At 45.8% G+C, this 1,153,433-nt stretch overlaps 1 protein-coding gene, 2 long non-coding RNA genes, 1 other non-coding gene and 3 pseudogenes across 5 annotated transcripts; 4 read left to right on the top strand and 3 right to left on the bottom strand.

The window, feature by feature from the left end:
- Positions 1-19,248: 19,248 nt before the first annotated feature.
- Positions 19,249-19,650, bottom strand: LOC105707077 (large ribosomal subunit protein P2-like; annotated as a pseudogene).
- A 200,731-nt stretch (positions 19,651-220,381) lies between these two features.
- LOC110568912 (uncharacterized) lies at positions 220,382-524,047 on the top strand. The gene is made up of 14 exons (XR_002479079.2): positions 220,382-220,436; positions 311,965-312,115; positions 426,789-426,848; positions 507,080-507,221; positions 507,597-507,691; positions 508,801-508,917; positions 511,403-511,518; positions 514,887-515,069; positions 515,959-516,048; positions 516,837-516,992; positions 518,439-518,668; positions 519,501-519,611; positions 523,087-523,173; positions 523,735-524,047. It is a non-coding gene; the product is annotated as an uncharacterized LOC110568912 (long non-coding RNA).
- On the bottom strand, positions 266,645-267,573 carry LOC105731999 (F-actin-capping protein subunit alpha-1-like; annotated as a pseudogene).
- On the top strand, positions 332,782-333,688 carry LOC105732000 (small ribosomal subunit protein uS2-like; annotated as a pseudogene).
- Positions 502,125-958,288, bottom strand: PLXNA4 (plexin A4). Of its 2 annotated transcripts, none has more exons than XM_064373437.1 (32): positions 957,998-958,288; positions 892,032-893,302; positions 873,325-873,507; positions 680,245-680,376; positions 621,473-621,573; positions 607,891-608,014; positions 607,009-607,162; positions 605,732-605,831; positions 603,162-603,276; positions 590,359-590,559; positions 582,603-582,699; positions 581,931-582,121; positions 577,562-577,713; positions 573,128-573,245; positions 566,015-566,151; positions 563,902-564,066; positions 560,729-560,822; positions 560,011-560,250; positions 559,218-559,364; positions 558,310-558,544; positions 553,774-553,916; positions 546,846-547,114; positions 544,051-544,117; positions 543,087-543,233; positions 537,688-537,847; positions 527,135-527,238; positions 526,492-526,591; positions 525,099-525,289; positions 523,720-523,889; positions 519,159-519,371; positions 511,426-511,576; positions 502,125-509,323 (listed from the first exon to the last, which is right to left on the bottom strand). In XM_064373437.1, exons 2-32 carry the CDS (start codon positions 893,217-893,219, stop codon positions 509,228-509,230), a joined length of 5,685 nt encoding a protein of 1,894 aa, XP_064229507.1. In that variant the 5' UTR covers positions 893,220-893,302; positions 957,998-958,288; the 3' UTR covers positions 502,125-509,227. The 2 variants fall into 2 exon arrangements, with proteins under 2 accessions (XP_064229507.1, XP_064229509.1); XM_064373439.1 differs by lacking the exon at positions 957,998-958,288 and adding an exon at positions 947,153-947,164.
- On the top strand, positions 528,791-532,602 carry LOC105732078 (uncharacterized). Its single transcript, XR_001110882.2, has 4 exons — positions 528,791-529,026; positions 529,748-529,881; positions 530,885-531,161; positions 532,223-532,602. It is a non-coding gene; the product is annotated as an uncharacterized LOC105732078 (long non-coding RNA).
- Positions 958,289-1,121,884: 163,596 nt separating the features above from the next.
- On the top strand, positions 1,121,885-1,121,984 carry LOC135274468 (small nucleolar RNA SNORD46). The gene has a single exon (XR_010342296.1). It is a non-coding gene; the product is annotated as a small nucleolar RNA SNORD46 (small nucleolar RNA).
- Positions 1,121,985-1,153,433: the final 31,449 nt, after the last annotated feature.

Below are 1,153,433 nucleotides of genomic sequence, written 5' to 3'. Positions count from 1 at the left end.
TCCTGCAGGCAGTTCAGGGTGAGCACTCCCAGGAGACAGAGCCTCACTCCCCCAGAAGCCCCTTATCACCATCACGGACAGCACCAGAGCCGTGAGAGCAGGTACCACCACCCCAGGACACATTCCTCTCATAAGTGGAATAACACAGTGGCCCTTTTAACTCTTCCTTCTTAATTGACCGCTTTGGAGAGAGCAGTCCATCATCCCCCTACCTCCACCCCCACCTCTTCTGCTCTGGGCCCTGTTTATGGTGCTGATGAGCAGGGTGGGGATGCTTCCTGGCTGGGCTGACATGATGATAAAGGGCAAAGCCCTGCACGCCTTGCCAGCTCCTGGCTGGGGGCGTGGCTGGAGCCACCTCGTACCCGGGACCCTGATGTTTAGAGAAACTTCAGGCAGGCTTGTGGGCTCCCACGGTTCCTGGTACAACTTGGGAATGATGTCAAATGGTATTGGTGGGGAGCCCTGGAATCCCAGCAGCCCCATTCCCCAGCCTCCCTCCCTAGATGTTTGCAAGCCAGGTGATGGGCTCTGTGTTGGAGAGGGAAACATTGGTACCCCTGGAAACACGGTGGTCCCAGGACTTCACAGTCAGGTGTTGGACAGTCTTGGATGGAAGACCCAAACCCAGAGTGTCTAGGTGGGTTAGGGGACAAAGACTGCAAATCCCAGTGCCTCTGTGAGGCCGACCCTGGGTCTTGCATTGGGTGGGCAGGCACCTTGTCGGTTTCAGGGTCTGTGTCAGCAGCGGCATTTGCAGGAAGCAGCTGCACTTCCCATCACCGCTAAGGCCTGAAAGTTATAGGACATTGGACCCAGAGATGCTAGGGGGCAGGAAGAGGAAGGGAAGATGGTGGAAATGGATTCTAAGGAAACCCAGCTCTGCCTAGGGGGGTCTTATCAGAGCTGGGGCCAGGGCCCATTGCTCTGCAGACCATGAGATTTCAGCAAGCAGCAGCGACAAGGAACATGTATTGAGTTTGAGTGTTGTTATCTGATGGACACACCTCTACATGCTTCGTACAGTATCTCTTTACCCTTGTAACAATCCTCTGACAGGTTTTTTTTTTTTTTTGAGACGGAGTCTCGATCTATTGTCCAGGCTGGAGTGTAGTGGCTTGACCTTGGCTCACCACAACCTCTGCCTCCCAGGTTCAAGGGATTCTCCTGCCTCAGCCTCCCGAGTAACTGGGATTACAGGCACGTGCCACCATGCCTGGCTAATTTTTATATTTTTTGTAGAGACAAGGTTTCACTATGTTGGCCAGGCTGGTCTCAAACTCCTCACCTTGTGATCTGCCCACCTTGGCCTCCCAAAGAGCTGGGATTACAGGTGTGAGCCACTGCACCCGGCCTCTGACAGGTTTTTAATTGGTTTTATTTTTAACAGGTGAAGTCATTGACGTGCGGAGACACTGCCTTCCTGGCCTAAAGTCCAGCTCAGGCCGTCTCTCCCCGAGAGTTCCAGGCTTTTGGTCTCTGTCTGCAGATCCCCTTTTGTTTGAATGAGTCTGGCCCTGAGGAGGGCTAGAAGCAAACTTAAGAAGGAACATGACAGTTGCTAATTCATCAGAATGCTCTCAAGGTGCATTCTGAGCAAGGCTGATGCCAGGTGCAGAACAAACACCTCTTGTGCCTGGGAGCTTCCAGAATTTTGGAGAATATGCCAGATATCACCTGTCTGCCCTGGGGGCCCAGCTCCACTCTGTCTGCATTTCATGCAGACTACACCAGGGCCTTCCTTGCCCTCCGTTTGGCCAGTGGGAAGCTCCAGCAGGAGATCAGTGCGATAGAGGAAGATGCTTTGGGGATTTATTCCTCCCGCTCCCTCTCTGGGGATCCCTGAATGGACAGCCGCTCCTCCTGTGCAAGTGTCCTGTTTGCCCTCTTCTCCCAGGACTGGTGGTAAGCCTTTTCCAATTCCCTTCAGTTCAAAGGGGAAATTGGTGCCTTGTTCCAGCCCTGGGGTGGAGCCCTGTCTCCTCTGGTTCCTCTTTAATCTGCCCTGTATAAATAGCCCCTTTCTTTTAAAAAACTCTCCTACAATAGGCTGGGCGTGGTGGCTCACGCCTGTAATCCCAGCATTCTGGGAGGTGAAGGTGGCAGATCACCTGAGGTTGGGAATTTGAGTCCAACCTGGGCAATGTGGTGAAACCCCGTATCCACCAAAAAAAAAAACACAAAAAAAAAAATACAAAAAATAGCCAGGTGTGGTGGTGCATGCCTATAGTCCCAGCTACTTGGTAGGCTGAGGAAGGAGAATCACCTGAACACGGGAGGTGGAGGTTGCAGTGAGCTGAGATCATGCCACTGCAGTCCGGCCTGGGCGACAGAGCGAGACTCCATCTCAAAAACAAAACAAAACAAAACACCTCTCCTACAATCATCCTAGTTAGAGTGTGCTATTTGTTTCCTGCTGGGTGCTGACTGATACAAAGAACAGTACCTATAGATAGAAAATAACCAGTGAGGCCAGGCGCAGTGGCTCACACCTGTAATCCCAGCACTTTGGGAGGCCGAGGCAGGCATGTCACAAGGTCAGGAGTTCGAGACCAGCCTGACCAACATGATGAAACCCTGTCTCTACTAAAAATACAAAAATTAAGGCCGGGCGCAGTGGCTCACGCCTGTAATCCCAGCACTTTGGGAGGCTGAGGCGGGTGGATCACAAGGTCAAGAGATCGAGACCATCCTGGTCAACATGGTGAAACCCCGTCTCTACTAAAAATACAAAAATCAGCTGGGCATAGTGGCACACGCCTGTAGTCCCAGCTACTTGGGAGGCTGAGGCAGGAGAATTGCTTGAACCCAGGAGACAGAGGTTGCGGTGAGCCAAGATTGCGCTATTGCACTCCAGTCTGGGTAACAAGAGCGAAACTCTGTCTCAAAAAAAAAAAAAAAAACAAAAATTATCTGGGCATGGTGACACATGCTTGTAATCCCAGCTACTCAGGAGGCTGAGGCAGGAGAATCACTTGAACCCAGGAGGCGGAGGTTGCAGTGAGCCCAGATCGTGCCACTACAGTCTAGCCTGGGCAACAAAACAAAACTTTGTCTAAAAAAAAAAAAAAAAAAAAAAAAAAAAAATCCAGTGGAGTGCAATTTTACACTTGGCAGGGGAGCGAGTGCTGTCGGAATCTGGAGGAGTGAATGTTCTTGTGTCCTGGGGCAGACAGAGAGGCCTTCCTGAAAGTCATGGGATTCGAGGCTGTGAAGGACAGTGGGAACTCACCTATTTGAGTGGCTCCTAGCACAGTGCCCGAAGCATTTTTGGTCAGAATTGAACTGGAACGTTTGATGCTGCTTGGTGTTTGGCAATGGTTTCCAATCCCTTCCCAGGCCTGGGGCCCAGGAGGCCCCTTGGATTGTTGGGGAAGAGGCAGTAACGGTGTGGCGATATGTCCCTCCATGGACACCCCTGCCCTTTGCCGCGTTCACACAGCCCTTCTTATGTGTCAGATGGTACAGGTCTGAGTGTGCACATCTTGGTTCTCTAGTGGATTCTGGGCCAAGCATCCTTGCACACCACCACCACCTGGCTCCCCTGTCCCCATTATAAGTAAATGTTTATTGACTGAATAAATGAATGAATGTATGAATGAATATAATTCTGTCAATGTTTGAACACCTGATGTGCTTAATACCTTGAGAGGAGCCAGAAATACAGAGGTGGGACCTGCCCTTATTCAGGAGCTCCCAGGCAGGTGAAACTGACCATCACCCTAAGGACCGTAGCCCAGGTGGCTAAAGACAGAGCCAGGGTGATGCAGCCCCGAGGACAGCAGGTCAGAGAAAACCACCTCCCTGGAGAGGGTATTTGAATGGAGTCTAGGTTTTGCCTAGTGGTAGGAGTGGAGAGCATTTTAGGCAGAGGGACTGCATGAAGAACGTGAATAAAAAGTGCATGGTTGGCCGGGCGCAGTAGCTCATGCCTGAGAGGCCAAGCGGGGGAGAATCGCAAGGTCAGGAGTTCAAGACCAGCCTGGCCAACATGGTGAAACCCCATCTCTACTAAAAATACAAAAAATTAGCTGGGCATAGTGGCAGGTGCCTGTAATCCCAGCTACTTGGGAGGCTGAGGCAGGAGAATCGCTTGAACCCGGTAGGTGGAGGTTGCAGTGAGCTGAGACTGCACCATTGTACTCCAGCCTGGCAAGAGTGAAACTGTCACAAACAAACAAACAAACACACAAACAAAGTGCATGGTTGGAAATGGCTAATGTGGCCTTGCTGAGGAGAAGGGTGCTTTGAGAATGTGAGAGCAGCCTCTGCAAGGTGGTCACAGTGGATTAGGAAGGGCTCGGAGGCTCTGGGGGACCATGGAAGACTTTGGAGTTGGGAGTCACACATGTGGATAGATGTATAATTTGGAGAAAAACCTCTGGTGGTCGGTGTTGGGGGCGGCTCAGAAGTTTAGCAGCCATTTGAGATACACTGTGGTTATCCAGGTGACAGAGCCGCAGGCCTGAGTGAGGGCTGGGCTTGGTGGTGGGGATGTGAGGGGACAGTGGGGAGAGGCATGAGGAAAGGAGAGCTCGCCGGGCACGGTGGCTCATACCTGTAGTCCCAGCACTTCGGGAGGCCAAGGCAGGCGGATCACGAGGTCAGGAGTTCGAGACCAGCGTGGTCAAGATGGTGAAACCCCGTCTCTACTAAAAATACACAAATTAGCTGGGCATGGTGGCATGCACCTGTAGTCCCAGCTACTGGGGAGGCTGAGGCGGGAGAATCACCTGAACCTGGGAGGCGGAGGTTGCAGTAAGCTGAGACCGGGCCATTGTACTCCAGCCTGGGTTACAGAGCAAGATTCTGTCTCAAAAAAAAGAAAGGAGAACTCTACTGCTTTGTTTGTCACTTCCCATGGGAAATGAGCATGAGTGAAGTCAGAGGGGAGGGATGTCTGACTGCCAATGCCATGGCATTTAAGGAGATGGAACCCAGGACAGGGAGCCAGTTTGGGGAAGGAAATAATTACTATGACGTCAGTCAAGCAAAGTTTAGTGTCTGTAGGACAGTCACAGGGGGTTGGAGTCCTGTAGGCTGTTGGCCTCTTTAGTCCAGAGCTGGATTAGGGCTGGGGGTAGTGCTGGGTTCCCTCAAGAAGGGGGTGATAGTTTCAGTCCAGGGGAGGGTGAGGTGAGAGGACCCGACGGCTGAAGATGAAGCCCTAGCTATGCCAACTTTGAAGGGATGGCCATTGCAGGTACCAGAGAACAGGGCTGGCAGGAGGCAGAGAAGGAGGGAGTGAGGACATCCCAGAGGCAGGGACACTGAGGCTCAGAGAAGACAGAATGCTCAGCTCAGAGTCTGAGCACATGGGGAGCTCCATCCAGGCCGCCTAACGGAAGCTGGGTTATTTTAATGCAAACCATCGTGGTGGTCAAGCAAAGCTTCACTCCCCACCACGAAGTTCTGACAGTTTGGGCAGATGGAGATGGATTGTATCCGGGCTGGCAGCTGATAGAGAGTTCAGAAGGTCCAGGGCAGGCTTTGGGTGACAGCCGGTGTAATAGCCACAAGGCTGGCAGATCCTGGGAGCACAGGCTCCTGCTTATAGACAGACACAGGGCCCTGGAGCTGCCTCACTCGGGAAGGGAACACCCGGGGTTTTTTTTTTCGTGGTTCTGTTAGTGATTAGGGCCTTCAGAACCCTCATCTCTGCGTCTCAGCTGTCTTGTGTATAAACAGCTCCTGACTCTCTTGAGCTGCTTAGGAAGCTAAAAATACTCCACCTTTTAGAGAAAGGGCACCTTGTAACTTAGGAAATTAATTCCCACGTCCTTCCTTCACTGATCCCTTACATCATAATTCAGCAAAGACGAGCAGGGACTTTCTCCTCTCTCTTCCTGCTGGTTTCCTATTACTGATGGGGAAATGAAGGCTGGGGAAAGGCAGGTTTAGCCCCCAGCCCTTCTGTGCCAGTTCAGACTGTTTCTCAGCTCCTCTGGGATATGGTGCTGTCTCCAAGGCCCTCTTCTTTCTGAGGGAGTCCTTGTGGAAAGGTCAGCGTGCCTCAGCGGGCAGAGGTGCAGATGATCTGGGTAGAGTGCATTTGGATCACGGGCCAGGACGCCTCCATCCAGGAGACTCCAAGAGGTCCTGGTTTGAGCCCTGAGTCCCCCTGATAGACCAGAGGTTTGATGACACCCCAAGGACAAGTTCACTTTACATAGAAAAGGGCCACACCTGAGTTATTTCTAAAGCAAAAATCAAGGCCATGTGCAGTGGCTTATGCTGTAATCTCAGCACGTTGGGAGGACAAGGTGGGCGGATCATGAGATCAGGGGTTCGAGACCAGCCTGGCCAACATAGCCAAATCCCATCTCTGCTAAACATACAAAAATTAGCCAGGCATGGTGGTGTGCGCCTGTAGTCCCAGCTACTCTGGAGGCTGAGGCAGGAGAATCACTTGAACCCAGGAGGCGGAGGTTGCAGTGAGCCGAGATCACACCACTGCACTCTAGCCTGGGCAATAAAGCAAGACTCTATCTTAAAAAAAAAAAAAAAAAAAAAGCTGAGTGTGGTGGCTCATGCCTGTAATCCCAGCACTTTGGGAGGCCAAGGCGGGTGGATCACGAGGTCAGGAGTTCAAGACCAGCCAGCCTGGCCAAGATGGCGAAACCCTGTCTCTACTAAAAATACAAAAATTAGCCAGGTGTGGTGGTGAGTGCCTGTAATCCCAGCTGCTCAAGAGGCTGAGGCAGAGAATTGCTTGAACCCAGGAGGTGGAGGTTGCAGTGAGCCAAGATCGCACCACTGCACTCCAGCCTGGCCAGTAGAGCAAGACTCCGTCTTAAAAAAAAGAAAAAAATCAAACACCAGGACTCCCTGTTTGAAACCTTTCAATTGCTTCCTATTGCCCTTAGAAAATTCATACTGTTCAGCAAGTCCCCTCCAAGGCCTCTTAGAACCTGGCCCTGCTGCTTCTCCACCTCCATCTCCTGCCGCTTCTCACCTCCTTCTCTCTGGGTTAGCCACTCTGCCGCCCTCTCTCTCACCATGGTGAGCTAGTTCCTGGCTTCAAGTCTTTGATGAACTGTATCCTCTGTAGGCAATACCTGTAGGCCCCATTTGAGATATCCCCTCCTCAGAGGGTCATTCCCTGACAATCCCACCTAAAGCCACCTAAAGCCACCTACTGTATCCTCCCACCCTCCCTTATTTCCCTTTTCTTTTTTTTGAGATGGAATCTCGCTCTGTTGCCCAGGCTGGAATGCAATGGCATAATCTCCATTCACTGCAAACTCTGCCTCCCGGGTTCAAGTGAGTCTCCTGCCTCAGCCTCCTGAGTAGCTGGGATTACAGGCGCCAGCCACCAAACCCAGTTAATTTTTGCATTTTTAGTAGAGACGGAGTTTCACCATGTTGGTCAGGCTGTCTCCAACTCCTGACCTTGTGATTCGCCCACCTCAGCCTCCCAAAGTGCTGGGATTACAGGTGTGAGCCACTGTGCCTGGCCTTCCCTTCTTATTAATGGTCTCTTTCCTGAACAATTCTCATTATGATCTGTCACTTTCCAGATATTTGTTTATGTATTTATTGTCTGTCTCTCCTCATAGAATATAAGTACCATGAGGACAGGGACCTGTTCTGTCTTACTCATCATCATACCCTGTGCCTGGCACAGAGCCTGGTGCATAGGTGCCCAAAAAATAGGCTTGGATTAATAGGTGCATATACCCCAAACACCAAGTGCATCTGAGACTGGGGTGTGGTCTGGGAAAAGTGTGCTGTGGTTACCAGGGCACAAGCAAGGCCATGTGGCTGACTCTACAGAAACCTTTGGAAATCGGGTGGTTAAGAGCATAAGTTTTGGCCCCAGGTGGATCTTGAGTTCAAATCTCAGTACTGCCCCTTGGGAGAGTTTCTTAATTCTGACAATTCAATTTTCTCATTCAAAAATCTTTTAAATAGGCTGGGTGAGGTGGCTCACACCTGTAATCTCAGCACTTTGGGAGGTCAAGGTGGACGGATCACTTGAGGTCAGGAGTTTGAGACCAGCCTGGTCAAATGGTGAAACCCTGTCTCTCTTAGAAATATGAAAAATTAGCCGGGTATGGTGGCACATACCTCTAATCCCAGCTACTGAGGAGGCTGAGGCAGAAGAATTACTTGAACCTCAATGACAGAGGTTGCATGGAGCAGTATGCTGAGATCACACCACTGCGCTCCAGCCTGGGTGACAGAGTGTGTGATAAGACTCTGTCTCGAAAAATAAATAAATTAATTAAAAAAATTTTAAATTGCGATAAAATGTACATAAAATAAAATTTATCATCTTAATCTTTTTTTTTTTTTTTTTTTGAGACCGAGTTTCGCTCTTGTTACCCAGGCTGGAGTGCAATGGCGCGATCTTGGCTCACCGCAACCTCCGCCTCCTGGGTTCAGGCAATTCTCCTGCCTCAGCCTCCTGAGTAGCTGGGATTACAGGCACGCGCCACCATGCCCAGCTAATTTTATGTATTTTTAGTAGAGACGGGGTTTCACCATGTTGACCAGGATGGTCTCGATCTCTTGACCTCGTGATCCACCCGCCTTGGCCTCCCAAAGTGCTGGGATTACAGGCGTGAGCCACTGTGCCCGGCCCTTTTTTTTTTTTTTTTACACGGAGTTTTGCTCTTGTTGCCCAGGCTGGAGAGAAACAGCATGATCTTGGCTCACTGCAACCTCTGCCTCCTGGGTTCAAGCGATTCTCCTGCCTCAGCCTCCCGAGTAGCTGGGATTACAGGCGTGCACCACCACACCCAGCTAATTTTTGCATGTTTAGTAGAGATGGGGTTTCACCAAGATTGTCAGTCTGGTCTTGAACTCCCAACCACAGTTGATCTGCCTGCCTCGGCCTCCCAAAGTACTGGGATTACAGGCATGAGCCACCACGCCTGGCCACTTTCTTTTCTTTCTTTTTTTTGAAAGTGGCCTCCTAAGGAGTGTGAAGTGATGCTTCTTTGTGTTTTTTTTTTTATTTTTCTTTTTTCTCTTGTTTGAGACAGGGTCTTGCTCTTGCTCAAGCTGGAATACAGTGGTGTGATCTCAGCTCACTGCAACCTCTGCATCCCGAGCTCAAAACAATCCTCCTGTCTCAGCCTCCGAAGTAGCTGAGACTACAGGCATGTATCACTGTGCCTGGCTAATTTTTGTATTTTTAGCAGCGATAGGGTTTCACCATGTTCCCCAGGCTGGTCTCGAACTCCTGGACTCAAGTGATCTGCCCGCCTAGGCCTCCCAAAGTATTGGGATTACAGGTGTGCACCATGGTGCCCAGCCCTCACTGTGGTTTTGATTTTCAGTTTTCCCTAATGTTTAGTGATGTTGAACCACTGTCTGAATTTTGGAAATGGTTATATCAGCTACCTCGCTGGGTGGTGAGAAGGCTTAAAGGAGACAAATGCCCTTGGTGTATAGCCAAATCCCTAGCGTGAGTGCTCACTAAAGGTTGTCCACCATTACTTTTTTTTTAGATGGAGTCTCCCTGCAACCTCCGCCTCCCAGGTTCAAGTGATTCTCCTGCCTCAGCCTCCTGAGTAGCTGGGACTACAGGTGTGTGCCACCACTCCCAGCTAATTTTTGTATTTTTAGTAGAGATGAGGTTTCACCATGTTGGCCAGGATGGTCTCTATCCTTTGACCTGGTGATCTGCCCGCCTCAGCCTCCCAGAGTGCTGGGATTACAGTCGTGAGTCACCGAGCCAGACCCCACCATTACTTTTTCTAATTGCTTCTTAAGAATCAGCCCAGAGGCCTGGCCCTATGGAGGCACAGGTGTGGTGTATGTGATGCTGGTCTCCCTGTTGGGCACTGGGTCTCTCCGGAAGCCCCTTCTACCACTACTGTCCCCCGCCGGCTGGGGTGTGTGTGAAAGCCACCAAGTGAGGCAGGAAGTCTGGTGGGGGATCGTTGGGGCAGTAGAGAGAGCCCCAGGGTGGCCCAGAATCCTCATTACTCCATAAGAACTGGGTATCACCTGCCCTGTGCTTTAGTTTCTCCCTTTGCCACAAAAGAGGCTGCTTTGGGAGGAGGTGAGATTCATGGCAATGCCTATAAAGAACTCTGCAGTCTGCCCTGACTGCCTGGCTCTATGTGTAGGACCCAGGGTGGTGTGGCGGGTGGGGCCCTGCTTCTGTTCTTTCTCACATTTTTACTGCCTGCTCAATGGACAGGCTCTGATGGCCAGAGCCCACACCAGCCCTAAAAGCTCCTTTGAAGTGAAGCAACCACTTTTAAGTGCAATTATTTCGAGATAACCCTAAACTCCCTGCTCCTAAGCCAGGAATGTCTCCTCCTCTGCCCCAACCCTCCACCGACCCCCCAGCCCCCAGCCAAGTCAAACCTGACTCCATTCTTTAAAGGCGTCATTCCGGAGCTCGGGAGTTATCTGCTTTGATTGTGGTGGTGATGGTGTTTGATTTTGTGTTATTCTTCTGTGAAAACAAGAGATTGAGGAGTGTAAATATGTTCCTAGCAGGAATGCTTTGAGGAGGATTACAAGACAATTGAAGGGTTGGCAAGGAGAGTCCAAGGAAGGGAAGAAAAGGGAAAGAGTTGCCAAAAACTCAGAGCTGGAACAGAAGAAATTGACCAGCAGGCAGCAATGCAAAGTGTGATGTCGCTTTTTCCAAAAGACTGGGGTGATCTGAGGCTAGGCAGGAAGGAAAAGTTCATTTACAATTACAAGTTTAAAAAAGTTCGTGAGGAATTAAGGTCCAGGACTGGTTTGGAAACCAGTGGGGTTTGAGAAATGCAGAGAGTTAGGGAACAGGTGTGAGGAGCTTGGCTGTGACTCTCACATTAACACTTTCTATGCCGCGGGTTGAGTAAGGAGGAGGCTCTCAGGAGCTGAGCCTGAGCTGGTCTGTGAAGCTGAGTTGGTGATGTCCCCACGCAGAGGCCCTGGACCCCGTGGCTGACAGCTGAAGTGCGGGACAGTGGGGTGGGGGATGGGGGACAGTGCTAGCTTCTCAGAGGCAGGCTTCACTTCCCATCCCGTCACCACCCCTCCTTGGTTGCCTGACTCAACAACTCGGAGCCTCCTGGGATGGTTCAGGGTGGTTACCTGGACAAAATCAGGTAAGTTGGGCAAAGTGCCTGCCATGTATCATGAGCGGGGGAGGCATTTCCCTTTAAAGTGGTAGAATCAGGCCATAGGCGATGATGCTTGGCCTCCATCTCTAGCCCTGGCTGCCTCGACACACTTGCCTCCGCGAGCTCTCACAGAGGCCTTTTGCCCACGGGGTCAGAAATGCCGTCATCACTTATCTTCCTGATAGGTCCACTCTGTTCCCACCTTGCCTGGGCTCTTGCTCTCTTAACATCCAGGTGACGAGGCCACATTTAAGTACTGTAGCTTCAAGAGGGTGTGGGCAGAAAACATGCAGTTACCTGGGGATGCTGGCTGTCTCTGCGCTCCCTGAGTAGATGCTACTGAGGACTCTGGAACTGGAATCCAGTTGGGGAGCCCTGGCTGTGTGCTTTAGGCTTACGCGGGGTCGGGGGCTGAGGCGCAGACAAAATCATTTGACAAGGGTGTGCCCAGCACTGAGCAGGTGCCTGCAGTTTGGGGGCTGTGTTGGAGGTGCCTGGGAAGGAGGGATTCACTCAGCTGTTGTTTAAAACGGCCTTCAACGGAGCGCACATGACAAATCTTGAACTCAGAAATCCTTCCAAAGATCATGTAAACAAACTCCTTCCACCTCCTCCATGTGGTTCTTATGATTTCCCTTCCCCTTTGAAACTGGCTTGGTTGTTTGTGGAAACTTGGTCTCAGGTGGGTGAAACTGTGGGGAGGACGAGGCAGGGATGCTCTTGGCTGCACCGTCTCAGATTTCCAACTCTGTGCTTGGGCCACCATTCACTCAGATTCATTCATTCATTCATTCTTAGTTTATATTTACTTATTTTAGAGGCAGTCTCCTTCTGTTTCCCAGGCTAAAGTGCAGGGGCATCATCACGGCTCACTGCAGCCCTGACTCCCTGGGCTTAAGTGATCCTCTGCTTCAGCTTCCTGAGTAGCTGGAACTACAGGCAGGTGCCACCATACCTGGCTAATTTTTAAATGTTTTGAGGAGATTGGGGGTGGGGGGTATCTCCCTATGTAGCCCAGGCTGGTCTTGAACTGGGCTCAAGCCATCCGCCTACCTCAGCCTCTGAAAGTACTGGGATTATAGGCATGAGCCACTGCACCTGGCCATTTATTTTCAATTGTAAAAAACCACGTACCATAAAATTTACCCTCCTAACCACTTTCACGTGTGCAGTTCAGCAGTGTTATGTGTATCTACATTGTTATACAACAAATCTCCAGAACTTTTCATCTTGCAAAGCTGAAATGGTACCTATTAAAGAAAAACTCCCCATTTCCAGGCGGGTCGAGATGGCTCACACCTGTAATCCCAGCATTTTGGGAGGCCAAGGCGGGCAGATCACCTGAGGTAAGGAGATCGAGACCATTCTGGCCAATATGGTGAAACCTCATTTTTACTAAAAATATAAAAATTAGCTGAGTGTGGTGGTATGTACCTGTAGTCCCAGCTACTCAGGAGGCTGAGGCAGGAGAATCGCTTGAACCCGGGAGGCAGAGGTTGCAGTGAGCTGAGATTGTGCCACTCTGCTCCAGCCTGGCAACAGAGCAAGACTCTGTCTCAAAAAAAAAAAAAAAAAAAAAGTTGAACAACTCTTCGTTTTCCTTCCTCCCCCTGGCAACCACCATCCTACTTTCTGTTGCTGTGAGTTTGTGAGTTTGAGTTCTTTAGATTACTCATGTAAGGGGAATCCTTTCTTGGACATATGTGTAATAATTCACTTCACATAATGACCTCAAAGTTCATCCGTGTTGTAGCAGGTAGCGGGGTTTCCTTCCTTTCTATAGCTGCATCAAGTTCTGTTGTGTGGAGAGACAACATTTTCTTTCTTTTTTCTTTATTATTATTAAAAAAAAATTTTTTTTTAAAGATGGGGTTTCACCATGATGGCCAGGCTGGTCTTGAACTCCTGACCTCAGGTGATCCACCCACCTCAGCCTCCCAAAGTGCTAAGATTACAGGTGTGAGCCACCGTGCCCGGCTATTATTTTTTTTTTGAGACAGAGTCTCTCACTGTTTCCCAGGCTGGAGTGCAACGGCGCAATCTTGGCTCACTGCAACCTCCGCTTCCCAGGTTCAAGCAGTTCTCCTGATTCAGCCTTCCAGGTAGCTGGGATTACAGGCTCCCGCCACCACGCCCAGCTAATTTTTTGTATTTTTAGTAGAGACGAGGTTTCGCCATGTTGGCCAGGCTGGTCTCAAACTCCTGACCTGAGGTGATCCACCTGCCTCGGCCTTCCAAAAGTGCTGGGATTACAGACGTGAGCCACTACTGTGCCCGGCCGAGACCACATTTCCTTATGCCACCTCATCTAATGGCAGTCCTCATAATTTCCTCATAGGACGGTTGAGATGGTCAAAGGGAAAGCAGGTGGAAAGCTCCTGGCGAAGCAGAATGAGTTCCGCTGGGGGAGGTTCTATTTTTCCCTCTGAGGAGTGGACGGTGGAGGGAGGGGACAGTGGGAGGGAAAGGCCTGGGCAAGTATGTTTGGGAAAAGATGAAGAGCACTTTGGAATGTGTACATACAGGGAGAAAAAGGGGAGGAGAGCTGTGGGGGGCGGTTTAGGGTTTGAGGCTGAATAAGCAGGGTGTGGAGTGGGGGAGAAGAATCTAGCATCTCCCAGAGTGGAGTCAGGGATGGTGAGCAGTTGCTGCATGTGTGGTGTGTGTGTGGGATGTGTGTTTTGTGTGTGCTGTATGTGGTGTTTGTGGTGATGTGTGTGTGTGCTGTGGTGTGTGTGTGATGCATTGTGTATGTGGGGTGTGTGTGCTATGTGGTGTGGTATGTGTTGTGTGTGTGGTATAATGTGTATGTTGTGTTGTGTATATGTTGTAGTGATGTGTGTTGTGGGGGGTGTGCATTTGTGGTGTGTGTGCTGTGGGGTTTTTGCGTTGTGTGATATGTATGTAGGGTTTATGTATTGCATTATGTGTTGTGTGTATGTTGCATGTGTTGTGTATATGTGTGGGTGTGATGATGTGTGTTATAGGGATGTTGTGTGTTGTGGGGTGTCTGTGTGGTTTGTGAGCTTTGTATATAGGCTTTATGTGCTGCATTGTATTGTATGTTGTGTACTGTGTTGTGGTATACATGTGTGGTGTTTATGGTATGTTGCAGGGTATGTGTATGTATGTGGTAGAGTGTAGTGTTATGTGTGTGTCATAGTATGTGTGTGTTGGGGTGTGTGTATTGTGTAGTGGGTATTGGGGTGCATTGTATGTTGTAGGAGTGTGTGTTGTGGGGATGTGTGTGTATTGTGTGTCGTGTTGTGGGTGTGTTTATTGTGTGTTGTATGGTGTGTGTGGTGTGTGTTTGGGTGTGTATGTGTGGTGTGTGATCTGTTGTGTGTGTTGTGTTGCCTGGCACTTTGCATTATGGGAATGTATGTTGTGGAGTGTGTGTTGTAGGGATGTGTGTGTTGTGTGGTGGATATGTGTGTGTGGTCCGTTGTGTGTTGTGTTGTGGGGTGCGTGATGTGTGATGTGTGTTGTGGGGTGTGTGACGTGTACATTGCGTTGTGGCATGCGTGTTGGAGGGGTGTATATGTGTGTTGTGTGTTATGTGGTGCATTGTGTTGTAGTATGTTGTAGAGGTGTGTGTAGTGTGTGTTGGGGTGTATATGTATGTTGTGTAGTGTGTGCACTGGGATGTGTTGCGTGTTGTGTGTACTGTGTTGTGGGTGTGTCTGATGTGAGGTGTGTGTTGTAGGAATATGTGTGGTGTGTGTTGCATTTTGTATGTGTGACATGTATTATGTGGTATGTGGTGCATTGTGTTGGGGTGTGTGTTGTATAGATGTATGTATTGTGTGTTCTATGTGTGTTGTGTAGTGTGTGTGTTGAGATGTGTTGTGTGTGTTGTGCATGTGTGTAGTGTGTACTGTGTTGTGGTTGTGTCTGTTGTGGGTTGTGTGTTGTAGGGGTGTGTGTGATGTGTTGGGGTGCATATGTGTGATGTGTGTTGTGGGTGTGTGTTGTGGGGTGTGTGTTGTAGGGGTGTGTGTGGTGTGTGTTGCATGTGTGTGTTGTGCGGTGTCCTCCTGTGCATGTTCCCACCTTGGCAGTGCTGCCTCTGCCTGGGCCGCCTTTTGGGCAGCGGCTCCTAAGCCCTGCCTGGCTTAGTTGACCTGTGCCCGCCACCTGGTGGCCAAGAGTGGCGTAGCAGGGCGACCGGGCATCTCGCCACGGCCGTGGCTTGGGCACATCCTTTTTTCTTTTTCTTCTTTTTTTTTTTTTTTTAAGACCAAGTCTTGCTCTGTTGCCCAGGCTGGAGTGGAGTGGCACAATCTCGGCTCACTGCAACCTTCACCTCCTGGGTTCAAGCGATTCTCCTGTCTCAGCCTCCCAAGTAACGGACTACAGGGGCCTGCCACCATGACTGGATAATTTTTATATTTTTAGTAGAGGTGGGGTTTCACCGTGTTGGCCAGGCTGGCCTCGAACTCCTGACCTCAAGTGATCCACCTGCCTCTGCCTCCCAAAGTGCTGGGATTACAGGTGTGAGCCACTGGGGCACATCCTCTTTTAAGAGTAGGTCCTGGGCCAGGCACGGTGGCTCACACTTGTAATCCCAGTACTTCGGGAGGCCGAGGCGGATCACGAGGTCAGGAGTTTGAGACCAGCCCAGCCAACACAGTGAAACCCCGTCTCTACTAAAAATGCAAAAATTAGCCAGGCATGGGGGCACGTGCCTGTAATTCCAGCTACTTGGGAGGCTGAGGCAGGAGAATCGCTTGAACCCGGGAGGTGGAGGTTGCAGTGAGCTGAGATTGGGCCACTGCACTCCAGCCTGAGTGACAGGGTGAGACTCTGTCTCAAAAAAAAAAAAAAGAATAGGTCCTTGTCGCCCTTGTCCCCCTCTCTGTCTGTCTGTCTTCTCCTCAGCGTCTTGTCTCCACCTCCTTCTCTCACATCTGTACCAAGCGGGGCTGATTTCTTTCTAGGTTTCCCTAAATGTCTCAGTGTACTAGGAGTGAAGGCTCCAAAGCTGCCTGCCTCCCAGGGTGCTCGTGAGGATGACATGGATGAGGAGGGGGCTGTGACAGGATGTGGCAACTTGCAGGCCCCGCATGCACAACAGGATAGGTACAGGACCAGCTTGCAACCCCCTCAGAATCAGGTGGCCATGCTGGAGCAGTCCCGCCGGGATCCCAGCACAGGTTCCATCCCTGCCAGTTCATGGGAAAGGTGGCCAGGTGTCAGGGGTCAGGCATTTCCACTCCACATAACACCAACCTGCTGTATATTTTCTATTAAGGATTTTTTTTTTTTTTTTTTTTTTTTTTGAGGCGGAGTTTCGCTCGTTACCCAGGCTGGAGTGCAATGGCGCGATCTCGGCTCACCGCAACCTCCGCTTCCTGGGTTCAGGCAATTCTCTTGCCTCAGCCTCCTGAGTAGCTGGGATTACAGGCACGCGCCACCATGCCCAGCTAATTTTTTGTATTTTTAATAGAGACGGGGTTTCACCATGTTGACCAGGATGGTCTCGATCTCTTGACCTCATGATCCACCTGCCTCGGCCTCCCAAAGTGCTGGGATTACAGGAGTGAGCCACTGCGCCCGGCCCAATGTATCCACCTTAATTTACCAACATATCTTAATTTAAGTTGTAAAAATAGATAAACAGCTTTTTTGAAGTAGCTACCCAGATGTTTTGATAAAATGACTTTTCAAGAGATGGGGGGTTGTGTTCAGCATTTCGCAGGTGCGTGTGGTCATAGAGTCCTTCCTGGGAACCACCTCTCCACGCTAGAATTTGGGGATTGTCAGTTTGGGAAACACTTCTCTGTGGTTTTACCTTCTTCTCCACCAGCATTTGATGCAAAGGGAATAAATCAGTAAGACTTCGAGTGCTGCTGGCATTGTCCACAAGCATGTAAACCACCTGAAGGGGCTGAAATTGGTTCCCGAAGAGTAAAAAAATCTTTTTTTTCATTAGAGATAGGGTCTTGCTCTGTCGTCCAGTCTGGAGTGCAGCGGTCTCATTGCAACCTCAAATTCCTGGGCTCAAGTGATCCTCCCACCTTAACCTCCCAAGTAGCTGAGACTACGGGTGCATGCCAACATGCCTAGCTAATTGTAAAAACATTTTGTAGAGACGGGGTCTTCCTATGTTGCCCAGGCTGGTTTCAACTCCTAGCTTCAAACAGTTCTCCTGCCTCAACCTCCCCAACTGTTGGTATTACAGGTAGGAGCCACTGCTCTCGGCCCAAATTCTTATTTTTTAAATGTCTAAAGTACAGATATACATTCAGTCCACAAACTGATATGTGGTATATCCGTAGTATTAACATTGCATAAAGGATGGAGCATTGGGGAAAAATTGTCTATCAAGGCTCCATAGGAGGGCAATTGCAAAAAGAAAAGAAAAGGCTGAGAAATGCTGATGTAGAGGCATTTCGGTTGGTGAAATGGAGTTGGGTGAGACTCTGCCACTGTGCACCTTGGAGTAATTGTTTACCTCTCTGAGCTTCAGATTCCTAACCTGGGAAATGGAGACTTTTGCCACCTCATAAGCCTGCGGTAAGCTTTTATTTATTTATTTATTTTTAGATGGAGTCTTGTTCTGTTGCCCAGGCTGGAATGCAGTGGCACGATCTCAGTTCACTGCAACCTCAGCCTCCTGGGTTGAAGTGATTCTCCTGCCTCAGCCTCCTGAGTAGCTGGGATTACAGGTATGTGCCACCATGCCCAGATAATTTTTGTATTTTTAGTAGAGACAGGGTTTCACCATGTTGGCCAGGCTGGTCTCGAACTTCTGACCTTGTGATCTGCCTGCTTCAGCCTCCCAAAGTGCTGGGATTACAGGTGTGAGCCACCACGCCTGGCCTTGTGGTGAGCTTTAATGAGACAAGAACAGTGCCTGACAAAGGGGAGATGTTTGGAAAATGGAGGCTGCAGATAGAACTTTAAGCCTGAAACTTTGCTGTCTGCTGGCAGTGAGTTGTAGCACAGTCAGCCAGTATGCCACCATGTTGGGCTTGTCCGCCTTTAAGGCTGTAGACTGATGCACAGGGAGCTTGGCATAGACAGGCTGAAGGAAAAGGAAATGAGAAACTACTATTTTATAGCTTACAAAGTAAACCAGGAAAGCAACTTCGCCTGGGGCGATCACCTGCTGGGCACTAAGCTGCTCCTGGACGCCAGGGTCCCAGATCTGGAATCAGATACTTCATCCTTGAGACCCACCCTGCACGCACCCTGACATCAGAGGCTGGAGTAGACACCGAGGTGGGTGGGACAGGCTAAGGCAGGAAATGTCTGCTGGACCTAAAAATAGTGTGGGAGGGAATAGGAAACAGAAACTTTGTGCCAACATGGAAATGCTTTCTGAATTGTCAGGAAATCAGGACTGGAGCTGTGGGGCAGCCACCACCCTGCAGCAGAACTGCGACTCCCTGTGAGCCCTCTACGGGGAAGGAACTGCAGAGAGCCGGGGTGGGGTGGGCTGGGGAGGGGGTTCCAGCTGGGAGACGTTAGGCTTGCCTTTGCGCTGTTCCTAACACAGCGCTCTTGTGCCCTGTTGATCTTATTTATTTATTTGAGAGGGAGTTTCGCTTTTGTTGTCCAGGCTGGAGTAGGGTGCTACAATCTTGGCTCACCGCAATCTCTGCTTCCAGGGTTCAAGTGATTCTCCTTCCTCAGTCTCCCGAGTAGCTGGGATTTTGGCGTGTGCCACCATGCCTGGATAATTTTTTGCATTTTTAGTAGAGATGGGGTTTTACCATGTTGGCCAGGCTGATCTCGAACTCCTGACCTCAAGTGATCTGCCCATCTTGGCCTCCCAAAGTGTTGGGATTACAGGCGTGAGCCACCACACCTGGCCCCTGTTGATCTTTGATTGCATGGAGATGTCATTCCTTATTGGGGTGACCAACAGTCCTGACTTGTCCAGGACTGAGTAGGTTCCTGGGACATGGAACTTAGAATTTTTTTTTTTTTTTCTTGAGATGGAGTCTCACTCTGTTGCCCAGGCTGAAGTGCAGTGGTTCAATCTTGGCTCAATGCAGCCTCCGCCTCTCAGGTTCAAGTGATTCTCCCACCTCAGCCTCCTGAGTAGCTGGGACTGCAGGCATGCACCACCATGGCTAATTTTTGTATATTTAGTAGAGATAGGTTTTCACCATGTTGGCCAGGCTGGTCTTGAACTCCTGACCTCAGGTGATCCACCCGCCTAAGCCTCCCAAAGTGCTGGGATTACAGGTGTGAGCCACCGCGCCTGGCAAAACATTTGTTTCTTAAATCCCATGTCATCATCTGAGTCTTCAGACTCTTCCTTCTTCTCATTTTTCTTCTCTCTGCTGCAGTCGGGGCAGAACCAGCAGCAGGAGCTGCAGAGCCTGGGATAGCAGAGACAGCCACAGCCCCACCGGCAGGTACGCTGGCAAGCTTGCCGATATCCTGGGCAATCATGTCCTCAGTGTTCTTTCAGTTCAGCTTGCTGATAACCTTGTTGAGCCAGCCAGTTGTTGTCCGCCTCGATGCCAGCGCTGTCCAGGATCTTCTTGATGTCCTTGGCGCTCCGGGAAGGGTTACCCCCGAGGGCAGCCAGCAGGTAGGAGGCGATGTAGCGCATCGCGGTGGCATCTGCATAGCGGCGGAGAGGTCTCACGCGTGCGACCTCGGTGGTGTCAGGGAGGAAAAGTGAATTAAAACATTTGTTAGGCTAGGCATGGTGGCTCATGACGGTAAACCCAGAGTTTTGGAAGACTGAGTGGGAGGATCGCTTGAGAGCAGGAGTTCGAGGCCAGCCCTAGCAACATAGCAAGACTTTATTTCTATAATTTTTTTTTTTTTTTTTGATGAGCCAGGTGTCCTGGTGTACACCTGTTGTCTCAACTACTTGGAAGGCTGAGGTGGGAGGATCACTTGAGCCTGGTAGTTTAAATGAAACCAGCCTGGGCAACATAGCCAGACCCTATATCTCAAAAAAAAAAAAAATTAAACACCCACACAGTGAAGGACTGAAAAGGTTGCAAAGATGACTCAATCAAGGTTGCTACTACTTTTTTTGAGACAGGATCTCGCTCTGTCATCCAGGTTGAAGTACAGGGGTGCAATCATGGCTCACTGCAAGCCTGGACCTTTCAGGTTCAAACCGTTCTCCCACCTCAGCCTCCCAAGTAGCTGGGACCACAGGTATGTGCCACTATGCCCTGCAATTAAAAAAAAAAATGTTTTGTAGAGATGGGGTCTCACTATGTTGCCCAGGCTGATCTTGAATTGCTGACTTCAAGTGATCCTCCCCACCTGGCCTCCCAAAGTGCTGGGATTACAGGCATGAGCCATCACTCCTGGCTATTCTAAAATCAATTCACTCTATTTGTTTTAAAAATTATTTTTTGAAATAGAGGTGGGGGTTGGCCAGGTTGGTCTTGAACTCTTGGTCTCAAACAATCCTCTCACCTCAGCCTTCCAAAGTGCTCAGAATACAGAAATGAGCCACCATGCCTGTCCCCCAGTTCACTTTTTTTTTCTCTCTCCCTTCCCCATTCTGACCAATTCACTTTTAAGGAGCAAGACAGGTATACATCAGGACAGCTGGTGACGAGAGTCACCCCTGGAAACAAACCTAGGATTGAACAGATAAAAAGGGCACTGGGTGGAGAGTCAGAACTCCTGGGTCATCGTCACATTGCTAATATTAATGACCTATGCATGTGATCCTAGGAAAAGATCCCCTTTTCCTTGTCCTCATCTTCTTTCTCTTCAAATTGCAAGGCTTGGAAGACCTGACTTCTAAGGCCTCATCTTGTCTGACACTTTGGGATTCTGAACCTGGCCACCGTGTCTTCTTGAGTGTGAACCCCGAAAAACTGAGACACATCTTAGTTAATTTAGAAAGTTTATTTTTATATTATTTTATTTGAGATGGAGTCATGCTTTGTTACCCAGGCCCGGTGGTGCAATCTTGGCTCACTGCAACCTCAGCCTCCTGGGTTTAAGCAGTTCTCCTGCCTCAGCCTCCCGAGTAGCTGGGGTTACAGGCACATGCTGCCACACCTGGCTAATTTTTTTTTATAAAGACGGGGTTTAACCATGTTGGTCAGGCTGTTCTTGAACTCCTGACTTCAGGTGATCTGCCCGCCTTGGCCTCCAAAGTGCTTGGATTACAGACGTGAGCCACCATGCCTGGCTATTTTTTTTGTATTTTTAGTAGAGACAGGGTTTCACCGTGTTGCCCAGGCTGGTCATGAACTCCTGAGCTTAGGCAGGAACGCCTGCTCGGCCTCCCAAAATGCTGGGATTACAGGCGTGAGCCACTGTGCCCGGCCAGTTTAGAAAGTTTATTTTGCCTGTGACACAGCCTCAAAAGGGCCTAATGATATGTGCCCAAGTTGGTCTGAGCACAGTTTGGTTTTATACATTCTAAGGAGACATGAGACATCAATCAACATATGCAAGATGAACACGGGTTTGGTCTGGAAAAGGCGGGACAACGTGAAGCAGGAAGGGGATTCTAGGTCATGGGTAGATAAGAAACAAATGGTCACATTCTTTTGAGTTTCTGAATAGCCTCTCCAAAGGAGGCATTCAGATATGCATCTATCTCAGTGAGCAGAGCGGGGGACTTTGAATGGGAGGCAGGTTGGCCCTAAGCAGTTCCCAGTTTCACTTTCCCTTTAGCTTAGTGATTTGGGGGCCCCAAGATGTATTCTCCTTTCATATGAGAGAGCAGGTACGTAGGGCTCTGGGCAAATAACCCCCATGCCGTGGACAAACGACTTGTATATTGCAAATAAGTGGCAATGCTTTGGCTAGAAAGAGAACGCATTTGCTTGGGGAGAAGAGAGGTTAAGTCATAGGGTCCCACGTGGAGGGTGATGGGCGGGGAAACCTAGGGATCCCAGGTTGAGAGCAGCATTTGTTGCAGGTAGGAGAGGGAAAGAATGGGGCCTTGCAGCACACGTGTTAGTCTGCTGAGGCTGCCATAATATAGTGCCACAAGCTGAGTGGCGTAACAAAAAGAAACTTATGTGGAGGCTTTCTAGGTCTGAGATCAAGGTGTAGGCAGAGCTGCGGTCTCTCTGAAGGCACCAGGGAGAGATCTGTTCCAGATCTTCCTCCTAAAATCTGCTGGTTCTTGCTTTGTGGAAGCATAACTCCAATTTTTGCATGTACTCCCTTTGTTCAAATTTCTCCTTTTTATAATTCATGCTGAGTTAGGGGCCCACTCTGCTGTGGTGTGACTCATCTCGACTAGTTCCATTTGCAATGACCTGCTTTCCAAATAAGGCCACATTCTGAGGTACTGGGGGTTAGAACTGCAACACATAAATTTTGGGGTAACATAAATAACTCAAGCTGTAACAATGGCGATGCACTATAGCTAGAGCTTAATGGGCTCAATTTCTAAAGAAGGTTTGGGAGTTCACAATGGCGGTGCTTCCAAATCTGCAACTTATTACTAGAGCAGAATATAGTATAGATATAGTATAGCAGCAATATCAAAGTAGGAGTGTCATCACAGCCAAAGGCTGTGCCTCCCAGCACGGGGTCTGGAGAGGCCAAGTCCAAGTTGTTTTTTTTTTTTTTTTTTTTGAGACAGGATCTCGTTCTACTGCCCAGGTTGGGGTGCAGTGGCACAAACACAGCTCATTGCAACCTTGATGCAATTCTCCCACCTCAGTCTCCCATGTAGCTGGGATCACAGATGTGCACCACCATGCCTGGCTAATTTTTCTGTGTTTTTTTTTTTTTAGAGATAGGGTTTTGCCATGTTGCCCAGGCTGGTCTCAAACTCCTGGGCTCAAACATCCTAATGCCTTGGCCTCCCAAAGTGTTGGGATTACAGGTGTGAACCACCACACCGGGCCTTTGTGGTGGTTATTTATATATTAAATGTCTGCTTTATAGTTCAGGGGTCTCTTGAGGAATTGGTATGCTCATTTGCTTGTGTGTGTGTGTGTGTGTGTGTGTGTGTGTGTGAGACTTAAGAGCAAAATTTCAGGCCAGGGGCGGTGCTCACACCTATAATCCCAGAACTTTGGGAGGCCAAGGCGGGTGGATCACGAGGTCAAGAGATTGAGACCATCCTGGTCAACATGGTGAAACCCCGTCTCTACTAAAAATACAAAAATTAGCTGGGCATGGTGGCGCGCGCCTGTAGTCCCAGCTACTCAGGAGGCTGAGGTAGGAGAATTGCTTGAACTCAGGAGGTGGAGGTTGCAGTGAGCCAAGATCACGCCATTGCACTCCAGCCTGGGTAACAAGAGCGAAACTCCATCTCAAAAAAAAAGAGCAAAATTTTAGTTGTGGAGGCCTGGAGTTCTGGAATTTTTGCACCGGCTACACTTTTTGTTATGTGTGAAGCTGAGACCTGGCATGGTTAAGAAGTTGAAACGACCACCAAATGAGGACTGAGTCCCAGCTGGGTCCTTTATGAACCATCTGACCCTAGCAAATTGTTTCTTTGGACCTCAATTTCTTCTGTACAAGAAGAGAACATATTGCCTGCTTTCCAGGAGTAAATGCAACAGTGTACGTGAAAGTCCTTTTTGAACTACAAAGTTCTGTGCAAGGGCAGGGCACTAGTCCTACTGTTATTCTTCAGTGTGACATTGTTTCCATGGGAAAGCTCAATCTGCTTTGTGACAATTGGATTTACAACGTAGTTTGCAGGAATGCATTTGTCTCAAAGCAGTCTTCGGCCAAGAGCAACATAACCTGACCTAAGGATAAAATGCACTGTGGCAAAAGGCAGGAACTGGCCATGTAGGTTTTAACAATAAATAGAAAAACTTTTACAAGCCATGATACTCATCTTGCCTCACCTTGCCCATCTATAGTTAAGTCCTTATATTAGTTAGGGTTCTTCAGAGAAACAGAAAAAAAGAGGGTGTATTAGTCCATTCTCATGCTGCTATGAAGAACTACCTGAGACTGGATACTTTATTAAGAAAAGAGGTTTAATTGATTTATAGTCCCAAAGGCTTAACAGGAAGCATGGCTAGGAGGCCTCAGGAAACTTACAATCATGGCGGAAGGCAAAGGGAAGCAAGCATGTCTCTACCATGGCGGAGCAGGACAGAGAGGGAGGTGGGGGAGAGTGCCACACTTTTAAACCATCAGTTCTCATGAGAACTGGCTCACTACCATGAGAACATCATGGGGAAAGTCTGCCCCCATGGTCCAGTCACCTCCCACCAGGTTCCTCCCCTGACATGGAATTATAATTTGAGATGAGATTTGGGTAGGAACGCAGAGTCAAAGTGTATCAGAGGGTCTCTCTCTCTCTCCGTCTCTCTCTCTCTCTGTCTCTCTCTCTCTTAAGGAATTGACTCAGACAATTGTGGATGCTGGTAAATTCAAAATGCCTGGGATAGGCCAGCAGACTGCTGACCCAGGGAGGAGCTGCAGCTTGAATCCTAAGGCAGCCTGTATGACACCTTTGTCCATGTCACTGATCTTTCTGGCAAGGAACTACCTGCCGTGTGGCTGCTGGGATGAAGGAGAAGACTGACCGAGATGAATCCTCCCCATGTGCTGCCATGTTGACTGCTCAGGATGTGGTCCAGAGGTGCATAAGAAATAGGACCAAGACCCCTGGACCTGGGGCCCGGTTGGTCCTCTGAGCCCTTGCCTGCTCAGGTGTGAAGATCCGGTCGATTGAGGACATCACCCCCAGCCCCTCTGACAGTATCCTCAGGAAGGAGGGTTGCTGTGGTCACTGTCTGTGAACGGGACTTCTCAAATTGTTTGCTGTTAATAAATTGCCTTTGTGTAAACTAAAAACCAAACAAAACCCCCCAAAAAAGACAGTCTTTTGGCAGAATTCCCTCTTGGTCGTGGTAGGTCAGTCTTTGCTCTACTCAGGCCTTCAAACTCATTGGCTAAGGCCTGTCCACCTTGCAGAGGCAAATCCACTATACTCAATACCTACTGACTTAAACGTTTGTGTCATCTGAAAACTATCTTCACAGAAATATCTAAAATAGTTTAATGAAATATCTGGGCTGGGTGTGGTGGCTCACGCCTGTAATCCAAGCACTTTGGAGGCCAAGGCAGGCGGATCACCTGAGGTCGGGAGTTCAAGACCAGCCTGACCAACATGGTGAAACCCCATGTAAAAAAAAAAAAAAAAAGTAAATAAAAAAAAAAAAGAATAAAAAATGAAATATCTGGGTGCCATGGCCCACCCAAGTTGACATATACAATTCACCATCCGAGCCACCCTCTGTGTCCCTCTCTAATGCCTTTCTTGTCATCTTCTACTCCCCAGGGGCATAGCAACCATCCTGATGTTGCAGTATTTCCTTCTCTCTCATGTTTCTGTGTGATTGCTACACAGGTTTGCATATCAATATAGCAGGTAAAGCAGAAGTTCCAGCTGAGGTGCCCAGACAACAGATGAGACGTGAGGTCCCGTTGGAGGATGTATGAAGGAAGACCAGCTGAGGAGCCCCTAACCCTCACCACCATGAGAGTATAAATGAGCCAGAGATTCGAGATTTGAGGAGGATTTATGGCATCAGCTCCTGTTAGTGAGCTCCGAGGTGCATGATCTTCAAAGGGGAGAGGTGAGAAGGGCCTGTGTCCAACCTTGAGCCTGGATGAGCATCCTCTGCACTTTAGGGTGTTTGGGGAACTAGAGCTAGACTCTCACTTGAGAAATCTAAAAGGTGGTGATGTGAGTTGGCTCTGTCCCCACCCACATCTCATCTCGAATTGTAATCCAAATCGTAATCCACATGTGTTGAGGAAGGGACCTGGTGGGAGGTGATTGGATCATGGGAGTGGTTCCCCCCATGCTGTTCTTGTGATAGTGAATTCGAGCTCATGAGATCTGTTGTTTGATAAATGTCTGGTGCTTCCCGCTTCTCTCTCTCTCTCTGACCACCATGTAAGCATGACCACCATGCTTCTACTTCATCTTCTGCCATTTTCGTAAGTTTCCTGAGGCCTCTCCAGCCGTGGAGAACTGTGAGTCAATTACACCTCTTTCGTTTGTAAGTGACCCAGTCTCAGGTAGTATCTTTATAGACTAATACAGGTGGTCACTGGCTGACCAGCTGCTTTGAAGGTGGAACCAAGGTAGGTGGCTTCACTGGGGGCTCCCTGTACTCCCATAGTTTGCTGGAGTGAAGAACATGAGACCAGTTGTGCCTCAGAGCAAGAGAGCTGCATAGGATCTTCTAGAGCCCATGAAGAAGATGGTCTGGGGAAGGGGGATAAAGAGCCTTCTGTAGATAGAAGCTGGGGACATTGCTGATGCTCAGGGCTGTGGAGGGAGTCAGTAACCAGCTGGATAGGACATGCACTGGCCGTTATCAGGAGACTGGGAGCTCTGAAGATCCCCGAAGACCCTGAAAACTCGTGGCAGTGTCCATGAGAGTCACCTCCAACCATTTCCCAGGCTACAGAGGGTGATACCGGTATAAGTAAAAACTTCCTGCCCCTTTCCCTCCCTCTCGCTTCACTGACCTGGAGGGGTCAGAAACTAGAGTTGGCAAGGTGGGGGAGGAGTCAGCCTCTTTCGCCACTGGATGGCTCCTCTGTAGCTGGCCTGAGCTGCGTATTTTGTAAGCATTCCCTCCCCTCCCCACCCACCATGGCAGAGTGTACTTCCACCCCATTGGTATGGGACTTGGCCATGTGACTTGCCAGAGGATTGTGAGCAGGTGTCACATGAATAGAGGCTCGCAATGCCATTGCACTGGAGACTTTCGTCTTGCGCTTCTGCCATCAAGAGAGGAACATTCCCCAGGTAGACCAGGATTCCTAAAGAATGAGACACTTGGAGCTTCTTTTTTTTTAGACAGAGTCTTGCTCTGTCTCCCAGGTTAGTGTGCAGTGGTGCGATCTCTGCTCACCACAACCTCTGCCTTCTGGGTTCAAGTGATTCTCCTACCTCAGCCTCCTGAGTAGTTGGTATTACAGATGCGCACCACTACACCCAGCTAATTGTTTGTATTTTTAGTAGAGACGGGGTTTCACCATGTTGGCCAGGCTGGTCTTGAACTCCTGACCTCAAGTGATCTGCCCGCCTCAGCCTCCCAAAATGCTGGGATTACAGGTGTGAGTCACCATGCCCAGCCCTGGAGCTTCTTCTAATGGAGCTCATGCCTAGCGCTGAGCCAGCCCAGATCAGTGCTGCCACTGCACTGACCCTCAGACTTGCCAGCTAGAAATGGAAGCTTATTTCTGTGGGTCATTGAGCTTTGGGCTGCTTTATGATGTAGCATTATTATGGCAATAATTGACTGATAAAGGGAGTAACGAAATAAAGTAAAAAGTGATAATGATTACACTAAGACATTATTAACTGGAGAACATTGTTTATTGGACAGAACTGCCTAAATTTCTCTGGGCTGAAGGAAGAACATGCCTAACTAAATACGTTTAAAGGAATATGAATAGAGAACAATAAAGTTGCGTTATGATTATTCTCATGATCCCTGCTTGTTCAACTCAACAGTTACATGTACCTCCATGAACACTATGTTTTAATGCTGTATATATTTACAAATTTACACGAATAGCATCATGCTGTATTCTACAAATTGCCCTTTCCACTCAATGTTATGTTTTTGAGATTGATTCCAGGTTGATGCTTGTAGTTCTAGTTTTTCATTTAAATTGTTAAAAATATTTTATTATAGGCCAGGTATGGTGGCTCACACCTGTAATCCCAGCACTTTGCGAGGCCAAGGCACAGGGATCTCTTGAGGTCAGGAGTTTGAGACCAGTCTGGCCAACATAGTGAAACTCGTCTCTACTAAAATACAGAAATTAGCTGGGCGTGGTGGCACATGCCTGTAATCCCAGCTACTCAGGAGGCTGAGGCAGGAGAATCGCTTGAACCTGAGAGGCATTGGAGGTTACAGTGAACTGAGATCACGCCACTGCACTCCAGCCTGGGCAACAGAGTGAGATTCTCTCTCTCAAAAAAAGAAATCATTATGCAAATATGATTTAAAGCACATTAAATTGTGGTTTAAATGGATCTTTTAAACCACAATTGAAAAGATCCATTCTCTCAATGATGGACACTTAAGTTGTTCCCTCCTCTATTTTTTGCTCTTACAAAATACGTATCAAGAACCACGCTTGTAGTCGAATTTTCCTGGCCACATATGTGTGAGGCTCTCAAGGGTATATGTATAAGCTGAATGTCAGTCATTGGTGCTGTTTACCATGCACCAAATTTCCATTTTTCCTCTTGCTGGACAGAATTGCACTCCCTGTCCCCTTGATGTTAGACTCAGCTAAGAGACATCTTTGGCCAAAGAGATATAAGTGGGGGTGGTAAATGTCACTTATAGGTGGAAGCTGTTAGGATCTAGTATGTGATTTTCCCTTTCCTTCCTACTGCCATGATCCCAGACTCAAGCGATCCTCCCACCCCAGCCTCCCAAGTAGCTGGGACCACAGGTGTGTACCACCAAGCCTGACTAATTCTTTTATTATTTCTTGCAGATCCAGGGTCTCCCTATATTGCTGAGGCTGGTCTTGAACTCCTGGGCTCAAGCAATCCTCCTGCCTTGGCCTCCCAAGATGCTGGGATTGACTCATCTGCATGGTGAGGCTACATCCTCCTACATCTGGTGGGTAGAACAGCATGGAGCTCTGCTCCTAGCTGACCCATGATGGATATGTAGCATGAGGAAGAAGTCTGCGTTGATTTTTAGCTCCTGAGATTTAGTTTATCTTGTTCAGTCAGCATAACCTTCCATTCTGTCTGAAACATAAATCAGTACCTGCAGAGCAGCACTCTTTCAGCAAAACACTTGTCCATGGTGCTGGCTTAGGTGCTGTGTAATGTGCGGTAAGGAAACGCCCAGAAAGCTGGAGAAAGGGTTACCCACATTGTGCAGCAGAGAAACATTGTGGACAACAGCATTTGTAGGAATTTGAGAGGTAGATAATTTACCTAATAAACTTGTAGATTTAGGAAAAGGGTCTGGAAAGCAGAATTTTGTTGTTGTTGTTGTTGTTCTGAGACAAGGTGTCATGCTGTCATCCAGGCTGGAGTGCAGTGGTGTGATTACAGCTCACTGCAGCCTCGACCTCCTGGGCTCAAGTGATCCTCCCGCCTTAGCCTCACTAGTAGCTGGGACTGCAGGCGCATGATACCACACCAGGCTAACTTTTGTATTTTTTGTAAAGACAGGGTTTCACCCTGTTGTTTAGGCTGGTCTGAACCTCTTGGGCTTAAGTGATCCTCCTGTCTTGGCTTTCCCAAGTGCTGGGACTACAGGCATGAGCCACCACACCTGGCCAGCAGAATATTAATTGTGTGTTACTTACTTTTGACAATGTTTGGCAAAGTATTACAAGAAAGAGATGAGTTCAGGAAAGAGTTGGCCAATGTACACCCCTTTTAGAGCTGGAAAAAGCAAATGCTTCTTATCTCCAAACAGTCAAAGATAAAATTGAGAAAGGCTTGGACAGACAAAGAATGATTAAAATTCAGTTTTGTAAGCAAGGATTAAATCACAGCCATGGATGTTACACCCATGTAAAACATCTCTGGATGTATTAAGGCATCTTTTAGTAAAGGCCCCTGTTCTAGCAATAAGACAAAATGTACCAGGGAAAAAGATTAAGGGTGTGGACCAAAATACCTTCAATTAAATCTAGAGTGGCATAGTAGCAAGAAAGTCAAGAAATATAGCTAACAGGAGTTTTATTTATACAGGAAGCTTGACCCTTGGCATTGCCTGGAGTCAAATGATAAGGAACTGAGGGTTTTGAGAAAATTATACATACTGCCAAAAGAACCACCGACCTCATTTAGACTTCATTTGAATCTTAAAACAACTTCTGGGTCCCCCAGAAAATGTGCTTAGAAGGATGCTCTGCCTATAAGGAAAGCATATCTTCTGGGTTCCCCTGCAGTTTTGGCCAAAGATGGTGGAAAAGGGATATCTCTTGAAGGGTGAGTTCAGGCCTACAGAGAATATTCCAGGAGATGGAGTCAAGATCTAATCAAGAATACACTTTATCCCTGGGGGAGAATGTTCTGAGATTTCAGAATTGCTCTGACCCATTATTCTCTTTTCTGAATGGGAGTGTTTACTGCCATTTTCTTTTCTTTTTTCTTTTCTTTTTTTTTTTTGAGATGGAGTCTTTTTTTTTTTTGAGAGAGAGTTGGCTCACTGCAACCTCTGCCCCGCTGGGAGTTCAAGCAGTTCTCCTGCCTCAGCCTCCCAGGTAGCTGGGATTACAGGCACCTGCCACCGCACGTGGCTAATTTTTGTATTTTTAGTAGAGATGAAGTTTCACCATCTTGGCCAGGTTGGTCTTGAACTCCTGACCTCATGATTCACCTGCCTCAGCCTCCGAAAGTGCTGGGATTACAGATGTGAGCTACTGCGTGCGGCTACTGCCAATTTCTTGTCCCATGTTATTAACATGGAGAAGGCAGCTTATCTTCTTAGTCTCCTAATAAAGAGACATTGACTCAAGATCTAGAGATAACTACTCATCACTTGGATGTAAAAATTACTGTGAAAAATTGCTATCTTGGAGTTTGAGCTTGATGCTATGCTGGGATGGGGCTTTTGAGGTCTCTCCCTTGACAGGGGAAGAGTATATTTGCATCCAGGAATAAGAGTAAACCGAATATTGGGTTTTGAATAAGGTTAGACTGTGTGAGTCGTTAGTGCCGTTCACCAGTATTTCTGATTCTCTTCTAAGCTGTTGTGCTAGTTGGGTCCCTCAAGTCTGACATTGGTCATGGAAAGTGTTGAATGAATTCTTTTCTTTTTTTTCTTTTTTTTGAAACGGAGTTTCACTCTTGTTACCCAGGCTGGAGTGCAATGGTGCGATCTCGGCTCACTGCAACCTCCGCCTCCTGGGTTCAAGCAATTCTCCTGCCTTAGTCTCCTGAGTAGCTGGGACTACAGGCATGCGCCACCATGCCCAGCTAATTTTTGTATTTTTAGTAGAGACGGGGTTTCACCATGTTGACCAGGATGGTCTCAATCTCTTGACCTCGTGATCCACCCGCCTCGGCCTCCCAGTGCTGGGATTATAGGTGTGAGCCACCGTGCCCGGCTGGGTTGAATGAATTCTACAATGTCACAAGACATGAATAAAGAAATAGGTGCTGTTTTAAAAAATGACAAACTCACAGGAGCAGGGTTAGCAAGGCTTCATGAATGCAGTCTCTCTTGGTGATGCCAAGGGGCAGACCACCTGCCCTCAGGGGAGGGGTTCATTCCAGTGGAAAGCTTCCTCCATAATGTCAGTGTCCTTTTCTGTAGGGAAAGTGTAAGAGTGTGGCTTTATTAGGGAGGAGACACAAGATGTTTGGTGATAGGCAGCCTGACTTCGGAGTGCTGGGCTTATCAGATTTGTCTAAGGACCTTGAGCCATGTGGGATGTTACGGTCATGTCTGATGGGGGAGGAAGATAGCAGTGCAGGAAGCTGAGTTGGGCACTACCCCTCTAGCTAGGAAAGGGAAAATCTCCCCAGTACTAAGCAGCTTGCTGTCTGGGAAACCAAAGTTGAGTGCCTTGGGTTGTATTTCTCTGTGCCTTTGAAGATAGAAGCATCCATGCGACTTGCTTTGGCCAATGAATGTGAGCATTTGAAGCCTGTGAGAGCCTGTATGCAGCTTGCCCTTTTCTTCTCCCTACTGTGGTCACTGTTGAAGTTGCAGAATGAGACTCCATCACCCTGTGTCCCTGAGTGAGGACAGTGTGAAACAGACCCTCCAGCTAAGCTGTGAGAGACAAGCAGCATGAGGCAGAAATAAACCTTCGTTGTCTTACACCGTTGATTATTTGTGAGTTTATTTTTCATTTTTTTGAGACAGAGTCTCCCTCTGTTGCCCAGGCTGGAGTGCAGTGGTGCGATCTTGGATCACTCCAACCTCTGCCTCCTGGGTTCAAGCGATTCTCCTGCTTCAGATTCCTGAGTAGCTGGGACTACAGGTGTGTGCCACCATGCCCGGCTAAGTTTTGTATTTTTAGTAGAGACGTGGTTTCACCATACTGACCAGGCTGGTCTTGAACTCCTGACCTTGTGATCCACCTACCTTAGCCTCCCAAAGTGCTGGGATTACAGGTGTGAGCCACTGTGCCCGGCCGTGAGTTGTTTTTAACTGCAGAATCACTGTTCTAATCTACCCTGACCAGTACAAATGAAACTTCTGAGTGATGGGGTGTGCATGTCCTTGGCTTTCCTAGATACTGCCAGTTGCCTTTCAGAGTAATTGTTTCAGCCAGTGCTATTCCTTACAGGAGAGAGAACTCAGCGCTTTGTCTTGAGTATTCCCTTAAACTCCTACCCTGCAATGGTCATCACTGGATTCCAGTTGGTCTTTGAGTTGCTACTTGTTATCCTGGGACTCAGGCATTTGGGGTGCTGGGCTTATACGATTTGGTCACTGGTGGGAGGCTTCAAATACTCACATTCATTGGCCAAAGCAAGTCACATGGATGCTTCTATCTTTAAGGGCACGGAGAAATGCAACCCAAGGCACTCACCATTGGTTTCCCAGACAGCAAGCTGCTTAGTACTGACGAGATTTTCCCTTTTCCCAGCTAGAGGGGTAGTGCCCAACTCAGCTTCCTGCACTGCTATCTTCCTCCCCCATCAGACGTGACCGTAACATCCCACATGGCTCAAGGTCCTTAGACAAATCTGATAAGCCCAGCATTCCAAGAATGGGATAGACTTGTAAAGGAGGGTAGAAGAGTGAGAAGAGTGAGAATCTAGGCAGATAAAGATGAAGACTGGAAGACTGAAATCCTGGAAGGTTTGAAATCAGGGCGGTCAGCTGAGACAGGGAGAAATGAGTGTCCAAGGTCTGGTCAAAGAGGGGCCAGGCCAGGTCAACTGAAAGCTGCCTGGAATGCATACCTGGAGCCTGGAGAACAAAAGACGGACCAGGGACCCCGATCAAGGCCTTGGGCAACCAAGTATCAGGATTCAGGCAAGGGATTGGTATAAAGTAAGGGGATCCCCAGAGGGGACGGAGCAGAGGCTAAGTCAACCACCTTCTGGGCCAGGAGCTTCTTGCTTGGCTAGCATAGGTCTTGGCACCTGGGTAGATCAGTTTGCAGAAAGATGCAGACACACCTGGGTGGAAAAAAAAATGTTTGAGGGGTGAGGAGCCAAGGGATCCCTGAAACTCCGACTCTATAGTCCTATAATGAAATGACATAAGATTTTGTCCAAACTTGTTGCTGTTCCTTCTATTTGATCTGTCTGGTCCCATCCTCTTGTGGGTCTTCAGGGTTTTCCTCTGTACATATCTTTTCTCTGCAATCATCATTTTTTTATTATGCATATCCTCACTGGTATCTGGTCCAGCGTAAAGAAAGGAAGTAACATTTATCAGGCACCTACCACATGCAGACACAGAACTGGGTACTTTTAATGCACTATCTTGTTTAATCCTCACAGTAACTCCTTGGAGTAGCTGTTACTATCCTGCTTTGTAGATATGTGAAGTCACATGAGCAGAAATTGGCAGAGCCAGGACCCAGGTCTGTTGGACACTAGAGGCCGTGCTCCTAACCGCATCTGCTCTTATTAATGGAATGACCGTCCTTCAGTTCCATGTCATTGCCCTTTAAATTTAATTTCGGGCCAATTGACCCAAGGGTTCAGTGGATTTCCCTCTGCTGTCCCTAGATGATTCATGTAGGATGGGGGCTGCCTCTGTTCCAGTCTACATTCACCTGCTTCCTCAGGTGAGAAGGTCCACCCTCACTGACACCAGGGTCCCCAAGGAACAAGCCTTAGTGTCTTTTTTTTTCAGGGCTGTGTGACATGTTCAAACATATGGTTAGAAAGCCCACACAGAAGTGTCACCAAGGGAAGAGGAGCTGCTCCCTCACTTAGGAGCCAACAGGTCCTGTTGTACAGGCAGGAGGAATTTTTTTTGCAGGGACCCGGGGGAGTGAATGATAGGCAGGGCGGGAGGGGGATAAGCAGGGTGACAGCTGCTTCTGGTGGCTTTGAGTCACGTTCCAGGCCTAAATTAGCCTTGCTCTTTTCCAGATCTTCTGTGGGCTTGCTGCAGGCTGTCTGGCTGGTGCTGCTCCTCCTAGGCATGGATCAGTCCCTTTTCTTCCCTTTGGCTTCTTGTGCTAGAGGTAGCTCATGGAGAGGCTAGATAGGGTGGCCTAAGTGTGGGCTGAGGCATGGAGAGGGGTGCTTATATCTCTTCCTTGTCTCTTCTTGTTCTTAGGATATACCTGCTTAAAGTTTTACCATTAGAGATTATTTTATTACAATGCAACCTGAAGTAAAGTCTTATTAGCAGAATTTCATTCTCCCCTGAAAAGAGTATATTTGTATTAGTCCATTTTCATACCGCTATGAAGAAATACCTGAGACTGGGTAATTTATAAAGAAAAAGAAATTTAATGGACTCACAGTTCCACATGGCTGGGGAGGCCTCACAATCATGGCAGAAGAAGGAAAAGCAACGTCACGTCTTACACGGTGGGAGGCAAGAGTGTGTGCAGGACAACGGCCCTTTATAAAACCATCAGATCTGGTGAGATCCATTCACTACCACAAGAACAGAAACTGCCCCCCATGATTCAATGATTTTCACCTAGCCCACCTTTGACACATGGGGATTATTACATTCAAGGTGAGATTTGGGTGGGGACACAGCCAAACTATATCACCACACAAAAATAAAATTCTCATCTAATTCTACTCCCATGCAGGGTAATTACGCCAACTAATAAAGGAAACACATCCTGCCTCCTGCCCATCTTACCCACACCCCATTGTGCCCCCCTCTTAGAAGGCTGCACTGATGGAGGAGGAGGGGCTCCCTCCAAGGGAGGAAACAGGGCAGGCGGGGCCACTCACACAGGCTGGCTCTCAGCCAGCTCTGCTGCAGGTTCAGGGCTGGAGACACTGGAGACACCAAGTCTGAGCCTCATCTCCTTCACAAACTTGGGGTACAGCCGGGTGAAAGTTAATTCTCCTTTCTGAGCCTCTGGTTCCTTTTATGGAAAACAAAGGTTTAGGAAAAGGATGCCCAAGATCCCTTCCTGTCTGACCATCAGTGAGTGTATAATTGTTCTCTGCAAACCCACACTGCAGAACAGTTTCCTGAGTCTTGGTGTCTTTCTGGCTTAGTGTCATGGCTCTCTCTGCAGACAACTAATCTGTGCCCCCCACCCCACAGTTGGTTCTTTTTTTTTTCTGGAGACAGAGTTTTTCTCTGTTGCCCAGGCTGGAGTGCAGTGGAGTGATCCTCCGCCTCCTGAGTTCAAGCGATTCTCTTGCCTCAGCCTACTGAGTGCCTAGGACTACAGGTGCATGCTACCACACCTGGTTAATTTTTATATTTTTAGTAGAGATGAGGTTTCACCATGTTGGCCAGGCTGGTCTCGAACTCCCGACCTCAGGCAATCCGCCTGCCTCAGCCTCCCAAAGTAGTGGGATTACAGGCGCGAGCCCCCGTGCCCTACATGAGCCACTGCACCCGGCCAAACCCCAAACTCATATAAGTTGTAGACAATGTCTAAAATTCTGAGGGGAGACTTTTCTAATAAACCAGGAAGGAAGAGATAAATTTCCTTGCAGTCCGCCTGTCCTAGTGAATGAATTTTTTGAATCCACCCTTCTGCTGAGGTCACATTTTTTTGAGAGTTCTGGTTCTACTAAGGGATCTCAGTGCTAACTTCCCACCTTGTACTATACAAAATCTCATTTCCTATACTTGAGTATAGGAAGCTGCTGGTTACTGAGATTAACAGCTCAGACTTAACTGGGGCAGATGAACGTCCTCAGATGAACTGGGTCAGCCATAGCGTCAGCTTAAACCTACTGCCCTGGATTTCAGTTCCCACCTGGTTTCTGGGACCTGCAAATCTCCTGACCCACCTCTTCTCATGAGCTCAGCTAGGTATACATTAAACAGTATTTTTGTTATATTTTTCCAAAATTTTTAGAAATTTTGGGTTTATTTTTATCCTCATCTTTCCGGAATGTAAAGTCTCCCAGATCCTCCTTGTTACTGAATAAGAACTATGCTTACTGTGTAAATGGGGAAAAACGGGGAGAGAGTAGCAGAATTGGTTGTGTTAATTTGTAGACAGTCGTCTTTTTGGAAGAGATGAATAGCACCTACCTCAGTAGTCTTTACCTTCTTTTGCTTAAAATAGTTCTGAAAAACAATGACTCTTGTAACACACTAAAAAAGATGTATAAACCTGGGCACGGTGGATCCCAGCACTTTGGGAGGCCGAGGTGGGTGAATTACCTGAGGTTGGGAGTTCGAGGTAAACCTGACCAACATGGAGAAACCCCATCTCTACTAAAAATACAAAATTAGCTGGGGGTGGTGGTGCATGCCTGTAATCCCAGCTACTCGGGAGGCTAAGGCAGGAGAATCTCTTGAACCTGGGAGGTGGAGGTTGAGGTGAGCCAAGATGGCGCCATCGCACTCCAGCCTGGGCAACAAGAGTGAACCTCAGTCTCAAAAAAAAAAAAAGTTTTATAAACATTTTCAAAATAAATAAAAGTAATTGCAAAAGATAACTTCCAACATACATGAAATATTTTCACTTAAAAATAAAACTGTTACATCATTAAAAATATATTCAATGTAATCTAAATATGTTAGTGATTTGATACCTACCATCATTTATTGCAAATGCAAATACAACTTCTTAAAAAGTTGGAAACTACATCATTTGCCTCTTTGAACCCATTTTTTTTCTGTACCACTTCCCGCTGAACATTTTACTCTGATTTTGCCTTTAAATGTGTTTTACTGATCATCATTTCATGCTTCTCAGCAATACACAAATGTTTATAAAATTACATTTTCTTTTTATTTATTTATTTATTTATTTTCCCTTCCCACACATCCCTGGAGTTGTTAAATTTTGTTTTCTGTGATCATAAATACTTAAATGTTGGACATATTTCTTCTGGATCATTTTTGCAGCTATGCTATTGATCAAAATATCAAATACATTTTGATAAATACTTAAATATTTTTAAAATGGAAATATATCCTCTCCTGAGATAAATGGGACTGACACATTAGGTCAAGTATACGTGGGCAAATATTGCTTATTGCTTGAATGAGACAGGATTCAGTATACATTTAGCTCTTTTATTTTAATAGATGTGAGCACCTAACAGCTTCATTCACATAAATAAGAGGGGAGAAGGAAGAAGTTTTGTCTGATCTGTTATTCAGTTATTTAACTTCTAAACTTTTAAGCCTAGAAATTGTGCCGTGGTCTACCATCAAAAATTATTTTTAGCAATCTGCTAGCCATTGGATTAGTTCTCCTTCAGTTTCACAGAAGGTACAGTGCTGAGAAATCATTTGATGTGCAGAAAGTAAATGGAGTCACTCCTTTTCTCACCCTGTAAACCAGTGCTTCAACATCACTCTTTCGTTTGATGCCCCAGATGTTTTCACATCCGAGGATGAAGATGTGAAAAGTACAGTGAGATTCTGAGTGGGTGAGAAAAAGTGTGACTTTCTTTTGTAAAGCGGGAGAAAGGAAATCTTGAGAGTGGAGTCCTCTGCTGTAGGCATTTTCAGGAAGATCAATTTTGGGAGTCATGCTTTTGGAAGTTGAGTAGCTGGAATGGAAATTCATTCCCCTTGAGACTACCAATACTACATACCCCCCGCAAAGCTTTTCAAACCTTCTGTTATTTGTTTGAGGTGGGCTTCCTGGAAGAAGAAGGCTTTGCAGCTGGATTATAAGCTCTGCAGATCTTGCAGTGTCTTTACAGTGCTCAGCATGTGGAAGGTGGGCAATACTTAGCTCACTTGTATTGTGTGTTTACTGTGCATTGGCACCTTAACAGTGGTACATGCGCCTTAGCTCAGCTAGTTCACAAATAAACTCCATGAGAAATTTCTTCCCATGAACACTACCTTATGAGTGAGAAGCTAAAGACTGGAGGAGCTAAGTAACTTGCCCTAGGTTGCATGAGTGATAAATAGTAGAACTGGGGATTGGATCCTAAAGACTTTGTCTAAAACAAAAGCCCATAGGCTGGGCATGGTGGCTCATGCCTGTAATCCCAGCACTTTGGGAGGCCAAGGCAGGAGGATCACTTGAGGTCATGAGTTCGAGACCAGCCTGGCTAACATGGAGAAACCAGGTCTCTACTAAAACTACAAAAATTGGCTGGGTATGGTGGCAGGCACCTGTATTCCCAGCTGCTCAGGAGGCTGAGGCAGGAGAATCACTTAAACCTGGGAGGTGGAGGCTGCAGTGAGCTGAAATCATGCCACTGCACTCCAGTCTGGGTGACAGAGTAAGTCTCTGTCTCGAATGAATGAATGAATAAATAAATAAATAAATAAATGCCCATAATCTTACCAATTGCCACAAGGGAGAAGCAGCAAAGAAAGGACTCAAGGTAGACCCCTGACTCACATTCCCTTCACTCTGGCCAAGAAAAGAGGAGAAAAGAGATAGCTTCTTAGAGAATGAAAAGTAATAAAATGGCAGTGTTGGAAGTGGCTTTCCTGCAAGCAATGTGATATGGGATGAGTCAGTTAACTGGTCTCAGTCTTAATACCACATCTGTAAAATGAGGATGGTGATGATGATGGTGATGGTTGTAATGATGGTGATGATGATGGTGATGGTGATGATGATGGTGATGATGGTGATGGTGATTATGGTGATAACGGTGATGACAGTGGTGATGATGGTAGTGATGGTCATGATGGTGATGATGGTGGTGATGATGGTGATGGTGGTGATGGTGGTGATGGTGATGATTGTGATGATGGTGGTGATGGTGATGATTGTGATGATGGTGGTGATGGTGGTGATGGTGATGATGGTGGTGATGTTGGTGATGGTGGTGAGGATGGTGATGGTGGTGGTGATGATGGTGATGGTGATGATGGTGGTGAGGATGGTGATGGTTGTGATGATGGTGATGATGATTGTGATGATGGTGGTGATGGTGATGATGGTGATGATGGTGGTGATGATGGTGATGGTGATGGTGATGATGGTGGTGATGATGGTGATGATGGTGGTGAGGATGGTGATGATGGTTGTGATGATGATGGTGATGGTGATGATGATGGTGATGATGATGGTGATGGTGGTGATGATGATGGTGATAGTGATGATGGTGGTGGTAATGGTAATGATGGTGGTGATGGTGATGGTGGTGGTGGTGATGGTGATGATGCTGATGATATTGGTGATGATGGTGATGACTGTGCTTCATAAGACAGCAATGATCCCATAGTCAGTACCTTCCAGTGCTTGACACTTCTAGCTATCTGTTCTGCTTAGAGGAAATCTTTTACCTCTTAGTCTACAAAACACTCTCTTCATAACAAGCTTTCAACTTTTTGATGTTTAAATATATCTTTCTTTTGTGTTTTTTTTTTTTTTCAGGATAGACTTCATGTGTTATTTATTTAAGTGAGGTTTATTTTTGAAGACTCCTTATCCTTCTGGTTACTCTCCTTTGGATATATTCTCATTTGTCAAAATGATTTAAAATATGGAACCCAGAATTTATTACCATATTCCTGGTGTGATTTGGCCAAGGCAGAACACTGTGAAATTGCTCTTTCCCTTGAGCTTTAGATGCCATCTGAACACTTAGTAGTGTTTCCTGTTTACTCTGTAAACTTCCACTAAACCTGTAATTCAGAGATTATGATACAAGTCTGCTGCAAACCCAGTCTCTCATCCCATCCTATAATTTTGCAATTGACAGTTTGTACACTTGATTCTGGGACTTGACTTTTACCTCTGTGAAATTTCATCTTGATGACTCAAGTCTGCATTCTAGCTTGCTAAAGTGATTTTGAATCTTGATTCTGCTCATTAAGGAGGGTGATGCATTGTAAGATATGGTGGACTGAATAGTTTAGCAGAAAATGTAGTGAATGTTGTTGCAGACTTGCCCAAGCCAATTAGATCATTTGCTATTTTAGGTTCTTCTTGCTTGGTATCAGTCCTTGATATTATTTAGAGATGGGTGGGGAATATAGATTTGTTTTGGTTTGTTTTTGCCTACTATGGTTTGTATCCCATGGTATGGTCCAGTGAAAGTAGATCTTAGAATGAATTCTGTTACACGCACAAACGTTTATTAGCAAACAGGCGCAAGAAAGGTCATGAAGCCCACTCACGTAAGCTTCATGATGTCCCACGTCCCTGACTCTTAGGTTCTGTTAGGAGCACTTTGCATACCCTGGTAAATGAAGAAATGTTTGAGCAGAAGTTTCAGTTAACTTTCTAGTTGGGATAAGCTGACAACCCTCCACAATCAACAAATGAAGAAGACCTGGGTTGCTATCCCAAAGGGCATAAGCAACTGGGTTCAGAGGATTCTTACACACTCCTTTCGCCTGGGTGAGAAGGCCTATGAAATACACTTATTCCATTCATGCATCTTGAACCGCACTCATTTCAGCAATGAAAATGTTTTCTAACATTCGTGATGCTAATTAACAAAAGCTGTCGTGTCAATCAGAGATCTAGTTGGTTGGAATGCTTGTAAGTAGCTACCTCTTGAGTATCGGGTTTTCATGAAAGTATTTGAGATGCTAACTACCTGCCCCTGGAGTATGTATTCCCCATTAAGGAACTTCAAATGTTAAATAACTTCCCCTAGGCTGTACATGTATAACTGTGATATATGTTTATATGTATTACCATCTATGCGGAAGTGTTTTGACATAAGTTATAACAATGTAGCAGATTGGGAGTCGGGGGCGCCTGGGTTTTCTTCCCAACTATTGTTGCTGACTGGCTCTGTATGGCACAAAGTATTTCCTATGATGATTACCATAGTCACGCAGAGGTCCCTTCTGGTGCCACTGATGCAGCAGGGCTCGGTACACATTCCACAATCTCACATGCTATGTTAAGGAATAAAGTTCTTTTTTTTTTTTGAGACAGAGTTTTCACTCTTGTTGCCCAGGCTGGAGTGCAATGGCGCGACCTTGGCTCACCACAACCTCCACCTCCCAGGTTCAAGCGATTCTCCTGTCTCAGCCTCCCAAGTAGCTGGGATTACAGGCATGTGCCACCACGCCCAGCTGATTTTTTGTATTTTTAGTAGAGACAGGGTTTCTCTGTTTTGGTCAGGTGGGTCTCGAACTCCTGACCTCAGGTGATCTGCCTGCCTCAGTCTTCCAAAGTGCTGGGATTACAGGCATGAGCACCCAGCCCTAGGAATAAAGTTCTTTTAGGGAGGGGGCATGGGTAAAGAGAACTTACAAGGCTGACTCAGCAGAAGGAAAATGTATAGACCCCTCTCTCCCATCCCGTATCCCCAAAGAGGCCTTCCTGGGCCAGGTGCTCTGCTGGGTGCACAGAATGGCCTTGCATCCCAATGGGAGGACTTTACCCGTGAGGTCTCGCTCCTGTGTGGCAAGGGTGGGGCAAACTGATGGCAGGGAGGGAAACCTCACTGCCTGGTGCTGGTCCGTCTGGCTTTCAGTGCCAGCTGTAAGGAGAGTTGTCTGGGAACACCAGCTGCTCAGCGCCTGGAGACCTGGGCCTGGGAGAAGTTTCAGCTCCTCTGCAGAGGGCTAGGGTGGAGGTCAGGGAGGAAACCCGCTGTTTCCATGAGAAGTTGGGCTTGGAAAACTCAGTGCCCAGGAAATCCAGAGTGAGGTCTCAGGGTCCCGTCCAGGTAACTGGCCCCTGTTCCTTGCATCACAGTCCATGGTGTTTCCTGGGCCTCAGTTCTCTCATCTTTGATCTTTAAATATTATTATTATTATTTTTTTTTGAGATGGAGTTTCATTCTTGTTGCCCAGGCTGGAGTGCAATGGCACGATCTCGGTTCGCTGCAACCTCTGTCTCCTGGGTTCAAGCGATTCTCCTGCCTTAGCCTCCCAAGTAGCTGGGATTACAGGCATGTGCCACCACGCACCCAGCTAATTTTGTATTTTTAGCAGAGATGGAGTTTCTACATGTTGGTCAGGCTGGTTTCCATCTCCCGACCTCAGGTGATTCACCTGCCTTGGCCTTCCAAAGTTCTGGGATTACAGGCGTGAGTCACCATGCCTCAGCCTAATATTATTTTTTAGAGACAGGGTCTCACTCTGTCACCCAGACTGGAGTACAGTGATGTGGTCATAGCTGACTGCAGCCTTAAACTCTTGGGCTCAAGAGATCCTCTTGCCTCAGCCTCCTGAGCAGCTGGGGCTACAGGCACGTGCCACCGTGCTTAGCTAATTATTTATTTTATTTTTGTAGAGATGGGGTCTTGCTAAGGATGCTCAGTCTAGTCTCAAACTCCTGGCCTCAAGCTATCCTCTTGTCTCAAACCTCCCAAACAGCTGGGATTATAGGCTTGAGACACCATGCCTGGTCTCTCTCATCTTTTAGAATACATAAATTGGGTTTTAGTCTCTCTCAGGCTCCATATTAAAAAAGAATAGAGAACCTCTTTCTCCAAATTTAACAAAAACAAGTACACAGACATTTGATAGAAATGATGCATGTCAGATATATAAAACCCAATTCAAAATATTGAGAAACTTCCCTTCACGTTTTCTTGCACAGATGAGTACAATCATGTAAATTTTAATCTCTTGCTAATAACGATGCTGAGTGATTGGAATGTGGAAAGAGGCTTGAAGAAATGACTGATACAGGCTTCACACTGCTGTCGTGACTCAGTGAGCATTTGCAGGACAATGACGTTTCTGTCCTCTCCTCAACTCATTAAAAAAGGCATGCAGAGTTTTTGTGTTCAAAGAATCCTGTCTTTTTCCTCCCTCAAGCCATTGCATTTGTTTTAAATCTATGTGTGACTACATTTGGAGATCAGCGGCCCTTTGCAGGCCTCCTTGATTTCAAAACACAGACTCGGTCTGCACATTTTCATGATAAAATGGAGAATGAGATCATGGAAATAGTTTGCCCATCTGTAATTGGCAGGGCTGGGTGAGGATCAGAAAAGCTATAGATCCTCTTTGGAAGGTTTTGTCTCCTGCATTGATTAGGTTACCATGCCATTGAATGATTATGATGGCATCATTGTCCTGTATTTGGCAAACATTGTACACGGAGCAATCTGACAATGTACAATGGTCTAGACCATCTCTGTAAGAGTCTCTGCAATCGCTGGGTGTGGTGGCTCACGCTTGTAATCCCAGCACTTTGGGAGGCCGAGGCAGGCAGATCATGAGGTCAGGAGTTCAAGACCAGCCTGGCCAACATAGTGAAGCCCTATCTCTACTAAAAACACAAAAATTAGCTGGGCGTGGTGGCGTGTGCCAGTAGTCCCAGCTACTCGGGAGGCTGAGGCAGGAGAATCGCTTGAACCCAGGAGGCGGAGGTTGCAGTGAGCCGAGATTGTGCCACTGCACTCCAGCCTGGGCAACAGAGTGAGACTTTGTCTCAAAAAAAAAAAAAAAAGTCTCTACAATCTTCTTTATACTCATGGCTTATTTAAGAGGCAGGTAACTTACTTCTAAAGTATAGCTCTTCTCCTTTTTGAAATCTTTGGGAAATTTCAAGTTTTCTTTCTGCACCTAGCAAAGTGTCCCACGTATAACAGGCAGTCAATCATTATCTGCTGTGGCTGATGAAGGTGGGGAGTGAAATTGAGGAAGCCTTTCATGTGTTTAGAATGCAATAGATTGGTGCCAGGGGTTGCCAGAAACATCGATGATTACTGCTGCAGCCCCATCTCTCTGAGCCGGCTCAGTGAGCCTTTGATTGAACGGCATAAAGGTATCATTTTGTTGCATTAGGAGGAGAAGGTATATGGAGATTTGACGTGCGTGGTGTTTCATAACTTCCTCTCCGTAAAATAGCGACATTTGTCTTCTTTCATCTAAGGCTGAATCATTTCTGAAATGGAGACCTAAATTTTAAGGTAAGGAAGATTTCCAGTTAAACATCCCTGGGAAAGCGTGTTTCATGTTTTTCTGCCCAAATGGGGAGTAAGATTATGGAAACCTGTTACCTTTTGATAATGGCAGTTCTGAATCAGAGTGTGGTGAGGGCGGCTGAAGAAACCTACCTGACATTACTTTTAGAGGTTTCATTTCTCCACACTGACTGGTTTGTTTTTGTTTTGTCTGAGTATTGCCGCTCAGATGGGTGGAGGCTGCCGAGGGGGAATGGTGATGGGGAGCCAGGGGGTGGTTTCCAGGCACAGGGTAAAGGAAAATCCTGGATACTGGCATCTCTTGGGTGCCCATCATGTGCCAAGCAGGATGCCAGGCATGGCGATCCAAAGGTGAATATGGTCAGTTACGCATTGTGGTGCACTTCTGTGGTGTCAGCTGCTCGGGGGAAGTGGGAGGATCGCTGGAGCCCAGGAAATGGAGGCTGCAGAGAGCTGTAATGATGCCACTGCACACCAGCCTGTGTGACAGAGTGAGACCCAGTCTCTTATTTTATTTTTTTGAGATGGAGTCTTGGACTATCACCCAGGCTGGAGTGCAGAGGCGTGATCTCGGCTCACTGCAACCTCCGCCTCCCAGGTTCAAGCGATTCACCTGCCTCAGCCTCCTGAGTAACTGGGACTACAGGTGCATACCACCACGCCTGGCTATATTTTTAGTAGAGATGGGGTTTCACCATGTTAGCCAGGATGGTCTTGAACTACTGACCTCAAGTGATCCACCACCCACCTTGGCCTCCCAAAGTACTGGATCACAGGTGTGAGCCATTGCACTCGGCCTAGACCCAGTCTCTTAAAAGAAAAAAAAAAAAAAGAAAAGAAAAGGTCTCTGCCCTCCAGGAGCTCCTGGTGAGGTCCATGCTGAGTCAGAAGGGAGCACAGAGACTGAGGACCTAACCCAGCTCAGAGCAGTCAGGGAAGATTCCAGGGGGAGGTGCTGTTTGCAGAGTCTATAAAAGACACTGAAGTACCCAGGCTGGGTGGTGCTGGGCTAAGGTGGTGTCCACCGAAGAGAAGCACATGTGAGGGGCAGAGGCAGGGGAGGTCTTGCTCAAGTGATTTTTTTGGGTCCAGGGAAAGGAGAGGTCTTGAAGAAGGGGAGATGAACATAGGAGAAAGTTAAATCCAGAAGTGAAATGACAAAGAAGAAGATGGCCTGTCTCAAATACCTCCATTCTGCTGTCTGCTTCATACCTGGCCAGGCCTCCTTCCCCACCACCCATATTGAACCACATGCCAAATCCTACTGGAGTTGTGCCCCAGAATCTGAGGATCCTCCTGCCCCCGCCTCTTCCCTTCCATAGCTGCCGACTTTGCTGTCTGGCTGAGACCCCTATGATTGCTTTTGTGTTAGCTAGAATCCAGGTTCAGCTGCCGTGGCAGAGACCCAAATAAGGGCTTACACGTGAGCGGAGTAGATTTCTCTTTTGCAAGTAACAGCCCGGGGATAAGCAGTCCCGGGACAGTGTGACGGCTCTGTGACACCTCCCGTGTTGCGGCTCTGCTGTTCCTGCGGTGTGCCCTTGATTGCGTGAACCCACGCCGCTCGCCATCACCCACAACCCAGCCAGCAGGAAGAGGTGCAAGAGGCATTCTCCTTCCTTTCAAAGCGTCACCTGGAAGCTGTTTACATAGGTTCTACTGGAGTATCCCTAGCTGCTGGCCGCATCTACCAGTGAGGAAGGCTAGGAAATTTAGTTTGTATTTAGGGTGACCAAGAACTGTGATAAAAACCAAAGGCTGGCCGGGCGCGCAGCTCACGCCTGTAATCCCAGCACTTTGGGAGGCTGAGGCAGGCGGATCACGAGGTCAGGAGTTCAAGACCAGCCTGGCTAGCTGGTGAAACCCTGCCTCTACTAAAAATACAAAAAATTAGCTGGGCATGGTGGCACGTGACTGTAATCCCAGCTTCTTGGAGGCTGAGGCAGGAGAATTGCTTGAACCCGGAAGGCTGAGGTTGCAGTGAATGGAGATTGCGCCACTGCACTCCATCCTGGGAGACAGAGTGAGACTCCATCTCAAAAACAAACAACCCCCCTAAAAAGCAAACAAAAACCCCCCAAAACCAATGGCTTTTTTAGAATAAGGAGGGAAGGCTGAGTGAGAGCCATCTGGCCACACACCCCTCGTTTTGCCCTCCTCATCCGCCCTCTGTGTGGCTCTGAGAGTGCAGGTGCCATGCTCAGGCGGCGCTGCCTCAGCCGGCCTGGAAACACTCTCCGTTCCTGAGTGGGCTGCCACTTCCAGTCTCCACACGTTTGCTCATGCTCTGCCTTCTGCTAGGGAAGCAACAGAATGGTGCCTTGAACACGGCATCAGGTTCAAATCACTTGCTAGAGATGGGACCCAGGGCCGGCTACCCTAATGCTCTGAGGCTCTATTATCTGTCAAAAGCAGGATTATAACATCAGCTTTAACTTCGGCATCAGGGCGAGGTGAGAATAGCGTAGGTAAAGGCGTGCTCAATAGTGGTGGTCGTCACAGCCAGCATCCCCTCTGCTCCATTCCAGGGAGCCTGCTCCCCATCTGCCTAGGATTCAGGTCAATTTCCCCACAAATCCTCTCCCTGGGGCTCCCAGGCCCTGCTGTCCTCAGATGCTCTTCCTGGTTCAGCACCCAGCACATTCTGCTCGGGTACCTCTTGCCCGTGTCTGCCTTCCCTGGTAGACTGATTTGTAGCTGCTTCTCCTCTGTTATGCTCTTTGCTCCTAGGATGATGTCTGGTAAATAGTAGAGCTGCTTGGTCAATGCCAGTTAAATTGAAGTCAAGGCCAGCAGGCAAATCCAGCAAGCCCGATGAAGCAGGGGCTCAGAAACAGGTTTCCCAGAGCCTTGAAGCTGGTGGCACAGCTGAGCATCTAGGGCCAGGTTAACCCCTTACCTGTGATCAGAGCCTTCAGTGAGGGAGGAGACCAGACTGGCAGGCAGACAGCAGGGATGAGATCCAGGCAAGGAGACCCAGGGAGATGGGGTTATGGTTCAGGGGAGGCCCCATGGCACCAGGAGCAGGGCACCAAGCCATGCAGAAGGAGCTGGACGCTAGGCCAGAAGTTCCTCGAATGCTGGGATCAGAAAGGAGGTGGTCTTGATGTGTAGGAGGAGTTGGGGAGTGGGAGTGAGGGAGCAGAGAGCAACCCCCCACCCTCAGTATTCTTCAGTATGGCCCTGCTGGTGCAAGGTCCAGATACAGGACCCTGTGGGAAGAGGGACAGAGATTGAAGAGGCTGTGGGAGGAAAGGTGATTGCTTTTGGGTTATGCAGGATGCATTGCTGGGGTGTGTCCACCAGAGGGCAGGAGAGAACCACACATGAGGCTGGGATGGCCGCGGCCACAGAGCTGCAGGCGTCATTGGCTTCCCCTGGGGGACAGAGTGGTCAGGAAGGTGCAGAGAGGATTGGAGAGGGCGAGGCTAGGCCAGAATCTTCTTATTCTCCCCAGGAAAGCCTCTCTAGATAGACATTTCCAGCCCGGGGCTATACAGGGAGTGGCAGGAGTAGCAGGTGGGGTTACTCTTGCAGACGGTGGCTTTTGAAGGCCGTTCTGGGCAGCGCCAGGGAGGACTTCAGTTCTGAGCTCTGATGCAGGACGCCTGACATCTCCACTTTGCTTCAGCCTTCAGAAACAGGTTATCTGTCCCCTCCCCCTGGTTGGGCTGCTTTTCAGAGGGGACTTCTGGTCTGTGGGAGAAGCTACTGTGGGTGGAAGTCCACACCCTCAGAGCTGAGGACCCCAGCCAGTGATCATGTCTCTGTCTTGAGGATCAAACCCACTCCTTCAATGGCTGAAGGACCGGCCTTGCCAGTCAGCTGTGGGCAGGAGCGTGGAGCGAAGTCTGCGGGTCAGGCTCAGGCTGGGGCCACCACGCATCTCTCTGGGACTCAGTTTCTTCTTCTGTGCAATGGAGTTCCGAAACCACCTCTCACCCAGGAACCCGAGATGAGGTCACTGCATCAAAGTTCATGACACAGTAACAGGACACAGAAATGTGACTTTTGGTCGCCCATTGTCCCTTTCAAGCATGATGGAGGACAAGGACAGGGTCTTACTCATCTCTCTTTCCCTATGGGATCCTGCACTGTCTTGGCGCATGGAGGGAGGGTGGTCCCCGAATGAATGAGGGAGTGAGCAGGGGAGGAGGCCACAAGGCTCAAAGCTGCCCAGGCCTGACCTGAGGACAGAGGGAAGACCCCAGAGCTCTCTGTGAGGTGATGCCTCCTGCAGGAAGCATGCCCTGGGCCCGATTTGGCCTATTTCCAAGCTGCCTTAGCCCCTCTGGCCCTGGGGCAGCAGGGAGATGTGAAGGATGGCAGGATCAGGTCAGGTGGGTGAGGTGGATTGTCCACGGTGCAGCAGGGCCGGGGGTGGCAGTGGGAGCTGGGCTGCATTTTCCACTCTGGCCGCTGCCCTTTCAAGCTGGTGAAAGTGTTTGACTGGAGCCCCTGCTTGGGTGCACATTTTATTTCTGGAGAGACTGCTTCACAGCTCACAAGGGTCTTAGATTCCTTAACTTGTCTTTCTTCTTCCTTGAGAACAGACATGTGTGGGGGCGTTCACAGGCTCTGACAAGTCCCATTTCCACACTAATAAATATTCCTCCTCTCCTCTCTCCGCATTAAAAAAATTCCAGAGGAAGAACAAGTCTCCCATTTGTCACTGGCTCCTCGGTCCAGAGCAGAGGATGCATTTTGCTATCGCTTGTGGTGACTTGGAGACAGGGATGAGGAATGGGTTTGCTGCCTCCAATCAGTTTAATCCTGCTTCGAAGGACCAGTTGTGCCCTTGATCCTGGTGTGACCATAGCCCTGGGGAAGGGCAGGACAGGCAGAGGGGAGCTCAGAGGCAGTAGGAGATCAGATAAGAACAGGGAAAATAGGGCTGGGCGCGGTACCTCATGCCTTATAGCCTAGCACTTTGGGAGGCCGAGGTGGGCAGATCACAAGGTCAAGAGTTCGAGACCAGTCTGAGTCTGGCTAATATGAAACTTTGTCTCTACTAATAGTATAAAAATTAGCCAGGTGTGGTAGCAGGAGCCTGTAGTCTCAGCTACTTAGGAGACTGAGGTAGAAGAATCTCTTGAACCCTGGAGGCGGAGGTTGCAGTGAGCCGAGAGTGTGCCACTGCACTCCAGCCTGGGCGACAGAGTGGGACTCCATCTAAGAAAAAGAAAAAATAAAATAAAAGAATAGGGAGAATCTGGAAGATGCCAGATAGAAGTTTGGGGGTGCTAACTTGGGATGATCTAGCCCCAGGGAGGAAGAGGGTTCCATCATCAAAGAAGGAGTCCAGGGTGTGTGGCTACTTTTATCAATGCACCTTGGCTCTTCCTGGACACTTGGAAAGCAACAGGAGCAGAGCATTAAACGAGCAACCATCCAAACTCCAGCCTTGTCGCGGGGGCTGGCCAGCATCTCAGCATCCTCGGGGCTGACTAGCTGCTACGCTGGGGTGGGACCTCTGTGCTCTAAGATACTTATATATTCTCAGACCTCTGCTTATCTTTGCTTAATGTACCCTTCAGTCTGTTACGGAGAATACAGACCATTGTCAGACCCAGCCTCTCCCCGCCCACACCTGCCTGTCACCAGGCAACAGGTTGGATCTAGCTCTGGGGGTAGAGGGAGTTTTTGTCAGGACAGGATCTCACGGCTGTATATGCTTTGGGGCCACCACAGGGGCCCAGAAACACTTGTTTAATATCACACATCAGAGCCCTGAGCAAGGAGGCAGATGCTATGCTGGGCGCATCCCACTCCCGGCTGCGTGTCTGTGGTTGAGGGATACCAGCTCCTTGGGCTTCCATGAGCTCATTGGCAACACAGAAGGAACCCTACCTGCCCTGCCCTACCTCTCAGGGCCGTCTGGAAGAGCTGTGATGTTCAGTGAACATGACGCGCTCTGTGACCTGGGGAGGGCGGTGCAGACGGCAGCGGTGGGTATATATACACTTACTCTTCAGGCTGGCTTGCGCGCTCCCTTCTCTCCTCCCCCTGCTCTCCTTTTCTGGGCTGCCCGTTCCCTCTCTGCAAGCTGGAAACTCTCCTGGCTGTGGCCAGTTCCATGTCCCCAGTGAGGGCCGCACCCCTGAGTGTTCCCTGGTGCAAAGCTGAGCGGAGGAAGGGAGGAGGCCCTTCTGTGCGTTGTCTTCTGACATCAGCCCGCGGTGTTCCAGAAGCTGCCGGCAGGGGGCAGTAGCACCACATGCCTGGGGCCCTCCCGGTGCTTCGCGGCCACGGCCCTGGGCTGGGCGGAGGCTACCTTTGCGAGTGGGTGTGTGCCTGCGGGTCGCAGGTCGAGAATGTTTTAATGACCTCTGCCGCGTGTGCGTGCTCGATGAGCAGAGAGCCTGACATGGCAGGGCCACCGTGGGGGACAGGCCTGGCGACACGTGCTGATTTCCTTGCTTGGGGGCAGGGGTTGAGCGGGGTAGGTGTCCTGGTTATGCTAATGGGGAGGCCAAGGTGGCCTTCAGGGGCTGCTGTGTCTCACGCGGGGGGTGAGGGGGCCGTGGATGTGGCTCAGATGAACGCGTGGGATAGGTTTGAAAGTCGCCAGGCAGATCCCACTCGCTGGGCCCTCTAGGGCACCCTGCTGAGCCCAGGTAGTGACAACGGCAAGGGTGCACCCACCCAGCGGGCCTTGAGGCAGTCTCCCCGCCTCCACCCAGGCCCCTCTTGACCTTGCTCGGACCAGAGGGGCTGTCCTCTGCCCCGACCAGTGTCTCTTCAGTCCCCTCCCACCGAACTCAAACTCCTGACATGAACCCGGGCTGCCAGCTGCTCTAGCTTTTGGAAGCCCCTGCGCTGCTTTCAGCCATTTCCCCTTCCTGGATTCCTGATGACCCCAGGACATGGCTGTCAGCACCACTGAATTGACAGTGAAGGGTGGTGCCAGGTTCCATTCACAGTGATGGGTCCCCCCACGCAGCATCGCAGGTGATGTAGCAGGACGGTGCCCGCAACCACAAAGGGCTTGGCCAGGGTGTTTCCAGGGACTTGCAACCCCTGGAGGAAAGACAAACTCACCTGCAGTTAGGGTTTCTGTTACTGTTTTTTGCCTAGAGGGAGTTTTTGAGGGAGGTCTCATGGTGAGGTGGAGCCCCTCAGCACCATTGTTCTCTCTGCCATCTGAAACTATGGCCAGTCCTGTCCTGAGCCTTGGAGGTCACTCTGTTTCCTGGGTGATGCAGGCTGTCTCTCGCAGGATCCCTCTTCCCAGAAAGCAGGGATTGCACACAATGTTTACTCGCACCTGAGAAGGACTCCATGCTGCCAAAAGTCCTGCGGGGAGGATGTCAGCGTTCTGTTCCGTTCTCTCCTGTTATTACAGTATTCATTCTCCAGCATTCATTCATTCACTCACTGGCTCATCACACATTATCCAGCCTCTACTATGTACCAGATGTGTGTTCTCTCTCCCTCACTTAGGGAGGGAGTGTGGCATCCCATTTCAGGGCCCTAGGAATAGTCTCATTCCTCCCTTCCATTTTATTTAAAAAAATTTATTTATGTTTGGAGATGGAGTTTCACTCTGTCACCCATACTGGAGTGCAGTAGTGCCATCTCGGCTCATTGCAACCTCTGCCTTCGAGGTTCAAGTGATTCTTCTTCCTCAGCCTCCTGAGTAGTAGGGATTACAGATGCCTGCTACAATGCCTGACTATTTTTTTTTTTTTTTTTTGAGATGGAGTCTTGCTCTGCCACCCAGGCTGGAGTGCAGTGGTGCCATCTCAGCTCACTGCAACTTCCACCTTCCGAGTTCAAGTGATTCTCCTGCCTCAGCTTCCCGAGTAGTAGGGATTACAGGTGCCCTCCACAATGCCCGGCTAACTTTTTTTGTTTTTAGTAGAGACAGGGGTTCTCCATGTTGGTCAGGCTGGTCTTGAACTCCCAACCTCAGGGGATCTGCCTGCCTTGGACTCCCAAAGTGCTTGGATTACAGGTGTGAGCCACCACACCCAGCCAATTTATTTATTTATTTATTTATTTTATTTTTAGTAGAGATGGGGTTTTGCCATGTTGGCCGTGCTGGTCTCGAACTCCTGACATCAGGGGATCTGCCCGCCTCAGTCTCCCAAAGTGCTGGGATTACAGGCATGAGCCACCATGCCTGGCCACTCCTCCCTCCTAAAGAGAACCAGTGATGGGTCCACATGTGGATACAGACAGAAGGGAGAGTAGGATGGAGCCAGAGGATGGAGGACCAGCACTGGGGGCTGAGCGGGGACACATGGCAAAGCAGAGCTGGCCAGGAGCAGAGCTGTGGCAGAGGGGAAGAAGAGGGCAGGGGCGGACAGAAGGCAGGGGGACAGATTGGGGAAAGAGACAAGGTGGATGGGGCAGGCTAGATTTGGGGGAAGGGATGGGACAGAATGGGAGAGGGAAAGAGATGGGAACAGAGGAGGGGCAGGCACATCTTGGGGAAGAGGCAGTGGGAAAACCAGAAGGACGGTTGGGGAATGGTACTGAGAAGAGAGGTGGAGAGAGGACAAGGCGGTCTTGAGTTCAGGTCTGGAAGTGTTAGCCTTGGATCAGGTCCCCAGGGACCTCGATGTCACAGCTGCAGCTGCACGGCTGGCCCAAGTGCCTGCAGTGGATGTGGGAGCAGGCCCAATGTCTGTGTGTCCCTGACCTGTCTATGTGCCTAGCGGGGGACCATGTGCTCTTCTAGGCCCTGGGAATGAAGTCATCAACATGAAAAAGTCCCTGCCTACAGGTGGCTCCCACTTGAGGGGACAGAGTCAGCTTAAAGCAGGATGAACAGAGGATGGTGAGGAATTACCCTTTGTCTTCCTGCTCCAAGCTGGGGCCCCTCCAATGCCGCCAGCCTGTTCCTTGCAGCCTGAGCACACCCTCCCCTTGTCATCTTCAGTTGGGCAGTGTCCCTGCCTTCCTCTGGTCTGAGCTTTACAACATGCTTGTGGCCGGATGTGGTGGCTCATGTCTGTAATCCCAGCACTTTGGGAGGCCGAGGCAGGTGGATCATGAGGTCAAGAGTTCAAGACCAGCCTGGCCAACATAGTGAAAACCTGTCTCTACTAAAAAGACAAAAAAATTAGCTGGACATGGTGGCGGGCTCCTCAGGAGGCTGAGGCAGGAGAATCGCCTGAACCCAGGAGGCAGAGGTTGCAGTGAGCTGAGATCACGCCACTGCACTCCAGCTCAAGCGACAGTGCGAGGCTCCATCTCAAAACAACAGCAACAACAACAACAACAACAGCACTCGTTCTGTGTCCCTTTCCTGAGTGTTCTCGTGATTGGCAAGAGCTTGTTGAAGGAGTTATGGTGTTAGAGAGTGCTGATGCCTCCTTCCCAGGAGAAAGCCTTCCAGGTAGCATTTATCCTCTGGTAGGAACCATAAATAGTTTTGTGCAAAGTAATAAGTAAAACAGAAATGTGGAGCAGCCAGGCAGGCTCAGAGGAGAAGACAGTGCAGGAAATTGCCACTCATGGTGCAGCAAACCGACTACATAGATGGCCAAACTTCCTTCCTTCCTTCCTTCCTTCCTTCCTTCCTTCCTTCCTTCCTTGCTTCCTTCCTTCTCTCTCCTTCCTTCCTTCCTTCTCCTTCCCCTTCCTTCCCCTCCCTCCCTCCCTCCCTTCCTTCCTTCCTTCTCTCTCTCTTTCTCTCTTTCTTTTCACGGAGTTTTGCTCTGTCACCAGGATGGAGTGCGGTGGAGCAATCTTGGCTCACTGCAACCTCTGCCTCCTGGGTTCAAGTGATTCTGTGGTGTCAGGGACCCGAGTAGCTGGGACTGCAGGCACCCGCCACTGTGCCCAGCTAATTTTTGTATTTTTAGTAGAGACAGGGTTTCACCATGTTGACCAGGATGGTCTTGCTCTCTTGACCTTGTGATTCACCCACCTCGGCCTCCCAAAGTGCTGGGCTTATAGGCGTGAGCCACTGCACCCGGCATGATGACCAAACTTTCTGCTTAAAGATCAGCTTGTCCTCATCCACGTGCCTGGATCAGTTTTTAGAACCTCCAAGGAAATTTGCAGGAAATGGGCCCACTTTTCTCTCGGTAGTTCTAACATTCCCAATAGCCACACCGATTCCTCTGAGGCCTAACCCAAGCCCCCAACCCTCAGCCCCAACCAGGCCAAGGTGGTGTTCCCTTCCATACTGGTGGAGATCGACAATAGCTGGGCCCTTTTCTTTGTTTTGCAGAGGTTGTTTTTAAGTCTCTTTCAGCTCTTTCCTCCTCAAGTTTAAAGAAAATCTGTGTCCTTTAACTTTTCCTCAAGCATTCTACTTTTTAATCCCTGATCATTCCTGCAATTTCTATCTTCCAAATCTTTTCCAGTTCTTGCTTCTCAAGTGAAACCTTAAACTGAACACATTAAGATCTTGGGACTTTAATGAGATAATTTCTTCTTGGGTTCCATATTTTTTTAAGAAAAGATTCCAACATAATAATGATAAGAAAATGAATGTTTTCCTTCTTCTTTTTTTCTGCGTCAGGCTCTGTTTTGGGGGTTTCTCTTATGTATCTTAATTTAATCTTCATAAGAACAAACTTATGAGGAGGGCATTATTACTCCACTTTACAGGTAAAAAAAAATTAGGGATGTTAAGAAGCATTAAGTAATTTGCCCAAAATCACACAGCTGGTTAATGTCAGGGCTACGCAGAGGTGATGGAAGTGTGCTACAGAGCTCTTAGCTGATTTTGCAAGGATGGAAATTTGTCTTGAGCTGAATTTTCTTATCTTAGTAATGTATGCAAATATTGTGCATTGTGCTTTATGCAAAATCTGTGTTTGTTTTAATTTAAGAATAACATTTTTTTTTTTTTTGAGACTAAGTCCTGCTCTGTTACCCAGGCTGGAGTGCAGTGGCGTGATCTCGGCTCACTGCAACCTCTGCCTCCCGGGTTCAAGCGATTCTCCTGCCTCAACCTCCTGTGTAGCTGGGACTACAGGCGCCCACCATCATACCTGGCTAATTATTTTTGTATATCTAGTAGAGAAGGGGTTTCACCATATTGGTCAGGGTGGTCTCGAACTTCTGATCTCATGATCTGCCTACCTCAGCCTCCCAAAGTGTTGGGATTACCAGCGTGAGCTACCGCGCTGGCAAGGATAACATTTTTCATGTCTGTGAACGTTGGGAATAGAATTGGTGAGTTGGGGAGATGCATCACATCTGCACTGTGGCCTTAAGACCCCCGGGTGCACTGCCACACAGCCCTAGGCTTCAAACACCCAGCAGAAAAAATTGTTCTATGACAGCAGAACCTGGGTTCCAGGCTCACCACATGGCCGGATCGCTCTGTTTGCCTCTTCCCTTCTCCCTGGGTATCAGTTCTTTATCTCCAAAGATGGGCATGATTTATTTCTTAGGGTTGTTTTGAAGATAATATGAAATATAGACATGAAAATGACCTACAAAGTACAAAAGCGTGACATTTTTGGTTAACATTTACATTTTGACATCAGGAGGCCATTTGAACCACATTTATGCTTGCTATGATTTACTGTGTTCCCAGATTTATTTTACTGCAGTCAATAGATTTATTTTACCTAGAGTTTCTGTTTAGCTCAATCTCAATTTCCCAGAGTCCAGTGGAAATCCATGATTTCCATTTGCCTGATTAATAGAATTTCTCCTAAAGTGTTGAGGGTGGGAAGGGGTGGCTTTAGGGCAAGAGGTGTCCCTGCCTATGAGAGCAAAAGTGAACTGGGGCCACAGCAGCCTGTGAAGGTGAAAGTTTCTTGGGACACTCTCTCTAGCTGAGCATAATATCTTTCAAGTAACCAGACAAAAGGTGGGGTGCAGGGATACTGCTTACAGAAACAAGGGGTAATTCCAAGTGCTACCACAGCTGATGGAGATGGATGCAGTCCTTCTGTGAGCACAGACTGTTCTAGGGCTTGAGAGATCCTAATCAACAAAGCGACAGAGATCCCTGCCCTCTGCAAGCTTAGATCCTAGTGTATGTTTACACTAGATGTTTGCATAAGTAAATGTATGAATAAGCAAATTAAAGAATACATGGGAAAGAGGAAGTGATTTGGAAAAAAGAGAGAGCAGAGCAGAATTTAAAGGGCATTAGGAGGACTGAGGTGGTGATGGTGAGTGCCAGCATTAAATAGGGCATTCAGAGGAGGTCTTGTGGAGAAAGGGAGATTTGCAGAGAGACTTCTTCAAGTCTCTATTTGGAGTTAGTCACATGTGCGTCTGAGGAAAGTTGGTCCAGGCAGCTAGAGCAAAGGCATTAAGGCAGGGTTGCGCCTGGCATGTCTCAGGAATATCAATATGGGCAGTGTGGCTGAAGTGGAGTAGATGAGGAGAATAATAATAGGGTTAAAGATCAAAGAAGCACTTGAGAGGTGGAGTACAAGATCTATATAGACTTTTTAGCTTCTCTTCTAAGTGACATGGGACCTTTTGCAGTGTTTTTTTTTTTTTGTTTGTTTGTTTTAGATGGAGTCTCACTCTGTCGCCCAGGCTGGAGTGCAGTGGCACTATCTCGGCTCACTGCAACCTCCACCTCTCAGGTTCAAGTGATTCTCCTGCCTCAGCCTCCTGAATAGCTGGGATTACAGGCACCCACCACCATGCCCAGCTACTTTTTGTATTTTTTAGTAGAGACAGGGTTTCCCCATGTTGGCCAGGCTGGTCTCGAACTGTTGACCTTGTGATCCACCCACCTCAGCCTCCCAACATGCTGGGATAACAGGCATGAGCCACTGTACTTGGCCAACTTTGCAGTGTTTTAGGTAGAAAAATATATAGTATGACATCCTTTCAGCTTCAAATCCCCACATTCCTGCATGTTTCATGGCTAAGGCTCCCAGGTTTTGTTGTCCCAGCCCTGAACCAATCCCTGGCCCTGGAGCCAAGGATGGGATTAGTTTTGCTAGAAACATCCAATCTGAGAGTGGGAAGAGGTGGTTCCTAAATGGAAAGTCAGATGAACATATAATCATGCCCCTAGAAGGGAGAAAGGATCTTCAGAAGAAGAGCGGAACGATGGCTGCCTATCACCATAGGTAGCTGCTGGTAGAAATGAGAGTTAGCTGCTGGTAGAAATGAGACCTGAGGACATAAACAACATTCAGATAGAAGGCTTGGGTGCTCAGAGAAGGATGAGATTAATATAAACTCTGAAGATCCAGGACTACAGATCTTTTTTGGGGGATAAACACAAATAAAACTATGTACCTAGGCCCATCTTACTAAAATGGCCTGAGACAAAAGGGAAAGAGATAAATATCAAAACCATCCAAAGATGATAAAATATTCATTACTTTCAAACAAACAGCAATTCATTACTTTCAATAGCTGGCTTATCACTAGAAATGATGGAACCCAGAAAACAATGTAATGATATTTTCAAAATGCTGAAAGAAAATAATTGCCAACCTAGAATTCTATACCCATTAATTGAAGATGTCCTTCAAAAGTGAAGGTGAAATAAAGCATTTTGGGCAAACAAAAATGGGAAATTTTTAAAATAGCAGACCTACCCCAAAGGAAATACTAAAAAAATTTCCAGACAGTAGGAAAAAGATCCCAGGTAGAAGCATAAGGATGCAGGAAGGAATGGGCATCCATATGGATAAATCTACACGAATACTGACTGTATAAAACAATGACAAGAGTTACTTTTTTAATGATGTATGTATTACGTTCCAGGCAGTGTGCATGCATTATTTATTCTTCACAACAATCCTATGAGTTTGGTACCATTATCAGTCTTGTTTACCACATAAAAAGACTAAAGCTTAGAGAGGAAAAGTAGCTTGCTTGAGGTCATCTAAGCAATGAACTTGAGTTAGCCCTACCCCCAACTCTATGCTTCTTTCATTAAATTGTGCTTTTCTGAAGTATCAGCAACTGGCCCCTTAAGTTCTAGAGAGAACTAGTGAGCTGAGGATCTATCTGGATCAGCTGGGGTGGCTGTCATCTCCATATGCTTCCCAGTTGCTGTGGAAGGGACACTCAAAGTAGCTCTGGAAGTGGGCACAGCAGCTAGCTAGACTGCTTCCTGTCTTCGTGGGACTGGCAAATTCCTTCTGCTTCAAACATCTTCTCTTCTCCTTGCCACCCACCCAATCACCAGCTATCTGAAATTCACAGTGAAAATCTTGCCCTGTCCATGAAATCTTCCCTGACATTGCCATTTATTCTGATCACTCTCCTTGTAACTTACCTACAGAATGTAGACATCAGCATATTACTTAAGACATTGTCAATTGTTTCTTATGTGATAGTTCCTTGTTTTCCTATCATTAGATTGTAAGATCTTGGAGAGGAGAGGCCATAACTTGTTTGCCTTTTTGTCTACCAATGTGCTTAGTGCAAAACCTGGCACTCAGAGGGTGCTCGGACAGTAAATACTCATTGATTTGTTAATTACAATTCATCCTATCTACCACTGGCTGTGAAGCCAGAACCAGTGTTTTGGCCAGGAGTACCATATGAACAATTGTAGAGTGTTTCAAGTTGCCTTGAAGGTAGCAGAGCAGTGGAACTCATGGCTTTGTTCACATAGCATCCAGACTTCTGGATTGAAATGTGTGAAATTAAGTCTGTGAGTTATATTTGGATTATCAACCAACAAAATTTCCAATCACTACTAAGAGCAGTTGTTGAATGGAATTTGACTTTCTCATAGAATCTTGTGTCACACTGATTTGTGAGTCACCACAGTCAAACACTCCAGATGTCCCCTTAGCCCCATAGCTCAGAGTCCTACCTCAGAGCTCTGTGCCCTCCTCGTTGACTCAGGACTGATTTTTAGCTTGCTTTTCTCAGTACTGACATTCATAGAAGTCTAGGCACATCTGTGGGTCGAGAAGAAACCCACAAGGGTACTCATGGTGAATATCAATGAGTGTTCCATAATCAGACTAGGATACTTGTGGCCTGCTGGTAATGTGGAACAGAGAACAACTGTTGAAGAAGACAAAAGAATAAATAGCATTCCTGGCTGGGTAAGATGAAGGGAAGAACACTGTGTGGATCTCAAATGACCCAAGTAGATATTGGATCTCTCTTAGTTTGGAAGAGGACAAGAGGAAAGTGAAGGAAAAAGTGACTAGATTTAGGAGTCAGTTCTGGTATTTCTTGAAGACCTCATCTGAGTTCAGTTTTGTTCTGAGAGGCAGCTTCAAGGGAAAGACATAGCTCCTGTGCGGTTCTCAGATATGGGTGAAGGAAGAAAAGGCAAAGTAAAAGCGTTTCTGGACACAAGATGTAATATATAGTGATCCACATACTTCTTCGTTTTACAGGTGATTCTATTTTGTATCTCATATAAAATGAACATAATGAGCAGAAGAGATTTTTGACTTCTTTGCCTCCCGTGAGTCACTAAGCCCAGTGATGGGGTTTTATTTCACTGAATTGAATTAAGGCTTAATCCCACACTTACATACATATACATGCACATACATACATACAGACATACATTCTTTCAGCTGAAATCAGTAAACACTGATTTAAGAAATTTTTTAAGATTGTGAAACATTGCTGGTTATGGTGGCTCACACCTGTAATCCCAGCACTTTGGGAGGCTGAGGCATGTGGATCATTTGAGGTTAGGTGTTCAAGACCAGCCTGGCCAACATGGTGAAACCTTGTCTCTACTAAAAATAAAAAAATTAGCTGGGTGTGGTAGTGGGCACCTGTAACCCAGCTATTCAGGAGGCTGAGGCAGGAGAATCGCTTAAACTGGGAGGTGAAAGTTGCAATGAGCTGAGATCACACCACTGCACTCCAGCCTAGGTGACAGAGTGAGACTCCATCTCAAAAAAAAAAAAAGATTATAAAACATTGACAAATTTTTTTTGCCAGGATTTTGACAGCAATTGCATCAAACCTGTATGTAAATTTGGGGAGAATTGACATCTTTACTATGTTGAATTTTCCAATCCATGAACATAGTATGTCTCTCATTTTAATTAGATATTTGATTTCTTTCATTAGTGTTTTGCAGTTTTCAGCATACTCCTGTATGTGTTGGTTTTTTTTTCAGATTTTTTTTCTGTTCCTGAGGCATTTTGTCAATATGTATTACATCTCTAGAAAAAAAAATTGCAGGATTTTCCCTCCTGTGTGTTCTCAGCTTCCTTCTTCATGGTCCATAATCCCAGCTGAGGTTGTCAGTACAACAAAACCAAACTGGCAGGTTGGGAGCAGATTATTCTGCAACTTTTCTGGGTCTTTGAGGTGGATGTCAAATTTGGGGCTGATCACTCCACACTTATTTAGTCTGCCTGTGAGGTTCACAACAATTTTTCCAGCTCTGTGATCATCAATGATTTCAAATTCGCCAATGTGACCATATTTTACCATCACAGTTAGAAACTGGGCAGTGACTTTGGAGCATGGCCTAATAAGAACCTGGCGTTTGCTTCTTCAGCATTGTTGATGCCTTTGAGAGTATCAGCCAGGGCATTCATGCACACCATTGTGGCAGCACAGAAAGATGGCAGAAAGAGCTAGATTTTTACCTAAATATTTTATTTATTTTTGAGCAGTTATAAGTGGCATTGTAATTTTAATTTTTGTTTCCCTGTGTACATTTGTAGGATATGGAAATGTAATTGATTTTTGTATGTTGATACTGTATTTTGTGACCTTGCTGAACTCATTTACTAGCTCTAGGAGTGTTTGTTGTAAATTCCTTGGAATTTTCTGCATGGGTAATCATGTCGTTTGCAAGTAGGGACAGTTTAATTTCTTTCTTTCTACCCTGCATGCCAACTGATTTCTGAAAAAAATACAAAAGTAATTCAATGGAAAGGTACAGTTTTTTCAATAAATAGTGCTGGAGCAACTAGATGTCTAGGAGTGAAACAAATAAGCCAAAAAAACAAAGATGCAACCTAAAATAGCTTGACTTAACTTTATAACCTTATACTTTATAAAAAAATTGGCTAACATGGATTATAGATTTAAATGTAAACTATAAAATAATAAAACTTTTAAAAGAAAATAAGGGACCTCCAGAAGTCTTAGAAATGATAACAAAAGCACTATCCATAAAAAAATCAAAAATTGAAAAATGGAGCTTCATTAAAATAAAAATATTTTACAGTGGGTAAGACCTTGTTTAAGAGAATGAAAAGACAAGCTATAGTCTGGAAGAAAATATTTGCAAACAACGTATCTGATAAAGAACTCATATCTAGACTATATGGGATCTCAAAACTCAATGCTAAAAAAAAAAAAAAACAATAACTAGGCAAAAGACATAGAGTGGCATTTCACCAAAGATATACACATGAAGTATACACTGGTTGTCAGGAAATCACTAGTTGTCAGGGAAATGCAACTAGGATCATGATGAGATATCCCTACACACTCCTCAGAACAGCTAAAATAAAAAAAATAATAACAATACCAAATGCTGGTGAGGATGTGGAGAAACAGGATCTCTCATGTATTGCTGATAGGAAAGTAAAATGGTATAGCCACTCTGGAAAATAATTGATCGATTTCTTTGGAAAAAAAAAAAAACAAACAAACATGTACTTACTCTATATCCCAGAAATTATACTACTAGGCATTTGTTCAATAGAAATAAAAAAATATGCTCACATAAATTCTCTATATGATTGTCCATAGCAGCTTTGTTTGTAATAGTCCCAAAGTTGGAAACAACCAGAATGTTCTACATAGTCTAATGGTTAAATAAATGGTGGTACATCTATTACACGAAATACTACTCAGAACTGAAAAGGAATTATTCATACATGGAACAACTTGGGTGGTTCTAAAGGGCATTATGCTGAGTGAAAAAGGCCAATCTTAAAATGATGTATATTGTATCATTATGCTTATATAAAATTTCAAAGTGAGAGAAGTATACAGTGGAAACAAATTAGTGGTTGACAGAGGTTAGGGATGGTGGGGGACAGAGGGGAGGGAAGGTGTAATTCTAAAGGGATAGTATTAGGAATATTTTAGTGCTTCTTTTTGTTAAAGACTGGCTCTCGCTCTGTCACCCAGCCTGGAGTGCATTGGCTTGATCATGGCTCACTGCACCCTTGACCTCCTAGGCTCAAGCGATGCTCCCATCTCAGCCTCCTGAGAAGCTAGATGGGACAACAGGCATATGCCACCATACCTGGCTAATTTTGTTTATTTATTTTTTGAGATAGGGTCTCTCTCTGTCACCCAGGCTGGAGTACAGTGGCAGGATCATGGCTCACTGTAGTCTTGACCTCCCAGGCTCAGGTGATCCTCCCACCTCAGCCTCACAAGTGTCCAGGACGACAAGTGCACGCCACCACACTTGGCTAATTTTTGTATTTTTTGCAGACATGGGGTTGTGCCATGTTGCCCAGGGTGATCTGGCACTCCTGGACTTAAGCAATCCACCCACCTTGGCCTCCCAAAGTGCTGGGACTACAGGCGCACACCACCGTGCCTGACCAAATGTTTATTTTTTGTAGAGACAAGGTCTCACTATGTTGCCCAGACTGTGGTGCTGTATCTTGAGTGTGGTGGAGTTACATGAATCCACACATGTGGTACATTGATATGAACTGTACACTGATGTGTAACAATGTCGATATCTTGTTTTGATATTGACATAATTATGTAACACACAATCATCAAGGGAAACTGGGTGAAGGACACAGGGGACCTCTCTGTACTATGCTTGCAACTTCCTGTGAATCAGTTATTATTTCAAAATAAAAAGTTGAAAAGAATTTCAGCCATACCAAAAGATACCAAATACAAAGGAACACCATGTCCACCATCTAACATAAGGAAAAAAATGAGAACGTTCCCTGTGTACCCTTGCTCCACATCCTTCCATCACATTCCCTGTCCTCTGTCCATTGCTATGGAGTCACTACGATTCTAATTTTGGTGTTTATCATTCTCAGATTTATACTTCCACTATAAATATATGTATCCTTAAATAATGAGTAGTATTGTTTTATACACTTCAAAACTATAAAAATAGTATTGTGCTATCAAGTTGTACTTACCCTTCTGTAATTTGCCTTTTTCACTCAAATAATTTTTAGAGACTTGTCAAACTGATACACACAGCTTTTGTTTAATCCTTTTCACGGTGGTGTAGTATTCTATTTAATTCATTTGGCCACAATTATACATTTTTTTTCCTTGTTTGAGATGGAGTCTTGCTCTGTCACACAGGCTGGAGTGCAGTGGTGCAATCTTGACTCACTGAACCTCCGCATCCTGGGCTCAAGCAATTCTCCTGCCTCAGCCTCCCATGTAACTGGGACTACAGGAGCCCGCCACCACACCAGGCTAACTTTTGTATTTTTAGTAGAGATGGAGTTTCACCATATTACCAGGCTGGTTTTGAACTCCTGACCTCAGGTGATTCACCTGCCTTGGCCTCCCAAAGTGCTGGGATTACAGGAGTGAGCCACCATGCCCTTTCCTTCCCTCCCCTTCCCTTTCCCCTTCCCCTTCCCCTTCCCCTCCCCTCCCCTCTCTTCCCCTTCCATCCCTTTCCTTTCTCTCTATTTCTCTCTTTCTCGCTTTCTTTCTTTCTGACGGAATCTAGCTCTGTTGCTCAGGCTAGAGTGCAGTGGCGCGATCTTGGCTTGCTGCAACCTCTGCCTCCTAGTTTCAAACTATTCTCCTGTCTCAGCTTACTGATTCACTGGGATAACTGATGTGCACTGCCCCTCCTGGCTAATTTTTTTGTATTTTTTTAGCAGAGATGGGATTTTACCACATTGGCCAGGCTGGTCTTGAACTCCTGACCTCAAGTGATCTGCCTGCCTCAGCCTCCCAAAGTGCTGGGATTACAGGCATGAGCCATGTCATCTGGCATTTCTTTGATGGACATTTGGGGTATTTCCAGTTTTTTACTATTATACACAATGCTGCAATAGTCACTTTTATAAACTTCTTGACCATGTGTAGAAGAGTTTTTAGGAGACACATTTTGGAGTGGAATTACTCCAGATATGGATTACATGTTAATTGCTCTCCAAAGTGCGTTTTCTGAGCACCATATGGAATTCCTCTTGCATCGTATCATTGCCAGGATCTGGTAGTGTCAATTTTTTTGTCAATCAAATAGGTATGAAATGAGATTACAGGCCAGGCACTGTGGCTCACACCAGTAATCTCAGCAGTTTGGGAGGCTGAGGCAGGAGGATTGCTTAAGCCGAGGAGTTTGATTTCAGCCTGGGCAATATAGTGAGACCCTGTCTCTTAAAAAAAATTTGCTGGGCATGGTGGCTCATGCCTGCAGTCACAGCTAGTAGGAAGGGGATGAGGGGAAGGGATATAGGGGTTTGGAGGGTGCTGATGTGGGAGGATAACTTGAGCCCCAGAAAGTTGAGGCTGTAGTGAGCCATAATTGTTCCATTGCACTCTATTTATTAATTTCTTTTTTTAAAGGACATTAAAAAGTATTTAATAATTTATCAATAAAGATCTTGCACACCTATTGTTATTCTTAGAAACTTTCTAATTTGATTTGCTATTGTAAATTACATTTATAAAAATTAAATGTTCTAATTTTGATAGTGGTATATAGATTATAATTAAATATTGTATAATAATTTTTCATTTCACAAGTTTGTTAAATTCTCTTATAAATTTTAATTAATTTTAAAATCATCTTGGGCCTTCTAGGTAGACATCATATTATTCTGGAATAATTACAGTTTTATACTTCAAGTAAAATGTTGAATAGAACAATGAGATTATTAGTATCCTTACCTTGTTCCTGATTTTAAAAATAAATACTTCTATTTCACTATAAGTATAAGGTTTTGGGTAGCTATTAAGAAGATCCCTCCTATTTCTAGATTAATAAGTTCCTAATGCATTTTTAAGCAAAAGATCGTCTCTACTGAGTTAATGATGTAGTTTTTCTATCTTCTTCTGTTAATGTGATTTCTTGTGTGAGTAGATATTCTGGTATTAAACTTTCCTTGCCCTTGTGAGACAAATCTTACATGGCCTTAATGATAGTATTATTATTTTAAACATGATTTGATTCTGTTTGTCAAAAGTTTTTGTTTAACATTTTTTTACATCTATTTTTCATAAATGAGGTTGGCCTGAAATGTTTCTTTCTTTCTTATACTATCCTTGTCTGATTTTGGAATAAAAAAATTTAAAGCCTCATACATTGATTATTTTCTTCCTTCTTTTCTTCTCTGAAACAATTTGAATAAGATTGCATTTTTTTCTTGAGGTTTGGGTAGAATATGCTTGTAAGATGATATGGCCCAGGGAGCCCTCTCGTCTCCCTTTTCCTGCAAATGAGTTTTAACTACTGACTTAATTACTTTAATGATTAGTGTAGATTCTGTTTTTCTTGGGTCAGTTTTTCTAGGTTTTGCTAGACAAGAGGCCATTTTATTTAGGTTTTCAATTTTGTGGTTATAAAGTTTTCATCCTTTCTTATTATCTAATATATGCATTTAAGACTATAAACATTCCTCTGGCATAGTTTCTGAAGTTTTTTTTTTTTTTTTTTTTTTGAGACGGAGTTTCGCTCTTGTTACCCAGGCTGGAGTGCAATGGCGCGATCTCGGCTCACTGCAACCTCCGCCTCCTGGGTTTAGGCAATTCTCCTGCCTCAGCCTCCTGAGTAGCTGGGATTACAGGCACGTGCCACCATGCCCAGTTAATTTTTTGTATTTTTAGTAGAGACGGGGTTTCACCGTGTTGACCAGGATGGTCTCGATCTCTTGACCTCGTGATCCACCTGCCTCGGCCTCCCAAAGTGCTGGGATTACAGGCGTGAGCCACCGTGCCCGGCCGAGTTTCTGAAGTTTTAACGTGTAGTGTTCTCAGTGTAAAAATATTTTCACTTCAAATTATTTCATTTCAAAATATTTTCTAATTTATATAATAATTTCTTTTTGACCTACAGATTATTTAGAACTTTGTTTCTTAATTTCCAAACATTTAGTATTTTTCTAGTTATACTTGTTTTATATTGACTCCTGCCTTAATCACTTTTTTGAGGGGGCAGGGTCTTATTATGTTGCCCAGGCTAGAGTGTAGTGGTGCAATCTCAGTTCACTGCAACCTCTGCCTCCTGGGCTCAGGTGATCCTCCCGCCTCAGCCTCCTGAGTAGCTGGGACCACAGGTGTGCACCACCATGCCCAGCTAAGTTTCTGTAGAGATGAAGTTTCACCATATTGCCCAGGCTGGGATTAATCACATTTTAATCAATGAATATGTGCTATAGCATATCAATATTTTGAAAATTATACAAATCGACTTTATCATAATTAAATTATCAGTTTTTATAAATATTCCATATATACTTGAAAATGGATTTTTTTTTTTGGAGATGGAGTCTCACTCTGTTGCCCAGGCTGGAGTGCAGTGACGCGATCTTGGTTCACTGCAACCTCTGCCTCCCAGGTTCAAGCTATTCTAGTGTCTCAGTCTCCCATGTGCCACCACACCGGGGTAATTTTTTTGTATTTTTAGTAGATACGGGGTTTTGCCATGTTGGGCAGGCTGGTCTCAAACTCCTGACTTCAAATGATCTGCCCGCCTCGGCCTCCCAAAATGCTGGGATTATAGGCATGAGCCATCACACCTGGCCCACCTCTTATTCTTACTAATTTGTTTGCTCATTCTAAGTTACTGAAGAAATATGTTAATATTCCCAATTATGTTTGGGTATTTGTATATTTTTTTCTGGATCTGTCAAATCTGCTTTTCATATTGTTTGTGTTATTAGATGAATACAATCTAAAATTGTTATAGTACTCTCATGAATTGTACTTTTTGTATTACAAGGGAACTCACTTTTTCACTAGAAATCCTTTATCATCAGTTAGTTTTGTCTGATATTAGTATACCTGCAATAGTTTGTTTGTTTTTTTTTTTTGGTTAACATTTGTATGCTATATATTTTTCATTCTTTTCCTTTTGATATTTGTGTAACCTTATATTTTAGAGATGTATCTTGAAAACAGCCTATAATAGAGTTTAACTGGTAATATTTTACTTTTTAACTGGAATATGTAATTATTTCACATGATTTTAATTAGCGACATATCTGGATTTATATGGACTCTTACATTTTGTGTGTTTTTGCACTACCTCTTCTATGTTTCATTTTTTCTCCTTTCTGGGCTTCTTACAGGATGATTGAGCCCATCTTTATTTTTTCTTTTTTAAAAATATAACAAGCTCCCATGTACCCATACTTGGATTCAACATGGCTAATCTTGTTTCATTTATAACTTTCTCTCATTTCTCTGTCTTTCTAGATTATTTTGAAAAGGAAAAATAAGACATTGTGTCATTTCATTCTTATTTTCTTAGAATGTATCTCTAAGAATTCTTTTTTAAAAAATATGACAACATAACAATTCACTAATATTATCAATATGATTTTTTTCTGGTTCTCTTTTTCTCTTGTACAGTTTCTTCATTTGGATAAGGAGCCAGTAAACATCCACTAATTGCAAGTCATTCCTATGCCCCTTAAGTCTCTTTTACTCTCTGGTTCTCTTCCATCTCTTCTTTTGCTGTGATTGTTGAAGAACTGTGTAGTTTGTTCTGTGGTTTCCCACAGTCTGGACTTTGCCGATTTCATTCTCTCTCTTTTTTTTGTCAATAATATATCTGTGATCATTTATTTATTTTTATTTATATATGTATTTTTATTTTATTTTATTTTTTTATTGCATTTTAAGTTCTGGGGTACATGTGAAGAACATGCAAGATTGTTGCATAGGTACACACATGGCAGTGTGATTTGCTGCCTTCCTCCCCTTCACCTATATCTGGCATTTCTCCCCATGCTATCTCTCTCCAACTCCCCACCCCCTGCTGTCCCTCCCCTATTTCCCGCTGACAGACCCCAGTGTGTGATGCTCCCCTTCCTGTGTCCATGTGTTCTCATTGTTCAACACCCGCTTATGAGTGAGAACATGCGGTGTTTGATTTTCTGTTCTTGTGTCAGTTTGCTGAGAATGATGGTTTCCAGGTTCATCCATGTCCCTACAAAGGACATGAACTCATCATTTTTGATGGCTGCATAATATTCCACAGTGTATATGTGCCACATTTTCCCTGTGCAGTCTATCATCGATGGGCATTTGGGTTGGTTCCAGGTCTTTGCTATTGTAAACTATGCTGCAATGAACATTTGTGTGCATGTGTCCTTATAGTAGAACGATTTATAATCCTTTGGATATATACCCAGTAATGGGATTGCTGGGTCAAATGGAATTTCTATTTCTAGGTCCTTGAGGAATCGCCACACTGTCTTCCACAATGGTTGAACTAATTTACACTCCTACCAACAGTGTAAAAGTGTTCCTATTTCTCCACATCCTCTCCAGCATCTGTTGTCTCCAGATTTTTTAATGATCGCCATTCTAACTGGCGTGAGACGGTATCTCAATGTAGTTTTGATTTGCATTTCTCTAATGACCAGTGATGATGAGCATTTTTTCATATGTTTGTTGGCCTCATGTATGTCTTCTTTTGTAAAGTGTCTGTTCATATCCTTGGCCCACTTTTGAATGGGCTTGTTTGCTTTTTTCATGTAAATCTGTTTTAGTTCTTTGTAGATTCTGGATATCAGATGGGTAGACTGCAAAAATTTTTTCCCATTCTGTTGGTTGCCAATTCACTCTAATGACTGTTTCTTTTGCTGTGCAGAAGCTGTGGAGTTTGATTAGGTCCCATTTGTCTATTTTGGCTTTTGTTGCCAATGCTTTTGGTGTTTTGGTCATGAAGTCCTTGCCTACACCTATGTCCTGGATGGTTTTGTCTAGATTTTCTTCTAGGGTTTTTATGGTGTTAGTCTTATGCTTAAGTCTCTAATCCATCTAGAGTTAATTTTAGTGTAAGGTGTCAGGAAGGGGTCCAGTTTCTGCTTTCTGCACATGGCTAGCCAGTTTTCCCAACACCATTTATTAAACAGGGACTCCTTTCCCCTTTGCTTATTTTTGTCAAGTTTGTGAAAGATCGGATGATTGTAGATGTGTTGTGTTGCCTCTGAGGCCTCTGTTCTGTTCCATTGGTTTATATCTCTGTTTTGGTACCAGTACCATGCTGTTTTGATTACTGTAGCCTTGTAATTTAGTACTGGAAGTTCTAGCCAGAGCAATCAGGCAAGAAAAAGAAATAAAGGGTATTCAAATAGGAAAGGAGGAAGTCAAATTGTCTCTATTTGCAGATGACATGATTGTATATCTAGAAGACCCCATCGTTTCAGCCCAAAATCTTCTCAAACTGATAAGCAACTTCAGCAAAGTCTCAGGATACAAAATCAATGTGCAAAAATCACAAGCATTCCTGTACACCAATAACAGACTTAGAGCCAAATCAAGAACGAACTGCCATTCACAATTGCTACAAAGAGAATAAAATACCCAGGAATACAACTAACAAGGAATGTAAAGGACCTCTTCAAGGAGAACTACAAACCACTGCTCAATGCAATAAGAGAGGACACAAACAGATGGAGAAACATTCCATGTTCGTGGTTAGGAAGAATCGTGAAAATGGCCATACTGCCCAAAGTAATTTACAGATTCAATGCTATCCCCATCAAGCTACCAATGACCTTCTTCACAGAACTGGAAAAAACCACCTTAAACTTCATATGGAACCAAAAGAGAGCCCACATAGCCAAGTCAATTCTAAGCAAAAAGAACAAAGTGGGAGGCATCATACTACCTAACTTCAAACGATTTCATTCTTACTGTATCAATCAATGTGCTCCTCTCATTCCTATATTACCTGTAAATTAGCAGTTATATCTAGAGGCTTGATTTGAGATTAAGACTTCTTTTCAAGAACTCCTGACAGGTTATTTTGCATACTTCAATCAGGCAGCACACAGTACCTGTCTCTTTTTTTGTGATATTAGCTGACATTGATGATTATTACCTAGGTATATTAATTCTATTAATTCGTTAGGGGCTACAAAATATGCTGATATTATAATTCTATTGTTCCTTCTTTGGTCTTCATTTATTAGCAGGAATACCTCTACAAAGAGAAACTTCCCTTCCTTACCTATTTGATTATGCTGAAGTACAGTAAGCTAAGATAAATGCCTAATTCTTTCCCTTTGTCTGTTTTCTTTTCTTTCTTTCTTTCTTTTTCTTTTGAGAGGAAGTCTTGCTCTTGTTGCCTAGGCTGGAGTGCAGTGGCATGGTCTCAGCTAACTGCAACCTCTGCCTCCCGGGTTCAAGTGATTCTCTTGCCTCAGCCTCCTGAGTAGCTGGGATTACAGGCACCCACCACCAGACCCTGCTAATTTTTGTATTTTTAGTAGAGATGGGGTTTCAGCATGTTGGCCAGGCTGGTCTCAAACTCCTGACCTTAGGTGATCCGCCCACCTTGGCCTCCCAAAGTGCTGGGATTACAGGCAAGAACCACCGCACCTGGCCGTCAGTTTTCTTAATAGCAGTTTGGTTCCCTATTGTCCTCTAAAGGTGACCAAGAAATTATGAACCATATATGTGTAAACACATTTGATGTCGGTCAATATGCTGCCAATATTTTCTTTATTTACATATAAATTGTCCCATGTTTGATCAGTGTAATTGTCTATGGGTTGGTTCCTGAGTCCTTCTTGACATGAGCCTAGTTTTGGTAGCTGCCTTTCTTTCTCATATGACAAGATATTTGCCATCTTAGAGCATTTCCTGCCTTCACTTGGAGTCAGCCATTTCTCCAAGGAGTCCTGGTTTCTTTTAGTGAAAATAGTATTGAATCCCACAGTCTGGGGACTAGGGTGCCATTGCCATGGCTTGGTCATTGTTTCTAAGCCTTTTCAATGAACAGAGTTAGAAATCATGTAACTAGAGAAACATATTAATACATCGTGAGTTTATACTGATATTTTCAATTCAAATTGAAATTCAGGATTACAGACTTTCACTTAAGCTCCTCCATTCTTCCACACCAAAAATCCTGGTTTACAACACCCACAAAATTTCTCATTTGATTTCCCCATAAATAGTTTAGGATTTTTTGCCTTTTTTTCCTTGGCCCTCAGCATATATCCACTAGGGTTGTTCAGTTAAATTATTTGGGTAATTTATTTGTGTTTATGTCACTAACTAGATGGCATAAGTTAGTTTTGGTTAGGTTCATTTACATGAATCTGCTTTTGATTTTTAGGGATTACTTTATAATTTTCTTATAATTATATAAAGCATTTATAGAGTTTCACATATTCAGCAAAACCTGACTTCTATTCCTGTCACCTCCACAGTATTTCAATGCTCCCCTTATAGGAAACAGCTGAAATATTTTTATGTCTTATCTTTCTATGATTTGTTCTTAATATAGGCAAAAAATATATATGTTTATAACCCCCTACCTTTTCTTAGATAAAATGATAACATACCACATGTGTTTTTCTCTGCCTAGCCTTTTTCACTTAGCAACAGATCCTGGACATCACTACATAGGAGTATGCCTTTTTTTGCAGCTGTATAATAGTCTACTTGTGAATGTACCATGGAGTATTCAGCTAGTCTTCTGCTGAGGATATTTGGTTTCCAGGCTTTTGCTATTTTAGAGATTGTTACAATTAATAGACTTGCCCATGTCTTTTTGTATTTTTACCAATGTCACTTTGAAATTGATTTCTGAATTAAAGGATAAATATCTACGTAAATTTGCTAATTATTGACAAATTCACTTCCATAGGGGTATACCTTATCTCCAGCAATATATGTGAATGCCTGTATCTCCATAGCCTTTCCCATAGGATATATTATCATAGTTTTGAACTCTTGCCAATCTGAAAGGTGAAAAATAGTATTTCAGGGCAGTTTAGTTTGCATTCTCTTTTGTGAGCAAGGCTGCACATCTTTCTAAATGGTTAATGCTGTTTTCCTAGTTTTCACTTTGTTTTTATTAGACTTTATGTTCTGGGGTACATGTGCAGAATGCGCAGGTTTGTTACATAGGTATACATGGGCCATGGTGGTTGGCTGCATCCATCACCCCATCATCTACATTAGGTATTTCTTGTAATGCTATCCCTCCCCTAGGCCCCGACCCCCGGACAGGCCCTGGTGTGTGATGTTTCCCTCCCTGTGTCCATGTGTTCTCATTGTTCAACTCCTACTTATGAGTGAGAACATGCAGTGTTTAGTTTTCTGTTCTTGTGTTACTTTGCTGAGAATGATGGTTTCTAGCTTCATCCATGTCACTGCAAAGGACAGAACTCATCCTTCTTTTTTATGGCTTAAAATTCAGGTAAGTCACATATAGTAACATTCATCCTTTTTAGTTTGTAATTCTGAGTTTTGATAGGCGCAAATGATTGTATAGCCACCAGCACATTCAAAATATAGAATCAATTAATCATCCTCCACATTTCCCCTGAACCTCTTGGTAGTTCAGTCTTCCCCTTCCTCCTACCACCCACTGATTTTTTTGTTTCTATAGTTTAGCTTTTAAAAAACTACTATATTTGGAATAATACAATATATAGCATTTTGAGTCTGACTCTTTTCACACAGCGCAATGCATGTGAGATTGGTGTGTGTGTCACTGGTTCATTCCTTTTTATTACTGAGTGGTATATCATAGTATAGATTTACCACAGTTTGCTTATCCATTTCCTAGCTGGAAGACATTTAGACAGATCCTAGATTTTGGATATTATGAATAAAGCTGCTATACATATTTACATGCAGGTTTGCTTGTAAGTATAGATTTTCATTTCATCTGGGTAAATACCTAGGAGTGGGATTGCTGGGTTATATAGGGCAAGAGTATGTTTCACTTTATGAGAAAATGCCAAATTGTTGTCTAAAGTGGCTATGTCAGCTTTTTTGGTTGTAGGGTGGGAGGTAGGGGGTTGTTTGTCTTTTTGTTATTTTAATAGGTGTGCAGTGATATGTCACTGTGGTGTTTTTTGTTTGTTTGTTTTGTGTTTTTGGTAGCCCAGGCTGGAGTGCAGTGGCATGATCAGGACTCACTGCAGCCTCTATTTCCCAAGTAGCTGGGACTGTAGGCATGTGCCACCATGCCTGGCTAAGTTTTTTGAATTTTAGTAGAAATGAGATCTTGCCATATTGCCCAGGCTAGCATCAAACTTCCGGGCTCAAGTGATCCTCCTGCCTTGGCCCCTCAAAGTGCTAGGATTATAGGCATAAGCCACTGTGCCTGGCCTCATTGTGGTTTTAATTTGCTTTTCCCTAGTGATTCATGATGTTGGGCATCTTTCTATGTGTTTACCTGATATTTGTATGTCTTCTTTGGTGAAATGTATGTTTAAATCCTTTGCCCGATAAAAACATTGGGTTGTTTGTTTGATTATTGTTGGGTTTTAAGAATTTTTATTATATTCTAAATGCAAGTCCTTATCGGGCACGTGATTTGCAAATATTTCTCCCAGTGTGTGGTTTGTATTTTCCCTCTTTCATAGAGCAAAAAGTTTTAAATTTTGGTAAAGTCTGATTTCTTAATTTTCTTTCAAGGATTGTATATTTAGTGTTGTGGCTAAGAAGTTGTTGCCTAATCTAAGGTCACAATGATTTTCTCTTAAATTTTCTTCTAGCAGTTTTATATTTTTAGTTCTTACATTTATATTTGTTATCAATTTTTAATTTTATTTTTGAGATGGAGTTTTGCTCTTGTTGCCCAGGCTGGAGTGCAATGGCACAATCTCAGCTCACTGCAACCTCTGCCTCCTGGGTTCAAGTGATTCTCCTGCCTCAGCCTTCCGAGTAGCTGGGATAACAGGCATGCATCACCATGACTGGCTAATTTTGTATTTTTAGTAGCGATGGGGTTTCACCATGTTGGCCAGGCTGGTCTTGAACTCCTGGCCTCAGGTGATCTGCCCACCTCAGCCTCCCGAAGTGCTGGGATGACAAGCATGAGCCACCGTGCCCAGCCCGATTTTTAATTTTTGTATATAGTACAAGCTATGAATCATGCTTCACTTTCCTGCATATAGTATCCAGTTGTTCCAGCACCATTTGTTGAAAAGACTGTTCTCTCTTCATTAAATTACCTTTGTACCTTTGTCAAAATCAATTCACCTTGTATGTGTAGGTCTATTTTTGGGCTATTTATTCCATTGATCTACATTTCTATCTTTTCTTCAATAGTGCACTGATTTGATTCCAGGAACTTTATGGTAAGTGTGAAAATCAGGTAATGTTAATCTTCCAACTTTGCTCTTCTTTTCCAGAATTGTTTTGGCTATTTTAGTTCCTTTGCCTTTCCATGTACATTTTAGAATCAATCGTTGATTTACATAAAAATCGTGCTGGGATTTTATTGGAATTATGTTAAATCACTAGATTAGTTTGGGGAGAACTACTAGGTTACCAATATCGAATCTTCCAATTCATGAAACATGATATATCCTCTATTTATTTAGTTGATTTCTTTCATTTGTATTTTGTGTTATTTAGCCTGCAGATTTTGTACATATTTTGTAAGATTTATACCTAAGTATTTCATGTGTTCTGGTGTGCTTGTAAATGGCATTTTATACCCAAAGGATTATAAACCATTCTATTATAAAGACACACATGTATGTTCATTGTGGCACTGTGTACAATGGCAAAGACCTAGAACCAACCCAAATGCCCATCGATGATAGACTGGACAAAGAAAATGTGGCACATATACACCATGGAATACTATGCAGCCATAAAAAACTATGACTTCGTGTTCTTTGTAGGGACATGGATGAATCTAGAAACCGTCATTCTCAGCAAACTGACACAAGAACAGAAAATCAAACACTGCATGTTCTCACTCATAGGCAGGTGTTGAACAATGAGAACATGTGGACTCAGGGAGAGAAGCATCACACACTGGGGTCAGTTGGGGGGGCTTGGGGAGGGACAGTGGGGAGTGGGGAGTGGGGAGGGTGGGGAGGGATAACATGGGGAGAAATGCTGGGTATAGATGAAGGGGGAATGGAGGCAGCAAACCACCTGGTTATGTATGCACCTATGCAACAACCCTGCATGATCTGCACATATACCCCAGAGCCTAAAGTACAGTAAAAAAAATTTAATTTCTAGTTTCCATTGGTAGTATATAGCAATAGATTGATTTTTCATACTAGCCTTGTTTTGTGCAACCTTGACAAACTCACTTATTTCTAGTAGGTTTTTCATAGATTTTTTTTCCAGTGATTTTATCCTAAAATAGTCATATTGTCAGTAAAAAGAGGCAATTTCTTCCTCTCCAATCTATATGCCTTTATTTATTTTTCTTTTACACTTTTTAGGGCCTCCAGTATAATGTTGTATAGAAGTCTAAGAGTGGATATCTTTGCCTTAATCCAAATCTAGGAGAAAAACCATTTGGTGTTTCACCAATAAAATATGATGCTATAAAGTCTTTCGCCATATGTATAATTCTAGCTGTAGAGTTTTAGTGATGTCATTTATCAGATTGAGAAAGTTCATTGTTATTCCTAGTTTGCTGATTTTAAAAAGCATAAATGGATGTTGAATCTTGTCAAAGGCTTTTTCTGCATCTATTGAAACGATGTAGCCTGTTGATATGGTGAGTTACATTGACTGATTTTGGTTGCTGAACTATCCTTGCATTTCTTGGATAAATCCATTTGGTTATGATGAGTTATTCTTTTTGTGAATTTTGAATCTGATATGTCAGTGTTTTGTTAAAGATGTTTGAAGCTGTGAAGGGTATTTTTATGAAGGGTATTATTTTTTAATTTCTTTATCTTGTAATGTTTTCACCTGATTTTGATATGCAGGATGTTAGTCCTGTAAGTTGAGAAGTATTCTGTATATACTTTTGTATATGCTGGAAGTTTTTGTGTAGAATTAATACGATTTCTTCTTTGATGTTTGGAAAATTTCACCTATGAAGACATCTGGGCCTTGAGTTTTCTTTGGGAAGGTTTTTAACCATAGAGTTATTAAAAAAATAGATATAGACTGGGCACGGTGGCTTACACCTGTAATTCCAACACTTTGGGTGGCCAAGGCAGGCAAATCACTCGAGGTCAGGAGTTTGAGACAAGCCTGGCCAACATGGTGAAACCCCATCTCTACTGCACATACAAAAATTAGCCAACTGTGGTGGTGGGTGCCTGTAATCCCAGCTATTTGGAAGACTGAGGCACAGAATTGCTTGAACCCAGGAGGCAGAGGTTGCAGTGAGACAAGATAATGCCACTGTACTCCAGTCTGGTTGACAGAGTGAATATCTGTCTCAAAAAGAAAAAAAAAGATATAAGATTATTCAGGCTATAATGGAGTTGTTTATAGTATATTTTTTAGCTTTTTGAAATTAAAAATAATTTATTTCAGTATCACTACCATACTGAATACTATATATACATATGGGGTTTCACCATGTTGGCCAGGCTGGTCTCCAACTCCTGACCTCATGTGGTCTGCCCACCTCGGCCTCCCAAAGTGCTGGGATTGTAGGGATGAGCCACCATACCACCTGAATTCTCTGTTTAGATTGTCTAATTACTGTTAAATCCACATTGAGATTTTAATCCTAATTCATATTATTGATGTATTTATGGAGACAGGGTCTTGCTGTATTACCCAGGCTGGTCTCAAACCCCTGGCCTCAAGTGATCCTCCTGCCTCAGCCTCCCAAAGTGCTGAAATTACAGGCATGAGCCACCATGTCCTGCCCAAATTCATATTCAGTTCTTAAATTTCAACTTTGTTCCTTTTCAAATCTGCTTGGCTGTTTGGGCAAATTGTTTTGGTTTGCCTGCAGGGTGGTGGTTGTTGTTATTTATTTATTTATGTATTTGTTTATTTATTTTAGCTTGCCTTTTATTTCTTTAAAGACAGACTACATGATTGTCTTATAATCTTTTATTATTGTTATTATTATACTTTAAGTTCTGGGGTACATTTGCAGATTGTGCAGGATTGTTACCTAGGTATATACATGCCGTGGTGGTTTGCTGCCTCCATCCCCCTGTCACCTACATTAGGTATATCTCCTATATCCCCCTGCTATCCCTCCCCTACTCTCCCACCCCCTTACAGGCCCCAGTGTGTGATGTTCCCCTTCATGTGTCCATGTATTCTCATTGTTCAACATCCACTTATGAGTGAGAACATATGGTGTTTGGTTTTCTGTTCTTGCATCAGTTCACTGAGAATGATGGTTTCCAGCTTCATCCATGTCCCTGCAAAGGTCATGAACTCATCCTTTTTTATGGCTGGATAGTATTCCATGGTGTATATGTGCCACATTTTCTTTATCCAGTTTATCATTGATGGGCATTTGGTTGGTTCCAAGTCTTTGCTATTGTAAACAGTGCCACGATAAACATATGTGTGCATGTGTCTTTATAATAGAATGATTTATAGTCCTTTGGGTATATACCCAGTAATGGGATTGCTGGGTCAAATGGAATTTCTATTTCTAGGTCCTTGAGGAATTGCCACACTGTCTTCCACAATGGTTGAACTAATTTACACTCCCACCAACAATGTAAAAGTGTTCCTATTTCTCCACATCCTCTCCAGCATCTGTTATCTCCAGATTTTTTAATGATTGCCATTCTAACTGGCGTGAGATGGTATCTCAATGTGGTTTTGATTTGCGTTTCTCTAATGACCAATGATGATGAACATTTTTTCATATGTTTGTTGGCTGCATAAATGTCTTCTTTTGAAAAGTGTCTGTTCATATCCTTTGCCCACTTTTTGATGGGGTTGTTTTTTTCTTGTAAATCTGTTTTAGTTCTTTATAGGTTCTGGATATTAGCCCTATGTCAGATGGGTAGATTGCAAAAATTTTTTCCCATTCTATTGGTTGCCAGTTCACTCTAATGATTGTTTCTTTTGCTGTGCAGAAGAAGCCCTTAAGTTTTACTAGATTCCATTTGTCTATTTTGGCTTTTGTTGCGATTGCTTTTGGTGTTTTAGTCATGAAGTCCTTGCCTATGCCTATGTCCTGAATGGTATTGCCTAGGTTTTCTTCTAGCGTTTTTATAGTGTTAGGTCTTATGTTGGAATCTTTAATCCATCTGGAGTTAATTTTTGTATAAGGTGTAATGAGGGGGTCTAGTTTCAGCTTTCTGCACATGGCACCTTTTAATTTAAGTGTATAATGCCTTTGCTGATCTGTTTCTGCTGCATATTGTTTCTGCTATTTTTATTCATGGTGCTTTGCTTGCTTTTGTGCTTGATTATTTTTGGCTATAAGCTGTAAATTTTTTATGGATATTTATTTGTTCTATTTCTTTGAGGCCTAGGCTGAAGGTTCATTTTTCGAGGCAGGATTTCATTTGCTTCTTCCATATGCTTAAGAACACTACTGATACCAGTTCTCTTTAAGCTGAATTCATTGTTTGAAGTTATTTGGGCCATTGAAATGGGCTGAAAAATCTGACTTACAGTTTCAGTTTTTCAGTAATGGGGTTTTTTGTTAATGTTTTAGTTCCTGCTCTTCTCTGTACCAAGGCAGCTTTTCATGTGGTCCCCTGGGAGTGTGAGGGTGGGCTGGGCTTATTTCTATTTAAAGTGTATCTTGAGGGTAGCTTTTTGGGCTCCCAACCTTATGGAAGGAGATTCACTGTGAGATTACCCATGTTGGGCAGGCTTTGGGCTTCGTCTTTTGTCTCCCAAGCCTCGTGAAGCTGAGTAAACTTAAGACTGAAGTTCTTTTGGCTTGGCAAATGCCCTCAGAACAAATGTAACTTAAGGATTTGATTTTCTCTGTCATATAGATTTTGGCCTGACAATCCCCTAGTTGTCAGCTCTTTGAGGTTTTTAGAAAGAAAATTGTGGGCCAAGATTGTGCCACTGCACTCCAGCCTGGGCAACAAGAGCAAAACTCTGTCTCAAAAAAAAAAAAGAAAAAAGAAAAAAGAAATTATCTAGCATTTTTTTAAGAAGGAAAATTGATCCAAGTTTCTATAAAATTTAATAAATATTATTTCTCATTTTTTATAATTTTTTTTGAGACAGTCTTTCTCTGTTGCCCAAGCTAGAGTGCAGTGGCACAATCTTGGTTCACTGCAACCTCTGCTTCCCAGGCTCAAGTGATCTTCTCACCTCAGCCTCCCAAGCAGCTGGGACCACAAGTGTGTGCCACCATGCCCAGCTAATTTTAAAAAATTGTTTGTAGAGATGGGGTCTCACTGTGTTGCCTAGGCTAGTCTCAAACTCCTGGACTCAAGCTATCCTTCTACCTTGGCCTGCCTCCCAAAGTGCTGTGATTACAGGTATGAGCCACCATGCCTGGCCAATAACTGTATTATTTCTTTATAGAAATTTTATGTCACTTTAAAAACCTTGCTCCTTTTTTGTTTTTGACCCTTTCTTTTATATTACCAATGAATTTGCATTTTTGATTTTACACTCTGCATTGAACAATTCTATTAACTGAAAATTCTGTGGGTCAAATTCTGTTATTTGCTGTTTCTTATAACTCCTGTTCCCTCTGTCTTCTGTCCTTATGTGTTTTGCAATTTGGGAGTACCAGCTTTCGTTTATGGAGCTTTCTTAGTGGTATTCTGTGCAACGTATATAAGAGAATATTCCTTCTAGAGATGGTTTACATTTGTTTCTATCTTGTGCTCAAGGCATTAATAGAAGGGGCTGCTTTTATGTGGCATTCTTAATTGTGAGGCTCTGAGACAATGCAGATAGTGTAGGGCAGGCCTGTGCTTATAAATTGTTAAGAAGATGTTTCTTGGCTACCCAGATCCCCAGTCCAGATAGACAGGCTTCTGTGCCCCAGTCCAGATAGACGGGCTTCTATATTTTTACTTTACCTTTGCACAAAGACCATAAAACTTCAAGGAGCATGATTTTTCAGGTCTACCTCCCCATTTTATCCAGGCCCAAGGCTTTGTGTCTCATCCGTATATGGCTATTCTTTTTAAAAAATCGAGACCTGCCAATGCTCTAAGCACAGGCATTGCATCAGCACCACTCACCACTCTAGTTCTCAGCTTCCCTTTTTTTTTTTTTTTTTTTGTCTCTAGGAGTTTTCTTTTCTTATGAGATCAGCCACGCAATTTAAGGACTTTTGTTTTACTTTGTCCACTGTTTCTTAGTATTTGGTAATAGATAGGAGGTTATTTTCCTGCCACATTGCTAGAAACTGAAGTCAATTCATTCATTTTTTTAGGAAGCATCTACATAGTGTCCAATATCTGGTTTGAATATGCATAAAAAGAAAGTTTTAACTGCTGTTTCTGAAGACCAAAAATAGTGAAGGCAGGACCTTGTCATATTTGTCTATTTCTCATGCATAGATATAAATTGCTAATCATTGTTAAAGAATAAGAATACATTGATCCAGAGAAGATGAATTGCCGTTCGGTTCTGAGCAACGATAAGTAAAATGTCTCAGCCAATCTGAAAATCGTTCTCAAGCAGACATTTGATTAGAATGCTTTTGTTTTTCCATTTTTTTAAAAAAATTTGAGACAGAGTTTTGCTCTGTCACCTAGGCTGAAGTGCAGTGGCACAATCTCGACTCACTGCAGCTTCTGCCTCCTGAGTTGAAGCCATTCTTCTGCTTCAGCCTCCTGAGTAGCTGGGATTACAAGCATGAGCCACCATGTCTGGCCTGAATGCTTTTGTTTTTCCAGGATGAAAATAGGCGGCCAGGATAAAAATCAAGTGGCCACCAAGGCTGTTTCCTTCTATTTTGGTGACTTTTGTCCTAGGCTGTCTACACACAGATATTTTTATTCCATACTTGTTCATAGGCTGGATACTTCCCAGTGTAGTGTGATTATATTAAATGATGTTGATGACAGTGTCTGATCCCTCCTCTCCCACATGTACAAACACACACATATACACGTATACATGCATTAAAAGTATACTACCCCTCTGGGTAAATGATTACAGCTATCCATAGGAGTTTGCATGCTCAGAAGGAAAGCTTTGCTGGGTGTGAAAGGCCTTGGGAAGTGAGCACTTTTGTAACTCGCTGTCCACCTGAGGCCCCCGTCTGTGGGGTTCCCATTCTCACCAAGGAGAGCATGGCTTCATCCTGGAGCTTCCCATATGGAGGCTCTGCCAAAGCTTACTGATAAATTACCAGCCAATGTGGGAGTTAATCAGAGAGTTCCAAGCCAGCTAGAGTGGGGATTTGAGAGAAAACAGAGTGAGTGGCTGCCAGCTTCAACCCACTACCTACATTTCCATTCTAGGATGCTCAGGATGTGATGTTCTGGCAGCTTCTTTATGGGATGGTGTTGACCACATACTGTTGCCTGGGAAATCCAAGAAGCAGAAAGCAGGGGATGGGAGTCAGGAGAGGCCGTGGGTGGCCTTAGAGCTGAAGATAGGAGCAAAATGACACAGAGTTTGCTCTATGGATGGTGGTGCTGAGAGTGGGTGTGGGGCGGCTACTGCTGACACAGACAGATGGACTCCTGGGACCTGGGGCTTTTCGTGTCTGTATATTTGCATTTGGGGCATTAGAGAGAGTTTAAACCAGTACAAACGGACATGGCATTGACTGTCCGACAATGAGAGGCTGCAGACTCATTCCCTATAGTCTTCTAAATAGATAGGCAGGCCAAGCACACATCGTGCCTTACACTGTAAACATTAGTTGTGACTCTGAAGAGGAGCTAGTCAAAATGCCAAACTATGTTCTGTCCTGCCAGATTCTGTAGGCAGATATATGTTGACTACAGTGTTAGTCTGTTCTCACACTGCTATGAAGAAATACCTGAGACTGGGTAATTTATAAAGAAAAGAGGTTTCATTGACTCACAGTTCTGCATTGCTTGGGAGGCCTCAGGAAACTTACAGTCATGGTAGAAGACACTTCTTCACAGGGCAGCAGGAGAGAGAATGAGAACCAAGCGAAGGGGGAAGCCCTTTATAAAACCATCAGATCTCATGAGAGCTCACTTACTATCACAAGAACAGCATGGGGAACCTGCCCCCATGATTCAGTTATCTCCACCTGGTCCTGCCCTTGACACCTGGGGATGATTATAATTCACGGTAAGATTTGGGTGGCCAAACCATATCAACTATATAACCCACAAATATACACTATGTTACAATTTGGCCCTAAAGCTCTAGGTATAATCCCAGGTTCTACTAAAGCAACTTAGACCACATACAGAGAGGGGCAGGCCCCCTTGCATCCCGGCCTAAGCTTTCCTGCTCAGGCCTCCTTTCCCTTGCATAGATATAAATTGCTAATCATTGTTAAAGAATGAGAACCTCAGTTCTTATTTAGGGAGTGGGGCATGGAAAAGGGATGGGAGAAAGTCCTGGGCCTATTTTACTATGAAAGCTCTCTTGGGAGGTCAAGAAACAAGAAGATGCACATAACACTTAAAGGAAAGGCCAAGAGGCCCAGACCCTTACATTCCAGAGTCATGAGGGTGAGAATTTCTCATGTCAGTCCCTTACCTTTCCTGTCTGTGTCCATCCTTCCTATCACATTGGCCTGATAGTGTCTTTGGTCTCAGTCTAGATTGTTGGTCCTTGAGATGGAGGCAGAGAGGAGAGTCTTGGATTCCCTTCAGGGTTGGAGTAAACTGAGAACAGAGACCTGAGCACTTTCTTAAGGACAGTGGTGGGACCCCCTTTCCTCTCCGTGCTGCTCTCCTGCTTTCTGGGAATCACCAGCCAAGCATCCCCGTGGCTGGACATTCTCTCCCTAGAACATCTCATCTCCCTGTCTTGGATTCTCTTTCACTGACTATTACTTGGACTCTTGCCAGAGGTTGTTGTTCCCCTGGGATACAGAGCTGCCTGCTGGACAGAGCCTTTCTTCCTGGCCCCTATAGCAGAAGCCCTCCTCCATTCTGTATTCTGCCCTTTTGAATGGATTTAGTGTTAGGACCTGGATGCTCCCACTTTGCATGGCCACCTGCAGTGACTGTCCATGCTCAGGCTGTCCATGCCAGACTGTCCAATTCCTGAGATGTGACACCCACCCTGCAGGATCCCTCTGGCTACTGAGTGACAAACTGACTGTATTCTGAATATATTCTGTAGGTAGCACCAGTGGGGTTTCTTAACAACTTGGATATAGGATATGTGGAAAAGACACCCGTCAAGAATGACTTCAAAATTTTAGATCTGGGCAGTTGAAAGGATTGTATTGCCATTAACAGAGATGGCAAGTTTATATGGGGAGTGAATTTATGAAGATTTTTGAGTTCAGTTTTGAATTTGTCAAATTTGACTTTATGTACATTATAGATTATTTTATATATAATATAAAAGTATATTATAGGAGCAAACTTTTATATATAATATAAAAGTATATTATATATAAGATATATAAAAAAATATATTATATATAATATATAAAATATATTTATATATTATATATATTTATATAATATATATAATATATATTTTATACCATATATTAAATATATGATATATGATATATCATATATTTTATATATATTTTATTTATTATATATTTTATATATTTATATATTTTATATATATATTTATCTCCATATGGAAATACTGAGTAGACACTTGGGTAGCGTCTAAGTTCTGAGACAATACTTGGGCTAAGCCATTTGTATGGGAGTCATCAGTGGGTATAAATAAAAAAGAGAAGTGGTACAAGGACTGAGCCCTGGGACTCTCTAACCTTAAGAGGTTGGGGAAATAAGGCTTTGCTAACTTATGTCCTTATTGTATATTTTTTCTGTCTCCCACTAGGATGCAATTCTGTGACAGTAGTGACCTTGTCTTTGCCTTGTGGCCTGCCGTTAGCTATTCAATAAAAAATTGTAGAATGAATGAAGACAAACATGTATCTCACCCACGTGATCTCTGATGCTGGAGGGGACATGGCAAACTTGTCCACTTTGGTGCCATTGGCTGATATCCAGTCAGTCCTGTGGTCAGAGGTTGGTGTGGATGGTCAGAAAGAATGCTGACATTATCCCTGCCCTGTCCCCCTTGTACCTTGAAGCTGCTTCTTGGGGGCTGGAAGATGAAGGAGGGGCTGCTGAGAGGATCCAGGAGAGCCACAGCTTTTGAAGATGGCAGCTTACATGTCCCTGTGAAGTGACCCTGGGGGATGAGGTCTCTCTATGGGCGAACTCATCTTCCTGCTGTGATTCTCTGCATGCCTGTGTTGAAGGCACAGGAAATGCTCTAATCCTGTTATCCCTGAGCTTTCCAGTTCGGGAGTCTAAAATTCAATTCTCCAAAAACATGAACAAACATAATGGATGCAGACATCAGAGGAAATGCCAGAGAGCTTGGGTGTCTTCAGGAGCTCCCTGATGGAGCCCAGCTCAAATGAGCTTATCCCTGACAATGAACTTGGGAAAGGCTAGGCTCTGCGTCAGGCCTTCCCACCCCCATGTCCTGTTGTCCTTTTTCTGGGCTAATTGCTTTGTCTCCCATCAGGCCTAAGTGTGCGCCACTTATCTGCACTATCCCTTTAATCCCATACCCTCCCTAGCCCCCATATATCAGAGGCCCTTCCTAGACAGAGGGTCAGCTTGTCAAGTGGAACTTCTTATGACTGATGTTTCGCATTCTTGGACTTCTTGGCTTGTCCTCATTCTTGGCAAAGGCTTCCTTTCTTGGTGCTATTTCCACCTGCAATCTCCAGGTGCAGAGAGCTGGGCATGGCTCCAAGGATATTGACCGGCTGACTCAATGTCTACTCACCAGCCTTCTGTCTCTGAGGGTCTGTCTGGAGCTGTTCTTGTGGTCACAGCCTGTGTCTGCCTTCTCCTGACTTTCTCGTAGGAAATTATTGATAACATGATTTCAGACTGATCATTTCAAATGCAACAAGTGCTTGCAAGCTTAAGCATCGATGGCACGCGGGCTTTTCAGAATAGTCACATAATTTAAGGGGGTGCCCTGATGGGGAAGATAGATACAATTTTAACTAGAAAATTCAAAGTCGCCCACAATTGCATGAACTCGAGAGAGTCATAGTAAATGCTTGGGTGTGTTTCCTTTCAGGATTTTCCGTGCATATTTATAAAGCATTTCTGTGATCACACTGCTAAGTCTACTTTTCACCCAGTTGGCTTCCAGGTGGGCATTGCAGATGTGCAGGAGAGATGCATCATCCTGCATGTGTCTTCTGCAGAAAAGCTTCAGCTCTACGAGTGTTGGTTCAGCTCCCCAAAGCCAGCCTGATCCCACATCAGACCAGTCCTGTTTCCTCTGCTGCACTAAGAAGTTGGTATTTTCTTTGTGTTTCATAGCTTCAAACCCTAATCCAAGCTGAGCTGTCCCTGCCTTTCCTTGCTCGAAAGAGGGTGATAGTTCCTCAGTTTTTCAAATTTATTTTGAGCTTAGCAGCAGCTGCTCATTGACCTGGCTTTGAGCAGCAAAGATTGCCTAGGTCCCACCTTTTAGGGAGTGGAATAGCTAACCACCCCTTCTTTGTCTCCTGGATGTCCCACCTGACTTTTGATCTGTTTTCCCACTTAGGATTCTGAGCACTTTTCTGCTTTTCTCCTTCATAGAAAGGGCCAGAGGCTGTTGACTTTCCTGTTACCAGTGAAAGCTAGCATCAGTCAGCAGCAACTTCCCATCAGTCAGGAAAGCAGCGGCCAGACCCAGCAAAGTCACATGAGGGCACAGGTAGGCAAGGGCTTCTCTTCACAAAATCAGTATCTCTTCTCCAGCAGTGACTAGAGCACTTGAAGATGTCAGAAAGGAGACTGCTTTGTTCTCTCTGTCCTGCCTTTCGGCCTGGGGTTCTTCCCAGCATAGGATATAACCTTACCCCTGAGTGAGCCGATGACGTCATATCTGTCTACGGTTTTCCCCTTTGCACTGGCTGACCTCTCTGGAACGTCTCTATGCCCGCTGTCTCTCTGGGTGCTGCCCACTTATGCACACTCTGCTTAGTTCTCTTCCACCAAAAGCCTTTTCCCTTCCCCTGAGCCCCTGCTCCAAATTCCTTAAGCATATGCAGTCCCCATCAGCACCACTCTAGAGCCAGACAACCAGGGACCCCTCTCTGGTCTTGTGCTATATTCTTAATATTTTTTTTTAGAGACAGGATCTCACCGTCACCCAGGCTGGAGTGCTATGGTGTGATTACAGCTCACTATAGCCTCAAATTCCTGAGCTCAAGCGATTCTTCTGCCACAGCCTCCCAAGTAGCTAGGACTATAGGCGTACACTACTAAGTGTGGCTTGAGGTTCTGATTTCTGCAGGATTTTTTTTTTTTGAGACAGAGTCTCACTCTCTCTCCAGGCTGGAGTGCAGAGGCGTGATCTCAGCTCACTGCAACCTCCGCCTCCCAGGTTCAAGTGATTCTCCTGCCTCAGCCCCCCGAGTAGCTGGGACTACAAGCATGTGCCACCACACCCAGTTAATTTTTATATTTTTAGTAGAGAAGGGGTTTCACTGTGTTGGCCAGGAAGGTTTCAATCTTTTGACCTTGTGATCCACCCACCTAGGCCTCTCAAAGTGCTGGGATTACAGGCGTGAGCCACTGCGCCCGGCCGTTCAGGAGGAATTATTAAAAGGGCCTTCTATGCTATGTTTGCCGTAAGTATTTGATAGTTTTTGAAGTTTTGAGACCTGTCTCAAAAACAAAAATACTGGAATAAGGGTGCTTTTTGTTTTCAGATAGGTTTTGAGACTCAGGCTGGAGTGCAGTGTTGCAATCAGAGCTCACTATAACCTGAACTCCTGGGCTCAAGCAACCTTCCTGCCTCAGTAGCTATGACTACAGATGCATGCTCCATGCCCTGCTAATTTGTCTATTTTTATTTTTGCAAAGATGGGGTCTCACTATGTTGCCCAGGCTGCTCTCAAACTCCTGGCCTCAAGCCACCCTCCTGCCTCGTGGGTTTGTGCTTTAGAAGGCTTCTCTCTGGTCTCCTTGCACCAGGCCCCTCCTGACAGGGCACAATATTTCTAGACTACGCTGATGTACATGAGACACCAGAATTCCCTGCCCAAGTGATGCCCAGTCCCCTGCTAGGTGTTGTGTGTGACCACAGAGGACAACTATTTGGCAGGTGTAGGGTGGGGAGTTCGATGTATAGACTGTTTTGTCTACACACATGTGTGCAAAGCCCCCAGAGGGGGTGGAAAAGGGAGAGAAGGAAGGAGCTGGGGGCAGGGGCCATTATTCATGTTCTTTTTTTTTTTTTTTGAGATGGAGTGTCACTCTGTCACCCAGGCTAGAGTGCAGTGGTGTGATCTCAGCTCACTGCAACTTCTGCCTCCTGGGCTCAAGCAATTCTTTGCCTCAGTCTCCAGAGTAGCTGGGATTACAGGCGCTTGCCACCGCACCCAGCTAATTTTTGTATTTTTAGCAGAGACGAGGTTTCCCTATGTTGGCCAGGCTGGTCTTGAACTGATCTCATGATCCACCCACCTTAGCCTCCCAAAGTGCTGGGATTACAGGCGTGAACCACTGTGCCCAGCCCTTTTTCACATTCTTATTTGCACTCTTGCAAACAAGGAGAGGCTCTGCAGAGGGCAGGGGATGCCTGGTCCCCACACATTTTAACATTCACTCCTTCCTGTCTTGCTTTATTCTCTAGGTGACAAGAATAGACACCTTCTGAGGGTGAGAATCATGGCTTATCTTTTTTATATCTTCCATCCTGTGGAACCGGGCTCTGAACTGGCATGAGAAACCGCTGTGCCCACCAGCAAGAACTCTGGCTAAGCAGGAGTTAGAACTCTGTTCTAAGCAGGCACTCAGAACATTTGCCAACTGAGTCTTTTCCTTTCCCGCTGGCTCTGGCTCAGGGGAGGAGGCTGGTAATCCACAGTCCTGGAGTAACTGGTCACCTTCTCTACTCCAGAGGCAGCCTGTGCCTGGCTGACTCTGAGAGGGCAGGGCACCTTTTACTCTGAGGTTCCTTGTAGAATTGGAAAGATGGATGCATGTGATAGGGACTCAGTAAATACTGGGTGAGTAAAATGAGAGTGAAACAGCATGTAATACTTTTTTTTTAGTAGAGACGGGGTTTCGCCATGTTGGCCAGGCTGGTCTGGAACTCCTGACCTCAAGTGGTCTGCCGCCTTGGCCACCCAAAGTGCTGGGGTTACAGGCATGCGTCACCATGCACAACCCAGGACACAACACTTTCTAGGAAGAAGAGGAGGTGGTACAGGCCATCCCGGGTGTGTGTGAGGCATGGGAAGGGATACCCTGGAGGGACATTCCTTTAGGGGCTATTAAACAGGAAGGAGGAGGCCCTAAATCAGTGAAAATGCTTTAGGCAAGTTCCATCATAAAATGCTGCCACCCAGAACTACAGAAACTCCAGAGGCACCCCAGTGGGTGTCCAGGGAGTGGCTCTGAGATGAGGTAGCTTGGCCCAGCGCCTGGGGGTCCTCCCCTCAGGCTAGAGGCTGTAAGGCCAGGCCCCCTGGACTGCTCTGTATGCTGGGGTCCCACTCCTCTGGCTGGGCTGCAGGTGGTAGAGTCTGGCCTGCTTGTGGGGAATAGGGATAGCCTTGGAAGGAGGAAATCCTTCCTGTGTCCTGCCTGGCTGCCCGGCTCTGGCCCTAGAGATGCTGTTAGGCTATCTGTCCAGAGGAGTAGACGATGGAGCTGCCAGCATTTAAAAATGGCCAAGCTCTGTAGCCAGATTCCCGGGCTTCTTGGTGTCCACTGTTGTCCTTTATACTGTCTCTCTTTCTCCTGATTTAATGCACAAGACTACATTCAACTTAATTAGGAGGATGATACGTCTTATAAATTTAGTATTTAATATCCAAACAAAGGCTCCCCCCCCCTGCATATTTATTAAAGCTGTCCTAGGAGGAATGTTAATGACTTATGATGTCATAAATACTTGGAATGAAGGAGCTGGAGGCAGGGAAGAGGGAAGAAGGGGAGAGAGAAACCTAGATCATTTTAAGAACCAAAGAGGAATTAAATTTTCCTCTTGGATTGGGGTTTGTTGTGCAGGCTGCTTGGATTTTCTGGCTGGGGCAGAAATATGATCTCAGGATTCAGAGCTGTGAGCTGTGCTCTTATCTGAAGTCAGGCAGGACCGGGGTACCATGCGTGCTAGCTAAGTCAGACTTGTTTTGAATTTGGGTACATGGTGTGCTTTCAGGATGCCAAAGCACACATTTTAATGAATAATGGAGGAAAACATCTTAGCCAGATGTTGCACTCTTTGTATCCTCTTCTCTGGTTATTTGGAAGTAGCACTGGTGTAGATTCAGCATTCGGATGCTTGATTTCTAATGCTGAACCTCCATCCAGAGGCTTCATATTTTATAATCAAAATAACATGGGAAGCCAGGTGCAGGGGTGCACACCTGTAGTCTCCACCACTTGGGAAGCTGAGGTGGGAAGAGTACTTGAGCTCAGGAGTTCAAGGTTAGCTTGGGCAACATAGTGAGACCCCCATCTCAAACCAAAAACCAAAAACCAAAAATAATAATAATAATAACAAAAACCAAAACAACAAGGAAATAACATAGGGAGGAGGAGTGATGGGGCAGAGAGAGGAAGAGGAGGGAGATTCTCCCAGGGCTTTGTGGAGGCCTAAAAGCTCATCTTCAGAGCTTGGGAGGAACTTTTTCCTAATTCGACTCAACCATCTTATTTCTCTAAACATGAATTATTCACAAATCCCTCTTTCCTGATGGAATTCATTTATTGAACAATTGGAACTGAAAGGATACAAGGACATCAGGATGAGTTTCCCTTCCTGTGCCCTAATGACGTCTCAGGCAGAGCCCTGGCTTTCCAGACCCTTTGAGAAACTAAAAAGCAGCCTGGGCTACACCAGTGTAGAATTTACTTCTCAATCTTGCATCTGTTCAGGACTCCACCCCTCCCTCTGCCCAGATTGACATGGCTTCTCAGAGCATTGCTGTGTTGACGCGGGGCAGACCCAGCAGACCTCCTCCTGCTGGGATTGAATGAGATCCAGGTACTTCCTGTCTCTACAAAGGATTCTGTTGGAGCCCCTTCACTTGACTTTGATTCTAGGAAGCTTCTTCCTTCTCTCCCCTAGGGAAGGCAGGTGTGATTGTAGTTGGAGGGAAGGCCTTCTTTTTTTTTATTTCTTAATTATACTTTAAGTTCTGGGATACATGTACAGAACGTGCAGGTTTGTTACATAGGTATACACGTGCCATGGTGGTTTGCTGCACCCATCAACCCATCACATTCCCCTCCCTGTGTCCATGTGTTCTCATTGTTCAACTCCCACTTATGAGTGAGACCCATGCAGTGTTTGGTTTTCTGTTCTTGCGTCAGTTTGCTGAGAATGATGGTTTCCAACTTCATCCATGTCCCTGCAAAGGACATGGACTCAACCTGTTTTATGGCTGCATAGTATTCCATGTTGTATATATGCCACATTTTCTTTATCCAGTCTATCATCGATGGGCATTTGGGTGGGTTCCAAGTTTTTGCTACTGTGAACAGTGTTGCAATACACATATGTGTGCATGTCTTTATAATAGAATGATTTATAATCCTTTGGGTATATACCCAGTAATGGGATTGCTTGGTTAAATGGTATTTCTGGTTCTAGATCCTTGAGGAATTGCCACACTCTCTTCCACAATGGTTGAACTAATTTACACTCCCACCATCAGTGTAAAAGCATTCCTATTTCTCCAGCATCTGTTGTTTCCTGATTTCTTAATGATTGCCATCCTAATTGGCATGAGATGGCATCTCATTGTGGTTTTGATTTGCATTGGGAAGGCCTTCTTATAAGTTTCTGGCAGCTTCCTTAAGAATGTAGGGAGCACTTCATGCCATTAGTTTTGGATTTAAGACCTTAGCTGTGACTGCAAACCAAGGCAATTGGAGAAGTACCATTCAGCAAACTCTTTCATTAACGTTCTGTAGTTGAAATGTTATAGTGACAGCCACATATGCAGAGATTTCTCCCATCTTCCCATTCATTCATTTACACACTAAACTCCTTGGCTCTTGTGTCCTCCCAGGGGCTTAGTGTTAGGGATACAGATGTGAGCAAAACCAGCCTTCCCTGCCTTCAGAGAGCTGACAGTCAGTGGAGAGGCAGAACAGCCCATAGAGAATCACAATACAGATGATATAGCTTCAAAGAGGGGAGGGATAAGCGGCCGTGGGAGGGTACTCAGAGGCACCCAGCTTAGTTGCTGGTGGCTATCAGAGAAGGCTTTCTGGATAACTAAGTGAAAACTAAACTGAGCCCTGAAGTCTGGGCAGGAATTAACTAGACAAATGGGTTGAGCAAGCTAGGCAGAGGGAACAGTGCATTAGTCTATTTTCATGCTGCTAATAAAGACATACCTGAGACTGGGTAATTTATAAAGGAAAGAGGTTTAATTGGCTCACAGTTCCACATAGCTGGGGAGACCTCACAATCATGGCAGAAGGTGAATGAAGAGCAAAGTCACATCTTACCTGCTGGGCAAGAAGAGAGAGCGTGTGCAGAGGAACTCCCCTTTGTAAAACTATCACATCTTGTAAGATTTATTCACTATCACAAGAACAGCATGGGAAAGGCCTGCCCCCATGATTCAGTTACCTTCCACTGGGTCCCTCCCATGACATGTAGGAATTATGAGAGCTATAATTCAAGATAAGATTTGGGTGGGGACATTGCCCAACCATATCAGACTGTATGTGCAAAGGCCAAAGGAGAGAAAGCTCAGGGTATGGAATCACAGAGGGCAGGGTTTGTGAGGGTGAGGATGAAGGGATAGCAGGCACTGAGGAGGTGGCCACAGCCTGAGCATGAAGGGCCTGGAATCTTGATGGGACTTTATCTTGAGGACAACAGGCATTTCTGGGGTATGTCCCACAGGGGCTGGGCTGCATTTCCCAGCTGCAAAACAATGCTTGGCTATCGGTGGAGAATGGAAGGTGGGGGCTGGGCCTTGAGTCGGGGGACCAGCTACGAGGTTGCTTCCTGTTTGCCTCCTGTCCTGTTTGCCACTGGCCTAGTCCAGGGAAGAGAAGCTGATGGCCTGGACTGGGCTAATGGCAGACAAGACCAGGGAAAAGTAAACAGATTTGAGAAATGTCCTGTTTCTTATTTGGGCACTCTAATTTTTTATTGCAGAAATAGCAAAGAAGCCCCCAACAGGGCAAGTGCCTCCTCCGTCTGTGATCTCACCTCCATGTCCATCCTGTCCGCCAGCTTCTTTGACAGCCACCCCAAAGATTTATAAGCACAGGCTCTAGTCCCTTGGCTCCAGGGTCAAGGCAAATGTAATTGTAAAGTGAGTTGCCATGGCAACCCAAAGAGAGCTTGGGTTTGGCCTGGCAGATTGGAGGAGATAGAGGCAAAAATGCAGCAATGACTGAAGGAGTTTGTGACTCTGACAAAGAGCTAAGGAAAACAGAATTGTTTCCTGTGTGCCCAGCCACATCACCCTGGTAGGCTGCGCAGTGAGGCCAGGCAGTCCTCGCAGGAGGCAGGTCTGAGTTCGGACCTGGTGGGAGCCAGGAAGTCTTAAGGCCCCCTGTGGGATGTATATGGTAGCTTTGCCATCTGAGATCCAAAGGGCAGGGAGGTGCTGCACTTTTGGAGGGGTGGGCAGCAGGCAGATCCCAGGCAGAGGGGCTTTGTCACCTAGGAAGGAGTTTTCGGGGAGGGGCTGGGGGCTTATGAAGGATACCTCGGTGCTACCTCTGAGAATGTCATGGTAACAAATGGGGTCTCAGCTCTGTGAGGGCTTCTTTTTTAATTTAAATTTTAAATTCAGGGGGTGCATGTGAAGATTTGTTACAAGGGTATGTTACATGATGCTGAGGTTTGGGCTTCTATTGATTCCATCGCCCAAATGGTGAACATAGTACCCAATAGGAGGCTTCTTTTCAGCCCTCGCCCTCCTCCCCGCCTTCCCACTTTTGGAGCCCTTGATGTTTTTTCTTCCCATCTTTTTTTTTTTTTTTTGACATGGAGTCCCACTCTGTTGCCCAGGCTAGAGTGCAATGGTGCATTCTCGGCTCACTGCAACCTCCAACTCCCAGATTCAAGCAAGTCTCTTGCCTCAGCCGCCCAAGTAGCTGGGATTACAGGTGACCACCACCATGCCCAGCTAATATTTTTTTGTATTTTTAGTAGAGACAGGGTTTCTTCATGTTATCTAGGCTTGTCTCAAATTCCTGACCTCAGGTGATCCTCTGCCTTGAACTCCCAAAGTGCCGGGATTACAGGTGTGAGCCACCATGTCCGGCCTTTTGTTCCCATCTTTGTGTTCACGTGTACCCAATGTTTAGCTCCCATTTATAAGTGGGAGCATGTGAGATATTTTTTTCCACTTCTGTGTTAATTGGCTTAGGATAATGGCCTCCAACTATATCCATGTTGCTGCAAAAAACATGATTTCATTCTTTTTTATGGCTGAGTTGTACTCCATGGCATATGTGTACCACATTTTCTTGATCCAGTCCTCCGTTGATGGGTACCTAGGTTGATTCCAGGCCTTTACTCTTATGAGCAGTGCTGCAGTGAATGTAGAGTGCTGGTCTTTTTGGTAGAACAATTTATTTTCCTTTGGGTAGATACCTGGTAATGGGATTGCTGGCTTGAACGGTAGCTATTTTTAGTTTTTTGAGAAATTTCCAAACTGCTTTCCACAGGGGCTGGCCTAATTTACATTCCCACCAGTGGTGTATAAGTGCTTGTGAGGGCTTCTTATATCATTGGGTGCTTCGGTAGTAAACTTCCAGGATAGAGTCCAGGGGAGCCTCTTCCCAGCCCCCTCCCTCCACATCCACCTTGATTCTTATTCATGACTGCTCTCCTCCAGTGCTGCCTTCTGTGGTGGTGAGATTCCGGGACGCTGCTGGAATTCTCCCTGTTGCATTATACTCTGCTTGTCTCCCTGTTAATCACTGGACCCCTTGTCGGGCTCTGGTGACATCCTGGAGGGAAAGCATTAGAACAATGTTTCAAAGCCTGAGAAAAAGAAGCTAGAAAAGATCTCTGAAGCTCTTTCCCCTGAGAACCTGTCTTCCTCTTCGTTTCTTCCTTTTGATATCTTAAGAATAGAAAAGCAGAACAATGAGCGGAATATCTAATTCTACTCATAGTCACCATTTGTTGGTTGTTTGCCATGTGCTGGGCATGGTGACAGGTACTTTATTTTCTATTTTCAAGATAGCAGCTCATCATAACCATCCAACAAGACAGGTACTATGTTATCACCGTGGAGGAAATGGTGCCTACAGAGTTGCATGAACTCATCTGAGACTACTCAGCGAATAAGTGGCAGGATATTAGCTAAGTCCAATGGCAGGTCTTCTTCCTCATCTTCATCTTGACCTGTCAGCAGCAGCTTTCCCTCTTCAAAACACTTCACTTGACTTCGATACACCTCCTGCTGCTTTGTTTGCTGGTGGCTTCTTTTCAGCCTCTTTTTTTTTAGAGATGGGATCTTCCTTTGTCACCCAGCCTGGTGCAATCATAGCTCACTGCAACCTCAACACCTCAAATGTTTTTGTAAAAATGGGGTCTCACTATGTTACCCAGGCCAATCTCAAACTCCTGGCCTCAAGTGATCCTCCCACCTTGGCCTCCCGAAGTGTGGGATTATAGGTGTGAGCCACCTCGCCTGGCCTTTCCTTTTCAGACTCTTGTTAGTTCCTCCTCATCTTCCCAACTTCCAGCCATTGAAGGCTCAGTTTCTATTCTGGTCTCTCCCTGTGCTCACTCCCTTGGTGACTTCATTTAGTGTTATGGCTTTAAGTAGCATCTCTATGCTGACCATTTCCTTATTTTATCAGTTGTCAATTTTATCCAGTTGACTATTTGAAACCTCCATTTAGGTATCTAAAGGGACCCCAAAGTTAACATGTCTAAATTCAAATTCCTCATCTTTATTCTAAACCTGCTCCTCCTGCAATTTCCTGAGTTCAGTAAATGGCAGCTCTACCTTTTTATTGCATAGGTCCCAAAATCTTCGATTCTACCTTGACTTCTTTTCTTATCTTCCACATCCGGTCATCCGGATTTAGAAGCAAGCAGTTTTCCAACCACTTTCCCATCTTTTTCACTCACCTGGTCTGGGCCATGCCCATTTCATGCCTGGATGCTGCACAAGCCTCGCAGCTTTCCTGTCTTCCTCCCATGTCACTTTCAACACAGTAACCTGAGTGACTTTTAAAAATGTGTAACTCAGATCACGTTATTTCTCTGCCCAGTAGCTTCCAATGGGACCATCTCATTCAGGGAACATCTGAAACCTTCATGATGGTTTTCTTTCTTTCTTTTTTTTTTTTTATTGCATTTTAGGTTTTGGGGTACATGTGAAAAACATGCAAAGTTGTTGCATAGGTGCATTCATGGCAGTGTGATTTGCTGCCTCCCTCCCCCTCACCCATATCTGGCATTTCTCCCCATGCTATCCCTCCCCAACTCCCCCCCCACTGTCCCCCCCACTCCCCCGCAACAGACCCCCGTGTATAGTGCTCCCCTCCCTGTGTCCATGTGTTCTCCTTGTTCAACACCCTCCTATGAGTGAGAACATGTGGTGTTTGGTTTTGTGTTCTTGTGTCAGTTTGCTGAGAATGATGGTTTCCAGGTTCATCCATGTCCCTACAAAGGACGCGAACTCCTCATTTTTAATGGCTGCATAATATTCCATGGTGTATATGTGCCACATTTTCCTGTCCAGTCTATCATCGATGGGCATTTGGGTTGGTTCCAGGTCTTTGCTATTGTAAACTGTGCTGCAATGAACATTCGTGTGCATGTGTCCTTATAGTAGAACGATTTATAATCCTTTGGATATATGCCCAGTAATGGGATTGCTGGGTCAAATGGAATTTCTATTTCTAGGTCCTTGAGGAATCGCCACACTGTTTTCCACAGTGGTTGAACTAATTTACACTCCCACCAACAGTGTAAAAGTGTTCCTATTTCTCCACATCCTCTCCAGCATCTATTTTCTCCAGATTTTTTAATGATCGCCATTCTAACTGGCGTGAGACAGTATCTCAATGTAGTTTTGATTTGCATTTCTCTAATGACCAGTGATGATGAGCATTTTTTCATATGTTTGTTGGCCTCTTGTATGTCTTCTTTTGTAAAGTATCTGTTCATATCCTTCGCCCATTTTTGAATGGGCTTGTTTGTTTTTTTCTTGTAAATCTTTTTTAGCTCGTTGTAAATTCTGGATATCAGCCCTTTGTCAGATGGGTAGGCTGCAAAATTTTTTTCCCATTCTGTTGGTTGCCGATTCACTCTATTGACTGTTTCTTTTGCCGTGCAGAAGCTGTGGAGTTTGATTAGGTCCCATTTGTCTATTTTGGCTTTTGTTGCCAATGCTTTTGGTGTTTTGGTCATAAAGTCCTTGCCTACGGCTATGTCCTGAATGGTTTTGCCTAAGTTTTCTTCTAGTGTTTTTATGGTGTTAGGCCTTATGTTTAAGTCTTTAATCCATCTGGAGTCAATTTTAGTGTAAGGTGTCAGGAAGGGGTCGAGTTTCTGCTTTCTGCATATGGTTAGCCAGTTTTCCCAACACCACTTATTGAACAGGGAATCCTTTCCCCATTGCTTGTTTTTATCAGGTTTGTCAAAGATCAGGTGGTTGTAGATATGTTGTGTCGCCTCCGACGCCTCTGTTCTGTTCCATTGGTCTATATCTCTGTTTTGGTACCAGTACCATGCTGTTTTGATTACTGTAGCCTTGTAGTAGAGTTTGAAGTCCGGTAGTGTGATGCCTCCTGCTTTGTTCTTTTTGCTTAGAATTGACTTGGCTATGCAGGCTCTCTTTTGGTTCCATATGAAGTTTAAGGTGGTTTTTTCCAGTTCTGTGAAGAAGGTCATTGGTAGCTTGATGGGGATAGCGTTGAATCTATAAATTACTTTGGGCAGTATGGCCATTTTCACGATATTAATTCTTCCTAACCATGAACATGGAATGTTTCTCCATCTGTTTGTGTCCTCTTTTATTTCGTTGAGCAGTGGTTTGTAGTTCTCCTTGAAGAGGTCCTTTACGTTCCTTGTTAGTTGTATTCCTAGGTATTTTATTCTCTTTGTAGCAATTGTGAATGGCAGTTCGTTCTTGATTTGGCTCTCTTTAAGTCTATTATTGGTGTATAGGAATGCTTGTGATTTTTGCACATTGATTTTGTATCCTGAGACTTTGCTGAAGTTGCTTATCAGTTTCAGGAGATTTTGGGCTGAGATGATAGGGTCTTCTAGATATACAATCATGTCGTCTGCAAATAGAGACAATTTGACTTCCTCCTTTCCTAATTGAATACCCTTTATTTCTTTTTCTTGTCTGATTGCTCTGGCTAGAACTTCCAGTACTATATTGAACAGGAGTGGTGAGAGAGGGCATCCTTGTCTAGTGCCTGATTTCAAAGGGAATGCTTCCAGTTTTTGCCCATTCAGTATGATATTGGCTGTTGGTTTGTCATAAATAGCTTTTATTATTTTGAGGTACGTTCCGTCGATACCTAGTTTATTGAGAGTTTTTAGCATAAAGGGCTGTTGAATTTTGTCAAAGGCCTTCTCTGCATCAGTTGAGATAATCATGTGGTTTTTGTCTTTGGTTCTGTTTATGTGGTGAATTACGTTTATAGACTTGCGTATATTGAACCAGCCTTGCATCCCCGGGATGAATCCTACTTGATCATGGTGGATAAGCTTTTTGATGTGCTGTTGCAATCGGCTTGCCAGTATTTTATTGAAGATTTTTGCATCTATGTTCATCATGGATATTGGCCTGTAATTTTCTTTTCTTGTTGAGTCTCTGCCGGGTTTTGGTATTAGGATGATGTTGGTCTCATAAAATGATTTGGGAAGGATTCCTTCTTTTTGGATTATTTGAAATAGTTTCAGTAGGAATGGTACCAGTTCCTCTTTGTATGTCTGGTAGAATTCAGCTGTGAACCCATCTGGACCTGGGCTTTTTTTGGGTGGTAGGCTCTTAATTGCTGCCTCGACTTCAGACCTTGTTATTGGTCTATTCAGGGTTTCGACTTCTTCCTGGTTTAGGCTTGGGAGGAGGCAACTGTCCAGGAATTTATCCATTTCTTCCAGGTTTTCTAGTTTATGTGCATAGAGTTGTTTGTAATAATCTCTGATGATGGTTTGAATTTCTCTGGCATCTGTGATGATATCCCCTTTATCATTTTTTACTGCATCTATTTGGTTATTCTCTCTTTTCTTTTTTATTAGTCTGGCTAGTGGTCTGTCTATTTTGTTGATCTTTTCAAAAAACCAGCTCCTGGATTTATTGATTTTTTGAAGGGTTTTTCATGTCTCTATCTCCTTCAATTCTGCTTTGATCTTAGTTATTTCTTGTCTTCTGCTAGGTTTTGAGTTTTTTTGATCTTGCTCCTCTAGCTCTTTCAATTTTGACGATAGCGTGTCAATTTTAGATCTCTCCTTTCTTCTCATGTGGGCACCTATTGCTATGTATTTTCCTCTAGAGACTGCTTTAAATGTGTCCCAGAGATTCTGGTATGTGGTGTCTTCGTTCTCGTTGGTTTCAAAGAACATCTTTATTTCTGCCTTCATTTCAGTGTTTATCCAGTCAACATTCAGGAGAAAGTTGTTCAATTTCCATGAGGCTGTGCGGTTCTGGGTTGGCTTCTGAATTCTGAGTTCTAACTTGATTGCACTGTGGTCTGAGAGACTGTTTGTTATGGTTTCCGTTCTTTTGCATTTGCTGAGGAGTGATTTACTTCCAATTATGTGGTCCATTTTAGAGTAGGTGTGATGTGGTGCTGAGAAGAATGTATATTCTGTGGATTTGGGGTAGAGAGTTCTGCAAATGTCTATTAGGTTTGCTTGGTCCAGGTCTGAGTTCAAGTCCTGGATATCCTTGTTAATTTTCTGTCTCGTTGATCTGTCTAATATTGACAATGGGGTGTTGAAGTCTCCCACTATTATTGTGTGGGAGTCTAGGTCTCTTTTTAAGTCTTTAAGAACTTGCCTTATGTATCTAGGTGCTCCTGTATTAGGTGCATATATATTTAGGATCGTTAGCTCTTCTTGTTGCATTGATCCTTTTACCATTATGTAATGTCCTTCTTTGTCTCTTTTGATCTTTGTTGCTTTAAAGTCTATTTTATCAGAGATGAGAATAGCAACTCCTGCTTTTTTTTGTTCTCCATTTGCTTGGTAAATCTTCCTCCATCCCTTTATTTTGAGCCTTTGTGTATCCTTGCTTGTGAGGTGGGTTTCCTGGATACAGCACACTGATGGGTTTTGGCTTTTTATCCAATTTGCCAATCTGTGTCTTTTGATTGGGGCATTTAGTCCGTTTACATTTAGGGTTAATATTGTTATGTGTGAATTTGATTCTGTCATTTTGATGCTAGCTGGCTGTTTTTCCCATTGGTTGAGGCAGATTCTTCATTGTGTTGATGCTCTTTACCATTTCGTGCATTTTTGGAGTGGCTGGTACTGGTTGCTTTTTTCTATGTGTAGTGCCTCCTTCAGGAGCTCTTGTAAAGCTGGTCTGGTGGTGATGAAATCTCTGAGTGCTTGCTTGTTCTCAAAGGATTTTATTTTTCCTTCACTTATGAAGCTTAATTTGGCTGGATATGAAATTCTGGGTTGAAAGTTCTTTTCTTTAAGGATGTTGAATATCGGCCCCCACTCCCTTCTGGCCTGTAGGGTTTCTGCTGAGAGATCTGCTGTAAGTCTGATGGGCTTCCCTTTGTGGGTAACCCGACCTTTCTCTCTGGCTGCCCTTAGTATTTTCTCCTTCATTTCAACCCTGGCGAATCTGACGATTATGTGCCTTGGGGTTGCTCTTCTAGAGGAATATCTTTGTGGTGTTCTCTGTATTTCCTGGACTTGCATATTGGCCTGCCTTGCTAGGTTGGGGAAGTTTTCCTGGATAATATCCTGAAGAGTATTTTCCAGCTTGGATGCATTCTCTTCGTCACATTCAGGTACACCTATCAAACGTAGATTAGGTCTTTTCACATAGTCCCATATTTCTTGTTGACTCTGTTCATTCCTTTTTACCCTGTTTTCTCTAATCTTGCCTTCTCGTTTTATTTCATTGAGTTGATCTTCGACCTCTGATATCCTTTCTTCTGCTTGGTCAATTCGGCTGTTGAAACTTGTGCATGCTTCGCGAAGTTCTCGTGTTGTGTTTTTCAGCTCCATCAATTCGCTCATATTCCTCTCTAAGTTGTCCATTCTCGTTAACATTTCGTCAAGTCTTTTTTCAAGGTTCTTAGTTTCTTTGCATTGGGTTAGAACATGTTCTTTTAGCTCACGGAAGTTTCTTATTATCCACTTTCTGAAAGCTGATTCTGTCATTTCATCACGCTCATTCTCCATCCAGTCTTGTTCCCTTGCTGGTGAGGAGTTGTGCTCCCTTGTAAGAGGAGAGGTGTTCTGGTTTTGGGTGTTTTCATCCTTTTTGCACTGGTTTCTTCCCATCTTTGTGGATTTATCCACCTATCGACTTTGTAGTTGCTGTCTTTCTGATTTTGGTAATTTTAAGTCTGTAGTAGCTGAACTCTTAAACCCCCTTTTCTTCCCCCTAGGTGGTCTGTCCCAGGGAATTAGGGCGTTATGATTTTCCGCTGTTGCAATGGTTTTCCCTGCCCACAAGGTGGCAGCCTAGTCACACTCAGCCTGCAGAGGCTTCGTTGAGCTGCTGTGGGCAAATTGTCCTGGGAACTGCAGGGTGTTTCCCGGTGGGTGACGCCCCTCCTCCACAGAGCTGGACCGTCCCGTGTTCAGCCGTGTTTCCGGAGGCTTCCTCTTTGCCCAGGAAACTCTTGGGTTGAGTCCCTGCCTCAGCTCCCCTTGCTGGCCCAGAGGGGATCCGGTCTCGCTCACTCTGCACAAGGGGCCGCTGCTCCCTGCCTCGGGTGCAGGCAGAGCAGCCGCGCCAGTCCAACCAGCGGCGCTGGCAACCCGTGGAGCTTCTCCACCTGTGAATCTCCTGGTCTGTGGGCAGTAAAAATCCGCTGCCCTGTGAGCCGCTGCATCAGCCAAAGCAGCGGCTCTGAGATTCGTGGCGTGCCCTTGCCCGGGAGTGTCCTGGCTTGAATCCCTGCTTCAGCTCCCCTTGCTGGCTCAGAGGTGATTCAGTCTCTCTCGCTCTGTACGTGGATCCTCCGCCCCCTACCTCAGGGCGTAGGCCGAGCGGCACACCGCTCCACTCAAACCAGCGGCGCTGGTGACCCGTGCGGCTCCTCCTCCTGTTAATCCCCTGGTCTGTGGTCAGTAAAAATCTGTCTGGAAATGTGGCATCCACTCACCCTCTGCGCCTTCTTTCGGAGCTGCGATCCCGACTTCCTCCTAATCGGCCATCTTGAAAACCTCCTCTTTTTTTTTTTTTTTATTGTATTTTAGGTTTTGGGGTACATGTGAAGAACATGCAAGATCGTTGCATAGGTACACACATGGCAGTGTGATTTGCTGCCTTCCTCCCCTTCACCTATATCTGGCATTTCTCCCCATGCTCTCTCTCCCCACCTTCCCACCCCCTGCTGTCCCTCCCCTATTTCCCCCCAACAGACCCCAGTGTGTAGTGCTCCCCTCCCTGTGTCCGTGTGTTCTCATTGTTCAACACCCGCCTATGAGTAAGAACATGCGGTGTTTGATTTTCTGTTCTTCTGTCAGTTTGCTGAGAATGATGGTTTCCAGGTTCATCCATGTCCCTACAAAGGACACGAACTCATCGCTTTTGATGGCTGCATAATATTCCACAGTGTATATGTGCCACATTTTCCCTGTCCAGTCTATCATCGATGGGCATTTGAGTTGGTTCCAGGTCTTTGCTCTTGTAAACTGTGCTGCAATGAACATTTGTGTGCATGTGTCCTTATAGTAGAATGATTTATAATCCTTTGGATATATACCCAGTAATGGGATTGCTGGGTCAAATGGAATTTCTATTTCTAGGTCCTTGAGGAATCGCCACACTGTTTTCCACAATGGTTGAACTAATTTACACTCCCACCAACAGTGTAAAAGTGTTCCTATTTCTCCACATCCTCTCCAGCATCTGTTGTCTCCAGATTTTTTAATGATCGCCATTCTAACTGGCGTGAGACGGTATCTCAATGTAGTTTTGATTTGCATTTCTCTAATGACCAGTGATGATGAGCATTTTTTCATATGTTTGTTGGCCTCATGTATGTCTTCTTTTGTAAAGTGTCTGTTCATATCCTTGGCCCACTTTTGAATGGGCTTGTTTGTTTTTTTCTTGTAGATCTGTTTTAGTTCTTTGTAGATTCTGGATATCAGCCCTTTGTCAGATAAGTAAACTGCAAAAATTTTTTCTCATTCTGTTGGTTGCCGATTCACTCTATTGACTGTTTCTTTTGCCGTGCAGAAGCTGTGGAGTTTGATTAGCTCCCATTTGTCTATTTTGGCTTTTGTTGCCAATGCTTTTGGTGTTCTGGTCATGAAGTCCTTGCCTACGCCTATGTCCTGAATGGTTTTGCCTAGATTTTCTTCTAGGGTTTTTATGGTGTTAAGTCTTATGTTTAAGTCTTTAATCCATCTGGAGTTGATTTTAGTGTAAGGTGTCAGGAATGGGTCCAGTTTCTGCTTTCTGCATATGGCTAGCCAGTTTTCCCAACACCATTTATTAAACAGGGAATCCTTTACCCATTGCTTGTTTTTGTTAGGTTTGTCAAAGATCAGATGGTTGTAGATATGTTGTGTTGTCTCTGAGGCCTCTGTTCTGTTCCATTGGTCTATATCTCTGTTTTGGTACCAGTACCATGCTGTTTTGATTACTGTAGCCTTGTAGTATAGTTTGAAGTCTGGTAGTGTGATACCTCCTGCTTTGTTCTTTTTGCTTAGAATTGACTTGGCTATGCGGGCTCTCTTTTGGTTTCATATGAAGTTTAAGGTGTTTTTTTCCAGTTCTGTGAAGAAGGTCATTGGTAGCTTGATGGGGATAGCATTGAATCTGTAAATTACTTTGGACAGTATGGCCATTTTCACAATATCGATTCTTCTTAACCATGAACATGGAATGTTTCTCCATCTGTTTGTGTCCTCTCTCATTTCGTTGAGCAGTGGTTTGTAGTTCTCCTTGAAGAGGTCCTTGACGTTCCTTGTTAGTTGTATTCCTAGGTATTTTATTCTCTTGGTAGCAATTGTGAATGGCAGTTCGTTCTTGATTTGGCTCTCTTTAAGTCTGTTATTGGTGTACAGGAATGCTTGTGATTTTTGCACATTGATTTTGTATCCTGAGACTTTGCTGAAGTTGCTTATCAGTTTGAGAAGATTTTGGGCTGAGACGATGGGGTCTTCTAGATATACAATCATGTCATCTGCAAACAGAGACAATTTGACTTCCTCCTTTCCTATTTGAATACCCTTTATTTCTTTTTCTTGCCTGATTGCTCTGGCTAGAACTTCCAGTACTATATTAAATAGGAGTGGTGAGAGAGGGCATCCTTGTCCAGTGCCAGATTTCAAAGAGAATGCTTCCAGTTTTTGCCCATTCAGTATGATGTTGGCTGTTGGTTTGTCGTAGATAGCTTTTATTATTTTGAGATACGTTCTATCAATACCTATTTTATTGAGGGTTTTTAGAATAAAGGGCTGTTGAATTTTGTCAAAGGCCTTCTCTGCATCAATTGAGATAATCATGTAGTTTTTGTCTTTGGTTCTGTTTATGTGGTGTATTATATTTATAGACTTGCATATGTTGAACCAGCCTTGCATCCCTGAGATGAATCCTACTTGATCATGGTGGATAAGCTTTCTGATGTGCTGTTGCAATTGGCTTGCCAGTATTTTATTGAAGATTTTTGCATCTATATCCATCATGGCCTGTAGTTTTCTACATATTGGCCTGTAGTTTTCTTTTCTTGTTGAGTCTGCCGGGTTTTGGTATCACGATGATGTTGGTGTCATAAAATGATTTGGGAAGGATTCCCTCTTTTTGGATTATTTGGAATAGTTTCAGAAGGAATGGTACCAGCTCCTCTTTGTATGTCTGGTAGAATTTGGTTGTGAACCCATCGGGACCTGGGCTTTTTTTGGGTGGTAGGCTCTTAATTGCTGCCTTGACTTCAGACCTTGTTATTGGTCTATTCAGGATTTCAACTTTTTCCTGGTTTAGGCTTGGGAGGAGGCAAATGTCCAGGAATTTATCCATTTCTTCCAGGTTTCCTAGTTTATGTGCATAGAGTTGTTTGTAATAATCTCTGATGATGGTTTGAATTTCTGTGGAATCTGTGGTGATATCCCCTTTATCATTTTTTATTGCATCTATTTGGTTATTCTCTCTTTTCTTTTTTATTAATCTGGCTAGTGGTCTGTCTTTTCGAAAAACCAGCTCCTGGATTTATTGATTTTTTGAAGGGTTTTTTTGTGTCTCTATCTCCTTCAGTTCTGCTCTGATCTTAGTTATTTCTTGTCTTCTGCTAGGTTTTGAGTTTTTTTGATCTTGGTCCTCTAGCTTTTTCAATTTTGATGATAGAGTGTCAATTTTCGATCTCTCCTTGCTTCTCTTGTGGGCACTTATTGCTATATATTTTCCTTTAGAAAGTGCTTTAAATGTGTCCCAGAGATTCTGGTATTTGGTGTCTTCGTTCTCATTGGTTTCAAAGAACATCTTTATTTCTGCCTTCATTTCATTGTTTATCCAGTCAACATTCAAGAGCCAATTGTTCAGTTTCCATGAAGCTGTGTGGTTCTGAGTTAGTTTCTGAATTCTGAGTTCTAACTTGATTGCACTGTGGTCTAAGAGACTGTTTGTTATGATTTCCGTTCTTTTGCATTTGCTGAGGAGTGATTTACTTCCAATTATGCGGTCAGTTTTAGAGTAGGTGTGATGTGGTGCTGAGAAGAATGTATATTCTGTGGATTTGGGGTGGAGAGTTCTGTAAATGTCTGTTAGGTTTCCTTGTTCCAGGTCTGAGTTCAAGTCCTGGATATCCTTGTTAATTTTCTGTCTGGTTGATCTGTCTAATATTGACAATTGTGTGTTAAAGTCTCCCACTATTATTGTGTGGGAGTCTAAGTCTCTTTGTAAGTCATTAAGAACTTGCCTTATGTATCTGGGTGCTCCTGTATTAGGTGCATATATATTTAGGATAGTTAGCTCTTCTTGTTGCATTGATCCTTTTACCATTATGTAATGTCCTTCTTTGTCTCTTTTGATCTTTGTTGCTTTAAAGTCTATTTTGTCAGAGACGAGAATAGCAACTCCTGCTTTTTTTTGCTCTCCATTTGCTTGGTAACTCTTCCTCCATCCCTTTATTTTGAGCCTTTGTGTATCCTTGCATGTGAGATGGGTTTCCTGGACACAGCACACCAATGGGTTTTGGCTTTTTATCCAATTTGCCAGTCTGTGTCTTTTGATTGGGGCATTCACTCCATTTACATTTAGGGTTAATATTGTTATGTGTGAATTTGATACTGTCATTTTGATGCTAGCTGGCTGTTTTTCCCATTAGTTGATGCAGATTCTTCATTGTGTTGATGCTCTTTACCATTTGGTATGTTTTTGGAGTGGCTGGTACTGGTTTTTCCTTTCTATGTGTAGTGCCTCTTTCAGGAGCTCTTGTAAAGCAGGCCTGGTGGTGATGAAATCTCTGAGTACTTGTTTGTTTGCAAAGGATTTTATTTTTCGTTCACTTATGAAGCTTAGTTTGGCTGTATATGAAATTCTGGGTTGAAAGTTCTTTTCTTTAAGGATGTTGAATATTGGTCCCCACTCTCTTCTGGCGTGTAGAGTTTCTGCTGAGAGATCTGCTGTGAGTCTGATGGGCTTCCCTTTGTGGGTAACCTGACCTTTCTCTCTGGCTGCCCTTAGCATTTTCTCCTTCACTTCAACTCTGGTGAATCTGAGGATTATGTGCCTTGGGGTTGCTCTTCTTGAGGAATATCTTTGTGGTGTTCTCTGTATTTCCTGGACTTGAATATTGGCCTGCCTTGCTAGATTGGGGAAGTTTTCCTGGATAATATCCTGAAGAGTATTTTCCAGCTTGGATGTGTTATCTTCATCACATTCAGGTACACCTATCAAATGTAGATTAGGTTTTTTCACATAGTCCCATATTTCTTGTTGACTTTGTTCATTCCTTTTTACCCTTTTTTCTCGAAACTTGCCTTCTTGTTTTATTTCATTGATCTTCGACCTCTGATATCCTTTCTTCTGCTTGGTCAATTCAGCTGTTGAAACTTGTGCATGCTTTGCAAAGTTCTCGTGTTGTGTTTTTCAGCTCCATCAATTCACTTATATTCCTCTCTAAGTTGTCCATTCTCGTTAGCATTTCATCAAATCTTTTTCCAACGTTCTTAGTTTCTTTGCATTGGGTTAGAACATGTTCTTTTAGCTCACGGAAGTTTTTTATTACCCACCTTCTGAAGCCTGATTCTGTCATTTCATCACATTCATTCTCCATCCAGCCTTGTTCCCTTGTTGGTGAGGAGTTGTGATCCCTTGTAGGAGGAGAGGCATTCTGGTTTTGGGTGTTTTCATCCTTTTTGCGCTGGTTTCTTCCCATCTTTGTGGATTTATCCACCTGTCATCTTTGTAGTTGCGGACTTTCAGATTGGGTCTCTGAGTGGACATCCAGTTTGTTGATGATGAAGTTATTTCTGTTTCTTAGTTTTCCTTCTAACAGTCTGGTCCCTCTGCTGTAGGACTGCTGAGGTCCACTCCAGGCCCTGCTTGCCTGGGGATCACCTGCAGCAGCTGCAGAACAGTAAGGGTTGCTACCAGTTTCTTCTTCTGCTATCTTTGTCCCAGAAGGATACCCGCCAGATGTCAGTCTGATCTCTCCTTTATGAAGTGACTCTGGATATACAGGGGTCAGGGAGCTGCTTGAGGATACAGTCTATCTTTTATAGGAGCTCGAGTGCTGAGCTGTGAGCTCTGTTGTTCATTCAGAGCTGCTGGGCAGGTACGTTTAAGTCTGCTACAGCAGAATTCATAAACCCCTTTTCTTCCCCCGTGTTCTGTCCCTGGGAGTTAGGGCTTTATTTATGAGTTTCTGTTGTGCTGCTGCCTTTTTTTCAGGACTGCCCTGCCCAGCAATGAGGCAGCCTAGTCACTGTCTGCCTGCAGAGGCTTTGCTGAGCTGCTATGGGCTCCGCCCAGCTGCCATGTGAACTTCCTGCAGTCCTGTTTATATGGATGTAGTTAGAACTGCCTCAGCAATAGTGGCCCATCTCTGTAATGGTGGACTCTCTCTGTAATGGCAGGTTGCCTTGGCAATGGCAGGCTGCCTCAGCAATGGTGGACTACCTCCGTAGTGGTGGAGTGCCTCGGTAATGGCAGACGCCCCTCCTCCACAGAGCTGGACTGTCCCGGGTTCAGCTGTGCATGCTGTGAAACTCTCAACCCAGAGCATTTCCAATTGCTGTTTTTTTGCGTGTGTGTATGTGGGAGGAACCAGCTGAGCCTGATCACCTGGCTCCCTGCCTCAGAGCCTTTTTTTTCTTTTTTTTTTTGCTAGTTGAATGGTTGAGTCTCTCCCAGGTGTTCCAGTAGCCTGTTGAAAAGGCACCGGGATCTGTGATTTCCTGTGCGGCAACCCACTGCACCAGCTGAAACAGCAATACTGAGATTCGTGGCACTTTTTTGCCCAGGAATCTCCTGGCCTGGCTCCCTGTTTCAGTCCCCTTTTTTAATCAGCTGAATGAGTGGCTGTGCCTTCCTGGAGCTCCTCTCGCCAGCTAAAATGGCACCCAGACCAGAGTATTTTGTACGGAGAACCACCGCGCCGGGGCGCCAGCCAAAACAGCCGTGCTGGCCAAAACAGCCGCGCTGGCAACACGTGGGGCTCCTCTGCCTGGGAATCTCCTGGTCTGTGGGCAATAAAAATCCGTCTGGAAATGCGGCATCCACTTACCCTCTGCGCTTTCACTGGGAGCTGCAATCCTGAGCTGCTCCTAATCAGCCATCTTGGATCTTCCAAGAGCCTTCATGATGGTTTTCAAAGCCCAGCATGACCCACCCCCGGCACCTTTCACTGCTCTCCCTTATGAGTGAGAACATATGAGATATCGTTTTCCATTTCTGTGTTAATTGGCTTAGGATAATGGCTTCCAGCTATATCCATGTTGCTATATATATATATATATATACACACACACACATATATATATATAATGAAATCATGTTTTTTATTTTTTCATGATTTTCAATGAAATCATGAAATCTAAAGTACAATAAAATATATACATATATAAGTAAAAATATATATATAATTGCACTTTAGATTTCATGCTTTTTTGTGGCTGAGTTGTATTCCATGGCGTATGTGCTAGAGCAGAGGGTGGCTCCCTCTACTCCAGCCACCAAGGCCTCTTGTTGTTCCTTGGAGGTGTCAGGCACTTTCCCACCTCTGGGCCTTTGCTCTTGCTGTTCCCTCCACCTGGTATGTTCTTCCCCCAAAGCAGTGCACAGTTGTTATGAAGGTACTACTGGGGTGTTAGTGGGGGCTCAAATGCAGATTTCATTCTGCTTACTGCGTGGTGCTTCCACAGGGCTTTGTCTGCTCTCAAAAGGCTTCTTTTTGTAATTTGCGCAGAGGCTTGCTATGCACCACTGTTTGTCAGGTGGTCCCCTAAACTCTATGTGCCTCAGAGACATCTGAGGGTGCCCTGGAGAATGAGTTAAGGCTGGAGGTGGGTCTGGGAAGGTGGCCTTGATGGTGAGGAAGATGTCAGGGCCCCACCTTGAACTGCCTCTAGAGGTTTTCCTGGTGTCCTTCTGAAGCTCTTACTGACTACGAGAGAGTAGGGCCTCAGCACAGCTTCCTGGAGCAGATGAGCAGCTTTCATAGAGCTTCAGAGCTGTTTCCACATTCCTGAGACTCTGAGGTCTCTTGGCAGGACTTGTGTGGGGCCTGGCAGGAGATAAGTTCTTGTCACTGTTTTCCCTGGATCCTACCTCTGTCCAAACCTCTGGGTCTCAGGATACCCTCATGTTCCAGGCACAGGGGTGACACTATGAGGTTAAGGGCGTGGACTCTTGAGCCAGACTGTGGGGTTCAAATCCAGCTCTCCCAGCTACTAGTTGTGCGGCCTAACCTTTCTGTACCTTATTTTCCTATGTATAAAATGGCAATAATAATAGTATGCATTAAATGAGTTAATATGTATGTGAGATTAAAAGAAACTGGGGCCAGAAGATCTAGTGGCTGAATTTACCTCCTAGGGAATCACAAAAGTATACAGTAGGGGACCCTGCAGCCTGCTGGTATGGTTGGCCACAAGGTGAAGGTAGGAAAGACTCATTGAGCTGGTAGGGACACCTCTATATGGAGCCCCCATTCCTGTAGCCCTGAGGTGCCTAGATGATGGGGGCAGCCCTGTTGGGGAGGAGGCCTGCAGGGTTTGAGGCTGCAGCCTGCACATGAACTAGCTGCAGTGAGCACCCATCTGGGGCAGTGGTTCCAGGAAGGGAGCAGCTTTCACAGTGGTCCTCTCTTTGGCTGATTTTGCATTTGAATCACAAGCAGGATAAAGCTGGAGGCAGAAGGAAGCTGCTGAGGGAAACTTGCAGGCTGTGGGGGCCTTGGGCAGAGGCAAAGAGGAAGCTAGTACTAAGTGTGTGTTGTATCTGCTGGGCTGGCGCCTGCCTCACTTGGAGCTGAGAGCCTTCTTAAGAGAGGACAGGCTTCGTTTTGAGATGGAACACTGTATCTCATATACTTACCAATAGCCTTTTAAAAACAATTTGAAACTTCCCTATGTCAGAGACTGATGCGATTTTCAATAGGCTAACATCAAAGCTGTTGGTTTATGTCTGGAAAGTGATGGTAGAAGATGGTGGGTAGGCAGCTCCCCTGAGCATAATGGGATATCAGGTCCTCACGATTATCTAGGAAGGGTTGGTAGCCAGCTTGGAGCCCTTAGCCTCCAAGTTCTGATTCATCTGCTGCATTGTGAAAAAGGAATTGGAGGAGAGGGAAGAAGAAGGAGGAACCTGCCTGGGGCCTTTGCATGGGTCTTGCAAACGCAAGGGGGACAGGTGGGGGATTATTATAGGTCTTTACATGGCACAGACCAGTAAAAAATCAAACAAACAAACCAGGACTAACAGGAGGGAGCTGGCATCTTTTGTTCAGCAAGAATGTTAAAAAAGAAAAGGAACCACCTGCTCCCCACCTTAAAAGAACAGTAGCAGCAACAGCAGCAAAACCACTATTACCAATTCCTGAAAGAAAGGATATTTTAACATGAAAAAGGACTATTCCCAGGAAGGGAATATTCTTGGAATACAGCACAGTTTCCCCAAGAAAGGAAGGTTAGCAACCACACACACCCACCCCCACACCCACACCCCCACCCCCCACCCCCACCCACACACCCCACACCCACACAACCACACACACCCACACACACACACCCACCCACACCCCCACACACACCCACCCACACACCCACACACACCCACACACCCCACACACACCCCACACACACTCACACACACACCCACATACCCACACACACACCCACACACCCACACACCTGCCCACACACACACCCACACCCCTGAATTATCGTTATTTTTATTTTTCATTTTGTTTAAGTCTGATGAAAACTTTCCCATAAGTAGGCCTACTAGATAGGTTGGCTCTGGGGACAAATGACTCTGGGGCTCGCCAAGCTGTGGGGTGTGTAGAGAGGACAGTGGAGGGCTTAGATGGAGGAAATGGCTAAGAGATGGTCTGCCCTATGCCAGGGACTGGTAGAGCAGGGGAATCTTCTAAAAGCAGGCCAGGCTGATTCTTTTAATGCAACACATTTTAGATTCAGAAAAGAACTGGAGGAAGAGAGAATAATAACAGACCGTCTGAAGGTCAATTACTCTGCTTTCCAGGGGACTTTTCTTGTATTCCCCCCTCTTCCTTCATATACTCTTCACTGTTTGTTGTGCCAATAATCACTGCCCCCTCCATAAAGGTGAGATGAATTTTCCCTTTAGAAAGAAGCTCTGTCCAAGCTAAAGGCCTGGACACAACTTCATCAGGTCCAAGCAGAGTTCAGCTGGGGAGCCCAAGTCCAGAACTCCCAGGAGCCAGTGGAAGTGAAGCGTGTCTGTAAGTTTGCTTTGGCTGGTGGATCATGCCCTGGGGCCCTGTGTGACAGGCTATTAATAGCTTCCCCAGGAGACAGTTTTTAGCAGCATCACCTTCGGAGACTTTTCTCATAGGTTCAGCTTTTTTATTTGTTGTTCGAAGATGCTGACTTACACCATCTTTATCTGCTCTCACTGTGAGTTCTGGCTATCTCTCAAGTGGGAAAATGCCTGACAAACATCAATTTCCTCTGAACGGAGATTCTGAATCATCCATGAAATAAAAGCTTGTTGCCCGAAAGAAGTTTAATAGAGCCACATCACAAAGCACAGCTGAGCCACTTGGACTTTTGATGGTACCAGGGACACAGCACCTCAATACTGGGACACACTGCATCAGACTGTGCCAGGGCACACGTACGGCTATGCCTGTGTGTGTTTACACACACATTCACATGCACACACACTTGCTGAGCTAGGGATGGGGAGGAGGACTTCTGGGAGAAAGGAAGGGGAGTTTTAGAAGGACAGCTACTGTCTTCTTCACTCTTCTGTGGAATGAACTCTGGGTTAGAGTGAGGAGGGTGGAATCTGGTCCCAGGTTTGCTTTCTGAGTTGCTGTGGGAATTTGAGAAAGTCACTTCATCTCTTTGAACTTCATCTGCAAAGTGGATACAAAGACTCTGTATCAGTCAAGGTTTAAAACAGGAAACAGACATTGCTCAAGGTATTTTGAGCAGAAAGGAATTTTATGCAGAGAATGAAATCTTTACAAAATTCACTGAAAGAGCCAGAAGAAGGAAGTTGAGGCCACCATGTGAGAAAATTGCTGCCTTGGTGGTGGCCTTTACTGTCATCATTATACCCTTGAAGCTGGTGACAAGACCATGGACCCTGGAATCCAGCCACCTCCAACGTTGATTGTCCGGCTGCACCTCTGCAGAGAGACGATGGCATCCTCAGGGTTCCAATCCCCAAACCTGGCACAGATGAAGCTAATGAGCAAAACCTGAGTTAAGCTATGAGCAGCTCTGGGAAGTATCATTGTTAGCTTTGCAAGCTCTGGAAACAGAAGGGTGAAATTGAAATTGAGATCAACCTCAGCGTTTGACATAGTTTTTTTTTTTTTTTTTTTTTTTTTTCGCTCTGAAGTTCCGTGATTCTGTTGGGGAGAGTGGACTTGGGAAGTTTCAGCAGAAATTTAAGCTTTTTCAAGTTTTTACTGGTCTTGCCACAGTTCACCCAGCCCCTCGTGTTTGGCTCAGAGTCCAAGGGGTGAGGTTCCCTGCATGCTGGCGCAGTGGGGTTTTGAGGCTCCTTGGGGTCTACTTTAGACGTCCACTCTGCATGGGGATGGGAGAGCCATGCAGGAATCTGCTGGTTGTCTTCTCTTCAGAAAGTTCCTCCCACCTCAACTCTCAACTTTGTGTAAGGTTGAAAAATATAATTGGAAGGACAGAGAAAAGTGAAGTTTAGGAGGAAAACAAGAGTCCTCCTCTGGAATCAAATGCCCAAGGTCTTGGCTTTGTAATCTAAGCACAGGTACCCCCTCCTCACCTGGGAGGAACCCGAGCAGAGGGTGGCAGGCTGTGGGTTGAGCAGAGGATGGCAGGCTGTGGGTTCAGCAGGGTTCCTATCAGGGAGCTGGAAAAGAGGGCACCAGCTCTGTCACCCCTGCCTTGCCCTTCCCTTCCTTCCCAACAAGGGCAATTTGAGCTAATGAGCAGAATGGAAGCTGGGAGACTGGCTGCTGGTGGTGGGGTACGAGAAGTGAGGGACAGAAAGGAGGAACAGAATTTTAACCATTATTCAATGAGACACGTTCCCCATGCCAGCATCACTGCTCCAAACTGGCAATAAATAGTGCCCCCCCATTCCCTCCAATTGAGCAGCAGGGAGGGAAGATGGCATAGGGGGAGGAGCTACCTCCCCTCTGAAGCCTGGATTCTAGATCCAAATTGGGCAAGCAGGGGAGGGCAGCGAGGATGGTGCATGGTGAAAAGGCTCTGGTGGGGACCTGAGGTCACCCAAAGGGATCCAGTCTCTTTCCCCCAAGGAGTCCCTAAAGTGCCTCCTTAGGACTTTGTCTTATGGAAGCTTTCTAAGAAAGGCCGGGAAACAGGCCTGTTTGTCTGAGAGGCAGCATCACTCAGAGGTAAGCAGGCAGTTACACACATGAGCCCTTGGTTCGCATCACCTCTGGCTGGAATCCTGGACCTGGTCTTCTGGGAGCAGGGTTGCTACTTGGAGTAGCACGGCTGGCTACCCATACGGGATGCTGCCATTGAGACGGGGAAGGCATGGAGAGACCAACCCTCTTTCCAGAGGAGGAACTGTAAGGGTTAAAGGAAGAGTCCACAGATCCTTCTGGGTGCAAATGCCAGAAGCATGAAGGGGGCCGCCTCAGTAGAAAGCGCTCCAGTCGGGTAGGCGAAGAAACTGGCTGTGTCTGGGCGCCATCATTTCACCTCTCTGGGCAAGTAGATTCCTCACCGGTGCTGGGAGGATGAGGCCACTCTGCGGAGGGCTCTTTTGGCCTTGATGGTCTACGATTGCAGGTCTGCAGAGCACCTGTCTCCTCCCGTTTCCCACAGGACGTGGGGTCTTGCTCCCTCTGGTCTGCTCCTATTTTTCAGGAAGGTGGAGGAGTGGTCTCTGAATGCCAAAAAGACCCTCTTTGGCTGTTTGAGAGGGCTCGGATGTGCACTGAACACACTGCCCCGTGTTGTTATTCAGCGGGAAGAAAGAAGAGGAAGCAAAGCAAAGGGAGAAGTTGTTGTTTGGGTACAATCTGTGTTTGCAATTTTCCACATCGGTTCTTTTTATGAATGCTCCAAAACAAGACAACAGCAGCGGCTGATTCAATATGCGCCATGCAGGAAAACAATAAGGAAAAAAATAAGGGTTTTTAATAAGCACTTGGAAAGGCTGTAATTAAATCTCGGGCTCTGTTTGGAAAACAAGAATCTCATTTAGTGCTTTTGCCCCGGCGCTCCCTAATATCTGCACCCGTGTTTTCTCCTGGGCAATTACTGCGTCCTCCATGGCTTGATTAACAGATACAGGTGCGGGACGCGCTCAGGAGGGAGATCCCAGGAGGGAAGGAGGGGCACATGCGAAGGAGGAGTGGGAGCTGTAGAAGACTTGGCTCTCACCCCAACAGGTGTAGCTGGGATCTGTGGGAGCTGGGGAAGGAAGAGTCGCAGGGTGGGGGAAGGAGGAGTGAGGGCAGAGGCCCCCTGCCACCTGCCTGCATTTCCTCAAGTCTGACTCCACAAAGGAGCCAAGGGGTTAGGAGAACACAGAGGGCCCCTCTGGCCTAGGACACAGGGACTTTAAAAGAGATGACCAGGCACCAGGCACGGTGGCTCATGCCTGTAATTCCAGCGCTTTGGGAGGCCGAGGTGGGTGGATCACTTTAGGTCAGGAGTTCAAGACCAGCCTGGCCAACATGGTGAAACCCCATCTCTACGGAAAAAATACAAAAATTAGCCAGGCCTGGTGGTAGGCATCTGTATTCCCAGCTACTTGGGAGGCTGACGCAGGACAATTGCTTGAATCCGAGAGATGGTGGTGGCAGTCAGCCAAGACTGCACCACTGCCCTACAGCCTGGGCAATAGACTGAGACCATGTCTCAAAAAAAAAAAAAAAAAAAAAAAAAAAAAATAGAGAGAGAGAGAGATGAGCAGAGGAAGAAGGGACATGTCAGTAAGAGAATGGGAGCTCTGAATCAGTGGGGGTTGTGTGTCCACAGGGATTTTTAAAAACATTTTACATTTTATTTATTTTTAGTTTTAGAGACAGGGTCTTGCTGTGTTGCCCAGGTTGGAGTGCAGTAGCCCAATCATTGCTCACTGCAGCCTTGAACCCCTGGGTTCAAGTCATCCTCCCACCTCAGCCTCTGGAGTAGCTGGGACTACAGGCATGTGCCACCACTCCTGGCTAATTTTTAAATTTTTTGTAGAGACTGGGTCTTACCATGTTGCTCAGGCTGGTCTCCAACACCTGGACTCAAATAATCCTCCTGCCTTGGCCTCCCAAAGTGCTGAGATGACAGGTGTGAACTCCTGCACCTGGCCTGAAAAACATTTTTCCAGTCTGGGCAACATGGTGAGATGTCATCTTTACAAAAAATAAAAAAAATTAGGTAGGTATGTTGGCATGCACCTGTGTTCCCAGCTGCTTGGGAGACTGAGACAGAAGGACTGCTTGAGCCCAGAAGGTCGAGGCTGCAGTGAGCTGAGATTGTACCACTGCACTCCAGCCTGAGTGACAGAGAGAGATCTTATCTCACTCAGAGAGATCAACCAATGAGTGGATAAAGAAAATGTGGTATATATACACCACAGAGTACTTCTCAGCCACAAAACAGAATGAAATAATGACCTTTGCAGCAACTTGGATGGAGTTGAAGGCCATTATTCTAAGTGAAGTAACTCAGGAATGGAAAACCAAATGTTGTATATTCTTATTTATAAGTGGGAGCTAAGCTATGAGGATGCAGAGGCATAAGAATAATATGATGGACTTTGGTGACTCGCAGGGAAGGATGGGAAGAAGATGAGAGATAAAAGACTACATACTGGGTACAGTGTATACTGCTCAGGTGATGGGTGCACCAAAGTCTCAGAAATCACCACAAAAGAACTTATCTATGTCACATAAAGCCACTTGTACCCCCAAAATTATTGACATAAAATAAAAATTAAAAAGCATTTTAAATTGGCACAGTCATTGTATATAGTTATGGGGTACATAATATTTAGATACATACAAAGTGTAATGGTAAAATCAGGGTAATTAGCATACCCATCATCTCAAACATTGATAATTTCTCCGTGTTGGGCAAATTCAAAAGCCTCACCTCTATGTGAAACTATACAATAAATTGTTAACTATGGTCACTCTACAGTGCTACGGAACACTAGAACTTATTCCTCCCATCTAGTGTTAATTTTGTATTCTATAACCAACCTCTTTCTATCTAGCCCTCCTCCTTACCCATCTCAGCATCTGATAAACTCTCTTGTACTCTCTACTATGAGATCAACTGTTTTTTTTTTTTTTTTTAGCTTTCACATGAGTGAGCACATGCATTATTTATCTTTCTGTGCCTGGTTTATTTCACCAGCAATGTACTCCAGGCTCATCCATGTTGTTGCAAATGACAAGATCATTCTTTTTTGATAGCTGAATAATATTCTATTTGTGGATATATACCATATTTTCTTTATCCATTAATCTGCTGATGGACACTTAGGCTGATTCCATATCTTGGTGATTGTGAATAGTGTTGCAGTAAACATAGGGCTGTAGCTGTCTCTTTGATATACTGATTTTCTTTCCTTTGGATATATATCAGTAGTGGGATTGCTGGATCTTATGGTAGTTCTCTTTTAGCTTTTTGAGGAACCTCCATGCTGTTTTCCATAATGGCTGTACAAATTTACATTTGTATCAACAGTGTTACACAGGGATATTTCTTTGCAGGAAATTAGCCAATTTGTATAGTATTGGCTTGTCCTTGCCAAGTTGTATCCAGTGGGTTTGTTCCCTGTGCTCCTACAGTTCAAAACAGCTGCCTTGGCTGGGCATGGTGGCTCACGCCTGTAATCCCAGCACTTTGGGAGGCCGAGGTGGGTGGATAACCTGAGGTCAGGAGTTTGAGACCAGCCTGGCCAACATGGTGAAACCCCATCTGTACTAAAAATATAAAAAAAAAATCAGCCAGGTGCAGTGGCAGGCGCCTGTCATCCCAGCTACTTGGGAGACTGAGGCAGGAGAATCATCTGAACCAGGGAGGCGGAGGTTGCAGTGAGTCAAGATCACGCCACTGCACTCTAGTCTGGGCGACAGAGCAAGACTCCATCTCAAACATAAACAAAAACAAACAAAAAAACCAGCTTCCTTGACCACAGGCCTCCACCTGTCCCATAGAAAACCATGCTTTCCCCATGGTATTAGAGCACTATTTTATACTGAATAGTCACTAGGGGCCAGGCACCATACTAAGGACTCTTTCTGCTCTGTCACTGAATCCCCTTAACACAGTCAGAGGATAGGTGCTGCTGTTACCAGCTCTGTTTTCTGGGTGGAGAAGCTGAGGAACAGAGGTGAAGTCTTGTGTCTAAGAATCCCTAGCTAGCAGGAGACGAGGCCAGCTCTTGTACCCAGGCTGTCTGGCTCCAGGGGCTTTGCTGTTCACCCTGCCTGCCTTGGTCGCTATGCTTGCTTATCGGAGACACTTTCACTGCTCTCTTTCTGCCTCTTGCTCTGGGTGCCAGAGTCTCAGGCATTTTAACAGAGTGCCTGCTGGGAGAGGGAAGAGGGGGAATCTTGGCCAGGTTTGGGCTGGAGGAGGGGTTGAACTTCTTCTCCTGGAGCCCTGTGTCCCAGAGTCTGCAGTCTTGAGTAAAGCTACCAAGACTTAAAGCATTTTCCAGAGGCTTTTCCAAATCTTAATGCAGTATCCAAATATTATATACTGTAATATTATGATATACTGTTATATTGATGGGCACTTTGTCCAGAAGTACAGCTCAGATTGCCAGTACCCAGAGAACTGAAGAAATCTGTTGACTTTGATATCTTGTCCTTATTTATGGGCTATCTCTTTTTTCAACACTCTGAAGCAGAGCCTGAGTCCTTTGGAAACATTTGGCCTTTCTTTTCCATCTCTCTGTGACCTTCAGTAAAGGATCCTCCCTCCCTGAGTTTCAAGGACAGATGGATTTCCTTGCTAGAGATTGTGTCCAATTCTATGGTGCTGCCTTATGGCTTTGCAGTCCCCTACTCCTGTCACGGCTGCATCTCAGTTCTAGCCAGAAGCTGGCTCTGCCTCATCCTTTCTCAGCTCCTCCCAACACTGCTGAGGCTACGACTCCCTGTGCCAGCTGGAAGCCACCCTATTTGGTGTGTGTGCTCATGGTAACTCTGTGCCCAGTGCCAGGCTCCTGGAGAAGAGCTGAGCTTCTAGAGCAGCCAGGTCCCTCCGCATTCCTTGTCATATAGCTCCTCTCACATCCTGAAATGAAGAGAAGGAAAGCTCTTGATGCTGCTCGCTGCTGCCTTTTCTGAGGCGGTTGAAGCTGCTGTTGCAGCTGCTGTTGCTGGTTGCTGCTGTGGCTTTGAGGAAACAGCTTTTGAGGAGTTCTTGCCTGTGTCAACTCAACAAAGCGAAAGAACAAGAGTGAGAGGGAGGGTGGTGAGCAAGTGAGCATCATTGAATAGGGAAGCCAATTAATATTCTTGGAACAAACTCTCTGAGCACTATCTCCTGTCATCAGCAAGTCAATGCAAATGTTGAAAATCCAGATAAAGATGGGAGCAGCAGGTCATTCCTTTAATGCCAGGACATTCTGCTTGGTGTTGCCTTGAGAAGGTGACACTGTTAACTGTTACCCTTTAATACTAATCACAAACTGTAGAAAGCACCTGGGTATGTCATTAATAACACCACCTAGCATGCATATCGCACTCTCTCTTCTGGGAGCTCTGATGGTAGAGAAGGCATGGTTTCATGTATTGTCACTGACCAGCTTGGAGCTGCCATACCTGCCCCTTTTCCAGATTCACATACAGAGGCTGAGAAGATCATAGTATGTCAATGGCTAAATCAGGTTTCTTAATCCCAAGCCATAGCTTCTTCACTGAAATTTCTTAACTCAACAGGATCTTGAATTTAGGCCTCTTTGGGTTCATAACAATGGCTAGAGGTGATGAGCTAAAATCAGAAATGACTCCACTTGTAGTATTAGTCCCTTTTGGGAAGCAAAGTTTAAAAGTACCCTTAAAGGACATCAAAATAATCCAGGGGAACACAGTATGTCTCCAGGATCCTCTGGGGGAGGCTGGACTTCCACACAGTCCTTTTAGTCCTTCCTGGGGAAGTTGGGGAGCTCTATCAGCCATTTAGATGCCAGACCTTGGATACGTTCAGGTCCTCATTGTGGATTTTACTGCCTCTAGAATATGGATCAACAATCTTTTTGCTGCTGAGTAATGCAAACGATGCAAATCTTATTTGGATGACCCTGGGCAGATCTTACACTTAGCAGGAAAGAAAAGGACAACAGAGACAAACATCAGGACTATATTGGATGGGGCCTGGGCTGGCTGATCTCTAAAGCTCTTTTCACACACGAGTTTCTGTGCTTCTGTGATTCTCTACATAGCTGAGTATGAAGGAAGAAAGAGAGAAGTTTGAAAGTGATGTACGTGTTGAGATGCAGGACAAGGTTGGTACCAATCTCCCAGAGTGACCTGGCCTCTCCCTCCCATCCACGTGTCACCCCTATTGAGTGCACCCTAGTTCTCTGAGGATGAGATTCAACTCTGACCCTAAGGGCCAAGGCCAGATAATTTGCCAATTTTAACTCTGCAGGCAGGTCTGCTACACCAAGCAGCAGCTCTCCTCTTCTTTTGCCCTAATCCATGAAGCTTTTCAGCTGCGAATCCCAGATTTCCCAAGGGTTTTTGTCGTTATTTGACTATTGTATGGATAGGAGGACACACAAATCACCCCCTTTTCCCAACCAAACTGCCAGGAAGTCCAGCCACTATCAGAGAGTCCAGAACATAGAAGGCCTCACAAAGGTTTGCTGGAGTGATCTGAATTGCTGTGCCTCAAGAGGGCATGCATTTATGCTTCCAAAATTCAGTGCGGGCTGGGTGTGGTGGCTCATTCCTGTAATCCCAGCACTTTGGGAGGCCGATGGGCAGATCACTTGAGGTCAGGAGTTCGAGACCAGCCTGGCCAACATGGTGAAACCTCATCTCTGCCAACAATATAAAAAACTAGCTGGATATGGTGGTGTGTGCCTGTAATTCCAGCTACTTGGGAGGCTGAGGCAGAAGAATTGCTTCAACTTGGGAGGCAGAGGTTGTGGTGAGCTGAGATCGTGCCACTGCACTCGAGCTTGGGCGACAGAGTGAGACTGTGTCTCAAACAACAACAACAACAACAACAACAACAATAACAACAACAGGCACCCAAACTCAGCATGCACAAAACTTGTTTGGGTAGGATGTTAAAATGCACATTCCTGGGCTCAGCCCCAGAGCTCCTGATTCATCAGGCCTGGGGTGGAGCTCAGGGATTCTGCATTTTTAACAAGCTCTCTGGTTGGTGCTGTACAAATTGCAGCAAGCCATTCTTTTGTGTGATGTGGAGCCTGTGACTTTTGGGTCGTGGAGGTTCTCCTTTGACTTCCTCATTACCACATAGTGACCTGGTTTGTGACTCTGTCTTCCTGTTTCTCACAGGACTAACTTTTATGGAATTGAGCTTGGTTTTAAAGACCCTCTTGCAGCAGAACCAGGGTTTCCTATCTCTCATTTATTCCATAACCTGTCTTGTCCTGAGTGTTCTTACTTTACCCGCAAGCCTCAGCGTTTGGGGAAAAAAATGCTGTTCAGGTGGGCTTTATCAGCACAAATTTGGGATTTTCTGTTCCCCAGTGGGGCCCTTCTTCATTAGCACAGTCATGGTGCAGGAGGTTTTCATGTGACCTCATCCTGGGATCAGGCCCATCTCCTCCCTCATTTCTGGCTCTGAGGCAAGGACTTTATCAGCAGGTTCTGTTGGGGACTTTGGCCACTTTGGAAGCAAACTCTTTTTGCAAGAGATTCAGAATGATCCCTGCCCTGTGCGTTTACCTTGCTAACCTCCTGGCTGAGGGATGAGCATGAGTCTGAGCATGAGACTCTGTTGACTGTAGGAGGAGAAGCTGAGATGAACCCTGATGTATCAGCACACTGGTGGCATGGCCTTTTCAGTGCCGAGTGCTGTCTAGCTTTCACCAAGTCCCCATGTCAAAGGCCTGAAGCCAGGCAGACCCATGGGAGTAGGATATTTCTGGGATGTACATTGGACCAGGGAAGGCTTAGAGCTTTGCCAACCTTCAGCAGTCTCCACAGGGTCCTGGGCTGGCCCCTGGGGAGGGGTGGAGGAGATTAAAAATGGTTATCCAAAGGTTCTCTTCAAGGTAGGGGGACCTTCTCTCAGGCTGCTTCTTGAACACTCCATTGGCTAATGAGCTGTCCTGGTAGAAGAGATGGAAAGCTTGGCTCTCAATTCATTATTTTCTGCTCTTGTACTGGCTTGCATTTTACAGGTGAGCCACATTTTTTAAATGTCGCAGTTTGCTCCTGTATAAAATAGAGAAAATAATCCCTGAATAATTATCTTGATGATAATAACAACACTGCATTCACCCAGTGTTTTTGAACACCTGTTGCATGCCAGGTACTGTTTAATGGCACCAGGGATATAAGTGAACGTAACATAATTCATGCCCTCATGGAGCTTATATTCTAAAAGGGGACAGATAAAACACAAACATAAAAATAATATTTGGTATATCAAAAAGTAATAAATTTTAGGAAGAAAAATAAAGCAGGAATGGGAGATAGGGAGAGAGCGGCACTATAGGGTATAATTAGGGAAGGTCTCACTGATTGTTGGAAGAAAGTGAGGAAGCAAGCCACATGGCTATTTTGGAGAAAGCTCCTAAGCATAGGAAATAGTGAATGCAAAGACTTTGAGGCAGGAGTATGTTCAGGCAACAGCAAGGTGACCAGAGTGGCCAGATGATAGCACTGATCATGACAATAATAACAGCAAAGCCAATAGATGGTACTATTTTTATCTCTATTTTGCAGGTGACTTGCCTAAGGTTACACAGCTACTGTGAGGTTGAGCTTAGAGAAGACAGCTTGACTGCAGGTCCTGCTCTCTTAGTCATTAAAAGGCAGGAGGTGGGAAGGAGTTTCCAGTATTTGTCAAATGTGGTCAGCTTCTTAGAGAGGGAGGGATCTATACACATATGTAGTGGTGGGGAGGGGTGCTTTCCCTTCTCTTTTCTTACCAGTTAATCAGAGAATATGTTAGTACAACACAGTCAATTTTTATGGATACCCAGATGCAAGTAGCCCTGCGTGGACCCAGAGGGAAGAAGCTTCAGAAACAAGAGAAAGAAATAGGAGCCCTGTGGCTGACTACAGAGAATGGTTGTTATTTTCTGCTGCCCCTTCTGGGTTTCGCTCCCTTCTGCTGCCTCAGGCGCTGGCCATGGTGCTGAATGCTGATGCGCTGAATGCAGGGTGAACTCGTCTGTGCTAGGGGGATTCTTGCTAGTGCAGCAGTCAGTATAGGGGGTGTCTCTATGTCTGATGCAGGATATTGGTATGGGCAGGTGATGAGAGCTGAGAGAAAGAAGGTGTGGCAGAAGTGAGGTTGGCTTCCCATTTCTTGTTCTAAGATTTGTTCACTGTGCACTAAACATAATAGTTTCAGTGGTTCAGTCCTGGCATGATGGTGGCGAGGTCGCTGTGCCGGGACAGCAGCTGGAAGTGCCCATCAGTGGAGTAATGTCCATTGCTTATAGCAGCACAGCTGCCTTTTCTGTGATCCCAGGTCATTCACATTTCTACCTTTGTGTTTGATCGTTTTATTTCTCTATGCAGGAGTGTTTAAAATCTGCCTTATTCACATTTGTTTTCATGAAACTACATTAGCTATCTCTTTTAGATGCACGTGTTATGTGTGTAGCTTATTTCACACAATCTAAGAGTTAGTTAATCTTATTTTCTTGTCTAGTCAACATTTTCTTGAGATCACGGAAATTATTTTTCATTTCTTTTGTAGTTCTCACTGCACAGTTGTGGTTATGGGACAGATTTGCAAAGGTCTCAGATCCTTTTGGGTCTTGGTGCTTTTCAAAAGCTTCTTGTATCCTCTCCTGGATCTCTTTTTCATCAGAGTCATGACAGTCTTTGTAGGGCTAAAATATCATCTGTTAAGCCAGTTGATTTTTTAAGACATCAAATAGCCATGTATATGTTGAGCATTATAGAAAAGGGGCAAGAAAATATGGCTGAATGATGAGGAGGCAAGAATCAGTAGAATCAAAGGGGCAATATTTATGCTCCTTAGCAGGAAGGGCAACTATATTACATTTTGTGGGTTAATAATAAAAATTATACATTGCTTTGGCTTATCCCAAACTGCTGCCCCAGACAGCAGCCTATTGGGTTATTGGTCTTCTGTGGATGCATAGTTTGAGTGATTGAGTTATTGGCATTTAGCCATATTTTTTTTTAAAGGAGGTATTACCTCATTGTTCTAGTTATTTGGCCTGGATATTTGGATAGAGCCAATAAACATGATTCTGCCTTGGGGGAATCCAGGTTCCTACTCTCCTAAAGTCAGACAGAAAGGAGCAGAATGAAAGAAGAGCTATTGATCAAGAATGACTCCCCTCCATCAGCTCTGTCCATGTGGTGACCCAAGTAAATGCTGCCAATACCTTTCTCCATGATCCTTCTCAGGGACATGGCATGTGCTTTTGTAACTTGGACAAGAATAACATGTTAAGTAGCAGAACTTTTTCTCAGCTCTGGGAGAAACTTGCAGATGTTTGATAACTGTGGGGATATCACAGAAAAAGTATTAAATGTTCCAGCATGCCTGCGCCCAATATTAATCATCTGTCAGCAGGAATCTTGGTGAGCAGGAAGGAGAGAATGAGGGGTGTGTGTGTGTGTGTGTGTGTGTGTGTGTGTGTGTGGAGGGGTGGGGGATGAGGGTGGTGAGAGGCTGAAAGAAAACACTCCAGGAGCTAGGCCAAATGAAGAGTACAAGGAGGCGGAAGAAGGAATGGTGAGAGGATAGATAAGTGGAAAGAAAGGCAGATAAATTGGGGAGGAAAGTGGGAGACATTAAAGAAGGTATATGGAAAAATGATGGGGGGGGTGCAGAAGATGCAAGATGGATATGAAAATTATTTGAAAAGAATATGGTATTGAAAAGTGCAAGGTCATTACAGGTAGGCATACAGAGGTATCGGAGAGGAGCTGGCATAAAAGAGGGAGGAGAAGAAGAACAAAGATGAGCAGGAAGGACATGAAAATAGATTGAGAATAGACAGGCAGAGAAAGACACACACAGACAAACAGGAAATGAATATTCTAGGGTCATAAGGAACCAGGGACTAGAGATCTTATGACATTAACAGAAGGCAGAGCCTGCAAGACAAAAGGCATCTTAAGCCATTTTCTGGTCTGTTAAGTCACACTCGGCAGTACAATGTGCTGGGAACTGATGTCTGCCAGTGATCATTGTTTACTTAGAAAGCCAGCTGACGTGAGATGAAATTAACACAATAGGATGGAAAATTGCTAATAAAACAAAAATCCCTGCCGTTAGATTTTCATAGCCTAATTATTCAGCACGTTACTCACTAATGGCATGAGACATTACCATGCTAATGTGTAGTCTGCATATGTCAGAGGAGGAAGGATGGGAAGGACTCTTACTCTCTGCAAATGGAGAAATTACCTACTCCCAGATGGAGGATGGTTGGGATTAGTGGGATACTGGTGGCCAGGAAAGAGGGGTAGACTTTTCTAGGCCTGGGCAGGAATTAGAGCCCTAGGGTTTGTTCTTCTGTACTAATCAAAGCACCATGGGCCCTTCCAATCCAAGCTGCTCTCTGCATTCACCATGTGTCCCTCCCATTTGAGAATCACATTACTGACATGAATAAGATTCGAGCACAAATAACAGGAAGCAAAAGCTGTCTCTAAGTGCACTTGATAACTGAGGAAGCCTGACTTTGTTTACACTTTTACTTGGCATCCTCTGATCACTATCTGATTCAAATCTTACGGAGTTAATTTATTCTTGTGGCTTTTATTTAAATCTATTCTGTTATGTTAAGAGGTATTCTAATTGTCCTTGACAAAGTAAAAAGATCCTAGAGTCAGGGACTGTATATTCTGCTTTCTTAGAAGCTCTTTATTCTGTCCATGTATGCATCCAGAGATACAGGCATTCATTCATTCAATACTGGCTGAATGACTATCCCTGGACCACGTGATGGAATACAAAGAAAAACAGAAACCATTATTTTCCTCAAGATAACCACAGGTTCTTGTGGGGCACCAGGTGGCTATGTATATAACTAAGAGAGGTGTTCAACTAAGGAGATGCTGGAAAAGCGTGCACAGACAAGTCTCATCTTCGTGGAGGATGGCAGCAGAGCTATAGTTCTGGAGGAGTGATTCTATCATCTTCAGCCTCAGACAATCCGGGAACCATAACCCGATTCTAAGATGGGCAGTCTGATGATGGGAGGGCTGCCTGAATGCGGGTATGTACGTGCTCGCACATGCTTGTGTACTTGCTTGATTTTGTCCCCTTAGTGTGGTTGGCTCTGGTAGTTGCAGCTCTCCTCTCCTTCTCTTCTCTGAAAACAGAAACATCTTTTTCCAACAAGAAGTTTATTCCATATTGATCCTATGGGACCAAGCTACAGTGGCCATGCAGTTGGTTCAAGGAGGACTATGTGACCTGGGCGAGATCAACTAGAATCCTCAGCATGCTTCTAGGACTTTGCTGGGACCAGTGGCAGAGGCATTGTTTCTCTCTCTGTGCCTCTGTCTCTCTCTTCCTGAAAGAGCTAACTTTCTGAAAGTTTGGGATAGACTTAACTCCCTGTATTAGTCAATTTTCATACTACTCTAAAGAAATACCTGATACTAGATAATTTATAAAGAAAAAAAAGTTTAATGGGCTCACAGTTTCACATGACTGGGAAGGCCTCCCAATCATGGTGGAAGGTGAAGGAAGAACAGAAACACATCTTACATGGTGGCAGGAAAGAGAGCATGTGCAGGGGAACTGCCATTTATAAAATCATCAGATCTCATGAGACATAGTCACTATCACAAGAACAGCATGGGAAAAACCTGCCTGCATGATTCAGTTAGCTTCCACTAGGTCCCTCCCATGACAGGTGGGGATTATGGGAGCTATAATTCAAGATAAGATTTGGGTGGGGACACAGCCAAGCCATATCACTCCTTAAGCCAATTTTTTTAGCGTGTGGGAGAAAATTGCCTGAGAATAAAATCAACTCAGAAAAGCATAATTGAGTGAAAGAGAGAAAGGGGGTGGGGGGGGGGAAGAGAGAGAGAGAGAGAGAGAGAGAGAGGAGAGATCGAGCGAATGATATTGTTCAAATTAATTCCTGAATCTGGACAGGAATTCTTGGTTATACAGACCAGATCATTGTCTTTGTGCTTAAGCTGATTTGAGTTAAATTTGTGTCACATGCAAATCGAAAAGTCCTAGTAACACCTTTTCTTCCACCCATCTCTGCTTTAGAATGCTCAAGGCATTTTTGACCATTGTGAACAGAACAAGACTTTATAATTCTTTACAATGAATGTATCCTTTGTAGCCTGCCATCTGCCTTTGTGGTAGCAGGTGAAGAGACATGTCAAGCCCCTTGCTGAGCAACGCTTAATGGAGTGAAAGCTGGTATAGAGGTCCTTGATCTTCTTACCTACAAAGGCTTTTTGAAGAACACTTTTTCCAGTGTTTCTTCTGTTTCTCTTTGGACTTTTTCCCTCTTATAAATTGATACTGAGGGTATGAAGCCAAGGGAGAACTTCATGAAAGCACCAGGTTTTTCAGGAGGGATTTCAGAGTGAAGAAGCAATTAAGCAGGTGGAGCTTGCTTGAGATAGAGGGATGACACTAGCAGGGATCAGTGGACTTGGAGAGCCTCTGCCTCTGAGCAGCCAGAATGTTTTTCTGTGTGGTGGCATAAAAGTGTCCTGTGCACAAGTGTCCTGGTGATGATGTTGGACCAGGAGAAGGAACTAGGAAACAGGGGGTGGTAGTCATTAGGACTAATGACTGGGATTTGGATTTTTCTTTTTCTGGACATATGATAAAGTTGCATGCCCACCCCTCTTAAAGCTAGGTGTGGCAGGATGCCTTGTTCATAATGAAATGTGAGCAGAAACAATGTTCTTCCTCTGGTGCATCATATTTAAGAACCATCAGATGATTTATCCACTCTTTCATGATGACTGGTGATATTCAAGATGAGATTTTTATCAACCAGGCTGCCCCTGAATAAGTCTGTACCAGTTTCCTGAATAAGGAAAAAACAGCCAAGTCTGATATGAACATGAAGTGTGATCAAGAAAGAAACCATTGTTTTTTAAACTGTCAAGGTTTTTAAAAATTAATTAACTTTATTTTTTCGCACAGTTTTAGATTTACAGAAGGCACAGTGGCACATGCGTATAATTCCAGTGCTTTGGGAGGCTGAGGTGGGAGGATCCCTTGAGGCCAGGAATTTAAGACCAGCCTGGGCAAAATAGTGAGACTCCATCTGTACAAAAAATAGAAAGGAAATTAGTTGGGTGAACTCCATTATAAGGAAACAAACAACCCACTTTAAAAACTGGCAAAGGATCTGAACAGATACCTCACCAAAAAAAAGGCACACAGATGGCAAACAAGTATATAAATAGTTGCTCAACATCATACGTCATTAGAGAAGTGCAAGTTAAAACAACAATGAGATACCACTAACTACCTAATCTAATGGCAAAAGAAAGAAACACTGACAAAGCAAATACTGACAAGAATATTATTCAGTGGTGATGCAAAATGGTGTGACCACTTTGAAAGATAATCTGGTGATTATTTTTTTGCTTATCTTATTGTCTTAGCTAGGACTTCTAGTATGATGCTGAATAGAGTGGTGAGAGGACACCTCCTTTCTTTGTTTCTGATTTTCAGGGGAAACCATCTAGTTTCATCATGAAATATAATATTAGCTGTAGGGGTTTGCAGACTTTCTTTATTAAAGTAAGGAAATTTCCTTCTATTCCTAGCCTACTGATATTTTCCTTAAATCGTAAATGGGTGTTTGATTTTGTCAAATGTTTTTCCTGCATCTATTGATATGATTATATATTTTTCTTCTTTAGCCTGTTGATGTGATGGATTACATGAAGTGATTTTTGTTTATTAATTTACTTTTTGAGACTGAGTCTCACTCTGTTGCCCAAGCTGGAGTGCAGTGGCACGATCTTGGCTCACTGCAACCTCTGCCCTCCAGGTTCAAGTGATTCTACTGCCTTGGCCTCCTGAGTAGCTGGGATTACAGGTGCAGGCCACCACGCCTGGATAATTTTTGTATTTTGGTAGAGATGGGGTTTCACCATATTGGCCAGGCTGATCTCGAACTCCTGACCTCAAGTAATCCGCCCACCTCCGCCTCCCAAAGTGCTGGGATTAGAGGCGTGAGCCACCACGCCTGGCCTGAAGTGATTTTTGAATGTTGAGCCAGCCTTGTGTACCTGGAATAAATCTATTTGTTGTGGTGTATAATTCTTTTTCTACATTGTTGGATTTAATTTACCAATATTTTGTGGAGAATTTTTACATCTGTGTTCATGAAGAATATTGGCCCATAGTTTTTCTTTCTTATAATGCCTTTCTCTGGTTTGTTTTGGTATTAGGATAATGCTGACCTCACAGAATGAGTTAGAAAATGTTCCTTGTGCTTCGGTTTTCTGAAAAAGAGCATAGAGAATTGGTATAATTCCTTCCTTACATGTTTGGTAGAATTCACTAGTAAGACCATCTGGACCTCATATTTTCTTTTTTGGAAGGTTATTAATTATTGATTCAGTTTCTTTAATAGATATAGGTTTATTCATATTCTATTTCTTTTTGTATGAGTTTTGGTAATTTATACTCATCAAGGGATTGGCCTACTTCATATGTGTTGTTAAATTTGTAGGCATAGAGTTGTTTACATTCTTTTATTGTACTTTTAATGTTCATGGGATCAGTAGAAATAGCTCCTCTTTTATTTCTAATATTAGTAACTTGCAGCTTAACTAGAGGTTTATCAATTTTACTCATCCTTTGAAAAAATTAGCTTTTGATTATGCTTTTAAACTAGACTTTATTATGCTTTTAATGATCATGAGATCAGTAGAAGTAGCTTCTCTTTTAATTCCAATATTAGTAATTTGTAACTTGACTAGAAGTTTATCAATTTTACTGATCTTGTAAAAACACTAGCTTTTGATTTTGTTGATTTTTCTCTAGTGATTTCTTGTTCCTACTTCCATTGATTTCTCCTCTAATTTTATTAATTTTTATTATACTTCTTTGGGTTTATGTTTCTATTTTTTCCTTAATTTCCTAAGGTAGAAGCTTAAATGACTGATTTTAGATCTTTTCTTCTAGTCTAATGTATTCTTTCAATGTTAGAAAATTTCCTCAAGACTCTACTTTTGCTGCATCCCACACATTTTGATCAGTTGTATTTTCATTTTCATTTAATTCAAAATATTTAAACACTTATTTGAAAAAATCCAGCCAACCCGAGATGCACAAGAACTATGAGCAGGAGAGAAGCCATATTGTTTTAAGCCACTAAGGAATTTTTTAAAATATATATTTTATTGCATTTTAGGTTTTGGGGGAATTTTTTTTTAACTGTAGAAAACTTAGCCTATTCTGCTGGTAAATGAGGACAAAGGATTTTGTAAGTGTAGAAGTCACAGTGCTTAGTTTCAGGCAGCATAAACCAAATCTGGTTGACTGAAGCACACACAAAAATGAATTTATTTAAATGAATATTGGTAGCTGAGAATATCTTCAGTAGGTCTAGAGTACTCGGATTGTAGGCTACACACCTGGAAGCAATGTTCCTAATCATGCAACAAAAGTAAGGCAGTGAAGATGCCATTGGTGCTGCAGCCCAGCACGGATGCTGTGATTGCTCTGTAGACACCACCGACACTGGATGCTGCCCTGGGAACCTGGGAGTAGCTGCTGCCACACAGCAACACAGTGAATTCGCTCAGCTCCTGCCTCTTCATAGCTCTTGCTTCCAATATAATGTTTGGGAAGGTGCATACAGGTTAGCTCAACAGAGTAAAAAGATCTACTGTAGTAAGCAACAAAGTGATGTAATTGAAAGAGTTCTAGACTGCACGATGACCTGGGATGCAGTCCAGGCGCTCAGCGTGGTGAGCCTGTGCAAACCCTTTTGCCTTTATGAGCTTGTAGGGTGGCATGAAGATGAAAGGAGATCAGTGGTTTGAGGGCAGTAAGACTCTCTATCAGTGTATGTTATTATGTGTTTGCATATGTCCAGGTGTGGTCAGCACAGTACCCAGCAATTAACCCACCACGAGGCACAGACTGGGCACTCATTGTTTAGAGCAAAGAAAAGGTCTAAGCTTGTTAAGGTTAAAGATCTTGACCTCTCAATATCTATCTCCCCTGCTAGAATGTAAGGACTTTTTTTTCTTTCTTCTTCTTCTTTTTTTTTTTTTTTTTGATATGGAGTCTCACTCTGTCACCAGGCTGGAGGGCAGTGGTGCAATCTTGGCTCACTGCAACCTCCACCTCCTGGGTTCAAGCGATTCTCTTGCCTCAGCCTCTCGAGTAGCTGGAGCTACAGGCACATGCCACCATGCCTGGTTAATTTTTGTATTTTTAGTAGAGATGGGGTTTCACCATGTTGGCCAGGATGATCTCAATCTCTTGATATTGTGATCCTCCCATCTTGGCTTCCCAAAGTGCTGGGATTACAGGCATGAGCCAACACTCCTGGCCGTGAATGTAAGTACTTTTCTAGAGATTTTTGTCTGCTTTGTTCAATGCTGTAGCCCCAGCTACAAAAGCATGGCCCAGAAGAGTGGGCTCTCAATAAGTATTTTTTGAATGAGTGAATGAGTGAGGGAAATGAATGAATATCTCTATTCTGTCATCTGAGACCAGAATATTTCCAACACAAACCCATATTTGTAAGTTCATCTAGGAATGTTTTTCCTGACTTAGTTCTGCCCTTCTCCAGCTGCTGTAAATGGGCTTCAGAAAAGTGTGCAACCGTCCAAGCAGCAAACTTCTGTCATTGTTTCTCCAGGTCTTATGATAAGTGCCTGCTGGGTGTTTTGAAAGGAAATCAGCCCCAGTCTCTACAGTATTCTTCATAGTCCACCACCCAATGACGTCCTTGCTTTTTTAGCTGTACTTTTCTCTTTCCAGTCTGGGTTATGACTTTCCCTTGCTCAGCTGGCCCCTAGCATAACTAGTCTAACTGCATCACTCTCCACCTCTTAGTGACAGTGATCAGCCCATAAAAGGACTGCCATTTGACTTATCCTAGAGTCATACGCAAAAGTCACATCCTGACCACAGCAAACACAAGATCAAGGCTATTAGAGCTGGAAAGGACTTTGGAAGTCATCCAAGCTTGCTTCTTTTGAGGGAGCCTCTGCATTTGCTGTTTCCTCTCCCAGCACAGCATCTGCCCTTGATCTTTTGATGGCTGGCTCCTTCTTGTTATTGGAGACCTCACCATAAAAGCCACCCCCCACAACACACAGGTCTTCTCTGAGTGCTCCATCTGAAGTAGCCACCCAGGACCTCTCTACCATAAGGCTACATTTAAATTATCTGTCTATGGCTTACCAAGATTTCACACACATATTTATTCACTTATTCATCATGCAAGCAGATTAACAGCTCCTGGCATATATTGGGAGCTCAGTAATATTTTTTGGATCAATAAATCCAGATCAAGCCCCGGAGAAACTCAAGCCCAGAGAAGTAAAGTGACCTTAACAAGGTCACACAGCTCCTTAGTAGAACAGCATGGACTAGAACACATGGCCCTTGCCTCTTGTCCAGTGCATTTCCCTCCATGTCAGTTTTCATAGATAAAGATAAAAAGAAGGAACATTTCTTGGGCTCCCAGTAGGTGTCAGTTTCTGTGGTAGTTGCTCTATACATGTCAATCAAATGATCCTTATGATGACCCTATAATGTAGGTAGAGTTCAGATTTTTATAAATAAGGATAGAGAGTCTTTATGCTAAGCAATTGGCTAGGTATCCTACTGTTGTAGAGTGAGAGCTGGGACCTGACCCCAGCTTGGTCTGACTTTCAAGTTTTTTGTGCTGTCTCAGCTGCCTGACACCTCCAGGTAACATTTGTGCTTTATTAGTATTTCTGTACAGTAAACCTAAGCAGTGAATAATAGGGAAATTTCAGGCACAATGGAAGGCTGACAGAAGGCATGGGGTAGGGAGGCGACACAGCTTTCCTGTTGCCCTTCAAATCACACTGTAGACGTGACATCTGTCTCTTTGTCTCACGAGTGAGGCTCACTGCTCTAGGATCCTGGGATGCAACTGTCACACTGTGTGAGTAGCCTCCAAAGGTGTGTGACGTGAACGGCAGCTCTGCCTGGCTCCATTCAGTTTTCTCCTTGGGAGGACAAAGAAAATTGGGATGTGTGTAATTGATGCCCAAATGGCTAGAAAATCAAACATCTCATCAGTGATTTATATATTCCCAAATATAAAATAAAGCTCTTAGACCAAATGCTAACAGAGCCCATGCAGCCCTTGGTTTCTTCCACCTGTGTTTACAGCCTGAATCCCACGTTTTTTGTTTCTGGTTCCACCCATTCGTTTTTCCTCTTGAGCTCATGTGACATCTACTTGGCTGATTCCTAACCTTGGGCAAACTGAATTGTCCTTTTCTCCCGCTCTTTCTCCAGGTTGCAGAATATTTTTGGAGGAAGCACATAGCTCTCTTTAGTCTATGTTTTCTTGCTTCGCGTGGGCCTTTGATGCAACTTACTGGAGCTTTTGCTCTGCTCTGGTTTCTGGCCCCTTCCTGTCCTCACTGTGGTAGGTAAAGCCATTCACAATGCATTTAAAGATGCTGGTCCAAATGCACACACCTGGTTTGACAGCGTAGAGGGAGCTACAGGGCTCAGAGAAAGATGTTCTCAGCACCTATAACAGTTTCTCAGGTAGTGGCAAAGAAAAGAATGGTAAGAAGATTCTGGCAGTTCCCTGGACTTTTATTATAAAAAATCAAAAAATGGCCTCATGGGCTCAAACTCTAGCAAAGGATTTGAGGGTCACTGTATTAGAGACTGTGGCCTTCCTTCCCTTGCTTGCTGTCTCACCTTCCTTCTTTCTTTCCACAAAAATCACGCACCTACTATGTGCCAAGCACCATTATAGGTTCTGGAAAAGAAAGGCTAAAATCTCTGATATCCTTGAACTTCCATGTAGTAACTGATTATTGTCATGTACTTTCTAAGGTGAAGCAGCCTGAGTTTCTTGCATCCCAGACACCCATTTGTTGGTCTCTCCTCCACTCATTAAGCTTAGTTACATTCTTGGGCTGAAACAACCTCTTGGGGCTCAAGTCTAGTTCACTAGATTTCTTTTTCAGAGACAGTGAAGAACAAAGGCAAAAGCAATAAGGATGCAAGGAGAAGATACACCTGTTCAAGACAGAAACCCTCAAAGCAGCTCTTGTAGCAAACCAAACATTAAAAGTAATTTTGGTTGAGCTGAGAGATCTCCCTGAACTCAAAAGCACAGGTGTAGGGAGATGAGAGGGAAGAATTATCTTGGAGATATAGTAATAAGCTAATACAGCGTGCATGACAACTTAGGGACTGAGAATTCATAAATATATTCATGTTTTCTTCCCAGTCAGATTGATTAAATACCCAAGCATAAAGTTAGACTAAAAGAGATTGAAACAGCAAGAGAGAGAAAGGAAAAGCAAGCTACAGAAGTTCTGGTAAAACATATCAACTCTGGACAAAGACTACTTCATCAAACGCATAAACAGCCACTGCCTGATACATTAGAATCTGGAAGTATCATAAATTAACTGCCAGGAAACTTTGCGAAAGGTCATATTTAACATTAATCAAGCTCTGGTAGTGGATACTTTCATGGCTAGAGGAGAGAGGAAAAGAAAGACTGCTTTCTCTACATTGCATTTTCAAAATCACTTTCTAATTTTTCAGCAAGAGAAGAAAAAATTGATTTCTAGCTGACTTAGGGACAGGGATTTAATTCCCTCATCACCCGGCTATCCCTTGAATGTGAGTATTGAAGCATATGAATGGGAGTGGTCATGGCTATTCCTTTTCTGATTAAGTCCTTTTGAATGCTTTCAACCACAAGGTAGTCTTACTTTGAAAAGTGCCCACACATAGGAAAGGGATGCCTGTGGAAGCTACAGAGTGAATGAGCAGCTTAGGAGCGGGGACACAGTCAATAGAAAGTTGAAGGTGAAAGAAAATGAACAATCAACTTGGTGGCAGCCAGTTTGGGACAGAAGCCTACCTTCTTTTAGGCTATGGGACCTTGAGCCAGGGTCTAAGACATTGGGTCATTTAGTGGGACCATAGGGAATACTGGACTGGCCATTCCTGGGTCTTAGCATCCCCATCCACTGAATGGGTGTGATAGCATTTGCCTAGAGAGTAGATAGCTGATGTGTTTACTCATTTGGCTGGGAAAGCAGTACCATAAATCCAGATCATTAATTTTCCATGTCTTCTCTAAGATGGCCATTTTCTTGATCTGACTTTATATGGATTCTCTGTTTTTATTGCTGGTTACTTCAGATGCTTATCTGTTCCTTTCTTGTCAATTGCCTTTCTCGATTGGAGATTCTAATTTGTTCTGAGACTGAGCTATGTTTATGTGTGTGCACTTATTCAACAGATACTTAAGAATTTGCTTCATGTGTCAGGCTCTGTTTTACATGCCGAGGGTGCAGCTGTGAATCAAATAGACAGAACTTTCTTCCTTCACAATACATAAAGAAATAGGCATAAGGAACAAATTACACAGCAATATGACAAATGTAATAAATGAAGCGCATGGGAAGTTAGGAGGTGATGAGCACTATGGGAAGTGAGAGGAGGGCTTGGGAGTGCCAAGGGAGTTACAGTTTTAAAGAGTGGTCAGTGCTACCTCATTGAGAAGGTGACATTTGGCTGTGTGCAGTGGCTCTTGCCTGTAATCCCAGCGCTTTGGGCGGCCAAGGCAGGCGGATCACCTGAGGTCAGGAGTTCAAGACCAGCCTGGCCAATATGGTACAACCCCGTCTCTACAAAAATACAAAAATTAGCTGGGCAGGATGGCAGGTCCCTGTAATCCCAGCTACTTGGGAGGCTGAGGCGGGAGAATCACTTGAACCCGGGAGGCGGAGGCTGCAGTGAGTTCACACTGGTCTGGGCTACAGAGCAAGACTCTATCTCAAAAAAAAAAAAAAAAAAGAAGGTGACATTTAAGCAAAGCCTTGCAGGAGGTGAAGGAGGAACCATTTGGATGCCAAGGGGCAGAGCATTCCAGGCAAGAGAATAGCAAGTGCTAAGGCCCTGGGAGTGTGGAGTGTACCTGGCGTGTCTGAGAAACAGCAAGGAGGCTATGAGGGCAGGAGCGGAGGAAAGGGGAGAAACTAAAGAGGTGCCCTGGGGAGATTCTCTAGGGCCTGGCAGGTCAGCACAAGAACTCTGGCTCTTATTATGAGAGAAACAGAGTACCATTGGAGAGTTTGGGGCAGAAGAGGAAAAATTTTCCTTTCAAGATTACTTACAAGGTGTTTGCTCTGCATTATTCAGACTGGCTCTAATCCCAGAGAAGAAAAAAGAACTCAAGCTCTACACTCAGGCACCAACGGAAGCTGTGGGCAAGGTAGGGCTCTCCCCCAGCAGCCCCTCCTTCGTGCACTTTTGCCTTCCACAAAGTCCTTGTCAGTGAGTGGCAACAAAGCACGGGCCAGGTGCTGTGGGGCAGTAAGACACTGATCCTGGACCAGGCTGGGACCCTAGGCAGCTACAGGCATAAATGAGGACACTCAGAGACTCCAGAGGTCCTGGGTGGGAAGCAGATGTGAAGGGTGACACCCCATTATCGCAGAGAATGTGGCTGAAAGGCTAAGGTTTTTCATTCCCGTTACAGTATTCACTCTCCCCTTCTTTGTAAACAAAACCCTGGCTTTATCAGGCATTGTCCAACTTCCTTTGCATCCAGGGACTTCCAACTAGAAGCAAAAGCCACAGAACGGGGCTTCCAGTAAATCTTTTTAAAGGGGGCTAACTATACTCAAAGGAATGCCCTGTAGCTCCTTTCCACTCCATTTCCTCCTGATGGCTGGAGCCACAGCAACTATCTTGTGACCTTGAGGATAAAAACAAAGAGCTCAGGATGGCAGAAAAATAGAGAAGTCTGGGTTCACAGTGCTTCCTTACCAATCCTTTTCTACTTACCTCTGGTTTTACTTTATGTACGAGTGTGAAAGTTGTTAAGATGCAAATGGGGTCACTAATATCAAGAAAAATCTAACAAATAGAGCCAGAGAAGGCCATGTAGAGAGGGTCCTCATGCTTATATACCTGATAACAAAAACGATCACAGGAGACTGTCAAAACCACAACCTTGCACAAAGGGCATTGCAACCTTACACACACACACAAATGCTTCTGCAAGGACATCTGCCCGGCAACTGCCTGTCCAGCCTCGGACTGGCATCACCCTTGTCATTGATCTTTGTAGCCAAGGATAATTATTTCAAAACAGTTATGCAATTCTCCTCATTTTCTCCTTTAAAAACCTTTGTCCTCCTTTACCTCCCTGAATACACATATAGTTTACTATGGGTATGTATTTCCATCACAATGCCTATTCCCAGATAAACACCTTTTCTTTTAGAGAACTTCTTTGTTATTTAAGTTGATGAGAGAATACAACCCTAATTTCTCTAAGCCACTGTTATTAGTAGAGGAATGAAATTCCTAAATGATACAGAAAGTGACTTCGCTTTGAAGGTCCTTTTGATCACTGGACAGTGAACACTGCTCTGGGAGTTGAAAGAACTGAATCTGAGTTCTGCGTCAGATATGAGTTCTCTGGATGACTTTGGCCAAATTATGTAATAATAATGATAACGTTTACCACCAATGGTTCAGTTCCTATGCTAAGTGCTTTATTTACTTCCTTATCTCATGTGAACCTCACAAAGCATATGAGGGAAGTTTTCTGATATATATTTTACAAATGGCAAAATAGAGACTCAGGAAGATCAAGTTCAAGGTTATAGAGCAAGCAGGTTGTAGAGCTGAGGTTACAGCCAAGTTCAGACTGGTCCAAAGCCCTCCGCAGTCCTAACTACGATGGAATATACTCTTACTTATTTTCTCTGAAACTCAGTTTTCTCCTCTGTACAACAGGCAGGAGGACTGGCTAGTCTTTGAACTCCCCCTGCAGCTCTGAAACTCTGGAATAGCTACTTCTTTTTATGTAGTCTTGCCTGTCCGATCGTGATCTTGATCCTCCATACTTCTCCCTGTGCCCCAATTTTCCAATTGGTGCCCTTTTCAAAGATGCTGTAACCAGAGCCTGCATCTCTCCCTTGATCTTGAGAAGAGCAGCTCTATGGGGCGGCCAGAGGAGGCAGCCCCAGCCAGGGAGCGCAGTGGGTGTTCAGTAATGTTCTGCGGGTGCCCCAGCCCCAGCCTGCTCCTGCTGCCTGGAGAACCTTCTGTCAGCCCTGGAGCCGCCTTGCTTTGCCTCGCCTCACCAGGGGAGGCCGTGTCTCTGCACAATCTGTCTCTTCTGATGATCAAGGAGGGCCTTGGTGGAGCAGCGGTGCATGCCCTCCCAGGTGATAAAACTTCTCCGGGCACTCGGGAGAGGTGGGCTGCCGGTGAAATGTGAAGAACAAGCACCGTGCTGTGTAAATACATTTACAGGATGGAACTGTTTCTTGGCCCTTTGGGGCCCATTTCCTGAGCTGCGTGGCAGGAACTGTCTTCCTCGGAACGATTGACAGGGCCGGTGGGGAAAGCTAAATAGACCTTGATTTCTTTCCTTGTGTTGGCACATTTACCTAACAAGCAGAAGGAACAGGCCTGGAGAGGCTCTGAGACTGGGGACCACAGGTGACTTCAGAGTGAAAAACTCTTGCTGTCGCCATGCAGAAACATCCAGCTCTCTCTGCTTCTCCACATTCCCGTGTTCCGTGGTCCAGGACCTGCAGGGCCTTCCTTTCCCTTCATGGGGCAGACAGAAAACTGCCTCTGGGACTTGCCTGGGTTGGGGTGATGTTGTTTTGCTGCTGCATGAAGAAGACGTCTCACATCTCAGCATTCTGTCACCCTGGCTCTATGTGGGCTGAGGGTGTGGTGAAGTTGATGGGTATGGGATGGTGGTGCTGCTGAGGCACCCATGGTGGCACCTCCACGTGGTTAGTGCACCACCAGTCCCTTTGATGAAAATAGTGACATTCGGGAGGTTTTTTTTTTTTTTTTTTTTGACAGAGTCTTGCTCTGTCTCCAGGCTGGAGTGCAGTGGTGCGATATCTTGGCTCACTGCAACCTCTGCTTCCCAGGTTCAAGCGATTCTCCTGCCTCAGTCTCCCAAGTAGCTGGGACTATGGTGCTTGCCACCACGCCCGGTTAACTTTTGTATTTTTAGTAGAGACAGGGTTTCACCATGTTGGCCAGGATGGTCTCGATCTCTTGACTTTGTGATCCACCTGTCTCGGCCTCCCAAAATGCTTAGATTACAGGTGTGAGCCACAGCACATGGCCAGGAGTTGTTTATGGGTGCAGCTCGGCCACCACAGAGCTCTTAGCAGGTCACAAAGGGAGAAGGTGGCCCTCAGCAGTGGAGGGTCACTGCCTTAGTCCATTCAGGCTTCTGTAACAGAACAGCATCAACTTGGTGGCTTATGAAGAACAGACATTTATAAAATCTTTCATAGTTCTGGAGGCTGGAAGTCTGAGATCAAGGTGCCAGAAGGGCAGGGTTCTGGTGAGGGCCCTCTTCTGGGCAGATTGCCAGCTTCTGGCTTCTTTTATTGTATCCTCCCCAGGAGAGAGCAGGGAGTTGAGGCAAGTTTTCTTGTGACTTTGAGGGCACCAAACTCATCAACTCTTCTAATCCTAATCACCTCCCAAATGCGCCTGCTCCTAAAAGCATCACATCGAGGGGCTGGGTAGGGTTTCCACATATGAACTTCACAGGGGCACAAACATTCAGTCCATAATGGGCACTCAGCCAGGCCAGAATACTGAAATATTTTAGATTCAGTCACTGCGTCTGGGAGATGGAAAACAGCTCCTTAAGTCAGCCTAGAAAAGGAAGAAGAGTCAGGGTCTGGTGCACCTAATAGCCAGTGATGCCTGAGTGTAAGAGCTTCTGTGTTTCATTCCTTCCTCCGTCGGGACCAAGATGGGATTTTGTTTCACTGTTGCCCAGTGAGTGGTCTGGAGTCCTTTCTCACGGGCAGGTCTGTGACTTCCAGTTCTTTGGCATCTCTCCTTTCAGGGTGAGCTCTTGGTTAAGGGCTTGCTGATATGGGGGAATGTAGCTATCAGGAAATCTACATGAACACCTGGGAGGAAATCTCTGCTTGGCAGGAGGGGCCATGGTTTTGTTCTTCTCTTTTGAGAAGAGCAGCCCTGTCATCCTTCAGTTTGGTAAAATGGGGAGGAAGAATTCCTGGCATGGGTGCGGTGCGGTGGTTAACACCTATAATCTCAGCACTTTGGGAGGTTGAGGTGGGTGGATCATGAGGTCAGGAGTTAGAGACCAACCTGGCCAATATAGTGAAACCTTGTATCTACTAAAAATACGGAAAAAATTAGCCCGGTGTGACGGCATGTGCCTGTAGTCCCAGCTACTTTTAAGGCTGAGGCAGGAGAATTGCTTGAACTTGGAAGATGGAGGTGGCAATGAGCCAGCTGAGACCACGCCATTGCACTCTAGCCTGGGTGGCAGTGTGAGACTCCATTAAAAAAAAAAAAAAAGAATTCCTGGCATGAAGACACATTAGTCTGCAGATCCCTACCCTCCAAGAGGTAGCAGACTCCAGCTTCTGAGCAGATTGGACAGGTCCCTGGAGATGAGTTGGAGATGCCCTCTTCTCTGCCAGCCTCCTTGGGCATGAGGTGTCTGATTCCCTGCTTAGTCTCTACCTTGAATTTCTACAGTTCTTCAGTTTGGTCTCTAGGGGAAAGAAGCCAGACAGCTGGACTTTCCTGAGCTGCTTCCCCTGGAATGGCTACTGCTGAGTCTTTGGCATCTTCATTCACAACTTTTCAAGTGTTTGCCCTTTTGACCACTCAGCTTCCCATTCCTCTCTCAGCCCCAAGAACAGCTGGTGTGCAAAGTTGCAAGGTCATCATTCCAGGGAAGATTCTTTTCTATTAGCTGGTGCTGAAGGAACTTGGAAATGGATGAGTTTTCTCCCAAGCTGCACATACAGCAGCTTGGGATTTCTTCTAACTTAGAGATTCAAACACATGAGAGTTTATAACTGGCAACTTTGTGTCTGTGGAGGACAACTGTGAGAACGGGGAGGCTGTCCAGGGAACAAGTCAGGGGTGAACCCGGGACGGAGGGAACAAGCTTCTAACACTGGCAACAAATGAGGCGAGTCCTTCTGCTCACCCAACTTTAAGGCAGCACCTTGCAAGCCTCTACCATAAAACAAGCTGGATCTGAGACCTAAAACAGCACTGGAATTGGATTCCCATCCAGGGTTTTCAGTGAATAAGAGCAAGAAGGGATCTCAACGATTATCTGTTTTCAACAGCCTTATTTTACAGAAAAGAAAACGGGGTCCCAGGGGAAATAAGAATAACATTAGTGAATGCCTTTAGATTGCTTTTTTTGTGCCCATTTCTGTTCTAAGCACTTCTTCATTTCATCCTCACAAAAGCCTACGAGGTAGGTATTGTTATTATCTCTGTTTTATAGATGAAGAAATTGAGACAGCAGAGCTAGTAACTGACATAAGATGGAAAAGGAATAGCGTCCAACCTCTCAAGCCCTTTGCTAAGTCACCCTGGCAGCTGATCAGAGCCAAGGTCCACAATCCACAGTCCAAGCTTTCTGAGCCATCCTATCCTTCCAGACCAGCCCTATCCAATGTGAAAGCCACTAGCCACCTGCGGCTATTGAGCACTTGCAATGTGGCTTGTCCAAATGGTGATACCTTCAAGGACTTAGATTAAAAAAAAAAAAAAGAATGAAAGGGGTCTCATAAATATTTTTCATATTGATGACATGTTGAAATGGCAATCTATTGGCTCTACTGGTTTCAATAAAATATTATAATAAATGTCATCTGTTTCTTTTTACTCATTTTAGGTAAGTACCAGACGTTTTAAGATCATACGTGGCTTGCATCTGTGGCTCCCAGAAATTTAACAGTGTTTTGTGTGTTAGTCCGTTCTTGCGTTGCTATAGAGAAATACTGGAGACTGAGTAATTTGTAAGGAAAAGAGGTTTAATTGCCAATTGTTCTGCAGGCCGTACAGGAAATATAGCAGCATCTGCTTCTGGGGAGGCCTCAGAAAGCTTACAATCATGGTAGAGGGTGAAGAGCGAGCAGGCATGTCACAAGGAGGAGGCAGGAGCAAGAGAGGAGGGGAGGTGCCACATACTTTTAAACAACCAGATCTCTTGAGAACTCACTCACTGTCACGAAAACAGCACCAGGGAATGGTACTAAGTGATTCATGAGAAATCCACCCCCATGATCCAATCCCCTCCCACCACGCCCCACCTCCAACACTGGAGATTACATTTCAACATGAGATTTGAGTCGGCAAATATCCAAAGTATATCCATATGTGACTTGCGTTTGTGGACAGCACTGGCTGGAGAGCAAACCCTGAGAGTCACAGCACTGCAGAGGCTGCATCCCGGTCTCAGCCCCGGTAACTGCAGAGCCCCACAAAGAGGGCACCTCACCCATACTTGGCCTTCTCTGCATCTATAACTCATATTGCTGCTCTGAGGCTGTGCTAAAAGCCTCCTCTGACACCACTGGGATGGTATCATCAGGAGAATGATACCCCATCAGACTCTTTGGAGGTCAGTGAGGCTTAATGGAAAGGGCATGACTTCCACAGATCCACGTTCAGATCCTGGCTTTAGTACGTGCCATTTACATCCTGAGCATCACTTTCCTTATCTGGAGAATGGGGATAATAATACTCACATCTCAGAATTGTTCTTTTCCATCCTGCATTTTCAGAGGATGGCTTTCTCTATCACTTGCGATAGAACATTCTAATGGTTAAAATTGAAATTAGAGAAAACATTGGGGAAAATAGTCCCTGAGGCTTTTTCGCTTTCTGATTTCCTTGGTAAGTTTGAACATGTATGAGCCTCAGTTTTCTACTCTGTGAAGAATGGAAACCCCCCAGAAGACAGACCCTGCACTACTGCCCAGTGATGGTTGCAACTCAGGTGCTAACTAGTAGTGGTCGGTGCAAGTGGGAGAACAGTGCCCTGGAGTAGCTTCCAAGTTGTCATTCTTCCCTTTCTTCCCCTGTTCATGAAGCTTAGCTGGCACTGCCACTAGCTTGGGCCTGGGTCAGATGCAAGGTGTGGGTCTGGGACCAGGAAGACCCGAATTATCTTGGCAATCAGAGTGGCGGAGGTGGGGCCATATCCCATGGGTTTGTCTGGGGAGAATGGAATAATGTCTGCATTTGCCCTGGGCTGTCATTCAGAACATGTGTGTGAGGTAGGCACCCAGGCTAGCCCCAGATTTCTCATAGATCTCTAGGCTATGCCTGACTGTAGGACCTCTGTTGAGTGTGGGCATGAAGTTCTATTGGTAAAACATGGTAGAAGTGCACACCTATTCAAATCAGCAAAAATGCACTCAAATCCCAAGCCTGAACTTGCTTGTTATATGACTATGGACAAGTCATCTAATCTCTTTAAGCCTGTCTCTTACATTTGCAAGGAAATATCTAGCTTGTATAGTAGTTGTAAGATAAATGACATGAAGAATATAAAATGCACATTAAAAATGTGCATTGTGGAAAAGACAAAAACAAAACAAAAAATACATGCATTGTGGGCAGTCATTAAATGGCAAGTATTAACATGGCGCCATGTCTCTTGGTTCCCGTGAAACAGTGATAGGAACGCCATTGTGGTTGGAGAGTGCTGTGTCTGTCTGTAAGAATGCAGTAGCGTTCGCCCACCGAAGGAAAAGTGAAATACCAAATGCTTGCTAACCTCTTCCCTTCCCCAGTTTACTCTTCCCTTAACGCTGTCCATTTAATGGTCTAAATCATAAATACAAGCTTGAGAAACAGAATTATTTTCCTTTTCAGATGTTTGCAGGTAAAAATCAGCAGGTATAAGGACAATTTGGGACTAATTTCAGCCCCTACATGATTTTGAGCAAATAAATGACTTACAATATGCCCTTGGCCAACCTATGGATCCTCTCGGGGCTTCAGCTTCCTGTTTAATAAAATGGGATGAGTAATCCTTGCCTCTTCTTCGTTTTACAAGCATGTAACACGGATGAATCAAGTAATGGCTGTAGAATCCTTTGAGGTCCTTGGAGAAATGCTTGCTATATAAATGCAAAGTATGATGTCCATTTCTACTACATTGTGTTTTGCAAATAAATATATAAGCCTATGGTACATCCATGTCAGTGTCTGTCTGGCCAGCTATTTGCCATGTACATCTTTTAATAATCTCCATACATTTATTCCTTGAAAGCATACTCCAAATCTGTAATGCATGGGTTATTATTATTTTTTCCTTTTTGGAAGCCCAGGGCACACATCTGTTCTGCCTCATTTCAGTTGCTGGGAATTCTGACAGATCCATTGTTGGTGATATGTGCACAGGGGGAAGTTTTCAATACCATCAGAGACCTAGATCCAGACCGATGAGGGTTTCATGTTCATTGTCCTTCCCATTCCCTTTTCCTGACCTTCTTAATTAAGCTGTTCAGAAGAGATGCCCTGTCATTCTTTTGAAAAATAGCCCGCTTGTCCCTTCCTAAAAACTTTAACCAGATTTCTCCCTGATTCAGAAGATAAAATAATAGATTGTGGAATGTACTTTGAATCATGTAACACTCTAGAGGCTGTTAATTGTTGTCAATTATCTCTGGGCATCCTTTCCTCTATCTTTTACTATCGTATGTCTTTTGTTTAATCCAGACCTCTTTTCTTAACTCTGAACCCTGTTGTATATCTACCCCCTGTGTGTCCTACAGGCACCTTAGACTCCAAATGTCTAAAATCAGACTTTCGTTTTTTTTTTTTGAGACGGAGTTTCGCTCTTGTTACCCAGGCTGGAGTGCAATGGCGTGATCTCGGCTCACCGCAACCTCCGCCTCCTGGGTTCAGGCAATTCTCCTGCCTCAGCGTCCTGAGTAGCTGGGACTACAGGCATGCGCCACCATGCCCAGCTAATTTTTTGTATTTTTAGTAGTAGAGACGGAGTTTCACCATGTTGACCAGGATGGTCTCGATCTCTTGACCTTGTGATCCACCCACCTCGGCCTCCCAAAGTGCTGGGATTACAGGCGTGAGCCACCGTGCCCAGCCCTTAAAATCAGACTTTCCATCTTCCTTCACATCAGCTCTATTTCCTACTTTCTGTCAAGATCCCAGTCATCAAGGCTAAAGATAGGTAAGGTGGTAATTTCCTATTCGTGGTTCTGAAGCTTCTTGTCTTATGCTTAGGTGAATTGCAACTCTGAAGGCTGAGTTTTCTTCTCTTTTAATAAAAATACGTAGAAATTTGGCCCATGGGGCAAAAGTGAGTAGTATTGATCCTGAATTGAAGGGGAAATGCTGTTGTGTTTAAGAAGTCTCCTGCATCTTGTACTCACATGTAGACAGCTGGAGTCCTCTGGGCTTGTGCCTCTTGGGATCACCTGTATTCATTGCATATCGATCCTTCTCCAAGAAGCTTCATGAGACCTGATTCATGTTAACACAATCTTCAGGAGCTGAAAACTTGGAACTTCTGTATCTTCTGGCTTTACAGAAACCAAAGAGGAACTTCTAGTTCAGTGTTCTCCTGAAAGGCTTAGACCCCAAGGGTTCTGTTACCCAACTGTCTGATTGTTTTGACTAAATGTTGGCATATCTAGGGTAAACCTCTGACCATTCAAAATTCAAAGTCTCTCTTATTGAGGCCTCTTCCCTGCTGTCCTTTTAAAAACTGTAGGTTCTTGGCTGGGTGTGGTGGCTCATGCCTGTAATCCCAGCATTTTGGAAGGCAGAGGTGGGTGGATCACTTGAGGTCAGGAGTTCAAGACCAGCCTGACCAACATGGCAGAACCCTGTCTCTACTAAAAATACAAAAATTAGCCAGGTGTGGTGGCATGTGCCTGTAATCCCAGCTACTCAGGAGGCTGAGACAGAATTGCTTGAACCTAGGAGGCGGAGGTTGCAGTGAGCCAAGATCACGCCATTGCACTCCAGCCTGAACAACAAGAGCAAACTTCCATGTCAAAAAAAAAAAAGAAAGAAAGAAAGAAAGAAAGCTTTCCTTCTTTCTTACTCAAGGCAGTGTTCTCCAGTGAGCTCATCCTCTCCCATATCTTTCACTGTCCTATCTCTTTTTAAACCCAAACCTCTTTCCTTGCTTCTGGATCCACACATCTGATTGCCTGTTGTACATCTTCCCCTGTGTATTCTACAGGTACTTTATACATTAAACGTCCAAAGTCAGATTCTTTCCTTCCCATTAGCCCTGCTTCCTACATTCCTTGCCTTGGTTTGTGGCAACTAGTACACAAAGTAAGCCAGACGCTAATGATAGAGAGCACATGTTCATCTGCACATTACCCATGTGAACTTTGTGTGTGTGTGTGTGAAGTGCGTGCTCAATTGCATGTTCTTTTGCCCACTCTTTACCTCTAATTATTTTTAGAAATTCTTGATATAAATCCTTACTTCAGGTTGGGTATGGTGGCTCACGGCTATAATCCCAGCACTTTGGGAGGCCGAGGCAGGTGGATCACCTGAGGTCAGGAGTTTGTGACCAGCCTGGCCAATATGACAAAACCTGTCTCTACTAAAAGTACAAACATTAGCCTAGTGTGGTGGCATTTGCCTGTAGTCTCAGCTACTCAGGAGGCTGAGGCAGGAGAATTGCCTGGACCCGGGAAGCGGAGGTTGCAGTGAGCCGAGATGGTGCCACTGGGCACCAGAGTGGCTGGGCACTCCAGCCTGGGCAACAGAGTGAGACTACATCTCAAGAAAAAAAAAATCCTTAGTTCAATATATATTTTTATAAAATAAGTTTTTCCAGTGTGTGGTTTACCTTTTAATAAAGTCTGATTAAACACGAGCTTTTATGTCCAATTATTAATTTTTTATTTTATAGTTAGTGCTTTTTATGTCTTGTCACAAAATATTTGGCTACCATAAGTTACTATTCTCATTTTGGAAATTTTAAAAAGACGATTTATTTATTTATTTTTTATAGAGACAGCGTCTCACTATGTTGCCCAGGCTGGTCTTGAACTCCTGGGTTCAAGTGATCCTTCTGCATTCTGTTGAATGATATATCACATTTTTATGGTCATTTCCAGTGGATATTTAGGTTGTTTCCAAATTCCAAAGCTTTGTCAATAAGCAATGGTGCAAAACATCCTTGTATGTGTCTTTTTGTGATACATATTTCTTTAGGGTAAATATCAAGAATAATATTGTTGAATCACAGATTATGTACTTTTTAAAATTTGAACAGGCACTGCTATATTGCTTCCAAAGTCGTGCTGATTTATGTTCCCAGAGCCTTTATTTTTTAATTCAAATTTCTAAGACTTGAGATTTTGATAAACCTAGCATGACTATTAAACAGATATTTTCTCCAGGCTGCTGTATAGACTGTTGTGCAGCCCATGGATTGGCTGTCACTGGGTCAGGTGCCCACCTCTGATCTAATTATTGGTGGTGGGAGCGGGGGAGTGAGCTGGTATGAAACTCGTTGACTAAGGCTGCCACAGGAAGGTCTGAGCCCACTTTCCTTAGAAGTGGCTCAGCAAGGCCAGGTTTGAGACCAGCTTCGGCAACATGGAGAGACCCTATATCTACTAAAAGTAAAAACAAAAATTAGCTGAGTATGGTAGTGTATGCCTGTAGTCCCAGCTACTAGGGAGGCTGAGGTAGGAGGATCACTTGAGCCCAGGAGTTCGAGGTTATAGTGAGCTATGATTGCATGACTGCACTCCAGCACGACTGTACTCTTCCTCTTGTACTTACTCCAAGAATAAGATCCTGTCTCAAAAATAAAATAAATAAATAAAAAGTGACTCAATAAGTCTTCTACAATTCCAAAGCACTTTTGCATCTAAAGTTTCAATATGTTCTCTGGGGTTACCTGCTGTATCTATTTCATATATTTGCTGGAAAATTCAAATGAGATCATGATATGAAAATATTTTAGAAAACAAAATACATGATGACATTATTATTATTATTTAAAAATATTTTAAAAACCACTCTGCTAGGTATGTGGAAAAATACCTTTATCAGCCTGTCACAGGTAAGAAGAGCTGATGGTTATTGAGTGCTGCCTTTATGACTGGCACTAACCTGAGTGCTTTGCATCTATTGACTTATTCATCCTCATGATAATCCCATCAGGTAACATCACTTTATCTCCATTTCACAGATGAGGCAACTGGACAACAGAGAGGTTAAGTGATCTTTTCTAAATTCACACAGCTTTCAGATGCCAAATGTGGCGTTTGTGCCCAGGTATCTGATCCCTGATGCCACTGTCCCACAACTCCACTCTTACTTTGAACAGATGGGAAAGAGCAAGTGGCTTGTTCCATTTTGCTATGAGGACTAAACTCGGATTTTTCAAATCTTGCTCTAATTCTTATCTAAGGGGTCTAGGGAGTTGTGCCCTACAAATCATAAATTCTTATCAGATGGGTTTTATTTAGCCGTATATATTGTGATTTTCCAACTTGACTCTGGCATAATGTTATGAGACAAGAAAGAAAATAAAAATATTTTATCCCAAAACATGTTTCTTTGCCATATTTTGAAATGGCCCTGCAAAGCTGTCCTTTATGAGAGAAAATTTTGCATCTGTAAAGAATCTCTACTAACTAGCTAGATCTCTCTCTCTCTTTCTCTTTTTTTTCTCCAACTCCTCCCAATCCTAAAGATATTAACTAAGATCTGAATAGGAAACATTTGTCATTTACTGTCTTTAAGGGCAGCCACTATAAGACTTCAAAAGAACTTTGGTCTCCACAGTCTTTTCGCTTAACCTGAACATTCTCTTTCTATCAATACCAGGTCTTTAGACAAACTCAACCAATTGTCAACCAGAAAACGTTAAAACTCACCTATAGCTTGGAAGACCCTGCTTTGAGTTGTTCTACCTTTCTGGACCGAACCAATATATTTCTTAAAGTGTATTTGATCGATGTCTCATGCCTGTCTAAAATGTGTAAAACCAAGCTTGCCCTGACCACTTCAGGCACATGTTCTCAGGACCTCCTGAGGGCTGTGTCACGGGCCATGGGCACTCATATTTGGCTCCGAATAAATCTCTTCAAATATTTTACAGAGTTCAACTCTTTTCATCAACAGCTGTCACCTGTGGGGGACCCTGACCTGTGCTCTGCTGCCAACTCTTGACAGCATCTTCTTCAACCCTTTCCTGGGCTGCCCTTGTTTGGCATTAGGGCCCTGATAGCTGAAGTTCTGCCCACTCATCCCAGCTCCCTCCTGTCTGCTTCTTGGAGCCTGTGGCCAGTGACTCCTCTGCTTGTCCCTTTTATTTCTTTTCCTTTTTGGAGATGGAGTTTCACTCTTGTTGCCCAGGCTGGAATGCAATGGCATGATCTCGGCTCGCTGCAACCTCCGCCTCCTAGGTTCAAGTGATTCTCCTGCCTTAGCCTCTTGAGTAGCTGGGATTACAGGCATGTGCTACCATGCCAAGCTAATTTTTTGTATTTTTAGTAGAAACGGGGTTTCTCCATGTTGGTCAGGCTGGTCTTGAACTCTCAGCCTTCCAAAGTGCTGGCATTACAGGTGTGAGCGACCACACCTTGTGTCCCTTTTATTTCTAAATAAGTAAAAGGAATACTTTTCTCCACTACCCAGATCTCAGGCTGATTCTTGCCCTTGTATTTATTGAGCAATGAATGTAAGTGACTGAAATCAGCCAATGCTCATCAAAGTCCTTGGATCGGCTAATCCTCGGGGGGGAAATAGGAAGGGAGTTTGCTCGGGCCACAAGCGATGGGTTTGGTGGTGTCAGGGTGAGCACCAACCCTTCAGGGCAGGGAGGACTACCCCAGGCTCACCTCCTGTCATTCTGGGAAGTGGGAGAGGGGGTTAAGGTTTCCACAATCTCTCCTTGCTGAGGAAATGCAGGAGCTTTATGCCTTAATGTTGCAGCTTCTTATTAATTCATCCTTCGACTGCATCTTATCTTGATATTTCCTGTCTCCTTGATTATAACGATCCTTGGAATAAAAGGTTTTTAAAAAAACTTGGATTTTACCTTATATACACATTTCTATCTGATAACAAAAGATGAGGGGAATAAAACCACCCACTATTCACCCAGAGAGTAAACAACATTTAAAACTCAGAGGCTGACATGCCACTTAGGTTTGGCTCGTTGAGGATATTGGGTTAATGACTCCTCTAAAAAGAAAAGTTTTACTTGTATCCCTTATTTATTCGATGGTTTTCTAATTGGGCACCTACTACGTTCCAGGTATCAACACTTAATAGGAGGGGCGTAATTAGTAACCAAAGAGATGCACTGCTCAGATTTTAATTGAATCTCTCAGGGGTTTTATTAGAGTGCAGATTTTGGTTTAGCAGTTCTTGGGTGTGGGGTCTGAGGGTTTGTGTTTCTAAGTGGCCTCTCAGTGATGCAGAGGGGGCCGTGCGAGAATAGGGACTAGGGTAGCATTGTTTAACTCACATGGCATGTCTTGCCAGGCCCTTTTCCCCATAGGTCCCTTCTCCCTACACCTGGGTCACTTGGAACCAGCCTTATCTCCAGCTGTGACACTATGCTGTCGATAGTAAAGAGCCAGGAAGAACAGAGTGGTTCTAACAGAAGAGCTACTATTTTACCTGGGAAACTGATCCTCACTTTGTATCCTGGTTCTGGCTTGCTCTTTGGGTCTCAGTGTTCTTAAGTAGTCCAGGAACCTCTGGCCCACCAGACACGAGTCCGGCCTGGCTCTTGTTCACTCCCATTCATGTGGCTGGGACTGGGCCCCCACTGGAAGATTTCTCTAATGATGCGGGTCTGATAGGCTGTGTGCATCTCTGGATAGTTTCTGAGTGCTCCCACCCCCAGGGGCCCTACTCTGCCCACGTTTTACCCACCATATGCTGCTTGAGCCTTCCAGGTCCTGTCCGACCCAAGAGTCCAGGTCCAGACCTTCCTCATGATGCCCTGTCCTACTGGAGGACACTACCCAAGTGATGGGGGCCTTGGCTAACCAGGTGTGATGCACTGATGATCTCATGGAAGTCCCAGGTAAGCAAGGACTTTTCAGCTCCCAAGGAGTTGCTCTAGCCTCATCACTCCCAAACTTCCATGAGCTGAGCCCAGCTCAGACTTATCCTAGGCCTGGCAGCCTGCAGCTCTCACCTGAGCCCTAACCCATACCTCACTCCCTTCATTGCAGAAGGAGGAGGGCAGGGTCAGTCACACCAAGAATGGAATCTTGGCTCTGCCACTGACCAGTGTGTGACTTGTGAAGTCACCTAACCTTTGTGTGTCTTCTGACATCATCGTCTGCTACTCTCCTATTGGTTGAGTTTCCTTCATTTTAGGGCCTGTACTACTCAGCTAGGGCCACTGAGGCAAAATACCAGAGACTGCATATCTTAAAGAAGACATTTATTTCTCACAATTCTGAAGGCCGAGAAGTTCAAGATCAACATACGGGCCAATTTAGTTTCTGGTAAGGGCTCTCTTCCTAGCTTGCAGATAGCTGCCTTCTGAGAGAGAAAGAGAGAGAGAGAGAGAGAGAGAGAGAGAGAGAGAGAGACAGAGAGAGAACTCGCTCCTCTTTGGCATCTTCTCATATAAGGACAATAACCTTATCAAATTAGGACTCCACCCTATGACCTCATTTAAGCTTAATTAAGCATAATTACCTAATTACTTCCTTACTTCAAATATAGTAACACTAGGGGTTGGGCTTCAACATATGAATTTTGGGGGACACAATTCTGTCCATAGCAGGGCCTTTGCTCTAGCTGTTCTCTGTACCTGGAAAGTTCTTCTCCCAGTTTTCTTAATGGGTGGGTAACTCTGTCATTCATATCTTTGTTGTCACCTGCTCTGAGGGCCTTCTGTAATCATCCACTCTAAAGAAGCCATAAAGCCACCCTCTATGAGGTTACCTTGTTTGAAAATACTATTCTATGGAGTACCCATCCCTCTCATGCTTTTAAAAATTCAATTTATTTTAGGAAGTCTGCTATTTCCCCATCCTCCACTAAACAGAAGCTCCAGAGAAATAAGGACTTTGCCAGCCTCTGTCTTGAGACCTTAGAACAGTGCATGGCACAGAGCAGGTCCTCACTAAGCATTTGTCGAAAAGTAAGCAAGCAAATTAATAGCTACTGCTACCAGCGAGTTGGCCAGCTGGGGGTGGGGGCAACCTGTAAAGAGGCCCAAGGTCCCTTGCCCTAGTAGAAGAAGGTATGCGGGTTATGAGACAGAGAGAAGAGAAGCCTGATTCTGCTGCATCTGTGCGAAGAGGATTGGGGAAGACTTCACAAAGGAGGGGCCCCCTATGCTGCGTCTCAGAGTGACACAGAAGAGGCAAGAAGAAAAGTATTCGTGTTCTGTGGAGAGGGAGGAGCATATGTGAAGACGTGGAGGGAAGAGAGTGTCATGGTCAGGTGCCTAGGAGTAGCTTAGGGTGGCCTAAGGTAGCATGTTTGGAGGGGAGGGGTAGCATGTCTGGAGCGGGTGGTCCATGGAGTACGGCAGATTCCATGCTCAAGAATCTCATCCTACGAGAGATAGGGAAGCCCCTGTGGAGATTGAGGCTCTCAACTACAGAGGTACATGCTCTGCCCTGGGTGGCTCACAGTCTGTCTTGTCTCCCTAGTGTTGAGTTGACCTCCAACCACTGGACATCATGAGATGTGTCTATTTCTCACAGTTCACTTACAGACTAGGATCTCCTTGAGGGCAGACACCCTACTGTATTCCTTTTTGTGTCTTTACTGTGCTCACTCCACATCTGGTTATTGAGGCTCAGCATCTAGTGTCACCAAGTTGGTGACTTTATTTAGCAGGAGTCAGAAAGCCACTTCTAAATCAGGCATCCGGGGTAGCAGATGTCTTGCTTTGAGAGTATGGGGTGCAACATTGGGCTGAACCGTGTCACATGGCCTCCTGCCACCTTGACTGGTGGAGGGTGGGTGGAGAAGCAGCTCTGGTGGTGCCAACAGGCTGGTAACTTATAGTGCTGGCAAGAGCAAGGAGAAAAAGGATTTTTACTGAGTTTCATGACTGTGCTCTGAGAAGGTCTCTACTTGATCAGCACCAGGAGAACAGGGTCTTCCCCCTTGGAGAGGCCACTGACTGTTGATAAATGAATATTCAAGACCTAACACAGTCATTTCTATTCACTTCAGAGATGGCAAAGTGAGGCATGGAAAAGTGACTCCCGGGACTCTAGCTGTGAGATTCCCACTTGGTCTCTGACTGTTGACCCAAATATGACCCTCTAACAGCTGTTCTCTCCTGGTGGGCACTTTTCCTTTGTCTGGTACTGGGTCACAGAGGAGAGAGCCACCGTGTACCCAACTTGGGAGCCCCCTCCCAACCCCAAGGCCCTGTGGCCATCCTGTGTATTTAGAACCGTGTCGGGGCCCCAGTGCTAACTCTGGCATGCACGTCCCCAGCCACATGCTAGAGGGACTCTTGCCTGGGTACCTCGTTGGACAAGATAAGGGGTCTTTCAATGCACTCTCTGCCCTGGATCCTGGTGTCAGGAGTGCAGACGTGCTTGTATGATGACAACCATGCCACAGCTTGACCTGGCGCTGTGGGTAGTGTCATGTAAATCGGCAGTAAACCAAAGGGAGTCTCAGGTACTGTGGCCTGTGACATGGGGGGTGGTAGTCAGTGACTTCCAGCATTGGTTTGTGCTCACACCAGGGAGTCAGCAGCCCTTTGTTGGTGTCCCAGGACGCCAGGCCACCTGGTTTGCTGCTCAGCCCCTAGAGTAGTGATTCTTAACTTTGGCCATATGTTGAGATCTTTGGGGGAATTAAAAAAAATTCTGATGCCCAGGATACATCTCAGACCAATTAAATAATATCTGTGGGGCTGGAACACACATCAACATTTTTTAATTGAATTCATTGAAGTGTAATTTGCATACAATGTAATGAACACTTTTAAGTGTATGATCTGATGAGTTTTGACAAATGTATACACCTGTGTAACTACCACCAGGGCAATCAAGACAGAACATTTTCATCACCCCAGAAAATTCCCTCGTGCTTCTTTGCAGCCAATTCCCTTCTCCCTCTCCCAGGAAACCGCTGATCTGCCTTCCGTCACTTAGATGGGTTTTGCTTTTGCTAGAATGCCATGTAAATGAAATCTTTGACGTCTTTTGCACAGCAAAATGTTTTTGAGACTCATCTGTGGTGTTGACCAGTATACATTCTTTCCTATTGCTGAGTAGTGTTCATTGTATGGAATAAATGCAACAATGTACTTGCTCATAACCCGTGGTTGACACTGGGGTGACTTCCAGTTTTTAGCTATTATGAATATGCTGCTATTAATATAAATATTCACGTAGACTTTGTGGGACTATAGATCTTCAGTTCTCTTGGGTATACATGTATGAATCAAACTGATGGGTCATATGGTAAAGGGTGTGTTTACTCTTATAAGAAATTGCCTAATTATTTTCCAAAGTGGTTAATCCATTTTATAGTCTTACTGCCAATGTCTCAGAGTACCAGCTGTAACACATTCTTGCCAATAGTTGATATTTTCGGGCTTTTTAATTTTAGCCATTCTTATGGGTGTGTGATGGTATTTTAATTTTAATTTGAATTTTTTTGATGACTAATGGTATTGAGTATCTTTTAATTCATTTATTGCCTCTCCATATATTTTCTTTTGTAGCATATCCTTTTTTTTTTTTTTGCCTTGAATTGTCTTATTTTTATTAATAAGATTCTTGATTCTTAATAAGCTCCTCTGGGATATATTTAAATTTAAATTTATGTTTATACATATGATACACACGCACACACACACAGCAAATATTTCTTCCAGTCTGTGGCTTGCCTTTTTATTTTCTTAATAATGTCTTTCAAAGTTTAAAATTTTTCATTTTTTTCCTTTGCTATTCACACTTTTTGTCTCCTAAGAAATACTTGCCCATCCCAAGTTGCAAAGATTTTATCCTATATTTTCTTCTAACATTTTTATAGTTCAGGTTTTATGTTTAGGTCTATGATCAATTTCAAGTCAATGTTTGTGTATGATGTAAGAGATAGGTCAACATTCATTTGTTTCTATATATGTATCCAATTGTCCCAGAGCATTTATAAAAGATTATCTTTCCACTATGGAATTATGTTGTCACCTTGTAAAAAACCAATTGACCACATATATGTGGGTCTATTTCTGAACTTGCTCTTCTGGTCCATGGTCTATATGTCCATCCATACTAATACACATTGCATTGATTATTGCAGCCTTACGGGAAGTCTTGAAATCAGTCAGTGTAAATTCCCTAAGTTTATTCTTGTGTTTCTAAATTGTTTCGAATGTTTTAGATCCTTTGAATTGCCATAGGAATTTTAGAATCAGTTTGTCAATTTCCACAACAAGAAGCCTGCTGGAATTTTAATTGGGATTGCACTGATGCCGTACACTAGTTTGGGGGAAAACTGATATCCTGACAAGATTGAGTGTTCCAAACTAAATGTGGGGTATCTCTATTTATTTAGGTCTTATTTAATTTATTTCAACAATGTTTTCTAGTTTTTCATGTGGGGGTCTGAAATGACTTTTACTAGATTTATTTCTAGTATTTTGTGTTTTTATGTATTTATGGCACTACTGTAAATAGAATTATTTTCAAATGTCATTTTCTGATTGTTTGCTGTTAATATAGAAGAATACAATTGATTTTTTGTATATTAACTTTGTATTTTATGACCTTGCTAAATTCATATATTAGTTCTAGTACTTGACGTAAGACATCTCTACATTTCTCACAGCGGTAATTGTTTATGATATACCAATATTTTGTTTAGTGTATCCTTAAGCTGGAGGTGGGACCACTACTTTTGTTTTTCTCCCTTTGTTTTGATGCTTGTGAATGGCTCAAATCACTAAAGCAACTGAGAGTTCCATCAAAAAGCAGAATCATTTGCACCTGTGGCAAAGAGCAAACCCCTGCAATTTCTCTTAATGGAAAATGCTACTGGGTTTTCCCCACCTAAGATGATGGGCTCCTGCAAGTGACTTAATGGATCTTGGAGTAGGTTATTGACTTAGTGTGAACCTGACTGTGCTGACAGGGCTGAACTTCAGCTCCTCAGGGCTGGCAGTGTGCTGGGCACTGGTGCTGGGTGGCGATAGCTCAAGTTCAGTGGGCTACCCATTGGCTGAGGTTACGTGTGTTGTTGGTGGGGATGGGTTGAGGAGAACCTATGAGAGTTGTTTCTGTAGGCTTTTTGTTAATTATGAGAAAAGAGATGGAACCTCGGGTGTGAGTTTGCAACCCATTCTTCATTCTCCCCAGTGCTCTGGGTAATGGTATTTAACGGAAAGACAAATCCATTCGTCTTCCCGACATCCTGGCACAGGGAAGCTGTGCAGGCTGCTGTCAGAAGAGATATTAGGGGCTATAAAAAGCCATTCGATTCCTTCCCCTCCTCACTCTCACTTTGTAACCCCCTTCCCAGGGAGGTTGGTGCTAAGGCTGCTGACACTCCATCACCTGGAAGTTTTTGGCCTCATGGGCATTTTGTAGAGATTCAGATTGTCTTTACCTTTCTATTCTTCTTCTTTTTACCTCTATCATTTCTTTGCCAGGGGAGAAAACATCATGGAAAGATTTATCTTTTTGCTTCATTTCTGATGTTTAAAAGAGCCAGTGCTATGCCACTGGGTATGGGAAGCAGACCAGTCCAGTCCATCAGGACAGGGAGCAGGTCCCCTGCTTAAGTGCCCTCTGCTTCTGAGCCAGGCTTAGGGAAATGGGAGCTTCCTGCCTGTCTTCCATGCTCTTGCTCTTGGCCTTGGATCTGCACCTTGTCTCATCTCCACACCCAGGAGCACCTTTGCCAGGGATAAGTTCATCAGCATTTATCCCTTTTGATTTAAAAATTGCCGTGGAAGAGAGTTCCATTTCCTAAGGATTTTGTTCTTCTGCTCCTTGTTCTTTCATTCTCTTAGGTTGCTGTGCCCTCCCCACCACTTCCCACGTCCCCCCACTTTCTCCACCCCATCCATTCCCACTTCCCCTGCCCTTCACCCCATCCTGCAGGCCTCTGGCCACATCCGTCCTTTTCCATTTTCCTATTTCTTTTTCATGGTGGGTTCAGAACATGTAATTCCTCACGCAGTTATTGAGCACTGATTCTGTGGTAGGGATGATGGTAGAAAGGAAGGATAGAGTAGAAAAGAGGATGTGGTTTTAGCTCCCAGATAAACCTACTCAGGTGCAAATCATTGTCCCTGTCAGGTAGGAGATACTCACACCAGAAGAATGAACAAAATACTTCTGATGATGAATTCTAATGAGGACAAGCTTCCTACACATGCTGGCATTTTATCTGGCCTCCAGAAAGGAACGAGGTCTCCACAGCCACAGAGGAGGTGATGGCAGGAAAGGTGGGGTGTGACATTTAAGCTAAGGGAACAATATTGGCAAAGACCAAGAGGTGTGAACCTGTCTGGGGAACATGTGTGTTGTATAGTCCAATTGGAGGGGGCAGGGTATGGGGCTTAGGAGAAGCAGGAAGGAGAGCATCAGAGCACAAACTAGAAAGGGAAGCTGGGCCACTGTGGAGGGCCTTGACCGCCACACTAAGAAGCCTGCACTCATACTCTAGTAGTCACTGGGGAGCAGGCAAAGGCCCATGAATGGTACAATGGCCTGGTCCTAGGTGGGCTTTAGGAAGTCCCCTTTCACAGAACTGTGAAGGATGAATTGGAGAATTAGGAGACTGCAGGGAGAGAGAGAGAGAGAGATCAAACAGGAGTCTGTTTTCATGGCTCTTAGTGCAACTTTTTTTATTCCCCTCAAGATGGAGTCCTGCTCTGTCGCCCAGACTGGAGTGCAATGGCATGATTTTGGCTCACTTCAACCTCTGCCTCTTGGGTTCAATCAATTCTCCTTTCTCAGCCTCTCGAGTAGCTGGGATTGTATGCGTGTGCCACCACGCCTGGCTACGTTTTGTATTTTTAGTAGAGATGGGGTTTTGCCATGTTGGCCAGGCTGCTCTCGAACTCCTGACCTCGTGATTCGCCTGCCTCAGCCTCCCAAAGTACTGGGATTATAGGTGTGAGCTGGACAAAGCATAATTTTATACATTTATGGGGTAGAGCGGGCTGTTTTGATATATGCTTACAATGTGGTATAATTAAATCAAGCTAATTAACATATCCATCACCTTGCTTGCCCATCATTTTCTTACGGTGGGACATTTGCAATTTATGCTCTTAGTTATTTTGACATATATAATACATAATTATTGACTGTAGTCACCCTGGTGTGCAATAAATCATAAACCTATTTCTCCTGTCCATCGGGGAACTTTATGTTCTTTGACGAACAACATTCTATTTCTGGTAACCACTGTTCTCCCTACTTCTACGAGTTCCACTTTCTTAGATTCCACATGTAAATGGGACCATGTAGTACACTTAGGTGATCATGTGGTGACACTTAGGCTGTTTCCTATCTTGGCTACTGTGAATAAGGCTGCAGTGAGCATGAAAGTGCAGATATTCCCATCAACATATTGATTTCAGTTCCTTTGAATATATATCCAGAAGTGGGACTACTGGGTTGTATGGTGATTCTATTTTTAGTTTTTTTGAGGAATCACCAAACCGTTTTCCATAATGGCTGTAGCTAATTTACGTTCCCACAATGTATAAGAATTGCCATTTTCCAATGTGGCACATATACACCATGGAATATTATGCAGCCATTAAAAACGAGGAGTTTGCGTCCTTTGTAGGGACATGGATGAAACTGGAAACCATCATTCTCAGCAAACTGACACAAGAACACAAAATCAGACACCACATGTTCTCACTCATAGGCAGGTGTTGAACAAGGAGAACACATGGACACAGGGAGGGGAGCACTATACATGGGGGTCTGTTGTGGGGGAGTGGGGGGGACAGCGGGGGGGTGGGGAGTTGGGGAGGGATAGCATGGGGAGAAATGCCAGATATGGATGAAGGGGAGGAAGGCAGCAAATCACACTGTGATGTATGCACCTATGCAACAACCTTGCATGTTTTTCACATGTACCCCAAAACCTAAAATGCAATTAAAAAAAAAAAAAAAAAAGAATTGCCATTTTCCCATATCCTCCCTAACAGTTACCTTTCATCTTTTTGGTAAAAGCCATTCTAACAGGTGAAAGGTGATACGTCATTGTGGTTTTATTTTGCGTTTCCCTAATGATTAGTGATACTGAACATTTTTTCGTGTACCTATTGGCTATTTGTATGTCTTCTTTTGAGAAATATCTATTTAGGTCCTTTGCTCATTTTTAATTGGGTTATTTATTTTCTTGCTATTGAGTTGTTTGAGTTTCTTCTTATACTTTGGTAATGCCTTGTCAGATGTACAGTTTGCAAACATTTCTTCCCATTCTGTGGGTTGTCTCTTCACCTCATTGTTTCCTTTGCTGTGCTGAAGATTTTTAGTTTGATGCCATCCCATTTGTCTATTTTTTGCCTTTGTTGGGGTTACATCCAAAGCCTCGTTGCCCAGATCAGTATTGTGCAGCTTTTCCCTTATGTTTTCTTCTAGTAGTTCTACAGTTTCAGGTCTTATATTGAAGCCTTTAGTCCATTTTGAGTTGATTTTTCTATATGGTGTAAGGTAAGGGCCTAATTTTATTCTTCTGCATATGAATATCCAGTTTTCCCAACATCACTTACTAAAGAGACTGTTCTTTCCCCATTGTGTGTTCTTTAAATTCATAGGACAGGGAGTCTTGTTTAGCTTGGTGGAGATGCCTCCTCCTGGTTCAGTCAAGTCTGGCCTGGAGTCAGATTCATGGTGTACAGGCTTGCTTTGTGGTAGCCTACACCCACATACTAGGGCTGATCCTAGAAAAGGGGAAATTGTTGTGAGCTGGGGAGCCACACTGATGAGTACCTGCTCTGGGTAAGGGTAAAGAGGTAGGAGAGGATGAATTTTGTCTTAAACAAGTTGTGGTGTTGGTGAGGTGCAGGAGGTGGCAAAGCCAGGTGAGACGTTCTTTGATGGGTTTGAGGCTAGAGACATGTAGATGTATGAACTCTCCAAGCATAGTGTTAGCTAAAGCTTTTAGAGTGGGAGAACCTGGGAAAAAGGGAAATAGAGGAAAAGAGAATAGAATGTCAAGATATTGTAAAACGTTGAGAAAATGCTAGCTATCATATAGTCCAATATTTTCATTTTATTTAATTTCCATTTATTTTTATTGAGCCATTGCATATACATAGGAAAGTACATACATCTTAAGTAGACAGACCAATGAAGTTTTACACATATACATATATGTACACACACACACACACACACACCCCTTTGTAATACCCATCAAGAGCAGGATGCAGAACAATTCCATGCCCCCAGAAGTTTCTCTTGTGCCCCTTCTTGGCCAATACCTCTGCCTTCCATACCAGTAGTAATCATTATTCTGATTTCTACTACCATAGATGCCACCAAGAACAGATAGATGCTTGTTCTGGAACTTTATATAAATCTTATAATTTATTCTGTATTCTTTTGAGTCTGATCTCTTTTGTTCAACATTATGTCTGATAAATTTATCCATGCTATTACATAGAGCAGAAGTTAGTTTATTTCTTATTCAGTAGCATTCCATTATATAGATATACCACCAAGTATCTATCATTATGTTCGTGAACATCTGGATTTTTCAAGTGTTTGGCTATTATAAATAAAACTGCTATGAAATTTCTTGCATGTGCCTTGTATGTACCTGTGCACTAATTTATATCCCTAGGGCATATATCTAGGAGTAAAATTGCTGAGTCCAGATGATACAGATGAACCTCCAAATTGGGGCTTAGCTGGGGAGGGTTCTTGGCTTTGCTCAGGAAGGAACTCAATAGTGAGCAGGCAGTGAAAGATTCTCAGAGCAACAGTATACAGCACAGTGGCTGCTCCACAGACAGAGGAGGGCAGAGTGGCCCAGAGTATTGGTGTACAGCACAGTGGCTTCTCCATCCGTAGGGCAGGGCTATTGGATAGGCAGACAGCCCCTAGGAGGAAGAGCACCAGCATTTGTGAACAGCAACAGTAGCAGTGCAGAGCAGCAGCCCCTGTGGATTGCTGGCTAACTTTATTTATACCTATTTTAATTATATGCTAATTAAGGAACAGATTTTTCAGAATTTTACAGAAAAGGGGCAGGGGGAAATTATTGGAACTGTATAGGGCAACTCTCAGGTCATTGCCATGGCATTTGTGAACTGTGATGGTGCTGGTGGGAGTTTCTTTATGCTGATGAGCAGTGAGGGCAACTAGAGGTCACTTTCCTTGCCATCTGCTGGTTTCTTTACTGCAACCTGTTTTTATCAGGAGGGTCCTGATTGATGCTCAGAAAACAAATCCTGCAAATCTTTTACCTCAGAAGGGTATATATGTTTAATCTTAGTAGATATTTCCAGTTTTCTGAAGCGATTATACTATTTCACACTCCCGTCAGCAATGAAAGTAAGTTCTAATTATTCTGTCTCCCCACTAAACATTGGTGTTGTCAGTCTTTTAAATGTTAGCCATTCTGCTGGACATGTAGTGGTATCTCAAGTGGTTTTAATCTGCATTTCCATATAACGAATGATATTGAGCACATTTTCATCTGCATGTCACCCACATGAATCTGTGTGTGTGTGCATGAAGTGCATGCTTAATTGAATGTTCTTTTGCCCACCTTTTTCCTAATTATTTTTAGGTATTCTTGTTATAAATCCTTAGTTCAATACATGTTTTATAAAATAACTTCTTCCAGTCTGTGGTCTGCCTTTTTCTTGATAATGTCTTTGAATAAACACAAGCTTTTATGTTCAATTATCAATTGTTTATTTTATGGTTAATGCTTTTTTATGTCCTGTCAAAAATTATTTGGCTACCATAATGTAGTATTCTCATTTTGGAGATTAAAAAAGACAGTATTTATTTATTACTTATTTTGTATAGAGACAGAATCTCACTATGTTGCCCAGGCTGGTCTTGAACTCCTGGGTTCAAGTGATCCTCTTGCTTTGGCTTTCCAAAGTGCTGGTATTACAGGCACGAGCCACCATGACAGGCCAAAAAAAGTATTTAAAGAGGAGGAAATGACTCAAAGTTACAAAGCAACTTACAGCGCTAGAACAAGGACCCACACCCTCTGTAGCCACATGCTTCTTTCACAGGAATCCACATAAAGTGCTTCTCTTCTAGCAGAGGAGCTGTTGAAATAGCAACAAGCCTCTTTCTCTTCCCACCTACATAGTTAAAAGCAATCAACTTTGAGAAAATATTGCTCCACATGTATTGAGAGCCTTGAAAATATTTTTGCTCTTTGACCCAACTGTCCCCTTTTTATGAATCTGAAACTTACACAGAGTTTATATAGTCAGATGTTGATTACAATTCTTTTTAAGAGCAAAAGAAAAAAAAGAATATCACTAAGTATTCAGCAATAATGGCGAATTAAGTTGTGGCACACCTATAACATTGAATAGAAGAGCTGTGTAACAGTCAATTAGGGTGTTTTTGAAAAATATTTAATGACCTGTGAAAATGAACACAATATAATATATATGTTTTTGTATTTTAAAAACTCAAATTTATCGAGATACAATTTATACACCAAGAAATGCACCTATAAATTTACAGTTTGATGAATTTTTTATTTTTAGAAATAAACTTTATTGAAGTATAATTTACATATAGTAAAATTTAAGAATTTTAGGTATACAATTTGTTGAGTTTAGAAAAATGCACACAACCATGTAACCACCAGCACAATCATGACACAGAATTTCATCATCGTTCTCCAAAATTCCGTCATTCTTCTTTGTACTCAATTGCTTTTTCCCATTCTCAGGCCCAGGCAACCACTGATTCATTTTCTGTTGTGACAGATTAGAATTCCCTTTTCTAGAGTTTCGTATCAATGAAACAGTATCGTATTATGTCTTTTCTGTAGAACTTCTTTTACTCAACCTAATGGTTTTGAGATTCACCTATGTTGTTGCCTGCAATGGTAATTCCTTTTTAATGCTACATAGTATTTTGTTGAATAAATATATCACATTTTTATTTAATATATAGATATGTTGTAAAGGCCAAATAAACAGGAAAAAATAAAAAGAGGCAAGGCTTGAGGAAGTTTCTCTCTGTCCATTGATGGACATTTTTGTTGTTACCAGTTTGGGGTGAACGTGACTAAAGCTACTATGAATATTTGCACAAGCGATAGGTTTTTCTGTGAACAGATGCATGCATTTCTCTTGGGTAAATACCTAGGAGTAGGATTGTCAAGTAGTATGGTAAGTGCATGTTCAACTTTGTGAGAAACTGCCAAACTGTTTTCCAAAGTGGCTGCATCATTTTATTTTTCTATCAGCGTTCCAGTTACTATATCCTAACTAGTATTTGGAATTGAAGTTTTTAAAGTCAATTGTTTTTGTTTTTAATATTGGCCATACTACTATACACCTATCAGCCATTCTAATAACAGCCATTCTAATAGGCATGTAGTAGTATTCTTTATTCTAATATTGGCCATATAGTAATATTAGCCATGTAATAATATTATAATATTAGCCATCCTAATAGGTGTGTGGTAGTATCTCACTAAGGTTTTTTTAAACAACTTTTATTGACATGTAATTTACATACCATAAAGTTCACCTGTTCAAAGTGTAGTTCAATATTTTTAGTATAGTTTCAGAGTTGTGCAATCAGCAACAGAATCTAACTTTAATATATTTTTATCTCACCAAAGAGAAATTGGGTACCCATTAGCAGTCTTTCTCCATGTTTCCCATGCAAATAATAAGTGAAAAAATTGAAACAAAAAGCATTATTTCAATTTTGTAAAAGATACAAATATTTATGTTTGTGTGTATACATATATATGTATATGGATATGCATACTCATATATATAATGTATACACATATATACATATTTTATATGTACATATATAATATGATATGGAAAAAAGACTAGAAGGAAATAAATCAAACACAAACCTCAGTTGTCTCTTTATGGTAGTATTTATATGTAACTTTATTTTCTCCTCTATATTTTTTGAAATTTCAGAATTCCTCATGGTAAGCTCATATTACCTTTATAATTAAAAAATCATTATATATTAAGAAAAGACATTTCTTCAGGCTACCTCTATCAAGGGGGGCAGCATTATCTCAGCTATGATCACTCTGATCACTCTGTATTTCAGTCTGATTTCCTGTGGAAAGAGAGCTTGTAAAATCTTATTCTTCTGGGTATCTGCAGTGAGTTGGCAGTATAAACTTGCAGTTTGCAATATTTACGTGAACTGCCTGGGGGAGTCCTGTAAACCACTCTAGAGTTGGTTTCTCTATTGACAGACTGTTGAATACTTAGAAAATGTGCTCTGGAAAGCAAATCTACGTGGGATTTGACTCAAGGGGTGCATATTGTCTTGTGATACATCAATACAAGTGAAGAGAGGTTGCTCTTTGCTGGGACTTCATTTTCCTAGTTTGTGAAGTGTGTCTGTTGCCATGTAGGTATGTGCATGTGTGTATGCACATTTGTGTAAGTTTGTAAAATATATTTTCACATTGTAAGTTACTGTGGGTTTAGAAGCTAATATGGTTTGGCTGTGTCCCCTCCCAAATCTCATCTTGAATTGTAGTTCCCATAATTCCCACATGTCATGGGAGGGACCCAGTGGGAGGTAATTGAATCATGGGGGTGGTTACCTCCATGCTGTTCTCATGATAGTGAGTGAGTTCTCATGAGATCTGATGGTTTTATAAGAGGTTTTTCCCCTTTTTGCTCGGTACTTCTTGCTGCTGCCATGTGAAGAAGGATGTGTTTGCTTCCACTTTTGACATGATTGTAAGTTTCCTGAGGCCACCCCAGCCCTGCGGAACTGTGAGTCAATTAAACCTCTTTCCTTTATAAATTACCTAGTTTCAGGTATGTCTTTGTTAGCAGTGTGAGAATGGACTGATACAGAAGGCTAAGTATATTGGCTCTTGAGCTCTAGTTTAATGACTATTGTGCAGTTTGATTTAAGGTAAGTCAAATTCTTATTGCTTTAATTACATTTTCCCCTTGATTCACAGAGAGAACAATAACCTCCATCTCAATAAAGACCTATGGAAATGAATTGCATTGCATCTGTGCTTTAAACAAAAATATGCTTTGCTTGGAATTTGCACATTGTTTCACATCTCAAAGGTCATTTTCTGGAGTGAAATTGAACTGATATTAATCATTTTCAAGGAGAGGAAACAGACTTGGGAAAACTTGTCTCAGTCAGGTTGAGGGTAAAGAAACAAAACCCAAGGTAGGCTAGCTCGGAGAGAGGGGAGAAGGTATGTGGTCAAGACTGAAAAAACAGAAAAAAAAAAATAAAAAGAGGCAAGGCTTGAGGAAGTTTCTCTGTGTTTCTGTGTCTTTGTCTCAGGCTTTATAAGTGTCCTGGTATCTCTCTCTGTGTTTGCTCTTCCAGATTCTTCTTTGCTGATTGACTACCTCTGCTTATGCCTGGTCTCTGCAATCCTGACCAGCTTGAGCATGGCTTTGCTTGAGACACTGTGTTGGCTCTGGCCTCACTTCTAGGTGACCATTCTGTTTAACTTTGTATATCTCAACCACTCATTCCTGGGAGAGGACTCTGGCTCGGCTTTGACCAGAGTTTCTAGCAGATATGGTATGAAGGGAGGTCCTATTCCAAAATATGACCATGTGGGCTTACCCTTCAGCACAGGCTTAATGGTGGTGGTTGACTACTGCAAGGACAGAAGGAATCTGGTCAGCGTGGCTGTTGTTTTGCTTCTCTTCTTGCCAATCCCCACGATAGAGCCATGTAAATGAGAAGGTAATATGTGAAGGTAATATGAGAAGATAATATGTAGCATGTGGTAGGCAGTCTCTAAAATGGCCTCACAATGATCCCCATCTCCTGGGATTCATGTCCTTGTGTAACCTCCTCCCCCAGAGTGTGGGCTGGACCTGGTGGTTCACTTCTAATAAGCAGACTATGAGAAAAGTAGTAAGATGTCACTTCTGAGTTAGCTTCCCAAAAGGCCGTGGCTTCCATCTTCTGTGCCCTCTCTTAATCTCTCACTTGTTCATTCAGATGGAACAAATTCCACGTTGCGAGCTGCTTTATGGAGAGGACCGTGTGACAGGAAGTAGGGGAGGCCTCTGGCCAACAACCAGCATGAACAGAGGCCTTGGTCCAACATCTGCAAGAAAGTCAATTCTTCCTATAACCACACAAGTCAACTTAGGGAGGCAGATGTTCCCCAGTAGAGCCTTGAGATGACTACAGCCCTGGTGACACCAGACAGTAGCTTGCGAGACACCTTTAGGTGAGATACCCAGCTACGCTATGCCCGAATTCCTGACCCACAGATAATGCGAGATACTAAATGTTGGTTTTTTTTATGCCACTAAGTTTTGGGGGTAATTTGTTACATGGCAATAGATAACAAACAAATACATGGTCTCTCCAAATAATGCTGTATTATTATTTATTATTATTTTTATTTTTTTGAAACAGGGTCTCACTCTGTCACCCAGGCTGGAGTGCAGTGGCATGATCACGGCTCACTGCAGCCTTGACCTTGCAGGTTCACTGAATAGCTGGGACTACATAATGCTGTTTTTGAAGCCCAGGTTCCCTTCAAAACAACTTATAACAGGTCATGTGACTCAAGGAGCTTTCTGGATAACTTGTTTGGGTCAAAGTACTAGTCTCTCCTAGCGTAGTGGGTGAGTTCAAGTGCAGCCACCATGCCTTCTGTATGGCCGGTTGGACGGGAGAAGTTAGGTTCTCACAGAGGCAGCATAGCTGTATTAAATGCAAACAGAAATGGCTTCATCTTGGAGAACCCCAGAGGACAGTGAAATGTTTCAACCTGTGCTGTTGTATCTGAGACATGGAGAGGGTTATACCTGGTGGTTCTAGTGTCCTTTTCAACTCCAAATGACAATAAATCTGAATATGTGTGGCTGAGATGCCATATGCCAGTGTTCCAGAGAGCTGATGTGGACCACAGAGGAAGCCTCTGCCTTCTGGAACATCTCTGGGATGAAAGGTTAGGCATGAGATGCTATTACATTTCAGTCTCGCTGGAGACATTATTAGGGCTCAGCGGTCTGGAGAGCATTCCAGTGGTCCAGCCACCTTCTGCAAACTCCCATTTCATAGGGAGAGCATTTCAGGAGCTCCCCAGAAACCAAGACGCCTCGAAGTCCTGTATTCTACACCAGGTTCCACAGATGGAGTAGAAAGTTCTTTTGTTGGGGAATTAGCCCACAGTAAGAGAGCATAGTTTCCTGCTGCTTCTGTCTCCAGGGCAGGGTTTTCCCTAAGCATCCTTGAATACCAAGAAAATACTTGTTCCTCAATTCCCGCTCACCCTTTTTCAGAGTGAATGTATCTAACACCTTCCTCTTATGCACCCTCGTCTGCCTCATGTCAGAGGTTTCTTCATCTGTGTCCTTCCTTAGGTCTTCGGGTTGCATTCCAGTGACCATACACATGTGAAATACTTGAACACAGTTTTATTGACACAAACATCCTGTTGCCACAGAAAGAATTGTGAAGAAATTATACCTACTGTACCAGGAGGGACTTTTTCTTTGATCTTTCAAAAGCAGAACTCCTCAGGGTGCTGTACATAACCTTTAGCCTGGAAGGCTGTTTCTTGTGAGTCACGAAACACACCTCCCTTTCTTGGCCATGCATCCTCCCACCGGGAATTCAGTGTTATCATAGGCCAAGCATGATGGATACTGAACTGATGAGACAGGGCAGGGTCTGGCCCAGCCACAGCCCTGGGTGTTCAGTATGCAGAGGACAAGGCGTTAGTCTCATTACATGAAAAAGACTGTGAATGGATAAGTGTGCTTTTGGAGGGATGGTGAGTAAGGGAAGAAAGAGAATTGAGAAAAGGGACAGCTATTGTGTCTGATTTTCAAGGTTACCTGTTGAGCTCCCTTATGGCCTGGAAAAGCAATTCCTTTCCAATGGCTTTATAATAAAGAAGAAAGACCCTTTTGTTAACAATACCTTGTATGTATCTCACGTCTTTCTCCAGAGAAGCTGCAAGTGCTTCAGAGATTTTATCTTTGTAAAAGGCTGATGAGTAGGTGTGAAGACCTCCTGGTGAACCCAGCCCCCTCACTGTCCCTGATCCAGTCAGTTTGTTTGCAGTCCTCTCACTTCTGGTGATGGTGATTAGCTTGGGTGGGTCTGACATCACCCTTGCAGTGAGTGCCATATGATATGCCAGGGTAGAGGAGAGCCCATTTCTACCCAGGATCCTTCACTGTCTCTTGTTCACCAGTGCCCCCCAGCCAGAATCCAGGCCCAGCTGTGTTAAATAAAGAGGACTTTATTCAAAGGAACTGAGAGTATTTCCCGGAAGTCATGACCCGTAAAAATAGCCGAGCCTCATGAAGGTCTAGAACTGTGCCTGAAAGCCATCACTCTCTCTCCTTCTGCTTTGGGGTCACATGGTTTCTTTGATCTGCCCTTCTCTCTGTGCTTCCTTCCTGCCCCTGCTTCTCTTTAGAGACCCCCTTCTCTGCTCTCCTCTGAATATGTGGTCTCCAAATGGCAGGCTTGACACTTGAGTTTTAAATTTCAGGGCAGGCGACTCATTTAGTTTGGTCATCCTATAAGGGGAAACCAACTGGCTTAGTGTGGATCTGATGTCTACCATGGTCCAGTCTGTTCTAGCTGGGAGGGATAGGCCTGGTGATAGGAAGGGCTTTCTTTAGGGCTATCTTCTCCAGCGTTGTGTCTCTGCTTAGACTCTTCCCTTTGCTTAGAATGGCCCTGGCCTCACCTCCCAGATGATCCTCAGCCCATGTGTATTTTTCTCAGAGAGGCATCCCTGTCACTTTCCTTCCCCCATCTGCTCTGCACAACTTGTGAATTCCCTCTACTCCCCCACCATTTTATAACGAATTGCTTCTTTGTGCACGGTATTCCCTTTCATGCGAGCAGGAGAGTGCCTTGAGGATAAGCCTTTTGGTCTCTCTCTTTTTTTGTATCTTGAATGCTATCAGAATGCTCAGTAAATACTTGTTGAGTGAATGAATGCATGAAAAACAATTTATCTCTTCAAAGACTTCACACTTCTTTGTCTTTATGCTAAGATTTTGTTAGTAGCAGAAGAAATATCCTCCTTTTTATTTTTATTATTTATTTTCTTTCTTTCTTTTTCTTAAGAGATAGAGTCTCATTCTGTAGCTGAGGTTGGAGTGCAGTGGTACAATCATAACTCAATGTAGTTTCGAACTCCTGGGCTCAAGTGATCCTCCCACCTCAGCCTCCTGAGTAGCTGGGACTATGGGCCCCTTTTTGAATAAGGATTTATTGTGACTGAGTGCAGAGACTTGCACTACAGTGTGCTTGCCACTAGGTCCCTTCACTCGGGAATGAGGGAGGTGCACCAAAGCTGTAGCCACTGCATTCCAGTGCCTGTGATTCAGGGGTTCTCATCCCTTTCTTGCAATGAGTTTAACAGCCACATAAGTGCTTAGTGTTGGATAATCAGCATTGTACCCTGTGCACCCTTTCGTTTTGTTTTTATGATAATGTCTACATAAGTTAGTGATTATATTAGTTATGGCAATGTTGATTTACAACCATGTGTCTCACAAATTTATTTTGGCTAGGATCATTTCACATTTCAATTTGAAGCAATAACATTAAACACGGCAAAAATCACTCCATAACAGTAGGTGGGGTGGGGAAGGAGGATGTGGGGTGGGGAAGGAGGATGTGGAGTGGGGAGGGAGGATGTGGGGTGGGGAGGGAGGCTGTGGGGCGGGGAGGGAGGCCGTGGGGCGGGGAGGGAGGCCGTGGGGCGGGGAAGGAGGCCGTGGGGCGGGGAAGGAGGCCGTGGGGCGGGGAAGGAGGCTGTGGGGTGGCAAACTGAATCACCTGAGGAGTTTTCCCACCATCCTCTCCCACCCTCCCCCACACCCATGCCGTCCCATTCCCCAGGTGAATCTGATCCCTCCCTCTGCCCCAGGAGCCCACAGCAGCTGATATCTCTTTGCTCCTTGCTTCCTTCTCATGGAAATGGTGTGAAAGAGGGGAAGGATGAGGGGAAAGACTGGGTGAGTGTGCTCTCTCAAGTTTTCTCAACGCTTCCAAATACCTTATTACTCCACCGCTGGGAGAGCCTCTTCGTGTAAATTTCCCGTCTCCCATGATCTTCCTTAGCAACGAGCTAATATCTTTGCTGGAGTGTGGCAGCTGGGGGCCTACATGAGGTGTTTGGACATAAACATCTTCTAATCCACTATTAAGTCTTTCAGTTTGTGTTCTCATAGCATTAACCATAATGAACTCTCCACATACCGATGTCAGTTTAATACGCTGCTTCCCGAGGAAGGGCCTGGTAATTTAGCATTAATTAATGATGACTTATTGCAAATTATGTTACTGACTTACTGATGCTCCTGGGTGATATGCACATCTTTCAGATGAAACCATAACATTATGACTTAGCATTCACACGGCGCTTTGCACATCCAGAACACTTGGTAATTGGGTTAGCTGCATCGCCACTATCTCTCGCACTGATGCCGTCATCCGGATGAGTCGAGGTGTTCCTCATTATGGGTAAACCTGACACACTGAATTTCAAGCTTGCCAAATTGATAAAGTGGAGGGATTGCATTTTACTCGTCTGGGAGTCTAGAATGTAAGGTGTTTGGAGACTGGGTTCATTCGGTGTTCAAGGGAGATAGCCACTTGTGATGCACAACGCTGTGCGTTAGCTCTGTCAGACATTTTATTTTTATTATTGATTTTTTTTTTTTGAGATAGAGTTTGGCTCTTGTTACCCAGGTTGGAGTGCAGTGATGCAATATTGGTTCACTACAACCTCTGCTTCCCCGGTTCAAGCGATTCTTCTGCCTCAGGCTCATGAGTAGCTGGGATTAGAAGCATGTGCCACCATGCCCGGCTAATTTTTGTATTTTTAGTAGAGACGGAGTTTCTCCATGTTGGTCAGGCTGGTCTCGAACTCCTGACCTCAGGTGATCCACCTGCCTCGGCCTCCCAAAGTGCTGGGATTATAGGCGTGAGCCATCGCACCCAGCCGTTTAATTATTAATTTTTGATACAAGGTCTCACTCTGTCACCCAGGTTGGAGGACAGTGGTGTAATCACAGCTCAATGCAGCCTCGACCTCCCCAGGCTCAGGTAATCCTCTCACCTCAGCATCTCAAGTAGCTAGGATTACAGACACGCACCACTGTGCTTGGATAAGTTTTATATTTTTTGTAGAGATGGGATTTTGCCACATTGCCAAGGCTGGTCTCGAACTCCTGGCCTCAAGTGATCCTCCCACCTTGGGCTCTCAAAGTGCTGGGATTACAGGCGTGCACCACCACACCCAGCTTCCATCAGGCAGGAAGAAGTGAAAGAAAAAGGGAAGAAGCGAAAGAAAAAGGGAAGGAGTGAAAGTCTAGGACATGATGTGTCACCAGATCTTTAGATGTGAGAGGAGTTGAGAGAAGGTGGCTGCCAATAGCTAGGATATAAAAAAGGCCACGAAGGAGAAATAAGCCACTAATTTGGACCACATTGCTAATAGATACAACCTAAGTCTTAAGTTTTTTTTCTTGCCAGAATTTTCAGCCTCATGTTGGGTGGTGTTTTTAGTGGGAATACAGCTTAGTTTCTCTAAAACCAATATCATCTGGAAAGGGGAATTTGCTTTAGACAGTGGCTGTTGCAATCAATGTTGTTGGAATACATCTGTACCATAGGGGAGGAGAGGGAAATTGTCATGTTCTTTTCTCCATCTTCAGAGTGGAGAAAGTTCAAGAATGAGCGATGGCCAACAAGCCAAGCCTCCCAGAACAAGGAAGGATAGATAGGAGAGAAATCTTTGGTCATGTGGTTCGGGGTCATTTTTCATCTCCTCTCTAACTTCTGTAGCCTGCCTGCTGATGCTGCCCTTTCATGCTGGACACATTATGTAGTCTGAAATATTAAACATCTATTTGAAACAATATTTTGATTTCTAATAAATGATAAGGAAAGGGGAAATGAGATTCCCCCCTGGCCAGAAAAAGGGCAATCTTTACTTTCCATGGGAGAAAGATAAGCCCAGTCGATTTGTGGAGATGGTGTTAAAATTAAATTATTTTTCCAGAAACTTATGTATAAAAAAACCCTCCAACTTGTCTTTCTTAGAAGAAGTGCGATTACCCTCCTTCCTCTGTTGCCATCTCCAGGACCGTAATTCATCCTTGCTCTTGATTTTATTGGTTCCTTTCTGTCTTGTCCTTGCCTTGCTTGCCAATCCCATTTTAAAATATAGAAATTGGCTCCCACAACAAACAAATAAGAATTCATTTCAAGCTCAAATATGAATAGAGTTCATATCAGAAGCTTTTGTTTATTATTTCTCGACTCTTCCAAACCTTTTGATGGGACCTAAGCAAACCAGTGATACATTTAAATCAGATTTGCGATTTGTACCTTCATGGAGGGCTTAGCAGAGCAACTTTGTTCTGATGCCTTTACACAAATTCATTTGTATCTGTCAGAAAATGTAACTTTATTTGATCTGTGGCTACATCTCTGGGTTGGTAAGGATGATGAACCAACTCTTGTGTCAAGAAGGATTGAGGGAGCTCAAAGATCACGTTCACGTGAGAGCAGAAGATATGCTCTTGGGGTGACCTCTGCCTCCCAATGCACTATGTTGGTGGATATACCAGGTGGAGGAGAGGTGGTCCCAGTGGGAAAGGGAGGCAGTGTGGCACGTCGGCCAGTGGAGACAGTGCTAGGGTATGGCTGTCTGAAATTCAAATTCTGACTTTCCACCTTCTAGATGTGTAAGCTTGGGCAAGTCACTTGACCTCTCTAAGCCTCAATTGACTCACCAGGAAAATGAGCATCATTATATCTACCAGATAGAGTTGTTGTAAAGATTAATTTAAATGAGATGATGTACTTAAGGCACTTGAAGGATGGCAGCAGATATTTGTGAACCACAGACATAGAAAAAGAATTGCCCGCCGACATATTTGAGGCTCTATATAGTATATAAATTAAGTTTTCATGCTATCTCCATCCGATAGGTTTATGGACGGGTGAATGAGATCCTTCTCCAGGCAGACAGTGAGTAGGGTGTGTGGGTACTGGAAGCCTTCAGAGCTACTAGGAAAATGAGCACCAACTGCAACCTGGATTTGAATGAGCCACTGACAGGTGATCAACCCCAGCATGTATTGGGAGGAATGCAACATGGTATAACAAACTCTAACATGATTGGAACGAAAGTCAGGGGCTGCTGTGTAATTGGCTGTGTGACTCTTGATGAGTCACCCAACTTCCTCATCTGAAACAGGCTCTTCCCATGGAAGAATGTAGACTACAAGGTGAAAAGACATCTTTGATGCCATTCGGGTATGTGCAGGTTTCAGGGTGGGCAGATGCAATGTTTTCTCATGCTCTGTTTTCTTGGTTTATTGCCAGAGGTTGGTGTCTATCTTTACCATTGGTCTGAGCTCTTGTGTTTCTAAGCATTTCTGTAGATTGTATCAGTGCCTTCTGAATGGGTCCTGGGGCTTCTTTGCTTCTCAGTACCTTTCAGGACCATGACTGGTCAGAGAAAGCCACTCTGAGAAGGTGCCATTTTTGCTGACCCCCAAGGGAAAGAAAAGAGTTCTTTCTATCACAGTGGCCTCTCTCATGTCTACACGAGGGTCATCTGAACCAGTAGTCCTGACGTTGCTAGTGACAGACACGGTTCATACCCCAGACCGTCTCCCCTAGGCTGGTGTAGCCAATATTCTCCAATGGTGGCCATGGAAGAGACCAATGCCAGTAGCACAGAAAAGTCCAGGCCTTCTGGCCCTTTCTAAGGCTGCCAAGCAGCACCAGACCAGAAGGACCGTGGCTCCATGGCCAAAGTCACCAAAGCCACTGTCTTGTGGTTCAACTGCAACCTCAGTGCAACCATCTCTGTAGATTGTATCAGTACCTTCTGAATGGGTCCTGGGGATTCTTTGCTTCTCAGTACCTTTCAGGACCATAATTGAGCTTGAGGCTTTTGATAAATGATCTTGAATAGACAGACCGAAGGCTGAATTCAAATGTCAGGACTGAGCTGGCCTGGGGTGGTTGGTTGTCATGCTATGGTCCACATGTCCTGTCCAAAACTCGTGATACAATTTAATTGCCATTGTGACAGTATTAGGAGGTGAGACTCTTAGGTGATTGGGTTATGAGGGCTCTACCCTCATGAGTGGGTTAATGTCATTGTGGGAGCAAGTTTACTAAAAAGTGAGTTCAGCCCTGTCTTGCTCTCTTGCCTTCTGCCATCAAAGACGCAACAAGAAGGCCCTTGCCAGATGCAGGCAATCTGACATTGGACTTCCCACCCTCCAGAAATGTAAGAAATACATTTCTTCTCTTTGTAAATTACTCCATCTGTGGTCTTTTGTTATAGCAACATGAAATGGACTAACACACCCGCCTTTCCATCTCCCTCTCCTCTTCTCAGCCACCTGCCCATCCTGCTGCCTCAAGCGGGCCTTGCACATCATGCACATCCTGGCCGTGCTTTTAGCCCTGTATTGTAATGGGTTGCACTGAAGTTGTAGTTGAAGAACCACAAGACAGTGGCTCTGGTGACTTTGGCCATGGAGCCATAGTCCTTCTGGTTTGGTGCTGCTTGGCAGCCTCAGAAAGGGCCAGAAGGCCTGGACTTTTCTGTACTACTGGCATTAGTCTCTTCCATGGCCACCATCAGGGAATATTGGCTGCAGCCAGCCTAGGGGAGACAGTCTGGGGTATGACCTGCGTCTGTCACTAGCAACGTCAGGATTGCTGGTTCAGATGACCCTCGTGTAGACATGAGAGAGGCCACTGTGATAGAAAGAACTATTTTCTTTCCCTTGGGGGTGAGCAAAAATGGCACCTTCTCAGAGAGGCTTTCCCTGACCAGTGACTGCCTAAATAAACAGATCCATTTTCTTTTCACCCCTGAGTCTAGCCTCTTTGTTCCTTCATAGAAACTTTTATATTTTAAATTTTAATTAATTTTTTTCCTATCTTCCCCTACCAGAGTTTAAGCTCTTTGCTTAATTTAAGGTCCTTAATAAAGTCTGTCTTTTCGCCTTTGTATCCCCAGCACCTGAAAGAGTGTTTGACACACAGCAGGCACAACTCAGTAAATGTATGCTGAATAGAAGGAATTTGGGGGTCAGGTACTGAGATATGGGGGATCCCTTATGAAGACAGTGTTGGGGGAGAATAAAGTTACATGAATTGAACACCTATTATATGCCTGATACTTTACTTTCATTACATCATGAATTTCCATATGAATCCTGAAAGGTAAGAATTATCATTCACATTTTACTGGAAGGAATTGAAGTTCAAGGAGGTTAAGTAACTTTTCTCAGGCCACCAGCTGGCATTTGCCTCCAGGTTGTCTGACTCCAGAACAATGGTTTTCAATCTTGTCTACACAATAAAATCACCTGGGGAACTACTAAATCCAGATGTCCAGGCTGGGCCTCAAGCCAACGAAATCAGAGCCTTTGGGATGTAGGACCCAGGCAGCAGTAGTTTTTAAAGTTCCGCAGATGATGACACAATGAAGCAGGGCAGGAAAAGTCTGCTAGACCAGAGCGGTAAGTAGTTCTCAAAGTGGGGTCCCAGAACCAGCAGCATGAGTCTACCCTGGGAACTTGTTAGAAATATAAATGGGTCTGCCCTACACCAGACCTTCTGAAGCAGAAGGTTTGGGGGTGGGGCCCAGCAATCTGTGATTTTAACAGGACTTCCAGGTGATTCAGATTCATGCTGGTTTGAGAACCTACTCTAGAGCTGTGCTTCTGAATTGCAATGTACAAAGGAATCAGTCACCTGGGGCTCTTGCTAAACTGTTGGTAGGGATTCAGTAGATCAGCGGTGAGGCCTGAGCTTTTGAGTTAATGATGCAGATGTTGCTTGTGCACAGACTGTACTTGGAAGAGCAAAGGAACTCTGCTCCACTTCCCAGGCGGCATGCTCAAAATATGGTCCTGCATCAGGACTACCTGGGATGTCTATTAAGATGCAAATTCCTGGGCGGGGCTCCAGACCCACTGAATTCCAATCACTGAGGATGGGGCTGGGCAGTGCACAATTAAACAAACCCCAGGGTGATTTTGTAATGTCTGGTTAAGTTTAAGAACCTGTGTTCTCCAGGGGCTTGATCATGATGGCACCTGGTCTTTTCCCAGCAAGGCCCTCTCAATCCACAGGACTAGCCAACCATCTGGCCAGGCAGACGGAGTCTGCGCAGCAGAACTTTGATGCTGTAGCTTCAAACAAAGAAACCCTCCGGCTGCTGTCAGCCGACCTTGCTGCTGTGCCCACAGGCTGCAGAGAGCAGGGCTCTATTAATCACCCTGTCCTTGACATGGCCCTGTCCATACATCTTGAACCCTGAGACTAGAAGTATAACTTTTCCTCCATGCTTTGGATTTGCAGCAACTGCCAGTGTTCCACAGCCACCCCACTGCCTGGCTCAGGGTGCTTAGGGCTGACCCAGCGCCCCCTGGCCAGCCCACTGGCCAGCAGGTCAGGCACAGGCATGCTCCTCTGGGAGTGTAAAATATGCTGCCTGCCGCAGATGGGAATCCAATGGAGTGAAGAACGATAGACACCGAAGGAGGTGAGTTTCAGTGCAACTGGAGGAAGATGATGTTCCAATGGGTAATATGCAGAGCTAGAAGCAGGCTCTTCATAGGTGGTCAGCCCTTGGTCTGGGGCAATGTAGGCTGTGTCCACCACAAGGCACACACATGTCCCTAAATCCATGTCCTAGAGCCTGTAACTACTGCCATCATGGTACCTCAGGGGTGGGCAAGATGGGCAGAGCCAGTTCCTGCCAATGCATCATCCTTGAGGGGCTCAGGGATAGTCAATACAGGCATTCCCATCTATCACTCCTCAGATAGCTCAGCCTTGCCACCTGGCAAGAAGCTTGGGACGCCATTTCTTTAGGTTTTATGCTCTTTCTACTCATATGATACCTCTAAGATGAGGTGATGTCTTAATGCAGATGGGGATTAAGTAGTTAATATATGAAAAGCAAAGCACTCAAGAAAGTGAGGCACAAAATAAATTCTGTTATTATTAAAGACTGGGTAAGGTAAAAAGCTAGTGCCTTTTCTCGGTGAGGGGTTGCTATGGTCTGGCTTCATGTCTGCACCCAAGTCTAATGTCAAATGGTAATTCCCAGTGCTGTGGGAGGGGGTGGGAGGTGACTGGACCATGGGGGCGGATTTTCCCCTTGATGTTCTTGTGCTAGTGAGTGAGCTCTCAGGAGAGCTGATGATTTAAAAGTGTGTGGCACTTCTCCCAGGACACTTCCCCCTCACTCTCTCTCTCTACTGCTCTGACATGTGAAGAATGCTCTGACATGCTTCCCTTTCGCCTTCTGCCATGGTTGTAAGTTTCCCGAGAACTCCCAGCCATGCTTCCTGTACAGTTTGTGGACCTGTGAGTCAATTAAGCCTCTTCATAAATTACCTAGTCTCAGGTAGTTCTTTATAGCAGTGTGAGAACAAACTAAGACAGGCGTATAACCTGTTTTTCTTTTAGGTCTCTGCCAAATATACCATCAAGTACATAGCTGAGGCCTACAGTTCTCCAACCATTCTACTCATAGAGGAGTGAGGATGGTTTAAGAACACAGGGATAGCCTCCTTCCTGGGGGTGGGGGTGAGGGATTTCTTAGTCTGCAAAAAAGGATCTGACAGGGTAACTGAGCTTGTTTAGGAACCTTATTTGACAGGTGAACAGAATAACCAGCTGGTTGACCTGAATGACAGTGAGTCCTTGGTTGAGCAGCCTCCAACGTGCGTTGCAGGCATCCTGTAACAGCTTGAGGTGGCTTTTTTTGAGGCAGCACAAGGCCTCTGCCCACCCCCAACCAGCCTCTAAGGGTTGCTGGTTCGATTAATAGCCATCAAAAAGCCATTTTTGAGGGTTCAGTTGAGGTCTCCTTCATAAAGTGCAATGAAACAGAAGGGAGAAGTTATAGCTGCCATGTGGCCTGCCATGGAGCAGGGCTTCCTACACTGTCCCTACCTGAAGCATGAAGGACTGCAGATGGGGTTTCAGAGGCCTCCCGGCTTCCTGGGTCTCCCCAGCCATGCTTCTGCTTGCTCTTGTCAGAACCACCTGTCTTGATGCCCTGGCTTCAAAGTTGCCCACTCAGGCCTCTTCTAACTGTATGTTACTGTTATCTGAGCATGACCGGAAGTGAAGGGGACAGGCACTAAATGCAGGCAGGAAGAGGTGACAACTGGGATCCAGCAGCGGCACACAGGCACATTCATCATAAACGCTGAATGTGCTCGTGCATTTGCAGAAATGATGTGTGTTTGGCTCCTTCTAACCTGTCACCCCTCTATCCTCTGTCTAACTCTAATCCACACAAACAGGGCTCTGGGAAATGTTACTTACATATCCTCAAGAGGGGGTTGATGGTGGGATGGAGGTGAAATGTGGCTCAGAAGCAAGAGATGGGTTCTTCACTTGGCCTTCCCAACAGCTTTTGCAGAGACCTATGATCTCATGTGACCCTTGGAGGTAGGAGAGGAATTCCACTCCTCTTCCATCCCTCTCTCCAATTTCACATATGGGGAAACTGAGGATCAGAGAGTTAAGTGACTTGCCTAAGGTCACCAGTTGAATCCTAGCTGATACAACTCATTAATAATGTGTTTAGCAGGAAGTATATATTTCCTGTGCATCATCTTGTCTACTCAAGCTAAGTGTGAGGCCTTGTGGATAGACTTGGTAGGGACTGCAAAGATATTCACTTGTTGATTGAAATATTCCAGCTTTACTATCCTCTTAATGTTTCCTAATTTTGTATGTTTAGCTGTTGAGTGAGAGACAAGAAGACATCTTTTGGGATGTGACGGCGATGGGTTTAGCTGGAAGTGGAAAAACTTTACCTCTTCCCATCTCAGGAAGGCTCTGGAGAAGATCTAGAGGGATCCAGGACAGCTTGAACCCTATTCCTCTGTCGTTCTGTGGGGAAATCTATCTCCTTGCCCCTCTCTAGCCTACCCACATGGTTTCCTCCCAGGGTCTGGGAGATCAGGGGAGCAGACCAAAAATATGGTTAAGAGCAGGGGAAAGTGAGGAGGAAAGACCCCAGGAGAAAGAGGAGGGCCAGGGGGTTATGGTGCTTGTTTAGAGAAAACTAAGATATTAAAGGAAAGACCATAAATGAAAATAAAAAAAGAATTTCCTGTTATGCTGCCACCTGTCTTTAAACAGTTAAGGGAGGTTGGAGGGTGGTGACATAAGCAGAGACTCCGAGGCATGACTGGGCTGCCTTCTCATGTCAGCAACAGTAGCTTCAGGTTTTTTGTCAGAATTGTTGGCCTCAGAAGGATCCAGGTTTCGAAGCCACACATACTCCCATCCATTCTAGTATGATCTGCTGGCCCCACCCACCACTTCCCTTCTGCCTTCCACTCTCTGCCCTCTGCTTTCTCAAAAAGGGGCTCTGCCCCAGAGCTTTCTCATTAGAGCTGTCTCTATCCATGGGGTGGATGCATTTCCTGAGGACAGACTCTCCTCTCACTCTGTGGCCGTGGTCCGTGCTCAGATACCTCTAGCTGCGAGGCCTGGGGATAGCAAGCCACATGCAAGCCAAGGATGTGGAGACCCAATGGTGTTTTGTTGCCCATGGCAACCGCTTCTGAGGCCGGTTCCGCCTCTGGCTTGTTTGCCTGTGTTTGACAACGACTATATTTTTTGTTCTTTTTTTTCTGCTTTATTGAAGTATCAATGACAGACAAAAATTTTTATATGTTTAAGGCATACGACGTGATGTTTTAATACCCATATATATTCTTAAATAATAACCACAATCAAGATAATTACTGTATCCATCACCTCACATCATTGCCATTTGTATGTATGTATGATGAGAACACTTAAAATCTACCCTCATAGCGAATTTTAAGTATCCAATAGAATATTGTTAACTACAGGCAGCGTTCTGCACACTAGATCTCCAGAACTTGTTCATCCCGTGTAACTGAACCTTTGCATCCTTTCACTATTTCCCCATTTCCCCATTTCCCCAACCACCTGGCCCCTGGCAACCACTGCTCTACTCTTTGCTCCTTGGAGTTTGACTGTTTAAGATTGCACACACATTTACGTGAGATCATGCAGTGTTTGTCTTTCTGTGCCTGGGTTATTTCACTTGGTATAATGTCTTCTGTGTTCATCTATGTTGTCATAAATGGCAGGATTTCCTTCCCTTTTTTTTTTTTTTTTTTTTTGAGACGGTGTCTCAATCAGTCTGACTTCCAGGCTGGAGTGGAGTGGCACAATCTTGGCTCACTAAAACATCTGCCTCCCAGGTTCAGGTGATTCTCCTGCCTCAGCCTCCCAAGTAGCTGGGATTACAGGTGTGTGCCAGTACGCCTGGCTAATTTTTGTATTTTTAGTAGAGATGGAGTTTTACCATGTCGGTCAGGCTGGTCTTGAACTCCTGACCTCAAGTGATCTGTCCATCTTGGCTTCCCAAAGTGTGGGATTACAGGTGTGAGCCACTGTGCCTGGCCTTCTTCCATTTTAAGGCTGAATAATAATATTCCATTGTGACTATTACCCTATCTGCTTTATCTACACCTCTGTTGATGAATACTTAGGTTGTTTTCCATATCTTGGCCATTGTGAATAATGCTGAAAAATGAACACAGGAGTGCAAATTTATCTTTGAATTCATTTTATTTCTTTTGGGTATGTGCCTAGAAGTGGGATTGCTGGTTCATATGGTAATTCCATTTTTAGTTTTTTGAGGAACCTCTGTGCTGTTTTCTGTAACGGCCATATCAATTCACATTCCTGTCAACAAGTTACAAGGATAAACTACGGTACTTTCTTTGGGGCTTGAGAGTTTGTGGGTTTTTCCTCCCTACACATAAAGTGGTAATTTTTTTTCTGGCAATATTCACACACAGGCACACATGCACACGTGCGCATGCACACACACACGTACACACACACACGTGCTTCCCAAGCCTTGGTCACATATGCATCTGTATTCTCAGCTGTTGATGTTGATGTTGGAGGGGCTTTTGAAACATCCAGGTTGTAGCATAGGCCAGAATTTCCTTCCCATTTAAGGCTGAATACTATCCCAAGGATATGGTCCAAGGACATGGACTTTAAAAAATGTCTGATAACATAGAAAAAAGCACATGATAAATTACAAAGTAGCCTTTGACACAATGCACCCAATGCAAATCAATACAGTAGAAGAGAAAAGACGATTTCCCTGCTCTGCTGGATTCCAGGAGGTCCCATGCTCACCCTGGGCCTTGCTCTGCTATCTTAGGACTCAGCATTCATTTCTAAGCAGTGGCTTCAGGATCAGGCTAAATAGTTCTGTTCATCAGAACCTTGCGGTTTAGGACAGCCATTCCCAAACAAATTGCACCAGAGTAGTGGACAATTTGAACTTGTCCCTGGGTCTCCAGGAAGGAGCGGCAGTAGGAGTTGGGGAGAGAGTGGGAGGGAGCAGGCTCTCAAGTGGCTGAGGAGGGCCCAGGAGATGGAGAGGGAGGCCGGTGGTACAGTTTCCTGGACCATCCTGGATTTGAGAAACAATGGTTTATTTCTGTTTTGCAGGCAAAAGTAATGCTTATAAAACACTTAGAGCTTCATGGGCTTAGCCAACCAACTGTATGGATAAGTTGGACCCAGCTTTACCTGGTCCAGGTGGAGAGGAGGGCATATTCCTACATTCCCATTACCTTTCAGTTTGGTCACCCAGCCTCCAGGGAACATGGCTGAATGGTGACCCCAGGCCTGACCCAGCAGATTAGCACTCTCTTCTGTGGGTGGAGGCAAAAGGCCAAGAGAGGGACACAGTGGCCCCATCTCCAAATTCCAAGAGTTTAGTCAACACCTATGGTGTTTCCCTATAGCGTGAATTAGGCTGACTCTTTGGGTTGTGTGACCAGTGATGGAAATTTGTCCCATGTTCTTAGTCATTCCTGAAGTTTATGGCACACCTTTGAGATTGACATTCAGAATTCATCTGTAGCTGGGCTAGATCTAAGTGTTTATTGCTTTGTTTGTTTTAGTTAAAATCAGGTGACCTGTTGCATGGCCCCAATTGATTATATCTATTCAGTATTTATCATGCAATGTCCCTAATCCATTGTAATTTGTTATCAGATATAAGTATTGCTTTGATTCTCCCCTTCTCTGGGTCTTCAGGAGCATGAAATCAACTCCTGAATGGGAATGGAAGGAAAAATTAAGAGGAAAACTGGTCAGGCAGGAGCTGATATCAGGCGACAACTGCTTTGCAGGCCTCTGTGTTGCTTTGTGGCTAACTGTGGTCTGTGAGTAGGGACAGGGAGCAGAAGGGATATCATACTTCTTGGCCATAAAATAATATATATATATTTTGTATTCACCTTGTAAATTTAAATGTTCAGAGAGTCAATGCTTAAGAAACATTTACTTTAAGAAAAATGTGTGATAAAAGTGGTGTTCGAAGTCTGAACCAGGTGTTTAAATGCTCGGTTTTAGAAGTTAGAAAACAAACCCATGTATTGAAGGCTACCTAGAACCAGGGTGAGTGAATGAGCACGTAGTTTGGTTGCCAGTAGTAACCTCTCTCTGATGGGCAAAAAAGGAATGCAGAGTGAGCCCCAAGCAAGAACAGAGAGAAGTTCTAAACTCGCTGAAGCAAGCTAATAATTCTTGGCTTTGACTCCTTTTGCCCTTCCTCCTATAAGCCCTGTTGACCTGAAATCTTAGTGCAGCTAGTGCTGACAGCAACCTTAGGTAGGAGGTCTGGTGATCAAGCTGAACAGGGAAGGCTGGCATGACTCAAGGTGAATCCCCATACCAAGTAGAACCAGAGGTAAACGATTGCTTTTCTCAAAGTTGTCATCAATGCCTACGACTTGTGCTTTGGTGTCCCATTTCTTTAAACTTTGCTCCTAATTTGTTAGAAAACTACTCATTGTTAATTATGAAACAAGTAATGTAATGTTTTATTTAATCAAGCAAGTGAAAACTGACCCAATTATAAACTCTACTTCATCTAATAACTCCCACACCAAAACCAAAAGCCCCGCCTATGGAAGTTCCTGGAATTGCAAGTTTCATGCCAAAGATAAAAGCAAGCAACCAACCACCAGAGAACTTACTTGGTGAAATCATGCCTTATAAGTGACAGCAAATACTAGATTATAGGTGACTTGAGCTCAGTGGGTAATAAGAAGAGAATCAGAGTGAAGCTAGTGAGAAAATGAAGGATGAATCTTCTACCTGTAGAAGATATTTACCTGGGCTGGGCGTGGTAGCTCATGCCTGTAATCCCAACACTTTGGGAGGCCAAGGCAGGTGGATCACCTGAGGTTAGGAGTCAAGACCAGCCTGAATGATATGGTGAAACCCCATCTCTACTAAAAAAATACAAAAATTAGCTAGGCGTGGTGCCATGCACCTATAGTTCCAGCTACTCGGGAGGCTGAGAGAGGAGAATCACTTGAACTTGGGAGGCAGAGGTTATAGTGAGCTGAAATTGCCCGCTGCACTCCAGCCTGGGTGACAGAGGGAGACTCCATCTCAAAAAAAAAAAAAAAAAAGGAAGATATTTACCTATATATAACCAATCAAGGATAAATGTCTAGAATATATGAATAATTCCACAAATCCATAAGTATATGAAAAATGTTCAATCTTTCTAGTGTCTGGAAATGCCAAAAACTCTCAAATCACAATAAAATGCAATTTCATGCCTATCAGTTTGTCAAAAATTTAAAAGTTTGATGTATCAGCTGGAAGGAGGGTAATGGGATAATGGAAACTGTCTTATAGTACTAGTGTGTACAACCAATTTGGCGGTATCTAGTAACATTTCAGATCTGTGACTCTGACTCAGCAATTTCACTTCTAAGTATATATACTCTGAGATAGTCATGCATAAACAAGGATATGTGTACAAAGATGATTGTTGCAGCCTTATTTATAATGGTCTTCTAAGAAAGCAAGTTGCAGAATATTATAAATAGCATAAAAACATTCCTATAAATTTTAAAAACACTTAAAACAGTACTATATGCTTTTATGGAAATGTGTAGTAAGGCTCAAATACACAGGTGAGAAGGATACATGCCAACTTCAGAAGAATTGTCTCTCATGGGAAATCGAATAGAATAGGTACTGTAACTTTAACCATACCTGTAGTATTTTATTTCTTTTAAAAAATCTTAAGCAAATATGGTAAAATATAGCAATGGTTAATTCTTATTGGTGGAGAGATAGATACTTGTTTTGTTTCTCTCTGTGCTTTTTGTATGTTTGAAATGCATTTTTTTTTTTTTAATAAAAAAGGTGGCTGGGTTCACAAATGCATTTTTTTTTTTTTAATAAAAAAGGTGGCTGGGTGCGGTGGCTCACACCTGTAATCCGAGCACTTTGGGAGGCCTAGATGGTGGATCACAATGTCAGGAGTTCAAGACCAGCCTGGCCAAGATGGTGAAACCCCATCACTACTAAAAATACAAAAATTAGCCAGGCTTGGTAGTGGGTGCTGTATTCCCAACTACTTTGGATGCTGAGGCAGGAAATTGCTTGAACCTGGGAGATGGAGGTTGTAGTGAGCCGAGATCATGCCATTGCACTCCAGCCTGGGAGACAGAGCGAGACTCCGTCTCTAAATAAATAAATAAATAAGGTGACAAAATCCTTCCTAATCTGGGCAAAAGTGGATTTTGTATTTACTCTGTGTTCCTGCCCTTGACTACCTGTGTATTATTTCTTCTTTATATTTATGATTGAAGAAGCTCGTGCTGTACCAGGCAGGAAAAAAATGTATGATCTTAAAGCCATGGTCACTTACCAAGGAGTCGACCCAAAGCAGGCATTCTACCCATACCACACGTCTAGGACACGTTCTCTTAGCCTCTGCTAGAATGGTTCTAACAGCACAAATTCACTACCTTATGCATCTGACCATTCCATTGTTGGAGACATCCTCAATGTAAGTTAGAGAGTATTCCTTTATACAGACTGGACAGTGGTTTGCTTTGTTGCTTTGCCATGGAAGCAATAATGGCATGGATGCCTTTTTGTCCAGATCTTGGATGGGAAGCTTTCCACAATCTCTTACCTCATTGTCCACCCTTTAGATGCTCTGAGATACGTTAGTGTGGCATCCAAAGATGAAGCATGTGCCGTGGATATAATCAGATTACACCAGAGTACAGGGAGCCTGTAATTCACATGAACAGGATATTGACTTTAATACGTTTGCTTTAGCTCTTTAAATGGCCATGTCATATTATTGCCTCATATTAGGTTTGTGATCAGTGACTACCTCCCTCCCTCCCTTGTGCCACAAAATCCTTTTCACATAAATCGCTGCCAAATCTGTACTCCCTCTGCAACCATTTGGCATTTGTGCAAGTGAATTTCAGAAATTGCTGCTGGGCTCTGCATTTATACTTGTTAAATGTTATCTTTTGGGCTTCGGCCAAGCATCCTAGATTATTGAGATCATTGTGAATTTTGATTATGTCATCTGTGGCACGTGCTTTCCCTACCAGGTTTGCTGTCATCTGACTAATTGATTGACAGTTAATTTCAAAAGGACAGAGTCAAGGACAGAACCCTGTAGCCAGGCAGTGGAAACTTTTCTCTGAATTGACACAGGACCACTAATCAACAACCTTTGATTACAGCAGTTCAATTGACCATAAATTTGCCTCAAATTATTGCCATTTGATGCTGTGGAAGTGCAAGAGACAGAGTGGTTAGAAGAGTCATTGCAAAGGTGTCATTATCTTTAGATGAATCTGCAAATTGAATGCAATGCCAGGCAAAATTCCAATAACTTTTTTCATAGAACCTGGTGGGCTGATTGTAAAATTTTTTAGGGAGAGCAAAGAAAGGAACAGGAATATTCAAGTCAATGTTGAAGAAAAATAACAAAAATCGAGGGAATTGATCTACCAGAAATCAAGACTTATTATAAAGCTATCATGATTAGGATAGTGTGGTATTGGCAAAGAAAATGAAAAAGAGATCAAAGGAACAGAAAAGTGGTCTCAGATATAAAACAGTGAATTTGATATGTGACAAGATGCATTTCAAATCTGTTAGGAATGCATGCGCTATTTAACAAACATCACTGGAAAACTTGGTAATCAATAATAAAAAAATAAATAAAATTCTATTTCAAACCTAAACCAAGATCGATTTTAGGACATTAAAAGACCTAAATGTGCAAACAAAAACTTCAAAATATTGGAGGAAAGTGTAAGAGAATGTCTTCATAACTTTGGAAATAGGAAAGGTTTCTTTTTTTTTGTTTTGTTTTGAGATAGAGTCTCACTCTGTTGCCCAGGCTGGAGTGAAGTGGTAGGATCTCATCTCACTGCAACCTCTGCCTCCCGAGTTCAAGCGATTCTCCTGCCTCAGCCTCCCAAGTAGCTGGGATTATAGGCACTTGGCACCATGCCCAGCTAATTTCTGTATTTTTAGTAGAGACAGGGTTTCACCATCTTGGCCAGGCTGGTCTTGAACTCCTGACCTCATGATCCACCCACCCCAGCCTCCCAAGAAAGGTTTCTTAAGATGTCAGAAGCAGTACCTAAAACAAGAAATTGGATAGGTTTGACTATATTAAAATGTAAAATAGTCATCAATTGAAGTATGAATTAAAAATCAAGTCACAGAGTTGAAAAGATGTTTGTAAAGCTGATAAAAGATAAATAATTAGTATCTAGAATATGAGAAAATCACTTACAAATAGATATGAAATGCCAATAATCTAAAAGATATTACCAGTGAGTTTTATAAAGAGGAAATCTAGATGACCAGTAAATACATGAGAAAGTGCTCAACCTCCTCAGTAAACAGACAATACAGATTAAAATCACAGTGAGATACTTTTCTGACTGATCAGACTGACAAAATTTAGGAAGTCTGAAAATAGCAAGTATGGGTAAAAATGTGGAGCCAGAGGAACCATCGTATACTAATGGAGGGTTTAATTGGTACTGCCATGGAGAGGAAGTTTGGAAACTGCTAGCAAAGCTGGAAATGTACATACTGCGTGAATGCAGCAATTTCATTCCCAGGAGTGAATTCTAGAGAAAGTCACACAGGCCTCGGGAGGCATTCCCATGAGTGTAACATTGTTTGTGAAAACGAATAATTAGAAACAGCCTGAAAGACCAGCAACTTAATTATTTCGACCTACAAGACCATCAACAGGAGAATGAATGAATAAATAGTGAATCATTTATTCAAATGCTATAGTTTCTGCTAACAGAAATGACTGAATAAACTCCACATGTATAACATGGATAGATCTCGAAAACATAATATTGATTAAGGTGGTATCTTGAGTATACCATGATTTGATCTTTACAAATTATATGAATGTATCAAATTATCATATGTACTCTGAAATGGTGTACATCTATTATGCACAAATAAAAAAAGCAAAACAGAAACAAAAACCAACCAACCCTCAATGCCAAATGAAGAGAGCAAGTAGCAGAAGGATGCATTCAATGTGATGATAAGATCTACGTAAAGTTGAAAAACATGTCCTCTGTATGAGGGGTGGCCAACTGTATTCTATGGGCCAAATCCAACCCAACAAATGTCTCTTTTTTGTAAATACAGTTTTAATACAGCCACACTCATTTGTTTACATATTGTCTGTGGCTGCCTTTGTGCTATGAGGGCAGAGGTGGATAGCTGCAACAGAAATAGCATGGTCTGAAAAGCCTAAAATATTTCCTGCAGAAAATGTTTCCTGGCCCCTAGAACATATATGTACTGGCTGGGCTAATATATAACATTAATGGCGTACACAAGGAGAAGCTTATTTTTGCCATTTGAAATGCTAGGTAAGCAGTCCAGGGCTTCTGTGGTAGTTCAACAATCAGCAAAGACCCAAGATCCTTCCCTGTGGGTACCCTGCCATCCTTACAATGCCCTCACTGTCCATCCCATGATCTGAGGTGGTGCTTCTGCTCTCATAATCACATTTTGTTTCCAGCCAGTGAGGGCTGGAAGAACAAAGAATGGCTACACGGGTGGCTTCATCTAAGGCAGGACCGGCCTGCAAGAAAGCTGGGAAATATAAGCCGGGCGCGGTGGCTCACGCTTGTAATCCCAGCACTTTGGGAGGCTGAGGTAGGTGAATTGCTTGAGCTCAGGAGTTCGAGAGCAGCCTGGGCAACATGGCAAAACCCCATCTCTACAAAAAATACGAAAAATTAACTGGGTGTGGTGGCATACGCCTGCAGGGAGGCTGAGGTGAGAGGATCGATTGAGCCTGGAGGTCGAGGTTGCTGTGAGCTGTGATTGTGCCGCTGCACTCCAGCTTGGGCGACAGAGCAAGACCCTGTCTCAAAAAAAGCTGGGAAATATAGGTTTCCCCTGGGCTATCATGGGCTCCTGATGGTGTGTAAAACAGGAAGAATGGCTATGGGGACCATCCAGAAGCCTCTGCAATGAGCCCATTTGTAATGAAAAGATTCTAGACGGAAGAAGGGATGAAGAACGTTGACTGGCTCTTCACCTTTAGGCAGGAGAGAATGCAATTGAGGAGTGGTAGAACAGAAAAGAGACAAGCTAAACAGCTGTGTGCCCCCAGACTATAGATTCACAATGTAGTTTTATGCCTTTATGCCTTTTGGCAGCAGAGGCAGAGTCAAATCTATATCTATCGCAGTTGTGCATAGACACACATTTAATTAGAAGAGAGCAGAATAATCCAAGGGGAAAAAATCAAAGGTGGAATAAGAGTGATATGAGAAGATAACTCAGAAGAAAGACAACAAAATACGGCAAGTGAAACACTGTATAAATCACAGCGTGCTGGCACAGAATCTTATTAGATGAACACAGCTATGGTTAATGCAGTATAGATTCTTGAGCAGTCACTTTATTATGGGTGTCTATTGATGGTGGCAATTGGAGCCAGCAGGTCCAAGGACTTGAGAGAGGCAAGAAACATATTGCCTGAAAATATGCCTTGGTTATTTTGTCCTTTGAAATATTGATAATAAATAGAGAACATTTAGGTAGGAGCTAGAAGAATTGCACAAACATGCATGGGGTCTCAAAATATTTTTGTGGTCACCTGGGAAGAAGATGAGCACTGCCCTCACTTGGGGTCTCTGTTTGAATGGCATTAGGTGCCCTGGCACAGAAAGAGATAAATGGAAAACAGTAGAGCCCAAGAATTTCAATAGGGAACCCTTAGACGTAGGAATAGCCTTGCCCTGCTGGTGAGCATGTAGACTGTGGAACGATTCTGGAACCATCTCACATGATTTTGTTGTTAAGAATACATTTTTCCATATGACCCCCAAATTCCATTTTGGGGTACATATCTCCCCCCAGTTCTTTCACAGGTCCATAGTAGCATGCATGAGGGTGCCCATGGCCTCATGTTTCGTGGGGCTGGCGGGGAAGGTGCAGTTGGAGGCGACATGGGTTCCATCATCAGGATGGCACGGTACAGCATGGTGGGTGCTTGCTATGGACTATTGTACAGTGATTAGAAGCAGGGGCCTGGGTATGCACATAGCAACATGGAAGGATCTTAAATACAGAGATCTTACTGAGAAGAGTTAAGAAAAGGGGAACCAGATCTGTAGCACAATATTTATATAAATGAAAATGCATGCTCACAAAACCACAGTACACATTTTTCAGGAATGTATACAAATGCAAGGATGCACATTAGAATCACATGTAAATGCTTGCTTTTGAGGGGATGGGAGAGATTACCATTGCGGACCCCCCACTTGTGACTCTGTGGGGGTTTACTTGGACTGCCTCCTCTTTCACTCTCAGTACCCTGCATTCCCGCTGGCTCCTGCCAACTTGGGCTCGGATGTGCCCATTTTGACTCTCACACCCTCTCTGGATTTGAATCTCTTGTTTTGCTCTCTCCGTCTAACCACAGCCATGTCCTGAATTCCACTCCACCTCATAGACATGGCTTCATGGCTTCGACATCTTGCTATTGCTTTCTGGGTTTCTGACCATCCTGCTCACCTTCTGGCCTTGCCTTCATTACTCCCAGCTCATTGCTGACAGTTTGTAGTGGTCTTGCTCCATTACCCGGCCATACAAGTCAACTGGTGTGTGGAAGGTAGACCTGCTTGAAATTGTGTGCTGGATCAGTGATGACCAAATAAAGTCATGCTTGCCTCAATCTGCTGTCTCTCCAGACCATTTGTCTACCCTCTGCCCTCTATTCCCCAGGTGGGGAGCTCTTGCTCTGGAGGGCATGGACCCTGTCTGTCTTTTCTTTTCCTTTATCACAGAAAGCCTTTGACTTTAATACTTTCACTGTGCTAATATATTTTAATATAAGCTTGCTTTTATTTCAGAAGCAAAGAGTTAGATAATTTTAAATACGCCAAAATGCTGAGTTATTGGGTAGAGGGAGGGAGTCCACCCCACATATCCCATGACCCTTATGTCATGAGCAGCCTGCTTCATCCAGCAGAGTGAGATACATTTTAAGAAGCTGGTGACATCATTTAAAGGCTCAATGGCCAAGAGGTTACCTGGAGGGAAGAGATTGATAATTAGAAGATGCAAATCTCTGCCTTCCACCTGCCTTCAGTTGAGAATCAATCACTTGGAACCGCTAGTCTTTGTGGCTCTTGGCCAAAGTCATTTTCCATGTTTCTTGGACATGATGCAGAGGAGGGCTGTGTAAACACATGTGTATGGGATGGGTGGGTGGGTGGGGGTGTGTGTGGTCTATAAACTACAGAACCAACAGAATGGCCGACCACATGTGTTCCTGGCATCAATTAGACCTCCAGTCTGTCTGACCCAGCCCGGTTGATGTAGGGCTCAGTGCCAGGCATAGCAGCATGACATGAGGAGCGGTGAGGACTTGCTTCAGTGCTTGATGACAATCTGCTGTCTGTTCTCTAGGGGAGAAAACCAGGCTGCTGGGAAATCGTAGTAATGCCACCAAAAGTCCATAATGAGTGAGAGTCGACTCTGTGATGATGGTTGCAGTCAGTAGGAAGATGGAGGCTAATTAAACACCAGAGCTGTGATGGGGAGAGGCTCTGCCTCAGCTGTGGCGATGACACCACGTGGCACCACTTGGCTAAAGTGTAAATTAGCCTCAGCCATGAGCAAGTGCGCTAAAACTACAGCATCATGATATGAAGGCGTTTACAGGCTACCATGACTATATTTTCAGAGCCCAAGACATTCTGAAAAAGGAAGTCTGACAACGGAATCTGGGCTCCTTGTTGATGCAAGAGGCAAAGGGTAGGGGTCTATTTTGCATATGAATATATTATAATTTCTCAAGTGTTTTGTGGCTTATATAAAAAATAGGTGACAATATTGAAATCTGGATTACTCTGGAAAATCCAGGCCATGTGGTCGCTGTGGTGTTGTGAAATGGTTGATATAATATGTTTTCAAATAGAGTGGCAATAACAAATTGATGAAATGCCAGCAGTAGACCAGTGGTCTGCTGTTTGATGAGTCCAGTTAAACAATGGATCCTGGACAGGTATGGTGGCTCACACCTGTAATCCCAGGACTTTGGGGAACTGAGAGGGGAGGATCACTTGAGACTAGGAGTTTAAGACCTGGGTAACATATTGAGACCCCCATCTCTACAAAAATAAAATAAAATAATTAGCTTGGTTGGTGGTGGGTGCCTGTAATCCTGGCTACTTGGGAGGCAGAGGCAGGAAGATGGCTTGGGCCCAGGAGTTTGGGGCTGCAGTGACCTATAATCGCAGCACTCCAGCCTGGGCAACAGAGTGAGATCCTGTCTCTAAAAACACAGAGAAACAAATAAAACAATGGATCTTTTTGATGCCGCCTATTCTCTCAGCAGAAACAGCTCAGAGAGACATGCTGAGAAGTTATGTATTGATTCTGGTGGGAGAGATGAATTCGATGTCATGAAAGCATTGTAATAAGGAGGTGGTGGAGTGTGATGATTGTGACTTTAGGCTATCTGGGTTCATATCTTGACCTCAGCACTTAATTGTGTGAGCTTGGGCAAATAGCTTGACTTCTCAAAGTCCTAGTTTTCCTTTCCATATATTTTGAAAGCAAATGAAGTATTAATCTATGTAGGGTGTTTAGCGTGCAGTGGCTGAAACATAGAAAGTGCTAAATAAAATTAGCAATTTTAATCATATTAGTCTTTCACCTTGCCATTAAATATCTTAAAAAATTAGATATTTGTTTTTTATCCAGTTGGACTCCTAGATGCATAAAATCCCAAACCTCAACAAGGACAGCGGTAATCTATAGTAACTGACTGAAATTTATATGGTAGTGTAGTCATATGAGCAAATCTGTGAGCTGCCCTTGAAAATTTTTTTACTATAGATTTAAAAAGAGAAGGCTCAGTCCAGGTGGTAGGAATCTGTGGGCTGAGACTGAGGCTGTGGCCTGCTGCAGTCTCTCTTGCTGGTGACCAATGCAATTTGTCCCTAGTCGCAATCCCTGATTTGCTTGGTGGTCTAAAGGGACCTTGAAAAAGAATCAGGTTTCGGAAAGGGACAATGGAGTGCTGGTATGGAAGTGGGGCGATCACATGGAAGGTAAGAATCTAGTGGTGCAATGGACCAAGCCAAAGAAATACCAGGACCCTGGGAATGATAAGAGGCTCTGCTTGAACTCACTCACCCCAAACCTGGCCCTGGAAAGGAGAGGGAAGTCTGGTCAAATACAAAGAAGGCATTTCCCCTGGGATCCATGAAACCATGTCAAAGATCCCAATAGTGGGACTGAGAAAAGCAAGACATTTTCCTTCTAGTTGGAGACAAAGATGGGTACCGAGGTCACCCTAGCAGTGGTCCAGTATGGATGGTATCAAGACAAAAAGGATCCAAAAAGGGCTGAGGATGAAGTGAAGGGCACAGCCATGTAGAGCCTGGCTCAGCAGCTCTGAGGACAGACCTGTGGGTTCACCGTGAAGGTCGCGTGAGGTACTCACTCCTCCTCATCACTGGGATTCCAGGAGAGACTAAGAAAGGGGACAGGCTAAGCTTCTGTCTTTAGGTAGGTTACTGGGGGCTCTCTATCCACTGGGCTCAGGGACAGGCTGCAGGGACCTAGAGGATCATGGGGGTATATTGCAAACACAGGTTTGTTCCACATTCACATTGTTCTATGAAGAATATGGACAATTGAAAGTGAAATCCCTGGCATTTCCTAGTTATCTTGAGGCTTCACAGAGTGACAGTCTTATGGATCAGGGGAAAGAGAAAGGCACATCTGTGTTTGAGAATTGTCCCATATGGAAGTTAGGCTCCTACCCTCTCACAGAGACAGGGAGACAGGGGCCCTATCCTTCTTGATGATCACATTTCAAACGGATGGCTTCCAGGTTTTTGAAAACGATATTCCTGGGTTATAAAACTGGCAAGAGGCTGGGAGAAGACTAACCCCTCAAAGGGGCAGACAAAGAATTTATAATTGCAAGCTTGCTAAATAAGTGCTCTAAGAAACAAGAGGTCAGGGCCTAGAGTCGGGAAGAGATTTGTCTAAAGAAAGCTCGATATGTGGAGGGGCATGTGAAGGCTGTCTCCTCTCTGTCACTTGCTGTTGGAGGTAAGAACTGTGACAGTGTTTTCTTTGGGGAAGCAGCTTTGGTTTCCCTACTTTCTAGAAGCAGACACTGCCTGGAGAGATGGTGACAGGTTTGGTGCCCCCAGCATCTGAGTGGAGGAGCTGGTGTCTTAATTCCTCCCCAGGTCCCCTATAGGCACTGACGTCATTCCTATATCTACCTTGGGCCTCTCCCAACCCCATGCCTGTCCATCTACCCCCTGCCCTCTCCTCACTGCCCTCTCTGGGACCATTTCTGGATCCTGAGACCCCAGCTCCTCCCTACTGCCCTCCAGAGAGGTTTGGCTTCAGCGAGCTTTCTTAAGTATTTATTGCAGGGATAAGAACCTGCTGCCCCTGATGGGTGCTTGGTTGCCAGGAGCTGGCCTGGGAGGAGGCAGTTTGTATGCTAATCCGCTGATTGCCTTTGATTCTTCCGGGAATTCTACTTCAGCCTTTTTATCTGCCCCTGGGGAGAGACCCCCTGAGCTCTCACCATCTGCCCTCTGCCTGCCCCTCCCCATTTGGCCCCAGACCCACACTCAGTCTTCCCAGAGAGACTCATAAAATTTTATTCGACTCATTATATCTCAGGCAAAAGCCCTATCCTTCATTTTGAGAAGAATAACCAAGTGTCCAGATTCAAATGCGTTGTATGAGTCAGGGAGGTGGATAAAGGTAGCCTGGCATGAGCTGTCTGGAGGCAGCGATTGAGGGCTGGTCACAAGGGGTGTGGAGGGAGAGCCCAGACCTTCCACCAACCATTCTTTTCTCTGCTGGGAGGAAAAGCCTTGGTTTTGAGCCCAGTGTTCATTCCCAGAGTTTCCGTCTGAGAACTGGGAGGTGATGCTATTGTCCACCCCAGAGGCATGGCCATGGTGATTCGGCATGTTGCAGGATCAGGTGCTTAATTTTTCAGGAGTCTGTAAGATGCAGCCTTGTTGGTCACCCTCACCCAGTGGTTGTGACCTTCACCTGTGTTATCGTCACTCTGGGAGCTGTAAAAAATACTGATGCTTGGGTCCCTGTCCTTGAGATTTGGATTTAATTGGTCTAGAGGGTGCCCTGAGCTTAGGGATTTTTAAAAGGTGAATCTAACATGCATCTAAGGCCATTAACCACTACCCCAACCCAGGTCATAAGAGACAGACTCATAAATCTGAATGCTAATTTGTTAATGCAAAATGAGAAATGTAATTGTCAAGGAGGTAAGATATTCCACTATCCATAATTTCTCCCCTTGGTAGAAAAGTCAAGATGGAGAGCCAGATTCCTTCCAGAAATAGCTTGGTCATCCTAGGGAGAGGTGGGGCACTGTGGTAGGGAAGAACCCAGGCTCTGGGGTCACACAGGACTTGCTACATGTCTTAATTCCCTGCTTTAAGTTACATGACAAGGGGCAAGTTACTTAATCTTTCTAAGCCTCCATTTCATCACCCATGAAATGGGGCCAGTAATAACCACCCCAAGAGTTGTTGTAAGGTTTAAAGGAATTAATGTATGTGAAAGAGCTGGTAATCACTTACAGTGATTAAAGTGCTCATTACAAGGCAGCTGTGGTTATTATAAACCTGGTGTCTTGGACTTCGGTGGCATGGTGCTCTCCTCTCCTCTAGGGGGTGATAATAATAATGCTGACTAACAATGCATTTTCTGTTTTGCTGAGCTCGATTCTAAGCCCTTTTCATGTATTCACAGAGACACTGAGTCTAAGCCACATTTCCAGGGCCCACAGCTAATGAACAGTGGGGCTGGATTTAAAGCAGCCAGGCTGACTCCAGTGTTTGCCCCTAAAAATCACACTCTATAGCACCTCCAGCTGCCCAGGTTTCTCACCATGTGGACCAGAACACCTGGATGTGGCCAGGGTCCTCAACCCTGGCTGGTGGTAGCAGAACCCTAGAAAGAGGAATGTGTTCACAGAATAATGGTAATCCTGCGTGGAGCATCTAGAAGAGGGAGTGTAACCGGGTGTCCCAGTTCTTGGCCTCCCCTGCCTCAGGAATGGAGGAAGGGGCCCTGGAGGTGCGGTGGGCTTACTGTTCATATAAATATCATAGAGCAAAGAGTTTTGCAGACAGCAATTTATTAGGCAGAGAGAAGTGGGGAGAGAGAGAGAGAGAGAAGTAAAGAGAACTCCCACGCTTTTGTGGTAGGGGATCCCAGAGAGGGAACTCCGCACAGGTAAGGTGCAGTGGAATTTTTTTTTTTTTTTTTTGAGACGGAGTTTTGCTGTTGTTACCCAGGCTGGAGTGCAATAGCGCGATCTCGGCTCACCGCAACCTCTGCCTCCTGGGTTCAGGCAATTCTCCTGCCTCAGCCTCCTGAGTAGCTGGGATTACAGGCACGTGCCACCATGCCCAGTTAATTTTTTGTATTTTTAGTAGAGACAGCGTTTCACCATGTTGACCAGGATGGTCTTGATCTCTTGACCTTGTGATCCACCCGCCTCGGCCTCCCAGAGTGCTGGGATTACAGGCGTGAGCCACTGCGCTCGGCCCGGTGCAGTGGAATTTTAACTTTGAAGTTATTTCTGCCCCATTTATGTTCTTGTTCAATGAGACAAGTTTTTTCAAACTTCCTCTGGAGTGATTGATCTTTGACTCTGACCCCAGATGGGTTGCTTGGGCCCACAACAGAACCCCTCCTTCGGGGCTTTTGGCGGGCTTTCTGAGCAAAGGAAGCTCACCTGGAATTTTACCTGGCCTGCACATGGGAAAGTTAGATGAAGAACTCTAGATTCCCGGTTGGGGAGGTGGATGGAGGCATGGCGCTGGGAAGTTCTTGCCTTTGAAACCACACCCCTTGTGGACCGGGAAAGAGAAGTTAACATAGTGCCTCAGGAGCGTGCCTTTGTTATGGCAACTTTCTGCCAAGCCGTGGATGAGATTACAGCCTTCATCAGCTACAGCCCTAGCTGCATCCGGAGGGTGGCTCAGATCACCTCGGTTAGAACAGTCATGGTGCCGTTGTTCACAGCATGGACACTGGTGCTGATAGTTAGGCTTGTTCATTTGATGCCCATCTTCAGGTGGCAAACTGACCTAGTAGATTTTTTTTTTTTTTTTTTTTGGAGACGGAGTTTTGCTCTTGTTACCCAGGCTGGAGTGCAATGGCATGATCTCGGCTCACTGCAACCTCCGCCTGCTGGGTTCAGGCAATTCTCCTGCCTCAGCCTCCTGAGTAGCTGGGATTACAGGCACGCGCCACCATGCCCAGCTAATTTTTTTTTTTTGTACTTTTAGTAGAGACGAGGTTTCACCATGTTGACCAGGATGGTCTCGATCTCTTGACCTTGTGATCCACCCGCCTCGGCCTCCCAAAGTGCTAGGATTACAGGCATGAGCCACCGCGCCCGGCCGACCTAGTAGATTTTTGACACTGCTACTTTGAAGGTTAAGTATCAGCTCTGAAGGGGATGCTTTTTGAACAGAGCCTCCTTGAGCTGGTTGACTGCCCTGGAATATTCTGCTTAGGGTGTCTCAAACGCAGACCACTCTAATGTACATAAGGGACAGTTCCACACACATCCCATCTTGTTTATGCCAAAGTATTTTAAAGTAAATTATCTCATAAACAATATAATATTCTTCTTGGAGGAGGGACTTTTCCTTGAATATTGTTTCCAAATATTGCGACAGGCATATATACAGGCAGATGCCCTGCAGTCTCTGCAGAAGAATGTAGATAAATGAGATTCCTGCAGGAAATCTCCATGTACATTCGGCCCTCTGTATCCACAGGTTCCACAGCCACAGATTCAACCAACTGTGGATCAGAAACGTGGTTGGACCTATGAGGGTTGCATCTGTACAGCGCAGACTTTTTATTCTTGTCATTATTCCCTAAACAATACAGTGTAACAACTATTTACATAGCATTTACATTGTACTAGGTACTGTAAGTGGTTTAGAGATGATTTAAAGGATGTGTGTAGGTTACATGCAAATACTGCACCATTTTATATAAGGGGCCTGAGCATCTGTGGATTTTGGTATTTGTGCAGGGTGCTGGAACCAATTTCCCCATGGACAGGGAATAATTGTAATCTACTTTCTCAGAATGGCCTGGAGCCTTTTTGCTGAACATGGGCTGGTTCCCATTACTGGGACAAGTTTAGCACTACCAGAGCTGGGGAATGGGAAGAGTCTTGCCAATGACCAACTCTGCCCTCAGGTCCCCCTCCCTGATTTTCAGCCATTTGCAAAGAGGATGGATGAAGACATGGCTGGAGGAGACTTCTGAGATTGTACCTGGCATGAAATTAGAGCAGCCAAGAGGAGAACTGAGCATGTCTTGTCCCCCAGCCCTCTCTCTGACCACTTTTCCAACTATTTCCCACAGTTGGCTTGACCATAGTATGTGCTGGCAATGCTTAACTGAAAACTCCCTTCCTCAATAGTCTTCATTGACTCATTGCAATGAAGGGAGATTGCAGAGTGCCTGGCCCCACTGGCATGGCCTGTGACTCCTCGGATGTGGCTATGCCCTTGCCTGCACCCTTGCCTGCTGTGTTCCCTGTACTTGGCTTCTGTCCTTGTGTGGTTGTCTCTTCTGCTGTTGTCTGTCATTACTGTCTTCCTAGCTCTTCATTCCCAGCCCTCTGGAAGCTGAGGGCCAAACCCTCACGCAGGCCCTCCTGCAGATGGGAAAAAGGAAGGACCCGCCGTTGATATTGAACCCTGTCATGCAGCAGGACTGCTAAAAGCTTACTCACACATTATGCCATTCTTCCCTCACTAGAAAGCTCTGGAGGTGTGCATATGCTGGTCTCATTATAGAGGAGAAAACTGAGGCTCCAAGAGGTCAAAACACCTGCCCACAATAAACAACTGCTCTTAGTACAGTCCGGATTCAAATCCACGTCTTTGGGCTCCAAATCTAGTTCCTCTACATGGCACTGCATTGTCTCTGCTTTCTAGCTACTGATACTAAGCATTAAATAACCCTTAATGAGTGCTTTCGGATGCCCTAGCTCCTTATTCCATTCACCTGGGGCAGTCTCTGTGGCTCTGGAATCCCTGTTAGCATCCTTTTCTCTTAGTGGCTCAAGGAGAAGAGACCTAGCAGAGAAAGCAGAGGAAGCTCGCTGTTCACCTCACTCAGCACTGGGGGCCCTGGCGTGGCCATCAATGGGGAAGGTGTGATTGGAATCTGGTAAACCTCACTCCCAGCCAGCATGGCTTCCCATCTGCCTCCCGTAGCTTTGCAGGGAATTCCAGGAACTCCAAGTAACAAATAATGGCAAATGAGGAACTGAAGTAACATAGCAACTGCAAGTGTTATTAGTCAGGTGATCTGCAGACGCCGGCTGCCATTCCAGGGCAGATTATGTTTATCCGAGTAAATACCAAGTCCTCATGATGATGGTTTGTACAGCAGAGAATGCAGAAGCTCTATTGTTCCTGCCCAAGGGGACTCGGAGCAGTGGAAACTGGGGAATTTTTACTCGTTTTAAAAAAAATCAAGATGCTTTTGACTGTACTCCATGTGTATGTGTGTGTTTGAGTGTTTATTGAGACATGTTTAATGAGTAGTTCTGATTTTTTGGCCCACAAAATTCCTTTATTTGGTGAAGAAGCCAGTGTGGTCAAATTAACGCAGATCTGAGAGCAGGGCCCCGGGTTTTAGCTCTGGTTCTACAATGAGCAAGCTGAGTAGTTTTGGATAAAGAATTCATTTTCTTTGGGGTTTAGTGAGGTGACTGCAGGAAGACTCAGGGATGGTTCATGACTCGTTCACACTGCAGTCTTCACATCTCCTTTCTGAGGAGTAGCAATGCTCTCTTTGGCTCACTCCTGAGAAAACTGAAACAGGAGACAAGGATGTCATGCTTTCTTGATGCCTTTGCCTAGGCTCTGGGGGACTTGCAACCAGGGGACACTCATTTCTTTCCTTGCCTGGCGATGGTCCTCCTGGGGAGCTGTGGGTCAGCAGATGCTCCTCCTTTCCCAAGGGTCTGTCTTTGTTTCCTAACATCTGCAAGGAAGGCAGGAAAGGAGAAGGTGGACCAGGCAGAGCGAATCTGTTGAATGAAGCAGGTCCTGGGTCCTAGATATGCTTGGACTATTTGGGGAGAGATCAAGGATTCTCAGGATGGCCAAGACAAGATGAAACAACTGAGAAAGAAGGAGGCTGGGAGGGAAGGTTTGTTCTTTCTGGGAAAGGGAGGGAAATGCAGCATGTAGGGACTGTAAGGTTTAAATGAGAGGCAATAGAGGCCAGTTATTGGAATGAAGAAATTTAATCGGCTCCTGGGTGAGGTTCTGCCATCCGACAGGAGGGGCTGGAGAAGTCGCACGGACTCCTCTCAGACGTGGGGTTTTATAGGGAGTGGAGGCGTTTGATTGGTTGTAGGAGAGCAGGATGTGGACGTGGCAAGCTGCTATTGGCAGGTAGGTGGGATTTCTGGTGAGCGGGTTGCCCAGTGGGAGTGGGGCCTGGACAGGACAAAATGCTACTGGGCAGGTTCTGGCAGGGCTTCTTTTGAATTTTGGCGGGGTTCTTTAATGGCAAGCTAGGTGCTGAGTGCAGAGCTTGGTGCCAGGCGTGGAGTGTTGATGTGGTTTCTAGGCGTGGAGGGGGTGGGCGTGTCTGAGTTCCCGGAGGTGGGGGGTGTCCGAGCTCCTGGTGAGGGGAGGGGGTGTCTGAGCTCCCAGCGAGGGAGGGAGGTGTGTCCGAGCTCCTGGCGAGACAACTGGCCTTACATTCTGACTTTTTGATGATATAGGATGCCGCTCTTTCTGGCTACTTCCTGCTGAGTAGGGGCAGAGTGAGGGGGACTGGTCAGTTGGCTGGTGCCTTGGTTGGGAGCCGGATATAGGGATGAGGCAACATTTGGTTAACAGCCACTCATCCAATTTCTTGCATAGGAGCTTGCAGCAACCTGAGAAGGAAAGGGGCTATTAGTAGTAGTAAGCAGATTATGATGATGGGAGTGATGATAGGGGTCAACCAGGCAAACGTGGGAGATTGCCACCAGCTGAGAGGCGAGACTGATGTATTTTGTTTTTTACGGAGGTCTTCCTGGAGGCTGTGGAGAGTGTTGATATTTTCTTCTACTAGGCCTGATTCATTGATGTAATAGCAGCACTGTTCCTGGAGAAACAGACAGGTACCTCCTTTTTCCACCATTAGTAGGTCAAGGGTTCATCAGTTTTGGAGAGTTACCTGGGCCAATGACGTGATTTGTTGCTGGAGGGAGGCCGGGGAGGCGGCTGACACTTCAATGGCCACACGGAGCCTGTCTTCCAGTTGAGTGGCTGAAGTGACACTGTACCCTAGGGCACCACTCCCAAGCCCAGCTGCTGCTAGAGAGGATGCTAGAGAGAGACCAACGACCATTGGGAGGAAGACTGCTCATTTGTTTCAGTGAGCAGAGGGAGGGAGGTAAGGAGAGATAGGAGCTCAGCTTGCCCGTATACCTCTAACTGCAGGACTAAAATAACGGGCACACAGCGGGAGGGGAGCGAGGCATTTATAACTTTGGTTAGGGTTCCATTACACTAAAAGTATCCTCCTGGAGGCACATAAAGGGTAGATTTTACTTTTACAGTTGTGTTGCAGCTGGAGCTGTTGGCCGTTCCGTAGCAGAGAAAGAGATCTTGGGAGTGCATCTTGAACAGCGGGATACCTGTTAGGGTGGTGTCAGGCCCCATAGATGATTGTGACAGGTTGAACCTGGTCTGGAGGGGAACTGCGGCTAAGGGGTGTTTGTTAAGGGAGGCACATAAAAAGCAATTAGAGAAGTTTATGGCTTCGACTAGCGTTAACCAAGAGAAAGGTTGGGGGTTGTTCCACCTTCATTAACACCCTTATTATCATCACTGTCATTACCACAACCTTTATCATCACCACCTTCAGCATCATCACTTTTACCATCATCACCATTACCATAACCTTCATTATGATCATCACCACTTTCACCATCATCACCATTGCCTCCACCATCACCTACAACAGAATCATCACTACCATCACCTTCATTATCAACTCCATCATCACCCTCACCATCATTACCATTACCATCACTTTCGCCATCATCAGTTTCATTACCTTTATCACCACCTTCATCATCACCTTCATCATCATTACCTTCACTACCACCACCATCATTAACAGTCACCTTCATCTCGAGGGCCTGAGTTGGTTAGTTAAGGTGTCCTCATTCTGTAGGTCCATCGGGGAGGCGACGTGCCTTGAGGGTGGCTGAATCTGTGATTACTACATAGGCCGCTTTTCGTCACCCCTCGGCTGTCACTATTGAACTCCCATTTACATAAAAGGTAAGGTCTGGGCTAGAGAGAGGAAGGTTAGACAGGCTCTCCTGAGGTGTAACAAATGTATCTATTAGTTCAGGACAGGAATGGGCTGGGGAGGGGGAATGGGATGGAAAGGGAAACAAAGTAGCTGGGTTGAGGCCCATGTAACCCCTTAGCGGTTAGGCCTTGGGACTACACATAAACTCACTCACTCACATATGCCGGGGTTAGGAAGAGAAACTGAAAAGTAGGAAACAGCCGTTATAGAGAGAGAGAGAGAGAGAGAGAGTCAGAAGCAGGAAACGGCTACCATCTTGAGAGAGAGAGAGAGAGAGAATCAGAAGCAGGAAACGGCCACCATCTTGAGAGAGAGAGAGAGAGAGAGAGAGAGAGAGAGAGAGAGAGAGAGAGAGTTAGTTAGGAGCGGGAAGCGGCCGCCATCTTGAGAAAGAGAGAGAGAGAGAGTTAAGAGATAGGAGCAGAAACAGGAGCTGAGAATACAGCCGAATCTGAATTTACTGTTTACTTATCTGCTTACTTGTGCTGAGATTAGGAAGAGAAACTGAAAGTGCAGGTACTCAATTAATGGGAGTTTATATACCAAAGGGTGAGTTTGAGATAGACGCTTTGGTGGTGTAAGCTAGGGGTTTGGTTCCACTGTGGGGTAGGGCTCGGATTTACAAATGGGGCTTCTAATTACCTATACCTCAGTCACTGCTGTGGAGGTGGTCGGAAGAGTGGCTCAGTGTCCCAGGCCACGCCACTGAACACCGGAGAATATGAGAGGGTTCAGGAAGGTGGGGACATCTCCCTCGGAATCCTGACCCTGATGAGGCCGAGGTCCCGGACCCACGGTGAGTGAGAGAGTTCAGGAAAGTGGGGACATCTCCCTCAAAATCCTGACCCTGAGAAACCCCTCACGGGGAGAAGACGAGTGTAGGGATGTCTCCTCTATGCTCAGGTCCTCGAGACAAGGCCAGGGCCCTGGGCCCTCAGTGGGAAGCCGGAGTCCTGGATTCATGGTGGGAAGCTGGGGTCCCAGACCCACGGTGGGAAACAAGAAGGAGTCCCTGATGTGACTGTGATTACGAGCAGGGAGTCCATGAGGCAAGCAGCAGGAGGGGTTATGGGCAACAGAAGTCTTACCTTGCTGCAGAGCGGCTTCCTGGTCTGGTTTTGGATGGAGGAGTCACTTTCCCCCAGGAGGGGTCTTACAACTCCTCCTGGGTTTCCGGCACCACTTGTAAGGTTTAAATGAGAGGCAACGGAGGCCAGTTATTGAAATGAAGAAATTTAATCGGCTCCTGGGTGAGGTTCTGCCATCCGACAGGAGGGGCTGGAGAAGTCGCACGGACTCCTCTCAGACGTGGGGTTTTATAGGGAGTGGAGGCGTTTGATTGGTTGTGGGAGAGCAGGACATGGACACGGCAAGCTGCTATTGGCAGGTAGGTGGGACTTCTGGTGAGCGGGCTGCCCGGGGAAGTGGGACCTGGACAGGACAAAATGCTACTGGGCAGGTTCTGGCGGGGCTTCTTTTGAATTTTGGCAGGGTTCTTTAATGGCGAGCTAGGTGCTGAGTGCAGAGCTTGGTGCCAGGCGTGGAGTGGTGATGTGGTTTCTAGGCGTGGAGGGGGTGGGCATGTCTGAGCTCCCGGAGAGGGAGGGGGGTGTGTCCAAGCTCCTGGCGAGGCAACCAGCCTTACAGGGACACTTAAAAAAAAATCCATTGTTTAACGTCATTTCTGACCAAGGAGAGGCCTGGGTCAAAATTGGCTTGAATATTACCTTATCCTTTTTGATGAGTCTATTCTTTTGTTTTTATACCTTTCCTTGCTCCCAAGGTGCTCTGCTCTCTTTATAGCGCACCTCATTAAGGCAGGGCAGAATCCCCTACTTCTGATCTGTCTATCTCTTTATGGCTTAGACCAGAGGTTGGCAAACTGTAGCCCTCAGGCCAAATTCTGCCTGGTGCCTTTTCTGGTAAATAAAGTTTTATTGGAGCACGACCACACTCATTCATTTTCATAGTTGCCACAGAGACAGTATGGCCTGAAAAGCCTAAAATACTATTTGGCCCTTTAAGGAAAAGTTTGCCAACCCTGAGCTAGATCACTGCAGCATCCGTTCAGGCAATCTCTCTACCCTCCAGTACCTCTTCTGCACCATTAGCAATGTGATGGTTCACAAAACACACAACTAGTTATGTCACTCAGAGCTTAAAAACCTACAGAGGCCTCTCACCTCCATTCTCATTAGATCTCACACTCACCTCTCTTGGGTGGCATTCAAGACCTTTCCCAGAAAGAACAAACCTTCCCTTCCAGCCTCCTTCTTTCTCAGTTGTTTCATCTTGTCTTGGCCATCCTGAGAATCCTTGATCTGTCCCCAAAGAGTCCAAGCATATCTAGGACCCAGGACCTGCTTCATTCAACAGATTCACTCTGTCCCTGGTCCACCTTCTCCTTTTCTGCCTGGCAATATCATAGTTGCTCTTTCTTTCATTTCTCTCTCTCTTTCTCTTTTTCTCTTTCTTTCTTTCGACAGTGTCTCACTCCGTTGCCCAGGCTGGAGTGCAATGGTGTGATCTTGGCTCACTGCAACCTCCACCTCAGGTTCAAGCCATTCTTTGGCTTAGTCTCCCAAGTATCTGGGAAAACAGGCACCCGCCACCATGCCTGGCTACATTTTTTTGTATTTTTATTAGAGATGGGGTTTCACCATATTGGCCAGACTGGCCTCGAACTCCTGACCTTGTGATTTGCCCACCTCAGCCTCCCAAAGTGCTGGGATTACAGGTGTGTGCCACCATGCCCGGCCCATAGTCACACACTTTCAAAACTCACTGTTGAAATGTGACCTCCTTATAAGACCTCTGAGGTATTTTCTACCCTAATATCCAGATGAACTGACCAAGTCAGAGGCAAACAGGTGAGAAGCAGGGGAACCTTCCAGGCACTTGGGTGCATGAGGTCCTCCAGGAGAGAAGAAGAAAGAGGTGGGCAAGTTTGAAAAGGGTGGTTGTGGACCAGCAATGGAAGTGACCTCGGGGGGCAGATAAGGAAGGCTGTTGAGGTCATGGATGGAACCTCACTCATCAGTCCTCTGCCTTCCTGTGAGTACGTCTATGCCCGTGACGGTCCTGCCTCCTTCCTGAGCTTAGAGGACTAAGCCTCTCTTCCATACCAAGGCTAGGTCCATACCTGTGCCCCCTTAACCCTTCCTTGCATATGTGATCTTAGTGTGTGCCCAGCACCAAGGAGCTCTATGCTCTGTGTAGCAGCAGTGACAACAAAAAACATATGACAATACCTTTCTTATTCCAATGCTCAGCGGGGTGTCCAGAGAAATCTCTTTCCTGATAAAACTGGCAAATCTGGCTTACTCTAGAGAAAAGTAAAACAGGCTGGAGGATTTCATGCTGCTGCTGTAAAGGCTGAGGCCGCCTGGAAGCACCCGCTTTGGCTCTCCTGAGCTTGGATCCCACTGTGAGGCCCGGGGCAGGTGGCTGTGGCAGGCTGTAGGACTCCTCTTGCTCTGTGCCCCAGACCCCGCCCTGGAGCCTCTGCTGCCCTCTTCTGCTCCAGCAAGCAAGGCCAGAAAGCCAGGAGTGTTTGCTGTCAACTTCACACGTGGAGCTGCTTGTGGCCGGCCAGAATCTCAGAGCCCAGCCTCCCAGGTCAGGCGCTGGCTCCTCCCATTCCTCGTCACTTTCTAGCTGGAAATTTTGTCTCAGACTCCCCTCATCTGGGGGCTGGGTGTGGGCCAGGAACCCCCTCTTTCATGGACAGGTTTTAAAGCTGAGATTTGACCACAAAGGGCTGGGATCAGGGACTTCCCGCCACCTCAGGCAGGGCTGTGGCAGGAAGATCTCATTAACACCTTTCCACAAAGGGGAAAAATAATATTTCAGCTTGTTCCCTTTGTGTCTTCAAGCGGTGATAAGGTGCCACCAAAGTGCCAGTCTGAGCTACGTTCAAATGAAGGATGATTCTGATAAGATGGAGAGGAGAGATGTTCAGGGAGGGGCCTTGCAGGGAGGGGCACACGCTGGCTTAAGGTTATTAAACAGGAAATGCCTGGCCACGGCGGATCAAGGGGAAATTACACATTCTGTCACATTTGCTTATTGAATCCCAGTTCTATTGAAGCTCGGAAGGGGGAAAAATAACGCCATCCCCATCAACCTCCTTGTAGCTCTTATTAGATTTCACAACCTTTCAATATTAAAATGCTAGTGCCACTGGCAAAATTCCTTGTCAGTTTTTAATATCAGTAAGGGATTGTGGTATTAGGCTTAAGGGGGATGGAGGTGGGAGTGGGGAGAGCAGGCAGATAGTCCACAGGATCCCCGGCACCCAAGGCCTCAGCTGTCTTTGCTTCTCAGGGCCCGTCGCAGGCTTGGGTCCTCCCGCTTAGTGCAGAAAACTGCGAAGGGGGTGACAAACTCAGGGGGTCCACACGCCCCCCAGCTTCACAGTGGGTGTCACTATACCCCATACTCAGGTTTAGCCTGCACCTAAACACTGTCATCAGGTTCTGTGTAAATTTCCCAGGGCCGCTATAGCAAAGTTCCACAAACTGGGTGGCTGAAAGCAATAGACGTTTATTCTCTTGCAGCGCTGGAGGCCAGAAGTCTGGAATCAAGGTGCTCCCTCTGAAACCGGTAGGGGAGCACCCTTCCTTACTTCTTCCAGCTTCTGGGGTTTGCTGGTAATCCTCAGTGCAGTGTTTCTTGGCTTGTAGACATCACCCCAATTTCTAGGGAGGCAGAGATCACATCACTCCAATCTCTGCCTTTCTCATCCAATGCTGTTTTCTGTATGTCTCTTCTTTTCTTATAAGGACACCAGTCATGTTGGATTAAGAGTCTACCCTACTCCAGTATGACCTCATCTTGACCCATTACATCTGCAATGGCCTTCTTTTCTTTTTTCTTTTGAGATGGAGTCTCGCTCTGTTGCCCAGGCTGGAGTGCAGTGGCACAATCTCGGCTCACTGCAACCTCCGCCTCCTGGGTTCAGGTGATTCTCCTGTCTCAGCTTCCTAAGTCGCTGGGATTACAGGTGCATGCCACCATGCCCTGCTAATTTTTGTATTTTTAGTAAAGACGAGGTTTTGCCATGTTGGCCAGGCTGATCTTCAACTCCTGACCTCAGGTGATCCACCCACCTTGGCCTCCCAAAGTGCTGGGATTAGAGGCGTGAGCCACTACGCCCAGACCTTATTTTCAAATAAGGTCACGTTTTGAGGTCCTGGAGGTCAAGATGTCAACACCTCATTCTTTTTAGGGGACACAGTTCAATTCATAACAGCTGTCTTTGTTTAACTCCTCCCTGCTTCAAACCAACCCTAAGATAAGGATTTTGGTGCAAGGCGTTTGGGCAGTGGTTCCAGGATGCATGCAGAAGAAGTGGGGAAGTGAGACCAGCAAGGAAGAAGGGACAATAAAGAGTAGAGGCAGTCCCTCCACTGAGGCTCTGTTCATCTGGAACCCTCTGAGGGGCTCTGGGAGCAACACTAGGAATTGTATTCCCAAGGGCAAGGCGGTGGGCGTTTATCCCTTAGATGAAGGTTGTCCAGAGCAGGAACTCCTTGGAACTTCATCCAAAAGAGCCCAGCGAGCTTCTGCAGCCAGAGAATGATCTCAGCAGAGCAAGGTGGGAGACCACTGGCTGTACAGGAATGGTCCCTATGGTCCCGGGTTAGCACAAAGGGCTGTGGGCAGGGAAGGCATTGGCAGAGTCTCCTACACCGGGAGATCAAAAGAGCCTGGGCCAGAAGTTTCCATATGTAAGCACACCAGCCTTCTGTCTTGCTGGCAGGAATGGGCCCCTCTCCGGGTCACTGTGACCAGGCCTCTGACCCACAATTTACCAGGCTTGCCCTTCCATGGCTGAGTTGCTGCCTGGTCTTCTGTCAGAGATCCTGGTTCTTTCAGGCTGGGGTCCTGTGTCAACTCCTACTTCCTCCTTCCTGGGCACACAGTCCTGTTTCCAACCCCTGACCTTGGAGTGTTGGGCAAGACTACCATGCAGACTTGGTCCAGCCCAGTAGGGGGGCTCATCTTGACCCAGAACAGGACGGGCTCTCAGCAGCTTGCCTTTACACAGCTCATCTCCTGTCCTTTATGCCTTGCTGTGACCCCCATCTCTTCTCCTCACCCACTTGGTGAGCTCAGCCATTTAGGGATTTGGGAGAGCAGGATGCTAAAATCACAGAGGACCCTTTAAGCCGCATGTTTTTAGAAATCAGCCCAGGAGAGGGGAGAGACCTATCTGGGGAGATGGCTTCTCAGCTGGCAGACAAGGACACCAGGAGGCAGGGCCTGCCCTGGACCCTGACTACTTACTGTTCCCTAAAACGGAGCTGCTCCAGGCCCCTCTCTACTGCACTGCTACCCACTGGCCTGAGGATGTTTGAGAGCCTCAGGCCATGTTCTCCCCCTCCCAAATCATTCTGAAGAGCTAACTGTCCTGGCCTCTGGGAGCTGAGCTTCTTCTCAGAGTCACGTTTCTTTGCTAGTTTCTGTCCTAGTCCATTCATATGCAGAATACCCCAGAGCCATCATCAAGTCCACCTGCAAAGCATGAACAAAGCCACGAGGTCTTCATACACAGTGGGGCACTGGCATGGGTCATGTGGGTCCCACCTTCAGCCATCTTTGGGGTTCTTCAAAGGGGAAGATGGAGGCAAAGGGATCCAAGATGAGCCCAACAAGAGGGCGGAGGAGCACAGCCAGCCATGGGAAGCACCAAGGGCTAGAGTCTGGAGCCCTAGGTTCTAGTCCTGCCTCTGCAGCATTGTTTCATTTCATTTTATAATTTTATTTTTTTAACCTCCTTTTGTACTTCAGTTTTCTCTTTGGCCAGACGAGGTCCACCATGTCCCAGGTTTGCTGTGACAATAAAACAAGATAATGCCCCTTCTCAGGAAAGTGGCCCTTCTTGATATGCTCATGTGAAACAAAGTTATTGTGTATTGATAATGGGATGGGAAATGGGCCTTTTGGAAGGAGGTTGTGGCAGGTGAGTGATCTGGGTGCCTGGCATGCCCGTATCAAGCCTCTGAGAATCTAGGAGGTTTCATGACAGGTAGAGGGAGGTCCTGGTGTGGTGAGGCTCAACGCTGGGGTAGGGGGAGGCTCTGCCTCCTGGTGGCAGGTCGCCTGTCTGTTCACCCTGCTGATTGCCTGCCTTTTCTGAAGTCTCTGCTCTTCCTGCCACCTCTGCCCCTAGGGAGGGCTCCAGGCACATCCCCCTCCTCTCCCAGGGAAATAGACACATCAATCATCCCTTTCTTTCCATCTCAGGTGAAGACTTAGCCTCCCACATTCAGAACAATCTCTGTGTGCTCAACAGTAATGAAGTTTAGGCTGGAGCAGAAGCTGACTGTGGAAGGATCCTCTGGGAACATAGCGCTGTGAGATGGGGTAGGGACGCAGGGATGGCCTAGCACTGGTGGTTTTATTTCCTTTCTGAGAAGTGGGGAGAAGCCTGTGGCGGCAGGTCTGCTTTGACCTCATCATTTCATGCAGGTCTTCTATTTTTCAGTGCCAGTGGAGACTCATCCATCTAAATGCATTCAAATTGATGGAACCAATTTACACCGGGTTTCTTTTTGATACGTAATTTTAGCTTCAGTGTCAACTTGAAAAACTGTGCTTTGGAGACAGATGTGAGACATCACCCTTCTTAGTTTCTTGCTGGACAAATTGCTCAAAGCTGAGTGGGGCTAAGTGTAGGGGTGAGTGAAGCGCGATCGTTTGGGGCCATCTTGAGGAGCCCCTACATGGAACTTGAACTACAGCCTTTTCCTCATGGGACGGTCTGACCTGCCAGGGGCACGTACAAGTCAGCTGTCACCTGTACGCATGTCTGACTCCGCACTGGCAGTGAGCTCCTCCAGGGCTGGACCTCAGCCTTCTTTGTGTCCTGGGAACCCTGCGCACATCCAGCCTGTAGTCAGCTCTCCTCGTATGTTAAGTGAGTCAAACCCTGCCTGCCGGCCCTGGAAACTGGAGGCCCCATGGAGAACCTGGGGGGAAGCCAGGTTGACAGCTGAGCAGCTCTCCTGGGAGCAGCCTTATAAATCTGTTCTCATTAGCGGGAGGCCCTGGGGGAGGGGAGGAGAGCGGTGGGTGTATGTGTGTTGAGTGCTGGGGAGAGCTCTGCCATTAAGCTGTCAGGGACCTCCTTCAATCTACGATGCTTTACTTCTGTGTCTGGGAAGGCTGTGTTTGCTGGTGGTAGCTTTTCAGGATCCTGGAAAAATCCTGATTCTGAACCCCAGTGTCCTGCAAACCTGCACAGCACCCAGTCCAGAAAGTCATGCTTCTCCTGCTCAGTCACATTTTCAGGTACACTAATTGGCTTATGCCTTTTAGCATAAGGGTTGGAGAAAGAGCTGAAAAGTTCTGTTCAGCTTTGGTGGTGGATTCTCTTTGTCCTGAGTGCCCTACTGGGGTCACATCTGGTAGCCTCAGCTGCAATTGACTTTTGGTTCTTGGTCTTGAGGCCAAAGGACATTCCTACCACCCAAATGAGAAGTTTTGAAAAAATAGCTTTTCTATCCCACCCCTAAGTTATGACGATTGTCCCTGACCCTGCATTCAGGGTCCCACCCATAAGTTACGACGATGGTCCCTGACCACTGCAGGAGTGAGGCCTCCAGCAGTGGGGCTTCTCCTTGGAGCCAGCTCCACGTGTGGATGGCTCCCTCTCTATCTGTGCAGCCAGCAATCAGGTGCGTCTCTTCCCGGTGTGAGGCAGTCACAGTCACAGGCAGGTTAGCATCTGCTGTCCCTCTCCGGAGGCTCAGAGCCCACAGCATTGCCCATCTACAGCACCTCCACCAGCTGTCAAGGTGCAACATGCTTGCTCCCTTGCTATTTCCCACTTTTCTATTTAAATTTGTGTTGCATTAGGATAATGAAACATATTCTGTTTGTTAAGGCCACAGAAACCTGGTTTTGCCACAGAGACCTGAAAGGGGCAGGATCATGAGCAAGAAGAGTAAGGAATACAAAGGAAGGGACAGGGAGTCTCAGCTGGGCACGTACCTGAGGCTCTGTCTGCTTGAGCCCAAGCTTTTAGATTAGCCCGATCAGCATCATTACTATTCCAGTCTCAGCCCTAACATGGAATAAATAAACCTCACTGATGACTTTTGTTAACTGAAAAGGCAGGTCTCAGCTGTTTTCTGTGGGATCCAGATCTATGTGATTTCTCTCATTGGCTCAAGCTGCAGCTGTCAGACAGGTGAGGTCAATGGGGATACAGGTGTTTGAACCCCACTGGGGCCGCATGACCGGGATCCAGGGCTTTGGAAGGACTGGGCTTCTTGCTAAGTGCCCTTGACTTTGCATAATCTCTGCCCAGGCTCCACTTGTGGCCCCATCAGGCCCTCTGAGCAACTGAATGAGCTGTTCACAAAACACTTTGCAAATATTTTCATTTTGAAAACAGCTTTGATTGCCATCACTTTGAGAGGAGCATTTTTAATACCAAGAATATCTACGCAGATTTCTCCTACAGCGACCTAAAAGACACCAAGAGTTAAGGAGAAGAGTCCCCAGTAAAGGCCTGAGCTCAGACCTCGCTCAACTGCGGTGCTGGCATCACAGTCATGAAAGAGCCAGTTTTGAATCCAGTCCCCCACCCCTTATTATTAGCATAAAATAGAAACAGAGCATTTGGCCAAACCTTTTAAGTTTTCCTTCAAAAACATAACCTTTTGTCAATATAACTACAGTTCTTAATTATGGGATAAAACAAGGGAAAGGATATAGAACAATATTAAGAGAAATAAAAACGTCTGTCTTCAAATTAAGTACGTTTTTAATCTCATCCCCCTGGGCCATGAATTACCACTGTAGCCTCATCTTGGTCTCCCTACTCAACTCAAGGAGAACACTTAACTTGCTTTTGGTGGTTCAAGTGTCAGAAATGTCCTTAGGCTGGTATCTAGTTTTTTGGAAAATCACTTCTAACTCCTCTCCTGCTGATCCCTCTAATAACCCTGCTTATGATTTATCGGAGGCAGAGTGTTAAGTGTTTCATCATTTCTCTAATTAGTTCTAGAGGATAACAGCTCCTTCACAGAAACAAACCATTTTTCCAAAATTTTCTCCAAGTTTTGCTTCTCGAATACCTTTCCCATCCCTCTTTCTCTCTAGCTACCCATCTGATTGAGGGTGGTGCTAGAATATGACACAATAATAACAACTGCAAACGCTTTTTGAGCATTTACTTATTGCCAGCCAGTGAGGATGCTGTGATTTAGAAAGAGGACAAGATCACATGGCCTGTGACCCCCGCTGCCTCCTGAAGGTCAAGTGAGGTGGGAAATGCTAGGAGTTGAACCTGGGTTCTTCCAACCTGCAGCCAGGTGCTATTGTCCCTGGACTCTATTCCCACCTTCCTTTGGTTGCTCCCACTCTCATCACAAACACGAGAAAAATCGAAATGCCCATCAATGGTGGACTGGATAAAGAAATGTGGCACATATACATCATTAAATACTATACAGCTGTAAAAAAGGATGAGTTCATGTCCTTTGCAGGGTCATGGATGAAGCTGGAAACCATCATTCTCAGCAAACTGACGCAAGAATGGAAAACCAAACACCACATGTTCTCACTCATAAGTGGGAGTTGAACAAGGAGAACACATGGACACAGGGAGGGGAGCATCACACACCAGGTCCTGTCAGGCTGGGGGCTAGGGGAGGGATAGCATTAGGAGAAATACCTAATGTAGATGATGGGTTGATGGGAGCAGCAAACCACCATGGCACATGTATACCTATGTAACAAACCTGCACGTTCTGCACATGTAGCCTAGAAAAAGAAAAAGTGAGCCTTTGAGCCTATAACAAACATTTCTGTATCCAATCTTCTTCTCTATCTCTACTAGCATATCTTTTACATTCATGAAAATTATAGAATGTCATGGTTTTCTACTAACTTTAAAAGGGTTTTTAATTTTAAAAAAGTGTGTTGCAGAGATTTATGAAAAGAATCAAATGTTTTTCTTCAGAATATTTTACATATGAGTATAATGCAGAAGAGTTTGCAAATAGTTATTCCTTGCATATTAATTAAGAGATTCTTCTTCTGTCTCTGCAATAGCAGAAATCAATTCTAGTTGGCTTAAACAAAAGGGACATTTTTAATGGGATCCTGGAGAATTTCATGGGCTCAAAGAAGCACATGAAACCACCAAGACTCAGAAAGGGGAAAAACTGGGGCATGTCTGGAGCCCCCACAGTTGGAGAACCTAGAGCTTATCACCTTGTCCTGCCACGGTGCAACCCCATTCTCACACTTTTTGACATCTCACGATCACACAAGATAAATCTGTTGGAAGAAAATGTGATTAAACCAGATTTACTCAGGGATGTACAAATGGATCAGTCAGCCACGGTCAAGGCTGAGAATCAATGGCCACCATTTCAGGTCTGCTCCCAGAGAAGGGGCCATTGTGGTGAGTGGGCTTGGCATTGTGGTTTCTTTACATTGCCTTGGAGCCCTAGAGAGCTCTTTTATGTCTCCTTTCTTCCTTATTCCATTTCCCATCATGGGGTGAGACTGACAGTCCAAAAATGCAAATGTGGGGAACGGGTAGTATTGGCCACTGAGAGTTTGTCCCCAAGATCTCTTCAAGTAGCTTAGTAACAAGCTAGCTGGGCTCAGGGCTCCCATGCTCCATCCAGCAGGAGGCGCTGCACACCTCACCTTCCTCAGCCTCCTACATGCAGGAGGGCTGCCTTCCTTGTGACTCCTGTAAATAGCTGGTGCCCAAGCTCAGGGCATTTTGTAGCCAATCTCAGACAGTTTTTGCTTCACTTTCAAGGCCTCTCTCATGCTTGTCCCTTAAAAGGAGAAGCGTGCCGGTGTGGTGGCTCACACCTGTAATCCCAGCACTTTGGAGGTCAAGGTGGTGGATCACCTGAGGTCAGGAGTTCGAGACCAGCCTGACTAACATGGTGAAACCCTGTCTCTACTGAAAAATACAAGAATTAGCCGGGCTTGGTGACGGGCTCCTGTAATCCCAGCTACTCGCGAGGCTGAGGCAGGAGAATTGCTTGAACTGGAGGTGGAGATTGCAGTGAGCTGAGATCACGCCATTGCACTCCAGCCTGGGTAACAGAGCAAGAGTCCATCTCAAAAAAAAGAAAAGAAAAGAAAAGAAAAGAAAAGGTTAGGGAGTGGGGTCCTTCTGCTGACACACCCTCCCTCTATCTCACACACTGTGATCCTACAACCCAGCCCCAGCATGGCTTTGTGCAGGATGCTAGAGAACCAAGGAAAATTCAACCCCTTCTGCCCATCAGTGCCAGCCTGCACCAAGCGGCATTTGCTGGTGGCCACCCTAGTGCTTTTGCTCAACAGTTAGCCTAAGGCAGTATGACAAACTCAGTTCAGACCCGAAGTAGGGGAGATTATTAAGGGAAGGAGGTATAAATAATTCTAGGTGATAGCAATTCCTGGCGCCAGGTGGAGTCTAAGTCCTCAATCAAAGAAGGCCTTAGGAGATGATGCAAAGAGCTAGTTGCAGGTTCCAAGAGCCAATCTGGAGCTTCCTAGGCTCAGGGGAGGCGGGGATGGCCATTCTTGCCCCAGCTCTGTCAGTCACATATTGCTTGATCTTGGGGAAATCACATGAACTTTTTGTTTCTTAATTTCTTGGTTATTTTACAGAAGTGTCATAATATCCATCCCATCTTGGAGAGTTGTTGTGAGGCTGAAATTAAAAATTAAGAGCACTGTACATTTTGAACTACTGCTCAGCTGGGGAAACTGAGCCACAGAGCCATTCCCCAGACCAGAATGCAGAGGAATGAACGTTTTGAACTACTGCTCAGCTGGGGAAACTGAGCCACAGAGCCATTCCCCAGACCAGAATGCAGAGGAATGAACGCAGCCTTTGGAATGTGCCAGAGTGGATGGGGTAATTAGCTGCCTTGGAGTCCTTTCCCTGCACTTTGTAGTTAAAGGTGACCGTGACTTTTGCTAACTTTCCTCAGGATCACAGATTTCTCTGAGCAGAACTGTAGCCATAATAACTTAGCAGGCTCCACTGGATCGATAACTCTGAAATCTAAGGGCCATTCAGTTGCTAAAGGCTTTTTATTTAGCTTTTGTGTTTGGTATTAATGTTATCCCCATGGCATCTAAATGGCAGAGCTATTTATGGATTGGAAGTCATTCTGACAGTGTGGCTTCTGGCCATCCATCACGGGCAGGAGAGAAAAATCCAGGTGCGCAAAACTCCTAGGGTAGGCAGGACAGATGGGGATATTTAATGCTTGCTGATGCCATGAATTCTACTTAATTTCTTTGCAAGCAACAGTAGCAAAGGGCAATAGAAAAAGAGCATCTTTCTTTCAAAAGATAAGAGATCTAGTCCTAACCTGTGCATCAGAGTCACGACTTCTCTGGAGTTGCAGTCACTATAGAGACAACATTGTGATATGTATTCGTATTTGTCAACCTTTTTTGAATATGAAATTCTTTTAATTGGAAAAAAGGAATCTCCACATGGGAGTAACTGCACCTGAATGTTGACTGATTGAGAAGATACATAATTACTGTAGGGTGCACTGTATTCAGTAACAATTTTCAATGAGTTTATATTTAATTCATGAAAATGACACACTTGAAAAATAGTGCATCTATGATTGAGACTTTTTTTTTTCAGTTTAAAGACTGAATATAGACCTTGCTGCTAATGATAACAGTACGCTTAACACTTGTTGAGAGTTTGCCTTGTTCCAGGTGCTGTTCTAGGCCATTTTTTTTTTTTTTTTGAGACAGAGTCTTGCTCTGTTTACCCAGGCTGGAGTGCAATGGCATGTTCCTGGCTCACTGCAGCCTTAACCTCCCAGGCTGAAATAACCCTTCTACTTCAGCTTCCAGAGTAGCTGAGACTACAGGCACATGCCACCACACCCGGCTAACTTTTAAATTTTTTTGTAGAGATGGGTTCTCCCTATGTTGCCCAGACTGGTTTCGAACTCCTGGGTTCAAGTGATTCTCCCATCTCGGCCTCCCAAACTGCTAAGATTACAGATATGAACCACGGTTCCCGGCCTGTTCTAAGTATTTTTAAGGCATTATCTCATTTAATTTTCAAGACAACTCTGTAACATTCACTATTACTATTTTACAGACGTGGAAATTGAGGATCATAGGTGTTAAGTAACTTGCTCTGGGTCACTCACCTGGCAAGTGATGGAAAAAATGCTCGTCCCTGAGCTGTCCATTATTGTCATCAACATCATCAGCCATGGTCTGGGAGACTCGCCCAACGCAGACTTTGCATGGAGCTGACGTGGAGGCAGGTGTGATAGGGATAAGCTCTAACACTCTGTTCAGCATCTTTTGAAGTCCGCCTCCCAGCTGTGAGCATGTGCCAGCCTCTCTTGACTGCACATCCTGCTTTATTCTCTTCTCCCCTATCTTCCTCCTTTTTCTTTCCCATTTGGCCTTCACAAGTATGGGTTCAAGAGGAACTTTTAGAGAGGGGGCAGGGCACAGAGGATTGAGAGACTGCCAGAGATTTGAATAAAATGTTGTCTCTGAATCGTATTTTTCACCATTTATCTCCTTCAAGGTTCCTGACTGGGGAAGGATGTTCACAGGGAACAAGAGTCAAATGGGAAAACCTATGGCTTCATTAGTAGCTAGACAAACTCCTGACACTCCCAAGACCAGTCTTCTCAAACATCTGGTTTGGAGATTATGAGGCCCAAGCTTAACTTCCTACTTCCTATTCTTTACGTCTAGAATGTAAACGTTCTGTAGAAATTTCTTTCTCTCTCTCTTTTTTTCTTTTGTTGAGAGAGAGTCTCTCTCTGTCACCCAGGCAGGAGTGCAGTGGTGCGATTTTGGCTCACTATAACTGCTGCCTACTGGGTTCAAGAGATTCTCCTGCCTTGGCCTCCTGAGTTTCTGGGATTACAGGCACATACCACCACACCTGGCTAATTTTTGTATTTTCAGTAGAGACAGGGTTTTCCCACTTTGGTCAGGCTGGTCTAAAACTCCTGACCTTAGGTGATCTGCCAGCTTCGGCCTCCCAAGGTGCTGGGATTACAGGAGTGAGCCACTACACCTGGCCTTCTGTAGAAATCTCTGAGTCCACTTTTTAAAACTAGTCTCATGAAGGAAGAATAGCTAGCTTGTCTTTCCATGTGGACATCTTATATATTTGTCCCTATTTTTATTTTCTGGCGATGGCACCGCCATTTCTTTAGGGAAACTGCCTCTCTTCTGTTCCTCGTCATTCTGGTAGAGGCCACCAGTTACTGTATCTGCATTTCTCTTTTGCCATGGCCACATTGATTGATCCAGGAATGTAGATGTGACTCAAGCAAGGCTGATCCATGGACCTGGGAAGGAGGAGGTCTTCCTCCTTCTCGGGTGTTTTACCAACTGAAGTGCTATAAATGTGGAGCCACCTGAGGCCCCTGTTCATGCCATGGAAGAGGACCCTACATAGTAAGAAAGAAGTTGGAGCTAACACCCAGACAGAAGCAGAGTTGAGGGATGGAAGAGTTTAAGAAAGAGATTGAGAGATGGAGCAGTAGGTAGGTAGGTAGGTAGGTAGATAGATACCTGATGACATTCATGATCTAGTTAGGCTTGCATTAGGTTTTACTCTTGGAATTTGTGGCCACAATAATTCACCTTTGTTCTTATCTTAAATTACTTTGTTGTAGACTTGTAGCCAGAAAGTCTTGACTAATTATCTCACCCATTCAGCACAGAAAAGTACTCCTGATGTGTGTCGGTTTATAACGCAGCCATCCTGCCTGCTGGTGCCATGTGGCTTGATAAATGTGAGGCTTTGACCAATTTGGGAGGAGCTACTGTGGGGTAGAAATGTGCTTCAAAGTGGGCAGAAGGGTTCACTTTCCTCTAATTGAAGAAGCATGTTTTATCCCAGGAGTAAGGTAGGTGAACCCCTACCTTTTAGACTCTTGGGTATCAATGAATACAATGAAAAAGGCATTTACTGGTATTTTTTGTGAGCTCCCTGTGACTGAGTTATTCTGGAAGGGCGAGGCTTAAAGATCCAGGCTGAGTCTGGTGGATCATGTAAGTGTTATTCTGAGTATATTTTTGAAACTGGTAAAACCTGGTTGCTACTTCTGAGAGGTAGTAGTTCAGTTTTTTTCTCAACAGACAAAGATCAGTAAGGAGGGAAAAGTTGGAGGGAGTTTGCCTATGAGTAAGAGGCAATCCTGAGGAAATGCAATCCTGCTCCTTTTAGACTGGTTTAGGAAGAAGCTGATGGAAGTGACATTGATGTTGGGTGAAAATATGCTGCTTTTTGGGTGTGTCACTCTGATCACATCATAAACTATTATGGCTTTATTGCTTCACCATTTTAATAAAAACTCAGCTTAAGGATGTATAATTTTGAACGAACATGTAATCTTGGTGGCCATTGGAAACAAATATTGCAGATTCTAATGCCTGAACATAGACCACTACACATACTGGAAAGGTATAAAATGACAGAGTAGATCCTTTTAGACCCATCTAGTATTTTTTATTTTTATTTTTCTTAGCATTTTCCATTCTTTTTTTCTTTTTTCCTTGATCAAACACTCCTATAACCAAAGGCTGTGACCTTCACTCTTTTTTTTTTTTTTTTTTTGAGACGGAGTTTCACTCTCGTTACCCAGGCTGGAGTGCAATGGCGCGATCTTGGCTCACCACAACCTCTGCCTCCTGGGTTCAGGCAATTCTCCTGCCTCAGCCTCCTGAGTAGCTGGGAGACCTTCACTCTTATACTCACATTAGTATCTTTGGGGGAATTTTGGAGTGTCTCCAAGATGGTAATCACTGGGTTGTTTTCCAGAGACAAATATGAGTGCTGGCTGGGAGTTAGGAAATCCGAGTGACGTTCTGGAAGGCACTTAAAATTCTCTCAAAGCCTCAATTTCTCCAAGTCGAGAGTGAGAGAATAGGATTCAATAACCATTAACATCCCTCTGGCTGTTCCCTGCAGAAGCTGGGCGCTGCGGTGGTGGCTTCTCTAGCTAGAGTCTTTGGTCCCAAGTAGAACTTGCCTTGTGCTTCTTGGACTGCTGGACAGTTCCAAGCTTCCAGCCCCTGCTTCCATACCCTTCCCTCCAGCCCCCCACCCCTTCCCCACTTGCCAACTGCTTAGATCACTGAAAATCGGCTTATTTTTGAAACAAGAGAATGAAAAGGAGAGTTTCTTTAAAAATCTTTTTCTTTTTTTTTTTGAGACTGAGTCTCACTCTGTCACCCAGGTTGGAGTTCAATGGCACGATCTTAGCTCACTGCAACTTCCGCCTCCCGGGTTCAAGCAATTGTCCTGCCTCAGCCTCACAAGATGCAGGCGCCTGCTACCACACCAGGATAATTTTTGTATTTTAGTAGAGATGGGCTTTTACCATGTTGGCCAGGTTGGTCTCGAACTCCTGGCCTTGTGATCCACCTGCCTCAACCTTCCAAAGTGCTGGGATTATAGGCATGAGCTACTGAACCCGGCCTGCAAATCTTTTTCACTATCAGAGCCAACACTGGACTCGGGAGTGTCCAATAGCCTCCATAACACACTGTTCTCTGTCACCCGCTTTGCCCACCTTGCCCTTATGTCACCCAGGGCCCATCTAGGCTGCCTTTGAAGAGTTGCTAATGATGGTCCACATTCTGAAGGTCATGTTATTGTAGACAAGGTGGAGCAGGGTCCCTGGGCTTTGACAGCTGTGGCTCTGAAAATGCCTTATAGTTTAGACATTCAGATGTTCAGACGGGAAGCTCAGGTGTTCCATTCCTTTGGCCCTATATCCCTTCCTATGATTAGGAAGCAAGGAATATTTCCCAAGAAGAACCTTAAGCGTCTGCAGAACTCACAGAGGAATAAAGGGGATTTTTGGCCAAGGTGATAAGACACGGATTCAGAGGATCTACTTTGGTGGTGACCTTCTACGTCTATTTGGTGACTTCTATGGCTGTGTGGTGGAGATAACACATGGAATTCACAGGGGTGTTGAGCTAGTCCTAGTAGAAGACCCCTCCCTCCCTCCCGAGTGACCTTGGGCTGACCATTCACTTAACCTCTGTGACTGTCAGCTTTCTCACTTGTAAAGTGGGACAAGAATTCCCATTTCATGAGGGACTGTTGTGACAATGAAGTGAGATAATGGGTGTCATGCCATGCTGCCAGCACTTTCAGCTTTCCTATGGATACTGCAAAGATTCAATGAGCCAGCTGTCAGGAAGGCCATTTGCTAATTGGGAAGGCTGGGGTAGAATGGGACTGACTGAGCCAGGCCAGTGAGTGTGATTGAGCAGGACTGGTGACCTTGCCCACTTAACATGGGAACTGGTGGTCCCATTAGCCCCCTCAAGCTCTGGAGGTGCAGTGTCGAACTCGCTGAAGTTTGGTTGCTTTGGATTTTGGCAGAGATGCTCAGACCCAAGGGGCGAAATGCTCTTCTTGTCATTGCCTCCATCTCTCCCCATGTCCCAGGCAGGGAATAGCTGCAGCCTCGGTACCTCCTTGCTCATTGCTCAAAGTCAAGCAGTGTTTTATGACTAAGGCGGATGAACATGTCTCAATATTTAACTGGCAGATCAATCTGTGGCGACAAGGAGCAGCATTAAAAAAATAAAGACGAGACATTCCAGTGACGTTTTCATGACTGGCAGCACGCCATGGGGAGGGGACTGGGCTCTGTCTAGATGTAGCTCAGAAGGGGAGAAAGTGATAAGTCAAAGAACACTGAACTAGAAGTCCTGTCTCTGGCTTTTAACCAGAACCAGTGTGCTTGGAGCAATAGAGGGTGGACAGACAAGAGACTGATTGCATGTAGCTCCAGTCAGCCTCCCGGCATGCTGAGCTCCTGGATGGTCTCCAGCTTCGATCATCGTTTGTCCCCTGATTGAGTGTGCATAGACAGGTGACATCAGATGGGAGGAAGGAGGACATGGCAAAAGGAATACAAATGAGTAACTGTATTTTACATGCTGGACAGAGGACAGTGCTGGACTTGCAGGCATGATGATGGTGGCTGTCCTTGCCCTGCTAAAGCACCCCTAGGATAGGATAGGGTGGCTCCCACTGTGAAGGAGGCAGGTGGCATCTCCAGGCTGGATCAGGCAGCCGCGTTATGATGAAGCTACAGGTTTTGTGTTAGTAGAGCTGCAAGTGCAGATGTAGCCTTCAGAAATGCAGTACCAGAAGGTGCAGGGTGGAGGAGCCTGGCTTGTCATCACATTCAGATAGTCATAAAGCAAAGACAGCAATTATAGCTCATGCTTCCTGGATGCCTACTATGTGCTAGACCCTTTGGTAAGGGAATTTACATACTTATTTATTCCTTCAAGGAACCCTGAGATAAACAGAATATGGAAGTGGATATAAGAATACACACACAAACACAGGCACACACATATATAAATATACCACATATATAAATAAAACACACCCATCTATATCCATATGTGTAGGTGTGTGTATATATGTATATATATATGCAAATATGTATTTAATAACTGTAAACTTGGTTTAACTTTGCATAAATCACTTATCCTCTATTTCTCTTGCCTTTAATATGGAAATATACTGCCTATATCTGTTTATTCATATATTTAAAACAATGTTTATACTCTCTAAACTTTCATTTCTTTCTAGTGACCAAAATGTATTAGATACTCAGCTATGGGAAAGTCCCATTGAGGAAGAATAGCTAAAGGTAGACTTTGACCTGGGAAGAGCTGCCTTTTCAAGCAGTGATGGCTCCAGTGGCAGGTGCATCAAGAAATTCTGCCTGGTGAATATCAGAGGAATGAACATCACTGCTGTGCTGCCTGACACACTTGTGTTGTCCAAGCTATGTAAGTGTTGACCATTGTTCACACGTGCACATGCGCATTAGAGTTCCTTGTTCACCATGTATCCTGAGTGCTTCTGTCAGTGCCCGGCACCTAGCAGACTGAATGAATGAGTTCAAGGTAAGAGAGGAGAGTTCAGTTTCTATGCCTTCCACAAAGTCATAGAGTAGGAGCATGGCAAACTTACATCCCATCCCCATGTAAGCGCTCTTAGCTTCCGGGCCTGAATCTAAAGAGCAGACAGTTTAATCTCAGTCTGGTTTAATGCTCTCAGCATTTCAGCCATTGTTTTCCACAATTCTTTTTGTCTGTAAAATTCTTAGAACTAGCCCCTGAGATTTAAGGATTTCCTTCATGTGGTTTTCATCTCTCCTTCTAAGCAAAGGCAAAGTTAACTTTAAACAATGTTAGGGGAGAGGTGAATGCCAGTGTCCTATGGCCCTGTGTGCATGCGTGTGTGCACGTGCATGTGTGTGTGTGCATGTGTGTGTGTGTGTGTGTGCAAACACACACTTGTGATGCTGAGAATACTGGTCTTATTTTCTTCCAAACATGTTAGCTCCACAATTTCATAATTAGGGGGGATGCTAACATTCCATGATTGGAAAATGTCACCCTGCGTGACTAATTTGCCAGCAGGGCCTAATTGAAGTTCGGCATCATCTGCGGCTCCTGTAAAGTCTTTCTTCTGAAGTGTGGAGGCAGAGGCGGTGGCGGTGGCAGCACAGTGGCAGGGAGCCAGGTTGGGCGAGTGGACGGCGATTTATTGCCCCTCATTTCTCAACAGTTCTGAAGGGTCAGATGGGACGTCAGCTGTGGTTGAAATGGGGTTGGCCATAAAGGAAAAATCTGGGGCTGGACTAACCCATGTGGCAGGTGGCACTCAATAAATAGCTGGGCTTTCTCCAGGGAGGGCTGTTTGTTTTTTTTTTTTGAGTCGGGGGCTCTTTTGTGTGAATGCAAACATCACAAAGAAGCAGGACCGGAGGCAGCGTAAGGCAGAGGGTACATTCTACAGAGTTTGTCCACTAGACTGCAGGATCCTTGAAGTCCAGGGATGTGTGCTGATTTATTCCCGGGTTCTCAGTGCCTGTCGTCATGCATGGCACCAAGTGGGCATCCAGGTATCGTTTCCTGCATGGATGGAAGGAATAGTGACCTCTGTTTCTTGAAGTCAGAGAGGACTTTGTATTGGATTCTTGACCTGAATTTTAGGGAGTGAGTAGCAGCAGCAGGAGGCTGGGACATAAATGTATTTGATATTTGAGACCTTAATTCATTCAAAAAATTTCTTCTTTGGCATTTTCTATGCATAAGATATGAGACCAGATACTGGATATAAACTGAACAAACTCTCATGGTTTCTGCTTTGTGGAGGTCACATTCTAGTGAGAGGGTCAGACGAAAACTAGACAAGAAAGAAGCCAAGTCACCGCCAAGTTACAAATTTGTCCAGTGCTGTAATTAAAAATTACATATGTGTGGTGAGGGAGGACGCTATTTTCATATGGTGGTCAAGGAAGGCCTCTCTGAGGAGGTGACATCCAGTTGACACAGGAGTGATGAGAGGGAACCAGCCATTTGAGGATGGAGGGAAGCGCATTCCAGGCAGAGGGAACAGAGGGAACAGCATGAGAGAAGAGTGTGCAGCAGGAAAGAGAGTGAACTGAAACAAGGGCTGAAATTGTGGTGTGGAGGGGGAGGAGTGTTGGAGATGTTACAGAGGCAGGCATGGGCTGGATTATGCAGGACTTTGTTTGACTTAGGGAGAAATTTGGATTTTATTCCAAGCACAATGGAGATTCATTAATGAGGTATAAATAGGAGCAATACTTTTATTTTGTTTTTGTTTATGTTTTTTTTTTTAGAGACAGGGTCTCACTCCGTCTACTCACCCAGGCTGGAGTACAGTGGTGTGATCAAAGCCCACTGTGGCCTTGAGTTCTCTGGCTCAAGGTCATCTTCCCACTTCAGCCTCCCAAGTAGCTGGGACTACGGGTGCACACCACCATGCCTGGCTAATTTTTAATTTTCTTATTTTCTTTCTTTCTTTTTTTTTTTTTTTAGAGACAGAGTCTTGCTGTGTTGCCCAGGCTGGTCTCAAACTCCTGGGCTTAAGTGATTCTCTTGCCTCAGCCTCCCAAAATGCTGGGATTATAGGTATGAGTCAATGTGCCTGGCCTTAGGGATATAATTTCATGAAGATGAAAAATCCTGCTTTAGAGAATGGATTATGGAGTGGCGGGGTAAGAATGGATCCAGGACCCTGGTTAGGCTACTGGAGTGGTCAGAAGAAAGAGGAGGCTCTGTGGGATGCTAGGGAGTAGCAGTATTTTTCTTGCAGACAGTGGGAGCTGTTGAAGCATTTTGTCCAGCAGTGGGTAACTGGGTGGGGTGTGTATTTTGTAATAATTGCTCTAGTGGCAGTGTAGAGAATGCATTGGAGGAAAGAAAGAAGGAAGGAGGAAAATCAGTTTCTGATTATGTTATAGGGACCATATTTTAAGAGGGAAATGGGCAAACTGTAGCTGACCAGGATGGCCATGGATGGAAAACGCTGTGTGAGGGAGAGTCAAGGATCCAGCCTGATTGAGCAAAGAGAAACACATTGGGCAAGACAGCCCCCATGCTCTGCGGGAGTGGCCATCAACCAGGAGGGAGCAGACCTCTAGGGGTGAAAGCGATGGGGTCACTGGGAAGCTCAATATGTGAAAGGGACAGCTTTCTGACAGTTAGAATAGCTTGGCTATGGGACAGGTTTTACGCATATGAATACAATTACTTCTGTTTTTAATTTTTTCCCCTCTACATCATGTGAAAACAGGTAGATGAGTTCTCACTGAATTGGGAGGCATGGTTGGGATGGTCTGCTTTAAAATAGCAATGATGTGGTATATTCAAACCTCATTTTGAGAATCTCAAGGAGATCCTACTGCTCCCAAACTGAGGAACCAGGAGGCACCCATGTGACTGATTGGGAGGGACATGCCCCGTGTAAACTAGAACTGTGGGAAGAGACCATTCTTTTGCACACCCCATTTCCTGGATAAAAGGAAAAAGACACTCCTATTTTTGATCTTTTAATTCAAGAAATGGGGCAAAAGCAATCTAACCTGATCCTGGACTTTCTCTTGAGTTGCACACAGAGGATTCCTTTCATTCATCCTTCCTCTTGCTATTTTCCTTTAACTCTTAATCACTCACCAACCTCCCTCCCCATCCAGAAGAGCACCAACTCAAGAACTAAACTACAAGAATATAGAATAAAAAATAAATGCTCACGGAAAACCCACTGCTATCAGCAGCCCCCACCCCCTCCCCATGTACTACTCTCCCAGAATTAATTCAGGAGGGGAAGCTATAATCTGATTTCAGATTAATAATGTACTCAGCAGCCCACCCAGCTGTCGTTCTCTCTCTCTTTCCTCTCTCTCTAGCTTCATCAGTTCCTGAATCGCTTTCAGGCCAGTCTTTTCACATGTGATTTCTCCACTTCCTAATATTTCATTTTAATTCCAGCCCCCCTTCCTTTGCAAATCCTCTAACTGCACAGACCACCCTGGTTTTCCCCTCTGATCCCCTTCTGCTGCCTTCATTATCAGCAAGACAGACCAGCATCTGCCAGGAGAGCTGCACTGACTCGATTCTGCCTTGGATTCAAGACCTAAGGCAGATTATTGCCCCTGTTATCAATATAAAGGACATTTTAATTTTCTGGAAGCCAAGAACAGGCAACTTACTAGAAGTCCAAATGGTAGACGGCCACAGAGCTCCTGGCCTGCCCCCCATCTTCCACTGTGTTCTGGAACAGAGCAGGTCCCCTCACACCCTATAAGGAGGGCTCACTCTGGGTCTGGGGGAGCCACTGGGTCTGGCCTGGCCAGGCAGGCCCCATGCCATAGCTCTGAGCAGGAGTCGATAGTACTCTGCAGAGCTCAGAGGCTGGGTGGAAGTGCAGGGCTAGGGTGTGCTCAAGCTCAAGGAGGGGTGGTCAGCCAGCTCAGGGACAAGGGGAAAGGTGGAGATCGCCCTCACTGCTCCCCAAGTCCCTCCACACCCTTCTTCAGTTGCTCAGGGTCAAGTACCAGAGAGACTGTGCCAGAGAATGGCCAGCTCTGGGGCAGGTGTTCAGGTTCCTCAAGCAGGCATGTGTGGCAGGACAGGCCGCAGACCTTTGGACACAGCCCTGAGCCAGAGTTTCCAGTGCTCCGGCACCTGCTGGCTTTCAGGAATGTCCAGACGGTGACTACCAGAAACACAGCTTGCATCCCTGGAGGGTCCACTTCCCCTCAAAGGTGGGTCTCAGGGGGATCCCCATTCAGCAACTATGGGGCTGCCCTATTTCCTCTGGATGGAGCTTCAGTTTGAGGAATCATTTGATTTTGGATGGTGGCAGCCTTGCTCCTTCCTGGAACTCCTGCCACCATACCTTAGGATGGCCTTCCTTGTTTTCATCTCACAGGAGTGCCTTGAAGGCAGGGACTGTGTCTTGTACTACTTTATATCCCCAAAACACCAAGCTCTTGATCATGTGAGATGTTCGATAGATAGTTTTCTCCAGGGGATCAAGGCAGCGTGGAGGAGAGGAGAGAGCTCAGGTCCCCTGTCTGCACACCTGCGCTGTAGTCTCTGTGTCAGTGCCTGTAGCTGTGCCAGCCTGAGAAGGTCTACCGGTTTCTTGTGACTGCCTTAACAATGTACCACAACCTGAGTGCTTAAAACAGCAGATGTTTATTCTATTGCAGTTCCAGAGGGCAGGCATCCAGCATCAAGGTTTCAGCAAGATTCGTTCTTGCATGCAGGAGGTCCTGGGGCAGAATCTGTTTCTCGTCCCCTTCCTGGCTTCTGGTGGTCGCTGCACTCTGGTATCCTCTGGCTTGCAGCTGCGTTCATCCAATCGCTGCCTCCCTTGTCACATGGTGTTCTTCTTCTGTGTCTCTGTGTCCCTGTGTCTTCAGCGGGCCTTCTTATAAAGGCACTAGTCATTGGATTTAGGACCCACCCTACTCTGTTATGACCTGACTCGATGACATCTGCTAACGCCGTATTTCTAAATAAGGCCACCTTCACAGGTATGGGGGTGGTATGGGCTAGGATGTTGACATATCTCTTTCGGGGACTTAATTCACCTCACATCAGAAGGTTACTCCACCTATCCAAGGGTATCACACCCTAGGAGAAGCTCGAGATACTTGAACTTGGAGAGAGGAGATCGGCCACGAGACCTAAGCGCTATGAACTGTGGTGTTACCTTGACGAAGGCTCTTTACTTTCTTTCTTTTTCTTTTTTATTTTTTGTGAGATTGAGTCTTACTCTGTCACCCAGGCTGGAGTGCAGTGGCCCGATCTCGCTTCACTGAAATCGCTACTTCCTGGATTCAGGTGATTCTCCTGCCTCAGTCTCCTGAGTAGCTGGGATTACAGGCACACACCACCACACCCAGCTAATTTTTGTGTTTTTAGTAGAGATGGGGTTTCATCGTGTTGGCCAGGCTGGTCTTGATCTCCTGACCTCAAGTAATCTGCCCACCTCAGCCTCCCAAAGTGCTGGGATTACGGACATGAACCAGCCTAAGTCTCTTTACTTTCACAGACCTCAGTTTCTTTGTCTACAAAATAAGGACATCCAACTAGATTTCTGAGATAACTTCCAGTCCTAACATTTTATGATTTGAAATTTATTTTTGATTTAGCCATTTTCCTGCCTCAAAGAGAAAGACAAAGAATGAATAATAAGAAAACCAAGAAAGCAGAGAAATAGAAAGAAGTAAAGGAAAAGAAAATAATCAGGGGAGAAATACGGTGAGCAGGAACATCAGACAAGCAGAAAAGTGGAAGCAAGTGTGATAGCCCAAACAAAACCAGAGGAGGACATCTGAGGGAGCAGAAAACGGAAGCCTATTTGTCTGCGTGTGTGTGTGCCTGTGGGTTTGCATTTAACCTCGTTTGCTCATAATCTGGCTGCAAAAAATATATAGCTATATAATAAGGAGCCAGACATTTCCCCTGGTTGCATACAAACTCCTGTTTTATCAACCATTATCTCCTGATGCCATTAATTTAGAACATATTGTTTGAGGGACTGCCGAGGCACGACCTGGGGAAGGTGCTCTGTGTGTGTGTAATGACGGCAAGCCTTCTTTTTTTTTCTCCCTCCTTTACATAAAGCAAAGCAGTGTGTTGACAAAAGTCAGGTCAGGGAGAGAAGCATTTTCCATGTCTGCGGCACCAGCCTGTCTTCAGCTGCCGGCTCACGTTCCACCTGGAAAGATTGCAGTAGAAACAGCCTTCCCTTACTTGAGTTGTGCATGTTCTCTCTGGCTCCTCGCCCAGTGATCCTGGCACACACCCAGAGCCCCGGGCCCCATTCAGGCTGCAGGAAGAGCCACCTCCATATCTCTGTATAGCTCTGTTGCTTTCTCCAGGGTGGGAATCCTTGGACTGAGATTCCCCCAAATAAATCCCCTTGTTGGGAAGAAGCTGCAGCTCCTGCTTCTTTAACTATTGCTCTCAGTTTGCAGGCTACCAAGTTATGTGCCACCTCCATTCATATTCACCCCCTCCCCCAGCTGTGTGGTTGCTGACCTTCTCATAATAGCTAGTCTACAATAATTGTGCAGCAAGTGGGGTTGCCAATTAAATTGTGCAGTGATACTTATGCAGCAATTAGGGGTGTGCATAATTGTACAGCAAGTAGGGTTGCAAATAAAAATCCAGCATACCCACTACTTTAGAATTTCAAATCAGCAATGTATTTTTTAGGATAAGTATGTTCCAAATATTGTATGGGACATATTATACTTTTTAAAATAAAAATTATTCTTTTTTTTTTTTTTTTTTTTGCAAATTCAAATTGAACTGGGCAACTTGTATACTTTCTGGCTACCCTTGAGGCAGGGGGAACTGACACTGTAAAGCTCCCTTGCTCTTCCTGTTTTCATTCTTCTTGGGTCTGAGACAGCCAAGTCTCTGCATTATTGGCAACCTCTCCTTCCCTACCCCCTCTGACATTTTGCATGTGATGCTTCTAGTTCTTTTTGTTCTTGGTCAGTCCTTTTGGATAGAGGGAGTCAGGTAAATGCTGTAAAAAAAATAAATAAATAGGCTTGCCCATCACCCAGATTAACCCTTGGGAATTGTGTCTCTATTCCATTGTGATTTGTTTGCCAGCATTCAGGTAATGCTCCTTTTTTTTTTTTTTTAACATGTGTTCATTCATGGGTAATTATTTTTTGCCATCAGGACACCCAGGGAAGACGGAACACTGAGATGCAAAATCCGTCAAAATGGCAACCATTCTAGCAATCACACGTGTAAGAATCTGCCCCAAAGAAATAATCAGAGATGTGCAGAGATTTATGTACAAGGATGTGCATCCCAGTGCTATTTATAATAGTGAAATATTGGAGACCCTCCATGTGTCCAACAGTGGGAGGATGGTAAATGATGGGATATTCCTAGAATGGAATATTATGTGACAGCTAAAAATCATGTTTTTAGAAAAATATTTTATGACATAGCAGTGTTAATAATATAGAGTGAAAAAAATGAAACATGGCAGTGTGATCCTAATACACATGTTCACCAATATGTTAGTTGTTTGGAAGAGCAGAGAGCCCTGCCTGCAGCACTGCATATAATTCGTTTCAGAGTTTCTCCCCTTCTGATGGTCAGGACACCATGGTTGAAAATCAGCATGGAATTGTGGTTTGATTCCATTTTACCTCTGGGGAATCATTGTTTGCTTGTTTTTCAGCACTGGGGTAGGTGTGAAGAGACAAAAAGGGGACAAAACTAGTGCCTCTGTTCATAAAATCATGTCTCTCACATATGCAGAGGGAATGACACATCTTGGAGAACCCAGAAGTGACATGGTCTCCTCACAGCTCCCTCTATCTCATCTTCCCTGTCTGCAAGGCTACTGTTTAACTTCCTAGACTCCAATCCCATCCTAGTAAGCTTCTGCCCAACATTCTTCAATGGCTCCTTATTACATTTAGCAGTGGCTCCCAATCTGTGGAGGACTCCCCAGAACTGGAGCTCGGAAACCCATGTCTCCCACACAGTCTCACACAGACAATCAGCAAATTATGCACATTGTTTTTCAATGCGGGTAAATGCTGTTGACATCAATACAATACAGAATATTGTTTAAAAAGCATTTTTTTGGTAGGGGGAGGAAGGGAAGAATGAATAAAAAGAACACAGAGGATCTTTAGGGCAGTGAAACAATTATTCTGCATGATACTGCAATGGTAGATACATTCAATGTACATTTCAAAACCCATAGACTATACAACACAAAGAGTGAACCCTAATGTAAACCACAGACTTTGGTTAATAATAATGTATCAGTATTGGCTCATCTATTATACAAATGTACTACACTAATGCAAGATGTTAAAAATAGGGGAACCTGAGGAAGGCAGGTGGGGGTATCAATGGAAACTCTCTGTATATTCCACTAATTTTTTTCCCCTGTAAACCTAAAACTGCTTCCTTCAAAAAAAGTCTATTAATTTTTTAGAAGGGCTTTTTTTATGTAGTATTGATACAGAATTTCCTTGGTCACTTTGCAAGCCAGGGACCTCTGACCAGTGACACCCCACTCAGGTCTTGCTCGACCAGGCTGCCTGTTGGAGGAGACAGCCTGCCTACTCGGGCTGAGTCTGGCTTGCACACTGGTTGCTAAGTTCTTGTCCCCCACCCAAGAAGAATGAGGATGCACTGACAATCAAAGAGTGAGCAAGGTGGGAAGTTTTATTGAGTGATGAAACAGCTTTCAGCAGAAAGGAGATGTAGGGTGGTCCCTTACCTGAAGGTAGGAAAGTCCTCCCAGTGTGACTGAGACTGGAGCTTTTATGGGCTCAAATAGGGGAGAGGCAGGCAAATAGGAACAGAAGTTCTCACTCTGGGTCATGGGTTTCATCTGGGACCAGCAGTCCAGTTGTTCAGCATTCATGCTGTTTTTTTGGCTTGAAGGTGGGGTTTTACTTAGGTCCCTATCTACCTAGGAGCTTGGCTGCCTCCTGCCATTCTCAGTATACTTAAAATTTTTAAATATGCTTTCTAATCAATCAACTTAAAATATACTTAAGATGAAATGATGGTCACTGAAACAGAGAAATTATTTCCTTTTAAAATTGTGGTTGCCAATCTTTGTTTCATGTTTCTAGAGTAAAAGTATGGGCTTTATTTTTTTTTAAGACTTCAAAGGTTTATTTATTTTGTATGAATGAATACTTGATTTTCATACAACTTATTTATAAAAAGCCTTTAAAATGGAGAGAGGTTGTTCCCACTCAGACAGCTGGGGAACCATTGGCCTATTAATCAAAATTTAGCTACTCAGCGTCACCTGGTCCCCACACTCCCCACCACCAGCTCCTTCCTCAGCATGCCATCAGCCTTCAAGCTGTTTCTTCTTTGAACATCTTTTTCCACTTCTTCACTCTTCCATTTTACTTCCTTCTTTAAGGCTAGATTGGAACATCACATCCTCGCTGAAGACTTCTCGGTTGTCTGGCTTAGACATGGCCTCTTGCTTTGTGCTCTAAAACGTCCTGTTTACACCATGATATGGCTTGGCTCTGGGTCCCCACCCAAATCTAATCTCAAATTGTAATCCGCACATTGTTGGGGGGGACCTGGTGGGAGGTGATTGGATCGTGGGGTGGTTCCCACCATGCTGTTCTGGTGATAGGGAGGGAGTCATGAGATCTGATGGTTTTAAAAGTGGCAGTTTTTCCTGTGCTCTCTCTTGCCTGCTGCCGTGTAAGACGTGCCTTGCTTCCCTTTTGTCTTCTGCCACAACTATAACTTTCCTGAGGCCTCCCCAGCCATGTGGAATTGTGAGTCAATTAAATCTCCTTTCTTTACAAATTGCCCAGTCTGGGTGGTAATTCTTTATAGCAGTGTGAAAATGGACTTGGACAGAGAATTGGTACAGGCAGACTGGGGCACTGCTATAAAGATAACCTGAAAATGTGGGAGTGACTTTGGAACTGGGTAATGGGCAGAGGTTGGAACAGTTCAGAGAGCTCAGAAGAAGACAGGAAAATGTGGAAAAGTTTGGAACTTCCTAGAGACTTGCTGAATGGTTTTGACCAAAATGCTAATAGTGATAGGGATAATGAAGTCCAAGCTGAGGTGATCTCAGATGGAGATGAGAAGCTTCTTGGAAACTGGAACAAAGGTCACTCTGGCTATGCTTTAGGAAACAGACTGGCTTCATTTTACCCTTGCCCTAGAAATCTGTGGAACTTTGAACTTGAGAGAGATGATTTAGGGTATCTGGCAGAAGAAATTTCTAAGCAACAAGACATTCAAGAGGTGACCTGGTTGATTCTGAAAGCATTCAGTTATAGTGCTCACCAAGAAATGGTTTGAAATTGGAACTTATATTTAAAGGGGAAGCAGAGCATAAAGTTTGGAAATTTTGTAGCCTGTTGGTGGTTTCCCCCCTGCTGTACTTGTGATAGCGATGGAGTTCTCATGAGATCTGATAGTTTAAAAATGGCAGTTTTTCCTGTGCTCTCTCTTGCCTGCCACCATGTAAGGTGTGCCTGGCTTTCCCTACACTTTCTGCCATGATTGTAAATTTCCTGAGGCCTCCCAAGCCATGTGGAACTGTGAGTCAATTAAACCTTTTTTATGAATTACCCAGTCTTTAGTGGCATTCTTCATAGCAATGTGAAAATGGACTAATACACACCATATTGAGGCACTTGCAATGGTTTCATTCATACCTCTGTTTCCTCTCTTTAGGGGAAGGTACATGTTTTAAGCCTTTAAAAAATTATCCCAGCTTCTTGAACAGTGACTAGAAATGTGTTTATTAACTGAGACAGTTACCTTGTCCCCAGCCCAAATGGAGGTCCCAGCTGAAGGATTCTCATGCCTTAGTTCATCCATCCATTCATTTAACAACTAAGGGTCAGATGCTACTGGGGGCACTGAGGATATGGTGAGTACAAGATAGAGGAGGTCTCTTCTCCCAGGGAACTGTCATTCTTATGGGAGGGATAAATAATATACAAGTAACAGTAAACAGATAAACAAGAGAATCTTAGATCAAAACAGGGCAATGCCATTCATTCAGTCATTCAACAAATATCTATTCAGCACCTATGACATGTTAGGTATTCCTCTAGTTGCTGGGCATGTGGAAGAGAACAAAACAAAGAGACTGTCTTCAAGGATGCTCTTGGGGTAGAAAAGGACTTGGCAGATGAGGTGTAGTATCAGATAGGATGGTCAAGGTAGGCATCTCAGAGGCACTGCATGGGACCTAAGTAATGAACAGGATGGTGCTTGAACAAACACTTCTATAAATAATGAAGAAGAACCAGTCATGGAAAGATCAGGAAGAGAATTGCTCCAGGAAGATGAGAAAATAAGTACAATGGCCCCAAGGCAGGAATGAACTTGGCCTGAGGAACACAAGCAGGCCAGTGTGTCTGCAGTGGCGAGAGCTGAGGGTGGCAGCTCCTGTGGGGCCCCGCAGGTGGTGCTCAGGTGTTTAGATTTTTGTTTTATTTTATTTTAAATGCATGAGGAACTATTAGTGCAGGATGGATAAATGTGGATCAGCTTCCTGGAGCTCACATCTGAAGATCTGATTCAGTGAGTATGGTGTGCAGCCTTGGAATCTGCAAAACATTCCCCAGGTGGTTTCAAAGCAAGAAGTCTGTGAATAATTCTTGATGGTAGATTATTTTAGAGAGATCACTAAGACTTTTGCTAAATGCCTGCTATTTAGATTTGGAATCAGCATGGGAGGAGGCTTTGGGTCAAATACATCATAGAGCCACAAGGAAGGATAACTGGTTCCCTGCAGCACCCCAGTTCTTCTTTGGCCTAGCACTGAGACTCCTTTATGATTTGAGAAAGTCTTGGAGAGCTTGTGGAGCATCAGCTTCTTATATGGGCCCCAGTTCCTGGAGAAAGCAATACAAAGGTTGCATTGGCTTAGGGCACAGAGTTCTGAAGTTCATGCATTTAACGACTCTGAGCTCTGGCTTTCTAAAATGGCTCCAAAATTAAGCAAATAAACTGGATGAGATTCACTCAAGGATTCCTTCTCTATAAATAAAAAGAAGTCAAATAAAAATTGGATTATATTAATTTGTGAAAATCATGATAATCTTCTGAAGCAGGTAGGTCAGGATCATTATCCATGGCAGAGTTGAGTTGAGAATCCAGCATCTCCTGGTCCACAGCCCCAGGCTCTTCCAAAACATCCAGCATCAGCTCCTCAGTCCACGTTCAGTGCATACCCAAACCCCTGATACCTAAAACCCTGTTTCTTCTTCTGTTCCTCTGTTTACAGACAGGACTGCACCCAGGCAGGTAGGCTATTTTGTTTAAAGGTGTCTGAGGAAGAAACACTCACAACCTCGCTCTGAGCCCTTTCTGGGACCATGGCCTCTTGGGATTTCTTGTGCAAGGAAAGGAAGCAGGGCTGAGCTTGGGGCTGAGCAATGAAGACCAGATGACGTCTGCTACATACTAGCTGGGTGACTTTAGGCAAGTCCTGTCCCTCTCTGGGCCTGGGTTTGCTCCTCTTCAAAGTGAACTGGTGAGATGAAATGTAAATTCTGACTTCATTCCATGGTTTTCCAGGTGTTTGCTTTATAGAGCTGGGGAAATTGAGGCTTAGCGTCAGGACATCTTGAAGAATTGTCTTTAGAATAGAGAGTAGAATTATAATTGCTCTCTGGTTCCCTGTTCAGTGAGCTGGCCACTGCCAGACCATACTCCCTCTCCAGCAAGGTTTTGTTCAAAGCAGCATGAAGAGAGGGCTGGAACAAGCCCACTGGCCTCTCGGTCCTGCTCCTCATTTTCCACTCCAGCCTCATTTAGAAGGAGGCTTTTATTATCTCTTTTTCTCTTGGTTTCCTTTCTTTCCTATTGGGATACAGCTGCAAACACAATTAGAGAGGACAAATGCTAATTTCATCTAGAACTGGAGACCAAATTTCTTTTTAAAAAGGAGATGGGACCTCAGAGGGAACATTCTTTATTTTCAAAGCATCAGTGAACCAGAAGAAGGAAGAGGGGCTGCTGTGATTTGGGAAGCTGTGCTCCCCGCTCTTGGTGTGAAAAAGTAGACTCCAGAGTCTCTGACTGAAGTGACATTAACATTTGTCCAGGAAGCATGGTCCATCAGCTGGAAAATGTGGGGATGTGCCTGGGACTAGCTCACAATCTCAGAGAGGCTTTAACACAGGCACTGATGGTAGCCATGGACACCAGGAGAGAGGGTTGCCATAGCTCCATCACTTTGACTTGGAATTGTGAAATTTGGACCTGACTGGGCAGCAGAGGACATACCCAACCTGACTGGTGGAGGATGCCAGCGGCCTCCACCTATAGAACAGCCTCAATGTGAACATCCTCACTTCTTTCTGAGGGAGCGTTTAGAGGCAGAGCTGTGCCGATTCATAGCGTTCAGCTGCTTGAGCATGGCTTCCATCCATTTGGGAAGAACAAAGAGCCCTGGACCTGGAGTCATGAGCCTTGGATGCCAGCTTTGACTCTGGGACCCCAGGGAAGACATACATCTTGGCCTTAGTTTTCTTATCTTCAAAATTTGTAAGAATTATTGCAGAGGTGCCTTTCGGCTTTAATACCCTACAGTTATATGACTCATAAGTGTGACTAAAACTCTTGATAAAAAATGCGTTAACTTGAAATGTTCTGGAAGGTTGGGCTTGGAATAACAGATATAAGCAATTGGAGGTGATTTACAGAGAATTTTACTTAGAAGAATAAGGAAATGAAAACAGTCTCCCCTCTGTCTCTGTTCTTTTGAATCAGAACATTTCCAATTGCTTTTGGCCAGTGATCACTTGAATCTTTTAAGGCAAGAGTGTTATAAGGAAGCAAGATGGTTTGGGCTTGCATTAGGGCAAATCAAGTACCATAACAACCCTGAAAAATCAGGGGCTGAAATGCAATACAATTATCTTTCTCACTCATATCATAGTCCAGTTTGAAACAGGTGGAATGGGCTCTGCTCCACGGTCATTCAGGGACTCAAGAGTCCTTCTGATTCATGATTCCATCCTCCCCCAGTCCTCAAAGATTTCTGCTCAGCCAGTGGATGGGGAAAGAGAGAGAGTGGAAATTGCCTAGGAGTTCACAGACCAAGCTGGGAGTGACATATTTTTAAAAATTATTATTATTATTTTTGAGATAGGGTCTCTGTCATTCAGGCTGGAATGCAGTGGCATGATCTCAGCTCACTACAACCTCTGCCTCCTGGGCTCAAGTGATTCTCCTGCCTCAGCCTCCTGAGTAGCTGAGATTACAGACATGTGCCACTATGCCCAGCTAATTGTTTTGTATTTTTAGTAGAGATAGGGTTTCACCATGTTTACCAGGCTAGTCTTGAATTCCTGACCTCAGGTGACCCACCCACCTTGGTCTCTCAAAGTGCTGAGATTACAGACATGAGCCATTGTGCCCGGCCCGAGAGAGACATATATAATGCTTGCTTTCTTTATATTCAACAGGAGTGGTCACATGGCCCCACCTAAAAGCTGAGGGGCTGGAAAATATGGCCCAGTGTTGTGGCCCAGAAAGAAAAGGAGAACAGAAGTCTTGTTGAGAATTAGTTTCTGCTTCTCTCAGGGCTGTTTCTGAGAATGAAGCAGAATGGCATCTAGCCTTGCCTTCTCTATAGCGTAGGTGCTATTTACATGAAGGCGGCAGTGTCCCTGTCACTGTAGGACTGTGTCCTCCCTCGGGGGCACCTTTCTTGGTTTTACGCAAAAGCGCTATATAAGCTAGCAGTGGCCTGATACATGCTCTGAAGTGAGGCTTATCTTGTGTCTAATATCTGCCCCAGTAACTAACTATGAGAACTTGAATAAGAAACCTGTTTCCAGATTACAATTGAGGCAACTGAGGGTTATAGGGAAGGATTCAACCAATCTTATAGGGTTTTTGTGAAAATTACACGAAATAAGATATTTAAGGAGACTTAGACAGAGTAGGCACTCAATAAATAGTATTAGAGTTCTCTTTTCACCTCTCTTTTGGAATTGTTCTACCATCATGGGACCCCCTGTTAGGAATATTGGTCTATGGTTCAGTTCATTAATGAATTTGGGCCAGTTCTAGCTCCTTAAAACATTATAAGGTCCTTTCCATTCCTGCTGAAATGCAGGGTTAATGTTAGCTGTGAGCCTGATTTCCTTTAAATGGCATGCATTCAATAAGACACAAAACAAAAGCTCAGAACCCTATAGAAGAAGGAGCAGAGATAATAATACGATCTAAGCTATGTTAGTGACTGCAGTGGAGTATTTGAGTGTTGAGATGTCTGGCAACCAAGGCAAAAAAGGAGAATAGAATGGATTATACAAATATCATTGTATGATTTAAGAAAGATGCCTCTTTGTGAGGGAATAGTAACTCTTTTTTCCAGGGGCTACAATGAAGAGGACATTTATCAGGTGGCCCTTATAGGTGAAGGCATAGCCTTTCCCCTTCTCTCTATGTGATTGACTCTGAGAACCGCCTTTGGATTTTGAAAAACGCAGTCTGGGGCAGAATAAAGATAGATACCTGCTCCCCAAGATTCAGTAGCCGACCAGTGCCTCCCATGGGTAAATACCCTCCTCTCAGGTGGAGATTTGAAGTGTCCCAAGAAGGGCACAGATGGATTCTACCATCTACAGGCTGGATTCTAAGAGCTGAGAATTACCTCACACAGAGTCAGAGTCACAGGGTGGTGAACTCAAAGGAAGCCAAGCGATGGTGCAGCTTCCAGATTCTCGTCCTGCTTTCAGTAGCCCTGCTGGATAGATGAGGTGCAGCGTGCAGCCAGCCTGCCTGGGGCCCGGGCCTGTTTGTCTTATGTGGAATAAAGTCCTCCTGAAATAATTTTGCATTTGCTTTAAAACAATTTGCCTAATTGTAATGATAAAACATTATATGCAGATGTCTCGCTATTTTTAAAAACCTAATTTACTTTGAATTAATGTTTGTTGACATGATGTTTGGTGGTGGCAGGGACATCGATGCCGGGACCAGGAGATGGAGCTATTGAAATGGGAGAATCACTAAGTAAAATTGTTCTTTTTTTTTTTCAAATTAAACTTTCAGGAGAGAGAACAGAGTTAAAATCTGTAGGAAACACTCGCATCCAGGAATGTTTTAAAGCTCTTGCCAACATCAACAATAAGAAGCATGCTTGGAAATTGCTTTGCAAACCTCCCAGTTTGTAGAGTGCTCCACATGACTAATAAGAGTGGTGGCAGCTGGTGTTTATAGAACACCCATTGTGAAAGGGCTGTGAACACTGGACATTCATTTGTGAGCACCGCTTGTTTGCACAGTCAAGCTGGGACCTTTAGGTGACAGAAATCACTCTCCTTTTTAATAAACAAGGAAACTGAGTCATGACAGCCAGTTCGAGTGACTTCACTAAGGCTTAGATTCAGTCCCATAGTATTGCGTGGGTTTCAGAGGTCACCTTGTGGCAAGTTCATGGATTGACCTCTTGGAATTTTAGACCTGGTCTCCGTGAGGACCACATCCCATTAGAGGTGGAATTGGGCAGGGAAACAAAGCATCCAGGAGCACTTCTGTTAACTTTCCCTGTCTGCAGAATTTCTCTGAAGCAGTCCCAAGCCTCCACCAAGTCTCACACATCTGGCTCTGTTTCCCTTTGTCCTATCCTCAAACCTTCTTCAAAAAGCTTCAGATTCAAGATAAGTGCAGGGGGTTCAGCTTCAGGAGACAATGAGGCTCCTAGGTACAGGTGTGAGGCTTGGCGTCAGCAGACTTAGGTCTGAATCTCAGCTCAGATGCTTTTAAATCGTGTGACCATAAGTAGATGATTTAATTTTATGATGCCTCCTCTGAACATCGAATTCAGTGGCTCTCCAAGTGCAGTGTCCCAAGCAGCATCATTCAGTAATTTGTTAGAAAGACAAATTCTTGGGCTGTACCCTAGACCTACTAAATGGTTAACTCTTGAGTGGCGCTCAGCAGTCTGGGTTTTCAAAGCCCTCCAGGTGATTCTGGTAGATGCTGAAGTTTGAGAAATGCTGCTCAAATTAATAATACCATCAGCCTTACAAGGATGATGTCAGGCTTAGGATTAAAACACGGAAAGTTCATGGCACACATGAGATGCTCAATAAACTGTTAGTGGGAGTGGCTTATTATCATCATCCTCATCATTTCTTTCTTTTTTTTTTGAGACAGAGATTCACTCTGTTGGCCAGGCTGGAGTGCAGTGGAGCAATCTTGGCTCACTGCAACCTCTGCTTCCTGGGTTCAAGTGATTCTCCTGCCTCAGTCTCCCAAGTAGCTGGGATTACAGGCTTGTGCCACCACACCTGGCTAAATTTTGTATTTTTAGTAGAGACAGGTTTCACCATGTTGGCCAGGCTGGTCTTGAACTCCTGACCTCAGGTGATACAGCCGCCTCGGCCTCCCAAAGTGCTGGGATTGCAGGTGTGAACCACCGTGCCCGGCCGCCACTTCTTTTCTGAAAGTACCTTTTAACTTGAGAGACGTATCACTCACAATCCAGAAGCCTGTAGGATTTCATTGAGTACCTGGCCTGTGCTGTCTCAGCTGATGCTCTTGAGCTGGTGAGATAGATTTGACTCTATTTTATACATTCTTATTTTCTTGGCTTTTAATTCAAGTTCTGGAACTATAGGCAGAGTGATAGGGAGAAAGGTCAAATACTACGGGGCATTTGGGCAGGGAGTTTATACCTGCAAGCTGTCACCTCTCCATGACGAAGGTAACATTAGAGAGAGAAAGAACTTCGTCAGGGATGTTAGGAGGTCTCAGGGTCTCTGGATTCCAGAGGGGCTTTTTTTTTTTTTTTTTTTTAGCTTGTGTTGTTTTATTCTTTTCCCTAGTCCTATTACTGTTTTCCTCTGGTTCTTTAACCTCCTCCAATAGGATAGTGAGCCCCAGAAAGATGCCTTGTTCTCATCCAATATAATCTCACAGGAATGAGTACAAAATAAGAGTTCTTAAATTGAGTACAATGAACAAACCCCAAACTTTACAAACAGCTTACATTTACATACTTTCCACCCAAAGTGCCTGCATTTTGCTCCCCAAAACATCCCTTGGGGGTCAGGCGGGAGGGAGATTGTTGTCTATATTTTACAGACGTGGAAATTGAAGCAGAGAGGAATTGGATTGATTTTCCCCCAGATGACGTGGTGGGACTGGAGGCGGCCTCCTGGGCTCCCAGAGGCTGTGGAGGACATAAAGAAACAAGGAAGAAATGTTTGTTTATTAAACAAGAAAGCAGAGCTAGGAGATTCATTAGCTTATACAGTAGAGCCCCCTCTGGTCCCTGGCATGCCTGGGAAATGGGGAGCGGAAGAGGGTTTCTTCCAAGCAGGGGATTCTGCAGGTGCTGGACTGGGAGGGTAATTATGGAAGGAGCTGCCAGGCATACTTTTGAGAGAAGGTCTGAATTTCCATCCACTGTACTCCTGGAGGAGTGATGGGCAAAGCACTCTGGGGAGCTGTTTGCTTTGAAGCCTGGAGCCAAATGTGGTAGATTAGCCTGGGTACCAAGGCATTCAAATGGCAGGTTCTGATCTCCTCATCTGGAGGCTTGGGATTGGTTCTCTGAACCGTCTTCACACTTCACATCGTATTGCCTGAGCAGCTGGTATGAAACCCAATCAGGGAAACTGAGGCATGGGGAGGTTGGTAGAAATGACAGTGAGATGGAGTCCAGGACTCAGCCAGCAAGCATAGCCTCTGGACTCTACCTTGCTGAGTGAGCAGTTCATCCTGGATTTTCTTCTGCTATGCAAGGGCCCTGGCCTCACACTCCCAGGCCTCACAGCAGCTGGGCACATGTACCAGCCTGTTGGGCCAAAGTGTCTGGATTGGAGAACACTGAGCAAGAGAATCACTTCAAGCAAGGGGTAGGGTGTCGAGTCGAACTGCTTTAACTGTTTTCTCTCTCATCTTCCTGCCAGGAATCCAGATGTTCTCCATCTCTAGACAATTTGTGGGAGATTTAACAGCATCTTCCACTGGATGCAGCAGCTGGTGCAGATGCTGCCACCATAGAGGACTTAAATCATCCTGTTCTATGCAACTGAGGCATCGGGCACAAGAGGGGTGTGTGTGTGTGTGTGTGTGCGCGCGCGTGTGTGTGTGTGTGTGAGCACATGTGCCTACGAATGTATGTGTGTGTGTACATGTACGAGGTCCTTCTCTCATAATCCTAGCTCCTCACTTCCCATCAAGGAAAACTGGGGCAGCCTCACACAGAAGGGAAGAAGTGAATCTGAGGAACATTGGCCAGCCAAGGGTAAGGTGATTGATTCCAAGAGGTGTTGTCCTCTCTTCCAGGAAAAGGCAGACAGTGTAGGCCCTCCTGAAATCAACCTTTCACCCTTGTGGTTCCAGCTCTGTTTAGAGACGTGCATCAAAGCCGGAAATGACCTCATAGGGCATGGAGTCTAACCCGTTTCACAAAGGAAGGGTTGGGAGGGGGCTCAGGGCAAGATAATGACTGAGGCAGCTCTTGATAAGTGATGCTGTAGGAGGCCCAGGTGCAGAAGCCAATTTTATAACATTTGTGATGATGCTTAGTTCACTGACAATGTCCCTGGATTTCAGTATAACAACAAACATGCCCAATTCTAACTGATTAGCCCACTCATTCCCAGTATTTTAATAAAAATCTAATGGTGGTAACTTACTTTTATAGAGCAGGTTTCCATGCAAATTTTTTTTCCAATGGTTCTTTTGTTTAACATATCAACACTTCTTTGAAGTAGATAACATTGCTATACCCATTTTGTGGATGAGAAAACTGAGGCTTGGGTTAAGATGCTTGTCCTAGGTTGACAACTTTCCTTGCAATCTGGCTGTACTTTGATGCATAAAATCTCTGAAGAACTAGAATGAAGTCACTTGGCCTAAGATGCTTTTGCTTGCCTGAAACCCAAACCATAAGTAGAACTGGGATTTGAGCCCAAAATGTCCGATTCCAGATCATAGGTTTTGGCCACAAGGCTGTGCTACTCCACTGTGCCCTCACCACGTATGGCTACATCTCCTTGGACTTCATTATGGTGGAATTTGACCTTCTTTTGCACTGCACAAAGCCTTGCATAACTTTCTAGGTGGTATCTTCAAGGGTCTAGAATCTAGCAGCAGTCTGTTTTCAACAGGTGTGGGTAAAGATGAGCATCACCCTGTCAGTTGATGAGTGTTGAATTAGTTTTAAAAAAAAGGCAACTAGGAAAAAAGGAGATTGGAAATGGGTCTTTTTTTATTAACAGCAAATGATCTTTTGAGTCAGTACTCCTGATGGTAAGGTGACAAATACCCAAATTATGTATCCTCCTGAAGTACCTGCTCTCAGTAACTCACTTTCATGCCAAGAGCAATGAAACGGTAAAAGAGCTGATGTCTTGTGTTATGAGAAGTGCTTTTGTTGCTGTTTTCTCCAAATTTATGTAACTAGCTTTCCTTCAGTTCTGGCTGTTATTTAACACATAAAATATCTGGAGAGCTAAGATGGAGCTGAGGGGCCTGTGATGCTTTTTCACTCTTGCAACGCAGCTCTAGCTGAGAGTCTGGAGTTCCTTCGCTTTATGTCAAAACCTCCACGTTTTCTTCCCTGGGAACTTTGCCTGCTTCAAATCTGGCTCTCAGAGGTTCTCTGTGCATCGGAGGTCTTTGGATAGTGAGTCCTGGGTCAGTGAGGAGCATACGGGGTCAGTGATGTCAGCAGGGTCCTTCCTCCATGGGACCGGAGCTTGGGCTGGCGGGGATGTGGTGTGGCACGCTCCAGGTCCCCAGCGCCTCTTTGCTTGCTCATTCCTCCCCAGCTACACCGCCTCCTTGCCGTGTTTGTTTGAGTGGAAGAAACACCCTCCAAGGGATTTTTTCCCTTTCTTTTACCCAGCAAACAATCAACAGAAGCCTCCTGTGACCAAGTGTGTGGGGATTTCTTCCCATCAACAAGCAAGCGGTCATTCTTGCAGTGGCACAAGCTGGGTGTCCTCCAATCCAATTCCATTCTGCTGCTGTCTGCCTGGAGATAGCATCAGATCCTATGAGGTGAGAGCTCAGTCCCCAAGGCTGCTCCCCCGACAACTTTCGGTGTGAATTGCAAGCCCCCCGATTGTTTTACCTGTGCTTTTGGCCAACCAGCTACAAATCAGGGATCCTCCTACTTGGGTTTGGTTAATTTGCTAGAGCAGCTCACAGAACTCAGGGAAACACTTAGGTTTACTGGTTTGTTATAAAGGATATTGGAAAGGATGCAGATGAAGAGATACACAGGGCGAGGTGTAGGGGAAGGTGCACAGAACTTCCATGCTCTCTCTGGGAGTGCCAGCCTCCAAGAAATTCCATGTGTTCAGCTATTGGAAAGCTTCCCCAACCCTGTCCTCTTAGGCCTTTTATATAGACTTCATTGGATAGGCATGATTCACAAACATATAGAAATGTGAGTGGACAAAAAGGGTATGATCTAATACAAATAGACTGAGTGGGGAAACCCAGTGAGGCCTGTCCAGATTCCTCTTAGCCTCAGGATATGGGGTAGGACCCCTTCTGAAATGAAGGTCTTATGACCTGCAATCAGACAAGGTAGAATTTCTTATTGCCAGCTCCAAGACAGAAAGGTGGAGGAAGATTCCAGCCATGGGGAGAAGAAGGAGCAGGTGAAAGGGGACAGGAGAAGGTGTGGGGTGTGTGTGTGTGTGTGTGTGTGTGTGTGTGTGTGTGTGTGTTTCCATTTTCTAAGACCTGCTTCTGAGGCTTAAAGTGTCCAATATTATAACAAGGGCTATGAGAGTTGAGCCAGGAACCATGAATGAAAACTATCTATCTATCTATCTATCTATCTATCTATCTATCTATCTATCTATCTATCTATCTGTCTGTCTGTCTGTCTGTCTGTCTGTCTGTCTGTCTGTCTGTCTATCTATCTATCTGTCTATCTATCTATCTGTCTATCAGTCTGCCCATCCATCTGTCTGCCTATCCAACCATCTATTGTCTATCTGTCTGTCTGTCTATCTCATACGATCAGAGCTCCTCAAACTCCTCAACAGTCTCCCTCCTCAGGACATTGCATTTGCTGTTTCCTCTTCTGGGAATGCTCTTCCCCAGGTAGCTATGTGGCTCCCTTCTCCCTTTCTTTAGCTCTTTGTGCAGACATCACCTCCATGCAGTCTTCTCGTATTTAGTTGAACCCTGACACCCTGTGTTTTCGCCCTTCCTTTTCCTTCCTGTTTTTCTCCATAGCACTTTTCACCATTTAACATATTTTACAAATATTTATTTACTTGGTTTCTATTTCCCCTTAAATATTAGCTCCATTGCTGGGAGAGGGATTTTGTGTATTTTATTCACTGCCGTATCTTCAGCTCTTAGAAAGAGCCCTGACACATAGTGGGTCTTCAACAAATATTTGTTGAGTGAATGAATGAATGAATGCAAATTCTCAGAGGCCAGAGGGACAGATAGTACTCAGTGGTGTAAACCTGGAGGGAGTGGCTTCTGCCTCAAAAGGGTGGAGACAGATGAGCTCCTTCCTGACAGCCATGCTCCATGGAGGTTGCTAGTTCAGGAGAGAGCACAAGACCCAGAGTCTGGAGAACTGTGTGCAAATGGAAGCTCCAATGTCAAATTCATACGGCCGACAAGTGACTTGACCTCTTTCACATTTCTCACCTGCAAAACAGATACAACCATAGGGGGTCAGGTCTGCTCTGCCTGCTTCCCAAACCCACAGGCTCTGAGCCCCACCGGCCCCTCCCCTCTCTCCCTGCATTCTCACCCACAGCAGCCTGTCATTGTCCTGCAAACATTCCAAGTTCATTTCTGCCCCAGAATCTTGACCCTTGCTGTTTCCCATCTGCATAGTTTCCCAGAGCATCAGAGTTGGCTCCTTTCATCATTTAGGGCTCTGCTCATGAAGGTGTCCTGCTTAGAGAGGTCTTGACCGCCCTATCTACAGAGGTACGACTTGCCTCCCCCACGATAGATTCACAAAAGCCCATGCTTTGCCTTTACCATAACTGGCTTCTTGGGCTCTCTTATCATGATCTAAAAGTATCTTGTTCCTTTCCTTGTTTGTTGCCTGTCTCCCAGCCTAAGCCCTGTGAGAATGGAGTCTTCATCCATCATGCTCTCCCCTGCATGCTCATTGCCTAGGGCAGCACTCAGCATGTCATATGCCCTCAATAAATATCTGCTAATTGAATGCACAAATTAAATGAGAGAGTGGATGTGAAATGTACTCTGTAAAGTACTTAGACCTCCACGGACATGAAGACCTATTATTTCTGGAGTGTAACCTGTGTCTCCTCCCCTGAGGAGTAACTGTGGCCCCTCATCTCAGAGCACGAATTGTGAGCATGCTCCCTGGGAGTAGGTTACAGGTCACTGGGAGGAGGGTCTCCCTTTACGGTCAAGCAGGGCCAGCAGAGGGGGCAGAGCGAGGGGGTGGAACATGATGTCTGGTCAACACCGAGCCCTAGGGAGAAGGGAGTGAGCTCAGTAAAGAATCCAAACAAGGCGGCCTTGACTCATGAAGAATCCAGTCTCAGCTGAGTAGCCCTTAGCCTGGCTGCTGAGAAAGAAGGGCCTGGCAGAAAAATCCCTGTTGCCCAGGCCCCTAAGACACTAATGGAGGTCAGGCCCAGCCCTCCCATCTTGTGGCTCCCAGGGTACCCATGGACAGGTGGTCCCCTTGTCTCATGTCATTTTACCTCTGCAAGGCTGAGACATGGTTTGGGGCCATTCACTTCCCTTTGTTGAGTCCTTCCTTGACCTGGATTCCCTGAGTTCGTGGCTTCTAGACATAGCCGACATTGCCCTCCTACTTGCAGAAAGCACCCCTCTAAGACACAAGGCACCAGACAGTAATAAAGGCAGAGCATGGCTGATGATAGGAGGCTGCAGTGGCCTGCGTTCCCATGTGGCAGGAAATGCCTGCACATCCCACTGTGGTGCTCCTTCCCCTCTGCTCCAGATCCTGGGTGGGATTGACAGTGGTGATGATACGCCAGCCAGCAGCCTGTTTCTAAAGTGTGCTTGTACTCACTCACCTGGTTTATTCAGTAGACAGGCTGGTTGAGATTTGGGGAAAAATTGGTGCTATGTAGTGCACTGATGCAATGATACAGAGGGAACTCGAGGCTGGGATCTCCCTGACTGAGCCCTAGGAACAGAGATATTCTCCTCCTCCTCCTCCAAGGAGGGGAATCTTTCTCCAAGACTTCCTAGGAGACTACCAGCTTTCTAGTGGTTCTTGCAATATTTCCAGAGCCTTCTCCTGTATATTCACAATGTCAATGAATGGGGAGAAATGGGTGGAGATAATGATCTTCACTTTTCTTTCTTTCTCTTTTTTATTTTTGAGATGGAGTTTTACTCTTGTTACCCAGGCTGGAGTGCAATGGCGCGATCTTGGCTCACTGCAACCTCCACCTCCTGGGTTCAAGTAATTCTTCTGTCTCAGCCTCCCGAGTAGCTGGAATTACAGGCACACACCACCACGCCCGGCTTACTTTTGTATTTTTAGTAGAAACAGGGTTTCACCATGTTAGCCAGGCTAGTCTTGACCTCCTGACCTCAGGTGATCCACCTGCCTCAGCTTCCCAAAGTGCTGGGATTATAGGCATGAGCCACCATGCCCGGCCATGATCTTCACCCATGATCTTCACTTTTCATGAGGGGAGACTAAGGCACCGAGGAAGAAAATGTCAAGATGTTCATCCAGCACAGTGATTCCTGGGATCTCAACTAAACAATGCCTGGACTCCTCCATATGTGGCAAAGAAATAGATTGGTCACTATTATTAGTTCTTTTTCATGCTGCTGATAAAGACATACCTGAGACTGGGTAATTGATAAAAAAAAAAATGAGGTTTAATAGACTCACAGTTCCACGTAGCTGGGGAGGCCTCACAATCATGCTGGAAGGCAAAAGGCATGTCTTACATGGTGGCAGGCAAGAGAAAATCAGAGCCACCAAAAGAAGAAACCCCTTATAAAACCATCAGATCTCATGAGACTTACTCACTACCATGAGAACAATATGGGAAAAGCCACTTCCATAATTCAATTAACTCTGACCGAGTCCCTCCCACAACACGTGGGAATTATGGGGGCTACAATTCCAGATGAGATTTGGGTCTCATCTTGACACAGCCAAACCATGTCAGTGACACTACACAAAATGATTCCCAGGCCCTAGAGTCTATGGGAGCGTGGGATATAACAAGACCCCTTGGTGAGACCCTTTGGCCTTTCTTGGATTTCCCTTGAATGGCAGCTGTCTGTGCAGGAGGTGGGGAGAGAGGGAAGACACCGGAAGGAAGCAGGTTCCTATTGTTTGTGTAGCTTGAGCTTTGCCTCCACCCCCTCCTTCTGGATGAAGGCACATTGTTCCAGATTTGTCTTGCACTTTTGTTTGCATCTTCATCTAGTCTTCATCCTAACCCTCTCTTATTGAGAGCCTGTAGGTGCCAAGTGCTTTATATAACTTATCCCTAATCTTCACAATGACCTAGAGAGGTTTACCAATGAGGAATGGTGGTAGAAAGGTCAGGACTTGTCCAAGCTCATGGGGCTGGGGCACTGCCTGGTTGTCTCTGATTGAAGACCTGAGCTCCGTCTGCCACTCTCATCCCTCCCCCATCCCTCCTGCCTTGTACCTCACAGCTCCATGCTATGGGTAGACGGGTGCCTTCAGCGTTAGAGACATGAGAGTGGACAGCGAGGTGACTCTTCAGGACATTTTATCCTAAGGTTAGGTTTCCACCGTTGCTTTAACGTGTCTCCTTGGAAGCCCTTGACTGGCAGACAGGGGCTGGTGATGCAGAAGGAGCGGCAGTCCACACTGCCTTCAGCCCTGCCTCGGTGACTGTCAGTGCCGGCCTAGGTGAGTGGCTTTGGAGGAAATTGCCTCTAAGACTTTGTGTTGGACAATATGAGTTGGAGAGATGTGGGTGCAAATCTACTTATTGGCTGTGGTCTAGGACAAGTTACTGAACTTTCATGAGTCTGGTTACATGTAAATGGGCAGGATTGTTGGGAAGGTGAAATGAGGCCGTGGATGGCAAGCATTCAGCAGAGGGCCTGGAATACAATAGGCTTCTGACCAAGGGAGCATTCTTACTCTCATTACTGTACCTTCAAAACTGGGAATTAGGCCTGGTGTGGTGACTTATACCTGTAATCCCAGCACTTTGGGAGGCCAAGGTGGGCAGATCACTTGAGGCCCAGAGTTCGAGACCAGCCTGGCCAACACAGTGAAACCCTGTTTCTACTAAAAAAAAAAATACAAAAATTAGCCAAGTGTGATGGTGCATGCCTCTAGTCCCAGCTACTGGGAAGGCTGAGGCATGAGCATTGCTTGAACCTGGGAGGTGGAGGCTGCAATGAGCCAAGAGTGTGCCACTGCACTCCAGACTGGTGACACAGCAAGATTCTGTTAAAAACAAACACAAAAACCCCAAAAAACAAAAAACAAAAAACTGGGAATTATGGGCTGGGCATGGTGGCTCATGCCTGTAAATCCAGCGCTTTGGGAGACCGAGGTGGGTGGATATCACTGAGTCCAGGAGTTCAAGACCAACCTGGTCAACATGGTGAAACCCTATGTCTACTAAGAATACAAAAACTTAGCCGGGTATGGTGGTGCATGCCTGTAATCTTAACTACTAGAGAGGCTGAGGTGGAAGGATCACCTGAGCCTGGTAGGTTGAGCCTGCAGTGAGTTGTGATCACACCACTGCATTTCAGCCTGGGTGATGAGAATGAGACCCTCGTCTCAAAAACCAACCAACCAACCAACAAATAGGGAATTATGCTTCAGTGTCTCCGGTATGCAGTTTTATAAAGTCACCTCAATCATAAACTTCCTTCCTTCCCCTCCGCCTGCTCCCATCCCTCTTCTTGCCTTCCCAATTCCACAACTGTGCATTGAGAGGCTAGCTTGTTTCCATAAGGAGCAGTTCTAGGCCACTGGACTTTTGGGACCCCTGCCCTGCAAGAGCCAACAGTCCTCCCCATGTTCTCTGCTACCCTCGCCCACTCCCCTTACCACCCTCATTTGCACACAGTCCCTTGAAGCCGCTGTCACTGCTGTTTAGTGACAACACTCCTGTCTGCCTTTGTGTCCCGCACTCTGGCTGATGTGGGGTCTGGCTTCCCTGGAGAGGAATTAGACAGCATGGTCATAATGAGTTTGTGGCGTTATTTCTCTCTCGGCCCCTCTTGCAGGGATCAGAATGAAGTTGTCATTGCTCCGTGGCCAGAACGGTCCCTGGAAAAAAACTGCAAATAACCTTCCCCCAAGCGGCGGCATTTGGGGCTTAATTGTGTTTTGTTAATCAGGAAAACAATTAATTTGGCTGCTGACTCTTTGGTGGGGTGTTTTTTCTTTCTTTTTTAATATAGTAGATGCTGCTAAGATGATCCATGTGATGTCTCTAGATTCAATTTCTCTCTCTCTCCCCAAGGCAAATAATGACTCCTCTCTGTATCTGTGACATCCAGAGATAGCGGGGCGAGCCATGGAGTTTTCCAAAGAAGGCTGGTTTTTGAAACTTAGTTTCTGTTTCACAGCAATAGGACGACTCCTCTTCCCAAGCTCTTGCACAGTCTCAGGAATAGGAGTGAGACTTAGGCAAGTCATGGACCTGTTTCAAAGTAGGAATGCAGAAGGCTTTGGTTTCGTTTCTCATTCCTGAGCTTCTCCCCACCTCATATGATACAAATGGCGAAATAGGGACTTTGCTGTACAGGAGCCACACCACAGGGCTCAGAGAATCACTAGATCTAGAATCTGAAAGGATGGGGCTGGGGAGACACCGTGTGAGCCGGATCCTTTGGATAAATTCGCTCCCACGGGTTAATGACTGATGATGGCTTAACTTGAGGCAACACCATAGAATGCCATCCCCAAACCAAGAGAATTACTCATAGGGTGGTAATGAGGCTTAGGAGGGTGGTTATCAAGTCCCCTTCAATCATACCACATGACCCAAATCGTCCTTGGGATAGAACACATGTAAATCTGAGCCTGTAGACAGTAACCAGTGTCCATGTTCAGAAAGTATGCCCTGCAAGGTGACCTATTTTTGTTTTGTTCACTGATGTATCCCATGGCTTAGAACATTCTGGCGTATGGAAGATGCTCAAATATAGGTTAAAAGAATTATGTGGGGCCAAATTTAACACAGAGGATTATAAGCCCCTTGTGTGTGTGTCAGTCAACCTGAATTTGACCAGTTTGTCTTCCACCAGACAGCTGGTTTGGGGGATGATTTCTGGCATGAGAGAAGGATTTCTCTCTGTCCAGGAGTGAGTGACAAGGTATTCAACAAGAAGCAAGGAAGAGGGAAGAGAAGAAACATTTACCAAGGAACTGCCAAGTGGCCAGCTCTGTGCCAGGTGTTGTATGATGAACACCGCCTCATTTTCTTCTCCTTAAAATAATTGTGTGAGGTGTGTTCACATTTTTACAATTGAAGAAACTAGGGCTTAATAAAGAAGTTGAGTAATTTACGCAGGGTCACACAGATAGAGGAATTGACTTGACTTCCAAACTCACGTTCTTTCCACTCGTCCACAGAACTTCTCATTTTGGGAACGCTAGAGTAACACGAGCGGGTACATTCTGTGTGTTCAGTTTAGTAGGAGTGGGGAGGGGCCGAAACTCAAAGTAACATGACTCAGTTGCTCTCCTCCAGATGCCTAGACTCCTTGGCTTTGACTCCTTGTTTAGCCACTCACTGGCTATGGACATATCCTTCTCTGATGCTCACCCTCTCTGTGCCTCAGTTTCCTCATCTACAATGGTGATAACAATAGTACTGATTTCATAGCATCATTGTGAGAAGTAAGTGGGTGAAGCACTCAAACCTGAGCCTGGTCCATGGTGTGATTGATGTAAGTTAAAGCTATTATTAGGACAAGCTCTGTCTTTATACACCCTGTATCAGTTGAGGGTCACTTGTGTAGTATGTGGCTCTTAACCTATTAAGGAAAGCCTGGTCCCCAGGTGCCCTCTCCAGAAAAAGATCAAACCTCTAACCAGGCTCTACTGAAGTGCTGACTATTTAACGCCAGGAAAGCACACCTTTGTCTAGATGCCTTTTTATCACTCTGATACAAGCATGGAGGCTATTATTACCTGGAGCTGAAAACATATGTTTACAAAGAATTTTTGTTCAAGGTTTACTCTGTGTGCTGCTGTTAAGCTGCATGAAAGGGCTTTGGAGATGAAAGTGAGTGAATGCATAGACCACTTCAACACGTGCATACCACTTCAACATGCATAACTCCTTCAACATGCACACACCACTTCAAACCACTTCAACATGCACAGACCACTTCAACATGCACACACCGCTTCAACATGTCAGACCACATCAACATGCACATAACACTTGAAACCATTTCAACATGTGCAGACCACTTCAACATGCACACACCGCTTCAACATGCACACACCACTCCAACATACACACACCACCTCAACATACACACACTACTTCAACATGCACACAGCACTTCAACATGCATAATCATTTCAACATGCACACACCGCTTCAACATGCACACACCACTCCAACATACACACACCACTTCAACATACACACACCACTCCAACATACACACACGACTCCAACATGCACATACCATTTCAACATGCACACACCGCTTCAACTTGCACATACCACTTCAACATGCATAACCATTTCAACATGCACACAGCACTTCAACATGCATAACCATTTCAACATGCACACAGCACTTCAACATGCATAACCATTTCAACATGCACACACTGCTTCAACATGCACACACCACTCCAACATACACACACCACTCCAACATGCACATACCACTTCAACATGCATAACCATTTCAACATGCACATACCACTTCAACATGCATAACTACTTCAACATGCACACACCACTTCAAACCACTTCAACATGCACAGACCACTTCAACATGCACACACCGCTCCAACATACACACACCACTCCAACATGTCAGACCACTTCAACATGCATAAGCACTTCAACATGCACAGACCACTTCAACATTCATGACCATATCAACATGCACAGACCAATTCTACATGTGCATACCACTTCTCCATGTCCATACCACTTCAACACTCACAGAGACTTCAACATGTACAGACTACTTTAGACCACTTCAAGATGCGTATACCAGTCTGGTTGTGGAGGATGCCCTAATCTCCAATGACTTGTTTATGAAGGGCTGTGTGGTTCTCTCCTGCTCTCCCCGTCTCCCTCTTTGCAGGGAAGAGTAGAGGGAAATGAGGGCCAGTAGAGATGACCCACAAAGTGGCAGAGAAAGTCAGTGCCATGATCTGACTCCAGAATGGTTGTTCAGGTGGGCATCTGCTTTGGTTGCAGTCAAGGAAGCAGCCTCTATGGTGTTAATTGTTGAATTAATCCCAGAAGCTTCAGGGGAACTGTGGCTAATTCTCCCCACCTTTGGGTGCCTTTTACTAAGAAAGTTAGGACCCTTGCATTCTGCATCAGAATCTATGTTCACAACATTGCTGCAAGACAGACTTTGTCCCTATTTTGCAGATGAAGGAATTGAGGTCTTAGGGAGTCATGTGTACAGACTCATCACATAAGGAGGGTCATAGCAGAACTGACCTGAGACCACCAGGGCTCTCTACACCTGAGTCTTCATCCGTTAGACTCCACTTGTTTTCCACAGGGGATGACTTTGCTCACTAGACCATGTGGCAACATCTGAAAATATTTTTGGTTGTCACAACTGGATAGGCAGTGCTGCTGGCATCTGATGAGAGAGGCCAGGGCTGCAGCTACATACTCTCCAATGCACAGGACAGACCCCATGACAAGGAATTCACCTGCCCAACTGTCAGCAGTGCCGAGATTGAGAAACTCTACTTTAGAAGGAACTTCTCACCACCCAGAAAGGACTCAAGGACGACTTTTAAGAAGAAAGTGCTGAGTTGGAGCCCTGCCATGCTTGAGCATCCATCTTCCCCTGTTGAGGACCACCGTCCTGGAGCAAGGTCCCCCAAACTTCTGTGAGGACAAGAATCATCAAGTCACCTGTTTGAGCTGTAGTTTCTTCATCCCCTCTGCTGGAGATCCTGATCCAATCTTTTTAAACCAATTTCTAAAACTATTTTTAAGAAAAGAATTTGCAGTTTGAGTGTCTCAGGTGGTTGTTATTACCAAGAAAGTCTGGAAACTGCCTTAAACAGCTTCAACATGCATGCATCGCTTGGATGGGGCTGGTCTTCTGTTGTCACTACTCATGGTTTAAGCGGGTTACCTCCTTTCTTTCCCCCACAATGATGTAGAAGCTTGACACTTGACATGACAGAGCACTATGAGAGCATGTTAAATTAATTAGCACGTGGATGACTCAGAGGTCCCACCCGCCTTGGAGGTATGTTTTTGAACAGGGGAGCTTCCTTCTATCCTGTTGCTGATGGACAGTAAGAGTAGATGACGAAGCACTGACCAGTGCTCAGAAGACCTGGACTGGGGTCTCAGCTAATGGTGTTTCCCTGGACAAGAGACTTCAGTGTCCTAAGCCTCAGTTTTCTCATCAGCAAATCAGGCCTACCAGGGCATGTTCGTTCTATCTTTCAGGGCAGCCATGAGGATTAGGGAGATGGTGCCCACCAGGGATCACTTTCTGGCTGTGCATCAGAATCACCTGCAGGCCTTTTTTTTTTTTTTTTTTTTTTTTTTGAGACAGAGTCTCACTCTGTTACCCAGGCTGGAGTGCAATGGCTAATCTTGGCTCACTGCAACCTCTGCCTCCTGGGTTCAAGACATTCTCCTGCCGCAGTCTCCCAAGCAGCTAGATTATAGGCGCCCACCACCGTGCCCAGCTAATTTTTTTGTATTTTTAGTAGAGACAGGGTTTCACCATGTTGGCCAGGCTGGTTTCGAACTCCTGACCTCAGGCAATCCACCTGCCTCGACCTCCCAGAATGCTGGGATTACACTGTGGGCCTTTTTAAAACTACAAATGCCCAGGTCACATTCAAGACTCCTCGCTCATTCTTGGAGATAAGGCCCACATTTGAAAAGTAGTGCTCCCTTAAGAAGTGTCACAGGCTGCTGGGCGCGGTGGCTCACACCTCTAATCCCAGCACTTTGGGAGGCTGAGGCGGGCGGATCACCTGAGGTTGGGAGTTTGAGACCAGCCTGACCAACATGGAGAAATCCCGTCACTACTAAAAATACAAAGTTAGCCGTGTGTGGTGGTGCATGACTGTAATCCCAGCTACTCAGGAGGCTGAGGCAGGAGAATCACTTGAAGTTGGGAGGTGGAGGTTGCAGTGAGCCGAGATGGCACCATTGCACTCCAGCCTGGACAACAAGAGCCAAACTCCATCTCAAAAAAAAAAAAGTGTCACAGTAAGTCTAGAAAACTAGAAAGCTCTTCAGAAAGCACCTTGTAAACTAAAAAGTGCTGTTCAGATGAAAGGAATTGTTTGATTCACACAGATTGCTGATCCTAGCCGTAAATGGTGCTGTAGCAGTTTCCTACTTGGCCTTGTCAGATCATCATACGTATCTGACTACCTAAGCAGATGGTGCCATGTCTTGTGAATATTTTGAAAAAATAGGACAGGCTCCCATCTGCCCACAGTGATTCTGGGTCTGCCTGTCTTTCCCAGAGGCAGTGGCAGTGGCTGAATGTCCTGTGAGAATGCCTCTGGCACCAGGGAGCCTTGACAGTGTATCCTCTCAGGTCAGGGGCCTTCATGGATAGTGCTCATGCCAGCAAATGGGAAGGACGCAGCTGCCCAGCGTCCACCAGTGCAAGTTGTGGAAACAGAGGCCAGGCTCTGTGCTGCCCATTTCCATCTGTCAGAGGGGGTGGTTCCCCCAGATAAGGGATGGAGCAGGGGGTTCCTTCTACCTTCCCAGTGTCTCCACCCAGGGCCATAGGTGGTGACAACAGAAAGGAAGGGGCCTTGCTAAATATGAAGCTCTGCGCAGGTGGGAGAATTGTTACAATTGCTTGTATATTGTCCTTAATATGACTATGGATTTCCTTCTCTCCCCCACTGAAGCAAGACTCAGGGCAAGTTTGGCCCCATGTGGTTGACCCCTGAAGAGTGGCTGTGCCCCTGTCCCATTACTTCTCTGATCCTCAGCCTGGGAGCAGGAGGAGGGCTGCGGGTTGGTGTGATGCTGGTCAGCAGGGTTCCCTCTTGCAGAAGGGGTAAGTGGCGGCCACTCTAGCTTTCACAGGCTGGAGCCTAGGCAGTAATCCTCTTCTTGCAGGGACAGAGTGGAGCTACCTGCAGATGACTGTAGGAGATGGTGACCACAGCATCTCCCTAGGGGGCCTGCTGTGGGAAGTGGTCCTCCTGATTTGCAGAAGGCTCCACTCCAGCCTTGGAAGCATGCCTCAGATCTTGCTGTCTTCCTAAAATGCTGGAAGTGCAGAGACCCATCAGCCTCTAACTACCCCTTTGGTTGTCCCTCTGCAGGCTGCTCCTCCAGCCCAGGTCTGCTGCCTTTGCCTCGTCTCAGGATGTCCAACTCCCCTGACTTTGCTAAGGTGTGCAATATTCTCCATTTGCTTGGTCCTTTCCTTCCTATTTTCCTGCACCTTAGCATCTTCTGTTTCTGGACAGAAAACTACCCACTGCTGTCTGTTTGCCTGCCCCGTGGAAATGGTTCCATCCCAGCCAGTTCTGTTGTGGGTTGGGAACCCTTTGCTAGGGAGGGCTTTGTGTCTGGGTCTTTGAGAATACACTAGGCCACAGGGCTCTCCTTTCAGCTCCCTTGGAGGCTGGGACATTCTTGTACCTGGATGACTGGTCACTGGGCTCCTCTTAGGCCACTGTGCTGAAGAATCGAGGGACAAGGAGAGGCTGAGATCTTGGGTTAGAGGGTGATGGGAGATGTTTTTATCAAACTTTGTGGAATGGAATCAAATCACCCTGAGGAAAAAAATCTAAGAATAAGAAAGAATATTATTATAAAAGGAGAAATAAAGTTCATTCTCAGCCACTGTACTTAAACTTCTAGACCAGGATAATGCAGTCCTTTGGAATTCAGAATAGAGAGGAAATGATCACGTTAGTTGAAGATGTTGGCTAATCCTAAATATTATTTAATCCTCTCTCTTTTTTTCACACATACTCGTACACTCCAGCACATGCATATGTGCTCACAGACACATGCACATGCAAACATTCAAACACATGCATCCCTGGTCTGGGCATAGTTGTGCACCAGTTTATCACCTGTGGACTTCATTAGTTCCTGTTTGCATGCCCATGGAGCACAAATCTCTTATTATTTTCTCTGTTGCAAATGCAGAGTTTAGGAGGGGGTGGGTTGACTATATTTTCTCATTCCCAAATCCTGTGATATAGGTTTCAGTCACTGTCCCCAGTGAGGACCTCTCCTGCATATGAATCTCTCAAGGGCAGGGACTGTGCCTTATTCATTTTTGGGTCTCTAGTGCCTTGTATGGTGCCTGGCACAAAGTAGGTGCTCACTAATTGTTTATGACCCCCCTGAAATTTGGAGACTGACTCGAGGTAGTAAAATTTGGTGGAGACTGCTGCCTGTCCATCAAAACTCACGTCCTCTTGTTCCAGGGCACAACCTAGAATAACTTCCTTCCTCTGATGTTAGATCAGGCCATGGGTCTGAGATCTAACCGTAGGACATAAACAGAAATGATGAGTGCACCTTACACATCTGGCCTGTCAAAACCTCCCCCTGTCTCCTCCGTGTCCTTTTTCCCTCTGGCTAGTTGAAATGCCCATTTCCTGGGAAGCCTTAGAACTCACATACTGAAGATAGCAGAATAACTGGTGGCTTGAGCTCTGAATGACCACATGGAGCAGAGCTGTGCTTTCAACTTGGAAACCCATCTAGACCATCAGAGGGAAATAGACTTCTTATTCTTCAGGCCACTGAATGCCTGATGTCTGTTTGTTCCTAAAGCTGTGCCTCCCGCAACTGATACTCACCATGTGACCATGGACCTGGTTGGTGGCCCTGGACTCACAATGGAAGGCTGTGTGTTCATGGAGCCGTGCTGCAGGATTGAGCAGAGAGCCCATATGCTTTTGGATGCATGTTTTGCTTCTTTAGACTCTTGTTTTACAAGACCCTTGCAGCAGGAACTGGGTTCTTGTTCTCAAAGGCATAAGAGAAATAAGGTTAGGGAATTCCTTCCTGTAAACCAGACCCCCAGGCTGTTAGTCTGACTCTGATGCTGTCTGCTGTGGGGCCCTCTGTGGGTCCCTATTCTGCTCTACTTGTTTTCCCATTTGAAAAGCTAAAGTAATCAGGGTGCTGTGTGTCCCTATGAAATAAGAAGTGAGGATTTATTAAGGACAGTGTCTTAAGGACTGAAATTTTGTTTAGAGGAGAGAGAGTGAAACAATGTAGTGCAGAGAGAAAGAGCCCTGGGGAGAAGCCAGGGGACGTGGCAGGAACGCGGATCAGATCAAAGGGCCTGTCAGTCAGGGATGTTGGCAGGTGCTGCTGCCTTCCCCAAGTCACGTGGTTATCTCAGCTGCAGTGTTTGGCCCCGTCCCAGGGTCCAGGGTTTCCTCTTGTCCTGTCACCAGTGGCCCCCAAGCCGTACAGCCAGTGGCTAGGGTGGGCAGCTCACATGGCCCTGGATGCTCGGAGCATCTTTCGAGCCAATGACTAACTCCCTATGGGGGACCCAACAACCCCCCAACTGGAGCTGGTTATAGGAAGTGCTATGAAGAAATGCATTTGAGGCAAATAGAAGAGTTCATTTAAAGATGAAAATAACTTTTTTTACATTATAAAAGAAATGCATGATTATAGTAGAAAATGGGAAAATTCAAATACTTATAAGGAAAAAAAATAAGTGCTGCAATTCCATCCCCCAGAGATAACCACTGTCAGTACTTTTTATGTGACTTTCATTCTCCTCTCCTTCCTCCCTCTCCTCTCTCCCTCTCCTTCCCCCGTCTCGTTCTCTCTCCCTTTCTCTTTCTCCCATCTGATAAATCCCTATTATTCTGTTTATCTAGTTATATTTAAACAATTTGAAATTCTATTCTACGTCTTTTCTATATCTGCTCAGTTGTCATACTTCCACGTCAACAAATGGAGCATCAGTTTAAGTAGCAGAAATGTGTTCTGTTATATGACTGAAGAATGGGCAAGTTTTTCTGTTATTTTTGCTCCCTGCAGGAGCTCTGTGTCCTCGGCACTCAAAGCGTGGTCCCCTAACCAGCAGCATCAACATCATCTGGGAGCTTGATAGAAATGCAGAACCTCAGGCCCCCTCCCCAATCCGCTGAGAGGGAATGTGCATTTTAACAAGATACCCAGGTGACTCATGGGCACATGAAGGTTTGAGAGGCTGGACGTGGTGGCTCATGCCTGTAATCCCAGCACTTTGGGAGGCCGAGGTGAGTGATCACCTGAGGTCAGGAGTTCAAGACCAGCCTGGCCAGCATGGCAAAACCCCAGTTCTACTAAAAATACAAAAATTAGCCAGATGTGGTGATGCAACCCTGTAATCCCCGCTACTCGGAAGGCTGAGGCAGGAGAATCATTTGAACCTAGGAGGCAGAGGTTGCAGTAAGCTGAGATCATACCACTGCACTCCAATCTGGGCAATGGAATGAGACTCCGTCTCAAAAAAAAAAAAAAAAAAAAAAAATTGAGAAGCACCAGTTCAGCTGTGTGCCCAGGAAATAGGAACACAGATGCTAGTGAGTGCTGTATTAGCTCCTCTGTCCACTTATTCCCAAATAGCTTTCTGAGGCAAATGTCATCACTTTCCCTGCTTTGGATGAGATGTAGGGAACTGAGGCATGGAGAGCTTCAGTTACTTGCCTAAGGTCACAAAGCTGGGCAAGCAAAACAGGTAGCTTGAAGCCAGAGTCCCTGCAATTCCCAGGGGCTCTGTGTGCCTCCCCATGGCCCCTGGTGTGATGGGAAGAGCTCTTGAGTAGAAATCAGCAGACCCAGGCCCTGAACTTGACAATTATGAGAAGTTGGACAATCCATGCAACATTTAGGGACCTGAATGTCTTCTTCAATGTTACAAGCACTAGTCTTACGTGAAATAATATGTCAGAAAAAAACATTTCAAGCTTGCTTTTATTAGTAACTTGCGTTCAATCAGAGCCTCTAGAAGCCCTTCCTCTCTTCCCTGTGATATAGAGTTAAGGATAAATAATGACAGTGGTGTCCCTAACTTAGAAGGACAGGCATCCTGATCAGAAAAACAATGTACATGAGATTATAAGACATAAGATAGCTTAAAAATATTAACTAATGCAACAAGCCACTCTATGGTCAAAGCTTAAGTACCAGAAACAAAAAACCAGAAGGAAAATGTCCTATAGGACCCTGGGTGAGTTCTTGCAGTGGGCTGGATATTTATGTGCTTCCTCCTCCCAGAATGGATTTGTTGAAATCCTAACCCCAAGGCGATGGTATCAGAAGGTGGGGCCTTTGGGAGGTGATTAGGCCTTTAGGGTGAAACCCTCATGAATGGAATTAGTGCCCATATAAGAGAGGCCCCAGAGAGCTCATTCGCTCCTTCTGTCATGTAGGACCCAGCAAAAAGGTACCTGCTATGAACCAGAAAACGAGCCCTCACCAGATGCTGAATCTTCTTTGATATGGACTTAGCCTCTGGAACTGTGAGCAATAGATTTCTATTCTTTATAAAACACCCAGTTTACAGTATTTTGGTACAGCAGCCGAAGAGACTAAGACATCCCTTTATTTTCTGGGGTTTCATCTGTGGAATAAAAAAGATTATCACCACTTCTCTAGCCCTAGCGGGGAGGGAGATTTGGGCCTTTCACATAGTTGTGCTTACACCGAAAGCTAAGGGCTGTGGTTGGGGCTGGTCATTGGACCAGGATTAGGGCCAATCTCCCAGGGAGCTTGGGAGCACTTCTTGTCTGCTGTCCCACAAGGATGGGGGGCCCAGAGAATCAGACTGCTGGAAATTTCTCCTCGTTCAACAATAATTGGCCAACTGGCAGGTACTTCTCCAGGCAGGCCAACTAGGCTGACCCCTATAGGGAGGGAGAGGTGCCCCTGGTTAGCATCCTCATTAGTGAGGGAGTCCAGTTAGCTCAGGAGTGCTAGTCTGGGCCTTTTCCCAGAGGAAGGTGATGTTGCTCCCACTTTGATATTAATTGAACATTGTTATATCTCCTTTGTATTTCGCACTGTGCAAACCCCTGTCCCCAGGACCAGGAAGTCTCCCAAACTATCCTCTTTCTCCCTTCCTCCATGTCATCCCCATACCCACAACCACCGCATCCTGAGGATTCTACCACTTGCATAAATGGCTCCTCTGCTCCCCAGGGCTGAACTGGGATGAGGTTAATAAGGTTCCTAGGGTGTAAAATTTATGGAGACACTCACACCCAGAGATTGTGTAAGTCCTGGCCTGCCTCCTCCTCGCAAGCCTCATCACTGTCACCACCTCTCAACTATGCTCCTTGTCTCCTGTCTTGCCTCCACCCAGTACATTTTTCATATGGCAATTGGAATTTTCTAGAGCAAATCAAATCACATCTGATCACATTATTCTCTTGCATAATGGGCTATGCTTTGACCCGGCACTGGCATATAGATAAAACTTTTGTGGTTTGGACCCTACCTATGGTTTTACTATTCCTGCTATTTATACCCTACATTTCCACTGGATACTGGGTATTCCTAGAACAAGCCTGTCCCTGGAATCCTTCTGAAGTTTTTCTCATCTTGAATGTTTAGAAATACTGATGCCCCTTAGCCTCCTTTCTCTCCCACCTAACTGGCAAACTCCTCCCACTTTCATACCCATTTTCAGCCCTCATGCCTCTTCCTGGAGTCTCCTTTTCAGAGTTTGTGCTTCTGTTTCCCCATGGTGCCACATGCAGCTGTCTCAGCATTTAATGAGACTAGCTACTCACATTGTCTTCTCTTCCACCAGACATCTGAATCTTGCAGAGCAGTCAGTTTCTTTTTCATCTTTACATCGCAGGGCCTCATCGAGTGACTCGTAGGAATACAGATTTCAGTACTGGCTTCCTTTCTAAATGGAAACTGGCTCTGGGGGAGATTCTGAAATATGTGGAGGGGGCAGGCAAAGAGGTAAAAACAAGTGTTTTTCAGATTCTGGAGGAAGTGGAGTTTAGGAAAAACGGCTTTGTTCTTTTGTCATCCTTTGTTGAGAGCCTAAACTGAAGTCTTGATCCCAGTTACTGCAAGAGGAATTTGGGTTGGTCCTTTACAATTCCCCCTCAAGGTCAAATGCTCTTCCTTCAGATCCTTTTTTGTTTCACTTTTTCTTTTGAAAGAATTTCAAACTTAAAGGTTTTTAAAAGTACAAAGAATTCCCTTATGTTACCTGTCCAGATTCAATCATTGTTAGTATTTCGCCTCATTTGCTGTATTATTCTTTCTCCAAAGATATCATTAGTCTTCTGAACCCTTTGAGAGTAACTTCCCTCCATAAAGTCCCTTTACCCTTTAATAATTTAGTATATATTTCCTAAGAGCAAGGACATTATCTTCCAAAACCTCATTACAAATATTGAAATCAAGGCATTTCACACTGTTGTGATTATTGTCAGTTAGTTTACAGTCCACAGTCCAGCTTCACCAGTGGTTCCAAAAATGTCTATTATAGCAATTTTGGGGGGTGTTCAGAATCCAATCCAGGATCACACATTGCTGTTGTAATGGTATTTCTTTATTTTCCTTTAATTTAAAATAGTTCCTCAACCTTTCTTGTGTTTCATGACTTTGACATTTTTGAAGGGTACAGGCCAGTTAATTTGCATAATGTCCATGGGTTCGGACCTGTCTGAGGTTTCTGCTGGGTTAGAAATGCTGTGCCACGGGGAAGCCTCACATCAGGAAGCAAAGATGGGGGTTTGTCTCATCGTTGAAGACATCAGTTTCAATCCCTTGGTTGAATTGGCATCTGCCAGGTTACTCTGCTGTTACAGTTTTCTTTTCTTTTGTAATTGACAAGTAACCTGTTGGGGAGATACATTGAAACCATGTAAGTATCCTGCTACTCAACAACTTCCACCCTCAGATATTTTTCCTCAGGTGTTCCTTCACTCTGTCACCACCCTCTCTCCTCAGCACTTTTCTTTCCTGGGGATTCTGGCAAAACTCTCTCCTCTGAATGGTTTTGGGGTACACACAGGGCCTGGACGCTCTAGGATTTGGTTTCGGATACTCTGGGGGTGGGCAGGGATCTTGGTTGTCTCCCATCTATACAATTCTTGAACTTCTTGGCATACAGCCCCTCTTGGGTTAAGGGATCCCATAGCTGACTCTTCAGCATCATAGTTTATTGTTTGACTGCCATTTTCTTCCTTTCCACCCTCTCAGAAGAATTTCTTCTCGTGTCATGTCTTCTCTTTGCCTGAGTCAGGCTGAGGGCTTGTATATCCCTGTGGGCTCTCCCTTAGTCACTTGAGACTCCAGGAATCTGCCTCAGCTTCTTGACCACAGTTCTGGCTTCCCATGCCCTGCTTCTAATACAAGTTAACCTTTAGACTATCCTGCCTGCTTTTAGTCTGTTGAACCTACTTTTTGTTCATTTGTTTGTCCATCCGTCCATTCATCCTTTCTCTATCCACCCCCCAGCCCCCATGCATCCACTCATCCACCCATTTATCCATCCATCCATCCATCCACCTCCCCAACTCCCCATGCATCCACTCATCCATCCATCCATCTATCCATCCACCCATCTATTCATGCATCTACCCATCCAGTATCCTTTATATCCTAGGCATGTGCAGAGCAACAGGGGGATAGAAATGACTTAGATGCCACAGTCATAGGCGTTGTGGAGCTTGGAGCTCACAGTCTTTTTTGGAACAAAAAAACAAAGATAGCACAATCTACACTAGAGGTTTGCAGAGCAGAAAGGAGGGAGCATCCAATTCCACCTGCATCCAAAACACACTTCATGGTGGAGAGGGTGCTAGAGCTACTTGTTGAAGGTTGAATGGGAGATTGTTGGGAAGAGAAGAGCCCCTGCACAGCGGGGATGGTATGTGCCAGGACCAGGCTTGAGCAGATAGAGGACACAGAAGGGATGGGGAAGCAGTGGAATGCGGTGTGAGTCTATGCAGGCAGACCTGTTTGAGGTGAGACTGGACAGAGACCCTGGGGACAGCCCCTTAGAATCATTTCCTGTCACACAGAGTAGTGCTGACATTATCCTTTAGGCTAAATGGAACCCAGATTTAGCAGAGGAGTGACAGGCATCATACAGCTTGATTTTTAGCCTGGTGCTTCTGGTCAGTGACGGAGGATAGACTGAGTGGGGAGACATGGGGATCAGACACAGGTGGGGCCCCAGGTGAGAAGCAGCAAGTCCCCATGGTGGCAGTGAAGGCCAGGATGAGGGGAATTTGGAGACATTTCTACCATAGAATCAACCGGGTTTGGTGAATAATTTGATGTGGGATAAGGGAAAAGGGGCTGTCCAGGAGGTGTCTGTGGTGATCCCTGCCAGGTTTCTCTTTAGAGTGAGTGGATAGTAGGTTAACTTGTAGAGACCAGGAGTACAAACAAGGAACAGGTTCAGGGCGGAGAAGTGATGAGCCTAATCGTGCCTCCTGGCTCCCTCAGCGATCATGGTGCCTCCTCACAGCTCTGGTCACCTGGACTGTACGCCTCACATTTACTGTCTGCCAAATGCCCCAGCTGTAAGGTTTGTTCTCGGGTTCTTGCAAGTTTAAAAAGAAGAAACTGAGGCCAACACAAGAAGATCCAATATGAAGGAATTTATTCAGGCTCCCGGGCGAGGTTCTACGGTCCAACAGGAGGGGCCAGAGAAGTCGCACGGACTCCTCTCAGACAGGGGTTTTTATAGGGAGTGAAGGAGCTTGATTGGTTGTGGGAGAGCAGGACTACTATTGGGTAAGGTTACAAGCCTTCGTTTGCATACAGGACTTGGCTGCTATTGGTTAGAATTACTCGGCTGCTATTGGCTAGAAAGACTCAGCTGCTATTGGCCAGAAAGACTCGGCTGCTATTGGCTAGAATCACAAGAACCCGCTTGCATACTGGGTTCTTTAAGGGAAGGCCAGGCTGTGCGAGAAGGGGAGAAGGGAACGTGCCCGAGCATGTCCAAGCTTTCGGAGAAACGGGGGGCGGTGTGTGTCCCAGCTCCTGGCGAGGCAACCGGCCTTACACCACCTTCTTCCTAGAACAATCTCCTAAAATCATAAAGGTGATGACCTGCGCTCAGTGAAAATGAGAAGCTGGTGACTCTATTTGCTCTCAAGATGACAGAACTGCCTAAACATGAATATGCGGAGAGTGTTCCCTCAGCCCTGTGACCCCCTTCCTGTCTGTTGTGCTGACACAGGTGTGTAGGCGTTGCTTTCTCCACACATTTCTGGGTTTATATAGCTCTCTGATGCATGGAACTTTTAGCAGGAAAAGGACATGTAGTGGAGAGGGACTTCTGATTTCCCCTGAGAAGCGCCGTCTTCCTTCAGTGTTTTCCTCTCAAGGAGGGGCTGGTGGGGAGGGGAGATCATATTATCCCCTATTGCTTGGTATCCATGGATACCGCCTGTGGGAGGCCTTTTCTTTCCCTGCTCTGTCCAGTGCCTTAGCCACTGGCTCCATGCAGCTCTCTGAGTTTAAATTTTAATTACTGAAAATTCAATAAAGTTAAAAATTCAGTTTCTCAGTGGCACTAGCCACATTGTAAATGCGCCACAGCCACATGTGGCTGGTGGCTATGTATTGGACGGCATAGATAGGGAACATTTCCATCAGCACAGAGAGTTCTATCGGACAGCACTTTTGTTTTGTTTTTTGTTATTTTTTTTTTTTTTGAGACAGAGTTTTGCTCTTGTCGCCCAGGCTGGAGTGCAAGGGCTCGATCTTGGCTCACCGCAACTTCTGCCTCCCAAGCAATTCTCCTGCCTCTGCCTCCTGAGTAGCTGGGATTACAGGCACCCACCACCATGCCCAGCTAATTTTTTATTTTTTGTATTTTTAGTAGAGATGGGGTTTCTCCACGTTGGTCAGGCTGGTCTCGAACTCCTGACTTCAGGTGATCCGCCTGCCTCAGCCTCCCAAAGTGCTGAGATTACAGGCTTGAGCCACCGTGCCCGGCCAAGGATAGCACTGTTTTATCATGACACCCCCAGATATTACTTAAAAGCTGTAGGATCTAGGATCCTTCCACTCTCAAATTGTGCTTTTTAGAGGTTGGAAATCCACCAGGGACCTTAGGTTAGGAGAGGGCAGGAAGGCCACAACCCCCAGGGGCCTTATGGGTGCTGTATAGGGACTGGGCGAGGAGCCAACGGGACACAGTCTCATGGAGCTAAAATAGGAAAAGTGACCCCCTGAGGTAACTCCCTGCAGGCTGGGCTCTAGCAGCTTTCTCCAGGGCAGGAAGTTCTGCGGGAGTTTGGGAATGCACAGGTAGCCTAGCCAGACCCCTGGCTCACTATTGAGGCTGGTCTCCTAGTACGGGGGCACCTGCTTGCCAAGCCCTTCCCCGCTGCTCTGTGGTCTCTGAAAAGCTGCTGTTGGGAGAAGCACAGTGGTCACTGACTCACTATGGTCAAATCACTGCCAAGCTTTGGTTTCTCTACCTTTAAAATGCATTCCACAAGCTGAATTGAGTCTAGATACAGCATGAATACCACTTTGGGGACAGGCCACTGAGATGAATTGGGTGGAAATTTTGTATGGGAAAGTCTTCACAAAGGGACCTGTCTGTGGGCTGCCTGGATGGAGGGCGGAACGGTCCACTCCTGCTGCCTGCACTTTCTGTCTTTCCTTCTCCAATGAAAAACAGTGGACAGAGGAGGCCGTGTCTCCTCTCACTGTCCTTTGGTCTCCTTGGCAACGGTCATGCCCCTTCAGTGAGCCCTCTCCCAGGTCTTTTGTGGCTAGACTTTCTTGGCAGAAAGCCATGAGTGAGACGTGGAAATGCAGAATAAATACAACCCACAGCCAAAGGCTTTCTTCTTTTTCGGCAGCTAGAGGGATGCTGAAGAAAGCTGCTACATTTGTGAACTTCTCCATCCTTCTGAGCAGCTCACCGTATTTTGGCCACTCCATTGCATTAGTCAAAGTGATTTTGTTGGTGGTGGTATTCTTCCTCTTTCTGGGAGAAGAGAAGAAATTGGACTTTTCTTTTTTTGAGATGGAGTTTTGCTCTCTTGCCCAGGCTGAAGTGTAGTGGCGCGATCTCGGCTTACTGCAACCTCCGCCTCCTGGGTTCAAGTGATTCTTGTGCCTCAGCCTCCTGAAGTAGCTGTGATTGCAGGCACCCGCCACCACACCCAGCTAACTTTTGCGTTTTTTTTTAAGAGATGGGGTTTCACCCATTGGCCAGGCTGGTCTCGAACTCCTGACCCCAAGTGATCCGCCCTTCTCGGCCTCCCAAAGTGCTGGGATTACAGGCGTGAGCCACCGCGCCCAGCAAGAAATGGGTCTTATTCACTGCCAGGCTCAGGCTTGCAGGCCTCCTTACGCCCCCTCTTTCCCCTTCACCAACTCAGGACCTTTTAATTGGGCAGACAAAAATATACAGTGGACAGTAGAGTCAGCCAAAATCTGTCTTAGGGCAGACAACAGGCAAAGGGTCATGACAACTGAGAAACATAAAACGTTCATGGCAGAGTAAGGCAAGAGTGAGGCCTGTCTTCCAGCAGGAGAAATTGGCAGCTACTGACACAGTGAAAATTCCTTATCTTTAAACAAAATATATTCCTATTGGACCACCTGACACAGAAGATAGTGTGGTATGGATGGATACTGTGAATGACAAATAATGTAAATATATTTGAAATAAACGAAATGCTTACACAGCTTAATGAGTTATTTGGAAACAAACTCTGGCTTGACTGTATTACTGAGCAAAACCTAAGTTGAAACAAAAATACCCTTCTCTTTTGACATGCATTTGGAGATAGGTAGGAAGACAATATGTTTTTTTTTAATTGACCTTCCCTTAAGGCTTGGTCATAGAAGTGTAAACAATGTAAATGAATTCGCCATTGCCAGTTTTTATGCCATATCTATGTTACCTGTGTATTCTGAGATCATACATGTACCTGCCAAAATACCTGGGAAGGATTGCTGTATCACAGTTACATTTGAGTTCTTGGCAGGCAGAACTGAGGAAGAGTAATTTAGAACGTTTTACATCCTATTTGAAAGAAATCACTAGTATTTCCTTAAATAACAGGTTACAATAGAAGGATACTACCTGAAAGCTACCTTTTTCACGTTGGTTCATTTTTATTTTTGTGTATAATTCTATAGTTGTTTGATTATTTTGCTTATAGTGCAATCCTGCCACAAAGTATTAAAGCAGAAGATACCCATTATGCCTTCAACATCTGCATTTTCCAAGTTTTACATCCACAGTATGTCTATAGTTATTGAAATTTTAAAAAAAGAGAATAAAACTCTTCTAAGAATGCAGATGTCTATAACTACAATGGTACTAGATGGGAAGGAGACAATGACAGAGGGGAAGAACGTGGACATGTCCATTTGCAGGGAAGGTGGTTCAAGTCTTTGGATTTAAAAACAAGTTCCCCAGAGAAGCTGGCTGTAATGGAATTTCCAGAAAATTTCCTTTGCCCTCCAAAAAGGACCTGAAAAGTCCCAATCCAAACTTTGGGAAACAACAGTTATGAGATGCTATAAATGAAGATGAAAGCAGAAGGAGAAGGATGAACGTGTCTTCCATTTAGCTATAGCTCGTGGCAATGCCTCTTTAGCCATTGACGGAGCTGTAAAAACCACTGTACCAGAATTTCTTGGAAGAATAGCGGTAGAAAAGTAATGAACATCACACCTTATCTAAATTCGTAACAGGACTTCATGGCTAGGAAAATTTTCTAAATAGTAAGTGACTCTAGATTAGATGTCTCTTTTCAGCATTAAATGTAGCAGAATTAACACCACCAAAAAAAGATTCACACATGGATATAGTGATAGCAGAAAATTACAAGACAGAGGACTTAAAAGAATGAAGACAATGCTAGGGGTTCAACAGTGTTCCACGGGACTAGAAAATCCATGAACTTCGAAAGCCCTAGCAAAATATCACTCTTGTTTGTAAATCATTTATCATACAACCACATGTCGAATCTTTGTCTTTCCATGTATGGAAGAATCCTACATTCAGCCTTTAAGTTTTCTGCATTTCTTTGCCAGTCTGTAGCTGAGTATCTTGTTCCCATCAATTCTGGTGCAGGTAACTGGTTGCTGCTGATGCAAGGCCTGGAATGTGGCATCTGACATTGTTTGATAGTTTTTACTAATTGCTGTCTGATACTCCTTTCCTGCATTCTCTGATTTTAATAAACTCCTTTACCGTTTGGACTTCATTCGAAACAGTGAATCCTGTACAACTTTATGACTGACCAATGGAGCATTGCCGTATTCCTAATACTGAACCTGAATTTTAAGCACTCTGACTACCTGGGCTGTAGGTTGTTTGATGGTGGACTTCTGCTCTTATCTCCAGTGACCACTCCAGAAGTTTTCAAGCTGAAACTGGTGGCTTTCAATATATGCAGTAACAGTCTGTTTTACCATAAACAGAAGCCTTGGCCATTGGAATAACGGTCTTTCACATAGGCTTTTTTTTAAACAGGGTCTCACTCCTGTAGCCCAGGCTGGAGTGCAGTGGCTCACTGCAGCATCAACCTTCTGGGCTCAAGCTATCCTCCTACCTCAGCCTTCTGGGTAGCTGGGACCACAGGTGTTCACCACCACGCCTGGCTAATTTTTTGTATTTTTAAAAGTAGAGGTGAGGTTTTGCCATGTTGCCCAGCCTGGTCTTGAACTCCTGGGTTCAAGCGATCCACCTGCCTCAGCCTCCCAAAGTGCTGGGATTACAGGTGTGAGCCACTGTGCCCTTAAGAGCCTGTCGGCTCTTAAAGCCCTGTCAGAGAATTCTCTCCAGGACTTCAGACCTCCATTTACTTCCTCTGGCTGAGGCCACTTGCTTGTTTCTGATCTTCTTATCCTTCTGTCTTCACAGGCGTGAACTGATCCATGTTACAGTGGGCAAATGCATGTGCTGCTCCTTCCCCAAAGATTGTCATTATTTCCAAGTAAAATTGAGACATAAGAAAAGTTTGTCTTCAGTGCACCAAGGTTCTTCTTTATAAATCTGCTCAACTCTAAGAAGAAGCTCATCCCAGGAAATTGTCCCCTGACTCATTTTCTATACCCTATTTTGTGCTCAAGAGAAGAGGCTACTCCTAAATCAGGATAGTTGAATTTTAGTGACTTTATAGACATATAGTTAAAAGAATGAATGTCTAATGATGGAATTCCAGATTTTATTGGCCCTAGATGATATAATTTTAGGCTACACTGACATTCCTAAATTTTCACTGTGTAGAGAGCAGCTCAAGCTGGCTGAATTTGAGGATTGGGTACTGGGTGAGGAGAAGGTATGCACAGAAGCTACATTCATCACTCATGCACTCCCCGGGGGAAAGATCAGGTCTTAATTACAGAGCTCAGTGACTTGGGTAATAGCAGATTTTTAGACCTAAGAAACAACATTTTCTTTAGATTTGATCACTTGCAGAAAGAAGCAAGTGCCCCCAGCCAGAGGAAGTAGACGGAGATCTACTTAGAATTTTACTTCTATACCAAGTCAGTACTCTAGATTGAGTTTCTTTAGTTTGTGATGCAACCAAATTCAAGACTTTACTCCTTAATGTCTTAATTTCCCACATTCCCAACTATCAAAGTCACAGTCAGGTATAGAATCAGAACTGGGCCTCAGAAACATTGAGATGCCTATATTCTTTTTCTTTTAGACCACTCACATTTCTTACAGGCAGTCTAGTTAGCCTGTTCCAAGGGCAGACCCTGCACACCCTGTTCCCAACATTCAATTAGACAAAATCCACAAAGCACACCTATTACAGGTAAAACACTATAATTTAGAAAGCTTTCAGCTACAAAGAACAGAAAACCTAAATAAATGTGTATTAAGTGATAAAAATATTAAATTTATGTGGCCAGACTCCTAGAAGTAGGTGGGGTGGGTCCAGGTTGGTTAGTGTCTATCTGATTACCTCATCAAGAACACAGATTCTTTTCATCATTGTTCACTGTCAGCTTCAACCTTTTGGTGTTGCCCCTCCTGGTCACAAGGTGGCTGCCATAGTTCTAGGTATCCCGTGTGGACATGACACTTACCCAACTGAAGAGAAGGAACCATTTCCTCCCCTGAGAAACTTTTCTGTAGAAACGATCTCATCATTTCTCTCATGTGTCACGGATCAAGATGAGGTCTCATGACCCTTCTTAAACCAATGGTAGGAAAGAGAATGGGATCGCCCTAGACCAATCAATATCCACGCCTCACCCTCCTGCGAAGTGGCTAAAGTCACCCTTTCTCAGCAGAAGACCTCAGAGAAAAGTGTCAATATGGAAACAAAACTGGTTTCTACTGGACAGGAACAGGCCAATAGATTCGTGTGGGCAACAAACAGTACTTGCTGCATCAGGCACAGTCATAAAGGAACAGAGCAAACAGACTTCAGGTCTGTTAGAACCTCCTGTCAAGCTAAGACACCTACACTCATTATAGTAACTGAAGAACAAAGAGTGTCCCAGAAACACTCGAGTCCCCGGTGGGTACAGCATAGAGTAGAGGCAGCTGAGTGGAGTGGCCTAGGGCAGTGGTCAGGGGAGGACTTCTGGTAGAAGTCTACTTCAAGCTAGACTCTGATGATCAAGTGAGCCAGATGTGGGTTGGTAGGAAGAAGGAGCAGCTATTCCTTCTTGGTAGGAAGAAGGAGCTCAGGAAGTTTGGTGTGAGATTGTATCCTGGGGAAATGAATTTGTCCCCTTTTCTATGATTCATGGCCATCAAGGGTGCTGGGTGGCTTATATAAATGAATACTAGAGGAGGCAGACGTGTGATGATTGCTGGACTCTTGGGAGACTTTACCCCGTGATGTCTACTTTGCTATTGGAGTTTGGCAGTATCCCAGCCAGACCTGACTCAGCGTGAGAAGCGTACATAATTTGCATTCCTTGTTTGGTTTAATGCTTGGCTGTCACCGTGTAGAATTGTTCAGTACTTTTTAACAGGGGGCCCCACATTTTCATTTAGCATTGGCCTTGCAAATTATGTGTGCTTCTCACTCTGAGTCAGGTCTGGCTGGGATAGTGCCTAACTCCAATGGCAAAGTAGATATCACATGGTGTCCAGACACCACGTGTGGCCATTTTTTTTTTTTTCCTAATAAGTATCTTTTTATTGTACTTTAGGTTCTGGGGTACATGTGCAGATCATGCAGGATTGCTGCATAGGTACATACATGGCAAGGTGGTTTGCTACCTTCCTCCCCCAATCACCTATATCTGGTATTTCTCCTCATGTTATCCCTCCCCACCCCCTGCTGTCCCTCCACTAGTCCCCCCAACTGACTGCAGTGTGTGATGCTCCCCTCCCTGTGTCCATGTGTTCTAATTGTTCAACACCTGCCTATGAGCGATACCATGCGGTATTTGATTTTCTGTTCTTATGTCAGTTTGCTGAGAATGATGGTTTACAGATTCATCCATGTACCCATGAAGGACACGAACCCATTGTTTTTTATGGCTGTGTAGTATTCCATGGTGTATATGTGCCACGTTTTCTTTAGCCAGTCTGTTGTTGATGGACATTTGGTGTGGCCTTTCTAACCACAGGGCGCCGGCAAGCATGGGACAGCTGCGTAGGGCTGCAGGTGGCCCACCTATGAATCCAGCCCTGGAGAAAAGCATCCACAACAAATTGAATACAAGAAGGAGGGGCTCCTGGGGCTATTTTGATCTAGAACGTTGTCTCTTTTCAGATTCCTTCATTTACAAATGTTTAACAATGGTATTGTGCTGGTGAAAGTTACCATTTAATGGATCAGTGTGGCTGGCTCCTTTCAGAGGAATGAGGGAAATAACAGGGTACTTAAAAGCAATTAGTTGAAGCAACAAAAAGAACAAAGAGAACATACAAGAAAGCTATTATGCAAATGTGTGGCCATTCGCTGCCATTCTGCCTTGGGGAGTTTTGTGGTAGATTCAGGAGTTTCTGCCTGTCTGAATTATTAGTCTTCCTCATATTTAACATCAAGCCTCAGTACAATTATTTATGTTTTGTTTTATTTTTTTCCCCTCAGCACATTAGTAATTGGCCTCTCTCATCTTCTGGTCTTAACATGGGCTTAACTCCTGCCTTGACTGAAAACAATAGCAACGAAGGCAAAGGGAGTGCAGACTGCAGTAGGCCGGCCAGAGGGAAGGCACTGACGATTGGAGCTTCACCCAGCTCTGCTCTGCAGGGGTCTTGGAAAAGTGGAAGTGGATAGGTGCCTTCCCCAAGGGTCCTGGGCTGCTGTCTGTGGGGCTGTGAACCACGATGTCTTTTAGTTCCTTTCAGAAATGACCTGGTCAGACATAATGGAACCGGGTATCCCCAGCCCTTTCAAAAAAGAAAGAAAGAAATAGAAAATCCTACTAAAGACCCAACCAATGAATTTCAGATCACATTTGTGCCTACATTAAGTACAGTAAAGTATACTCCACATGTTCCGGGAATGCGGTCCCAATCCAGGCCCCAAGAGATGATTCTTGGATCTCATGCGAGAAAGATTTTGGGGCAAGTCCGCAGAATAAAGTGAAAGCAAGTTTATTAGAGAAGTAAAGAAACAAAGGAATGGTCACTCCATAGGCAGGGCCGGGTGTTCCCTAAAGTAAGAGGAGGAGTGCTCCCATCTTAGGTGCAATGCTTTTTTGTTTGTTTGTTTGTTTTCTTGAGATGTAGTCTTGCCCAGGGCTGGGCTGCGTGGGGAGGCCGTGGAAAACAACCTGGACTGCAGAGTGTAGAGTCGTAAGCTGAGGACTTGGCTCAGAAACAAGCCCCTACATGAGACTCTGCTGGTGAAGGTTGGGGATGGGTGCTGTTTTCCCCTTCTCTGCCCTCTGCCTTCTCTGCAGGAAGGCTGGCCGATGGCCCCTGCCTCATCTCCAGGCCTCGGTGTCCTCAAGATGCTCCTTTACCCCTCCTCAAGATGCTCCTTTACCCCGTTGCCACAGCCTTCCCAGGAGCAAGCTCTGTATGGCTGACAGCTCCATTTAGGAGAAGGCGCTGTGGAATGAATGGTGCCCCCTGCAGCTCAGCCTCATCTCCTTAATGGATCCTAATTACCCCTGTCCTGCTTATAGATTTTCTCCAGGGCCCACCTATCAAGTTGATGGATGAGGTGACTGGGAGGTGGGGCCAGCTGGGGCTAGAGGAATCCCCCAACTCTCTAGTAGGGCGGGGACGCAGGAACTTTCAGTCCGTTCCAAAGATTCTGAGGAAGAGAAGGTAACATTACAGGATGAGCTCTTCTCCCCTTTTGTCTTTAAAGCTTAGGTCAGGTGAGTTTTCACTTGGGAGGAAGGTGATGGGGAAACTGGCCAAAGAGAACTGGCTATTCTGGTTTGTGGCCTAGGGAATACATGATAAGGGAGGAGAGGCAGCCCTGCCCAGGACTCCAAGGCAGGACCCAGAGCTGTATTTTAGGATCCCAGCACCAGGCCAATCAGAAGGCCACATCTGCTTGGAGAAGGCCAGCAGTCACCAGGCACATAGTCTCCAGCTGATCCAGGTCTTCATGGACATACTCCCAGTGAGGACTCAGTAAATGAACTGCAAATCATCTGGGGTCCCAGACACAGACCTTTGACCCTATGGTCACCAGTAGCAGATGCTGGCTTGACTGTGATTCTTTCTTTCTGCAGATTAATCAGATAAGGGAGAAGGAATACCAGGGTTCTGCTTTTAAGTCACATCTACTCAGAACAAAGGAGTGAAAACTTCCCCTCCTCTGCTATGAATAGTCTCATGTTCTCTAGGAATTAACAATCACAGTCTAACTTGTGAGTTACTATTTTGTGCACTTGTTCTGTGCCATGTGCGATGTAAGCTTCTTGGGCACAGCAGGTATCTTTACTCATCTTTTCCACCTGTGTTCCCTTGATGGTTTCCATTGTGGGGGCACCGTGACGTTGCACAAAATGGCAGCTGGGGCATAAATACCTATTGAACACCAGCTCTGTAGTTTATTGAATTTTCATTTTTACAACAACACTTTGAGCTAAGTATTATCTCCATTTTTCACATAAGGAAGGGGAGACTCCGAAAAGTAGAGAGGTTGAGAAACCTATCACATCATTTATAAATAACAGCGGGATTCACAGCCATGAACATCTGCCGCCAGAGCTCCCGTTCTAGCCCAGGGGTGAAGTGTCATGGAAGTGGCTTGGTGGAGTGGTCCAGACAATGTGTTCTAGATCTAGGTGGTCTGGGACCAGCCCCTGGCTCCATGCTTCCTGGGTTTGTGACTCTGGACAAGTCACTTCACCTCTTCATGTCTCAATGTCCTTATCTCTAAAGTGGAGATGATAGCACGTACCTCATGGCTTTCTATGGGATGCAATGAGCTAGAGCCAAGGGCTTGGAACAGAGCGTGGCACAAAGGAGGCACTTTGTGAATGCTGGTTGTGATTATTCTCTTAACTCTGCAAGACTTCTAGGAACAAAAAAGATGTGATTCTAGATATGGAGCATGGCCAAGGCCACTGAATTGATGTGCATGTGTAAAACACCTTGTTTTTCCTTCTCTTCCTCTCTAATCCCAAACCATGCAGCCCAAGGTTATGAGATGGCTGGTGGCCACCCCTGAATCCAGAACACAGTGTCACCTTAGCTCTCATAGACTCCCCAACCCAGAGCTCCCAGGGAAAGAGCCCTTTCTTGGAGATGGAGATTAACAGTCCCATTCTAAGGGAATGTTGGGGGAACATGGACTGAGGAAGAGGGTAATTTGTCTTGTGTGGACACAAAGTCTTCACTCCTGCACTGGGAAATTAAGAGCCCATGAGGGTGGGCTTGGGGTTGTCAGACAGCATGTCCCTGAGGGAAAGGTTCAGGCTGGGTTTCCTGCTGCCCCCATTCCCAGCTGAAAAGGATCAGCTAAGTGTTATTGATCCCAAGCTCCAGGGGGAATATTTGCTAGAAGGTTGCTGGCACCTGCTCAACACTTAGCTGGTATTCATTGTTCAGTGATAGGGATGGGGAGTAGAGAATGCTGGCATTGTGCCACCAAGGGAGCCTGGCTTCACCAGGGGTAACATGGGAACTGGGAGAGGCAGACAGCCTGGAAGAGTCATAGATGACTGGCCCTCATCCTGGGAGGACCAGTGGTGGATGGTACTGGGGGGACTTCTATCTCCTGGGCAGCCCTTGGCCTCCCACAGGTCATGGAGGCTCTGGCTTTTGGCTGGAGACTAGGAAAAAAAACTTTGGATATTTCTGATGGCCTTTTTCTCATGGAGGCTCTGGCTTTTGGCTGGATACTAGGAAAAAACTGGGTATTTCTGATGGCCTCAGTTTCCTCAAATGTCCCACCCAGTTTTAATTGTGTATTGCAATTAAACTAGGCTTTGCAGTGAGACGAATGCCAATCAAGCCCAAGGCTCCAGAGCGGGTCAGAATAACGCATTAAAGAAGATCTAAAGGATGTGGATTTGTTGTTTCCTAATGCTGTGATAGGCCTGCCTGTGCTTGGAGCCTTTCCAATTAGATAATGTTGATATAAGTGCCTTGTAACAGGTAACATTTCAGACCAATATCAGCTATCACCATCACCTAGTGATGATAAGTATTTTTACCACCTTTCCAAAAATCCATGCCCCCAAACCTAATGTAGCCGTAACAAGCAGTATGAGAAAGGAGAAGGATTAGGACTCAAACAAGACTGTCCATAGCAGCACTGTTTGGAAACAACCCTAAAGTCCATGGAGAGAAGAATAAATAAATATACGATGACATCTTCACCAAATGGAATATTTTACAGCATAGGAAATGGAGAAGAGTAAACTGGTAAGTCTTGCAGAGTTGAGAGAATAATGACAACCAGTACTCACAAAGTGCCTCCTTTGTGCCAGGCTCTGTTCCAAGCCCTGTAGCAATATGGGTGAATCTTAGAATATAGTTAAGTGGGAAGAAGCAAGTCCTAGAAGGTGACTCACATCAAACTTCAAAATTAAAACTAAAAAATAGGTGACGTAGGGAGACATATATAGGTGATACAACTGAAAAATAAGGCAAAGGAAAGAAAAGTAAAAGGTTTAGCATAATGATTCCCTCTGGCAGAGGTGGTGAGAGCCAAGACAGAGGGCCCAGAGAGCAGAGGAACATGCAGACGTGCTGCTCGTGTTGTTTTAGATTTTGAGATGGATAGTGCTATAGCTTGGCTGTTCGTCCCCCCAAACCTCATGTTGAAATTTGATCCCAATGTTGGAGGTGGGGCCTAACGGGAGGTGTTGGTGTTATGGGGTGGATCCCTTGTGAGTAGATTAGTATCTTCCTGGAAATGGGGGTGAGTGAGCTCTTGCTCTATTAGTTCCCATGAGAGCTGGTTGTTAAAAAGAGCCTGACACCTCCCCCGTCTCTCTCTCTCTATTGCTTCCTCTCTTGCCATGTGATCCCTGTGCAAGCCAGCTCCCCTTCCTCTTTCCTTTCCACTGAGTGGAAGCAGCCTGGGGTCCTCACCAGAAGCAGATCCTGGCTCCATGCTTCTTGTACAGCCTGCAGAACTGCAAGACAGATCAATCTCTTTTCTTTGTAAATTATCCAGCCTCAAACATTCCTTTATAGCAACACACATGGACTAAAACAGATGATGAATAAAAATGAATGAATGCATGAATAAAGGAATGAATAAGTGAGTGTAAAAGTGGGCCATATGTGAAACAATGTTGGCATTGAGTTGTAACTAGGATTATGATTAATCCAATGCTGAATATCTAAAATTCAAAATACAGATTTTTTTCATTTAAAGAAAATTCTGGTGATGAGCAAGTATCTAGCACTCGATCACCAAGTAGAAGTTTAGAAACACAATCACTTTTTTTCTATAGGGGATAGGAGTGTCTCTCTGTAGCCCACTGTACTTAGAAATACTCTTGCCATAAACCTTGCTGAAGAGAGGTGAAGTCCAGCCTCTCTTATATCCTGATGTAGGTATGCTGAAGAATGTGTGTGTGTGTGAGTGTGTGTATAGTATATATTCTATATACTATATATATGTGTGTGTATGTATATAGTGTGGATGCTATATATATACACACACATATATACTATATATACTATATGTATATACTATATGTATATATATGTATATGTGTATATGTATACTATATGTATATATACCATATATACTATATATATTGTATATATACTATATATATATATACACAATATACTATATGTATATATACTATATATATACTATATATAGTATATATACACAACATATATAGTATATATACATATAGTATATACATACATACACATATATACATATAGTATATATATAGTATATATACATATACATATATACATACCATATATACTATATATACACACAAGAGTATATATGTATATATGTATAAATAGTATATATGTATATATATGTATAAATAGTATGTATATATACTATATGCTATATATATGTACTATATACTATATACTATATATATGTGTGTATGTATATAGTATGGATGCTATATATATACTATATATGCTATATATAGTATATATATACTATATATGTGTGTGTGTATGTGTATAGTATGTGTGTATATATATAGTGTGTGTGTGTGTGTATATATGTGTGTGTATATATATATATAAAATATATATATATAGTATGTCCTTGGGCTGAATTTATTACTGGCACTAAACTATGATAAATAGTGCTTCTATAAACATTCTTACACATGTCTCTTTTTGTTTATGTATGTATATACATTTCCTTTGGCTATATATCTAGTAGTAAAATTGCTAGATATAGAGTATACAGCAGTAGTCCCTTCTTATCTGTGGAGGGTATGTTCCAAGACCCCCAGTGGTTGCCTGAAACCATGGATAGAGCCAGCCCTATATATATTATGTTTTTTCCTATACCTACATACTCATGATAAAGTTTAATATATAAATTAGTCATAGTAAGAGATTAACAACAACTAATAAGTAAAAGAACATTTATAACACTATGCTATAATAAAAGTTATCTGAATGTGGTATTTCTTCCTCAAAATATCTTATAATATTGTGCCATACTCAGCTATTTTCAGTCCTTGTCTGACCATGGGGAACTAAAATTATGGAAAGTGAAACTGTGGAAAACCCAACCCTTGGGTAAGGAGGGACTACAATGTATATGTACAACTTTGATAGATAATGCCAGTTTTCCAAAGTGGTCTTACCAATTTATACTCTCACCAGCAAGTTTGAGAGTTCTAGTTTCTCCACATCCTCACCAACACTTAGTATTATTGGTTATTCCAATTTTTGCCATTGTTTTAGGTGTGAGGTCATATCTTGCTATAGTATTATTTTATATTTCTTTGAAGATTAATGAGGTTGAGCATTTTCTTGTGTATTTATTGGCCTCAGATTTTTTTCATAAAGTTTGAGTCTTTCTTATTTTCTGTTGAATTATTTGTCTTATCCTTATTGAATTTTTATGTTCTTTATTTATTATGTATATGAGTCTTTTTGGAGAATATACATATATTTTAAGATTGTCTTGGCTATTTTTGGATCTTTGCAGTTCCATTTAAATTTTAAAATAAATTTTTACTTTTATCTATTAATAAAAACCATCCAAATGCTTATGAACAGAAGATTGGATGAATAAATTGTGGTGAAGTCACACAAAGGAATATTACATAGCAGTAACAATGAATGAAACTATGCAAGGTAGCATTATGAATGAATCTTGGCAAAGTTGTATTAAGTGGGGAAAGAAAAGACTCAATATTACATGCAGCATAAGCCCTTTTTATAATGGTAAAAACAACTAAAATAAAAATATTTACTTTAAAGGAATACATATATATGAGTGAATAGTATATTCAAAGGACATAAGGGAACAATGGACTTGTGGTTTAGGATGGTGGCTGCCTTGGGTGAAGGAAACAGGAGGCTGGGCAGGAGGATGACTGTGTAGTGAGATGAAAGTTTTTGCCAAGGTCCTAGTCTTCAGGTTGGATGGTAGATTTACAAGTGCTTATCAGATAGTGAAAAGTAGATACATACATAAATGAATAAATGACCCATGAGAAGTCATGTTATGCATCAAGAATTCTGATTAACCTGATTCAGTGCCACTGAGGTCCACTGAGAGGAAAAACCTGACCTCGAAAGGTTGATTGAGGACCCTGCTGTTAAACCCTTTGTTGTGGGGCCCCCATTTTCCCCTCACGGCACCTCCTGGGCTGAGTGGGGTTGCCAATGTCAAGATGCATATACATATTAGGAAAACTCAATTTCTTTTTAATTAGTTTTTCGAAAAATGAATGAAAATATAAATTGTCTTTTTTCCTCCCACACCCCAATGCATCTTGTGTATTCTTGAGTATATGCATGCTAATTTAGAGACCTGTGCCCTAAGTGAATGACATTTTAGGTAGACTTAATTTTAGACAGATCATCCTGTTGGCATGTGAAAGATGAGCTGAAAGGGGCAGTGGTCAAGGCAGAAAGATCCTTTAGGAGGCTGCTGATATACTCCTGCTGAGGCAGGAAGTAGGACTCGACTCTGGAGGTGGGGCTCAGACAGTAGACCAAATTGAAGAGTAGCTAAAGCAGGGCTGAGGCAGGAGCAGCTTTCCATAAGACACACCCCCAGTGTGCCATGTAGGTTTACCATTGCCATGGCAACACCTGGAGTTATTGCCCCTTTCCATGGCAACGACCCAATGACTCAAATGTTACTACCCCTTCCCTAGAAATTTCTGCATAAACTGCCCCTTAATCGACATGTAATTAAAAGTAGGTATAAATATGACTGGAAAACTGCCCTGAGCTGCTGCTCTCTGCTTGTGGGGTTACGCTGCTGTGCAGGAGCAGTCACGGAACTGTACCACCACCACAGCTGTAACACCTCTTCTGTAAAGCTGTGAATTATTTCCTGGGCAAAGCCAGGAACCCTCCAGTCTAAGCCCCATTTGGGGCTCACCTGCTTTGCATTATCACCAGAGTAGACAAGAACTCAGGGGTGACTGTGGGAAAGGGAAGGAGATAAGGACTTTGGGGGGTATTGAAGAGAAGGAATTCATAGGACTCAGTTTCCTTAACACTAGGACATCCAGGAGCTAAAATAATTATGTATTTATTCTTCTCAGCTTGCGACTGCCATTTGTTTTAGAGTTAGAATCTCTCTTAGCTCCAAACTCTTGGATCTCTCACCCTCCTACAGAATGTTGATATTTTTATATGGGTCCCAGGGCAATTACAACCTTACATCTGATTCTTACTGATGGACTAATTGGCAGTGCCCTCCCTGTTGACAGCCTTCGGATGTTGAAGGAAAATTAAACAGCCCTTGATGGGTGGTAATGCTGCTGAAATCTGGAGGCTGGTGGCGTGGTGGTAGGGTTTGCATTTCAGGAAAGTGTGGTGTGGCTGCCTCTCAGATCTCTGAGCTTGGTCCATTCTGCTCTCTCTGACAGCAGCCCATCCATCAATCACCTTAGATACTTCCACAGGCTGACATAATTGAAAGCTTCAGCTGGATTCTGTAGTGGGCTTAGAGGAGCCATGGTCCTAGAGGGTAATTTGGCAATAGGCAAGCCCACAGTTCTTAGGATTTCAGGGATAAAGACCACATCTTAGGCAGAGAAGACCAAAGCCTCAAAGTTCCCACGCTCCATCAGGGAACTCAAAGGCTTGCTTTGTTGGGACACCGCGCCAACCATGGGCTGCCCCTCTTTGAGCCTTCATTTATTTACTTGTAACATGGAGGTGCAGACCTAAACAAGTCTTAAGATGGGGCACACATGCTATTGGCAGGAAAGCGAGTGATATTACTGCTGGGGCAACATGTCACTGCCACTTGGGAGTCATGTAACCCTGGGCGAGTGATGCACTGCTGGAAGCCCTGGCCTCAAAGAGAGGAGATTATGTAAACAAGTATGTGTGACAATGCGTGTCACCCAGCAGACCCTCCCAGAACATGAGTTTTTTTCTTCACTGTTTGGTTGCCAAATGGAAGAGATGGAGGCCTGGACTGGATATGGATGAGTTGCAGGATTACAGTCCAAATGCTGGCTTCTGTATGCCTCTGTGGGTCTCTAGAGTGGGTTCTCTGGCTGGACCACTCACCCTGGCCTGGCCTGAGGTGGGGAAAGAAGTGGCTAAGGAGATTGCAAGACATAAAGAAAGGTCTGGACCTCTGGAGGCAGAAATGGTCAGCAAGCCACTTACTTCTCCAGCTTCAGGTTTCCCACATATAAAGTGAATGGTTCCTAGCTCCTGGGCTGGGTGTGGAAGGTGAAATGAAATTGTGTCCATAAGTCTCCTGGAACAGAGTAGGTGATTCCTAAATGTCAGGTGACCTCCCTATCTACCTCTTCGGCCTTCCCTTTAGAATAGACTCTTGGGACACCCTGAATTTCTTTTTTAAGTGATGATTCTCTGAATGTGGTTCTGGGCACATGGGCTCTGGGAAAATTCACCAAAACTCAATTCACAGAAAGTCCATTCATCAATTTCATATTGCCAAACGGCAACTTGGCTTCCCATCAATCAAATCTTGGGCAAGTTACTTTTGGCAAGTGATCCTGCCTCCCAGAGGAATCCTCTAGGTGGACTGGGCTTATTGGAATGCAGGTTTTGTGAGATGCTCAGCTCAGGCAGCATGAAGGGCAGAAGCAGGGAGCAGCTTGCTTTCAGTATGATATTGCTGGACGCCAAGCCCTGCAGTTTGCAGCTGATGCCGGAGCTGTCTTGTCCTTTACCCGCTTTTTTCTGTTGCATTTGTGGCCATCAATACAAAGGAGTTCTTCACTGAGAGGAGGGAGGCTGCTGAAGGGGAAATGGAACCAGGGTGGGGTAGAGCCGGGTGGAGGGCTGGCACACCAAGCCCAAGGAAAGACACTGCTTGGTGCTCTTGATGTTTCTTCCCCTTTGCCCAGACTTCTTGGGATTCTCTCTTCTTCTCCTTCAGCTTCTCTTTTCCTTGTAGTACATAAGAGACAGGGTCAGAAAGCAGGTGGAGTAAAAGGGCAAAGGGAAGGAAGCAGGAGATGGTAGGATAGCATCCCTGCTTTGTAAAGTCACGTGAACCCTGAACTCCTTCCATATGGGTCAAGATTCTTTGACTGCAAGCAAAGCAAACTGGTTAATTCTCCTAAAGGGAGCTCCCAGCATGGAAGGGAGAAATGGGATTGGGGACAGGCAAGAACAAAGGCTGCATCCAGAGGTTCCACATAATGGTGGCCAATTAGGGTGAGCCTGGTTAAGATGCAGCTGCAGCCCATTGTTTTCAGTCTCTGTGCCTATGCTCAAGACTCAAATTCCGGAGAGGTGCATCCTATGGCATTGCTTGCATTAGGCATGTTTTCATTACCTGAAAAAGGGAGAGGTTCTAATTACTTATCCCCCAGGCTGTACCCAATGGAGAAAACGTAGTTCCAATGGAGGAAACTGAATTGCTGAAGAGAAGACAGAGGGTAGGAAACCAGAAAATAATAAATTATGGCAAATAGGTATACAGCGCTGAGAATGTGCTACACTCTGTGCTGAGTGCATTACATCTATTAACTCCTTTTATCAGCCTGTGTAGGCAACGAGGATATTGTTATCTCATTAGACAGATAAGAAAACGGAGATCCAGAAAAGTTAAATAATTATCTCAGGTCATATAGATAGTAAATGGCGGTGATGGGTTTCAAGTCAAATTCATTCCTAATGTCTCTGCAGTACTGTCCACTCGAAAAACAAGGCTGGGAAAATCAAGGACCTTAGTGATCCTAAAGAAGGCTGGTTTGCTTGGGGTTTCCAAGAATAGAAGAAAACTAGAGACATCTGGTGGTTCCATTTTTCAGGTCTCCCTGTCTCCGTGACCCCTCTACAGACTCCCATCTGAGTGAGCACGTCTGCTCCTGTGTTCAAGGGCAGGTGCCCCCGCTGAGGAGGCTGGGAGACGCTGGGGGAGTTAAACATGAGCTGTCCTTAACAAGCAAAGGAAAGGGGAGGCCTTACACAGATTTAACAAAAGGAGAACTAAATTGACATTTTATTGACTTGCAGTGGGAGTTGTTAAAGACAGATTACTGCAGCAAGGGTTGAGTTTGATTGAAAGGACGGGAGAGGACTCAGCTTCCAAAGGCATCAAACTTGAAGGCCAGTAATACCCCAAGGGGCAAAGTGAGCACATAAATTTGAACTCATACACGAATACTTCCCAGCACATGCACACGTCCCACACATCACAAATAGCTCCCAGACGCCAGGCCCAGAGACACCGCGTGAAATGAGGGGTAAGAGCACAGTGTTCTAGATTTGACTCTTATCAACATCCCGTCCCTACCCCAACTCGATCTCTGGCCCCACTGGGAGCTTCAAAGATGGACTTTCTCATACTTTAATGTAGAAATAGGGTCTTGAGGAAACACCCTTTTGCTTCCAGGAAGAAAATGATCCCATTTCAAAGCTGTCTCTTCGGGGGCTCCCTGCATGCTCATTGGCTCGCAGAGATGCAGCACTTGCTGGGAGCCCAGCAGCAGTCTGTAAAAGCCTTTTCAAGAGAGCCTGGCGCTGTGGGATTATTTCTTGGTGCAGAAGTGGGACACCCAGGGAAACTGGGGAAGGAAGAACAGAGAGATATGAGGAGAGGGGGTAAAGGGCAGGGATGAGACCAGATTATAAGGAGCAGCCTGGCTTAGATTGCCCTTGGAGATAGCATCACTCTGGTCTCTTGTTTCACGAAAGTGTGGGAATGAGGGTCTGGATTCTAGGGTGGCTGATGATGACTCTTGTCTCAGGAAGCCTTTCCTCTGTGGGGCCATCTCTGTGTATCCCTTGTGTGATACACCCCCTGCCCCTCCTGCTACAGCTATGAGGGGCTGAATCAGTGTTTGAACAGCCCCTTCTCTTCTGCTCCTGCAGTGTTGAGGATGTGCTAGACTCTATGCTAAGCGGATTACATCTATTAACTCCTTTAATAGATGTAACTCCTGCAACCAATGTCACATCTCTGAGAATCCTTCTGATGGCTCCCTTCCCCTCCTTAGCCCCGGCTCCCTAGGCAGTGACTGTGTCCTAATCAAAGGCACCCATAGAAGAGCTATGACTCCAGATTTTTAGCGCTTCCCTCCCAGTTATCCTGGTGTCTTCCTGGGGGAGATCCAATGCAGATAAGGGCATTAATTATGTCCTTATCTGCATTATTAAAAATGACTTCTCAGTTAGATTCCTCCCAGATATCTATCATATTGTGCTGTGGGGAGTGGCATTAAACAGCCCTCTCACCTGTTCCTTTTCTTCCCTCTCTCCTACCAAGAGAACCAAGTTCTTCTCTTAACTCTCAGGGCATCTGCTGCACAGCACCCCTTCCACCCTCTCTTGACTCCACTGTCCCAGGTTTTGCATCGACTGAGCACAAGGGAAAAGGGAACCTCTGGTTAAGCAAAAAAGATTTGAAGGTGACCTTCACTGAGCCCTGAAAGAGATAACAATCTCTCTGTAATCAACAAGGCTGACTCTTCTGGATACGAAAATAGCAACTGTGGAGTAAACCTGCCCCCACCCCCTTTCCCTCTCTTTTTCTTCAGGACAACACAAAGAAACTCTAGGGGTGAACTGGGAAATCACAGTATCTTTTAACAGCCTGAAAGCCTGAAAAGAAAGTTCCTGTGTGCGCATTTGCAGCTCATCAATACAGAGAAGCTAATTTTCTCAGCCCTGTTGCTGCCTCCTTGCATCCGGCAAACTCTGCCCTCCCCATTGTGATCTTATTGGTCCTATCAACAATGGTGAGTTCATGGAGGGCCCAGCAATGGTGCACCCTGTTTTAGATAGGAAAGAAACAAAGTCCAGGGAAGGAAGGTTACCCAGGGATGGAGTGATCAGAATCAGAGATGAGTATCTGTATCCTAAGGGTTTTTTCACTAAATTTCCACTGGAAATGGAATGAGTTCTCTGGGCTTGATTACTGGACCATGGACACATTTGATATAGGGGTTGTTATTTTACAGCAATCTTATCAGCCCTTGCTGGACCCTACTTTATCCCTCTTCTCCTGATGCCAGGCCCAGAGCTGTTGTTTTGTGACTATCATAGCATCCAGCAGGTAGTTGTCAAGGTAGGAACAGATAGAGTGGGGAAGGAGTGATGCCTGTGGCATTTGGGAAGGGGAGGGAAGACTGCAGTTGTCAGGGTTGGAGTTACCAGGGATTTGGAACATGCATTTATATATGATGGCTAATGGGAAAGAAGAATCTGGCAAATGGGATGATACATATATGTCCTTTTGAAGAAATAAAGGAGTGAGCCTAGGAAGATAATGGCCCAGCATTGAGGTCATATTAGAATATGGCAAAATAAAGTCCCACTGGGGACCCCCTCAACCCAGAAGACCCTCTGCAGCCATAATGAGAACAGGCGGGTGGCAATGTTCAGAATCAGGGAACAGAGAAGAATGTGTGCATAACTTACCTAGGTAGAAAAGCTGATGGAAAGAGACTATGATCAAGTTCTAGGAGCATAAACTGTTAAAATTAGAAGGAGACTTCAAAGTCATCCAGATGAGAAAACTGAACTCAGTGACATGCCCAAACGAACATTGTCACTAAGCAGCAGAATGGAACTAGAATTTAGGTTCCTTCTAGTACCGGGCTCTGTTTGGCATCCCCAACTGATTAGGCTCAGGTCATTTGGCCAAATAAATGTTGCTCTGTGATAAGAAATTAAGGGACCATTGTATTAAGGCCAGCTGAGTTTCTATTCTTCTGCTGCCTGAAGAGTGTATGCTTGAGGCTGATAAAGCCCTAGCAGTATCCTGAACACTGTATCAGTGCTGAGCCCCTTCCAGTAGATCTAAAGAAGGGATAACAGGTTAAATGGGATAACAGCATACATCAGTGTGGGAAATGTGGGAATTCTATCCTTTAAAATTCCTTATAGACACTGACTTCCACCAACAGCCTCTTATCAACAGGATGTTGATAAGAGTAACTGGGATCAGATTGATGCTCTCACTTGAAACAACTAAAAGATCAAAAACAAAATGCATGAAACAATAGTTTATAGACATGAGACAGCAGGTAGCACAGGAGTGTGAGCTCTAAGAAGAAGAAAACAAAAGAGATGAGCCCTAGGATTGTGCCAGCTTGATCCTGGAGGCAGTTTCTTAGCCACAGTGTGAGCTGAGGGTTGGGGGAGCAAAATGTGGCTTGGTAATCTTGTTCATTTGAGAAGACAGGTATCACAATTTGGGAAGAACAGGAGAACTTGAATTGGCATGGCAGAGTAGCACAGAGGATGGAATGGACTTGCCCAGAGAGCAATCTCTAGTGATCTATAGAGTTGTCTCCTTGAAGCTTGGGTTGAGTACTGATCAGCACATGCCTGAATGGAAACTCACCATGGCAGGGGAAAACTCAGTAGAAAGCAGTAGATTAAACAATTGCTAGAGCTCACAGAAGGGTGGGAATAATTTATATTCCCACCAGCAAGAGTGGATCTCCTAATTAATAAGGATTGGGGTGGAATCCTCAGAAGAGCCTTCCTCAGTAGTAGAGCCAAAACATCCCTAGACTGATGGTTGTTCTGGACCTGCCCTAACAAAATTTAAAAGCAAGCCTCAAAAATATTGAACTGACTTTGAGTAACTTAACTGTGTATGAGAGCAAGCTGCAACACACATATAATTATAAGGCGTTGAAAGAAGCAAGGAAATAAGATGAATAACTGAGGGAAAAATCAATTTGTAGAAATAGACTCCGACATTACAAAGATGATGGAATTAGCAGACAAAGACATTAAAATAATTATTATAAAAATGTTCTGTATATCCAAGAAAGCATAGAAATTTATGAATGGGAGAAGGAGAGAAATAGAACATATGAAAAATAAAAGACCAAGTGAAACTTTTAGAGATGAAAAACATAACAACTGAAATGAAAAATATGCTGAGTGGAATTGACAGTGGATAAGATGCTACAGAAGTAAATATCAGTGAACTTAAAGAAATAACATAAAAATAATTCAAAATTAGGCACAGGAGAAAAAATACTTCAAAAAAATCACAGAATTGTGTGTGATCAGTGGTATATGATTAAGTGGCTTGTTACATGTAATTGTAGTTACAGAAGGAGAGGAGAAAAGGGTAGGACAGAAAAATATTTCCAGAAATAACTGCTAAATATTTTCTAAATTTGATGATAAATATGAACCTATAGATCCAGTATTATCAACAAAACCAGTCAAAAAAGCATAAAGAAAATTACATCCAGGCACATTGTAATCAAATTGCTAAAAGCCAGAGATAATCAGGAAATTGTAAAAGTAGCCAAAAACATGCTTTGTACAAAGGGGCAAAGGTAAAACTATAGCAGACTTCTTGTCATAAACTAAACAAACCAGAATATAATGGAGCAACACTTTAAGTTATGATAGAAAAAAAAGCAATTCTCCACCTAGAATTCTCTCCCTAGTAAAAATATATTTTATTTATTTATGTATTTGTTTTCCCCAGATACATCAGATAAGAGCAGAAGACTTAATATTGCTCATTAGTTTGTTTTTTTTTTTTGAGACAGTCTTGTTCTCATTAGTGTTGAAAATATCTTTTAAAATGAAGGTGAAATGAAAACTTTCAGACAAACAAAAGGTGAGAGAATATGTCATAGCACACCAGAATTGGAAAAAAAAGTACTTTAGATAGAATAAATATGAGAACAGATGAAAATTTAGATCTAAACAGAGGAACGAAGAGTTCTCCAAATACTAAATATGTGGATGGATATAAAACAAATTCCTTCTCATTTTTAAATGCATGATTTAATAATTAATTGTTTTACATACAAATAATAAAAATGTAACATGGTTTATAGCACTGGGTGAAATAAATGCATGGCAACAGCAAAAAGAAATAGTAGAAAGAAATGGAAATATACTACTGTAAGGTTCTTACACTATATGTAAGGAGGATCATATCGTTGGAGGGCAGACTGGGATAACTTAACAAACCCTAGAGTAGTCACTAAAAAAAAATGAAACAAAGAAGGTGTAGCTAATATTGGAGATAAAATGGTATCCTAAAAATACAGTAAGAAAACAATGGAAAAACAAGAAAAAAAAAGGAACATATAAATAGAAAACTAATAAGATGGTAGATTTAAATTTAATCATGTAAATAATTACATTAAATGTAAATGGTCTAAACATTCCAAATAAAAGAATTGTCAGATTGGATATAAAAAAGCAAAACCCACTACATATTACTTATAAGAAACCCACTTCAAATACAAAGATAGACTAAAAGCAAAAGTATGTTTATGCTATGCTAACACTAAGACAAAGAAACCTTATGTGGCTTTATTAATGTGAGACAAGTCAGATTTCATGATAAGAAAAATTACCATATTGATAAAGAAGGGCATTATATAATGATAAAAGGGGTCAGTTCACCAAGAGGACATAAAATTCCTTAATGCATATATACCTAAATGTAAAGTTTCAAAATACATAAAGCAAAACTGATAGAACTGAAAGAAGACATGGAAAAACCTACAATTACAGTTGGAGACTTAAGTAGTCCTCTCTCAAAAAATTTATAAAACAATTCTACAAAAAAATCTGCAAGTATCTAGAGGTCATAAACACTATTAGCAAACTTGATCTCATTAATATTTATAAAACATTTTACCAAACAAGAGCAGACTGGATATTCTTCTCAAGTGCAAGAAATAATGTGCAAGTCCTTCACATTGAAAAATACAAAACATTGCTAACGGAAATTAAGAAAGATTTAAATAAATGGAGATATGTATTATGTTCATGGATTAGAATCCTTAAAACCAATTAATAAGACAAACACCATGATAAAAAATGGGCAAAGATTTAAACAGTCATGTCACCGAAGAAGATATATAAATAGCAAATGAGCACATGATAAGATGATCAACATTATTAGTCATTAAGGAAATGCAAATTAATGCTGCATGAGCTACCACTATCACTAGCATTTAAAGAACTGGTAATTTTAAGGTTTGATGAGGATGTGCAGCAACGTGAACCGTCATACCTTGCGGCTGAGACTGCAGCACTCAGCGCAGCCACTTTGGGAAACACTTTGACCATTTCTTTTTCTTTCTTTCTTTCTTTTTTTTTTTTTTTTTGAAATGGAGTCTTGCTCTGTTGCCCAGGCTAGAGTGCAGTGGCACGGTCTCCGCTCACTGCGGCATCTGCCTCCCGGGTTCAAGCGATTCTCCCGCCACAGCCTCCCAAGTAGCTGTTATTACAGGCGCCCGCCACCATGCCTGGCTAATATTTGTATTTTTAGTAGAAACAGAGTTTCACTATGTTGGCTAGGCTGGTCTGGAACTCCTGACCTCAGGTGATCTGCGGCCTTGGCCTCCCAAAATGCTGGGATTACAGGCGTGAGCTACAACATCTTGTGGCAGTTTCTTAAAAAGTTAAATACAGTTTTGCTATTCTACCCAGAAATCCCACTCTTAGGTATTTATCTGCGAGGAATGAAAACATAGGTCAGCACAAAGACATACTCAAATGCTCATAGCAATTGTATTCTTACTGGACTCCAGTTGGAAATAACCCTTACATCTAATGATGAGTAAATGGTTAAACAAACTGTGGCAAATGAACATAATGGAATACTATTCAGCAGTGAAAAGGAATGAGCTACTGGCATAAGCAACATGAAGAATCTCAAAAACATGATGCTAAGTGAAGAAAGGCAGACACAAAAGACTCCATAGCTAATCATTTCATTTATGTGACCTTCTGAAAAGCCATAACTATGGCAGCAGAAAGCACATCAGTGCCAGGGAGGGAGGAGGAGAGGATTGGCTGAAAAGAAGCACAAGGAATAGAAATACTCTGTGTCATGACTGTAGTGGTGGTTACATATCCATGTATATTTGTCAAAATGTACTGAGTTGTATGCTAAAATTTGGTGAACTTTATTGTATGTAAATTACATCTCATTAAAGAGGTAATTTATCTTTAACACTATCTGAACCAGATGCCTCCTCTGCTTGGTTTAGATGCTGTTAAGTCCTAGGTGGCTTTCTAGAGATGGTTACTCCCAGCTCTCTGCTTCTCGTATTGTAGAAAACTGCTGATATCTGCAGGGCAGTCCTTGTGGGTGGGGAGCTGAAGTGGGACATGCAGAAATCTGGGAGGTTGTGTCTGTCTGCATGAGAAGGATGGTCAAACACTCAGTGCAGCTTCTTCTGGGAGGACAGCCAGAGTGTTTAGGAAAAGGAACAATTCTGTGTTTCTCTTGAAACTACATATCAAAGGCAACAAAGGGTGGGAAGTATGACAAGGATTCTTGAAGCAGCTCTGACAATGGGGTCTGAGCTTTGGGAATACCAGTTACAGTATCTTCCCTGCTGAAATGTGCACAGGAAGCAGGTGTGGGAGGCCTCTGACATAGCCCCTCATTATTGTTTTTAGACATCGGTGGGAGAGGGCTTTTGAAAGACCAAATTTTATATGCAGGAGCTTGTAATTGGAGGCTGCAGTCCTGTGACAGTTTGCTGTAAAGTCCAAATCCCTTAGCTTGTGTTATGGGATTGCATTGTGTCCCCATTGATAGGTGGAAGTCCTAAGCCCCAGCACTTGAGACTGGCACCTTAGTTGGAAATGGGGTGCTTGCAGATGTGGTTCGTTAAGATGAAGTCAAGCTAGAGTCAGGTGAGAACACCATACGTTAAGATGGAGCCAAGCTAGAGCCAGGTGAGATTGGAGTTCAGCTTCCACAAGCTAAGAATCTACCAGAAGCTAGGAGAGAGGTCTGGAACAGGTAATGTTTTGACCTCTAGTGTTGGTTAAAGTAGGCTCCAGGAGACTGCCATGGAATGGGTGGCTTCCCTGACTTTCCCATGCTCCCAGATATCCTTCCTTGCAATCTGAGAAGCTGAGTTCACAAAAGAGCTCACCTTCCTGTGAGAATCTAATGCTGCCGCTGATCTGACAGGAGGCGGAGCTTGGGAGGTAATGCTCGCTCACCAGCCCTTCACTCACCTCCTGCTGTACAGAGTGGTTCCTACTCAAGTCTGCGTCCTGGGGGTGGGGGAACCCTGCTCTAAAAGCTCCAGTTGACAGAGGCCCCAGGCTCCCTTTGCAGGGTTGCTGCCCACCGTTCCCTTGCAGGAACTCTTTGTTTCAGCAACACTGTTGCTCAGGGAAGTCATTTGTGGAACAGCCTTTTGCATGGTTGCTTGCTGGTCAGGCTTCCCAGATTGCAAGGAAGAGATACAAGTGTATCTGGGAACATGGGGAGTTTAGGGAAGCCACTCATTCTGTGGCAGCCTCCTGGAGCTGACTTTGACTGACACTAGGATGTGCAGAGACTCTGCAAAAGACCCTAGATTTGGCCCCCTCGGGACATATCCTGAGCTTAAGGGATTTTTCTCCATGATATTAATAGCTGCCAAAAGTAGAAGAGTGATTTTCACTCAGGGTGACACTCATCTTCTGATCCCAGTAAATAAAATAGTATTCATAAAATACTTAGAACGATGCTGGCACCCAGAGAGAACTATGTGAGTATTACCTCCTGACCCGGCTAAGGGATGTCTTCCCTTGGGTTCCAGCTTTTAGACAATTGCTTTTCATTCACATGTTGGGCTCTGATCCAGTTCTCAAGTTTAGCATCTCCTCTTTAACAAGCATTTGCTACAAATGCTAGCAAAAGAGAAAGTAAAAAAAAAAAAAAAAAATAGCCCATTTGGATTTCTTTTCTTAATCAGAAACTGTGTCCGTGGCCAGCAGTAAGGGCTTAATGGATTTGCCAATACACCCACTAAAAATGAGTAAATATGTGAAAGAAACTCTGGATAGATGGATGGGTGGGTGGATGGATAGAAGAATTTGCCCTGACTCAGGAAAGAAGGTAAAGTGAAGGGTGAATTGTCTACAAGGTATATGCATGTCTGAAGAGAGGAAATTTTGGAGGATTTAAGTGTATGCTTGTGTGTCCTTTGGCCTTCCTCAAATAAGGACTCCATGATAGATTGAGATTTTATAGGTTTAATATTCCCTCCCAACTTCATGTGCTTTACATCTGGATAAAAGGAGCTATAAATCTCTCCAGGCAGAACGTGCCTCAGCCCTGCCTTTCTACCCTCTCGCTGAGATCTTACTTGGAAATACAGCTGAATGCTCAATGATGAATCATAGCATCTGTGGAACAGTCCAGATAAGGAACAATTTGCATTTTCATGTGATAATTCGCTACTCTTGGCATTTTCAAATTACTTTAGAGCTACATTAATTCAATTGCCATATACTGCCACTATGTGCCCACATCACCGGGAGATGGGGATTCAAGTGGCAGGTTTGTCTGGCTTTACAGGAGTGGGAAGTGCTCCCCACTGTAACACAGGGCACAAGGAAATGGAGCTGCCCCATGGACAGCTCCTCTCCTAGCAGCTCCCCCGAGAAAGGTTACAGCTTCAAACCTATCTTGCATTTTCATTCTCCATGTCTGTATATCACTTGCTTAAAAATAAACTAAGCATTCATCACTCCTCCTACATCTCCCCACCTCACACTGCAGAGGAGACCTCAGGTAGCACTTCCTCCCTCTCTGTTTCAGGAAGTATATGTGTCGGAAGAGGTTGCAAACAATGACACCACATAGCTCCCGTAAAAGGGGTCTTTCTGGGAGAAGTGTCTTCTTGGCTGGATGGAGCTCCCCAGCTCTGCAGAACAATCTACTGTCTGATGTTCATCTTCATTCTTCCCAGTGGCCACAGCTACTTCAAAGAGGCCCAGTGTGGCCATGGGGACTAATCTACCATCCAGCCACAGGGGACTCTGGCAGAGGAGGACAATGTCGAATAAAGACAGAATTAATCCTGATCTCTCAAAGTGGGCTCCTCTACTATAATGCCTCCAGACAAAGAAATTTCACGGTGTGATGCTATCCCGCTCCTTCACGATCCAGGAAGTTTTTAATACTCATCAGTAATACTTCTAGCTACAGTGCAAATCTGTTTTCTTGCCCAGAAGCAGAGAAGAGTCATTCTTGCACTCTCAATCTACACATCCCTGCATTCCTTAAACAAATTCTCAGAATGCTATCACATAAGTTAATGAAGAGCCTTTTAAAAATGTGAAGAATTTCTGCTTCTCTCTCCTAATTTGCATTTGTCCATTTTCCGAGGTTTCATTCTATTAAACTTTAATTTGCCCTCCTCTTATCCCCAGTCCTTTCAGAAGTCTTAGGTTGGAATTTTTCTTCACACAGTCAGAATCTCGTGGGTTCGAGTGGATTACAGTTATGGACAGGCAGGATGTATTTTGTCCCTGAAGTGAGTTTTAGAGTGCCCAACCGACTTCTCAGGGCGAACAGGTCTAAAGCAGAGGGCACAAGTGTAGATGAGGGGGAAGCAGCAGTATTCTTTTAAGTTCTATTTATTCTGGATATAGTGCTCTTTTATGCCCAGTTTGCAGCAGTTGTGTGTGTGCTTTTTACAATTTTGTTTCACATGGTAAGAACACAACACAAGATCCACCTTCTTTACACATTTTTAAGTATACAATACAGTCTGTTGACTATAGGTGCAATGTCGTACAGCAGATCTCTAGAGCTTATTCACTTCGCTCAATTGAAATGTTATGCCTGTTAATAGTAGCCCCCCTTTTCCTCCCCGCTCCGCCTCAGCCCCTGGCAACCACCACTGCACTGTCTGATTCTGTGAATTTGACTATTTTAGATACTTTGTGTAAGTGGAAACACACATCATTTGTGTGCTTTCTGCAACTGGCTTATTTTGTGTAGCATAATGTCCTTAAGGTTCACCCATATTGCAGGCTGCAGTCACATATTGCAGAGTTTCCTTCTTTTTAAAGGCTGAATAGTATTTCATTCTCTGTATGTATCATAGTTTCTTTATCCATTTGTCTGTAGATGAATATTTAGGCTGTTTCCACATCTTGATTATTGAGAATAATGCTATAAGGAGCATGAGAGTGCTAACACATTTTTGAGATTTTGATTTTAATTCTTTTGGATAGATAATCAGAAGTGGGATTGCTAAACCACGTGGTAGTTATATTTGTAATTTCTTGAGGAACCTCCATACTGTTCTTCATAGTGGTTGCACCATTTTGCATTCCTACCAATGATGTGCAAGGGTCAACCTAGTACAATCAGACTTCTTTAATTCAGACTAATTTGTGGAAGCTTGGTCTGAATTAGTGACAAGTTTCAATTATGAAATCTTTTAAAAGAGATACAATGTCATTACATTCAAGTATTGACAGTGACAGGAAACAGGTCAACGAAGAAAGGCTTTCTGCAGGCCCATGAAGGAATGACTGGTTAATAAAGACGATTTGTAATGAGCCTACAGATATGTCGGGTAAAGGATACCTTAATAAAGGGTGTATGCACCTGAGAATGCTTAATCCGTTTATTCTCTTTTGAGTAGCTTTAAATAGTTGCCTTTTGATTTGCATATATGATTAGTTTGGTTGAAAATCCTTCTTTCAAAGAAAGCAATTGTATGGTTGAAGTTTACTTGTTTGAACTATTTCTTATTCCAAAATAGTGAATTCCAAATTAATGATGTTTGGCTGCTCTATTCCTGACCTTAAGGTTGGACATTAAGTTAATGAAAATCAGTGGAGAGCAGCTCTCACAAGTATCCGGGAAGGGGAAAATATATATGTGACTTGAAAAATGAGGCCAGTTTTCTTGTATGTCTTGTATACTGATTCTGGAGGCAATTTCAGCAGCAAAGTTCCAACAATGTTCCGGGTAATAGCCACAAAGTTGGAATAAGCCAACAACATCCCACAGAAATGTTTCAAAGAGCAACCCTCATGTGAATGTACAAATTCCATCCATTATGGTTTAAAACCATTCTTTCGGAAAGATGTTTATTCATATAAAAACATTTTTAAAGTTTCCCTAAATAATAGTAATTTGTCCATTATATTTAAGTTTATTTACAAATGATTTGGTCAATTTTCTGCTTACTTGAAACTTTAGGAAATGCTTGGGTGGAGTAGAGGAGGCAAGGATTGGTGACCAGCAGAAACAGAGATTGATAGGCTCTTTGATAGAATTGGAATTAGACATAATTCTCCAGGAGTGTACCTGGGGTGCATGGTAAAGTTTATCCTCACAGGAGTCCCTCGCTGGTTAGTATGTCTTTCTGCTCAGAGATGTGGAATCTAGAGCAAAACACTGCCCTTCTTTCAACGTGACTCGGTGCCAAATCTCATCTTACTGCTTCCTTTCCCTTTTTCTCTTGCTTTGAAACATCAAATAGGACTTAAAGGCCAGATAAATCCGATGAGGTTATTATAACAAATGGACTCAGTTTTTAGTTGCATGCCTCCACTAAAGTGGATATGAAGTAAAAAAGGAACCAGGTAAGATAAAAGCAATTATTTAAAAATGACAAACAAGGTCAGGCATGTTGGCTCACGCCTGTAATCCCAGCAATTTGGAAGGCTGAGGTGGGTGGGTCATGAGGTCGGAAGTTCAAGACCATCCTGGCCAACATGGTGAAACCTCGTCTCTACTAAATATATAAAAGTTAGCCAGGTGTGGTGGCGCACGCCTGTAGTCCTAGCTACTTAGGAGGCTGAGGCAGGAGAATCGCTTGAACCTGGGCAGCAGAGATTGCAGTGAGCAGAGATCATGCCACTGTACTCCAGCCTGGGTGACAGAAACTCTATCTAAAATAAATAAATAAATGAAAACAACAAACAACAACAAAAAAACTGGCCAATGATGGAAACGTTTTCTATCTTCATTGCAGTTACACAACTCTATGCATTTGTCAAAAATGCTTGAACCTATGCATCAAAAAGAGTAGTTGGACCATATGTACATGAAAAACAACTAAATAACCATGAGATAAATCCAGGCCTTTCCTTGGTAACCTATCCAGTAGGCACCCTGGTGGTGGGCCTTCTGCGTTCCTCTCACAGCTCTGTCATTGCCTGGCACTCATCACCCATCTCTGGCTGATAAGTTCGTGATTAGGTCTGCAGGATGGCCCTCTGCCTTGTCCCTGTCACTGGATATGACTTCCATGAAGATGAGGCTGTATGCCCAGCACAATACCCTACACATGGCAGGAGCTGCACAGAGCTGTTGTGAGACTTGAACCTCGATCTTGCACGCTGCCATTTTAAGTCAGACACTCCGATTTTGTCCTTGGCAGAGATTCATTTGTTTATTCAGGCAACCCTTAATGAACACCTACTATATGTCAAGAATGGTCCTAGGAATCAGGGATATAAAAACAAGACACAGCCCCTGTGCTGGAGCTGCTCTGGTGGGAGAGCCAGATGTGTAAACAGAGAATTAGAGCACATTGTAATTAGTGCTAATGGAGGCGTGGGCAGAGTGCTCTGGGGGCACGGGGGAGGAATGACTCCCTCAGCCTCACTCATATCCCCCCAGCTGCTCTAAGATGCCTCACGTCACCATGGCACCTGAAGAAAGAGGCTTTGGAAGGAGACAAGGATGCTGTGTCAGTTCAATTTGTCAACACACATACACACACACACACATGCAGAAGTGCACACACATGCATACACAAGCATACACACATGCACACAAACATGCACACACACACACCCTCGAAGGACTCCTTTCCCCGTGGGATGGATCATGCCAGCCCTGCCCCATCCTCCTCTCTGGGCCAGAGCTGAAACAGCCCAGGCACTGCTTGATTCAGTAAATGCCCCTGGAGGGTTGGTAGTGGCTGTGGGTGAATTCCTGCATCTCACGATCCTTCCTGGAGCCTTTTCCTCATGGGCTTCAGGCAGGCTAGGCTGCCTGACAGTCACCATGGCAATGGGCCTCTCTTTATGCCTTTTGCACGTGCAGGGGGCTTCCTTGCTGGAGTGGGGGGTCCCTGGCCAGTGTCCCAGTCAAGCCTCAGACTCTGGGTCCACCTTCCTGCGTCGTTTCAAGGTTGTTGTCTTCTGTTAAGTATCAACCGTATATGAGGAGCAGGTGGAGCTCTCCTCGTCGAGGCCCGACACCCAGGCTTACTGCTGAGTTAAAGAGCTGTGGACAGGAAGCTGCTCAAAAGGAAGGTGACAGATGATGTCCTAAACATACACGTTGTCAACTGCCGAAGACAAGATGGCCACCTGGGAGAGGAGCTGGGAGCCAGTTCTGGACAAATTCAAGTATGCTGATTGCAGGGTAACCAACACAGACTCAAGTGATGTGTGAACCAAGAAAGTAGGGATGCACAGGCTGGAGAAGAAAGTGTCGTAGAGAACACGTGCTGACTGAATGCACGTTGTACAGGAAAGGAGGTAGATGCAGCCTATGGAGCTCTTTTAGCATCAATGACATCAATCATTGGAAGAGGAAAGGCCACCATAATTTCTTCCCCTTCCTCATGTTTTGGTGAAGTTTCCTAAGCACCTAAGCCTATCAAAGGTGAAAGGGGCCGCCTTTGAGGAGGTGAGCTTCTTGTCTACAAAGATAATCAAGCGGCAGCTAGATGGCCACTGGGTGGGCATCTAAGTATGAGTTGGGGCTTCTAGTGTCCCAACCAAACCTGGCTGGCTCTGCCACTGTCCTGTGAGTCACTGTGATGTGAATCCTATGGTGCTCTCACTTGTAAAATGAGGAATGGAGCTAGGTATGTCTCAGAACCTGTCTGCTTTACAGTCCTGTGTTCACGTCTTGTTTTCTAAACCTGATCCTAATGACGGAGGCTTAACTTTATAGGCTGAAGGCACTTCCTATTTCCCCGAGCACTTTCATGTCCATTATCTTGATGTTTCTTTTCCATTACTCTGTGAAGTAAATAGAACAGAACGGATTCCAGAGGCAGAGAAGTTGAAGGGGATTTTCCTGAGGTTCCTAGTGAGTTAGTTAGCCGCAGAGCCAATATGGATGCCAAGGCTTGGGACGGCCAGTCTAGCACACTGTTTGCTTGTGCCTGCTTTTGGCCAGGGCATGTTCGCTGGCTTTTCCACCATGGGCAGATGATGCCACAGAGCGGGGTTATCAGTGGGCAGTACCATGTAGCATGCAGTGCAGCAGAAACAATACCTAAGTAAAGTAAGCAGAGTTTCCAGAAATTAAAAGGCTGTGTGGGCTACCTGGGATGTTTTGGATAGAGCTAGCCTTATGTGGGGCTGAACTCCACTTCCTTCCGTGCCCACTGTTGGTTTCAGTTCATACTCTGGAGCTGTACAAGACAGGTCTAGTGTCTCTCATGCGTCACCCCCTCACATGCTTGAAGGCAGATGGTCCATCTCACCTGATTTCACTTCTCATGGCATGGTTTTCAGACCCTTCATCACCCTGGCCACGTTTTCCTGGGTACACATGAGTCTCTCTTTGCTGTGTTTGCACTATGGTGACAGATGTAGACTCGGAACTACACAGGAAGTCTTCTTATCCTTGGAAGGGCTTCTTGTCCTAGGCAGGAGCTCCATGCCCTGAGAGGAACATGCCCCCGCCTTTCAACCCGTGCTTCAGGATAGACAGCTCTGCTCTGCCAGCATTCCCCACATGGAAGAGGAGGAGGCAGAAGCTTCCCAGGGTGTACCCCTGAGAGCAGAGCACCTGCCAGGGCCAGACATGAGACCGGAAGTCAGGACATCGCTCTTGTGACCACGGACCCAATGCCCATGTGATAGAGACATCTATCTTCCCAATTCTTGTGGCCTAAATCCTTCCTGAAATCAATGCAGGGCTCCAGAAGGGCACAGAGTCCACCAGTCTCCCCCTCAACTCCCCCTCCCATGCAGGATATTTTAGATGGCAGGCACGACCGTGATGACCTCAGCACCGTGGTGTGAGGCTGACTCAGCGTCTCTAAGCAGACTGACCTCATCGCAAGCATGGCCAGATAATGTGGGCTGAAGGAGGCTGAAGCCTTTGGCTGGGCATCACAGTGATAGCTTCTTAAATGATGTTTTGGAAAAAATGTCATTCATAAAGAAGAGCTCCAAGTACAGTGTAAAACAACGCTGTTTTTCCAGAACGGTTTCAAAGTATGTTGCTGAAGTGATGTCTATCATCCATGAATACTTCAGTTTATGTATCCTGTCAACGAAGACATGCTCTTATCTGACCAGAAGACAACCATCAAAGGCAGGAAAGGAATTGATTGAATCCTCGGCCCCCATTTAAGTTTTGCCAGTTGCCCCAGGAATAATCTTTATAGCAAAAGGATCCAGTCCAAGATCCCACACTGTATTTACTTGTCGCGTCTGTATCGTGTCCTTCCATCTGGAATAGTTCCCTGGTCTTTCCTTAATGCTTGGGATCTGGATGCTTTTGAAGACTACAGGCCAACTGTTTTGATGCATGCCCTTCACTTTGGCTTTTTTGGACATTTCCTCATGATTAATTTCAGACCATACAAGTTTGGCAAGAGTTTCATAGAAACTTCTCGTCGCATCTTATCAGGCAGGACATGATTCTGTTTTGTCTTGGAACGAGGGCCGCTGACTTTGATCACTCGCTTGCCGTAGCGTCTGCCAGCCATCTCCACCATTGAGCTGCTCTTTTCCTCTTTGTAAGTAATTGTGTGTGGAGATACTTGGAGACCAGCCTTGTTCACTTATCTATTTTTATCAGTATGAGCTCATGATTTCATATGTGTTCAATGGATTGCAACGTGTGATCCTCATTATTTATTTTTCTGCTCTGTTTGCCTGAGTTGGCCAGTAGGAGTCCCTCCAAGCTGGTTTCTGCGTGCTTGTCTTCTCTTCCATCACTCTTTGAGCACGTCCTTACTTCTGGCACAGCGAGACATTCCAGGCTCATCTCGTACCTTCTTGCACTGGCCGTGAGAGTCCTGGTTCCTTGCAGAGGTGAATGATATTTAGAAACTCAGATCCAGGAGGTTAGGTGTGCTCACTGGTGTTGGAGTGTCCCTCAGGCCCTCTTGGGGGACAGAGTGAAGAAACATATACGTGTATGTTTACATATGGGGCGTGGAACAACACATAGAATTGCATTCATATTTATGTATTTATTTATCTATTTATTAAAAATACCAAGTTCACACAGATACCACAAATTCAAACACCTTAGGATTACTTTAGTTTTGTTTTTTTCCTTTTTATATTTGTGGCTTTCCTCTCTGCTGCCAGGAATCCTGGCTCTAGTCATCTTGAACATATTTCCCTAATTGGTATAAATCTCCCTATGTGTAACCAATATTCTGCTGCTACCAGTGCTCCTTCCTGGCATGGATGCCCTCCTCATGCAATTTGGTCTCTAGCCTGTGCTGGGCTGTCCTCTGCCCTAAGGCAGAAGCCCTCCCCACTCCTCAGGTCTCCACACTCCATGCTGACCGTCTCATGCTGCCCAAGCTCCTCATCTCAGTGGAGGCTCCACACGCCATGCTGGGTTCAGCCCTGGCCGCCCTCTCATGCCTCTCTCCCAGCCTCAGCCTCGATATACTGTTGGTCTCCAACACCCCTGCAGGCCACTGCATCTCTCCTCTGCTCTAGCACAGGTGCCTACTCTTCTAGGTCTCCCTAATGGTTTGTGGACTGAATAGTTAAGCAGGGAAAAAAACAGGAAGGAAGGGAGGAAGGAAGGGGAAGAAGAAGAGAAAGGAGAAGAAGAAAGAGGAAGAAGAGGAAGAGGAGGAGGATGAAGAAAAGAAGGAGGAGAGATGAGAAGAAGGAAAAGGGAGAGAGAAGAAGGAGAAGGAGAAGAAAAGAAGAAGAAGTAGTGGAGGAGGAAGAGAAGATGAACAGAGAGTGCTTCTTGGATCCTGAATTGCGGAGGGTGGGCCCTGCCTCCTTTGCTCCAGTGAAGAGGTAAAGACTGCCGCCTGGCAAATGGTGGGATGTGTGAAGGCCTCGCTAGCCAGGCAACCTGTATGTTGGCACATTAAGGTAAAGTGCAGTGGGGATGGAGGCTGCTTTTGGGTAAAATGTAGATGATCTCATTCTGAGGCACATTAACGAAGTGCTAATTGTACTTTCTGAATGCAATTTGGTGCCAGTTGCAGGAATAACTCTGGCACCTGCTTGGACTTTAGACTTGCAGATTAACTCACATGGAAAAAGTAGCAAAACAGGGAATAATTTGTTCTCTAATAAGCCACTTAGAAGCCAACTCATTTCTACAGTTGGTGTCAGAAAAGTGCAGCTCAGTGATTGGAACAGGAAACTGTATCTGGTACGCAGAGTTCTGTGCCGTATCTGCCAGGACTTGCTGAGCAACTCACCTCACTTTGCATCTACTGGCCTCAAGTTACCTTCCCACTATTAGGGATAAGAATACTTTTATTCAGTTTGGACAAACTGGATCTGAAGAGCCCAGCGTTTTGCATCTGTCACTTACAGTCACATGGACAACTCTGACAATTAAGGCCAGAAGGCAGGAGAGCAGGAAGTGAGTGTCTGCATTTATGAGCAGTTCTCAGGGATGTGATTCTCAAAGTGGGGCCCCTGTACCAGAAACATTGTCATCACCTCAGATATTGTTGGAGATGTAAGTCCACAGGCCCCACCCAGACCTACTGTACCAGAAACTGGGGGTGTGGTCTAGTAATCTGTGGCTTAACAAACTCTCTAGGTGATTCTGATGCGTGATGAAGTTTGAGAAGCCCTTACTGCTCTAGGAAGTGTGGCTCCATCAAGCAGTGTTTACTGAGTATTAAGTTACTTAAAAAAGGGTTACTGGGATCATACTGTGTGCCCGCCAATGTGCTAGGCACTATGGATTGAATGAACAAGACAGCCCTCACGGGGCTTATTGTCTGATAATTGATGCATTCAACAAGCAAACAGGTACAATACTAGGAATGAAAAACAGGTGCTTGGAGGGCGAATCACGCAACGTGCCTTTTTGGGTAGGGCAGTCAGGGAAGACCACTCAGAGGAAGTGGCATGTATGCCTCAGCCATGCTGTCAGGAAAGCCAGGGAACATTGGCTGGAGGGAGGTGCAATGTAGGGGCGTTTGTGGCAGATGAGGATGAGACTTGAAGCTCAAAGCTGCAGGAGCCTCTCCCCATCCTTCCTTGCCTTTTCTGAGACAGCTCTGGAGGAGGGGCGGCAGCTCCCTGGCATGGGAACTCTGTTTATCATCTAGCTGAGTGGAGATAGCATCATCATCATTTTCCAGGGGCCAGATATTTGCAATATTAAAAAAGAAATCATGTGATTTGCTGACAGCACTTAATGGGTAATTCAAGGGGCCTTATTATTCCTATACATCATATCTGGATTGTGACAGGCAGCAAGCTCTCTGGCACAGAAGGAAAGCACACGTGCCTTCAGTTTGGGCTTTTTCCTTCCTTCCTGAGTGACAACTGGTGGCTAGGATCCTATTTGGATGGGTGGTCTTGAGTCTTCATCAGGGGCCACTTGGTGCTAAGGGATGCAGTTGAGGGGCCCTCTGAAGGTAGGGAATGACTCACGGCTGACTGGCCCAAGGTCTCCTACGAAGAGAGCAGTCAGAGATAGCACTCCTACACTGCTGACCAATGACCCAGCACGGGCAGGGCATGAGGTGTGCTTCTCTTCCTACTGGAGTTGATCAGAGGCTCTATTTTTTAGTTTTGAGATGAGGGCACATCTTTATCCCTGAGGAATATTTCTCACTGTGTGTGTGTGTGTGTGTGTGTGTGCGCGCGCACACCTGCGTGCATGTGTGCATTTAAAAAATCCATTTGGGCATCATTCTTCACCATTCTCAGACAGGCATTTGCTTCACCAGAACAGCATTTGGCAGATGAGAAGACAACTGTGGAATGAATGGATGGGGAATTGCTCGGAAGTCAAGGAGTGCAGGTCTTCACAGCAGGAGCAGAGTCTACACCCCAGAGAGGACAGCAACCTTGGGCACTTGTCCTGTGCTTGGTTGGGACTGCCCCATTATATTTGGAGACCTACACTGGGGGTTCCTCAGCTCTTGGAAGGGTGGCCTCAATGGCTAGGTGGTGTATGCCTAGCACTGAGCCTAGCACACATTAGGCATCCGAAAAGCTTTGTTGCATGACTGCATTCAATCATTTTTTTCAGGTCAGGGGTTATTATTTCTGACATATCAACCTTCCTGGGCTCTCCCTGGCTAGGGTAGAGTAGGGTGCGGGGCAAGGCAAAGCCCAGAGCAGGATGCTCACCTTCTGCTTACCCCTTCAAGGAACATCACAGACAGTGTTGTAGGGAAAGAGTTCCCAGAAAGGATGCAGGAGCATGAATCTTTCCTGGACTGGCCCAGGGCTTTTCTGTCATTCACCTGTGCATCTTGTGCACCTTTTTTTTCTCCTTGGAAAGCAAATATTGCCTTGTCTGTTTGCCTGCATCTGGTCTCAGGACACTGTGCAGCTAATCACACTGAGGCAGTGAGGGGCTGGAACAATTGCCCCTCTTGATCACATCATTGGGACACTCGGATTATGCCTGCCTTTCCTTTTAGCTCTTACTCATCCTAAAGGAGGCTAGGAAGGCCCATATGTATAACGCTACAGTAAGTTGGTGTGAGATGAAGTAAGTCTACACAGCATTATTCACAATAGCTAAAAAGTGGAAGCAACCCAGGTGTCTAGTGATGCACTGATGGGGGAATGAATCAATAAACATGCAGAATTGTTATTCAGACTTTACAAAGAAGGAAATAGTGACACATGCTATAACATGGATGAATCTTGAAGACATGCTCTATAAACTAGTCACAAAAGTGCAAACACTGTATTTTTCCACTTATATGAGGTATCTGGAATGGGCAAAATAATAAAGACAGAAAGTAGAAAAGAAGTTACCAGGGACTGGAGGGAGGGGAGAATGGGGAGTTGTTTAGTGAGTGTGGAGTTTCTGTTTGGGAAGATGAAAAAGTTCTGGAGATGGATAATGGGAATGTACTGTATGGGAATGTACTAATGCCACTGAACTGTACACTTAAACATGGTTACAATGGTACATTTTATGCTATGTCTATTTAATCACAATTTTTGAAAAAGTCTGCAGAGGAGAGACTTGGGGATATGGTTTGGCTGTGTCCCCACCCAAATCTCATATTGAATTGCAGCTCCCATAATCCCCACACGTCATGGAAAAGACCTGGTGGGAGGTATTTGAATTATGGCGGTGGGTCTTTCCTTTCCCATGCTGTTCTCGTGATAGTGAATAAGTCTAACGAGACCCGAAGGTTTTATAAAGGGCAGCTCCCCTGCACATGCTTTCTTGCCTGCCACCAGGTAAGACATGCCTTTGCTCCTCCTTCACCTTCCACCATGATTGTGAGGCCTCCCCAGCCACATGGAACTGTGAGTCCATTAAATATCTTTTTATTTATAAATTACAGTCTCAGGTATGTTTTGATTAGCAGTGTGAGAATGGACTAATACACTTGGTGTTGCAGGTTGTGCCTTCTGGATGCAGATGCTGGGATGATGTTTGGTCTGTGAGATGTTGTTAGGGATCAATACCTCTGAAAGGAAGAGGAGAAAGTAGGACTGAGAAGAGGCAGAAGCTGAACTGAGTTTGTCACTCAGGCCCCCAAAAGCTTCGGAAGCTTTGGAGTGTGAATTGCCTATCAGGACAAAATGACCAGGCCTCTGAAACCTGTGCCCCTCTCAGTCCCCTGATGTGGCTCAGTTGAAGCTGAACTTGAAAGAGCTGTTAGTTGTGGGGTGAGGAGGGGAGGATCTCTACTGACCACAGAAAGGGAGATCTCAGGGGCACTTTTCTACCACAGTGGGGACATAGGAGGTCAAAGAGTCCTATGCAGAAAGTCTAAGGTGTTGATGCCTTCATTTAACGGGTTGGTGCCTCTGATACCCTGTTGTGGGGTGAAGTCACTTGCACTCCAGTGAGCAAGTCTAGAACCATCTTCTTCCAACTCTCAGCCCACGCCCCTTGCAGCTTTCCTTGTCAGTCAGTGTTCAGAGCACACATTTGGCTCAGTCTCTCAGCTGTGGGGTAATCAAACCCACCACACTACCTTGTGGAATTTCCAGGAAGGTAAAATCAGGTACGTTAGCTTTATGCAAATACAATACTCTGAATGACTCAAAAGGAAAAACAGGATTATTCCTAGGTCAAATGGGGAATTGATAATACAGCAGTAATAATTATTAGGAATGAATGGGTTTGAGTGCTAATTCCACAGGTGCCTCACTAGGAGTGTTTGAGCTAATCATGTTTTTTATATTCTTATGTCCCATGCATCTGATTCACCACACATTTGCTGAGCACTTAGTAAGTGCATAGCACTCTATGGGATACAGAGAGGGAGACAGGAGGGTACTAGCCCTGGAGAATATTCCTTCCCTTGCAGAGGCAGGACAAGCTAACACTTGCACCAGGCAGCATCTGAGCAAGATGAGGGCAAAGGTGCTGGGCCCTGCATCAACCTGAGCCCTCCAAAAAGCACTGCTTCCCCACGTTTCACTCAAGGGCCATGAACTGTCTATTGAGCAAACTTTTAATGAAAAATAACGGTTTAACCAAAAAGTCAATATCAATTTCTCTGCCCCAAGTCACAAAGATTTTCAGTCCTTCAAACTCCATCTGAGCATCTGTGTCCAGAAGCTCAACCTGCAAGACCAGCTCTCTCCTCTGCAGACTTATTTCTAACCCACAGCAATTTGCCACCATCTATAAACAGGACCTTCCCAGACCCTCCCATAGAATAACAGAAAGGGACTGTGATTCCTAGGGTGAAACTGGGTGGCCTAAAACAGCAGAAATGTGTTGTCTCCCAATTCTGGAGGCCAGAAGGCTGAAATAATGGTGTAGGCAGGGCCATGCTCTGGATTGCTGCTACTCCTTGGTGTTTTAGCAGCTGCATGACTCCAATCTTGCCTTCATCTTCACATGGCGTTCTCCTGTGTCCCTGTATGTTCACATGAATGTTGATATGGTTTGGCTGTGTCCCCACCCAAATCTCATTTTGAATTGTAGCTCCCATAATCCCCACATGTTGTGGGAGGGAACCAGTGAGAGGTAATTGAATCATGGAGGCAGGGTTTTCCCATGCTGTTCTCGTGATAGTGAATAAATGTCACGAGATCTGACGTTTTATCAGGGAGAGTTCCGCTGCACATGCCCTCTTGCCTGCTGCCACGTAAGACATTGCTTTGCTCCTCCTTGCCTTCCACCATGATTGTGAGGTCTCCCTAGCCATGCAGAACTGTGAGTCAATTACACCTCTTTCCTTTATAAATTACCCAGTCTTGGGTATGTCTTTATTAGCAGTGTGAGAATGGACTGATACCACTGTATTAGTATGCGCCAGTATGACCTTATCTTAACTAGTTACATCTGCAATAACCATATTTCCAAATAAATTCACCTTCTGTTGTACTGGGGAGCAGGACTTCAATGTATCTTTTTTAGGTAAGACATGATTCAAAACAGGAAGGCAGAAAATATATTAGCTTTCTTGTAGACACAGGCCAGAGGTAGGTGGGTGTGTCTAACATGGGGGTGTTTTTCTGTGAGAGTGTGTATAAGGTATACCATAGCTCCAAATTGATGGAACACCAGAATATGCAGACTTTGCCAAACATTGACATTGAACTACTATTCACATTTTTATTTTCAAAGCCAATTATTTAAGTACAATTGACCCTTTACTGAGACTAGCTCAGCCGTAGAGAACCCCACCCAGGTGGCACTGAAACATTTGAGAAGCAGACATCCAGACAGAACAGCAAAGTGGGACTATCTGGGGGCCAACAGCCTTCCGAGCTGAGGGCCTCCAGGACTGACTGCATTCTGGGCTGAGGGCCCCGAACAGCCTCTGACCCACATATTTATTCTTTCTAAACAGGTGATGATTATTAACAAACAGATGTTCAGTATTTTCTCATAACACAAAAATAAACCAGGTAAGCAGCTGGTGCCCACTTATCACTGATCACAGACAAACTAAAAAGTATTCTCCATGAGGGAGTCATGTGGGCAGGGTCACATATCCCATGCTTAAAGAATTGTTTTCAACCGGTGTATGATATACATATACTATTCTGCGACTTTAGAATGCCCCAAGTAGTTTTCCACTTGGGGGTGGGGCGTGGCTAGGTTTTCCTTGCCGCTGTTCTTCCTAGTCAACAATATATTGTATCATACACTCAGCATTTCTCAGCAATCATACACTTAGCATTTCTCAACAGCCCTCAAACAATACAGGGTTTAGGGGTGCTGAACCCCACGCAATTGAAAATCCAAAAATAACTTTGGTTCCCTAAAACCTTTACTACTAAAAGTCCATTGTTGACTGGAAACCTTACAAATAACATAAGAACTGATTAACACATATTTTGTATGTTATATGTACCTTCTACAGTATTTTTACAATAAAGCAAGCTAGAGGAAAGACATTGTGATTAAGAAAACCTTAAGGAAGAGAAAATATATTCACTATTCGTTATCATAACATTTTTATCCTTGTTATCTTCACGTTGAGGAACTGGGTTGGTCTCGCTGTCTCGAGGTGGCAGAGCTGGAAGAAAATTCACGTCTAAGTGGTCCTGTGCAGTTTAAACCCATGTTGCTCAAGCTCCACTGTAAAAGCATGTGTTGATGATGGCCTCAGGCACAGCTGGGGCATTCTTGCCTTTCAGACGAGGATGCTAAATGTAGCAAACACTTTATTGAGGGAAGGCCATAATTAAAGAAACACTGTCCCGAGAACTGAGCTGTGAAAAGGAGTAGATGTAATGAGTTTGTTCCTTTTGACCTGCTGTGGGTATTTGCTGGCATTTTGTTTTTGGCAGCATAAGCTCTTCCCTATCTAAGCTTGTGATTATGTCTGTGTATTAGTCTGTTCTCATGCTGCTGATAAAGACATACCTGAGATCGGGAAATTTACAAAAGAAAGAAGTTTAATGGACTCACAGTTCCACGTAGCTGGGGAGGCCTCACAATCATGGCAGAAGGCGAAAGGCACCTCTCACATGGTGACAGATGAGAGAAGAGGTTCTGTGCAGGGGAACACCCCCTTATAAAACCATCAGATAGCATAGGACTCATTCACTATCACAAGAACAGCACGGGAAAGACCCGCCCCCATGATTCAATGACCTCCTACTGGGTGCCTCTCATAACATATGGGAATTGTGGGAGTTACAATTCAAGATGAGATTTGGGTGGGGACACAGCCAAACCATATGAGCGTGTGTGTGCACGTTATGTGTATGTTAGTGCATTGGTATTATTCATTCCCATCTCTATTTTTTGTTGGTGTGTGAGGTGTGAGGGGGGTACGTAGGGAAGATACCATGCATTTGAAAGCTCTCTCCAAAACAATGAATGTCAAAAACTACATGGAGGCCGGTGGGCATTCTGACCCTCGGAGAAGGAGACAAACAATGGTGATGTGCAGAGTGGTGCTGACTGTGCCCTCTGGCCGTACCCCTGAGCCTGGAATGAGCAGATCTCTTACCTGGCTGCTGCTCCTTTCTGGGAAATGCCTTCCCTGTTCCCAAGAGATGCCCTGACTCAAGGGCACTTTCCAGAGTGGAACTTTCTGCTGCTTCCTAAAGTTTTTCTGGGCTGCCCTAGTTGCTAAGCAATACTGATGCTCACCAGAGGGGCTGCTCCTGCTCTGGGCGAGGGTTCACCATCCCATCTGCAATTTAAATTCCCTGACAGGCAGAGGCAGCGGAGCTGTTCACTGGAGACTGCAAAAAGTTAGATTGAAATACAGGGAATATCCAATGCCTCGAGCCCTTCGTAAATTTTCCTTTGATAATAACTGGGAGAGAGATGAAGGAAGAGGGAGTAAGAAGGCACCAGAGAGGGGAAAGCGTTGCAGTTTAGACCTACACACTGAATTTACCTTTGATCAGTGTTCCCCATTCCCCCTTTGCCCCAGTGTGTGCCCATTCTCAATCCTCTCTCTGGACTCTCTGGCTCTCTCCATTCATCTCCCTTATCCCAACTTGTTAGTAAGCTCCTGAGCTTCTGAGTATCTCTTTTTTTTTTTTTTTTTGAGACAGAGTCTCTCTCCATCACCAGGCTGGAGTGCAGTGGCACAATCTTGGCTCACTGCAACCTCCACCTCCCGGGTTCAAGCAATTCTCCTGCCTCAGCCTCCCAAGTAGCTGGGACTACAGGCGCACACCACCACGCCCAGCTAATTTTTTTATTTTTAGTAGAGACGGGGTTTCACCATGTTGGCCAGGATGGTCTCTATCTCTTGACCTCGTGATCTGCCACCTTGGCCTCCCAAAGTGCTGGGATTACAGGCGTGAGCCACCGCGTCCGGCCTGAGCATCTCTTTTGCTTTTTCCATGGCTGTCTGGACACGAAGAAGCAGGGACAAAGCCACTCACTGGTTAACAGGACCACACAGGTTCCACTGTGGCCAAGTCCCCAAGGGCCCCTCTCCTGGGGCAGCCTGCAGCCCTCCAGGGCCCGGCAATGAGAAGCCCCCTTGGCAGTGCCCAGAGCTACAGCTGTCTTGACAATGGCTAGATAGTCTGTTGGGGCCCCAACTGAAATTCTTGGGGGCACCCAGGCTCCTCGGAGTCTAGCAGAGCCCCAGGGAAAGCTGTGCCCCTCAGCCTCCTGCAGCTGATTTGTAGTGAAGGTGGTGTGGAGCTGGGCTGCATCATCTCTTCAATTTCCCAGCTCAGATCTACGAGGCCTCAGAATCAGGCACTGCCAAGAAGCTTGTGGAATTTGCCTCTCTGGAGAGTGGATTCTGGAATCAGTTCTCTCCTCCAATCTTTCTCCTCTCCCATTTCACTCTTTGGGTCCTGTTATTTTAGTTTCAGTATCTTCCAACTTAAAAAAAATTCTCTTTCATTTATTATTCTCCCTATTCTTTTTTTTTTCTTTGAGATGGAGTCTCGCTCTGTTGCCCAGGCTGGAGTGCAGTGGTGCAATCTCAGCTCACTGCAACCTCCGCCTCCTGGATTCAAGCGATTCTCCGGCCTCAGCCTCCCGAGTAACTGGGACTACAGTGGATGTCACCATGCCTGGCTAATTTTTGTATTTTTAGGAGAGATAGAGTTTCACCATACTGGCCAGGCTGGTCTCAAACTCCTGACCTCGTGATTTGCCTGCCTCGGTCTCCCAAAGTGCTGGGATTACAGGCGTGAGCCACCACGCCCAGCTGACACCACTCTTAAGTCATTGAGCATTCCATGTTCTGCCAAGGAAAAAGACTGACACAGCTGGGCTCAGGACCTTGCAGTCCAAGGCAGACAACTGTGACCAAGACTGGCTCATAGAGACAATGGCTATTCCCACTGACACACCACCCTTGGGCCCCACCTGGTGGCCTGAGGACATGAGAACCTGACCTTGAGGAAACCACACATGGTTCCTGCCTTCCAGGAGCCTTCAGCCTTCAACTGCATTATCTGTATCTAATGTGCTATTAAGATTAGGGTTGACAGACAAAAGTACAAAGATCTTGGGTGTGGAGGGAGGAGTGAAATGAAGCCACTTCACACTTACTAGGGGGGCTATATCAGGGGGTCTAGAATCAAGAAACGGAAGATAACAGGTGTTACTGAAGACATGGAGAATTTGGAGCCCCCATACAATGCTGGTGGGAATACAAAATGGTGCAACCTCTGTGAATAGTTTGGCAGGTCTTCAAAAACATAAACACAAAATTACCATGGGATCTGGCAATTCTACTGCTAGGTAGATCCTGAAAAAAATTGAAGGCAGGGATATTTGCACATTAATGTTCATAGCAGCAGTATTCACAATAGCCAAGAGGTTGAAGCAACCCATGTGTCCATTGATGGATGAATGGATAGTAAACTGTGGTATATCCATACAATGAAATATTATTTAGTCATAAAAAGAAAGTAAATTTTTACGTATGCTACAGTATGGACAGACTTTTTGAAAAGATTGTACTAGGCAAAATATGCAAGACACAGAAGGACAAATACTGTATTTTCCATTTATATGAGATACCTAAAATAGTGAAATTCATAGAGACAGAAAGTAGATTGGGGTTATCTGGGGATGGGTACGGAGTTTGTGCTGGGGATGATAAAAAAGTGGTGATAGTTACACATTATTGTGAATGCACTTAATGCCACCAAATTGTATGCTGACAAAGGGTTAAAATGATAAAAATTAAGTTATGCATATTTTGCTATAATAATAAAAAAGAGTGGCATGAAGCATCCGGTGCGTTGAGGGGAGCTGGGAGGAACTCCTTCTCTGGTAAGTGGGAGGGTGAGGAGGGTGGAGGCAGCCATCAGACTGTGAGTGCTGAAAGGCACCGGCCTTGCTAGCCGGCAGGGCAAAACGACACCACGTGTGGAGATGAGGCTGATAAATTGGACTGAACGTTGAGCATGAGTGTGAATCCGTGCCACATATGATATTGGGAGAGGAAGTGAGTTATTTGGGTCACCAGGTAGAAGTGAGTAGGGTCCTTAGAGAGCGTGGACTCCTGCTCTTAATCTGCAGATGACAAAACCAAGACCCAGAGATTTCCCCAGGGTGGAAGGAAAAGAAAAAGGAGGATGAACGTCTGGTCATCCCATGGGGTGTTTGATTTCAGCCAAATGACATTCTTCCCAGACCCCTCCCAATATTGGAATCAATTTCAAATGAAATTCTGGGGAGGAGCTGATGGGGGACGATGGAGAGGAGCTACCAGACCAGAGAGGGGCCTGACAGGGAAGGCCTTACCATAGCTAAAAGGCGGCAGTGGCCTGGAGGGCATATTGATCAGGGTCTGCAAGTGTTTTTGTCCAGCTTGTCTGGTTTCCATCTCCTGCCACATCCCTAGTCCTTCCAGGGACAGTCGCCTCTCACGTCTATTCCAAGTGGAGCCTTGGAGACCTGCAGCCATGGCATGCTCTGTCCCCGTGGACGAGAGAGCAGGGGGATAAATAGCCTGGACCTGTTCACCTGAACAGCTTGACACCAAGAACAAGGAGCTCAGTCCAGATCTGAGGGTTTGAAGGAAGGAAACTTGCTGGAGGGCAGGTGTTATTCTCGGAGCTGCAGGTGGAGGACAGGAATCTTAGCATCCGTAATGCCCCTGGAGCTGGAATTGTGACTGGATTCTCTCTCACAGTGTCCAGTGGCTTGCCTTTGTCTCTCTGCTCCTCATGCTTGCCTTCTTTCTCCAACTGTTCCTGTCTCCGCTGTCCTTCCCACAGGAAGCCCCAGGCAGTGGTTTCCGAGGCAGGTGGCTATGGATGGATTCCAGCCATATTCAAAGCAACTAGCCCTGTTTTCTCAGGTGAGCCACATGCGCTCTCCTCCACCATTTGATCTTTATGCTGCTCATGCATCTCGTTACAAATAGTTCAACCTTCCTCGTGCTGACTGCAGCTCTGGGACATTACAGTAATGTGCCCATTCAAACCAAGTGGATGCAAAGATCGCTATAGCAGCTTTTAGCCACGGAACATTTAGCCTTCAATAATAGCGTTTCGGGTCCCTCGGGGACATTCCTCCGCACATGCACCTGGGATGCCTTTTTCCTCCTTCCCACCACAACCCCCAGAGCTAAGGAGGGACAAGCGTAAGTTTTGTTGATGAGGAAACAGAAATTTAAGTAAGGGAACATCACACAGAAAATTAGAGGGTTAGGCCTGATAGGACCATGATGATCACGATAATAATAACAACAGTAATTTTGTGCACCTCTATGCTGCTTACTGGGTGAAGCAGTTGACTTGCACTGGGATAGGTTTTACAGCCCCAATTTCTGGATGAGGTCAGTGAGGCTGAGGGGTCAGTAGCTGACCTTATAGCTCGTTCACCAGCTCCTTCCAAAGCCTATGTTTGTGATCTCTCCGACAAGGAAAGCAACTCAGGGCTGGCTCCACGGATATTCTAAAATCAGAGAGAACTTCCTTTCCATGCCACTTCCACGCCCCTATGCTGGGACCCTCCTGCTGGTGCTGTCCGGGGACCTTGTCCCTGCTCCCTCCTGCCTTCCTTGAGCAGGATTCCCCTCACTCCCGTCCTGCTCCAGCCCCAGCCAGTGTCCCTGGTGGATTTTCACTGAATATGTTGCCCCCACCACCAACGGCATTTTTATTTGCACATCCTAGGGGATGCCTTAAGGATGGAGTCCCTGGGATTTTCCAGAGGCAAGAGGGAGACACTGCACAGTGGGAGTCCCAGCAGGGGCGAGGAGCAGGGGAGATGGCATGTGGCTCTGTCTCCACCTTCCTCTCACCACTGCCCGTTTCTGGGGAAAGACAACCCAGCCAGAGCAGGGCAATGGCACCACCGTTTGCTAGTGCTGTAGCATATCTGGTCCGTCAATGAATTTTCCAGGACATGAAAGGTCCATTTAATAGGCCAGGAAACTGAGCCATAGAGAGGACACGTGACTTAACACAGGGGAAAAGAGTGGTTGAAATGGAAGCAGATCCCAGGAAGCCTCCTTCCTAGTCGTGTACTCTTCCTGCGGAGACACCATGCTTTCAACCAAGCTCAAAGTTGCCAAAGTGAACATTTTAAAACTTTTCCCAGGGCTCGAGAGATGGCCGAGTAAAATCTCCAGACACTGCGGCTCCCACTGGCTCCTTATCGGGCCATTCACTTCATGGGCACAGTTTGGTGGTTGGAGAGAGAGGAACTTCGTGGAGAGGACAAAGGATGGGAAGGAGCCTAAATCCCAAATGTAAGTATTTTGCCCTAAATCCCAAATGCAAGGATTTTTGTCCTAAATCCCAAATGCAAGGATCCTCTCCCTCTCCTCACAGAGTTCAGCCAGCCCCTCTTCCTTCTCCTCCCAGATTCTACTCCCTCCTGAAACCTCAGAGCACCCCAGAAATAGGAAGGCCTCTGGTTGTCTTCCCGGCGGCGGCAGGCTTTTTCTAAGCCGTTTTCTCCGGTGGCGCGGGCGGCTGCGGGTTCCACGCTCGGGCTCTGAGCGGGGCCGGGCCCGCGCTTCCTCCTTCCAGCAGGAGAGGGCGCGCCTGTCCTTGGAGAAGGAACCACGCGGCCGCAGCCCCTTCCTTCCTTGCCTTCAGCGTCAGTACTGGCTGCCTGGGGACCGGCGCGGGAAGCCCGGAGCAGTGGCTTTGCGGAGGGTGACCCAGGTGGACGAAAGAGCTCGCACACCGTGTGTCCCCAGGCCAGCCTCCTCCGGGAGCCTCCGTCATTTGCTCCATCTCCGGGAAGCAAAGGGACTTGGGTGTGGCACAGAGAGCAGGGACGCAGCAGGCGGGTCACCTGGATGTGTCCTTACCTGAGGCCAGGCCACATCTAGGCCTCCCCGCACGCCGTTCCCATAGGAGTGCCACCAGGACCCACTCCAAAAAGGAATGGAAGGCGAGGGTTTGTGAGCAGAACAGCACCCTGGGAGTGCAGAGCCAGGGACCGGTCCCGGCGGCCTTGGCCAGTCCTGGAGCCTCTCTCTGTGGCCAGTTTCTGTGTAATACAAGGACACTGAATGAGGAGATGGTCCCTAATACCCCTCCCAGGGCCAGCATCTGGGATGTCATGCTTATGTCGTCTTGTTCTTCCTCTCTGTGAGCTCTGCCTGCTGGACAGAGTCCACTAACGTGCCACCTGCCAGAGCTGGGCACGGAGGGGCCAAGTCTGTCCTCTGTGAAGTCACATGAGACACCCGAGAGCAGCGGGATGGGTCCTCCTGTGTCTCACCTCGCGTTCTTCTTGCTCACGGGAAACAGGATCCCTACCAGGTTTCCATCCTAGAGACAGTCGATGTGACTGTCAGCCCAGGCTGCACGGGTTGATCATTTCACCCCCGGTGATCTTGGTTGGCTGCACTCACTAGGTGCAGCACCTCTGATGTGGGAGGCGGAGGTAGGTCGGGGGAAGCGCTTCCTTCACCCAGGGCCAGGTTGTGGGGAAGGCTGGAAAACACATGCTCTGGTACAGGCTCTTCTGTGACCTATCTTGTGCATGTGGGAGAAATCCTTCAGCATCCCTGAGCCTCAGTTAGCCCGTCCATGAAATGAGAGGGTGGAGATGGTGTCCACGTCCCTTTGCTGTTTTGATGTATTCACTTGGTGAATCCGAGTCAAGCACACCTAACCTCTGCCTCTCTGGAGAAGGGACATGAAGGAGGAGGAGGCAGGGGGCAAAGAGAGACCATTTAGGAGGAGAGCAGAAGTCAGACGGGAGAAAGGGTGGATGGGAGGCTGCACTGGGTGGGTTTGCACCTGCTCAGAGGTGGGCAACTGACCTTTGAGGATTGTGCTTCCCTGCACTGTGTGGCGTGAGATGCTGTGTGTAGGGGAGCGGGGGTTCTGGTGAATTAGGAGAACATATCTTGGTAGAAATCCAAGTGTGCTCTCTGTCCATCCATCTAGATAGGATATAACCTCTCAGGACATTCAGAAACTGAAAATAGAGCATGTATGGCACTGGAAGCAAGGCTGTGTGTGTGTGTGTGTGTGTGTGTGTGTGTGTGTGTGTGCATGATGTGCAGATGTGCATGCAATAGAAATGCAGGCACCATGCAGGCTGCATAGGTAGGCATCATCAATAAACATTTATTCGGCACCTATACTCAGAAACTCACGCACATTTACAAGCCAACATATCCTGCTATACACATGTACAAAAAAGATCACATTGACCCCTAAGGCAAAGGACCGTTTGCTTGAAGAAGCTTCTCTTACAAGATATTAATAAAATACGTAGGCACATTTTAACTTTAAAAACTCTGGAGACGGAAAGAAGGAGGGTGAAGAGACGGGGTTTGGAGGGAGGAATGGGTAAGGCAGGCCTAATCACAAAGCACTTAGCCCACGCGTCTGGGCCTCCCTGTAAGCACCATATTTCACGATACCTTCAACCTGATTTTCCAACTCATTGAAAACATTTGCCAGCTGCTGCTGAGTGACTCCATTTACTGTATATACATGGGCTCGCTCCAACGGGGCCCCCTGGAAGGTAGTCCCTAAGGAGAGCTATAGGTGGAAATGGAGTTGGAGGCCCTAGATTTTGGAATTTTGATTGGGGGGTGGGAGAAGGCAGATGGGGGGCATCACCTGGGAGCGGGAGGTGGGGCAGGCCAGGAGGCATGGTGGGGGTTCTGGTAACTTCGATGGGCACATCTTGGATAGGAATTCTTTGTGGTGGGGAGTGTGAATGAACTTTTTTTCTACCTACATCACCCCATGTGCAGACTCAAACATATAGACATGTGAAATGAAATACAGGGATTTCATAGTACCTCCCAGGATGGCTTCCAGGAACTGGTCCTCTTGCAGCTGTGTTAGCTGTCTGCCTCTGCATTGGTGAACAGAGGATCCCTTGCAAGACCCCATCTGTCATAAACACCACCTCCATGGGTCTGCCATGATTCCCTCTGTTCTCTCCTCTCAATCACTGTAATTTGGGTCCCTAATGCTGCAGGCTGCTCCTCTCCCATTTTCCCCTCCTGTCCTTTTTTTCCATCCTCCTCTGCCTGTGACAGAAGCTTCTGGAAGAAAGAGAAGGCTCTCCTATTAGCAGATTTGTATGAATAGCTGGGTTTGACAGGGTGCTGGCAGGCTGAAATGATAGATAGCACTCCCTGGAGGAACCAAGAAACTGAGCAGCTAAGTTGTGATTCGAAAGCACAAGAGAATTTTCAGGAAGGTGAAGGCTGGCTGTTCCTGGTGAGGCATCTGGGGACCTCGTCAGCCACAGGTCAGATACTGACCCCTTCGGCTGGTTAACTCAGTCCATTCCCATTGTAGTCTGTAATCAGTCCACAGCCTGGGGTCAAAGTTTAGCAATTCTCCATGTTTTTCCCACAGAGAGAGGAGATGCTCTGGGTGGGTTTGCACCTGCTCAGAGGTGGGCAGCCGACCTTTGAGGAACTTGCTTCCCTGCACTGCTGAGGACCCTCAGCCCATGGTTACAGACCCCTCAATCTTTGCCTTCAACCCCAAAGCCAGACCCAGATCTGTACGGGCTGAGAGCAAATCTTCAGGGAAGGCTTTTGCCTTTGTAGCCATGCCAGTCACACCCCTAGGCTGTGGGGCTGGACTTTTCCAAGTCTGGCTATATGGGGATCGCATCATTAGAACTCATCTATATTACCCAGATTCTGTGATTCAAGGATTAGCCAGGTGGCGTGGAGGAGGCCTGCTCCTTCCCCGCTCCCTTCCCGGGACATCTGCCTTCAGGGTCTGATCTGCTGTCGGCCCCTCCTCCTGGCTCCTAAGCTCCCAAGCTCCCCAACTTCACTTAATCAGCTTCCTCTGCTGCCTCTCATTTCCAGCGGCATGTGGCTGCCCTGGGAAAGAGACTTGGCCCACAGCCTCACAGCGATTCGGAAGACGCTGAGTGAGGACCTCTGTGGCCCTGCTCCAAGGATCACGGGATGACCTGTCCCAGGACACTCGATCCTGCCTGCTGAGGCTGGGCTCCAAGGAGACTCCTGCCATAGCACCAGCACATTCTGCAGAAATGTTTGAACTGTGTTAATAAGTAACAGTACCTATACAGTTACCTAGATTTGCCTGAACTTTACTGGGTAACTAAACAAACAGACCTATTACGTTCGCAGAAAGGCCATGGTACAGAAGACAAACCGAGGCTTGGTCACCCTGAGGATCAGCAGCCGAATCGTTTCCTGTAACAAATTTCCCGCTAGAGAGTCCCTGATCTCTGTGATGCAGTATTTCCCTAGTTTTTATTTCTACTTCAATGAGGCACCTCAGTGTAAGTTTCCTTTGGGAAAAGAAAATCACATGTCCCCACAGCTTTGTGCCCAATTGTGAAGGACAATTCAGCGTTGATCATCTGTCTGGACTCTCGTGGGGAGGAGGCCAGTGGGCCTAGTACGATGCTTAGCACACCTGGGCTGTCTAGCCTTAAGGAAACCAGATCTGCCAGGGAGGCAGGAAAGCTGTGCAGATTTTTTTTCTGCTTTCCTTGGGGAACGGTCTTCTGGAGCAACAACGCACCATGTATTTACAGAAAACTTATTATGTTCAAGGTGCTGGGAGCAGCTAGTCGCAGATACTTACAGCAGTAAGCCTTTAAATTAGACATAAGGAAGGACTTCCAGCTACTGGTATCGATATAGTAGGACCCAAGCTTTCATCACAGCTTGCAGCATAAGGGAAGGATGAGATCATTCTTCAGAACGTTTTGAATAAAGGCTTAGAGGGACTGAATAGTTAATGATTCTGTTAACATTTCTCCCGGTTCTCCTCCTGCTTTCCAGGGTGATACTGATATATGATTTTTACTCAAAGCCTTCCCCCATCCCCACAGACACACCTGGAGCCTGGCAGGCCTGGGTATCTGTGGTGTTGTCGTGGCGGGGAGAGCTGAGGTGACCTCTGTGACCGCCCTGGGCACAGGGACCGTGGTTCTGTGAATCCTCACTGAGCCTGCTGGCGGGGCCCCTAGGCAGCCACTGAAAGTCAGGTTTCCCAGCTCAAGTAAATTCTGGAGGGGATTGACCTAATTTCCAGAGTCTAAAGGGTGACAAAAAGCCCCAGTCAAAACTCCTATTAGTGGGTGATAAACAGTTTCTATTAGAAAAAATAAATAACGTCTCCAAAGGAGAGTGGGCTTCCTGAGACCCCCTTGCCTTTCAGAGACAGCTCTCTCCTGGGAGGGGGACAAGTTGAGCCTCTGCTTCAGCCGCTCTGGAGGAAAGGTCTGACTTGCTGTCTCCCTGCAGTGCTACTGCCCACCATTTTCATGGACCACCACGGCCAAAGGACCACTCTGCCCACAGCCTCCTGATGGACCCCACAGCAGGGAGGGGCTGTGGGAGAGGTCTCCACACTGCAGGGTGGGGCTGACAGTGGTGCTTGGCTTGTAGAGTTGAAATGTATTGGTTCTCTGCCTTCGGAGGAACGATCATTCCCTCTCTGTCTCTCTCTGTTTCTGTCTCTGCCTCTACACATACACATACACTGAGACAGCTATCATCATACCAAATTTACATATTATGGAAACTGAGGCCCAGATACATTAAATAACTTGCCCAGTTTTGCCCAGCTAGTAAGTGGACAAAGCTAGAATTAGAATTGAAGCCCAGTGACAGCTTTCAAATCAAGTTCTCTTTCCCCTACTCTGGTGCTGCAGTCACTTTAGTAAGTATAGGAAGTACTTGGGGATCTTGCTCAAATGCAGCTTCTGTAGGTCTAGGGTGGGGTGGAGATTCTGCATTTGCAGTAAGTCCCCAAGTAGCAGGGTGTGCTACAAACACCTCAAACCTGCAGAACCCGGGGAGCACTGCCCAAAGGATGGGAGGGGGGAATCATTCTGGAAAATGGGGAGACATAAATACCAAGACAAGCTTAGGTCTCCAAGGAGGCAGGGAGATTAGGATGGGAGGAAAGGGCAATCTGTCCCTCTCTCTCCTTAGAAGACTTCGTGGTTTGCACTTTGTCTTGGTCAGATTTCCTGATACGGGTACAACTTGTGCTGATCTCAGTGGACATCTGGAGCCAGAAATGACCAGGAATAGGGGGAGACAACATCTGCCAAGTTCCATTCCTGGTTCAAAATTTGAACTTGTTAGCTTGTTCATTCATCTAATGACACAGACCTGATGGCAGATCGAATTTTCCAAAAATGACCGTAACAATCTCTTCCATCTCGCATGTTATTCTTACAGTGGGAATTTCCATCTTTCTTCCCAATGAATCTGAGTGGATGTGCAATTATAGCTGAAGTGATGCTATGGGACTTCAGAGGCTAGGTCATAAAAGGCAATACATTAGGCCAGGCACGGTGGCTTATGCCTGTAATCTCAGCACTTTGGGAGGCTGAGGCAGGTGGATCACCTGAGGTTGGGAGTTCTAGAGCAGCCTGACCAACATGTAGAAACCCTATCTCTACTAAAAATACAAAATTAGCCGGATGTGATAGTGCATGCCTGTAATTCCAGCTACTTGGGAGGCGGAGGCAGGAGAATTGCTTGAACCCAGGAGGCAGAGGTTGCCACGAGCCGAGATCACACCATTGCACTCCAGTCTGGGCAACAAGAGTAAAACTCTGTCTCAAAATAAATAAATAAAAGGCAGTACATTTTCCAGTTGGCTTTCTTGGGACACTTTTTCTTGGAATCCAGCCACCATGCTGTGAGGAAGCCTAAGCAGTCACATGGAGAGGCCACGTGGAGGCGTTGTGGTCAACAGCCAGGTGTGTCAGTGAACAGGTCTTTAGATGATTCCAGTAGGTAGTCAGAGTCATCCCAGCCTCTGATGCTTTCCAGCTGAGCCCTCAGACATTGTGGAGCAGAGAGGAACAATTCTTGCCTTGTCCTGTGATAGGGTTTGGCTCTGCGTCCCCACTCAAATCTCATCTCTAATACCACGTGTCAAGGGAGGGACCTGGTGGGAGGTGATTGGATCATGGGGGTGGTTTCCCCCATGCTGTTCTCATGATAGTGAGTGAGTTCTCATGAGATCCGATGGTTTTATAAGCGTTTGGCAGTTCCTCCTTCACTCTCTCCTTTTCCTGCCGCCTTGTGAAGAAAGTACTTGCTTCTCCTTCAGCTTCTGCCATGATTGTAAGTTTTCAGAGGCCTTCCCAGCCATGCAGAACTGTGAGTTAATTAAACTTCTTTCCTTCATAGATTACCCAGTCTTGTATATTTCTTTTAGCAGTGTGAAAACAGACTAATACACCTTGTTTGAATTCTTGACCAGCAGAATCCTTGAGCATAAAAAAGGTTGTTTAAAATGTTGATGCATGGCTGGGCATGGTGGCTTATGACTGTAATCCCAGCACTTTGGGAGGTCGAGGTGGGTAGATCACCGAGATCAGGAGTTAGAGAGTACCTGGCCAACATGGAGAAACCCCGTCTCTACTAAAAATACAAAAATTAGTCGGGCATGGTGGTGGGCACCTGTAATCCTAGCTATTCAGGAGGCTGAGGCAGGAGAATGGCTTGAACCCGGGAGGCGGAGGTTGCGGTGAGCTGAGATTGTACCACTGCACTCCAGCCTGGGTGACAGAGAGAGACTCCCTCTCAAAAGAAAAGAAAAGAAAATCCGATGCATTTGTGGTGGTGTGTGACACAGCAGCAGTAACCCACACTAGCCCCAAAGCAGAAACTGCCTGAGGTGGTGTGGGTGACAAGGCTCAGGAGGGAGTTATAAACAGGATGGGGAGTGGGTTAGCGCCCGTGTTCATGTGCACTTTACACTGTCAAAGGTAGTTTTCCATACTATGGATGCATCAACAATTCTCATTTTACAGATGGGAAAACCTTGTTTTCAGATGATTTTCATGCTGAGGATTATGAAGGTTAACTGCTTGCCAAAAGTCGCCCAGGGGCTGAGGTTGCACCAGGATGACCCCTAGGTCTGACTCCAGAACCAAATCTCTTTCCATTAAAGCTGTGCTGCCTCAGTTCCTGGACTCGCTCAGCTTGTCACTGTCTGGCGCGAAGCCATGGATGGCTGGAGCCCTCCCCTAGGTATGATGAGTTTGAATTTTGTGCCTTTAGTACCTATCATGCAAGAAGAAAAATCTCGAGCATTATTTAATAAACAGAGTCAGAGGAAAGCCATAGGACAGGGCAGGTGTTATTTATCAAATGTAGGAAATAATTTAATCAGGAAAAATCAATCCTGGGGTGACTATTTTCCAGGAGGGTGAGGATTAGTGTGAGGACTGAGCTCATCGGTGCTCCAGGATATGAAGGGGACTGCAGATGGGGAGCAGTTGTTGGGGTCTTTGAGCCTAGTTGGTATCAGGTATTTTTCCCATCTTCTTTGTATCTGCAGAATCTCTCCACAGACTGTGACTCAGCACTTACGGCTCCCAGGCTGTGGCCTTCATTACCCCTGAGTAAGGTGGCAGACTGGTGGCCCCCAGCTCTCTCAGGCACGTTGTTGCTGCTGTGATTTCAAAGATGACTGTCAGGTTCCTGTGGACAAAGTGTTCCTGTCCAGTTTGCCTCGGGCCCCAGCTACCAGCCCTCCACGTATCCCATCCCTGGCTCCTGATGGTGTTTGAATCCTGATGCCATGATGTGACACCATCTTCTTCCTAGCACAGGAGTCTTTGAGTGGAGCTGGTTGGAACCATGCCACAGAAGCAGCTGTGGGAGGGTACAGGGCCTGTGCTCTGGGAAGAGGAGTTTTATTCAGACTCCCTCCCTGATGGGAACACATCTCTCAAATTCCTGGCAGGATGGGACAGAAGAGGTCACCCTTCCCCTGAGTCTCATGTGGGGAAGGCTCCCTTTCTTGGCATCCTATCTCTGGGTTTCTGGTTAGAAGGGATACTTTTGTCTCCCCTAAACTCTTCTTCCTCATGCCTTCTGGTTCGTAGCGCCAGCACTGGACATGATGGGATGGTCATTTGCATATGCCGGCTTGGTGAGGCTGCAATATTAGACAATAACCAGGGTGTTTCGTAAATGTGGTTACCATCTACCGTCAGCTCACTTCAACTGATGGAGATTGCCCTCTATAGCGTAGTGGGGCCTGAGCCAATTGGTTGAAGACTTTAAGAGCAAAAACTAAAGTTTTTCCAGGAAAGAAGAAATTCTGCCTCAAGACTGCAGCATGAATTCCTGCCTGAGTTTCCAGCCTGCTCTGCAGACCAGCTTCAAAATCACATGAACCAATTTCTTCAAATAAATAAAAAGTAAGTATTACACACACACACACACACCACACCACACCTCTCCTGATGGTTCTGTTTCTCTGGGGAACCTTGGCTGATACAGATGAACCCCTGAATATAACATTTTTATTCTCCTTGGCAACTCTGACCCAGGAATGGCAGGTGTGATGACAGTGGTGGTGGAGATGGGTGGAAGGTTGAGGCTGATATGCAAACACACATCACACACACACATTTTCTGAGACTGTGATATGTGGACATTATTTGCTGCATGTAGTAAGGAGGGAGGGTCTGCTGGGAAGAGCACTGGACTGGGAGCCAAAGGCCAGAGCTCAGGCCTTCGTTCATGACTTCCTACTGCTCTTCAGTAAAACTGGAGGGAATTCCAAGAGTGATAAGGGAAGTCAAATAAGATATGAATGTTACAGCATTTTGTAAAGCACTATGCAAATGTCCTTTGGCGTCTCTCAATGTTTTAAAATGCAGATTCATTCCACGAATGATCTAAGTTAATTATTTTTGGGAGAGAATCTGACCAATGGGTGGAAATGGACTTGTCTGTCTTCCCTCTGAGTGACAGTTCAGCACTGTCAAACGAGAAAAGAAAAATACTGGGGGCCATTTGTCCAAACCAAGGGAAACCCAACAGACTTCAAAAGAGTTTTATCAAGGATGCAAATATGAGGTTATTGAACTTGCTAGAAGGTGGTATTGGGGAATGAAAGATTCCCACTGGAAGAGGCTCTGAGGGGTGTTTGGGCTGAGGGAGGTTTAAGGGAGAAGGGGCAGATGTAGCCCCTGTGGTCCTCCTATTCCCCATCGTGTCTTTGCCTTCCTTGCCTTGATGTTTCAGAGCCAACCCTGGACAATGATGTCTTTGCATCCTCAGCAGAGTGTGAGAGCTGTAGGCTGTTGGCAGGGCTAAGGCTCGTCCTGGGAAGGAGAACGAGGGTCCACATTGCCAGCTAGAATGCTTAGAGGATTCTTTTTTTTTTTTCTTTTTTTTGAGACAGAGTCTCACTCTGTTGCCAGGCACCAGGTTGGAGTGCAGTGGCACAATCTCGGCTCACTGCAACCTCTGCCTCCTGGGTTCAAGCAATTCTCCTGCCTCAGCCTCCTGAGTAGCTGGGACTACAGGCATGCGCCACCATGCCCAGCTAATTTTTGTATTTTTAGTAGAGACGGGGTTTCACTATGTTGGCCAGGATGGTCTCGATCTCTTGACCTCGTGATCCACCCACCTCAGCCTCCCAAAGTGCTGGGATTATAGGCTTGAGCCACTGTGCCCGGCTGAGAGGATTCTTACATTGGTAAGAAGAGTCTGTCTGCAAAGTGTCCTGTGCCCCTACTCCATACACATGCCCTAGGACCCTAGGGTCTGATTTTTAACTCCTCAGTTGCCTGTCTCGTAGACTAGTCTATGCATTTTATGTGGTCAGAGGCCATCATGACCTGCATCCTGGCACATAATGTTTAATGAATAAATAAATGAAGTCCCAAGGATGCTCAAGCTGCAGGTCACCATTCATTACAGTCATACTGCTGTGTGCACTACATCAGGAGCCCTGTGGGAAAGTGATTTAGGAAGGGAGGGGCGGGGAGGGGAGGGAAAAAGTAGGGGAGATAATTAACTAAAGAAAGAAGGAAGATAGTTTCTATCCTCTAGGGATTTACAACTTCCACTTGAGGAGGTCAAATATACTCGCACAGTGCTAACAGTTTGCTCCTATAAAACATAATGAGTTTCATCCTACAGCATCTCACTGCAGGAGAATTAGCAGCCAGCCTGTGTGCGACACAAGGCAGTCTCTTGAGAAACAAACCTGGAGGTGCCAGGGCAGAGGAGACCAAGCCCATCCTGGGTGCGGTAGGGCTGGGTTACATGAGGACTAAACCTAGAGGGAGTGTAATTGGAAAGGGCGTCCGAGTGGGGCGTTGGCCATTCTCTGAGCTCCGAGTACACTGGCAAGCTGGGAGAAAGCCCTCTCTGAATCCAGCCAAGATTGATGTCTCAGATCCTGCCCATCTCAAGCTGTCAGGAACCTTCTTCCTTACAGCACTTTCAGCCGGCACAGTCTTGCATTAATTTAGAGCTAATTGTCAGGTAATGAATTCGATTTGGCTCACCATATTGAAATCCCTTCTGCTCCCAGCTGAACACCAGTAAATCATTTGCATCACAAATCTTCTCTTCGCTGGATGCTCAGCTTGCCCAAGCTGTTGTTCAGACCCTTCCTGCCTCCCCACATTCCCTGGTCTTTGAAAGCAACTGAAAATCATATCTCCTTGTTAGAGCCACAAAGCTGAAACTCACGCAAGAAAACTGAGTCTGGGTAAGTGTCTCTGAAGCGCCTAGAACAGTGGTTCTCCAAGCGTGGTCCCCTGAACCAGCAGCATCAGCATCCTACTAACTCATTACAAATGCACATTTTCAGGCCTCACCCCAAGATAATGGGATCAGAAACTCTGGGGTTGGGGCCCAGCAGTCTGTGTTTGAGAAGACTCTCCAGGTGGTGCTGATGCACACTCAAATTTGAGAACCACTAGCTATATGATTTGGCTGTGTGCCTCCACCCAAATCTCATCTCGTAGCTTTTATAACTCCCACGTGTTGTGGAAGGGACCCAGGAGGAGACGATTGAATCATGGGGGTGGGTCTTTCTAGTGCTTTCCACGTTCCCGTGATAGTGAATAGGTCTCACGAGATCTGATGGGTTTAAAAACGGGATTATCTCCGCACGCGTCCTCGCGTCGCTTGCCGCCGTCTGCGTAGGATGTGACTCGCTTCCCCCTTGCCTTCTGCCGGAATTTTGAGGCCTCCCGGGCAACGTGGAACTGTAAGTCCATTAAAACTCTTTCCTTTGTAAATCGCCCAGTCTTGGGTGTGTCTTTGTCAGCAATGTGAAAACGGACTAATACAGCTAATCTCTTAGAACATTCATTAGATCCACCAGAATGTCGGTGATTCTCCATTCACTTTAACTCCCTGCAAGACCAGCTTGTTTTTTCCGGTTTCTGGATTTTCTTAGGGGTTTCTGAATTTCTTTCTTTTCTACCTCTGAATTAGCTAGAATTAGGTTTAGTTTGGGGGGAAAAGACAGATGTAAGTGACTTTAAACAGAAGTTCGTATCTTTAATGTAAAGACGTTGGTAGTAGGCTATCCAAAACTAGTGTTGTTTTGACATGAGCACGCTATGTTGCTGCTCTGTCAGCCTTAGCCTGCTACCTCACGGTCTAGGATGTCTGCTTAGGGTCCAGCCATCGCATCTGCATTCCAGCAGAAAGAAAAGAGAGAGGAAGGGAGAAGGGTATGCTCATTCCTTTACAGAAACTTCTGGGAGTTGCACACAGCACTTTTATATCTCATTGGCCAAAATTTAGTCATTTAGCCATACCTGGCTGTAAAGGAGGTTGGGAAATATAGTTTTGATTCTGGGTATTCATGTACCCAGTGAGGAAAAATCAGGAAGTCTGTTTTTGAGGAAGAAAGGGAGATCAGATATTGGCATAGACCACTAGCCACAAACAGCGATCTATGCCACAATTTCTGAGACGTATTTCTGCTTCAAAGTCTTCAAGCAGAGTTCTCCATGTTCTTTACATTCTTCAGTGCCGGCTTCACAACACGTTTATTTCAGGAAGCATTTTTCGATCACTCTCAGCGCTGCTTTTCCTGACAGCCCCCACGCCTGTAGCCCACTACATTTAATTGCCACTGCCTGCTGATCCATCTAATTTCCATGGAGTCGTGATCCACCGTTAGACAGTAAGAGCCTAGGAGCACGTGTGTGGGTGGCTTCACAGCTGGTATTTGTGGAGCTGCGGGGAGCCTCTTGGCTTCTCCAAGGCCTGTCTTCTCACCTGTAAAAGGCGGGGGGGGGGGGCTGTAGGTGGTCCCAGAGTGCCTCCTAGCTCTAACATGCCATACTGTTTTTTTTTCTGGATCCCTTCCCAATGTTGATGATGGTCCTTTGGGCGGGGAGGCAGTGGGGCCTGACCAGCTAATGAGCAGAAGAACTCGGAAGGTACTGTTGATTCACAAGGGCATGGATGGCAAAGGCAGGAAGTAGGACTCAGGGTTTGACTTGGATGATGACTTTAGGGAAACTGGTTCTGGAAGTGAGAAATGTGATTTGTATTCAAATTAGGGGAATCCATGGGGAATCCTATAAAGTTGATGCTGATAGGGAGATCATTTATCTGAAATTGCCCCTCCGTGCCTCAAACTCCTTTCTATCTAGGTCTGTCTTAGTCAGAAAAACTTAAGACTTTTATAAACAAACAACACTGAGGTCCACAGAGAAGAAAGGTATCTACCTAAAGTCTTACAAGCAAACAGTGAAATGACAGAATTGATGCCTCCCTGAATATAACCTAAGAGTCACTAAAAGTTCATCAGTCCACTGTCCTCCCCTTACTCCTGGCTTGAAGAAGTGACTCCCCTGGAGTTTTCCTGCAGTCTGAGAGAGAAACTCACACCCCAGCTCTGCCACTGACTTGTTGTGAGGTCTTGAATGGGATACTTGACCTCTAGAAACTGCAGTTTTCTCATCTGCTAAATGGGGGTAATAACCACTTTCATAATTCTTCGGAGGATTAGACATATTTACATCAAGTCCCTGACACTTCTGCAGGTGTGCCTTAAATTTTATTTCCTTTCTGGAGATTCTTAGGCATTATAGTATGCTAAAGAGGTTTCTCATCAGGTAAATTATAGATAGACCTTTGTATGTTTAAGTATCTGCTTAGCTGAGAAACGGCTAACTGCTCTCAGGACAAGTTCAAGTAACACTGACACTGAGCTCCAAGATAAGCCTGGGTCCTCAAACTTAAAGTCTGTGGTCAGAGCAGGGAAGGGCAAAGGAACCAATAATGATGGACACTTCTTATGTCCTGCGTGTGGGATATGCTTTATCCAGCTGAATCATCTAATAGTCCTGCTAGCAGTTGATCATTCATTAAGGTTAGGGTTAGAGACTGAATTAGCATCAGGCTTAGGCTTGTTAAAATTATTTTACAAATGAGGTCATAGAGGCCCAAGATGTAAGTAACCTGACCAATTCTATCAGGGGAGATGAGAATCATGAACTCAGTGGGATGGAGAAAGGTGAGTGTTGATTTGATCTGTGTCAGGGAGAGAGGGGGTCCCTCGGCCATCACCTCCTTGGGAAGACCAGGTTCTGCAAGCTTTGTGGAGTGAGCTAGGTGTCTCCCCGGCGTCCACCCCCACCTGAGCACTCACGACTCTGCATCACCATTGGTTGTTGGGGTCCCTGCCTCCCTTCTCAGGACAGGCACGCCCATCATCCCGCTCAATCATCATGTCATTCAGATACCTGTTTGTTATCCAGTCTTCCCCATCCCTGTGCCTGAAGCCCAGAAGGGCTTTTAAAATAAACTTTAATGAATTATTTTACAATAATGTATTATTGTAATAATTACAATAATTTACAATTATAATAATAATTACAATTATATATACAATTATATAATTAATGTACTATATATACAAATACAATTATACAATTAATATACTATTATAATTATTACAATTATTACAATAATTACAATTATAATTATATTTATGTACATAATTATATATATTAATAATATATTAATCTATTATATACTTATATATTATATAATATATGTTAATATATAATATATTAATATGTATATAATATATTAATATAATATATAATATGTAAATTATAATTAATATATAATTACGTATATAAATATACACAGAATTATAATTTATATAATTAATAATTTATATAATTATAATTTATATAATATATAATTATGTTTTATACAATAATTATATAATTATAATTTATATAATTATAAATGCACATAATTATAATTTATATAATTAATATATAATTATGTATATAAATATAATTATAATTATTTATAATTATATATAAGTTGTAATTACAACAATTTATAATTATAATTATATATTATAATTTACTTATTGTAATATTAATATTATTGTAATAATTGATTTATCAGCTGGGCTCGGTGGCTTATGCCTCTAATCCCAGCACTTTGGGAGGCCAAGGCTGGTGGATCACCTGAGGTCAGCAGTTCAAGAGCAGCCTGGCCAACATGGTGAAAACCCATCTCTACTAAAAATACAAAACAATTAGCTGGGCACGGTGGCAGGCACCTGTAATCTCAGCTACTTGGGAGGCTGAGGCAGGAGTATCATTTGAACACGGGAGGCAGAGGTTGAAGTGAGCTGAGATTGCGCCACTGTACTCCAGCCTCGCAACAAGAGCAAAAAACAGTCTGAATAATAATAATAGATTTATCAGCCAGTTGCAAGCTGGGTAGTGTGGGCAGAGTAGACATGATTCCCTCTTCTCTTGGAATTGATAGTCTCATTGGAGAGACAGAATTAACCTAGGGAATAAGGACCCACAATCTGATCCTGCTAAATGGCGCGGCCCAGACTGGAAGCCTGGAGGTTTCAAGACAGATCCTTCACCACTGGAGCTGTTAGATGGGTCTCTAGCCCTGAAGACTGTTTGGGTTTGGTCAGGAAGCAAAGAGGGTGGAGCAGGAGTGATGGTGGCCAGTGGGAGCAGCTGGCTGGGATGAGTGGCCTGTGAGCAGCAAGGAGAGGCTTGTGTGGGGAGAATGCAAAGGCTTAAAAACCATGAGAGGATTTTGATGCTAAGAGCAATAGGGAGCCACAGAAGGCTCTCAGGTAGGGAGAATCCAGATCAAGCAATGTGCAGACATATGAATGCCGGAAACTGGTGGGCAGAAAGACCAGGAGGGGAGAGCCTGGAGTCAGGCAGGGCAACCAGAAGGCCAAAGGAGTGGCCTCCCTGTTGCTTTCCTCCACATTTGCTCTGTCTCTAACCTGTTTCAAGGGGCTACTCACTTGGACATAGCCATGTGTGGACTCTAGCAACTTCTTTCATTTATTCATCTACTTACTCTTTTGAAGTATTGATTTTGATACTTATTATGCTCCAGCCCCTATGGGACTACAGACAGGAAAGAGACAAGACTCCTGTCCCCGAAAACCTCTGCAAATGAGGACAGACACAACATACATAAACAACTATCTAATGACTTCTTTCTTTGACACTACACCATTTAAATGAATTATTTTGTTAGGTGCATTAGCTCTAGTCCTCTGCTCCCACTTGCACCCTCCATCTCTTCAATCCCACTGATTTACCCTTTTTGTCCATGGGGCTCACTCATAAACATCAAGCACTGTAGCATGGGAGGCAAAGGAGCTACGAGACACGGGGAGTGGTCTATGATGGGCTGCAAGGTGGAATTCCTTCTATTGATGTGCCCTGGCCTGCCAGGGCTTATTTAGTCCCACCACCTGGCACTTTCTGCACACTGTGGGTCCTGGGGGCAGGGACACTGCTGAAGACTCCCTTGAGACCCTTTACCACCAATCTCTAGTGTTTCCAGGCCTCGGGAGCTCTGAGTCCTTAACTTCCTGGTCCTCCTCTATTTCTCCTTCAGACTTCACTCCTCAGATCAAGGAAAGGAGTCAAAGGCACAGAGGATGACTCTCAGGACCACCTGAGCTCAGTCACTGGCTACTAGCACACCCACTTAACAGCTCTTCCCCATGGCTGAGGCTCTCTAGGGTAGCCGGCCTTAAAGCCTCCCAGTCTCTCCCTCGTTAAAATCAGACCATCAGTTACTTGTCAGAAATCACTTCTAATATAATTCAGTGGTCTGGGTGGGGACAGGCAAATGCACCAGGAATGACTGACATGTCCTGCAGACTAGGCTACGTACTTGATCATCACATCACTCAGATATCTGTCGTTATCCAGCCCAGAGGAAAGGTGGAATCAGGGTTAGGAGTAGGTTTATTTTACTTATTTTGCATGAGGCAACAGTGGCTCAGGTTCACTGTCCCAAGTTTACACAAATCCTGGCAGTGTGGGATTTGAACCAGGTCTGCCTCCCTCGTGAGCTCATCCACTTTGCAGTTTCCTGCTCTGCTGGCTGAGGGTCCTCATGAGGCTGCAGAAATGCAGCCTCTAGCCTGGAATGCTTCCCCAAGTCTCCCAGTGTTACCCAGCCTCAGCTGTGCTGCCACTGCCTCTGAGCACTGCTTTCTGTGTGGGCCACCCCTGTGTCAGGCACTTATTATGGAAGCATGCACTGATGATGTGCTGGGACCCTCTCTCTTCTTTACATAGCAACAGAAAATATTGCAGTACAAACATGGCCCTCTGCAGCGCCACGGAGGAGGCTCATTTAAGTTGGCATCAAATTTGCTAACCTCCTGCTGAAATATTTGCCCATCTAGCCAAGGTTTTGAGCTGCCTGGGGCCCAGGAACACTTCTATTGAACACCGTCCTTGAATGAGATCAAATTTTCAGAGGTTGCAGAGGCTCCCTTGCGTGATTTTGGCTCCCTGGACTCTGAGATCAGACAAGGTGATCTCGCGTGCACATCGTGCTTTGCTTGCTGGTTGCCCCTCTATTCTGGTTTCAAGTTAAAAAGTTGTGAGCAAAGTTGAGGTTTGACAATCAGAAATGCGATGCCCCAGAGTCTGGGCACCTGGAGCTGTGTTTTCACTAGCTCTCCTAGATGCTATTTACAGAGTACACTGTCTTGATTGTGTCTTGTGACTGCATGTAGCCAGGCTGGGATTATTCTCTAGTTTGCCGATGGTGTAATGGTAGTTCAGTGAAGCACCTGATTTGCTAAGGTCATTTACAGACCCTGGCCGTGCCTGTGCTCTGTCCTTGTCCCTTTCTAAGCCTCCCATAATCCCTACTATGCACATGAGCCAGTCTCTGCACAATGTAACAACTCTTGTTAATGGAATCATGGACATTGTGCTTATTGGATGTGGCAGAGACAAGATCTTGCAGTGGACAATGACTGAATCCCCTTGCTCTGCCCACCACCACCCCTGAGCTTATCTCACCTAGGCCTTTAGACCACAGAGCTCTCATGCTGCCCACTGACCTGTAAGCCTGCCCTCAGGGGACCCCTGCCTGGGCCACTGAGCATCTGTCTGTCCCTCCACTCAGACCTCCCTCTCTCCCTACTTGCTCTTTTTCTCCATTGTCTCAGATTCTGCCGGTGACCAGATAAAATAAGAATTAGAAGTTGATTACCCTGAGTGATATCCCCACCTTTGGGGGAGGGATGGGTTGATGGTGAATTATTGGGCAATGATTCACTAGCCTAGTTCTAACCATTTGTACCCACACCCCAATGAGTTATTCATACCCAGCCCTCTCTGCCTCTTCTCTCCAGCTTGAGTACCCTCTTGTTAAAATTGGCCATGTTTCTAACTGTCTCTACATTAGGGCATCTTTAGGATGGTCCAAAGCGATGCCTGACCCCATGGTTGAAAAGGAGAGGGCCAGGGAATTGAGCAGACCTATTCAGGCCTTTGGGCTGGTCATCATCCCCGCCAGCCTCAGGCAGGTGATGGTTTGTGGCTGTTAGAGCAGGGACTGTAGATCCAAAACATCTGGGTTTGAAACTGGGATCTGCCACCTGCTAGCTCTGTGATCTTGGTAGAGTTTTTTAACCTTACTGTAGCTGATGGGTAAATTAGAGAAACTCTAATCCCTACCTCGAAGGGTTATTGTGAGGGTTGAATACATTAATATATGTGCCAAGCACATGATAAATCCTCAAAATGTCCTAAAAACGGGAGCTATTATCATAATTCTTATTATGTAGCTATTTGTTGCCATTTTTGGTCATCTTAATAACAATATATAAGTGTGTCCAGTGCTTCTTAGTTTAAAAGGTACTAATATATACTTATCTCGTTTCTTCAGGACAGGTGAAAGTTATGGGATACCTATGATGGTTAATTTTAGGTGTCAACTTGATTGGTCCATAGGGTGCCCAGATATTTGGTTAAACATTACTTGAGGTGTGTCTGTGAGGTTGTTTCTAGAAGAGATCAACATTTAAGTATGTAGACTGAGTAAAGCTGGTTGTCCTTCCCAGTGTGGGTGGGCCTTGTAATTGAAGCTTCAGTAGAACACAATGCTTAGAAAAAGTTCACTTCTCCGCCTGAGTTCTTTGAGCTGGGATGTCAGTCTTCTCCTGACTTTGGACTAGGACTTGGACTGGAACTTAAGGCCACTGGCTTTCTTGGTTCTTGGGCCTTTGGATTCAGACTGGGTCTGAGTCCTCTCATGGCTCTTCTGCGTCTCAGCTTGCAAACTGTAGATCTTGGTGCTTCTCAGCCTCCATAACTGCAGAGCCCATTCCTTATACTCCATTTATATTCTTGGTTCTCCAAAGAAAAGGATGGAAATATATTCTATTTTCTGGCAAACCCAGATTAATACAATACCCAAGGTCATAAAGCCAGTGAAGTGGCATAACCTGGTCTTAGACTTGGTTTCAAATTTTTTTTTTTTTTTTGAGATGGGCCTGCTCTGTTGCCCAGGCTAGAGTGCAGTGGTATAATCACAGCTTACTTCAGCCTCCACCTACTGAGGCTTAAGTGATCCTCCTACAGGTGTGTACCACCATGCCATTCTTACTTATTTTTATTTTTACTTTTGTAGAGACAGGGTCTCACTATGTTGCTCAGGCTGGTCTTGAACTCCTGACTTCAAGTGATCCTCCTGCCTCAGCCTCCCAAATTTCTGAGATTGCAGGCACGAGTCAGTGTGCCTAACCCCAAGTTCTTTTTTCTTTTTCTTTTCTTGATCTTTATATTACTCAATACCACCTCTTGTAAAATGAGGGGGGAAACTCTGAATGACTTATTACAGCCAATCCTAATTACTGGGGGGAGAAAAACACCTCTGAAGAGAGCTCATTTTGAGGATAGCATGTTTGAAAAAAAATAATTACAAATGAAATCCAAAGCCCATCCCAAAGCCAGCTGCAATTCTTTGCCAGCTGCTGGAGTTCAAAGAGGGAGACTTAAGGAAGGTCTTAAGGAGAATTACTTAATTTAGAGCATTGGAAACCCAATAATTATTTGCTTAAAAATAGAATTTGCTGAAACAACTTTCAGCTTATTCTTCTCACTGCATAATAAAGTAATTAGTAATTTGTGTCACTCTGGTAAATTTTCTTCTTCCGATAATCATCAGCAGTAACACTGTTGCCATGCTGGTGTTCCAACACACATACATACATGCACACACACACGGACACACATGCACGCACATGCACACTTACTAATTCACTCATATCTGATCCCTGGAGGGAGGTGGATACCATAGTGCTTATTTTGTTGTGGCTGCTTGAATGAAAAGTTCTGTGACCCCTTATAATTTATCCATATCCATATGTACAACACTGTGGGTGTGGTTGTGATAAGAGGTAAAAATAAGGCTGAAGAACTCTCAGAACATCCTTAAATATCATAGAGAAGCTATTATAAGCATAGTGAATACCTATAGATTTCCAACTAAAAATTGGAACTTTTATTTGACAAAAGGATTTGTGCTGAAGTGTGGGTTGTATTGTTGTTTAATAGGATGTAGATCTTACAAAGGCATAAAAAGTAAATCACATTTATTTATATATTTTTTAGATGGAAGTGAATGAAACTGTAAAAATGTGGACAGTGCAAGAATATCCAGAGTGTAATTACATGGTTTTAATACCTATTATGTGCTAGATTTATAAACAGTTATTCTATACCAAGCAAATACTCCATCATTTGAAACAAAACAATGATAGTAGAAATTGTATCCCGCCTTTCCATGCTACCTGCTGAGGGGTCCATGTGGCATTGTTCTGGGTTCCCGTCATAACTTAAAGGGAAATTTTCATAATGTCTGGAGCCCTTGATGTCCTGCAAATGAAGGAGGAGGATGTCCTTAAGTTCCTTGCAGCAGGAGCCCATTTAGGTGGCACCAACCTTGACTTCCAGATGGAACAGTACATCTATAAAAGGAAAAGTGATGGCATCTACATCATAAATCTGAAGAGGACCTGAGAAGCTTCTCCTGGCAGCTCGTGCCATTGTTGCCACTGAAAACCCTGCTGATGTCAGTGTCATATCCTCCAGGAATACTGGCCAGAGGGCCGTGCTGAAGTTTGCTGCTGCCACTGGAGCCACTCCAATTGCTGCCGCTTCACTCCTGGAACCTTTACCAACCAGATCCAGGCAGCCTTCCGGGAGCCATGGCTTGTGGTTACTGACCCCAGGACTGACCACCAGCCTCTCACGGAGGCGTCTTATGTTAACCTACCTACCATTGCTCGGTGTAACACAGATTTTCCTCTGCACTATGTGGACATTGCCATCCCATGCAACAACAAGGGAGCTCACTCAGTGGGTTTGATGTGGTGGATGCTGGCTTGGGAAGTTCTGCACGTGTGTGGCACCATTTCCCGTGAACACCCGTGGGAGGTCATGCCTGATCTCTACTTTTACAGAGATTCCGAAGAGATTGAAAAAGAAGAGCAGGCTGCTGCTGTAAAGCCTGTGACTTAAGGAGGAATTTCAGGGTGAATGGACCACTTTAGCTCCTGAGTTCACTGTGACTCAGCCCGAGGTTGCAGACTGGTCTGAAGGCGTGCAGGTGCCCTCTGTGCCTATCCAGCAGTTCCCAGCTGAAGACTGGAGTGCCCAGCGTGCCACAGAAGACTGGCCCGCAGCTCCCACTGCTCAGGCCACTGAATGGGTAGGAGCAACCACTGAATGGTCTTTGAGCTGTTCTTGTGTGGGCTCTTAAGCAACATGGAAATAAGATTGATGGAAAATAAACATTGAGTTTCTACAAAAAAAAAAAAAAGAAAAAGAAATTACATCCCTAAGTTGTGAATTTATACAGGGCTTCAGGTATCCATGTGAAACTAGAGAAAGGAAGTTAAAAAGATTGTTTCTTTTTCCTGATTGTCATATAATAGTCTATTATAGTCAAATTACTATATAGCAATAAATATTGCTGTTGCTAATATTTATCATATGTCCACCCTGTACTAGGCACTGTGCTAAGACCTTTACCTGCATTATATACTTTAATCCTCACATTAATTCTTTAAGTTAGGTATTAATATTATTTCCATTTTATAGATGAGGAATGTGGCAGAAACTCTGCCGCTTACTGAATAGCCGTTCTTCTCTTTTTTTCTTAGTAATCAAACCCAGATTTTATTTAGGGTGGCAATACATTGTGCTAAAAGTCTATATTCTTTAGCCTTCCTTGAAGCCAGGAGTGGCCCTGGGACAGCATTCTGGCCAATGAGGTACAAGCAGGAGTGTTGTGTGGACCATCCAAGAAGGTTTCCAAATGTATGGGACTCTGCTGGGAGGTGCCTCCCTCTCCGTCATCCCTTGCTTCCTGCAGATGTGATGGCTGATGTGGCGCTCTTTCCAGTAGTGACTGGCTTGGCAGTTCAAACCCATTCTCCAGCTGAGAATGACTAGAAAAGCAAGACAAAATATATACTTTAAAAACATATTTGAAAGTATGAAAATAGAAGTCATTGAAGAATTACTGGGCCAAGCTTCATGAGAGGAGGAAGACTCATTGGGTAGAGCTTGGATCTTTTGGCCAGTTTTCTCCCGAGTGCCTTCCAATGCCAGAAGATGCACCAGAAGTTCTAAGATGCTGAGAAGGACTTTCAGCAGACTTAGGGGGACCAGGAGCCTCTCAGGGATGGGGCCTCTGATAAAACTCCATGATTTGGGTGAAGGCTGCGAGTGCTCATATTACTGGAGTAAAGGTGAACCGGAAATGGCCTGTCCCTTGAAAGGATTGAAGCCTGACTTTAAATCACCTCACCACGTTTGGATTATAGTGATCTGGGATTGACAGTTTATCTCCCTCCTGACTGAAGCAAATGCAAATTACTCTCTGAAAAGAGCATTATGAGAAACCTCAAATTATCTCTTCACCTTTTTAAGATAAAGATATAGGTCTCAATCAAACAAATTAGGGGTAAAGATGGAGAAACTTCTTCTGAAATGGTGGAATCAGAACCTCCAAAAATCCTGCAACATACTTTGAGGAAGAGGACATAAAATAGAAAATTACAAACCATTCTCGCTATGTATAAAAATACGAAATTTCTAAATAAAACGGTAAAAATTAATTTTAACAGTGTATGAGAAGGCAAATTCATGATGATTTTATTGGGTTATTTCAGGATTGTAAGAATCATTTAGTATTATGGAATATATCAGTAAATCTAAAATGAAAATCCACATGATCTCAGTGGATGGCTAAAAGTTATTTCAGAAAAAATTATGTACCAATTCTAAATAAAATGTATTAAACTGAAACTAGAGAATTTTTTAAATGGTAAAGAATATGTTAAACAAATTATCACATTTAATGGGGAAGCACCTTTAAATATGATATATTCTCATTAAAACCAGGAATAAGATAAAATGCCTACTCTTACTATGCTATTAATATTGTCTTGAATATTCTAGCCAATGCAAAAAGATAGGGAACAGAAATAAAAAGGGCTACTGGAAAGGAGATCAGAAGTCTCACCATTTGCTGTTAATATGATTGTCTACCCAGAAAGCCTAACAGAATCAATTGAAAACTTTTAGAACAAATAAGAATTTAGAAAGATGGCTGAACATGTAGATATATAAAACAGTTCTTTACCCAATTACACATTGTTAATCAGTTCAAGTGTATAGTAGGAGAGAGTTCCTCCTTAAGCAATTAGAAACTGTAAAATGCTAACAATAATTCAATCATGAATATCATAAATTTCTGCCAATGAGTATAAAAGACGATCAGGGTAGAAGACATCTGGACCACAAGACTGAATAGTTAAGGCCATCTCCTTCATCTCAGGTTCATTTATAGGTTTAATTAAACTGCAATACAAATTTCAGTGGAAATTTCATTCACATTCAAAAACTATCTGTAAAAATAGTAGATGAAAAGTGTCAAAAGTATTTTTAAAGAATATTGATGGAAATATTTCTCTTTCGAAGAGTAAAGTATTTTTAAGTGAACTGGATCTAAATAAGGGTTTTTCTAGAAATTAATTTGACTATTTATATCAAGCAGTTTTAACTATATCACCTGGTAATTCTGCTTTTAATAATTAACCTAATAAAGAATTTTCAGAGGTTCAGATAAAGTTTTATGTAGAGGAATATTCATCATAAAAGTGTTTATAATGCTGTTTCTAAAGTTTCCACAATTGAAATTTATTAAATCAATGATGACACATTTTTAATTAGAATGCTATTCAGCCACTGCAGTTATGAAGACTCTTTAATAACATAAGTAGCATACTGTATTCTCAGAAGAAGCCTGTGAAAATGTCTTCCATTCTGCATGCTCATCTGTAGTGTGACCCTGCTGCTTGCCTTCAAGGGCTGGAATCCATTTCTCCATATCATTGAATGTGGCTGGGCTCCAATCCACAAAATCATAAACAAAATAAATTATTGTCTTAAACCATGAAATTTAGTTTGTTACACAGCAATAGGCAAGTGGGAAAACATATAAAGATGTTTTAGAAACATTAAATGAAAAACATGTTCCAAAACAATATGTGCTGTGTAATTCAGTTGGGACCAATGTGTACATATACATAGAACAAACATTAGAAGGATTGATGCCAAATGTAGGGCTGGTTATTTTTGGATGGCAGGATTACTATGCTTCTTATTTTCTTCTTGAAGCTTGCCTTCTTTCTCAAATTTCTACAAAGACTGTGTTGCTTTCAGTTAAGAAAAAGAGGATAAAATGTTTTAAGGATATTTGGATGACTGATAGATGCTCACAATGTAGCATTACTTAAAAAGAACAAGATACCAACAGCATCTATGAGGGGCTTTCCTACTCCTTAGGTCTTGTGTTTCTAAGACGATAACTTTGGCAGGCAAATCCATTCAGCTTTCCTTTTCATTTTGTCTCACTCATTTCTCTGCAAAAGAGAGGGAATAATGTTCTCGGCCGGTGAGATATTGGGCTTGGACTCCTGCTGCTCCTCATCCCTCTTTTTGCAGGAGTTTAAGTGTGTACGGGCTGGTGCCGAGTGAACAGGTCTGTCTGCTGGGGAGAGGTCTATGACACAGCTGGGAAGTGCTGTGCTCCTGCCTCCGTGCCTGAGCTCACAGGTGGATCCAGGCCTGCCTTCTGCCCTGCCCCTCCGTTGGGGAATCAAAGGACACATCAGTCAATCATCCTACTTGTATCTGGCTGGTAAAATGTCTGCCTTAAGAACCCCATTCTTAGGATTGAAGTAGGAATGAGATGACAATGAGAAAGCTTATTATTTGGCCACAAACCACAGCCATGTTCACAAAGCTTTTCCTGCAAGCATTAAGGCTGATATTTCCATCAGCATCTGAAGTCTATATTTATCTATCAGTGGATTGAAATAGTTCAAACAGGGGGAATTCAAACAATTCAAACTTGGGGAAGAACAGTGATTGATAAATATCTTCAAAACATAGCAGTATCTATCGATGAATCAATTTTGTTTGACATATTTAAAAGATATATATATAGACAAGTATGAATTATTTATATTTATCACAAGACTTACAGGAGAAAATACATCAAAATATCAACAGAAATATCTTTGGATGCTGGGATTATGTGTCCATTTATTTATACTCTTTGTAATATACTATATGAGCATGAATTACTTTTATAATCAGCGGAGAAATCATTTAAAAAAAAAAAATGGGCCAAGCACAGTGGCTCATGCCTATAATCCCAGCAGTTTGGGAGGCTGCGGTGGGTGGATGACTTGAGGCCAGGAGTTTGAGCCCAGCCTGGCCAACATGGCAAAACCCCATCTGTACTAAAAATACAAAAATTAGGTGTGATGGCACATACCTATAGTGTCAGCTAGTTGGGAGGCTGAGGCATGAGAATTGCTTGAACCTAGGAGACAGAGGTTACAGCAAGCTGAGATTGCACCACTGCACTCCAGCCTGGGCCATTGAGCGAGAGACTGTCTAAAAAAAAAAAAAATTTGGTGGCTCACACCTGTAATCCCAGCACTTTGAGAGGCTAAGGTAGAAGGATCCTTTGAGCCCAGGAGTTTAAGACCAGCCTAGGCAACAGAGGGAGACCTCATTTCTACAAAAAAATTTTAAAAAATTAGCTGGATGTGGTGATGTCAGCTTGTAGTCCCAGCTACAAGGGAGGCTGAGGTGAAAGAATTGCTTGAGCTCAGGAGGCTGAGGCTGCAGTGAGCTCTGATCACACCACTGCACTCCAGTCTGGTGACAGTGAGACCTGTGTCAAAAAAAAAATTCCTGAGATTGCTCTATAATCACAATCACAGATCTGGGCTCTATAGCTGGCTATTGCCTATACTACTTCGGGGCCAACAGAAGCTCTGCTTCCTGACATCCCTTTTTAGTGAGAATATCAATTTTCCAAAATAAAATCCTGTCATAATCAGAAGAGGAATGGAGGTCTGGGCCTTTTCGAGTTTTAAGAAACATTAAAAAAAATGTTCTATCATGTAAGCCATGTGCATGATTTGGAGAACATTTGTGTTGACTGGTTGTATTAAGGACTGGTCAGGAAAAAAGAAACATAATTCATTGAATTTAAGAGTTTATTTAAGTTGGTGTAGGAGAACCGAAGAAGCAAAGAGGGAACAGTGAGGTGGCATGGAAGTATAACTGCAGGAATCAGCTGCCATTCCCAGGGCTGAGGAACAGAGGAAAGCGGTAGCAGCTCAGAAGGGAGGACCTGCAGCCGGGCTGACAGGAGCATGTTTGATAGTAAAATGTAAAATAATTAGGAAGTAATGAGTTTTGGGTATTTACTATCTTCGTTGGTTTCAAAATATTTTGTATTTTGAAATAATCATAGGCTTAGAAGGAGTCATGAAAACAGTACCCCTGTACCCACCATGTAGCTTCCCCCAATAGTGACATCTATACATGACCAAAACCAGAAGATAGGTTGGCACAATCCAATTACTTTGATTGCAGACTTGGGTTTGACTAGTTTTTGCATGTAGTCATTTCTTTATGTCTTTGAGTATAATTCCATGCATCTTATTTGTAGGACCACAACCACAATATAGCTGGAAACCTGCCCCATCACCACAAAGAAACTTCCTCAGGCTTCTTCTTTACAGCAACATCCTCCCACTCCTTCTCTAGTCACTAGAAAACATCTGTTCCCCTCTCTATAATTTTTTTAAATAGAATTTGTTTAATTGTAAGCGTTATAGATTAAGTTGTGTCCCCCCCGCAAAAGGTATGTTGGAGTCCTCACCCCCTAGCACCTCAGAATATGAGCTGATTTGGAGATAGTGCCTTCACTATAAAGGTGATCAAGTTACAATGTGGTCATTAGGAGTCTACTGAAATACAACTGGTGTCATGAAAAGGAGAAACTTGAAGACAGACACACTAACACACATGGGCAAAATGTCACTGGAACACGAGGCAGAGCTCAGGGTGATACTTCTACAGCCAAGGAATGCCAAAGATTCCAGGAAGCCACTGGAAGCAAGGGGAGAAGCATGGAACAGATTCTGTCTCACAGCCTCAGGAGTAACCAGCCCTGCTGACAAGTTGATCGTACACGTCTAGCCATTAGAACTGTGAGGCAATAATTTCTGTTGTTTAAATCACCCAGTCTGTGGTACTTTGTTGCAGCAACCCTAACAGACCAAAACATAAGTATATATAATTAATTGTAAATTATAACTGCGCTTAAGATTAGCTCACAAAATTCCTGAATATCTGTTGAGCTGGTACACGCTTGCTCTAATCTAGCATTGCAAGGATCATGATGAGGTGAATTCTGGGAGAATGGGAAGAACTGGAAACTAGAACCAGCTGCCCCTTGCAGAGTGGAGAACCCCTGGCTGGGTGACACTGAAAAACAGGAAGTGCACAGGAAGGATCAAGTCACACTTTCTCCTCCAGCCGCCCAGCCTCTCTCCAGTGCCTCCTATTCCCTGGGCTAACAGAGATCCAGTTGGCAAAGTACAAAGTTGGTTTCCAGAGATCTGAGAAGAGAATAAAAGAGTAGGTATGAAGCTGAGAGACAATATCCTAACATCCAAGCACAGTGGAGTTTAGACAATTATTCTAGAGAGCTTTCAGTCTCTTTTTTTTTTCCAGGTATCATTGGATTTCCTTTGGACCACAAAACTGTTTAGTCAAGGAAGCAGATACTTCTGGTTACTTATATTTTGTGACTTATTTTGAGAAACTTATCTCTTGTAACTTATTTTGAGAGTTTTATCTTTTTTTTTATAAAGCGTAATGTTAAAAAGAAAAGCATGCTACCTTTTGCTTGTGCTGTATTCCCAAGAGTGGATTGACTGTATTCTCTGAAGAAGATTTTTTGATTTGATAATAAAAAAGTCAGAAAAAGTAGGATTTGGTATATGAAAATTTAATTTACGAAAACAACTTTTCAGGAGCATATATGTTCTTTAAATACAGCAAGTTTCCCTTGTGACGTCTGGAAATCCACCACTCCCCTTCAAAGGAAAAAGAACTTCTTAAAGAGGCTTTGAGTGCCAGGGAAGGATTAATTTACTCAATCATATGCTGACTCCCTGTGTGGGTTAATTCTCTTCTTGCTAAGTAGCTCAAGATGAGTGAAATTGCTCTTCCCAGCTCCCAGAACCAGCCCAGTATCTTTCCTGTAACCTCTGAGCATAGCGCAGTCCCTCAGCACATTCGCACTAATGATCCAAACTGCTACCGCAGCATCTGCTCTTATGACTTTTGGACTCAACAGTGAGCGGAATTCCAACCTGGAGGCAGCATTTCTGCAGGAGCCTGTCTTTCTTACTGCACACAGACCATTTCATTACCTTCTTGGCCATATTATTTCTAGCTTGTCCCTCAAAAACAAGTGAAAATTGAATTCTGTCCTCCCCATTATAAATGGAATACACACATTGAATAATTTTTCCAAAAATAAAAAATGGGGAAAACAAGGTGTAATTTGAGGGGATGTGGGTGGTTTAAGTTTGAAGGAAAAGGAATCAATTGCATGTGTTTGCTTAAAAGATAATGCAGGTTTTTTTTTTTTTTTTTTTTTTTTTTTTTTTTAATAGAAACGTATATTGGAGAAAGTAAGAGAAATTTGATTTAAATAGTCCTTTTCTTCCCTGCCTGGGTCCCTAAGAGAGCCTAGAATTACCTGGATGGTACCCCACTGAGGTTCTCCACAGTCCTGCCAAGCAAACTTCCCTCTCCTTCATCTATTCTATGGGTGTCCTGCTTTTAGTCAGTTCAAGTTTGAATGGTAGCCTACTCCGGGAAGAAGGATCCAGGTAGCCATCAAGCATAGCAAGATCACTTAGAGGAGTGGAATGCCTTATTGGTATGGTCATGAGCTAGGGCCCAGCAGGACTGGTAGGCAGTAAATTACTGCACTGGGTAGCAAATGCTACATAGTCTTTTTGGAGAAAGAAAGTGATGAAAGTTCATTGGAAGAAGATACTGGGAGTGTCCCTTCCCTTTCAGGGATTCCAGTTCTTGTTTTTATGCCTTCATCACGGTGGTCCTGGACCAGGGCACGTGGCTCCTGCCTCCCCTCCCCACTCCTCACTTCTCCACTCCCACTTACCTGGCAGGCACATTAACATTTCAATCACTTATCCCCAGCCCACCCCCTACCCTTGTGATGTCTGGAAATCCCCCCCACCTGCCCTTCCTATGTAGATCTTTTCTCCTGTCAAGTCTGGGTTGAGACATGGCTTTAGAGCAAACTGACTCTGCCATAATTTTAGTGAGGACAGGAGATGGACATTAAAATCTGAGTGTTTTTATTTGGAAGTCACTCCTGTTGTGCTCTTCAGCAAGAGATTGAGAGATGGTATAAAGTAGTTAAAGCACAGACTTTAGCTTCAGACCTGGGTCCTGGTCTCAGCCCCATTGGTTACTTGTTGGGTGACCTTGAGCAAGTTCTAACCTCCCCAGGCATCAATTTTCTCCTGTGTAAAATATGGATAAAAATACTGTTGGAGTTTGGAGTGTTTTCATCGTAAAAGAATAAAAGCAATAATACATGTGCTGCCCACGGTGCCCCCACACCTTAGTGATGACTCTGAAAACTGTAAGAAGTATTTAGGATCTGATCTCAGGGAAGGAGTGGATGTTAGCAGATACCCGCACCCTGGGATAGGAGGTGGGAGTTGGGGCCAGGTGCCTCTGGGTGTGCACTCCGAGAAGCATGGCTTATTATAAAGAATGTCGAGTCATGACCGGTGGGGTTTTGAGCTGCTGACTTGTTACGTATACACATCAACTCTGTTCCTGAGATCTGGAGTGAGATAGGAGCATTTTTTTTAACCCTTTTACCCAGGCCTAAGACATATCACTGGAGGGAAGCTGGAAAGGATAGAAAAAGGGATTGTAGGGAATGGATGAGAGAGAGAGAGAAGAGGAGAAGAGAGGAGAGGGGAGAGGGAGGGAACATTTAAAAGGCCAGTGGGGTCATAAGAAGCAGCAAAATCATGTGACCTTCCAAGGTCAGCAGCCTGTGCAGCCTGGGGTGTGGGTCAGGTACTACTGTTTGAATTCCTCACTGGCCCTGTAACCCAGGAACATCATGGCTTCCCTTTCCTTGTTGGTGAGATGGGGATGATACTGTCTCTCAGGATGATTCTCAAGATGAGAGGAGAGGATCATGGTGAATATGCTTTGAAAAAAAAAAAAGACCTATAGAAAAGAGTTTTGTATTATTATCAAAGATGGGATCAGAATGAATAGCCTCTTTCTTAACTTTACACATAATGCAGTCTTTGGGTTTCTTTGCTGAATAACTACTGTTCTCATCCATAAATGCAGATGCATTTTCAGTGTGAAGTTGAACTTGCAAGTAACCGTAAGGGAAGGGGAGAAGATCAATGACAGGAAGATGTGAGAAATGGGAGAGGTCAGAATGTCATGTATTAAATACTCTGTAATTTATGCAACGTTTGTATTCTATCAAATGCTTATTTGGCACCTACTTTGTGGCAGGCACTGTACTCAATGGTAAAAGAGAGTCATGGTCCCTGCCCTGGAGATTAACTGGTGAGTAAAGTCATAGTGTCAAACGATGTCCTCATTCCACTTGAACCACTCATTCCCATAAGCATAGGCTGGACATCAGCATCACTTGAATCTGCCCCAGCTTCGAAACTGCTGGTTGAAAACTTGTATTGTTTAAAGTCACTTTAAATATTGATCGTTAAACTTATGCAGAGCCCTGATACCGCCCAGCAATTCCCTGCACATCCCTGGCCCACTTGCTTCCCTCCTTTCAGATGACCATTCTGTGCTTCCTCTCCTCTTCTCAATCTTCCAACATCCCACCCCACTCCTACTCTCCACTGATGAGTTTTCTTCCAGTTTTACTGAGAAAATGAGCACAATCTGTAAAGAATGTTGAGAAGCTCCAACCAGCACCCTGACCTAATCTACCCACAGCCCTGTCTTCCTCCTGACCACTAAAGATGAGCAGGTCCTGCCTCAGCCTTAGACCCACCCTTCCACTGAAGCCTTGACCCCATCCCCTCTCTCCTACTCAAGGGCTTTGTTATAGCAGTTTTCACCATAGTCTCCTGGATTAATGATTTTGATTTCCTCTATTATTTTTTTTAGATGAAATCTCACTTTGTCCCCCAGGCTGGAGTGCAGTGATGTGATCTTGGCTCACTGCAAACTCCATCTCCTGGGTTCAAGTAATTCTTATGACTTAGCCACCCTTATAGCCAGGATTACAGGTGCCCACCACCACACCCGGCTAATTTTTGTATTTTTAGTAGAGATTGGTTTCACCATGTTAGCCAGGGTGATCTCAAACTCCTGACCTCAGATGATCCACCTACCTCAGCCTCCCAAAGTGCTGGGATTACAGGCATGAGCCACTGCTCCCGGCCTCCTCTATTAATTTTATTTCTGCATTATGCTCATCATCCTGACAGCATTCATACATGTTGCTATTTCTTCTATTTAAAAAAATCCTAATCTACTCTTGGTCTCATTCTCCTCTCCAGCTACCACTCCATTTATTTCTGTCTCTTTGTAGCAAAACTCCTAGAAAACTTGTCTGTCCTCACTGGTCGCAGTATTTCTCCTCCCATTCTTTCCCGAGCCCTCTCTTGAGCCTTTTCTAGTTTGTGGAAACTAGTATTTCCAGGGTCACTGATGATGTCCAGGTTGCCATTCCAATGGTCATCCTCAGTTGTCATCTAACCAGACCTACTGGATGTATTTAATTTGGTTCTTAACACTCTCGTCCTTGAAACCTGTTGTTTTCTCTTGGCTTCTAGGATACATGTTTCTTCTGGTTCTCTTCCTTCCTCACTGGTCTGTCAGTCTCCCTTACTAGCTCCTCCTATCTTCCTGCTCTCTAAACCTTGGGATGTCCCAGGGCCTAGTGCTCAGGGCTCTTCTCTTTTTAACCTTATTCACTCTCAGGGTAATCTAATTTAATTCTATTGGCACTAAATACCATCTGCTATGGTTTGAATGTATGTGTCCTTCCAAAATTCATATGTTGGAAGCTAAGACCCAATGTAATAGTATTAAGAGGCAGAGCCCTCAAGAATGGGATTAACACTCTTATAAAAGACCTCAAGGGAACTTACTGGGCCCCTCTATTGCCCTTCCACCTTCTGCTGTGTTAAGATACAGCATTCAAGACACCATCTTGGAAGCAAAGACTGGGCCCTCATCACACCAAACCTGTCAGCACCTTGATCTTGGACCTTCCAGCCTCCAGAACTGTGAGAAATATTTTTCTGTTCTTTGTAAATTACCAAGTCTGTGATATTTTCTTATGCCAGCGGTGAAGGACTTAAGACATCATCCATATGCTGATGGCTCAATATTTTTTATCTTCATCCCTGTCTTTAGAAATCCTTACCCTATGGCCTCTTAATAGTTCTAAAAGTTACCTCCAACCTATCAAGTCAGAACAGAGCTAGGGATTTTCCCTGAAACATACTCCTCCCACAGGTTTTCCATCTTAGCTAAAGGTAAACTCAGTTCTTTCTTTCAGTTCCCTAGACTGAAAACCACAAAGTTTTAAAGTTCCTTTTAAAATTCATATCCAAGCATTCAAGTTGTCAAAAAAGTTCTAGTGATTCTACCTTCAAAGTTGAGCTAAGATCCAACTACTACTCACCACTACTGCTGCTCCCATCCTAGAGCAAATCACTGTTGTGCTTCACTTGGGTTCTTGCAGCAGCTTCCTGACTAGTCTCTCTGCTTCTCCATTTGCCCCCAACCAGCATCTTCTTGACACAGCACCAAGAGTGATCCTGCTAAAATGTAAGGTCAGCCTTGTCTCTGCTCCAAAACTTCTGAAGTTTTTCTTACCTCCAAAAAAGCCAGATTTACTTCAGTGTCTCTCTTCTACCTCTTTGACTTTACCTGCTCTCATTCTCTCCGTTGTTCACTCTAGTCCATCCACTCTGGCCACGAATTCTACTGTCTTACAGCCTTTGCATTTCAGTTCCCTCCACCTGGAACACTCTTTCCTCAGATCCTCAGATAACCACATGGTCCATCCCTTTACATCTTGTATCGGTCAGGGTCCAATCAGGAGACAGGTCATGTAATAATGTAAACAGAGACAATTAAGTGTAAATCATTATTAACAGGGGATAAGAGTGATCAGGGATTGCTAGAATAAGGAAGAGATGGGTGAAGTAAGTAACTAAGTGGTAAAGAGAAGGCTAAAGAACGTAAGAATAGTAGACGTAGGGAGCAGCCACCATTCTAGGACTGAGATCCAGACCTCAATCAGAGTGTCTGTGACTTGCTGCATGTCAGATAAACTCAGTGAGGTACAAGGCTGGCAGGAATCCCTAAAAGTCCACCATCTGGAGCTCTAGGGAAAAACCATTCACATAGAGGTACTTCCCCTCGGAACTCAGTGCAATCTGTCCACAAGGGCACTGTGAAGCCAGGCAAGAATGACCAAGCCTTTGACATTTCTGCTGCAAAGCCTGAGGAGGCCATTCACAGGAGGTGTCCCACCATCAGATTTCCATTGCGAAGTTAGCTGAAGGGATGTCAAAGGAAGCTACCTGTGGGAAGGTGCACATGCTGGTGCCACAAGGGAGCTACCTCTTTAGCACTAATCATGGATGTAATATATATTTTATTTTGTCCATCTTGCTCCAACAAGAATTTTGGCTCCATTGAGACAGAGATTTCTGACCTCTTTGTGCACTGCTACATTTCTAGTACTCAGAATAGAGACTGACACTTGTTCAGTGCTCAGTGAATATTTGATGAGTGAATAAACACCCTATGGTGTCTCCTCTTCCCTTTCCTGCTTATTCTTAAACTGCTTCTCCTATAACACTGCTTCATCTTCATCTGGATCCTTGACTGCTTACTCTTCCAATCGGACATCCTCTATTTCATCTGCTTGTTTCTGTGGTTTTGGTTCAAGGCCCATGCTTTCTAAGATATTCTAACTCATTTCCTAAGTTCCCTTGACCTTCTATCTTTTCATCATCTCAATGAAAAAAGGAAAACCTGCACGAACTCTTTTGTTCCTTTTCTCTGTACTAGCAACACAGCAAATGAATGCTGCTGGAGAAAGTTACACCACAGGGTGGATTGACATCACCATAAATTCATCGCCAGTGTTTAAAGGTGGCTCAGATTTCTCCTGAGGTCCTCCTACGTGTCTCCCTTCGCTTTCTGGGATGACCACTTCAAACTCTTTCTATTCTCCTCCACTTGTGCCCTGCCACTACCTCTGCATTTGGTCTTGAGCCTGTGCTGTCTAATGTAGCAGCCCCCAGCCACATGTGCCTATTTATATTCATACTCATTTAAATTAGAGAAAGTTAAAACTTCAATTTCTTGTTCCATTAGCCACACTTGAAGTGTCAATAGCCACATGTGGGTAGTGGCTACTATATTGGAGAGCACAGATAGAGAACATCACCGTCACTGCAGAAGGCTCTGTTGGATGGCATTGATTTAAAAATCTTCATTCACAGGTAAAACTGGAGCTACCAAAAAGGAACTTCCTCCATGTCTCATCTATGTATCTATGCTAACCCAGCTAAGATCGAGCAGCCCATCTGTGCTCTGAAACCTACCTTCCCATTTTCCCCTCTTTCAGGAGTTGTGACTATGAAATATTCCTCCTTTTTCCAGCACATTTAATACATTTTGTCTCAATCAGGTCATTCAGATGATTATTAAACATTGTCACGTGTTTACAGCTTAAGCTAATAGGACATACACAACAAAATAAAACACCCAGCAGCAATCTTGGCCCCACCAGCATGGTAGCAATCATGGCTACTACCATACTGCTCTCTCTCTCTCCTCCTGTTCCACCAGGTTCTTATAGAGAAGTTGTCTGTGCTCTTTGCCTCAGTTTCCCTACTTCCCAACCTTCAACCCATGCTATTCTGGTTTCCATCCTCATGACTCTACCAAATGGCTTTTTCTAAGGTATCTAAGGATTCAGTAGGCATTTTTCAGTTTTTATCTTACTTGACCTTGTAGCTGCTGTTGCTAATCATCACTGCTTCCCTATAGCAGGGGTTCACAACCCTGGGTCATGGACTGTTACTAGTCTGTGGCCTGTTAGGAACAGGGCTGCATGGCAGGAGGTGAGTGGCAGAGGGAGCCAGCATTACCACCTGAGCTCCGCTTCCTGTCAGATCAGCAGGGCATCAGATTCTCATAGGAGCAAGAACCCTATTGTGAACTGCGTAAGATAGAAATGTACGTTGCATGTTCCTTATGAAAATCTAATGCCTGATATTGCCTTCCACAAAACTGGTCCCTGGTGCCAAAAAGGTTGGGGTCCGCTGCCCTACAGAGCAGTCTCTACCCCTGGTGCAGGGACAGTGCATGCTCCTGTTTTCCTCGGGGAGTATCTCTTCTTCACTCTCCCTTGCAGGCTCATCCTGCTCTGGTCAGTCGGCAGTTTCTGGGATTCCTCGGGGCTTAGTCCTCGGTTCTCTTCTCATCTTAATCTAACCTCTCACCTCAGGTGACCATCCACACTCATAGCTTTGGTCTTCATCTCCATCAGTAGCATTCATGTTGTTTTTACTAAACAACATGACCCTATGGTAAGAATAGATATTTACATGGGGACCCAATACGTGCGTATATATATAAAAAACCAAATCAAAGGTAGGCAATACTCATATCTATTCTTAAGGCTGGTCAGGACCTGTAAAATGGGTTTCATGACTCACCAATGAGTTGCCCCACAAAATTAAGAAGAAAAAAATCACGCTGATATATATATATATATATCAATGTATCCTGAAGTTCTATCTTCAGCTCACACCTCTCCTGTGGGTGCTTGACCCCTCTGTACTAAATCGCTGCTGTTCTGAATCCTACATTTCTACTTGGATTTCTCAAAGTCACTTCAAACGCAGAATGTGTAAGACCAAACGCATGATGGCCCCCTGGGAACCTCGGCCTGGTTCATGTCTAATTTTCTGTTTGTCTTTTTCAGTTTGCCCTGTTTCAGTGAGTGGAACTATAATCCATTCAATTTTTAAAATCAGAAATCTAAGAGTTATCCTTGAAACTTCCTTTTTCTTCACTATCTATATTTAATCCATCTCAAATTCATATTTACTTGATTTCTAAATATCTTCCCAATCTACCCACTTCTTCCTATTTCCCCTGATACTCCTCCAATCCAAGCTCCCATCATTTTCCCCCAGACAACCATAAAAGCTGACTTACTGCTTTTGTGGCACGCCTATGGTCTCTTCAAACTGTTTTCCAGTGTGTAGTTGAAATAACCTAAAAAGCAAATTTAATCATGTGACTCCTTACCTCCCACACCCCTCCTACTTACAACTTTGAACAGCTCCTTTTTTTCCTGGGAGGAGACCAAGTTCTTTATCATGGTCTGCAAGGCCTGGCATGGTGTTGCGTGGCCTAGCTCTCCAGCCTCATCATGCACCACCCTCCACTTCTTTCTCTGAGCAGCTGCCAACCTGGCCTTGCCAGCACTTTTCTCCCTCCTGCTTAAGGGTCACTGCACACGTCCTTCTTTCTGCCTGGAATTCTACCCCATTCCCTTTGCCTGCTTAGCCCCTGCTAGTCCTTCAGATGCCAGTTAAAGTCTCACTTCTCCAGGGGAAGACAACCAGCATCTCAGTCAAGCACTAGCTTAATTATATTCTGAAATAGAAATGTCTTCCTAGTACTCATGTCACTTTGTATTATACGCCCACACTTGTGATCTTTTAAACAATTAATATGTGTTTGCATATTACACTAAAATGTTTACATATTGCACTGAAAACTCCAGGAGATTATGGGCTATATCACGTCGCTCACAATTGCATTTCCTGGGCCTAGCATAGTGTCTGACACTAAGAAGGTGTAAAAAATATTTTAAGATGATCCATAGAACACAAATTGTAACATGTGTTATGAAAGCAGTTACCAGAGTGCAGAAATAGAAAATACAGGTAATTATTAGTGAAGCGGCCTTAGAAAGGTAACATTTAACTGGGTTTTGAGGGATGAAAAGGAGCCAGTCATGGGAAAGGTGGGGACATGCATTGCTGTGCAAAAGGATGACAGTGAGCAAAGCCCATGAGGTGGGATGTGCTGTCTGCTCAAGGAGAAGGGAGGCCGGGGTGGCTGGAGTACAGTGGGGAAGAGGCCACAGCCAAGCTGAGTGTGGAACAGTAGGCAGGGATTGGATCATTTAGGATTTACTGATCTATGATAAAACATTTGTATTGTATTTGAGGCACAATGGGAAGTCATTAAATGGTTTAAGGAGGGGTGTCCCCTTAACTGATTTTTACTGAGATACTAGATTGGAGGGGTAAAGAGCAGAAGCTGAGACATCCAATGAGGAGACCATCATGATCATCCATTTGAAAGATGCTGCTAGTGTGGGTCAAAGTGTTTGAACAGAAGAGAAGTGGATGAAGTCAAGAATTATTTTGAAGGTAGAAACAAGTGTTGGTAATGGATTGAATTGGGGCAAGAGAGATTGGAATTAAAGAGGCAGGCTTGCTTTCTTATTCAGGCAGTTGTGTGGATAGTGGTACCTTTAATAGAGATGGAGAAGGCTGAGAATTTGAGGGGGAAAATCGAGGATTGGGCACTTGATTTATTAACTTGGAAGTGCCTATGGACTATCCAAGTGGAACATTTTAAGGAGGCAGTTGTATATGTGAGTCTGAAACTCAGAGGAGGGATGTGAATTACAGCTCTAAATTTGTGGGGGTCATCAAATTATGGATGATACTGAAAACAGTGGGAATGTATATATCCCACCTAGGAAGAGACAGTGTAGAGAGAAGAGTGCAGGCTGAGTCCTGTGAGATGCTAACATTTGGAGGATATAAAGAAGAGATACTTGTTGGCCAGGCACGGTGGTTCACGCCTGTAATCCCAGCACTTTGGGAGGCTGAGGCGGGCAGATCACAAGGTCAGGAGTTCAGGACCATCCTGGCCAAGATGTGGAAACTCTACTAAAAATACAAAAAATTAGCTGAGCATGGTGGCAGGCACCAGGAATCCCAGCTACTCAGGAGACTGAGGCAGATAATTGCTTGAACCCCGGAGGCAGAGGTTGCAGTGAGCCTAAGATCGCACCGCTGCACTCCAGCCTGAATGACAGAATGAAACTCTGTCTTAACAAGTATCTCTTTTCTTTTTTTTTTTTTTTAAGAAAACTGAGAAGTGAAGGAAACCCAAGGGCAGGTCGACTTGTGTCAGTAAGGGGGTATTGTTGCCTCAGCTAAATGAGGCTGAGAGATCAAGGGCAGAGAGTAGACACTGGATCTGACCACAGAACTGAACAAACTGGAAAGTTTGAGCAGATGTGCTCAAATGAGGAAGACCAACCAGATTGAACTGATTTAAAGAGTAGGAGTGGGAAATGAGGTAGACATTGTGGAAAAAGGCACTGATGAAAGAGGTGAACAGCTATAACAGCTGAACATAATGAATGAGGAAGTGACAAGTGGAACCAGAAGAGAGAGGCAGATTGGATGGACTGCCCTTGAGATGCCTCAAGGAAGACATTTGAAGAGATTTTGGGTTATGTTATGGGAATCAAAAAGGAAGCAACAATCAGGTCAGGTATTGAGAGCCTTTATGCCGTGTGATGAAATGCAAAGTCCTGGAAGATCTGTTATAACAACTCTTTTGGATTAGAAGGAGAGAGATTTGTGAAGCTGGGAGAACAAAACCAAGCCAGATGTGTTCAGTGGGGCCAAGTTAGACTGTAAGTCTTCTGTATTTCTGTAGGTTGTTAGACTGTAAGCAATTTTGTTACAGTTTTTCTTACAAGAGTAAAGTGGCAATTTGCATGGCCAATAAACATATGAAAAAAGGGTCAATATCTGATATGGTTTGGATGTTTTGTCCCCTCCAAATCTCATGTTGAAATGTGACTGCCAGTGTTGGAGGCGGGCTTAGTTGGAGGTGTTTGGGTCATAGGGGCAGATAACTCATGAATATCTTGGTGCTGTCCTCATGGTAATGAGTGAGTTCTTACTCTATGAGTTCATGTGTTGTTTAAAAGAGCATGGCTCCCCTCCCTCTCTCTCTTGCTCCCTCTCTTGCCATGTGATGTGCCAGCTCTCCCTTTGCTTTCTGCCTTGATCATATGATTATAAGCTTCCTGAGGTCTCACCAGAAGCTGAGCAGATGCAGGTGCTATCCTTTTATAGACTGCAGAACTATGAGCCAAGTAACTTCTTTTCTTTATAAATTACTCAGCCTCAGATACTCATTTATAACAATGCAAAATAGACTAATACAATATCACTAATCATTAGGACAATGCAAATTAAAACTACAATGAGAAATGCCACCTCACACCCATTAGGGATGGCCACCATAAACAAACAAAAAAGGCAGAAAATAACAAGTGTTGGTAAGGTTGTGGGAATATTGGAACCCTTACGCAATGCTGGTGGGAAGGTAATACTGTGCTGCTAGTATGGAAAACAGTATAGCCGTTTCTCAAAAAAATCTTACAGTACCTAGAATTACCATATGATTTAGCAATTCCATTTCTGCATATGTACCCCAAAGAATTAAAGGCAGGGACTTAAATAGGTATTTAATGCTCCAGTGTTCATGGCAGCATTATTCAAATAGCCAAAAGTCAATGAATGGATGAATGGATAAGCAAAATATGGCATATCCATGCATTAAAATATTATTCAGCCTTAAAAAGGAAGGAAATTCGGATACATGCTACAACATGGATAAAACTTTGAGGACATTGTGCTGACACAAGAGGATGAATACTGTATGATTCCACTCATATGAGGTACATAGAGTAGTGAAATTCATAGAGACAAAGTGGAATTGGATTTGCCAGGGGCTGCTGGGAGTGGGGAGGAATGGTGAGTTGTTTAATGGGGCAGAGCTTCTGTTTGGGGAGATGAAAATATTCTGGAGATGGATGTTGGTGATGGTGGCACAACAACATGAATGTCTTTGGTGCCACTGAACTGTACACTCAAAAATAGTTAAAATGGCAAACTGCATGTTTTATATATATTACCATACAGAGAAGTAGCAATTTGTTTGACTTAAAATAGTGACTTAAATGAGTGCATTGTGTGGATAGCTCGACATGGAGAGGATGAAGAGGCCTGAACTGGCCAGGAGTGAAGGACACCGTCCTGTGGTATCCCTGGAACAGGAGAACTGACACCAAATCCAAGAGCAGCTTCAGAAGAGATGGGGGGAGGGTGGCAGGCATTTTGGTCCTGAGCTGAGAGCAGTCACAGGCAGCCTTGTGGCCTCTGCCCTTCTTGCCACAGTGGGCTCTCCCAACTCCAGAGAAAGGCCCTCTGGTCCATGGCTGCTGTCTGCTCAGTCATCCCCTGCCCAGCGGCGGTTGCGTGTGAGGGCTGGGCTGGAGTCCCTGGGGAGAAAGTATATGTCTGTGCTCTGTGAACTTGGAGCACCCAACGAGCAGTGAATGTTCTCACCAGCTCTTCTGTAGCAGCCATGTTGAGTTTAAATGAACATGTATTGCTGGTGCCCAGAGTTTAGAGGGCCTTCCCAACACAGTGGAGAACCAGCCCCTGGCTTCTCATATTTAGGGCAACTGAGATGTGGAGGACGAGGGTATGGGGCTTGCCTTCCTTGCTGGATCCAGAGAGGCGACTTGTGTTTCAGAAAGAAGACTGAGAGTGGCATGGACTTATTCGTTGAGACAGCAAATGTTTCCCGAATGCTTGTTACATAAAAACCACTGGTTAGGCACTGAAGTTAGGAAAGTAAATAAAACAAGGTTCCTATTCTTAGGAGTGTGCATTCTAATGGAGACAGAGAGACTATAATTTTTTTTTTTTTTGAGATGGAGTCTTGCTCTTATTGCCCAGGCTGGAGTGCAATGGTGCAATCTTGGCTCACCGCAACCTCCGCCTCCTGGGTTCAAGTGATTCTCCTGCCTCAGCATCCGAAGTAGCTACCATGCCTGGCTAATTTTTTGTAATTTTAGTAGAGATGAGGTTTCATTATGTTGGTCAGGCTAGTCTTGAACTCCTGACCTCAGGCGATCCATCCGCCTTGGCCTTCCAAAGTGCTGGGATTACAGGCGTGAGCCACCATGCCCGGCCAAATATATATATATGTATATATATTTTGAGATGGCGTTTCCCTCTTGTTGCCCAGCTGGAGTGCAATGGCACAAACTTGGCTCACTGCAGCCTCTGCCTCCTGGGTTCAAGTGATTCTCCTGCATCAGCCTCCAGAGTAGCTGGGGTTATAGGCACGTGCCACACACCTGGCTAATTTTGGTATTTTTAGTAGAGCTGGGGTTTCACCATGTTGGTCAGACTGGTCTTGAATTTCTGACCTCAGTTGATCCACCAGCCTCCACCTCCCAAAGTGCTGGGATTACAGGTGTAAGCCACCATGGTCAGCCTATAAATAATTTTTTAAAAACATAAATGAATAATATATCTGGTGATGGTAAGTACTATGAAGACAAATCAAGCAGGTTAAAAAGATAGGGAATACCTGTAGGAGACTACTAGTTTAGGTGGATCATGAACAAATACACACATTGTTAGTATTATGTCACACAGTGTAAGCACCAGGAAGAGATTAAAGCAGGGTAAGGAGACAGAGAGTGCCACTAGGAGAGGGATGCCTATTGTAGATAAAGTGTACAAGGAAGGACAAAGGGGTGACATTTGAGCAGAGGCATAAAGGATACAGACATCTTCCAGGCAGCAGGTGTAAAGGCTGTGAAGGAAGGCAGATAATAGTGTCCCTGGAAAAAGCAAGATGACCAGGACAGGTGAGCAGAGGCTGGCGAGATGTTTCAGGACCAGGAAGGGGCATGGCGAGCAGGCTGGCTTGAATGTAATGTGCTGAGAGTTTCAAGCAGAGGATAGATATGACTGGATACACATCTGGAGAGACTTGTTCTGTATGTTCTGTGCTGGTTCACCACAGGGAGGCAGAAATAAAGTAAAGAGGCTCATAGAAATCTGGCATCAGATGCTGGGGACTTAGTCTGAGATATTAGCAATGAAAGTGATAAAAGTTGGTTGGATTTAGTCATGTAGCAACTCCAAGAAAAAAATAAAAATAAACCTAGGTAACATTTACGGCACCATATCATATACCTGTTGCTATCCTAAATGCATTCTACACATTGTCTCCTTTAATTTTCAATATGACTCCATTAAAAAAAAGGCATGCTTATTTCCAGCTCACATTTGAGGAAACAGAGGCCTATGAAGGTTAAGTCACATGGCTAAGGTCATAGAGTTTGTAAGTGATAAGTGGTAAGTTGACACTACCCTTCCCACCAACTCCTGAGGCAAGCAGAGTAGATATTTGTTATCTTTATTGACATGGTTTGGCTGTGTCCCCACCCAAATCTCATCTTGAATTGCAGCTCCCATAATTCCCACATGTTGTGGGAGGGATCTGGTGGGAGATAGTTGAATCATGGGGACGGTTTCCTCCATGCTGTTCTCGTGGTACTGAATAAGTCTCATGAGACCTGATGGTTTTATAAGGGATTTCCCCTTCACTTGGCTCTCATTTTGTCTTGCCTGCCACCATGTAAGATGCGCCTTTTTGCCTTTCATCATGATTGTGAGGCCTCCCCAGCCACATGGAACTGTGAGTCCATTAAACTTCTTTTTCTTTATAAATTAGCCAGTCTCATGTATGTCTTTATCAGCAGCATGAAAATGGACGAATACACTTAGTTTTTAGATATTAAAAAATGGGCTCAGAAAAGTGCAGTTGTGACTGAATCCCAGGTGGTTTTGACTCTGGAACCTGTGATCCTGGCTTTTGTATGTCCCTGTGGCATTGCTAGCTGGCATCCTAGAAAGGAGGTGGGTCAAGGGGCCACTGTACGCAGAGTAGCATGTATGAGTAAGGGCAGAGGGGTCAGAGGAGTCCAAGTAGGAGGGAGGCGGTTGTAGGCGAGAGCTGGGGTCTGTCCCTCCCTGACCCATAGACTGGGGTCTGTGAGAAATGGAGGTGTGGACAGAAGACCCCATGCATCAGTTCTCCAAAAGAGCTTTGAGGTCAGGGGCATTGCTTGGGTCCTCAGGCATCCAGAATAGAGGAGTGGAATATTCGACTTTACCTCAGTCAAAGCACCATAGGGGGTTCTGGAGCATGGGGTGGATGATTCTTGGGTGAGTGTGTTTCCAAAACACTTGCCAGGAGGCATTTGACAGGGTTCTGAGCCTCTAAATGAGCAGTAGCCAGTGAAATTCGAGTCATTACTGTTACTGTGGCCTCATAAGCTAGAATACGAACTCTTATTGGTTCATGTAGCCAGAGTGCTGGGTTGATAATGGTGGCTGAGGACTTCTAAAACCACAAGGTCAAATCCACACACAGGTGTGCTTAGAAAAAACTGAAATAATTTTAAGATCCACTTCCATTTCATAGCCTTGCAGCAGCAACTAAGGGAGGCAGATAACATTCAGATTAGGAGCCCCATAAACAGCTGGAAAACACCAGTGAGAGGGCATCATCAGCACTTCCTCCCTCAATCATTGAAATTGTGGAAGTGGCAAGGACTGCAGTGAAAACAAAGTATCTGTCATCTCTCACCACCTTTCTGCATTGCGCAGTTGTACTGTTGTGTGAAAGCATCCAGACCTTGGAGTAAAAGACATAAATCAGTGCCTCATGTGGGAGCATCATCTTATTAATAACTTACATGGAGTGTTGCAAATCTGTTCATATCTCTTGTGTCAGCTACCCTTCCCACTGATTCCTGAGGCAAGCAGAGTAGATATTTGTTATCCTTATTGATATTGTTTGGCTGTGCCCCCACCCAAATCTCATCTTGAATTGCATAATTCCCACATGTTGTGGGAGGGATCTGGTGGGAGATAATTGAATCACGAGGGCAGCTTCCTCTGTACTGCTCTCATGGTGGTGAATAAGTCTCACAAGATCTGATGGTTTTATAAGGGGAAGCCCCTTTTGCTTGGCTCTTATTCTGTCTTGCCTGACACCATGTAAGACACGCCTTTTCACCTTTCACCATGATTGTGAAGCCCTCCCAGCCACGTGGAACTGTGAGTCCATTAAACCTCTTTTTAGTTATAAATTAGCCAGTCTCGTGTATGTCTTTATCAGCAGCATGAATATGGATGAATACACTTATTTTTTAGATATTAAAAAATGGGCTCAGAAAAGATTCTCTACATCATCAGCTATTAAGGGAGATGCAAATCAAAACCACAATGAGATATCACTTCACACCTACTAGGATGATTATAAAAACAACAGAAAATAGTATTGATGAGATAATGGAGAAATTGGAATCCTTGTGCATTTTGATGGGAATATAAAACGGTGCTGCCTTTGGGAGGCTGAGGTGGGTGGATCATGAGGCCAGGAGTTTGAGACCAGCCTGGCCAATATGGTGAAACCCTGTTTCTACTAAAAATACAAAAAGTAGCCAGGCTTGGTGGCACACCTGTAATTCCCTACTCGGGAGACTGAGGCAGGAGAATTGCTTGAGCCTGGGAGGCAGAGGTTGCAGTGAGCCAACATCCAGCCCACTCCAGCCTGGGTGATAGAGTGAGGCTCTGTCTCACATAAAAGTAAAAATAAAATAGAATAGAATAAAATAAAATGATGTTGCCACAATAGAAAACAGTCTGGAAGTTCCTCAAAAGATTAAACATAGTACTATTTAGTACTATATGACCCAGAAATTCCACTCAGGTACATATCTAAAAGAACAAAATGCAGAGACTTGAACAAATATTTGTACTCCAGTATTCATAGCAGCATTCTTCACAATAGTCAAGCATTGTTCATAGCCCAAGTGTCTACTGACAGATGAATAGATAGACAACATGTGGTCTATTCACACAATGGAATATTATTCATCCTTAAAAAGGAAGGAAATTCTGACACATGCTACAACATGGGTGGACCTGGAGCATATTATACTAAGTGAAATAAGCCAGATACAAACTACAACATACAGCCATTGTATGATTCTACTTATATGAGGTACCTAGAATAGGCAAATTCATAGAAACAGAAAGTAGACTGGAGTTTATCAGGAATCAAGGGAGGGAGGTCGGGGAGTTACTGTTTCATGAGTACTGAGTTTTTGTTGAAGATGATTAAAAAGTTTTAGATATAGATCATAGTGATGCTAATACAGTATTGCGAATATGGTACCACTGAATTGTATACTTACAAATAGTTAAAGTGATAAGTATTATGTAATGTATATTTTACAATGATTAAAAAATCCAGAAACAAACCCTGGGTCTGTCACACAAGTAGTAATGGTGGAGGTGGCTTCAGACCTAGTTGGGTCTTCTGAGCACTGTCTTGCCCTGCACCTCATCAGCTATGATGTGGCCCTCCTTGGTATCAAAACAGCATGGTCATAGTTTAAATCTTAGGATAATGAGCTCCTTTGGTGGCCTCAGCAGTTAACTCCCACGTCAGTTGGGTTCAGGGTGACATGATCTTGTGTGGAAATCAGCAGCATGACGAGATCTCAACTTATAAGTTAACTCTATATACAAGCCCAGAAAGTACAATGTAAAAATGATTCCACCTACTTTAAACTATTTAGAACTCTTATTTTAAAAATAGAAAGCAAGAACATGACTCAGAAATAAGAGTAAGATCAAATATCAATTTCTGCACCCTCTTGGCCGCTGTAAAGTTGCTTTCTTGATTAGTATCCTTTACAGTTTGTCTTCAGAAATACAGGCTAGGTGCAGTGTCTCTACCTGTAATCTCAGCACTTTGGGAAGCTGAGATGGAAGGATTTTTCTGAGGCCAGGAGATTGAGATCAGCCTAGGCAATATGGAGAGACCCTTATTTCTACAAAAAGTTAAAAAAACAACAACATAGCATGACATGTAGTCCCAGCTATTTGAGAAGCTAAGGAGAGAGGCTCACTCCAGCTCTGGAGTTCAAGCCTGCAGCGATCTGATTGTGCCACTGAATTCCAGCCCGGGTGACAGAGTGAGACCCTGTCACTAAACGAAAGAAGGAAAAACAGAAAGAAAGATCACAAGTCATTTAGTGATGAGCAGCTTTTGCGTGATGCCAAATATACATACTGATGGGAGGTCTGCAAGAGTAGAAAATTAATCAGAGATAGACGACCTCCTAATTAAAACAATTGTTAAGAGTGATTTGTAATGAGAAGCTTTGTTTCCCAAACCTGGAGAGAGGGCTCTAACTTGTGTCAGGAGCCCCCCTAGTGGCTTGGGATGCAGCTCAGGACAATCAGCCTCAGGCCCCCGCTGAGTCAGCTGCGCAGGATTGGGGGACTCTCAGTGGCTCTGCCTCAGTTAAGCTGTGTCCTCAAATTCAGGAGCTCTTCACTTCTTTTCTCCTCTCTGAGCTCCTTCTTGTGTCTTTCCCATCCAAAGTCCCCTCCAACTGTATTTGGTGCCCTCATGTTATCACCAGGACCAACCACTGGGTCAGGACATCTAGTCCTATGTTACCTGGTGCCTCAGTTTCTAAATTATCCTTCCCAGATCTCAGCTTCCTCTTACTTCATGCAAAAATCCAATTAATAAGAAACAGTCGTTCTTAGCTGGTTGTTCTTAAAAGAAAGGTATCTGAGGAAACTGATTCATGCTTCAGCATGGATAACTGTTTGCAAAGGTGTTAAACATTACAGGGAGGTTTTGCATTTGAAAGTGTAGCTTGGTAGCTCACATGGCTGAATATTATAGAGGAATTTCAAGAGAGAATTTCTCTGTCTCTTGGGTCTTATGTATTCACTCAAATGTTTTAAATCTTCCTTTCCTGTGTCAAACTTTAGTAGTAGGTGTTGGAGTTATAAATATTACACCTTTAAAGAACATCACCATCAGTGTAGAGATAGATAAGCAGAAAGTGGTAATGCATTCTGATTAAGGCCAGAATAATTGCGTAACTATGGACTTTCACTATATGAGACATTAAATGTCCCTGTTTTCTGAGCCTATTGGACACAGGATGTTCAGTTACCCTACCACCTTCTCCACTAGAGTGTAACCTACAAGACAACAGAGACCATCAGATTTGCTTCCTGGTGTGTACCCCGAGTGCCTAGAACAGAACCAGGTCTACAAGGAGGCCATACAATGAAAGTCAATTGAATGAATGAATAAATCAATAAATTTGAACAGAGAGACACGAAGCCCCTTACATAGTGAGCATGAGCATGGATAGGTGCTGGAATTACACAGGGAGCGAGGACTTCCCGTGGTCTATGCATGGGTGCACTAGCTCCTTCCAGTCTTGTCTGCTCTGCAGTAACCCTCCTTTCTACCCTGGCATCAATGTTGCACTCTCTACTAGATCATTCTCATCAACATGCCCTTCCTCTCCAGCTGACATCCCATTTCTTTGTTCCTCTTTGCAATAAATCTCAAAAGAGTTTTCCAGACCTACTGTCCTCAATTCCTCTTTTCCCCATTCTCTCTCATTCAGTCAGTTCTGACCCTAGTCTCCCCACCAAGTCTGTGCTTTTAGAGCTCCTCCATGCCACCATGTTGCTAAACGTAGTGGTCACCGCTCTGTTCTCATCCTACTCACAGCAGCAGCATTCAGCACAGATAATCACTCCCTCCTCCTGGTACAGGTTCTTCACCTGTACAGATCCATCAGGTGGATACAGTTTTTCTGCCTGGCTTCCTAACACCTCTGTGGTCTTGTTTTCACCCACTTCACTGGACACTCCTTTTTGTCTACTCTGCTACTTCCTCCCTTTCTCTCTGGCTTCTTAAAGATGGTCTGTCCAAGGCTCAGTCCTTGGTCTTCTTCTTTTTCTTGCCTTGGAGATCAAAATACCATTTTTATGCTTACAGCTCTCAAATTTATGTCTTCAGCTAGGTCTCTCTTCTGAACTCTAGACTCATATCTCCAACTGCCATTTGACATCACCCCTGGCGTGTCTATCAGACACTTCGAACCTACCATACTGGAATGGGATTCTGTGCCTGGTCCATTTTTCCATTGCTCAAGCCCAAGTCTTAGAGTCCTTGATCTCTCTCTCTTTCTCACCTCCCAAATCCAAACCATCAGGAAATTCTATTTGCTCTATGTTCGACACATACTCATAATTGGAGCACTTATCACCCACACTGAGCACCACCACCCTTGCCTGAGCCCCTATCCTTTCTCGCCTGAGTAATGGCAATAGCCACCTAACTTCATAGCCTATTCCTGACAGGGCAGCCAAACCCATTCTCTTAAAAATAAGTCAAACAATGGGACTCCTCTAATCCAAATCTCTCCATGGCTCACCATTGCCCAGGTTAAAACCAAATGGTCTAAAAGACCTTCCATGATCTGCTCTCCTTCCCTAAACTGTCCCCATTGTGTCCTCTTTCCCATCCATCCCTCCTGTTCGCTCCAGCCACAGTTTCTCCTTGTTATTCCCACTTCTGCCCTGGGGCCTTTGCTCTATGCTTTTTCTGTAAAGGGCCAGATAGCAAATATTTTAGGTTCTGTGGGCCATAGAGTCTGTTTCCCAGCTATTCAGCTCTGCCATTGCAGTGCAAAAGCAGCCACGGACAATACACGAAAGAATGAGCATGGCTATGTTCCAGCACAACCTTATTTATGGACACTGAAGTTTGAATTTCATGTCATTTTTATATGTCATAAAATATTACACTTCTTTTGATTTTTGCCAATTGTTTAAACATGTAAGAACCAGTCTTAGCTGGTGGGTCATCTAAAAATTCGTGGCAGGCTGAATTTGACCCCCAGACCACAGCTCACTGCTGTCTGCTCTAACTGTACCGTGAAGGGAATGTTCTGGCTACTGACATCTGCTGGGCTCCTCCTTTATCTCTTTCATTCTTTGGTTGAATATCACCTTTTTATTTACTTATTTTTTTTGAGATGGAGTCTCGCTCTGTCACCCAGGCTATAGTGCAGTGGCACAATCTTGGCTCACTGCAACCTCCTCCTCCTCGGTTCAAGCGATTCTCTTGCCTTGGCCTCCTGAGTAACTGGGACTACAGGTGTGCGCCACACCACCCGGCTAATTTTTGTATTTTTAGTAGAGACGGGGTTTCACCATGTTAGACAGATGGTCTTGATCTCCTGACCTGTGATCCGCCCATCTCGGCCTCCCAAAATGCTAGGATTACGGGCGTGAGCCGCCGCGCCCAGCCGAATCTCACCTTCTTAATGCGGCTTGTCCTGACCACCCTTTCCCTACCTTCCTTAACATTGTCCATCATGTTTACTTTGCTCTGCTTTTTTTTCTTTTTGCACACACCTATCGACTTCTAACATCATTTACTCATTTTGATGTTTATTGGGTTCCCATGTCTCTTCTCCCCATCCTCCCTAGATTGCAAGCTGCACTGGGGCGAGGAAATTTGTATTTGATTCATTGTTGTGATCAGGGCCTGGAGCAAAATGGGTGCTCAATAAATTATTTGTTAATCGAGTATTTATTATGAGTGGCCATTTATTAGTGGATGTTATCAGATTATGGTGCTGTTTGTATTTCTATACCTTACAGTCTTAGGCACTCAGACAATGGAAACTAGGAAAATAAGGATGCCCTGAATCCACCTAAAAGCATCAGGAAAGGCTGGATAGAAGAGGTGACATCTGAGCTGAGTCTAAAAGAGTGTAAGAGGAATTCATGGCATGGAGAAGGAGAGGGGAGGGCAGTGCAAGCAGAAGAAACTGTGTGTGCTGACTCTGGATTCAGGGAAGGGGTGAGGCCTGGGAACTGGCATTAGTTCAGTGTGGCTGGGAGAGGATTGGTGGGGGAGAGACTGGAAGAGTCAGTAGCCATTGGAGATGGCATTGGTATGAACAAACATGGGCGCTAGTCACAGATTTCTGCAGACTCAGAAGACAGCTTTCTGGAGCTCTGAGTAAGGCCAGACTTGATCCTGTTGCTCCATGCCCAAGAGGTGTTCAGACAAGCACTCCAGGATCATTCCTCAATACTTTTCTCCAAACTGCCTAAATAAGTGAGCAGCATGAGTAACAGGGCATTTGACCAAGATGCCGTGGGCAGCAGTGTTTCCTGGAGGCAAATCGCACCATGTGTTCTCAGCCCCCAAAGCCCTTGTGTGGGCAACAGCAATATGGCGTGATTCAGATCTGCAGAGCGCATCCCCAGGCAGAGGCCTCTGAGACCCTGCTTCCTCCACTGGCTCGGTGGTGCACAGAGAGGCTTTCCACTTCTCACTGCGTATTCTGTGCAAGGCCTGATGGGGGTTGAGTGACAACGTGGGAGGAAATCTCTGGTCCGGGAGGAGAAGGCTCAGGTAGGTAGAGCTCTTGACAAAGCAGAGCACAACGAGAACTTCAAAGACAGGCATGAGTCTGGAGGAAAGAGTAGCCACTCCTGGATGGAGAGATCAGGGAAGACCTCCTGAAGGTGCTGGCGTTTTGTGTCAATCTTAGTTAACAATGGCAGGAGATAGGGGAGGAAACTCACAACAGGATTTTTGGTGTGCAAGCAGCCTCTAGATGAGCACCAGAGCAAGCATTGTACTAATTGCATAAATAACGACCATTTTTTCAGACAGCCAAAGAACCTGGCCCTAGCAGATGTTGTCAGATGTATCCATTTTGTCCTATAATCTTTAAATAATCCTTTCATGAAGTATTATCTGAAGGAAAGGCCTAATCCATTCTCCCCCAGTAGGAGGGGAATTATCTTTCTGATGGTGTAAAATAATGCTTTTAGGTGACATGAAACCAACTCTCAGCCTAAATCCCTGTTCGCCCTCCCCCACAGGTGCCATCATTATGGTTAAGAACTGCATTTAAGAAATAAGCAGGAAGGCTGGAGGGGCTATTTTGGGCCTCACATGGCGTTCAGTTGGAAGATGATTTTCCTGAAGTCACAGTGTGGGTTTTTGACTGGCTGTGCTGAGGATCTTACTGCCTCCAGTTTGAAGGAAGCCTCCATTTCCCAGGCGAGGAGCCAGGGCCCCTGACCCACTCTCCCAGAGGCTCTGCCCTAACAGGTGCTTGGAGACTGAGGGCTGAGGTGAGAGGAGGGATTAAAGGCAGCCTTGGGTGAAGAGAGTATTGGAAGCAGAGTATTTCACAGGCTGTGGGAACAGGGAGGTAATCTTCTTACAACCACTGTCATTTGAGGGAAAGTCAACCTAGCTGGGTGAGAAGGGCACAGAGTTTAGAAACAGACCCTGGGTTCAAGTTGTCACGTCGCTTACTAATTGTGTGTTTTGGGGACATCACTTAATTTCTCTTTTAGAATATGTAAAACGGGAGCAACATTGGTAAAGCCCTTTCTTGTAAGATACATGTGGGGAAAAGCCATATATGCAGTAGATGAGAATGTCTGGGCCAGAGCACTTAAGAGCTGTACCTAAGGTCGAAGTGCAAGTAACGGCTGGAGTCAAATGAGTCCACAGGGCTCCTCAAATCCTGGGTCTCTTCCTGTTATACCAGGTGAGCGTCCACTTTGCAGGGTAGCTTAACAGGATAGAATTGTTCGTGAGACTACATGTTGACCCCACTATCATTTACATTCTTTCTCCTGGTCATATTACGCAAAACTGTGCTCTAGCTTGCAATGTAATCAGCCCATCGATTATTCTCCTTATACCTAATACCATCTATTTTATCCATCCATTTACTGGAGCGAGATTTATCAAGCACATACTATCTGTCAAGCATTGTGTGACATGCTGGGGGCTCCATCAGGAAAGGTTGTGTGAGCACTGAAGGAACACACAGACTTGAGGAGGAGAAAAGCCTGTACCCAAACTATGTGATAAGAAGTTTGCACAAAGCGTTGAAGGTGAAAGAAGGATGGCAATCATAATTAGAGCATTCTGATTTTTGTAGGAGGAGGAAAGGGAGGATCAGGAGAGGCTACACAGAGGGAGTGATGAAGACTGGGATGATGCAGATTGTGTAGCAGAGAAAGTCCTCAGTAGGTGGGTGCCGTGGGAGTGTGTGTGTGTGTGTGATGGGGGGGAGCAATTAGGTGTTCAAGGAGCAGGGCATCACAGGGAGAGAAAACAATGAATGCCAACCCATGTTGGACCTGCTGCTCTGCTTCAGCATGGCTGGATGGGAAAAGGGGCAGACAGGGGTAGGAGAGATGCTGGGAGTCAGAGCTGGCAGGAGCAAAAAAGCAAAGGTATGGTCCAGCCTCCAAGGAGTTAAGCTTTATCCTGCAGCTCCTTTGAAATCCTTCTAAACAGGGGAGTGACATGATTAGATTTTAGAAAGATAATTCTGGTGGCACTGTGCTGCACAGATGGGAGAGGAGAAAATTGGAAACAAGGAACTCTGTTCTGCAAAGATTGTGATAATCCAGGCAAGGGATGATGAGGGTCTGAGCGAGGGCAGGTGCATGGTAATGGAGACGAAGTGGATTGGAGAGAGATTTTATTAAAGAGACAAATCAGCCTGGTGACTGATTGAGGGTGGGGGAGGTCAGGAAGAGGGGAAGAGAACATTCCCTGGGGTTTCTGGTTTGGGCAGTGTCCCTCAGGGAACACAGGGTGAGGAGAAGTTAGAGTTAAGGGATGAGAGGACAGAATTATCAATTGTGCTTCAAATTTGTTGAGGGTTAGGACTTCCAGGAAGAGGGATCCAGTTGGAGATTGAAATGGGTTTAAAATTTAGGAGAGAGGTTCACTTAGAATACACATATTTATTAAGTGACTATGTATCAGGTGGCTTTCTAGTGTTTGGAGATAAGCATTAAATATGATGAACAAGGTCTCTACTGTCACAAAGTGTCATTCCAGTAAGGGAGAACAAACAAACCCAGGAACAAAAGCAAAGTAAAACAGGAAAACATGACAGAGAGTGAGTGGGAGATTATCTTAGATATGGGTTCAGAAAAGGCCTTTCTTAAGAAGGTAACATTTGAACCAAGATCTGAATAATGAAAAGAGCCAGCCAGCTGAAAATGTCAGGGAAAAGCATTCCAGGCAGAGGGAACAGCACATGCAAAGCCTTTGAGGTGAGAACAGGCTTGGTGTGTTTACAGAAAGGTCGGAGTGTGTGGCATGGCGTAGGTGAGGGGTTGGAAAGCAGGACATGTGATTGGAGAAGTGGTCGGGGGTGAGATCACATTGTGGAACGCTATAATTCAGATGAGGCTAAAGCACATGGTGACAAATGACCCTCAAATTTCAGTAGCATACAATGAAGACGTTTACTTATCACTCATGCTGTAGGTCCATCGTGAGTCAGTTACACACTTTCTCCACTACAGGACACAAGTAGATGGAATAGCTCCCATCTGAGACATTTCTGGTGTTCTGGAAGAGGGAAAAGAGAAAGTGGAGAACCATGTAATTGCCTTAAAGTGTCTGCATGGAAGTGAATGTGCCAATCTCAGTGGCCAAAGCAAATTACACAGCCAAGTGTGATGTCACTGGCATCTGAATGTATAATTTTCCCATAGAGAGGAGCAACAGATGTTGAAATTAACATTATAATAATCTACCACATAGGCTATGGTGAGGAGATCAGATAGTATTCTAAGTGCTACTAAAGGCATTGTGTGTGTGTGTGTGTTTTACCAGAGGGCATTAATGATGATTGCCAAGGTAGGTTAAAAATAGATGAATAAAAATAAGAGATGAGATAAATTGGGTCATCTAGAAAAGGGTGGCTCAGATAGCGAGCACATGGCAAGGAAGTTGCATTAGGGTGGAGCCCTGAAAACACTGTCAGGACAGGCCACAGCAGGAGGCACACTGGTGAGTGATTTGGGCCCAGCCTGGCCTCCTAGGCTCTGCATTTGTAGAGAGTATCAGGAACTCCTGGAAGGCCTTTGGACAGAAGACCCTGGAATACTGAGATCCTGCTGAGATGACAGCACTCCTCCTTGTGAATCTTCTAGAGAAAGATGTGTAAGATGAAAACTGGAAAAGGAAACCAAAATGGTACTTTATTGCTACTGAGGCTGGACCCCCATCCCCAAATTAGAGTGCTTTTGTAAGTTAGCCTGTAGGAAGCAGTCACACTTGTGGCTTGTATGTTTCTCTGCATCCCCACACCAGCCATTATTTATATAAAAAATCAACTTCAGGTCATGAAATCTTTCTTTCCTATGTGGAAGGAAGAGAGAGAAGAGGGCAAGACAGTTGGGCTTGCTCAAGGAGAGTGGGTTTTGGGGCAGGGCATCATTCTGCCACACAAGCTGAAGAGAAAGAGGAATATGAAGCACCTGTCAGAGCATCCCCAGTGCAGTGTAGACCAGGGGGCAGACTCCAGCCCACTGTTAGGGCTGCGTGGCTCCATGTCCCAGTTTGGCCCAGGCAAAACAAACCAACCAGCATAGCTCAACCTTCCTTCTCTGTGGGGTGGAGTGGGGAGGAGGTGAAATGGGAGATTCTCTTTCCTAGTACATACATTTTCTGCTGCTCCCTTATCCCTTCATTTCAGGAGAGGGGATGGAGAAAGCCAGGCAGAGGCGGAGAACTTGGACCTGTGGTCTTCTCCCAAAGCTCCACTTGGTGGTGGCCCCACTGTGGTTCCTCAGTGCACTTTCAAATATGCCAGGGGAATGGCAAAATTAGCCATTGTATTATTTTTCAAAATGTTGTATTTTTAAATTTTTTTTCCCCCAACTATTTTATGGCCATGAAACATGGCCATAACATCCAAGAAAATGAACTTCCCTTACCTAGAGACTTTCTTCGGAACACCAAATCTTGACTTGTTTTTATAAGAGAATATCACACCTTTGCAACAAAAACCATAAATGTCTCATGTGTAGGACCCATAATTTATACTTGTTTTGAACGCCCTCCCCTCCAGGCCAGTTACAAGCAAATAGTCCCTGTGTGACTGAATAAGTGAGTGAACAAATGATTTCCCAGGTGGCATATCCAGAAACAACACTGGTAATCCATCTCTCCCACAGGCCACAGTCTCCCTGATGCACTTCCTATACGTATAAGAATGTAGAGAGAAAGGAATTTATTATGCTGTCAGAGAAGGAGAGCAATAATGTAGGCTTTCTGGCTCTCTCGCTGGCTAGGCCCCATGGCCAGTGGTTAGAGAATTACAAGGTGTCTCAGAGTATCCTCAAGGGACAAAGATGGACTCAGGCCATTACCCATGGAGCTGGCCAGGGAGAGCCTACCTGTCAAACTGGCTGGAACACGGAGAAAGAAATTCCTGGTGAGTCCTTCTATGGCATCCTGGGGCTCTGGTGACAGAGTTAATTAATCAAGACACCAGCGTCAAAATTAAAGTGAGGAGGAAAAGTCAATTAGTTATTGAATAGCTAGTGAAGAGCCAGATTTTAATGAGATTCCCTCTAATTCGAGTGATTCCTTCCCCCTCCTCTTTGGGGTTGGTCACTCTCCCTGTTTTGAAGTCCTCCTGGGGTTAGGAGGAGGTAGGGGTGAGGAACGCATATCTCTAATTTATACTCAGGTGCATGGGGAGAGTCCTCGGCTGTCTGCAATACGCTGGGGCCCCATAAAGCGATTTGTCACTGCTCTGAATTCTTTTCAGCAGCATGTTCATTTCAATTTGCAGTCACCTCTTTAGCTCCTCTTCAGCAGGTTTGGCCAGACTCCTGCAAGAAGATCTGAGCTGAGAGGGGGAGACACGTTCAGGGAGAAAGGCTGGCTGGAGCCAGGCTCTCCAGGGACGCATCTGCCACCACTCCACCCTCACAGCCTCTTTTAACTCTATTTGCTTCTACAGGGAGACAGGAGAGATTATGATGTTTCGTAGACTTTCCAAACCCTTGTCATGGTTAATAAAGGTCTGGCAGGAATAGGAGCTGTGATGGCTCAGCGGGATCTTGGTGCTAGGGCTTAGGGAAGGGAAGGTAGGTGGAGCTATTGGTCTAGCTGCCTGCGTGACACCAAGAAGCCCAGGCACCAAGTGAGAGAGCCAGTCTGAGGGTTCCTGCTTCTTGTGCTTACTGGACTTCCTGCACTTCCTGCATAAAGTGATCCCCACAATGGCTGTCTGGACAATAGGGCTGGTAGGAACCAGGCTGAGAACCAGAAGAGGAAGCTCCAGAGCTTATTAAGGTCCAGGGAACAGTCCAGGAAGAGGAAGTTGAAGGCCTGGTGCCTGGAAGTAGAGCCTTAAGTCAGAGACTCTCAGGAGGGAGATGCAATGGGCGATGGAGAAGCTTCAGGCCTAGGGAGCTCTGTGTTTCTCTGACCCTGGCTGGGATCACGGTTGGCCCAGGGCTTTGGGAGGGCTTTAACCTGAAATGAGGATTTAATTTTGCCATTTATTTTTACCATAAAATAAAACATGTTCATTGTGGGGAAAAAGCAGGCAAGGCAAAGGAAGTTAACCTTATCTCGGCGCCCACAGACTAACACTGCTAATATTTTCAGATGTTTTCAAAGTAAATATGTTTAATCTTTTTCATTAATAATGTAACATTTTGTTACATATGATGACTCTCTCTGTAGGCATGAATGAGTATTGAGTCACTGAAAAGACCTATTCCATTATATTCATAAATTAAAACCGAGTTAAAAATTATTTTCTAGAAATTAAGAACTATTGGGTAAACCAGGGTTCCTTCTATATGCAGTTAACCCTCTGTGGCTGTAGATTCTACATCATGGATTCAACCAACCTTGGATTGAAATAGTTAGAAAAGAAAATAAAAAAAATTAACAACATTTTGAAAAATACAATTGAAATAATTATGAAATAACTACATAGTACTTACGTTGTATTAGGTATATAAGTAATCTAGAGGTGACTTAAAGTATACGAGAGGATGTGTATAGGTTATACACAAATACTGTGACATTTTATAGAAGAGTAAATTTTGGTATTGATAAGTGTCCTAGAACCAATCCTCCTTGGATACCGAGAAAAGACTGCATATGAAAAATAATGAAAATTGAGTCATGGATTTCTTCTGCAGTAAAAAACCAATTTAAACAAAGGAGAAAATGACTGAAGGGCATAAATGATACATGAATAATTGAAGAGAAATACCTTATTCTTGACTAGAAAAATATATTAAAAAATATCAAGGAAAGAAAAATTGAAAAAAATGGATTTTTTTTTTTTTTTTTTTGAGATGGAGTCTTGCTCTGTCACCAGGCTCGAGTGCAGTGGCACAGTCTTGGCTTACTGCAACCTCTGCCTCCTGCGTTCAAGCGATTCTTCCACCTCAGCCTCCCGAGTAGCTGGGACCACAGACATGTGCCACCACGCCAGGCTAATTTTTTTGTATTTTTAGTAGAGATGGGTTTTCACCATATTGGACAGGATGGTCTTGATCTCTTGACCTCCTGATCCGCCCGCCTTGGCCTCCCAAAGTGCTGGGATTACAGGCGTGAGCCACCGTGCCCGACCAAAAATGGATAATATTTTTAAAAAGAAAAATATTAAAATTTAAATGACCAAGCTGAAAAGAAAAAGAAATAAGCCTATAAAACCAACACAAGAACAATTTATCACTATAGTTTATTTCCTTCTAGTATTTTTTTATATGTGTTTTTAAAATTAATTTTAAAAATTGATACATAATGATTGTATGTCTTTCTGCAGTACTTGTGATTTTTTTTTATTTTATTTTACTTTAGGTTCTGGGGTACCTGTGCAGATCATGCAGCATTATTGCATAGGTACATACATGGCAAGGTGGTTTGCTGCCTCAATCCCACCTTTACCTATATCTGGCATTTCTCCCCATATTATCCCTCCCCGACCTCCCCACCCCCCACCACTGTCCCTCCCTTAGTCCCCTTCACAACAGACCCCAGTGTGTGATGCTCCCCTCCCTGTGTTCATGTGTTCTCATTGTTTAACACCTGCCTATGAGTGAGAACATATGGTATTTGGTTCTCTGTTCCTGTGTCAGTTTGCTGAGAATGATGGTTTCCAGATTCATCCATGTCCCTACAAAGAACATGAATGCATCCTTTTTTATGGCTGTGTAGTATTCTATGGTGTATATGTGTCACATTTTCTTTGTCCAGTCTATCATTGATGGGTATTTGGGTTGATTCCAGGTCTTTGCTATTGTAAACAGTGCCACAATGAACATACGTGTGCATGTATCTTTATAATAGAATGATTTATAATCCTTTGGGTATATACCCAGTAATGGGATTGCTGGGTCAAATGGAATTTCTATTTTTAGATCCTTGAGGAATCACCACACTGTCTTCCAAATGGTGGTAATTTACACTCCCACCAACAGTGTAACAGTGTTTCTTTTTCTCCACATCCTCTCCAGCATCTGTTGTCTACAGATTTTTTAATGATCACCATTCTAACTGGTGTGAGATAGTGTCTCAATGTGGTTTTAATTTGCATTTCTCTAATGACCAGTGATGATGAGCATTTTTTTGGTATGTTTGCTGGCCTCGTAAATGTCTTCTTTTGAAAAGAGTCTGTTCATATCTTTTGCCCACTTCTGAATGGGTTTGTTTTTTTCTTGTAAATTTGTTTTAGTCCTTTGTAGATTCTGGATATTAGGCCTTTGTCAGATGGGTAGATTGCAGAATTTTTTCCCATTCTGTTGGTTGCTGGTTCATGCTGATGATTGTTTCTTTTGTTGTGCAGAAACTCTTAAGTTTAATTAGGTCCCGTTTGTCTATTTTGGCTTTTGTTGCCATTGCTTTTGGTGTTTTAGTGATGAAGTCCTTGCTTGTGCCTATGTCCTGAATGGTTTTGCCTAGGTTTTCTTCTAGAATTTTTACAGTGTTAGGTTTTAAGTCTTGAATCCATCTGGAGTTAATTTTAGTGTAGAGTGTAAGGAAGGGGTTCAGTTTCAGCCTTCTGCAGATGGCTAGCCAGTTTTTCCACCACCATTTATTAAACAGGGAATCCTTTCCCCATTGCTTGTTTTTGTCAGGTTTGTTAAAGATCAGATGGTTGTAGATGTGTGATGTTTCTTCCGAGGCCTCTGTTCTGTTCCATTGGTCTATATCTCTGTTTTGGTAACAGCACCATGCTGTTTTGATTACAATTACCTTGATTACAGTAACCTTGTAGTATAGTTTGAAGTCAGGTGGTGTGATGACTCCAGCTTTGTTATTTTTGCTTAGGATTGCCTTGGCTATGTGGGCTCTCTTTTGGTTCCCTATGAAGTTTAAAGTGTTTTTTTCTAGTTCTGTGAAGAAGGTCAATGGTAGAGCTTGATGGGGATAGTGTTGATTCTATAAATTACTTTGGGCAGTATGGCCATTTTCACAATATTGATTCTTCCTAGCCATGAGCATGGAATGCTTTTCCATCTGTTTGTGTCCTTTCTTATTTCCTTGAGCAGTGGTTTGAAGTTCTCCTTGAAGAGGTCCTTTACATCCTTTGTTAGTTGTATTCCTAGGTATTTTATTCTCTTTGTAGCAGTTGTGAATGGGAGTTTGCTCATGATTTGGCTCTCCGTTTGTCTGTTATTGATATATAGGAATGCTTATGATTTCTGCACATTGATTTTGTATCCAGAAACTTTGCTGAAGTTGCTTATCAGTTTAAATAGATTTTGGGCTGAGACAGTGGGGTCTTCTAAATGTACAATCATGTCATCTGCAGACAGAGACAATTTGACTTCCTCTTTTCCTAATTGAATACCTTTTATTGTTTCTTCAATTTTTTCAATTTATTCTATTCAATTTTTCCAATTTCCTAATTGAATACCCTTTATTAATACTTGGAATGTTTTGATACATGCATATAATGCAAGTGTAGTGATCAAATCAGGGTAATTGGAATATCCATGAACTTAAACATTTAACATTTATCATTTCTTTGTGTTGGGAGTGTGTGTGTGTGTGTGTGTGTGTGTGTGTGTGTATATATATATATGAATGCAAAAGATTACACTATAAATATGTCCTCAGCTTGTTATATAATCTTCATACATATAATTTTAATGGCTTAAATATATTCTATAAAGTAGATTTATCACATTTTGTTTAACTATTATTCAATGTTAGATTTTAATGCGGTTTTATCATCATAGATTTCTTTTGCCTGTTCCTGGACTTTATCTAAAAGGAATTCAATAGAACATATTCTTTTTGTCTAGATTTTATTTTTGTACAATGCAATGTTATTAAGATTGATCCATATTTTTATATGTATCTGTGGTTTATTCCTTTTTTTGGCTGAGTAGTTTTCTATTGTATAAATATATCAGTTTGTTTATCCATTCTTCTGTTTTTGAACATTTGAGTTGTTTCAAATTTTAGGCTCTTATAAATAAAGCTGTTATAAACATCCATATACAATTGAAAAATATTTTCTATTTTTTTGTGACATATGCTTTTATTTCTCTGGAGTAAATACCTAGACATGTAATATCTGGGACAGAGGAGATAGATGTATGTTAATTTTATATGAATATCCAGACTAGTTGTACATTTTACATGTCAATCAGAGATATATAGGAGTTTAGTTTCTCCACATCCTTGCCAAATTTGAAATTGCCAATCTGTTTTATTTTAGTCATTCTGGTAGGAGGGAAGTCATATGTATATATATATTTTTCCTGATGACAAATAATGTTGAACCCCTTTTAAACTTACTTTTTATATACTTATTGGATATTCCCTTTTAAAAATTATAAAATATGCTTTTAAATTGAGTTGTTTGTCTTTTTGTTATACATTTATGGGAGTTTATATATTCTGGATATAATTTCTTTTTCAGATATATGGAAAATATTATTTCCCAGCTGGTGGCTTGCCTATTCATTTCATCAATATTGTCTTTGATGAGAAGAAATTTCTAACTATTATGTACTCTCATTTACCAACTTTTCAATCTTAAGATTAATCCTTTTTGTGTCCTAGGGAATCTTTGCTGTCTCAAAGTTAGAAAGATGTTTATCTGTGCTTTCTTTCATTGGACTTTCATTAGAGGCTTTATATTTCTAGTTTATATATTTAGGTTTTTGACAAACCTTAAGTTGATTTTCATGTTGGGAGTGAGGTAGGGATTGAAGATATTTTTTTCTTTATGAATATACAGCAGTTTCAGCACAATTTGTTCCAAAGATAATTCTTTCCCCTTCAAATTGACCTGGTAACTTGACAGAAAGTTAACTGACTGAATATATCTGGGTCCAGTTTTGAACTTTCTATTCTATTCATTTTATTTGTCTACGATTATGCCAATACCACACACAGTACCATTGTTTCTTTGTTGATTTTCTCTCGATGACCTATCTAGTACTGTCAGTGAAGTGTTAAAGTCCCCCACTGTTACTGTATTGCTGTCTATCTCATTTCTTAGATCTAGTAGTAATTGTTTTATAAGTTGGGGAGCTCCAGTGTTAGGTGCATATATATTTAGGATTGTGATGTTTTCCTGTTGGACTAGTCCTTTTATCATTATATAATGTCCCTCTTTGTCTTTTTTAACTGCTGTTGGTTTAAAGTTTTTTTTGTCTGATATAAGAATAGCTACTCCTGCTCACTTTTGGTGTCCATTTGCATGAAATATCTTTTTCCACCCCTTTACCTTAAATTTACATGAGTCTTTATGTGTTAAGTGAGTTTCCTGAAGACAGCAGAAATGTAGTTGGTTCTGCCATTCTGTATCTTTTAAGTGGAGCATTGTTTAAGAAGGCTAAAAGTTGAACCCCTATCCCTTCTAAGCTTGTAGGGTTTCTGCTGAGAAATCTGCTGTTACTCTGATAGGTTTTCCTTTATAGGTTACCTGATGCTTTTGCCTCACAGCTCTTACGATTCTTTTCTTTGTCTTGATTTTAGATAACCTGATGACTGTGTGCCTATGTGATGATCTTTTTATGATGAATTTCCCAGGTGTCCTTTGAGCTTCTTGTATTTGGATGTCTAGATCTCTATCAAGGCTGGGAAAGTTTTCCTTGATTAGTCCCTCAATATGTTTTCCAAACTTTTAGATTTCTCTTCTTCTTTGGGAATGTGAATTCTTAGATTTGGACATTTAACATAGTCCCAAAGTAAAGCTTTGTTCATTTTTTTAAATTCTTTTTTCTTTGTCTTTGATGGGTTAGGTTAATTCAAAAGCCTTGTCTTCAAGCTCTGAAATTCTTTCTTCTCCTTGTTTCATTCTATTGCTGAGACTTTCCAGTACATTTTTTATTTATCTAAGTGTGTCCTTGCTTTCCAGAAGTTGTGGTTGTTTTTTATTTATGTAATCTATTTCACTGAAGATTTTTTTGTTTTATATCTTGTATCATGTTTTTAATTTAAGTTAGAGTTCACCTTTTATTTTTATTGTACTTTAGGTTCTGGGGTACATGTGCAGATCATGCAGGATTGTTGCATAGGTACACATGTGGCAATGTGGTTTGCTGCCTTTATCCCCCTGTGACCTACATCTGGCATTTCTCCCCAAGGTATCCCTCCCTGACCTCCCCACTCCCACACTGTCCCTCCCTTGGCGCCCCCCACCAACAGACCCCAGTGTATGATGCTTCCTTCCCTGTGTCCATGTGTTCTCATTGTTCAACATCAGCCTATGAGTGAGAACATGTGGTGTTTGGTTTTCTGTTCTTGTGTCAGTTTGCTGAGAACTATGGTTTCCAGATTCATCCATGTCCCTACAAAGGACACGAACTCATCATTTTTAAAAAAATATATATTTTATTGCATTTTAGGTTTTGGGGTACATGTGAAGAACATGCAAGATTGTTGCATAGGTACATACCTGGCAATGTGGTTTGCTGCCTTCCTCCCCATCACCTATATCTGGCATTTCTCCCCATGTTATCCCTCCCAAACTCCCCACCCCCCACTGTCCCGCCCCTAGTTTCCCCCCACAGACTCCAGTGTGTGATACTCCCCTCCCTGTGTCTGTGTGTTCTCATTGTTCAACACCTGCCTATGAGTGAGAACATGCGGTGTTTGATTTTCTGTCTTGTGTCAGTTTGCTGAGAATGATGGTTTCCACATTCATCCATGTCCCTACAAAGGACACAAATTCATCATTTTTTATGGCTGCATAGTATTCGATGGTGTATATGTGCCACATTTTCCTTGTCCAGTCTCTCGTCGATGGGCATTTGGGTTGGTTCCAGGTCTTTGCTATTGTATGTGTGCATGTGTCTTTATAATAGAATGATTTATAATACTTTGGGTATGTACCCAGTAAGGGGATTGCTGGGTCAAATGGAATTTCTATTTCTAGGTCCTTGAGGAAGCACCACACTGTCTTCCACAATGGTTGAACTAGTTTACACTCCCACCAACAGTGTAACAGTGTTCCTATTTCTCCAAATCCTCTCCAGCATCTGTTGTTTCCAGATTTTTTTAATGATCGCCATTCTAACTGGTGTGATGTGGTATCTCAATGTGGTTTTGATTTGCATTTCTCTAATAATCAGTGATGATGAGCATTTTTTCATTTGTTAGTCTCATATGTGTCTTCTTTTGAAAAGTGTCTGTTCATATCCTTCTCTCACTTTTGGATGGGTTCGTTTGCGTTTTTCTTGTAAATCTGTTTTAGTTCTTTGTAGATTGTGGATATTAGCCATTTGTCAGATGGGTAGATTACAAAATTTTTTTTCCCATTCTGTTGGTTGCTAGTTCACTCTAATGATTGTTCCTTTTGCTGTGCAGAAGCTCTGGAGTTTAATTAGGTCCCATTTGTCTATTTTGGCTTTTGTTGCCAATGCTTTTGGTGCTTTAGTCATGAAGTCCTTGCCTGTGCTTATGTCCTGAATGGTATTGCCTAGGTTTTCTTCTAGGGTTTTTATGGTGTTAGGTCTTATGTTTAAGTCTTTAATCCATCTGGAGTCAATTTTAGTGTAAGGTGTCAGGGAGGGGTCCAGTTTCTGCTTTCTGCCCACTGCTAGCCAGTTTTCCCAGTTCACCTTTTTTTGGTGCATCTTTGATTAGCTTAATAATTGACCTTCTGAATTCTTTTTTTTGGCAATTCAGAGATTTCCTCTTGGTTTGGATCTATTGCTGGTGAGCTGGTGTGATCTTTTGGGGGTATTAGTAACCTATTTTGTCATATTGCCAGAATTGTTTTTCTGTTTCCTTCTCATTTGAGTACACTAGGTCAGAAGGAAGATCTGGGACTCATGCGCTGCTGTTCAGATTCTTTTGTCCCATGGGGTGCTCCCTTGATATGGTGTTCTTCCCCTTCCTCTGGGAATGAGGCTTTCTGAAAGCTGAACTGTAATGATTGTTTTTGCTTTTCTGGGTTTGGCCATCCAGTGGAGCTACTGGGCTCTAGTGTGTACAAAGAGTCCTGCAGTGTGATCCATCTTTAGGTCTTTCAGCCATGGATAACAACACTTGCTCCAAGGAGGTAGCATTGGAATGAGGTGGACTCTGTGAGGGTCCTTGGTTGTATTTTTGTTTAGTCCACTGGTTTTGTGTTGGTTGGCCTCCAGGCAGGAAGTGGCATTTTCAAGAGCACATCAGCTGCAGTACCATAGGAAGGATCCAAGCTTGCCCTAGGAACACCTAGTTAAGTATTCAGGTTTATTAGGCAGTAGACAGGGCCATAGAGCTCCCAAGAGATTATGACCTCTGTTCTTGGCTACCAAAGTGGGTAGACAGAGACCCACATGTCGGGGCAGGGATAGATGTGTCTAAGCTCAGACTCTCCTTGGTCAGAGCTTGCTGCAGCTGCTGTGGGAATTCCATTGTCAGGGCAATGGAATTATGTTGCAGGGGGATTATGGCTGCCTCTGCTGAGTCATACAGGTCACCAGGGAAGTGAAGGAAAACTGGCAGTCACAGGGCTCACTCTACTCTCATGCAGCCAGAAGTCCTAAAGGCCAGTCTCACTCTGACTGTGCCCCCACAATAGCACCAAGTCTATTTTCCAGGAAGCTGGTGACCAGGGTTGAGAACTTGTCTCAGAATACTAGTCTCCTCACTGAGAAAGCAAGCCAACTCACGGTTTTCTGGTGTCTTAGGGAGCCTGTAGTAGTGATCCAGTTCCTTTAAAGGGTCTGTGTGTTCTCTCAGCTTTTCTGGTATGTTTCTGAGGTATTTCTTGGAGTAAATGTTTAAGATGTGAGTCTCCACATGCTGCCCTGTCCATCTGAGCAGGAGCAGCTGGCCTTTTACAGTGAGCTTAAACACTTTATAAATATAATTACATAGTACCAATTACACTAGCTTTATGATAAATCTTGAAATAAGGTAATATAATTCCTTCACTTTGTTTATCTTGGTCAATATTGCTTGGCTATTCTAAACTCTTTGCATATCCATATAAATATTGAAGTTAGCTCATCAATTTCTATAAAAATGCTTGCTGGTATTTGGATTAGGACTGTTCTAAATTTATAGATCAATTTTGGAAAAATGATCATTTAACAATATTGAGCCATTCAATCAATGAACATGATATATCTTGCCATTTAGTTATTAACAGATCTTTAACTTCTTTTAGAAATGTTTTCTACTTTCAATGTAGAGGTCTGGCCCATCTTTTATTAGACTTATTCCTAAGTATTTGATATTATAAATAATATTTTGTAATTATTTGCTATTTTAAATAATATTTTAAATTTTATTTTCCAATAATTCACTGACAGTATTCATTGAGAGCATAAAAATACAACTAATTTTTATATATTGATATTGTATCCTGTAATCTTAATATATTTACTATTTATTTCTTATAATATTTTTATAGATTTCTTACAGTTTTCTACATACAACTCATGTGGTCTGTAAATAAAGATAGCTTTACTTCTTCCTTTCCAATTTGTCTGACTTTTATCTTATTGCATTGGCTAGAAACTCAATGTTTTGTAGTAGTAGTAAAAGTAGAGATTGGTGCCTTGCTCTTAATCTTATTTCATTATTAAGTAGGATATTTGTTGTTAGCATTTTTGGTGTCTTTTATCTGAATGAGAAAGTGGTATTCCTAGCTTGAAAAAATCCTAGATATTAAAAACAATACTCAAAGACATTACATTTTGTCAGATGCTTTTTCTGCATCTATTGATACAGTCACATTAAGTTTTCTTTTATATTCTGTTAACTTTGTGAATTACATTGATTATATTTTGTATTGCTAAAAATAACCTTGCATTCCTGGGACAAATCTCAGTTGTTCATGATGTATTATTATTTTATACATATATGGATTTGATGCAGAAATACTTTGATAAGGACTATCATGTTTAAGCTCATGAAAGACATTGTTCTGTAATCTTCTTTTATTGTAATATCTTTTTTCAAGATTTGGTTTCAAGGTTCTGATTGCCTTATAAAACAGAGGGCAGTGTTTCCTCTGCCTCTATTATTTAAAGTGCCATATGAAACAAATAGAGGAGTGTATTTTACTCTTCTGTTTTTAAAAGAGTTTGTTTTAGAGGGTAGCATTATTATTCTTTAAATTCTTGATATAATTCATTAGTAAAGCAATTTGGAAGTGAACTTTTTTGCTGTAAATTAAAAAAAAATTATAAATTCAGTTTATAAAAATGTTTGAGATTATTTAGATTTTCTATTTTGTTTCAGTTTTGAAAAGTTTTGATTTTTTCAAAAAATTTGTCCACTTTACATCAGTTGTGAAATTTATTGACTTTGAAGTGTTCATAATTATTTCTTATTTTCCTTTTAATTTTGAAAGGATTTTCAATGAAGGCATTTTTTTCATTCCTAATAATTTGTGTTCTTTCTCTTTATTTCTTGATTAGATTTGCTATCAGTTTATTAACTTCATTATTTTTTTTTCAGAGACTAATTATGACTACTAATTTACTCTGTCATTTGTTCATTTACTTTGATTTCTACTCTTATTTTTATTTCCTTTTTTCTATTTTGGATTCATTTTGTTTTCTTTCATCAAACTTCTTGGAAGCTTAGATAATTTATATTTTTCTCCTTTTCTAGTTTAGGTATTAAAAATTATAAATTTCCATCAAAATATTGTTTTAATTGCATTTTACAATTTTAATGTGTTGTTTGTATTACCATTCAATTAAGTATATTTCTGATTTCTTTTGTGATCTTTTATCTGCCCATGAATGTTTTAGAAATGTGTTTTTTTAACTTCAGAATATTTGGAAATTTTCTAAATATCCTAGTGTTATTGATTTTAAACTTAATATTTTTGTGGTCACACAATATACTTTGTGTGTTTATATTATTTGAAGTGTACTCAGAGTTGTTTATGGCCCAGAATATGATTAATCTGTGTGTTTATTTCATAGACAATTGAACAAATCTTTCTGAAATGTTTGGGTGCAGTGTTTTACAAATATCAAATTGTTTTAAAATCTGCATTCTTACTGACTTTTTTGGTGTACACATTCTATAAATTATTGAGAGAGATATTAGAGTCACTAACTATTGCTGTGGATTTCCTTCATTTCTTCTTTAACTAGTGTCATTTTCTGCTTCCTGTATTTTGATGCTCCATTATTAAGTGTATAGACAGTCATGATCTTGATCTTGATGAATTTAGCCTTGTATTGTAACAAGATGTCCCATTTTATCTTAAATAAGACTTCCCTTGTTTTGAAAACTACTTTCTATACTATTGGTATAGTCACATTATGTTTAGCATTTGCATGGCATATTTTTTCCATCCTTTTATTTTTTATCTCTTCTGCATCTTTATGTTTAAAATATCTTTCTTATAAATGGCTATAGTTGGGTCTTGTTTCTTTGTAGTCAGATAATCTCTACCTTTAAATTATAGTAGTTACTTTATTTAAGTTTAATATGATTATTGATATAATTGGATTTAGTTCTACCACCTTGATATTTGTTTTTTATGTATTTCATCTGTTTGTTTTTCTTCCCTCTGTTTCTGTATTCTTATAGATGAATTGACTATTTTATCTCCTGTATTAATTTCTTTTTTCTTTCTTTTTTTTTTAAAATTATAGTTTAAGTTCTTGGGTACCTGTGCAGATCGTGCAGGATTGTTACATAGGTATACACGTGCCATGGAGGTTTACTTCATCCATCCCACTGTCATCTACATTAGGTATTTCTCCTAATGTTATCCCTCCCCAATCTCTCCACACCCTGTTATCCCTCCTCTAGCTCTCCTACCCCTCAACAGGCCCTGGTGTGTGATGTTCTCCTCCCTGTGTCCATGTGTTATGCAGCGAACAAACATATGAAAAAATGCTCATCATCACTGGTCATTAGAGAAATGCAATTTTTTTTTTTTTTTTTTAAGACAGAGTCTTGCTCTGTCCCACAGGCTGGAGTGCAATGATATGTTCATGGCTCACTGCAGCCTTAACTGCCAGGGCTCAAGTGATCCTCCCATTCAGCCTTTTGAGTAGCTGGAACCACAGGTGTGCCACCATGCCTGGCTAATTTGTTTAAAAAATCATTTGTAGAGACAAGGTCTCACTATGTTGCCCAGGCTAGACTGAAATTCCTGGGCCCAAGCAATTCTTTTGCCTTGGCCTCCCAAAGTGTTGGGATTACAGGCATGAGCCATTTGCACTCAGCAGCTTTTTGACTACACCTATTTTTGTTATGAAATTTCTCTATAGATGATCCTGTGAATCATTTATTTAGCAACATGTGTTTTAAAATAATTACTACTTCATGTACAAGGTAAGAACACTACAACGGTATCATTATATTTACCTCACTCCCCTCCTCTGTGCTCCAGTTGTCATATATTTTATTGCTATGTATGCTCCAAACTCTGTAATTCATTGTTATGATTGTTGTTTTAAACAATTAATGATTTTAAAAAGATTAATAATATGCCCATTTGATGTTTTCAGTAGTTTCCATCTCTGCTAAAACTCCCCATTTGTTCTTACATATTGTACTTCTTTTCCCTAGACTCTTTAAAAAAATTATGCATTTAAAAAATAGACCATTATCTTCTTTTGAGAATTGTCTATTTGTGTCCTTAGCCCACTTTTTGATTGTTTGTTTTTTTCTTGCTAACTTGTTTGAGTTTGTTGTAGATTCTGGATATTAGTACCTTGTCAGATGTATAGATTGTGGAGATTTTCTCCCACTTTGTGGGTTGTCTGTTTACTCTGCTGACTTCCTTTTGCCATGAAAAAGCTCTTTAGTTTAATTAAGTCCCACTTACTTATCTTTGTTTTTATTGCGTTTGCTTTTGGGTTCTTGGTCATGAAATTCTTGCCTAAGCCATTATCTAGAAGGGTTTTTCTGATGTTATCTTCTAGAATTTTTATAGTTTCAGGTGTTAGATTTAAGTCCTTGATCCACCTTGGGTTGATTTTTACATAAGGTGAGAGATGAGGATCCAGTTTCATTCTCCTACATGTAGCTAGCCAATTATCCCAGCACCAGTTGTTGAATAGGGTGTCCTTTCCCCACTTTATGTTTTTGTTGGTTGTAAGTATTTGGGTTTATTTCTGGGTTCTCTATTCTGTTACATTAGTGTATGTGCCTATTTTTATGCCAATATCATGCTGTTTTGGTGATGATGGCCTTATAGTTTGAAATCAGATAATGTGATGCTTAGTCTTGCTTTGGCTATGTGGACTCTATTTTAGTCCCATGTGAAATTTTAGGATTGTTTTTTCTAGTTCTGTGAGGAATGATGGTGGTATTTTGATGGGAATTGCACTGAATTTGTAGATTGCAGTGTGGCCATTTTCACAGTATTGATTCTACCTATCCATGACCATGGAATGTGTCTCTGTTTGTGTCTTCTATGATTTATTTCAGCAGTGTTTTGTAGCTTTCTTTGCAAAAGACTTTCACCTTTTTGGTTAGGTATATTCCTAAGTATTTTATTTTATTTGCAGCCATTGTAAAAGTGCTTGAGTTCTTGATTTGATTCACAGCTTGGTCACTGTTGGTGTATAGCAGAGCTACTGATTTCTGTACATTAATTTTGTATCCTGAAACTCTGCTAAATTTGTTTATCAGTTCTAGGAGCTTTTTGGAGGAGTCTTTAGGGTGTTTTTAGGTGTACAGTTATATCATCAGCACACAGCAACAGTTTGATTTCCTCTTTTCTTTCTCTTGTCTGATTGCTGTGGATAGCACTTCCAGCAACTATGTTGAATAGAAGTGGTGAGAGTGGACATCCTTGTCTTTTTCCAGTTCTCAGAGGGAATGCTTTCAACTTTTCCTCATTTAGTATTATGTTGGCTGCGGGTTTGTCATAGATGGCTTTTATTACCTTATGTCCCTTGTATGCCAATTTTGCTGAGGGTTAGAATCATAAAGTGATGTTGGATTTTGTCAAATGCTTTTTCTGCATCTATTGACATGATCGTGTGATTTTTGTTTTTAATTCTGTTTATGTGGTGTATCACATTTTTTGACTTGCTAATGATAAACCATCCCTGCATCCCTGGTATGAAACCCACTTGATTATGGTGGATTATTTTTTTGATATGTTGCTGGATTCAGTTAGCTAGTATTTTGTTAAACATTTTTGCATCTGTGGTCATTAAGGATATTGGTCTGTAGTTTCCTTTTTTTGTTAGAAGATATGCAAATGGCCAAAAAACATGGAAAAAATGTTCAACATCACTAATGATCAAGGAAATGCAAATAAAAACCATAATGCAATACCACCTTACTCCTACAAGAATAGCCATAATACAAAATAAAAAAATAACAGATGTTGGCATGGATATGGTGAAAAGGGAGCATTTCTACACTGCTGGTGGGAATGTAAACTAGTAAAACCACTATGGAAAACAGTGTGGATATTCCTTAAAGAAATAAAAGTAGAACTGCCATTTATCCAGCAATCCTACTACTGAATATCTACCAGGAGTAAAAGAAGTCATTATACAAAAAAGATAATTACACATGCATATTAATAGTAGCACAATTCACACTTGCAAAAATGTGGAACCAACCCAAATGCCTATCAAACATTGAGTGGATAAAAGAAAGTGTGCTATGTGTATACTATGGAATACTACTGAGCCATAAAAAGGAATGAATCAATGGCAGTTGCAGCAACCTGGATAGGATTGGAGACTATTTTTTTTCTTTTTTTTGAGATGGCATTTCACTCCTGTTGCCCAGGCTGGAGTGCAATGGTGAGATTTGGCTCACTGCAACCTCCACCTCCCAGGTTCAAGTGATTCTCCTCCCTCAGCCTCCTGAGTATCTGGGACTACAGGAGTGTACCACCATGCCCAGATAATTTTTTGTATTTTTAGTAGAGATGAGATTTCACCATGTTAGCTAGGATGGTCTCGATCTCCTGACCTCATGATCTACCCGCCTTGGCCTCCCAAAGTGCTGGGATTACAGGCATGAGCCACTGCGCCCAGCCTGGAGACTATTATTCTAAGTGAAGTAACTCAGGAATGGAAAACAAAGCAGCATATTTTCTCACTTATAAGTGGGAGCTAAGCTATGAGGATGCAAAGGCATAAGAATGACATAGTGGACTTCGGGGACTCAGCGGGAAATGGTGGAAAGGAGCAAGGGATAAAAGGCTATAAATTGGGTTCAGTGTATACTGCTTAGGTGATGGGTGCACCAGAATCTCACAAATCACCACTAAGGAACTTACTCATGTAACCAAATACCACCTGTTTCCCAAAAACCTATGGAAATAAAAAAAAATTGAAAATAAAAATGGTGTGTGTATATACACACACACACACACACATATGGTGTACAAGATGATGTTTTGAAATATGTATACATTGTGCAATGGCTAAATCAAGCTAATTAATGTATGCATTATTTCATATTCTTACCATATGTTGTGGTGAAAACACTTAAAATCTACTTTATTAACAATTTTCAAAAATACAATACACAGTTATTAATTATAGTTACCATCGTGTACAATAGATCTCAAACTTATTCCTCTTGCCCAGGGGAAATTTTGTGACCTTTGACTAATGTCACCCTGATCTCCCTGCCCCTCACAAACTTCCACCACAGCCTCTGGTCCCCACCATTCTACCATATTAATATGAGTTTGAATTTTTTAGATTCGTCATATAAGTGAATTATTTAATATATTTAATGTATTTATTCTATTTATCATATAGCTAACATCTGAGTCTCCTTCTATTTACTGTTCCTCTCTTGACCGTGTGCCACATTTTTTCTTGCTATCTTATGGTGTTTTAATTCTTTATGTTGGGCAATGTATGTAAAACAACAGTAGTGGCTGAAGTAAATAATGTTTGCCTACAGAAAAGGTTATGCTGGCTGGGAATGGTGACTCACGCCTGTAATCCCAGCATACTGGGAGGCTGAGATGGGCAGATCACCTGAGGTCAGAAGTTAGAGACGAGCCTGATCAACATGGGGAAACCCCGTCTTTACTAAAAATACAAAAATTAGCACAGTGTGGTGGCACACACGTGTAGTCTCAGCTACTTGGGAGGCTAAGACAGAACTGCTTGAGCCTGGGAGGCGGAGGTTGAAGTGAGATGAGATTGTGCCACTGCATTCCAGCCTGGGAAACAGAGCAAGACTCTGCCTCAGGGAAAAAAAAAAAAAAAAAAAAAATAGATTATGTCCCTTTGATCAGACAGCATAAAAGACTGAGACCAGGTGTTGTGGCTCACGCCTGTAATCCTACCACTTTGGGAGGCCAAGGCAGACGGATCACCTGAGGTCATGAGTTTGAGGCCAACCTGGCCAACACGGTGAAACCCCGTCTCTACTAAAAATACAAAATTAGCTGGGAATGGTGGTGCATGCCTGTAATCCCAGCTACCTGGGAGGTGGAGACTGCAATGAGCTGAGATCCCCCAACTACATTCCAGTCTGGGTGACAGAGTGAGACTCCGTCAAAAAACAAACAAAAAGAGCTTGAGAGAGGCTGAGTCAACGAAAGGTTATATTTGAGCAGGGTTTGATCCAGTTCACCACTGGCTTTGAATGGTTTGAGAATGGTATTAGGACTCTTTTCATCAAGCCTTGGAATCTGAGCACTAGTGAGACTTAAAAAAACAAAACAAAACAAAAACCCTTTTGATGCTTTACAGCCCTGTTGCCAGCTTTCTGAAGCATGGGAGGGTTTTCTTTCTTTCTGCTTTGCAGACAACTGCCAGCTTGGGTTTGGGGTCCTGCTCCTGGGTTTTTGCAACTTGGGAGACCTCTCTCCACCCTTGGGCCCTGCTTTCAGTCTTAGGAAGGCCACTGTGCTGTACTTGGTAGAGGTCTTATGTCCCTTAAGGGATTTTTCTCAACTCTCCTCTCCTGTGCTCAGCCTTTAGCAAACCACCGTCTCTCACTTGGGGAAGGTCCTCTGCACCCCAAGACGATTTTCTCTGTTATCCTGCTTTGCCTTTAGACTTTGGCCTATTGCCTCTTTGCACTTGAGGAAGGGCTGTGAGAAAGCATTGGCCCATAGCAGGAGTAGACTGGCTGTGTTGCTTGGGATTTGGGGGACTCTAATCGGTCACATGAGCTCACAAACAGCCATTCAAATGTTCTTACAAGTTTTGACTGATACCTCTTTACCTGAGTTCATGGTAGATTCTTCCTCTTTCTCACTGCTTCATGTATAGGAGCAGCCATGGATTTCATCTATCCCAGGAAGGGCTTGTCACTCTCTGGAATATAGTTCATATAGGGTTTTTCCCATCTTTACACTCTGATGGTTTAAAAAAATCCTGAAAGCTGCATTTTGTGGCTTATGTAGCTGGTTATCATTGCTAGGGCAAGTTCATTAGTCACCTGTGGCTGGCTGGCTGGCTTGCTTGCTCTCTCTCTCTTTCTTTCTTTCTGTTGATATGGAGTCTTGGTCTGTCACTCAGGCTGGAACGCAGTGGCTCGATCTTGGCTCACTGCAACCTCCACCTCCTGGGTTCAAGCGATTCTCCTTCCTCAGCCTCCCGAGTAGCTGGGACTATAGGCACGTGCCACTACACCTGCTAATTTTGTATTTGTAGTTATCATCTGTAGCAATGATAATTAGAGACGGGGTTTTGCCCTATTGGCCAGGCTGTTGTCAAACTCCTGACCTCAGGTGATCCACCCACCTCGACCTCCCACAGTGCTGGGATCACAGGCATGAGCCACCATGCCCAGCCTTCACCTATTGCTTTCTACATCCTTCAGAAACAGAAGCCCCAGAGATGTTATTTTAAATTTTATGGCAATTTATTAGGTTGGTACACAAGTAATTGGCAAATGGCAAATGGCAAAAACCACAATTAATTTTGCACCAACCTAATAATGGAGGAAAATGATACCTTGGTGTTTTAATTTATGTTCTTATTCTCTGGGAACCAAACATCTCAAATCTTTTTTTGGTAGTTACAGTGCTGCTTTTGTGAGTATATTTTGCCCATTGATATTTCAGGGTCCTAACTTTTTTCTGAGCAATATATATTCGATTTTAAATATTAAACATAGTGCCTATTTGTTACATTTGCAGAAACTTTTTTTTTGTTTGCTGTTTGCTTCTGTATTTTACTTTTTTTTGTACTCAAACCTGTAGATCTTACACTTTCTTTTTATGCCTCACATTTTTTTTAAACTTATGGAGTTCCTTTTTTTTTGAGATGGAGTCCTGCTTTGTCACCCAGGCTGCAGTGCAGTGGCACGATCTCAGCTCATTGCAACTTCCACCTTCCGGGTTCAAGCAATTCTCCTCCCTCAGCCTCTTGAGTAGCTGGGTACTAAAGTGTGCACCACCATGCCCGACTAATTTTTGTTTGTTTTTTTTTTTTTTTTTGGTGGAGATGGGATTTCGCCATGTTATCCAGGCTGTTCTCAAACTCTTGACCTCAAGTGATCCGCCCATCTCAGTCTCCCATAGTGCTGGGTCTATAGGCGTGAGCCACCATGCCCAGCCTAAAGTTCCTTTTCCTCTAAAGGTTGGGAGAATATCCAATTCTATTTCTTTCTGAGATTTTTAGGTTACGAAAGAAAACATTTAACTTTCACCCAACTGGAATTTATTTCAGTGCATACACGAAGTGAGATTTTGAAATTACTGTTTCTTCAAATTGATAGTTAATTGTCCCAGCACCATTTATTGGGTAATCCTTTCCTTCCTTCATTGAGCTGTAATGAATCCTACATCTTTGTACATAATCAGGTCCATTTCAGTGCCATCTGTTCTATTACAGTGATCTCTGGTCCTGGGCAGATACAGATGCATTTTTTAAATTGCAAAGCCATGGAGCTAAGTGTGGATTTGACATGGCCTCCTCCTGGCCCAGGAGTCAGTGTGAAAGCATCTGAAAGCAGTTATTTAACTGTTATTTATCATTCATTCTATTATTTCATGGTTTAATCCATAAATCTCCCCTCCCCAATTAAAGCTTTTTGAGGGCTGTGATTGTCCTTGACAGTGTTAATCTCTTCTTGAGCCCCGTTCTCCTGGAAAACAGCAATGTCTAAGAAGTCCCCTCTTCCCTTTGCGTTCTGTAAGTGGCTTACTAAAATGAACAAACCTTCCCAATATGGCCTAGATAAGATTCAAGATAACCCCCTCATTTACCTATGAACAGCCCAGACACAGACCCTGGTCTCAATGTGATCAGCTGGACTGTTGATTCCTACTGACAAGTCTGAACAAAATACCCGCTAACTTGTCTTGGTCAAACTTTAGTTAGGCTTCTCCCCTCCCCACAGGCCACTGAGCATTGACCCTGGCAACCTGAGAGAAATAGCCCCACTTCAGGATCCCTCCTGAAAAGACGCAGACAACAAAAAGTCTTTCTTCAACATCTGATGACGCTCCCCACACCCTTTCTTGTTTGCTCCTCTTTATAAAAGTGAAGCCTCTTTCTGCCTGATGCTTTTAAGGTCAGACCATTCTCCCTGTGACCATAGTCTGCCTCCCTCTATTGCGAGTCTTTTCACCTCATGTTATTATTTACCACTTGAGAAAAGGTAGTGTCTTCCTGTTCACCACTTTGTCCCCATCATCTAAGCAATTCTTGGAACAGAGTCAGTAATTAATAATGGCTCAATGAATGGTTCATGCTAGTGTTTTTAAAAATGATATTGAAAGAAAAAAATCAAATAGTTCAGAATGGTATGAAATAAAGTATAAAATCTCCCTTATCCTTAAGTTGTATTCTTTGGAAGTCACCACTATTCATATTTCTTTCATATCCTCTAAGAAGTTTTCTATGCTTATGTGGAAAAAAATGTATGTGTGTGTATATATGTGTGTGTGCATGTATCTATTGCACATGGAATTATTTACACTTAATATTCGTTAACTTTGTCTTTTACTTATCAATCATTTGTATCCGTATATGTTGGATGATGCTTTCTATATCAGTATATATACAGTTAGCTCATTCTGCCTAACAACTGCTTGGTATTCCATTGTGTGAATGTGCTGTAATTTATTTAAGGTATTTTGTTCCAGGTTTCATTATTATAAACAATATTGCTGTAAATATCCTATATATATATATATATATATATATATATTTAATCCACCTCTGTAAATTGTGTACGAGGATAAATTTCTATAGTAGAAATATTTAAGAATTTTGAATTTTGGTAGATTGATTAAAATATCTTTTAAAGAGAGTGCATCAAATTATACTTCTACCAAAAAATGAATGAGAATACATTTTTCCCTAAATTCTGGTCATAATTAGATACTGTTTTGCCTTTATTATAGATGAAAAATGGAATCTAGCTAATGTAGTTTACATTTCTTTAATTGTGTAAGATTGAGCATCTTTTCACATGGTTATTGGCCAATATTTATTAGATTTTCTTCTTGTTGATTTTAAAGAGCTATTTTTATATAACATAAATTAGTTTGCCTGCTGTATGCATTGCAAAAAACTTACTCATTTTTCTTCTGATTTTGTAAATGTTATTTTTTGCCTTTTTTTTGTATTTTTACATAGTAAATTCTATTAATCTTTTCTTGTATATCTTCTCTATTATGTTCAATTCAATGTATTGGCAGAGCATACTTAAGGTCCACATTTATATATATTTAAGTTGTTTAAAATTTTTAAATTATTTAAAAATACTTGTAGATACATATTCATACTCATTGTTTACTATTTACTATTTCTTTTGGGAAAATTCCTAAGAGTATTAATTTGGAGTCAAAAGGTATGAAAATTTGAAACATTTGATAGGTATTGCCAAATCAAGGCCACGAATTTTATCCCCATCTGGGTCAACTGATCTACTAGATCAGTAGAAATACCTTTAAAAAAAAATCCCAGAAACGTTAGATGCAGGAGCTGGAAACGGATGAGGAGCAGGAATATGGGGAGCCTATGGCAGAAGGGGCACTTTTAGAAGATTTATGGTAGCATTTTTATCACTTAGCTTTTACTCCTTCGGGCATAGTTTGCTGGAGGTGTTTATCTGGTATCCTTGAAGCTTTGGAAGTTGGGGTAAGGATTCATTAGAACCTTGCCTTATAGTTGGGTTTGTACACTGTCACGGTGACTCTCATATCAGCCAGCAAAGATCCTTTTCTCTCCATTTTCCTGTTTCATCTGAGCTCATGGTCAGTATATTTTATGTATTTCCTCTATAATTTCATATAATCTTTCAAAACTAGATTGGAGCAAGGGACAAACTCTACTTATGGATAATGAATTTGGAATAAATTGGATCTCTCTCTTTAAATATAAATGAAAGGAGGATTTACAAATCCTCCCTGTTGCTTCTAATTCTATCATAGATAAATTGCTTACTGCCTTGAATACTTATAGATGAACATGAAGCTAGAATTTCTCTATTTTCAGAACTAAAATTAGTTTAAATACTTTAGTTAAAATGACAGAGTAGCTGATGATTCCCTTCTATAAACTCCAAACGCTTATATAATCTTAGACCCGGAAACTTACTTTAACTGATCAATCTTTTACATCCATGTCAAGTGCATACTCCTATTTCCACCCATGTCATCTTCTCAACAAGACTTTAAGTTATTTGAAAGCATGCTTTGTGTGTGATCGATCATGGTATTCTCATAGCGTGGAGCATGTGCACCGCTCAAATAGGTGCTAAATAAACATTCGCCAATCACTAGTTGTAGCCACACATTCTTTCCTCTGGAAGTCTTACAACTGTCTGTTCCTCAAATCAGGAAGATTTGATTGGATCCAATATTGCAGAACCTTATGATCCAAATAAAAACATTCATTTTACAGGAACTTATTTGCAGAGTGGTGTACCAGAGGCCCTGGACTTTTGTATTCAACTATTTGATATTAGTATAAAAATGGGAGTTGGTGACTCCTCTACTTAGTACTGTGTGCCTTTAGGCAAATTGCTTAACCTCTCTGATCCTTATCTATCAAATGGAGATGAAAATAATCCCTACTTCATATGACTGCTGCTCTCATATATGAAACACTGCTTTAAGAATTATTAAAAACACTGCTCAAAAATCACCCACTAGGGTATACTTTTTGTGAACTTTGTTCATTCAGTTTGACAGATACTACAGAATGAAGTCCATGTTAGTTTTTTGTTTGGTTTGCTTTTAAGCTAAATAATTTCTTCCCTCTCTTCCTCTCTTCCTCCCTTTCTCCCCTCCTTCCCTCCTCCTCTCTTCCCCTCCTACCCTTCTCTCTTCCTCCCTTCCTCCCTTCTTCCCTTCCTCTCTTCCTCTCCTCCTCCCCTCCTCCCCTGCTCTCTTCCTCCCTTCCTTCCTTCTTTTTTCTTCCTTCCTTCTTTTCTTTTGTTTTCTGTCCTGTTCTGTATTTTATTTTTCTGAGACAGGATCTCACTCTGTTGCCCAGGCTGGAATGCAGTGGTGTGATTATGGATCATAGCAGCCTAGACCTGCTGGGCTCAAGTGATCCTTCTACTTCAGCCTCTCAAGTAGCTGGAACCACAGGCTCATGCCAACATGTCCAGCTAATTTAATTTTTCTTTTTTTTTGTAGAGATGGTGTATTAGTCAGGGTTCTCTAGAGGGACAGAACTAACAGGATATATATATGTGTGTGTGTGTGTGTATATGTGTGTGATATATATACACACACATATATACACACACATATATATACATACATATATACATATATATACATATATATACACATATATACATATATACACACATATATATGTGTGTGTGTGTGTATATATACACACATACATACACAAACACACATGGGGGAGTTTATTAAGTATTAACTCACACAATTACAATGTCCCACAATAGGCTGTCTGCAAGCTGAGGAGAAAGAGCCAGTCCGAGTCCCAAGACTGAAGAACTTGGAGTCCAATGTTCAAGGGGAAGGAAGTATCTGGCATGGGAGAAAGATGTAGGCTGGGAGGCTAGGCCAGTCTAGCCTTTTGACATTTTTCTGCCTGCTTTATATTCGCTGGCAGCTGATTAGATGCTGCCCACCCAGATGAAGGGTGGGTCTGCCTTCCCCAGTCCATTTACTAAAATGTTAATCTCCTTTGGCAATAGCCTCACAGACACACCCAGGATTAATACTTCGCATCCTTCAATCCAATCAAGTTGCATTCAGTATCAACCATCACAGATAGGGTCTCCCTGTGTTGCCCAAACTGGTCTCAAATTCCTGGGCTCAAGCAGTTCTTTCGCCTTGGCCTCCAAAAGTGCTGGGATTACTTTTGGATTACGTTTACAGCTACCATGCCTGGCTGACAATTCCTTTTAAAAAATTCTTCTGAAGTCCAAAATTTAACTGTCATATCATCTGGAATATGATTTTCATGGTTAGTAAATTGGATACAGTTAGCTGTGTTCCTCTTGCCATTTCTCTCCTGACCATTAAATAAAATCTGTTTCCTGCTTTCTGTTTGCTCCAAGTCCTTTTAAGACAGCATTCAGGGGAGAAATGGAGAAGGCTCTACTCTGCAGGGATCCTGAGGGCTGCACATCAGACCTATCTGAGCCAATGGCATAAATTAACCACAGAGCTAAGTAGAAGAGAGGCTGAATAACTCAAATGATCTTTGCAGTCTCTAAGCACTACAATTATTTGTCCAGGTAAGAGCAGTAGTCCATGTACCCAGTAGCTTTGAGCTTATAAATTGCACTGGGCAATGACTCCCTGGATATGGATGGACCAGGTGGAAGCAAACGTAGTGGGGACTGTATGTAGCTCAGGACTGGGGGTAGGAAGGGAGGAGAAAAGGACTCACTATAACTGAGGCAGGAGAGTTCTCTGGGATTCTCTTCTACCCACCTGCTCAGGTTTTCAACAAATGTTAATTTCTTCCAGGCACTGCAGTTATAGCTGAGAACAAAACAGAAGTTTTTGCCCTCCTAGAATTTACCTTTGATAAAAGATGTTGGGATGGGACTAGGATGGGTGGTTAGGGAAGACCCCCTGCCCAGCTCACCTTTATGGATAGACCTAAAGGGGTAACAGTCCCAGCTGGGAGGGGAGCTAGGCAGAAGGTGACAGAAAAAGAAACCCTTTAGAAAATACATAGAATTAACTAGACATACGTTTTAAGGTTCTTAGTAAAACTACCATAAAAAAAAAAAGCTAAAAAGCCTAGAGAGTTTTTCTTTTCTTTTTTTTTTTTTTGCAAAATAGGAGACAAAGAATTAATGTGTTTAATATACAGAGAGTTCTCACAAACCAATAAAAAAGGATAAAGCTTCCATTAGCAAACTGGACAGATAACTTAGTAGACAACTCACAAAAGAAGAAATACAAATGGAAAACCAGTATTTTTTGTAATAAAAATTGTTAACCCAACATCAGTCAAAGAAACCCAACAAAAGAAATTTAAAATCACTTTTTATTTCCCTGCCAAATGTCTTAGAGTTATTTTGAGCTCTCTCCCAGTCCCCTCCAAATAAATGCCACGCAGAATGTGGGGATCTGTGTCTCTGCAAGTTTTCTGCCCATGCTTGTTGGAAATCACCCTCTGCTGGGCCCCTCTTGACACTGATCACCCAGCTTCTAACTGAACAAACGACTTGACTCACCGTGTCAGCGTTTGTTTGCCTGGCTTCTGTCATGGGACTATCCTCTCAGCCGAAGTAGCCCTTCTTACACTCTAGCTTTTTATTGGATAATTTCTTCTAACTCTGCTTTGGGTTAAGAGATTGGTGAATGAATACAAAGTTACATCTAGATAGGATAAATGAGTTCTGCTGTTCTGCAGTACTGTAGGGTGAATACAGTTAGCTATAATCTATTGTATATGTTCAAAAAGCTAGAAGAGAGGATTTTGAATGTTCACAACACAAAAGATGAATGTTTGAGGTGATGGAGATGCTAATTACTCTAATTTGATCATTACACATTGTATACATATATTGAAATATCACTCTGTACTGCATATATATGTATTATTATTGTTATGTGTCAATTAAAAATAAACTAAAACCAAAACCAGAAAAGCTTAGTTAAAATAATTATGATACAGCCAATTAGTGGACTATAACAAAATTGCAAAGAAATATAGGAGAATATACAATGACTTGAGGAAATGTTCATAATGTAGTGTGAAGACACACAAATAATGAACTTACAGTGTACATTTCATAGAACATCAACTGTTAGATAGATCCATCCATCCATCCTTCCATCCTTCTATCATCCATCCATCCAAAAATACATAAAAGACTGGAGGTGGGACAAATGAGCCTATGTTAATGGAACATATTTGGGTAATGGCAATTTTTATTTATCAATGTACATTCTAACATATTTTCCAAACCTACCAACCTACCTATCTACCTTCCGTCCTTCTTTCCCTTCCTCCCTCCCTCCCTCCCTCCCTCCCTCCCTTTCTCCCTTCTCTTTCTCCCTTCTCTTTCTCCCTCCCTCCCTCTCTTTCACAGACTCTCACGCTGGAGTGCAGTGGTGTGATCATTGCTCACTGCAGCCTCCAACTCCTGGGTTCAAGTTATTCCCCCTGCCCCATCCTTCCCAGCTGGGACTACAGGATCACCATGTCTGGCTAATTTTTAAAAATTTCTTTTTGTAGAGACAGGATGTTGCTTTGTTATCTAGGCTGGTCTCAAACTCGTGGGCTCAAGCAATCCTTCTGCCTTGGCCTGCCAAAGTGTTGGGATTATGGGTGTGAGCCACCACGTTCAGCCACAAATTTCTATAGTGAACATATATTGCTTTCATTATTAAAAAAAAAAAAAAAGGAAAAGAAAGGCCAGGCATAGTGGCTCACACCCATAATCCTAGCACTTTGAGAGGCCAAGGTGCGCAGATCACTTGAGGTCAGGAGTTCGAGACCAGTCTGGCCAACATGGCGAAGTTCCATCTCTACGAAAAACATGAAAATTACAGGTGCTGTGGTGCACACCTGTAATTCCAGCTACTCAGGAGGCTAAGTCTCAAGAATCGCTTGAACCTGGGAGGTGGAGGTTGTAGTGAACTGAGATTGCACCACTGCACTCCAGCCTGGGTGACGGAATGAGACTGTCTCAAAAGAAAAAAAGAAAAACAAAAACCCAGCTACTTAAAACATTCCAAAAGGTTAGAACAAAGAATACAAATCAAGAAGGAGACAGTTTCTATCCAGATTTGAAGACACGTGATGCACAGATAGGAAAGCATAGCTCCACGAAAGTCCAAGATAAGTCAACTGCGTGAAGTAGATAATTTTAAAAAACTGCTTTCTTAGATGCACTTAAGGATTATAGCATCCAAATTAAGATGGGTTAATATTCTACCAAATTAAAGGCAATGGGTAGAAATTTAAAATATAGCAGATTCAGGGTCACAATGATGAGAAAATGGCTGATATTTAATTTACTATCAATGCTGTCTTTAGAGAAATCAGTGGTTCCTTATAGAGGCCCAACTGCCCTGTCCAGTGCCCTGAGAACTCGCCAGACATTTTCTCTGGTTTTCCTACAGTTCCAGCTCTCAGTCCTCTGTGGGATCAGTAGGTGCCCCTACTCCAGCCCTCCCTTTCTCAACAGAGACTAGCCAGTCTTGTTTTGGAGATGGTGTGGGGTGTGCACAGTCTGTTGCCAAGAGAGCAGGACAGAAGGCTGATTGGGTGGGGAGGTGGGAGACAAGTAGGCATACGTGACCGGAATGAATTCTGTTTTGGCTCTCAGACAGCTGGGCATAATGCAGCCTTCTCTGGCCAGCTGGAGAGTGAAAGCAGTCCCTGATTAGGCAGAGGCCATTAGGGCACCCCAGGTAGGAATGGACATAGTCTTGCCAAAAAGAGAGCTTGGTGGGTGCCAGGTTCTGTGCCCATTCCCATCTGGCCTGCCATGTTCTGTGCTTGCATTGCCAGTGGTCAGAACTTCTGGGCAAAGAGCTGACCTTTAAAATTCCCCACCCTCCTAAGCTTCTGGTTGAGAGGGCAGCAGACGGGGGTTTAGGATTTTTTACTTCTGGTTCCCATTGTCAGAGCTGCCCCAGATTTCCTGAGTGATGTGGCTGAATCCCTTGGCAAGACTAGCCTCAGTTTCCCTGAAGTGAATGAACAGAGGAGAAGGTGAAAGATATGAGGTGAGTTAACATCTGTGAAGGGTCAGATGTTGCAGATTAAAAGTGGGCACTGAGGGGGAAGAAAGCCAGAAAGCACAAAATTAGAGTTAGTGCATGAGAGAAGGAGATTAAACAGAAAGGAAAAATCGCCAGCAGATTTGGATTCACCCAGCCGGAGTTTCTCTGCTGGGCAAGGAAAGCTTAAGTAATCCAAATTAATTTCTAGTTAAAGGCAGAGCTCGGAGCTCAGTCAAACAGGTGACCACAGCTGGCACCAAATTTCGCTGGGAGATAAACCACTAATGCTAAAAATAAGCCGCGTGTGCTGAGAAAGGGACTGTTTGAAATCTGCAGACCCTCCGTGCAAGCGAAGGTTAGAACACTTCAGTCATTCATTCAGCACACTTACAGCAAGCACCTACTCTAAGGCACTGGGCTTCCAGTGTGAGTCAGGGGGTTGGTGCTTGCCTTAGAGTCACTCACAGTGTAGTACAGAAGATGCACAGAGACAACGGATATTGCAGGACTGTGGGATAAGGAATCTGATAACAATATCTAAGCGGGTAGTGAAGGACACAGGGAAAAGAAGCGTGGCATGGGAAGTTAGCAAAGACTTTCTGCAGAATCAGACCCCTTGACTAAACTTGAAGGACCAGGAAGAGTTACCAAGCTGATGAAGAGTGGAGGAAAGGGACTTTGGAGGCAGTCGCAATAGTATCTGTGATGACATGAAAGGGAGCTTGCACGTGCTCTGAGGAAATACCAGCAGTCCTGTGTGGCTGTTGCATGGGACACACCTGGGCTATGGTTGTTGGTGAGAATGGAGGAGATGGATTTGAAGGTCACCAAACAATGAAAACCATAGACTTGGGGATTGACTGTTTCAGTGTGGCTTGTCACACATCGGACATGGTGACCAATGGTGCCATCCTCAGAGATGAGGAGTAGGAGAGGAGAAGGAGGGCTTAGGCTGTGTGGAAGGGATAATTTAACACCTGTAGGGGCTGACATCCAGATACCAGGCAGGGTGGAGCCTCTGCCCTTTCTCTTTTGCTGGTAACTCCCATCTCCGTGAGTGAGCACAATCTGTGTCCAGCCAAGACTCCCATTTGGGGCTCTACTCACCTCCATTCTAAGCGGTGGCATCCTTTCTGCTGGACTTACAGGATGGGATACCTGGTGGTATTTGAAGATATCTGATTTGATGCTGCAAGGAGTCTTGTTTCTAGTGGCCTGGCCTTTTAAATTTTTTTCAAAAAATTGATTTTATTTTGTTTTGCTTTTTAGAGACAGGATCTTGCTCTATCTCCCAAGCTAGTGTGCAGTGGTACAATCACAGCTCACTGCAACCTCAAACTCCTGGGCTCAAGCAATCCTCCTGCCTCAGTCTCTCAAGTAGCTGGGACTACAGCTGCACAGTGTTACAACTGACTATTTTTTTTTCTTAGAGACAGAGTATCACTATGTTGCCTAGGTTGGTCTCAAACTCCTAGCCTCAAGCCATCCTCCTGCTTTGGCCTGGATTACAGGTGGGAGGGGATGACAGGTGTGAGCCACAGCACCCGGTCCACTGGTCTGGTCTTTGACAGCTATTTTCAAGCACTAGTCTTTGGGTGGATGAATGGGACAGCAGTTTTCAAACTGTGTTCCTCAGAGACCTGGGTTTCTGGACTTAGACAGTGCTGAGAGGACCAAGGGTAGAGAAAGGTGAGGATGGAGGAGGTGGGGGTGGAGTAGAGATGCAAGGTGGGCTCTGGCCCTTCAGAGAACCCACTGCTAAGGCTCTTTTAAAAAGTTGTTTTAAAGAAGAAGACATTTGTGGACAAATTATGACTAGACCCAAGAGATCTTTATATCCTGGTAAGGAGGCTAGCATGAAATTTGCAGGAGAGGGGGATGGGAATGAAGGAACAAAGCAGGATGAATCCACTGAGAAATGAGTTAAGGAGCTTAACGCGCTGCAAACCAGCAGCCAGAGCAGGTCTGGTTTATGTGAAGTCCTCAGAGGGGCAAAAGAGGAATTAATTATAGGGCTGTGTAGAGCTGGGGTAGGAAAAATAGAGAAATAATTTAACGTAGAGATGGCAATCTGAAGTTTGCATGCAGAAACTGCAACCACACATTTTATTTGATTATCACATTGTTTTCTTAAATACAATTTTTAAATTATTTGCCAGCATTTAAAAATCAGGAGACATGACCAAGAATTTTGATTTCAGACTTCTGAAAAAATAAATCCAGACCTGACCACACAGAGCTGACTTTCCCACAAGGCAGCAGTCAGCAGGAGCTGCTTTTCAGGCAGGCATGAACTTTCCAGCATGCCCCACTCATTTCCCCTGCACCTGCTTTGCTCATTGATGGTACTTAACTCAGTACTGGCAGCTTCTGAGTCAAGGCACCTCCCATGAGTCAAGCAAACCAGGGGCCTGGGGCTCACTCCTTTCCTAACCCTGAAGACTTTTGCAGCACAAAATGATTGTTTTCTTTCTCTCTTTCCTGCCCCAAACATTTTTGCTTAAATTGAATTCCTAACTATTCCTTCTGCCATCCTCTTTGCTACCAGATGCATGGATGTAGTTGGCCATTCTGGGTTAGGAAGCCACCCACTGGCCCTTTACAAGGGACTGTAAAACTGCAGCTGTGACTAATGTCATGAAAGTGGAGTTAGCTAGAGCTCATGGCAGACAGTCTTGCCCAAGTCAAGAAGATGAGGGCAGGTTTCTCTGCGATGTGACAGATGAGAAAGTGTTAGCAATGTAAAGATGGGAAGAAGGAGTGCTGCAGGTAGAGGCAAAGTCAAGGTAGAGAGATGCTAGAGAGAGAGGATGCAGATAGATGAGTGGTAGGCAATGAAATTAGCCCAGGAGAAAGAAGCTCCCCAAAAAGAGCTGTCTGCTACAGATTCACTGGTCTGATGGTTTGCTACATACTGGGTCCTTTGTACTCTCTGGTCTGAACAATTGCATCATCAATTCTTTCACTGATTAATTCAACAAATACTGATTAGACACCCATGACCCTGTAGGCAGTCTGCTAAGTGCTGGCTGTGTAGCAGTGAACAAACAGGTGCTATTCCTCCCATCAAGGAACCAAAGCAGTGAGCTTTGCAGGAAGTGAGGATGTGATTTGATTCTCTCATCTCTCCCTTCCTGCTTTATTGGGGTTACTAAAGGTGGGTTGGGTCTTTTCCCTGCTTCCCCTTCCTATGGATTTCCCCTTCCTTCCCCCCACCCCTCGCTCACAATTTTGAACAGATTCACTTGTGTTTTCAGACTTCACAGGTACCTTTAGATAAGATTTCAAAACTGCTATTACTACTTTGATAGTGATTCACTTAGTATATTCATCTCTAGAGTTTGAATCTGAAGCTCTAAATTTTCTGAGACCAGGAACCAGACCTTGAATGCCTTCCTGCTTAAAGTATTAGAGCTGATCTCCTAGGCCCTGAATGAAGTATTTCAAATACTATGAAACTTATCCTTTGTCAATACTCACAGCCAGAAGAAAGTAAATTAATCATGAACATTGATTTGTTCATCTGCCTCTTTCTCTAGACTTTAAATATCTTGAGGGAGACGCCATTTATTCAACCTTGTATCTTCAGTTTCTAGTAAAGTCCAAGGCACACAATAGGAAATTAATGAATATATATGTTGAACGAATAAATGAACATGGGGCATCTTTTAATGATTGTCTTGTTCTCTAGTTAATTCTTATTTTATTTAACCTTTTGTGTGTTTTTTTCCCTCATCTCCTCCACGCTGAATTAACTTGCTATAGGTAAGAACTTTGGTGGCTCCATACCGCTGGGCTCACACTGGATGCTCACTACATGTTTGTTGATTAATTGCTTAGAGTTTGAAAGACTTTGACCCTCTACACACTCTCCTTCACCTGTAATGACATCATCAGTGAGTTTTTTCCACTTTCCCAGCTTGCAGTAACAAACCAAGTCATTTCTTGAATACTTAATGTATCTAGCCACTATAGTGAAACTTTGGATTAGAGGGCTCTGAAGCAGGGGTGCTTAGAACTCTTTTACTCTCACAGATAAGCATTTTCTCTCTGCCTCTTTTCAGCATCTTAGGAGGTAGGTACTATTATTATTGGAAGAGAACTGAAGCACAAGAGGTTGGGCAACTTGCCCAATCAGAATCGCCTGGAACCCAGGACTATTCCTGGACTCCATTGCAGATTGTATTGTGATTTAGAGATGGGCTGTGGCCCCAAAGTCTGCTTTAGCAAGGCCTTAAGGAGATTCTGATGCAGGTGGCACCATGGGTCACTGTGCCGCCATCGACATGGAAAACAATTACCTGGAGACTTTGACTGACTGTGTTTCATCTCATCCCCACAAGGGATATGACATTTTCCCACTCAGTGTCACTCAAGACCTATAAACCTAGAACAAAGCTATGCTGAGGGAACCTCCAATGGGTTTTGACATGAGTCCCTCTGATAGATTGGGAAACTGCTAAGCACCTCATAAACGAGGGATCCGATCACCCTGCATTAGCCTAGTGAATGAGATTATATTTTCCTCTCCATGTAACCACCTTAGAAATAAAATTAATGAAATTGAAGGAGGAAATTGTGGCCAAACACGGTGGCTCACGCCTGTAATCCCAGCACTTTGGGAGGCCGAGGCGGGTGGATCACCTGAGGTCAGGAGTTTGAGACCAGTCTGACCTCAGATGGTGAAACCCCATCTCTACTAAAAAATACAAAAATTAGCCAGGTGTAGTGGTGGCCATCTGTAATCTCAGCTATTTGGGAGGCTGAGGGAGGAGAATCACTTGAATCTGGGAGGCAGAGGTTGCAGTGAGCCGAGATTGTGCCATTACACTCCAGCATGGGTGACAGAGCAAGCCTTCATCTCAAAAAAAAAAAAAAAAAAGGGAAATTGTAAAAGGAGCCCACTTCCACCCTGATAGGGTGGTTTTAGAGGTTACAATTCATGAGGACCATATGATGATATGCTGGTCCAGATGACCATGAAAGAGGGATGGAGGAAAGGCATCTCAGTCCTTTTAGAAGTCTAGGGTCCTGTCACAGTGGGAGAAATCACAGGGCCTTTAGAGAGAAAGCACTCAGACACCAGTGCTAAATAGACCTGGCTTAAGTTCTGGCTTCTCTGCTTAGGGGCTTTATGGCCCTAGGCCATTGACTTAACTCCTCTAGCCTCAGTTTTCTTATCTGTAAAATGAGAATAATAATAATACTTCCTCTGCTATGTAGTGTATGGATTAGAGACAACAAGGTCACCTTGTTCAACATAGAGTTGGCCCTGAACCTATTAGCAAGGTCTGAGGTTTCCAAGGGTTTTCAAGGGCATGACTGAGAAGAAGTTGGCATTCAGCCTTCCCATTGCCTGGCATAGAAAATCCTCCTTGGGAAGCCCAGGGGAGAGTTCTGGCTCAAACACCGACTCACCAAGTGGGAATAAATACTGAGAGTCAGGCAATCTCCCCAGATTTCTTCCCTACCATTTGGCTCTACTCCCCTCTTTGCATAGTTGACACAATATTCTGCAGAGAGGGGCTCAGCATTTTAAAAGATTCAATGGAAGGATCCAGAAGCAGGGAACCTGGGAGAACTTTTTAGCTGATGTTAAAAGTGCAAGATGAAAAGTGCTTTAGAGCCTGAAATTGAGTAACTGTTGAGATTTGCTTCTGAGCCTGTGATTTGCTGTTGGCATATTTATAGGAGACCCTGGACTATGGAAGGATGTGCAGCCTGGGCCACCTGCCAAGGAAACCCTGGCTCAGTTCCTTCTGGAGCCTGCCAAGCTTTTGCTGCCCTAGGTTGTAGCCTTGAAGCCGAGGGACATTCAAAGTCTCCAAGATAGCCTTAGGAAAAGAATGTCAAAAGCAATAGCAATGAATATCTAGCAAAGCATCGCGATAAGTGCATTATTTTATCTTCACAGCCATCCTGTGAATTAGATATTATGGTGGTATCCTGTGTGAATTAAACAGCCCTGGGAAGCAGAGTGCACAATACTGAGTCCCGATTTTTACTCACTGTGTAAACCTGGCAAGTTATTAACCTCTCAAAGCCTCAGTTTCCTCACCTGAAACATGGGGATAGATGTATCTATCTCATAAAATTATTTATTTGTGATTTTCCAGATAAATCAGATAGCCAATATCGAGCATATAGTATGACACTCAGTAAATATTAGGTATTGCTGTCTCCATTTTGTAGATGCAGACACTGAAGCTCTAACGAAGTCAGTGGTGTGCCCAAAGTCACCTACAGGGAGGGAGAGCAGGAGCCAGAACTCAAGCTCAAGTATGTTTGACTGTGATGCCCTTGTTCTTAATCACTGGGTATCCTGCCTGAGCTGAAAAATTTCTACAGGAGGTCTTGCTCAGTGGGAATAATAGCAGAGGTCTGGGTTATGGTCTTTGTACATTCTTAAAGAAGCAAGAACATCTCGACTAGAAGCCTGAAGGAGAGAGGGTGCTGGGCAGCCAGGCTGTGCCAGGAGAGTGGCTGTCTATGAGGATGTGTTTTCAATATTGGGCACGGCTCTGCTCTGCTCTGGGTTGTTCTAGGTGGGCAGCCACCAGAGAGGATGTGTTGTCAATGTTCTGCCTTCATTTTGACTTGCTCCATAACCATAATCTTAGGAAAGGGTGTCAGAAAGGACTAGATTTGGTGTCACTGTATTGGAATGTGGAATTTCCAGTTTCAGGTGAAAGAGGCTATACCAAAAGGATATACTTTTTCTCTGTCCATCAGCCTGCCTCGCTCTTTCTCCTTTTCCTCTTTCTCTCTCTGTCTCTTGCACTCTCTCTCTCTCGCTCTCTCTCTTCCTGCCTCTTACTCTTGCTGTTTCTCAGAATGGCTGTGAAAAGAACAACTAGTCCACAGCCTGGTGTCTTTGATGCCAATTCTTGGAGTGGTGGATTGCAGCTAGATCTGTGCTTCTCAAACTCTCTGGGATGACGGAACAGAGTTTTTCTTTTACAGTTTGTTGTTGAATAACTTTTAAAATAAAATATCCGTTTATATGTTACAGAATACTATTTTAATAGAATACAATATTTTATTAAAAATATGTATTTCTATTAAGGTATTCTTTAGAATAGATTTGTGGGTAAATAAAATGAAGAATATAAACATGCGAATCCCCTTTTTTATTATCAGGATAAACACATTAGATTACTCTGTCAGATTACTATAAAAGTTTCAAAATGCTTACTCTCGATTTCAGCACTTACCTCGCTGTGGACCACTAACAAGCAATTTTCATATGGGCTCCGATACACACATTGAGTAGCACTGGTCCAGATGATCTGGGGTGGGAGTGGCAATGTGGACCCTTTAGCTTGAGGAGTTCAAGAGAGCCCCCCATCCACTGACTCACACCCAGCAGTTTCAGTGATGGTCATGGTCATTTTGATGGCCATGCCTTGTCAACGATGGGAATGACATGACTGACATAGCACAGAGGGTATGTGTAAGAGCTACCCCAACCCCATCGGACCCTGCAAAGTACATTCCATGCTGTGGTAGAAGCTTCCATATTCTACTGCAAGTCCTAGACTGGAGGTTGACAGACACCCAAGAGCTCCCATAAATAATTGCCTTTGAGGCTTAGGCTCTGGGAAAAGGACTTGGAGTCAACTTCTTATATCTGTCTCTGATTGGCAGGACTGTCTGAGGCACACTGGGGGGTTATCTAGAACGGGAAGCAGAGGGAAGCCATGGGCCCACACCACACAAGCCTGCCTGTCATGGACCTGGGAAGCATGATAACATATCAGATCTTCTCTCCCCTTAACCTTGTCAGCCTGCCTTCCAGCACACACAGTGACAGCCGTTGACAAGAGGAGGGGAGGATGATGGGAAATTTCTCTCTGGTAACAGGGAATCTGTTATGGGAGCCCTGAGGGATGGGAGCTTGCTCTACCATCATATTTCCTAGCACCTTGAATCAAACTTGCCCAGCACAGGTCTCCACCCATCCACCTGTCCTGCACCCACTCCCAGGTGCATTGCCCATGCTCATTCTCTTACCTTCATCACAATGTTTACAATAGCTTTGGCCTGATTTCTGAAAAATCTGGTGCACGGGGAGAGAGAGAGAGAGAGTGAGAGTGTGAGAGCAGAAGACAGTGAGAGAGTGCCTTGTGGTGGTGGGTGGGTGTGTCTGTCTCTCTGGAGGCCGCATATGCACCTGCCACTCTGCCTGCACCTTTCTTTATCTCTTCTGTCTCAATGCCCTGCATCCACTTTGCATAGCCCATTGTTTTCCTGGGAAGCTGCTTCTAGCTCACAGTGTATTCCTACTGTAACTGATGACCAATTAGTCAAACACAGCTAATGGCTGACTCCTGAGTTGCCCCAGGTAGGGCCATTCAGAGTCCTGAATGAGTCCAAAATGCTTTACACTCTAAACTTTTGGGAACAAAAGACATCTCTCCACTGAGAGGAAAAAGTCTTTTATAAGTGGGATGCTTAGTGTCTGCTTCACATTCCAGACAATGCTGGAAAGCAGATGGGGGCAGGGAAAAAAGAGTGACAGGCTCCTCACACCAGGGAGGAGGTGCCTCTGGCCCCCATGTAACTCTGCTGAGTATCTTTTTCTCTTTTCCACTTTTATTCACAAACAGCATCCCTTTTAACTCTTTTCCTTGAAACAAAGAAATGACAAGGATCGAGCAGGTGGGAGTCAACAGTCTTGAGTAGAGATGCAACAGGAAGGGACATTTTGTCCTTTCGAAGTATTCAAAGCTGAAAAAGTCAAGACTGTGGCTACAGTGCAGTCATGCCAGCTGGAGTCCCCTAGGATCTGTCAGCAGGCTCAACCTAGAAACCACGTTTATTCCCAAGGTGGTACAAGAGCACTGCCTGGCAACCAGAAGGAACTGGACCTAAAACCTCTCTGTGCTTTCAAATACCTCTTTTTAGGAGACTTTCAAATCTTTCTCAGATAATCTTACTCATTCATTACCTGTAGTCTTGTGGTTTTAGCAAGTCAGCAACTATCACTATCATTTTTATATTTTATAGATAGGGGAGAGAGGCTTCCTATTATCCTCTTAGCATCACCCCAAATCACAGTTCTTTAGGAACATCACTGAGTCAGGGGTTAATCATCTAGAAAATCCTCACAAAGCCATCCTGGAGTATGCAAATACCCAGGAGTAGGCTGGGGAGCAATTGCAGGTAGCTGGCTCCACAAATAGCTTTTAAATGTGATTGGAAGGTACTCTGTGGTTGTAACCATGCAATATAAATGCTAAGTAACAATGGTGGGGTCCATGGAAATAAGGAGAACTCTTCATCCACCCATGGCCTCTGGACTACAACAACCAAACCCTGAAAACCACTTCTGCGTGCCATTTTTGTGCGGGTGGCCTCTGTCTCTCTATGGTCTTGGAAAGTGTTATTTCCTTGGAGGATGAGAGGGTGAATTTGGGGAGAGGAGAGAAGGCCACTTGATTTCATCTCAGGGGTCCCCGCACCCATGTTATTTTTCCTTTGCCCAGTGGAAAGGACATGCCTCTATTCCTCTTCTTGCCCTTTTTCTTTTCTCCTCTCTAACCCTGGTCTGGTCTGACTTGGAAGGGGCCTGGCTAGCAAATTGCCAGTCCTGACTTGGACCTTTCTTTTTGGTAAACTGCGACCAAGTTGCCACCAGGGGGAATTCTAGTCTTTTTGCTCTGCCCTGGGAGATCCAATAGTCAAGAGGCACACATCAAAACTTTACACAGTGGGGAAATGGTGGACCCTGGACAAAAAGCAGGAGCAGCCAAAGAGAAAGACAAGGTCCAGGGGAAGGAAGGTGGAATGGGATTTGTAAAGAAAGGGACCACTGAGAGCCACTTCCTCCCTGGCCCCAGTCCCTTGTATTCTCTTTTCTTTGCCTACATTCATGCTGTAAGTGGTACCCACAGACTCAGGTGAGGTCCCTCGGGATGTCTCACAAGCTGGGGGACCTGCTGTCCTTTGGAATGGAGGGGTTTCTTAGGCTATTTCCTTTCATGAAGAGGATGAGGCAGGGGCACTTTGCTGGGAATTTTGTAGGACACCGTTCTCCATCTCCATTTTCTACAGCATCTTTAGATAAAAACAATTATTGTTGCATATTTATCATGAACAATTATAATTAATCTAGACAGCAAGGAAAGTCACGATATTGATGGCACCCTCTTTCCACCTCCCTGCTTTTAAGGAAAAATTGGCCAATATAGAAAAGCCCAAATAAGAAAACAAAAATTCCCTATACCGCCATTAGTCAGAAATAACTATGGTTAGCATTTTGATGTAAAAATTCTTTCACTTTTTTCCCTCTGAAAAATACATTTTTAGTAAAAATGGATGTCCTACGGTAATATAACCTACTTTTTGCTCTTAACAATATCCATAAACACTTCCCAGCATCTTTAGTTTTCTACAGCATCCTTTTTATGTTGGCAATGAATTTCATCATGATTATAGCATAATTTATTTAATAATAGCAAACACTTATAAAACACTTCCTATGGGCTACACTTTACACACATCATCTAATTTATTCCTCACCATATTTCTATGAGGTAAATACTATTATTATCATCCACTTTCTATAGGTAAGAAAACAGGTTTGAGGCAATGTTTTGCTCAAGGTCACATAGGCAGTGAGTAGAGGAGCTGGAATTTGAACCTGACCCTGCTGTTTCTGGCTCTGGAGCCTTTGAGCTTCCATGCTGTGCAGCCACCTCAGCCAAGAGCCCATTGCTGTCATTTAGGTGGTTGCCAGTGTTTAAATATTACAAACAGAGCTGTGAAGAACATCATTATAGCTATATGTTTTGCATACCCCATTGTTACTTTCAAGGATAAATCTCTAGAAATGAAGCCGTGAGGTCAAAGCAAATGCACATTTTTCTGGGTCGAGAGGACTTATTTGGGGCAGAGCAGACAGACCTGGGTGGAGCCAGTCCAGAGACGCTGGGGGCCAGGCAGCCCCTGCTGTACCATCCCCTCCCCCGCTGCACCCACTTTTCCTGCTCAGCCACAGGGTTTCGTCAATTTGAATTCCTACCTCCAATCTTGAGAGTGACCATTTCCCACACCCTCACAGACACTGAGATTAAAAATCATTACCTCATTTTTAGATGTAAAAGTGACCTTACTTTGCAAATTTTAAATTGCTAATAAGACCAAGTAAACATTTTAAATTTGTTAACAGGCCATCTGTATTTCTTCTTTGCTGGCTTTCCTGTCCGCGTCCTTGGGATAGGGCCTGGTTTTAACATGCAAGAGCTCTTTGGCATATGTGTATTCTTGCTTCCATTCCCTTCCTGGAATGCATAAACAAATAAATGGATCACATTTCCTGCAGTCTCTCCTGTGAGGTCTTCAATAAAGACACTGATGATAGCTTTCCCCTTTTGCTTCACTGACCAGCCAAGACTTCTGTTAACTGAAGCTCTAATTTTATTTATTCTGGAATGTAATCCTTGCTAGGACTGATCTGTACTAAAGCTCTGGCTAGAAATGGCAGACAAAGGAGCTGTCTACATGATCTTGAGTTCCTAGGAAAAATAACACTAGTTACCATTTATTGAGCACCTTCTAAATGCATTTTGTTTTTGTCCTCACCACATGGTTTTCCTTATGTTCATTTTAGAAAGGAGTAGAATGAGGCTAAGGGAAGCTAGGTCACATGTACCAGCTAGTAAGTGGCAGGAGAAGGGTATCTTTTGTGCCATGCTGTCGATCAAGGTAAAGTTTTAAGGTGTTTATGAACTCTGTTTTTTAAATCTCTTCTTCATTGACAATTCTTGTTTATTTCATGACTATTGAAAAATTAGACAGTTGAAACTTAGGAAATTGTCATGCTAGATTTTACATTGAGGAAGTGTTGGAATAATGATTTCAAATCTGTCTTCCAATTTCTTGCTTCTGTGATACAAATATTCCTCCTTTAGGAAGCAAAAGAAGTCCACGTTGGACTCAGGCTGTCTCTAGCCAGTCCTCATTGCTGGAAGAATGACTGGGTGTACTTTCCCAGCCAGCCTGGTTTGCACACCCCCTTCTCCTACTAAGATCCATGAGATCCAAGAAGACTCCTGGTGGGCTGTCTGGTCTCATGTCAGGCACCATTCTCCAGAGAACAGCAAGCAGGAGTGGCGAGAAGAGACAGATTGTTTATGATGAGGGAAAATAGAGATCCCCAGCAAGATTGCCTAGGGCGTGAACAAAAGAAAATGAGAATGAATCAGAATAACTTGACCCTTCAGCAAAGATGAGAGGTGTGGGAGTAAAGATTTCACAGCAGGGTAGCATCACAAAAACTATTTAGTGAGAGTCTAAAGGAAAATTTTAGTAATTCTCAGGTTTAGGACAAGTTCCTGCAGGTTTCTAGACTGTCTCTGGATCCTTGGGATGCCAAAGTGACATGGTGACACCTCCTGGGGACCTTTGTGAATATGTGGGGGCATCTTAATTTCCAGATGACTTAAAGGGTACGTCTGGTTTTTAGGGAGTGGCAGCCAGGCTTGTTAGCCCTGCTGTACGATGTGGGATAAACAATACTCTTCCTAGCTCCAAATGCCGATAGTGTCTCATTAAGAACACTGGATGATACTTCAGGATTGATTCTTCCAGTGCTAATAATCTAACATTCTATTACTCCATCTTGGCTATGATGGTTAGTCTATTTTCTTTAGAAACGTTATGAGAAAAAAAATTATTATCTCAATAGGTGCAGAAAAATGATTGGATAAAACTCAACACTCATTCATAATTTTAAAAAATCTTTTAGCAAATTAAAAATAAGCCCTCAACCTAATAATGGCCATCTATTACTTACAGCAAATATTATAAATTATAAAAGATTGAAAACATTCTCTTAAAGGAAGAAAGAAGACAAGAATGCCCACTATCAATCATGCCACCTGTCAACATTATGCTTAAGGTTCTAACAAATGCAATTAAACATAAAAATAATATAAGAAAATAAAGTTAAAGATGTAATTATTACTTATATAATACTTGATTTTCAATTAAAAAACAGTGACTTGTGGAAAAGCTATCAATATTTTTTAAATTCAGTTTTGTGAGGTAGAAGATCAACATATCTATACTTACAACATTCTACACATCAGTATTAACCATATTAGAAAACTTAAAAGAGACACGTTAACAATAGCCAAAATCCCTGAATATTACCTGTGAATAATTAGAGTAAATATATAAGAATTTAAGTAATGTAATAAGAACTGAATAACTAGAGGGATAGACCATGTTTGTGAATAGAAAGATCTTATTATAAATACATTAATTCTCCCAAAATTAGGTTATAAATTCACCATGAATATACTAAAAATTGCTACACAATCTTCAGATTTGACAAATTGATTATAAAATTCATACAAAATAAATGCACAAAACTGTCAAAATAATTCTGAAAAAGAAGAGATTTGCCTTCCTGAATATAAAGGCATATTATAAAGCCGTGATAATTAAATCAATGTATTATAGCTGTAGGAAAAAACAACTAGATCCGTAGAACATAATAGAGGGTCCAAACACAGATCCAAGCATATGTGGGTCTTTGATATTTGATAAAGGAGGCATCGCAAAATGGTAGGGAAGAAAATTATCCAGTTCCCCTGTGACAGCAGAACTCAAGTTTCTGGTGTCCAGGCCAAAGAGTCTGGTTTCTAAGCAGCAACTTTGGTGTTTCTATGAGAACGATCCTGTCATGTATTGAAGTATTTTTCTAATCAAGAACATCCCTGGCAATGTTGTTCCAGTCTACTTCTCTGGCCTTCCCAGTATTTTTATAGGCTGTCTTTATTAGTCTGTTCTTTCAATGCTATAAAGAAATACCTGAGACTGTAATTTGTAAAGGGAAGAGATTTAATTGACTTACAGTTCAACATGGCTGGGGAGGCCTCAGGAAACATACGGTTATGGCAGAAGGGGAAGCAAACATATTTTTCTTCACAGTGCAGCAGGAAGGAGAAAAAATGAGAGCCGAGTGAAGGAGAAAGCCCCTTATAAACTCCTCTGATCTCGTAAGAACTTACTATCACGAGAATAGCATGGAGGAAACTGCCCCCATGATTCAAGTACCTTCCACCGGGTCCCTCCCATGACACAAGGGAATTATGGGAACTATAATTGAAGATGAGAATTGGGTGGGGACACAGCCAAACCATATCACCATCCAAGACCATTTAATGAAGCCTTTTTTTTTTTCTTAAGCTATAGTAGATTTGGTTGTCTGCAATTAAAAAAAAATTAAAATAGACATATGATTCCATGTCCAGATATTAATGCTAAAGAATATTCCCTAATGTGTTCAAACTGCCAGATACAAGAATATCCATAGTAAACTTGATTGCAATGCTGAAAAATGAGAAACAGCATGTCCAGTAAATAATGAAATAAATTGTGATATAGTCATATAATTGAATATTATTCAGTAAGTAAAATGAATTAACTAGATCTGTGTGCATCAGTGTGAACAGAAGCATAATATTGAGTGAAAAATGTAAGTTGCAGAATGCTATGCTTACTACTATCCCATTTATGCAAATAACACACAACTTAATACTGTCATATGTATATTTGTATTGTATTTTATATAATATAAAAATATAATTTTTAAAAATGCACACTGAATTAATGATAGTAATAGTACCTCGGAAGAGAGGGTAGAAAATGAAATTGAAAATGATAAGAAGCTTCCATTTTATCTAGAGTGATTCTATTTATTTTATGTTACAAAATAAGGCACAAATTAGTTTTGGGTGTTGAGTACATAGTATTTATTATTCTTTGTACTTTTCTATATTTCTTAAACCAAAGAAGGAGGAGAGGGAGGAGGAAGAAAGGAAGGAAAGAAAAGAATGAAGGAGAAAGGGAAGAAAGAATAATACCTATAGTCTCTATTGTTTGTTACAGATAAATAAGCTCAAGGTACATTTCTCCTTGAAATCAGTCAGACACACACACCCACACACCCACAAGACACTCATAACATGATTTTAAAAGCTAATTAATTATTTAAAAATTATTATCATTAGATAATGAGAACTGTGTTTCCTTTTTATGCATAACCTGCTAGGAAATGCGCTAAATTTTAGCCTCAGCAGTGATAATTAACTCATTTCAAGTGCTTGATCATCTCTATTTGTCTGATCCTTTTGAATGTGCTTCCCCCCTCCCCCGCCATTATCCTATTTCATACACTATCTCATTTCATAAGCCATCCCAAATGAACTTGGGAAATAATCAGGGAACAAATCCTTAACTTAAAATAGCAACTTTACTCTCTAGTTCTAACATTTCTGAACTTGACTAGTAAAACAGGAGGGTGTCATTGGTATAATCTTAAAAACTGGGTTCTGGCATGTAGTTTGATATATCTGCTCTTAAAACGTCTTTGCTTTGTACCTTGGAGCTTGCTTGGGCACTGGACGAGAGTAGGTTCAGGGTGGGGAAACAGTGGGAGACAGGTAGGTGCTTCCCCTTCACTATTGGGCCCTGTGAATTCCATTTGGGTGGCAGTGAATAAGCATGTTTTGTTTACAATTAGATGTTTTTATGCACGATGGCTTACCAAACAGAGCTCAGAATTAGGCTCGGAGCAGAACCTGCTCCTAGGCCTGATTCCATCATTGATTTGTTCTTTGACATTGGTCAACAAACACAATAAAAACATCCATAAAAATAATGGGCTTTGAGGTCACATATATTTGGGATGATGTCTTAGTCCATTTTGTGATGCTATAACAGAATGCCACAGATGGGGTAATTTACAGTGAACAAAAATTTATTGGTTTACATTTCTAGAAGCTGGGAAATCCAAGATCAATGGTCTGGCATCTGATGATGGGGAGGAACTCATCCTTTGACAAGGAACACACTCCTGTGATAATGATCACACTCCGACAACAATGGCTTTAAACATTGATGTGGGTAGAGCCATCATGGCCAAATTGCCTCTCATTAGGCCCCACCTTAAACCCCATTGCACCAGGATTAAGTTTTGAATGCATACATTTTGGGGAACGCATTAAAACCATGACAGTTAGAATCTGAGTATTGCCATGATGACTTAGGTGACAGTGGATGAGTTATCCTTTCTGAGCCCTAATGTCTTAATTTACAGCTAGAGATAATATTTCTCATAAAATGTATGTGAGGATCGAATGACCTTGTTTGTCCTATGCACGGTGCCTGGCAATACTGGAGACCAGGTAAACCATAGTTCCTATTTTGCCCTTCATTTATATTATGTCTGCCGGATAGCATAGCTGCAAGGATAAGATATAATAAAGGCATGCAAACCATCTTTGAAGGAAAGGAAGATAACTATTTTAAAATGTGAAGCATTATTATTATGGTGAATACTTTCTGCTTCCAAAGCAAATTTTGTCAGTATTTTTGGTTTATTTGTTTTATGGATGCTGCCTTCTCCTTGACCTCAGAAATGACTGAACAGAAAATATGGCGCGATTGTTGCTCTTGCAGAATTTTCTTCTAGAAATTCTGAATTTGCCAACATAGAGTTGGGTTCAAACTCTGGGAAACCTCTACTTTGTTGCATCCCATCTGTCCCGGCCCCACCCTACCTGTTGAGCCAGGCATTCTTCCTCTCTTGACTTGGAAATCCACTCACTGCTGGTATGACTGCCTAGCTAGAGATTTGCCAAATTCAATTTTTTGTTTTTTGTTTGTTTGTTTTTGCCTAGAAACTCAGGAGAGAGCTAGAATAGGATCCATGCACATTTTCCAGAATGTCAGTGAGATACTCAGAGAATTTCCACTGGAGGATGTTCAAATCAGGCTTATGAAGAATCCTGATGCTCTTTTCTTTTTCGAGGCTGCAAGTTGAGGAGAGCCAACATGTTTTTATCTCTGGTAGGACTGTCCCCAAAAGAAAGCCATACAGCCAGTCAGCCACCAAGGAAAAGCTGATTCCCTTCAACATAGCTCATTCTCAGACCTACTTGGCAACATCAGATTCCTGGGAGTGGTTTGTGAGTCAGTGCTATAATACCACCACATTTCCCAAATAACAAACACTCTTTCTCACATACACACACCACCACTGCCACTGCCAACACCACTATCACCACCAACCAGCTCCAGCTGAGTCTTAAAATCTGATTAGTTTCCTGAACAATGGGGTTTATACACTGCTTCCCAGGGACCATCTCCGATGATACTTATGTAGAGTAGGACAGAAACATATTAAGAGAAAAAAAAAAAATAGGAAAGATGGGAAGGACTTTAGGGTGTCTATCTCCCAAGTTTTTGGCTGTATCCTAGAGAGGGTATAAATAAAGTTCAAAGAAGTTTGCATTAGATTGTACTAACTTATTTGGGGAAAAAATATCTCAGTGGTTTGCACATAACAGTTTATTTCTCTAAGTCAACCACTGCCCATTTCCAAGGCTGCTTCCCTCTGTAAGGTGACCTGAGCATGCTGGTCACTTGAACCTTGCTCAGCCTCTGGGACACATGTCATCCACATCTTTATAGAAAGGGAATCAAGCGTGTGGAGCATCATAGTCTCTCTTTGGCAATTTGGCTCAGAAGTTGCACACACGTAATTTCCCTCATAGACCAGTGGTCATGACTAGTCATATGGCTCCAACTTAATTCCAAAGAAGCTTGGAAATTCAGTCTTCCTGTGTTCCCAGGACAGTGAAAGGGGCATGGTGAACCCAGGACATAGTCTCTGCAATGCAGTATTCCCAGGAAGGACACAAACAGTGCTACACCAGGGCCCAGGTGACAAGAGTGGTAAGGGCTATTTTCTTGCTTTTCTGTGCAGAAATGATGCCTCTGTCAGGCTGAGGGAAGGTAGCCCTGTTGGCACCTTCAGGGTTTGGGAGCTATAAGAGCACAAGGAGGTGGCCCCTGGCCAGGAAATTAATGTCTTCTGAATATACCAGTATCAGTAGCTGCTGTAACAGTTTCCTAAAGCCTGAGGCAAAGAACTTTCCCCTGGGAAATGAAGAAGCCATAATTTAGTTTTGTCTGAGGCCCATGTTTCTGCCTAACTGATCTGATTAAGTATCTGAAATGGAACAGGTCACCTGCATTTTCTCTCTATCTCCCTTCCCTTACGTTGGTCTTGGGAGGAGTCTGCAAAGCACTGTGACTCAGCTGCGGCTCCTATAAGCTGATGACAGAGGACCCAAGAAATGAATTTAGAATGTTGCGAAGAGCCTACAAGGGGTCCCTAAGTAGCTCAGAACCCACTATGACCCTGGGAACACAGATTCTTCCCTGACTTGGAAGGTGTCCTTGGAATCACAGATTGTAGTTAAAATCCTAGAGAGGGTCTAAATGCTGGCTCTCCTCTCCTTCTTGGTTCTGAGGTGAAAACTTTGCTCCATTTATTGTGAATATTTGGTGAGAACTTGAGCTTAGGATTTAAGTCTGGACAACCCAGATTTGCTCAGACTTGCTAGTCATGTAATACTACCCTATTCTGTAATCTCTCAGTGTTACCATAAGCCTTACTGAAAAAAAAAAAGAAGAAAACATCACTTACTTTACATGTTAGGAGAATTAAATGGCATAAACATGTGGGAGCCCTTGGAAGAGTGCCAAGAAGTGCCAGCTTACCACTCTCCTCTTGTTTTGATTGTTTTTTAAAAAAAACAACATGTACAAAAGAGTGCATAATGTACAATTCAATGAACTTTTCACAAACTGAGTACACCCAAGCAACCAGCACTCAGATTAAGAACAGGACATTACCAGCATCCTGAGGCCCCTGGTGCCCCTTCCAGGTACTACCACTGGCCCTCCAGGAAAGATAACTATTATCATGACTTCAAACACCATAAATTAGTTTGCTTGCCTTAAAATTTTATATAAATGGATTCATACAGGTCTCTTTTGTATCTGGCTTTTTTCATTCACCATTATGTTTATAAGGCCCATGCACTTCTCCATTTATATTTTAATGCTTAATTATATCAATTTTAATAGGTTGTAACATCTTGTAATGTCCACTCTCTGCCTCATGTTTTATGTCCACAAACTATTTATTTGGGTCCTGCAAAGCTAGACAGCTGATGGTCTCTGGAGATTTTAACCTATGATGATGCTTTCTCAATCTACCCATGCCTTTAATGAAATGAGAGCTGTGGGTCTTCAGAGGACAATAGCCAGAATGCTGAGAGGACTGGACACTCACTGAGCCAATATCCTCAGAAACAATGTTCCTCCATCCTAGAGGACAATACCTCTGCTGTCCTGTTCTTGGCCACTGCTTACTCCCAAGGGAAACAAGCCCGCAGAGGACTGCTTCAAAGCCCTTCCTCTCTTCTTAGAATACTGAAACACCTTCTCTCCAGAAGCCGTGACATAAATAATAGATAAAATCATTGCATTTAAACAGGATATCTCTCAGGATCTTGAAATATTTTGCTGAGGCATTAAAGGAAAATTCTCTTCTCCATACCCTGTGGAGGTGAGTAGGGGACAGAGCGTATCTTTGCTCAGTGCTTTGGTGTCTGCAGAAACAGGATGAAAATGAGACCCAGGATTCTGGACCATTTTTTTTCTTGTTTGTTAGGGAAAATACATCCTTGTGCCACAGGGCAACGTGAATCACATCTAAAAGGTTAAGCAAAAATGAGGGCTTTGTGGGCACCCATTAAATTTCTATTTCTTTGTATCCTGCATTCCAGCTGCAGCCCTGCACCCACTACCTCATAGACAAAGAAAAAGTGAACCACAGCGTGTAAGGTTTCAGAAACCAATGGCTTTGCTGTATTGCCATAGGGACCTCTCAATACTGACTCTTCACTGGCTAGGGCTTGATGTTAATGAAGTTATGACATTGATTTTTTAGAATAGCAACATCATAGATGCCAGGATTTTAGAGTTTGAATGTCCCTCAAGCAGCCTAGTCCCTTATTTGTTGCATATGTCCTCTTCATTGCATCCTTGAAAAATTAGTTCCTATTTTTTAACTTTACCCCCAAAGAGAAGCCTGCTCCTATCCCACCCTTCTTCAAGACAGCTTGTTTTCTTGCTAAACCTCTTTGGTTGTTAGGAAAGCTCTTTGTTGAGCCAAAATTTTCCTCTAGTAATTTCCACCCATTTTCCCTAGTTGTTTCCTCTAGAGTCACTCAGATCTATTCCAATCTATATAACAGATCTTTAACTATTTGAAAAATTGCTGTGATGTATCCCTTTAGGTTACTTATCGAATTCCTCCTTTTGACAGGAATTGAATCCTCTCTTCTCAAAGTTAAACATTCTTAGTTTTTAAAATATTTATTACATGAAGTGGTTTTCTAGCTCCACTTTTGAGTACTTTCTGGTTTGTCATTGTTCTTGAAATGTAATGTCCCATGTTAGAACATATTATTATAAAAGTTAGAGGATTGTAACAGGAACATAGTAGTTGAACAGATCAGTGAATTTCAATAAACACCGAGAAATACCTCCAAATATATATATATATAAGATTCTAGTATATGATGAGATTTTCATCTTGAATAATTTATCATGACAAATTCTACATGAATTAAAGATTTCAATGTAAATATCCTAAAAGATAAATTGTTATGGTTATATAATCTTAAGGTGTGGAATGACTCTATAAATATACTTCAAAAGGCATCAACCATGAAGAAAATGACTGATAAATTTGACATTAATGCATTATGTGTGTGAAAATATCATCAACAGAGGCAAATAATAAGCTGAAAAACATTTTTGTAATATTCATATCAAACCAAAGATGAATATATTTACTATAAAAAGAGCTCTTAAATTAATTTTAAAATAAAAGATGAATTATTTTAATAGAAAAAAGCAAAGGAAATAAACAGGCAATTTAAAAGGAAATTTAATATAGTAAGTATATGAAAAATGTTCAACTCCATGAGTAAAGGAAGGTGTTCTCATTAAACCAAAATATTGTTATTCATCTATAAAACTTTTAAATATGGGATTAAAAACTCCACTAACTGTAGTCAGTGTTAGCAGATTATGGATGTGAGAGTATATGCTCATATTCTGCAGCTTTGAGAGTGCATTGGTACAGCCGTTGTGGAGAATTATTTGAAATATTGATGCTATGAATCAGAAACTTAAAAAATATGTGCATACTCTTTGATCTGGCAATTCTATTCTGAGTAAATCTCTTAAGTAAATAATCAGTATTATGCCAAATATATATCTTTGTATTCATTAAAGCATTATTCATAATAGTATTCTCCAGACTTTAAAGTCATATATCCCTATTAGTAAAAACAACAGTAAAATTAAGGATGCACCCTAATCTACCAATATATTTTAAATAAATTACTTACTTGTAGCATCATAATAATACATATCTTGTTAACATATGAAATAGATACGTTAAAAGTTGAGTTAAATAGAAACAAAAAGAAGTACTAATATATATGTTTTCTAGCAAATAAGAGGAATTATCTTGTGCCATTCCTGCAGTGGTAACTCTGACTCCAGAGACCACAAATTGTATTATATCAAAAGCTGGAAACATCTTAAATGTCTACCAGTAGTTAAAAGTTGCATAAGTTTTGTTGAATATAATGGCCAATATGATGGAATAACGTATAGCATTTTAACAGTGCAGTGTAGAAAGAAATGGATTGGAAAGCACTGTAAGGAATGGTTCCACTTCCCTGTTGCGGTAAAACAGCTTGTAGCAGGCTAACTTGTGCACGGGTTAAAATATAAAGAACAGCAATTTGAAGGAGCTGGAGAGTGACCAAAGACAGGCATGGTTAGAGGGGAGTTGACTCTTGAACGTAGGGAACTGTGCCGGGAGAGATTCACATTTATGGCTTAGTCCCTAGGCCACTCCCAGGCGCTCCACCTGACACAGAGCTGGAGTCCCCACAGAAGCTGAGGAGCACTGCTTGCAGCATCAGGAGACAGAGTTCCCGGTAGCCAGAACAACTGCAGAGTCGCGATGGAAATCTCAAAGGAGGGGTCCAGAGAAGAAGGGGCCCCAAAGTCTACATATAAACTTTGACCAAATTCTAGGAGGACTCCTGAATTTGGCACCAAGGGACCCCAGAAAAAAGTGAAACTGGACGGTGGAAAGAACTGAGCAGAGATTTCGGGTGCTGCCCCCTGCAGGAGACACAGGATTTGCAGCTTGAGTACAGTCGATTGAAGTCCCTGCTAGAATGAAAATCAACACTCTTCAGAGAAAGAAGAATCTGAGATTCTGCAAGATATCACTGTCAATGCCTGGTACAGAATAAAAAACCATCAAACATAGAAGAAACAGGAAAATATAACCCACAGCCAAGAGAAAAAACAGTCCATAGAGAAATAACCCTAGATGTCACAAAAGGATTTAAACGTAGTAAATACAAAATGTGTAAGAACTTGAAGTCAAATATCATTCTAATGAGCAGATGAGGAATCTCAGCATAGAATTGAAAAAGGAAAAAAAAAAGAACCAAATAGAAATGCTAAAACTAAAGAAGTAGATCTGATTTGGAAAATTCACTGGATGGGCTTAGCAGCCGATTGGAATGAGAAAAGAAAAAGTTGTTGAACTTGAAGATAACAGAAATGATGTAATCTGAAGAATGAAGAAAAAAGATTGGAAAAAAATGAATACAGCCTCAGTGGTCTGTAGGGCCATATCAAGTGATGTAGTGTAGAGGTTCTATGATCAAATGCAACCCTTGAAATGTTTATCTGACCTATCCTTCCTGCTGTGCATAATTGTTACTGTATTGTCTGGTTATAGACACCAATTGGAAGCATGGCACCTATAAGCCTACGTTTGGTTTTATATTCATATATCTAGATGATATTTTAGTTTCTGTTTTCTCATACTGTCAGTTCCCCAATATTATTTATTGACATTACTGGTAGTAGAAGTGTTCCCTGAAGCTGTGTACTGTGTAACCATTTTTGGGAGATGGTTTTCATCGGATCTCTTGTTTTTCTGTAAATCTTGTAAGCACAGGTACTGACTACTTTGGTTCTGAATTATCTTTTGAATGATCTTGGTATAGGAAACATCTTTGGAAGATATAGTTTTTCTTTGCAGGGCAAAGGGGGAGGTTGATTTACTCTCTGGTCTAATGATTATGTCTCCCTCGAGGACAAAGGTCAGACAGACTTAGAATGGATTACAACAGGCTAATAATTGCCCGATAGAATTTGATTCGAGTTTACCAGTTGTCAGGGTTTTCTTCTGTGACTCAATCCACTGACTGTGTGGGTAGCCCTTTTTATTCCTGTGGAAAATGGGGCTTGGGAACCTGCTACAAATGGTGACATCCTGGCTATTGCTATTAATTAGAGAACGCTTTATCCCACACTAAAATATCTCAAGTCTTCTGCTAGCACCCATGGAACTGTGGCAGGTTAACTGGTTGACTTGTAGGGAGGGTAAAATCTAATACTCTTCAATTCTTTTTTTTTTCTCTCTCAAAGACAAGGTCTTGCTCTGTCGCCCAGGCTGGAGTGCAGTGGTGCCATCATAGATGGAATTGTGGCAGGTTAACTGGTTGGCTTGCAAGGAGGGTAAAACCTCATACCCGTCATTTTTTTTTTTCTCAAAGACAAGGTCTTGCTCTGTCATGGAGTGCAGTGGTGCCATCATAGCTCACTGCAGCTTCAATCTCCTGGGCTCAAGCAATCCTTTCACCTCAGCCTCCCGAGTAGCTGGGACTATAGGCATGCATCATCATGCCCAATTAATTTTTTATTTGTGTAGAGACAAGGTCTCACTCTGTTGCCCAGGCTGGTCTCAAACTCCCGAGCTCAAGTGATTCTCCTGCCTCAGCCTCCCAAAGTGCTGGGATTACAGGCATGAGCCACCACATCTGGTCCTTCACAATTCTTGACAACCATCTCCTCATTATTATCAAAACTATAAAGGACTGTTAAACACAAGAAATCAAATCCCTTACTCCCCAAGAGCTGAGCACCCCTTCCTCTCACTGCTCCTGCTCCCCAGGGACAAGGTTCTCTGCATTCTAGGACACCTCCACCCTATCCCGCCAGCCCTCCTCCATCCTCCCTGTGACCCCATGTGGACCACTCAATACCTTACTATAGAGGAAGAGTTTTTCTCTTTTTCTCCCTGACTTATCTCACAGTTCCTTTAATAAGAGATAAAGTGAGTCTTTCAGTACTCAGTGATTATGCTTTTAAAATGCAGACAGCGGCACAGTTGCATGCTACATGAGGGTGCATTAGTACAGGTTGGATATCACAGAAGAAGTTAAGACCTTTCTTGTTCTGAGGGGTCAGCCAGAAAGGTTGCAAGAGAGGAAAGCTAGAGACATGATGGGGAAACATCTTTCTGTTTGACTGGGGCTTGTCCGGTCCAATGCAGGAAACTGCATCCAAAGACCCATCTTGTCCTATGGGCACCTGCCAGCTTCAGCTCTTTATTCCGTGGCTTTGAACTTTTCAGCAGCTAGAGTTCTGATTGCTGGGATTAACTCTAAGATGTAAACGAGAAGAGCCCAGTGGGGTAGGTCCAGGCCCATGGGTGGGAAAAGTTGGGTAGCACAGCTAGTATTTAAATCTGACAGTGGGACACAGCCAGGCTGCTGCCTATCCCCCTTCATTCCCACCATTATTCATCCCGGCTCCATTCTTACCAAAGGACGAAAGCAGAAACAGATCCTGGCTGTTGTATAAAAAAAGAGGAGTACAATTTCTGACATTTGAGTCCAGCTCCCTTCACAAAAGGAGACATGAATTCCATCATAGAGAAAATGAAATTTCCTGACACTTGGAAATTAAGATTCGGTAAAGACAAGAGCAGCAAGTGATGGATTTTTTGGGACTGGACCTAAGGGCATGGACTGCTGGAGGGAGATCAAAGACAGTGTGGCCGTGAGGGGCTCCAGGGAGGCAAGAGGACAGACGGTGGCAATTTTCCTGCTGCTGACCTACTCAGACTTTCTCTCTGTGGTCTCTGCAGGGTCCCAGATAAGGATGCCCTACCGGGGCCCAGGCCCAGGAGTGGCAGGAATGACTTAGCCTGGTGCATGACCTTCATGAGCCCATTCCCCTGTGCTGGGAGGATGTCTCTTGTTTTTGACCTGCAAAGGCTTCTGAGGGTCAGATGGCATAGTATAAGTCGCAGGACACCCTGCCATTTCCCAGCTGAGAAAATTAGGATCAGAACTCAATACCAGGGTTCACAAAACCTTTTCCTAGATGCTTAAAAAATCATTGTGTCACACAGGGAAACTCAGAGACGAGGGTTTTTAAAGACAAGGTAATCAGAAGCAGAAAAGATTTTGCTTTTCGTTTTTGAGGTTTTTTGGGGAGGGGAGGGGGAGAGATTTAGCAAATCAGGATTCTGAATCTTCCACATCCATCTGAAGGTGTTTCCATTCTTGCTGTAATTTCAAGCAAATTGATAAATGCAGATTCCACCCACCACCCCTACCTATTATCTTCCTCATTAGGATCAAACTGTCCACAAACAATGTACAAAGGACTTTCTGTTTCTTTCCAATGTCCCTTCCAACAAGTGATATCAGGGGATTACAGCAGAATGGGGAACAGAGGGAGATACTTTCTCCCATTGAGAGAGAGAAATGGGAGATCCTCTCATTCTGTCCCTGAATTGACTGCTTGGATCCCATTAGTAGTTGAGGCCCCATTCAGAGTTTCTTCTCATAGGATGTCTGTCACTACCTGATCAACCAGAGCTTAGAACAAGGATGGGGTGGCCAGTCTATGCCAAACCCCTGCTTAGAGGACCTGAGCCTGATTTGGTGAAGCCTGGCCACCGGCTAGACTCAGCAACTAGACTTCCTCTCTTGGGAATTTGAAATATGAGAAGCAGAATTTTCTAGTTGGAGGGTGTTTGTGTTGAAAGATCATGAAAGCCTAGGGTGGAGGCAACCATGCTGAGCTGTGGGTATATCAGCAGGAGTGCACACTATGAGTTTATCCAAGGTCCGTATGGCTCTGCAGGGTCCAGCCCCACTGACTCCTGGTTTCACTTCCCACCATCCGTCCCTTGTCTCCTTTGTGTCAGTTGCTCTTGTCTCCTGACTATTCCTTAAACATGCAGCATGAACCACTTGATATGGTTTGGCTGTGTCCCCACCCAAATCTCGTCTCGAATTGTGGGAGGAAACTGGTGGGAGGTAATTGCTTCATGGGGGTGGGTCTTCCCCATGCTGTTCTCATGATAGTGAATAAGTCTCGAGATCTGATGGTTTTATAAGGGGAAGATTCCCTACACAAGTTCTCTTTGCCCAATGCCATCCATGTAAGACATGACTTGCTCCTCATTGCCTTCTGCCATGATTGTAGGCCTCCCAAGCCATGTGGAACTGTGAGTCCATTAAACCTCTTTCCTGTATAAATTTCCCAGCCTTGGGTATGTCTTTATTACCAGCATAAAAATGGACTAATACACCACTTCTTCCCAATAGAGAAGAAATGTGTTCAATGCAGATATTTGTTTATTCATTACTGGATTGCCCCAGCACCCCACACCCAGTAAGCACCCAAGGAATATTGGTTGAAACAATCCGAACAAGTGTCAGCCACCATTGCCTTCTCTCCTTTTTCTTCTAGTTTGGGCCGAGACCTAGGTAGGGTCGGCTGGGATGGATGGGTCCTTGAGCATGTTTGAAGCCACAAAGCTTTTAGAGTGACTTGAAATGACAACACGAAATCAGTGTCTAGTTATTGTACCCCATAAAAAAGCATCTAGAGTCTGTCCTGCCTTGTTCTAGGTAATTCCTTATGCATACCCTAAAAGCTTTCCAGTTTGAGTCCATCTCTTGGGGATGGGGCTTATAACAACCAACTGCTCCCCCAAAGGGGTAAGAAGCTGGTGGGGTGCACAGCAGAGCAGGGAGTGGTTGTGGAGCGAGTGCAACAGGCTCCTGGCTTCTCTCCTTGGCAATTTCTTCATTCCTTCTGCTGACATGTGAGACTGTGACCAGGCTCCAGGGCCTCTGCAGCTCAGCCGCAGCCAAATTGCCTTCTTGAGAATAAACAATAAGAAAATTACCAGGCTGTTTGATGATGGTGCTTGTGGTTTCTATGTCTGGGCAGAGATCGCCTGGCAGAGCCTGGATCTTGCTGAATGTGGAAGTGAAGGTCAGGCTGACTGGAGATCACAGACAGGGGTGGTAAAAGGGAGAGGAATTCCAGTGAGAGGAGGGGGAAGAAAAGGAGAGTGAGGCAGGGAAGGAAAGCAGTATTCAGGGGAAGAGGAGGCAAAGAGGTAGGATGAGGAAGGGAGTGGGGAGTGATGAAGAAGAGGAAGAGCAGGGAGGAGAAGTAGGAACAGGCACAGACCAGGAGGAGGAGAAGAAATATGTGTTACCATAGGGATTCTCCACATTTCTGATTATTTGATAAAAGCTGCAGATCCCCTCCACATACTTACACACACCAACATGCACAAATACAATGGTGGCATACGTTTCAGTGGGTTCATGGTATCCCTAAAGCCCTATCTATGGACTAGAGAACACAGGCTAAAGAACCCCAAATTACCAGGGAAAATGGTGTGGAACAGTGAAGAGTATCAGTAGTGAGATAAAGGAATCTAAAAGGAAAAAGACTCCTAGAGCCTGTCTCCTTACCAACTCTTTCCTCCCCAGTGTGTGCTGGAGAGGAGGCAAGATGGATGTTCTGTGAGAGTTCACTCCAACGTAAGGACGAGCTAGTCTCTGTTCCTATAATATCTCTCATTCAAGAGCCTATTACTGTCATACCTGCTAGCCTTATCTTTATGTTTGAAGAAAAGCTAAAATGTATAATGCAACACAATTTTGATAAATTGAGTTCCTGAACTAACGGAACATTAGTTACCAACTAATTCACCAATGTGAAAAATTCGGCTTTGTGTCTGAGTGATGAACATCAGCAGCAGATGTCTGAGCTATTGCAAACATTGCTTTGTTGACATTCAGAAGGGAGCTTTTCCTGTGTCTCTTTGATTCTTCACCCTGGCCTTTTCAACATGAACTTAGCTATATGAGAAGAAGCAACCCAGCCATGACACATACGTGGACACTATCTGTCACCCCATTACACAGCCTGGTGGCAGACGCACCTGGGTTGAAATCTCACTTTGCCAGTTTCCACTTGTGTCATCTTGGATACACTCATAAACTTCCCTGGGACTCAGTTTCTTCATCATTACAAGGGGTACAACCCATCTCACAGGATGTTTGATGCCAAATCAAACAACAGACATAAAGATCTACCCTAGATTCTGCCACGTGGTAGGTTCTGGGCATACCAGTCTATATGCTTTGTTCTTTTATGAATGTGCATTGACCTTGTCTATATTTTTAACTAGCTTTTTAAAATTATAAGACAATATCTGCACATAATAAAAACATGAAAAGTACAGAAAAATATAAAGAAGGAAACAACAATCCTCCATAATCCTATCACCTGGAGACAACTGCTGTTGGCCCTCTGGTATATACGTTTCCCTCTATGCTACTTTTAAAGCTCGGCAGCAGCACCATTCCGGTAGGTTGATCCCATGTCGAAGTTCAGCCATTGTGCCTGGTGGCAGACGTAGCTGAGAAATAATGTAAATATGAGCGTGAGGAGGTTCGTGAGTGCCTCCTCTAGGGAGGGGGAAGACTGTGTTGATGGTTTCCTATTGTTTTAAGCTCTGCAAGTTGGGAAAAGCAAAAGCTTCCTGGGAGAATAACATTTTACTTTTAAAAGAAAATAAACACAGATATTGTTGTGCAGAGATGGGCAACTGAGTCCCTCAGGCTCCCTTCCGCAGCTCCCCAACTGGCTGCTGTCCCTTATTTCTTATCACTGGAAAGTTCTCTGGCTGAAATCACCAACCCTGTTGCTTAGCAGTTCATCTGCTCCTGCCTGTTCCCCTCCTGTCCCCAGGAACTTGGGGCCATGTGTTCCCTTGGCCCATATGCTGACAGGCGTCCTCCCACCCAACTTGCCACCAATCCAGGCACCAGCCAGAGCCACCTGCTCCGTGGCTGCACCTCCCTGACTTCATAAGAGTTGGGGGTGGAAGGGGAATGGAGAGAGGTGGAGAAAAAGACAAAGAGGCTCCGGGGCCTTCTATGGACCTCCTTCGCCTGTCCCTCCTGTGCTCCTCGTCCCTACTTTTAATTGATCTTTGCTTGGAGGATGCCTCAGGAAACAAAAACAGCCAAAAGAGGAGCTAGGCAAAGAAGGACATTGTCACAGGGGGACCCTAAACTACCAATTTTCACCTGGCTCTCTGGCCTTCACTGAGCAGGCAGGTGAGGCTGGAGGCTGGGCGAGACCTCAGCACCACCTGGCTTCTCTCTTAGATATGGCTCTTATATATAGGGGATGAATAAATATATATATATGAGAAATGCTATCTTTCTTAGCCTAGCATAGGGCTAAGTGAGTTTCCCTCTAAATTGGGCAATTGTATAGATGATAGAAAGCCACTTTTCTGTAGTCAGGGTATAAAAATACCTCTTACAACCCAAGCAAACATGCTTCTACTGGAATTAGAAAAGCTAGTTACTAATGAACTTGGCTAGGTTTTCCAAAGAAGCACAGAGGACCTTCAGGGTAGGGAGGACAGACACCCCAATCCCTACTTCTTGAAATTCAAAGCCAGAGAGACCTGTCAAGAATAGAATAGAGAGTTTCCCATCGAGGCCTGGTGTCAGTAAGGGTAATGAGGGTCCAACAATAGACTTGAGGGAAAAAGGAACATAGATTAATGAGGAAGAGCCCAGAGTGGTAGAGGGAAGTCTTGTGTATACTATGTGGCTGATGCCAGAACACCACTAGACCCAGCAGCCTGGCACAGCCTTGGGCCCCAAGAGCAAGTAGGACTATAACTAGGGTTGGGGTGGAAACTGAAGAGGGATTCTAGGCAGGGAGTACCCTTGGATCATGCTCCCTTGGGAAGAGGTAGCCATCTCTTGGATCAAGCAGGCGCCATGACAAGGGACCAATGGGCAACTGCCAACCTAGACAGGCCCAGTGCTCAAGAGCATTCTTGCAAGGCAAGGAGAAGTGGGGCAGCTTTAGACTACCCAGAAAGAAGCAACCTTCCATCTGGATGTGGATGTCAAATGGACATTTCTTTGAGAGTGTAAGCACACCAAGGTTATAAGAAGGAAGAAAATCAAGAGAGCATCATAGATTTTCGATTTTCTACTTATTTGGCATCTGGAATTTTACCAAGTTTTGACTTACTTGAAATATTGATAGGGTTTTGCTGTGTCCCCACCAGATCTCATCTTGAATCCTCACATGTTGTGGGAGGGACCTGGTGAGAGGTAATTGAATCATGGGGGCAGGTCTATATTCTTGTGATAATGAGTCCCATGAGATCCGATGGTTATTATAAGGGGCTGTTTTCCTGTACAAGCTATCTTCTCGTCTGCCACCATGTGCCTTTCACCTTCTGCTATGATTATAAGATTTCCCCAGCCACGTGGAACTATGAGTTCTGCATTAAACCTCTTTCCTTTGTAAATTGCCCAGTCTTAGGTATGTCTTTATCAGCAGCATGAAAACAGACTAATACAGTAATCTAGTACCAGTAGAGTGGGCACTGTTGGAAATATACCCAAAAAGGTGAAAACAAATTTGGAACTGGGTAAAAAGTGGGAATCGGGACAGTTTGGAGGGCTCAGAAGAAGACAGGAAAAAGTGGGAAAGTTTGGAACTTCCTAGAGACTTGTTGAATGGATTTTTCCAAAATACTGATAGTGACATGGACAATAAAGTCCAGGCTGAGGTGGCGTCAGATGAAAATGAGGAACTTGTTGGGAATTGAAGCAGAGGTGAAGGTGACTCTCATTATGTTTTAGCAAAGAGACTGGCAGCATTTTTTTCCCTGCCCTAGAGATTTGTGGAACTTTGAACTTGAGAGAGATGATTTAGGGTATCTGGCAGAAGAAATTTCTAAGCAGCAAAGCATTCAAGAGGTGACTTCAGTGCTGTTAAAGGCTTTCAGTTTTATAAGGGAAGCAGAGCATAAAAGTAAGGAAAATCCATAGCCTGACAATGCAGTGGAAAAGAAAATTCCATTTTCTGAGGAGAAAGTCAAGCCAGCTGGCAGCATGACCTCGATATGAGACATGGGGTCAAAGGAGATCATTTTGGAGCTTTAAGATTTGATTGCTCCACTGGATTTTAGACTGGCATGGGTCTAAATGACCCTTTGTTTTGGCCAGTTTCTCACATTTGGAATGGCTGTATTTTTCCAATGACTGTACCCCTATTATATCTAGGAAGTAACTAATTTCTTTTGATTTTACAGGCTTATACATGGAAGGACTTGCCTTGCCTTGGATCAGACTTTGGACTGTGGACTTTTGAGGTAATGCTGAAATGAGTTAAGACTTTGGGGGACTATTGGAAAGGCATGATTGGTTTTGGAATGTGAGGACATGAGATTTGGGAGGGACCAGGGTGGAATGATATGGTTTGGCTGTGTCCCCACCCAAATCTTATCTTAAATTCCCACGTGTTGTGGGAGGGACCCAATGGGAGTTAACTGAGTCATGAGGGCACGTCTTTCCCATGCAGTTCTCATGATAGTGAGTAAGTTTCATGAGATCTGATGGTAATTATAAGGGGGACTTTTCCTGCACAAGCTCTCTTCTCTTGTTTGCTGCCATGTAAGAAAGTGCCTTTCACCTTACACCATGATTGTGAGGCTTCCCCAGCCATGTGGAACTGTGAGTTCTCTATTAAACCTCTTTTCTTTGTAAACTGCCCAGTCTAGGGTATGTCTGTACAGCAGTATGAAAATGGACTAATACAAATATCAAAAGAGATGTGTCACCTTGAGTGTCATAGAATACTCGAGACACAGGACTTGCATCCTGAGTGTTGTGGTGAACTTCATATTCATCACATATATTATACAAGAAATAAATGTTAGCTCTAGGAAATACAAATCAAAAAAGAAAATAAGAATAACCCATGTTTTCCTCATTCAGGGATTTAATGGTGCTAACATTTTAGTGTATTTTCTTCTAGCGTGTTTTCTATATAATAGGACAGTGCATACTATTTTCTACGCTGTCTTTTACACTTAAAAGTGATATTGACATTTCCCCATATCATTTACAAATGTCCTGTATCTTTTAAAATGGCTGCAGTATATTCCATCTCGTTATTGTACCATGGTCTAGTTAACAAAGCCCCTACCATGAGACCCTGAGGTGGTTGCCAACTCTTCTTTAGCTCTGATTTTGTGTATGACTCTGGGCCAGGCTCTAGAGTGCAGACATACACTACATGAAGGATGAGAATGAGACATGGTTCCGGTTCCTGCCCTTAGTTTACAATTTGAGGACTTCCAGTTCAATATGGCAGACTGCATGGATATGAAAGCATGTTCCTTCCATCAAATGTATATAAGTTTGCATTCAATATAACAAAAATAAATTCAAGTACACACATAGCTCTGAAGAAAGAGAGAGAATGTCTCAGCATCAGTGATGATGGGAACTCAAGCCAGGTGTTGCTGGGAGCTGAGACCATAACAGCCCAAAAAGCATTTCGCACTCAGACCTATAGGCCTAACTTCTCATGTTGGGATGTTCGTGGCATAGTTAGGAGCCTCTGAGGGGATTAGAAAAACTCAGCAAATCTGTTTGGGGAAGTTTCAAGAAAGTTTGCTGTCCATGTAGGCCTTGGGTGGGAGAGAGTCATATGCCAGAAATTTGAAATCTAAGCCTGTACTACCTGCACAAATTCATACTACATAGGTAATGCCTAGAAACTAACATATTGGTCTAGAATTGGTAAAACCAGTGGGGTGTTAGCAGAGGCAAAAAAAAAAAAAAAAGTCTTACATAGAGATATGTTGCCATCATTCATACAGAGGGTATAGGATTCCCAAAGGAAATTAACTCCACCGAAGAACTCCCAGTAAAAATTAGAAACTATGACAAGCACAAGTTGTGATGAGGGACACTTAGAAGCAGCAGCAGATAGGATAATTAGCATTCCAAGATCTAGGGAAAATAAAACAATCTTAAACAGATTATAATTAAAGTATTTTTTAAATGCTTAAAAATATAAAAGGATGAATAAGAATGACAAGAAAGGGTGGAAGAACACATAAATGAATTTGAAAATGTAGGCAAACACTGCTTCTAGAAATAAAAATGATATTACAAAAAATTATTGTATGTGTAAAGTAGTATATTAGACATGGTCAAAGGCAGAATTAATGGACTGGAAGATCTATTGATGCTACCAGTCAGAAACTGAAATAGAAAATATGAAGGAGAGCTTAACAAATATATAATTAAAATACAAAGGTCAAAATACATCTAATCAAGTACCAGCAGAAGATAACAGAGTATACATTAAAGAGGCAATATTTGAAAAGATATTGGCTGAGAGTTTTCCAGAATTGGACATTTAAATGTTTAAATGGAAAAATATCAGCTTCCATGAAGAAGTAAAAGTAAACACACACCTAGGCACTTTGTAGATATAGTGCAGGAAAACAAATTGTAAAAAGTTCCACAAATAAAAGTCAGATTACCTCAAAGGAATGACAGTTCAACTAAATCACATTTATCATCAGCGAAAATATATAACGATAGGAAATAAGCTTTCAAATTGCTGTAGCACAACAACTAACACCTTAAAATTTAAATTCTAACTCAACACTTACTTAAAAATGAGGAAAAGGGAATTTTAATACAAACATACACCAAGAGAATTTATTACTCACAGCTCTTACTAGTTGAAAGACTGGAAAATACATTTTGGTGAGATGGACACTATACCGGGTGGAAGCAGTAGAATGCCGGAAGTAATTATGAGAAGCATAAAAGTGAAAAGGTGAACATTTTGGTAAATCTAAATTAGCCAAATTTAGTGACTGTAACAATAACAAGAACAAAAAAAGTAGATTAAAAGCAACATTAAACTAAAATGTTGAGTAATGATAAGTAACATGGACGATGAGCATGAGGGTGGGGCATGAGGAAGCAGTTTTCTTGTCTCGAAAAGGGATAGAGATATTAGTTAATTTCAACCTTTTTAGAGTCAGATGTGCTTAATTTAGTGTAACCACTAAAAGAAAAGAAATATGATGCATGTCTTTTAAAACAGTGTAGGCTGAAAATAAAACAATCACTCTGATCATCAGAGGCATGATAAGAGAAAATAAGGAGAAAACTACCATGGTCGTTATTGTTGAGTCTGTAGAGAAGCTGAGATTTGATTTTACCCTACTTCCAAGCTAATAAATTAGCCTGTTAACTGTTTCATGGATGCTGTCAGAAGGCATGAGACTACTGGGTCAGAGACAAAGGACTTTAATATACACAGCAACCACCATAAGCATCATATATGCTCCAGTTGCCCTTGCCTGCTAAGTCCCGTGGGGGTGACGTGCAGTAGATGTTGCATGTGTAATGGGTTTGTGTTGCTGCCAGTGAAGACTGAATGTGGGAAATCCACCTCTTTTATAGCAGACAGTGAGCCTGCTCTAGGTCCCAAAGGGAGACATCACCTCATTTTGCAAGGGTCCTTGGTGCAAACGCAACCCTGAGAAATGACCCAAGTGAGCAGTCAGATCCTTGCCTTGTTGGCATGCCTAGAAAGAGACAAAGAAGCATGAAAGATCCACGAAGAGTTTCTCTTCAAACAATTATAAAACACAAAACAAGATGATAGAAATGAATCAAAACATATCAGCAATCATAATAAACAGAAATAGATTAAACTCGCCTTTTTAAAGATAGAAACAACATGTAAAATATAGCTTGTTCTTTTGGCCTTAGTGCTTTGACTGTGTTATATTTTGGCACATGTCTGGCTGCATGTAAAATACAAATGTGTGTGTGTGTTGATTATGATGTGGTAGCATCAGGGCACAGTTAATTCCTCTTTCTCCTCCTTCCTTATCCTCTGTCAAATCTATTCACACCTTTGCAAGACAGACACAGAAAGTTTGAAAGTAGAAGGAATGAAGAACGGCATAAGCTGCAAGTACTACCAAAACAAAACTGATGCATCAAAATAAATATTAGAAAAAATATACTTAAGGCAAAACAAAAACAAAGCCATCAGCCTCCCCATTAATTCTGAATAAAGCACATCACTGCTTTGTGACAAACAGAACAATCTAGCTGAGAGAAAATACAAAAAAATAAATACCAACATAAGGCAGTATGAGATGAGTGTTAAGTGAGAAGTTCAAACAACAGGTGCTGTGGATTCAGAGAAGGAAGTGGATCTGACCTGAAGCCATCCAGAAATCGATTCTGGATAAAGAACATGCTGCTTTAGGTAGATGTCACGTGAGGGTGGCGCATGAAGCATGTGACATAAATTGCAGCTTGTTTGAGGCACTGAACTATGAATTTGGGGACTTTATAAACAATGGGAAGAAACAAATGCTGGGTAGACCCCAGTGGATGAGTGGCTCGTGATCTTGGTGCTGGCAGGCTAAGGTCAGGAATCTCATCCCTGTAAAGCCTATGTGTTTGCCTCTGCTCCCCACATCTATTAATATAACAACTCCCATCTCTAGCCAGCCTCCAGTGAATGAATAGCCTGGGGTGGGCCTTAGTGTTAAGTTACAGGTGGCCTGCAATAGCCATTGTCCTCTTCTGGAAAAGTGTGGATGACTAACCCTGGGGAGAAGGACTCTCAAGTTCAGAAAAAGGAAGTACCTGGCCTAATGTCAGCTAGCTCAGTGCAGAATTGGGGCCAGAAGCCTAATGTCTTGACTCTTTCTGGACACTGCACATCATAGGGGGCATGCTTTTGCCTGACTCGTTCTTTTGGCCTTAGCGCTTGGCTGTCTGTCTGAGAGCAAGAATTTGTGGGAGTTAGGGGTGGGGATTGGGCAGGGAGGGTGGTAACAGTGATGTGATACTAGGGGGTACAGTTCATTTCTCTCCTTTTTCCTCTCCTCCTTCACTCTCTGTCAAATCCCTTCACACCTTTGCAAGACAGATGGAAAGAGAAACTTAGGGTGGGGGCTGCGCTTTAAAACCTGGCTTCCTGGACGTGGGGCCTGGGGACTTTGGTGCCCACATGACAGGGACTGCTAGAGAGGCCCCAGAGCATCTGTCTGGGGGACACTGTGGACACATGTCCCGAGAAGACCTCCTCGGGGGCTGGGGCGGGGCATTCTACCATCTTGGGAGCCCAAAGCCTCTCTCACTCACCAAAGCCATGTGCTAACAAGCTGTTGGCAGAGAACTAGAGAAAGACATTTTCAAAAACAACAGCAACAAAAATTGCAAGCCACTCCATGCGGGCTGCAGACCCCTCCCTGCATCTCATTAGCGCCTGGGATGGGAGGAGAGGGGGCTGGCAGGCACTGCCTACACCTACGTGTCCTGAAAACCAGTGCACAGAGGTGGGTGGATGGGAGGCTCAGAGCGGCCCAGCTCCCAGCCTAGGAAAGTTCTTTCTGATGCTCTGCTTGCCATTTGTTCCCTCGTGTATGAATTTTTAGAACAGGTATCAGATTCTTGTTTTCTGTTCCCCAAACCAGTCAATGCTCCAGGGTTTCTTCTGCGTCTTTAAAACTTGGGTTTTGAGTATGATTTCTATGAAGAAAGGTGAGTCATCAGAGTCCTGTCTTAGTGGACTGTTGACATCATAGCTGGGACTGCCACAGTTGGTTCTGCAGACTCCAAGTCAAGTGCTCCCCACAGACACCCCACTCACTGCCATAGTGAAGACCCCCATTCGCCTCCAGAGGGCAAACTTCCTGTCCAAGTTGGAAAGTAGACAAGAAAATCCTCGGCCACTTCCCCCATTTCTTTTCTCACGTGCTGCTCATCTCTTTGTGTTTGTATTCCCAAAATCCGAGGCTTCTAAGAAAGCTCATGTTGATCTGGAAGTTGGGAGTGAGACCTGCCATGGCCGTGGTCCTGTCTGTCTCGTCACAGGAGGAGCAGGGGCTTCCATTCCTGGGGACACTCTGCCCTTCCAGGCTCTCCCAGACTTCCCCTACCCACTTGTTTTACAGTAGCAGTAACTATTGCACGTGATCCTACTCTATCTGAGTCTGAGGACCACATAGACGTCTGTCTCTATAAAATTGGAATGGCAGTGGAGGAGGGACTTTCATAGAGAGAGGGGATGGCAGCCCCTAAAAAAGAAGTAAACATGGCTTCTCTCAATGACTCCTATTCCCAGCAAAGACAAGCAGTGATGCCATCATTTGCAGTTGGATTCTGAAGCCTGCCTACCTGGGAGACAGGACACATGGGGGACCAGCAATCCTAACATTGGGGACCAGCAATCCTGGTATGACAAATAGTTGAGTTTCATAATGACTTTGTAGATCCAGAGTCCTGGAAATGGCGTAAACCTATCTGCGATTGTTGTCAAACTCTAAGATGCTTTGTTACCTAACGTTGCTCACTTCAGGAGGGGAAACCGTGGTTCACGAAGTTCGTTAGGTGAGGTGGTGAGCAGGCTTTTGGTGGTTGTTGCAGTCTAGGGCTCTAGACCCTCTCTAGAGGCCAAGCCTGGCTGGTTAAAGACATTCTGACTCCCAGCCTCGGAGCAACACATCAGAAGGCATTTGAGGCTATGGGGCTTCTAGAGCCAGAATTCTCAGGTCATTGTCCTCAGCACCAGCGCTGTAGGGCTCCACCTGCTTGCAGCTTGGGGAAGAAGAAAGACTGGCTGCCCGGAGCCACAGCCTAGCTTGGGTGGGAGGAAGATAGAGGAGCTGTCTCTTCTTCCTCACTCGTCTTGTCCAGCTGGACGAGATGGAAACCATCTCACATGGAGAAATGGTAAAGCAATTCTGGGAAGGCAAGTACTAATGAAGAGCTGGGAACTTCCCCATCTCTGCCTCTTGAGGGAACTGAGCATGCTCTGAAGTACATGGCCAGGTTTGATTTTGGTGGAGGAACCAGAGACTTGGTTTTGACTTGGGGCAGACTGGACAAAATCACTGAGTCTGAGTATTTCCTTCTGAGCATCCTGAAGGAGGGGAGCCCCTCCCTTCTCTGCATCCTCCCCCACTGGCTCCTTCCTCTCTAGGCACTTTGCCTTCTTATTTCTGTCCTCTCCTCTGAACCAGAGGAAGAGAGATGATTAAATGCTTCTGCTATGTGGATGCCCATGACTCACCGGCAGGAATGGCCTCTCCAGGCGGGCTGTGCTTTCTGTCTCCTTCCCTCATTTCATCCTCCACTTTCCCCTCCCCTGCCTTGCCCCTTGCATCAAAATGAAGTCATGTAAGACCAATCCAAATTGATTTCTCTTTTGCTCCTATTAGAATATCAGCTCCATAAAATCGGGATGAGAATTTGTGGTCTGGAGTCTGAAGACAAGGATTGGAGTCCTGGCTCTCCTGCCCACTAGGTGTGGCTTTGAGTGGCCATTTGCCTTCCATAAATCTTTATTTGGTCATAAAATAGGGCAAATGATAGAGCCAGCCTCTCAGGGTGATTGTGGGGATCAGCTGAAATAATATGAGGTGTGAGCTGGTATTGTCTGCAACACATAGTACATGCCATGAGCTGGGCACCATGGGAATCAGACTGGAATTCGTTCCAGTGTGAAACAGGCAGATCCAGTGACAAAGGCTGAGAGAAATAAGCCAGCCTTGGTGCCATCAAAGGAGCACCCAGCCTTCCCCCTCCCCCCGACTGAGCAAATGGCTAATACCACATAGCAGAGGCCAGGGGGACAGATGTCTTTGTACGGAAGAGCTAGATCTGGTAGCCAGGGACTGGGCCACACGGGGAGGCACAATTGAATTTTTCCTTTCCATCTGACAGTTCAGGACTGGATGTTACTTTCCAAATGAAAGCGGTTCTGGAAGGTCGTTGGGAACAGTGAATTGTGATTATGCTGGCACATTTTTAATTCTGTCTCATTACAGCTGCTGTTAAGTCTGCATTATAATAATTGCTTTAGTTCTGCTTTGGTATTTGCAGGCTCCTTTAATGTAGCTGTAATCTATGTGTATATTAAAGTAAGCAGAGCCAAAGAGCAGGGGCAGTCTTATTAGACTAGAGAAATGCATGTTGGGGGTGGCGGTGGAGCAGACAGGAAGTCGGGAGCAGGGCCCTGGCCCCTGGCCGGGGAACCTTGGGACAGCATGGGGAGTGGAGGTTCTGGCCCCAGGCCCGACGCAGACTCACGCTGTGACTTTGAGCAAGTTGAAGCTGCCTGTCTCAGCTCTCCCATCCATTATATGAGTTACTAAGTCTGTCTTGGAGGTACTTAAAAGTTCTTAGGAGAAAAACCGTTGCTGGCAAAGAGCCCAGGGGGATGGCTGCACGCATTGGGTCCTCAGAGCAGCCAGAGTGGAGCCCAGCAGGAGCCTCCTCGGCCACCCACAGTGGAGCGGCCAGGCGACCCTTCGGCAAGGGCAGTCGTCAAATAAATGGCACACAGACACCCCCAATTCCCAGGGAAAATTTGGCTCTGGTCTTCCTGCCATCACTCCCTGTTCTGGTTTCTTCTTTAAAATTCTGTTTGTTTGAACTGTTGCCACTCTCTGCATGGTCCTGTACACACAGCATTTCAGCCACTTGATGGAGGTCTTACTGCTATCCTTGAGCACTGTGGCTCTCCTTTTTCTTCTTCAAGGACAGTGGGTGTCAGTTTCAAGGGCAGAATGTAAGGGCTGTCCTGGACCAGGCCACTCACCGAGTGCTCACTATGCACGGACTTCACCCCTACTATTATTTCAGCATAGCAATTCATACTGTGCTCACATCAGTCCTATGAGCTAAGTAGCGATATCATCTCCTTTATTTTATTTTTTGAGACAGAGTCTTGCTCTGTCACTCAAGCTGGAGTGCAGTGGCACGATCTAGCTCACTGAAACCTTCGCCTCTCAGGTTCAAGCAATTCTCCTGCCTTAGCCTCCTGAGTAGCTGGAACTACAGGCATACACCACCATGCCTGGCTAATTGTTTTTGGTATTTTTAGTAGAGACAGGGTTTCACCATGTTGGCCAGACTGTTCTCAAATTCCTGACCTCAAGTGATCTGCCAGCCTTGGCTTCCCAAAGTTCTAGGATGACAGGTGTGAGCCACCGTGCCTGGCCTCGTGTCTTTTATAGAGGAGTGAACTGAGGCCAGCAAGGTCCCACATACCTAGTGAGTGGCAGAGCCAGACATGGAGCCCAGACCATCCAGAGTCAGGCAGTTTTAGCACTGCCTCAGGCTGCCTCCCCCTCATCCTCTCTCCCTCCCCAAGCATCATCCGTCTTCAGTGCTGCTTCAGAGCTCACCACTGAATTGAGATTGGTCTGGGGATCAGTGGAGGATCAGTGGAAGGATCAGAAGGTTCTCTCAGGACCAGAGACACAGGTCTGGGTAGATGCATGGGAAGGGACCATAGCCGAGGTGTGAACAAGGGCAAATCAGAGCCATTGAACAAAACACGTCTTTTGCTCCTCAGCTCTCCCAAATGATGCCTTTGCCTTGTAACAGTGAGTGTTGCAAAGGGAGTGAGAATGAGGCAAACTCCTGCTGTTCCTATGCACCTATGCCCCCGACCTTGTACGTGGGCCATGCAACACCCAGATATTCCCAGAAGGATTCCCGGTTAGCCTCTTACCACTTCTAAAGACTTCTGCATGAAGAAGCTTTCAGACTTCCTCAGCGCCTTTCCCTGTTGCTTCTGCAGGGAGAAGACTCTTCATTGCCCTGCTGCAGCACAAAATCTACCAGGTTCATGGAATCTCAATGTTTAAGGGAACTTGAAAATTCCTCCAACTGCAGAAATTCCTTTCAAGCACGTCTGATTGATGCCCCATAGCCTTGGGTCTAACATGCAGGAAGATGGGTGCCACCCCACCCCCTGCCTTCTCACCAGAGAGCTTGTTCCATTTATTGAATAGTTCTAATCATTAAAACATTCTTCTTTATTTTGCATCAATGTCTCCCTCCCGATAACTTCCACCAATTAATCCTAGTTTGATTTCCTGGAATTAATCCATTCCGTTTTTCACATGATAGTATTTTGAATTTATGAAGGCAGCTAAAAGTTCCTCTGGAGTCTTCTTGATCCTTCAGCATCCTTCAGTTATTTTTCTGTTATTTCTATTCAGATATTCCTCAAGGAGAAAAAACATACCAAAAGGTCCTAGATTGTCTCCAGCCTAAATTAGGCTCATGTACGCTTTCCTCTTGTTCCTTTACTGTGTTCCAGTCCAAATGTTTGGGTAACTACCAGTACTACATATTCTGCTGAGAGCTTGGAAGAATTAAGAAAATAAGATGTGGTCTCTGCTTTTGGCTGTATAACAGTAGCATTAACAACTAAATGGGACAAACTGCCTCCTCCTTCCTATGGTACTTCATGATTGGAATGGTAAATGCACTTACACTTATGTGCAAAGTGTCCTCTTTTGACTGTAAGGAGAACTGTGGAACTCACCGCCTACCATGCTATCTCTGTCTTGTTCCTGCCTCTCTCCCACACCATCTTCCGGGTCCACTCTCTCGGTGACTTTATCTCTATTCTTGGTTTTTCTTAATTGGCCCATCCAAGAACCCTCTCCAATCCTCCCATCCTTCTTTCCTACAGGATCAGGGCATTCTCTCCTAAATACTGCCCTTAATTAGTTAATAAAATCTCCCTCCATGACACAGGCAGCTCTCCCCTCAGAAAAACCAATGACAGATATGAACACCATTTGGTCTAATTAGTTCTGATATTTCACACAACATATTTGTAAGGTTTTTTGGAAGGAGGAGAGGAAGGCAGGAAAATGCTTCTATTAAAAGAACAGCAGGGAGGCTCGGATGACAGGAGGGATGGAGTTTGGGGTCTTCTTTTGTCACTGCAAATAGAGCCGTGATGAAATCAGTACCACCTGGCTTGGCGACACTTGCACCTGTAGTTCCCCTTACACCTCTATCTGCCTGCACCAGCCTCCTGGGGGCTGAGACCCACATCCTTTCCTCCTTCTAGTGACACAAAGTTCCTGATTGGGTCACTTTTCTATTATGATGGCAGAAATCTATGCAGAGTGAGATCACAAGAGAGGGGTTTAGCACTAGAGACCTGGGAATTCGGGGCATAGTATTCTACATCTGTCCTGCCCTTGGCTTGCTCTGTGACCTTGGAATGATTATTGAACTCTAAGGCCTTTTTGCAGCCTAAGGGCTACATATTAGGGGGAAGAAGGGGTGGGGGTAAAATCATATCTTACATTGCTAGAATAGATGTCTCTCAAGATATGGAATATTGGCCATTAGAGCGTTTATGAATTAGGAGTAGCTCTTGACATAGAAAATCAATCCTACATTCCTCTCTCACATTTGCTGTCATCTGCTTATAACCTGAAAGTTTTAAGAGGTGTGTTTACTGCTCCAGAGAACCCAATGTGCACCTCACATATCCGGCAACATGGGTTCAATCTCATGAACCCCATTATAAGTCTGTAGCTGAGATTGACAATCAACACTAGGCTTTTCAAATGTTGACATTTATCATAGTGTCTAACCCAAAGTAGATTTCCATAAAGGTTGATAGGACAAGAATCCTGAGCCATATGATGATGATATGGGAAGAGCTCTGGCAGAATTCTTGGGTTCCCAGCCAGGTTCTGTCACAATTTAGTTTTGTGACCTTAGGTCATTTATTCACCTCTCTAGTCCCATTTACTCATCTCTAAGACCAGAGAGTTAAATAATTCTCTGAGCTTCATAGTTCTAATGTCCACAATTTTATGATGAAACATAGAAAAGGGAAATGAGGGTTTTTAATAAACTTACTGGTGTAAGAAATGGGTAAAGCCAATAGAATGAGTCGATCTCCAAGCTGGAGGGATCTCTGAGGGCTTCCTACAAGCTTGCCCCATGGGCTGCCCTTGTGTGACTCTCTTGGGAATCATTGATCGGGCTTGCCCGGCCCCCCGAGGCTGTTGCACACCTCACCTCTGGTTACTTGGCCAGCTGGACACCTGGTCCCTGTTTACCCTGCCCTCGTCCCATCCCACTTTCTGCTGTGATCTGAGCATTGTTTTATGGTGAGCTCCACTTATACTGGCCGTCTGTCCCAGTCATTCCTGGGAGACAGACTGACTGCCTTCCCAGGAAGCAGGAGGACAGAGTGAAGTCTCCCACTCTAGTGGCTGGTGCTGAAGAGTGTGGGCTGCGAAGTCAGCCTGAGTGTGAATCCCAGCTCTGCTGTCACCAGCCTTCATCCTGGTGTCTCAGTGTCAGTTTCTTTATCTGAAAATTGAGATAACAATGAAATGGAAATTAAAAAAAAAAAAAAAAAAAACCCAAACCATATAGAATACTTAGCATCATGCCTGGTCTCTGGTAAGCGCTCAATGAGTATTAGTTGTCCTTGTGTTGGTGTTGTTATTTGTGAGTTCTGAGTCCCTTCAGAAATAGACCAGACTTGAGGTAGGTAGATATATTTTTTTAAAAATTAGATTAATCTTTGGCAAAGCTGGATTAGGAAAAGAAAACTGGATCCAAGGACATGTCTTCCAAATACTTTACCACAATTCTAGACCTTAAGGCAAAGATCCTGCCCTTGCCCATCCAACTCAGACACGGACCCTGGATAGGAAGAGAGGCCCAAGGTGTGCACCGTCTTAAATACAGTAACTCTTCTGGGAGGAGATGAACTGATCTCAGGAGATGTGAAGCCTGCTCATCCAACCATTGACCACTTCTTTCAGAGTAGGAGGAACTCACTGGAGGGACAGGGTTCTCCTAACAGCTCAGCAGGGCTAGACGCTCCTAATTCCTGGGGTGAGTTCGAGAGACAGGCAGGGGCTTCCCTCTACAACTTCCTATTACAAACTCTCCTTTCTGGGTTCAGCAACTGCTCCAATGGTGAAAAATCAGCAGAAACTCTTAGGAATGGACTCCTACAGAAGCTTCCTGAAGTTATTTTCCAAAAGTCCTAGATGCCTTTCCATAAGACATTCTATTTTAACATACCTTTTTTTTTAAAAAAAAAAAAAAGTTTTTATTTATTTATTTTGAGACAGAGTCTTGCTCTGTCACCCAGGCTGGAGTGCAGTGCTGCGAACTCAGCTCACTACAAACTCTGCCTCCTGGGTTCAAGTGATTCGCTTGCCTTAACCTCCTGAGTAGCTGGGATTACAGGTGCCCACCACCACACTTGGCTAATTTTTGTATTTTTAGTAGAGATACGATTTCTCCATGTTGCTCAGGCTGGTCTTGAACTCCTGACCTTAGGCGATCTGCCCACCTCAGCCTCTCAAAGTGCTGGGATTACAGGCATAAGCCATCTCACCCAGCCTAACATACCTTTTAATCATAAAAGTAACATGGTTACTGTGAAAAACTGAAACATGAAATATGTACTATACATGGTGAAGGTCTGTAATCAGTGTCTGTTACCTCTCTCTCCACCAAAACTCATCAACAGTTTTGTGTTCACAGAACATTTTAAACAATGTCTATCAGCAAGGTTTTTGGATCGCGGTAAGCTAATTATGCCTCACATTTTTACTAGGTCAACATGATATAGAAAGACTCCCATTCCAGTGCCCTAGGGCAGGTGGTTTGGGAAGTCATGCCCTGCTTCATCCGTAGTGGGTTCCAGTATTTGTCCTCCTGCACAGCGTCAGGGCTGTTTGCCTTGGGCTAGATTTCTGCATCTCCAGGGTGACCTGTGTATGTCTAAAGGACAACTACTTCTAGAGAGTCCCAGGAGCAGAACTTAAGCTATAACAATGTTGTGTATTAGCCCACTATCACCTCTGGGAGAAGTGCTAAGATTCGAGGTTTCTTTTTTTTTCTAATTAAGTTCTGGGGTACATGTGCAGATCATGCAGGTTTGTTACATAGGTAGAGACGTGCCATGGTGGTGGTTTGCTGCTTCCATTGCCCCGTCATCTATATTAGGTATTTCTCCTAATGCTATCCCTCCAATCTCCCCACCCCCTGCTATTCCTCCTGTAGCCCCCCACCCCCCAGGCCCCGGTGTGTGATGTTCCCCTCCTTGTGTCCGTGTGTTCCACTTATGAGTGAGAACATGTGGTGTTTGGTTTTCTGTTCTTGTGTCAGTTTGCTGAGGATGATAATTTCCAGTTTCATCCATGTCCCTGCAAAGGACATGAACTCATCCTTTTTTATGGCTTCATAGTATTCCATAGTATATATGTGCCACATTTTCTTTATCCAGTCTATCATTGATGGGCATTTGGGTTGGTTCCAAGTCTTTGCTATTGTGAACAGTGCCGCAATAAACATATGTGTGCATGTGTCTTTATAATAGAATGATTTACAATCCTTTGGGTATATACCCAGTAATGGGATTGCTGGGTCAAATGGTATGTCTATTTCTAGATCCTTAAGGAATCACCACACTGTTTTTCACAATGGTTGAATTAATTTGCACTCCCACCAACAGTGTAAAAGCATTCCAGTTTCTCCACATCCTCTTCAATGTATTGGTTGAAGGTTCAACCAATACATCTCTCTCCCCATCTATCCCACGCCTGACCATTCTGCTGCCCTGAGTTCAGACTAAGGAGTATATGTTTCATATGAAGGGCATCTGCCCCCCTGCCTGGCAGAGTTTGGAAACAACCTACTGCCCCATCCCTTGGGCTCCTCATGCCCTTTTCTTCCCCCTCTCTCCCCATGGCAGGGGTTGGGCCCTTCCCCAGAGCTCCAGCCTCCTAACTCCCTTTGCCTCATTTATTTCCCAGAGCTAGATTCAGTTTCTGGGATTTCCCCTTGTCAGCCCTACTAAGTGGCCTGAATGTCTCCCTGATGCAAGCACCATCTGTCCCCAGAAGTCTTATCATAGCATCCTGGGTCTTCACTCAGGTCAGCCTCTAGCTCATTGAGACCAGTCTGGAGATACCTTGACCTTGGCTTTTCTGCCCCACTCCTGGACTGTGTTCTCTACCATATCTGGAAACAGGGCCCTGGGCTATATGCAGCCTCACAGTGGGTGGCCCATTCTCCCATCCTTGACCTTCCTTGCCTGGCTGTCCTCGGCCTGCCTGCCTCTCCCAGAAGCAGCCCCTCATATATTGTGCAATTGAGGCCACGTCTCTGGTGACATGTTCAGCTGTCACTACTATTTCCCATGAGACCTTTAACTGTCATTCAAATACTGAGATTTCCTGCTAGTCTGCAGTCCTATTTGGCAATTTATTTATTGTCACTAATACTTTGTCAGAAAAATATTGATGTACTTTTAAATATGTGATTTTTAACAGGCTTTCTCTAGGGAGTTTCTCTGGGGGCACATTTTCCCCCTAATGGATGCAACCCTAATTTTATCCTGAAATTGAATAAGAAATCAGATGCATGTCATAGGTACTTATTTCATAGGCAACATCCTTAGGTCAGGGAGTACACCTGCACATACATGGCAGGAACTAAGGGCCATGAGGACACCCATGTCACTCACAGTGTGTGAGGGTGGTTGTCCCCTTCACTCCTTCCCATTGTTACCCATAGAGAAATGCCTGGTTGAAAAACATTCCTGCCTTTCACTTCAGGGCTTCCCCTTCCCCTTCCCCTTGCCCTTGCCCTTGCCCTTGCCCTTCCGCTTGCCCTTGCCCTTCCCCTTCCCCTTGCCCTTTCCCTTTCTCTTCCCCTTTCCCTTCCCTCCCTCTCCCTTCCCCTCCCCTTCCTTCCCCTTCCTTTCCCCTTCCTTCCCACTTCTTTTCCCCTTACCTTTCCCTCCCCTCCCCTCCCCTCTCCCTCCTCTCTCTCTCCTCCCCTCTCCCTTTTTCTTTTCTTCCTGTCACCCAGGCTGGAGTGCAATGGCACAGTCTTACCTCACTGCAACCTCAGCCTACTGGGCTCAGGTGATCCTCCCACCTCAGCCTCTTAAGTAGCTGAGACTACAGGCACATACCGAGATACCTGGCTAACTTTTTTAGTTTTTGGTTTTTTTTTCGAAGAAAAAGGAAGAAAGAAAGAGAAAAAAAAAATGAAGAAGAGGAAGAAAAAGGAAGAGAAAGAGGGAGAGAGAACGGGAGTATTGCTTTATTGCCCAGGCTAGAATGTAGTCTAAAAATGGGAATTGAAAACCTCTTTTATGCCAATAATTGTGCTTAACAATGGAGACAGGAAGGAATAAGGGAAGAAAATAACAAACAAGCAGCCAACCAATATTTCATTTAAACCTATGAAATGCCATGCAATTATTGAGGAGTGATTTACTTCCAATTATGTAGTCACTTTTGGAATAGGTGTGATATGGTACTGATGAGAATGTATGTTTTGTGTATTTGAAGTGGAGAGTTCTATAAATGTTTATTAAGTTTACTTGTTCCGGGTGTGAGTTCAAGTCCTGGATATTCTTGTTAATTTTCTATCTCGTTGATCAGTCTAATATTGACAATGTGATGTTACAGTATCCCACTATTATTGTGTGGGAGGCTAAGTCTCTTTATAAATCATTAAGAACTTGTCTTATGTATCTGGGTGCTTCAGTATTGGGTACATGTATATATAGGATCATTAGCTCTTCTTGTTGCATTGATCCTTTTACCATTATGTAATGTCCTTCTTTGCCTCTTTTGATCTTTGTTGCTTTAAAGTCTATTTTATCAGAGGTGAGAATTGCAATTCCTGCTTTTTATTTATTTATTTATGTTTGCTCTCCGTTTGGTTGGTAAATCTTCCTCTGTCCCTTTATTTTGAGTCTTTGTGTATCGTTGCATGTGAGATGGGTCTGGATACAGCATACTGATGTGTTTTGGCTTTTTATCCAGTTAATAATATATATGAGTTTAATACTGCCGTTTCATGCTAGCTGGATATATTTTTGGAAAGGCTGATACTGGTTGCTCCTTTATATGTATAGTGCTTCTTTCAGAAGCTTCTGCAGAGCAGGCCTGGTGATGGTGAAATCTCTAAGTACTTGCTTGTTTGCAAAAGATTTTATTTTTCCTTCGCTTTTGAAGCTCAGTTTGGCTGGATATGAAATTCTGGGTTGAAAGTTCTTTTCTTTAAGGATGTTGAATATTCACCCTCACTCTTTTCTGGCTTGTAGGGTTTCTGCTGAGAGATCTGCTGTAAGTCTGATAGGCTTCCCTTTGTGGGTAACCCGACTTTTCCCTATGGCTGCTCTTAGTATTTTCTCCTTCATTTCAACCCTAATGAATCTGATGATTATGTGCCTTGGGGTTGGTCTTCTTGAGGAATATCTTTGTGGTGTTCTCTGTATTACCTGGAGTTGAATATTGTCCTGCCTTACTAGGTTGGGAAAGTTTTCCTGAATAATCTCCTGAAGAGTATTTTCCAACTTGGATTCATTCTCTTCATCACATTCAGGTACACCTATCGAACGTAGATTAGGTCTTTTCATATAGTCCCATATTTCTTGGAGACTTTGCTCATTATTTTTTATCCTTTTTTCTCTAATCTTGACTTCTCGTTTTATTTAATTAAGTTGGTCTTTGACCTCTGATATCCTTTCTTCTGCTTGATCAATTTGATGGTTAAAACTTGTGCATGCTTTGCGAAGTTCTCATGTTGTTTTTCAGCTCCATTAATTCACCTATATTCCTCTCCAAATTGTCTATTCTTGTTAGCATTTCATCAAACCTTTTTTCAAAGTTCCTAGTTTCTTTGCATTGGGTTAGAACAAGTTCTTTTAATTCACAGAAGTTTCTTATCATCCACCCTCTGAAGCCTGCTTCTGTTAATGGAACGCACTCGTTCTCCATCAGGGCTTGTTCTGTTGCTGATGAGGAACTGTGATCCCCTGTAGAGGGAGAGGCATTCTAATTTTGGGTATTCTCAGCCTTTTTACACTGGTTTCTTCCCATCATTGTAAAGTTATCCACCTGTCATCTTTGTGATTTCTGACTTTCAAATTAGGTTTCTGAGTGGACGTCCAGCTTGTTGATTCCCAGCGCTGAAATCTGAGCAATCCACTGCGCCGGCCAAAACAGCAATGTTAAGATTGATGGTGCTTTTCTGCCTGGGAATCGGCCAAAAGGGAACCCAGTCTCGCTCGCTTTGCACCAAGAACTGCCGCGCTGAGGTGCCAGCAAAACCGCCACGCCGGCCACAAGAGTTGCCCTGGCGACCCGTGGGGCTCCTCCGCTGGGAATCTCCTGGTCCGTGAGCAACAAAAATTCGTCTGAAAGTGTGGCGACCTCTCGTTCTCTGCACTTTCACTGGGAGCTACAATCCCAAGCTGCTAGTGGTCAGCCATCTTGTATCTCTCTCCAGTATTTTTTTTTGAATAGAGACAGGGTCTCCCTGTGTTGGCCAAGCTGTCTTGGCTCAAGTAATCCTCCTGCCTCAGCCTCCCAAAGTGCTGGGATTACAGGCGTGAGCTATAGCGCCAGGCCCAGGGCTTCATTTTCTTGTTGATATCAGATTTACTTAGTTCGTTGAACACTTCTTTTTTTTTTTTTTTTTTTTTTTGAGACGGAGTTTTTGCTGTTGTTACCCAGACTGGAGTGCAATGGTGCGATCTCGGCTCACCGCAACCTCCGCCTCCTGGGTTCAAGCAATTCTCCTGCCTTAGCCTCCCAAGTAGCTGGGACTACAAGCTCATGCCACCATGCCCAGCTAATTTTTGTATTTTTAGTAGAGACAGGGTTTCACCTTGTTGACCAGGATGGTCTCTATCTCTTGACCTCGTGATCCACCCACCTTGGCCTCCCAAAGTGCTGGGATTATAGGCGTGAGCCACCACGCCCAGCCTGTTGAACACTTCTATAGCATTTTCCATGCCAGGCACTGTTCTAAACACTTCCAAGTGTTCGTCTACTAAACTCTTAGACATTTTTACAAGGTGGATGCTAGTCTCTCCATTTCACAGATGGGAAAACTGAGGGAGAGAGTGGTTAACGAAATTGCGCAAAGTCACACATCAAGTAAGCAGCATAAGTGAGATTAAAACCCAGGCTATGTGGTGCCTGAATCTGTGTGCCCGCCCCCCAGGCCACCCTTGGATCCGGGGCATGCTCCCTGTGCCGTGGACAGTCTCCTTGGGCTCAGGGCCTCAGGAGAGTCATGTCTCACTCTCACTCCATGGGACATTGCCTGTGCAGGACTTGGCTTGGCACATCCGTGCCACCTGCCGTGCAGGAGTTTTCCTTCTGGAATCCGTTTCCTCCACCTGGAAAGATGAATTGAACAGCAGAGTCAATTCCATGTAAATACGTTGCCTGATTTATCCTCAAATGAACTTGTAACAAAACCAGCATCACGCCAGTCCACTTGGCTGCTGTGCGTTGTTTCCAGTTCTGGTCAAAGACCTTCATCGATTGTCCTTTTCATCTTGTCACCCAGACATCTCAAGGCAGTTCATGCTTCTGGGAATCCAGGCAGGCGCTCTCGTCAGTCCATCGACTCACCTGACATCCAGCGACACTCCTGGCCCTCTCATTTAGGCACCAGGACTTTCTTGTGTTATACTAGTCCCCACTGCTAATGTCCTTATTTTGCAATTTGGTGGTGCCAAGGGACCATGCATTTGAAAAGAAATAAGAGGTGGTAGAGCTGGAGGCTGAGATCAGAATACTCTGTGTCCTAGCAAAGCCCTGAGCCCCATCCTGCTTCCTGGGAGCAACAGGGTCAGGCCATACCTTGGATGGTCAGGGAAGATGACGGAGGGATCTGGGGCTCCTTTGTGCTTGCATAGCTTGGGTCTAAAGTGGCAGCAGGATATGGAGGAGTAAACTGGGAATAAAAAGAAGAGAGTTCCCATTCCTTGCCTCAGTTTCCTCACCTGTATAACAAGGGACCTGGGCCAGACACTTGGGCTTGGCTCCCTGGGCTCTGGGATTGAAGAGGTACACATGGCAGGGTCAGTGGTAGGATGGGGAGGCCAGGAAGGTGCTCCACTCCTGGAATCCCACCACATGGGACCCATTAGTTTGCTAAGGGCAGGCACTACTGAGGCCTCACCTCTGCTCAGAGGCTAGGGGAGAGGTATAGGCAGGCAATTAAAGTTAGAATTGGCAGTTTCAGTTGGCTGGCTCTGATTTAATTAACAAAGGCTCCTGATTAATAGATCAAGTGACATTTCCACACTTCCCTTCTGCCATGTTCCACTCCCTCCACTACCTGCCACGCCAACTTTCAAGGGCTTCCTTCTCTAATAACAAATGGGGCTGGATGGAGACTCAAAGGCTGGGGGAGGAAGGTCCTGGTCGGTGATGGCCAGGACAGGATTGTTGTCACCCCTGGGTCCCCAGCTCAGTGCCCAGCACACTGACATTTAATTAAGTTGCTCATTGAATTGTGGGTGTCAGATTGGTGCATCCCCAGAAGAAGCAAAGAAAGACTGGGGTACAGGGACCCTTGGAGCTTTTTATTTAAGAAGGCAACTAACTGCAGAGGTGACGGGGTGGTTCACAAGACCCTCTGCTGTGAAACTGAGTGACCTGAGGGACAGGGCCCAGATGTGGGTTCCCCTACATCACCAGCAAAGGGCAGCCCTTCCCTTTTCTCCTCTCCTGCTCAGCCACCCCCGGCAAGCCAGCTCCCCTTCCCTGACCAGGCCACTGTAAGGCTCCCCACCCATGACAGATTTTTCAGGCTTCATTTAGTGACATAACCATCCCAGTAAAACATACAAATGGTCCAACTGTGGATCCTAATGTGCAGTAAACGGTTTTTAACCTCATATCATTTTTTATGGGGAGAAATTGGCTGTGTGCTTCCCCCTGCAGACCCCTCCCCTCTGCAGGTGGACTCTGGGAGGGAGGGGTTGCCCCCGTTCCTTCATCAGCCAGGCTGTCAGCTCCACTCCAAACACCATTCACTCACTGGGGTAGGGGGCGGTTCAGCTCTGATTAATTGTCACGTGCAATATTAATTTCCGACAAGAGGTTCACTCTGCTATCTCTGCAGGAAGAGGGAGGTGGGGCAGTGGTGGGGGCAGGGAGAGAGTGTGTTTCCCGACTGGCGGTCTTTCTTTGCCTGTTTGCCTGCTCCTTTTCGGAAGGCACTGCCCTCTGCTGTAATCCTTTCTTCCTGCGTCCTGCGGTCCTTGCTAAGTGTCCTCAGCCCCTTTCTTGGTCTTTCCTGTGTCCTCTCACCTATGCAAAGGGATGCTTAGTGCTTCTGTCTGTTTGTCACAAGGCAAGATTGGAGGGGATCTCTGAGCTCTCCAGTTAAGGAGACAAAGTGACTGGGGGACTCTCCAGACCTCAGGAGGGAGGGCTTGGTGATGCTGAACTCAACGTCTTCCATTCTAAGCTCTACCACTGGACCCTGGCAAGGTCAGTTAACCTACATCTCTGGGTGGACTCCTCCTCAAAACTGTCTCCAAGTTCTCTTTCTGCCCCTCTGCACCATCCTGCCCAGGCTTCTCTAGTGGCTTCATTATCTCCCCTCTGTGCTGACTTCGGGGCATCTCTTTGGACTCCACCCTTTCCATCTGCCCTTTCCTAGAGCATTCCCAGTGGACACTTCTGGAAGTACAGCCAAGTAGCGAGTAATTTGAGGAGGGCAGGCAATGTGCTGAAAAGGGGTTGGGTGATGATAGGACCCCTTCCCCAGCTGTGGACTAGCCCTGCTCTCTCAGCAGCAAGCTCTTACCTTCCCTGCCTCTCCTCTTGCTGCCTTCCAACCAGCTGCCTCCGCTGGAAGGCACAGGAGACAGCAGGCGTGTGATGCCGTGGCAGCTTCCTTCCTCTTCCTGCGACTGCTGGCTCTGTCTCCGTGGTCAAAGAGGCAACTGGAGGAACATGTCTCCGTGTGTGCATCTTCCATTCCACAGATCAAACTCCTCCGTAGTGGCCTGGACTGCTGGTTGTCCCTTCACCATGTGGCCAGTTTAGGAGCAGGGATCGCTGCATGCCCAGCACAGAGAGATGCACATCTGTATAAATCAAAGCGTGCATCCATGCATGGAAATATTCATTTTGGAACAATGTCTGCACATTTGGCTCCCAGGCACAGCATAAGCATACCTAGTGCTTAAGAGATACCCTCGTGCTGAGATGCTTCATTGGCAGGATAATTGCACCCTGAACAAAGGGAAATTTCTTTGAAATTTAAAGAAGTTCTCTAGAAATGTCAGTGCTGGTAGTGATGATGATTATTCCAAGACCTCTATTACTCACACTGGCATCAGACCACACCTCCGCGATGAGCCTCAGAAAGGACTAAAAAGAGGGAGAGAAATCAGCTGGTGCTTCCTGCCAGCTTGGACACTTGAGATGGGTCCATTCTGAGCCCACCTTCCTCAGTGAATAAAAACAAGCCAGCAGGCGCTGGGGGAAGTGTGGCTGATGAGTGGAGGGAACTAGACCCTACAAGGATTGCTCCTGAGAGCTATGAGTCTTGGCCTGCAGAGAAGATGGTGCCTGCCAACCAAGATCTGAAGGATTTTTGTGTGGAAAAGCAATCAGCCAGTTCCAAGTTGCTCCAGAGGGCAAAACTAGGACGGACGAAGCATAAGGTTAGAGGTAGATTTCCTCCCAATTTTTTACCCTCCCCAGTCTTACAAGTTAAGACCTTGCTTTTCCCCGTTGAGAGGGAGTAGGCAGTGGCTGAGAGAAGCTGTCAGCAATGCGGAAGGATTCTTGCACTAGGAGGAAGGCCTGCATGACTTCACTAAGAGTCTTCCTGCTTTCAGGAGTCTGGAGTTCCAAGTAATTATCCTCCAGAGAGGATATTCGAACCCAGAACTACAGACACAAGGAGGAGTTCCTATCATCTCTAACACTTGAGACTCCTCAAATCTCTACTGCCTGAAGGCCCTGTGACCTCTTGGACACCAGAAAATCAAAACTGAATGGACTGTATGTCCCGCAGGAGCCTCGGACACCTACTCACAAGTCCTCAGGAGGATGGGCTATTGGAGATCTGGGTTCCAAACACAGAGATGCTGGAATGAAGAAGACAGTGGCTCTCTGATGAGCTTTCTGGGGTTAGGAAGAGTTCTGGCGAGTCCTTCCTGTCACCTAGTCTGTGCCACATCCTGACTTTTCCTGCCTCTCTGTGACCTGGCCTCACTCTTCACCCGTCTCAGAAGGGATGGCAGGAGCCAGGCAAAGGAGGTGGGGGCACCTAAGCCCCTGATTTAGGAGGCACAAAGCACGGCAGTGGAAACAAATCTATTTAGAAGCCTGCAGCAGATTTTAGACACCTTGATTAATCATAACTTGCTACACATTATTTCCCTATAAACAAACTACAATGTTACTCATATAAACAGTTTTATCTTGACAGCTGCAAAATGTCAGGATTTAATGTAGAATGAGCAGAGATATACCATATGTTACCACTCTGGGCCTGGAGCACACTAATTCACAGCATATTGCCTCACACCGAAGAGGTGGTTACAAAAGAGGGCTAGGCTTTTGCCTGGCCACGGGTGTGCACACGGGCTCCGCGTTCCAGCCACTTCTCGCCTGAGCTGTCATGACTTAGAGCAGTACTGAGAAAGGCTCCGAGGGTTGCCTGCAGGGAGCGAAACAGTAACCCGGAAAGTGTGGAAGCAGTTGTATTGTCGTATTTTTTAAAAATTGACTCCAATAAATACAGGTGTACCACACCGGGAAACCTGTGGTTACAGTGCAATTTTCTCAAAAAACGGTCAATACATGCCTGGTTTCCCGCTGAGGAGAACCGCAGCTACCTTTGCCAGGATGAAAAGCTTACAAAACACATCAAACAAATAGAACCCACTTCGGAAACAAGCAATTAAGAAACAAGTTGAATGCATGAAGAAACAGAACTTAATGCTTGTGAAAAGGAAGTTTGTAAAAGGGATGCTTTACCTAGGAGTGTCCCGAAGAGAAAAAAGTAGAGAATTTTTTCCCATAGGAGTCTCACTCTGTCACCCAGACTGGAGTGCAGTGGTGCAATCTTGGCTCACTGCAACCTCCACCTCCTGGGTTCAAGTGATTCTCCTGCCTCAGCCTCCCGAGTAGCTGGGACTACAGGTGCATGCTGCTATGGTCAGCAATTTTTTTAGTATTTTAGTAGAGATGGGGTTTTAGTGTGTTGCCCAGGCTGGTCTCAAACTCCTGAGTTCATGCAATCTGCCCACCTTGGCCCCCCAAAGTGGGCATGAGCCACCATGCTGGGTGAGGATGTGGTTTTATAGACATACCAGCTTCTGGTTTAGTCTCTTTCCTTTCAGCTTCCTAACCTTCTATATTTCTCTTCTACCCTAATATGGCTGTAAACCAGGCATCAGTTGGGCCCACTGTATGTTTTTATTAATACAGCTTTACTGGCGCACACTAAAGACATTGGTCTACAAGTGATCTGTCTGCTTTGGGCTGTAACAGCTGAGTTGAGTAGCTGCCTTAGAGATCATATGACCCACAAGACTGAAAATATTTACTCTCTGGCCCTTTGCAGAAAAAGTTAGCTGATCCCTGCACTGCGTGTTAGTCATTTTCTAGCTTAAACACTTGAAGCACACAAGTGTTATCTTCTGGCAGCACCTGCGTCAATCCCCTTCTTTGGTTCTAGAACAGTGATTTCCTTTTAGGGAAGCACCACCCACAGTGAGTGATCTTGGTGAGACTGCCAATCGGGAGGTGGGCATGTAACCCCGGCCCTGTGTTAGACCCTCCCCTGGACTGTGGCTGGCCAGTGGAGTGGGGTGAAATTGACTTGTCCTGGGGGCAACAGATCCTTGAAGACATTGTGGCCTGTTCCTGCTGCTAGAAGTCCAGGCCAGCTCTGATTCCAGTCCCTTTCCTACACTCCTTGTTGTCCCTCAGGAGTGGGAACAACCTGTTTTCTCTCTATGACATGTTTTTTTTCTTGCTTAAGTAAGTGAGTGCTTGTTTCTGTTGCTTATAACCAAAGAAACCTAAATCGATGTCAACAGACTCTCAATGGCCCCATGCCATCTTTAGGTCAGGCCCACACTCAGACCAGTTATGCTGACTCTCCCTGACTTGGTCTTGGCTTCTCTCTCCCCTCCTCCACTTCCCCTAGCCCTCTGCCTCTCTTCTAAGGACTCCTCATACCAATGCCCCGTACTCAGATGATGTGCCACATGCACAGAGCTCTGCTTTTGCCCACGATATTCCCTCTGTTCTGTTTGGAATGCCTGCTTCTCTTTCCAACTTAGGAAACTTGTATCCATCATTCAAAACACAGTTCCAAATGTCACCATCCCTGTGCAGCCTTCCCTGGGATTCCCCGGCAGAGTTAATGGCCCCTTCCATGAAGCTCCCATGGAACTTTGAGCCTCTTCATTCTAAAGCATTCCAGTTACTGTTAAAATGTTGAGTTTACAGGACTGTTTTCCTCCAACTTTCTATGAGCTCCTTACCATAAGGGAGTAGTTTTATTTATCTGTTCCCCTGGAGCATAGCCAGATTGTTGAATGTTAGAAGAATGAACTGCTTATTTTTACCATTGTTGTTGTATTTGACTGTTAAGTTATAATCTTGGTCCTAGCCCAATAGATTTCCAACCCAACTCAGCATCAAATTGCCCTTTCTTCTCCCACTCTGACTTTATTCCCTGGCTTCAGTTACTGGCCTCTGGCCTTGGTCCATTCAAGCTGCAGAGAAAGTTCTGTACAGGCTCTTTGGAGCTTATGGCTAGAGCCCTGCTGCCTGATACCAGACAGGACAACACCCATCCCTCAAAGCCCTCGAGGGAGGCATGAACCTTCCAGATGTTTCCTGCCCTCTTGAATTGCTTTCCTGGCCTTCTTGCTTCTGATCTACCCTTGTCCACACCTGGATGGAGTAATCCTGTCCTGCCTTATCTCACTGCTGACCTCTTGCCAGGCACCCTCTGGCAGGAGTGTGGTTTTGCCTTAGTGGCACACACAGCCAAGGCAGAACTCTGTGCTAACGGCCATTGTGATCTTCTTGCTAGAAGGAAAGTCTTTAATTCTTTCCCTTTGCAGAGAGGGAAGTACTCCTCAGGGGAGCACAGAGCTGACAAGCTTTAGTAGGACAGTTAAAGCTCAAATCCCAGTTTGTCTGGTGCAGCTTCTTCCTCCTAGGCTGGAAGCATGGGGCCATCGTGGAATCTGGAAGTCTTAGTAAGTCAGGATCATCTAGGAGAGATAAGCATTGTGATGCTGTGCAGGCTCCTTAGGGAGGAAAATAAATCATTCTCTCTGACCCATTTCCCATTGCTTGCCTACTTTCATGGTAGGCCAGAGTTTTCAGAGTGCAAGATCCTGTCTGGATGCCCGAGTCTTACATTAATACTAGTGAATTCTTTCTCTCCAATGTTCTTATGCCAGAAGGGCTTCTGGAATGTGCAAAACATCCCACATCCTGATCCTGCTGCCTGGGTTGTGAAAGGTACTTGGTTTCTCTCCAGTTGGTGGAGTCATCCAAAGAAGCAGATTGTCCTACACCCAGTCCTGCAACTCCAAACATAGAAGCCTAATTATGCCCAAATAAGGCTTAATTCTCAAGAGAAAGACTTGTTTCTGGATTTCTGAGCTAATTTTGGAAGGCAAATGGCAGACACTCGTTCCTGCTGCCAGGAACTTTTCCAGGAACCATGAGGTCAAAGTGAAGCCTTCCCTAGAATTCCCAGGCAGAGTTAATGGCCCCTTCCTTGAAGCACCCATAGTACTTTGAGCCTCTTTATCCTAAAACACTCCAGACACATCTGGTGAGTGAGAAGTGAATTTAGTGTAGAGAATGAACAAACGTCCTGAAGTGTTCAGGACAGGTCTACACTGTCAAACAGGCTGCTAGATTGTTTCTGCAAAGTTTCGGAATGTCCCTTAAATTCTGAAACTTCTAGTCCACAAGCTGCATCTCCAAGACTGCCTCTTATGCTAAGAATACATTAAATCTTTGCCTGACCACATGCATTATATTGGACTTGAAGCCTGTGGTCCTGGTGCCCTTGCCAGAGTAAAGTACAGCCTGAACTCAGCCTCCTTCCCTCTTCTCCTGGAGCCCCACTCTGCCCCGGACTTGGCCAGCTTACTTCCCTTGCTCTATGAGGCCACCATGATGGCATCAGAAATCATAGACCATAAATGAGATGCTGTCTCCTGTCCAGCTCCTGCACCCAGCTCTGAGCTCCTGGCAGAATCCAGCCCATAGGTTACTTTTTGTGTTACTGGCCTTTTCTCCCATTTCAATGACTTAACTCTAGAGCTCAAGAGACTGCTGGAACTTAAAGATATCTAAAGGAGCAAAAAGCAGCAACCAATCATTCCCAAGCAAAGCTGGCTTCCTGTTTGTGTGGGCCTGGGGCTCTGGGATACTGTAAGACAGAGACTTGGGTTTGAAGAGAGTACCTGAATTATTAACACCCATACTCTGCAATGATATTACTCTGGGATGTTATGATCTCTCACACTTGCTCTGTGTGTGTGTGTGTGTGTGTGTGTGTGTGTGTGTGTGTGTGTATGGTGACAGAGCGAGAGCACAAAATGAGTTTCAAAGCAAACTGTCCCCAGATTCACATAACCTGCTGGTGAATACTAACTCTAACATTTGTCCCCTCTAAGTACACAAACAATGGATAACAGTACATTCAGTCCCATGGGGAAAAACTAGGCTTTGGGTGACTGTTGGGAGTGTTGAATTTGCTTTAAAGGATTTTACGGATTCCACAGTTACCTCCTGGTTAGCAGAGCTGATGGAGGTGAACGCTAGCACGAGTAATCCAAAGCCAATGGATAATCCCTAAATCATTACCATCTGTTTTGAAATGTACCATTTGATCATTCCTGGGAGCTGATTTGCCTTCCTAATTATGTTCTCCTTGGGCTGATGTTAAACTAACATTTCTTTCCAATAAAAAATAAAGCCGGCTCTTAATGCTGTGTTAAATCCACTGCATATGATACCAAGACCTTAAAAAAAATAAAAAGGAGAGAAAAAAAGACCAAAAGACAAAGATGAAAAAGGAGGAGGAGCCTTGTCTTTGCTTCTGATTGATTTTTCTTGCTACAACTTGTGAAGGAGTTAAAAGTAGAGTCAGATTTCAGGCTCTAAGCCTCCTGTATATTCTCTACTCAGGAAAAAACAGCTTTCCCACCTCTAACTTGTATATGGTTACTTGTGCATGGACACACAGCAGAGTCTCTGAGCCAGGCTCTGCGAGGCTCTGTGCATAGGAACCTGTTGACATTCACAATTCTACCTGTTTCCCCTCGAGCCTCCTAACTCCTTTTAGCTGTGGTTCTTAGTCCTAATCAGTACTTCTTCTGCCTGTTACTATTTTTTCTTTTTCTTTTTCTTTTTTTTTTCTTGAAAGAAAGAAAGAAAAAGAATAAAGAAGAGGAGGAAAAAGGAAGAGAAAGAGAGAGAGAGAGAATGGGAGTATTGCTTTCTTGCCCAGGCTAGAATGCAGTTTAGTAATGGGTATTGAAAACCTCTTTTATACCAATAATTATACTTGATGTAAACAAGAAGGAATAAGGGAAGAAAATAACAAATGAGCAGCCAACCAATATTTCATTTAAACCTATGAAATGCTATGCGATTACTGAGGAGTGATTTACTTCCAATTATGTAGTCACTTATGGAATAGGTGTGAGGTGGTAATGTATGTTTTGTGTATTTGAAGTGGAGAGTTCTGTAAATGTTTATTAAGTTTACTTGTTCCGGGTCTGAGTTCAAGTCCTGGATGTCCTTGTTAATTTTCTGTCTCGTTGATCTATAAAATCGTTAGCTCTTCTTGTTACATTGATCCTTTTGCCATTATGTAATGTCCTTCTTTGCCTCTTTTGCTCTTTGTTACTTTAAAGTCTACTTTATCAGAGGTGAGAATTGCATCTCCTGCTTTTTATTTGTTTATTTTTACTCTCTGATTGGTTGATAAATCTTCCTCCTTCTCTTTGTTTTGAGTCGTTGTGTATCATTGCATGTGAGATGAGTCTGGATGCAGCATAGCAATGGGTTTTGGCTTTTTATCCAATTAGAATATATATAACTTTAATACTAGCATTTGATGCTAGCTGGCTGTTTTGCCCATTAGTTAGTGTAAATTTTTCGTTGTGTTAATGTTCTTTTCTTTTTGATATATTTTTGGAAAGGCTGATATTGGTTGTTCCTTTATATGTATAGTGCTTCTTTCAGAAGCTCTTGTAAAGCAGGCCTGGTGGTGGTGAACTCTCTAAGTACTTGTTTGTTCACAAAGGATTTAATTTTTCCTTCGATTATAAAGCTTAATTTGGCTGGATAGGAAATTCTGGGTTGAAAGTTCTTTTCTTTAAGGATGTTGAATATTGGTCCCCACTCTTTTCTGGCTTGTAGGGTTTCTGCTGAGAGATCTGCTGTAAGTCTGATAGGTTTCCCTTTATGGGTAACCTGACCTTTCTCTCTGGCTGCCCTTAGTATTTTCTCCTTCATTTCAACCCTAATAAATCTGGCAATTATGTGCCTTGGGGTTGGTCTTCTTGAAGAATATCTTTGTGGTGTTCTCTGTATTACCTGGAGTTGAATATTACCCTGCCTTGCCAGGTTGGGAAAATTTTCCTGAATGATATCCTGAAGAGTATTTTCCAACTTGGATTCATTCTCTTCATCACATTCAGGTACACCTATCAAACATAAATTAGGTCTTTTCACATAGTCCCATATTTCCTGGAGACTTTGCTCATTCCTTTTCATCCTTTTTTCTCCAATCTTGTCTTCTCGTTTCATTTCACTGAGCTGGTTCTCGACTTCTGATGTTCTTTCTTCTACTTGATCAATTCGACTGTTTAAACTTGTGCATGCTTTGCAAAGTTCTCGTGTTGTGTTTTTCAGCTCCATCAATTCACTTATATTCCTCTGTAAATTGTCCATTCTCGTTAACATTTCGTCAAACCTTTTTTCAAGGTTCTTAGTTTCTTTGCATTGGGTTAGAACAAGTTCTTTTAATTCACAGAAGTTTCTTATCACCCATGTTTTGAAGCCTGCTTCTGTTATTGGAACACACTCGTAATCTATTAAGCCTTGTTCTGTTGCTGATGAGGAATTGCGATCCCCTGTAGAGGGAGAGGCATTCTGATTTTGAGTATTCTCTACCTTTTTACGCTGATTTCTTCCCTTCATTATATATTTATCCGTCTGTTGTCTTTGTAATTACCGACTTTCTAACTAGGTCTCTGAGCAGACGTCCAACTTGTTGATTCCCAGTGCCGAAATCTGAGCAGTCCACTGCGCCGGCCAAAATAGCGGTGTTAAGATTGATGGTGCTTTTCTGTGCCCGGGAATCTCCGGACTCTGCACCAAAACTGGCGCGCTAAGGCACCAGCAAAACCGCCGCACCGGCCACAAGAGTCGCCCTGGCAACACGTGGGGCTCCTCTGCTGGGAATCTCCTGGTCCGTGAGCAACAAATATTCGTCTGAAAGTGTGGCGTCCTCTCGTTCTCTGCACTTTCTCTGGGAGCTAGGAGCCCGAGCTGCTAGTGATCAGCCATCTTGGATCCTATTTTTAATATTTCATTTGTTCAAATGGCTAATAGTTGTATATGATATGAAAGTCAAAATATACACGGAGTTGGTCTCCCTCCCCCACACTGTACCCCTACTTGTTCCCCTCCGGAGACGGCAGCTGTTACCCCCACAGTGCTTTCTGCAGTGTGTCTGGTGGCTCTGAGGGGACCAGCTCTTCTTGCTGCCCCTTGAAGTCAGCTTCTTGGGTCTGCTCCTCACAGCCACTGAGTTCTGATGTCGTGTGTCCCCTTGGCATCTGAACAACAGCGTTGAGCACACCTGTCCTCTTGGGCCTTCAGTGCTGGAGGAAAGGCGCACTCTGGCTCTGCATCCAGCAGCCCTGATGCTGCTCCCACTCCAAGGCTCCATGTCTCTCTTCTCTTCTGCTCTGTGACCTCTAGTTTGTGACCCCAAAGGCCTTGTCCTGGCCTCCATCTCTTCCAGTCTCACGGCAGTGTAGCCTGCAAGTGTGTCTGAATCTTCCCTCTGGAACTCTTACTCCCGGGCTTAGCTCTGCCCACATGATTCCTCTGCCACCTCTTCGAGTGCCCCTCTCTGAGCATCCCTCTCCGAGTGTCACTCTCCATGCCTGCTGCATCATCCTAACTTCCTCCACACATGATCCAGGCATTTTCTTTCCCCACTCTGGTCTCACTCATGCACTCCTCGTCTCTATTGTGAAGGTGACGCTCAGATCCCGAACTCTACAGTTGACCCTTTTGTCAAACCCCAGCATTGGAAACTATTTCCAACTCTTCCAGACAGTGCCACCAGATTGTCCCTGGTCAGATGGTGTCTAAGAGCTTAAACCCCAGTGTGTGTTCTCTCTCTGACACTATCCCCTCCTCTGACCTTTACGATTTCATAGTTTCATCACTCCTCCAGTTACCCTGACCCCTCCACACATGTTCCTCATCCCAAGGACTGTTCAATCCTTCCTTCATGTTTCCTGCCATGCCCTCCTTTTTATTTCAGTTCCTACAGCCACCATCTCATCCTTTCTGGGCCAGTATGTGAGTGATGTCAGGAAACTCTTACTGGGTTGTGTGTGTGTGTGTGTGTGTGTGTGTGTATGTGTGTGAGAGAGAGAGAGAGAGAGAGCGAGCAACATGGCTGTTTATTTACCTTAGTGCAGGTGGGCTAAGGCTGAAAAGGGCATTAGTGAAGAGCGATGGGATAGGAGTTGGTTTTATAGATTGGGGCAAATCTTTTGGGGAGGGGGCAGGAGTGTTACGAGGTAAGATCAGTTACAGTGGTGGGGGGTAGGGGTAAGGAGTATACATTACCATAAGTTCAGTTACAGTGGCTGGTGGGGTAAGGTGTAAGAGTAGTTAAGATGGCAGGGTGGGGTAAGGGGAACCTTATGTCCAGGGGAAGCTCTGCTGGGCAATCAGGGATAATGGTGAATGCAGGCTGCGGGTGGGGGGTGATGAGCTGAGGCAGACAGGACTTTAGACTTTCTGGGTCCAGGCTTGCACGTGGAGGCCTGACATACCTGTCCAATGTTTGGCACCCGTGATGGTCCAGGAGGCTTCTGAGATGCTTGGGCAGCATTAGTCTTCAGCTGCCAAGCTGAGGATTGGAGCTCCAGGAGTTCTGGAAGCAGCGATGTGAGTTGGACAGTCGACTTTCTGTGGGGGCCCCGCACAGATAGGGTAGGGCTTAGGAAGAATCCTGGGCTGTGGGCATTCCTTGGCCCAGTGGCCAGGTTTTTGACACTTGAAGCAAGGTCTGAGAGGGGGTGGCTGGATGCTGCAGTCTGGGCACTCTGAAATCTTTGTGAGCCAGTGGTGTGGAGTTTGTCTTATGGCAGAGACAAGCATCTGTAGTTCTGAGATGTGCTGCTGCCAGGGCAGCTTCTTCCCTGTTATTGAACACCTTGAAGGTGAGGTTGCTTAATTCCTATTGTGGGGTTTGAGAGCCAGATTTTAATTTCTGTACCTTTTTGTAATGTTGGGGTTGATTGGGTGATAAAATGCATATTAAGCATTTTTTAGGGGTGCCAGTAGAAGTAAGGGTGATATTTAAGTTACTCCAGGTGAGATCATAGGACTGGGTTAAATATTGGAGGATTTGAAGAAAAGGAGCCTAACCAGTGGCCAATTTGGGAAAGGTTAGATAAAGGGAAAGGAATGTGCACCCTAACTATGCCTTTGGCTCCAGCCACCTCTCAAAGGGGGAATTGTTGGGAGGGGCACAGGAGGTAGCCGAGGGGCTAAATTGTAAGCTGGGCCACGTATGAGGTGGGGAGGTGATAGGAGGGGCATAAGGAGGTGGGCTGTGGGCAAAGGAAGAGGAGGAAGGCTCTGGGGGGTGGAGTTAGGTCCTGGATTAGGGCCTGGTTCAGACAGGTGGGGAGGAGAATGGTTGGAAGGGTCGATGGACAAGGAGGATTCTGGCTTACCTGCAGAGGAAGGAGGGGCAGACAGAAGGGAAGAGAAGGAGTAGAGATTAGGGAGGGATTGGTGTGTAAAAAAAATGCCTGGACAGCATCCTCTACGTTGACCTGCCACCAATATCGGCCATGAGCCTGGTGGGCGAGTGACTAGGGTGAACGTCTCCACCATAGTCAAACCCCTGGGAAACTGGATCCCTGGATCCGTGACCTACGTAGGATTTTTTCAGTCCTGAACCACGCAGAAGAACCTGGTTTACCTGATTTTCCTTGTCTTTGTGGAAAATCAGGTGGAAAAAGGACAAAACCGTCAGTGAGGAGGATGTGGAAAGGAAAAGACAAAAGAATGGAAAAGCAAAAAAGAGGAACTGCTTACCACAATAGCCGGCGGTGTGCGTCTGCGGGCTGGTCTGATGACCCCAGGTTGGTGGGTAGATCTCTTCATGGAGGGAGCACAAGAACAGGGACAGGGGTTTGGTCTCCCAGAGGAGCTCCCCCATCCCAGGTTTCCAGCACCAAATGTTAAAAACGCGTGCTTTGAATGAAGAGACTCCCCCGACCCCCCACCAAAACAGGCTTTGTGTGAGCAACATGGCTGTTTATTCACCTGGGTGCAGGTGGGCTAAGGCTGAAAAGGGCGTTAGCCCTCTCACTGGTTTTTCCTTAGCTCTCTGCCTCTCTCCTTGGGCTACTTGACAGATCATCTTCAAGACAAAGTCCCCCAATAGTGTTTTCTTTCTCAGGGCTTTCTCCTAAATAGTGTTTTGGTTTTTATAGCCTTGATGAGCTGTTATGAAACAGACAAGGTTCTATAAATCCATACCTATCCTGGCCTCCTGGTCTCACCTACTAAAACAAAATACTTGTATATACGTTTCTTGAAAACCACATTGCTGAAAGAAAACAATTATTTAGCCTGACATGACATCCAAGTCAATCTCAAACAGCTCCTGATTTACCTTTTCACATATCTGCTGTCTGTTTCTGGTTTTACCGTGGAGGCATTGTAGTGTAGTTTCTGAGACAAAGAACCCTGGACTCATTCTGCCCAACTTTGCATCCCAGATCTTCCAGATACCTGCTGTGTCACAGCCTTCCTGATCTTCAGCAGCACAGGCAGGCAGCAGTGACAGCAGCAGCGGCTCAGGCCCAGGCCAAGACTTCCCACACATAGCAGTGGCAGCCTTAGCCACCAGCTACCCAGTCCCCTGCAGTATCTTCCAAGGATAGGAAAGCAACCAACCTTCCATCCCAGGGTCCTTTGACTTGACTCCCTGCAAGGTGGTGGGGCATCATAAGGGCCTCTGTTTCACTGTCACCACCAGCACCATCCAGGTGAGCACCTGATCAGCTGTTGGAAGAGAGAAAAGAAGTTCTGGCCTCTTCTTTCTCCAGCTCCTCTTGCTGGCAAAAGTTCTCTTCCTCCTTGACGGGTGCTGGCTCCATCCTTGGACTTGAGGCATGGTTTTCCTTCACAGGATTCCATCCTCATCCTCATTCTTTACCCCTCTCCTGGAGGAACATCAGCCCTCCTGGCTGGCCCAGGAGCACGAGGCTGGTGGTGCCATCCAGTACCCTCCCTGCCCAAGCAAAGCTTTCAAATCAGAGCTTGGTGCTCCAAGGAGAAATTTGCTGTGACTTCATAGAAATGTCAAGTGTTAGCACTGACCCCCTACCCTCCTCCTCCTCAGGCTTTGAGCCAGTGGAGGATTAGTGGCTGTCCTTCCCCAGTGTCAGACAGAAGGAAGTCCTCATGCAGCCAGCTTCCTCTTCTGTTCTTGCCTGCAAAAGAACAGAGATTTCTCATGTGCCCCAATCCCTGGGAGCCATTTTCTTCCCCTCATGGTCTTCCCTTACTTCCTACCTCTCTGGAAGAAGGAGATTTGGGTGGGGGAATAGATCTCATTTTTATTTGTAAGGGCACAAGGGCTAAGATGTGGTTCCCAAGGGGCCAAGATTCCCAGGGTGGTCAAGGGTGGCTTAGAAGTGTGAGTTACGGCTTTCCTTGGATCATCTTTCTCCCTTCTCTGCCAGCCATGGCCCTCTCATCTCAATATCCCCTGCCCAGCCCTCAAGGAGCCGTGGGAGCTTTATATCCTCCATGAAACCCCAAAACAAGGGGTGCTGCAGAGAAGGGAGCCTTCAGGGCAAATGCCAAGACTGGTCTTAACTCCCTAGGTGCCACGGTTGGTTGCTGGACAAGCATTTGTACATATATATGTATACGTATGTATATACCTACTCATCATGGCTGTCTGTTATAACCATTTCTGTGTTTATAAATATATTATCTCTGAGAATCTTCGTATTTGATCTTTTATTTATTTATTTTTTCCACCCTGCTGGGTCCAGAGGGACCCAGCAATTTTATCTCTTTTTTTAACCTATGCAACAATCCTGCATGATCTGCACATGTATCCCAGAACCTAAAGTACAATAAAAAGAAAAAAAAAAAAAGGCAGATTTCAGAGAACAGGCCAAATTGGGCAAATTGGGCGGGGGGAGGGGGGAGGGGAAGCAAGAAACCAGTTGTTATAAGGCAATTTAAAAATGAAGGGAAAAAATTTACACACAAACCAAGGGATATTTTTAGAATATTGTATGGAAATGAATTTTTGCAAAAGAAAAATATACAATATATCAATTTTGTCTCATCAATTATAACAAATATACCACATCAATGCAAGATATTAATAATAGGATGGACAAGGGGGGATATATGGAGGCTTTTTGTACTTTTCACTCAGTTTTTCAGTAAACCTAGAACTGCTCTAAAAAGTTAAGTCAATTAAAAACAAAGATCTGACTTGTCTCCATGTGAGCTCCTCTAAGGCAGGGATTAGTTTTGCTCATTTTTTTTATCTTCAGCCTGAGGCTGGTCTGGCTTGAAGATACATAAAGGGCACCCTTCATCCCATCATGTTGTGAATTCTTCTGCTTTCTTTTAATCTTGCAGTCAAGAGACAATGTAGTGTTTTTTTGTTTGTTTGTTTCTTTGTTTTTAACAAAAGCATGAAATTAGAAAGTCTGGCTTTAAACTCTGTCTTCTTTTTATTTGCCTAGTTATGTCAACAAGTTATTTGACCAAGATGAGTTATTTAACTTCTTTGAATCTCAAAGAAGTTAAATTATTATCTGTAAAATAGGGATGATCATATTTATCTGTTAGATTGTTGTGAAAATTAGAGCAAGAGATACTCTAAACCAATATAGCCATCTCGTTATTAAAGTTAAAGCTTTCTTTATTGCCAATTGACTTATCGAAGGAACAAGTTCTTGATAAGATATTATAAAAACAAACAAGAAGTGATTGCTTTCTTGACCAAAAAGTGTGGCCAGAATTGGAAAGAAGGTCAGATTATTTTGTGATATTTGGAAAGAAGGTCAGATTATTTTGTGATAAGGATAGACATAGAGAATGTCTTCAGATATGTTATTACCTAGATCATGGACAAAGATCTACAAATGGTAACTGAATCTGAACTACCGTTACATTCTTGTGTTAGTTATTAGTGTTTAGTGCACAGAGGTTTTCACTTAAGTCTTCATCTCACAGACATAACATCTGAAACACGTCACCTCTAAGGTAACTGTGGTAGAGGATCAGGTCTACAAATGTCTTGCATCATGTCCATTCATCCTGTTGGCAGAACTCATTCATGCAAGGGAGCTTGGGAAATGTGGTTTTCCTTTGTGTGTTTAGAAAGTGGAAACAGCATAGTAACCACAGAGTACAGTCTCCACATGGTCATCCTAATAAAAGCCTCCAGTTTCAAAAATGATTTCTTCAATGCAATTCTGTGCCAGTGCAAATGAAAAAGTCTAAGTGCTTTTGTTTGAAAACAAAATATTGATTATTTCAAATAGCAACTGAATTGAAAGACCAAGAAGAGAAGGGTGATCTCCCAGTAATTGAAAGAGAGAAGACCAGTTTCTTCTATAATAAAGTATTTGAAGTAGGGCTTCAACATTTTAATGATGATAAAGAAAACCATCTCGTTCACTTCAGCCAATCCCCAGAGAAAATGGTCTTCTCTGAAACTGTGGATAAAAGTGTCAAAAGTGAAAATCTGTCTCTGTCCACAAGTTAAAATTAGAGAATGATATAATTTTGCCAAAGAACCAAAGCCAGGAGTCACTGTGAGATGTGGAACTAGAATAACTGGAGGAGCTTCCCTAGTCATGCACATTCACTTCACCTCTGGGTAGAAGTTCATTGAAACAATTGGATTGACAGATGACCAGGTCAGTGTTTTCATCTCTAGCCCACATAGTCCAAAGCATATACATAAATCAAGAACATCTTGAGGGACCAAGTGGTCTGGGATCCTTTGGTTTATTAGAATTTCAATTACTCTTTTTATTTTTTTGATTTAGCAAAGCCAGCCTAATTTAATTTGTAATATTTATGATAATACAGTTTTGGTGCTAGATAATCACCTTGTAGCTCATTAGGTAATTTTCATAACAAATATTTATCATCAAACATGCTCAATCCCAGCCCAGCCTGTGGAGGTGCAGAGGTGACCAGTGTGTCTCTTGTTCCCTACCCTCTGTTCACACACAGAGTCCAGGCACGAGGCTGGGTCCATGGAACAGATGCAATCATCTCCTGTCTACTCGTGCACGATTTCTTCCTTAAGTACTCATCTCCTTCCTCTTACTAGCTGTTGAAAGCAGAATCCTAGCTTCCTCACTCACAAACTGCATTCAGAGTTACAGAGATCCTTATAAACCTTTTTGCATGGTGGCTCCTTTGTTGTAAACTCTCTGTTATTATTTGCTTCCTTCCCTCTTTCCCCATGATGTCATAGTTTGAAAAAGGGGCTCCCAAGGGTAACGGCTAAGCCTTCCAGAAGCCACAAAAGGAAGACAAAGGAAATGAAGCACTCACTGAGCACCTTTCATGGGTCAAAGATCACAGCCACATCTGTTTCAATGATTCCCTTTATCCCCCGAAGGAAGCTGAGGGAGAAGGTATTATCTTCCTTTTCCAGATGAAGAGTTAGAGGCTTTAAGAGGGTGGGAGTCTTGCTCAAGGTCAAGGTCACACAGCTGGTAGGGGCTAGTGCTAGGATTAGACCCCACATCCACAGAGTTTCGTGTCCAGTGCTCTTTCTGCCACTCTCTGCTGCATCCCCTGAAGGCAGCAGTGGCACAGGTGGAAGGATGAGGCAGCAGCAGCCACACCTGGCCCTGTGGACAGTGCAGTCCCAGAGGGGAGATGCTTCCTAACACCAGCCTGCCTACAGGAATCTGCTGGACACTTCACTAGCCCGAGGGCCTCTGCCCCTCACTGTGGAGTCCCATCTCTCTGGTCTGGAGAGCCCCAGGAGGATCTGCAGCTGGTCACACCTGTTGGCTTCAAGGTGGGCTGCTCTTGCTGGCTGTGACCTGGGAGTCCTGCCGGACTTGGATGGAGCTGTGCTAGGCAGAGCAGAGGGCGGTAGCTGCATCTGGAGGAAGGCCATGCTAGAAACTCCTTCCCCTGGCTGCACAGCCCATGACCCGCCACCCTACCCCTGTGAGTTGCTCCATGGGAAAGGACATTGGGTTTCTGTCTCCAGGCAGGAAGGGAAGGAGGGAGTAAAAGGCCCGGAAGGGGAAAGCCTCCCATGCGGAGGTACCCCATTTGTTCCCTGTCCTTGGCACAGCCTTGGGCACCATTGTTGGCTGAATAAACCTTTTCTAAGGACCTTCTGAATTCACTCTCTTCCACACTGTCTTGCTCTCTCTGCATACCCAGTTTGCTTTCCCTCTGTTATTTCTGTTTGTGTAGCAGATTTTGGGGAGCAGTGAGTTAGCAGATTGTGTAGCAGATTTTGAGGGGCAGTGAGTTAGAGGAATCCAGGAGGGGGCATCGGAGAGAAAAGAGGAACTTGGGCCTTTCCAGTCGTCTTTGCTTTTCCCTGAAATCTGGCTTGGATCCTGCTGTTTAGCTACCCAAGTTTCTTGGGGTTGTCAGGTGTGACCCAGGGAAGACTCCACAGATGCCATAGCTGAGCGCTTAGGAGCTCAAGAGTTCAGTGGCACACTGAGCCGTATCCTCTTGGAGCACCACAGAGCAGAGCAGGGAGCAGCTGCTGAGGTAGTCGCAGGGAACTGGGCTCCAGCCCAGGCCTCACATCCTCCCTCTCTGCCTCCCTTCTCCTGCCAGCAGTCTCTCATCTGTAGATGAGGAGTCTGCCATGCGATTCCTGAGGTCCCTTCCAACTCCAGTATTTCTTAATTTCTGAGCTTCCTCAAAAGGTCCACCGCAGCCCTTGCATTCCTTTGATCTGGAGGCCACACGACTCTCCAAAGCTACAACCGTGTTCTTGTAAATCAACCTGCAGCCTCTCTTAAAGTACACACGGGCACATAGGTATCCTATAAATTCCTGTGAACATTTTACATGTATTTCCTTAGACTTGGCATTGGCCCTCACATGAGGCCATGACCTCACTATGAACCCAGCCCTTTAATCTCCTTCTTTGTCCTTTCAGCCCGACCTAAGGGCTGTCTCTCCATTTCCAGGTACTGCTGCCATCATTGCCATATCCAAGTCACCACAGAGCCAGTTGCTATTGACCAGCGAATCCAGTACAGCTTGATTCAGTATATATCCAACACTTGGATGTGGAATTCACTGACTTAGGGCCCAGAGTTATCAAAGAGAGCTGTGCATGGTCCATGCCTTTGAGGAGTCCACAGCCTGGTGAGGGTAGGGCAGTGACAGAGGTGGGTATGTGGGAGGGAATGAGGCAATACACAGGCAACTTAATTCTAGGCAATCAGGGACTCTCTTTTCCAAAGTTCTTATGGATCCCACTCCCACTGGCTGTGCTGGGCCTAGAGCATGTATAGAAACATAGGATGTAGCAACATAGGACCCTTTGTCCCAAGGAGAAAAGAGGAGCTCATTCATGGTCCTGGGGCTGGAGATATGGCTCCTACCTGCCTTTTCCACTTGTCACAGCAAGAGAGGCTTCTACTACAGGTATTTTGCTGGGGTGAGACCATGTACTGCACATCTGTGAGGTGTGGTGGAAGGAGCTCCAGAGGGCAGCCTGGAGGTCCACGCCCCAGCCCGGCCCCTGCACTCACTGACTGTGCTAGCTTCGTCACATCCTGACCTCTCTATCATGGGTGTCCTCTTCTGTGCACAAAGTGGTTGGAAGAGCTCATTTCTGAGGTCCCCTCTGGATTTGGTGCTGTGGCTCCCCAAACTCTGTTTATCCTCATGAGCTCCTGACTTCACGCACAAGGGGAAAACCCTCAGCCTCCAGCCTCCCCTTGAGTCTCCAGCTCCCTCTTCTAGGTAGGAGGGTTCCTCTCTTTGGACTCCTGTGGGAAAGAAGCAAACACTATCAACCCTTACTGGTCTCCTGGAAAATGATCCCCTGGGCTTCTTTTTGTCCCAGCCAGGCTTCCTTCCCTCCTCTCAGCACACCTGTGCACATGTTTGCCTTCCCTCTAACCTCATTCTGAGAGCCACTGTGGATCAGGGAATTGAAACCTGTTTTCATATTAAGCAAAGTATCTGCCACAAAACCCCATCACACCTTTAAAATTCAATTCGCAATGATTTGGGAGGCTGTCCTTTTTCAGAACTGGATCCCCCATTTGCTCCATTAGAATAATTGCGAGTTGACTTGAACAGGCATTGAGTTCCCCGATGTAAAGCCCTGTTGGGGCCCTATAGGAGCCACCTCCATGAGACAGACTACGTTGATGTGGATGAACAAAGTGTAATGCAGACCTGGTGGCACACCGAGGTTATGAAGAAGTTACTTCTTAGCTTTCTGTTGGGCAGTGGTCTTGTGAATGTCTCAGGTAGGGAGGTACGACTGGGGATAATGGCACCTGTTAGGACAGTGGAGGCTGGTGCATGTATGTGCATGTATGTGTGTATGAGTGTATGTGTTTGTGAGGTTAGAAAGGTTGGTTAGGGCTCCAAATGCCTGGAAGAAGGCGAGATTTTACATCAGCTCCAGCAACCTTAGGAAAGCCAGAGGAAAACATCAGCATCCCCAGCATCCTTTCTGTGGAGCTGAACCCGTCAGTCTCTCCAGATAGGGGATCCTTGTTTTCATCCCTGGAGACCCAGCCCTCTTGCAAGTGGCTCTCCATAGAGGCAGTGTCTCCAGAGACACTTAATTGGTAATGCTTCACTGAGCACAGAAACCTGGGATATGACAGTTTCCACTCTTTAAATTGTCAAAGAAGGCAATGTGCTCTGAACTGCAGCTGCTGTGAGTGCAGGGCGACCCAGCTTAGAGTCTCCTCTGCCTCCCACCCTCTGCCTCTGAATGTTCTGGGAGCATGAAACAGCAACAGAGAAACGAACAGGTAGATGGGGCACGATGATCAGCATAAGCTCAGCGAGCCATTTTATGGTCAGGCCATGGGGATCCTGGGGAAGGCAAACCTGGCTTTGTCATCCAGGGCCAGGAGCAGGTGAACTGAATGCAGCTGACCCTCTGTGGGCACAGTCGGGGCTGAGTCCCGTTTTGGCTGTTTCAGACATGGTTCTGCCCCCTGAAATATATAGTTATGTCACCTGGTGGTCCAAGTCTTGATGACTCAGGGCTCTTTCTGGAGTGAGACTTCATCTAGATAGCTGAACAGCTGTCCCAAGGCTGGGATGACAGGCAGCCAGGAGGCATAAGTGTGGGGACCTCTCTAGATTTTCCCCCTAAGAGAAAGAGAGTCCTGAACAAGACTGGGGAAAGGAAGGAATGTGACAGCAGACAGATGCAACCAGGAGGAGAGGCAGCTTGAGACTAGGACTTGGGTGGAGAAAGGTAGAAATAGGTGAGGTGGTGAGTAAATCCTCAAAGTTTTCCTAGAGGGTTCTTAATTGAGACGGATATCATGGAAGGCTAGGATTAGTTCATGGCCTTCATATATTTACACGGAGCTTGGAGCAGTCCAGTATTTTCTATCTCATATGCCCCATCTGAGACACTTTTCATTCATCCAGTTTATTTCTTAGCCTGACCCTTGATATTAATTTCCTTGAGGACGGTTGTCATGTATACATTTATTACGCATCCAGAGTATAGAAAGCAGGGAAATGTCCATTCCACTCTTCCCTTCCTTCCTCTTGCCTTAGTTTTTAAATATTCAGACTCCTTCTCTTTTCCATCTTTGTGCACTGTCTTCTGAAAGGAGAAGGAGGAAATAAATCAGGTGAGGAAATACGAAGAAAGTAAACTGCTGTCCTTCAATTAGATGATGACAGAGTATTTCCTGGGACAACATACAAAGTCATTGTGTATTTATTGACTGAAGTATCCAGAGATCTCAGGATCAAAGTTGGGAATGTATAGCCAAAAGGACATAGAAAAAAAAATGTATCTTTTACGGTCTCCCGCTGACTTGTCCTTGGCCTCTATGAAAAGTTGCTGGTGTGTCCTCAACTGCCAGCTGTGGTAGGTTTATTTCACATGCTCGCTGGGTGTGCGGGACTCCAAGCCTCCACTCTATCTGGTAAAGCTGGGGCTTTCACAGTGTGGTTCATGCCTCCAGGCCACACAGTCCTAGAGCTTTAATGCATAACCAACCCATGACACTCCTCAATTCATCCTTGCTAATCAATTGGTCTCTAATTACCTCCATTAGCATTCTTATTAACTCCACATCAGAAACTCTGAACCTGTGGACTCTTCTCTTTAGCAATCTCTGCACCTGTGGCCCTATCAAAGCAAGATCTGGGCCTTAATATTTATAAACATTAGGCTAATTGCAAGTAGCTCTCTCCTGCTCCTTTTCCTCTTCATCTTCTTCCTTCCTGCTCCCTGTCACTGCCCGTGTGGATTAACATTTACACTCTTCTAACTTAGCTTCTACTGTGAGTATCCAGTCTTATCCACCCCTGAGATATAGGCACAGAAGTGTCCAAAAAATCTTCACTTTACAGCAGGATGACTAAGGCCCAGTATGGGCTGGCCAGGCTCACATGGACAGTGCACCTCTATTCAGCAAGCTCTCTGAATCTTCTTAGAACCCATAGTACCAAATACCATTGAGAACAGAGTAGGTGCTCCATAAATCTGCGGCTGTATTGGAAAAGATTGGAATATGTTCTCTCTTGGAAATACTCTGTCCTTCAGCATCTTCTCCTTAATTCCCATATGATGATGACCATCGTCATCACCACCGCCACCACTATCTTTATCATCATACAGCTCCATAGTGCCAAAACCCATGGCTGTCACGGCTGATGGAATAATCCATGCACAGGGAGGAAACGTGACTATCTCAGCTGATAGCCTTCTGCATCTGAGGCAGAGCATCCTGCCCTGACATGTCTGTGTAGCCTTGGCACCGCCGTCTGGATGCCTCTTCTCCCACCTTCAATGCTGTTGGCTGAGCTAGTTGATCAGTTTCTTCCACCCAGTTGCGTCCTGCTGCCCTCTTGCAGCAAAAACGTTCAGAGGACAGATTGCACTGATCACATTTCAAAACTTGGTCTGTTTACTTCCCTCTTCTTCCCATCCTGTGCTAGTGGGTGGTCTTCCATGACAAGCATGGTCAACAATGCCTTCCTCGGGCTGATCCCTCCTATAGTGAGCATGGGGAGAATGAAGCATTTCTCCTTAGTCACAAATGCTGCAGGACTCTCCCATCTTAGGTCGGATTCAAGGACTGAGAACCCAAGGTGGAATGCCCACAGTCCTCCATGGCGAACAGATAAAGCAAATGGGATCCAGACTGGGTTTTCATGAGGCCAGGTGGCTTGTGCTCCCTGATTCCTAACCTTGAGTACAACTGTATCCAAGCAGACCCTTGGAACTCTGGAAGATTCAGATGTTCATGATTAGGGAAGGGCTATGGGGAACCACCGTGAGACTCATTCAACCTAGACATTCCCTATGTTCTCACAGGCCTCTTTGTGCGAGACAGCTCCACAAAACCATCCAGCATAAGCACTAATGATCAGAGAACTCTGATCTTTATGGGGAGTAAGCAAGCTCCCCATTTTCTAGATCTAGGCGAGGAACAATACTTAAGTACTGCCTACACTGAGTGGGGCTAGAGGTTAGCTTATTTTGCAAATAAAATAGAATGAAATATGATTCTATTTATATGAAGTTCTAGATCAGACTAAGAGTCTATTGCAGAAAAAAGAAGGTGGTTGCCTTGAGATGTTGCAGGGAGGGGGAGGGAATTCCTGAAGAAAGAAAGGCCATCAGAGAATTTTCTAGGGTGTTGGCAAAGTTCTCTACCCTCATGGATTTGGGTTATAACAGGTATCTGTATTTGTCAACATTTAGTAAATGTACGCTTAAGATGTGTGCATTCTGTTATATGTAAATTGTACCTCAAAATAAAGGAAATCTGTAATAAATCTTGAAATCTAGTTAATGACATCCATACTGGAGTATTTAGGGAGAAGTGTGTTAATACTTGTAATTAACTTTAGAGTTCATCAAAAATAGGACGAAGTGATGGATGGATAGACGGATGTACAGATGGACAGGAACATCAGAATGCAAATCTAGAAAAATGTTAACGGAAGAATTTGGTTGGAGGGGAGATGTGTGTTCACTGTAAAATCCTGTCAACTTCACCTTATGTGTGAGTTTTTTTCATAATATAATGTTGGGACAAGAATAGAATGGGGCAACTTGAAGGGAGGAAGACAGAAGTCTTTTTCTAATTATTTTCATTTTTTGTGTATCACTGCTGAAACTGTTTTAAATTCCTAATTATCCCAGCTTCACTGGATTGAGAAGGGTCAGATGTCACAATTTTATTTTAAAGCATCAAATACCAACAATAGACACTGAAGACAAAAGTGCTTCTTCATTTCATTAAGGGATAAATGTACCCAGAACCAAAATAAATCCCAAGGCCCCAAGTGGCTCATTCAGTGCAACCTCAAAGTCAGAGAGATCAGGGAGATGCTCTAAAGGCAGCGTTACAATTTGCAGGAGAATGCAGGGTTTGGAACAGAATGTTCCAGGTGGCATCATGTAGATCACTGAATCAAGATACTTAAAAAAATCCTTTATGAAGCTGAGAAATTCGTTTTCATCCTAACCTCAATAAACCTGAACTCTAGCCAGTCACGGTGGCTCACGCCTATAAACCCAACACTTTGGGAGGCTGAGGAGGGCAGATTGCCTGAGCTCAGGAGTTTGAGACCAGCCAGGGCAACATGGTAAAACCCAGTCTCTACTAAAATACAAAAAATTAGCCGGGCTTGGTGGCATGTGCTTGTGATCCCAGCTACTTGGGAGGCTGAGGCAGGAGAATCACTTGGACCTGGGAGGCAGAGGTTGTAGTGAGCTGAGATTGTGCAACTGCACCCCAGCCTGGGTGACAGAGTGAGACCCTACTTAAGAAAAAACAACAACAACAACAACGAAAACCTGACGCTACTAAGAAAGCAGAATCCTTGCTAGAGAATGCCAATGTCTGGCCTATTCAAATTCACTCAAGGTAACTGCTCTGCCCCTCTGGCTAGTATCTGACCCTCCTGTACCCCTTTGCAGATGTGACCCTAGTAGCTGGGTTGTCATGGAGAGAAGTTGTTCTCTTTGCTTTGACTCAAGTGTAGAATAAAGTTTGAAATTTTTACATGCAGTTTGCATCTTAGATCCAAAATGAGTTTTGCTGTGTCACCTGAATAACTGTGGATCCTTACAGCACAGTCTCTGTACAGAATTGCATGTAAAAAGGTACAGAAAGATGTCAGCAAAATGGCAACCTAGAAGGAATTTCAGGCTTTATTTGTATCTTTCAAAGAACATCTCTTTAATGTTTAACACAATCCCAAACCCATAGCAATTATTGAGAGCTCTTTGTTTCTGCTCAATTAATTCTCTTCTATTTTGTACCTCTCCAGAACCTACAAACAAATCCCCCAAATGCTCTCCTTTTGATTTTTCTCACTCTCTTTTCTAGTTTTTTTTTTTAATGTATGTAGGATCTTAGCCTTTCTGGCTCAATCCTCCTGCTTCCTCTTGCCTCTAACCTCTCTGATTCTATCCACCTATTCTCCTGATTGCATCCAAAAAGATGGGAGAACCTGGCTGAAAATTTTTCCTTTGGAGTTTATGCGTATGCAGGGCTATGGGAGGGCAGGTGGTTGCGAGGGATAGAGGGAATTGTGGGGGCAGTGGGGGAGAACAGAGGCAGGTCTGGATGACCAGAAGCTTGAGGGGTATAAGAGAGGTGATAAACTGATAGGGTAATAGACATTATTTTTATAGTGTGTACAAGTTGCCCTTCCCAACGCTTTGCACAAGGTCAGCACTCAAGGACAGTTCCTTCTTCCCAGCCCCTTCGTCTTCTCTTACTTTAAAGTGAATCTCTCCCCTAGAGCATACTAATTGTTCCTTTTCTAGAGATATTTTTGTTCGGTGGCTTCCCTGGGACCATATCATTATAACTCCTGATACCAAAATGATCACAAGCAGCTAGAGTCCTCTCCTCCTTTTTCTAAGAAACCCAACCGAGACCATGGAGGTGGCCTTGAAAAAACCATCTCTCTCCACCAGCTGTGAGCTGATCACAGTGAGAGTGGAAGTTACTGCAAAAAAGAAAGAATTGATTTGGTTGTCCAATAGTGAGCAAGATAAAAAGCTACTGACTTGAGAGCCTGACGTTCTTTGATCAGGGCTGAAACCCCCTTCAGGGACCCTCACTCCCAGACTCGGCAATCTGCATCTCCTGTCTGGTGGCATGGGGAAGGGCAGGCGGCAGGCAATGGGAAGGCCTCGACTTGCTGGTTCTGTGAGTCACGCTAAGGGACTGGAGCTGAGCATCAGTTTTCAATCTTTCCATCAGGCAGTGAAAGTCTTTGGTAGCCTGGAAAAGATGCAGAATTGAACAAGAATCTTCAGAGCCTGGTGTTTATTATATTCAGCTTCTTGCCTGTATTAGTCCGTTTTCACACTGCTGATAAAGACATACCTGAGACTGGGTAATTTATAAAGAAAAAGAGGTTAATGGACTCAACAATTCCACGTGGCTGGGGAGGCCTCACAATCATGGCAGGAGGGAAAAGGCACATCTTACATGGCAACAGGGAGAATGAGAGTGAAGTGAAAGGGGAAACACCTTATAAAATCATCAGATCTCATGAGACTTATTCACTACCGTGAGAACAGTGTGGAGAAACTGCCCCCACCCCATGATTCCATTATCTCCCACAGTTCCCTCCCACAACACGTAGGAGTTATGGAGGTTACAGCTCAAGATGAATTTGAGAAGGGAACAGCCAAACCATATCATTGCCCATTCCGTCTTTCTGCCAGCTTCAGAGCCATTTACCTTTTCTTGCAGCAGAGATGGTTTGCAGCGAGTTACTGCAATGAGATGGCTTGGGTGGGGCTGGAGAGATGGAGGCACTGGGTTGGGGCAGAAATCTTCCTGCTCACTGATGATTCCTAATTAGAGGGAGGCTGAGTCTGTATAGGGCAAAGTGCCTGAACTGTGATTGGTTTGATGTGTTCGCCCATGCTATGGTTTCCCCTAAGAAGCCCATTCAAGCTGAGAAGAGGACACCAGTAGGATGGCAAGGCCAAAATAGACTGCAGGTATTTAAAACAGAATGAAACAAACAAAACCCACACCACTGTGTCTTGGAGGGCCTGCTTTCAAAATTGAGAATGACACATCAGACCAACTCAGAGAAATTCTGTGGGCGTCACAGAGGTGTCACCATTTTGGGTCAGATGGGTGAGAAGAGAAAAATTCTGGATCGGTGGGGTAGACCTGGAGTCCAGGCAGAATTATCTTCCCCCTGAATAGAAGAACTTTTAGAAAGAGGCTAATCAGGGCTGAGGGAAGTAAAACAGTTAAATTAAGAAAGTAAAACTGGGAATGGCAGTAAAAATCCAATTTATATGGTAATCTGTGCCAGGCTAACAAGCTGACATGGGCACAGCCGGAGCCAGGCCACTGATTTATTGGGGTGCAGCATGTGCCCTGACAGCTCCACACCTACCCTCAATAGGATCCTCTACAGTCTACGGGGCCCAAGCCTGGTAGGGGAATATACCTCTGAGAGGCCTGGGGGAGGGCATGGGGCTCGGGGAGCAGAAGATCTTGATTTCATAAGTGGGAGGCAGCCTTGAGGGTAATGCCAAGCTGGGGAGTCAGGCGTGGGGGCTGCCCTGACCCAGTTACCATAAGGCTCCCCACCTCACCCTCCTCATGGGTGGGCACAGTCACTGGTGAGGCCCCCCTCCTGCACCAGCCTCTCTTCTGTTTGGGTCTGTGAATCAAGGAGGCCTGGTGACCACAGCTCTGCTGCCCCAGCCCCAGGGATCTGAGAGTCCTCTCGTGTGGCTTCAGGAGAGCAGAGCCTGTGCGCACCTTCTGGACCCTGTCGCTTGTGCTCAGAATCTCACTTGGAAGTCACTGGTAGGGGTGGCTGTGAGCTAGTTTTGATTTTTTCTTTCTATTGGGTCCCTTTCATTTTAGTAACTTGCTTCACAAAATGTTGTTCTCCAGAGAATCCCAGTTCCCTTTCAGGGTCTCTGGGCCCGAGTTTCACCTTCCTGAGGCCTAGCCAGTTACCGAAACAGGAGGAGGCTCTCTGGCCCTCACTGGTGACCTGGCCGGCTCTGGCCTTCCTGCTGTGATCCTGCTCCCGCCAGCCTCCCTGGCCTTCCAGATCAGGGTACCATCTGTCACACTTCCAGGGAGGGGTTGCCCTGGAGACGGAGGAGGGGGCATGAACAGCCACCCAAGACAACCAGATTTCACTGAGCTTGGCGGAGCTAGGCTCTCTCATACATATTTAGAAGCAACAGCTCTGATGCAGGGAGGCAAGGGAACATGAGCAGCAGTTTTCTCCTATGTCTCTTGCTTTCTGCACCCCATCCCTGGATATGAGGGAGCACACAAAAGAAGAGGGGGCAGCACAAAGCATGTATGCCACCCAGCTGCTGGTGAGTGGGAGGAAAGAGAGAGGCTGAGGGACTCTCCTAAGGGAGAGAGGTGCTCCGAGGAAAGACCCCAGAGACCTACACTAAGGCTTTGCTGAAAACCTGTCCACCTGTCCCTCCACTGCCAGGGACAGGCGATAGAACACCACGGGGCAGAGGGAGAGGGAAAACCCCAGAGGCGGTGACTGGGGCCAAGCAGGAAGCAAAGGCTATAATTTAGACCTGCCTCAGCTGTTGTCTTGGGCAATGCCTTGATTCTCCCAGATGTCAGGGCTTGAGTGTCTATGGCTGAAAAGGGGAATGGGTTTTCTGAGCTCTGGGTGACTACTGATTTTCTCTGATGGGTTCAATAACCTTTTTTTTTTTTTTTTTTTTTTTTGAGATGGAGTTTCACTCTTGTTGTCCAGGCTGGAGTGTAATGACTCTATCTCAGCTCACCACAACTTTTGCCTCCTGGGTTCAAGCAATTCTCCTGCCTCAGCCTCCCAAGTAGCTGGGATTATAGGCATGCACCACCATGCCCAGCTAATTTTGTATTTTTAGTAGAGACGGGGTTTCTTCATGTTGGTCAGGCTGGTCTCAAACTTCTGACCTATGTGATTTGCCCGCCTCGACCTCTCAAATTGCTAGGATTACAGGCATGAGCCACCATGCTCAGCGTGTTCAATAACCTTCTATGTTCTCTGTGCGATTTATCCACCCTCCAAGATGCAGCTCATGTCTTGGCTTCTCTGAAGAGACTTTGCTGTCTGCTCCATCCGTGGAGTTCCTATGGCAATGATCCTTTTCCTCTTCATTTAGCAATTCATCATGAACTGTCTTGTAGTAATTCTTTCTGCCACCACCAAAGTGCAGCCAGGTCATCTGTTTAACTTTCACCATGTTCATGGTCTATTTAGTTACACCATAACCTCTGAAGGGCAAAGTCCAGGCCTTCTATGGTCTAGTATGTTCTACACCCAGAACAGTGGAGACTCTATATTCAATGGGAATACAAAGCAAATGCTGATTCTGTGTCACAGCCTCTTTGGAAAAACCTCATCTGGGTGGGAGACGGGGTGCAGGCAACCTTCTGTCTTGCTGAGTTGATGGAAAGTTGAGTTCAGAGCAAGATTATCTTTCCTGGCTGTCTCTCAAATCACATCCTCGGCTAGGGGAGTGGCCCAGGCTGGGGCAGGACTGGCCTCAGTGCACCTCTTGCATCCCATCCCGCATTCCCACACTTCCCACTAGCAAGGGCTGGAGGGTCTCTCCCATTGACCTTGCCCCAGATGACCGCTTTCTCTTAAGTGTCCATGATTGGAGAGTTACCTTTATTCAGTACCTCCTTCCCATCCCACCTGCCCATGCAGGCTGTTGGCTTGGTTTCAGAAGACAGAGTTAGACTTTCCATAAAATTGTGTGGAAAGAGATTCTAGTCTATGCAATAATTCTATTTTTTAAAAATAGGCTGTGCACAGTGGCTCACGCCTGTAATCCCAGCATTTTGGGAGGCCAAGGTGGGTGGTTCCTGAGGTCAGGAGTTCGAGACCAAGCTGGCCAATATGGTGAAACCCTGTCTCTACTAAAAATATGAAAAATTAGTCAGGCATGGTGGCCGGTGCCTGCAATTCCAGCTACTCTGGAAGCTGAGGCAGGAGAATCACTTAACCTGGGAGGTGGAAGTTGCAGTGAGATTGCACCATGGTACTCCAGCTTGAGCAACAAGAGCAAAACTCCATCTCAAAATAAATAAATAATGAAAAATAGAAGAAGAAACTTTCAGACAATTCCAAGTTTTCTAGGAGTGCCATGTCAATTAGTGAGCTCCCTAGCACAGGGGTGGAGAAGCCATTGGTGGAGGGGAGGCAGGCCAGACCTGGACCCATGGAAGGATGGCTTCTGCCTGTCCCTTGCCAAGGCCAGCTCAGTCCCTAGGAAGCAGCAGAACACTCAAGCTCCAGAATCCTGCCTTGGGAGAGAGCTGAGAAGATGGAGCGCTTCAATACAGAGCAGTCACTCTCCTCCTCTCTGTCCTGCTGTCTTGTCTTACCGCTCTCCCTCTCTCTCTTTCTTTATGGTATTGTTATTTTTTCCTTTGAGAAAACAGACTCTCCCTGCCTTCCATGTTCACACCCCCCTTCCACCAAAAAAAACTCACAAAAATAGCCCTGCTTCTGGGGTTTTGTCACGTAGCTGGACAGGCTTTGGATCTGCAAGCTATTGTTTATTGAGTTCAAGTGTATGTCCACTGCAAACATCAGCTGGATCATTGTATCACAGAGTACTCAAAGGCTGTCTCTGCAAAGAGGAAAGATAGTCAGTGGTGTTGGCTGGCTCTGGGGAAGGGAAGTGAGAGCTGAGGACATGAGTAGAATGGAGACCCTTTTGTGCCTCTTGAATTGGGCACCATGTACGTTTATTGCCTTTCAGTAAGAACAGCAACAGCAACAGTTAATAATTACATCACCCCAAGAATGTGGTACAGATCAGGGGCAGGGGGGAAGATACAATTCCATCACAGTGAGAACGCCGGACATAGGCATGTCCTTTCAGGCTGGTCTCCAGCTCCCACATGGTCCAGAGTCAACTCCATCCTAGTGGGATCACCAGACAGACAAGAGGCAGATGCATTTCTGCCTTCATTGTATATTCACAGGTTTCTGTCTTCCCTTTGTTGAGAGAGCCTCTGAGTGCAAGCAGGCAACATCCTATTTGTGAAAACAAGAAAACCAACAGCAATGATACAACAGCTCCCAAATTATCTGAGAACAAAGAGAAAGAAGAGAAAAAAGTCACCATCTTGCTCTGTCTCTCACTCTAGCTCCCTCTTCCCGGCTTTGCTCATATCCCCGTTCAGTGTGTGTCTGGTGGTGGTGTTGTCTTGGGGTGGGATTGAGGGTTGTATGGGGGGGTCCAGGGAGGCCAGGAACCAAATCTTTTCTGATAAACACTGCATGGCTCTGAAGCTCCCTTGGCACAGGATAAATATTCTTTGATGAGGGTATCAATACTAAACTCGTGTTTAGGGTTATGTTGGAAGGAACCTATAAAGCAGGTACTAATGTCAGAGCATTTTGAGAGTCCCCTCCCAAAAAAAAAATCCCAAGAATCATCAGACCTTAGGAGGATCCTGGGGAACAATGATCATGTCACCTCCAGCCCAAGAAGTCTTTGCACCAGTTTTGTCCTTGAGGGAGATGGTCAGGAAGCTGGAGCACACACTGTCTCTGCCTCATTGACTGGGCCCCTTTGATCGAGAACCAACTTCTTATGTCTAGAGGTAGGACTAAGAGCTTGTTCTTTTTCCTTGAAATGACTGGGCCTTCGACTTACAATATAGACCAAGCTGGTGTGAGTAAAATAAAGCCAGCTTTCATGTTCCACCTCTCTTCCTTACACCAAGGGGGAAGAAAGGAAAGGGTTCCTTGCCCAGAAGGATATAAAGATTGGCAGCTTCTCACCTCCAAGATCAGGCTGCGTTAGGGTGGCCAAACATCCTCGTTTGCCTGGGATTGCCAGGACGCGAAACTTGCATTGAAAAAGCAGGAAAGGCATGGGTGAACCCGGATGAGGGGGTGACCCCAGGCCTCACCTTGGTGGTGGAAAGGAAGGGATGAGCCTTGTTTGGCAGTCTACAGTGCTTGTGGAAGCTTTGGCCTCCAGGGTTTAGGGGAGAAACAGTGCTTCTGCCAGGGATCTTGGCTGGTGCATGAAAGGCAGCCTAGATTAGCTGTGGGTCCTACTGCCTCTCCAGGCTGCATGGGGAAGGGGGCCACTGGGACTTCTGTATTTATAAGGCTGTGTGGTTCATTTTATTTGCCCACTTGACTAGGTCATGGGGTGCCCAGAAATTTGGCCAAGCCTTATTCTCTAAGTGTGTCTGTGAGGGTGTTCCTGGGTGGGATTCGCATTAGAATCTGTAGACGAGTAAAGTGCATCAGCCACCCTCCCTGATGTGGCTGGGCCTCATTCAATCAATTGAAGACCTGAATATAACAAAAAGGCTGAGTACAGGGGAACACTGATGCTCACCTGGCTGCCTTGAGTCGGACCTTGGTCTTTTCCTGCCTTGGAACTCAAACAGAAACATCTGCCTCTCTTTGCTCCCAAGCCTGCTGGCTTTTGGACTGAAGTGACACATAGGCACTCCTGGGTCTCCAGCTTGCTGATGGCAGATCTTAAAACTCCTCATTCTTCATGGTCATGTGAGCCAGTCTTTGTAATAAACCTATTGATTCTGTTTCTCTGGAGAACCCTGACTAATACAGGGGCTGAGTGGGTGTTGCCCCAGGGGTAGCAGACAAAGGTTATTGTCCTATTGGTAGAAGCCCAGCTTTCAAGGGTCGGGTTGCTCAGCATAAGACTCTCACTGAGCCTTTTAAAATACATTAATAAAAATATAAAGAAAAGTCAATTATGCTCTTCCATTTCAAATGCAGCACTTGCATTTGAATTCGAATGGTTACATTATAACTGGCTGCTCTTTCTACCAGCAGTGTTTTGAAGGGGAATCCAGGTTCCCAAAGCAATCTGATGTTCTGGAGAGATCTTCCGTAACACAGGCAGAGGCATCAGAGACTCTAACATGGTTTTTCTTAGCGCTTTGTATCAAGTTGTGAACAACCATATACCTGGAAGTTCTTTGAAGACTTAAGTTTTGCTTTGAGAAGTCCAGCAAGTTTTGCATTCAGTTCCACCATATATGTGTGATTGTTTCAGTATAAAGAATATTTTTTTTATTTATTAGTAAATTTACTTAATTTTTCTCTAAAGCATTTTAAAGTAAAATTCATGCTAAGGAAGGTAGTCCATATTTATCCTGCGGCCTTAACCATACCTAAAACACAGCCTGCTTCACCTCTTGCAGAGCACACAGTGAGATGTCTTGGCCTAGGCTGGGATCATGTGGGATGACAAGTAAATGTTGAATGAATCAGTGGGTAGCGTGTGAGGTTTGTAAAAATCTGTCAGCATGGAGATAAGTTGCCCACCACTGGGGCATGTTTCAGTTACGTTCTTAGCTGCAACAAAGCTAATTTAACTCTGGCTAATTTAAACAGAGGAGGAGGCTGTTGAACAGATACTGGGTAGCTTGCAGAATTACTACAACAGATGCTTACTTGCCCTCATGACACTGCTGGCCCTGATCCTGGATGCTATGCTGTCCCTGTTGCTATGACCTGAACAAATCCTCTTGGTCACTGCTTATTTGTACCACTAGCTTCTGATGTACGGTCTGGGAAGGATGCATCTCATTAGCCAAGCCTCGATCACATGTTCTTGCCTACACCAGTTATTACCTTCCCACTCCCATTTGTTCCACATCCTCGTCTAGCTTTCTCAGGCCCTAGAGGCTGATGATCACCATGGACTGCTCCACCCAGGCTCCCTTGCCCTTGGGTTTCCATTTGGTTGGAGCAATGGGAGGTGCCAGTAGGAGATTGGAGGGTGAGAGGAGAGAGGAGCCAGGGTATTTCTGTCCCTGCTTACTCCCTTCTAACTCAGAGCAGCTTTTCTGGCAGTACCTCCTTCTTTCCAAGACTTGAGCTCCTGTTGAGTGGTCCTCTTCTAGGGCTCCAAACTCACAAGCCTTGAGTAACACTGTTTTCTCACCTTGCCCATTCCAGGTATGGGCATGGCAATTGCTTCCTGCTACTGTTAGTCTCTGAATGCCTTGACATCCTTTACTGGTTCCCTGAATCCTGCCTGCGTCTTGATGAATAGTCCTTCATTCCCTTCTCTTCAGTATCCCATCTGAATGAATCTGCCCTCTGTTTCCCATGGGGATACTGACTGAATTGATGCCTTAGCCGCAAAGAAAGCCAGGAAAATAAGAATCTGGCATTTCAGCTGCTAGGTAGGAGGCAGGCTCTGTTTCTCAACAAGGTTCACGGAGTGGGAAATTTTGTAAACATAGGAAAGGGACAAACATGTAGCCTATCACCACTTCTGTTCAACATTATGCTAGAGGTCCTCACTACTTCCACAAGGCAAGAAAAAGAAATAAAATATGTAAGTATTGGAAATGAACAAGTAAAGCCATCTTGATTCACAGATGTCATGATTGCATACCTGTATACATGTATTGTATATTGTATACATGATTGTATACATAGACAATCCCAATGAAACTACAAACTATTAAAATTAACTGAATTTAGCAAGTATCAGTATATGCAAGGTTGATAGACAAAAATGCTAATTGTATTTCTAATTATACCAACAAACAGTTGGAGTGAGATCTTAAAAATGCTATTTATTGATAGGAAAAATAAAATGGTGCTGCTGCTATGGAAATCAGTATAGAGTTTCCTCAAAAAAATCAAAGTTAGAATTACCATATGACCCAGCAATCCCATTTCTGGATATATTTTCACAAAAATTGAAAACAGGATCTCAAAGAGATATTTGCACATCCATGTTTATCGCAGCATTATTTACAATAGCTGAGAGGTGGAAGCAACCCAGATTTCCACTGATGGATAAATGGACAAAGAAAATGTGACATAGACATACAATGGACTATTATCTGGCATTAAAAATGAAGAAAATCAGCTGGACACGGTGGCTCACACCTGTCATCCCAGCACTTTGGGAGGCCAGGATTGGGGAGCAGATTGCTTGAAGTCAGGAGTTTGACCAGCCTGGCCAACGTGGTGAAACTCTGTCTCTATTAAAGATACAAAAAATTAGCCAGGTCTGGTGGCACATGTCTATAGACCTAGCTACTCATGAGGCTGAGGCAGGAGAATCACTTGAACCCAGGAGGTGGAGGTTGCAGTGAGCTAAGATCGCATCAGTGCACTCCAGCCTGGGCGACAGAGCAAGACTCTGTCTCAGAAAAATGAAAAGAAAAGAAAAGAAGAAAATCCTGTCATACATTACAACATGGACGAACCTTGAGAATATTATGCTAAGTGAAATGAGTCAGTCCCAGAAAGACAAATACAGCATGAGTCTACTTATGCAAGGTACCTAAAATAGACCCATAGAAACAGAAAGTAGAATGGTTATCAGGAGTGAAGGGAGGAGAAGAAATGGGAAACTATCATTCAGTGGGTATAGAGTTTCAGTTATGCAAGATTAAAAAGTTCTAGAGATCTATTGCACAGCAATATGCCTGTTATCAGAACTACTATACACATAAAATGGCTAAGATAGTAAATTTTATGTAATGTATTTCTTACAATAATAAACAATTCTATTTACAGCAGCATTGAATACTTCCAATAAAAGATGTGCAAGATCGCTACACTGGAAACTATAAAGCATCGATGAGAGAAATTAAAAGATTTTTGGAACTTACTAGAGGGTTATGGTAATTAAGACGCTGTGATACTGGTTCAAGGAGAGAAAAAAAGACCAATCAATGAAACAGAGAATTAAGGAAAAAAACCCATAGATTTATGGTCACAAGATTTACAACAACGAATCCACCACAATTCAGTGCAGAAAATGGTCTTTTTTTTTTTTTTTTAAACATGGTTTTTAAAATAAGTAGTACTGGAGCTATTGATACCCAAATGGCAAAACAAATGAGCTGTGTCTTCTACCTCACAATATATGCAAAAATTAATTTAGGTGCATTATAGACATATGTGAGACATAAAACAATAAAGTATCTGGGAGAAAACAATATCTTCGTAATCTTAGGAGTATTGTAAAAAGTCTTTAAACAGAACAGAATAATACTGACTATAAATGGAGGGAGTGATAGACACATTGAACTATGTGAAAATAATAGCGTTCTTTCATCGAAAGGCATCATGTAGAAAGTAAACGGTCAATCTGAGGACTAGAAGAAGCTATGAATTACACATCTGGTAAGGAATCTAAGTGTTTTTTAAAGGGTGAAAGAATTAAGGTACTTTTTGAAAGAGAATACCCAGATGGCCAATAATCATGTGAAAAGGTCCTTTACATCATTGTTTATCAGAGAAATGTAAATTAACCATGGTAAGATACAATTATCCTTCCACTAGAGTGGCTAACCTGAAAAGGACTGATAAAATCAAGTGTGGCAGAGATGGGGAGCACCCGGAATTCCAGGCAGCACATTGCTGATGGAAGTGTCAATTTGTTCAATCACTTTGGAAAACTATCTTTCAGTGTCTGCTTAAAAACCTAAACATACGCCTACTCTATGATCCAGCAATTCCCCTATTAGATATTTGCCTGAAGGAAATGAAATCTGTGTGCACTAAAAATGTTATGCAGGAATGTTCACAGATGCAATACAACATAACACAAATTAAGAAAGAGCCCAGTGATTCCCGCCCACAACACGGGTCAATCTCACAGACATTACATTGAATGAAAGGAGTGAAAAACTAGAGTGCACATTATTTGATCCTACTTATACAAAGTCTGTATACAACTAATTTATGGTGATAGAAATTAGAATAGTAGTTAGCTTTGGAGGGTGGGGAGGGAGAGTCGGTATTTACTAGGAAGAGGAGTAAAGGAATGTTTTGTGGAGGTGATGGAGTTTCTCTATATAGACAGATAGATAGATGTATTTTTCCATCTATCTATCTATATATTTTTGAGAGGGGTTCTCACTCTGTCACCCAGGCTCTGCTCACTGCAACCTCCACCTCCCAAGCTCAAGTGATTCTTTCATCTCAGCCTCCCATGTAGCTGGGACTACGGGCACATACCATATGCCCAGCTAATTTTTTGTTATTTTTGTCAGAGACAGAGTTTCCCAGTGTTGTCCAGGCTGGTCTCAAAGTCCTCAGCTCAAGTGATCTGCCCATCTTGGCCTCCCAGAATGCTAGGATTACAGGCATGAGCCACTGTGCCTGGCCAGTTTTCTATATTTTGATCTAAGTGGTTTCAATGTGTAAAAAGTCTTACAGTTGTTTTTCTTCTTTCTTTCTTCCTTCCTTCCTTCAGTCCTTTTTTTCTTTCCTTTCCTTTCCTTCCTTTCTTCCTTCCTTTTCTTTCTTTTCCTTTTTTTCTCCTTCCTTCCTTCCTTTCCTTCCTTTCTTTCCCCTTCCCGTCCCCTCCCCTCCCCTCCTCTCCTTCTGTTCAAGATAGGGTCTCATTCTGTCACATAGGCTGGAGTGCAGTGGTGAAATCACAGCTCACTGTAACCTTGAACTTCTAGGCTCAAATGATCCTCCTACCTTAGCTTCCCAAGTAGCTAGGACTACAGGCATATGCCACTACACCTGCCTAATTTAAAAAAAAAAAAGATTTTTATTTTATTTTATTTTATTTTTTTTGAGAGGTAAGGTCTCATTATATTGCCCAGGCTGTCTCGAACTCCTAGCCTCAAGTGATCCTCCTGCTTGGGTTCCCAAAGTGCTAGGATTACTGGTGTGAACCATCCTGCCCTGACCTGTATTCTTAATATTTATGTGCTTTACTGTACAAAAAGTGTACTTCAGTTTTATAAAACTGAAAGGAAACTCAGAGATAAGGTTAAAAAAAAAAAAGATGAATGTCCATCCAGTTCATACAGACAGTAATCTTTGTTTTAGTAGAGGCATGAAGAAAGCAGTGGGGTTATTTGGTAAACTGTGGCACAGTGCAAGCTCACTGAGGTCCCCTCTGAGTGACCTCCATCCTGTGCCACCAGATGCAGTGCAGATTCCTGGCTGCTGGGGAGGACTTCCAGGCATGACTAAGCCTCTGCAGCTGCTTCCCTCATACACATTTGCTCAAGTCAAGTACAGACATTTCTGTAGGTTGTCAGCGGCCCCTAGAGAAGCTCCCCCTTCCACTTTGAGGCATCCTTGGTTACAGTCCCCAGCTGGACAAGGTCAGCAGGCTTGGTCCTGGGTGTTACCCAGACTAGAGCTATTCAAAGGATGGTCCAGGGTGTGGAGCCTGTCCACACACTGGTGCTGACCTGTGATAATTTAGTAAAAAATGGAGAGCAGATTGAGAAACATTTGTGGTGATTTTATTTTATTTATTTATTTTTTGAGACAGAGCTTCACTCTTATTGCTCAGGCTGGAGTGCAATGGCATGATCTCAGCTCACCACAACCTCTGTCTCTCAGGTTCAAGCGATTCTCCTGCCTCAGCTTCCCCAGTACTGGGATGACAGGCTGCACCACGATTCCCAGCTCATTTTTTTTTTTTTTTTGCATTTTTATTAGAGATGGGGTTTCTCCATGTTGGTCAGGCTGGTCTTGAACTCCTGACCTCAGGTGGTTCACCCACCCCACCCTCCCAAAGTGCTGGGATTACAGGCATGAGCCACCATGCCCGGCCTTGTGGTGATTTTAGTGAGTAATCTTACATCTGTTAAATGTATCACAATAAAACGGGGCTTGGGATGTTGTATATCTTTTTTCCATTTCATTTCTAATTTGTTTTCATTGCATTTTACAAAAACATTGACTGTGATGAGTTGGAAATGTCTAAGAAGAGAGACTGGTCCTTCTTCACAGGTAGTTCCTGGAGCATTGCCTTCGGCCCAACAAAAGGTGTGTCCTAAAAGAACCTGCCGAAGAGCTCGGGTGGGGTCTGTTGTAAGTCAGGGGCTGCTGCTGCCTGCACTTGGCAATTTTTAGAGACATGGAGCAAAAGAACCTAATTGTAGTTTCCATAGTTACCGGCCACCACTGAAGAGAACGTGAGCAGATCTTAAAGGGAAAAGCCGCGCACGGGTAGAAGTCAGGAAGCAGGGAGGGAGGGGAGGAAGAGCCGGGTCCCAGAGAGGGTCTGGGCTGGAGGGTGCCTCTACTCACAAAGCTGCAGGCCTAGTTGTTTTCTCTATCCCAGGGCAGAGGTCCTCAGGCTGCAGTAATGGCGCATCACCACGTAGCCTCCCATGAAGGGCACCGAAACAGGCTGAGAAGGGACCTTCGGCATAGTTGGTAGGATTATTACCATTCAGAGGTCCCACTCTTTGGCCCCATTCCAGCGTGAGCTCCCAGAATTTTTACGTCTTTCTCTTTCCATGAAACCCCTGACTATGGGCCTCCACTCAAAGCAAAACCAGAGAAAAGGGGAAAATGGCAGGACAGTGTCCGTACCAGCCCCAGCACCGTTCATGCTCAAGCTTGGGGCTTGGATGCCCTCCAGCAAGCAGGTGTGCCTCTTTCTGTTGAGGCCGATGCTGTGGACCACCCAGCTGCCTCGCGTGATCACTCATTGGCTCGCTCCTTCATGCTTTACTTAGCAAATATTTCTGCATGGGGCTAGATAATACAGCAGAGCCCAACCAGGCAACATCCCCACAGTCGTGGAGCTTATATTCCAATGTGAGAGACTGATGTTAAAAGCATAGATGGAAGCTGTAATGTCAAGTAATAAATATTATGTTCCATTGGCCTCAGGGTGGTGTGTTGGCCCGGTGGGGCCTTGTTGAGGGTGAACTCAGTCACACGTGGTCTTTGGCATGCGAAGGGCAGAAATACAGCCATGGGAAGGAGCTTGGGCTTGGCAGTGCGGCTCATAGGATCTGCAGAGAGCACCACACAAGTGGGGTCTGGCAAATGCTTGTCAACTAATGATGCAGAAATCGAAGCTGTGTAAGTCCCTCTTGGCCCATATCTGCCTGTCCCAGGACCCCCAAAGAAGCCCTTCATATCCACTTGGTTTCAGGCATGACTTGGGTTTCCATGGCCATCTCAAAAGGGGTGGAAGGGTGATTCCACCAGGGGGCCCACCCTGGGGCTGAGCCACTAGACGACGCTGTTGCAATTCTTTAGCTCCGAAGAAGGAAACTAGAGGCCAAGAGAAAGAACGGTGCTGCTTTATGAAAATGTTTGGATTATGTGAAATAAGAAGCAGTCCCACCTCAGAATTATAGGCTCGTAAATCAGTCTGAGGAGAAAAGGGGCCGGGGGACCAGGGAGACTTGGGACATGAGTTTACGATCTCTCCAGAAGCCCTTGATGGAATTACAGCCTCATAACTCACTGGGGCCTGCTCTTTCCTGCAGCCTGGCCTCCGGTGTCATGCAGGGCTCCCAGGGAAGGCCAATTGGGGTGCCAGCAATGAGAGCCTGGCCTGGCGGAGGCCACAGGGAAGCACGAAGGGAGGCCGGGGCAATGTTTGTGAACTGGGTGCAGGGGGGTGGGGGCAGGCCTGGGTGTCAGGGATTCTGTAAGGCTTGTCAGTGACAAGGAGCTGAGGCTAAAGAGATGAGCCAGCTGCTGGACACACACACCAGACAGAAGGCTTGCGTGGGCATCACATTCCATGGGCTGATGTGGAACTGTGCAGCAAGGGCATACTGGACCCCTCATGGGTGGGGTGGGGTGGGGTAGCATTAAGACACCCCGCTACTGCTTCCTTGTCTGGACCATGTCTCTAGTTTGCCACTTTACAAAATGGTGACCACCAGCCTCTTCTCAGGGAGCAGACAGATACTCTCGAGGCCTCAGAAGAGCCCGCAGCCTGAGGGTAATTGGTTTGCTGAAGGAGCTAGGGTCTTCCTCCAGGTGGGGAAGATGTGTCCATGGCCAGAGGAGAGGTTTGCTACCAATATGCCCACCTCCCCACTGGCCCGCATTGTGGCCTCTGGCATGTCCAGGATGAAGAAAAGGCCACAGGAAGTGGTTTCTAATGCAAGTCAGTGAGGCACTGTTTAAAATAGCTGCCTTTCGTGAGGAATGCTGATTGTGAGTCAGGCATGGTGCATTTCATCATGTTGAATCCCCACAACCTGCTCACAGGTTATTTTCATTTTGCAGATGAGAGGAGTGAGGCAGAGCGGTCTAAATCAACTTTCCTCCAGTCGTACACACATAGCTAAGTAGTGTACTGGAGATTTAAATCCAGATCCCTCTGTCACTGCAGTGCATCCCGCAAGCATGCCTGCCTGGTGCCCCATCCTATGCATGGCAGTCCCTAAATCTGCTGGCTAAATCTCCTCAATTTCTGTTCTTCTCTCCCTGTTGTAGCTTGGAGCTGCAACCCAATGCCTACCCCTAGTCATTTTCTCTACAATGTCCTTCACTATTGTCAGACGTGTTTGAACCAAAGCAATAGGAGCTGGGTAAAATGAGGCTGAGACCTACCAGGCTGCATTCCCAGATGGTTAAGGCATTATAAGTCACAAGATGAGATAGGAGGTCGGCACAAGACACAGGTCTTAAAGACCTTGCTGATAAAACAGGTTGCAGTAAAGAAGCCAGCTAAATCCCATCAAAACCAAGGTGGCCACAAGAGTTATCTTTGGTCATCCTTACTGCTACACTCCCACCAGTGCCATGACAGTTTACAAATGCCATGACAATGTCAGGAAGTTACCCTAAATGGTCTACAAGGGGGAGGCATAAATAATCTACCCCTTGTTTAGCATATCATCAAGAAATAACCATCAAAATGAGCAACCAGCAGCCCTAGGGGCTGCTTGTCTATGGAGTAGCCATTCTTCATTCTTTTACTTTCCTAATAAGCTTCCTTTCACTTTAGGGATTCACCCTGAATTCCTTCTTGCACTAGATCAAAGAACCCTCTCTTGCGGTGTGATTGGGACCCCTTTCTGGTAACAGTATGATGATAATCCATACATTAGAAAGAGAGACACACAGAGACAGAGAGACAGAGACTTGTTCAGCGTTTGTTGTTGTACAGCACAATCATTAAGAGCATAGGTTTTGGAATCAGAGAAACCTGGGCTCACATCCCCACTCTATCACTTCTATCACTTTCCATTTGTGGAACTGGAATCCAATTATGTTTTTTTTTTTTTAATTGTACTTTAAGCTCTGGGGTACATGTGCACATCTCGCAGGGTTGTTGCATAGGTACACACATGCCACGGTGGTTTGCTGTTTCCCTCCCGCTGCCACCTATATCAGGCATTTCTCCCTGTGTTTTCCCTCCTCATCCTCCCCTTCCCCCACTGTCCCTTCCCTAGCCCCCCTCCCTCCACCTATCCCCCCACCTATCCCAGTGTGTGATGCTCCCCTCCTTGTGCCCACGTGTTCTCATTGTTCAACACCCACCTATGAGTGAGGACATGTGATGTTTGATTTTCTGTTCTTGTGTCAGTTTGCTGAGAATGATGGTTTCCAGATTCATCCATGTCCCTACAAAGGACATGAACTCTTCATTCTTTTTGGCTGCATAATATTCTATGGTGTATATGTGCCACATTTTCTTTGTTCAGTCTATCATTCTTGTGTCAGTTTGCTGAGAATGATGGTTTCCAGATTCATCCATGTCCCTACAAAGGACATGAACTCTTCATTCTTTTTGGCTGCATAATATTCTATGGTGTATATGTGCCACATTTTCTTTGTTCAGTCTATCATTGACGGGCATTTGGGTTGGTTCCAGGTCTTTGCTATTGTAAACAGTGCTGCAGTGAACATATGTGTGCATGTGTCTTTATAATAGAATGACTTATAATCCTTTAGGTATATACCCAGTAAGGGAATTGCTGGGTCAAATGGAATTTCTATTTCTATATCCTTGAGGAATCACTACACTGTCTTCCACAATGGTTGAACTAATTTACACTCCCACCAACAGTGTAAAAGTGTTCCTTTTTCTCCACATCCTCTCCAGCATCTGTTGTCCCCAGATTTTTTAATGATTGCAATTCTAACTGGTGTGAGATGGTATCTCAAAGTGGTTTTGATTTGCATTTCTTTAATGACCAGTAATGATGAACATATTTTCATATGTTTGTTGGCCACATAAATGTTTTCTTTTATAAAGTGTCTGTTCATATCCTTTGCCTACTTTTTGATGGGGTGGTTTTTTTTCCTTGTAAATCTGTTTTAGTCCTTTGTAGATTTTGGATATTAGCCCTTTGTCTGAAGAGTAGATTGCAAAAACTTTTTCCCATTCTGTTGGTTGCCAGTTTACTCTAATGACTGGTTTTTTTTTTTTTTTTTTTTTGCTGTGCAGAAACTCTTAAGTTTGATTAGATCCCATTTGTCTATTTTGGCTTTTGTTGCCATTGCTTTTGGTGTTTTAGTCATGAAGTCCTTGCCTATGCCTATGTCCTGAATGGTTTTGCCTAGGTTTTCTTCTAGTGTTTTTATGGTGTTAGGTCTTATGTTTAAATCTTTAATCCATTTGGAGTTAATTTTAGTGTAAGGTGAAAGGAAGGGGTCCAGTTTCTGCTTTCTGCACATGGCTAGCCGATTTTCCCAACACCATTTATTGAACAAGAAATCCTTTCTCCATTGCCTGTTTTTGTCAGGTTTGTCAAAGATCAGATGGTTGTAGATGTATGGTGTTGCCTCCAAGGCCTCCGTTCTGTTCCATTGGTCTATATCTCTGTTTTGGTACCAGTACCATGCTGTTTTGATTACCGGAGCCTTGTAGTACAGTTTGAAGTCAGGTAGTGTGATGCCTCCAGCTTTGTTCTTTTTGCTTAGGATTATCTTGGCGATGCAGGCTCTCTTTTGTTTCTGTATGAAGTTTAAAGTGTTTTTTTCCATTTTTGTGAAGAAGGTCAATGGTAGCTTGATGGGGATAGCATTGAATCTATAAATTACTTTGGTTAGTATGGCCATTTTCACGATATTGATTCATCCTAATCATGAGCATGAAATGTTTTTCCATCTGTTTGTGTCCTCTTTTATTTCCTTGAGCAGTGGTTTGTAGCTCTCCTTGAAGAGGTCTTTTACATCCCTTGTGAGTTTTATTCCTAGATATTTTATTCTCTTTGAAGCAATTGTGAATGGGAGTTCACTCATGATTTGGCTCTCTGATTGTCTGTTATTGGTGTATTGGTATTGTGATTTCTGCACATTGATCTTATATCCTGAGACTTTGCTAAAGTTGCTTATCAGTTTAAGGAGGTTTTAGGCTGAGACGATGGGGTCTTCTAAATATATGATCATGTTATTTGCAAATAGAGACAATTTGATTTCCTCTTTTCCTAATTGAATACCCTTTATTTCTTTCTCTTGCCTAATTGCTCCGGCTAGAACTTCCAATATTATATTGAATAGGAGTGGTTGGTGAGAGAGGGCATCCTTGTCTAATGCCAGTTTTCAAAGGGAATGCTTCCAGTTTTTGCCCATTTAGTCTGATAATGACTGTGGGTTTGTCGTAAATAGATTTTATTACTTTGAGATACATTCCATCGATACCTAGTTTATTGTGGGTTTTTAGCATAAAGGCTGTTGAATTTTGTCTTAGGCCTTCTCTGCATCTATTGAGATAATCACGTGGTTTTTGTCTTTGGTTCTGTTTATGTGATGGATTACATTTTTAGATTTGTGTATGTTGAACCAGACTTGCATCCCCGGGATAAAGCCTACTTCATCGTGATGGATAAGTTTTTTGATGTGCTATTGTATTGTTTGCTAGTATTTTATTGAATATTTTTGCATCCATGTTCATCACAAATATTGGCCTGAAGTTTTCTTTTTTAGTTGTATCTCTGCCAGGTTTTGCTATCAGGATGATGGTGGTCTCATAAAATGAGGTAGGGAGGATTCCCTCTTTTTGTATTGTTTGGAATAGTTTCAAAAGGTACCAGCTCCTCTTTGTATGTCTGGTAGAATTCAGCTGTGAACCCGTCTAGACCTGGACTTTTTTTAGTTGGTAGGCTATTAATTACTGCCTCAACTTCAGACCATGTTATTGGTCCATTCAGGGTTTCAACCTCTTCCTGATTTAGTCTTGTGTCTAGGAATTTATCCATTTCTTCCAGATTTGCTGTTTTATGTGCATAGAGCTTTCTGTAATAATCTCTGATGGTATTTTGTATTTCTGTGGAATCAGTGGTGATCTCCCCTTTATCATTTTTTATTGCATCTATTTGATTCTTCTCTTTTTTCTTTTTTATTGGTCTGACTAGCAGTCTGTTTTGTTGATCTTTTTTTAAAAAAAAGCTCCTGGATTTGTTGATTTTTTGAAGGGATTTTTGTGTCTCCATCTCCTTCAGTTCTGCTCTGAACTTAGTTATTTCTTATCTTCTGCTCCCTTTTGAGTTTTTTGGGTCTTGCTCCTCTAGCTCTTTCCATTTTGATGATAGAGTGTTGATTTTAGATCTTTCCTTGCTTCTTATGTGGGCATTTATTGCTGTAACTTTCCCTCTAGATACTACTTTAAATGTGTCCCATAGATTCTGATATGTTGTGTCTTCATTCTCTTTGGTTTCAAAGAACATTTTTATTTCTGCCTACATTTCATTGTTTATCCATTCATCATTCAGGAGCAAGTTGTTCAGTTTCCATGGGCGGTTTTGAGTGTGTTTCTTAACCCTGAGTTCTAATTTGATTGTTCTGTGGTCTGAGACACTGTTTGTTATGATTTCCGTTCTTTTGCATTTGCTGAGGAGTGACTTACTTCCAATTATGTGGTCAATTTAAGAGTAAGTGTGATGTGGTGCTGAGAAGAATGTATATTCTGTGGATTTGGGGTAGAGAGTTCTGTAGATATCTATTAGGTCCACTTGGTCCAGATCTGTGTTCAAGTCCTGGATATCCTTGTTGATTTTCTGTCTCATTGATTTGTCTAATATTGACAATGGAGTGTGAACTCTCCCACTATTAATGTGTGCGTGTCTAAGTCTTTTTGTAAGTCATTCAGAATTTGCTTTATGTATCTGGGTGCTCCTGTATTGGGTGCATATGTATTTAGGATAGTTAGCTCTTCTTGTTGCATTGATCCTTTTACCATTATGTAATGCCCTTCTTTGTCCCTTTTGATCTTTGTTGGCTTAAAGTCCATTTTATCAGAGACTAGGGTTGCGACCCCTGCTTTCTTTGCTCTCCATTCACTTGGTAGATCTTTCTCCATCCCTTTATTTTGAGCCTATGTGTATCCTTGCATGTGAGACGGGTTTCTTGGATACAGCACACTGATGGGTCTTGACTTTTTATCCAGTTTGCCAGTCTGTGTCTTTTGGTTGGGGCATTTAGGCCATTTACATTTAATGTTAATATTGTTATGTTTGAATTTGATCCTGCCATTTTGTTACTGAGTGGTTGTTTTGCCCGTTAGTTGATGCATTTACTTCATTGCATCATTGGTCTTTACCATTTGGTATGTTTTTGCAGTGGCTGGTACTGGTTGTTCCTTTCCATGTTTAGTGCTTCCTTCAGGAGCTCTTGTAAGGCTGCTCTGGTGGCAACAAAATCTCTCAGCAATTGCTTGAATTGCTTGTCCATAAAGAATTTTATTTCTCCTTCACTTATGAAGCTTGGTTTGGCTAGATATGAAATTTTGGATTGAAAGTTCTTTTCTTTAAGGGTGTTGAATATTGGTCTCCACTCTCTTCTGGCCTAGGGTTTCTGCCGAGAGATCTGCTGTGAGTTTGATGGGCTTCCCATTGTGGGTGACCTGACCTTTCTCTCTGGTTGCTTTTAGCATTTTTTCCTTCATTTCAACCCTAGTTAATCAGACGATTATGTGCCTCAGGATTGCTCTTCTTCAGGAGGATCTTTGTGGTGTTCTCTGTATTTCCTGGATTTGGATGTTGGCCTGCCTTGCTAGGTTGGGAAAGTTCTCCTGAATAATGTCCTGAAGATTATTTTCCAGCTTGGATTCACTCTCCCCATCACATTCAGGTGAAGCAATCAAGTGTAGATTAGATCTTTTCACATAATCCCATATTTCTTGGAGGCTTTGTTCATTTCTTTTCACTCTTTTTTCTCTAATCTTTCCTTCTCAGTTTATTTCATTGAGTTGATCTTCAATCTCTGATGATATCCTTTCTTCTGCTTTATTGATTTGGCTATTGAAACTTGTGTATGCCTGGTGAAGTTCTTGTGCTGTGTTTTTGAGCTCCATCAAGTCGTTTATGTTCTTCTCTAAGCTGGTTATTATAGTTAGCATTTCATCTAGAAACCTTTTTCAGGGTTTTTAGTTTCTTTACATTGGGTTAGAACATAATCCTTTAGCTCAGAGAAGTTTGTTATTACCAACCTTCTGAAGTCTGCTTCTTTCAGTTCACCAAACTCATTGTCCATCCTGTTTTGTTCCCTTGCTGGTGAGGAATTGTGAACCCTTGGAGGAGAGGCGTTCTGGTCTTTGATGATTTCATCGTTTTTGCGCTGGTTTCTTCCCATCTTCGTGAGTTTATCTACCTTTAATCTTTGAAGTTGGTGATTTTGGATGGGATCTCTGAGTGAACGTCCTTTCTATTGAAGTTGAAGCTGTTTCTCCTGTATGAGGTGTTTTTTTGATTATGTAGTGGTCAGGGAGCTGCTTAATGGGGCAGCCTGTCCTTTGTCTGCCTGCAGAGGCCTGTTGGGCTGCCTTGGCTTCAGCCCAGCTGCTGGGGAATCTTCCTCTGGCTTTTGTGTACACAGGTGAGGTTAGCCCTGCCTTCCCAACGGGAGGCATCCTTTCCTCTGCCAAGCTTGATCATCCCAGGTTGAGTTCAACTGATGTGAACTAATGTGCTGGGTACAAAACTCTGCAAGAGGGCTTCAGTTTGCTGGACTTGGTGGGGGTAAGGCCTGCCAAGCTGTATCACTCGTTTCCTTGCTTTCAACTCTTCCTCTTTCTGGGGGACAGGTAGTTCCCTCTTGCAAGTGTTCTCGGCATTAGTCCAAACTTCCGCCCAGGTCTGTGCTGTTAACTAGTGGTACCAGTGCCAGGCTGGAGCTGTTGCTCAGATCTGTGTTGATAACTCATGTTTTTCAGCCTGGTGGCGTTCTCCTGTACTGTGGGTTGCAGGGGCCATGGGGGAAGCATGGTATCTGAACCAGAGTACCAAGGGGGTAAGTTCCCCAATCCTCCAGGCCACTTGCACTTCCCGGGTGGGGCAGTGACCCTCCCTACTCTGGATAGCCCTCTTTGGGCTACTCCCACCCTGCTTTGGTTCGCCCTCTTTGGGCTATTCCCACTGTCTGACCAGATCCATTGAAATGACCCTGTACCTCGTTTGGAAACATAGAGATGGCTCGCTTTCTGCATCTCTGTCTCACTGGGAACTGTGCTCTGGTGTTGTTCCTATTTGGCCATCTTGGTAGAAGTCCCCCTCAGTTATTGTTTTAAGTCTCTGTGTATTTATCTATAAAATGGGTATAATAATGGTAACTATAGAATAGAACTGGATCCTGACAATTGAATGCAAGTAATGTGACACAGAAATCATCTCTCTGAAAAAAGTCCTTTTGTATCCTGGGAGATGATGACTCTTCGGCATGAGTTATTAGAAATCAGGGTTCCCAATCCCACCCAACACTTGTATTGTCTTATCTCTTCCAAGTATCTTATCAACATCCCATTTTCTAAATTTTTTTTAATTGATAGACTACAGCAGACTAAGATCACTTAGGAAACGTTGGCTTCAGTATCAGCTTGATTTTATTACATGATCTTCTTTACATACCTGGTCTTGTGGTCCAGTGCTATAAAGAAAACAAGGTCAATGGCATTTGGTTGGACAAGCCTATCCTTTATATATTTGGAACCTAGGTGATGAGGGAGCTGCAGAGATAAATGAGTAAGCAGTGCTTTTGCAAGGGAGGGTGGGTCTCTAAAAGCTCTCCTGAGGTTCAAATACTGATGGCTCAAGGCTGTTGATCTTATCTAGTTCAGATGTTTTTCCATAAAGTAAATCATGATCCACTGCATGAATTCCTATGGACTGAATGTTGTAGGAAGAACTTGATGACCCTGGAAAACTAGAAATGCGAACCTTCTTCCTGGATGGGCTAGGTGTCATCCTGCCAAGAGACAGAGAAGGAGATTCTAAGCCAAGAAAAAGCTCATGAAGTGCAGTTATTTCTCCACATTATGCACAGAGACCTTGAATCACAGTCAGACCAGCTCTAATATTTGGAGAGCTGCAGAGGGTGAGGGTATGGATGGAGGCCTGGTCATCAAATGCTTATATTTAAATAAACTTCGTTCCATCCTTGTACCTTGGCAAATATACCTTCAAAGCAATAAAATTAGCGATGTGGGGAGAGTGAAATCTATGACTTTTATATATGACTAAAAGTTGATAAAAATAAAAATAACTGGACTTCATAATTATTGCACCCCTGTGGGAGTTCTGTTAATGGGCTGACATGTTTGAATGCATAATAAAATAAAGACATGCACAGTTCATGTAAAACTTGAGCATTTATCTAATTACTGTGTATCCAGTGTTGAGTTCAGAATCAAAGAAATAGAAGACCTGGTCTATTTCTGAGTTAAGGAGACAGGACATAAAAACGTGAAATTATTAGGGGATAAAATTATCACACACATACCAGCATTGATTCTATTAAAATAAAGTGCTGAATGGTGCATTACAGGCAATGAAAGGCTAAGGCCATCCAAGATAAGGTGCTAATTGGGTGGCACAGCCAAGAAAAGCAGACAGTGCTGGGAAAGGTTAGACAGTCACACGTCCCACCCCAGAAGTCCTGTGTGAATTTGATGAGTCACAGAACCAATGGGCTTGTCCAGCCCTTACCCACATCCACGATTCAGGGTCACTTCGATGTCCTTTACTTATCTCCTGTGTGTCCTAACTTCCAAGGTGGAAGAAAAACTTGGCTTCATTGTGAATAATGGAAAGAAGGAGAAAAGGCAATAGCTGTAGCTGGTGATGAAAGTAGTAGAAAAATGAGAAGGTAGAAGAAAAAAACTGGGGACTCTTACTAAAAACAAAAGAGTTTTTGAAATGACTTTAATCTTACTGACCTAGAATGAAGGATTTTAAAGGATTACATATTGTGTGGTAGATTTCCCTTGCACTCTGCCCCATACCCTCTTGACCCACCTTTCTACCCCAGCTGTTGCCACAGCAACCAGGTGGCATGCACATGGAGCCTGATAGCGTCTGCTTCAGGGACACTCAGGGCTCCTCTCCTCCTATCATGGCAATGGGGGTGGCTGGGGGAAGCCACTCAGCTTTTCCAACTCACTTGCAAACTTAGAAGTGTGAGGAATAAACAGCCAGGAGACCTTTCAGCAGTTGGGGAGTGGGAGCTAGTGCGTGGGTTCTGAGGGGCATTCTACATTATTAGAGGGTCCGAGAGGGGTCAGAGTCCCAGACACCCACCATGAGGGCCAGCTTGAAAATATCCCCTTGAATTGGGTTGTCCTCACTTCCGTACCCCCCACTTCCGTTCCTCAGGACCACTTCCCAAAATAAGCCACCTGCTCACAAGCCCTTGTCTCACTTCTGATTTGAGGAGGAATTCAGGCTCTTATAATTTTTAGTTATCTGTTTTTGTACTTTCTTGGAAAGCTGTGTTCTATGTACATATGTATTTCAAGACTTGGGCAGTTGAGAAATTCTTGCACCTACTTCACTCATTCATTTGGAAAATATTTATAGAGCAGCTACTATGTGCTTGGTGTTGTCCCATGAGCAAGGGTTAGAGATATCGTATGTGGAGTTTGGGGAAGCCTGTTACACAATAGTAAAAGCTACCATCTGTCACACACTTACAGGATGGCAGGACCTGCTCTGAGTGTTTTATAATCCTTGCCTCACTTGATCCTCACGAGAGCTGTATGGGGAAGGTGTTATTATTCTTGTCTTTACAGGTGAGGAAGGCACAGTTTAGAGACAGTTGGGAACTCCAGGTAAAAGCTGGCCAGAGAAGGGCAGAGTTTGAATCGGGCTGTGTTCTTCACCTTCACACTATGTAGACAGTATGTTCTGGATATAAAATGGTGGAAGTCCTAGCTGTCTGCACAGGGGAGCTGTACACACAGCTCTGAGCCAGTGGTATCTCCAGCCTGCATTGCCCTCAGAAATTCACCAAACAGCAGGCATACCAAAGCAGAAGGAAAGATTGGCAGGGCACTGTGGAGTTGGGGCAGTTCAGCACAGCCAATGCCCTTTTAGGTAAGGAAACAGGATGTTTCCTATGGTAAGGGATGTGATCCTAATGAATCAGGGGAGCATACATCCCTACTGACCTGCCGGCCACCCCTCCCAGGGCCTCTGCTGCTTTCTCCCCCAGGCCCTGCCTTTGCATTGATAGAATTTGGAGAGGCTCAAACAGGGAATGAGCAGAAACTTGGAAGGTGATTTAGTGGCTGGTCCTGGTCTGGACTTGGATGAGGAGCAGGGATAAGAAGGCCCTCCTTCTGCGTGTATGTGCATGAGGAGCATGACTTCTTCCTCTCCTGCATCTTAGAGGGGTCATCAGGCTTTCATTAGAATCAGCCGGCATCCTTCTAGGCATCACAAGAAGCTGTCGTTTATGGCTTCTGAAGGGAGCTGCCATCTTGCTCAAGGACCCGTGCTGAGAATATGGTATGTATTCCCTGAGGATGAGTTCTCTGTTTTCCTGGTAAATTGATCATTGATCAAAACCAAGGCATATAGAAAGTGATAGGTTATATTTTGAAACAACCTTCATTGGATTCATTCCTAGATAATAAATAGTTTATCCTAGGGTACTGTGGGATGTTAATGTCATGACCTGCAATTGGGCCTGAAAATGCTTCACCACAGCAGGTGGCGTGGGAACCAGGTGGCATATACCTGGCACAGAGTTGGCAAAAGGCAGTTCCTTTCTCTCACCCTCCAAATCCTCCTCATTTCTCTCCTCTGGTACGTCCCCTCCTCTACTTCCTTCTTTCCTAACTCTGTAGGTTTGCACCGTCTTTCTCCACCTTTGCTTCTTTTTCTTAGTCTTCCTTTTCTTCCCCAATCTGTCCCAAAGCTAGTCCAGGAATATCAGGACCTTCCACAAAATGATTCATATTGAGTATAGTCAATAACATCCTTTTTAAAGAAGGTTTTAGGTCAAAAGAATACTTCTCTGTAGGTGAAATGTGAGATTTCACACATTCGTTATGAACTAAGGGGCCACCTACTAGTCAGGTTCAGTCTCTTGCACCCTACAGCAGTCAGGATAGTCTTGGCCGTGCAGCAGTCATAGTCTCATACCTTAGCGACTTAAAGCAGCAAAGTTTTATTTTCTGCTCATACTACACAACCATAGGGTCATCCAGTGCCTCTGCTGTGTGCTGTCATTGTCCTCACTCTGTGGTTCGGGCTGCTGCCCTCTAGAGCGTTACAAGTGACCACGCCACTAGCGCTCCTATTCCATTGGCCCAACCCAAGTTGCTGGGCCAACTGAACTTTTATTGGAGTGGGAAACTGTACTGCTCCTTTAGAGAGAGGAAGTAGATATTACTGAACTGTGATATAACTATCAGATATTCCTGTGCCTGGGTCCATCTTCCTCTGCTTAGATCTGACATCATTCATGAGCCTTAGCTTTAGTGAACACCCTCGGTAGCCCTGCAGGCTCTGGCTCGCTGTGCAGGGTAGGAGTTCTGCTAAGAGAAAAGTGAGGCAGGTTTAGAGAAAGTGACGGTGCAGAAGTCACCTGCCTCTGCCTCCGTTTACTCTGCTCAGCTAGGAGAAGCTCTACTAACCCAGGGAGAGGTTTTGACAAAAACACCTACTCTCTCTACCTGTAAAAGATAGCCACTAGTTGCAACTCAAAGAATTAGTTTTCTAAAGATGAACCATTCATGGGAGAGGGCGAGCGGCCTGATATTGAAGGTAACGGAGGGCATAAGAGTCATAGCGGGGAGACAACCCAGTGGCCAACTTTGTAGATGATGGTGTTCACCAAGCTTTGCTTTCTGTCCCTCTCTCCCCGCCATTCATGATTTATTGAGCACTCTCTCTGTGTGAATCACTGCACTGAGCTGGGGTAATAAATTCAACTGAGATATGGTCTCTGCCTTTAAAGGTCTCACAGTCAGCCAGGTACAGTGGCTCACGCCTATAATCCCAGCAATTTATGAGGCCGAGGAGGACTGATCACTTGAGTCCAGGAGTTCGAGACCAGCATGTTCAACTTGGCGAAACCCCATCTCTACTAAAAATATAAAAAATTAGCTGGGAGTGGTGGTGCATGCCTGTAATCCCAGCTACTTGAAAGACGGAGGTATGATAATTGCTGGAACCCAGAGGTGGAGGTTGCAGTGACCCAAGATTATGCCACTGCACTCCAACCTGGGCGATAAAGCAAGACTCTGTCTCGGGGAAAAAAAAATGAAGATTTCATAGTCTAATGACCATAAAAAGTATATGACTTCATAAGGTGTTAGATATTTACTTATTTTGCAATGGGTAAATAATGCGTCTATTCTAAATTTGTTATTGAGGCTCCAGAATGGACCCACTCTTATTTGTACAGTGTCTTTTTTCTTTTTTCTTTGAGATGAAGTCTCACTCTGTTGCCCAGGCTGGAGTGCAGTAGAGCAATCTCTGCTCACTACAACCTCTGCCTCCTGGGCTCAAATGATTCTCCTGCCTCAGCCTCCCGAGTAACTGGGGTTATAAGCACCTGCCACCACACCTGGCTATTTTGTATTTTAGTAGAGATGGGGTTTCACCATGTTGGCCAGGCTGGTCTTGAACTCCTGATCCAAGTGATCTGCCCACCTTTGCCTCCCAAAGTGCTGGGATTACAGGTGTGAACCACCGTGCCCGGCCTGTATAGTATCATTTTTATGACTAATAATAATACTGCATGCATGTATGAGCCTGCATAGCACACTGCATCTTTTTCATTTCAGTTGTCTTAATCGGCCTGCTCCAATCTTCTGGACTTTGTGGTATAATTAGAACGATCTTCATTTTGTGGCTAAGTAAAGAAAATAGAAGAGAAGTGGCCTGTTCGAGGTCATGGTGGTTGGTTCTGACAAAGTTGGAGCCAGTACAAGTAAAGGAATCTGAGGCCCTGGAGGAAACTTCGTTGTTTAATCTCAATGTTAACCTTCAGGGTGACATCACTGTCCCCACCCAGCCTGAGTAGAAGGGAAAAACATCTCCTTTCTGTTCTTTCCTGTTCATGACCTATACTTTCCTTGTGAACCTGATCTACTGAGAAAAAAACCCACCACTCTGATTGATTGTAATCTATTTCACCATGTTGGCCAAGCTGATCTCGAACTTCCCACCTCAAGTGGTCCACCTTCCTGGGCCATTTGGTTTGTTCTAGTTCTTGAGGCAGGGAGTTCAGTTTTCCCTCGCAGGTGCCCCGTCCATTTCCACCATCGCCCCACGCTGTACATGCTCTGTCTTCAGGAGCTCACTTGTATCTTAGAAGGAATCACCTCTGGAAGGTGGGACAGTGCTGAGGGAAAGGCCAGGAGGGAGCCCTGTGGATGTTCCCCAGGCCGCCTCTTGACCCTTCTCTCTGTGCCCCCCAGGGTTCCCATCCTGGGTGAATGCTCCCCATGTACACCTTGGGGTGTGAAGGCTGGAGGGGCTTGTGAGTGGGGGCAGCAGTGAGGCGGGAGGTAGGATTTGCCTGAAGTTTCATCAGCAGTTGGTGCCCGCAACATCTGCCTCACCCCTCCCCCTTCCCCCACCCTACACTCTTCCTTCCTTTCTTGCTTCCCTCCTGAGTCTTCCCCTTTCCATGTTTCTGCCTCTTGTTCTTTATCCTGCTTCTCTCCCGATTTCCTTCTCTCATGGCTTTCCCTTTGAATAAGAAGAACGCTGGAATATTCATGGTATCACCCAGCCCAGCCTTCTCACCTGCTGATGAGGCTTGAAACCTGGATGGATCTGCTCAAGGTTGCCACGTGGGCCAACAGCAGAACCTGCAGAGGTCCTGGTGCCCAGGCCAGGGCTCTCTGGATCATGCCAGCTGCAGTGGCTCCCCACCCCCCACCTCTGAGCGGCATGGGCCTTGGCTGGGCATGCAAGGCAGGCGGGGGCATGGGCTTCTTCCCGCTGTCCCTCCTCACTGCCACCCTCTTCATTCTCTTTTTCTCCCTAACTCACTCTACCCCAGGGACACAGTTGGATTCAAGATCTTCACTCTTCATCAACATTCCAAGGCAGGTAGGGGCTGAGAGAATCATTGGTCACAGAGGGGTAGTTTGCCAGGAAGACCTGAAGGAGGGATAGCAATGCTTGTGTGGTCCCCAGAGGCAACTCTAATGGACAGGTAGTGAGTGTCTGGAGGGCTGCGTTGAGAGGGATTCCGGGACTGACTGGGCTGCACAGAAAAGCGCTGTCTCCTGACAGCACTGACTAGTAGCATGTTTATCCTTCCTTGCTTGAAGAGTTACCACCTCGGGATGGCTGCCTTGCAACTGAGAACAGGGCCTTGAGTAGAAGGATGCCTCTCTGGTGGTTGAGTTTAGATGTCACACAACTGTAGAGAGAAGGTGCAGCCATGTGTCTGCATGCTGGAAGCTGCTGCCAGCTTACAGGCAGTCCTCTCCCCCAGCCCTTCCCAGACAGTCACATAAAGAAGGACCCAACATCCCAAACTGCATTTTTATTATTTTTTAATAAACTTTATTCTATATTACAAATAAGTTTTTTTTGTTCTGAACTGCAAAATAGGAATGCCTTATATTTACATACACAGGTATACAATTAATTATAACAAAGGTACAGAAGCTTGCCTTTACCAAGTTACAACTGGGCTCCAATTTAAATAGCATAGGTTTGCTTTTTAAAAACTTTTTTTAAATCTTTTTTTTTTTTTTAAATATCTTACTAGGATACTCTTCTTTAAAAATCAAAACCAGAAAACCCTCTTCTTAGAGATCTCATCCACCTGTATTTGAGGCTCATTTTAACACTGTTGCCTAAAGATATGTTTTGCTTTGTTCTAACAAAGGGTCAGCGTTCAAGGTGGGAGCTTTAGTTTGAAACAGAAGTGGGATGGGGCTGGAAGTGGGTGGTTGGAACAGATATAACCTGCCCTACCTCGTTCAACGGCTTCTCTATGTGACACAAAGACCCCTGCCGGTTTCTTAAACCACCCATCCATCCTGTTTCTCCCCTTCTCCTCTAGCATTTGAAACTCAACTCTGGGTCATCTGGCCAGGCCAGAACCCTGCATCCCCCGCACATGTTGGCTCACTGAGCCATTGTCTGATGTGGTACCCTGGAGTTGCTGGTTGCTATGGTAACTCGGCAGGACCCTGCCGGAAGAGATGGGCTGGTCCCTATAGGCTAAAGTGGGAAGGAGGGCAGCGGCATCTAATCCTTCCTGCCCACCTGAGGGCCTGGAGGCCTTGTTCCTGCTCCAAGCAGCCCACATACAACTAAGCAAAGACCGCATGTCTCAAGAACACCAGGCCAAGGTAGGGAGTGGTGAGGGGCGGGCCATCCACTCTAAAACACAAAATCATTGGTTTCCAAATGGAAACAAGATTCTTTGAGGTAAGCTAGCTTTTCATTTTAAAGAACAGAAGGTTTAACAAGCCAACAAGCTAACCAGAACATCGGGGAGGGAGAGGAAAAGAGGACAGACAGATGAGCACACGTATCCCATCTTCGTCCTGTGCCTGGATTGCAGCTGCCCTCTGTGCCTTAGTCCTGTTTGGTGAAGTGGTCTTGGTTTCTTAAGTGTCCTTTGGGTTGCTCTTTAACTGTATCCTCTGTTTTAAATTCTACGCTTGTAAGGGAGCCCTTCCAAAATGTGCTTGAGTCAAAAGATCAAAGATACTAACGAAGGAAGTTCTAATTCCAGATAAAGAAACTGGTGGAAGATGAGCTGCATAGACTGGGTCTACTTGCTTTTGCAATCCTAGGAGAGGGAAAACTTGGGTCTTCCCATGACCCGTCCCTAACATAACCTCTCTAAAGTTTGAGGAAAGCTAATAAGAGATGTGCAGAATTCAGCAGTACCAGGGCAGCCCAAAGAGCCAAGCCTAGACATCAAAGCGGGTGGGAATGGAGTAAGGTGAGGCTCCCCCAACCCAGGATTCCCAGCCTACCTGAACCACCTCCCTACCTCTGCCAATACAAACAGAAAGTTCTTTTTGTGTATGAAGGATTTTGTTTCATTTTTTTTAACTTTGATTTGCTTTCTGGTAGTCGCCAGTCTACTCAAGGAATTTAATTGGGATTCTAATGAGTATGCATTTCTTTTACAACCAAAAAAATTCTATATATTTTTAAAACTTGGATACTCCCTCTAATAAAAAAAAATTTATGGGGGAGCAAAAATTTGTAGTAAAAAAAAAGCTCTCTTGCATGTCTGAAACTTTTACTGCAGTGGATTACTTTCCAAATGAGAGGAGTGGCCATTTAGGTTTCATGTCGAGGGCTTGCCACTCTCAGCACCACGAAGAGAGGTTTGCAGAGTGTCCCAGCCTCTCTTAGGAGCTGTGTCCATGTCACCTGGGGCTGTGCCTCAGCTCCCCACTCTGTAAAATAAGGCTCTTGTTTCCTACACAGCGAATGCCTGTAGGGTGAGGTGGTGGGAGGAGGACTCCATCTGTCAAAAGTGCAGGGAAGCACCAGGAATAGCAGCAAACATGCCAGATGCCACCCCTAGCGTTGTCCTCATCCAGGGAATATCCTGACCTATTTTTTTTTCCCAATGGAGGCTATTCTTCCTGGCCTCTGAGGCTCTCCTCAACCCCTTGGAAGTCATAGGTTTTGCTACCACCGACCAAGTAATTTGGACTTAACACCCATAGCAGGGCTCCCTTCTTACTCTTAAACTCTTAAAATATACAAACAAAAATCAACTCCAAAATCCCAAAGAAATTGCCCACAGTTTTTTTTTGTTTGTTTGTTTTTAAAGGAAGAGGCTGAGGAATCAAGGCCTCCCAGTTACCTGTCCTGAGATCTGGCAGGAAGAGTGAGGGGAAGAGGCCCTTGATGTAAACGAGGACCAGGAAGGCTGGCTGGGGGGATTTGGGGCGTGGGGAGGAGCCAGGGCACTGAGCTGCCTGTGGTGGGTCTTCTCTGGGGGCCAGGTGAGCTCTTGAAGGTGACTCATTCACAGAAAGGCCCCTTGAAGGCCTTGACGAGCTGGCTGGTGCTGCTTACTGGGCTCACTGTTCCTGGAAGGAAGGTCATCTCTGGGCCTTTTGCCTGCAGAGCACCTTACTATGTGTGTCTGTGTTTCCCTCACTGCTTGGCTGTCTGTGAGGTGGGAGGTTAGTCCTTGATTGATAATAATACTGGCCCTTCACTCAGTTAAGTGTTTGACTTCACATACCCTTTCCCCTTGGTCCTGGGAAAGAAGACAGATGGAAATGGAGCTTTTCTTTTTAGGTCACAGAGAGTAGTGCTGAGACCTGACCGGTCACAGCATCATTCACAGCTCTGGAAACAGTGGCAGAGGATGCCATTTAGGAAGTCATTGAGTGTAGATCCTCAGATGTGGACCCATAGGGCCTTGGCTGGACGAGGGAGCCCCTACAGCCAGGGAGGTAGCTTTGGCTGGGGTGGGACAGGGCTGGGGCAGTCACAGAGGACTGGGCTGAGAGGTCTGAGCCAGCTCCTGTACTCAAGTGGATAAATCGCCCTGGGACAGAGGCTATGCATGCAGGAGACACAGGGTAGAACTGGGAGGGACAGGGAGGATGCTCGCGGTGGGAAGAGCACAGGCAGAAGCCAGACATGCAACAGGCGACACGGGCACCAGGGACTTGGTTGTGGGCGGGGGGAGGGGTGGGGATGCTGAGACAGCACATCAACCTTGACCCCTGGTGGGCGCAGGTAGCTGGGCCTGAGGGGACTAAGTCAGAGACCTTACCTGTGGGCAACTCCTGCTTCTTCCTGGGGACAGTCCTGGACAGTCTGCCTCTAACTTTGGGATTTGTTGAAAACGACTTCTCTTTCCTCCGTAGCTCCTTGCAAGCGCTCAAGCTCACTTACCAGGCTGCGGGCGCACAAGAGGGAGTCTCTAGGGGCTGACTTGGGGTTCGGGGGTCATGCTGCGGTTGGAACGTACCTTGGCTTGTGGGACACTTGGGTTATCCTCTGTCCCCACATTTAAAACCATATTGAAAGAAGAAGGCAAGAAAATATTTTCCTGAGGAAGTAACTGGCATGATGACCACCTTCACTTAGTGGCAATATTTGCAGCTACCAAGAAATGTCAGGGTTTCTCCTTATGGGGAAGGACAAAGAATGGGCAAAAGCTACATCTGGGAGGACTTGTGCCCAGGAGAAATGCCCAGCCTGCAGCTCTCTTTCATGGCTTCCTCTACTTATTCCTTAAAATTCAGGACCCCACAAAGCCCCCTCCTTCCCCACTACCACTAGCCTTCAGCCCTTCTCCCTCCAACATGCAAAATCCCCACCTAAGCTTGGTCAGTGATTTTGATGGCTCAGTCTGGTACCATTTTCCCTGGGAGGGTGCAGGGGGCGAGGTGGAGGGGAAAGTGAAGGAGATGGTCTTTTCTCTTCTCCTTTCTGCCCAGAACTCAACAGAATGGTGACTGTACAAATTAACTTTGCCTAGAGGAAGGCTATTGGGGGGACTCCATCCCACAGGACCAAATTGGCCCAATTCCTTCCTCTGGGAGCCCGCAAGCCAACTGGGCAGTCCCTGGATGCTTGCTCTGCCAGGGGGAGAAGGAAGATCCATGGGGGAGTTTGGAAAAAATATTTGGGTAGGAGTGAGGGGGGCAAGGATAGCTTTTTGACAATGTTGCCTGCTTTTACTTTTGAACATCATTATCACACGTGCACCAAGAATCCAAACGGAAGAAATGGAAAACAAACAGCAAAAGAAAAGATAATTTTTATAAGTAAGATGGGCTGTGGCTCTGGATACCTGGCTCGGATTTCTCAATCCCTAAGCAGGCCACAGGGACTGCAGCGAACAGAGACACAGAAACCACCCACCCACCAATTAAAGTCAAACCAGCTCTAAACCCCTCCCCGAGGAGACATGAGGACAGCCAGGAAACTTGTCTGTCCTTGTCTCCTCTTTCTTCCTAACCTTTCTATTTCTCTGAGGTGTTTGAAGTTTTTCTTATAACAAAAACATGGAAAAAAATTAAGTCCTGTACCGCCAAAGTAACAATAACAATCATCATCCGGTAAAAAATAAAAGCTTCAGCAGAACTGTGATAAGTCTTTTTTTTCTGCTTGTTGATTTTCTCTTTTAACTGTGCAAAACTTAAAAAATAAATCAAAACGCACTCACTCATACATACGCTCACACACGCAGCTTCCATCCAGCAAATGTGTTAAATATGTTCATGTCTCTTTCCTCCCCAACCCTTTATATGTGCAAAAATATTGTATTGACCAAGGTACTTCCTCAGACCATCTCCCACATGCACCCTTTCTGACCTTCCAGGTCCCGTGACTTCTTGGGAGGAAAAAAAAAAAAAATGATCAAGGATAGAAAATCCAAGCTTCTCCACCCGGGGGTACTACACTTGCCAAAACCTTTGGTTATTTTTTTTTCTTCCTCTTTCAATGCATCGTTTCCCATTTTTCTCTTCCCGTTAGGTTGCTCGTGTCTTTTCAATCATCTGTCCTCTGCGATGTCACATGATGTCCTGCGCCGAGGTCCAGGCCTCAGCAGGTGACCACCCTGATTTCCTATGAACAAGCGACTTCTCCTTCCACCCACCAGCTCTCAGCATAGAAAGCAAGTATTGAAATGTCCTGAAGCTGCAGGATGAATGGATGAGCAAGGGGAAAGAGAAGGGGAAAACTTCAAAAATCCTCCTACAAAGGACAAGGAATCCTTTCAAGCTTTCCGCCTACCCCTGGGGCAGACACACACATATGCATGTACATGTGTTCACACACGTGCACATATTCATATCCAAAGGGGCAAGTGTTCTTAAAAGTACAGGACACTTCATGGACTTTGCTGGAAATGGTGTGGCTTCTTCCCCCAGGGGGGCTCATTCTGAGTGGATGGCAAGGAATGATGTCTGATGTTTGGGGAGTGAAGGCAAGACTGTGAATCCTTCTCCTCAACCTCACCTAAGATGGTTTTTCTGCTTGTCTCCCATAGTGGCGAACAATTCCAGAGCAGAGCTGCCAACAGAGACTCCTGCTTAGGGTGGGAGACCGGACCAGACAGCACCTATGGTCTCCTTAGGATGAAAGGTTCGTAGAACCCTCCATTTGACCATCTCTCCCTATAGCCTCTGCTTACCTAGTATCCATTTCTAAGCTCACATTTGCCTGCCTGGCTAAAATGGTGCATCTGTAGATGGAAGAACAGATGGGGAGATGGATGCCAAGGCTGAGGTCATTTGTATGTCCCTCTTCTCAATTCTAGCCAGGCCCATCAGCATGACTCTTTGTCCCTCCCAGACCTGACAAGCTGGAGGCTGAGGTTGGCTGGCATTTTGGGTTGTCTCTGTGAGGCTGTGCTTAAGTCTGTTTCTTTCAATGATGACTGCTGAAGAGATGAGGAAGGAGAATGGTTAAAGAGACAGTTGATATGTTGATGGAATCATTCCCAAAGAGGTCTGGACAGCCCAGTGACAAAGTCATCTGCATAGCAATGGCACCAGATGCTGCAGAGGGAACAGGGACTAGGCTGTTGACTCCAGCCGTCTATGGAGTTCTCAGGAAGGATGGTGGGATGGAGCCATGGAGATGGCTGGAGGTAGAATCTCCTAGATGCACTCTGCATTTCACGTTGACCCTTGATGAAGGGTGACTAAGGAGGGTGGCGATAGATGCTTTCTCTTGACAGCACTCAGGGCTCTGGTAATGGACTAGACCTATGACTATGATCGTGACTCATTCGAATTTGGGGGTAAATGGAAAACAACAAATTCTGCTTCCAGGGTAGATGCAACTCTCTTTCCTTTTCTCTCCCTCTGTGTTATGTTTCTGCTGCTAGGATTCAGATGAAAAGGTGAGGAGCATCTCCATGGAGGAATGTAACTGCTATTCTTTCTCCTGTCTGTCTTTCCACTGGCGGGGGAGCAGGCAGGGCAGGTAGGTCCCTCTGGACGCCTGGAAGAGGACAGGAAGCCTCTGGATGCCAGCCCAGTGGGGAAGAGGGAGCCTCAAGCAGCACCTCCCAGTTGTTCACACATGCCCTGCTCCAGCCACATGCAGGAGGTGTGGCCTTTCTTCTCACAGCTGCAAAGCGATCAGACCACTGACTGAACCACTGGAGATGGAACTATGGGAATGGAGAGCCAGGCGATGTCTTCTCAGTGAAGATAATACTGAATTCCTTCCTTGCCTCTTCCTAGGCCAAGGCTTGGACTGAAGCAGGGGCTGCCAAAGTGGAAGGTGAAGTAGCAGCACAGAAACATCCCCTGTTCCTGGCTCCTGATCCGTATTTGCGCCCTGCTGTTGACATGCACCAGGTCAGGAGCAGCTGGGAGAGAGGGGCCCCTCTGATACCTTCTGGTCAGCTCCCTTGCCATGGGCCTGGCCATCCTTGAACTAACTGAGGGTCAGTGGCTTGGTCCAATCGTGTTGGCAGAGCAACTGCAAGAGAAGAGATCCAGGAAGGAAGGAGAAACAAAGAGGCAGAGAGAAAGAGAAAGAAAGAGACAGCGCTGCTCAGGGGGTGCTGCTGATGCCAGTCGGAACTTGCACTTGGTAAAGATGATAATCTAGACTGAGGCACGGCTTGGTGTGTCCCCCTCCAGGGCGGCCCTGGAAGGATGGTTCTCAGCTGTCTAAGCTCATGAGGGTTATGACTTGTTCTAGTTTGTAGGCCAGTTTCTGCTTCCCACACTGGTCGTCGTGGTCCAGAGGTCCAAGGATCTGCAGAAGGGCCAAGAACAGGGAGGTTAATCGTTCGTGTGTATAGGTCTGTGTTCTCAGGAGGCACAAAGATGGTGCGAACGTGGTCAGAAGCCCAGGAAGTCACAGGCATGTGTAGAGGTGCACATGACACTGCTGGGTAGCAGGAGTTCTGGGCAGCATGGGTGGGCACAGCATGTAGGCATTGGCACAGCAGTGAGCACAAGATGCCAGCACACCCGGTCATGTCCGAATGACTGTGTTCATTCTACTGCCTACAAAAGATGGTAGACAGAGGGCAGAAGCTCTGCTGAAGACGCCTGTGCCAAGATGCTGCAGTTACCTGCAGGTTAGACAGAAGATAGTTCCATATCCCATGGAAATGTGCAGTGCTCAGCACGGAGCCTGAATGTGATTTCGTGGATGTTAAGACATCCCATCCCTCCTCCCACAGAAATAAAAATCCTCCCCATTAGCTCCCTGAGGCCCCAAATTTTACATTTAGAAGGTCATTTGTTTTCACTTTGCCTGTTAAATATCCCTAGAACAGTAAGACTGTAAGCCTTCCTGGTCATTAACACTTAATGGGTAATGTCTACCAAAGCCTTTTCTGAGGGCAGGCAGTTGGTAGAGGATGATGACAGCCAGCAATTGTGGCCCATAATGAAAAATGTGTTAGAATTTTATTCGGACTCAGGAGATGAGGGGTTGGGTAAAGGCTCTGTCAGTTTCTAGCTGGGTGATCTGAGGCCAGACAGGGAACCTTTCTGAACACTCAACGTCCTCAACTGTTAAGGCAGGAATGACTAATCCACCTCCAGTGGAGAGGATGTCAGATAACATCTGTGCGCACCCTCAACACAAGGCTTGCCCCCCGAGAGGCACTAGACAACTGGGTGGAACCTACTGGTGTTGGAGTTTGAGGGGGCAGCGATAAGCAGGGAGGACGAGGAGCTGAGAAGGAGGCTGAAGGCCTGAGGGAGGCTCCAGGGCTTTGGATTTCATGACCCAGTTAATGTTTCTTTAATTGGGGAGGCAAGATAGAGCTGGCCAAGAACTGTCATTTGTAGGCACGATCATTTCATAAAGATGGGTTATTTAAACACCAACGGTAGACAGGTGTACTTGTAGACTAACAATTCTTTCTGAGATGAGACAGTTGGCATCTTACAGTGGTGCATGCTACAGCATCTTTATTACCTTGCATGGCACCAGACCAGTACTCATCTGCAGACTGGCGTCAGGGTCCTTCTACTAATGGACCCAGCACTGGCTTTTCCTTGATTTTAGGGTCATGGAATTAGGCTGTTCATGGCCTGCGGGACTCCAGGCCCTGGACCTGCTGGGGCTGCTTCTTTAACCAGGGATTCCTAGACTTTCCTTAAGTGATGAAGATGGGAGGAAACAGAGGACTCAGGGCACAGGCTTCAGCTTCTCTTACTACCCTCCACTTAGAAAAGGTGGCTATGTTGCTGCTCAGATGCAGGGAATTTGGATTCTAAATCCGCTGGTCTAGGTCTACCAAGCCAAGCAAACTCCCATAGCACCTTGGCACTGGCCAGAAAGAAGGCCTTGTCTATAGTGGCAATGACCCCAGGTGGGATTTCCCAATGAGGGAACACAACAACGAAAAACACATTCTATTTCTCCTGTTCTGTTCTATTCTATTGTGTTGCATTCTGTTGTGACTCATTTCTGTTTCATTTCTGTCTACTCTATTTCTATTCTATTCTACATCATACCATATCATACAATACCATGCCACACCACATAGCCTGCCCATAGGAGTGGGGAGGTCCCTGTTTAAAGTGAGTTAGATCAGAGAGAAACATGGAAAACACAAACAAGAAGGAATAGTAGAGAGAGAATAAGAATTAAAAAAGACAATATAAAAGAAATAGGTATTTATATATCTGAGAAGCACAGGGATGAATGCAGAATTAATGGAATGGAGAGTTTCTAGCATCCCAGCCTTTGGGGCACAGCCCCCAGTCCTCAGTGGCTGTTTCTCCAGCAGAGGTGGGGGTGTTTGTGGGGGTGTTCTTTTACGTAGAGGCATGCAAGCTTGTCTTTGGTCTCTGCCCTCTTCCATCCCAACAGGCCCAGAGCAGGGCAAAGCTTACCTCCTCGCTGTATTTGCCCACGTAGGAGAAGATCTCTGAGAGCGCACTCATGGTGTTGAACTCATTCATGTGCATCCGGGACTGCTCGGCCAGGTATGCATTCATGTCTTGGTCACTGATGGCCGGCATCTTCCCTATGTCCGAGTAATACCTGCGGAGGGGTGGAAGTAGGGAGAAGCTAGAGTCGTGCATATGGAGTAGAGAGGAGAGAGAGATGCTTCCAGCACCGTGTCCCGGGCCATGAGCTCAGCTTGCACTCCAGGTAGTGGGTGCCTGTGCTGTGACCACCTGGGGACTACTGTGGTCTGTCTCTCATCTGGGTTTCTGGGTCTGAACCAGGAAGAGCCCTCTGCAGCTCTGGATGCGGAAGACATAGAGGGAAGGGATTTGGGGAGTGGCCAAGACATTGTCAGCAGACAGACAGGAGAGGGACCAAGAGCCAGAGGGGCCCGACCTCAGGCATCCTTTCTGCTCTCAACTATCACACAGAGAGGTCTAGACTGTCTTGAAATTCTCTAATGCCCCACCCAAAGACACAAGGGATCTCCTCCAGCAGGGACTGAAGGCTCTTCCCAGCAGCTGCTCTTCTCTGATGTCCTCCTCTCTCTGGGGGCTAAACGGGAGGAGGCAGGGCCGAGGCTGCTCAGGGAGAGACTGGCAGAAGGCAATCAGTCACTGTCACTTGCAGCTGTGCACTGCTGTCAACTGGTTAATTAGATGCCAGCATTTACATTTTTAATTTCTGCAATTTGACATTTTATGCACCAAACCCCAACCTCCCCGCCAGAGGGGAGTTGTACGGTTTCTTAATGAGGAACTGAAAGGCCTCAGTGCCCCAAAGACAGCCACTTCTCACCCTCTCCTATGCACTTTTGGGCTTGTGGACTGCATATAACAGAACAGGTAACTAATGACAGGAAAGCAGCATCAACCTTGAGGCCTCGTGGTGCTGGCTCAGCCTAGCCCAACCCAGCCCATGCCAAATCTCTGTGGCTGCCATGCTGGAGAAAATAAACCTGAAACCTAGGATCAGAGGGGATGGGGGAGGAGAGTCTCCAGGGCAGGGACTAGGGTGCATCAGGCAAGGCGCCTAGGCACCACGTTTAAGGAAAGGCACTCTCGGGGTTGCGCAAGTGTTGGTGATAGCGACAGACCCTGGGAGTTCTCAGAACTTGAATCTTGGTCAGAGGCTCCAGGATAGTCTCCCCCTACACCCCAGCCCTGTGTCTTTCCCAGCCCCACCCTCCACTTCTCCAGCCAGGACCCCGTCGGTCCCATGCTGTTTCCCTGACCTCCAACCGTTCCCATCAGTGCCCAGGAGGTGGGTGAAGACTGGCAGAGATGGGTTTCCTGTGCTGTCCCAGTCATCAGCTCAAGGGCCTGCAATGGAATGACAGCTCAATTTGCACCAGAGCATTCCTGGGCTGGTGAGGGCTGGGATGGCTGTCCTGCTCTGAGCTACAGTGGTACTGGGATTGTAGATCTGTTGTTCTGTCTGGAAAATGGGGAGGCAGAGGAAGGGAGATGACAGTTACGCTCCTTAGCAAGGGAAGGGGCTGGTCAGAGGGGACTCCCATAGCCCTTAGGAACCTGGCCACACAGCGGACACTTTGCCAACTACTTTGTTGAACTGGGGGCATTTTGGCTGGGCAGGAGCCTGAGATGGGCAACAAAGCCAAGAACGTAATAACCTGGCCTTTCTCAGAGCAGCCTGGGTGTTCAGACAGGCCACCCTGTCCCCATCTCATTTGGATTTCCACCCTTCACGTCATCTTCCATTCCCCGCCCTGCCTCCACCTTCAGAGCCCTCAGGGCCCAGTTCCCCTTCCTATTTCATTTTGCTTTCTTTGCTCTATCCCCAGAAGGGCCTATTCTCTTCAAGGCCTATGACCTGCCCCAAAACACATCCTCAGGTACCTCAGTACACAGGGTTCTGAGTAATTTAACGACATTCCAGGTATAAAACTGCAGGGAGACTTGATTCATTGTCACTATTTCTGGAATGCAATAAATGCCAATGTTCCGTTTTATAGTGGGAGACCGGAGATTTCAGTAGTAGCTCCCAACCCTGCCATTCTCAAGGAGATTTGTGTCATTGTCCCCTTAGGGATCCCACGTCTACCAAGCAAGATATGTTTATCAAGTAAAGGGCCATCTTCACAGGCCGTATTGGTATAAAGCTCCATGAACAAATAACCTGGCTTGCTTTTGGTACCATGGCCAGCAGCTGGCTCCACAACTCTGGTAACTCAGCCTAGTTGCAAGCTTCCACCAGACAGATACGCTGTGTCACCTGTGCACAATCAGAGCCTCTGACCAGGTGAAAAACCCAGATTCCCACAGAAAGGACATAACTGTCACCAAAAGAAAACACTCCTGCTCTTTCTTTCACCAGCTGTGAAACCCTTCGCAGCAGGTAGACAACTCTGTCAGGCTTTTTGCAAACAGTGCCAGGGTCCTTCTTGCTGCCTTTATAGTCCCCAAGGTGTAAGGGATCCTAGGTTAGGGGCCACTGTGTCCGCCGTGAAGGCACCATCCCCAGGAGAAACAACAGAAGCCCAGCACTCTGTGCCTTCACCATGGCTTGCCTCATGGCAGGGTACTAAAAGCCCTGTCCATTTCTCCAGAGAGAATATTTAGAAGTATATCTGTGTGTGTGAGAAAGACAGAGCTGCTGGGGTGGAGGGTGGGAGCTGAGAGTAGGGTAGGGCAGGGCTGGGGCCCTGACCATCTCATCTAGAGGTACTGGGTGAAGTGCCTGTCCTGAAGACATCATCCTCTCTGTGAGGTCAGGGCCTTGCCGGGCAGCTCCTGTTTCTTTTCTATTGCCTTTGCACTGGGGAGGCTGGATCAAACCAGGGCATGTCTGTGGCCCCACACTACCCCACAGGTGGGCCAACCGCATGACCTCTTCTTCAGCAAGAAGTCGGCTGAGCCGAGTGGCCACTGGCAGCCCAATGTCTGTGGGTGTGGGGCTTACATCTTGTTGACAGTCTACCCTGTTTTTGATCCCAAGCCTGCCTGCTGCTAAGTGGTCCCATCATCTCTGCAGGGCTTTGCCCACACTGTCTTGGCCCCTCCTGCTCCCCCCACTTCTACTCCCTAGCCAGCACCTTGTGCCTGATTCTGACCCCATGCAGCACTGCCTCTGCTTGCTTCCTTCTCGCTGCCGTCGTGCTGGCCCTTGTGCTGGGCTCCATCACTGGGAAGCCTTATTGATGGGGAAGAACACAATTAAGCCCTGTTAAGGAACTTAAACAAGTGCTCTCATCTGCTGGCTGTGCAGTGAGGAAGGGAAAGGGAGCCTGCGCCCCTGCACTTGAACTTGCTCATGTGAGTGTTCCGCCTGCAGGTCAGCCCATCTCCAGAAAGTCCTAAGGACCCCTCCAACCTGCCCCAAGCCTGGCCTGCTGGGAAGTTGCTGGTCCCACCACTGACCTTCTCTGATTCTCTTTGCTAAGTTGCTCAGCAGGAAGGAGGCCAGCACCCCTGACATCCCAACATCAGGCCTCTGGGAGTGGCCATAAAGATCAACACCCCTCAGAGCTGCATCCGCCACTGTTGGCCAGTCTGCAGGGTCCTAGTCTGTGGATTTCTGTGGGGTGGTGGGATGCCGGCAGAAATCCTGGGCCCAGAGAGTGACAGTGAGTATCTCACATCTGCCTTTGGGATAGCTCTGTAGTGATTGGGAATATGGTCTCTGAGGCCCTAAACTCTTTGGAAAGAACACAGCATTGGCATCCCTCCACACACCTCGAGGATGAAGATGGCAGGAGTGGAAGATATTTCCAGCCTGATACTCTGATATCCCCAATATGTCCCTTTAAGGTCCTGCATAAAAGTCTTTTCCTCTGTGAATCATGGTAGGATCTCTCTGGGCCCAGCAGAATGAGGCCCCACTCCCTGAGTTCCCCTTTGTGACGCTCATAGGGCCTGCTGAGCATCTGTCTGCGTGGCCTCCCTGACCACAGGAGCTGCAAAGAAAGGGTCAAGTCCAATGCATTTCAAGTACCCAACTCACCCATGATGGATACCATTAATGTTTGACCCGTGGATTAATGAATATGTTAATGAAATGTCTATACCTCACCTCTGGTATTGCTCCCAGGGTGAGCTGTCACCACTTTATGTATTTGACTGAATGGTTTCCATAGGAGGCATATTTAAATATTTAAAATTCTTAACCTTTTTCATGATGTGACACACATGATAGATGACATTCAAATGCATGGCACACCCTAATCCAAACCCCAGTGGCCTGCCGTGACTCCATCCTACTTCCTAAGAGCTGACTGATGGCAAGTGAGTGAAGCCAATGTTGCTGCGGGAATGACCTTGCAACTCTTCCAAGTTAAAATCAGAGGAAATCACTACTGAATTGTGCAAATGTATTACTATTGGCAATGACATAAAAATTACAACTGATCACGACACACCACTTCATGGTGATGACACTGTTGGGTTCTGTCTGTAAGATGAGGGTAGTAGTTAACTGCTCGTCGGAAACCAAGAGACTCTTCTCCCTTTTCCCAGATTTGGTGATGAGCAAAAGCTCGAATTCTTGGATGAGGGGAGTGAAGACTGGGAATCCAGTGTGGGGCCACAAACCACCATTATTACAAGGTACTTGGAGGCAGGAATGGGAGGGGAGGATGGGTGGGAAGATGGTGGGAGGGAGGACAGGTGGGAGGACAGGTGAGAGGACAGGTAGGAGGAAGAGTGGGAAGACAGATGGGAGAAGAGATGGGAAAACAGATGGCAGGATGGGAGCGAGGGCAGGTGGGGGATGGATGGGAGGACAGGCAGGAAGATAGATCAGAGGATGGGTAAGAAAGTGGGTGAGAGGGCAGCTGGGAGGAAGGATAAGAGGATGGTATGAAGATGGGCGCAAAGTCAGGTGACAAGACAGGTGGGAAGACTGGTGGGAGACTAGATGGAAGGATGAGTGGGGGATGGGTGGGAGGACAGATGAAAAGATGAGTAGGAGGGTGGGTAGATAAAGAATTTCCGGAAGACTCAACATACTGGCAGAATCATCTATGCTGTTCAACCAAGAGTTAGTGAGGCTTCCTGAATTCATATGCTTCCCGTTTTCACCTGCTCCAAAGAGAGGACCAGCCAGGGTAAGCCTTATTTCTTAGCTGTGTTGGTGCAGAAAGCCTTCCCCAAAGGTATGCAGGACACACTCCACAGCAGTGAGCCTCTAAGCTGAGTCCTGGGAGGACTGCTTCCATGCAGCCAACAGCAGGGCGGCAAATTCGGAAGTGAACAAGCTGTGGCCACAGAAGAGGTCACTCTGCCATCATCCTCAACTGGAGGCTGCCAGCGCCCTTGGAATGGGGAGGTGAGAAGTCAGGTGTGCTGTGGTCCCAGGTGAGGAGTGCCCTACTGGACTTCTCTCTCCCCGCCAGGGAGCCAGACGAGCTCGGAGGATACCTCCTCTGTGACTGGGAGGGGACTTGTCCCTCCATCACCAAATGAAGAAGCACTCTGGGCTTGACCTGTTTTCTCGACCTGCCTGTCTTTGTACCCCGGCCCCGGAGAGGAGAGAAGATTTGGGGCCTCAAGTAAGTGAAAGATGACTTTCTCGAGAGTGTCAGTGGTTGCTAAGAAACGAGTGGGATCAAATCACTCCTAAAAATAACCCAATGGACTGAGTTTACTTGTGACCTGCAGCAGCTGCATGGCACAAATCTCACTGAGCACCAAGCAGAAAGGAGACCACTGGCTCAGCCCATGCATGAGCCTCAGCTCTGACTATGCAGCCTGTTCCTGAGAAGTGTCCTCTATGCAGATACTTCACAAATGTCCCCAGCCCTTCACAGCCCTGGTTCCTCCCTCCCCGCCTGGGGCACTATCACAGTGACACTGTGTCACAGGGATGACCCACAGCCCAGCTGCTGCCTCTTCCCCTTTTCACTGCTGAAGAATTGGCTGTCTACATGGGAGGGTTTGGAGGGCCTGCTCCTGACAGCCCTATTGTTGGAAGAGTGAGCGACTGTCTACGAGGTGAGAGCCTGTCTAGGTGATTCAGACATAATCAGACACTAGGACAAAAGAGTCAGTTTCCTTCCAGACAGCCAAGGTGGCATGTCCACCACCTGCATCAGTAGGAAAGGAGGAGAGGGTACCAAAGAGCAGAGGGGCGACGGAAAACAAGATCCAACCCTTTTAGTGACACTAACGCACTGAGGTGGCCAGGACTCTACTCCCTCCTGGTTATTTCCTCTTTATAAGGGAAGGCAATTGTCAGGTATAAAGACAGAGGCTGTCTCTGCCACAGGGACAATGGTACAGTTCATTTTGTCACCAAGTCAAGAACTTCTGCACTCTTTTACTCTTCAAAAAGGGACCAAATCTGAGCTTCCATCTAGGTGTCTTATATTTAAGCTACTTGGAAAAAAGAGAAAGTCTAAATGCAGGACTGTCATGTAGAGTTGTGTGGGTTGTTCACTGCACAAAGGTACTTGGACAAGAGGATGAGCTGGGGCTGACAAAGCCCATTATTCAGCAAACCATGCACTTGGTGTGGGGCTACATCATTCTGTAGGAAGGGGCATCTTTCTTAAACCATACAGAGGCACCATATGGGTTGGCAGAGGCCCTGTTTGAAAGTAATGCAAATATGTAGAAAGGTTATTTGGGAGTCAGCTAAGAGGCTTGGGATCTGGTTTTATCTTGGTCCCTTAAATCACCTTGGGCAGTGAGCCTCTAAGTTGAGTCCTGGGAGGACTGTCTCCATGCATCCAACAGCAGGGCAGCAAATTCAGAAGTGAACAATTGTGGCCAGGTCACTCTGCCACATCCTCACCTGGAGGCTGCCAGTGCCCCTGGAATGGGGAGGCGAGAGATCAGGTGTGCTGTGGTCCCAGGTGAGAGCTGCCCTGCCGGACTTCACTTTCCCCTCCAGGGAGCCAGACAAGCTTGGAGAATACATTACTTAGCCATTATGAATGTATATTTATTTACTTTCATGGCATAAAAGGAGCTTACAACTCCTGTCCTCTCCCTAGTACAGGGCTGCTGTGGTGAATACATAAAGCTTCAGCTGGTTGCTTAGTTCAGGTGCTTGGCGTTTGGAGTTGATGCGGCTCAGACCAGCCATTAACCTTCACCATGAGTCAGCGCTGCACTAGGAAGAGCCCAGCCTTGCAGCTCGCAGAGGGACCTTCAGTCACGAGAGCGCCGCAGGACACTGGGATTTGATTATAACACGGCAAGACCCGGGGAATCAAGAGCTCATGTGAGAGTCAAGGGGCTGGGACGGTGAGAAACTGTTCAGACAGTGACAAAGACATCCCCACCGAATGCTGGGACCTGCCAGCCAGACAGGAGCAGATGGGTAGAGGCCTGCAGCCTTTTCTGCAGCAGTGATGTAGTTTGGCCCCTTGAAGTCTTATGATGACAGTTTTTATTTCTTTTTGGGATGGGGAGGTGAAGATTAGAGCTGGGAGCCACCTCTTCTTTCTGGGCCTAGAAGGCATTTCAGCCACTAGGATCCAGGGCCTGCTATACCAGAAGCAGAGCTACTGCGGCAACCAAGTTTTCCTATCCTGTTTTCGGGGGACAGCAGCCCTGGGACGTGGGGGTGTGGGTGAGGCAGTGGTAGGATCAGGCTTTGTGAATGGTTCATCTGGAAGAGCAGCCGGTTTTTGATGGGGAGGGGACGTTTTGTGGGGAAGCTGATGGCTCCAGCAAGGGGCCCTGGCTTGGCTCCGTGGCCCTGCACTCACCTCTCCACCCAGTTCTTGTAGCTGGGGATGTCCTTGGCATACAGCAGCTTGTTGGAGGGCGAGTCCTTGCCCAGCCGGTGCTCCGATGTGGAGCAAGAGTCCATGAAGGTCTGAGCCACCACAGAGAGGCAGGCGTCTGTGATGCTGTTCTTATGGATGTCAAACACAAACTGTGGGTTCTTGATCATGTTGACCCAAAACCGCAGGGGCAGGCTGCGTGGAGGGAAGAGGCAGACGGTCAGGGGGATGGGCCAGTGGGGCTGCGGCGTGGGAGGCAGGGGTCTCTGGAGGAGGAGAGAAGCCTGGGGAACTAACAGAACTTAAGAGCCTTCTCTATTCCAGGGATGGGATGTGCCAGGGAAGGAAAGTGAGGCAGGTCTGCAGGGCTCCAATTTACCTTCAGGAAACTGAGGACCAGCAATGCTGAATAAGTCATCCAGAGATACAATGTTGGTAAGTACTCGAGAGGACTTGATACCCAGCCTTGATGGCAGGGCTCATCATCTTCCGGTTGGCATAAAAGGCAGCCATGATGTGTGCTATAAGGTGGAATTTCTAACTATCTGTCTGCTCCTAAGCCTGATAGAAGAGCATCCAGTTGGCAAACTTTGGGAAATTGCTTGGAATCTAGGCTTCGTATCTGACTCTCTGCCATCTACTGTATGACTTGGCAGAAGTCACACCCTTCCTCCCTGCCTGGGCCTCTCAGCCTATTCCTACTGGAACTGAGAAGTACAGTGTAGCTGACTGATTTTTCATCTCTAAGTTGGCACGCTCGAAAACTCACATTCACCCACCTCATGGGCCCCATCGTGTTCCCTCCTTCCCCTCCCTGCTTCTTCTGGTTAGCCCCTCTTGCCCACCAGGAACTATCCTTGCAACTGAGGATACAGTGATGAATGAGACACATTCTCTTCCCCTAAGAAGCCTGTGTTCTGGTGAGTTCATGGAGAAGGCAGACATGAAACCAAGTGCATGCTGGGAGGACTGTCGGTCCTAGGACCAGAGATGAGTAGGGTCCAACGTGAACCAAGGGAAGCCTCAAGTCTACCCAGAAGGCAGTGTCCGGAATGCCTTCACAAAGGGGACACTTGATGGTGGGAGTTTGAAAACTTGTGCAAGCCTTTCTTTCTCTCTTTCTTTTTCTTTGAGATGGAGTCTTGTTCTGTAACCCAGGCTGGAATGCAGTGGTGTCATCTTGGCTCACTGCAACCTCTGCCTCCTGGGTTCAAGTGATTCTCCTGCCTCAAACTCCTGAGTAGCTGGGACTACAGGCACCCGTCACCATGCCTGGCTAATAATTTTTATATTTTTAGTAGAGATGGGGGTTTCACCATGTTGGCCAGGCTGGTCTTGAACTCCTGATCTCAGGTGATCTGCCCACCTTGGCATCCCAAAGTGCTGGGATTACAGGGGAGAGCCACCTCACCTGGCCTGTGTGTTTCTTAGCAGAGTGAGGCCAGGAGGAAGGAGGTGGGGGATGGGCTGCAGACAGGAAATCTGCATAAACAAAGATACAGAGGGAAAAGTGTGCCCTGCAGTCTGCTATTGTAAGCCTGTTGCTTATAATGTCCCAATACAGAGGCACTGGGAGAAACTGCCTCCCGCCCCTTTTGGCTGTAGCCATCCTTGCTGGCTCTGATTATGCAGCTTCCAACCAGCCTGCTGGGATGCAGGTGGGAAAAAGGGCTAGGCGCCATGCAAGGAATCGCTTATTTCCTTCCCTCTGCTCCCACCTCTGCCTCCTGCCATTTCCCCTGATGTTTTATTGTTTTGGTGGTGGTTCTCACTGTTGGTAATAGTTAGAATGTTCATTGTGTGTTTGGCTTGCTTCTTAGAACTAAAACTCTCTGAATGACATTATTTCAATAGAACCAGTACAATATTTCTATACTTGTCCTATCTCCCATCAGTCAGTATGTACAAATAACAAATGCTATAAATACAGAAGACCTAATGTTCAAGACTGCCAATCAGTCAACAAAGATCTATTAAGTTCCTACAAAGCGTGCAGGGCAGGACTCAGGCAGGCGGCACTGAGAATAGGAAATAATTGGATAGTACCCAGGAAAGCTTAGAGAGCCATGACGTCCAGGTGAAAGCAGGGGTCACTGCAGCTGCCCAGCCTTCCTAACAAACAGCTGGGCTCAGAGCCCTGAATGGAGAACTCACTCATGACTTCCCAGCTAATGAAGTCTCTGTCCACATCTTCCTGTTGTTCCAGAAGTCCTACCCAGGATAGGGACTCTGGGAGTCCACCTTTGCTCTGCTGGTTGTTTCTCTCCTATGCTCCCTGGTCCTCAAGCCAGTTTTGCTGACAGGCACAGCAAACAGGGAAGCCACAGCACCCACTGGAGGCTCCCGCCTAATGAAATATTAGCATATTATTAACATTAGTGGTGGCACTAATTTCAATTGCAGCCACTCAGCCTAAATGAGCAGGAGGTTTATTTAAAAGAGAAGAGGTAGGGAACTGTGGAAGAAGCAGGCGGGGAAATGATGGGTTACACCTTGGGCCAGGAATTAAAAAAAAAAATCACTTTTCAATCAGAGACAATTAACTCCAAGTCAATATGTAGATCTTAAAATTCCCAGACTGTGTCTTGCTCAGGGTAGCAACAGATCAAGTCGGGGTTGAGGGAAGTGTCCTTTGAGGGGAGAGTGTGAGCCCAGCAGGTCTGTCTACTTCCTGGGATTTCCTTTGCTCAGACCTGAGTACTTGGAAGAGCTGGCATCCAAGAAGGATGTGGCTCCACTCCAAGGACACAATAGCACCCCCCAGAGGTGGCCTTACCCCAGCAGGAGGGATGGGCTGAAAACAAATGGTCTGGATACCATTGTAAGGGATATTCCTGCAATGTGCTACCAATGTGCTACTAAGGGCAGGTAGAAATGTTTAGAAAGACCCAACTTTCCCCAGCAAGGACCAAGAGAAGGTCTGGGCAGAGCATTTTTAACATCTCCTGAAGGCTGCTAACATTCAACAGAGGCAGTAAGTAGGAAGATTCCTGACAGAAGCAGATTGGTAGGCTGGGGATGTGCCCCTCCAAACAGCTCCCAGTAGCCATGCCAAGAAGCCTAGGAGAGTTGAGTTAAACGCATCTTACCGTAGAGCCAGGTGCTGGGAGGTATCAGACCCAACACAGCTTTCAATGGAGGAAATAGCTTCACCCAATTTTGCTACATTGAGTGAGCAATCTAGATTTTTGAGTCTTATTTCAGAAAGGTTGGAAGAACCTCAGCACTGAGGTCCTCTCTCACCTGGCAAACTGCACGCTTCGGTTCTGTGGTCCCAGGCTCGCTTCCTGCCTGGTTTTCCATATTCAGCAGGGATAGTCTCCTCTTCTGGTGAAGAAGATGAGGAGCCAGAGCATACTACATTGAATAAAGTTTTGGTATCACAGCCTGACTTCTGCCTTCATCTGTGCATTGCTTTGGGGCCCGGGGCTGGGTGCCAGGGTGCTTGGATGAGCCCTAATGCCTTGCCCATCCTAGCAGTTGTCAGTGCTGGGCAACAGGCCCACACTGCCTCAGAAGAATGATCTGGGGAAGAACAGCCTGGGACAGGCACCATGGAAAAGCTACAGGGAGGCAGTTCTGGAACCGATGGGACAAAGGATAAGCCAGCTTTGCCTCAGGTAGAGCTCTCAACCAGAAACCACCTTGGCTCTGCATCTCATCAATATTTACTGAGTCCCAGCTTTATGCAAGGTTCCATACTAAGTGCTGAATACTGATGTGTGATCTTGCAATTTCAACCTGAAATACAAATTACTCACTCACAAGTGAAGGGAAGGATGATCCATGTTAAAAGGAGAGAGGGGATCATAGGGGAGAACACCTAGAATGTTAATTAATTAGTACTTGGAGAATCTTGTTGCCTCAAAGGAAGACACAGTGGTTAAGGGCAGGTCTCTTCACCACACAGAGCTTGGAAAAGGAGTTTATGGGAAGAGGAGAGAGAAATTGCTTGAAGAGAACAGGGATGCTCTTTGTTCACCTGGCTGGTTCCTAGGTATGTTTCAAAACTGCTTGCAAGTCACTGTTAGACGTTGCCCTTCTAAGACCCAGTTGCACATGACACACCCTCCATCTTCCATAGCATTTGTCTCTCTGCCACACCAGCAGACTTCCTTGCCTCTCACCCTCATCTGTCAGCTCATTGAGAGCTGGGGCCATGTCTGATTAGCCCATGACCCTCAAGTGTCTGTCTACCATAATCACAGGCACCCAGGAGGTACTTGGATGGAATAGTGTCCTGGCTGTGACATTTGGCATATTATTTCTCAGCTGGTTCAACAAATGTTTGTTAACTGAGTAAATGATAGGAAAGAAAGATGCACAGACAGATTTGACTAGAGGGAAGTGAGAGAGGGAGTGAGCACAAAAATCTAAAAAGAGTGCATAGGGAGGACCAGAGAATAAGCCTGCTCAGAGTCCCTGCTGATGAAAGCAGACTCTGGCCAGCCCTTCTCCTGAAGGCCCAGAGTCCCACCACCATTGACTCGAGGCTCGGTGGGCTCGGGGCTCCCGATGCATCCCCTGCCCTCCCTTCACTCACCAGTTGCTCTTCCAGGTATGGCGGACGTGCGGGTCATGAATGCCATGCTTGTCAGCCTGCTCATCCAGGAAGTCAAACATGTACTTGATGGCCAGGGGCAGGGCAGAACCACGGTGTGCCGTGCTGAAGATGGTCTCAAAGAGGTCATCCACAAACTTCTGCAGCGTGCCCTGGGGAGGCAAGACCCGTCCAGACACAGCTCAACTCCTGTAGTTCTGAGGATGTCTTTTAAAACCTGCCTCACAGACCTAGGCAGGGGAGGATGGTATACAACCCATCTTGCTTGCGTGTAACTGGGTAAGCCCATGCATTAAATCATTTTTTCCCATTTCATCTGTCTCTAACAGCTTTAAATTCCCTCTGCACATGGAAAAGAGATATAACACTGATGACTGGACCTACGTAAGGCTTCCGCTGCCAACAACACGGTTTGGTTGAACACCCTCTGGCGGTGTTATTTTAGCACTTTTCACAAATGCTAATGAACACGCACTTGGTCAGAGCAGACAAACACAATCTGCTGGTTTGGGCATTACTCACACTGGCTAATGAACAGTGACTCACTTGGCTCTGCAGAGAGCAGAGCTGAGCCCAGTCTCAGGAGTGAAAGACACTAGCACTGCAGGCAAGCAATGTCCCCAGAACCAGGATTAGAAATGGTGCCTGGGGTCAGGCGTGGTGGCTGACACCTGCAATCCCAGCATTTTAAGAGAATCACTTGAGGCCAGGAGTTTAAGACCAGCTTGGCCAACATGGTGAAACCCCATCTCTACTAAAAATACAAAACAAAAAAAAATAGCCAGGTGTGGTGGTGCACACCTGTGCTTTTCAGCTACTTGGGAGGCTGAGGCAGGAGAATTGCTTGAACCTAGGAGGAGGAGGTTGCAGTGAGTAGAGATTGCACCACTGCACTCCAGCCTGGGCAACAGAACAAGACTCTGTTTAAAAAAAAAAAGGAAGGGATGGAGAGAGGGAGGGTGAGTGGGTCACCTGGAAGTCGCTGATGGAGCCCTGGCTTTCCCACTTGAAACCATAGATGACACCCAGAGAAGAAATCATTGTTTTATAAGGCATGGGGGAAGAATGTGAAAAGAGGCAGTTAGTGTCTCAGTACTTCAGAAGGGCATGCAGAAGAGACAGAAACAAATCTTCAGACTGCATGCCAACACTGATGTATTGATGGGGTTAGCCTGGAGCGCCAGGTTGAAAAGGATTCTGAGGTTTGGTACAGGGGCTGATCAGCAGTGCCTCCTGGGGTGGGTAATAGAGACGGTACCAGCATGAATGCTGGGTACTGGCTACACTGCCATTTCTGAGGGCTGATGAAGCCCCTCTCCATAGCCTCTGGACTCCCTGCACCCAGTTCTCAAGTCTGATACCTTAGTGGCCAGGAGTCGGGTCAAGTAGATTTCGGACACCATCTTGCTCCCCCGGTCCCCCTCCTTCTGGTCTCCATGCTCGTGGTTCTTCACCAGGTGCCACATCTTGACTCCGCTCTCCAGGTCAGGAGTGATCATAGGTGTCCGTGAGCGGAGACTGTCCGGGCTGCCCGTGTACCTGATCATGTTTTCTGCAGAGGCAAGGATCACCCCCACAATGCATGTGAGGCCACATGGCCTTCATCACCTTACCGTGCATCCCTTGCTCCGGCAGAAGCCAATGCCTGCCTGATCCTTCCTGCCATTGGTTGGTGCTGTCACCTTACCTTGGTTTGGTGCCTTCCCTGAAATTGGAATGTCTTTCTCACCACCTCCGGGAAACTCTGTGGCTAATTCCACCCACTCACATCTCCCCCTCCTTTCTGTATCCTGCATCGTGTCAACCCTTAATTATTCAATTTGTAAAAATATAAGCCTATACTTTTTTAATGCTTTTCCTTGTAAGAGTTCTCAAGTCATGTCTCAAGATGTGTTCTGTGTAGCCAATTAAGTACATACTTAAGAGCAGGTAGCCTGTCTCCCTTAATAACAGCTGATCGGATAAGTAATGGCCTGGTAACCTGCTCACCTTAGTCTCTCCTCCCCTCTGCCTGTGCCAATCATTCCTATTTATTTGCTGAAACTCCTACCATTGTTTGTGAAGTGTCGTGAAATGAATACTGAGCAGGAAAAAGAAATGGCAGTCCTACTGTGTGCAGGCACTATTCTCTGTATTCACCTATTTATTATCTAGAATGACCTTGTTCAGTTGGTAGATTTTTCAGTCTCTTCTTCTGGTAAAATTAAACCAAGGCTTATAGTGGTCACATGACCAATGCCAAAGCACACAGATAGGGCAGAACAGGACTCCTTCTGGCTTCTATCCCATCTCCGGCACCCTCTCCCCGCCACTGTAGAGCCTCACACCTGGTCCATACCTGCACTCCACTGCAAAATAACAGTGGCTCTTACAAATCATTTAGCCTCTGTGCATCTGAGTTATAATGTGCTAATCTGCATAATAGGGGGAAATAATAATTATTTAATTCATTGGATTGTTATGAACATGATGTGAGATAATAGCTATCACACAAGGAAAAGCATCTTACAGCCTGGAAGACATTTACGAAGGCTGGCTTTATTTCTTTTGCACCTGGATGATGGTCTTGCTTATGCATCAGGGGCCTGAAACCAGGGGCCTCTTCCCCCACCTGGCTCTCTTCCCCAGTGGATCAGCCTGCCTGGTGCCCTACCACCCCTCTCCAGGAGTCTCCTGCCTTCTGGCTATGCTGCCGTCGTGACGACAACTTCTCTGGACACCCAGGACTCCCCAGGACGCTTGGTGGGATCTTACCATATTTACTCGCTGAGGTCCTGGAGACGGTGGAGTTGTTCACTGCGTTATAGGCTGTCACCTGCTTGGACACTAATGCTACCATGGAACCATCTGGGACCTACAGGGAAAAAGCTTCTTAGGGCCTGGGCATAGCAGCTCTGCCACTCCAGGAAATAAGGAGAAATCAGGATGAACTTGGCACTAAGGGGCAATTGGTGCCTTGCTGGAGAACTAGGGAACTTTGGAGGCTGTCAGCTTTCCTTGGAGCAAAACAAGACATCGATCTGGATACTGACTAGTGTATTATTTTGTGGCTTCTCTTGGAGTAACTTCTAGCAAGAGCTCCTCCCCAGAATTCTCTATCCCAGTGCTTCCCTGGGAGATGACCCAGCCTTAAATGTCCAGAGGAACTTCTCAGGAGGGCCTTCCTTAGGGACTCTGCCCATGCCCTGCAGAAAGTGTGCATGTCAGCATGTTATTGACAAAGAGGCCAGGGTTCCCTGGTTTCTTGGCTGGGAGACATCAATTTCCTCTGGGTCACTAAGAGAACATGGCGTGTTGGTGAGGAGCTTGGTGTCTAGCCCTGTTATTCCAGGGCAGTGACTTCTAGGGCAATGGACATGTAATTGACTAGCTCCTCCCCTTTCCACATTCCTCTCACCTGGTAGTGGGCCAGCGTGTTCAGTCGCTTCCAATCATTCTCAATCTTGGTGGTGATGTCTTCATCCTGCAAGATCATCCTCACCCCACTTCCTTGTCGCCACTCTGCCGAGAGAGAGGTGGCATCTCAGAGAAGCCCTCTGACCCTTCCTGAAGGGAAGCTGAGGACCCCTGTGTAGGCACCCACGCAGTGCTATCTCAAGGGTGTATCTATTGCCAGTGCTAGCACATGCTCCTGTGAAAATGGAGTGCCGAAGCTCTCAATGCCAAAAGGCCCTGAGTTCCAGTTCTGGTTCTAATCCCAACAAACTATGTGACCAAAATGGGGCTGATATCACTTATCCATTCCTGCCCGTCTACTTGCTATGAATGGCCACATCTGTAAAAAGTAGATGCTTAAAGAGCATTGGCCAAATGAATGAGGCACATAATAAAACACTAAGCACTTGACAAAGCATGAGGCAAATGCAAAGTGGCATAGTCGTGGTAGCATGGCTTGTTTGCTTGATTGGAAGCTCTTAGAGCTGATCAAATCAAGCCTGCGGGCTCAGTCACTGTGCAGCCCCAGACATGTTCCAGGGGTGTATCCTTCAGGGTGAAGCTGGTAAGTGTGTCACCCTTGTCAGGGAGATTGGGTCAAAGAGTATAGAAAAAATCAGCAAAACCGATTCTCATGCCAATGAACATCCCCTTCCCCACAAAGTTGATGTAAATGATATCAACGTTGTAATCCATCAACACCTAATTATTTGATGTTGCAAGTGCTTACATCACCATATTATTCTCATGGGCCTAAACACCTACAACACATGGGCTTACTGATGGATCACACATGGGGAAAGGGGAGGCTGTTTCTCATCAACCAAATCCCCATCATCATACTTGGTACAAATCATGTGTAGGTGGAGAAGTGCACATTCCTATCTTGAAATGTACACACATGAAAATCCATGTGCATGTCAGACACACAAACTCTCATGCAGCACACATGTATGAGCTCACGCACACACACATACCATTCTCATGGACACACACCAGAAAGGAAAAACAGCCTCTTAAATTCAAATGCAACATGTGTTCCAGCCAAGAAGCCAGACGTTTGGTTTCCAGGCAGCCCAGATCCTGCTCAATGCCTCTCAGATGCTGATACTTCTGAAATGTACAAAGAACGCTAGGCTTGTTCAGAGTGTGGTTAGTTGCTGGATAAAGTGGCCTGGCAATCACTGCTTGACTCACTACAGATTTCTTCCTATGTCTCACATGTTCAGATTCTCTTCCTCACTTCCCTCCTGCCAAGGCTGGTCCATGACCAGCCACATGTGTGGCACAGAGAGTACCAATTCCTCCCTGCATTGTGCATTTATTGTGGTCTGTGCTGCCATTGCCATTTCATGGATGGCATGCCCTTTGGAGTAGCATCGATCCTCCTAAAATCTAAGCCCCTTGCCTCCAGTCCCTGGGGCTTCCCTGCTGCCTGATTTAGAGCTTAGTGTAGTGTCAGATGGTCAAAGGAGTGAGAACATAGGGACTACATGCTTGCTCGCTGGAGCGAGAAGTCTCTGGGGACCATCCATCCCTTAGTCCCTTGGATGTCACAGCTAGGATTGCTCATGGTGATTATGGTCTGGGGCAGTTAGGCTAATGGGCAAAGGGGAAAATGGCTCACTAAGGTGTCTGATCACTAGTGTTTTTGCTTATTGTTGTATTGTTTCTTGATTTTTGTTCTGTTTTTTATTTTATGGATGTATGCATGCATGCATTTTTGAGTGGTTGGAGCAAAGGAAGAGGAATCTCTCCAAGCTGGCCAGATAGCTGATGTGCTGTGCAGTTGGATGCTGATGGAGACAAGCCCAGGTTGAGGGTATACAGCACTGAGCCTCCCTTGCTTGCATGGTGAGCAGCACCTGGTTAAGTCAGAGGCTGCCAGGGGTGGAGGAACAGCAGCACAGGAATAGCATTGGGGCACAACACAAAAGGGAGTCAGCATTCTGCTTTCATCATATTCAGGGCAGGGAGAGATACAATGAATCAGCTCTGGACATAAGTCCTAAGTTCTCTGGCTGGGCCCCAAGGGAGTCTCCTCTACCCAAGTAACCATGAGGCTTGCTAGGACTAGAAGGAGAAGGTGCCAGCTGAGAGACAGCCCTTTAGTTTAGCAGCTGCAGTGGCACTCCTTGTTGATAAAGAATTGTAGCACATCTCAGGGGCATCTGAATAAACCACATGGCCTGGCAGACTAGGCAATGACAGTTGGTGACTGATTCTGGGCCCCAAGGCAGGTCTTGTTCCATGATGCACAATTCCCCTTAGAGCTGTGCAGTGCACAGCCTGGGCCGCCATACTCAACAACCCTGGCTGAGTCATGCCAGCAATTATGAGAATGAGAGTCTGCCTACCTCTACCTCCATACCCCATCCAAAAAGACTGGGTAGAGGATGGTCATGTCTCATTGACAACTATCTCAAAAAGTCAGGAATGTTCCCCAAAAGCCAATATGAGGAGAGGGGGGCTGGAATCAAGGAGAACACTTAGCTTGCTTTTAGATCTCTCAAGCCTATTTTGTTATCTCCTAGACAGAAAAAAATTGCTATGTCCTTTTTTTCTGAAATATTAGAAAGGTGAAGAGAAGAGAAGAAGAAAAGAAGGAAGAAGAGGAGGAAGAAGGAGGAGGAGGAGGGGGAGGAAGAAGAGGAGGAAGAGGAAAGAAGATGAAGATGGAGAAAGAAGATGAAGATGAAGGAGAAGGAGGTAGAGGAGGAGGAGGTGGTAGAGGAGAAGGAGGAGGAGAAGTAGTAAAAGTTGTTTTGTAGCATCTACAACCTAGTCATGATGAAAGAGAGCCCAGAGGGATGGGTGGCTGATGTGGCCAGCTCCATCCATGACGCTTTCAGGAAAAAAGCAAGGATCACAAGTAGCCCAACGAGCTGAACCAGGAATGGAGGAGAGAGGGTGGAGTGTAACTGGAGGGCGGCCCCACATTTCCCTGGTACAGAATACTTCAAGTAGGCCAACAAGGAAAGCCACTCCTTAATGTCACTCTTCACCCAAATTCCTTACTTTTACCCTGTTCACTTCCATACTTACCTACCCTCCTTCCTTTCCTGAAACCCCTTATTCAGGCCAGTTATGGCCTCTATTTTCCCTAGGCTCATCACGGAATGTCTCAAGAACAGATAGTGGGCATGGGCTCAGCTTTCTGGAGTGCTCTTGAACAACTTCCCGACCTTCCCTCAACAGAAGTCTGAGCCATAGAGCTTTACTGAGTAAAGCCGGAGAAAGCCAGGAAAAAAGTAAAAGTAAAGCGGAAAAAAGTAAAGACCAGGAAAAGCCAAGGTCAAAGGCCAATGGAAGTGGCTTCTTCTAGCCCAGGAGCAGTGCCCTCTCCTGAACTGCATGGCCGGGCTCATAAAATCTCATCCCCACCCCAGAAGTAAAGATCCCAAGGTCAGGTTGGTTCAGCTGAGGATGAGACAGCCCTGCCACCTTAGATATGAAGGCCAGCACCCTGATCCCCTCACGGTGTGCCCAGTTGGCTGAATCAGCCTCAGGAGGCCTTCTGTGAGGGTATCTAATTTTGTGCTTTATTGCATATGCAATGTGTGGTTAGTTTCAATAACAACAATGAAAATAAATAGAACCCAGGTCTCCCAGTGCTTGCTCCAGCACTCTTCACCAGCTGGGCTCCTTCTGTCTTGCCTATAAAAATATCTCTAAAAATATTTCTCTTTTGAGTCTCTACCTTGCTCCGTAGGAGGTGACCACATTAGGACAGCCAAGAGGCAATGTCACATCTCAGCCAATGGCCAGCATCCTCCCGTGAAGGCTGAGACTCTTGGGCATTTTTTGCCTGCCATGGGCATAGTGAGAAGCTGGAAAACACCTCCCAGGCACCAAATGCTATGAGACGCTGAGCTCAGAGACCACTGAAGCAAATCCTGGTGCAGAGTTACTCCTCACAAACATCTTCTCCTACAAAAGAGGACACCTACAGTCCCATCTCACAAGACGCATTTCTTACAGTCTCCATGGTGAGAACTGAGGTCCAGGAGGTGTTGCGGCTCCACACTCACTCATTCATCACACAACACTTGCCCTGTGCCCCCAGTGTGCTGGGCATGGCCAGCTGGGTAGGAGAGGTATTTTAACAAGGAAATGGAATAAAACATAAGCCCTTGCTTTTGATGACTCCTTGTGTAGAGAGGCTGTGCAAAACCCTGTGGTCAGGACCGGGATGAGACAGGGAGGAGGAGATGCGGGGAGCTGGTGGGAAAGGGCTGCCCAGTTTAAACTGTGAAGGATGAGTGAGGATTTGCTGGCTGGCCAGGGGGACAGCTCTTCTGGTCCAAAGGTGGCACTCATGTTGCAACTCTAGGGATGGATGAGTCTGAGCAGGAGACAGTTGGAAGGAGAGGCTGGAGAGGCGTAGGGAGGTAAGGAGCTGAGGTAGGAAAGATCCAGGATGCCATGCCAAGGTGTCTGGGGCTGAGCTGAGGCCATGGAGACAGAGCGGGGAGGGGATAAGGAGAGGAGAGCATTACTAGAGGGACAAAGAGGCATGAGCGCTGCCGGGATGGCCGCCTTTGTCCAAAGCAGAAGTGGCAGCGAGGACCTAAGCTAAGGCAGTGGGGCGGGGGTGTGGGTTTCAGGGATGCTCAGGAGATGGCTGTGGAGATGGGTTTCAGGGACACTCAGAAAATGGCCAGGTCTCTGGGAAGGGGAGGTAGCACACTGGCTTGCCTCCAAGTGTGTGGATATCCACGTGATTGGCAGTGGGAAGCTGAGGCATAGAGAGGAAAGAGATCCTCTACAGGCCAACCTGGAAGGGGACGCTGGCAGGGAGGACCCCACTAGCCTGGTTCTTGAAGAGTCCCCTATCCACCAGTAGGTGCTCTGCTGAGAGGCAGACTCTCCCCAGGGTGCACGGCACCTTGTAGTTCTGGCTCCCACAGTGTAGACATGCAGATGGGTGCAAGGGCACCCACACATTCACACACACATGTGCACATGCACCTCCTTCTACCCGGGCTGGGGACCCTTCAGGCTTTGCAATAACCCCACTTCCAGCCTTCTTATCATCATCTCTCCTTAGACCCATCCCAGGAAGCTTCAGGAAGGGCTGCTGGAGAAAGGCAAGGGTGGAAGAAAACACCAACCAGGCCGGGCAGAGCCAGCAAAATCGACCTGCATAGTCACGCAGGACCACCTTCATGGACACATGCCTGGACGTCCACCCCTGTACCTTTCCTTACCTGGGGGGCACTGTGAACAGGTTCTCACTAGGAGCCCACACCAGCCCTGCACGGGGCCCACTCCACCCTCCAAACCCCGGGCTGAGGAGGAGGATGCAGGAGGCTCTGCACGCCTATCAGCAGACAAGCCCCAAGGAAACACCTGGCAGGGAGCCCTGAGACCTTCGGCACCCGGCCACGCTGAAGTGCTGGGAGCAGGCCCCAGAGAAGAGCTGGGAGAACCAAGAGAAGATCAGAGTGTGACTGCTACAGAGGTCAGAAGGTTGACCTGGGAGCAGGAGAGGTGACCCTCTAAAAATGTTCTGGGTTTAAAAAATATATATTTAAACAGCAAGTTCCCAAATATAACATGATTGACCTATGTCACCTGGTGCTTAAAAGAAGAAATTCCTGAATAGAAGTGTGTGCTTTTGACTGAAGGCACTAGGTCTTTGTAAACTGTGAAGTGCCGCACACTGGTTAGTTGTTGCTATTTGGGGATGCCCGGAGAGCGAAAGGCACAGGAAGGCTGTGCCCTGCTTCCCGATTTAAGAGAGACAAGCTAGAACTCAGTAGATATTCTTGAATATGGAACACAGGGCTCTGGCATCGCTCCAGGCGGTGTGGTGGGTCAAGGAAGAGTTTAGAAGGCAGGTGGTGTCAGTGGGAAGGAGGAAAGGTGACCCTGGCATTCATATGCATGGCACCAAGAGAAAATTGCTAGCTCTGACCTCTCTCAGCAGCTCTGCCCGGCAGCCGGATGCCCTGCTCCAGGCACCAAGCACAAAGGACAGACACACTCACAATCCAATTTGTTACATTTCCACCTTCCAGGGAGAGAGGGAGGTGAAATAAAAAAGAAAGAAAAATCCCATTATCTTTATCTGTCCTTCCCATCAGGTGCAGAGGAAAATGCAAACTGGGGAGACAGCTGCTGTGAACTCTTTATATTTCACTCGGAAGATAGTGTATCTTTTTATTGCCTACAGGAATTACTTATTTGAAAAAATATATCCTTTCAGCTCGCTCGACTTGAGCGGCAAGACTGAGAGAGGGTGGTGGAGTCCTGGGGGCTATTGGTAGAGCATTTGCATTAAACTACAGGGATCTCTGGAGGTCACCCGGCAGTTGCAGAGGGGAGAGGAAATGGGCCGCAGAGGAGACTGCTTGTGAGGGGAACTGAGTTCTCCCCACCTCCCTGCTGTGTGACCTGGGCCCAGGCACTGTGTTTCTCTGAGCCACAGATTTTCCTTCTCTGCAGGGGAAAAGAATGGCACCAGTGATTTCCCTTGAGGGAAATCACTCAAGGGAGGAGGAAAAAGAGTTCCTTCATTCAGACAGAAAAATGTCCTGCCTCTGCCAGTCTGCTAAGAAGTGGGGAACTTCCAAGCACATTGGCACCCCCATGCCTGGCACAGAGCTGGCCACAGGGTAGGATCTTCTAGCATTTGTTGAAGAGTTTAGTGATGGAAACAGGTATCTTCCCCTGCTCAGATACCTGTGGGTGAAAAGGGACATAAACCTGGATGTGGGGACAGCCTCACTTGTCACAGAGGGAGTGGTACCCGGGCACTGTGCCGCAGAGCTCCGGCTCAGTCCCAAACCCTCCCGTGGTCGCTTTCCTTCCCCAGCTTCCAACAGACTGCAGTGAAGGTGCGCCCTGCGGTTCCTGGGATAGTGAATACCACGTGTCAACTTGGCAGGGCCACTGTGCCCAGATATTTGGTCACACATTATTCGAGATGTTTCCATGAGGGTGTCTTTCTATGACATTAACATTTATATCAGGGTGGATTTTGAATAAAGCAGATTTCTCTCCATAATGTGAGTGGGACCCATCCAACCAGCTGAAGTCCTGACTAGAACGAAAGCCTGACCTTCCTTGAGAAAGTGGGAATTCTGCCGGCAGACGGCCTTCGGGTTGAACTGCAATGTTACCTCCTCCCTGGGTCTCCAGCCTGCCAGCCAACCCTACAGATTTTGGACTTGCCAGCCTCCATAAGAGTGTGGTTACTTCTTTAAAATAAATATATCTGTGTCTCTATTTACACACACAGACACACACACACACACACAACCTTGTTGGTTCTATGTCCTTGGAGAACCCTTACTAACATGGTTTCCCATCTTGGCTCCTTAATGCTTGTTCAGGTCTGGTGAGGGAGTAGAGGGAGAGGAGTGGGAGAGCTCTGAGGAGCTGGGAGGAACAATGAATTGACATGTCAGGAGTGAGCAGGTAGGCAAAGCCAGGGCCCACAGTGATAACAGGCAGGAGGCAAAAGCCAAGCAAGAGTGCACAGGGTTGGGCTGGATTTACTCGGGACAGTGACAGGGTAGTGACAGATGTCTTTGCTTCCTGCTGAGCTGGCCTGGGATGGGTGCTCCTGCCTTGCCAAGGGCTGGGCTTCAGCAGAGGGAAGGCAGCCTTTGCTGGATGCCCTCAGCTGTGGGAGAAGGAGGCATGGGGGTGGCAGGAGAAAGTCGGGGGTCATGCTGTGCTGTCTTGGCTCTGTCCAGCACATGTGGCTGAGTGAGCGCCCATGTGCTATGCGTCCCTTTGGCATAAATAATCACACCTTACATTTGTAAATTGCTCTTAGGCTTTCAAAGCACTTTCACCTACAAGATGGGAACAGCTTGCCTTGCCTCTCTCTCCCCTTGAGGGCTGTGATTGAATAGTGTGGAAAAAGCATTTGGATCTCTGAGGAGGCTCCATTTTTCTTGCTATGCAATTTAACTTTGGTAAGAAGAAGGCTAGAGCTTTGGGGCAGCTCTAAACTCTGGATTCAAAAGGAAAAAGGGAACTTCTCAGAAGAGCACCCATCATGGCTGAGCAGGGAGATGTTGCTGAGCAGCTCAGCGTGATGCTCCTCCCCCAGCAAGATGGGGCCCTGAGGATAAAAATGCCCCAGCCCCCTCTTGCTCCTCCCTGTTATCTGTCCCTGCTGTGGGGATCTTAGTCCTCCAGATGTGGCCCAGCAGCATGTGTGATGGCAGAGGGAGCCCCTCTGTTCGTTGGGGCACCTAGAGCTTGAACAGTTATGGTGAGCACTGGAGACCTGTTTCCCCTCGGAAGTGGGTAGCCTTTCCCTGGCTCAAGCAGCCTCTGCCTGGGAAGACTAGCCGCCCTTGGGCAGGTCCTGGTTGCAGAGCTGCCCTTGGGCTTCCTTTCATCATGGTGGATGGCAAGAGCGACTGCACCTGCTTTGTCTGCTGCTGTTTCCACTCCAGATAGTCTATAACTCTGGCTGCAGGAGGCTTTGCACCTCATAAAAGACTTGCTTTGCTGGGCATGCACCCCCAAGCTTTTGAAGGAAGTGAATTAAGGGACCCTCAGGATGAGGCTCACAGGGCTGCCTTCTGTGAGCCCCCCATTAGAAATCACCCATTCTTAAGCACAGAAACACACACCTCATCATGCAGCCGCATGCAGGTGCTCCTTCTGTGTTCTGGCACACCTTTGCAATCTGACCTTCCAGCATGAAGAAGCCTGCTCTGATCACAGCTCTCCCTCTTGGCCCCACTCTGTCCAGACTCTTCCCACCTGAGTTGCATTAAGGACCCTGCAAAGCTGAAGGAGGCCCCTGCTGTATGGCCCACAGATAAAGGAACCGTGGGTGCTAGCTGATCCCACTACCAAACTCAACTCTCTCTGGAAAAATCCATTAAGGAGTATCCCACTGAATTGTCTGGACATGGGAAACACAATAGTCCTCCTTTCAGGAACTGTTCTCTCTCCCACTGGGCCACAACAGGTTCCTTCACCCCATGAGTCTGTGGGACCTTCATGGCAGCAAAAGCAAATCAAATGCACGCAGACACACAGGTCCACTCTGGCTCTAAGGATACACACACCCACACCCCTTCCACCACCGTCACATATTGGCTTCATCTGTGTCCCAGAAACAGCATACTCAGAGACACCTCCACGGAAGAGGGAGACACATGCTCACCCAATCTCCCTCCCTCACATCCAAGCTCAGAGCACAGGGCCAAGTACCTTCAGTCAAGAGCCAAGCGAGAAGAGATGGGGTTAAATGAAGAAGTGAGAATTTAGAGGAGTTACTACAACTTCCTGATCCTAAGAATCTTTAGGCATCAGAATTCAGAGGGAGTGGGGTGAGGCAGTGGGAGGCGACGAAAATTCCCTCTGGATTTTAGAAAACAGCATAGATGCCCGTCTGTCTTGGATGGCTTAGCCGAAGCCAGCTTAGAGGCCAGATGGATGGATTAGAGGCATCCGAGGGGTCCTCCCACCACTATGTTGCCAGGAATCTCCAGATACGAGCACATACATCAGCGCTTCTCCCTCCATGCCCGGCATCAACAAACAGGCACACCCAGTCTCCTTATATTATCCTCATAATCAGTGACAGCAGCAGCCAATACTTACTGGGTATGTACGATGGACCACACACTGCATTAAAGAGGCTTTTACATGCATGATCTCACCGAATTCTTACTACAAGGCAGACACTATGATTATCTCTATTTATAGCTAGGAAACTAAGGCATACACAGATTACTTGACCAGGGTCATACAGCTAGGATTTGGTGGCACCAGGACTCAAATCTAGGTGTGTTTGATGCTGGCCCCCAATGCTGGAACTGCCTTTCTTCCCCCCTGGCCTCTTCAGATCCTGGAGCTCCCCGGGAGGATTTCCCCAGGATGGTATCCTATGAACTGCTCATGCAAACCATAACTGGCTGTAAGTACTGGTGGCCCTAACCAGCATGCCCTTGTTTATAGAGGAGATCTATTCATGGAACATTCAGTTAAAATGTCATCCTGCTCCTCAGCAGGCTGTCATATCTCATTTTTCCCTAGACTTTCTCTCCATTCTCTATCACTGACCCAGATCCCTCAAGACATAGGTATTTGGCAAAAATTATAGGCACGGAGCTGAGAAGAAGGGAAGAGCCTGGGGTGACCACAGAGGCAGTGGCTGGACCTTGGGGCACAGGAGCTCAGGCTGGCAGACTCTACCCTTAAATCCCCTTCTTTCCAGCTATGACTCCTTCATTTCCCACCCCTCTTACTACTCAAAGGACCCCAGAGGCATATCCTGCCAGACAGATCAACAGACTGCCAAGTGACCCTGTCCCTTCTCTGCAAACTGCTCACTGACCAGCTCTGGTCAATTCCAAGTGGTCCAGGAAGGCAACCCCATGGGCTCCGGGGGGGGGGCCAGGCATGCCTGAGTCCCTCCAGCGAGTGATTCTCCCCCTCTCATCTCTACCCCAGCCCTGCCTCTGCTGACAGGAGAAGGTGAGGCGAGTTCAGGACCAGCCACAAGGACAGTCCCTGAGTGGACAGCCTACTCACCCAGGTCCATATCTGCAGCTTTGGGCCGGTGGGAGCAAGGCACATTCTTGAAGATGGCATCTAGAATCTTCTCCTTGACCTGAGTAATGGTGTCACAGTTGAGGATCTTTACTGGGACCTCGGGGCTGTTGGCATTGTCTGGGCTGACACAGCTCAGGACCTGAGAGAAAGGTGGGGAGAGGAGGCATATGAAATCGGGCAGCAGGAAAAGCTCCTAGATTCCCTACAGCACCCTGGGATCCCACCCTGAATGACTCCTCCTCTCCAGGATGGGCTGGGGAGGAGTAGGGTGGCTCCAGGCCATCTGTGCTTCCACCAAGCCCACTGCCCTTTCCTGTCCAGGCAAGCAGGACAATGCCTTGACTTCAACGTCCTTGAGGGAGTACGAGCTGCACACCTCACTCCCTTTCAGAACAAACTTCATTAAAATCCTGATTTTTCTTTTTCTTTTTTTTTTTTTTTTTTTTTTTTTTTTTTTTTTTTGAGACGGAGTTTCGCTCTTGTTACCCAGGCTAGAGTGCAATGGCGCGATCTCGGCTCACCGCAACCTCCGCCTCCTGGGTTCAGGCAATTCTCCTGCCTCAGCCTCCTGAGTAGCTGGGATTACAGGCACGCGCCACCATGCCCAGCTAATTTTTTGTATTAGTAGAGACGGGGTTTCACCATGTTGACCAGGATGGTCTCGATCTCTTGACCTCGTGATCCACCCGCCTCGGCCTCCCAAAGTGCTGGGATTACAGGCTTGAGCCACCGCGCCCGGCCTAAAATCCTGATTTTTCAAAGGGAACAATGCCCAAGCGTGTGGTAGCAGTGAGGGGAAATTTGCAACAGAACGGATGCCAATACATGCATACACAGGTGCTCTCTCTCTCTCACATGCATGCAGGAGTCCATTGCAGTGGCACACCCAAACCCTCACCCACCTCCAAAACCCTCTCCCTGCCCATCCATGTGTGGCTGTCTCCTTCTTGTCACTCCTTCTCGGACACACACTCACACACAGAACTAATAGGAATCTGGCTTCTTTCTCCAAAGATTTCACAAGCTTTGATTTTTGTGAAGGTCTCATTCGCCTGATTAGAGGTTGGCAAATCTACAAGACACTTAATGTATTCTTTAAAAATAAAAAGATGCTCTTTAAAAATTGCGGGTTCAGTCCTGGCCCTGAACTTGAACCCCTGCGTCGGGGGAAGAGATGACTGCATGGCTCAGGGCCTCTGTTTCTCTTTTTGGAGCCAGTAGGAAAAGTTAAAACTTTTCCTACTTTTTAACTTTTTAAGTTAAAAATTAAAAATTAAAAATTAAAAACAATTTTAACTTTTAATTAACTGTTTAAAATTAAAAGACAGTTTTAACTGTCTTTTTAATTTTTTTTCTTTAAAAAGTTCTGGGCTTTTCCTTTAAAAAGATTAAGGCTTTTCTTCTCTTGCTGTTCTCACGGTGGGTTCTTTCTACATCGACGGCACCGTGTGGGCTCATGGGTGGACTGCAGGGGAACAGGGTGGGTGCTGTGGGTACTGGGAAAAGCAAGCGCACAAGATCCAAAGCAGAGAGGCTGGGCATCCTAGGGGTAGTGATGCCAAGTGCCCCCTTCCCTTCTGGGCGCCCAAACTCTCCCTCAGTTCTTGCTGCCAGCGGGCCCTCCCTGTGCCTCTGTCCTCGGAACTTTCACTCCCTCCATGCCCCTATAAGCATTTCCCAGTTGTCCCATCTGGTTTGCAGAGCCAGACACCAGTGTCTCCCCCACTCCACCCCCTTCTTGCTCCATGTGGTGGCAATCAGAAGCCCGGGCTCTGGGCACCTGCCTTTCATTAGCAGCTAGACTACTACGAGCTCAAATATGAACATACTTATTCCATTAAGAAAGGGAAGAAAAAAAAAACCCTGAAATCTATAAAACCAAACTCTCACCCTCAAAATGCCCTCACCTGAAAACATGGTGGAGAGACTTCTGCCCCCAGCGCTCCCCTCCTTCTAAGGGCCTTCTGGCCCCTTCCCTCTGCTCAGCAGCCAAGCAAAGCCTGACCCTTGGGCTGTTCTGGCAGCCCCTGCTGTCCTGTCCTCTGGGCCCTGGTGGGGCAGCTCAGACTTCCCGAGACAGCAACGCGGTTTGCTCTGGGCTTCCTCCTCTGAGGGAACCGTGAGGCAGAGGCTGCCACCTAAATGTGATCTCCTGGCATTTCTACTTCCACAGGAATTCAGCATGCCCTCATGAGAACAACTCTGTGGCGCAATTCAGGGCAGGGGCTGGCGTTCTAAAGTGGGAGCAGTGGCCCCACAGAAGGACAGAGCCCCTGGCCGCTGGCCAAGCCAGAGCTCCACCCACAGGTTCCCTTCCCCGGTGCTTCTTGGCTAGTTTATTAACAATCTGCCTGGCGATTTCTCTGCTAGGGAAGTGGCTCTCAAATGCTAATGTGAATACAAGATTCTGATCTAGGAGGTCTGGGATGGGGCCTGAGACTCTGCATTTTTGATTCCCAGGCAACTAGCTAGGGCTCCAAGGTTCCCCAGTGGGCATCTAGTGCTCTAGCAGGCTCCCAGGTGGGCACCTCACACTCTAGCAGGCTCCCAGGTGGGCACCTCACGCTCTGGCAGGCTCCCAGGTGGGCACCTCACGCTCTGGCAGGCTCCCAGGTGGGCACCTCGCGCTCTGGCAGGCTCCCAGGTGGGCACCTCGCGCTCTGGCAGGCTCCCAGGTGGGCACCTCGTGCTCTGGCAGGCTCCCAGGTGGGCACCTCGTGCTCTGGCAGGCTCCCAGGTGGGCTCCCAGGTGGGCACCTCACGCTCTGGCAGGCTCTCAGGTGGGCACCTCGCACTCTGGCAGGCTCCCAGATGGGCACCTCGCACTCTGGCAGGCTCCCAGGTGGGCACCTCGCGCTCTGGCAGGCTCCCAGGTGGGCACCTCACGCTCTGGCAGGCTTCCAGGTGGGCACCTCATGCTCTAGCAGGCTCCCAGGTGGGCATCTCGCACTCTGGCAGGCTCCCAGGTGGGCACCTTGCACTCTAGCAAGTGCCTGGGTGGGCATCTAACACTCTGGCAGGCTCTCAGGGGGGCACCTCGTGCTCTAGCAGGCTCCCGGGTGGGCATCTAGCATTGCCTGGCTCAAGGCTCCCACGTGGGCACCTCATGCTCTAGTGGGCTCCCAGGTAGGCATCTTGCACTCTAGCACCCAGATGTTGCCGATGGTGGTACTGGGGCACCACCAGAAGCAGGGACCTTGGCCACACCAGTCCAAGCTCCAGAATCAATCTAATAAATCACTAAACACCTAGGAGGCACACCTGACTGCAGAGTGGTACACTCGCTTTACCCCCAAGCCTCTTAGAGCCTCTTTGTGGTTCTCACTCCTGCCCAAGACAAGGCTACTCTTAGCAGGCCCATAGCACTCTGGGCTCCTCCAGCCACCGCCCAGTCCCAGGACTCCCCATCTTTGTATTTGGCTGGTTCTTGAGAGTCTGCCTGCCCTTCATGCTGCTGTCCTGCACGATTTCTTGCCTTCCGTCCACAGCCTGAGGGGGCCGCTCCCCTGCACATGTGCAAATACCTTCCCCAGGCCTTCTCCAGGCAAAACAACGGCAGTTGTTTTTCCTCTTTCCTCACTGCTCCTGTCCCCAAGGTTTCCAACCTTAATGGATGCTGGTCCCTGACCCACTCCAGTTTCCTCACATTCTCTTTAAGTTGCGTCACCTAAAACCAGCTCAGTGCGCTACCAGTACCGTGGCCTCTGGAACAAAGGATGCTGCAATTCGGGGACAGAACATTATCACAACTCATTGTGTTGGATTCAATATTGGGAAGGTGCTGAGGAGACAGGAAGGAAAGGGAGTGGAGCGGGGGAGACGGGGTGGAAGACATTTAAGCAGTAGTTCTAGCTCATTAAGAAATCCATGCAGGTCTCTATTTTTGGAAGGGCTTTTCCCCCCTTTTCCATTTTAATCGGAGCCTTTCTCTCTCTCTCTCCTTCCAAGCAGACGGCAACTGCCAGGAAGCAGGGGCCTCGTTCACAGGCTGCTCCTTTGAATCTTCATCACGGAGCCAATCCCCACAAATCTGTTCAGAAATCTACTAGGATTCCCGGGGCTTTTGGAAAATGAGAGTGAGTGAGGTGGATCATGGCTGCAGCCTTCCCAGCCCTCCCACCTCATTCAGAGGTGGGAACTGTCTCCCCAGCTGGCCACAAGGACTGGAATTCGACATCCCCCCACAGCTCAGAGCAGTTGGAGGGGTTGTCTGAGAATCACACTCCCTCCCAGCCCTACCATGCCCCAGGCTGCTGTGGCTCCTCCCTCTCGCGATGGTCGCTGTCCTCCTCGTTCCCTTCTGTCTCTCTTGCCTCCATTCTTGGGTGCCACTTGCCTATCACCCCCAACACTCAGCTTTTGTCTTTTCATACTTCCTCTTTGCCCATCCCCTCCCCTTCCTCAGAGAAAAAGAGCTGGTTGGAGATAACAGTGATCTCCAAAAAATCTGAGAGTGAGCTCCCTGGGTTGGGTTTGAAAAGAGTGAGCAGCGAGTGGACGCATGGTCACGGTGGGAGAGGCAGGCGGGGCCCGTGTGACCAAGTGCTAGTGCGTGGGTGTGACTCAGGCTTCACCGCCTGCTCATCCTGTCCCATTTGATTCTCTGCACAACTTCACTGTGAACAACCACGGTCATCCCTACTTTAGGCAGTTCTGTTGATGTTCCTAATATTTCTGATAAAGACACCCAAACTCAGAGACGTTAGGGACCTGCCCCCATTCACCCTGTTGGTCAAAGGCAGAGTCAGGACTCAAATCCCAGTCTATCTGATTCCAAAGGCCATGCTCTTGAATGCTAAGCTTTGCTGCCTCCTAGGATAGCTGTTGTTGTCAGGTGAGGGTGTCTGACCTTGCTGGAGGGGATCCCCATGTTCCTTCAGCAAATGCCTTACACCACTAGGTCATCTTGGCCTTGCATTATACAGCTGGGGCCACAGTTGCATTTGAACTTACAGCAGAAGGCAAATGTGGGCTTCAGAACTATGAGGAACTGTGTAGCTTCCTTTCCTCTCTGCCCCCCACTCCCTGCCTGCAGGGACCTCTTCTGTAAAGCACTGACTCAGCTGGGACGACAGAAGAGGAGTTCACCTGGGTCAAAGGCTATGACCCTGTGACTGGTGTGGTCTGAAATCCCCATTTCATTGGCTAAAGTGTCACTCAAATGTATCTGAGCTACTGGTCCCCAAATCCAAATGCCCTGGTGAAACAGAACAGAGGAAGTCTGGGGTGATGGACACAGGGGGAGCACCTGGCTGGGCCCACACAGCAGACACACCTGGAGAGACAGCTGTTTAGCCTTTCCGCCTCTGCTGAGCAGTTCTACCCAGGACCAAAGCCCGCTTGTCAAAGCCCCAGGGGAAACAGATGGGTGGACTCACCAGGGTTTTGTAGTCGATCTGCTGGCGGATGAGCTTGTCCTCGCTCAAGGAGTAGCGGGCCTCGCCCGTGATGGCATCGATGGGGCCCTTCTCCATCTGCTGCTTGATGGCACAGAACAGGGAGAAGAGAGGCTCCCCAGCACACTCCTGGAGGTGAGAAGAACCTCACTGGGCGGAGCTCTTGGAACATCGGCGTGTGTTCCCAGTCCCTGCCTCTCCAAAGGGTCGCTTCCATCCCCTGCCAAGTCCCTCAGCCTGCCCCCCCGCCCCCACTTTTATCCTCAGCTCTTCATCTCCTTCTCTCCAGCTCCTCATCTTCAGGCTGGCCTTTCTCCTGGCTCTTTGGATCACAGGGTCTTTTCCCATTCTGCCCTTTCATACTGCCACCTCTCCAGAGCTTTCTTCCTCCCCCGCTCCCCTCCCCTCCCCTCAGCTCCCTCCCACCCCACCCTGCTCTCTCAGAGACTCCATCCAAAGGCAGAGGTCAGTCCTGGGTGGCATGAACCCCTTAGAACATAAGTTAGTAATTGGAAGCTGAGCCTCTTCCACCTCCCAGGCGCATCCTTGGCTTATCTGCCGCAACAGGCGGCTTCTGCACCAGCCCGGGGCCCTTATCAGCCTCAGTAAGTCTGGGGCTGGGAGGAAGAGGGAACGCAGAGAATAATGGGCAAATTGTTTTTAGCTTCAAACGGGGCTTCAGCTTTAGGGACCATGCAGAGCCTCTCAGGGCTCACCTATCCCTCCCCAGGCAAGAGGAAACCAGCCTCAGGAAGACTGTCTCTGGAGCTATGATGGACTGCAGGGATCTGTCTCCCTAGACTGTCCATGAGGAGGGCGAATTCCATTGCTTGTGGGGTTATAAGAGTTCACGGACTCCCAGTAAGGGAGGACTGCAGGTGTGGAATGATCCCCAGTCAGAGAATGAATGAGGCAGGGCCAGAAATTCGTCCACATCCAACCCTACCTTGAGGAACTTGTAGAGGAGGAAAGTGAACCAATTGGTCAGCATCTTCTCAGCCACCGACTCAGTCCTGTCAGCAGTCACCGAGGGAACCAGCGGAACAAGACAAAGAAAGAAGCAGCTGGTCAGAGCCCGTGGGCTGGGAAGGACAGGGGAGGAAGTGCGTGCATTGATCTTGCTCCTTCTAGCATTTAGGCCAAATCTTGAGATCCTAATGAATACAAGAGTCTCATGGACTCCTAGACGCCCCCATAACAGTAAAATGAGTTTTTCCTACAAAGCTGGAAGATGACATTTTGGGTGTCAGCCTGTGGGTGGGTTTTTGGCTGGAATGCCTTAGAGCACCGCTGTCCAATTGCACGTCCCGTGATGATGAAAATTTTCTCTACCTGTGCCATCTAATATGGCAGCCACCAGCCACATGTAGCTACTGAGCACTTGAAATGTGGCCAGCATGTCTGAGGAACTGACACTGAACCCGATTTATTTTTAACTAATTTAGATTTAAATAGTCACATGTGGCTCATAACTCTCCTATTAGTCAGTATAGACTTAGAGAACTTTATAGACTAGATGTGTTCTTTTGAGAAAAAAAAAAAAAAAAAAAAATCCCAAACCCTGGGGAAGTACCAGTTCGGCAGGGAATAGGAATAAAGGTGGCAGGAGGAGATCCGTATCAGAAGCTCAGATGGCCAAACTGAGTCTACGGCCTGAGCTAAAGGCCCCTGACACTGGGAGCAGCAGAAAGCCATATACCCTGCTCATCCCAAGCCATGTTGAAACTGTCCTATTGCGAAGGCTACCCTTTGGAACTTCCCTTGGGAGCCCTTCTAGGGTTTCATTTGCAATGACAGAAAGTTCATTCTTGAGTCTAACTTGTGTCTTTCATGCTACAACCCAAGCCCATCTATTCTTTGCCTTTGAAGTGAAATGCAGCAACAGTGCAGTCAGTCCAAGGACATCCTCGGTTGCATCCATTTAGAGAAAACGAATTACATTCAAACCTGCACTTAGTATGCGGCCAGCTCCAGAGAGAAACTAGCCCATCCAGATATGTCTGGATAGAGTTTCAAGTTGCAGTTGCCAGAAAATGCTAATAACTACAATCGCAAGGTAGTTGGGAGGCCGCCGGCACAAAATGAAGCTGGGAAGAGAAAAGAAGGAAGAATACGGAAAGGAGGTGGGTGGCCAGGGGCGAGAAGAAAGGGAAGGAGAGCGGAAGCAAGGCAACCAGGAGAGCAAGAACGGAAAACGGGAGGAGACAGAGGCAGAGTGAGACCACGCCGGGAAGCTGTCGGTGGGAGCTCCGGCACGCAGCGGCAACCCTAGAATTATGCCAGTGGGTGGCTGCGTGGTGAAAGTAAAACAAAAATCAAAATGATCTACCTTGCTGTTTCCAAAGCTGTCTGCTAGCTCTTATATGTAGCAGACTTTTGCAGCTGTGCAGGCACATGCCCACTGCTCCAGGAAAAAGCCTGAAGTAAACACTTCTGAAAGGCAAATCTATCCACTGGACCAAGTGGGAGCCACTGAAGCCCAGCCTGAGACCTAGAGACCAAAGATGGAAGTCCAGGGGACAGGCAGACAGCAGGCAAATGGTACATGCGTGGTCTAGGCAGAGGGCTGGACGTAATGACATGACGTGGTGTTTTCTAACTTCAGATATGCCAAGGCCAAAGGCACTGGAATAACTTGGCCTAGAGGAGAAATGTTCTTCGAGTATACAGAAAGTTCACGCAGAAGCACAGAGTGAGAGAGTCCCTATTTCCTATAAGGCCGAAGCCACAGGACAAGGTTATGTCTTGACATAGGACCTTTAAGGTTTCAACAGTGTCAAGTCTGAGGCCTCCAGGGTGTTGAGTGGTGGACTCTGGGCCTGTTTAGAGCCTAGAGCAGGTGCCAGGAAACGCTTGCTCGGCTGCATGGGGTGAGATACCACTAAAGGACTTTTCTTCCATGCTCTCAAACTTTAATATGGGTTGGGATAACCTGGGTTCCTCATTAAAATGCAGATTCTGATTCAGTGGGTCTGAGAGAGACCTGACATTCTGCATTTATTTATTTATTGACAGGGTCTTGTTCTGTTGTGCAGGCTGGAGTGCAGCAATGAGATAGATCATGGCTCACTGAAGCCTCAAACTACAGGGCTTAAAGGATCCTCCTGCCCCAGCCTCCAGGGTAGCTGGAAATTTACAGGTGTGCACCACCATGCATGGCTAACTTGTATTTTGATTTTTGTAGAGATGAGGTCTATGTGGCCTGCTATGTTGCCCAGGCTGGTCTCGAACTCCCAACCCCAAGAGATCCTCCTGCCTTGGTCTCCCAAAGTGTTGGGATCACAGGCATGAGCCACTGCGCCTGGCCTGCGATTCTGCTTTTCTAACAAGCTCCAGTGTGCTCCCACCGCTGCCCCCGACCCTCTGATGGCATGAGGCCATGGGTCCTCTCACCTAATCCAACTTTGGACTTAGATAAGGCCAGAGGATGGTCTAAGTAACCTCTGAAGATTCCATGAGACGAGACTGCAGTAGACAGGGTCAAGATTAAGTAGAAGGGCAGAGAAGGAAAGATGGAGATTTGACATAGGGGCAAGAGAACAAGAGGGTGAGCAGACAAGTCCATGCGTCCTTGACTCCTGAGGATAGCGGACAGGTTTCTTTAAGGGAGGCTGCAATGGAGCCAGGGCTAGTTGGGAACATGGCTGCTCTCCTAGGAGCTCTGCCTCAGTTTCCCTGCAAGGCACGATGAGCCAGGTGCACAGCTGGACTGGAGCAGGGCGCACCAGACTGCACCCTCACCTCCTGAGCAGCAGCTTGGGGTGGTTCTTGCTCTCCAGGTTTTTGTCGATGAGGTCGGCCAGCAGCTGCTTCAGCACGTCTGTGGCGTACTCCAGCTTGCTCTGCAGCACGGTCATGATGAGCGAGGCCACGTTGCCGCGGTCACGCATGGAGAAGCTGCGCTGGGACTCAAGCGTGCGGATGAAGGACAGCAGGAACACCTTGTTGTTGATGAGCTGGGCGAAGAGCTTCAGGCCCTTCTCCACACGCTCCTGCCGGTAGCCCGGGACCTGCAGAAAGACCCAGGAGTCGTGATGCCATCGGCAGGGTGGGGAGCTCAATGACCTCCCCACGGGATGGCTGTGCCTGTACTCATGACCCTCTCACCTGCCACTTAAGCCATAGTCCACCTGACTAATGCTGTCAAGCCCTCAGCACTGAGTTAAGCATCTGATTAACCTCCATTGCAGCCTCTGGTTTAGAGATGAATCAACTGAAGCACAGAGAGAGCATCACATGGTTAGTAAATGGCAGGGCTGGGATGGAACTCACTTCTGCCAGACTCCAGAGCTCTTCCCTGACGGTGACGCAGAATTGATGAGGGGCCCCGTGCCATGGCAGAGCACCTCACGGTCTCTGTGGGGAACTCCAGGCGGCCAGGGCTGTCATGGTTTACAACCTGACTGAGAATCCCCATCCCTGAGCTTGGGAGTAACTAATGCCCACCCCTCTCCAGCCCTCGGGGTGCTGTTGACACACCAGTGGCCTCAGAGTCAGGACACTGGGTTCCATGTGGATTCTGATGCCACCTTGCTGGGTAGCACGGGGTAAGCCTCTTTCCTTCTCTGGGGGCCCACATTTATCCACATGATAAAAGAGGAAGATTGAGCCCAACAGTCTCTAAAGAACTTCTGAACTGTAGCACTTGATGTTTTCTTAGGGACTAAGACCCTGCCCTATCCAGGGAAGAGGAAGATGGTTTTATCTCCCCACCTCCATTGTCTGTTCATTGAGAGATCCCTGCAAGGGTGTGCCATCCACTCATCAAACACAAGTCAACGACTCAGGTAGGTATGGAAGACCCACCCCTGAGATGTCCAAGGGTGTGCATTGCAATTCTGTCAGTAACAGCTCCAAACTGGAAACACTCAGATGTCCAGCAATAAGAGAACAGGTGGAGGAACTGTGGTGTATTCCACCCGATGGATACCACACAGCGATGAGAATGAATAACCTGTTTCTACCCATGGTGACAGGGATAGATCCTGCAAATGCACTGAATGAAAAAAGCCAGACGCTAAAGAGGGCATGCTCTTTGTAGAATATCATTTAAATAAGATTTAAAACGCAGATGAAATTAATCAATGGTTGTAGAAAAGTGGCTGTAACTAAAAGGGGGCAGCCCGGAACTTCTGGGGGACTGGTCATGTTCTGTTTGGTGCTGGGTTGATGGGCATGTTCACGTGGGGAAAAGTCATCGAGCTGCACGCTGACAAGTTGTTTGTGCATGATCTGTTGCATACTTCTGTTAAACTAAAAAAATTATTAAAAAGTCAGCTATAGGATCCACCCCCAAGGGGGAGCTTCTGAGAACACTGCAGGTGTATCTCCTGGAATGGGGTGCTGGAGGAGGCAGAGGACGAGAGGGGCAGCCTGGGGAGGTGCCTTTGGAGCCACATCTTGAGGGCTCTGTCTCCCCGAGGGAGTGGACACCTCAGTTCTTTGAGAGGGAGTGTCATGTATGCAGCAGTAATGAACCTGGTTTCAGAGTTGGTCATGCTTGGGTTTAATTCTGTCACACAGTCATGTCCTAGGGCCCTTAGTAGACTCAGTTTCTTCACCAGCAAAATAAACATAATGATAGCTAATATTGATATAGATCTTACTCCACACTGCTGTTCTGTGTGCTTTAGAAATACTGACCCACTTAATCCACACAGCACCAAAAAGGTAGGTGTGTTATAATCCCCATGAGGGACGCCGTGAGGATAAGGAGCTTCACAAAGCCCCAAGATAGAGAAGGGCAGATGGAGGTCACGAATCCAGGCACTTGGCACCTTGTTCCACTGTCCCCAGAGGCCATGATGTGAACTGAAAGCAGAGATGTATGAAAAGCTGGATGCACAGCCCAGCTCCTAAACGGCTGCTACATCCTCCTGCTCTACTCTTGAGGTTTTACACTGGGGAAGATGGAGATGGCCAGAGAAAGCCTTGTTTAACCAAAGTTGCAGAGGGTGGCAGAACATTCAGGCCTCTCATTACCAACTCCCTGTGTTCCAGGCTCGGGGCAAGGTGCTGGTGGGAAGCGGAGTCCAGTCAGACCCAGGCCCTGCCCTGAGAAGTCCAACTAGGAGACCTGCCCCAGTGAGTCCTGAGGCCCCTTCCATATCGGAACTCTGTGAGCCAGGCCTGCACCCTGCACGGAAGGGCTCTTGTTAAACCCTCCTACTTGCCCGGCATCAGTAGCTCCCATGGATCTGGAAGCTGTAGAAAACATGTGTGTTTCCAAATCAGGTCCATTTTCATTCATCTCACTGTGGTGCTGGTCCCTGGAGGGCCAGTTCTCAGGAGACAGATGGGAACAGCCAGAGACAAGCAGGCTACCGCAGGCCACTGCCCTTGCTGGGGAGCCCCTCATCTTCCAAAGTGGGACTAACCTCTGCTTCCTTCATGCCCACCTCCCCCAGTTCTCCCCTCTATTGATGAGGGAAGGACAGCTTTACCTTGCCATCAGCCTGGGCCTCAATCTGCCCATCTGTCTGTCTTCCAACTCTGTGACCACCCCCCTCTTACACATGGCACTGTCCTTCAAATTACCCAGAAGAGCAGTTCTACGACTTGTCCTAATGATAGTAGATAATGTCATTTCTTGGGCACCCACCATGTGCAATGCACAGTGCCTACACATTACACACATTGTTTCAATTAAGTCTTCTAATGATCCTGCAAGAGTGAGTTAACAATCTCCTAGAGAAGCTACTGCAGCTATTCCAAGGCAGCTTATTTCATGATGGGCAGTGCTGGATTACAAAACCCAAACTTTAAGGCTCCCATGTGCCCGTGCATCCTCCCCATCTTTCACCATGTCTAGTCCTACTCCTGGGCTTGAGAGCTGTCTGAAAGCCAACTCAGACGTCTCTCTAATGCCTTCCCATGCAGGGCCTCCCCCCAGCTCAGGCTGGCTGGCTAATGGAGGGCATCACCAGAAGGTTTGGCACAATGGCATTTTGAGAGCTGAAAGAGGACATGGGCTGGCCAGATAGCACGCTTGGTGTGAGGATGCACTCTGGACCTCTTGTGAGGTTGTACTTTTTCTGCGTGGAAAATGCACATGCCTCCTGGGAAGCAGGTCTGGGACCCTGGGAAGGAAGATTTTAGCAAAGCCACCTACAGTGAAATAGCATCCTATTCAGCAGTGTGGGTTTTAGAAGCAGAGAGACCACAGTGACTCGTAGGTGAAGGAAAACTCCATCACCTCTGGGCTCTATTGCTTCGTCTGTAAAATGAGAATACGAGTGTCTGTGTAATAATGTTTTATGAACATTAAATAAGATAATGTATGTAAAGTGCTTGGCACGCACAGTGCACACTTAAATGGCAACAGTTTTATTACCTGCTTTTCAGACTCCCTGGACTGCTTTCCATGGATCCCTTTCCTCCAACTGTTTCCCAGGCATCTAGTGCATCAGGACAGTGTTTTGGGGTGTGGGAGGTAGGAATTCTCTCCCCACTTTATGAAGGAAGTAGATGGAAGTGAAGTGTCTTGGTAAGAAGTATCCAAAACAGCTCCCCATTGTTACCTGCCACCCTCCGCAGCCCAAGCAAACGCCGCTCTGAAACAAGACTTTCTTTATTCACCAGATGGTTCTCTAATTTAGTTGAAGTCTGTGAGTATAAAATTGGATAGTAAATTTTAATTGTAACCCAATAGGTTAGAGTTTAGGAGCCAATGATAGCTTGAATTTCAGAGTAGAAGATTGACTGCTCTGTGTTTTAAAGGGTTGGTTCATGACAAGAAAAGTTGGGAAACACCTTTCTTGAAGGCCTGGACTTAACCCACAGAGCCCCAAGTGAGGGGGCCAGGTGGCCTCCCTCCAGGACAGCCTGAAGCAAGAAGACACTTCCTTCTTCACACTTCCAAAGGTGAGCAGGAACCCCAGTGGCTGAAAGGGGTGGGAAACACTGCTTTGGATTAATCAGTGACTTGTTTCCATACTCAGAACACCAAGGGGTAGAAACTACTCCAGGGACAAGAAGGGGTTGGAAAAAAAACAAATAAGAAAACAGTGATCCACACACAATCCCTCGATTTCACATAGAAGGCTGGACCTCACATAGCTCCAGGCTAATGTGGGCCAGTAAAAGTTCTGGGAAAATCCAACTTAAAAGTCACATTTTTAAAGGAAACCTACTTAGATTTGGAATTTTGAACTCATGAAGAAAGGAGAATAACTTTATATACTCATCCCCGTTGAAATCTTATTTAGATTACTCTCCACCCCATCCACAGAGTAGTATGGGGATGTTCAGACATAATTTCCCTTCCTGCAACCCCCATTTCCACCTTAATTTAGCCAAACACACAGATATTCATTTATTCAGTCATTCACCACTTCCCACATGCCCACTATGTGCCAGGCACTCTACTCTGCTGGAACTTAGAACTACAAAGATAAATAGGGTGCAGGCAGTCTACACATCCAATCATACACACTGGTGCACACAATCGTGTTATCTTCTCATCACTCCCATCTCTCACTTTAACCAGGAATTTGCATGTTCTCCAGGGCCCTAAGAGAATCCTGGTAATTTGAAGCAAACAAAGGTAAGGGTAGAGAGAGACAAAAGGAAGAGAAACGCCTGTAATCCTAGCACTCTGGGAGGCCGAGGGGGCAGATCATGAGGTCAGGAGATCGAGATCATCCTGTCCAACATGGTGAAACCCCTTCTATACTAAAAACACAAAAAAATTAGCCAGGCGTGGTGGTGCATGTCTGTAGTCCCAGCCTCAGGATGCTGAAGCAGGGGAATCACTTGAACTGGGGAGGCGAAGGTTGCAGTCAGCCAAAATGGTGCCACTGCACTCCAGCCTGGCTACAGAGCAAGAATGTGAGGAAAAAAAAAAAAAAGGGGCCGGGCGCGGTGGCTCACACCTGTAATCCCAGCACTTTGGGAGGCCGAGGCGGGTGGATCACCAGGTCAAGAGATCAAGACCATCCTGGTCAACATGGTGAAACACCGTCTCTACTAAAAATACAAAAAATTAGCTGGGCATGGTGGCACGTGCCTGTAATCCCAGCTACTCAGGAGGCTGAGGCGGGAGAATTGCCTGAACCCAGGAGGCGGAGGTTGCGGTGAGCCGAGATCGCGCCATTGCACTCCAGCCTGGGTAACAAGAGCGAAACTCCGTCTAAAAAAAAAAAGGAAGAGAAAAATGAGTGGGGTTGGGGGAGGAGCAAAGACAAGGAGCAAGACCAAGGAAATGGATAGATAAAAATATCAGGATACACATAATGTTTTTATTTATGCATGGGCTACACATACACATACACACATACAGGCAGAGAGAAAAGGCGCCTTGTCGATGAGGACACAGAGACCATCACTTTCAACCTCTGAAAGTGTCTCTTGGTATCTATCAGCTGAGGAGACAAAGGGAGCCTCTTCCATATAGAAAATCCCATGCCCTCACTATAGAAACACACACGCACGCACACACACACACACACACACACACTTCATGCAACAAGCAAGTATGGCGAAATGTGTGTGCCACGAATGGCCCTCTGGACTTCTCGTGTTTGCTGCAGAGGTGCACAGCCCACTACATTCCCTTGGAGAGCCCGCTTAGACATGCCCTCAGGTGTCGGTACCTGCAAACCCAAGCAACTGCCTCGTGATTGGCCTGCTTTTATTTTATGGACACTGTAAATCTTGGAATGAACCTTAGTTTGCACTGTTGCTTTGGCTGTAGATTTTTGATCCATACAGAGCTAAGGCAGGTCACTGACATAGCTCCCCAGAAGGCAAGTGCACAGGCCTGTTGTAGGGAGTAAAGACACTGAAGTCTAAATGCCTGTGCTCAAATCTTCCTTCTGCCCCACCACCTGTGAGGCCCCAGGCAGCCACTGAACTCTGGCCCCTTAGTTTTGTAGCCTGTATAATGGGCTTACTTACTTCAGAGGCTGCTTGGGAGGTGAAATGAATGAATGCCTGCAAAGTGCTTAAACTGTACTAAGATGTTCATAACAGTCAACTAATAGTGATTATTCCCTAGGATGATTATTTTGTCCTGGTCTTTCCTCATTTATATTTGTCACTTTCCTTTGGTATTTATCTCTACAAGCCATTCGAAAGCCCTTTCAGAACAAAGTGTAATATGAATAGACACCTAAGCCAGATACCATGCTGGACAGTAAGTGGGATGAAGTGTTCCGAAGATGAGGTCCCTGCTGGTAGAAGAGAGGGTTATGATTTCTCACTCACATTCCCACCCTCTTCCCAACACATCATTTACCTTTTCCAATTAAGCACTAAGTGGCAAATCCCTTATATATTGAGTACCAACGACGTGAGTCAAATCCCCGACTTCATGGACCCTTAACCGAAGGTCCCTGAGCTTCTCCAATGTATTTGCCATGTTTCTTGTTTCTGTGTGTATGTAGGTTTTTTTTCTGGGGAGAGGGTCATCAGCTACTTCCGTTCAATTCTGAAAGGGCTCCACGACCCTCTAAAACCCAAAGCCCTACTCACACCTCTGCTCCGAAGTTCCCTGGCTTGGTCCCGCCTCTTTCAGAGGGATGGGCTGGTGCCGACAAGCTGGGGGACCTTGGGCGAGTTGTATCCTCTCCCTGGCCTTAGCTTTGTCACCTCCGAAAGAGGGGGCTGGACTTGAAGATCGCCAGCACACTCCCCGTCTCTAATGCCAGGATGGGGTACTGCTTCTTACCTCAAGGTCCCGGAGGACAGGGTGGTCTTCAATTCCTGGGAACAGCACCCGCATGGTATAGGTTCTGTAGTCCAGGAAGGGAATCCCGGCTCCATCCAGGTCACTGGTCAGCTCATGGATGTCCGTCTGCAGCTCGGCAAAGGCTGGCATGAAGAGAAGCCTGTGAGATGGCTGGATGGGGAGGCCCCAGGAGTCACCTCCATTTCAGAATGCTCGGAACCCAAGCCCCTAGGAGACATGAGCAGTGGACCGTGATGGGCAGGAATAACTGGAGAGGCTATGTTTACACAGCTGGGATTGGGATGAATGGCATTATCATGGGAGAAAGACGTAGTTCAAGAAACCTTGTCTTGGGGCTAAAACCTTTCCAAGGTGTGAGTGCGGCGGGGTGGTGGGTGAGGCTGCCCACAGGTCTGTGCTGCTGCTAGGCTAGGAGAGACTCTCCATATGAAGATGAAGGGCTTTGGTTTCCAAAATATGCTAGGGAGAGGGATGTAGAGGGATGGGTAAGAGAAGGAAGAGATGCCATGAGGAAGAGTCCATTCCTGATGCTGTGTTTGGTAATAGATTTCCTTATAAGATGTTAAGAACAACTTCTGATAAAGAAAAACAAGTTTAAAGACACAAGTCTGGACCATGCGGCTCATCAGAGCCATCAAACCTCCAACTGGGGCAGAGACGGAGGCTCAGACACACTAATATAGTCCTTCTGTATAAATAGGCAGGGTATTTCTTTGTGCTTCCTTCCTCAAGGTGATGCTACTTGATGGTGAATTATGACCTGCATGTGAGCATTGCTGTATGTGGTGGCAGCTCAGGCCTCCAGATGAACAGAGTGGCAAGACCTCTCAGGAAAGTCCAGCATGCGGTGCAGACTGAAGTTGTTACATAGCTCCAAAGCTGTCACCATGTTCTGTCCTGGGCACATCCTCCCCCAGGGCCACCCTCTGTCACGGGGGTACTCAGGGGTGAGGCGCCAAGCCCTTCCCTTCTCCACCTTTCTCTTTGCTGTGTGCACACCCACATACGTGTGCATGTGTGCACATGGACAACCAGGACAGATTAACACATGCTGGCAAAGAAGGACAGCCAGTGGGCACTGACTACTAAAAAGTATTTTTCTATTTACACAATCCCAAAAGTAGGGGGGAAATATTTTGTGAACTCAGAAGGGACGAACAAGCTCAATGTGGCTCTAGAGCCTCAAAAAGCAAGCCCAGCACCCAGTGAGCTGTGATGATCACAGAAACACAACACAGCCACCCTAGGAACTGTCAACAGGGACCCCAGTCCTGCTCTTCCTCGTGTGTTGGGTGAGCTCAACACATTTTGGGAGGGCCAAAGCAGACTTCAGGCCCTCAGATTTAGGCTTTCTGTGCCCGGAGAATACCAAGACTGCTCGTTTGACAGAGCCAAAGGGATGTCACCTGGAGAGGCCTCTGCGGCCTCTCCGGCTGCTCATCTCTCCCTGCACCCCTGCACATCTGCACTGGCCACACAGACACAGGGGTTCCTGTTATGTAGACTGACCTCAATAGCAGCGAACCCAACTGCATCCAAGTGGAGCCTGCACCAATGTGTGTGTTTTTGGCATGTGCTGTCACCAAAAGCCCTGGGGAACACTCATCATGTATGTCCTGAGTGAGGAAACACATGTGCGCATGCTTATAGAAGAGTGGGAATATGTGCATGAGCAGTGGGTGCATGAGCACTATTCTGAGTGTGTAAGCATGTCAGGGAGTGTGAGTGAGTGCATATGACAGTGTGTGAGCATGTCAGGGAGTGTGTATATGACCGTGTATGAGCATGTCAGGGAATGTGTGTGTGTGCGTATGACAGTGTGTGAGCATGTCAGGGAGTGTGTGTATGACCGTGTATGAGCATGTGTGCATGAGTGTATGTCAGTGAATGTGTAGGCATGTGAGTGTGAATGTGAGTGTGTATGCATGTGTGAATGTGAGTGCATGGGGCTGTGAATGAATGTGTGTCAATTAGTGTGTATGTGTATGAATGTGAGTGCCTGCATGTGGGTCTGAGTGTGTATGTGTATGTGAGTGCATGAATGTGTATGCATGTCAGTGTGAGTGCATATGTGTGTTGGTGTGTATGCAAGTATGAATGTGAGTGCATGAGTGTGAATGTATGTCAGTGTGTATGCATGTGTGAGTGCATGAGTCTGTGTGATGCACGTGTGAATATGAGTGCATGGGTATGCGGGCATGTCAGTGTGTGTATGTATGTGAGTTGAGTGCATGAGTATATGAGTGCTCATGCACATGTGCATGTGAGCACATGAGTGTGTGTATGCATGAGTGTAAGTGTATATGTAAGTGTATGTGTGAATGTGAGCACGAGTATGTGAGTGCCTGAGTGTATGTCAGTGAGTGTATGTGAATGCATGAGTGTGTGGGCATGTATGTGTGAGTGCACGAGTGAGTGTTTTGAGTGTGCATGCCTGTGTGCATGTGAGTATATGTGTGTGAGTTCATGAGTATATGTCAGTGACTGTATTGTATGAGAGTGTGTGAGTGTGAGCATGTCAGTGAGTGTATGTGGGGATGTGTGGTAATGTGTGTAAACATACGGGTATGTTTATATGTATCAGAAGCTCAGGCCCATGAAGGGCCCAGCTGGGTGTCTTCTGAGTTTGTGTGAAGGATGTCCTGGCTGGCTGTGAAGCCTTCAAGCAGACCCTTTGGCTTGGCCCAGTGCAGCTGACTCCGGGCACCCTGCAAAGTGCTTCTGTGGCTAGTCTGACATGTCCTTTGCTGTAAGATCCCCTCTTCCTACATGCACAGCATAGCTTGCCCCTAAAGTCTGAAGCCAAGGCTCCCTCCTGGGGCCTCAGCTGATAATCCTGGACGGGAGCTCCCCTTGGCTGCCCCCTCCCAGCTGGGGTGCTTGGCCCACAGGGAGGAGAAGGAGGGGGTTGGCTTTTTATCAGTCTTCAGCTTTCCTTTAAGTCACCAAGCGCCTCCAACATTCAAAGCTGCATGCCTGCCACACATAAAAGAGATTCTAATCACTACACCTAATTAGAGGAAAGAGTACATTGCGGAGAAAAAAATTAAGCAGCGTAAATATAATAAAAGGCAGTAATTAACAGTCCCACAAGGCGGATGCTGTGTTGACAGCTGAAGGATGTAGAGAGGGATGGAATGGATCCACTTCCCCATCAAAAAGAGCCGTGGCTGCCCTGGTGGGAATCGGTGTGATGTGAGAGCTCCAGGTACGGGGCTGGATTTACTCCATTTATAAATCTACAGCAAAGAACTGGCTCAGCTCCTCCTAGGGTGAGTCACAAAATGATATCCTGGGGGTTACAAGAGTCTGACTCCTAAATTTCCTTCTTGGATTTTGTGTAGCTGATTTCACTTTATGGTGGTGTTTGTGATTTTTTTTTAATCGAAGCTGTGAGACACCCTTCCTTCTAAATCACAGATCAGCCCTACAGCCTTACCTTCTTGCTCAAGGAAGAAAGCTGAAGATTGCTGAAATGTGTCATGTTAAGGCACCCCCAGGTCTCCCCTTGACTACATTGCAAAATCCACTCAGCCAGGATTCCAGGTCTGGAGGCTGCTCTAGTGAGGTGGAGAATGATCCTAATCTGACACCTTCAAGGAGAGGGCGAGGAGGCCTTGGTCTCTCTGGTGTTGCCAGGGTGGGGCCTGCTTGGGTATAGGTGTGGTTTGGGACATAGGTATAGGGACTATAGAGTGAGAGGCTTTATAGGTAGGATGCACAGCCTCCAGCACTGCTCACAGCTGCCCGGCCTGCTTGCTTGTAAATTAAACACCTATACATACATATACACACATAAACACACACACACACACACACACACAGCCTCCAGCAATGCACACACAGCCTGCAGCAATGCCTGGCCTGCTTGCTTGTATATGAAACATAAATACACACATACACAGATATGAACAAAACATATATACACACACATGCACACAGAAACACACAGCCTCCAGCACTGACCACTGCTGTCTGGCCTGCTTGCTTGTATATGAAATATACACACATACATAGATGAACACACACACACACACAAACACGCACGCACCCAGACACACACAGCCTCCAGCAGTGACCACTGCTGTCTGGCCTGCTTGCTTGTATATGAAACATATACACACACATACATAGATGAACATACACACACACGCACACAGACAACACAGCCTCCAGCAGTGACCGCTGCTGTCTGGCCTGCTTGCTTGTGTATGAAACATATACACACACATACATAGATGAACACACACACATACACACACAGACACACACAGCCTCCAGCAGTGACCACTGCTGCCTGACTGCTTGCTTGTATGTGAAATATATACACACACAATGTGCACACACACATACACACAGACACACACACCTCCAGCCTCCAGCACTGCCCACTGCTGCCCAGCCTGCTTGCTTGTATATGAAACGTATACATACATATACGCAGATGCGCACGTGCACACACCCACCCACATGTGCACACACACACACAGCCTCCAGCACAGGGCCTCTCAGTACCTTCCTTGCACTCCAGGGCCACGCGGGACTCCAGGTTGTCCATCTGCATCTGCAATCGCTTCAAGGTGAGGTCACTTTCTCGGGACTTGCGTTTATAGGCGATGAGCACGGCCACGATGAAGATGATGAGGAGGCCGCCAGCCACCGCGATGCTCACGATGGCAGGCAGGCTGAGCGGGCTGTCGGGGGCGATGTACACCATCCCCGGGGAGTACTCCATGCCACCGACACGGGCCTGGGGCACACAGGGCAAGAGGGAGCTGGGTGTGAGGACACAGAAGCTTTGGCAACAGTCCCGAGTCACCCATGAATTGGTGACCAGGGCAGGATGCGGGAAAGGAGACCAATCACTGCTGTTGAAATAGACAAGAGGGCATGAGGGGCTGGAAGCGGGACAGGCACAGCTCAACAGAGCTCACCTCCACCTGGAAAAACCCACCTCTTATTCAGGAGCGAGTTTTGTCATCTTCATAAGGAAGCAGCATACAACTGGGACCTAAACACAGTCTGCCACCAATGACTGGCTCCTCTAAGATTTATACCCATTGTAAGGGTGGACAACTGAGGCACAGAACATGATATTCAGATATTACGGACTTCCCTGAGCCAGCAACGGCCTTATTCTTGAAGGCTTTCTTGCTTGTGGCAGGTGATTTAGCAACTGCTTAATGCCGTTTTGCATTTTCCTTATTTTTGCACCAGCCAGCATGGAAAGAATGACAATACAGAAGGGAGAAGCTCAAGAGTGGACATGAAGAAGGAACTTGGGGTGTGGGGTAGCTAAAGGGAAGTTCTTGGTGGGCCAGAATCCCCTCCTGGAAATCCCTGGTGGCTGAGATGGAGCTGGGCCGCTCACATCTGCATCCCTCGTGCCCGCTCCAACCAGGATGGGGTTCTGCCAGGCTCACCATCACTTTGTGCCTGCCAATGAGGTTGGGGGACTCGCAGAGCAGCTGCACATCTGACACGGTCACGGTGCACGGCTTCTCCCCAACCAGCACGGTGTAGTTCAGCTTCACATTGCCCCCAGCCACGGGGGGGATCAGGTTCTTGCCCTGGACAGATGGGAAAGCCCCAGTTCCCACCCAGAGTGAGGACCACAGCTACCAGCTGGCTCTCACGTCCTCCCACCTGGAGATCCCATCCTGCTGGTGAGCTGGTGAAGAAGCCACGTTTGGCATTAAGTCCGAAAAAAAATCTGTGGCACGTATACTACCATTGACTCTTCCTCCACGTGGGTAATCAATAATCAAAGCACTCCTTTCGGCTTAGCCCAAATGCAGCCTCAGAACCCTTCTCAATGCAGAGTTGGAGTCAGTCACTACCAATTGATTCAAATTGTCATGAGTTTTAGTTAACTGTGACCCATGTTCCAAAGGAAGCCTGTGCTGTGGTTTGCACAAGGTTGCCTCAGAGGAAGCAGTGAGCCCCTGACCTTCCAGTACCTGGACTGTCAGAACAATAAAAGCCTAAGAGTCAAAGAGCCTCTCTTTGACTGGATCTGCCTGCCCTGGATAGAACCAGCCTGTAAAGAGAGTTTTCTTCCCAGTACAAACTCAGAGAGAATATGCATCACTCTCTGGGCTACACTGCAACCTCTGCAAGAGATGCCGGTTGAGAAAAGTGGCAGGAGCCAGTGACTTGAACACCCCCTTCCATGCGCCAGCCCCTCCCCTCAGCCGCCATCCACCCTCACTCCACCTTTAGGATGATGGGTGTGCCAGGCTTGAGCTCCAGGATTCCTGAGGGTCCAAAGGCCTCAAACACCGGGTTGGGATAGTAGGTGAAGTTGGTCTTGTTGAGGATGAGCAGGGACTGGACGTTGTCCAGGATGAAGCCAAACTCCTCGGGCCTCTCAGTCAGGTCTGACTGGTGGTCAGGACCTAGAGCGAGGGCTGGCGCCTGGCAGGTCATCTCAGTCGCATTCAGAACCTCACAGATCTGCGGGAGGAGCCACAAGGCGGAGTCTATGCAGTATCTACACATACCCACAACCCCGGTGCGTGTACCAGGCCTCCCTGGATGCCGTCGGGATAGCACGGGGTTGTCAAGAGGATTAGAGATGGGTCAGGACCACACAAGTGGGCGCTCAAGGAAGAGGCTCTATAGCTTGCATTCAGCTCCAGTTTTGCCCGTAGTGGGTGTGGCAATGGCTAGGGTCAGAAGAATGGAAGAATAAAGGTATAAAACCCTAGGTACCCCAAAAGTAATTGCTTCTCCATGCCTGTACCCCAAGAAGTAAAAATGCCCTTATGTCTGCTCCCCCATCCCACTATCCTAGTACTCAAGGGTGTCACAGGCTATGGATCATCAGTGTATGGGCAGGGAGTCACCTGAGTACTTGGGAAGCCCCACACCCTTTGGGGAAGCAAAGTGTCGCATGGGCAGCCTCCATGAGCCCTGCCAGCCTTGCACTCACGTTGATGTGCTCCTTCCCTCCATGCTTGGCACGGATCTGGGGGTTCTGTATGAGGTCCAGGTGAGTCCCCCATACGGCGATGGGTGTGTTTCCACTGAGCAGGAAGAAAGAAGGAGGCGTATAAATCGTAAGTTCAAGAAGAGCAATGACATTCCACGATGATGACTGACTGAGCTATATGACAATAAAGACAGTGATAACCAGGCAGCAGGGTAATGTTCATGGGGACAAGGATGACAAGCTGACTGCATAGTAATGAAGACAGCCTCTCAGCAGCCAAGGGAAGGACAGTAATGATCAGATGTCTGTGGTCATCCTTTGCTGAGTTCGTTCAGAGCATGGACTCCCCATGGGGACCTAGTCAGCAGCACAGCCCCCTTGGCTCTCCAAGACCTCCTCATCTGCACCAGCTGCCCCTCTGCAACCCCTTAGTGCCTATTCCTCCATCCTTCCCCCGGTCCTCGCCAATCTTGGGACTTTTTAAACATTAGCTTTGGCCTGATGAAAGCCTGGCTCCAGATTGTCCCCACCACACCCTCCAGGGGCTGAGCACAGTCTGTTTCCCCCAGGCAATCGTTCTACATGTTTCCATCTTGGAAGCTTCAGTCAGGCTGAGATCTGGGAAAGGTAGAGGACCCAGGAATGCCAATGTGAATGCAAATGCGAAATGCTCTGGGAATCAGGTCTCCTGCACCCTGGGGTGGCAGAGGACCGCTGACGGGGAGGGCTTAGGAGCTTCACCTTGTGTAGACTTTGAAAAGAAACCTGGATACCATTGCCCATCCTTAGGGCAGCTGAGAAGTAGGCATAAAGGGGTGGGCAGTACTGTAGTGGACTGTCCTCCAGGGAGGCTACTCAAAGAAAAATGAGAAATAGCCTGATCCCCAATCAGAGGAGCATCTTCGAGAAGAATCCTGCTAACTAAAACAGACTTTAGCAAGTTAATTAGCTATGAGTTGATGAGTAAAGAATCCTTGACACACACGCCCACATTCATTTCCACCCATCCATGCATCTGCCTGTCTTTACCTTGCCAGTTGCTTCCCCCTCTCCTTGCTCAAATGCGCGCACGCGCGCACACACACACACACGCATTCACGCACATACAGAGGAAGATTCCTGTGAAACTCAGAGAGGCTTTTGCACATATGACAGTGCTAGAGATGACCTTCTGGGCTCTAGTTATCTTCCCAGTCCTCTCCATCACCAATTCAACACACATTTATCAAATGCCCACCATCACTGTTCATGAGTAACCCAGGCTGCTTATAAGAGCAGAGCCTTACACCCATCCTCAGACTTTGTTAACTTAAACAAAAGCCCTGGAGCTGGCTGGCAGACCCAGACCATGTCTGTCTCCATCCTCTCTCCTAGTGGGAGCATAATGCAGGAACAGCACCTGAGTGCCAGGAAGGGTGACACCTCTGTTTCTATGAGGATGGCACAGAGAAGAACTGAATGACACCAGGCTGTGAATTTCGCAGACAGTTGCAAAGTTTGTTGACTAAGACACAAAGGGCTGCATCAACTTCCCGGGGTCAAATCCCGGCATGGCTTTCTACAGGCGATTTTCTCCTCTCTATGCCTTCTGGTCTTCATCTGCTTTAAGTTCATAGCTAAAGCTTAGAAGCTTTGAGCCTTGTAGAGTAACTGCTGAGGACGGCCAAATCTCATCTCAGCAGGCAAAGGCTGTCTTTCTTTCGGGTTTTAGGCAGGGGGTGGCAAACTCTTTCTGTAAAGGGCCAGATAGTAAATATTGTAGGCTTTACAGACCATATGGTCCCTGTCGCAGTTACTCAACTCTGCTGTTATAGTGAGAAAGCAGCTATAGACAATACATGTACGAATGAGCATGGCTGTGCGCCAATAAAACTTTATTTACAAAAGCAGGTGGCTAGCCAGATTCAGCCTACAGACTGGAGTTTGCTGATCCCTGGATTAAAAAAAGATTGTTCCCTGGACTGGACACATCCCTGCTCCCTACCTCAGCCCAAGGAGCCTGCTTCTGCATGTACTTCCTCCTCAGTTCCCCACATCCCTGAGAACTGAAGCAGACAGTGAGAGGCCTGGACCCAGCAGGGGGCAGGAGGAGGGGCCGAGCCAGGCACTGCACTGTACATGTGCATCTCACTTTAGTCTCTCGGCTGCCTAGGAGGGAGTTGGACAGACGAGGGACTCTGGCCCCAGGGAGGTGAGATCACTGTTAAGGTCACTGGGCTGGTGAGCAGTGGAGCTGGGCTGAGACCCTTCCCACACTGCCCTGACACAGTGATTTCCCAGTGACCTCTGTGAGCCTTGTTGTGGGGTCCCCTCTGTAGCATCGTCTCATTCCCATGTGCCATCCAGGGCCTGGAAAGGCAGACTCATGCCGTGTGCCTGCCCGTTCTCCCCTGATGGGGGACTTACCACTCCAGGAACCCTAGAGATACTAGGATTTCAAAGTCCATGGGTGAATCACTGAATAGGCAGAGGCCCAGAAAGAGTACCAATTTTCCCAAGGTAAATGAAGGTCCCCAAGTCCCTGCCCCAGGGCCTTTCTATACCAACATCCAATGCCTGGTCCCCTCCCTCTGGGACAGGTGTTCAGTGCATCTGGCTGGGCACTGGGAAAGAGCAGGGAACAAGACCTCAACTCTACTCTACCCTCGAGGAGTTTACAGCAGAAGACAGGAGAAATGTAAGCAGGCAGCCAGGAGCAGAGAGGATGCGTGTCCAGATGGGGCCTCCAAGCTCAGGACACAGCTTCCCCCAATAGCAGACCAAGGAGTAGTCAGGCCTGATCTAACTCCTTCTCTCACACACCTCAGCCTGAAGGTGGGACCAGAATTAGCACCTATGTTTATCAGAAGTGAGAAAAGTAGTCTGGCACCCCCAACGGTCACTGCAGCATGAGGACATGACCTTTAGCACAGTGCCTATCCTTGAATTGGAAAAGGTGGGCTCTTGCTGTTCAGAGCTTGGCCTTCAGGCTGGGCTTGGCACAGAGGTGCTCTCAGTCGAAGGGGGGAACCACAGTAGTAGGAAGGTCTGATTTGGGGGTGTGTTTGGAACCAATCCCAGCTCATCAGTCACCCAAGCAGGACTGGGCCCTCTGAAGTCTCCTTGGCTTTTGAGAATCAGGGAAGGGAAACACAGGTGCAGAAGCATTAAGGTCCGCTTGGGCCAGCTCCTACCTGACGATGCTCCATTCTGGCTCGATCCTCACGATGGTAGGGTCTTCCACGTACTGGAAAACCAGGTCCTGGTGGATCTTGGCCCTGTCCACCTGCACTGACACCTTCATCTCCAGCACCTCATCTGAGGACGTGGTGTTGCAGACAATGTAGGATGGAGATCGCCTGGAGGGCGGGAAGACAGAGCACTGGGCACGTGGTGTTGAAGAGGACAGAGGTCCTGAGTCAAGGCTTTCCCACACCCCTCCCTGCATGTCAGGGTGCTCAGAGACCATGGGTGGGTGCTTTCAGAGAGAAAGCTGGAGAGCCAGTGTCAAAGACTCTCTCCTTGGTCATACTTTAGACAGGTTCCTCTGAGCCCCAGGCCTCATCTAGCCTGTCTAGCCCCGTTTTTAGCATGAATCCGGCTAAGTCTGTTTGGGGAGAATCCTCCCGCACCTGATATCTGATCACCCTGGCCTGCCTTCAGCAAGAATCATGTTAAGTTGGTTTAGCACGAACCTGCCTACTTTGATGTCTCCTCTTAGTGATTTTCCATTCACTGAGCCCCTTATTCTGCTTGTTGGCTATAAACCCCCTGCTGTCTTTGCAGTATTTGGAGTTGAGCCCCATCTGTTTCCCCTGTTGCAGTAGTCTTGACACCAATTGCAATCCTGAGTCCTGAGAAAAGTCTTCCCTACCATTGTAACAAGTGTGAGAATAACTGTTTCCTTAACACTACCAATGCCAGGCCAGGCCGGGTCTGACTTGGGGATTGACGTAGCCCTCAGCACAGCTCTCTCAGGGAGGAAACCTCTCTCTAGGGAACTTCAGGCCAGCTGAGGGAGCATCTCTAGCCGCATCATCTAGAGTCCTTCACTGGATGTACCTCCTGCCTTGCTCCTACCCGCTAGGCTTCAGTTCATGGCAGGTGTGCCTTCTGGAGCTGTGCGGTGCCACCAGGGGAGGCAAGGTCATCTGGTTGCAGGCTCAACCTCAGCCACTGGGGTTGTTGGGCCTACCATCTCTGAGCAGGTCCAGCTGGCTCTGCAGCTCCCGGAGTGGATCTGATCCTGGTGAACAGGCTTTAGTTGTCGATTCCAAGTTACATTCTGGGGTAACCTATGGTTCTGCGGAGTGGGTGCTATTGGGGGGAACCAGGGGCTAACTGCTGGGCCATGCAGCATGATGGGACCCATCCAGGGAAGGGAGGGCTGACAGGGCTCCAGATGGAGCTCATATCCTCCCCCAAAGAGCATGTCCACATTGTTAGGCAGGAGGAGTACTTCTAAGCCAAAGGTGATTGAAACCGCCTTTGCAAAAATTATGACAGTGAGGAAAGTCTGACGTAGAAACATATGACAGTGGAAGTCTGACCCTATCTTGCTTTTACCCTCCAAGCTACCCTTGTTCATTCCTCACAGGCCAAGCTAACTATAGCAGGAATTTAGTTTATAGTTTAACTTTGTAACAAAGATGATAACAGCCTCTTCCTGAAACAAACCCCCTCCTTGCCTGGGGACCAGACAGCCCACCTTTGAAAAACTAACTAGCTACAAGATCAGAAATTATGACTCAGGAGGGACTTAAGCAGCCAGAGGCCACAATATTCCAAATGTTCCCAATTGCTCCTATGGATAACATCACTATTGTAAAACCTATGATTACTGCTTGAGATGTATTTTTCAGATCCTAAATTCTGACTGACCAGCTGGTACCACCCAGACCAGTAATGTGGCTCAACTAGTTCTTTGGTCTCAGACAGCAAGAAGAACCTGGTTCAACTTCCTACAATTTCATCTCCAACCCAACCAATCAGTATTCCCTACTCCCTAATCCCCTGCCTGCCAAATTATCCTTGAAAAACCCTAGTCTCCAAATTTCAGGGAGACTGATTTGAGTCATACACCTCTGGTCCCCCATTTAGCCAGCTCTGCACTTATTAAATTCTTTCTCTATTGCAATAATGCTGTCTCACTAAATTGGCTCCATCTGTGCAGCTGGCACGAAGAACCTGTCAGGTGGTTATACCCTCCCCACTCTCTGCAACAAAAACAAAGCTGCCCTGAAGTGATTTACCTGTCTAACCTTTTCCCCTCTGGTGCTGCAGAAAGGGGACCTCTGGGTTGGTTACCTGTGGAAGAGACAGGGCTGCTTCCCGAACATCACCACCACGTTGCTTCCAGCATTCAGGTTGGTGCCTGTGATGGTCACTTGGGTCCCCCCGGACATAGGCCCCCGGCTGGGCTTCAGATCGGAGAGAGTCAGTGTCTGTGTAGAAAGGATGTGGCCTGAGACACAGCCGGGAAGGGGTGGAGGAGGCTTCTGGGCAGGTGTGAGGCAGCACCCCACTCCCCTCAAGCCGCTTTCTGGAATCTTTGGTAATAGTGGTCTCCCAGAGAACCAGGGCAGTTTTCTTAGGCTTGTGTGGATAGGCAATGTTCCAGACGCTGAGAGTCTGCATGCCTACCTTAGTCATAGTAATAATAATAGCTGCCATGTACTTATTTTTAAGTGTCAGACTGTATGCCTTTATACTTATACAGGTATGTGTATATATCCCTATATACACATACATATATATATGTTACTCACCAATCAATTCTATAAAATAGGCATTATTATTTTACAGAAGAGATTCAGTGATGTTAAGTTAATTTTCTAAGGTCACACAGCTAAAAAGTGGCATAACTGAGATGTGACGCCAGAGCTCCAGTGCTCGACCCCTCTCTAACCCACAGCTCTGTTCTTGGGTAGAAAACTGTCTCTCCCACAGATCTCTACAAAGAGCTGCCCAAAGCACCCAGTGGCAGAGCAATGGGATGTGACAGCCCCAGCAAAACTCAGAGAGAGAAGCAGAAAAGAATCAGTTGCTTTCAAGGGCTGCCCCCAGCCTTCTGCCGGAATGGGACCAGTGCAGAGTCCGGGTTGGGGGCAGGGCAGAAAAAAGCTCTTGACAGCTGGGGATTCGGAGTTGCAGTTTGTTCTTTCATTAGCATTTTAATGGAAAAACTTTCCTCAGTCCCAGGTGAGAAGCCTGTATCTGCATTTAAATGAAGATTTCTCTCTCCCTTCCCTAGCTACCTCCTCCTTAAAGAATTCAGCACCAAAAGTCAAACCCACTCAGTTCCTCTGAGCAAGCATCCCCTTGGAGATGCTTCGATAGGGAAGCCCCAGAGCTTCCCTATCACCTGGCACATATGCCTCCAGGTCCAGGAGCAGAGCACACAGGTGGGGACACACACAGACCACAGCTCCTGACCTGCCTCACCAGGTCCCAGTGCCGCGTCTCTGGATCCCAGATCTAGCATCCCTGTAACATGGACCAAGCCAAGGAATAGCTTGTCATTTTGGCTCAACTGGAGACCAGGAAGAGGGTGGGGTGAGGCTGTGGAAACAGCTCTCCTTTCTCAGCTCTGCCTGGATCTCACTGTATGACCCTAGACAAGACATTTACCCTCTCTCATCAACAAAATCAGGGGGCTGAGCCAAAAACTGGTGATCTCCAAGGCCTCTGGCAGTTTTCTTGTTCTGTAACCTGCTGTACCTCTTCAAATGGTACCTGTGCCCCACCTTAAAGGAGCCCCACCAACCTTCCCAGAGAGAAAAGGACCGGGGGTGGGGGGAGGGTGGGGACTGCACACACAGACTTCGGTGCAGGGATGGTCCTAGAGAGACAGAGTGGAACTCAGGGAAGTTAAAATAGATGGGGGTGGTTGCTCCCTGGCAGCCTGTGGGTGAAGGTTCTTAGAAGTGGTAGAGTGGGTAATCCCTGCAGGTGTTACCAGGGCACTATCAAGGGTCTCACTGGTGGGGAGAGGATGTTATGGATACATGTTTTAGAGTTGTGAAAAGCTATTAATTATTCAAGCCATGCTTCATAAATATTTCACGGTGAGTTTCCACCGGAAATCAAATTCTGCATGACTTGCTACCTCTTCACTTGGCTCCATGAATGGAGGTAGAGGGAAGAGGGAAAGCATTCCTTGCATGGAGACTGCTAGGAACAGCTAGTGACAGCCCAGGGTGCTAAGCTGGGGCCCCTTGGCCTTGGCATTTGGGTTTTTGGTGACTAAACCCACACATGGGATTCTGTCCTGATTGTGGGAGAGGACAAATATTGCCCCTAGCCTTGGTACTAAAAAGAGCCTCTCTAGTATGCCCCAGGTCTTGGGAAAGGGGCTCCCTGGCTATCTCAGAACTCCAGGGGAGCTAGGAGCTTCTGTGTAGGGCCCACAGCGTGTACCTGTAAGCTGCCTGGTGGAGGAGAAGACTGTGAGGGCTCGGAGACACTGGAAAGTGTGATAGAGGGGGGTTCTGTCCCTTCTCAAGGGAGACTCTGGGAAGACTCATGGGAACCTCTGTCCCTCACTTCCACCTGGAATCCCTAGAAACTCTATGCAAGGGATGGGAGTTGGCCTCAGTGATAGAACCCTTAAATGCAAGGGGCCAGAGAAAGAGACCGGGGTCCCTAGCACTATTCCTCCTCCCTAAAAGTCTTCCCAAGTGGACATGTGGCACCAGAGCCACTCCTCAAAGATATGCCTTAAGTAGAAAAATGACACAAATCTTTTTTTTTTTTTTTTTTTTTGAGATGGAGTCTCGCTCTGTTGCCCAGGCTGAAGTGTAGTGGCAGGATCTCGGCTCACAGCAACCTCTGCCTCCCGGGTTCAAGTGATTCAAGTGATTCTCTTGCCTCAGTTTCCTGATTAGCTGGGACTACAGGTGCGCACCACCATGCCCAGCTAATTTTGGTATTTTTAGTAGAGACAGGGTTTCACCATGTTGGCCAGGATGGTCTTGATCTCTTGACCTTGTGATCCCCCTGCCTTGGCCTCCCAAAGTGCTGGGATTACAGGCGTGAGTCACCTCGCCCGGCCAACACATATCTTTGAGCTTCAGGGCCCCACCAGACCTCTGCATATCTGCCTTGTAGCAGCCTCTGTCAGCTGTCCTAACCTGCCTCTGCTTCAGCCTCTCCTCCCCGCCACCCACCCCCTTCCCTCTCCCTCCGCTTCCCATCTTTTGGTGCACTACCTTGTCACACCTTATGCTGGGAACAGCCTCCCACCACTCTAGATCCACATGGAAAATTACATTCTATCTTGTATTATACAAATCCCAGCTTTCCCTCCAGGTTTTTCTGGGAAGCCTCCCTTAATACCCTAAATTCAATCACACACCTCTCCAGGGTGGGAACAATCACACAGGCAAGACGGGACCCTTCCTGAGACTTTCCGGAGATGGGACTTTCCAACGTGTAGCACACAGGCTCATTATAAGAATAAAAGCAGGAGCCGAGTGCGTTGGCGTCACATGGGAACTACTCAGGAAACGTCCTTTCTCCTAGGTCAGGGGACCTCAGCTTAGTCTGCATCTCAGAATTACCCGGGAGCTGTAGCATTGGATTTAATTAGTCCTGGCAGGAGGTGGCAGGGAGAGGTCCAGAGCATTTTGTTTAATGCCCACCCACCCCCACCCCAAGAGACCCTCCTCTGCCCGGAGGTTTAGTGTTGTCTGTGCACTGTGGGGCTACCAAAGAAAGGAAGGTCCTGGGCTTTGTCTGATCTTTGATGGAGCCTCAGGGGTGGGGGCCTGGCCGGCAGTGCAGGGCAGAGGCAGAAAGGCTTAAAGGAAGCATCAGTTTAATGAGGTGGAGGTGACTCTAGCCCTGTCCATGTTGTCCTCCAGGGTCCCTGCCAAGGACCACAGGATGGAAAACTGCTCTGGGCAGGTGGCTGGCCAAAGCAAGTGGCTCCCAAGACTGACCGGTTTGACAAGAGGGACGGGGCACAAAGAGGATCCACTGAGTGGTGCAATGCAGGCAGACGCCTGGAGTCCCAGTAAGTGAGGTGGGGCGCAGGGGCTGTGGGTATCTACAGCTCAGGCCTGTGCATTCACAGACAGAGGACTGGGTCCCGAGCACAGCTTTGAAGAATGAGGAAGATATGGCTCCTGCAACCAGGGGAAGGAGATGGTGAAAGTAAGGGGGCAGACAATGCAAAGGCTGGAGAAATAGGATTGAATGGGGAGGCAGACAGAGGAGCTAGGACAATGTCTTACAGGGAGGGGGAGCCTCGGCTCTTCTTGAGGTGGGGGCTGACATGATGGTAGATGGATTGCAGCAGGCTCCAAGGGAAAGGCAAGGGAAGGATTTAAGGAGGTCATTGTGACGGCAAAGAGAATGGGAAAAGGAAGACTCCAGGACATGGTGACGGACTGATGTCAGGAATGAAGGGACGCTGAGCCACAGCCCAGCAGGATTGCAGGCCCAGGGGATGGGCCACTGATGGGGATGGGCAAGAGAGGAGGACGCAATGTTCATGAGAGCTGACAGCCTGGCTGGACCACGTGGAAATGATGGCAGGATAGAACCACAGGAGTGAGGAACCTGACTGGGAATGTGGGGTAGAGGCAGCTAAGGTTCAAAAGAAGCATCAGCTTGATGAGGTGGAAGTGGCTCTAGCCCTGTCCACTTTGTTATCCAGGGTCACTGCCAAGGACCACAGGATGGAATGCTGCTCTGAGCAGTGGCTGGCCAAGGAAGTCCAGTGCTTGCTTTGGCCACACAGCAGTTTCCTCCCGCTTTACTTCGGCTGCCAGGAAATTTCAAAGCCAGATTTCATGCCCGATTTTAGCAAACACCTGGCAAATGTCATCTCTGCATCTCAATCTGTCTCTGTCTCTGTCTCTCTCTTTCTCTGTGTCTATATCATATACCATATATATATACACACACACATATATATGCATGCTTTATATGCAAATATATACACATTTCTCATCAGTTTTCTGAATGTCTATTGGGGTCAACTTGGAAATTCCCTCATATGCTTTCAGGAGACGGTGGTGGATATAAATCCTAAACAAATAAGGAAAACGACTCTTCCATGAGCCCCATTATATGTGCATGTTATTCTCATTTTATGAGTTCCCATGTGCATCCAGTGACAGCGAACTGCATCCAGAGGGTGTCTGGCCCTCAGAGAGCAGAGGTGGAGCAGATGCAGCCCCAGGCCCATCTGGCTGATCTGGCAGGCAGGGAGCAGCATGACACTCACATTTCTCTAAGGTTTGGCCCTGACCGTGTTCAAGTCTGTGTCAAGTACTTGAGCTCAGTTGCTTTCACCTCCCCTTCGAGTCTGTGGCATTGAGGGAGGTGCTATGTTGGGTCTTACTCATCATCCTAACCTTCACAGCCAGGGCCATCAAGTCATACAATCCAACTCAATTAAACAAGCACTCATTAAATAATCTAGTGAGAGGCACTGTGCAAGGTGATCAATGGCTGCCAGTTGAAGAAGGGAGGAGGAGGAGGAGGAGGAGGAGGAAGACAGATGAGATAAGGAGGGAGAGAGGGAGGGAAGAAGGAAGGAATCAAAGAAGGAAGGAAGGGATAGAGAAAGGAAGCAAGGAAGGAAGGGAGAGAGGAAGGAAGGAGAGAGAGAGAGGAAGAAAATGGGAAAAAGGAGGAAAGAGGGAGAGAGAGAGGAAGGAGAGTGAAAGCCAAACTCCCCGTGACATATTTCAGGGCATTTGATGGCCAGGCATAAAATCCATCACTTTTGGAGGCTTCCAGCCTCCAAAAGCAGCTCAGAATTATGAGAAAATTATTCCATTACAGCTGTCATTAATCTGAGAAGTTTAGTTTTTAGTTCTTTTTTATTTTTTTTGAGACAGAGTCTTGTTCTGTCACCCAGGCTGGAGTACAGTGGTATGATCTCGGCTCACTGCAAACTCCACCTCCCAGGTTCAATTGATTCTCCTGCCTAGTCTTGCAAGTAGCTGGGATTACAGGCACCTGCCACCATGCCTAGCTAATTTTTTGTATTTTCAATAGAGATGGGGTTTCACCGTGTTACCAGGATGGTCTCCATCTCCTGACCTCGTGATCCACCCACCTTGGCCTCCCAAAGTGCTGGGATTATAGGTGTGGGCCACCGTGCCCACAGAAGTTTAGTTTTTAAAATGATGGGTGTGTGTGGCAGGGAATGTGTTCATGTCTCCGCTATCTCCAAAAGCCTCTGTCCGCTGGAACTACTCGACAGGCAGCCTTTGAAGAGATGAGAGGATCCAGGCAGGAAGGAATTTAAGGACTGGGCAAAGATCCTCAGAGAGGCCACGGGATGGGGAAAGGGGTGGTGGGGTGAGGGGTGGGGGCAATGGTGTGGGAAATGGATTGGGTATGCAGGTGAGAGGTGGGCAGGGGTTAATGAGGCCATGAAATAGGGATAATGGTGAGTGGGTGCTATGGTTTGAATGCATCCTCCAAAGTCATGTCTTGAAAGCTCAATCCCCAATTCAACAGCATTGAGATGTTGGACTTTTAAGAGGTGATTAGGTCATAAGGGCTCTGCCCTCACGAATGGATTAATGTTACTATTACAGGAACATGTTTATTACCAAAAAGTGGGTTTGTTATGAAAGGGAGTTCCACTCTCTCCTGCTCTTGCTCTCCTGCACGCAGTCTCCTGACTTCACTTTCTGTCACGAGGTGCCGCAGCAAGAAGGTACTTGCCAGATGCAACCCCTAGACTTTGGACTTCCCAGCCTCCAGATTAAGGAGTCAAATGAATGACTCTTCTTTATCAATTACCCAGTCTCAGGCATTCTTCTGTAGCAGCAGAAAACATACTAAAACATTGGGGCGAGGGAGAAGTGTGAGGGCGATAGGATGGCATAACAGGCCACGAGTGTGCAGGGACAGTCCAGGGAATGGAAGCAATGGTGGCAATCATAGAAATAATAAAACAAGTGATACTAGCAGTCATAAACACATTGATATGATTTTCCAGAAGATCATGGGGTTGATGCCATTGTTATCCTCATTTTATAAGAGAAGAAACTGAGGGAAAACCAAAATGTTGAGCAACGTGCCCACATTCACCCAGTTAGTAAGTGAAAGAGCCAGGGATCAAATCCCAGGAGTTGCCTTGTGAAGTCCAAGCTCCTGACTACCTACCATGTCACACTGCTGCACACCCACCTGCGGACTCTGGGCCCTGAGCTAAAGCACTTACCTGAAGCCACACAGCCAGGCACAGCAAAGTCTGGATTTGAATCCAGGTCTTCCAGACTTCAAAGGCTGTGCTCTCACGCACTATAAGACAGGACTCTCATAAATTTAGGGAGGTTGCAGGGCAGGCCCTTTCCCCGGGTTTGCCGACAGAGCTCTTGAGGGCCCAGCAATCATGATAATGAGCTCTGTGGCCTGTACCCAGCGAGATCACTGAAGGCCAAGACTCACCATGAAGTAATAGAGCTGCGAGGATCGGGCCATGAATTCAGGCCGACACACAGCCACACAGATCTCCACGAAGCCTGCGTGCTGGCTGGGTTTGGCCTCCCCCATCTCACACACGATCCTGCAGGGAGGATAGGAGAAACCCCACGGGTCACAGGACTCCCAGCCAAGACCCTGCACCCCACGGCACCTACCCGGGTCCCTTTCTCCACAGTAGGACCTCAGGGATGGCCAGGCAAGGGAGGAAGGATGAGATACCCCAATTCCTCCTAGCAGGGGCTCCTCCTTAATTGTCAAGCAGTGAGGAAACTTGACCTGTGGGGTCTCCATTGAGGGAGCCTAGAAGAGGGTCTCTGTATTCTGACCCTAGATGTTGAGCTCCTAATTCATTATTATCTACTCAATTGTCAACTAGACTGGAGGGCATGTTCTAGCCAAAAACCTTAGGGAATAGAGCTGGCTGAGTCCAGAGAGGCAAAGCGACTTACCCAAGGGCTACAGCAAGTCAAACACAGATGCTGGAGCAGATGTGAGGTTTTCTGGTCCCCACCTGGGAGATTTCTGCTCCCAATGCTTGGGCTGCCTCAGCGAAGTGCTTTTGGTTCCCAGCTAGCCCGAGCTTCCAGGCTGGTAAGGGGATATTGAGTGTGTGTGTGTGTGTGTGCGCGCGCGCGTGTGCACGCATGCGTGCATGCATGTGGATTTTTCCTTTCTAAAAATTTTTATTGCTTTGATTATAAAATTTGTTTATACTCTTTGAAAATAATCAGTCAAACAGTACAGAATGTGGCAGTAAAAAGTGAGTGCCCCATTCTTCTTAAAACTTAAAACTATATATATACCTAAAACTTTAGTGTGTGTGTGTGTGTGTATATATATATATATATATCCTTGCAGACATTATATATAAACATAATGTATATGTATGTATCTATGTATATATGAATATGTATTCTTCATTTTACAAACGAAGAAACTGGGGCAAAGAAAAGTTAGCCGACTTGCCCAATATATATATATTTGCATACATATAAACATATATTCACACACACATATGTATACTTATGTTTGTATTTCATATGCAGGCACACACAAACATACATGTGTTTTTACATATATATATATACACAATTACAATTATACATATGTAAGGAAAGATATATGTTTTTTTTTTTAAATAAAAGCAAAACGTAACATATCCACTGCTATAATCACTTCTGGTTTCACTCAGCACAATAGCATGGACTTTCCTTCCTGTAGACACGGCTTGACTTTTTTTGTAAAGACTTTTGTCTTTTCAGCAGCTGCACAGTATTTCATCTAATGATTGCACTATCATTTACGTAACCAAATTCCTATTGATGAACTTTTAATTATCCTGATTTTTCTGCTACTCCAAATAATTCTGCAAAATGAACCAACTGACACCCACATCGTTAAGCACGTATAGTAGGATAGATTTATAAGGAGGGAAGCTGTTGGGTCAGTTTGTGTACCGAATACTTGGTAGGTAGAGCCAAATAATGTTCCAACAAGTTTGGACCATGCACTTCTATTGATGGTCTGCTCTTTTGATATGAACACCAGATATGAACAATCCTTTTAAGGTTCTTCTAATATAATAGGAAAAAATATTATTTTAATTTTAATTTTTATTTTGCAAATTACTAGTGAGTTTGCACATATTTTCACATGGGTATGTTTTTAAAATCTTGCATAGCCTTTCCTTTGACTTTTCTGTTGAAGCCCTCTCTCTTGCTGATAGACTGTCTGAATTAGGAGTATTAACTTCTGTCTGTTATAAATATTGCAATTATTTTCTCCTTGCTTATCATCTTTCAACTGTGGTTCCAGTGTCTGTTGCCACACTAAAGTTTAAAAGGATCTGTGTGGTTAAGTTGGTTGTTCTTTTACTTTATGGCTTCTATGTTTTATGTTTTCCTTAGAAACAACTTCTGAGTAAGGGTCCTGGACAAACAATACCTTTCCGTCCAGATCACATAATCAATGCATGTTTGGTGTTTAAAAAAACATAGAAAGTACATAAAAGCCCCAGCTGCACCATTCAGAAGGTAATTTTCCTTAAGACCGTGGGGGAGATGCCATTATTATCCTCATTTTATAAATAAAGAAACTGAGGCAAACAAAGGTTGAGCAACTTGCTTACATTCACCCAGTTAATAAGTGGCAGAGCCAGGTCTCCTGTCCCAGGACTCTCCTTGTGAAGTCTAAGCTCTTGCCTACGTAACATGCCACACTGCCCTACACCCACGTGAAATATCCATTGTCAACGTTTTGATGTTTCTGTGGCTGGTCTTGCTTTCTTTTACAAAGTTGATTTGAAACTCTATATTATACTTGTAACCTGTGTTCCAAGAACCTGTGTACTCGCTTAATATGCTTTGAGTATATGCCTGACTATGACTCTTCTATAATATCAGATTGAATGGTGTAGTTTACTTTTCTGTGCTTCTGCAATGATTTATTGAATTGATGAATTCTCTATTTTTAGACATGTAAGTCACTTCTGAGTTTTTACTTTTATAAATAAGGCTGAAATAAGCATTCCTGAAAATAAATATTTGTGGATTCCGGTTATTCAGGGAAAGTTCTAGCTGTCTGGTGGCCAGGCTAAAGGCTTTGGACCCCCATTTCCACATTTCCTTCCAGGAAGTTTGTCCCAATTTCCCCTTGCACCATGAGTGAAGGAGTCAGCTACTTCTCATGCCCCTTTTGCACTGGGCATTAACTTTCACAAACCACTCCCTATTGTTTTGATTTGCATTTCACTGATGACTACTGCTGTTAAACATTTATTTTTCGTATGACTTTTGGTTCTTTTATCTCATAAATTGTACATTCATGCTCTTTGATCATTTTGTGATCTTTGCCTTTTAATTATAAAACCTCTTTATATATTGAGAAAAAGTATTTATTCACTGTAATAGGGTGTAACCATATTCCCAGTTTATCATTCACGTATTTATTTTGCTTGCAGTGATTTCTGATGCACAAGTTTTAAGGTTTAATGTACTCAAATCCCCTAATCTTTCTTTATAATTTCCTCTGTTGCAGTTGTACTTGGCACAAGTTCCCCTTCTTGAAATCAAATAAATTTTCACCTGCGTTTTCTTCTAATCCTTTCACAGTTTCATTTTTTTAAACTTAACCCTTTAATCCATCTGGAATTTATTTTGGTGTATAATGTGGAATAAGATCTGCTATTATACTTTCTCCAAGGCATTAAGCAGCATCCATTATTGAATGATCTTTCCTTGGGTGATCTGAAATATCACCTCTATCACATACCAACTTTGTACACATCAGCATTCTTTTTCTGGGTCCTCTATCTTATCTTACTTTACTGATCTAACTGGTATCATAATATTTTCATCATGTAGCTTCATAAAAATACTTTTGATATCTGGCTATGTAAATTCAAAATAGGCTATTTTAAAAATTCCCCAAATCACAATATATTAGCAGTGGCCTACTTTGGTTTCATTCTAGAAAGGTGTCAGAAAGTTGAAAGAGCCATAGAAAGATCTTTCGGTAACTAAGTGGTGATGGACCAGAGAGGCGAGTCCTACCATGACTGGGTCCTTAAACCATCTAATCTACTGTGAGCATCTTGGAGAGAACTCATGGAAATCAGGAGGAAGTGAGGATGGCAGTGTTGATGGTTCAGATGCAGAAAACCCAGGCAAGACCCAGCAAGCAGAAATGGAAACTGCACTCATATACCTAGAGAAGGCCTTGTGAAGAGTCAATAACTTATGCATACAGCACAGGCAACAAGATTTCACTCCAGGAGGTGTGACAAAGATGGTATGGAATACAGATATTATATATTTCATAGCTGTGTTTGCTGGGCTGGAAAATGGTGCTTACTTATTTACAAGGCCATGCATGAACCATGAACCTCCTCTACTAGGTGGGTTACAGGTCAAGGTCATTTGTTGAATGACCCATTCTGTGGGCCAGCAGACTTTCCAAAGAGAAAAATAATCGAAGGCACCCACAAGCCTGAGAGTGGGTGTGAATTTCATTGTTGATCTCCATAGAGAATAGCACAGGATCAGCGCTGGTGGGGATGTGAGTGGGAAGTTGGGGGCAGCAGAAGGAATTGGACTCACACTTCTCTTGTAGGTTTTCATTTTGCTTTGTCTCCTCTCTGTGCCGCCCCCATACCCCAAGTAGGTAACAGTCACCTTTCTCTCTCAGCTATTTCTCCTTTCCCTCTCTACACTTTCCCCAGTATGGCACCTAGCTAGCTCAGCAGGCAGGGAGTTGTGGAAGTCCACCCTCCAACTCTAAAATATCATGGAGATTCTCCTTTTCCATCCACAACAAGCTCTGAGAGCATCTGCTGCTGACCAGGACATCCCTAATGCTAACCTATCTTCCCTCCCCTGTGTCGCAGGCAGCTTCACTTACTGTTCTGCAGGGATGTAGCCATCCACCAAAGGGCTGCACTCCACGCCGGCCACCTTGACATGGGAGGCAATGTCCCGAAATTCCAGACCCAGGTTCTCCCCTCGGATAGTGACCTTGGTGCCCCCTTCCCGGGGCCCTGTCACTGGGATTATCTGGAGAAAGGAACATAAATAATTAGACAAACACCATGATACCGCCATCACTCACTTGCTGATGAGGCCAGGAGAGAGGCTGCTGGCTCTTCTCTCATCTGCCCCAGAGCCCCTGAGTGGATCCAAGTCCCCAGGGGCACCCAAAGCCTGCGGTAATCAATGGGTAGTTGCTTCTAGGAAAGCAATCCGTGTTTGTGTGTGTCCCTAGGAGCAGTATTCAAAGCCCATGATACATCTTCCCCTTTCATAGAATAAGAGATGAGAGGATGGAACATGACCAGCAATGCGACTGGGTGATTCACAGAAAATTGGGATTAATGCCTTCCAGTATTTGCTTGTGTTGGTTCTACTCCCAAGGAAAATAAAAACACCTCCTACCAACCCAGGGCTCTCTACACCTATATGACCCTACCCACCTCTCAAGATCCTTCTCACATGACACTGCCCCATAACCCAGTGTTCTTCCTCGCTCTCCACTTAAATTCCAAGGCACCTTCTTTGTGACACTTTCATGGCAAGGATTCTTTGTGTCTTGTTCCTCATCCTTCCCACTCTCAGCTCCCTCCTCCTCCAATCCTGAGTCTCTGGGAGCAGGTCTGTCTCACTCCTCCTTGTGGCCTTTTCAGGAACAATACCATCTTTATGTCTTGCGTTGTAACTGCCATGAAACCTACAACGGTCCAAACATCTTTCCAGAATTATCATGAGCACTTGGCACAACTCCTTTGCCTTTGTTGTTTGGCCTGGTACAGCATGGATTTAGGTTTAATTTAAATTTTACCCCTGTATACTGGTCAAAGTATACTGGCTCTCCCTCCCAAATCAGTGTCAAAAACTCATGATTAAAATGTGAGGACTCAACATCTAAGTACCTGCTTTGAGGTGGGGGCTGCATAGTTAACACACAACCTCATCCTGACATCTCATGGGCCAGAGAAGAGCATGCTTCCATTCCTGGTGCCTCTGAGCACCAGCACCTGGACCTTAGCCAACGTCAGCAGGATTGGAATGGAAGGAGCACAGAGATCCCATCTCTATCCCTTTTCAGCATAGTCAACTCTCCTCATCCTGCAGGGATACAACTGGAGATTCCATCCTGGGGTGAGGGTGAAAGATGGGGGAAGCAGAAGAACCAGGCTGTGCTGCCCTCCCCACCAAGTGGCAGCTTCGCTAGGTGAGGCTGCTTGCTTGCCACAGTCAAGCTACCTCTTGCCTCCTACACATCCCTGTGCAGGTGAGTGTGATTGTGATCATGAGTGTGTGCAGGGGTGTGAGCCTGTGCATAAATGTATTCCCACTGCAGTGGAAAAACAGCTTCCCTGGTGACACAGGCCCATTTCTATGAGAGGGAGGTGGACAGATGTGGGGAAGGTGGGAGAGAGAGTCTGTGTTCTTCCCAAATGCCTGCCTAGCCAGTCCCCAAATGCCACTGGCACCTGGCAGCCGGGTCCGCATAATATTCTAGCTCTGGCTTGTCATTCTGAAAAAGGAGTTTTATCTCTGGCCCTCTCCTTGGTACCCCAGGTTCCCCTAGGGCCAACGCCAGTATGAAGGTAATAAATAGCCTCTGTCACAAGGAGATTTGCTTAATTTGCCATCTCCTCCCTGTGATTTTCTTGGACCTAGGCCAAGAAGAAAGCAAGTCCCACCAATTGCACCAGACATACTGCCACACGCAGCAGCCCTCCAGGATAGTTTCTTGTTGAGGGTTCTGGGAGGAGCCGTTCCACCAGGAGGTGTGAGGGTGAGGGGTGGGGACTGGGAAGGGAAGACATGGGCCTGGGTGTGGGATCGGGGGCAGTGGAGGGAGGCAAGGTCCACCTGTTCTCCTATTCCAGATCATGCTGTAGGTTAATTCTGCAAATATTTCCTCCAAGTCTGAGAATCACTATTTAGATTCCTACCATGCAACAGACTGAAGTGGGGACTGAGAGAAACCCTCAGAGCCTGTACAGCCAGGAATGTGGAAGATAAAGGGGCTGAAGCATTGGGCACATTTTGAAGGCCACTCCAAGGGGCTGCTTTGCCGGGTGAGGCTGTTCACCCACAAAAACCAAGATTCTTCTTGCTTTCACACATCCCTGGTGTATGTGCACAATTTGTGAGCAGGGGTGTGAAGTCTCACATTGCAGTGGAAGAGAACAGTGACCTAGGAGAACATGACTCAGGAGACCTGGGGTTCGGGACCATGTTATTGACACTTGGGTTAAAGGATGTGTGCCTCTCTGAGCATCAGCCTGTCTGTCGGGAAGACAGTGATCATCATGACCTGATGATAAGCCTGGTCTTGGGAGACTTTATGGGTTTGAATTGTGTTTCCATCAAAGTCACAAAGTGAAGTCCTAGCCCCAGTGTCTCAGAATGTGACCTTATTTGAAGGTGACAGGGTCTTTACGGAGGCAATCAAATGTGAAGGAGGCCATGAGGACGGGTTTTGGTACAATATGATCTAATGAAAAAGGGAAATTTGGACACAGAGGAATGCACAGAGAGAAGATGATGGGAAGCCATACAGGGAAAAGATGGCCATCTCTAAGTCAAGGAGAGAGATGGGGAACAGATGCTTCCCTCACAGCACCCTGGAGGAACCGACCCTGCCAACACCTTGGCTCTGACTGTCTACCTCCTGAACTGCAGGATGATCCATTTCTGTTGTGCAAGATGCCTCGTCTGCAGTACCTTGCGACGGCAGCCCTGGGACCCTAATAGAACAGGCAGTTGTTTGGACTGACAAGGTAAGAGGTGTAAAGGTGTGGGGCATCCCACTAATATATGGCCAATGACTGTGCCTGCCACTGTTAAGTGATCATCTACTGTGTACGTTTGTGAAACTGTGCACAAAACCCCCTGCCAGTATGTCCTCTCCTGTTCACTGAGGCAGAGACTGAGCCTCTGTCTTCTCTTCTCCCTCTTCCAGTTGCTTCGTGATCATCACCAGCATCCACAATGGTAAAGAGGTAATGAGCACCTATTGTGTGCTCAGCCCTGAGCTGGCGGCACAGATGATGTAAGACATGGTGTCTTACATACAGGGGAGGAGCATGTGGAGAGAGATGTAGCCCTCTTTTTTAAGAGGGGAGCGAGGGACTCCAATCATGCTGGAGGAGTACAGGAGTGGGAGGAGGAGAAACAGGACTACCTAAATTAACTCCAGGGGCAGTGATTTCCTGGGCTTAGACATCCCTGGGAATGACTTTGTCAATGATGAGGGGTGAGGAGGAGGCCGGTGAGATCCCCACGCACTGGGCCTGGAGCGAGGTACCTTGCCTGTATGTACGTGTGGAATCCTTCCAACTCCCCTGTGGGCTCAGGCCCACCACACATGTGAGGAAAGTGAGGTGTGGGGATGGTGGTGATTTAGCCCTAAGGTACCCAGCACCAGCCGATGGAGCCTGGATTCAAACCCTGTTCTCCGGGACCCAGTGTCTGCATGTTTAGCTCTTCCCCATGCTCCTTCATGGCCTGTGTCCCTTTGGTCCCCTTAAACTGTGCTCTGTTTTACAGCTCAGGGTTTGCTTTTTTTTTTTGTAAACAATGCTTTATGGGGGTAGGGTGGGTGCTGGACAGGCCTCCAGGTACTAGCAACAGCGGGGCCAGGTAGGAAGTTGGGGACAAATGACCCTGGTCTCAGGCTTTGAGAGTTCTTGGGGTACAGTTAAGGGTTCAGGGGACAGAGGTTAGTCAAGACAGAGGAAGCAGCAGCAGGTACGCATTCCCCCTTCCCCTGTGGCTCAGTCTTGCCCCAAAGCCAGCCCCCACCAGGCCAGGGAGAGAGAGCTTGAAGGCCTCTCTGTTGTGCCCTTTTCAGCTCCCCAGAGCTGAGCTGTGCCCCCATGCCCATGCATCTTCCAATCATGGGCTGACACTTGCTGAGGGTGCCACCAGTGAAACTTCAGGCCTTGCCATTAAGGCTCTTAGAGACAAAGGAAGGGGCTGGTGAGGACTGAGTCCTTCTTGACACAGCTCCTTGGAGGCTCCAACAGGACAGTTGAGCCCCTCGTGATAAGAGTCTCTGATCCAAGCCTAAGCTTCCGGGGAAGCCGTGAAGGAAAACTAGGGTGCCACTCAGCCAGGCAGAGCAACCAAGTCTACCTGGTGACCACTGGGTGACTGACACCATGGCTGGGCAGACATGCCCCACAGCACCAGCAGAATGTGGCGTAGCAGCCTAGTCTGGAGCCTGCCCATCTGGAGCAGGAGGTCCGACCCCGGCTTACCTCTGTGATGCGGGGATTCGTGCACTTGCTGTTGGCAGCAGACAGCTCCAGCCACCGGCTCTCCTGGGCAGGGCAGTGCTGGCGCAGGGTGCACTGGCCTGGGCCCTGGCACCAGCCGCATGCGAAGTCTGGGTCGGCCTTGAGGCACAGCCCGCAGCTCTCACGCATGGCTCCACACTTGTAGAGGTGAACTGCAGGGGACGAGGGCAAGGGGTGCTTTGGAATGGCGGTGGGGCCAGGAGGGGCCCAGAGAGGGACAAAGAGTACAGTCCCATTCTGGGGTGATGGGGCACAAATGCAGTTTGCCCCCCTAAGCCATTCTGATGCAAAAAAGAACCAGAAAGGAAGTCCAGGCCTGAGCAGAGGGACTGAAACGGGAAGCTCTGGGGGTTCTTTGTTCACTCGGCACTCAGCAGCCCTTCCCAGGAAGTCCACCGCACGCCACCCCCTCCCAGAAGCCACCAGCCCAGGTCAAGCTGTACGGAGCCCATGCTCAAGAAGTTATGGAAAAGCATGGATGATGGAGAGGCTGTGAAGGAGGGGCTCACAGGAAGAGGGACAGCCCACTAGGGGACGGGGCAGAATGACACCCACGAGAATGCAAAGCGACTCCTTCCCTCTCTACCCCACCCCTTCTCCTCCCTCCCCTGCCAGGCCCCAGCCCTTCCACACCTTTATTCTGAGCTGGGTTGTCAATGTTGAAGTGCCCATTCCACACGACCGTCAACTCCACTGGCAGGTTGTTAATCTCCATCCCTTCGTAGGAATACTGCAGCCAGGTTGGGGAGGAGGAGAGAAGAAAGCGGGGTCAGAGAGAGTTCTGGAGAGGGCCCAGATGATCAACCTGGGGCCATTAAGAGCTCATGGGCTAAGGACTGGCTAAGACTGTGCCTGTGTGCACGTGTCTACCTGTGTGCACCCCAGTTCACACAGGTGCATGTGTGTCCAGGCAGGGAGGTGCATATCAGAGGGGCTGAAAGATAACGCAGGGGTGGCCCAGGCCTCCAAGCATGCCCCTATGGATGCCAGCTCAAGGAGCAGATGGGAGTGAGCCACTCGGTCATCTCCCGCGGGTCTCAGGCAGGAGGCCTGTTCCCACACCCTGGGCTTTCCTGCAAAGTAAAACCGAGGGAGGAGTCCACTGCCTCCCTGGCTGCCCAGGGAAACCCTGGCCCCTAGGCCCCGCCAAGTCTGTAATTAGATTGGGGAACTCTAATTTCCAGGAAATATCCAGGATAGGTAGATGCTTTACCAAAGACCTGGGGAGGGATGATCACTTAACAGGCAGGGCGGTAGTTGCAGAGACTAAGAAATGAAGGAGCTACATCCTAGAGGGATGAGAGGCTAGGGGTTAAGAGAGAAGAGGGCTAGATGGGAGCTTGGAGGTGAGGGGGAAATCCTGAGGACCCTGGATGACAAATCTGGGAATCGGGGCCTGGATGCTGGAGGCAGTCACCACCTCAAAGCCAGGCTCACGCCCAGATTCCTGCTGTGCTCCTGTCCTGGGAGGGTCCCTCAGGGTCCTGCTCCCCTGCCTGGCTAAGGGATAGGAGGTGGAAGGTAGAGAGAAGGGGGAGGCGCTGGCTTGAAGATGCTGATGGAGGGGGCAGTGGCCAGGCATGCTGGCCCCCAGTCTGCCTTCTCATAGCAGACCCCTCTCAGTCCCCAGAGAAAGAGGGTTAGCAGAGGGAACATAGAGCCCGGCCTGGGCAGCAATTTCCAACCTCTACCTGGCAATTTTCTCATTATTCCACCAGACTCTGCTTGCCACAGTGGGTGGGATGGAGGAAAGGAATTGAGACTGATTTTCTGCAGAGGAGGGGCTGAGGTCTGACAGTTTATTGAATGAGGTTAGTCCAGAGGACCACGGTGGACGTTGTGTTTGCAGAACCCATGGCTCTTTTAATTCAAATCAAATCTGAATTAAAAATTCGGAGGGCTGGGCTAGGGGGATGTTGACGGATATCACAGGAGGCCACTGAGGCTCCCTCCTCCACGTTGGCCATGGGACCTCCATGGACAGGCAGGGTGGCCACAGGACATGGGAAAACACCCCTGGGAAGAACTTCAGAGGGCTACTGTCCACACCTCTGCCTCTGGGCAGGGATAGGTCTGCACTCTATTTATAGGAGTTTCTAAAGGAGATGTTATATCCTCAATGCAGGAGATCACCCTAAATTCCTGAGTTACGGAATGTGCTTCCATGTGAAGAGACTGTGACTGTGACGTTGCTCTCACACAGCAAGCCAGGAGGACGTGCCTCCAGCCACTTCAGGCTCTGCCCTAGTGTCCAGAGTTCTAACTCCCTCCTTGGCAATGCGAGCTGGAGCCAGAGAGCCGTGTTCGGTATTTGTCCCACAATGGAGGCGTTCTTACTGCATTCCCCTCATTGAATCTCTCTTGTGACCAATGGCACCAGGACCAGGGTCTGAGCTCACAGAGTAAAGCAGAGGCTCCTAGCCCTGCAGAAACCACAGTGGAGACTCTGATCATTGTAGAACTCAATCATCAACTCCCCAGAGGTTGTCTCTGCAGCTGGGTCAGGCTGGGTCCTCCTAAGTTGTCCTGGAAACATCTTCTACTTTAACCTGGTGGTTCTTAGAGTGGTCTATGGACTCCTTCATCAGAATCATCTAGGTGGGGGGCGGCTACGAAAATGCAGATGCCAGGGCCCATCCCAGATTTGCCGAACTGGAATCTCTGGAGATGGGGAGCATTTTGAGAGCTACCCTGTGATTCCATTGGTTAAAGTTAGAGAATCCCTGCAGTCTGTTAGAAGTAGGGAGGCAGGTGACTGTCCGAGTGGAGAGAGAAGGGTGTAATAGAGGATGCCCTCTCTCCCTCCGTGCATGTGCGGGGTGTGTGTGTGTGTGTGTGTGTGTCTGTGTGTGTGTGAGAAAGAGAGAGAGAGAAACAGAAAGAGAGAATTTCTAGTCTTCCAATTCCTTTCTCCGGCCACATTCAATTTCTTCCCATCCTTCCCCTCCCTCTCTTTGAAGGTCCCAGTGGGAAAAGGTGATCCCAACAGGTTCAAGCTGCTGCCTGGACAGCTCTGGGCAGGGCTAGCTGTTCTAACCCAAGCTGAGCACCATCTGATCACCGGGAGGCAGCGCTGGGGCGGGCAGAGCTCTGACCTTTAGGAGGGATGATGGCAGTGGCTATGTCAGGACGGGAGCCTGGCTTCTGCTTTCAGGCCCGGGTCTCATAAAGTGGAAGCAGTAGGTGGTGACCAGGAGTGTGCTGGCCAAAGATCAATAAATCCTCAAGCCCCGTCTCAGGAAGGACCTGACATCCCACAGGGAGGAAGGCAAAGAATCCCACATGCGTATGTGTGTGAGCATCTGTGTACACAAGTGCGTTTACATGCATGCTGACTGGAGGAGAGGTCAGCACATATCTCCATGTGTGTGTGCCTTTCAGTTCCTTCCTCCAGCCACATTCAATTCATGGAGATGAGGTTAGCGCACGTCTCCATGTTACCTGTGTGTCCATAAATACATGCGCACACACACAGACACACAGACACAGTTCCACAAAGTGGTTCTGCCAGTGACCAACTGTGTGACGTGAGCAGATGATCCAAGTCTCAGTTTCTCCACTGGGAAAGTGGGAATTCAAAGCAGTTCACATCTCCTCGGATTGGTGTAAGCATTCGAGATCACGCACAGCTTGCTCTGAGCATAGTATCTGTCATATGGTCTAAGTACTCAAATGTGATTGTGTATTTTAATCTATGTGCATACATTCGGGGATGCTATGCAGAACTATATTCGTGTTGCCTATGTTTACGTCTGTGCAGAAGAATAACAGCAGCCATGCACTGAGTGTTTCTGCGCCAGACCCTTAATACGTATGGGGATGTATGCATATGAGAACGCTTATGTGTTTTGGTATGTGTATGTGTGTGTGTGTGTACGTGTGTGCATGTGTGCAAGCACGAATTTTCCCTTTGAAGAAAATTGAAAATATAAAAGACATTAAGGCTCAAAACTGCTTTCTCTTTCTCTCCCCCAATCCTGGGATCACAACTATGAATATTAGAGAAAGCATTAACCCCATGTGCTCCCCCTGCTCCCCACCACCCCCTCTCTAGGGAAGTTTTCATCCTTCCTGGAGGCTCTCTTTCCTGAGGTTGACCTGCAACGTGCCTGGGGCAGGGTAGGGGAAAGGGGTGGGTATGGCAGACAGAGCCTCTCTGCCTCTGCAGACAGTTGGGAGCCTGGACCAAGAGCTCCCATCCCCCAAGATCCCCCCATCTCCACTCCACTTAGCATTTATATAGCTCTCTGTAATCAGCAGGCAGTTAATCTGCACAAAGCTCAGAGCCCAGGGAGGACAGGCTCCAGGCTCCTGGAGGCCGGGAGGTTAAGTGTCTCAATCAAGGTCTGGCACACCATGCAGGGCTAATGGATGACTTTCCCCCATAACCTTGGGAAAGTGTGAACCTCAGCTTCTACTCCTTCTAAAGCAAAAATGAGACCTCTCTATATAACTGAGACATTCTCTCCTCCAACCAGTTCCTTGTCCCAAGATCTGAGATATTTTGCCAGAAAGTTCTGCCATTTGGGCAAACAGATCTCAACAACCTAATGCTACACAAGAAGCTGGTAGGTATACCGTGTCCACCTCGAGTCCCGAGGGCTCTGCTGACCCCTTTTCAGCTGTGTCCCAGTAAAGTAGAAAGGGGACACGTTCTCTTCCTATTGCTCCCCATCCCCGTTTTGCACGTGGTAGATGAAGGTGCCAAGAGAAAACCAGAGGCCAGCGTGAGTCCGCGGAAGCAGGGCCTGGGCCCCGGCCCTCACGACCAGCACTTCAGCCAGCCAGATGCCCTTTGCAGCCCACTCACTGGCATGATTGGCAGCCTCTGAGGGCTGGTGGCCACACACTATTAGCAGCACTTGACATTTTCCTAGAGCCTTGGTCTAAAGTAGGCCACGAATACCCACAGTTGCTTCCCCTCCACTGCAGCCTGTGAGTTCGCCCTGTCCTCCTCCCACCAGCCGCTGGGGGCTGCAGTCATTGGCTCAAGGCCTGTCCCCACATACTGGGGTTGGAAGTGGCTCCACCACCCCAGAAAAAAGTGAATTTCTTCTTTTTTCTCTGTTCTCTTCTGAGACCACTTTATCACCCACCTCCTTCTGCCATCAGAAACTCAGGGATTTCTCTGTCAGATCCCTTGGCCAACGCTGTTTCAGATTGTTCACGGATTTAGGAAACGAAATGATTTCTTCTTCCACACAATCCTCTTTGAGGCCGATCAGATCGAACTCCCAGAAATAACACCAAAGCTGGGGTAGAACGTGCTTCGCTGCTGTTCTTTGCTTAACCTTTGGTTAGGGGATGTGTTATGAAAGTGGATTCAAGTTCTGAACTTGCGCCTGACTTGCTGTGTGATCTGGGGATGGTCACTTGCCCTCTCTGGGCCTTAGAGACCTCATCCGTAACAGGATTAAGTAGATAATCTCTCAGGTCATTCTTGCCTGATGGTACCGTTTTCTGTAAGTATGGTGGGAGAGGGTTGCCCCTGATCATGACCCCAAAGATATCTGAAGGAATCACTCAGTGGCAAGCAGCAACCTGACCCAGACTAGCATTTAAACTGGGATTCCACTGCCCTCCATGAAAAGAGAGCCTCCTGGGAAATGTCAGAGCTGAGCCCCCCAGAACCATATGATGCCGGTGGATCCTCATAAGTAGAAGGGACTCCTCCTGGATTCTAGTGTTTGAAGTTTGAGGGTACCCCTCCTGTTGCCTCAGTTTCTTCCTCAGACTTTAAAATGATAGAGAAATCAACTCTCCTACAACTACTGGTGTCAAAACTTAAAAAGTCATGGAGGCAAAGTCAGCTGAGCTGCTTTGGAAGCAGTGACCTGGAGGCACCCAGACTTGGCCCATGGTGGGTGAAGAGGTTGCAGCTCTGAACTCCAGAGGGCCAGAGTGCAGTGGGAGCTCTCCCCAGGTCCCAAGTTGGGGGCAGGGCATGGGCCAGGAGCTTCAACATCAGGTTTTCTCCTTGGTGAAGACAGCCACAGCTTCCAGGCCTCCAGCCCCCACGCCAACAGGGGCCAGAGGTAGAACGGACCACCATGTCCTGAGACATCAGCCTTTCAGAGGTGAAATTCCCATGAGAGGAGCTATGTGACTTGCTGATTTCTTGAGGCCCAAGAACTCAACACCCGACAAACAGACTGTGCCCACACTGGAGCCCAGCCATTCCCTTCCTTTTCCCTTGGGTGCCGACCAGGGTGCTGGCACCAGGTACCCCATGGGACACCACGAAGGAGGAGACAGCACTCACTTGCCTGGGGCTGCTGAGACCCTGTGTTCCCAGGAGGCTCTGATTTCGCTCCCACATTCAGGGAGTTCCCTGGGATGGCTACGGACTCATTTGGTCAGGCAGCTCTCGGCCCGGGAAACGCTGAGAACATTTCAACACAATCTACTTCCAATTCTGGCAGTCAATAGAACGGCACAGGGTCCCAGAGGGCTTCTTAGAAGCTAAAGTTAGTCCCCAGGGCACAAAGGAACTTCTGACCAATGGGTTTAGAAGACTAACTCGAGCTGTTGTCCGGGGCATCTTTGTCTATTAACAGTGTCAACCAAAGCCCAGGCCACGGCACCCAGTTTCATGACACCTGTGTCCCTCTCTTGGGGAACTGAGGGCATGGCCATCTGCAGCCGCAGGGTCTCTCCACCCTCCTGACATCCCCGGATCCTTGGAGCAGCTTCTCTGAACAAACAAGGCTGTTTTCCTCATGGCTTGAGATCCTCACCAGCCTCCTGCAGAGTCAAACATGAGGCCCAGATGTGGGTCTCTTTCTGTAGGGAGCTTCTTGTTTTGGAGAGAATGGCTTGAGCCAAACCCTTGGGGCTGATCTACTTGGCCTCAGAATTTACGAGGAAACAGGAGGTGTTTAATATCCCCTTTGCTTGAAGGTTTAATCTGGAGTGGTGCAGAAATCTGAAAAATAGCCTGGCCGCCAGGGGATGAGGGGGATGGGCACACAGGACGCTGTGGGGACAACATCTGGGGTTACAGAGGTTGTGAGAGCAGCAACCAGTTCTATTCCTGTAATGCTGAGTGACCCAGGGCAGGTGCGTGGGCCTGTCTGAGCTCCATTTCCCCCTAGACTACTTCCTGCAGGAAGAGTGGGGTGTCCCATGAAGTCCTTTGTCTGGGACTCTCCTGTCACACATCACCTCTCCAAATACAGACACTGCATGTGAGTTCTCAGGAGCAACTAGAAGCATCACAGGAAGCGGTGTGACACAGGAGGGGTCCTCAAATCCAGGCCACCTCTGCACTCACTAGTTGCATAACCTTGAGCAAGTCACTTACCTTCTGACACGTTTTGGGGTGCATTACCCAAAAGTGAACAGAGCTTCGGGTTTCTGGGCAGGCACTTGCACACACAGCCCCTTCAAAGGCTGCCTATGTATCTGATTTTGTAGTTATTATGTTTTGGTCTTGAAGAAGGTTCCCAAATCGTATGTCTCACCCCACAAACCTAGATCTGCTCCTGCCTCTGGGCCTCTGCTTTCTCTTTTGTGCAGTGAAGAACTTTAAAGTTCCTTATAACTTGAAAATGTTCTGAGTCTATATGTCTAGTATTTGTCTCTGAGCATCTGGGCGCAAAGAAGGGAGCCCAAAAAGAGAGACAGAGAGAGAGACCAGAGCAGTAGCTGGAAAGGCAACACAGCGGGTGAGAAGGGAGGTGGGCAGGAGAGGCGAGACGCAGGTGGGGTTCACTGTGGGGTACCTAGGAATTAGGTAGACAGCTGTAGGCAACCTGGGGGCTGCTGACCACTCACTGATAGACTTAATGTGGATTTGCTACACATTGGGCAGGGTTTGTACTGCTCTAAGCAGCACTCCCCCGGCCTGCTTCTTCCCATATGTCGTTCCCTCCCACTGATGCTTGGTCTGTCTCAGAAGCCTTCTCTGTTGTTTCTCTGTTCCATGCCCTCTATGTAGGTATGAAGGTGGCAAGAGGTCTTTGGGGGCTTAGAAGAGGAACTCAGATCAGACCTGTTGAGAAGGCAGGGTGCAGGGGCTCCAGAGCTTCTCAGGAAAGAAGATGGACACGAGGGTTGCTGGAGCCCAGCGTCTGCCCACAAACAGGGCTCACAGCTCCGTGGCTGGTCCAATACCCCTTCTAACCCTGTCTTGCATGGACAACCTTCATCACAAAACATTTACAACTAGGGCCAGGCCCTGGGTGACCTCAGAACGCAGCATGCTGCTAGGGCAGGTGTTGTGGGGCTGGGATGGGCCAGCAGGCATGGGGGATGTAGGTGGGCAGTTTTGTGTGTGTTGGGGAAATGCCTGCAGGGCTGAGCTGATTTGGATCCTGGAAGATAACACTGCTGAGGGTGGGGCTGGGGCCGGGCCTGGCCTGGCAGCGGGCAGGGTTGAGCGACTCACAGAGGTGTTCTGGCACTGCACGCTGGAGCTGTTGAAGCGCAGGGCGGGCACCCGCTGCTCGCTGCCCTGGATGTTGAGGATGCATTCATAGCCACGCTGCCCAGACTGGGGCTGGGGGAGGTTCTTGGCCTTCAGCGTGATAGGCTTGATCACCTCCACGGGCACCAGGATCTTGTCCACTCGAAGCAGCTGGGGGCAGTCCTGGGGACAGAGGGCATGGCTCAGGCTGGACAGCCAGGAAACCAAACGAGCAAGGACCTCTGCAGATATAACCCAGATGTTCCCTGTCTCCACCCTTCCACAGACACACCCACAGCTGACCCCAGAGGTGCTCGTGCCCATCTAGTGGGCAATGCACTGAGAACAGAAATGAAACTGAGGAATCTGGGGTCCTAGTGTCATATCTTGAGGTGGTCCCCACCCTCTTCGGGTTCCATGAATGCCTTCCCTGTGCAGTCTGGATTCTCTGACACTCCTGCAGCCTCCTCCTGGCACCCTCCTACCCTAGTAGAAACTGACCCTGCTGGTTGGGCCTTCCTTCCCACTGTGGACTGATGACCTCTTTGCCTGCTAAGTTCCAGGCTGTCCAGAATTGGGACAGGCTGGGCGCGGTGGCTCACGCCTATAATCTCAGCACTTTGGGAGGCCGAGGCAGGTGGATCATGAGGTCAGGAGATCGAGACCATCCTGGTCAACATGGTGAAACCCTGTATCTACTAAAAATACAAAAATTAGCTGGGCATGGTGGTGCACGCCTGTAGTCCCAGCTACTCAGGAGGCTAAGGCAGGATAATTGCTTGAACCCAGGAGGCAGAGGTTGCAGTGAGCCGAGATAGCGCCATTGCACTCCAGCCTGGGTAATAAGAGTGAAACTCTGTCTCAAAAAAAAAAAGAATTGGGACAGATGGATCCCTTGAGAAGCTCTGCAGAGAGGCAAAGCCCTGGGCCTTGCTCTCCCCTGGAATGTGAGTCTTGATTGCAGCAGGGGTGTTGGGAGGGCCTTCCCTACGTGGGCTGAATCTGATGTTTGAGAATGTTCCAGAATAGGCCCCAGAGGCCTTTTAAATCCAGAAGCCTCTGACCAAGCTCTAGGATGTTCTGACCCCAAATAAATGTCTCTCAGAGTAGAAATGCACTGAGCTCTTTCTAGATGCTAGCAATGGGCATGCTTAGCCCTGGAGCCACAGGAGCCTGGGCAGCCTTTGGGATGGAGACAGTAAGTCACTGGGCCCCTTTTTCCTGGGGCTGTCAGCCTTGTCCAGGGAGGGCTGAGGACATAAGGAGGTCAGAAGAAAGACAGTGGGTGCTCTGCCCAGTTGAGTGGTAGGAGCTGCTATGTTGCTGTATTCTCAGGAGCTGGGTGGAAGAGAATCAGTATTCTAGCTCCTGCTGACGGAGGTGGGCAGGGGTGAGGCCTTCCATAACACAAGCAAGGCCTGGGCACCCCCAGTGCCAGGCAGGTCTCACCATCCCCTAGATTCCTCCATCTGTGGCACCATCTGGGGCATGCCAAGACAGATGGCTCCTGGGCAGGCTGAGCGTCAAAAGCATGACACACACGTTCTTTCTGAGGGTGCTTCATCATGGGCTCACCACTGACTCTCAGCAGAGGCGACTCTCCCCCTACCCTAACACGTGTCCTCAGCAGAGTAAGGCAGAAAGAAAGCCATTGGGGAATGGTGGAAGGGAGGGGTTCCAGGCAGTTAGGCAACTGGCAGCTATCCCTCCCAGGTCCCAGAGCAAGCACAAGCCAAATATCTCCCTGTGCCATTGCAAGCTGCACCATAACAAGACTTAGGCTCAGAGGGAGGAGGCTTGAGCTAGCTCTAGCACCCCTGAGCCGCTGATGAGCTCTGGAACTCTGAGCACATCACAGCCCATTTGAAACTCAATTTCTTTATCTGTCAGTTGAGTGGGACTCCAAAGCCCTGTCCATCTTGACTGGTCACGATTCCATGATTTGGGGTGGTTGTTCCCTCCATCCTTGCTGATCATCCAACAAGAAAACAGGAAGGAAAGAGAGGCAGGGGAAACAGAAGCAAGAAGGGGACAGAAAATGCTATAAGGGAAGCTAGGAGACGGAGAGGAAGCTGGAGGAGCAGGAACAGACGGACCAGCAGTGGAGCCTCGCTTCAAGGAAGTTCCCCAGGCCCATTAAACTAATCCTTCTTCCCACGTCCCTCCAGGCTGCTCACACCTTTATCCTGAAGGGCAGCTGAAAGAGGAGTAGCGTTTCCGGAAATTCCACTCCTGGGTTTACATGCCCAGTGGAACTGAAAACAGGGACTCAGATATTTGCACACCCGTGTTCACAACAGCGTCATTCACAATAGCCAAAAGGCGGAAGCAACCCAGGTATTCACTGAGGAATGAATGGATAAACAAAATGTGGCCCATCTGTACAATGGAATATCACTCAGCCTTAAAAAGAGAGGAAACTGACTCATGCTATAACATGGATGAACCTTGGAGACATTATACGAAGTAAAATAAGCCAGCTACAAAATGGCACATACTGCAGGGTTCCACTTGTTGCTGTTCCCTTGAGCAGTCAAATTCACAGAGATGGAAGGTAGATTGGTGGTGTATAAGGGGAGTTGGGAAGGGTTGTTGTTTGACGGGTACAGAGCCTCAGCTGGGGATGGTGGTGACAGCTGTACAACAACGAGAAATGTACTTAACGCCATTGAACTGTATCCTTAAAACCAGCTCAGATGGTAAACGTTACGATGCATGTATTTTGCCATAATTATAAAACAACAAAGAGGAGCAGCAGGGAGGTGGCCAGAAGGAAGAGAGCAGGGACCTGGGCCTTGGCCTTCACCTTGCGCGTGGTCCGAGGCTCTAAAGCATGTGGGTCTCTGGAGACGGCAGGTAGTCACATGGAGAGGGTCTTAGCAGCTCCATCCTGTGCCCCCACCACAGCCCCTGCTCTAGCAAGGTGGGATGTGGGACACGGAGGAGAGAAGCGATTTGTGAAAAGGATGGAGCTCAGAAATGGCGCGGGAGAAGAATGATGTTGGTAGCTTGGGGAGAACAGACCCTTGAGAGTGGGGTTGCTGTAAGCCCAGGCTCCACCCTCCCTCTGCCTAAGCCCTGGGCAACTTCCCCTCCCCTGAAGCAGGAAGGAGCCTGACTCTCCCTCTTGCCACAATCCCTGGAGGGAGCGGGTCTGGCCGCACTGGGAGTGAGAGCTGGTAGGCCCTGACACCTCTTGCCTCCACCTCCCGCATCCACAAGTTGCCACCCAGAAATGAGGCACTGAGGGTACTGGAATCTCAGAATCCTCTGACTACCCTCATGGACCCCATATACTTTGCAAAGGAGAAACTGAGGCAAGGAGGGGAGAAATAATGGCTCAGTATCAGCACATGAGCTGGTAGCTGAAGAACTCAGATGCTAACTGCCTGAGTGGCTGAATTTCTGCCTTTCGTGAAAGAGGTGAGTTCCCACCAGTGGGCAGGACCACCTCAGGATGGGCTGGCAGTCAGCAAGGGCCCCCCTGAAGTTCCCAGGACTCAGGAGCTCTGGAACCCTCTGGAGCTGGGCTGGTACCTTGCCTGGGGGCTGGACTGTTCTCCCAGCCTCTCTCCCTTGTCCCCTGTAAGATTCTTAGTGAGGCCTATGATTAGTTCTTTAATGAGTCCTGATTACTAGTAGCCCCATAAAGGCCTAGTTTGCATATAAAAAGGTTGGCAGCTCTGAGAGTAAGTTCATTAATAATAATTGGAGAGGCCCAGGGCTGGGCTGGGCACATTTTCCGCTAGTGGTGCTGCTGATTGACCCCAGTGTCCCTCCTAATTGAAATGTAAAATGGCAATTTCTCCCTAGGCAACAAGGCACGAAGGAATGACTTCCACCATCCTGACTCTTCCTCCCACCCCATCATCCCAGATCCTGATCTGCCTTGTGCTCAGATCCCAGATACAAAATCACCGTCAGATCTGACGCCTGAGGGAAACTTCAGAGAAACTTTCATGTTTCTCCAGGGCGTGAGCCAGAGGCCCTGTTTCATGGCCCAGGGACTCGAGCACCCAGACTTTGTCTTCGCCTCAAAGGCTCCTTACCCAGCAGGAGCCTGGCTCAGAGTCCTGTAACTGAGAGCAAGTCTGTCTTCCTCTCCCCAGTTCCAGAGTCTTGAACAAGTGCTCTCATCATTGCTTGGCTTAATAATGAATAGGGATTGAAAATTCCTCTTCCAAATGACCATTTTGGGGATTCCAAAATAGTCTATACTATTGAACTAACACACATAAAGCATCTGGCCCAGAGTGTGTGAACATTCAGCAAATGTTTGTCCTTTCCTCCTCTTTCCTCCAAGCCCAGGCTGTGTCTGGTCCCTCATCTGCTCCCTCTTCCCACCTCATTTCCAAAGGACCCATCTCCCTTGCTCCTGCCTCCATGCAATTTTCTGCAATACACCTAGCTCATTCCAGTCCTCTGGGCTCCACATCTTAGGATCAGCCTGCCTAACTTAAATAGATCTAAGTGTCTCAAACATAAGGGAGACTGGCAGGGAGGTCCCAGTTCTGGCCACTGCTCCCTGAACAGCAGCCTCTGCTTCCGGGAAGTGACATCGCAAAATTGCATGCTCCATGTGCCCTGAGACAGGAGATCTGCCAACCAGCCATGTGGCCTTAGGCAAGCCCCTCAAACCTTCTGGGTCTCTTCACTCATAAAATGAAGGGTTGGTTTGGATTAGATGAATTGTGTAGTACCTGGAATATTGTGACATAAGAAATATATATTGGGTCTTTTCCTCTGGCTGCTGGCATGGTGCTTTTAAAACCTTTGGAGTTTTCTGAACAACGAGGGGAAAGGAGTATCTTTCGTTATTCACAATAAACCCTTTTCCACTATACCTGAGTTTATGTTCTGAAGTGACTCCTGGAGGATGGGGTATGTTGCCAGAGGAACCAAACATGTAATTAGAAGGTGGCACTTCAGCCTCTCTCCTCTGGGGAAGGGGGAGGGGCTGGTGACTGAGTTCAACTGTCAGTGGGCAATGGTTTAATCAATCATGCCTACATAAAGCAGCCTCCTTCAACACGCTAAGAGAAGGGGTTCGGAGAGCTTCCCTGGTGGTGAACAGATGGCAACGCTGGGAGGGTGGTACCCAGAGAGGGCAAGGAAGCTCTGTGCCCCTTCCTACACCTTGCACTAGGTACCGCTGCATCCAGCTGTTTATCTGTATCCTTTGCAACACCTTTTTTAAAAAGCTAGTAAATGTAAGTAAATGTTTCCCTGAGTTTTGTGACCTGTTATAACGAATTATCCAATCTGGAGGGGATTGTGGGAGCCCCTCACTTGTAACTGGTGGATCAGAACTGCAGGTGACAACCTTAGACTTGCAATTGGCATCTGAAGTGGGGATAGTCTTGTGGGACTGAGCCCTCTAACTTGTGAGATCCAATGCTTTGCCTGTGGCTACATTCTGCAGTTCTAAGAAGGCAGAGGGGTGGCAAGTGGCAGGTAGTGTCAGAAATGAATTGAGTTCTAGGCTATCCCAGTGGTGTCTGCTGAGGATTGGACAATTGCTTGGTGTAGGAAAAAGTCCCACACATTTGGTGTGGTGAGTATTAATATAGAGAAGACAATTTGTTTTCCTTTTAGCCCCAGGTCTATTAATAACCCAGCTGATAATCTGGGATATAGAATTGTATGAACTCTTTGAAGCTCGGTTTTCCCATCTCTAAAATGGGGATAATGATGCCTGCAAAACTAGCTCAAAATGTAGTGTTTGGTAAATCAATGAATGAATACTGGAGGCATGGGGAGATGAGCCTCCGAGGGATGGCTTTTCACCTATCAGCAGGGACGTATTTTAATATTTTAATAATTGATGTGTTGCAGCCTGGTATGGTTGTCCAGTCGAGTAACTGGCTCTGATAGGCAGCATGGGATGCCGCTGTGATTCTAGTTAACATGGTTAACTTGGTACAAGCATTTAATTCAGTGTCTATTCCACTACCTCCATCACCTTCCACATATTTTCCCATGTGCTATACTGTGACACACACACACATTTATAAGATCACTCCTACGTTCTACACAAAGACACTAAGGACACCGTTTACCTCACTCAGTGCCCATGACAATGACGGGCACAGTATTTTTACCCAATCACCGTCCTGACCTTTATCCACAGATGATTATCCAGCTTCCATGCAAAACTCCTCAAAAACATACTGCTCTTCTCTTTTCAAGGAGGCTATTTCTCTGAACTATCACTTGAAAGGGCCAGCTTTTGGAAGATGGAAAACACCTGTATTTAACCAGATTCTTTGGAGACACATGCAGATCAGAAGAACCCAACTCTCTTGGAGGCTGTTTTGCCTGTGGCTATATTCTGCAGTTCTAAGAAGGCAGGGGGTGGGAAGTGGCAGTGGCTCCAGGCACAAGCACACCTTGAAAGGCCTAGCATTCAGGAGGTCACTCTAGCAAGCTCCAGGCCAACTGTCTAGCCCCATGCACATTTTGGTCTCCACTGAAATGCACACAAAATACAAATCACACTGCTAATTGCAGAGAGCAGGAACAAAAAGCCAAAGTCTAAAAGTGAGAAGGATGACTTTCTCTCCACCATGTCCTGCACGTTAGTGACTGCTTTATACAGAGGCTTCATTGCATATTTAAATAATTGAACAAGGACATAAAGAATGCTGCCTAGCTGGGAGGGAAAAGGCTGCCTTCAGGGCGGGTGCTGCCTGCAGACGGGGGTGATAGGCCCTTGAATTTATAGCCCCCAGTGTGTTTACAAAATGAGGGCTCTAATTCTCCTATTGTTACAGCAAGATTGGGGAAAACAGAGCTCTGGGGAAGAACAGGGACCTGGGGGGCAGCTAAGGAATAAATGATTTGTGGGTCACCTCTCCTCCCTCCAAGTCACCTCAGTCCTCATCAATCCCAAAGACAAGCCAGCCCTAACCCCAACCAACCCCCCAAATTTACACTCACCTTCTCAGAACCACGGCGCCCAATACAAAAATGTAACGCGTCATATATTTTCTTGCTGTTCCCCAAGTTTATAATGCCATTAGCATGATCTATGACAGGCTGGTTTACAGAGAGAGCAAAGTAATAATATAAAAAGGAAATACCCATAACCTGAAGCGGGGAGGGGCAGGCAAGATTGATGGAAAGTGCAGTTGTCTGGAGGAATGGCAACCCAGTAATTGAATACCTGGCGTGGGGGCGGTGCATGGGTGGGGAGCATGTTCTGTAGCTGGATTTGCTTTTGTTTTTTCAAAGGAAGGTGAAAGGCATGGCAGGGGTGGTTTCCCATTCCCTTGAGTTGGAATGCCTTCCCTGCAAGAACAGAAGCAGAACTGCTGACGAAGCGGATTGGTGATTTCCCTCTGGAGTCCAGCTGGTGGGTCAATGCCCTTGGTCTGCTCCTGTCTCAGGCTACGGGGCTTATTTCAGCACCAGGAGCAAGCGGCATTGACCTTTGCTCCTGGTGCTGAAATAAGCAGCCATGAGCTAGGACTTCCTCAGCCTTGCCCTGTCTTCAGTCCTGGAGAGGACTTGATCCTTTTGATACCAGATTTTCAGTCCTGGCTCTGAGTTTCTGTTCAGGGGTGTTTGGGCAGTAGGGGATGTTGGGAGAAGTTTTCAAACACAGCTTTGCAAATCAAATAGAATTCATTTTGCCTCCACTGATCTTACAACTGTTCTCTGGAGTAGGCAGGCTGGTTGAACTTCAAGAAGAGAGGCGTTCCTAGGAGCCTCCTTGGCGAGCCTGCGCACCTGGGGGCCAGATGTGCTTCGCCTTCCTCGCAAAACCTGTCTAGTCTGGTGCCCAGAAAATACAGCTTCAGCAGCAGTTCACTTTGCTTTACAGTTTAGATGAAAAAAACAAAAAACAGCAAAATAGTCCATCAAGGACAAATTCTTGCTGATGGATTTGCTTTTGCAAGGAAGTTCACCTTTGTTCCTCAAGCATCATCATCATTAAGTGTGTGTGCCTGATGGGAGGTTCAGGTTGGCCTGTGGAGGAGCTGGGGAGGGATTCCAAAGCCACCTGGAGACCAGTGGCTGCTCCAGCTCGGTAGAGGGGTGGGCATGGCTTTGTTAATGGCTACCCAGGCTCTGGCAGCCGATCTGAAGGTCCAGGGATGTTATCACAATGCCATCATTAGTTGAAACAAAATCATTCCTTGTAACTGGAATATAGTTACTATAAACAACATATGTTATTGGGCATTCTATTTCTAATAATTGTAATTATGGTGGAATACTTGCCGTTAATATAACAACAACAATGATTGACCAGTTCTTTGTTCCGGATCAGTAACTTCACCTGAATGCGTTCTTTGTTCAGAAAAAAAAGGAGGTAATTCAATATCCCTGATAGTCAACAAAGCTGCTGTTGAAATGGAAGACGCACAGATGAAAGCATTCCTGGGATACAAGATGGTGCTGGGTAGATGAAAAGCCACCTGTCAGCCTCACTCTTAGCTAACAAAAGGACACCGTCTGCATCCCCTCACTCAAAGGGTAAAAGGAAATTAAAAACCCAGAGATTTCCAGAAGATCACCAGGGCCTGGGTACACCTTCATTCCAAGAGGGTGGGCCTTGGGCTGGGTGTTCAGTGGAACAGCAGGCCCTGAGGGTAGGGGTCACCCTGTTAGGTAAAGATGGTTGATCTAAGCCTTGACTTGACACTCACCCTATAATCGCCAGCCCTGCTTCACCACATTTTGGGCATGGATTTATCTTGGGGGCTTTCCAGGTTATTTCTACTTACAATGGGAGAACTTTAGAGATGATGTAGACCAGTGGCCTCTTCTGACAGATCTCTAAACACAGATGTCCACAGATCTCTTTCACCTTTAAACTTCTCACAATGCCTTGAGTATGGGAAACGCTTACGGTAATGAAGAATAAACACTTAAATCATAACAAAACTTCAGAGTATCATGCTGTGAGTAAGCTCTTCCCCTAGAGCAGCGACAGGACACATGTGTCTGGGGGCTTCCATAAAGTCACCTTTTAATTGGGCAGTTTTCCTTTTACCCCTTATTCCTGCTACTGTCTCTTCCCAGAAACATATATAGTAACGTATATGTTCCACATAAGGATGTTTCCATCAATGACAAATTATATATAGGACAGCTAGCAGTCTCATAAGATTATAATATTGTATTTTTACTGTGCCTTTTCTATGTTCAGATGTGTGAAGATACACAAATACTTCCCATTATAATTGCCTGCAGTATTCAGCACAGTTACCTGCTGTACAGGTGTGTAACCTGGAGTAATAGGCTGTGCCATATAGCCTAGGCATGCAGTAAGATACAGCACGTAGGTTTGTGTAAGTACACCCTATGATATTTGCACTAAGACATAATTGCCTAATGATACATTTCTCAGAGCATATCCCCATCAATAAGCTGCCCATGATTGTATATTGCTAAAATAAGTACATGTAGAATGTAAAAATATAGCAAACAAAACAAAACAACATAAAAATATCCTCATATTTCCACTAGCAGCCAGGAACTGTCTTTGGAGTTCTGGGGACAAGGACCTCCTTTCACTGACCCAAAATGTCTGGAGTCAGTCAGTAGTCCACATGTACTTCTTTATTTCGTCTTTGCTACATTCACTAGAAAGATGCTACAATAACCATCACCAGGTGGCCAGCTCTGGTTCACCTCTATGCTCATATTCAAAATGGCCCTGGGATTGAGCTGGGTAGAATGCAACCTCCAAGCCTGGATCAGTAGCACACCATTGGAGCTTCCTTCTCTTGGAATAAATACACATCCAAGGTAAAGAAGAGCCAAAATGTATTCCATGTGATAAGGGAGGCATGGGTGATTCCAAACTATCCCAGAGTTCCTCCCTGCCATGGCCTGCCAGGCTCACCACACCACAGCTCATGGGAAATGGAGAGGATTTCAGTGTAGCAGCAAGAGCTTAGTGAAGCTCCATATCCTCCTATCAGCCATTTCTTCCAGGCTAGTTCCTTTCACTGGGGCCCAGGCATCCCATCCTCTGTGATGCTGTCAATGCCTGGCAGTCTTTGCTTGTCTCAGGAATAGAAGGGTGTCCCACCTGACTTGGAGTCTGGGTACTTAAACTCATCATTATTCTAAAGGGATTTCTGCATTGCCCTGGGAAACATGGTGGGCTCTTATTTTATTCTTTTTATTTCCTTTTTTTTTTTCTGTGAGACAGGATCTTGCTCTGTTGCCCAGGCTGGAGTGTGGTTGTGTGATCATGGCTCACTGCAGCCTCAATCTCTCAGGCTCAAGCAATCCTCCCATCTCAGCCTCTTGAGTAGCTGGGACTACAGACATGCACCGCCACCCCCAGCTTATTTATTTATTTTTATTTTTTGTAGATGGCGGGGGGCGGTTTACTATGTTGTCCTGACTGGTTTTGAACTCCTGGGCTCAAATGGTCCTCCTGCCTTGGCCTCCCAAAGTGCTGGGATTACCATGTCTGGCCTTATTCTCTTCTGGTTCTTTTCTCTCTTTCTGAGCAACAGAAAGAGGCTCCTCTCCTATACTTAAAAGAAAGAAATTTGGTACAAGAAGAGCAAACGAGAAAGAAAAAGCAGAAATTCAAAAGCCTCCTGCAAGGTAATTAAATGATTAGAGGCCTTCAAAATCCACCAGCTAGCTCAGTTGTTTTTGCTTTCAGTTTGCTCTCGGGCCTCTCTGCACATAGAACCTCTGCACATACGGCAGTCTGGAAAGCTGGCGAGAAGCTGAAAACCACTTTGTCTCAGTTCCCATCAAGTTATTTGCAGGTTTCAGACTGGAACAAGAAAAGGATGCTTCCCACATCCCTGTCCCCAGCCTTGGTGGGTCAACCAGCCCTTCTACTCCTGACACCACATCCCAAGATACAGGCCTGGCCAGGCTGATGAGACTGTGAAGCCTTTTATCAAGGACGTGCCTTTGCTGTCCAACTCACATCTCTTATTATCTTTATATCCATGTTATCTTTGTTAAAGTACAGAACTGACACAAAAGCATGAGATTCACACTCCTCTCTTTCCCTATAAAGGGACAATCTATGCCCAGGTCTCTTTTCCTGACTGTGAATCCAGAGTAGCCAATTCCAGGCATGAACAGATTCCGATGGAAAGGGAGAGGGTCTTGTGTCTGAGCTTCTATAATCTCTTCCTTTTTCTGTCTGAAACCTGCAAGGAACTTCATGGGAGCGGAGACAAAGGTTCGCAGCCTCTCCCCAGCTTTCCAGACTAGTGTATCTAGCAAAGGTTTTATCTAGCAAAGAGGTCCAGGAATAAAATGCAATCAAAACATTTGAACTACATGGAGGCTTCCAAAGGCCCCTAGTCATTTCATTGTCTTGATGAAGGTTTTCAAATTTCTACTCTTTCTTTCTTGTTTGCTCCCCTTGTCCATTACTCAATCAGGACCATCCTTTCCCCTGACAATGTCTCCACTCCTTGCCTTTACTTGTAAAATGAACCACCCTGCCCACTGTCCACCTGTAGAACTCCTGCTCAGTCATCAGGACCTGGGCAAAATGGGATTTGGGCCTGGATTTTCTGAGGGCTAAGCACTGTGCCATCACTACCTCCTGTGCTAGAGGAGTCACATGCAGCAGGTGTTAGCATGGGCTGTACACTGACCTTCCCTTTCAGCCTCAGATAAAAGACAGCTTCCCTCCTGCCATGAGGGTTTGGCCAAAGGTAGGGTTCTTAGTGGGGTAGGAGTCTGGGACGGGAAGGGCACTTGATGGGTCTGTTCTCTCAATGCTCCCCTATCCCCTCCCCACCCCCAAATACTCTATGCTTCCTGCACCTGGACAGGCCCCTTCTCTCACAGCTGTGGGGCTGGCCACATAGTCATGGCAGCCCCACGACAGTCACGTCAGGGTGGTGTGTAAACGGGTCTGAATGATACATCCAGGTCTAGGGGTGGGGGTGAAGGTGCTGGAGGCTGCTGAGTCCAATGCCAGCTGAGAGAGTACAAGAAACACTGCCGTGTTTGAACAACAGACTTGCCCAGAGCTATACCCGTTATCCTTGAAGTCTGACCACACTCTGACGTTCTAAAAGAGGTAACAGCATAGGCAGAAAGCATTTTTGTTGTGGTGAAGATGAGTTTTCAAGGAGAATAAAAATTTGGAGGGAACAGAAAGGCCACCTTTTAGCCTTACAGCCGAACAGTATCTCAGTGACTCTTCAACCTGGATCGAGCATCAGAACCACCAGGAGGGCCCATGTAAGCCTGAGTTGCTGCACCCACCCCCGGAGTTTCTCATTCAGTTGGCCTAGGGTGGGACAGAAGACTTTGTATTTCTAGTAAGTTCTCATCTGATGCAGATTCTGCTAGTCTGGGAACTGCGCTTTAGCTCACAAGTTGACTATTCTTTCATTCTCATCTCTCTCCCTTTTACTCAACGTATCCTCTTTGAGGGTCTCAGTTCTCCTCTGCAAACAGTGCCCTGAGGAACAGCCGAGGAGCCTGGACACAGTCCTGCTGTATACCTACAGTTATTTCTAGGACACATCAGCACACCCATCTCTTTGGAATCTTTCTAGAACCCACCTAGTGTGTTAAAGATCCTTCTGGCTGGAGTGACCTGCAATCTACCTTTGTCTGTAACAGAACCTCCAGGGCGGATCCAGAAGCCACGGTCCCAGCACAAAGCTTGGTATATTTCCTGCTTGTATCAAGTGGTCCCTTAAGAGTCAGGAGGGAGGGAGTGGTCCTACACGGTTTTCCTTTGGTTTCTTCTCTGAAGGGAACACCTCTCCTCTGTGTCTCATGCTGACAACAAGAGGCACTCACCACTCTGGCTGCCAGGGACCTACCTCGGGCAGCTTCACTCGGCCTTCCTGGAAGGAGCAAGTCTTGGGGTCGTGGGTGCAGACGTGCCGGTATTTACACCAGTGACAGCGGTACGGACTCTCCACGCAGGACAGGCACCTGGGCACAGAGCGGGGAGGCACAAATCTGAAAACCTGGGTCAGCCCAAAGCAGAGGGCCTGAGTCTCTTGGGTCTAGCAAAACATTTTTAGTATTAAGAGAAACCACCGTCAAACGCACAGGAAGGGTGGATCTTATGCACATCCATCCCTTTACTCCCCAAGACCTCAGGAAGCTAATGGTCTCTGGGTTCCTCCCTTTCTCATATGTAGCTGACAACCCTGGTTCCCCAAGGTCAAATGAGTCCTCCTCCATCTCCATGGGATAACATCCTCCTTTTCTAAAGAAGAAATGATAAGGTCTGGAGCAGAGGGCTTATGTAGAGAGACCTAAGAGTTGGGGCCAACAAAAGATTAGGTTTATATTCAAATTGACTCTGGGTCTCTGCTGCTGGGAAGCCACCTGGACTCTGCCTGGGGCGGAAGTGGCTGAGGCAGCTCTCTCACAACGATGTCTCCTCTGTGGCTGGCAACCCCACCTCTCACCTTTACCCCAGGAAACCAAGACAATTTTATAAGAGCTCATGATTGCTTAAAAGTCCAACATGGTTCTCTTCTAAAAACTCAACTGCCTCTCCAATACAGGCTACGCCCTTCATGGCGCCCATGACTACTGGCCTCCCACGTGGGTTGTGCTTTGGCCACGAACAGGCCACACTCTCCCCACAAGCCGTCCCTCCCTCCAGAGCACTGTTTCTTCTTTCTTCCACCTGGCTACCTGCTTGACCAAGGAAGAGCTGGTCACCCTGGGCCCTTCTCCTGTGAATCTCTCGGCTGACATCGCTGGGACAATCCTGGCCATCTTGTGTCATATCTCACTATTACCTGTCCGGGTCCTCTTCTAGTCCCTAGGCCATCAACTCCTGGAGGGCAGGGATTGAGTCTGTGTTGCATTGATTTTTGACTCCACCGTGTCTGATGAGCAACACATTCCCTTGCATATGGTACATGATTAAAATCATTTTATGGACTTAATGGAAGCTTCGCACATGATTTCACCTATTTACTCTGCTTCCCCGGAGGGGAAAGAGAGGAGGGAGGGATTAGGCTACCAAGTATTAAACAGGGACAGCTCTGTCACAAGAGGCAAGAGGAGAATCCTGGGGCTGGAGCAACTCGTTTTTGGCTGGGAGGGCTGGATGCCTCCTTCCTTGGGGCCCCACAGGAGCTAAGTTCTAGACTCACAGCCTTCATAAGCAGATTGGTAGACCCTAAAATTCCACCAGCCTAGAGTCCCAAAGTGTCCCTGGTCATGTCAGCTACCTATCGTGCATGGAAGGCAAAACAGAGGGGCATATTAAAGCAAGCAGCGTTTTTGAGGTCAGGTCCCATGGTTTGCTCTGTGGAACACTGGGGATGCCACGGAGCTCCCTTGAAGAATGTGTAGAGCTTTGTGGGGCTCCTAGAGGGGTTCCAGGCCTCCCAACCTTTAATCAGAGGAGCTCCTGCTTCCGTCTATTCTGTATATTGGGCATCCACACCCACTTTCAGTTTAAAATTTCTATGGTGAAAAGCAAAAAAGACTGGCCTATCCATAACCTGGTCCAACCCCATCATTTGATAAAGAAAAGATAATATAATAATAGCAAGAAGATGTGCGATATCTCAACACTGGACCAGATGTGGCTCTAAATGCTTCTCCTTAGCATGGCCCTTTTACCCCTTGTGGCTGCCCTGTGGGGTAGGCAGAGCTGATACTCAGGGCTAGCAGCCAGCACAAGGTCCCAGCCAGTGACTGCTCTGATGGGACAGTGCTCCTGCCACGTCAGTTGGTAAATATTTGTGTGACGCCCTTGGAAGGAGCACTACAATTTCCCTGTTGATAGAGGACACTGGGACACAGAAGGGTTGAGCTTCCCAGCTGGTCTGGCTGCAGAGTCAGGGCCTCTGCCCTTCCCACCTGCTGCTGGAAGTTGGATGCTTAAGTCAAACAAAGCTGGAGCTGGAGTCAGGCTTCCTGACCCCTGAGCCAGAGTCCACCCACCCCATACCTTTCTGCCTTCCTCTGGCCCTTACCAATCTGTGTCCTCACCCAGCCTGGGGGGCCTGTGGGGAGCTGAGCATGGAGTGAGTGACCACTTGCCCCCACCCTGGACATACATCAGGGCTTCTCTCCCTCCTCAGATCTCTCCTCTGCCCACAGAGCTTACTCCTCTGCTCTTCACGTGGGATGCACCACCCCACGACAGATGGTGGAGACGGAATTGAGTTGAAGGATTGATGTCAGGGAACATGTATGCGCTAGGGATGTGGAGAGTCCCACTCCATAGGTTCTCACTCTCTGCTCTTCTAGTCTCTTTCCATTAACCCTGTGGGTACCAGAGAAGAGGGGGTGAAGGAGACCTCCTCTGGGGCTTCTACATGGTGACTCCCTGGGAACAGTGATGGGGTTTTCTGATCTTTGGATGAAACTTGACCCCAGGAACAGGAAGTGGGGTAAGGCTGGGGCCACTTACGAATTGTGGACGCTGCAGTTGTAGAAGACAAAGCTGGTGCTGGCGAAGGTCATGCCAGTCTCCTTTGACTTGAGCTGCAGCTGTACGACATGGTGGTCCCCTGCGAGGAGAGATGGCCCAGGGGTCAGGGGATGCTGAGGCCCCAAGCCAGGGATTCCTTGACCAGTGACACCTGCTGGAAATGGGAGCCTGCTCCCCAGGGTGCTGTTGGCTTAACAGGATTCTGATTCAGCAGGACCCAGTCCCAGGACAACCCTGAGAGCAGCTGCAGAGAGCAGTTCTAGTCTATTCTCCCTGCCCACCATATCACTTCCCCTCCTCCACGTGTACACACACAGAAGCACACAGCCAGGAATTCAAAGGTGCATTCACATGCATGATGTCCTGGTCAGACTCACAGAACTGATTCACAACCAGGAGAAACACATATGTAGATTTCTAGGAATGCTGCCATAAATTGCACAGGAGGTTTTGCCTGTATGTGTGTGTATACATGAGCTCGTTCCCCATCTCTGTACAGAGAGTCCCTGTTCTGACACCACCTCCTCTCAGGGGGCTCAGGGCTCCACTGGGGTGGGAGACCTTGGAATCCTCAGCTGGCGCCACGGAGGAGCTGCAGCCCATGTTTAATTCACAGCCCTGACCCTAGGCCCCCACTTCAAGCCTTGTTCTTTGCCTTCCCTGAGAGCCTCATTAATCAATCGGCTCTGAACAAATGTGACAAGCCCAAATGGGAGGGACAACATGGAATCAATCTGCCCAGGCTGGGCCTGTCCCTCACCCACATGGAGCCTCTGCCCACTCCCGTCTTTCCCAGGGCAGTTGGCTCCCAACAACAGGCAGCTATGGGGAGACCGGTAGGGCAGAGTCAGGGAGGCATGTCCAGGGTCAGAGATCCGCCATGTGAGCATCCCTACTCCTGCTCAATGGCCTCCTCCACTGACCCGCCAGACCAGTGGAGCAGGCTGAACTTAACCACATGTTCTGCTACTGTCCTGGCCTGCCCCTCCCCACCCTCTCTGCAGCTGCTGCTTGCCCAGGATGAGGGTGACCCTTGGGAGCTAACCTGAGGTTGCAACAGAAGAGCTGTAACAGTCAATGCCATGGGCAGTGGAGGGAGAGTTCATCCCCCTCTTCCCATAACACACCCACCAACCCACACCCGTTCCTCTGATCCTCCCCTGCCTGTAGGCTCCCTCAATCCCCCTACATCTGAGTTCTCCTCATCTAGCCAAGAGGGAGGACGTGCCACTCAGCGGTGCCTCTGAGATGCTCACCGTTCTCTGTGATTATCCTGGGCACCTCCTTGGCTGCAGGGGAGTAGCACTGGATCTGATTGCCCACCACCAGCCCATCCATCTCTGACAGGTCCTCAAAGGTGCAGTTGACGCCAGCTGACAGCTCCGGGACATTGTAGGTCTCCAGGACCAGCTGTGAACAGCCAGGCAGGGGGAGAGAAGGAGGAAGGTGAAGTGGGAAAAGGACGGGTATGGAATAAAAAAAAAGAAAGTGGGAGAACGAGAGAGATCACAGGGAAAGCAAAGACAAGCAAGAGGCAGTATTAACACAGAGAAGAGACTGAAGTTATTAGGAGAGCAGCACAGAGGCAGTGGTGAGATGCAAAGAAACAGAGTCAAAAGAAAGCTCATTCGGACCAAAATGGATTTGGCCACAGGAAACAAGGATACTTAGGGGATTTGTGTGCTGAGAGAACATCGGGCAGGACCGAGGCATGGTTGATGGAGCACCTCTTCCATTAGGCCCAATATTGGAAAAACAGAAACACCAACCACTAAGTGCCCAGTGCTAGCACTTGGAAGTCACCTGTGCCCCTTTGTCTCTCTCTATATGCATCCTTCCCATTTTATAGTTGAAGATATCATTTCCAGCACCCTTTGTCATTCTTTGTCACCCTTTGATCATATTTGGTGACAGTGCACCTTGTCTTTCTATGCTTTATGAATAGAGCTTCTTCCCCAATATTCCTGCTCCTGTTCCCTTCTTGCATCTCCCCAAGGACACTTATTCTTTAATATCCTGCACCCTTCTCTGAAGCTGCTTCTGCTGGCCAGGCTAGGGTCTTGAGCTAAGGCACTTTTTGGTGAGGAGAGAGTTCTCCTTACATCCCTGGACCCCAGCCCCACCCCCACGACCCTTACCAGCACGTTGTACTGAGAGACGGAGATATTGTTGGGATGCACCGTCAGCCGGACACACTGCTTCATCTCCGAGGCAAACCTGCGGGGCTCCTTGGACCGCTCACACCGCTCCTTCCGGGTGCAACTGGGAAGGACATACCCTCAAGTTACTCAGGAGATGGCCACTTGGTCCAGGGAGGGCCGGATGCTGAGGTCAGGGGTTTCTAGCAGCTCCCAGGATGTTTCCTAACTCAATGCACTCAGAGCTGACCTTTTTGTATCTTTCCTCAAGCTTGGTCCTCCTCCATCATTCCCAAATTTAGACAAGATGGCAATTCCAATCACCTCTTGCCAAAGGCAGAAACCTGAGAGTCATCCTAACTCCCCTCATCCTCTCCAAACTCATATAAGGAGTTGCGTGGTTCTGTCTAGTCACCCTCTCTGCACATCTTTAGCCCTTGCCATTCTCTTCCCCTCCGTAGGCAACCTGAGATTTGTTTTCTTCATATGGAAAACACACTTCCTTGTCTTCGAACATGCCAGTTACTCTGCTGGACTTCCCTCTCCTCACTTCTCCACCTGTCCAGTTCCTACCTTTCCTTCCAGCAGTGGCTCAAGATGCACCTGCAATCTCTCCTGCTACCCTAGGCAAAGTGAAGAGCTTCCTCCTATGATTCCGTAGCACCTTGGAGTCTCCTACTCCAAGAAGTCTGGATCTTGTTAGATTACATGACAAATATTGGGCTAAGTGCAGCTCTCTCCTACCAAGTAGGAGCTTCTCAAAAAAAGCAGTTATGTTTGATTAATTTTGGAATCCCCTTGGGTAGGCAGGTGGGAAGGAGGGAAGGAAGGATCAAAGGAGCTAAGAACTATAGTTAAAAGCTTGCTCTGGGCTGGGTGCGGTGGCTCATGCCTGTAATCCCAGAACTTTGGGAGGCTGAGGGGGGCAGATCACAAAGTCAGGAGTTTGAGACCAGCCTGACCAACATGGTGAAACTCCATCTTTACTAAAAATACAAAAATTAGCCAGGCATGGTGGCACATGCCTGTAATCCCAGCTACTCAGGTGGCTGAGGCAAGAGAATTGCTTGAACCCGGGAGGTGCAGTAAGCTGAGATTTAAAAAAAAAAAAAAAGCTTGCTTTGGATCAGAGTCCCGGCTCTAAGGTTTGCTGCTTAGTGCCCTGTGCTGTCCAAAGTGCATGGTGTCACAGGTGGACCATGTCCAGTGTAACCTGGGATCTTGCAGTCCTAGTTGATAAGGCTTGTAAAAGATGCATGTAAAAAACATGGACCTCCCTCATATGCTGGCATCACTTGAGGTCACTGCATCGAGGTGTCTGAATTTCAGGGAACAGTATTTAATCCAAGCAGGTGAACCTTGTGACATGGGCTTCACCAAGTGATCGTGATTTGGAAACTCTGGACTACAGATTCTACTGTGGGATCGGGGCAAGAAGGGTCCTCAGGAGGGACAAGATGAGAGAAGATGAGATGGCAGGGAAGTCACTCCAGAGTTGCTGATCTCTTTTGATTAAAGAGAAAAGATTTTGCAGAGAAAGGAAGCTGTCAGGAGCTACTGCAGGGCAGGAGGGAGCCCCAGGCAAGGAGTTTATTGGGACAGAGAACAGCCAGGGATGGGGAATCCACATGGGGAGGGGGCCTTGGGGAAGGAACGACTGTCTCAGGAAGCAGACAGGTGTGGTGTGGGGCAAGGAGATGAGGGAAGGGGGTACCTGGATGCCCTGAGCTGCTCTTGGGGTAACTCAGGTTCAGAGGAAAGCTATGGGAGTTTCTTCTTCCACCTTTGGCCACAGTAGGAGGGACAGCCTGGGTGGAGATCCTGAATCTGGCAAATGAAGGAGAAGTCACTGAAGGCTATGGACTGAAGCTGTCCCTCTAAGGATGGGATAAACGGAAGGACATGGGGACAGAACACAGGACTTCGGAGTAGATTGGTATGCAATGCAAAAGTAAAAAACAACCCTGAATGGTACATTCATGGCTATGAGATATGAATGCTTATTAATAGGGACATGATACGGGATTTACATTCTCTAGTGTTTAAGTCTCATAACGATGCTGTCATAAACCTCACCTTGTCGGGATGTGCTGGGACACAGACATGCCCTGCAGCCTGGGCTCCACGGCAGAACTCTGAAGCTTCCAGACTGAGAAGTCAGGGGCAGACCCCTTGCTGCAGACTAAGCCAGTTCTCCTTGCCATCCGGATGCCCCCTTCATGTCCTTAGGGCAATTCAAACATTTTCTCCTCAATCTTTTTGTCTAGGCTAATCGTGATTTTTGCTTGGCACTGGAAAGCACTTTGAATGTTACTGTAACTTGTTAGATGAAGATACATTCTCCAGAGTGCTTCTAGGAAACCCCCTCCTGGGAGTGAAGGATCAGACACGAGTGTGGTCACCCCCGTGGCACTTCCTCGCTCCTCCAGCTGACCGATGGCAACGAGAGTGTCTGCCTAAAAGACTTGGAAGTTAATTTACCAGGCCAGCTCCTCTGCGAGGACTCCATTACCTTCAGCCATTAAGCTAATGTTATGGACTTTTCCAGAGTGTCTGCACTGACATCGCTATTAATAGTGTTATTACTCCCATTAACAGCAGACCCGGAGAGCTGGTATGGGCTTAAATTATTCACTGACTCCCCAACTTTGAAGTTCCTATTTCTAAGAGCAATCAGTAGGTCTGAAAAATGTCTTTGATTAAATTATGAAGAGAGGGGGAAAAGCAGAGCTGTTTCCAGGCCAAACATCACCTGGAGTTACCAAATAGAGATTCAGACAGAAAAGGCAGGACTCTATCTTTCTTCTGGGGATAGGGAGGGGGAGGTGGCACACAGGTGTTTGCTCAGGGGATCTCAGGTCAAGTTCTACCCTCATTGCTTGCTGCTTCCAAAGTTCACGTGGTTGCATCTTGCCACTGCTCCCGAGAGCTCCAATGGAACTACTCATCAACTTCCCTCAATTTTAGGTTTTATAGGGAAGCCACCTATAATTTGCAATTTTTTTTTTTTTTTTTTTTTTTTGGAGACGGAGTCTTGCTCTGTCGCCAGGCTGGAGTGCAGTAGCACGATCTTGGCTCACTGCAACCTTCGCCTCCTGGGTTCAAGTGATTCCACTGCCTCAGTCTGCTGAGTAGCTGGGATTACAGGCACGTGCCACCATGCCTGGCTAATTTTTTGTATTTTAGCAGAGATGAGGTTTCACCATGTTGGCCAGAATGGTCTCAATCTCCTGACTCTGTGATCTACCTGCCTCGGCCTCCCAAAGTGCTGGGATTATGGGCGTGTCATTTACAATTTCAAACGTCACATTTAACTATATGATCATGGGCAAATTACTTAAATCTTGGTGCCTCACCTTTCTCATCTATAAAATGGGGACAAAACAATATCTACCTAATAAGGTTATTACGAGGATTAAATGAGATTATGTGAGTAAAGCATTTAGGGCAGGGCATAGCTCATAGTAAGACCTCATAAATGTTAGCTAGTATTACCATTCTATCCTTTTTCTGGCATCCTCATTTGACCTTGTCAAACTGTAGCTGATGCAGAACCACAGATCTCTTTTTTTTTCTAGAATGAGTGTTTTTCATTTTTAGTTATTATTATTATTATTTTTGAGACAGGGTCTGGCTCTGTTGCCCAGGATGGAATGCAGTGTCATAATCTCAGCTCTCTGTGGCCTCCATCTCCTGGGCTCAAGCCATCCTCCCACCTCAGCCTCCCAAGTCTGGGACTATAGACACATGCCACCACGCCCAGCTAACTTGTTTTTTTTTTTTTTTTTTGTAGAGACAAGGTTTCACCATGTTGCCCAGGCTAGTATCAAACTCTTCAACTAAAGCAATCCACTCATCTCGGCCTCCTAGAGTGCTGGGATTACAGGCGTGAGCCACTGTGCCCAGCCCAGAACCACAGATCTTCTCTAAGACTGGCCCTTGGGGCAAATCAAAGACAAAGAAAGACAGGGCTGCAGCAGTTTTCCTCTTAATGAAGGAGAAGGACAACCCAGAGGTCAGGAGGGAGAAAAGAGGGAAAGAATTGTCGGGCCATAGTTCTGTTTTCTTAATAGCTGTCGAAGGGTATTGGGAACTCAGCTATCTTAGTGGAAAGTCAGGTTTAAGGTCAGAGCCAGGGATGTTTTGACATTTCTACTATCTGTTAGGACTCGTGAAGGTGGAGGCTACAAATGTCCAAAAGCACAGACAATTGACCTTAACTGTGATAGGATAATGGAAGGGGAGGTGTGAATTCCTGTTGGTTTCTTCTGGGGTCTGTCAAGGGAATGGCCTTCTGCTTTTCTAGGACTGTGATTCCTAGAATAGCCCAGACCAGAGCTGGGAAATGTGCAAAGGGTTAATTCATGACCTGAGAGGGAGGGAGTGGTGGCTTAGATGTTTCCTTCCAAGAGGCTTCAGGGACTCCTAAAGCTCCACTTAGCTTTGACATGAAGGAATCCCTGCTTCATCCATCTCCCAGGTAGGAAAATTGGAGCTGATACGGATTCAGACAGTGCATATGCTGTGTGACTTGGAATTTTCTGATATTCTTCTCGAATGCCAATGTCACCTCTACCCCAAATACAAACCCAAAGATGCCAGCAGGAAGCAGACCCCAAGAGGATACACCAGACCCCCAGAGGTTAAATCCCTCCTCTGACCTCTCTTCCTCATTCCACTTCTACAGTTCATCTTGTCCAGCCTCAGATCAGAGGTGCAAGAAGCCCTCGGGGAGAAAGGCCCTAGGGCCCCTGGAAGGGGTTATTATTCAAGCCAGTGGTTCCAATGAGATTATCCTCTCTAATGAAGCAGCTACCTCCGCCCTCCCCTAAGCCTGAACTTTCACTGCTGGAGAATTCCCAGCCAAGTGGAAAATTAGAAGGGAGAGGAACGAAGGAAGGAAGGGGGTGAGGGAGAGGGAGAGAGGTGGTGATTAAGTTCTCTAGAAATTAATTCCTAAATACAGCGAAAGAAATATTAACTCCCGGTGCTGTTGGCCAGGCAAACAAATTTCAATTTGGAAACAGGGCTATTTGTGAGTCCAGCCTGAGTGAGCCTCCAAGCTTGAAGGGGTCGTTGCTGGTCCATCTCCCTGGGCTTTCTGGCATGTGTTTATCAGGCTTAGACATCAGAACTTGCTCCTTATTTCTCCCTGCAGATGATACCCAATCCTTAACATTCCACATTGACCATGACCTATGCTTAAGGTGCACCATCTGTGCTTAGAATTGAGAAGACTGAAAAAGAAAGGGGGTAAGAGTGAGGGCCTTCCCCAGTGGACCTCTTATAGCAAAGTTAAGAGAATTTAGAATACCTACTCAATTAGGAGATTCTTGGAGCATTTTGTCATTGTCATCACATCTGGGGACCCTGACAAGGGAAGGGACTAGGATTCCTATTCATTATCTTTGTCCTCCTTGAGAATGGCCACAGTAATGGATAGATGCATGTGTGTGGCTTGGAGAAAGTGGAGTAGCTAGTACAGGAATTCCTAGGCAGGTGGTTGTGTAAGAGGTTTCTTATATGTAGGGGTAGACCAGGTGAGTCCTTTCAATGTTACAATTCTAGGATCTAGTGACTGACACCATGGTCTCATGGAAGTTGAAGTATTTGGGTTGTGCCATGTAAATACTTAGGATGAATCCCAAGACAGGAAGTCCAAGGTTCTGCTGTAATTTTCCCTCTGCCATCAGTTGTTGGCAACTGGACCCATAGTCCCTTGCCATCTCTAAAGATCCAAAATCAACCTAAGAAGCACCTGAATCAGATTTATCCATGCCTCCCACAAAGGGGGAGGGCACAGAACTCAGAAGAAACCAACAGGCTCAGGGGTTGAGTGGAGGCCCAAGAACCTTTCTGGGCTTACGTAGCAACCAAGGCGTTCTGTCCCACCACAATCAGCTCAGATTCTGGGCTTGCAGCCTGCACTGAGGAGCCATGTGCTGCCCCGGGTCCCTGACTGGATTCTGACCTTGGTAACCATGCCTTGAATGAATAGTATTGAACAAACACTTAGATGAGAGATAAAAGGACCTGGAAATGTTCCTTTTTTCCCAGATGATCCCAAACCCAACCAAATTACATGTAGCAGCTGCCAAAAGAGAAAGTGAGGTGGGCTTGTCATTCTCTTCTCTTCGTCAGTGGGTGACTCTATTAGGGCCTATTAATTTTCTACTAAGGTTGAGGAGAGGTTAGGAAAGAAAAGGTGTGGAGCAGAGCAGGAGCGGAGGGAGGGAGAGGGAGGGAAAGGGAGGAGGAGGATAAAAGGAGGAGGAGACAGCAAAGGCATCACCGCAGGCGAATCCGTTCACTTTCTAATCCAGTCGGTAACAAGGAGAAAGCTGCCTGTTACCTGAGACACATTCCAACAATTACTCCAGTTGATTCTGATCAGCTTTATACTAGACTTTATCCAACGGCCTGGTGTCTTCATGTCTATTAATGTCACCAAGTCCAGCAGGCTTGGTGCAGGGGAGCGCTTTGCTCTGTGCCCACTGGGCTGCTCCATCCTATGTGGCCCAGGGCAGCATGATTGAATGAAGTGTGTGAATGCTGGAATATGGGTGTGTATGTCTGGAGTGAAACCTCAGAGGTAGGCCGGCTCCTCAGGTTGTCCACAGGGATCCAAGTCATTAGACTGGGAGGGGCGTTAAGGGCTTGAGTAGACCACAGGTCTTTTCTAATTCATATGAGAAGATAGCATTTTTGGCTTACCATCCTCTGGTCATGAAGCATGTGGGGTGTGTGTGTGTGTGTGTGTGTGTGTGTGTGTGTGTGTATTAGGGGCTTGGTGGGAGAGGAAGGGTTAAAAAAGAAAAGGCCCATTTCCTTAAGTCACACTATGTCTCTGCTAAACCATGGAGAGGAAAATTCCAGTGTACTAATATCTAGTCTGGGACTCATTCCTTTGAACCAGAGGCTGAAAATGTTTTGGCAAAGAGTCAAGGAAAACGCTCGCACATAGACTGCAAGGAGTTTGCTGGGTGGAAGTGGACATCAACCATTCCTCAAGACTGATTGCGTAGGCCTTATGCAAGCAGCTGCAGGAGAGATCACTGACCTAGCAGATTAGTGTTAAGTAGCCCTTGAATATAGGTTTAAAAAATGAGAAAGCAAGGCTGTGGGATGTGCTCAGGAGAAGCGAGGCAGGACTCACCCTTTGCAATCAGCTTGTATGTCATGAAGTGGACACTGGCATGGCTGGTTGAAGCCTTCCAAGGGGAGGAAGACGTCTCAATAGTGGGCTGGCTCCAGCACCAGCCACAGCCCTCCAGTCCTGGGGAGGAGAGGAACGGAAGAGGAGGGGACCAGGAGGAGGCTCTGGGGTCCAACTCCAGCCTCTGCTCCCACAGTCATGGCCACTTGGGCCGTGTTGGGCATGAGGACCTGCTGCATTGCAGGCCTAGCAGGGGCTTCATGTAGGTCCCTTACTTTTCACAGCGTGGTTATAAGATAGTTCCTTTTATCCACACTTAGAGCTGAAGAAACTGAACCCAGACTGGATCTGTTCATAGACAGGTCCTTAGTCGTAACTAAGTTGTAATCCATCCTTTCTGCTCTGAAAAGCAGTGCCTTCCTTTCTACTCTCTCACCATCTTGGAAGAAACTATATAGAAGAGAATAGAAGTGACTTCCTGAAAAGTAACCCCTGCCAACCCATCCAGAGGAGGGCATTCTTCCAACAGAAGAAATCTGGGAAGAGGCAGGGTCATGAGGGGGTGAGAGGGAGACTTTATAAAAGCTGATCTTATCCTTCCCCTGTGATGTCTTGGGTTACATGAGCCTCCCAGGAGTGAAGCTGATGACTTTTCTTAAGAAAGGTAATGTCTGGGCCAATCGATGTGGCTGGGTCTGTCGGGCAGGATCCCATTACCTGCTGAGACTAAGACAGGCTTCTTTGCCTGGGCATGAAGCCATGGGAGTGGAAGATGGAGAGGGGGCTGGGGACCTGCCAAGCCTGGTCACTGGAAAAAATGTTTCTGGCCCAGGACAGGAGACAGCTGTGATGGGGTGAAGGCAGAGTGGGTTTGTAGGCTTTCCTTTACCTTCGCCCAAGTCAGAATGGGTCAGCTCAGGAACAAGGAATAAAGGTTCAAAACTCAGGGCCACCTCAATACTCAGCATTGTTGAAGCTGTCATTGCCATCAGAGATGGGCAAGCCTGTGGGCCGGGGCCAGGGGCTACAAAAGAGAGTGACCGAGTAACCCTGTGTGCTACCAGGTTGGCAGGTGAATGCTTCATGACGATTGAGAATAACAGAAGAGAGGATTTAAATTACATGAGCCTTTCTTAAGTATGCTGTGTGCAACCCACCTGTGCCTTTGCTGCTACAAACAGCCCATTCAGCCACGTGAGCCACCTGTTTACAGAGGCCCTGCCCTTGCACTGCTCAGTCACATGTGCTCACTCTCAGCCCCTCTCTCTGTCTCTTTCCCTCTTCCTCTCTTGTGCGCTCTCTCTCTCTCTCTCTCTCTCATACACCCTTCTGCTGCCCTTCTCTTCCACAATGCTACCACCACCTCACTCCCTTCAACCATGGGGAAAGTTGGCAAAAGGGACTAAGAAAATGGACTTCTCCTGACACCTCAAGGAACCCTTTTCCTGCTGTCCTGGTCTTCCTGCATGAAGATCAGGCTTGCTGGGGTCACTTAGCAAGCGACAGAGTCACTTGGCACAGGGTCTTGCCCATGGTGGGGGCCTAATAAATGCAGTGATTCTAGTAAACTCCCACCCTGAATCCAAGGCCTGGTTTCCCAAAAGCTTTAGGGCAGAGATGACCTAACAGAGTCGCCTTCATATCACTGAGCCTGGCACACTGCCAGGCACGGAGGGAGAAGGGCAGGTCTGAGAGCTCTACGGATAAATATGTGAGTGTGGACACAGCACTCCCTGGAAGCAATTAAACCTGCCACTCTTGCCACCTGACTCCCTTCCTAGGAAATGTGGGCCCCTCAGAGCAAGAATCCATAGGCTCTCTCCGGCTGCCCTCAACCTCCTGCACTGACCTGCCAGTCCCCAGCCTTCTCCTTTCTCTCCTGCTGGGCCCACTTCCTCATGCATCTCTCCAAGCCATGGACATCCAGTTTACTCTCATGAAAAGTGAAAGGGAGGGCAGATCAGGAGGAGCAATATCTGGCTTTGACCTGAACCTGAGGAACTAGGGAAGAAAGGCCCGCTGGGAAGAACTGGGAAGGAGAGAACTCTCTGGATGGATTAAGGAAGTGTTCTATATCTTGATGGACATGTGGATTACAGGGGTGTTTGCATTTGTCAAAGCTTTCAAGCTGTACATTTAAGATCTGTGCATCTCATTCCATCTAAATTTAAAATTGTACCTTTATTGAAAACATCTTAGAAATCAAGGGACCTATTCTATTTATCCAGGACCTGAATTTTAGAGCCTGGATTTCAGGACCTCAGAAATCCATACCTGAGGGATTTCAGGCCTTCCCTTAAGGAACTCAAGGACTCATTATGCCTGAGATTGCCACCAGAGATGGGGAGGGTGCCTGCTCTTGTAGCAAGGATGTATTCGAGTTTAAGAGGGTGTTTCTAACTTCTAGAGGCACTCTTTGCAAGGGAGCTGTGGGGGAAGGGGGTGGGGTGGGGAGACAAGATTTTACCCCCACCTTCTTATAGTTGAAAACGACCTGACTCTATGTGGGCCAGGGGGCCCTCCTTGGTCATAACTTTGAGAGGGAGGGAGGATGGATTTACTGAGTGTCTCAGTGGGAAGGCAGCCTTGGCCTATGGGGGCTCTTGAGCTCTGTCCTCCTGGAAGAGTTGGGCTTCACCAACTATGTTAGTGCAACTCTCATACCTGTGTCTGCCTTTATCAGGTCATGGACGTAACCAGGAGGCTCAAGGCCATGACTGACAGCACCTTGACCTGGCAGAGCATCTTGGACCTCTGTAACATCCCATATCAATCACCTCCTTCTATCTTTGTGCCACCACTGTGAGAAGGTACGGTGCTCCCTCTTTAAAACAAGGATGCCAAGTTTCTGACATATGGAGTTACCGTGGAATCTATTTGCAAATTCAACTAACTGCTAATGTTTATTTGTGACAAAAATTGGTACCTGTGAACACGCACAGGGCAGTGGAAAATTTGAGTGATCTGGCACATACACTGCCCGCTGAGGTGGGACAAGGCAGCCTCAGCTTCTTGTTTCAGCTCTGGCTCAATAAACAAGTGTCCTCTTCAAGCCCTATTTAGTGCCACATTTTTCCAATGTCGTTGGTGATTTTGCTGTTTAAAATAGTCCCTGAATGTAGTGCTGAAGGGCTGTCTAGTGATCCTGAGTGCAAGAAGGCCATGGTGTGGCTTATGGAGAAAATAGCTGTGTTGGATAAGCCTTGTTCAGGGACGTGTTTCGGTGCTGTTGGCAGTGAGGTCAAGCTTAACGAATCAACAATATATATTATGTAAGATGTCTTTAAACAGAAATACAGACAAAACAAGGTTATAGATGGATTTGCTGATGAAAATGTGACCAGAGGCTCCCAGGAACCTAACCCGGTATTCCTCCTAGAAGCAATGGGTTGGTATTCACTAACTCTGTGTCCTGGCGACTTTATGGAACATAACTACTATGTGCAATAAGAACTGACTGCTAAACAAGTTTGCCTAAAGCTGCACAACAAGTTTCCAAGGCATGTGAACTTGAGTCCACTGATTTAACTCCAGTCTCCCAGTGCTTCAACTCGCTGGCTCCACTGTGGCTCCTTGAGCAAGGGGGTGCCAGCAGCAGCAGCAGCAGCAGACAGTGATGACCACAAAGAGAGCAACACTTGTGCAGGCCCTGCCTTCTGAAAGCCTGTGCTTAACAAGGGCTGGTACTGCATGGACACAAGAAGAAGATACACAAGTGTCAGAATAAAACATGGCACTGGGCTAAAGGGGTGAGGAGGGTCTAGCAGGAGCACCTGCCACTTAGACAAAGGGTGGGAACGCCCCAGGAAGAGAAGCACACAGTTAAAGCAGAGCTATTTGGAAAATCACCGGGGATCTGCAGAGTCACAAGAGGTGGGGCACCCATGAACTCACGGTCCTTCCCCAGCTTTGTCAACATTCCTGCCCAACCCTACGCTACATTTCCCAGTGCTCCACAGCCCACCAGGCACCGGCACTCACACCATCTCATTGATTCACCAGTGACTCAGGGAGGTGGGGGAGACAGGCATCATCATGTCCAATTCACAGAGGAGGAGCTGGGATGAGGAGTCTGGACTTGGGGGCAGGTGCCCAAAGTTCATGTCCATGGCTGTTTTTATGCCATGCTGAGACTGGAACAGCTGGCTTCCCCAGGCAGGCTGAGGGCCCACTTCACGAACTGCCCAGACTTCACCTTGGCCTCCATCCACCCCTGTTTTCTGCCACTTGACAGGAGTCAGGTATGATGTTACAGAAGGGGAAACTGAGGCCATACAGGAAGTAGTATCTTGTGCCTCCTCCTCTCATGCCTGCTTACCTTGCAGCCTGGGGGTGGGAGGTGGGGGTTCTTACGGCCCCTCTGCTGCCTTCTCCAAACCTTGGAGCCCCCTCCGTTCACAGGGCTCCATGCTCTGTGGGGCTGGGACAGCACTATGGGCAGAGACCACAGCTGACATGGAAACTGTCATTGGGCATGGAGTGTCAGGGAGGGACCAGATTTTCCGAATGCCTTTGAATTATGCCAGATAGGAAAGCCCATGTCAGGATCAGCTGAGCTATCCTCAGCCAAGCAGAAAACAGGGTAGTCAAGGCCCCCAAGTAAGGCAATGAGTTTAGAGCACAGTCGCTTCCTGAGAGGCCTCACTGGGTGAGACACAAAGAACATATCTCCTCTGCCTTGCAAGGTATCATTCAGGGAACTCTTTTGGCCTGATCTGAGCCAATCTGCATTCTGAATGCAACCTCTGCCATCCTCTTCTATGCTGGCCACTCCTAGGCTCCCTTGCTCTCTGTTACCATGCGACTATTCTCTACACTTGAGTCCATAGTTTCTGATCTGTCTGCGAGTTATATATATTTCAGAAAACACTGGGCGCATTCAGCGTGGTATGGCCATAGACTGAGTTATGTATATTTCAGTGTAGCTCAGTAGTTCTTGACTTTTTTCCACCATACCCTACCTGAGGGATTTCAGATCTTCCTTAACGAACTCATGGACTCGTTATGCCTGAGACTCCACCCAGAGATGAGGAGGGTGTCTGTTATCTTAGCAAGGATGTATTTGAGTTTAAGTGGGTGTTTCCAACTTTTAGAGACACTCTTTGCAAGAGAGAGGGGGAAAGACAAGGTCCTACCCCTACCTTCTTGTAGTTGAAAATTATTGGTAAATGTCATTGGTCATCTCATGCAGTTCAGGTTCTTAGTGGAAAGCCTAAAGTACTTCTTCATTTATAGTTTGTGTCCAGCTCACAAAGTGGCACATTTTGAGTGTTGGCCAGAAACAACAGTAGCTGGACTGGAACCAAATTTCTTTAGAGTGAGGTCCAACCATTGTTGGCTTCTCCAGGTACTGAAGGCAAGGGTCTTTGGATCCCCAAAGAAAAGCCTTCAGCTTACTGGTTGTCTCAGCCCTATTCCCACCCCTTGGTTTATTTACCGTTTGCCTCCACTATAATGCCATTGCCTTCTTCCCTCTTCTACAGAATAAAACGGAGCCACATAAAGGAGGTACATTGGCAAGTGGCCAGCACTCAGGCCCAGCTTTACTGGTCCAGTGACTACAGCCCAAGTGCACTCACAGCCAGCTGATGGCTGACCCCACCTCTTGTGACTCTGTAGATCCCCGGTGATTTTCCAAATAGCTCTGCTTTAACTGTGTGCTTCTCTTCCTGGGGCGTTCCCACCCTTTGTCTAAGCGGCAGGTGTTCCTGCTAGACCCTCCTCACCCCTTTAGCCCAGTGCCGTGTTTTATTCTGACACGTGTATCTTCTTCTTGTGTCCATGCAGTACCAGCCCTTGTTAAGCACAGGCTTTCAGAAGGCAGGGCCTGTGCAAGTGATTGGGGGCTGCAATTCAAGTGTGTAGCACCCGAGGACCTGTTTGACAGCAGAGGGAGGGTCCTTGGGTGCTACACACTTGAACTGCAGCTCCCAGTCAGAAAGTCTTATGGAGATGTTGAAGGAGATGTTAAGGAGATGTGGAATCACTAAAGGGACAGGATATATCTTGTTCATGGTTTTGTGGCCAGCATGAAGTTGGAGGAAAAAAATATCCCATGCCTTTTTCCTGTTGTTCAGTCTTAGAAAGTCAGTCTCCAGCCCCGTAAGCCACAGTCAGGTAAGTCCAGGAATCCTGCTTCCTCCAGCCCTCCAGTGTGTAATTACCCAGCGTGACAACCATATCCTGACCTGTCATCATTTCCATCCTGCCATCACCATATATTTCTTATGGGAATTTGGCAAATTTAAAGTGAAGTCAGAGAGAACAAAGGAAGGGAGATAACATTTGAAAAGGATGCGAGGAAGGAAGAGCAAGAATAGACCAGGAGAAAAGACAGATCGAAGGGAAGGGCAGTGATGGCAGGGAGAGGAGGAAGGGAATCGCTGGAGGAAGTGGAGGTAGGAGGTGGCCTCCCATGGTACTCACGTGTTGTGCAGCACACACCAGCCACAGTGGGGGTCGCCCGAGCCAAGACACTCGCCGCAGCTCCGATACTGACCACAGGACTCCACAGGGACTCTGGTGAGCTAGGACAGCAGGATAGGGAGAAGGTGGTCAAGATTTTGCAGAACACGCAATAGTGCACTAGAAGAGATGTTGCTCTATCACGTGTATTACCCGAAATGTTGCAGGAGCACAGAAGTGCTTGGAGCTCAGTGTGGGAAGGGACCTTGAGTGACTATGTGTGAGTAGGTGGCCACATATGCATCCGGGGAGACGAGCAGCCATATGATTTTCTTAGAAGTCTGCATGAATACAGACTCCAAACAGTCCATACCAAGTTGTTAGAAAATATATTTATACAGTGTTCGTTTCTGAACCCCCCAAATATCTCTACAAATGGTCAATTCATCATGTGTTTGTTTCCTATGGATGTAATAAATGCAAATGGCCATTCTCACTCCCTCGTGGTTTCTTTTCCTATAGCGCTTCCCCTTCTTTCCAGTCCTCCCTCAAGTTTCATCATTTTTGCTGCTCCAGAGAGCATTTAGCCTGAGACCAAGACCCTTCTCTGCCTCTTCCTCCTTGCCATTTACCCAGATATCATAAGCTCACTCTGTAGCTGTTACTTGCCCGCTCTTTCTTTCCCATAATGTTGGCCAACTGGCTCTAAAAGCTTTCACTATGGTGCTTTCAAAGAGCAGCTGCTGCTATTTCTCCTCCTACCCACACTCTTTTCATGACTAGAGGCTTCCTCTCCAACCCAAAACTTTATATTAGCTTTCACCAGCCGCCTGTTAATGTAAAATGTTCCACATGACATTTTTGCTTAGCCCAAATGCTTCCATTTCCTGCATGCGCTTAAATATCTTTTGAATTTCTTTGTTCTCCAATGTAGCTTTGCCTTGATGTCTCTTTACATGACTCGCCAGCACCTGCTACATAGTAGGTACTTAATAATGATACACTGGATCAAACAGAGTTATTTTCTTTTTATAGCCTTGGTCTTTATTCTCCATTTTTCCAGTTTCTTCTTTACAAAAAGTTTTTTTTTTTTTTTACATCATCTTTTTCCATTTGGGATACTTTTTTTTTAATCTCAATGGAGAATCCTACCTGATGTTTCAGCTTGAGCTAAGAGAATTTGATGTGGCCGTCCTTTTTAATTTCTCGCCATCAGACAACAGGCACAGAAAACTATCAACTGTGCTGACCTGGCTGAACTCTCTCTGTTACATGAGCAAATTCAGAGGCCGTGTTTCCCCTGCTGTTTTATGGGGCATATGCCTCTGTAAAATGATGTCCGCTTGGCAGGGGCTACTTGTAACACGCACAGGCAAACTGGCACCAGAGCGGCTCAATTAGTCTCCAACCCTCTTTTGGAATTAATTAATAATTAATTCCAAATCCCACATGATCTCTTTTCTCTTAACTTTCTTATTCCCTTTATACATCTTTTTGTTCTCCAAAGTATACACTGAGGGTTCTTAATGACCACATTGCGTTTTCACTTCTTTCAAGCAACCTTTTAGCCTCCCTCTCCCATTCTGACGGCTGTGACCTTGACCTTGGTGGCCCTTCCTCCACCTTCTCAGATGTCTTTTTTGCATATTTGGAATTTCATCTTTTATTACTGCTCATGTAATCTGCATGGGCCATGCCTGGAGTCTGCCTACATACGATCTTCCTATCCTACTAATTAACCTAACAATTAGTTCCTTACAAATTACCCACACTGGCTCCACACCAGCCAGGAATTTGCCCTCTTCCTGTTGCGTGTTTCTCTTCCTACCCCTTAGGTAAGCACAGACATGCTAGTCATGTAAGCATATAAATAGTTTGACTCCTAACCCAAAGTACTCGGACTCCTAAAAATTTATGAGTGGTAATGAGGCTCACAAGCTATTTTCAATATTTCCCAAAGCCTAATGGAAATTCAATTGTTGCTGTTTTATGTTTTTTATGCATACTCAGTGATGTACATCTCATATTAAAAATAGAAAATATATTACTTAATAAATGCAGTTTGTTTAGTAGACAGAATCTTTCAAAACATACGCACAGAGGGAAAAAATAATAAAAGGGACCATAAATGGTGAAAGTTGGGAACCACCAGTACACAACAATGTTTTCATATGTTCCAGCTGCTTGTCTAGCACTCCATATTTTGCATGGGCTTAAACGGAAAATCATGCCTTGCTCAATCAAAAGCATTTTCTTGCTCTAAACTTAATCACCATCCTCCCCAGTTTCTCTCATTGACAAGTTCTGTAATCTGCTTTGGATGGAATGTGCCCGGGGGTTCCGGGATGTTCCACATCAAGTCAAGAGCCAGCTGCTTGGTGAATCTGAAATTCTCAAAAACGTTTGCATTCAGAATCTTAGAAATATCTTGAAACTGGTGTTTTAATAATGTCCATACCCTGGAATTGTCAAGTCCCTCCCCTTGATTTTAAACATGACTCATTTTTTTGTTGTGTTGGAAAAAATGCAAGAGCCCTCAGAGCTAGGTTCAAATTCTGGCTTAACATGGAGATAAAAATCCCCCTCCCTGCCCCAGCCCAATTCAGTTTCTCAAAGCACAGGTGATGATGCAATGGTTTCGTAAATGGTCTGGCACTTCATAAGGGACAGGTATGATGGATTGCCGCTATCCTTGTTATTAATATCTCAATCCTCCTGGTATTGTCACTTACCTCTCCCCTATATCCCAGAAAACTGCTCTGACAGTCTTCCCAGGCCTAGGGAACTCCATTGGGAATTCAACAGACCTGGGAGAACTTTTCTCTTTCAGTATCTTGATGGTGGCATTTCCTCCTTGAACTATGATATTTGCCCCTAAACCATTCATTGCTTCACCCTTCGGATGAAACCTGGAGCTACCTCATTCCCAGGACTTATTCACTATATTTACTAGCTTATGGAACAGCTATCTGCTTTTCTTAGCTTTTCATTTGGGTGGGTCCATATGAGACAGGAACACAGTCCTGCACAGGTATTATGAGCCCTGGGTTCCACCACAGCTCTGCCCCCAGCTTCCTGAGTAAACCTGGCCAAGTCTCTCTCTGGGCTTCTTTTTGATCATCAAATGAGGGACTGGGCAGGTTAGTTCTGAATTCCCTTTCAGTCCTAACATCCTAAGTTCCTTGTCAATGCTCCAACAAAGTCTCTCGGATCAACTTCATCTTACTTCTTTGGTTTTCATGGACATGTATAAGAATGGCATCAGGCCCACCTTCAAAAAACCTTCTCTTAAAAGCAATCATCCAGACATTCAGAGCTTTCTCCTTTTGAAGGCAAACAATCCAACTTCCTTTAATCTTTCCTACCGAATCTTTCTGTTTATGCATTATGACTCTCTTCTGAACTTGATCTAGGTTTTCTTCACTCTTTTTAAAGTGTGGACATTCAAACTGGGGAGCCAACAGGATTCTGACAGTCCAAGTAGAAAGGTTACCATTATTTGAGAAGTAGGTACCACCTCCTTCCCTTTGCCAGGACCTTGCGAAGGAAGGCCAGGACCAGGCCCCACCATCAGGCAATAGTCTCCAGCATGGCCAAGGCCTCCCAGACTGCCTGCTCATCTCCCAGTCTCTATCACTGCTTTGCCTCACTTTCTGCCCCATGGTTAATTCCGCAAAGCATCATAATTTTCTCTAATACTTTAAATCACTTTTGAAAACTGGATTTAGTCCAACCATTTAGTTCAATATAAATGTATTCCCTCATGTCCCCAGTTACCATCCTCACCTTGCTAGTACGTTGCACAGGTGGCCAGATGGCCTCTGAGCCACCTTGCCTCTATGATTCTCTCTCCCCAAATACCTAGACTTACCACTCACACCCTTATGCCATACAAATCTGCCTCTCCCATCCCTCATCTCCAGCTCCTCTCCTGACCCTGGAACACAAACCACTCCAGATGCAGAGCCACACGATTAATTAAAACCACCCCACGCTGATTAAAGTCTTAAGCTGCAGTGTCAGGCATGCTAATTAACCGAGTGAGGGAATTCAGACCACAGGAAGAGGTAAAAAAAGAAAGTAATAGGGGTGGGAGAGGGACTTCTGTTTGGAGAACAAATCAGATGGTGACATGACCTAAGCTTCCATAACGATAGATTATCTCAGAGACCACAGAATATTGAGGTCTGTCCCCTGGCCACCAGACTCTAGCAAAGGTGTTGATTGATGTGGCTGCAACTTCACTCTTGCTGCTTCTAGAGATGGGAGCCCCATCACCTCTGGGGACCTTTTGTGCATAAACTGTGCTGGGGGAGCCTTCCTTGGGTGCAGGGTTAGGGTGGGGTCTGCACGGCATTGTCTCGGCACATTGTCCTGGCTCAGTACAAAAACCTATTAGGCAGCTTAGCAGTTCCTCAAAAAGTTAAACAGAATTACTATATGACCCAGCAATTTTGCTTCTGGGAACATCACAAAACAACCAGAAGGATCTCAAAGAGACATTTTCATACTCAGGTTCATAGTGGAATTATTCACAATAGCCAAAAGATGGAAGCAACCCAAATGTTCATCAACAGATGAGTGGACAAACAATGGGTGGTATATCCATACAATGGAATATTATTTAGCCTTGAAAAGAAGCCAATTCTGACACAGGCTACCACATGGATGAACCTTGAGGACATGATGCTAAGTGAAATACGCCACACACAAAAAGACAAATACTGCATGATTCCACTTATGTGAGGTACCTAGAGTAGTCAGATTCATAGTGACAGAAAGTAGGATGGTGGTTACCAGGGACTGGGGAAGGGAGGAATAAGGAGTTACTCTTTAATGGGCAAAGACTTTCTGTTTGGGCAGATGAAAAAGTTCAGGAGAGGGAGGGTGGTGATGCTTACACCACAACGTGAGGGTACTTGCAAAGGCACACTTAGAAACAATTAACACTGTGGATTTTATTATGTATATTTTACCACAATAAAAAAATTGAAATAATCCTTTTGAGTGGACTTCACAAATGATTTCATCTTCAGCACGGCAGTGTGGATATGAAAACACCCATTCTCACTGTTCACAATGGCAAAGACTTGGAACCAACCCAAATGCCCATCAATGATAGACTGGAGAAAGGAAACATGGCACATATATACCATGGAATACTATGCAGCCATAAAAAAGGATGAGTTCGTGTCCTTTGCAGGGACACGGATGAAGCTGGAAACCATCATTCTCAGCAAACTAACACAAAAACAGAAAACCAAACACCGCATGTTTTCACTCATAAATGGGAGTTTAACAATGAGAACACATGAACGCAGGGAGGGGAACATCACACACCAGGGCCTGTTGGGGGGGTGGGGGGGCTACGGGAGGGTTAGCATTGGGAGAAATACCTAATGTAGATGATGGGCTGATGGGTGCAGCAAACCACCATGGCATGTGTACACCTATTCAACAGGCCTACACATTCTGCACATGTACCTCGGAACTTAAAGTATAATAATAATAAAAAAGAAAACACCTGTTCTCTGCTTAACTCCTTGGGTCAAAGGGGAACAGCTTTCTGCTGGTAGACTAATACTGTCAATGTTTATGAAATATTCTGAGATCTTTCAGTGAAAAGATAGGCATCGCTCCTCTTTTCAAAGTAATCTCAAATGGACAAAGCGTTTTGGATAAATGTCTCCTATCATGTATCATTACATAACTGGCCTTGTCTTTCTCAAGCTCTGTATACCTGTTTCCTGATTGGGAAAAATAATGCCATAGCCTCGTTCTTCCTGGAACTTTTCCTTACCTCCACCCATTCCAAAAGGCCTAGATGAGGAGCTCCAATTCAAATAACTCACCCGAGGCCAAATGGCCCCCGACTTTAGAAAATTCTCCTGCTGTTGTTCAGCCTCTGCTTTGGTGTTTTTCATTCTCAGTTATGGCCAGAAGTCACCCGTGTTCCCTTCCCCATTTACACTTCCTTTCCCCCTAGATCACCTTTCTGGGAATCAGGGTGGTTTTATCCTTTTGCCACCAAGGTAAGCTTCCTTAAATAATATAATGTAGTTTGGTCTGGTTTTAAACGACTGTAAATAGAATTATCATTTGCTGTTGTACATGCAATCATCGTCATCACCACCACCACCATGTTCTTAACCTGTCTAGTCCCAAAGGCCACAAATTTACAAAACAATGGCCTAGCATTGGAAGGCAATGGATGGCTGAGAAGATAGCAAAAGATCTCACATCAGATTTCAAGTCATAGCCTTGGTCTTCATAAGTCTCTCCATCTGATGAGCTGAGCCCATTGCTTGGGGACCTGGGAGCCTGGGGGTCCTCCATGGCAGCTGGAGGAATTTTTACAGTTTCTGAATCCTGGCCCCCACTGCCCAAATCCTGCCTGGTTTCCCTGATATTTCGAAAGATGCTTTCCTCTGGCAATAGGGTCCCACTCTGCCTGTTGCTGCTCACATTCCGAAGGGTGCCTGCTGTTCTGCTGATTACATTCAGAAATGTTCTATAGATATAGCATGCAGTCTCTGTGTGTATCTCTAATTTGTTTGAGCATTTGACATTCTGGTCAAAATGTGAGTTATGACTCCATTTCTACTCTTATAATTGGATGCTAATGCCACGATGGCTACATTGAGCCTGATGGTTGGAGTTAATTTAAATATCCAAAAGGTTTCTTAAGTACCCAATTTCCTTCAAAATTGTCAAAAAAGAAAGAAAAAAAGAGGCAAGATGACCCATTAAGAAACTCCAAGAGGCTGCTGGAGAAACTGTCAAGCTGTGCAGATGCCACACTTGGTGCTGTACCTCACGCTGTCCTTCCTTACCGCTGTCCCCGAGCACAGGAAATAGAGTTGAGCAAAGTGAGTCCTTTTCTGGCAAATTCTGAGCTCAGTAATACACATGGATCTCAGTGGCATGGTCTGCGGGAGTGCCTCAAAGCATCTCCACCAGCCTTGATTTCCTTTGGTCACCACTAGCTGCCTTTCCAGGCTTTATTTCTGCTGGCCTGGGACCACACAGAGGTTTTGTGGAGTGTCCCTGTGATGGCTCGAAGGCCCTCGCTGCCAGGGCTGCAATTAGTGGCTGAGTAGTGGCTCAAGAAGCTCCGCCTATTTCAAGTCACTCCACATGCCTGGAACCGTGTCACTCCCCGTCTCTTTGCTCAAAGGCAGCAGGTGTTTCTGAACCTGGTTAACTGGTAAGAGGGGCAGATGCCAGGAGGCTGGTCCCAGGCTGTGGCAGATTGTATTATGAGTCTCAGTTCTTCACTCCCTAAAAAGAAGACTATTATGTCCCCACCCCTATGGCCTCATGGTGAATAAAGAAGTGACATGCACTTCCCACTTCTTGGCTTGGGGCAAAGCCTCAGGACTTGACTGGCCAGTGGGGTGGTAGGAATCACGAGGCAAATGAATGCTTCAGATGTGCTCATGTGCTTGTCTTTGCCCTCTGTGCTTCTGTCATTGCCATGAGAAGAGCTTCCTGAGGTGCTGTTTCCTCTTCAGCCTGGGCCCCAGATGAAGCCATGCTGGAGAGAACTGAGCCCAACCCACAGCCAGGCAACAATGCCAGCCGATGTAGCAGCTTGAAGCAGAACTGCCCAGCAGAGTTGAGCTTATGGAGCTGACATGCAATTGCTCTGCAGAGTCATGAGTGTGAGAATTCATGTCTATTGTATGCAACTGAGTTTTGGGCTGGTTTGTTACAAAGCTTTATTGTGGCAATAGCTAGCTGATACACAGGTGCCGGGCAGAAAGTTACACCATGATGCGAAGGTCCCATGAGAGGTAGAGGGGGGAGGTCAGTCAAATGGAGAAGAGGGAAGGTTGCTGTGTGGTAGTTTCTTTCCACTCCGTGCTTCACACAGGTCGTGCAAACACTGAGGACGCATGTACTTGGAACAAGTTCAGAAATTATTGAAAGCTGGCCTAACATGATAAATGACCCTTCTCACTACCTCCCATGCTGGCCATGCTCTCTTAACTCTACGGTCATAGATCCATAGATCTCAGGAAAATCCAGCCCCTGAGCAAAGTACTGAATACGACTTTGGAAAGAGAATGCAGCCCTCCAGATGTGGTCAGCTGACCAGAATTGCAGATGTGCTTCAGACCCCCTGTACTGACCGTCTGGCTGCCCCAGTGTCGGAAAATGATATTTTGCTACTTGACAGCAGTAAAAGCTCCTTAGGAATGGTTTGCTTTTTGCTCTGCAACTCCTCCTGCTGGTGCTTGGGCCATGGGGCCAATCCAGCTGGGGACTCACTTGAGGGCAGACAGAGGCACAGGGTCAAGGGCAGTGGCCCTGGCTATCACCATTGTCCCTACCTGCCTCTAGGCAGGACCCCTGGGGTCAAGGCCAACGATATTTAGAATAGCAAAGGCAATCACCCCAGGGCATGAGGCTTGGGGAGCTGAGATTCCAAGCTGTAATCTAGTCTGTGTGTCTGGGTGACCTTGAACAAAATCTTCCCACTTATTATGCCTCACTTGATTCATTTTCAGATTAGGGGGACCCAGTCATCAAGGAATTGGTCAGAAAATACTACCAATACAAATGATTTGAGAAGCTTCTTGTAAACGAAAAGTAGCAGATGTTGCGGAGGGCTGCAATTTGCTGCTATTAATAAGAATAAATGCCTAATAGGAAGCCAGTTTGCTCCGGGAACTCGGACAGCCAAGGAGCGCGTGCCGACGCCGGAATCATCAACATATGTTGATCCTCATTAGCAAACGGCAGTAGCTGGGAAGCTGGGCAAGGAGCTCTCAGCGTGCTTTCTGCAGAGCCTCGAGAAATCACCCCATCCTCAGGCTTCCCAGTGTGGGCTGTGCTGCAATGGCACGTGACCATTATTAGCCAGACCCTCTCACCAAGCGGGAGAGCGATCCCCTTCCCTGCTGCACAGATGGAGAAGCTGTAGCCCAGAGAGGCTGAGCAGCTTGCCCAAGGTCATGCAGCAGGGGCGGTGGCAAAGGTGGAAACTGAAATGAAGCTGGGGCTGGAGCCTGCCTTCGGGCCTGCCAGACACCACAGGTTCCTGGAACATAGCACAGGGGATTGAGAAACCCGTGGTCCCTCCACTGAACCCAGGTCCTGTGTTGAAAACTTCACAGCATTGCAGGCTACTTACTATACTACCAGGAAGGTCTGGCTGAGTTCAGGGGCTGAGGAACCCCTCCTGTGGGCAGATCACCAAGTAGCAGCCCTAAAGACAGAATGACCGTTGGTCTCAGCACAGCCTACTCCTCCAGGGAGGCTTCCTTGCTCCTTCAAATGTGGTTAGGGAGAAAAACAGAGTGTGAAATAGCTTTTTCTCTGGGACAAGTGAGAAGGAAAGATCTGGGGGAAGACAGATCTGAATTTGGATCCTGGCTCTGCCACCACTGTGTGACTTGGACAACTCATTTAACTGCATCAAGCCTCTGTTTCCTCATCTAAGCACCCTGATGGGTTGTTTTGAAGATTAATTGAGATGACACATATGAATGTGTTAGTGCTAATGACAACTCTGTTGTTCCAGCATCTTCCTCAGATAAAACGCCCCTGTGATAGGTGGTGCAAAGTCGTCTCTCTTCACTTCACTACACCTAGTACTCAGCTCATGCACGGCAAATGAGGAAAGTGAATGAATGTTTGCATGCATGCATGCATAAATAAGTGAATGAATGAATTTGGTTCCTGTTACACACCTACATATTCCAAGAATCCCCTGGAGATCATTTATTTGGCAATCTCGGCTCTCCTCTAAAACCTATCATTTCTGGATTACTGCCACAGATTAATCTCTCAGTGTAAAGGTTAAATCCTCTCCTTTCTCTGAGCTCTCATGCTCATAGTCACGCACAGGCTCAGGAGACCCAACTTCCTGACTTCTGGGGCTGTAGGGTTGCAACGTGTGAGTTTCTCTAGGTAGGCAGATCCCATGCATTTGACAGAGGAGACGGCAGCCGCAGAGCAGCCCCGCCAACATGGAGGTGAAAAGGAATGGAGGATGGGAGGAGGGTTCTGGCATTCACAGAGTTAACAAGTTGAGCAGGACCTTGGAAACATTCTAGCTGCCAATCCTCTCATTTTTCAGGTGAAGCTCAGTTGCTGCAGGGATTTGTCCAAGGCCACATGGCTACCAATACTATTTATTTGATACCCAGTCCCTAGATATGGACTCCTGGCCAAGATGCTCATTCTTGACCCAGTGTTAAGGTCAGGGCTGAAGGAGGGGCAGAGCCTCAGGGGCCCACATCCTAGAGGAAAATGCAAGCCTCCCTCCCCATCCCCAAGCCCAGCAGGTGGGAAGGGGCCCTTGTCCTGGCGATCAAACTGCTGCTCCTGTTCCAGCCATCTTTTAGCAAGTGACACAGACAAAGACTATGGCCCCTTCTGAACTGGGACCAGGGACCTGCTGTTGTGAGTTTCCCAAGCACAGCCTGCTCAATGGAAGCCTTTGTTCCTGCAGCCAAGAAGGCAGGGAGGGGCTGGCACGGGGACACCTAACTCCTGGCCCAGGCAGTGGAACCAAGCTAGTCCCCCGGCATATGCTGAGACTCCCTGGCTGGCTGGCACTGGCTCCTTGTGGGAAGTGGCAGGGCAGGCTGAGCGGGCACTCTCTTCTCCATCTAGCACCTCACCCTTCTCTCTGACTTCCTTCTAGCAAGGGCTCTGCTGACCAGCATCCCCAGCAATGCTCTGGCTGTTCAAACCACAAAAACAGCATGTGTAAATCATACATTTGAGAAGTGGCATTTGCACACACCTATGGGTAGAAGTGTTCTGGACCACAGGAGCATGTTTGCAAATAAACACGTCTTTCCCCGCAGGCAACCCTGGTTGGGTATAAGGCTTCTCTGGCTAGGAGACAAACATCTTTTTTCAAAAAGGAATTTGACTCTGGGAGAAGTCATGGTGCTCAAATGAATGGAAACTGATAGCCCTCAAGGAGAACCTTCTAGGTCCATCAACATAGGGGCCCCACTCTCAGGAGACCAGGTGCTGCTGGCTTAGAAAGGAGGCAGAGATGACGGATGACCCAAGGGATCCTGAATCATTTTCCTTTCCACCTATCTCCTGCCTCAAGGTACCTGTTTAACTCTCCTGAACTTACATGAGCTTCCATTGTGGGATCAGGGCCCAGCCCGCTGCCGGGGAAAGATGAAGAGGGCCCACCCTCTGGTGTCTGGGTCATCCTGGACATAGGTCATCTTTGCCTACACAGGCAAAATGCATCTTCTTCATCAAGCGATGTGGCTTTGAGGGCATTTTCCAGTAATTATTCAAATATGAAAGGACAATAGCTAAAGTAACAGCATTCTAAAAGGTTTTCTTTTTTTTTTTCTTCTTTTTTGAGATGGAGTTTCCCTCTGTCACCCAGGCTGGAGTGCAGTGGCATGATCTTGGCTCACTGCAACCTCCTCCTCCCAGGTACAAGCAATTTTCCTGCCTCAGCTTCCCGAGTAGCTGGGACTACAGGTGCCCGCCACCACGCCCAGCTAATTTTTGTGTTTTTAGTACAGACAAGGTTTCACCATATTGGCCAGGATGGTCTCGATCTCATGACCTCATGATCCACCCGCCTTGGCCTCCCAAAGTGCTGGGATTACAGACAGGAGCCACCGCGCCTGGCCTTTAAAAGGTTTTTATGCCTTATACACTGTCGGTGAGAGTTTAGATTAGTGCAACCATTTTGAGGAGTAATTTGGCAGTTATTACTAAAACCTAAAATGACCCAGCAAGTCTTCCTCTTGGAATCTTTCCTGCAGAAATATTAGCACCTAGACGCACGTGCTTGGCTGTGGATATTCACCGTGGCTTCGTTTGTAGCAATGACTGTTTGGAAACAACCTAAATATCCATCCACAGGGGCTGGCTAAAGAAATTGTGGCACACCTACACGCCAAGATAATAGTCTGTATATATTGAGATGGATGAATGTCTATGATTCATCTTGAGTTAAAAAAATGGCCAGGCGCCATGGCTCACGCCTGTAATCCCAGCACTTTGGGAGGCTGAGATGGGCGGATCACGAGGTCAAGAGATCGAGACCATCCTGGCCAACATGGTGAAACCCCGTCTCTACTAAAAATACAAAAATTAGCTGGGCGTGGTGGTGCGCACCTGTAGTCCCAGCTACTCGGGAGGCTGAGGCAGGTGAATTGCTTGAACCTGGGAGGCAGAGGTTGCAGTGAGCCGAGATTGCGCCCCTGCACTCCAGTCTGGTGCCTGGCAACGGAGCGAGACTCTGTCTCAAAAAAAAATTTTTTTTATAAAAAAGGTATAGACTTTTTTATAAAAAAGGTTAAGACTCAATTTTTGTTTTCAAAAGACAACTGCATAGCTCTGTGTGTGGGGGTGGGGTGGGGTTAGCATGCAAATCCTCTCTGACAAAGTCATACACACACACACACACACACACACACACAGATCTTGTGCAAAGAATAACTTCTAGAGAGAGAGTAATATATCTAGTATCTGCTAACAATGGTTAACTTTGGGGAGTTTGAATTTTTCACAGTCAGGGAGTTATTGACTTGGAAAATTAAAATAATATTTTAAAGACGCCTTAACCTTTAGTCTTTAAAACTAACTTAACTGTGCAGCCCAACATGAATTTATTTTAGGGTAACAGCTTGAATTTTTTTTCCTTTTTTCCCAGACAGAGTCTCAGTCTGTTGCCCAGACTGGAGTGCAGTGGCACAATCTTGGCTCACAGCAACTTCTGCCTCCTGAGTTCAAGCAATTTTCCCACCTCAGCCTCCCAAGTAGCTGAGATTACAGACACACACCACCATGCCCAGCTAATTTCTTTTTGTATTTTTTTTGTAGAGACAGGATTTCACCATGTTGGCCAAGCTGGTCTTGAACTCCTGACCTCAAGGGATCTGCCTTCCTGGGCCTCCCAAAGCACTGGGATTACAGGCATGAGCCACCTTGCCCAGTCCAATTTTTCTTTATACTCGTACAATTTCTAATATTCTGGAACTATGGAAAGGGCTCTTGGTTTCTTGGTGTCTCCCTCTTGGTTCACCTGCTGATCAGCAGCACCCTGGAAGTGAACCCTGGGCCATGAGGGAATTTTCTCCTTGTGTAATTAACTATCCCATACTGGGTAGGAAAGTCATTGTTTGGTAATGTACTTATTCAATGACCTCACCTGCCAACCCAGAAGCTTCCCACAGAAAAACCACACCAATTCCACCCAACAGAGAGAAGACTCCATCTCTCCACGGAAGTTACTGGGCAAGGACCAGCGCACCTCTGCCTATAGCCCCCATGTGTGCAGATGCTATCACACGCTGTTTGCATCAGTTTAATTTCCATGTGGAGGAGTCATGGTGTGCTGGCACATACTGGACTGGGGGTCCTAAGACCTGGGCTGTCCTAGACCTGTTCCTTACTTGCCGCAAGCCCTTGGCAATTGTCTTCACCTGTCCAGCTTTCAGTGTTCAACATAAATTGATCTCTATTGTCCCTTCTAGCCAGAAGATTCCATCATAACTATCTTAAGGCTAGAAAAATCTCCAGGAGTCTCACTCCAGGATCTCCCTCAATTTTATTCTCATCTTGGTTACTTCATCTATCTACATGATAGGGACTCTCAGCTCTGCTCCTTCCTTAGCTCTTGTGATCTTGAAAAAGTACAATGATATCATTCTGAAGTATACTTTGAATTCTACGGAAGGGAATTGTCACAACTTCTAATGATGAACTATGAAACCACTAGAGTTTACTGCTGCCATTTCTACCTACCATTAATATAAACAATAGTGTGAGTGAGCAGAGGGTTAGCATGCAAATCCTCTCTGAGATAATGGAGAGAGAACAAGCTTCTGAAGTCCTAGATTCAACTCCTGGCTCAGCCACTTGTCAAAAGTGTGTCTTTGAGCCTCAGTTTCCTCCTATGCATAAAGGGAGTAGTAAAGATACCCCCATCAGGTGACAATTAAATCCTCTTGTCAGTGTCCAGCAATGTCCCTCCTTGCGTTTCTCTGTGTGGCTCAGGGAGGACAGTCAGGGGACCCAGCTGTGCCGTGCCAGCCTTCATGCTTTCTAGGCTGCAGACGTAAGGTAGAGCTTCCTGCTTCCATCTGCCAGGAGCTGACCCCATTGGACTGCAGTAGTGAGTCAGTTGCTCTCCATTAGGAAGTTCATCTTCAAGGGGTGAGTGGTGGTGGTGGCAGAGGTAACACATCCATTTCACATTTTGTGCAGCTGGGGAATCTAATCTATACCAGACCAAGGCTCAGAATAGATTCCCCATTCCGAAATGAGAAATAGCTATTAGAGCTATATTTAGACTAGGGGTTCAGTGAGCTCAGAAATAATTGCTGGCCCTGGGGTGGAGATGGGGTGGGAGGAGGCTAATTCCAGGCTAATTTGGGTCCATTCTCAGACATGTGTGGGTGGCCTGGGGGAAGGCCGGGAGTCTCAGCTACCCTCTCTCTGTCCATTCAAGCCTCTGTTACAGCAACAGACAATCCCCAATACCAAAATGCCATTGCCCATAACAGACAAGCTCAGTAGATGGAGGACCTGGGAGAAGGATCTATAAGTGTAGCAGGCCACAGGGAGGGGCAGTGGAGAGGTGCAGGCTCTCGATAACTGAGTGCTAGGCAGGAGTCTGTGGGTCACAGGGGACCTGGGACCTGCTGCTGGGACCTGGGCTGTGCAGGCCAAGAGCTGATGCTCGGATCCTAGCTCTGCCACTTGAGAGCTTGGTAAGGCCCACTCAACATTCTCAAGCCTCCAAAACCTATGCAGATTAAGATGTACTGTACAATGCTCAACTGTTATGTCATTTAACGACATCAGGTTCATCCGTTTACTGAGCTAGAAACATAGTATGTAGTTTCACTTTTTTAAATGCAACAGCTGTGCTGAAATTTTTTTTATCATTAACATTTGAAGTAATAAAATAGGCTTCATTTATTACTAAAGGAATGTAATATAATACATGTAAAATGCTCAACACGGTCCTAGGCCATCCACACCTAACACCCCGCATCTGTCCTTCCAGGCATGAACACCATGGCCAACTCATCTTTTGGGTTTGCTTTTCCTGGGACAAATTTTCCTTAATGCAAAGTTCAGTTTTAAAATTCAACTTTAAAGGTTTCCAGACGTGTCCCTGTGATCGCTGAATACTTCAGTCCTTGGCTGCCTTATAAGTAAGTGCTGGAAAAGGAGTTACAATGGAAGAGAGCTTGTGATGGGACCCCATAGTCTTATTCCTAACCTGATCACTGACTCCACTGAGTGATGTTCTGTGGTCCCCAGGCCCAAAGAACCCCTTCCTATCAACAGAGCTTTGGCCACACAGCCAGCCCCACAACTTTCCCACCAGTCCCCTGTCTATTTCTCTCCTCTCTTCAGCTATTCTGAGAGCTTTTCCTCTGCTCTTGAATTGCATAGGAAGGAAAAGAGGAAAACACCGGCAAGTAAATTTTATTGCTCCTGGAAAAGTTAAGAAAAGACAGGGAGCACTTCTAACTCTCTGATGAAATGAGGCCAGGGTTATCTGTGCTCTTCATTTAATCAGGGCCTCCCCTGACCTCTGTGAACAGGCATAACCAAAAACATGCTGTGGGTCTGGGATAGGAAATCGTGCTGGCTCCTCGCCAAGCACAAGAGGCCGTGCTGCGTGCCGGTATGTTGGGACATGAGTTGGCACGGCACGTCTGGAAGGCCAGGGTCAGGCAGCGAGGCCCAGCATGGTGGTATTTGGCATAGAATCCAGCAGCCCCTGCTGTGACAGGGACATGAGGATGCAGCCTCCAGACACAATTAAACATGGGGCATTTGCTGAGTTTGCAAACAAACCTGCAGGACACAGGGCTGAGGCAGCAGCAAGAAAATGGATGTGACAACTCAGGGCAGGTAGCATGCCATACGTGGAATTCATTTCCAGATGCTTTTCTCCTCCATTAAGCCTGCTTCGGATGTTGCTGGGAATATAGCTTAACCCCAGAGTCTGGGGCACAGTGGGGGCTGGTTTGGGTTGCTGCTTCCCCAGGCAAGCTCACTATGCCACCGCTTGCTGAGCCAGGAGCCACCCCTCAGGGATGCTCACGGTTCAAGGAGAGAATCAAGGCATTTATAAGGTGCTAAAGAGGAGGGAAAGGCAGGGATTTTGGGTCTAGGTTAATCAGCTCCAAACTTCACTGAGCATCAGAATCAACAGTACAGCCTTTAAAATGCTGATGCCTGGGCCTCGCTCTGAGCAGCAAAATCAAAATTCTCAGGAGCTGGGCATCGGTATTTTCTCAAAGCCCTGTACTCCTCCGCTCATTCCCCCACCCAAGACCCTGTTAATGGGCTGGATTTGGGACAACTGGCCTTGACCATAGGGAGCAGAGGAGTTAGTGATTTGAGGATTATGCATTTTGCCCTGGAAGATGAGAGATATGGCAGGTGGAAGGCTATGGGTGCACAGGGACAGGGTGGGGTCGGGCACAGCGATGACACTCGACAGCTGTACATGGCTTCCCCATTCATAAGCAATTTCACAGCCATGATTGCCTATGACCACAATCTGGTGAGGTAGCCATCTCAGGGATGACAGCCTCCAGTTTACAGATGAGGACACAGGTTGGGAGGAGTTAAGTGACTTGCTCAAGGTCATGCAGCCAGTGAGTGGCAGTGCCAGGACTCTAACACAAGGCATCTGTGACCAACGGCTGCTCTATGGCACGGTATCAGCCTCCTTTCTGCTCTCCAGTCCCCTCTCTTGCAGGGGCCAAGTGGCCGTAACTATCCCGTGATGAGCAGCAGCTGTCTAATTGGTTGCAGAGGCAAGTTGCCCCAAACATCATGAACAATGATGAAGGTAGAGTTTGGGTTAGAGAACTTCCATTCAAATATATTTTATAATCACTCTTTGGCCAACAAGTTTTGCTCACAAGGTCTGTCTGATCCTTCTACACGACACGCATCTCCAAATAAGGGTCTCTATCATCTGGGGCCGGGCAGGATTCTAGAGAATCGCTCCGGGTGGTTGCTGCGGTGGCACCCTGGCCAAAGCCAGCAGGGGCTGGTATGTCTGACTTCATGAGATTTTGCCAATTATGGAATTGTTTCACTGACTCCAGGGGCTGCAGACTTCAGGGCTGGCCATGTCCTGAGGCAACTGCCGCCTGGAGCTTGGTAGGGAATCCACATCCTGTCTTGGGGCCAAGGGTATGGTCTGGGACCACAGAGCAGCAGGAGCCCACAGGCAGGCCAATTCTTCAGGACAACCTGACCTCCACAGGGCTCCCAGACTGCTAGAACTGAGTGGGCCATTAGTTCTGACACAGAGACCCTGTCAGATGCTCAGTTGTGACCCTGTAGATTTGCAGGGAAGACCATAGGCTGGTTTCCTACGCCATGTTTTCTGAGGGATCTTTCCAGTTATGCTGAAGAATCAGTCTGACCTTGCAGATCGTCTGTAGATGCAGGAATTGGAAGGATCTGTCCTGGCTTTCTGTGCCACTCACCCTGATCCTGCCAAGGGAGAATCCAGCAAAACCACTGACACAGAAAGGCATCTTTGGCTAGCACGGGCCTTAATATAGCCAGCTTTCTGAGGTAGAGGGTGCAGCTGGAAAGGGATCACTGAAGGCAGAAAATTTGGAGAGAAAGCTCCACCACGTAGGGTCCATCTAATCTCTGCGAGAGCCCTGGCCTTCCAGGCCACCTTGGTCTGCCCTCGTGTCAGGTCACTTAGACTCAGCAAAGCCTGGAGAGGACCTCCCCACCCTGGTGCTTCTCTAGCCAATGTTTCTTCAAGGAGTGAAGGGAATCTGAAAACAGTGCAGACCAAATAGCTGCTGTGTCAATGAAGGGTGGGCTGGGGGCTGAGCAAAGGGTGGCACTGGTGGCACCACAGGGTATGAAAGGTTAGCTTTGCATGCCTCAGCACCCCGTTAGATTTTTCCCTTTTCTTCTTCCTGCTTTCGTTCTTTATTGGAAATCACCTAGTGGGCTGTCTCTCACTCATACTTCAGCATGAATGGGCTGGTGTCAGGCTGTTCCTGGCGGTGCCTGCTGCAGGCTTGTTTTTGGGAGCAGAGTCAAGGAGCAGAAATGAAAGTCTATGTTCCCAATGACTCCAGGAGCAGGGACCCTGCTTGACCGCAGCCCCTGCGCCTTTGGGGCTGGCCTTTTCTCCTGTCTCCCCACTCTCCTCCTTCCCGTCTCCTGGGATCAGTGTCCCTGTGACTCTCATGTGCATGATTCTGTATGAGCTGAAGCTTACACCTTTTGTGATGCTTGGAGAAACCACCCACACCCATCTAGACCACAGATCCAAGAAAACACCTGGGAAGAAGACAAAAATAACTACAAAAGCATAGGTTGGCAGCACTAACCTAATTCTAGGACCAAAGAATCCCAGAGTTGGTGAACACTTAGTTGCCTAATCCAATCTTTTATTGAATGTAACCACTCAATGCCGCCATTGATGCTCTGGGTTTGCCAGTTACACCCAATTTGAAGAAAAATAATAAGAATAACTTCATTAAATGTAACCAGACATGACTTATGAAAGGGTTTGATGCAACATTAAACTGTATTTATTGGTACTGTTGCCCTAATTTATTGCTTGTATGGCATGATAATCTACTCATAATTACAGAAACAAAGAGCTGGGTGCATTCTTTACATCTCTTGGTGACTTAGCTTCTAAAGAGGCCCCTCCTCCATTCCTAGCAGACAGTATTGAGCCACTTCAGGGTTTGGAGTTCTTAGGGAACCCTAAGGTGAATAGGACAGAAGGCTGGGATGGACCCTCCATCTACAGAGCATCTGCAGAGTCAGAATTATTCCTTAGTACAGCTGGAAAGATCACTCAGAGAGCATGACCTAGAAAACCACCCCATCTAGCTAGATGTGGTGGCACACACCTGTAATCCCAGCTATTTGAGAGGCTGAAGCAGGACAATCATTTGAACCCAGGAGGCGGAGGTTGTAGTGGGCTGTGATTGTGCCACTGCACTCCAGCCTGGCAACAAAAGCAAAATGAAAGAAAGAGAAAGAAAGAAAGAGAGAGAGAGAGAAGCGGGGGGAGGGAGAGAATGAGGCAGAGAGAGGATGGGGGGGTAGAAACCAGCTCATGGTATTTCCTTCAGACCTCCAGGGCTTGGCACCTGTGGGATAAGGTGTGCACTCCCAAGACCCTCCAGCCAGACAGGACTCACTGAAGCCTTTGTGCATCTTGGGTCTTCTGTAGTGATGGGTGGTCCATCTACACCCACCAAATGAGACCTGCACACAGATGTTTATGGCAACGTTATTCCTAATTGCTAACACTTGGAAGCAAACAAGACACCCTTCAGTAGGTGAATGGATAAATAAATGGTGTGGTATATCCAGACAATGGAATATTATTCAGCTCTAAGAAGAAATGAGCTATCAAGCCATTAGGATATATGGAGGAACCAAAAATGCATATTAAATGAAAGAATCCAATCTGAAAAGACTGCATTGTGTATGATTCTAACTATATGACCTTCTGGAAAAGGCAAAACTATGGAGCTAATAGAAGGATCTGTGGCTCAATGATCTATCATCTCATAACTGTCAGAAAGGCTATTATTAAAAAGACAAAAAATAACAGATGTTGTTGAAGTTGTGGAGAAAAAGGGACACTTATGCACTCTTGGTGGGAGTGTAAATTGGTTCAGCCCCTGTGAAAAACAGTTTGGAGTTTCTCAAAGAACTTAAAACAGAACTACCATTCAACCTAGCAATCCCATTACTGGGTATCAACCCAAAGGGAAATAAATTGTTCTACCGAAAGGATCTGTACTTGTATGTTTATCAAAGTACTACTCACAATAACAAAGACACGGGATCCACCTGGATGCCCATCAACAGAAGACTGGATAAGGAAAATGTGGTACGTAGATACCATGGAGTACTATGCACCCATAATAAAGAATGAGATCATGCTTTTTACAGCAACATGGATGCAGCTGGTGGCCATTATCCTTAGCAAATTAACACAGAAATAGAAAACCAAATACTGCATGTTCTTACTAATAGGTGAGAGCTAAACAGTGAGTACACATGGGAACATAAAGATACAGATGGGAACAACAGACACTAGGGACTATAAGAGTGAGGAGGATGAAACAGAGGGTGAGGGCTGAAAAACTACCTAACTGGTACTGTGCTCACTACCTGGGTGATGAGATCATTTGCACACCAAACCTCAGCTACATGCAATTTACCCATGCAACAAATCTGCACATATATGTCTTGAACCTAAAATAAAAGTTTTTTAAAAAAAGATCAGTGGTTTTCAGGGGTTGGGCAGGGTTGTGGGGAGTGGAAAGAGGGATGAATGGGCAGAGCACAGAGGATTTTTAGGGTAGTGAAACTTCTCTGCATGATATCATAATGGTGGATACCTGTCATTACACACTTGTCCAAACCCATAGAATGTACAACCCGAGTGAGCCCTACCGAAAACTGTGGACTCTGGGTGATAATGATATGCCAATGTAGGTTCATTGATTGTAAAAAAGGGACCACTCTGGTTGGGGATGTTGATAATGGGGAAGGCTGTGGGGGAATGGTGGGAGGAGGCAGGGAGTCTATAGGACCTCTTTTTGCTCAAATGTGCTGTGAACCTAAAACTGCTCCACAGAAAGTCTATTCAAAAATAGTAAGTTAGAAAACAGGCAGCAAGCACACTGCTCTTTTATCATTCCTTTAATGAATGCACCTAGATTCAAATGTCCTTCCTTGCCCTCACATAGCCAAGTCTGGACATGTCCAGGGAACATGGAAGAAGGGGAAGGAGCAGAGCTGCCACCAGTACTCGGGCAGCTGCAAAGGCTGAGGGATGCAACGTGGAGAGCCAGAGGTTGGGGAGGACGCAGAGCCCTGCGGCTTCGATGCCTGCTGTGGGCTGGAGCAGAAAAACGCTACTCAGTGAAATTTGGCAATGGACACGAACTCACTGCCTCTCTCCTAGCTGTGTGGGGGTGCCAGCAGCACTAGCCCAATCCAGATGTGCTGGGCTCATGTGTGTGTGCATATGCGGACACACCCACACTATTTATTAATTAGTGTCTGCCACTGCCAATGTCACCAGTTCTCTGCCTGATGAATGACACTGCGCTGGACATACCACACCCCAAGGTATTTCCACTGTCTGCAGTGAAACTCACCAGGGGCTGTCAATAAGCAACTCCAGCATAGCCTCCAGGCACTGAACCATGGGCGTGGGTCAGATGGGCACAGCCTGTCAGGACCCGGGCAGCTGATGGCCAGCCTAGAGCAGTCCACTAAAAGAAAGTTCCAGATGGTGCCTCTGAGCACATCCTCTGGGTAGCAGCCACTCTCCCCTAGTGAACAGACATGTCTGGATTTCAGCCCCTACTCAGCCCCATGGTGAGTTCTTGTGCAGTGAGCAACCTACACAACAGTATACTGTGGCTCTATGAGCACCTACACACACAGTCCCAGGGAAATGAGTGTATCTCAGAGATACAGGAGACCCAAAGTCAATATCAGCTCTGCATTACATCACTAGCAGAGGTTGGTCAAACAGATCGACTTCTCAGGGCTGCTGTTTTCTCACCTGTAAAATGAGAGGCTCCTTCCTGCTCTAACAATTCAAGATATATGGGAAATAGAGAGTTCATTTCCCTTCCTTCCCCTGGGTTGCCCCCCTTTCCCTTTTTGAACTTGACCCAGTCCTTCCAGACCAGGCTAAAACTGAAAATCAATTTTAATTATAAAAATCCGTTTACTGTATGAATAAATCATTCTAGCCCGGCTTGGTGGTGTGAAGAAGGTTGCACCTGGAGCCAAGCTCATAAGTCACTCTCTCCCTCCGCCTCACTGCTCAGGGGCCGCCACTCCTCTGCTCCCTGCTCCAATATTCATCTCCGTCATTAGGCTGTGGATTATTAATGATGTCCTAGGCTGATGGATCAGAGCCCAGATGCTCTGAAACACATTGTACTGGTTGTAACTTGATTTCCAGTGGACCTTTTGACAGCAGACCTTGATGGGCCTTTCCCTCTTTCCCTGGTGGTGGTATAGAGGGGAGTGGGACTGCCCTTCAAGGTGGCTCCATGGTTGCAGGTAGGAAAGAGCTGGTGGCACAGACAAATGGGGCGAGCCTACCTCTCCCAGCCCACTTACTAGGAGACAGCCAGTGTTATGTACATATCAGGTTTCTATGGCAATGAGTCTTTCAAATTAATTAACTGATCAATTAATATTGTTGTTAGGGTTATTCCTTATGTGTACTAAGGAGAGAGGCACCATCTGCTTTGGATGGCATTTTGGGGGAAGGGAGAGCTCCTCTGCTGGCTTGAGCTCAGTGGGAGGCTGGGGAGGAAGGCAGAGATGCTGGGTCTAAGGGGTCAAAACATCAGCGGACTGCCAGGCCCTAGAGGCCACTTGTCATTCACAGCTCCCTAAGGTTGGTGGTTCAAGTTCACACCACTCTCATAACACCACAACCCAAGGTTTGGATGAAGCTGGGGGAGGGAAGCCACAAACAGTGGGTGGGTCAGTGGAACCAATTCCTTCCACCAGTGGGGTCAAAGCCTCACTTCCTTTATGGTGTGTAATCCCTCATAAGTTTCCAGTGCTTTACATTGAGTCTGGACCCCTGAGCCTTACATCCAGGCAGCCTGCACGGGACCACTGACGAAAGCACAAGTCCAGATAAGAAAGGGAGGCTGAGCTTCTCCCCTGGGTACCTACAGCTTCCCTGTTCTCCCTCATATCCATCTAGTTGGCAGAGATGCAAAACAGAATGCTTCTGTGGAAAAGAAGCTGGCATGGCTGGCCCACCACCAGTGGGGCAGGCACTGCAGGACTGGCCATCCCATCCACACTCACCGCCACCCTGCACAGGCTTGCCAGGAGGCAGGAATCTGCAGCACTTCCACCCTGCAAGCCAGCAGCCCCAAGGCACCCCAACAGAGCAGGCTGGGACGGCAGCCTACTGTTTGCTAGAGACATGCCTGGGCTGAGTTACGACTGCCACTGAGCCTCAGCTTCTTTACTGCAAAGTGGGGGTAAGAAACCCCACATGGGTTGTTCTGAGAGTTTGTCACACACTAGCTCTGGTTTGGAAGACTTTACCCATAGTCAGAAGATGGAGTGGAGCTGACACTTAAAACCCAGCAAATTGTCCATTGTGCGCATTGATTTTATGGGGTAGAAAATTAAAAGTAACACCCCAGATGAGATTTTAGGATTGTTTATGGAGCATCGGACTCAAAATCAAAAGACCTGGATTTAAGAGCTGACTGCCACATATGGCCTGGGTGATTTTTGAGAAGTTATTTAACCTTTCTCATCCGTCACATGAGATAACAGTGCCAACTTCAAGGAGTTGCGGGGCAGGTTCAATGAGAGATTGTGCGGAAAATCGCTCAGGAAATAGCAAGTGCTAAACAGATCCATGGCATCGTTTCATTTGCTACCACTGTACCATTAGCAAAGATAATTTAGAGTTCGCCTGTATCAAGCTTTCTACGGTGCATAAATGATAGTAACTATTAACTTCTTGATTCAGTTCTTTCACTGCCTTCCATTAAGCCACCAGAAGAGAAATCATTTTTCCTTTTTTTTCATCCACTCATCATTATTTCAGATATCCTGCTGCATTCGATACGAGACTGAAGAAGCAAGAACATTATAAAGAAGAAAGAATGAAAAGAAAGAAGAAAAGCAACTGAGCCCAGAGATGGATCCCAAAGCTGAAGAATTGGTTTAATTAAATTGAAAGCTCTGGTGCTTGTGGTAATTGTTAGGAAGGAATCCATATCCCATCAGAACCCTCTCCCCTGGACTTTGCTCCCTCTATTTTCTCTACAGCAGGTACTAAAATTGCTTTTATCTTTAGGGAGGTGCAGCCTGCAGGGTCCAGAATTTATTGTGGGGTCAACTGTCTGGTGTGGGGTTTGTGGAGTGGCAGCAAATAATTTGGTCCAAACCTGGCTTTGTCCTTGAATTTCCCCAACTTAGACCTCACTCATTTTTTTCTGCAAAGGAGGCCTCATAGGCCCTAGTTCGCAGAGACACTTAAAGTAGGCAGTGCTTGCTTTTGTGGCCCCTCTGCTACTTCTGCTACACGCAGGGTGAGCTGGGTTTATAATACCTCCTAAACCACAGGCCATGCTGCACTCTTCATGTCCTGAGCTACCCCCACCTGCTCTTTGGGCATCATTTGGCTGTGGGAAATACCTGTCTTTCCTCCTCCCACTTTTTTTTTTTTTTTTTTGAGATGGAGTCTTGCTGTGTTGCTCAGCCTGGAGTGCAATGTCACGATCTTGGCTCGTTACAACCTCCACCTCCTGGGCTCAAGTGATCCTCCTGCCTCAGCCTCCCAAGTAGGTGGGATTACAGGTGCCCACCGCCACACCCGGCTAATTTTTGTATCTTTAGTAGAGACAGGGTTTCACCATGTTGGCCAGGCTGGTCTCAAACTCCTGACCTCAAGTCATCTGCTTTGACCTCTCAAAGGGCTGGGATTACAGGTGTGAGCCACCATGCCCAGCCCTATCTGTCCCTTTTGATGCCGACAGAGAAATTTGATCCCAGAAGTAGATAAAATCAGCTTTTAAACAACAAGAAATGCAACAGGCAATGGCAGGCCACAAGAAGCAGTTTGGTATAGTGGGAAGAGCCCTAAAGAGACCTGGGTTTGAGTCCCAACCACACTATACACCAAGTTCATAACTTTGAGAAACTGTGTTTTGAGTTTAAATTGTGCTTTGTGGTCAGCTGGGTCCTGCTTGATTATCCATGGTTCAAAACCATTCTAAAGCATCTAGATCACAACAGGTTGTTTCCATACTTTAAAAAATACTATTTTGCTTATCAATTATTAAGCATTTGTTGGGTGTCTATCCCAGGCCAAGTACTATGCTATATTGGTCATGTCAGGCAATGCAGCACCTTAAAAGTTGAAGAGAAGCCTTTGGAACCATTATTCATTCAATAAATTGAATGGCCAGTTAGCATCATGAATCGAACAATTAAGAATTGGGTAGCAATATGCAGTGTGCTATATGGGAAGGATCAGGTGGCAGGAGAAACAGCAAGAAGACCAGATTGGCATCATTTTTGGTCCTGGGCAAAGAATTGAGCGAGGATTCAGGCAGACATGATTAGTGTGGTCCTTCCTAGGTATTTATGAATCTCTGAATCCCAAACTGAATACCCTGTGTAGCAGGAGTGAGGGTATACAGACCCTAGCAGATACACATGTGAACCTGGGTGGTCCCTGAAGAACAGGACAGGGCTCAGCTTCAGGTACCATGCACTGTGACCCTGCCAGCCACACACATGGGCACTAGTATTCTGGGCAGTCATCTAGAAGCCAGCACCCAGTGCAGGATGGGGGTCCCAAAGGGCTTGGAGAATCCACAGACCACATGGTCACACCCTTAATGATGAGGAACAGGGGAAATGGAGGTGTACACAGGTTCTAACTATACATGAAAAGGGATGGGTGGGAATAAGAAAAAGTCATCAGAAAAGAGGAGTTCTAAAATGGCTCAGAATCAAGAAAAAGTTGACTCAGTATCAATGTGTGGCTCAGCAGACACCAAATCCCATAATAAAGCCTTGTTTCCCTATGTTCAAATCCCATAATAAAGCCTTGTTTCCCTATGTTTCCTGGACTGGAACCTAAACTGAATCCAGCTCTAGGGAGAAAGAGAAGGTTTGGGGTAAGCGTGTGTATGTATACATGTGGTATATGTGTCCATGTGCTCGGGTATGTGTGGGAGAGGGTGAGGAGCTGAACTTTAAAAATCCATCACAATCAATTATCACAACTATGTCCATTTTTCCAGCCTACCAGCCAGAGTCAAAGACTGTGTGCATTTAAAATCTCCAACCTTTTAAAACATTACTGTGAAGTTGAAAGTTGCTGGTGTCTTTTGATTAAACATTGTGCTAGGTAATGACTGTTTTACTTCTTATTCCTTTTCGCCCCCTTCAAATTACTGATTGTTGTCTGATATTAGGGCCCCATTTGCCCTTATGAAATTAACAAGCTTATGAAACTCTTAATGCATTGAAACTCATCAAATGTTTGGAAACTACAGCAGTCTTAAGATTCTTTCCCTTTTAATCTATCTCTCTGTGAAATGTCGCATTTTTGCACATACTCACTTGGGTTCAGACAGCTGCACTTCAGGAATTAGCTTTTGAGTCTTAGCTTATCTGAAGTAGCAGAGAGTCAGCTGCCCACAGAGGTGCAAGGGCTTGAGAACTTGGGTGGTTTCTCCAACCACAATGTGCTTACTGGCTTTCTGCATAAGCATCGACCTGGCTGCACCAAGGGATTTCTGCTTTCCATCCAAGGATGCCTTGAAAACTTTAATGCATTTGAAAAGACATTTCTAGGGTTGCAGTCCTGTCATCATCAAACAGAACTACTTCCCTTTTGGAATAAAGTGACTGCTAGGGAGTTGTGAGGTAATAGTGGGCATCCTTGAATCCCATCTTATCTGGATATTTTCTCCTTTTCCAATGCCATCCTCATCTAGCAGCAGACCATCTACAGACGTTCCATTTGAGACTTTCAGCTTTGTGAAGGGTAGGAATTCCTGAAATCATCACAAGGCTTGTGGTCTGATAAATACATAACCACCCAAGTAAGGAGAATCCAGGAGCAGATTCCACACTGTCTCTTGCCTCATAAGTCAGGAAAAGCAATCAGCTAACTGGGAAACTTTGAGCAAATTTCAGTCATCAGTTCACCTTGGGAAATGGGGTTGTTATGTGAGTGCTTATGTTCAGTTGTGTCTGCAGAAGGATGAGAATAATGAGGACAGCCCAAGGGGAACCCTTTCCTCTCTAGTCAACAACCACTTCTCAGCCATGGACAGCCAACCACACAGTCTCAAAGCCAGGTGTCCTTGGACACATGTGAATAGGGAGAGAGGTGTGCCAAGGTCACAGAGCCATCACCCCTAGAGCAGCTCTGACCTTGATTTAGTACATCTTCCAGCTGATCATGAGTCTAGACACACATGCCCCAAATAGTCTTGGTAGAGGCTTTCCAGGGTGATCCACTGCTGTTAAGCTACATGGTGGAGCTGGGAACCACATGGCAATCCTTGGCAACATGATTGTATCATCTCACAGTATTTAGATCCTCCGCCAGCCCAAAACTTAGAGCTCTGTCATTGGCTTGTTATATGATATGGATTCTCAGCTCTTCAATCATCAGAATGTGGGAAATATATATTTTTTTAAATATGTATTTGGAAAACAAGCATACTTTGTAGGACAAATAATACCTCAAACCAAATGGAGGCTGTTGCAAGTCCTCACCATAATAAAGCAAAGGAAAGAAACTGTGGGATTTCTGCCCATGTCTGAGAGCTGAATTCTGGCTTCCTTGCTCCTGCTACTTCTTAGCAGCAAGAACTTGGCCATCAAGAGTTAACTCCATCTGACTCTAAGGCACGCACTGCCACCTAGAACAATAAGCTGGGCAATGGAGAATCCTGCCAGGACCAGTATTGATTGGCTTGCTTGATTAGTTGGTTAATTGAATATCACTGCTTTCTAATATAATTAAAACAAAATAAATACTGGGGCTTCATCCCGTAAGCAAGTGCCATTAGTGATCATTGTGCACAGCGTGATTAAAAATGCAATTGACTGGGAGGGTAATTTACGAACTTGCCAGCCTCCAGTGCCACTCCATGGTTTGCAAGGCCTTGAGATACAACGTGGCTGGCATAGAGCTCCCTAACCTGTCATAATTGTGCTGGTCTCTTAAGGAAGGAATTTACTACACAGGGGAATGCATGGGATAGTCTCCCTTTGCAGGTAGAACTACATGCTTGCCCCTAGCTTTTTTGCTTTAAAGTATCAGAGAGTGAAACTACAGCACCACGGAAATACCATGCATGAGAGTTTCCTCCTCTGTCTCACTTTCCTCAATCCCAAATACAAGACTGGCTCCCTGCCCACTCTGTGTAATTCTTTATTTCACCCTCATCTAGTTTCATCATGAGTTTGAAATTATGTCTGGATCACTGATCTACTCATGAAACACTTATAAAAAATTACCTGAAGCAAGGCTAGTTGGAGTGTGGCTGGTAGGAGAGGCATGGGACTTATTTACATAGGAGCAGAGGGGATCATCCCACAGGCTGCTAAGAGAGAAAGCTAAATGCTTCATGTGAACAGGCGTGGGTGCCTGTGGACTAATCTACTCCTACGTGACACCTCAGACAGCTGATGCCTCCAGGAAGAGGAAGGCTGCCAGCCTTCCTGGATGACAGATCTCAGCCCTCTTTTCTTGGATAGCATCTGTTGCTTCCTCAGTTGACCAAGGAATGTTTGTGGCATGTGAACTGCTGGTCCTCCTAGTGAATGTGTGGTGTGGGGAAGGAGTGTCATGTCACCTTTCCTGAGTGCCGATTATTGATGTCTCAGCTGTCCCTGCTTCTAGCAAGGGGGCAGGGTAGTCCTTCATTTAGGGCTAGTGAGAGTCTCAGTTGGTAAAGCACTTGGAATACCTCCCAAAAGGGGGCTATGTAAAAAAAAAAGGTATTATTATTCTATTAGCTTGTGATCTTAATATTTGGAATGTGTACAGATGTGTTGACCAGTGAGCAAACATTACAGATCAGATGAGAGTGAAAGGATGCTGCTCATGATGCCTAGAGTGGCATGGGACACCACATCAGCTCTCTTCAGAACTGGGTAGTGTTTTGATGACAGGTTAGGCATGTCTGAAATGACCAGCAAGATCTGAAGATGCAGATGCAATCCTACTGCAGAAATAACAAAAAGCTGACCCAGTGGTGGGACTCTGACACATTTATATTTTTTTCTGCCAAAAAATGACTTTTTAAAAAATCTGTCAACTTTTGCCCTTCCAAAAACATACCCCTCTGCAGCTTTTATTTTTATCTTTTTCTGGGAATGTGGCTTCATTTTGTTGTCCTTTTCCCTGAGTGGCTGCCAGGTTTGGATGAATAGGGACACGCTGCTGGGATGTCTGATATTTCTACTGCTAGAGAGAAGAGAAAGGAATGAGGCAAATAGGGAGTCCTGCAGAGGGGAGAGGGAGTTGTCCCTAGCACATTATGGGAAGTCAGTGCTGAGGCCCTTACTTTTAATGGGAAATCACAAAGAAACGTGGTTGAGGGGCTGACAGGATTAATAGAAAAAAGACCAGCATGCTTGGAATCCATTCGGTTCACCCTCAGGTTTCTAAGAGCTAAACTCATCGTTCTAAATACTTCCTTGGAGAGAAAACACTATATGTAAAGAGATATGTATATATGAATAAACAAGGACATAGGCCTACCTACAGTTTTATTTTTACTTTGCCATAAAATAAATGCTTATTAATTTCAATAACTCATGGAGAAAGCTGCCACATGTGAATTTCTTTTAGCAGTAGTTGCTGTGCCTGTGACTCCTTAAGTTATATGTACCATGGGAATAGCTTCCAAATAAGAACCCAGAGACAGGGAGAGATTCACAGATAATAGCTTAAAAAGTCTAGAAATTATAGACCGATTGAGGTCAGCAAGAACCAAATTATTCAATATATCCCCTGCGGGATAGAGCCAGACTTTCCCCCATGATTCCAAAATTACTTTGCAGTTTCATTAGGGTGAAGGCAGTGCAGCCTCCTAAGTGCAGAGGGTTCCTTAAAGTTTAGATGGACCTGTCAACCACTTCGGATGGCGTTTCGACATTCTGTCCCCGCTCATCAAAGAAGTTGCTCAAATTTGTGGGATAGAGGAATGAGAGTAAGAAGCGTTTTACTTATAGTGTTTTATGCTGTGTATATGTCAATACCTGTATGAAAATTCAGGAAATCAGTACTGTTAAAAAACAAACAAACAAACAAACAAAAAACCCTGTAAATGATTCTAGCAGAATCATTTACAACGATGAGGAGCTGTCCTCAAGTTCTGGTGCTGAAATACTGAACCAAAAGAATTTTATCATTTAAAGTGCCTACACAATATGAATGAACGTTTTCTCCTGGCTCTGAGTAGAGTTGCTGCTCAACCATCTATGACCAATATAAAGCTAAAAGAGTACTTGTTCCATTGCTAGAGAATTATAGGAAAATGTTTTTTGAACCTTTTCAATGCAGTGGAGATTGGTAGTACTCACTTATGTCTGGTTCTTATTTTTTTCTTAGACACATACAAATGGAGCTTCCCTACCCCCTTGCAGTTATTTGAGGCCATATAACTATCTAGTGGGATGTAAGTAAAAGTGAAATATATAGCTGCTGCACCAAAAGACTGAAGTCACTGTGTGACTATCCAGCTCTTTTTCCCCTGCAGCAACAATAATATTGACCACGTTTGAGATAGCAGAGCCACAAGAAGGAATTAGCCTAAATTCCTAAGTGCCCACCTAGAAAGGATCCCCTTTGTAAGATCTGTCAGATCCATAAACTTTGAATGAATGAGAAATAAAATGTTATGTGTTAAAGTTCCTGAATTTTTTGTTTATCCTATTCTATCCTATCTCATCTTAATATACTAAGTATATTATGTCTAAAAACATGACTATCACAATAAAGTCTTACACTGCTATCAAAGACATCAAATAAATATGTAGGGAAACAAGGAAGTTTAGTTACTTAGGAAAAAAGAATGAAACATACCTAACAATGTCCCCTCCCTCCACCCCAGTGGTGACTGGTACATAGCTTTATCTGGAAAAACTATGAAGGAAATATTTCCAGAGCCTGAGGCATCTCTTTAGTATAGAAGTCCACTTCTGTTCTGCCTTTAAAAATGGTCAAAGAATCCATGTTGAATTTCTGATAATCAGAGTTCTATGTATAAAGAAGTCAAGGTCAAAATCACTGTCATGAAATGATGGATGTAACTATCAAGCAGAGGTCAAAGAGGATGAGAATTCAACAGAGACCATAGGATGTGATCAACAGGAGGTCACAGGCTATCTTTTTAAAAGAGTAGTTTCATTGAAGAAACCAGATTACAGTGGGTTGGGGAAAGAGGTGAAAAAATGAAAGTAGAAACTCTAGACTACAGACTCAAGTTCTGTGGTGGTAAAGGAAAGAAACAAGGCTGTAGTTTAAAAGAGAAAAATAAAACTTGAGTTTGATTGAAGATAGAGGTAAATAAAAAAGATGATAGGAAGAAACACAAGATTTTGAAAATTTGGACAGAAAGTCCCATGTGTGTTTGAAGGAGGTAAGGATCAGAGCCCAGGTGGAAGATCCTGTTACCAGGAGGGGAAACACATGAGGGTTTAGGTAGATTTTTCTTCTGCATTTCTCACTTGAGTCAGTGCATCAACATACAACTAATTTCGAATGGCCAAGAACTCCGGGAATCATTGCGAACACATTTTATGTCCTTCAGGCTTCTCTGCATTCTGTTATCATCACTGCTATTTAACCTCCTCAATATCTCTTAACTGATACCTTTGTCTCCATTTCTACGGCCTTAAATCAGGACCTTAATTTTGGTGGAGCTATCCAAATCACAGCATTACAAGTACATTACAAATGCCTCAGCTTCTCATCTGTAAAATGGAAATGAAAACAACTAATTTTTATAAGCACTGCCGTGAAGATAAAATTCAATAAGCACCTGGCAGTGGATCACAAAAACTTGCTTGGTCTCTCAAGCCCTGGATTTCCTAGTTTTTATTTATTCTCGATTTTGTCACCAGAATGATCTGTTTGACAGTCAAGACTTGCATAGTTTCATTCCTGATTAAATCAAGTCAGTTGATCTCTATTGTTTATAGAGTAAAATCCAGGGGTTCTTTTAGCAAGGTATTAGGATACAGTATGGTAAAATTCTTGAGTTACAGAGTTCTCCCCATTTTATAGAAGGGGGAAACAAGCCGAACTCTTCAATCTCTCATCTCAATTTATATCCCAGCAACTTTCACTTCTTACAGATCCCCTTAGACACCATAATGTTTCAAAGTCTCTCATAACTTTGTAATGCTGTTACTTCTGCCTGGAGTGTCTTTTTTCTCTATGGCTTTCTCAGCAAAATCCTATTCATCCTTGAAACCCAGCTCACATTTGGCCTCCTTTACAGCCTTCTTCGTCACTCCTTCTCCATGTTACCTCTCCATAATATATTCATTTTGGTTGTCACACTTAACTAATTATATTGTCATTTGTGCTTTTGCATGTCAGCTTTCAATAATCATGAATGCTTTGAAGGACAGGCTGTGTTTTAGTTAACTCTGTAACTCTCTTTCCTAAAGCCACATCTACGACCTGGAAGGTATTCATCAAATGTTTGACAAATGAATAATTGAACGAATGCATTTGCCTGTATGGAGCAAACATAAAGCCATCATAAAGATCATGCCTATATAGCCTTCATCTTCATGGAGCAGAGGTCATCCACTCTAAGTGATGTCTGTCTTTCTGGAATTGTTCAAAGTAGAAGCATTGGAACCTAACATTAGAGGAATATATAATACACTAAACTCATGCTGGAAACTCTTTGTGTGGAAATGGAACTCTTTAATTCCTGCCTCATTCATTTTAAACACACACACACACACACACACACACACACACCCCTCCTGTCACTTTGTCTCCAGAATCATAACATCATAGGCTATTTCAGCCTTGAGAATTGCATCCACCTTTGCTGACTGACCTCAACTATGTATGGCTCAATTTTTCTTCTGAACTTGATACTAGAGGATAAGGGAAGCTATACTGATGAATAGCGGGATCCTCAGTTATCTGCTGGGGTATCTCATGCTGCATGGTAGTTCAGCTTAGAGGCAAAGAGGAGAGGGGAAGTAGATCAGGGAAGCTGATAGCCATAGTGCTGACTGGGAATCTATTACTCCCTGGATGAGTTTCCCCTCCAAAGCCACGACTTGCTATGAGACTTCAGCTTGTTTCCCCCATCTATAAAATGGGGAGAACTCTGTAACTCCAGCTCTCATCTATCTACAAAAGTAAAAAATGGAAACAGGCTCCAGCTTTTAAAGTACTGAAGGGGCTTTAAGCAGCAACTAAAGTCCAGAAGTCTCACTAGAGGAAATGAGAATTTATGCTCATGTAAAAACCTGGATGAGAGTGTTTATAGGAGCTTTATTTATCATTTAAACTGGAAACAGCTCAAATATCATTCATTTGGTGAATGGGTACACTGAGGTTTACCCATGTCATAGAATACTCAGCACTGAAAAGGGGCAACGACATGGATAAATGTTAAAAGCACCATGTTGAGTGAAATAAGCCAATAAAAAAGACTATGTATTGTATAATTCCATTTCCATAAAATTCTGGAAAAGGCAAAACTGTGGTGACAGAATACAAGTCAGCGATTTCCAGGGGCTGGAGGTTGGGAGAGAAGACTGACAGCAAAGGAGCATGAAAGAATTTTGTGGAGTGATGGCAATATTTATGTCACAGGTGTAATTATGTTATATATATATAGACCTATTGATTTTGAAATAATATTAGACTTACAAAAAAGTGGCACAAATAGTACAAAGAGCTTCTATATCCCCTTCCCTCAGCTTTTCCTAATATTAAGAGCATATATAACCATGTCCTATGCTCAAAACTGGGACAGTAACATTGGTATAATACCATTACCTAAGCTCTAGGCTTTATTCTAATTTCACCAGTTCTTCTACTTAATTTCTTATGCTTTTCCAGAGCATTCCATTTAGTTGTTATAACTCCTTTGTAACCTCGTCATCTCTAATTTCTACCAAGTCCTCAATCCTTCAACATCTTTATGACTTTGACATTTTTGATGAGTAGTAGTTAGTAATTTTGTAGAATGTCTGTCAATTTTGGATTGTCTGAGGTTTTCACATGATTAGAATGAGTTATATATTTTTGGCAAGAATACCACAGAAGGGATATTGTGCCCCTCTCAGTGCATCTTTTTTTTTTTGAGACAGGATCTCATTATGTCGCCCATGCTGGTCCTGAACTCCTGGCCTCAAGTAATCCTCCTACCTTAGCATCCCAAAGTGTTGGGGTTACAGGAGTGAGCCACAGCACCCAGCCTCAGTGCATCATATCAAATTGTCATGATGTTGTCAAGTCTTGTTACTGATGATATTAACTTTGATCACTTGTCTAAGATGGTTTCTGCCAGGTTTCTACACTGTAAAGTTATTTTCCCTTTGTAGTTAATAAATATTCAGGCTCAATACTTTGAGACTATGCAAACATTCAGTTTCTCCTCAAACTGTTGCCCACTAATTTTTATATCCAGTAGTGACTCTTCTCTATAATTATTACTGTAATGTAATTTAAAAAATTTCTTCTTTTCTTCCACATTTTTAAATGATTTTGTCTTCTAGTTGTTTAAAATATTTTTATTTTGAAGCAGTTACAGAACCACAGGAAGTTGTAAAGATACTACAGAGATGTTCCTTGTGCCCTATACCCAGCTTCCCCTAATGGTTCTATTTTACAAAACCATAGTATACTATCAAAATCAAGAAATAGACATTTCTTTAAAATGTGGGTATCGTTCTATGTCATTTTATCATGTCGAGTTTCATGAAACCACCACTGCCATCGACATCCAGAACTATTCCATTACTACCATAAAATCAGACACTTAAAATTGGTGATCAGATGCACATTATACCTCAGTAAAGCTGGCAAAAGACCAAAAACAAAAAGCACCCAAACCCTGCCAGAAGCACATTATACTAAGCACTCTATAACTATCGCTCTCGTACTGTTGCTGTTTTATCACAGAGAAAGGCCAATCCAGGCAACAAACAAAGGGGCAAGGGACCTCTCCTTTTGCACGACTTCCTGATTGTTGCTATTGTGGTTGGATTAGATGGAAATGAGTTGCCAGCACCTGGGCCTAGCACTCCTCTGGCTCTACTGGAATGACTCCCAGAGCTGTCACTCCCATGCATGTGACATGTGACTCTCATGCATGTCAGCATGGGCTTTCCTCTGCTCCCGTTTTCCCTCTCTGCAGTGACTATCATTTGTCATTTGAATATACCAAGTGCATCTTGCATCTGAGTCTTTTCCATTGCTGTTCCCTCTGTCTAGAGGGTTCTCCTTGAAGACGTCAGTCCAGTGGCCAGCTCTCATGTCATTTATTCAGAAAGAGCTTCCTGGGACACCTAGTCTGAACTGGCCCCTTCCTGCAACACTTAGTCCCAGTTTCTTTCTGTCATGTGACTCTATGTTATTCCATTATAGCACTCATTGCTAGAAAAAGCTGTCTCGGTTATTTATTCTCTGCTGTGTTTACTGTCTATCCCTGGTCCCCTCCAGAATGTAAGTACATAAATGCATGAGCATAGCCTGTTTGGTCCACTGCTGCCTCCCTATTCTTTGTCAAAGGAATATGAGTGGGGACTTTCTAAAACTGATCACACACCCAGAAGAATTTTTCTGCCACTCTCCTCCTCATTCTCTCTCTTCCTTTCTTCCCTTTCAGCTCTCTTTCTGTATCCACCCGCTTCCAACACACACACCTATTGAAAAGTAAAGTATAGACTATCACTGGTAGAATTGCAAGCAAACCCAGCGATGTCCTCCTACTCCCAGCCTTTTCTGCAATGACCCCTTCCTTCCCCACCCTTTCCCTTGGCTCCCTGCCTGTTGTTGATGGGTGCCTGCAGGAGGAGTGCCAAGAAAGCAGGGCTCTCCTTGAGTTGTCTCTAAGCAGCTTATTCATGAACTGCATTTAAGCTAATAGAAAAGGTTTCCCAGGAAATCTGCAGGCTTCTTGCCGTTCCCACTCTTCCCCTTTGCCCTGCTGCAATCTGGTTAGCCCTGTTATTATTATTTCTGTGGAATGGCATATATCTGTGCCATTAATGCTACATATTTCTAGGGGAAAAAGGTTGGAGAGGAAGAAAAGACTGATTATTTATCAAAGAAAAGACATTTTTCCTCTCTCTAGACAGCCAGCTGGATTTTCTGAACTCATTTCTGCCCTGGAAATGGGGCTGCTGCTTCTGAAATGAGTCCTCTGTGTTGGGGGTGGACTCTGTTTTTATGGCCAGTGGGTAATAGCATTTTCTGATTTATGAATTGGCATCTGGGGGAGGTGCTGAGCCCTTAGATGGATTAATCATGGGGAGAACAGACATATAAATACTCCTGTCACATAAAATTATTGTTCTCATTTTGATTTTTAAAGAATTTTCTTTCATAAGATGGTGGGACTGAGAAGATATTAGTGAGGAAGCAGGAGAGGAAGGATCACTTGGCCTCTTTTTCCTAGAAAGCAAACGTTTTTGTCCAGATATTCTCCAGAAACAGTGAGTTGCTTAGAAATCAATTATCAGAATGGTTTATTTATTCAGGGAATCCTTGGCAGTGTGGCTTTAGTGGGGGAAGTCAGATCTCAGGAGTTTGACCCAGGCTCCAATTGGGAATTTTTTTTAACGGGTGAAGAAAATGTCATTTCATATAAGTTCCTCCCACCTTCCCTAAATCATTGCAAAGATTCATTTAAATGCACCAGATGCTTATGAGTAGCTGCACAGTACCAACCACCATGCAGGTCCCGTGAGGGCTGAAAGCCAATTATAAGCCCTGGTGTCTGCCCTGCAGGAGAGTGCAGTCTGGAGGATGAGTGTAAGGAAGACTCAGTATAGGACACAGGCTTTGAATCACGCACAGGATTTCCCTGGGGAGATAAGTCCCACGGTGTCCTGAACAGACGGCAGGATGAAAGCAGAGGCTCAGGAGGGAGGATGCACACCATGCGGCTGCCCAGAAAATAAGAAACTGTAGGCAGTTTATGCTTTGTGTTTCAGACTCTTCTCTCCAATAAACCTATAACCTTTCTGAGGACAAGGACCCTGCCATAGACTTGTTTGGTTCCTACCCCTTTTCTTCCCTGACCTTGAGGCTTAACACCTAGCAGGGCAGGAGAAACCACACTGTTTTCTAAGCAAGGCCAGATAGCATATCTATTTCAGACTTTGCAGAGGCCATATGCTTTCTGTCTCAACTATGTAACTCTGCTATTGTTGCCAAAGCAGCCATATGCCATACCCAATGAATGGGTGTGACCAACTTCCAATACAACTTTATTTCCAAAACCAGGTGGTTGATCAGACTGAGACTGTCGCTTGCCAGCCTCTCTACTAGGTGAACAATAAGTGCCTGTTGAATTGAGTAAAAGGGATGTCAATTAATAATAAGTGTACCTCACTTTGTACAAAACATCAAATATGACCTGACAAAGTACATAAATGCAGAACATGTGAAAAGCATTATTTCCTATGCAGGAAGTTCCTGTGGTACGCATAACATACAGTCTGTTCTATGAACACATGTCAAGAAATGGTCCCTTACATACAATCTGAATTTCAGAATATTCTCCCATGTGCAAGATATTGCACAGACACTGTCTTTTTCATGGCGCCAGGCTTCAGGGGTCAGTAAAAGGGAAAGAATCTGTCTTCTCATTTCATAGCCCTGAGAAGGAGCTGTGCCAGAGTCTGGGACAAGGGACTGGGAGGCAGATTCTTCTGGTCGGGGGCAGCCCAGGCTGTTGGGCTGTCTCTAACCAGTATATCTAACTATGGGAGGCTTCTGTTCATTTCTTTATTTCTTTGTTTTCATGGCAGAATGAACTCCAAATTCCAAGGGTCAACTAAGTGCCTACCACCAGACCATGCATGGCCAAAAAAAGCCTCCGTGTCATCAGTCAATGCCAGCTAGTTAATAATGACTGGCTTCTTAACTAATGGCCTGAGGCAGAGGTCCTCAGGGCAGCAAAGGCCCTAGGAGAGAGACTTGCCTGCAGCTGCATGGGGAGAGTGGTTTTCAAGAAGCATAACTGCTGGCCACTATCAAGGGCGTATCCACCCATGCTCAGCTCTTTAGAAAGGCAGTAATTAGTTTTTCTCCCTTCGGTGCACACAGTGAATGCAGCAGAATCTGGCATTTGGAGAACCACTGGAGTCTGTCCCTCTCATCTTGATTTGCCTGAGGTTAATGTCTATAACTAAGAAATATCAAGATTGCAAGGCAGTTCGGGGGTTGTGTTCGGCTCCCAAGGAGAGAAAAGAAACTTTTCACATGTCAGGGCTTCAGGCAAAGAGAGGCCAGTGCAAAGGAAGGCTGATCATGACTCAGCTGGCTGGACCACACAGTGTCTCTTGCAAACTGCAAGTGGTGATCACGAAGACTGAATAGTAAGCTCCCAGAGGGTGTAGAGCTTGTCTTGTGCATCTTTGGATGTTCTAGCATGGGGACATATGCACAAAGTTACAGGGACAAAGATTTCTACTGCGGTCATTTGGAAAGTCCTTCCTAACTGGTGAGTGGTGCACACTGTGATGGACACCATAGTGAAACTTTCAGCCATCGGGGGAGCTGGATGAGGGGACCTCCATCACTCCTGCGAGCTACACAAACACATTCATTTTCCATGTGTGCCTTAACATAGCAACAGGTTAGAAAGCATTGATCTTCTCTACATTAGAGAAAATCGAGGCTGGGCATGGTGGCTCACACCTGTAATTCCAGCACTTTGGGAGGCCAAGGTGGGAGGATCACATGAGTTCAGGAGTTGGAGACCAGCCTGGGCAACACAGTGAAACCCTATTTCTACCAAAAATTTAAAACCAAAAAATAGCCAGGTGTGGTGGTATGCACCTGTAGTTCTCAGCTACTTGGGAGGCTGAGGCAGGAGGGTTGTTTGAGCCTGGTGGGGTTGAGGCTGCAGTGAGCCATGATTGTACCACTGCACTCAGCCTGGGCAGCAGAGTGAGACCCTGTCTCAACAAAGAAAAAAAGAGAGAAAATTGAGACTTGAAAGTCAAGATTTCACAAGTCAAGAACTTGAATCCAATTAGCTTTACCCTGTGTCTAATCCTTCACCTGCTACTCCACAGCCACCATAGTAAACTGTCAACAAATAACTGTGGCAGGCAAGTTGTTGAAATTGAGAAATCACTTAAAAATTAGTGGAGGAAGAGATGATGTCATTAGCATGGCTTGAATTGGGAGCCGGATGCCCAAAGCTGAAGTCAACATATTGCCAGAGTACACAAGGCATTCTTCCCTAGGTGGGTGGCTTTCATTCTGATCATGACTCACTGCAAGAGATACGTTTTACACCGCAACTCAGGGCATACATACATGCCCATATATAGTTTCACAAATAGTAGTTATCCTTACTATGTTTGATGGACACTATTCTACTCAACTTTGTTCTATCCCATTAAAAAAAAAAATCTGGTCATGACCCTTTAAATTGATTTCATGACCCAGTAAATTGATTTCTCAACCCACTAATGTGTCATGACCGGCAGTTTGAAAAACACTGGCTTGACCCTATTCCAGCTCCCCCTCCCTCCTCAGAGGCTGAGAGAATGGAAGGTGAATGTGGAGAAAAAGAGTGAGACAAGAAATCAAGAGATTCAGATAAAAATAAGGAGGAAGGTGGGAGAAATATCAAAAAATAGTGGAGGGATAAAGGAAAAAATGGAATTAAATGAGAAGAAGGGAGAAATGAATGAGAAATGGGAGGCATAATGAGAAAAGGCAAACCCTGTACTGACAGATTCATATCTGTGAAAACTGCTCTCAAGCTACACAGTCATTCTGGCCATATTTATACAAGAATCTTCCCTGCCAGCATTAATGGCCACAGCCTTGATAATGCTATCTGCCTGTCTTGGGATTTCATATCTGTCAGCACCATCTCAAATTCCTATGGTGACTCTCAGAAAGACTCTTCCATCTGTTCTTCAGGAAAAGAACAGAAATGTCTAGAAGGCATTGGGTAAATTACCAAGGAACAGAAACTGACCACACCCACTCTACCCACTGCTTTGCACTGTGGGTTCTACAGACTTATGAGCTGAGTCTACACGACAAACTCTTAGTACAAAGGAGATCATTTAAGAAGGTAACAGCAAAGTGAAATTCAGAGATTGAGATAAAGTTAATTTATAAAGAAGCTGCAAGTTTACATATTCCAATAGCCAGAGGTCTCTAACTGGTTTCGGCTGCACACTTCATAGTAAAAAATTCTTTAAGCATGCACCTACAATGCACATGTATTTATTTATAAATAATATATATGTTTTTCTCATTAGCATCATAGCACTATCAAAGCTTTAGAAAATAAGGAAATGAAGTGAGATAAAACAGCATCTTAATTTGTATTTGATTTTATTAGTGAGTGATACAAAACATTTTACTATTATCAAGAAAATTATGATAATGCTAAGAGTGATGTGCTAAACTGGTTTTATTATTGTTTAGTACATTTGTTTAGCACTTAGTGATACAAAGTTCTAAGGTCTAAGGTTCAATTTATTTCCATACTTTGTTTTAATGGCTGTCATAACTGAAAAGGACACCTCACATAGACACAGAGATGCAAAAAAAAGTGCATTGTTGGCTATGCTGAATAAATCAAGATTTTTTTTTTTTTTTCAGTCTCAAGCACCAATTATGTGAAGACTGTTGTTGAAATTCAGCTAGTAGATTTCCATCTTCTCTGATGTCAATCAGCTCTTGCAACTAATCGGAGGGTGCCGAATTTTTACATTTTTTAACAAAGGGGTCAAATTTTTCTGAAACTCTTCATTTGGAAGATTTTTAAGCAGGTAGAAAATTCTGTTTCCAAGTTTTATAAGTTTTTAGATATGAATTTTTAAAGTGTCACATTTACTCATTATCAGCAACAAAATCACATAATGATGAAAATATTTCCAAACATCCTTTTTTCCTCCCCAAATGATCTCTCCATGCCATACATCCTTCTAAAAGTACTTACTTTGTTACCCATTATGAATATATTACCTTTATATTGGAGGGAAAGATTAAGTGTTTATTTTTTCAAAGTTACCAGTAAAGTGGCATACTCTGACAGCTGCTTGTCAGAACTGAAAAGGTCAGCAAATGTGGAACATTTTGGTTCTTTTTTAAAAAATGATTAATTTTGTTTCCATAAGCAGCAGACCTCTGTGTTGTACAAAAAATTTCCAGGGTCACTTGTACATCATTGCAAAGTACTACAAAGATTTTATTTAAAGAATTGTTTTTATAACATTGATAGTATCTGTCACACAGAAATTGCAAATTTGTTGTAGCATGCTGATACTGACTCAGCCAGTGAGGATGCCAGTGTCAAGCCCTCCGAGATGTAAGGTTCCCATGCATCTCCGTGCCTCCCTAATGCATGAATGACTGATGCATAGACCAAGGGAGGCAGACACTAGCTAGTATCAACTCTATATTAAATACAAGTAAAGCCAGATTTCTTGTTTTAAATAGAAAAAACAAAAAGTTCTAGGCCAGGTGCAGTGGCTCACACCTGTAATCCCAGCACTTTGGGAGACCAAGGCAGGTGGATTGCTTGAGCTCACGAGTTTGAGACCAGCCTGGGCAACATGGAGAAACCCCATCTCTACAAAAAATACAAAAATTAGTTGGGCATGGTGGTGTACACCTGTAGTTTCAGCTACTTGGGTGGCTGAGGTGGAAGGATGGCTTGAACCCGGGAGGTTGAAGTTACAGTGAGTCACGATTGCACCACTGCAGTCCAGCCTTCCAGCCTGGGTGACAGAGCCAGAGCTTGTCTCAAAAAAAAAAAAAAAAGTTGTTCTAATAGTTTCTTCCCTTGCTTCATTGTAGAGTGTTCCTTCTTAACAGCCCTTGGCATCAAAATATATAACACTAAAGAAGCAAAAGGGAGCTCAGTGTTTTAGAGTTTGGTCTTTGGTATTCTGGAGCAAAACAGCAAATAAATAGCCTCCCCTAGATTATTGTGAAGTTGGGGCTATTGGGTTATCACCATTCAATTTTATTTTATTTATTTATTTTTTGAGATAGGGTTTTGCTCTGTCACCCAGGCTGGAGTGCAGTGACACCATCACAGCTTACTTCAGCCTTGATCTCTGGGCTCAAGTGATCCTCCTACCTCAGCCCCCAAGTAGCTGAGACTTACAGGTGCTCACCACCACACCCAACTAATTTTCGCAGAGATAGGGTTTTGCCACATTGCCAGGCTGGTCTCAAACACTTGGGTTCAAGCAATCCACCGGCCTCGGCCTCCCAGAGTGCTAGGATTATAGGCATGAGCCACCATGTCCAGCTAGCATTCAGCTTTAATTGTGGAAGATAGAGTAACAAATATTTGACAATAAACAATGGCTCCTAAATTAAGAACATCTGAGAAGATGCAACATTTTGCATGAATTCCCATCGAGAACTGTGTAACTGGCAGCAGTAAGAGGAAGAACTTTAATAATAGTAATAAAATGTGTACCTTTTAGAAAAGAACAGTGAATTAGAGATTAAGGTCACCATCCTGAGCATTTGTGTGAGCGTGAGCAAGCCAGACATCAGCCTCAAAGGCAACAACTGCCCTGACCTCAAGGGGTAACCTGGAGAATCTGATTGATGAAGAGAACCGCCCCTTCCCCAAATCATAAGAATGAAGACCAAGAAGAACTCAGCCTGTGCTCACAGACAGAATAGCACACACATGAAAGAGTTACCGGGGTCAGGCCTATAGCCAGGGACACTAGCCAAGGAAAAGGGAGAGGAAACCAGAAGAGTTGGGAAAAGAGAGCTAAGTCTTTCCTAGTGAAGGTTCCATAATGCACGAGTCACTCTACATGCTCCTGGTAGCATGACTTCTGTGGCCAAATGAGTTTGGGAGACACTACTTCCTACATTTGTCATCCCACTCATAGCTCAGAGATTCATAATACCCATTAGCATATTAAATGTACTACAAAAGGCTATAGTCAATATATCCGTTTAATTCAAGGGCTGGGCACAGTGGCTCAGTCCTGTGGGAGGCTAAGGCAGGAGGATCACTTAAGCCCAGGAGGAGCCCAGCCTGGGCAACACAGCAAGATCTCATCTCTACAAAAAAAAAATTTTAATTTAGCTGAGAGAGGAAGTGCACCTATAGTCCCAGCTACTCCAGAGGCTGAGGTGGGAGGATCATTTGAGCCCAGGTCTTCAAGGTTGCAGTGAGCTATGATAGCACCATTGCACTCCAGCCTGGGTGACAGAGAGAGACTCTATCTCTAAAAATCTCTACATATCTATATATCTGCTCAACTCAGATTTTCTCAAACGTGTTTGACTAAAGAAAGCTTTTAAAAATATATATATCCCGCAGAATTTGGTTCTGAGAAATAAAGTTTGGGAACTGCTGGACTAACTGATGCTTAAATCTGTACCAAGGCAAGGACTGGTGAGAGGCCTCCTACACATCATGCTTCATCTGCCTCTTGAGATGCCCACACTTTCATGAGAGTGAACATTTATCTCCCAGCTCGTGAATTAAAAGGAGCTGAGTAAACAGAACTTTCTCGAGAGGGCCTTCCTCTCCCAGTCAAAGTGATCTCAGGTGTGAGTAGTGGCCCTAGTCAAAGACCAAGTCTCAAGGAAGGGGGCTGGGCACCTCAGTCCACTAGAACATCCAAGGGGCCTCGGAAGCTGTGGACTCAGACTATGAGGCTAGAGCCGCCCAGGAGTGGGGCCAATGGAGGCCTCCTGGTCTGCTCTCTGTCACTCTTGGCACCAAACAACCTAATATATGCCCCAGAGGATATGGCAGTGAGTTTGTGAATGATGGAAACCAAATATTACAGATGAATTTTTTTCTTTTTTTTTGAGATGGAGTCTCGCTCTGTTGCCCAGGCTGGAGTGCAGTGACGCCATCTTGGCTCACTGCAACCTCCACCTCCCAGGTCCAAGCGATTCTCCTCCCTCAGCCTCCCAAGTAGTTGGGACTCCAGGTGCACACCACCACACCTGGCTAATTTTTGTATTTTAGTAGAGATGGAGTTTAGCCATGTTGGCCAGGCTGGTCTTGAACTCCAGACCTCAGATGATCTGCCTGCCTCAGCCTCCCAAAGTGCTGGGATTACAAGTGTGAACCACCACAACTGGCATAGGTGGAGTTTGTTTTAATAAAACATAGACACTCTTATAATAGTCACCAGCATACTGAAAATCATAGAGATGAAAGCTAAGCCTCATTGAGTCACCATTATGTGCCAAGCACCACACTAAGAATTTTATGTGCATTTTTTAATTTATTCATTGTAACCACCCAGTCAATGGTCACTAGGAGATTCCCATTTTGCTGATGAAGAAACTGAAGTACCCAGAGATTAAGTAACTTGTCCAAAGCCAAGTGGCAGAGCCACAATCAGGAAGCAGAGCTGTGATTCTAGCCCTGATCCACCTTCAAGCCATCCAGCCTGTAACTGGATAGCCTCCTGCACCAGCTGGAATCCTTCTGGAGGAGAATATATTCTCTACCTGTTCCTCCACCCCTTATTGTTTCTCTGAACTTTCTCCAAGTATTCACATAATTTCCCCTCAGCTATGGTGCATCCCTTCAAAACCATCCCACATGTCTCTGAGTCAGTTTCAAATTGATGTCTCCATTGTCTGGCTGTAATATCTGAAATGTACTTGAAAGACTCATGAGATATATAAATCAATGCCATTTATAATTTACCCTTTTATACCTATATTGCATTTAGGAAAGTCATGTGACATCATTAATGCCAACTAGTCATCTTGAACAAGGGCATAAATTAATGTGCAGCTATTTACTTTTGAAAACGTCCCATTGATATTCAAACGGAGTGTAACATTTACTTGAATATCAACATTTTCAGTCTCTTTTCCTCAGAACTAAGTGCAAGTCAATGACTGCTCATGGAATTTAACCATTTCCATTAGGGTATCATCCCTAGGGGACAGGGGAGGGGGTTGGAACAGTTTGCGTCAACTTCTACCAACACCTGGCCTGTTGAGAGGGGCAAGGCGGTCAAGGCCCACCCCCGCCACCTTCACCCAGAAGTGAGGATCACTGGTAGTCTTAAGAAAGACCCCAAAGGCTCCAGCCTGCAGACCAGAGTCCTTGTAATGACCTCACCCCAAAGCGTGAGGAGAATGTGCTCTTCAAACTGACATCTTTTTCTTCCCTGATCCCTAACTCCATGAAAAAGTTGGGTTTCTGGAGTAATTCCCACAGTAAGACCACACTCTTTACAACACTCTTCAAGCTGGAGTTTGCTCTCATTTAACCACAGCAGAGCTTCCAGAATGGGGCCTTCCCTCAGCCCTTCTCTGACTGTGCACAGGGACTGGCTCTGTGTGAGGCATGCGGTGGGCACTTACCAAACAGATGTGGTGGGGAGAGGAGCTGGAAGCTGCCAGAGAAGCAGCCCTGGCCCTGTCTGTCCACCCTGTGGAGTCTCCTCACGTGCCGCTAAGTGGATGATTACAGGTGGTTGTCTCTAAAAATGGCATTTAGAGTGGCCCGACAGTACCGGGACACCGGCGCTAAGTTAGCAGAAGGTGCTATGACTGTCAGGGCAATTGCCGGAGACAGATGCTTAATGGAGTTCAGGATTAGAGAGCTGCCAGCACTTCCCTTAACCACTGACCCTTGGGCTTCCTCGCTTTCCTCCTGCTCCACATTCTCCCTCAACCACCCCTGCTCTACCTCCACATCCTAGCTCTTCTCTATTCAGGGGCAGAGAGAAGGAAAATGAACCAGTTTCCCCTCTGCTCTAGAAGTCCTGGAAGACAAGGGAGGGACCAAAGCTTCTTTAGCTGCTCAATCCGTGATAACTTCATATATCCAATGAGGCTGGACTCAAATGGATTCAGACTCCTTCCCTGGAGTGGAAGCGGAGTTACAGAGAAAAATCCAGAGGCGACCCAGCTCTCTCTGATTAGGATGGGAGACCACAGGCTCCCAGATCCTCCATCTCCGGGAAGTCAGTGTTCCTTACTATGAAGGAGTCTCTGCCTTAGTACTTTCCAGGGGCTTCGAGATGGATGGGGGAAGCACAAAATCCTGGGTAGCTGGTGCCTGGAGCTCAACTGGCCTTTAGCCACCAAGCAGTGGTTTGTCCAGGCTTCCCTTCTCCTAGCAACCATACATTTTCTTTTATTCTTTTTCTTTTTCTTTTTTTTATTTGGACATAGAGTCTCACTCTGTCACCCAGGCTGGAGTGAAGTGGCACAATCTCTGCTCACTGCAATCTCCGCCTCCTGGGTTCAAGTGATTCTCATGCGGCAACCTTCCAGGTAGCTGGGACCATAGGCATGCACCCCAAGGCCTGGCTAAATTTTGTATTTTTAGTATAGATGGGATTTCACCATGTTGTCCAGGCTGGCCTTGAACTCCTGACCTCAGGTGATCCACCTGCCTCAGTCTCCCAAAGGGTTAGGTTTGACAATACACTGCCTAATAGTAATAAGAATAATGATAATGATGATGGCAACCACAACTTACTAAGTGCTTACTACATGCTAGGCATTTTACATATACTAACCTCAATCCCAAAAGCACTGAAAGAGAGTTACCATCACTTCCATTTTCTACATGAAGAAACCAAAGCATGAACTGCTGGAGTGAGTTGCTCTGGGGGACGCAGCTGGTGAGTACTAAGGGCAGGCACAAAAAGCCAAGTCCATGGTCTATTCATGACTCCCCTATGGTTTCCATCCTGTGGAGTGGTGGAGTCTCACTATGTCACCCAGGCTGGAGTGCGTGTGCTTTCTGGTCACTCCCATAGTTTGTCTGAAAGATGCCAGGCCACTGTCCTGATCATACGCAGATGTCAGAGACTCTTTTGCCTACACCAGTCACCACGCAGAAGTACATCTGTCAGAAAATAATAGTGGGGGTGGTGGGCTGCCTCCCAGCCTACTCCCTCTGTGAGGTAGGGCTGTTGCTGCCCAGGGCTGCACGTACCCCAAGATGCCCTAGAGGTTGCAAAGGGGCTCTTGTTCCCTTGCATCAGGCTACAACAAAGGAGAAGCAAACCAAGGAACCTCCTTCATGGGGCTGAGGCAGGTTCTGAGTCCTGATCATACCTGCGCTGCTCTATCACCCCAGCCCCAGAGTCCTCCTGCCTTCTAAGGCTGGTTCTGGCATCTGAGAGTGGTGCGCATCACTTTCTTACTGGAAAGCCAAGACAACGGATAGTATCTCTTGCTCTCACAGGGAGCTGCCTGTTCCTCATCAGAAGAGGGGTGGGAGAAGGCATTGCAGAAGGAGCTGAGCCCTGGATTCAAGCTTGGCTCCTCTCCCAACCTGCTGTTGACTCTGGATGAGCCGCTCCCTCCTCTGGGCTTCAGTTTGCACACCGATCAGAGAGGGAAGTGCAGAAGGAGCGTGTTGCACTGGATAAGCCAGAAGCACTTTCCGGATCTAAGGTTTTAGGGTGCAATGGACAATCCAGCACCTACTGACTGAAGGAAACTAGCGAGGGAAGTCACTTCCCCTCTGGTTCCTCCAGTTCCGCCATGGTAAAATGGACATGTCCTGCCTTGATTGAGAAGGAGGTGGGGACATCTCAGTAATGATATTCTGGAACCTTTAGGATCTGTCAGACAAATGGGAAGGCTCCCACCTGAGTGAAATTGGGTGAAACACTGAAACAGCTCTTCTGTTTTTGTGAATGTCTGAGGTGGCTCCATTTCCTGTCACTCACTCCTCAGCCCTGTGCTTCACGTTTGCTCTCCCAGGCACTATCAGACACAGGCCAGCCTGGGTGCCAGGAGCACACGTCTGCATGGGCTTGTCACAGCGTCAGCCATCCAAACACTAACTGGAGTGTACATCTCGGCCCCGGCAGGGGCAGAGAGGATGGCAGAGAGACGGCTGCGTCACCATCCAGCACACCTCGCGTGAGACCTGTCACAGACCCAGTGCTGAGAGCGGGAAGCATTCTCGCAGGAGCCCAGCACCTTCAGCTGCAGACAGTATCTCCACAGCAGTATCTTCTATCAGATCAATGTCTGCAGACCTCCAGGACTGCCATACTCCACACCAGCTGCCCTCGGAACATCCTGGGAGGCAGGGTGGGGACAGTGATGGACACTGAAGTGCAAAGAAACAGTAATGACTCCTTCACGACACAGGGGTCCCTGGCAGAGGCGCCATCCACTTAGGGGTCCCAGGCTTCAAGCCGATGCTGGCCTCTCTTAGACCATGATACCACCTTCCCCTTGAACTGTGGCTCCTCCTGAAGCTCTCAGCAGGGTAAAAATCACGATCACAAAGCCTCCTTTCACCTCTTCCCTCTCTGTGGAGAGGCAGGCTTCACCATCTTTCAATTTCACAACCCCAAACAAAGAACTTGCAAACAAATAGAAGAAAGAAAGGGACAGGACAACATGGGCAGAGAACGTTATGGGCAGGCCACCCCTTCTCCTCTTGTATGCCTGTGCCTCTCCAGGGCCCCCTCTGACAAATCTATTTAAAAATCCAACCCTTTCGCCCCACCAGTATCCTGACTCTACTTAATCCACTTGATTTCCTTTTTCTGGAGTGTTTATCACCTGTTAACCTACTCTCTATTTATTTGCTTATTTATTTATTTATTTATTTATTTTTGAGATGGAGTCTCACTCTGTCGCCCAGGCTTGAGTGCAATGGCGCGATCTCGGCTCACTGCAACCTCTGCCTCCCAGGTTCAAGCAATTCTCTGCCTCGGTCTCCTGAGTAGCAGGGATTACAGGCGACCACCACCATACCCAGATAAATTTTGTATTTTTAGTAGATATGGGCGTTCACCATCTTGGCCAGACTGGTCTTGAACTTCTTACCTCGTGATCCACCTGCCTCAGTCTCCCAAAGTGCTGGGATTACAGGCATGAGCCACTGCGCCCGACTCTCTGATTTATTTCTTAGGTTGGTTCTTTCTTTGCTGCTGCTTCTTGCTAATATCATAGGGACATGTCACTGTTTCTTCATGGTTGTATTCCCAGTGCCTTGACTGGTGCTTGGCACGCAGTAGGAGGGAGCTTAGGAAATGTTTCTTTTTAAAAAACTTTATTTATTTGTTTGTTTTTTTAGAGAAGTCATCTCCCTCTGTCGCCCAGGCATGACCATGGCTCACTGCAGCCTCAACCTCCCAGGCTCAAGTGATCCCACTGTCTCAGCCTCCTGAGTAGCTGAGACTACAGTTACACACCACCATGCCTGGCTAATTTTTACATTTTTTGTAGAGATGGGGTTTTGCCGTATTGCCCAGGCTGGTCTCAAACTCCTGGCCTCAATCAATCCTTCTACCTTGGCCTCCCAAAGTGCTGGGATTACAGGTATGAGCCACTGTGCCCAGCTAATTAAAAATATATATATATTTTTAGAGATAGGGTCTCTCTATATTGCCCAGGTTGGTCTAGTTCCTGAATGAATGAATGAATCATGCCTGAGTAATATGCTATAAGGCAAGGTGGCCCTCGCCACTTCACTACTGGTCTATGCTGGAAGTAGCCAGGCAGAGTTGCTGTCCTGGGCAATGCCTATGGGCAGGGGACTCACCTCCAGCCCCACCTCCTCACCCCACATCCTGATTTATAGCAAAGACTTGAGCACCAGCAGCTCAGGAGGACAGGCTGCAAGAGTCCCCCTACACCTGGAAGCAGATCCACTATGAACAGGAGTCAGTAAAACAAAAGACGCCATAAAAGATGGCTTTGGTCCAAACATGGCTGAAACAGATCCCCAAAGCAGAAATGTGCGTTTGAGGCCTCTGGCTTCCAGGCAGGGAAAGGTGGGTGTGTGGGGAGGCAGAGACATTGAAATTCACCGAGAAATCTGCCACTTCCTCTGGACCTATCAAAGAAGTCACTCGCCTTGTCTGGGGGACAGCTGCTTCTCCCCTGGTGGGGGTCACTCCAGGGCACCCAAGAACAATGACGGTCCCAGCTCTGCCACCTCATCTTCTCATTTATCTGCCTCACTGACATTTCCTCTCACCTCCCTCCCATTGGCTTGGCAGGTTTTTATCACACTGGTTTCAGTGAGTATAGACATTCCCCTGGGGTTACTGGAATTTTAGTAAATACACACCACACTCATACACATGCACACACACACAAAGCACGAAGGAGGCTAAAAGACACAAAGACAGACACAGACACAGGGGAAGGGGGTGGGTGTGCATGTGCACACGCAGCAGAGAGATATCCAGAATCATGCAGAAGAAAGAAAAGAGAGAGAAACGTAACACAGCTCTGAAAGAGACAGGTAAATCATGACAAAATGACACTGACACCTCGCAGGGCACACTCATACGCTCCAAGCAGACGTGTACACAGAACACGGCACTTGCTGCAGGAGCTCACAGAGGAACCCACCCGTCCATGATAAGAGAAACCGTATCCAGGCTATAGAACTATGTAATTTTCAAATAGTCCAATAGCTAATGTTTGCTGAATGCTCTTTCTGAGTTAAGCTCTTTTACCTGGAATATCTCACTGAATCCTTGCTCACTCCAGAAGATCAATACTAAATCCCCATTTCACAGGTGCTTACAGAGGCTGGGGTGACCTGAACGGGCCTCTCTTTTCAGCTGCCTCACTCATCACTTTCTCCTTTCTCCTCTCCTGGCAGCCCATCCGGTGTCCTCAGAAACACACATCACATGCCCGTCTCTGGCCTCTGTGCTTCCTGTTCTCTCTGCCTGGACGGCCTCTCCCCAGGTAGTCCCCTCCCGCCACTTCACTCTCTTCCTCTTTTTGCTCAAAAGTTCCCTCCTTGGAGAATTTCCCTGACAACCATCTTTAAAAGAGCACTGCCCTACGCTTTTCTGGCCATCACCTTATTCCTCTTGAGTAGGTTTAATTTTTCACTGTGTTCACTATCACCTGATCTAAGTCATTCATTCATTCCCTCGTTCTCTCATTCACTATCTGTCTCTCTGCCCAGAATATAAGGCCTATATGGATGAGGACTTTGCCTGTATTGTTCACCATGGAATTCCTGGTAACCTAGAAGAATGCCTGGCTCAGAGCAGGTACTCAGTAAACATTGATTGAGTTTTGAATGAATGAGGTGCTGAGGGAATGGGTGACAGAGCTAGAAAATATGTAGCATTTGTGTGCACAGATATGCACATGTGAACACACACACTCCATTCTCTACCTCTATTAGTCATATAATCCTTACTCTGCATGCCGAGAGCTGGCCATCTATTCATCCTCTCTACCGTCTATTCATCCTTCCACATGCCAAGAGCTGGCCTCTTTCGGCATATGGAATGAGAAACACTGGAACCAAGAGTTTCTGTTTTTGAGTCAGAGTCTCACTAGGTCACACAAACTGGAGTGCACTGACATGATCTAAGCCCACTGTAATCTCCACCTCCCAGGTTCGAAAGATTATCCTGCCTCAGCCTCCTGAGTAGCTGGGATTACAGGTGTGCGCCACCAAGCTCGGCTAATTTTTTGTATCTTAGTAGAGATGGGGTTTCGCCATGTTGGCCCGGCTGGTCTTGAACTCCTGACCTCAGGTGACCTGCCCGCCTTGGCCTCCCAAAGTGCCGGGATTGCAGGCATGAGCCACCATGCTCGGCCCCAAGGAGAGTTTCAAACAGTGGTGGGGAGTCAAAGTTAGTTGATCTCTCTGAATACTTCTTTAACTATGGATTCGTTAACTGTTTCACAACTACTAAAATATGATGCAAAATATTTCCCCTGGCTGTCAAATATCTCTTTCCTGCACTCTCTGTCCCCCAGTGTAGTACCAGGTAAATCAGAGGAAGGGTGGAGGTGGCAGAGACCAGTGTCTCCGTCCACAAAGAAACTGGGACAAGAAGGGATAAAGGAGTGTTTAGAAGAGAGAGCAGCTTCTGCCTACCAAATGGTAAGGAGGAACATTCCTCAGGGGCAGAGGCAACACCCTAGAGCTTGCCAGTTTGCTGAATCAAAGTTATCTGGTTCTTAACAAAACTCAGAATCCTGCTATCTCTATTTAAGTCATCGGGCATCATTGCCTGGCAGGAGGTCCCAGCCTCACCAAAAATCAGAGTGCTCTCAAAGAGGGGCTGCTCTTCATCACAAGCAGATGAAGTCCAAAGCTCATTCACACATATTAATTCTACAAGACTATAACTGGCCCTTCCTCTGGGCGAGGTCTTCCTCTACATGCTAGACACAAAACAGACAAGGTCCCTGCCCTCCGGGAACTTATATGCTAGTGCACAGAGATGAGAAATAAACAGGTAATTTTCATACTGTGGTGGGCAGCAGAAGGGAGTACACAGAAAGACTCAATAGGAAGAAGACAAGATGCCAGGGTAAGGGACATTTACATAGGGTGGCCAGTGGAGGCCTCTCTGAGGACACAATATTTGAGCAAAAACCACAGGCATGAGAAGGAACCAGCCACAGGAAAAGCCAGAGAGTTTTCACAGCAGAGGAAACAGTGAGTATGCAAGTTCTGCAGCAGGAAGAAGCTGGGCTCAGGGACAGAACACAGACCTGTTTGCTGGTGCACCGGGAGCCAGGCGCCAGGCGCCAGGGCCAAAAAATGATCTTGCAGAGGTGGGGAGGAGTCACAGGATGGGGCCGAGGGGCCATGCCAGGAGCTTGGGCCTTATGCCGAGAGTGATGAGATGCCCCTGATGATAGGAGGAGTCCATGAAGACCCATTTTGTTAGCTTGGAAAGTGCTCACAAGCCTCCTGATTCAGTTGCTCATCTCTGCTCTCTCTTCACCTGTTGTATTAGTCCATTTTCACAATGCTGACAAAGACATACCTGAGACTGAGCAATTTATAAATAAAAAGTTTAATGGACTCAGAGTTCCATGTGGCTGGGGATGCCCCACAAACATGGTGGAACGGGAAAGGTACACCTTACATGGTGGCAGACAAGAGAGAATGAGAGCCAAATGAAAGCGGAAACCCCTTATAAAACCATCAGATCTTGTGAGACTTATTCACTACGATGAGAATAGTATGGGGCGAACCACCCCCATCATTCAATTATCTCCCACCTGGTCCCTCCCACAACACATGGGAATTATGGGAGCTATAATTCAAGATGAGATTTGGGTGGGGACACAGCCAAATCACATCACCAGGACCAGAAGGTTCTTTAGGCCACTGCCCTGCTACAGATCCCAAAAGACCAGAGAAGAGAGAGGCTGGTATCTAAGAATGGACAGCATAAAACACACCATTTTCTACCACCAGTTTTTTACACAATGATCCCTGTTAGAAAATTGTCCTTCAGTCCAATACAAGCCTCTTGGGTTATCATCCAGATTGCCACTCTCCCATATGTTTAGGATGGGAGAGTCTCCCCTTTCACTAAGATCTGGGAATACAGATGCTAGTACGTTTCATGGTCGATCTTAGTCTTCAGTGATAGGAGCAGCTAGAGCAGCAGAATTGAAACTGTAGCTCTCTCGAGCCCAGATTCATTCAGTCACTCACTCAACAAATATGTATTGAATATTTATTAGGTGTCAGTGCTGTTTTAGGGGTCTGTGACATACGAATAAACTAAAAAGACTAAAAAACAAAAATGTATATTCTCAGAGTTTACATTTTAAATAAGGAAGACATATAATATAGAACAATTATAAGAATCATTTAGCAAATAATAAGAGACTAAGTGCTATGGATAAAAACAGAGCCAGGAGAGGATACTGAGAGTTTATGAATCTGGGTGGAAGGCAATCTAGAGTTTTACCGTGGTGCTCAGGGGAGGCAGATACCTGAGTAGAATCCCAGGCAAAGGGGAACAACCAGAACAAAGATCCTGAAGCAGGAGCCTGGCATATTGGAGGAATGTCACAGAGGACATCTCTGTGTCCAGAGCATTCTCTCCCTCCCTGGCCCTGCAGAGAAGGGGAGGGGAGCAGAATGAGCAAGGGGAAAGCGGCAAGTGATGAGCTTGGACATCTCACAGGGACAGAACACATAAAGCCCTGTGGGTCTTCATAGGCACTTTGGCCACTGAAAGGATTTGAACAGAGGAATGACACTCTCTAACTCAAACTCTTGAAGATTAACTGCTGTATGGAGAAGAGACTGGAAAGACAAAGGTGCAAAGAGAGAGAATAGTTGGATGGCTAATGCAAATATTCAGGCAAGAGACCATGGGAGTTCAATCCAGGTGGGTAGCAATGAAGTGGTGGGAAATAGTCATATTCTGGAAATATTTTGTAGAGCCCATAGAATTTCCTGACACACTGGATATGGGGTAAGGGATGAAGAAAGGAGTCAAAGATAACTCTTAGGTTTTTGGCTTGAATGGCACAGTTGCCATCATCTGCCATCATCCCTATCATCTGAGATAGAGAAGACTACAGGTAAGGAGTGTCAGAAAGGCCAATGAGGAATCTGGCTTTAGACATGTTAAGATATCTACTAGATGTCCAAGTGGAGATGTCAGACAGCAGTCAGATATGCGGTGCTGGGGTCCATTCTCATAGGCTGTGGGATTTTCTCCCCACACTTTAAGTGATCTGTACACAGTATAACTCCAACATCTTCAGTGCCAGGCTCATCCTGTAACACATTTTCATTGTAGGACTGACTCAGGGATTGCAAAACTACTGCTGTCCACCTGTTTTTGTGAACAAAGTTTCATTGGCACATAGCCATCCCCATTTGTTTACATGCTTTCTATGGCTGCTTTTGTGTTACAACAGCAACACTGAATAATGGCAACATATGGTCCATAAATCCTAAACTATTCACTATCTGACCCCTTACAGAAAAAGTCTGTTGACCCCTGGACTAGCTCATTGGTACTTAATGTCATTAACTCACATCTTTCAGGAATATTTAGGTCTTCACGTTGTGTGAAGAAAAAATAACAATCTGAAGGTTACCAGAGGTGATTCTTGTGTTATGTGAGCTCTGCAATGGAAGAAGTTATCATGATTATCCTAATTTTACAGATGAGAAAATTGAGACTCAAAGAAGCTGATTGACTTGTCCAGGGTCATCAGCCAGTGGAGCATAGGTCCAGGCCTTGAATCCAGGTCTTTGGACATCAAAACCCAAGCTACAGCCAATACATCAGTGGTTCCCAAGGCAACACACAGGTGACTTTGTGTGGATTTAGACATGGATTTTCGATAATTTTAATAATTCTGTTTGATGTGTCAGTACATTAGGCATACTATATATGATGAGCACATTAGACACATAATATTACTATTTAAGAGACAGTTAAAGTAGGTTATCCAAGTTGAAACGGTAAGTTAAAACAAAAACATAATATTAAAAATAGGACAGGGCAAAAGTCATGATGGTAATATAATGGGCTCAATGGTGTCTCCCCAAAACTCACAGGTTGAAGCCCTAACTTCAGCACTTCAGCATATGGCTATATTCAGAGATAGATTCTTTAAAGAGGTGTGTATCTGTCAGTTCTCACTCTGCTAATAAAAACATACCTGAGACTGGGTGATCTATAAAGGAAAGAGATTTAATGGGCTCACAGTTCCACATGGCTGGGAAGGCCTCACAATCATGGCGGAAGGCAAATGAGGAGCAAAGTCACATCTTACATGGTGGCAGGCAAGAGAGCATGTGCAGGGGATCTCACCTTTTCAAAACCATCAGACTTCATGAGACTTACTCTCTATCATGAGAGCAGCATGGAAAGACCTGCCTGTATGAAGTGATTCAATTACCTCCCACAGGGTCACTCCCATGACATGAGGGAATTATGGGAGCTACAATTCAAGATGAGATTTGGGTGGGGACACAGCAAAACTATATCCAGGTGCTTATGTTAAAATGAGGCTGATAGAGAGAGGCCCTAATCCAGTCTGACTGGTGCTCTTGCAAAAAGAGGAGAGTAGGACACAAGGAGAAAGACCAAGACCGTGCACACAGATGAAAGGCTATGTGAGGACACAGTGAGAAGGTGGCCGTCTGCAAGTCAGGGAGAGAGGCCTCAGAAAAAAACAGCCCTGCTGACGCTGTGATCCTGGACTTCCAACATCCAAAGCTGTGAGCAAACAAATTTCTGTTATTGAAGCCCCCCAGTCTGTGCTATTTTGTTATGGCAGCCCTAGTCGATGAATATAAGTGTTAGATTACTGACACGTAGGAAGTGCTTCCTTTATCTGAACTTTAGTCATTCAGTTATTTAAGTTTGAGCTTTGAAATTAACTGAAGCAATAGGTTATTTGTGTTCGTTCCTCTCTTTTCCAATTCTGGTTCAATGAAGGCACTGTGGACTCATTTATTAAAAAATTTTCAGGGGCCTATTAGGTGAGGTTTAGGCTGGCAAGGCATAGGGTGCTCTCAAGAGCTACTATAGACATGTCTAAATGCAGGCCAGGAATAGCCCAATGCAGAATGTGATAGCCAAGCTAAGTTTTGAAGGACAAGGAAAAATTAGATGAGAAAGGAAAGTGCTTTCTCATGGCCAAGTTATGCCCTAAGCCTGCAGACTCAGTGTGCAAAGTGTTCTGACCCATCATGGCTGAGGGAGACCCACCACCTGAAGGAGGCTGGAATTAGTCTTGATGCCCTGGATATGGAAAATACCAAGGTATATTTACCAAACTTCTTTGCCCTGAGCTCTACTCCTCATGCCCAGTCTGTCCAGCAGGCATGGGTTCCTCATGTGCTCTCCCCCGAGACTGGATTTCTGCTCCCTGCCTACCTTGGCCTCACCTGGGCTGCTGTGCTCCAACCCAGATGGACCATCTAGAATCTCAATACCAGCACCTGCCTGACTCTAAGCATGTCCAGTGTCTGAACCTCTGGTTACATAGTCATAAAAACAAGAGCCTCTCCATTTAACTAGCACTTACTCTGTGCCAGCTGTGGTTCTAAGCTTATTATATGCTTATCTCATTCAATTCTTGGAACAACACTATCTGATATTATTGTCACCTACATAGGACAGTAAAGAATGCCGAATCTTAAGGAGGTTAAGAACTTACCAGAGACCACACTTAGTAAATGAGGTTTAAGATTCATGCTCAGACATTCCAGTGGCAACACCTGTGGACTTAATCATTGCACTGTTCTACAAATCTCCACCAAGACTCCACAAGCCCAGTGGAGACCAGTGTTGGACCAGGCGTTAGGCCTTTGGGAGGGTGATGTGGGTGGCAGGCCACTCTCCACATCTGTGTGAAGCAGCCCCAGAATGGATGAATGCCCTGGCTCTACTCATTCCTGCCTTCCTTTCCAACATGCCCATAATCTGGAGCTCTCAGGATGCCTCACTACTAAGCCTGGATGGGTACTGACCTCATTACCCATCCAAAGGGAACCAGTTGAGGAAAAAGAGGTGAACAAGGATTCAGATGGGGACTTCCAGGAAAGGAGTAATGCTCAGAATCCTGACTCAGTTCTCAGAGGGGGCTGATGACTCACATTATCAGCTTATACTTTCTAGTTTTTTTTCTTCCTCTTTCTTTTTTTAGAGACAAAGTCTTGCTATGTTGCCCAGGCTGGCCTTGAACTCCTGGCCTTCCAGCAATTCTCCTGCCTCAGCCTCCAGAGCAGCTGGGATTATAGGTACAAGACACTGTGCCTGGCTCTGTTTATATTTTCCATCTTTGAAAGACTTTTTATGTTTTAAGTCCCAGGTTCAGAAACGCTGGCTTTCAGATCAGGCAAGAAATCCTGAATATTCAATGCCTTGTGCAGATCTTCTCCAGATGATTCATGCCACCAAGGAAAGCTGCTTCCCCTCAGTTCCTAGGGCCTCAGAGGTGGGCTGGGAGTGGGGAGTGTGGACCCTGCTATAAAAGCAAGGAATGTAGACAAATGGGAAGCCTTGTGCCCAGCTGCAGCCTCCATCTCGGTAGTCTCCACTCTCAGGAAAAAATACTTCATTCTGCACCCCACCTTGGGAATGAGACCATTCCCAAGCCATGGCAGCCTCAGCCAGGGCACAATGGGTCCCAGTGTGGCTGAAGTCAAGAGAACGGGGAGTCCCACACCAAGAGAAGATGTCATCAAGCTCTTGGGGAGGGCAGAGCTCCTGTGACTGCTAAGGCATAATGCACAAGACCCGTGGGTGGCATAATGTGGAATTCATCTCCCCCACAACACCGAGAGGGTCCAGGCAGAACAATCCAGACTGTGTCAGCAGGGTTCTCCAGAGAGTTCAGGCCACTCTGATGAGGATGAAAAAGGGGGGAGATCTGCCCCTCATGGCTGCTGCCTCTGCCACTCAGAGCTAACGCATACATATTCATGGCCTGGAGAGATGGCTCCCAGGAACGACTCATCCTCCACAGAGGCCACAGGGCAGAGGTACGGCAGTGCTGAGCCACACTTGGGGTGGGCTGTGTGTTGTGGGGTGGAGCACTCCAGGTAATGAATTAAAGGGCTCCAGAAAATACCCTTAAATATATGGATGTCCAAGGTGAAACCCCTTGCTTTGCCTGCTGCAGATATATGACTCCTGGCCTGAACTCAGGGACTCCAGAAGAACTTACTTTGTTCTCAGCTCAGTTTGAGAACCAAGCCCAAGTTTTCTACTTCCTTCTCAGCATCAGCAAACCTGCACCATATCTGTTCTTCTTGAGTGGGCTCCATGGCATTTGCTGGAGTTTCCACAAAGAGTTGTATGTACACACAAAAGTTCCAGGCATGCCCTACCCCATCGCATCTCACTGCACAGACTCTGTTTTCTGTGTCCTGACCATGGTGTTCCCTTAACTAGGCTCTTTTGGCGTAAATCCTTGGCTCCCACAGGCTTCTGGGGGCCAGGAAGGTGACTCTGGTATGAGATCACATTTTGTGTAGGGAAATGTGGACCCGCAATTTGGGCATCTGTACGACGTTCCTTCGAAAGAAAGCAAACGTTGGCCTTGAACATATACACATGATTTTGAAGTTAGTGGATTTGTCCTAGACTCTCCAATATTTTGATATTTTAAATGTTTCTTTCCTGCTTCAGAACACCAAGCCTCAGTCCCCAGGCAGCATAACTGAAAAGATACACACTGCGCCAAATAAATCAAATCACCTCTCTGCAGCTGGCCTCCTAAGGTTTGTACTGAGCCACAGGCTAGTATTTAGCTGTAAGACAAATGTCTAGCAGAGCCCGAAGAGCCTTACCTGCCTCTCTGACATGATGTAGAGTTGCTCATGGTCCTTGGAGAAGGCCATATCCCGGAGGACGGGGCCGGGATCCACCACCTGCACCGTCTCATACTGGAGGGCATTGCCCCTGGGTCCATCCACCCGGATCTGTGGAGAAGAAGAGGAGAGAGCCAATGTAAGTTCAGATCCTGCACTGCCAGCAGCCAAACTTCAGCCAGAGACCCTGTCAGTGGCCGAGGGAGAGGGCATGAGTTCTGTCTCTATGGTGCTCACAGGCTAAAGTCAAGGAGTGGAGTGACATAAGCTCACCAAGGGCCTCATGGTGGGAGTGGCAGAGAGGGAAGCAGGGGACCAAGCTGGGCTTCACCAAGGATCCAGTCTTGATCTCCCTGGTTCCCAGTGCCTCAGGCTCAAGTATTTGATGACTTCCTTGCTGATCTTTGGAGAAAAAGATGAGGCTCTTAGGCTTGGAGGAACAACAGGTAATTGAACCTGACTCAGATCAGAGTATCCCCCTGCATCAGAAAGGCAATATTATTTGCTGCATTTGTTAGCAGAAAAAAAATGTCAGTGTAAGGATGGGAACGGCTACCCGGATGTCACTGCTGTACCTTAAAGGGGAACCAGGCAGGGAGCCAACCCCAGAGGTTTCACACTAAGGGTCTCTTTTTGGCCACTGAAACCAGTGACTTATACTTATACCATTAGGTCCTGAAACCTTCTAGAGGTTTTGTTCCTGTCCCCAGGGAAGGGGATGTGGGAATTACAGGAAAATGACTCATGCTTCAGGCATGAGTCATCCACAACCTTCTGCAAAGACTCAGCTGAATAGACCATCCCTGGCTATCCACAAGTCCTTCCTAGACATGCTGGGACAGCGTGGAGACAATGGAAGGAAGATTCTGCCTACACACCCCATGAATGAGAACTTAGAAAAGACGTGAGCTTTCCAACCCTACGTGATGCTCGTCTGGCCTCTGGATGTTGGCCAAGGTCTCTGGAACCATCCTGTGTCTGAGTGCAGAGATCCAACATGGCCACTGCCCAGTCAGTGCTAATAACACCACCCCCATGAACCAGGAACAGATGTTACTGAGAATGTGGTTAGGCAAGAGCTAGGGGATCACCACACTTCCCCACCACACATAGGACTGTAAGGTACACACAGTATACGTTTAGATATTTCAACAATAACACTAAAGAAAACATTATATTCCAAATATTCCCATTAGGCGCTCTTATTTTTAATTTTTAATGTGTAATTTTTAACCTCTCACAAGATCAAGGAGAATAAAAAAGTTATTCTGAGGAACTAAATGACAGAAAGAACACTACGTTAATGACACCGGACCACACCAGGTCCTCCAGAAGGCTCCCACCTCTCATTTCTCTTGAGCCCAGGAACTCTGATGCCAGGTTATTTTGTGGTTTATGTGCTTAATTTTAGTTTGTTCTAGATTCTAATTTTTTTAATATCCTTTTTTAAGAGTTATTTTTAAGTTTTGTGGACATTACATACTGGGAGATGGTTTTGCACATAATGTAATCCTCTCAATCCTGTGGGTTAAATGTTCATTCATCATGGCTCAGGTGCCTCTCCAGCATCCAGTCCACCCTCTCCCACCTTTTGGGTGGGATTGAACCCACTCCCTGCTTCCCAGGTTGTCCTTGATGAGCATAAACAAACCAGTTTGATCTTACTCTCTCGCCATGGTGATTGAGAGAAAATAGGCTCAACCCAATCAATGTGAATCAGAGCAAAGCAAGGACTCAGTCATGGCAGGGGGAAGAGACAGTCTCTCTTCACCCTCAAAGAGGTAAAATGTACTTGGAGCTCAAAGATCTGTGGGCAGCAGTCTTGTAACAAGAAAGGGAACTGGAACCAGGGCAGGTCAAGCACAGAGATGGGAAAAAATTGGTCTTTGGTGACATAGCTGAGCCAGTGAATCAAAATAATCCCAAAGCCTGCCTGACATTGGGACCTTCCGGTTACTCCAGATATTTTATTTTTGTTAAAGTAACACAAAATCTTTTTCCAACATCAAAAGTCCTGACGGATGCACTGATAATAGAGAAAAATGATACCCAGGTACATTAAACAACTGGGCTGAGCCATAAAATCTGGGGACAGAATTAGAATTCAGTTTGACTCTGGAAGTCCATGCTTTTCCTACCCCCAGTTACACGAGAGTCCTTGCTCCTGAAGGGTTTTCTGTGTATCTCCCAGTGGCAGCCACCCAAAGGCAGGGGGCCGAGGTCAGGGTCTGTCTCTAGTCTCTACAGTTCCGGAGGCTTTCTCTAGTCGTTCTGATTTTGATGCTCAAACACTTGAGCTTGACAAATATTTACTTTAAAAATGAAGAAATAAATAAATGCAGCAAAGATTCCTCTTTGCTGATTTCCCATTAAGCTCATGAAAACAACAGTTCAAGGATTTAAGGAGCCATGGTTAGTGTCAAAAATGGAAATGCCTCCGATTCCCAGAGCCCTCCTTCTTCTGTGCCCATCCCCAAGCCACCAGATGTCCACACTGGCCAGGTCCTTTCCTAATCTCGATAAAACAGGAGTTCATGCAAAACCAATTGGGATTACCACCCAAGTCTGACCGCAGGATGATGGCCTTGGCCCCTGGCCCAGACAAGCTTCATCCCCAGCTGGGAGGCGGCCCTGGAGCTGAAGCAGAGAGTGATACTGAATGCCCTGGCTGGTCTCCAGCCTGCTCAGGCCACCATCGGCCAGAGCAGGGTTCCCAGTGGGGGGATGCTGGCGGAACTAAGCCCCATCCAGGGCTCCTTGGTCTGATCCCCAAGTGAAATTGCATTCAGTGCCTGAGCAGTCTCCTTTATCTGCCGACTCCAACTTCCCTGCTCCTTAGGATGAGGGGTGTGCTGGGTGCGGCTGGACATCAAAGGAAGCCAGATGACCTAGGGCAGGGACAGAGGGGATGAGGAAGCGCCAACAGGACAAGTTTTCACAGGCCTGGCCTTCTGCAAGGAGGCTGGATGCAGCTAAGTTTCCACCCTCTGCACTCTGCCAGAGTGGGAAATATGCAATTGGAAAGGCTCCTCTCCCTTCTCACCTCACCCTCCAACAACTTTTCAGAAAGCCAAAGAAAAGCATTATTTATTCATCTGCTGGAAAAATTCACACAAGACATGGATAAAGGAGTTTATGGTGGAATTTGCTGAATGTTTGATGGACAATCCAAAAATTTAGGTAGAAGGGACCAGCTCCTGGCTCTTGGATTCTTACACAGACAAACAGAACAAGGGCTGCTATTTATTGAGTGGACACTATGGGTCTGGTACGATGCTAGGCATTTTACATATTTTTATTTTCTCATTTAAATCTCAGAACTCAGTAAAGTAAGCATTAATATAGTCCTCATTTACAGGTGTGGCACAAAAAAGGTTAAATAACTTGTTTAAGGTCACACATCTGGTGGATGGCACAGGCTGCACCCATGCCAAGGTCTGATTGATTCCACTGGCCATGCTTCTGTGAGTTCACACACACCAAAGGCTCATGCTGAACCCGGCACTATTGTTTATGTAAACCTACATTCCTTCAAGACGTCAAAGGAGTTGATTTTAAACAAGCATCACCCCAGGGGTGCTGGAGAAGCCATGTCTTTATCTACTGCAGTTTTTTTGGGAGGGAAACGTGCATATGAATGAAGAGGCTGTTGTAAATTTTCTAAATAATGATCCCTTATATTTTTGTTTTATACCTTGCAAAGCATTCTTAAATAACACTGTCTCAGCTGATGGTTGTAAAATTTTTATGATGTTGACTGCCAGAATAATCATTCTCATCTTCCTGATGAAGCAGCTGAGATGGAGGTTGTTCTGTGCCTTGCCCCAAGTTCAATGATAAACCAATGGCAGATAAGACTAGAACCCAGGTCTCCTGATTCCTCGCTCAGCGCTTGTCTCTTAGCTATTTAGATTTTCTAGAAGCCTTTGACAAGGTTCCACATGAAAAGGTATTTAAAAATAATGAGTCTCCATGGGACTTTGGGCAGTTTGGCCATGGAGAGAGAGAACTGACTTAGAGACAGGATGGGACAGGTTTCTGCATGGAGTAGTAACTAGTGTTATGACTAGTCTCATAATATTTTTTTTATAAATGGTCTGGAGGAGGGACAGGAAAATGTGCAAATGATTCTAAACTCTCTGCAACAGCAAGAAGTCCAGTAACAAAGGTGAACTACAAAAGAAAAAAAAATGGTCCACCCTCTGCAGGGGCTGAGAGTTGCCAGGTGGGCAAACAGCCCTGGGACCGTGAGTCTCCCAGGGAATAGATCATGCCTGCTGTACTCAGTGCAATCCCTGATACATGGTTGGTGCTCAGTAAGTAATTACTGAATAAATGTAAAACAACCACAGTCTCTAATATCTGAGCTGCTAGATATAATTGAGGTAAGAGTCAGGATCGAGGAAGGGATCAGAGCCATCATTTTACTACTTCCAATACTCAGGCAGCCAAAAGGAACAACGAAGTGTTAGGCAGCATTTAATAGGATTTCACAGAAAAACAGACGAGCAGACTTCATCCTAGCCAAGTTCACCTGAACTGACGAGATCATACTCAGTCCACCCCTCCTAAGGCAGAAACACAATCCAGATGCCTACAACTCAAGAACAGCCTAGGAAAGACAGCCTAGGCCTGAAAACAACAGGTGAGATGAAAGGACACACACAGACCAGGGCCATGGTTCAGTCACCAAGGCAGAGTCCACCCAATGCTTGCAACATGACAGCTTGAACAAATTAGATTTCTTATTTTACATAGTACAGATGATACTTGTGGATCACCTAAGCAGTGAGAAAGGATAAAAAAAGGAGTTTATTTTATTTTTTTTGAGGTGGAAAATGTAAAGAAACCAATCATGGGTCACCAATATACACAATGTTAATCTCTGAGGATGACACCAAGGAGGAAGCCACACCCTGGTCCTGTATGCCCCTCAATGGAGCAACACATCCCACCCCCACTATGCGTGTGCTGAACACCCAGTGTTCTGGGGTCTCTCCTTCTGGAGAGGCAAGGTGGTAAGTGCCAGCCCTGCCTTCCAGGAGGCCTGTCTCCTGGAGGGCTCAGATTTCACAGAAATAATGCCAAGTGGCAAATGCTATGGCAAAGTGGTGTTCAAAGGCCTCTATTTGTTCTTCTCAGGAGATCAGGTCAACTGGAGTCTAACCAGGAATGATCAGCCCAACTCCAAGCAAGGCTAGCAGGCAGGCAGCGTCATCACAGAGAGCTGCCAATATGGCGCTGCGAGTGATGGGAGCTTGACTAATACAACACAGAGCAGGTAACGTCAGGTTTACTCAAGACACCTTAGGGGACAAAACCTTTGAGATCAGTAGGAAGACTGATCTGAAGTAGGAAAATTATCAGGACTAATAGATTTCATAAAGACATAGCATACTGACAGGAGGGCTGGAGTAAAAATTGGAAAAAGAGTGTCCGAGGGGAAGAATTTGACCATCTTTCTGCAGCATCATCTTGAGAAGAGAGTGACTAGAGCAGATCAGAGAGCCACTGTGTCCTCTGTGGTAGGGAGGGGTGCCCCTGTAGGCCTCGCCTCAGCCCCAGTAGAATGTTCCAGAACAGCACTGGACAACAGAAGATAGTACAAGCCACAAATGTGGGTCACATATGTCATTCAAAAATTTCTAGTAGTGGCCAAATTTTTAAAAACAGGTAAAATAATTTTCATGTTTCATCTGACCCAATGTACTCCAAATATGATCATCTTAGCATGATTGTATGTCTACAAGTATAAAAATTATGACCGGCTGCGGTGGCTCACGCCTGTAATCCCAGCACTTTCGGAGGGTGAGACGGGTGAATCACGAGTTCAAGAGATCAAGATCAGCCTGGCCAACATGTGAAACCCCGTCTCTACTAAAATACAATTAGCCAGGTATGGTGGTGCCTGCCTGTAGCCCTAGCTACTCAGGAGGCTGAAGCAGGGGAATCGCTTGAACCCAGGAGGCAGAGGTTACAGTGAGCCAAGATCACACCACTAAACTCCAGCCTGGCGACAGAGCGAGACTCCGTCTCAGAAAAAAAAAAAAAATTATGATTGAGATATTTTACATTCTTTTCCTCATACTAACCAAACCTTTGCCACCTGAGGTGCATGTTATGCTTACAGCACAGCTCAGTCTGGAACAGCTACATTTCAGGTGCTCGCCATGTGGCCAGAGGCTACCATATTGGACAGCACTATTGTAGACTCTTCCCTTCCCTGCGTTTTGATTCTGCACTCACCAAGTGACCTTGCCAATAATTTGGTTTGATGACAATCCTCCTGGAAGCATGCTTCATTGAGATTTTGCAACCACCCCGACCCCAACAGGCCCTCCCTCTCCCTTGTCCTCTGTTACAACACCTTTGTGTCTCCCAGGGACCTTCAAGCTACAGCACAGTGCAGTGTGCCCCATTGCCCTTACGTTTTAGGCATTCTTGGGCTGCACATTCCAAGCAGCTCTGTGGTCCCCATCAAGTCAGAATGCTGCTGCAGGGGCCTCATTCTGATCCAGCTAGCACTTGGCAGACTCATTTGATGCACCCATGTCTTCTCTTCCCACACTCTGGGCACATCTCCTGTGCAGCAGGACTCCTGGTACCCTTGCTCGTGGGAGAGCGCCAACCAGTCAGTCAGAACCATTGTTATGGGAGCAGATTCTTTGAGGCTCCCACCTGCACCAAGTAATACTGCTGAGGGAAGAGAGTGGTGATGAGCGGGACACCTAGACAGTGGTGGGCATCTGGGGCTGGGGGCAGCAACTGACTACCGATTGCATGGATACATTTCAATATTAACAACTGGTAGGACTGAGTATCATCTCTGCCTGTGTCACACAGAAACCTCCACTACAGCGTTCGGTGTGCACTGAACTATTCCACACTACATATGGCTTACCAAGAATACTCATACACACTCTCTCTCTCACACACACACACACACACACACACACACACACACACACACACACTATCTACTCTGGGTATCCAGGCATCCCCAGACACTGAGTCCCCTGCCCAGGATCTTCCAAGGCAGCCAGCCCCTTTCCTCCAGCCCCGCTGGTGCCCTGCAGATCCATCAGCGGGCACCGCCACCTATCTCCATCCCTGGCACGGTGAGTCTCCGCACTGCCAGGCAGACTGCTATTAAAACATCAGCAGCATGGCCTCCGCAAAGGTCAGCCATCCGGGGAGCTCCTGGCAGCTGCTTGTTTGTTTATTGGAACATTATCTGGGCCGGGCTGTTTATTTACATCCATTGAAGGATTGAACAATAAATATCGTCTCCCAGTAGCAGGCAGATGCTTGCACTAGAGCGTTCTGGCTGCCGTCTTGCTTGGACTAATCTCCCTAATGAGCAAACAGTGCTATTCATCTCTAAAGATGCAGGCCACCTCTTCACTCTCCCTTTCCTCTATCCCTTCACATCCTCTCCAGACTTCCTAGCAGAGATCTACACCTTCGAGATACAGAAGCTGGACCTAGGTATAAGAAAGCAAGGGTGGGGTCTTATCCAGCAAGATGGGAAATAGAGCTGGAACTGGAGATGGAGAGGGAAACAGCCCAAACCTGGAGGCAGATGTCTCAGGGCCAATCTGAACTCCCCGCCTAGATCCTTAAACCTTAATCACAGAGGCATGTGGCAAACCAGCTGGTGGTCAGGACAGAAGGAGGTCAAGCCTTGCTCAGAGAGCCAAGGGTGGTGGGACTTCTGGAGAGGCACCCCACATTCCTGCCATGCCAGAGACAGTTAGGTCTTGAAGTGCCCAGGACTGGAAGGAGATCCCTTGCAACAAACTGCAAACTAGTTAGTTTGCAAAAGGGAGACCTCATTGCTAACTAACTAGTGAGAAGAGCAAGGAGGGAAGTGAGGGGCCAGGTTTGGCTCCTCTCAGAAGACTTGAGCACATGACTTCAGCTCTCCTAGATGTCCTGGGTCTCTCTCCTGGCTTTGACCTGGCTCCCAAGGATGCAAAAGTAGCAGCAAAGATCTTTGGCAAACAATGACTGACCAGGATACACATCTCTGGCACACAACAGGGCTATCATGTCTCTCAGGAGGGAGCAAACTGTGAGCCATTAGGATTATAGATATGCAATCTACTCAGCTGGATCCACAGGTTCTAAATGATGTAGCCCTGGCCACTGTCACTCAGCACCTGAAAGGAAGAAGTAGCACACCATAGAGGGCCAGAAGCAGGCACAAGGTAGGTACTCATTGTTGAATGAATGAATGAATCAATGAACTAATGAATGAATCAATGAAGGGATGAATGATCTGAGAAGCCAATTCTGGGTCCAAGTTGCTACAGCTGAAACCAGAAGACACACTTGCACACTCCCAGACACATGTGTGCAGACACATGTATACACATGTACACTCTCTAGCTCTTAAGATGGGGCCACATCTCAGCTCAAACACAATCTCTAGAACTTTCCCTTTCTAATTCTGTGAGAAGGGAGAGAGGCCAGGTGATGCAACTGTGTCTGGGACAGAGAGGAGCTGGGAAGGGTGCAGCAAGCTGGCAGGAGGACAGATGAGAACATGGGCATGAGGTCTGAGGATCTTGGCAACTGGCTGGTTGTGGCTCAAACGTCTTCAGAAAGGGGCCCTTTCCCTCTCCACATCCTTGAAGAAGAGCTGCCTAGTTTGCAGGCTGGTAGACTGGAGGATCTCTCAGTTCCCATTAGACTCTGATGAGCTGCAAGTCCATCTCCCCGCGAAAGGAGCTCCCTCACACCCCAAGCTCTCACTGCCAATATCCCTACAATCCCACCCCAAGAGCATCTGAGAATAAGACTGCATTCATAGAGGCACCTTGCATCTTCCCCAGGGCTTTTGTTTTTAAAATTATTCCCTCCTGCCTCTGCCCTGGATTTCCAATCCCCTCTCCCCACTCTGCTTTTGCTTATTTTTCCACAGCACTTGTCCCTTCTGACATACTGTATCCTGCATTCTTTATGATGGTTATTGCTGATGCCCTTGCTAGACCATACACACCCCAGGAGCAGAAATCTTCATCAAGGGATATATCTCAGACCCTTGAACCCTGCCACAGAGTAGGTGCTCGATAAACATTTGTTGAATAAATGAATGAATGAAAAAGAATGAAAACACTCAAAGTAATCATCTTCATGTTTCTTTATCCTCATGGTGCAGATCTCCCCTATTTTACAGTGAGGGAACCAGTTAAGGGGTGTTTCTTCACTACAACTGGGAGATTCTTCAGAAAAAGTCAAGCAGAAACTGCCCAGCCACGTGGCTGGTAGGTGCCCTGTTCAGCCAGCAGGATGGACTCTGTTTCATGCCACATCCGCGCCTCCCTGCCTTGAGTCTCAGGGCTTGGAAGGTGGGCGTAGACCCTGCTTCTGTGTTCATGCTGGGTAAGCTGCCCCAGAAGAGCTCCATGAGGCACTTTGTTTTGATGTTCTGATTTCAGCCAGGAGAAAGAGGATGCAAAGGGAACTGCAAGAGTGTAAACAGTAATTAATTAGACAGGCAGTGTGTGTGTGTGCGAATCCTGCACCGTGTCACCAAACACTGCCGGGACTATCGGTCCCTTTGGGTCTCCCGTTACACACATTCTCAAAGCCAAATAATGATCTCTACGCTGCCATTAGGAACTTCTTGCCCTGCAATGTCCAAACCAGGGATGACGGCCTCCAAACCTTCCCCACCTGCTTGAGTGGTGACACAATGAACAAGTTATAACTCCAGAAGAGAAAGATGCTGAAGTAATTAAAAAGGGAAGTCAATAGGACTGATATCAAGAACATACCAGGAAAAGGTTCAAACCAGCATATTTTAAATGTGGAATATTTTGAAACAGCCTCATTGATTGCACCTTTCCCAGAGACTCATCAGACAGTACAGTGCGCTAACGTCACAGGTTTGAAACCTTGGTGGGGCAGCCACCCCGTGACCCCAGAGCCACCACTTCTTTGAAGAGCCTGCTCCCTAAAATCTTGGTTGGCCATTTCACATGTGCTTCTGGTTAGAAAGGAGCCTGGGCTGCTTCTACTCCTGGAAAAACAAGTTCCCATAAATAGTTAATTCACCACCTAAATAGATAGTCAATTCACCACCTGCCATGCACCACACACCATGCCATGCAGTTTCACGCATCAGCTCCTTCTGACACCTGGCAGATGGACCACGCTCATCCATGTTGCACAAGACCAGAGTCCTGAGCTGGGGTGCACTGGCAGCGCACGAATGGTGAAGTCCAGGGACAAACAGCCCGACTCCCAACTCCGACACTTAGGAACTGCCCGGCCTCAGACCATCCACTAAACTTTCCTATCACTTTCCTCATATGAAAGACAGAAATAATAACAATACTTCATCGTTACGATTATTATGTAAGTATGACAGTGTCTCAAGCATGGATATTACTTAGCAGAGTGAGGGAGTTTTCATAAATAATAGCAATGATTAATGTGCAGTTATTACTATTCAAATAAAAGGATCTCTATGATTTTCATCCATGCCCACTGAGAGCACTACCCTGACATAAAGAGGTTAGAAAGTTTCTTTTTTTTTTTTCCAACTTGCTGATTTTTATTATGTATTTTTAAAAATTTATTTATTTTACTTTAGGCACATACTCTGTCTGGCATTTCTCCCCATGTTATCCCTCCCCACCCCCACTGTCTCTCCCCAGCCCCCCCCACCAACTGCCCCCAGTGTGTGATGTTCCTCTCCCTGAGTCCATGTGTTCTCGTTGTTTAACACCCACCTATGAGTGAGAACATACGGTGTTTGGCTTTCTGTTCTTGTGTCAGTTTGCTAAGAATGTAATGGGATTGCTGGGTCAAATGGAATTTCTATTTCTAGATCCTTGAGAAATCGCCACACTGTCTTCCACAACGGTTTCTACATGTGCCATAAGGAGGTTAGAAGATATAGCCTGCAGACTGGACTCCCAATGTCTGACAAGGTCACCTAAGAGCAAGAGAGAGAAGAGGACACACAGCTTAGCTCTGCGCTGTCTGAAGCTAACAGAGGGCAGGGAACCAGGACCAAAGAGTCTGTGTTCTTTAGGATGGACTGTGCAGATTGCATTCCACCAACGTGGACCCAGAGACCTCCCCACCACTGCCCCAAAGCTGCAGAAATTGTCCAGGAAACCCTGAGTCTGCTTTAACTCAGGAGAGACTCAGAAAGTCAATGACTTCATGCAGAAAGAGGAAAGCAGTTTCGTGCCTATGATCTGACCAGGTTGCAGGAGGGGAAGTGGAGAACCACAGCCTGGCCTCGCTGAGAGATGCGGCATCTCTGAGGATCCAGGGAGGATGGAGGGCAGAGGCGGGGCTGGCAAGATGCTGGGGAGACGCAGGGCCTCTCCAAAAGCAGAGTCAGTGGGCCCGCACAGTGTCAGGCACAGAGACACAGGCCAGAACCAGGACTGCCAGCTCCTCATCCACATGCCCCTATTGCCTCATCCTACAGCTTGGATGAGCCATGCTTATCTCTGCCCCCTATGCATGGCGAGGCTACCTCCTCTCCTGTCTGCCCACACAACTGTAGCAATGACAAAGGGTTGATGCCCGTGGGACAGTGAGGACTGGGAACAGAGGTATGCAAGGATGCCGGGGCTGGCACAATCCACGTTGCTCTCCTGCTGGAAATCTGGCCTCCTCTGGGGTAGAATCCAGCAGGTGTTTCGTGCAGCTGCACCAGAACCAGGAGAAAACCCCTGTCCAGCTGGAGGCCTAAAGGAAACAGATGTAGAGAAGCCTGGGAATCCAGGGACTCCTGTGTGAGCTGCTGCTGCTCCTTCAGGAGTCAGCCAGGCCCTAACTCAGAGGAAGTATGCTACCAGCACAGAGCAGAGACTCAGTAAGTCAACTGCACTAGTAAAGGGGGCCTTCATCTCAGGCTCAGAAGCAGCTTCACCTCCCTCCCCCTTCACATTCCAGATTTATGAGGCATCACTGTCACCCTAGAGCAGCTCCCCTATAAGCTAAGGCCTCCTCTTGGCCCTTCCACAATTTCAGAAGCATCCCTCATCTTCTGCCTCATCAGCTCAACAACTGCTGAACACAGACCACCCAGGGCATGGTGGGCGCAGTCTCTAGTCATCCCTCCACGCGACCTTGCCCTTCTTTGCCGAGCTAGATGCTTTCCTGTTTCCCCCAGGACTCAGCTCAGTTCCCCACTCATAGTCCTGTTCATACCATTTCCTCCCCTCTTCCTTCTCCTTCCATTTCCTCTCCACTTTCTCTCAGCCAGACCATGCTCATCAGTCACTCTGGATCTGCCCCAGGCCACTTCTCTGAGGGCTTTGACCATAACACCTGCCCACTCCGATCACCTTCTCACATCACGTGCAGCCTCGGCTCTGGGTCCAGGCACTTAGGATGTGGAAGCCTATTCCTAACATTCCTTTCATGCTTTGAGCATGTTTTGTTTCAGCCTTGAGAGTGTCAACATCTTGAGGGCAGGTCAGTGGTGTAGAGCTTAAGCCTGGGGCTGTGCAGGCAGCCAAGCTCGACTGCTGATTCTGTCTATTATGGATGTTGCAACCTCAGGCAGGACTTTTCAGACTTGCTTGGTATCCTCAGCTGAAATACAGGTCTCAGAATTCCAAGCCCAGAGTGGCCGTGAGAATCTCATCAGGTGAATTCTGAAACTCTCTCAGTTTTGTACCTGGTACACGCTAGCCACAAATGCACGTGCCTGGGAGTTGTGGCTACTTAACATGTAGCCGTGCCCGGTTTGCCAATATGAAGATGAAGATGAGATAATGTGATGTGATGATGACGTAGCAGAGCACGGCTTCCTCTAGCGAGGCTCCCTGACAGCTCTGGGAATACCAGTTGCTTAGTAGATGTTTAGTAAATTAACAAATGAACACAATGAACACAGGACTTCCATTAACATTGGAAAGAAATCAGAGGGTCCCTGCATCCTCAGAGACTATCTCCCAAGCTTACATTTCTTTGATGTTCTGTCCTTATAGGACCCCCAAACCTCTTTCCAGCACTAGGGCATCCGCAGCAGCCAGCACTATATGGCTCCCATCTTCATGCTGTCTGCAGGAAGCCGCATGGGTCTGTTGCTCAGCCCCCAGGCACCGTTCTGTAATTCCCTTGACAAATAAATAATCTTGGGAGCATCAGACAAGTGCGTATTACCTCAACATCTGCTCTCCCTGCTGGGCTGTGCTCTAGGTTCTTCCCCTGCAGCCTCATCAAGCTATTGGGGCACCAGCACTTTCAAGGGGCACTGAGGCTGCCATCCAAGGACAGCTGTGTGTGTGAGAGAGGCTAAGAACAGCCTGCGTTCACCTATTGCAAGGGGCAAGCGTGCAGCTTCCCAGAAGGCAGAGGACGCAACTTCAACAAGCCTGGGGTATCTCCCTCCATCCTTTCCTCGTCCCCTTGGGAAGCACGCTGGTCAGAGTGTTGCCACCTGGCTTCTGGCTGAAATGATGGAGTTTCATTTTGCAAAGTCAATGTATTTGCAACGCTCTACAACAGGTGGGGGATTCCAGTTTTGCTCAGCTGGGATCTATACCAGGATTTCAAAGTAGCCCCAGTTCCTGAGCTATCTAGGATAATTGTGTGTGTGTGTGTGTGTGTGTGTGTCCCTAAACGAGAATCAGAAGGAAGTGAGGAATGCATGCAATATCACCTAAGATCCAGCTCAGGCAAAACTGAGAGTCTCAGAACTCTCCCCATAGTCTCCCAGGATGATTCCCAGCTCCCGTGGGCTCCAGCGGCACTTCCTGCACACCTTGCTCATGGCACTTACACACACTGCTGTGTGGGGTCATGAGGGCGCACTGTCTTCCCCACTCCCTAGGAACTTATTCGGTGCAGGGGCTACATGTGATTCTTCTTACCCAAGCTCACAAGGCCAGTAAGTGGAGCCCCACACTGAAGTTTACATTTTCTGGCTTCAAACCTGTACACGGCAACAATTCTCCTAAAAGTAGGCGCTGTAATGTTCAGTGTCACCAGCAAAAAAGTTCCTAGAGTTTCTTTGAAGAGTGAGCATCACTCAGGGCTGTCTCACAGATCACCACACCTCATTGAATCCTTCCCCTCCCCATCCCACACATCTCTCCTGCACAGACACTGCCCACATCTTACTTTTTAGAAGCAGCAGCTACTGCGAGAAAGAAACACTTGGAACTATCACAAATGAGGGCGCAGGAATTTGTGAGGCCTGGGGTGAGGCATGTGAATAGTTTACAGTCAGAAAATCTGTTCACTGTGGGGACAGCCTTCCCGGGCTTAGAAGGCTGGAGCTGAGAAGGGCATCCGTGTCCGGGATGACATCACCAGACGGTGCTGGAATGCACAGATGCAGAAAGCTGGGGGCGCCGGGCCAGGAGAGAGCTTGACTGAGAGACCACAAAGGGGCTTTTGACCACCCTCATCCCAAGAAAAACCACAGAGCCCCGGCTTGAAGCCATCCCCGCCCTCAGTGGAGGGGCCTAAAAACACTCTCCTCCAATGAGACGCGTGACCTCTGATCCCAGTGAGGGAGGCACCAGAGCCAAAAGGCCTTGAAGGAAAAAAATAGTAAGTGCCTGTATGGGTTACTCCTTCCGCCGGAAGCCTGTGGAGTTAATTGCAGCGAAATGCATTTTAAAATAAGATATTGGAAAACCATTCTCTCCATCACTGGCCACAGTTATTACAATTATTTATGCAGCATCATCAAGGCCTGGGTGTTTCACAGCAGTTAAACTATTGATCTCCCAGCTCCGAGGCACTGAGAAAAGTTCTGCAGCCACTGGTTCTGGTCCTCTGGGAGTTGTCTCTCCCCACGGTTCAGATGTGAAAACTGAGCCCAGTGGGGAAGCCACCAAGAACAAGAGAGTCAGGGAATGGAATATTAAAATTAATGATCAATATGTTAATATAATATGCTAATGGTATATTGACATATCAATAGTAATATATCCATGTATCCATTTGGCCAGCACTTACTCTGTCAAAGTGTTAGTTTTTAGGTTTGCCCTAGAAATTAACAATGTAGTGATTAAAAGCATGGGTTCCAGAGGCCATTAACAAGGGCTCCGAACCAGCTCTGCCAGGACCTAGTTACATGACGTTTGGGAAATGAGTCGATTTCTCTAACCCCTGGTTTTCGTTATTATACAGATAATAACAGTACCTACCACAATCAGCTGATGTGAAGATTTAATGAGTTAGTAGATGAAAAGCATTTAGCACACCGCTCAGCACGTAATCAGAGATAAGCTACAGCTGGCACTCGTTAACACTGGGGAGGGGAATGTACATGGCTACTCACTGACCCAGGACACACCTCTTGCAACTCATGTTGCACAGGCACATCATTGGCAAGGGAGAGAGGAAAGGCTTGCTCTCCTGTGAGCCTCTGTACGGAGATTTGAGGGACTCTGCATTCTTTTTTGATGGCCTTGAGGCAGGGGCTGGACTTGGGGCTCTGCCTGCAGCTGCCCCTGGATGTGCAAGGGGGTGGTCCTGTGCTCCAACCTCTCTCTCTGTCTTACCACACCTGTGTGCTCATCACTTTTTCTCAAGCCTAGAGTCAATACTGAGCTAATAACGGTTACACTGTTTTTTTTTTTTTTTTTTCTTTGAGATGAAGTTTCGCTCTTGTTGCCCAGGCTAGAGTGCAATGGTGTGATCTCAGTTCACTGCAACCTCCACCTCCTGGGTTCAAGCCATTGTCCTGCCTCAGCCTCCCAAGTAGCTGGGATTACAGGCATGTGCCACCATGCCCAGCTAATTTTGTATTTTTAATAGAGACGGGGTTTCTCCATGTTGGTCAGGCTGGTCTCGAACTTCTGACCTCAGGTGATCCGCCTGCCTCGACCTCCCAAAGTGCTGGGATTACAGGCATGAGGCACTGTGCCCTGCCTACAAAGTCTTATTTATGAAATGCATTTAAAGTAATATTATCTTACATGTTTCAAGGACGTGTTACGGGATGAAATGTATTGGCTGGTGGGAGTCTGGGACTGGTTTGGAAATAATTCTCCTTCCTAAACCTTTCTGCTATAGGAAGTTTCATGTGCCTGGAACACACTCTCTTATATTGCATGGTGTAGACAGAGAGAGACTAGAAGGAGGGTGACAGTAAAGAACTGTGATGCTTATTTTGGTCTCACCATAAGGCAGTGGGAATAGAGGGTAAGGATGGAGGGAGAAAGAGATGGGGCTTGAAGAATGAGGGACAACTCTGGATTGTCACACCTGGGTGGCCAAGGGAATGGTAAGCCCAAGGAGCAAGTTGGAAGGGAATTCTGTGTGGGTGGAAAGAAGACGTGCAAATCTGAGAGTTGCTGAATTTCATTGGTGGGAGCGCGGCCGGTTGACGGTCTGATTGGTTTTGGACATTCAGGACTGGTGCTTCGGCAGAAAGTCATTGCTTAGGACAATTGAGTCACTGTCATTTTAAAGGTGGATTGTGAAATCATGACATCAAATCATTTCCCAGAACCAGAATTTAGATGACCACCATGCCAGGCTGGCTCTCCTACCCTCTCTCTCTGAGGGTCACGTCAGACACATGCCATAGATTACAGAATACAGATTGGAAAAGTGCCGGGTGAAAAAAAGAACACAGATCACTATTTCCTACTTCCCTTCATGTTGCCCCTAGACACTACAGAAGGCTCTCTCAGCTGAGAAATAGAACGTTCTCCCACTTCCCATCCCAGCAGCTTAAATAGGTTCCATGCATTACCCAACATAAACTTGCAAATGAACAGGCAGTCACTTTGAGAAGCACAGGAAAGACTTACCTATTTAATTACCTTCTCTACACCATCACCAGGATCCTTCAAGGAACTTTACTTTGGGTTAGACAGTTTCAAGGAACCGAACAAAATTTTCACAATTTTTGCTTAGGGCCGGTTCAGGGACTTCTTTCTAAAGTCTATGTCCATTTAAAAATCCAGAAATATCTACCATTATTTTTAAAAAATGACAGGGTTTATTTACCACACTGACCTAAGACTTAGGGTTGAGTGTGTGGTGTGGCCCTTTCTCCCCACAGACCTCCTCCTTGGGTCAGAGCTTTTAGTCGGCCTCATGCCAAAGCCCACCACCAGGGGTCGCTGGTTCCCTTCTGCTTCTCGGGGCCTTCCATGGTTCACCCCATCAGGGTCAAGAAAGGAAGGCCATGGGAAGTAGGGAAAAGAGGAAGGAAAGGGTGGGACAGCTGAGGGGTGGGGAATATCAAGAAAAACTGAGATTTTACAGGTTGTTACTCTGGGGTTCCAAAAGATGTCCCCACCAAGGTTTCACATCACCAGACCATGGGTCCTATATCAGAACCACCCTGGGTCTGCACGCTGGAGTTCACTAACTGGACTTCCAGCCACTTTACTTCCCATCCTCAAGGTAGACCAGGAAAAGGCAGGATGGAAAGATGTCTTTGTTCCTCCTCAGCCCAGCAGGACTCTGATCGTGCTGGCTTGTTGTGTTGCAAGACACTAAAAGAAGCCAGCAGCAAAATTGTCTTGGGTCACTTAACTTCCTCTCAGATTTCTAAGAAGGCAATTATTTCCTCTCCTCCAATGGACTGCAAGCTCTTTGGAGGGTTTTTATTACAGACACTCCATAAATAAAGGTGTCAGCTTATTAAGAATAATCTTATCATCTGTCCTCCTAAGCAAGTTGTTTATCCAATGGAATACTGTGCTCTTCCCCTCTGGCACTTTCTTCCATTTGGCACCTAAGTGAGCCAGGGGGAGGATCTGTGAGCAAGGGAGACATTTCTGCTACTGGGGCTTGGGAAACAGGACCAGAGGGACTTTCACACCGGTCAGCTGTGTGTGACCTCTGGGAGGCTTGTTTTCTCTAGGTCACTCCATTGCTGCACACGAATTGAGCACCTGCTGTGTAAAATCCCATCCAGAAATGCAGACGTTTCCAAAGAAACTTGGCTGGGTTCTACCCTCAAAGACTTCTTGTCCAAAATAAGATTCGTAACAGAATTTAAAAAGCAGTTTCACATTGACTTTCTAAATTTAATTCATATGACACATAGTAGGGACATAAGAAACTTTATTGAATTAATAAATGAACCACGATTCCAGTGAGGGACAGAGGATGTTATTTGTATTCATTATCGTATCTGTGAAAAAACTAAGACTCAGATGGGCTACATGATGCCCCAAGTTAGATTATAGCTGACAAGTGCTGGATCTTATTTGTGATCAGATCTTCTGGTTAAAACTCAATATACCTTGACCCACACCTTAAGCCCCTCCCAAGTGAAGCACATTCAAATAATTGGTTTCCTTTCTGGTGGCCACAGAAAGGAAGCAGCGGTCCATTCTGAGAAGTGTGCTTCACGGAAGAATGGCAATGTTAGCTGATTTTTTAGGAGGAATAGGATTCAAATAGCACGAGCCGTGAGGAAGGAAGAACATGACCTAGGAAGGCTGGCATGAGCAAAGGCAGAGATGGAGGAAAGTGCCGTGTATGTGCAGTGCAGGCAATCAGCTGTGGTCAGGGCATATGCCTTATGGTACATGGTGGGGGGGAAGCTCAGGGGTGGTAGGTTGGATGCAGGTGCAAAAGACCCTCGAATGTCCTTCAAAGCACCGGTTTTTAACCTGTATGCAGAGGTGAAGTGTTGTATGTTTCCAGGATGGGGAAACTGACAAGATCTGACTTTTGTAAATTGGAGACCATAAGCAAACCTTACCTACTTTTTCAACTTGGAAAAACTGCTGTAACACCCTTGAAGAGGGGCACTGTCATTCCTGTAACAAAGGTGACCACCTTCTTATTGCCTCAAACGACTGAACTAAAGAATGCAACTCCATCGCCATAAGCCTCCCTATGTTGTGTTGGGAGGAGGATTATATTGAATTGTCCACATTCTCCCAGTTCTCTTCTAGTCAACTTTTTGCGTTTGGGTTAACGGGACAATACATTTCTTTGTAGCAAGCTCTCTAACTAGAATTTTGGAAAACCTTGATGTTCTTAATATAAACTCAATCAACCCATTTAAACTCATGGAAAATGGTGGACTTAGGAACAACATTTCATTGTGGCACTTTACTGATCAAGTCGGGATGGGATAGAGACCCTAAACTCTCACGAACGTCCAGGTTAAGATTTTAAAACACAGATTTTAAACACAGATTTTACACTTGCCTATAAAATACTTAGTCAGTAACAGCTTGGTGCCTCAAACTCTGAAAAGGATTTTTATGTACATTATTTCAGTGTGTCCTGCCAGCAGGGTTGTGAGCTGGGTTTGGGAAGTGTCCTTAGGCCATAGCTCCCAGCAGAGGAAGAACAAAAGCCTGGATGAGAAATGACTCTCCAAATTCATGACACCACCGTAGCTTCATTAGGTCTTTTCGCTTCTGAACCTATTGTCCTTAACATGCTGCCTTGGCATCCACTTCTTCTTAACAGCCTATAAATAAGGGAGTGGGCTATCACCAGGAGAGTACACTGCATAGCCTCCCACCCCTCCAGTTTCATCAATGCAGAGTGAGATGAGTAAAACAGCGTGCTCTAAGACTGCCTGCTGCCTGGGCTTAGCTGTGTTGTGTTAAGGTTGGGTTGGATTGAATTGAGTTGTATCGTGCTGCATTGGGTTAGGTTGGGCTGTGTTGTGTTGTGTTGGATTGGATTGGGTTGGGTTGTGTTAAATTGGGTTGTGTGTGTTGTGTTGTGTTGTGTTGTGTTAGATTGGATTGACTGGATTGGGTTGGGTTGGATTGGATTGAGTTGGGTTGTGCTGGATTAGATTGGGTTGTGACTGAATTGACTTGGGCTGGGTTAAATTGTGTTGGATTAAATTTAGTTGAACAGGTTGTGTTGGGTTGTGTGTGTTGTGCTATATCATGTTAGATTGGATTGGGTTGGGTTGGGTTGAATTGGATTGGACTGAATTGGGTTGAGTTAGGTTGTGCTGAATTGGATTGAGTTGGGTTGGGTTGGGTTGGATTGGATTAGATTGTGTTGTGTTGTGTTGTGTTGTGTTGGGTTGAGTTGGATTTGATTGGATTAGGTTGTGTTGTGTTGTGTTGTGTTGGATTTGATTGGATTAGATTGTGTTGTGTTGTGTTGTGTTGGGTTGGATTGGGTTGCATTGTGTTGTGTTAGATTGAATTGGGTTGGGTTAAATTGGATTGGATCAAATTAGGTTGGGTTGGGTTAAGTTGCATTGGATGGGGATGGATTGGGTTGTGTTATATTGCATTGGATTAAATTGGTTGACTTGAGTTGGACTGAACTGGGTTGGAGTTACCAGTCTGGGATTCAGTAGCACAAAATTCAAACTCTTCCCCGATTGCTTTCATTCTGTGGCATTCAGTGTCCATCTGCCTGTCCTTGCAAAGTCACCATGAGTTTACCATGACCGGGTTGTGTGCAGCAAGAGCAAAGTGGAGCAGCACAAGCAAAATTCAGCACTGACTTACGGAACACCAGTTGCAGGGAGCCCCTCAGCCTGCTCGCTCTCTCAGCTGGCTCAGGTTACACCTGGCAAGGCAACTTCAGAAAGGGGTATGGAAGAAATCCAAGAGCAGGGAGTAAAAAACCAGAGCCAGGCAGGGCAAGGGTGGGGGTCCAGGCAGGCACAGTTTGCAGGCCAGAGAGCATTCTCCAAGAGCACAAGAATCTATGCCTCCTGGGAAAGGCTGTGATCCATTTTCCCTGAAGACTTGAGTAACCAGGTCAAAGAAACTCAATCCCAAGTAGTTTTGACATAAGGTCATGAACCAAGACAAGGCAATCTCAGCAGTTCATCCCACACAACAAGCAGGCCTGCAGGCAGGGGGACTGGAACAGAGAGGGCGGGGCAGCATGCCTCTCAGGGCCCTGGTTGCGGGGGGAGGGAGTTGGAACCCTTCCTAGCCAGACAGGTGATTCCTGTGGACACTGTCACCCTTCTGAGCACCAGAGAAGATCACACCTGGATCTAACCCTCTGGCAACCCCATCTGCTCACTAAAGGGGAAACTGAGGTAGAAAAGAGGGCAATACTGCCCAGAACCCAGAGTGTTGAGGAAAGGGGGTGATATGTGCTCACTTGGTTTGGACATCGGGAGCGCTGAGCTGGGGGAGGGTCGGCTTCTCCAGCCTCCTGGCTCCCTCCCTCCCTCCCTCCCTCCTTTCCCTCTGCTTCTCCAGGGCTGGGAGCCAAGGGACGCCTCAGCTGCAGGACTCTCCCTCCCCACCCTATGCAGAGTGAGCGTTTCCACAACTGCACATCTTTGCCTCCCATGTTTACCGGAAAACAGGAAGGAAGGAGGGAAGAGGAAGTCTTTTCAGAGCCTCTGGTGATCATCATGCACTTTGCTTTTGTTTTTTTAAATTCTTCTCCCTGACTCCAATCTCATCTGTCCCTGAAGGGAGAAAGTGAATGCATCTGTAGTTGTTACACAGATTAAATCACAGATGCTGCTGTGGTCTAGCCAGGGTCGGAGGGGCCCTGTTCAATGGTGTGTACATAGGTATGTGTGTGCACGGGCGTCTGCTTGTGTGTGTTTTCTGAAGCTGGTCTTAACACGTGAAGACTCTCCGTTGAATTCTGCATTTTTCTCCTGCAGCCAGTAGGTGGCAGTGCTGCGACAGTTGGGTGACTCCAGTCCTGTGACGCCTGGCCCCACGGCACTGGGAGGGAAGGCGTGTCCACACGCACCCCAAGGTGGCTCACACAGAGGTCCTGGGCAAGGCGATGTGGAGGAGAGCCATCCAAAAAGTCTTCTGAAACCCTCTCTCCCTCTGTCTTCCATTCTTCTCTATTTCCCCTAATTTAATCTAGAAATGGGGAAACCTACTAACGTTTAAGCACATGCAATATGGTTTTCACACTTAGTGAGCATAAAACCCCTGCAGAGCTTGTGAAAATGCAGCTTCCCAGGCCCTATCCACTGCACTCTCACGCAACGTGGCTGAGGTGGAGCCCAGGAGCTTGCATTTTGAGTAAGTGCTGCTGGTGAGGTCCATGCAGTCCCCAGGGAACTCCAAATTGAGAAGAAGAAAACCAGCCTATTCCAGGTGCTGTGCTGAGGGCTTCATCCTAGATCTGTTCTCAGGGCTCGTGTGATTTATAATTCTCTCCACCTCTTTCCTACTCTTTAAGCATTGCTACTGCACTCCTCTACCGTGAAGTTCTGGCTCTGGATTCTTAAGGGACCATTTTGCTGTGTCTTTATGCTAATTTCCTGGTGCTCTGAGATCACCATACTTCCTGCTCCCGAAGCAGATTTTCTCACACTGGCTCCCTGTCATCTGAACCTTTCTTTTATTCGGTATGAGTTCCGGAAATGCATAGTGCCTCACCCTGCCTTCCCAGCCATGGGGCTCTGCTGGAGCTGTGCAGGGCAATGCCATGCTTCCATGCCTCTCCCATGCTCTCCACCCCCGCCTTCTCGGCCACCTGAGTTGGACTGCCCTGGTGAAAGTCTCCAGAATCAAGCAACCTAGAGCTGCACCCACAGACATGTGCGGAGAACAGGCATCTCCCTTGAGAGTCGGCATGACACGAGACCTACCCACAGTGGTCATACTGGGTGCTTTTAAGATGGAAACACAAACAAACTCTGAAAATGCAGTGATTTCATTGGCTGGGGCTGCCATAACAGGTGACCACAAACTGGGACTCGTAAAACAATAGAAATGCATTCTGTCACAGCTCTGGAAGTTAGAAGTCTGGAGTGAAGGGGTCGGCAGGACCAAATCATTTGTTGCCTCTTCCCACCTTCTGTGACTGCTGGTACTGCCTGCTGTTCCTTGGCTTGTGGCAGCATCACTCCAATCTCTGCCTTTGTCTTCAAATGGCCTGGGTCTGTCTAAATTTTCCATTCCTTTGTCTCATGAAGACACTAGTTGCTGGATTAAGGCCCACCTTCACCCTAACTTGATCACATCTGCAAAGACCTTCTTTCCAAATAAAGTCACATGCACAGGTATCAGAGGCTGGGACTTCAGCATTGCTGCTGGGGAGATACAGTTCAACCCACAACACCCCATGAACTGAAGATTCTGCTTTCACTTCTTACCTCCTGCCTGGAGAGAGGAGAGCAGAGTCTCAGTGCTTCTCCAAGCACTGAATGACTTTCCCATGAATAAAGTTTTTGCTCTTGGTGGATGCCATATTGGAAGAGCTTAAAGCAAGTCGGCCTTGAGCTTCCCTAAATGTGCCAGCATGCCCAGTAGTGGTTCTCAGAGTTTGGATTCCTGACCAGCAGCATCCAGGAACCTGTTAGACATGCAAAATCTCTAGCCTTGTGCAGACCTACAGCATCAGAAACTCCGAGGGTGAAGCCAGCAATCTCTATTTAATAAGCTCTACAGGTGGGCTGGATGCATCCTGAACACTGAGAATGGCTGCTCCCACAGCAGGGGTCACACACAGCACATTCCAGCAACTGCCTAGATCATTTGTTGCCCCAAATCTCCCTGTTTTTCTGCCCTCCAGTTCCTGGCAATCCCTTGCCAGCTACCCTTCCCTGACAGCTGTTGGATGCCTGGCACATCACCTGGCTCCACGCTCACCGGCCAGCTTTCCACCACTGTTTTTCTCTGGCTGCCTCTCCTCACCTGGCTCTCCCTCCACCACCCCCTTGAACTTACTTGCGTCCCTCACTTCCCTCTGACACTTCCTCCCGACAAAGAGAAGAGCTTGGCAGGGGTTGGTTAAGTTAACTCTGATCACACACAAAACAAACTGTTATTTTTCTGTCTGCCGAGCTGCTGAAGGCAAGTATGTCAAGCCCAGGGTGTGTGTGAACGTTAAGATCTGCAGTTACCCTAGCGTGTCTGTGTTCCGGCAAGCTTTCTCTCCCTTTTTTAAAAATCATGGTCCAACTCCCAGGGAGACACTAGTGACAACCTCTTGGATGCTCATTGCACCGGCTGTGACAGTCTCTGTACACATTCCCTGACCCAGGGAATGAGCAACTCCCATAAACAGCAGACGGTGGGTCACCTCTGACATCTGCTGTCCACATGTCTGATCCCCTGGAAGGCCTTGTTCAAAGCAACACTGGGCTGAAACGTTGTTGTGCCATGTGTGTTTGCTGTGTCGGTGCACATGAGCAGACAGACCTGCAGGAGGCAGAGAGACAGGCAGGAAGGAGCCCTGGGGGACGCGTGGACACGTGTTAGAGTCTGGTGAACGTTCAAGACAGGGTTTTAAAGACGTATCTGTGGCTGGGGGTGGGGAGGAGCACAAAGGAGGCCCTTTGGAGAGGGCCACGGTGCATTACTGGGGACCCTGTATGCAGGTGGCCAGGCTACCAGGAGAGTCCCGAGGGTCTGGGGAGGAGGGAAGCCCATGTGAGGAGGCGGCAGCACAGGAAGTCCTAGAACTCCACCCCGAGAAGAAAGTAGACACTGGCAGAGTATCTGTGCAAGTTATAACCAGTTTCCATGTCTCTTTTGTCCTAGTCATCAAACTGGGCACAATTATAGTAAAATAGTAGTGAGAAAAAAACAATAAAAATAATTATGGTAAGTAAAAGGGTTGGAAATGGAATGTGCCAGAGAAATCTGGAAATCTTTGCATCAGGCACTCGGGTCTGAGACACACTTTGCTTTGGGTCTGGAAACCAGACAGATCAAGGCTAGGGTTCAATTTCCCTAAAAGGGCTGCCCTTTTCTTTTTTTAAAAAAAGAAAAAAGAAAAAAACAGCTGGAGTGCAATGGTGCAATCTCGGCTCACTGCAGCCTCCGCTCCTGGGTTCAAGCGATTCTCGTGCCTCTGCCTCCTGAGTAGCTGGGATTACAGGCACATGCCACCACATCCAGCTAATTTGTTATACTTTTAATAGACACAGGGTTTCATCATGTTGGTTAGGCTGGTCTCAAACCCCTGCTATCAAGTGATCTGCCTGCCTCAGCCTCCCAAAGTGCTGGGGTTACAGACGTAAGCCAACGCACCCGGCCAGAGGGCTGCCCTTTTAATCTCTTTCTCCTAGATGTTGCATAGGTTTTAAGAGGCCGTGGTTCCATTCTTTATCCAACACAGCAAGAAGGTAGCATGGCTAAACATCCTGGTGCAATTTCAACCTCTCAGAACCATTCTCTAGTTTAAAACCCCCAAAACTACTGGCCACATAGGAGGTGAGTTGCTCTGTCACTATCACTCATTTAGTTGGAGACATTTGTGTCCTCTTGTTAAGCATCTCCTGTGCTATATGTATTTCTAAACTATTGTGACTTATTTTGCTTTGGAAATTTAGGAGATCATTGGGTCACTCTTTGAAACAACTGGAGATGCTCAGGAAGAAAGGGATGTCACAAAACCAGGTTTGAATCCCACTGTTCTGGGGTTCAGCTTCCTGTGACTTAGACATCTGTTCAGATTTTAAGCAGGACAGTTGATCTGCTATCTTGCTGGGTCCCCTCTAGGCACTATAAGCCAGAGAGGCCTTAACATCAGAAATACAAGGGTTGGGGAGGAGTGTTGTGCATTTGTATCAGCATATTCTCCTTTAGCAAGGATGAAATACACTGGGCGACATAATGGAAATTCACAGAGGGAAAGATCTGTTGGGGGAGAGACTCATAACTCAGGTGACCACTGAGCTGTGATCCCCATGAGTTCACCTTGTCCAGCCTGTCTTCCCTTTTGCTCTCTCCCCACCACCAGGCCTTAAATCACCTTTATGTGTGCATTGCTGGACGCCGGCAGATGATTCATGAAACTCAACAGATCGACGTCCTGGTGGGCACAGGAAACCGAGGGACTGAGAGACATGTGTGTGTTGATGTGCTAGTAGTAACAGCCATGAGTACACAGTCCGCTAGGTTTTCATTTTACAAAGTGGATTGTACTTGCATCATCTCATCTAATCCTTTCCGGGATCTGAGGAGTTAGGCATTATTACCTCCACAGCCTAAGAAAAAGTAGTAAAAGCAAAGCCTTCAACAGCAAAATCCCAACCCAGGAGGCCTGACCTGGATCTGCCTACAATCTCTCAGGACAATTCTAAGCACTCTCCCTCCAAAATAGATCTGCTAGGTCTTCCTCCTGCTCCATGGCTCTGCTGTGCAGGGTGTCACCACACCAGGGAGGGAGTCCTCTGGCACGACTCTCCCAGGCCATGGGTGAATGTGCCACTTCCAGGCCACTGTAATGTCGACCGTCCTTAGGCTATGGTCACCCTTCCAGGTTCTGCAAAAACAATCTGAACCCAAGACTGAGAAACCTGTGATATAATGTACACATCTGTCATGTTGAGAAGACGTATAGGTTTGATTTCTTTTTCTCACCCTTCCAATATCTGGGAGCCTGCAGGAAACAGACACCACCCTCTGTGCCTCAGCTTCCTCACGTGGAAGTGAGGGCCTCATATCGCTGTGGTTCCTCCAAGCAGAAATGATGCAATTCTACATGAGGTGCAAACTAATTTAGCTGCAAATCATCACAAAACAGACCTAAGGACGGAGATGGTCCTGGACCATACTGAGCTAGGCAGGGATCATCAGAGACAGGAAAGCCTTGGGTAAGGAGGGACCTGGAGGGATTTATCCTATTTACAAGAATTAGGTTCTATCTAAAAACTTAGTGGACAACTGCACGCAAGGATGTCGATCAATGAACCCAAAACCGGATGCCAAGATCCTTCCAAAAAGTGAAGGGAATGATGAGAAGGGAAGAGGAAGAGAAAGCAGGATGGAGTGAAGGGAGAATGGGGGAGGACAAAAGAAAACTTTAAAAGATCTGCCAGGTTTGACACTCACATGAAGATGTCCCAGCAGATTTGCATTTCCTAGTAACAATCATTCCTGTGTTTATTTATTGTGGCAGAGTTTGCACGTCATGTAATCACTGTTTCAGTTCATCCCCCCCCCGCCCCAGTGATAGACTGTGATAAGTCAAGTTGGTTGTTAATAATGCTACAATTTACCTAACAAATTTTGAGCTTGTAATACTGCTTCATTAATATGTTTAATTTATCATTACAGTTCCTTCAGGTTAATGGTTTGAGAATACGCTGGAGTTTAATCTGAGCAGCTATTATAAAGTGCTTGTTTCTCGTTAAAATGTAAAACTGAGATACCCAAGATTTACTTGGGATAAACTGGCCGGAATAAATCTCCCTCTTTTTTGCATTGGGAAGGGAATGAGGGTCGACTATTAAAAAGGCTAAGCATTGGAGAGCCCCTTCAGTTAAATTTAAAGTAATTCTGCAGATTAAACAGCCTTTCCCTAGGGTGAATGGGAGCGATGCCTGAGGCCCGAGTTTATTCTAGAAGGATTCTCTGGATGCTGCAGAGAGGTAGGGACATCAGAAAGGGGATGAGAACTGAATTTTGACAAAAAACAGTGTAAGCATTGCAGGTGCCTGGAAAGGTATCTGAGTGTTGGGTGATGGGTTATAGAAAGCAGAACCCACAAAGATTAAAATCAAGAACACAAGCCCTCCAAAAGGCACAAAACAGAGGAGAGCAGCCTCCTCTCCTCTGACTGGGATTTGGGCAGCATCCTCTGCCTGAAAAACTGCCTCAACACTGCGGCAGCGAGTCGGACACCTGCCCCCACCTGCCTTCACCTCCGGGTTCCTCATACTGGTTTATTCTTCTGGGTAACTTTTAGCTTGATTCAGAAAAAGAAAGAAACCCTCATTCTGTGGCTCAAATTTTAACACCCAACTGCTCAAGTGGCTTCTGGGGTGCCTAACAGTTCCTCTGGACTTGGGGTATGAACGAGGATGCCTCAGAGCTTTGAAGAACCTTCTGGATACAGGGCCATCTACAGTTAGTGAGTTTGTTGATAGCTGAAAGGCAACAGTAAAATTCTTGCCATTTGAATAATCAGGGCTCCTCTGGACAAGTCTCTAGCACCAAAGTGCATCTCAGAAAGACAGTTGTTACAGGTTGAATACTGTGTCCCCTGAATAGATATGCTGAGGTCCTAAACTCCAGTACCTGTGACTGTGACTTTATTTGGAAACAGAATATTTGTAGATATAATCAAGATAAGAGGAATTGATTAGGGTGGAGTCTACATCGTATCACTGGTGTCCTTAAAAGAAGAGCAAAATGCCATGTGGCGATGGAGGCGGAGACTAGAGCAATGAAGCTGCAAGCCAAGGACAGCTGGCCACCATCAGCACCAGGGACAGGCAAGGAAGGGTTCTACACAGAGTCTCAAGGAGCATGGCCCTGCTGACACCTTAATTTCAGACTACTAGCCTCCAGAACTGCGAGAGAACAAACTCCTACTGCCCCAGACCACCCAGTTTACAGTGTTCCATTACAGCAGCCCTAGGAAACAGACACACATGAGCCCAGTGGGTCATTCTCGGCGCTACAGGGAGCTGTGTAAAGGGAACGGCAGTCATGGACCTTGCAGGGCCTCTGGCCCAGCAGGCGGCGGATTCCAACACAGCTGATGGCCAGGATGCAGCAGCCCTTCCCACCCTCTGTCCAGACCTTGCGTGATCCTTAATTCTATATCAATCTGACTGGGCCATAGGGTGCCCAGATAGCTGGCTGAAGGTTATTCTGAGTGTGCCTGTGAAGGTTTTTCAGATGAGATGCACATTTGAGTGTTTGCAGGGGTGCGGCAGACTGCCTCCCCTGTGAGGGTGGGCCTCTACCAATCCACTGGGCACGAAGAAAACAAAAAGGTGGAGAAAGGGAGAATTCCCTGTCTCTGCCTGCCTGTCTTCCAGTAGGGACACTGGTCTTCTTCTGCCTTTGAACTTGGACTCAGGCTGGAACTCACACCATTGACTTCCCTAGCTCCCCACCTTGCCAACTGCAGATCAGCGAACTTCCCAGCCTCCACAGTCCTATGAGCTGATTCTTTACAACAAATCTCTTTGTGTACATAAATAAATGAGCACATGCACACATAACATCCTGTCATTTCTGGGTTTTGGTAGAATCCATGTGGAATCAGATGTCCTGATGCCCTGAATGGCGGCCCCTGGTTCCCGTGGCCTGCATGGTCTGGCCCCTCTCTGCCCTACTCTTGTCCCGGCTCCTTTCCTGCCCTCCCCCTTGCCGTCCCACTGTGCGTCCTCTGCCAGTTCCTGTGTCAGGGTTGCTCTGCCCGCTCCGATAATCTCCCGGAGAACCTCTCAAGGCTGACCCTGTGCTTCCCGCAGGCCTCATACCCTTATGGCATCTTGGAGAGGCCTTCCCTGACTCCCAATGCTGATGGCTCCCATTCCTCTAACACATCTCTGTGCCCTCACCTCGTGTTATTTTTTTAATTACATGACCTGAAGTTACAGCCGTTTTATTATTGTGTGTTTCCCCCAGTAGAAACTAGAAACTCCCTAAAGGCAGGAATCGTGTCTGTCTCACTCCCCAGTGTCTGTGCCCAGTGCCTGGCTCAGAACTGGTACTCAGTAAGTGTTGTGGCAGGAAGGGAATGGGAAAAGAAGGAAGGAAGGAAGGAAGGGAGGGAGGGAGGGAGGGAGGGAGGGAAGAAAGGGAGAGAGGAAAGGAGAAAAGGAGGGAAGGAGGGTAGGAGAAACAGTGAGAAAGGAAGAAAGGGAAGGAAGGAAGAAAAAGAGGGAAGAGAGGAAGGAGGAAAAGAGGGAGGGAGAGAAGAAAGGAGGGAAGGAGGGCAGGAAGAAAGGAGGGAGAAGGAAAGGTGGGAAGAAAAAGAAGGAAAGAGTGAGAGATGGGGGAGGAAAAAAGGAAACAGGAAGAAAAGGCAGGCAAAAAAAGGGAGGGAGGGAAGTGGGCCGCTTTGCAATCCCAGGCTCTAAGTCCACCATCCAAAAATGGCCCCTTGGGTCTGCTCATGCCTGGAGCATCCCATCATTCGGCACTTCCAGGGGAGGCTGCCATCTAAGGGTCAGAAGTAGTGAGAAATAGATTCATCATGAAAATTAAAGTTAAATATATAGATTTTTAAAGATAAACTTTTACTTGAAGGTTCAGGGAAGGTCATAATTGCTTATTAAAAATTCTATAATACATGGAATCTCTCATTCTCACCCCTACCCCCAAAACTGCTGAAGCGGTAGGTTTTCTTCCATGATAAGATCCATGTATAACTTGTCTGCCTGGAAAGGTAGGTCCTCTCTGAATTTCACTGATCACCCTTATAACACCCAGGTCTGCCCCCCATGCAAAATATGCATCAAGGTTCTGCTATGCCCTGGGTCCTCAGACACAGAGGTGAACACTGTGTGAGGAAGGTCATATCTGGATACTGTGTGATTTATTCATCAAAGTATACCAAAGTGAAATCCTCTCATAAAATTTTTCATATGGGAGTTAACAAATCTCTAAAACAGAGCAGAGCACATGGTCCACTGTGCCCAGAAAATGCAGAAGGGACACAAAGCCAGTCCCAGTGGCAGACAGATTTTCAGCAAGTCCTCCTTCCACCAGCCTCCTCCCCCATCGCTGGACAAGGAGAAGGTTCCAGTCCTTCCCATTGGTCCCTGAGAACAGGCAGAGCCATCCTGCGTGGGGACACAGGTGAGCTCCTCTGCACATGTAGAGGGAAACCAGCAGCAGGGGGCAAAGAGAACTTCCGGTCTCCATGGAAGGGGTTGCCGGATGGACAGAGCGGTGCCTTTGAACCATCTGCCCAGTTCCGCTCTGGGAGCCCATTTTCCTTTAGGCGTCTGACCCTGCTAATGGGGACTGAGCATTGCCTCCCTGTTTCCACGTTAAGTGAAGGGGTCACTAGGTCGGGCAGGCGCTGGCTTCCCTTCCTCCTGACAGATCCATAATTAGAAGGAGACAGAGCATTCAAAGAGGAGTGTTGGCTCCAGGCACATCCTTGTCAGCCTGTCAAGCAGAAGCCTGTTCTCCATGAGCTATTTTGAGCCACCTTCTCAGCTGCATTTCTGATCTTCTCGGCCTGTGTCGCCCTCCCCCACCCCACCGTCTTCCTCCCATCAAGTCTCCGCTGTGACATCACTGAGGCACATGGGCTTGGTGGTGGGATGAACAAAAAGGGCATTCTGTGCAAGCTGCCTGGGGCTAACAGGAGCAGGGGCCTCCTGCCTCTGCCCCACACCTCCACCACCTCTGATCCAGTGGAATCAGATGCAAGAACCAGAGGGCATGGGCTGTTTACTCTGGGAGCAATTATGACCAGCGCCATGAGGGTCAACAGATTCCTCACCTCCTTAGACAGGATGTCATGGTGGCGAAACTGGAATGCAGAGCAGGAGAGTATGGGCTTGGTCTCTGCCCAGGAGCTGCCCTGAACGATTTCTAGGCATGGAGCAAACCAGGTGGCACCAGAAAGACCTATGCATCCTCCAGGAGACCCCAGTGCTCTACTGATCACTCCCTCTGCCTGCAGGTGCTCTGCAAGCACGATTTCCTATCCTACTTAAGGTAATTCTAAGAGGACGAGACCATTGCAGATGAGGAGGGAGTGTCTTCTCAAGACTCAGCCACCGAGGATGCCCCATGTGGCCTCACGTCCACATGGTCTCAGTTCCTGAGGAAGCTCGGTTTGCTTGCTCTGAGGCTGTGGTTCTCAAAGTGTGGTTCCAGCACATCATCACTTTTTCAAAATGCAGATTCTCGAATTCCCTCCAGACCTCCTGGATCAGAAGCTCTGGGGGTGGAACTCAACCATCTGTGCTTCGAGGAGCACTCCAGATGATGTGGATGCCCAAGTTTGGGAACTGCTGCCCAAAGGACACCTTTGTGTCAGCCCATGAAAGAAATCTCTAGGAGAAGTCCAAATGCCCGCACTCCACACCTTCCTGTAGATGGAATCTGTCTCTTGAATCCAGCTCCAGCCTTACCCTTCTGGCACTCACCCCGAGCCGTTTCGGTGTCTCCCCATCACCTCTGGGGAATGCTCCCCCTCTCCCTGTTGTTGGCTCTTGGAAGGAATTTTTTATAGCTTTAATGTGTGTGTTTCTGTCTTTTTACAGGAAGATAGTGGGTGCCTCCTGTTTGTGTCCCCCCAGGACTCTGCCCAACAGTGCTCAGCCCTGTGCCTACCAGGGTCCCAGGGATCCAGCAATTGTCATATACTGGCTGTGCAGAAACCAAGGATAGTTGATTAAGCACCAGCCTTAATTGTGGCCTCACTGCCCAAGAGCCGGCAGCCAATTCCAGCTGCTTTCTTTTCCTTGTCTGCATCATGGGCATCCAGCTCCTTTGGATTTTAAAAAATTATCCAAATAATAACTCACAAGCCCTTTGCACTGGCCATTCTGAAGGGATAGACGAACAAGGAGGGAAAAATGGGTTGATGCCTAGTCTCTGGAGGCCCTCAGGAAATCTGGTGACACTGACGATCCGTGGGGCCCCACCCAGAAATGAGGGCTCCCGACTTCTAGTCCTGCTGCCCCTGCATTTTTATCTGGTGACCTTGGCCTGCTCATTCTGAGCCCCGTGATAAATATTTTTTGCTTACAAAATAGGGAGGATTCCATCATTTAGGCAACAGGTATTTTTTGAGCTTAGAGGAAGCCAGGTGCTGTCCTGGGCACCATGTACCATGTCTAAGAGACCTTAACTCTTTAGAAGGGTGCTGTGCATTGTGTGTTGAGAGCTGGCTGAAATCCAGAAAGTGCTAGGGACACACAGGAGGCAGGGGGAGGAGAACAGGGCAGATTTCCTTGGGCTGATTCTCAGGGAATGAGTGGGCACTCTGAAGATGGAACAGAGAGAGAACACACTAGTATAAGGCACGGGGAGGATCTGGATTGTTTGCGGGCAGTAAGGTGCTCAGTTTGGCTGAAGCTGAGCAGGGACATGGTGGGACAAAAGTGAAGCTGGAGGGAGAGTCCCTCGCAGTGCTAGCCACCTTGCATCGGGAGACCTCTGGGACACCAGCAGTGACTTAATCGTTTGCTCACAGTGGCAGAGTAACCATCAGAATCAGGATTTCAAGCCCTTCCAGTGATCACCACTCAGAGTGAAATATCACCTGCTCACCAATGAGTGATCCAGAAGGGACAGAAACAGAAAGGGCGGAAAAGGTCCTCAGGCCTTAAAAATAAAACTGGCCTTCTGTCCTGTAGGAGTCCCAAGTACTTCTTTACAGCACACTTTAAAATGTGAACATGTAAAGAAGTTGGCTAAGCCAGGGAGTGGCACTGGGGATCCTTCCCAGCTCCCAACTGTGCCTGCATTTGGCCATAGGAGGGGAGTGGCCCAGATGGGAACTCTTAGGGAAATGACATGCTGGTTAATGGCTGAGTGTCCCAGCTGGGCTGTGGGTCTGATCCTGAATCTACCGGACTCACAAGGATGGACATGTCCAAGGTCACAGACAGCACCACTGACCCTGGCAGTCACTGGTGAATGTGACCCAGTGCACGGTGTATCTCTGCTTATCACAAAAGCAACACCTGTCATAAGGGGTTACAGTACTGCTTACGAGCATAATAAATATATTTTTCTAAATAAAGAAGGCTGACCAAGGGCAGTAAGAAAGCAAAGTCACTCCTTTGACTGTAACCTCCCTGGTCACCTTTGACTTCCAAGTCTGCGAGTCATTTTCCCAGGTTCAAGGCTCCATTCACGTCAAAACAGAGTAGAGGGTGGGGGTGAGATGGGACGGCAGGGAGGGGCCGCTCAACCCTGGCAGTAGCAACAACTCGTTGGCCATGTTAATGAGCAGCTTTGTTCTGCATCACCTAGCTGTATAATAACAGCAGGAATTAATACAACCACAAATTAATAGCACAGAAGAGCAATCAGGAGGCAGAGATACATTCCTAATGGGCTCAGCTGAGAGCAGGAAGAAGATGAATATGGGAACCTCTTCCTGTCTTGGCCCCTGAACCTTGCCAGCTGGGGCTGGCAGAGGGGCTGAAACACTGCTGCACATAGCCTCACCTTTGCCAAGGACAGAGGGCTTGCCTCTGCCAAGGGTAATCAGGGCCTGCAGCCTGTCCTGCAACCCCCACCCGCCCCTCCCACTCAGAGCCGCTGTCCCAGGAAGGAGCAAGACACAATTCTCTTGCTCAGGGACCAGGGGCATCAGTTCTGAGTTTTGCCCATGTTACTCCCCAGGGAAGGTGAGAGCATCTCTCTCGATCGTTTTCCTCCAGATCCTGTGGTTATGGGGAGCAGTCTAATTTTCTATTAGGCCCAAGTGAATGGCTCCCTCAGTCATTGCATCTAATAATAACCTCAAGTGTACAGTATTTTTCTCATAATAATTATAACGGTGGCTATTGCTCTCAGGCTTTTCTTCCAGGCCACCTCTCCAGGGGTCCCAAAGCACCAGCTCTCTGTCTCACCTGTCCCAAGCACCATGGTTGAAAGAGGTGACGGGCAGAGCCAGCGTGCCTGTGAGGTACAGGGAGGGTTCTATAGGATGGGGACTCTCGGTCCTCTCCTCTCTATCCTACAACCGCTGCTGTGGCTAGAGACATTCAAGCATCCATGAGAAAGTGGAAGGGGCTCTTAAGCACTGAGCTCTAGGTCCTAAACCCTGCTTAGCTACAGGCATCTGGGCAACCTTGGGCAAGGCACTGAACTTTCATGGACAATGTGTATGTCATCTATGTACAATGCAGGCTCCGAATAGCTGACTTCTAACTTCCCTTCAAACACTCACATTTCATTAACAATAGTCATTGTTCACTAAGGGAATATCCTGAAGCCATCTGGAATTCTGCCTCTTTCCTTCTTGTACCTGTGAAGGGAGTGGAAGGAACCCGTGGTGCCCACTCTGAGTGTGGGAAGAAGCCTGAGATGTTTACGCCAGGGAATGGACATTATTTCAGTGGAAACTTTGGGTGATGCCCCACCAGGATCGCAGTCTTTTTGCACAGTTTTTCTGGGACCAGCCCGCTCTGAAATCAGGGCGCTTCTTCCCTCCCACTGTCCTTTTGCAACTGCTGGTCTTCATGGCTATGTTTGGAAGCAAGAACATCTCTATCCAGGTCTTGTTTAACTTGAGTCTTGTCCAAGGCTGGCTGAGATGGTGCGAGCTAGGGAAGCCAAGGGGAAGGGCGGGAAAAATCTATGGGAAGTTGGCCAAAATCTTATCTGAGGAACTGGGCTTCCTAAATTCCTCACTGGGAGAGTTTATTCCAGTATTGTTCCATAGGCTGGGTGTGGTAGCTTATGCGTGTAATCTCAGCATTTGGGGAGGCCAAGGTGGGAGGACTGCTTGAGGCCAGCAGTTCGAGACCAGACTGGGCAACATAATGAGACCCCATTTCTAAAAAAAAAAAAAATAAATACAAAAGTTAGCTGAGTGTGGTGGTGAGGGCCTGTAGTCCCAGCTACTCAGGAGGCTACAGTAGAAGGATCGCTTGAGCCCAGGAGTTGGAGGCTCCAGTGAGCCATGATCATGCCACTGCACTCCAGCATGGGGGACAGAATAAGACTCTATCTCTTAAAAAAAAAAAAAAAAAGGACAGGACATCCATGTTTATAGACACAGAAGTAGAAGTTTCACTTATCTATGACATGATTTCTGATATTTTCCCTTCTGTCTCTCTCTCGCTCTTTCTCTAAAATAAAATGCTGTTTACAACCTACTAAGTTGCTTTCATAATACATTAATGGGTCTCACTCCACAATTTAAAAGTCACCGGATGAGATGCACTCAAAAGGACATTCCCTATTTCTGATGCTGTAGTTGGAAACTGGGATGGCAGCTCTCTGACTCCTCCTCATCAACTTGTTGCCTGCAGCAGCCATCCCTGGGCGTGGCTGGTGGGGGGTTGTGGAAAGAGGTCTCCAGAACCAAGGCTTGTTGGGAGACTCCAGCCCAATTCCAATTTGGCACATGCGTGCAGAGTAACAACGGGCTCTCCCAGCTCCCCACCATGCCGCACCTGCTCCCAGCTCTGAGCTGGAGCTCCCATGCACCTTCAGTGACGGGGAGGAAGAGGGAAGTGGGGAGGTGGGAAGGTAGCGACAAGCACCAAGCAACCATTGGTAGCCTAGGCCGGGGCCAGCACCAGGGGAGGTGTGATGGGAGGCACCTGGGCCTCCTCCCCCGACTCCTGCTGCTGACAGCCCCGCCGGGAGCTGCAGTGGTGCTCTTAATCGTGCCCACTCCTCAGCTGCTGGGAGGACAGGTCACTGTGGGGTGCAATCCAGGAGGTGTCTGGGTTTGGAGGGGTGCTTCTCCCAGAGGGCAGGCTGCCAAAAGATGAGAGTCAAGGCTTGGGGCACCCCAGGGGACAGTTCCGAGAAAGAGACATCATCCCCCTTCAGTGAGGGGAATCAGCTCTGGGCTCATTGTACCTGGGGAGTAGAAGGAACCCAGGGGAACCTCTGGGCCCCACTTCCCAGGGTCCCGTGGGGATGAGACACTTTCACGGCTTTGTCACGGGCCTTGTCTTATAAACACTGCCAGCAACACTTTGAGCAGGAGGGACTCATTCCAAGCACCGGCCCTGCTGATTTTTGCTCTCTCTTCTTTCTATACAGAGAGAACTCACCTCCCTCTCCAGGGTCCTGGAAGACCTAATTCTCCCTGTTTATAAGGTCCTTTGAAGAACATAGCATTTTGTACACATATTTAGCTACTGTTATTATGCTTATTAAATGCATCTAATAATTGCGATGATTTTATACCATCTGTAACTTCTTTTTTTTTTTTTTTACACTATACATAATATCCTTAGTGGAACTCTGTGGTCCAGTGTAAAATGTGGAAGTTGTGGGGAGGGGAAAATAGTCATATTTTTATTTAGAGAAGTCTCATATTATATCTAAACAGAGGTGTCTCCTGGTGCTTTAAAAGATTCACTTTCTTTTCTTTTCTTTTTGGAGACAGGATCTCACTTTGTTTCCCAGGCTGGAGTGCAGTAGCACAATCAGAGCTCACTGCAGCCTCAACCTCCAAGCCTCACATGATCCTCCTGCCTCAGCTTCCCAAGTAGCTGGGACCACAGGCGTGCACCACCGCAGCCAGCTTATTTTTTATTTTTTGTAGAGATGGTGTTGCACTATATTGCCCAGGCTGGTCTCAAACTCCTGGCCCCAAGCGACCTTCCCTCCTCAGCCTCCCAAAGTGCTGGGATTACAGGTGCCCGGCCTACAGGTGCCCAGCTGAGACATTTTTCTTACTCTAGAAAGACACACTGCAGATTCTGTCGTGCTTGCAAACAACGAGGAAGTCAAAATTCAGGGCCTGCACATATCTGGGCCAGAATCAGGACTGAACTTCATGGATTAAACAACAAGGGGGGCCGGGCGCGGTGGCTCACGCCTGTAATCCCAGCACTTTGGGAGGCCAAGGCGGGTGGATCACCAGATCAAGAGATCGAGACCATCCCGGTCAACATGGTGAAACCCCGTCTCTACTAAAAATACAAAAAATTAGCTGGGCATGGTGGCGCGTGCCTGTAATCCCGGCTACTCAGGAGGCTGAGGCAGGAGAATTGCCTGAACCCAGGAGGCGGAGGTTGCGGTGAGCCGAGATCGCGCCATTGCACTCCAGCCTGGGTAACAAGAGTGAAACTCCGTCTCAAAAAAAAAAAAAAAAAAAAAAAAAAAAACAAGGGGGAATGGAGGCCCCTAAAGCCCTTCTCCCGTTCATGTTGATAATAGCTGGACTGGAGAAGAAACGCTCTTCCTGATATTTCTATCAACCTGCCCTCAGGCACCTCACCACCCAGTGCCCAGGACATTGGCATTGAATGGTGCCGTAACAGAAGACTCTCCCCCGGGTCTAATCCTAAGACGATCAAACTCTTTCACTAAGAATGCAGAACTGTAAGTTGCTTTTGCTGTCCTCTTTACCAGCACTTTCAATTACCCGGAACGTCAGCATATCTACATTGACAGGTTAATATTTGGATGATGACTCTAAGCTCTGTGAAAATCCTGACTGCTTTCAAATAATTTTTTAAAAATTTATATTTGGCATAACTGTCGTGTGAAGCCAACTTGTTGCTCTTTAATCTTTTGACAATTTATCACCCTTGTACAATATATATTTTCACCCAAATCTACTGTTTAGTAACTCACAGCAATTTATTCTCTAAGCATAGTCTTTACAGCTAAGCATTTTCATACAGCAACCTCCGTGGGGCCCGTGAGCTATATCAGAAGTCAGGATTCTAGGGATGATGAACAGTATGAACATTTTGATTCTGGAGCGAAGATACTAAATAAACAGTGTCCCTTTTCTGTAATAAGGGGCATGGTTTAATGACTGCTAAAATCTAACTATTCTGTAATGCTATGACTCAGAAGCCTGTGTTCTCTGCCAGAGGTTGTTCGTCCCCAAGTCCTACCTCCTCTTCCCACTGCCCCAAATCGCAAGAGTTCATTCTCCTTCAATGAGTCAGCCTTGTTTGGTAATTTTCAAGTATTTTCATTCTGGGGCTCCCTGGGCCAAAATAGAAACTCCTTTTTCTTTTTAGCTTTAAGGCTCAAGGTCATCCTATATTAAATTGATGGGTTCTGACATTACCCATGAAATAATGAGTTTCTACTCAGGAAACAAAGACATCATTATTTGCTCTTATTCAAACCATCAGCAAAAATGAATTCATGGCATCTCCATGCTCCTAGAGCTCTTCAAAGACAGGAAAAGGCAAAGAGGCTTCCAGAAAACACATTACCAAAGATGAGAGACTGACTCAATGAAGGACTGAAGCTGACCCATGTGCCTGGATCTGCAGGTCTGTCCCCTATCTGTGTTGCCACCATGTCCCAAGACTTCCTTCCCATTCTCGGAGGGAAGTGGGGGCCTGCCGGTGGTCTGCCCCAGCCAACACATGCCATTTGGCAAGACCACTAGAGTTGCTGGGCTACTATCTGCTGAGAATGAAGGGACCACCAGCAGAGAGAGAAACAGCCTCCTAGTCTGGGGAAGAAGTTGCCAGAACTTGGAGGAATTATAGCAGAGCTCACATATTCTGTGTCATCTGCTTGCCCTACCATGGATGGCAGGATTCAAGGCCCCAGCTGAGAAGAATAACGAGGAAAGCCATGTTCTTATGGAAATAGCTTCTGCTCTCTAAGTATTCCAGTCCACACCAACTCTGTTTCTGGATTTAAGATTTAATTAGCTTCATTAGTAGTATAAATAAGAATGTTAGTAGCTTTGCTTCATTCACAGTGACTGATGACTTAACTCTCGATGAGCTCATGGGTTTTAGTCACATCCTGAGTCAAGGTGCTGAGCATCTGATCCAAGCAGCACACATCTTTATCCTGGGTTTTCCAGAGTAGTCCCTTGAAAGTTCTCACACTGTATGTTCTGATATGACAGTTCAGAAATTACGGGCACTATCATGTGCATCCATAACCTCTTCCCACTTGGGACTCAGCCTGATCTCAAAACGCCACCTGCTTTGCCTTTCTCTCTCCTCCAGAGATATTCCAGAACAGAAGAGTTTTCCTAGGCAACAAGGGAGACGAGGAAGGAATACTTATTAAGCACCTACTATGTGCTAGGTGCTTGGTTCCAAAACCTCAGAGGGTGGCCACCAGTACCCCCCACTCTATATATGAAGAAGCTAAGGTCAGAGATGGAGGGGCAACTCACTAGCAAAGCCGGAATTTGAACACAGAACATTCAAGCTGCAAAGCTCTCTTCACCAAAACATCTTGCTTTTCAGCAAAAACACTTGAGCAACTGGTTGCTTTCTTATTGTTCTGTGAATGTTCCTCTGATGCCCTTGACCAAAATATACACTCTGTGAGGGTAGCAGCCAAGCCTCTGCTGACTAATTACCTAACTCCTGTAGTTAAAAAGTTAAAAGCCAGTTGGAACAGCCACTCTGCTTCTGCGTGGACTGCTTCCTACCACTTCTAGCTTCCTGCTCTGTTCACTCCCATCACACCCAGGAAATCTGGAACTTGGAGCCAACAAAAGCTGCCTCTCTCAAACCACTCTGCTGTTGTAATAACAAACCATAAAATTAACTAAATTTCACCACGGCATAATGTGCTGCATAAAAGCGGTGGCAATGGGTCTGCAGGGCAAAGGAATATTCCATTGAAATCAGTTTCTCTTTATTGCATTGCCAACATTCAACAATTTCTCCCCCATAAAGACAGGGAGAATGGCATGAGCAAAAATTGAACGGACACTTGCAAACGTGCTGTAGATATCTGTGCATGTGTGAAGCTGTGAGTGATGGCTAAAAACTGACAATGGCCACATGCACGTGCATGTTCATACACACTTCCCATGTTCACACGTCCCCTGGCTGAGGAAGCACATCAAATTGTCCACATGAATACTCAGATGCAGACACAGAAATACGTGACTAAAACAGGACACATATACCTGTGTTATGCACATTCATACTTGCTCAACACAGGTGTGCAAATGGGAAGTCATATGGAGAGGGTTGTGCTTTATTCTCTTTCATATGAATGCCACCAGTAAAACCCTCCTGGAATTCTGCAATCAACTGCACCCCAGTTGCAGCAAGTTAAGCCCATTTCTGAGAAACCATGTTTGCAACCTAGATGTTAAATGTTGGAACATGTTCTTCCTATTGCTGAGAAAAGACAGCCAAGGTAGCTTCAGTAGTTTTGGCAGGCGTGGCTTTCTCCAAAATGACACAACCAGATTATGTTCAAAAAAGAGCAGGGCGGGCCGGGTGTGGTGGCTCACACCTGTAATCCCAGCACTTTGGGAGGCCGAGGGGGGTGGATCACAAGGTCAAGAGATCAAGACCATCCTGGTCTACATGGTGAAACCCCGTCTCTACTAAAAATACAAAAAAATTAGCTGGGCATGGTGGCGCGTGCCTGTAATCCCAGCTACTCAGGAGGCTGAGGCAGGAGAATTGCCTGAACCCAGGAGGTGGAGGTTGCAGTGAGCCGAGATCACGCCATTGCACTCCAGCCTGGGTAACAAGAGCGAAACTCTGTCTCAAAAAAAAAAAAAAAAAAAAAATAGCAGGGCACAATGAGCTTAAGTGGGTATGATGCTCTCCTTGTAATGTATTTCCAGGCTGGGTAAAATGTGCCTTGCTCTCTAAAGGGCCTTTTCTTGCACTTTTGGAGAAAACAGAAAGCCACTCCCAGTAGCTGAGTGAGTCACAGATTGATGGGATCTGCCTTTGCCCAGCCCAGTTATGGAAGAACAAGAAAGTTCTGCTGACTGTCTGCCCTAAGTTTTTCCTGCAGCAATGTAAATTCATCTTGTCTTGTGGTGGGGAAGGCAGCTGCTCATCACGCTCTCATGTCTCCACTGTAGAGTTCTGTTACATACTCATCCTCAACTTGGGCAAGGTCTGCTCTCAAATTCACTGTGACTTTCATCCTCTATGAATCTCACATTCTCAGCTGCATACTGTGCTGAGGGTGTGCTCTTAAAATTTCCAGTTTCTGAAAGGACCGCAGGATAGAAGGCTATTGTGTGTCTTGCAAAAAGCACTGGATCAGGAGTCAGAAGAACTGGGTCCACTCTAGTTCTGCCACCAGCACAGGAGTCATGAACAGACTCAAATTCCTCTCGGCCTCTAAATGAGTAGATGATACTTGAGTGGGTCAGTGAGCCCCCTCCAAACTATGACTCCCAAGATGTTTTGAAATCCACTGATGAAAGGCAAAAGTCAATCTTGCTTTTATGGAAAATGGTACACAAAAAAAGAATACCTCTGACGTTGTCAAAGCCAGCCAACTATTAAGTTGAAACGAGATGTCGGTAAAAATGAGTTGCTCCGCACTTTCAGGACAAATTGTCTCACAAATGCTGCCAGTGCAGCAATTACTCAGATATTTACACAGTGATTAACATTTTCACCCTTCAAATCATATGAGGATGTTCTATAGACAGCCAGATAGCTTCTAATCTAGCCTGGAATGCCTTGTAAAAGAGTCACAATGCTCAACATCCAATCAATAATTACTTAGTGACCACATTATAAATATCAGGAGGTGGACAGTGGTCTGGCTCTGGGGATACAACACTCAACAAAACACAGGACCTGCCCTCAAATAATAATGGTGGAAACTGACAACCCCAACCACCCACTTCCCTCATCAGGCACCCACCCTCTGGACAGGAAAATGGTTCTTTTCTTCTCCAAGACGACAAATTTCTGGGATGCAGCAGCACCCTAAAGTTATGGAGGAAGGATGGCTCATGTCACTGCTGGCAAGATGACACAATCCACTTAGCAGTGTTTTCCATGACAGTTCCTTTCAGGGAACTGCAATGACTGAAGAGGAGGAATGGAAGCCCATGGACCCTTCCAAGATGAGATGCAGCTTCGTCCAGAATGCCGGGGAGCATGGGAAAGACAAGACCCCCGCAAGGTCTCTGTTCTGGCTCAGGTGATTATTCAGCTAGTAAATTACAGGGTAAATGGCATTTTTGCCATTTTACACACCACAGAAACTGAAATTCAGCAAAACATAATGATTAACACCCAGAATCACAGAACCTTTGAGCCAGACTAAATGTTAGAGATTTTTCTATTCACCTCACCTTCTGTGAGTCACAAAGCCTATGCCCGAGATGTGACTTGGCCTATTCTGCCTCATCCCCCATCTAATGCTTCTTACCACACATACCAGGCCAGTAAAGACACTGTGAAAGTTTATCTCTGGAAATAAATCTTGCAACTTAAATTTAACATCAGTTCTCAGTCACATATTCTACAGAGCAGTTTTCCATATTTTATCACATGAAAAGATTTGTTTTAATAAAATCATTGAACTAGAGATTCCTTCCATTTCTCCTTTCCAGGATATGTATTGCGTACCTACCATGCGTAAGGCATCAAGAAAAAGGGGAAAAGAGTGTTCCATTTTGTGACAAGTAGCAATTATGAATGCATTTTATCATATGTAAATAAACCATGAATGCATTTTATTATATATAAATAAATAAATAAACCTTAATATAATCTCTCTTCCCCCACTTTCTCTCCTTGCCCCACCCTGGATACAATAATTGGAAATGTTTAGGCCTGAATTTTCCATCTTTTTAGGTCAGGATGGAATACTCAGGGCTCCCACACTTAGTTAGATGCCAAGTGACCTAGCATGCCTGCATTCAGGACTTACTATGACTAGATTATAGAATATTTGATTTTAACTGGAAGTTTCTTTATACTAATTGTTCTTATCTAAAAGGACCGAACACAGATGCTGAACCTAATAGTGAAGATTTTTTAAACCAAAGACACTGTAATCTACACACACAGCATATAATATAGATATAGACTGAAAATATTTACTCAGCTTCCCTGCCTAGCTAGCCATAGAAGGGAAATGGGTATATGGGTACACTGTAGAATTATGGGCCTAACTTTTTTTTAAAAAATATATATTCTCTAGGTCTCATTCACAACCTTTGCTTTTGGCCAGTCCTTGAGGGAGTCTGTTGACTCCTCTGCAGTTGAGACAGAGACCTAGTGGATTGGACTCCAGGTACGTCCTTAATGGCCTGCTTGGAGTTAAAGGGTTGAAGGTCTAAGGAAAATAGTAAACACTCCTCCCATCTCTCTTCACTGCATTGCTTATTAAAGTTTAAAACTGGATAAAAATCAACTTCATAGACTGGTCTGAGGGAGAACAAGATATAGAAGATGCTGAAGAGGATGTGTGGAAAGAGCAGAGGGCACTGTTGCTAGGCAACCAACCCTGGTCCACCAAGGAGGGGCGGGGCTTCCATGTTACCCGGATGTAAATGACCTCCCATACTTCTGAGCATCAGTTGGTGGAATCTCCAGATTCTCTGTCCCCTTCTACCTTCCTGTCCCTGTCCCCACTGAAGAGTGAGCCGTGGATTTAGTGTACCCCAAGGACAGCTTTACTAAATAGAAGCAGAAAAGAGAGGCATAATGCAGAATGGGAGAACACAAAAGAGATGGGAAAGAACAAAAAATAACTGCGAAATTGGAAACAATAAAGGATTTCTCTATCCTATCCTGCAAGTTCAGTTTTCTTGTTATTTATTTACTTATTTATTTTAAGAAAGGGTCTCATGCCCAGGCTGGAGTGCAGTGGTGCAGTATCTCAGCTCACTGCAACCTCCTCCACCCAGGTTCAAGAGATTCTTGTGCCTCAGTGTCCTGAGTAGCTGGCATTACAGGCATGCACCACCATGCCTGACTAATTTTTATATTTTTAGTAGAGACAGGTTTCACCATGTTGGCCAGGCTGGTCTGGAACTCACGACCTCAGGTGATCTGCCTGCCTCAGCCTCCCAGAGTTCTACAATTACAGGCTTGAGCCACCATACCCGGCTTCTACCTAGGTTCTTAACTCACCCTGAATAACCCATAGCAACTATGCACCGACAGAACCAGTCTCGGAAGAAGCTGTAGAACATTTCAAGGAGCATGAGGGTAAGGACCCAACCCTATCCAGGCTCCACCACTGAGACAATGACTGCTAAGAGTTAGGGAGACTCACGTCCTCTCTTGGAACTGAATTCTGAGGACAATTGAGCATTTACTTACTAACACTGAACAAGTTTCTAGAATGGCATAGAAACAATAGCAACATGAAGCTTTCTCCAACCCCTGGGTCTTGCAGCCTTTAACACACCATATTTTATCTAATCTAAGGCACCAATTGTACGGTACACTATAATTTTATGTACTACTAAGAAAGAAAAAAAGGCCGGCAATTAACTATGACAATACATTGATTGTAAGAAGCATTCAATTTCAGAGATGTTAGATCGTGAGGGAAAAAATGTGTCTTAGAATTGTTAATATATAGTAAAATCTCAATTCCTTACAATGGCATTCAAGCCCTTCCCAGAATGGCCCCAACCAATGTTTCCAGCCTCATATCCTGCCTTCCTGCATGGACCAGGGATTCAGCCTGATTCTCCTTGGTCAGCACACTCACGCCTTCCAATTCTTGGCCTCGGCTGATACGGCCCCTGTTGTGTGGAAGGTAGCCACTTGGCCCCAGCCCTTCTACCCTCCCTGGGCTGGTCCTCACATTCCACTTCATCCTCATCATGACCCTTATCCTGTACATTCATAGCACCAGTTCTGGGTATGTTAGAGTTCAGTTCTTTCTCCAGATTATTAATTCCTCGAGGAAGATAAAAACAACACAAGTTAACATATGTTGAGTGTTTATGGCATGACAGTTATATAAGTGTAGGCTACATAGATTTTATGTGCAAGAGGGTGCTATTACCTAATGAGGAAAATAAGATACAGATAGCAACTTTGCTAAACTCATACAGGCTATTGACTTAGTCAAAATAGGATTCCAACACGCTTCTGGGCAACACCATTGCCTCATTTGTAACCATTTAAAGTGGATCTTAATGGTCTAAGCACTGGCATCATACCAGGCAGGGAATGACATGAATGAACCAATCCATCATGGATTTTCCTCTGGCATCAATCTGGTTTGGAGGAGACCACCTAGGTCAGCTCTATCTCTTACTGTTCTTCCTCCCCACAACATCAGAAAAAGCATTTCCTGCCGCTTAGGGAATTTATGATTACAAATAAAAATAAAGCCTGTGAGGCATTACTGAAAAGTAAAGAAAAAGGCAACTAGATGAAAAATAATAAAGTTGGATAAAGGTATGAATAATAATGCCGATAATAAGAGAATTCACGTACCATAGTAACGTGCTTGGTCCAACAAAGTCTCTGTGAATATAATGAGTTACAAACAGATTCATCTTGGCCATAAAATAAGAAACTTCTGGATTGTTATTATTGTTATTGTAAATTGAGCTGGACTTAAAAATATCATGCCATAAACAAGGATGTGTTTTAATAAACCTGAAACCACAACCCCAAGCAAGAATTCTGACTCCTGTTTCTCTAGCTCGAAGACTTTCTGGGCACAGGTGAGAGGCCAGCAATCCTGCAGGTCACTTCTCAGGCCAGAGTGTGGCTGACCTCTGACCACTGCAAACTGGCTTAAGGAGAAGGGAGCTAACTCAGCCTCCTTAGGCCACTATATGTTTTCTCTCAGAAGATATTTACACGAGGCTGGGCATGGTAGCTCATGCCTGTAATCCTAGCACTCTGGGAAGCTGAGGCAGGTAGACATCTGAGGTCAGGAGTTGAAGACCAGCCTGGCCAACATGGCAAAACCTGGTCTCTACTAAAAATGCAAAAGTTAGCCAGGCATGCTGGTAGGTGCCTGTAATCCCAGTTACTCGGGAGGCTGAGGTGGGAGAATGGCTTGAACCTGGGAGGTGGAGGTTGCAGTGAGCCAAGATTGCGCCACTGCACTCCAGCCTAGGCAACAGAGTGAGACTCTGTCTCAAAAGAAGAGGGGAGGGGAGGGAAGGGGAGAGGAAGAGATTTACACAAGGACTCGGGGATACTGGTATCTGGCAAAGTCTCTCTCCAAGACCAAGTAGTAGGAAAAAGTAAGAAGTGTCCAAAGTTCTACTTTGAAGGTCAATTCAACAGATAACATTTTTTTTTTCCAGTTAGGAAAACCCACTACAAAAGGAAGAAAGAAGCTACTTTGAAATGATAAAAATTAGACTGCTAACATCTTTCCATGGAAAAATCTTCTTTTAACAATTTTTAGTTGTGGTAAAATATTCCTAACACTGACCATCTTTAACACTGACAGTTATTTTTAAACGTATGGCTGAGCAGTGTTAAGTACATTCACGTTATTGTGTAACCATCACACCATCCATTTATCCATGGAATGCATTTCATCTTGCAAAACTGAAACTCTGTGCCCATTAAATAACTGCTCCCCATTCCCCTCCCTCAGGGCCCTGGCAACCACCATTCTACTTTCTGTCTGGAAAGTCTTTTTTCATTGGACCATTTCATAATTAGTATCGCACTGTTCTTTCAGAAGGCCTTCTGAAATTTGGGTCCTTTGAAAAGGGAAGAACCATCCTTCCAGAGCCCTCTGGCTTAAAGTCACAAGTGGGAAACTGAGGCTCTGAAGAGAGTAAGAGATGGCTTTCCTTAGAACATGCAATGTGGTCAGGCATGGTGGCTCACGCCTGTAAACCCAGCACTTTGAGAGGCCAAGGTGGGCGGATCACTTGAGGTCAGGAATTTGAGACCAGCCTGGCTAACATGGTAAAAACCCATTGCTACAAAATACAAAAATTAGCTGGGTGTGGTAGTGCACACCTATAATCCCAGCTACTTGGGAGCCTGAGGCATGAGAATTGCCTGAACCTGGAAGGTGGAGGTTGTGGTGAGCTGAGATCATGCTGCTTCACTTCACCATAGATGACAGAGTGAGACACTGTCTCAAAAAAAATAAATAAAAATTAAGTGTACAAGCAGGTACTACCTCTCTGAGAGCAAACACTTAGTTTAGACATATAATCGCCACCCGACACTCACCACCCCTGCCCATAACACCCACAGTACCCAGTGGCCAACTTGAATTACTGTGTCTTATCGGGATGACACCCGTGCATTTGTTGCCTGCAGGTAGAGCAGGTGAAACACCTTCTTAAAGGCACCTGTCCTTTCATAGAGCAGTAATGAGCTCACCTCGACTGTCCATAGCACAGAAGAGATGCCACAAATGGGCCATGGGTGTGTCAAGCCACGGATTCTTTTCTTCCCCTTAGCCCTTGGGGTGGCAGTCTCCTGTCACCGTGTGCAACCTCAATATGCCCCACAGATATTATCATTTTCTACATGTGCCATGATATGATTAATGACTATTGAAATTTGGATTTTTCCCTTTTCACAAGACAAGAAACTCAGAAAAACTTTGAGCTCCCCAGAGGCAAGGGTAGGACCAGTGCAATGAAGGGCTACCTTAGGGTCTTCACCCCTGCAGAGCAGACGTGGGGTCTCGTGGAGCAACTGCACGTGCTTTGCCTACTTCCTGCACCCAGAAATGGTCACCACTAGCTCCTGTCCAATGCAGGCCGGCGACCACATCCCTTCCCTTTCCCTCTAGCAGGCATCCTTTAAATCTCCTGGAGGTTTAGCTTCCTCCTTCCTCTTCTCTTCTTTAAGTTGTTTCATTATCTACATGTGGGGTTTGATGCAGATTTCCCACAACTGTTCATCAAAATGTCTTCTGTTTCTACCTTTGTCCTCCAATGTTGTCATGTCGCTTCTCTGTACTATAATTTAATTAAGTGTCAAGGAAGAGATGAGTTGAGAAGGTCTTGCCTCTCAGTGGAACTAGGGAATAATAATATCTGCAAGGCTTGCAGGCATCCTGTGTCTAAACCCAAAGTAATACATGTCATAGCAGGAAGGACCTTTCCCCACCTCAGTAAGAGGAATGAGGGTTGCTGTGGACTAGCAGTGCCCTGGAGAACATCTTAGCTCAGCTTTCTCACCAGGAAGTTGTAGACAATACATACTTTCCCCAACAGACTAGGTGCCAGTAATTGATAGATGTTGGTGAAATGAGTTAATGCAAACATACATTTTAGATCCTAATCTTTAGATCTTTGGGTATGGGTGTAGGTGTGAAAGTAGGAAATCCACAGATGAGCAGAGTGTTCAATAACCAGCAAAACGCAGGCATCAAGTCTAGACTCAACACATGAAGACTGGTTACCCTGGCAAACATCAGAACCGCCAAAGCACACACAACTGTACAAAGTTAGTTAACAAACTTGTCTGTTAAATCAACACTCCAAAGATCGTCATTAATCTCAGTAAATGATTAACTCCAATCATCTGAACAATGGTGAACAATAATAATCTGTACATCCGTGGGTACACGCCATACATGCATTAAGCATTAACACTTCATTTTTGCTTATTTTCTAAGGTCAAGAAAGCTCAAATGTACCCAGCACATTTATCTCTCATGCAGAAAAATATGTTACATCTCACTCACAATTATAATAACTACCTGACTTGCTATGTTATTGTTGTCAGGACTAGTGGGGAAGGAGATGATATAATCCATGGTTCTAACATGCATGAGGTCAGGTCAGTCGGTTGCTCTGGGAACTCCATAGAGTTGTCCCTAAATCTTCTGGACTGTCCCAGCCAACCCCAGTTGGGAACTCCCCTCCAATAACCATGACTACATTATGCTCCTGGCAGGGCCCCAGGGGCTTCAGTGTCTCACCCCAAGAGTAACTCTTCTGGCACTGGCAGAACAGCCCCAGCCTCACGAAAGAGCCCAGCTGGACCATAAATTGTACAGACAAAGATAAAGACACACATTTTCTTTTGGTTCAAAGGACCTCAGCATGGCACATTACCCACCCTCTCCCAGGCCAGCACGGCCGTTCACATGACTCCCCCTTCTCTTCCACTGTTTCTCCTCTCCCACTCTAGCCTTTTCTCCTCTTTCCCCATCTGCTGCATGAGCTACAAGGCTCCTATCAGCCCTGGTCACCAGAGCTGCATATCATTCCAGAACTGGTACAGCAGGCTGTTTGTTGGGATGACCTTGAAATGACCTTCTCTCTGGGTCTTTCTCAGCACTGGCTTAACCTTGTTCCCACAGACAGCTGTGGGTTAACGACAAGCATACCCTGATCCAGATACTGCTGCTTGCTCTCTATGTGACTTTGGGCACTTGTTTGATGTCTCCGAGCCTCATAAAACAATGCTAACTTCATAGGATGGTTGCAAGGACTAAATGAGATATGTCATACAGCTTTAATGAAACCTAGCGTGCCTTACAGGGTAAAAAAGCTCTCCACATCTTTGGCCCACCTCCAGGAAGGCAGGTAGGTGTTTTAACTCAGTGTTTTAAGAAACTAAAAATAAAAACAAAGTTCAAAAATATTAAGTGACCTAGTTAGGTCAGTAATGGAGGAAGCAAAAACAAAACGCAGGTTTAGCAGGTCCTTATCCACTGCTAATTACACTCCTCTCTCTATAAAGCAAATGCTGCAGTAGAATTTTTGTGCTAGCCCTGCCTTCCACACACGCTGGAAAGGCCACAGAGCAGCAGGAAACCTACACTGTTTTCCCTTTTTGGCTACTAGATTTTAACCTGTTTAATTTATTGGATTCCACAAAAGAACATACCATCCTTCATTTATACATTATATTTCAGTTTCCCCCATCTGTCCACTGAGGCAGGAGGTCTTCTCCTACTGAAAATGGCTAGAATTATGTAAGGTACTATTTAAAGTCTTTTGAGATGCTTAGAGATGAGTTCTGGATAAATTACACATTTACACACACTTTACTAGAAATTTGGATGAGTCCAGACTCCTAGAGAAAGTGGACTTGCAGAGATTCAGGTAGATATTATTGATGAGCTGTCTATTCAGAGCCTTGAATGAAAAGGTGAGGTATTTTTGATGTTGGTGTCAATAGGCAGTGAGATTTGATCAGTAGTGAGAGGATGACATTAAATGAAGGGTCAGAGAAATAAAGAAACCTGCATCCCTTTGCTGAGCTTGGCAAACATGGATGTTACTCTGATTCCATTTTTTTTCTTCTTTCTCTGATTGCCACTTGAGATAATTAGCTAATACAATAGGGCAAATAGAAAAACCGCCTGGATTTTTTGCTAGCCCATTTCCCTCTCCCCAGTGGAATAACTTGGATTAAATAGCATCAAAGCACTGTAGCTGAATCCCTTCCCCCCAAAGAAAGGAGACACAGAGGGCAAAGCCAGACCTTTCTTCCTTTTCTAGCCCAGAGAGGTTGCTGGGAAGAGCTCAAGGGCCGATATGAGGCGGGAAGCTGCAATGCGTCTCCATGACAACCACCCAGGCCCAAGGCCACTTTCATCACCTGAAAACTAAGCAAGACACGAAAGGAGGGTGCATCTGCCAGGAAGTTTGGATTCCCACAAGGGCGAGCCTGTTTGAACGCAGGCATGTGTTGCAGCTGAGTGGGATGGGTGAAAGGGAACAAAAGGATCGGGGAACGGACAAGAAACTGACCAAATCAACTCCAGCTCAATGAAGAGGCATTTTTGGAGAAGAGTGTTGGCTGCTCAAAGAGCCATCCGAGATCGTTTGGTAGGAAATGGTAGCTGGGTCACAACTGGAGAGGCAGTCCGAGGGTCTAGTGTTGAGTTGGTCACAGAGGGCGACAAGCGGCTGTGTGCTCCTAGAAGAGTCTGCAAGCCACCTTGGAGGTCTGCGGAGGGAAGGCAAGTGCCCATAATCACAGAGACGGTGGCAGAGCCCAGACCCAAGCCCATGCTTTCTGACTCAGTCCGGGGCTATCTTTCTATCTTCCACTGGCTGCACTTTCTCCTTCTCCCGTTTTGTACAATCATTCCTGCAGCAGTTGCTCTTTCGTGCAGGTTCATGATACCAGCATGTTCACTGTAACCAGATTTTCCCTGCAGAGGGGCAAGGGCACTATGGTTTGAGTACCTTTCCAGAGATGGCTCTTCTGGGACGGCTGTGGGAGGAAGGATGAAAGGAAAGGGGGAAAACCTTCCATTTGCCTCCCACTTGCTCCATAGGCTGGTCTGGAGAAGTGGTCTGTGGGGCAGGAGATGTCAGATATCAACCTGGCCTTCCTTCTCCCTGCCTGCCCATTACTCAGTTGGAAAGATTAGGGTAATGAAGCTGGACTGCATGGGTTAAAACTCTGGCCCTACCACTCACTAACTGAATAACCTTGCCCAAATCCCTTAACTTCCTTGCCTCCTAACCTTCTATACAGAGATCATAATAATCTTTCCTCATTTTCTATACAGAGATCATAACAATACCTACCTCCTAGGTTTTGCCTTAGAAAGGGGACCCACAGAACTAAGACCTAAGATGTCACTAGCATCTCTCCTACATGCTTGAGGGAAGCCCAGCCCGAGGACATAGCTGACAAATCCAACGGTTTGTAAGTGAATGCATGAAGGAAGGTTAGTCTGTCCTCACTCCAAACCTGTTCTCTCTGGGCCCAGTGTTTCCTAACCTTTCCACATCAGGACACAGAAAGATCACACTATTTGTACAACAGGCTGAGGTCAATGGAGAGGTTGTTCCTAGCTGCAGGCACATGGCCCTGAGGCTCTGGCTGCCCCATGCCCCTCCTGGTGGCTCCCAGGGCTGTGGGGATCAATTTTTAGGTTCCTGGTAACCAATAGGAAACAAAGTAAGCACAGCCTGAAATTAGGGTGGGGGTGACCCCAGTCCCTGGGCCAGGGGACATCTGGACACTAATTGGTTTAGGAGTATCTGGACCAAACCGTGGAGTGCTGAGAATCACTCTGGTTAGCTCAGGCCAATGGGAGCCCACCTCTGGCACTAGGGCTGGAGGTGCTTCTTATTACACTTCCTGGTTACTGTGCTTCGGGAGAGAGGTGGAAGGAATTTTTGCTGAGGAAGCTACCACCATCCCCACTGCACACCAAATGGATGGATGCAGAGCTCCTAATGGGGGCAGCGTCCCAAGTCTGAAGCTCCCCTTCATGATCCCCATTACATGCCTCCCCCATTGTGTACTTCTGTTTGCTCCTCCATCAGACACGAGTAGCCATCCAATGCCAAAAGATGGGTCAGGGACCATAATGGCCTCAGTGAGCAAACGAAGTAAAGAACCACACATTTGGCTTTTCTTGATTTTTTAAATTTTACTTTAGGTTCTAGGGAACACGTGCAGGTCATGCAGCGTGGTTGCACAGGTGCATACATAACCAGGTGGTTTGCTGCCTCTTTCCCCCTTTGACTATTTCAGGCATTTCTCCCCATTTTATCCCTCCCCACCCTCCACTGTCCATCTACTAGCCCCCCTCTACCAACTGCCCCCAGTGTGTGATGCTCCTCTCCCTTAGTCCATGTGTTCTCATTGTTCAACACCCACCTATGAGTGAGAACATGCGGTGTTTGGTTTTCTGTTCTTGTGTCAGTTTGCTGAGAATGATGGTTTCCAGATTCATCCAAGTCCCTACAAAGGACACGAACTCATCCTTTTTTATGGCTGCGTAGTATTCCATGGTGTATATGTGCCACTTTTTTTTTTTTTGTCCAGTCTATCATTGATGGGCATTTGGGTTGGTTCCAGGTCTTTGCTATTGTACATAGGGCTGCAATGAACATACCATGTGCATGTGTCTTTATAGGTCTTTGGGTATATACCCAGTAATGGGATTGCTGGGTCAAATGGAATTTCTGTTTCTAGATCCTTGAGAAATTGCCACACTGTCTTCCACAATGGTTGAACTAATTTACACTCCTACCAACTGTGTAAGACTGTTCCTATTTCTCCACATCCTCTCCAGCATCTGTTGTCTCCAGATTTTTTAATGATTGCCATTTCTAACTGGCGTGAGATGGTATCTCAATGTGGTTTTGATTTGCATTTCTCTAATGACCAGTGATGGTGAGCATTTTTTCATATGTTTGTTGGCCTCATAGATGTCTTCTTTTGAAAAGTGTCTGTTCCTATCCTTCACCCACTTTTGAATGGGGTTTTTTTCTTGTATATCTGTTTTAGTTCTTTGTAGATTCTGGATATTAGCCCTTTGTCAGATGGGTAGACTGCAAAAATTTTTTCCCATTCTGTTGGTTCCCAGTTCGCTCTAATGATGGTTTCTTTTGCTGTACAGAAGCTCTGAATTTTATTAGATCCCATTTGTCTATCTTGGCTTTTGTCGCCATTGCTTTTGGTGTTTTAGTCATGAAGTCCTTGCCCATAAATAAAAGGGTAATTTAGCTCTTTTTTCCCCCTCCCTTTCTCTTAACAGCACCTTTCAACCCAGGAGCTGCCAAAGAAGTTATAAGCTGCAGCTATGTATAGAAACCACATCACTCACTACTGAAATAGAGAAGAGGGAGCAACTGGGTCCAGCCAAAACAGGGCATGGAGGTGGAGGGCTGGCGGGGGAGGAGGAGTCACTGCAACTCTGCCTGGTGTGTTTAGGGGGCCACACAGGGAGGGCTGCCCAGAGAGGGCACTGCCAGGAATTGCAGCATCTCATTCACACTCCTAGATACAGTTTATCATATTTGGAAAGGCCATCAGGTAAAGAAAACTAAATTCCCATTCCAATGTCTCACAACCCTGACAGTAAAGGAGCTCATCCTAATAACTAAGCTACAGGCTGCTTCCCACAGTTTAAATACATTTTCCCTTCTGATGTCCTTCGTGGAGATCAGGAACAGTTGGTCACCCTCCTCCCCATCATAACCCCTCTTAGATCGAGGATGGGTATCATGTTGCTTTTCACTCCTTGCTGCTGCTTATTAATAGAAAAAAAATTAAAACTCCAATTTCTGTATCTTGCCATCAAATGCCCTTTTCCTCTGTCCCAACTCAACCCTGTCCACTTTTTTTTAAAGTATATTTTTTCTTCTGACTTGTTGCAAAATTGATGGCACATGAGTAAATATCATTCCCATTGTAGCATCCCAGAAATGGAGGCATACACATCAGGACCAGGTGAAGGGAAGGAAATGAATGTGTGCTACACCCCTCCCCTTCGTAAGCTGTTCCCTACGTTCTCTTAGTGAATCTTTGAAATCCCAACCTCAAGTTCACAAATCTAGAATTTAAGATTCAGAGAAGTAAGGGGTTCAAGATGATCTGGTTAATCATCACCACAGATGAGGTTTGAATTCTGTTTTCATTGTTTATTAACTTGCAGATCAGTTTAGATCAAGAATACATTAACTCAGGGCCAGGGGCTATGGCTCACACCTGTAATCCCAGCACTGTGGGAAGCTGAAGCAGGCAGATCACTTGAGGTGAGGAATTCAAGACCAATCTGGCCAACATGGTGAAACCCCTGTCTCCACTAACAAATACAAATAGCCAAGTGTGGTGGTGCGCACCTGTAGTCCCAGCTATGTGAGAGGTTGAGACACAAGAATTGCTTGAACCAAGATCGTGCCACTGCACTCCAGTAAGAGTCTGTCTCAAACAAACAAAAAAAAGAATACATTAACTCCATTCAGAGAAATGCAAATCATAGCCTCAATGAATGGGAGATGCCATTTCCCACCCGCTGGGATGGCTAGAATAAAGGACAGAAAATGCCAAGTGTTGGCGAGGGTGTGCAGCAATTGGAGCCCTCACACAGTGCTGGTGGGAATGGAAGTGAGGTAGCTGCTTTGGAAAACAATCTGGCACTTTCTCAAGTGGTCAAATAGATTTACTACATGATCCCAAAATTCCACTTCTGGAAATATATGCAAGAGAAATGAAAACACACATCCAGACAAAAACATACACACAAATGTTCAAAGCAGCATTATTCAGAATAGCCAAAAAAGGAAACAACCCAAAAGTCCATCAAATAAAGAACAGGTAAATAAAATGTGGTATATCCATACAATGGAATATTATTGGCAAGGAAAAGAAACGAAGTACTGGTCCCTGCTACAACGTGGCTCAACCTTGAAAGCATTATGCTGCATGAAAAGGAAGCCAGACACAAAGGCTGCACAAAAGATTTCATTTATATGCAATGTCCAGAATAGACAAACGTATAGAGAAAGATAGATTAGTGGCTACCTAGGGCTGGGGGCCATGTGGGGCTGGAGAGGGTGATGGCTAAGGGATGTGGAGTTTCTTTTTGGAGCAATAAGAATGGTCTAAAATTGATTGTGGTGAGTTGTGCAACTCTGTAATTATAGTAAAAGCTATTGAATTGCAAAAGCCATTGACTTGTACTCTTTAAATAAGTGAATTATTTAAAGTGACTTATATCTCATTAAAGCTGTTTTTTTTAAAGAGTACATTAAATCCAAAAACTTGGCTTTTTAAATGTTTGCAAAATCCTTTGCCATTCCAAAGAATTGGTTCAAAGTTCCATAAAGTGGACTCAGTTTCCAGACCGTGTTGGTAAGACTTGCCCATGGTCGGCTACCCTGTCATCTCTAGTGCAGGGTGCATAAGAATGATCATTGGCTCCAGCATCCTTGGAGGGGAGACCCAACGCCCAGGAAGATGAGGCCTCTCTCATCCAAAGGCGCACACCCAAGATATATGCCTTGAGGTTCTTCCCATCCATCTTCTCCATTACAATGGAAGGCAACGAAGCCAACAGGAAGCACCTTGTCTAGGTGTGCCATGAGTCAAAGCACATGTAGGACCCAGCCAAGGACCTGGAGTCCCTGCTGCATGCCAGAACCACACTCAGGTAGCAGGTGCCAGGATTCTGAGCTGGAAGCAATGTGGGGGAAGAAGCGCCCACCTCCTGCTCACTCCCGCCTCACTTGGTCATTCCACAGAGCTCCAGAGAAAGAGAAAAGAGAGACAAAGAAAGAAAAGAAGAAAAGAGCATGCAGAGACCAGTTGGAAAATAAAAGGGGGCCAATTCCCTCTTATTAAGCCTGTTATTAGGCTGCGAATCAAATTAAACCACAGGGCTTTCCACTTACAGAGTGCTATTTTAAGGCTTATTAGACTATATTAGGATTGGCATACATTTCCACTGACATAATATCGGCCTTTAATTGGATTTAAGGGCGAGGAGGCTGCATTCAGCTGGAATAGGGCCCCTGCAAGGAGAAACTTGCTATTCTCCTCACAGCTTCCCCACTTCCCCTGCTGGCTGCCATCCCAGGGGCTGAGCAGGCCCTGTAACCCCTTCAGATCCAAACCACAGCTGTTTTCCTCCTCCTTTGATAAGTGCCCTGAGGCCAAAGCAAGCCTCCTGTCTCCCATACGTGTGCCCATCCCTGCCTGGCCGGCTTCCGGTCCTTGGTGGGGCTGTAGGAGGTGCAGAACTGTGGGTGCCTGCCGAGGCTGGGTAGCAGACTTCAGACTGTGAGTAGAGCCCCAGTGAGGGAGGCCAGCCTCACCGCTCCTGCTTCCAAGCTGCTGTGGATAAGATTGGCAGCAGGAGGTGCAGGGTTTTTTTCCTGGGGCAGTGAGGAAGGGGAGACTTGGGGTTGGAAGCAGAGTTTGCCTTGACCTTTGAATCTCCTCCAATCCCCTGCCTAGTCAATCCTTGAAAGATCCTCAGGGGCAGGTGGTAGAATCTGAACAGAGAAGAGACATGGGAAAAATTCACCCACTATGGGGAAGCAAACAATCCTGGGCCTGGTGGCCGTTTCCACACTTGTGACCAACTTCTCAGAGCTGCAGCGTCCTCCTGCGTAAAATAGGAACACCCTTTGCTTCCACTCGGGATTGCTCTGAGAATTAATTGAGATAATACAGGTAAAGCGATGAGAAGGAGGCTTAATAACGTTTAGTGCCTTCTCCCCTCTGCTGTACACATTTCAAATCTTTCTACCAAAAGGCATCATAAAAGTAACAGACCTCACCAGTCAAGTACATTACAAAATAATCTTGGGAAGGGAAATATCTTGGTACAGAGACAAGTATGTATGAAATATCACTTCCCAAAATATTGCTCAAACACGAAAAAAAATCCCAAATTCCTTAACATTTTCCACTAATACATGTGAACATCGCCTGCTCCCACTTGCCAAGATGTTTCTTGGCTATACTTTGATGTCTCCAATTTCCACACTTGTTTTTAGCTCTTCTGCCAGAGCCATGTGCTTGTTTATTTTTACTACATTTTTATGACGTTTCTGCTATAGCAATAAGTTTTGCATTATTAGTTTTATCAAATAACAGCATGTCTGGTTGGCTGGCTGAGATTTATTGGCCCAGTTTTTATGGCTCCATCCCAGAACACTTTTTGTGATTACTTTCTAAGTTGTTCATAGATCCATTCTTAAATATGTGCTTACTCCTTTATTAAATCACATTTGAGGACTAATTGTTATGGTATAAGCTTAGCATCAGTGTGATGCCAATTGCTCTAATCTTACTGTTATTACTTAATCACAAGTTTGTGTATTCGGTTCTATGCAATGGAGGGGTGTGTGTGTGTGTGTGTGTGTGTGTGTGTGTTGGAAAAGTTGCTTGTAAAACTGAAATCTACAGACTGCATTTCTTTCTGTATTCACTAGGAAGTTTCTCTAATACATATTATCACACCTTGAAATATCTGTTTGGCAACTTCCGTTTATTTTGGGATATTGACTTTCCTGGAGCTGGAGGGAGACCTTATTACAAAACAAAAACAAAAGCCCACAAGCATGATTTCATCCCCGCATTAGCTTCCTCTGCTGTTCTTATTTGACCCAGTAAGTCTATAAATGACTTGGTTCTATGGTTGAGAGGCAGAGAGAGCATGAATTTCCCCCATTTAGCATGGGGAGAATCTGAGGTGGGAGGCAAGCAGTATCTTGCCCAGCCCTGCAAGGAAGTGTCAGCTGTCCTGTTTTCTGTAGAAAAGGTCCTCATCGCATGGTATTAATGAAGTCTGTTGTGCTTCTTGAAAGCTGTGCAACCCCTGAAAGTCTGAATTCTTTTCAAGTCAGATCTGTTTCCCTCATGGAGCCTGAGCCCAGGGATTTTTTTCTCCCCACCAACCCCCAACACATGTCCTCATTGCTCACTGACCCCCAGAGAGTTCCACATCAGTAAGAGTGGGACCTCCTGGAATGTTCCCCCAAGGGGACATCAAAGGAGCAACTGTCCTGGCGGGTTTGGATTAATGGCATCTGAATCATTACAGCCAGAAGTGTGCCTGCCTGTAAGCCTGGGGCACCAGCACTGTGTGTGTGTGTGTGTGTGTGTGTACTGCACACTGAGCCTGTGCAATATTAAGGGGTTTAAATCAGGAATAAGCTCAAATCCGCAAACATGTATCCCTGTAAACTCATGGTACTCACAATTTAGCCACGAGCAGTTTTTATTTGAAACCCGCTGGGGTCTAAAATCTTTTTAGGGCTCAGTTATCTGGAGTTGAAGTGCTTTATATTCCCATTTCCACTCCTATTCTACTACAGTTCTTCTTTCTTTCCCCATCAGGAAATAAGACTATTCTGATGGCAAAGGGTGGCAGGAAGGGGCCTTTCATAAAAATAACTTTTGATTATAATGCATCATCATTATCATCAGTGCTGCTCAGCACTAACATAGTTAGGTCACTGGAGTAGTGGTGGCCACTTGGTGAATGGCTCTTGGATGTGCTTGTCCGTCCACATGTGTGTGTCCTAATGTACCCCTGCTCTGCAGATGGCTCTAATTAATCGAGACAGGGAAAGTTCTTGGAGAGGGATTCTTTTTCTTCAAAAGGGAAGATGCTCTAGCTCCTCCCTCCACTTAGCAACCAGCACGTACAGATGTGGCAAAGGCAGAGAATGAGCGAAGTGGTGGGAAGTTTCACAAGGGCCCTATGGAAGGCAACTTGCTGACAGCCCCAGGAAAATGTGGAGAAGGTGCCTGAGCCCCTTTTCAGCATGAACATAAATAAGTCTAGTGGTTTTGAAACACAATTCACAAAAGATGAGGCAAATACCTACTTTCTTCTACTGGTCCTATTTTGGGGGTACTCCAGGATCCAAGCACTCCTTCCTTAGGTAAAACCCTCCATGATGGGAGGTCTTGTTTTCAGGCAGGACCACATGCCCCACTTTGGAAGTTCAAAGAACCAGATGCTCCCTCTTCCTGCCTCTGGTGGTCAGGGCCCTGGGCTGGTCCATGAAGCCTTGCTCCCAAGCCTTCAGATCTCCAGCAGGTAATGCACTGGTAAGGAAGGATGCTTAGACACTATTCAGGATGTTGGTGGTAAGTCACCACAGGGACAGCACTTCCTGCTAAAAGATGACTATCACCCTTCCAGCTTCCTGTGTTCCAATTCCTGAACTTCATCCAAGTCTGTTCCTCCAGCTAGCCATCAATTCTGGGAGGCCTTGATATCCCTCCCCATAAATTCCCTTTTTGATTTAAGGTAACTCGAGTCGGTCTCTGTTAGTTGCAACCAAAACATCCTAACCGATAAATCCCCCAAGACAACTGACGTCAGATTTCATTAGCTGAAAGGGGCGAGCCCCACTGGCTGTGAGCAAAATATGCAGCCAGAGTGGTCCCCACTTTCATCACAAGTCTGGATAAATGAGACCACTGGGTGCTTGGTAGACTCTTCCACACAGCCAATTAATATTTACCTGGTACTAACCATGTGCCTGGCACTGTCCTAGGAATAAGAGATACAGCCACAGATAGGAGAAAAATCCCTGTTCTCATGTCGTTTGTATCCTAGTGTGGGATGAGACAAACAATTACAAATAGGCATATAAATCCCTCTGCCTATGCCTATGAAGAGAAAGAGGAAGCGAGGAGGAGGGTGTGGTGGGGTGGGGGGAGAAGGGGAAAAAAATCAAGAGGCTTCAGGGAGGAAGAGAGAAGGAGAGAAATGGAGATCATCTGATGCCAACAGAGAAAAGTGTTTCCAGAAGGAGGGAAACTTTACACCTGTTTTGTAAAGTGGATGAGGAGGTAGGAAGTTACCATTTTGTTGAATGATAGAGAGTAGATAGAGTAGGACAAGGCTGAGAAGTGACCCCAACATAGCAGGGGGCAGCCGATACAGGTTTAAGGGGAAGAGGGAAGAGGGGCTCGGGGATAGGAGAGCAAGAGGGGAGATACTTGATGCTCGTTTTGAAGGTATATTAATAGACTTGGGATGTTCAGTTTCGAAGAACTGCTTTGGAAAAGGAAACCACTTTACTCATACAAGGTGAAGACATCTTGACCCAGATCTTCCTAGAATCTCTACCTAGCAGACAGGTGAGAAACTGGGGTTCTTTCTTCCCAACTATGCCCCCCATGGGTCTGTTTTTCGTGCTCAAATGGGAAAGCCTGAAGCTCAGATACAGCTGTTTGTGTAAATGGCAAAGTTGGGTTTATAGCAATTTAATCAGCAGCATTAATAATGTCACCTAAGCTTAACGATACCAATTATAACCATGGTAAACACTGCTGAGCCGTTTATAAACAGTGATGTTCAAGATGAACCTCCTGCATTTGGTCAATGCTGTTGTTTAAAAACAAAACTAGAAGGTTCATGTTTTGAAGATTCCCATATTATCACTCCTGTGCTAAACAAAAAACACCATATAAGGGCAAACTCTTGCAAGGATGTTGTCCTGTTCCTCTCTTTACCACCTGCTTTGGTCGTTTCTCAAGGCCAGATCTGCATCCGCCGCTGTTGGCCGCCAGAACAGAAGGAAGAGTAGGGCAGAAGTATTATGGACCTAACCACGCCAGAACAAGGACACAGTTGGATAATTATTTTAGCCCAGGCAGTACCGGTTCCCTCTACTGAGCAAGTTCTGAGATGTCCAGGGGAAAACAAAAGGGATTTTTAAAGGTCAGGTAGAGAACCCATCAAAATTCTAATCAAAATGGAAGTTGGAGGCAAGACTTCATAACAGAGATTTCTCTCCATGGGTGGCTCTCATATGAGCAATGAAAGCCAACCTTCTGTCTCTGAGGAAGGAACATGTATTAGAGAGCCAAAAATACTCCCTGAGGGATTCTCATTAGAGGATGAGGAAGACGGGGGGCCTGGGGAAGGATTCCTAAGGAAGGTCGTGAAACCACCTGTTTCCAAAGGGCTGTGACATTAGAGGCAACATCTCTGCCTATGAGAGGTGTGGTGTCCAAATGGAGAGATGGCCATCAACTAAGGAATGTCGACCAGCCAGAGTCTCTTCCAGGCACAAAAGCCTGGAAAAATGTACATGTGGCCAGAGACACCACCTCCAAATAAAAACAGCAGAACTTTCCAACCTTTTTTATGGGAGCCACAGGAAATGACAATCTTCGCAGGGCACATGGAGTAAACTGAGGAGGGGCTGGAAGCCAGCCTGCTCAGCTGACAGCACTGAACACTGAGTGCCGAGCTCTGCGCCCTGCATTTCACTCACCCCTCCTCTTTCCTTTGCACCCTTCTTGCCTTCCTAGTCTGCCTCAGCAAAGGGCTTCTTGCATGATCTTTTTGTTATCAGGAGTGCACGTCTCAAGGAAAATGGCTCTTGTCCACCGTCTCAGCCAAATGAGAGTATCAATTCATTTGTTCATTGTAAATAGTGCCCCCCAGAGTTGTGCAGGAGTTTGGTCCTGAATCTATGTCCAGTTTGGAATCTTAAGATACCAAGATGCCAAAATATCTGCATGGCAGTGTGTTGTCTTTCCCCTGATCGCCACGAAGAGAGGATCCGCCGGAGCCACTGACATTCCATCTCAGGCATGTAGGGGGCTCAGAACTTTTCCTAAGAGGAATTAAGGGCTGTCTTCATTCAATTTGTAGAAAGCCACTCGGCTTTCTCCTTGCCGCCAACACAAACCTTCTTTTCAGCCTAACCTCCCAGAAGATAGCAGACTCTTCAGGGGGAGTTTACTGCAGTGTTTGGAAATTGCATTGTGTTTTTAGAGATTTGTGCGTACACCTGGTGGTCTTAGAACTCCACGAGCAACTCTAGTAAATAAATACCGGTGCTGGGCTGAGCCCAAGTTAAAGGAAAGGATTTTGTTAGGCCAAAGTCAGAGAAAGGAATTACAGAGAAATCTATGCCAGAAAGCAGGAGGTTGTTAGACACAGAGAACTCTATTCAGGGGAAAGGACAACAATATATTTTTTTCCCCAGCCAGTGTGTCTCAATGGAGATGAGGATCTGTGAATGAGATTCAGATTCCACTGCCACCACTAACTTGTTTTATCAGAGTCCAAAACAAAGTCTTTCTGTGGCTGCATCTATGTGGCATCAACTATCTGGAAGGGAACTGAGAAGTTTATTTAATTATCCCAGATATTTTGAAATATACAAATCCTTTTTGTTCCCCACTTCCAATTCAATCCAGATGCTTGTCATCTGTAGCGAGTGTGCGTGACTCAGGTTTCTCATCTGAAACCAGGGTGCGGGTGGAGGTTCAAGCTCACTTGTCTACAAGGATGCCCGTTCTACTAACAATTGACCCTGAAGCCATATACCCATACTCTTTTTGGGGAAAGCAAAATTTTAAGAAAAGGTATAGCCTGCCCGTATACCTAGAGAGCAGCCACTCTCAAATGGTCAAGTAATTTGGAGGAGAGGGTTGGTGGAGAAGAAAACGGAATGAGGATATGACTGTGTTTTATTAAATTATCCAGAAGTAATTAGCCATACGGAATCTTCGGGTATGGCGATTTAGAAGTTGCAGGCCATTATTTACTTACAGTTAATTCCTTAATGCATGTGTTCACTCAACAAATATTAAGTTGATGCCTACTCTATGACAGCGACTCAGGTAGGTGCTAGAAAAAAGGGATTAAAAACAAGCCTTTTAAAACAACTTCTACAAGTGAGTCCTTAATTACATCTGTGTCAAGTTCTGTGAAGAAGATGAATGCAGTTATGAGCAAGTATCACTGGGCACAATCTCATAGGTAGGGCTAGGGTGGGCTTGCTCAGGACAGAGTAGGGTGATGGAAACTTGAAGGCTGAAGACAGGCAGGGCCAGACAAGGCAAGGCCTGGAAAAGTCAGGATCTTGCAGGCTATATAAGGGGTACTTGATTTTATCATGAATGCAAGGATAATCCACTGAAGGACTTAGCATCATATGGAGGAAAAAGCACTAGAGTCAGATCACTTGTGCTCTAGACCCAGACAAATGGCTTGACAAGTGAAGTGGCCCTGAGAAAGCCATTCAACCTTCCTGTTCCTGACTCAGCTTCTCACCTATACACAGGTAATACAAAGAGACTCAAAGATAGACCTGGAAGGCACCTGAGAGTTTTGTTTTGCTTTTTATGTCCAGCTCCCTCCTATTTCAAAAGGAAAAAAGTCAAGACTGCTTTTTTTTCTTAAACAGAGTCTTGCTTTGTCACACAGGCTACGGTACAGTGGCACAATCTTGGCTCACCACAACCTCTGCCTCCCGAGTCAAGCGATTCTCCTGCCTCAGCCGCCCGAGGAACTGGAAACACAGGTGTACACCACCAAGCCCGATTTTTGTATTTTTAGATACGGAGTTTCACCATATTGGCCAGGCAAGTCTTGAACTCCTGACCTCAAGTGATCCGTCTGCCTCAGCCTCCCAAAGTGCTGGGATTACAGGCATGAGCCACTGTGCCCAGCCATCAAGGCTCCTAATACCTGTTCTATTCGCTTCATTTGACTATGGCAGTAATCAAAAGAAATAATACCTGTAAACATATTTTATAAAATAAAGATATATACCTAAGGCCTTAGATTGTTATTTCTGATCTCTCCCACCCTGGCCACAAAGACTCATACATCTCAGTGTTCCTAAATGTTACGACAAGAGAGATAAAAACAGAGCTTTGCCTGCATGTGTCTGCGTGTGTATATCTATGTCTTTGTATCTAAGTTTTTATTTCATTATCTGTATCTATAGAGAAAAGAGAAAAAAAAATTGAGACGCTGGATGCAGTTCTAGGGCATTATTTACAGGGAGGGGGGCAATCCTGAAAAATACCTTATCCCCTTGGAAGCAGTGACCTAATCAAGATGCATAATTGCCTGTCTTATCTAAATGAAAGCATCATTTGAGAAACAGTAATGGGCCTCAGTGTGGTTTCAATTGCTATATAGCTCTCAATTGCTATTGAGTTCTCATTTGCCATGGAGTTCAGCGGCTGAAGGGTAATTATAATGTTTAACAAATATACTCCCTTTAGGGACCCGATGTTAAAGACACAACATCCCTTTCCTTACCCTACCAGATTACACAGCTCCCAGGACCATTGCTATGTACCTTGGAGGTATGGGCACTTTTTCTCCCTAAGCTTACCTTTCTGCCAGGTGGTCACTAAGAAACACAGTCTCAGAGGGTGGGAGGGACCACGAAGTCAGGACCTCCAGGCAGGCCTGTCCCTCATCCACATGTAGCTGCCATGAGAGCTCTCATTGTCCCTCAGGCCTTCCTAATGAACCCCAAGACAGTTTAGGAGAATATTCGCTGTCAATTACTCATCCCCGCCAGGTTCCAGGCATCATCCCTGCCTATCCTATGACACCCAGACAGGAGATTATGAGGATCAGAGCAAAGGTGGAACTCATTAAAAATACAGTTCTCAGTTTCTCTTCAGGAGTATGAGGTTACCAAAAAACAAGGGTCCAATTCTATCCTTTCCTTAGCAAGAATATTGGATCCTCATGACAGGTCTTGTAGTGATCTCTGAGCTGAATGATGTTTCTCTCAACAACAAAAAGAAAAAATGGACCTATTTGGAAGAAGAGGCCCCAAACCCTCCATAGAGTTATTGCAGAGTGGCCAGTGCCTCTGTCCATCTTGGGGCTCAGAAGATGGCACAGAGGCCTGCCTGCTTGTAGAAGGAGACAGTGGGTACTGCCCTCTGCATTGGGCTGGCTTTAGCACGCACAGTCCTGCACAGCACCCTGGAGAGCCTCTGTCTTATTCTTCTCCCGCCTCAAGTCTACTGAGTGCATCCCACTTGAAGATGGGGGCCACCTCTGCTGAATGCACATTTTATCCCTGATGGTGGCCCTGTTCTTAACCCGGCATAGGAGCTCACTAAATGTTTGCAGAATGCATGGTAAATGAAGCAAAGAGATGAGTAAAATTGATTGTATTACTTCCAGCTGCCTGACAGTCTGTTTGAAGATACTGGCCTTAACACTGGATGTTAAGGATCCAATGTTGGATCCTCCATGCCATCCCCTTCCCCAAGGACTCAGCTGTAATGAGCCCTAGGGGGTGGGTTGCTGCTCTGCTCCAGATGCGAACTCATGGGGTACCTTCCAGGGAAAACTAGGAAGAGCTAGGAGAGAGAGAAGTGTCCCTGGTTGGCAGATGACAACCACGAGGGCTATCCATTGTGTCAGCCCAGTGGCAGAAGCCAGCCTCTTCAAAGGCCCCTGTAGGCCCATGATGCCTTGTGTGCCCACTCCCTGCTTGGAGAACAGAGCCCACGTGTGTTGCACTGTAGGTACCTCGTGAGCTATAGAACATGATGCATTGATTGATTTGCTTATTGGGCCTTTTATTTATTGTGCCCAGAGTGATGAATGAATTTAGTAAACAGGGAAGGAGGAAAGAGACAATCAAGTTTGGAGAATGGTCTGTCAGCTGCAGAGAGGCTGGGCTGCAACCAGTTATTAGCTCAGAAAATAAGATTTCTCCCCAGTCCTCACTTTCTATTTTGCTAAGAGAGTATTTTTTCCAGCCCACATTAATAAAAGAAAAATAAAAAATGTGGAAAGTGGGGCGGAAGGAGGAAGGGTTAGAGCAGAAAGAGTGAGTGAGGCCAGAAATTTGTTTAACAGAATCACTTCTGTGCCTCCTTCAACACTTTGATTAAAGCCAGGGGACTAAATCAAAGCCCCTGAAAGGAAAAATAAAAAGATGTCTGAGAACAATTTTGTTTGCTGGAATTTTTCCTCCTGTGTTCTATTATGATGGGGGTATGGCTGTGTGTGTGTGTGTGTGTGTGTGTGTGTGTGCGCGCACGTGCAAGCACACATGTGTGAAAAAAAGTTCTATTTGGCCCTCCTTTGATCTTTCAAAGAAAAGAACATTTTAAAAAGGAAAAGAAGAGAAATTGTTGCCAATCTTGTTGCCTTTCTTTCCTTCACTTGTATCAATAACTCACCCAGATCCAAAGCGAGGTATGAATATCTATTAAGCCCAGGCAATCCACAAGTGAAAACCTGCAGCATGTAACAAGAGGGGGTTTCCAAGGCCACTACAGCCACCAGAGTTTCTCAGTCATAGGTTCTCTCCCCTCCCCTGGGCCCACTTAAGTCACAAGACCATTCAGAGGCCTTGATACATGGTCAAGTAAGGCCAAGATGGGAAGAGCAAGATGGAGCGCCTCCAGTTCATAATTCCATCTTCAATGGGTTTGCTGTAGAGCCACCTGCAGGGAGGGATACCACTGATGAGGTAGGGCTTGTACAAGCTCAAAGAGGTGGCTTGAGATAGCAATATTCAAATGAGACAAGACCACAAGCACTCATTTCTGGGTTGGGAATTGGTATCACTAGCCCCCTTGCTCTCCAAAGAGGAGCACTACACCAATCTCATTCATCTTCAAAACTTCACACAAAATAGTGATAAATCAGGGGCACCCAGACTAGGAAACTGATGCAAATGCTAGAAGTGCAGAGATGGGAGTGAGCTGAAGCTTTCATGCTAACTCTGACTGACTGACAGTGACTTCCTATACTGCTGGGTTAAGAATTACTATGGGGTTGAGTTTTCACTTAGGAAGTATAGGGACCCATTAACTGATGTCTGCCATAAGGGTTAGAAGAAAGCCCTGGTATCACATGCTATGTGTATGCCAACCTGGTACACTTAAGAGAACACTTGACTTGAAGTAAAAAGACTATAATCCATGACTTTGGGAAAGACATGGAGCTTTTCTGAGTCACAGGTGCCCTATCATTAGGAATAATAACGGGAAAATTCATGTATGTATATGAAGTTTGCAATCTGTGAAACATGCACGCATGCCACCTCTTTTTTTTGTAGTGAAATATACATAACATAAAATTTACCATTTTGGCTATTTTTAAGTGCAGAGTTCAGTGTCATTAAGTACATTCACACTGCTGTGTAACTATTACCACCACCTATCTTCAGAACTTTACTTACTTATTTATTCATTCATTTATTTATTTATTTTTTAAGACAGAGTCTCACTCTGTTGTCCAGGCTGGAGTGCAGTGGTACAGTCTCACTCACTGCAACCTCCACCTTCCAGGTTCAAGAGATTCTCCTACCTCAGCCTCCCGAGTAGCTAGGACCACAGGCATGCACCATCACGCCTGGCTAATTTTTGTATTTTTAGTAGAGACAGGGTTTCACCATGTTGGCCAGGCTGGTCTTGAACTGCTGACCTGAAGTGATTCACCCATCTCAGCCTCCCAAAGTGTTGGGATTACAGGCATGAGCCACTGCACCAGCCCCCAGAACTATTTTATCTTCCCAAACTGCAATTCTGAACCCTTTAAACAACAACTATCCATTCTCCGCCTCCCCCAGCCTCTGGCTACCATCATTATACTTCCTATCGCTAGGAGTTTGACAACTCTAGGAACCTCATATGAGTGGAATCACATGGTATTTGCATCTGGCTTACTTCATTTAGCATATGCCTTCAAGTTTCATCCATGTTGTAGCACATAACAGCATTTTCCTTTTTTTAAGGCTGAATAATATTCCATTGTATGGATAGACCACATTTGTTTATCCATTCATCTGTTGATGGACATTTGGATTGCTTCTATCTTTTGGCTTTTGTGAGTAATTCTACTATGAATATGGTTGTACATCTGTTTGAGCTCCTGCTTTCAATTCTTTTGGGCATTACCCAGAAGTGTAACTGCTGGATCATATAGTAATTCTATGTTTAATTTTTTGAGGAACTATCATCCGCCACCATCTGTTTTTACATTTCAATTAGTAATGCCTGTTTGAAAAAATTTATAGAGAAGTTGAAGGGTCACAAAGAGATAAAGGTTGAAGAAACTCAACTCATGTGGCAAATTGCCCTCCTCTCCTATTGCCCGGGCTGCAGCTGGAAGGCTGTCTTGCTTAGCATAGGACCAGGGTAGAGGAGCAATTGCTTGAAACTGTCCCCTTTGCCACTTGCCTGGTGTGGTCCTTGGGCCAGGACCAGTGCTCTAGTGGAGAAGAACATTCTCAGTCATCGGCAGCAATGTTTCCCTGGGCAGAGGGATGGCTCAGATGCTGCCCTCTGGAATGCAGACCCCTTTGTGGGAAAGGCGGGGCTGGGCATGGGGAGGAAATAATGGGAGGGATGGGCAGACATGGTGGGAAGAAGCCATTCACATTTTGGTTATGACATACTGGTGTCCAGACTTTGTCACATGGAGCAAACGACAGGATATTTGGATAGAAACTCAGCTTTCAAATAATGGGCTAACAAGAAAGAAACTCATTGCCTTTCTTTGTTCCCCAAAGCCTTGGCAGCTGGCGAGATCAGAGCTAGCCTGCCAGAGCACAGAGCTTAGAGCTCTTGTCCTTTCTGTGCTGGGACAGTGGTTTCATGCCAGCTCACGGACGTTCAGAGGCTGCGCTGCCTGGATACGGCCCAGCCCAGGGCACTGTTGACATCTGAGAGTGGCAGCCAGCTTGACAGGCTCTTCCTTTCTCCATAAAGTCATTGAGACATCCCTGGACTCCAAAGGGCCCATGGAGGGTCATTTAGCCCCCTTTCTGCCTGGACTGAACATTAGTGAAACCATCCAAAACTATCAGGGGTTTTCCTTATCACCAAAAATACCCATTCCGTGGTCTTGCTCAGGGGATGTGGAGAATGATGGTTCCTTTTTCTCACTATGTTCACAGTTTAGTCCTGTGGTTAAGCTAAGTGGGTTCTGGAATGGGAAAAACCCAGTTTGACTCGCAGGGCTGATACTTCTAGTGTGTGAATTTAGGAAAATTATTACAATTACTATGTCACTTAATCCTCATGTTCTTCATCTGTTAACTGGAGAAATCAAGAATGCCTGCCTTATCTCTCAGTCAATGATATCAGGAGCCTGGCACCCAAAAGCACAGTGTGAGCTCTCAGGGTTACTGTCCATGCCAACAGAGATGTCCTCCCTCCCTGGGGAAGTCTGCACCAAACCCTCCCTGATGGGCCTCCATCCTCATAAATGCCCTTCCTGCCAGTGCTCCCAACAGCTGGATTTGGGCAATTCTAGGATAGCAATGGCTTCTCACCAAATTTGAAGGTTTAAGAAACAAACTTAAACGCTTATCTCATTGAAGTCTATGGCTGGTTCATTTAACTGCTCCATCAATAAGCTGAGAGAGCTCAGCAGTGAGTCAACAAAAAGCACTAGTGAATAATGGTCCTTTGAGTACACTGGGGAAGGTGTCCCTCCAGGGTTTCCAAGCCCTGATCCCCTGGTCTTTCCCATGGCCCATCTGTGTGTGTGTGTGTGTGTATGTGTGTGTGTGTGTGTATGTGCACGTGTGCGCGTGCGCTTGGGGCAAGAGTGTGATGGTGAGTGGAGTTAGATTGAAAGTTAGAAAACTGGATTCTAAGCTCACCTCTGTCATCAGCAAGACCCCACTCCCCCCACCCCTGCTTTGGGGGCTCGGTTTTCTCATCTTTAAAATAAAACTTGCACAGTTTCATTTCTGGAATGATTCGTGGTTCAGTGGATCCATGATTCCAGAACTGTGGCTGATGGATAGGAAAACCGGAAAAGAAAAGGAAGGCAATTTTACATGAGGCAGAGGGGAGAAGCTAAGAGCAAATCCAGGGTTCCCGATACCCAGGGCACAGAACCTCTTCTGTGGTTCAGAGAGGGAAGTCAGGCATCAGCAAATAAATCTTTCCTCTGCCAAGTGCTCTTAGATATAGAAACCCAGATCCCTGAGGAAATTATTGAAACTCAATTCCTTTGAGAAACGTTAAAAAGTGAGCTAGCAAAGCACACTGTGAAGAGGAAATCCGGGTGGCCTGCCTCCTCTGCTTTCACATCGCTAACCACGGGGGACGGGCCTCCTTCACCTTCTCAATCCCCAGGGTGCTTTCCTATCTTTCCAGGAGCTTGGGGACCCCTCCAGAGAAACCGTGAGATGAGTTAGAAGCTGTGAACCTGTCTCAATAGGACTGTCTGGCTATAGGGAGCTCCATATTGAGAGAAATTAGAAGAAATCTGTAATCCAATCATGAAGCTGGGGTTGATGGCAAGTTACCTCCTGAAACACATGCAGTACATTCAGAGCCCCAGAAAACATTGTGCAGGGACTGGAGGTGAGAGTCTCAGTTCTTTTCTCACCTCCAGGACCAAGAGGGTTTGTCTTTTAGGATAATAGACCCTGTGCTTTCTGAGTCTTGATTTTCCTAACATTAAAAAAAGAGTAAAATAAGAAGTATTTCTTCCTTTCGGCAATCTCAAAGGTAGGGGCTTTTCAGGAAATCAAAAGTAACTATCTGGGAAGAAGAATGACTGATGCAGAAAGGAAATTCCAGCAAAGGGCCATTTATAATTCACCTTGGAAAAATTAGTGGGAAGAATCATTGACATCTGCTGTTGGAATATGATGATAAGAGCTTTATTTATTTATTTTAAAAAACTTTTTTGAGTCAGAGTCTTGCTCTGTCATCCAGGCTGGAGTACAGTGGTGTGATCACAGCTCATTGCAGCTTCAAACTCCTGGGATCAAGTGATCCTCCCACCTCAGCCTCCTGAGTAGCTGGAACCACAGGCACTCACCACCATGCCCAGCTAATTTTTGTTGTTGTTGTTATTTTTGTAGAGGTGGGCTCTTGCTACGTCATCCAAGCTGGTCTCAAACTCCTGTGGCTCAAGTGATTCTCCAGCCTCGGTCTCCCAAAGTGCTTGGATTACAGGCATGAGCCACTGTGCCTGGCCAGTGAGAGTTTCAAATAAGCTATAAAAGAGATATCTAAGATTACCTGGAAATGAACCCTTGCTAAACATGGGCTCTACATGTGGATATAGAGCGACTGAAAGTTGCAAATCATTAACTACATTGGCTATGTTCAAGAAATAGAAGTGAAAATGCACAGGTGAGTAGCCCTGGGCTGGGCTGGGCTGTGGTGGCCACACAGACTCCCGTGCCTAGATCCAGAGGCTGCTAAGGATGGTGTTCTAGCAGCTCTTCCATGGACTATGATCAAAGAGGTAATTCCAAAGGATTGCCACACTGAATTCTTCAGGTGTGATAGCAAGTGGGCGGTGTATAACCCTCAAAAAGGATACACACATGGGGGTGAGGTGGCAGGGAAGGAGGGAGATGCAGAAGGAACTGCCTTGGAGTCTGAAAGAGAAAGGTGGGTGGAGGTCTTGGGGAAAAAGGATGAAGGATGGAGGTGAGGGGTGGAGCCTGCAGGTATGGGGTAGTGTGGGAAGAGGGGGATGAAGGCAACACAAAAGAAGACAGAGAAACCAGGAAGAATCATGAGTACAGAAGAAAACCAATAATAAGTTCCCCTCTCATGCAGGGGACATTAGAGATGACACGGTCAAGAGGAAGGACACATCTGGCCGATACAGATGACCACAGGCTGGAGCAGCGTGTCTCTGGGGAACATCTATGAAGACCAACAGAGAATGAGAAGGACAAAGCAGGCAAAGGACACCTGCAGGGATGGAACAGCCACCAGGAACCCGGCGCTTTAACTTAACTGACTTGAGTTGAGCCCTCACAACAGACCTGCAGCGCAGGTACTTATTAGATAAGAGAGCCGAGGACCAGGAAGGCCAAATAGCTGGTCCAGTTTCCCCCAGGTGTCAGCGGTAGAACTGCAATTCTGCTCGTCAAAGCCCTCTCTCTTCCTACTGTGACACTTTTCTCTTAATGCTCCAGGCCTGACAGAGGGGAGGGATCACAGGGGGTGTAGCAAGGAGCTTTCTGTGATGACATAGAAAACACCCACACACCATGGGAGCAGTCGGCAAGAGAGGAGGATGTCTTGGAAATGGGCTGGACAGCAGGGTGTTGATTGGGGCCAGTGTCAATGCTGAGCATGATCAAAGTAGGAGCAGTGTCCGCCTCTATAAGAAGAGAAAACCAAGGGCATGTAGAGAGAGTGGAACAGCAGCTTATTTGAGTATCCTATTTTGGTTAGTGTTTTTCCCTTAAGTTAACTATTTGATCAACTACTAAGGTGTGACAGAAAAGAAAAGCAACAAGGAGACACGGGAAGGAAGAGCGGGTGGGAAGGGAGAGTGGGTGGGAAGGGAGAGCGGGTGTGGAGGGAGAGCGGGTGTGGAGGGAGAGCGGGTGGAGAGGGATGCGGCTGCACCCGCACAAGCCCTAGCTCCCTGTTGCTCTTCTTCCTGCCAGCGGCTCCTGGGCCTGCCACACATCCAGAGGAGCAGCTGTCTGAGCCCAAGCCCAGCTGGCAGGAACCCCCACTGACCTGGGGGCCACAGGAGGAGGTGGGCTCTGATCTCTCCTGTCACCCTATGTCTGCCCAGGCTGACACCTGGAGCATCCAGGGCGGGGCCTTCAGCTGCCTGCACTGCTGCTCACAGCACCTGATGGTTGCACAGGTGTGGCCCGTCCTGCCTGGCTCAAAGACACCTGCTCTGGGCACCATGCCCGTCCCAGTCAACAGTTGCAGACCAGGCTGGGGCTGAGGAGAACTGACAAGCAGATGTCTGCTGAGGAGCAGGGCCCCGCCCTGAAGGCAGGCAGCCCAGCCCTCCCAAAGCACACGGTTGCCAGCATGAAATTTGCAGTCACCAGCCACTAGCCTCGTGGCGACACTGGATTTCAGGTGATGACCTTGGGAACCCACATCGCAACTGCAGAGGGTGTCTGCATTTGCCTCACATAGCTCTCTGAAAATGTTTGCTGCTGTCAGCACCCCCTGAAGGGACATCCTCTGTGGTCCTCTTTCCATCCCCCTTCCCTAATTCAGAGGATGCCATTTCTCCATCCTCCCTCACACCTCTGCATTTGAGCTTTCCTGCTTGGATCTGCCTGGCCTGATGCATCTGGCTGCTCAGAGCCCAGAGCCTCTCCCAGCCCTTTCACAGGAGATGAGAGAAGCCCTAACACCTCTGCCATTTGACCAAGACAGCTCCTTTCAACTTTCTCTTCCCCTCGGGCAAAATCAGCAGCAGAGACAGGACTAAGCTGAGTGGCCTAAGCCCCTCCTTTGATTCTCAGGCCCCCAGAGCCACCCAGGCACCAGAAACCTGCTAAGGCACATCACCAGACCCCTTGCTGATATCATAAGCATTTTTTCACCTTCTCAGCAAAACTGACAGGGTATGGCTTCCCGGAAAGGAGGTGAGCAGAGAAGTCCCCCAGCCTGGAAAGAAAAGAGGGAGTGCCAGTCGATGGCCCCTGTTTCTCCACTTCTAGACCAAGGAGCCTTCCAAGGAGGGCACACTAATGCCTGCACTGGCCCGGCTAATGGAAGAAGCCAGAGGGCTGCGTGGAAGGAATGGAGGAGCCCCCAGTGGGTGTAACATACACCAAAAAGAGAGTGCAGCAGCCATCTGTGTTGACAGAGAACATCCCTTAGTGGCCTTCACCGAAAAGCAGGCACTTCATGTCTGCCCTGAAACCATCACTTTGAACAAAGAGCTCATCAAAGAAAGGGAATTTTTATAGACACCCTATAGAGGAGTGATTTTGATTCCTAATCTGTCCATTGCAGATCCCTGAGAAGTAGGTATAAAAAGATGGTATGCAGCGTGGCCGGCCCCCGAACAGCAAGCTTGAGCTCCCTTGCAAGGAGGACTCCAACATTTAGTGTGGAAGAGGCAAGAGTCAACTTGGGTGTCCTTTCTTCCCAGTCTTAGCTCTGAGCGTAGACAATCCACGTGCATTCCTCCCGAAGTGCTGTTCTGGTGGGTGGATGCAGAGAGGCTGCCCATCGCTGTGTTATCACAGATGCCGTGCTGGCATGAGACGCGAGAGAAGTAGAGGCAGCCAGCTGGGGACGGGATTACTGGGAAGCCCATAGGTGTTGCAAGCCAGAGGCGCCCTGGTTTTTTGACTTGGATGCAGCTTCTCAAGTGCTGGAGGATGTCTAGCCCACAGCCTTCGGTGATGTTCTCCTGGCCTTATTTAGAATTCTTAATGCTGGCAAATAACTCTTATAAAATTATCCATTTGTATTTGGATACATACATAAATATATCCATTATCAGTATTTGGTTAATAAAACTAGCCTTGCTTTGCCTGTATTTAGCAGTGCCAGCTCTCCTGGACTCTGTGTGTCTGCCTCTCTCTCTCTCTCTCTCTCTCTCTCTGTGTGTGTGTGTGTGTGTGTGTGTGTGTCTGCATGTGTTTCACCTATTTCCATTCTAATCATATCACCAATAAATGTCTATGTATAACAAACTCATGCAGAGAAGCAATGAGCAGATTCTTTTCTTGCATTCTGTTGACTCCTTCTAATCACTCCTTTCCCCACCATGCTCCAGCCCCTGGATATTGATGGGTGTGACTGAGCTAAGCCATCATCCTCTGCCTTCAGACAAAACTGTGTTCCTTCGTGGGAATACCACATCCCAGGAGTCTACGCTCACTTTTGCCCCAAAGGTCCCAGTGAGGATGTATTTATGCCTATGGCAGGCAGGGAGAGCAGGTGCCTGGTTGGCACGAGCACCTGAGTTAGTGTCAGCCACATGTGGACGGCCACACTGGTGGGCAGAGGCAGAAGTATGGAGGGCACAAGAAGAGTGGAAAGGAGGCTGGGCGTGGTGGCTCATGTCTGTAATCCCAGCACTTTGGGAGGCCAAGGTGGGTGGATCACCTAAGGTCAGGAGTTCAAGACCAACCTGGTCAACATGGTGAAACCCTGTCTCTACGAAAAATATAAAAATTAGCCAGGCATGGTGGCAGGTGCCTGTAATTCCAGCTACTTGGAAGGCTGAGGCTAGAGAACTGCTTGAACCTGGGAGGCAGAGGTTGCAGCGAGCAGAGATCATGCCACTGCACTCCAGCTCGGGCAACAAAAGCAAGGCACCATCTCAAAAAAAAAAAAGAGTGGAAAGGAGATCCCAGAGAAGGAAGGCATGCTTCCAGGTTAGGACTGGCCTTGCAGATGCGCATGCCCTGTGGTTGGGCTGGGGAGACAGGTTGCAGTGGAGAGGGAAATGGGGGTGGGGAGAACATGTGCAAAGGTGGAAATCATGAACCAGGTTTCAAGTCCTTTGCCTCCGTGTTATGTATACAGAAGGCACAGAGGTGAGGGCAGGAAAGAATACGATAAGTTAAGACTGGGCCATTTGGGTGGGCAAGGAAGGAGCTGTGCCAGGAGACCCTATGAGATGGCCTAAGACCCTCAAAGGAAGTGGCCCACCATCTTTAGCTACTTCTTCTCCAACTTTCGGGGTCTTACAGCTATTCCTGTATCTCAAATCACTTCTGAGAGTTTCTTGCCAATGACGTCAGTATCTTTTAGATGCAGGAGCGTATTTCTGGACACAGTTCCCTGAATAAAGCCTTGGGATAGAAAATTAATCCTCCCCCTAGGAGTTCATAAAACTGGGGCACCGAGGGGCCTGGTGGCTAAAACCAAAGTCGCAGTAACTCTGGAAGGGAGGCAGCCACTCGGGAGGGAGCCTTAGATTCGGGTGGGGATGGAGACAGTGGCCAGAGATTTTCACGGAAGTCCTTGAAAGGGGTGAATTAGGGAGAAGGCATCAGGGACAGTAACTCCTTTATCGCAGCCCATGGCTGGGTCCTCTCTGTTCTTCCCCTGCCTCCTGACACAAACACACACACACACAAACACACACACTCAGTCTGGGCCACACCCAGCCACTGAAGAGTGCTTTAATCCATGAAAACACACTGAGAAATAACTCTGGGAAAACTTGATTGGGATGGTAAACCTGATGTGAAAAACTGCAATCAGGCATCCAAAGCCAAAGACGAGATCTTTTGATTACCTGTGTCACTACTCTGATTAATGATTGTTGGCCATCGCCTCAAGATTGATACCTGCATTATTTTTGTCCCAGCCTGGCTTATCTCCTATCAATCAATGCATCACACACACTCCCGCCAGCTGTATTAAGGTGGTCAGGCACATGGGAATGCTTTGAAAAAGATATGTGTCATGTGACATGTCATGTGACACTACATTCAGGCTTCAGGATGAGGTATTGAGCAAAGGCATCCTCCCTTCCAGCAATGAGCTTCAATTTTCCAGTCCAAAAGAAGCAGAAACAAATGGCTAAAACCAAGTTAGAGATGATAACCTTGAGTTGCTCTGCTGTTTTGATGTTTAAATTTTCCCCAAATAAACTGTATAGTGTTCAGTGTCACCACACGGATCACACATGTGGCATGGTCTGGACTCTGTTTACTCAAGCAGTTTCTTCTTCATTGAAGGCGTCCCTCCTGTTCCCTTAGGACTTGTGGGTGACAGTCCTTTGCAGGAGGTCAGGAGGACCCATGCAGATCCTTCCTCCCAGTGGCATCAGCTTAGCTACTGCACCACAGCCTCCAGGCAGGAGTGGGAGCTCCTAAACCAAGCAACATGTCCTCTCGATCTTCAATACCTCCCAGGTCAGATGTTGCTCACCCCCTCCCATACGTCACCTACTGGAAACCAGCATGATGCATTAGAGAGATGAAGCCCTTTAGAATCAAGCCCACAAAGGTTCAAATCTCCAGCACCTAGTAGTGTCTGACATGAAACAGGCATTGCATAAATATCAGTAAAAGAAATTCTGGCTCTGTCACTCACCAACAGCATAATTTTGTGCAACATCTGGAAGCCTCAACTTTCTCACCTATAAATAGGGAATGTTCAGGGGCTTAAAGAAGATAATCTTTGTGGCTTCCACAGAGGGCTGGCATAGAGAGCAGGGAAGTGCCTTGGAAATTGGCATTTCTCCAGCATTTATTAACAAAACCATAAAATAATTTAATGCAATGCCAACTATATAATGCCAAACATTTACTGAGTGCTTACTATGTGCCAGACACTTTTCTAAGGGCTTAGCATCTATTACTCTTCATCTTCAACATACTATGTGATTGGTAAATACCATTATCCCCATTTTGCACGGGTACTAATTCTGAGCTTTGAGAATGGCCAGGGCATCATGTGGTCAGGCAGTAGAAGTAATGAGAAAACCAGTAGAGCAGGCAAGACAAGTGTTGGCTGCCCATGAGTCTCTAGCTGAACTTCATTGCCCAGTTCATCTTTAGCCCCAGCAACCAGGGACACCAGTACAGCTTTCTCCAGAGGACCCAGTCTTGCAGTGTTCTTTCCAAAGTCTGGAAAAGTGAAGAGGAAGGGAAGGAAAGGGAGAGGCTTCCAGGCCCTAGTGCCTCATGCCCTAGGATTCTATGATTGGAACCAGGCCTCCACAGTTCTGGATGTGCATGGTTGGTAAAACCAGTAGAGTAGGAAGGTTAGAGTTTGTGTGCCTGGCCATCAGCTCCTCCTAGACCAAGGGCTACAGATGCACACATTTTTCTGGCTTGTCTTATTTTCCACTGGAAATCCAGATACTGTCAATGCTCTAAAGCTGGGAAACCTACTGAAGTCACTGGATTCAAACTTTAAAACACATACACTCTAAACCCCTGGGCCTTCACTGCGGGGGAAACAGTCCTTGGATGGTTTGGCTACTAGCTAATTTTCGGCTTTTTAGCAGTGGCTTTAAATAATGAGGCACCCATGGAAATGGAGGAGTGGAGGAGGAGCAATACAATGACAATCAAAGAGAAAAATCTGGGAAAATGGGAAACTTTCATCGGAGATAAGAAACCTTACCACCCTTATTAGGTTTTCTGTTCTATCAGGGAGGTCTCCTGGCTTTAATAAAATCTCATTTTCCCTTTAAACTCTCCCATGTGGTAGGGCCTCGTATTTAATAGGGATATAAGAGAGGATTCCAACCTGAGGCTCAGGTGGTCGGGGGCTGCCCACCCTCCAGTCCAGCAGCTGGGATTGATTGCAGAGCTGCCAGTCCCGCAACACACAAGTTGCTGCACATCAGAAAGTAATCACGAGCCATTTGAAGCTGACCTGGGCCAAGTGAAGATGGTAGCTTGGCTCTCATTCATTCCCATTTGGACAGAGAAGCTCATTCTGGTCCTTATTAAAAGTGGACCGAAGGAGTAAGTGATGAGTTGCAACATGTGATTCATTAGGGACATCTGCATTTGAAAGCCTCCATGGCCTTCATCCATGCCTAACTCCTTAAGGTTCCCATTAGCACCAGGAGATTGTGTTCATTAGGAGCCGCTGATGTTGATACATTCATCTCTCCTGTCACATGCAATTCTATCCAGGGTCTGGCTCTCAGTTCTGAGGGGCTGATCCACCTCGCCTTAATACCACACGACAGGCTCCTTCATAAAACAAGGAGGGTGTCAAAGGCTAGCTGTTGGGAGATGCCAGGCCTACACCAGCAAAGGCTGGAGGGAAGGTGAGGGTGAGCAGCTCATAATTAGAAGCTACTGGTAGGTATCAGAATGCATCCATCAGATGTCGGCAGAGAGGAACACACTCTGGGTTCTTCTTCCATGATTGCCAAAGTCAGCACTTGTTCAACCCTCGAGTCCTAACCACAGTTCCTAGCTCTACCAAACTCCCGTTTTGCCAGCTTTGCCCCAAAGACAAACAGAAAAGCCATGACTAGCAAAACTAATCAGTGTGAGGCACTTGCACCAACAGAGAGCATGTAACTTTTATCTAGCAATTTCATTATCAACTCAAACAGACTCACTCTTAAAGCCAGAGAAACATTCCAGCTTTCTTCAGGGAAAATGTATGTGAGAAGGTAAGCCACCCAGAGTCAGCTACAACTAGCCACCCTGTCTGCTGTGGGACAAGCTCTCTGTCCTTTTAAGGTGTCAGAGAAGACCAAAAAAGGCAAGGCTCTCCCCACCCTCCCCATTCTTATCCTGGATATCCCAAGCTCACGTTAGCAAGGCCTCTGAGGCTGAGATACCCATTTCATCTATGTGCCTTACTCCAAGACAGACTAGCTGGGATTTTGAGTCCTAGTAGAGGCTTGGTCAGGGGCAGAGTAGGAAAGAAACCTGGTCGGGCCGAGGCTGCTCAGGCTTTCCAGACCCATGTGGCCTGTGCTTACGCATCTTCCACGTCATTTTGGTCTTTCCCCTTAACTCCACACCACCTAGCCCTCAGAAGGACTTGGGACAACATCATTAAATTCACACAGACATCTTCCTTAGGATCCAAAAGCCCGGTTGTCCCCCAAGAGGTAGAAAGGCTCAAGAATAATGCCGCATGGACTGGGCTCCTTAGCTCCAATTCCACTCATCAAAAGCAAATAACATGTGCACGTTCTGTATGTGGCACTGGAGACCCAAAGACAAACTGTCCGTGTCCCTGCCCTAAAGGGTCTCATGCAGAACTCAGTATGAAAAGAAGGCAGTTGATTAAATCACCATGGCACAGTGTGATCCATGCCAATGTAGACATGCTAGAGGACCCAGCAGCAATCCAGGAAAGGGAGTGATTCTGTCCGCTTGTGGAAGGGGAAAGAGGAAGAAGGGAAGGACAGATCAAAGAAGGCTTCCTGGAAGAGGTGACATATGAGCTGAGAAAGAGCTCCTAGAGCAGTCGAAGTGGTGGGGAAGACACTGTAGACAGAGCAACATGTGTTCCGTAAGGGGAGCGGGAAACAGCATGGCGTGTGGTGGAACAAAGCACAGGTGGGAAGTGTCAGCAAGAGGGACAGAGTGAGGAACAGCTTATGTGGAATTCAGAAAGGAAAAAGGCAAATAGGAGTCAAGGAGAGCAGGGAGCAGTATTTCCTTCCAGTCCAGCCAGTCCCTTATGTGAACAGAAAAGAGCAGACAGTAGGGTTTGAGTCCCAATGTCGTCAGCATGACCTTAGACCGATGCCCTCACCTCAGGGGCCTCACCTTCGCCAACTGCAAATTTAGAACAGCCCCACCTGTAGAACCTGCCCTATAATGTTGCTGTGAGAATCAAATTCCGATCAGGTTCTCAAAGCGTTACTACTCTGAAGACGGAGGAGAGCTACGGCGATGTGAAAAGGTCTCATCAATCACCACCAGGGATCCCGGCATTGGCCCAGGGCTGTACCAACTTTGCTGAAAGTCCTTGGAGTTCACATGCTAATGGCAAAGCATTTATTGCTCCGTAAGGCAAAGAACCTGCAGCCAAGGATACGGGGGAGGGAGGAAGAAATCTGTGTCTCTGCCGCTGCTCCATGGAGGAGCAAGACGCTGGGGTCCCTGTGACACTGCATCCCGATGAAGTATCTGTTTCTCCTCATTTATACTCAACTCAGCTTTCCAAATACCTTCCTTTCAATATATTTTTTTAAAGGCCCTTCAAACTCAGCAACTATAAACAGTGATGTTAGGCAAGACATTTTCAGCAAGAAGCAACCGTAAGGAAATAAAATTGCTGCTGTTAAATCTCCACTCCCAGGAAGTGATTTGCTCAGCGATAACCATTTCTCAGGAGCCCTGATCAATCACTGTTCAGGCAGGAGAGAAGGCCTCCCCAGGCCTCCTGATTTCTCCACCCTGCAGTGAAGGCAGTGCCCACCACCTTTAATTTCATCCAGCAGGCCCTGACAGTGGCTTTGGGCTGGATTTGGAACCAAAGAAATTGTCCCTGTGACTGTCCTAGAAAGGACATGGGGTGGCCCTCACTCCGACTGGGCCCCACCAGCACCTGGTCCTCGATCCTCTCTGTCTTCCCAGGTCAACCTTCGGTGCCAGGCAGGGTTAATCCTCTCTCTGCTTTCAGCAGGAGGAGCCAAATTCCTCCTATGGCAATGTTTGCTTATGGCGAAACTTATCTTCCTGCGTTGCTCTCTTCATCAAACATGAATGCCAGCAAAAACTCCTCTCCCAAGCTCATGAAATGTGTAAAACACAGAATACAGAAAAAGAAATCCTATACTAGATTCCCCAGATGTTCTCTGTGAGACAATTAGATCCCGCCCCCTGTCACCCTGCTTGAAAAGGCTATTTAGGAAAAGCCAGAGAATATGAGATGCTTATGTTATGAAATATCAGTCCAGCAGTCTCGTTTACTGGGACCCAGTTGGAAAAAACCCAGATTCCCAAATAAACAAGTTCTCTCATTTTCCTAGAAAACATTGCTTCAAATGATTTCAATCCTAAAGATCATTTTTCCAAGCCAAAAGACCTCTGCCTCCTTTTTATGGCCTCTCCTAGGATGGCCTGTACAGAAACTATTTCCCTGATAAACCCAGAGCAGACACAGTCTTCTACAAATCCAAAAGAAAAAGAAAAAAAGAGAGAGAGCTGGAAGGATCACCTCCCCTGTGCAGGTAGGAAAACTGAGGTGTACCATGTGACATCCTCTCCTATCTCTATGGCACTCACACATCTGATTGGGCAGCACAGAAGACAGGATGCCACAGCCTACCCTTCTACGACATCCCTCATGCGTCCACAGGAGCCCCCTCCCCACCTTGCTGCTTGGAGAGATCATTTAATTTCCTTGTTCTCCTCAGTGGCCCCCAGCACCAACTCAGTAGATAGGTTCTGCTGCCTACTTGCAAATCACTTTGCTCTCCAGAAGCTATCTGTGAGCAGGAAGATGTGGCTGGTGATGATTGAAATGCAGAGACCTGGGGCTGAGGAGAGGAAAGAGCCAGGATGGATGGCAGGGGAGAGAACTGTTTCTCAAAGCACAGCCTGGCACAAAGAACAAGAACACACACCCACATTCTACTGGAGGCCGCGAGCTGAAACTGGTATGGGAGAGGCAATGGATGGAGCTTTCAGGAGCAAGCCTCTAACTTCTGCTGACACAGCACTATTCCCACAAATATTGGGAGAGAGGGTAGGAAGAGCACTCCAGAGGTTCCATCACCCACTCTCACCCCTACCATCACATGCTCCTGGTGAAACCATCTATGCTGTTCCCCAATTATCTTGTTTCCGTCAGAAACATGTATGTTATTCTCCAGAGTGACGGTGCCTGGAAGGGAGCACTAGCTGCGGTGGCTTGGTGTTTCACACTGCAGAAGCCATCATCGCTGTGTGGGCCAGAGGTCTATTGTTCTCAAGTCATGGAACTAGTTATTCTTCCCATTGAAAACTGAAGACGTGCTTTAGAGAAAAGGGTAAGAGTATTTAACTCAGAGCTCCAGCTTCTCACCACCCCTGGCACATGGTTGGCACAAGGATGTCCTGGGCGATTATTTCTTGAGTCATTGGTTGATGCCAAACTTCTCTAATAGGCAACAATCCCTAGCGATTAGCGAGGTCTAAAGCAGGCTGTGTCCCAGATTGTCACCTCTCCCTTAGTGGGTCATAGTTCTGAGGATTCTGCCCATCCATGAGGTGTTCTTACGAACTCCTTATTCCCTAAAAACTAAAAGACATCCCAAGAAGTTTCAGGGATAGCAGCCATGGCAGATAATTAACTTCCTCCTGTCATTTCACCTGGGTCTGCGATCTCTCCTGTGTGAAACAAGGTTCAAAGAAAGAGAATGAGAACGATGTAGATTATGGAAAAGTCCCTTCCACCTCTGATACTCTTTGAGCTGCTAAGATTTGAAATTCCACTCAGTGGTGTCAGGAGATTCTGCTAGTTGAGATTTAGTCTACTTTAAACCAATGATGGCCAATACAATCTGAAATGGGCATTAGATCTTTTTTTAATTTTGTTTTGTTTTGTTTGAGATGGAGTCTTGCTCTTGTTGCTCAGGCTGGAGTGCAATGGCACCATCTTGGCTCACTGCAACCTCCGCCTCCCAGGCTCAAGTGATTCTCCTGCCTCAGCCTCTCAAGTAGCTGGGGTTACAGGCACACACCACCTGCCCAGCTAATTTTTATATTTTTAGTAGATACAGGGTTTCACCATGTTGGCCAGGTTGGTCTCAAACTCCTGACCTCAGGTAATCTGCCCGCCTCAGCCTCCCAAAGTGCTGGGATTACAGGCGTGAGCCACTGTGCTCAGACAGATCTTTTAAAACAGATGCCATAACATTTGGTACAAAATTCCCTATGATTGGAGATGTTCAAGTGGAGGCAGGACAGAAATGTGGCTGGCTTATTGTGTGTGGGCAAGAGTGGGTGTGTATTGTGGGAGTGGGTATGTTAGCATCCAAAGGATGATTACGCTAGGCAGCATTTCATTTCCTTCCTCCTGTGGAGCCGACCACACAAGGGAGAACCAGGACTAGGCTGATATGACCTGGCTTCTACAAAACCCCTGGGGGAGGGAGAGAAATGAAGGCAGCATGGTAAAGTCTTGTCTGAGAAGCATTCTTTTCTCCAAAGCATCTGGGGCTCCATCTTACAGATCCCCATGGACCTTGCATAACTCCATGGAAGCCTGTACTTTCTGTATTGTGATCTATTTACAAATATCTCCCTCCTCAGACTGTGGGCTACTTAAGAACAGGGCTGTGCTTCTACTCTTTGATGTATGATGTACTCCGAGCAACCAGCATAGCAACAAGAGCATCATCAACGTCAGTCACACGTTGAAGAAAAGAGTAAAAGAATGAATGAAGAAATAATCTGCCCAAGGTTGCAAACCACTAGTGACAAAGCCAATCTTAAAACCCAGGCTTCCAGAATCTCACGCTATAGCTCTTCATCGTCACTCTGCAAACTTCACAAACAATGAAGGATAACATCCAAACTATTACCCTTTTTGGTGTACACACACTATCTCTAGATTTCAAGGCCTTTGCAGCAGGGACCAGTTATTTAATTCTTGTCTGGCCCTTACCAGTCAAAGATATGCTTTTAGACCTGCCACCACCGTCACCCCTCACCGCCCCTGCACCTCATAATACAACAGTGGCTTAATATAACAAAGGCAGGGCTCACCACGTTTTATAACGGTGTTGGCTTATTTATGGCTTGAGAATTGCTCGAGATGCTGAAACTGGCCCCATATGGGATTCCAGGAGTAGAAGCAGCCCTTCCCATTGGGGCTTTGGGAACTACAGATAACTTTTTTAATGAATCAAAATACCAAAGAAATAACCCTCCCAACAGTTGTTATCCATTGCTCAACTCCCTGTAGAGAGCAGCCTGTGGAATTTGCAGCACTGTGGTCATGTGCAGAGGGCAGCGCCAGGCCCCGGCGGTGATAACAAAGAGGCATATTTATCCAACACTTCTCGCCAGAGAGCCTGTTTTTCCTCCACTGCAATACTGTGGCCCTCTTGGCTCACCCTGCCTGGTCCCTGACATGGCTGTGGAATCAGATGGGTGGAACCAGAGAACCTGCCCAGACACAAGGGCCAAGGCACCGAGGGAGAAGATAATATGATGTGACCCTGTATCTCCTGGGGTGCTGCTTAAGTATGGACGATTGCCAGTCTCAAAGAATTTCACAATTCTGATTTAAAGAAACTTGCCAACATTCCAGGAACCCAGAAAATAGACAGCAGTCCTCCATGGGGAGGCAGAAAGAAAGAGACTTATAGATTTAAAGTATCAGGAGCAGGTTCTCATGAGAGTGAGCTCAGATTGTGCTCGGCAAAGTCAAAATAAATGATGCTTTAGAGCAGTAGTTTCCAAACCCTATCACCCAAAGAACTTGCTGAAGTGCTGATTGCTGGTCCCCAACTCAGAGCACCTGCCTCAGTAATTCTGGGTCTATGTCTATCAAGTTCTATACGGGTCCAAGACCATGCCGTAGGGGGAAATGGCATTAATTCCAACTCCAGTAAGTTAGGCAAGATACTAGGAAGGACTTCCCACTGCCAAGGTTAAACATGATAATAAGATCAGGTTACTAAGGACAGTTGTGGAAATCTCCTGAGCCAGAGACTCATGTTTCTGAAACAGATCTGAATCTGTTCTGCTTAGCTACAAGGTAATTTTATCTACTATGGATTATAATCAGTTTCAATACAAGATTACAGAGCATCTCCAGGATTCCAAGCACTCTGCTTGGAACTGCCGCCTGCAATAAGAGGCACTTGCAAATTGAGGGCTGGTTGGTTTATAACATATCCTTGTTATAGATGAGGAGACTGAGGCTCAGAGATTCCTACAAGGTCTTACAGCTGGCATGAGGCAGAGACAGGACTCAAATTCACATCTCCAGTCTGATCTTGCCCCTTCTAGATATCAGGTAGGCGGCAGAGCTGCACATAACAATATTTTCCTATATTGTACACTTGGGACGGTATCCTACAAGATACAAGATAAAAAAGAACTGGTTCAAAATGTCAAATGGTCAAATAAGTTTGAAGAAAATAAATGCAACCAAACAGCCTGCTAGACTTCTCAGGCATTTTAATATACTTACGTGCACCGTGAATCTCCAAGAGGGGGCTATGTAGCCTTTCTCAAATTTGACCAGATAACCTTTTATTCAAAAGCATCTACTTAAATTTCAAGTGACATTCCAGTTGTGAGGAACACGGTCTGGAAACATCTGGCATGGATATCAACAAGGCAAAGAATTTATACCCCAGCCCATGTTCTACTTCACATACACTCATACATTTGGGATGAATGTGGAGCTGGTATCTGGTGTGATTCAAATCAGATTGGAACAGAGGACTTTCCAAGATCCTGCACCATTCGCCCAAGGCTGAGGCTTTAATGGAGAGTGCCAGGAGCCCTGAGTGGGGTCCAGACACAGCCAGGTGCCACCGGCCAGGCAGGCACCCCGCTGCAGCCTGCAATCCCTCCAGGGTAGGAGCCAGAGGTGTCTGGTCGTCATCTGTGCACCCCCGCAGGCTTCCTGACGTGAGAGACGATTCCCACCAGAACTGTTAGTCATTCCAGTTTCTCTTAATCAATTATTCACACTCCTGTTTGCTTGCTTTGAGAGAGAGGAGGTGGGAAAAAAAAGAAAAAGAAAAAGCCACAGGAGATAATAAAATACAAGGGAGAAGGGAGAAAAGGAAGGCAGGGGACTTTTCTGGGCTGGGTATAAGTAGAGACCACTAGATGTGCTTTCTAATAGGTCACCTGCATGTGTTCTCTTGGGAAAAGCACACAGGCTGGGGAGGTCTCCTTCTTTCCCTGAAACCCAGAGAAGGGGAAATGAGAAGAGGGTCAAGAGCACAGCCAATTGCAGGAGTCAGAAAGACACATTCCAGGCTCCAGCATGAGCCCTTCATGGTTGTTTGCCTTGCCTGCTTGGATAATATTTGGCCAGCTGAGGAGTGCAGTGTAGATACAAGAATCACAGCCCCTGCTGCTGCTGGCTTCAGGCTCTCATTCAGCCTACTCTAGACTCAGTTTCTTCCTTGGTAAAATGAGGACAGCCGTTCAAGCTCACCTGGAGGGACTCAAATGAGAACCACACATGATATCCCTGTGGTCGAGACCTCAAACCTCTACCAGCCTTTCACCCTAAGCATGCACAGTCAATTTTAGCAAAAGGATCAACATTTTTAAATTGCCACATGTGGCATTTTGCAAATGGAGATTGCTACAGCATCAGCTCATTAATAACAGAGCGTATTGGCACTGGCACAGTCTGCGATAATTGTTACGGCTATCAAAATGATCAGCAATGATACGCTGTCCTTTGTATTCAAAGGCAATCCTAACACAGTACAAGTGCTTATTTTCCATTGCACAATTATCATATATTGTCTGAGCTACCAATATATTTGAAAGAGTGCATAGATATGTGTGGGTGTGCATGTGTATATTTATATACACATATATAAACACACACAAGTATATGCATACACAAATGTTATATATTATGTTCATGAACTCTTTTGTGTGTCTGTGTCTTAGTGTCTTATTCCAAAATAGGAATATAAGTTCTTACGGGCAACAATTTTCCTTTGTACTTCTTCTGTATCATCTTTAGTTCAAAGCAGGTGCTTTGTAGGAAACGCTTAATACATTCCTGTTGACAGTCAGGTTTATCCCAGCAGTGAGGAAAGGCTCATATTGATCCCTCAATCCATGCTCCCTCTCTCTGAAGCCCACTCATGGTACATCTTGTGAGATGGCCAAGCCACCAAGCAAACCATACGACCCACTTGGAAAAAGAACCCCTCACTGCTGAATGAATTAGCTGGCTGATTGCACAGCCCAGGGCTGTACATGGATATTTCGAAGCATCTTCACCCTCAGATTTAAATGCTACCTAAAGCATTCCCTGGAATTCTATTTTTTTTTTCCAATATCAAAGTGATAAATGCTCATTAAAGAAAATCAAGAAAAAATGTAAATAGAAAACAATAAATAAACCACACCTTGTCCCATTTTCCAAGCACAACTACTGTTAGCATTTTGGTGGTTCTCTTTCTAGTTTTTATTTTATTCATTGTATCGTGATTTCTAATCGTCTCATGCTTTTTCACTGAATGTTATCACACAAGAATCAGTTACAAGATTGGCCTTTATAAACTAAATTTTCAATGACTACATAAATATACCAAATCTACCCAGTCATTCCCCTATAAGTGAGTGTATAGATCAATTCCAATTTTTGATAGGCTAAATACTGAAATGTGTATCTTGGTGATTATTACCCTTTAAAAAACCTAGAATTGATTCCTATAAAAATTGTCACTAGTTCAAAGGATTTGACTATTTTCAAGTTTCTTCCTAAATATTTATTTTTATTTTTTAAATTATACTTTAATATTTACACATTGTTTTGCAGGAGCGTTGGACCAGTTAGAATTCCCAACAGCCGTGCTTCAATGCACACGGAGCCAGTTTCATGTGGCACTCCTGGGACTCGTTTTTGAACAATTGTTTATAATGCTTTTCAAGTCTTTCAAAGTCCCTGATTTACTCATCCCTATGCAGGTGCACATGGCCTGTTACAAGCCCCTGCCTCCAGAATACGGACAGTCAGACACGAAGGGGATGCCCGCTCTCACTAAGTCTCCAGCTTTGGGACTCACTTCCAGAGCAAGCACACAGATGAAGGTTCTCAATAGCCCTCCCAATTCATTCCCTCCCACAGGCCAGGAGCCTGTGGCATATCCTAATGCGAATTACACTGTTGTGTATCTCCCAGGAACTATGTGAGGTTTCGTGTGGTGGTTCTTAGCATAGAACAAATTTGTAGCACTTTCACTTGTATTCGAGTAACCAGATTAGTACCAGTTTCTAATTTTACTCCTTGTCTTAATACACTCTTGACTACACTTTCCTTCCCAGTCGGCTAGTAGAAATGATGGGATCACATGACACCAAGTGTTCTCACTTCCTTTGCCACTCACCACCAGCTTTGTGGGGAATTACGGAATCACGCTGGATACTGGCCATGCAATAGACACTGCCCATGCTTGGTTGTAACCATAGTCTTAAAGAAAGGAGACTGAACAACACCAGTTAACTTTTTGGGGTGCCTTCCCGAACCAGAAGCCGACAGAGCTTTTGTACATATGATGAGCTCAGCAGGCACTGCTGGCTTCCTTTTCTCTTTCCTGCAGAGGCTGGGATGGTTCTGAGCACTGAGTTAATTACAGGATGCTTCAGTAAGGTGGGCTTTATCCTCTCTGCCCCATGCATGCACACACACCCTTAAACACAGATGAGAGCACATGTGCACACACACACACACACACATACACACAGTGGCCAGGTGGCTTGGCTGCAGAAGTGGACAAATGAGCATGAGGTTATCCTATCATACATCAGGAAAGAAACAGACCAGGTCCAAGAGATAAGTATATTCCGAAGGGAGAATCAGTTAGTTTCACTGACACTTACAAGTGATAACACCATAAGAGTCAAATATACCTACACTCCATTGTCTAAGAGCTCCCCTGTGATACTTGGGGCAGAGAAAAGAGACCAACTGCCTAACCAAGCTAAGGAGAGACACATTCTCAAAAGTCTTTTTTCCCTAAGGACTTGGGGTGGCAGGATATTAGCTACGATGTATGGCTGGGGTCACACTGAGGTAGATGTCTCATCTGTTTCCATTATGTGTAGACTAAATAAGTCTACACAGCTCTGAAGATTTTCTCAGTGTGATGAACAGCTGGAGAACAGAACTTCCAGAGTCACTGTTGCCCTGTGGGATTGGGATCCCATCTGTAGCTCAAGGGTAGGGCAAAGGCTGGTACCAGGCATCTAGACAAGATGAAGCCTTAGCAGACTCAGACCATGGTGCACAAGATGTTTCCACAAGTCCCCTTATTCTCCTTCTTCTTTCCATTTTCAGTAAATATGCACTACAGTTCAGCTATTCAAAATGTATTAAGAGGCTCAATGGCTATGGAGAACTAACGAGGCCACAGTTGGGAGTTCAAATCCTGGATCAACCAAACAACTTTGCTTTTGTTCCCTGGCCATGGATGTAACACCCGACCCCAGGCACCTGGCTCAGCAAGCTGTGTGGTGGCAAGTGTCTTAGACAGCAAAGGAAATGACCAGGACAGGATCCCTCACCTATATCCCTGAAAGAACAACTCAAAGCCCCACCTCACCAAGTATCACTTTTAACCAAAGGCGAGCACGTGTGCATATGGCATGTGTGTGCACGCGGGCGTGCACACACACACACACACACATTCTCAGTGACAAGTTCTCTGTGGCCAACCTCGCCCCTTGCTAATAAATTGCATGAATTAAAAGATAAAGCAGCTTAGGGTCATCCAATAAATCATAAGCACAAATCAAAATCTATCCACTCAATTAAATCTGAATGTAGCTGATATCATATCATTTTTGAACACTGAAGTGGCTAATTTCCAAAGGATGTAAGATCATTCCACACATGGTTATTCAATATCAGTCCTTTTTCTCTGTGATTTTTAAACTTAATTAGCATTTAGTAAAGATGGCAAGATGTTTCATAGAGCTGCTATTTTTGAGGGATTACCTCCAGCTCAGAAGCGGGGGAATATAAAACCAATCAGTCCATTGATAGAGGCCCATGAGCTGGCCAGCAATGAACCAAGCACCAATGGTGGGAAATGGAAGAAAAGAATGAGTTTGAAAGGAATCCTGCCAGCTCTGCATCCCCAGGGTCATCCCCACCAGTCCTGGCCCACAGTGGTCCAAGAACAACAAAGACAGCCTCTGCAGGGAGAACACCGGGCTGTGTTTGTGTCTCTGACCACTCCCCCAGCAGTCTGGATCCTGCCAAATGACCACTGGTCAAACGCTGGCAGGCTCCAGCTGGTCTCATTCCTGTTATGACTGCACTTGGGTTCATTAACACCCAGCCCTCCCCTGTGGGCATGCAAGGCAGGAAGCCTTCTTACCGGCTTGTTGTGCAGCCTGGCTTTTTCTTTCTCAGAAGCGGGGCAGGTGGTACTACAGTGAAATCCTGCTTAGGGAGGAAGGGAGCAGGCTGCCCAGGCTTGGGGGGCACACCTCCGGGGCCGCATGCTCAGAGGCTATCCAGCTGCCTCTCTCTCCTGTTAGTCGGCCTTTCTTGGCATATCTCCCTGGTACGTTAAACCCTCATCTGAAATACCCAGCATGCTACCTTGAAAAGAAAATACTGAGCTTGGAAAACGGTGGGATGAGGATATGCCAGGGATGTGGTTCAAGATCCTCAGCAGAGATCAGGTTCCCTAGGGTTGCCTCCAAAGACAGGACACTTTTGTGCACAAGCTGCAGAGCATCAGAGAATCTCAGTGACTGCAAAGCATATCACATGTCATATAGGCCAGTAATTCTCAAACTGTTTTGAAGGGCCATTCTGTTAAATTTCCCATCTATTGTAGATGGATACTTTAGTCAAATACTAGAAGAACAAATTACTAGAAGAGTGAAATTTAAAGCTGAAAAATACAAATGCTTCGACCACGTCCTGGGATGTTGCATCAATATCAAATTGCTGCATACATTTCTAACTGCTCACTCTCAATGCCTGTACCCATCTCAGCACAGACCACTAACACCTTGTTCAGAGTATATTCTGAATTGCACTGGTCTAGACCCTTGTAATCCAATGTGTGGTTCAAGGACCAAGATCATCATCACCTGGGAACTTGCAAGAACTGTGGAATCTCAGGCCCCACCCCCAAAACTACTGAATAAGAATCTGCCTTTGCATAAAATTCCCAGGTGACTTGTGTGCATGAGAAATTTTGAAATGTGCTAGAATAGACCAGGCTTCTGAGCTAATAGATTATAAATATTTTCTTCCCATCCAACCTTTACAATATCTTTGAGTAAAGGAGATACTTAATGTCGAAGTGTCTTAACTAAGTTGGAGAGCACAGTGGGGTGTAAAAATTGGTAGGGTCTGCAGGCTGAAATGTTTTATGGGAGTTGAGTAACTGGCAAGAGTGAAGAAGAAAAGCTGAGAAAATTGGACAGCCCACCTGTAGCCAGATAACTCTATGGTTCAGAAGCCATCAGAGAATGACTGCACTCACTTGCCAGATCAAAAGTGAGCCCAGAAGAGTGAGCACAAAGGGCGAGAGACATTTATGAATCCAACATTGGGAAACAGGCATTGTACCAGGATGAAGCAGAGAGTCCAAGGTCAGGATGCTGGAGGAGACAACTTGATTCTGTAATGGAGATTGTGGCCAGCCTGAGTGGAGACAGCAGCATGTTTATTTAGATCTTGTCTGCTTAGCTGGTTGACTGGCTACAAGTTTGATTATCATTCACCAGGGCTCTGTGCCCTCAGCCGGAACCATGTTCCTAATCTGCTTGGCCATTAAGGGCTCTCTGCGCCCTGCTCTGTCTCCAGCATCAAGCCAGAGAGGCTGGAGCTCCCCAGGGTCTCTTTCTCCACCTCCCTCCTGCGGCATGTCTCTGCTTCTGTCTGGGACTGCAGACCCACTTCAATCAATTCCCACCGACCAGCAGCCCAGATCTTAATTAAAACATTCAACCTGCACACAAGTGAGGACAGAAGTCACAGCCCCCCTCAGTTCAGCTGAAATAACTCACACAGAATATGCACAGATTCATAAGAGACTATCTCAAGGTACAGGTGGGGTACAGCCATTCCCTGGTTTCCTTTTCAGAGCACCCGTCCTCCTCTATTCCTGTCCTGCCTGCACTGTGACTGTCACTTCAATCTGACTTCCATAGGACTTCTCTCCCCTTCCACCCAAAATCACTGTTGGAAATAGAAGTTGGAAACAGATGCTGGGTGCCACAAAGAAAAAGTAGTACTGGGACAAAGGATCTCCCAGCAAAGCAATTTTTTTTAACTTCCTACAGAAAGGGTACTCCCATAGTAATCTTGCCACAAGAGTACAATGAACAAAGGAAAGCAGACATATTTATTTCTTATGCATTGGGGTCATCCTTACTGCTGTGTCTGATCTCTGTTGGCTGGAGCCAGACCTCACAATCTAAACTGAAACCTGATTGGTTAATAACTTGAAACTTTTCTAAACAGGTAAAAGCAATGGAGAGCAAAAAGGGGAAGTCCAAATAGGGAAGGGGCATAGGCTGTGAACTGGGACATGCCTGTGAGCACATTCAGCACACATATCTTGGTTAAAATACAAGCACATAAAATGTACTACGTGCCTGTAAACGTTTCTAACAGCTACATAGTATAGCACTTCTAGCAAAATGGCAAAAAGGCTTTTAAACAAAGTGTTTAAAACAAACTATTATTTCTAACAATCACCAATACACAGAGCTGGGAAGACCCTGGAAACTGAGGAGCCTCATGGTTAAGTGTCTCGCCCAAAGTCACCCAACCAGTGTGTCCCTGCCTGAGATTAACACAAGAAAATTAATGATTTGTGAGTCAGTCATTCATATTAGTCCCACTCACCAGATATTCCACCACAATGATAATTTTGTACTCATTATTATATTGTAATAGTCTACTCAACTATCAGTTTTGGTTTGGAAAAAAATGGTCTCCTTATTAATGTTTTTTCTGTGGTCCTGACCATGTATTTTGACCAATCCAACCAAGGGATTCCAGCTGTTCAACTCTTCGAAGAATAAGTATGAATCAAGAGTTTTACCCAATTACTTCTCCCAGAGGTCCTATGAGGCTTTGGGGCCTCAGGTTGGGGCTACATTGGCTTCAAGGGTAGATAAGACAGAAACTGTCTCAACCTTTGGGTTGTGGAATTCAGGGTAGGACCAGCTCAAGCCTGGGGCTCATGCTCTTTCCCGGGATCACCCCTCCCTTCCAATCCTGCAAGATTCTAGGAAGCATTAGCCTTCATTATTCTATTCCTCAAACCAGGGCTTCTTTCTGTCAAGTCCCATAACATATGACAGGAACCTGAATCCCACAAGCCATGGCTGGCAGCTCAGAGCAAAGGTGTGGCCTTCACAAAGCTCTGGCTGGAAGCAACAACATTCTCAAAAGAAAAGCCTCCCCACTGAAAACACAGCCAATATTAGCTTCTCCCTCTGGCAAAGTGAGCCTCAGGATGTGCCACGGCATGGCCCCTGCTTCTCTGCCCCATGAATCCCAGCCCCCTTCTGCCCACCAACCACCCTCCTCTGTTTCCTGAGACACGCCCAGCCACACCCTGCCTTTCAGCAGGCACTTGTACTCCTTGAAAGTCCCAAGGAGCTTGTACTTCCTCACATTGGTTGGGCATGAGCTGGGCTAAGGCTTTTCCTTTCTCCTTTTGTGCTTTTAATGTTGAAAAATGATGTCTGTAATAAGACAGGAAATTCTTTGCTGGTGACTCAAAAGCCGGTAAGCAGAGAAGGCAGTGGATGGGAAGGCGCGCAGAGTGCAAACTCTAGTCATTCCTCCCCGCACCACAGCACCACAGACTTAGGGAGTTTACCTTTTACCCCATCCTTTTCCTTTTGAACCAAGCAAAGGGAGGACAGAATCTAGTTTCTGCTTCCCTTCAACGCCAGTTAGCATTAATGGAAAGGAGATTCTGTGCCCAGCAGGAGGATGGAAGAGTACCAGCGGCTGGCAGGAGCGGGCATGTGCACGTGTGTGCGTGTGTGTGTGTATGTGTGTGGCCACACTGCAAGGTGGCATCAGGTAGGTGAAATGGAAAATGCAAAGGAGATGCCCAGCATCAGGGTCCGGGCAGGAAAACTGGGGCCAGGGGAACCCACTTTCCTTCCCTTACTTGATCTCCCCGATAAAGTAGTGACTGACAAAGTGTGTTGAAGAAGAAGTGGAACTTCCCTGAGTTTGTCTTCTGTTAGTGAGGACAGCTTGTGCTGATGTGTTCTAATTACTTCTCTACTTCCCCCATGTGAATGAACGGGCAACCTCAAGGGAGAGTGCAGGATTCCAGTGCTAGCAAAAGTAAAGCACCCTTACACCCTTTAGGCCAAGGGAGCAAGGAATGGTTATTGGAAGCTGAAAGGAGATTCCTGTAGGGCAGATCACTTTGAGAAGTAAAGGATGCAGCCAATCCCAGGCTACCCAGCAGGGGTAAACAGTGGGTGTTGGGTGGGGGGTTGCTAAAGGTGGGGAACTAGTGTGAATTAATCCCCAACCTCTATCCTTTTCACACCACCAGTCTCCTGCTAGAGTCCTCACTGTTTAGCTGATCCAGTAGTCAGATGCTAGGGAGGCCACTGAGGCAGACTCCACAGTTTTTGGAGGGCGCAAGGCTCTGGAGCACCAATAAAAGATTGCTAAAATGGCCAGGAGTGGTGGCTCATGCCTGTAATCCCAGAACTTTGAGAGGCCGAGGCGGGTGAATCACAGAGGTCAGAAGTTCAAGAACAGCTGGGCCAACATGGTGAAATCCTGTGTCCACTAAAAATACAAAACATTAGCTAGGCATGGTGGCAGGTGCCTGCAATCCCAGCTACTCAGGAGGCTGAGGCAAGAGAATCGCTTGAACCTGGGAGGCAGAGGTTGCAGTGAGCCAAGATTGCACCATTGCACTCCAGCCTGGGCAAAAACAGCAAAACTCCCTTTCAAAAAAAAAAAAAAAAAAAGATTCCTGGAAGCAGCACACATCAGTGTGTGCATGGGAATTATTCATTGATATTTCTGTCCTTCTAAAACATAAGTTTCTGGAGGGCAGCATCCATGTGCCAAGGGCATGTTGGGCACTTGATAAATATTTATTACATTAACAAGTGTATCTATGAAGAAAGGGAGAAATTAAAGGGCATCAGGGAGGGAACAAAGCTAACTAGCCCTTACGTGGTCTGTAAATGTGCACCTGCTATCAGGAGGCCCTAGCCTTTCAGACTCACTCTCTGAAAAGTATAGACATTGTTTCTCCTAATCTGTCCTCACAATCTTTCCAGGGCTGCCACTCCCTGAGTTTCCCAGGTCTCCCGGCTTCACATTCATGCTACTCCAAGCTGGCAGGAGGCTCAACCCTGGCGGGTGATGCTCTAGACAGGTAGCTGGGTGCCCCAGAGGTCCTGGCAGTCACTGTCTGGCCTCCATGCTCTTCTGCAGTGAAGTTCGGTGCAGAGCTGAGCATTGTGCATTGCCGTGTGCCCTGCTCAACAGTTACTGTGGCAACAGCCACAGTAGGTTGTCCTGGGGAGAAGGAGCTGCTGTTGGAGCCATCCTGTAAGCCATAGCCATCCTGGTCACTGTGCACGCAGGTCCTCAAACCAGGGAGTGGACACAGACAGTGGAGTCCTGCTAAGCCCCAGGCTGGCCAGGAGACAAAACAGGCATGATCTTTCACAAAACCCAGCAGCCCTAGGAGGCACTGCCTCCCTGTGTCCATCTGAACCCCCAGGCCCTACAGCAGAGGCTTTCCTCCAGTTAGCATGAAGGTGCTTCACAGCTTCCTCCGTAGCCATGCCCTAACCCATCCCACTACCGCATGCTCCAGCCAAATAAATCTATTACCGTTCCCCACACCAGTTGTCAGTTTCCTCCTCTGAATTTTCTCATGCTACTCCTTGACATTTTCATTGGAAACATCCATTTATCCTCCAAGGCCTAGCTCATGCTCACCTTCTCTAACAGCACCATTGACCCCCAACACTCCCATCACCACCAGTGACCCCAGCCCCACCCACCCAAAAAGACTCTCCCACTCTCTATTCTGGGCTCCTACAGAAGGTGATAAATCCCACTCCCCTGCCAGACTATGTCACTCATCTGATTATCAGCCCAGCACCTAAGGCAGTTAATGGGTTTTACTCTCAAGAACCCACCATCCAGAGAGGGTGTATTGGCTTTAACCTAGGTATCAAACTAATGAGTCAAGAGCAAACAGCCCCACATATGGACCTGGATTTGGGCATGGCTGACTACCATGGGGTCCCCCATCCCCCCATCAACAAGCTCATCACTCAAGTCCTAAATTTGCTAGCTAAACATTCATTCATTCATTCATTCATCTGAGAGATATTTGGTGAGCAAAACACTACATAACACTGTGCTAAGCACTGAGAATACAGAGCACAGCAAGACACAGTCCTGGCTCTCTAGAAACTCCTAGGCTAGGATCAGAGGCAGAAAAGTAAGTGGATATGGCAAGGGAAGTGGAGAGGATGGTGGGAACCGCAGAAGAGGCCCCTGACTCCATATAAGAGAGAAACTAGACATTTAGACGCTTGACGTTCAGTCTGGATGAAACTGGGAGAGCGGGGCAGCACCAGGACACTGAGCCATCTTCAGAGAATGGCAGCAGAGCCCAGGCTTGACTCACAAGAAGGGCTGTGTAACAATCCAGGCTCCTCTGCCAACTTACTATGAGACCCATTAGCGATTCCAGACAGAGTGCTGTTGAGATGCAGGCCACTAATTTGCACCCCACCCTCTTTTTTTTTTTTATGTTAACTGGCATCTCTGCCCGACCTTCTCCAATCCTCTGACAACCTGGGAGTCTGCCTGGCTAGCAGCCATCCAGATTTCTCTTTTTTTTCTCCAAGCCCTGGCCAAGACCCATGACACATGGGAGAGGGGGAAGGGAACAGTTTGTGCTTATGCAAAGCTTGCTCTTGCATTCAGCCTCTGGGCCAGGATGGGGCCGAGTTTCCTCTGAAGTGGTGCCCAGCCGGTAGGGCTGCCTCTGCCCTACCCCCTTGAGACACCCAGGCCGATTTGGTGCAGATGGCACCAGCAGATGCCAGTCCCTAGGAGGGTCCCTCCTCCCTAGCTAATGAGGGGAGCAGGTGAAGGGACCAGAGAATGTTGATCAGGAATGAGAAGTGAAACAAACACTAGATTAAGAGTTAGGAACCTGAGTTCTAGTCCCAGCTCTGCCACTAATAGGCTGTATGACTTTGGGCAAATCACCTCTCTGACCCTGGGTATCCCTGTTGTCTGAGTCGATGATTCTAGCTGTCACAAGTGCATATACTGCTTTCAAAGAAAAGAGAAGTGGGTTTTCACTTCTACTCCGCTATTAACCTACTGTGTGATGTTGGGTAAATTCCTTCAACAATCTGTGCTAAAATTAGCCATCTTGTAGAAGTCACATTGCATGCAACATAAAATTAAAAATGAGTTAGTGTGAGGGCCAGGGCCATGAATGAACCCAGGAAGAAATCATGAGAATCCATGAAGAACTTTTTCCCACTGTCCCTGCCCTGGGATTCTAGTCATGAAGAAGCTGCTGGTCCACTGAGTTTTCAGTCCTGCTCTAAGCTCCTGCCCTTCCTCCCCAACTTAAAATATCCCTCTGCTTAGCCAGAATTCTCTGAGGCCATCTGTGGCTCCTATCCACCAGCTAGGTGAGCCCTGGGATCAGCCCTGGGGATTCTCAGCCTTCAGGGATCCTGGGTCTCATCACATGCAGATGTAGTCCTGCCTTTCTGGGGCAGGTGCAGCTGCACACGCCAGAAAAGTGAAGCTGCCTCTCTCTGCATCCTTACAGCAAATGGGTAGCAACCACAGCTGCTCATAAGCAGCTAGGAGAGCTATTGACCAAATAACCCACTTTCACTCTTGGAAATAATGGGGGAAACACCCAATTAGGCATACAGGTCTAGGTCTGGACTTGAGTGGAAGTGGGCCACAGCCTGCCCTCCAGGCTCTTGGAAAATACAGGTTTGTGGCTGTTGCAGGATGCAGGACCATGGGATTTATGGGGGCTAGTTGGCATGGCTGAGGACAAGGGGCTGGTTTGTGGCTGTTCAGGCAGAGAGGAAGATGAGGACTGGGGACAAAGTGAATAAGAACTTTCTTTAGAGTCTGAACTTTATCCACCCTGTGAGAAGAAGAAATCAATGGAAACCTTGGAAGGGACCCCAGAGAGAGTCCTGCTGAGAGAGGGAGTCAGCCAGATAATTTTGATGATGCAGCACTGAGCAGGGGCACCGAGTCCTATTCAAAGTATTGCCTCCCACCTGTGTATTTTATGGCTGGCCATGTGGCCCCTGACATGCTGTTGGGCAGAACCAGTGGGGATCAGCAGCCAGTTAAATCCTGACACCCATATAGGCTGCCTCTGATAGCCTGGAAACTGGGAGCCTCAATTAGCCTCCTGAAAAAAGAGGAGAATATTACTTGACTTTCTTTGCCTCCCAGAGAAAGCAAGAAGCCCAGATGCAAGTGCAATCCATAACTACTTGCTCTAGAAGGAATGGCCAGGGCCCCATGGCTGGGAAACAGATGATGAAGCCAGTTAGCAGTCTGATTCCAAATTAGTGTTTTTCCCATGATACCTCTACCTGTACACATGTTCAAGACCAGGAAAGCTTTTTTGTGGTATTTTGTTTTCTCCCAAATTATGGGCAACTAGTATCCCGAAAGCTGCCATAGTTTGGTGAGATATAAATTTCTGAGCCTTTCAGCCTCACTGGAGGTTGACAGTGATATTGTCTGGGGACTTCCTGGGACACACAGCTGAGCTAAAGTAGGCTTAGGTCAAATGCACTCTAGAGATGGGCGAGCTGGTGGTCAAAGTGATCACACATCAAGAGAAAGCCTTCAGCCAGCCCCCTGGGATATCCCCACCATGGATGGGCAGGGGAGGACTCTGGAGACTCAGTCCAGATACTGAAGAGTATGCTATGCCAGTTGGTTGCTTTGAAAACTAGGGAGTTCATAAAGGAAGTGGGGAGACCTGCAGGTTCCCTAGGTGTCTATGGAAGTTTCTGGAAGAGAAAAGAATAGCCAACACATATGTAGCACTCATATATATATTAAGTCTAATTTTCACAACAGCACTGTAAGATAAGCACTGTTTTTTGTTTGTTTGTTTGTTTTTTTGAGACAGAGTCTCACTCTGTTGCCCAGGCTGGAGTGCAATTGCACAATCTTAGTTCACTGCAACCTCTGCCTCCCAGGTTAAAGTGATTCTCCTGTCTCAGCCTCCCGAGTAGCTGGGATTACAGGCATCTGCCACCATGCCCAGCTAATATTTTTTATTTTAGTAAAGATGGGGTTTCATCGTGTCGCCCAAGCTGATGTTGAACTCTTGACCTTGTGATCCACCCGCCTCGGCCTCCCAAAGTGCTGGGACTACAGGTGTAAGCCATTGTGCCTGGCCAGATAAGCACTATATTTATCCACACTTGATAGATAAGGAAGCCAAGGCACAGAGAGGTTAAGTAGCATGCCCAAGGTCAAACAGCTGATTAGTGGCAGGGCCTGACTTTGGTTTTGGGGCTTTTTTTTTTTTGACAGAGTCTCCCCCATCACCCAGCCTGGAGTGCAGTGGTACAATCTTAGCGCACTACAACCTCTGCTTCCTCTGCTTCCTGGGTTCAAGCAATTCTCATACCTCAGCGTCCCAAGTAGCTGGGATTACAGGTGTGTGCCACCATGGCCAGCTAATTTTTTGTATTTTTGGTAGAGGACAGGGTTTCACCATGAGCTGGTGCTGATTTCAAATTCCTCGCCTCAAGTGATCCACCCGCCTCGGCTTCCCAAAGTGCTGGGATTACAGGTGTGAGCCACTGCATCTGGCCAGCAGGGCCAGACTTTGAACCTCAGGAGGCTTCTCCCAAATCCTGTGTACTCTTAATCACTATGCAGAGCAGCTTCTCCAGAGTGAAGCGGGATGCAGGTTTCTTTAAGAAAGACCCTGCCTTGGTGTGGGAACTAGAGCCTCTGGGGCTGGCCCTGCCCCACACCTGCCTGGGGCCAAGGGAAATCCTGTCCCAAGATCCAGCTCCAGACATTTGCCACTCTGACAGCTGGCCCAGGGATGGGGGATGGGGACCTCACACCACCCACATTACTTGCAGGGACACCCAACCATCCGTTTTAGGGTAAAAATCTTCTCCACATCTCAGCTTCCCCCAAATTTTACAAATACTAGAAGATAAAAGCGCAGGAACCGGCATGAATGAAGTTGGTTTTTAAGAGACAGTGTTTAACATCAAGATCCTTCTGATGTGAGTAATTTGGATTCTGATGCAATTCTGGATTGTTTGTTGAATTATGCATCAGCAGCTTCTGTTGCCTTAAAACGTGCCACCGTCACTCAAGCTGATCTGAAACCTGCAGCAATGAAGACAGTTGGGTTCACAGTTTGGGTACTGAGATGCGTCTTTGATGAAATTGAACCCACAGAGAGAGAGAGAGAGAGAGAGAGACAGAGATGCAAGGGGAAATGGAGAGTGGGTAGTAGGAAGAATTGGGGGAACAAGGTGGGATTGGGTACTTTATTTACTACACACTCATGAGAGCCCCATGCCAGGAGAAAGAAAAGACCCAAAGAGGTGAGCAGACATTGCCTTCCTGAAAATCCAGGGAATTCCACAGGACACAGAAAGACAAGAACAGACTGAACCAGCGGGGATTCATCCTGGCAAGGGATGAAGCAGCTCCCGGACTGTCAAATGCCCACTGTCTCTACCACCTGAAACACGATGCTCTCCTCCCAGCTCTCCATCTATGCTGGTGGCCCACCTACTGGGCCAAGGGCAGTCACGGTCATCATTATTAATTATTTTCTCAGTGTTTTAATATTTATTGCAGGCTGATACCCTTATTTAAAAGCAACAACTAAGGACCAAACGCCTATCTGATGGAAGGCGCAGAGGAGAAAGGTGATATACCTAAAGTCACACGCTGCTTAGCGGCCAGATGAAATTGGAATGCCCGTCTCCTGATTGCCAGTCACCTTCTCTTCCATCACCCCGAGCTTTGACATCTCACTGTGGAGGCTCCCAGGATCTCTGACAACCCATCAGACCCACTGCTTAGTCTAGGAATGCCAAGTCCTGTGCCTGGAGCAGCAGAAAGCAAAGGCACCAAAGCCTCAACCTAAGCCACCTAGCCCAAAACCACACTCTGCCTCTAGTACACTGTACCCCTGAGCAAGTTATGGAACCCTCAGTGCCTCAGTTTCCTTATCTGCCAAAGAGACCTGATAATAGTTCTTGCTTCATTGAATGAGATGATCTATTTGAAACCTTTGGATTAATGCCAAGCAAATGTTAAGCAGACAATAAATATAATCTGCTGTTTTCATTTTTGATATTCTCCTGCGAAACTGTTACGACTTCAGAGAGCTGATCCCAAAGCCATCCAGGAAGACCCCGCCAAGTGTCCTGCTCTCCTGAAGAGCCTATGTCCTCACTATCACAGGTTCTATTTGGTGTCCCAGTGAGAAACCACATGTCCATGGCTGCCAAGACAGGAGGTCCCCAGGTGTGCAGGAGTCAGCTCTGTGGAGACACCATTAGTGCCGGTCTGGTGGGAACCCCAGCTCTGCATTTGTCTTTTCATGAAGCCAGTGAGCCAAAACCACCCTCCTGTGCTGGCCCAGTTTAAGAGCCTGGGCTCTGGGGACGAGGGAGGCCCCTCAGCCCAATTATAAATCAATCTAGCAGCTCTCACAGAGGCCATTGCCATAAATGGCTCTAAAAGCTCAGCCTCTTTTGGCTCAGCAGGTTTGGGGCTCCAGGATTAATGAGCATCAGCTGCCGGCAGGCTGGTGGGAACAGATGCCGACCTAATAAGCAGGGTGGCCCAGCCCTCATCAGCTCGAGGTGGACAGGGATGATGAGCAGGTGTCATTGTCATGATGACCCTTTGCCAAGTGTCACTTTGAAAGGCAGGGCTGTTGTCATCAAGTGGCATCTTATTACCCCACCTCAGGATGCCCACAGGAGATTTTAAAGATGGCCTTTCTGGTTGCCACCTCCATTCCTCAGCTGGGCCTGGCACAAGGTTCTTCTCAAGGCCTCTCAACCCTTAGGACTGGAGAAGGGTCTTAGAATCCTGGGCATCCCCTCCCACCCCATGCCACTTGATTGGTGCTGCATTTAAGTACAGAGGTCCCTACTAGAACTTCCCTCAGTCACGTCTCTACTATACTCATGGGCTTCAAGTTTGCCTGGAGTATTTACACACAGTTTTCAATGGATTCAAATGGGTACAAGTGCCCAGCATCACACTGGTCACCAAAGGGACACAACTCAGTCCCCGAAAGCCATATCAACTTGTATGTCAGTCAAGGACACAGGCCCCAGAGGGACTGATCGTAAGCATGAAACATAGCAACAACAAAAATAGTCACGATCACTTCTTGAGCATTTATTTTGTGCCAGGCACTGTTATATGTGCTGGCTAATCTAGTAAGTATGAATGAAAGACTCTGAATAGTAAGAGTCACATTATATTAAGGCAGTTGATGCAGGTGAAGCAAAACAAGGAAAGATCACATCGACTGACTGGAGAGAGAGAGAGAGGCTTCATGGGGGAGGCGGGACCACACTGGTCCTAGTGGGATCTGGAGGAATGTTCCAGAAGCAGAAGCAGGCACACCCGGGCAGGGCTGCAGTGAGTTTGCTGAAGCTCACATGTCTGTGTCCTGGAGGGCAGAGCTGTGGGGCCACAGGTATATTCAATTTAGTGGGCTCTGGCATCCGAAATGTTGTTAGAATGAAATTTCAAAATTGGGTTTTATTCCTGATGAGAGTGGATTTCTCTTCACTGGGGCTTCACTGCTTCTTTTCCATTTCTGTTTGGAGTGTGATTTTTTTAAGGTAAAATTTACACACAGTGAAATGTGCAGATCTTCAGAGCACATTTTGATGAGTTTTTGACAAATGCCTTCACCTGTGTAACTAACACTCCAGTCAAGATCTAGAATGCTTCCACGGGCATGAAGGAGGAGGAATATGGCCTTTGCGATCTGATTGTCCTATACCTACATCTTCTGGGTATCCGTAAAATAATCAAATTCCTCCCTTGCCCAATCCCAGTCCACCTCCTACCCCAGGAGAAAAAAATGAAGTTCAGCCACATCTAAAGAGACAAATGCCTAGTCTGTCTTTGTGTTTGACACATTTGTGCCCCAGAACCAAGCTTCATACCAGGCACAGAGTGAGTGGTCCATATATGTTCCTTAAAAAAAAAGAAGGAAGGAATTAACATCCTCAGGTTAAATTCTCCCAGGAAATAAAGGACTCCACTTTCTCTAAGTTCTCATGTGACACTGACAATTATGCTTTCCTGTCCCCTCTCCTGAGATTAGGAAGGAGTCCCTAGGAGGATGCAGGAGTATCCTTCTGTCCCACCACCCACCTGTCTCCCAGAACCCACCTCTACAGCCAATCCATCTCAGGCCTCAAATTCCATGTTTGATAAAAGCAAGCGGGTAGCTCCAGGTGCTCGTCTCTCCTCCCAGGTATTGCAGACAACATCTGAGACATAATGGACCCCAGCCTCAGACAGGCTCACCCTCCCCTCCCAGGCCCTGTGTGAATGAGCCAGGCCACTTCTTAGTTTTCAGGCAAAATGCCTAAGAACATTCCTAGCAAAAAAGAGAAGCCTCTAGGGGTACCATCCCTACGCACGCCACGCATTTACTTCCTAGCCTCATCAGCACGTGGGTGTGGCCACAGCTACTCGCCAAACCTTTTATCCTGCAAGTCCCTAGATGTCCTCCTCGGGAAAGCTCCCTGCGCACAGCTTGCGGGAGACTGCAGGCTTATAAACAGCATAAGCCAGCATTCCAATCAGATTATTTCTCACTTGCAATGTTGCACAAAGAGAAAAAAATAATGCTGAACATTCTGTTCGTGGAAGAAAAAATAGCAGGAGAAAACTGTCACACTGTTTGGTCTATTTTCAATTTCATTCCCGAGCCCTGCAAATAGCTATCTGTGCAAGGAGGCCAGAAGAGGACTCCAGTGACCTGACACGCAGAATCTCAAATCGGGTCTCCGGGGCCTGTGGAAAAGGAGAGACCTTTGGCTGGCACATATCTGCACATGTGATCAAATTGCACAGAACTAAATACACACACCCACCACTGCCAAAACTGGTGAAGAATGAATGGATAAGCTTGGTGGGTTGTACCAGTCAAGTTTCTATTTGTGATATTGTACTATAGTTATGCAAAATGTTGCCATGTGGAGGGGAGAACTGAGCGAAGGGTACAGGAACCCTTCTGTACCATTTATTGCAATTGCATGCAAATCCACGATTATCTCAAAAGGCAAAGTTTAAAAATGTGCTGCCAGGGTCTGATTTAATGGCACTAGGGTTCAACCTGAGCATGAGAGTTTGTTTTTCTGTTTTTTGTTTTTTTGAGAGGAGTCTCACTCTGTCACGCAGGCTGGAGTGCAGTGGCGCGATCTTGGCTCACTGCAGCCTCTGCATACTGGGTTCCAGTCATTCTCCTGCCTCAGCCTCCTGGATAGCTGGGATTACAGGCACAGGCCACCACACCCAGCTAATTTGTGTGTATGTGTGTGTGTATTTTTAGTAGAGCCTGGGTTTCGCCATGTTGGCCAAGCTGGTCTCAAACTCCAGACCTCAGGTGATCCACCGGCCTTGGCCTCCCAAAGTGCTGGGATTACAGACATAAACCACTGTGCCCGAACACAGACGAGTTTTAAAAGCTCCCCAGGTGATTCTAATGTGAAGCCCAGGCTGAGGACCTCTGCTCATGGAGGTTGGGAAGGTAAGACACACACATGAAATCCAGAAACAATCAGCATGTGATACATTACCAAAGGCTTCATTAAACCCATTGAACAAATCAGTAAGCTACTGAACAGATGCATAAGAGCAGAGGAATTCATGTAGGATGAGGGAAGGCTTCATGGTGAAGTGGGATTTAACCAGGACAGGGCAGAGGTGGAGAATTCAGAGGAGCGGGGAACAGCCCTCTAAGCCAGTAAAGAGGGGCTCAGAGATGGTGTGGCCATACTGGAGAGGAGGGGAAGAACTTGGAGATAGCTGAGGAGTGAAGATGGATAAAACTTTTCATAATAAACTGACTCTATCCCTGCGCTTAGACGAGTGGCTCTTTCAACCTCCTGAACCAGCTCTAAGTCCCTGCAAATTGCCAAGAGCAATTTTCAGCAAAAAGCCAATTCCCCAGAAGGCACTTGGCATCTCTCAGATAAGCAAAAGAGAGGGACGCCGAAGAGGCTTCAGAATATAGTATCGATGGGTATAAAAGTAAGGAGTCCTTGTTATGGCTCATGTCACTTTGCCTGACTGCGCTTCAGCTGGCCTCAGATTCCCCAGTCGAGAGCCCAGCCAGGCACTAGAAAATGCCAGAAATGACCTAGGAAAGGCTAAAATAGAAATCTCAATGCCTACATACAAAAGTGAATGCACTTGACTCAGCAGGTCCTTGGAGTAATCATGCAATGCCTCTTTATTCTTATTTTATACACAAGTCTAATAAGCTTGAGTATCTGTTTCAAGCCCACAGCAAATTAAAAAGAACAAATTAAATGGCAGCAGGAGAGCTGCATCAGACAGGATAGTGACAACAGTGAGAAGTGACAGGTGACAGACACCCTGACGGTAGGTGGGGAGACAGAAAGCTATAAAAAGTAACTTGGGGCACTCACCTAACATGAGGAAGCCACTCTAGAGAGGCAGAGGGGCTTCACTGTAAAGGTGGAGAAAGAGCTTTGAGATACTCAAGTCCGAGTTCTAAATGCCTTGGAGAACCTCTCTTTGCTTTTTCCTGTTATTAATTAGTCTAATGTGTACACAGAGGAGAGTGGCAGTGTGCCACCGTAGGCTGTCACTATGGGAGGGGCAGCTGGCTAAACATCTCATTGCAGGAAATACCCTCTGCCAAAAACACAGTGCCCTCTCAAAGCCTGCTTTCCCACCTTGTAGCACTGGCCGCTGCCATCACAGGGTATACAGTGCAAAGGGCAGGCTTCTCCCGAGCCGCTCAGTCCATTGGATTTATCAGGCTTAATAAGGAGGCATCTGAGGACCAGGCCAAGCACTTCCTTCATTATTACTACGGCACCATCACTTCATATGCGACGGGTCTGGCTGTGAACTCCACCTCCAGCGTGGCCAGAAACTGCATGTCCTTGACCCAGTTGCTTCATTTATTGTGCCAAGCACGCCCACCCATTGACCCCCAATCCAGAGAGCTAGTGTTGAAGAGCTCATTAACAAAACACAAAACACTCAGCTGACCCACCGCCACCATGCAAATGTGTAATCACTGGATCTCTCTTCCCCTACAGCTAACCTAAAGCATCTCTTCTTGGCCAGCTGCATTGCCTTGCCTCTCTGTGTGGTTCAGGGCCAGAGAGGGCAGGCTGGACAGCCTTCCGTGCCAACATCCCAGGAGGCAGTGCTTGGAGCAGGGAGATGAGAGAAGATGGTCTCTCCCACTACACAGGGCCCAGGTCCCCTTCTCAGACTCAGAGGCCCAGACCCCTGCTATGGTTGGCCCCCAAGAGCAGCAGGGAAGGGGATGGAGGTTCCAAACCCAAGCATCCTATGCTGGCAATGCACTGCCCCCTCAGGATCCTGTGTGCAATAATGTTCTCTCTTGGGAATGCCAGTGTCCCATTTTCATTCCAATGTGAAAGTTGAAAAAGAGAAGTCAGGCAAGGAAGAGAGGCTTTTAAGAACTCCCCTACTCAGGGAAGAAGCTGGCAGCGTGGGCCTAAAACCAGCCAGGCAGGTAAGGGGAGGGGCCCTAACTGCTGCTAAAGATCATGGGTAGCCCTGATGACACCTGGAAGTCTTCAGAGGATCCTCAGGCACAAAACATAAATCATCTCCTTCTCACTTCTTACTGATCGCGTTTGCTTGCTGTGTCAGCTGAATTCTCAAATTGGCCTGGGTTTAAATTGGGACTCTTTTTCCCTGCCTGGCCTGGCTTTTTCTACACTCTCTCTCCAACCTCCTCCCACCCCACAGAGAGTGATGACAGAGGAATCTGCCTGCAGATTCCAAAATGCAGGTTTGTGGCTTTACTTTGGTGGGTGGGAGGGAAGAAGCAGAGAGAAGAGGGTATTTGGGGGCTGATGTCGGGGACAGGACCTAAGGAATCAGGAGGGAGAAAGTGGCCATCTGGACCCACTTGCTGACTTTTGGGGTCCAGTCCCCTTTCCAGGCAAACCCCCTCTCAGTCCCTGAGGCAGCTAGACACGCTCCATTCCCAAGGGGTGGGACTCAGGAAGCGCCACGGGGAGGGTCAGAGCAAGATGAGGGGTCTGTAGTTGGCCCTGCCATTCTGGGGAGCAGAGGTTCACCCGGGCTCTGTGGGCAGCCAGGAGACAAGGCTTTCTTTCTTTTTTTCACTTCCTTTGTTTCCATGGGTCCCCAAGCACCTCCATAACACAGGATGGGTCAGAGCCCCTTGAGGAATTAACCCAGAGGCCTTGACCCTACATAGCTCCATGAGAAGCCTGAACCTTATTAACCCTCCAGGAGGCTGATGTGAGGCTACACACGATGCCACCAGCTCTAATGGGGCCCACCCAGCACAACCCCAGGAAATGTCCCAAGAAAGCTTTCTGAAGGCCCCTTTTCCTAGACTATGGGAGACTCACCCCAGTGACTTCATCACCCAAACCCCAACCAGGATGAGATGCAGCCCCATTAACCTTTGTGAGGCAGAGGAGGCGGCTGTAGGCAGCCTCTACCACTGTCACCAACCAGCCGTCACAGGCCCAGAGCCAGGGGGCAGGGGCAGCAGGCAGGTGGCCTCCCACTGGATGGTAGAACAGGATGGCTACACGACCAACATGGCTTTCTGGTGCCACAGTGTCCCTGTTACATGGCAGTGCACCGGGTGACACGGAGGCCACATGCTACAAGGTAGTGATTAAGAATGGGGCTCCCAAGTCAGACTGCTTGACTGGCATCTTAGTGAGCAATGTGATCATGTTATTTAACTTTCCCAGGTTTTTTTCCCCTGGTTAAAGGGGTGATAGTAACAGCGTCACTGCATAGGGGTGTAGAGAGTGAGATAATTCATGAAAAGTTCTTAGAATAGTGCCAAGCCTGGGTAAGCGCTGGTGCATGCTGTGATTACTATTCTGATTCCTACTACTACAGTTATTGTTATTACTGTGGCCCAGGAGACCAGAAAGCACAGGGGGTGGAAGGAGGAAGCTGCAGGGGGAGTAATGCACAGCATGAGGTGCTGCTGCCTTCCTGTCACCCCAGGGTCCCCACTGGCTTCCCCAAGGTTGGTCCTACTTGTTGTGAAGGGACCTGATTCTGATGTTCTACTTTAAAAGAACATCAGGGGGATCCATTGTTTCAGAAAAAAATGAGGGGGCAGGTGAGGGTATGTACGTATCTGTGTGCATGCATGTGTGTGTGTGCATGCATATGTGTGTGCGTGTATGCATGTGTGTGCGTGTATGCATGTGTGTGTGTATTCATGCATGTGTGTTTGGACACATTCTCCTCTGAGAAATATTTGTTTTCCACTCCATAGCTCTCAGAAGCCGTTTTCTGAAACATGGTGCTCCCAGCTTGGCTGGAAGCAGGGGGCAGAGCAGTAGAGCCGGGGACAGGACCTAAGGAATCAGGAGGGAGAAAGTGGCCAGGTGATTTAATCATCCTCTCCCTGGTGATTAAAAGTCTGGGTTTGAAATGGGCTACAGTGATGCAGAGTTTGGGGTTCCTTGTTCACTGATGATGCAGGACTAGGCTGTGTCTACATCTGCTCCTACTTAGGAAATCCTAGGAACTGTGATTCCACACCTGCCACACTGGACTCACCAAGAGATGCTGAGACAGTCGCTCCCTCTTCTCTCTGATCTCACTCTTCCTTAATTCAATTTCCTTGATCTTCAAGAAACGGCCAGAGGAGCAGGAACGACGGGAAATGGTTACTGCCAGCCTTGGAAACATGGGTGACAGCTCTCGGGCCTCCCAGGGGAGGAGGTGTTGGCTTAGCAAGTGTCCTCAATCAGGAACCCAGGCTGCAAAGCCGGGGACACTGGGCTGAGTGGATGCTCAGGACCCGCAGCCCATCACTTGCACAGCCAGGTGGTATTTCTGATTTTTACTACACATACCCATGTGATGCAAAACATACATTGTGAGGATGTGCAGGGAGCGTCTGGATTCCTTAGACCTCAGGTTCCCCATCCTTTAGGACAGTTTTAAAAATTGTTTTCATGGAGGCCTACCCAGGAGATCTTACTCACATTGAAACCGGGATAAAACAACACATTTCAGGAAACAAGTCTCCCCCTCATCACCAGCAATGCACTCAGATATTTTCCTTTCTTAGTCTATTCCACTTAAAAACAGTTCACTAAATTGACTTAAAGCCACACAATGAGTTTGTGGCTCCCTGGCTTGGAAAGCAGAGTTTGAGTGGCAGGGCAGTGACAATGACTCAGTGTGGCCTCAATGCAGGCAGAAATCCCATTTTGCAAAGGGACAGACTGCCCAACCAAGTCGGAGTCCAGATATCTCCAGGCTTACATCGTGGGGTTAAAAGGACTTTTCAGATCTGAGGACCTCTTCACAGAGAAGGATTTCTGTATCCTTGCAATGACTAATTCTCAGCCCAGACAGAAGCTGGCTCATTTGAAAGGGATAGCACACCCTCCTGCCACACAATGGCCTGAGTATTTTCTCCATGGCACATGAATGAAGCTGACATTAGATAAGGCACTCACGCACTCCAAGAACTTCTTCAAAATTGGAGTCAGCTACTCAGCTACTCCAACTGTGGCTTATTTCCTCACTTCTGAGATTTTTAGGGATTGAGTAAACTAGAGCGTGTTCTAACTTGCCTGCCGTTCACCTTTAACTCTCCCGTCTTGGGATGCTACAGGACACCCAGGAGCCTCCTGACCATGTGAATGAATGGAATAGGACCGCTCCTTTGGCCTCTTAGAGTCAGAGCATCCTCTCCCTTCTGGCCAAATATCACTTATTTAGGCATGTTTGATTTTTATCATATCTCAAATCCATAAAACTAAAAAAAAAGTAGGGGGGAGGACCAGGGTTTACCTCATCCAGCCTCCTGTTTCACAGCTTAGAAAAGCATGACCCAGGGACTCTTGTGACTCACCTGCAGCCACACAGATTGCTAGAGTGAGGGCTAGAATTTGGGTGATCTATCTCCCAGGAGCCACGCAACCTCTGTGAATGAAGGTAAGAAGGGCCAAGTTCAAATCTCTAATGTCCTTGAGCTTCCTCAACTCTGTATTTGCAGAGAAGGTTGAGTGGGCACCAAGAGCATCAAAATGGAGTAGGTTTTCATTTTGAGGGGAAAACTCAACTTTTTTTTTTTTTTTTTTTTTTTGAGACAGAGTCTCGCATTGTCACCTGGGTTAGAGTGCAGTGGCACGATCTCGGCTCACTGCAACCTCTGCCTCCTGGGCTCAAGCGATTCTCCTTGCCTCAGCCTCCCAAGTAGCTGGAATTATAGGCATCTTCCACCATGCCCAGCTAATTTTTTTTTGTTTTTAGTAGAGACAGGGTTTCACTGTGTCATCCAGACTGGTCTCAAACTCCTGACCTTATGATCCGCCCCCCTTGGCCTCCTAAAGTGCTGGGATTACAGACATGAGCCACTGCACCCGGCTGAAAACTCAACTTTCTAGGCCTCTTTTACCCCTTTTCTAAAGATAAGGAAAACAAGCCCAAGTGGGATTTCCACTTTCATAAGAGCCCTTCATCTCCCATGTCCTCATCTGCCTCATGGAGTCTGGGGAAGACAGGGATTCTAGAAATCGCTACACTGATGGTCCTGACTAATGCATCTGCAAAGACAGATATTGACACTCTCATTTGCTCTGGTGGTCCTGCCTGCCAGGCCGACCTAAAATAAGCAGGAGCTCATTATCTCAGCTGGCCTTCTCCCTAAGCCAGGCTGAAATGACCCAACCCTTGCTGGGACACCCCACCCCTGGGACTGAAAGGGCCTCTGAACAGCAGGGCTGAGATGGACTGACATGGATTGCCAGAGTAGCCAAATGAGCCCCCATAGTGATTTTCACAGAGAGGTACATGATGCCCATTTTCTAGCGTCAGAAGTGTGTTTATGAGTTCATTGATCCAGAACTCTGGATTCCCTCCAGGGAAATAGATGAATCCTATGTACATGCACACAAACATGCATGTACACCAACACACAAATACACACATGCACACACACATGCACACAAGTACATGGCTGCTCAGGTCCTACATCTCAACATGTCCCCTGGAAACCAACATACTTACTCTATTTTTATTCCCGGGGACTATGTCAATACATCTCTCCTGGTCTGGAGTATGGGCATCAGTTTGAGGGCCTTGTCCTAGTCAGTTGGGCTAAATGGGGCCAATTCTTTTGCTTTCCAGGGTGGATGCAGGGCTTTGCTGAATTTTCAAGAATGTTAAATGAAGCTGTTTATGCATATCACAACCTCTGCTATGTCACAGAACTTGAACTTAGAACACACAGATTTTATACATCCAAAAGAAGAAATGTCTACCACATTAGCAAAGATTTAATAAAATTTTATAGCTTTCTATTGGGAACATAAATTGGAACAATACTTTTGGAAAACAATTTAGTAACAGATAGCCAATCTTTAATGTGTTCATACCCTCTGGCCTAGAAATACCGCTTCTGGGACTCTAGCCAAAGGAAATAGTCTGAAATACAGGGATTTTTTAAAAAAGACCTTTATGCACAATAATTTTCATATTAGCATTATTTATAATTTGAAAATGAGAACTAACAAATATAAAACAGTAGGGGAGTGGGTAAGTAAACTACAATGTATTTGCATAAGAGAATATTAAGCAGATGTTTAAAATTATGTTTTTGAAGAGTTTACAAGTAAGGAAGTTAGTTGAGTTATGAGGCTCACCAAATAGGAGGAAAAATCAGATTTATAGTATAATCTTATCTACGAAAAATGATTAACATAAAAAATTGAAAGGAAATATTAATGATAGTTGCAGGCAGTGGCATTCTAGGTGTGCAGTTTTTACATTTCTTATACATTTCTAAATTGTTTAAATAAACAGATATTTTTAAATCCTTCTTTAGCTTTGAAAACAAAAACACATTTTTTTTGTTGTTGAAACAGAGTTTCACCCCGTCACCCAGGCTAGAGTGCAGTGGTACAATCCTGGCTCACTACAACCTCTGCCACCCGAGTTCAAGCAATTCTCCTGCCTCAGCCTCCCAAGTAACTGGGACTACAGACGCATGCCACCACACCTGGCTAATTTTTTGTATTTTTAGTAGAGATGAGGTTTCACCATGCTGGCCAGGCTGGTCTCAAACTCCTGATTTCAAGTTACCCACCAGCCTCAACCTCCAAAAGTGCTGGGATTATGGGCAGGAGCCACCGCACCCAGCCAAAAACACATTATTTATAGGAGGTGGCCCAGTCACATCTCTGCCTCTACCTCCGCAGGTGACCACAGGGAAGTGACCTCTCTGCCTGCCTTCCTCCCCTCCCACCCCCTCACCTCATGTCATCATCTCTATGGGAAATGTGTTGGATCACATGATCTCTAAAACCCACTCTGCTCTCACATTCTGTGTCTTTAAATACCATCCCCCTGTGTTTGAGAATGAGGTCTCAAAAAGGGGTCCAAGAGGCATAACTATGTTGTAAGTAAAACAGTGTAATCATCCTGACAAGCCATGGACTTGGACGGTCTTCTAGAAGATGCCGCTGTTCTTTCACAGTTCACAGAGAAAAGTGCTGACTTGATGTCCTTGGGACCGGACATCTGGAACCAAACATTCAAATTAATGGAGTCACTGGCAGCTGCTCTGTGAAGCCAGAAACCTAGGTTGGGAGGTAGGAACTCAGCTCTGTGCCTCGATCCAGGTTCTAGCTGGAGCTGACCTTCCAGGTTACTGCAGTAGATGGCTTCATGGCTCATACCAAGGACAGATCCCACATTCTATAACCCCCTATGGCAGCTCCAGCCCCAAGACATCTCCCCTCGACCAAACTCCACCTGATTGTTTTTGTCTGTTATGAGCGTGGGGCACCTCCTCACAAACTGTCTGATGGTCTCATGATTTCAAGTTCCATTTCCTCAAAGGCATTGTCTGTCACCCCTGGAAGTCTGTCCCTCCTTGGATAAACCCAGAGTGGTTGAATGGTTCACAGGGGAGGGGAAATGAGAATTCACACACTGAACCAGCTCCCCACCCTGGATGAAAGAGTTAATTGGATTTTTTACTCTTTCACAGTGGAATTCCATGATTTGATAATTACATGGGATTGTATCTCTCCCCTGGACCTTGGCCATCTTTCCCACAGTTCAGAGAAAATATGACTTGCTTCTAGACCTGATATTCAGCCAGCATGCACCAGCATGGATGAAAGATAAAATGTTAAAATGTTTCCACACGGTTGGTAAATTGCCATCACCTTCAGGTACCTCCCCTGTAGTCCCGGCAGGCTGGCTCCTCCTCTGGGAGATCCCCCAGTGACCTCCCTAAGACGTGCCACCTAAAGGATTAATGCCTGGCCCAGCAGGGGGCCCCCAGGCTCTTCACCCAGCATTAGGCTGTGTGCCCTTGAAGTTCAAATATTTTGAATCTCACCTCTGCCTGCTTTCTCTTTCTGAATTGAGTCCCTTGGGTTGGGAGAAGCTGACTATAGTTGCATGGGATACCCACAGTGGCTGAAATGTAATAAGAGCGAGTTTAGCCTTGGATCCTCACGCTCTCCCTCCTGCTTCCAGCGGTGAAGGTTGGGGGATGGTAACAGTGGTGGGTAAACAGGTGGGAAAGGGAAACTGTGCCCACCTCCCCATGCCCCTGTGCGGTTCTTGGCATTCACAATTCCTCTTTACAGACAGGGCTGAAAGTCCTTCTGAGCCAGTGCTGTAGAATTCCAGAAGCAGCACAGTGCCTTCCTTTTGAGCTTCTGAAGTACATTTCACGCATGGCACCTTCAGAAGGGACGGGAAGGAGAGACCTTTTTCCTGGCTTCGTCCAAGGGGAGAAGGAAGCACAGAGATGTGAAGCTGCCTTGTCACTTACACAGCTGAGAACAGACCCCAACCGAGCCTTCCCTGCTCCACAGGGATAGCCGTTACAACTGCCACCTCTGTCCCAGTGGGCAGTGAGATTTGACAGGATTACATCGTGTGCTCTGTAAGTGGGAGACACGTTTATGAGCTGACAACCAGAGAGGCTGGTGTCATGGAGGGAGGAGGGTTACGAAGTGCTGCCTTTTGATAATAAAGGTTCTGTCTATCTACGCTGCGTTTCTCCAAGCACTTTGCCAAAAACAAGCATGCAATCACTCCCCTCCCCAAGGCACCGGTGGGGAAGGCCGCTATCATTTATGCTTTTACTCACCTCCATTAGGAGGTCAAGAAGGTGCCGCGAACCTGCCTCAACTCCAGCTAGTTCCCCTCCTGACAGTGCATCCACACATCTGTCCATCCCCTACAGCAGGCTAGCATCCATGCTAGGTGGAAAGCCCACTGGGAGCCCAAACCTCAGACGTGAGCCCCAGGAGATACCAGCCTGTGCAGCAAGCCCCAGTCCTCAGCAGCATCTTTTAGAAAAAGTTCTCATGTTTTGGCCATCAACCCGATTATGTTTGCCCATGACATGATCAGGCTGTCATGGAATAAAGAAACGTGAGGGTTTTAATGCAAGGAATGTTTAGAAATAGAGAACGAAAGGAACGTGCTTGATCTCATGTTTTCACTTTAATGTATTCAGAGCTGGCAGAGAAAGGGGAACATTTAACTTCTAATTAATAAGTTGTTCCATGTGTCCAAACAACTCTCCCATCCCTTCCCTCACTGCAGATGACGGCCCAAGTTCTCTTGGAGCTGGGTGATTCTCTGTGCAGGTTACGTTTCCCCAGACTCTGAGTGCGTACCTTCCACCAATCAGATTGGGCTCTGGCACCCTGCCACCCTGTTCAGGCTTCACCCCGGAATCCCTCATCAGCAACTACTTTGACGTGTAATTGACAAGACCATAGCTGATGAAGGGCATGTTATGGGCTTGGCCTCCAATCTATCTTCAATTGAAACTGCTTTCAGTTTACTGACACTGAGGAGCCCAGAAGGCAAGAATGGGCTGTCATTGCCATGGTTATGATTGTGGTTGTTTTTGAAACCTGGGTCTTTTCAACTTATCACAAGGCTTCAGCAACTGATTTCAAGTTCTGCCACCAGCTAAGCACAAGACTTTTGAGTCCAAATTCCTTGTTTATCTTGATGTCATCTCGATAAACACTGAATAACAGAGGACATAAGGAAGTGAGCATCAATCCATGTAAAAGAGAATAAAAGGCCCAGAGATTCTGGCATCCCCAGTTCAAATTCTACTCTTCACCAACTTCACCTTGCATTTCCACACCACAGACTTCCCAGGGCTCAAACTCTCGTTCACATTGAATTTTATGCTTAGAGTGTGAAGGATCCCAAATTCTACATCCAATCACATGATCACAGCCCTGAATGCTCTGACCACCTCAGACATTTCTGAAATGGTCTAACTCCTGCCCATCTCTCCAAACTCAACCAATGCCCCTGCCTCCCTTCATGAAGGTCTATCTACAGGGAGTCTTTCCCAGGTCCTCAAAGGTGCCGAGTTTGTTCTCCACTTCACAAACCCCAGGTAGGGCTGTGTCCTCATCTTAGAACGCTCTTTCCCCCACCTTGACTCCTGTCATTCTTTAGATCTCAGAGCAAACATTCCAGCCTTCCATTCTCAGTAGACCCCAAAAACTTGATTATCCTCTATTTCAGCACCCTACTTATTTATTTCAAAGCCCTGATAACTTTTTATTATTTCATTTGTTTGGTATTTGGTGTATCTCCCCCTCTAGACCTCAGCTCTATCTGATGAATGAATGAATGAATAAATGAATGAATGAATGGAGTGCCTGAACGAAATGGCATGCCTACTATGCACCAGTGCTTCCCATGCTTACAATACAACAGTCAACAAGACAGATGCATTGCCCTCATGGAGCTGATGGCCTTGCAGACAGAGACCTGCAGGAAGCTGAAATCATAGGACCCTTAGGCAAAGACGAAGTCGGCAGGAAACAGGCAGAAGGAAGGGAATAGCATCTCATGAGCTGACAACAAAATCCTGTATAAATATCACACAAAAATCTATTAGTGTTACAGCATCAGGGCAATTGCTTTTTAATATAATAAGATCTTCCTTGGAGGCGATTATGAGGCAGTGATAAGGATCAGGTGACATGTTGAGGTTTGGCACAGATGGATTAATTTCTGTTTACATCTAGTTGCTGGCAGCATGGGGGAGTTCTTCGTTTTCAGGGAGGAGGTGGGAGAAAGCAGCCAGTACACAATTCTTGTAGGTGTTATTCTAGAGAGTTCACTGCCTGCTGTGGATCCCAGGGTGAGCTGGAGAGAAAACCAGGGTCTGGAGCACTGGGGAGGGACCCCCATGCAGGACATGTTGGCCAAGCTTTGGATTGATGACCCCTCTCCTTTCCTCCTAAACCTCAGGGGTGCCATGGCAGAGGAAAACTATTGATAATATGGAGGGATTAATGACTAGGAAACAAAGATCTGAGGTCTTTAGAAGCAAAGTCACTTGAAAAACAAAAGAACGGTTAGGATAGTGGGTGGGGAGAGAGGGAGGAAGGAAAATGGTAAAGAAGACATGTTCTTATCCAGTTCATTCCCAATGCTGTCTCAAGCATTAACACACATTAGTAGATACTATTCTTCCCTGAGTGTTATACAGAGGTAAACTGAGTCCCGGGCAAGTCCAGGACAGACTCAATCATGCTGGAATAGAGTCTGTCTCCTGACTTGCTGCACAGTGGCCCCAGGGCACACAGCAAAGCCTGGAAGCAACTCTGAGGATGTCCTTGATGGGGTCTTTCCCTCCTTCTCAGACATCAAGGGAGCAGCCCAGGGGTTTGCTTGCTACTGGCTGGGCTTCCTGTCTCCAGTAATTCACGGCTCCTGGACTGAACACCAAAGTCCCCCAGCATCAAGACAGGGGCACACAACCAGGACATCTCTGGCCCTGGAGCCATGGGGCTGCTTTTTCCACCATGTGGCAGATGTCACGATTATCCTACCACCAAAGAGGCATTAAGCACCAACCCCAACAGACATGGCCTCAACCTAAACCCAACTCAGGACTAAACACAACAGAAAACACACCTAAGCAATTCAATGATGTCTTATAAATGGAGTTACTCCACGATCCTGGTTGCCTGGAACAGTGCTGGTTTACATGTGTGGCCCAGACAAAATATTAGCAATGCCCTCTTTTACTTTTAAAACTCTTCTAGTTTGGACAATAAATTCTAGGGTCCTCCTACTTGTGAGGCACCTGGAAATTCAAATGTTATAGAATACACAGAGAGATGATGCTATTTTAGTGTATATACACCCAGTACCACTATACACTCCTCACTTCCTCCCCCATATCAACCACCCAGTAAACAAAACTCACCGCCCCATTCACAACATGCAACCATCAATCTGTGCTCCCAAAAAATGTATGCACTCAGCAACCAGCCATACCCTTACACTTCTCAAGTCTCCCAGTCACGGCAGATAGAGCTATCTCTCTTCCACTATTCTGGCCTAGACACGACTACACATATCTCATGATTTGGGGGAGCACTGGGACACATACACCCCCTTTGACATCCATCCAAGTCAACTAAGCCTTCAGGGATTTTAAATGGAAAGGCCCTGCTTGCTGTATTGGCTACAACCTTGTAAGGACACGAGCCCAAGTTCATTAAGAAGCTCGGTGCAGACGAACCCTGTTGCTTGTGTGATTAATAATCATAATAGACAGTTGGCTGGAGGGCTTCCCAGCTGTGCCTCCCAAGTCCCGGTTCTGGGATCCCCTCTCCATCCACCAGTGAGTAATGGTTTGGTTTATTGGAAACTCTCTCTTCATTTTTTATGGCTTCAATTAAGTGATGGGGAGAATCCATCATGTAACCTTTTTGCTGCACTGTTAAAGACTTCCAGAGGGGAAAATATTTATCAAACCCCAAACCATCAGAGGAGAGACTGCGGTAAACCTAACAGGAGGCTGAGGTGGCAGGGAGGTGACCACGATGATCGGGAGGGGAGAAAAAAATATCCACAAAGAGGTTTTATGCCTGGACAAGAGCCATACTCTCTGCAAAATATCTGCTCATTTCACAAATATCAGGCCACTCTTCACCTCAAATCCCATAACCCCAGAAAGTATTCTACTGATTGTAGGGGTGGCTACTTAATCAGCCCCAATCCCCAGTCATGTGGGTTCCTATAGCCCAACGGGTTCAAGGTGGCAACAAGAACAGAGACACTGGTGAGATGTGTCCTTATCATGAGAGGCATAGGATGCACTATGAGTTCCACGGAAACATGGCACCCACACGAAAACCTCCCACACACCTCAAAGAACCTACAATCCCTATATTAATAAGAATGCCAAAGGACTATTTCCTGGTTGTAACTACAAATTCTTCCCAATGCCAAGGACAACAAATCCTCTCCCAAATCAATCTGTTGGAATCCACAGCCTCCTATCCTTGGCCCTACACTGGCCCCTACCCTTTCCCTGACCTCTACCAGGCAGCCCTGCTGCTAAGCAGAGCTGTCTCTTATTCTACCCTTTAAATTATTCACACCCTAATCTTGGCCACTGGCATTAATCTTTCATTTGCTATTTAGACATCTGATTCCTGGGGCAGGATTGAGAGACGTCACTTGGGAGATCAAGTTGGCCAGAGGGGAGGTTTGAAGGGAGTTGGAGGCCTGCAGAGCAACAAGGGCCTGCCTGGAATTAATGGGGTCATCACCCTGCTCCCCATTGCCCAAAGGAGGAGGAGCCACAGCCAGAAGACACAGATGTCTGAAGGAATGAGATCGCAGCTCTGTCTGCTTTGTAAGATGTGTGTGTGTGTGTGTGTGTGTGTGTGTGTGTGTGTGTGTGTGTGTGTGTGTGTGTGTGTGTACGCAAGACCAGGGATACAGCCTCTCAGTTTATATCAGCGTAGCTTCTGTTAGGAGAGTTGTATCTCCTCTGCTTCAGGGAGCAGAGGTATCAGGAGAGCTGGGCAAAGAAATGAGACTCAAATAAAAAGGATACACATGTGGGCCCTGGGAGACAATATTGTCTCCATATGCTAAGTAGTAATACTACAGGTTAGATAGTCTGCAAGACTTAACTCTTAACAGGAGAGAGATGGTGGGAATACATTTCCCTCTCTCCCTCTCTCCTCCTTACTCTTAGCTAACCTTTATCAATACAAAGTGCCAATGACTGTGCCAAGTGCTCTATATTCATTATCTGCATCAATACAACAATCCCACAAGGTAGGACTATTAGGACCTGCATTTTACAGGTGAGGAAACTGAGGTTTGGACAGGTTAAGTAAACTGCCCAAGGTCCTGCAGCTGGTAAGTGGTCAAGGAGAAATCCAGCCAAAGAAGATTCGCTACAGATACCAAACTCAACCAATGATTGAGGAAGAAATGAACACATAAATTTGATATTGACCAGAGAGCACTGGGGAAAGAATAGATTATAGCTATGCTGTCTGATAAGGTAGCTACCAGCTACTCATGGTTCTTTAAAGTTAAATTAAATGAAACTTAAATTAGGTAAAATTTAAAATCTAGTTCCTTAGTCATCCTGGCCACATTTCAAGTGCTCAGGAGTCCCATGTAGCTGGTGGCCAACAGAATGACTAGTGCAGATATGAATATTGCCATTGTCACCAAAAATTCAATGGATAACACTGGTTAGAGAATAAGGCTAGATGTTGGCAAACGGAAATGCTCTTCAAGATAACCAGCTGAAAGAAGGATGGCATTAACTTGTGAGCTGTTCACATCTAGAAAGGACAAGACAAGGATGAGGAGCAAAGAGGAGAACCTAGGGCAGCATGACATGGATCAATTGGTTGGTGCTATTAACAAGTGAGACTTCATGAAATGTCACAGAAAGAAGGGGCCTTGGAGATAAGCATATTCAACCTCTTTTCATTCATTACAACAAGGCCAGTGATAACTGGGGAGGCCAACGGCCCAGGTCACACGGCCAGTTATGTTGAAGGCTCTTCCCGTCCCTCCCAGCCTGTCACTCTGGGTTCTTCCCATCATCCTCATCCTTCATCTTTTCTGAGATGTGCACAGAAAATATCAGAGTACCCAGAGGTGATTTCCAACATGTATTCACACTATTATGACTCCTAACAGGTAAGTCACTAGCCCTGTTGCTGCATCTTCCTTTCTTATAATGGCACAGGGCTAGCCAAGAATGAGACATCGGACATTTGTAAAATAGCAGCAATTGAAAAGATAAATGGCAAACCTGGAGTTTGGGAAGCAGCCCAGTAGGACTCTCTTCCCTATTCAGTCTCAGTAAATACTTCTCGAGTAAACCAATGGATGACTGCTTGGATGGAAAAGTGGATGTATAACACCTAAGAGTCTTTCAACCACTTTATAGACTCGTGCCCCATTCTCCCGCCCCCATGCTGTTAATCACAAACTCACAGTTGCTTCTCCACTAGCTACTAAAAAGGGAATACATCTCAGTATGTAGAAAAATTCAACTGCATTTCAGATTTTAGGAAAAAAACAAGTGAGTATATCCTGCTGTGACTATATACCAGGAAAAAGAAGGGGTTTAAATTCTGCAAGGGGATGTTACTGAATGCCTTCTTGCCTGCACTAGAAATTCACACTCTCTTAAACTAAGTTTATGCTCACTTTATGGGGACCTCTGCTTCCCTTCTGGCCTCAAGGATCATTACCTACCTCACTGCATGACGTCAATCCATCCTCCTGACATCTCATCTACCACTGACCAGGGCTGTAAGGGAGCCTCTGACAGCCGGAGATGAAATGGCAGAAGGGGCCCCTTGTCCAAAGGTTCTTGGGCATCTCCTACCTGCCACAACATTATTGTCTCCGTGCCCAAGTGTGCTCCCTATGTCATGGGGCCTGCGCTTGGGACTGCGGCTACCTCCTCTGCGTCTTCCTAGACCCTGCTCCACGGCCGTTCCCTCAAACCACATATTCAGTCACTTAAATGACACAATTGTGGCCAGGCATGGTGGGTGGCTCATGACTGTAATCCCAGCACTTTGGGAGGCCAAGGTGGGCGAATCACCTGAGGACAGGAGTTCAAGACCAGCCTGATCAACATGGAGAGACTCCATCTATACTAAAAATACAAAATTAGCTGGGCATGGTGGCACATGCCTGTAATCCCAGCTACTCAGGAGGCTGAGACAGGAGAATCGCTTGAACCCAGGAGGCGGAGGTTGCAGTGAGCCGAGATCGTGCTGTTGTACTCCAGCCTGGGCAACAAGAGCAAAATTCCATCTCAAAAAAAAAAAAAAAAAAAAAAGATGCAATTGTTTTTAGACTCAGTGAAAAATCTCAGGATATAGACTTTGTCCAGTAGATAAGGAATGAGGTAATGCTTTAGTTCACAAATTCCATGAGGGCAGAGATTTTATTGTTACATCTTTTAAATCTGAATTTCCAGTGTATAGAAAAATACCTTGCACAAAATAATCAATATAATTGATTAATGAATGAATGTATATATTTGTGTGAAGAAGAGAAAGATGGAGAAGGAAAGAGAGAAAGGTGGGGAGAGAGAGAGGGAGCAGGGTACAGGAAGAGACAGAGGGAGAGGGAAGGAGAGAGAGATCAACCAACGCCCAATCTGTTACTCTCATTCCTACCTGGGCTGCTGTTGTTTCATCCTAGGAAGGCTGGCTTACTTCTCGGCCCTTGAGTCACTGTTCTTTCTCTCTGGGCCTCCTATCTACATCCTTAGTTTTATGGGGAAATTGTTTTCTCTGCAACCACCTGATATCCATCCTCTAAAGTCTCTCATCTCAGGTCACTTTGCTTTATTTGGACAAAACAATTCTAATTCATTATTCCTCCTGTGGAAGACTTCAGTTGATTTAGAATGAGAATTCTGGGCACTGAGTCTTAATGACCATCCACAGCCAACCCCAGCCAACCCCAGCCAACCCCAGCCCTTTGCTGAGTCCTTCTGGACTTTTCAGCAGCCCTGGGGCAGGCACTGCCCTTCTTGCTGCTGCTGTAGATATTATCTTACTTTTTGAAAGAAGAATTACATCCCTTTCCTAGGCTCTAAAGTGACCTGAACTCAGGAAAGGTTCTCCTTTTCATCCATCAAAGTTCATTCATCCCTCCCACAAGTTTCTCCATCGTATCTACACCAGTCACTCGGACTCCAGTGGCACATTCACTTCAACTTTTTGGAGTTGTGCCTATTGATTGCTCCTGTTTTCCACCATAATATCAGGGTTCAAATCTCCCTGCTGAACATAGCTCCTCGGCCTTCCAAAAGTTTTCAGGCCCAGATAGAGCCAACCCAGCTTAGCTCTCAAGTCCTGGAACACCCTGGTCAGACAAAGCATATCACATCCTAATGCCCTGTGTGGAGGAATGCCTATGGTTAATGTCTTTGAGAACATGAAGCCTGGCTAAGAACTGGTTCACAAACTCACTGCTTGAAATTCAACAGGCATCCTGGGCACAACCTGGAGGAAGGAAGAAGAAAGCAGGGAGCTCTACTCAGATTCTGCCTCTAAGACCAAGGCAGAGGCTTTGTAGAAATCAGTGGTTTTCCTTCCATTGTAAAGGGGGCAACTGGCAGTGATGAGCAGAGGGGCTGAGCAGGAGGTGTGGGAAGAAGGACAGAGAGTAAGCAGGAGGGGAAGATGTGAGAGGCAGAGGGTATAAACCATGCTCCCATCCTCTACAGATTCTTCTCCTTCACTTCCTCCAGGCCTGGATTCACTTTATTTTTTAATGGCTGGGGCCAGTGATTTGTTCCCATTGATCACTATTGATGTTTTTCAGTTATATCCGTGACACTTTTGGCAACATGTTTGTAAACACAGGGTCTTCTCGGATCTCACTTCTCATCACCCTGCATGGGTGCTGTCCCACGTCACTGAATATTAGCTGTCAATGAAAGGGTTGGGAAGGGAGCTCTGTGTCCTTGATCCTGGGACATGCTTCTTTTTCTCTTTCTGCCTGGAAGTGAACAGCCCTCATTCATTCCCAGTGGGAAAATGGAAAACTTCCTCTTCAAGTAGGAGAAAATTGGGTGAGAACAAGGAAAGGGGTCTACCTAGGGTTAGGCATTGTGTCCTGGGCAGAGGTAACCACAGTTCTTCCAGGGAAAGAAATGTAGCAGAGAATCTTGTACCCACCAGTTTAGCTTGGATCGGGGCTGCAGGAACAGAGAACTGTCTTGAGCACAGATAGCTCAGCAGCCTGCATCCAAATTTCATCCCAGATATCTGGGTGAAAAACTAGAAGTTTCCCAGGTTTACCTAGACAAGTGGCTTTCCAACTTTTTTGACCAACAGCCATAAGTAAGAAAAATAATTCAGCTCATGACCGAGTGTACACATACATACTTAGTTGAAATAAAAGTTAAAGGAAATAAGAAAACGTTTAAAGAGAAACACGGCCTTACAACCAGTGATACACTCGGATAGTTTCTGTGCATTCTTCTATTTTTCTTTTTTGAATGCTGGTCATGTTCCACTAAGTTGATTCATGACTGGCTGTTGTGACCCACAGTTTGAAAAAATACTGGACTAGACTAGAGGTCAGCAAACTTTTCTGTAAAGGCCAGATAAGAAATATTCTCGGCTCTGCAGGCCATATGGTCTCTGTCGCAACCACTCACCGTTTCCATTGTAGCACGACAGCAGCCACAGACAATACATAAACAAATGAGGGTGGCTGTGTTCCAACACAACTTTACTTATATACTGTAAAATTCAAATTTCATGTCATTTTCATGGGCTATGACATAGCCTTCTTTTGCTTTGTTTTTTTAAACCATTAAATACGGGAAAAAAATCCTTAGCTCCTGGGCTGTAGAAAATCAGGGGTGATCTGGATTTGGCCTGGGAGCCAGAGTTTGTCACCCTCTAGACCTCACTGCATCAACTAATGCTTGTGGCATGTTGCCAGTCCTTCTCTTCAACGCCTCTGGAACCTACAAATAGGTGGGAATGAGGGGACCCCTAACAACCTCTTCCACAGGTGCCCACAAGTCAAGGTCAAGTCTACATTGTTCCCATGCCTCTGTATTACAGCATGAATTCTAATGGATTTAACTGGTGGTCTCTGTTCCCCTGAACCGTGTCCTCCAAGAGGATGCACTTCTTGTAACACAGGTTTCTCACTCTGCCTTGAAATGTCTCTTTGCTTGTTTGTCTACCCATAGGACTGTGATCTCATAGATTCCTGAGCTGCTGGTCCAGGGGACAGCGAAAGAGCCTCTGCCCTTTCTAATACTTTTCTTGGCTCATGCATGGAATCTACTGTGGGGCTCATCCTCGGGTGCTCCTTGGCACCTCGCCTACGGCTCCAACCTCCACAGCCTCCTCAGCTAACTAAAGCCACCGGGCTCCCACCTGCCCCACAGGTGCTTCCACACAACGCTCTTTGTGTTCAAGCACCTGAATAGGAAGAACAGTCATTTCTTTTAAAATTTACCATTTTAACCATTTTTAAGTGTAGAGCTAAGTGGTGCTAAGAACATTCCTATTGTTGTGCAACCATCACCACTGATATGGTTTGGCTGTGTCCCCACCCAAATCTCATCTTGAATTCCCATGTGTCATGGGAGGGACCTGATGGGAGGTAATTGAATCATGGTGGCAAGTCCCTCCCATGCTGTTCTCGTGATAGTGACTGAATCTCATGAAATCTGATGGTTTTAAAAACAGGAGTTTCCCTGCACGAGCTCTCTTCTCTTCTCTTGTCTGCTGCCATGTGAGATGTGCTTTTCACCTTCCACTATGATTTTGAGGTCTCCCCAGCCATGTGGAACTGTAAGTCCAATAACCTTCTTTCTTTTGTAAATTGCTCAGTCTCAGGTTTGTCTTTATCAGTTGTATTAGATGAACTAATACAACTGCCATCCATCTCTAGAACTGTTTCATCTTCCCAAACTGAAACTCTGTCCCTGCTACACACTAAGACCCATTCCCCCATCCCCCAGCTCCTGGCAACTACCATTTTACTTTCTGTCTTTATGAATTTGACTACTCCAGGTACCTTATATAAGTGGAATGATACCACATTTGTCCTTATGTGTCTAGCTTATTTCACTTAAACATCATGTTTTCAAGGTTCATCTACATCGTAGTATGTGTCAGAATTTTCTTTTTTTAAAAGGCTAAATATGAGAACACTCACTTTCAAAAAATGGGTCCCAAATTTTCCTAGAATGCAAGAGGGATTTTGACATATGACAACATTGACAACGAACTCTCTTCATCTTTCCTCCAACAATGCCAAGGTTGGACTTCACTCCATCTTCTTATCATCACTCTGTCCCTAGAACATTCCCCCATCCTGCGCACCCTCTCCCTTTTGTCTGCTATGGTGTCAGGGAGTCTGAGTGGGCTTTATTTAATGCTGACATCCCTGAATTTAAATCTTAGCTGCTTCTTTGCTTTATTGCTAAAAGTTTTGACCAGAGCTTCAGTTATAAAGTGAAAATAACTACCTTCTTATCATGATTGTTGTGAAAATGAGAGAAGATGAAAGATATAAAATATCAAACACAAAACTTAGAACTTAGTGTTCAAAATGGTAATTACTATTATTAGCCCAATTAATAATGTTTTCCAGGGTCACAGTCTAGTCCTAGTATCCCAAATGAACTCTAGGGATCCCCAGGAGAATCCCAGAACCTCTTTTCTGAGACACCAATTGAGTTACCTAGAGTACCACAATGGGAACCCTGGCTTAGAACTGAGATGTTGAATACATCACTGCTTCCCTGTAATCCTGTGCAAGCCAGTGTCTTTCTGTATTCTTCACAATCCTTGGCTGTAAAATAGATCAAATGATGCCTCCAAAATACTCCCAACAATGAGGTAATGTCTTCAAAGTGCCCTGAGCCTTTCACAGGGAAGTCATTGTCAAATATACACCTGCAGTCACAGAAAAACACTCATCCTCTGAAAATGATTTGCTCAGTTGGTTACCGAATGCTCTGAGTCTATGCCTTATGCAAGCCCCACCCTAGGGGCTAGAAAACAAGGGTGTAAGTCCAGTATCCTCCTCTACCCTGCATGGCTCTGCATAGATGGGACGCAAAGGATCTGACTTCCTGCAGAATAATGGATACCTTACACAAACCAAACTGACCTCCCACCTCAGAGAGCAAGAATGGAGTAGATGAGCATCTATTGGGGATCTATTGTGTCTTTCCAGATTTTCTACAGCCACAATGGCATTTAATTCTTCCCATGTATGTGCACACACAGAGAAGCACAGAAGGATATGCAACTTACCTGCAGTCACACAGCTGGTGCATCATTAAATCTGAGATCAAAAGTATGGCTGCCAACCCCCAAAATCCATGAACTTGCCACTCTTCCAAGTAGCCATTCTAATAGTGGCCATCCTAACTGTCCAGTAGTAATTCATCCAGAGACAGACTCGTGTTGGCCATATCTAATGGCCTGGCTCTTGTTCCCCTTCTGTCTCCTTTATGACTCAAGCTAATTCGCGATGTGCTTAGTCAGATGTCCTGTTGCCAGTTTATTGGCTATTAGGTTCATAGAGGGAAGGGAAGTAACATTCAATGAGCACTTTCCAAGGCCCAGGCCCTGTTCCAGGAGCTCCTGGCCATATATAATCTCTCTTAATCCTCATAATAACCCTATAAAGAGGTTATTATTACCCCATTGGGCAGAGGATAGTAAAGATTAAGTAACTCTGGATAACCTCAGAAGATGGACAAACGAGCTGGACTCACACCTAGGGAAACCTCTGAAGGCGAGATCTGCCAAGCAAAGCCTCCCACAGCTGAGGGAGCCGAGCTTCTCCACCTCATCAGAGGCAGAGAGGCAAGGGAGAGCAGAATGGATGGTGTGGCAGGTTTTGATTAAGAACATTCATCATCCCTGCCCTACCAGCCCCTTGGGGTGGCACAGAATTCATTACAAGACTCCTGAGCTGTGTTCATCCTCTCCAGCCTCCACCTGTGCAAACACTGTAGAATTAGCTAAGAAGGGGTAGCAAAGAGATCAGATCTGCCCTGAGGAGGCTCTGCATTCCCAGCACTGTGCTGGGTCCTTTGCATTGCTCATCTTTCATTTTTACATCAATCAGATTGAGTCCATATTTCTATTGTGCACAATTCATGTATTATTTCATTTAACTTTTCCCAACCTGCCAAAGCTTACACAGTGAAGGGACTCTCCCAAGTTCACTCAGCTAGGAGGTGAAAAGCCAGGATCTAGACCCTGTTCTGTCCTCCCTCAGGGCTCCAAAGAATCTGTCACACTGAGGCAAAGAATGAAAGGGTTTCCCTCTTACCATTTTGCTGATCGAACAACTGAGTCTGCGAGCAATGCAGGGAAGTTGCAGAGAGCTGCAGAGATTTGGGGGCCAGAATGCCAGTCACACGTCCATCCAGCTTTTCTGGAGACAGTCGTGAAGCCAAAGAGTGGAAGGGACATCCTTAATAAAAGCCTATTTTGACAAACAAGCTGAGGAATCTGTTTAATTGTTCATCACTCCTCCCTTCCACAACAGCAGAGGGTTTTCAACAGAACTGGGCTCCCTGTCTGGAATTCCTCCCCGAAATGATCCGATAACAACGGAGCTGATTGTGGCTGGTCCTCCCTCCCCTTCTCTCTCCTGCAAAACGTTTTTCTTCATCTCTGCTTTGTGTCTTCGTAATTGCGTTACTCACATAGCAACACATGGGGATGGCCACACTACAGCCACCAGCATCGGGGCCACAAGCAGAAAGCAACAGTGTTCTAGGAGAATGCACCACTCCCCACCAGGACCCCTTGAACCAGGCAGGGCTGCACGGAGGGCAATGCCCCCAGGACCGCCCTCCCCTCTGGACCAGCTCCCAGAACATGCCCTTTGCCTCTAACCATGAGCAGAGGTCCCTGAGGCCCTCGATTCTCACCCCACTTTAGCTTTCCCACACAGAAGGCTGAGACATTGAAAGGAACGAGCCCATGTCTCCTCCTCACCAGGGTCTCAGTGACTCCCCAGACCCAAGAAGAAGAGCAGGGAGCCCCCTCACCCAGCATCAGGCCCACACCTTGGAAACGCAGGGCTGTGGATTCACATGCTGGTGCTGCTGGGCTGCCCCGGGTCCCTCGCCTGGGTTTTCCTCCATCTTTGAGCAACTTTTGGAAAAGAGGCAGATCCAAGAAACCCATGCCAAGTCCCAAGATACACTGTGGCTGAGAGGGCTGACGAGGAAGCTCAGCTGGAGAGCCCTGGCCCAGGCCCACAAGTGACGGGAGGGGGCACCACTCCTCATAGACATCCAACCAGGCTGAGGTCATCTCCACCCTTCTATGGGGACCAAAACCCTGGTGGAACCTCCACCCTGCCTGGCAAGTCAGGAGGTCAGTGGAACCCCCCGGGTCAGCACACCTTTCCCAGCCTCATTCCTGCCCAGGGTTCCCTGTAACCTGCCCCTCCCTCATGTGAGGACACGATATGCCCTGGGGGCTGGCCCCTTTCGGTTCCATTTGTAATTGTCCCTGGCAGAAGCAGCCTCCCCCAAACGGCAAATTCTCACATAAATGTTTGGGGTGATCCATATCCCAATTACCCTGATCGGATGGTTACACATTACATCCACGTACCAAAACATCACATTACATATCAATAAAAATTTTGTACATAAATAAATAAGAAAAAAAGGCAGGTTCTGCTAGTATGTGATTTGGCAGCTGTGAAATCTTGTTCTAGAGCCGAGTTCTGACCAGAGTGTGGCCTCCACGCATCCTCCAGCTCATCCATCCTCCCAGGAAGGCCACCCCTCTGCTGGGTGTTCACACCATGGCACCCTGTTGGGTGAGCCCCTCGCTGCCCCCCAACCCCAGTCCAGCTGCCCTCTCCAACCCCGTTGTGCCACATCCCCTTGGCAAGGCCACTGTCTGGAACACAAAAAACCATTCCTACTCCCTCTGCACTGCCAAGTCTGTAAAAGAGCAGGCGCCTGGCCTCTCTCCTCGGAGGCTCGGGCCGTGTCAATCTCTTCTATGTCTCCCTAGTGCCAAGATAATAACGGGGAAAGTTTTTTTCTCCTCCTTCCAGAGTGCAGACCAATTAGCATTTTTAAAATTACCATTGGAGAAATACACCTAATTATCCACTTTAAAGGAAAGCTTTTAAAAAAAAAGTCATAAATTTGTAACTGGCCACAGCTTGGAGACACTTTTAAAGCTAATTGTGTGTTTCTGGCACTGACAGGGGAATTGGTGAAAGTAAGAAACAGATTTTATGACCTTGGTGGGAAAGAGGAGGGCAAGACTAGTGACCTCCTTAGGCCAAGGAAGGGTTAATGTCTGTGTCCCAGAACCCCAGGCCGATCCTGGCTCCTCCTCCCCTTCCTCACCTGCCCTGATGCCACTTCTCTCTACCTTGAGCCCCGCCCTGCCCTGCCCGGGTCAGGAGTGCCTGCCTTAGAAGAGGCAGACAGGCAGGCCGACAGGGCCACACACACAGACAGAAAATTGTACGAGGAGGAAGAAAAGGGCAGAGGACAAAGACAGAGAAGAATGAGAGGGAAAACAGAGAAGAAAGAAACGTTTGAGGAAACTGACAGAAAGGAACCGAAGCCAAATTCCAGAAGGCTGTTTCTCATTTGTGCTTCCTATTAAACCCTCCATCGAGGTGGGGGTGGGAGTGGGGGGCTCTGGCCTGCTCTTAAACATGGTGCCTCCCTCAGACGGTTCCAATGGAGGCAGGCAGGGGCTCCTGCAGCCCTCGGGCCTCCTGCCCAGGCTCCCTGACCCTGCTCAGTGGCCGCAACTCCCTGGCCCTGAAACTGAGAAAACTTTTCACAAAGTACAGGCACAGGATTCTGGGGTGCCTCATTTAGGAGGAAGGCAGCACAGGGCAGTTTCTGGTTCCTCCCAGCCTCTGCCACTGCTGTGGATTCATTCCTGCCTCGGAAAAGGGGCAAGAGGGCCTCCCCTAGGGGGAGGGGGAGCTCAGTGTACAACTTGGGGAGCGTCAAGAAGAACGGCCAAGCAAGAGAAGATATCCAGAGCCACTGCGCAGGGCTTCCGTCATCCCCTAGAACCAACTACCATGGCTCATCAGCCCTTCAATGCCCCCCAGCGATGACCCAGCAGAGCGGCTAAGGTGTTGGGGGTGGGGGTCCCCTCCCACAGGGACACCCCTCCGCTGGCTGGGTTACCAGGCAAAAGCTAGGGTAGGAACCGGAGAGTATAAATGTCTCATCTCCATCTCCACCCTGTGTGAGGCACATGGTGTGACCAGAGCTGTCAGGACTGCCCAGCCCTAGCTCAGTGTCACGCCCGCCTGATAGTAGGTGTACCCTCCCTGTTGTGGAAGGGGTAGCAGCAGGTGTTTGCATTTTATACATGGAAACGCAGAGGCCCAGAAACACCAAGGCAAATGTGCTCCAGGAGAAGATTTAGTACCAAGTGTGTACATCTAAAGTCCTGGGAGCCGAGCCACATTCTTCATTTGCTGAGACCGTTTCTTTTTTTCTTTCTTTTTCTTTTTTTTTCCGAGACTGAGTCTTACTCTGTTGCTCAGGCTGGAGTGCAGTGGTGCAATCTTGGCTCACTGCAGCCTCCAACTCCCAGGTTCAGCCTCCCGGGTAGCTGAGATTACAGGATCGTGCCACATGCCCGGCTAATTTTTGTATTTTTAGTAGAGACGGGGTTTCACCCTGTTGACCAGGCTGGTCTTGAACTCGTGACCTCAGGTAATCCACCTACCTCAGCCTCCCAAAGTGCTGGGATTATAGGTGTGAGCCACCGCCCCAGGCCTGAGACCCTCCTTTCTATTGTTTAAGTGAGATTCTGGAGAAATTACAGTTTCAAAACACACAGTCTTCTGGAAAGCCCAGGGCATGCATTCTCAATGGGGGCAAGAGTGTTCCCCAGAGGGTGAAAATTAGAGGGAAAAAAAAAAAATCTTAGATACAATGATTTGTGGCCCTCCAAAGGTCAGCATGACTAAAACAAATTCACATGTCATCTCATTAAAGAGAATTTAAATTAAATTTAACTTTTCTCCAAGGGGCAAAAGGTGATTTTTTTTTCTTTTTTTTTCTTTTTTGAGATGGAGTCTCACTCTGTCACCCAGGCTGGAGTGCAGTGGTGCCATCTTGGCTCACTGCAACCTCTGCCTCCCGGGTTCAAGCGATTTTCCTGCCTCAGCCTCCCGAGTAGCTGGGATTATAGGCACATGCCACCACTCCCAGCTAATCTTTGTATTTTTAGTAGAGACAGGGTTTCACCAGGATGGTCTCAATCTCTTGACCTTGTGATACGCCCGCCTCGGTCTCCCAAAGTGCTGGGATTACAGGCATGAGCCACCGTGCCTGGCCTGAAAAGGTGATCTTTAAAACCCTGAGAAATGCTGACCTAGGGCAATAGCCCCCTGAGGTCCCACAGGCCAGGGCTGGATCCACTCGCCTGCACCCCCTTGGGACCAAGCTCAGCATACGAAACAAGAAACCTGGCACAGGAGGGGACTCTTCCCTAAAACTAGTCAGTGACGCCTACTGAAAACATTCACAAGCTTTAAAAGTGGTGGGAGCCGTGAGCGACCTAACAGGGCAACTGGTGAGACACTGCAGCGCCGTCTCTTCTGCCAGGGCAGAGGGAAGAGCTTCCAGTACACAAAAGACCTCAGGGCCTCTTCCTGCTCCTCACCCCAGACCTTAAAGCCTTCAGAGAAATGGCGCACCAGACATCCATGTTCTAGGAGGCTGACTGAGGGCAGGATGGGAGTGTGAGGCTGGAAGGATTCACCATCTTCAAAACAGCCAGGGGAGCTGGAGTGCTCCAGGGAGAATACCAAGGTGGAGTAACTGTAAGGTCCGCAGCACCCCACTGGCACCCCTCACACTCTTCCTCTTTTCTCCCCTCTCTGGTTCCAGAGGCTGGGAAACAGGAAAGAGAAACAGCTGCACAGCAGAATGGACAGGCCCCACCCAGTCATAAACTCATGGGTGACAATTTTGGGGGCTCTCACCTCTACCCCTAAAAGAATCAAAACTGGGCTAACTCCTCCAAGCAAGTGGTGTAGCTTCCAGCCTAACAAGTATCCATCTTATCTGGCAGCTTCAGGGGCTAGTGGAAAGAGCTTTGGGGTCAGACACACTGGGCTTTGCACACCAGCTCTTCATGGTCTGACCATCCCTGTGATGTTGGAGAGTTGCGGTCCTTGGGAAGGGGCTCTGTCTTATTCCATTCTCCTCCCCAATGCCTTCTCTAGAACCCATCATGCACTACATGCTTCATACTTGCTTGCGGAATCCCATATGATCCTTCCTTTGCAAATGTTTTTGCAAAAGACAAATGGGAGTGACCATCTCCCCGTCTCAGGAGGTTGTTGGGAATGTTAAAGAGATGGTGTGGACATGCAGGAAGAACCTGTGCATGACAGGCAAGGTGGGCATCCCCTCCCCATCCCCTCTCCTCTCCCCTTGCTAGGAAACCCATATGTTTCTGCAAAGTAGGTAAGAAGAGTCATGGGGGAGGGGAGGACATCGACACAGACAGGGAAACCAGGGGGCACTGCAGGAAAGCCTCCAAGTGACATGGGAGACCCCATGTACCCCAAGTGCCCTGCAAGAGCTGCCCTCTGCCTGCCCCCACCAGAGAACTGCACGGTGAGGGGACAAGTTCCTAACAGTGAGGATGTCCCAGGAGGGTCCCTTTCCTGGGGCTCTGGCCCAAAGAGGCAGCACCTTTGATGCTTTTCCAAGGATCTCACAGCAGAGACCCCATTCCACCCAGTTAGGCTCAAATCAGCAGGAAGTCCCCACGCTCTCCCTGCTCTGGCTCTCCCTGGCTTTCTGGGGGTGATGGATGGCTCAAGAGTTCCAATTTTTGTTCTGTTAAGAAAGCACAAACAATTGGATGCCAGGAGGACAGGGCCTTGCTCCCTGTTGGTCCCTGGCACAATCCCCCGGGAGCTCTACCAACGTCAGCAGAGAAAGGGAAAACAGCTGGGTCTCTAGGACCCAAGAGCAGGAGGGAGATTTATCATTCTGGGGTGATTAAACCGAAGCTTCCAACACCTCAATGAGTATTTCCTTCCTGCTGCCCCTGTTGCTCAGACACAGGAACCGTGTGGGGTAGCCTGGTCCCTGGCGGTCCCCTCCGTCCCCACCCTTGTACCCACTGCCAAGAGACTGCCTCCATCAGACGGCTGGGCTCTAGCCAGACGCCAGGTCCTCACCTACCTCCCACTCCTTTCCCTGTCTGCAATTGTTTCCAATCAGTTTAGGAAACAGCTCTGAGAACAATTAGAAAAGATAACGAGGAAGAATTACATAATTACAGTCCTCCTAGATCTCAGGCACTTGGGGAAAAAAAAAGGCTGAACTGAGTCCAAACAGAGACCAATGTGAGGAAAAGATGGTGCTTCTGGAAAGCTTTCGTGGTACAAGGGCTGAGACTCTGAGGGAGAGTGGGGAGGGCAAAGGCTCTCCTATGTCTGCCTCCTGGTCAGCTGGGGGCATCACTGCTTCCAGCTCAAGGCCTCCGAGGATGGCTCAGAAGTCCTCATGCAATGCAGACCCCTCTGTGGAATAGCCATATACACTAGAGAACCATGTCCACCTTCAAGATCATGCAGCCCAAACTTCTCATGGTCAAGATGAGAAAGACCAAGAGAGAAAAGGTCTTGCCCCAAACCAACAGAATTCAGGACTCCACGCCCCGGGCCAACACTGCATCCATGTGCAGGCTCCTTAACTTCTGCTCTGGTCTTGAGGTCACAATTGGCCACACCCACTGGACCACTGGAAAATTCTACCTTCTTGACCAAAATGGATAGATATAGGAAGAACTTTGTCCTCTAGCAAAAGAGTGGGCAAACTTTTCCCAGAAAGGGTCAGATAATGTTTTTGCAAAAGGCAAATGGGAGTGACCATCTCCCCACCTCAGGGGGTTGTTGGGAAGGTTAAAGAAATAGTTTAAGTGTTGTGGGCCATGCAGTCTCTGTTGCAGCAACTCAGCTTTGCTGTCACAGCATGAAAGTAGGCACAGACAGTATATAAACAGGTAAGCCTGGCTGTGTTCCATGAAAACTGTATTTGCAGACACTGGAACTTGAATTTCCTATTATTTTCACATGCCATGATATATTGTTCTTCTTTTGATTTTTTTCCCAACCATTTCAAAACATAAAAGTCATTCTTTACTTGTGAGCTATAAAAACAAGTGGCAAACAAGATCCAGCCCCTGGGCTGGAGTTTGTTGACTATTCCTCTAGGATGTTGCTAGAAGACTTTGTGCTTCTCTGACTAGTCCACACCCAGAGTTCAATCATTCCTTGACTCCATAAACCCAGCATGGTATTTAGAACAAGGCTTGATGGTCAGTCTTTGCCAGGTCACATTGGCGCGGTAGGCCAGGCTATTACCAACCATAGAATCCCTCAGGAAATCACCCTATGAGCTTTTCTCAAGACACCTCTGATATCTGTGAGAACCCAGTCCCTGGGAGCAGGCTGGGCAGCTGGATGACAGCTTTCCCCAGATGGGCAAACAATCTGTCCCCAGAAGAATAAGGCAGAGCAATTGTGTTTCAATTTTCCCCTCTCTACGTAGAGGGGATCTCTGGCATATAAGGTAGTAAGGGACCAACATCCTGACTTCCTGTGCAGCACAACCCGATTTACCACTGTCTTCTGCCTCTCCATTTAGCAACAGCGAGTACCAAGCATCTTCATTCATTCAAAACCAGTATACTGAGTTAATGCATACCATGGCATCATGCCAGGTGAAAATCGGCATGATGTCAGACACATACAGACACCAAGTCTCCATGCAGTTCGTAACCTGACAGCAGGGACATTACTCCTCTTCTCCACCCAGCACCCAGCACTGCATAAGGCACACAGGAGCAGCTCAGGAAATGCTGAGCGAATTAGTAAATCAATGCGCAAGATGGAAATGGTTAAGTAGCATAAGACAGATCAAATCCCATGCAAGCAGAGAGGAGGGAGAATTAGGTCCAGCTGAAAAAGCCAAGAAAGGCCCAGTGACAGAGGGGGCAGTTGAGCTAAGCCCGACAAGATGAGTGGGATTAGGGTATGCATAGCTGGGGAGAGAAAATTCAGCCAGAAAGAACAACCAGCAAGGTATGATGGTGTGTTTGAGAACGTGGATAGCTGAGGCTGCAGTCTTCATACCTCTTGAGGAATAATAGCTTGAGTGCTAACAGTCCAGAGTTAAGCTGTTTCCAGATTGTTGAAGGCCAAGAAAGGCAGGCAAAGGAATTTAAACGTCTTTAGGCAGTAGGAGGCATTGGATCTTCTGAGCAAAGATGGTTGGGTGGCAATGAGATTAGGAAAGTGAATGTGGCGGCAGAGTACATAAGGACTAGAGCAGGAAGAGTCCCTTTAAAGAAACCCTCAACTAGGACAGGAGCAGGCAGCGTGGGCCACACCACGGGGCAGAGAGGAAGAGTGGCTGTGGGCCAGCGGGAGGAGGTGGGACTTGTAAAGTGATTTGTGGTTATGAGTATAGACCCAGGAGTCGGAAAAACTGGGCTCAAGGCCAACTCCAGCACTTACTCCCTGTAAATGATCAGTCCTTTCTGGAACTCAGTTTGCCCATCTGTAAAACCGAGGCAATAAAATGGAGTCATCATCTCATAGGATCCGTGTGAAGCTGAGATGTGGTTAAACACATGAAATGCTTACTCTGGTGCCTGGCACAGAGCAAATTCTCAATAGGAATTTGGTAATCCTGGTCAAATTCTGTCCATTGGCCGGGAGTCCCAGTCCGGCCAGAGAAGCTTGTTTTTGGCAGAGAGGTGGAAGGGTAGCTGACCACAGTCTACATCCCCCACCCTACACCTCCCCTCTCACCCTCCCAATCCTGGGTGGCGAGGCACACACCCCATCCACATCCCCATCCTCAGAAGCTGACATAGACCTTCACTACCACTCCTCAGCCAGCTAGTGGCAACCAACAACCAGAAATGTGCAGCTCCACATGAGGACTTCCGTCAGCCAAGTCAATGTGCTCAACAGAAAACTCATAGCCCCAACACTGAGAGAGGGAAGGAGGAAGGAAGGGGGAAGGCCTGATTCAGATGCTAAATGCCTTCTTTCTTAGTACACAGGAGTGTGGCAGAATTTAAGCCAAGACCTCTGACCTGCAAGAGGTCTCACTTTTGGGAACCCTCATGCTCAAGATTTAGGCCTCTGACCTGCTAGGAACACGATCAGCACCATGGCAGAGAGTGTACAGGCTCTGCATCCAGGCAGCCGTGACCTCCGGTTTTGGCCTCGTCGCTCCCTGGCCATGTGACTATGTAAACAAGGACATCAGTTAAATGAGGGTACCCGAGATAACGTGTATTCAGCACAGACTGCACCCCAGTGCCTGGGACCTCTGGCGTAATGACAGAGGAATCTGGAATTTGGAGACATAGTTGCTCACACCTGATATGAGGATGAGACCTTGCTTCTCATAATCACTGCCTGCCAGAGGCCTTGATTTCTGCTTAGGCGGAAGTGGTTTTAACCAGGATCACAGCCTCCCTATACTCCCTGCCCATGGCCTCTTCGTGAGCTCTTCCCCACACCTCTTTAGACAGCTCCTCTGTCTTCCTTTATGGGGAGGTTCTGTGTTTCTCCACAATGGTGGTCCGGTCTCTTCCCTGGTCCAGTTACAGCCCACCCTCCCCACTCCAAGCAGCTGGATATCCTGTCCCTGCATCTCAAGGGGGACCAGGACTGGTGACAGAAGACTCACCAGTCACTCATGGCATTCCCTAAGAAGCTTTTAGTTAGTCCTCTTTGCAACTCCCTTCAAATCCCATTTATGAGTGACCGGTCTCCCAAAAGCAAGAATGCCAGCCCAAGGAAGCAGGAATGTGGATTTGAAAAACAGAAGACTAAAAGCAATATGTTTCTGTGCTCAGGGAAGCTCTCCGCACAACGCAGCTCAACTTCCTACTCCTGCATTGCCATCTGGTTGCTATGGGCAACCAGGCAATCATATTTTTCCAGTCCCAGATATAATCATCATAATCAATATAGGGTATTTATCCCACTTCTTGGTTCCAAGGAACTCAAAGATTTTCACATCTATTATTCTTTCTTCACTAACCTGAGGGAGAGAAGGGAAGAAGGTCTGCTTGTTGATGGGCTGTGGAGAAGGACTATTTAATAGATGGAAAAACTGAGGGAATGGGTAAGAAGGGAGCTGTGGGAACTTCTCATAAGAAAACAGGATTGTTAAAAGAAGTCTGCATTTGAATAGTGTGTTCACTTTTATCCTCTCATCTAATTTTTACAACATCCCTCTGAAGTAGGCTCATTTCATTTATCGTATAGACAAAGCCCCCAAAGAGTAAAGGATCTTTCCAAAAACATACTACTAGAAATGACATTGCCTAAACTGAAATCTGAGGCTTTTGAGTCCCTTTCAGTATTTTTTTCCCATAGCATCTCTGCCAAAAAGTACAGTACACTGTTCGAGCTATCACGTCTCTTGTATGACTACCATCCCACCATTCTAAGTGTTTCTCATTCTGCTGACATTGTGCATCACAGTGGCTCTTACACATGTGATGTTTCTGTCTAGTTTCAGTTGATATCCACACCAAATGGGCAACAGGGCCAACAAAAATGGCTAGATTGGCCAGGCGCGGTGGCTCACACCTAATCCCAGCACTTTGGGAGGCAAAGGCGGGCACATCACCTGAGGTTAGGAGATCGAGACCAGCCTGGCCAACATGGTGAAACTCCGTCTCTTATAAAAATACAAAAATTAGCTGGGTGTAGTGGTGTTCACCTGTAATCCCAGCTATTCAGGAGGCCGAGGCAGGAGAATCACTTGAAATTGGGAGGCGGAGATTGCAGTGAGCCAAGATCACACCACTGCACTCCAGCCTAATGACAGAGTGAGACACCATCTCAAAAAAAAAAAAAAAAAAAGATTAAAGGACTTGACTGGGTTAGAAAACTTAGAAGCTATATTTAATTTCCAAAGTTATATGAATGTTCCCTTACTAGAATAAAAGTTTGGGGGAAAAAAAATCATTATTTTTGACTTTGAGATCATTCACCACTTTTGACAATTCTGTGACATTACCTGTTCCTACAGCCACTGGTTTGATGTCACCTTTTTGTCATAGTAACAAAACGATACCAAAAACATGCTTTGGGGCCCCTGAAGTGGACAGGAAGCCTTCCACCCTATGCACCTGGCAAAGGCTTCAGTGCGCCCTTGCTCATTGGTGCTAAACACGGGTGGCTGGAGGTAAGACACTCAGTGAAACACAACTGCAAAAGAAAATATGTGACCACGGGCCACAGCAGAACTCTTCTAAAATACCATGTTTTTGAGTTTTGTGCTTAGTGTTCATTTCCCTTTAGTGACAGCACAAACACTCCTGAAAAGAAGAAAGTGGCTGGCTTGTGTACAAAGCTTCCTCTCTGTTCTAAGAACAGAGAATAAACTGGACACCATCTTATCTTCTGTCATTTTCTACTTAGAGAGATGCACAATTCACCACTTAAAGGAGAGGCCCCAAACAGAAGACCTGACCTGTGATCCTGAGACCTACAGAGCAAGGAGATAACAGGACTCAGGTCAGCCCTGACTTCCTAACCTCATCTGGTGCCTCTCGGGATTCTTTAGAACCACCATATTGGAAAACTCCCTCCATACCCTCATTCCATCCAGTTGAGTACGCAGAGGAGGAAAATCAGAAACAAAAATGTCTGACATGCTAACACCAGGCTAAGGATTCACAGAAGGAAAAGCTGATGACCCCAATCCCTGGAGATGGATGACTGGTATCAGCCCATCAGTGAAAGCATATTCAGCACCTACGAAGTGCAATTACTATGCAACTGCTCCAAGCTTGGCCTTGAAACCAGGCTGGCCTGCCCACCACTGTGCAGCCTTGCCCGACTCCAAGGGCACTTCCCGCCTTCAGTTGCCCTCCCTTTCTGTTCCTATTTCCTCAGTTTCTGACATTTTTGCTTTTGTCTCTCCTTCTCTATCCCCAGTGCCCTCACTGGCATCAGATTTGGCACTCCAGGCATAGGTTTTCTTTTGTTAATTTATTTATTATACTTTAAGTTCTGGGGTCCATGTACAGATCGTGCAGGTCAGTTACATAGGTATTACACGTGCCATCGTGGTGGTTTGCTGCATCCATCGCCCGTCATCTACATTAGATATCTCTCCTGATGCTATCCCTCCCCAATCTCTCCACCCGCTGCTATTCCTCCCCTAGCCCCCCACCTCCCAGGCCCCGGTGTGTGATGTTCCCCTCCCTGTGTCCGTGTGCTCTCATTGTTCAGCACCCACTTATGAGTGAGAGCATCCAGCACTGGCTTTCAAAGCTCTCTCTAGGCCACAGTATGCACCCAGCTCCTGGTTCCATGGATTTCTGGCCACCATAGGGTACCCGCATTGCTGTCCCTGGTGCCCAGCTCACCTTACCCATCTTGGTTGGCATCTCTGCCTGTCCCAGCTGCCCATGGTGGGAGGCAAGGAGGGAGGAGAGATAGGTAAACACTCTGTGCATACTATACTGTCTCTCCCTGATGTTTAGCAAAATTCAAACTTAGAAGTTCGGATTCCCTCAAGACACAAATCTGTGGCTTTTCTTAAGTCATGCTGTTTCAAGTCTGTCTTAAAGTAGATTCCCGACTATAACTATTTCTTTTCTTTGTGTAATACTTGCTTCTTTCCAAGGAGCTTGCCATCTGCTATCTCTTTTTAGCCACATAACATCCTTGGGATGAATGCAGTCAGAGCAAAGAACAAGAATCCCATTTTGCCTCACTTAGGGACACCAAGGCACACGGCCCATGAATGATGTTATCCTAAGTGTGGAATGAATGGTAAGCTTTGCTTTGCTCTGACCACCCCCAGCCGTATAAGCTGGCATGGCCTTGATGGGTACAGGTGTAGGGAGTTAGAGGGTTAGTCTCTTGTATGGATGAAACACTAGCCTTGTTGATGGTGCTTACCAAAGTCCCCACTCTCATTTTTTTCACCCAGGATGAGGAACCCAAGTCCAGAGGCTCAACACTATCTTTCCAGGTCTCTGGTCTGGGGCCACTCTGGGAAGAGACAGGGCTGAGATCCAAGTTCCCAGCCCGCTCCATCTCTCCCCAGCCCTTCTTTACACATAAAGGACACTTGTTGGGGCATCAGTCTGTGCTTCTGGCATCTGGACACATCAGCCTATACCTCTGGGACTCGAGCAGGAAGTACATGTGGCTTGCCTCGGGCTTCCTGGCCATACAGACCCACATCCTCATTTAGAACGGTCGCATCGTGGAGCCGGCTGAGATCTGCAGTCTTCAGTCTCAGCTGTGGGTCCACAAACTCCTACTGAACATGTACCCATAGCCCCAGGGAAAAAAACAAGGTAGGAAAGAAAATAACCAAGGTGGGGAGAGGGGAGAGATTCTGGAATCTAGACAACATCAAGAGTCTGTTTCCTTGACAACCACTCCTTAATACAGTTGCTCAGACTGCAGCTTGTTCTAATCAGCCCCATGGATGGAGCCTGCAGACCCAGAAATGGCCTCCAGCCAGGGGGCTCCCCAGCAGCCTGCAGACCACCACCATCCTCCAACCACCCCAACCTCCTACGAAGAGAACAGAGGGCAAAAGAGTGGTGAGGGCTCACAGGGGAGGTGAGAAAGAACAATGAGGAGTGTTGAAGAAAGTGGAAAGTGAAAGGAAGGAGTCAGAGATGCAGCCGGACGTTCAGGGACTTGTCTGCAGATGTTTGCTGGGGCCACCTGTATTCAGCGACACTTATCTTTGTGCTGGTGAGCCTCTGAACACCCACATGATGCATGATAGCCTGCGGCCAGCGTGTGAGTGTGACCATCCATGGCACGTCCACTGAGCTCATCTCCCTTCCCCTTCCTACACACTGGAGTGCCCTCTTCCTCTCTTCTCTCTTCCCCTACAAAGCTCTAAGCTAAAGTTCAAGGACAACCACTGTGAGGCAAAGGCCAGGGTCAGTGCCCAGCCAGAAATAGGTACCAGCAGCTTCCAACCATTTCTCAGCAAATTGTTGAGACGGAGAGAAAAACTGCACTAATATTCTCTAAATTAGAGGTCTCTGGCTTAGGGACACTCCCTGCCCTGCTCCCTACAGACTTCTCAAGTTCCCAGAAAATGATGGGTGACTTCTAGGTTTTCTTCCAATCCACATATGAGGCCTCAAGAGGCTGGCAACTTGTCAAAGTCACCTGCTGGGTCAGGTGTCAGCCTGGAGACTCTGTCCCTGGAAAACCACAGATCTCCCCGCACACTCCAGGCCGCACTCTCCTTCTTCCTGTATTCATCTGGCAATCACCCAAACACGCTGCAAATCAGAAGACATATGACACGCTGCACACTCCGTCCCACTCTGAAGGGAATCTGTCTATGGGGACAACGGGTCTGGTTTGTATTTTAAGCAGCTAGAGTGAAAAACGGGGAGGGATGAGGTAAGGCCATGGCAACGAGCACCATGCCACTAGCCAGGATAATTACTTGGCCCAGCCATCCTGGAGCCAGGAGGCAGAAGGCTTGCCCATAGATTATGAGCAATGAGACAGAGCCAGTCGGCTTAGGAACTCCCTTCCTCCACCTGCACCTTCAACTGCAAGTGGAAACACAGCAGAAGGAGCCAATGCGGTGGGAGATCCCAATCAAAGCAAGATGACCTGTCCCTCAATTTCCAATCACTGGAGAAACCCAAAGAAAAGTCCCTGTGCGTACCCCTCCTCCTCGTTGCTACATGCAAAATCAGGGCTCTGAATTTCATTTGATGGCTGCTGAGCCAAGAGATAAGGAAGACCCAAAATCAGCACAGGACAGAGACAGTGAAAAGGTCAGTGAGCGAGAGAGGGGAGAGGAGGGGAAAGGAGAAGCTGAAAGATGTTTGCCACAAGCTGGGAATGACCTATCAAATCCCCAGCCCCTCCCTCAAGCTAGGATGCAGTGCCTTTAGTGGCTTTACAGCTGCTGTACCCCACCCGATGCAGGCGGATTCAGGGCTCGAGGATACTTGGAATACTGGCCAGCTCAGATGCCACCCCTGCAGGAGCACCTAGAGTCTTCTGACTTGGCTATGACTGGGCTTCCCCACTGCAATGCCCTACAGAGGCTCCATGGCTGCATACGCATGCCTTGCTCAGGGATCATGCCCATGTTGACCTTGGCCCCATAAACATGAATGGGAAGGAGCACGCCCAGGAAGCATCCTTAGATTTTCTTTTCCTTTGTTCCTGGAGTCCTCAGATAAAAATGGCTACAAGCTGAAGCTCTGGAGAAGAAAATCCAATTCAGGTGCCTCGCCAACTAATACAGGGTATACACTTCGCTCTTCAAAGAGAATCAGAAGTGCAATAGTCAGAACAGGGCACATAGAAGGACCCTGAAAAGTCCAGACCTGTGCCAGCTGCCTCCCATCATGGCCCTAAGTGCAAAGTATCAGAGAAAACTGACTCCTGAGGGGCAGAAATCTAGCAGGGAGGGATGAGACCACATGTGTGTGTGCATGTCTGCATGTAAGCACGTGCACACACACACACACACATACTCACAAATGAAACTGCAATCACTGGTGACGTGGGTGTATGTGTGAGAGCTGGGGGTTGTGCATGGGACTATGTGAAGCTGAAGATCACAAATGGAAGGAGTGCTGCATCTGAGGGGAAAAAAAATCAAAAACAGAAAATGTCACCAGCCCTGTACCCGCTGCACCAAGAGATCCTTAGCTCATTGTGCTCTCATTGGCCTCTTCAGACTCTCCTATTTTCAGCAAAACTCTCCCTTGTTTCTCCCACCCCGGGTTGGCCACAGACCACTAAATACACACCGCCTGGAGATACAGGAAAACCCAGAGATACAGGCGACCACAGCAACATGAGCACACACTGCAGACTGTCAGAAGGAGGAGGGCCACATGATTGCAGAGGGCAGCCTGACAAGCCCACCTGATTCCCTCCGCATTAAGTGGAAACCACTGTCTCCACTGAGAAAGAAAGGTGAAGCAGTGGGAGGAGTGAAAAGTGAAATTAACTTGAGCAGAGATTATGCCCATGAGTTCTGTGGAGGCCAGGGCGGAAGGAAAGCCAAGATGGGGGCGGGGCAGGGACTGCATCCAGTGTGTGGTTGTGGTTCTGAGAGGATGGAGCTTTTGAGAAGCATGTCTCTGTTACACCCTATGAAGGCAAACCTTGGCATGATTTACAGGTGCATAAGCACATGTGTGGGTTTGCACACAGCATGCAAAAAGCATGTTTATAAATTGGGTTCAACGGTAGTTAGGACCACAAATTCTGGCTAAAATACCAGCTTTAGAGTATATGACCACTTAGAGTTTCAGTGTCCTCATCTATGAGGTGTAGATAACGTAAGTAACTATCATAGGGTTGCTTTGATGATATCATCCATGATAGAGCATGGGACACAGTGCCAGGCATGTAGTAAATGCTCAATAAATACTAATTTGGTCTATTATTATTTGACAGTCCCCCATGATCTCAGGTCTAAATTGGCATAGCAAAAACAGGGAAGGTAGATACATAACATTATCATTTGCAACAGAGCTATTGTTTATATTACCCAGTTAAACATGGAACTGCTAACTTCTCAACCACACACTGAATATCAACATAGTATGATCATTCTAACTGGATAATCTCAGTATTAGCCTAACATATATTTAAAAGTATCAGATACTGTCATGGTAAAGCAAGGACTTTGATATCAGACTATGGAAGTATTCTATTTTTGCCACTTGCTGGCAATTACACTGGCTTAACCTAATGCCCTGCACATATTAACACCTCAACAGCTGTTTTCAAATATTCTGTAGAGTTTTAGATGTGCTTGGTATTGACAATTCTACTTGGTCTAATGGTTTTTTTTTTTCAATTATCCTTATAGCTAATTGTCAACATATCAAAACAAAAAGATTTGTTCCATACCAACTGCCCACTGCTCAACGGTAAGTCAGTGATGTACGCTCACAGGTTTATATGAAACACGTGGACATATTCATTTGTCAACCCACATTGAGATGAACTGTCACGTCCCATTTAAACTCCATCCCAGGCAGCAAGTATTAACCTGCAATTATTACCGTGTATAACGTGCTTTACAATTGGCAAGAACGTCAGTGGTCCCTGGTTCATTCAGCAGCCCTGGTATCATTCACAACTGCAGTTCTCATTTTTTTTTCCCTCAGGCCTGGAGGGAATTGAGAAGCAGAAAATAGTCTCAGCCAGATCCAGCTGCCCTGACACTCACAGCACAGCTGGCAGGTGCTGGAGCTTCAGACACATGGCCCACAGGTGCAGCAAGCCCACCTTGCTCACGCTCTGCAACCACAGAGGCTTGCCCCGGCCAATGAAGCCATCCCCGAGGGCCTCTGAAAATTCTCCAGGCTGTCTGCAAACTGGTCTCTCAGAATGTATGGCCATCTACACATTAGAATACATGAATGAGCAATTTACTTGGTTGTTCATATTATACATACATGTCTACACACACAGGTATACATGGGTATACATGCAGACACATATACATATACCTGCATGCATATACACACATATGCACATATACACGTACAGTGTGTGTATCAATGCATGGCAGCCCTTCCCAGTCACCTTAGGTGACACATTTTGCTAGGGATCTTTGTAGGAGAAGGAGGGCCATTTTCTGCTACTCAAACAGCATTTGGAACCAAAACATTTGCAAATCGAACTCAGAGGTTCGCAAAACAGGTAACCAAAGTTTGTGGTCCTAATTATTTCTGCTCTCTCTTCCTTCCCTAAAGGGCTTGGCACAGTTTCCTTTGCACCCATGGTCCTCTAGGCCCTGCTGACTAGGGCATTACCAGAGAGAGAAGCACCTGGCTCCTGGCCCCAAAAACGTGTCAAAGGTGAATGAACAACGTGGCACTTTGCAAAGCTTTATGGAGTTAGGATAAATGCTTCTGGCTAGTGATTAGAAAACCTTATTCTACATGTACACATGTGTGCGTGTCCATGTGTGTCTGTGCGTGTCAGATTTGTATGGGCTTGTTCTATGCTGCCATAGAACACAAATTTATATTCATAATGGGGTCAATTACATTAGTGAGGCAGCAAAAACAAATTTTGAGCTTCAACCTGCAGGAGAATGCCAGGGTCTCTGTGTTGAAAAGGGATTCTTGGTTCACCTTCCCTCTGCCTTGCACAGACATATGTTGCACAGACAAACACCTGGAAGGTGCTTCTTAATTCTTTGAGGTTTCTGTCTCTCACATGCAGCTGTCAAATCGCACCCGATCAACATGACACAGCAAATAACACTATGACACGCAACCAGCAACTTTTGAAAGTACACTCTCCCCACACCCAGCCCCCTCCTGCCTTCTCCAGCGTGGGCTGCTGTCTTCAAACTAACCATCCTGAAACTGCTTAAAAGAGCCTGACAGGTAATTTATTCTGTGGCAGAGGATAGCAATTTCATTGTCCAGAGGCAAGAGATTCAACTGCATCAGAAAATTCGTACTCTCAAGGAACACAGGTTTAATATGATAACGATTCCAAGGGTGTGTGTTCATAATTCTTCCTGTTCTTTCCTCCCCTTCCCTAAAGCTGGTAGCAAATACTTTTGCACAGTTTTTTTAAGGGCCCTCTAAAGAACTGTCATAGAATAAATCAAATATTTTACCAGGAAGGGTGATTAGCAAACACTTATTTGTGTAAAGAGCCAACCAGATGGGTCAAGGCCTAGTTGCTGTTATGGGATCTTTGCCCATAAGTAAATGTTTTTAAAAATTATATCTGACTCTCTTTGAAGAAACCCTGCTGGGATCTACAAGGTTTCACTTGGGCACCTGGTAGAGAAGGGGATGATGAGCAAAACAAGTTGATGAACAGGACAACACCTGCTTCTAGAAGCAAAGTCAAGACCGCTATGCATTTATTTTTTCAAAATATTGTGACAGTTATTCTCACATTGTATTTGCTAAAATCCATGCAAAGTAAGCAAGCATTCAATTATTATTTCCATTTTACATATGAAGAAAGCCAAGGCTTAGGGTATTGAAGGCTCAGCTTCCTCAAATATATATAGGAGCAGTGGATCCTGGGTCCTCCCATTGGTAAACCACAACTTTGCACGGCAAGTTCCCATCAGAAATAGAGCTAGAACTGAAGCCTCCTAACTTTCAGTCCCTGCCAGCTAGCTCCCGCCCCATGTGACTATAGGTAGGTGATTTTTAAACTTGCCTTTGTCACACTGAACCTGTTATGAGATCTTGGACAAGATGCTTCCCTCCATATATCCGAAATATATTCTCTATAAATTCTCACTGCATTGAATTGAGAACAACAACAAAATTCTCTTAAACCCCACTGATGTCCCCTAGCTAGGAGTACTTTCTGCCCCGAAGCATAGGACATTGCCCATAGATCCCAAGGCTATAGGATCTAGCATTTCCATGTGCTCACTGCACTAAGCTCAGTTTTTTTAGGTAGTAATGAATGGAATTCTTTTTTAAGCCCTGCTTTTGGAGTCTATTTCATGCCTTTTTACATTTCATATTATATTTATATTTTTTTAAATCATGACTGTAGCACATTATAAAAACCTATTCAGTCAAATAATAATCCTATTCCTTGGCTGCCAGTCAGGGAAATGAAGGTTTCTCAAAGAGTGATTTGCCCAAGGCCAGCAAAGGCTGAATATCAGAGAATGATGATCCCAAAGGTAGACCCAGCTTAATGAGGACAGAGGTCTGTCGGGGCTTCACTTTGGAGAGGCCCTTCAGGGTAAGAAGTGCCAACTGCTTTGTGAAGTGGCATGCCACCAACACTCGGAGATCACATGCAAGAGTGACACTCCTGACCTCAAGTCACCAGCTGATCAGATTCAGGGGCAAGACAAGGGCACAGATCTTCTGAGACTGAAAAACCATCTGTTCGCCCCATCTGGGAGGAGCCCCAAGCCCTTAATGATCACACGTGGCCTTCAGGGCAGCCCAGGTGCTCCAGAGACCAAGAGAAAGGACAGATCCAGATCTGAAGGGGGCACAGAATGAGTTATCAGTCAGGAGCAAAGAGTGGGTGTCTATTGCCAGCCTGGATTCTCATGCCAGGGTCACAGAGGTCCTGCTACCAGAAGCTGGGATGAGCTTGCAGGTTGTGTATGAAGTTACTGCTTGATGCCACCAAGCCCCGAAACAGGCAAGTAAGAGGGGAAGCCTGTAAAGATGGAAATGAGGCATCTCCCAACCCCCATCCCACTTTCAGAAGTTTTAACAGATGTCCTTTCCACTCCCTTTTTTCTTGGGAATGCCTCAGGATTCTTAATTTTCTCGAACTGGCAACTTTCCCCACCACCTACGTGTTCTTTCTGGATTCCAATCTGCTGCTTCTCCGTGGGGTTCTTTCTGTTCTTTTTTATTTTTTCTCTTGTTGACCTTTGTCCTCCCAAATGTTATCACTCAGAGAAGTCCCCCTCCACAAACTTCCCCACTTCAGTGTGCTCTGCCCCCAGGCCCTAGGCTAAGCACCAGATGCAGAACACTGACCAAGACGAAAAACAGTCCCAGGCCAACCTCAGCTCACAATGTCAGGCATTAAACAAGAAGCCTCACTGCTCCCATCAGCAACATCTTCTGGCCCCTGATTTTACTGTCTCTGTGATTTACCTTGCCCTGATCAAACAGACTTAAAGGTATAGGTTGCTGGGGCTGGCAGGGCCTGAGAGGTCAAACCCCTACCTGTGCTCAAGGCTGGCTGGCATTTGATGGGGTGGCACTGGTAGGGTCCCATTGGTTGCTGACAGAGTCAGCTCTGCTTACCCAGCCCAGTGCTGTATCAGCTTCCATCTGAACACACCTCCTGCTGGCTTCACCATGAAGGAGATCAACCAACCAAAGCCTGAGATCATGGGACAGCCATGCCCAGAGCCAGACCGCTCCAATGCTTTTCCCACTTCTGGTATCTTCAGCGCCCTAGCTCCCTCAGATCTCTTGGGGAATGAAAAGTTTTGCCCAAGTGAAGGATGTTCCTTTGCTGATGCTTGGAGGCTTCCCTTCCTTTTTGTGGCCTTGTTCCTACAGCCAAGGCAAATCCAATCAGCAGTGCCAACCTTGTTACACCTTGTTCTCTTTGTGGGGGGCTTCCTGGCTTCTGGGCTGCTCTCCATCTGGTTCCAAAGTCCCAAGCCTTCAGAGAGAGCCGACATACTGCCCAAAGTTTAAATCAACTGGGCAATTTGCTCTCTAGAACCCAATTCTGCAGATACTCTGTATAGCCCTTCTTTCCTCCACGCATATGAGAAACCCATGGTTTCGTGACTGTGATCTCTCTGCCCTCTCTTCCCAGATGTTTCTAGAGTCCATTTCCAGCTGCCAGCGAGCCCTTTGTCCACTTCCTGGCATGTGCTCAGTCAATACAAACGAAGACGATGCGCCGACACTGCGCGTGGTGGCGACCGTGTTGCCCCAGATTGCCCTGGACTCCGTCTTCCTTTACACACTTCCCTCTTCGCTACCCTCACGTCTGCGTCCTTTCTTTACCACATAGAAGTGAAAATATTCTCATGGAAGGATTCAGCAGGGAACATTTCCGAAGACCAACATGTGCCATCTCCAGGGTTCCCCTTCATTTTCTAAATTGGTACTTCTCCCAGTTTAAAACATTTCTGGCATAACTTCTTTTCAAAAACTGTGTGCTTCCATTCCAAGCAACACAATAAGAGGCCAATCCTATCAGTGAGCAGAGAAGGGCCTGGATTCGTTTGGCTCCTCCGCTGCCATTCAGTGCTAAAACAGTGGCCCACAAGGCCACACCCACCTCAGTGAACTGGGTGGGATCCCCCAGACTTTGTTCTTTCTCCCCAGATGCCTGGCTTACAAACTGAGGCTGATTGAAAACCTGGAGTCTGAGGAACTTAAGAGCATTATCTTGCTGAATTTCAACCTTCGTTAATACCCTTTCCTAGAATCTGAAAGGCTTTTGTTTCGAACCTCTACCCTACACTTACTCATGTCCTTCAAATTTGGGAGTTAAACCAGATACTTTCTCATCTCTTTTTTTTTTTTTTTTTTTTTTTTTTTTGAGACAGTTTCACTCTGTCGCCAGGTGCCAGGCTGGAGTGCAGTGGTGTGATCTCAGCTCACTGCAACCTCAGCCTTCCAGGTTCAAGTGATTCTCCTGCCTCAGCCTCCCGAGTAGCTGGGATTATAGGCATGTGCCACTGCACCCAGCTAATTTTTGTATTTTTAGTAGTGATGGAGTTTTACCACGTTGACCAGGCTGGTTTCGAACTCCTGACCTCAGGTGATCTACCCACCCTGGCCTCCCAAAGTGCTGGGATTACAGGTGTGAGCCACTGCACCTGGCTGAAAGTAACTCCTTTCTTGACAAAGAGGACCCAGTTCTGTTCTTTGAGCATCCTGAACAGCAGGTGTCATCTAATGAACACATAAAGGGACCTATGTTCCCATAACCCCAGGCAGCCTGGTACACATCTGTGTTAAGGCATGTGTAGGTTGGTGTGGGAGGGTCTGTGGGTTTTGTGTGAAGCTGTGCCAAGCTGTAGGTGTGCAACCATGAACCCTCTCCACTTTCCCCACACCTGAGTGCTCCACTGGTCACCGTCAATAGACCATGCATGCAATGCATCCAGTTTCTCCTGCAAGTGGAGAAACTGAAAACCAGCACTGTCAGGCCTGTTAAAAGGCATCCCCTTAAGAATTGGTTCTCATAAACTTCCTGGCTTAGCCAAGCACATCTACCCTTCCATGTGTAGTTTAATATTCCCAATCTGCCACCAGCACCTCCTCCTGTGTGATTTCTGGAGCAGATGCAAAGAGACTTGTCTGGGGCAACTCACATCCCACACCATCTTGACTTTTGTCTCTTGGGTCTTCAAAGCCCTCTCCCTGCAGCAGCCAAGGGGGTGCCCCTGCCTTGGCATCCACTCAACTGACCATCATCAGTGCCCTGTGGATTTTCCCCAAAAGCATCTCACACCACACGTCTAGTTGCCTACTGCCATGGGCTACAATAGATAAGAGACTTGTCTCCATGGTGTGAACCAGAATTTATTGCATCTGAGCAAATCATGGTCACACCTGTGTAACTTGGACATTCAGTTCTAGATAATGGCATTTTCATGCCAAAATTCTTTGAAAATTTCTCCAGTTGTAAATATATATGTTTATTTTTATATAAATATATAATTATGTATATATATTTGAAACCAGATCAGTTGAAACACTTCATTTCCCTGTACAGAAAAATAAAGGTGAGAAACACAAAAAAGCAGTCCCAGAGATGCCACTGACCCCTCCCTGTGGATGGAGGGCCAGGGTGGAATGGGACTGAAGGGTGCCAGGAAGCTCTTCTCTCTGGAGGCTCTGCTCAGCCCTCACTGTGTCCTCCCTCAGAGATTCTGGCTCCTGACACAGCCTCTCAGGCTTACGTGACAAGGTGGGAAAATGAAGACCGAAGTTAAAGAGCAAAAACTCCCAAGACCCTCTTGATGAAGGAGATCGTTTGCTGTGCCCTGAAAGTGGAGCTGATGTCTCCCTCGTCAGCTCAGCTCTGCTCCGCTCCAGGCTAACACAAGCCCAGCAGCCCCAGGGGAGGAAGGGAAGGCCCGAGGTGGGGCCAGGCCAACACAGCCAGGTGTGGTCTTGGGCACAAGAGGCAGACTGACCCCCCAACCTCCCTGAGCTGTAGGTGGGTAACGGTGCAAACCCCTTACAGTTGTTTGTGTTTAAATGAAAAACTGCATGCAGCATTCTCAGACCAGAGGCTGCACTTCATTCCCATCAGTAAAGGTTAGGTAATATTAATAACAACGTATCAACAACAACAAATATCCCATTATGCTTCTGTTTGCCACCTCACAGCCTGACAAGCTAGGCACAAGCACTGTCACCATCCCATTATACAAGAGGGGATCCAGACCCTGTGCCATTAACTATCTGCCCCAAGTCTCACTGCTAGAAGAGGAATTGAAAGGGGAATTTGAAAAGCGTGGAACTCATGGATTCCATTGGAGGGGCCCAGAGAAGAAACCTGGTAAAGGTTTTAAAACGGCCCAGCTGCCCGGACAATGCATGAAATCTGAACGCCGACTCTATCTCTTAGCGTTTGAACTGCCTCCTTGAAGAGAAGGGAGAGGAAACTTAACTTTATGAACCAGACACTAAGATGCATCTTTTCAACAAGAAAATAGAGTAGCTGTTTCCCTATATCAAGCATCAACTATCCAGGTACCTATGTTACTTCATTCTATCCTCACAAAAACCCTACCCTGTCTGTGTTCCTGAGGGTTCCATTTTACAGAGGAGAAAATAGAGGATCAACAAGCTGAGGTAATGAGTCCACGGCCATACAACTAGTAAGCGGCAGATTTGGGGTTCTAGCCTAGAGCTAGCTGGTCTTTGGCACCATTCCCCGCTCCAGCAGCCCTGCAGCAGACACACACACCTTTGAATTCCTTGACAGGCCTATGCCTGGACCTTCCATCCTCCCTTCTTCTCCCCACCCACCCACATCCATAATGCGCATTTTCATTAGACATCTTTGCCCAGTGATCTGATTTGTTATATTAGAATTGCAAACAAATGCTCTCATTTCATCCTCCTATCCCCTCTCCTGCCCTCCTGATATCTGAAATTCAGCATTGATTTTTCTGGCCCCGCTCCACTGCCTGACTGACATTTCTGGTTGATTTCCCCTTAGAGGCTTGCAGCCAGCTCGCCAGGCTCCCGCTAGAGCCTAGAATGGAATAGTGCATCACCTGGATAAGCAGAACTGGACCTCATCCCCCTCCTTCCTACTCTTAGTGCTCTCACAGTGTCAAAACTCAGTGCCCTCTAGACTCTGTCCCCATTACCCGATTGATGGACACACACACCTCAAGTCCTTCAAGACTCTCAAAGGGAAGGGGAGGAGGGGAAAACTTTGGAAAATGCCCTGGGAGGTGGGAGCAGGTGAGTTTTGACCTAAGTACCGATGTTTTCAACCATAGCTGGGGTAATTGGACCGCCTGTGGAGGAGAAAGGGGATTATGAGGAAGACCAAATGGACTCAGAGATAGAGGTAGGAAGGGGACTGGGATACCATGTCACAAACAGAGGGCCCCTCATCTCTTAATCCATCAGAAGACTTCATAGAATAACTTTTCTAAAATGGGACTTAATAATCCCCAGGGGTCGTCTAAGTCAGTCGTTTGTCCATGTCTTCCATATCTTAGGAAGATGAGCTTCTCTTGTAAGTTTAAGAACTCAGGTTGGGCGAAGTGGCTCACACCTGTAATTCCAACACTTTGGGAGGCCAAGGTAGATGGATGGCTTGAGCCCGGAAGTTTAAGACCAGCCTGGGCAACATGGTAAAACTCATCTCTACTAAAACACACACACACACACACACACACACACACACACACAAAGTAAGTTAGCCAGGCATGGTGACATGTGACTAGCCCCAGCTACTTAGGAAGCTGAGGTAAGAGGATTGCTTAAACCCAGAAGACAGAGGTTGCAGTAAGCCACGATCATGGCACTGCACTGCCCTCCAGCCTGGCCAACAGACTGAGATCTTAAAATAAAAAAAAACCCTCGAACAAACACATATAACCTCTCCCTCATCTTGTAGCTTCTGTCTCTGATAAGTAATAGGAGTACTAGGTTCTAAACAGAGCTACATTTTCCTTTCAGAACTTCCCATTCTTGGTGGGTGCTGACCAGCGGGTGTCCAAGTTGGTATTTTATGGAAGCTGCCATCTTGTCAATGAGGGATAGGCCCAGTGTCTTGTCAAGTGGTCAGTGGTGACCAGCTCCACAAGGAGAACACTCACGGTGGTATGCTAGACTGGCCACTGCCAGCTCACAATAGCTGATCGTTACATATTTAGGAAGGTTGTGATCTGGTTGTTACTATTGGTAGCTTGTGAACACCAGGGTAGAAGTATTTACACCACAGAAGTTGGCGTATGCTATAAATCAGGACTTCTTTTTTCTGTAGAGCCGAAAGTTTCATAAAGAGATTGCCCAGTCATGTGGTCAGCATAGATAGAGGCGGAGACATAGAAAGGATGGGGTGAGGAGGACGAGGCAGAGGCAAGTCAGGCAATCCACATTCTTCAGTATCCTGGGAAAAGCAAACTCTAACAATTACTTTTCCTTCTTTCCTTACCAGGCAACGTCTTATTCTCTCTGATCTATATGTTATTTCTTCCCTAAAGAAAGCAGTTATTGTTTCATGTTCTCAGACCTAAGGTGGAGAAAACTGAGGAGACAGAACTTCAGACCTTATCATTCTCAGAAGCCATGAGTCAGAGATGGAAGAACCAGCAAAGAGCTCTGAACCATAGACTGAATTCCATACGTGCATTTATACAGAGCCCAGTAGATATTTCTTGGGTAGAAACATCTATACAAGACAACAGCTAACTGCAGAGCTCATCAAAATCAGGGACTATGCCTTTCATTTCTTATATATCCACAGTTGTACCTGGTAAGACATTGATGTTACAAAAGGTAACTAATAAAATGTTGGTTTATTAGTTGAATCATTTTGAATTGAATAGAATTGGTGGGAAAACAGTGGCTTATGATCAGATGTCAACATTTTTCAAATCCCTTTTCCAAGAGGTAAAGTTTAGCTGGCCAGCTGGCTAGCCAGCTAGACAGTCACTGATTAGGCATACACATGACCATATAAGTTATCTTGAGCTCATAACCCTGGCTCTACTCATTCCTGTATTGTCCAGTTGACTGGCTTTGCTTCCTTCTCCAGAGTTCTCTTGGCTCCTGGCCTCTTACTCAGATCCATGTGGTTTGGGATTTTGGTTCTTAGTAAGCTGGTAACTTTGTCCCTGACAACATTCAATTATGCACCTTGAACAACCCAAGTTAAAACAATCCAAAATCTAGTCAGGTCAAGGCAATGAAGCTGGTGCCACCACGTCCACATTCAGAGGTGGGCTCAGAAGCCAGGAGGAGTCGTGCTCTCCAGCCCCTCGCCTTGATCTGTGCTTCCCACTGCAGATGATCCAGGCTCCATTCAGATCCTGGTCACACGGCACCAGCTCTACTCCCACAAAGGGCTGAGAGACAGAGGTATCTCATTTGGAAACCTGTCCTTTTCTGGGATCCTCTGTCACCTGTGACTGCCTCCATTTGTCCTGCTTCTCTCTTTCCTGACAGCCTCACCCAGAACCAGAGGCAAAGCTCCTGCAGTGCCCGTGGCCTGGACAAAAGCCCAGGTTTGCTGGGCTGAGGCACTGCCTCTACAGAGAGGCCTGTCCTCCCCAACCTAGTGGCTGAAGTCCAGGCTACTTCCACACTAAGTTGCCGGTGGGTGTTCACCTTGGGGGGAACCAAGACCTCTCTGAGAATTTTCTCAAAGGTTTTGGAAAATGCTCACTCATCCATTGTTTTACAGACCACCTTACAGAGTTGAGAGGCTGTGACAGCCCCCCAGGGGACCTGGGCTAATGAACTCTGATGAAATGCCTCTCCCAGTCACACTGTCCCTTTCCTTCCTGGACACCAGCTCCTGTTTTTCATTTCTCAAGTCCCCTCTGTCCTCCAGGAAGGAAGATGATTGCTCTACGGGACCCCTCCACATACAGGTGATGTCCACAGAGGCTATGCAACCCACTCCGGCTCACACAGAAGTTACTAGGATAGACAGGATTGGAATGTAGGTCCGGGAGGCTGTGGCTCTTTCTGGAATCTAATGCAGCCACATAGTGCTGTTTTTATGGATCTCAGAAGCAACCACTTCAAAACCCTGGCCCCTACTCCTCCTCAGCTATGAAGGAGGTATGAAACTTCATATGGGAAGTTGCAAAACAGGAGGGAGTGCTCCTCCAAGGAGGCAGGTGGGTCTTCGCACGGAGATTAGCTCTGTGTGTCCTGGGCTGACGTCTTGAGAACCAATATTGTAAATGCCTCTGACACACCATTTCCACTGTTAATGAGAGAGCTCTAAGAGCCATTAATCTCATTACAGCTCTATCAGCAGCCAGTGATCATGTTCACTTCACCCCCCCTCCCCAGCTTCTCAGTCACTCAGCTACTAAGGAGAGTGGACTGGGAAGGCCAGAAAGGCCAGGACCCTGCCCTCAACTGGTGTCAGGGGTAGCATCACTTCAGAATTCTTGGAGCAGAGGAACCTGCTCCGCCTGCTATAGAACAATGGCCAAGGAGTCAGCTGAGTGTCCCCAGGGACTCCTATCCCCCTTAGTGGGCCTCTTCAGCTCTCTCCCCCAGATCCCAGAGACATTTCTGTATGTCCATGAGTGGCCTGGAGCTCCCTGAGCAGGTCAGAGGCCCAGGAGGCCCACATGGATGAATCAGTTCCTAATCCTCTCATTTTATGGCTCAAGTTCTCTACTGGGCAGAATCTTTGACCCAAGGCTAAGGAGCCCAGGAAGATGATTCAAGCCAGAGAAAAATCCCAGGTCATCCTTTCTTCTGTAGCCACACCCTCACAGTGTAGATTATGCAAACCCAGAAGTCCTAGTTACTCACCAGCCCCCAGCCACTTTTGTGAAAATGGCACTTGACTGCAATGCCTCGTGGAAGACCATGTTTAAGGAAGGAGCATGAAGCCAGGTGCAGTAAGCCTAGACCACGAGGGACTCAGGGCCCACCCTGCACAGCCAAGGCCTCATCCACGCTGGTCCAGAAGTCCTCCCCTCATGAGCATCTCATCTTAAGGAGTGGCTGGGTTGTACTCCAATGCTTCTAGCTGAAGTCTGCACCGTGGTCCTCCTCTTCACTGCATCCTTGCCCTGAAGCCTCTTGAGGTTATCACAGGAAAAGGGTTGGGGACAGCAGCAGCCACAGACTTTACATCATTATCCCCTTTACCAACAAGAGCCAATGTGCTGAGCAGCTTAGTGGGTATTTGGGAAAGCACATCCATAAGGGCAGATGGGTCCAGTCCTTGGGAAGCTGGGGAAATAGGAATAAACAGAAGCCTGGTCCCAAGTCAAAATTTCAGCAAGGGCTCACCTGTACTGATGTCCAGCAAGGAAAGGCTTTTTCCTTTGTGGGGTCTCCTGTACTCTTGTTGTCAGCCCTGCCTGATGGGCCCAGTGGGTAAAGGGCAGTGAGCTGAGCTGTCAAGGAAACATCCCTGCACATACAGAGTCTTTCTAGAAGGAGGCAGGATCTTGGTCCATGGACCCCACGGGATGCCAAGAAAAGAGGGCAGTGCTAGCCCCTGGAAGAGAGCAAGCTCACACTCATAAGCTGCCCCAGTGGCCCGGGAGTGATTGGCACAGGGACAGGTTGGGGCTGTGCAGGGGGCGGGGAGGGGGGCAAGTTCCTTGGTAGGCAGGTCCCTCCTAGACATGACAGTCAATGATTCCCACCTTTCTTAAATCAATCAAACTTCTGCTCCCTTTAGGTAGTCTGGAAGTTCTTCCCAAAAGGAGGCTCAAAGTATCAGATGCCAAAATATTACACCACACTCCCTGCCCTCTTCCTTCCCCAAGAGTCCTCTCCCATTCCACAAAGGGATCCTAGAAGGACTCACAAGAGTTTTTTGCCCTTTTCTTTTGGTTTTATTTTTGCCTCAAGTCTGGCTTAGCCATGGGAATCAGAGTGGAGGCAAGAAGATGTTTTCTTCCCCTGCTTTGACCAGGAGGATAATTCCAACGGAAATCAAAAGCCTATATCTGTCATCATCGCCCCCAGCAAGGCATCCCAGCACCATGCAATTAATAGAAAGAGAAATCGTTCCAGCATGGAGAGATGGAAGAGACAGGAATAAAAGGCCAGGCTTCTGCCTCCCACATTAGCATCCTGCCCAGCAGGACACATGCCAAGTCACTTCAGGCATTCTCAACCCAGGGAGCCCATGGCATGCCCATCTCTACCAAGTACATGTTAGCAGGGCTCAGAAGGCCAGGAAAAGAGGAATTAACGTGGCCAACACAAGGAAAACAATAGTGGCCATGAGGTCTTGGGAAATCCAGAAAGACATGGCACAGAGTGAGTTTCTAGTCTCAAATCTCTCCTTGCAAGCCTCATTAGTGAGCACTCACACACTACAAGATATGTTCTGAAAGGTGTAAGGGTCCCGCTCCCAGCTCCCTGTGGGGGCTGATGCTCTACCCTCTCGCTTCTGTGGGAAGAGATGCAAAGAAAGGCAGCATGGGCATCTATTCACAAGCAACTCTCTTCCAACCCAGGCTCTCTGGTCCTCAAAGGGGAGAGGTGGGGTTGGATATAAGTGTCAGTACAAGGGCTCAGAGATACGTATCAGCTGCAAGACAGCTCCCAAGATGGTCAGAAATGCAGGTCTTAATTACATTCCTCCATTGGCTATGACCTTGGGTCACCACGCACCAGCAATTATTTACTCTGGCAAAGTGATTAGGGAATTGGGACCAGGGAATGGATATGTGTTGGGGTAGAGGCACCTAGGGGTTCCAAAGATGAGGATGGTAGTGGCAAAGATGCTCCTTCTGCATCTGCCTCCTCCTAATTGGGGTCACTGCAGGCAACAGTTAAGGAGCATGTACCACATTCTACTTTTTGGTCATGGGGAATTACGTAGAGGCCCAAAAATGACAAGAGAAGTGGAGGAAAAGGAGAAAAGAAGGATAAGGACCACAAAAAAACTAGTTGCCCATGAACAGATGCAAATCCTGCATCAATCAGGGAGAGGATGGAGGCCAGTCAAAAAACCTGCCCTTCCCCCAGGAAGAGAGAGGAGAAGTCAGATCAGGCAGGCGGGGGAGCAGCAAAGATGGGAAAGGCTGGAGAGAAAGGTGACACAGGCCCTACCCAGGGCCACGGTTCTCCAATCCTGGCCTTGAGACAAACCGCAGCTGCATCATTCGGCACTTGTGAGAAATACTACTTTTTGGATCCCACGCTAGCTCTTTTGACTCAGAAACTGTAGGGATGTGTTTTAACAAGCTCCCCGGGAGATCCCAATTCACATTCAGGTCTGAGAACAGCCCCTGGAAGAAAAAGGAATTCCAGTTTTCCATTGCATCCTCTGCCCACAGTCAGCGTTTTTAAACGCTGTGTCCAAGTTGCCCTTCAAGACCTCATAGCACTTTCAGTGGCTGTAATAAGCATTTGTATCCAGAGATGTGGTCTCTGACCCACCATCAGCAGAAAGGACACCTGAGTGTGATTTATTGTGAAAGAGCAGAATGAGGTTTGTGCCATGTGCTGAGCACACCCTTGTCCCTGCTCTCTGGTGTGGGCAGATGTTTGCCCAGCAGCGCACTGGGTTTACTGTGTCTGTCGTCATCACACTTTCCTATGCAGGAACAGCAGCAGCATCCACGCTGTCAACGAAAGTAAAGGGAGCAAGTAAGCTTTGAGCACCCACCGCGTGTCGGGCGCTGTCCTGAGCATGTGATACACGCTCTCCCACTCGGTCCTCACAATGCATGCCCCATCGTATAGACAAAACATGTTCGTGGGGAAGTCATTTGATCAAGGCCACAGGACTCTTAAGTTTCATCTCAAAGTTCTTGTTCCTGCTACTGCATTGCCTTCTTAAGAACAGCAACAAAGAACCTCTCCGTTTTCTTTGCAGTTAATTTGCAAGCCACAAAACCCAAAGCTGCCTTATCACCCACGCAAGAAGAGGGGCTTGGGTTTTGTGAGGGGCATTTCTTGGCTTTAACAAGAAGCTGGCTGGGAAACGGCCCTACAAAAGGAGGCTGAGTAGAGTAGGGCACAGAAGGGATGCTGTTCTGAGCTGAAGTGTGCCCCCCAAACCCTGCCACTGCCTTTCCACAAATTCGTATGTCGAAGTCCCAACCCCCGGTATCTCTGCATGTGACTGTATTTGGAGACAGAGTCTTTAAAGAGGCAATTCAGTTAAAATGAGGTCAGTAGGGTGGACCTTTATGCAAACTGACTGGTGTCCTTATAAGATGAGGGCACAGGGAATAAACAGCCAAACAGAGAAGGCTTAGGAGAAACCCTGCCTACACCTTGAACTTGAGCATCCAGCCGCCAGAAGAGTGAGGGAATCAATGTGGGAGCCACCCACTCCATAGTACTGTGCTATGGCAGCCTTGGCAAACTGGTCCAGATCTCTTCATGTCCCACGGTGGGCTGTCCACCTTCCCATAGCTCCTGCAGCACCCTTGATGGGGCCAGCGCTGGCCAAGAGGTGCAGGTTCTGTGCATCCCTGCCCTGGGTGGGGGCCTGAGGCTGCAGAGGTACCACCCTGACTGAGGAGGTAGGGAGACCTTAGAGAGACAGGCAGCCCCAGCTGTCAGCCTGCAGCCTCACCTGGGCTCTGTTTACACTCGCACACACTGGCAGGTATCTGTGGCCAGCACTCTGGCTGTTCCAGTGTTTGCCTCCTTCCCGGCAGGTACCTGAAAATAGAGCATGAAGCCCAGACAGCCCAAGGATAGAAAACCACGGAGCCGAGACAAAACATGTATTTGCAGAGAACAGGTTCAACTTCAGGGGCGGGGAGGGGCACCCAGCTCTCAGGATGGTGCAGAGGGAATGAGATAGAGGAAGGTATCAGGTGTGCAGCAAAGCAGAACATGAGAAGGAGGAAAGGGCCAGACCACGTTCAAGTGTGCCCAAGTATATGATACACACACACACACACACACACACACACGCAGAGTGAGGGCCGCTCAAATTGACACTTGGAGACACGCCAAACCCCAATGCAATCACTCACACATATGCCTGCATGCAGACCCTGGGTGACACACACAAGCACAGTCTTCCTGTCTGTTGGGAGCCCCTGCAGTATGTTTGCTGAGTGAAAATGCTCCTTGGAGAATCCTCCCTTTGCATTCTCCACACACACCCTCTCTTTCTGGGCTTCCAAATTGTGCATCAAGCGTGCAGCTGTGAAGAGGGTGATACAAGCAGAGAAGCCTGCCAGGGTGCTCCAGTGGCCTGGCGGAGGGGTGGGGGAGTGGGGCCCAGATGGTCCTCAGCCAGTTTGAGGCTATGGGTGCCTAGCTCCCAGTGACCTGACTCACAGCCTCAGTCCCTCTCCTCCCCTGCCCAGACCTGACCATCATCCCTTCTGCCCATCTCCGGAGGCCTGGGAGGAAGATGCGGGGCACACAAAGTTGTCAGGTGAATGCAGGTGAGGTCAGCCTTCTGCAGCTCACAGCATGGACAACAGAAGGTGCCCCTCCCCTGCCTCTGGCCCTGATGGGCCTGACACGGGGCTGCTGGGAGGGCAGGAGGGAGACGAAACGGTTGATATGTATTTCTGGTGGATGTGTTTGGGGGTCCCGCTTCCCATCCTCTCTGTTCTCTTTTTATAAGGCCAAGAGAGAACTCTGAACTTCCATCTCAACCAATTTCCTAGAAGAGGCTGGAGGTACAGAACTCAGCCAAAACAACCAGAGGGACTAATCAACCGGGTCTGGACAGTGATGGGATTAAAGTCAGTGACAAATTTTATTACGGAGCTCTAACCATGCCCAGATAAGTGTGTGACGAGAAGATAACGACTCAGCTGTGAGCCAGCAGCCACTGGGGAGCCCTTAACAGGCTGAGCTCAAGATGGGCCAGGAAGAGAGCAAGGCAGTGGAGGGAGGGAGGAGGCCTGGGGAGGTGCTGACGAAATCAATCAAGAGACTGAGGGCAGGGCTCCCTCTCCATTCATGCCCAGGGACCACCCTCAGCCCAGCCCGCCTGGGAGACCTTGGATGGAACTGGTTCCTACATCCCCATAGAGATAACAGACACCATCTGATTTGTCTCACAACCATTAGAGTTTCCATTTATACTTTAATGGATCTGTATTTTTTTAAACTTCATCATTACCTTCCAGATCTAAACTCATTCTGCCAACACAAAACCCTGTCTCCCATGTCACATAAACATAAGAAATTTGGAGCTTTTTCTCTGGTACCTAAGTGGGTACCTTGTATTCTTTTTAACTATTTTAAAACAATTTTAGATTTATAGCACAGTTGCAAAGTTAATACAGAGATTCCTGTATATCCCGCACCCAGCTTCCCCTCGTGTTAACATGTTGCATGTAACCATGGCACAACTATTAAAACAAACTTAATATTGTACTGATAACCAAACTACAGGCTTATATTTGGAATTCATCAGTTTTGCCACTAACGTCCATTTGCCATTCCAGGATCCAATCCAAGATCCCGCACTGCACTGATATTTTTCTGCCTATCCATTTTAGTCTTCATTACTGCTGGAAGTAAATGACAATTTGATGAAACAAATCTTAAGTCATCTATCCTTTAAGCACACTTCTCCCATCGCATCCATCAACCTTCCCTCACAATGTGAGAAGCATCACAGAGAGGAGCTAAACAACTGGGCAGCTTGTGGTGCCATTTATGATGTTTCACGAAGGCAGGTTCTGAGGATGACATGGAAAAAATGGAGAGACGATACCTCCCTGTGTGGTTGGCCAGATAATGGTCCTCAGAGACGCCCATGTCCTAATCCCTGGGATCTGTGAATGCTACCTTACACGTTACCTTCTAGAGCAAGACACTCTGCAGATGTGATTGAGTTGAGGACCTTGAGATGGAGGAGATTATCCTAAACTATCTGGTAGGTCCTAAATGCGATTCCAAGTATCCTTATAAGAGGACAGAGGGAGACTTTACCACACAGAGAGGAAGGCAGTGTGAAGACAGAGCAGGGAGATTTAAAGATGCTACGTTGTTGGCCTTGAAGATGCAAAAAGGAGCCATGAGCCAAGTAATGGCATCCCAGAGGCTGGAAAAGGCAAGGCAATGAATTCTCCTTTGAAGCCTCCGGTAGGAATGTAGCCTTGTGGGTACCCTGGTTTTAGGCCAGTGAATCCCATTTTGGACTTCTGACCCCCAGAGCTGTAAGAGAATAAATTTATGTTGTTTGAAGCCACCAAGTTTGGGGTCATTTGTTACAGCAGTTGTAGGAAACCAATACATCTTGTCATTTAGAACAGTGGCACCACAAGACATACTCACTGAGTGAATATATCCAGGTTTATCTCCTTCTAAAACCCACCACACCATGCAGTCTAAAAATGACAGGGTACCCTCTTCCTGCTATTTTCTGTTGAGGATATTAACCAGACTACCAGAACCAAAAAGTCCTTTAAAAATATCTAGTATAAGGCCAGGTGTGGTGGCTCATACCTGTAATCCCAGCATTTTGGGAGGCTGAAGTGGCCAGATCGCCTGAGGTCAGGAGTTCAAGACCAGCCTGGCCAGCTTGGTGAAACCTCATCTCTATTAAAACAAAAATCACAAAAATTATCTGGGCATGGTAGTGAGCACCTGTAATCCCAGCTACTTGGGAAGCTAAGGCAGGAAAATTGCTTGAACCCGGGAGGCAAAGGTTGCAGTGAGCTGAGATCACACCATTGCAAAAAAAAAAAAAAAAAAAAAAAAAAAACCTCAGTATACGCTTGGCAGGGTCTACCAAAGCAACACACATGCTGTGACCCAGCAATTTCACTCCTAGGTATATTTCCAGGAGAAATGTGAATATATATGGTCACCAGAACACCCACATGAGAATATCAAGGGCAGCACAGTTCATAGAAGGCAAAAATTGAAAGCCATTCCAATGTTCATCCACAATAACATGGAAAAATCAATGCTGGTGTATCCACACAGCAGAATGCTACACAGCAACAAGAATGAACCAACTACAGCTGCATAGAGTGAGCTGAGTTTCTCTCACAAACTTCAGCAGAGCAAAAGAAAGGAGACACGAGAGCATGGACCACGGGATTCCAGGCATATGAAGCACAAAGCAGGCAAAGCACGTCTGGGCTGTGAGAAGTCAGGCTGGTGGCCGACCCTGGAGGGAGGGAACAGAAAGGGATTTCTGGAGCATGGGAATGTTCTATTTATTGGTTTCAGTACAGGCAACATGGAGGAGTTCAACATGTGAAAACTCACCAAGGTGTACGCTTAGCACATGCGCACTTTGCTGCCTGAATATGATAGTGCAGTAAAAAGTTATCCAAGAAATCCAAGTTTGGAAACAGTCCCTCTGCCAAGCCCATCCGCTCCCAAGCTGCGTGCAGTGGAGAGCTGGGCGGAATGCCTAACGGGACAAGCACTGCAGATGAGGTTTGCCTATTACCATAATTACATCTCCGGGAATGTGCAAAGCCCTCATTTTCCCTTCATGTCTATAATATTGTGGGGACACAGGATGCAATTACAGCCTGAAATATGCAGCTTAGGAAGTATAAATGCACACATCTATGTAGGCCTAGGTAAAGCGTGTGCCTTTACACGGCACAACCGAACCAGAGCCCGCGCTCTTCCTCCTGCCACCCAACTGTGGAGCATTCGGACCCCTTGGGCTGCTGTCTGATCAAAAACAATAGCTCTGAGGATCAATCCCCCTGAGCATACAGTTTTCTGAACCAGAACCCCTAATTTAAACATTGCGTGAAGAAGCACAAGGTAAGAACCGGAGGTGCAGTAATAGTTATCACTGTCGATTTTAACACGAACAAGATTTTACATTTGGGGAAAAGCTCTCCCACCCCTTTTCTTATTTGAAATACAGTCTTCTTGGTCATCATCTGTCATTCAAGAGGAGCCGGATGCAAATCGAATGGCAACAGGAGAGGAACCCCAGGGAAAGCCCAAAGAGCTGTGAGCAGGCTATGGTCAATTTGATTTTGTGGATTCTACCAGGGCGCAGCACATTAGGGGGATAGAGATGCCGGATGGGGTCCAGGTCTCAGGCTTCATGTGTGGTTTATTTCCCTCGGGCATTTTCAATTCATATTCCTGCTCCCCCAGATATTCAGACCCATGGCAGCATTTCAGCAAATCTGGGAGTGTTTCAACACCAGCCAAAGAAGGCACAGACCAGAAGGGAAATCTACTAGGGGGTTGCTTGGGGCAGGGAGCCTGATCTGAAGTGGGGAGGCTCCTTTGCTCCCAATATACAATATCACAAAACAAAGTGAAAATAATGTTTAAATTATCTTCTGGTTTCTATGATACACATCACACCTCCCTTACATAAGTGTAGATAATTGGAGTTGACTAAATTGCAAAAATATCTGATTTTTTAAATTCATTTGTGTAAAAAACGGGTGCCCACACCCTGCCCCTTCTCTTCCCCATGCCCCTCCTATAATTAACCTATATATCAGCACATAATATGGTACCCAATGCAGTCACAACGGCAACCGATAGGAAGAATACTTACGGCTGTGTACAACTCACATACAGCAGTTTAAAAATTCCATTTGGCCGGGTGCAGTGGCTCACTCTGGTAATCCCAGCACTTTGGGAGGCTAAGTTGAGGAAATCACTTGAGCCCAGGAGTTTGAGACCAGCCTAGGTAACGTAATGAGACCCTGTCTCCACCAAAAAATGTTTAAAAACTTACCCAGGCTCGGTGGTACACGCCTGGAGTCCCAGCTACTTTGTGAGGCTGAGGTGGGAAGATCCATTGAGCCCAGGAGGTCAAGGTTAGGGTGAGCCATAATCATGCAGACGCACTCCAGTCTGGGTGACAGACTGAGACACTGTCTCAAAAAAACAAATGAACAAACGAACAAACGACAAAAAACCACCTCAAATAGTAATTTCTCTAAATATTTTCAAAAATAGTTGCGTGGAAAAAATTAGCTGCATGCCCACCCTTCTTTCCTGCAGCTCTATGGGGTCCACTTCTCAAGTGACAGCGTCACAGGCTTCTCAGAGCTTCAGGTGCCAAAGAACCTTGGGTGATGTTTTGCCAGCTGGAAACCAAATCAAGTCAGAACAACTGGAGATCAGGCCGCCAGCTGAGAAGTGGGACTGGGGAAGTCAAAGCAAGCAGGCAGTGTTTAAATTCAAAATTGAGCACATGTGGATACAGCCTCACTGAGCCTCAGTTTCTCCCTGTCTTTCCTGTACTGCCTAAGAATAAATCCTACCTTCTGCTAATCTCACACATCACCCACCACAAGGATGATTTTGGTTTTTCAGTAAAACGAAAGCAGACGGGGGATGGGAGCAGAATCTAAACATTTCGGAATGATGTTCACATCTCTCTCTCTTAGACTCACAGTACCTCTGCACACAGCCTCTCTTTGTAAGGTTGAACAAACAGAAACAAGCGACCAACTAAGCAGAAAGATACTGCAGCCCTGAAAAGTAAAAAATAAAAAAAATGAGGATGATCACAAGAAATATTTTCCTGTGAGATAGATTTACTAAGAGGAAAAAAGAAAGAGGATGTCTGGGAAACTTTGTTTTTCAGTAAGATTCATGAGGACTTTTGTATGAAAAAATCAGTCAATAAATCTAAAGCAGAGGTCAGCAAACTTTTCCATTAAAAGGCGAGACAGAAAATATGCACAGCTTTGGGGCCACGTGGTCTCTTTACAAGGCTTCCCTAAGCAGAAACAATATGTAAATGAGGGGGTGGGACTAAATCTGGCCTCTTCCCCTGATCCAGAGGGAAGGAGCTGCCGTCAGGTAAGGTTGCATGAATGGCTGAAGTTAAAACATCACTATAAGCAGCAGGAAGTATACCGCAGAAAATAAAGTGACAGACGCACTTGAAAAGCTTTCTCAGAAATCAGATGACAGGGAGGAAAACAAAATAAGATCTGGACCACAAAACCAGACATCCCAATACAGACATACAAGGAACCCTCTAAGGAGAAAACAGCATCTTGATGAGAATGATAATAATAGTGATATAAAAGCCTTTCCTGCATTGAAAACTGGAGGCTACAGATTGAAAGAACATATTTAAATGCAAGGCAAAAGAAATTAAGTCAACACACATCCATATCCTGATAAATGTTTCTGATATGTGGAGAAAATTCTATAAACCTTCAGACAAAGGAAAGGAAAAGATTACCTACAAAGGAATCAAAATCCATCGGGTCTCAGGTTCCCCTCCTGTATTCATTGCTCTGAGACAATGGAGTCATTTCAACAACTTTGAGGGAAAGAAAAATAGTCAAGTCTCCATTTACATTTAAGGTTAACAGAATGACAGTCTCAGATATCCAAGGGCTTAAATATTCTTCCCTTCATGGGGGAAAAACGTCTTAACGGCGAATGCTGATCTACCAGGAGACAAATCAAAATTAAGAACACACAGGTGGAAAATTTGCAATGTTACAGATCTATGAGCAATGAAAAGCTATTAGAGTTGTCCAAATACTTAGTATAATTTCAATTATAACATAGTAGAAATGTCAAAAACGGTGTTTGAAAGGGATGAATCAATGTTGAAATTATCATAATGCAAAAAAAATTAATACAGGTCTCAAAACCTAGATCATGTTAATAAAAATTGGAAAGTAGGGGGAGGAGAAGGACATAAAATCATACTGTTTAATTCTTCACTTTGATGGTTTAGGGAATGTGGGTTTAAATGTGCTTTCAAAATTTTAAGGGTAAACAATATTAGGTTAAAATAGGATGAATCCTTTCCAAGTCACCAGAAGGAAGGAAAGTAGAGAAAATCCAACCCACACAGCACGATTAACAGGTGATAGAAAGGAAATAGGAAGTAAATACATCAAAAAGAAAACCAGAAAGCTTAAAGACCAAAAGCAGAAAAACAAGGATTGTGCTATGAAATATTAGGCTGCCGCTAAAAACCATGTTTGAAGGATATGTAATCACATAGGGGAATGCTCACGATAAAAAGTAGGGATGAAAACATAATATGTACATATACAATCTCAACTTTGTCTATATTTAAGGTACATGTTTGTAGAGAAAAAGGCACAGGGATAATTCTAAGTATCAATTTTTTTAATTAAAAAAAAGAATTATTATTATTATTTTGTACAGACAGGGCCTTGCTCTGTTGCCCAGGCTGGCCTCAAACTCCTGGCCTCAAGTGATCCTCCCACCTCAACCTCCCAAGACTTTGATATTCACAGGCATAAGCCACCACACCAGGCATTAATAATTTTTTGAAAATGGTAGGATTTCAGGGTTTTTTTTCTTGTTTATTCTCGTTTTATAGTTTCCACAAACAATATGCATTTCTATAATAATTTTTTGTTGGGGGGGGACCAAGTTTCACTCTTTTTGCCCAAGCTGGAGTGCAATGGTGCAATCTCAGCTCACTGAAACCTCTACCTCCCGGGTTCAAGCAATTCTCCTGCCTCAGCCTCCTAAGTAGCTGAGATTATAATAGGCACACACCACCACACCTGGCTAACTTCTGTATTTTTAGTAGAAATAGAGTTTCACCATGTTGGCTAGGCTGGTCTCTAACTCCTGACCTCAGGTGATCTACCCACCTTGGCCTCCCAAAGTGCTGGGATTACAGGCATGAGCCACCATGCCCAGCCTATAATAATTTTTAAAAATAATCAACATTATGAAAAATAGAAGTTGTAGGGTACCATGAAATCAAGCTGATTATCCTTCCCATGGGAGGAAGAAGGGCTGGAGAGGATTTGGAAGGCACAATCTGGCACAGGTTGGGTTTGAGCGGTCAGTGGATTCTACTGGGCTGGAAACTGGATTTTCCACCTGCCAGTGCTTCTAGCACACTCAGCCCTCAGGATTCTTGTTGTTGTGGTGGTGGTGGTTGAGACAGGGTTTTGCTCTATTGCCCAGGCTAGAATGCAATGGTGCAATCTCAGCTCACCGCAACCTCTGCCTCCCAGGTTGAAGCGATTCTCCTGTCTCAGCCTCCCAAATAGCTGGAACTACAGGTGCATGTCACCACACCTGGCTAATTTTTTGTATTTATAGTAGAGACAAGTTTTCATCATATTGGTCAGGCTGGTCTCGAACTCCCGATCTCCGGTGATCCACCCACCTCTGCCTCCCAAAGTGCTCGGATTACAGGCGTGAGCCACCATGCCTGGACAGCCCCTTCAGGATTCTTACAGCACATGAGGAAAAAAAAAAAATAACTATTAAGCTTTAATTTCCAGAGCCCTTACTGTGTGCTTTGTGCAGTGTGCTTTATTCTCACAACAACCCAGAGATAGAAGTATTTTAGCCCATTTGACATATGAGGAAACTGAGGCCAGAGAGGATAAGAGACTGGCTTAAGGTCACATAGCTGGGAAGGCAAGCTGCCAGGGTTAGAACTTAGCCCATTTGTTAAATCCCTACTAATAATCTGTCTCCTTTCTTCCTTCTGGAAATTAGGCAGAACTTATATGAACTTCACTGCTATTATTTTTTAATCTGCTCATTCTTCCCTCTGGCTTATAGGGACACACCATGCAGGCTGCTGTCTCTTACATTCAGCTGGACCATGAATCCACATGCCCCAGATTCTTTCACAAAGACCCTGCAAGCCACCCCCCTTGAATGCTTCCTGAGCAGACATCCTATTCCTTCCAGCCCAGCATCGGTGGATAAAACAGAACAAAAATCATCACTATTCCACCCACCCCACTTCCTTCCTTTATAAACTAGCCACAGAGCAGAGGCCCAGAAGCCTGTTCAATACATGTCAGAGTCCCAAGTACTTCTCCCCACACACCCAGCGCCAGCCTAGGAAACCAGTGCTGGCTGTCAGCGAAATGAATAAAATCCCTATCTTTGCCTAAAAGGCAGGGGAGGGGAGCGGGGAGCTTACCTCTGAATTGCAATGTTCCTAGGACACAGTTTGCTGTAATAATACCAATTAACATTTCTCCCCACTTAATAGTTTCTAGTACAGGATAAAAATAGCAATACACGTGGTGCTGAGATGCGAAAAATAACAATAGAAATCTTCTCTGGAAGAGTCCTGCTCTGTCTCACCAGGGAAGGGCAGGGAGGTAAGCGGGAATATTAGGGGAGATTAGGAGGGAGTTGCAGAGAACCTGCTACAAATTAAGGGTCTGCCATTGTCTTACTCCCGCTCTGTCCTCAGTCCCCAGATATACCGCCAGAAGGCCCTTGTGGCATTGCCATCCGGCTTGGAATGAGATCTGATTGTCAGGTCCCTACCCTGGCACTAACCAGTTTTGTGGCCTGGTTTGAGTCAGGGAACCTCTTGATTCCTTATCTGTAAAGTAAGACTCGCAGCACCTGCATCTCAGGTGGGTGTGCATTGAAATACAGTGAAAGGGCCTTGCAAAATACGTGAAACATGTGAAACATATGTCAAAATGCTTTGCAACATACGTGAAAGGGCTCTGCAAAATGTAACCTGAGATTCACGTGGGAGGGTAGGTCCTGAAGAATCTGGCGGAAAAGTAGTGATGCAGGTGGCATTTGCCAGTACAACCTTTACTGATCAACAGAATGAAAATTACCAGGAGTTAGCCCCTCCCCGCAGCAGGACTAAAGGATGCCAGTGGCTCAGGCATTCTACCGCACAAGTTTGGAGGACCTGCCTTCAATGGCCAGCACCTGTCTATAGAAAGATTCCTCAGATGGAAACAGCTCTTCCTAAGGATGAGGGTGGCCTGGCCAGAACCCTGTTTTCCTCAAAGCTCTGATCTGCAGCAATTTCCTGAAGGCTGGCTTCTCTTCAATGACTGTTACTCAGAGCCTGACCCAGCCCCGGGGAGCCCAGGTACCACCTATGGGGAGGGCGAATGGTGAGGCACTGGAAAGTCCCCTCCCTTCTTTCATTCCCCCCACCACTCACATCCCCCACTCCCCAGACCTCACCCCAACAACTGGACACAGCCCATAGACAGGGTGGTTTCACGATTCAGTCTAGACTACCCACCAGGCAGTGTGGAGGGTGGGACCTCTCATTGTGCTGCACTGGGCCCTCTGAGCTTCCCCGAGGTGTCCTGAGAGTCTTTGGGGAACACTGGGAAGACTGAGAGAGAAGAACTGAAACCACCTCATACCTACCAACATACACCCTCAACCTGAAATGATTCTTTTCAGTTTAATATTTGGCTTCCACATAAGATTTTATATGAAGAAAAGGTTCTCCCTCTAAACTCTAAAAAAGGTTTACAATCTTTGTTCCTGAGGTTTATAAAAATCCAGGGAAAGGAGACCTTGGTCCTTGGATTAGAGTGAAGTCACCTAAGGACCCATCCAAACAACGACCATGTTTTATTCCTAATGGGAAAATGTAGTCCAACAGTAACGCCATCCAGAGTCTCTCCGGGCATGTGGCCACCAACCCTAAGTACAAGGAATTTTCTATTCCATGGAAGAAGCCCTTCGTCTTCTCTCATGTGCTGTCATCCCAGGATCATGGAACCCAGGATTGTCAGCTTAGGCCAGTTGAGCCCAAATGAGCAGTATGTTATCACAAACTTGGAAGGAGACGTAGGCAGCAGGTTTGGTGCGAAGGAAAGAAAGCAGAAAGACCCAGAGGAGACCACTCTTCCTGCAGAGCTGGAAGAGAGAGGGGCTGGAAGAGCACACAGAGACCCATCTGTGTTTTTCGAAATGCAGTTTTGGAAAAAGAGGAGGCTAGGGAAACAGAGACACACCAGCTTAGAGCCAGAGAACATTCCCTTTGTAGGAATTCAGAAGCACATGGGCAACACAGGTCACTGTGCCAGGCACCCACGCAGGTCACGGGCCTACTTTCAACCTGGGAAACACCAAGAGGTCAGCAAGCTGAAGCCACTCAGTTCAGCTTCTCCCCTCAGAGATGGAGAAGCTGGAAGCCATCAGCCAGCTAGGCAGAAAGAGGTCTATTATTGCTTGGCTCTGAAATATCTTAGAGCAAGAAGGATACCAGAGAGAGGGCCAGTGTGAAAGGGACAAATATGCAGGTGAGATAATATCTGACATTTCTGGGAGGCTGCAGGTCTGGGGCAGGAGTCGTGGATGACACTTGGCTCAGCCTGAGTCCAGCAGGGCATGACGAGGACAAGTACAGGCTCTGGAGCCAAGAGCCAGGCCCTGCATTCAAATCCTGCCTCCCAATCCTGCCTCCACAGCCTGAATCATGTGGCCTTGAGTTAGCTCTTTATCCTGTCTGGATCTCAGTTTCCTTGATCATCCTTAGCAATAATAAGTGTATCTCCTTGGTAGGGCTGTTCTGGGGTTGAATGAGTTAACAGATGTAAATCACGCAGAGCAGCATCCACACTTGGTAAGCCTGCAGTCAGGGTTGGCTGGAGGAGTCATGGGGAAGTCCCCTTCATGCTAAGCCCCATTGGTCCAGCCCTCCCAAGAAGCAAGGATGGAGGTGGGTGGATGAAGTTCCCCGGGTGGCAGTGGGATATGAACAGCCACCCCACAGCAATTTTCTCTAGGGGTAACCCCCTCCCTCGGGGCATTCTCCCCACCTCCATCTTTTCTCTTCTCTCTCCATTTTCTTCCTTTTTAACATTTTTTAAGCATTTTCTAAGTTCTCCCATGTCCTCTTAGCAGATTTGCAGAGCCATCTATCAAGAAGCTTAAACAATGTAGGATCATCATTTCAGTTGCCTGTTCACAGGCTCTTGGGCTTTCTGGGTGATTAGCAGGAGACTCCTGCTGGGGGAAGCTGCCTAACTAGAATGTTTTCTAACCTTTTAGAGAAGCTCCCATGGCTGCCACGCCTTAGCTGGCCTCCATGATCATTCTCGAGTCCCTAAGCAGCCCCGTCAGGTAAACTGCACGCTACTTGCTCCACACAGGGAAAAGCCTCAGACAGACTGAGAAGTCGCTGGTGAGATGGTGACTGAGAGTCCAGAGCCCCTGAAGCTGCCTGTCTCCCAATTCATCAAGTCACACAAGATGACGAGCTCCTAGCCCACCTCTCTGGGGTCATCTCCACAGCTCTGCAGAGTGGCTGGTCTTGGTGTGAGGATAACTGACCTGTATTGGGGGGTGAGTTTGCATTATTTTTCCAGAGCTGAGTCAATCACAGTCTCTCACAGCCAAGGTGACCCATTAGGCAAGAGCTCAGGGTTCTGCCTGAGGCCACGGGCCAGAGGTATTTGCTGTCCCCCTGCAGGGGACACGTGAAAGACCTTGGCTTTGTTACTATACTGCTTAATACACTCAATCCTCCCATCCTAGGCTCTGAAAACTGGTCTGCTCACCAATGGTACTCACCAACAACTTCCTCAAAGCTCCCATGTCTCAGCTGGGCATCATGTCCCAGCACATGTCCCAAGCACCCATCCTATCCTAAGCACATTTTCTGGTCTTCAACACAAAGGTGGGAAATTAACACACAGAGAGAAGGCAAAGTAGCTGCCCGAGATCACAGAATTAAAAGGCACTGAACCTAGGGACCCAGGTTCCCAGCCTATTTCCATGATGGCCCGAGAGAACATTCCCATGGGTAATATGGGAGTAAGTTGCTTCAGTCTTTCTAATACTTCAAATAACCTCATCATTCAGGACCAGTGGTATCCAAATAGTAAAACAGACTATCCCTGGATGGCAGTGCTGCCGAGAAACACACTTCTTGGCTGTGGGATCCTTGCTGGCTCACTTTGGAATACCAACTTGTTCCAAATCTCTCCAACTTAATTAAACACCTGTCCCCTCTAATGCCATCAGCAGTAACTGCACATGGTGCTCACACTTGCACACACACACACGCAGCTCCAGCTGGCTCGCTGGGTGTTTCCTTGGGTACACCTGGCAGCACTCCCCAATCCACCCTGGTGTGACCGAGTTAGAAGAGACCACTCCAGTCCTTAGCTACCTGGAAAAAGAGAAAGTTTTGCAAAAAAAACCTGTCATCTGGTACCAACTGGGTCTAAGATAAGCCTCAAGTAATTATAATAGAGATAGACAAATCTTACATTCAAACTTCCAAGGCTTTAAACCATATACACACACACACACCACACATACACACACAGACGGTATTGTTGAAAACTGAAAACATAATTCATATCTAGAGGACACAATTTAGAAATTGTCCCAGTTACTATTTTTGTAAGTTGGTGCTTATACATATACGATACGTATTCTATATTAATAATTTTTCCTAATAGTGCTATTAGCTTGCACACTCAAGCCCAGTGAACCCTGAAGGAAAAAAAATCTCATCTCAATAATCCAAAGAGCTGAGGTCAGGTGGGGTAGTCTTAGCCTTATGGTGAAAAAGTAGAAGAGGCAGTCTAGGGGACAGGCAATGCTTCTATCATTCCTTTCTACAACACTGGTCCGTGGCCCTCTCACTCTTCCTGCAGAAGTAGGAGTAGAATGAGATGAGGAGAAAGGGAGAAGAATGCTTTGAATAAGTTATCCAAAATGGCAGACAGGTCCTCCTCCCTTTTCCAGGAACACCCCCCTCCCTTCAACACACAAAACACACACACACACACACACACACACACAAATATACACCCACAATATTTATGCATGACTGTTATATACACACATTTGAGGAGAAAAGGAATTATGTAACACATCAGCTGTTCATTTTCACAGGCCCACTTGAAATGGATTGCAATCCTATAAGTATAGAAGTCCAGGGTGAGAGTCTAGGAATTTCAACAGGAACTAAGAAAAAGCCCACTCTGAAGCACAGAACATGGCCTGTGGAACGCTTAGAAGCTTCCAGCCTGGAGGGTGACCTGAGATGTTAGTACCCAATGCTTCCTCTCCAGAGCCTCAGTCTCCACATATCCCCCAAACTAACCCCTACAGAGCTGGGTATTTGGTAGGGAAAATAAGTTGAGCTCTGAAATGCACACCAAACACACCCCTCCCCCCAAAAAAGTGTTTTAGGTCCAAAAGGAAGCAGTGGCACAATGTCACGATGTAATACAAGGGCACGGGTTTTGGAGTCTGTGGATGAAGACGTGCCTTACCTCCCTGGATGTAAGTTTCTTTATGGGTGAATTGGAGCAAAGATCCTCACCTTGCATGCTTGCCATGAGGGCCTTAGACTGTGCATGTGTAAAACACTGGTAGCCCAAGGCCCACCATGGAGTAGTTGCTCACTGTTTTCTCATTTTACATTCTTTCTCTTTCTCTCCCCAGCCCTGACTCATTAGAAGTCATTTCCACTTTTGCAGCAGATCCAATCTTAGCTAATGATTCACCTTGTTGCTGGAAGTTAGTTCTATTTCTCAGCCCTGGGATTAAAGACTGACTTTCAATAATTTGATTGTGGAGCTCTTAGCCTTCCTGAAACAGGGCTCCATTTGGATGCTTTGCAAAGCCAAGCAGAGAACACGCCCTTCTGATAAGAAAGCAGTCTATGGTCCTCATTCCAAGATGCCTCTGTGGTTCCTCAATGCATTCGTCCATTCTAACTTTTCCTGTCTACCTAAAATCTCCAAGAATAAATAGACCTTTTTTCCCCCTTATTTGATCATCTCACAATGCCTAAAATCACATCTTGCTCAAAAGTAACTGTTAAGGAGAAGATGGTAGTGGTGCCAGGAAATTATAGGAGGAAAACAGAAACAAAACACGGAAACATAAGCCTGGTCACTGGGCTCAGAAACATGGGGGGCCTGTCTTTGCCCCATCTGGCTTGGATCAGAGGACCTGAAGTGTTCTAATTGGGAATGACGGCAAAGTTTGATGGGATTGTCAGTCTTTGTAAAGACTTCCTCACCTTCTCTTTGGATGTGGACTTCTCAGTGGCCCTATCTGTTCCCAAAATGTCAGTCCCAAAATTCCAACTTCACACCTATCCCCAAACAATTTTGCAGATGTTTTAGAGGAATCTCCACTTGCATAGGCAGAATCATGCCCCCTCCGAAAGATGTCCACATCCTAATCCTCAGAACTTGTGAATATGTTACTAATATGGCAAAAGGGACTTTGCAGATATCATGAAGTTAAGAACTTTCAAAGAGAGAGATGAGCCTGGACTACCCAGGTAGGCACACTCAAATCACATGAGTCCTCAGATGCAGAGAACTTTTCCCGGCCATGGTCAGAGGGAGGGAGACATGGCTGCAGAAGAAAGGCCAGAAACATGCATAATTGCTGGTTTTGAAGATGGAGGAAGAGAACTGTAGCTAAGGAATGTGGGTGGCCTTTAGAAGCTGGAAAAGACAGGAAATAGATTATCTCCTAGAACCTCCAAAAAGGGATGAGCTCCTGGAAAGGCATGAAGCCCTGCTAGTGCCTGGATTAACCCAGTGAGACCCATGTCAGGTTTTGACCTACAGAACTGTGATACAGCTTGGGTATGCGTCCCCACCCAAATCTCATGTTGAATTGTAATCCTCAGTATTGGAGGTGGGGCCTTGGGAGGTGTGATTAAATCATGGGGTGGATTTCTCACGAATGGTTTAGTACCATCCTCTTGGTGTGGTTTTTGTGACAGTGAGAGAATTCTCTCGAGATCTGGTTGTTTAAAAGTGTGTGGCACCTCCCTCCATCTCTTGCTGCTGGCTTCTCCATGTGACGTGCCTGCTCTTGCTTCGCCTTCTCCCATGATTGTAAGTTTCCTGAGGCCTGCCTAGAGCCAAGCAGATGGACAGCCTGCAGGACCATGAGCCAGTTACTCCTCTTTTCTTTATAAAGTATCCAGTCTCAGGTATTTCTTTACAGCCATGCAACAATGGTCTAATACAAATAGTAAGGCAATAAGCCACGTTGTGTGAAGTCAGTAAATTTGTGGTCATTTGTGACAGCAGCAATAGGAATGGAATACATTGCCTATCCCTGGTGAGGTGCCCTCTTCCTTCATCCCTCCATGGCCCAACTTCTCTGAAGGTGCTGCTGGCTGAGTCCTCCACAGGGGCAGTCACCTGTCACTCCCACGGAGCACCTTGGCCCTGCTCCTCATCAGTCCCCTCTCCAGGACAGCAGCCTGTCCTCTCCTCTCTCCAGTTGCAAATGGCCCTGTTCCTTAAAGGACCTTCTAGATGTTGTTTCTAATTCCTGGGATCCTTCGAGGTCCAAACATCACCTGTCAGAAAGATAGACCTCGGATGCCTTGGAGTGGGAGGAGGAGGAGGAGGGGCGTTCTTTCAAACTCTGGTCCCCTCTTCACCCACTTCCCCACACGTGGACTCGCAAAACACCAGCCATCTCGCTTTTCATGCCAAACAACGGGGCATGCAAGAACAAACAAGCGAGGCCACGGCCTTTCCTACCAGAACCAGGTATGCTTTCCGGCTTGTTTGTTTTCTCAGAATTTTAAAATACATCGAGTGTGCTTTGTTGAACTCCCCAAAAGGGGACACACTGGCAGCATCTCGTAAAGGTGTTTGATCAAACAAACAAAAGCCAAAAACAATTTTCTGATGGAGAATTTCTTGGAACTTGTATTCCGCAGAAAACACTTTGTAAAGTTTGCTTGTAACCACGCTCCATTATCTTCTTCTACAAGCCTCAGAAGTCTGAGGAATCTGAGGCCACCCTGACCTTTCTTTCCTCTTCAAATTCAATTTATTTTCCTGCATACTTGCTTTTTGATCATGAAAAAAAACAAAACAAAACAAAACATTGCCCTGATACTTTTTTCCCATATCTTTATTTATTTTTCTTGGGGACCTAGCAAGATCTTTTGGCATGAAAATCTGGATCTTTTCTCTCTCAGAAATATTTTCCTTATTGGATCCTGCTTATTTGTTTCTTAATTTGCTCTGGTCAGTTGCACAAGAGCATCAGTTATCTATATTTTGCTGGATCCTTCATATCTACCATGACTTCCCTTATAATGATCATATTTTTAATTTCCTTTTCGGGCACAAAAGCAAATCTTTAGAACAAGGAAACTGGGAGCTGAAAAGAGAGAGGTAAGAATGTCAGAGGAATAAGGAGCCTCTCTCAACAGGCAGCGGCAGGGGCGATGGCCGGAGCCAGGGCAGCCCGCAGGACACGCCCCCAGCCGACCGCCTCCCAAGCCTGTTGGGGCAGTGGAACCCAATTCCAGGCTGTCAGCAGAGACAGATTTAGCACCAATGATCTCATCTTGCAGAACAGCCCCAGGGCTCAGGGAAACATCATTTGGACAAGCTGGGAAGTGGATGTCACTGCTAGTCCCATAATGTCAGTGAAAGGCACAGGGCCCCTCTCTTAGCTCACCAAAAGGGAGCACCAAGACCACAAGGGACAGCAGGTACAGGTGATGGTGAGGGCATGGCTAGCAGGGAACAGGCTGGAGGTTCTGGGGCCTTGCTAGCCTGCTTTCCTCAGCGTCCCTAAGACCCCAGGCACAGTGAACTTAAGTTCCAGGACAGGTCCACAGATACCAACACAGTTCATTTGAGATGAGTGGCAAACTATTAAACATTCTCATTGTGGAGTTACAGCTTCTCCTGTCATGCCCACATCAGGACGTTATGTGGCAGAGTATTTATAAATGCAGCAGCAGGCAGAAGGTAGAGAGGGTGGGACACATTCCCTCTTATTTACTGAAAATAAGACCAAATCCCTGCTAAGGGGGGCAAGGTTTCCCTGTATCTCGCAGTGAGTCAGTGGCAGAAAAAGCTGAGAACTTGTCACCAGGTGCAAACCCCAAATCTTGCCACTGGCCCAGGCTACCTCTCCATGGCTCTGAGGTTGGTTTTCTGGCTTCCTTACCTGGAGACATTTGCTGGTCAGTTTCCCTGCAGTTTCTTAATGTATCTGGTAGTCAGATTCTCCTCTGGTTCCTGGCACAGAGGCCCCAGCAGCTGCCTTAATGCTGCCCAAAAGCAGTCCCAGGAGGGCAGTGGCACAGGTCCTTGGCTGGGACGGGGACCCCTTTCTCTGCTTCTGTAGCTAATGGACAGCATCCCATGAACCCTTGTGATGAAGGAAGGTGTGAAAATAACTAAGAAAAGCAGACTTGACACCTCTCACAAAGAAATAAACACGTTTCTAAATGTCAAATAAACGTAGGTACTTATGGAAGGCAGGACCCACCGAAGACAGAGGTCCGTATCACATTGCTTTTGGTGATGGATAGTGATGGTCAAGAAATATTGTCACATAAAAAAGGCCAGGTTTGTATTCAAGCACACCAGGGCCACTCCCTTGTCAGTTTCAGTCATATTAGAGAAGATCAGCTCCCTGAGAACAAGGGCTGGGAGGCTCATAAATTCCATCCTGGAAAGTGCCAAGGGAATGTAATGACGGGTTGTCAGAGAAATTAAAATGTACGAAGAATTTAGGGTGGCCACCAAAATAAAATCTCTCCCACCAAAGACAGCATGAACATTCTTGTGGTTAAAGGAAACAAAGTTCAACAAGTAACTCAGAATGACAGCATCCCTTCAAGTGAAGACTTTAGAGAAAGCTTCAAACAGAAATGGCAAAAAACCAGGACAACAATAAACACCTAGAAGCAGGCATTAGGGCTGTTCAGCAGAGCCCAAAGGGCAGGGGCAGCTTTAGCTGTGGGAGCAAAGAATCCCTACAGGGGTCAGACCCACAGGGCCGAGCCAAGATCAGATATCACACACACACACACACACACACACACACACACACACATACCCATCTGCAGCACTGGGGCATTTGGGAAAGACACAAAATTAGTTTAGATGGTAAAACATTTATCCTGTAGAGGCAACATGAGATTTTTTTTTCTGCAGTTCTTTTAATTAAAACTGAGCTCATAAATCAAAGCCCCTGTTTCCAGGCTGCAGGAGGTAGTAAGAGGAACCCTAAGCGTTGTAGAGCTGAGCCTTCCCCACCTGTCCTGCTTCTCTCACCCAGGTTATTCACCTCAATTACAGCCTCACACATGTTATAGGGATTCAGTGAGTAGCCAAGGGTGGCTCTGATGAATTACATCTTATCTTCTTCATTGGGATCTCTGAAGTTCTTCCAAAGAGATATTGAGGGCATGTACATACATACATACACACACACACACACTTAAATCCCACGAGAACTGGTTAGTACATCTATTTGGAGCATTTGCTGTTTCCCCTTCAGAGACTCAACTATGGGAACCTTCCACCCTCTGCATTTCTACCTTGCCTGGGCTCACATGGCTATCTGGATCTGTGAGTCTGAAGACTCTTCTTAAGTTTCCTAAACACAGAAGGTCTTAGGGATCTTCACCATCTTCTTAATTTGTTTTAGTTTTTTCCTTCTGGGTGAATCAAAGAATGCTCTACAGATGTGAAGTCTCAGTATCCTCAGTTCATTCATAAGAGAGATGGAAGGAGGGTGCCTACATTCCTAGGCTCATTACTCCAAAGGTGACATGCGTATGGATAAAGAATTTGTCTCAAATCAGAAGTGCAGCCAGCAACAAAATTAAGATCTCCTGGATGTTGGTACCAAGATTTTAAGCCACACCCAGCTCTCTTACTGGCTCTTAACAGTTTAGAGGGACAGATGGCCTCAGACACAGACCATAAGGATTGCAGGGGTACCTAGGAGCAGGCATAGGAGGCAGCAGGGTGGCTCTCAGTGGCTCCCGTGGCCCCTCCCAGCCCTCCTTGGGCTTGAGAGAATGGTTTTCGTGACTACCGGAGGAAGCACATTGATTTCCCACTTTCAAGCTGCCCCCCCCGCCCCCTACCCCCACTGCTCCAAGCATCTTAAAGCTCTTTATGTGCCTACACTCACATGGCTTCACAGTTTTAGGGGGAAATGAGGACAAAGAAATGGAACGCTCTCTAAGAGAAAATGTTAGAGATAGAGATGAACTTCATTTCAGCTTCTTGCCCAGTATCTAACCGTGATGCTGGGGACCACTCTGTCACTGCATTCCCTAACCCTACTGCTTCCTTCTGCCCCTGCCCCCACACAAAACAAGAATCCAGACAAAAGCACAGGTCAAGGGAAAAATAAAGGTCCCCCTTCCTCTGACCCAAGTCCCCTCAGAAACAATCAGATTTAAGGCAGAGAGATTAAATTATCGCTAAGCTAATTATGGGACTCACACTTACTCTGGCTGCAGGGAAGGGAGGTCAGCAAGCAAGAGGCATTAACATGAAAATTGAAGGCAGATGCAAGGAGCACTTAGAAAAGCAACTGGGAGACTGATTCCCCCCACACCCGGAGGAGAAAGAAGCCACTCTGGTGGTTGAGGCGCTGTCCATCTGGGCAATGGTCAGGGCGTTTGACAGCTAAATAGCTCCACTCTGTCATCATCCTGAAGCCTAAGCGAGCGAATCAGAGGTAAACTGATTAGATGGTGTGCTGCTGATCTCCCAGAGAGAACATGAGGGAGGTGGATGCTCCATCCAAGAGGGCAGAGCCCAGTGGTAGCAGCCCCAGGCTTGGGTACAGAAAACACTCTGCCAGTTCCTATGTGTGCATATGTGGGTGCTTCCCTGTACATGGATGAACACAGCTGTTTGTGTCAACTGGGTGTATGTGCATGTTTATGACCATGGATGTGTATATGGAGAGGGATACACAGTCATGCATGTGTGAGTATATCTTACCTACCTGAATATAGAAGGTGGAGAGCTTAGAAAGAATCAAAGTGCCCCTCGTTGCATAGTAGCAACTGGGCAACTCCTTATGAGCTTTCTGAGATTGTCAAGGCCCCTGCAATTGTTGTCACCAGCTCAGCCATGAAAATACATATTATGATACCCAGTTACAGATGACTGATGCTTCCCCAGGCATCATCAATACTATGCAAGTTTAAGACATGTTGGCCAAAAACTTGGCAGTCTACAAAATGACTTTGAGAGATAAAAATCAATGTTTTTCGTCAATGCAATCTGCAGGATGGCTTCCTCCACTCAGGATTCTGACCCTGCAAGTCTCTTGCCTTTTCCAGAGAGGAGCAGGCTGACAGGGAACCCTAACAAGGAGATGTACAAGCTTGTTTTGAGTCAGTAGTCAGCTTTGGGTTCCTTGTCCTGAGAAACGGAATTAATGGACAATATCCCGCCTGTGTCCAGAGTGAATTTTTTGGAACCCATGGTTGGCAAAGTGGGTTCAGAGGGAAAGTGGGGGAATCTTTGAAGCTTAAATTACTTAGGGAAAATTAATTTGGAAACGTTATTTAATTATAGGTAAAAGAAATGCTTCCATAAATTTGGGTAATTTAATTATCCAAGAGACATCTGCTGAGCACAATCTAATCATTGTATTTAAGTAGAAAAGTGCCCTCACTCTTAACAAAACTAAATCTGGGGAGATACAAACATTCAGCACCTGACTAATGAAAGAAAAAAATGATAATTTCAGTTTCAGTTTTAGGAGGAGAAAAGTAAATCACAAGAAAATCATCTAAGAGAGGATTTACTCTTTTAAAAATATTAAACACTATATTTGGGGTTGATATAAAATCAGCCATATCCTGTTTTGTTTTGTTTTTTTTTTTTTGCACATATTCTCTAACAGTAAGCAAAGAAGAGATCACAGGCTCTTTAAGTCAAGAAGCATCTAGCACATTATAGATGACCAAGAAGATAGTGCTTGACTAAATGTTGATGTTCACAAAAATAATCCTTATGATAAACTGTATGGACAGAATTATCCACAAAATATTCATTGCCTTTCTCTCCCACCATACGTACACACCAGCCCCTTTCCCAGACTTGAGGCAGGGTTACATTTTTCATACCATTCACTTTGGCTGGGCCAATAAAATGTGAGTGGCAATAACAGGGGCCACCACCAAGCAGCAACTTTAACAACCATGGCAAGGTTCTGCCATCTCTCATTTCCTTTGGCCGTGAGATCAACATGTCCCAGACAGGGGCTGCCCTTCTAAGTCTCCCAGATAAATAACATGGAGCAGGGTTGCTGCCAGCCCAGGGTGCAAGTGAACATGAGTTGAAAATAGGCTTCATTGTTGTTGTAAGCCACTTAAACCTGGGGGTCATTTGTTACTGCAGAATAACGCAGTCTAAGCTAGCTGATACACACACACACATGTACACAGGCACTGTAAGACCATAAGCCCCAGTGGTCCATCTTCAAATACACTTTTTATTCAGCCCTTGTTACCTTCAGGGCAGTACTATGAAGGCACCTGCAGTTTAATTGGGACAAGGTGTAAATACACTCGGGAAATAGATCCAGGTATATTAATGAACTGTATTTTCTATGTGAAGAAAATGAACAAATTCCTTTCAGAAAAACATATCAGCTACAATGTTCAAAGCTTCTATTGCCTGTAATTTGGGGATAATCAGAATGTGACTAAATAAAAACTCAACTTTATAAAACGGACACATTATAAGGCTATTAATTTTAGAAAATAATTCTTCATTTTAGAAAGACATTCATTATTAGTTTCCTATGATGAATCCACATTTCCTACTCCAAATAAGATAAAGAAGCCCACAGCCTGGATGAGGCAGGGAAGCCATCAGTATTACCAGCATCCCTCCGGCCATGGCCCTGCCTGGGTTATGGAGACTCTAGGGTCCCCAGCTGCCACACTAGCTCTACTTAAGGTCAACAGTGTACAAAACACTGGCCCACCTAGGGCATAAGCCAACACTGCCTAACTCGACCTCCCTGGATCTAAGAAAGACTCATTCTCCCTTTTTAAAATTATTATTATACTTTAAGTTCTGAGGTACATGTGCAGAACATGCAGGTTTACATGTGCATAGGTATACATGTGCCATGGTGGTTTGCTGCATCCATCACCCCATCATCTACATAAGGTATTTCTCCTAATGCTATTCCTCCCAATGCCCCCACCCCCTGCTACTCCACCCCTAGCCTCCCGCACCCGACAGGCCCCAGCGTGTGATGTTCCCCTCCCTTTGTCCATGTGTTCTCATTGTTCAACACACACTTATGAGTGAGAACATGTGGTGTTTGGCTTTCTGTTCTTGTGTCAGTTTGCTGAGAATGATGGTTTCCAGCTTCATCCATGTCCCTGCAAAGGACATAAACTCATCCTTCTCATGGCTGCATAGTATTCCATGGTATATATGTGCCACATTTTCTTTATCCAGTCTATCATTGATGGGCATTTGGGTTGGTTCCAAGTCTTTACTATTGTCTCTAAGTAAGTTTTAAGATGTAGTTTTTTCTCCCAAGTCTGGTATGTCTGGGGAAAGGCCCAGAACAATTTTGATCATAAAGACTGAATTAAACAAAATATTCGAGGTATGCTAACCTGATGCGTTTAAAATATGGTTATTTTTACATGCAACTTAAAAAAAATCTGTTTACTCACAGGAGATAACTGTAGTACAGGAATCCTGTTTCAGACCAAAATAATCATGGATAATTTATATGCTCTGTGGGGGAAGGAAGACCAAAATGGACAGAGCTGAATTATCACTTAGCTGAAATTAGCTGAAATGTTGGTCAGTTGCAAAAAGATCAGGTAAAGAATGTATTGACTTACAGATTTTTAAAGGCACACTGAAGATATCTAATCATGTTCATTATTATAAAAAAAAACCACAATGTATATAAGATGCCCATATGAGATCTCAGGTAGAATCCTATCTGGAGGCCAAAATGGCTATTTGCATCTGAGATCCCCATGGGAATACCTGGAACAAAGTAGGATTTGGTTTAAATTTGGGATGCAATGATGAGAGCAGGTCATCAAGTGGCTTCAACATCATTCTGGCCTCTCAGGTCCAACAATACCTGGGAACACTCACATGTAGCCACCTCCAGCCCCAGAATACTCATATCTTGGTGGGAAGGTAAAGGTGGTTAAGCAGAAAAACAACCCATCTCTTTCCTTCCAACCTCCTTACCACCAAAGCCTTAGAAGCCTTCTCAGGAGGGGCAAAACTTTCTGGAAGACAGCTCGACAAAGGTCCCACGGCCAGACATGGTAGCTTACCCCTGTAATCTCAGAATTTTGGGAGGCCAAGATGGGAGGACTGCTTGAGGTCAAGAGTTTAAGACCAGCCTGGGCAACATAGCAAGACCCTATCTCTACAAAAAATCTTAAAAATTAGCAGAGCATGGTGGCACATACCTGTAGTGCCTTCTACTTGGGAGGCTGAGACAGATGGGTCACTTAAGCCCAGAAGTTTGAGGCTATAGTGAGGTAGGATAGCACCACTGCACCCAGCCTGCTTGACAGAGCAAGACCCTATCTCTTTGAAAACAAAAAACAGTTCCCAAATGAAAAACTGGGACCGGGACTAGGTGAGGCACTGGGAATGTCAGAGGGCAGACCCAAGGGGGAGAGAGCCTGTGGGGTGGGGTAAAACCCCAAACTAACACCCACTTCTCACAGATGCAACACTTGGAGAGCCTTTCCTAAAGGGACTCATAAAGGAAACCCAGGAGGCCAACAAAATAGAGCAGGGTCCCCAAGCGGCTGTGCCATAACACAGGGCGTGGGGAATATGGTCTTTCACTGCACCTTAGTGAGCCTGAGACCCCGAACTGAGCAAGGGAGAGAATGCTACCTGGCAGTGGGTGTCCAGGGGTGGTTTTGGGGGAAAGAAGATTGCTCTTTGTAGATTCGTTGCATTATTTTATTAATATATATTTTTTTGAGACAGGGTCTCGCTCTGTTGCCCAGACTGGAGTGCAATGGTGCCATCTCGGCTCACTGCAACCTCCACCTCCTGGGTTCAAGCAATTCTCCTCCCTCAGCCTCCAGAGTAGTTGGGATTACAGGCACGCACCAGCATGCCCAGCTACTTTGTGTGTGTGTGTTTTTAGTAGAGATGGGGTTTTGGCATGTTGCCCAGGCTGGTCTGGAACCCCTGGCCTCAAGTGATCCACCCACCTCAACCTCCCAAAGTGCTGGGGTTACAGGCATGAGCCATTGCACCTAGCCCCTTTACATTTTTTTAAAAGGAGATTTGACTATATAAAGAACTACCGCACTTCCAAAGGGCGGTCTCCCTCATCTCCCATCCAATGGTACCCTTGCCCCAAGTCCCCATATCTATAAAGAAGTAGCAAAATCAGCACTGCCTCAGGCCTTCCTAACCCCACATCATCCCGAGCAAATGAACTGGTCAAGATGACATTTGTGGGCACATCTTCACTAAGTTAAAAGCACAATACTACAGAGGGACAGGAAGGAAAAGCAAGAGCGGAGAGGGTGAAAGTGAGGAAGGTAGGCAAAGGACTGGGAGAAAAGCCAAGGAGCTTGGGTTCGGGGCTGGACACTTAGAAGGAAAAAGTAGGCTGGATGTGCTGGTGGCGACAGGTGCTCCCGGTGACCGGGAGTCACAAGGACACTGACTAATTAGGCCCTCCGCTCCAGAGCACTTGCAAAGCAATCATGGCCCGTGACTAGGGAGAAGCTGCCATCCTCCAAATGGGTCCAGACAGGGACCCTGGATACCCTGTCACAGGAAAAATCACCCAGACCCACAGCACACAGTCCCTTAGGTTCTAGGAGGGCCAATTGCAGTGAGAAACCAAGATAAAGATGAGCCCAGTCTGTCCCAGGCAGCAGGCCACGGGTAAGTGGAAAGGCACAGCTCGGCTGCCTCCCGGAAAACCTCCTGCCCTCCCCGTGGCCGCCTCCCACTCAGCTGTGGGATCTGAGCTCCAGCATAATTACTCCTGGAGAAGGAAATTGCCCGTGGAGGCAGGTTGGTGATGTGAGAGCAGCCACACAGGTGGGAGGCCCGTTGTTTTTGAAGTGGCAGCCCCTTCCTTGGTATTTAAATTTAGCCAGGGCTCTTGAGGACTGAAAACATCAAGGCCTGGGCGGGCAGCCAGCCGAGGTTGAAGGGCTGAGCCGGGGACCGGCATCCTCCGCATGTCAGGGCCACTTCCACGCGGGCAGAGCTACAGGCAAGGGGCTGCAGAAGGGTGGATGAGACAAGTCCAGTTTTGCTTTCCTTGGTGACGAGGGTGAGAGGATTGGAGCTGCTTTAGGAAGCTGAATCTGCCATCTAGGATCCATCCAAACTGCTTTTCCCATCATGACCCGGGAAGATGGATTAAAGAGGGGAAAATCAGTTTCAGCCGCCCTAGCATGGACATCGGGACCTGAGCCAGGGCAGGGGTGGAGAGAATGAAAGGAGGGTTCTGACCAACAGGCTCCAGGGTAGGTACAGGAGGCCTGGCCACCACCTCCTCCCTCCATTGGGGAGGTGACCTACCCTACAGCCCGGGAGCCAGGCCTTAGGTAGAGTCTGTGATATCACTCTATACGTGTCCCAGGACAACCTCAGATTAGACTGTGTGACCTCTGGGGAGTTACCCAACCCCTGGGCAAAATGGAAGGCGTAACATTTACCTCAAAAGAACACATTGAGGATTGCACACGACAATCAATGTAAGTAACATGCATAAAACATCTAGAACAATCCTGGTGCCCACATGGTGTTCAAAGCTCAGCAGTTCCCTCTGCATCACCTCTTTTCTGCCAGCCCCAAAGTCCAAGAACATGACCCCTTCCTAAGATGCTGGGTGCTTGCTGACAGAGGCCGAAGGCAGAAGGCATGGATTCTCCATGGCCACAGAGTTCTCGGCAGCTACTCATTCAAAATCTAAGTGTCTCTTGTACATCATCGAGCCCCTCCCTCTCCCTAGATGAACGGAGCACCTGGGACTGCCTGCTGAGACCCAGGCCTCCTTGTCGAGGAAGGTTCCTCGCCCCTGGTCCTATGGGTGTGGCAACTGCTTCACAGCCTGCTGCTCATCCTCTGGATTCTCTACTGTGTTTGCACAATCAAAGCTGCAAGCCCAAAGACAGGATTCAGTACCTGGTCCACTGTTGTTCCTGAGGAAGGCTGTGCCCTTTCCCACACTACTAAAAGTGAACTTGAAGTTTGAAAGTACGGGTTCAAGTCCCCTCCATGGCTAAAAAACAAAGCCCTCGTGTAGAAGGCAGCCTCCACCATGGCCCCCAGTGATCCCCACCTCTGGGTATTCATGACCTACAGAGCCCCTTCCTGGAATGTGAGCTGGACCTGGTGGTGGCTTCTAAGACAGAATACAGCAAAGGGGATGGGGTGTCACTTCTGAAACCAGGTTTCAGAAATATGATGGCTTGCACCTTGCTCCGCCTCTTTCTCGCCACCTCTCTCAGACATCTTGTGTGTTGTTGTGCAGGTGGCCTCATGGCGGGGGTCCACGTGGCAATGCGGGGATCTCTTAAGTGAGGACCTGAGGTTAGCCGACAAACCCGGGAGTGACACTGGAGGTGGACTCTTCCCCTTTCTGGTCCTGAGCCGTGGGATGACTGCAGCCCTAGCCAACGCCTTGACCCTAAGCCAGAGGATCCAGCTGAGCCGTGCCCAGATTCCAGACCCACAGAAACTGTACGTATGATGATAAATGCTGTTCAAAGCCTCTAAGTTCTGGAGTAGTTTATCACATGGCAATTGATAACTAATACACCTGTGTCCCCTGGGCCAGGAGAGAAGGCATGGCATGAATGTGGGAGACTTGAGAGACCACTTTTAAAAAGTCACCATGGATACTTCTATGAGAAGCCAGAACTGCTAGGAAAAGTAGCACCATGACATCACCAAGAAGCAAGCCCAGTGGACACCTTCCCAGGAAGTTCCCTAAGAACAAGTATGGACTCTCAGCAGACCCACAATCAGAACATCAACTGGTGGGCTGTGAGTCCTTCCAACTGCTACTGCCTTCCCCATCAAAGCGGCTGAGGAAGTCATAGCAATTGCTGATAACAAAGACCTCCCCTGGCTCTACCCTCCCTAGGAGTCTTCACTGGTACTGACCCCAAGATTCTATTCTCCTCCCATCCAGAGTCTAGCAGGTGTGACCCCAGCAGTAAAAGGGCCACGTACGGTTGGGGGCTCAATCCCTCTTCCTCTACCTCCTCCCTCTGCCTCTGTACATCATGTCTTTCATCCTTTGCCATCTTTGTTGTCTTGGTTACATGGCCAGACTCTTGATATGCTGCTAGTTTCCATTTTAATGACATGTTCTTGTAAAGCACAATATTTTACTTCAACTGCATGTGTCACTGGATAAATTCCTCCAGTGTGTCTGACATTTGTGTATCAGCTGACTGAATGTGCGCTGTGATTTGGGGTGTTTCTGCAGCACTTTCTTCAATTTTAATGTTTTGCATTTTAATTTATGATCAGGATCTTTCTATACCAATGTGTGTATATATACACACATATGATTCACAAAAGTGGCACATGTATCAATAAATCTTGCATTGGCAAAGCTCATTTAAGACGATCTCTTTAAATCATGTGCACTAGCAATGATCACTTGGAAAACAGAATGACAGGTGTTTCTGAGAAACTCTTTGCTGGGATCTCAATGCGTGTTTCAGGAGGAGAATGCAACAATGCCTAGCTATTGGCTGCAGCAGAAACTTCACGATGAGAACACCTCCCCGGGCTTGTTCAAGTCAGCATGGAGGGACCACTCAAGTTCCCCCAGGGACATGCAGGGAAGGTGGGCGGGCCTCAGGGCAGAATAGTGAGAAATGGAAAAAGATAAGAAGAGGGCCCATGTGGCTACACTTAACATCAAAAGGATGATTGAGTGAGGACTTAATAGTGTTCAAGAATATAAAATATGTCTAAGAGGACAGGAACCAGCTTAGTTGCTCTTCTAACTGAGTACAACTTGGGGAAAAGGCTTAAAACACAGCAGAAGAGACTGAAACGAGGTGGGAGGAAGGCCCATGAGAAGCAGATGCATTGGCATAAGGCAAGATCAGTCGGACAGGCCAGTCTTAGGACTCCCAGGCTGGAAGGACTAGCAGCAGAATATGATCTCTCTGTCTGTGGTTCACCGTGAAATCAGAGGAGGGAGGGTGGCCCCGTGGCACATCTGTGGGATCTTCTGCCTGGAGCCCTTCAACCTCAGCCTCCCCTTCACACAACCCACAAGGTAAGGTCTATGGAGGCTTAATATTTGCAAAACCAGGGATGGAAAATGCAGAAACAGTGTAGCAAATAGATGGTCTTTTCCCTTCATGGAAATCGGTCAGCCCTGATGCATCTGCATTTCTTTCCCTTTCTGCTTGTGATCAATCACACATGAACCCACGGCAGCTTGGGCTGGAGAAACGTATAGCACGTCACAACTACCTGACCAAACTCTGTATCAAATGCACATACCCTCTGCCCTAACCACAGGTTGAGTCTATTTGGCGTCCCAACATTGTATCTCCATTCGATTTCCTGACACTTCCATCCATCTGCAGGGCTTTCTGTGCCATGAATATTTGTTTTTAGTTAAAGTGGATTCAAATTTCCAGAGTAATTTTAGGAAGAATTCCCAGACACATTTAGGAAGTAGCAAAGCAGCGGCTGGACTCTGATCTGGTATTGCTTTGTGACTCAAGCACTGAAGGCACACATATAGCATCTGTTCCTGAGAAGCAATGTTCACCCCGGGTGGGTCTCCCTCCACTCCACTCCTGGCTGATACCCCCTTGTGGACCCGTGCTGAGGGTCTAGGGAGCACAAGCAAATTAATTTTAAAACAGGCTAGAGAAAAAAATTTTAGGAAGATTAAATTAATCTGCATGACAATTCCCAGGAAGAATGATTTTTGTACTGTCTACTCCCATTGCCTCTCCAAGGGGACACGTACCCAGGTCCTATCCAGAGAGGCTGGTATGGATTAGTCTGTGCACAGACACGTGGATGCACATCCTACAACAGGCTAACAGCACGGCCAGCCAGAGTTCCGCTTAACCAACATCCACACAGCGCTCCACCCCCTTAGGTGTGAACAGTTTACCCTAGCCAAAACATTCAGAGACGATGCAATCACCAGCGAGAGGAGCAATCACACCTCAAGTGGAAGTTTATGATGTTTTAGTTCACAATGAACATTAGTCTTTCCCACTAATGTCAGGCAGTAATTCACCGCTGAACAGCAGCCATAAAAATGATCACTTAGTGAAAGGAAAGCAAGAGGCAGAGAAAGAGAGAGGGGGAAAAGATTCCAGCAGAAATATTCAAGCAAAGAAATCTTGTCCTTCTGAGACAACACTGACCTGATTGTCCCAACTCAAGTCAAAGGTTTCGGTTTGCTTGGCCCCAAAGCTAGTCAAGATGGCACTTGCCTTAAGATTTTTACCTATAGTGAAAATTTTAACAGTCTGTGGGTTATTGCTAAGTCCCTAAACACCTGCTCGTGACTGTAGCATTTATAGGCCACATTTCTTAACACACGTACCTTTAAGGCTCGCCACAGGAAGAGGCTGCCAATACCATCTACAACACACACAACAGAAAACATCAAAGACATCTAAATTGGTACTCTCCTCACTTCCCTTCTCCCTGCCTCATGTGATGTGTGCACTAAAGGAGTGAAATTATGGTCGTCAAAGACAAGGTTGCAAATAATTGGGACTCACGCCTTTCATACAAAATAAAAAGTCAATAATTTTGAGGCCAGCCCACAGATAGCTCAGTCTAGCTCCTGGGCCCCTGAAACTCACAGCAAACACTCTTACTCCCAGCATCCCCCCAACCCCCCTCCTGCCCACCCACCCCCATTGCCAGTCTCTCGTTATACTGTAAAGAGCTCTGGAAAGCCCTTGATACACACAGGAGATTATTACGGGGCTCGGAGAAACCAACTCTGTAATTATGGCTACAGTATGAGTTCCATTATTCTCACGCCCTGGCCTCCGTCGTTTGCAAAACTTCCAGCAAAATCCTCCTGCAGCTCCATGACTTGTCCTGGCTGGGCCTCTGCCCAAAAGGCGACTGTGGTCTTGATAACCTCTGGGAAAAGCGAGTCGGAGTCATTACAAGGAAAGGGGAGTGGTGCTCAGCGAGTGAGCAGGGGTGGGGAATTCTATTGTTCAGAAATAAATAAATAAATAAACGGGCCACTGTAGCTTTTTATTATTTCAAACAACAGACTCCGAGGCCCAGCCTTCCTTTCCCAGCTCAGACTGTCCCCTTGGGCCAGCTGTGCTGAGTCTGCAGGCGCGGGAGCCAGGCCTGAGCAAAACCATTAAAAGGCTGCCACTCGGAGCCTACAGAGCAGAAAGTTTGGCCGCCCCAGTGGCCTGGCTTTCCCCAGGAGGATGGAAGGCTCATTCCCCCCACCTGACCCTGGCGCTCTTTACCTTTCAAATGTTTCTGCCTCACCATCCCCACCACTACTCTGGAAATTAGATAGAATGCCCCAGATGGCTGAAACAGAACTGTTCCTCTATCAACCTAACGAAGTGAAAGATGGGAATGCCTGCCATTGATGAAGCCCCAGCCTCTTGGTGGGGTGTTGCTTGTGTCACCTGTCACTGCCTGCCTGATCGACTGCTGGGCTCTGTCCTCACCTGCCTCAGGAGGGTTGTCTCTGAGCCCCTTGCTGGCCCAGGCTCCTGGGGGTGTCCTCATCCCAAACTCACAGTGCTGCATTTGACCTCCCTGTCGGGGAACAGATTTAAACAGGCTTCCACAGGCGAGAGAGCACCAGCCACCAAATGCCTCAACCCACCCTTGGACCAACAGCACAAAAATGCAAGTTGACTATCTTGGGTTTACAATGCAGCCATAGTCAGGAAACACCTTTCTTTTTCCAAAAGAAAATAACTGTCTGTTTTGTTATGTGCACTGAACTCTCAATGTTCATTTCATTGATAACATTCACTGCCCAACCAGCTCAGACAATGACAAATTTAAAAAAAAAAAAGTCTTTATCCGGGGTCTACTCCATCCTGCCAGTTAGTAAATGGTCCTCTGGCAGCTGGTAGGAAATTCAGTGGGTAGGACTCTTTTAGGGCAAGGCAGGAAGTTACTTCTCCATTGCACTGAGATTGAGCTTACTGGAGAAAAGTCAGCAAGGCACCCCCCATACTGCCTCGCTGACTTATGTACTCCCAATAGCGCTCATTCACCCACTGCAGCAGGCGAAGCAGGTCTCAGTGCATGAATTGTACATAGTGATGCCTCTGGTATTTAGAATTCACTTTTCCAGCAGACCAATCTCACCACATCCTAGTGAATAATTGAGCTATCTGAGGTCCCTACCCAAAAGCGTGTGGACTGATGCTTTCAGACACAGTTTCAGTGAGTTTGGCTATCTGGTTTCCTAGCCCACCAAAGCTGGAAGCCGCAGAATGAGGGAGGAGGCAGGGTGCTGAAGTCAACCAGGATTCTTGGCAGCAAATGGAAGTGATGAGTGGCCAAGTGCATGAGAGGAAGACCCGGGAAGGCGCAACAATCAGACACAGGAGCTGTGTGAGGACAAGCCCATGTCTCACAGTGTCTTCCCTGGGCATCCAAAAACTCAGTTCAGTATGTGAGCAAAAAATCACAAGGAGTTCGAGGCAGCAAGAAAAATTCCATCGTGTTTACTGTCTTCTTTACTGAAAGGAAGTATGAAATAGAACTCTTTGCAGGGAATGATGAAATACAGTTCTTAAAGATGTGTACACAATGGTTTTGCTATGTTTTAGTTGCGACACTGAGGGTGGTACACTCAAATTAGGTGGTTACTTTCTCCTGGGCAGTACTGGCTGCGTGGCGCATCGTGGGCACCAAGCTTGCAGAGCCCCATGGTGTTTGCCCAGTGCTTGCTGTTTTCTTTCCCAGTCACTTCCCATATAATGACTCCACACACAAGTTTCCAAGTCACAAACACACACCGGGGTGCCTGCCTCTCGTCCTCCACATGCTCCCATTCCAGACACACCACCTGTCCACAGAGATGCCAATAGAAACGACTGCTGGCCTGTTACCCTGTAGGATGATAAAATAGACACAGTCCTCTAAATATGCACAGAACACTTCCTCTTGACCATCCAGAGCTACCAGCCAGAAATACAGCAAAGGGAGATGGAGGGATTAAGGCTCAGTCGCAATCAGGCAGGGCCTCTTTACTCAATCTGCATCACACAATGTCCAGGGAACTCCAAGAGAGGCCAAAATAAAGCAAGCAAGAGCTCCACATGGAATCAGCAACATTTTCTGGGAGAGGACTGTAGTGCAATTATTGGCCAACAGAAAACAAGACCTCCTGCCTACCATCTTAACAGGGCTTTTAACCCAATCAAGAAGGGCATGCGCTGTAGGGCCAGCTCCAACTTGTGAGATGAGGAACATCAGCACAGAACACCCCTGGGTAGATGACGGCTCCCAACACAGCTGATGAGCCAAGATGGCCCAGGACCCCAGAACCTGCCAGCTTCTGGAAGACGCAGGGGAAAGGTCAGGTCCCCAGATCACACCATCCGACCTCGCCAGAAGCAATTTCCATGCCTCCATTGCACCCGAGGTTTTCTCATCCCACAGCTTGGCTCTGGGCCCCATTAGCAACTCTAACAGGACTGCGCCTTCCTCCATCTGTTCCCTGAATGGATTCCAGATGACGCAGCAGGCAGAAGGGCTGGAGCAAGGGGAACAGGCATGTCCCTTCCCCCTGCCCACCTTCCCCAATTGCCCAGACCTAATAAAACCTTTGCCTTAAGGGCACAAGCCCAAATGGAACACAGTATGTGCCATTTAGAACAACCCTGCAAGGCTGGTCTGACACCTCTCATGGACACATGAGCTCTAGGGAGGAGGTGATTCCACACACTCGCCCCGCAACCTCCGCACAGAAGCACAGAAAGGACACAATGAATATCATGACCTCAATAGCAGCGTATCTCCTTAGCTCAAACCTGGATCACCTGCCCACACACCCAAGGTAGCGAAAAGACATAAGATAATATCCATCCCAGAGGGACAGTCCAAAAGGACCGCACCTCATTCCTACCTTCTTCAGCTTGCCACTTTTGGTGCCCACAAAGGCCAGAGAGTGATTCTTGTAGACATACGCGATGACAGAAGTCATGCGGTCCCTGTCCTCCGTGAAGACGGGAATGCCGCGCACCATGTCGGACACTCCCAGGGGGGCATTCATGTCCAGGCCACAGAAGTTATCATCAATGGTTAAGAGCTGAAAATTTTAAAAACAGAAAAATTAGAAGGGAGCGTCAGGGAAATTGGCAGAAATATCAAGTCAGAAAACTATGAAGGAAGAAGAATCCTTAGAGGTGAATCATCTGGTAACAATCCCTCTTTCTTACATGAAAAACAGCACTCCAGAGAAACTAGGTGACCTGTGAAGAGGTACCTGAGTGGGCAGGTGCAGGTACATGGCAAAAAAACACAAATTCCCAGGTCTTTTCCACCCCCCTCCCTTCCCCCTCCCCTCCCCTCTCCCCTCCCCGCTTCCCTCCCTCTCCCCCTCCCCCTCCATGGAAAAGCTCCAGGCCAGCCCACAGGAGCAGGGGCTCCAGGCCACTCTGCTCAGGCACAAGAGGGATGTGGTCTCCATATCTTGGGCAGACACACACACACGAGGACTCAAAAGTGTATACTAGGGAACTGGAAGCATTAGTACGTAAGTATCACTATCACAACAGAGGCATGTGTGGGCAGTCGGCCGGGGAAAGGAGCAATGAGAGAAGGAATGTTCCTGATTCAACTCAGTGTGCCACAGCAAGTGCTTCATGAGCTCCGACCTCAGGCTTCCTGTGTCTTTTAGAGCATCGTGAAGAGGAGCAGCCCTAGTCCTGCCATGCCTACACCAGCACTTCCCAAAGTGCCATCCATGGAAACCCAGTCCCCTATATGCCCTATGCAAAAGGGCTCCACAGGCAAATTTCTAGGAAAACCTTCTAACACCATCTAAGAGATTCATAATGATTAGTTACGTGAATGGTCTGAAAAGTCCTTTTAAGGAGAAATACGTTTAGCCTTATCTCAACCACTCCTAAGCATTTCGTTCACTGGACCGTTTTTGCTGTTGGTGATGGTTGGTTGTTTGTTTGAGACAGGATCTGACTCTGTCACCCAGGCTGGAGTGCAGTGATACAATAACGGCTCACTGCAGCCTTGACTTCCCAGTCTCAAGCCATCTTCCCACCTCAGCCTCCCGAGTAGCTTGGACCACAAGCATGTGCCACCACGCCTGGCTAATTTTTGCATTCTTTGTAGAGACAGGGTTTCACCATGTTACCCAGGCTGGTCTCAAACCCCTGGTCTCAAGCAATCCACCAGTCTCAGCCTCCCAAAGTGCTAGGATTACAGCTGTGAGCCACTGCACCCAGCCACTAAACCATTTTTGACTGGAACACCTACTATTGTTCCTTAAAGAGAATATTCTCCAGATATGCGGTGAGATATTGACCCTGACTTGCTTGCTCCTGACTCCAGGAAGTATAATGTCAAAAGTCAGGAAGCTTTGGGGCCAGCTGCCCCACCGTATCCAGTGGAATCTCTCTTTCTCATACCAGGTCATCAGGTCCCCCATGAAACGGAGGGTCTCAGCTGGGCTCTGTGGTGCTGGGAAGGGGTGAAGACCCCGGCAGTAGCCGGTGAAAAGCCCTCGGCACTCCCCACAAGCAGCTTGGGTCTGGCACACACCCCTCTGGAGTGGATTTTCCGCCGTGTGTTGGAAGGACTATGTGGTCTCAGAAGAGTTACTCTGTTTTCCTGCGCTTTTATTTTCTGCTCTATAAAGATGAAGGAAACAATCCCTGCTTTTTGATGGGCTACCATAAAGCCTATTGCACTTGTGCCTGTAAATGTCTTTGGACTTTTCAGAGAAAGGGGTGAAATAAAATACAAGGTGTCACTTTTTTAAAGCCTTCAGCTCGGCCAAAGGAAAGGGCACCTGGAGAACAGCAGGCAGGCTCTCGCCAGGGAGTATGTGAAGCCGGTCCACAGGCCTTCTCCAGGCCCCAGAGGGCTCCTCCCCTCCCTCCCAGAAGGGGTGCAGACTGGCACTGTCCCTCCAGAGAAGGCGATCTGCTGAGCATCTGAAGCCTCTCTGACTGCTCCCCTTCTTCCTACAGGGTAAGGACAGCCAGAGCGAAAAGGGGGAGAGCATGGGCAAGCCCGAGCAGGCCACGTGCAGAGTGGGTATCTGCTCCAGGCCTATGATAGCCTCTGGCCTCTCTTGCGTGGCCTGCACCATCAGCCCAGGACAAACACAGCTCTCTCCCCTTCCCTTAAAAAAAAAAGTACTGGCCAGGCATAGTGGCTTATGCCTGTCATCCTGCCAGAGGCAGGTGGATCATCTAAGGTCAGGAGTTCGAGACCAACCCCAACTCTACTAAAACAAAACAAAACAAAAATTACAGGAGTCAAATTTACAAGGGAGCTTTCAAGATTTAGTCTGATCTTTAACATTCTTCCCTAAATAAGGAGATGGGGAAGTAGACCGGAGGCGGAGGACTAAAAGGAGGTGCAGAAGAGAGGAAAGACAAATCCAGGCAAAGGGGAGAAGATGCCCTGTCCCTGCCGGATGTGACCACGGCAACCTGCCAGGCCTTCCGAGGGCAGCCTGGGTGCTAGGCATCCTCGTGGCCCTTGAATGTTTCTGCTTCTGGTTCACAAGGAGTTCGCATCTCTGACTTTTTCGGGCCTAAACTATGCTACAGGGACCTCTGCCATTGCAAACTCTGTACATCACCCATTCTGGTCCATTTTCCCAGTAGATGTGGCCGAATGACTGTCCACACTGCACAGGGTGGGGACACTGAAGCAGGGAGAAAGGGAGTCCACGTTTCACAGTTCCCCACTACCTCTGCCACAGACAGGCCTCATTAGCCTGGGGAGGTTTCAGGCCTCTCAGCTCCCCAAATTGCATTTCTGAGTGGTCAGGATTACCGAATACAGTTCTTCCCTTTGGCTGGGCACACACAAGCACATCAACAGCCATGTACAGAAAGAGAGTATACATTCGGCCAGTGGCATCATTCACTCACCAGAAGGTCAGGGACCTCTGTGAATCTCCTCCTCTCCAGCACCTCACACGGCAAGGAGCCCAGGTGAGACTGGACAATGCCGGCTTTCTCCCTAAGTTTCCCCATGGCTTGGCTTCTCCCTCTGAATGGAGCCCCAAGTGATAAAGGTGGCATTGAGGCCTTTGACCAAGCACTGTCCAGGTCTGCATGATTGCTGAGGTCCCCCAGCTGTGGCAAGAAGTGGCACAGCTTTGTTTCCTCGAAGCTGGGGTGATGGGGCTGGGATTTTTAAGGTTGAAGCAATGGAAAATTCTCAGGACTTGGGTTCGAATGGCAGTTCGGCTGCTTCCCCAGTCGCACAACGGGCTCCCACTGTTCTCCAGCCTGACTCTCCCTGGCTTTGGCGTAGGTAAGTTCACAGGAGCGAAGGCACCTGGTGAGCTGGGAAGCACTTCAATGTAAGATATTTCATGTTGATTTCTTGTGAATGGAAATCCTACCTGGAACAGGGGTAGAATGACTGCAGGGTGTGGCCCTAGCATGCCTCTCAACCACAGCATGCACTGCAAACACAGTATGCATTGCTGGGTCTGAGTTGAAACCACCAGGTAATTATAGTACCTGAAGCAGGAGAAGGGAGGGTCCCCCAGGGCCTATAGACCTGGGAGGTGAACATATAGGGAACAGATGCTAGGGCTGCCTGCACCCAGGAAGGGCAGGCTAATTGGTTGAAAGCCTTCAACCGGTGAGCATTGGTGTGGCTTCCTGAGCACCCTGGGAGATGGGGGAAGAGAGTGTTTGCTCTAGCCCTGGCTGAGCCTTCCCCTGGGCCCCATTAACAGTGAGATTAGAGCCACAGCCAGAGGAGCCAGGTCCAGACTGCTGTGATTAGGAGCCCAGCCGTGCCCTAGGCCTGGGGCTGGCCTCCTGTCACTCCACAAATACACAAAATGTTGGCCATGGTTATGATGTTGCTTGTTTATTAGAGGGCAACTCCACTCTCACAGGGAAAGGAAATAAGGGCCCATTACATGGGAATTTATGTGGAGCCCACTTGACAACCCCGTGGACAGACCCAGAAGCCCGGACAGGGCCACACTCTCCGGGTCCCTATCCGGAAGACACTCGATCTTTTTTTCACTGGGTCAAATGTCCTCATAGAAGGCACTGGGGTACAAATTAGGATGGCTGATCCACTGTGCTCCAAGGACCATGAGCTCAAGGACAGGGACCATGTTTTATGCATCTTTGTATCCCTAGCTTAGTGCCTGGCTTATAGTAGGCTAATAATAATACATGTGTATTAAATAGATGAGTGGATGGATGGATGAATAGATGGATGGGTGGGTAGGTGGATGGGTAGGTGGGTGGGTGGATGGATGGGTGGGTGGGTGGATGGATGAATAGATGGATGGGTGGGTGGGTGGATGGATGAATAGATGGATGGGTGGGTGGATGAATGGATGGGTGGGTGGGTGGGTGGATGGATGGATGAATAGATGGATGGGTGGGTGGATGGATGGGTGGGTGTGTGGGTGGATGGATGAATAGATGGATGGATGGGTGGGGGGGTGGGGGGTGGATGAATAGATGGGTGGGGGGGTGGGGGGGTGGATGAATAGATGGATGGGTGGGTGGGTGGGTGGATGGATGGTGGATGGATAGATGGATGGATGGGTGGGTGGGTGGGTGGATGAATAGATGAATGGATGGATGAGTGGGTAGGTGGATGGATGGATGGATGGGTGGGTGGATGAACAGATGGATGAATGGATGAGTGGGTGGATGGATGGATGAGTGGGTGGGTGGAAGGATGGATGGGTGGGTGGGTGGATAAATGGATGGATGGATGAGTGGGTGGATGGATGGATGAATAGATGGATGGATGGATGAGTGGGTGGGTAGATGGATGGATGGGTGGATGAGTGGGTTGGTGGGTGGGTGAATAGATGGATGGATGGGAGGGTGGGTGGGTGGATGAATAGATGGATGGATGGATGGATGAGTGGGTGGGTGGGTGGATGAATAGATGGATGAATGGATGAGTGGGTGGGTGGATGGATGGATGGATGGATGGGTGGGTGGATCAATAAATGCCTGAGTATCACAGTGGCTAACAGTAGTGAACCAGAACCAAAGTGCTTAGGTTTGAATCCCAACTCTGCAACTTAATCCTATGTGACCTTGAGCAAGTCACTTAACCTCTCTGTGCCTTAATTTGTTAACTGTAGAATAGGGATTAGAACAGTAGTACATACTGTATAGTACTGTGGTGAGGATTAAATGATTTAAAACATACAGAACAATATCTGGCACTTAGAGTCAGTTCTGTGGGAGTTTTGACTGCTGTTGCCATTAGATGGGTCAGATGACCTTTGTGGATCTCAGCATCTTTGAGGAAATTCATGGTATCTATCTCAGAGATGTCATCAAGATTAAAGGGGCTAATGTGAAGATGAAATAGCAAAGGCAGTTCTTCCCAAAGATCTTTCAGAATCAGATAGACATTTAGCCACAAAGCTGAATGAAGGAGAAGGGGAATGGTCTCAGATCCAGAAAATTGATAGCTGTTCATTAGAAATGCAAATTCCTGAGCTCCACCCCAGACCTACAGGATTAAAAAGTCTGGGGTTGGGGGCTCAGACATCTGTGTCTTCACACCCCTCCAGGTGATTCCAACCCTCTCTAGCTAAGGTTTAAGAAGCACTGGCCTAGATCACCACAGAGGGCCCTTCCTAGCTGAGGGCACTGCAGAACACAGCATGTGCCTAGCATCCCTACTCTGGAGCAGCACCCTGAACTGGACCTGGATGCAGACAGCCCCCACAGCAGCTTCCCTGGGGGCCTGCCATGCAGCATGGTGGTGGTGGAGGTGCCGTGGGGAGCTGGAGCTGACAGTCCGAATTACAATCTAATAGCTTACCGCGCTTCCCTCGTGCTCCGCGGCAAAGGTTACTGTGCAATTACGTGTCGCCACATACAAATGACAGAGCAGTTACGGTTACTTTACCAATTACAGGGAAATTGCTCCCACACTGCAGAGAGACTGGCACTCTGAAAAGCTCTATCATCTCCATGAAAAGGGGATTTTAAATGCAGACAGTGTCCTTCCTCCAGCAATTCCCCAGGCTCGGGGGCAGAGCTGCAAAGCCACTGCCCAAGGACTCCAGAAGCATCTGATGGTCTCTGTGGAGACTCCTGGGAAAGGCTGGAGGAGGAGGCAGACCTGAGGAACAGTGGGGGGATCTCCCCAAGAACCCTCAGCATCACCCCCAACCCTAGGCCTCAATGACACACTCAAGGAATCAACTATCACCCACCCCGACAGCCACACCAACCCATCTTGAAGGCCACAGGTGATGAGGCATGGTGGGAGCCTGATCCCCAAATCCTCCCCTGACCCCTGCCTGCACAGCCCCTGGCGTGATTCCTGATTGCACCTACTGTGCCAAGCGAAGATGTTTTAGCCCCGGCCCTGGTTTGCCTCACCTTTGCAAAAACCTCACATTGAGTCCTTATTATGGAAAGGTCAGAACCAAGTCAGAGCTCAGTGGCCCAAATGCAGTGCTACTGAGGTGAAGGTTAGCAGATCCATCCCCCTGTGGGCCAATTAGCTTAGCTCTGGGACACAGTCTCTTCCATAGCCACAGGCTGCCCTATTACTGTAGGCATCCACTGTTTACAAACATCCTAAGCTGATCCTAAAGAGGCAGACCAGGTGACCAGCAGAGATGGGCCATGCAGCCAACTCCCCCAGCCTCATGTACCTGCCCAGCTGCTCTGGGCCAGCAGCAGCCATCTCTCAGCCCCAGGATGGAAGACAAAGTCAAACCTGGTCTTCTCATTGCTCTGTGGGCAACTCCTGTGGTCCGAGAGAGAGAGAGAGGATTTCTCTTGTCTGGGAGAAAACCAACTCTCTTGCCCTTCCTGAATGGAAAAATATAATCTAGCCTCATGCACCTCCACAGCTGGGAAGCCCCCACTCCTGTCCATTGCATGGGGTAAGAAGACATCAGATTTTCCCAAACTCACCCATAGTGGGGCCAACTGGATCTTTAGACCAACCTTTTTCCACCAAACCTTTGGTTCCCTGGGCTATTGGAACTCCCTGCATTCAGCAAGGGAAACAGGGATTGGATAATGACAATGCTATTTACTTTTTCTCACTTATTAATTTGCTTAAGAACATTTATGAAAGACCTAACTAAGCACCAAGCACTAGGTGAGCTCCTAAGAATGTAAAGGTGGAAAAGTCTCGGTTTCTGGCCCAAAGAACTGCCTCTTTCCCAGTGTGGGGATGGACAGACCTGGGCCATGACTAGACAAAGCCATCTGGATCCTGCTTCAGTTAGGTGCATGGGGGAGTCCAGAGAGTGGGCCACCAACTGCCTTGAGGAGCAGGCATGACTTTGAGGAAGAGGCGAGGTTTAGGCTCACATCCAAGTTCTTTGACTTATGAAACAGTATTCTACCCCTCTTTCACATGTCATATTTCAAACGCGGAAAATCACTCAGGATCATAAAATCCAACTGCCCCATTTTACAGAAGGGGACAGTAGGGTCTGGAGAGTGAGGTGCCTCCCCTAGTTACCTATTAAGTTGCCGAGAAAATAGGTACCAAAACTCCAAATTCCCAGATACAGGAAAAAGAAAAAACTGATCTTAAGTAGGGGTTTCCTCTGGGGTCGCTAGAGGGTGGTCCCAAAGATAATCTGCTCCAGGATCAGAGGAAGGCAGGGGACTGCTGGGGAAGATCCTATGCGTCCACTCCCTTTCCCAGCGTCAGGGATGAGTGCTCTGCCATCTCCAGAAAGCAGAAGCAACCAACTCTCCCCTCCTGAGGAGGCCCTTGGCCAATCATCCAAGCTGGGCTTCTTCCTTTCCTGGGCCTGTGCATCCCAAAGGAAAGTGAGAGCTGACGTTTTGAAAAGAAATTCAAATTAGAAGAAAAAAGGAAGGTAAGTCCATGAGCTGCCTGTTGATACAGAAAAGAAAAGGTCTTTATATTCTTCATATTAAGCAGCCCTAAATTTCTTCCCATTAATTACACTTACACACATACACACACACACACACACACACACATATCCCAGGAGCTGACCATAGCACACCTCCACTGGAAGTGGGGAATCAATGAATTACACATGTGGGATTTCTTTTTAAAGGGAGATATTGATCAGATAAACTGTAATCGCTCATGTCTAAATGCAGGCTCCAGTTGTAAAGCTCTGCAGTACAGGGAGATAATGATCACCCACTTATTGGGAACCATATCTCAAATATGACAGCTGACCCCTAAGGTGTTCATAAATACACAGAATGCATCCACCCCTTGAGATGATGCCGTGTTTACTCCACACTACCTCCTCAGAGGTAGAGGTAAGAGGAGAGGTTCCACAGGGTGGTAGAAATATCTCTGGGAGTCTCTAGTAGGTTTAGGTTTGGCTTGGCAGAAAGCCTATTATTCTATAAGATATTTCCATGTGCTTGAGTGATCATTTTTGTAATGATCAAAAAAGAAAGAAGAAATTACAAAGACCTGTTATCCTCTGATTGCTTTACTGTTCTGCCTAAACTATTCTTTCTCTTTTATGACTTCTAGCCCTCTCCGGAAGGTCTGCCTTCAGACACGTGACCTTCAGGCACATGACCCATGCTGGCCCTATGAGATTGAAGTCTCTCAAAAGCAACCCAGAGAAGTCCTGTAACAGGTGAAAGTTGACCCCTGAATCCTGGCTGTGAGCACAGGCAATGGAAACAGTGCTGGAGTGAGTGCTCACCCACTCAGTTACTAGTGCTTCATCTCAGAATGATTCTTTCTGGTGTCGTTTTCAATGAGATCGTAGGGAAAACAAATGAGTACAGAGAAAGAGAGGGAAAGCCAGCAAGCCACAGCCACAATAACCCAGTTAGACAAACAAGTCACTGCAGGGCTTTGAGCACTAGAGAAAAGTGTCTTGGGGTTGGAAAAACAACCCAATAAATTACAGCAGTTCCCTGATCCCTGGCTTCACTTTCCATGGTTTCAGTTACCGCAGCCCAATCAACCACTGTCCAAAAATAGAGTAGAGCACAGTAAGAGACTTTTGAGAGAAAGGAGACAACGTTCATAGAACTTTTATTATAGTATATCATTATAACTGTTCTATTTTATTATAACTGTTAATCTTCTGTGCCTAATTATTGATAAATTAAACTTTATCATAGGTATGTATGTGCATTAGTCCATTTTCACACTGCTAATAATGACATACCTGAGACTTGGAAGAAAAAGTTCAATGGACCTACAGTTCCTCATGGCTAAGGAGGCCTCACAATCATGGAAGAAGGCAAGGAGGAGCAAGTCACGTCTTACATGGATGGCAGCAGGCAAAGAGAGAGAGCTTGTGCAGTGAACCTCCCCTTACAATACTGTCAGATCTCATAAGACTTATTCACTATCACGAGAACAGCATGAGAAAGACCTGCTCCCATGATTCAATTACCTCCCACCAGGTCCCTCCCACAGGGAGGAATTCAAGATGAGATGTGGGTGGGGACACAGCCAAACCCTATCAGTATGCATAGAGAAAAACACAGTTTATATGGAGTTTGGGACTGTCTGCAGTGTCAGGCATCCACTGGGGGGCTTGGAACGCACCTCCCAAGGATAAGTGGGGACTATCATATGACCCCAGTTCTCAAGAACCAAGAGCTTTGCTTCTGGGAATCTCAAAAAGAAGAGAGCAGACCAGAAAACAGGATAGAAAGTCATTGTGTTCTAGGAGGTGGGGCTGGGGCTTCTGATGCAAATATTTGTTGAATGAATGCACTTAACTACCTATGGAATAATGGAAGCCATTTGCTAAAAGCAACGCTTCTTTTAATACTCATTTTGAAGTTTCTATGTGTGTTTTGAGACCATCTGTGGCCCAAACCCACCAGATATCTAAGTGGTCTTTCATTTATCATCAAAACAAACTATCCTTCTAATAGGAAACTAATGTCACTAAATTGAGCAGTTTTCCCTGGAGAGGGGCATTAAGCACACATTCTGCAGGCCAGGCTGTAACCAATAGCGAGCTTTAGCAATGCACCCCGTCTAGGGGTTGCTGAGCATAGCAGCCAAAGACAAGCTTCATCTCAGAATCCTAAGGGTTGAACCCATGACCTTCTCCTCATTAGCTTAGCTGCCAAGAGCCTTGTGTTCCTCCCTCTGAGAAGCAGACAGGGCCATGGCACAATGACCTGGGGACGGTCTGGATGAGCCAGAGCTCTAGGCCAGCCTACCAAGAGAATTGGAATTCTGCAGACAGCATCATCACTGGGGACTGGTCTAGCAGCCAAAACCAGACCCATGGGAAAGTAAAAGTAAAACCCATCTGTTACAATCCAACTAGGTACACCATTTCCTTTATTATTAAAAGAGGTACACCATTTCCTTTATTATTTAGGAGATGGGGCTGGGGCTTCTGATGCAAATATACATTGAATGAATGCACTTAACTACCTTTGGAACAATGGAAGGCATTTGGAATGGCTCCATTAACTTGGTTAGTTAACTCCTTTAACTAACATTCTCTCCACTAACTTTGTTGATAAAACAAACAAGCCTGATGTGATGATGGGCAGCCCTTCCCTTCTGCCTTACAAAAACTAAGGGACCCGTGAAGGTAACAGCAGCAAGCACTGGCTCAAAATGCATCCTGTCGTCCTGTCGTTCAAACACATTCTCTTATCCATTGGAAATCCCAGGGAAGCTCCTCAGCATTGTGAATGGTAACAACCAAAACCTACTGGGGGGCCAGCTCTCTCCTTTTGTACTTTAGACTCCCTCCCAGAGTCTACGGCAGACAGCCTCAGCTGCCACAAGGGCTGTAACTGACGTGAGGAACACCATGATGATTACGTTTGGGTCTTTTCTAGTGGGTGTTGGGAAGCAGTGCCCCTGCTCACCAGGCTGAATTATGGGGTAGGTCATTCCCTTGTTAGTGGGAATAAATTTTATTAGCCCCACTCTCGTGGTCCCGTATCTTCCTCTCTTGCTCCTCGGATCTGGGTGTGGGTCTGGGTAATGTTGCCTGCATGCGGGATAAATCAGCCGAACAAATCCCATTATATTTTGGAACACTGACAGAGACACAGTAATGACACAGAGACTAGGGAAAGGTGTGGGCTACTTCTCTCCCACTGATCCCATAGGGAAAACATGTAAATTGAGAGGCCAAATGGAGAAGAGCTCTCTCAGTTGTCTCTTTTTCCTTCTCTCCACTAACTTTGTTCATAAAACAAGTCTGATGTGACGACATGCAGTCCTTTCTTTCTGCCTTACAAAAACTAATGGACACACGAAGGTAACAGCAGCAAGCACTGCTCAAAACATGTCTTGTCGTTCAAATGCATTCTCTTATCATTCATAACCTGCACTGTATAGAAAGGAAGGCAATTGGAGGGAGGCCGAGGCAGGTGGATCACCCGAGTCAGGAGTTTGAAACCAGCCCGGCCAGCATGATGAAACCGCATCTCTACTACAAAAATTAGCTGGGCGTGGTGGCGCATTCCTGTAATCCCAGTTACTAGGGAGGCTAAGGCAGGAGAATCGCTTGAACCTGGGAGGCAGAGGTTGTAGTGAGCCAAGATCACACCATTGCACTCCAGCCTGGGCAACAAGAGCGAAACACTGTCTCAAAAAAAAAAAAAAAAAAGAAGAAGAAGAAGAAGAAATAAAGGCAATTGGAGCACATTCTAGGGCCTGAGATACCAAACATCACACCTGCATTAAGCATAGCCCAAATCTCTCAAAAGCAGATATTGGTGGAGAAAAAAAATCTAAGCATGAAATCACCACAATATTATGATGCCCCTTTCTGTCCCCTTGGGTGGTTACTATACCCAAAGGAGGAGACACAGAATGATGCTCTGAACGTGTGAGTGTCCTATGAATATAAGGGGCTGTGTGTCTATCATTATTAACGTCTGTATATTTCTCTTTCCTTATGAATCTCTGCACTCTTTATTAAAGGGATACTTTTTCATCATCTCTTTCTTGAAGATAAAATGTGTGATTCAAAGCAAAAGGGAAACTTCTTGCCCAGTGACCTCTCACAGGCTGGGACTGGTTGAAACCCAAAGATCCTGACTCTCAGACCAGTAACCCAGCCAAGACGCCACGCTGTGAGGACAACAGGAATTGAAGGGAAAGCCCAGAAATCCAGATCTGGAGGTTAAGTAGGGCTGAATTTATTGTCTGGCCCATAATATCAGCACAATTAATATTTGCTGACTAATTAAATGAGTAAAAATTAATTTTTGAATCCAATTTTTCCCTTGATAAGGAACGCTTTCAATATCTATGTGCTCATTGAACAAGAGGTCCGGCTTCCCATTTGGGCAGGGCTATCTCATACCACATGAGGCACGTGTGTGTGTGTGTGCGTGTGTGTGTGTGAGAGAGAGAGAGAGAAATCTCCTCATACTTGCTGCTGAGCAGTGTGTGTGGGGTGAGGGAGAACAAGTCACAGAAAGAGGGAGACAGAGAAAGGCTAAGAGAGGACCATGAACCAGGAGTGTTAGTGAGAACAGAGAATGGGTGTGTGCACGTGGGTGCGCTATGGGTGTGCACGCCACTGTGCTCGGGCTCAGGAGGCGTGGTCCACATCTCAGTATTGTGAAGCCTCACATCCTCAACTCTAACTCTGTGCTGAGCTCTCCTGGCAGCCGTCTGTGTTAAAACTCAGTCTGTGTGACTCCTGGGTCCCACCTCACTCCCTGCTCTGACCCAGTGGCCTCCAGGGTGGGCATCCTGGGAGATTACATCCAGCCTAGGAAGCCAACCTCAACTTTGCTCCCACAAGACCCAATACATCGCCCAGGGCTCAGCCACCCATCACATAAAGCACCGCACACACTAGGCTGGGATGGGACTTTCACTGCAAACCCTGCTGGCTGAAAAGAGGGAGGTGGGTGGGCCTGTCACCTACATACCTAAGACAGGAGCCATCTCCAAGAGAGAGTGGGAAGACTTGATTCTATAAGGATTGGGGCTGTGACATGTCAGGCACCCAGTGCTAAATAAGAAATCTGGAGTACAGGGTCATGGGCCGTGACAGGTGGGCGCTCAGACCAACATGTGAGATGTTTTGATGCGTGCATTTATTGGGATGTGAGTGTGGCATGGGCCGCAGTGTGTGGCAAGTGTAGTGGAGATGAGAGAGGCGGGATGGGGCAGGGAAGAGGAGGAGTTCCTGGTCTGAGAGAGGACAAGGGCTGAGCAGAAAGAGCAAGCCTTGTCTAACGCCGTAAACAACAGGATACAACTCCATTGAGTCTGAGCTGTGCTTCCTGCTGACAGGGAAAAGAAAACACCCCAATAAGACCTGCAGAAGCCAGGCCCCGGAGCTTGGGATGCCTGCCTGGCCATTCCGGATGCTCACTTTCGTGGAGTTTCAGGATCTCAGGCGCCAGACCAACCTGAGTGACCATGCAGACTGGGACGTGAGGCCAGCCTGAGTCCAAGGGGGTGACCCTGTCTCCTGCTCAGGACTGCCATGCCCAGGAAACCAGTGAATCAAAGGAATGGCACGTGGGAAGGGGACCCCTGTCACTACCCAGTCATGCACACAGCAGGGCAGGAAGGGGAGCTGCGGGTTAAAAAGGAAGACCTCCGTTTCCTGTGCCTGTGTGGCCCTTGTGGGACTGCACAGGGCTTGGGGGTAAACTCCAGAGTCAGGTGGGAGCTGGGTCTAGCAATGGTTCTCAACGAGAGGCTTCTGGAAATGTGAGAGACTTTCTAGTCTCACGGTGGCCAGGAACTTCCACCGGCGTTCAGCACTCTAGGACCCCGGATCACAAATACCCTATAGTTTCAGCCAGTCCCCGCACCATGAACTGTCCACCTTGGACGCCGCCAGCACACCCTTGTGAAGCACCATGGGAAGAGGACCAGGCTGAGAATTAGGATACAGAGCAGCTTTCAGGCTACTCATTACGTGACCTCGACTGAAGCACTTGAGTTTTCTGTTTCTCCGTTCCCTCAAATGCAGAGGATGCTTGTCCTTCCATGATCCTATAGGAGTACTGTCGCAAGAAGAACAGGTGTGATAAAGCCCTCATTAGCCATCAGGTACCATGTGAACTCTAGGGTGTTATTTCCAGGCAGCCAGGAGGCCTCCACCCTCTGCTCCCACCAGTGGGGTTTGACAGGTGTGAGTCAATGATTCTGGATAATAGTTTCTGCTCCAAGGATCCAAATTTTCTAGTTGAAGGACACTCAGGTCAAGCCTTGACAGGGACATTGAGAAGCTGATTGCCGCACCTCCAGCATGCCACCTTTCTCCATACAGCCTAATCGGTGCTACGGCCGAGACTACCTGACTCCCATACCCATGGCTCAATTGGTTCCAAAGTCAGGGAAGATTGAAGTGGAGTGAATGATGGTAACTCCCATGACCACAGCCATTGTTCCCATCACCCGGGCCACAATGACTGCTGGTGTGCATCTCTCTCCTCCACTGTGTGGCTCCTGGAAACAGATGCCATTCCATGATGCTTGGTATCCACCAGGAGGGAGTGCATTGCCAAGCCCTTTCCTAGGGCTTCATACATGTTTTTTGCCATTCATTCGTTTATTTGGAGGCACTAGTTCATTAGTGTTGGGTGAGGTTGCCCCAGAAGGCTGAAGAAGTGACAGAACGTATAGATAACCCTATGCCTGGGAGATTCCAGGATGCCAGGTGCCTGGTCAAACCCAGCATCTTCTCCAGCCAGCTGCCCACTCCAAGTCAAGAGGGTCAGGTCCCCCAGAGAAGGACAGAGAGCTGTCACTTTCTCCTGCATAAGGCCCTGGCACATGACAGAAGCCACAGGTGTGGGTTCCTCAGCTTTACTGTCTGTCACATGCTCTGCAGACAGGGGGTCTCAGGAAGCCTGGGGGCAGCCTTCAAAGGGGGCTGGGAATAGAGATGCACCAGGGATAAGCCACAGAAACAGAGACATGAAATCACTGCCATTCCCCACGTGAGTGCTCATTAGCAAATCAGTCTCAGCTTGACCTCTAGTCCCCTGAGTCCTGAGAAAAACTGGGGCCCTGACAGACCCTCTAGGTCCCCCTCATATCATACCATGTCCACATGAGATCCTTAGAGTTGCTTTCAGATACTAACCCACTTGCTCTGGGAGACTTCTCCCCACCCAGGCTGGAGAAAGGCCAGGACGGGGATAAAGCACTGCTCAGAGGGCGAAGGTGGAAGCTGCTGCTCCCACCCCCATAGACACCAGAAAGCCCCAGCCGCTTGCCCCACCTCCACACTCAGTGCCCACTCAGGGATGTGCATTTCCAACAGGACTGTTTATGCCCAGAGCAACACATTCCCATGAGGAGGCCACTCCTGGCTGACCAGCCCTCATCTCTGACCGGAGCACAGCCAGCCTTCCCTGATTCACCTGGAGTTGGGGCACCGTTGAACTCTCTGGGGGTTGCAGGTCAGCAGGTTCCACCCCCACAGCCCAAGACTTTTCCCTCTGCCTGGTCCTCAGGCTCCGGCCTGCCCAGTGCTCTGTGGATGCTCCCTGGAAATGGGGGCCTTAGAATAGGCATTCTTCTTCCCTTTCCTTCCCGTCCCCCAGATGAACACAGCCCAAGCAGGTGCTGGGACCTTGTGAAGTAGGCAGGTGGCCTGGGAGTTATGCAGATCCCAGCTCTGATTTCTGGAGGCGTGAGTTCATGGGGAAGAATGTGAGTCTCAGGAGGTGGAAAGGGCTAGAAAAGCCTGAAGAGCCCCATGGGAGGCATTACAACTTGGAGAGATGCTACAACATGGAGCACAGTCGACATCCATTGCTAGTCACATCCCTTCAAGCTTTTAGAGTAGTAACTATGATAAAACACACAGGGGACCCCTTACCCTACAAAACACAAGTCCTAAAAGCCAACCTCCTGGGCTTTGTCCTTCCCTCTGCCATCTTCCTACAGCAGAAACACCACAGGACAGAGGTCATCTGGGACTGGGTTCCACTTCACAGGGCTTGAGGGAGTGTCAGACTCCGTGACAAGAGAGCACTCCAGACTTCATCTTGTTCATCCTCCACCTCTAGTCAGGAAGAGAACAAGGAAACCAACCCGACAGCCTTGTGAATGGGTTAAGGAATAGCTGGGTTTGCAAATGGTCATCAGGGCAGAATGGAGCCTGGCCTGGCTGATGTCACATGAAACACGTGTGGTTTGAGCCAAGTCCAAACGAATGGTCACAGGAGGGCCAGAGCAAAGGAACTCGGGTATCTGCCAAATCAAAGGAAACTGATACTGTGCATTAAAAGCCAGCCTGGCCTTTTTCAGACTGGCTGGGGAGACAGCCCCAGCCCTGTGCAGAGTTTCTGGCCTCCTTTCTACTCTCGGCCCTGAACTTGCCTGTAACTTGAAAGGGCTAATTAAAGCCAAAAGAAAAATCAAAAGCTTGTTATCTGGGCTCCATTACTGCCCGTCCTGGCATTAGCCTGTCTTGCAAAGCTGTTTTCCCTCTGTTCTCTCCAAGGCTACCACACGGTGTTAGCACCTGCAGCTCTGCAGACTTCCATGATGAACTTGGCTTTTCGTATTGTGGCAGGAAATAAGGGCAGCACAAACACTTGCCCACGGGCAGCTGGACGGATCCCTGCAGCTGATTTTGCTCCCAAAAACATCACCCAAAAAGGCAGGGTTTGAAGCGAGTTTTCTACAGGAAAGTGTCAGAGATTGCCAACCCCTCTGATCTCAAAAGAACTAGTTGTTTAGTATGCGCACAGCATAAACTTGCCGTCTTCTAACATAGGCCTGCATCTGTGTGCATGCTCACAGGGAATTTATCACATGCATGCATGTGTGGGTGTCCTGTAGGCAAGGGGGATTCTTTTCAAGTGCTGGCTCTGCCACTCACTCCTAGTGTGACCTTGGGCAATTCATTCACCTTGCTGAGTCTCCAAGTGCTCAGGTGCAAAATGAAATGTTAGGCCAAGGCTCTCGAAGGGCCTTCTCAACACCAACATTCTGACACATCTCACCCACGTAATTGTGTTTGAGTGTGTAATAGACATATGTCCAGAACAGCCTCCGTCATTAGCTGCCTTCATCTGGGAGCAGTCCATGCCCCCGCAAGTTCATAGCCCTGTCTCATGGACTCTCTTAAGTGGCTCAGCTATGGCCCCAAGCAAAGGGCTCCAGGAGGCATTCCCAAAGGTTATGACACCTGCTAGGAAGGCTCAGTAGATACAGTGGAGTCCCCTCCATTCTCTGGTCTGTCTCCGATTTGTCAACTTTTTGATGCCCTGCTTGGTCCAAAGCACCTCTCCTATTTCCTTTGTGACATCAGGGGACTCCTAGCTTTTCAAGACCTCTGAGAAGAAATGACATCTTTTAGTTTCAGCCAGCCCAGTGTCTGGAAAACTTGACAATGGAAAACAGCCTGAGCTTAAGCGCCAGGGCACCAACTTTCTCCTCCCTCTTCCCTACCTCCAACCCAAATCCCAAAGACGGGAGTGATGGCCTCTCCACACTCTGGCTGGGGAGGGTGCCAGTCCCCTCCAAGATCTGCCTGGCATGTAGTCATACTTTATGAAGAGAAACTTACACTTTTCAAATCAAACAAGATACATTTCCTAATATGGAACTCCACTCAAGTTTAAGGAGTCAAGAATCACATCATATGGATGCATACTTCTGTCTGATGAATACATTTTCCTTTCTTCTTCTCCCCAAATTAAAATTACAGAATTGATGTTCTGAAACTAGGTTCATAATCTTTAAAATGCACAGTTACAAAAGGAAAAGGACAAGAACACAGAAGATGCTGAGAGCTGAGCCTTCCGAATCACCCAAAGAATAATTGTGAAAAAACAGGACCATTGCGAAGAGGAACAGAGCCAAGACAAAAGAAGGCAGACGCTTTTCATGGTGGGGCACAGGTGAGCTAGGCTGTGACAGGCAGGAAGCTGTGTCCCCCGCTTCACCTGGGGTCCCCCAGCAAGGCCATACCCACAAGCCATGCAAAGACCCCTAAGCCAGCCCTTCTCCTGCTCTCCCTCTGGGTCCCGCAGCTCTCCCATCGTCCATGCCGCTCTCTGGCTGCTTCCTGACCTTGTCACATGTCTCTTTCAAGGCACTGTGCACACGGAAGATGCTCAATAAACACGATCTGTCCCTTCCCATCCGTTTTCCAAGTTAGCTTTGCTTTCTCTGTGTTCACTGCACTCTTACCTGACTGTGCTCTCATTTTAGCATTTCCTAAAGACATGCAAAGAGCTTCAAACACACCTCTCCTGAAATTCCGTATCTATCCCAAATGTAGGATGACTCTTCACATTCACCTCTCCCCCTACCCTATGGTTTTATTTAAGCTCCCAGGAAAGTTATTTGGAGGCTCAGTGAGTGCAAAGGGCATATACACGTCGCCGTGCCTGGTCCCTATGACATCCATTTGACACAGTTCTTACCTATTCCCAGCACTCCCTCTCATAACCAGTGAGCCAATATGGTGCAGAGAAAAGTACTCTGATGGGAATTTATGTTTTAGCGCCCACTCTGACTCTTACACACTCAATGTCATAGTTGCAGAATGTTTTGGACTCTGGGTCCAATGAGACTCAGAGGTGGGATGGGATATACTCGCCTCATCTGCGAAAGGGGAAGGAGGTTGATACACACTCCATGCGGGCTACAAGGCTGGGGTTCTCATCCTACACTCCCACCATCCCAGCCCGCAGCCCTCCCTGGACTCACCGCGCTGCTGCAGGGGATGTCCTTCACCTTGAGCCAGGCCAGGTCCAGCGTGCCCTCGCCCCGGTAGCAGGACTGCAGCCGCCCCTTAATGCGGTCATTGATCTGCTTCAAGATGAAGATGCACAGGGCCGACTCATCCAGGGATTTCATTTTCCGCTTCTGGCCCTTGGAGAAGACGGTGAAGAGCAGGTCATCATCTGGATGGACTCCCAGGGTCCTGCCGAGCATGGCCCCCGCTTTGGACAGGTAGGCAGCCTGCAGCAGGCGGTACTCCACCCCACTGCGCTCACAGCCAATGGGCACCTCTACGTACGAGTTGAAGGCCGTGTCCTCCTTGCAAAGCCTCACGAGTTTGGATGTATACACCTGCTCCTTGGTGGTGGAGCCTGGGGGAGACACCATCTCAGGTTGGAGGGTCAAAAAGTAGACAAAGTTACCACTGCTAAAACCATAGACATAGTAGATATCAAAGTCAGGGATGATGGTGAAGGTGTCCGAAGGGATCTTAATCATCGAGGCCACGAACTCATCGTGGAAGACGTACGCGAACATGCCATCCGCCTCGGAGTTCTTGGTCAGTTTCCGGCTGGAGATGGTGGGAAAATACTCAGGCTTCCCGTCCACTGCCGTGGCAATGAACAGTTTGTCATCCAGGTTGCTGTAGGAGACGATCACTCCGAAGACCGAGCCGCTCTCGTTGACGCCTGACAGATAGTGCTCCTTCTTATGGTAAGGCTCCCCCAGCTTGAAGAGGTCCTCCAGCCTCAGCAGCTTACAGATGCCTTGGTACAGGCTCCCACAGGCAATCAGCCTGTTCTCCTTGTAGTCTATGAGGAGCATCTTGTTGACATTGTTGGTGGTGGTCAGGGGCTCGTTGCAGGTCTGGACGATGCGGGGTGGGTAACACTTGGGGTTGTCCTCATCCGGCCCTGTCTCATGTGTCACCAGGACCTTCAGGTCACTGGAGAGCTTGTAAATCCGATTGACAGCCCCCAAGTAAATGTGTCCTGTCCTCTCATCCACCACCAGGTGATTGAAACCCTCGGCAGGCTCCCCTCGGAATGTCACAAATGACCGCTGCTTCTGGGACAGCGGGGCTGGCTGCCGGGTGAGCAGAGTGGAGGAGCCCATGCCCACCATGAGGAGGTGGGAGAGCAGGCAGGTCCAGTTCCAGGGCATGGCTCTCATGGCAGAGGCAGGTCCCGGCGGCACAGCAGCACTTAGGCACGGTCGTCCCCTTGAAGGGCCAGGACTCAGCAGTGCAGACTCCCCTATTGGAGAGAGGAAAGACTGTGAGCTGGATAGCAAGGCCAGCGGCTTCATTTCACCCCACAGCTTGTCTGCCTGGACTTTCAAAACATTCTGCACACACTGAGCAGAAATGCACTGGGGGGTGCCGGACACTGGCTGAGTCAGCCCCCACCACGAGCATGTGACACAGAGCCGGGTGGCAGCAGCAGCCCCAGGAGGACACATCAGTAATGATAATGGTGGTGATGATAATGACATGATAATAATAGCAGTGATGATGATCATGATCAACAGCCATTAGCCACTGAGTGCCTGAATTTGTGTCAGATACTGTCCAGCACTGTCAGCCGAGTCAGGTGCCACCAGCAGGCAGCATCCGCAAAAGGCTGACTGGAGGAGGAGAGGGAGGGAGGGAAGGCAGGAGGCAGGAGGCAGGGCTGCGTGTGCAGGCTGCAAGCTTCATCTGGTGTTCCCCACAGGAGGTCTCTCCACACAGTTTCTCTCTCTTCAGGCTCTGTGAACCACCTCCTACTGGACCCCATCCGACCGTAGAGGTGGTAATAGGGACCTCACGGTTACTACCCCCCTGTACTGCACTGCCCCTTAAAGAGCCACACTTTGTTTTCTTTTGTTTTTTTTGAGACCGAGTCTCGCTATGTCTCCAGGCCAAAATGCAGTGGCATGATCTTGGCTCACTGAAACCTCTGCCTCCCAGGTTCAAGCGATCCTCCTATATCAGCCTCCCGAGTAGCTGGAACTACAGGTGCACACCACCATGCCCAGCTGATTTTTTTTTTTATTTTTAGTAGAGATGGGGTTTCACCATGTTGGCCAGGATGGTCTTGATCTCTTGACCTAGTGATCTGCCCACCTCGGCCTCCCAAGGTGCTGGGACTACAGGCATAAGCCATCATACCCAGCCTAAGAACCACACTTTTATGAAGAGCCCCTTTATCAACCTTTTCTCAAAGGACCAAATCTGTGTGTGCTGTCTATTACCTGCTGGGACCCTGATCGGCAGACCTCCGAAGTACGTCCTATTGTATCCACATTTTACAGCTAAGGAAAGCGAGCTTAGGGAAGTTGTGTAAGTTGCACAGCTAAAAGTGGTAGATGTAGCTTCAAATCTGAGTAGTGTGAATGTGTGCAGATTCACAACCTTAACTACCAAACCATGTCGGTTCACCCCAGCCTTGCACAGATGGGGCTGTACTGTGATCCCTTCCCGTGCAGCAGAAGAGTTAAGGTTGATTCCTTCTTGGACACTATCCATTATGGCCACTGCCTCTGGTTCTCTGCGTCTGTATCTACTACTGCAGGAGAAACCTTTCCTCTGTGCCTCCTCTGCTGGATGAAGAGGCCAAATTTAAAACCCACTGCAGTGGCAACCAGATCCTCTAGATTCGCTGCCCAGCCCTGAGCCCTAATGTCATTTTAACAGGGCAGATCTTGGCTTCCTCTCCTAGCAGGGCCTCCTCTGAGAGGTTTTCATTAAAGAGAGAGAAGAAATGCTTTAAGAAGTGGCCAGGCAAATAAACAAATAAATAAAAAAACTCCCTGAGGAAAAGATCGCCTCCCATCCTGAGGGTCTCCTTCTATTCAAGATGCTTTCTGCGTGTGTTCCCACAAACACAGCTTTGTGTTCCTTCCAGTTTGGGAGAATTCAGGGCAGGAATTGCCAACATCCTAATATGGGGACATCTCAGTTCTGTGGAATTTTTCTCATTCACCTCCAAATACCTCAAGAATGGGGAATGAGAAGAAGTAGGCCACTAAGCAATAGAAAATTCCCCAGCAGGGAGCAAGCCATAGGTTAGACAGAAACCAAGAGAAGAAGGAAGAAAACCAAATAAAGACTTTGCATTGTCAGCCAGCATCCGAATGAAAAGCACAGGTCTTTTCCAGTGAATATCAGAGGAGGAAGACCAGCTAGTGGAGCACACCACAGTTAATAGCAGTGCTGCCAGCCAAGGGCCTTCATTCATTCACCCATATGGCAAAGGTTTGCTCAGAACACTCAAAAATATGTGCAAGACACTGTGGGACCCAAGGATCAGATCCTCAAAGAACGCATAGTCAAATCAGGCAGATACCCACAGAACCTGAATTGATGCGTGTGACAAAAAGTCACGTGGCATACAAGAAGTGCTTTAGCAGTTCCTAGGAAGAAAGACGACTTCTAACTCAGGGTAAGAGAGAGCAAGGAGCAGGATGCAGGGGGCCTTGGGGAGGGCATGGAATTTGGGCTGAGCTGTGAACTTGGAGAAGACAGGCAGGGCACAAAGGGAAAGGCCTTCTAGGGGAGGGGTCCACACAGCAGAAGCATGGGCATATCACACCAGGGTGTGTACAAGGAAGAATACATCTAGAGAACACAATTCATGAATGAATCAGGTAGAATATGAGGCTGAAAACAGAGAGCCCACAGCCTTGCCAGGATGTCACTGAGAAGTTGAGACTGAAACGCAGTGTTGAAGACAGACATGAAATTGTAAAGGAAAAGAACAAAGGCCCCAGAGAGGAGCCTCTCCCTTTCCATTTAGCCTTAGTCTGCAGAAGGAGAGTTTGGAGCTGAGGGTTCCTTGAGGGCAGGACTGGATCTGTCTTGCTCATCAACACATTCACAGCCGGACATATAGAAGAGGCTCAGCAACTATTTCTTGACTGGTGGAAAGAGAGGCTAGAAGCATAGAGGAATATCAGTATTTGTGGAGCATTTGCTGCACCCCAGAGCCCATGCAAATATTTTCACATAGCTTGGCTCATACAATCCTCACCACTGTTCTCTGCGGTCAGGATTGATTGTCTTATTCATTTTTCAGGTGAGGAAACTTTAGCTCTGCAAGGACACTGGTAAATATGTAGCAGAATTGGGTGTTAAGTCCAGGTTTCAATCACTGCAAAACCCATACTTTTCTAGAAACACACAATTCCAGAGCCCAGAAGATGGAGCACTTAGAAGCCCCTGTTAACCCGTGTAAGCCTGAAACACAGAAATCTCGGGATATCACCTGCCAGTATCAGGAGAAAACCAAAGCCCTTTCTGACCCTCAGGGTCTAAGCTGGTAGATAACACCAATCAGATGAGTTCTGTGGTTTACCTCTCAAAGTATTAATGACCATAAACCAGCAGCTGCACAGAGCCTCTCTGCCCAGCACAGAGAAAGTGCTTAGGAAATGATAATTGCTTTCATTGTTATTTTTAGCAAGATTGAAATAGGATTAGAAGGATTAGGATTATGATAATGAGATGGTACCTGGTGGTACATCTCAAGACTAGTGATGAAGAGTCAGGATGGTTCATCTTGAATTGCTTGTGCAAATTCAAATATCAAAGAAGAATCTGGAAGTTTTTGATCTGAAAGAGATAATCCAGTTTAGTGATTCCCAATCCCTGATTTCAGAGACAAAGAGGTTGAAATCCAAGAGGTCAGATGAAACTGTAATAGGTCACACATTGAGTTGAAGGCAGCATAAGATCGGATCTCACACTGTCTGTTTCATGCTCTTTCCATCACCCCAGCCTCTCTTCTGACTTCATGTGAACTCACTCCAGCAGCTGCTCCCAGCTTTTGTCTGAAAAGAGACGGCTCTTTGCGCACCATATGCTCTGCTGGCTAACAGGGCTCTCAAAACATCTCTGCCAACAACCAAATTCCAGCAAGGCTATTAATCCCCCTTCCAGACAGGCAGGTGCAGGTCGGGACTCAGCCACCAACTTTTTGGAGGAGGGAACTTTGCACAGTCTCTGTAATGGAACCTGACACATGCTGGGGAAAGGGCGCCTACCCCACGGCCCACCTTACTGTACACACACATGGACCCAGGACCAATCAACAGCTCTCTAGTCTGCAAGAGGCAAGACAAGGAAGCCTGCAATTATGAATTTACTGAGCAGAAAGGTACCACGGCTCATTCTGCATCTTGTATTAGGCACCGAAATGAGATACAGTTATGCATCTCAAACACTTATCACCCTCATCTGGGGATGGCGAGATCACGATACCCAGAGAGGAGGGGGGCCCACAGAAACAATAACGTGTGCTAGGAATAACCAGCCTCATTTTACACACCACGAAAGAGACTGATTAGGAAACAAATAAGAGAAAGATGGAGGAGAAAAGGAGAAAATAAGGATGTGAGCTCCAGCTTGCCTCACTAAAGACCCCACAAGGCACCACCACAGAGGTGATCTCCCCACGCAGCTTGAGACACACAGATATGCAGAGCCACCAGCCCCCTGCCTCCCGGAGCTGTCTAATGCTCTCCAATCTGGCAAAGCAAGAGCCAGATTAGCTCAGGGCGAGGGGTAGGGGGTGGATTCCTTTCCAGGACATCAATTCTTGTAAGCGGTAACCCCAACCTGGAAAACCCCACCCCAATTTCAGAGTCTACCCACCATTTCACGAGAGCCAGATTGGCCCCCCGGGGCGGGGGGATTCGCTTCCAGGACGTCAATTCTTGTAAGCGGTAACCCCAACCTGGAAAACCCCACCCCAATTTCAGAGCCTACCCACCATGTCACTCTCAAGTCACCATTTAGCTAGTTTCAAAACAAAGTATTGAAAACTGCATTCAGCCCAACTCCACTTCTTAAAGGCAAGTAATGGGAACAAATAACCCTCAACAATTGCCCCAAAGCATTCACCAAACTACATAAGGTAGGCCAGAAGGCAGAATAACCGAAAGATCCCCAAACCCAGCCCAAACACACTAAGTTTTCCCTTCTTTGAAATCAGATTTTAATTTGGAGTAGTCTCAGGGGAGATGGGACTCCTTTTTAGAAGCTGATCATCATTTTGATTAGAGAAATTGGGGCCGTCTTTGTTTTAGGCAGCAAGTTTCAAAGAACTGAAACTAATTTTCATGAAATAGCACCATCCTCTCAGATTCCTGAGTGGTAGAGAGGAAAGTTATTATAGAGTCGTTTAAAATAGCAATTACCCTGTGAAATTACTTTAGAGTTTACTAAGTGTTTTCATGCATGTTACCTTGTTCTGAATTTCTTGTTCATGACAACCCTGTTAGGTGGATTAGGTATTTATAAGTAATGCCCCCTTTAGAGATAAGGAAACCGAGGTTTGAACAGGTACAGGTCTTGGCTGAGGTCACACACAGTCACATCGGGCTTTGGAGAGTTGAGCTCTTTAAGTCTCACTCAATTGTTCACAGTACATTTCCTGGCCCCCTGGATAGAGTCCTGTTCCTCAGACCTTTTGCTATGGGATAACAGATTCTCAGAAAATGTGTCCTAGGATGACATTTCAAAATCCAAGTCACAACACACCATGAATTAGGTGAGTTACAGGTGCTTTTTTTTTTTTTTTTTTTTGAGATGGCGTCTCCCTCTGTTGCCCAGGCTAGAATGCAGAGGCATGATTTTGGCTCACTGCAACCTCCGCCTCCTGGGGGTTCAAGCAATTCTCCTGCTTTAGCCTCCCAAGTAGCTGGGATTACAGGTGCCTACCACCATCCCTGGCTAATTTTTGTGCTTTCAGTAGAGATGGGGTTTCACCATGTTGGTCAAGCTGGTCTCTAACTCCTGACATCAAGTGATCCACCCACCTCAGTCTCCCAGAGTGCTGGGATTACAGACGTGACCCACTACACTCAGCCAAGTACTCTTCTTAATGAAATAAAATAGAGGGGGAAATATTAGTATGTCATATAGAAAAGATAAGCACTGACTTGTTTTACCCAGTATATAGCATACTACACATTGAATGTGATGTAAATATGTATAATGTAACTGGGTCCCTGGGATGGTTAATTTTATTTGTCAAATTGGCTGAGCCATGGTGCCCAGATGGTTGGTCAAACATTATTCTGGATATTTCTAAGAGGGTGTCTTGGGATAAAATTAATATTTAGATCAGTGGACTTTGAGTAAATCAGATTGCCCTCTATAATGTGGGTGGGCCTCATCCAATCAGTTAAAGGTCATGAATAGAATGAAAGACTGGCCACCTCTGAGCAAGCGGAAAATTCACCAGCAGATGGCCTTTGGACTTGGATATAACAGTGGCTCTTCTCTGAGTCTCCTATCTACAGGTCCACCCTAAAGGTTTTGAACTTGGTGCCTCCAAAATTGTGTGAGCCAATTCCTTAAATCAATCTCTGTCTCTCTACACACACACACACACACACACACACACACACGGTTCTATCTTCTTTGAAGAAGCCCAAAGAATATAGTCATGGTCAAAAAAATTTGAAACACACTTTCAGAGACAGTGCATAACAGTTGCTTTTGCTATCATTTCTTTATTATCTGGGCATCTGTGCCTTTGCCCTATCTCAGCCCAAACACTTCTGCTGGAATTGACTTGACCTCTGGTTCAAGGCCTGAGCCACTCAGCACAGAGCAGGGCCAGTGCGGAGAGCATAGTGATTGGCTCAGGAATGAGAAACTGGTTAAATCAGATCTCTGACAAGCAACAGGCTTTGGATGGAGATACTGAGGAAGAAAGTTCTAGCTCTTCCACCAGATGTGACCTTGGAGAGACAAGGGCCTAAGAACCACTGGTGCCATCTTGTAATCACAGGGGTGGGAGCAGGGGACAGGAGCCTGGAAGAATGAAGCCAAAGTACTGAGGAGAGCAGAACTAAGCCAAAGGATAGAGAGTACTGGGTCCCCGGCCTGGGCGACATCCTATAAATGTCTCGATTGTGTCCACTGAAGCCAGCTCTATGCCTGTACTTTCCAGTTATGTGATCCAAAAAAAAAAATTCCCCGTTTGCAGAATCCAGTTTGGGTTCAGTTTTCTGGCACTTGTCAATATAAGAATCCTAACCCGTACACAGAAAAAGCCCAATGAGTATAGTGTCTCCCACCACAGCCTCTCTAATAGACTATTATCCCATGTGATCAACTGAGCAAGCCAAACAGATTTGTGCCTCCTGCTGCCCACAGAGATAAACTATGGTTTTACAGATAGCGAGGCATAATCCCAGGTGATGTTTGAGGGTGTATGCATGTGTGTGCATGTGTACGTACCAGCTTTCAGAATCAAACACAGCACTTCCCTATCTGCTGAGCATTTGCCTTGAGAGCTGCACCTGCAGGGCTCTTGGGAAGTCTTCACCTATTTATGCCTCCATGCCCTGAGTTAGACTCATTGTTCACATGAAACCTCCTCCGTTCAAGCCACTGGTCTAGATGCCCCTACTATACATTAGTGCAGGAACCGGTACTACCAGAATCTCACATTTTACAAACTCTGTTATATTTGTCCATTGATACTGTCCCCTAGTCTAAAAATAGGAGCTCCTTAAGGACAAGGATTGTTTCACCACTCTTTTCTCCAGTTCTAAACTCAGAGCCTGAAACACAGTAGTTATGCAATAGATGTTTGGGAACATGTGAATGAATGAATGAATGAATGCTCCATAGCAGAGTATATGAGATGGCAGTGGGTATCATGTACGGCTAAAGTACAAAGTAAATTTTGGTGCTTCAAGTAAATCTTCAAGCCAGCCAGTTTAAACAGGGACCAACCTAAAAAATTGGTTGTACCCTGTTGTAAACCAGGGCTTATAACTACTTAAAATACTCCATTTTGTCCTTTTAAAACATGAGTTCAAATGCATCAGAGAAACGACATCTTTTGTACATGATTTCATTGAGACCGACCAGTCCACCAGCTGGGATGTCATAAAAAGTCATCTTGTGTTAGCAAATTGGGCTTTGAGAACCACTGTCCTATGCAGCAAGGGAAATCAGTATGGACCTGGTTGAATAGAAGAGGCTGAGCCTGAAAGTAAAAATGCAGCATGGAAAACAGACAACAGAAAACAGCCACAATGCAGCAGATGCCAGTTGCTGGAAGTCAGCATGCACTCATGTATTCAGCCAACGACTGCTGATGGAGCACATACCACATGAGGAGTTCTGAGCTAGGTATAAAGGGTAGAGACAGTCCAGAGCAGAAAACAGTGTCCCTGCCAAGCATGGTAGCGCACACCTATAATCCCAGCACTTTGGGAGGCCAAGGTGGGTGGATCACTTGAGGTCAGGAGTTCAAGACCAGCCTGGCCAATGTGGTGAAATCCCATCTCCACTATAAAAAAAAAAAAAAAATACAAAAATTAGCTGGGTGTAGTGGTACATGCCTGTAGTCCCAGCTACTCGGGAGGCTGAGGCAGGAGAATCACTTGAACCAGGGAGGCAGAGGCTGCAGCAGTGAGCTGAGATTGCACCACTGCACTGCAGCCTGGGTGACAGAGCAAGACTCCATCTCAAACAACAACAACAACAACAAAAGTGTCCCTGCTCTCCAGGGGCTGAGCAGCTTCTAGAGGCCCCTCTAGCTGTCCCACTGGCAAGCTCGGCAGATCCTCCCCTTTCCAGCCGCTGCTAAAAAACGCTGAACTTTATCACCTCCCTTAGTCCTTCCTACAACACTGTACAACAGGTCACTTGATCGCAATTGTGCAGGTGGGTTGGGGACAGGAAGTTAACTTTTCTTCAAAAACAGGACATGCATGAGGCTGCTAGTATGAAGTCAGTGAGAGGTGGCTATCAGCTATGGACATTTCCCCACCTCTCCATTTCCACATGGTATCCAGGTGTGACTGAATAGCGAGGTCATGGTGACATTCCGTGCCAAAGCGGGGAAGAAATAAGTGTGTCTTCTCTACAGTTTCTTTCACCACCCAGTTAAAGAGGACCCTGAGGCCCTATAGGATGGTGGAGCCTCCTGATGAAAGATCTATGCACCCACTAGGAACACTGGACAAGAAAGAAACCTTTACTGTGATAACCCTGAAACTGTGGATTTGTGTGTGACAACAGTTAGCCTCACCCTAACTCACAGACAGAAACACAGAGAGCTCACTGCATCTCAGAGCTGGGATTCAAACCTAATGCTGGGTGCTCCGGGTCTCTGTTCTTTGTAGAACATCAGGCTCTGGCCCTAGGGAGAGTTCTCTTTAGGTGTCAGCAGCCCCCTCTCTTGTTCCTAAAACCAGATTGCAAGCAGTCAAGCCCAGAGAGAGAGGAGACGGCCATGCTAACATCTACAGAATAGAGAAATCTTCCATGTTGCTTGATGGCCATTTCCAAGTTTGGGGCCCAGGGAGGCAAGTGTGTGTGCAGCTGAGGGCAGTGAGGGAGTTGGGGAGCAGCAACAGGCCTCTCTTTCATTTCATCCAAGAAGCTCTAAACACCCATTGATCCATGCAAACAAAACGGACACATGCCATTTGCAGATTTCTACTCCAATCTGTAATCCATGCATTCAGAATAACATCTTCAGTAAGATCGGTATTTTTTCCCCATCTGCATTTTTTCACTTTAAACACTTGGGTCTGGGGCCTGTGATGGACAACTGACCTCATGTACTTGGCCAGCTCACTGCAGCCACATCCGTCCCGACCTTCACTGTCACCCCTGCCCCTTGTTGCTGGCCATCTCAGAAATGAGTGTCACATTCATCAGAGGAAAGAGCCAGAGGGTAGAGATGATACAGTGCAACTCTTTACTACCACTAGTGGGGCAAGTCAAGCCAAAACAACTGTCTTCCCAAGAAAAGGTCACTGCTGGCCTTGGACAGTCTCAGTGTGGGTGGGGCCTCATGGGGCCAGCTCAGCCACAACCCAGCCTAAGTCTAAAAAGCAACAGTCCAGCAGGGGCCATGGGAGCCCTCTTCCAGCGTGCTTCCCTCTGCCTCTGCTTCTCTCCTAAGGGATGGGAACTGTGAAATTGATGACTGATGGAAGAGCTGGAGAAGGGTATAAGAGATGCGGAAGAGGGAGTGACGGAGGGCCAGGCACTGATGTAGTCTTGGCACTACCAGGCAACCAGCCCGGTCCCAGGGAAATTCAGCACCAAGCTCAGCTACACAGGGCTCCCTTAATCCTTACTTTCCAGTTTATTAAAAGGGGCCGAGGAGAAGTGATTACCATGGACAGAGCCTTTGGACCCAGTCTGGAAGAAGCCTCTGCAGGAGACTGAGTCTGTGAGTCTCTGCATTCAGAGATCAGGTCCCAGCTGGACCTCTGAGACCTTTATCCACAGTTTCCACGCCCTCTTTCCTTTCCCTCCTCCAGGCCTCCTTGTCCTTGGCCTGGAGGGTGCTCCCCCAGGGTACAAAACCACCTCTCCCTGGCCAAGTCTGCCATCCCCAGCAGAGCTGAGCAGGAGCTCCAGCCGAGACCCAGGCAGCCCCATGTGAAACTCTTCATTACCACGTGGAGATCGCCTTGAGATTCCAGGCACTGTGCCTCAGGGCGGGAGAGTCGCTAGGCAATGGCTTTCTTTACTTCAAGAGTGGCAGCAAGGCTTTAAAAAACACAGCACTCTCAGTAGGATCTTGGCTTGGGGCGAACAGAATCCCAAACTTCTTTCCAGCATCTCACTTAAAGAAATAGGCCAGCCAGAAATTTGGAGTCAGATGCCACAGCTGGAGTTGATGTCAAGAACTGCTCTGCAAAATGGCACAGCCTGGCACCTATGTGGCCACTGTCTCCTGCCCAGCCCATGAGGAACACTCTATCCAGGGTCTGTCCAGGAGTGCTTGCTCCTAGTCTTCAAAAAGGACCCACTAGTCTCTGGGTGCACAGAAATAGGGGGACACCCTGGGAAGTTGCTAAGCTGTAGCAAAGGGAGACTTGCTGTTACTTTTGCTGCCCCAAGACCTGGGTGGACACTGGGGCCACAGAAAAGGGGCTTGGGGTCACCACAGACTGGGGACAGTCACCTCTCCATGAAGCCCTGTCTTGTGCATGTGACCTGAGGCTTGCCCAGCTGACATTTTCACTGGGATGGGAGGCTCACTGCAACCCTGCCTGCCACTCCAACCTACACTCCCCGTAGCCTCTCCAGCCTGGCTCCAATAGGCAAAGCCACATTCAGTGGTCTTCACCCAGATGAGCTCCTTGCTCTCCTTTCATAGTCAGGGGAAGTAGTGGATGTTCTTAGCTCACAGCCAGTCATGCATCAGCTGGTGTCACTCATAAAAGCCTCCTGTTAGAATCACTATGACCAAGGATACTATAGGCATCATAAATGGTCATTCTAACCAGCCACGTCCTGCTAAGTGACAGCCCTTCTTTCTTGTTGCCTCAGTTTCCCCATCTGTAATATGGTGTTTCTGGAAATAGGATGAGGAAGAGGGATCACCCAGTTTCTTCTTGGGCTAAATCCAGAAGTGAGAGCGAAATGTTTTAGGCTTCACAGAACACAGGCCATCATCGAGGTTGGGAAGTTTCCACAAACGGCCTTTGCGGAGGTGCAAGGCAGAGCCATGTGATGTGATGATTAAAACACCTGGGGCGGAGGCATTCAGTGGGAGACAAAAAGCTGGTGCTGAAGTTTCTCTCCAAAAACTCTTTGCATCTTTGCCTAAGTTGCCTTTTTAGCTGCCTGAATCTCAATTGCGGGGAGCCTCAGGAATGCCTGCCAGCATTGAATGCCACAGCCTGCCCTCAGAGAACCCGGGGTGCTCATCTGTTAAGTGGACCTAATTCACACTCTTGGGGAGTCCGTTTTCTCCTTCAGATAAGAAGGACCAAGGACACTCTTAACAGCTCAGGTGCTGGTCCATTTCACTGAGCCTGACCAGCAAGTTGATCTTTCCAGGAAGGGCCTTTGCTTCTTCCCACCTCTGAGGACCTCAGTCCACAGCAGGAGGCCTCCATGCATTGAAACCCCATCCACCCATCCAAGGGCTTAATTTAGACCCCTCGACAGGTTGACTCTGCCAGCATGATCTGACCCATTTCATTTCCTACTCATAGCAAGTAAGAAAAATAAATGGAAAGAATCCCTTTCACAGCCTGGTATGAAATCTCTAGCTAGACTTTTCTAACTGTAAAGTCAGTGGGTTTACAAATGATAATGCATGCAAGGTTTTGGAAAAACCAAGCTGAAACTCCACACATTCAGATCCTTGGGGCTCAGCATCTTTCTGGCCACCCCTCCACTCATAAAAGGCCTGACCACTCCCACCTGCCCCTGTCACAGCCGCCCCCACAACTCAGCCACCCGCCTTCTGGTCCCACGAAGTCTTCACTCTAGGAAGCCCGTAATCCCACCAAACATTGGCACTGTGGGGGAGTGGGCTATTTGGGGCTTACTAGGCCAAATGACAGTGCTGCTGTTGTCACCAACATTGAGTGGGATGTTGGGCCCCAGGCCTCCCTTGCCCCTCTACCCCCTCTCTTCTTTCTCAATTCCAGGGAAAATCAGGAAGTGAACAGTTGTCTCCCTTGCTGGTCTATATTCATGTAATTAGTGCTATTTAATTCCACGATGAGCCAAAGCTCATAAAATACAAAACATATTTCAGCTGTGTGCCGAAAATCTTGGCAGAAATCTCCGCTGCAGCCGGAAGCTGAACAGAGCTATATTTGCTCCTTTAAAAAAAAAAAAATCAGAATGACTGCAACAAAGTTTTGCGGCCAGGCAGTACTACCTGAGAATATGTTTGGGGGCAGCAGAATAGGGGATTTTAGGTCATAAAGTTTGGAAATAATCCCTATCACCATGACAACACTAAATTTAAAAAATATTTAGCATTGATTAAGTAACTTGTGTAATATATAGTGTACCTGCTGGAAGAACATGTCATACATCGTAAGGAGGTGTTCTGGGTCCACTCACTCCTTACTCTCAAGAATTCACATGTGCTTTAAGGGCTTGGGTCCGAGTCTCCAAGTCATCCTCCCTCTCCCACGTACCGAGCACATACCTATGAGTCAAATGGCCAAGGAGATGTGCAGTTTCTGGCAATGATTCCAAATTAACTAACACATCCCCATCTCCCAGCTCATATTCCCCTGACCCCCACACTGTGATAAGCCCTCATCTTCTCTCTGTGTTTGTGCCAGGAACACATGGGCAAGGAGCAAGAAGTCTCATCCCCTTCTTCCCCAACTTCACAAAGCCAGGCACAGAAGGGTGAAGCCCCAAGGACACCATCCTCTTAGGTGCCCGTAACTGTAAAGCAGCAATAGATGTGTTCTCAACAAGCCAAGCTCTACCCCCGATATCAACACCAAGCCCTCTCGACAGTGCTCCTAACATGACGGGCTCCCTCCCATGGCACCCCTATGACTTGGTCGTGCCCTCTTCCTCTTTCAGGTGACAGGAATACAAAAGGGAGCATGTTGGTGGAGGGCCTGGAGGGGGGCCAGGCAGAGGAGAGATTCATGTTGGATGCTGCTGACATCCCCCTTTCAGGACCTGCTCAGAAGCTGTGTCCGTGGGGAAAAAGAGGCCATGAGGTGAACTGAGGTGTGATAAAGGGTCAGATCCACTGCAAGACCCAGGAGGTCTTTCGGTAGACTCAGCAGCTCTTCTGAGTCCACTCTATGGATCAGCTCCATGGACAGAGATGCAGCACACTCCATGCAGAGGGGAGAACACCTGCCAGCTCCCACTGCCTCCTCTTTTTATGCTTCCCCAAAACTCCATCATCAACACAACCATCACGACCTCTCATTGGTGGAACACTTTGCCTTCTCTAAGCCCCTTCATAGGCAATAAACCACTCATGACTCCAAACATATATGACCACCCCAACCCAACCCATTGGGATTATTGCCCAGGCATGACTTTGGGTATCAGAGAATCTCATTAACTTGCCCAAAGTCATGCCTTTCTTCTGTCTACACCTCGGGTCTTCTGCTGATCGATACTTTCCTATAAACTCCAAAGCTGGCTGGGCTCAGTGGCTCATGCCTGTAATCTCAGCATTTTAGGAGGCTGAGGCAGGCGGACTGCTTGAGCCCAGCAATTCAGGATTAGCCTGGGCAATTTGGCGAAACCCCACCTCTACAAAAAAATTTACGAATATTAGAAAACCATGGTGGTGCACACCTGCAGTTCCAGCTACTCAGGAGGCTAAGGTAGGGGGATCACTTGTGCCCAGGAGGCAGAGGTTGCAGTAAGCTGAGATTATGCCAGTGTACTCCAGTCTGGGTGGCAGAGGGAGACTCTGTCTCAAAATAAATAAACAAACCCCAATACCACTCACCAGAGTCATCACTGGGGATTGTATAGCAAAAGTGGGAAGGGAGATCAGTCTAGAAGGCCCGTGATAAATGCACAGGTCTTAACTGGGAAGAGAGAAAAGCCTTCTAACCTATTCTGGCTTGTCACCTTGGTAGGCCTTGATAACTTATGCACAATGGAGCCCAAGGAGATAGCACCAATAGGCAAGCTCTCGGGGGCCAAGGGCTGGTGTGAAGAAGCCAAGCAGGAGGCAGGCAAGACAGCCCATGTCTTCATTGCATTCATTCACCAACACTTATTCCACTCCCTAGACTCTACACCAGGAACCTGCATTCTAGGGGTGCAGCAGTGAGTAAGACAGAAAGGTTTTGGGTCTTATGGAGTTTACATTTCACAGGGAGAAAACACAATAAAGAAGAAAATAACTAGTTTCAGATAGCGTTAAGACCTAAAAGAAAAAAAGAAGCAAAGTCATTTGCTACAGGGCAACTATTGCAAGCATCACCTCAGAGAGACCAACCCTGACTTCTCTAGTTAGAACAGCCACGGTTGGTATCTCTGAGGTGACGCTTGCAGGGGGACTGAATGGCCAGGGGGAGTCAGCCATGCAAAGATTTTGGGAGAGGAGCTTTCTAGGCCAAAGGATATGTAAATGCAAAGACCCTGAAGCAGACTCGGCAAGGAAAAGGCAGAAGGTCGAGAGGCTGGATGGCCTAGAAGAGCATAGAAGGATGGGTGATGGGGTCGGAGAGAAGGGAGACAGTGGATGCCAGAGGGTGTATTCCAAGTGGCAGGAAAAGCCATGAAAAACTTCTAAGCAAGGGAATGACATGGTCAGGGTCTATGGCTTTCAAGCTCAGTCTGGCTGCTGCGTGAAGAATGGTTTTTGGGTGGAAGAGGAGACCTGCAGGAGTTCACTGAGGAGTGACAGCAGCCTGACTCAGGTGACAGTGTCAGAAAGCGAGACTGGTTGCTCCAGCAAGGGTTGCTGGTGATTATGGAAACGAGAGGGGCAGAAGAGAGGGACTTAGTCACACCTCCTTGATTTTTGGATGGAGGGTCTGGGTGGGTGCTGGTGCCATTTAACTGATATGGGGAAATCAGGGCAGGGGAGCAGAGAAGGCAAGAGTCCTTTTTAGGATGTCAAGGGCGAGGTTGTCTGCAGAGCCCACCCAACCCAGGTTGATGCTCAAGAGAACAGTCAAGGGAGGTGGCTCACGGAGAACCATACTGTGTGTTCTGCAGAAGGCATCTCATGTAAATACTCCCAAGAGGACGCTGATGTCATCCTTATTCTCTAGATGAGAAGCTGATTCTCAATACCTACAATGAAGTGAGACTAAGATACGAACCTAACCCTGCAGAAAGTCCCATAGAGACGAGGGCCTTGCAACTGGGATGGACCCTGGATAGTTGCAGAGATTGTACCAAGGATTCTTGGTGGGCCGAAGGGGATGACAATGAAAGTATTTTACCTGGGAACCTAGAATTTGATGCTTATTGTTTGTGAAGGAAGAACTAGCATAGCAAAACTTCCATTTTACCAAAGGGAAATTACAGATGCTTATTGCAGTAGAGGCTACTTTGTAAACTTCATAAATTCCCAACCAAAGTTAATAATATTAACGGATTGAAAATGGCAAAGGGGAAACAGCATTATCATATACTTCTTAGCAAGGAGCCCTCTCTTCACTCAAGTCATAAAGAGTGTCCTGGGTACTCCGTTATACAAACCAGTGAAGGGCTAAAGGCCAGTCTGAAGGAAATTAGACTGAAATCAAAAGAACTCAGACTAAGGGTAAGACTTTAAAAAAATACATTAACATGTTTAAAAATCTTGATAAAACATACATTACATAAAAGTGACAATTTTAATAACTTTTAAGCATACAATTCAGTGGCATTAAGTACATCCATGTCATGGTGCAACCATTACTGCCATCCAGAGCCATTTCATCTTCCCAAACTGAAACCCTGTACCCATCAAGCACCTCCCCATCCTCTAGCCCACCCACCCCAAAAACCTCCATTCTACTTTCCATATCTATGAATTTAACTATTCTAGGTACCTCATATGAGTGGGATCACACAGTATTTTTCCCTTGTGCCTGGCTGCTTTCGCCTAGCATGATGTCCTCAAGGTTCATTCACGTGGTAACATGAAGGCAACATGGTGGTTTTTCGTTTTTGTTTGAGAGACAGGGTCTCACTGTCGCCAAGGCTGGAGTGAGTGCAGTGGCGTAAACATGGCTCACTGCAGCCTCTAACTCTTGGACTCAAACAATCCTCCCACCTCAGCCTTCTAAATAGCTGAGACACAGTCACAGGCCAACACACCTGGCTAATTTTTAAAATTTTTGTACAGTTGAGTCTTGGTATGTTGCCCAGGCTGGTCTTGAATTTTTGGACTCAAACAATCCTCCCACCTCAACCTCACAAAATTCTGGGATTACAAACATGAAAGATGTTTTTTAATAAAGATTCATTTTGTGGGAGCATCAGAAACTTCTGAGTTTTAAGTAACTCCTATTTACAGTTGCCAGTTCATGGACACAGGTGAGAATGGGAAGACCTGGAGAAAACGTGTGAACAAATGCCTGTCAAACCTTTCTGGGTGAAAACATGTCCCTGTCACCAACCTGCATCTCCAGACCCACAGGATTATAATATAGCACTGAGGAGAACACCAGTCCCTCCCAAGGCTCTGCCCCGAAAGAGTCCTCTTTTTTTTTTTTTCCTTTTTTGAGACAGAGTTTAGCTCTTGTTGCCCAGGCTGGACAGCAATGGCATGATATCTTGGCTCACCACAATCTCCACCTCCTGGGTTCAAGCAATTCTCCTGCTTCAGCCTCCCAAGTACCTGGGAGTATAGGCATGTGCCACCACATCCAGGTAATTTTATATTTTTAGTAGAGATGGGGTTTCTCAATGTTGATCAGGCTGGTCTCAAACTCCCGACCTCAGGTGATCTGCCCACCTCAGCCTCCCAGAGTGCTGGGATTACAGGTGTGAGCCATCATGCCTAACTGAAAGGGTCCCCTATTAAGCAAGTGTGGCCAACACTGCATCACCCTCTTGGGGAGCCATGATGCACGTCAGCTCACTGAACATCCTGAGAGGTGGTGCTTTGATAAGCAAACCCTGTACCCAGGGTCTGTGAACCAGGGTTTCTCAGACTTGTTTGACTAAGGAAGCTTTTCTTGCTTAACCCCTATTATGACCTCCGGGAACACTGTTCCGTGGTATATACCTTGGGAAATACCGGCATGTTGGTTTCCATTCCTCAAAGCACTTTTACATCTACTTTCTGAGTCTTTATAAAATCCCTGTCAAGTAAATTGAGAAGCTTAAAGCAATTTGCTTCACTTATTGAAAGAAAAACCCAAGCTCTCAAGATTTAGGTCTGGAAGGAAAATCTCTAGGTGAGGAGAAGTAACGGGAGCAAGCGGTATAGACTCTGCACTTCTTGATCTTCCCTCCCTACTGAAGGCTCAATCCTGTAACACATTGCATCCTTCAGTACCATGGCCCCATGGACACATAGCAGCCCTCCCCTTAATCTCCTGGCAGATGCCTGCACGCCTGTGACAACTGCCTTCTCCTGATCCTCTTAGCACAGCTGAGAGAGGCCACAGTTTTCTCTGATTATAAGAAATCTGACAGGAAAACAAATGTAGAGAACAGAGGAAGGATAAAACGAGTCTATCTAAACAAAGTGTGGGTTTCTGTTTCATCCACTCCTAGCTCATTCCCAGACCCAAGGACCCCGCCAATCCTCACATCCAAAGAGCTGATTCGACTTGTAACGTGCCCTGTCTGAATGGCTCACTTCCTCGCTGCCTCTATGCAAGTACTCCTGGCACCCCTGTTGGGGTTGCTATTTTATTTGGGGATAAGGACTCTTCTGTCCTGGCCTATGGGGTAAGGCTATGCTTGTGAGGGTTGGGCATGGCTTCTCAAAAAGGAGGTGAACATTTATGGTGGCAGTCATCCAGGTGGCTCCCAAAGAGGTCACTAGGACTGACAGTATACCTTCACAGGTAGGACAGGGACCTCCCAACCCTCTCTGGTACATAGTCTTTATGCCTGAACTTTAGGGGGTCTTGATGGTCTGGTAAGTGGTCAAGTATAGACCCTGCCCCATGGTGGCACAATGGGTGTTAAACAGGACCACTCTACAAGAGACACGGATGAAGCAAAATAAACCATAACTTGGAAAACCCATTGATTTGTTATAGTAACTCTTACTTATTTTCGTTTATCAAACTGAAATAGAGTTACTATAACCCCCAAGGAGCAGCCAACCCACCAATGTGTCTTTCTTACTGGAATATTCCCAACTGTATTCAGGAGTTTATCCTCCACACATGGCCACACCCCAGGAGGTGGCAGCCATAATTGGAATAAGCCAATGATTCCCAGCCCCAACCAATAGTCATGATCATAGTGGTCTCCTTTCACCTGCCAGTAATAACGGCTGTGCCACCCAAGCCTGACCAATGGTACTGAATGGGCCCTGGGTAAAATCCTGTTAAATGCCTAGCCTTATGTTAGCCATGCTATTAGAAAGTAATGGACAGCTGTAAATCCGAATTTAGGATGTAGATTATCGGGAAGATGCATTCCATTCCCTGGACCCAATGTGGCCTAAGCTGCAGTTATTGGCAGAAGAAATTGAGATCTTTAGACAAGAGCTGAGGCTGCAGGACTTCAGCACCTCCTCAATTAGAGGTTCTTCCTCCATTGCCAAGTCTAGAGTCTGAGTTTTATTTTGCTTAGCAAGGTAAGAATTCCCTTACTGAGAAACTCTTGCTATCCACCTCTCAGGAGCTACTCTCCCAGATACCCAACTGCCTTCAAAGCTTGTAGGCATTTTAGGCAGGAATTACCCAATGAGCAGATGAGGAAAGTGAGGCTTAATGAGGCTCAATGCCTTTCTCCAGGTCACAGAGATTTTCCTAGGAATCTACAGTGAGTAAGAGCAACAAAGTGGCACAGTGTCAAACAAGCTCAAAAAAAAAAAAGAAGAAGAATTGGAAAGAAATGAAACAATCTCTAGTGAACGGATGAACAAGATTCAGTCCAAAGTGAAAAATCAATGAGGCAAAGGCTCAGCCTGAAAAAATCGATGAGGCAACCGACCAACGACCTGTATTCCCAGCTGAATTGACACCCGACTGCATTACGGTCATATTTGTATTTTCCAAGACTGACTCCCCATGCCACCTGCCAGCATACTGCCCACATGCCAGATGCAACCTCCATGTACATGCCCACCTGATCCAATCTGAAGAGCATCTTCCGACAGCCCTGAGAAGTAGCTGATAGAGCCTGCACACAGAGGCAAGAGAACAGAGCCCCTGGAACAAGGAGATAAGGTGACCTTCTGAGAGTTAATTTAGTAACAATCAAGACATCGACATGGAAGCCCCTGATATCTGCAGAAACCACTTTACAAGGGCAAGGTATCTCCAGGTCCCCATTGAAAGAGTGAGAAAGTGAAGCCTAATCAGGGCGACAAGGTTTCTTCCCCGGGACAAGAATATAACTTAAGAAGGCTGTAATCTAAACAGCTCGAATAAAGAAGTATAACCAACTCGGGGTGGTCAACTCAGAGTACAGAGTAAGCAACATGAGTGTTTGGTTTTTAATCTCACACCAGCCAGGGAGGGAGAGCTGTGGTTGACTCACCAGGAGAGTGAACTCCCAGGAGGAGCAGCAGTTGGACACGAAGCTTCTCCATGGTACAGAGGATATTGTTCTCAAGAAGAGCCTCCTGGTCTCGATTCATGCTCCCCTAAGGAGCAGCCAACCCACCAATGTGTCTGTCTTACTGGAACATTCCCAGCTGTATTCTGGAGTTCACCCTCCACGTGTGGCCACACCCTCCACGTGTGGCCACACCCTCCACACGTGGCCACACCCTCCATGATTGGAATAAGCCAATGAATCCCAGCCCTAACCAATAGTCAGGATAGGATTAAGCTGATCATGGTGGTCTCCTTCCACCTGCCATTGATAACAGCTGTGCCATCCCAGCCTGACCAGTGGGACTGCATGGGAAGCCTGCCCGGCTTTAAAAGAGGCACATGTGAGGGAGCACCTCTCTTCCTTGTTCACCTGCTTATGAATGCCTGGAACTGTGGCAGACTTCTTGTGCCCATGAGGGAGACACCACTGATGTGCCCACAATAGCTAAACAGAGAGAAGGGAAGTGCCAGGAGTAGGATGAGGCAGGGGAGCCGCTGAATGACCCCAGTCTTGGAGCCGACCGACCTGGGTCTTCTTGTGTGAGGCCACTATGCACTTATGGTTGACACTATTACTGGGTCCTTCCAGAAGCTGAAAACATGTCACTGACTCACCCAGTAATCCCTTAGGCTACAGCTGTGCTCGCTGATGATACCTTACTACTATGAAGACTATGAAGGGTCTCTAGGACAGCAACGGCCATTCTTTCATTAACTGGATAAAAGCAGACTCCAGCAATTAGATGGCATTTTATTTTAAATAACAATATCCTTGGGAGTAGAATGAGTTAGTTCTGAGAATCAGTTCATCTCTGGGTACACACACTGGCAAAGTCCCACCCTGGAAGGCCCTACCTGGCGGCCACTGGCTGCCTTCCTTTGCAGGTTGGTGGCACCTTGTTCAACAGCAATCAAAGGGAATAACAGAAATAGCAGAAAACACCTGCTACCTTCTCACCCTCACTCTACCTCGCACCTACTCAAATCCTCCCTACTCTGCATGCTTATTTTCATGGCTTTGAATGAGCTATGTCTTTCTTGCCCACCTCGTGGTGTTTTTGAAAGAATAAAATTAAATCAATGTGAAAAACCAAGGTGTTATAGAAATCATGGAATATGGGATATGCTGGCTGTGCTGGAAAATCTTCTTAACTCACTATGCCTTGGATTCACAGGGAGAGCTTTTAAAAAACACAGATTTCAGCACCCCGCCCCCAGAAACTCTGGTCTAGAAGGTCTAGGGCAGATATTAATATTTTTTAAAAGCTTCCCAAATGAGTATTCTTTTATGCAGTCAGAGTGGATGAGAACCACTGACAGTGAAACCCTGTCAGGTGAAGATGAGGAAGCAGGCCCAGGGTTCAAAATCACACATCTGCTGGCAAGAAAGCCAGGGCACTCGGGTTCTGATCTCTTGAGTCTCAGACTGGGTATCTTCTCATCATGCTTCTGCGTCAACTGCAGGGTATTAGATCAGTATTATTAATAGACAGAGAGGAAGCACAGGAGGAAGGAATCACCAGGGGCCATGAGGAAGCTTCTAGGGGTGATGGCTATGCTCACTACCTTGATTATAGTGATGGCTTCACATGTCAAAACTCATTCAGCTGTCTAAACATGCAGTTTGTGGAATATTAATTATATCTCAATAAAACTATTTAAAAACAGACCTAAAAGGCAACAAACATCAAGGGAAAACGTATTTGCAAATCAACTGTCTGATAAAAGTCTAATATCTGGAATATATAAAGAATTTCTACAACTCAACAACAAATAGATAAACCATTTTAAAAATGAGCAAATGATTTAAAGAGACACTTCTTCAAAGAAAATATATAAATGGCCAATATGCATCCCATTAGCCTTAGGGAAATGCAAATCAAAACTACAACAAAATACAATTTCACATCCTCTAGAACGGCTATAATCAGGAGAACAGAAGATAACAAGTGTTGGTGAAGATGTGGAGAAATGGGAGCTCTTGAAGACTGTTGGTGAAAGTGTAAAATGGTTCAGCCACTGTGGAAAACCATCTGGTGTTCCTCAAAAAGCTAAACATGATCCAGCAATTCCACTCAGTATATTCTGAAACAGATTTAAACCAGAAATCCAAACAGACATTTGTATAACAACGTTCATTGCAGCCAACGTTCAAGAGTTAAAAAACAGAAACAACCCAAGTGTCCATCAACAGATGAATGAATAAACAAAAAGTGATATATCCTTACAATGGAATATTATTCAGACATAAAAAGAATGAAGGTTTGATACGTGCTACAAATGAGTGAACCTTAAAAACATAATGCTAAGTGAAACAAGCCAGCTATAAAAGGACAAATATTTTAAGAATTTACTTATCTGAATATCTAAAGTAGGCAAATTCCTACACAGAAAGTAGAACAGTGGTTACCCAGAGCTGGGAGGAGAAGAGAGTGGGGGGCTATTAATGGCAACAGAGTTCCAGCTGGGGAAGATGACAAAGTTCTGCAGATAGATAACAATGGTAGTCACACAACATCATGCATGTAATTAATGCCACTGAATTTTACACTTAAAATGGCTAAAATGGAAAATGTTGTTTTATGTTCTCTACCACCACAAGAATTCTTAAATATAGACACACTGTAGTCCTCTGCCATCCAACTCTCACAATTACTGTCTGTATTTGTAAAACATGTTACAGATTAATTAATAAGAAAAAGGCTTATGAAGGTATAATGCACTAAGAACTCTGCATGAGTTACATATTTTATTTCTCTTAATAGTCTATAAGGTAGATACTATTATAATCTTTATTTTATAGATGAGGAAACTGAGAGAGAGCAGGAAATCTGTCCAAGACCACAAAGCTAGTATGTAATAGAGTAATGCTTCTCATCTGGTAACTTCCTAGAAATGCAAATCCTCAGACCCCACTCCAGACCTAAGGAAGCTGTGTTTAGACAAGACTGCCAGGTAATTCTGAAGCATGGTCAAGTTTTAGAACCACTGTAATAGAGCTGAAATCGAGTTCAGATAAGAGCCTGAACTTTTGGGTGCTACGACAAGCAGCAGTCATTCTCAACACGCAGCAGCGGCTCTTTAACTTAACAGTGCATCAGAATCACCTGAGTTGATTTTTTACCTGATTCATTCTCACCTGGAGCCCATCTTGAGTAGGCTGACTTGGTGTCTTGGGCAGGGCTCGGTAATTTGCACTCCTAACGAGTTCCCAGGTAACACTGGTAGCCCAGGAACCACACCAGAATCTCATTATTATCCACATTTTACAGATGCGCAACCTCAAAATCAGGCATAGTAAATCCTAGAACCACAAAAGGAGTTAGTTAGTAGCTGGGCCTAGAGCGTCAGTCCAGTGCTCTTTTCAGTACAGCATAAAGCCATCACCCCAATGATCCAGATGCTTCCAGGTGCCAACTTTGCACAACCACAACCTCCCTCAAAGTCAACACAGGTCTGAAGGTGTTAAAGGCACTTTTACCCATTCCAACAAACTGGCATTAGAGTGATCTAAAAAACTAACTGGCATTTGTGCCAAATAAATTCGGTAAGAAGACAGAAAAAGGATGGGACAAAAATAACTAGAGCCTAGCCTGGGGGTCAGAATCTAAAACCTGACCATGCTTCAGAATCACCTGGCAGTCTTGTATAAACACAGGTTCCATAGGTCTAGAGTGGGGTATCAGAGTTCGTATTTCTAGGAAGTTTCCAGGTACAAATGTGTGGATGCAGTTGGGAGGAACTAGAATATGGGTCACTTTTTCTTCATTCTTATGGAATCAGTTGCCTCTTATGAAAGTGAAAGAAAATTTTCTTTCCTGCCTTGTTTGAAAAAATGTGACATCATACCATTCTCTGTCACATGTTCTGTTACAGTCACCTCTAATGTTCTCTACATCTGCAGATTCTCCTCTTGCCAAACCATTCATCTTCTCTGATCATACCACTCTCCCACTCAAGAATCTTCAATGGTTCCCTATTGCCTGCAGAGTGAGGGACAGACTTAATGTTGTATTTGAAGTCTCCATCATCTGGCTTCATGATTTCCACTCTAACAGAACTTCTTCTCTATTGCCCATGCATGTCCTGTACTTGCCTGTTGTCACGCCTTCACCCAGTCATTCCCTTTACCTGAGATTCCTTTTTACTCCTTCCTTCCCTATCTCTACACTTACAAATGTGACCTGAGACTACTTAGTCCCTCTAGGCCTCAGTCTCCTTAACCATAAAACAGAGATGACAGTAGGATCTTCCTTGGAGGTTGTGATGAGGAATAAGCAGGGCAATCCCTGGAACTGGTTGCCGCCACCACAAATCCCTCCTAACTTTCAAACCAAAGGGATTTCTGTCTTTCCCTGAATTTCCAGAATAATAGAATCTGTACACACATTGTCGTTACCATGTTCTACTTTGCACTTGCCATAACGTTTATACCCGTATTCCCTTTGCTGCTAAAGAAACCCCGTTAAGGTGAAGATATGCTTCTTATTTTCAGTTTCATGCACAGTACTCAGCACAGTGCAAACACCCACTTAGAGTAGGAGGAACAAAGATCAGGACTGTGTCACCTTAAATCGCCCCCTAAAGCCACCCTTGCAGTGCTCCGAGGTCCCATCACAGGTAGCCAAATCCTTGGGTGGAATGCAAGCTCAGGAATTGGAGAGGTGTAAAGCCCCCAACATAAAAAGATTTAACTTGTCCCCAGACATCCCCTGTTCAAAGGGTTCCCCGGAATCCACAGAGGCCAGCCTCAGCCCAGTTTTCCATCCCAAGCGTCTTCCAATAATTCAAAGATTCCCATCCACATCAGGACTCCCCTGTGCTTACTTAAAACAAAAGGCCTTGGCTCCACAAGAAAACCATTTTTCTCTATTTGAAGCTCTGGGCCTCTGTTCTCCTTTTGCTCTGCTAGTCTAAGAAGCTGCAGCTGCTGTGCCCACCTCGGGGAGTTCTCATCAGCGGAAGCCAGGCTTCTTGAGCACACAGGCTGCAGGCCCAAAGAGCTCTGTTCTCCCTTCCCTGCCTGCTGCCCGCACCCAGCCCTTCCTCCCTTCGCTGCCCACCTTGGAGCCACAGCCCACCCCATACCAACCCACCTCCATGAACAAGGCCACTTCATTCCCTCATCTTGTAACCAAGAACTCTGGTTTGGGGCCACTTCCCACAGAACCAGACCCCTGTGGGGTTTCTCTAAAGGACAGAATAAGGATATTATTATTATTATTATCATGTGAACACGTCACCAGGCAACAGAGGCAATGAGATTGAGAGACATCCTTGGGGGCTGAGAGAAGCCTGAAGAAAGGGAGTCTGGGAAATAAAATGACTGCTTTATGAGAACTCCCAAAGCCAGTAAAGAGAAAGAAAAGAAAAGGCCAGTGAAGAGGAAGCTGCAGCTTGAGTGTGTGTAGTAAAGAAAAGAGGGGAGCAGAAACTCACTGAAATGGAAAACTGGTCAGCTTCAATGAGGAGAGGATACAGGACTGCTTAGCTGGAACAGGGATATGTGGTAAGAAATCCAATCAGCAATTCCAGATCTTCCCTGACTCTACTCCAAGGCTCCCCAAGTCACCAGCTGCAGGGCCATTGCCCTTACAAACTACTTCCACCATCAGACCCCCTCCCCTCTGTAGGAGGCCCCATGAAACAGCAGCAACTTCCAAGAGAGAAGAGGGTAGGAGGGAAGAGAAGCCAAGTGAGAGACCTGAGGTTCCTTCCACCCCAGCCCTCCCTACCCAGGCGTCCACATATCTGCGCCTGGTGCAGAGGCTGAGAACCTGGCTCCAGGGGCCCTGTCCACAGGGGCCTACCCATGAGGTTGTGTGTGCACAGATTCAACAGTGGTGGAATGGGGTGAGGAGGCACAAAGAGCCTGTAGCCTGAGAGCAGCCAGAAGCTGAAGCAAATGGGACGAACACTGGGTTGGCTGGCACCCAAAGCCTTTTATTTTAGTGGTGTCCGAAAGAAGAGCTATGGAAAGAAAATGCTAGAACTTCTATTTAAATCTATTTGTGTCTCAAAAGAGTAAAATATAACAACCCTCCTAATATTTGATATAGAGAACAGATGCCATGACCGGGCTGGTGCATTGAGGAACGCAGGTCCTGCAGGTGCCTGAGAGCAGACAGCACCATGATGCCAAGGCTGGCACAGGGCCCCAATTCCTTAGTCTGCCATTGGTATTTAGCAAGATATGACAGTATATCTGAGCCAATTCAGGAAACTTATGATTTACTGCATTATTTCACTTCAGTAATCCAGTGTTTTAAAAACTAGGCAAGTGGCTTTAAGGGCTTCCTATCAGGAGAAAATGGATAGAAAATAACGCATAAATAATGCAGGCACTGGTAATCAATAAGAAAATTAAGAGGTGATCCCTCGATGCCTAGTACAGCTCTTCATCATCCATATTACGAGCTGCAGCACCAACTCATCAGACCAGAAATCACCCATATCCAAAGAGAAGGGAAATCAAAAGTATTAGAAAAACTATTTTGATATCTGGATTTATGTTCACCATCATTAATGATGAACTTCCCAATGAACACTCACTTACTTCGAGACAATGCCCAATGGATGGAGGCACATGCCAAAAACATCCCAGACCAAACGCCATTCCCCCACTTTGCTGAGGGTTATCCTGGCTTGCAGAGGCAGAGGAGGGGCTGTGGCCTGGTTGGTGGGTTTCCATTAGAGAACAGCAAGAGGGGACCACACTCAAGAACCTCAAGACCCAGCTCAAGCCAAATGGCCTTTTGTGGCTGAGGCCAACGAGCCTATCCCCCGACCTACCCTCTTCCTCATATCAGCGGTAGAGTTGGGGCTCCAGAGAAAAGGAAAAGGGTCCCTTGGTATTCAGGACCCTCATTCATCTCACTTACCTCAATGGCAGCCACCCCATACCCCACACCTCACTGTCCCATCAATTCACTAAGAAAGCAAAAGCAAACTGTGACCCCGAGCGAAGAGAACCCAAATCCTTTTGTTCCCAGGCTCATGCTTTATACCTTGGCCAAGATCCCCTCTGCAGGCCACACAGGCAAGATCTATTCCCGGTGATTGAAAAATCAAGGCGTCTTCAGGAGCTAATTACTGAGAACTTACCACAGGCCAGGCACGCGGCTGTATACCTGACCCCCATCACCTCCACAGGCCAGGCATGCAGCTGTACACTTGACCCCCATCACCTCCGTTAATCCCCACCACAACCCTACAAGGTAGGTCTTATTACCAGTAGACAGAGGGAAAAACTGGGTTTCACAGAGAGTAGATCATTTTAAAGCCTGCAGCCCAGACTCCAATCCAAGCTCCAGAATCTCTGCTCCCCACCTCTCTTCCGCTTCCCACAGCAATCAGGCATGCCAAACTTAGAGAAAAACTTACCTCCGTCTTGTGACCTTGGATGAGTTACTCTGAACCTTGGGCCCTTGTGTGTAAAATGGGGTAATAATAGGACATACTGCATGGGGCTTTTGCGAAGATTAAATGAGTTAATAAGTGTAAATACTTCAAACAGTGCTGAACACATAGTAGCTGCTGTATTCCTGTTTGCAGTTATTATCATCATTATGACTGTTACATTGTTCTCTCTAGTAAGTTCAGTTTTTCTTCCTGTTGTTCCCTATAAGTGACTGATTTTTATCCTTTTATCCCAATCTTGACCCTTGCAACAGACCAAGGGAGAAGTTGCGCACTACAGAGGGCAAAGACTAAATTCCCCTCCCTGAGCCTACCTCCACCTCTGCATGCACCCCACTGACACATCAAGGTCTCAGCAAACAGAACGAGGACCTGAACGTTGCAGAAGGAAGGAGGAGGCTTCTGAACAAGGCTTCCTTCAGCCCCTGCAGGGCCCCCACGCGGCACGGCCAAGCTTCTCCTCTGAGTAAACCTGCCAGATATAGGTTGCTCTACCGGGGCTCCAGACACCTGGAGATTAATTAGACAACCAGTCCTTGGGCAAATCAGCCCAGAGGACCCAGCCACAAGGAGCTGCAGAGAGAGGCTGGCGGGCTGTAATCCCAGAGCCAGCCATGGAGTTGCCTGGTCCAGCAGCTAAGGGAACAGCAGAGACCCATATGCCACCCCCAAGCAAGGAGACACTGCCCTAAGGAGGTGGCTGACTTTGAAAAGTCCAAGGTCCCAACTCCAAGAAGTCAGGGCAGAAAGAGATAGTCACGAGCAAAGTATTTCTGAAGAAAAGTGGATTATTTTGAGCATGAACTGCTGAGTCCCCACTCTGTCAGCCTCTGCTTCTTGCCAAGGAGGGTTGCTAAGTCGACCTTCCTCCCAGGGGCATTAGGCTGTTTTAAAAGATGACAAGGAAGCAGGCAACTAGAGAAGTCCAAGAAGTCTTGAAGTGACAGGTTACGTATAAACTGCACTTGGGGGCTGCTGCCTGGAGGAGCAAACTTTCTTTCTGGATTCTTCCAAAGGGCAGAAGCAGGGCCTTCAAGTGGAGGTCAGAAGACAGAGATCTTGATCTTCTCTGAGAACTTGCCGCCCACAGGGCCAGCCCGGCAATGGGTCAAGCTGCCCCAGACAGATCCAGGCAGCAGCCAGGGGCCCATTTCCTGTGCACAAGACCCCCCACCCCCCACCCCAGGGCAGGAGGTTGGACCACGTGATACCTAAAATGAGCTCTTGGCTGTGTCTGGCACCTACCAAGCACTCAACAAATGAAAACTCTGGGTGGAATTAATAATCTAATGATAAGATTTGGTGGTTCTTTTTTTGGCCTGAAACAATGAAAGTAGCCTTTTGGGAAGAAGCCTTAATACTTTCAGTTCATCCAATGCCCTGAAGGGGTCATTTCAGCACCCAAGGCACTATTTCAAAAAAGCTAAGACCCCCTTTAAGGGCTTTAGCTAGGATTCCCTCATTAGAGACAAACACCGAGGCACATGTGCCTGATCAGACCCCGAAGAGGGTGGGAGGCATTTACTCAACATGCTCTACCGTGCTGCGTGGAAGAGGGAGTGAGGAAGGCCGGAGAGGAAGAGAGAAGTGAAGCCAGGCCCTCTGAGAGTGAGGTGTCAAATCCATAACGATAGCAAAGCCTCTGGTAAGAATGGGAGATGGCAAATTCTCAAAAAAAAGATAATCTTTATCTTGATCAAGCCGTTCTTCAAGCCATGACCTTCCGTTGTCAATTTCATGGGGAAGTGCACGGGCAGTGGGGGCCACCACGACCCACATGCTCAGCCTGGACACCCGGCCTGGGATCATTTATCAAACCAGCAGAGGGGAAAATCCCCCAGCACAGAGCAACATCTCTACGTAATGCAGAGCTCCAGTGATCCTGCCCGACCCCAGACCTGCTCACATTTCAATCCCTCCAAGAAAAGGATCAGACAATCCAACCGCTGTCCTCTCTTGCTTCCCCTTCTCCAGTCCTCCCAATGCCACCACCCACATGGAGGAGGAGAAATGTGCACCAGGCTTGCAGACACAGGGTGGCAGTGGAGCCCTTTCCCACTTTCAAGAGCCCAGAGACAGGTCAGTGTCCACACAACAGCCCAGCAAGAGAGGAAAGGAGTCCTGGTGCTCCCCAGCTGGAGACACTCAGGTCCCATGAGGTTATATGATCAGCACAAGTTCACCAGCAAGGTCTTAGGCAAAGGCAGTCTGAAGCCTGGAGCATCACCAGCTTCACAGGAAGGGAATACCTGCATCTGGGCAAGGTGAATGGAACTGAAGTATCCTCACCGTCAGGAATTCTGACAGAGTAAGCACCAAGATTATATGTGAGCATTAGTGCAAAAGCATTAACGGTGCCAGCTGTATCTAAGGCTGCCCTGGGCTCCAGGCCTGGCTCTGTCATTTGCTCATTGTGTACACCTCTCAAATTTCTGAATCTCTCAGACTTACTTTATCTATAAAATGGATTTCAAAAATAGGATCCATTCCTCACAACTATGATAAGGTGCTTAGCACATGCTCCTGTGCATGGTAAGCAGTGGATATCATATTACGACTGGAAGCATCTCCAGGCCAGGAGAGCCTGGATGCTGCAGGTTGCTGCCTTGCTCCTTATCCATGCTCTCTGGGCTTCCCTTACTTTGATTCCCCTCCTAATATTCTGCCCCAAGCACAGAGGAAAGAAAATCCCTTTCCTATCAGTTATCACAAACAGCAACGAGGACCTTATAGCTATGTTAGAAAACTGTATAGCTGGAACTTAATTCTAACAATCTCACTTGCTCTCACTTGCCACTCACCATCCATTTCAAATCAATGTCACAAACTCCAAAAGACCAGGGGAGCAAGAGGGTGAGGAGTGGACCAGAGTGGTAAACACAGGGCCAGTACACAGGTGATGGACAGAAATACAGCTCTGGAGGAAATCAAAAACAGATGCATTATTACAGCTAAGGGCAAGGAAAAGCCTATGGCTTTTTAAAAATGACTTTTCTGCTGTTGCTGTTTGTGATAACTGATAGATAACTCATTGGAAACACGTGCATACATTTATATTCGGATGAAATTATGGTTTGCCCTATTTTAAATATCTCGATTAATTTTCATAAAAAAAAAAGGGAAATGCCTTTCTTTGGCTCCTCTTTGCCCAAGTTGACATTGTGAAAAACAGAGAATGAAAATCTGATAGTCACAGAAAATACAAACACAGTAGAAATAATTAAAGCTCCTGAGTACGTCTCGGATCCTGTAATAACTCACATCTTCCATGACTTTTTAACCTCCCAGCCCCTGCCTGTTTCCCTGTGACTGCCGTCACCCCCTCACCTACCTTGCTCTTCTCTCTCCTACTACAAGGCCCCAGCACCTATTTGTGCCTACTTAGGACCCTGCCTCTCCCTCCCAGGGCTGTGGGACACAGTGAGTCTCAAGAGATTGACAGTGAAGCACAACCCAACCTGCCAAAGGGACTGTGCCCTGTCCAAAACCACATACCAGCCATATAATATCCCTTGATGAGTGTGCTGTGTGTACATGGAGAGAGGGCCAGACCGTCTGCCTGTCTTCCCAGAGTTCACCATACATTCCAAATTACTTACAGTTTTGAATTGGAAGGCTCCAGTCAGTGGTTCTCAACTTGCTATTGGTCCCCCAAGCAGCAACACCTGGGAACTTATTAGAAAGGCAAATCTCAGGCCCACTCCAGACCTACAAAATTAGAAACTCTGGAGCTGGGTTCCAGCAGTCTGTGACTTTTTCCAAGCCCTCCAGGAGGTTCTGAAGCACACTGAAGTTTTAAAAGCCACTGACCTATGGAATAGTCCAGCTAGCTGCACAACCTTGAGTAATACACTGAAGTCTCTGCATCCTAAGGTGGGACCAAAACCAGTTCCATCATGTGTAAAATGGGAATGATGATGGAGCCTACTTCATGGGGTGGCTGGTTACAAAGATTAAATGAGACCCTGCATATAACGTGCATAGCAAATTGTAAACACTCATAGATATTTGCTGATATTAATGTTCCTAACAAACCTGAGAGATGTGTTCTTCTATGATCACCAGGCAACCATCAAGGACCTCAGTGAAGGCTTAGGGAGTTTTTGAAAGAAATCGTTCAAGGTCACTCAGCTGTCAAAGATATCTTAGCAGCCATTCCCCAGAGAACGACACAGTGTTAACTGAAGGCAAGGTGTTAACAATGCCCTTCCTTCTCCCAGACTTGCAGAAGGTCTCCTCTGGGGCCTCTTCCCTTCCCCATGGGCATCTAGAAATGTATGGAGGCTTTGTGGTTGACTGAGTGCTGCTCTTGGCTTTTAGGATCCAGAGGGTCAGGGATGCTCCTCCTGCACTGTGCAAGACGGTTCTGCATAATGAAAGAGTATCCTACTTCCAATGCCAATAGCAACTCCACTGAGAAACACTGATCATCCCAGCGATTTGGAGCTATCCAGAGCATGCACCTTGTCTCTGCGTGGAGAATCCGTTAAACAATCACAGTAACTGCAGTGGGGGGGCTGGAAGTCTCACGGGAAACGTTTCCTGCTTAAGTCCTAGAGTGGGTGCTGTGAGGGCCAGCTTTCACTCTAGATATTTCATTGTCTCATTTAACATGCAATTGCTTCAATTGCCCTAGCTCTCATCACTGCTTAGTAAACCTGGACTAGATCTCCAGTTCCATGGGTCCAGGCAAACATTTTCCAACACGGTATTAGCAGGAATTCTCCCAATTCCCCAAAAACTCATGCAGGAAATGGATGTTGGGTCAAGAGAGCAGAAGGTATAGTGTGGACTGTTCTTAAATACTTTGGGCTGTTTATTATTTGTTACTCAGAAAGGGAGAGGGAGGTAAGGAGGAGAGGAGAATGTTGGTACTGTTCAGAAAGTTAACAATCCTGGCTGTCAAAAATGCAAGGAATGAATTTAATCAGTAGAATCAATAAAGATTTATTTCAAAGGATGCCCAAGGAAAAAGTGCCAGACAGAGAGCCAGAGGGGAGGAAAGTAACAGCAGCAGACAAAAGCATGCACCACTCACAGGTTTCCTGAAGCACTGGATGAAGAACTGTGGGGGGATGAAGTTGGTCGTTTCCCCTAACTTAACACCTCTCTTCCCATATATAGCCCCTTTCTCTAGAGACTCCCACCTAGTGCTTTCACCAATTTCCCCCTCCCCATAACAGTAGCAACTGACTGTGCTAAAATGTTCCTTGCCCCGCAAACCATTAAGCTGTCAAGCTGAGCTGGTGAACAAACCCAGAGAGAGCCGGTGCTGGAACACTAATGGTGAAAACCGCAATTATTCTTTCTGCTCTGGACAATTCCTGCTTCAACTTCACTGGCCCCAGGTCGTATTTTGTGATCTTTGGATGCTGATGGAAGAGAGACAGCTTGATGGAGAAAATAACCAGGGAGATTATGTCTTGATAGAGATGTAAGTAACTAGTAGAGGTTTTCTCATTGTTTTCCTTTTGACATCCACGTAGGTGTCATATAATGGCTTCTGGTTATAAAGCCCCCTATCCAGAGGAAAAACAACTTCTCCATAAATACTTAGCCCATGTCAGTGAAATAGCTGTGTTACACACTTGAGTACTGTTTCCGAGGACACTTTAAATAGAGCATGGGTTGCTGCTTTCAATTTAACGTGTGAATGGGAGCCACTAAGGCAGGCAGAGATGATAAGGTGTGGGGATGGCCTCCGTTTCTATTGTTGCATCTGCTCAGATTTTAACAGATCCGCAAGCATTTAAGGCATCTCAGGGACAAGCCAGGTAAGCCACATGAGAGACTCACTCAACAAATGAATGAGTACCTACTAAGCATGAGCAAAGCCAGATGCTAAGCACTTCCTCTAGATAAAATGGGCTTCACATACAAATTATAATAGTTCCAGGAAAATGTAATGCATGTTTAGAAGAGATGCTTTAAAAAAAATGAAATAGGGGCCGGGCGCGGTGGCTCACACCTATAATCCCAGCACTTTGCGGGGCTGAGGTGGGCAGATCATGAGGTCAAAAGATTGAGACCATCCTGGCCAACATGGTGAAACCCTGGCTCTACTAAAAACACAAAAATTAGCTGGGCTTGGTGGCGTGCACCTGTAGTCCGAGCTACTTGGGAGGCTGAGGCAGGAGAATTGCTTGAACCTGGGAGGTGGACGTTGAGGTGAGCCAAGATTGCACCATTGCACTCCAGTCTGGGCAAGAAGAGCAAAACTCCATCTCAAAAAAGAAAACGAAATAGGTGGTACATGATAGGTAAAATGCTAGACAAGTTCAGAGGAGAGCTGGGTGGTCTTTGTGTTTTCTTGTGTAGTAACTTCTGCTGAGTTTTATGAGAATTAAAAGAAATAATGTGTGACTGGTGCCAAGGATAATGCCTGGAACTAAGTAAGCACTTGATAATGATAGCAATAGTCAAACAAGTAGGATTAATGTGGTTGACATTCAGTTATTATTGATAATTTTAATTATAAATCCAGTTGGAGGTAAAGACAGGAGGATTATCAGATAAAGCTTGGTAAATAATGGGTAACATCTGAACAGATGAAGATGAGGAGGTGGAGGAATAGTATATGCCAAGGTACAAATGCAAGAAAATTAAAGACTCACTCAAGAAATAACAAATCCTACAATGTGTCTTCAATTTTCTATGTGTGTATATGACAGGTCTGAATGTGGATTTCTTCTTATTTACCCTGCTTGGAATTTACAGACCTTCTTGAATCTCTGTATTGACATTTTCTCCTCGTTTTAGAAAATTCATAGTCATTACCTCTTCAAATAATACTTCTTCATTTTCTCTTTCTTTGTAGAAATCCAATTAAATAGATAAGACTATTCTCATTGTATCCTCAATGTCTCCTACCCCCTTTTCTGTATTTATTATACTTCACTTTGGATGATTTCATTTGCCCCTACCCTACTTCATTAATTATGTCTTCAGCTATTTCTAAATTATTTAAAATACATCCATTGAATTCTTAAATTCGGTTGCTGTATTTTTTCAGTTCCAGGATTTCTTTTTGATTCTTGTTTGCAATCTACTATGTCACTTTTATAGTTTCTAGTTTGCTGCCAAACTTTGTAACCTTGTCTTATTTCTTCTTGAAAATAGTAAGCATGGTTATTTTAAATCTATGGTCTGATAACTGCACTGGAAATTATCCAGAAAACCTGTGAATCTATTATTTCTGCTGGTTTTTGGTCATGTTGACTTATTTCCTCGTGTGCCAGCTTATCTTTGATTACATGCTGGACATTGTATTCAAAGATTTCTTTGTAGAAATAATGTGATGACTAGGATAAAGTATCTTCCTCCAGATAGTATTGTTTGCTTCTACCAGGTAACTGACTTGCAACGTAGTGTAACATTAATCCCATTTCGGAAGCTGTCATTTTTCTTAGCTACTCAAGGGATTCAAAGCCTGAATTCATGACTTGCAAAAGCTGATTTACTTGTAGTTCCAACCCAAAATGTTCCCATGTTTGATAGGCCCTGGACTCCAGCCTGTGTCCTCTAATGCCCTGATGCTGTCAAATGCAATGCTTAGACCCTCTGATGCCTCTTTAGAATCCAGCAAAGCCTAATCCCTCTGGTTAGTTAACCTCTTGATTTCCAACTTCTTCCAAAATTTGGCCCTTTCAATATTTACCACCTTACTAGCTTCTATGTGTCTTCAAGCATGCTTTTGAAAATATCTTCTCCACTTTCTGAATTTTTATCAGTAGGAAGGTCAGTCTGAATTAGCTGTTCTGCCTTTACCAGAAGCAAAAATCTCCCAAGTGGTATATGATTTGACTGGAACATTGAATTTACTTTGTTCAATGTTCCAGGGAGGACATAAAAGACAAACCCAAACAATAGGCCAATTCCAAAACATTGATAAACTTGAATGCTAGGCTAAAAAGGAAGGATCTTCAATAAGCTATGGGGGATTCATTGAAGATTCTCAAGCAAAGGAGTTCTACTTGGGAACTGTACTTGAGGAAGATGAATTGGGCACTTATGTGCCAAACTGATTAGAGGGGGATGAGACCAAAATCAGGAAGGAGAGTTGACCCCTCTTATCAAACTTTCAGAGAAGAAGGAAACCTATCTGAGTGAGGGCTGGGGTGGTGGCAAGGCTAGGAAGACAGGAACAGATGGGAAGTCCAGGGTTATTGCATGAGTGAGGCACACCAACTAGAGGACAGAGACAGAAGTCAGCATATGGAAAGAAAACCAGATGAAGGACAATGAGAGAAAAGTAAAATGATATGATTTACCAGTTAACTGAGAGTGGGGTTGAAAGAGAAAGAAGAATCAAAGATGACAGTGAGGGTTTGAACATGGGTAGCTCAGCCAAGGGAAAGAGATTATAAATGAGGTCTAAGCCACAACCCACCCACTGTCATGAGACAGTGCAAAGAAAAGATCTCAGTTTGAAGTGAGGGACAGTGGCCACTCTCCAACCCAAAAACCTCCCAGAGGAGAGACGATTTCACATGAGAATAGAGAGTCTACCCCTGGAATACATCTAGATATGGTGTCACTACAATCAGGCAGGTGGGATAACCTCTTGGAGAGTCAGAGGGCAGCCCATTTTGTGATATTAGAGATTCTCTAAGTGAAGCTGGCTGACAGCACAATTCTTGTTTTGAGGAAGGAGAAAACTCCCAGAGCCACTTGTTAGTATCAGAGGTCCTAGAGTATTGGAATACAAGCCAGGAAGTTCCAGAGAAAAGAAGAGGCACACAGAAATAGACTGAAGTGTGCAGAGGGTGAGGGGCACACCCTGTCACTATGTGACGGGTGATCCATGTGGGCTCCTAGGATTCTCACCATTGGTTCTATGGAGTGATGAAAAGGTACCCATTAGCGTTAACTTCCCAGGTTTTTAGGAAGGGTCTGAATGCAGTGGAAATGCAAACCTTTAAATAATAATTATGCCTTTCTTGGCCTAGATGTCTGTCATGTACTACAGATATTTTTCCCCTTCCTCCCTTACATGTATATGGATGAATATCAAAAGTAGCTACCTGTGAAAAAATAAAAATAAACTTTCACTTTCATTGTAAAGACCTTAGAGATGAAATCAAAGTAAAATGTAACTTGGGGAAGGGCTATATAATTTCATAAATAAAGGACTGAGCTTGATATTGAACTGAGCCTGTGCGACAACAGAGGGGACTAGTACAGCCACACCAGGCAAAGCTCACCACACAATACGTTTGCTTTTGCCTTTCTTATTGTCTACACCAAAGCAATAAGATCTGCAAAAGCAAATGTATTTTTCTCTACCTATTCTATCCCAGGACTCCTCTCTCACTTCAGACTTGGAATTTAAGAGGATGACCACCCCTCCCCCAGTGTCCTCTGGGCTCCTCTTCTCTTCCTCAAGAAAGCTCCTACTAATTCTTTCAAAAGGACCCTACCTCCTGCAGTTACTTCACATGCTCCTGTGGACAGCTTTAATTTTCCCCAGTGGAAGTCAGGATGTAGGTGTGGGTAGAGGCCTGGAAAACCTATCAAAGCACAATGAGGCTGAACAAAAATGTCCCAGGAATAGACTCTCAGCTCCCTATAGGTAGGACCGTGTTTGCCACTCACACTGTACCCCCAGCACCTGGCACAATAGCTGGCTCATAAAAGACATGCTACAAATGCTTGTTGAATTGTTGAACTGAGAGAGCTGGGATGAGAAAAACAAGCCAGGCATCCCTTTCTTGTCAAATAATCCTCATACATTTGCCACCCAAGAGCAGGGCAAGGGGTTGACCCAAGGTTTTTCTTTCATGACACAGCCCCCAAGGAGAATCCTCCATATAAATGTGCTCACGTTTCTCTCCAAATGACTTTATTCCAGAAGAAAGCAAAATAGCAAGTGGATGAGTTTCCTGTTTTTTGCAGGAAAGAAAACAAAAAGTGAGGAGAAAGATAATTTGAAACTAAGGTGTTAAGAAGTGTAATAGGGTAAAGGAGGCCAAGAAAAACTCAGTGTTGCTGGAGTAGGGAGAGGTTTGACTGATTGGCTGACACCATCCACCACAGTCATCAGGCACCTGTGGGCCTGGACCCTGCAGGAGGCGGCTGGGTGTATTCCTGCTGACTGATAAAATAACTTTGCACATTCAAGGCTAAGAAGGGGACCAACAGTTACCAACCAACCCCAAAAACTGACTAAAGCTGAGTGGTCAGTCACCTTTGATAATCACAGTCATCATTAATGAGTCCAACAGGGGACTGGCTGTAACCCCAACCCCAGATGGTGCTCAGATGGGTGCCTTTGACTAGCCTAACCTATGTCTGGTTCCCCTCTGTGATGTTCTGGCCGCCACCCAAGAACTTGGGATCTTTGCCTCTAGCTAGAGCTTCAAGAATAGAAGCTCACCTACTCCCTAAACTAATCTTCAGAATGAAAAACAATGGTAGCACTGCAGAAAAAAAAGGTAGGATGTGGAAATGCAGGAATAGATGCTTGCAGGACTACAAAAAATGCAGCATCTAAGAAGGGGCAAGTATTAGGGATCCCTTTCATATGGTCTAGATCTTCCCTCCTGCTTTGACAGCCTTAGTGGGTTCAATATGCTATCCTGTTGGGATGTAAGAACTGAGAGACTGAAACTCCCAATGCACCAGTCAAATTTTTTAAATCCAAAGAAAGTAGAACTCTGGTGAAAGCCATTTGTAAGCATATCTCCAGAATCTAATATATCCATGTGGCCAATACCAGTTAATTCGCAACCAGACACAGATACTCAGGAACAGAAGGGGGCGGGTGCTGGTAATCCCTTGAGTGCTAAGATTTTTTAATAATACACTGGAGAGCAGAGGGGAGAAGAAACAGCATTAATAGAAGTGATTGAAACAAATGCCCCACTGGTGAACAGTAATCTTGTTTTGGGCTTCCGAAACTGATTGATTATCAGATCCACCTTAAGCCCCTTTTGAGAAGGTTCTCCATCCCCACCGCTGCTCTCAACACCCTTGTTGATTCTGATTACACCAGTCTGGAATGAAGGTAGGGAATTTATAACTTTCAAAAGTTCCTCAGGTGAATCTGAGGACAAGCAAGGCTCGGAAATCATGGGTCCAACCCATGAGATTCACAAAATGAAAATATGCAAGTCAAACGCCAAACTGGCCCATCTGGCTTCACTACTCCAGGAAAGGGAGCCCAAAAGGATGCTAATCTGTTACAAGTGGTCTGAAAAATACATCTACGTTTTAAATACTTCCTCTCTTGAAATAGTAAACTGAATTACAGCGAGCTAGCTCCATGGTGATATTTTCCCTGATTCCAGCTCACAGAGAGAATTTAAAGTGAAAAATCCTTTCAAAAGGAAGATACACCATGCTGTGCTCCTCAGTGATGCTTGCTCTGGGCCCAGTGCTAGTGCTGACCGCTTCACACATGTCATCTCACATAACCTGTAGGGAAGGTACCGTCACCCCCATTTTACATGTAAAGTCATTGTCTCAGGGAGACTTAAGTAACTTGCCCAAACTACAAAGTGGTAGGATGTGAATTGAACTTAAATCTGATTCCAGAGCCTTTACCTTGAAGCCTACAGTATGTTGCTTTCTTAAACCTTCCCACATCTACATCTCTGCTTAAGCTTCTAGGTCTTTGAATGTCACTTAACAAGCAGCCCCTCTGTGCCAATGTGGTTGCATCCATTTCTTTGCTAGGGCGCTCCCGAGTGCATGCAGCCATGGGTAAGGACCCAGTGGGTAGTAGGAGTCAAGAGGAGAGGCTGGGAACTGTCTGGGGCTCCTCCTGGGATCTCCTGGTGGGGTGCAGAACTATACCAGGGATTCTGACTCTTGACTACCGTGCAGAAGAATCAAAGGACAGACGTTCCAACAGCCAGGCAAACCAGAACCACAGAGAAGACAGGGAGGCGGTCAAAGCCATTAGGACCCCACAAATATACCCACCGGGAGAATCAAATCAGGGTTGTGAAGGCAACAACAGAGTTTGTTGGTGGCCTAGATTTTTATTCTTTGAATGGCTCTGTATTTCAGCTTCATGCAGCGGTTTGCAAAAGAGCCCTGGGATGGCAAGAAAGCAGAGAGCACCTCTCTTTGTAGCCACAACTACAGATCCCAAGACCACTATGACCAAATTAGGACAGAAAGTCTTCAGTGACGCACACACAGGCCCCAGGGAGTCTGAACGCTAGCAGATCTAATGCTGTCGAACAAAACGTGAAACCAAAGAAAACACCCAGCCACACAGAGCCCTTTGAATTGGTGGCTTCACTCCAGGGCTGCAAGTGGGGAGAGAGTGAAGAGAGACAAAGCCTGGCTTTGGAAAGCCTCAAAAGAGTTTCTAGGAATGCCACGTCCCAAATCTAGTGGGGTTTGTGAGGGGTTTGGAGAGTCTTGGTTGTTGAACAGCACTTAGTTGTCACAGCAGGGAGTGGAGTTCTAGACTCGCCTAGCCCGCGTCACAAATCAAATTAAATCCTAAAGCAAAAGTAATTCCGAGTAGAGTTTAATTCTAATTGCAAGATGACTGAGAAGGGATTTATGATAAGCAGATGAGCCTAGGGCAATTTCAGGTACAAGTAAGGTTCTTATTTATTTGCTTTTTTAAAAAATGTCCCACCATTTTGTATGAATGAGGGGGTTCTGCCTGGTGGAGAGAGCCCAGCAGTGGGACGTGGAAGTGGACAACACCGACAACAGTGAGGGAGGCTGCCAGGCAGCCTGAGTTCTCTGCTCCTAGGCCCAGGCCCAGAGAAAGGTGCTCTGACCCAAAGCTGGGCACGTTCTCACCCTAGACCAAGACCAATGGTTCTCCTAAACGTTCCAATAAATACCCAATGTAGCTTTTAAACCTTAATCTGTTCTTTCTTAGTTTGAACAGTACGATGTACCCCTGTCAGAGGTGTTTGAACCAGAGTGACTCCATCTTGAATAGCAGATGGGTAAAATAAGGCTGAATCCTACTGGGCTACATTCCCAGAAGGTTAGGCATTCTTAGTCACAGGATGAGATAAGGGTTGGCACAAGATACAGGTCATAAATACCTTGCTGATAAAACAGGATGCAGTGAAGAAGCCAGCCAAAACCAAGATGGTAATGAAGTGACCTCTGGTCATCCCCACTGCTCTGTATATGCTAATTATAATACATTATCATGGTAAAAGACACTCACGCCAACACCATGACAGTTTACACATGCCATGGCAACATCCACAAGTTTCCCTATATGGTCTAAAAGAGGGAAGAACCCTCATTTCCAGGAAACCTCTGCCCCTTTTCCGGAAATCTCACAAATAATCCACCCCTTGTTTAGCATATAATCCAGAAATAACTGTAAATATACTCAGTCACGCAGCTCATCCTGCTGCTGTGCCTATGGAGTTGCCATTCTTTCTTAACTTGCCATTCATTCCTTTACTTTCTTAATAAACTTGCTTTCACTTTACTCTATGGACTTGCCCTGAATTCTTTCTTGTGTGAGGTCCAAGAACCCTCTGTTGGGGTCTGGATGGGGATTCCCTTCTGGTAACACCCCTATCATCATCCCACCTAAGAAAACAGGAATCCCGGGGAACATAATTTCCACTTGCAAAATATTTATTAACTACTCACACTCTTTGAGATGTCTTGGTAGGAACGGGACCACTTAGTTCAGACGCTGAAAATGATTCCAAACTTGGCTACTCATGAGAATCACCTGAGGAACTTAAAAAAAATCCTGGGTCCCAACTCCAGTAACTCTGATACATTTGGATCCTCCCAAGATTTCGAAAAGCTGGAGCCATAGATGCAGGAATAACCTTAAAAGTGAGTGGACCTAAAATCTTCCTGGGGGCAGATTTCCTTGGTTCTGGGAGAGTCGTTTGCCTGAGTCACTACGCTCCTTGGTGTTCCGGAAAATGGCAAAGTACATCAAATAGAGGGAGGATTCCTCGGCAGTCATGTCTATTGCTATTTAGGTTAAGTCACTGCTACATCTATAATATTCCCTTTTGCGGGGGGATTGTTTGTTTCTTTGTTGTTTGGGGAGCAGCATGGGGGCTTGGATTTTTTTTCTTAAAATGACTTCAGAATGCTCAGCTTATTTTTGTGAAAAGACAGATGAGTTATAGTTTAAACCAGTTTGAACATTAGGTAGAGAGAGGAAGAGTTATAGTCTGAAAGAGGTAGAGTTATAGGTAGAAGAAGACAGCACAGGTGGGTGAGATCCTCACCTGTGCTGAGCCCAGGATCCAGCTGCAGTTTGGACCACCAACCCAGACTTTGGGGAATATACCATATTGGAATGCTGTTCTGCTGCAGGTGCTCTGTGGGTGCCTTAAGGCTAGGGCGATACCTTACCTGCTACCCAAGGGTAAGGTTAACCTGAAGGAAATGAACATTCCCTAGGAAGACAATGAGGACTGGAATGTGGGTTTTCATTGCAACTCAGAGTACCCCCAACCCCACAGCATGGTGGTGAGACTGCCCTTCCTCTAGGGATCAGGATGCCCAGGAGTGGGGCAGGAGGCACCCAAAGTGACAACAGGTTTAAGCCTGGACGTGCCTACAGTGGCCACGTTTTAAAGAAATGTGAGTTACTCTCTGTGTTTCCTTTTTAACCCTTGACCCATCAAAAAAAGTTGTATTCAAATATACAGCCTGATCTCTTTGTGCTGGAAGGAATCTGGGGAAGAACCTCTTCCAGGCTTGGATTAACAGGAAGAACAGCAATGAGAGGGAGGGGTCACCATTTCTTCAGCTACAGGAGGCAATTAGTAGACACTTAAAGAGGATCTGAGTGCAGCTCAACTAATTTAAAAAATCATCTTAATTTGAGTTTTAACCAAAATATGACTTTATTTTGTATTTGCAAGGCACTGAGTTCTGCTATACACAATTAACCTCCCCCATCCTCCCCACCTTCATGGCTTCCGTCTGAGAGACTTACTGGGAGGAGGAAAGGAAGAGTCTAGCTCCTCTGCTACTGAGGATCCTACTAGTCCACCTTGGCCCAGTGCTGCAATCACCCAGCCCACTGGGCTGCAATGACCATATCTGTACCTACAGCCCCTCATCCAATTTTTAGTGCAGACCTCAATCCCCGTCTTCCCCTGACCTCCTAGCCACTCACACATCCAGTACATCTCCATGCTGTCCCACAGACACTTCAAACATGGCTCCTCAAAAACAGGAACACACCTGTTCCTTCTCCCTTTGTAGAGCACAACCATCCACTTGGTCCTCCATGCCCCTCAGCTGCCTCATCTAATTCTCACCAAAACACACTTCTGGGCCTCTCCCTTCCCTTCCATTTAGTACCTCAAGTCCAGTCCTCATCAATTCTCCCCTGGACCACAGCAGCAGCCTCCTGACAATTTCCCACACTCAAAGTGCAGTCCCAGCACTGCCAAACTTGGAGACAGAGAGCATAGGTGCACACCCAGGTCCCCTGAGCACTCAGCAGCTTCCTTCACAGATTTTCTCTTCCCTTCTCTCTTGACCAGATACAGAAGAGCCAGCGGGAAATTGAGAAGCCCTCAACAGGACAGTGGAGCCACAACATGGAAGGAACCTGGGTTCCTGAATGACTGCAGGAGCAAAATCCCCCCACATACTAACCCATGTTAAACTGTGGTGGTTTGTTACAGAATTAACCAACCATGATTATAGTAAGCAACTCAAGAACAAAAAGAACAAGACTATAATAGAAAAGCAATGCTTTTCCATTCACAAACCTTTCATTACAACATTCAAGTTGGATCCTACAGCCAGAGTACTAAGTATACCTCATTGATGGCTGCAAGAGCCAGGCAGTCCTCATACACAATCAAAGCTGTCTACCAAAGACTTAATACCACTAGCCCTGTACCCTCTCAATTGCCCTCTAGTTTTTCTAACCCCAATATTGGAGTGTCTATGATCACTCAAGGAAAATGAAATATGATTCTAGGTGTCACGTTTCATAGGGTGTGACTGTCAGCTAACATGATTTAAGCCCCGGAAAAACCCCTGTGTCCTTTTAACATCCAAAACTAATCCTCTTCATACCAGACATAGATGTTAAATAAACAGAGATTTCCATTAACCTACACCTCTGTACATCTATTTTTAAAAAGCAGTGTCACTCTCCTTTAAACGAACATACTAATTAGTGTATTACTAAATAGCTGAATGGAATCAATGAGACATGTAATCAAGGTCTGACCAGGAGTCGGGGCCAGGATGAAGGAGGTGGGGAGAAGGAGAGGAGAGAAAAGAATCTTATTAGCAGGTTTGCTGAGGAGGGACATGTAAAATCAATGCCACACATGCAGCTGAAGCGCAGCCAAAGTTGACAGTAGATGGAAAGCTAAGTGCTTGCTCCACCTCCTTCCTTTGACAGGAAAGCTCCCAGTGAGAGTTAATGTGATGAGCAAGGAAGACATTAATTGAGGCAGGAAAAGCCATTCAGAGATGGTGTCCAGGATCATAGCTGGCAAAGTTACCCAGAACCTCAGTGCTAGAGCCCTGACTCCTAGATCTTGATTTAAAATTCTGAAAAAGAAGGAGAGTTGATTTTGTTCTCAGCAAACACTTGGTCTAAAAAAGAAGCCACAGTGAAAGTTACTTGTTTGGGGCTCTCTGTTAGTCTTACCCTCACTTCAAAAATTCTGGTTCACAAGCAGTAGCTGTAAGTACCTTTGCCCCAAGGTGCTAGGCACTGGGAAGTGAAGTGTCTGGACTCTACAGGCAGCCCTGGGGGTGGGAATGGGGCAGCTCACTCCTTCATCAGCTCCCAATTTCCTGTAGCACACCTCATACCTAGAAGACTCTGGAAGGTGAGAAGAAAGAATCCTTCTGCAGGTGTGAGGTTTCCAGCTGAAATGGTATCTGATTACCTCAACCCCTGCTCATTGGATCTCAAATTAGCATTGGTACTACATTTCCTTCATCTGGAGACACACCCCCTTTGGACCACAAAACACTGGACAGAAGAAAAATGGGCTTTATTTCCTTGAAGATTAATGTCAGGAGAAATGTCCTCTGTATAAAATCAATTAGGTACCTGCAACCCTCACCCCAAAGCCAGCTCAGTGATACTGGTTGAAGTAGAAGGTATGTTAGGATAAAAGAAACTCAGAAAAAACTTGTCTAGGGGCCAGTACTGCCCATGATAAGCCCTGTTAGGGGTGATTCTGCCAGGAGGCAGGGGGTTGGCTTTTTAGCAGTTAGAATGCTTGGCTCAGGATTCTGGGGTGTAATGGGTTCCCATGCCATGAACCTGAAGCTCCTCCTAATTCTGGTTGCTGGAGAAGCCAGTCTCTCTGGGTGGACCTCACAGGCAGAGAGCCTGCTGCCCTGGATGCCTAGCTCTGGCATGACATCTCCACCTGGATGATCTAGAAGCCTCACAGATGTGTCCCGAAATATGTTTCTGCCAGCCACAGGCGTGGCCTGCAACCTGCTCACCCTGAGGTCATCATTTCCTGGAATGACAGGGAGGACACACATAAAGGAAGTGTGGGGACATGGCAGGAGGCAGCAGCTCTCAGCAGCCCCTAGGCTATTTCCCACATTACTGCAAATGGTATTTTGCCCCAGGAGGCTCATAACACTGTCAGAAGGATCTCCAGGCCCCCCAGACCTCCTCAGACCCATCAGAAAAGCCAAGGGGTGATGGTCATCAGCCCATGGGGAGAGCTTCCTGACAGAGTCATGAAAATTAAATGCAAAAGAGGTGCCAGAGATAGCTGTCCCTGTGCTCAATCTGAAGCACAGGCACCTAGAGCAGTGGGAACTCATAGGATCTTCCTGTGTGGTTTGAGAGGTCCTAGCAAAGTTCCCAGTCCACATCTTACTCCCTCCACTGACATGCTGAAAGTCCACCATTGCAACATGGTCTCTGAGGGTCAAGCATCAAGCTTTCTCTTTCTTCAAACTACACTTTAGTGCACCTCCCCCATCACCTCTGTTTCTCTGTGGCCCAAGGCTAAACAGAAGAGAGTGGAGAGGGTGCAAACAGCAGGGTCCCCACTGGTCTACATGGTTATTTACTGAGAATTAGGGAGTGCTGTCCTTCCTCTCTGGTTGGCCAGAACTTGGTAAACAGAAGGCATCTTGAGGGAAGAAAAGGGCAACCCTTCCTGAGCTAGGAGATGCAGCAAGCCTTGACCAATAAAACATGAGCGGAATGTCAGCTCTTAGTTGCTCTCAGCTCACAGGTATACACACTACAGTGTATAGCACCAAAGCCCCTCTCTAAAGAAAGAAGAAGAGAGGTAGAGAGGAGATACCCAAGTACTTGGGGCAAAATTCAACTACTTCTCGATTGGAGATAGAGAGATAGAGACAGAAATAGAGATAGAGACAGAGAGAGACAGAGACAGAGATATGACTATTTTCAAATCAAAAGTATCAGGACACCTACTCACCCCACAGACCGTTGTAGTAAACACAGGGCCTGTGGTCACTGTAGATGGGAGGAAGAGTAGAGGATGGCAGTGACAAGGATCCTGGGGGGACAGTGTGACAATAAGGTGCCCCTTTTCCTTTAGGGGACAGAGAAGCAATGGCAAAGCTCCCCATGGTGTGCTATGCATTGGAAAGACCATCTCCAGAAGACCAGAGCAGGACTCTCTGCTCACAGAGGTCCCATCATCCTCAAAATACACTGACGCTCCGTTTCCAGACTCTCCGAGCTTTTGTTCCCTCTCCACAGTGGCAAATCACCTTTCTCCACAGTGAACCAGTGGTTTTTCCTCCCTCAGCCAGAGTGTTGCTGGGAATAATGCAATGTTTCCAGCTTAATCGTTCGTCCTCATGCAGAGATTTCACTGATTTCAAAGCTAAGATGCCCGGGAGAATCGAGCATGCTCTGAGCCAGTGTGCCGCAGGGCAGACGGTTCTGATTGGCTGGCTGGCTGTACATGATGAAAACCACACAGGAGAATCCCAGCCTTACTCGCCAGTTTAAGGCTATCTTTCCAGGAAGCCAGGGCCTGGGGCTGAAGACAGCGGAGATGGGCTGTGTTCATAAACATCCCCTGTTGGAAGTAGGTGAGGACATCCAAGTATGCAAATACCGTGTACACTAAACACACCTCTCTGGTCTCCAATGGACCACTTCCGCTTTCTGACTTTGTTGCAGGCAAACATTAGCAGATGCCGCATCCTGCAATGCTTGGCATAATTATCAGGTAGGCTCCAGGCAATAATCACTAATGGTTAGCCACTGCTCTGAGCCAAGAGTCTCCTATCTGCTCTCCCTGCACCAAATTCAGAGTCTTGGGTGGTAAACTTGAAAGAAAAAAAAAAAACTACCCATCACCATGGCCTGGCAAGAAAAACACATTATCTAAGATATCACGGCTGCAGGCCCTATAAAAATAATGTATGTTTACATGTGGATGGCTGATCTGAGCACAGATTGAATATATAAACGTGGCTGTTAAATCTAGACTCCAGGAAAATTCTGAGTCTTCCAAAAATAAAGGAATCCCTACAAATATTTTTAAATCTTTTTTAAGAGGTCATACTCTGACAGAGAGCTAGAATTAATGCAATGAGACCAGCCACCTGCTCTTCCTCCCTTCCCGTTTGCTTATAGAACCTCAAGGCAGTGGGCTCATTGAAGCCCAGTGTTAGAAACAGATGTGACTATTTATAAACCAAGAAAACTGAAGTGTTTTAACCCAACACAGGGTGGCAAGAAACAGAATGACGAGGTTTAGGAATCTGAAGACCAGGCAACAATTTTCAATAATATTATCTCTCCATTTATTGAGCACTTAATATGTGTCAAGCAGTGTGCAAGCTATTTCCCATGTATTATGTCGCTTAATTGTTAGAGTAGTCTCTTGTTTTACTCTTTTAATGATAAGAACACTGAACATCAGAGAAGACAGGTAACATGCTGATGCTACATAGCTGAGTAGCCAAGGCTTGAGGATGTCTGTAAATTACTTTAAAATGCATCAGCTGAAACAGGGTGATATAATGTAAGTTAGTTCCAATTCCCACCCAAGAATGGTTAGTCAACATCTGAAGTGTTGTAACTAACCAGGGCTGGTGACTTAGCCTTTGAAAGTCTTGTATCAGAGTCTACGCTGTTTGTTAAAAAGCATAAGAGATGTTGGAAACAATTTATCAACGGGAAATTAAGCAGTGTCAAAGATGGATAGTTGGTTAAAAATGCCATCCAGACATCTCTGCCCTCTGGGTACAAAAATCTGGCAAGCCTAGAGCCCTTTGTGGCTCCATTCTTGGCCTAGGGGTCCTACTAGGTCTGTTTCATCTCTCAAAGGATGCTGTCCTCTAATCCCACTAGAAGGCGAGATGAAACCTGCAACCACATTGTCACATCTGCCTTAAATAAATCTTCCTTGAAATAAACTTGTCAGAGTTACTAAGTCAGTGTTTCCCAAAGTTTCTCACTTCCTGACACTTGCAGAAAGTGATAATATTTTTACCACACCCTGGGGCCAGAGAGGGAGCCTCTGCCTGCTGCATGCCCCTTGCGTCCTCTGGCCGTCCACCTGCGGGTGTGAGGCAACCCACTACATCAGCAAACCTTGATACTCTTCCCTGACACACTAGTTAAGGCAGAGAGCTGGATCCACACTGAGCTTCAAAAACAGGTTGTAATCCCAGCACTTTGGGAGGCCGAGGTGGGTGGATCACGAGGTCAAGAGATCGAGACCATCCTGGTCAACATGGTGAAACCCCGTCTCTACTAAAAATACAAAAAATTAACTGGGCATGGTGGCGCGTGCCTGTAATCCCAGCTACTCAGGAGGCTGAGGCAGGAGAATTGCCTGAACCCAGGAGGTGGAGGTTGCAGTGAGCCGAGATCACGCCATTGCACTCCAGCCTGGGTAACAAGAGCGAAACTCCATCTCAAAAAAAAAAAAAAAAAAACAGGTTGTATGGCTATTTCTGTGCCTGGTTACTAACAAAGATTGGTAGGTAGGGTAGAATTGAGTCTGCAACTTGCTTTTTTGTAGGAAGGTTGTAGAGGAGAAGGCCCACAGCTTTCACTTGCCTGTAATCATTGGAAGTGAGTCCCCACATAATCTGCCCATCAGGCATGGCCAAGTTGGCATAAGTTGGGTTGCAGTGCCAGGCCTGTCTGCCTCCAAATACTATCCTGGGTCCTGGGTGCTCCCCTGCTTCTGGAGCCTAAAGAAAGTGAATCAATGGTTATTTGTCAAACCCAAAAGGGAAGCTCTTCAGAAAATGCCACGTCAAAGGGTTCTATCCTTGGTTCTGCACTGTTTTGTACTTTTATTGGTAATTTGAATGAAGACTGAGAGTCACATTTATCAAATTTGCAACTGACAGACTCCAGGACTTGTGAAGGTCAAATTAGATAACATGAGAGAAGTCATTTAATATTAGAGTAAGTCTCAACCTATTGATGGGAATGGCACAAAGTTTAAATACCTTAGCAGCCTGAAGCAAGGTCAAAACTGGACCCCCAAAAAGAAACTGAAAGTGACAAACATAAGTTGAAACTTTAGGCTTCAAAAAATATTAATGGATAAAGTATCAGACGGCAGAATTTTGTGTAAAACACACATACAATGAGGGCGGGAGAAGCTTAGAGACCCACTGGTTACGAACCAGCAGTGGGATGGGGGCTGCCACAAGATCTTACAGGAGCCTCTGCCCAGCAAGCCTGCCACACGGATGAATTCTGACATTGGGCTTTGCTATCCACACCTCCTGCAGATGGTGACTTGCACCTGTGATCAGCCATAAAATCAGATGTGGAGTCAGACCTACCTACACCATGAACAGTAATGAGCTCTCCATCAATGCAGAAAGCAGTGAAAAGACAAAGAATCCTCCATCGCGTGCTACTGAAGTTGAGTTGTTCCCATCCCCTGCAAAAGCTCCCAAATTGCCAGCACAGCCAGGATGTTTGGCTCAGAGAAAAAAGGTGGGAGAAGAGTTTATCAAAACCTACAACTTAAGATTTTCTTCACAGAAGATGGAGGAAATGGAAGGAGGGGGCATAAAGATAGGCAATCAATTACCAAGGAGCAACTGTTTGTGCCCTTGTAAAAACCTCTTTGTCTCCTTGAATTTTCCTTTAGTTTACCTTAAAAAGTTTTCACCTTTGTAAAACCTTAGGACCTTTTGACCAAAGACAACAGGAAGCCAGCCAAGTTTAATGGAGTTTTCATTTTGGAAAGGATGTTATCTGCAGCTCCTCTGTGCCTACCAAGCATTATGGTAAGTCTGTGGTCTAGAGCCCAACTTGTTAGGTGCTCTGTTTACCATCAGCTGATGAAAAACGATAATCGTATGGAAGAATAAACACCAAGACATGGACATCACTGCCTGCAGACTTCCCCAGAGAGCTACTTCCCACTTCCTGTAGATCCACAGTTGTTTCAGGATGTGTAATGCCCTCTACTGTCCGACCATTCAAATACGTCTCTTTTCAAGCTCAGAAAACCAAGTTTAAGGTAGAGAGAGAGAAAAAAAAAAAATCAAACAACCCAACACAACAATGTTGAGTCCAAAGGGAACTGCAAATGTGTCTAAGACAATTTCAAGAAGCTTGTAATTAAGTAGGAATATGAGATGTAAATACTGAAAATATAAGCCAATAAATTATATATTACCAGGAAATTCTTGGCAGGCTGAATTTTCAGAAAGTCTGTACGTATACTACTGTCTTCACACAAAAATGCCCTGACTTGGCTAAGGCCTGGTATGTGGCTAAGTCTACTTGTAAAATTTGTTACCTGGTTAAATGCCATTCCATACATAGCAATATTTTAAAGTTTTCAAATATAAGTTTTAGGTGAAAATGCCATTCTTTCAGAACGGTATGTGCTGGAGAAATGACATTTTTTCAAACTGAATTTTCTATATTTGGTCATGTGATATTCTGCAAGCTTTTTTGTAAAAGCTCTCTTGAACATTCCGAAAATGAGCATCGTCAAATTAAAACAAGAGAACTTCTATTACATTGCTGCAAATCCTAGATGTAAATAAAATACCATTTCGCTCAATAATGATTGACAGAAATATAAATACAGTTTAGAAAAATTATTTAATTAGTTTATTTTTAAGGATTTGCCAAGAAGGCTTTGGCCTTGCTAGTATTAAGTCATGGAAGAAGGAATGAAAGAGAGTGAAATGAGCTCCAGCAACTTCATGCAATTAGGCCTGGGTTTAGCAAAGCTCACTCTCCACCCACCACCCCCAGCACTCGGCCTGGGGCCAACGACAGCCAAGATTCTTTGTCCAATTTGACACCATGCACAGGGTCAGCGCCCTGCCTCTTTCACCTTTGCCTAGTCTCTTAGATCTAATCATCCAAGCATAAAACCAGCAGCCCATTTGAGAATATCTCATGACCCCAGGTCAGTAGGTAGTCTCTAAACTAAAACATATGAAGGTGGTACAAGGAAAGGGGAAAGCATAGGGATTCCCTACCTTCATTGCAGGCTCTGAGACAGCCTTGGAGAGGGCTCAGCACACCAATCCCAAAGGCCTCACCCGCAGGGGACAGGGGCATGGTGAGGGGATGTAACGAGGACACCCCCAGGAGGCGTCAACTGCTCTATTCCAGTCCTGACCACAGATCACTGTGGTTAGGTTACTTCTCAGAGTCCCAGGCCCTGCCCTCTGCCTCCTAGTAAGGAAACAATGTGCCACCAGATAAGCTGGGAGAAACTGCTGAATTCCCTGACACCAAAAGTGCAGCTCCATTAATATACAACATGCTGAGAGCAGTTGATAAAATGTACAAGGGCTGGGAAAAGAGGCGTGAGGAGGAATGAACAGAAATCCTGCCATGTCTGTGGGGTTTTTGAAAGGTTAGAGCTCAAAAGCACTTACCCTGCCCCCCGTTTCTCCCCACAAGACAACCCAAAGTACAAGCCAATTTTATTAGCAGCTCTGAGATGCCCAGAAGCAATTCAGAGAAGTAGATCCATCGTTTCACTTGACGTTGTACTGCAATTTTGCAGCTAAAGACACTTCGGGCCTGAACTCCCTGGGTCCCTCCGTCTTGAAGAACTGGTCTAAAGGATGCTGGGGCTAGTCAGAAGCCAAGCACTGTCTGGGGCCTCTCCCCACTCCCAAGTCTCACTACCTTCCACAGCAGCACAGGGGTTTGAAAGCATCTGGAAGACTTGAAGGAAGTTGATATATCTCTCTCTAGCACTCTGCTCAAACCAATGGCCTGTTCTCTGCAGTTTCTATGGTATGAACACTGTAATGGAACACAGGAGCCCCTGTCTACACCTCCTGCAACAAATGAAGACCACTAAATTATAAAGCTCCCCTGCAGAAGGCAAAGCACCTGTCACTAGTATGCTAACCCATTCATTTTTTTCCTACGTATTGGAAAGAGAGAGAACAGATACTGCTTGAGTGCTTACTAGGCCCTAGGCTGTGTCTGGTATTTTAAAAATACCTTCATCATAGATGCGTGAGGCAAAGATATAAGAAACAGGGGGTAGAGCCTGGAGATGGACTGACCCACCTAAAGGCATTCCTTGACACTCCTGAACCAAGCCAATCCTATCTAGCGGCCAGGTCATACCTGCAGGCCTTGATTGTCCTACCTCCCAGAATGTAGGATTAGACCAACAAGACATTATTCCTAGCAGGCAAGGTCAATATTTTAATCATCAATCTCTTAGTTCATGGTGGAGCTCATTTCCCTAGACCACACTGTCTTGAGCACGTGCTCACTGAAGCTGGAGACACGCACCGAGGAAGGGAACAAGCAGAACAGAAGTCCAGGCGTGCTCTGTTCCAAGCTTGCTCCATAGCACTCTGAGTGCTACTCGACCTCCCAGGACCATTCTTTTTCCACTGGAAAGTAGTGGGACTCTCCTAAGGGAAGGTGAATACCCAGGATGCATTCAGAACAATTTCAAGTACATTGTCCAAGACAGTATGTTTACATCGAAACATGAACCACTTGAAAAATGTAAGAATCTCTATGTGTATCTTCTTGCTTCTTTGTCAAGTTTCTGCCAGATCCCAAAAGGAACTTCTAAGTCTACAACTGGGACCAGAAGTAAACAGCATTAGGTAAGCATGAAGATGAAGCTGCCAGAGACACAAGAGCCTTGTATCTGCCGGCCTCCATGTCACCTCCACCTGCAAATTCACATGTGCCTCAATTCATCTTGTCCAGAAAAGACTGCAGCACTCCTACCCCACCTCACCCCTGACAACCTGTCCCAGGCCAGATTTCTCCAGCTCCACGAACGGCATCGCCTCCCACAAGCTGCCCAGGTGGGACACCTGCAGGACGGCCCCACTCCCTGTTCTTTGCTGCCCACCACCTTCACCACCATATCCACCGTCAATGCCAACTCCTATGATGTACTTCTCAGATCGGCCCCTTTCTCTCCTTTGCCATCACCTTTGATCAGCCCTGGTTCAGGATGCTCTGATTTACTGCAATAGCCTCCCTTCCAATTGTTCTCCACCAAACCTTGCTACAGTACAAATCTGGTCTTGTTGATTCTCTTCCTTGGAGATTCCCCAAGGCCTGACTGCTGCCTGATGGATAAATCCCTTAGCCGGACACTGACAATGGTCCTGGTGCAGCCTCTGCCGTGGTGCTTGCCCCACTTCCCATCTCTGCCTTGATCTCCTGCAGACCCCGAGGGCTGTGCTCTCACCTCCCCATGCTGCTTCCTCCACGTGGGACCTCTGCTTATGAGTTCACAAATTCAACCTAAGGGATCCTTTCAAACAACCTCTAAAACTCAATTGGATGCTCCTCTTCCTCCTCCTCTTCCTCCTCCTCCTCCTCCCCCTCTTCTTGCTCCTCATTCTGCTTCTCCAGGAGGCCTTCTTCATGTCCTGCTTTTCATAACTGGATGGGTATTCCTCTTCCTATTCCCAGAGCACCTCCTTCATGCCCCAATCTCACTTCCTGCCACACTGCATGTAAATTCCCTATTCCCACATATGCTGTGGCCATACTAAGCCCTGAGCTCCCTAATGGTGGAAGTAGATCTTTCATCTCTGCACAAACTCTCACATAGTACCTAGCTCATAGTAGGCACTCAATAAATATTGCTTGAATTGACTGATGGATTGATCAATCAATTGGTTACATATTTCATAACATCATAGCAACCTCTCTTACTAAAATATGCAAATATACGTGTATGGAGCTTGTTGAAAGGTAGGCATTGAGGGATGTTATGAACCCTTTTCTGCAGTCCCCAACTGAACCTGCTACTACCAGGATCGGGACCCTCCTGGGGACCCAGGCCTCTGGACTCCTGCACTGACCGTCCCCTGCCACTGTCTCCTGCCATCCCTACTGCATTCTCCTTTCTGATCCTCTGCAAGTGGCTTTTATCACTTGCACCTCCTAACCAGATCAGCAAACACACCAGAGCTGGCAAAGGTGTAACTAGAGGCCTGAGCTCAGTTTTCATTCTCTTTGTCTTGATTTTCTTTGACCTTGTGTGTAAATAGACTCTTTCTTCTGATGCTCACCCAGCCCTTTAATATGCACGGCCACATTCATCCTCACCTCCTGGGCTGCAGGTGGGAAACAGCAAGGGCTTATTCCTGGACTTAAAGAGGAGACATTGAGGCCAGCCCAGAGAGGGAACTCACTGAAAGACATTCAGCAGACCTAGGATTAGAAGCTCGAGCTCTCTATTCCCTGGCCAGTACATAATACTTCTTCAATTGCTCTGAAAATGAAAACCGTGGGATTATTTTGCAGAAGGAAACAAAAATAGGCCTGGAGAAGCTGTAGCCACATTTCCAACAAGCTCCATTTAGAGGGCACCGTAACTTACATAAATGATTTCCTATTACACCGCAATTGTCACTGCAACACGACAGTCTTGCAGCTTCCCTGAAGTGTTGTCTTTGTTGTTTTTCCATACGAATCCTTCAGGAGGGAGAATCAAATACAGTCCAAGCAGGAAAACAAACCACATGACACCTGCAGACCCAGATTCCCCTTCCGCATGACTTTTCCTGAGGACCAAAGAGAATGCCATGAATAGCTCCCCATGGGCCCGAGCCCTCTCCCACCTGTCTTCCTCCCAAAGCTCTGCTGTATCCCTGCAAATAGGATTCCTTTCTTGAAAAAAAAAAAAAAAACAGTTTATGATGAAGAAATGAAGTAGTAATTTCCCAGCATGGCTGGGAATCAATACAAGCTGTTGTCAGGGTTTTCCTTACACCTCTCCAAAGTCAAGAGCGACAGACCTCCAGCGCTCGACTTACAATCGCTTCACCATAGCAAGATATTTTTAATTTAAAACTCACTGCAGTTGGGTTCGAACTCAGCTGGGACTTGATTTACTGCTAATTCATTTCTCCGATTCCTATAATTCTAAGCTCAGTCACCAAACAGTTTAATGCTGATAGAATCACTAGTGCAATGCTTTATGAATGGGTGTCAGGGGAATTTTGTTAGTGTGTGTTAGCAACTGTTATGCACTCTGGAAAGGAGCATGGTGCCTGCGTCAAGTATGGGGAGGCTCTATATTTGGTCATATGGATTACCAGAGAGTGTCCCCAAGTGATTCAAACCCAAAAACCATTGAGGGACTACCCCCTTTTACCCCAACCCACACACACACTCACACACACTCTCTCTCTCCCTCTGTCTCTCTCTCACACACACACATACACACATCATTGCCTATGTAGGATGAATGCAGTGAAAATGCTTCCCATGGGAAATGCCTGACTTTACTCTCTAGTCACTATCCAGTGGTGGCAAAGTTTTCTCTTCCCAAGAGAAAATTTGTTTCAACCATCCAAAGTTTAGAGAGGTGTGTCTTAACAACTCAGGCTTCCTTTGTTAATTTGATAAAGAACATTTACGTTTGTCAGTTATATGGAAGCCTCTTATTCAAGCAGTATGGCTGAGGAAAAAAAATGGAGAAGGTGAATGTCATTACTCACATATTTTGCAAACATCCATCTTGATCTGTTATGTGCAACCAAAAAGTGCCACTTGTGGAAAACATGTCCGCAAACCTGTCAGAGCTGTATTCACACTTCTTGAAACGGTTTCTTTATGAAATACACACCTGAAGGCAGACCGCCTGGCCATGGTCACTAAAGTTTTGTGAGAATTCACAGTCATTTCTGGGAGTCCCCAAAGCAAATAACAAGGAAAAGAGACAGGCAGTGCCTCTGAAAGTTGGAGTCACACGTCCCTATTTTATCAGTACAGTGAATTCATTCTTCTGCTTTTTTCACCTCTGAACTAAACTAAAACTTGAAAGCTTCCAGTTGAAGGCCACCATCTCCCAGAATGCCTTTCTATGGAACCCTCTTTCCAGGAGACATCAGTAGGCTTAAAAACACCCAAACAAAGGGATCCCCATGGCCCAATAACCCGAAAAGCAGTGGGCTAAGAATAAATAGGTTTCCCAAGAACAGGTCTTCCTCATCTTTAATTCGCTCTTGTGCACCTCCAGGAAGAGAACAAAAGAGAGGATGTCTGCAAACTTATTTGGCCACAGAATGCTTTCTCCATGGAGGGTTTTATGGACTAGTCTTTGGAATGTTCTGCTAAATTCAGTTTAGTCTTCGCCCGCAATCTATCGTGCCTAACCCATAGTGAGTTTTACACAAAGAGAAAAAATTCAATTCCATGTGTTTCCATGTGCGAGACCACTGCACCTACCTGTCCCCGACCACTATAACCCAGAAGACGCTGGAGGGTGACTGAGGGGTTCAGTCTGCACTCATCCAGGTTCATCTGAATCCTCTGGAATGGCCAGCCAGCCTGACTTGACGTGATCCCTACTCTGTCCCTGCTGGAGAGCAGGAACCCACCATATAAGCCTGGTTCACACTTTCCCCAGTCTTGACATTTTTAAGGTCATTCTTCTTCACCTTGTCCTGTTCCATTTATTCCTTCTATTTTTACAGCAAATATTTATCAATTGCTTCCAGTAAGATAGGCTCTGGTATACAAGAAGTAAGCAATGGTCCCTCTCAACCTAAGACGTAAGGAAATACATAATTCCCATAGTTATCATTGCCATTTCCCAGCAGCTTCTTACTATTATTAAAAAGCATGAATTGAGTTCTTGATTAGATAAAAGACTGCTTGAAGCAGGGGCTGACCCTACCTTCTGGGAGCTGCAACTCTCAAGCAGACACCCTAATGCAGGCTCACGTCTCTAGGTCGGGTGAGTTGCTCACATCAATCAGTAGTTAGGGGCAAGTGCACTTAGGGAGGAAGACAGGGTCAGTATCTAATGGACAAGAGAGCTGGGAAAGAGGTCACAGGCACAGCATGACCATCAGTCCTCCGCCCAGCCTGACCCTAAAGGGTCTTCAAAGCACAAGAGTAGTAAAAAATGTTGATGAGGGGCAGGACTAGCTAGAGGCAATGACTTACAGGAAATATTTTATGCAGAAATGTCCCCTGTTGCAATATATTTCAATGCTTTCATTATTTCTGAAAACTAGGAGAGTGGCAGGGGTCATCACGACCTCTCCCTGCTCCCCAGCAGCCGCTCCGTCCCTGAGATAGTCACACACCACTCTGCGGAAGGCTCGCCGCTGTTTAATAAGCCCTGAGATGTTAGGAAAGCCTTCTGAAATCGGGCTGGCACCCATTCTTAACGCGGTTTCTATTTTGGGTTTAAATTGGGTAATCCACAGTGTAGTCAACTAGTGTTGACATAGACTCATGAGTTCTGGGGCTCCTAATTGGAGTACCCTGCCCCGTCTCGCCATCCGACTCTGTTCTGAACAACTTTATGTTCCTTGCATGGAAACCATTATCCCAGACTCCCAATTTATGTATCTGCCCAGATCTGCTCAGTCTCACCTGACATCACCCCACCCCACCCCAATTCTGAGCTGCAGTCATTTTTCCTGTTCCAACTGTTATCACTGCCACTGCCAGTAGCAGCTTCTTTATCATTATTAAAAAGCAGGAATTGAGTCCTTGATTAAACAAGAGACCGCTTGAAGCAGGGGCTGACCCTACCCTCTAGGAGCCGCAACTCTCAGGCAGACACGCTAACGCAGAACCACGTCTCTAAGTCAGTGAGCTGCCCACGTCAATCAGTGGTTAGGGGCAAGTGCACTTAGGGAGGAAGACTGGGTCAGTATCTGATGGACAAGAGAGGCCCCAGTGATGCTTTCTGTCGTTCCTCTGGTCCTAAAGTTCTCTCTGTCTTTTCTTCCTTCAGAGGCAAAGGCTGGGATCCTGAAGGGGTAACCCTGGCATACCTACTGCAGGGAGACTGAAGGAAGCCCTAGCCCTAGGACCTGACCCACAGAGGCTCTTGCTTGACCTGGTGTCCCAACCCCAAAGTGAGGGGAGTTGGCTGATGCCTCACGGGGTGACCTGTGCCCAGTGAGCTACAGCAGACCAGAAGGACCCGTGGATTAACTGCTGGCTGTGCCTCCCCACCACAGACTATTCTGAGACATGGTGTTCACACCAGGCTTCCCTGGATACCTCCCGAGTGACGGAACCACCAGCTGCTCTTCCCTGGGAAGCCGAGGCCAGCTTGGTAACACACTATTTGTTCTCCTTCCTTCCCTCCCTCTCCTTCTTTGCTTCACTCTTGCTTCCTGGGACTCCACCCCTCAATAAAGTTGTAACTCACAGCTTCTGCCTTGAGCTCTACTTTCTAGGGAACCCAGGCTGTGACTGAGGTGAAGGACAGACAGACAGAGGGGGCAAGGCCCAGGCTCTCCATAGCTTTGACAAGAAGAGTCCTGCTTGCATCTGTTCTGTGCATTAGAATTCCAAATAAAATCTCACTGGAGTAGAGACTTTCACTGTATACATATTAAAATATGTTTAATCACCAATCTAGACCAAAAGCAACCTCCTCATTTTATAAACAATAAACTAAAACATAAAATGCTTTTCCCAAGATCCTTTAGCTAGCGTTATCTACATCTGTTTATAACTGAAGCCTAGCTTTTTCCACAATAGTGGTTTTTAAGCAAGGGGACATACGGGAATCATCTAGGAACCTAAGGAAATTGACACATGCCTGAGTACCTCTCTCTTTCCTTGGAAAGACAAGGGCAAGATAGGCTGTGGAGAAGGTTGAGCAAATGCTGAGGCCAGAGGTGGACGGACTCTCTGCCTGCCTGACACAATTCTGCTTGAGAACCTCTCGCTTACACAATCACCAGAATCCAGTACTTGGTTTATGTAATATAAAAGCTCAGTGGAAATTTTCACTGTAGAAGCCACCCCTTTATTCACATTTGAGAGTAGACGTAGGAAAGTGCATGTCTTAGTCCAGTGTTTCTCGGTGGATTCCAGGTCCGCTACACAATAGATCTACTTTTGTGATTTCACAATCCATGTGAGCATATTAAAGGCTCTGAGAAGTCCTGCAGCAAGGAGTATCTTTAGCTTTGCTTTACGCTCAGGGTTCTGCAAACTCACCTGACTGTGAAAACTTTTTTGTATGTAATGCCTAGTCACTCCCCCACAGCATATACTTTGGGAAACTGTGCTCTATTTTAAGTATTACTTTCAGGAAGGCAGGTCTGAGATGGAGAGGAAGAAAATGAACTCCAACTGACTCTAGCAACGTTAGCTGACATTCCAGGCAGGCTGCTTCGTCTGCACATCCTGATGCCTGCTGCTGTCTCCTCTCACTCTCTAACCCCGCCACGAGAACGGAAGCAATCCACCAGCCACAACTTGCTGACTTCTTTCCTCTTGGTCTCTGGGCCAAAGCTAAAGAATGATCGGTTCACCTTCTAGTTTGAGAGTCCACATTACCAAAAGGGAAATCCAGCTGTGCTCATTTGAGAAGAGTTCAGTGAGTATGTCAGATAAGGAGCTGATCTTGAGCGAAGACCAGGAAAACCTCTGAGCTGCCATGGTTTTCCTTTCCTACATTTCCAGTGACCTCTTCCTCAACTGCTTCTCCCCTCGCATTTCATAATGAAAATACTCTACCCTGTAAGACCCTGGGAATTGATTCAGCGAGGCTCTGTTCAGCGCATTGACTGCGGAGACTCTATCCTCTTAGCTAGTGATCTGTTTTGTGTTGGAGTGACAAAACACCCCAAAATCCAATTTGCTGTTGCGAATCCCGGTTCATGGAGGAAACGCTATGGAGGGGGAGGGAAAGATCCAAGCTTAGAAGGAAAAGAAGGGAGCCTGAGACCTCGCCAACACCTGTTGGTTTCAGTTTGCACAGGACTTTACCTCGCAATGTTTTATCCACTTATTCCTACTGCTGCCCCAGAGGGCAGGTGATGAAATTCCAAGTGCAGCCCTTCTAGCCACCTCAAGTTGGACAGAACCTTCACTTACCTCACAGTGTAGAGAAGTCAAAGAAATAATGCATGGGATAAAGGTTTTTTTCTTTCATTTTCTTTTGGAGAAAATGAAAAAAAAAAAAGGCAAGTAACCAAATTTCCTCACCTGTGGCTGTTTCCTAAAATGTTCAGACCAGAAGGACTGAGCTTAGCCCTGGCTTTGGAGTGGGACAAAACCCAACCAGGCCTATGAGCTCCTTCAGGGCACCCACATCTTTGCATCAGGATGTAATTCCTAATGCTTCACCTCAGCCTGCACCATCTCAGGTGTGAGTTATTTTCTTCGTACAAATGGAGGCCTATCAAAATTCCTGTAAGTGCTACAGGATATCTATCCCCTGACACAGTCCATTGGCACCAACATCCGATGAGTCTCTGCTGCAACCACCACGGGATCCAGGCACCCAGCATGGCATGATGTCCCCAGGCACAGATTTCTTCCCTGCTTCTGGATCCTGAAGTCGGAAACTCTAGGGGTAATGAATGAATGAATGAATGAACAAGTGTCAAGCACCTACCGTGAGCTGTGTAATGGTAAAAGAATCTTCGCTCAAGAGTGAAAAACTGTCTATCCCTTAGCAACCTGAGGCCTTGGACATGTCACCTAAACTCTCTTCACAGCCTTAGTTTCTATGCTATCAAAATGGGAATAAACAATACCTACCTTGCACAACTACTTTAAAGATGAAATGAGAAAGTGTTGTTTCCACAATACCAGCAATTCGAAGCAGTCACCAGGGAGAACTAGACTCCTATCAGAATCAGAGCCTCATAGAATCAAAAGCAAAGATAAGGACTTCACCCATTCATTCATTCACTTACTCCTTATTTTTTCCCAGGAGAAAATGGGAATTGACAAATGAGGTGACAGGCCCCCTCAGGACCTGAGCACTCTACTAGAATGATCCATCCAATTTTATAACCCACCAACAGCCAAGGAGACAACTCATCCCCCTTGATGAATGGGGAAATCAAGGCTTAATGAATAAACACATTTGCCTGGCATCACAGAGGTAGTGCAAGAGACTAGGGCCAGATATTGTAAACTTCCTCCCAAGCACTCACCCACAAACCTCCCAAAGGGGCAGCAATCTGGTATGCAAGCAGCACAGTGATACGTAAGCTCAGACTGCTCACAAGTGAGATTTGGCTCCATCACTAAGTGGCTGTGTGATCTGGGACAAAGTCCTTAACCTCCTGCATCTCAGTTTCCTCCTGGAGAAAATGAGGACAGTAATAGCCTATTTGGGTTGCTATGAGGCAAACTATTTAAACAGTGCCTACCCAAATGAGTGCTCAATAAATATTGGCCACCATCATCATTAATTATCATCTTCTATTCCACTGTGTTTACAAGAACTGAAACCAATACTAACGTCCTCACAGCCTCTTCCCTTGGGAGGCTGATGCCACAGGACAGAACAGGGTGTGGGGGCTTATACAGACTCACACAGGGACTCGGGAAGCTCTTCTTCATACCACGCAGGGAAGCAGCCTCCTCCTTCAGGAACAAGCCCTGGGCTCTGGGAATCAGGACCCCTTCCTGCCTTTCGTTTTAAGAGCCATCTCTTACCACTTAGCAGCAGAGCCCCCTTCAGTCTCCCTGCAGGCTCCACCTTCCTGCCACAACTTGAACGCTACAGCCTGGTCAGTAAGGACAACGTGAAAGAAAGAAGAATGAGAAAGTCTGGGTGGCCAGAGGGGATCAGGTGGGAGTCTGCGGAGGGAGCAGTGGAGCTTGCGGCTTTTAAAGAGACAGTGTCCTGTCTGCAGGGCCCTGTGCGGACCAAGCATAGCTCAGTAGAGCCTATAGGCCAATTACCCTCATCATGTGCATCTCCCAAACAGCCGTTTGATTTATTAGCGAGACGTCTTTTTTAAATGCCGCTCTTAAATATAAATAACACTTAATCATCCAGCTGTCGTTAAATTCATGTTATATTGATTGCTTGGAGTGCCGCAAATTTGAGGGCGAATGGGTTGGTGGATGTGCGCACAAAGCCAAGAGGTAGATTAGCGAGTGGTGGGGGCAGAGAAGTGGAGTTTGGGGGAACAGGAAAGGGGGAGTCAAGGGAGGGAAATGAACCTACTCCATAACCCAGGCCTGAGCCAGGTTCATATTGGGTAGCGCCGGACACAAATAAGAAGAGAGGAGAATGCTGGCACATCTGTTGCACAGTCTAATGACAGCCAAGATCACGGTCGTGTTTTCTGTATTACTGCCGCCCTCCGCTAACCCATCACAGAGCCGCTCCAACAGGTCTCTGATGTGCATTGTCTGCCTATGCCTTCTCTAGCTGAGGATGGGGAGAAGCAGCTAAGAAATGCCCCCTAGCTGGCTAGGAGGAGAGAGATCCGCTGCGATTTCTTTGCATCAAAGCCTGATGATAACTATGAGCCAAGAGCGGTTAATGACCCAGCCCCTTTAGCTCTCTCCCATTTCAGGACTGCTGCCATCCTAGAAAGCCCCCACTTCATTCCCGGCAGCCCTCACTGTGATGAAAAGGATCCCGAGGCCAAGTGTATGTAGGCAGACTCTGCCGTGCAGATTTCCCTGTCTTCAGGGAGTAGCAGCAGCAGGCGACAGAAAGGCACGGATTAGGAGAAAGGGAACAAGTTGACTGCCTTGGGGTCCTCCAGAAATGTCTGCAGCATCCCAGTGGGCACTCAGGATGAAGTCCTGGGAGGACAGAGGAGAGCCCCGGGAGGACGTGATTGGGCAAGAAGGAACAGCTTGCAGGTGACCCACACCTAGTGCTCACCAGAGAGCTGCCTTAAACACAGTCTACCAGGCAGTGAGAGTCTGCTGAAAAGCAGCATTCGTGGCTGGGGTTTTTCTAGTGTGACTCCCTTCCCAGTGAGAAAGACCTCAGAGAACTTAAAAGGAAGGGCACAGAAGAGTGGCAGAGAGGGTGAATGACAGCGTGGCATGCTCCAGGGCTGGGCAAGAGAGCCAGGAAAGCATGATGTATACTCCGCTTTACAGAGATGTTAATTAATGCCTGCCTTGTCCTAGAAACCAAATTGGTACCTAATGCTAAGTGCAGAAAGTGCAGGGATTTTTTGAACCCAGATGTTTAGCTTATAACCAGCATAATGACTGCTGGCTTTGCATTAAAATGATGGATCCTGAGGCGGCAAATACATGAGAAAGGAAAGAAGGTAGGGAGGAAAGGAGAGAAAGGAGTGGGGCTCTACCGGGAAGATGCAGTCATTTCAGGACGATCCTGTACCCTGTCCCTTTGCCTCTTCCAGGTCCCAGGAGGGACCGTTTACCTTGGAGGCACCCACTGTTGCTGGAGCTCATTATTTCGGTTGCAAACTATGTGCTGTTGCACGAGTAGGTGGGACCTGCCTGTCCACGCCCTCGAGGGCCATGTGGAGAGAAATGTTCCATTTCTTCCACAGCCAGGAAGACAGAAGTGGACCCCATTGTCACACATGGCTGGGGGAGCTGACCACATTTAGCCAGACTCTGAGAATGCATGTGTGTATATATCTGGGTGTGTGCGTGCACACGCCCACCATTCTTAAAAAGCAAATAAGGTTTCTTCCCCCTACTGGGGTCTCCCCATTGTGAGAGATTTGCTTTATTCCATCTACCCTTTTCAATCAATCAAAGGGCAGCTCACACAACACGCAGCAGGAATACAATCTCCCTCCCAGGGCATCTGCGTTTCTCCCCAGCCTAGCCAGAGACCTTTGCAGGAGCTGAAAAAAAGTTTGGAAATAGTGGAGTCAGGGTGCTGAAAAAGCCCTTTCATTCAGCACCCATCTTCTGGATTTACAAAAACAACCCAAATTCTGTGCCTAGCACTGAGGCCTTCTTGTTCAAAAGAATGTTTGCTCTTCTCCCATCGCGTTCTGGAAGACTCCCAACGTATTTTTTCCACTGGTGGGTTTGCGGGATACTCCGAACACATGATCTTGGACAGAGGGTACAAACTTATTCAGTTTTCGCAGGGGATGATATGGTCAGGTTGCCCAAAAAGCTACGTCAAAGGGAGAGCTCCAGAAACGTAGGAGCTTGTACATGTATATTCAATTCCAAAATACTGTTTGATTTGGATCTCACATTCTTCTCCCTATGACAACTGAAACCCTAAATGAGTTGCTCTTAGAAGGGAACTACGGAAAAGCCCCTTAGAATCCCAACCACTTCCTACCTCCTCCAGAAAAAGTTAAAATGAGCAGCCTGTGAAACTCCAGCCAGGGAGAACAAGAATGAAAATGTTTTCGGGAAATAGGACCTTGAGACATGGGCTTTTGGCGAGTGATTCTACGCTCAGAGCAGCCGGGCTCTGGGGGACGCTGGCAGACCCATGAATGCCTTGCCTCCTCCTGTGGGCACTGCCGCCGCGGTCGTGAGGGTGGAGAGCCTCCTCTTTTGGAGGACTACACCCCTCGTGCTTCCCCCTTCTAGTTCTCTTTCTCAGACACCTCGAAAGACATGTGACAGGAGGAGGCACCGGGGAAGGCAGCCCCACGTGCCCAGGAAGGGTAAGGAGGTGAGAGGGGACCCAAGTCCTGTGTCACCAAGCCCTGTCTGCTTGCTGCTAAGCAGGGACTGAGGCTGTGAATAAGGTCATGCCTTTTAAGGAGGATCTGGCCCCCACACCTTCCCTAGGCAAGCAACACACGCGGTGATGCTGTAAGCCCCTTTCTGCCTGAAATCTCGGCGCATTCCCGGAGAGGTAGTGCACGCTTCAGAAAGGCGTTTGTGCTGCCTCTTACTGGGGAAACGCAGTGTCTGTTCCATATGCGCCGCCCTACAGAACTGCAGCCCCAACCGCCTATGTGGCCTCCTCCCCACGCGCTGGGCCACCACTCTCTCCAAATATGAGTCCGAATATCTGTGGGTCTGTCTCCCGTTGAAATCCCTGGGTGTCCAAAGGCCACGGGGCCGCGATGACACTGGGTGGGTCTCCGGAGACCTCCCATGACTTCTCCCGTTTTAAAGTCCAGCTAGGGATGAAAGGGGCTGGGAGCTAAAAAATCCCTCCCTCAGCCTCCCCGGGTGGGAGGCAGAGCCGGTAATACACAGAATCCCACCCCGAAAGTCCCGGGGAAGGGAAGGAAGAGAATTCTGAGTGCCGGAGTGTAAGAGGGGAACGCACCCGGGAAATCCCTGCTCCGGCCGCTGCACCTCCGCGGGCGCCCAGGTGGGACGTGGGCAGGTGCGCGAGCGCTGTGTGTGCCCGTGTGGATCTGTGTGTGTGCCCGTGTGTGTGCGTGTGCGTGTGCCGCGGGCTGGCTCCGGGGCACCGAGGACTCCCGGGCCGGCCAGGGTCTCTCCGGCCGCGCCGCCCTCGCCGCCTGCCCGCCCAGCCCCGCGCCCCAGCCGGCCGGCTCCTTACCTGGACGCGCCGCGTTTCCCTCGTTCAGCGGGAGCGCCGCATTGACACTGCAGATGGAGCCCGTGCCGCTGCCTCTCGCCCTCCTCTGAACGTGTGCGTGTGCGCGCGTGTGGCTGCCTCCTCCAGCCCCAGCCCCGAACGCAAATACTCCACCGAGGCACAGGGAAACCGCGAGCAGCCGGGGAACACGGAGGGCGCCGAATCAGAGCCTGCAGGGCTTGACAGTTCCTCTTGCGGCGTCCACGGTGGGCGTAATGTCCAACAAAAAGGTCGGAAAATGGGGATCGATTCCGAACACCCCTTTCCTCCACCCAGCCCCGGAGACCGAGCAGCGGCGGCGGCTGCTCTCGGGGGCTGCGGTGGCGACGCGGGGCTGCCCCCCTTCGTCCCCACCCCCGCGGGCTGAATGTCCTTGATGCCAAGCGGGCACGGCAGCGTCACTCCGCGCCGCCCATGCTCGCCCGGTCGGGCCGCTGCCCCGGTGCGGCGAGTGCGCGGGGGACCCGCCGGGGAGCGCTCTCGGCGCCTCTGCGCGCCTCTCTGGGCAGCAGCGGCCTCCCCCCGGTAGCCAGCGGCCAGCCGCGCCGCGGCAGCCCCCACCCCTGCAGGGGGACTCGCCGGGCAGTGCCCAGGGGCCGGGGCTGGGGGGCCGCGGGAGCCGCCGGCTGCTCCCCGGGGAGGCGCGGGGCTGCGGTGGTGGCGGCGGCGGCTGGCGCTGCGGCGGCGGCGAGCTCGGCCGCGGGCCGAGCCGGGCCTCCCGGGCGCGCCCCCAGCCCCCTGGGCTGGCTGCTAGCAAAGTTTGCAGGGGGCAGGGAGCGGGGCCGCCTCTGGCTCGGCCGCCGCCGGAGCTCCCGGGCTGCCTGCTGCCGCCGCGGCTCGTTGCTGCTGTGCATTGAAGCCCGGCCAAGCGCTGCAAAAACTCCAGCTGCCTGGCGCTCTCTGGGTCCTCCTCTCCTCCCTCCCGCCCTCCCTGCTTCCCTTCCTCCCTCCCTCGCCTCGCCTCCTCTCCTCCCCGCCGCCCGCCGCCCGCCGCCCGCCGCCCGCCGCCCGCCGCCGCTCCCTCTCTGGCTCGCTCTCGCTGGCTCGGAGCTCGCGGCTGACATCCAGACCGAGGGAGAGCGGCCGGCAGAGGGGGCAGGGGGCGCCTCCCTACACGCTCCCACCCGCTGCCGCCGCCCAGCTCGCCGGCTTTCCCCCGCACGGACGTTTGCCGACAACCCCCTGGGTATCCTCGGCCCGAACGGAGCCACCCTGGCGGTGGCGATGGGGAGCGGAGAGGGGCGCACACAGGGGTGACCCGGGCGCACGGCACGCGCTCAGAGGGAACCACTCAGTCGCCTCCCTCGGAAGGTGCAGCTCTGGGCACTGGCCGTCGGAGGGACCCTCAGGTGCTCAGAGCTGACACAAGCGCATACTGACACCGAGGAATACACCCATTCCTAGTCAGAACCCCTCCCAACACCCCACCAAGTTGTCCTCACATGGAACCCAAAGAGGCCGAGGACACCGACGGCAGCAGGCCTGCATGAGGGAACATGAGTGGCCAAGTGCCCCAGAGCTGGCATGGTAACCTGACTTTTCCAGTCATGTTTATACTGAGTGGCTGACCTGGCTCCTCTCTTCTCTGAAACCCTAGATCCTAGACTACATCCAGAACAGGCCATGCCATCATCAGGGTGGTTACAGAAGGCCAAAGAAAGAAATCACCATGTGGCTCTGGCTTAGGCAGTGGAGATGGGGAGTGGGTGGCACTACCTCCCAAACCTCTGCCTAGATCCCCATAGGAATGGGCCTACCCACCAAGAGAAACCGAAAGGATTTCCACCTCTATTAACTCAACTCTCTGCATACCTCCCTCATCCTCATCCCCCGCTCCCACCTTAGTCTCAGGGAAGTGGCACCTTCAGCAGTAAGCATTCCCTGGGATAGGCAACCATCAAGGATGACCCTCTGAAGGACCCATGGCTCTTGGCCTCCTCCCTCCTGTCCCTTCTCTAACTGTCCTCATACCCAGCAACTCCCTGTCCATTACTATCCTTCCCATCGAAACATCTCAGAGCCTCCTTATTAGGTGGACATGACTGATAATGGCATAAATTCCTACACCTCCCTACAGGGGTTATATTCTCACAGAAATAAAAGTTGTATGAACTGGGGAGTCTTTGAACCGAGCTGTGAGATGACAGCTTAAACAGGCCCCAAGGTGAGCAGCGCATGTAGGTCAGGCCTGGCCCACCCAGAGAGGAGCCTGCTGAAACTTTGCTCTCACCAGTGAGAAGATGAACCAAGCCCGAACGAGGAGGAAACCAGATGTTTGATTCTTTGGTCAAAGGATATTCCAGGAGACAACGTGGAGTCCTTTTAGTCTCTGGTTCTCTGCTGAGTATTGCATGGCCCAGAAAGCAGCAAGGAGTTATCTTATTAGGCTTAAGTGAATACATTGATCTGGCTCCACTCTTCCCAGAAACCCTGAATCCCAGACTCTAGATAAAGCACACAATATCAGGTTAGTTTCCAAAGTCCAGATACACAGCACACAATATCAGGTTAGTTTCAGAAGTCCAGAAACACACATAACAAAATCACTCAATGCTGGCTGCCTCTTGGACGCCCTTCTGGAATGGAGGAAGCCCAGGGCCAAATGTCTCCTATGCAAGTCTTGGATTGGCAGGAGGCCAGCCGGGCACTGAAGATATAAAATTGAAGGAGGCCCTTACCCCCAGGTCCGTGTAAGGCCTGTGTCACCTGGTCCTGGCACTGCTTCTAGGTGTCCCTTTTTAAATTGCTGCACAGGATCATCATGGGCCATTCCCAGAAGTGACAGCCCAGATAGCCCCATGAAAGTCCCTAAAGGGTTACTTAAGGAATATCGTTCAATAAAAGCAGGGGAGGGGGAACTCCTTTCAAATGTCTGTTGGCCGCTCAGCTTTCAGGGTATGCCATAAAATGCCAACAGGAAGGGGGGAAGGTGAGAAAACAGCTCTGTCTCCATTCTCAGTCATTCTAGCATGTATTTTTAATACAATCTGATTGTCTTTTTCCTCCTCGGATCGGGTGTTTGTGTGTGTGCGTGCGTGCATGCGTGTGTGAATATGGCTTGAGTTCCAGGCCCATTTCCTGATGGATGGACGGGAAGTCAAAGACCTTTTTTTTTTTCCTTTTTTTCAGAGGTGGCAAATAAAATGTGTTTATTATTCTTTATCTCCTGTCTAGTGTGCGGTGTCATTTATTTTCATTCAGAGAAATGAATGCCATGTGTGCCTGAAGAGTAATAACAGAGCCAAATGACAAGGAAGACATACAGCAGAAAGCTGGACCAGCAGCCATTGGCAGGTGAGGGGCCCAGCCAGCTCTCCCGCTGTTAATGGGGCCATATCTCAAACTGCCTTTTCCCTGCTTTCCTTCCACTGAATAACACAGTGAAAGGCATACTGAAGGGGGCAGTTATCACATCATCAGAGGGAGTAGCAGAAAGGGTCAAATTAGCAACAGCAGAGGATTTTTTTTTTCAGTGATGGCCCATTGGATTGACTGTCTTAAGTTAGGAAAATGGAATGGGGTGGGATGAGTATGGCCTCTACACTGGAAGTTAGAAAATGGGTGTCCTACTCCTGGCGCTGCCATCGGCCAGCTTTATAATTTGGAGCAGGTCACGTCCTCTTGATGATACCCATCTATCACCTGACACATATGCCCCCTTAGAGTTGCAATGACTTTCAAAGGACATACCATCTTATTAAGGTGTTTTGAAACTCTAAGGTAAGTACAAAACACATGTAAGGAATTAGGGTCACTTTCCAGATGAATGTATCCTTTTTTTTTTTTTCCAAATAGATCGATATAAGGAGGGTAGGCCTTCTGCTATCTTGCCCCTACCCCATGAGTAAACAGGCAAAGGCAGCATCTTATCACTGTTCAAAACATGTTTCTGCATTAGCCCTTTGGTTCTCACACCTCCTCCACCCCATCCAACTGTTGAGGGCTAAGGGAGACTCAAGCAGGGCCGTCTAGCTGTCTTCTGCTGACAATGGCTCTGTGAGTTCCTCCCTCGACCCCTTGCCTGGTCGTGAAGCTGGTTATGTTATCGTCTGAACCCAAGGCCACAAGAGGGAGAAGCTAAATGGCAAACTGCTTCACAGAGTCCTGTTTTCTAAAGAAGCTATGTCTGTGGGACTTGGGTTGGGGTTTATTGCTGGGTTGAGACAGAAAAAGTATTGGCTCATCTCTCACGGCTGAATAAAAGGACCAGTTTAATAGGAGAGAGAAGAAGAAATCCTTACGTTTCCCTTCACTTAGCTACCACCATTTTATTAGCCTAGGAACAGTGCTGCTATTTAAGTTGATAAAAGCCAGATTTGCTCGTTAAATAAATCACCAGAGCCTGGTGGTGCTAGAGAGACATTTTCTTTTCCCCAAGAGCTGTCCCCATGGCTGGGTCTTGTACCTTGCACTGGAGAGAAACCACAGTCAGCAGCTTAAAAACCTACGTTGTGGCGCCACCTGCAGGACAGCAGAAAAATCATCCGTATCCCACAGCTCAGCCGAGGAGGCAGGAGGAGCCTTCCGCAGTGACATGGGTGAGGCCAGGGTACCCTCTGTCTCCTGCTTTCTGCACGTGTCACCAGATGTCCACAGCACACTCCAGAGGCTTTTAATCTGCATCCTCCTTGAATTCTGCCATTTCATGGGATGGGCATCAGCTCTCAGGATTCTCAGTTCATTCAAAGTAATTTATTCTTCCCTCTGACTCCTAAGGGACTAAGCCAAGGGTTCTGTCTTCAAGACTGGACCATGGAACAGTAAAGCAGAAAGGAGAGGTGAGTGCCTTTCAAGGAAGGGGTGAGGAGGAACATCCCTGTGTCATCACAGTGCCTACTAGTAGATTGAACTTGGTGGCTGGGTATTCTTAGTAGACCCAACTGTTCCAGGCTTCCCTAGACTGTGGGTGCAAATGAGCACAGAGATATTAACATCTGAATCTCAACTCCCAGTCTTTTCTGCCCAGGTAAGACTTTGGCCACCACTGACAGACCCTTCCCTGTCTCCTCCCATTATATCAGAGACCCCCACTGGTGGGTGTGCTTAGGAACAAGTCTGACCACTTCATTCACCACAAGTGTCCTCTTGGAAATCCACTGCCCATGAGCCATTTGATGGAAGGACATCTCTGCATTGCCAGCTCCATGGTGCCCTCTGTAAGGACACCTCTATCCGGCTGCACTGCTGAACATGGCAAGCTCTGGTGCCATGTCATGGCTTCCCAAGCCACACCACGGGGTTGGTGTTTAGGTGGGGAGGACGCCCCTCTCCTCCTCCACACATACCCTGTGGATCTTGATCCTCTGGACACCAAAACAGCTTCCATGCCTCCCATGCTCCAAATCTTCCTCCCCAGGCCCTTTCATCCACTACCCCTCTATAGAATTCTTCCTTCTCTTTCAACTAACAAAAAAAAAATTGTCTTTTTAACCACAGAAACCAGAAGTTAGAGGATGTTATGAGGTAAGGGGAGATGGAGGGAGGGAGGGAGGGGGTGTGACCTAACTCCATTGGCCAGAAAGTAACAAAGTCCCAGATCTGGCCAGAGCCATGTCTTGCTATAACAAGAAAGTAGAAACACTTCGGTGTAACCCTTCTTGGGATTAAGTCCTGGGAGGCACAGGGTCCCAGAGTATGCCAGAATTCTGAGGACGGCATACAGTTCATGTTTCCCACATGAGGCCTCTCTCGGCACTGCCTAGTACACTGGTAGTAGTTTAAATGAGTCACTTGGCCCCTCTAACTGGGGTGCACATAACAAAAAGGCCTCAAGTTGTTTTCCTTGTGATGAAGATGGATTTGTGCTAATGGGTTGAATGCTCTTGCCTGGTAACACATTTACAAGATGGTTGTCAGGTGGTCTGCGTGTAAGCTGTTCTAAGTAACTGTGGTTGCCAGCCTCCAAAATGGCCCCAGTGACCCTCAGCCAGAGGTATTCATGCCCTCATGCAGTCTGCTCCCACACCAAATCAGAGCTGACTTAAGTGACCAAGAAGTGACAGTGTCCAAGGCTAGGTCAAAAAAAGACATTTTAGCTTCCAGCTTGATCTCTTGGGTCCCTCGGAGCTGCCGTGTGGCAAGAAACTGAGCCTACCCACCAACCACCAGTGCCAGCTTGCCAGCTCCATGAGTAAGCCACCCTAGACGCCCATCCTGCAGCCCCAGTTAAGCCTTCAGATGATTTCAGCCTTCAGAAGCTTCCAACTGAGGTCCAGACATCATGGAGCAGAGATAAGATGTGGTTTTATGCCAGTGATTTGGAGGTGATTTGCTATGCAGTAGTAGATAACAAATACAGTGATTTGCAGGGAAGATATCATTCCTCTGACCTTGACCTCATTAACCTCTTACGCTTATTATTTGAGCCCACTTGACTTTAGAATAAGGACAAAGCACTATCATGCTTGATGCATGATAGTGTCATACTGGGCAGGACTGGGCACCAGTAGATGTCCTGCCAGTCACTCCCTTCAGAGCTCCTGGGATAAACCTCTTAGCACATCTCAGTATATTAAATGGAAATGAGAAAATCCAACTAAGAGACTTGAAAGCATCCACATCCAGAATGCTCAAATCCAGTACTCACTAGAAATGGGCCAGCATCAGTGCCAGGGTACTGGCCATCAGAGACATCCAAGAGAGAGGCAGAAAGTGGTGCTGGGTCCTGTTTACATTCAAGAGCTGTCTGGCATGTGCCTCTGCCACAGAGCCTTTTGGAGGTTGGGTTGAATGGGGCTCCAGGGTGAGGCCTTGCACCTGCAGAGCACCAGGCCCAGTGGTGCTGAAATGTTCCCTGCACCTGATCCTGATCCGTGCTGCACCACAGGGCAGGAGGGAAGCCCAAGGATGCTTCTTGCAGATGGAAGGTTGAATGAAAAGAAGACTAGAAGTGAGATGTGATTGAAAGCTGATTGTCCACTTTCCCTACACACCAGTCCCCATGAGGACTTCTCACATCACCTTCTCTCCTCTGCCCTCAGCAGCTTCCAGAGAGCTCAGTGGAGCCTGCAGGTTATCAGCAGGGCCAAGGAATATAAAAGTGTTAGCATGAAAGAAGAAGGGAAGAAAGAGGCCAAGAGGAAGAGGAATGAAGAGACAGAGGTGCCTGTGCTATCAGCAGGGTCAACGCATATACAAGGGTTGGGACAAGAGAAGAGGGGAAGAAAGAGGCAAAGATGAATGACAACGAAGGGACAGAGGTGTCCATGCTAAGCAGAGAAAGAGAGCCACAGACAGTTGCCCAAGAATCCCCAAGATTCTGAGGACAGTGCTTAGGCCCAAGGTGGCCTCGCCCCACTTTAGTGTGCCACTCCAGGACTCTGAGGCCTGGCTCCATTCTCCTTCTGGCCCTATTTTCCTGGCCAGGCCCCATATTCCTCTGTTTTTGAAGGGCTTTCTCCTAATGCACCCCTTCGCAGATGTGAGATGTCCCTTGTGGGGTCCAGAGGGAGCAGGTACCCTAGGAGTCTGAAGTCCACAGACATGTGTGGTAGCACATGAGGGCCGGGGAGGGCCAATCATGCCATCTCTCCCCAACTCTGCAGCCAGCGATGCCAGGCCAGCAGCCGGAAATCAGCCACTGGGGATGTGTTCGCACCATGGGAATCAGCATGTGCTACAAATTGAGACTTTTGTTTTTGTGGAGAGCTGGTTGTTAAGCACCTGCCAGTACACCCCTGGCAGGGCTAATGATGGGCCTGGATAAGGTAGGTCAACCCAGGCCTGCCCAGTTCTCGAATGATTGTTCATGGGAACCCATCGGATACATGAACTGCATCAGCCCAGTTCAGGGTCAGAGTAAGAGTTTCTTTCTGTCCCTACCCCACCTTTTGATTATAAGAGAATATGAATATGGACTCTTTCTATTAGCTGTTCTTTTTAAGTCCCGTAGTTAAGGAGCCTTTACTCTTGGTTTTTGACACGAAAATCAAATTGTTTTTCTCTCCCTGCTAGGTAAACTAAGGCAAGGGATGTTGGCATGACCCACGAGTATACAGGGAGCTTGAAAAGCAAATCTGGTAACACCTGTCATTTACTCCCTCCACCTCAAACTTAAGATTAATGCCCTGGATTTGACAGAAATTCTATTTTCATTTCCTCAAAACTCTGCTGTTAAAATTACCGTACATCCATACGACAGAAGACGGTGCAGCTGTAAAACAAAACGAAAACAAAGTGAAGTAAATCTACATAAGCTGCTCTGAAAAACAAGAGCAAAAGGCAGAATGGTGTATTCATGTATATCTTTGCATATTTTGAATATACAAAATATACAAAATAGGCTTGTACATGCATAGAACGTTTTGGAAGAATACACAAAAAACTTAGCAACAGAAACCTCAGAGTGAGAGGCAGAGCGATATGGCATGTTCTTGTTTTGTTGTATATTCTTTATTCTTTTTGACGTTTTACCACGTGCAAGTACTACATTCTCCATCTTTCAAAAAGCTAGTTGAAAATGAACAAAAAAATACTGCTGCTAAAAACATCCTTCTCACACCGCCAGTCCTCTGCTCGCTCCCTCTTCTCAAATCCAGCCAACCACTCCTCCACCCCATCTGTATCGTATTCGAGCTTGCCTTTGTTCTGGTTTCCTACTAGATACACCCTGTTGCTCCTATTCTGTGGGCTGCCGTGAAGGTCACACAGCAGCCTGTCTGCCCAGGCACGATCCTGTAAATGTCCCAGAGAATGAGACTTCATCTCTCAGTTCCTAAAGACCAGCCAGGATCCTCCTTGGCTGGAGAACTTCTGTTTGGCTCTAGATTGATTAGAGGAGGATTCCAGGGATGCTGCAGCACCTTCTTTCCATGCTAAAGCAGGCAGCTTTAGATCAAGTCAAAGGAAATACGCCTCTACCCTGGAGTCAGGAAACTTATGAAAGCTAACACCCAGACATGGTACAGGCCAAAAATATGACGATGCCAGGAAACATTTAGATAGCAACGAGTGAAAGCTCCATATTGTTATTAATGTTATCAGGAGCTGTGTAGGAAGAGACAAAGAAAGACCAGTGACAGGCAAATGGCATTCCAGTTTTGCAAAAGGGGGATCTAATCTGAGTTCTGAAAAGCACAAACAAGTGAGCACGGCCCCCAAGTTGACCATTGCATCACTGAAAGATAGGTGTGCGATTATTTAGAAAAGGAGGTGACTGATCACTAGGAATAAATCTGGAATCACTGCCCTAATCATTTTGGGCTGCTATTATGAAATGCCACTCACTGGGTGGCTTCAACAACAAATGTGTATTTCTTATGGTTCTGGAGGCTGGAAATCTGAGATGAGGGTGTCAGCACGGTCAGGTTCTTGGTGATGACTCCTTTCTTGTTTATGCCCTCGGATGACTCTTCTTTGGTCATTCAAGCAGAGAGAGATCTGGAGTGACTCTTCCTCTTTTTATAAGGAGTCATGGGTGGGGGCTCAACCCTCATGACCTCATCTAAACCTGATTACCTCCCAAAGGCCCCATCTTGGAGGTTAGGACTTCAACATATGAATTGGAAGTGGGATGACACATTTAGTCCATAGTAATCACAAAGGACAAACTTTGTTAGGCTGGTCTTGCTCTCTAACTCAACAAGGCTGTGAGGCTTTTAGATCAAGGAAACGTAAGAGAGAACATCTGAACTGCATCAAGGCATTTAATAGACTCTTTAATAAAATCCTTGTAGAACACCAGGCAATGTCGGCTGGTGAATTAATTGACTCAATGGTTAAACCCCAAAGATGTTCATTAATGCATCAAAGACAACATGAAGGAAGGTTTTCTTAGGGTGTATGTCAGAGCTCTGTTCTCAGGCTAATCTTATTCAACACAATTACTAATGATTTGGATAAAGATAGAGGAGACATGGTCATCAAATTTGTCTATGACTGCAATAAAAGAAAAATATTAAATATAAGTATTTACAATCCTGCTCCATCCTGAAGAAAAAGAAACTTTTGCTGAATGCTGGGCATTTTGGGTCTTGGCAAGGCATTTTGGTGCTGCCTTGAGGCACCATTCTAAGGAATGAAAAAGGTGGGCGAGCTTAACAGATCTACATTTGAAAATATATGGCACTCTCAGACCGGGCACAGTGGCTCACGCCTGTGACCCTAAAACTGTGGAAGGCTGAGGCAGGTGGATTTCTTGAGCTCAGGAGTTCAAGACCAGCCTGGGCAACATGGTGAAGCCCCATCTCTACTAAAAATACAAAAAAAAAAAAAAAAAAAAAATTGGCTGGGCGTGGTGGCAGATGCCTGTAGTCCCAGCTACTCAGAGGCTTGAGGCAGGAGAATCACTTGAACCCAGGAGGCGGAGGTTGCAGTGAGCAGAGATGGCACCACTGCACTCCATCCTGGGTAACAGAGTGAGACCTTGTCTCAAACCAAAAACAAAGTTGACAATAAGCTCAATATGAATCAACAGTGATATGCTGCCAAAGTCAATGGGATCATAAGCTATATTAAAAGAGAATGGAGTCCCAAAGGAAGCAGTCCCACTCAACTTTGAGATAGGCAGACTATACCTGCAATATACTGCATAGAGCTCAAGGCCCCACACTTTAAGCATTTTATGACAACTTTGAGCACATTCAGGAGGGAGTGGCCAAGCCCAGAAGGGAATTAATTTGAAACAATCAAAGTAACTGGTGATGTTCAGCTTTGAGAAGTGAAGCTCAAGGGAACATAACAGCTTCAAATATTTGAAGGGCTGTCAAAGAGAAGAGCTGCTGCCTTCTTTCTGTGTAACTTCAAGATGCGAAAGTAGGATCAGAGAATGGAACTTATCTTATTTAGACATATTTTGGCTTGATGTGAGGAATGTCTTTCTAATAGAGTTCTCTAAAGATAAAATAAATTTCCTTGAGTGGTGGTGAGTTCTCCATCACTTTGCATGGCCAGGCAGAAACCAGGTGATGCTCCAGTGAAGACTAGAGTTCAGATTGAATGACCTCTGGTGTCTCAAGAGGTTTGAGATGTTTGTCGTTCTGTTTTTATCACGTATGCCTTACAGTGTCATAGGCTTTGCATTGACTCAGTAGATACTTATTGGATTGACCTGAATGCTTGAGGGGTAATTCCTAGGGAAGAGAACCAATATCCAACCCAAGATGATTACCAAGGAGGGAAGTCAAGGACGAAGCCAGAAATGTAGGGTCAAGGGTGGGGTGAAGAGAAGGAGTAGACCGAGCTGGATTAAATGCTGCCTCTCCCCACTCCGTGCTGTACACCTCATTCCTCACATGTGCCATCTTCCTCTTGGTGTTGGCCCATTCGAATTCATCTTTCATGTTTCCATGTTCTACTGGATGTTCATATAATCTAGGGTTCTGATTTTTATTTATTTTTCTCTTTGGTCTTCAAACCCTCTTCCCATTCCACACTCCCCAGCATTCCCAGTCTTTCTTCATTCTATGTCCAGATCCCTTTTGTCTCCCTTTTCACTAGGTGGTCTCTCGCTTTCCGTGGGGAACCCTTTCCATTTCTCCATTCCTACCCCCTTAACCCTCTGAAGGCTTCAACAGTTAATAAGGTCCTGAAAACCAGGCCAGAGATCTTAATGTCTCTGAGAGGCCTCAGGGGATGAACGCACTGTCGGGTAGTGTCGTCCCATCCTATGGACTGTGAACTTGGGGGCTGGAGAGGTTTTTGTCCTATGCCTAACTACACTGTGGACATTCCACAAACTAAAAATAATGACTCCTCTTTCCTCCTCTAGTTTGTCTTAAATGACCTGAACAATGGTATTCTCATCTCTCCCCTGGGAGAAATTATTCTATCATCAGTGCACCTCTCTGTGAAAGAACGTGTGTTTACTTATTCTGCAGGAGTCCCAAATTTTGTCTAAATGTCTCTTTGCCATTCCCAATTATGCTTCCTCCTGTACTGCAATCAGTATCATCAACACTGACATCATTTTCTTCTCCTGAAAATAAAACTAAAGCACCCATATTTTCCTCCCTCCTGGCTTTATCAACATCTTTCAGGCCTGATCATAATTTCCCTCCCTAATTCTTCATGCGTATTCAGGCATAAAAACTACAGAAAGAGAGAACACACCTTGAGGAAGAGAGGAAGGGAGGAAGAGAGGGAGGAAGGAAGGAAGGAAGGAAGGAAGGAAGGAAGGAAGGAAGGAAGGAAGGGAAGGAGGGAGGGGAGCAGAAGGAAGGAAGGAAAAGAAAGAAAGAGAGAGAAAGGGAGGGAGGGAAAGAGAGAGAAAGAGAAAGAAAAAGAAAGAAAGAAAGAGAGAAAAAGGAAGCAAGGAAAGAAAGAGAAGGAGAAAGGAGGGAGGGAGGGAAGGAGGAAGGAAGGAAGGAGGGAGGGAGGAAGGAGGGAGAGAGAGAAGAAAAGGGGGAAAAGGAAGGGAAAGGAGAGAAAAAGAAATAGAGGAAGGAAGGAATGATGAAGACAGTGATAAAGGTATCATCAAGAAAACGAAAGAAATCGCACAGATTTTCATGGGACTATAAAGATTTTTTATTTTAGAAAAATTTCACTGTAATTGTAGAGCAAAATATGCCAACAGGATATTTTATGTAACTCATATCATGTTTAGAATCATCCATTGAAAAAAACATTTATGGAATGCCTACCATATGTCACTATGCTGCAGATCAAAGCTGTTTCAGCCATAGTTGCTACCCTTAGGGGTTTTCAAGTGAATAGGGGACAAAACAGTAAACAAATAATTGTAGTAGTCTGTTGTTAATGCTAAGATATAAGTATTCGCCCAGTAGTGTGGGATTGTAAGGGAGAGAGTGTCGATTTAGAATGCAATTCTTCTTGATTCTGATCATAACACTATATTAAATTATAACTATGTGTTTTTATTAATGTCTCTCCTATTACAATGTTTTAAAAATAAGGCATCACAGCGAGAAATAATAATGTTTATATATGTTCTTCTGAGTCAAGATTTTAAGTTATAGAAAGTTGATGATTGCATATTATTTAACTAGCATGTTGCACAGGAAGCTCTGGTTGTTCTGGCTTTCAGTATTCCCATTTATAAACACTCAAATATACCCTTGGGGAAGAAAACCAAGGACTCGGATGAGTGGACACCTCTTATCTATTCATTCTTTCTTTTATTCATTTGTTATATAAATACACTGTGAGCTCCTACTGTATACCAAGCGCTGTTCTAGGTGCTGCAGATACAGTGGAGGTCAAAGCAGACAAAGTTCCTGCTCTTGTGCAGCATGCATTCTGGATGGGGGTGAGATGTAATGAGTGACAAGAAATAGCAATAGAACTTCTTGCAGTGGTAATTTACATGAAGGAAATTCACACATGGTGTTGTGAGAAGTGGAGGTACACAGGCTGGGAACAACTTCCTTGAGGTGGTGACTGACATCTGGACTGAGACTGGAAGGAAAAGAAGGAGGGAGCAGATGAGAAAAGATGAAACAGAAGCGACCAGTGCAAAGGCTGTGAGGTGGGACACAGAGCAGGGAAGATACTCGGTTCCAAAGAACCATAAAAGGGTCAATGTGGGTAGAACTATGCAAGGGAAAGAAATGGAACACACAAATACACACATAGCAATACAATTGAGAATGATAACACAGAAAAGAGTTAGGAAAATCTGTAGCTCTAAAAGGATCTCTGCGTCATCTGACTTCTTATGCCATATGAACCAAGCCTGGTTCCACAAAAGTTAACTGAGGCATGGGCACAGAAGGAAACTGAGGAAATGAACTGAGGATGGAAAGTGTTGACTAGAAATAGAGACTAAGTCAGTTAGGAAAGCTTCTGTCTGCAAGTAACAAAATGCCTATTGTATTAGTCAGGGTTCTCTAGAGGGACAGAACTAATTGGATAGATGTATATATAAAGGGGAGTTTATTAAGGAGTATTGACTCATGATCACAAGGTGAAGTGCCACAATAGGCCGTCTGCAAGCTGGGAGCAAGGAAGCCAGGCTGAGTCCCAGAACCTCAAAAGTAGGGAAGCCAACAGTGCAGCCTTCAGCCTGTAGTGAAAGGTCCAAGAGTCCACAAGCTGAAGGACTCAGAGTCTGATGTTTGAGGGCAAGAAGCATCCAGCATGGGAGAAAGATGCAGGCCAGAAGACTAAGCCGGTGTAGTCTTTCTGCGTTCCTCTGTCTGCTTTATATTCTGGCTGTGCTGGCAGCTGATTAGATGGTGCCCACCCAGACTGAGGGTGGGTCTGCCTCCCCCAGTCCACTAACTCAAATGTTAATCTCCTTTGGCAACACCCTCACAGACATGCCCAGGAACAATACATGGCATCCTTCAATCCAATCAAGTTGACACTCAATATTAACCATCACACCCACCTAGGTGCTTAAGCATTTAATATCTCAGGAGAGCAGTCTGGAAGTAGGCAGCTCCTGGCTTGGTGCAGAGACTCAGTGACATTATCAAGAACCCAGTCTCTCTTCTTACTTTCTCTGCATCTCCTTCCCAGTGCTTCCTTCTGACAGCAAGTGAAACCTCAGAGTGCTCCTGCAGGTCTGATTGGCCAGAATTGGGTCACATGGCCACTCCAAGCTGCAAGGGAGGCTGGGAAAATGAGTCTGGAAAGGAGGTATGGAATCACTACCACTGATTTGGACTAATCAAGAGTCAAGGTGTCATCCCCTGCAGATGCAATCAACATGGGGAGCCATGGAACAGGGGATGGAGAGAAGGGTGGACCACAGAAATGCAGGGCCCACGTTGAGGACAAGAAGAAAGAAAAAGGGAATGCACTGTAATGGATTCAGAAGACATGGTTACTATCACAGCTCTGATCCAATCACTCAAACAACCTTCACCACAGTTCTTCATCCATACGATGGAAGTGACAACACCTGTCTGTCAAGTAGGCTGTGAAGAGCACAATCGCCAGAGTGAATTGTGAGCCCCTAGTGTCTGCCCACCACTCCACAAGGATGCAGGGGGAAAGTATTGTGACTTCTATTTCTATTTCTCATTCTTTTAAAATATATACGGTTGTGCATATAATATACATAATGCATTACAACAATAGAATATATATAACTTATAAATAAATACATGTGTCTGTGTTGGAAACGCTGAAAAAATTTACTGATAAGGGTCCAGACTTTATTTCTAAGCTTGGAAACACTTTTTTAAAAACATAAGACCTATAAAGGACTTAGCACAGGACTGGGCACATATTGGGTCATTAGCCAAAGGTTGTCCCCGATCTCCCTTTCAGATGCATTAGTGTTGCCATTTTTAATGGCAAGGGTCGGCAATCTGTCACAGTCCCTCCCACCTCCATCCTCAAAATGCTGCATATTATGTGCTCTTTTGGCACATCCATCTCCCAGAAAACAGGATTACAGGCTCTGCATCCTACAAGCAGCTCGCAGGAGCTATTATCACGTCACTACCCCCACCCCCAACATCTTCACCTCTTTCCACCTGCTGTTCATCTTCCATATGTGTCTTGGCCGGTGGGCACTTCTGTGAAGGGGTGAACAAGAGCAAGGAGAGGAGGCAAAGCCAAGCCAGCCAGAGAGGTGACCCTCCAGCCCATGAGGTGAAAGGCCCCTCAGGGAGGGGAGAGTTAAAACTCCAGGTCCAGGCATTCTCTGAGCAATTCCTTTCTCCCTGGGCACCCTGCCTCCCATTAGCATGGACAAATGAGAATTGCCTGTATCTACATTCCATCTGCCCTCATCTTCCTTTGCAGCTACTCAAAGCACTTTAGAAAGAGCCTCTCTTTCTTCCTCCCAGCATCACCTCTGCGGTGGGCAAGAGACAAAGATGGGAGTGCGGTGCAGGGAGAGAAACAGAGTCATGGGGTCACTTAGTGGCTCAGCTAGAATGCACCCAGGAGTCCTGACACCCGATCAAAATCACTCTTCTCATTAAAAGCACAAAGATAAAACCTCCTTCATAAATCTGAGGCCCGTCTGCGTTATCCTTGGCCATCAGTTATGCTTGCTGTGGGCCATTGTTCATTTATTTAATTTAACCTTTTTTTTTTTCTGAAAAGCTTTGGGTTTGCCTTTAAAAACCCACATTAAATTCTCGTTTAACGATTTGACGGGCTCCCCTTTAGCTCCCTTTAAACGAGCTGCCGATAAAGGAATAAACTTGCTGAAGAAATAAGAAATAAGCCTCTGGAACGCTGTAGCCCCTTTATGCCGTGTCTGTTCAGGCTGAAGCCCCTCTCAAATGAATTGAGAGATAATGCTAATGGAATTACACATTGTGACTAGATCAGGGGCTGCCACAGAAAGATAAATACCAAAGCAAGGCTAAGGCATTTAATCAAAAATAAACCCCTACGTGTCTTTTTTTTCCCCTTAAGCAAAAAAAAAAAAAAAAAAAGCAGTAAACCCAAGACCCTGGTTTGCCACATGCATTACTTCACCCACCTTGAAGCTATTTTTCCAAATAATTTGGTTTAGTGGAGGTCCCACACACACATATACATTTGAAAGCAAATTAAATTAGTTAAGAGTGACCCACCCAACCGATATTTACAGTGACACAAGTGACAGGGTGGCAAACCTCTCAGAAGATAAACAGAGGTGAACTAATTCGTAAGGATGATACAGCCCTTATCTGTTTTGTTTAGGCTCAGTTTTAACAAGATAAAATCGCTAGGCCTGGTGTTCTGCCGGGGGGAAGCTGTTTACCCACACAACTGATATGCAGCGTGGGCTGTCATGGAATCTAAATTAGCTCCTCTCCCTGCCTACCCCAGCTCCAAGCCAGTTGGGTTAGTCACACCCTCAGAGAACAGACCTCACGTCTCACTTAGGGAAAAAAAAAATGTCACATAATGGTCATGTGTCATCTTTTGGGTCTCATTATTTGTCCTGGCTCATCCTAAAATTAAGATGAATTTTGTGACACCACTCCAGGTAAGTGGTGTCCGTCACAAAAATGGATGCCATCTGCCTCTCCTAGGCAAAGATGGAACTTACTGAAAGGACATCAGGGATTCACAAAAGCGAGAAGAGAGGATGACTCAGGAGAAGGCCCCGCAAGGCCACCCTACAGGACAGGTAGATGCAGGCGTGGCTGTAGCTCTGGAGCCAAGTGGGGCCTCCATGTCATGCCATCACTCATTCCAGGGACCAAGTCCCAGGCAGCAGGTCCCACTGGCTCAGTCTAAGCCATGTGTCCACACGGGCTCCCTGGAGACAGGAGAAGGAGGATCTGCCCTTTCAGTCCTCAGAGAAGGAAACAAGCACTGCCTGCCATGGAAGGGCATTACAATAGAGGATTCCCCAAATGGGAGATCAGGAGCTCACCAAAAAGAGGTTGAATGAGGGCACCCCAAACTGACAAGCAATTCCTATGCTAAGGCTGAGAAAAGTGTGCCTGGGCATCCTTGTTCAGCCTGAGCATCAGGTGGGAAGCAGTTTGCAGTGATGAAGGGAGCTCCAGGTGATGGACCAAGAGACTCAAACCCAGGCATGGGGCCATGAGCAGGCAAGGTTACTTGAGCTAAGGCAAGTTTATGCCTCTCTAGCTCATTGTTATGGGTTAAACTGTGTGTCTCCCCCAAAATTCCTATGTTAAAGTTGTCACCACCAATACCTCAGAATATAACCTTTTTGAAATTAGGGACATTGCAGATGTAATTTGTTAAGATGAGATCATACTGAAGGAGCATGGGACCCTAATCCAATATGACTGGTGTCTTTATAAAACGGGGAAATTTGGACATGGACACCCATACGGGGAGAATGCCATGTTATTCTGTCTCAAGCCAAGAACTACCAGAAGCTAAGAGAAAGGCTTGAAACAGAACCTCCCCTGGTGCCTTCAGAGGGAACATGACCCTGCAGACACCTTGATCTCAGACTTCCAGCCTCCAGAACTGCAAAACAGTAGATTTCTGTTAAGCCACTCAGTTTGTGGTACTTCATTATGGCAGTCCTAGGAAACTAATAGGCTCATTTTCTATGAGGTGACTAGCCCAGACTCGATTTGCAGCTTTCAAACTGTTTGAGTCTTGACTTGCATTTGAACTTTCTCAGAGTCCCACAACTTCATGGCAGCACCCTTTGAAAACCATGGTACAATCTCTGAGGTCCCTCCAGTTCTCACTCTCTAAATTAAAGCCTTTTTCAGTTTTGAAAAAGAATGGTTGAAAATTTGGAAAAGGCTGTACCAGGGACATTTTCTTCTTCAGCTGCATGGATAGGCTTGTCGCTTGATGGGACCCTGCTGGACTTCATGCCACACAATTCCACTCTGCTTCATCAGGCACTGAGCCCTGTGAGAAGGTGGCTACTTAACACCAGAGCTAGAAAGTATGGCGATTTCTGGGTCTAGTCCAGTAATGTTTCCATTCAACATAGCTAGCTAGTCAGATGGATGGATGGATGGATAGATATAGATAGATAGATAGATAGATAGATAATTGATAATGGATAGATAGGCAGACAGACAGATCATCTTTGCTAGGCTTAGATCTTGGAGACTCGGTCCCATTCTAGACCCTAGTCCCCACCTCAAGTTCTACAATGGAAAGATTGAAAGATTTCTGGAAAGATTCTGTGATCTACCACTTCCTCATCTTCTCACAGAGGCCCCCAGCATCCAGCAGTGATGTCCAATGCCTCACAGAACAATAAACACCACTCTGAGATGTATATGATGCCCTTGTTGTCTATCTTTAAACAGAAAAAGAAGAATCATGGTATCACCAATATTGGAGGGGCACCAGGCATCATGGCAGACTCCATTATACATGTCAGAAGCCTCTGCATGGGATGACGCCTTGTGAGGACTGACCGCCTAACTATTCATCTGTCTCCCACGCTGGACTGGGAGCTCCAGAAGAACAAGGACTTCTGTGCTCCTAAGTTGTAAATCCTCAGATACGGGTGGATCAGCCATGAGTGCTCCAGAGGGAAGACCTGAATAATTTCCTTGTTGTTAAAGCCCATATTATTTTAAAGCCTGGAAAATGGGTACATTCACAACACCCAGGCACTAAGTCACAACAGAGAGGAAAACTTGTCCAGATATACTGGCCCCAACCTGATTCAATCAGTACATTGGTGAGACCCGCATGTAGAGGAAGATCAGATAGAAGTTACAAAGAAGTTGCCATTCTTTTCCCCCCAAAGTACTGTTATAAAGTTGCTTCAGATGTATATTAACTGTTTAAGATTAATAAAACGAACACTTGGTGCCCTCCACCTGTACACAATGATTGTTATCATCTTGCCACATTTGTAGACACCATGAAATTTCACTTCTAGACCCTTTGGCAAACCTCTCTTGAGAATAAAACATTATCCTACATACCTTCAATACCATTATCATGCATAATAAAATTACGCATATTCATAATATTATCTAACATCAAGTCCCTATTCAATTTTTCCATCATCTTAAGAAATATATTTTTATAGGTTTTTTTAATTACTAAAATCCAATCAAAATTCATACACCGTATTTGGCTGTGATGTTGTTGAGTCTCCTTTAACCCAGTACAGTCCTCCAACTTCTTTCTTTCATAACACTGACTTTTTGACGAACCCAGGCTGACAGTTTTATAAATGTTGTATATTCCTGATTCATCTGATTGCTTCTTCCTGTTGTTGTTTGACTTGTTCCTCTATCCTCTAGAAATGGCTGCCATCTTAACCTACCAAACACTCTGAGTATGGGCTGAGGTTAAGAGAGAAGCAGAGCAGGATGTTCCTGTTCCAAGGTCTCCTGGGCCTCTCTGTTCACCGAATACAGGGTCCACACCAGCCCCTCCACCACAACACAGCCACCAAATGCCTGGCTCTGCCAAGCCATGGCTCCAGGTCACTGGAGAGCAGCACTGTCCCTTTCTGGACTCTGCTGCCTTTGAGATTGGAGTGAGCGCAGCTGGAAACACATACAATGCCACAAAAGATTATGAAGATTTAAAGGTTTCTCAGTGATGTATGTCTCTTTAATTAAGGGCTTTTATGCTTTAATTAAAAAGTTACAGAAGTTGTCTTTACTTCTGAAAAATGCATTTATGGTTGACTGCTTGCATGAATTAAATAGCATCAGACCCCTGGGTTGGCTTCATGCTAAAGTCCTAGAGCTCATTTTCAGGGTAGGGGGAAGGAGGTCAGGGAAAAATACCATTAAGAAGGAAGTCTGTGACAACCTTCATTACTTTTTGATGATCATGCAATAATTTTCCATGATAAATCATCTCATTACATCCACAAACTTGGAAACAGAATCTAAATGCCATGGTTCTGAAGAAAAACAAACAAACAGCATTGGAACCTGGTTTCAAAGGGATTCACCTCCTTGCTGAAGAAGCAAAATAAAAGTTTATATTTTATTACTAATCGTTTGATTGGTTCTCAGGTCACACTAACTACATTAGGGGTACAATTGTGTGGAGCTTTGATTTGGGCTCCCATGCATAGTCTACCAAAGTCAGTGGCCACTTCTGGACCTAGATGTGACCCCAGACTGGCTGACTGCCTGAGTCATTGCTCTTATCTCATTTTGAAATGAAAACTACACTAACTTCAGGCTGGATGCGATGACTCACGCCTATAATCCCAGCACTCTGGGAGGCCAAGGCGAGTGAATCATGAGTCAAAGAGCAAGACCATCCTGACCAACATGGTGCAAACCCGTCTCTGCTAAAAATACAAAAATTAGCCCAGCATGGTGGCACATGTCTGCAGTTCCAGCTACTAGGGAGGCTGAGGCAGGAGAATTTCTTGAACTTGGAAGGCAGAGGTTGCAGTGAGCCAAGATCACACCACTGCACTCCAGCCTGGTGTCAGAGTGAGACTCCATCTCAAAAAACCAAACAAACAAACAACAAAACACTACACTAACTTCAACTTTTATTCCTTTTCTCTTTTCTTGAGAAGAATATGGAAAAGGTAGGACTTCGTTGTCCTTTGTAAGTTCGATAGAATGAACCTTAAAACTATCTGGGCTTAGAGTTTGGGGAGATTAGATGTCTTTGGTTATCATTTCAACTTCTTTAATATTTTTGGTCTCATTATGATCTCTAATTTATTTTATTTTGGGTCAGGGTCTCACTCTGTCACCCCAGCTGGAGTGCAGAAGTACAATGGTGTGAGCATGGCTCACTGTAGCCTCAATCTCTTGGGCTCAAGCAATCCTCCCACCTCAGCCTTCCCAAGTAGCTGGGAACACAGGTGAATGCCACTATGCCCAGTCAATTCTTTTATATTTTTTGTAGAGACAAGGCCTTACCATGTTGCCCAAGGCAGCCTTAAATTCCTGAGCTCAAGGGATCCCTGGATCCCCCGGCCTCAGCCTCCCAAAGTGCTGGGATTACAGGTGTGAACCACGGCACCAGCCTCTCATTTTTTCCTTGTACCAATTTTGGCATTTTATATTTTCTAAAAATGTATCCATTACGTCTAGCCTATAATTATTCATAACACTTATTATTTTGCTTCCTGATTTGTTTATAGTTTTTTCCATTTCTTATTTTATTATTTGTATCTTCTCTCGTTTATCTTGATTAGTTTCATCAGTGGTCTATTTTACCAATAATATGAAAAAATTCACTTTGGGTTATATTAATCTTTACTATTATTTTTCTTTTTTACTTAATTGTATTGACTTCTGCCCTCATATTTATTATTTCATGTATTCTTATTTCTTTGGTTTAACCCCATAGTTTTTTACTTTCTATCTCCAGAGCTGAGTACATACTTAGTACATAGAAGCTTTTTTCTCTCAAATATTTATTGAATAAATGAATGATAAACACCTTGAGATCAGATAATATATTTTGTCAATCTTTGTAGTCCTCAAAGTACCTACTACACCACTAAGCACATGGGAGGCTTCAGTAAATATTGAGAGAATTTTTGCTGAAGGAATATTTAATATAAAGAAATATATACCTCTCTAGAGAAACCCACAGATTATATAATTGAGCCTTCTGAGTCAAAAAAGAAAAAAAAAAAACAGTAAACATTTCTGATAGTGTGGTAGAGCTCATTAGTGATCCCCCCATTGTTTTATTCTTCCTTAGTGATAGAACCCCTAATTTTAGCTAGACACACAACCATCTGGAACAAGGACCAAGCGATTACCTTCTGGTCGATGGGATACAAGTGAAAATGGTGGGTACAACTTGAGAAAGTGTAAAGGGAAAAGATGTGTCGTTTTTCCTCCCCTTTCTTTGTCTTGTATTATTGAATCTGCATCTCATGATTGAGGCTCCAGTAGTTAGAATGGATAAGGAGGTGGCCTTGGGAATGGAAGCCCCACATGACAGAGGAACAAGATAAAGTGCCTGGATTCCTTGTACACAGAAGCTTTCATGGTAGCCCAAGATGATAGCTTTTGAACGTCTTTATGAAAGAACTCCTCTGTTGTTTAAGACACAGTTTGGGGTCTTTTTCTATGGTGGAGAGAGGGAAGTTTCTGTCACATGTAGCTGAACATACTAAGTGATTAGAATAGAATTAGATTAGTGATTGATTCAGTTGGTACATGTTGATCCTTTTCTAAAAGATGTCCTTGCACACACAACAAAGATCTAAGAAAGAAGCTGATGTTAAAATCCCCATTTCACACATGGGGAAAGCAATGTGGGAGCTCAGACTAAGATATTTCTCTCATTCTTACTCAGATCTCAATTTGTTGGACAAATTTGCCTCTTCTAAATCAATGATGGCTGGTCCCAAAGGTTCTTACCATAGAAGAATCTAGGTTTACTCATGTAAACATCCAATAATTTTCAGTTCTAGTGATTGCCTGGGCAAAATCCAAGTAAGCCTCATATTTTTCAGACTCTGGTACGATTTTTCTCAGGTTTGACTCTCTAGCTAGTGAGGTAACTGGACTCCCTGTTCTTTTCAAGATCAAAGACCATTGGACAAAAATATGAGAACTTTGTCCACCCTTTGTGGCAAATGAGTTTGACTCTCAAAGGGATACTTCACCTTCTTCATGAGTTGTCATTTGGAGTCCACCCTCTCAGTCATGGCTTTGCAGGGCGGTTTGGAGCTCAGTCCAGAGCAAACTTCCCAGATGACAGCTACATGCTCTGTAACCTATACGACCAAGAGACGGGGTTGCCTCTGTCTATCAGCTTCTTTATGGACCTGTGGTCTCCTTGTTGTTATGAGGAGTTTCTCAGAGCATTCTTCTCAAAATCAACTTCAAAATCACCTGAGTTCAGTTAAATAAAAATATTTGCTTTTGTGACCAGCAGAAAAGTTTACACTCAAGACCCAAACAAGCTCCCCAGTCTTTCTTTCCAAGCCCCAACCCTGGTCCTCACACACAAGGAAGGTTTGAGTTTGCAGAAAAGACATTTACCCAGCCACCAAAATAGTTACCAGGGATGACATGGACCTGCCTCCAATCTTATCCAGGAAAGAGAGTACAAGAGGGACCAGAGAAATGAGAATCAGCCTTTGATACAGATCTGCACTGTGAAGAGACACAGGCCTGGTGAGAAGGTTGTCAGACTCTCACTGTCTCACCTTTCAGTGGATTCTCCTCTATCCATGGAGGAGTTGCTGAGAGGTGGAAGGATATCCTTAATGCCAACAGGAAGTGTTGGTACAATTCTATGAATCAGAAGAAACATGGAAAAAGAAAGAGAACCTCTCCCCTACCATAACCAAAACTTTCTAATACATATGCCTATCAACCACTTACAACCCATCAATCGATCAATTAAAAAAATCAAAGAAATACCAAAAGTACCCAGAAAAGAGCTGTTAGCCTAGAAATAAAAGCCTTTAAAATTTTCCCTATTTTTCTTCCTTTCCATACTATATATTCTCATAGCCAGTTTGCTGGTTTCAATTTTCCTTGAAGAAACTCCCACACTAATGAGATTGGTCGTTTAAATGTCTCCAAGAAGTAGCATAGACTGCTGGGATCTGTATTCTCTTTATTGAAAAAAAAATATCAAATGGACTGCAGAGATTAAGGTGGAATTAATTCCACCCTGGGAAGAGAGGAGCTGAGCTGCTTCACTCTCTTGGTTTATAAGGTCACCAGAATCCCTTGTCGGGAACTATTCCTCCGTAAATCACTTCTGCCCAGCTACTCGACAGCCCTGAGTTGCAGATAATCCAGACAGTGATTGTGTCTGGTCTCCAAGCAAAAGATTCATTGACCTCCCTTAAGAGGATTCTGGTACCAGCTTTGGCTGCAGGAAGAAGTGAATGAGCCCAGCTTCTAATATGCACCAGCTTTTTTGACCACCTGCGGGCCAGGATTCAGTCTCATAGTAAACATCTTGAGTAGAGAAACCACTGCTGAAAGTACAGATTCTGCTATGGGAGAGGGTTCACACATCCCAGGAGACAGCTCATACTGCATGCTAAAGGGCAGGGCCGACCTTAGGACTTGGGAGTCGGGTGTTGGACTTCAACCAAGTATATTAGACTCCCAGCTGTGAGGACTGGCATATATTTATATTTCTTCCTTGGCTATGGTTTTGTATTTTTAAAACTGTATCACACTGATGAGTGCATATTTAGCTACCAATTAATACTGGCCTTGGGCAAATCATATAATTTGGGGCAGGGTCCTTTGTTTCAAACAGATCTAAATTAAAACTCTGTACCCACTATGGGTTATTGGGAAAATTAATGCATGTTTTGCAAGGTCGTGGTGGGGATTTAAAAGATAACAAGCCTAAAGTGCCTAGCAGACCATCCAATTGGGTTATTTGCCCAGCTGTGCCCACCACTGTCCATACCCCTGTTCTGAGAAGTTCCCTGTGTCTCCAATCTGCATAGTTGCAGGGATGGGTGCTAAGGTACCTGACTCCACTACCCCCTGTGCTCCTGGGAAGGAGCGGGGGGCACCTAACACAAGTCAGGCCAATATGCATGCCTTTCTCCAAGATTTTGCACTGGATGAGTGCTGAGAGAAATCAACCTCTCTCTGGATAGTGGCCCATGAACTCCCACTAGCTCAGGAGCTGATGGGGACCCCATGCTCTGCCAACCAGCCTGGAACAATGGGAGGAGCTAGTCTTTAAATGAAGAGAGAAAAGAGGAACATAGATATACAGAGAAGAAAAGAGACAGAGGGTAGATATCATCCAGGGCTCTGCTTCTAATTCATCTCTGCCCCTGGGTTCCATGAAACTCACACCCTTGCATCCTCATAATAAGGTTCCCTGTCTTGTGAAAATTAGCTTGTGCTGGTTTTGTTACATGAAATAGAAAAGTCTTAATAATCTGGTAAACTGTTGTTTTTCAATAAGCAGTAAACACCAATTTACGTAATATAAGAGAACTGGCTGCCAGGCGCGGTGGCTCACGCCTGTAATCCCAGCACTTTGGGAGACCGAGGCGGGTGGATCACGAGGTCAAGAGATCGAGACCATCCTGGTCAACATGGTGAAACCCCGTCTCTACTAAAAATACAAAAAATTAGCTGGGCATGGTGGTGCATGCCTGTAATCCCAGCTAGTCAGGAGGCTGAGGCAGGAGAATTGCCTGAACCCAGGAGGCAGAGGTTGCAGTGAGCTGAGATTGCGCCATTGCACTCCAGCCTGGGTAACAAGAGCGAAACTCCGTCTCAAAAAAAAAAAAAAAAAGAGAACTGGCCAAGGGATGCCACAGGTTCTCCTGCCTTATCCCACCCCTGCCTCCCCACCTATCTGACTTCATATAATTACTGTGACGTCTTCCCTATCTATAGCTCCTTCTACAACTACTTCGAACTAAACTTATTATTCATTTGAAAAGCTGTTTCTCTGTACAGGCGCAGGGACCATGACATACCTCTATTTCCAATGTGCAGATGGTGACATCTCTCAATCCTGTTCCCTAGATATCTGCTTGCACCAGACTCTGCCCCTAGCCACAGCCTTTCCCTGGGACTCAGCCTTCCTGGTCCTGCACTTCCCTCTTGTCCCAGCCCTAGATGGCCCTTCCTTTGTTGACTCCAGTTCTAGCAGTGCACACCAGCCCAGGCTCAGCATCAACCTAAAGAGGGGTGCTTTTAAAAGGCAAGTGTCCTCAGTACTCACAATAAAATTAACAAATGTGCAGGCCCCATGCTGAGCACTCCACAGGAACCATCTCATTTAATTCTCACAACTTATTAGACTGGCACTGTTCTTATCCACATTTTATTGATGAAGAGGATGCAGCACGGGGAAGATAAGTCATTTTATTCAAGGTCACACAGTAAAGAAACAGCAGAACTAAGATCCAAATCCACGCGGTGGTATGCCAAGGCCATGCACTTTGCCTTGTAGCCCGGTTGATGAGACCCTTTGGAATAGGCACTGCCTTTGTTATTTACTGTACTGATGAGGCTATGTCTGAACAATAGCTGTAAGAATTTAGAGAAGGGATCCTGTGATAGAGTCAACAGATCTTTGTCCCCAGGATTTGGGGACAAAGCAGAACTAGACTTTGGCACTGAGGAACAGGTGGGCGATGTGATAAGTGGTGGAAAGATCAAGGGCTTAGAAGCACGACAGTGCAGGAAGGGCTTGTTAGGAAGTGGGTAGGTGGCACTAGCGGATTTGGGCCAATTCTGGGGACACAGGAACCCAGGCAGAGTTGGAACTTGGTTTGGTTATTGTTAATAGGTTAAATTGTGTCACCACCACACACACAAAAAAAATGTTAAGTCCTAACCCCTAGTACTTGTGAATGTAATCTTATTTGGAAATAAGGCTTTGCAGATGTAATCAAATTGAGCGGAGATCAGACTGGATTAGGGTGAACCCTAATCCAATATGACCAGCGTTCTTATACAAAGAGGGAAATTTGGACACAGAGAGACCCACAGGAAGACTGTCACGTGAAGATTGAGACAGAGACTGGAGCCATGCAGATGCAGGTCAAGAAACACCAAAGGTCGAATGTGATGATTCACATCTGTAATCCTAGCACTTTGGGAAACATGGGCAGGTGGATCACTTGAGGCCAGGAGTGAAACTTCACCTCTACTAAAAATATAAACACTAGCTGAGCGCAATGGCACATGCCTGTAACCCCAGCTACAAAGGAGGCTGAGGCACAAGATTCGCTTGAACCTGGGAGGAGGAGGTTGCAGTGAGCTGAGATCTTACCATTGCACTCCAGCCTGGGCAACACAGAAAGACTCCATCTCAAAAAAAAAGAAAAGAAACACCGAGGATTGACAGCCACCACCAGAGGCCAGGAAGAGGTAAGGGAGGAGTCTCCTGAGAGTTTCACAGGGAGCATGGCCCTGTAGACACCTTGATTTTAGACTTCCAGCCTTCAGAGCTGTGAGAAAATAAATTTCTTTTTTTTTAAGCCACCTAGGTTATGGTACTTTGTTATGTCAGCCCTAGGAAAATAATAGTCATCATCAGAAAAACCTCTTAGTTCCTTGAGCAGGTCAGGGCAACAAAAGGGAAACCAGCCAAGGTTACTGGGCCACCTTTGAAGTGTGTAAGTGTGCATTCTATACATTCTCATCCCGCTCAGTTCAGCTGTTCGCAGTTTTCTGCATTCACCTACTGTTTCTCTAGGCTAAATTGCACATAAGTAAATGTGAAATCTGTGTTATGCTCAAATCATTCCCTAATCCATCAATTGCATTGGAACGGATTTGCATTTCCAAAACAAGCATTATAGCAGAACTGACTGAACCACCAAACTCACACAGAGTTAGCAATAGGGTTGGGTGCAATTTTACACGTGACTCTCTAGGTTCACAGGACCACCCCACACTTTAAGCCTGAGGAAAAAAAATAGAAAGGAGGGAGCACCTGATACATGGCAAAAATTTTCATTCATCAGAAAGCAGCTTGAACTCATATATTTAGAGTTCCCTACCTTCAACTTTAGTAGAAGCGAATCACAAGAAACAAGCTGAGATCTGGAATTTAGCCAAACAAAATCAAGAATGCATCCTGAAGTGAGATTCACACAGTCCGCTGAGCCTTCCACACCTATGGTCAATTATAATAAAAACTGGCATTTTGGAACGGGGTTTCTGAATCATGATCCTGGATGCTTTCTAAATCACCAAATCAAAAGTAAATAGTGTTCAACATTCAAACATCCAAGGAAGGAAAATGAACTGAAGTCTTTGAAAAAGTTTAACAAGACTAACCAAAACAAGGATTTTCAATAATCCACAGTTAACCAGAAAACCCACGCCTGGAGCATTCCATTTCCCAGAGGCTGACCTGCACATCCCCCCAGAAGATACGCCTTCTGAGCATGGCTTCAAACTCTAGAGCAACTTCCAGTATGGCTTAAGTTGTCTAAGGAGAAGCAGCCTCTCTCATTTCTTCCCCCTTCTCCCACTCCTGCCTCACCTGCCGCTCCCCCCCCCCCACCACCCACCAATCCTGGATCCCCTCTTGCCTCCTCAAGGGCAGACATGGCCTCCCACACCTAGCCAGGAGTAGACCAGAGCACAACAGAAGAGTAGCTGCAAATCCATACCGCGCAGATGAGAAATCCAGGGAAAACTTTATAGATGGAGAGATGGATAGTTCTGAAGTGTAATAACCAGCCTAAAGGAATTGGTTTTATCTACCTTTGATAGAAGGATCTTAATGGGGCCCCTCATGAGGAGCTATGAGAGCAATGATTGCTGTGTAAAGATGTTCCCTGAGCCTATGGCTTTTTGCAGCCTAGAAGTTCCAATCAAATCACTTTTCTCACATTAATTAATTAGGCTTCCTGTATTCCTCAGGGAAATTCAGAAGCATTGTGCTCTGCAAAGAGGAAGGTGAACAGCACCACATCATCACTATCACCATCACCACCACCATCATCATCATCATCACTATCACCAACACCACCATCATCGTCATCATCACTATCACCATCACCTCCATCATCATCATTGGTATCACCATCACCACCATCACCGCCATCATCATCATCGCTGTCACCATAACCACCATCACCGCCATCATCATCATCGGTATCACCATCACCACCATCACCGCCATCATCATCGGTATCACCATCACCACCATCACCGCCATCATCATCATCGATGTCACCATCACCACCATCACCGCCATCATCATCATCGCTGTCACCATCACCACCATCACCTCCATCATCATCGGTATCACCATCACCACCATCACCACCATCATCATCGGTATCACCATCACCACCATCACCGCCATCATCATCGGTATCACCATCACTGCCATCATCATCGGTATCACCATCACCACCACCACTGCCATCAGCATCATCGGTATCACCATCACCACTATCACCACCATCATCCTCATCGGTATCACCATCACTGCCATCATTATCATCACTATAATCATCACCATCATCCTCATTATTCCAGGGGGATAATGACACCCCATGCTGTAAGAAGCCAGTCAGGCACACACTCTCCTGGCAGGAGTGTGCAGTATAATATAAGGCAGAATGAATAGTCCATTTATTCATTCATCCACCAATATATTAATTCTATGCTTGTTAGGCCCCTGCTCTGTATTAGCATGAGGGCTATGGGTAGAATGAATAACACAGTCCCCGCATCCGAGGAATAGTCCAATGGCAAAGGAGAAGTACACTGCAAGCATTACAATGAAAGTGCTCTAACAGAAAGCTGGCCCAAGATTCTAACTGCCCAAGAAAGCCATAAGGCATTCGTCCTCGGCCCTCTGACACTTACGCCATAGCCAATTCATCACCAAGCTTGCCCAGTCTCTCCTCTCATGGGGATTTAAATTTGTTCCTTTTGCCACTGCTTCCATTCAACCCCTCCCTGCATCCCCGACCCCCGCACTCCTGCAATAGCCTAAAAACTGGTCTCCCTGCCTCCATTCTTGCCTCTCGTGGTCCTTTCTCCCTGGTGCAGCCAGATGGATCTTCCCAAACTGCAACCCTCAGGGATTACTCACTCCACTGACTAAAAATTCTCCTTGTCTCAAGGCCCACATTCAAACTCAGAAAAGGCCCTTCAGGGTCAGAGGCAGCCCTGCTCTGCTGTGCCTGGTCACTCTGCGGGTGGGACTGACACTGGTCACCCTGCAGTGCCCACTCTCTCTGGGAGAGCCAGGCACTACCACCCCTGAGGCCTTGCTCACATGTTGTTTCTCTGCCTGGGGTGCCCTTCCTCCCCCAAAACTACCTAATGAAATGCCCCTCGTCCCTAAAGGCCCAGCTCAGTGTCCACATGAGTGACATTCCACAGCTCCCTCCATCCCATTCCCAGTGGAATTCATCACACCTTGATTTTACACATTTTGTCATAATTACATTTCTGTATCTCCCTTTCCCCCAGATTTGCAATTCCTTGAGTGTAGAGCCAGTCACCTCAATGGCAGAGCAGTGCCTGATATCAAGTAGGGCCACCCAGTAACAGCTGGTAGAAAGAGTGGTCAGTGACTGTTTCCAAAATGTGTCCATGGCTGCCTTGGAAGTAAGTGAGTTGCTCTATCATGTGATTGTTAAGTTCTACAGAGTAAACGCCTCATCCTTCTTTCACATATGGCTGACCACAAGAGCATGTGGTTCATGGGCAATGTCCTGGAGTGATGGGGAATTTGCCCTAGACCAGCCTTCCCCTTAGTCCCCTCCACCACCTTTCTTGTGTCTATTGTCACATGTAGGTGATGACTGAATGGGGGTTGGTGGCCATTACCAATGAGCTAACACTGCAGATAGCCAACTACAACCTGTTCATTTACTTTTATTTACCTAATTAGACTAATAGATATTATTGTCCTCACTTTATAGGTGAATAAACAGCGTCTCTAGTGTTAAGTTGCCCAAGACCACACTAGTCTAGTAAGTACTAGAGTAAGAACTAGTAAGTACTAGAGCTAAGATTTGAACCTCTGGCTGTCTGACTCCCAGGTCTAAGTTCTTCCCTTTACACTGGGCTGTCCCCACTGGCGGTGGGAGGGGGAAGCCTGTGGGCTGTAGAGCAGTAGCTGGGACAGCATTGCCTCTGTGTCCCATAGGGCCAACACTCCATGAGCACTGGCTTTTATTTACCTTATATGGTGAAAAGAGAGATGCCCATTTTTTCCCATTTCTGCAGACTCTAACAGACGGGTGCTAATTTGGTAAGTGCAAATTATCTGGCTTCAGTTCTACCCACCATCTGCCTGCTTGAACTAGTGAAACCAGGGTGAGTTGTAATTATGCCCAATTCTCTTCACAAGGTCCTTCCATTCCTTTAGATGAGTTTATCCTCTTCCTATTTTAAGGAAGAGTTTCACATAGCAGGGCATTTGTGGAACACTTCCAAGAACCCGAGCAGAAAGTGATATAATGAAGGCAAAGCAATCATGCAGACAAAACCCCTACACGAGATGCCAGGAGCCCCAGGCTGGCCCTGCTCCTCCCCGGGCATTTCTGGGAAGATGGGAAACAAGTCACTACAACCCCTGGGCCTCAGTGTCTCCACCAGAGCACTGGCAGTAGGAGTGCCTGAGACTGGGAAGTGGAGCTGTGCCGTGTGCGACGAGGCTGCCCCGCTGTTGCTGCTGCTGCATTGGCAAGTGTTTGGAAGGCATCCCTAACCTTCACATCCTCATCCTCCAATCCCCTCTTGAAGGTTCTCCCTGGTACCCCCATCCCTGCTAAAAATAAAAGGCTGAATTTCATCTTATTCAGACCATAGTTAGAATACAGCTGCTTAAAACTCACTCTCACTCTCACTCTCTCTCTCTTGCTCTCTCTCTCTCTCTGTCTCTTCTCTCTGAAGCAACCCCCGCTAACATTCAGCCTCGATAAATGTCTTAAAAACTAAAACATGCATGCATGGTAAGAGGGTCATCTGGCTAAGGGAAGCCAGGCATCCAACCCAAAGTGCATCATTTAAATCCCAGGTGTCATTCATTCTTATCTGAAGGAATCTTTTTCATTCATTTACCGGAGGCCCCTCTTCTCCTCCCAGTTTCTGCCTCCTGGAGAGAGCATCTCTTAGGAGATAGCCACCCAGGTGGCACAGGGGTGGATTCCCCCTTGAGTGCCATGATACTGCCTCTTGGAGGAGCAGAGGTTCGCCACTTGTAACATGGATGAACAGGAGGGTGCCTGGCCCATGGAGCAGTTCCCTGTCTGTATCCACAAGGAAGGGAATCTTCTCTGTGTGCCCAGGAACCCCCATATCCCCTCTCTTCCAGTCACTGGTCTCCCCAGCCCCAATCCCCTTCCCCCATCTCTGAGACTGGCAAGTGAGCCGGTCCCCCCAGCCAGCAGCCAAGTAAATTTTTTAAAGTCTCCCTTTGACAAACTAAGAGGGAGAGTTGGCTGTTTCATTTGGTGGTTTTCTTTAGCAACACTGAAATGTCTAACATCTAAATGTGTGGTGTTTGCGAACTTAAATATGTCGCCTCTGGACCTGCCATTCCTTAAGAAACATCTGCTCCCCAGAAGATCAGAAGTGAGAAACTGCAAAGTTGCATTACTTATCTTTCCCTAAAGAAATGAAAGGTGTTTTTCTCCCCCTCAAAGTAACAGCTCTTTCTCCACTCCACATCAAAACTCCAGCCTTTGGCAAACATATCTCAATGCTTCCAAATCCACGCTCTGACACAGAACTTCAGACTTCAAAAGTGACAGCAGTGGGGCCAAGCCCGGTGCACACTCCTCAGTACCCAACTCCTTCACAACTTCTGAACGTCTCCAAGAAAGATCAGAGGGCAGCAAGACTACTGTGCTGTGGCCACGCCATAATGTGCACCCAAAGGTGGGGAATTTATTAAACAACCTGGGGCGTGATCCTGGAAGAAGGGCTATACACAGATCTCCCCATAGGTAGAGTCTGGCCTAGAATTTGAAAAATGTGAAAACTGCATCCGAGGCTGACAATTTAGCAAGGGAGACCAGTACTAAAAAGAGGAATGCAGATACCTGTTGTGAGAGAGAAGCAGTGGAAAGGGCCTTGGACCTTCGGCCTTCTCTGTGACCGTGACACTCTCAGCTAAAAATAGATGCAGCTGCATATTACAAGCAACTAAAGTAACAGACGGTTTAACAGTCAGGGCACATTCTCTTACCTAAAAAAAGTCTGGAGGGAAGAAAAGAGTCCAGGGGCTTGATGAAGTCATTGGAGACCAAGGCTGCTGACTTTGTGCTCTGCCACCTTGAAGGTCACCTCAAGGCCGCTTCACAGCTTGCTTCCATTCTCAAGGTCATGAGTATGTCAAGATTGCTGTTTAGAGCTCCTGCTATCACACCACCTTCTAGGGAGCAGGAGATTAGGAAAACAAGAGCAAAATATCCCCTTGACAGCAATGCGTGCCAAGTCAACTCCATTTTAGCAACCTTCCCAAAAGATAGCACATGTCCACCTATATCTCAGTGGCCAGGACTTAGTCACATGGCCACACCTAAATGCAGAGGACACTGGGAAATAGCACCTTTTAGCTGCATGCATTGTGTGACCTTGCAAAAAAATGGGCTTCTTTTACTAAGGATGGAAGGAACAACGAATGTGATGTAGCACCCGGCAGTCTCTGTCACAGATTCAACTTTCTACCTATCAAAAGAATGTGTTCACCCTGGCCAGGCGCGGTGGCTCTTGTCTATAATCCCAGCACTTTGGGAGGCCTAGGTGGGAGGTAAGCAGATCACTTGAGGTAAGGAGTTTGAGACCAGCCTGACCAACATGGTGAAACCCCTGTCTCTACTAAAAAATACAAAAAGCAGCCAGGCGCGGTGGTGCACACCTATAATCCCAGCTACTTGGGAGGCTGAAGCAGGAGAATTGCTTGAACTCAGGAGGCAGAGGTTGTAGTGAGCAGAGACTGCACCACTGCACTCCAGCCTGGGCAACAGAGAAAGACTCCATCTCAAAGGAAAAAAAAATGTGTTCATCCTGACTCTTTCTCACTCTCAGCGCTATTGACATTTTGGGCAGATAATTCTTTATTGGGTGCAGGGAGGGCCTTTCCTGTGTATTGTTGGCTATTTTGCAGCATCTCTGACTACTACCCACTGGATGCCACAGCAACACCTCCCGCCAAGCAGTTGTGACAACCCAAACTGTCTTTAGACCTCTCCCAATGTCTCATGGGGGACAAAATCAACTGTGGTTGAAAACCACTGATTTCTATCCAAAGGGCATCAAAATGAGATTATACACATGATTTTCATAAGAATACATATATACTGCATTACATAGTCACCTAGATGTAACACTACACGAAAAAAAATGGACTTAATCTTTATGCTTTGTTGAAAAGTACCTTGGAGATATCAAAAGCCCAGTATAGTTCATGATGCTGCTGAAGTTCCAAAGAGTAAACTCAGAAGACAGAGAGGAAACTGACCTACTAGCGATTCCTCCCACACACCCAAAGGTTGGACTGCAGAGAAAATGCCCTTTGGTCTCATGCAGCTTTCCTCCTCCCTCCTTGGGCTTAGCGCCTTTCCATCTCGGGATATTTCACATCAGATTCTGAGCCTGGGCCCCTCCTCCTCTGCTCTGTACCTGCTGCCTCCCATCCCACCGGCCTCTACTTAAAGGCCATTGCCGCCAATTGACCATGAATCTGAATAAACCCGCCCTCCCCCACTGGCACCTCCTCTGAATCCTCCATATCACAGTTCATAAGTCCATGTGGATCTATTCACTTTTTAATGACCACTCTCGCATTTAGATTGTGACTTCTATGAAGGCAGGGGCTGTGTCTCTTTATTCATTGGTGTTCACCCAGATTCCACTAGCACCTGGCACAGGAAAGTGCCATTAAGTATTTGGTGGCTGGCCGGGCGTGGTGGCTCATGCCTGTAATCCCAGCACTTTGGGAGGCAGAGGCAGGTGGATCACAAGGTCAGGAGTTCAAGACCAACCTGGCCAACATGGTGAATCCCCATCTCTACTAAAAATACAAAAAATTAGTCCGGCATGGTGGCGGGCGCCTGTAATCCCAGCTACTGGAGAGGCTGAGGGAGAAAATTGTTTCAATCCTCTAGGTGGAGGTTGCAGTAGGCCAAGATCATGCCACTGCTGTACTCCAGCCTGGGTGACAGAGTGAGACTCCATCTCAAAAAAACAAAAAAAAGTATTTGGTGGCTAAGTGGACATGGCAGTGGGGGTGACAGAGAGAGTGCACCTGTGTTGTGTCAGTGAGTGAGTGAGGAGGTGATGGAGAAAACTGGAACACAGACCAGGACAAACGCGTGATATTCTTTCACAGACTTAATATTTTCAAGTCAGTTACAGGCACTCGTTGGCTATCTATACCTGGAATACAAAAAAATAAACAAAACACAGCCACAAGGACCTACAATATAATACAAAAGATAAAATATATTTTAATAATTATGTGTAAAGTGTACTAGAAGTGTACTTTTAAATCCAGAAAAAAAAATAGTAAAAGAAAATAGTTCCACAGTTCTGAAGGTGGGCAGGTTACTTCTGCCTGTGGGCATGGGGCTTCAAAGGGCAACACTGGAGGAAGGTTTTGGAGGATGCATAGGAGTTGGGTAGGCAGAAGATGGGAGACCTTCTGGAGGGAGGAACAGCTTGAGTAAAGGCAGTAAGTGAGAACATCTGGGCCTTTGCTGAGAATATGGTTTCACCCAGTGCTATCCTGTAGAAATGTAATGTGAGTCACATTTTTCTAGTAGCCATATTAGAGAAGTAAAAATGGGTAAAATTAACTTCAAATTTTATTTATTTAATGCAATATTAATATTCAGTATTTTGGATATCCAAAATGTCATTCCAACAGATCAACAATATAAATGATTGTTGAGATATTTTACACTCTTTTTTTCTAAATGCTAAAAATCCAGTGTGTGATTGACACACTACACATCTCAATTCAGACTAGTCACATTTCAAGTGCTCGGTAGCCACATGTGGCCAGAGGCCCCCGTACTGGACAGGTCTAGTCCCACAGCTGGAGTGGGCTCGAGCAGGCCCACCCTGGAAAGATAACAGAATGCAGCAGACAGAGGGTGAAGTTGGAACATGCATATTGAACATCGTTTTCAGCATGTAAGTGGATGGAAATAAAGCTCAAAGGTGGGGAGGCACTGAAGACTCAGAGAATGCTGTTGGCGCAGAGGTTTTATAAATGCCAGACCCACAGGGAGGGTGCCTAGGCAAGGCTGGCAGGCACAGACGCGGGCCCCAGCAACCACAGCTGTGTGCAGCGCTCTGACTGCCTGGCCACAGCTGACGGGACAGAGGCACCTGGCCCAATTTGACTAATGAGAAATTTCCAAGGAATTTAGGACTAGTTCAGTGTATTCAGATCTCTTGAATGGAGGAGATGTAAATACTTGGGAGATGCCGGAGACACCTCCCACTGCAGAACTGAGCCGCGGAGAAAAGCAAGCTGCAGAGAAGGAGGAAGCAGATGTGCAGAGAGGCAGAGATGGAAGAGTGGCTGGGGAGGTCGCCTGTGTCCCGCCGGCTTCCACGTTCCAGACCCTGCGGAGCCTCTTCTGAAATCCTGCCCCCTGGCTTCCCCAGATGTCCCCTGCCCTTAAACTGGAATCAATCTCCCTCCCCCCAGCCCCGCCCTCTTTTAGAACGCTGGTTTCTATTCCATAGAACAAAAGATTTGGAAAGTCCTAGGAAACACCATCAGCACAGGGCTTTAGGGCACGCCTTGGTTTTGCCTCCTGACCTGGGGACCAGGCACGGGGAGGACGGGAGGGAGGGATCCGGGAGAGCTGAGATTCCAGGGCTCTGGCCACCGGTGGAGCGGGAGGGGTTGCGCGAGACAGCTGAGGGTTTGAGCCTGTAGCTCGGAAACTGACAGTCCCTCCCAGAGAGGGAGGGGTGGCGGAGGGCGGAGGGCCCTAAGGGAAACTGACGCCCGCGCTCCAAGACCCCCCACGCGCCTCCCGCCTGCCTGGCCCGCCGCCGTGAGGCAGCCTGCGCCCCTGGCGGAGGAGACAGGGCGCTGGAGCTGCTCCCGCCACCGCAGGCGGCCCGCAGTGCCCGGCCTCGGCGTCCCTGGGGCTCTGGGTTGCAGGCTGTGGTTGACGGCTCTGGACGCTGGGAATAGTCACTTCCGGTGTTCACTTTGGGTTCTGTCTTCTGACACTTTCTCTCCTTCCCGCCCCCGGTAGCGCCTGCTCCTTACACTCCTTATTCCCTATCCCGCTCTCCTCCCTGCTCTTCTTCTCTTCTGCGGGGCATTGGAGTGAGCAAGGAAGTGACACTTTCCACGTCCCAAAGCTGGGAGACCCCATTTGAATCAGAGGAAGAAAAACTAATAGATTCTGTCCACATCAGCTTTCAGCACCGTGCACGCGGGTGCACACACATACTCATGCACACGTACACACAGGCATCCTTTCGCTCCTTCTCCCCACCTCTATCCCTCCCTCTCCCCTCTCCCCTCTGGATACCTAATAGCTTTTTGACAGATAAAGAATGGTGCTCTCTGCCTCTGTGTGTGTGTCTCTCTCCTCCCCACTGCACACCCTTTCTCCCTATCCCCAAATCAGCCAGACTTAGCAACACTCTTCCCTCAGAGTGGGTCCTTCAAAAATTTCCATCCACATCAGGAAACGCAACGGCAGATAAATAACGCCCAGACTCCCTGGTCATGTTTTCCCCTGGCTCTCCAGTCCAAGGCCGCATTCTCTACCTGACACACAGATGGTCACCACGCACCCCATATGCCCACTCTACGTGCCACGCGCAGTTACAACAGCACGTTGCCTCTTCGCAGTGCGTCTGCATTTGCTGGCTGCAGGCAAGAGAGGAGAAAATGTATTCAGCCTCATCTGTCTACCCTACCTGCCTACCCTGTCTCAGCCTGTTCTCTGAGGACCTTTGGAATATCGATCCTAGCAGCTTCTGCAGAGGGAATCATGATAGGAATTTCATAACCAAGGAAACTGAGTCACTTGAGGTCAAGGGCGGCAGGAGCCTTGTTTTCAAGGAGCCCTCAGCACTCACAACCTAAGAGGCTCAGGGTCCTATTGTCCAGCACAGCAGCCTCCATTTTTAATTGCTAGCCTCATCCATAAAACTTTTTGAGCTTCCACTCCCAGTATATACATATTTATTTACAAGTTATAATCACATAAACTACATGTCTAACATTATTTATACTATAAATAGACATTATAGTGGATATAATAGACACACTCAAAATACAGAAACTGTAAAAGGAGAAGACAAAGAATAAATATAATTCAACATTCTATTATGTTCTTCTTGAGCTCAATGGATCCTCTTGTGCGCCTCCTGGAATATGCACCTGTTTGAAGACACTGTGTTTGCCTGTTGGCCCTTTCTCAGGTCATCTCTGTGGTAGACTGTGCTGCTCTCTGACCCTTCCAGTTGCCCTTCCTTTCCAGACAGACAGGAGGATCCTACTCTCCAACCTATGAAGTTAGAAGTGGCTGCGTGACTTTCTCTGTCTAGCAAATGGGTCTCTTCTGACTGGGAGCATCAAGAATTTCCCATGCCCTCTCTCCTCTTGCCACAACGAAGCCTGAAGCCTCATGTTGGATTGTCATACAGGTTGACTTGAGTGGCTAAAGTGAGCAGTCATGTTGGATTTGAGGTTTGGGAGTTTCATTATTCCAGCACAACCTAGCTTCTCTTGACTGATCCTATTTGTAAAGAACCCGAGTGCCACCTTGGGTATGGGTTTGTTGTCTGAGGCTTACTCCCTCCCAGCTGTCACACTGAGAGGGTGCTTCTCAGTGGTGACAGGGAGCCACAGTGCCATGGAAAAAGAGAAAGGAGTGGGTCAAGGGATGGGGTCAAGATGAAAGAAATAGTTCAGAGTCGGAAGACTGATCAGGAAGGCACCATCTGGGTAGACTTGCTCCAGAAACTGGTGGGCACTTTCCACACTTATCCCAAGGCCATCCCTGAACCCTGGGCTAAAGAGCTCCAAGCCAGAGAGTGAAAAATGCCTCTGTATTCCCTGTTTCTGCATGTTCTAGTCTTCCTAATAGAAAAGAGTTTGATTTCAGGCCAAATACATAAATCCTTTTCCTTTAGGCCATTCTTTCAGCAACTAAGACAGTAATCTCTGTCTTTTAGAAATTTTCATGGGAATTAAATTGGAAGAGTACCTGCATCACTGAGGCTTCCTCCCATGAAATCTAAAATACTGACAGCCCATTTTCCAAATGCCTCCCAGACTGATTGATCCAAGGACTGCTACTGAACTAAACTGTGAGATCACAAGTGGTTAAGAAGAGGAGATCAGAAATTTGGAATTCTCTCTTAAACCTGATATATGACCTAAAATATTTGTCCAGCTGCCAGAATAGAAACTAAGTAACAATAGTTTATGCCAGACAGAATCTTTTTCTCTGCAGGTCTTGGGCTGGTAGGGCAACTCTGCTGCACAGTATTGTTTCTGCTTCATTCTTTCTCCTCTGCCACATTTACCATTGAGCTTCCTTCTCACTGTCTAAGGTGGCTGCTCCAGTTACCACCTGCAGGCCCACTTTCCAGACAGGAATCAGAGAAGGCAGCCAGACCCTTCATCTTATGGGCGCAAACCAGAAGTTGCCCACATCATTTCTGCTCAGGTCTCATGGACCAGAATTGAGGTGTATGGTCGAATTCAGCTGCAAGGGAGCCTGGGAAATGTAGTCCCTAGCTGGGTAGCCATTGGTCAGAAAAATTTAGGTGCTATTATTAAAGAAATATTAATGGATACCTAGCAGGCTCTGGCTTCCTGGCCAAGCCCTGTGGCCTTCTTCAGGAAGCTTTTCCTCCTACCTCATGGTGGCCAATGAGCTCCTGCACCACTGTTCTTCAGCATTCATCACGGTGCTGGGTGAATACCTGCTTACTCCTCTCTATGTCCCATTAGGGGAAGCTTCATGAAGGCAGAGGCCATATTCATTCTGTTTACTATTGTATCTATAGGCCCTGGTACTTGAGAGGTGCTTAATAAATATATGTTGACCAAGTGAACCATTTCACAAATGATTATGTGAAAAGATAATCGTGATTAACCTCTGGCTGTTCTCTGCCTTTCACTCCCTGCTTCCCTCTAGCTCTGCCTAGCTTTGTCTGCCTCTTGGTTTTTCCTCCTCCTTCACTAGACCAGGCTCATTCAGGCCAGACAAGTCCTTTGGGCTTTTGTAATCCAAGATTGTGAGGCAAGAAGGAGGAGAAAGAAGAGTAGCAGAAGGTTTATGTTGGGGGGACATAATCATGACATTCTCTGGATAGCCTCTATGAAATATTTTAAATTCCATTTACAAATCCACAATTTTAATTAGAGACAAGAAGATTATATCATATACATGAAATATAATATCACAACCATGCATACCTGCCCCAAAAGATTAGCTGTCAGATTAAACATAAAAAGTGATTTCTGGTAGCCTGGGCTGCATGAGAGAAGTGAATAGGAAAGAAAAGTAGATTTTGGAAGTATCACTATGGACATCATGACATTAAAAAAGGCAAGAAGAAGACAGAAATTATTTGGAAATTTAAAAAATTCATTAGAGTGTATTTCTATGACCCAGACACTGCCTGGTAACTAGATAAGCTGTGGCTCAGAAGGAAATGACTCAGAACACTGGGAAAATGTCAGTGAAGTGTAAATCCCAAAAAACCTTCTTAACCAAGACTTCTGCCTGTTTCGAATCCTTAGGAAAAAGAACCCTTAAAAAGAGCAAAGTATTAAGTCTATGTTTCTTAAACTTTTCCAGATAGTATCAAGCCTGGAAATTATGACATTCTCTGGATAGCCCCATGAGATATTTTAAATTCCACTTACAAATCAACAATTTTAACTGGGGACAAGAAGATGATATCATATACACGAAATATAATATCACAACCCTGCATACCTGTCCAAAAAGATTAGCTGTCAGATTAAACATAAAAAATGATTTCTGAATTTTTCTGTTAGTACTTATTTGCTACTGTTTCATCAGCTTTATTGCTGCTGTCATTTGTGCTTGCTGGTATGTAAGCAACTCAAAAATCAAAGGAAACATCTATGGAGGAAAAACTACAAACAGAGAAAATTCTATGAGGTGACTAAATGTTTTGTATTAATTAGGAAAATATCTCTAGATTGCAAGCCCCATGAGCAAAGTGGCAATGACTATCTTATTCATGGCTCCATTTCAGTTTCTGGTTAGTGTATCTGGCATATTCTAGAAACTAAACAAAGATGTGTGACCAACTACTTGATTTTAGCTATGGAATCAACCTCACTCCAACTGTCAGACTATTGGAACATAATTGAAGAACTACTAGATAAGAGCAGCACTCCCTGTTATCCATTTTTCTTAATAAGCTCTTTTTGGATGGTACCATGTTTAAGGCTACAGGGTCATGTGATCACCTACTGGTCTTGAATGATGTAATGACACACTCAGTCTGTGTGATTTTATAATCCCACCCACTGTTGTGATTTCTGAGGTGACCGTGGACAAGTGGCCTGCCTCTGATTAGGATTTCTGAGAAAGTTCTTGTTGTTTTGCTTTGTTTTTTTTTTTCCTTTGTTCAAGAATAATAAAACCTGATAAATACCATTGGTATTTATATTTGCAAAGTCCAAAATATTTTGAGTTTATTTATTTAACATCTTTATTTTTATTAATTTGCTTTTAATTATATAAGTAGTACATTGAGGATGCTTTAGGGTTAATAAAATCCAAACAATGAAATCTAAAGTCTCCTTAATTACCATGTCAAACCCAGTCCTCTCTCCCAAAGTAACAGCATTGCCCTGGTTTATAAACTTCTAGACTCTTCCCTGTGCTTTTGCATATGTAAATGTATATATACTTAGAGAGATTTGTAGTTTTGTCTTGTTCCCGTGATTATTTCTATAAATGATGTCATATGATACCTTTTGCTCTGCTACTTGCTGTTTTCGTTTGGAATTGTCTTAAAGCCCTGACCACATCTGCTCATATAAAGCTACCCTATATTTTTAACCATTTGTCTTAGTTAGTTCAGGCTGTTATCACAGAATACCATCAACTGGAACAGATATTTATTCCTCATAGGTCTGGGGGCTGAAAGTCCAAGATCCAGGTTCCGACCAATTTGGTTTCCTTCTTGCTGTATCCTCACAATGCAGAGAGATCATCTCTCTCATGGCTTTTCTTATAAGGGCACTAATTTCATTTACGAGGGCTCCACCCTCATGAGTTAATCATTTCCCAAAGGCCCTGCCCACAAATACCATCACACTGAGGCTTCAACATATGAAGTTTAGGGAGACAAACGCATTAAGTCCATAGCACCATTCCATGCTATTCTATAACTCAAGTGAACCATAGTTTACTCACATAGTCCCTTACTGCTGGTCATTTAGGTGATTTTTGGTCTCTTGCTTTCTACACCTTGCTGCAAAGGCATCTTATTTGAGCCCCACCATATACATCGGTGAGTGTTACTCTAGGAAAAATAGAAATGAAATTGCTGGGTCAAAGGACGTGAACACTTAAAATTGTCATAAATACTGACAAATAGCATTCTGAAGTGGCTGGACCAATTTACTTTTCCACAAGCAAGGTATGAGAGAACCAGTTTCCCTAAACCTCTGCCATCACCATCAAACTGTAAAACAGTTTCAAATCGGATGAGTGAAAATGATTTCCCATAGTTGTTTTATTTTGCCCAGGAGTATTCTGAATGTGGAAAGTCAACTACATTGCTGCTATTTAAGAGTTTTTCTTACTCTATTTCTTGCCTTCCTTTCCCCATAAATAGGGAGATTTTACCTAAGTAGATACTAGTAGCAGAGACAGCTAACTGTCTTCCAAATCTCCTCTTCTTGGGCACACAGCTAGACTCTGTTTCCCAGACTTCTTAGTGGTTGGGTAGAGCCTTGTTACTGGGTTCTAGCCATTGAAATGCAAACAGAGTGATGTGTACCACTTTCAGGACTGGTCTATAAAAACCTTCCACATACAATCTTCCATGCTTTCCTCCCTTCCATTGGCTGGATATAAACAAACATGATGAGCCTAGAAGCCACATGCTGAGGATGGCAGAAATACAGAGGAAAGAGGAAAGATGCCTGGGTCCTTGAGTAACCACTTGAAAAAGAGCTACCCACCAATCCTGAACACCTGTTTTGGATTTAATGTGAGCAAGAATCAAACTCCTCTCATATTCAAGCATTTGCAGGGTTATTTATTATTATTACAGCAGCCACCAGTATTGTAGTGAGGATTGGCTCATTAAGATGATTGCAGATGCTATAAAAACATTGCAAAAATAATCTGGGAGTCATCCTGAGCATATAGGTAAACCTCCCAGCACAGAATACTCCATCTTAGAAACTGTCTAAATAATTAGGAGCTATCTGAAAGCAAAAAAGAAAAAAAATCCCTGGAATATTTCACAGTTTGGCTAGAAAAGAGATTTCTTCCACTTTCCAGTCCCCACTGTGACCTAAGAACTACTTCCCAGATGACTCCAATTGCTGGTCAGTGCTTCAGGCTTGGGGGACTCTGTTCCCTTGGAAATGCCTGTCAGCCATCAGAGTCAATTACTGCAAAGAGTCTAGATGCTGCAGAATTGTTTCATCCAAGGTCAAAGACTATCTAAAATGCCATTTGCTGTTAGGACTCTGCCAACGAGCTCAGGGCCAGGGGTGAAGCTACCACATGGTTACCAAGTCACCATTGAAGTTGACTTTCTGTGGCATGGAGAAATTGCCCTAGGTAGAGTCATGCACAGCATTTCTCATGAAGCATGGCTGCCCAGACAGGTGGCTGTCAAAGCTATTTGTGCAGGCTATTGTTCCATGGCTATGAAAGGAAACCAGTCCACCCCTTCAGGTGACCCTCCCAGACCCTTCCCATTGGATATAAGAACTAAAACTGGCCAGGTGTGGTGGTTCACACTTGTAATCCCAGGACTTTGGGAGGCCAAGAAAGGTGGACTACCTGAGGTCGGGAGTTCAGCCACGGCCAACATGGTGAAACCCTGTCTCTACTAAAAATACAAAAATTAGCTTGGTGTAGTAGCGCATGCCTGTAATCCCAGACACTAGGGAGGCTGAGGCAGGAGAAACACGTGAACCCAGGAGGCAGAGATTGCAGTGAGCTGAGATTGCGCCGTTGCACTCTAGCCTGGGTGACAAGAGCAAAATTCTGTCTCAAAAAAAAAAAAAAAGAACTAAAATTAAAGTCTTCAAACCCTAGTTACATTCCAATAATGACAACAGGCAGTCTATGCCTCTGGCCTGCCCTGGGAAGAGTGAGGAGGAAAGGGACTTTCAAAAAGACTCACCCATAAGTCAGATGCAAAAGTTAGAAAAGATCAAGGATCCAGATTGTCTAGCTTCTTCCACCATAGCAGCAGTTTTCAAACAATCAAATAAAGTAGTCAAAGGAAAGCAAGCCTGGCTGAAGGCAGGGGGAGGCTGAAACAGGCTGGAATCCCTCCCGTTTGTTCTACTCCTCACCCATGTGAGTTTCTCCCTGGGAACCTGGGGCTCTACAGAGCACAGTTTAAAAACAGCCTCTCTAGAGGCCTTTCCAGGTGGCCCATCCAAAGGTCTAGCAGGAAGCAAACCCCAGGGTGTACAGCACCTCACCCAAAGGTAGCAGACCACCAAATGTGAACCTGGAAATCTTAATGTTGGACCACAAAGCCATACTACTTGGTTGCTTTTTGCTGGCTGTACTCCTAGTACCTGGCTTGGTATTTATCACATACCAGGTGCTTAATATCCAGGGAATGTAAGAATAAAGGAAGTTTTGTCTTTGCATTGCAACAGTAATAGTCTTTTCATTGCAATCAGTAACAGCATATTGGCCACATAGCACTTCACAGTTTATATAGCACTTTCCCTTACATTGTCTCATTCAATATTCAGAACCTACTGTGATGTAGTCAAGATAGAGATTGTCATCCTTTTAATAGAAACAGAATTTCAGATACATTAGGTGACATACTCAGTGCCACAAAGCTAGTCCAAGGCAGTTGCAAGGCTGGAACCACATCTTCAGGCTCCAAGTGCCAGGGCTCTTCATCCTACCCTCACTGCCAAGACTCTGATGCTGCCATCGTAATGGTAGCACCACTGGTGATGGTGGCATACTATTCATTAAGATCACAGCGATATGCAAACCACATACAGACTCCAGTCCCTGGCCATAAGCACATGTCTGGTCGGCTGACTCTCACAGCTACAGGTGCTGTCTCTTCACACTGAGAAAGGTGGTCCTTGCTCATGAGCATAGATCACAGAGCCCATACCGAGCCCATGCCAAATAGTTTATGCCAGAGGTCACATGGGGTTTTGTGTGGGGGAAGAATAGAGAGAATGGGTAGATCAGCACAAACTCATCCTCATGACCTGGAAACCAACTCAAAACCCAAGTCCTACTTCATATGAGAAGTCACATCTAGGGGCTACTCAGTCTTGGAAAGGGAAACATAAACTTGAAAACTACATTGCCTGGGGCCTGGTATAAGTCACGAACTTGTTCCCTATAACTCACTGGTTGCTGATTTAGTGCTCAGTAAGCTTAAACACCAGCCCCACCAGCAAGTTTGGCAAAGTCTGCCCTATTTAGGCTCCCCACAACCTGCCATGACCCTTAGAATTAATTTCACCATAAACCTCAAAAGTTCACCTACTTCTAAATCAGTCCTGAAGTCTTAACAGGAAGTACGCATACAAAGGGTCCCGGGTAAGAGAGAATAAACCAACCAAGTCATCGGACTTACTTCTGCTTCTAGATTGCCTAATTTATTTTCTTCGTATAAAGTAGATAAAATAACTCTTCCCCACAAATGGCCAATGCTGTGAATGCATTTTCACCCGCAGGACTCTGAGCCCCAAAAATAAAGCAATTTATTTGACCCTCATGATTTTTTCTTCTTTGTTCTTCAAATTTGTCCTCAACTTACTTTTTCCATCTCAAAAGTGAGGACTAGGCAATTTGAAAGAACCTCCCACCCGCGATGGGGTACAGACCGATGACTTCAGCCCAGGAGAGGTGGAGAGTGCCGAATCAAGCCTCCCTGGGTTGAGGGTCATGCAACCACGTGATGAAAGCCCCTCCTGCCCAGCACAGTGCTGGATCCTAAAGGAGCAGAATCGGGAAGTTCAGGAGATCCCCAACTCTGCTCTTCTGATATGTGTGTCCTTAAAATGCAACTACCTCCTTCCCCTGCTAATGTACATAATGTGAGTTCATTTCCAATAAAACTGGCTAATTCTGCAGTGTTTCACGGGGATTTCCCCCTGTCTCTGGGCCCCACCATCTTTTCACACCATTCACACAGATCCTGTAGAGCATCTGTCACATCAAGAACCAGAGAGACCATCACAGAAGGCAGGCCTGGGAGGCAGGGTGGGGTGTGCAGAGTCCTAGGCAGTCAGAGGCCTGAGATCCCCTCATCTCAGAGACCTGAGAACCACCAGTTCCTCCTCATGCATTTGACACATGTGTACTAGCAATGTGCTAGGTGCTGTAGAATGCAGAGAAGTAAAATAATTTTCATAGTATCACTGCAAAAGGCTTGCACTCTCATGAAGAAGTCAGACACTACAAGGAGACATGGGAACATCACACTGAATCAACAACAAATATCCACATATTGCTACATACTTCATACCAGGGTCTCCCCTAGGGACTGGGATACAGCAAAGACCAAGACAGACAAAAATTCTGCTCTCATGGAGTTTACATTCTTATAGGAAATGTATTTCAGGGTTTGATTGTGGAATTCAGAAAATGAAGTCATCAGTAATTAAAAGATCTGAATGGTCTGAAATAGAAGCTTAAAGCAGGTCTTCTCCTCCCACAGGCCTCTCTATTCAGTGTATCCCAAACTGAATTCATCACCCTTGTCCTCATATACCCTCTTTCTGTGAGTCCAGCCTTACAAGCAAGAAAAAATGGTGTTATACCAGATGATCCTAATTCATTCTCCTTCCCTTCATTCATCACCACCAATCAAGTAGGCCTTGCAGACTTTATCTTCTAAGTACCTCTGAAATCTGTTCCCTCCTCCACATTCTCACTGCCACAAGCTAGGTCAAGCCATCGTCCTATCATCATTCCTTACCTACTGTAGTGGACACTGTCATGCACAGCCCAGATTCCCCCTCAATCTAAACTAAAGGACCTTTGCCTCAGCTTTGGGAGAGCTGTCGGTGCTCAACCTTCAGCTTTTGAAACAGTTTGGATATTTGTCCCTGCCCAAATATCACATTGAATTGTAATCCCCAGTATTGGAGGTTGGGCCTGGCGGGAGGTGATTGGATCATGAAGGGAGATTTTTCATGAGTGGTTTAGCACCATCCTTCTGGTGCTGTCCTTGTGATCGTGAGTGAGCCCTCCTGAGATCTGGTAATTTAAAAGTGTGCAGCATCTCCCCACATCTCTCTTGCTTCTGCTCTGGCCACGTAATGTGCCTGCTTCCACTTTGCCTTCCACCATGTGTAAAAACTTCCCGAGCACTCCCTAGGAGACTGCAGAACCATGAACCAATTGAACCTCTTTTCTTTATTAATTACCCAGTCCCAGATATTTATTTATATCAATGCAAGAATGACCTAACACATCTGTCAACCACTGATGAGATTGCTTCAGCTGCAGAGAACTGTCTCACTCAAGGTGCATGCATCTCAGCCCAACCCAGGATATAGCTCTGGAGCACCCTGTAGGGTCATCTGAGACAGCAAGTGAGCCTGCATCACAGAACAACATGGTCCTTTGTCCATGTCCTTTCACAGATGTTCACCCCAAGGACCCTCCTTAATAAAGGGCCTGCATGTTGGAATCCAACCTACGATGACAAGAAAATTTCAATGGCTCCTGACTACCTCCTCTACCTTGGCAGAACCTTCATCAATCCCCTCTCTGAATATCTACAAAAGTTATATTTCCAATCTCTGTAGTTTAACTTTTAGTTTTATTAAAGTACTAAAGTTTATGAAACCAAATGTAACTCATGGGTCATAAGAAAGAATGGTATTTCTTCCCAACACCCATCCCATCACCTTCTGGTATTTATTTTTACATTTCTAAATAACATGCTTATGATTCAATTTGTTGATGCTTTTCAGTTTTAGATATCTATCAACTTCCTGTTATGAAAGATGAAGGTTTAGATCTTTTATAGACACACACTTTTCCTGTCTTTATTCTCCTGAGATTGTTATATCACGAGTTTCCCTGCTATTGTTGTTTTGATTCTATAACATTATTCACAGCTGATCCATGGCATATACGATGATTACATTTCTTTTCCTGTACAGTTTTGTTTGTTTTCCCTAGTTGTCTTATGTGCTTAGTTTTTATGTAGCCCTCAGTTCTATCATTTGAATTTATATGTCCCACACACACAAATTCTTATGCTGGAATTAAGACCCAATGTGACAGTATTAAGAGAAAGCAATTAGGTCACTAGGGTTCCACCCTCATAAATGGGATTAGTGCTTTTATAAAAGTGTTCAAGCAGACTCACTAGGCCCTTTTGCCCTTCATCCCTTCCATCATGTGAAGGCACGTTATTTGCTTCTTCCACCATATGAGGACTAAGCAAGAAGGCACCATCTTTGAAGCAGAGAACAGCCTTCACCAAACAATGAATCCACTGGCACCTTGACCTTGGACTTCTCAGCCTTCTACTATGATACCATAAATGTCTGTTCTTTATAAATAACCTAGTCTAAAGTATTTTGTTATAGCAACAAGAATGGACTCAGATATCTCACTAATATCTCTAATATCTCTCCTTACTATTGTCTCTCCAAACCCTCCACCAGAATATTTATTCTCAATGTGTGTAAACACACCTGGTCATGAATCCATTTAACGTTTTTTTCCTTGGAGACATCCCTCCTGAAGCTCTCTCTTCCATTTTCCAATATGGACAGAAGCCTTCCAATCCTGCTCAGTAGTCCTCATCCTCGTGGAACACATTTTCTAACAGCTTCCTGTAAAGAGTATACAGGCAGTAATATTTTGAGACCTGCCTTCCTAAAAATTTATTCTATCTTCATACTTGAGACAGTTTGGCTGGATATAAAATTCTAGGTTCAAAAGCATTTTCTCTCAGAATTCCAAAGATATGGCCTCATGGTCTTCCAAATTTTTTTTTTTTTTTTTTTTTTGAGATGGAGTTTCGCTCTTGTTACCCAGGCTGGAGTGCAATGGATCTCAGCTCACTGCAACCTCCGCCTCCTGGGTTCAGGCAATTCTCCTGCCTCGGCCTCCTGAGCAGCTGGGATTACAGGCATGTGCCACCATGCCCAGCTAATTTTTTGTATTTTTAGTAGAGACGGGGTTTCACCATGTTGACCAGGATGGTCTCGATCTCTTGACCTCGTGATCCACCCGCCTCAGCCTCCCGAAGTGCTGGGATTACAGGGGTGAGCCACCGTGCCCGGCCTCCAACTTTTAACATTGTTGATGAGAAGACCCATGCTGTAGTGACTCCTGCTCTTTTGTATTTCTTTCTTTCTCTCTCTCTCTCTCCCTTCTCTCTCTTCTCTCTCTCTCTCTCTCTCTCTCTCTCTCTCTCTCTCTCTCTCTCTCTCTCACCTCCCCCCCTCTCTCCCCACCACCGTCTCAGCTTTTAGGGTCTTTATATGGCATTTTAAAAATTCATAATGTTTTCAGTTAGGGTGTTTTTTCTCCTTCATTATGCTGAACATTCAACAGATCATTTTAGTCTGGAAACTCATATTCTTTGAACATGTCTTTTTGTTTGCGGGTTTATTTCTAAAAATGTCCTCTCTCTCTCCCCGCCCTCATTTCCTCTCTTCTCTTTTTCTAAACATCTTTTATTTATTGGATCTCCTGGATTTTCTTTATTTTTCTCTTCCATTTCAGTATCTAGTTTAATTTGATCTAATTTCTAGGTTTTCCTCAACTCTATCATGAAACTTTTTTGTTAAGAGTTATTTCTGTTCTCTTATTTTTAATTGCTGTAATCTTGTTCTCTGAAATTCCTTGTTTTACAACCTTCTGTTATTGTTTTATGAATGTAGTATCCTGTCTTAGATCCCAAAGCATTTTCATCATGAGGACATTTTTGTTTTCCTTCTATACTATACTTTGCATTCATTTCTTCTGAGTTCCTTCTGATTTGCTTTAGTTCAAATTCTGTCTCATGTTAAAAATATTTCTTCAGATGTCTTATGTCCTTGGCTATCTATTTATGTTCAAGAGTGAGGCATTCAAATGCTGACTGAAAACTCTGTCACAGCCTTTTCCACTAGTTGACCTCACTATTGATTGATCAGGTATGCCCAGGACCTTTTGTAAGGGGACCCCAAGTGGCAATACCTTTAGATCTTTATCTTGGGTGTATTGTTTTACTCAGAGAGGAATAATTAGAACTCCTGCCTTGGGCAAATAAACCTGCCTACCAGCATTCTGGGAAGCTGAATGGAAGAAGGGGAATAAGAGGCCTCAGTAAATTGGCTTTAACTTAACCTCACCATCAATTTTATCTGGTGGTGTTCTGAGTCTAGAGACTCTCTGGGTATGACTTCTCCAGAGAGTAAAGCTTCATTCCTGCACTGAAGTCATAGACAGATACCTGAGTATGTAAATTTGCAAAGGGCATATGGTAGGTCCTATTCTATTATTCTAATGCTGAGTGCACCTTAGAATCTCCTGGGGAACATTTTTAAAAACTGATGCCTAGATCCTCTCCTGAACCATTACCTCTCAGTTTCTGGGGTGAGGTCCTGACCTGCATATTTTTAAACTCTTCTAGATGAAAGTGATGCATACTGAGGATTGGGAACCATGAGTCCAACTGCTCCTTATAACTATTTTTAACTATTTCTCCTATTACAAGCCAGTGTCTTAGCTTGGGTGGCCATAACAAAACATCATGGGCTGGGTTTAAATAACAGAAATTTATTTTCTCACAGTTCTGGAGGCTAGAAAACTAAGTTCAGGGTTCTGGCCAATTTGGTTTTCAATAAGGTCTCTTTTCCTAGCTTGCAGATGGCACCTTCTCACTGTGTCCTCACATGGCCTTTCTTCTGAGCATGCATGGAGAGACAGAGTTCTCTAATGTCTCTTCTTATAAGGACACTAATCTTATCAGATTAGGACCACACCCTTATGACCTCATTTAACCTTACTTATCTCCTAAAGGCCCTATCTACAAATACAGTTACACTGGGGACTGGGCTTCAACATAGCACCCAATCTATAACAGAAGACTTCAGACTCCATTGCCTCTGATTTCTGGTTCTTTCTGCAAATCACTTTGCTTCTTGGTTTTTCCGCAGCACAGTTTTAGCTTTCTCTGCATTGCTAAGTCATTTGTCATGTGCCTGTTGCTTTCCAGCATCCTCAATTTTGTAGACACTGTCTATCCATTCTGTTTCTTTGGCTTTTTTATTTGACTCTTTATGGTCATGTCAGTGGAGTTTGGGGAGGGAGTAGAAATAAATTAAGTGTTTGATCTGCAAGTTTACCTGGTATTCCTCAAGAGTGACATTGTCAAACTACAACCTTCATTGTGACTCTTCCCTGAATAAAACCCTTCAGTTTCTTCCCATGACACACAGAAAGAACTTCCAAACTTTAAACCAGAACACCCATAGTGGCAGAGAATTAACATGTGTATTCCCAAGTATCTGGGATGGAGTCCAAAAGAGTCAACCACTTGCATAAACTTTCTTTGAAATCTCACGTTTTATTTTTCAAATATATGCAAATTTTGCCCCTATTCCATAATGGATCTGTTCATTTTAATATAAGAATATTATTTTTAATTACTTGGCATTTAAATTGCTTTACTTTATTTTCTTTCTTCAATCTTCAAGTAAAATTGATGCTTTGAAAGACTGATTAAGTTTATCTCACTGCTTTGTGTATTCATGAGACACATACAATTTAGGAGGCACAGCCCTTATTCTTAAGGTGCCTTAGTCCTATTGAGTCCCCAAAACTGAGCCCAGTAGCTGGCTTCTAGAAGACAATATACTTAAGTGTTTGATGAATAAACTGAACTGAATGATCTTGTAGGAAGAGTATTATTTGGATGGGGAGTGGGGAGATATGGCATTTCCAGTAGACCATTTAGCTAAGCCCAAGCTCTAGAGGGAGGAATGAAGACATTGTCTAGTGAGTGTCTGCTCTAAATGGTACCCCAGGCTGGAAGCTTTTCCAAATGCTCTTATCTGATCTTTTTGCCCTGAGATCCCAGGGTAGCTGTATCCCTGAATAAGCCTTTCACTGAAATATCTTCACCCTGACACTCAACTCTATAGAATCTCCCCCAACCCAATGGCTTCATCTGCTCCTCACCCACCCCTCCTCATTGTTCCTGGGAAGATCAAATCTATGCTACATGTCCAAGCCAATGCTACAAGCTGCATGCTTGGACATAGGGCTGATCTTACACTAAGGAACATAGTCAGATGTTCCAACTTTAAGCATTCTCCTTTCAGTTCCTTTTTATTTCTGCTCATTCCTTTCATCAAAACTCTAAATGCCAAAGAAATATGAGAGGGATTGGATTAATTGGCGGAGGAAGATCAGGCATGGGGCTCATGCCTATAATCCCAACACTTTGGGAGTCCGAAGCAGATGGATCACCTGAGGTCAGGAGTTTGAGACCAGCCTGGCCAACATGGTGAAAATCCTGTCTCTACTAAAAAATACAAAAATCAGCTGGGCATGGTGGCACACACCTGGAATCCCAACTACTCAAGAGGCTGAGGCAGGAGAATTGCTTGAACCTGGGAGGCGGAGGTTGCAGTGAGCCGAGATCACACCATTGCACTCCAGCCTAAGCAACAGAGCTAGACCCCATCTCAAAAAGAAAAAAAAGAAAATAGTGGAGGAAGAGCATTCTAAATTTCTTGGGTAGAATTTCTGAAATTAGAGCCCAAGGTAGACAAGAAAATGATATATTTAATGATAATCTTTAGAAGTAATAATAACAGAGAATACACATTAACTCATTTGATCCTTACAACCCTATAAAGTAGCTACTATATTATTCCCACTTCACAGATCAGGGACCTGAAGCCCAAAAGTCACACAGTGAGCAAAAGCTAGAGCTGAATGTGAGCTTAGATGTGCCCGGTTCCAGAGTTAGGCTCTTACCCATTATCTACCTCCTGGGATAGAAATGTAGCATCCATCTCAACAGCTCCCAGGCTTAGAGATTTCACCTGCCAAGAAAAATTCAAAATAATTTGGGGAGGGTAGATAAACACAAAATTGCCAAGTTTATATTTTGCCAAATAAGCACATTAAAAATAAATCCCATTATCACTATCACTTCATTTTTTAAATGACTTGTTAACACCACAAGATGGAATGAAGATAATCTTGAGATAAAAGCAGAAACTTAAATGGAATAAATTTAGACTTATGAAAAATAGGACAGCCTCCACATTTTCCCCACTTTGCTGAAGACCAGTGGAAACTATCTGGGACCTACTGTGATCCTTTTACAGCATTTGGAGCCAGAGATCATCTCTTCTAATCTTGTGTGTTCTCGGGACATAGAGCTGAGTCTCTAGGCTGACGTGGAGTAGAAGGTGGGGGAGATGGACCCCCAGGTTCAATGCTGGGAACATCACAAGGAGGGAAAGACTATGTCTGCTCCTATCCAAGGCATCCTTCATCCTAACCAGGCTTTTCACACTCCCTTCAGGCAATCAGTGTGTAGGGGGATGTCGGCAGAGATGAGGAGAGAGAAATTAAATCAATGAAGCCAGTGTTCTGAGTGGGCTGCAGACAGCAAAAGTCTAAAATTGCCTGAGACAGAGGAGGACAAACACAATTTGCTCCAGGTGATTGAGAAAACAGTGGGACTTGAGGTTCTCATTTGTGCTGATTGTTTCTTCCTCAGTCTACTGTGTCATCAAGGACATATTCAGGAACTGAACAGTTAAAGGTAAGGATCTGGTCCCGACCATTGTATCTCCCAAATATTTTTCACATTTTCCCCCAGCTGCTTCTCTGACTCTGACCCTCATCAACTCTTTGATGGACCACTGAAGTAGCTTTGCTCTGGGTCCCCACAGCCCGTCCATCTTTCCCCAGATTGAGCTTTCCGAAATGCAAACCTGTGATTCACCTCCTCCCATCAGTATCTCCTTCCTTGTCACCCACGGAATCAAGTTGAGCCCCTCCCACTTAGCACACACAGCAACTCCACCACATCACTTTCTCTCTCTCTCTCTCTCTCTCTCTCTCTCTCTCTCACACACACACACACACACACACACACACACACACAGTGCATGGCAGATGCACCTGACAGCAATAACTTAAGCATATCCTGAGACTGGCCCTGTGGTCTAAGAAGAGTGTTGGTTTTGGAGTTCCAAGCTAAGAAATCCAGGAGTGGCCAGCCCGGAGCCTCACTCCTAATCCATGAGGGTCATCTGACCCCTGGCCTATTCCTTGGAATGCAGGACACACCGGGCATCAAGGCCCTTTGTTTAGGGTTAAATGGAGGATGCTAGGTGGAGGTTCCTGGGCGGAGGGTGCTGAGTGAATATGCTGTATAAACTGCATGCTTTTTACAAATAGTAAGTTCTCCTATCTAGCCCACTGCCACTAGACTGCCCCATGTGTAAGGCCTCAATAAACCCTATGTCTCATTCACTGGCTCTGGTCTTTTCTTTGGCCTCTCTGACATAGTTCCATCCGTACTGGAGTGAGTAGAGGTCTGGCACAACACACACACACACACACACACACACACACGCAAACATGTCCCTGATACACAGCAACCCTGCCTCAACACATACACACACTATGCACACACATACAGAAAGCCACACTCATCCACACCATCCTATCCCACTCTTTGCCTTAAATCCAATACTCCAGAAACATAGAACTTCCTCTAGATCACTGAACAAGTGCCCCTGGGCCTTTGCACATGCTGCTCTCTCTGAACACTGCCCTCTCCCTTTTCCACCTGATTCTGTTCACCCTTGCAGACTTCACTCAGGTCTTAGCTTCTCAAGGAACCCCTCTGAGATCCCCGTCTGGCCACCACCTCCCACACAGTCTGGGACATGTGGATGTGCATGCCTGCGTTGTCATGATGGCTGCTATGATGGTTAATACTGAGTCTCAACTTTGAAGGATGCAAAGTATTGATTCTAGGTGTGTCTGTGAGGGTGTTGCCAAAGGAGATTAACATTTGAGTCAGTGGGCTGGGGAAGGCAGACCCACCCATAATCTGGGTGGGCAGCATCTAATCACCTGCCAGTGCAGCTAGAATATAAAGCAGGCAGAAAAATGTGAAAAGATTCGACTGGCCTTGCCTCCCAGCCTACATATTTCTCCCACGCTGGATGCTTCCTGCCCTTGAACACTGGACCCCAAGTTCTTCAGCTTTGGGACTCGGACTGACTCTACTTGTTCCTCAGCTTGCAGATGGCCTATTGTGGGACCTTGTGATGATGTAAGTCAATACTTAATAAACTCCCCTTTATATCCTATTAGTTCTGTCCCTCTAGGGAACCCTGACTAATACAGTCACTGTGTTCTGCTGAAGTCTGTGTCCATTGCTTCCTCCTTGGGGACAAAGGTCATAGCATACTTAGTTTTGCACTCTCAATGCCAGCAGAGCACCTGACACAGAGTAAGAACTTCAATAGATTTTTTGAACTGTATACTTGGATTTAGGGATATGGCCCCTGTCCCCAGGAGCTTGTAAATTGTCTAAAAGGATGATAACAGTCACAGGCATGAAACTAAGACAAAATACAGTGCTGGGTTCAAGATAGCCAAGAGCTAGAAGGCACGGTGGAGTATGTTCCCAACAATTAAAAGAAAAAACAATGTGAGCATACATTGCTAAGAGGTTTCCTGGAGAAATGGAGAGGAAGAGATGCTCCAACAATTCCTCAGCACCCCACGTCGGGTTCTTTCTGGCCTCACCGCCCTGCACCTGCCCCTTGCTTTTTGTCAGGCTGGCCTCAAACCCCCAGCTAACCCAGCAAGATACAAAATCACACAGCAGCAACAGCATCAGAAAGTTCCACATTTATACTTAACAACAGGAATTTTCCAAGGACCAGGTTATTGAACTTGAAATCAGTAAATGAATGGGATGTGTTCATGTGCAGGCAACGAAGATGGGATTCAATTCCACCAGGAGGCTGGGGGATGGAGGAGAGGCTGCAGGGATCTGTTAGGAGAAGCCCTCTCAACAGAACTCAGAGGGTAGAGAGCTTCAGGAGTAGGCATCCCCTCCAAAAGGCTCCAATGCGCAGAGGGAGGTGTGAGGAAAAGCATCCACCATCTTGCAATAAGGATGGAAAATGAGAGCAAGAAACTTCCAGCTCAAAGCCTCCCATCTAACACCCAGCTTGGCTCAGCTCTGGACAAGAACTCCAAGCAAACCAAAGGTTTCATAGCCAAAAGCCAGAAGAGCTCCTCAGCCAAGAGGCTTCTGGGAGTGCAGGGGCCTAGGAATTGGGGACCACAAGGAAGCAGGCAGGGGGGCAGAGGAGAGAAGAGGCTAGTCCAAGTCAAGGAGGGAAGTTGAGGCACCAGCAGCCTGGACTTACAGCCACATGGGTTGGCAGATTCCCTTTACGGTCTGATGTTCCAGGTGTGGGCTTCTGGGGTATGGCTTTCCGAGAATCTGTAAACTTCAGAGACCACGTCAAGGAGTGGCCCCCCAGGAGTGATACATTGGCTGTTGTCCCATACTCTCCGCTCCATGCTATGGTTCCTATGCAAATTCTCAAATGCCCTGATGCAAGTGGGCTTCAAAGTACAGCCATACAAGGCCCAGGGAGTAGCAGCCAGTCACCTGCCAAAACCCTGCACTGCTGTTGCCCTTCCGGATTCACACACAGCCTTAGAAGGTCAGATTTCATATGATGCCACCCCACATGCTTCCCCCACTGCACCCTAATAAGGTGACTTTTTTTGAGCAGAGAAAGGACTTCTCAGCCCAGCAGTTCTCTGAGCTTCATTCTCTCCCCGAAGTGCTACTGGCCTCAGGCACTGAATCATTCAGGTCTCCCTTGGGCAAACCCAAGCCAGCCCTCGCCTTTGGTATTTGAATGAGGTTGCAGAGACCACAGCTAGCTGCATGCAAAGGATGCAGGAGGTGGGCAGGTGGGGAGAATTCTGCTCCATCCAGCTCCTCCAACATGCAAGTCCTCCCTCCCAGGATTCCCTCAAGTCTTCTTGATATCGTTTGATGCAGAAACAGTACTTTGTAGAAATGCCTGGAATGACAAGGATGAGCGAGAGGGGATGCAGAGATAGGTGGCTCTACAAGTCCATTCCCGAAGAGCCTTTTGATCATTCTCTCAGCTCTCAGCTTCCTTACCCTTCGCTTTCTCTGTCTCTCCCCTCCCCCATTCCTCATCCGCCATCCCACTCTCAGACCAGGACCACAATCTGTATACACGATCCTTCCCCCTTTCCTAGCTGTAATAAGGATGAATTACCTCCTTGATCTCAACGTGATAGCCCTGTCCAAGCACCCCCTCACCTGCTGGGTACATAATTGAAGTGTGGTCTCTGAATCTGCAGCTGTCACAGAGGAATTGACAAAGAGACCAGAGCAGGGCCCCTGCACATACCGGGTTCTCCTTGGCTACCTTGAGCACAGGCGAATGCAATTTTCCACACCCTGCACAGGGGGAAGGCCATACGATGCTCTCAGATCCTGGAAGCGCTCTTTAACTAGGAGCAAAATATTAGCAGAGATGTCCCCAGACTTGCTTTCAGCTGCCCCTCGTTCCCGCTTCTGCCTAAGAAGATTCTGGAAGGGTGACAGAAACCATGCTTGTCTTCCAAGTCTGTAAGAAACTCTTGGCAGCCTTAGCATTGACCTGTCCTATGCCTCAGTTTCCCCATGTGTGATGTAGTTACTCCAGCAGAAAAATCCATCAACAAGCAAATAACTGAAAATGAGGAAAGGACATCCCAAAACCACAAGTGTGAGTCTTTGCCTCATCTCCCAGGCCTGTGCCTTCCCTTCTCCTCCTCTGACTGTAGTCAGTCCCAGGCTGACTACAGGGACTTCCCTCCTCCACTCCCTGCCTAGATCCTGAACTGATCCTAACAGAGACAGGAAGCTTCTACGGTGGCTCATTTTCGTTCTCCCCACTATAAAGTTTTCTACCTTGGTTCCAATGCCTAAATCCAAAAATGGATACTAAGCAGGGGTTTCCTGGCCTCCTTCAGTCCTAGAGTCTGCCCACAGCTCCAATGGTCAGCTGGGCTCCACTGTCTTCCATAGCAGAGCTTACTGACAGGCTTTGACCAAAGCCCTGGCTGCAGTCCCGGCTCTCACCCACCCCCAGGCTCTGTGCTGCCATGATGGAGCCTCTGCTCCAGCGGACAGCCTCCTCCCTACACAGCTGTGTGTACAAGAGACACTGGGACTGAGTTCCCCATGTCTGTCCCTCTATCATGGGCAGCTCTCCTGACAGGCACAGCCCTGTCCCCATCCCTGTCTGCCCCATGAGGTCATGAGCAGATCAACACACATCATAGCAGGTCTAGGCCTAGGATGGTTGGAGGACTAAGTGAGACAATGTGGGTTAAACGCCTATAAAAGAAAATGCCAGGGCCAGGCACAGTGGTCACGCCTGTAATCTCAGCACTTTGGGAGGCTGAGGCAGGCAGATCACTTGAGGTCAGGAGTTCGAGACCAGCCTGGCCAACATGGTGAAACCTTGTGTCTACTAAAAATACAAAAATTAGCTAGGCATAGTGGTGTGTGCCTGTAATCCCAGACACTCTGGAGGCTGAGACAGGAGAATCACTTGAACCCGGGTGGCAGAGATTGCAGTGAGCCGAGATTGCACTACTGCACTCCAGCCTGACCCACAGAGTAAAACTCTGTCTCAAAAAACAGAAAAAAAAAAAAAGTGCTAAGCATTTGTACCCATGGTTACTGGGCTATCACATCTCCACTCTCTTTTACCCTTTTTACCTTGATCACATGAAATAAAAAAATAATAATTGTAAGGAAGCATTTTGAGCTTAGAGAGAAAAAGAGATGCTCTGGTGTGTGTCTAACCAGAATGTCTTAGCCTGTGGGGACAAATGCTCACTGACATTCAACATACCAAGAGCAATGACTCTGAGCCCCAGTCTGCTTAATCATAGGACATCTTATCTTTTCAAATCTCCAGATATCCCTAAGGTCCTCAGGAATTACACCCAAGTGTCCAGTACATCCCAGTTCCAGTGGGCACCCCTCACATGGTGCTCTAGGGGTTGGTGTCCCAGGACAGCAACTCCGCAGCATCTGGGTCATATTAAAGTTCACCATCCAAGGACGAACTGAGAACACCCTTCATGGTGCCAAGATTGGAGCCCCTAGACCTTATAACCCAGGCCAGTGGACCCAGAATAGCTTCTCTGTCTGAGATTCAGTGCTGATCCATCCTCCACATCCTGGGTGCCCAGATCCAGGGCTTTTCCATTAAAAGGACCAGTGACAATTCTTCCAGTCCTTAGGCCTTTTGTGCTAATTTTCTATAGCAGGGTAGCCTATGCCTCAGTTTTCACTTCCAGCCCAAAGGGAAGATCAAACCTCACGCTCTTGTGTCCTCTCTCTGCTCCTATTTTCCTGAAAGCAACTCCCAACCTCCCCGACCTCTCACCATCATGACAATGTATACAGTGACATCATTGTGTGTATAAGAAAAAGCAAGACTTCAGGCAAAGTAAAATATAATGTTTGCCACTCAGCTTGTCCCTCATTCTCTGAAGCCCTGCCAAGAACCACGCGCCCCCACAATCACCAGTAGTAAAATGTTCCTAAAATGAACATTTATCTTTCCAGGCTTTACCTCTGCATTGAGTCAACACTGTCTAGTGCCCCACCCCCCGCCACACCCCTGCCCTCCCCACTGGTTCCCCAGCGTGGGTGGAACCGAAGGGGCCATTCGGGGGGTCTTGCAGAACAAAGGATTAATCTTCTCCAAAATAATGTCAAAGTTTTCATCTATAACTAGGAAAAAAAATGCATGTAATTTTCCAATGATAAATTTCTGGCTTCTATACTCAAATTGTAAAAGTCTTAAAGGCACAGCACCCAGTTCCATGTGACACTTGTAAATTTCCAGACCACTGATCAGAGTCATGGGTAGAAAGGGCACCACAGAGGAGACCCAAGCTCCAGCCACAGCCCTTCCTCTAACTGGCTTTGGGTAAGAACACTGCCCAGGTTCCTCATCTGTGAGTTGAGGGGATTTGGCTACATTTCTAAGGACTGCAGAGCTCCAACGTTCTAGCATTGCACTATCATCCATGATAAGTAATTATAACCAAGACAGGATTTGGCCTTGACACCAGTGTCTGAAGCGTACATGAGAGACCTCTGACATTCTTTTCCAAAGCAGAAATGGTGCTCCATTCTTGCACAGGATCAGGAAGAGATAGCAGTGAGTCAACAGATGTTCATGCAGGGTCTACTGTGTGCCAGACCATGTGCTGGGTGCCAGGGTACCCAGTGACCAGAGAAGACGTGATCATCATAGAACTGACAATCAAAGAACTTACAGCTTTCAGGGATCTTTCAGTTGGTAGGAGAAACTCACACCTAAATAAATGCATATAACCTAACCATAGGTTATCGAATGCATTGCATCCCCCCTCCCAAAATTAATTTGTTGGGTCCCTAAGCCCAATGTGACTGTATTTGGAGATAGGGCCTTTGGGGGGGTAATTAAGGTTAAATGAGGTTATATGACCGGTTTCCTTATAAGAAGAGGAAGAAAGACCAGAGCTTGCTATCTCTGGATGTACAAAGAAAAGGGGTTATGAGAGCACACAGAGAGAAGGCAGCCATCTGCAAGCCAGAAAGAAAGCCGTCACCAGAAACCACATATGCTGGCACCTTGATTGTGAACTTAGGGTTTCCAAAAGTATGAGGAAAATTAATGTTTTTCAGTCACCCAATCTGCAGTATTTTGTAATGGCAGCCTAAGCTAATACACCATATTTCATCAAATCCAGGACACTATCGACTTCGTGACACACCATTTTCTTATGTCTACTGAAAAAAGAAGAAGAAGGAGGAGGAGGAGGAGGAGGAGGAGGAGGAGGAGGAGGAGGAGGAGAAGGAGAAGGAGAAGAAGGAGGAGGAGGAGGAGGAGGAGGAGAAGGAGAAGGAGAAGAAGGAGGAGAAGCAGCAGAAGCAGCAGCAGCAGCAGCATAGGCAATTAAACACAATACTTCAATACTTCTTATCACTTAGAACTTTTAAACTTACTGAAAAACTCTTTTAGAGTCACTTAGTTTTGTGTTGTTCTTTCTTATACAGTCAAAAAGAGGAATAAAAGCAAAATAAATTAATTACACTATCCCTAAAACTTCTTATTCAGTGTCGAAGTCTTCTGAATCACTTTCCAACACAGACTTGAAAATGGCACCGTGAATGGATGACGGATGAGGCCGTATTTCTTAAAAGTGTGATCCATTGTTGCTTCCAAGACTTTCTTCCAAGTTCTTGACACTCATCATGCAGATGGATGCTGGTGCTTCCATGCTTGCCTATGATACACAATTCTTGCACATTAATGTAACTGTAACATAGCTTCATCTCCCTGTGGACTCTTTCTTTCTTTGTCCTTATATTAATCTGCTCAGGCTGTCATAACATAATATCACAGCCTGCTGGCTTAAACAACAGAGCTTTATTTCCTCACAATTCTGGAGACCAAAGTTCAAGATCAAGGTGCAGGTAGCTTTGGTTTCTCCTGAAGCCCCCTCTCTCCTTGGCTTGCAGATGGCCACCTTTCTGCTGTGTCCTCACATGTCCTTTCCTCTGTGCTCACACATCCCTGGTGTCTCTTCTTCTTGTAAGGACACCAGTCATGTTGGATGAGGGCTCTATTCGTATGACCTTATTTAACCTTAATTACCTCCCCCACAGGCCCTATCTTCAAATACAGTCACATTGGGGGTTCAAAGCTTCAACATGTGAATTTTGGGGGGATACAAATCAGGCTACTACAGTCTTGTAAAGCATTTTGTTGTTGCTTTGCAAGAGAATACTGACCTTCTTTTTTGAATGGTAAAAATTTGCTTTGCTTGCTAGCATCAAATTGACACTCTGCTATTGTGTTTTCTTTCTATATAACCTTTTTGTTTCGGTACCAAATTAGAGTGACATTGTTTTTTAAAAGATATTTTAAATATAAAGTAAACCCCAGATATGCAATGTCCATCATGCACCTAACTCCACTGGAGGGATGACAACGTAAGCACCCATGACCAAGTCTGTGCATGGTCAGACATGGATCACAGCAGTCAATGTTGCTGTCCAGCCCATAGCATCATAAGATAGCATTTAACAGTGAGACACATCTCCCTTTCAGAAATGTTAAACGTGGGGAAAAGTGTGTGTGTTTTACTTGAAATACAGTAAAAAATAATTAAATTAGGATATCCATGTAATTCTTGTGCAGTTTGAGTTTTTAATAAATTCCCTTCTATATAATATATAAGCAAATTGCAAAGTGTGAAAGGGAATGAATTTACTCAAGATTTCAATGAAATTTTTAATGATTCATTTGTTCTAATTTCTTTCCTTAATTTTCTAGGTAATAAACCCTTCGTTATACAGAATGGTTCTATCCAAATGTATATAAAATGATGCTGGGTATGTCAAAAGCCAACATTTCTATAATTAAATATGTAAAGTATGATTAAATTTCCTCTCCCATCTTGCAGATTGTTTGTATTATAAGAATAAATGTATTAAGATTCCCAACAGCATACAAACTTTCGGGTCACCCTGTATAATATTAAGTGATTGATTACAAGTCTACAGAATGCTGGGATGAACAGAGTTGCCCCTAAGAAAGGATTTCTCAAGCTGAGACCCAGAAGGCGAGTTGCGAGTCAGCCAGGGAGAAGGGATATTCCAAGGAGAAGGAACAGCATGCACAGGTGCATGGAGGTAAGAGAGAGCAACTAGGGAGGAAGCAGACAGACTTGAAGCTGAGGGCAAGGGAGGTGGGACACGGCAGGGCACAGAGCAGAGATGCAGGCAGAGGCCTTCCTGGGCCCACCTTACCCTATCTGGGCACATCCCAGAGTGCAAGGAGGTTGCTCACTCCGCTTTAGTTTTTATAAAAAGATTGTAAATAATCTCAATGTTTCATCCATTAGGGGCTGATTAAAGAAACTATGGCTCACCCAAACAGAAATTTTTAGAAAGTTAAAAAAAAAAAAAAAAAAAAACCACAACATGGAACTCTTTATTGCTATGCAGTGATCTCCAAGACAGATTAAGTGCTAGATGCAAAAGGTGCTAGATAGAAAGTGCTAGATGCAAAACAGTGAGTATAATTCAATGTAATTTGTGTTAAAAAATCAATTTACACTTGCTTATATACTTGCTAGACTCTTTCTGGAAGGAGACATAAGAAACTAGAAGGGCTAGTTACCTCCAGAGAAGGGCATTAGGTGGCTAGAGACAGGGGTGGGAGGGAGAATTTCAGTCATCTGCCACTGAATCTTTTTCCTGCAGGAGGAGGAGGAGGGAGAAGAAAGATGTTTTAAGTGGAAGGGCAGCTCATATGGGACTATGGCTCTGTTTGTGGGAAGGCTTGCGTATGGACAGGTAATGATGAAGCTCCTCCATGTTCCTTCAGCTTTCTGCAGGGCCCTGTCTGTCTGTTATTGTTTTTTTTGCTGTTTTACACAGAGATGCTCTTTGAAAAAGATCATAAACTCCTCAAGGGCAGGAATCTTCACGTGCATGTTCAGAGCACCCGCAGTGCCTAACACACATGAAACACAGCAAAGGTCACCTTAATTCCAGCCACCAGGTGTGCTGGCTCACCTGCCCCCATCCCCCACCACACAGGAAGTGCCTCTGGAGTCTGCCCCAAACCCAAATGCAGCATAATCAAGCTGGGGGGCTTCTCTCCTCCTAGAAATTCCATCCCAGTCTCAGAGGCCATATTAGAATTGCTCCTTGTGGTTAAAATGGCTTTTGCAGGCACCAAGGGGAGGGGTTTCCAAACTGAGGGTTCACAATCCGCCAGTAAGTTGTGAAATCAATTTGGTAAGTCCAACAAGGCTTTTGTAAAAAGAATGAGGGCCTGCCTGGCATGGTGGCTCACACCTGTGATCCCAGGACTTTGAGAGGCCAAGGCAAAGATTGTTTGAGGACAGGAGTTTGAGACCAGTCTGGGCAACACAGCAAGATCCTATCTCCACAAAAAAAATTTTAAAAATTATCCAGGTGTGGTGGCACATGCTTATAATTCCTGCTACTGGGGAGGCTGAGGCAGGAGGATCGCCTGAGCCCAGAAGCTTGAGGCTGCAGTGAGCTATGATCGCACCACTACACTCCAGCCTGGGTGACAGAAGGAGACCCTGTGTCTTAAAAAAAATGGAAATTTTCAAAAGTCAGAATATATGACACACTAGTAAAAGTAAGTATTATTTTAGGAGATGTTTAATTTCAAATATATGTGTGGATATTGGGTCACAGGTAAAATATATTTCTTACCATGGGTTGCAGCCAAAAGTGTTTGAAAGACAGTGGCCCAGAGGAATGAGTGAGCAAAGGGCTCTGGAGTCGAGTTCAAACTTTACATCTATGATTTTGTCTCCCTGGCAGGTGAGTTAACCTCCCCATCATGGTACAGTCGAGACAGTATGGAGACAGTAGCCATGCCCACCTCATGGGATGTTTTCAAGGTGCTTAGGCTTTGCTTAAAAGATTAGCTTAACACTTGATAAATGGTTCGCACTCAAGAAACATTCACTATCACTATCACAACCAAGAAGTATGCCCTTCGTCTTGCCCAAGAATCTCTGGCACAGAAGCAGACCATAGACTTAGTTGTGACCTGTGTTTCTGGCTGCCCCATGGCTCTTCTGCCCAGCAGCTTCTCCCCAGCATCCTCCTCCTTACTGCACAGGTAACAATTGGCTCCACAGCTTCCTGTCTCTTTACCACTCAAGGGGCTGGGTGACCAGAAAGGTTCATTTCAATTCAGGGGAAGAACATTACCTTACTCTAATAGGACATTTGTTATCCCAGCCCCCTTTCAGCATCGGTTCCAGAGCAATAGATGGTCCCCAGCCACTGTAATTCCTTCATGATATATTGAAAGAGTAAGATGATAAAGGAAATAATGGCAGTTGATCTGTGGTTGGAAAGAATATATGATGTGCATGCCCCATCCAAAATTAAAGATGATGAATCAATATCCAAGAGGCAGAGACCTTTGACAAAAAGACACCCTTTCTGGCTCCCAGTAGCAGACTCTGAACCATGGGGAGGTTCGGTTATGAGTCTCCTCATCTGATAAAAATCTCAGAGCCCACCTCCCTCTCTCTCTCATACTTCCCAAACCAACTGCCAACCCTGTGTGCCCAGCTCAGTTACAGGTCAAGAGAGGTAGGCACAGCTGAGAGCCTGAGCATAGTAGAGAGACCAACAGATGTTTCCCCTGAGATTAGGACCACACCCAGTGCCTCGGGCCAGGGATGCCTTCTCAGACATGTTGGCGGCTTAGTTTGTAGAGCTGAGCGTGGTTCACAGGGGTGAGCTACCTGCTGCTAAGGATGCCTGTTAAGAACCTACACTGTAACCAGATGCCAAGCCTCAGGCAGCTGCTTTCTCTGCCCTCATTGCATGTTCCCAGTCTGATCTGGTATGGCTCTGTGTCCCCACCCAAATCTCATCTTGAATTGTAATCCTCATAATCCCCATGTGCCAAGGGAGGAGGCTGGTGGGAGGTGACTGGATCATGGGGGCAATTTCCCCCATGCTGTTCTCATGATAGTGAGTTCTCATGAGATTTGATGGTTTTACAAGTGTTTGACAGCTCCTCCTTCACGTGCACTTTCTCTCCTGCTGCCTTGTGAAGAAGGTGCCAGCTTTCCCTTCCGCCATGATTGTAAGTTTCCTGAGGCCTCCCCAGCCATGTGGAACTGTGATTCAATCAAACCTCTTTTCATTATAAATTATCCAGTCTTGGTTATTTCTTTATAGCAGGGTGGAAACGAACTAATACACAGTTTCTATAAGAATAGGAGAGTATCTTAGGCAGCTGGGGCTGCTACGGCCCACTGGTAGAGGCTTATCTTATGAGTAAGGAAATTCAGATGTAGAGTTGCTGAGTACATGGATCTAGCTGGAACTAGGACCCAATTCCCAAGCTGCCACCAGTTCCTCAATCTCACAGACACAAGTTGGGAAAAACGCAAAGTGACGTGCACATGTAAGGTAGCATTACCATCAAGAGAAGTGAAAGCAGTAGGAGCTGCAATGATTGATCAGAGCAGTGAGGAAGAGAACGGGATTGTAAAGAGAGAGGAGCCAGAGACAGGCTTGATTAAGAAACTCAGGTTTGAATTTTGTGCTTGAGCCAGTACCTGGAATTCCAAGGTCAGAAGGCTTTGTGTGGATCTGAGGGGCCTTTGACATTTGCATTCCTGCTGCTTGCTGCCCCAGTGACTGGCCTGATTTCCACTTCTAACAGTGGCACTTGCTGTGGAGGTTCAGTATATTATGGACTAATTAAGGCTGTTAATGATAGTGGCAATTCAGTAAGTGATCTACGGTGTTATTCTGATCTATCTCTGTCACCTCCTTTCATCAGGCCATTAAGGTGACAAGCTTCATAGAACACGGTTAATCTCCCCTCTGTCAGTCCCTTGGTATTTTTTTCCCCTGGAAGCGCTATGGACTCTGAGGATGAGTCATCGGAGGATACAGCTGAAGGGCTGGACTCACCAAGCTCCTCCTCCACCCTCAGTCTTTTCCACTCAGAACACCTAAGCTCATGGGAAGTCTCTTTCATATTCCCTCCCTGTTATGGACTGAATGTTTGTGGCCCCCTAAAATTCCTATGTTGAAGCCCTAATCTCCAGTGTGATGGTATTTGGAGATGGGGCCTTTGGGAGGTAATTAAGTTTAGATGCGGTCATGAATCCAGGGTCTCCGTGATGGAGTTAGTGTCCTTATGAGAAGAAGAGAGACCAGAGTGCTCTCTCGGCCCTGTGAGGACACAGTGGGAAGGTGGCCATCTGCAAGCCAGCAAGAGGGCCCTGACCAGAAACCAACACTACTGATACCTTGCTCTTGGCCTTCCTAGCCCCTAGAACTTTGAGAAATCAATGCCTGTTGTTTAGGCCACCCAGTCTGAGCCCTATCCGTGGGTTTGTCTTATGAAAGAGGAAATTGAGATGTAGAGTTGTTGGATGCATGAAACTAGGCTGGAACTAGGACCCAATTCCCAAGCCACTGCCAGTTCCACAGTCTCACAGACACACGGCCACACATATGAACACACACTGTCATACACTCACAAACACACACTATTGTATACACACATATACACTCACACATACACCAACACACACACATGCACAGTCACACACATACATATACATTCACAAACACATGCTGTCATACACTCACAAACACCCACATGCTATCATATACATACATATACACTCACACATACACACACAGTCACACATGTACTCACATATACACTCACAAACACACATTGTCATACACTCATACACTCACACATACACACTCATGTACACACAGTCACACATATATTCACATATACATTCAACACACACTTCATACACACAAACACATGATATCATATACACACATCTACTCACATACACACATTCAGTCACACACATACATATACACTCACACCCACATGCTATCATACACACATATACAATCACACATACACTCCCATACACACAGTCATACATATACTCACATATATTCACAAACACACACACACAGTCACACATATACATACACTCACACATGCAGTCACACACATATACACTCACAAACATGCTGTCATATACTCACACAGTATCATATACTCACATACACAGTCACATACATACACATACACCCAAAACATACACTCATAAACACAATCATATACACACATACACACACTCACAAACACATCTAGTCACACATTCTCACATATACACTCATGAACACACACTGTCATACACTCACACACATACACTTACATACACACTCACACACAGTCACATACATACTCACAAAACACTCATGAACACACAGGCATATACCCACAAACACACATACACTCACATACACAGTCACATATATACTCATATATGCACTCATGAACTCATACAAACTCACAAACTCAGTGTTATATACATATGTACACATGTATGCGCTCAGCATACACTCACATACACACACACATGCATACATTCACACTCACACATACATTCATGTACACACACTGTGTCACACACACATATGCATACACATACACACTCACATATCATGTCCATCCTTCTGAGCACAGATATGCTTTCTATTTCCAACAGTATCCATAATTCTTGATTACTGAGACTAATGACTTACAGAACCTTCCTCTTTTCCAACCCTTACCAATTTTTCAGTGACATAAAATATAGGATTTCGCCATTTCCTATGGGGTCTCAGCCAAGGGACGTCACTAAGAGCTGTTTCTCAGCTTCCTTCTGCCTTCACACTCTCAACAGTAATTCTGCTTGGTATCCCCAGTGATCCCTAATGAGGGGGCTCCTCCACCCAGTGCTTTTTTACCGTTTTGGGATAATTAAAGCAGAAGCAATCAAGGTTTCAGTCCCCATGTTCCCTTCTCAATCCAGCTCAAGAGAGGAAATACTGGTCTGATTGGGCTGTATCCCAAAACACTGACTGAGCCACAGTACTTACTAGTGGGCAAGATCTCTGTGCATTGAAATGGTCTGTCCATGGGGTTCTGGAATGCATTGAAACTCATCTCATGATTAGACTGGGGTGCTGGAATGCATAACCCCAGTCCAATCATGAGAAATCACCAGACAGATCCAAATTGCGGGGGATTCTACAAAATATGTGACCAGCACTCTTCTAAGGTGTCAAAACCATGAAAATCAAGACTGGAAAACCATCACAGACTGGAGGAGACTAAGAAGACATGACAACTAAATGCCATGTGGGACCCTGGAGGGGACTCAGGAACAGTAGTAGAAGAGCTGGTGACATCTGAATGAAGTCTGTAATTTGGGGTGACAGTACTGTACCAATGTTAATTTCCCTGCTGTGCCAATGGTATGAGGGGTATGTAAGAGGTTAACATTAGGGGAGGCTGGTGAAGAATATATGGGAACTCTCTATCTTGACAACTTTTCTGTAAATCTAAAGCTATTTCCAACTCAAACATTTAACTACAAAAAAAGAAGAAGAAGGCCTAGCTTATATTACAATGTTCACTGAGAATATGCTGTGACCACAGACCTGGTGGTGAATTGCTCAGGGAAGGTAGGCACTGTAGTCATGCACTTGCTGGTACTGTTTATTAGGTGCAGGCATGCCAAATAAGAGCCGAGCTACAAGCATCCAAATCAATGACATTTTAATAAATAGTTTATATGTGTATACATATGTGTGTGTGTGTATATATATACACACACACACACACAAGCACACACACATATGGCAATAAGAGATGTATTCTGAGATCTGTGCAAAAATGAGTTTGCCTAGCAAAACAAATTAACATGTTGAGTTTTAAAATGTTGATATTTGGCATATAACGCATTGGAGTTTTGTTTTTTCTATTACAGCCATAAAAATAGTTTTTGGATAAAATTCAAATTACTTCTGCAGAGAGAAAAGACCTGGGTCCCACAGAACAATTAGAGAATCACTAATGCAGTCCTTATATTTTATAGGTGAGAGTCCAGACAGGTTTAATCAAAGTCAGACAGCAAGTTAGGATGAGAACCTAGGTCTCCTGGTTTCTGGTTCTGAGCTCTCTGCACCAGATGGGTCAAGGACAGCCCCAGCAATGGAGCCTGAATCCCTGGATAGCTTGGTGCATCACTGCAAAACAGGAAAGGCCAGGTTGGCTGGGGCAGCCGAGAACACATGGTCCCACAGCTCATGCAGATGGGGCTGGTCAGGAAGAATACAATGGCAGCTCTGATGAGCGAGTGTCAGGCAGTAGCTCTCTAAGGAGGCCACCACAGTCTGCAGGAGGGATTGGATGGAAGATAGGGTGTGAGGAAGACCACCTCTAAGAGCATGGAAGGAAACTCCAGGCCTCCACAGGAGAAGGGAGCAGAGGCGCCAACACCTGGGCCCAGCTGCTCTATTGAGCTGCCCTCGTTGAAGGACCAAGTTGAACAGCAGATCTTCCCAAGGATGCCCCTTCCTGCCATTCACACTGCCCCAGAGAAACTTTCCCTGAGTGTCATGCAGTTTTCGTTTCCAGATAACTGTTATTCATAGGTAAGATTATCTGGCTCATTTGTTTAGCTGTTTAATGTCTGCTTTCCCACATTAGAATGTCAGCAACCTGTCTGTTTTGTTCAAGGCTGAATAGTGCTTGGCACATAGAAGGCACTCAATAAATAGCTATTGTATGGATGAGTACAATAGCTATTTATTGAGTGCCTACTATGTGCACATACCCAACGTGTCTAGGAATATCAGAGATATTCCTAGATGCATCTCAGAGTCTGTTTGTCAAGAAGCAGAGGTTTTGAGGAAAAGTGCTTTGCTGAGAAAATCTCAGGCAGTGTTTTGTTTTGTTTTTTTTTTCTGCTTCATTTTCTCTTCCTAATGTATGACAGGATGGCACCACCGGCTGCAAGCCATCCTGAGACCATGCTGCTTCCCTCCCGGGACTGTCACATCCACTGCATCTGGTTTACAAACCAAACACTGATAGTTATCCTGTCCTTGGGTAAACCCTAACATTCCTGTCAGATGATTTTGCTGTCTTAGGAATTCAACACTTAGAAGGATATTGAAAGTATAGCCCAAGGCTAAAAGAGACTCGGAATTTCCTACATTGAATCGGGGACTTCAGCATCACAGACAGATGTTTTTGGCATAGTCTACTTGGTGCAGCATTTATAAACAAGCATCAGACACAAATTGCCAGAGTTCTAAGTCCCTGCTATTTATGACCTTGGGGATGGGTACTGCCATCTTTCCTCCAGATTAAGAATGAAATAAAGACACTCAAGAATAATGAAACAAGGAACTCGCCTTACCAGATTTCAAGATTTATTAAGTCAACCTATACTCTTGATACAGAAGTGGCTTTTGAGTCACTGACGATAGGAGGAATTTACAATAAATGGTGCCAAGACAATTGTCTACCCACACAAGGATATTCCATTGGCTATCCCAATGGGACATATAGGGAAATGTGTGAATCTCTACTCTCATCTCACATAAAAATCAATTCCAGGTGCATTGAAGACTTAAATACAAGAAGCAAAAAACTTTAAAACACTTGAAGATAAGATAGAGGAGTATTTTTACAAACTCAAAATCAGAAAGGGATTCTTAAAACACAAAAAGAAAAGATTGATACAAGTCGACTACTCTAAAATCAAGAACTTCTGTTCAAAAAGAAAGAAGAATTTTGAGGTATCAAAATATACCACTAAATAAGTAAATAGCAACTGGAGAAAACATTGAAAAAATATTTAATTGCCCAAGGTTTAGTATCTAGAACACAGAAATAATTCTTACAAGTCAAAGAAAAGACAAAGCCCAAAGAAAAAGAAAAAACCCAAAGAAAAAGAAAAAAAAAGCATGAAAAAGGATGCCACTATAGAAATGAAATATGAAAAACAAAACGAAAGAGAGGAAACATGAAAAGAAGATCAATTTCATTAATAGGAGAATATAAATTAGGAGCACAATATCATGCTTATCATACTGGCAAAAATTATAAACTCAAGAATAACAAGTGGTGGTGAGGATGTGAAGATGTGGGAATTCTTATGTCAGGAGTATAACTATAATTATTTTGTCAGGAGTATATTCAGGTATTTTGGAAAATAATATGGAAATTCCTTGAAAGTTAAAACTACACCTACCATAAGTTGAGTGATTCCACTCCAGGTGCACATCCTAGAGAAATTCTTACACATGTGTACCAAGAGACATATGCAAGATGTCCACAACCATAATGCTTCCATTAAAAGCCTGAAACAACCTACGTGCCCATCAATGAGAGTGCATACTTTAAGTCTGGTATCTGCACACAATAGAAAATTAGGTAACAGTGAAAAGTGAATGTAATACAGACACAAGGATAATCTTAGAAACATGCTGAATAAAAAGCAAGTTTCAAAGGATTATCATCAATATGTCTTTTTTAAACTCAAAATCAAGCAGAATGAAACAGCATATTGCTCAATAATTCACACAGATGAGGAGGCGAAACTATATTTTAGAAGTTCAGGGAATGACATACATAAAATTCAAAATAGTGGTTATTTTTATGGAAGAAAGAGCAGGGCCATGGAATCTGTTGGGGGAGGAGAATGCAGACAGAATCTGTCTTATTGGTAAAACTCTGATTTTTAATTTGGGTGGTGGCTTCAGCAGTGTGTGTTTCATTAATGTGCTTTATTTGTTATGTTGTTATATTCACTCTACATATATTTATTAATGAATTTATTAAATATTATATACTAAAATTTAAAATATTAAAAAATAATATGAGGGAAAGCCATCTCTGGTTCCAAATCTCATTATCTTCTCTAAAATACATTTGCCCTTTGCAGGCATGTTGAGATTGATTAAGATCAGATTAATTCGAATTGTAAAATAATTGTTATTCATTCACTTGACAAAAATTATGAAGCACCTACCATGTGCCTGCCCTGAGGACTGGTCACTGAGCAGGACAAACTTGTCTCTTGCTCTTGCTTTGACAGAGCTAAGACTCTAGAAGCTAACCTGAGTCCCAGAAAAATACCTCCTTCCTTCACTTCCTCTTGGGCAAGCAATCTCCATTTCCTTCCCCACGGTGCCGCTGTCTTCTGAGAAGAGGCAGTGGACAAAGGATAAGGACCTGTCTTGGGAGGAGCCTTTAACACAATCTCTTCTAGGGTCTAGAATCTGCCTCCCAAACAAATCTTACTTTGTAATGAGACTTTCTTTGGCCACTAGACGTCCCCCTGATACGGTTTGGCTGTGTCCCCACCCAAATCTCATCCTGAATTGTAGCTCTCACAATTCCCATGTGTCATGGGAGGGACTCAGTGGGAGGTAATGAATCATGGGGACAGGTCTTTCCCATGACACATTTGTGATAGTGAATAAGTTTCACAAAATCTGATGGTTTTATAAAGGGGAGTTCCCTTGCACATGCTCTCTTTTGCCTGCTGCCATGTAAGATGTGACGTTGCTCCTCCATTGTCATCCATCATGATTGTGAGGCTTCCCCAGCCATGTGGAACTGTGAGTTCATTAAATCTCTTTCCTTTATAAATTACCCATTCTCAGCTATGTCTTTATTAGCAGTATGAGAACAGATTAATACGCCCCCCCAAGTAATTAAAGCCTGAAGGCCTTTCTATACATTTGGCTGATGCCATCTGCTTAGACTGAAACAGTCTGAATTTGGATTCTGGCACCATGGGAGAAATGTGAACGTAAATGGCTTAGAGCTATGTTTTTCACGAGCGTTGGTGTGTTGCTTGTGTCCCACCCTATCCTTCTCAGCACCCTGGTGTGTTTAAGCAACTTGCTCACTCCTGAACACCTGGTCTCCCTCAATGTGCCAGGACCCTCAGTCCCTGCTTGCTTGCCATGTGCTCTCAGAGTCTGACGGCACCTGGCCAGTCCTATATAAAGGGGAAGTGGTGACTCATGGCCTTGCTCTGCCCAAGCTGCTGCTGTGAAGCCTGCCTGGGAGACACTGACAGAAGCTCTAGCCCTCTAGCCCTCCCTTGTGCTGAGGAGAAAGGCCCTAGCTCTATAAGGGCAGTGACTATAGGAACAACAACTCACCCCTTCTGTCAGCTGAGCCATTCCCAGCCTAGAGAGGTAAGATGCCACCTCCACTAACTTCCTTTTTTGGCTAGGAATATCCATTTTCTTTCTCACTGAGTCTGAGGAGGTAGCACTAGAAAAGCTTACTTATGCTTTTATCATTCAGATTTCTAGGTAAATTCTTACTCACCCAGAGACAAAAAGAACCTGCTCTAAGCTCTAAGCTCCACCTTATTAGGTGTTAATATTAGGTATTAATGAAAGAGAAGGCTGAAATATGAGTCTACCTGAGAAGATGGTGTAAGGGGATTGCAAGTGGAGACTGATAGCCGCAAAAGCTCAGAGAGATCCCCAGACAAGTCAATCAGAAATCCCCAGGGTAACCTTCCCATAAAACTTTCAGTGGAAATGCTCCACGACTTTATGTCCAATATGGTAGCCATGAGCCATGTGTGTCTCTGGAGCACCTGAAATGTTAGTGTGACCAAGAAACTAAGTTTCTAATTTAGTTTGATTTGAATTAATTTGAACTTGAAGAGCCACATATGTATTATACTGTATTCAACAGAAAGCTCTAGAAAAACACTAAACTTAAAAAAAAAATAAGGGTTGTCAGTGAGGGACGACCACCATAGGAGGCTTTCAGCAGGTTCTGAGCTAAGTTCAGAAACTTCGCATGGGCCGAGCTTCAGCAGGCCAGGGGAAGTGGAGTTTCTACCTGAAGCTGAGGGAAAATCCCAGCTCCAACTCCACAAAAATAATATTTTCTAGGTACCGAGACAAGAGGGTAAAGGTAGATGTAAAGAAGCCATCACTGTGTTGTTTATTGTAACACAAACACCGGAAGTAATGGGATCAATACAATAAAGACTGCTGGGCACACATAATAGAACATTATACAAACATTAAAAATCATGTTTTTTAAAAAATTATTCAATCACATAAGTGAAAAAGCAGAACATAAAAAATACATGTGCATCGTGATCAAAATTTCATGGAGGTAAATATACTATGTATATATGTATAGAAGACAGCTTAAAATGAAATATACTAAACTATCAACAGGAATCATTTCTGGGTGATGAAATTTTGAATACTTTTACCTCTTTTTTAAATATTTTTGTATTTTTCCAAATTTTTTTTAATGGTCATTTGTTATTTTATGCCAAAAAAGTTCTTTTTAAAGGATGCACTTTTAATGGCGTAGCAAATGCCATTTATTGATAAGCAAACAAAGCAAGATATGATATTGTACATGTAAGTTCTAGCATAATTACATAAGCCATATGTGGAGAAAAAACTGGAATGTTTGCAATGCTCTCATGAAATTACATACTTTTCTACTACAGTACTCTTTTCTATAGCCATCTTTTCTGCAATTAAATATGTATTATTTTCTAACATAGGGGCGGGGAAGTCTAACTCATCTGAATGAATCTCCAACCCCAAATATTTAAACAAGCATGGCAGGCCCTTCCCCCAACCCTGAGTAGACTTGAGCCTTGCCCCTCCCGAGGCCTCTTGGGGACATGGTGACAGTTTTCTCCCAGCACCCTCAGTGGGCTTCTGACACTCCCATCCAAACTGGATGGCTATTCACTCACCCTTTGGGACTGACCCTTTCTCCTCCATCCCCTCCCACTCCATTGCCACGCCGATTCATTGAAAGAGATCAATAACTATGAAAAACAATTGATTTTCTACTCCCCTCTACCCCCTTCCTTCTCTGAGTGAGTCTGTCTGGCATGCTTAACGGGAATCAAACCAGAGAGGAAGTGCTGCGGCTTCCCTGGTGGGACATTGTGCTCTCTCTCCCTCTCGGCGGCCCCTCCCTCTGCACTTTCAGGATTTCAAGATCCAGGCTTTACTCTTTATCAACTTGGCAGATGCTATTGCCTCTTCTGGCTCACAAGCATCCATGCTGGGCTCCTCTTGTCTGCTTCCTCTCCTGCTAAGATCCCAACACTAGCACCTTACCCAGAGCCTGCCGAGATTCAGGCTGCAACTGCACTGCCCTGTCCTGGGAGGATAGAAAACTATGGCAGCTGGTTCATCAGGCTTGATGGTGCACCCCAGAATCTTCCCTTAAGGAAGGAGAATTCTCCAGTAGATTTCCCTCTCAGTAAAAACCTTGTTCCCTTCATCTCAAAACAGAGGAGCTCAGAGTTCTAAGTGGAGCCGAGTTTAATGGGAACCACACCAAATCACCTCCCTCTGGGGCCCAGCTTTATACAGTAGACAGAATATTAGCATTTACAGGTTTATCATTTGCTATTTTGACCCAGGCAGTCCATCACCAAAGTAATTTGCAATTTTACTGAGGCATGAATTTAAATTGTTTTTGCTGCATGGTTGATAAGGCAAAAGAAAACTGAAGGTGTGTCAATAATGAAATGCCCATTTGGAAGGGAAACTGAGGCATCAAGAGATGAAAGTATTGGTATGATAGGTCCTTAAAAGCTCTAATGTCAGGCCCTTAGCAGAGCATTCTGAATGGTTGAAACAGAAGCTGATCTGGATTTATTAAAATGTCAGTTTCTTGATATAGTGGTCTCTTCAACAAAGTTTTAATTGCTAGCCTCCCACCAATTTGGAAAACACACATAAACACATACACACAGTTTATTCAAACCTTTAAACTACACCTCTGCCCTTAAAGTTCTCCATTCAGTCAACCTCCTAACTGTGAAATTCAAATGACTCCCTTTGGGTCCTAATGGCCCTGCCCCCAGATCACCATAACAAGAACTGCAATGGTTAATATTGCCTGTCAACTTGATTAGATTGAAGAATGCAAAGTATTGTTCCTGGGTGTGTCTGTGAGGGTGCTGCCAAAGGAGATTAATGTTTGAGTCAGTGGACTGGAGAGGCAGACCCACCCTCAATCTGGGTGGACAACGTCCAATCAACTGCCAGCCTGGCTAGACTAAAGCAGGGAGAAGAAGGTGGAATGAGCAGATTGGGTAAGTCTTCTGGCCTCATCTTTCTCCTGTGCTGGATGCTTCCTACCCTCAAACATCAGACTCCCAAGATGCTTGGACTTACACCAGTGATTTTGTCAGGGGCTCTCAGGTCTTTGGCCACAGACTGAAGGCTGCACTGTTGGCTTCCCTACTTTTGAGGTTTGGGAACTCGGATAGGCTTCCCAGCTCCTCAGCTTGCAGATGGCTTATTGTTGGACTTCACCTTGTGATTGTGTGAGTCAATTCCTCCCTTCACATGTACATAGATCCTATTAGTTCTGTCCCTTTAGAAAACCCCAACTAATATATCAACCCTCTAGAAACACTGCCCCTGGTGGACATCTGCGAGTATGGCATCGAACCACTGTGGCCAAATGGACCCCTCCTCATCCATTCAGCTTTCTTCTTAGTTTCATCTGCTTCAAACTATCTCCATATTTCCCTCCTTACCCCTGTTTACCTAAACTTTCTTGGTATGGCTTGGGTCAGCCTGTGACACTGGTGAGCACAAATTACATCTCAAGGAGGGAGGTCATGCCACCCTGGGCCCAAAGCACAAGCCACATATTCTGCAGGAATAGCACGCAGCCCCTTTTGAATGCAGTGCACAGTTTCTTCCTGTGTGCGCACTTGGGACCAGAACTCCTTAATGCTTGGCTTACCAGTCAAGTGGTAAGCGTGGAGGAAACCGAGCAGATGGAAGACTAGTGGGGCCCAGGTGCATGGAGGAGGGCTGAGTCAGGAAGTAAGAAGAGGAAGAGCATTTGGGGAAGAGGCAGGACTTGAGCAGTGAGAGTCATTCAGTGGGATTCATTTCGGGGCAACAAGTGAAACTTTGCCAGTCCCCCAGCTGATGACACAAACTGCGTCATTACAAACTCATTTCTGTAGCTCAAGGTTTAAATCTGCTAAAATGCAAATGTCTTGGTAACACTTTAAAAAGAGGTCAGTGTTTTCTTCAGCTGTGAATGTGCCTCCGCTTCCTGGAGGCTAGTTTTGATCAAGAACAGGAGAGGAGTAGGCACCTTGAGCGAGGAGGGGACCAATAACCAGGAAAGCTGAGAGAGCCGAGCAGCAGGGAAGGCCAGGGAGCTCACTCTACACCACACAGCTGCTCCCCAAAAGTCAAGCTCAACCTCTTCATCTTTTGCTTTCTTGTGATTCCTTTTCCTCTACTCTGCATCTTTTCCCTTTCTCTACATATTAATCCCAATTCCAGCCAGGATGGTTACAGGTTTCCCAACTTGTCTGCCTCATAGGTTAACTGGGACATGTCCTCATGACTTCTTGGGGCAGTTTTTAAATGAGCTCTCTCTTTTTTTTTAGACAGAGTCTCACTCTGTCACCCAGGCTGGAGTGCAATGATGCAATCTCAGCTCACTGCAACCTCCACTTCCCAGGTTCAAGAGATTCTCCTGCCTCAGCCTCCCAAGTAGCTGGGACTACAGGTGTGTGCCACCATGCCTAGCTAATTTTTTGTATTTTTAGTAGAGATGGTGTTTCACTGTGTTAACCAGGATGGTCTCGATCTCCTGACCTCATGATCTACCTGCCTCAGCCTACCAAAGTGCTAGGATTACACGTATGAGCCACCATGCCTAGCCAAGCTCTCCTTTAACACTCTCCAGTTCAGTAGCTTTATTAGTCTGTTCTTACATTGCTATAAAGAACTACCTGAGACTAGGTAACTTATTTAAAAAAAGAGGTTTAAATGGCTCAGGGTTCCACAGGCTGTCCAGGAAGCATGGCTGAGGAACCTTCAGGAAACTTTCAATCATGGCAGAAGGCAAAGTGGGAGCAGGCATGTTTTACATGGTCAGAGAAAGAGGGAGAGAGAGAAGGGAGAGGTACTACACATTTTTAAACAACCAGATCTTATGAGAACTCACTCAGTACCACAAGAACAGCAAGGGGGAAACCCACCCCCATGATCCAATCACCTCCCACCAGGCCCCGCCTCCAACATCAGGGATCACAAATCAATATGAGATTTGCGCAGGGACACAAATCCAAACCATATCAGTAGCTTTGTCTTTTTCCTTCCCTGTTTCCTACTTTTCTTTCTTCCTCCTTTTTCTTCCCTCTCCCTCCCTCTATTCGTCTTTCCATCAATGGTGATTAGGTGCCTGTTTACATGGTAGACATGGAGAGGTGTAAAGATATGCAATACACAAACTAAACCATCATTCTCCTTTCATCCAAAATCTACTTCAGAAGCTAAGCCCAAGCTTAGAAAGCAGTAAACACGTGGGCTTTAATTCTAGTTCCTTCTGTGACTCCTCCACTCCCTCCTGTAGGTGGACCTCAACAATTAAATCAGCCTCAATGCCTTGGTTTCTCTCTTCATAAAAAGGGACAAGAGTAAAATAGAAGATCCTTATTTTTTCCTTCACAACCTTGAAGAGAAGCATATTCATTTGTCTGTAGAAGCATACTCATTTGCATCCCTCTAGGAACTCACAGAAAACCAGGTGGCATTATTAAACATACCAGCAAAAGATATTTCAAGATTCAGAGAATGTCTTTCTATTTTGTATATTAATGCTTTGGTAAATCTATCCTAGAGATTGTGTAATAATATCTCATTTTAAAGTAAACTGAATTCATTATTGTAGTTTAATGCAATCAAGTATTTAGGTATATATGTGACTTTTGTTTTTTCCATCTCATAGTTTGAAAAAGAGCTTTCAATAAAGATTCCAAAAAAGGTTGCTTTCTTCCCCCTAGAATTTTCATTGTCTAATAATTATTATATCGCTTCAAGCATGAGTTATATCAAGGCTTTATGGCTTTTTCTGAGTGGCAGCATGCTGTGCCAGAAAGAGCATTAGATTGAAAATCCTGAGACCCGGATTCCAGGTATAATATTGCTGTTTACTAATTCTTTATCTTTCTAGTTAAGGTACCCTGGGTAACCAGTAACAGAAACCAGCTCTAAATTATCTTTTGTTTTTTATGAAGAATTCATTGGAAGGCCCCTGGGGTATGAAATTGAAAAAAGCATTGGACATCCAAGACATGTGAAGAGAGGGCATGCAACTGGCTCCAGCACTCAGCATTAGGAGAGCATGGACTTCCTTCCAACTGTGCCACCCTTCACAGCCCTACCCTCAAGCAACCTTCAGCCTGAGTCCCTATGTCAAATATCAACCTCTTGAGAAAGAGTCTGATAAGCTCAGCTCAAGACCAGGAGAGAGAACCTGCAATCTCTGGGGTCCAGTTTAGGAAGAATGACAGCCCAGATGTGGCCCTGAGGCCTCCCCCTATACTGCAATCATTCTCAGGAAAGAGGGACATCAATAGAGCTGGGAAGGCCTGATATGGTTTGGCTGTGTCCCCACTCAAATCTCATCTTGAATTGTAGCTTCCATAATTCCCACACGTTGTGGGAGGGGCCTGGTGGGAGGTAAGTGAGTCATGGGGGGTGGGTCTTTCCTGTGCTGTTCTCATGACAGTGAATAAGTCTCACAAGATCTGACGGTTTTATAAAGGGGGGGTTTGCCTGCACAAGCTCTCTCTTGCAGGCCACCATGTAAGATGTCCCTTGCTCTTCCACCATGATTGTGAGGCCTCCCCAGCCATGTGAACTGTGAATCAATTAAATCTCTTTCCTTTATAAATTACACTGTTTCAGTTATAGCTTTACTAGCAGCGTGAGAATGAACTAATACAAAGCCACTCCAAGAGGCCTCTGCCAGTGTCTTCGGACCATTACCTGGGTTTCTGTTCCCTGGGCCTCTGTTCCTTCTGTAAATGCCAGAAGTTTAACTAAATTATTTGAGATCCCTCCTAGCTTCTTGACCCTAGGGTTCATGGTGGCATTCCCTAGCACTTCTTGAAAGTAATAATGGGACTCTTTGGACATCTTTCAGTATTTCCAAAAATGAAACAGAAATTTATATGGGAGACAGATTTGCCTGGGCACACTAAAAAAAAAAATCATGTTTCAATGTACGGCCTAGAAATTATGTCAACCCAGTAGGATGACAACAGCATTTTATCGATCAGAAGCTCTGATTGGCAGTTAAATTTTGATTAACATAAGATGAAAAAATAATCATTGTTTAATCAATGTATCTTGATTGAAAAAAATATCTTGTGAGATTACTTAGAAGTTAAAAGCATTGACATCCTTCATGTATATTGCAAGAGGAAGCTTAATTTATTTTTGGGAAGTTAGAATACATTTCCTCACCCATACCCAGAGATACCTACAAGAGAACTTGGAAAACAAGAAACTGGTAGCTGCCTCTACTCAGCCTCCAGAATAAAAAACCCACATGTATCCAGTCATGGTGTCAACACATGAAGTTGTTGTAAAAGCCCATATGCATTTAGCCATGGTGTCAACACCTAGAATTAGAAGGTGAGCTTCAGCAGCAGGTCTTTGTAAGAAGAAGGCTACATTTCATCAAAAAAAAATTACCACCAATGTGCCTACCCTCTCTAAAGAAACTGAGAAAGAGAACTTGATGCCTAATAGATATGTGCCACCTTTGCTCACCGTCCGGACATTAACCATTAAAACACATTAAAATGACAATTAGCCATAATATATTATTATGTGTTAAATAAAGGATGAATTTGGGGCTAGTCGTATTATTTCTGTAGCTAGCGTTGTGTCCATGGATCAGTCACCTCTGCCTCTGAGCTTCAGTTTCCTCCTCTGTAGACTGAGAAGCTGAATATGAGGCTAAGATTCTTTCTAGCTCTAATTTTCTGTGTTCCAAAAACATGATGCATTACTGAGCTCTTCCTATGTGCCTGGAACTATTCTAGGTGATTATAAATATATAGTATGTCCTTTAATCTCCAACAACAATGCATTCTTTTCATCCCTATTTTATGAAAAAAGAAACAGATGCACAGAGAGGTCAAGCCAGGGAGGAAAAGAGTCAGATGTCTGTATCCTGAAAGATACTCTGAGCTTGATCTGCTCAGGCACTGGAAGCTTCCCTACAGCCCCTTTCTCCAATTTCTTCAACACAACCTGAGCAGATGCTTGCATGTGCAGTTCTTTTCATCTTTCCCCTGACATCACCCCTAATCACCTAAGTTACTTGTCTCTAAATTGCCTGCAATTTGTCTTCATCTTTCTAGAACAGAAGAGATTATGTCAATGTACCTTCCAGGTGCAGTTTCCTTGGGGATCCCTGAACAAGAAGGCACACTTCTTCCATGGAGGTTTCCTATAGAAGACTAGAGGGTCTTTCTGGATGGTGCTGCCCAAGAGGCAAGAAACCACAGGACCCAAAAAAATAGCCACGGAGCACCATTGGGGATAAGTGCCTGACAAATGAAGGGGTAGGGAAATAGAACCCAGGGAAGAAGGTTAGAGAAACTGGAATTTGCTCACCTAAACATAACAAAACTGATCAATATTGGGAGACACTTCTCCATGGGATTCAGCTTTTTGCATGTCTTTTAAGCAAGGTGCTAACTTTTGTTCTAGATTGCCTTTTTTTTTTTTTTTTTTTTTTTCTTTTGAGATGGAGTTTCGCTCTTGTTACCCAGGCTGGAGTGCAATGGCACGATCTTGGCTCACCGCAACCTCTGTCTCCTGGGTTCAGGCAATTCTCCCACCTCAGCCTCCTGAGTAGCTGGGATTACAGGCGTGCGCCCCCATGCCCAGCTAATTTTTGTATTTTTAGTAGAGACGGCGTTTCACCATGTTGACCAGGATGATCTCAATCTCTTGACCTCATGATCCACCCGCCTCAGCCTCCCAAAGTGCCGGGATTATAGGCATGAGCGACCGCGCCAGACCCTGTTCTAGATTACCTTTTCAAGAATATTTGTATAGCAAATATCCCTGGAAGATAGAGATGGGGTCTCACTCCAGAGTGAAGAAAAGGAATATTTACTGCCCATTGGAAAATATTTAGATTCTCTAAGCTCAGAGTTTCTCTCTTACAATAAAACTTGCTGGGTATATAGGCATTATCTGGCCATCGTCATTCCCACCCTGTGGGAACTGGGTCCAGGGAACCAACACAAATAAGCTGACAATCTGCTTTTGCTGTGAGTAATAAAGTTATTCATCTCTGATTCATGAATCTCATGTTTTCCACCAACAATAATAGGCTAACTATTACATTTTAAGTAAAGTAAAATCTCAGACCCTTCACAACTCCCGATATTAATAAACTCGAGAACAAATTTCAATAAAAATAAGAGTGTATCTTCAAAGAGAGGTCAATAAACTTTATTTCTCATTTCCTGGAAACTCCAAAATATCTTCTTCCACAGTAGGAAATGAGATGAGATGTCCAGGCCTTCGGATTGCTAAATTTGCTAATACTTATATAGCTTGCCGATGGCAATTTTGGAACCTTCTATCCCAGAATATTTTAAAGGATAATCTAGATACCTATCCATGTGATTCAAGTGTGTCAGGCCTAGACACACTTGAATGCAAAGGCAAAGGTAGGCACTACCATGGCACTAGGAATTCTATAATGTCTTAAAAAGCAATTCTGTCCATGTGAGGCCCTTAGATTGGTTCTTTTTTCACATGAAATATCCACAACCCATGAGTCTTTCCCAAAGAATTAGCTCAAAGTTGGTCAACCCTAATCAAAGTCTTGATGGTTCCCATGACCCAGTTAGTTCCCTTTTTAAGAAGTGAACTAGCCTTTTTAAGAAGTGAATCCTATCACTGTAGCTTCAGGCCTGCCTGGAGAAGCTGCTGATGAATTCAGAAGATCAGCAGGATAGGAACCAGATGGTGTCCATCTCCAGGACCTAGAAGCTTGGATGGCTCCTGCCCTCCTCACTTCATGGTCCTTCCCTATTCCCTTCTCTTCTGTCTTCCCCAAAATGTTTTCATAGGGATGGCTTGAGGGATGATCAAGTAAGGGATTGGGTAGCCTCAATGATTCATCATTTCTCAGATGATTAAGTGAATGATGATGGCATGGATCTCTGAGCACTATGGACTGACATGTTCATCTCCTTGCTCAACACAGCACTTCCAGTGGCCACACCCTTATACACATCCTTTCTGATGACAACATCAAAGGATTTCACATGAAACTTGCTACATATGTCTATATAATTCTCACTACTTACCCTTGTACAAATTTTCTCCTCTTGCAAAGCACTGTTAACTCATGTTATTCCAAAATCCTACAATCATGGCAAATATTAAGCCCATCTCACAGATGAAGAAATTGAAGTTTATAGAGGTTAAAAGTGTTGCTTGACGTCACAAGTTTGCTGTTATGTGGCATTGTTAAAACGGAAACTGAAACTGAAACCCAGATGCCTCACTCTAGGTCCATGACCTTTTCTGTACCATGCAGATGCAGGATGCAGGCAGCAGCCAGGGATGAGATGGTGTCACTTTACAAAAAACAAGAATGATTTGTTCAAGGTCACATATCACGTGAGCTTCACTGATCCAGACACCGGAAATCTACAGAAGGATTCATCTGTGTTCAGTCCCTAGCAATTTTTGTAGTTGGCAGAATGTTCTAGGGGAAAAGGGGAGGGAAAGTGAATGATTTGGGAACACTGACAAAGCTGCTTGCCCTAACAGTCCTGAGCCACAATGCCCAAAACATGCTGCTGAGAGCGGGGATCAGAAATGCCACTCTCGGCCCTTTGGCCAGGCCTTCCTCCTGACTGTCCAGCCAAAGCTGGCTCAGCTGCCTGAAAATCTTATGGCTCTGGGAAATGGCGATGAGTCAACCTGGTCTCTCCCCTGCCTTTGCCTCTGGAGCTTGTTTCAGATGGTCAACTGCCGAACACTATCTGGCGAGCTGCAGGGCTCCATGCCTGCACCAGCCTCCATCACTACAAGAAAGCTACATTTTCTCTGTTGGTTGGGGCAGTTGGCTGAGCCCAAGGAGAAGGAAACAGGAAGATGAGCCTGCTGCAGTGGACACTCTACTTGCCAGGGCCCAAGGAATTAAAACATCCAACCATGTCAGAGAATTCAAGGAGAAAATGTTTACAGACACGGAAAATAGATTGTTTATCCTTCTTTAGACCACTCCAGCTCTTGTATCTAATGTACCATTTCCATAGCATTTGCAGAGAAAAAGCAGTGGGAAATATTGTTATTGGATCCTTTTGTTAGAAAAGGCTGGCTTGAAGCTGGCAGGTTTTATTTTCTATCTGTGAGATGAGCCTAGTCTTTAGATGGGTTTATTTGCCTGCTAAATGGCCAGATGGAGTGAAACTCTGGAAAACACAGTAGTTCTCAGATGATCTGAAAAGTCTGGAGCAACCTACTTCAAACATGAGCCATGGCTACAGGAGAAAGATACCAGATGGAGGTTAATGCCATGAACAGCACCATGGATGGGTACATCAGCTTCTAGAAGAACAAAAAGGAGATTAACACTTCCCAGCACATGTGGGCCTGACCACCCATGCCACACACCTTGCACCAGCCCTCCGAGTCAATATCACCACCCTGTTTTCCACCTATTACATTATCTTGCTTATTTCATTGGAGCCTCATTTGGCCCAGGTGTCTTCAGCAGCGCTGTTCTGGATCGCCAGCATCCCTCAACCTCTGGTCATTCCTCTGGAAGGCTATTTACTCAGAAATGTCAGAACTAGAGAGGACTTTATAATTTCTTTGCTCCAATTTCCTCACTTTATAGACAGAGAAGCTGAGACCCAGAGAAGTAAATCGACTTGTTCAAGGTTACTCAGCTAGAGTTGGGAGAATGGTACCTAGAATCCATGCATCCTAGACACAAACCAATTATTCTTTCTATCACAGCCCACCTCCCCTGGGCAGGCCTCCTTCCTGAAGCTGAAATGTGAGAATCAACTGCTGAAAACCCACAGTTCCACTGAACCTCTTCCCCTTTTTCCTGCCCTTAAGGAAAGAGAAAATGAAGTCAGGTTAATGTTTGTCCATCCCACTACTCTAGAGAAAAAGCTGGGAAGACCAAGAACCCCTCTTTGAAGTATTCATTTCAGCCCCAGAACCACATGGGCTGTTAGAAATAGAAGTGGACCACCCACATTTTTTAAAGTCTTCCTGATAAGTTGGGCAGGATCTGAAGGAGGAAGTCACTTATGTGTAGAAAGGGTAATAAAGTCAAGCAGAAGAGTTGGTTAACAGGCATCCTTCTGACTCTTAAGTTATATGATGCTGTGACTCTTAGAATTATGAAGATTTGGCCTGGAGAACAGGAGTCTGAGGGAAATGAAACAAGACTTTCATAACTGACTTCCAGTTTCAAAAGAGTTATAGGCATTGATGCCCCAAAGGAAAACAAACAAAAAAGAAACAGGCTTTTGTTATATAAGGAAGATTCAGATCAGACTCCTTGAGAACTTCCAAACTGTAAATGCAGTAGGCAGGAAATCAAGAAAGAACACAGGGCAGGGAAACCAAATGCCTTGACCTCAGAAGCCTTCTTTTAGCCCGAGGATGCTGGGACAAGGTGGTCCCATGGGGACAGTGTTGATGATAAGAGGGAAAAAAAGTCATCAATGTGTGTATCAGGCCATTCTTGCATTGCTGTAAAGAACTACCTGAGACTGGGTAGTTTATAAAGAAAAGAGGTTTAATTGACCCACGATTCTGCAGGCTGTACAGGAAGCATTATGCAGGCATCTGCTTCTGAGGCGGCCTCAGGAAGCTTACATCGTGGCAGAAGGTGACGGGGGAAGAGGCATTTCCCATGTCAGAAGCAGGAGCAAGAGGGAGATGGAGGAGGTGCTACACACTTTTAAACAATCAGATCTTGCAAGATCACTCACTGTCGCAAGAGCAGTACAAGAGAATGGCACTAAATTATTCACAAAAAACCACTCCCACTCCCATGATCCAGTCACCTCCCACCAGGCCCCACCTCCAACACCGGAGATTACAACCGAACATGAGATTTGGTCGAGACACAGATCCAAACTATGTCAATGTGTTAAGGTCATTGTAAAGCTGACCCGGCAACCCTGCTTAACTGGCCACACTGGAACCCTGTCTCCCCTTGATCAAGCTTCTCCAGCTCCTTCCTGGGAAAGATAAAAAGATGGTCAGATAGCACCATCTTCTCCAGCAAGTACAGCTTTGCCAGAGGGGAGGACAGGTTTAGATCTCCCTCCCATCATGGACTCATTAAGTCACATATTTAATGGGAGTGAGTCTGTATCAATAAGATCCGGGTTCTCAGCAGAAGGCTCAGGCACAGGCATGCTGGAGTGGCCTGTTTTCTGCATGGAGGGGCAATGTGTGCCAGAAGAGCTGAGGGGCAAAAGAGGGGTGGGAAGCAGAGAAAATCCCAGCCGCAGTGCCCTCTCCTTTCCTCTTTTCTCTCGCTCTCTCTCTGCCTGCTCAGTGTCCACGCTAATGAAAATAGGCCTGCACAGCTTCTTCTGCAGCCCAAGAACTCCTTCAGAGCAATTTGGAGCCAATTGAATGAACAGGAATAAACGAGCAGATATTGCAGTTTATGGCTGGCTGCTCCAAGGCCCCAGGCAGTGATAAGAGACCCGAGGTCCCTTTTATGCCCACAGCAAGAAAAGGGGTGGAATTTGGCCTCTTTAAGGGCAGTAAACAGGAGGTACAGTGGTGAGAAGTAGGGTGGGTAATTATGCTCTGTGTTAATACAGGGCTGTGGCCATGCCACCCAGACCTGAGAAATCATTAAGTGATTGAGTAAAAGATTGAAACAGTGGGAGACAAGTGATTGCTTTGTTAGGCCCATGGATAGACAGGGATGAAGTGTCCTCATGGGAGGGAAAGCCGATTGCTACTTCTGGTCAACCTTGGCTGTTGCCAGATTCTGTCCCAATGCTTTTTCAATCTCCCTAAGCAGCAGAGAAAACAAGTCTCTCTCTCTCTCTCTCTCTTTCTCTCTGTCTCTCTCTCTCTCTCCCCCTCCCCTCCCCCCACCGCGCGTGCGCGCGCACACACACACACACACACACACACACACACACATATCCCTGAAATGGTGCTTGCCCTCTGACCCCCCTTCCTCCATCACCACTGCTGGGAAGCAAACAGTGATGTTGAAGGCTTCCTTGGAGTTTTCTCTCCTCCCTCATACAAGGAGAAAGAATGGGTTTGTCTTGGTGTCTGCATGACCTGTCACCAGCTTTCCTTGTGAGCCAAGGATAGTAATTTCCAAGATGACTGCCAAGGGTCACAGGAACATCTGTGGCTTGGGGATAGAACTTTCCTCTGAGCCAAGTAGATAGCTCTTTTTAGGGCTGGAGTCACAGTTTTGGACTCAGAACTAGAGAAAGTGTTGAACAGATATGGTTGACCTTGACCAAGCATCTATACCTCAGTGAAGCATCTTAGGCAGAGACCCCAGGGATCAGTGCAAAGAAAAAGAAACAACATCTTTACTAGGACACCCTACATCCTAAGGCATTTTCTCCCCCTCCACTACTCTGAGAATAAAACCAAAGATAGTGTTTTCCTTCAAACCCTACCCCACACACACTTCATTCTGCTTTGTAGCTATAGTACTGAAGCTATAAAAATGAGTAAGATTTTGTTCCTGCTCTCAAGAAACAAAAGTCTTACTGTGGAGACAAATAGGTAAACAGATCATTTCTACCTAGAACACAGAAGGTTCCGTGTTGGAAATGGGTGCAGGGTATTAGACAAGCCAAAGAGGGTGGCACCTAATCTAGCCGCAGGACATCATGGGAGCTGACTCTTCAAAGATTAGGACCAGGAATGAGCCAAGAAGAGGCAAACAGGACCGCACTCGTTGTTCAAAGCAGAGAAAACAGCACAAGCCAAAGGGTGGCAGTGGAAAATTGGATGGCTTATTCGGAGAATTACTGTTGGCCCAGTATTAGGAAAACATAAGGTGTGGTGCAGATAGATGGGCCAGATGAGATCAGCCATTCACAGACACCATGCTAGAAAATGCAGGCTGTTCAATAAATCATGAGTGCCAAGGAAGGGCTTCAAACTAGTGTGGGAGGGGCGGGGAAGAGGGGGGATGTGGCCAGATTTGAATTTTTGGAGAAAGGGTTTGAGGGAGCCCGGAAACAAGGAGACCAGTTAGGAACCTGTGATTTAAAAAAAGCCCAGTCCAGATGAGGCACAATGGAAGTCTGACCTAGGGCAGTTGACTATAGAAAAGGGGAAGGTTTTAGGGAATTCTTAGGAGAACGAGTTGGTGCTTTATTGGGTGTGGATCATGACAAAGTCCCCAAAGCGAGGCTGGTGACCAGATTTCTGGCCCAGATGAGTCAGGGTGGGACTGACATGAAGGAGGACAAGGCTTGGGAGAGAAAGGGATGGTTCCATTTATCAGGTAAAGCCCAAGGGCTTGGGGGTATCCTGGTGGAGAAATTTCCAGGAGGCGTTGAGTCTGTGTCGCAGCCCCCTGCCACTGTGTAGCTTGGTCTCTTAGAGGAAGGCATTTCATCTCTCTGGGCTTCAATTCCTGATCTGTAAACTGGAATACTCACTCTCCTCAACTCACCTTCTGTAAATAGATTGCAAAGACCAAATATGAAAATGTATTTCAAGCACTTCGGAAATAAAGCTGCTATATAAACACAATGGATTTAAACAGTCTCTGCACTGGGCATTCTCAGGTTTCCTATTGCAGCGGAATGATTTGAAAGGATGAACCCACTTTGTGATAGGTCTGCTCTTTTGACTTTTAAGATGTGTTTGAAAGATATATGAGTCGACAAGTGTGATTTGCTGGACTTTAACTCTTTTCCTCTTCGGTGCGGCGGAGAGGCAGGGACGCATTTCTCAGAGCACGTGAGTATCTGGGAGGGACCTGGGAGGCCGTGTGGCTGATGCCTCACTTCACAGAAGAAGACACCAGGGCCAGAGGGAGGAAGGGACTCCCTGGGACAGCATGGGCAGCTAATGGCAAAGCCAGGACCCGCGTGCCGGTCCCCACTTCCCCGCAGCCCTCCCTGTGTGGCATGGTTGGTACCGACTGCGATGCCCCAGCCACAGCCCTCCCCCCGTCAACCCACTGCTCTTCAAAGGAAGAAAGAGCTATTTGGGATAATGGTCGTAGAGCCCTCTGAAGTTCCAAAGAGTTGGAAAAAATACATCTATAAGACCCATATTAATGAGTCTCTCCCTCTTCATTTCAAGCCCAGAACATTTCTAGATTTAAATAATGCACGACTGAATATGGATGGGATCAGTGACTGTGAGCAGCGGGGTGGAGATGTGGGATTGTTAATAAATTATAGCCCTTGGGCCAGAGTGGGGTGCAAAAGGAAACAGAAGAAGCACAGAAGACAAGATAAATGAGCCTTCAGATGGGAAGGGATAGGGCTGGGGAGCAAGAAGAGGAGGCTGCCTTGGACATGAGCAGAGCCCACAGCTCCTACCCTGGTGTGAGCCGGGACAGGATGAGCAGATGGCACCCAGAGGAGTAAGGGGGGAACTGGGCATCCCCAAGATGTTGAATCCTGCAGGGCCTGACCCAGTGTGAGGATGTGCAGACCCTTCAGTCATCTACAGGGAGCCCACATGCAGAAAGTTCCCTGGGACTGATCCATGAAGCCCAGCTCCTGGGAGATGGTTTTCCCTCAAGGGACTATGGGGTGATATGCACGGGCAATGCAGCGCACACCACATGGGCCTCTTGGCACACTCACATTGAAAGGATCAGAGAATTCCTATATCAAACTGGGTTAGGTGGCTTGTGCCACCTCCCAAAGCTACCTAACCACAGAACCACTTCCTCACAGGCCCGGCCTTGGAAGAGACAGCTGGGGACCATGCCCTGGCCCTCCTTCCTGTCCTCAGGTGGCCTCTGCTCCTGAAATAACATCATGTTTCCCTCTTCCATGGTGGCTCTAGGTACTGGGGTTACTTAATAAGGCCTTAAGCCGTTCAACTTGTTTGGTCAAAACTTGGGCCACCCCAAGCACCCAAAGTGAAAAGTCTAGATTTCTGGTGAGGATGCAGATGTGAATTCCATTTAACCCAATGCAGCAAGTATGTCCTGAATGCTAAGTACTCAGCCCTGTAGTGAATACAAGACAAATACAGTCTCTGGTGGGACCACAATCTAGGAGAAGGAGGAAGGCTTCTCTTTTGGGGGTCCAAGAGGCAGGTTCTATAGATGTTTAGAGAAGGGAGAGGGACGTTAGGAAGTCTTTTTTTTATTGTGCCAAAATACACATACCATAACACTTACATCTTAACCATTTTTAAGGATACAGTTCAGTGGCATTAAATACATTCACGATGTTGGGTAACTGTGGCCAGAACTCAGTTCATCTTCCCAGACTGAAACTCTGCACCCGTTAACCACTAACTCCCCACTCTCCGGCCCCAGTCCCTGGCAACCTCCATTCTTCTTTCTGTCTCTGTGGATCTGACTACTCGAGGGACCTCAGATGAGTGGCATCTTTCAGTGTTTGCTTTTTTTTTGAGACTGGCTTATTTTACTTAGCAGAATGTCCCCAAGGTTCATTCATTTATCAAAATTTCCTTCCTTTTTTTTTTCCCCCTGAGATAGGGTCTCACTCTGCTGCCCAGGCTGGAATGTGATCATACAGTGGCACGATCATGACTCACTGCCACCTTGACCTCCTGGGCTCAAGTGATCCTCCCACCTCAGCCTCCCAAGTAGCAGGAACTACAGATGCACGCCATCACACCCAGCTAGGATTTCCTTCCTTTTAAAGGTTGAGTAATGTTCCATTGCACAGACAGACTACATGTTGTTGATCTGGGTAGCTTTCTTGCAGAGGCAGGAGGCAAGTTTTCCAAGGGAAAGAGAGAGAAGATGACAATCCAGGTGTGGAGAGTTGAGGGTGGAGACCCAAGTTCGATAGGTCTGTGCAGGCTCCTCTCAGGCACATGGAAATGAACTGGCTGAGGGGATGCCCATGCATAGCTGTGTGTGTCCACCAGATCCTGGGCCTGCAGGGGACTGAGAAGGTGGCAGAGTCTCCATAGCCTGGCAAGGACATCATGGAGCAATCCCTCTGAATTGCTTTAAAAAACAAAAAAACCCAACTAGTGATGGGTGGATGGACAGCCCTCCGTCCTACTCCTGGGAGTCTCTGATTCTAAGGAAGGCTCTGGAAGAATTGCTCAATTGAGAGTAATCAGGACACGTTTATGACAGAAGATGGAGTGACCCCGTATTCAGGGTAATTCCCTGCAAACATAGTGGCTTCTCAAAACATGCCCCCAAAGGAAGTCATCCCACTTGTTAACCAAATAACACAGCCTCCAGGGCCAGTCTCTTTCCCTCAGATCATCCTGCCAGTGAGGCCCTGGAAGTCTGTCATGTCACAGAAAGGACCAGCTGCTCTATGTTGAAAGCATTTAAAATGCAACTTGACCACAACCCCCATGGCCCTGCCCATGGCCCAGGCCAGGTGACTCAGGGACTTTCTCCGTCTTCCCACTGGGGAGCAGGGCTCTGGCCCCACAAGCCTATCTCCTGCTTTCTTCATCACTGAACAATGGCCCTCTCATTAGTGGGCCGCCTTCCCTGTCCACAGGCCTTTATTACAGTAACTATGGAGTCAGCCACTGCACTTCTGACAAGAAGGAAAAGAGCAATTAGGGCCTTTAGTCTCTGCCTTGCGGCCTGGCTGACATCATCCTCCCTTCCTCCACCTCCCCACTCATCATTAACCCCCTTCTCTCCCTGCTGCCTCCTAGTCAGGAAGTCAAGCCACGGATGCACAGAGGAAGGAATAATGAGTTGCAGCCCCCACATTCAAAGAGGCCAGGGCCCTGGGGATACTAGGAGGGGGAGAAAATGCCAGGCAGCCCAGAGTCCACAGAGGCCTGGGTAATCGCTGAGGTCACCAGGGCAGCTCACTACCCCTCCCCTGCCAGACCTGGCTCCACAGCCATCACTCACCTGGATTCCAGCACAGTGGAGAAGCCTGCAGGGTTGGGGCCAGTGGCCGCTGCTGCTCTCTGACTCATCCCCACTGCACATCCCACTCTGACCCACCCAGCCCTGTCCCAGGCATGGCCAAGAGCTGAGAAGGCAGGAGGCAAGGTGCAAACCCAATGGGCGCTGGCCGTTCCCAGGGCACCAAAATAATCGCCGGATCTTAGAGGATGTCAGGAATTATTTGAGTCCTTCTTGAGTGCCTACTGTGTGCTAGAAACTGAGGACAAGGCAGAATAGAAGACAGACCCAGTCTCTGTCCTCAGGGAAGTTCAGGCAGACATGAAGCTAGGCAGCAGGAGGAGCATGCTCCATGGACAGCATGGGCAGGATGCCAGGATGGCCTCTAAAAGGGGAATCTATCCAGTGTCAAGCATCAGGAAAAGCTTCCTGCAGAAAGTAAAGCTTTGGCTAAAGCCAGAAAGATAAGCAGAAGTTAGCTATGGGAAGTGCGTGGTGGGGTTGGCTTGTGAAAAGGTCTTAGCACGGGAAAGAAGGTGGCCTGTTTGAGGAGCTCCCAGGGCCCAGTGTGGCTGGAATGTAGCCAGTGAGGCCAGAGATGAAGGCACAGGGCTATGCCACCCAAGCCTGCCCTCCCCCACCCCACCCACCTCCCAGGCACTGATGGGGAAGCCCCTTATGGGGCATCCCAGGAGACTTTTATCCAGCCTTTGCCAAAACACTTCTAGTGGAAGAGCACACAGTGGTCCATTTGTGAAATCTGCATCAGGGTGGTGAATGGGAAAGACCCTGGGGCTTTTAATTCTGACCGACAGGATTTGGAGCCTTTCTCAGCCTCTTGCCAGCTCTATAAATATGTCCACACTACATGAACTTCTCTGAGCCTTTGTTTTCTCATCTGCAAAATAAGGAAATCATTTTACCTTCTAGAGCTGTTGTGAGCACTCACAGAAAGAACAAGAATACAGTGCCTAGCCCAAAGGTTGGCAGTGCCTAGACCCAAGCTCAGCCCTTTCTTCTCAGTCTTCAGTCTTCTTTTCCCTCTGAAGTATATAGCATTCGTTAGAAGAGATGACCCTTTATATTTCTGAAGTCTCCGTAAATATTATTACTAGTTCCTTGGACCACCCCTCATATCTCATGGTTTTCAAGCCCTTTAGCATCTGGTTGTAAGTCCCAGGATAATTCTGTCCCTAACCGTCAGCTACATGAGGCATGAGGGCAGTGTTGGTCTGTCTCATTCATTGCTCCATCCCTAGCACTCAGCACAATGCCTAGCACACAGGAAGCAATCGACATATATTTGTTGAGTGGATGACCGGTCTGGGCATGATGCTTGTATTAATGCAGCCTATGTGTCCTTCATCTTTAAAGAGTCTGTGTCAGTATCTTGACCCATAACAGGCTAATAGACAATGAGAGCCCTAGGACTTTCATCCATGAGCTGTTATTGCATGAAGCCTCCCTCAGCCTGTCCTCATTCGTCCTCATTTGGTTAGTTTTTGAACTAAAGGCAAGACTTTGATTTATCCCTCCTACATTTTATCTTGTTAGTTTCAGTCCATTGTTCTGGACTGCCCAGACCTTTCTTGAATCTTCACTCTGTCATCCAACAAATTAGCTCTCCCATCTAGCTTTGCTTCGTCTATCAATTTGTTAAGCATGCCTCTTATGTCTCCACGTATCTGAGGATAAAATGTCAAAGAAGACAGACACATTGTATGGTTCTTTGGGGAAATGGACAAACCTCCTATGACCCAGCACTCAGGACTTCCTGGCTGACAATGGCTTGTTAACCAACACATCTTGGGGACAGTTGTTCAACTAGTGAAGAAGCTATTATTCAGCCTACCTTACTCCATTTTGTCCACAACAATAGTACAAGAGGCACCGCAAATCCACGCCTCAAATAAAACCCTTGCTACATTAATAATTATCACGTATGAGGGGTCTACCAACTGTCACACCTACCACACACCACCTCATTTAACCCTCCCAACAACACCACAGGCAGCTGCAGTGCAGGGAAGGCAGCAGGTAGGCAAGCCAGGCCACCTGAGTTTCAGTACTGATGCTGCACCCTCCTGGCTGGACAACAGTAGACAGTGAATTGCCAGAGTGGGCCATTTGCTACAACAAACAACTTCAAAACCTAAATGGCCAAATACCATAAAGGCTTATTTCTTGCTCATGTCACAGTCCAATCCCGTGGGTGACCTCCTAGAGATTGTTTGGGGATCGAAACTTCTCATCTAGTGGCTCCTTCTCAGAGGCCTCCACTGAGTCTTCTCCATTCAGCCTAAGTGCAAAGAGGTAAGGGAATTCCAAGACAGGCGCAGTGACTTATGTCACTCTGCCCACATTCCATTGGCCAGGCTAGTCACATGACCCATCTCAGCACATGGGAGGCTGGGAAATGTGGAAAGCGTAGACTGGGGAGCACTCCTCATCTATGTCATTGACATGATAACATTCCCTGCCTCATAATGTCTGTATCAGTGCAGAGCCAATAGGTGAGAAAGAGAGATTTACTTTAAGGGATTGGCTAATATGATTGTGGTGCCAGCAAGTCTGCAATTTGCAGGTCAGGCCAGCAGACTGGAAGTTCTGGCAGGAGCAGACGTGTGTGTGAGGGCAGTCTGGAGGCAGAAACCCTTTCTCTAGGGGGACCTCAGTCTTTCCTCTTACATTAAAGAAGCCCCTAGTGCTGGGTCACAGGAGGCTTGTGCATTTCCCCAAAGAACCATACAATGTGTGGTTCTTCCTTTACATTTTATCCTCAGATACATGGATACACAAGAGGCGTGCTTAGCAAATTAATAGACAAAGCAAAGCTAGATGGGAGAGCCGGTATGTTGGATGATAGAGTGAAGATTCAAAAAAAAGGTCTGGGCCAGAACAATGGACTGAAACTAACAAGATAAAATGTTAGAAGGATAAATCAATTGACTGCATGAGGCCCACCCACATTATGGAGGATAATCTGCTTTACTCAAAGCCTTCTGATTTAAATGTTAATCACATCTTTAGAAAAAACTACCTTCACAGTAACATCCAGACTGGTGTTTGATGAAATAACTGGGCACCATGGCCTAGCCAAGTTGACACGTAATGTTAATTCTCATAATGTCATTGTGAGAATTAGATGAGCTATGCCTGAAAACTATGTGTAATTCAAATTAGCCTGGTTCCCAATACAGAAAACTAGATAAATACTTGCCCAGTTCCCAATATGTAAAACTCAATAAATACTTGCAATTATTATTGCCCCATATTACAGATGAAGAAATTAGGGCTCAAACAAGTAACATAACTTTCTCAACACCACCGCTGCCAGACTCCGGAGTGGATTTCTCTCAACTCCTCTCCACATTCCATAGGACTGATTAATTAAGAGTAGCTGAAACCTCTGTGCCGAAGTGAGGACAAGGGTATAAGCTGGTTAGTGATAGTGGGCAGGCTACATGCTGGCACAGGGTCCACATGTCAAAGTGTGGTTTGTACTCATAAAATCTTGCCAACCAAAATATAAATACATTGGTGAAAAAAAATAACGCAGATGTGATACCAGAGATAGAGCTAGTTCGTTTCCAGATGAAATGTCTAGGGCGATGCTTCTTCTTCCTGTGATTTCGTAGGCCTCTATGTTCACCAGTATCAGTCTAGGTCAGTGTGATTGGGCCCAGGAGGCTCTAAGTGGCAAGGCCAAGTCTGCCGACTCATGAAAGTCCATTCTGCCACATGCAACGGGCTCACCTTTGAACATGGGGCAAGAGTCAGCTGATCAGAAGGTGGCAAAGGTGAACCTGAGACGTCAGATTCTGTTCTCAGACTGGTCACAACAGATGCTTGCAGAAACAAGGCTAGCCAGTGTCCTGCAGACACACGCGGGTGATCACAGAATATAGGACCCAGCAAGACAGGGTGACTGGTGGTACACACACCTTCCCCACGAGGGAGCAACTGAAACCCCGTCTTGCAGCAGTGAGCCAGAAGTGCAGAAAGCAGAGAACGACAATGGGAGTCTGAGGTCGATGCTGTTCTCTGCTCTCTGAAGTTCCTTGCAGCCCTGAGGCTGACCTGCTGAGCCCTTCTCTAAGCCAATCCATCGACACCATCTCTAGATGCTTTTTCCTGCTGAACAGAGTCTTGGACTGGAAATTAAGAGTACTAGATCCTGATCATAAAGCCATTGATGACACGGGGGGTAGCACTGACCCATCTTGGGCCCCAGTTTCCCCCTCTGCAACATGGATCTACTTTCCTCTAGCCCAACCAGCTGCACGCTACCCTGTTTCAACATGACTTTGAAAACCATAAAGCATTGTCCATGTGCAGCACTATCACTGGCATTACTGTTTTCAGGAAAGAGATTCAAGGTAGCTCCAATCCAACAGGCTTCTCTCTCCTTCCATCCCAGCTGGTGCAGACCTTGGCAGTGACACCCTCAGATTCCGGCTCCTCAGCATCGTCCACCCACTGTCATGCATCCCAGGCTGCAAATACTGATCACAGCTGGCTCCATCCTGGTCACCAGACATTTCAGCCAAATGAAGGGGCTCTGAGGAGCAAGCCTTCAATTTCTGCATGCTGTGGTAGGCAATGATGGCCCTCCAGAAAGACGTCTTTGCACTAACCCCCAGATCTGTGACTATGTCACCTTACATGGCAAAAGGGGCAGTGCAGATATGATCATGGTTAAGGCCCTTAAGAAGGGGAGAGTATCCTAGATCATCCAGGTAAACCCCGTCTAATGACCCAAGTCCTTAAAAGTGGAGAACTTTTCCCAGCTGTAGTCAGAGGAAGACGCAGCTATAGAAGGATCCGAGAGATGCAGCAATGCTGGCTTTGAAGACGAAGGAAGAGCCAAGAGACAAGCAACGAGGGAGGCCTTTGGAAGCTGGAAGAAGCAAAGAAGTTGCCCTCGCCTAAAGCCTCCAGAAAGGACCGCAGCCCCGCCACACCCTCATCTTAGCCTGGTGACAGCCAAGTCAGACTTCTGACTTAAAAACTGCAAGAGAATAAATTTGTGATTTTAAGCCTACATGTGTGGGAATTTGCTACAGCAGAAATCAGAAACTAATACACATGTCAAGAAGAAGGTGGAGGAAGCACGCTCCTGTGACCTGGAATGCAGGGAAGAAGTCAGCAGAAAAGGAGAGACCCCGGACAAATTCCCAGACTCATTCTTCTGCCTCTCCTCCCTCCTTTATGTAATTACCTTCTAGGCTTGAGGAGTTCATGAACTGGGGGCTGGGGGGTGTTAGTGAAGAGAAAGTGATTTCTGGAGAGAAGTTAAAATCTATATCCACATCTGAGCTGGACCCACCTTCATTAGCTCAATGTGCTTCTGGGTTTTTTTGTGTGTGTAAAATAGAAAGGGGAATGTGAATGTCTCTCCTATATCCATCCCCCTTCCGAGAATGGAGAACATCCCTTCTACCTCCTCCTTCCTGCCCTGTCCAGCCAGCATCCACAAGGGACAGTCCATCACCACAGCCTCTCCCTGGTGCCTCCTTCCCACCCCAGCAAGAGCCAGCAGCCATCCATTCTTAGCTCTTACTCATCTCTTTATAGCGATGAACGCCATCGTTAGGAGCCTTTCATTATCAGCGGCTTGCACGCAGCTGATGTTGATTTGATAGAATCCAATTTAGCATCCCACTCTGGGCTCTGCTCCATAAGCGTTTGGGTTTAGCATGCACAGGCAGTTTGATGCTGTCTTGATGGCCTTTTAAGCGGCTGAGAAAATTGCTGGCATGGCAATTCAGTGGCAGGCAGGCTCCCGACGGGTGGGGCTGGAGGAATAACGGAAGGAGTGAGAGACCAAGGAGACATTTCAGCCCATCACTGTAAAAGGCAGTTAAGTGTTTGGGAATCACACGTTGAAAGTGAAGCGGCAACAGACAAAACCTCCGTGGTATCTGAGGGGGCTTGGCCTGATGGGACCATGGTGGCTTCTTCTGGCAGGCCCAGGACTGCCCCCAAAATCAAAGTGCCTGTGAAGGGCACTTCACCATCCACATGCTGCTTTCCTTCATCATCTGCCAGTTCCCTGCAGAATGGATAAAGCTCCTAGAGAGCTGTGCTGTGCTGGTAAACCTTTAACCTCTGGATCTCCAAGTTTAAAAGTCCTGATCTGTAACATTTGCCCTTTAACCTTGTGTAAATACTCCCACTATGCCAATTTCAAGCTACTAATGAGATGCCACTGAATGTAGACTTGGGAAGAGATGTTCTCGATGAATTCTGTGGGTTTGAGGGTCATGAGGTTTGAGCCCATTTTATAACTGAACAAGCCCAAGTCCTGAGTGGTTCTGATTTAGTCACGAGCTAATGGATAAAGCCTTTGCCCCAACAATGGGCCATAGAGGCAAGGCCGCTACACCTCTTTACTATGGACAGATGCGTGGATCTGAAAAAGCACCGTTTGGGCCAGAGCCGGGAACTCAATAGACAGGCAGCCACACCCTCTTCCCCACCCATAACCCACACACTGTATTTGAATATGTGCCTTCTCCTGGGGAAGGGAGAGGCATGGGATGTGAGGGTGAGGGCAGGGCCACCTGCTCCTGGGAGACAGGGGACAGGAGAGCTCCTCTTTCCCCTGCAATCTGATTTTAGTTCAAGAGGCTAGATGGCCTGAGAAGTCTCTTTTTCCTTCCTACCTGGCTCCTTGCTTTCTCTGTCTAACCAGAGACCTCAGAAAATCTATGGCTTGAAATCCTCCCCCTCCTGAGAGGTAGGGAGGGGGTGTGTGTGTGTGTGTGTCCACCTCTGGCCTCTGACTCTCTTCATCTCTCCTCTAATTGGGCACTAGGTTTTCACCCCCGAGGCTAGAGGCATCTTTAGGGGGACGCAGCAGTAACCCAGGGTCCCGCATCCCTCCTTGGCCCACCTCTGATTGCAGCCACAGCTGCAGTGCAGAGTTCCAGGCCAGCTCAGACTCACCCCACTGACAGTGTCCTACTTTAGCAACACAACACTGGGCTCACCTCCTTCTGCCCGCAGGGCCTTCTCTGTTGCCATGTGTTAGACCTGCAAGCAGCAGCAGCAGCCTGAAGTGCAGGGGAGTTTATGCCCCCAGGGCAACAAGCAACCAACCAGGACAGGAGCCAGTGGGAAAAAGCCTCGGCCTCCCGGTCTTCAGGCAGGCGCTTTGGGGCATCCTCACGGAGTTGCTCCAGAAGCCCCAGCAACACCAAGACTCCATGGCCTAGCCTTTCTCTGCTGCCCCTCCTGCTTCTTGAGTCACCTCCCACATAAACTACTGATACCAGCAGGAGGCAGCCAAATGCCTAGGCAGGTAGGGTGGGTCCCCAGTGAAACCCCACCACCAAGCTGGAGACAGTGTAAAGCCTGAAAGCCAAGCTGCGAGTCAAATCCACAGGCCAGATTGAGACCCTGTCTTCCCATTTGGTGCACTTTCCTCTGATCGATTTCCACCCTTCGCCTATTTTGTATCTACCTACCCTTTCCTAACTGGTTTTCTACACCGTCGTGCCCATCTTTGAGTGGTTTCTTCACTTTAATCTTTTTTGCATACTCACAAACCAATGAGCATGCACTTCCCATTCTGAGTCCATAAAAAGCCCTGGACCCAGCCACACTGAGAAAAATCACACAACTACTGAGGTGAAGGACCTCCCCCGCCCCACTCCACATGCCCTCTCCACTGAGAGCTGTTCCACAGCTCAATAAAATCCTTCTCTGTCCGTTGTCACCCTTCAACTGTCAGTGTATCCTCATTCTTCTTGGATGCAGGACAAGAACTTGGGAACCACCAAATGTGGGTACAAGCTATAATACCGGCAGCGGGGTGGGGAGGTGCATCGCTGGCTAGAGGTCCCGGCTCGCAGATTAACCAAGAAAATTCCTGGGTCACTAGCTGTACCAACTCCTTGTCTCAGGCTCTGCTTTCAGATAGAAATGCAAACCTTCTGAGCTGATGCCATTATTATTCTCCCCATTTTACAGATGAGGAAACCGAGACAGTCACCAGAGTGATTGTCTACCCACCCAGTGTGCCCATAGGACAGGGGTTCTTGGAGCTGCAACCACAGCCCACATTCACTGAGATGGCTGGGACAGGGCTGCCCATACCTGGAAGTCACCTCAGTCATAAAGAACGCCCCATGATCAGTGAGTGGCGCTCTGTGTTTGTCCCTGAACTGTTCTCTCTGAAAAGAAACCCTCTCAAAGTTTGAGCTCATTTGTGTTTTGCTTTTGTTAATATATACGTATATGCATATACACAACACACATATATGTATATAAATCTATATGTAAATATATATGTGCATAAATACATATTAACAAATGTGTCTGTGTGTGTGTGTATGTGTGTGTGTAGTTAAAAGATTGGAAAGAAATTTTCCAAAAAGTCAACAGTACTTATTCCTGGATAGTGGCAGATAATATTCCTATTCTATGTGTGTTCTTCTGTCTTTTCTAATTTTTTCCACAATGAGATATTATCCTGGTAAGAGGCAAAAGCATTATTGTTTTGAAAAACATATCAAACCTCTTTGAGGGAATTCATCATTAAAGTAAAACACTGACTGCTAGACAGCAGGGGCCCTTAGCAGGCATGTAAAACTCCACCCCAGCAGCAAGCCCATCACTTCCAAGGAAACCCAAACAGTGGAGAGGAAAGAGGGCAGAGAGAAAAGGAAAAGGTGAATGTGGAGGAAGGGAAGATTTAAAAGTCAGACAAAGTGCCCTTCCCCAGACATGCAGGTGCACTGGGGTAGGAAAGGGCGCTGGGAGAAGAGGGGTGGGGACCCAGTTACCATATGGGGCATGGGCAGTGTGCACCAGCTGTGGGACAGTGGTGATGATTTAAGGACATAGAGGACTCGAGTTTGAATAAGATGCTGACAGAGAGCTCTACAAGGAATGGGCAAGATCTTGGCCTTCGCAAAGCTACGTTAAATACATAGGCAACATCTGCCATCCCATGTTTGGGAGATTTCCATTCACCTTGGAGTGCTGAGAAAAGGAGTATTTGTCCCAGGTCAGCCAATTCCCCTTTGTCCATTCATCTGACAAATTTGGATGGAGCACCCCGTTCCTGCCACTGCGCTGTCAGCTCCAGGAGTTCAGGACATCTAATAACTGGTGTGAATAACAGAAAATCCAACCAGCACCCCACCTCGTACAGAAGAGGCTGTCAGTCTGGGTGGAAAGAAAAATTAATCCAAAGACCTGAGTTTTTATCTCTATCCTTCTAGCAAACCACCTCACGAACCTTGGGAGGTCAGCTACTTCCTTTATGATTCTTCTTGGACACAGGACGAGAGCTCCAATAGGAAGAGCCTACGTTAAAAGAAAATCCGAAGAAAGAATACACACCATCTATTATATACTTGTTCCTTAGGATAAAGAACCGGCATAAATGGAGGGCATAAATCCGTCCTGCCTTCAAATGCTAGAGCCACGGGAGAGTCTAAAGAAGTGGCCCAGGCAGACCATGGGGCTTGATGAATACTGAGACGAAGGCGGTGGTGTTGGTGGGGGCTGGGACAGCACTGGGCTGAGTGTGGATCCTTCTGCTTCTCTTCGATGGCCTCTCCCCTGGGATCTCGTGGTCTTAATGGAGGCTGCATTAGCTAATCTCGTGATTCAATTAGTTCTAAATGCTCCTGGCCTAAGAAGGAGGGACAGGCAAGGTGGGGATTTGCTGACTCCTATTTGCCGGAAAGGGTTTCCCAAGACAATAGAGATGCAATTTGAATTCCCAAGCCCCCCTTCCTTCTCCATTCAAGAGCCCCTGGGTCATCCACCCAAATGAGATCATGCCTGTGAAAGCATTCTGTAAACTCTTTTTATTACTCATTCCCTCCTGGCGGGAGAGACCCCCACTGCCTTCTGCAGCCACTTTACATCCCAGAGGTAAGGGAGCTGTCCTCAGGCAGAAGGACCAACAAGTTTTTGAGGGGAGATCCCAGATCTAACCCCAAGAAATACCAGGCTACTGGTTTTTCTGACTTTGTAGAATGTAAGTGATTTGTTGATCTGCAGCAAACATCAACTTTTTCTCTTATGACAGCTCTGACAGCTCTGTTCAGTTCTGGGCCACTCTACTCAGATGGAAAACCCTGCATCACCCACGTGGGAACACAGGCACAAACTGTCTCTACTACTATTTCCTCTAGTGACCTTCTCCCCCCAGAGAGACCTAACTGTGAAGGCAAGGAGCACATCTTAGGTGACCGTTCCTAGAGAGCTCTACTCAGGACCTGGAAGGAAGAGACAGAAGAAAGAAAATGTAGAAGAAGAGAGGTCAGCAAAACAAAGGGCAAAATGGCACAGAGGTGAGGCAGCCTCTGCCATCTGGAGGTCCTTCTTCTCTTTGGAGGCAGATGTGCTTATTGTTGCTCGCTCCCTGGAAGCTGTTGGAACTGGGAGGAGTCACTTTACCCCTTTGATCTCAATTCCTCCTGTGTAAAATGCGAGGACTCGATTGGAATAGTGATTCCAACTTTGGTTGTGTGTTGGAATCAGCTGGGAAGTCTTTAAAACCGTGCATGCCTTGGCCATACACACAAAGATTCTAAACTAATTGGCTTGGGAGTGAAGTGTGGGCATGAGATGATTTTTCTTTCTTCAGGGGGTGATGTGCTGGTAAACCTAAACGCACTCTCAAAATTTAAAAAAAAAAAGATCTGATTTGTAGCATTTGACAATTTCCATAGTGTAAATATTCCCACTCTGGCACCAACAAGTGTAAAGACTGGCACACCGCTGTCTCTTGGGGATTCTGAGGAGAACTGCTACATCAGCTACTTCGGGAAGAGGCATTTACCTGGGACCCAGCGTCAAGTCCTCAGAGTAGAGGTGAGAAGAAAGGGTCTGGTCATGACTCCCATGGACATACCCCCCAGTCAACCCCTTTCCTCTCACCCCATTCTCCCCACCAAAGGCACTCACAGTGGTTTGTGGAAATAAAGAGCAAAGAAGGAATGAAAGTCGCAGTGGCCTCCAAACGCTGTCAAGGCCACTTCCAGGAAACACCTCTTAGCTGTTCATCATCTCCCTTTTTTTCCCCATATGGAAAATCTCTTTAACACTGAAAGCAGTCAGCTGGTCATCTGAAATGTCAATTTTTCACACATTATCCACTTTCATTAGCAGTAAGATCAAGAACTATTTTCCCAGAAGGCATTCAGAACCTCTGTTAGAGCCAGGGTGGGAAGAGAAGGGGTAGCGGGAGGGACCAATGGGAAGAAGGAAGACCTCCGCTCCTCCTAAGCAATGGCAGGGTCTTGGACATTTCACCTGGGGCTAGGTCTCAGCCTCTCTTCTTCCTCTCCTCTGAGGGTGATCATCTTGTATTCAACTACATTTAGCAGCATTTGTCAAGCACATTCACCAATTCAGCTCTGTGCTATTTTGAGAATTTGGTTTTTTTAGTGGAAACGACTGTCCTTTGGGACTTTAACAACTAGTAGGAGAGTCTGTAAGTCAAGAATCAAGGAAGAAACCAAGAAGCTGAGGAACGCTAAGTCATGTGTCAATCAGTATCAGATTGGTGCAAAAGTAATTGTGGTTTTTGCCGTAAAAGTAGAGGCAAAAACCTCAATTGTTTTTGCGCCAGCCTAATATGACAGTTGGGTACAGGGTCCACATACGAGTGTTGGTGAAATTCAGAGCATGTTGATAAATGCATTTTTTTTATATACCAATTTCCAAAAAGGAGTGTAAGTGATGGGACCTAGGAAAGGACCAACACCAGCACAGATTCACACTGCAAGCCCTCATGAAGGGGTGACTTGTGACACGTAAGGCCATTGGGTGATCCCCCGGGTAAGGCAAGCTCAGGTCTACTGGGCCTCTAGGCAGTCACCGTCTCAGGCAGATGGCCCTCAGTTTGGGGCAGACAGCTCCTGCAGGGCCACGAACTGGTCAAGTTATAAACAATGGGTGGGGCTGCCTCCACTCAGAGGGGGCATCTTTGGCTAATGTACTCAAACATATCCAATTGGCAAGCAAGCGACCCAGAACCGGTCCATCCTGCCAACATCACAGAGCCAAGCGGGGCCTCCCCAGCATTCAGTCAGACCTGAGGCCTGGGTTCTAGTCCCCACTCTGTAATAAACAAGATTTACTGCTAAGATTCATGGATGCCCTAAAGGAGGACAGGAGCATGCACTCGGATAATAAAATAATCAACAAACACCATTTGGGTCTTTGGCCATTGCTGTCTCCGATTTATGTTAGCTTTGGGCCAGTCTGTTACATCCCCCAAGCCCACATTGACCTGGTGGTGGTTGGTCGCCTGGGCGAGTCATCATGAAATATAAAATTAGATGTAGAGATGTTTTTTGCATAGGTAGAGTGAATATTCACAGTCAGCAAAGTGCCCTGAACCACAGAATTGACTAATGTTGCAGATAAAGGGGAGCTTTGAGATGGTCAGCTCAGATCATGAAATTTTACAGATGAAAAAAAAAAAACACTAAAGAAGTAAAGTGTGTAGGTCAAGTCACACAGCTTCTTAGAGGTGAACCTTTGTCTCGGTGTGTCTGAGAAAGAGAAGGCGTGGCCCCAGCAATCACCACCATTCACAAGCCCACACACTGTGCCTGAAAGGATATGACAGGGGAAGAAAAGGCTGAATTGCAAAAGAAATATAGAAATAGACAGTAATACGGATGCAATTCAGTGGCAGATCAGGGGGCAGAGGAAGGAAAAAATAGATTCTAGAATTAGGCAAGGACCAGATCAGTCAAGGGTGAAAAAGGAGAATTGTGAATGAAAGATGAATGGGGTACAGACCGTGGAGAAAGATGAAATAAGTGAAGTATGAAATCAACTCTCCTTTGGCCTCACCTTGCAGGGCAGCCTTGAAATATGTCACTCACTCCCTGTCACTTGCAGGTAGAGAGGAGGTGAAGTTGGTGGTGAGTGAGGTGGCAGTGGGGATGGCTTTCTGTGCGTGGTCAGGTCACAGCAGAGGGTCTTCAGGGGAGACTTTCGGAAGGGAGCAGTACTCCTGGAAACTTAGGGGTTAGTAGCAGGTGAGTGGATGAGTGGAATCTCTTCTTCACCAGCCAGAATGGGACAGCGTCTGCTTCTTCTCTCCCCGCTGAACCTCTTTCATATGTACCTGTTTTCTTCTCTGACCTGGTTCTTGCCTCCCTGAGTCCTGGGTGGAGTGCCGGATCAAGCTCCTGGTGTAGGCCAGGTACACTGGCTCGCACCTGTAATCCCAGCACTTTGGGAGGCTGAGGCGGGTGGATCATCTGAGGTCAGGAGTTCAAGACCAGCCTGGCCAACATGGTGAAACCCCGTCTCGATTGAAAATACAAAAATTAGCTGGGTGTGGTGGTGGGAGCCCATAACCCAGCTACTAGAGAGGCTGAGGCAGGAGAATCACTTGAACCCAGGAGGCAGCGGCTGCAGTGAGCTGAGATCGCACCATTGCACTCGGCCTGGGTGACAGAGTGAGACTCGATCTCAAAAAAAAGAAAAACAACAACTAGCCTGGGAAACATAGCAAGACTTTGTCTCTACAAAAACATATTTTTTTAATTAGCTGGGTGTGGTGGCACGTGTCTGTAGTCCCAGCTACTGGGGAGGCCAAGGCAAGAGGATTGCTTAAGCCTGGGAGGTCGAAACTGCAGTGAGCTATGATTGCACCACTGCACTCCAGCCTAGGTGACAGAGCAAGACCCTGTCTAAAAAGAAAAACAAAAGAACCTGATGCAAACTCTGCCTCTTCCTCAACTGTTCTAATCCCACACAGAGGTGTGCACAGCAAGCCCAAGCCTGAGAGCCCAAGTTGCTTTAGAATGGGGTCCTGGTGATTGTTTAGAAACACGAACCTCTGCCTCTCACCCTCCCTGTCCTCCCTGATCCTCTCCCTGCCTGGGTCTGAGAACAAATCTTTATGCTGAATGTGACTCCAAGCAGGTAAGATGCACCAAACTGGAAATCAAAGTGTGCACTTTAGACAGACATTCTTCAGGAAGTGAAAAGTCGCACCCACCCCTGCATTCTGGGTGGGGACCCTTTGGACCCACGAAGGGACCCCTCAAGCCACACAACTACACAAGGCTTCAGCTTTAGGAGAAAGAGGAAGACTTGGTGAAAACTAGTGATGACAGCCCAGGAAGCCCAGCTCACAAAACCAAGGGGCACTGTGTCCTCCAGCCAAGCATCACTGGACGGATCCATGCATCTCTCCTGCTTGTGAGTGAGGCCCTGAGACTCAAAGATTCAAGGGTCCCAGCAGCATCACACGGCAAGCCTGAGACACTGCCAGGCCCAAATCAGTGTTTCCCAAGTCAGCGCCCCATCTCCCAGGAGGCTGAGCACACTTTTGAAAGGAGAGAGACAAGAGGCTGGCATTGGTTTGCTTGATCAAGCTAAACACGGGTTTGATTTGTCAAGCTCAAAGGAAATACAGGGGGCTCAGGGATTGTTGTCTTCACAACATCAGAGCCAAGACTAGCCAAGGGTTTTCACAGTCTGCTGGCCACCTGCAAAAACCAGACAAAAGAACACAAACAGCCACTCACTCCCTTTAACCCTTCTTTGCCAAGTCTCAGAGAAGAGAAACTGAGGGAATCTGTAAGTGAGCGGAGAGTTGAACTGCAAATGCCTGGATAGGAGAATCATCCAGGGAGCACATTAAAATGCAGATTCCTGGGCTCCCGACTCCCCCAGGCTCTGGTCTGGGGTAGGGCCTGGCAATCTGTATTTGTCACAGCACCTTCTGTTGTGTCTGATGCAGTTGGTCCTTGGACCACTCTTTGGAAATCCCTGGCAAGAGTTATTTAAGGAAATCGCAGTAGACACACTGTCAGGAAGGAAGAGGCAGCTGTGAAAGAAATAGAATCATTGGTCTCACCCATGGCATGATTTCATTGTAATAAAATGATGCTTCAGGTTCCAAGTCACTTTCCTACTCATCTGAGTCGATCTTTCAAGCTACCGAAGGGCGCAGCCCATGCAAATGTTATTTGTGTCAGAGTCACAGAGGAAACAGAGGCTCTAGAAGAAGTCAGGGGCTTGTCTGGGGGCGCACATTTAGCTATGTAGCAGTGAGAATTTGAAACCAGGACTAATCCATCACTCCTCCAACTTCACTTGGAGTCAACACTCAGACATGGATGGAGGTGAATTTGTAAACAGGAGTAACCGAATTGTCCTCAGAGGCCACAACCAGAGACAATGTGACACATCACAGGCATCAGCCCTGGGTGCTAGTGGGGGGCTGCTGCTCCTCCAGGGACCCTAAGTTGCCTCTGCCCTGTAGCTTCCGCTGTGACACCATGCTATCCCCACCCCTCCTCACCCACTAAGGGCCAAGTCCGTGTCAGAGTCACCAAGGAGAGTGGAGGGGAGGGGAACAGAGGCAAATGAAAAGAGCATCAGAGTTTAAACTCTCCCCTCTGCAGTTTAATCCCTGTGTGATATTGAGTAGGGATTTAACCCTTTCCAGCCTCCCCTTCTCCACCTGGATGACAAGGATTCTAAACACTGATCTCTTAGGTTCATTATGAAAAGTGAATGGAAGAGTGAACGAAAACTCCAGGACACAGCAATCTGTGTTCTGCCCTTCGCCTCCTCCTCACTCTTCCAAAGGGACACCACATGGAGACGTCTTGGTGTTTCCCTGAAATAGGAAATGGTATTGCCTGAAAGGAGAGAGCTGGGGATGGAGAAACTGGACCTGGCTGATTCTCACAGAGCCTCCAGCCTAGGCGAGCTCTCTCGCCGTTTACCCTGTGACTCCTGCCCCTACCAAACAGGAAAATTGGGAATCTCTGCAGCAAGATGCTGGCTCAGCAAAGACCCCATATATAAAAATTATTCTTGATGGCTTCAATGGAGTCTGCACTGTCCAGGCCAAAATGAAATATGAAGATGGGGCAGTGGAGGATGACTTGGGTGACACCGGGGAGCAGTGATTGAATACAACCCATGAGTTACATTCAATACTTATTGAAGTATAAAGATGAGGTTATTTCTCCTCGGATCTTCCTCATATTGTCTCCGGCATTGCATTATGCGATTCCCTTTTTCTCTGCTCACTGCAAGAATCTCCGCATTGCTCTGGGTCCTGGTCTGGCGGACCTCCCTGAGGGAGGGCATGTTGCAGGGAAGGGAAGCCAGGAACTCAGGTGGGGAAGCGGGAGACCTGAGTCCCCCTGTCTGTCCCCTGCCTGGCTCTGGGACCCCAGACAAGCCACTCACCATCCTGAGCCTCAGTTTCCTCATTTACAAAATAAGAATGCCACTATTCGCTCCATTTCAGTCCCAGAGATGACCGGGTAAAAGTTTCTCGATTCAGCTGATGGAGCAAAAGTTTGTCAAGACACCTGGAAAAAACTAATGGGGCCCACAATGGTTAATTTGGTGGCTCCATAAAGAGGCAGCCACAGAGGCAGAGGCAGGGACAGGGCCTGGCAAAACTTTCCAAGAGGGAGTCTCTTTTTGACCCAGGACATTGTGGGAAAGTTAGACATAAATGGGACTCTTCGCTCTCTCTCTGCCCAGTGACAGATCACAGGTGAATATCATCAATTTTGGAGGCTTTGTTTGTTCAAAAGTGAGAAACCTTTTTGCCTAATGAAGAACTCTTAATAGGTGTTGTTTTTCCTAAATTATCATATTAACCACAGATAATTAACAAGCGCATCCTTAGTGCCGCAGGATACTGACAAACCCACCGAACGCAGCTCGTTGCCTATAAATCATCCAGCCATCCTTCAAGGCAGCTGTTTAATTACTCCCGCATTTGGGAGGCACAATATTGAGGCTCTCTCGAAAGTTGCTTGCCACTGAAAATAAAGTCAGCAACATTTCAGCTCTTCATCATTATTGTTCCATCTTAAGATGTCGCTGCCAGTTCTATTTATAATGGCGAAAATTGGAGACAATGCAAATGTCCAGCAATAGGGGAATAGCTTGGCTAAACAAATTAAAGCATCTGAATTTAATGGGTTCTCATACAGCTACCTAACGGCAAGACTCAGTCTAAGTCAATACGTGGAAAACACACATTCTAAATCACGTTAAGTGGAAAAGCAGTATCAAATACTATGTACACAGTGATTAGAAGTACATAAAAAGTACATAATTATCGACAAATAATAAAAAATTAGGTTATAGAGGGTTGTGTTTAATGCTTATTTTCTATTCTAAAGTGGATTCAGTTTATTTTTTTAAGACAAAAGGCAATACTGTGGTTCAGGCTGTTCTTATCGAGCCAGAGTGCTGAGGTTCTATCTGGAAAAAAAAAAAGTGGCTCAATCCCTTCAGCCCTGCATCCCCCTGCTTGGGCCCCTTCTCTGAAATGTACTAGATGTTCAGAGTTACCGATGATGGGACTGGTGTTCTTAGGGTGGAAAGCAGCTGAATGTGTTTCTTCACGCCTCATTGTTCATGGAATCATAGAACTCCAAGCTAGGAGGGATCTTATTCTCAGCAGTAGCATCTATTCTGCTCTGTTTTGCCAAAATTCTCTCCCATGAGCTAGTTCAGCTGCAGTTAGAACTGGCCTGCCAGGCTCTCAAGCCCAGCAGAGGACTTAGCCTGAGGTCTGGCTATGGGTGGGAGGGAGAAGTGGGGGAAAGAGCGAGGGGAAAAGGAGCGGCATCCCTGTGCCACCCACCTACCAACCCCCAGCAAGGCATGGGCCAGGGGCTCCACCAGGGGTGGAGGGGCAGGGGGCCTTTTCTCAGTCTCTGAATCTGGGAGAGTCCCTCCTACTCGAAGTTTACAGGAAATGTATTCATCTGAATCTGTCCTTTACAGCCATTCCACTGGGACTTTTTTTTTTTTTCAAGAGAAGCTTTTCTCTTTTTCCCCAAGGGTAGGTAGGAAAGCAGGGCGGTGGAAGAAGCCAGTTAGGGGCCTGAGGGGCTGTCTGGGGTGGCAGGAAGCCACAGTTGGGTGAAAATTGGGGTGCTGGGTGGCAGGCAACCAGCCAGTCGGCGAGCTGAGATGCTCTGCCTGTTCTGTCTCCATGTCTCTGTCCTGTCCTGTCTCTTTGGCTTTCTTAGGCCACTAGAAGGTGTAAGGAGAAGGGAAAGGGATGCAGAGGGGCCAGGCACGGTGGTTCACACCTGTAATCCCAACACTTTGGGAGGTGGAGGTGGGTGGATCACCTGAGGTCGGGAGTTTGAGACCATTCTGACCAACCTGATGAAACTCCGTCTCTACTAAAAATACAAAAATTAGCCAGGGGTGGTGGCATGCACCTGTAGTCCCAACTACTCGGGGGGCTAAGGCAGGAAAATCGCTTGAACCCAGGAGGTGGAGGTTGCAGTGAGCCAAGTTTGCACCACTGCACTCCAGCCTGGGCAACAAAGCAAGACCCTGAGGAAGGAAGGAAGGAAGGAAGGGAGGGAGGGAGGGAGGGAGGAAGAGAAGGAGGGAGGGAGGGAGGGAGGGAGGGAGGGTAAGAGATGCAGAGCCAAAGGCATCAGTCAGTCCAGTGATCCCAGGACCCAACTTGTAGCTCTCTGGTCTCTTCCCTGCAGCATTTTACTTCTTAAGCGGGAGGACTGCTCACTAACCCAGCAGCCCTGGGAGCTCACTTTGCCATCAGCCCAGACCGATGCGTGGCGTGCCACGGGGACACATGCCTCTGCAGAGGCAGATGGAGGACAGCACCTTCTTCCTCCCACCATCCCTGCTGTTTAGGAGAGGTCTCTGTCTCTTCTCCCACTCACATCTGCTTGTGGTGCACTACCTCATCGGCTCTCATTCTCACTCCCTGCTTCCTACTTCTAGTTAAAATTTTATTTCTGGTCCTCATTAACATATTCCAGCAAAGCCGAGGCTGAAGTCCTGAGGTGACCTGAACCACGACGCTGTATTCACTTCCGTCCCTCATGGTGTGTGTAGGAAGCATTTAAGCCAAAGCACTTTCCGAGGAGCTCTTTCAGCCAGAAGTACCAATAATAAGCCCAGTTAGAAAGAGGAAGTCCAAGCCATCACCAGAGGCTGAAAAGCGAGGCTGACAGGAGAGGGCGGTGGGAAACCAGGCAGCTGGACACTTCCTTTAAGTGTGCATTTAAGTAAGGTCATGGAAATACAGGCATAGCCGAAGCACTGGTGTGATGCGGGCACTGTTAATATCCTCGTTTTACAGAAGAAGACGCTGACGGTCAGAAGAGTCCAATAACTTCCTCACACACACACAGCAGGTAGGTAATGACACCAGGAGGGAAGCCCGAGCTCCTACAGAGTGTTCTATTCTGCCTCACTGACGACCCTTACAGGAAGCAGTAAAGGGTAAATGAAGGACAAATCAGAAAAAAGCACCATTAAAATAAAGTCGATGACCAGCCAGAACACTAAAGTGTCAAAATAGTAACCTCCCATCAGCACGGAATCTAGGAAAGTATTTTCTAATATGTTTTGCTCTGGCTCTGTGTCCCTGAAACAAGCCTCTAAGCTGCCCCTTGGTTTTCTGGAAGGACCTGCTGACTGGGGAGGCTGTGCCTGGAGCAAATAACCTGGCAGGTTCTCAGGCCAGGATCGTTTATCCACTTTATTTCCTGGTTGGCAGGGCAGCCTCCCAGGACTCAGGGTGAGTGGAGAGCTGTGGCCCACTTCCATCCACCTCGGGCAGGCCAGATAGCCAGCGGGGCATCTGCCCAACACAGCGGGGGCCAAGGACTGTGCCCGGGTGCAGAAGGGCATGCAGCCAGCCAGCAGATCCCATAGAGAACTCTGGAGGGTCAGAAGGAGGAGGAGGCTACGCAGCTCTTCCCATGATCAGTGACCGACTCGTGCCGTTTTCTCACCTGCCCTCTTGTCACCAACTTACATCTTTACTAGAAATCCATCAGGAACTTTTTCTACATCATCCCATGCTTCAACTCCAGCCAGACAACCCTTTCCACCATTCCAATAGTTCCCCCAATTCCCTCCCCAAGGGAGCCATGCAAAGGAATGTGACATGGATCATATAAACGGCGATTCATAGCTACTGACACCAATACGAAAAAACTCTACAAATAAAAATTAGGGTGCAAGAGAGCGAGGGGAGAAAATACAAAGAAAGCATATGCAGCATGACAGGATTCCATTCGCGTGAAACTTCTAATCACACGTGTTTATTTGCCCAGAGGGAGATCTACAGTTGCCTGGGGTGTGGGATGGGAGATTTCAGAGTGGTTTTCTTTCTTTTTTATACTTCTCTGTATTCAAAAATATTCTATACTAAACATGCATTGTCTCTCTAAAGAGAAATATATTAAAAGCTCTGATTTGTGGGGTTTTGTTTGTTTGTTTTTTTTTAATGAAGACAGTGTCTCTCTCGGGCACCCAAGCTGGAGTGCAGTGGCACGATCACAGCTCACTGCAGCCTCCAACTCCTGGGCTCAAGCCGTCCTCCACCATTAAAATAAATCCAATGACCAGCCAGAAGGAACACTGAAGTGTCAAAATAGTAACTTCCCTTCAGCACAGAATCTAGGAAATTATTTTCTAATATGTTTTTCTCTGACTCTGTGTCCCTAAAACGAGCTTCTAAGCTGCCCCTTGGTTTTCTGGAAGGACCTGTTTACTAGCCTCAGTTTCATGAGTAACTGGGATTACAGGCGTGAGCCACTGCACTTACACACACCAGCAAAAATAAATAAATAAATAATAAACTTAAACCCAAACCTCCCCTCCTTGACAAAACCTTCCCAGATTGGTCCAGAGAGAAGCAACAACTTAGTTCGCGTCCTATTGAGGCTGTTACTCTTCTACTCCCCTCCCCCAGACCATGCCATTTTATGCTCCTGGAAATCTAAGTGGATCAAGGCTAGCTCAGAGGAGAAGAACCTCCCCACAGACCAAGTAGATGCTCCTTTGCCAAGTGCCTCTGAGACTGCCTTATTTAGAGCTGCTTAGATGCAATGTGTAGACTTCACTCAGACTGCTAAGTTACTCTAAGGAGGACTATAACGAGTATGTTTTCTAGACAGTCGTACATTCTAAATAAGAGAATATGTTTCATTACCTCCCTATCCCTCTAAGGCAGGCTCAGGAATGCTAAAGGCCCAGGTCTTGCTAACAGCTCCCCTGGGGAAAGTCAATCAACCTCTTCTTCACCTGTCCCCACTATGCCATGACAATGAATTTTCTCTTTGCCAAAGCTGAGCTTGATCAGAACTCTGAGCTCCTGTGATCTTATCTCTAGGCCTGTGACTCAGCTTCTCAAAAGGCACATTTTTATATCCCTATATCTATCAGTCACTTCTGATTTCCTCCCTTGTGACCCACGGCTCCTCTGAATCCCACTCAACTTCCAAAATGATACATCCGTCAGAAATGTGTTCAGTTAGAAAGCCTGGCTTAACAGTGGTTTAAACAAATTGAGTTTTATTTTTCTAAATAGCAAAACGTCTGAAAGTAGGTGGCAGATGACATTGACTTGGCAGTTTAATGATTTCAGAGTCAGTGGTCTCCATCATTCTATTGACCGTTGCTTTTGTGGACCCAAAATGGCTGCCCCAGCTCCAGATATCGCATCTATAGTCCAGGCAGGAAGAAGAATTGGTGGAGCTCAGCCATGACTTCCCTTCTTTTCTAATCAAGAAAGCAAAAGCTTTCCCAGAATATTCAGAGCAGACTTCCATGTGTATCTCATTGGCTAGATTGTATCATATGATTATCCCTGGATGCAAGAGAGACTGAGTGAGCAAATATTTAGCATTTCCAAGCACCTAAAGTAGCTTATTGTGAAAAGCCATAGGGTTAGCAAACCTGCAGTCTCTTTCATACAGGCCAAACTCTTTCCTTAAGAAGCCTGACAAACAGAATCACAGAAGCGAACTTTAACCAAGTGCTCACTCTGCCCCAGGTCACTACTTGGTGGTTTCTTTTCATCTGCTGTCTTAGGTAATCTTTCCACCAACCTCATGGCAAAAGAATGACTATTCCTCCATCTTATAGATGAGAAAGCTGAAACTCACAAAGGTTAGAGAACTGACTCAAAGTCACCCCGCCGGTAAGTGTCAGAGCTTGGATTTAAATCCCTCTTAGCCAGGGATCGACAGACTCTTTTGGGAAGGGCCACATAGTATATCTTTTAGGTTTTGTGGATCATATAGGCTCTGTCACCCCAACTCTGTTATTGAAGAGCAAAAGCAGCCACAGCCCATGTGGAGCTGTGTGCCAATAAAACTTTATTACAGACACTAAAATTTGAATTTCATATCACTTTCACCTGTCACAAAATACTGTTCTTTTTTGTTCCAACTACTGTATTTAAAAATGTGAAACCGTGCTTCGTCAAGGGCAGTACAGAGCCAAGCCTTCACTCAGATCTGGCTCACAGAGCCAGAGTTTGCCCACTCTTGCCGTCAGCCAGTACTGTCCACGTTTGTGATTCTAAGCTTATGTAATTTTTTTGTTTGTTTTTGTTTTTTGTTTGTTTGTCTGTTTTTTAAGACAGTGTCTTGCTCTGTTGCCTAACCTGGAGTACAGAGGTGCAATCATAGCTCACTGCAGCCTCGACCTCCCAGGCCCAAGTAATCCTCCTGCCTCAGTCTCTTGAGTAGCTGGGACCACAAGTAGGCACCACCATGCCCAGCTAAATTTTAAAAAATGTTTTGTAGAGATAGGGTCTCCCTATGTTGCCCAGGATGGTCTCAAACTCCTGGCTTCAAGTGATTCTCCCCACCTCAGCCTTCTGAGTAGCTAGGGCTACATGTGTGCACCACCATGCTCAGCTAATTTTTTAAAATTTATTTTGTAGAGTTGGGGTCTCACTATGTTACCCAGGCTGGTCTCAAATTCCTGGGCTCAAGTGATCCTCCCGTCTCAGCTTCCCAAAGTGCTGGGATTCAGGCATGAGCCATGGCCCCTGGCTTTATGCAGGGTTTCATGTCCACATTCACCCCAGCCCTCTGCTTGCCCAAGCTCCCTTGAACAGACCCGTCTGTTCTGCTGTCTGTGGCTCCTGCACCCGGGTGCCTGGATCCTGATGACAAAACAAGGCCCCCCACCTCACCTCAGGAGCCTCCATGAACTCCTTCAGCCATCACTGGTGCCCCTGCTGGTGGCACCAGTGATTTTTGTCACAAGAGAGTTGGCACTACCAAAAACCCTGGCCTGCCAGCATTGGAGCTCACCTGCCAAGGACCGGAGCAGTCACGGGGTGGTAATTTTTGTCATGTTTTAGAGCATGGGGTGATGTTTTTCTCTCCTTAACAGCAGGTACTCCACAAGCTGTCGGGAAAGAAGAAACATGGGAATGGAAGCCTGGGTTGCTTTTCTTTGTCTAAGTAATATGAGATCTCTTTTTAACTGGCTGCTTAAGGATGTGTAGAGGGAGTGGGGAGAAGACCTGGGCACTTATTTGTGCTATTTTCTCTTCCTCTCAGGTAGAGACACCCTCTGTGCGCCACACAGGCCTCCATCACCCTCACAAAAAACACCCAGGAATTTCCTCCAGGCTGTATAATTACCCCTCTGTAAATGGCACATTTGTTCACAAAAGCCACTGCTGCCTTGAACTACTTTGATTGCCTCTCTGCAGCTCATCGGCCAGGGACAGAGATGGGCCCATCGCTGAAGATTTCCACAAGGTCCCATTGGCCAGGAACAGTGTCCCTGGCTTATAGAAGCTTTCTCCACTCCTAGTGCTTAATTCTTTTGGAGTAATTCCCAAAATAGTGGCGGGACTTTTTTGACTTTGACTCTAACGTTATATAGTCCATGAACATTTGAAAGTGGCCCCAGGTGATTCCAGCACCTTGGTCAGCCTCGCCTAGCCTCTGTTGACTCCTCTATAAGAATCATGGCCACTCGATCTACTTGGAAGCCTTATTGTGAAAAATAAATGAGACTGTTCTGTGTCACCCCTCCCACAACCCTAGCACATAGCAGGTGCTCCATCAATGTATGGTCCTTCTTGCTTTAAAGTCTGAGACCAGATCACTGAAGTTACCCTTAGGGACGCCATGTTTGATATCTCACCAGCACTTTAGATTGGTTCCTGTCCATGACTCCCAGGCCTCCAGCCATGAGGAGGATGGGTTGAGTGTAGACGAATCAAAGGCACCAGCCTCTTTGCAAGATAAATATTCCATCAGTGTAGACAGCCCATGGACATCAACGTGGGCTTTGTGCAGGGAAAATGGCAGCTTTAGCTGATGGCTTCGGGCAGTATCGGTTAACTGACCCTGAGTTCATGCTTGGCTCCTCCTTGGTTCATACGCTTAATAGAGGAGGAAAGTTTCTTCTAAAAGAAAGAAAATCCAGCCAGGCACAGTGGCTCACGCCTGTAATCCCAGCACTTTGGAAGGCTGAGGTGGGTGGATCACCTGAGGTTGGGAGTTTGAGACCAGCCTGACCAACATGGAGAAACCCTGTCTCTACCAAAAATACAAAATTAGCCGGGCTTGGTGGCACATGCCTGTAATCCCAGCTACCTGGGAGGCTGAGGCAGGAGAATCACCTGAACGTGGGAGGCAGATGTTGCAGTGAGCCAAGATCATATCATTGTACTCCAGCCTGGGCAAGAAAGATAAGAAAGAAAGAGAGGAAGGAAGGAAGGAAGGAAGCAAGCAAGCAAGCAAGCAGGGAGGGAGGGAGGGGGGAGGGAAGGAAGGAAGGAAGGAAGGAGGGAAGGAGGGAGGGAGGGAGGGAGGGAAGGAGGGAGGGGGAGGGAAGGAAGGAAGGAAGGAGGGGGGAGGGAGGGGGGAGGGAAGGAAGGAAGGAAGGAAGGAAGGAAGGAAGGAAGGAAGGAAGGAAGGAAGGAAGGAAAGGGAAGGGAAGGAAGGAAAGAAAGAGAGAAAAAGAGAGAAAATCCTTCTGTCGGCCCTGACTCCCTTTGAAGAAGGTGCTGGTCTCAGGCTCAGAGTCTGCTCTGGTTTCTATTTTATTGGTTGCAAAGTTATGAATGGAAAAGAATGAGAACAGAAACAAAGACGCTGAGGACGGCAAACATGAAATCTATCTTGGCAGACAGAGCCTTGAGGTTGAGGAAGAGCGCCAACCACAAAGTGCACGTCCTCGATTCAAAGTTCTCCGTTCCCTCTCACCCATATCACTCAGCTGCAGAGAGCAGACAGCACCCGTGCTCCTTGGAGTGAGACCTGGCCAGCTCTGTGGCTCTGAAAAGCAGCTCTAGAAGGGAACCCCTGAAAAGGGGCTTACATCCCCTTGGAGTCAGAAACAAAAGAGAACAGGGACAGGCTTATCTTGAAATGTAGACAGCTCTGACTTCACTGCTCACTCATTCCAACCAGGGAACGGACGGGGCTGTCAGCACAGCCAAGGCGCCCAGTGCCCATTTCCCTGTGGCCCAGGGAGACTTGGCCAGACCTGAGGTAATCACATTCCTTCTCTCCAAGGACACAGCCTTATATGCAGAGGGAAATGGGCAAAACACTAGTCTCCCATCTCCCCGGAGGCCTTAGACTATGAATGCTATCTTTTTTTTTTTTTTTGAGACCGAGTTTTGCTCTTGTTACCCAGGCTGGAGTACAATGGTGCGATCTCGGCTCACCGCAACCTCCGCCTCCTGGGTTCAGGCAATTCTTCTGCCTCAGCCTCCTGAGTAGCTGGGATTACAGGCATGCGCCACCATGCACAGCTGATTTTTTTGTATTTTTAGTAGAGATGGGGTTTCACCATGTTGACCAGGATGGTCTCAATCTCTTGACCTCATGATCCACCCGCCTCGGCCTCCCAAAGTGCTGGGATTACAGGCGTGAGCCACCGCGCCCGGCCCTGAATGCTGTCCTTTTAGGATGGTTACCCTACCACATTTAACTCCTCAGCACTCAGTTTTGGGCTCCCACATAGTTTCTAGCAGTTTTCACCAGTGCCAGTACACGAGGGGCCTCGCCCCTTGAGCCCACGGCTCTCTGGACACACTCACTGGGCAAGGCTGTTCCTCTCAGATGAGCTCCCTGGTAAGTCCCAAGTCTCACCCTGGGAGACACCGGGGGACACACAGTTCCCGTTTGGAAATGAGAAAACTGATACTGCTAGAGGAAAACAACCTGTGTGAAATCCCAGGGCCAGGCACAAGCAGATGAATGGGTTTTGTTTTTGTTTTTGTTTTTTTGAGATGGAGTCTCGCTCTGTAACCCAGGCTGGAGTGCAGTGGCGTGATCTTGGCTCACTGCAATCTCTGCCTCCTGGGTTCAAGAGATTCTCATGCCTCAGCCTCCTGAGTAGCTGGGACTACAGGTGGGCACCAACACACCTGGTTAATTTTTGTATTTTTTTAGTAGAGACAGGGTTTCACCATGTTGGCCAGGCTGATCTCGAACTCTTGACCTCAGGTGATCCACCCGCCTTGGCCTCCCATGGTGCTGGGATTACAGGTGTGAGCCACCGCACCCGACCACAGATGAACCTTAAAAAGGACTTCCAAAGCTTCTGTTTAGAAAACTGTGGTAAAACAAACATAATATAAAATTTACCACCTGGATCAGGTTTCAGTGTGCAGCTCTGCGGCATTCACATTGCTATGTTACCGTCACCCCCTCCATCTCCAGAACTCTTTTCATTTTTCAAAACTGAAACTCTGTACCCATTAAAAAACTACTCCCCATCCCTGTTCCCCCTCCCACCACTGCCCCAGTACCCACCACTCTCCTTTCAGTCTCTATGAATTTGCCTATTCTATGTACCTCATTTAAGTGGAATCACACAGTATTTGTCCTTTTGTGACTGGTTTATTTTACCTAGAATAGTGGCCTAAGATCCATCCATGTATCTTGTGTCAGAATTCTCTTCCTTTTGAAAGCTGATGAAGATCCCATTGTAGGTAAATATAGGTTGAGCATCTCTAATGCAAAAACCCAAATCTGAAGCTTTTTGAGCACCCGCAGAACACCACAAGGAGAAAATTCCACACCTGACACCTTTGCTTTCAGATGGTTCAATGCACACAAACCTTGTTTCATGCACAGTTTTTTGTTTTTTTTGGAGACAGGGTCTTGCTCTGTCATCCAGGCTAGGGTGCAGTTGTGTGATCTCAGCTCACTGCAACCTCTGCCTCCCAGCTTAAAGCAATTCTCCTGGCTCAGCCTCCTGAGTTAGCTTGGACTACAGGAGCGCACCACCATGCCTGGCTAATTTTTGTATTTTTAGTAGAGACAGGGTTTCATCATGTTGGCCAGGCTGGTCTTGCTTTCCTGACCTCAAGGGATCCACCCACCTCGGTTTCCCAAAGTGCTGGGATTACAGGTATGAGCCACCGTGCCGGGCCTCATGCACAAAATTATTAAATTGTACAAAATTACCTCCAGACTATATGTATAAGGTACATATGAAACATAAATGAATTTTATGTCTAGACTTGGGCCCATCTCTAAGATATCCCATTACATATATCCAAATATTCCAAAATCCAAAGAGCTATTTTCGAAAACTACCTCCGGACCTACGCGTTTCTGCTACTCAAAATGTACCACATTTTGTTCATCCATTCGTCTGTTGCTGGACGCCTGGGTTGCGTCCACTTTTTGCCTGTTGTGAATAATACCACTATGAACACGGGCAAGCAGGCACCTGTTTGAGACCCTGCTTTCCGTTCTTTGGGGTCTATATCCAGATACGAATTGCAGAGTCACATAGTAATTCTATTTTTTATATTTTTAGGAAACATCATATTGTTTTTCATAGTGGCTGCACAATTTTGCATTCCCACCACCAGTGCAATTTCTCCACATCTTCGCCAATATTTCCTTTCTGCTGCTGCTGTTTGGTAATAGCCATCCTAATGCGTGTGAGGTGCCGAAGCTTCTTTAAAAGCATCCAGGTGTGTGGGTGGGCGTGGTGTGTGGTGTGGTGAGATGGATAAAGAACAAGGTAGACTAGGTGTTTATCACTCTTTTGATCCCTGAAAGTGGCCTGTCACCGCTTAGCAGGAGCCTCAAGGAAGCGTATGCAGTTGTTACAGGTTAAACAGTGTCCTCTCAAAATTCGTAGGCTAAGTCCTCCCGCCCAGGACCTCAGAAGGTGACCTTCTTTGGAGATGGGGTCATTGCAACTGTAGTTCATTGACATGAGGTCATCCTGGAGTAGGTGGGCTCTTTATCCAACATGACTGGTGTCCTTATGAAAAAGCATGCCGGGCCAGGAGACAGAGACACACACCCAGGGAAGACGGTGTGAAGAGACAGGGAGAACGCAGCTGTCTTCAAGCCAAGGAAGGCTGAGGCCTCTGGAAACTAGAAGAGTAATCAGGAACAGCTCCTTCCCTGGTGCCATCAGGGGAGCCGGGCTCTGCCAACACCGATTTTGGACTTCCAGCCACCAGAACTGTGAGACAACAAATTCCTGTCATTCTACCCAGTTTGACATCCATGTGACACTTTATTACGGCAGCCCTAAGAAACTAAGATAGAGGCCACCAGAGACACGTGACTGGGGATGACACAAAAAGAGAGATGTGTTCCCCCCGCCGCCCCCGCCGTGAAGACAGGGGCCCCCGATGATGTCTCTCAGCCTCTGGCTCAAGTGTTAAAGTCATTTCCATGATATCAGCCCGGAAGGCCGTTGGCATTCAGGGGCTTCACATTCATGGTTTTAACTATTCATGAATGACCCCATCATTTATGACACGCGATGTGCAGTCATTTGTCACATTGCCAAGGCACGGTCATGTACTCAGAGCCAGGTGTAAGGACGGGGCACTGGGCTGGTGGCTTTGTTCTTCTCCATTTGTCATGGAGTGCATGGGAGGTGATAAAGCCTGCGCTGCTTTGTGGGAAACTGGGCGTGAAAAGAAAGGCAGCCGCTGGCATGGGGGGCTGGGAAGAGAAGAGGTCTAATCAGGCAATGGTCTAGGCCAGAAAGTAGCTTTATTAACTACCCGAGTGCTGTATTTATAGAACCATTATGGATCTGAAAGAGGCACTAGGTTTTTCTATTATACTTTATTACCTTGTGGGGTAGAAATTATACGACTTGATGTCATTCTCAAATTTGGTAATTCACTAAGGTCCGAGGCCACAGCCTTTAAGAATGTCAAGGGTCTACTGTGTGACAATAAGATTCCACTGTATTTTCTAAACCTTTTTCCTTTAGGTAATAGGCTTTCCATAGACTATAATTGTTGTTATATCCTTAAACTATGGGTGGAGTAAAAGGTCACTTGTGTGGTATAATTTGCAGTGATTCTGAGAAGAACTTTGCACTAAATCACCCATTTCTCAGCACAGTTTCCCTGCCACAATGTACACCCAAGGTCTAAAAATCCGCCACTATAGATGCATGCGTTTGAATGAAGATATGGCCTCAACTTATGAAGCACCCATATTGTGAGGATTTAGTTACTGATAATCACTTACTCCTCAGTATGAATGAGTTTGCCGAGTCTAAAATCAGCCTGACCATAGTTGCTAAGAGAGGAAGTGGGGAGAGCACAGACGACCCTGGCATCTGGCAGGAAGAACACAAGCATCGTGTAGAGGTCGCCGAGATTCGCCCTGACAGTACCGTCCTGTGTAAGGATGGGAGGGGGGCTCAGTGCCGACTGGAAGCCTGTGAGCCTCTCCCAGTGCAGCTGATGTGGCAAAGAGATCAGAAGAGGGAATTCCTCCAGTCGCTTATTGGAGCTATGGGTTGTCGTTGTTTCAAATAAACTCTTATAACCACACAAATTAGCTATAGTGTAATTAATCATCTGTTGTGGAGAAAGAAAACATATCCTGGAGTATCTCTAAGTCTTGACTTCCACGATAATGTTAATGGATAATGGATTTCTCGAGCTCTTACTCTGCCCTTCAATTCCCTCTTGGTTTCCTTCTTTCAGAGTTCCATCCTTCCCTGCCATCTCTAGAAAGCTTTTAAGGTGATTCTAAAAAACAAAGTAATGGCAGTAAACACATGGAACTGCTAGGTTGTCAGATAACCGCATTGTTCTTTCCCCAGACGGCCACAAAGACCATTATTGAAACAGTCTTGGGTTTGTGGAAATAAGGATTAAGTTTGACACAAAATACCCAGGGCATGCAGCGTTCACACCATTATGGAGCCTGCTGGTTAAGCACAATCGCTGAGGGGGCACAGCCTCGACTTTCAGGCTTTTGTCTGTCTCTATATTCAAAGAGGTTTTTTTTTTTGATTTTGCATTTGTGATTGGATAGAACCTATACTCTTACCAGAATCACCACCACAAGGGGGCTCTTCAACCAACTGACATTATTGTTATTGTTATTTTATTATTATTATTATTATTATTATTATTATTTTTGAGATGGAGTCTTGCTCTGCCTCCAGGCTGCAGTGCAGTGGCGCAATCTTGGCTCACTGCAACCTCCTCCTCCTGGGTTCAACCGATTCTTCCGCCTCAGCCTCCCGAGTAGCTGGGACCACAGGCGCATGCCACCACACCCGGCTAATTTTTGTATTTTAGAAGAGGCGGATTTCACCATGGCCAGGATGGTCTCGATCTCTTGACCTTGTGATCCACCCGCCTTGGCCTCCCAAAGTGCTGGGATTACAGGCGTGAACCACCGCGCCCAGCCTATTTTATTATTATTATATGTATGTGTGTATTACGGCAACAGACATTAATCAAACACTTAACTGCAGGCCAGTTGCTAGGCTAAGGAGTGGGGACCATTATTATCTCCACTCTACAAAAGAGGAAACTGAGGCTGAAAGAGGATAAGAAAGCTGGTGGCAGGGGGTGGAGCTGGGGTAGAATGTGATTCTGTCTGACTTTGGAGCTGAGTTGAACATGAAAACCATTATGGAGACTATCTTCACGGGGATCGAGCTGGAGTTTGTGGAGAGAGAGACAAGCATCATGGTGTGGTTAAGATGTGCTGGGATGGTGTAAGACCTTGAAAGCTGTGTGTCTTTTGGACCAAAATAGGGTGTTAGCATAAGTTTTCTGAAACAGAGTGATATGACGATTCTGCTGTAGTTAAAAGATACGTTTGGTAATGGTCTAGAGAAGCTCTCTCCCTACCTTCTAGGACTCTTTTTTTTTTCAACTGGCAATCACATCTAGTTTGGAAAGCTGATGTTCCCCAGGACAGATCCACCATCATGACATCTTGTATAGACTCCTTTTAACAGGGCCTGGTGGTCCCCATTCTTCCTGGAGAAACCCATAGCAACAGTGGCCCATGGACTGTGGGGGTCCCCATGGCCATCTGTCCCTCCTCTTGGCTCCCCTCTGAGGGGCAGGCAGGGTCCCAAAAGGACAGAGCCCTGCAGACCCGGCAGCAGCTTAGGTATTACAAACTTGAATTCCTCTAACCTAGGCTGGAAGAGTACAGCACTGCCAGTTTCTTTACCTAAACTTGTATGGGTATAGTTTTTCCCACTAAATTGCATTCCAAAAGTATAAACGTGAATACAAGACTAGTTCATGAGAATTCAGGAGATGAGGAGCCCCAGAGGTCACTGTGAGGCTTACGTCTCACCAGGCTGCACCCAAGTCCACCAGGCCCAAGCTTCTCCAAGAAGACAATGCACTTCTCAGAGCTCCCTCCACTTAGGGAGCTCTGGGCACAAGACATCCAAATTAGCCAGGGCCCAAAACACTGAGCCTCCTTATGTGCAATTCCACATAAAAATAGCAAGGGTAGGAAAGTCCAGCCTGGTTTCAATTTTTTCCCAGGACGATTACTTCATACTGTCAAGTATCTAAATATCTTGTAAGAGAGAGAGAGAGAGAGTGTGTGTGTGTGTGTGTGCGCGTGCATGCATGGGCATGCAACTACTTAGTCTGTCTTTTGGGATGCCCGGCACTGAAAGCTATTCAAGGCTTGGTTGTGTGGTTGTGTTCTCTATCCCAGAACTCCTAGGTATGCCAAGGCTTCATGGCAGATTGCAACGATGCTTTGGGAAGCAGTCCATCTCGTCAAGTGGAAAAACTCCCCAGGTGCAGCTGTTCCCTCCGACTCACTGAAGTCAGAGAAATTCTCTATTCATATCTACAGCTCTCGAAGACCCAGGGAGTAACTGAGGACTCAGACACAGCCACCTGCAGGGGTGAGGTGGTTACAGCTAGTCCAGCTTTGGGGTCTCACTCACCACTCTACCTCGCTGCCCCATCCCAGCCCTCTGTCAATATAAAGGGGCATAGGTCCACATACTCGATTCGACTCAAGGTCATTAGCCCATCAATAACTTATCTCCAGATAAGACAATCTCCTGTGATCTTTACGTGATTGAAGGAGGCTCGCCTCCTAGATTGCCATACAAGACAATTTGAGGCTTTGGGGGTCTGAGAACCCTGCACTAAACTACTCCATTTCTAGCCCTTCTCTCCTGCCATGGCATATACCAAATATCAGGTATTTTAAATTCAACATTATAGATTCTGGCCCAGGCATGGTGGCTCACCCCTATAATCCTAGCACTCTGGAAGGCTGAGGTAAGAGGATCGCTTGAGCCCAGGAGCTCAAGACCAGCCTGGGCAACATGGCAAAACCCTGTCTCTTGCTAAAAAAAAAAAAAAAATATATATATATATATATATATATAAATTAGCCAGGCATGGTGACACATGCTTGTAATCTCAGCTACTTGGGAGGCTGAGGTGGGAGGATCACCTGAGCCTGGGGAGGTCGAGGCTTCAGTGAGCCATGATTGGACCACTATACTCCAGGCTGGGTGAGAGAGTGAAACCTTGTCTCAAAAAAAAAATTATATATTCTTCCTTGCTCATCTCCTACTTCAAGAAAGAAATGTTGAGTCTGACAAGAGCCCTTCAGTCTCACTCCTTAAGCCCTGGGGCCTTGATGTACTATATCCTTTCCAAGCTGTTCCCTTACAGTATCTTATTTCAACAGTGACGCCCCTGGGGAAGGTCCCAGGAAAGATGCTTGGTTTTGCATGTGAGTGCTGGAGCTCAGTCAACTGATATGAATGCAACTTTCCATCTTTCTCTGTCAGAAATCTTTACACAAACATGCACACTCACACACACTCACACACATCTCTATACCCCATTCCAGAGGGAGCATTCATTTTCCCCATAATGCTCTCCCATTGTGAGTGGTGATGGGCAGTAGAGATGATGTAATAATAAGTTTATTGGATCAATATATCATTTAGAAAATAAAAGCTCTCCCCTTCACTGGCTGATGACCACGAGGGGAAATGCCTGTGTCTGGTCAGTAATTTATGTCTGTCAAGCAGAATGAATGGGATCTCTAGCTCAATGCACTTGCCTTTGTGTTTTACTGTATCCTCTATGTTTCCAGCAGTGTCCATAAAACATCCCTCTGAAGGGCTCTCCTTTGAGCAGGAGGCAGCTCCCTGCCCCCAGGGGCTTAGATCCCAGTCAAGAAGGGAGCTGGCCTGGCCATGGCTTTTCATTTCTTTGCGCAGCAGATGGTAAGGACAGTTTCGTTAGGCCAGTGCTTGTGAAGACACTTCTTTGCCTTCCTCAGCAAGCATTAGGAGACCCATTTTACAGATGGGGAAAACAGGGGACTAAAAGGGTAGACCTTTCCTGCAGCCCTTAAGGTCAAAAAAAAAAAAAAAAGGTCTTCATTTTCAACTGTAAGAAAACAGTCTGTCCATGACTCTCTACAACTTTGTGGCTGGGATCAGACCAGGAGAAGGTGGGTAGGAAACCGTATCACTTTATCATGACAGCTTCATCCCAGTCCAGAACACACAGCAGCTCAGCCCTCCCTTCCTAAGCCCTTTTTAATCCTGCCACCACATCCTGACCCATGGCCTCCCCGCTTCCAGCCCCTCTTCCCTCTTCAGTTGGCAAATCCTTTGGAGCTGGCACTTCTGTGCTATATTGCCTGGTACTGGGTTCATGTGCCACTTTGTTTGGGTTCAAGCCAGCTCCCTGCACGGTGAAATTAGAATGCCTGGGTGCTGGAGAGGGAGTGGGGGGTAGAAGAGCATGGGATTAAGGGCATTATGCTGGGAGACATTTGATCAATCAGAGGCTTTCTGAAAAGACAAAAAGACAAAAATGAGAGAATGAAGGAAACCACTATTTAGTGTGTGCTGGGCACTACGTTCAACCACTAAAATACAGAAACAAGGGCCGGGCGCGGTGGCTCACACCTGTAATCCCAGCACTTTGGGAGGCCGAGGCGGGTGGATCACGAGGTCAAGAGATCGAGACCATCCTGGTCAACATAGTGAAACCCCGTCTCTAGTAAAAATACAAAAAATTAGCTGGGCATAGTGGTGCATGCCTGTAATCCCAGCTACTCAGGAGGCTGAGGCAGGAGAATTGCCTGAACCCAGGAGGCGGAGGTTGTGGTGAGCCGAGATCACGCCATTGCACTCCAGCCTGGGTACCAAGAGTGAAACTCCGTCTCGAAAAAAGAAAAAAAAAAATACAGAAACAAAAACCGCAAAGGAAATTTATTTTGTTGACGTAGTATTGACAATAAAACAGATGCTGTCTTGTTCTGATATATTTATATATGGTATTGCTATTCCTTTGTCTGCTGACTGGGCTTGAGTCATTTCACCTACAGTGGAGAGTGGGCTGAGCTTAACTTCTGCACTCCCACAGCAAACTCACTTCTGAACAGCCATCCATCCATGGACCCATCCATTCACTCAGGTTTTGGGGGGAGGAAAGGGGATGGGCCACTGATTTATGTATTCAGAACCAAATCTTATAACTGAGAGACACATTTATGAGTGACTTATTTATTGGCATCTGTGATTTTAGTTATTTGGTTGGTACAAACGTAATTGTGGTGTCTGCCATTAAAACTAATGGCATTAAAATTAATGGCAGACACCGCAGTTACTTTTGCACCAAACTAATACATACTACAAATTACTTTGCATTTGACAATAATCTGTTTGAGCCTGGAACTATTCTGAACACAGGACGTTCCAGGGTAAATAAGACAGGAAGTCTTTGTCCTCCATAGATACGACTAACAGTCACAACACAGAACTCAGGGGTTGAGTTTTGTCACTTTGGCCCTGTTGACCCCAGCTGAGTCAACTACTCTACAGAAAAAATAAATGGTTGGGGTTTTAAAATTTGTTTTATTTTTGTTTTTATAAACAGCATTCAAGCTTAGGAAAACAGGAAGCCACTCAATTTCTATAAAGCAGGGCAGGTGTGGCAGCTCACACCTGTAATCCCAACACTTTGGAAAGCCGAGACAAGAGGATCACTTAAGGTCAGTGATTCAAGATCAGCCTGGACAACTTAGCAAGACCCCACATCTACCAAAAAAAATTTTTTTTGTAATTAGCTGGGTGTGGTGGGTAGGAAGTCTTATTTATTCCTATCTTATCTGTAGTCCTAGCTACTTGGGAAGTTGAGGCAGGAGGATTGCTTGAGCACAGGAGTTCTAGGCTGCAATGAGCTACGATTGTGCCACTGCACTCCAGTCTGGGCAACAGAGACCCAGTCTCAAAAAATAAAAATAAAAAAGCAAACCTAAATCCTGTTTTTCCATCAACTTGCATATCCCTCCTTCAATGTGAAAGCTAAGCTCAAGGGTGTATCATCAGCTTTATTGTCCAGCCATTTTCAGGACATTCCCAAGCCTACAACCCCACCCTCAGCCCTTTCTCCTGCCATGGCATATACCAGACACCTGAAATTTCATGGCTGGTCAAAGATGTACAAAAATGGAAAGTGTGGTTACCTTAGAAGCCCCTTGCCCTGAGACCCTAACTAGAGAGCTCCTTCCCCAGTAGGGCAGAGGGCACTGGGTGGGGAGAACAGGCAGATGTCTGAGTTGAACCCACAGACATCTCTCTGAGTGTTAGTGAAACTCTATGAAACACAGCCCTTAGATCTCCTGACATTCAAGAAGGATTTTTGCTGCTATTATTGTCTACCTTCCAATCACCAGTACCCTAGTACGGTGCCTGCCACACAGTAGAAATTCAATAAATGGGCTTTTACAGTTTTAATTTTTCTCAAAAGGATACGCGTACAGGAACAAAGCAAATCTTACACAAGTGCTGTGTTGTGCAAAGGGGGTGTAGAGGCAGCCACAGCTAGCGCCACGTGGTGTAAATATACGATAGGGGTTATGAAGGGAACATTTACAAGTCAGAGAAGCAGCAGAGTGTATCTGGTTCCCTGGGCCCCCATCATTCTCAAAGAGGTGGGCTTAGGCTGGGCCTGGCTGTACCGGGTGCTCCAAAGGGAGGAAATGACCCCCAGGGCCACTCAGATTAGTCGCTCCTCCAGCTTCCAGGCACAGCAGTGGTCACTTTGCACTCTCGCCCACTTCACTTCCCAGAGGTAATTCCTAAATCCAATCCATGTTTAATGCTTTTGGTGATTATTATCTCTCTTTTTTTTTAAGAGCCGTATGTATTCAGGTCGCCCAGGCTTGAGTGCAGAGGCACAATCACAACTCACTGCAACCTCGACCTCCTGGGCTCAAGCAATCCTCCCCCGCCAACTTCCAGAGTAGCTGAGGCTATCAATGCACACGACCATGCCTGACTTCTTCTCTTAATCCTATCACATTTTAATAAAAGCAACTATACCATCAATGAAATGACAAGCATTAAACTAATACATCAAAACTTTTACTGCAAGAACACAGGCAAATGTCTTGCTGTGGTCAGCTGCTGGGAAGGTTGAATCACACTGAGCTGTGACCCTAGATCCCTGCACTCCCACAGCTTTATCCTCCTGTTTCCCGGGTGACCTGAAGGTCCAGGTCCTCCTCGGATACATCCAGGCCTCTGCGGGCTTCGTGTGGAACGACAGGAGCAAAAGGGCCATCGGGGAGAGGCTGGGACTCAGACACAGCATAAGCCAATATTTGCTGTGATCATTCTCTTTTCTGAGCTTTTTGAGCCTTCTCTCTGTTGACAGAGCTACCCATCCAACTTTCTGGAGTACTTTTCTTGAAGACAATCTGGTTCTGAAAGAAGGAACAGGTTCTCTCCAACCCGTTGTCCATATCTTCAGCCATCATCTGTAGAGGCTGCACTTCCAATACATGTGGCTCACATTTCTGCACACACTGTGGGACGTTTCTTCTCTGTTTCTAGGTAGTATGTTTCCTCCTCCATTGATTTCCTCTGAAGTTGCATTACATGTTCTTGATGTATTTCAAGTTCCAGCAGAAGCTTCTAAATCTCACTTCAAAGCTGTGAATTTTTAGTCGGCAAAGATGCTTGCTTAGTTTGGAGACTTTGTTTGTCCTGGAAGCTCTTCATTCATTTGATTTTCTTCACATAATTTCTTGGATTTTTTTTTTTTTTTTTTTTTTTTTGCTTTTCCTTTTCAAATCTTCTAAAGAAAACATTTAAGTCAACAGCATCCAGGCGTCTCTTTAAATCAACCTGTAACCGATAGACTGGTGATCTCAAGTTCTTTCTGCTTTCTTCTTGTTCCCTAATTCCAAGCTCCCAACAGCCATGTGATCTCTAAACAGACAGGCACACCTATGATCTCCAGCCACATGATCTCTAAAGAGACAGGCACACCTATGATCTCCAGAAAGGCTGTCACTGAGATGTTCACTGGCCCACTTTATCACCCATGACCTATTTCATTTCCGCATTTGCATTTTCAAGCAGGTTTTCCATTCCTTCAGTTCCTGCACTCTTTGCTCCCATCTCACGGTTTTTTGGCAAACAGTTCTAGACTTGCCTGAATATGAGTGTTTTCATTCAAACTGTCCATCATTCTCTTCTGATGTTGCTCTCCATTTTTCTAAAATGCTTTTAAGATGCTTTCTGAATTAGTCACTTAGGAGTGGAGGGATTTTGATGCCTCTTTTGAGTGAAAATGTCTGTCCATGAAGTGAAAGTTCAGAGAGTTGGTTTTTCTGTCCTTTTCCAAAAAAAAATCTACCATGTCCTCAGGTGAAGGCCTGTTCTGATTTTTATTAAGTGCTACCAAATACAAAATTTGTCACTGCAAAAGGCTGACCTCCACTGCAGGTGACTTGAGGGCTTCAGAGGCTGTGTCATCAGCCCCATCTTCTCACTGACTTTTCCACACACTTTAACTGAGAAGAACACCTGGTTCTTTCTCCCTTCTTAAAGTATGTCGGCTCTTTACCATAAAAACAACCCTAGCAGCAGCACACACCGGGATCTTCTGGAGAAGCCCAAAGAGACCGAGACTTGCTCAAGGGCTCAGATATCACCAGCAGAGGACAACACAGCTGCTCCAGGCCCACCTGGAGAGACATTTCAGTGGTAGACAGCAGGCCCTCCATGGGTCTGAAGGGCTCTCCACCTCTATTTAGATTGCTGGTATCCCGTAGGCCATTATAGACCACACAGAACTCTTGGAGGTGTGGGTGTCTATCTCTAATGCAAACAAATGCCAGGCAACAAGCACAGACCATCAGATGCGAAGAAGGAGGTGCAGGCCAGTCGGGTTCTATAACACAGTGCTCCCTAACCTTGCTCTGCTCAGTGTACAAATAGAAAGGGATACGACTTAGTGCATGTGGGGAAGCAGAAGGTGCTGACTGCAGCCAGAGATGAGGCTGGAGCTTGGGCATCTCCTGGCTCCACCTGGCCCTCCAGCACACTTAGAGGATTGAGCAGTGCCATACTGGTGGTGATTGCCTTAACCATAACTCCACTTCTCGGTTTATCCACTTAAAATGTCCTCCTTTAAAACCTAGCTCAATGTGTGTGATCTCATATTTTTTATTGATATATTTGATTACTTTAATAATAAAATAACAGTACCTCCATTTACTGTTCCATCAACTTTAGTCAGTATTGTGATTCTCCTTCAGGTAAGATGGGAGTATGTATGCCCCTACCCATCCTTCTCCCTTCTGTCTCCAACCTCCTCTCCTTTAAATTTCACATTAAAATGCTGATATTAACATTTGCATTCTGCAACGACAGTGCCATCCTCTGAGCTCCCACAGATGCACTCTAAATGTTGTTGTTTGTTGTTTGCAGCAATTATGATCACGATACACACATCGGCCTGCCCAAACAAGTGGGACCAGTGTGTCAGTTTCCTTTCTGCATATCTGAAATTGCAATCCTTAGGCCACTCAAAGAACGGTCATCCCAGCATAAAGCTCAATGCATTTCCTTTCTTATATTTCAGCAACTGCTTAAAATCATGATACATTTTGCTCATTGGGATACTGACTTTGTGGTACAGCTTCTTGTTTATTTAGGTGCTCCCAAGCACATTTTTTTCCTTTGACTAATAGTCATTTTTCATGTTTTAGGATGTTCCATCCTTGAGAGGATGTTCCTACCAGAAGAATTCCCTTTCTTCCCCTTCTCCCTTGAAAAGCACTTTGCTCTTTTGCTCTAGTCTGGATTACTCATCCTCCAGGATCAGCCTAGCTGTTACTCTGGGGTCCCCTCAGCTGTTCTCCTGGATTGGACCTGATCTCTTGTCTCCTGGATTCCATGTCTTTCTCTTCCTCTGTTTATTTTCCCATGCCACTGGGATATGACCTCAGATACTTCCTAATAGAGGGTGTAAGGAAATTAAATGGCCTTATTTTCCTGATATTTGATTAACAATTGGATTGGAAAAGTAATTTTAAGTTAGGTTCTATTTTCTCAGATTTTTGAAGGCATTCTCGTATTGTCTAACACTGAGAGTTAACGGATGACAAGTCAGTTGCCAGTTTGAGTGTAGTTTCTTTGAGATAACTTGCATAGTCTCTCTGAGAGATTGTAGGATCTACCAGTTGTCTTTGGTGCTCTAGAATTTTGCAGAAAAATGTCTAAGTGCTGGGTTGTTTGTTTTGCTTTGCCTTGTTTTGTTTTTCCATTTACTATTCTGGATACTTGGGGTCTTTTAAAAATAACGTCCTTCCTCAACCCTGATAAATTTTCTTCTACTCTTTCTTTGCTACTTTCCATTTTTTCTATTCTTTCTTTCTGGGATTCATCTTCATTTTACGTTTGACTTCAAGGATGAGTTCTTGTGTCTCTTACCTTTTCTCCACTATTATTTTTCTCTTTATATTTCTTTACTACATTCTGAGAGATTCCCTCAAGTTTATATTCCAAGCTTGTTTTGAACATTTGCAATTTTGATAATCAAGATTTTTTTAAATCTCTAACAACTCTCTTTTTCTCTTTCTGTTCCTTTTTCATCGCATCTTATGCTTGTTTTATAGATGTAATATACCACTGAATTTGAGTACATAAATTACAAGACTTTTTTGGAGATGGATTTGGTGTCCAGTGGGTCCATCTTGGTCTGTCTCTTTCATGCTCTGGTTCTTCTCTAATTCTTGTGGTTCTTGGTTGCCCTTCCATCGTTAAAAAGGACAAGGTAGCTGATGTGAGATTTTTTTTTTTTTTGCATTTTGTTGGAACCCAAGAGATCTATTTTTTTTTCCAGCAGATCTCTTCCTTAGAACCCTGATTAAGAGCTCTCTGTGGGGTGTGAAGCATTGCCTGGTAGCATGCTGGTGGTTTTGGCTTTAGGAAGAATGTATGAGGCTCTCACTTGAAAACCAAGCCAAGAATTTCCCAGATGCCAGAATATGGAGGGCTGTATTCTGGACCACCAAAACCTGCACTAGATGCCTTAGCCTTCCACAGAGGGCTGATTTAAACTTAGATATACCTTTTACATTTTGTCTTGAAGCAGATACCAGATTATCTGTACCAAAGTATGGCAGGTGGGCCATACCAACCATAGCAACGTTTAACCGTTCCTCCTCTTACGAGTCCCATTTCTCACTCCTGTGTTCCATTGCACCTGCCAACTCTGAGCCCAGAATCCTTTTTGCTTTCAAACAAGCATATGGATTCCCACATTCATTCCAGCCCCACTTTTATTCCAGGTTATACCTTTTCCCAACAGTTACATGCATCAAAATCCCATTCATTTCATCTTCCAGAAATGTGTTGTGATTTCTTGCACTTGACAATCTTCCTCCCGAATTTCTTTGCCATGATAGACACCTCAGAAGTAGCAAAGGTGAAAGCATGTACTCAGCCCACCATTTTGAACCAGAAGTTCTCATTAAAAACTGGTTTGAAGTCTACTACAAATTCCAACTAGGAACACCATCCTTCTATATTCCAAGCATTGTATCTGACTGTCATAGGCCACCAGTATAAGAACTGTTAGGCTAAAGATTACATTTAGTCTGTTTTTATTAAAAAGTTACTAAAGAAAATTCAAAGTAGACTTGAGAGAACAGTTTCAAAGAGTTCAAGGGCAGAAAGGCCAAGCTTGGCAGCTTCTGCCATTTCCACTGACTACAGCTGCTCGCGCACACAAGGTGTGGAGGCCACCTCAGCTCCTGCCGGGAGGAGGCAGTGGCTGTCAATTAAGAGCAAGAGGTGTGCACCAGGGCTGTGACCCCCAGCTCCTCACCAACAACTTTTTCTCCATGTCAGCTCAGCTGCCAACTTTGCACACACCTGCTTCCTTCTGACTCACCAGCTCAGAAGAAAGGAAGGAGGTGAGGCCAGTTCCAGACTAGGCTTTGATGTGCTGAGCCACCTCTGATCTTTGAGTAACAGAGGCACAGGGCTTCTCCAGAGTATTACTGGGGACTCTAATTGCCGAAACAGAAATGAATTTGAGCTAGCTTAAGCAAAACAAGGTGATTTTATCATAAAGGTCTGGGAATAACTAATGAAATCTCCAACTGTAGAGATCAGGCACAGTAGTTCATGCCCCTAATCCCAACACTTTGAGAGGCTGAAGTAGAAGGATCACTTGAGCCCAGGAGTTAGAGACCAACTTGGGCAACAAGGCGAAACCCAATCTCTACAAAAAATATTTTAAAATTACCTGGGCATAGTTCCATGTGCCTGTGGTCCCAGCTACTCAGGAGGCTGAGGTGAGAGGATCACCCAAGCCCAGGGAGGTGAAGGCTGCAGTGAGCTTTGATGGCATCACCGTACTCCAGCCTAGGTGACAGAGTGAGACCTTGTCTTAAAACAAAAAGAAAGGCTATTGGACTGAGGCCTCAGAGCTATTGGGATTTGCCTTCATATCTCATCTCCCATATCCAGCCCTCTCTCTGTTTTGTCTCTCTCTTCCTGAAGACTGGCCGCCTCACCTCGCCTCACTTTGCCTCTCCTCTCCTCGCTCCACCCCTCTCCACCCCACCCTCTTCTGTCTACATAGCAGAATATGGCTACCCCTCAGACTGGAGGTTCACATACACTGCTTTGGCCATGCAGAGAGACTGACATTTCCTTAGACCAAGAGCTGGAAAATTTCTATTTCCATAAAGGTCATGTAGAAAATATTTTCAGCTTTATGGACTTAACAGTCTCTGGTACGACTATTCAACTTGATCATTGTTTCATGAAAACAGCCACAGCCAAGTTGCAAAAAAATGGGCATGTGGCTATGTTCTCATCAAATTTCATTTATAAAAACGGGAAGGCAATGAGTAGAATTTGGCTGGATTGCTGAGTACTGCCTTAGACACAACCCAGATTTTCAGAAAAATATGAAGTATTCATTCAATGTGGGTCAGTAGTCAATCCCTAAGTTGGTAAACAAGAGAGACAGGAAAACACAGCAGACACATGGCCACTGGAAGCCTGGGGTGAGGTGTGCAGTTCCCAGAGAGGAGAGGCTAAGACAATACCCCAATGACAGGGCACTACATCCACACCCCCTTTAGAGAATCCATAAGCTAGGGATATTAGTTCTTGCATCTTCTGACTTCAGGGTAATCTCACAGAATAGCATAGCAAAAAGCTCTTATAGTAGTTCTTGCATCTTCTGACTTCAGGGTAATCTCACAGAATAGCATAGCAAAAAGCTCTTATAGTATCTTGAGATCCTCAGAAATGAAGTCCTGTTTAGAATGAGACACTTCAAAATTCCTCCCAATAAAAAAAGGAAGTATGCTGAGAGCAGTGGCTCAAGCCTGTAATCCCAGCACTTTGGGAGGCAGAGGCGGGTGGATCACCTGACTGAGGTCAGGAGTTCGAGACCAGCCTAGCCAACATGGTGAAACCCCATCTCTACCAAAAATACAAAAATTAGCCTGGTGTGGTGGCACATGCCTGTAATCCCATCTACTCTGGAGGCTGAGGCAGAAGAAGCATTTGAATCTGGAAGGTGGAAGTTGCAATGAGCTGAGATCTCACCACTGCACTTCAGCCTGGACAACAGACGGGGACTCTGCCTCAAAAAAAAAAAAAAAAAAAAAGGAAGTGAAGAAATACTGCAAAGCAATTGGCCCTATAAAGAGCATATATCCCTGGATCTCAGAAAGCTCATTCAAAACTTTCATTGTTTCTTAAATGGACATTTAGGGGGAATTTTTACATTTAAACCCAAGGCTCTGAAATTGAACAAAAGTAATTCTGAGCTACCGTTGGCCGAGAGATTCCATGACTCCCTGCTCCCCTGGGGCTCAGGGCTGTGCAGCGCTATGGTTGAGGCTTGAATGATGTACCCAGTGTGGCTGTAACTCGGTCTGCATCATCGCCTCCCATGGTGGCCCTGCAGCTTACAGGCATGTCATAAAAACACTGCGGTGCCTGTGAGAGGGAATGGAAAATGGTGCCGCCACTATGGAGGCAGTATGGTGTTCCTCAAAAAATTAAAAATAGAACCACCATATGATCCTGCAATTCTACTTCTGGGTATATAGCCAAAAGAAAAAGAAAGGTCCCGAAGAGATGTTTTGCACACTCAAACTCATAGCAGCGTTCATCCCAATAGCCAAAAGGCAGAAGCAGCCCAAATGTACGTCGATGGGTGAATGGATAAACAAAAATACGGTCTAAATATGCAATGGAATATTATTCAGACTTAAAAAGGAAGGAGATTCTGACACACACTACCACATGGATGAATCCTGAGGACATTCTGCCAAGTGAAATGTACCTATTCTAGGTGCCTCATATCACTGGAATCATGCACTTACACGGGCACCTAGAATAGGTACATAAAGACAGAAGCTAGGGGGCAGTTGCCAGGGGCTGGGGGGCTGGGAGCTATGGGGAGCTGTTTTTCAACGGGAGTAGAGCTTCAGTTTTGCAAGATGAAATGAGTTCTAGAGATGGATGGTGGTGACGGTCATGCAATAACGTGAATGTACTTAACATTATTGAACTGGATACCAAAAATAGTTAAGATGGTACATTTTATGTGATGTGTATTTTACTGTAATTTTGTTTAAGTCTGTAGTAGGAAAGGCTTCAACCTCCATGAGCCCTACTCTATTACGGCACTGCACAGCTGTGGCCTCTCGGGCCAAGTGAAACGTGACTCCTCAGACCAGAGCCACGATCCCCAAAGGCTTTCCTGGAATGACCTTGAGTCTCTGCCTTCTATTTTCCTGCAAAGATAAGAGGTTTTGTTTGTTTGTCTTTCTAGCCACAGAAACAAGGAACAGGTGTTTAGAAACAGTCCGCTGTCTGCTCCTCTGTGGACCATGCTGGGGCTTTTCCCTTGAAGTGAGCCTAGAATTGTCCACTCTAAGTACCTGGCCTTCCTGGCAGCCCTGGAGCCCAGAAGCTTGAATAAGTGCCCAGACAGCACCACTAGAGGAGATGTTCTTGCAACAGCAGTTCTACTGTTGGCCACCCCCATGTGATCTGCTGCAAGAGCAGCGTACTCCTCCCATGATGGAGGTCAGCTAGCAAAGCTCCCTCCACCACCCACATCCCCGGCCTCCTCCTCTGACATCAGGACCTCCAAGAGAGAGGAGGAGCTTGTGCAATCCCCAGAACCTCTCTCCAGCAAGACAAGAGCCATGAGCTTCTGCTTCAGGTACAGGCAGACCTTGCCCCAGCCTCCTAAGATCCTTCTTGACTCAGCGTTGTCCCCTCCAGTCCCGTCTCCATGTGGCCACCTGCTGGCCTCTGCTCACACATCCAAGCAGGCCACTGCCATGCGTTGACCTTCGCTGGCTCCCTACTGCACTCAGGAACAAAGGCCCAAGCCTGTGTGAGGCCTCCAGCTTCATTCCCAGAAGCTCCCTGTCATGCTCCTAATCCCCACACAACCCTGCCTTTTTCTAAGTGTATCCGCTTCGAATCCCAGTCGATCAATAAAGGACCTTTTCTACAGGATGCACATTGTTGGATCGTTCTCAATGTGGCATGGTGACCGGTTTGCTCCGTGTCCTGCTCACCCCTCCAGGGGCCTCCAGTTTGCTCATATCCTCGATACAGCAGGACAACCAGGACTGACCACACATGTCAGGGGTGACCCCAAGAGCACAAAGAACAGCCCACAGGTTTAGGGAAGAGCGTCACAGGTTTGAGACACCATAACTAGGACAAACACCAACTAAAGACCATGGATCCGAACTGTGGAAGGAGGGATTTAAGATGAACTTCCAAACATTCGGATGAGGTCCAGGAGAAGGCCATCTCTTCTGGAAATGCCCACAGGTAAGTCAAAAGCAGACCTGGCTGGGGGCAGTATGGACACAGCCCAGAGGAAGGTAGGAGGATGAGTGCGATCTAGGAGTTCTTCCATCCCTGTGAGGTACAGAACCCCTTTACTGGGATCTCCAGTTATTTCTTTATTCTGAAGGTTACAGATAAGATTATTATTTCATTTTTTTAGTAATGGGGGGGAAATCCTTAAAAAGTAACCATCTTTTACTCTGGGCAAATTGCCAGCCCACTGAAGAACAGGAACTGATGCTTATGCCTGCCACCACGTGCCACATGGCCAGTGCCACCAAGAGGAGATCAGAAACTAACAACAGAAGGGAAGGATGGGGTTTCTAATGCTTCTTTAGAGCCCTGAGGAGACTGTGAATTGGGCTGTTCTTGCATTGTTATAAAGAAACACCTAAGACTAAATTTTGGTTTTTTTGTTTTGTTTTTTTTGAGACAGAGTCTCTCTCTGTTGCCCAGGCTGGAGTGCAGTGGCGCGATCTTGGTTCACTGCAACCTTCGCCTGCTGGATTCAACCTCCACCTGCTGGGTTCAGCCTCCTGAGTAGCTGGGACTACAGGCACCCACCACCACACCTGTCTAATTTTTATATTTTTAGTAAAGAGGGGAGTTTCACCATGTTGGCTGGGCTGGTCTCAAACTCCTGACCTCAAGTAATCCATCCTCCTTGGCTTCCCAAAATGCTGGGATTACAGGTATAAGACACCGCACCCAGCCAGAGACTGGGTAATTTATAAGAAAAGAGATTTTATTGGCTCATGGTTCTGCAGGCTATGCAGGAAGTATAGTGACATCTGCTCCTGGGGAGGCCTCAGGGAGCTCATGGCAGAAGGTGAAGCAGCAGCAGGCAGCAAGAGAGAGAGAGACAGAGAAAGAGAAAGAGAGAGAGAGAGAGAGAGAGAGAGAGAGAGAGAGAGAGAGCGGGATGGAGCAGTGAAGTGCCACGTGGTTTTAAATAACCAGATCTCCTGAGAACTCACTATCACAAAGACAGCACCAAGCCATGAGGGATCTGCCCCTATGATCTAAACAGCTCCTGCCAGACCCCACCCTGGCACTGGGGATTACACTTTCACATGAGATTTGGGCGGGGACACACATCCAAAATGTATCAGATGGAATGTGTGGAGTCCATGCCAGAGGACAGCCTCTGTGAACCAGGTTCGGAACTGCAACACATTTCCTCACTTCCAACCAGGTTTTCCCTTCTGGCAGCCTGCTCATGACATTTAACCTCTCTGAGCCTCAATCTCTTCTCCTGTTAAATGGAGATGATGCTACTAACCATGTACATGAAAAGATTTTGCAAACTGAAAAATCTTTTATATATATAAAAGATTATGTGTGTGTACATATATATACACATATATATATGTACACACACACACACATACATAAGTTTTAAGAAGTTTCTAGAGTAAATAGAAGTGGCATAAAGCTAAGAACTTGATTTCAGTGGAAGAATGCATAACTCAAGGCAGATAGCATTATTATTTAGAGAATGAGGCTGGGCACTTTGGGAGACCAAGGTGGGACGATCGCTTGAGGCCAGGAAGCCAAGAGCAGCCTGGGTAACACAGCGAGATCCTGTCTACAAAAACAAATTTACAATACAATAAACAAATTAGCCAGGCATGGTGGTGTGCCCCAATAGTCCCACCTGCTCAGGAGGCCAAGGCCAGAGAATTGTTTGAGGCCAGGATTTTGAGACCAGCCTGGGCAACATAGCAAGACTCCATCTCTATAAAAAATAAATTAAAAAAAAATATTAGCCAGGTGTGGTGACATGTGCTTGTATTCCCAGCTACGCAGGAGGCTGAGGTGGAAGGATCACTTGAGGCAAGCGAGGCTGCAATGAGCTGTGATTGCACCACTGCACTCCAGCCTGGGCGACAGAGCGAGACCCTAACTAAAAAAAAAAAATGTCAGGGGGAGAATGAAAACAAGAAGTGCCCAAATGGGCAGAAGCAGGAGGAATGGGCTGGGGGGGATGCTGAGGAGTGACCATCTTGAAAGCCGCTCTGGAGAACCCAAGAGCATTAGCCGACCCCCAGGCTGCCCTGCCCTTAGTCACCTTGAGTCACAACCAGCACGTGTGCATCATCACAAGTTCAGCGCCTGGAGCTACTGCCCCCCGCAGGACTGAGCCAATAGCTACCCTCAAAGGTTCGGCCCATCCATGAGTGGCCAGTGGGGAGCAGCGAGACGAAGGCACGGCAGCCCCTCCATCTAGCCCTGCCGCATGGTGAGGCCGGAAACTCCCTCCCACTTCCCACTTCAAGTCACCCTGGGGTCCACACCTCAAGAGGAAGATGCTCAATCAGGCAGTCAGTTTCTGGGAACAAAGTATCCCTTCTCCTGGGCCCTGGGGACTCAGGCAATGGCCAAGTGCCACAGTCCCTACTTCCCCTTAAGTGTGATGGATGGACTGAGTTTTCCTGGCAGTTGAAACACTTTGCATTGATTTGTGTATTAGTTTGTATATTGTTTTGAGAGACCAATTTCAAGAGAAGCTGGGCCTGTCGTCCATCAAAGCCCCACGGTGCTTTATCTTCATTCTGAGCTGGCTGCTCGTCAGACACAGGGCAGGCTGCTGCCAAAAGAGCCTGCTGCCGGGGACCTCCATCTATCACCGCCCGGGGACATGCTGTCTCGGGATTGTTCAAACTCCAGGCAAAGGACCGTTCCCCACACCCACCCACTGTGCTCCTTGGAGAAGATCTGAGCTCTCTGGTTGCAATTCTTGGGCCTTCGGGATTCTCAGCATTTACAGAGATGAGGAGGCTACAGAAACACAACCATTTTACAGATAGGGAAACAGAGTCAAGTGCTGTAAAATGGACACATACAAAACACTCTCAGGAGCTCGGTCCCTAAGTTACAAAGAGAACCAGACTTCCCTGGTCTTAGCGGATCGCACAGCCCCTTCGCCCCGGCCTGTGATGCACACGGCCCCTCCAGACCTTCCTCCACCTGCACCACCGTGTTTATGCTAGAAGGTTCCCAGTGTGTCCGCTTCTAAGCAGCCTTTGCTGAGGGGGATGAAGGAAAGGGGACCTGCCAAGAGGTCACTGAGGTGGAGGAATCCTTAGAGACTAAAGCAGCAGGAGTTGGGAGAACGTCTTGAAAGGAGACAGGAGAAGCAAGGCTGTGTAGAGTCAGGGAGAATGGGCATGGTTTAAATCATTTTTCTTGGAGAGTAAACATTGTCACATTTCTGCCTCTGCTGCTTCACAGAGGGTGCTCCTCTCTGGACGCCCCTTCCCCGTTGGCAGCCACACGTCCTGGAATGCGGGGTCGCTGGACTTAAATCCATCTGTGCTGGCTGGGGCTGACAGCGACTGTCACTCCCCAAGACAGTGTTAGCACCTTTCTCTCCCTTCTTCTGTCTCCTCTTCCCACTGTTTCAAGGACAGGAGAGTCTTAAGGATTTTTCTTTTCCTGTCTTCAATGTACACAAGGTCCGTGCGACCACAGCAATGCCACTGTCTGGTGTCAAGGGGGAGGTGGAGAGACAGGTGCTTGATAAGGCCCAGGCTGCTCCTCACCCTGGAATTTTGATTCTCCAAAGGGCATGAGAACGTGGTGGCCAGAACACACAGCAACCAGGCTATTCGCTGGGCTTTTGACGGGTCACTTGGGCTTGCTGGGGAAACCTCATCTCAGAGGATCTTCCAGGAAGATTGAGGTCTCTTACTTACAGAACTGTGACTAGCTCACCCAGAGGGGGTCAGGTTGGGACACTGGGGTGGACACTAGATGAAGCCAATGAGATTGACTCCAGTAAGAACATGGAAGAAAAAAATCAAAGACTTTCAGTTCATATCTGACCCTTGCATATTCCCGTTTGTGAGACCCCACAGCCCTTCCTCTTACCTTCCACAAGGAGTATAATGTTCTGGATCCTTCCATTCTCCTCCCGTCAAACCCTGCCTATTCAAAATGTAGACAGCTCACCAATATATGAAAAGATGCTCAACTTCATTTAGAACAAAAGAAATGCAAATTAAAACTACTCTGAGATCCCATTATCCCTATCAAGTTGGCAAAAGGGCTGGGTACGGTGGCTCACACCTGTAATTCCAGCACTTTGTGGGGGCCAAGGTGGGAGGATGCCTTGAGGCCAGGAGTTTGAGACCAGCCTGGGCAACATAGTGAGACCCCATTTCTGCAAAAATAAATAAATAAATAAAATATATTTTTTAAGTTGGCAAAAGGCTGGAAGTGTGATAACACACAGTACTGACAGCACTATGGGGAAAGACACCGGAATTCACTAAAGGTGGGAGGAAGAGTGATTATTAGGATGTTTTGACTGAATCTTTCTGTGTTATAATAAAAAATGCATTTGGTCTTTGTCTCCCGTTCCTGGCACACAGCTACCAAAACCCTTGGGATTTTCAAAGTGTCTTTTGTTGTTGGTAGGAGTCCCCTGTCAACCACATCGCAGTTGATGCAAGGCAGAGCCCCTAGACAGCTTCGGGAGCCCCCAGAAAGACCAAACACGTGGTCAGAGGGTGAGAACTTTCAGCCACATCCCCACCCCACCCTGCCCTCCAGGAAGGGAGGGGGTCTGGAGACTGGGCTCTAAACACTCTTGAATGAGGAGATCCTGGGAGTTTCCAGGTTGGTGAACACGACGATGTATTGAGGAAATGGCGCCTGGAGGATTCAGGGGCTCTGCCCACCACTCCCACCATGCAAGTGGCTTCCATTTGGTTGTTCCTGACTTCTATCCTTTATAATAAACCAGTAATAGTAAGTAAAGCACATTCCTGAGTTCTGGGAGCCATTCTGGGGGAAGAGAAGGAGGCATTGTGGGAACCTCAGAATTTACAGTTGGCCAGGCAGAAGTGTGGGTAGCCCAGGCATCTGAAGTAGGCACAGTCTTGTGGGACTAAGGCCTTTAACCTGTGGAGTCCAGTGCAATCCTTCAGTAGTTACTACCAAAATTGAATCGAATGGTTGTACACACAGTTGGTGCCAGAGAATCAGAGACTTGGTATTGGAAACCTGACATACATTTGATATCAGAGGTGGTGTCAGAAAAAAATATATCACACTTTCGAAATTACCAGAATGTCTATCTTTGACCCAGAAACTCCACTTCTAGGAATTATCTTACTGACATACTTAGCAGCATGCAAAATGATATAAATACAACCTTATACATTCTGGCATTGCTTAGAGCAGTAGAAGAATGGAAACAGCCAAATTGTCATCTGTATGGGAACTAAAGTATTGAACATATGTACAATGGAATTCTACATAGCTATAAAAAAATTGAAGAAGCTCTATATTGACATGGGAAGATATGAGATACATTGCTAATTGGGGGAGAAAAAGCAAGATGTAGAACAGTGTTGATAGTATGCCATATCTTATGATAGACGAAAAAGGGGGCCGGGCACAGTGGCCCATGCCTATAATTCCAGCACTTTGGGAGGCCAAGGCAGGGGGATCACCTGAGCCCAGGAGTTCAAGACCAGCCTGGGCAACATAGGGAGACCCCATCTCTTCAAAAAAATAAATTAGGTAGGCATGGTGGTGCATGTCTGCTGTCCCAGCTACGTGGGAGGCTAACATGGGAGGACCACTTGAGCCCAAGAGGTCAAGGCTGCAGGAAGCTGGGTTTGCACCACGGCACTCTAGCCTGAGTGACAGAGCGAGGCCCTGTCTGAAAAAGAAAAAGAAAGAAGGATAAAGAATTTAGATTTGCATTAGCTTTTAATTACATTTCTTAAATCTCCAAAGGATAAGAAACTAACACCAATGGTAACTGCTTGAGTAGGGCTAGGAGCAGGTGAGGCACAGGGAGGGAAGGACGTTTTGTACTGATGTGTGAACCACACGGATGTCATACCCATCCAAGAAAAAGAAACACTTGTATATTCACAGCAGGTAAGCCTAGAAGGGACTTTAAAGATCCTATTCCACCCCTTCCCCACTCTGAAGATGTGGAAATAGTGGCCCCAAAGGCTCCCTGGCTCAGCCAGCTCTCAGATCTGGTACAGGGTTGGCACCAGAATTCAAGGCCCACAGACCTCAGTTTAGTGTTCTTCCAGACATACTCCGACACCATGCCCCCACCTAGGGCAGAGCACAGCAAGATGTGGGCAACATCTTTGGATCACTAGTCCCTAACAGAGCACATGCCCCCTCTTTATGAAAAGTTTTCTGAATGAGCAAACATTGTGTTGCACTTTCTGTGAGCCTTGAACCTCTGGCTAAGCTAACTAATTAATGAGTCATGGCTTGAAGTGATGTCGATTTACATTCTCCAATCATGATTGTCACATTTTCCCAGAGGCCATGAATGGTAGAATCACACGCCCTTCAGCTGAGGAAACATGTCTAGTGAGGCGCCCTTTACCACTCGTCAAGTGAAATGTCATTAGACAATTTCCTGCATTTCACTTTCTTGCAAAATCAGCCTATGCACAGAACAAGAAAGGGAAGAAAACAATTAGGCAGATACAGCCAATGTTTACTATATTTAACATAGCAACTCAGGAGAAGAGAAATTATCTGTTTGCACAAACATTGGCCAAGAAAACTAATGCCCAAGGCCTTTGAATTGCATAGGCTGCAGTGGTGATTTGGTGGGTTGCATCTTGCATCATGCTCACGCTTTTTCTTGGTCAAACTTAGCAATTTAACTCCAAACATTCTTACAAGATGGCCGGCCGATGTACATTTCAAAACCTAGATGTGAAGCAAGTGAGGAGCATCCTCTAATTGCCTGCTACCCCACCCAGACAGACACGGCACTCACGCTGGCCAGGGGCAAAACCTCAGAACCCTCCAGAACATAACCGTTCATCATCCATAATGTGTGACAAACCAGGATGCGTCTAAACAGGCCGGGAGAGTTCCGAGGGGCCAAGCTAAGTAAGACAATAAACACGTTGTAAGGCAGATTGAGTGAGGCCATCAATGATGGATGAATGTTTGGTAAATCAAAGAGATCTAAGGCTTTCGAGGACAGCCCCATTGGAGAGCTTTGGTCACAAATTAGAGGCATGCTTGGGTCCTTAGACATGCTGGGTTGACTGCTGCAAAGGGAGCAAGAGCAATCAAAGCAGCCAGAGGGAGAACGGGTAAGTGAGATGAATGGAGATCAAATCCCATTATAACCAATTCTATTACAAAGAAAATTTCACCTTAACAAAAATATATCCAAGCCCCAGGCATTGGCCCATAATAATCATATATTGTTCAAATAACCCGGTGTGAAGCGGGCTGTTCTTCAGTTCTGCCGTAACAGTCCCTAGCTATCACCACACTCCAGCTCACACGTCCCCTTTTACCGCGTGATGAATTACTGGCAGTGTGTGACAATACCCACATTCTTCTCCAACCCCCTGACTGAGGTGACTTTTGAAATGCCCTCTTGGAGGGTGATGTTCTGAAAAGCTTTAAGGAATAAGAATCTTTACCTCATCCCATAGTTTCCATCAAATTAGCTGCCTAGCTCCAGGATCATTAGGAAGATTATTTAAAATGTTAGATAAACACCTCCATAGAGACAGGAAAACATTGCGGGGGAGGGGGTTATAAAGATATAAACCTTGGTTATTTATGTTTGAACCCAATCTTTTATTTAGTTTTTAATTTCTATTAACTTTTTCACATGCAGAGAGTTTTTATTTTTAGGGAGTTATAAATAATTTATAAATAATTTTATAAGATTATTTCTTCTTTCTCTGTTTTAATTTTATTATACATATTTAAAGTACATAACATGTTTTAATACACATATAATGAAATATTAATAATTACTATATTTAAAAAATAATAATTTTTTTATATATAGTAAGAGCACCTAAAATCTACTCTTCTGGGAAAAATCCTGAACGCATAACAATGTGTATCACAGCTTTGCTCTTAACAGAAAAAGACTTGGAAACAGCACATATATTTATCAACAGAATACATAAATAATGAAACAATGTAAAAGTACAGAGCTGTCAAAATTAAGGAACTAGGGCTACATGTGTCAACATGGATCCATGGTACGAAAGAAAATTCAGGAAGATATATGCAGTATGAGACCTTTACATAAAGTTAAAAGTATACAAAGCAAGATACTAAGGACATATGTGTGGCCAGATGCAGTGGCTCCATGGGATTACAGCGGCCTGTAAACCCAGCAGTTTGGGAGGCCAAGGACGGAGGATTACTTACTTGAGGTCAGGAGTTTAAGAGAAACCTGGGTATCATAGCAAGACCCTGTCTTAACAAAAATATTTAAGAATTAGCCAGGTGTGGTGGCACATGCCTGTAGTCCCAGCTACTCTGGAGACTGAGGATGGAGGGTCACTTGATCCCAGGAGTTTGAGGTTGCAGTGAGCTGTGATCTTACTGCTGCACTCCTGCCTGGGTGACAGAGCAAGACCCTGTCTCTTAGAAAAAAAGTACAGATATTAAAAGTATACATACAAGCTGCATGGAAATGAAAACATCAAAGTTAGAACACTTGTTTCATCTTGGGACAAGATAACCCTAGTTACCTTGGCTTTCAACTATACATACATATTTTGTTCTTCCACTCAGGTTAAGAAACAAAATATGTAAGTATAGTTGAAAGCCACCATGGTTATCTTGTCCCTTCCTATCATTTAAAGGGACCATGCCCTCCCCTTCCCAGCCCTCCTGCATCGTATTGACACAGGAGCGCTGGGAAGGGGAGGGCATGGTCCCTTAAATGATAGGAAGTAGGGAAGGGAAGTGCTGGGTAGAGGAGGACATGGTCCCTGGTTAGGGCTCTACTCTACAGACCCAGGTAAGGACAGGCACTTCTGTCTTCATGCCCAAATGTTGCATTTTCCAAGACCACCCTGGCTCCCCACACCCCCATTCTGGGCCTATAAAAACCAGGACCCTAGCAAGGCAGAGGTAGAAGCTGCAGGACAATGAGAGGAACACATGAGCAGAAGAGGAAGAAGACAAGGAGCTGGACATCAAGATGATGTCGAGGGGAAGCACGCTGGCAGAACAGCACACCGACAGACAGACACCCGCATTCTGGCAGAACAGCACACTGACAGACAGACACCCGCACTCTGGCAGACAGCACACCGACAGACAGACACCCGCACCCTGGCAGACAGCACACCGACAGACAGACACCTGCACTCTGGCTGGTCTCAACCCTCAGGACCAGGCAGAGTTTGGCCAGGGCAGTCGGAGGAGAGCCAGGGCCGCAGAGTGGCCCAACTCCAGGGAAAAACGATCTCCCTCTGGCTCCCCCATCGGCGGAGAGCTGCTTCTACTCAATAAAACTTGGCACTCATTCTCCAAACCCATATGTGATCCGATTCTTCCGGTACACCAAGGCAAGAACTCAGGATACAGAAAGATATATATATTTTTTTTTTCACTCTTCTGCTCTCTCTCAGTGGTACCCCTCCCAAGTCTTAAACCTTTATGACTTTTTCCCATTTCTTTCATCATCTTCATGGATATCGGGAAGGAGGAGAGGTAAGCCTGTGTATCTTGTCTGCCATGAATTTTTCCCAGACTTTTAGAATCCATAGACTTATACAACTTAAAAATAGGGATTATCAGTTGTTTTGCTAAATTAGAACATTTAAGGAGGAAAACCTACTACCATCCACTTTGACCATTATTTTATTTAAAAAGGAGAGAGGAGGGGAAGATGGGTGAGTCATGGGGGAGCGGGGAGAGGACATGTGAATATATTTACAAGAAAAACAGGAGCACAATTTCCAAGCCAAGGATGGCCCATCAGAAGGACAGCTGCTAACCTTACACCAGTGTCTTTACTGAGAAGGACGAAAGCTTTGCCACCTGTCTCATGGCACCTCTCTATGGACTGGCATTTGGGAACCTCTGCCCCAGGAACCCACATCGTCCACTTCTCTTCCTGGAACTGCCCCTCCCACCACCACGAGCAGTCACAGCCCTGGGTGCTAAGCATCCTTGAGCACTTTCACTAAAAGGGAAAACTTGTGGTTGACACAGAAACCAGGTCAGACAGCTCCCAGGATTTAAAATAGACTACAGGAAGGCCAAGAGCCTTGTCCAGTGAGGCGATTCACATGGTCCCATGCAGAGAGTTAGAACGAGGCCCCTCCATCTCCACTCTAAGCATCCTGCTGCCACCTGTGATCTTACCCTGCTCTTAAGTCTAAGATGGCTACACCACTTCTACTGGTCCCCACTGTCGGTCCATCCCACACTGCCCCTAGAAGAAACTTGCTGCCTTGACCTTTTGCCCTGTGCCGAAAGCCTTCACTCCCATCCCCTTTTCCCTCCCCCTACCACACACCCCCACACCCTTACTCTTGACCCAACCCATTCTTCCAGACTGATCTTCCATAAGATGCTTACTAGGGGAGCACGGCTTTTTACTGCCCAGCATAACTTACATGCTTTGCATTGTATAATTTAGGAATTCTTAGATGCCTGGCACCGTTCTAAGCACTTCTCACATGTTTCATTATTACCCTCCCCTTCTTTTTGCAACAGACGCCAGAGGTGGCACCATGACCCTCCCTCAGCCATCCGTGCTCTCTCTCCTGGGAACCTGCATGTTCAGCGACATACAGGGACAGAAGGGCCTGGGGCAGGGCCTGGAAGAGGAAGTTCATGAGCAGCTGCTGTTGGGAGTTCCCAGTGCTTCCCTGCCCCACAGGGACCCCTGTGTTCTTCCAGTAAATCCTCCTGGGGCTGAAGCCACTTGGTGCTATTGCTTATCATCCCCAAATCCCCAACTCGCGTGTGTGTGCTCAGGGTCTTGCCTCCCATGGCCACTCCTTCCATCTTTAATCCCCTTCCCTCACTACCACCCCCAATCTCTCAGCCATCCCAAGGCATGGTTCAGAGGCTGCCCGCTCTTTGAAACTTCTCCGGGCACCTCAGCAGAAACTGGTCTCTCCCGTTTCAGACACTCCCAGCACTTTCTTGCCTCCAGCCGTAAGCATTCTCGTATTTCTTTGTGCACATGTCTTCCTGGATTCCTGAGGTCAGGACACTATTCTTTACCTTTGATCACTCATTATTTCCTACTCACTATAAATGCTTGATAAATATCTGTTAAGAAATCAATGGTCAAAGAGTATCTCCCTGGGAGAGAAATTCTTTTTGAGGAGTTGTCCATGGCAAGGCATTCACTGAACAGAGCCATTCAAAGGTGTAACGAACTACAGGAAGCCTCCTATCACTGAGGCACTCAAACAAAGGCTTGTCAGGAATGCCAGGGGGTGACTGACATCTCAGATGGGGCCTGGAGAGGGCAAGGCAGGGGGTGATGGTAGGGGCTAGCAGTGCATGAAATCGCTTCTAACTATTTCATCCCATGGAAAGCGTCTGGGCTTTAAAAGTCACATGGATGCAGGACGCCTAATAGAATGTTGACTCATGTAGCCTCTGTTTGAACACATGGTGCCATCTCCTTTCTTGGTTTTCAGGTTTTAATTAAAGAGGAATGGTGCCAGGAATGGCGCTGTCAGCCTGACTTATCCATCCTCCTGCACTTAATCAGGACTGACCTCCCAAAGAGATGAGGTTTGGGGCGAAACATCCTAGAGAGCCATCAACTTACAGCAGTATTTCCCAAAAAGCTGCTTCTCAGAGGCCAATTAGAAGTCTCGTAAATAAATAAATAGAGGTTGAGGTTGAGGGGAGTGGTCTTCATGATCAAATAGGTTTAGGAAATGTCACATATTATACTCCCCTCTTAGATGTTAGCAGTAACATTTAGCAACAAAATACTCTAAGAAACCTTGCAATGTAGAAATCCGTTTGATTTCATCTATCCCAGCATACTCTCCAGGCTGCTTTTGTCACGAGATACTTCTTTCAGAAGGCAGGTTTGAGAAACACTAACCCTGATAAGTAATAACTAAGAAAGCCACAACCTGGGAATATGGCTCAACGTCTGAGTGTCCCAGGTCAGTGGGTTTAGCCTCTCAGGGCAGACAGAATCCCCATGAACATTTGTCCCTGAAACTCAATGACTTGGGAGATCATCACAGCCCTTAATTGTGGTTGACACAGGTTCACACCCTGTGCCTTGCATGATATCAGTAACCACCTTGGATCCCTTGGAAGCAGTCAGAAATCTACAATTAACCAGAAGTTTGTGGAGGGAAACAGAGAATGTCCTCTTTTCTACTTTTCTTTCATCTCTTTCCCCATTTCCACCTCTAGTTTCTGGTTTTCTTTTACCACCTGTTCCATATGTATCTGCTGGACATCCACAAAGTTACCCCTAAAGAGTCTCCCTCTCCCCACCACCTCTCTAGATCAGCAGAAACATTCAGAGACCAAGAAAACATTACAAAGTCCTTGTTGACTGGGTCCGCATTATCTCATAACTCTCAGTAGAATTTGGGTCCTCACAGAAACTAACTTTAAGATGATCCGGTTTCACCTGCCTCCTCTCTGAGGTCCAGAGGGGCAACACAGCTTGCCCAAGGTCATACAAGTAGTGAGTGCAAAAGCAACACTCCAACTGAGGTCTTCTGCCTCCAAGAATGGTGTGATTTCTACTGCGCTGCAGGAGTCTGTTCATTATGTAAATCCCCAGAGCATCAGCTGGAGTCCCCAAAAAAGATCAAATCATGATTTATGTCACTTTCAAGTTTACAGAGGATTACATTCAGAATTATCTTCCCTATGAGGTCAGAGCCATGCTTCCCATCACAGACTGGGATGATACCCAAGCCGGCACAGTTGTGCATGCCGAATGACAGCCTCCACATTTAGACAATGACTCATCCCTTCGAATGTCACTGGGCTTGGAACAACTTGAAAGAGAGGGAAGGAAGGATAGCGATGTTGAAATCTCAGTGGCGTGCTGATGGAGACCGCTCCTGCAAATGAAAATCAAAAATGAATGCTTCTGTTCCTGCCCTCACTGGCTGATATCCAATTACCAATAAAACTCTGAGAGCCAGGCATCGCTTTAATGAGGAAAAGACTGAGTTATACATGCAGGAAAATGTCTACAAACATCCTAATCTTGATTGCTTTCTGGGTAATGCTAATTTGTGAAGATCAGTGAGAAATGCACATGGGATGTAAAAATAAGTTAGTGGTCCACATTGATGAACAGAACTTTGCTGTTGATGCCTGCTGAAAACCTGGGAAATAATCTCCAGTCATTGCCCTCCAAAGCTAACAATTTAATGAAAAGCCAGAATGAACACTTGGCAGAAACATACAAGTATATGGTATTTAATTTAAAGAGAACACCATATTCTGGCATTGGAGAAAAACATAAGGATGATCCAGGTAAGATGGGGTTAATCAAAGAGATCTTACGGAAGAGGTAAGAGGTTTGTGCCATGAGATTTGGAAGGAAGGAAAGGCCAGATGGCAAGAAGGCAAGGAAGCAGATGCCCAAAGCAGGTGAATGGCTTGTGCATAGGCCCAGAAGAGGGGAAAAGGTGATAACAGCAAGTCCTCACATCAGGAAGATAAGGCATATTCACACATTTCTCTCTACTCTTCAAAGAAGAAATATTCACACATTTCTCTCCACTCTTCAAAGCAAGTTATCCCATTCAATGTGGACAATGACTTCAGGAAAGAGGTAAGACAGGGATCAAGTTCATTTTACAGAGGGAGAAACAGGCTTAGTAAGACGAAGCTTGCCCTAGGGCTTACAGCCAACAGGTGATAGAGCTGAATCTTGAACCTAGGTCTTTGGACTCCAACTGTAGGGCATTTGGGGGTTCCTTTAACAATCCTCTTAATCATAAACAAAAACATAGACAAATTAATACCTTTTAAAATATCCCAATCAGGTGCAGGTATGGGATGAGGGAGTATGCTATAAACTTTCCAAGGTTATAAATAACCTTGTTATTTATAAATAGTTATAAATATGACCTGTTCAATTTGTTAGTCAAGAGTCATGGAAAATAAGTTAATGGGGTCAAGATCAGTTTCAACATCTCAGGAAGAAAGGTCAAGAACGTAGCTGTAAGCCATTGATCTCTTAGCTCACTGAAGTACACCAGTCTGCAAAAGTTTGAGGTAACAGGGTAACAAATAGACATCTTGATATTAGAAAATGAATCTCTGAAATGCACAAATCCCCACAACTGAAAAAATACCTCCAAATATCTGCTTAACAATGAAGTGCACAAAATGTTTACACATGCAAAAATTGGGATGCTATTGTTAACTTGAAGTTAAACTGGGCTGGATACTTACTCTTTTCCCTCTTACAGCCTGACTTCAGAGACTTCCAGCTGGAATCCAGCCATGTCTTTGCACAAAATCATCCACTCTTAAAAAGAGTGTCAGATTCAAAATTGCTTAACTTTCATCCTTAATTAAAAAGGCCAGAAGAATGCTTGGTAAATACTTTGGGTCTAATTAAGTCTGATTGCCTTGCAAAATGGAATCTGTGTATTCAATTTTTTACATTTTGAAATTCCAAGGTTATCTATGCTCTTCATTGGCCACGAATGATAACCTCTGTATGTGGAATTCAGTGGCTCAAGAGCACACAAACCACAAGATCAACCAAATTCTCAGGTACCGTGAAAGAGGCTGTGCCTTCTGCCATCACTTTATCTCTCTGCAACACTATGATCCTCTACCCTCACATACATGAAGAGGTCCCAGGATCCCTTCTCTTCTCACTGACATTTTCTCCCTTGTCAATGGTTCTCCCCTGCCAATGGTTCTCATACTTGGCTGTACAATAGAATCACTGGGGAGCTTTAAAAAATACTCGTGGCTGGGTGCCACCCCCAGAGATATTGATTTCATTGATTTGAAGAATGGCCTGGTGTTGGAATGTTTTTAAGCTTTTAATAGGCAACTAAGCTTGAGAATGACTGCAATTCAGTGATCTTGTCCAGTGCCTAGGTTTTAAATTCATCCACAGGCTAAGACTCCCAAATTTAATCTTCTGTTTGAGCTCTCCCCTGAGCTCCAGAATTATTCATCCAAACTGCTTGTTTGACATGTTCACTGGGTATCTAAAATGCTTCACAAACTTCAGAAGTTGAAAACGCAACTCTCAATTTCTCCCAGCTTTCAACATGTTTCTCATCTAGTGGCTCCCATTGCATTAAGTAGCTCAAACCAAAAACCCAGAAGCCATCCTTGATTCCTTCCTTTTCCTCATATTCCACAACAAATTCATGAGTAAAGTCTTATTTGTTCTACAACCAAAGTAGATCTCACACTCATTATGGTAGGCAGCCCCCAAAGAGCCCCACTTCCTGATATCCATCCTCTGCGTAGTCTCCCCCCACATTGTACAAGGGTTGGACTGTATGACCAATAATATGTAGCCAAGTTGATGGTATCTCACTTAGAGATTAGATTTTGAAAAGATCGCTCAAGTGGCAGGGAATGAAAGCCTCTGGCCAACAGTCCACAAGGAACTGAGCCTTCCAACAATCACACAAGTGAGCTCCGAAGTGAATTCTTAGTCCAGTTTAACCCTGAGATAGATGGCTGCCGTCCCAGCCAATGATAGAATTCAGCATAAGAGACACTGGGTTGGGAGCAGTGACTCACACCTGTAATCCCAGCATTTGGGAGGCCGAGGTGGGTGGATCACAAGGTCAAGAGATTGAGACCATCCTGGCCAACATGGTGAAACCTCGTCTCTACTAAAAATACAAAAATTAGCTGGATGTGGTGGTGCGTGCCTGTAGTCTCAGCTACTCGGGAGGCTAAGGCAGGAGAATTGCTTGAACCCGGGACGCAGAGGTTGCTGCAAGCCAAGATCATGATTGTGCCACTGCACTCCAGCCTGGCAACAGAGCAGGACTCTGTCTCAAAAAAAAAAAAAAGAGAGAAAGAGAGACAGTGATTTAGAAACACCCAGTAAAGTTGCTCCTAGATTTTCAGTCCTCAGAAACTGTAAGATACCACTCATAAGTGGGTGTTGAATAATAAGAACACACAGGCACAGGGAGGGGAACATCACACACTGGGGCCTGGGGGGTGAGGAGCTAGGGGAGGGATAGCGGGGGCGGGAATTGAGGGGATAGCATTAGGAGAAATACCTAATGTAGATGCAGCAAAACACCATGGCATGTTTATACCTATGTAACAAACCTGCACAATCTGCACATGAACCCCAGAACATAACATATAATAAATGCATTTAAAACAAAAAGAAACTGAGATACAACTGTTTATTGCTTTAAGCTGTGAAAATTGGTAGTAATTAGTTAACAACAGATAACATACCCATCTACGTCATTGTATCTCATGACTACCATGCTACCTCAAGCTACCCCATTTCTTATCTGCACTCCTGCAATAGCCTCCTAGCCTGACTCCCTTTCCCACTTCTGCTCTTCAAGAATTTGTCATCCACATTTGTATTTTTTAAATAAAATTAGTTCACATCCCTCTCCCGTTTAGCACCCTTCAATGGCCTCCCAGTTGACTTAGAATAAAAACCAGCGGCCCCTGAATAGTCTTTCACAATCTGATTCCAATCTATATCTCGAACTTATCCTCATGCCTCTTTTCCCATTTCTTATCATGATCCAGCTATATTGGCCTTGCATTTTATACCAAGACTCTTGATTTTCTTTATGGGTAGAGGGGCTAGGAGAAAGAGGGAAATTCTAACAACAGGGGAACAGGATCCTGGTAACACTGCTCGTAACAGAAATGGCTTTTGGCCACATCTCTGCATGTGTTCATTGGGCTTGAAGGCAAAGTGGTGTAGTGTGGAATAAGAATAGGTGTTTTTGCTTCTGGCAATATGTTGAACTAAATGAGGGGAGAATACTTTCCCAGTATAGAACATCAATAATGCTAGATAAAACATAAAACATATTTTTAGACCATGGCTGAGTTACCAGGAGAATAAGGAAAACAATCAGAGGAAATAAATATAAGGGAATAAAACTCAATGGGGATAAGTAAGCTACAGAAGCATTTTCCTTTAGGAAATCCTTGGATTTCCTAATGGCCTAGAGACATATAAGAGATGAGAAAAAAAAAAAATCCTAGGACGCAAGTGGAATGGGACTTTTATTAGCAGGAATGCCCATGAAATGACTCCTCAGTGGCCCCACAAAAGAGGATTTTTCTGACTCAGCCCTGGCCCTTAGAGAAGAAAGGTGGCAGGGAGAAAAACATCTTACCTAATATTTCCTACCACAAGCTAATATTCATAAGGCTTCAAGGCTGGAATTCACACCACCTGTGGGTCCAGAAGGAAAAAATTAAAAACTCCAAACTCAGCTTAAAGTGCTCCCAGATTGACAGTGTTCTAAGCATCTGGCAAAAACAACACAAATTCTCTCTGGAGGAATGAACCCTCAAACTTAGACCTCTTGTAATTTTTACAAATAAAGAGCAAATCCCTACATGCATGTGAATACAAGCCAACATGAGTAAGAATCAGCAGAAACAACAAACTGCAAAATCAGACCCATAGCACCTACAGGTATTAAATTATCAGATAAAGAATTTTAAATAAGTTTAATATAGTTAAAGAAATAAAAAGTAATTTATAATATTACAAAGGAGCAAGAGATTATCAAAGTTAACCTAAATAGTTTTAAAAACCAAATACAACTCCTTAAAGTAAAATCATAATAAATTAAATTCAAAACTCATTGGATAGGTTAAACAGCACATTAGAAACAGCAAAATTATATCTGGCAAACTGTAGGATATAGCTGAAAAATTACCTGGAATACACCAGGGAGAAAAAGGTGAAAAATATAAATAAGTAGTCAGAAGACAGGAAAGAAAGAATGAGAAGATGCAACACAAGTATCACTGGGGTTCCAGAAGATGCAAGTAGAGAGAAAAAGGAAGGAGAAATACTTGAGAAGATCATGGCTTAGAAGTTTTCAGAGTTGATATCTGTATTAGATTGCTCTCATGCTGCTAATAAAAACATACCCAAGACTGAGTAATTTATAAAGAAAAGAGGTTTAATTGACTCACAGTTCTACATGGCTGGGGAGGTCTTACAATCATGATGAAAAGCAAAGGGGAAGCAAGACACATCTTACATGGCAGAAGGCAAGAGAGAGTTTGTGCAGGGAAATTTCCATTTATAAAACCATCAGTTCTTGTGAGACTGACTTACCACCACAAGAACAGTATGGAGGAAACCACTCCCATGATTCAATTATCTCCACCTGGCCCCACCCTTGACATGTGAGGATTATTACAATTCAAGGTGAGATTTGGGTGGGGACACAGACAAACCATATCAACACTACTTCTCAGTTTCAGGGAATTCAACCAATTCCAAGCAAGACACATCATAATAAAATTGTAGAAAACCAAAGTCAAAAAGAAGATCTTATAAACAGGGAGGTTTTTAAAAGAAGAAGGAAAAGCACTACTCAAGAAATCATGATTACAAATATTAGACTGACAGCTGACCTCCAAAGCAACAATGAAAGCTAGAAAGTAGTAGAATGGTATCTTCAAAATGCTAAGAGAAAATCACTGTCAACCGAGAATTGTATTAAATATATGCATGAAAACTATATTTCAAGAAAAAGGGAAAAATGAAGCTATTTTCAGACATATAAAAAGTTTATTACAACAGACCTCCACTAAAGGAATGTCTGAACTAAAATATGTACTTTAGGAAGAGGAAAAATGATACTAGAAAAAATGGTGAAATATAAGAAGGACTATTAAGCAACAAAAAATAGTAAGTGTGTGAAAATAAAAATAAATATGACTATATAAAGTATAACATACATATCTGATTTGTTAAATTAAAATCAAACAGCATTGAAAAATAAAAAGAAAATGAAATCTTATACTAATGAAGTTTACTTTCTAGTTGGGGAAATTGACAAGCATCAATTGAGGAAATTAAGAAAAGAAAAAAAACTCAGATCATCTAAACAGTAACAAGTGATACACAAAGAATTTAAATAGGATGATATGAAAGCCAAAGACTTGGGAGCCACGTTGGGCTTGGTGATCAGGGAATATTTTTCTGAGCAGATGACATTCAAGCTGAGATCTGACTCACAGGAGGGAGCCAGCCACATAGCTGTGGAAAACAGCATTCCAGGCAGAGAGAAGAGTTAACACAAAAGCACCCTCTCTGTTGGAGTCAACAACTCTGAGTTTTAGTTTCTTTAGCTATAAAATGAGGGTAACAGTTTTCTCAAACTGTAAAAACCAACTTGGATGAATGAGCTTTTGTATGTGAAATACTTTCAAATTTTTCAACTGTAATGTACATGGTAATTTTATAGAGGCAGTCTTGCTTCCTGTGAGGAATACACTGTGGACCAGCCAGAGCAAGACTTAAGTTTTAGGTCAGTCTGACAATTCTTGTGTAAACATACTGAGATCTAGTGTCCTCACTTGTTAAATGGGAGCGATGCAGTTGTCATGAAGATTAAAGGGTGAAACATAAATACAGAGCCTGGAACTGTGCCCGGCACACAATAGAGCTCATTAGGAATTAGTTTCTTTCCCTTTCCTCTGCTAAAATATTATCTCTTCTGTAAAGATGCTAGTGACCTCCTCTATTTTCCATACCCCGACTCCACCTAGAAGCTCTCTCTTCTCTGCTCTCCTACTGCACTTTGCTGTAAGTCCATCTCAATAACTCCTTCTCCCACCCACCATTTCTCCCAGTGGTCTGTAAAAGTCACATGTTCACAGACCTTATTCTAGCCATCTTTAATTCTTCATAGTAGGTAGGTAACCCAGTGTCTCATACAACATAGGTATTTAATAAAATGTTTAAGTGAATAGGAGAATGAACACATGAATTCAAGTTGGAATATCTCTACTATTAGAGAACTAGCTATTCCAGAAGGTAGTTAATTGCATGGCTATAGTTGCTTAAAAGTTCTTTCTCATATTGAGTTGAAATCTGTCAATAGTAGATTTTACACTAATGGTCCCCAATGAATCACATCTGTATAATCCATACCCTTATGTTGTTTTCCACCTTGACCAAGGGCTTGCCCATAAAGCTCACTTTAGCTAATGGGACAAGCATGATGCAAGCAGAGGCTTGATAAGTCCTGTTTTGAGGGGTTTACACTCTTGGATCACAGCCATCACCGTGCAAGGAAGCCCAAATTTTCCTCCTTGAGAATGAAAGGCCTCATGGTTCAAGGGACTCGGCTGAGCCCAGAGACTTGCCAGTCCACAATGGGAGTGTAGACATGTCAGCCCAGGCAAAGCAAAACCAGCAGAACAACTACCTAGCCAGCCCACAAAATTGTGAGAAATAACAAATTGTTGTTTTAAACCACTCCCTTTCCAGCGTGGTTCGTGATCCAGTAACAGATAACTGAAACACTTCTCCCTTACCTTTATACTTGATTTGTAAAAGCAAGTATGAGCTCTCTTCCATGTGACAACCTTCAAGTGGCTGAAGACAGCTCTCTCCCTCCTGGGTCTTCTCCAAGCTGAACACCTTTTATTCTTCAATAGATTTTTACTATTGGAAAATTTCTCCAAAGGTGCTCTGGTTTACCCTTCTCTTTTACAAGCATAGAGCTCAGCATAGTAACATATTCATCATGTTCTAGCAGTGTGACCCTTAGGAACACTAATTCCACTGCTCCAGATGCTCTGCTTCTTCAAGGAGCCAAAGCCAGTGTCCATGTGCCTTTCTGACATCCTCACTGTGCAACAGTTCATACTGCACTAAGGGCCATAAATCCCAGGCTTTTTCTCATGAACTGTGTGAAGCCACATCTTTCTAATCCTGCACATAAAAACATTACCATTTAAATCTACATGTGGGGCTAAGTGCAATGGTGCACCTGCAATCCCAACACTCTGGGAGGCCATGGCAGGAGAATTGCTTGAGCCCAGGAGTTCAAGATAAGCCCTGGCAACATAGCAAGACCTCGTCTCTACAAAAAATAAAAAAATAGCCAGGCACAGTGGCATGTGCCTGTGGTCCCTGCTACACAGGAGGCTGAGGTGGGAAGATCACTTGAACCTGGGAGATGCAGGCTGCAGTGAGCCATGGTCACACGACTGCATTCCACTCTGGGCAGTAGAGTGAGACTCCGCCTCAAAACAAACAAACAAGCAAACAAACATGTAGGTCCCCACTAAACTGATCACAATGGTTAGGAACTTTCTAAGCCAAAATTCTACATACGGCAATGTTTTGTCTTAACTTTCCTGATCACACTCTTCCAGCAAAATCTGTTCATTCCAGCTGTGGTCACTTTTCCTCCATTGCCTCCTAGCCCACCATATTAGTCTCCTCAGCCTGCCATTAAATGTACCACAGACTGGGTGGCTTAAACAGCAAACATTTATTGTCTCACAGTTCTGGAGGCTGCGAGTCCCAGGTCAAGGTGCCAGCACATTCAATTTTTGGTGAGGGCTCTCTTCCCGGCTTGCAGACAGCCACCTTCTGTGTCCTCAGATGGCCTTTCCTCTGCATGCATAGGTGGCAGTGGGAGTGGCAGGCAAAGCCTCCATCTCCAAATATCATCACATGGAAGTCAGGGCTTCAGCCCATAAATCTTGGGGGATACAATTTTCAATCTATAATGCCCATTATAATCAGACTTTCAATTGGGTCACTCAACTGCAACTGCCATCGATGACCTCTATGTTGTTGAATCCAATGGACGATTCTCTATCTTCATCTTACTTGATGTATCAGCAACATCTGACAAAGTTGGTCATTCCCTCCTCCTGGGGATGCTTTTCTTTCCTTGTCTTCAGAGGAATCCCCCTCTTGGTTTTCTTCTGTCCCATTGGCCATTCCTTCTTACTCTTTGCTGGGTCCTTGGACTTCCTCCCTTCTTTACCTACCCCAACTCTCTAAAGTCATCTGAACAGCTTCCAACACGATTTCTCAAGTCCTAACTTCTCCCCAGAATTTTAGACTCATAGATCCAATTCCCTACTATATATCTTCATAGCACAATGGATGGCCTAATTTAAACCTATTTAAATAGAACTCTCGGTTTTCCACCCCTCCCCAGACTACTGCCCATCTCAATAAATAATAGCTCTATTCCCAATGTTTTTGATTCCTTAGTCCAGAATTCTTAGAATCGCTGACTCCCCTCTCCATTCCATACCTGATTCCATAACAGATTCTTATAACTGTACCTGCAAAGTATCATCAGAATCCCATCATTTTCACCACCTCTATCACTCAGCTACTCTAAGCCACCACAGTCCTAATCTAGATTATTAGAATAACTGCCTAACTGGTCTCCCAGTTTTTGCCCTTGACCCTCATAGTAGCTTCCTCTGCACATGGCAACCAGAGTCATCACATGAGACACAGTTGATCACACCTCTCGTCTGCTCAATACCAGCCAATGGCATCCTATGTCACTCAGAGTAAAACCCCAAATCATGACCATGACCAGAATGCTCTGCACGATCTGGCCTTAGCTGCCTCTCTGCCCTCGCCTCCCAGCATTCTTGCCCTCATTCACTTCACCCCAGCCACACGTGGCTTCTTTGCTACTGCACAAATACTCCCAGCATACTCCTGCCTCAGAGACTTTGCATCTGCTGTTCTCACTGCCCAAAAACACCTGTCTGCTGAATCTCAGTAGATGCTGCCCTTCATTTTATATAGGTCTCCTCTCATAGACCACCTTCTTGGAGAGGCCCCCTTTCTGCAGTCAGGATGGCTCTCCATAACACCTAACCCTCCAGACACGTGGGTCTGTCTCCCCCACTCACATACAAGCTTTCCATGAGAACAGGGAGGCTTTGCTTCCTCCCCTGCTGCATGCCCAGTGCTAGAACCAAACCCAGCTCAGCCTAGGTGTTCAACATTAGTTGAATAAATAAGCTCATTGTTCCTCTCAGCCTTGGCTCATCTGCAAATTGGTTGTGCATGTCAATTATATGTGACCAAGAAACATGTTTTTGCATGGTCAAAAGACACAACCAAAAGTAAGCTCTGTGGTAGGAGCAGTGGAGAACGCAGCCTTAAAGATGAACCATCCTAGGTGCAGGCTGGGGAGCACCCTGAATGACCAGCCAGAATCTGAATTTTTTTCCCCCACAGGTGACAGGAAGCCATTAAAGCTTTCTGTGTGCAAAATGATAGGAACTGTCTCATAAATAACTTTCATTGGGAACATTTTTCAAAAACTATTACTTAGATCAATTTGGAAGCAACTTGACATTTTCATTTTTTCATTAATTGGCTTTTAGAACATGTTGACAAGTATGGCTTATTTTGAATGGTCCTAAGTAATTCTCTGGACCAGGGCCGGGACCACCGTGTCACTTGCAAACAGATGCACGTGGCTGTGAATAAATAGATTTATGCATCTGGGTCTTCTGACCATGTTTTACACCCATAGCACATGTATTTCTTATGTAACACCTGTGAGCAACTATATATAGCATACACAGAATCTTGTTTTCATATCATACGTATAGGCTCTTGCCAGAACTTTCTTCCAAGCAAGGGAGTCTGAGAAAAAAGCCGAGGGAACAGTGTGGAAGAGGATGAACCAATCTGGCATCAGCTCGGCCACGCACACACAAACTCCGATGAACTCACATGTGTACAAATACCCTGGCCCAACAGCTGCTTGCATTGACAGCTCCGTGGCAGTGGAGTGGCCGAGAGAATAGAAATCTTTCAGCAGGAACAGGCTTGTGGTTGAAGAGCAAAGGGAGCAGTTGAGGCCATTCCGAGGATTTGTTTATGAATCTCAAGTGGATTACAGTCCCCCCAGTCACTGCAGACAACAGCAGACAGAGTCTGCAAGGAGCTTCAGAGAAGAATGCAGAGAGTTTGCCCTGCACAGGAGACCCAGAGACCCCAGTGTTCAGGAACTGAAACCAAAATTGTTTCCTTACTATAGCTGGGAAGTGTTATGTACATGCAGTTTTTCCCTAATTAAATTGTACCTGTCTTGGCCTCTAATTTTCTTATCTCCTTTCCAAAGCATCAGCTAATCTTTTATCTCATGATTCAATCTCACTCTCCCTTTTTCCTCTCCCTCTCTCTCTCCTCACACCCTCTTTCTTCCCCTCTTCCCTTCCCTTCTCTCCACTCCTTCCCACTTTCTCTCTCTCTCCTTCAGCTTTCTGGCTTCTGGCTTCTCTGGGTGAGTCCCACGCTGCCGTCCCCTCCCCTCCCCTCATTTATCCGTAGCTTATGCCTGAGCACAGATCTCTCTGCCCACTCCAGCAATTTCTTCCTATGCTACTGATGCATAGTTAGACACATGACTTACCATGTAAACAGTTTCTACTGAGGCTAACTACTCTGTTGACATGCAGGCTTCAACAGCTGAGAGGCCTCATGAATACTTACAAATAATGCACATCAGTGCTGACAAACACCCTGAGGGGCCCAGAGGAAGGGAGCAAGTGGGCTTAGAGTTGGGCCTTGCAGACAGACTGCGAAGCACAGAGAAGCTGTTTCTTGACCCTGGCATGCTTGCAAGTGTTATACGGTGTCTTGGCGCTGGGTCCCTCCTCTGGAAGCCGTAGTGAGGATGGGGGCTGCAGGAGGATTTCTGGGAATGTGCTCAGATCCCCATGTAGCTCCCAATATTTGTTCCCCTCCCATCAGAAAAGACCTCTAGGAGCAGCACAAGGCCAGAGCGGGCAGGGAACGGGTCTGGAGCTTGCACATTTCAGGGGTTGCCATGGCAACCCCCTTCCTATACACCCCCTTCTGCCTCCTCACCAAATGTTTGTCTCAGAGGCACTTCCGAGTGATGGAGGTAAGCCCTCGGACTCTGCCTGGCCTCAGAATCCTGCCTTCCAGCCCTGCCTACACCAGCCCAGGCACAGCCAGGGCCTGCTGAGAGAAAGGAGAGCACAAAGCTTCGGTTCCAGGCAGAGCTCATGAAATCCACTGTGATTTCCCCAGCTTCACTGGCCTGAGCAATCTAAGTGGCACTGGGGAAAGGTCATGGTATGAGGGAATCTGTGATTTCGGGAATCTGGAAGGAACAGGACGAGATCAAACCTACACATTTTCCAACCTCTGCATTTTACAGATAAAGAAACTGAGGCCCAGAAAAAAAGAAGTAGAGGCAGAGCATGAACAAAACCCTTATTTGTCCATAGTCTATTTTGGTTCTTAACTTTAGATAATTTTTTTAAAAGCTCAGTTACAGACTTTTTTAAACTAAAGGGAATATACTTCACTAGCTTTTTGGAGAGTATCGGGGGTATGAATGCTAAATAGTTGCTTTAAAAAAAAAACAAAACAATGAAAACAAACACCTGAACAGAGACTGTCCTTGATCTCTTCCTAGGCCAAAATTTAGGCTTCTAGAGGACAATTTGGGTTTTTTTTTTTTAATTTTGTTTGGTTTTCATTTTTGTTTTCTCCAGGTCACTTTTCAGAGCCTATGTGGATTGAGAAAACTAATTTTCTCACCATCAGTGTATTTTTAAAATCACTGGTCAAGGAGTAATAGTCCTTTTACATTGGTAAAATATGTTTTATTTATTCATATATTTCAGGGTAAAAACATTATTGTTCTTATTTCAACCCTTGAGCCCAAATATTGTTCCCCTGAGAACGAGTCATCTGTGACATTATAGGTGATGAATGAATGACAGAAATTTGTCCCCTTGCCTCTCCAATCATGCGGCAATTGAACTAGAAAACTTGTCTTCCTAGAAGAAGGCATTTTCCTAAGTGGAATACGAATTATGGGGGCATGAGAGGAGTCTTCAAGTTCATGGATGTAATATTTTCCATGCTGTGTTCTTCCCTACTCATAAAGTTTGATTTTTAGCACCTGGTATTAAAAATAAAAATCCTTCTTGCCTAATGACACCCTTCATTCCTAATCTTTCTTTCCTTCCTTTGGTGAAAATCTTTGAGGAGTATCAGTTCACATTTTTCATTAGCATTTCTTCTTGGTTTCCTTAGATTTTTACAAGTGGTTAAGCAATTAGTATGCTTCCTAAACCTTTAAGCAAATAAATGCTTAGAATAACACAATTTGTAGTCACTACCATGCCGACAGTGAAGCCAACTATATCATTTTCATCGGCTCATGGGAAGTGTGTACAATCAGCGTCTACAGTGATCATGTGGAAACTTAGAGCTTACATTCTACAATATGAAAAGTACTTTCCAAACATTTGCTCATTGTAGCATAATCTTCTCAAGATTGGCTAGACGGAGCAACTCAAACAGGTCTGTGTCTCACTCATATTATAGCCTTAGTCCTTACCAATGCCTGGTAACTCACAAATGTCTTACGAACTTTGTTAAAGGAATGATGACTTTCCCTGAACCATCCAGTGGAGATTCAAACTTAGAGGTTATGAAGTAGCTGGTGTCAGAGTGAGACACAATGCAGATGCTGTGGTTGCTAAGGAGCTGTCCAGGGTACTGGCAGATCATTACCTGGCTTTGAAAGTGGGTGCTGGAGTGATGAAAAAGTATTATCAGGTGTGGCTGTGGCTACGTTGGCCACCTGTGTGTCACTTGGCAATGCAAGGACTTGTCATAGCTACACTGTTAAAAAGAAACAAACAAACAAAAAGCTGGGGTGGAGTCAATACTAGGAGCTCTTTTGGGTAGGAACAGCAGAAAAAATAGAGCCTGTGATTGCTTTAAAAAAACTGTGTACCAAGGCCGGGCGCAATGGCTCATGCCTGTAATCCCAGCACTTTGGGAGGCTGAGGCGGGCAGATCACGAGGTCAGGAGTTTGAGACCAGCCTGACCAACATGGTGAAACCCTGTCTCTACTAAAAATACAAAAATTAGCCGAGCATGGTGATGCGCACCTATGATCCCAGCTACTCAAGAGGCTGAAGCAGGAGAATCGCTTAAACCTGGGAGGCGGAGGTTGCAGTGAGCCAAGATCACACCACTGCACTCTAGACTGGGCAACAGAGCAAGACTCTGACTCAAAAAAAAAAAAAATCTGGGCCATTGTGTCTTCTTCATGGATGACTGTTTAATTTGTATGTATTAATTGTGTAATATCATTCTCTTTGTGGAACCCCATATCTTCCTTTTAGTTTTTGGAGACAGGGTCTTACCTTCTCACCCAAACTGGAGTGCAGTGGCATGATCCCAGCTTGCCGCCACCTTGATCTCCTGGGTTCAAGGGAAACGCCTATCTCAACTCCCCACCCACCCACCCCAAGTAGCTGAGACTACAGGCATACATCACCATGCCCGGCTAACTTCTGTATTTTTTATCCAGAGAGGGTTTTGCCATGTTACCCAGGCTGGTCTCAAACTCCTGAGCCCAAGTAATCTGCCTGCCTAGGCCTCCCAAAGAGGGAACCCTGTATCTTCTTTTTAGCTATATATTTTATAAATGTCTAGATTGTAACATTCATGAGTACTTTTAAAGCTTGATGATGTGAGGGTCATTATCTATAGTAAATGCTCTATTTTGGTATCTCTTGTGCAGTTTTATAATTCTGCTGATTATGATGGCGTCTTACATTGAGCCAATCACAATAAAGACAGCTGCAGGAGGAGAAAGAGAGTCACAAAGAGTTTAAGTGTCCTAGCTGGAAAATCTTTGGGATCATCTACAAGATACAGCATGGTACTGTGAGAAGATGAAGCCAGAGCTGCCTCAGAGCTGTCTCGGCACTGGGCATTCCTAATGCTGCCTGCTTTGTGGTATTGTTGTGGGCATTAAATGGAAAAGCGTGATGGTAGATTTCATGTGTCAACCTCCCTAGGCTAGGGTGCCCAACTGTTTGGTCAAACACCACTCTGAAAGTTGCTGTGAGTTTTTATGATTTTTAAATAATTTTCTAGATTTAATTAAATTTAATTCAGTAGACTGACTAAAAACAGATTACCCTCCATGATATGGGGGAGACCCTTCAATCAGTTGAAGGCCTTAGTAGCAAAGACTGAGATTTCTTGAAGAAGAAGAAATTTTGCCTCCAGGGTGCAACAAAATTGGGCCAGTCAAGTGGTTCATGCCTGTAAATCCCAGCACTTTGAAGGCCAAAGCGGGAAGTCTGCTTAAGGCCAGGAGATCAGCCTGGGCAACATAGTGAGACCTTGCGGCTACAAAATAAAATTTTAAAAAATAGCTGTGTGTGAGCACCTATGGTCCCAACTATTAGGGAGGCTGAGGCAGGAGGATCTCTTGAGCCTGGGAGGTTGAGACTGCAGTGAGCCATGATTACACCACTACACTCCAACCTGGGCAACAGAGCAAGACCCTGTCTCAAGGAAATAATAACAATAATAATGCAACAAAATTAGGTTTATCTGGGAACCCTGATTATTCCAGTTAGTCAAGCCCCAGCATACCTTTGGCAGAGAAAGTATCCAGTTGTACATTCTCTTCCATGATCCTCCATGAACCTCACCCCATAGCCCCATCAACTATATGAGCTCCCACATTCAAGGCACCAAATGAAGAGACCACCATATCATTAACCTGCCCAAGGTCATGACCAGTTTGCATCAATATTAGGATCCAAATCCCAGGCTTCTGACTCATCGTCTGTTCCTTCTCCGGCTCCCTGCTACCAACCCAGCTTTCCACCCCTATTCCACCCAGATGCTGTGCCCATTTCACCATGGAAATCAGACTCTCCCCTCGAACAAGAACCTACTACGGTCATCATAACTTGCACATGTCACTTAGGATTGCTCTTCATCCTGGCAGCAGTCAGTGCCTCTGCCAGAGCCCAGCTTGCTCAGGTAGTCCCCACACTGGAGGCTCCCATGGCCCATCACATGGGGAACTTCTGTGATGCCTGCTGCTAAAAGCCTGTGTCCCAAGCCCTGTTCCCTAGAGTCTCATGTTCAATCTAGTTTCTCTGTCTGTGGTCAGTTAGCTTCATCACATGAGCCAGCATTTAAAAGGTGTTCAGGTGGAAAACAATTCTACCCACCTGTGTTACTGAAGCAACAGTCATCCGAGTCATCCACAAGATCACCCTCAATTCTGACACTAATGGCAAGGTTGAAGGGGTTCTCAAGACTACCCATAGGTTTGATAATTTGCTAGACCAGACTCATGGAATTCACTAAAAGCTGTTATACTCACAATTATCGTTTACGACAGCACAGGATACAGATTAAAATTAGCAAAGGGAAGATGTCATAAGGCAAAATCCAGGAAAATTTTACACTGGAGCCTCCGATTGCCTCTCCCCATGGAGTCATGCACGGTGTTAACCACTCTAAGCAACAATATGTGACATATGTATGGGGTACTGTCAACCAGGGACGCTCACCTGAGCCTCAGCGTCCAGAGTTTTTATTGGGACTGAGCTTGACTGAGTCCCAGAGTTGACTGAGCTCCCAGTCAACCATGTGGCTGACTTTTAGTCTCCAGTGCCTCCAGAGAACAAGTGGATACCAGCTGGCCCAAAGCCCCCAGCATAAGTCACATTGTCCAGTGGGGCCAAAGTGCCCAGGTAACAAAGACACTCTTACTGGGCAGGATGTTCCAAGGGCCTAGGGGTCACCTCACAGGAGCAAAAGGCAAAGACCAGACCTCTCCTGGGGTAAGCTGTTTCTCACTACACTTGGCCTCTGTGGCATACCGGGGGTGCAACTCAACTCTGCAGCACCCTACAGCCACCTGCCACATTCCTAACTGACTGGTCCTTTTGAAAGTGCAAGCTTCTTGTCTCAGAGAGGACCAGGAGAGGGAGCTGGGGTGACTCCATGCTTATCTTCCCCACAGCTGGCATCTAATGAGATGGCAGGTCCACCAGGGGGTGCTGTGGCTTGTCCCTCTGCCTTTGTCCCTGGTACACTTATGCAGGGGTCTACCCCAATTCTGGGGTTAGCCCAGAATCCCACCTGCTCCAATGCAAGAGCCGACCTGTTCCTTTCTGCCTACTGCAACCCCAGTTCAACAGACAATGGTGCCTTCCCTTATTTTAAAATGCCTTTTCTTCCAACTGCCTGGCTTACCCTGTTTGTTATGTCAGAAGAGGTAACTAACAACTGACCGAATTTACAAAATCTACAGATTTCTGACACTCAAACTCCTCCTGGGCCCACACGTCATGGCAAGGCCCAAGGGCACATGCTGGTGGGAATACTGGGGTCCAGTTCCCCCACTCTTTAAAAGATGCAGTGTGGGGATGAGGGAAATTAGTTCTACCCTCACATCGCTCTCTCTCTTTTTTTTTTTTTTTAGAAATAGGTCATGCAATGTTGTCCAGGCTCACCTCAAACTCCTAGGCTCAAGTGATCTTCCCACCTCAGCCTACCGAGCAGCTGGAACTATAGGCATGAGTCATTGTGTCCGGCCTCACACTTACATCCTGTCTATTTCTCTTATGGGGGAGAAAAATGGAGAGAAAGCAATGAGCCTTTGCTGCCACATCCCAAGGTGAAGATGAGAGGCCACCTACGTTGTACAAATGAAGACCCCAGAGCTCCTTGGCCTTGCATCCACTTTCCCATATCCTAGGAAAATCACAGCTGCAGGGAGGGGGGCTTCAGGCGCAGGGGCTTGGACCGATGACCAAGGCAGACGTGGCAAGAGAGGGTGTGCAGAAGGCAGGGGTGAGGAGTGGAGGGGGTCCTGCCCAACAGGCTTTGGTGCAGGGGTGAGTAAGAAGGTATAGGCACAGCAACCTGGTCCCCTCAAAGGGCAGACATTGGGAATTACCCACAAGGCATGAGGACCCTTCCAGCCCCAGCTGATCACCTGCCCAGGTCCTCTAGCAAATTCCCTTTCTCCACGAGGAACAGGGCACATGGCCAGGGTACTTTCCTGGCTCCCTTCTCTCCATTTCACATCTTGCTAACACAGGACCTGTCCCAAGTCTCACCCTCCCAGGGTCTTGGTAGGGAAGTAGCAAATTCACTTTGCTAGAAGGAACTAAGGCATTACAACTAATAACATTGCCGGATGGCATTTGCCCTTTAACAAGACTCTGAGACCTGACCTCGAAAGGGACCAGTGGCAGAAGAGATGCTTCCACTTTCATGTGGAGTTACCTGTGCCAACCCTGCCTGAAGAAGCAAAAAGACTCCAAGAAATTGGCGAGCCGAACAGCTTTATGCCATCTGAACCCTCCAAAAGTCACAGAGATGTAAAACCAGCTGAAGAGATTCCCTAAGTCACCTTGGGGGGTGCCATGCTCTAGACGTTGCAGAGTCTCTGCTTCTAGAGGCCTGGAGAGGCCCATTGCCTCTGCCTCACCTCTGCCTTACTTTGCCTCAGCCTCTCCCCTTAGGAGCAAAAGGGCCCTTCTGCCCTCTGCTCCCACAGAACCTGCCCGAACAGGCCCAGACCCTATGTCTCCCAGCACAGCATTACCCTGGGAAGTTCGATGGGGAAGGCAGGGACTTCATCTTTTTCATCTCCAGGTACCACAGTGCTCTGTGGACAAGAATGGCATCCACAGTGCTTAGTGGATAAGAATGGCATCCACAGTGCTTAGTGGACAGGAATGGCATCCACAGTTCTTAGTGGACAGGAATGGCATCCACAGTGCTCTGTGGACAAGAATGGCATCCACAGTGCTCTGTGGACAAGAATGGCATCCACAGTGCTTAGTGGACAAGAATGGCATCCACAGTGCTTAGTGGATAAGAATGGCATCCACAGTGCTTAGTGGATAAGAATGGCATCCATAGTGCTTAGTGGATAAGAATGGCATCCACAGTGCTTAGTGGACAGGAATGGCATCCACAGTTCTTAGTGGACAGGAATGGCATCCACAGTGCTCTGTGGACAAGAATGGCATCCACAGTGCTTAGTGGATAAGAATGGCATCCACAGTGCTTAGTGGATAAGAATGGCATTGCCTGTACCCCATGGCTACACCAGCCCTGGTTCTGTTCCCAGGCTGCAAAAAAAAAAAAAAAAAAGAAAGAAAGAAAGAAAGAAAAAGAGGCAAGGAGGCCACTGGCACTCACTCACTTCCTGAGGATTAGGTCAGCCCCATTTCCACTGTCTTTCAGACCCTGGGAGAGGCCGGGTGCAGAACCCTAGAGATAAAGTGAGAAGCCTGCCAATCTGCCAACACCAGATGTTCAAAATGAAAATCTCATCTTCCCAAATGCTGAAGGGATCCCCAGGGTGTCCTGGCAGCTGAGCCCAACACTTTCTTACCCACCTGTTAGCCACAAAGGCAGAGGCACCTAGTATCCAAGAGCCAGGAGACACAGCACAGGAGTGGAATGCACTTGGCACAGACGACTACCTTTCAAATGTTCCACCTCCATCATCAGAACAAAGACTAGCCCAGTGGCCTGGACTTCCATTCCCACTTCCTTTATTTATGGGGCCATGACCTCAGTCCTTCTTCTCAGTCCTGCCTCTGGGTTCAGGAACCAAGGCTAGACCTGGTTGTAGCTAACACATGCCATGTGGGGCTTTCATCTCAACTTTGTCACTCATTGTGACCTTGAGCCTTTTAAACTCTCCTCTGCCGCTTACTCCTCTCTGAAATGGAAGTAAACTAACTTCCCAGGGAAGTCCTGTGGCAGAGTGAGGTGACACATGCCAAGAAGAGACAGGAACACCTGGAGATGCAGCAAACACTATTTTTATTTCATACCTGAAAGCAACAGTCTCTCCATGGAGTCGGCTGTGTTGGCTTTTCCGCCCATAATGTTTGTGGTCGGATCATGTCTGTATTTAAACCAAACACAATATTTAAGCCACTAGAAATAAGAAAACAAAGAGGAGAAAATTCCATCACATAGGTTTTTTTTTCACTTCAGTGTATTCATCCAGATGGTGATAATTAGTGGGCTCGCCTGTCTGCACCTGTCATTGTTTATGTATACATTCTACCTATAGGAATGTGCGGGGAACTTTCTAGATGCCTAAAGAGTGATGCTGTGGGATCAGATACAGCCTACAGTTCTAGGATTCACCCTTGGTTCTTTGATGGAGTCAAGAATAGTCTTGGTGCCAAAGGGACCAAGTCAAAGATTTGCACTGCCAGCCGTGGGACTTCTTTTCCTGCCTCTAACAGTTTTGCAGTCACTAAAGCTGCCACACATGCTGAGCTTAAATGCCTGCTTATAGCAATAGCAGCCATGTCAGTCACTTCATGTTTCTTAAAAATCCGTCTTACATTTTGTGTTGCTATTTAAAAAAAAAACAAAAACTTGCCACTGGACAATTTATAAAGTTTTCTTTACCTCATGGTTCTGCAGGCTGGAAAGTTCAAGGGCATGGCCCTGGTTTCTGGCGAGGGCTTTCCTGCTGCATTACGACACAGGGAAAAAGGTCAAAGGGGAAGTGAGCATGTGCAGAGAGGGGGAACCCTGAGGGGTCTCCTGGCTTTATAACAATCCACTCTCTTGGGAACAAATCCACACCTGTGAGAACAGCTGCACCAAATCATTACTCCGAGATCCCTCCCCATGACCCAGACACCTCCTGCCAAGCCCCGCCTCCCAGTATCACCACACTGAGGATCAAACCTTAATGAGTATTTGTGGGTACAAACAAACCACATCGAAACCATTGCAAACCCGTACATACCAGGGCCCCACTCCAGACCCACTGAATCGAATCCTTTGGGGTGGTGCCTGAAAAACAATCTATTTCAAACACCCAACGAATTCTGACACTTGGTTGAGTTTAGGATCTTTGGGACTGGAAGGAACTCTCAGGCTTTGAGTGGAGACCCTGGATCTGTTCCAGGTTTTGCCAATAAGTTTCTGTTGTCCCTGTGTGACTTTGGGCAAGTCACTTTCCTCTGTACCTGTCTCTAACTAAGAATGGTTTTTGGGGTTTTTTTTTGTTGGTTTCCTTTTGAGGCAGAGTCTCACTCTGTCACCCAGGCTGGAGTGCAGTGGCATGATCTTGGCTCACCGCAACCTCTGCTTCCCAGGTTCAAGCAATTCTCTGCCTCAGCCTCCCAAGTAGCTGGGATTACAGGCACACACCACCATACCTGGCTGATTTTTGTATTTTTTAGTAGACACTGGGTTTTACCACCTTGGTTGGGCTGGTCTTGAACTCCTGACCTCGTGATCCACTCATCTCGGCCTCCCAAAGTACTGAGATTATAGGCGTGAGCCATTGCACCCAGCCTAATTGACTCCTTTAAATCACTTGTCCAGATCATTTAACTAAGCACTTTCATAAGTAATATTTATTCTTTACAACCCTGGAGGCAGATCTTATCCCTGGTTTGTAGGCAGGGAAATGACCTCAGCTGTGAGTGACCAAACTCACTGAGTTAATGGGAGCCACTGCACTCCAGGCCACATCCAGTGTTCTATTTCACCCTAGATTTGCTTCCTAGAGATCAGTAACAGCCACAAGATGCTCTCCACTCAGCCCCATGCCACGTATTGTTCCATGCCTCTTCTATTGGCTTTGGGGTGTGAAGTGAACCATTTGGGGGCTCAATGTAAAACTGGATATTCCAAATGGAATTCCAAGAAACCCCAACTCCTAGAAAGATGCTAAAACATGCTTCTTTCTTCTGTTTTTCATACAGGATTGTTGCATAGTTGTGTTTGGGTAATGACATACACAGTCTTTCCTTCTTAGAAAATTATATTAGCAATTAAAGGCTCTGAGAAGTTTTGCAATAAAGATGCTGTTATAAATTTGTTTCATTCGGCATTTGACAACAAAACTGATTTTTCCAGCAACATTTTGGTCCAGAGAGAGGGTGATACAAGATGCAGAAATGACTGACTGAGAGTATGGTGGACACTTGTTCACTATGCCAGAAATAAAAGGAAGTGAAATTGATTAAAACGACGATCATTGTCAAATAATCACATTTAACTCCTCTCTTAAAACCTGTCACTTAAGACGCTCTATTAACTAAATCTCTTTAAAGTATTCATGTCATTGTTTGTATGTAAATGCATTTTTACTTGAAGGATTAGTAGATAAAACACCAGTTTTTATTTCTATTTAATTTCATATTCTGTATTCCCCAAGTTTACAAATAGATATTGTTTATAAACTAATACAAAACAAATAATTTAAAATCATCTGCCATCCCACAGTTTAGATTTAATAAAAGAGTGGGCAGTGGAGGATGGAGAGAATGGAGGAGGGAGACAGACTGTGGGAGAACCTCGAGGCGTGGTCTACCGCGTGTAGCTATAACCTGCAATGCAAGGTTTTTAAAACCATGGGCTAAAGAGTGGTTGTATAGGTGTGGAAGTGCTGGTTTCAGATAAGCAGATTTCTGGGCCACAGACATGCCAAGACTGAGCCCCACATCTGACCTCTCTATGTCCCTGTATGTACTGAAGACCCAGGGAAGAGGACAGAGACCAGGGAGATCGTAGAGGAGATGTGACAAAGAGCAGAATCCATCTTTGGAAACTTGGATTCATAAAAGGGGTACAGGGAGAAGATTGCAGTGTGACTGGACACTCTGCAGCACCTCCAGGGTACACAGGGATTGGCTGGAAACAGAACATGGCAGTAGTGGTAATAGGAACGCATATGTATACCCTTACTATGTGCACTGTTCAAAGAGCTTTAAGATCAACTCATTTAATCCACACAACAACCCTATAAGGGACTTTCAATCATCCCCATTTTATAGATTGGGAAACTGAGGCAGGGTGGGCTAAGTAGCTTAGTCAACTTCACAGAGCTATTAAGAGGCCGAGCTAGATGTGAACCCAGCATCTGACTCTCCTGACAGACCTACAAAGGTTATAGGGAACCAGGTCCCAGAGGCCCTGCAAATAGAGGAAGAGAAAGGCGCAGATATCCACAGAGGAGAAGGAGATCAGCTGTGGATACCCAGTGCAGAACCAAGGGCAATCAGCTGTGCCTGGAAAATGATGTCATGGGAATCAGACTTGGGGGTGGGGGTGGGGATAGGGAATGGTCTAGTTTGAATCTTTCATGTTATCCAGGCAGATGAGGCCTGGTAGCAAGTTAATTCCCAAGGGCACACAGGTGGCTTGTGACTCGGCAGGGCCGAAGCCCTAATGTCCTAGCTCCTCATTCAACTCTAGGAGGGGACAGGTTGGGGCAGATCTATGATTAAGGCAGAAACTGGAGTCTGGGGTTGGGGGAGCGTCTGAAAGATCCACTGCCTGCGGGCTGGGAGCCTGGCTTTGCCCGTCTGAGTTCACAGCAAGGTGCTGGGACTGAAAGGCCTATGCGAGTTAAGCCACAAGGAGAAAATATCGCCTCTCCCATTTTGTGTTCCTCCCTCCCCAACCGAATAAGGCCCTTGCAGACCCTCACATTGGTTCCTTCAAAGTGAAAGCCTTGAAGCCTGAGAAGTCAAAATTCGAATAAATCACTTGGTTTGGATAACCTACAGCTGAGTTAGAGGACCTGCTCAGACAATCAGTGAGGATTGGTTGGGGGGCCTCCTTGAAGAACTGGAGAATGGTGAATGCCTACAGCATGAGGGCCACCTGGGCAGGAGGGACACACGGGGCATCGGGAAGAAGCAGAGGCCAGAGAGGAAGAAGACACCCAGGGAGCCCCATTTGCCCCCAGCACACACATGAGCACCCGTTGGGCAGTCCTGGTGGGGAAGAGCATGGCTGTGCACAGGTGCCGTGTAATTGGACACTGCAATTGGACTGCGGTGTGATTGGACACTCTGCAACACCTCCAGAGTACCCAGGGATTGGCTGGAAACTGAGAGAACATGGCGGTAGTGGTAACGGGAACACATGTGTATGTTCTTACCATGTGTTTAAGATCAATTCATTTAATCCACACAACAACCCTATGAGGGACCTTCAATCATCCCCATTTTATAGATGTTGTCTGTTCATCTTGCCTGATGCTGAAAGGAGGAAGAGGAGCATTACAGGCCCAGGGTCTGCCTGCCCTCATCTCTTCTACCTCTGCTTTGCTCCTTGAAGATCCTTGTCTACTCCCCACTCCCTTCCACACCTGCCATCTTCTTCCTCTACTGGCTTCTCTCCCCTAACACCGCTCCCCCGCGCTCTCCATCCTCTCCTTGCAGCCTCCGCCCTCCTCCCTGGAAGAGGGGGGCCAGCAGAGTTGGGGCTGTTGATAATGTGCACAGCCAGGGGACTGTGGGGCAGTGCCACAAGTACCCTGAATGTTGCGGGCATGCAGGTGAGACGCCCAGAACAGTGTCCGGGACGTGGGCTGTTTCCCAGGCAGTGCTCTGCCGAGGACAAGAACACAGAGGCTCAACTTAACATTCAATCTTTTTCAGAAGTCCAGAGTGCCTCCCAATGTAATGATGCCCCAGTTTACTATCCGGAAGAGGAGTGGGCAGCGGCAAAAGGGATGTTGCCAGTTCAGGTCCAAAGCTGGTCCCCCATGGCTTAGTTCTTAGTCTCACACGCATCTCTCCCAAAATGACATCTCAAGTAGCACCTCATTTGCCCTTAGGTGCTCTGGGAGGTGGGCACAGGCCGGGGCACCTGATGCAGCCTGACAACCCATGCTATTAATAGAAAGGGGGTCTGAGTTATGTTTGTGATTTCGAGAAGACTGAACATGCAAAAGAATGAAGTTAGACTCCTCCTTCACTTTATATACAAAAATCAGCATACAATAAATCACAGGCTAAATGTAAAAGCTGAAACTATAAAACTCTTAGACGAAAATATAGGCATAAATCTTGATGACCTTGATTTCTTAGATGGGATACCAAAACCAGGAGCAAAAAGCAAAGACAGATACACTGGAATTCATAAAACTTAGAAACTTTTGTGCTGCACTTGATATCATCAAGAAGGCAAAAGACAACACACAAAATGGGAGAAGATGTCTGCAAATCATTAGCTCTGATAAAGGATTTGTTTCCAGAATAGAGAAGTCATGCTTGGGACAATGATAAAGAGATAAACGATCCAATTCAATTTTCTTTTTCTTTCTTTTTTTTTTTTTTTAAGACTGAGTCTTACCCTGTCGCCCAAGCTGGATTGCAGTGGTGTGATCTCGGTTCACTGCAGCCTTCACCTCCTGGATTCAAGAGATTCTCCTGCTTCATCCTTCCAAGTACCTCCCATGCACCACCATGCCTGGCTAATTTTTGTATTTTTAGTAGAGAGAGAGTTTCACCGTGTTGGCCAGGCTGGTCTCAAACCCCAGACGTCAAAGTGATCCACCCATCTCAGTCTCCCAAAGTGCTGGGATTACAGGCATGAGCCACTGCTCCCAGCCAACAATCCAATGTTTTAAATGGGCAAGGGATCTGAATAGCTATTTTTCCCAAGAAGATACACAAATGTCTAATAAGCATATACAAAGATGCTCAACATCATTAGTCAAAGGAAATGTAAACCAAGATTGCAGTTTAACACCGCTTCACACCAACTAGGATGGCTAAGATCAGAAAGAAGGTCAGAAAGCACTGAGGAGAACGTGGAGAAATTAGAACCCTCCACGCTGCCAGTGACAATGTGAAATGCTACAGCCACTTCACAAAACAGTTTGGAACCATGTGCAGTGGTACATACCTGTAATCCCAACACTTTGAGAGGCCGAGGCAGGAGGATGGCTTGAGCCTAGGAGTTCAAGACCAGCCTAGGCAACATAGTGAGACCCCGTTTCTTTTTTAATACAAATAAATAAATAAGAAAAACAGTTTGGCAGTTCCTCAAATTTTTAAGCACAGGTATCATGTGACCCAGAAATTCTACTCCTGGGTATGTAACCAAGAGAAATGAAAACGAAGGTTCACACAAAAACATGTACACAAGTGTTCATAGCAGTACTATTCATAAAAGCCAAAAAGTGGACGCTATCTAAATGTCCAACAGCAACACATGATATATTCATACAATGCAGTATTATTTGAAATTGATACATGCTACGACCTGGATCAACCCTGCAAACGTCATGCTAAGTGAAAGAAGCCAATCACAGAAAAATCCCATACCCCATGATTCCGTTTATATGAAATGTCCAGAATAGGCAAATCTCTAGAGACAGAAAGGAGATCCGTGGTTACCAGTGAATGAGGACTGCGGGTAAAATGGAGCCTGGTTTATGGCCTTAGGGTTTCTTTTGCAGTGATGAAAATGTTCTAAAATTAGATTGTGGTGAAGGTTGAACAACCCTGTGAATATCCTAAAAGACATTGAAATGCACGCTTGAGAGAGGTGGACTGCATGGGACGAGAATTGTATTTTAATAAAGCTGTTTTGTTTTTGAAAAAAAGATTTCTGAAATTGGCATAACTTCATTTGAAAACTGGATAGGCCAACTTAAATGCGAGTCGCGCTTTTGTCTGACACCCCTCAGTTCTGAAATACTGTGGTCTCATACTGACTGCAAGCTGATGAGAGAAACTATTAGTGAAAGCTTTTCACTCAAACATCTGAGGATTTTTTTTTTTTTTTACCTTCTGCCAAGCCTTGTGTTAACATCAGTGAAATAAAGTCAGAGATAAATGTATTAAGGGGCCACTGTGATCCTACCTGGGTGGCAGAGCAAGACCCTGTCTCAGAAAAAAAAAAGAGAGAAATGCATTAAGATGCAGGTGGCTGCTGGGCGTGGTGGCTCACACCTGTAATCCCAGCACTTTGGGAGGCTGAGGCTCAGCTGAGGCTGAGGTGAAAAAAAAAAAAATCCTCAAATGTTTAAGTGAAAAGCATCCAGTAACAGTTCTGCTAATGAACTTGAAGTCAGTATGAGACCTGCAGTATTTCAAAACTGAGGCAGGTGGATCACCTGAGGTCAGGAGTTTGAGACCAGCCTGGCCAACATGGTGAAAACCCATTTCTACTAAAAACACAAAAATTACCCAGGCGTGGTGTACGTGCCTGTAGTCCCAGCTACTCAGGAGGCTGAGGCAGGAGAATCGCTTGAACCTGGGAGGTGGAGACTGCAGTGAGCCGAGAACTCCAGCCTGGGTGGAGACTCCAAGACTCCAGTCTCACAGAGTGAGACTCCATCTCCAAAAAAAATAAAATAAAAGATACAGTGGCAAGCTAGACAATGACAAAAACCTAAGGCCTGATGAAGACATAAAGGGTAGAAAGGTTCTCAGTTGAGTGGGTGCCTCTGGGGTGAGCAAGGAGCCGGGACACATGGCCTCTCATCTCCCCAACAGGAGCAGAGAGGGTGTGATGGTGTCTCTGAACCCCCAGCTCAGGCCTGGGGAGCTGCTCTCCACAAGAGGAAGGGCCAGGCCACCTGGAGATCCAGTGAGATATTCTCCTTACCTTCGCCTGACGCTGCAGCCTCCGAACCCACGTCTGAAGAACGCTGAGATTCTCTTCCCCTAGAGCAGGTGCCGCCTCCATCTCAGGAGAGGCCTACAGCTCTTGGCACTGGGGTGCAGCACCCTCAGGGCTCACAGCAGCTCAGATCTGTCTCTCTCCTGTTACAGTGGAGAGCATCTTCCACTCCAGCCCTGCTAATGAGCAGGGAGAAGCAGGGTAAACTGCAAGCGATGAAATTCACAGATGATACTAATTTGGGAGGTGCCAGAAACACCAGCTCCAAGACAGAATGCAAACAACCTGTGGAGGGAGAGGTTAGAAGCTCAGCCAAGAGCCAGCCACACGCGGTGGGTTGGAAATCCATGCATGTTCATGAATGCCGCTGGCAGAGGGAGGAGCTGAGGCCAGTTTTTTCAGGTCTAGCAGGCGCGAGGGTAAACTTCAGACTGTGGCAAACTGGTATCAGATTGATATCTCCTGCAAATCAGACGGGGCTGTGCCATGAGAAAGGCCACGCAATTTGGAGCGTTCTGCCAGTCAACGAAGCCCGACATAGCGACTTTTCTAGCAGAGATCTTGGTCCTGCCATGATGGGAGCAAAAGTCTTCTTTTTCAAAGCCATTTCTACATCTGCTGGCATTTTCCCGGCTGGCATTTATAGAACTGGGAATGATGATGCGTAAGGACTGATGTGAGGCTCTACTCATAATTCCTACTGCAGGTTGGATCTGCAGGTTAGAATGATCCTAGGTCAGTGAGTAGGGCACGGCACAGAAGACTGGCATCAACAGGTCCCATAATACAGAGAAAGGCTGAGCAGGGCTGGACACTCCCAGTACGAGAGGAGGAGTGAGCAGGAGCAGAAAGCCTGGTCAGGTGCGGTGGGGAGGCTGGAAGCAGCACAGACATTGGCCGGTGAGCTGCCGTGGGAGGAGGGATACCAGGGGCTATGGACAGAGCTGTGTCCTCTCCGTATGCACATGTTGAAGCCCTGACCCCACAATGGGATGGTATTTAGAGATGGGGCCTTTGAGAGGTAATTAGGGTTACATAAGATCATTAGAGCGGTAACCTCATGACGGCTTATTGGTTTTCCTAAGAAGAGGAAGAGAAGGAGCTGTCTCTGCAGTTGAGGATGTCGGGGAAAACCAGGCATCTGCAAGCCCAGAAGGGAGCTTTCACCAGGAACCAAATCGGCTGCAGTTCCAGCCTCCAGAACTGGGAGAATTAAATGTCTGTTGTTTCGGCCACTCAGTGCATGGTACTTTGTAATGGCATCCCCAACAGACTCTTACACCAGGGGTCCACAGGAGGAGGCAGATGGCAGACAGGGTTACTCATATTACAGTGAACTCGGAACATTCACTTGCAACTGCTGAAATCACCCTACGTCTTTCATGCACACAACAAATATTTAAGAACCAACTAACCTCCAGACACTGATGACACTACACAGAGCCCGAAGCAGAGCCTTGCTCTCACGGGGCTTATATTCTAAGGACTTCACTATATGACTAGAAGTTCAATAAGGCATTTGTGTGTGCCCTGGGCTAACATACGTCTCATACAGTGTTTTCCTAAGACTTAAGTTGATATCAGGACAGACTTTATAATGTTGACTCCTTCATGCCACTTGGATAAAAGCTTACTAGGTGCCAGACGTGGTGCAAAGCACTTCAAATTTTTAAGTCTTATTACGTCAGCCCCTTGGGGTGATCTTCTTATCCCCATTTCACAGATTATGAAACAGGTTCGAAGAGGTTTAAGTAACTTTCCACAGTTTACACAGCTTTCAGATTAACAGAGCAAGGAATCAAAATAAGTTTTTTTTCGGAGTTTTGCTCGTTACCCAGGCTGGAGTGCAGTGGCGCAACCTCAGCTCACTGCGACCTCCGCCTCCTGGGTTCAAGAGATTCTCCTGCCTCAGCCTCCCTAGTAACTTGGATTACAGGCACCCGCCACCATGCCCAGCCGATTTTTTTGTATTTGTAGTAGAGATGGAGTTTCACCATGTTGGTCAGGCTGGTTTCAAACTCATGACTTCAGGTGATCTGTCTGCCTCGGCCTCCCAAACTTCTGGGATTACAGGCGTAAGCCACCGCACCCGGACTCAAAATAAGTCCTATTCAAACATCACAGGTGCTCCATAAATATGTACAATTATGTATCAATAATAATTATGTGTACAGTTAGTATCAATAATTATTATGTATAAGTAAATAAATAAGTAAAAGATCTGACTCTCAGACTCTGCTGTAACCACAGATTCTTGGACCATTGTGTTACAGTTTTAGGTAACACTCAGCATTCTTCCTGCAAATAAATACCTCTACTGGTCGAGAGCCATTATTCTGAAGCCAAGAACTTTCCTCTGGTTTCTTGGTTAGTGAACTTGAGCATGAACTTGGTGAACTTGTGCTGTTCACTCCCAGGCCTCATCCAGGTCAGATCTGCAGGTCTCAGGTGATGCCAGGGAAAGTCCCCAGGTGATATGTGGGGTTTTTGTTACATACATAGAAGTAACAATTATTATTATACTATATAGCAATTGTTTGGGCCTATACTATTACTTTTTAACAAGTTAATAGAGTTTCTAATTCTTGTAAATTCAGAAAGCAAAAATGGCTTAATTGCATTAAAAAATCTTTATTGAAATATAATTTTCAAATCATAAAATTCACCCTTTTAAAGTACACAAATCCCAACCTGGGTAACATGGTAAGACGCTGTCTCTACAAAAAATACAAAAATTAGCTGAGCATGGTGGCATGTACCTGCAGTCCCAACTACTCAGGAGACTGAGGCAGGTGGATAGGTTAAGCCCGGCAGGTTGAGGCTATGGTAACCCATGATCATGCCATTGTACTCCAGCCTGGGCAACAAAGCGAGATCTGTCTCAGTTTTCACAAATTGATGGTTTTTAGTATATTCAGAGTTGTACAATTAATCACCACAATCTAATTTTAGAACATTTCCTCTACACACAAAAAAGAAAACCTTCAGCAGTCACTCCTCATTCCTCTTCACCCCTAGCAACCACTCATTCATTCACTTTCTGTTTCTGGGGATTTGCCTGTTCGAGGCATTTCATATAAATGGAATTATACAATGTGTGGTCTTTCTGTGAATGGCTTCTTTTCACTTAGTGTAATGTTTTCAAGGCACATCCATGTTGTAGCATGTAGCCTTCCTTTTTATTAAATAATATTGGATTACGTGGATATACCACATTTTGTTTATTCATTCACTAGTTGATGGAGATTTGGATTGTTTCCACTTGTTGGCTATTATGAATAATGCTACTGTGAACATTTGTGTACAAGTTTTTGTACAAACCTATGTTTTCATTTCTCCCGGGTATTTTCCTAGAGGTAGAATTGCTGGGTCACGTGGTAACTCCGTATACAACCCTTTAAGGAACTGCCAGACTGTGGTGTCATCTCACATTCCTACCAGCAATGTATGAGAGTTCTAACTTTCCCATGTCTTCACCAGCACTTGTTATTATTCTTTTTAAAAAAAATCATTGTCATTTTAGTGGTTGTGAATTGGTGTCTCACTGAGGCTTTAATTCATATTTCCCTAATGATTAGTGATGTTGGGCATCTTTTCATGTGCTTATTGGCTATTTTTATGTTTTCTTTGGAGAAATGTCTTTTCAGCCTTTCCCATTTCCCATGTAATTCTGATATGCCTGGCTGAGGACTTTCTTCATTTAATATTGTTCTACTCCATGACTAGAGATTAGAAGCTTAACCTTGACCAGGCATTTGATGAGAAAGAGATTCCAGTAAGAGATTATGAAGACATTGCTAAAAACCTATGTCCCTGCTAGCCTGAAGTTGGTTCCCTAAGGATGGAAAGAGAACAGGAGTGAGAGAGGAAGAGCACCTCTTTGTTGAATGCAGATGTATCAGTTAGGAGGTTTCAGCTCACAATAACAGCAAACCCAATCCAATATAATGAAAAGAAAAAATGTATTGGCTGTCATAATAAGAAGTCTATGGTAGAATAGTTTTAACTGATTAATTCAGCAGCTCAACAATACCAAAAACAACACATAGATTTTTCCCATCCCCCATGCCTTAAGTTTCTGTCCTCAGGCCTGCCACTCCATGTTCACAAGGTAGCCACGAAAGCTCCAGGTCTTGTACACTCACACATCAAAGGCCATCAGAGGAAACAGAACCTGGCATCACTAGTGTCTTCTTTTAATTCTCCCAGAAGCACCGGGCAGACTTCCTTCACACCTCATTGGCCAGAATCATGTCACATGCCCACTCCTGAGCCAGAATCACTGGCAAGGGAAGTGTAATTACTATGATTGGCTTAAGTTTACCAGGATTTATCCCTGGGTTTGGGAAGGGGGTCTCCTTTCCCCTGAAAGACTTGTCCATCTGCTACTTGGAGAAACTCAAGGTCTGTCACTAAGGAAGCTTTTAACTCTTGGATAAGCCACAGTGAACATTATTTACTACTATCTAGGGCAAGAGATTATGAAAAAAAGAACTGGAAGAAATTTGATCCTTTTATACCACCCTCTGCAGATGTATAGAGATCTTCCTGAAGGATACTAGAGACTGCCTATAACCTTTAAAGTGTCTAGTAATCCTCACTTTAAGGACATTATTTATGTGGCTTTAAGCTGTCTATAAAACCAAGAATTGATCCAAGTTCTCTTAGCTCTAAAAGGCTGTCTGGGCCAAATGAATAATATTTGAGAGCTGGAAAGATCAGGTGGGTGAAGCGGGGAGTCCATGAACCTTAGACTTTAAGCCCAGGTGACACAAACATTGGTGGGTGAGTGGGGTGTCATAAAGTCAAGAGAAAGAGTCAGTTGGGGAGAGTTGAGGAATAGGTGGGAGAATTATAAATAAGTAGCTGTTGTGGACAACTTAAAATTATGGTTGAAATTGTCCAGCAAAGGGCCCTGCATGGTGCTTCACACCTGGAATCTCAGCACTTTGGGAGGCCGAGGCAGGAGAATTGCTCAAGGCCAGGAGTTTCAAGCTGCAGTGAGCTATGATCGCACCACTGCACTCCAGCCTGGGTGACAAAGCAAGACTCTGTCTCTTAAAAAAATGTCCATCACTAGTTGTAGCGGCAGGCACCTGTAATCCCAGCTACTCAGGAGGCTGAGGCAGGAGAATCGCTTGAACCAGGGAGGTGGAGGTTGCAGAGAGCCAAAAGAACACCACTGCACTCCAGCCTGGGTGACAGAGCGAGACTCTGTCTCAAAAACACAACACAAAACAAAAAATGTTCATGAGAGTATGTGTAGAGTTCTCAAAGTTTGATTTCCTCTTTTCTGCAGTTGTTTATTTTTAATCAGCTAGCAACAGGAAGAGGGTGTTCAGAGAAGGCAGGCGCAAAGGCTGAGCTGGTGACATTGCATGGAGCCCAACCCATCTGCTTTGTATCTGCATTCATGAGCAGCTCCAACTCCAAAGCCGATGTACCAGTAACAAATCTCTACCAAATGGGCCCTGAAACTTCCAGACCGACAGTCACTTTCCTTCCAAACTCTTTTTTTTTTTTTTTTTTTTTTGGCCTCAGAAGACCTTGGAAACCCAGCAACCACATGGACTTAGTTTTATTTAGAATGGCTGGGCTCTGTGCCTTGCACCCCGGTGGCCCACCTGGGGCCCGCTGAGTGGTTGCACCTGGGACCTTCCGGAGGCAGAAGCAGTGCATGCGCACACAGCCTGGCTGTGTCTCCCCCTCTACCACTTCCTGGGTGGCAGGCCGCGCGGGGGAACACCATGGAGTCAGGCAGATGTCTTGGAGCACAGGGAAAGTAAAAAAGGAAGTGGGGAATTTGCCTGACAGACCCCAGTGAGCAAAATTAGCATCAGCCACAGGCAGGAGGTTCTCCAGTTATTTTTCCTCTGCTCCGAATCTCAGTAACTTTGCACAGACAAGATATTTTGTGCTACTGCACCCAGTACACAAGAGAAAGCCAATGAAAATAACAGGGCTTTTATTCCTTCGTTCAGGTCAACATTTATTGAAGGCTTGTCCTGTGCAAATGCACTGTTCCAGACACTGTGGGGATGGGGGATCTTGGAGGTTTATAGCAAGGGTTGCCCTAAAGATCTAGTATCAAGATGGGGCTTGGATAGAGAGGAGCCCATGCAGTAGTTAAGAGCCAGACTTCTGGGGCAGGCAGGATTGCATTGCTGTTTATGCACTGTATGACCCTTAGCACGTTATTGAATTCCTCCAAGCCTCAGTTTTCTTACTTGCAAAATGGGAATAATAAAAATACCTAATTTATAGGATTATTGCAATAGGAGATTTTTTTTTTTTTTCTTTGAGATTGAGTCTCGCTCTGTTGCCCAGGCTGGAGTGTAATAGTGCAATCTTGGCTCACAGCAACCTCCATTTCCCAGGTTGAAGCAGTTCTCCTGCCTCAGTCTCCCAAGTAGCTGGGATTACAGGTGCATACCACCACACCCAGCTAATTTTTGCATTTTTAGTAGAGACAAGGTTTTGCCATATTGTCCAGGCTGGTCTTGAACTCCTGACATCAAGTGATCTGCCTGCCTCAGCCTCCCAAAGTACTGGGATTACAGGCGTGAGCCACTGTGCCCAGATGGCAACAGGAGATATTGAAATGCTTAATACACTGCCTGGCACATAAGACCCCTCAACAAATGCAGTTCCTGGTAGGTATTATCAAGGAAGTGGAAATGGCTTTGTTATAGGAATAACCCTAAACCTGTTTGAATTCATTTTGAATCCTTTTTATTCTGAAGTATAAAACACAGTCAAGTACGCAAAACAAATGTACAGATAATGAGTTCTCATAAATGAAACATGCCCATTCACTACTCAGGCAAAGAGACAGAATAGTAGCAGGACCCTACAAGTCCCATTACTGTCCCCTTCCAATCAGGGTGCCCTCCAACCCTGAGAAGGGTAACTGCCATCCATTTATGGTGACACTTCCTTACTTCTCATAAGTTTTACTACATAAACATCCATCTCTGAAAACTATCCTTTTTGCCTTAAAAAATCTATGTGAATGCAATTACATGATATTCATTCTTTAGTATTTGACTTCTTTTGCTCAACATTGCAAGAATCATCTGTGTTTTTATGTGTAGCCATAAGTCAGTCATCCATATTATTGCGTAATATTCCACATGCCTCAATATATTTCATCAGTTTCACTATGGCACGCACTTGGTTGTTTCTACTCTGCAGCTAGTATGAATAATGCTACTGAACACTAAGTATGTGCCTAGAAATAGTACTGCTGAGTCATAAGTTATGCATATATGCGACTTTAATGGAGAACATCAAATCATTTTCCAAATTGGCTGTACCAATTTATAATCTTACCAGCAATATATTAGTAGCTAGTTGCTTCATATCCTTGTCAATGCTCAGTATTTTCCATCTTTTACATTTTTGCCACGTTGGAGGATAAATGGTAGCATCTCGTTGTGAATTTGATTTGCATTTCCCTAATTAGCAGTTCCATGGAGTACATTTCATATGCTTATTGGTCATTTACTTACTTTTTTGTGTGTGAACTGCTTATTTCAGTCTCTTACCCTTTCTTCTATTCAGTTGTCTCTTTCTTACTGATTTATAGGATGTTTCATGTATTCTGGATATGACCTTTTGTTGGCTATGATTCACAAATATCTTCCCTCTTAAGGCTTGCCTTTTCATTTTCTTCATAATGTCCTGATGAACAAAAATTCTTGATTTTAAAGGAATCCAATTTATCAGCCTTTCCCCTTATGGGCAGTGTTTTTTGCATGCTGTTTAAGAAATAGTTCCTTACACTGAGGTCATGGAGCTATTCTTCGATACTGTATTCTTGAAGCTTTGGTGTTTTATTTACTCATTTAAATGGTACTCCAATTGAAACTGACTTTCAAGTATAGGGTAAGATAGGGTCCAGTTTTCCTCTTTTTCCATGAGGATATCCAACTGACCTGGCATCACTTTTTTTAAGACCCTTCTTTCCCCTCTGACCTGAAGCACGAACTTCATCGTAAATGAACCAACCACATATGCATGGGTCAGTTTCTGGACTCTCTATTCTGTCCCATCCATCGATTCCATATCGTTTCACTCTTTTAATTGTGGTAATCTTATCATGACTCTAGCAGAGCAAGAACTTCCATCTAGCTCCTTAAGAATGTCTTAGCTAGTCAATTCATTTTTTAAAGTAAATTTCTTTTTATCTTTGCTACTTTTTAAAACATGTAATTCTTTTTTATTTTGAAATGCCTTCCAACGTATAGAAAAGTTTCAAGAATAGTACAAATTTTTCTTTCTGAACCATTTGAGAGTGAATTGCCAAAATGATACCCCATCAGCCCAATACCCCAAACAAGAACAATCTCCTGTGTAACAACCATACAATCCTCAAAATAAATAAATAGCATTGCTATATTACTATCATCAAATCTACAGACATTCTGCCAATTGTCCCGATGATGTCTTTGATAGTGAAAGGACCCAGTCCAGGATCACGTATTGTATTTCATTGTGTCTCTTTAGTTTTCTTCAGTTTGGACCAGTTCTTCAAAATTTTTTCCCGTGACTTTCATGATTTTGACATGTCAGAAAGCACAGGCCAGCCATTTTGTAGACTGTGCCTCCCGTGGGCGTGTCTGATATTTCCTCATGATTAGATTCACTCCATCCTTTTAGTGGGAGAGTCTCAGAAGGGATGCTGCTGTGTTCTCACTGCATCCTATCACATTTTGATGAGGCCCATTCCTGGCAATGTGAATGTTGATCACTTAATTTAGGTGGTGTCTGTCCAGTTTCTTCTTTGTAAGGATTTTCTCTGTTTAGTTTTGTAGTTCATAAGTTGGGAGGGAATTTAACATGTAAATTCCACCCTGTTTCTCAAAAACATACCCATGTTTCTCGGCTGAATTATTACTATGGTGGTTGTCAAATAATAATTTCATAATTCTATCATTCCTTTAACATTTATTAGTTTGCATTCTATTCTAGGGGAAAGCTTTCTCCTTTCCCCATTTATTTATCCATTATTTATTACATTAGCACGGACACACGGTATCAGTATGGATCCTTCTTTTATTATTCAGTGGGTTAAATCTGCCCAAGATGCAGCCAGTGATAGCCCCTTCAAGATGGCACTGTCCTTTTTGTATGTTTCCACCTTGTATTTTTTTCTACCTAGGGCTTATCCATTTCTTCAAGAAGTCATCTGACCATACTTCTAGTGAAGTATGGTGTTTAGAAACCAAGATCTGGGCATATGGTGAGCTCATTGCTATTAGAATGCTGTTGCTCCCAGCTCCTCTCAATGACAGATCTAAGGAATATCTGAATGAATGTACATTCATACATATATATGTGCATAATATATAAGCATGAATATATACATATAAATATGCATGCATTTATATATAAATTTGTTTCAGTATCTATCACCACAATTTCACTTCAATATCTCCAATTCCAAACCAATGCTACAGAGGTCATTTGAATTTCTCCCTTTCCATATTTGTAACTTCCTTATCTGACAGTAAGAAACCTGGCTCTCATTATCCTCAATATGTTTATTATTGGATCAGTGTCCTCTGCATGTCATCACTCTTCCACTGCTAGAGCCACCCTCTTCCCCAAGCTGACACAACCACCCTCCTCCCATCAGTCAGGTTCTAACACCACGAATGGACACCCTCCTCTTCCTGTTCAGGTTCAGGTAGTCTCACTCTTGGCTGCCACCACCCTCATCTCGTGCGTGGGAGCCTACCTTGCTTGGCTCTACCTAAGGGCTTCTGGATTAAGTTATTCAGGAAGAAAGAAAGGCAGTGAGAAAAGGAGGGAACTCAGCAGATTTTAATTATTGCTGGCAAACATTAACTTAGGACATGCCACATGGCTGATCAGAAAATCGAAGCCATCAGAAGAGAATGACCTCATCCTCTCAGAATCATTCACCCACCTACCTGCATCTGCGCTCATAAACCCAACCTTTCTTCTATTACAATGAATAAACTCTCCCTGCTCTGTTCGATGATAGACCCCAGCCTATTAGCCTACTCAAGGACTTTCCACTGAATTAATCCTCTTTTTCTGCTTATTTCCATATAAAATGGGCTATATCTCCAATCTTAAAAATAAATCGCTAGGAGCCCACATCTCTTCTGCCTACTTCCCTTTCTACTCTCCCTTTAAGCAAAACTTCTTAAAAATGCCGCTGCTGGCCAGGAGTGGCGTGGTTCATGCCTGTGATCCCAGCACTTTGGGAAGCCGAGACAGGTGGATCACTTGAGGTCAGGAGTTCAAGACCAGCCTGGTTAATATGGTGAAACCCTGCCTCTACTAGAAAATACAAAAATTAGTTAAGCGTGGTGGCGCACACCTGTAGTCCCAGCTATTTGGGAGACTGAGACATGAGAATCACTTGAACCCAGGAGGCAGAGGTTGCAGTGAGCCAAGATCACACTACTGCACTCCAGCCTGGGCAGCAGAGCAAGACTCCGTCTTAAAAAAAAAAAAAAAGTGCTGCTGCTTCTCACCATCTTCACTTTCCAAACTCATTCTTTCCTCAACCCTATTCTGACCAAGCTTGCATTCTCCCCAGTCACCATCTGCTCAGCAAGTGACTTTCATGTTGCCAAACTCACTGGCTAATTCTGCTGTCATCTTACTCAATCCATCAGTAGCACTGAGTGCAGCTGGGCATTCCCCTTTTCTCGAAACGCTCCCTTCCCTTGGTCTCCATGTCTGCATTGGTTTGTCTCCCACCTCAATGGTCATTCTCTCACATTCCGCTTGGCCAGCTCTTCTCCCTCTTCCCCAGCATCCCAGTGTTAGAGAGCTGTAGTTGTCCCAGCCCTCTCTTAACACACTCATGCCATAGGCAAGGACATCCAAGGTGAGTGCCAAGGCTTCATGCCATCTTGACAGCGAGGACCCGAAATCTCCTCTCTAGCCCCAGACATATATCTGAAGGCCTACACAGCCATTTCTACTAGGAATCACAAATTATATATTAAACTTAACATGACCAAAAGAGAACCTCTGCTTCCTGCCCACACCCCTCCCACTCTCACAGGTGTTAAGTGTCTCCATTTCAGTAAATGGCACCACCATTCAGTAGTTGCTTGGGCAAACCCTGGGGTCCTTACATTTTATTCCTCTCTGCCTGACACCCCACATCTAATGCAGCAGACTATCTTGTTGGGTCTATGATCTCCTACACCTATGGATGTCCTAAATCTGACTTCTCACCTTTTCCACGCTATCAATCTAGTCCAAGTCACCACTTCCTGCTTGGATCTTTACTGTAATAACCTCCTAATATTGCTTGCTTCCACTTTGCCCATACTTGGATAGTTCTTTACACAGCAGCCAGAGTGGTTTTTTTGGGGTTTTTCTAGTTTGTTTTTGGTTTTGTTTTTGAGATGGAGACTTGCTCTGTTGCCAGGCTGAACTGCAGTGGCATGATCTCAGCTCACTGTAACCTCCGTCTCCCGGGTTTAAGTGATTCCCCTGCCTCAGCCTCCCGAGTAGCTGGGACTACAGGCCCACACCACCACGCCCACCTAATTTTTTTGTGTTTTAGTAAAGACAGGGTTTCACCATGGCCAAGATGGTCTGTCTCCTGACCTCATGATGTGCCCTCCTCAGCCTCCCAAAGTGCTGGGATTACAGGCATGAGTGTTTTCGTTTGTTTGGTTGGTTGGATTTTTTGAGACAGAGTCTTGCTGTCACCCAGGCTGGAATGCAGTGGTGCCATCATACCTCACTAGTCTTGACCTCCTGGGCTCAAGCAATCCTCCACCCTCACCCTCCCGAGTAGCTGGACTACAGGTGTGTGCCACTATATGTGGCTAATTTTTTTATTAAAAATTTTTTTTTTGTAGAGATTGGGTCTCACTATGTTGGCCAGGCTGGCCTCAAATGATCCTCTCACCTTGGCCTCCAAAGCACTATATCACAGGCATGAGCCACTGCACCCAGCCCAGAGTGGTCTTTTATAAATGTAAATCAGATTGACTGACAGGCTGGCACAAAACCCTCCAACAGTTTTTCATTGCACTCAGAATAAAACTCAAATCATTATCATGGACAAAAAGGTTGTGCCTATTCTGGCTCCGGTTTACCTCCGTGAATGCACGACTCAGAGCAATGGGCCTTTTTCACTCTGCTGGGGCCATGAGGGCCTCCTTGCTGCCCCCCTAACACATCAAACCTCAAGCTTCTGCCCCAGGACCTTTGTGCTGACTGCTCTCTATCCTGTAATGCACTTTGCTTGGATCTTTGTTTTTTCTTTTTAGAGACGGTGTCTCCCTATGTTGCCCCAGCTGAAGTGCAGTGGCTGTTCACAGGCACGATCATAGTGCACTGCAGCCTCAGACTCCCCAGCTCAGGCAATCCTCCCATCTCAGCCTCCTGAGTAGCTGGAACTACAGGCACATGACACCATACTTGGCTTCCAGTTCTCTCACTACATTCAAGAATCTACTCAGATGTGATCACCTTATAGCTGTGTTTTCGCCACTTAATCTAAAATAGCACAGCGCCCCCACAAACCTCTATTCCCCCTCCCTGAGTTCTCCATTTCTTTACGCATTCATATCTCACAAAGCTCACATCACTACCTGACATCATATGGTTATGGTTCCCTCCCACCTAGAATGTAAACCCCATGAGGTCTGGACCTTGTCCTGTTCTCCACTATATCCCTGACACCCGGAACAATACCTGTGCACAGAGGCTATGCTGAACTCAGGCAATGATTCAGGCGTTATCAGTGTGACATGGTACTGTGGCTAAAAACCCCTTCTCCTGGGAACAAGAGAAGGCAGGAGTGGTGAGCTAAGTGGTCCATGCTGAGCCACAGGCAATGAACAAGCTTTTCCTTTAATGAGGAGGAAGTTGAAAGTGGTTATGAAAACTCAGGACAATAATCTTCTGATGTTCCTGAAACATCATCACCTTAGCAGTGATTCATAACCTCTCTTCTGCTTCTATACAATAACATCTTTCTAACTTCACTGATAAATTCATTTCCAATAGAAGAAAAACACCTTCTGCCTTAGTCACTGATACTTCCAAGTTCGGAGTTAAGTACCTGAGGGTGAGGAGTGTGGGCTCTTTTATTTTGGGTTCACATTTAACATGCAGCTGCTGCAAAGGCATTTTAAGAACACGGAGGTGACTGAAAATAAACGCCTGCCAGCAGGTTACCCGACATCCTATTCACCCTCTGCTGAAGTGGAGTTCCCAGCTCCTGCTCTGCAGCCTGCCTTCCAAGCTTGAAATAAAACGACAATGCCACTTCAACTGGAAGTTGAATACTGTTTTCAGTGACTTCGTGGTCATGCTCCTGAGACCGGGATGCGCATTACCTTAGGGAGAGGCAAAGCCAAGCTAACTGTGCAGGCTGGCATGGCTTTGCTGGTTTGATGCTGACTGAGAAACACGGCCTGTCGCTATGAAATGAAGGAAATGGTTTTACCCTCATCTCTAGGACTGTACGAGCAGCAGATAATAGGCAGTTGGCCCTCGACCTCGACTTAGGAGGGGCAGAGAGAGAGACAGTGAACAGAGGCTTTCAACCTGTGCCATGGGCAGTGAGGAGGGCCCAGCAATAGCCTGGCTGATGTGCAGTCCTGACAGGGAAGGGGACTCTGTAGGAGGCTCCCCAAATATGAGCCACTTGGGGTTCAGCTCTGGCAGGCTGCTCTGTGCTGGGGCAAGTCTGGGAAGAAAGGCGCACAGCTAGAGCAGAGTGGTTCCCTGCAACTGACCACTGACCTCCGGCTTCCATGCTTGCATTTCAAAGCCATCATAGAAATGTAACTTACTTTGAAGGCAAGGTTACATTCAAAGCAGACTGGCCTCTCAACAAAGGGACAATGACCAACTGCCTGATAAGCATCCTCCAAGGAGAGAGACAGACTATCTGCCAGGGAGTGGGGGTGGGGCAGAAAGGTAGGTAAGTAAAGTTTTTCTGCATGGGAAAGCCTTTGAAGAGTATAGATGTCTCACCTAATCCAAATCACTGCAAGAGTTTTGAAGTACTCCATTAAATTGAAGCAAAACTGTTTGCCACATAGAGTTGACTTGGTTTGAGGAGTTGCAGGGACTGAAATGGTTTCAATTTCCAACTTTCTTAACTGAAAAGCATCAATATGACGACCATATTTTCTGAATCCAAAGTGGATTTAACATAGGATCGTCCCCTGAAATACAAGAGCATGTTATCATGGTCTAGAGAAGACCATGGATCTATTTGGAAGGGCAGGAAAAGTGGAAGATACCTTTGATTTGGGTGATTTCTGCCTTCTCCCATGAACTAAAGCAATTCAACTCTTCTTAGGGGCTCTGCCAGCAATATTGAGGCTGGAGGGAACAGAGGAGAGAGAAGCACAACATAAAATATAAAATTCCATCATCTCCATTCAAACATCAGCCTGGAGGTAGGAGAATGAATTAGGTGGTTGGTCATTTTTCTCCCAAACTCAGGATCTAGTGCCTCTGGGCTTTGGAAGGTAATGGAATTGAAAGTTCCGGAACCTGTCTGGTGCTTTGGCCAAAATTCCTAGCCATAAGCAATCTTATCAGGTGAGGACGGTGACTCTCATTCAGTGTATGGGGGAACAAATCTACTTTGTTTTTATTTTGCCAATCCAATCCTCCATCATGGATAATGCAGTGCTATCCAGGAGCAGCAGAGCTCACCCAGGAAGATGGGCAGGGCCAACCTCCCAGTACCCAAGGGGGGCCTTGAAGTTTCCCATTTCACTGAGCCTGAAAAATCACCCACCACTCCAGCCTCCCTGGGTCATGTGCAGGCTGGAGATGATTGTAAAATAGACTCACCTACAGTGGAATAATTAAGTGACTCTTCTCTTCATATATGGTACAGTGAGAATAAGCACCTAGAGGCCAGGTGCAGCGGCTCACATCTGTACTTCCAGCACTTTGGGAGGCCAAGGGGGGCAGATGAAGACAGGAGTTTGAGACCAGTCTGGCCAACACAGTGAAACCCCATCTCCACTAAAATTACAAAGAATAGGCAGGTATGGTGGCACACATCTGTGGTCCCAGCTACGTGGGATGCTGAGGCACGAGAATCACTAGAGCCCAGGAGGCAGAGGTTGCAGTGAGCCAAGATCATGCCACTGTACTCCAGCCTGGATGACAAGAGTGAGGCTCTGTCTTAAAAAAACAAAAAAGGAAAAACGAAGCTCCTAGAGAGTGAAAGGAGCTTCTGGGAACCACGTTCAGACCTCTCCGGAACAGCCTTGATCACCACCAGCCTGCGTTCTACTTTATGGGTAGTAAACAGGTCCTTATCCCTCTCCTTCATTTCCTTTATGTTGCTTGAGTTATTGTTGGTATCTAGAAAACAAGTGGGTCAAGGGAAGGAGAGTAAAAACTGAAATCTCCTCCATCCTGCATTGTCTTTTTTTTTTTTTTTTTTGAGACAGAGTTTCACTCTTGTTGCCCAGGCTGGAGTGCAATAGCGTAATCTCAACTCACCACCTCTGCCTCCCGGGTTCAAGCAGTTCCCTGCCTCAGTCTCCTGAGTAGCAGGGATTACAGGCTTGCGCCACCAGGCCTGACTCATTTTGTGTTTTTAATAGAGATGAGGTTTCTCCATGTTGGTCAGGCTGGGTCTCGAACTCCCAACCTCAGGTGATCCACTTGCCTCGGCCTCCCAAAGTGCTGGGATTACAGGCGTGGGCCACTGTGCCTGGCCAGTCCCACACGCTCTTAAAGGCTGAGAGGGAGAAGCTAAAACAGATGCCTAGAATAAGGTTTTAAACTAAACTGTGGACTCCTTAGCCAGCGCATGTATTCACTGGCCACTGCACGCCTCAGACCACCTGCACCACTGTCCCCTATCCTGGGGGTGGTTTGGATTGTGGGTGTCATCAGCACAGACGGGCGACATGTCCTAGGGTGACTTCCTAGACTAGCTGTAGCCTGCCCATGGAGTAGATCTCTCAGGGCACTGATGGAAAACAAGAATCGAATGGGGACCACAAACTGTAGGAAAAGTACCATCAAGGGCACAGAGAACAAAATACAAATATAGTTTTTCTTTTATTTAGAGAATTTAAAAGTTCCATTTACCCAGTTTATATGAACTGTAAGCATAAGAAACTATGAAACGATAGGAAGTGCTAAATATAGGACCAAAAGATTTAGGAGGCTGGAAGAGAAAAGAAGGGAAGCATCAAAAAGCACAAATCATAATGGAAAGGACCCAGAGGAGGCCACTGTACAGTGAGACCAGAGGGAGGTGACTTGCCCCCATTGACAAATGGAGCAGAGCTGGGTCAAGCGCTCAGGACTCTGTACTCAGGGGGATGTGCTGTGCACTCCGGTGTCACTGCTTCTCTGGAGGGAGGCTGGAGAGGATGAGAAAAGTGTAAACACACAGAGGAGGTGAGAGGAGGGGATGAAGATGGCAGAGAAGAGAGAGGAAGCAGAGACAGAGAAAACTCGGGAGAGGGAGACGGGAGGAGAGCAGTGAGGGTATGAATGAGTAGTATCAACTCATTCACTCACGTTAGCTTTTCAAGAGGATTAACTCTAAACAGACTATTTTCCAACTCAACTTGGTTTGAATCACAAGTTACTGCTGCCCTTCCAATTGTTCAATTGCTAATTCTTTAAAAAAAGTTATTTCCAGAATACAATATAGCATTATTAACCATAGTCGGCATGTGTACAATAGATCTCTTGACCTATTCCTCCTGATCTGAGATTTTGTTGCTTTAATTCTTAAATCTCGAAAGGGTCAGCTCCTACAGCTCACTGAAATGTGGGTTTCTGGCAAAAGCAATTATGCCTGCAGGCTGGAAGATAGCAAGAACCACACGTTCTCCATTTCTCAGCCCAAGAAGTCAAGGATATGTGACTACCTGTTCAGTTCTAAGCCAAATGCTGCTAAAAACTGTTGTAGGGAGGCATCTTGTGGGTCGACCAGCTGGCCACAGGCGTCTGGCTTTTAGTAGTCCACATTTGCTGCTAATCATGATTAGTCAATACTTTTCTAAACTAGTGCATGCGTGCCAGTATTCTGTAATGTTATTGACTTCTCAAAGAGGACTCTGTGCTGATTCAACCCAGCTGTCTTCCAGAAGTTCATCAAACATTTGTTTAGTGTGATAACCTCTGACCAGCTTTCAAGACCCTTTATTCTTCTTGGCTTCATGAGCTAAACTACTGTGGTTCAAAGTGTGTTCTACTTAACAGGGAAACTGACTGATTGGAATGTATCACTCCACAGCCTCATATAAATCACAACATTCTTCCCAAGCAGCAGTCTGGAAAGTTACTGTGACCTGGCAGAGCTGTGATGCCATCAGCAGGGAACTCTCCAAGGATGTAGAGAAAGGCATCCTTTCATCCTTTATTTCTCCAAAGCGCTGGCTTTTCTCTTGTACCTACCATGTTTATCAGAATGATAAATTAATAAGCAATGCTGGAAGAGACGGCCTGACGAACCAACCCCCCTTCCCCTGGATTTCACCCACTTTAGACGCCTGACTCTACCGTGCTGCGTTTCCCTGCCAGAGGCAAGACTGGCAGTCTGGGATGTGCCAAGTGCTTGGCTCTAAACTGCAAAACAAAACAATATAGGAGGGAATTTGTGAGTTAGCGGATTTGCAAACACCAGAGCAAGTCGCCATGTAAACATTTGTTTTTGTGTCTCTCAGGTTTTTCCATTTCAGGCAGCTACCTGGATGCCACCCTGATGGCATCAAAACGTGCTGCTCCTCAAGTTACTGGTGAACCCTTATTCACACTTAAAAAAACTCGGCTTCTTTCATGCCATTAAAAAGAAACCTAAAAGCCCCCACAGAACAAAGAAACAAAAAACCCAAACGAAAAACCTTCATGAACCAGTCATCACAGAG

Source organism: Aotus nancymaae, unplaced genomic scaffold, assembly GCF_030222135.1.
Source record: "Aotus nancymaae isolate 86718 unplaced genomic scaffold, 86718_ANA_hifiasm-v0.15.2.pri h1tg000002l, whole genome shotgun sequence".
In the NCBI taxonomy this organism is placed as follows: domain Eukaryota; kingdom Metazoa; phylum Chordata; class Mammalia; order Primates; family Aotidae; genus Aotus; species Aotus nancymaae.
This window is presented reverse-complemented; position numbering and strand designations above follow the sequence as displayed.

Coding starts and splice junctions, on each gene's coding strand:
- PLXNA4 (XM_064373437.1), bottom strand. CDS start 893,219: ATGAGAGCCATGCCCTGGAACTGGACCTGCCTGCTCTCCCACCTCCTC. Junction 527,239..537,687: donor AGCTGCAGATATGGACCTGG/GTGAGTAGGCTG, acceptor CTCTCTCGGCAG/AGTGGCGACAAGGAAGTGGG. Junction 525,290..526,491: donor GACCTCAGCGAGTAAATATG/GTAAGATCCCAC, acceptor TTGCCTCTGCAG/AAAACATGATCAGGTACACG.